At 39.4% G+C, this 1,153,433-nt stretch overlaps 5 protein-coding genes, 1 non-coding gene and 4 pseudogenes across 8 annotated transcripts; 5 read left to right on the forward strand and 5 right to left on the reverse strand.

Moving 5' to 3' along the window:
- The first annotated feature begins 24,504 nt into the window (after nucleotides 1-24,504).
- Nucleotides 24,505-25,039, forward strand: LOC117030885 (60S ribosomal protein L17-like; annotated as a pseudogene).
- A 47,726-nt stretch (nucleotides 25,040-72,765) lies between these two features.
- On the forward strand, nucleotides 72,766-73,846 carry LOC117029761 (histone-lysine N-methyltransferase SETMAR-like; annotated as a pseudogene).
- Nucleotides 73,847-128,431: 54,585 nt separating this feature from the next.
- LOC117029762 (immunoglobulin-binding protein 1-like) lies at nucleotides 128,432-129,454 on the reverse strand. Its single transcript, XM_033118947.1, has one exon. It carries the CDS (start codon nucleotides 129,449-129,451, stop codon nucleotides 128,432-128,434), a length of 1,020 nt encoding a protein of 339 aa, XP_032974838.1. The 5' UTR covers nucleotides 129,452-129,454.
- A 169,841-nt stretch (nucleotides 129,455-299,295) lies between these two features.
- On the forward strand, nucleotides 299,296-806,882 carry FAT3 (FAT atypical cadherin 3). 3 transcript variants are annotated; one of them, XM_033120991.1, is made up of 28 exons: nucleotides 299,296-302,598; nucleotides 452,215-452,529; nucleotides 614,672-614,733; nucleotides 676,375-676,689; nucleotides 679,640-679,850; nucleotides 680,279-680,347; nucleotides 690,233-690,372; nucleotides 707,540-707,815; nucleotides 710,454-710,664; nucleotides 715,191-719,264; nucleotides 722,532-722,728; nucleotides 723,748-723,901; nucleotides 726,255-726,488; nucleotides 747,437-747,826; nucleotides 750,405-750,619; nucleotides 751,827-751,964; nucleotides 752,927-753,070; nucleotides 756,062-756,259; nucleotides 759,112-759,910; nucleotides 770,681-770,815; nucleotides 772,654-772,811; nucleotides 778,714-779,182; nucleotides 791,833-791,986; nucleotides 793,835-794,490; nucleotides 797,991-798,104; nucleotides 799,895-799,954; nucleotides 800,531-800,566; nucleotides 801,202-806,882. In XM_033120991.1, exons 1-28 carry the CDS (start codon nucleotides 299,307-299,309, stop codon nucleotides 801,822-801,824), a joined length of 13,839 nt encoding a protein of 4,612 aa, XP_032976882.1. In that variant the 5' UTR covers nucleotides 299,296-299,306; the 3' UTR covers nucleotides 801,825-806,882. The 3 variants fall into 3 exon arrangements, with proteins under 3 accessions (XP_032976882.1, XP_032976883.1, XP_032976884.1); XM_033120992.1 differs by lacking the exon at nucleotides 680,279-680,347; XM_033120993.1 differs by lacking the exons at nucleotides 680,279-680,347; nucleotides 799,895-799,954; nucleotides 800,531-800,566.
- A 17,639-nt stretch (nucleotides 806,883-824,521) lies between these two features.
- Nucleotides 824,522-836,811, reverse strand: LOC117029763 (elongation factor 1-alpha, oocyte form-like; annotated as a pseudogene).
- A 15,377-nt stretch (nucleotides 836,812-852,188) lies between these two features.
- MTNR1B (melatonin receptor 1B) lies at nucleotides 852,189-864,076 on the forward strand. Its single transcript, XM_033121852.1, is given in 3 exon segments — nucleotides 852,189-852,411; nucleotides 863,206-863,610; nucleotides 863,613-864,076. Coding segments are annotated over 3 exon segments (1,092 nt in total).
- Nucleotides 864,077-954,648: 90,572 nt separating this feature from the next.
- On the reverse strand, nucleotides 954,649-987,892 carry SLC36A4 (solute carrier family 36 member 4). The gene is made up of 11 exons (XM_033120742.1): nucleotides 987,728-987,892; nucleotides 981,492-981,615; nucleotides 980,276-980,366; nucleotides 978,963-979,051; nucleotides 977,808-977,903; nucleotides 975,883-975,967; nucleotides 970,823-971,050; nucleotides 968,211-968,309; nucleotides 965,046-965,215; nucleotides 962,915-963,084; nucleotides 954,649-955,793 (listed from the first exon to the last, which is right to left on the reverse strand). Exons 1-11 carry the CDS (start codon nucleotides 987,777-987,779, stop codon nucleotides 955,486-955,488), a joined length of 1,512 nt encoding a protein of 503 aa, XP_032976633.1. The 5' UTR covers nucleotides 987,780-987,892; the 3' UTR covers nucleotides 954,649-955,485.
- Nucleotides 987,893-1,039,241: 51,349 nt separating this feature from the next.
- LOC117031225 (ribosome production factor 1-like) lies at nucleotides 1,039,242-1,040,164 on the reverse strand (annotated as a pseudogene).
- Nucleotides 1,040,165-1,058,515: 18,351 nt separating this feature from the next.
- Nucleotides 1,058,516-1,058,589, reverse strand: TRNAI-GAU (transfer RNA isoleucine (anticodon GAU)). Its single transcript has one exon. It is a non-coding gene; the product is annotated as a tRNA-Ile (tRNA).
- Nucleotides 1,058,590-1,081,739: 23,150 nt separating this feature from the next.
- Nucleotides 1,081,740-1,150,558, forward strand: DEUP1 (deuterosome assembly protein 1). Its single transcript, XM_033121097.1, has 14 exons — nucleotides 1,081,740-1,081,782; nucleotides 1,082,979-1,083,051; nucleotides 1,097,853-1,098,024; nucleotides 1,099,497-1,099,592; nucleotides 1,107,230-1,107,364; nucleotides 1,112,050-1,112,163; nucleotides 1,114,381-1,114,623; nucleotides 1,121,959-1,122,104; nucleotides 1,124,509-1,124,614; nucleotides 1,130,775-1,130,972; nucleotides 1,132,527-1,132,613; nucleotides 1,140,894-1,141,090; nucleotides 1,146,789-1,146,903; nucleotides 1,149,675-1,150,558. The coding sequence occupies exons 2-14, from the start codon at nucleotides 1,083,005-1,083,007 to the stop codon at nucleotides 1,149,849-1,149,851; spliced, it is 1,833 nt and encodes a 610-aa protein (XP_032976988.1). The 5' UTR covers nucleotides 1,081,740-1,081,782; nucleotides 1,082,979-1,083,004; the 3' UTR covers nucleotides 1,149,852-1,150,558.
- Nucleotides 1,150,559-1,153,433: the final 2,875 nt, after the last annotated feature.

A 1,153,433-nucleotide genomic window follows, 5' to 3' on the forward strand; every position in this document is an offset into this window, starting at 1 on the left:
CATAACATTATTTAAAATATCATATCTGAATGGCATGTCATTGTTTCAAATGTGTTTTTTTTAATTTATTGGGGTGACAATTGTTAGTAAAATTACATAGATTTCAGGCGTGCAATTCTGCATCACATCATCCACAAATCACACTCTGTGTTCACCACCCAGAGTCAGCTCCCCTTCCATCACCATACATTTGATCCCGCTCACCCTCATCCCCCACCCCCCAACCCCCTTACCCTCTGGTAACCACCAAATTACGTTCCCCAGATTAATTTTCAAACCCGTGGCCATCCTGTGGTCACCGTCTGCCCTCCAATCCCCTTACCCACCCCCCCCACCCCCCACCCCTCCCTCCCATCTAGCAACCCTCAAATGTTTTTTAAAACTGCAAAAACTTGTTCAAAAAACAATAAATGAATGGAACAATATCAAACTAAAAAGCTTCTGTACAGCAAAAGAGACCATCAACAAAATAAAGAGGCAACCAACTGAATGGGAGAAGATATTTGCAAACAATGCCTCCAATAAGGGACTAATATCCAAAATATATAAGGAACTCATACAACTCAACAACAACAACAAAACAGACAATCCAATTAAAAAATGGGCAGAGGACCTGAAGAGACATTTCTCCAAAGAGGAAATACAGATGTACAATAGACATATGAAAATATGCTCAACATCACTAATCATCAGAGAAATGCAAATAAAAACCACATTGAGATATCACCTCACACCAGTCAGAATGGCTATCATCAACAAGACAAATAGCAACAAGTGTTGGAGAGGCTGTGGAGAAAAAGGAACCCTCATACACTGTTGGTAGGATTGGTGCAGACACTATGGAAGGCAGTGTGGAGGTTCCTCAAAAATTTACGAATAGAATTACCATATGACCCAGCAATCCCTCTCCTGGGTATCTACCCAAAAAATCTGAAAACTTTTATTCGTAAAGATATATGTGCTCCGATGTTCATTGCAGCCTTTATTTATGGTGGCCAAGACATGAAAACAACAAAAGCATCTTTTGATAGATGAATAGATAAAGAAGAAGTGGTATACTACTCTGCCATAAGAAAAGATGAAATAGTGCCATTAGCAACATGGATGGATCTTGAGATTATTATGCTAAGTGAAATAAGTCAGACAGAAAAAGTCGAGAACCATATGATTTCACTGATATGTGGGATATAAAACTGAAAGCAACAAAGGAACAAGACAAACAAAGAAAGAAATAAAAACTCATAGACACAGACAAAAGTTTAGTGGTTCCCAGAGGGTAAGAGGGGAGGTGGGTGGTAGATGAGGGTAAATGATCAAATACATGGTGATGGAAGGAGAACTGACTCTGGGTGGTGAACACACAACGTGATGTATAGATGATGTAGTACAGAATTCTACCCTTGAAATCTATGTAACTTTACTAACCATTGTCACCCCAATAAACTTCAATTTAAAAAAAAGAAAGAAATGTATTTATCATTGGAGTATCATATAGAGTATTTCCACTGCCGTAAAACATCTTTTGTGTTCCAGTTATTCAGCCCTTTTCCCTCCCCAGCCCCTGGCAAGCACTGGTCTTTTTACTGTCACCATAGTTTTGACTTTTCCAGAATGTCATATAGCTGGCATCATACAGCCTTTTCAGATTGTCTTCTTTCTCTTAGCAATATGCATTTAAGTTTCCTCCACGTCTTTTCATGGCTTGATAGCTCATTTCTTTTTAGCACTAAATAATATTCCATTGTCTGAATGTACCATGGTGTATTTATCCATTCACCTACAACATATTTTCTAAATAATCCCTTTTCATTTCTTAACTAGAATCAAAATAACAGTAATAATAATAAATAATCTGTCACTAATGTAAAACAGAGATAAGAAAAAATTATTTCACACACCCCTTTAACAGAATGTCCAGTTAAAATAGGAGAGTATTTTTCAAACATATATTACAGAGAAAATTGTTCCAGGAAGATGCCTCTATGACAATTATGTTCGCAAACTTGTTGCAATGATGTTGCTAAACTTTTTTGTTATCAGAGGGATTATTCATTATGAATTTTTACCAACTGGACAAACTTGACCAAGTTTACTATTTGGAAGTGCTGAAAAAGTCTGTGTGAAAAAGTTAGACGACCTGAACTTATCACCAACAATTCATGGCTCTTGCATCACGACAATGCACCAGCTCACACAGCACTGTCTGTGAGGGAGTTTTTAGCCAGTAAACTGTATTGAAACACCCTTCCTACTCACCTGATCTGGCCTTGGATGATTTCTTTCTTTACTCGAAGATAAAGGAAATATTGAAAGGAAGACATTTTGATGACATTCAGGACATCAAGGGGAATACGATGACAGCTCTGATGGCAATTCCAGAAAAACAGTTACAAAATTGCTTTGAAAGATGGACCTGGTGCTGGGGTCAGTGCATAGCTTCCCAAGGGGAGTACTTCAAAGGCTATCGTAGTAGTACTCAGCAACGAGGCATGTAGTACTTTTTCTAGGATGAGTTCGCAAACTTTAATTGGCAGAACTGGTATTAAAGAAAGAGAAAGAAAAGAAGGAAGGAAGGAAGGAAGGAAGGAGGGAAGGAAGGAAGAAAGGGAGAAAGAAAAGAAAGAACGAAAGAAAGATTGTAAATGGCTAAACCCATGAGGATGTCTTGGAAATTTTAAATTAAAAGTAGCTCTAAAAATCCTTATGAAAAATAAATTTGAATTTGTTGAAAGTTCCTCAATATATTTGGTCACAAAATTATTCTTTATCTATCATACATAGAAACATCCTATAGAAATTTTTCAAATCTTATTTTTTTTAAAATCAAATGTATTGAGGAATAAACCTCCCTCGTACAATGACAGGTAGCCATTTAAAGTATGATTCGTTTGAGTTCTGACAAATATGCACACGCATGTGTAAGCTCCACCACAAAAAGATAGATATTTCTATCACCCAAAAATTTATCTTGTGCCTCTTTACTTTCAGTCTCTAAAGACCCACAACTCCAGACATTCGATCAGATTTTCTTTTTCTAGAATTTCATGTAAATGAAATAAAACAGAATATACAGTTTTGTTTCTGATATCTTTTACTCAGCATGTTTTTGAAATTCATTGTTATATATTTATATCTATCTATATCATATGGTCATACCAGAATTTCTTATGCATTCACCTCTTGATAGACATTTGTATTGTTTCCAGGTTTGAATTATTAATCAAGTTGCTGTGTTTATTTGTGTATGAGATTTTGTATAGACATGTACTTTCACTTTCTTGGGTAAATAATTAGAAGTAGAATATTGGGTTACATATTAGGTGGGTTTAACTTTATAAGAAACTGTCAAATTGTCTTCCAGAAAGGTTAAACCACTTTACACTCCTTCACATTTTACATGAGATTCTAGGTTCTCCTCATCTTCTCCAACAGTTGGCATAAACAATCTTTTTTAATTTTAGATTTATGTGTTAATTTCTAAATATTTGGAGTTTTTCAGGCATTGCTCTATTATTAATTTGTAATTTAATTCTGTTTGGTGACAAAGCAGACTCTAAGATTTCAAAGCTTTTAAATTAATTCAGACTTGGTTTATGGACCAGCATATAGTCTATCTCGGTGATTATTCCTTACATAATCACAAGAATATTTATTTTGTTCACATTGGGTCAAGTGCTCTATAAATGTCAAGTTAAGTTGGCTAATCGTTCAAGCCCTCTATATTCTTCCTGATTTTCTCTACTTGTAATTTATTACTGAAAAAGGGCTTTGAAATATTTAAACATGTTAGCTTTAATTTATTTCTCTTTTCAGCTCTCTGAACTTTCGCATCATGTATTTTGAAGCTCTATTATTAAAATAATTGAAATTTGTTAGGCTTTCAGGATGATATAACATCTTAATCATTACCAAACTTTCCTCATTATCATGAGTGATAGTCCCTATTTTGGAGAACACTTGGTCTAATACTAATATAACTATCCCTACTTTTGATTCATATTTGCTTCTGCATTAATTTACTTTTGACTCATCTGGGGATTCTTATTTAATTGGGTGTTATTGTAGATAGTATTATTTTTTATCCAATCATATAATGTTATGTTTTTTAAAATTTTACATTTAGACAACATATAGTTAATGTAATTATCAATATGGTTGATTTAGATCAATCTTGTTATTTGTTTTTCATTATCTTTTATATTTTTGATTCGTATTTTTCTTTTCTGTCTTCTTTTGGATTTGGTGAACTTTTTTATTCTATTCTATCTCTATTAGTTTATCAGCCATAAGTCCTTTTTATTTTTTGGCAGATGTCCTACGGTATACATTTTCAATCTGAACTTATCAAATATTATGCCATTTCATACATAATGTGAAAATATTAATTTTCCCCTCCTCCTGTTCTTTGTATTATTACTGTCATATAATTTACTTCTACTTATGTTGTAGACCCTATGACATATTGTTATTTTTTCAAGTGAACAGTGAGTTATCTTTTTAAAGAAATAAAAAGAAGAAAAATCTCTACTATTTACCATTTCTTGTTCTTTTTTATATAGACTTATGCTTCCATCTGGTATTGTTTTCCATCTGTCTGAAGAACTTCCTTTAATATTTTTTATAGTGCTGGTCTGCCAGAAATAGATTCTCTCAATATTTGTTTTCAGAAAAAGTTTTTATTTTGCCTTCATTTTTCAAATATAGCTTCACTGGATATAGATTTCTATGTTGAAACTTTTTTTTTTTTTTTTTGGCTAATTACTTTTAAAATATCTTTTTATAGTTTCCTGGCTTCCATTGTTTTAGATACAAAGTCTGAAGCCATCCTTATCTTTTTTTTTTTTTCATCTGTGTAATTTGTGTTTGTTTGATTTTCTGGAGTATATCCAGCTTGGGGTTTATTGATATTCTTAGATACGTTTGTTTATAGTTTTCTTCAAATATGGAAAAATTTTCAACGATTTTTTTCTGATATGTTTTTTCTGCTCCTCCCACCTCCTCCTTGAATTTCAAGTACACATTGACAAAAATTAAACTCCTTGATATTGTTCACCAGGTTACCGAGGCTTTTTTTTTTTTTACTTTTTTTTGTTTTTTTAATTTATTGGGGTGACAATTGTTAGTAAAATTACATAGATTTCAGGTGTACAATTCTGTATCACATCATCTATAAATTACATTGTATGTTCACCACCCAGAGTCAGTTCTCCTTCCATCACCATATATTTGATCCCCCTTACCCTCATCTTCCACCCCCCAACCCCCTTACCCTCTGGTAACCACTAAATTACGTTCCCCAGATTAATTTTCAAAACCCTGTGGCCATCTTGTGGTTACTGATTGTTTTCTAATCCCCTCACCTTCCCCCTTACCCCCACCCCCCCGCCCATCTAGCAACCCTCAGTTTTTCCTCTTTTAAAATGTTTTCATTCTTTTTTTCTCTCTGTGCTTCATTGTGGATGTTTTCTTTTTTTATGATTTCTACTTTGGCAATCTTTTCTTCTATAGAATCTAACTAAATTTTTTCATTTCACAACCCAGAAAGACAGCATACTCTGTTTGACTTCTCCCTACCTGTTCCATGGGCCATAAACTGCCTCCAGGCAGAAAGCCCAAGTTATCATAGGATATACCTCATATGTTCCCCTTCTCTTAGGAGAACAGCCTGCACAACCTCTTTCTATTCCAATGTCTGAACACAGTTTTTACATGGATTTTCCCCAATGTGCTAGGTGTTTACAGTGGAATGTCAAGTGCTGTATCAGTTTTTCCTTCATGGCCTACAGCAAAAATCTCATCCGTGTAATTTAGGCAAATGCTAAACTAGAGAATTTATATAAATACTTTAGATTTCTTTTTATATTTCTGCATCATTACTTTACTTTCCAATAATTTAGCACAATGATATAATTAATTCATAGAAATTTAAAAAATGAGAAGTCAGTAACTGAAATTGGTATTTAATAGCCAGAAGACAAATTGCATGCATCTTTGAGGAGGAAAAAGCTTAAATTAAGTCAGAATATTTTAAGTACAGTTGATACAGGACACAATGAGTAATGCACTGTATTTAATTTATCAGAAATTCTTACTTGGATATTAAAGAAATGGTTCTTGCACAGTTTCCCATTAAAATGTTAAAATCAGGCATCAAAAAGATCATCCAGTATAAGAACTGGAAGGATAGTACATATCACCCTCTCCAACCCTCACATTTTATATCTTTGGAAAGCAGAATCAGAGGAGTAAAATTTTCATTTGTTCAAGGCAACATAGCTTGTTATTGGAAGAGCTGAGGTAACCAGATTCCCAGTCCTGTAGGCCACACACTTTCTATTACCTCTTCCCTCAGAATTCAATGTATTGAAATATACAGAGCTATAAAACCAATCAATATAAACAAATAGGATATTATCTTTCTAAAAGTTAAAATTATTTTTCAATTATCCTCACACTGTATTATCTTTAAATTGTCAATTAAGCAAATACTAGATTAAATTCTACTGCATGTCATCCTTTATAGTAATGATTGCTTTTATAAAAATCAAGCAGCCAAATGATGGTGCACAGAAAGTGGGGAAAAGATATATTTTTTTATATCATATGTTTCACCTGTCTACTCTTTAATACTATACAGTATTATATTAAGTTAAAGTCTTAGAAAATAGTTATTATTTGAGCCCATGGAGAGTTTATAAAGCCTTAGATTCTTTATTAAGAAAATTAAGTCCTTATAAAATATCTGATCCCCTCCAGAGGTCTTTAAGGTTTTATTTTTACAATCTTACTTAGCAAGTACTTAAGCAAATAATTCATCTAAGGTGTGTACATATGTAGTTAAATTGAATCTTCATCAAGCTTGTGTTAGAGAGATTACATAATGACCTGAATGATGTTTAAACAATTCAGAATTAGCAATCATAAAGGAATTTTATAATTCCCTTCACTAATTATTAATATTGAATTATCTCACCTGCTTGAAGAAATAGACCTTGAGTTCAAGCAGAGAAGGTGTCATAGTAAGTGAAAGCTAAAATGTGATTCAAAATTTCTGAACACCAAGAAGTTTCCGACTGACTTTGCCAATGCTTCATTTCAGTGTCTCCTTTGGTTGAGTATTAACCAAAAATACTTTTGTCAAAACATATGCTTGGGACAGAACACATTAGCTCAAGTGAGTTTGCAGTTGGAAAAAAGAGAGTGCTAAACTCAGATGAAATGAGTTTCTAGATATGCATTTATATATTTTAGTCAGCACATAATTATTGTGCTATTATTAGTGTCTACATGATAGACACTATGCTAGGGAATACATTAATGTATAAGCCATAGTGATGATTAGTAATCTGTATTATCTTGTCCATTTGTCTGTTTAGTTGTTGCTTGCTTTCCCCACTCACCACCACCAGCAAACACTAAAAAGCAAACTTCATCAACACCCCGTATGTCTTAGTCATCATTGTATCATTAGCCACTAGACTGGTTCCTGCCATATAGTAAGCACTCAATCAATATTTGTTGATTGATTGAATGGATGACATTTCCCTACCATCATGAGAGTCTGATATTAGGGAAATAGTTGGGAAGGTTAACAGCAAAAAGACACAGTTCAAATGAGGGAGTGATTGGAAATTGTCGGAATGATTTTACTGTGATCAATCAGTATTTCATGATTCTAAATTTTCTGGTTCATCTGGTCAGCATTATAAAAAATAATTATTTATTTATAGATTTAATCATCTATATTTTAGTGGTTTTTCCACATCTACTTAGTTCATCTATTTTTCACAACAGTTACAGATATTAGATTCTCAGAACCTAAGAATTAGAAGGGGAGAGAAGGAAGAATCTAATACTATTGAGACAAGTTAGTAAGTTAGTATAATTGCTAGGTAGATAGGGAGGTCCCTGGTGGAATAAACAAAAGACAGACATATCCTAAAACTTCAGGTTTTGAAATCACCTCCTTCGCTCCAGGACATAATGTAACAAGGCCTTGAGGTTAATCATAAAATTCCTTTTGACCCGACAAATGGAACAGATCTGATAAAGAGTAGGTTATTTTGCTAATTCCTTTAGAATGGGCAAGCAGAACAAACCTGGTAGACGAATTTCATTAGAAGGCACCAGTTCCCTTCTTCAAACAAGTTCCCTTCTTCAAACAGCTCCTCTTCCCCAAGCAGGCAAGGGAAGGCATAAAAGTAAGAGCTTTTGCTTCTGTCATGGGGCACCCCCATTTAAGATGCCCTCCCCGCTCGGGAGCTTGGGAGCTGCAACCTCTTCTCCTGCCTCCAATAAACTGTCCTCTTTTTAAAACTTTTTGCTTCTCCCTGGTCCATGTTTCCATTCTTCGGCTTCACGAGACACAATCCCGGCCCACACTCAGAAACTGCCGGCAGATCCAACATCACCTACATCACTATCTGGATGGCACGAGGCCCCCAGCCAATCTCTGCTCTTACATCAAGTCCACCTTGAGGCTAGACTCACCAGTGCATTCCAAAAAACAAACAAACAAACAAAACAAAACAAAAACCACCAAAATTCAAAAGAATTGGTAAGTAATATAGATGTTATGGGCTACTTCTTGGGACATCAAGAGTGATTTATGATTTCCCAAGAAATCAAACTTCATCACATAGCAAAACTTTATTACCATTACCACATTATACCTCTTCCCTCTCTGAAAGTATTTCCTCAACCAAGATACTCATTTCCCTGAGCCTGCTCATTTTCCCCCCTTCTTCAGCCTCTAGAATATACCCCTTCTCTTGCACCAAGCATTCATTTCTCACTCACAATTTGCTTGCCCCATCAAACAAAGCTAAAGTCACCAACAAACATCTGTGCTCCTTGAGCATGCACATACCTTAAGATACCCAAGTCACCCAGTCCCACAAGCATTTATCGAGTGCATATTGAATGCCAGGTTTTATACATCTGTTTTTATACTTCTTCCACTAAACCTTGTAAAATAATAAATAGTATTCTTTTTACTTTATAGCTAAGAAAATTGAGGCTCAGAGAGCATAGGTAACTTAACCAAGACGGTGCAGCTGGCAAATAGCAGTAGGAATTCAAAACCAGATATGCCTGTTTCACAAATCCTTTGTGATTTACTAGGTTCTATCTGCATCATAAAAATAGCTACTTTTAATTGAACACTTGCCTCTGTGAGGCATTGCGCTACACATTTCACGTGTATCATGTAATTTAGTCCTCACTGTGACAACTATGAGTAATTTTGTTATCCTCATTTTGCAAATGAGAAATCTGAGGCTCAGCAAAGACAAGGCCCTTGTCCAAGGTCACAGAGCAAGAAAGTAGTAAAGGAAAGATAGAATCAGATTCATTTGGCTCCTTCGTGTGTTACTTTCTACCATATCACACTATTGAAAAGGAATAAAATCATGCCCCAATCCAACATTCTACAACAATATACCAATATACCAAAGTCCTTTGCAGGCATTAATGTTAGGTGATTTTCTATTCTCTATTTCAATTTTACTGACAACGTGCTCACTACTCCATGATCTGGACCATTTCCAAGTTAGATACTCTAGTAATTAGAAATTTATTTGTTTTGAATCAAAAGCTGCCCTTCTTTAAACTTATCTAATGGATTCTATTGTTGTAGCCTAAAGAAAAACAAAGAATTTTCTCCATCTCTCTTCCATACCATAGTTTTTCAAGTATTTCATTCACTTTCAATAACTTATAGTATATTTACTATATGCTATGCAGTGTGCTAGATGCTGGGTGTATAATGGGGAGAATACAGATACAGACTCTTACAGTTTATGGGTTGCGACAGACGCTAATAAAATAATTACACAAACTGACATAAAACTGAAAAATGTGATAAGTGGCATTGAAGAAAAATATAGGCAATTATGAAAGTGTTGAAATTTTTTTGGGGGGAGAGAATTTTGCTCTGATCTGGGTTGAGATGGTTGTTCTAGAAGCCTCCCCTGAAAGGGGATCTTTAAAGAACAAGCAGGAATTAACATGGCAAAGCCAGTTAAGGAGCAAAGGTGATGGTGATGAGGACTTAGTAAAGGGAACAGTATGCACGTCTCTGAGGCGGGAGGAAGCACTGGCTTTTTCAGCAAAGACAGGAAGGCCAGTGAGGCTAAACCCAAGGAGCAACTAAGAGGATCAATGAAAATAAACCTGGAGAGTAATACAGGCTCCAGTTCGCACGTGGAAGTCCACACACACCATGGTAATAATTTTGATCTTCAGTAGCAATTAGCACACTTAGCACACAGATCTTGGTTTCTGATACCATTCTCCAATAAAAGAAACCAGGGCTCCCTGGAGAAAGACTAGGATAGAAACAATACAAGCTGAGCCTACAGCATAACCAGAATGTAGTGCCAGAAAGCAAGGAGAGCTCAAAACAAAACGAGCAAACAAACAAATCTATGATGGAAGTATGTCAAAGGGACTTTGAGAGAGCTTCCATTGGCCAAAGTTGGAATAATTTGAGCAAAACAATAAATTGTCAGTTGGATTATAACACAAAGTATAAAATATTCATGAGTCCATGCTGATATAAATGATTAAATAAATAAATAAGAGAGAAGAGACAACTCTCCCTGTGCAGAAGAACTTCAAATAATTTATGTAGATATTCTTCTCTCAAGCAGGTGGAACATAATTCCCGTTCCTTAAGAGTGAGCTTCACATAGTGACTTCCTTCCAAAACGTTTTGTGTGTAAAGGGGGAAAGGAAGAACTTCACAGAGTAGAAACGTGACAAACACTACCTCAGTGAGGTGATCAAGGTCAATGTTGACAGACATAAGTCATATGAACAACATGTGCATTTATGTGATGTGATGAGAATGGCACATTACTTCTGTGGTCTTCCTTGCAGAAACCCACATCCCCACTCTAATCATGACCAAAAAGAAAGAAAGAAAGAAGGTAGAAAGAAAGAAGGAAAGAAAGAGAGAGAGAGAATGAGAGAGAGAGAGAGAGAGATTGAGAGAGACAGAGGGAGGGAGGGAGGGAGGGAGGGAGGGAAGGAGGGAGGAAGGAAGGAAGGAAGGAAGAAAGAAAGGAAGGAAGAAAGAAAGAAAAGAAGAAAGAAAGGAAGGAAAGAAGTAAATCCCAATATAGGGACATTTACAAAATACCTGGACAAAGCCCTAAAACACAAATGTCAGGATCATTAAAAACAAAGAAATCCAGAGAAACTGTTACAGAAAAGGAGCCTACGGAGGCAGGAGGACTAAATGCAAAGTGTCCGTCTACCTGTCCTGTCCCGTGAGGAACACCGTCCCTAACTCCCATCCTTCCCACCTCTCCACATTCCTCCTGACAATATCTGTCCACAACTTCTCATCTTTCCCAAAGGAAAAACTGCCCGAGATCTTTACTTCTCCATCCCAACCACTGTTTTAAATACCTCTCATTCCCTGAGGGGTCTTGTCTCCTGAATTGTCCTTTATCTCTCTCCCTGTCTCACTGTTTCACTGTCTTTCATGTTTACTGCTTCTCCTTGGCCTTCAAACATGTCCCCATGGTACAAACAAACTTTGCTTAACTGTGCTTCTGATTGCCAAACAACAATACTGCATTCATTAATCATTTGTAAATGAGTCTGTCTGATAGGCATTTTTTTTTTTTCAAAATGTGAGCTCAGGCAAAGAAAACACATGCTAATAAAGCACATCACTGGCAGTAAAAATATGGGCACCACTAGTCAAGAGGCTCTCTAGTTGCATCTTGCTTTTCAAGTTCTAGGGTTCTCTGAATTCACCTGTCATTTCTCTGCCTATCCAGAGCTTCTGGATAGGTATCTGTTTCAGAGTAACCTCATTCTGTCTTCTATTATACTAGGTTGTTGACTTGTCTAAAACTTTCTTGAGGGAAGATTTCATGTTTTATTTATCCTGAACATAGTGTTTTGCAGGTTATAGTTATTAATCATTATTGAAAGAATAAGTGGTGAACTAACTTTGTTCCAGGCTCACTGTTAATGTTTTATTTTTTAAAAAACAATTGGTAATACTCTATTCCTAAAAGCACAGAAGGCTGCTATTTTCATTGTTAAGAAGTACAAAGAAATAAAAACGAAGAACACAGCCTGAAGACCTAGATGGTATGGAAAATCACCCCTACAGTTTATAGGACATAGACTTTACATGCTGACAAGGTCGATCACTGACAGCAGGGTCCCATTTTGACATATGTTTTGTCCAGTGCTTAGGTCGGTAGGAATTTGTGGTGAATAAATTGAGGGTAAAAGCAATGTGACTGATGGATACAATGAGGAACGAGATTCCTATCATCTATTTTCAGCTCTAGCATTACATAGATAGCCTTTGGCCTCCAACATGGGGCTTTGAAAGTTAAATTCTTCAGCCTTAGACTCAGAGGTAATAACCACACACCTAACTGGTTTCAAAAGGGTTTTACTTAGGGTACTGTCCACAAAAGAACACAGTATTGCTCTGTACTGAGCAGAGTAAATCAATAGCCCAGCATTCCAGAGAGGACTGGACGACTATGACAAAAACTCATTCTATTCATTCTCCTAGGTTCTTTCCTTCCAAATAGTTGTATTTGTATTCCTCCTTAATTAGACCTGCTGGGGTTTCATAGTTGCTTAATTAAATTGGGAGAATATCAATTCTGTGACGCCTTTAGGAAAGTGATTCCAATTATGGAACCAATCTGTCAGTAAAAGTTAAGAGGCCAAAACATTTTAAGAGCAAAGTTACAGGATACAAAGGACAAATATAATAAGTAGGAGGCATACTTAATAATTAGTCTTGCTTTTAGCTAAGTTTCATACAAATCGCTCCCAGTCTTTGACTTAAAAACCTTGGATGCAAGTCCTGGGTATGTAATTCAGCACTCTGAGCTTAGATGGCTTGAGCAGCTACCGTATTTTGCTGTGTATAACGTGCTCCCATATATAATGTGCACCCACAGTTTTGGCCCAAACTTTCAGGGGAAAAAGTCTTTCATTTTAATTTTTTAATTCAAATTTTTATTTGTTTACATTTAGGCATTTGTTTTTTGTATTACAAAGGAATTTTAGCATTTATTTTTTAACAGATTATGGTACAAGAAATTGTATGTACCAGTAACAAATTTATAATATTTACACATCATAGAAAGCCAAGAACTCTTCGTTGTTGCAAGTTCATCATAAGTTCAACAAAACCGATTATCATATTCCAGCGTATTATTTTGCATATGGATATCGTTATTGATTTCTAGAGTTACAATTTTAACTCATCAGCACAAATAAAAGAATTAAAAACATTTATATAAATATGAAATTAGTATTTCCCATGTATAATGTACATTCTTATTTTTCCCTCACAAATTTGGGCAAAAAAGTGAGCATTAAGCACAGCAAAATACGGTGTTTGGTCTTTTTTAGGGAAAGTATCACGTTGAAGGCTTAGCATTGTCTCTGCTGAGACAGGTCAGACATGTAGTACCAACAGTATTTACGTCAGCTGTGGTGAGAGGGAGCCCATACTGCTGAGCTCGTGCATATTCTCCATTGTGTCACCCAGACTGCCCTGTCCTTAACCCACTGTGTAATTCTGGGATGGCTGAGGACAGAAGTTGGCTGGCTGGCATTACCTGGATGAATCATCTTATCCACCGGGTCTTGTCAATTCTTCTGTGACATATGCTCTCTGTATTAGTTATTGATGGCTGCATAACAAATTGCTTGAAATCTTAGCAACTTAAAACAATACACATTTATTATTTTACCTTCTGTAGATTAGGTATCTGGGCACTGCTTATATGGGTCCTCAGCTTCAAGTATCTCACAAACCTGCAACAAAGAGTCTGCCAAGCTGGAATCTCATCTGAAGGCTCAACTGTGGAAGGATCTGCTTCCAAGTGCAAGTGGTTATTGGCGGGACGTGTTACCTTGCTGGCTGTTGTTTAGAGACTGCCTTCAGTTCCTTGCCACCTGCGCCTCCCTGCTACGGTGGTTTGCTTCATCAACGCAAGCAAGGTAGAAAGAGGGAGAGAAACTGCTATCAAGAGGGAAATAACTATCTTATGTGACATAATCTGGAAGTGACATTGCTTCATCTTTGCTACAATATACTAGCTAGCTGGAGTAGCTAGGACAGCCCATAAAGGGAAGGGGATTACACAAGGCACGGATGACAGGAGACGGAGAACATGTGGGCCATCTGAGCATCTGTCTGCCATGATCTCCATGGGTACTGTCATGAAACACCAAGATCCACACATCTAGGTCTTTCCACTTGCCTCTTTCCCAGACCTGCTTGACTACTGTATTCCAATATTCCAGTTCCTCCCAGGCTCCTGACTGACCAGCTGAGCCATTTGCCACTCCCCAGGAATGTGTATATCATTATCCTTATCTCTGACCACCTTCCACAGAAAATTGATGACCAAGAACTCTTTAAACCTCTGCCCACTAGGAGAATTTCCCTTCACCATTGCCTTTCACGTGCCTCCGCGTGGAGTTGTAGTGCTGAATACTCTCCTTTTAGCTCATACTATCATATGATGCTAATCGATTCATGAACCATGCCCAGGTTTTGTTTTGTTTTGTTAGTTTTAAAAGTACATTTATTGCTTTAGTCTTCATTGCAAATAATATGTCAATTGCAAAAATATGGAGAATAAGCTTAACATGAAAGAATTTATTACTTTTGATATTATCATCAAAATAATCTACAAATATATCAATACATATTACATACATAGGCAAGTAACTGAATATATATATATATATATATATATATATATATATATATATATATATATATATATATTACATATACATATTGTTGGGTCTGGTATTTGATTTGACCACTGCTGCTGTTTCATGGATAAAAGCAGAAGATATGAAACTCCTGGACCAAAGGCAAAGAACTTTATTATTCAAGCAGCATCAAGCAATATGAGCATCAATATAATTGTATCAGTTCCCTTGTCCCTATGGCCCATGGGGATAATGTAGAAAACAGGTTTTTTACTTTTTCATCACACCATAGAAAGCCTGCCGCTAGGCTATTGGTGTGAGCTGAAGGAGAGATGTCAGTACAACAAATGTAGGTAATTTGGGATTCTGTGCTACCTATTCAGGTAAATTATAATGTCCTCCAGGCCTACTCAGGCCTGATTCTCTAATTACCGTTTCCATTATATAATAGATTGCTACTCTGCCCTTCCAAATTTATGACTTGTTGTTTCTGACAATACTCTTAACAGAAAACTCCAGCTACACAGTCACTTCAAGTTCCATGGTCAAGCACTTAGTTTCTATCAACACCCAAGAGCACAGCGGGAACCACATTTTGAACAGTGATTAGCTCTTTCCACAGATGACATGTCCTTGATCTATCAACATCAATAGCCTGCGCAGTTATGTTCCATTCAAGCCTTGTGGAGATTCTACTCAGCTTTCTTATCTAAGACAGATGCCTCTAGCTCCATTAGAACACTAGGTCGTACAATACAAAAGGCAAAGCCCCTCTTGCCATAGTCTTACCCTATTGTAAAGCCACCTCTTGCTCTGGGTCTGACTCAAAACGGGCAGCCTTCTGGGTCACTTTGTAAATAGGTTGAAACAGTATTTTCAAGTGGCATATGTTGTTTTCTAAAATCTAAAATTACTATAAGATTCTGTACCTCATTCTTAATGGTTGAAGGGGCAAGATCGATAACGTTTTTTGTGTTTTAACATCTGAATATAAAATATTTTTAAATGCATTTTCCAGTTACAGATGACATATAATATTATATTATTAGTTTCAGCAGTACAGCAGTGATTAGACATTTATATACCTTATGAAATGATCACCCCGAGAAGTCTAGTACCCATCTAACACCATACATAGCTATTACAATACTACTGACTCTACTCCCTATGCTGCACTTTACATGCCCAGGACTATTTTTATAACTGACAATTTATGCTTCTTAATCCCTTTCTCCTCCCATCTCCCAATCCCCCTCCCATCTGGTGACCATCAATTTGTTCTCTCTATGAGTTTGTTTCTGGTTTGCTTGTTTATTTTGTTTTCTAGATTCCACCTATAAGTGAAATCATATGGTATTTATCTCTCACTGTCTGACTTATTTCCCTTAGCATTATACCCTCTAGGTGGAGGACCAATAACTTTATCTTGAAAAGGATGTCCTGATTTGCCCCAGACTACTTCATTAATGTGCAGGCACCTGAAACATTATAAGGTTTACCTTCTACAATCTGTGCTTTACATGGGAATTCATACCGCTTGCCATTTCCTACTCACTGAGTCAGATAAACTTGATATCATCAATATAATAGAACAACATGATGTTGGGTTGGAGTGAACAGGAATGGTAAGTGCCAAAGGGATAGTTAGAGCATTAGATATAGTTTGTAGTCCTAAGCTACTTTAACGTGGGAGGGGGAAAATATATATATATATATATATATATATATATATATCAAATAACAATGGAAAATTTTATGTAGTACTTATCAACTTGATTATAGGGGCAAAATTATATAACAGTTTAGAGAAAGGCAAAAGCATTATAAGACAGATGGCTACTATAAGCCAACACCTAGACCCATAATTGTACATGGGCTAAAACAGAAATGACTGTATTTATTATTCAGGTATGCTGTTTATAAAGTCCAAAGAGTTTCCAGATTAGTTGGAGGGCTCTTTACCATGCAGCCTTTTAAGAATTCAGTCACATAGAGGTTTCGTCACATTCAATACATGCTTTCCTATGTCACCTCAGACTTTGATATGCCATTAGTGGAAAGGAAAGAGTTTCATGTATGCAGTAGATTTATGAATCCAGAAATGTCTCACATCATTTTCTATTGGCTAGAATTCAGTCACATAGGTATATCTAACTACAAGCAAGATTGAGAAATCTATTCCAGCCACAGGACTGATTAAATAATTAACAGGACCTAGTTGAAAATGAAAATGTAGGGACCCTTGCTCAAAAAGCAAGGAAAAAGTGCTGTTAAAGATACTATAATAGAAATCTTTAATCTTTCTTCTGTGATCTCTTTCTTTTGTCTTAGTGTCAATTTGTCCTGGTGGTTTTTTTTCTTTTTTTATTTGATATTGAATGTTGTTCTAAGTAAAATATTAAAGATTTAAATTATCAGCATGAATTTTGCCATTCATAATTATATGAGCAATGCCAGTTTTTGATGCAAATATGAGTATTGAATTCGTATGTGGAATCACTGAAATTCACAATTTGTTTTTTGCAGCTTATACACGTATGCATATTTTGTTCTCACCAGAACAAACTAAAATAACCTCAACTATTTTTATTTCCCTTCTTGATACATTCTGCCAACACTCTCCACCTTCATCTTACTGATCAGCAAGGAAGAACTGAAAGGAGAATTAGGGTTATTTTTCACTTCCTTCTATGTCATCATTTTCAGTGTATGTGGTTGGCTAACATTGGGAAGTAATATGAATAAGAAAGGATGTAAAAACCCTTGTTGGTCATTTGTATTTTTTAGAACATGATTGCTTTCAAAGCAAGTTCAGGTTTAAATAGACTCTTCAGGTGGTCTCTCAAGGCTGTAGATGACCTCATTTCTTTAGTCACAGAGGTAACACAGTGCCCTTATATTCACTTTGAGTCTCACTTACTGAAATGAAACATGTCTCTATCTATAACATCACTAAATGACTACCAACTGTTTAACTATCCCAAGTGTTGGAGAGCTTGTTTTTCCTCAGGTAGGCGATCCATCTGCAGAGACGCCCTGCAGTACCATGCAGTTTTGATTACTATACCTTTGTAGTGTAGTTGGATATCAGGTAGTGTGATACCTCCAATTTTGTTCTTCTTTCTCAAGATCACTGGGGCTGTATGAGTTTTTTTGTGGTTCCATATACATTGTAATATTATTTGTTTTAGTTCTGTAAAAAATGTCATTGTTATTTTGATAGGGATTGCACTAAATCTACAGATTGCTTTGGGTACTATGGACATTTTAATGATGTTACTTATTCTTACCATGAGCACGGTATATGCTTCCATTTATTTGTATCTTCCTCAATTTCTTTCTTCAGTGTCTTCTAGTTTTCTCTCTATAGGTTGTTTATCTCCTTGGTTAAATTTATTCCTAAGTATTTTTGTTGTTGTTGTTGTTGCAATTTTAAATGGGACTGTTTTCTTAATTTCTCTTTCTGACGGTTCATTATTCATGCATAAAATTCAACCTATTTCTGAATATTAATTTTGTATTCTGCTATTTTACTGAAATCATTTATCAACTCTAATAATTTTTGGTGGAATCTTTCAGGTTCTCTCTATATAGTATCTTGTCATCTGCAACACATAGATCAATGAAACTGTTCCAAGATAAAATTAGACTAAGGAAATGTTATATTTTAGGAAACATCTAGCAATAATATTGTTTCGGATTATGAAAAAAATATTTTCCATGATTATTACTGATACACAATTTAATAATTTCTCAATGAGAAAATAGCCTGGCTAGCAGACAGCTAAGGGTCAGATGAATGAGTCTGCAAAGAATGCAGTTGCTGGCATGTCGTGTCTTACATTTTGGTGGGTTAGGGATAGACAACATGAGCAATAGAGGGAAAAAAAAAAGCAGAGTGCAGAGTTTCAAGAACATCTGAACTCAAATTGTAGTTCCACAACGTGCCAGGTCTCACTAGATGAGTAAAGCTAACTAGAAACTTAAGTCTCTGAGTCCCTGTTTCCTTATCTGGAAACTGAGATTATAATAATACTTCACAGAATTATGAAGAAAATCAGATGAATCCGATGAGCTGATATAGGTAATTTTTTTTTATAAATAACAAAGTGCTACATAAATATAATATAGGTGGCACTTTGTCCTCCAATACTTAAAGTTCATGAATGAATGTCAAACTAAGCTGATGATGAGAGAGATATTGACTAAAAGCAGAGGAAGATGTAAGAGGAATGAAGAAAAAAATGTGAATGAGGAAAAATAAGCACTGGAAGAAGAGAAAACTATTCTGCCCTCGGCTTTTATGAAGAGAACATCTTTATATCCGGTACTGTGCTAAATGTTATATCATAAATTGAAAAAAAAGTAATCAAGACCTAGAAAAGATGACCTTTGCTTCAAGTGCTTCCTACATTACAATTTGGAGGCGGAAGATCCAGCCTTATTATTTACTTGTCTTGTTCTGTGATTTTGTTGATGATATGGCCAATCTGAGCCTAGTTTTCCTCATCTGCAAAATGGGACTGATAATTTTCTTTCCAGATTGTTGATGAGAATTAATTGGAAACGCATATGTGAGGATATACTATGAACTTGTGAGCTATTAGTGTGATTCTGTTCAGAAGCACAGATGGGCTGGTACAAATATTGATAGGATAACAATTCAGTAGGCTGTGCAAGGGGCTGCAAAGCCGTGTTACTCCCTAATGATATTTAAAGCATGAGCCAGGGAGCAGCAGAGCAATAATCAGCGTAAAGAATCTTTGGGAAACCATATTTATTTTCCTATGGAAACTGCAATTAAGACTTTAGCTCAAGAAGAGTGATCTGATGCCATCAGGCGATGTTCCAGAGTCTCAGATTCCAAATAACACTTGGAATTCATCATTTCTATTTGACAAATATGGCCATAAACCTGAACCAGGACAGTCAAACATAATTAAAGAATAAATGACTGTTCTGTAATGAGAAACAAGTTTTTCTTTTTTAACTCCAATAGCCTGAGGTGTTTCGGTATGACCCAAGGAGATTAATATAGGAATAAAATTCAGGTACAGAAATGGTGACTTCATGGTAGCTTTTGCGCTCTTTAGATTCCTTTTGAATCTAATTCTCGGACTTCAGTATCCCCCCATGAATGGGTGATAATTGTGAATTCACAACGTGTGAAAGCTTGGGTTTGTTTGTTTGTTTGTTGCATAGCATGCTCTTTTTCTCTGGATAGAATACCCTTACTTGCTTTGGTAGAATTAGCTCTTTAATTCTGTGCTGTCTTGGAGGATCCTAAATAAAGATCTTTCTTGAAGGGAAGGCTGGGGCAGGTGGCTCATGATTTAAGCGTGGCCAGTGAGACACTGAATGCAAGGACAAAGGACTTGAAGACATGGCTGGAGCTGACTCATTCTGCAGTGCTATCTGATAAGACTATGATTCACTTTTGCTACCTGATTTCCCAAGAGCTCCCTTGTTTCCAAATCCTTCTGACTGTGGTTCCTCAAATATTCGTTTGCTTCTGTGAGTCAACTAATACGCTTTCATTAAATAAGCTCTTTGTTCAAATTAGTCAGAATGGGTTTCTGTTGCCAGAAACCTAAACCAAGACAAACACCCCCAAAACACCTAAAACAACCGAAAACAAAAAAGTGTAAAGATACTTCATCCTTATAGTGCTGAGAAAGAATGATTTCAGTCAACTATAAGACTTGTGGGAACAAGTGTCATTCAGATTTATTTTTCCATAGTGCCATTAACACAGGAGACAACCTGTAAGTAAATATACCCATCCTTAAAAGGCATGGACCCCAGCTGCTCTTTAGTCTCACAATTGAAAGACCTCCCTTGCGGCATTTAGATGTGCTGCAAATAGAAATTTTGATCTAGTCCAATTGATCTATTTTTTCTTTTATTGACTGTGCTTTTGATACCATATCCAAGAAGTCATTGCCAAATCTAAACAAGCTTTTCCCTTGTTTTCTTCAAAGATTCTTGTTGTTTTAGGTCTTATGTTTAGATTTTTGATCCATTTTTGAGTTAATTTTTATATATGATGTAAGGTCACAAAATAGAAATGTAAACATTATTGTCATCTAAGAAATCCTGGCGTCACTTTGTGGAAGTTCTAACAAAGGTAGTTTGTTAAGTCAGGATCCCTGAGTGGGAGGGAATATTGACAATACCGGTAGTCTTCCAGGCACAGTGTAAGGAAAACCATGGGTTTTGTAAAGTGTGCTTTGGTACCTTCCCTCTTCCTTTACAAGAGCGCTCTTTGCCCTTTTGGTTCTCAAGGCCTGTTCTCCTCCATATCCTTCAAGATCCCACTCTCTTCGGACGTTAAACAAATGACCACCAGGGTATGTATGTGCTGGGAAGGAGAGCTGGCCTTTGTGCAGCACCTGCTGTGTGCCACGCACTTTACTGTATTATCTCATTTCACAGCACAGGGAAAAAGCTTACTCATATCTAATCAAGATATGACTCCACCTGCATTTAAATGAGGAATTTAAAGACGAAAAACCTTTTAAAATCCATTGATCACTTCACTTATTCATTTATTCTTGTTTTTGATAAATAAGTCTTAAGCACCAACTATGCATCAGATACCATGCTAAGATCTAGCAATATAGCTATCACCAAGCCCACAAAGAGCTTCATATCTAATGTGAGAGGTCGAGATAATGCAAGTGATTCATTAAATAATTCCAGAGACATCATTGCGAATGGTAGGTTCCCAATGTGGTATTTGAGAGCAAGCAAATTCTTGGCCCAACATCTTGGTTCCATACCTCATAGGATCCTCCTCATGAAATCAGCCCACATTCTGCTTAGATCATTTGTAACAAATATAATCACATCTGAGACCAACAGTATTTGGGATTTTGATCAGATGAGAGACCAGATGGGCCAAAACCAGGCAGAAGGAATGACACAATGTTGTTGTCTCTGGTATCTAGTGAAAATGTAGTAGTATCTCATTCTCACCCCCTTTCCCTCATCAAAAGATGACTGCCCATTAAAATCCAATAAAAACAAATATAGAAGTCCTTCCTTTGCTAACTCCAAACAGAGTCACAGATGTTATTTGCATGAATGGCTAATATGTACATTGCTGATTTCCCACAATTTTGCCTCCCTGACTTTGTCCGCACACTTTTTACTTGTGATCTCAGGCATTACACAAACCTGCCTTGATCCCCGTATTCTAAAGCAGATGTAAATTAACACTGTAGATTGCATGTGGTTTTACAGAGATTTATGCCTGAGATCGAGGATGAAAATCACTTCTTCTATAGGTTTGAATTTTCTCTATAATTGGGATTTGTTTTTGTACTTGTTCCTTTGTTTCTTTTTGTTGTGGTGAGTTTTGGGTTTTGCTTTGCTGAGGGTGTAGGTTTTTTCCTCCGAACTCTCACAGTCCAACTCCAGAGCGTGGTGCCTTCTGCAATGTTCACGTACCAATCCTATAAGGAACTAAGGTTCCTATAAGGAACTTTAGAAAAGACAGAAAATTAAAACTGAACCAGATGACTCTTTTTTTTTTTATCACAAAATGAGCTACACTTTAAGCCTAACTGCTCTGCAACTCAACTGAAAGGGGAAGGTAAAAGGTCTGTGATGAAAGGTTTCTTAGAGACAATGAAAAGATATCTAAAGTGGATCAACAGGACAAACGCACCCAGACCTCGTGTTTTCTGACACGAACAGACACTTTAGCAGCACAATAGCTTGTATTCACAAGATGTCAGGCTATTGAAAGCTTTCTTCAGACTTTTTGAAATATCTCTCTAATGAGAAATTAAAGCTAAAAGAGTGATAGTATCAGAGAGATTTTTTCCCCCTGCTTTCTTTAGATTGAGAAACAAAATCCCTGAATACTCTTTTGTGACTGGACTTATTGACCATTTTTGGAGACTGGAGGAATTTCTTTATGTGGCTATTTAGAAGACGCAATTCAGGTGGGAAAGGTTGGTACCTGTCAGCTAACCCATCCTCCCTTGGGGAGAGTTCAAAAGGAAGAAGAGAGTGAACACTGATACGCCGCTCTTAGGAAGTGCTATTCACCTGGGTTCAGAGGTTGCTTTACCTTGACAATATCCTATTTTCATTTATTGAGCAACTGCACTGCACTAAGCACCTGATCAAGCAATGACCCAACTGAGATTTCAGCTCCGAAATCATAAAAAGGAGGCAGAAAGCAAAGGCAGGGAAAGAGGAGAACTTGTGAATCCAATCTACCTAATTACGCAGGAATCCTGGGTAAGCCATGGAGAGCCAATCTTTTGTTCCCTTCCTGAAGAAGCAAGAAGCATAAATGACCCAGTGTGGAAATACAATGAATCAAAATTCAAATTACTTTCCTGAAGAAGCAAGAAGCATAAACGACCCAGTGTGGAAATACAATGATCCAAAATTCAAATTACTTTTCTTCCAAGACAAGCTGACTACCACGCAGCTGCCTGATTTGTGGAAACCTAATGCATTAAAACTCGAATTGGTGTATGCTCTCAGAATATATTTAAGATTCCGAGGCTTCTTGTCTTGGATCAGTGGTATGACCTAGTGTCTGGGGCCGGCAGAGATCCTGACTGTGTCATTAGTCATTGTGGTTCCATACCTGGCACTGTGCCTAAAACACAGTAGACTCGTAATAAATATGTGACGAATGAAGGAAAGGAAAAAAGGGAAATAAAATAAATTGTACTGGATGTCACTTACTTCTATCTAATTAAGATTCTGGGTTTTATCTTCCCAGAAGATAAAACCTTTTGACTTTCTTTTTGTCCAATTTGATGGACCAGAAGTTCAGATTTTAAGAGTTCTTTTTCTCTGTTTTGATTTTTAGATTAAGGCCGAGGGCAGACATCATGAATGTGACATTTTGTTCCTCTTGCTGTTAGCCTTCAGTAGGACTTGGGGCTTCCCTCTATTCCTCTACCCACATTATCTACTCTTTCTCTGCCCCCAAAATGTGGAAAGTCCCCTGTTTTCAGAGGGAAGAAGCTCATATAGCAGCATAACAATCAACCTCTATTGGGCAAACATTCCCAGGGGCCAAAGCAGTTACAGAACACAAGGGAAGTTTTGCCCATCTCTTTTCTTCCCTTGCTTCTGCACTCTGGAGACTCTCTCACTCTTAGAACTCGAGGGGCACAAAGCAAGTACCAGAGCCCGCTCCCTCTCTTTCTTACTCCATATCCCCTATCCTTCTCCTCTCTGCTTCACTTTTTCATGCTGTTTTTACTTTTTCTTCTACCTGGCCAGAGTGAGTGTATCCATCTTTCTGTTCTCAGACACTCCTCTCCTCCCAGGAGGCAAGGAAGCCCAAGCTGATGCAGCTCCCTTTCCAGATCTCTGTTGCTTACATCCCCTAGGTTGTTCAGACCATTCAGATCTAAGCATGAGTGAATTAGGTGGCTGGCTATCCTCAAGATGAATTTTAGATTCCCTTAAACCTCTCCTTCACAAAAATCTCTGTCCAGCAGGCTGACATGACAGCTCTTCTCCTAACCAGTTCAATAATCTGTCAGTCCTTCACTAAAGCAACAATGTAGAAGATCACTCATTATGAAAAGGACCATGCTTTCTGTGATGGAAGGATGTAGTACTTACTACATTTGTTTATTGTCTAAGAGTATAGTATAATGACTAATAGTATGGACTACGAAGTCAGGCTGTCTGAGTTTGAATTCCAGGTGTTTATTTATTAGCATTAAGACTTTGAACATAGCTTCTTCCCCTTCCTGTAAGTGGCCTGAAGTGACCTCTGAAAATGGTTCGCTATTTGACCCAGAGAACCCCATAAAATCATGTAAATCAAGAGGTTCAAATCCTCATGTTCATTTTAAGAACACTCGTGAAACTACCCAGGCCATCAAGGGTATGCATATCCAAAGAGCCACCAAGTATCTAAAGGATGTCACGTTACAAAAGCAATGTGTGCCATTCTGTCGTTACAGTGGTGGAGTTGGGATCTGTGCCCAGGCCAAATAGTGGGGTTGGACGCAGGGTCAGTGGCCCAAAAAAAGTGCAGAATTTTTACTGCACTTGCATAAAAATGCAGAGAGGAATGCTGAACTTGAGGGTTTAGATGTAGACTGTCTGGTCATTGAATACCTCCAGGTGAACAAAGCTCCCAAGATGCGGTACAGAATTTACAGAGCTCACAGACAGATTAACCCGTACATGAGCTCTCCCTGCCACACTGAGATCTTAACTGAAAAAGAGTGGATTGTTCCTAAACCAGAAGAGGTTGCACAGAAAAAAAAAAAAGATGTCCCAGAAGAAACTGAAGAAACAAAAAATTATGGTCCAGGAGTAAATTCAACACTAAATAAATTCTAATAAAAGTTGGGGGGAAAAAAGACTTTGAGCATGTTACTTTGCTCTGTCCCTCAGTTTCATCATTTGTAAAATGGAAATAACTATAATACTTACCCCACAAAGTTGTTGTGATTACTAAATGAGGATGGATAGATGATAGATAGATGGATGGATAGATAGATAGGTAAGAGGAGAGGAGGAAGAAGAAGTAAAAGAAAATCACCAGTCCTTCACATCTGGAAGCTGACCTGGTACTCACAGCTAGATCACGTTATTCTCCTGTTGGACATAAACACTCCCATAGAATACTACCTCAGACAAATTTACTCTGAAACCATGAAAAAGTAAGACAAAACAAAGCCATTTCATAATTTTGTCTAAGAATAGACAAAAACAAGGTCACTGAGCTGCTCAAAAAGATACCAAACACCCCCCTCTCTTGGCTAAAATGAGTGACTGCTACTTCTTTACCAATGACGGCTTTATACTGGTTCTAACCTCCCTCCCTATCGATAAGGTTTAATGAGATCATAAAATTGCCCCTGCTTTTTGACAGCATCCAATTTTGAAGTCCCTGCTTCTTTAGACTGTCCCCCAAATCCTTCAAGTAGATCCTAAATCCATTATTAAGTTCTTCTAATACTATTATTGAGACACCCCACAGTTCCCTTGTGTTCTTGTGTGTTCTCCCACTTGGCAATTAGTAACAAACTCAGCTTGTTCTTGTTCAACTTCTGGGGTTCCTGTGGTGGTTGGTGGACAGGCACTGATGACATATAGATAACAGTGGAAAGGATGAGAGAGACAGACTGTTGGCACACATAGTTAAGCGTTTGAAAAATCTTTCCTATCATTACTATTATACATACCTGGAGAGTATTAAGTACAGGACAGGGAAATCATGTGAAACAAAAGAACCAAAAAGGAGATCCAGAAGGTCCGGCCTATCGATCAAATAATAAGAACAAAGCATGTGTCTATGACAGAAAGTCAGGCCCTAGAGTAAGCACCACAAAGCTCATAGGGATTTGTGGTCAGTCACTAAGATATATTGAAAGCATTAACACAATACCTGGCACATAGAAAGCGTGCAAAAACTTAGTTTGTTTTTCTTTTTTTTTCCTTCATCGTAATCAAATGCTCAGGAATCCACTTGGGGATAAGAGGCCGTTAGCGCTCAGTTTATACAGTGTGAGTCCATGAAAGACAAAACTGCCCCTTACACACTGAAACAGCACATGACCAAGTCCTCAGAGATGCTACTTTTCGACAGCACTTGGCATTCTTGTCTGTAACTGGAAAGCACAAATATGGCTGTGCACAGCAATCACATCACCATCATTTGGCATTCTGTGGTAAGGCCCTGTGACAGTCATTTGCAGGGTAAATTCGAGTCACATCCCAGCAATTTTGCTATCACTCTTACTATAAGGCACCTTGCGGGTTTCCTCGGCAAGGCTGTGATTATTTTTCAACTTTATTGCTAACCTGATTTGTTTTCCATTTGCTTATTGATGAATTTTGCTGTTAACCAGAAATATTTGTTCAGTGGCTAGTAGCAAGCCCAGGGAATTGTTACAGGACAAACCTTGCAAGCTGGCAGGAATCACAGGTAAAATTAATGTGGATCCAGTTCCCATCGTTCATTCCACAGCCCATGTTCCAAGCACTTATCAATTTATTCCACTGATAAGAATGGCAAGCTCACAATAAAGTCATGGAGAGTGAAAAACAATATATCTGTGCCCATTATTTATTCATGCCCAAGTCACATGGATGAAAAATACTAACCATTAACACCAGAACAGCAATCTTTTATGTTAATTGGGCCATTGCTTTCTTCACCATTTACTCCAGGAGCATGCTACATGAAGCAAACAAAGGGTAGTTTGGTAATTAGATCAGGGCAAATAGTTTCTGACTTCTCATGTCCATACTGTTGGAGTAAAATATACACCTAGTGTAACTCATTTCAAACTAGTTGCCAGGGTTTATACCCGAGGTTTTTTAAGTTTAGTTATCATTCTATTGTGATACAACCATAGTGAAGAAATATTTAAAATAGAAACTTCTGAAAATTTCTATTGTTTTCCATCCCTCCAAAAAAGACTCACTATTAATATTTTAATGTAGTTTAAGTCTTTTTTTTTCTTTTTAGTGTCTAGGGTTTTACACGTACACATTTATATATATAAACGGCCCTGTATCTGGGGGTTTTGTTTCACATCCATGGATTCAATAAACTGCATATCAAAAATATTCAGAAAAATAAATTCCAGAACATGCCAAAAAGAAAAACTTGAATTTACCATGTGATGAACGCTACACTGAATCCACATGAATGAAGTGATATGTGGGCATACTGTGCTGTAGCCTATAGGGCAAATACTACACCATTTTATATACGGAACTTGAGCATCTACAGATTTTGATATCCCTGGGGGTTCCTGGAACAAATCTCCCTCGAATACCAAGGGATGACTGTACCTGTGTGTGTGTGTGTGTGTGTGTGTGTGTGTGTGTGTACCTGTATTCACATCATACGTACAATTTTAAGAAAAAAAGTTCTCCATCTAGTATAGTCTGCTCATATTTGCCAAGTGTTTGGTGACTTGATGAATACTCTTGTTCTACCTAAATTTTTAAAAACTTTTGCTCTTTCTTCATATGTTTAGTCTTCTTATTGTATAAATACTGCAGTAAAATTTTACTGTGCCCCTTTCATATTACATGACGACCCCCTCTCACATCCGTTATCTATCCTGTTTCTCAAAAGGCATTATCTAACAACATTGGGGGAAAAACATCATTCACATAATGGCGTACACAGCCATGGAGATTTCAATACTGACATTTTGCACTTGTGTGTGTGCCATTGCTTAAAGGAAGAGAGTGCTGCCTAAATCTCAGCCTAAGTAGCTGGTCCTCAGTGCCATAGTGCTCCTGGAAGGGACATGTGGAGAGTCACTTGTATCAATGAGGCAGACACCACAGTGGGAGATAACACACAGAGAACATGGGGAGCTCAAGGAAAAAGGGAGAACTGAAGAATAATTTCTCTAAAAGAAACCCAAAACCCAAAGAAGCACTGTAGCTTGTTACACAGGTTCCCATGACTGGAAAGGATTAGAAAAGTTTCTGTATAATGAGGGGGCAATTAGAGTGAGTTTAAGGCAGTCTTGTTATTTATGATTGAACAAGGTCAATACGATTACATCTCGTCCATTATTTATACGTTTGTATGCAGTTACTATAAATTCTAGGTGTTTTCTGTGTTATACTAGAACTCACGGTAACGTTATTTTAAGTCCTCGTGATGTGTACATCTGTTTCCCCCCATATTTCAGTCATTAAACCAAAAAATACTCACTGTGTGCTCTGACATTAATCAACAGAAAGAGCTAAATAATTTTCGGCATACTCAAAAAATTTAAAAACAGCACGGGATAATGAAAAGCATAATCACTTTTATTCTCTATCCTTTGCTTATGGAAAACAATTTTAAAAAGCAGTTTACATCACACTCTTGGCTTGAGTCTTTTTTTTGAAATGTCTCTTTTGGTTGCCACTAAAAATTAAACACACAACTCCTATGATTAACGTCAATGTTTGTGGTAAAATGAGTCAATTATTAAATCTGCTATACCCCTGACATGCAGGAATGAACAATGGGGGAGCGCGCTCCTCTAAATTTGTATGACTAACATTTCCACTTTGACGGGGGAGTTAGCTTATAGCATCTGTTTCAGACACATGAAAATTCAATTAAACTATCAGCTATCAGAATTACCATGGAGCAAATATCAACATAGGAAACCATGACCTAATTATATTATGAATTTTAAACTGGAGATAAAAGCTACATTTCAAGTTAGTCACATTGACTGACTCATTTCCCAGAAAGCTAATAAATATTTTTAAAATAAGATATTCTCTGGAAATACAGGCAAAGGAGTATCTTCGATTTATTATTATATCAGATCCCTCTGAAATACCATTTAATAATAAAAAATATATAAGTTTTAGTAAAAGAAGAGCAGACATCAGATTAAAAGACAGAAGGTTAAATTGGAAAATAGAGCAAAAGTTTCTACAGTTCTGCCCTAGGAAATAAGGAGGACAATGAATCAAAAATTTCACAACCTTGGAACTCTATTCCCACTTGCCCCCTGACTACAAAGGAGAAGAGATACTATGCTACGTGAGTGCGAAGGACAGAGCCAGGTCAGGAAAACAGTAAGTTCTAACATGAAGGAAAATACCCAAGCAGAGCTAAAGCTAGGCAGTCTGTGGGGAGTCATGCCACCAGATTGAGAGTTTCTCCCATTAGAACTGAGCTGAGAATATTAAAAAGAGGTTATCTCTTCCTCTTCCTATTCAATTTATACATGTAATCATGGCCACAGAGGCATGAAGCAACAGGGAGAGGTGGAATCCTAACAGCAAGGTAGAGGCCAGCTGCTGTCCTCACTGAATACACCAAGTAAGATCTCACCTACTGTGTCCAAGGCATGGTGTCCTCTCATTCCCCCGACCCGTAGTACTTATGAATTCCATCTTCTCTACTGATCGGTACTCAAAATTGATTTGTTTCTCACTGAACAAATGATTAAATTAGGTAACTGAGAACAAAAGGTTTTATGATGTGACAACATAGTCTCAACCAGATATGAGTCTTGATCAGTATTAATCTAGCAAGAAGACCACGAGTCTCACTGCTCCATACATTCATCCTACACAGCCAATATTCCAGCCACTGAACATTTTCCATTGTTCAAAGCCTTTGCTCATGCTGGCTGCTGGTTCTGTTGCCAGATGTGCCTTCTGCCCTAGTGGCACAGCTAGGAGTGGGTCAGCTCCTAGTCCCACTTTAATATTTAGTTCAAATGTCCAACAGCAGATTGTTACCTCCTCTATTCTCCCAGAGCATTTTCACACACAAACACTATCACAGCCCCTTAGCATACTGTATTCTGAACGGCATACACATTCCCGTGATCTTTTGATTATGAACTCAATGAAAAAAGACACCTAGATACAAAGATGAATCAATTCACGTAATCAGGTCCCTAATGGGAGTATATTTAACTACTCTGGCCTTTAATTAGAGTAGGAGTACCTGGGGGAAGGAAAAGGACTCATTTCTATTTCCTTGCTGATACCGTTTTCTTGAGAATGACGAGACCAAGCTCTCATTCTAGCATGGAAAGGGAGTGAGTACCAGGATTGTCTATTAAAAAAAGACTGGCTGCACGTGGGGGAGAGGCCACAGTTAAGACTCACAGAGGCACGCATGGGTTCAATTTACTTCTAAAGACCTCCATACAATGGAAATAAGGGCTGTAGACCAATTACAGCCCATTCACTCTGAGCAGCTAATTTAAGCTATATATGATAGGGATTGATACCTGTAACAATAATCTAGGGATGAACCCCCAGTCCTGGGTCAAACAGAATCTTTAAACTTTGTGATCACGGCACACAGAACTGGCCGATCAAAATGTGTGCCTATTTCAGAACGGCTACAACAGCAAATGAAAATTCACAGCATTTTTTCATTTTTCTAGTATTCCGTATTATCCTCTCTAAGCCCAATAAGCAAACAAGACCTTTTTTTGTCATGTATAAGGCATTAAAAGAGCTGACCTGAGAAAAGCAGTTAGTTACCAGATTTCGATGGAAACAGACTAGGGAAAGTTAAAGACCTAACCTTCATGAAGACACTTGATATTTTTTCCGCCTATATGCTCATGACAGATCCCATTTAAAATAAGATCCCTGTAACCAGCAAGCTAGTCAGTGAGCTGTAGTGTTCTTACCAATAATTAAAGCCCAGAGGCTTGCTCACTGCTGCTCATATACACTGTATTTTTGTTACTTGGCGAGTTTCCTCATTGAAGAAAAAGTGACTCTGGTTCAACAGATTTTTTCTTAACATGTAAAATCCCAGAAAAGGATCATTCAGAATTGGGTCAAAAATTATTTTAAATATACAATATATAGATTATGGAAAGTTGTCGATACTTACAGGCTACAATTCCTTTCCTCCCAATCTCTCTTAAACCCACTCCACTCAGGACCTTGCTGAGTCCTCCCTCATTCATCTCAAAGTCACCAGTGACCTCCATGTTGTTGTACCTCATGGTCAATTCTCAGTCTTATTCTTATGGGTCTACCAACAGCATTAAACATAATCAGTCCCTTTCTCCTCCTAGATATCCTTGCTTCACTTGGCTTCCTGGACACCACTCTGTCCTGGTGCTTCTTCTCATTCTCCCTTACTGGCTCCTCCTCTTCCTCAGCCTGTAACGTTGGACAGCCCCAGGGCTCAGTCCCCGCTTCTCTTCCCCTCTCTATCTACACTCACTCCCTTGGTGATCTTACCTAGTCTCAGAGCTTTGACCATCCGCAGGCCAATGAGTCTCGAACGTGTATAAACATTGTACTCATGGCGTAGACTTCATTCCCAAATTCCAGGCACAGCTATCCCCTGCCTATTCAACATCTCCACTTGCATGCGTCTGATAAAAATGTCAAACTTAACATGTCAGCAGCTGAATTTCTGATCTTCTCCCCAAAATCTATTTTATACTTAGCCTTCTCTCTCCCTGTGGTTAGCAATGTCCTGTCCATTTGCTCAGGCCAGAAATTGCGAGCATCGTTGACTGTTTCTTTCTATGACTCCCACATCTAATTAAGCAGCCAATCCTTTTGGTTCTATTTTCAAAATATTAATGAGAGGACCAACCATTCCAGAAATATCTATGGGGGAAAAAAACCCACAATTCATTATACTGAAATGCAATTTAAGCATTACTTCCTGCCTGTCCTCACATGGATTTCTGTACCACGCAATGAACCTATTAAACAATCTGCATTTGCCGTGTGAAACTGTTGTTATTGAGTTTCTTTTCTGAACATACTAAACAAAAGAAAATTAAGTTTTGGTTTAATCGCTGCTTTTTTATTAATATCTGTCTCCACAGATGCAAATGTCTCACAGCAGGTTTATTATTAGAAAGTGACTATTTTTTCCCTAAAGAGCATAATGCTATTCATTTGGCACTTCAGAGAGCCTATTAATACAACTTAAGGTATATGGGGATAATCAAGGAGATACCATTAGCTTAGTATATGCCTGCACGGTAATTAGGAAGAAAAAAATTCATTTGTTAACATCTCTTAATACTTACATATTTCTCTTTTTTCTCTTTGTATTAAGTGATAAGATGCATATTTATGCTCTCAAGTAAACATATTCTCTTCTTTTCTCTGTATTTGTAAAACACATTTTACATCGGATGGGGTATGAATTAAAAACAGAGCATAGTAACAAATTCATCTCCATGTTCTATAAAAAAGAGTGAAAGAACTCAACTTCCTTTCATCTCTTGCTTTTATTAATCCATTTAACAAACACATATAAAGTTGCTAGGAACTGGTGATTCAACAGTGCTCAAGACAGATGTAGTTTCTGTCCCTCAGTAGAACTTACAGTCTAGGGACAATTATAGACAAAGAAATAAGCTATTATACTATAATTCAAACCAGGCTAAGATAGGTGAGGAACAGAGTGTCATAGAACACCAAATTCAGGATGTCAGCAAAGGCCTCTTAGAAAAAGTAACTAGCAAGTTATGATCTGAAGAATGAGTAGGAAGAGCCAGCTTGTCAGAGAGAAGAGACTGGTGTTTTAAGCAGAGGGAATATCACGTGCAAAGAATAGAGGTGAAAGAACATCTAAAAAACACTAGAAGTTCAAAGTGTTCAAAGGAAAGTAGTGAGGAAATGAAGCTGAAAAGCAAACTGGACCCAGTTCTAAGCCATGGCAAAGACCAAGCGCTTTGTTGTAAGGGCAACAGAGAAACTGTCCTAGTCTGCTCAGGCTACTACAACAAAAATACCATAGACTGGGGGGTGGAGGGGTGGGGGTGTCCTAAACCACCAACATATATTTCTCACAGTTCTAGAGGCTGGGAAATCCAAGATCAAGGCACCTGCAGACTAGGTGTTTGGTGTGGGCCTGCTTCCTGTTTTATAAATGGCAATTTCTCACTGTGTCCTCACATGGCAGAAGGGGTGAGGGATCTCTCTGGGGTCCTTTTTACAAGGGCACTAATACTATTCATGAGGGCTCTACCCTCATGACCTAAGCACCTCCCAAAAGTCCTACCTGTAAATACCATCATATTGGGGTTCGGATTTTAACATATGACTTCAGGGAAAAACAAACATTCAATCTATGACAGAAACCTTAAGCACGACAGTGAACAATCAAATGTGTGCTTCAGAAAGATCACTCTCACTGCACTGTAATGAAGACACTAACAGAGGGGTAAGATCAGAAGCAGGAAAACAGGCAACAGTTGACATAGTCTTAGAGAGAAATGATGGTCGTCTGCACTGAAAGAATGAGGACAGGAATAGACAGAACACAGAACAGACAAGAGAGATTCTACAAGTCTGAATCATGGCCAACTAGAATTTGGGCTGCACAGTGGATTTTAAATTCTAACACATTTACTCAACAGCACGTTCTGAGCACCTATTATCAAGGCATGCAAATCATCATCTGGAATCTAAGACTTAAAAGAAATTAATTAAATTAATTAAGCTGACACAGATAATTACTGACATAACTGAGTATAATATAGGTCTTCCAGTCCAGTGATTACAGTTCAATGTTTTATACGTTAAGAATGTTCCAGTTATCTCAATAAAATGCATTCATATTCATCCATCTAAAATTCTACACAAGTAAGGTTGTGAGCTACAGTGTTTACAGTGAACTTAATTCTGATCTTTAAAATTCACCTTTTAGAAATGTAATTTGGTTGAACACCTTCCCTCAAATAGTTGAAGTCCTTTTGAATTAGTGTGTACATACACAATTGTACCTCCAACCAAGAGCCTAATATTGTTTGCCAGAGACCGCCTCCAGCCATGCCCATCCATTGTTAGAGCCACTAGCAGACAAATTTATCACATACGTTAACCTGCTGCCTTGAATGGAAGGTTACTGAAATAATGACTAGGAGTATGAAAATCATGAATAAAATATGGGAATCTGGTTTGCAAGTTATGAAGTTCTCTTATCAAGTCTGCAGACTAAATGTGCCCTCCGAGGTGATGCTCCCACCTTGGGTGACATAGATGAATGATGATGCTGATTTAAAAAAAGGAGAGAAAAGCAGATTAGCACCTTAGGTTGAATTCTGTTGGCCTTGTTATCAGTTCGATCCAAATAAAATGTGTTAATTTTTCTGTGTTTTTCTCAAGAGTTCAGCTGTGAAAATGGAGGTGTTTTACAGAGCAAAGATAAAAAAGTGAAGATAAAATAGGTACTTTCAAGAGACCAAAAAAAAAAAAAAAAGTATGACAAGTGAAAAGAGAATATTTTGGTTAATACCAAATTTTTCAAAATATATCCTTAGTTTGCTTAGAGCGAGTGAGGCACGAAAAACACAAGGCAATTTGCTGGAATTACGTATGGTGGGTAGAGGAAAAAGTGGAGTATTGCCCTATAAAAAAGGGGATATTGGCATGAAGTTTAACATACAGAATATATGTTTAGATTTCTGGGTTGAATTATCTAGGTAAGCCTTGATGAAGCCCTAAATATTTTTGAGCAGTTCTGCCAAATCCCTCCAAATTCAGTCATAATTTAAACATGACAGAGAAGCTAGAAATTGCAAGAGGTACCAAGTCTTACTGAAAGGGTTCAAAGTAAGCGCACACTGACTGACCCTTGCCAAGTAGTGCACTGAGTTTTCAGACACAAGAATATTCATTTGAGATCAACCTGAACTCTGGAGCAACTGAGAGAGTCTGTGGTGCTGCATCTGCGAATCACTTCTTTTGTTTGCAAGTGCTGGGTAGATTTGTATTTACAGAGGAAGCAAAAATTCACCAAGTCTTTACCTATTGTGAAAGTGTGATTATTCATGAATGAATTGGTATCTTTGTACTTAGTGAAGAAGAGAATCATGCAGGTGGGTAAAGGAAAAAGTGGATAAGATAAGGACGTATTTTACATTTCTTTAGAAAACTAAGTGCTTACAAGCACTTCAGTAAAAGTACGCATTTGAACATTAACAGGAGAGTATCTGGTGGTCACAGTCCACTCAAGGAGGAATGCCCAGTCTACTCCTCATTAGATTGCTAACTACAGACAATAGGAGAACACTTGCTCTTTCTGATGTCTACCTTAAGGTTATGAATTAAGAAAAATTAGTCCTAACTCCTCTTTTTAATTCAAAAAGAATTTATTTCAGCCCTTTAAGAGTCTTATTATATTTTTATCTATAGTTCATCATTTAACAATTTCATTTAATCTTTACAGCAGCCCTAAGAATGGGGATTAATTATCCTCAGGCTGAGAAACAAGATAGCTTTATCTGAGGATTTATTTATTCAATAGCTATTTATCTGTCTCGCTTGCTGGAGGTCATACAATGAGTAATTGGTGGCATTGGAATTGTTGCCAGATCTGGTTTTAGAAGTTTTTGAGTCTCACAGACATATGTTAGAATCTCTATGGTTTACTAACTCTGTGAACTGGGAAAATTTCCTAAATTCTTTGAGACTCAGTTTTATCACCTATGAAATGGGTCTAATAATAGTACTCACTCCATACCTCGTGAGAAAAGGTATGTAAATTGTTCAAGTAGTGGCCTTCAGGAGGAGTTCTATGAGATATTCCCTTTCCTGCATCCCAAGAAGGAGACTCACTGTAGTTAGTCTCAACAACAATAATAAATAAACAAATGGCACTATACAATTATGTGAAATCACTTAGTAAAATTAAATGATCCTTGTTCCTAGTTTGACCTTATTCTCTTCTTTGTTTCTTCCAGGAATATCTGAATGGGAAAACTACCCAAGGTTTCTTTGCGCGCTCTCTCTCTTTTTCCCAATCTCTTTTTGCCTACCACTCTCCTCTGCTCCCCCCACGCCCCTCCCAATCTACTGAATGCATGGCGAGAGTGACGGAATGGGCCTTGGCCAGTTCAGTTCTAGGTACAGGGGAAGTCAACTTTCTTGATCTATCTCTAGCACCCCTTCCTGTCCCTGCCTTTTGGATGTCTTTCCTCCAACTAATGAGAAAGATAGACAACTCTGGTTTGGGCTCAGGGAAGGTAGCAAGAACAGGTCTTACATTGTTTTCTTCCCACACTATTTGATTTTAAAGAGCTTAGGAAAGGAGCAACCTTGCTGTGGCCCAGCTTAACTTAAGGGACCAGAGTCCTGAGTAATAAATGGTTAGCTTGCCCCAATAAATGGTTAATGTGCCCCAATACATGGTTAATGTGCCCCAATAAACGGTTAGTGTGCCCCGCTTTGACTTCTCTGAGTATAGACCTCCCTTAGAGACTTCATACCAAGAAGCAAGGCTAGACCAAGGCTGAAGTCCTGTAATCTTTGGTGTTTGGCCTAAGACCACCATGATAACCTTCCCTTATTATTGCAACATCTGTTATAATTATTAACTATTTGTTCCTTATTCTTAATTTCTACGATGTGGGGGAAAACTCAGCAGTTTAGCTTATCTACATATTTTATGACTTTAGTGACTGCTCTCACTTATAGGATCAATGTTGCATCAAAACAAATTAGTTTTAAATCCCTCTTTCTTATTAGAAAATAACTTGCAATGTAGAACATATTAAGAAACCATTTTCTGTGTATAATTTTGTCATTGGAAATAGTACAGTATTTTTATAATACATATGCAGACTTTTCACTAATGTACGTGAATCTTTGCCCTAGTTAATCACAAATAGTGCTGCATTGACTCACAGGCTTTTCTTTGGCCTATACTCACTTTAATCTCAGTCTCCCTTTTCTTAGCCTTAAAACAGGAATAATGGAACAATTCTCATTTCCTGGCACTTGGAATTCACTAAATTTTTTAAAATGCTGTGTTTGAATAAGATGCTTTCCAGTAAGAGTGTAATGTGACTGAATGAAAGATGAAGAAGCAGTCCCACATTTAGACCTTGAGTAAACAAAATAATGCAGACATTTCAGTTAAAATTACCTTCTCATTAAAGAAACTCTGCTGACATAAGCTCTGTTCCAATTGTGGCAAACTTGATTTTATAATCAAGTATGAGCCTTATGGGTTTTCCCAGCAAGCTGCAAGATTTCATCGTATCACTTTTAACAGCATAATCAAATGGCTACAACCCAGGACAGTCAAGTGGGTTTAAAAGGCATTCTTAATACAAAGCCTTTCTAAATTATTATTTATTTTAAAGTTAACAGCTCTGGAAATTAAAGCGGCTCAGGGGATAAGATCTAATCTGATGGTGAAGAGATTCAAATATCATCATAAAGATAAAGTCACTGAGGTGTTTGGCATATAGTGGTACTGTTCCGAGCTGAGACACTTTAAATTTAACGAGCATTTACTAAGTGCCTACAACAGGCCAGAATTGAGCTACATGCAAGAGACACAAGAACAGACTGACTCCAGCCCTCAAGAACTCCCACTCTGGTGGACAGAGTTAGATTTGTAAAATTCACTGAGATTGCAAGTCTAGGCAATTCACTGTCTGTGCATGTGTCTGGAGAATACACTGAGCCCAGTTCAGAAGGATTTTTGTCCCCCAAGTCACATATTTCCAAACATGTTCTGGTAGTAAAAGAACTGATCTGAAATTTAATAATTGCTTGAGGTGTGGGAATGAAAATTTATATCATTTATCTCGTTGAAATGTTCCAGCAGATCACAGGTAAACCTTTCTATATCTCTTTCTATAGAGGAAGTAATAGAAGCTCTGTGGCTAAGGAACAGTCCCTCATCATCTGCTAATATGCAGCAGGCCCAGGATGCATACACACATACCTCTGATTTCAGAGCTTGGTTCCTTCTGCTGCACCACATGGCCTCCCATTTAAGGGCTTGAATACCAAGCTGTGTCAGAGCTTCTGGGAAGGGGAACTCTGACTCCTGCTTCAGAGGAGAGCCCTGGTAAGTTGATCAAATTGGCTACAGCAGAAAAAACAGCCCAAAGCCTGAGTAACTAAAAATCTGAATATGGGACCCTGAACTACAAGGTGTATGGAGGAGGGTGGCTAATCACAGATGGGTCATGTGTACTTGCTCAGAGTGTGTAACACACTAAAGTAACTCTAACTATACAAAGCAGTGGAGCAATTGCAATCATGCATAAGACTGTCCATTACATGAGTCACTACAGGTAAAAAAGGTGGTGAAACAGTGCATCTCAACTGTTAATTCTGTATACAAGCCTTGGATCTGTAACTGGTTCATGGGTGTAAGCTAACAAGGTGTCTTCACACAACGGAGTTTCAACACATGTTGAAGAAATGAATGAATGACTAAATGACTAAATGAATGATGGCAGCATACAAAAATCCATATACTTCAATACAAATTACAAGCCAGGTCTTTCTTTCTGAATCAGGAGGTGGGCCTGAGAGTGAAGCCCTGGAATCTGAGGGACAAACTCCCATTTACCTCCTGGGGATACCTACAGTCTTTTGGGTGAATTCACTGTCTTCATGTATTTTCCCCAGGTCTCAGCTGCAGCACCTGTTCAAAGGGGAGCATTGATGTTTGCCTCAGCGTTTAAAATGCCCAGTGGAACTTGAGTGTGCTCTGCAAGCTCATCTTTTTTTATTACAAGGACTCACCACTTTCTCTCTATGCATATCTAGTCTACAGATCAGCAGAGATGAATAAATAGTGCAGTGCATTAGTGCAGAGATTTGGAACCTCCATTGGCATATGTTGTCTCTCTAGCCTCACCAGTTCCTAAGAATACATCTAATTATCATGGTGAAGAAGCAGAGAACCTACCTGATGTGAAAGAGAATGGGGTGGGGGAAGTAAGTGAATGCTGACTGGCAGGGTGTGTATTTGTGAGGAGGTGTGTGTGGAGGGGGGCACTGGGGAGTGTGTGTTAGTCTCAATGTGGTTAAGAGATAAAAATAAACATGTCAGGAAGATAGTGTGATATGGAAAGAGCACGGACCTTGCTGACCGACAGATTTAAGTTTAAATCTTACTTCTAACATTTACTTTGTCATATGACCTTGGAAGGTCACTTCTCTGGGTGAACTTACCCATGAAACAAAACAATTGCATGTACTTTCATGGATTATGGTACAACTGAATTGAGAGAACTATGGAAATCAAATGGCCAAGTATTTGGTCTACAGCTGGCACTTCATTAATATTTTTCTCCCTTCTGAAGGGGAAAGCATCCCTTGTTAGTATACCCTCTTCTTCCCATTCATCCAGAGCCATTTTGCCATTACCTAGTCATTGAGGGCTAGATTAACAACCCAAACAACCATGGAGACTTTACTGGTTAGTTGTTAAAGACATCATCCATCCTGTCTTTTTAAAAAGATTTGTATTAAAATATAGCTAACATACAATATTATATTAGTTTCAAGTGTACACCATAGTTATTCATATTTATATGTATACCTAAAGAAGTGATCTCCATGATACGTCCAGCAACCATCTGACACCATACCACTCTATAACCATATTATTGATTGTATTTCCTATGCTGTACATTACACCCCCAAAACTTATTGGTTATATACCTGGAAATTTGAACCTCTTATTCCGCTTCACTTTTTTAGCCCTTTTTAAAATTTTTCAATTACAGTACACATTCAATTTTGTTTTATATTAGTTTCTGGTGTACAGCATAGTTGTTACACATTTGTATAATTTAAGAAGAAGTCCTCCTTACTAGTCTAGTAGCCCCCTGGCACTATACCTAGTTATTACCATATTATTGACTATATATGACTATGCTTTACTTTACATACCATGACTATTTTGTAAGCACAGAGAGTCTCAAACAAGATGAACCCAAAGAGGCTTATACAAAGACACATCATAATTAAAATGTCAAAGGTTAGACAACTAAAAAATCTTAACAGCAGCAAGAGAAAATCAGTTGGTTACCAAAAGGGGAGCTCCCATAAGACTATCAGCTGATTTCGCAACAGAAGCTTTGCAGGCAAGAAGGAATTGGCACAAAATATTGAAAGTGATGAAAAGCAAGGACCTACAACCAAGATTACTCTACACAGCACAGCTATCATTTAGAATTAAAGGACAGAAAAAGAGCTTCCCAGACAAGAAAAAGCTGAAAGAGTTCATGGCCATCTTACAAGGAATGTTAGAGGAACTACTTTAAGATGAAAAATAAAATAGATGAAAAGTATGAATAATAACATGGCAATAACTACATATCTATCAACAATTACTTTCAGTGTAAATGAATTAAATGCTCCAATCAAAATATATAGGATGGGGCCGGCCCGGTGGCTCAGGCGGTTGGTGCTCCGTGCTCCTAACTCCAAAGCCTGCCAGTTCGATTCCCACATGGGCCAGTGGGCTCTCAACCACAAGGTTGCCGGTTCAACTCCTCAAGTCCCGCAAGGGATGGTGGGCTTTGCCCCCTGCAACTAAGATTGCACATGGCACCTTGAGCTGAGCTGCCTCCTGGGATGGCTCAGCTGGTTGGAGTGCAGAATCTCAACCACAGGGTTGCTGGTTCGACTCCCAAAAGGGATGGTGGGCTGTGCCCCCTGCAACTAGCAACGGCAACTGGACCTGAAGCTGAGCTGCGCTCTCCACAACTAAGACTGAAAGGACAACAACTTGAAGCTGAACGGCACCCTCCACAACTAAGATTGAAAGGACAACTTGACTTGGAAAAAAGTCCTGGAAGTACACACTGTTCCCCAATAAAGTCCTGTCCCCCTTACAAAAAAAGAATCAATTTAAATATATATATATATATATATATATATATATATATATATATATATATATATATATATGATGGCTGAAAGGATAAGAAAACAAGATCTATACATATGCTGCCTACAAGAGACTCACTTCAGACAGAAAGACACACACAGAGCAAAAGTAAAGAGATGGAAAAAGGTATTTCATGAAAACGGAAACAATGAAAAGCTGGGGTAACAACACTTATACCAGACAAATGAGACTTTAAAACAAAGGCTATAACAAGATACAAAGGAGGACCCAGTAATCCCACTTCTGGGTAATTATCCAAAAAAAACCCAAAACAATCCAAACACCACTTCAAGGGGACCCCTATGCATCCATATATTCTTTGCTGCATTATTTATAATAGCCAAGATATGTAGGCAACCTGGGTGTCCTCAAATGGCAGAACGGATAAAGAAGAGGTGGTACATATATACATTGGAATATTACTCAGCCATAAAAAAAAAAATGAAATCTTGCCATCTGCAACAACATGGATGCACCTAGAGGGTGTCGTACTAAGTGTAGTAAGTTAGATGAAGACAAATGTCAGGTGATTTCACATATAAGTGGAATCGAAAGAACAAAACAAACAAACAAATGAACAGAAACAAACTCATATATACAGAAAAATTTTGATGGTCACAAGTTGGGAAGGGGGTTGAAGGTGGGTGAAAAATGGGAAGGGATTAAGAAGTACAAATTGGTAGTTACAAAATAGTCATCCATCTTGTCTGACTGTATCAGAGATAGGGACAAAGCCTCTACCATAAAGTAATGCTTTTATCATTCAGATTGTCACAGTACCTTTGTGTGAAGTACCTGTGGGCATGATAGTAGTGGCTTCCATGGATGGAGTACCAACTAGGGAGGCAGGATTTCCTAGCACAGTTGACTTTTGCACAATACAGGTTTGAGCCTCATGGGTTCACTTATACAGAGATCTTTTTCAATAAATATACAGCAGCCCTTTGTATTCCCAGGTTTTTCATTCTTGCAATCAAACAACCATAGATTGAAAACAGCATTTTCAATCCACGTTGGGAATATTTGGATACAGAGGGCCGACTGTATGCATTTTCTATGCCATTTTATATAAGGTATTTGAGCACCTATGGATTTCGGTATTCATTGGGGGTGGCTGCCTGGAACCAATCCCCCATGGATGCCGAGGGATGACTGCAGTTAGGTTTTGGGGGAGTCAGAAGTTATATGCAGATCAACAACATGTTGTCCAAGGGTCAACTGGGAACGGGCATTTTGAAGTCAGAACTCCCAAAAATTTCACTGTACCGTCTTCTAACTCTATGACTCTGGGCGTTTATTTTACCTCTTTAAGCTTTGATTACAATTCTATAATATGGAAATAAAGATAGCCTCTATTTTTCAGAGTTTTTGCGAAGATTAAATGAGGTGTTTATGTCAGATAGCAGTTAGAGTAATACCTGGCCCATGGAAGTGCTCCGCATTTGATAATTTTTATTGTTATATAGCTGATGCTATGGAGACTTTTCTAATTTAATCATTTCAGCCCAGGGCAGTTGAGGTAACTGATATCCAGAGAAGTTGAGGAACTTTCCTAGGTTCCCATACTATCCTAACTTCTTTTTTGATTGAGCCTCCCTACATAAGGTAATTTCTTCAAACCTGCCTAGAGCAGGGAGGCCCCTGTAGCGTGGAAAGCAAGCTAGACTAGGAGGTGTGAGAAAAAGTTTAAGCAGTGGTTACTCCACTTATCAGCCGCATAAAGGGGCAATTCACTTCACCACTCTGTAAATGGAAGGTTTGACAAGGTGTTTGCTCAGGTCACTCCTGGCTCTGACACACAGATTCCATGCAAGGGACTTGGAGACTTAAGAGAAGCACACACATCTCATGGGACCTCGGTGGGCCTAATTGATGGTGATGACATCCCTGGGATCATCACCCTGCTTCCTTCACTTTTCCATTCACAAGGATGGCCCTGTCATCCCTCTTCCCACAGGGAACCGAATGAGGTTCTCATTAGAATTCAACTTCCTCATCTGGAAAAGTATATTCCCAAACACCAGTCATGTTTCCATATGTACGAAGAACAATTCATTTCCTCTCTTTGTTTCCTTTGATTTGTCATCTTCAGTCTGGGTATAATTCCTTGGATATTTTCAGGCAATCTCCACTAAAAATAATCGCAAGAGTCAGGGGATGCAAATATTGAAATCATAAATATCATTTTGAATCCTAATTCGAAGGGCAGACTTGCATTGCATTGATTCTGGGGTGGGGTACCTACTTTTATACTGAGATAACATGTGTAAAAGTAGTGTTAAAGTATAAATTTTGTTTAAATTAAAATGCAGATAATCTCATCACATTGACACAACTATATTTATTGCCTTGCAATATTTAACATGTATTGATCTCTTACTACGTATCAGGCACTGTGCTAAGAATTTAATAGGACCTATCTCATTAGAGCACCCTGAGGATACTAGAACTATAATCAACTTCATTTTACAAATGGGAAAACAAGCATAAAATGGTTAACAAAAAATCCCTCAGATCACACAGAGATAACTTGGGTCAAGTTTTTAACCCAGGCCTATCAGACTCTAAGGTGTAGGTGGCTAAACTGTTCTGCCTGCATTTGTAGTCATTCATATTTTTACATAGCTTCAACGATAGTGGACATGATGCTCTGCTATTTTTGTGTAATATTTTCATAAACATTTTCTGGATTCACCTGAATTAGTATTTAAAAATAACAATCAACATCAGCATTGCCAGGCACTGTGTTAAGTGCTTTACCATCACTCTTTGATCTGACCTTCAAAATAATCCTATAAGGTAAGGAACTATGAATGGCTCCATTTGAAAGAGAAAGAGCAAGTTCGGGGAAGTTGAATAACTTGCCATGGTCACAGAGCTTAGACATGGCAGAGACACCATTTAATCTCAGAGCCCAAACTCTTAACTAAAGTAACACACTGAAGAGCATCCTGATCAAACTAAAACATTCTCGGTTTTCGAAAAGGTGAAGAGAAAGCAAGAAGTACCAGTACTCCTTCTAGAAGTGGTGTTTCTTTCCATTTTTACTTGTCATCATTCAGGGACTCTGAGCTTTCAATAAAGGCCCAGGACCTCAGCAAAACCACGGGTGAGATTATAAGCCGCTCTGGTTGGAAACGGGCTTGTGATGAAACCACCCACAGCAATGCTCCAAATACTGATAAGGTCAGCAATGACCACCCACATGGAAGTTTCCTGGAAACCAAGAGGAAGGCAGAGAAATGTGTGATTCCTTCAGGTTCGATCGTCAATGACATCATCTACCACTAGGCAGGCCAGCAGCTGTCCCCTATGGACGTCCAGGTGGTCGTGCCAAATACGCCATTTCTCTCTCTGGGCAGACATGGCTTTTCCAATCGTTTTCTCTGGCAACAAAAAGTCAACAAATGCCCACTGGTGGAGTCTTGAGCTCCAGAAACAATACATGTGAAAGAAATCGTAAGGAAAACTCATGGACTTATAGAGGCGGGCTTCAACTTCTGCTATACCACTTCCGAGGCATGTCACTTTACCCTTTGAATATCAGGTTTATCACCTATAAATCCAGACAATAACGCCTCTCTCGAGACTCTGTAGGAATCAATTGAGATAATCTACACAAGTCGGCTGGAACATTTTTTAGCCGTAATACACAGAGTACACAAATTCTGGGCCCTCATGCAATACCCACCCTTTCTCATGGACACACACCCCTCAAATCAGAAAACATTCTAATCCAAAAACCACAAAAGCTGACTCACAGCCTTAAAAGCTGCTGAGATATCTAGTGGTGCTACACAGTCTATACAATTTTATGGGAAGCAGCACAGTCATATTCTTTGGAAAATCATCGGTTTAGAGTCTTTTGTCTCACTTCTATTAATTTCCTTGTGCAGACGATAAAACTTAACAGAAGAGAGCTCGATAGTGCCAAGGCTTCAGACGGCCAAAGTTAAAAGGCAAAATCCCTCTCAGCTGAATTCACTTACACATAGATTATGCTTAAACACTGGTCATTATGCAGGCGTAGATAAGATTTCCAGATGTGCACATTTGGGAGACCAACCCCGTATGTTAGAAGACAGAAGTGAGTTGTGTTTTCACTGATGATGAATGATCTCTTCACCCACAGAATAACTCTCAGGAAAGAGAGGGACAAGCATGTCTGGTCACCACAGGGCTAATCCCCAGTTTTCAGGCACATGTGAGGCTCCTATCCTGGCTGAGGCAAGACCCTCATCCATCAATGGAGGGAAATCTGGGTTCTTTAATACTTGAAGTTACTTCTGAGGCTTGGAATGCAGGATGGTGGGATGGCTGGAATTCTGCATCAGACCCTAGTGTTCCCTCTCCTTGTGCAGACTCTGAATCATTCAAGGGAAAAACAAAAAAAAAAACAAAAAAAAAACACTAGCCTTTACCTCCTCTGATACTTTTTATACCACGAAGAAAACTGGAGTTGTAACAGTGATACCTGTGTCTAATTATAGCTAGGGCAAGGATTATGTAGCAGTTCAGCCAGGATGGTTTAAGAGCACTTTTCAAAATACAGTTCAGCCACCCTCTCAAGCTTCTGCCAGTCTCATAAGCCGATTTCTGAGTGCTAAAATTATTTTAATAGGCTCAGAGCATGGTGCATTAATAAATGATCAAAGGGTGTGCATTTCCTAATGTCCCTTTGGCCTTGATAAAGAAACTGGCAAACATTCCATTAACCACAACCCAGGAAGTTATTTTTTATACTTCAAATATATTTCTCCCATCTCATGCTGGAGGTGGGTCACTAGGATTGCTTAGTTTATGCACTTGAAAACTGGATTCTTAAAGAAAAAGGTTGAGATGGATTATTTATGAACAAGTGTAAATTATGTAGTGATTTCATTGAGACTTCTGGGACTTCTATGAAGTAGAATGTCCCCTGTGGTGGCCACATCTCACTTAATCCATCCGTTTCATCTCTTCTTGCACTTGAGAGACTTCCCATATTTCAAGGTTCATTTTGAAACAATACTTCATTTCGAAATGTAATTTAGAAATGTATTTATTACATGTTTCTGTGTAGAACAAAATATTGCTTTATAAGAGAGAAGCCCACACAACATGCACAAACACAAAGGAAATTGTACCTAAGAGTCATCATGCATTCATGATAAGATGGGTGGAGGAGTAACAAAAGCAAACAAAGTCACAATAGGGAAGATTGATGGGAAAAATTAGAAAATAATAACCATGAAAACTATATGTGACAGTATTCTTCCCAGTCTCCTATCTTCCACAAAGGTTGAAGGTAAATATTATCGGTATAATTTTATGGGTAAACCATTGAGGGACATAACGTTACATGTTTTACCAACCCTATATAAATGAATCACTTGCAAATCAGCACCAGAAATCTGCAAAAAATATTATTTTCATCTCAGTCACAGAATTGAAAGACATGAATCATTTTGGCCCTTTTTTGTCAGTGTTCCAAGAGACACAGCCACATAAACAAGAGAAGATTCTAACATGTATTTGCATGTTTAAACTATATACTTACATATGTATGTAAGTACCTTATCATACAAATAATATCTAAGATAATATAGCAAAGATATATGCATAAAATTTTTCATCACAATTTTTGCAAACAACTTCAATGTTTAGTCTTAAGGGATTATATCCATACACTAAAACACCAAGCAGAAATTTAAAATATCATTAAAGGCAAATCTTTATTGATATGGAAAAATGTTTTCTTATATTGCTAAGAGAAAAATAACCCAGACTTCAAAATGATTTAAATTGTGTGGGGTTTTTTTGTAAAGAAAACTGGAAAATCCAGGCATACACCAAATTTTAATAATAATTATCTTTGCTGGTAGAATTAGAGTTAATTTTTGTTTTCCTTCTCTGTAAACTCCCCTGCATTCTAACATTGCCATACTGAGCTTTATTATAGTTGCAACTAGGTAAAAATTGCAGCCCCCTCTTTTTAAAGTAAAAATTTAAAAATTTATAAAGAGGCCACACCCAGTAGTACTTACTAATTAAGTGAATATATGGATTCTGTGAATTCTAGTCTAGAACCTTTCAAATTTTGCACTAGGTTAAATATGTACTTTGACACCTTGATCATGAAAATAGGAAGATCAGCATCTGAAAAGACCTCATCCTTAATTTTCAAAATACAAGTGGAATCTGACAGGAAGAACATTTAATGGGGATTTATCTATAGTTCTATAAGTTAAAGCAGTTGGGTTCTGAATCATATGAGGAGACACAGCATAAGGTTTGAGGTTGTCTAAGCTAACCGTCTAATGTCTAAGCTAAATCAACAGTTTCGTTTCATTCAACCAATATTTATTGAATAGCCAATATATAATATGCCAGGGACTCTGCTGGGTGAGAGGAAAACAAGGATGAATAAGACATAGTCCTTACAACTCACAGTCCAACGTGGAAGGCTGTGTGTGATACAGGAAAGCATAGGACTCATGTTAAATCAGAGACTGGGCATCCAAGTCACACTAAGGATTGAGAGGCAATGATTCCCTGAAGAAGATGATGCTGAACTGAATGTGAAGAATCAAAAGAAAGTGAAACAAATAAGGGAAGCAAGGAAGATCACTTGAGGCGTAGGGGACTGCACGAGTAAAAGAAAAAGAGAGAAAAAACAAATGTTAAAAGATTGAAATATGTGAGTCCTGCTAGCACAAAGCCCAAGATGCTGGTAGTGGTGGGACTGAAGGCTGGACAAGTAGGCAAAGGCCAGGGCTTGTAGTTACTTGGTTGGGGAAAAGGTGGGACTTGGGACAGATAGTAAGATTTGGGATGACTTTCAATATTCTGGCTTGGATACGTGGTTCAGTGATATCACTGGGTGAGATAAGAATAACAAGTAATAAGAAATAAAAAGAATAACAAGTAACAAGTAATAACAAGTAATAAGAACAACAAGAAATAAGTAATCATGGCAAACGTTTCTTGAGACTGAAATATTTGCCAGGCCCTCTGCTAAACATGTTCACATATTGACTCCCTTAACCCTCACAGAAAGCTTACAAGCCAGAGTGATGCTGAGAAGTCAGGAGATAGTGAAGAAAGGAAGGTGAACAGGCTGAGTGGGAGGAGCAGATTGAAACCAATTTCAGACATGTTGAATTCAAAGTAAATACAGAGCCTCCAGATGGACTGGTCCATCATCAGGAGGAAGCTGGAGTCTCACATCAAAAGAAGAAACTAAGAACGAAGATGTACATGGGAGAAATTTTTATATATAAGAATTCCTTAAAAATGAAGGTTTTTTGTTTTGTTTTGTTTTGCTTTGCTTAAGTTATTGTGAGTTCAGGCAACATACATGGTGTGAAAAAAAGGTGGATTACAGACAGGACCTTGGGGGTGGGGCAACAACACTAGAGAGAAGCAGACAGATATTTTTGTAATATTTGCGAAGGAAGAGCCAATGTGTTGGGGGAGAGAAGTTGCCACAAAAACCAAGGCAAAGAGAGTTCTAAGAAGATTAGTACAAAGTGCCAATGCTGGCAAGAGATCAGATAAGATAAGGACCAAAATATGCCCATTAAATTTGACAACATGAAGTCACTGTTGACAGCATTGCCAGTGCCTGTAAGAGGGGAAGGCAGATTGTTGATGACCAGAGATTCAAATGGGAAAGAGAAAGTGAAATAAAAAAGCCTAAGGACACTACTAAGATGCTTGCCGTAAGGGAGTGAGATAAACCAGTAGGTTGGATGGTAGCTGCAGGGGTTAAAGACACAAGAGAGTCGGTTTTTGCTGGTTTGTTTTACTGGGCTGGCAGAAAACTGAGGAGGTTGTAGTTGGAGAGAAGGAGCTAGTATAGAGGCATACAGGTAGAGGCTGAAAGAAGGAAATCATTTTTAATACACTATATTTTAGAGCAGGTTTAGCTTCACAGCAATATTGAGCAGAAGGTACAGAGATTTCCGACATACTTTCTGATCTCCACATATACAAAACCTTCCCGGTTATCAAAGTCCTGAACCAGAGTGGTGCATTTGTTACAACTGATGAATCTACACTGACACATCATCATCACCCAAAGTCCATAATTTACGTTAGGATTCACTCTTGGTGGTGTACGTTCCATGGGTTTGGACAAATTTATAATGACACATATTTATCATTATGGTATCAAACACAGTAGTTTCACTGCCCTAAATATTCTCTCTGTTCCACATATTCCTTTCACCGCCATAACCCCTGGCAAGCTCTGATCCTTTTACTGTCTCCATAGTTTTATCTTTTCCAGAATGTCATAGAGTTGGACTCATGAAATATGTAGCCTTTTCAAATTGGATTCTTTTTCTTAATAGTATGCATGTCTTTTCATGGCTTGGTAACTCATTTCTTTTTAGTGGTGAATAATGTTCCATTGTCTGGATGTACCACAATTTATTTATCCATTCACCTCTGTAAGACATCTTGGTCGCTCCCAAGTTTTTGTAATTATGAATAAAGCTGTCATTAACATTCATGTGCAGATTTTTGTGTAGACACAAGTTTTCAATTCATTTGATTCAAGGAGTGCGATTGTTAGATCATATGGTAAGAGTATGTTTTGTTATACACTCATTGGTGGACATGAGTACATTTTCAGCTGAAAGTAAATAGCGGCAGAGATTGAAGAAACAGGACAGAGGAATAATTGCTGAATTGAGTCTCTGGGGAAAATAGGTGCCAGAGCACAGGTGGTGGGATTACCCCCTTTTCACCTACCAAGATGAGAATAAGATAAAGAAAGGGGAGGAGGCAGATAAGACAATTGCCTCGAAATGTTTTATGGATTATGCTATACAAATCAGACCCTGTGGGGTTAAAGATTACGTTAAAAAGAAAAACATAAGAGATCCTAGCATGATAGTTTTTTGAAGCTCATAACACATGTTTAAATATATTTGTTAAATTATTTCCTCACCACAGCATATTATCCTAATTGCTAATAGTCTAAGGAAAGAATCAAGAAGTCAACATATTAACTCTCTTATGAACCCTGCTGGTCTTCAAAAAACAGACATTTTCTGAGGTCAAAACAATAATTAACATCATAAATATGTATTACTACATAGTCAAACAATTGGAAAATGCAAACTCATTTAGAATATTTTAATCATCTCATTAGTTCTGTGGCATGGTTGCATATAAGTAATTTTAATTGTCCTACAATTTAAGTAAAACACTTGAAAGGGCGAGTTGTTTTTTGTATTTTTTCCCCAAGGCAAAAGCACAAATTGACTGAAACTGGGGTACTTCCTATGGGATAAACCTTTCAACAAGGAAAAAGGAGATGAAAAGGCATATGAATGTAGTGACATTTTGGTTTAATTATTGAGACCACTGTACAAACAAATGTTGTGAATAACGAAACAGGTTGCCATAAACAAAGGTGAAAAATTCCACCGACAGATGATACCTTTAATTCTACTGAAAGTGGTCTTCTCAGATAGCACAATTAAACTGGTTATTGGCAATTTGCTTCTTCTCATGGTAAAGAAGTATGGGAAATACACCCATTCATCCGAATTGCGTCAGCAATCAAAAAAATGGATGGAGATACACAGGTGTCGCACTTCTCTCCACCTCTCCTCACTGCCACACTCTAGGCAGGTCATCTCTCTTTCCAGCCTCAGACACAGGAAAAAGAATAGCTTTCCAAATGACAAATAAATATTCACAATGGAGTTTCAGTTTTTAGCTTTGCAATGAGCTTCATTATGTTGCACCATTGGCCTCCAGTCTGGCACGACAAGACATATTTTCAGAGTTGGTGGGCAGCAGCAATAATGTGAACAAGGCCTTGTTTCACATTAACCAGAGAAACAAGCAAGACTCTTCTCTTCAGTGAACCCAAAGGTGTCACTGCCACAAATCAGCAGAACTCTCAGCCCGTGCAGAGCAAGGCAAGTATTCATAGGAGATGAGTGGTTAATATTTCACTGCACACATTGCAAGCCCAGATAAAGGCTGCTTGCTTTTATGTATTAACAACAACAAATGTCCAGTCTTCTCAGCAGCCCAAAGACTATTTAACAAATATGCATATTTTAAATTTGCTTTGGATAGGCTTAGAGAATTCTATGTATGAAGTTTGACATTTAAGATCACGAACTTATCCTAGGAAAAGTGCTACATACCTCATTGCTGAATATCACTATGGTCACCTTCAAAGTACTCCCCTTGGGAAGCTATGCACCAACACCAGCACCTAGTTCACCCTCCAAAGGAATTTTGGAACTCTTTTTCTGGAATGGCCATCAGAGTTGTTGTTGTATTACCCTTGATGTCCTGAATGTCATCAAAATGACAATATTTCAATATTTCCTTTATCTTTGGGTAAAGAAAGAAGTTATTGGGGGCCAGATCAGGTGAGTACAGAGGGTGTTCCAATACAGTTATTTGTTTACTGGCTGAAAGCTCCCTCACAGACAGTGCCATGTGAGCTGGTACATTGTTGTGATGCAAAAGCCATGAATTTTTGGAGAAAAGTTCAGGTTATTTTCACCTAATTTTTTTAAGCAGCTTTTTCAGCACTTCAAAATTGTAAACTTGGTTAACTACTTGTCCAGTTGGTACAAATTCATAATGAATAATCATTCTGATATCAAAAAACGTTAGCAACATATTTTTGACTCTTGATTTGGACTGATGGAACTTTTTTGGTGGCGGAGACTTGGCTGACTTCCATTGTGCAATTTGATGCTTTGTTTCAGGGTCATATTGGTGGACTCATGTTTCCTCACCAGTGATAACACAGCCCAAAACATTGTCTTGCCTCTCCAAAAGTCTTGGCAAACTTCGATTCTCCTTTTGCTTTTCACTGATTGCTTTTGTTCATCGGTGAGCTCCCTCGGGACCATTTTTGCACATACCTTTCTCATGCCAAGATTTTCGGTTAAGATTTTCCTAACTGTTTATCATAGTTTACTTGGTCAGCTATGCTTCTCACAGTCAGCCAACGATTTTGATGCACAGTTCAACAAATTGTTGCAATGCTTTTGTCAGCTCTGCTCCTTACTGGCCACCCTGATCTTTCTTCATCAGTGACGCATTCTCTCCCCTCAGAAAAATGTTTAACCCATTTGTACACTGCCTTTTTTTTTTCATGGTATTATCCCCATGAACTTGGACTAATATGTCCCTGATTTCACTTCCACTTTTGCCAAGTTTAACAAGAAATTTAATGTTTGTTTGTTGCTCTAATTCAACCTCAGACATTCTCGTGATAGCACAAAAAAACACACAACAACAACGAACATCATTCGGCAAGGCACCACCACATGTCGACATGAACACAGCTGTAAGACACTGATATAACAACGTTATGAAACTTTACTGAGCTGTTTGTACAATGGTCAATGTAAGCGCATGGTGGCAGGTTTGTGAAACTAATTGTCAGAACTTGTACACTGAAAATATATTTGGCCATCACTTCCCACCTCATCCCACTGATCATGCCTATTACTACTAATAAGTCAAAAGAAATACATAGGCTAATTTAACTCCTAACCAGACCAGGGAATATTGATTTGCATAGAAAAAAATATGTTAAGAATGAAAAAGCAGACGTCATCAAAACGGCGGCATGAAGTGAGCCTCTGTAAATCTCCCCTGGAATTCACAACAAATTGAACAACTATAACTCCACAAAGCGCTCCCTGCACAGCAGACAGGCAAGACGAAGAGGCTCACTAGTGAATTCACCTAAAGGTGGACAAATTGCATGAACAGGGGAGGAGGGAAGGCAGAAGTGTGGAGACAGGGCCGCATAGGCGCAGGACGCAGAGCTCAGTGGCCGAGCTCGCTGTATCCCGGAACTACCGCAGTTGAGAGAGAGGGAAGAACTTGGACTGCTAGGGCTCCGTTTATGGCCCACAGGGCTGAGGGGACAGCACATAACGTGGCTGATCCCAACGCTCACGGCAGAGACGTTGGAGCAAAGACTGAGGGAAGAAGGCTGAAAACAGTAGTTTAAGCCCTCACTGCTGAGCAGAGAATGGAACCCTTAGGCACTGAGACTAGCCGCCCCCTCCCTACCCTCCCAGAGCTCGCCCCACCCCCACCTGCCCAGTGTTAGAAGCGGAACAGTAGCAGTGTCAGATCAAAAGAACAGAATATTTGCTGTTCTGAGAACTTTTTGCAGACACAGATTAGCAGTCCAACTAGTTCCGGCAAAGGGGAGAGAGCTGTGGAAACAGGACCAGCTGTGATGGTGGTCGCCACCATAGCTCTGGGCCACCTCTCACAGCTCACCCCGCCCTTGGCTCCACCTATCTGGGCGGATCCCTGCAGGAGAAAACAGAACTGCAGAAACATACTGGCTCTGAATCTGCTGCAGGAAGAGCTTTGGAACTTCAAAAGTTCTCCGCATACCCACACGGACATTGCGCCCTGTGACCCAGGTGAACTATTAACAGAAGAGAAGCCTGCCTTCCAGGGAATCCCCTCATTGTATGAGAAGCTGGAATAGTGCAGAGAAAACATAATATTACAGTGTGAGAGAGAAAAAAGGGCTGCAGTCAGAGAGAAAATAAAACGTTCTACCAACACTGGACGTTCTAACAACTACGTACTGGAAAACAAAAGAAAGACCTCTTCCTATCAACCTGTTGCAGAAGCCACTCCTGTAGATGTCTAAGAAGATAAATAATAAATCATTAATTGCCATGAATAACCAAGGCAACAAGACAGCTCAGAAAGAAAGTGAAAAGTCTCCAGGAAATGAACTTAAAGATATGGAAATGTGTGATTTAAATGACAGAGAATTCAAGATTGCAGTCCTGAAAAAACTCAACGAGATGCAAGAAGATAAAGAAAGGCAGTTTAATGAACTCAGAAACATAATCAAAGAACAACATGAGCTTTTTATCAAAGAGATCGAAACTTTAAAAAAGAACCAAATAGAATTTCTGGAGATTAAGAACTCAATAGAAGAAATTAAGAATGAAATAGCCAGCTTAGGTAGTAGAGTTGATCAGATGGAGGAAAGAATCAGTGACATCGAAGATAGAAAATTGGAAATGACACGGATGGAAGAAGAAAGAGACTTGAGACTTAAAAGAAATGAAAGAACTCTACAAGAACTTTCCGACTCCATCAGAAAGAGCAATATAAGAATAATGGGCACATACCAGAAGGAGCAGAAAGAGAGAAGGGAACAGAGAGTATATTCAAACAAATAGTCAATGAGAACTTTCCAAACTTGTGGACAGAACTGGATCCTCAAATCCAAGAAGCAAATAGATCACCTAATTACCTCAACACCAACAGGCCTTTTCCAAGGCACATTGTATTGAAGCTGTCAAAAATCAACCACAAAGAAACTATCGTTAAGGCAGACAGGGAAAAGAAGACAGTAACCTACAAAGGAAAGCCCATTAGATTACCATCAGATTTCTCAGCAGAAAATCTACAAGCCAGGAGGTAGTGGAACCAAATATTCAAACTATTGAAAGAGAAAAACTATAAGTGAAGAATAATGTATCCAGCAAAGATATCCTTTAGCTATGAAGGAGGAATAAAGACCTTTCCAGACATACAGAACCTGAGGGAATTTTCTAATACACGACCTGCACTACAAGAAATACTAAAGGAGGCTATTCGACCACCATCAACAGGGACAATTTGTGGCAACCAAAATAAAAAAATGGGGAGAGTAAAGGCCTGAACTGGAATATGGGAATGGAGAAAGTAAGCATGCTGAAGAAAATGGAATACTCTAAATATCAAACTTTCTTTTACATAAACTTAATGGTAACCACTCAAAAAAAAATCCAGAACTAAAATATATACTCTAATAAAAGAAGAAACAGAGGGAAATGTCATAGAATACCACCACACAGAAATAATAGACTACAACAAAAAGGCAAAGAAACCATGGAGACACAATCTTACCAGAAAACTAAAGATAGAACGATAGGAAATCCTCACATATCAATAATCACCCTAAATGTAAATGGACTGAACTCACCAATAAAAAGGCACAGAGTAGCAGATTGGATCAAAAAACTCAACTCAACTATATTCTGTCTCCAAGAGACACATCTCAGCTACAAGGACAAGCATAGACTCAAAGTGAAAGGGTGAAAATTGAAACTCCAAGCAAATGGTATCCAGAGAAAATCAGGTGTAGCCATAATTATATCAGATGAAACAGACTTCAGGGTGAAAAAGATAACAAGAGACAAAGATGGACATTTCATAATGGTAAAGGGGACTATACAAGAAGAAGACATAACAGTCATCAATATTTATGCCCCCAATTAGGGAGCACCAAAATATACCAAGCAACTACTAACAGAACTGAAGGGAGAAATTGACCAAAACACAATTATACTAGGGGACCTAAATACATCAGTGACAGCTATGGATAGATCATCCAAACAGAAAATAAATAATGAAATAGCAGCCCTAAATGACACATTAGATGAAATGGACATAATTGACATTTATAGAGCACTTCACCCTAAAACATCAGACTATACATTTTTTTCTAGTGTACATGGAACATTCTCAAGGATAGACCATATATTGGGACATAAAACTAACCTCAGAAAATTTTAGAAGATTGAAATCATACCAAGCATATTCTCTGATCACAAGGCTTTGAAATTGGATATCAACTGCAAAAAGAAGGCAGGAAAAAACACAAACACATGGAGATTAAACAACATACTTTTAAAGAATGACCAGGTCAAAGAAGAAATTAGAGGAGAAATCAAAAGATACATAGAAACAAATGACAATGAAAATACATCCTACCAAAATTTTTTGGATGCAGTGAAAGCAGTTTGAAGAGGGAAATTTATATCATTACAGGCCCATCTCAAGAAACAAGAAAAATCCCAAATAAATAACCTCATGTTACACCTTAAAGAACTAGAAAAAGAAGAACAAATGAAACCTAAGATCAGCAGAAGAAAGGAAATAATAAAAATTAGAGCAGAACTAAATGAAATAGAGAACAAAAAGAAAATAGAAAAAAATTAATGTGACAAAGAGCTGGTTTTATGAAAAGACTGACAAAATTGACAAACCCTTGGCTAAGCTCACTAAGAGAAAAAGAGAGGACACTAATAAACAAAATCAGAAATGAAAAAAGGGAAGTTATCACAGACGCCACAGAAATACAAAGGATCATCCAAGAATACTATGAAGGACTATATGCCACAAAATTTAATAACCTAGAAGAAATGGACAAGTTCTTAGAAACGTATAGTCTTCCTAGGATGAACCATGAAGAACTGGAAAATCTAAACAGACCGATCACCAGTAAGGAAATTGAATCATTCATCCAAAACCTTCCCAAAAGCAAAAGTCCAGGACCAGATAGCTTCACTAGTGAATTCTACCAAACCTTCAAAGAGGATCTAATGCCAATCCTGCTCAAACTCCTCCAAAAAACTGAAGAAGAGACAGTACTCCCTAACTCATTTTATGAGGCCAACATTACCCTGATACCAAAACCTAGTAAGGACAACACAAAAAAAAGAGAACTACACACCAATATCTCTGATGAATACAGATGCAAAAATCCTAAACAACATTCTAGCAAATCGAATTCCACAATGCTTTAAAAAGATTATTCATCACGACCAAGTGGGGTTCATCCCAGGGGCACAAGGATGGTTCAACATCCGCAAATCCATCAATGTGATACATCACATAAACAAAATAAAGGACAAAGATCATATGATTATATCAATTGATGCAGAAAAAGCATTTGACAAGATACAACATCCATTTATGATTAAAACACTTAATAAAATAGGTATAGAAAGAAAATACCTTAACATAGTAAAGGCCATTTATGACAAACCCTCAGCTAATCTCATAATTAATGGTGAAAAAATGAAGCCCTTTGCTCTACGTTCAGGAACATGACAGGGCTGTCCCCTATCACCTCTCCTTTTCAACATAGTGTTGGAAGTCCTTGCCAGAGCAATCAGGCAAGAGAAAGAAATAAAAAATTCTTCATCCAAATTGGGAATGAAGAAGTTAAACTGCCACTCTCTGCAGATGACATGATGCTGTATATAGAAAACCCTAAAGACTCCACCAAAAAGCTATTAGAAACAATCAACGAATACAGTAATGTGGCCAGCTACAAAATCAACGTACAAAAGTCCATTGCATTCCTATATACTAACAATGAAATCTCAGAAAAAGAAATAAAAAAAAAAAAACAATTCCTTTTGCAATTGCAGCAAAAAGAATAAAATATCTAGGAATAAACTTAACCAAGGATGTGAAAGACCTATATGCTGAAAACTACGAGACATTTTTAAAAGAAATTGAAGAAGACACAAAGAAATGGAAAGACATTCTGTGCTCATGGATTGGAAGAATCAACATAGGTAAAATGGCCATATTACCCAAAGAAATATACAGATTTAATGCAATCCCCATCAAAATCCCAATGGCATTTTTTAAAGAAATAGAACAAAAAATCATCAGATTTGTTTGGAACCACAAAAGACCCCGAATAGCCAAAACAATCTTAAGAAAAAAGAGCAATGCTGTATGTATCACTCTCCCTGACTGTAGCTTGTACTACAGGGCAACAATAATCAAAACAGCATGGTACTGGCAGAAAAACAGACACGTAGACCAATGGAATAGAACTGAGAACCCAGAAATAAACCCCCATAAATATGGACAGATAATTTTTGACAAAGCAGCAAAAAACATACAATGGAGAAAAGACAGCCTCTTCAATAAATGGTGCTGGGAGAATTAGAAAGCCACAGGCAAAAGAATGAAACTGGACTGCTATCTGTCACCATGTACCAAAATTAATTCAAAATGGATCAAAGACTTAAGCATAAGACTTGAAACAATAAATTGCATAGAAGAAAACATAGGTACTAAACTTATGGACCTTGGGTTCAAAGAACATTTTAGGAATTTGACTCCAAAGGCAAGGGAAGTAAAAGCTAAAATAAATGAATGGGACTATATCAAACTTAAAAGCTTCTGCACAGCAAAAGAAACCATCGACAAAATAAAGAGGCAACCAAGTGTATGGAGAAGATTTTTGCAAACAGTGCCTCCGATAAGGGGCTAATATCCCAAATATACAAGGAACTCATGCAACTCAACAACAACAAAATGAATAACCCAATTGAAAAATGGGCAGAGGACCTGAAGAGACATTTCTCCAAAGAGGACATAAATGGCAAATAGACATATGAAAAAATGCTCAATATCACTAATCATCAGAGAAATGCAAATAAAAACCACAATGAGATATCACCTCACCCCAGTCAGAATGGCTATCATCAACAAGACAAATAGTAACAAGTGTTGGAGAGGCTGTGGAGAAAAAGGAACCCTCATACACTGTTGGTGGGAATGCAGACTGGTGCAGCCGTTATGGAAGGCAGTGTGGAGGTTCCTCAAAAAATTATGAATAGAATTACTGTATGACCCAGCAATCCCACTCCTGGGTATCTACCCAAAAAATCTGAAAACATTTATCCATAAAGAAACGTGTGCTCCAATATTCATTGCAGGTTTATTTATGGTGGCCAAGACATGGAACCAACCAAAATGTCCTTTGAAAGATGAATGGATAAAGAAGTTGTGGTATATATACACAATGGAATACTATTTGGCAATAAGAAAAGATGAAATAGGACCATTTGTGACAACATGGATGGATCTTGAGAATATAATGCTGAGCGAAATAAATCAGACACAAAAAGCAGAGAACCATATGATTTCACTGATATGTGGTATATAAACCGAAACAACAAAAGAACAAGACAAACAAATGAGAAACAAAAACTCACAGACACAGACAATAGTTTAGTGGTTACCAGAGGTTAAGGGGGGCGGGGGGTGGGAGATGAGGGTAAGGGGGAACAAATATATGGTGATGGAAGGAGAACTGACTCCGGGTGGTGAACACACAAATGGGATTTATAGATGATGTAATACAGAATTGTACACCTGAAATCTATGTAACTTTACTGACAATTGTCACCCCAATAAACTTTTATTTAAAAAAAAAGAAGAATGAAAAATCACTGCTTCCTAAGGCAAAAAAACAACAAAACAAAACATAAGATGTTGAAGGAGGATGCTGAAAAAAAAAAGAGAGAGAGAGAGAGAAAAGGCATGTCCGATGGGGAGCAAGAAAATGATTTTTATTTCATAGCCAAAGTAATTAAAATGCCTTATGGTAAAGATGGCAGTTCTATTCTAAGATGCTTTTGGGCCCAACTTTAGCAGAAAGCTGGGCCCTACTGTCTACCACCCCCAGTGCTACTTCTCCCTCATTCCTGTGATCAGAAGACACTACTTGTCAACCTTAGACAACCTGCCCAGCAAGTGCTCATCACTCCTGAGACAGGTCAGAGTCACACCAGTTCACCAGGAAATCTAAACAGAACCTTACATCTGTTAATCCGTTCAATCAGCCAGTAAGCAATTAGTCTGAAAACATTTACCAAATACTATTACATACTTGGCATTGTGCTGTAAAGTGCTGAGAAACATGGACACAAGTGCCACCCTGATAGGGCTTATAGTTTAGTGGGATCAACAGATAGATACTGACGTAATAAAATAAAACGGCTGTGGGCTCTGCTTGAATCTGGGATGGAGTGTGTGTGTGTGTGGGGAGGTGTTGGTGAACATAGGTCTGAAAAAGATAAATTTGAACTGAGATCTCAACAAGAAATAGGAGTGAATTAGGATGTGTGTCTCCAACAGAGGAAAGAGAATATGGAAAACCCTTGAGCCAGGCAGGAGCATGGGACAGTCAAAGAACTGACCCAAGTGACTGAAGAGCAGAAAGGCAGAAAGGGATCCTGCATAGACAAGCGGTAAATGTTTCCAACAAACAAATAATGGATGAGTGAACACATGAATGAACAGGTATCCAGTTACACAATCACCCAGCATTCCAGACATTCATTCACACACGGATACTCAGTAAAATCCTACTTGTTCATTCCTTTTGCCGTCTCCCAGTTTACCTTTTTAAAATTCAAGTTTAATTCAAGTGGAAAAATTAGAGAAAGAAAAAAAAAAGGCAGCAGAGCCATCCTCTCCAGTATCTTCAAACTGAGATTCAAACCTTCCTGAATTCAAACACCCTATAGGAGGAGACTAGTGTGCCTGGCATTTAGTTAGGAAGAGATAGATAGATAGATAGATAGATAGATAGATAGATAGATAGATAGATAGATAGATAGATAGATAGATAGATAGATAGATAGATTTAATCTGTACCATAAAGGTAGCTATTATTACTCCTAATTTTGAAGATAAAGAACAGAAAGATTTTGCTACTTTGCCAACATCCCAGCAGCGCTATTCAAATAGCCAAAAAGTAGGGGAACAAATGTCCATCAACTGATGAATGGATTTTAAAAATGCGATATGTCCACACAATGAAGTATTTTTCAGCTATAAAAAGGGAAGATATACCACATAGGCTACAATATTGATATACCTGAAAACATTATGCTAATTGAAAAAAGCCAGACACAAAAAGCCATATATTGTCTGACTCCATTTATACGAAATGTCCAGAAGAGGTAAATCCACAAAGACAGAAAGTAGATTCACGGTTGCTAGGAACTGGGGGCAGATAAAATGTGCAGTGACTGTAAATGTGTCTGTGTTTCTTTGGGGGTGATGAAAGTGTTCTAAAATTAGACAGTGTTGATGGTTGCACAACTTTGTAAATACACCAAAACCACTGAATCGTACACCTTAAAGGGGTGAATTTTATGGTAGGTGAATTATATGTCAGTGCAGTTCTTGTAAAAAACAAAGGCATTTAAAGTATTTTATTTCCTTCAGTGATAGGATTCACTAACTTTACTGTTCACATCATTCTTGATGCTGTATCTTAAAAGTATTATTGTGTATCTTTTAATAGGTAATTGAATGATTATAATACAAATTCATTTAGAGATTTCATGACTGAAATACATCATTTCTGAAGATGATTTTGCCTGCCTTCTTAGGATTGCAAGTCCTTCAAGACTTCTCTAGTGCCTACGGAATAAGTATGCGTCTGTTTTCCTCAAGAGTCCACATCCTCAGTGGTATCGCCCATTATGAACTGGCCTGGGGATGTCACAGGATCAGGTCAGATAGAACTGAAACCTTAAAAGGGAGGTCCTTGTGCCATTTGATCAAATATCTTTAACTTTTTGCTCACAGTTTTTTAAATCCTTTGAGAGTACAGTGAGAGAACCTGTTTCATTTTCTTGTAACATCAATGCTCCAATCCTTTCAAGATTACAAGAAAAATTATATCTTGAAAAAAAGCACATCTACTCTCAATTTCAAACTAACTCCACTCTCTTGATGTTTCCATCCTAGGTTTTATTAACTACATCACTGGCGAGAGCTTTAAATATTAAAATTTAAGGGACCCTAGGATCCTTCCAACTCTCACTCTGTCTCAGGAACCAGAGCCCTCCCTTTACCCTTCACCTCACACCGTTGTCGGCTGAAACCTGCCAGGGGAGGAGATAGAAGAAAGAGACTCTTTGATTTTCCCCAAGGTCCTCTTCTGGGCCCAGAATGTCCAGTCCTTTTACCTATTCAGCAGAAAAAGGAAAGACTAGCATAGAGAAGATACGTAAGTTCTGAGATTCTTCTAATTGACTCCCATAGCCAAAATAATAACTGCAGGTAGACATCATAATCTATAGATTTTATAAACCCTTGGGTAGCTCCATGATGCCACCTGGAGTTCTGGAGTCCTTTTCACACCTGTGGGCTCAGTGATGTCTGGACACGTAGAGGCTCATGGGACATGATACCATCTTTTGATGAAAATACAAAATCTCATAGTTGAGAGAACACGAAACAGGAAGTTTCATGCTTCTCCTCCAAAAGTAATTACCTAGCCCTCATTCGCATATCACCATTAATGAGACGCTCACTCCATGGAAAGGAATGACTTGAACTTCATTCCTCTTTCAGGATGAAGGCAACCAAAATGCAGGGCATGTTTTGGTATAGATTTTAATTGTAGTTTTATCTCTTACCAATTGTGCACTGATATTACCATTATCATTATTCCCCATTCGTCCTTTCCATTGTTATTCCCATCCTTTCTCTCAGCAAAATGTCATGGATGAGATAGAAAAGACAGAAATGCTGTGTTAGACTCTCTTCCCAGTTCAAGGGCTGAACGGAGGTGCCCAAGCAATAGAGCAGAGCAGCTGATCAGCTAACACTACAGAGCACCACACATCCTTCACAGAAGCGGGGAGCTTGCTCCCATCTAACACTTATCCGAAAAAGAGAAGGCGCCAGGCTGTGATTGCCTGCTAGTTTGAGTGCCACTATTCAGAAGTCGCAACGCAATCCAGCCATTGCCCCTGAGAAGGAGGCCTTAGATGGATACAGGGCAGGGCATGTGTGAGCACATGGAGAACACCGCTGGGCTATGGTACCAACATGTAGTACTGTGTTACAAGATTTCCTACAGATTTGGGGAGAAGCAGATTATTTATTTAATTAAATGTTATATTAAGTGATCCTAAACTGGTTTGGTGGAGGGAAGTAAAGGAGAAATCAATCTTATTTTTACTGAGAAACTACAATATGCCAAGCCTGGTGCCAACTACAAAAGCATTCAGTCCTCACAAAGGCAACAACTACGTCCAGAAGGTAGAGCTGAAGCTGGGGAATTGAGACAAGACCCAAGAACCTGCCTAGTCCCTGCTCAGACCAACAGGTGTCTGCCACGGGGTCTCCCTCAAGGTCCCCATTTTAAAGCCCATTGCAAGCAAAATGACTTATGTAACCATCCTCACAAGAGCCCTAATTCTCAGATGAAGAAACCCAAGAGTAATTCCTTCTATATGCTTATAACACCCAAATGAAGCACAGAACCTAATTCCTTGAATCCAGCAAATGAGCACCACGTGGAGAGTCACTATTTTGTCCCTGGGACAGTCTATGTTCTCTACACCAGTCAGCTAACATTTATTAAGTCCTACTATGTCTGAGGCACTGTGATACAAACGGGGCATTTCGTGATAAACAGCAATTAGTCTGTAGCTTTAGGAATTCATACTCTTTTAAGCGCGGTAGGAACATGCAGCCAGCTCTGTGGGTTGAGATGTTGCTAAGTGACGTAATAGAATGTGCTATGGCAACCTAAAAGACGGAGAAATTAATTCCTACTGAAATCATCCAGAGGGGCTTTTCAGATCTGGCCATTAAAAAGGCCAAAGATTTTAACGTAGTGTAGGACGTTCCAGGTAGAGACCACGGGGTAAGAAAGGCACAAGGGCAGATAGTATGTTTGGGAAATCTATAGGTGACTTGATTATAAAGGACATGTAATGCTACCATGTTTAGACTTGACTCATCAGGGAATTAGAAGCCAACGAAGTTCTTGAGCACTGTCTTAACGTGCTCATCACTATGTACAAAGAAAGGGACTAAGTTGGGAGAACAAGGGAGGGTTTAACAGAGGAAGTGACAATTAAGCTGGGTCTTGAAAACTATTTCAGAAAATAAGAATCAATGGAAAGGCAAAGAGCTTTCCCTCAAAGATGAGTAAAGACACAAAGGCAGCAGAGCCCAGGACACATTTCAACAACATCCTAAAATCTGGTTTATCCAGAAATTAGACAGTAGATATAATGGGAGGGTTAGAAGAAGATCTTGAAACACAAAATTGAATACAAAAACACAAAATTGAATACAAAAACTCAAAATTGAATACGAAAACACAAAACTGAATACAAAAACAAAGTGTTTACTTATGATTTCTCAAGAGATGCTGAAAAGGTACTATAGTTTTTGCTTAAATTTTGTTGATTAAAGTTTTGCATAATGAGATTGTAACAGCCAGCCAGAAATAGGAGAGTTTAGAGAGACAGTAGAAGAGAGGAAATCAGTGGAATGTTATAATAACAATAGCTAACTTTTAAGGAGTACATACATAATTACTTTATAATAATGTACATTATTTCACTCAGTGCTCACCTATGAGGTCAAAGCTTATTTTGACTGAGTTGAGGAAACCAAGCACTTGAGCGATTAAATAACTTGTACTACAGCTCATAGCTAGAAAATAGCAGAGCTGGGACACAGTTCCATCATATGTGAAATTGCACTTAGGCTAGCTCCTGACATATGGTAAGTATCTAATGAAAAATGATTGAACTACTTTTGTTGAACCATCTTAACTCCAAGGCCAAGATTCAATACTATCTATCGAAAAAATATTTTTCCCACTCTTTGCAGATCAAATTGGATACATTTGTCTGCATCTCAAGTTGTATGGATTATATTCATTTGCGAGTATATCCTCCTCCAAGTGTATGGGGGTGGGGTGGCAGGAAATACGTATCATTCACTCACGTATTTCTCACAAGATGTCCAGCACAGTGCCTACCAGAGAGGAGGCTTCATAAATATGGGATGAATGAATGGATGAGTGAATAAATGAGTCACTTTGCTAAGTAGTCTGTTCTCCATTTCAGCACAGGTAAATTTCGATGTCTTTTCACGAAATACCCAAGGCACATAATTGACTCAGGGTTCACAATCAGATAATTCCTTTCATTTTCTTTTCTGATGAAAATCTTTATTGGCTGTGACTTAATTTAATCATTGCATTCATATTCTCTTTATAGAAGCCCAGGGGCTCTAAGGTGGTGGGTTCTGTTTAATTAAATTTGATCAAGTCATAATGATGTTTAATTTCCTAAAATCAGGATCATTGAGCATATAAGAGGTGTTATTTAATGCAATTTTATGACGATGTTCTTACTTCTGTGTTAACAGAGACATGGATGGACTAAGTGTCCTCACTGTGAGGTGTAGTGGAACTGGAAAGTCACCTTACTTAAAAATATTTCTCACACCAGCCTGCCCCACTCTCTAAAATTCCACCATCTATATTTCTTTTGAGTCAACAAAGGATCCCTTTTAAAATGCAAATAAGCCATGTCAGGGAAAGCAAAACATTAAGTGATTTATCACATCTCTTTTATCTTTTCTGTGCAGGGAAAAAGCAAACCAACATTTATTGGCAATGTCTACACTCCAGGCTTGTACTAAGCACTTTGCACACATTATCTCATTTAATATTCACAACTCGGTGAAGTATTTCTTTATTTATAAATAAGAAACCCAAAACTCAAAGGAGAGGAGTAATTGGACAAAATCAAACAGGAAACAGTAGAACTGGGATTCTGGGTTTTGTTTCTCTGCTTCAGTAGCTCTTTCGACTTTTTTATGTTGCCTCATCTTTCAGAGCGTGGAGTTGTGAGAGGAGGAGGGATCTATAATGTTGGAATACAGGAATGGCATGGCATGCCTTATTTTGTGTTAGGAGCTATGATGGGAGATTCCAAACTGCCAGGAGCAACTGGAGATTGAGGAGATTCTAAGAGAAAGGGGGGTGGTTACAGGATTTATTGGCCATAGATGTTCTACTGTGTTTCCCTGAAAATAAGACTGGGTCTTATATTAATTTTTGCTCCAAAAGACACGTTAGGGCATATGTTCAAGGACTGTCATCCTGAAAAATCATGCTAGGGCTTATTTTTCGGTTAGGTCTTATTTTCGGGGAAACACGGTAGTCCAACTGACTTTATAGGATGGCTAATGGATAGTTAATTTTGAAGAAGACGCTTGCTGACAAATGTCATCTCATACATTCAATAAATCATAAACTGGAAAAATATATATAGTAAGGTACTACTTTCCATTTTCTTGATTTAAAACCATATATTGAGAGATTTTCCAAAAATGTTGAGATGTTTGCACACCATCCATTATGAGTGTTTGTGTGAAAAACTTCAGAGACCTACATACAGTGTGGGTTGTGAAGGCAGAATTGAGAAGTCTCCAGCCATGTGAAAAATTCATCACCCTTTTGACCTGACTTGGAATCAGGACTTCTTAACCTGTCTCTGAATGATAAGTGACATTTGGCTGGAGTCTTACAGATCAAAGACTCAATGTCCCCAAAAGAGTGGCCTGGGTAAAACACCCTCGATTTTGCAGCTGGATGTTCAACTTGAATGTCTTTATAGCGATGACTTAAATCAGTCTGCATGTTTGCCAACTGCAGTGTTTTGGCGGTGTTTCACCTTTAATTTTAGAAAAAGTCACTTTGGGAAAAACTGTGATTTTGCATTTTTCAGTGTAAATTAATTCTTCCCTCTTCATTTCCATGCTCACCAATAATTGTTGTAGGGTTTTTTTTTTTTGGGAGGGAGGGCTTGTCAAGAGACTAGAAAAATCAGCAAATTTCAAAGGAAAAGAGCACCTAAACAAAATAAAGTATATTTCCATCCTTGACTTCTATTTTATATCTGAATAGATTGCCTCAACCCAATTCCTCCTACAACCTACCCCACTGTGTGGGAGATGGCTCTTCTGAAACATGCACAGCTTTTTGTGGCAAAGGCACTGTGTGTCGCTTACGAAGATCCTGTGGTAACAGGATCAATATGGCAGGGCGCCCCAGTGTACTGTATTATTGTTAACATCCTGCTGGTTAGAACCCAGATTTCCATTTAATCGTGTTCTTATTTAAAATGTCTGCTGCACCTGCAGCTGGCTCGATCAGTATTAGCTATTTGCCTAGTGTCATGTACACTTATGAACAATGAAACTTTAGGAAAAAATGTCAGCCGAGATGCATAGATCATAAATCACAAGATGATAACATCTCACATGAAAAGAAAGTCTCTGAGAAAACAGCCCCGGTAATGCAAATATTGAATTTACCAGCACTTCCATATCCCAGTGGAGACTGGACAATAGACCATTTCTTAAATGGCAAGAGGGATGAGCCCTCTTCTTTATCCTTATTCACTTTTTCTTTTATTTCATTCCTGGGAAAGAGAAATGCCAGAGGAGAAGCTTAAGACAGATTAGACAGTGAGCACTGGATACAGGCTATTACATCATAACTGTCTTTGAAAACTCTCGAACAGCTGACCTGTTTATATTACACGGCAGGGTCAGTTTCCATTCTAGAGACGCTTTTGATGTTTGTGAATGCTAATGCTTCCCCGGAATGCTGGCTTTAGAATAACAGCAATTGAACTATTCAGCCTTCTCTGATGCAATCTTTCTGCAGCTAGATAGGATTCTATACATGGATTTCATTGAGCCACACAGCTTGGCATGATCAAAAGCTTTGCTGGAGCCATCAGTAAATGATGTTTCAAGTAATAGAATCACACTAATGCCTATAGTTTCTATTCTAGTCACTGAGGCTATATGTATGAGTGTGTATGTGTGTGCATGTATGTAACACAAAGTCAGTTTTGCTTCCACTGGAACGCAGAATGAGTAAACATCAAAACGAAACAACAGCGACATTTTCACAGCAAATGTCTGAGAAAATAAGAAAGGACTCCACAGCCATATAGAGTGCTAAAGAAACGGTCATGGCTTTGGCGTGACCAAGACACAGATATAACTTCCATCTCCACACCTTTCCAACTATGGGAACTCAAGCAATTTACTTGACCTAGGCCTCTGATGGTTCATTTCTAAGATGAGGATGACATCATCAATCTCACAAGATTATAACACAGAATAAATTTACATACAAGATTAATAATGATCAACACTTATTGGGAAATTATTCTGTGCAAGGAGCTCAACACTTTATGTGCATCATCTCAAATCAATCTTCACAATAGCTTTGTGAACCAGGCACCACATTTATTCCATTCTATATAGAGAGAATCTAAGACTTAGAAATAAAGTTGTAGAAATTTGTAAAAGGTCTTCAGTACACACCAATTCCCCTTAGGACAAATTGAATTGAAGAATCTGCTTAAACAGATTCAAGCCAGCGTATATTTTTAATGGAAAGACAGTTCCAACCAACATTTTATCTTTGAATATTAGCAATAAAAAAGACCTTAAATTTTGTGCAATTTAACACTGTACATTCCAAAGTAGGAATTCAGACATCAGCATCCCTGGTTAGCATTCTGAACACCAAGGATACCGCCCCACAAACCAGCCTGTTCCGTGCTTGGACAGCGCTCTTTGTTACAAAGGATTTTGACCTGCTTCCCTTTATATGTCACCCCTGGGCACTCCGGAGATAAACATCTACTCTTCAGATAGAAAAAACAGTTTTCTTATTTTCTCTAAGCCTCATCGGGTTGAGAATCCCCAGTTCCTCAACTGTTTCTCGTAAAATAATGTCTTTACAATGCTAAAATTTGCTCTAGTTTGTCAATATCTCCCTAAAAATATGGTAAGCAAATTCTAGTCTCGATATAAACTACATTCCCTGTGCACTTTAATTTTAAATTAAAGTAGTTTGTAAGAGTAGTTCATTTAGAGATTCATAAAGGAAAGATATCAACTCCCTTGTCAGCCACAATCTATGTAGAAAATCAGATTTCGGATACTCTTCCCTCCATAACCCACCTTCTATAGAGTTCACTGCTAGTTTTTCCACTTGCACTAGAAAGGCTTTGCTATTCAGATGGAGGCAAATTATGAATTATTTAAATTTTATTTAAATACCTTTCCAGAGTTTAATCTTCTTCAGCCAGCTGGGCACCAAATACTTGATAGCTTCAATTTTGTAGTGGCAGGTGAATCAGACACAGAGTCTTGCAATGGAAATACTGACTCTAAAAGCTGAATCACTGACATTACAATTTGCTCCATTTAAGGCAGAAAGGGGACATGAATTAAAGACATTTCTTCCTGCAATGTAAGGAATTCATTTTCTTTCTTTCTTTTCTTTTCTTTTTTTTTTTTTTTTATGGCAATGGTCCCAGGGTTCAAATTGATTAAAATTTTATAGTATTTTTTATTCCACTTTGATATAGTGGAAGAATGTTCCAGCTCTATTGTTATCTGGCCATATTACTTTGGGCACTTCTGTGTGTCAATCCTTCATTTATGAAATGGGTATAATATTTATCTAACCAAGTGTGCTCTGATGATTAAACAAAGTATATGAAAGCATAAACGTTTTAGTATATTTCCACTAAAAGGGGAAGAGGCAATGAGGTGAGAGAAAGATGTGGCAAGAGGTAAAGAAGAAATTAGCACTCAGGAAGGGGAGAACCAGTATATTTCTTTGGGAAAAGTCATGAAGTTTATTTCTTACTTAACAATAAAATTGTATCTGCATAGTTTTGCTTTTACCTACACCTTTCATTGAACTGCAAAACAGTTCCATGACATATGTAGGTCAAAAATCATTGTTACTACACTTGACACATGAGGAAAGAGAGATTGAGGAAGCACGGGAACCAAACTTTCAAGATTATTCAACCCAATGAGACAAACTGCACTAAGAACGCTTTCTGACTCCAGAAAGAGTTGCTGCTGCAGAATAGAAAGAGTAAGACCTGTCTACAGACCTGGTCTGCCCATACCAGCTGTGGGTCCTGAGATAATTTACTAGCTAACCTTGTTTAGTTTCCATACAATGCCAATAATTACTACCTTTTGCAGTCAGAATGGGGGGAGGGAGGGGAGAGCTAGAGAGAGAGAGAGAGAGAGAGAGAGAGAGAGAGAGAGAGAGAGAGAGAGAGATTTAAATTAGCTCACAGCACTATGGGGATCTGCAAATCCTAATTCCCAGGGCAGGTCAGAGGGCTGGAAACTCAGGCAGGATTTCTATGTTATATTCTTGAGGCAGAAATCCTTCATCTCCAGGAAACCTCAGTTTTTATCTTAAAGTGTTCAACTGATTGTAGGAGGACCATTCACATTATCTCCTTTACCTAAACTCAATTGGTTGTAGATGTTAATCACACCTACAAAATACTTTCACAGCAACATCTAGACTAGTATTTGACCCAAAAGCCATATCCTAACCAAGTTGACACATAAAAATGACCATCATGCTGTCTCAGAGTCTTGTAAACTTTAAAAGAAAAACTATGTATCGGGTTCAAAGTGGTGATCTCCGAAGGTCAGTAGAGAGCAATTTGGGAATTAAGGGGATGCTTAACTCAGGCTTAGGGTATCAGGGTGGAATTCCCAAAAAAAGACATGCTTCAATGTCCATTCAGGAATGGATCCAGGTGTATGAAGTCTGAAGCTTCTACAATTTGGATGCCCTTCTTTACTAAGAAGCATTTAAAAATTAAGAACAAAAATTAATATTTAGTTACAATGAGAAAAAAGTTACCATCATTACACATTTAAAGCAAATGAGAAATTATACACAATTTGGTCAACATGGAAGCAGACCTTCTTTGTTGTCTTATATTTACTTATCAAAGAATAAAGAAAAACCAAATTAAAAGTTAAGAAAATATGACAGGAAAGCAAACAAGATAAGCACTGGAATCAACAGAAATTGTTTTGACATGGAGAGGAAAATTATAAAAATAATCTGTTCAGCTCTTACCCAAGGCAATAAATTATTAAGAGGAAGAGATAAATTTTGAATAGCAGTAATAACTAGTCTCCTGGATTGTTTACTAATGCATCCAATTCATGAAGAAGAATGAATACTATGACAACATTGGCAAAATATTTTAATTTCTTGCTGATTTGACACTTAATAAAAGTATCATGTTACTTTTCTGGATTTTATGATGTTTGAGTTATTTGTCAGCTTTTAATCATTTGTGTTTAAAATTGTATACACTGCATTATTTAAAAACCACTTGATAGGAGAGGACTTGTCTTTTGACCAGGTATCTGTGAGAACTGAATCCTCTGCTTACAATTTCATGTCTCATGTTTAGAAGAGTTTTCCACAGATCAGCTTCTGGCTCCGAATATAGTAAACCTTGCCTTCCCTTCCACCACCCATGGACTTCCAATGGTGCGTGCTGACTATACGGGGTGTGTTCTTATCACAAGACAACTTCTACTTCTGAACTTTTATGTCACGACACAAGTTGAGTCAACACAATCGGCAGCAGGAGTATTCCTGGAAACTGTTCCCACACCACGGTGACTAGCAAAAGCTCAACTTTACAGAGAATTAACTGAGAACCATGTATGTATGACCCACTCAATTCAAATCAAAAGTGTCTTCAACTTAACTTTCTCTTAAGAGAAGGTTAAAAATGTCATGACCCCTCCATCACGTGCTGACAGGAGGAAAATGATGGAGGGGAAGCCGGAGCAGAAAGAGAGACACAGGCTGCAAATGCTTTTAGTTAAAATATCTTACTTTTCCAAATTATACAAAATGTGTGTGTGTGTATCATACACACACACACACACACACACATTTTGTATAATTTAGAAAAGTAAGATATTTTATATATATATATATATACACATACATATATATAGATACACATACATATATATATATATATGATCATGTATCAATGTGTACCCTGAAGGCAAGGTCTTTGCAAGTTCATGTGCAATGCTTTATATATATATATATATATATATATATATATATACATATATATATATATATACACATTATATATTATATACACATACATACACATACAGAATGCAGAGCTAGGATATTGAAAAGATATTGTAAAAGTGAAGGGCTCTAAAGCTTAAGCTTCATTATTTTAATGTAAATCAGCCTCCGCCTAGTGCAAAAATGTTTTATTTTTCCCCAAAGGAAGAAGTAGAATAGCTTTGAAAAAGTGTAAGGCTCTCTGCATCACGTGTTAACTGGCATATTCTTTGTGTCTGTGTGGGGCTCTCCTCCCAACTGGGCTCTTAGCCTCAGGAAATCAAGGCTGTTGTTCCTCACTCTGGACCCCTTGCAACTAGAACAGTTTGGACAATGAGTAGGTATGGTCAATAAATACTTTAGTTATTAACAAAGTGTTTAGGGTTAAAAATTTTAAATAAAATGAAACGAAAAGGTACACTTTTAAAACAGCTGTAGTGATAGCCTTCTAATCAAAGCTCCTGGAGTTCCACAGGTGTTCCAGTTTTTATAGCTACAAACAAATTCCCCCAAAACTTAGCAATTTAAAACAACAACAATCATTTATTTTCACTCACAGTTTCTGTTGGCTGAGAATCTGATGCAGCTGAGCTGCGTGGTTGTGTTCTCTCCTGAGGATGCCGTCAGATGGTGGCTGGGGCCGTGGTCATCTCAAAGGCTTCTTCACTCCTAAATCTGGTGCTTGGGCTGGAAGACCCTGACAGCTGAGGCTGAAACAGCTGCAGCCACTCAAGCATCCCTCCCTCTCCAGTCTCAGAAAACATGCAGCATCATGTAATGCAGGGACTCAGTTCCCTCTCCCCGCACAAGAACGCAGGATATGGTGAGGCCAGAAGGAACAACAGAGCCATGGATAGGGGAGTCATACCACTATATTCTCCATGGCAGCTGGTCGAGACACAAAAGCAAACATCCGCCAGTCCCCCAACGAGGGGTCTTCCTGCAGCCCCGACTCACTGGCAGCCGGGCGAGACACAGGAAGTAGGATCCACACGATCTGCACCATCGGCAATTCACTTGCTAACCGCACCTGCTAGCTGCAATCTGTCGTCCACTTCTCTGCCAACCGACCCCTTTGCCAGCATAGCCACAGCAGTTATATCAGTGGCCAGTGGCTAACTGGTTAGAGCTGACGGCCAGCTACTACCCGAGACAGCACCTTTCCACGTGAGGTCGATAGCTTGGAAACTACTCTCCTGGTTCTGTCCCCAAAATCACTTCCTCTACATTCTATCAGCTGAGGCAGTTACAATGTTCCCCCCAGTTTTAAGGGTTGGGAACATAGACTTCACCTCCTTAGGGAGGAGCATCAGTGTCCCATTGTAAGTATTAGGTAGGTGCAACAGTAATTGCGGTTTTTGCATTGTTGAAATTCACTGTTTGATATTGGAATACATTCTTAAATGTGGTTATGTTATGCATCATTTTAATGCGCATTTCTCTCTTTGTTTCTTTGCTAATGACTCATTACTTGCTGTTTACTTTATATTTATTTTAGACTATGGAAATGATATTAGACAAAAAGCAAATTTGAGCGATTTTCTCATTTGAGTTCAAAATGGGTCGTAAAGCAGTGGAGACAATGTTGTGAGTTCACAACGTCAACAACACATTTGGCCAAGGAACTGCTAATGAACATACAGAGCAGTGGTGGTTCAAGAAGTTTTGCAAAGGAGACAAGAGCCTTGAAGATGAGGAGTGTAGTGGCCAGTCATCGGAAGTTGACAACGACCAATTGAGAGCAATCATCGAAGCTGATCCTCTTACAACTACAAGAGAAGTTGCCAAAGAACTCAACGTGGACCATTCTATGGTTGTTTGGCATTTGAAGCAAACTGGAAAAGCTCGATAAGTGAGAGCCTCATGAGCTGACTGAAAATCAAAAAATATCGTCATTTTGAAGTGTCATCTTCTCTTATTCTACTCAACAACAACAGACCATTTCTTGATCAGATTGTGATGAGTGATGAAAAGTGGATTTTATATGACAATTGGTGATGACCAGCTCAGTGGTTGGACAATAAGAAGCTCCAAAGTACTTCCCAAAGCCAAACTTGCACCAAGAAAAGGTCATGGTCACTGTTTGGTGGTCTACTGCTGGTGTGATCCACTACAGCTTTCTGAATCTCGGCAACACCATTACATTTGAGAAGTATGCTCAGGAAATTGATGAGATGCACCAAAAACTGCAATGCCTGCAGCCGGCATTGGTCAACAGAAAGGATCCAATTCTTCTCCACGACAACGCCCAACCGCAGGTCACTCAACCAACACTTCAAAAGTTGAACGAATTGGGCTACGAAGTTTTGCCTCATCTGCCATACTCACCTGACCTCTCGCCAACTGACTACCACTTCTTCAAACATCTCGATAACATTTTGCAGGGAAAACGCTTCCACAATCAGCAGGATACAGAAAATGCTTTTCAAGCGTTCATCGAATCCCAAAGCATGGATTTTTACAATACAGGAATAAACAAACTTATTTCTCGTTGGCAAAAATGTGTTGATTGTATGGTTCCTATTTTGATTGATAAAGATGTGTTTGAGTCTAGTTATAACGATTTAAAATTCATGGTCTGAAACTGCAATCCCTTTTGCACCAACCTAATAAATCATCTGGGATAACACATATATTCGTGTGGCCATATTAGGAAAATATAATCTGTACTATAGAAGATAGAAGTTTCTAAATTTATCAGCATTTCTGAAATGTATTTTGTTTTTTTAGTGCTGTTGCTAATAGCTACTAGCTACTGTTCTCTTTGTGCCAGACCACTAGGTGCCTCTGCTAAGGAAATAAAGCATAGCACATGAACTTGCAGAGACCTTGCCTTCAGGGTACACACTGGTAGATGATGCTATTTCTAAGAATATCTGCTACATGTGGTCTGGTGTGGTTTTAGAAGTGCCTTCTAGAGTTCCACGCAGCAGCACCATCTCCCTGTTGCCACCACTATTCAATACAGAATGGACAAAATTGAATAACTAGTATTAGTACAGCCCAGCTATAGACTGTATAGGCTGTATGTTTCTGTCTTCCCCCAAATTCATGTTGAAATCCAGTCCCCAATGTGAAGGCATTAGGAGGTGGGGCCTTTGGGAGGCGGTAAGGTCATGAGGGTCCAGCCCTCATGAATAGGATTAGTGCCCATTTAAAGAGCCCAGAGAGCTCCCTTGTGTCTTCCACCACATGAGTGCACAGGGGGAAGACAGCCATCTGTTAACTGGAGAATGGGCCCTCACCAAACACTGAACCTACTGGAACCTTGATATTGAACTTCTCGGCCTCTAAAACTGTGAAAAATAAGTTTGCATTGTTTATAAACCACTCAGTCTATTAGTACTCTCTAACAATAGCCCTATATTCTGAGACAAGCCCTGTATTCTATTTCACCATCTGCAGATGTAACAGGCACCTCTATGGACCTCCTGAGATTCCTGGACCCCTGAATGCTCTGTTCTCACTTGGCCATAGAAACAAACAACTTTGCAGATCTGGGAGGTTCTGCCTTCACATGCTAACTAGCCTCATTCCTATAGTTGCGAACTCCTCCCACCATTTCTACTTCCAGACTCCGATAAGCTGCCCAACAGGATATGGGATCTGACTTTCTGAGCAGCTGCCAAAGTTAATTCCCCCATGGGACAAATCGTGACCAGTTGCAGACAAGACACAGGAAGAAGCCAGCAGATGAATTCCCTTTCCCTTCCTCCCACTGATGCTCGGTCTGGAAGCACAGTATTACTTGTCTGTAGGTACCCTGTAAGGCCAAACTGGCGCACCTGCCAAGTGACCGGCTGTGTCTCTGTGATAAACCCCGCGGTGGCCTGCATAGTATTGCATCTTATTATGTAGTAGCCCTTCCTTACCTGCTACAATTTCTTTTTCGCTCTCAGTATCCCGGGAATATCATCTCCCAAATAAAACATCGTGAGTTCATCCTTTACTCAGGCTTGGTGTTTTACAGAGAACACGGACTGAGATCAAAACCATTGATACTGTCATCATTGTCTTCTTTTCAAACACGAGGACACTAAGATTCAGAGAGTTTTCCAACATCTCATAGCTTAGTGAAAAACTTAAGATTTAAAATAAGGACTTTTTTTCATAGCTACAAAGCCCACATTTGTTCCTTCTCCACCATCCTACTTTCTCAAGAAGCATAGGACCTAGGAAAGCTATAAAACAGGGTTGTAGTCCTAACTACACTAGCCATGAAATAAACACTGGGAGTTAAGTAATATAATAATATTAATAATTATTAAATAATAACGATAATAGGTAACATTTGATGAATCTTTACGATGTACCAGGCTTTGTTCAAAGTAATTTATATGTAATTTCTTTAATTACATGAATTTTCTTATGATTTAAGTAGTATCATTATCACCACTTTATAGATGAGGAAACACCTATCGATGAAGCACAGGGTTACTACCAAAGATTCCACAGGTACTAAATGGTAGTCTTTGTATGCCTCAGTTTCCTTGTCTGGTAAGTGTAGACATAGCTCCTCTCATGTCTACCTCGCAGCATTCTCATTTAAAGATTGATAATGACGTAAAAATGCTTGGAAACATGCAAATATGAAACATCTTTAATATTAGAGCTGTTGTTTTGATAAATGGAGTGGAAGACAGACTAATTCACCCGCAGCATCAGAAAGTAGGTCCTAAAGTAGGAGCTTCAGCCAACGACAGGCTCTTCCACTTATAGCCACATCCCTAAATAGGCATTGGCCACGTGTCCACACTCATGGTGAGGAAAGGCCCACTGCTCTCTCTCCTATCATTAGATCTCAGCCACACACATGGACAGCAGAACTCATGAGCCTTCTGTTCCTTTTTTTTAGTACAGCATACCCATTTCCTGCCAATTTCTACTCATTCTAAATATTGCATCATATCAGTGAAGGTCACTTAGAAGGAGTCACAAATCATGATCAATCCCACCCCCACGCCCCCCTAGGAGATTAGCTATTCATACCTCTGGTTTCCCTTTCAGTCTTTGTCCTTATGCGTGAACATTTTTTACATAGTGGTAACTACAATGTGGGGAAAAAATATTGTTTCATTTTATTCAATATTATAGAATACATTTTTAACATATTTCTAATGAATCACTGATGCCAAGATTGAGTAGTTACTAGAAGAGGACTCCATCATTAAATATAGTCAATTTTCACTATGAATTTAGTGAGAGACAAAATGAAGGCAATGGGTGGGTAATCCTTTACCAATCCCTTTCCTAACTCCCCTTAATCTGACCTCACCATTATCCTATTTTCCCAACCAAATAAATTCATCACTGCGTAATCAACCTCACCCTAACTTCTATGATGGAAGGGACTTTATTTGTCTTATATATCTGTACTTTAATAAATCAAATGAAAGTGTTTGAAACTCAAAAGATCAATTCCCTCTATTTTAGAAACAGCTCAAAATCTCACTACACTGCATTTTACATGGAATTACCTATCAGCTGCATCACCCAAGAACACACATGCAGTGCTAAATACACATTAGAAATGAACATTGTAAGCTGATTATATTATATTTGAAAGAAACTAACTTCAAAATTATTGTTTAATTGTATCTCTAAGCCCATGATCTGGCTTTGGTGACAGTTCTATAGTTTCTAAAAATTGAAAATGTAACATTCAAATAACAATTAATGTGTAAATTGTTAAGCTCTGTCGGGGGGGAAAAGACTGTTTTGTTTTGTTTTTTTTGCTTAAAGTATACTTTATCTGGTATTTATACCACCCCTCTTTTCTCGTTTTTATCAGTGTTTCCACAGGGTAATTTTTCTCATTCTTTCACTTTCAACCTACGTATGAGTATGTAACCATTCTTCAAAGAGAGGTTTTCTCTCAACAAATACTCTTTGTTTTCATTCATCGGAAAATGTCTGTCTTTCCTCTTCATTCCTTAAGGATGTTTTCACGGAATATAGAGTTTACACATAACAGTTCTTTCCTTTCAGTACACAAAGACCATCGCACCACTTGCTTTCGGTCTCCTTCCTTCCAAATGAGGAACCTACTGCCATTCGATCTGGTGTCCCCTGTAAGTAATGCATCATTTCTCTATGACTGCGTTCAATGTTTTTTTTTCCTTCAATTTCATAAGTTTAATTATGATGTGACTTAGTCTGGATTTCTTTGGGTTTATTCTATTTGGGGTTTGCTCACCTTGAATCTAGATTTTTGTCTTTTGTCATATTTGAGAAGTTTTCAGCCATTATTTCTTTAAATACTTCTTTAGTACCACTCTTTCCTCTCCTAAAACGCAGATGATATGAATGTTAGCAGTTTTGTTGTTGTCCCACAGGTCCCTCAGACTGTTCATTTTTGTTTAGTACATTTTCTCCCATATTCAGATTAGGTAAATTCTATTCATCTAGCTTCAGATTCACCGATTCTATACTCTGTCATCTCCATTCTATTTTTTCAGTGAGGTGTTTTGTTTTGTTTTGTTTTTCTCAGTAATTGTACATCTCTTCTCTCATTTCCATGATTTTTATAACTTTTCATTCTTTGCTGAGATTTTTTTTTTTTTCCTGTTCCATGACCATTTTTGAAGTATTTTTATGATGGCTGCTTTAAAATACTTGTGAGACAATTTTGACATCTAATTCATCTCGGGGTTGGTTTGTATTGATTGTCTTTTTTCATTCATGGAAACCCAGGAGTAAATCCTTGGGTTTCAAAACACGTCTCAGAAGTCGAACATGTCACGCGGCTTCCGCTGAGTGCAAGATCCTGAGGCCTAGCTCTTGGCTATTTTCAAACATTTCAGAACTCGAATGGTCTTCCGGAACGAATTAGGTTTGAAAACCGAGGTACCACTGTACTTCCTTACAGTCTCCAAGTAGAGGTAAAGATCAGGTCCCAACGCTGGGCCCTGCTGCCAACCAGGAGGAGTAAGCAGAGAGCTGACTCATAACACTTTGGTGCATGAGAGTGGGTATGGAGTCTCACCTCTCCAGTGGGCCCCACTGACATGGGGTAGGGAGAGAATGAAGTGCTTACTACACACAACTTGCACCACCTTGTTCAGTGTCATTGATGCCAGGTAAGGGCGGAGGCTAAGCTCACCAATGGAGCCCAATGGCACTAACCTGCTGGGGGGATCAGAATACTGCCTGGTTCTGCTGGATGGGGGATGAAAAACCAGCTGCCCACTCAGCCTGCCAATACCATCCAGCAGGACAGTTGGAGTGTTGCCACCTACTCCTGCCAAGCAGGGAATGGAAGACTAGCTCCTTGCTCCATCCCGATATCAGCCAGTGGGGAATTGATGCACAATGTCCGCTTCACAGAGTGGAGGCTAGGGGCGTGGAACGACTGTGGGCACGGGGTGGTATGGTTTTTTTGTTGGTGTTTGACTGGAGTAAGGTGGATATTGCCACACACATTTTCTGTTGTTAGGTCACCTTTTCCCTAATCCATTGGCTAAGGGATACAGCTAAGGGAAACAGAGACTTTTGTCTGTGTCTATTGGTGGTTCTGGGATGGAGGCTTCTGCAGCACCCTGTTGGGGATACGTTGGAGGCAATAAGGAAACCCAGGGAACTTATCATACACTGTTCCTCCAATGTCCCCAGACGATCCACCCTCTTCTTTCCATCTTTCAGAGTCTTCCTGGCCTTGTTCGTTGTGTTATGATGAGGTTTGTTGTTGTTGTTGTTGTTGTTGTTGTTGTTGTTTTTATTTGCAAGAAGAAGGACCGGGAAGAATGGAACTGTCATTTTGAGAGAACACCAGAGACTATTCCTTGTTCTGCAAGTTTTCCTGCAAGTTATGAAAGTAGACAATTCAATTAATATTTAGCCTATGAATGAAGAAGTTACTAATGGAAATGGAAATGTAGTACAGGGCTTCCTTGCCGCAGTTCAGATCTGGATTCTCTCAGTCCTAAGTTCACATTCTAGATCTGCCTCTTATCAGCTTGTATAAGGTCTTAACTTCTCTAACACTGATTATCTCTAAAATGACATTATTCCTGTTGGGAGTAATCGGTCTTCCCCAAACCTGCTGTTTCTTTCCATGTCAAAGTGGTTCCATTAACTTGTCAGTCCTGGCTTCTCTGCCCAACTTCTTTTGCTCCACCACAGGCAAGGGAGGTGACCTACCTGACTGAGTTAGAAAGGAGAAACCGAGCATGTACACTGAACTTTTGAAGTGTTCCAACTGACTCACATAGGTGACGGCAGCACCGGGCAGGAGCACATCTCCCCTGGAGGATCAGAGAGGAATGCACGTCTCTGATGGACATCTCACCTCCAGGAGGAGAAGAAAATGGTGGGTTCTGCATGCCCAATAGGTTATAAACTTCTGTCTCTCTTCATTCACTGTAAGCTTCTTGAAACAAGCAAGGAAAAATCCATAAAATACTTCTTGAGTGCTGACCAAGGGCCAGATATTTTGTTGTTAAACAAAGATGAATGACTTAAGGTCCCTGCCTTTAAGTAGCACATTGTCTGTTTGGGGAATGGGAACTATAAATAGCAACATGCAAATAACCTCTAAAGTACTGTAACAGAAATATGAAAAACACGGTGAATTGAAACAAAACGATGGAGCACATGTAAGCTTTCACAAACATTATCGAGATCAACATAATACCTGAAAAAAGCCCTGGGAAGTTAATCATAGTAATAACCACAATAGTATAGACTAACATTTACTGGTCACCTTCTGTGATAAAGAGCTGAGTGCTTTACGTGCATTATCTACTGAATTATCACAGTAACCCTTTAAAGGACATACTTTCCTACCCTCATTTTATGGTAGAAAGAATTAAAGCATGAAGGGGTGACTAGCTTTCTCAGGATCACAGAGGTAATTAATGATGTCTCTACTTACTCGAAAGCCTATAATCCTAACCAATAGGTGACACTGCCTGCTCTGCAAATGAAGAAATTGAGGGTTAATGGTATTTATTTTTGCACCCCCAGCACTTTACAGCAGGCGTTGGCAAACACTGAGCACTCAGTAACTACTGTGGAATCAAATAAAGGAAGGAGGGAAGATAGGAAGGAAGTGAGGGAAGGAGGCTCTTAGAAAAAAATCATCATCCAGAAGAGCAGAATGACATGTACATGTGGCTTGTGGTACTGGTGGGATTGTTGTCATCAGGAAGGAGTGACCAAAAGATAATATATTGGTAAATATTTCGAGTTCTGATTTATCTTGAAGAGGGCAGGCTGAATACACAGCTGTATTCACTCTTGGATATTTGTTTGGTCTATAAATAACAGCAATGTGGTGACAGTCCAGCACCCGTGCAGAGAAACTACTCCTGGGTTATTAATCTCACCCCCAAATGGCCCAGGCTATGAGACCAGGTCAACATCACAAAGCAACGGTTTTCCTGCCCACCTGACCCTAGTGAGAGAGTCGGGGCAACACAGACACTTGTCAGAGGAATAATTAAAGACTGAGAAAATAGAAGCAATGGTCAATGTGTGACTATAGTTTTTAAAAAGCGTACTAACTCCATGGAATCATATTTTAGATGTCATGACAACTATTATGAATTCGAATTGTTAACACCAATTGGAATTAACTATAGCTCTCAAAAATTTAATAGTATTTTGGTTATTTTTCGTGGCCTTTTTTTTAACGGTTATTTATTTTTTTTAATTCAAGGTTATTGGGGTGACAATGGTTAGTAAAGTTACATAGGTTTCAGGTGTACAATTTTGTAATACATCATATATATATATCACATTGTGTGTTCACCACCCTGAGTCAGTTCTCCTTCCATCACTATATATTTGATCCCCTTTACCCTCATCTACCACCCCGCTCCTCCCTTACCCTCTGGTAACCACTAAAATTTGTCTGTGTCTATGAGTTTTTGTCTCCTTGTTTATCTCGTTCCTTTGTTGTTTTCAGTTTTATATTCCATGTATCAGTGAAATCATATGGTTCTCCACTTTTCCTGTCTGACTTATTTCCTTAGCATAATAAATCTCAAGATCCATCATGTCACAAATGGCACTGTGTCATCTTTTCTTATGGCAGAATAGTATTCCATTGTATATATATATATATATATATATATATATATATATATATATATCACATCTTCTTTATCCAATCATCTATCAAAGGACACTTTGGTTGTTTCCATGTCTTGGCCACCGTAAATAAAGCTGCAATGAACATCAGAGCATGTATATCTTTATGTATAAATGTTTTCAGACTTTTTTCGTAGATACCAGGAGAGGGATTGCTGGGTCATATGGCAATCCTATTCTTCATTTTTTGAGGAACCTCCACACTGCCTTCCATAGCGGCTGCACCAGTCTGCATTCCCACCAACAGTGTATGAGGGTTCCTTTTTCTCCACAGCCTCTCCAACACTTGTTACTAATTGTCTTGTTGACAGTAGCCATTCTGACTGGGGTGAGGTGATATCTCACTGTGGTTTTCATTTGCATTTCTCTGATGATTAGTGATGTTGAGCATCTTTTCCTGTCTATTGGCCATTTGTATGGCCTCTCTGGAGAAATGTTTATTCAGGTCCTCTGCCCATTTTTTAATTGGATTTTTTGTTGTTGGGTTGTATGAGTTCCTTATTCTGATGTATACCTACGAGATGTTCTAAATACACACACTTTATGGGCAAAGGCTATGTTCTTTTATTTCTTTTATTTTATTTATTTATTTATCCCCATTTCCTTGCATAACAAGGCTATAAAATGACACAGACGCTCTCGGTAAATTGCTGAAGAATTGATAAGTAAATTTTAAATCTTCAATTTTTCCTCACACTACCAAATATTGAGGGTTCAAACACTGAGTTTGTTAGTCAGAACAGGAATAGGATTTAACCTGTTATCAGCTTCCACCCTACTCCTCCCACCCCAATCCATCCTATCTTCTCCATCTACTTCCTGTTCATCTCTTTAAAAGCAGGAGATCAGGCTGCCTATTTTCTGAGTAGTAACTTAGGAGCCTCTAGTCACAAATGTCTTCTTAAATTTAAACTAGTTAACACTAAATTAAAATTTCAACACCTCGTTTCCTCTTGTGGCTCGTGGTTACTATACTGGCTGGCACACACAAAGGACAGTTCCAACCTCAAAGAAAGTATTCTTGGACAATGCTGCTTGAAAAACCTCCTTCTGCCCCCACCTCTTAAGGAAACAACTTTATCAAGAGTCTGATCCAAGCTTTCCTCAGCATGCATCTATGTTTTAAAATGCACGAACATGACTGCTGCAATTTTTCAGAATAATCTGGAGGCAGGCACAGCGCTGGTAGAAAATGTCTGGGGGACTATTATTGAAGGAGTGGACTGATGAAAGTGTCTGGAATACAACTGTGCTCCACATGAGAATCAGCTCTCTAGGACCTGTGTTATCTGAGCAATTACATGTCCAGGGTTAAATGATTTGCATTCTGATGGGGTTGAGGGCTCAGGTCAAAGAATGGTGCATCTCTCCATTCTCTTCCTAGGGTGCGAGGGATTGTGCATGTATCATTTATATACTGTCCATAAATATTCATAGAGGAGCGTATATATGTATAGACATATGTATATATTTACTCTATGCATATGGTTAAAATTCATCTACCTTTGATTTGAAAGACCTAATATTTGCCATACTAGAACAACTGCTATGTGACTAGAAATCACTCTGATGGAAGGAGAGCAGGGAGGATACCTTGGCTGAGGCACAGCAGCCAGGGGAGGGCAGCTTCTGAGCGATACGCCTTTTCTTCAGTCATTTTTTTTCCATCCTGCCACTGATGATGTAGAGACGCATTGCTGTGACATGGTGCTTCTGGCTGTCTACTCCATCAGGGGGTCTCTCTGATTGTCACGCCGCTCCCTCACACCCTTTCCCATTGTGGGAATGAACCATATCACTTCTTTTGATTCATCCATTTAAATACCAGTATAGTGAGAGAAAAAAACAAACAACAAAGTATTCAAATCAATTGATTTTCAACATGCTTTTATCTGTCTAGAATCGAGGATTTGCTTCATTATTATTAATTTATTGAATGCTTATGGTACGCTAGGATCACTACTATATTTACCAGCTTATTTGATCATGATAACACCGTATGAGGTAATACTAGTTATACGCCCATTTTAGAGATGAAAATATTGGTGCTGAGGTAAGTTAAAATCATTCCCAGATCACACTGGTTCAACCTGAAGCTCCTCATTTCAAAGAAACTGGGAAAGTGGGTGAATTAGGATGGAGGGAAGAGGATCTGATGTTGTGTATCTTAGCGACTTACGTTTGCCAGAGAACTGCGCCTGTCAAGGGACACTTCCCTGATGTGGAAGGGCCTTCGTGCCCTAAACTTGACATTCACTCAGTAGCATGCATTCCTGCTGTGTTATTTCCCCATGGATAGGTTCATTTTCCAACTACAGTCTTCCTTCTCAGCTCTAAAACTAGCACTGTGCACAGTAGAAAAGCAGGACACTAGGGTTTTAGATTGGTGAATTCCCTGTGTACTTCCCTTCATTTCCTCAGCTTTCATTTTCACATCCCTGGAAAGAGGCACTGACAGATACCCAGACAGAGCAACCAAGCACAGGAGCAGCTCTGGCTTCAGATAAGATTATTCACAAAGACAAAAGCCTGGAACATTTAACAAATGCAAGTACAAGCAGCCAGTTCAGCCTACCAGGGGTGGGGAAAATAGATTGCAGTGTCAACTTAATCAATGGTTCATCGCTGCACTTTTTCAGTGCTTGAACCTTATTAGGATTGAGGCTGCATTGCTCAGCTGAAAATCAATCTGGAATTTTTCAAACAGCTGCAAACTGCAGAAATGCAATTGAAAATAATTTGATGATTTTTCCAAGTGCCTTGGGGAAATCCATGCAGAGCTCAGTGGGGCTGGTACATGCATGTGCCTCTGGCTGGGACTCAGGGGCAGGAAAAGAAGATGAGAAAGGCAGCAGAGTACATGGTGGAGTTCCAAATCCAGGGCAAATTGACTAAACTTGTGTCTTAGGTCAGCTTTGAAGATGCAGTGACTGAACACAGAAGTGTGACAGTCAGGCTCTCTCGATACAGAAACTGACTTCAGGCTAAGGTTGGAATAAGAGAGCCTATACAAGTCACTGAGTTTGTCCTTGGGACGTGACCTGGCACCTAGAAATGGCTTCAGGGATGATATGGATGACCAGGACAACGGGAAAGTTTAGATGGGACAGTGACAGATGAGATGATCTAAAGGGTGAAGTAGAGTCTTAGAGAACCTTAGTAGGCAACAGCATATACAGACCTATGTGTCTACCTCAGTTAGGTAGTGGTTGACTATATGATAAGACAATGGTCAATACAGACATTAGAAAAAGAGTTCCTAAAGTTTTGAGACTTAGGAATCTGAGAATGACTCATAGGCTTATGGGTATAAAACTGGAAATACTTGCATTGTGGTTAAGAACACTGACCTTCATATCAGTGAGGCTGAGTTAAATCCTGGCTCCGCCATTTAGCATAGGACCTGGTGTGAGGTATTCAACCTCCTTGAGTCTCAATTTCACAGCACTTAACAAAGCTACCCTTCCCACCGCTCAGGCTTGTTGAGAAGATAGAATGAAATAATTCAATGTCTATGCCATGATTGGCACGCAATGCATTGTCTCAAACAGTAGAAGTTGATGCTATTACTGTGAGCAAAAGAAAAAAATAGGATTTGGACTAGGTCATTGTTGTGGGTTGAATTGTGTCCCCCCAAAAACGTATGTTGAAGCCCTAATCCCTGGTATCTGTGAGTGGGGTCTTATTTGGAAAAAGAGTCTCTGCAGATGTAATCAAGTTAACATGAGTTCATTAGGGTGAGCCCTAATCCATAATAGCTGACGTCTTTATAAGAAGAGAAGAAACACAGAGACAGACATACACAAAGGGAAGATGATATAGAGACATGGAGGGAGAGAATGAATAAGAAATTGGGGGCAGAGATTGGAATTCTGATGTCCCTGGGGATTCCATAAGCTGAAAGAAACAAGGATAATCTCATAGAGGCTTCAGAGGGAACACAGTTCAGCTAACATCTTGACTTGGGACTTCTGGCCTCTAGAATGATGACAGAATAAATTTCTGTTATTTTAAGTCACATAGTTTGTGGTACTTTGTTACAGTAGCCACAAGAAACTAATACAGTAATGATTCTTACCCAAGGAGTCTCTCCATTTAGCTAGCTTCCCAGCCTTTCCATATTATGAACTGTCAGTCTTAACCAACCAGAGATGCTTGGCTTCACTAGGAAAGTTTACAAAAATCCAGAAAAAAAAAACAGAATTTTTTGAATGTTGTAATTTTGTGAAAAACTTCGTTATTTTCAGTACAGTTATAATGCTATGTTTCCCTGAAAATAAAACCTAGCCAGACTTCAACACAAATGCGTCTTTTGGAGCAAAAGTTAATAAAAGACCCGATCTTATATTAAAATAAGACCGGGTATTATATTATATTGTATTATATTATATTATATTAGACTATATTATGTTAGACCCGGTCTTATTTTTATGTTAGACCCGGTCTTATTTTACTATAAGACTTATTTACTTTTACTTATTTTACTATAAGACCGGGTCTAATATAATATCATATAGTATAATATAATATAAAATAATATAATATATTTACTATATTAATTTTTGCTCCAAAAGACGCATTAGAGCTGATGGTCTGTCTAGGTCTTATTTTGGGGGTAAACATGGTGTAAAAAAATACTATATAGTATATCGTATTAGCTTAGGCTGCCAAAACAAAATACCATAGATTGGGTGGCTGAGACAACAGAAAGTTATTTTCTCACAGTTGTAAAAGCTGGAAGTCTGAGATCAGTGTGCCAGTATGGTCTGGCTCTGGTGAAGACTCTCTTCCTGACTTGCCTTCCAAAGCTCCAATTTTCAAATTCCATCATACTGGGAGTTAGGGCTTCAAGATATGAGTTTGAGAGAGATACATCCAGTCCACAACATTTGTGTTAAACTGAAAAGCTATATATTATTCACTTTCTTTCTCAAATATGCCATGAGATCAGGGGTTTTTTTGTTTTGATTTTTTGGTTGTTTTGTTTTGTTTTGTTTTGTTTTTTTTAGTTAAAGTTTATTGGGCTGACAATTGTTAGTAAAGTTACATAGATTTCAGGTGTACAATTCTGTATCACATCATCTCTAAACCCCATTGTGTGTTCACCACCCAGAGTCAGTTCTCCTTCCATCAGGTTAATGCAGTTCAAATAGCTTCGGGGGGTGAAGGGGCCAGGATATGCCCAGTGATTAGTAAGACTCGGTCTCTGCTCTCAAGCATCTTACAGACTAAAGGAAGAGAAAAATTGTTAACGGGACATTCCAATATAATATGCAGTGCTGGAGAAAAGCCTGGGGGCAGCAGAAGAGGCTCCCAGAAATCTTCCTGCAGGAGACTCTTGAGTTAAGGTCAAGGACTGTGTCTCATTCCTTTTCATCTATGTGACAGCATAGCATATGCAACAGACATGATTGGTGTTTAATAAATACTTCTTGAAGAAATAAATGAATGAATAAAAGAACTATATTGCCATTAACTAGAACACCCAAATTCCTTAACCATGTTCAAGGATGCTCTATGTTGAAAGTTCATTATAAAATTAAAATGTAATTTGAGGTATTGTGTAGTAAAAGCATTAAACTAGGAATCTAATAAACAGGTTTTATTCCTAACTGCCTTTAACTAGCGCTGGGACCTTGGGTAAGAGACTGAAGAAAAATACTTCTGAGAGTGAGGGTCAGCCCCTGTCAGCTCTAAAACTATGACTCTGGGATTCCCTCCTTGCATTTCCTCTGAGGAACGTTATTAATAACACCTAGAGTGCTAAAAGCAACTCATTATTCTCTGTAATGAGGTGACCCCTGAGAAAGGGCCCAATAATTCAAATATTAGCCATAAGATAAACATTTGTTGAATTAAAGGGGTAAGTAGTTTAATGTAGAGGCTCTAGTGAATTCTATTCATTTATTCAAAAGTGTTTATTCAACTACTACGAAGTGTTAGGCTAAGGGCCAGATAATGATATATTCATATATATACCGGGGGTGTCAAAAAAACATATACACATGACTTGCACTCATCTTTTGCTATCAGTATGTAATATTACAATTTTAATACAGCTTTTTCCTTTCTTAAAATGTGTATACATTTTTTGACACCGTCTGTATAGCTAAAGATATATACATACATGTATACATATATATACATATATATGATATACATATATATATGTATATCTTTAGCTATACAGAGGGTATATATATATCATATTTCTTTAGGTATATATGCATATATTATACATACATATATGTGCATATATTATATATTCATATAAATTTTTTAAACACTAGAATCTATTTCTCCCAAGAAATTTCTAAAAGGCTCTTCAAACTTTTCAACTTGAGTGCTCTGCTGCCAGAATCTCATGTTAGCAATGTTATGAAGAAAGGAATTTTCCCTAATGTTTTCAGTGCTTGGCTCATATCTGAACCGTGTGGTCATTGTACTTGACAAAAGCCAAAAATAGCTTTATAAAATGCACCCTCTTTATTCTCTTTAGAATTTGGAGAGTCTTAATAAAGTTTATACTTCACTTCCAGGTTTTGAGGAAGTATATTGTGTAACTCTTCCTGAATTCAAGTCCATCTCTATATCATTCCAGGATCCCTTCCCAGCCTTTCCTATACCCTGAAGACATAATGGAGTTTAAATGTATAAAGGAAATATCAGTCCAAATGTTGTCTCCTTTCTGCCCTAGACCTAGTTTCCAAAGAATCATAGAATGTTCTGATATAATAACCAAAGAGATGATTTAATCCAACTCCTGCATTTTGCAGATAAAAAGTAGGAATAAAGTAGTTTACCCAAGGTCATTGAGCTAACTACTAATAAGGTTGAGACTATCACCCAAGTCTCCTGATTTTCCTGTCACAATCTCTCCACTAAACCACGCAGCCCAATCACCCTGTTTCTTTTTTGTTCTTCACATATTTTCCCTCACAGAGAGGGGCATTCTGAGATCTACATCATGCATCCAACTAGTTCATATCTGTGTAAATCAGGGGTCAGAAAAATTTTCTATAAAGGACCAGATAGCAAATACTTTAGGATTTGAAATCCACATATTTTCTGTGGCAACTACTCGACTCTCACTAGAGTACAAAAGCAGCCATAGACAATATGTAAATAAATAAGAGTGCCAGTGTTCCAATAAAACTTTATTTACAAAACAGGCAATGGACTGTATTTGGCCAGTGGACCACAGTTTGACCAATCCTCATCTAGATCTGTCCTCACTACTCCTCATTCCAGAAGCCCACTTCCTCTGATTGTTAGATGATCATTCTTTCCTTATTATAGCAAGATGTTGTGAATCGTAGGTACTCATTCAACATAAATCTAGTAAAAACCTACTTTATGGAAAAGGAACAAGGGGCAAAATAAGTTGTAATAATAATAATAATAAGGTATGTTTTCTATTGAGCTCTTACTATGTCCCAGTTACCAGACAAAATATTTTTGTGCATATGCTTCTCATTATCCTTACAAAACCCCATTTTCCTGCTAAGTAAAACCCAGCAGGAGTAGAAAACTCATTCAAAGCACACAGTTAGAAAGTTGTAGAAGTCAGATTTGAATCCAGATCTGCATGGCTTTTATGACTGTCACCTACTGAAGTCTTGAGATCATGAGAGGCCTGGTCTCTTGTTATAAAGGAATCATAGCTCTAAGCCTGGGTCCATGTTGTCTTCAGTTAGTACCAGCGATTCCTTCATTCATTCCTCCACCTCTGCTCTCCTATTTGGCGATAATTTGTGTCCACAGAGGTAGTTGTGAATGATGTGAGTTATTGAATCAAAAGAACACCACAAGATTACAGTGATATACTAGTCTAAGTTTCCAAAGGAGATTAAAAGCCAAACTATAGACTTAAATATAAATGTGTATATTTCAGCCTCCAGTCTTTCAGTATGTGTGATTTGCCCACTCATTCTGATCAGCGCAGTGCCAGGCATTACTTCTCACACAGGCAAAGGTTTTAGATCCTTGAGGTTGAGGGCTAACTCTGCATCCACTTAGCTAAGAGAATTCGGGCCAATACTTCACACCGTAGTCCTTCCGGTCCCCTTTAATAAAGTGAGAGTTGTACATAAAGCTCCCCAAAACCCCTTCTAGCTCAGATGGTCTAGTTAATGAGTCTACAAGAAGGGTGAAGGGCTACAGGGACAGCCTTCCTGGGGCTTGAAACTTCTTTAAAGAACTACCTCTGCTCCACAAGGTTTTCGTGAGGGGTGTTTCTAAGGGACCGATATTTAACTAGGAGCACCTAATTTGAACTCAAAGATGTGCAACTGCATGTGTGAGCACACAGATGTGTGTGTTTGTCTGAAACTATTGTCATGCGTTGATGAACGATGGGGATTTGTTCTGAGAAATGCGACTTCATTCTCGTGCGAATGTCACAGAGTGCACTTACACACACCTAGATGGCATAGCCTGATACACACCTAGGCTGTGTGGTCTAGCCTACTGCTCTATAGGAGAGGAACAGTCATTTTCCCTCAGCCCTTCTGGTTTCTTGGCTGAGACCTCTCTAATAAAAGACAGATTCATAGGAGAAAAGCTTAATAACATGTATACATGGGAGAGACCCAGGAAAACTGAGTAACTTACCAAATGGCTGAAGCCACCACCTTAAATACCATATTCGGCTGAAGACAGAGGAAGATGCTGGGGGTGGGGGCAGTCAGTAATGAGAGGTTACCAGGAAAAGCACAGTAAACAGGGGTAAGGTTGTTATGTAGGGCAAAGTCATTGTCTTCTGCATTGATTAGAGTTTCTAGAGATAAGGTCATCCCCTCTTTCTGATACAATGAGGGTGACACCCTTACAAATAGGGATTTCCCTCACAAATGTAGATGTATTTTATAAAGGGTAACTTTTACTTGGTTTTTAGGGCTTTTCCTTGTTTGCTGTTACTTAAAATTAACCAGCCTAAAATAATCCTTATGCCAAATAGAAATATTTTAGGGTAACAAATTCTGTTCCCCTATAGCTCCTAAGCTACAAACCTGTATAGCACATTACAGTAGTGAATACCGTAGGAATTGTAACATAATGTGAAGCATTTGCTTAATACATTGTGTTTTTAACATTATCACGACTACAACATCACTGGGCAACAGAAATTTTTCACCTCCATTATAATCTTATGGAACCACCATTGTATTAGCAGTTCCACATCAAAGGAAACATAGTTGTAAGGAGCATGACTGTATAATGTAATGGTTAAGAACTCAGGCTTGGGTGTCCAACAGCCCTGATATCCTCCCTTGATTTTATCATTTGTTAATTGCATGGCCTGAACAGAGGATTAGAGTGGACTGGATAACAAGTCTTCTCTAGGTAAGATATAAGAAGGGAGAGAAATACATGTGAGGAAACTGGGGACTCCATGAAGTAATAAAGTGAAACACTAGTGACTATGGGGGAGCTGTCAGATCCCAATAAATTAAAAAGGAAATAAAATGAGTAGGAAGCCAGTGAGCTCCCTGTCCATGGAAAGAGTCAAATAGCAGCTAGACAACAACTTTTTGAAAATCATATAAAGGCAGCTCAGGTACTAGATAAGAGTATTGTCAGATAGCCTTCAAGATTCCTTCTGACTCTGAAATTCTGTGACCCTAGGATGTATGAAAAGGATTTGTTTCCTTATCATCTGTTAAGTGTAGAAGTAGTCCAAGGCTCCTTTAGGTTTGGCTCCCACTCTCTTGGAGTATCATGTAGAGCACTTAGCATAGACTGTCAGCATTCGCAAGGTTGTTTTCTCCCTTCCTTATAGCCTAGGCGCCGGCTCAAATAATTTATTTGCTCAGCTTGTGTGCAGTGACCTGGAATTCACCATGTTTTTTCACGTAAAATAGACTGCCCAAGTGGCTCCATGGACTTCTCAATTCCATGTTCCTTAACTTCATGGTTACAATCCACAAAACCTTGCCCTGCCATTGGAGTTTTCCTCTGAGTAAATCAGAACCCGCAGTGGAATGAGCTGTCTCTACAAGGTGCGTGCCCTTGTCATTGAAGTGTGTAATTGAATTAAATGTTCTTGCATTCATTTAACAAACCACACTGTTGCACTTTCTACATGACAGGAACAGTGCAAACCACTGGAAATACAGGAGTTCCTTGCAATTGGCCCTTTCTACCCCTAGTTTCCAACATTAGCTTTGAGACTGATAACATCTTGTGCCTGGATCTCTGTGTAGGCCATACCAAGACTGAGAGGTCATTCCTGAATGTGACAGAAGGAAGCATCACTGCTGAAGCCAAGTATGATGAGATGAAATGGGATGCAGTGTCAGCAGTAAGAGCACACGCGATAATGTCGCCTCCACCAGCCACATCTCTGTTTCTGACATTTTTTTAGCTACTCCTAGAGGCTTAGCAATAAATTTCCCAAGAAAGTCTGTGACCAAGCTTTTGGCATGTCTTTATTAAAGTCAATCACTTGGACTCTATTTTGGACCTCGTCCACTCCTCCCTGCAGATCATCTAACTAAGCATCCAATTCAAAATGTTCCAGGAAGGCTGTGGTGCCCTCCTCCAATTATCATATTCTGACTCCCCTCTCAGTAGATGGCCCTTTACTTGATTTTTAACACAGTAGAACTGGAACGGCACTCGTAATAATAGCAACAATAATACATGTGGCGTATATTGTCTATTGATGCTCAGCACCATGCCTGCATTTCTAATCTCTCCCCTCTACTGCAAGGATTGAAAGTCTAGAACCTGTATTTTTAATACTCCACTTCCTCCACAATTTATACTCAACCAATGAAGTAGTTGCACAAGATTTATAAAACATCAAAGAAAAAGGAAGCCATTCTTTTCAGTTCTCTGTAGGCATATGGGTATTGGCAGGTAGAGCATTTTTCCAGAAGCTTTCTGGCAAGCACCTGGTAATCACCCACTTCCATGATGCTGGCAGCTGTGACCACAGGCAGTGGCTTCGTTGTTATTCCTGAACATCAGTGAGCTCTGAAATCCAGCAGTGGCCTTCCCAATCTTCTTGCCCCAGGGCCTTCCGAGGGGTGTAAGCCTCTCTCTGTGTGTTAAATTCTTTTCTGCCTGAAATGCCTAAAGTGGATTCTGTTCTCCCACAAATCTGCATAGCAGATTATGATAACTAACTCACAAAATAACTGACATTATTGAATATTATTTGCCAGGCACTCTTCTAAATGTTTTATGAATATTTTCTTGTTTAACCCTCATAAGAAATTATTAGCTCCATTTATTAGATAAGGAAAATGGGAACAGAGATGTTAAATCACTTCCACAATGTCATTTAGAAGCTGAGTGAAAAAGCTGAGGGGAAGCAAAGGAAATCTAAGCAGCTCCAGTGAGGATGAGCCATAACCTTGCAGAAGGTGTCTGGAGGAAGTTCAAGCAAGCAGGTAGGACAGAGAAGTATGGTGTAGCGATAGGCTGGCCCAGGAAGAGGTATAGGGCCAGACTCAGAGGAGAGATGGAAGGTCCAGATAGACAATAGTTAGCATCAGTGAGGTTGAGCAGCACGAAACAAGACACCAATTGCTGAAGTAGGATGAAGGGCCAGGACAATCGATCCCAGAAGGGCTCATCTAAACAATGACAAGTCTTAGTCTTGAGGGAACTTACGTACCAGGCAAGAGAGCAAAGGAGAAAGTCAAGTATGGGCAATAAGACTGGGATACAGTGTTTTGACATGATCAGAGCAGAGCAATACCTAGCAGAAAGTAGGAAATCATCAAAATACAAAGTGAGGTGACATGCCTTAGCATGTTCCAGCTAGTCCTCCTGAAACCATCCTGAAATTAAATCAGGATGGTTCTCAGAGACTAGTGAGGGAATGAGCTTAAAAGTGGGGGTTAAAAGGCCTCAATTTTGGAGTTTGTAAAAGTGAAAAGATAGAACTTAGACAATTTATCATCACTCTATCATGCTTTATTCATTTTCCTTATCAGCTATTGTATTGAACAAAGAACCATGGCTAGCAAAAAACTAAGGAGCAAAAGCTATAGTGTGTGTTAGGTAGGGTTCTCTAAAAATTTATTCAAGTGGTTTGTTCGGTAAGCATTCTCAGAAGAAGGGAATGAGTGAAGTGGAATAAGGCAAGGTGGAAAAAGCCAAATGGTCTCATCTAGAAACTAGCTTCATTCTGATGTCGCAGGGAAGATCTGGAGGAAAAATTCCACTGCAAAATGAGTCCCACCTTGAGGCAAGTGGGCTGGACTTTCATATAACTATGACTGTGAGTCTTTTGCCCTAAGAGGGGCAGAGGGATAGCCTCCAAGGTGACAGGCTTCTTTTTAATGTAAGGCATTTCTGCCAAGAAAGGTACAGCTGCGAACTATTCTCAGCCAACACTCTCAGCAGGTGGGTTACGGGTCCACTGGTTGATATCTGGCAATGCCCCCACAGCATCCACTACAGACTACCCCTTGCACCGCTTAGATTCATTTGTTTCTTACATTAAGTTCATTCCGTCCAAGGGTAGCTTCTCAGAGTTCTCACTGGTCTCAGTTTCTTGGAGAACTTACAGGATGATGGTTAACTGAAATGAATTACATCCACTGCTGCAGCAGCAGCAGCATAACTGATACTCATTATCTCTAGCTTCTAATATCCATGTTAGCTTTTCCTCCCCTGGAACCAGCACTTCTACTAGTCTCGGTGGCTTCTCTGATAGGTTGCCACAAATTCTTATTCCTAGGGGATCAGAAACCCTGGTTATTATGCCCTTGTTAGGCCATGGTTGCTCTCTTTGCCAGTGTGAAATTACAACTGGGCATGAAAGTACCAAGAGACACCTAAGTGGATTATCTCTTTGTTAGACACATTTTTGCCCTCATTATGTATAATAAATTCTACCACCTCCTGATAATCAGGGGTAAGTACTTCTGCCACTACGGTAACTCCTTTCTTTGGCTGATAGTCAGCTACCTTGAGAATCCCAAAGGGACAAGACGGCAGCCACAGCTTTAGATTAGGAGTATTCTTACTATATCCCCCTCTGGGACCTAAGACCTCTAAACCCACAGAAACGAAATTTCCAGAAAACAGTTGCAAAAGTTCCACAAATGGGTTACAAGGAGTCAAATCAATGGTGCCACTTCTACTTCCACTCCTTGGTTCTCAGATTCATGTATTCTAACTACTGGGAACACAATGTCATGCTTATTCGTTTAAAGTATATACTGAGAGTACTCCATCTTTGCATGGTGTCTTCTCAAAACTGGTGCTTCACCTGTGGCATCAAGAGTTTATTTTCATTGTTCTACTAGGCTATAAGCTCCTGGATGGGATAGTATGAGGAAGGACCAGGGAGTGCCATAGCCATGTGCTCTCGGCCCCGTCTCCTCTGCTGTAAAATGGATCCAAGCATTGTTACATGGGATTCCATGTTGCTAGCTCAGGTACTCTGTGAGTTCCCGGATGCTGGTGCCGGACAAGGCACGGCAGACAGGCAAAGGCAAATCTGTGTCTAGATTTTATTTTAATCCCAGTAAGTACAAATTACTGGCCTTTCCAAGATGGAAGCTGTCCAATAGGTCAACTCCCCACTCGTTAGTCTATTTTAAGGACGACACAGTCTCAGAGTCTCTGTTACTGGCGGGTTGAATATTCATTAGTAGTAGTAGCCTTGGCGTAGCCTCCATGTCTGGCCCTAAGACTCATCTGTTTACTGGAGTGGCTAATGACAGAGGCTGGTTTACATCTACTGGCTGTGTTATATTCGCTTGTCCATTGGGATGTTTAATCATTGTATACCATGGGTGTTTTTTCATGGGGAATGGCATGTGATGTAAGATCCTCACACATTTTTCCCACTTCCATGGGAATATCCACATGGCTATTTCCTAGGACTCCTTGCCTCCAAGTGTCCAATCTTGTTTATTCCAAAGTTTATCTCTGACCAGCTAACTAAGCTATTCACTACTGCTCATAATTGTATATATACCCTTGTTCTAAACCACTTCTCTCTCCATGCAAAGTACATGACCAGGTTCAGTGCCCAACCTCTGCCCTTTGCTCTATGGAACAAGGATACCACTGTTGTACGTACAGGCAATATAAAGCAACTGGGGACTTTGTCTAACTTTCTAGTAACATTTTAGGGTTTTCCTGTATTTTTTTTCTCTCTTCCTAGCCTTTTCCCTCTTTCTCATTTCTTTCAAATATAGTAAATTGGAAGGATTTCCACGCACCACTGTCTTTGAGGAGCACTCCTGAGTGAGGCTATAGTGTAGCTATAGTCCACGTATGGCTTATACCTACATACAAAGCCAGCCTGTTCATGAACCAAATGCAGCTTTCCTTTCCTTTATCTGCTGGTCATGTGGAACCCCCACATGTGGGCCTCGGTGTGAGCTGAGAACAGGCAACAGTACAAGAAGTGACAGTTGAGTCTAGGCATCCTGCTCGGTAGTGTACTTAATCCCTCTGGGCCTTCTCACGCTTGACCCTAGACGGACCACTTCTATTTAATGATGACTTGCCGCTGGGCTTACGCATCCTTATGTCTTGGTGGTTTGACAGACACATGACTTGATCTACAGTGCTGGCCACATGATCACTTAATGACCCATAGTCAGAGGATCGATTTCAATCAGAACTCAAAAGCATGTCAGGAGAGATTTTAGAATGATGAATAAGGCTCCATTGCAAATGGCAAGACCATGTTCAAGAACCACAAGATTCTACTCTATGACCCTCCTACTGGGTCCTGCCAGAGACCTCACGTGGTATCTTCCTCAACTCTATGCCCCACCAAAGCTAGAAGCCTTATGCATTACCTGATAAATAGGTTATAAGAGTGGAATATGCTGGCTTCTAAATCCCAAGAGCTATTACGAAGTCGGACAATTAAGTTCGCGAACTCATCCTAGAAAAAGTGCTACATACCTCATTGTTAAATATCACTACGGTCACCTTCGAAGTACTCCCTTTGAGAAGCTATGCACTGATGCCAGCACCTAGTCTACCCTTCAAAGCAATTTTGGAATTCTTTTCCTGGAATGGCCATCAGAGCTATCGTCATAGTACACTTGATGTCCTGAATGTCATCAAAATGTCTTACTTTTAATATTTCCTTTATTTTCGGGTAAAGAAAGAAGTCACTGGGGGCCAGATCAGGTGAGTAGGGAGATGTTCCAATACAGTTACTTGTTTATTGGCTAAATACTCCCTCACAGACAGTGCCCTGTGAACTGCTCATGACGCAAGAGCCGTGAATTATTGGCGAAAAGTCCAGGTCATCTAACTTTTTCAAGTAGCCTTTTCAGCACTTTCAAATAGTAAAGTTGGTTAACTGTCTGTCCAATTTGTACAAATTCATAATGAATAATCGCTCTGGTATCAAAAAAGGTTAGCAACATCATTTCAACAAAGTTCACAAATTTAATTGTGAGACCTCGCAAGTGCTGTATTCCTTTCTTATTGGCAGAGGGAGTAAGGTAAGATAATTTGTCTTTTACTTTGTAAGAGATGTCCTGGCATACACCAGGCCACTGGGTCCCTACTAAAATCTCTAATGTGGCAGGCACTGAATCTTCGTAAGTTTTATCACCTATCTCCTGTAGTGCATGTGTCTTTCTGAGGCATCCAAAGTACATGCCACTTAATGTTTATCAGGTCAAATTAACATGACATCATACATTTTGTAGACTAATGTGATGTTCTGAATTGTTCAGACAATCTAGACCCCTTGGGAATATATTATGACAGAGAACACAAGAATTCACAATGCTGGCACTAGACCATGAATGTGTATTCTTACTTGTCTCTTGTTAATATGTATATTCTTCTCTCTTAATCATCCTTCTTGATGAGTATGGAAAACAATGTAACTGCCAGATTAATAGCTTTATACCATGTACCGAAGTCTGTGTTAATCTGCTCTAGTAAAGCTACCACATCAGTATACAGCCGCACTTGGTATATATTTGGTTACATTTGGTTACATGTAATACTTGGTTACATTTGGGGGATTTATTGTTACCCAACAGATCCATTTGGATTTTTCAGGATCCAGACTGCTTAAGTACACAGGGATATGATACAGACCACCAATCCTGAGGGTGGCATTACTTGCTGACATTCCTGAATGTGTTCTTATTTTAACTCACATGAGGGGGCAGTTTGAGTCGCTTCAGCTTGGCCTGTCTTAGAAGAGTTCTTACTGTACAGAACTAGGAAACAATGTAGGGCTCTGTCAACTGCCAAGTACGTCTATTCCAATTAGACATTTAGGAAACAGGGAAATGATATGGTCGGTCTGTGGCCCTTTCATACCTGTTTGTTATCCACTACTCACTACGTCCTTGTTCTATCAGAGAGGCTATGACAGCTGACACCATTGTCAACTCAGATTCTCTATCCAAAAGATCTAAGTGTTCCCTTTCACTAATGACATACTCAAATAAACAGCTTTTGGGAAAGGACTACAGGATGTATACACTTGTCATGCTGCTCCAGAGTCCTTCATTATGGGGACCTACTTCTCCTTCAATTGATATCCCTGAGTGTGAGAACTACATCAGGCATAGAAACTGGGTAAGATATTATGACTTTCCATTAAGGCAGCTAACCTTAGCCTTTTGTTCATCCATGTGTGATCTCTTAATTATATATATTAAGTAATACATTTTTTGGCTGCCCTTCTATCATGCATTTAGGAACACAGTGTTCTATAAGCGTCTCCACTTTTGCCTCTGAGTAATTTCCCTGGCTGCCATTCCAACTCGCTGCCCATGATGGTAATTACACCTACATCACTTCGATTGTTATGTGCTGCCACCTGTCCTCTCTTTTACCATGATCCTATCATCTCTATTGCTACTAGGGATCCCAGTTCTATGACAGGATTTCCTACTGCCAGTATCAGTCTACAGAGAACAGCCAGTAGGAGATTATCAGAGATACTGGTGCCCCCCTCACCAGCGCGTTTCTTATCACCTAATAAATAGTGCCCTCTGGGCTTTTGTGAGGAATATGGCCAGCTGGTAGGTTTGCCAGTCTTCTGTAGTAGTCCCATTCTAGCATATCCACTTCTCTGAGAAGTTCTCTCCTCCCTCCAGTTTCCCACAGCAGTTCTGACATCTCTATTTTGTTTAACATGGGCCAGTGCATATATATCCACGTTTCTGAGAGCCATTTCAGCATTTAGGGCCCTTGCCCAGGATTAAATCCCATGTCACAGGCGATGGCCCCTTATCTTGCTTTATATTCTACTCCCCTTGGTGTAGCATTGTTAGGATCCATTAACAGGTATCCTGTCCAGTCCTGCCAATACATGTTAGCCTAGTCCTGCAGCTACTTCGGCACCTAGCCCCTGTCCTCTCTTAGCAGGAAGGTTAGATTACATTGCACTTTGACTTTAATTATGTGGACCACAGGAGGAAGGATGGATCCTGAGGTGTCTTGTAAGGCTCCTGCCTCATTTGAAGCCTCTCATAGTCTTCAAGCAGGGGGAAAGGTGGCAGTATTCTACCTCCAACATAATGAAGGAAGCAACAATGGTTGCCTAGAGAGTTCCAGGGAGTTTGGAGATTCAAGGTTCTCAAGTGTATCTACCCGCTATCCACACTCCAAGCCTCAGAGTCACACTCACTCCTGATGACGGCCTTGATTTTGGCATAGAAGACTCACTTAGTCTGAGATTTTAGATTTCTCTGAAGTTCTGCCCTCTGCTGAGTAAGCCCTGGTCTTGACCCTCAGATGTGCTTCCCCTCTAGTTGTAGAAGAGAAGCCTCCTTTCCAAACCTTCCAAGGAAGTTCTCTGCCTCTCATTTTGCTTTAAATTGTTGATAGCTACATCTGAAAATGTCATTTTCTCTCTTTAATGAATGGGTGGTACTTATTAGCTGAACTAAGAAACAGCTACTTAGTTCAAGAGTGCGTGGAGTGGTTATTTCCCCATACATCTCAAACAACCCAAGACTTTTTATGAGCTAGTACACCCCTTCCACACGTATCCCATCCCAGCTCACCTCAGCCGAATGGCTTAGCATAGCACTGCTACTGCATGCCAGAGACTATCAAGACCCCAATTCCTACCAGTGATGGGGGTCTCACTGCCATCTACCCAGTGAGTGATACCCCCCAGAATTCCATCCCAGGCCCATGTGCCTTAGGTCTAGAAGCAGAACCAAGAGGGGACATGAGAATGCTCTCAAGAGAAAGAGAGCAAGGGACACATGATCAGGGATAGGACAGATGCCAAACAAGAATGTGACATTAGCTGAAGACAAGCTTAGATCCAGTCCCACAGGCACCCTCTAGGACTCAAACTGCACCACAGAGTTGGTCCCACCTTTAGGCAAGAGGGCTCACCTCTTATGTACCTGTCACTATCTGAAGTCTGCAGCAGCTGAGGAGATGGGCACATAGCAGTTGCAGCTCACATTCAGTCAATGGTAATTCTCTAGGGGGAGAAAAGCTCTAAACTGCCGTCAGTGAAACCTGACAGCAGCTGGGGGATGGACGCACCCGCAGGCAAAGGGGATCTGGGGTGAGTCCAACAGCATCCACTCTGCAGGAGAAAGTAGGATTCTGCTCCACAAAATTTAAAATCTTGTAATAGAAGTATTTAGTTATTAATTAATTTTTTTAAATGTCCTGAGCAGTCACCAGTGTGGGGTGAATTCCTTATCACTAGAGAGGCGCCATACACTGGCTGGTCATTTGGGTCTGACAAAGAAGAGGTTCACTGGACTTTGACATCCCTTCTGCATCCAGGAGGCAGTGGAGAGAAAAGAATCAGGCAAATGAATGAGGGGGAAAGAGAGGCTGAGAGAAAAATACAGGAATCCAAGTCCTACAGAAGAGGGTATTGGTTTGGGGGTACATGTGAACCCCTGCAATTACATGCAAAACTCCGTGTGAAAGGAAGTGTGCTTTTTGCTAGAAAAGCAATCTATAGCTTTTTTCATATTCTCAAAAGAGTATTGCCCTAAAGAGAATTAAGTGAGAGTGAGAGGTTCCTTCTTGAGTAAGGAGAAATTCCTCACTGGGAACTCTCTTCTCTCCCTATATACTCTATGGCTGGGATTTCCTTCTACCATTTTGAAAACGTGTCAATTGAATTTCTGTAAGAGGAGATTTAAATAAACACTCCAGAGAATAAAGACTATACCTAATATTCTGCCGATAGTTTACAAGTTTTAGACTGAAATTTTGCAGGGCTAGTCCTCTAATAGAGACAAGAAGACTAAAGTAGCTGAAGAGACTTCATTTGTGCTAAATCTAAAATGAGGCCATTTCGGTGACCCTCACAACCCCTGTAATCCCTTTGCCACATATATTTGGCAGTGAGAGGAAGTTCAAATTTAGGAAGAAAATTACAAGGAGAACAAAGAGGAATCACCTCAGAGGATAGCAAAGTCCTGCTGTAGATATAACATATTTCTCTGGAATCCAATAAACCTCAGCTCCATGTCAACAGCCCACAGAAAGAAGAAAAGGCACACAATCTTTATTACTCACAGAGCAGCCCCACTTCATGATTCAGCAGTGAGTATGGGTCTGACCTGCAGGACATGACCTTATGTGATTTTTATTATGACAACATTGACTCGCTCTGTTGGCTAGACTCATGGAAAAGATTTTATGGTTTACCTAAATGACTTGCTCATTTTACCAATTAACAAGCTGAGACCCAGAGCAGAGAAATGTCATGCTTGAGAGTAGTAGAGGTGAACCTACCCCCTAGACAATATTGTGCAGAACTGAAAGCAAAGATTCTGGAAACAGATTGGCTGGGGCTAAATGCAGACTCCTGATGCTTACTTGTTGGCCTACAGCAGTCCAGGTAACCTCACAGTTTACTTGAATGTATAGTAGTGATAATGCTATGGCAGATGTAACTGAGTTAGTGCTTAGAATTGCTTAACCCAGGTCTGGTATATGGTGAAGTCTCAGTGAATAAGAGCTCTAGAATTGTTATTTGGACAAAAGCCACCTGGCTCCAAATCGCACATTTTGTTCAATAAAGAACACAAGGTTCAAATTCTGAATCTTTTACCTACTAGATGGGACACTTTGCAAACAAGATTTAATCTCTCTATGGGATCATTTTTTTTATCCAGAAGGTAGCGATAATGGTGCCTACTTTAAGGAACTGAGTGAGGACAAAATAATAAGAATTAAAATTTAAGAAACATCCCAACTTTGACATCCGTGTCCCTGAACGCCTTTGATTTAGAACTTCAGATTGCGAATGAAAGGGATAAATGGTAGAAAACACACAGAAAATTAGTAATTATATTATTTTTATACAGTGTGTGCACTTTATTATTTTCATTATCCTCAATCCAAAACCGTGTTTACTATTAGCCCCATCTTACAGATGAGGAAACATGGGTCAGGAAGATTAAGGTTCATCCTCCAGCCTGCAGTGTTAATACACACTGGAGTCTGGAGTCTCACCCAGGTGCCAGGCTGCAGAGCTCTTGTCACTCTGCTCCTCTACTTGGATGGGGAGAGATAACATCACATTCTAAAATCCCTCCCATATGTAATATCCTGCGCTAGCCTTGAATGGGGATACAGACACTGAAAGAGGAGTGAGAACTATCATTTATTGGGTGCGCCTATATCTGGGCTTTGCCTACCTTAGACAAGACATCCTGTGAGCCTGAAAACCTGCTTGGAGAAGACAGCACATGTCTTGTTGTCTTGTCTTTCAATTCACCACGTTTGATTATTATTATTTTTTTAATACTAAGGTAAGCAACACTGGTGAAGGGGCTCCCAGGTCTGTCCACACAGGTATTTACTCAGACACCATTCCTCAAACAATTGCATTGAGTGAACTTCGAGTTGAGGAATGAACAGCCAAAATCAATCACAGTTCCAGAGTCCATATGGGTTATCTGCACAAATATTAAAACGCTTTCCATGAATTTAGAATTACTTTTAATCCAATAAAAAGTAGTGTCCAGAATTCATTGGCTGCTTGTCTAGAAGCAATAGCTGGAAGCACCAGCACCAACACAGAGCTGGCTGTAGACAATTTAGACTAAAGAAGTCAAATTATCTGAGCTGTAGAAATGTTGCTAATTTAGGCGTTTCTTACAGAAACCACAGTTGTAATATTGTGATGATTAGGCTGATGCACTCCTTGTGAGCTCCTTTCATACTTGTATCTACATATTGCCAAACAGCATTTTAAAAAGTAAAAAAAATATGTACCGGGAATGCCAAAAAAAATGTATAGACATGACTTGTATTCATCTTTTGTTATCAGTATATATTGAGTATTACAATTTTAATATAGTTCTTTCTTTTCTTAAAATGTGTACACATTTTTTGGCACCCTCTGTGTGCGTGTGTGTGTATTACACATATAATATATATGTTATATAGTATATAATATATATGTATTCAGATCACTGGTGATTGTTTTAGCTACACACATCCACATAAATGACTTATTTCCATGTTAATAATAATTAGTACCTGCGTGTTATTTTTGCAAAGAAAAATAACATTTAAATATTTATCCTCACTACCCTGGGAAGTGGGCTTGAATTAGTATTCCCAATTTACAGATGAAAAAAAATGAGAATGCCGAAAAATTCAGTTATTTTGCCCAAGCTTACACAGCTGAAAATCCAGCCTTACTTAAGGTAGTCCTGAGTGTTTCCCCCTAAAAGCAACTCCGATGCTAAGAAGCCAGATGCCGGGGTTACATGACTGCGTCCAATCCTAGTTCCCGTGTAAAAGTTGTGTGCCTTTGAGTGAAGTACTTAACATGTCTAAACATCAGTTTTCTCATGTGTAAAATAGGAAATAACAGTACCTACCTTACAATATTGTAAGGATTAAATGAGCTAATTCATGTAAATCACTTAAAACAGTAGCTGGTACATTGTAAGGACTCACTATATTTTAAGTATATTATTAATATTTCATAACTATAGCCACAGACTAAAAAGCACCAAGGTTCAAGCCCTGACCTAATACTTTGTACAGTAACTGAATGAGTTTGGTTAAGTGTCTCAACATAATCTGTCAAATGGGTATAAGTTATTCTTGCCCTGCCAACCTCAGAGGATGCGTGACATAATGTAAATGAAGGTACGTTGAAATTTGCAAAGTGCTAGAAAAATATCAGAAGTTTATATGTCAATGTAAAACAAACTTTTCAGGCAGCAGAAATAATACTAGCTCACATAATATTGACTGCTTGCATGCATGGCAGACATAGCATGCTCAGTGTTTTACATGCTGAATCTCACGTCATTCTCAACAAGACCTTAAGGGGCAGGTATGAATATCCCCATCCTAAGGATGAATACACTGAGTTTCAAAGCAATGAAGTAATTTGCCCAAAGTCACTCTATTAGTAAATGAGGGATGGAATGGGACTCTACATGAAATCCAGGTCTTGAGTTTAAGCGTTTAAACACTATACTACAAAGATGAACTATAAAGTTTATAATGGTGAAGAGACAACAATAAAAAAAAACACACATACTTTTACAAATACAAGTCTCACTGATAACATGTGAATGAAACTGAATAGATGAGCTTTGGTTAGCCCTGCATGAATTATTAAAAATAATAAACTTTTCGCTTATCGTTTTGTTATCTTCACATATGGATACCATTCTTAATTGGGGGATTTACTGGGGAATCCCAAAGTGATTTCTAGTCAAATCTACCTAAGTATTTTTACCTCTTTCAACTAGAATCCACTACTCAAAACAAAAGAAAGAAAGAGACAAAAACCAGAAAGCATCTAAAGAAAGTGACCCCCCACCCCAGGGTATTCTAGAGAAGGAAATTAAAATGCCATTTCAATGGGAAAAAATTTGAATTTATAATCTTGGGTATTTCAATCTGTTCTTTTGGAGCTTGGCAGTATTACAAATATAGTGGCATCTTTTTTTAAGGAAAATACTGTGGGAAGTCTGATTGAATTTATTTTTACATAGTCATGCCCCTACCCACCCTATTTAGAAGAGGCCAATCTTGAGGGATATTCCTTTTTTAAAATTTAAAAATAAATCAGAATAATTTTTCCTCCTTTATCCCAAAAAAGTTTTTCAATGCATTTTAATAAGGCTAAAACTGTCTCCCTGTGTGCCTTCCCTCAAGTTATCCATTTTTAATTGTCTTCAGATCTTGGCAACTTGATGCCACAGATAGGACTTGTGGCTCTGTTCTGTCAGTCTCTCCCACCCCCTTCTTTGTATGCTCACTGAAATAGGCTTAGCAGCCATCTGTACCTCCGTGTGGAGGCAGGCTGAATGTCAGCCCTCCTGTGGGCTCCACACAGAAGAGAGCTCCAGAAGACCTGCTGGTCTTGCACCTCAACTGTTGTGGGCCCTTCCCTTGCTGGGTTTTATTTCTTTTTTATTTTTATTTTTTTTCCTATTAATATTTCAGCACTTAGGTTGCATGGGCTTGGGAAGCCCTTTTGTCTCAGTAGGGAGCAGAAGACAAGCTTCATAGAGTTTGTTTTCCTGCAGACAGTTTGAGAACTAGTATTTCAATCTAACTGAAGAGCACAGTCTCCATTACTGTTTTTTTGTTTTGTTTCATTTTATTATTATTATTTATTTATTTATTTATTTTTGTAAACTAGAGAGACGAGATGTTAAACTTTAAGAAAATCAGAAGAGAAAAGTAGACGTTGGGTTGAATGTTGACTAGAAGGGGAAAATGGAAAAGAGTGAAAGGAGATGATAAAGAAAATGACTTAAGGAGAGACAGCTGAGAAAGAAGGAAGCATTTGAGAGAGGAATGAAGAAAGGAGGAAAGAATGTAGGCTCTGTGCTTAGCCTTGAGGTTGCAATGATAGATCATTCTGCAGTAGAAAAAGGGGATTAAGAAAAAGAGACACAGGGTGGAAGACAGAAATAAAGCTTTCTGTAATGCCTATTATGTACCAAGCATGTGTTTGGGGTTTTGCTATTCACTCTCTAATGCGATCTTCACCACTATCCTATGTGGTAGGTATAGAGAAAGCTCAAAGTGATTTTGAAAGTTGCCTACATTTCAAAGCTAATGGCCGAATCCAGTCCTCACTGGTCATTACATCATCAAACAAATGTTTGTTGAGCACCTTATGAAAAGGTGCCATGTGCTGGGTCAGTTGTTCAAGTTAAGTGATGTACAGTCTGTGCTCTCCAGAACCTCACAATAAATTATAACACACATATTTGACAATAGATGGGAGTCTGGTCTCAATGCAACTTGGCAGGGTTAACAATCTGGAGAAGTCCACACAATACAAAACAGTCTCTGAGTTTCAGAATCACATTAGGAGCTAGAGTTCATTCTAGGTTGGCTGCCATGGCTCTCAGCTCTTTAGACGGTTGAAGGAAAGTTGCTTAATGTGTGACTCAGGTTTCCCTCAAACAAGAGGGATTCTCCTGAGGTAAGTGCTTCCCCCATATAGTAGGGTCAGTCTTGAAGAGAATGAGGACAGACATCAGCAAGATCGTGGGCTAGGAGTCCCCAATGCTCATTTCTCTCATGAAAACATCAATGAATAAACGACGACAAACTAATGAAAATAGCTCTGTGAAAGCTGTGGACTACAATGAAGAAGGAGCAGAAATCTTGCTGAGCTCAAAAACTGAGGATGGCCGCACAGAAAAGCAGAGGAAACATTTTCTCTGCATTACCCCAGTCCTTGGTCCCAAGGAGCTCCACACCAAAAGGGATCCCCTCAGAGAGATTGCACCCCACATGGAAGAGGGGAGAACCCCAGCAAGCCTCATCACCACTGTGGTCATCTGTAGCCTTTACTACTAGGACCCTCACAGTCTTCACCAACACGGATCCCAGCTGACCGAACTGTCCAGAGCACCCAGCACGGCATCTCTTTCCTGGCACTGGCGCTGTAGCCCAGGGAAGTGAGTAGGGAGCTCACAATTGAACAAGTAAAAAGGGATGGAAGGGCAGCTGAGAAGAGCACCATTTAAGAGATGCTTCTGCTCTCCTGAAAGAAGTTTCAGCAGAGACCTGGTGTATCCCCTTTGGGGAACCTGTTTCTATCATGCAGCATGGAATTTCATTCCAAAGATTCATACTGAGCACCTACTATGTATTTACCATGAATCTTCAGTGCGCTATAGTGTGATTTGCAAGCAAGAGATGGAAGATTGGGCATTTCTGCACTAAGCTTTATGGTTTTCGTAACAGGTTATACACGTATACAATCTAAAGATGAAAACTCGCCACTATTGAGGTTATACACGTATACAATCTAAAGATGAAAACTCGCCACTATTGAAGGGCTTTAATCACGCCTTCAATAGCCATTTGACAGTTACCCTTTTTAACCTCAAGCCCTAAGTTTGTACTTATCTCAAGTTCAGTAGAAAGACAGTTGTTTTCTTCCTGCTTCTGATGCAAAAACAAACAAACAGACAAAAAAAAACAACTGCAATTTCAACTCTGAAGACAGTTTAGTTGTTGACATGAGTGAGGTGAGGGATTCCTCCTCTCCCACTACTCTATTGATAGAAGAAGAATATAGCTATCACCTACAGCTTGCAGGAAGAAGACAGGGTATTACACGGGCCAATTTCATATACCCTCCAACTGTAAACACATATTCTGTCCCTAGCATTGTCCATTCTGCTTGGTGCTCAGACTACCTGGGTGAGTAAGACACATGACGTGCCTTTTAAAGGTTGGACAAAATCCAAAGATAAAAGAGAAACATGTAACCAGCAAACATGAACCTAAAATTATGTATCCATTTCCATTCCTCTTCTATCTTCAGAGAATTGCTCATTGACAACTTAAGTAGTATTGTGACATAAAGATTTCTTATTCTTACTTTTTGATACCTCCTTCCTTCTCCACAGCCAGGACTGTGGATGTATTTTGAAATCTCATTTCCTTGAACAAGAACTTCAAGCTGAAAACGGAAGAGTGGTAATAAGCCCCAGAATACTCCTAGCCTACCTGGAGACCCAACTCCATAAATATACCTGGTTTCTAGGGCAACTCAGTGTATGCTAGCTTTCTGAGTATGTGCAAATCCCTATCCCTTTTTGTCAGTTTCTGGACACAGTTAGCCTCAAGGCAGTCTTGCATGACAGGGTTTTTCATTGCAGTGAGGTATGTGGACATCATTAGATGGAAGGATAAGCCCATTGCCTAGTTAGTAGAATTCTTTCAGGAAGAAACATAACCCAGCATTGAGTAAAACTGAAGAAGGGCTCCTTCATCCCGCAAGCACCATGGAGTTCCGTTAGTACAGGGTGATATGCCACCAGTGGTCCCCATTTCAGGACTCTGGTATGCATCACACAGCTGCTCAGAGTGCTGGCAACTGTATTAGTTTCCCAGGGCTGCTGTATGAAAGTACCACAAACTGGGTGGCTTAAACAACAGAAATTTATTGTCTCAAAATTCTGAAGGCCAGACGTCCAAAATCAAGCTATTGGCAGGCGTGATTCCTTCTGAGGACTGTGAGGGAGAATCTGGTCCATGCCTGTCTCTGAGCCTCTGGCAGCCTTCAGCATTCCTTGGCTTGTAGATGGCGTCTCCCTGTGTCTTCACATTGTCTCCCCTCTACATGTGTCTGCGTCTGTGCCCAAATTTCCCTCTTAGAAAAGAACGCACTCATAGTGAATTAAGGCCAACACTACTGAGCTCGTCTTGACCATCTGCAAAGACCCTTTCCAAATAAGGTCACACTCACAGGAACAGGGGGTGAGGACCTTGATATCTTTTGGAAGGACATAATTCAACTCAAAACAGCAACTGAGAGCTCACAGTTAAAACCCCTCCTGAGGTTCCCCTCAACTGAAGAGAGCCACCTCATGTCCCCTTCTCTGTGTCAACTCACATTCTCAATAAAAGGAGTATAAAGGTCTGTACCACTGTCCCAATTCAGGATAACTCTGCAGAGTTACCCCAGTTCCAAAACTCCCTGTAGTGTTGGCACAGACTTCTGTCTGACCCTTCTTGTTTCACTTCCCATACAGGCACTAAACTGGAAAACATACCACAATAAACTTCCTGCATGCAGATAACCAATTCATATTCTGCTTCCCAGGTCATGTTATTTGTAGCAGGGCTTCTCTGCCTGACCTGTGTCAGGTGCTGGGGAGTCAAAGGCAACAGAACATACCCCTTCCATCCAAGATTTTTCTCAGTATCAGAAGACATCATAAGATATAGAAAGAAAAGCTTACCTCAAATGCGACCTGCCTTTGTGATCTCCACTTACTATTTTGTGACTTGTCTCCATTACCCGCTCCTCCCTGAAATCTCAACCAATAATCATACTATTTTTCTTCTCCTAGAAGGAAAAAATAAGAGAGATTATTGTTTATTAAGTAGGATTGTGAGCTAGAAGTTTTGCATATATGATCTCATTTGTTTCAACAACACAATTGCCTTTAATTACAAATAGAGAAATTGAGATTCTAAAAGGACCAACAGAGTCTCAGCTCATCTAATTTGCAGCAGATCCAGCAAGTAAGGAAATTCAGATTTCAGACCACTTTTGATCACACGAGCGGTTCCCAGACTTATATTATACAGGCTAGTAAATTAAAAACAAAGAAAAAATGGGCAAACAGAAATAGTGGTAGCAATTTTGGATATTTTCAAAAACATTAAAAGTAAAAATTTTGGTCTACTATGACCAGCTTTTCATAATAAAAGGGACATTTCAACATAGAAAATTTGGCAAAGGTCAAATCTCAAAATAAAGGATCAGCACTTACAATTGAATGAATTTAGCCTCATGGGAAATATAGCAGTTTGCCCTTCTTTTTTTTTTTTTTTTTTTTTTCATTTTTCTGTAGACTTTTGAAAATTTGTCATGGACTGGTGCAAATTTGGGGGATAAAGCTTGGAAATCACCTCTGAGAAATCTAGATTTTATTCACACTAAAGTATAAATGACCTCTCTAGGTTATTTAGCAAAATGTTTTGAGTGTTTCAGAAGATGTGTATCTAAGTTAGCTTTGATGTGATCAAACATCACTAAGGACTATGTGGGAATATTACATCTGAAGAAACAAAGTCAAAGCAAAAGGAAATCATGTTTTATAACTTGGCTATTTTTCCCCAGGTCTTAGATCTCTCTCAGAACTCAAGAACTGGCACGGGTCCAGTTTCCAATCAGAAGATTTGCTTCTGCCCTATCTATTCACATTTGAATGTTGAAGTTACACTCAACAATTTGTTTTCTGCCATCAGTTATCTCTGGCAGGGAATGGTAGTTAAAACTCACATGTTAATAACTGAAAGCTTATAAAATGCCAGCTCACGGTGTGAAATGTATGCATTCTATAATGCTTGCTGAACATGCTTTTTAACTATTTGGGGAAGTATAATGAACGAATACATTCAGTAGTGGCAACAAATATGTCTTGTACAGAAACACTGGCTTACATTTCCAAGCATTCTTCATCCAGAGGACTCTCAGCCCACCAGGGCGATACAGATGCCTCAGGGGCGAAAACCCTTGTGTCTGAGGTTTTAGCCATGCAGAGAGAGCACACTGCAGCATTATAGGGGAGGAGGCTCTAATTCCCCAAGCATTACAGATTTAGAACTGACATGAGGTATTTCATTTGAAGAACAGAAGTATTTTAAGAAGGCTGAGTGCAATTTTGAACTGGCAGTCATTCCTTACAGGCAGCTTGTCATAGTTCAAAGAAGGAAGCCATGGAGTTCTTCAGACCTAAGTTTGAATCCCAGCTCCACTACTTATCCAGCTGGGTGACTGCGAATACAGCCCGGTTCCTCTTTGTAAAAGTGGGAGTGATAATGGTACCTCTCCACAAGCTTGCTGTAAAAATTGAATGAAAGATGGTACTCTATACATGATGGCTGTTTTTGTTACTTTATCTGTAAAATGGAGATACCGTGAATCTCAAAGTGTTGTGAGAATAAAAATAATAATAATAAAGAGTATTTCATGAGGAGTTACTATGTGCTCGGTGCTTTATATGTATTATTCTCATTGAATCTTCACAATTGTGGACCCTGAGAAGAGACATTAATTTGATGTGATCCCCAAGAAAGTCTTATGCTGAGAAAGACTTCCCATGGTCAACAGAGGGCTCAAATTTTATAAATAATGAGAGTCTAGCAGCCATCTGCTGGCAGGGCCTTCGCATGCATTCTGTATACCGGGAAAAATCTCTGACTGAACTCTCAGCTTCCCGCACCATGTCCTGCTCATTTATGCCATCTGAGTCAACTATTATAACGGAGTTCCTGGTTTCCTCTTTCAACCAATGGACTGAGACCTACCCTGTCCAATCAGAACGGTTCCATAATAACCAATCAGAATGCGTACTACCACCCAATTAGAACTGTGCAATTGGGGCCAAGTAGTTAATAAATAACAGATGGTACCCACATTAGTAGTGTTTAAATGTATAGTTGGAACTGAACAAATAGTATGTAGTTGATGTCTTTAGAGAATGACTAGGAATTCCCATCTCATCTTCCTACACGTATTTACATCTCTGGCAAATTATTCAGAATGGACGCAAAGTGAAAGTACACACTGCACCGTTTTAGTTTGCCCTCTCCCAGAATGACTTCTTCAATTCCGTTCAATGCACCAAATCACTATGGAGCTCTCGTAGAGTGCAGAAACTGTTCTAAGGCACTGCAGGCATACAAATATTTTCAAGATACAGGTTCAGTCCTGTCATAATAAGCCACAATCAGCTAACTAACCAACAGGATCGACTGTGATAAGCGTTATAAAAAAAAGTATTAGCAAAATTTTATGGACTCAAAGGAAAAAGTAATTCTACTTGGGAGTAGAGGAAAATCTACAGAGTGGAAGGGCCATTTGAGTGAACTTCAGACACAGTACCCTCTCTAAGCCATCCCTGATGGAGTATCATTCCTTTGGGCTAAGTAATACTCTCTTCTGAAATGCAAATACTTCTTTCTGGAAGAGGAAGGTATTACATCTCTTACACAGTCTTTTTTTTTTTTTTTTTAAGATCATTTTTAGTTGTGTCTGGCTGGCTCTGGGAATGTCAGCACAATGGGCCCTCGGAGAAGAGAAGCAGTAGGACTGAAAGAAACAGGAAACCACACATTGGGTGAGAGGCACGGAGGATAACCTTCAAATTCTTCAGCTGAATAGTGCAGGACTATTAGCACGGAGAGTTGACCAGCTGCTTTATCGACAGGAGCAGAATGCCCTTCTCAAAAGGAATGGGCTGAAATATCAGAAGCAGGAGTACACTTTAGATACATGACGGGACATTTCCAAAAGCATGTAAGTTTTCAGTGCCAGAGTCATTTTACAGGAGTTTAACTGGAGCCTTTTGATTTCTGCACAGGGTGAAAGAGACTGAGGCAGTGAATTGTTGGGGGTCTTCTCAGCTCTCCTTAGTGTCTTTTTGCATAAAGTACATTCACTTCAATTCAAGACTGTGACCCACACACCCAGAAGAAGGCAGGTAGCTTTTTATTTGAAAACCTGCCTGAAGATGTAATAATGTCATAGAAAATATATGCGTTTAGAAGCTAAGCAGATGCGGGAGTTCATTTCCTATAGCTAAGCTTCACAAATTCCTAGCTGTCTGACCCTTGCAAGTAAACTTATCCAAGTTCCAGTTTCTCATTTGTAAAATGGGAATTATATCATCTACCTAACAAGGATGATGTAAAACGACACGCAACACTAGAATATAAGTTACACGAGGGCAGGGAATTCTTTTTGTTTTTTTTTCAATGATGCATCTCCTATGCCTAGCATTTATTGAATGAATCAATCAACAATAATGTTCACTCAAAACCTACATGGGCAAGGTATTGTCCTTGGTAATTGGAGACCTATAATAATGAATGAAATGACATCTACAAAACATTAGTTATGCTAAAGGAACCTTGTTTCTCTTTATGATATCTCAAATAGGAGCAGTGGATAAGAAGAGAAAGAGTAATCCAAGCATTACTAATTGGCCCTGCATTCTCACTGATGTTCTGAATTGATCTGGAAAAGACACTCTCACCCTGCACCATTGGATTTCACCAGCTGATGTCCCTTTATCAATGGCCAAAATCCTTAGATCGTCCTGATTCAAGCCCTACCAAGCTTGCATATCAAAGTGAGCCTTACTTAAACTAAACGCTAAACGTCTTTCCCATAAAAGGCTCACCCAGAAATAGCACCAATTTCCTGCCAATGCATATTATGAACAGACATGTATTTAAGGTCCTCAGGTTTGTCCTTAAAGTTTCCAGTGTCCATAAAGACGTTTAGCAGTGTTCTGCACACAATGGGTGCTCAGTGAGTGGATGTTTATTAGGTGAGAGAGAGAGAAGACGAGGAGGAGGAGCAAAGTATGGAGAATGAAAGGCGGAGGAGGAGGAGGAGATGATGAAGAAGAAAAGGTGGGAGAGAAGGATACTACATTTGCTCTGTGCCTCTCTGGTCCATTTAAGCACTCAAGGTAGGGGTTCTTGAATATCAGTGCCCAGGAGAATCACTCAGGGAACTGGTTGATAATGCAGATTCCGGCCCCCAATCCCAAATATTCTAATTCAATAGGGCCCTAAGAAGAGGCATTTTAACACATCTCCCCAGTCATTTCTGATGCAGATAGGCTTTGGCTGCTCTGTTGAGAAACACCCCTCGGGAAGATATGATAAAGACTGCCACAAAGAAAGTAAGCACTTCAGGAGCAGACCATCCACTGGAGGCTGAATTCAGAAACTTCAGGAATGAGGAAGGAAGTTTGGTTTTGTTTGGTTTTGTTGTTTTGTTTTTATCTTACCACTAAAAAGAACAGAATTAAAACATTGCTATTATTACCATGCTGCACTCTTGCTAAATATGACAAACAGCTCCTCACTACCAGAAAGATAATTTTAGCAGGGCTCCATAATCTGTTTCCCACTGACTTTCCCAACTCAGTCTCTTTCTTCATGCATTTATCTTTCATTTCAAGCAAAAGGATCTATGCATGATCCCAACTATAGTGGAAGTTTTTAAAGCGTCAAATAATTTCCACAACTTGGAGGAATTTAACACTTATGATTTCTTCAAATCCCAGCACTGATGCCACCTCTGACTTCTGGAGGTAGCTCCTACAAGTCTGCTTTCTAAGCCCTCCAAAGCTTGGTGTTCCCAGGCCTCCAAGCCAGACTCTCAAGATTTCCCGGCAAGTCTGTTAGTTTCTAGAAATCTTCAAATAAATTTTCTTTTACCGAAGTTATCAAGAGCAATAGTATTGATCTGAATCAAAGAACACTTAATTCATACACATTCTTCTCTTTAACATTTACCTTCCCTACCTTTCATTGTGCACTTTACGTGTACTATCTTATGCCATTAATTTTTCATACACCTCTGAATTTTTCTACAACTGAATGCAAGCTCTTTTGAAACAGAAACTGTGTCTTAGAATTCTTTATGTGCCCCTCTAAAGGCCTCGATAGTTTCTTGAATAAAACATCTGTGCTTTGGTTTGGTAATGGACTATCCCCAGAGGTTCGAAGTCACATTTCTGACCTCTGCAGAAAGTGTTCCTAACATCCTGGCATCAAACTAGTTCTGGAATTTTCCAAATCATTAGTAATCCTTTGTCAAACTAATCTGAACTGTGATGGACGGAACACATTCTGTCTGTAAAGTTTCCCTGATGCGAACATCTCCTTAAAAACAAACACAAAATTCTTCTAGGGTAACTTGATTTCTGATCTTCATCAAGAAATGTCTTGGGCTCCAGCACTCATCAGAGAATTAGAGTCTCACACTGTTATTACAGAATGCAAACCTACCATTTCCCCTCCATCTAGGAGGTGAAGGGTGGACTTTGAGTCATGCATTCTCCCAGCAGAGAGAACATTTCCAAATGTTCAGCTTACCTGCCTCTCAGTTCCTTGTCTCTTTCTAATTATGGGAAATATGTACTCTTCTTACCAAGGTTTCTTTTCATGAACGAAAGAATATTACTAAATCAAATGAATGTATCGCCATTCTAATTTCCACATGGAAAAGACACAAAAACATATTATATAACTAAAATATTGTTAATTTGCCCTTGCAATAATTTCATATATTATTGAAACAGTCATTTTGTATATACTTTAAAAGTATCTATTCATTAAAATAAACTGATATTTGAGAGAAAATAGTAAAAGAATTTGAATACAAGCAGTTGTTTTTGGATCCTGTCCATATAGCTAAAAGCTTACGACCTTTCTTTGCAAAGATTCAGAAATATATCAGTCTGATACACACAGACTGTTAGTGTACTCCATCTTAGAAAATACTAGCTAATAGTTTTAGTATTTTTCAGCGTATGAATAATCCCATTTCCTCCCACTTTTAGTAACTTCACCCTTTAGTCCCTGGCAACCAGAAAAAAAAATAGGGGAAGTGCAAATACTGACAACCTTCAAGATTGGACTTAATTTTTTGACAAGAAAAACTGTGCTCAAGCCTGAAGCAATCTCAGAGATATTTGCTACTTTCAGGTGACATTTCTTCTATGATAATCTAAGAGAATTCAGCCTGGGGTTACATTAAGAATAAACAAATTATCTTCTAAAGATCTTAATGCTAAAACTCAGACAGTGAGTGACACGATTTAGACTTCATATGAAGTCTGTCTCCATCAAGAATTCCTTAGACAACCGAGTACTACATTTAGAGCTTTTATTCTCTCCAACACAATTGAAAGTGTCACATGTATAAGAAAGCCAAAGTTTTTTTTAAACCCCATGAAAACAATGTAACAATGTCTTCCCTTCGCCTTCTTCAGCTGAATCTTTCACTGCTTATTACTATTATTATTGATAATAAGCATTTATGTGCCACTAAAATATTCACAGGACCCCTCGCAGTCATTCTATCTATAAGCTGCTCCTCAATCCCCGCATGAGGTTATATTCTGATATATTCTGAGGTTATATTCAGTTATATTCTGATGTTATTAATAGTGAAACAAAGACCTCAACTACATAAGTAAACTGCTCTTTTTGAAATTCCTTTACTTAACAGAAATCAGAATTCATGATTTTTTTATCACACATTAACATTCTGAAACATGATGGAGATGAAAGCACAAAAAAATTCCACTAATTATTGGGATAATGATTTTTCTGCAGATGTCCTCAAAGGTAGTCCCGTGAGTCTACAACTTTATTTTCTTTGTAATTTTATCAGAGGAAACAAATATTAACCTTATACCTCGACTTAATTGAACCTCCTCCATGCTACTGCCAGAAACTTCCTTGGAAATGCTGGTTCTTGTTCTAGGAAATACGACATCTGTAGTCACGTATGACAGAAACCTTGTTTTACTAAGAACAAGGAAGCATTCTAGCTATGAAACCAACCGGCCTCCTCACCTGAATCAGCACAGTACAGTCCCACCAGCCACAGATGTTTCTCTGGCAGGTCAATAAATGCATCAGCACAATTTTCTAAATAGGATATTTATCAACTGTATATTCCTCATGAAGCGCCCAATGCTAAGAGCAGAACAACTTGGTTATTTTTCCCCCTTTTAAATGTCAGTGCATAGTTCCTTTAAACACAAAATGTTGAAAGAGAGAAAAGAGCAGAAGGCAGCAGCTGCGTTGGATATCTCTTCAATGATGATAAGCACCTTCCTCCAGCAAGAGGCATCTGACTTTGTGTATGGCTTACAGACAGTGCTAAATAATTGATAGATAATTAAAATAAAGATGAAAAAGTCAACAAACCCCTCCTCTGGTTGGCATTTGGCTAATGTAAGTGAGATAGGCATCTATTCTTCTCGCCCTATAAGTGGTTATTTCCAGTAGAATCACAGAAAGGATACTGTACCAAATTGAGTTATTTACAGACAATCTATCTCTGTTGCCTCTAATTTACCTGTCTGTTTCAAACAATGTGAGCAATGTTTCAAGCATATTTAAAAAACAAAAAAAAAAGGAAAAGAAGTGTATTATTTGGAGTTGCAAACAAAGAGAGGAGTCCACAAGCTCCACGGCCCCCAAATTCCTGGTTTCTGCCCAGCATTGAAGACCAGAGCCACTCCATTGCCACCCTGCTTACCGCGCGACTCCCGGAACCCTGCAATGGTCCTACTGGGAATAGCGCTTCCTGCAGGCTTGCCACACGCTAACCCTACGGAACTTCCTCTCAAGCACGAAGCCCTCGGTGTAAACGTGGCTTAAAGATGATGATACAGCCTAGATGACTCCTTCTGGACGAGGGTTCAGCCAGGCTGTCTGGCTGTTCCTGTGCTGGTGACAAATGGAGATGTAGTGTTGGGTCTCCAGGGATCATCTGAATGAATGTAATGACAACGGTGGATGTCACTCCGGGCTGAGACAGGACTTACAGCTTCAATAGAGAGCTCAATCTCCACATCCTGCCCCACCTCCGGATTTAGCTGGTTACTCTCCCCCAAGGATGTCACCTCAGACATGAGGGCTTTCTCCTTACTGTCTTCTCTGAAACCTAGAGCAAAGGATTAGGGTCAACTGTTCTGTCTTGCTCAACAAGAGAAATATAGTAAGCTAAAACAATTTTCTGGCTGGGTCATGCTGACCAATAAGAATAAATCAGAGTTTGTTTTGTTGTTGTTCCATTCATTTTAAGTCAAGATATCCAAACCCTAAATATAGTCTTTCTGACTTGTTACTCTTTATTTCCAAGAGAACATCATAAGAATATTTTATAAGAAAATTCCCAATATACAGACGGATACTTGATTCCTTTTTTCATCCTCCCAGTTTAAACACTTACAAAGAGAACTTTAAAAATATCTAGAAAAAAGTTTCTAGAACACTATACAGGAAATATTTGCTTTTTCAATAAACAATGAACATTTTTATATGTGCCAAGGAAATAATGGCGAACAAGACAGACACAGCCACTGTCCTCGAGGAGCTGACAGTCTGTCTCCAGGATCTCGAAAGTGCTAAAAGCTTTTGCCCGTCCGGAAGCCCTCTGTGAGGAAAAGCCATCTCCACCAGTGTCAATCCCACAGTAGAAGCTCAGCAGTGGTTAACTGATGGTGAAGAATGATTAGTCCCTCCTGAAACTGACTCAGTACTCCAGGAATGTCACTATTTAAATGTGGTCTACAATTTTCCGTCTCTTCTTATCCAAGTGACACTTTGTCTCAGCACATTGGCTGCAAGGTGCACACAGGCACCTCCCTGAGAGTGAAAACATGCACCGCTCAGCATGCTGAGCTTGTAGATGCTGACATTTATTTCACCTGTCTTTTCAGGGTGGCATTACAGTCCCATAGACAAGGAGTAAAAAAGACATCTGGGTTGTACCGCAAACATAAGCCTAAAAGTCAGGAGCGACTGATCATCCATCTACTACAGTAATCCTAGACTCAGGTATCTATTATAGCTTAAGACATTGCTCAATAAATTATAACCTTATAAATTGGAATTTTCCTTAGGCCTTCCAATAGGGCTACAAGAGTTGAAATTGGTTGAGATCCAACTGTCCAGTTTAAAATTATCTAGGGTGGGCCTCCTTCTATGGCCAAATACTGTCTGCTTCAACAGCACTTATCTTCTCCATATACCATTCCCCCTTGTACTTCAGGACACAGTTGGGGTTTATCAAACCCCAATCCATTCCTACCACCATGAATACACACACACACACACACACACACACACACACACACACACACACACACTTCTATTCATATGGAAAATTCTTAATTATCCTTAAATGCTCAGACCAAATAGCTATTCCTCTGTGTCAGTCTCCCAGAAGCAGGGCTCACATAGCATGCTGTTAATAATTCTATTTTGGAATTTGAAACATATATTGTAAGTCACGCATTTACATTTAAGTTCCCCAACTAATCAATGAATTCCTGAAGGATAGGGATTGAATCCTACTTATTTTTATCCACAAAGTTTTGCAGTATGCTTAGAACACAGTAAGGGCTTAATCAATACTGAATGAATGAAAACATGGTTGAATGGAACAAACCCACCCCATCCTAGATTACTTCATAACCCCGCCACCACAATGGCCATCAGTCAGAATAACCATCCTCAATGAAGCCAGGCTCCCTTTGATCTAAAGTTAATCCTTAGAGGGACTTCTGAGAACTGACCCTGCATGAGATATAGAGATAGTAGCAGAAGCTATTAGGTTTCTTTCTCTTTTCTTTCTTTCTTTTTTTTTTTTTGCATTATTGCTGAAATATATATAAATATTAATAGATATTCCAAGAAGCTCTGGAGCTTTGGGGGGAAATACATGAATTTCAAGAAAAAGAAATATTCCATCTCTGGCACAACCTCAAATACCAAGAGCTGACTCTTCTTAATAAGTGTTAACCAAGTGTCATGGAGACTAGACCGCCGCTGATTTGCCTCCTCCTTGGTTAATTATGTTAAACTAGGACTACATGGATGTTAAATCCTGGTTATGTTATGGAGCTAAAATGCTTGTTAAGATAATTGATTCTTTTGGGAGACTCTTCGTACAGAGTAATCTAGTAAATTAAAAGAGGATTCATTTGAATAATCTGGAAAGGTTACAGTTCTAATTTTCAAAAGTAATGCATGTCTTCATTGTATTCAGAAAATCAAGGTTGGTTTGCTTGAAATTTTACTTCCCCGTCCTGACAATTTGAGGTTTTGTGCACAAGACAAAAAGTTAATAATCACTAGACCAAAGTCACTAAACCCAAACATTCACTCCTGACAACAAGTATTGGAAAAGTATTGGAAGTAAGGCCTAAGTGTCAATGATCACATTGCATCACTGTTTTTTTGGAATATAGAGTAATTACCTGCAAAAATATGCTCCACGAGCAAAATCACTTAAGTATATATACAAATATACAAATATGCATATATTAACATAAATATGTAGATATTGTATAAATCCACATTGTATTATATGTATTTAATATGGATACGATATTATATTATATATTAATTTAATATAAATAAATTATACACAAATATTTAAATATATAAATATTTATAACATATAAACATGTAATATATACATACATAAAACAATGTACAATGAGGCTCTTTTGGTGATTTCAAACTGTATAGTGATGACACATACAAATTCATATCTATCTTGTATACTTCTTTTGCTACTATCGCACCCATATATTCAGCTGGAACTTCAAACTTATCAACTCAACAGCCATAAAACTGCACTTATCATCTTCTTTCTGCCCCTCCTATAACCTTTACTCTGTTTATGTCACTATCTACCCATTGAACTAGCAAAAGTCATCCATACTTTTACCTTTTTCTCTCATCCCCACATTATATTGAATTACTAAATAATTCCAACTTACCTTCCTACATGTTTCCCATAAGATATCCCTTTGTTCTATTCCTATAACTACTTCCCTGGTTTAAACCCTCATCATTTCTCTTCCGGACCACTCACAAAACTCTTTATCTTGTTCTCTCTGGAATCTATCCTCCAACCAGTCCTCACCATGATTTACCTAAAATCTAAATATGTTTCCTTGGTTTAAAACCCTTCAATAACTCCACATGACTCATACTACAAGTGCAAGCTCTAGAACATAGTAGTAAAGACGTGACCCTCCTAATCTTTCAATGTCATCTCCAGTAAGTCCACGCCTTGCTTTTTACATTCTGAAACACATAAGTACTTTTACTTCTTTACATAGAGCTGATGATTTTTATTTGTTCGTTTGTTTTGGGTTTTGCGGGATTTTCTTAAACCTCTGGGGCCTTACCTCCTAATTCTTTCCTCACCTCAGTCTTCAAGATTTTAAGATTAAGCTCAGCTATCACCTTCTCTATAAAGCCTTCTCTCATTTCTCAAGATGTACGTACTAAGTTCCCCGTCCATGTATTCTTTAATACTTTGTCTTTATATCCAGTACAGAGTATTATTATTATTGCTACTTTATTGTTTTCTGGTTTTGTCTGCCCACTGCTCAGCAATGAGCTCCAACGAAGGCTTGAATTGTGTGTTTTTAATCCCCCAAACTTTATGCATTGCTGGCAGATAGTTTCTTTATGGTTTTTAAAACAAATTACAGAAGTTAACAATTTCAGAAGGGTCTCTATTATCTCCAGTTCTATGCTCTAAACAAGGTTGTTAATATGCTACTGGATATGTCTGTACAGTGTGAGAACCTAGGGCTCACCTCTCCAACACTTACATGGTGGGACTGCTTTAATTTTTTCTTTCTGCTTATCTATGGAAGGAAAAAGCTTCTTGATCGTCCTCATATATCTTCCCACTTCAATACTACCTGAGAAATCTCCCCCACTGAGCAGAAATTATTACTTCTTGTATTACATTAATGTATGAGGAGTTGAAACACAGCAATGAACAGGATATAATCCTGCCTTAAAGCATTTATAGATTTGCTCAGAAATAAGAAAAGAAACCAGACAACTACATTTCAGTTATGGAAAATGTTCTAATTCTTATCAGAGAGCTACTTTTTTGAGCAGGGGTCCCAAGGAGCGGTAGCTGAAGTGCTGGAGACCTGCCAGCCTGCCCTGGAAGCAGCACCCCCACCACTCTAATGCTGTGCCCAACACAAGGAATGCCCGCAAGGGTCCTGGCAGTGATCAACAAACATGTTTTAGCTCTTCAACCACCAAGCAAAATAAGCTAGGTGCTGGTACTGCCTTAACAGGATTGCCTGTTAAGACAATATTTAGTTCTCGGGACAGAATTTTAGGTGACTCAAATGGGAGGCACCCTCTCCAGTTCCTAACGTGCCTATTTAGAAGAGTGTCAGAGTAATCAGGGCTAGTGTTAAGTCAGTGCATATCTCAAAAAATGTTCCCCTCTCTAAGAATCATGAAAGTCGGGACAATGAGCTATGCCTCAGAAAAGAACAAGCTAGCTTTCTTGAGTGGCAATGACAGTTAACAAACCTTGAAGCTGAAGCTTAGAAGCCCTTCATGGGGATGAAAAATTTACTAAACTTTTATTCATGTGTTTATGTATTTATTCATTTGGTAGACACTTGTGGAGAGAACACTGTGTGTCAGGAAAGTGCTAGGACATGGGGAGACAATCATGAATAAGACATAATTTCTACCCTCAAAGGGCTTATCATTTAGAAATTCAAGTAACCTGTAATTATAATAGACTGTTTCATGTGTACAGGATACCATGGCAACAGTTCATCTTGGGGGGAGTGTTAACAGAGGGACCGTTAACCCAGGCCTGAGAGATCATGGAAAGCTCCTCAATCAAAGAAACTTCTACACTCAAACTTGAAGGAATTAGAAAACCAGTTAGAAATCCTACCTTGCCTTTGCCCTTGGTTCACTCAGACTTTCGTTGCATACCCCTGGGCATTCATTTTGTACTGCAGAGGCCCTGGTGATCCTCTCCTGAGATAAATGGAGATTTGTTGGAGAGGCAGAATAGATCTAGACGTATGGGATGTAGTCTTGCTGAATGTACACCAGTCCTGGTGTGTGAAGTGTTTACAGAATAGATAAAAATATGCAAATGCTTTATTCATGCAAACTTGTTAATGAAGATATTCTTCATAAAGACCATAAACTTTATGTGGCACAAAAGTCTTTTTTCAACCCCTGAAATCTGTATCTACTTGTGCCTGATTGAGCAAACCTGGAACAATGAAAAATAAAATTACTTACTTATCATTAACGTTACTGATTGGTTGTAGAATGGAGAGTTGTTGGAATGGAGCTACTTAATGTTTTTCTATAGGAGGGTTTCAATGTTATTTTTCTCTTATTTTTGTATTTTTCTTTAATCACAGCTTAAAAATCAAACGTGCACATTAAAAAATACCTTATTAACAGCTGTCATTTTTCCCAGCACAAAATCTTTGTTCTCTGTAACTTATTGAGTCAATATATGTATGAGCATATTCCTTTTGTGATCAACACTTAAATTGCTGAGACTAAGCACTAATCATTTTTTTTTCAAAGAGGATGTATATCAAAGTGTTTACTTGGGTTACCCCCAAGGGAATAGTATTTGTGTAAGAGCAAAATCCCCATTTCACTGTAAATATTTCAAAATGTAGACTTTCTCTTTTGTAATAATAATAAGAACAAAAGAATACAATAAAGATGGAACTGCCAAATTTTAACTTTATGATGAGACCCAGGAGAATATATTTCCCACATCTGGGAAATTTTCTCTTATAAAAGACAGATAATGAGAAAGAAATACTACATTATGAGTCCAGATGCAACATTGGATTGAGTATTAACTCGTGTGTTATTGCCATAATCCCCCATTGCTGTGGGTGTCACAGGTAAAGCATATAGAAGGTGCAACATCATCAGTAAAAGAATCTTAAAAATAACTGAGCAGATATTGCACAACCATCAGTTTCACCTCTTAAACATATGCCACGTGCACTGACATAACTCCATTTATGAGTCAAATATGTGAACAGGGTGGTTGCCTTAAATTTCCAAAGCACATTTTGTTCTTCAAACCTTGGAATTATGGTCTCTTAAAAGAAGAATCATGAAAATATTTGCAAGAGCAACATAAATGATGTGCTTTTTTTTTTTTTAATCAGGATTTTTTTTTTTTTTTTAAATCAGGTCTACTCTACATGAATGAGCCAAAGTCCTTGAAAACATATGCAGTATTGACATCAGGGCAACTAGCTGAGTATGAAAAATCTCATCTGTGGCAACACACATTCAAAGCAGGATTTTATGACATGAAACAAGATTATGGACAATGTAATCTGAAATGGACTGAACCAGAAGGAATGACAGAAGCAATATGCTAAAGTAGAATCATGACTGGGTTGTTTTAGCAGCTTAAGCAGTGCACACTACTATAAACCACTCTGGTGCAGGGAATCAGAATGAAAGTTCTAGTAATGCCTGTGCTGCTAATTGCAGTCTTAGGAAAGACACTTCAACTCTAAAATACACATATGAAGATGATACTTGTGCCGTGTGTTATAAGGGACAGAACTTGAGGAACGTAACCAAGGATTTCCTGCAAGCACTCGAAAAACATCAAAGCTCCTTTGTAAGGGAAATAGCAACCTCACCTACAAATAAATACTCCTGTTCCTCAAGCTTCTACTGCAATGGGATGCCCTCCGAGTTGGCAAAAAAGTAAGTAAAGCTCTTAACTTTCATAACATAATGAGAACTCTTCCTCCCTCATGTCTGGTGTCTAAAGCATATGACTGTCACATTAGCCAGCAGCTTAGAATAGCTGTACTATGGGTAGTCGTTAAAGAGTTCAATCACGAATTCTCTGGGAGCCAGCACCTGCCAAGGGCTGGCTTAAGACATCTGATATTTGACAAAGACAGTCTAATGGACATGCTAAATACCCTTTCTCCTAGATTCTCCAGCCTTTCCATATTTTAAGTTAGATCATCAAGAAGCAATGTACTTGGACCAAATTATCTCCGTTCTCCACAGAAATGCCTTCACTGATTGATGATACAAAGTTTCGCTCTGAGCAAAACCAAGGGTCCCATACAAAAACCGTTATATCAGTATTTCTGTTGTTTTTGTGAAGCTTTAGCCAGGGAATGTCCACTATGCTTGCAAATATCAATTTTAAAAGGGCCCACAAAGATTCACGTCATGTAACATAATTCCAAGAAAAGGTTTGTTTCTGTCTGTAAATGTATACACTTTCTTTTGTCTGTAGTGAACATTAGGCAACTAATGAGGTTTCCTTTTAGATGTCAGGAAACTCGGAGCTAAATTCATACATAACTTATAAATTAACTCACCTTAGGTTTATGACACTATTTCTGGTGTTTTGTTTTGTTTTTTAGATAGTATTTTGTCTGTTCTACTCACCAACTACTCATTTTATATAATGTTTAACTTTAGGAAGCTGAGTTCTCTCTTTTTTTCCCCAAATTTTGGAGGCATAAAGCTGAGGATAGTAGAAATAGAACCAAAATTCACTAAATATTTATTTTGTGCCAATGTATATATGTAACTTTAGGCGTTTATTCAGTAACACCATGTTATGTTTTAAGGATGAGGTTCAGGTATGTCAAATAACATAATCAATGTTACAAAGCTAGTAAGAGTCAGGGCTGATATTTGAACCCAGAACTTTCCGGGTTTTGTCCAAAGCACATGCTCCTATTTAGGATTCTACTATATATCTATACGTAAATTTTTATTTCATTGTTTTCTGCACAGTCTCATGTAATTAATGGGACTCTAATTATTTTTAAGGAGCATTCATACAGCCATTGATTATGCAAAGGCATTTCTCAGTACTCTTTTGTTTCCACTTAAGAAATTGGAATAGAGGCTGTGTAGGAGAGGCAGAGACACAGAATCATCTGGTCCCACACCTGAGTGTGACCATTAAAAATCCAGAGCGATATCTTGGCCGCAGAGGTTCTCCCACCCCCACCCAGGAGCAAGGTGTTCCAGCCCTCCCCAGCCCAGGGTTCCAGTGCCAGGGAGAGAGGTCCCCATAATTTCGGGTTGTGAAAATCAGCAGAGACTGTGACTGAGTGAGATAAAGTGTGGCTGGAGTCCCAGGAGCTCCTCTTAAAGGGACCGTGCAAGAACTTACCAACAGAATCACTGGCTCTGAGCTTCAGCACCAGGGCAGCACCTGGCGAGGCAGCAGTGATGTATGGTGGGTAACTGAGTTGTCTGACTCAGGGTGGGGGCTGGATGGGCAGCTTTCTCCTGGACAGAGAGCTGGCAGAGGCAATTGTTTATTTCTTGAGCCCTTTCCCGACCCTGCAAGCAGCCACAGGCAGCCGCCTGAGTCTCCGTCAAGCTGGCTAACACCATTCATTTGCTACACCCTTGTAATTTGAGATTCCACCATGCCCAACTTTAGGCCCAACCAAGCCACTTCCAGTGACTTTTTCTGTACAAACCACCTGCTATAGATTTTCCTAGAGACTCTCAAAGGTTTGCAGAACCCAGACAAGCAGCATCTGTGTTAAGTATGTCCTGTTCCTCGGGCTGAGCCGCCCTAAGCTGGCACTAGCAGCAGCCAGCTTTGGTTCATGACTTGGCCTGTCAAGCCACTTCCAAGCATGGCACAGGTGGTGGCCATTTGCAGATTGCTTTGTGGCTCCTGCCGGGTGGCCCTGGGTGGGGCACTGCCAGTTACTGAACTTGACCCCAGTAGGTCCCCTCTGAGGTGGCCCAGTAGCCAACTTCGAAATGAGCTGGAACATCACCCAGCTGCCTTAAAAACAACACACCCAAAGGGCAGACTGGGCAAGCAAGAGACCCTGGTGAGGCAGATCTTGCTCTGTAGGGTCAGCCCCTGCACCACAACTCCTTCACTGTCATCGTGGCCCGTCCTCAAAACCAATGAGCACCAGGGTCAATCCCTCCCATTGACATGCAAATTGCAACCAGGCTCAACAATAAGAGGAGGGCACACACAACCCATGTAAGGAACACACATTGAGTGTGCAGCACAGGTGACCACGAAGACTGCAGTACTAAGCCCCACAGCACAGCTACTACATAAGGCCACTCTACTAAGACCAGGAGGCATAGCAGCCCTACCTAATACACAGAAACAAACACGGGGGGGGGGCAGGCAAAATGGGGAGACCAGAAATAAAATAAAGAACAGAACACAGCTCCAGAAAAAGAACTAAATACAATAGACACGTTATCTACCAGACACAGAGTTCCAAACACTGGTTATAAGACTGCTCAATGATCTCAGAGAGAATTTCAACAAACAGATGGGAAACATAAGTATGGAGATAGAAAACATTTAAAAAAAAAAAGGCAGAAATAAAGAACACAGTAACTGAAATGAAGAATATATTACAGGGAATCAACAGTAGATTAGATAAAGCAGAGGATCGAATCAGCAATTTAGAAGATAAGGTAGCAGAAATTACCCAATCAGAGTAGCAAAAAAAAAAAAAAAAAAAAAAAAAAAATCCAAAAAAATGAGGAGAGTTTAAGGGGCCTCTGCGGCACCATCAAGCATACCAACATTCACATTATAGGGGTACCACAAGGAGAGCGAGAGCAAGGAACTGAAAACCTATTTGAAGAAATAATGACTATAAACTTCCCTAACCTGGTGAAGGAAATAGACATATAAGCCCAAGAAACACAGAGAGTCCCAAACAAGAACCCAAAGAGGCCCACACCAAGATACATTATAATTAAAATGCCAAAGGATAAAGACAAAGAGAGAATCTCATAAGTAACAAGAGAAAAGCAATTCGTTACCTACACGGGAGCTCCCATAAGATTTACAGCTGATTTCTCAGCGGAAACTCTGCAGGCCAGAAGGGATTGGCACAAAATATTCAAAGTGATGAAAAGCAAGGACCTACAAACAAGGGTACTGTACCCAGCAAAACTATAATTTAGAAGCGAAGAACAGATAAAAAGCTTCCCAGACAAGAAAAAGCTAAAGAAGTTCATCACCACCAAACCAGTATTACAAGGAATCTTAGAGGGACTTCTTTAAGATAAATAAATTAAATAAATAAATAAATAAATAAATAAAATGAATAATAAAATGGCAGTAACTACATACTTATCAACAATTACTTTCAATGTAAATAAATTAAATGCTCCAATCAAAAGATAGGGAGGGGGTGTTGAATGCGTAGGGAAAAAAGACCCTTACATATGCTGCCTGCAAAAGCCTCACTTCAGATCGAAAGACACAGACTAAAAGTATGGAAAAAGATACTTCATGAAAATGAAAACAAACAAACAAAAAGCTGGATAGCAATATTTATACCAGACAAAATAGACTTTAAAACAAAGACTATAACAAGAGACAAAGAAGGACCTTGTAATCCCAGTTCTGGGTAAGTATCCAAAGAAATCTGAAAACACTACTTCAAGGGGATGTGCTCATTTATATGTTCATTGCAGCACCATTTATAATAGCCAAGGTATGAAGGCAACTTGGATGTCCCTGAATGGATGAATGGATAAAGAAGAGATGGTATACAATGACATATATATAATGATGGTATACAAGACATATATACAATGGAATATTACTCAGCCATTAAAAAGAATGAAATATTGCCATCTGCAACAACATGGATACACTTATAGGGTGTTGTGCTGAGTGTAGTAAGTCAGACAGTGAAAGACAAATGCACGTGATTCCACTTGTAAGTGGAATCTAAAGAACAAAATAAATAAACAAATAAAACACAGACTCATAAATACAGAGAACATTTTGATGGCTACCAAATGGGAGGGGGAGTTGCGGGGGTGAAAAGGGGGAAGGGATTAAGAAGTACAAATTGGTTGTTACACAGTAGTCATGGGGATGTAGGGTATAACATAAGAAATATAGTCAATAATGTTGTAATAACTATGTATGGTGTCAGATGGGCACTAGATTTGTTGAGTGATAGATGGGAGGGTAGGGGGCAGGGTGAAAAAGGTGAAAGGATTAAGAAACACATATTGATAGTTACAAATTAGTCATGGGGATGTAAAGTATAGGGAATATAATCAGTACTATGGTAATAACTATGTATAGTGCCAGGGGTACTAGTCAAGGGGATGACATCTTAAATTATATAAATATCTAACTGCTATGCTATACTCCTGAAACTAATATAAAATAATATTGAATGCCAACTCTAATTGAAAAATTTAAAACGGGGAAGATAAAGAAGAATAAGAGGTTCAAAATTCCACATATAAAACAAATAAGTCTTGGGGATGTAATACACAGCATAGGAAATATAGTCAATAATATTGTGATAATGTGGTACGGTGTCAGATGGTTGCTGGACTTATCATGGTGATCACTGCTTTAGCATAAGGAATATAATCAATAATATGGTAATAACTATGTATTATATTGTGTCAAGTGGGTACAGTTGAATAACTATGATGTACACCTGGAACTAATATAATATTGTATGTTAGCTATACTTTATAAAAATCTTTTTTTAAAAAAAGAAATTGGAATACACCATGATGAGCATCATAATGCCAAAACAAGATTGCTCGTTCATCATGTAGGGCAAAAATACACATTAATTGCTTGACACTTTATTGAATGCAAAGCAAGATTAAACATCTTGGCCTTCATGGTGCAGAGCTGAAGCAGGAGCCCAGGAAGGGGAAGACTGCATAGCTTTCCTGGTGAGGAAGATGAGAGTGCCCCTCCCCCTCCCCCCAAATCCCCTCTTGTTGTGGGAAAACTAACTCATGTTCTGTCGGTTGCCATAACCCCTAGGATGGGTGTCCTTCCAGTCATCCCACTCCCGAGCCTGGTGAAGTGTTTGCTCATCATCTTCCTCCTTTTGTTCCTGATCTTCCTGTTGCTGAGCTGCTCGTTTGACCTCTGATATTTTCTTGGCTATTCCCTGATCTGGTAATGCTCCAAAGTTCTGTTGCTGATCATACCAGTCATTCACTGTCATGAATGCCAGACTTGGATAACCAGCTCCAAATACTTTGGCTTGGGCCACATTCCGAGTGATAGTGAAGGGTTTCATTGGAGGCCTGTCCTGAAAAGATGAGTGAGAAGTTGATGCCTCTGTTGAAGAGTCTTTTTCTCTCAGGATCTTTATCTCCTGGTCAATGCTCTCAATCTCTTCTAAGCTGATACCAATCCACCTTCTAAGGTTAAGGAGGTAATATTCACGAACATACTCGTCATCTGCTTGACCAGTGTCCACAGCAGATTTCAGCACAGTCAACCTATGCTCCATCTCCTTGTTCTGTTTGTATCTCTCTATCTTAGCCTGTCTTTGAGATGTCATAGCAACGAGGCTAGAATAAGCCATGGAGGAACTAGCAGTGTTATTTTCAGCTGAGTTGTTCTTGGTTTGGGGCAACTCAAACTCTGCCACATGATAGTACTGGCACTGAGTTAAGTAGTTTAAAAAGTGCTGTCGAGCCCACTGCAAATGATCTAGACGCTTACTCAAGTTGACTTGTTTCATGGCCAATGCGCCTTGAAATGCTGGCACCATCAGGTACTTCAGGTCAGCAGAAGCAATCTCTTCCAAATCTTCATTTTGGCTGAACAAGTCGAGCTGCGATAACATTTCAGCAGCCTTCTTAAGAAGGTCCAATCCCCTCAATACCTTCTCTTGGATTATCCAGGAACTGGTGGGTTCGGTCGCTGCTTCCACTTCATCCAGAAGCTGCTTGCCTGTTTCGAACAGCTCGGGAAGTCGAGGCAGTGGTAACTCGTCTTCTTCAGCAGCTGCCATCTTGGGAGAGGCATAAAGATTAATTTTTATTATAAGCTTATTTTGAACTTGATTATTGTTAATTAATTATTTAGATACCTATTCCCCTTTGCATTATTGTTGTGAGAATAAAATAAAATTAAAGACATGAAAGTATTTTGAAAGAATTTTAAAATGGTATACAAATGTGAAATGTTTTATTATGTATTACTCCATTATATTGATCATTGTAAGATTTGCATTACTATATTAAAATCTAGTGGTTGTATATGAGTATGTAACTCTACATCTTGAGTGCCATTCACTCTATTAGTACTCAACAATGATTTTTAATCAACTGAAAAGCTGAAACGGGCTTTGGTAAAAGTCCCTGAAATGTGAACTACTTTACTGATGTTCATCCACAAATGACATTCTAAATTAAACTTCAGTTCATAAAATTCCTATTCTTTTACCATACATATAGCACCTTCTTGCAAGCCCTATGAAACCATGCATTTGAAAATCCTGCAGTGGTCCTCTGACCTGCAGACAGGTATTTCAAAGAAGAAGGACAGAGAAACTATTTCCCATCTGTATCCTGAGGAATAGCCACCAACTTTATAAAATGATTAGTTTTCTCTAAACACAGACAAGAATAGTCTCTTCACTTTTCATCCCAGCCTGAATCCTCAGCCAATATTAAAGTACAAGCTCACCATTCTTGATCCTATTTCATTGTCTCTTTCTTTTCTCATTCCAGCTCTTTATCCTTCCAGAAAATGAATTTTGCAATTTCGACTCTTGATACTAATTTTAATTTTCATTTTGTGGGTTAGCCCTACTTCCTTTAGCTTGTCAGTAAGAAAATATTTTAAAACACACTGCATTAGAAACCATGAATATTTTTCTAAGTATTAACTGCAAGTATCACATAATGAAAACATCACTATAATGGAAAGATTCAGGTGATGCTTCATGATTAAGAAGGTAAACAACTTAGAGTATAAATTGTAGGCCTGGGTGCTACTTAAAGCTTAATTCCTTCAGTAGGACATTTAGCAAAATGTAGACAAGATATTGTCTCTGTCACATTTTTAATTTAATGAATTGCAATAATATCCTAGCTCAACCCCTGCCTATACAATACCATCACTGGTAATCGGGCTGAGTATTTTTATTATACTTTTATTTGTATTTCCAGAGGTCCTTGGACATAGGCCAAATCAGGTTTCATATGGCGAGATATTCCATGGAAACTTCTCATGCTCTATAAATTGTAAATACAAATGAAATAATAACAGGTGACCCTTAAACCAGGGTAACAAAGACGGTTTCAGGCAGTCACTGACTCTCTATTAGAGAAGTGGTAGAAAGCAAAGGTGGGGCTGCAGAGATGAGAAATACCCTTTCTGAGAGGAGTATCTCTGATCCAAAAGACCAACTAGGTGGGAACTGCTTACTGAGCAAGTTTAGTACGTCAGTCTGGGAAACTTCACAGCTCCCTTAAAGCCAATGCAAACATAGAAGAAGTAGCAGAAAAATAAAGAAGCATGTGAGTATGCTTGTCGGCTTCCCTTGTCAGGAAGCAGAGCCTGGGGCAGAAATTTGGATGCAACCTGTGAGGGAGAGAAGGAAACAGAAAGGAGATGGAAAGAGAACGAAGCACGGACGTGGTGTCAAGTGAAGTCTAGCGTTGGTCCGATGAGTTAGGGATAGGTGAAATTCTAGACCAAGAGTCAACAGGCTTTTTCTGTAAAGGGCCAGGTAGTCTTTCATGCAACTACTCAACCCTGTCATCATAGCATATAAGAAGCCATAGCCAATAACATAAATGAGCCTGGTTTCGTTCCAACAAAACATTATTTACAAAAACATTCAGCAGGCCAGATTTGGCCCAGAGACCATGGTTTGCTGACTGCTTCTCTAGATTATAAGTCACACCACAGAGCGGTTATCTTCTCCCCACCCCAAAGGCGAGGAGTTTGGCCTTTACTCTGTATCAACCAACCGCTGTGGAACTAGGGTGGGGGTGGTGTCTCGCCTCCAAGACAAGGTGGTTCCCATTAACTAGGACAGTACATAGTTCTCAAACTTCACTGTCAACCAGAATCACATGGAGTTCTATAAAACACAGATTTCAGGGCCCCAGCCCGAGAATGTCTGATTCAATAGTTCTGGGGTAGATTCCGAGAATTTGCATTAGTAGCAAGCTTCCAGATGAAATTAATGCTACTTTTTTGGGGACCCAGTCTTTCTGATCACTGAGCTCAGACAAATCTCTGGAGGAGGGGCAGCTGTGAACACTTTGCAGCCAACACTCACAACAGCTAGAGGCCTAATGCACTGGCCTGGTCAAGGGTGTTTCCACAGGGCATCAACAGCTTTAAGAAGAATGCTTGGACGAGTCTGCAGTATACAAAGATAGAGATTTTTGAAGCATACCTCTGGATAAGGAAAGGTTTATTCATGCCACCTTCTCTTTTTGATTAGGCTGCTCATTCTTGAACCATCCTGGCCTCGCCTATTCTGATGCAACTATTTCTTAACACTGAGTTACATCCTTCTGAGGATCTTTACTTATTTATATTTGTTTTCTACCATGTATTTATTGATACATTGGTTGGTATTGGCTGGCATACTATTCTTTGTTAAATTCTAATGTCCTTGAGAACACAGACCATGTTTTCTCCTAATTTTCTAACTATCATGGGAAGAGAATTCTATGCACTACATCTCTGCTTTGAATCCATATTTCCCCAGGGAAAATGAAACTCATAGCATATAGAACATAAGGGTTTCTTCATTTAGTTCCTTCCATAACTTCTGTCTTGTTCTTACCTATATTTCTGTTATCATAATATACATTCCCAGACAACTGACATTAAGAGTATAAATACTGAATCTCTCACTGAAGGTGTCCTCATACATATTATACCCCAAGTATTAATGCCTTCCTGTGAGCACTCTAATTCTGGCTCACAGGTTCAATGCAAGGGGATCAAAGCAGAAAAAAATACATTAATTTTTTATGAAGCCAGTTCTCTGAGGTGCCTATAGATTGAGGGCAAAATATAGATCACTTTGTCCTGAACTGTGTCAAAATCTTGACTTATCTTTCTTAATATCCTTGAAGACAAAGCAGAGAAATGTGGCTTGGAGTTGTGACCACTTAAACTAGTTTCTAGAATGAAATGAAGTCTACGTAAAGGGTCTACCTAAGTGGGAATGATTGATGGAGTTATTTCAACCTCAAGTGTTCAGATAATAACACAGACACACAGACATATACACATCCAGGGAGAAAATACCTACCATGTGCCCCGGAAAATAAGACCAGTCTTATATTAAGTTTTGCTCCAAAAGACACATTAGGGCTTATGTTCAGGGGATGTCAACCTCAGAAATCATGTTAGGGCTTATTTTCTGATTAGGTCTTATTTCCGGGGAAACACGGTAGTCAGGATGCTGGCTCAATTAGCCAGAGCTGAAGATGGTGATTGAAGTGCTTAATAAAATGAGGGCTATTATATTCTATAGCTCAATGCCGTACAAGTTACAGAAGCTGGTAAAGGCCAAACTATTTTGGGACACACTAAGAATCAAGTATCCATCAAATGAAGTTAATAACATCAAGATCAGAAAGCAAGAGCTGGATCATAAGCCACAGGTGAAGCCAAGTTCAAAATATAAAATAAAATGAAATGAAATAAAATAAAAAACAGGAGGAATTAGAATTCAAGCACTCACAAATAAAGGAAGGATAGACATAGGTGATGACCAAAAGGAGAGAAGATAAATAAAAGTGATATATGCGGCTTTTCTTTATTGTTCAGAAGGTGTACAGGCATAAATTGAAAATCAAAGGCATTAATTTGTAAGATCAAACATTATCATACATATCTTATAATCTAACTAACCCCCTCCTAGATGTATAAGCTAGAGAAACTTACAAAAGTGCACCAAAAGATATGACTAAGTGTTCAAAGCAATGTCGTTCATAAAAATAAATAGCTAGAAACAACCCAGATGCCTATTTAAAGGAGAATGGATATATTGTAGTATATACACATAATATAATATTATATATCAAGGCAAATAAATTAACTGTAGCTACATGTAGTAACGTAAATTAATCTTAAAAATATAATGCTGAATAAAGAAAATAAGACATATAAATTTTGTTTCCACTTAAACTATAGAAAGCTGCAAGAGAATGCTGCTCTCATCCTAATAACAAGAACAAAAAACAGATAATACATAAAATCGTAACTTTTTGAACCCACAGGGAGCTCCAATCATAAGGCAACCAACAAGAACTGAATTTCTACAAGAGGCAAGCCCCTTCCAGGAGAGAGAAGACATGGAAAATATTTTGCCTTTCCCAGAGCACAAGAAAAATAGGGAACTACTCCAGAAAAAGGTAAGATATCAGCCAAAAATTTAACAAACTCCTAAAGGCCAAATGTGGACTAACATATAAGTTTAGAATAACGAAGAGCCCAGACATAGGGTAGTTCATATTTATACAACAGCTCTTCTTCATGGGGATTCAGTAGTGCTCTCAAGAAAGATCAGAGACAGGACAGGAGATCAGGGAGATTCTCCCTTCAGAGGTGCAGGTACACAGAAGGTGAATAGCTTTTGTTTGGATTCAGGCACAAAACACCATCCACTTCCCTGACCCTATCTTTCATAAAAAGCAAAAACCTTAAGCCACTTGGAGAAGGGCAGTAGACTTTCTATTACCTAGGGTTAAGGAGAAGAGATAGAAGCAAAACCCATCTGCCTTTGAAGAGCAGGACACTCCACTTCCTGCCTCCGCAAACGTTCTTGGGGAAGGGTAGAAACAAAGTTGTCTTCCCCGGGAGAGATAAAGGAAAATCTTTACATCGCAGGGTCCGGGACCAATACAAAGCATAAGTCTGCCACCCTAAGGGCAGGTCAGGAAACCGTTCTGCCCAGCACCTGCCACAGACACAAGGCAGTTTGGTTTCTACAACTGGAATTGGCAGAACACTGAGAATGCACTATACCCAAGGTCCAGGCACATAGGTCCTGGCTAAAGATGAGACTGGCCCATGAGAACCAAACTATCCCCTGGTCACAAAAAACCTAGCAGTAAGTAACAAACTGTAGCAGTCTACCCCTGAGGAAGGCGGGAAAGTGTGGAGAGAGATTCTTGCAACATAGGCATCCTGGGGCTACTGAAACCTGAGGGTAGGGCAGGAGCACAGAGAATAACCATCCAGTACTCCTGGATCTACAGGAACATTAAAGTCTTGGTGTTTACTGCTGGAGGAGCTTGAAGCCTGTGGTATACTGAGAGTAACTACAGCAACAACACAACAGAAACCCAGTTGAACTAGTGACTAGATTGAGTCAGTCTCCTACACTAAGAGTTTGAGAAAAGAGACATACCCATTTCCAGACATACATGTTATTTACTCCATTCTCTACTGTCTACAAAGGATATCCCATATTCAATAAAAAAAATTATGAGACAGACCAAAAAAAGCCAGAAAAAAAGCACTATTGTCAAGGGATAAAGCAATAATTAGAATTAGATTCAGAGATAATTCTGGTGTTAGAACTATCAGATAGAGACTAAAATAATTATGATTAATATGCTAAAGGATCTAATGGAAACGGTTTATGACATACATAAAAAGATGAGACATTTTAGCAGAGAGATGGAAACTATTAAAATGTCAAATAGAAAAGCTATAAATAATAACTTGATATCAGAGCTAATTCTTTCAACAGACATATCAGTACACTGCATATGTCTGAGGGAAGAATTGTGAACTTTGGGTTAGTTCGATAGAAATTACTCAAACTTAAGAACAAAGGGGAAAGAGAGGGAGAGAGAGAGAGGGAACAAGAGAGAGAAGAGAGAATATGAACCAGAACAGAGAATCCAAGAAGTGTGGTACAATATCAAATAATCTAACACATGTAGTTAGAGTTCCAGAATGAGAAGAGCAGACTTCTCGTCAGAAATTTTATGAGCTAGAAGATGATGGAACATCATAATTGAAGTGCTGAAAGAAAAAAAACAACAACTGTCAACCCAGAATTCTATATTCAGCAATGTTATACATCAAAAAGAAAGGTAAAACAAAGACTTTTCCAGACAAACAAAAGCTAAGATAACATAATGGCAGCAGATCTGGACTGTAGTAAATTTTAAACAAAGTCTTTAGGCAGAAAGAGGATAGTATCAAATGCATATTTGGATCTGCATGATGAAATGAAAAGCATCAGAAATGATAAAAATTAGAGTAAATATAAAGATGTTTCTTATTTTTAATAACCTTAAAAAAATATATAATCTAAAGCATAAATAGTAACAATGTATTACAGGGTTTATAATATATGAGAAGTAAAATGTATGACCACAATAGCACAAAAAGTGGGAGGGAAGAAATGGAAGTGTTCTCTCATGAGGTTCATACACTCCATATGAAGTGATATAATGTGAAGATAGACTATAATGAGTAAAAGACATATATTATAAACCTTAGGTCAATCACCAAAAAAATTATAAAGGAGATTTAACTAAAAAAAACAAGCAGAGGTGAAACAGAATCCAAAATATATTCAATTAATACAGAAAAATCAAGTCAGGAAAAGTAGAAGAAATGAACAAAAAACAGATCAGACAAATAGAAAGTAAGATGGTATATTTAAATTGAACCATAAATATAATTGCATAAAATGTGAATTGTCTGAATTCTCTAATTTATATAATGATAATTCACAAAAATGTGACTACAACATGACAGCATTTTTATAAGCCTCAAAAATGAGCAAAACTAAACAATATCTTTTCTAAGTATGTATGTCTATATATTTATATAGCTATTAAAATTTTGAATAAAATTCACAACACAGATAACTTTTGGAGAGAGAGAGAGAAAGATTGAGAGAGAGAGCAGAGAATTTGGAGGGAGCATAGTGATTTGCTGAAATTCTGGTTCTTGAGTTGGGTGTTGAGTGTACCCCGCATTATTATGCTTTGATACTCTCATACATATTACTTATATTTTACCATATGTGTTAAATAAAATACTTTCAAAAAGAAGATTGTATAACAACTAAATAAGGAAAAGTATCTCAAAGACTGACTTTCAAAAGGCAAAGGGAGAAGGTAAATGATTCCATAAAAAATTTATTTCAAAACAAATTTAAAAATAGATTACATGTGCAAGATGCTGAGCTATTCAGGTGATATAAAATTATGAATAACACACCATTCCCAACTTTGAATAGCTTACAACATAGTGGAGGAGTTCACTGTCAAATCTCTATCTCAAAACAATATGTTGTTTGGATATGCTTTAAAATTATGCAATGGTGGCGCATAAAGAGGGAGTCAGTGGAGGTACAGATGAAACAAGATTAACTATGTGTTGATACCTGTTGAAGTTCTGTGATGGATACGAGGTGTTCATTATATTGTTTTCTCCATATTTATATATATGTGAAATTTAATGAGAAGTGAGCTTGCTTTGTTTTATTTATTTTTATAAAAGCTATCTGGTTCAGTACTTTTAAATAAAATGAGAAATTGGTGAACTTTTTGATTATCAGTGAAAAAACTAGGTGACAGTTTCATTATCCCAAAGTTCTTGACAGACTAGAACAATGGGCTAAATAAAAAAAGAAAAAAATATAATAGGAATGCACAAAATAATAATAATAAAAGTCATACACATTGGAAAGGAAGATATAACTGTCTCAGCTTGCAAATGACATAATTGTCTATACAGAAATTCTCAAAGAAGCTTCAAAAAAGCTATTAAAACTAACTAGTGAGCATCAAGGTTGAAGAACACAGTGCCAATATACAAATTCAATCATATTTCTATATACTAGCAGTGAATAATCACAAATTTAAACTTTTTTGAAGTATCATTTCAATAGTACCCAAAAAAAATATTTACGTAAAAAATCTTACAAAATGAGCGAAAGCTTTGTATGCTAAAAAACTACAAAACATTGATGAAAGGAATCAAAGAGGATCTAAATAAATGGAGTGATCTACCAGTTCACAGACTGGAGGGTTCAACATTGTTTACAGGTTAATTCTCCTTAAACTTATCTATAGATTCAACATAATCCCAATCAAAATACCAAAAAGTTTTTTTTTTTTAGAAATCAACAAACTCATTCTAAAATTTACACAGATAAGAAAAAAAAAACAAAACACAGAATAGAGCATTTTGGGGAAAAAAAAAATTGGAAGTTTCACATTACCTGATTTCCAAACTTACTATAAAACTACAGTCTGGAGAGGACAGACATATAAATAAATGGAACAGAATAAAGACTCTAGAAACTGACGCCCACATATAGTATCAATGTATTTCTTATGAAGGTGCAAAGGCAATTCAATATTGAAAGTAAAGTCATTTCAACAAATGTGCTGAGAGAATTGGATAACAATGGGGGAAAATATTTTTAAATGAACCTCAATCCATACCTCTCACTCTATACACAAATTAACTCAAAAATCAATCATAGACTTAAATATAAAACCGAAAACTATAAAAATTCTAAAGAAAACATAAAAGAAAATCTTTGTGTTGAGTTAATGATTTCTTAGATAGACCAGCCAAAGCAAAGTCCATTAAAGAAAATACTTGATAAATTAGACTTCATCAAAATTAAGAACATCTACTCTTCAAAAAAACCAAAGTAAGGAGAAAAGAAAGACAACCCATAAACAGGGAGAAAATATTTGCAAGTTACATTTCTAGAAACAGAACAAGTTTCTCTCAACTGGGGAATGGATAAAACCTGATTGTAGTATTTCCACACAATGGAATACTATTCAGCAGTAAAAAGGAACAAAAAATTGATACACACAACAATATAATTGAATCTCCAATGCATTATACTGAATGAAAGAAGCCATAGTCAAAAGATTACATACTGTATGATTTCACTGAAATGACATTCTTGCAAAGGTAAAATTATGAGTAGAAAACACATCAGTGGTTGCTGGATGTGGGAGTAGGAGACTGGTTGACTACAAACTGCACTGGGGAATATTTTTGAGCAATAAAACTGTTCTTTATCATGATTGTGGTAGTGGATTCATGGCTGTATAAATCTGTGAAAACTAGCAGTACTATACAGTAAAAAAAGCAAATTTTACTATATGTAAATTATACCCAAATTTTTTAAAATAGAAAAAAATCCCCCTCCCAAAATATAATAGGGATAACCATAAAATATTTTATTTGGTTCACAAAATACACAAATACAAAATGAGGGTAACATGGTTTAAACGCATCCCTGTAGAAAATATGAAAAATAATTACAAATTCAGTATCAGTAAAGTCCTTGGCATGACTGACCAAAAAGTCAATTCACTCAATAGACGTACAGAATTCAAAATAAGGCAGGGAGGAATAACTTGTTGCTGTGTTTCCCCCAAAATAAGACCGGGCCTTATATTAATTTTTACTCCAAAAGACGCATTAGGGCTTATGCTCAGGGGATGTCATCCTGAAAAATCATGCTGGGCTTATTTTCCGGTTAGGTCTTATTTTCAGGGAAACATGGTATTCTGTACTATAGAGGTCACATCTAAGGCAGTAATTCAGATCTGGGGCCAGGAGGTAGGAGGGATATGAACCATGTACCACTATCTACAAATGGAGGAGCCTTTTTGCAGCCAGTGTGAATTCTCTATCACCGAAGATGTTAAAGCAGAGAACACTGAGATCAATTTTGAAGTGATTTAATAAGTCAGAGCTTTAGGAATTGTTTCCTGCCTCCCCCCAAAATATCAATAAAGTAACTATACTTGGCCAAGAACTGTATAGGCATGGAAATATGATAGTGAACAGGTAGATGCATTTTCAGCCTAGCAATGACCTGGTTAAAGTTATAAAACTAAGCACTCTTTTTTTTACAAACTGCAAAAAGTAGAGTTGAGAAAGAAGAAATGCAGAGAGCAGTACTTCCTGATTTATTTTAATTACGCCTGGGAAACCCTCAGGTAGCCATGATTATGAGAAGTCATACAAATTTTAATTGACTACCTACACCTAGAATTGAGGGCTATTCTGTTTTATATTCTTTTTGTACTACTAAATCTGGACTTCTCAGTATGGTTACTCTTTATCTGACTTTAAACCTCTCTCCAATTAGTATCTGAAATGACGTTGAGTACAAAGACCAGAGACCAGCAACTCATCACATCCCTCTGTTTTTACTGAGCCTCGTATGCATTTGAAGGTTTATAGAACACAAAACTGATAATGAATGGTCTTGTCCTGTTAGCCTTGACACTCTGTGGGAGCTTTTTTCAATTTATGATACGTTTGTCATATTGTATATTGATATATTTTCTATATCAAGCCATGACTTTATTTTTGCATACGTGAATGCTCTCCTTAAGTGATTTCTTAGTGACTTGCAATTAATTCCCTCATTTATTAACTAATCACCTGCATGTACTAGCTGTCTACTGTGTGTCATTCAACCTGCTAGGTGTTAGAGGTACAAAAATGATTATTTATAATTATTACACTACAATTTAATTTAATTTGGTTTTTATAGCTATCTCTGACCATAGGAAAAATGCATTGTTGATTTCTTTCTCAAGCTGCTAGCTTTTGTTAAGGTGATACACAAATGCACACACACATATACACAACTAAAATGGTCTTATCCTCCTATTTTTTGTTAAAAATATACTTTAAAATCACCGCCTTCATGAAGGTTTCTCTTATGCTCTTAGCCCAGAATGACCTATCCCTATTGTATTCCCTAAGTATATTTCACTATTTGTCTTCTGCTTGTCTTCTACTTAGGGAAACACATAAAGTGTTTCCCCAAAAATAAGACCTAGCCAGACGATCACCTCTAATGCATTATTTTGGATCAATAATTAATATAAGACCTGATTATATTATATTATATTATATTACATTCCCAGTCTTATATTCAAATAAGACTGGGTCTTATATTAATTTTTGGTCCAAAAGACGCATTAGAGCTCATGGTCCGGCTAGGTCTTATTTTCGGGGAAACATGGTATCATACCTCTTATTGTATTTCTTTGTGTGCACCTTTTGAAGATTTTTATTTTATTAAGTATCAAGATAATATAACCATATGACAATAAGCATATAATAATAAAATATATCATACAAAAGGAGTCATCATGAAAAGCAACAGTCTCTGTCTCCCATTATCTTGCTAGGCATCCCCCCAAAACTGTCCCAATTTCTAAAAGTAACTGCTTTCTAAAATTTGTAGTTAGTAGCACTTCTAGATAGTGACTATTATTTTATTTCTTGATTTATAAACTAAAGGTATTATATCTTGATTTCTGCAATGAAAGAATACGTCAACTTATTTTGCCCCATTTTCTGTATTCTTAGTCCCTTTCCAATTTATTTTTACTAATCTTGTTTCATCAACTTTGGAAAGTACACCTTGACTCTCAGTTACGTACAATGAAGGTATTATTGTTCCTACCTTTAATTCCACCTCTCCTCCCTCCCAAGGGGAATGCTTCTACTATCAAGATCAAATTGATTTACTAGTGTTTTACCCCATATATTGTAAATTCATGCAATATCTTCTATTTCCTTTATATTTGGACTATGACTTCTTACACAACTTTTTGTTTCATTTTCCCAAAAGCTTCTAATTGCTTTTTATCTTGACAAAATAATGTTATTATTTCTCTAATAATGTCAATTTTCAGCCCTCTGATTATTCACTCTACTGCATATAATCCACTTCATTTTTTTTTTTATGAGGACTGACTTCATAGAGCCTTCTGTCTTTTGCAATTTGCAATTGTTGTGGTTGTAGACCTTTGCACAAATTGTCATTACAGGATATATTTTAATCATACTCTTGATTAAGTCATACAATTTTTTAAATTCTTTATCTTTTTTCTTGGTTTTCACCAAATTTCACTGGAGTTCCATTATTAGGAAGGGTGCATAGAACTGTGGTAAGGAAGGTATGATCCTTGAATGTATGAAATGTTTTTATTTTGTCCTCAAAATAACTTGGCTGGGAATGGAATTTTAGATTCAAAATAGTTTTCCCCTAGAATAATATTTAAGCCATCATTCTGTTGTCATCTGTTAGCAAGTGTTGAAGATATTATAATTTCTGCTAATTTGACTCTCCTTTGTTGCTGTGGTTTTCTTTTCCTCGCTAGTAGTTTTAAAGTGCTTCTCTTTTTCCTTAATATTTTGAAATTTCACGATGATTAATCTCAACTTATCTATCAGGGTCTCCATAAGAATAGTTGGCTGTTGATTAGCAAACTCAGGAGTTCTTCAGGTGAAATCTGTAACTGGCGCCCAAACAGTTACAGGGCAGAGACTGAAGAAAGAGGCAAGCCACTCCAGATTGATTGGTGGTAGGTTTAATAAGCAAGGAAATGTACATACAAGGCTTGTCTTGGGAGGCTGCAGATGAGTTGATCTCCCCATCTGCCATAATCTTAATAGTCTATAATGAGGCTTTAACAGAGTTCAGTCAGGTATACTGTCCAGATAGTCTCAACAACACATTGTTCTCTCAAATGGCTTTGGCTGTGGGAAGAGTAGGCAAAATGTACATTCCAAGGAAGATTTGCAGGGGGAAGGTAAGGAGCCTCCAATTGCCCAGGTCCACTGGCTCATAGGTCAACTAGTGGTCACATCCTCTAGATGAACTCCTCCAGATGACATTCAAATTAATAAAAGTCTTGAGAAGGATTTAATATGGAGTATATTTACAAAGGTGTTGGGGCTGATAGGGTAGGAGAAACACAAAGGGATAATGACATACCTCAGGATTAGTAATTGCAGAGTAATTACCATTCCTAAGCTCAAAAGGACAGGTGAAAACAGGATCACCAGAGTCACATACAGAAGACCGTTTTGGGAGCAGCTGTGATTTGTGTTTCAGGAGCAAAAACAGCATGAAGAGACTCCACAAAGAGGGACCCAAGGTTGTAAACACACCGAGTCCACCATTCTGGCTCTTTCCTACCTCTAACTAGGACTCCCATTGGCCAAACCCACCCAAAGGCCCAGGGGATTGGGATCAGTTGACATCATCCACCATGTTAGAAAGTGGTAAATGGAGAGTGAACATAGAGGGACAAAGAGAAGGTAGATTGAAATTTTGTTTTAACATCTACAATGACACAATCTACACTGATACAGAAATGAACTCCCGGGGATTTTGTTAAATTTTTGAATTAGGATGAGGCATGGACGTATATTGTATTTATTGACTTAAAATGCACAAAACATTAAAACATTTAGCTCCTTAATAAAGAGGTAATAAACAAATAATGACTAACAAAGAATTAAATTTACACTTAATTTGAAATACACTGGAATTTTAAAAAATACCCTACTGGGGTTCTGTGTTACACTTTAAGGTAACATGACGCAATCCATGGGTAGAATCCTTCCTTTATCATTACTTTTTGTTGCTTAAAGTCTTGCGGTTTTTAATGCCAAGAGATGTTTAGACAGCAAAAACATTGTTTCAGAGGACAGTGAACCATATAAATCCCCATACTCCCTGGAGTTAGGGAGCCAACTCCAATCCAAGGCTTGCATCCTAACTCCACCACCCACTGGCTGATTGAATTTAGGCACATTATTACCTCTGAAATTCACATTACTCATCTGCAAAATAATACCTTAGATTATTAAAAACCAAGACAATTCCGAAAATACCTTAATGGGTGTCAGTAGCCACACCAGGAAGATCTGTCCTCACATTTATAGTCTAGTGGAGAAGATGGACAACTAAACGGAATTATTTAAACAACAACAAAAAGAAAAAGGAAAGGAAAGGAAAGGAAAGGAAAAACTGCAGAATGTACCAGATTGGGGAATGTCAGGGATCTATGGGGTCAGAAATCTTATTTTGATAGGGGGCAGGTATGTAATAATGAATACGACAAGCAGAACAGGTCAGGAAAAATGTGTTGGAAGCAGATGAAACAATGTGTTTGGCATATGATTAGTGCTCAAAAAATGGTAGCAAATACTACTCAGTCAATACAGTGCCAGGCAGAAATATACCCAGTAGACTGACGAAATGGGACTGATAGGGACAATAAAGGAGCCCCTGCATTCCAACTGGGCATTCAAACCCATTCCATGGGGTTTGTTCTTCCCTGCCATTAGATGAAATCTCAGGCAATCTCCGTAACTTGGCCACTCCCTCTTAAATGATATGTACATCATACATTCATGTGTACGTACATATAGTGGTTACTATCAGTCCACCAAATAGTCTTGTTTCAGTAATTAATATATCCATTTCAGTATGATAATGTCATTCAAAGTGAAAGCCTCGCCTCTCCTCCTCCACCATGAGAGTGGGTGTCGGTTCACAACCTCAAGAGCTGCACGCACAAATTTCAAACAGGCTCTCGCATGGAAAGCAAGGAGAAACCGAAGGAGGCAGATAGGTAGGTGGCAGGGTTAGTCAGTGAGGGAACTTACGTGAGACTTGTCTTGCGGCCGAAAGACAAGTAATCTCTGCATCTGCCTGCCACACTCTTAAGAGTACATATAGAAGCCTTAACTGGATTCAGTCACATATACCAGCCAGATAGTCTCAGCAACACCTTACTCTCTCAGGCTGTGTCCTTGAAAATGGTTCTGGCTGTGGGCACTTGTGGCCTGAAAGTACATTCCAAGGAAGGGGAGGGAGTGAGGAGCCTCTGATTGCCGGGTCCAGGTCTTGGGTCCATCAGCAGGCAAGTCTCACAAAAGATCTCTTACAACAACGCAGTAAGCTACTTCTTCCTTTCCCACCTCATTTCTATCAGCCCTGGGCTGCACAGGCTCTTCCAGGATAAGCCAACGAAGAGAAAAGAGGTAAGGGGCAGAAAAGTGTTACTTACCTGACATTAATAATCTAACCTTGGTTTCCTCTGGATTTGTTGCTCACTTCAAAATGTCAACCAAAGGTCACTGCCAGCAATGTAATGCCAAAAGGAGTGCCCAGTTCCAAGAGTGGTAAACGGAGAAACTCTATTCAAGTAAACATTTTGTAAACCACAGAAACACAGCCTCCCAAGGAAACTGAAAGTGCTCCCACGGAGACAAAAGGGAGGCTGCTTTATATAGAGAATGTTCCTGCCTTAGTCCCTGATTGGTCCATTTTTATGTAAACGAGGAATCCAAATGTGCACAGTCTGATTGGTCCATATAGCACTGTCCTGATTGGTCAAAATCACATGTTCTGATTGGTTGTTATGGAGCCATTCTGATTGGTCAGTAAGTATGCAAATGAGGATATAGCTACACAGTTCTGATTGGATGGGACAGGTCTCTGCCCATTGGTCAAAAGATGATCCAGGAACTCCTTTATAAGAGTTCACTCGGACTGCAGACAGTACAGGAAGCTGGCGGCTCAGCCTGTAGCTTTTCCGTGAGAGGCTTCTGTCGGCAGCGGTTACTAGACTCTAGTTATAAATTATTGTCCAGTTAACCATGAGGAGTCCTTCTTGGAAGATATATTCCTCCTCAAAGTTCACAAAAGCTAAGTCTCTTTAGGCTTGACAGAAATTAGGATACTTTTTCTTGACTTCTTCATAGATAGCATCATTACTAGGATCGTTCACCTGAGCTCCGGTAACAGAAGCAATGCCTCATCTGCCTAGTCCCTTAAAATACCCCCATTTGAGTGACTTGCTCTGCAAATACTCTTCCTTTTGGGAACCCCTCACTCTTTCTTCTTAGAGAAAGCCATTTTAAAGCAGCTCTAGGCAGGTTTTGTCTCTGATTGTCCCACATCTGCTCCACGCAATCCTCATCCATCCTTTACTCAGACAGATTCTGGGGGTTCAGGCTTTCTTAACACCATTACCTCTCCTCACTCTGCTGTGGACATATCTAACCAGCCACAGCTTCATAACTTTAGGTTTTTCCAGGCTTGACCTAGGGCTACAGAAGACACAAGTCAATTGCTCAGAGTGATTTCCTTGAAGCAACTCTCACTCAATTTGGGATGAATGTGGACAGAGTGGGGGTGATATAAGAGAAAATGCCTCAGCACTCCAACAACTTTTCCATATGCATTCTCTAATTACCACCTTATATTTATTTTAATGGTAGATGTTGATTGAAGGGTTACAAAACTAGAGTTTGAAAACTGTTTTGCAAATCCTGCATAGGTGACCTGGTACCTCACTGCATTATAGAAGAGCACTTGCACCTGCTAATTTTGGGGTCTCAGCCAAAATTGAGGCTCATGTAGCCAATTTTAATCATCCAGTAACCAATAGTAGAGATTCAATGAATGATCATCTGGCAGCAATTTGTCTGTGAGAAATCCCCAATCCAAAATAAGCAAACACTATGAAATAAAGTGACAAAAAGATAAAAATCTAGTAAGGAAGGCACATAAAATAAGGTTTCAACAAATCTCTATTGGGGAAGACTTCAGATGAGGAACAGAATGAAAATACTGACCTTAGTAAATAAAATAATACTTACTAGTTATTAAGGGTTTACTCTATACCAACGACAGTCAGAAACACTTTATAAACAGGAACTCTTTTAAGCCTCAAGCAACCGTATTATAAAGTATTATTGTCCCTATAATTCACATAAGGAACCCAAGCCTAAGAGAGGCTAAGCAACTTTTCCAAGCACACATATCTATGGCATTTTGTGTAGTTATGTATAGTCTACTGAATACCTATATATTTAAGCATATGTTTTGGATATCCTCCTGAAAATTCTCCAAAAAAAGAATATTTTAAGATATTGTAAAAAGATAGACTGAATTTGAGGGACCCCAATGACAATCACAACTAAGGTTCTGGAACCTAGAATACACAGGTCAGGTTAGAAGCAGATTAGAAGTTAGGTAACCAGAGAGTAACTAAATCAAGTCTATCCATGTTTGTGGTGTTACATTGCAAAAGGAATTTTATTTTTAGAAAAGAAACAGTATCTTTGCAACTTATTCAGACACCTCATAACTCAGATCATCTGAGATATAACTTCAATATAAGCTAAATCACTTATAATCAGTTTTTTTTCCATTTATGACATTATTTAACCTCCAGTGTCTCTCATGGTTTAAGCAAAAGCCATTTTTAATAAGTAGGGAAAAAAATCACATACGTAAAATTTACAAGCTTCCAGTCATTTCATACCAATAACTAGCTAGTCCTTGCAGAATTTCGTAATAGGGCATATTTTCAATAGTTCTTTGTGATTTGAAAGAAACTCTTTTAAATTTTCCTTATTTTTTCCCTCTATTAGTTTCCAAGGCTCTTTCGTTTCTTGTATACCTTGTTGTCTGTCAGATGTATTCTTTAATTTGGTCTCTGAGGCTTTAAATTTACTTTTTATGTTAGTTACCAGAAAAGAAAAGAAGAGATTAACCTTATTTTACCACATTTTGAATATTGATTATGTTTAAATTAAAAAGAAAAACAACACCCTGAACACTTGACCCTTCACTGCCCCGCACCTGCCAATCCCTGAAGCCTGCTCTTCTCTTGTCTCTGAGCTATGAATAAATGGCTCCATCCACCTACTTGCTCAAATCCCTCCATCCAATCACCTCCACATCCTGTCAGTTCTAACACCAAAGGATATCTCCGATATCTCCACTTAACTCTATCATCACAAAAGCCACAATGGTCCAACCCTCCAGCATCTTCTCAACCTCCAAAGTCATCAGTTCTTTTTTGTTCTTGCTCTCCCCCAACCCAATCCATTGTCCAAATAACAGCCACAGGGAGTTATTAAAAATGTAAACTGCATTCTCTGCATCCCTATTTAAAACCTCCAAAGGTTTCCCTTATACTCAGAATAAAATCTAATCCTAAAATGGCCTAACAGACCTATATAGTCTTGTCACTGCCAATCCCTCCAATCAGAGCTGACTTTTCCACCAAGCTTTTATCCCAATTTGTAAGCATTTGTGTGTTAGGTGTAATGTTTCTCTCCCCAACCAGAGTGTTGGTTACATGAAGGGGGACCACAATGGTTTTATGCATCATTCATCATTTGCCTGTACCAAAAGACCTGGCATGTATGTTCTCCTTAAGTTTTTGTTAAATAAATAAATGAACCTAAGTAAAAATTACTATAATCAGTAGGAAATATTCTATTATATGCAGCCAGTTAAATGGAAATTACAAACATAATAGGGAAATGTGTATAGTATGTTATGTGGGAAAAGCAAAATAGGAAACATTATGTAAAATATAATTGTGCACAACATTTACAATATTAACATAATATTTACAATATGTGCATATTGTAGTTATAGATAACATTTACAAAACTATTGAGCTCATCAGAACATAAAGCAGACTTGGGTATTTTTTTAAACGAAGCCTGGTTATAAAGAGAGGGAAATCTATTTAAAAAGTTATAAGCAGGGTCCGTCTTCTGACCGGGAAACTAGTATTTGTCTTTGGAGCACATGAGTCCTTTGCCAGGAAGGGAACGTTTTGGTGGCCCTTTTGGTTCACTGAGTGAAGCAAAAATACCTTCTCTGACATAGGAAGATATGTGGAGCTTAACTGCTCTGCATAATAATGAATTTGTCTTCAATGTAAGTAGAGGTGCATTTCTGTTGATTTTGTTTCCTCTTTGAAAAACATCCTGAACCCAGCCTATCCTCCTCCCCGTGGATGTTAGTGGTGGGGAGAGTCTTTCAAAGAGGCTGGTACTTGAACTCTGTAGAAACATGGACTAGGAAATAGTGTCTTAAAGGCAACTCATGACAGGAATTTTGTGAGATCATCGTTAAATGCAGTCTTTATTAAAATTTCATTAAATAATCTTACAATTAAATACATTTTATTAAACATAAAGGTAAAACTCATCACTTCCTAAGTATTTTATTATATTTTACCATCACCTATGCTCTTGAAACTATACTTACGTTTCTTGTGTCTTTATGGTAGAAATACTGTAGAACGGAATGCTACTGCACAGCTCTCCCAGCTCCAGGTTTCAGGGTGTCATGTTGATAGCTGGAAATCAGCCATGGTGACTGTATGTACCATGGAAATCAGCAATCAGCAACTGTTACAAAACGGGTTGATTCATTGTTGACTTTCTAGACTAAGGAAGTGATACAGAGAATGTGAAAAATCCAGATTAAAGTTAAATTATGTCATGTCTGTAGCCGTTACATTGTGAATAGCATAAAACACTGCTGAAAACCCAATGAGTGAAGCTCTGACATATGTTTTCATTGTTTCACTTTTGCTATATTCCTTAATATAAACCAAAATACCAACCAGCATTTATGTCAGAACCACACCTGTTTGTCAATTGCAACCATATGTTGTCTATGGGCACAAAAGTTCTACTAAAAAAAAAAGAAAAATCAATGAAATCATTCTGTGAAAATCCAATGCTATATAGAATTTGCTAAAAAAAACTACTGGATATTTTATTATTGTGAATTATATGTTACATATCCTTTAAAACAATAAAATCAGTAATAAACTTATGTACATACCTATACATGCACACATATTTTTCCAAAGAGCTAGCACATCTCTGGGTCTATGCCACTTTTGTAACAGAATGAAAATTTGAATCACTGAGCATTCTTTGGGATACACAGAAACTTTGGGGAAAGAGAAGCTAATAACACATTATCCTTCCTACAACAGAGTAGGACTAGGACTGCAGCTATTGATAGGTAGGAATCAAAAGTAAGAGTAATTCCTGAAACCTACGACTGTCAGGAACACCTATGTTACACATGCATAAAATATATATGTTTGTATTAGGTTGGTGCACAAGTAATTGCGGTTTTTGCAATTTTTTTTTTTAACCTTTTATACTGCAATTACTTGTGCACCAACCTAATAGATAGGGCCTAAGGAGTGATAATATCATGAAATATAGAATGGTAGGTTTGTGAGTGATTCTTTTTTCCTTTATTTTTAAAGATTTTTCATTATCTTGAGAATATATAAAATATAATAAGTACATGATTTTAAAGAGAATCAGTTGGCTCAAAGAATTAAGAAATATGCAAATTCAGATTTGAAATCTAGCTCTCAACTTCTAACTAACATGGGTTAAATATTTGGGCTTCATTGATTCTGTTTCTCATCTACAAGGAGTAAAATAGCAACCTGGTTCACCAGATAGCCATGAGGAATAAGCAACACAGCAGCTTGTCAGCAGAGTTTCTTAAAAGAGTGATAGATGGAGCCCAAAACATTGTACATTATAGAAATATTATGTTTCCGTGGTGGTCAGCTGGTATCCTTTATCAAATCTGATGCTTTGATATATCAGTCTCTGGATAATCCTTTATTAATTCTCCTGTCATCTCTGCCATTAACTTGGAAAAGTAAAGAAATACCTTCTAATGAGATTGTTAATTATAGGAAGTGCTTTATTTCCTAACTTGGCAACCTCATCAAACAAATGTTTTGCACTCTATAGGAACAGTGATACAGTTGTTCATTTTACAAGGCCAAAAGAAACAAGCAAAATTTCCAGAAATGCCATCAGGTGATGTGGATCCTAAAACTGCCCCTAATAATCCGGAAGATCTCTCTGTTGTAATGACACTTGATTTCTCCCAAACAATTTTACAAAAAAAAAAAAAAAAAAATTCAATGATGATAAATTTAAAGATAATTGCTATGCTAGATGAAGACAGTATCAAATTGACATTCCTATAGGTAAAAGAAGGCTGCAATTCACCAGGGAAAATGTTACTTCTTTTAATAAGTGGCCTTTTACTCTCTCATTACTTTTGTTACCTCTAATTGGTGTCAAAATGAGATCGATATAACACCCTTACCTCATAGGACTCTTGTGAGGTTTAAATGATATATGAAATACTTAGAACAGGTACACAATACACATTATAGACATGCTGCTGGTTTTTATTATTATTATTATTATTATTATTATTATTATTATTATTATTATTCATGTTGGCTGTGAAAATGTGACTTCGGCTCTGTACCTGCCTGGTGGTGGTGTATTGCCAACATACACATTCTGACTATCTCATAACTGTCTGTCAGGCCATCTCCTTTAGCCCTGCTCAGGTCTCTGATTGCTTTCTTGTTGCTTCATCCAAATTCCTCAGGATTCTCTGGCCACCACGTAAAAATTAAAGAGAGATATTTAGAGGTATCCAGGTAGCAGATCTCTGAGGATTTTTTGGCATTTTGAATATTATAAAGCCCAGTAAATAGTCTGTGATTGTTTCTCAGGTTTTTATTTCATGGTCACCGAGAAAATGTTATTCCTGATGATTTACCTTTTCTTCCTTCTTCTCTCTTTCTTCATTCTTCTTAATACGAAATATATGCTATTATTACTACTTGCCTTTTTTAGAACAACTGGCCACCTGTTTTAGAATTATGGAACTAAGGGAATGGGAAGAATCTTCCCGACTAAGAAGTCAAAGCTCTCACTGAAAGTTGTGTATAGCATTGCAAAGCTTCCATTATACATCTCTCTCATTTCTGTACCACTTCACATCAATTACACTCGAGTAACAGTCACCTTTGTGTCGGTGCTGTTTTTATCTGTCTGCCCTCATCAGAGGAGTGGGCAAGTGACAGAGGTGGGTCAAAGTATCCCATCACTCTGGACACTGTCATGGTCTGAGGGTGGACATGTGACCAAATATCCTTGTCTGTGTTCTTTGAAAATCGGTAGTGATGCCAGCAATGGTGTTGCCCTCTTGCCTACTGGCTCACTGGCAGCGAGGATAGTTCAAGCCTCCCTCACCATGTGGAGAAAGCCTTGCCAGAGAATTCAGTAATTTCTAATTAAATAGAGTAATTAGCATTAGTTGCATTTGTAGTATATGCCAGGAATCGCCCCTGACACTTCAAACGTTTTATTTTATTCAGTCTTTGTAATAATTTCCTGCGTATTATCATCCCATTTGGAGATGAAAAATGTGGGGCTCAGAGAAGTTAAATGGCCTAAACCAAATCACCAGTAATTAGCGGAGAAGATAAAAAGGACTCCTCCCATCATACCATGGGATGACAATTGTTCAGTGGCGGGAGCAACCTTCTTTCCCCCAACAAACACGATGGGCGTTCCTGCAGTGAGAACCGCGTTGGGAAGAGGCCAAGTCATGCCGGGCACTCCTGGAAATGCACCCACTCCATGGCTGTGTCTAATTGCTGGGCTATGTCACCAGATACACACATAGGGGGAAGAGAGCTCAGATGTTGCATATCAAGATTTAAAAGCCAATCCAGGCTTGTGAGTATTCCCTGTGCTTTTCAGCCTGTGCCCGCTGGTAGTTGCCAATCCTGTAGTCAACACAGTCATGTAGATAAGACCCAATGACACAAAGAAACTGCGACAGACGCTGTGATCAAGTTACAGTACACTTAGTGCTTTACCTTGAAGCGGAGAACTGCCTCCGATTCTGATGTCTCATGTCATTCTCTTGGGTTAATTTTTCCTGACATAAAACGACTTAATTCTCTTCTACTAATTTCTTCAAAATATAAAAACAAAACATCTTCCCCTCTAAACACACACACCACCACCAGCAGCAACAATCACTCTATTTCGCCTGTCTTTTGTTCCCCGTTCTTCTCTTAGCGATAGCAATTCTTCCCAGACTTTGGGTGTTTAAAATTCTACTTACGATGCCTCATTGCCTTTCTCGGAGCATTGCTGATGACATGCAAGTGGAGTGAACCAGTAGAAATCTCTGTCCTGGCAAGCCCTGCCTATGGCATCGCATCAGTTTACTCCAGATTTCCCTTCCCAAAGAGAAAGGTCATTCCTTTTGCCCTGCTTAAAGTGCTCCCTTTAAAAGCAATTTCCATGGGGAGTTTCTCTAAGCTTTTTCTTACCTCTTTCAATTCTTTGTCCTATTCTAATAGGACTCATTCTAAAGGTCCCGGTCCTTTCCTCCCTTTTTCTTAGTCTGTAACCTCACAGAGTTGAGGCCTTCCTTCTATTGCCATACAAGGTTCAGTGTATAATGTTCAAGCAAACCATGTCCTTCCTCACAATGCAATGGGCAGGCTGCCCATGGTGACTATGCGCTGTCCCCCTGTACTAATCTTTCTTAGAAAATCCCCAAAACCTACAGCAATCACTGAGCATTCGACATAGGCTAGCATTCGCCGTGGAGCACACCATCTCACGGGACCCTCAAAGTGATCTTCTCACATAGGTATCATTGTCATGTAAAGATTAGGTCATCCATGGGTATAGAAGAGATGGAACTTAGCAGGGTCAGAGAGCAAATGGCATTACTTGGACTCAAACCTCGGACTATCTGATTCCAAAGTCTGTGCTTTTTTTTCCTTTTCACTTCTTTGTTTAACCCATACATCTTACTGCTTCCCAAGGGGAATACAAGAAATTTGACATCAGAAGGCCTGAGTTAAAATCTTGGTTCAGAGACTTACTTGCTCCCTGGACATGGATCTCAGGCACCCTCTCAGAGTCACCATTCTCCCTCTCCTATAAGACCTGCAGTTCTCCGAGTCTGCCATGCCCTTTTTTACTTTGTTCCTTCTGCCTGAAATGTCCTCCCACTTATTCCATGCTTGGTAAAGGACTACCTGCCTTCAGCCCTGATTTCCTCTAGGCTGGATTAGCTCCCCCTCAAATAAGCTCCCGTAGGTCTCTGTACTCATTTCTGTCAAGTGCCCAATCAGAATGCACTGTAAGCAGCTCCTCCCTTGCATGTCTTTACATTTATTTGATACCAGCAACCTATTAGTGAACTATGGTTGAAGTGGAGTCCCAACATATGTATATTTATTTCTAAGTCATTTACAGTACTATTTTTCTGATATATGATGTATGCTATAAATCATACAGAAAAATACAGAAATTTTAACATGAGATAAAATTTTTTAAGTAAAGTTCTCAATATCTCGATAATTATAATGGCTTCAGACTACCATATTGCTAACAGTTTAGGACACAATTTATACTTAAGGTAAAGTTTGTCATCCAGAGAGTAGAAATAAATCACTGTTTCAAATAGTCATTTTGGTATGATATTTTTATGTAACTTCTCAGCAAATCTGCCTGACGTGACTGACAAGAAAAAAGTGTATGTCTTGCCGTATTTTACTGTTTGCTTGTGTTTGTGTTATGAGTATTATCTTTATTCCATTCTTTCATTGAAGGGATCTTTTAAAGCCTTTTTTTTCCATTTTGTGAGGGTTAGCTATTCATAAATCTACTTAACAGACACCCACCTGACACAGTAAATGTAAGGGATAGTAAATAACAGGAATCCAGGTCCCTTGCATGTTGTAAAACCACGACTCTTACCAAAGCATACTTCTTCCTCTCTAAATGACAGACGAAGGGTCCCAGGGAGAATCCACACAGCACTACTGTGATAGCCTGATATATTTCCATTTCTAGACAAAAAATAGTAGTGATTATTATAAACGGGATTTCTGATCTTGTTTGATGGTCTTGCCTAACCTGACCACACCTGCACCCAACTTCAGAGGGCCACTGCTCTGGACAAGTTCCTGGAGGGCAAGAACCATATTTTCTTCATCTTTTTTTTTTTTTTTTTGGCTTTGATTTAATCAGAAAGGCTGTCTTTAAATAATAATAAACAATTTAAATACTGTTTCAAGTATTTTACCCTTATCATTTAATCCTCAAAAAAAAAAAAAAACCCGAAAACCTATGAGGTGGATGTTATTATTATTATCCCCAAATTATCTCACAAATTATAAAGTATGTGAGGTATGGAGAGGTTGATGAACTTGACTAAGGTCACATCAGGTAGCAAGTGATAGAGCTGGGATTTGAACTCAGGTTCTAGGGCTTCTGATCCCATATTACTCTTAATAATTTTATTCTGCCCCATCGGTGTATTGTGTGTGTGTATATTTGTTGCAAATATTTTCTCCCAGTTTGTCATTTTACTTTTTAAATACTGTCTTTGAATTTTAAAAGTAAGTTTTTAATTCTAATATATATATTTTTTCAAATCTTATTTTGCTGGCTACTCTCTCCAATACAATGTTGAAGAGAATTCGTGATAGTGGGATCTTTTTCCTATTCCATATTTTTAAAAGAATGCCTTTATATATTTACCATAAATTGTGATATTTGCTAATATTTTTCATAGCTACTATTTTTATTTTACGTCACCTTGTTTTAAAAGTCTTTCTGATTTTTTCTTTTTAATAGGGATATTGATCTTTATTCAAATTCTTCTATAATTTTTATTTATTCTGTAATGAATTTCTCATTTGTGACCTTTTTAATTTCCTTCTTATCAATTCCTTATATTTTAAATATATTTTAGAATTTTGGATTACAGAAATTATTTTGATAAAGAGATTTCTGTTTGTCTCTCTCTTTTTCTCTCTCCTTCCACTCTCTTTCTTGTTCCTTCTCCCTTCTCCTCTTCCTTCTCTTCTTCCCACCCCTCCCTGTCAAAACTTTGAATTTGTTTTCACCTAACCTTTTGCAGAAATGTTAGCCAGCTTGTTTCTGTTCTTGGCCCCTAGGCTGGGACATTGTCCTTCAGCTTCCATAACTCTATAGCTACCTGTAAACTTCAGCCTAGAAAGCAATTGCACTATCTTTTCCACATGATTTTACCAATGGAGATGTACCCCTCCCACTGATTTCAAGCAATGACCCTGGCTCAGGTCCCTACCCCATTGAGAAACACTTGCAGTCCTGTTGTCCTACAGAAACTGGACTCCTGGCTGATGCCATTACCTAGCAGAAGGCCAGGAGGCAAACAGGACACTCTCTTAGCTCTGCTCCTTACTTTTATCTATATTTCATTTCTGGCCCGTGGAGACACTTGTCTTGTTTTAAAGCACAAAATCTCTTTTTTAAATTTCTCATTGTATGTTTTTTGTTTGCTTATTTGTTTGTTTGTTTTTTCCCTATCTGGATGGAGAGGGTAGTACTTAAGTGCACAATTTACAATATTATCTCAACATAAGCTTCTCTTATCTTCCCACTCCCAGTAATGAGCACAGCTTAGCCACAAACAACTGATGAATCAGTGCAGACAGACACAACTCTATTCAAGGAGAAAATAATGCTGACCTTACAGGACTGTCTTGAGGCTTTTGAAAGTAGGCATCTCTGACTCTTGACTTTGACTTTGTATTTTTCAGCTAGTTTTGTACCATCTGAGTCAGTACACTGAGGAATGTCTGATTGTTAGACGGGGTTTGTGGGAGGAAGAAGATTGCACAAAACCCTCCAAATCTGAGCTGGCTTCTACCTGAGGGGCACATCTTGGGAGATGAGTCAAGTGACTTTATAATTGGAAGGGAGGCATGAACACTGGACTTATAAAGGAAGCCACTTGACTCTGGGATGGGAGAAGGCAGTGTGTGAAGACGAAAGATATGTGGGGCTTGAACCAGATGAAATGCACTGTGTGAAAGAATTTTAGAAAGCATAATCCTAACTCTGTAATGTGGTCTTTAGCAATCAGGAGATTTACTTAACCTCTCTGTGGTCTGATCTCCCCATACATAAATCGGGGGAAATAAATTCTATGCTTTCTACAATCCAAGGTTGTAGTCAACTCAAGGTTGACTAAGAGTATCAGTGAAGCACTTTCAACTTCCTAGAGGGAAAAAGAGCAGCATTATAAATATTAATTTCTTAAGTAGTTTTATATCAATATTATTAGTAAAAGCTTCAAATTTTTATTTTTATGAGCTTTTCTGAGTTAGAGGTGTTTATTATCCATGCTTTACAATTTGGTTATATTGCTTTTCTTTAAGTTTATTTTTCTCATATGTAATTTAAAGAATTTAATAGGAGAACTTGGTTAGAAAGGCACTAAAACTCACATTCTCTTTTTCACATATAATAAAACTCAAAACCTCTAGGGGTAAATATATTTTAAAGATATTTGTATTCACTGGAAGGCAAACCTCTATCTGTCACTAGCCCCTCTTTGAGCCTGAAAGAATCCCCATTTGGGGGTGCCTTTTCTGAGCAGAGGATGACTCAAGGCTGTAAAGACAGCTGTGTCCAGCATCTGGCATACCAGCCAACCTGTTGCTGAATCTATATTTGGCTGCCAGAAAGTCTCTTCTAATAAATAAAAATAGATGCATACATGAAGGAACCAGATGCTATGGAAATAATTTTACTCAGTTTGAAGATGGTTTTTATGAACTGTAATTTTCAAGAACAAGAATTTGCCTCTGAATAGGCTTTAATAATGGAAATTGAAACAGTTCTAAAGACGAAAGGAAGGTTGGTGTGTTTGAATACCCACAGAAAGATGTATTTCCTAATGTGAGTTGACAGGTATGAAATGAGATCACAAAAATTGTTGGCATTTATAAATATATTATTTATATTCTTTCTTGACTCCAGGTACTATACTGTGATTTTTTTTATCCAACAGTTAAAGAGCTGTGAACCCTGATAAAATTTAACCAAGAGTTATTCTGCTTGTATCATTACAAAAGGAAACCCATTTTATTACTTAAGTTAAAAGTCTCTCTATTTTCATTTTACTTGATTTCTGTAAGTTTTTCATCTGTTAAACTGTATAAAAGGTTGAACTTGACATACATCCTTCAGAGTTGTGGGATTGCACCAATGTTGTCTGCCCTTTAATCACATTCATATACTTTTCTGCGGGATAAACCAGTGTAATCTGAGGATCAGAATGTTGTCATCACTTGCCTGTGTTTCAAAAGAGGCAACATTCTCATTCTGGGTTGAATTATTAGTGGGTTAGGCCTAAAGCAGAGAAGCTGGCATGGAAGAACACCAACTACGCTCTAATCTCGTTCAGATAGTGTATCTTTTGACCCTTACAAGAGCCTCATGAAGCAGAAAACATAATTTCCATTTTTTTCCCAATGAGGGATCAAAGGCTCAGAGAGGTAAAAGAACTTGCCCAAGGTCACACAGTAAACAAGTGGTACAAGGGCAATTTCAGCCCAAGTCTTCCTGATGTCAAAGGCCCTGCTTGGTACATATTCCTCCATAAGATCTTTATTGTCTAACATGAGGGCACCCATTGGGGTGGGTAGAAGGAGGCTTCCTGCTCTTTGTTCTCTTCCTTTCAGTTATGAACTTCCCACAGTAAAAAGCAGATGCCAAGTGTATGGACTAGAACCAGAAGTGCACTTTAACTTGCACCTTTGCTGTGGGGAAAGTTGGACTTGTAGCTACCCTCGATCCTCCTTTCCAGCCCCCTGGAATTGCCCTCTCCCCACAGAAACCAATGCCCTCTTGCCACCATCCCGGTGTCCCCTGGTCACCTCTCAAGCTTTTAGTTTCAAAGGAAAGTCTCCTTCTTCCTTCAAACCTCTATGGTCAATCAGCAAATATTTACCAAGCCCCTCTATCAGCCAGAAACTACAATAGAAATGGAAGAGGTAAGGAGAGGGAAAAAATACACAGTTCCTATCCTCCAGGAGTTTACAGTACTGCAGGCGGGAAAAGTCAACCATACAGGTAATTAACTACCATGTGACAAACACTATAGGACGGTTATGAAGCATAGAAAACAACATATTAGAGGGAAATGAACTCAACCTGTGGTATTGGATCAGGTTTCTCAGGGGGCGTGAGCTTACTGTTGGGTTTTGAAAGTTGAATAGCAAGTTAAATAGCTGAGAAAGAGAAAAAAGAGACTCCCCAAACAGCGGAATTGTATGTATAAGGGCAGAGAGGAATAAATGGGCATGGGAGTGGTTTGATGTGACTGAAATAGAGAGTAAGAAGCAGAGTGATGGCATGTATTGGTTTCCTGTGGCTACCGTAACAAAATACCAAACGCTGCATGGCTTAAAACAATGGAAATGTATTGTCTCCCAGTTCTGGAGGCTAGAGGTCTGAAATCAGGTGTTGCCAGGGCCACACTCTTTCCGGTGGCTCCCAGAGAGAATCCCTCCGTGGGTTCTAGTTTCTGATGGTTGCTGGCAATCCTTGATGTTCCTTGGCTTGTGGATACATCAATCCAGTCACATGGCCATCTTCTCCCTCCCTTATGTCTTCCCATCGTCTTCCCTCTATGTGTGTCTGCTTCTGTGTCCAAATTTCCCCCGTTTTATAAGGATATCAGTCATATTGGGTTAGAGCAGCGCCCACCCTAATGGTCTCATTTTAAGTACTGTAAAGACCCTATTTCCAAATTAGTTTACATTCTGAGGTACTGGGTGTTAGAACTTCAACATAACTTTGGGAGCAAGGGGACCCATTCTAACCCATAACAAAGTTAAGGCTGAAAATGTTGGTTGGGAAATATTGCAAAGAATCGTTCATCCAACAAACATTACCAATCACATATTATGTACCAAACATTGTGCTGGAGAAAAAAGAAAAAGGAAAGGTTCCTGCTCACAAGATACTCAGAGATTTTTTAAGCTATGATACAATGAATTTAGGATGTAAAAACAGAAAGAGCATTGTATCACTCAGCTATTGCTCTATAATTAGTCACTCCAAACTTGGTAGTTAAAAATAACAATCATTAATTACTGATCATGCATCTGTGGGTCAGCTGGGGGCCCAGCTGATCTCATCTGCACTTATTTGAGGAGGCTCTGCTTCAAGTATCTCTCATCCTTCTTGGATCACTGGGCCAGTTGAAGCATGTTCTTCTCATGACAATGGCAGAAGAGCAGGACTGCAAGTAGAAAAAAAGCAAGGGATGTCAGTTCTGTTCATGCATCACTGGTCAAAGCAAAATTTATGGTTTAGCCCAAAGTTCAGAGGGAACAACTGTAAAGACACATGGCATGGGGAGTGAATGCAGGAAGGGTAAAAAATTGGGGGAAATCTGCCATATGGACTTTGCAGTCAAACCAGCCTGAGGGTATGTGTGATAGAGAGATGGTAAATATAGATAGATAGATAGATAGATAGATAGATAGATAGATAGATAGATAGATAGATAGATAGATAGAAAGATAGAAAGAAAATTATTACTTTAGGAGTACATAGCCCTTGGCTCTCTTTACAGTAGGCAATAGCTTGTTCCTGTAGAGCAGGAGTGTCCAAACTTTTTTCAACGTTTTTTACCCAGGGCCATATGCGGTAAAAAACACAAACAGCTGGGCCACTCACTCGAGGTGAAGTACGTATTGCCTCACCTGGTTTATTTCAGTAAACTAAATATATTTTTGGAATTTGCTGTGGGCCAATTAACAATGGATTGCGGACCGCAGTTGGCCCGCGGGCCGCAGTTTTGACACCCCTGCTCTAGAGTGTCTGAAGTCAGCCTCTTTCCACCAGTAAACGTGTACTCAGCCTCACTGCCGTGGCCTCCTGCAAACCTGATGTGAAGCCATCTCTGGGCTTCTACTGGCAAGTGAATTACAGCATAAACCATGCCAACTCTTGATCTGTGACCAAGAGAAGGATCTGGGATACCACTGTGCTTCATCAAGCAGAAACACTCATTTGCTTTTACGAAGAACAAAAACTTAAAAGAAGGAATAAATGACTCCTTAGGTTCACGTCTAATAACTAGAATTTTGTCCTCTAATTTAAAAAGTAGAGCAAGGTCATAGACAATAGGGAAAATTATAAAAAGACAAAATAAATAAGTAAAAACCACGTCTAATACCACCACCCAGAGATAACCACAGTGTCCATGTTAGTGGTCTTTTTTCTTTCACAGAACTCTTCCATATACATAAATGTATTTTACGTGAAATTAGAACACAGAGAATAAGTGAACTGCTTTTTATTCATCTTTAATATTGTGAGCATGAACCCAGATCATGTTGAGCAAATATGCCTGAGGAACATGATTTGTATGCCTTTGGGGTAGTCCCACAAATAGATGCCTTTTAACTTTTACATTTCGCATTGTCACATTTGGTATCCATGAGTCAAAACACATAAAGGCTTCATTTTAAAGCTATTCATTGTTAAGATACTGACTTTCCATTCTCAATGTCTGTCATAACCTGAGTTCCTAGAAAGCACCGCCTGTGACAAAAGGTACATGTGCTATTCATTTATTGGAAACACAGTTCAAGAAAGCGGGAGTCGGGGACAAGAGGAGAGAAGCAGGGACGAGCCAAAACAAGAAAGCATTGTTAAGCTGGCCACCACAGGGCTGTCCAGGAAGCCATATAACCAGAATCTCTAGATCACCTGTAGGACAATGGAAGAGACTTGATTCACACGTACTCATCTCCCCTTGGACAAAGAGTCACAACACCGAGTGTTAATTCTCCTGCACCTAGGTGTTGCTTCCACATGGACACCAGGTGGAGGCCCTTATCCTTGGCCTGAGGCAAAGCATAGTCAGGCTGGGTCTGCATGAAGCAGTGCAAGCACTGCGAGCAGCGGGAAAAGAGACAGGCAGATCTGAAGTGATACAAAAGAGGCATCTGAGACAAAGCCTTGTCTACTCTACGTCTGCAACTTCACAACTATTTGAAACACGAAACAAGACAATATCAAACACACAATGAAATGTTTAAAAGAAACTATGTTAGGAGACTAAGAGAAGAGGGAAGAAAACCAGGGGAGAGGGCTTGGTGTGTCGTTTCCTAGGAGGACTGTCACAGCCGCCTGCCTTTCCGTGCCTGTACAATCCTCCTAAAAGTAACCACTTTGGGATGCCTTTCTCTGTTTATTCCCCCTGAATGAGCATTGTTTCTCTGGAGCTCCCTCGGCATTTTTGCGCACTCTTCATGCTGCAGTCATGCCAGTATTGTGGGATGGATTCTCGGTGTAACAGGGTAGAAATTCCTCAATATGACGGCTTATCCTTTTATATATGTATGTCCTCAAAATTGTGAAGCAATTTAAAACAGAACTGTAGAGCTAGGGGCCCTTGATTTGAATACATAAATAATATCCAATCCCCATTCTGCAAATAGCAACATTTGAGGCAGTTCAGTGGACATGGAGATTAATTTGACATGGCAGTGGGGCTGCCAATAAGGTAGCACAAGTATCCAAACATGTTTTGTCTGACACATACTGCTTGATCACTCATTCATGCCAAGCATGGATAAGATACACAGATATAACCCTTTATTTCAAAGGTTTTACAATGGAAAAAAGTGCATTCTCTACATTTGTTACAAGCTCAAAGTATATGTACGTCATCTAGTTAGATGTTTATGATAATCCTGGAGAAGGCAGGTTAAGCCTCAGGTCTCTGGATCAAGAGAGATAGAGTTTCACCTTTGGCTTTTCCACTAGTGTTAGTGAGGTGGAGAGGGCATCTCAAGCCTCACTTCACTCAAGTACAAAAGAAGAATAACAATAACATAAACTTCAGGTCGCTGAAGAATAAAATAGGTCGCTGTCAGAATAAAATAATACACGTAAAGCACTTAGTACATTGCCAAGCATATAGTAACTCAAGTTTTATATCGTTCTGATTTCACGGTGAACTTCAATGCATTATTCAGGATCACATGCCACAGCAAGGACTAGAACCGTTGTTTCCTGCTTTCTAGTCTAGTGATACTTCCCTTGAGGTATAACAATGAGGAGTATGAATGCAAGCTCCACATTCTCCGTCCTACCATTTAGCACAACGTTCTGCATATAATGGATAGTCAATAGATGCTGATGAATAACTAACTGACAGAGGACTCCAGGTCAAATTATGGAGTTGCTAATGTATCCTAAGTATAAAATGTGCTTCAGAGCTTTGTTTGGCATTGCTTTGGAGACTATTAAAGATATCAAACATTGGTTGTTCTTTTGGCCAATCATTTGCTGATTTAAAAAATGTAGGCGCTCAGATCCCGAACGAATTCTTCAGAGATACACATCGCTTTAGCAGCGTAGACCTGAGCACAGAGATGTTGAGGAGATAATTCCAGTTCTCACTGCCTTGTTATGTGGAAAATAGGAGGTGGGTGGACTGGCTGAGGGAAGGAAACACTTCTTGCTTCTGGCTGAGGAAAGGCCTATGGCAGATTCCATGGCCCAGGCATCTAAGAATGCAGCTATAGTTCCTGGATCACTGCAGTCTGACTCAGTGGATCTATGACAAGCATGGTAAGTCCATGTCTCTCAGCTGCCTTCAGATGACATTCAGACCTCAGATGACATTCAGCATTCCAGGACCTTTAAAATCTGGGCTTCACATTATTATTTTCCACTAAAGCTCCCCCAGAAAAGCTCTAGTCCAGCACTCTCACTGTCCCTAGAAGAGCACTCATGCATTTCTGCTCTCTACATGGCTCCTTTTATATATGTCATTTGAAATTACCAATTCATTCTGCACGTCTCTCTGAATCCGCTCCCATCCTCTAGGATTCAGCCCAAGTTGCACCACTTCAATGAAACTTTTCTGAATACCTTAGCATGCAATCATTTCTCATTTCCCAGAATTGCAAATCTCTCTTTTTGTGCCCTCCTCTCTAGGTAGTTCGATAATGTTTCTTATGATTACTGGTCTTTGTTAGAAGTACAACACATGTCTATAAAGCTAGATTGCAAGTATATTGAGAGCAACAAATATGCCCAGAAGCAAACGAAAGAAACAGTTTCTGCCCACATAAGAATTATTGGTTGAATGGCTAATGTAACTAAGTATTTTAGGTTAAGCTAGCCAGATGACATATATTTTTTTAAAAAGTATATATATATATCTATATCTATCTATCTATATAGATAGATAGATATAGATATATATATACACATACATACATATATATGTACATATATGAAGTTATTGATTTAGAATAGAAAAGGACTAACTCTCATACCTTGATACTTTACAATGTCCCTTCCCTTTCTTCTGTCTTTGCCTCTTCCCCCTTTTCTGTTGGGAGGGTCCCTGTGTGTCCCTGCCGCAGGGCAGACACTGCCAGTGCTGAGAGATGGTCCACCGTGAGACAAATGCAGTTACCTCAGTCTTGAGGCTGGGCTGGCGTTCAAAACTCCGGGCCAAGCTTTCAAACCGGCTCCACTCAAAAGCTGTGGACTTTTGAGTGGCACCTTTTGCTGTGAGATTATTGCTGATGCAGTTTCTCAGTGACTTCCCCAGAGACATGGTGGATACCACCCAACATGCCAGGCCAAGTTAGGAACTGGCAGGATTGAAAGCAAAAGTTAGGAAAGACTGCAATTTATCAGGCGTTGTTAACGCAAAACCCCAAGGATTCACTTCTGATACTTTGGATGGAAGAATCCATCAGACTGAATACTATTGTTCCCTCCAAGTGAATCAATTGTTACGGAAATGCTAATGAATCAGATGAAATTTGTGCCATGTTAGCGTGGCGGTAGGGAGAAGCGATCTCCTCCACGCACTGGCACATGCCACCATGATAAATACAAAGCTGCCTAAGTTTGTTCTCAGAGGGCAGTTTATCACTCTTTTGGGGTAACAGAATGATTTGTGCTAAGCAATCTCCCATCGACAGCTGTTCCTATTCCCAGAGGAATCCAGTTGCTCCAAGAGAAAATTCTGCTGGGAACAATCCCCTGGGAACTGCCCAGGAACCAGACTGAGGCCTCTACATCATGTGAAGCAGAGACACACATCTGAGATCCTAGTAGCTGCTCTGGAAATGTTTTTCAAATAGTTGTGCAGTTTAAAAAAAAATGGTTTCCTTTTTTCTGTACAATAAAAGCAAGTTGGGAACTTAGAGATACTCTGAATTACTGAAAGGGACAGTCACTCTGGAAAGGAAGCAAGTGTACGTATTACCCTGAATTAAAACTACTGCTGACTTGTGTTCTAGGGCGCAATAAAGGTGAGTAGATACAACTAGAGTAAGCTGCAAGCTCCTCGAGGCAGGAACTATGTCATATAAACCTCCGTGCCCTGGGCTTCTGGAACATAATAGACAGGAGTGTTTATGGAATGCATTTGTGCTCGCACAAATAACTAAGTGGACTAATAAATGCATAAAAGTACCGGTCTTTTTCTATCTCAGTTTTTATTGAGTACATTAGTCCAAGGTTATCAGAATATTGTTGCAAATCCTCTACTATAAGTAACACTCGAATTTATAGTAATTAAAATCTGATGTTTCCTGAATTCTCTATACCAAATATCCTACTATAATGGGTTACTCAGAGTTTAAAAAAACAACATTTATCCCCAGTAAAAAGCTAAACAAAAAATGATGAGGTAATCTCTAAATGTTACTTGTCAATATCAATTCTGGGCCAGCTTCCCTGACTGTGACCACTAGTAAAAACACTGTGTGCTTCCTTCAGGAGCTGGAGGACGCTCCACAGGTTTGCAGGTGATTTTCACACCACTGTGCCCTCTCACTAGCTTACTGGAGCAGCACTTCAATACCTCGTAATGCCATTATTGTCACTCACAAACAAGCTCAGAAATATGTACTGAGAAATGAAATTTGCTTTAGACATTTCTTCATAAGCCTTCCAACTCAGAAAGATAGAAGGCTCTATCAAGCAAATCAATTTTGTCTTAAAGGAAAATAAAAAGTTATTGGCACCAGGTTTCAAATATCTCAAGGGAAATAATACTTGCAGCATGGCAAAACAACAACAACAACAACAACAACAACAACAACAAAACACAACAAAACTGATTTTAGGCACAACTTGAGGAAAATGAAAATACTTTCCATGTAACTCCTTAAGCATTCTTTCCTATGGCGAGGCGCCTAATCCATGTAATTACTTCTTAAAACCAACAAGGATTGCTTGTCACTAATTACTTGCCTCAAAATTCCCTTCTTAAGATTTCAAAAAGTGTGTTCCCTTCTGACTATGATTTCCACAATGTTCATAAGGTGCACAGACTTAAATTTCAGTTCATATCCATGCAGAACTGCGCTTACCATCGACAGGAAAATGGATGCTGTTGAGGCAGCAGACCGCAGGACTTGTCCCAGTCCAGTCCACTTCTTTTATGATCCTGACGATGGGGGAGTTGCACCTAAAGTGTACCTGACACTGTATCGGAAAGCACCTCCTTCTAGCACTCAGGTGCTCGATCTTGGCAGCAGAAAATCTTATGAACCAGGGTATAACAGAAACTTGTGAACAGGGTGGAGTAGATGCAGAGACTGGTTCTAATCTGTCCCCAAGTTAATTTCCCCTACCTGGCAGGTTTCTATTTGGCCTCAACCTGGGGGGAATAGGCTAGAACACCTTTACCACACTGCGGATGGTTTTACAACCAGCTGTGCCTACCTAAGCAAAATAAATTGGTTAATTGAAGCAATTACTTGGCAACTCAAGGCCAAATACCGTACCTTCCCATAGGGAGCAAAGACAATAGGTAGTTTGGAGATTTGCCAAATTAGTCAGACTAATCGACTACATCTGTGCATCAACTTAAACATTGAATTAAAGGGGTGTGGCACTTCCATGCTTGAAGACACAAGATCAGGCTTTATATGGGCCTCCTCTGAACTGTGGGTACCTATGTGTATGCTGAGAGTAGGAAGATCTAGGCTAGTGGTTCTCAAATATTAGCAATCATCAGAATCACCGAGAGGGTTTGTTAAAACTCAAATTATTGAACTCTACCTCCAGAATTTCTGGTTCACTAGGCTTGGCACGGGGCCTGGGAATGTGCATTTCCAACAAGTTCCCAATTGATGGATTGCTGATGGTCGAGGGACCACATGTTAAGAACCCCTGATTTAGATCTCTCTCTCTCTGTCTCTTTCTCTCTCAGGAAAATGAAAACAGTGTGAGGCTTCCTATGAGCAATTCATGCTCTCCCATCTCCGTGCTCAACCCCAACAATTAAGGCTGAAGTGCATTTATTCACTCAACAAGCAAACACTTTGTTGAGCAGCCACCATATCATGCTCACCTTGGTGATACAGAGATAAAGACCAGCCTTTGTCTTCAAGAGACTCCCAGTCTGGTGGAGAGGCAGTGCAGGGACAGAGCCAGGAGTGCAGTTTCCAGGCTCTGGGCCTCACGTGGAAAGGTGCTGGCTCAGGTAGTAAATGGCCATCAACTGTGATTGGATGGCCATCAGCTGTGGCTAGTTGCCCATCAGCTGTAATCAGTGAGCCATTGGCCACTAATATAACTGCTGTGGCTACACTAGCAGAAAATGGGGGCTAGCAAGAAGATGGTGGCTGAGCTAGCAAGCACAGATTGCAGAGAGGCGGATGCCGCCAGCGAGCATATAGTGGTATGACTCCCCTATCTATGGCTCCCTGGGTGTTCCTTTCTGGCCTCACCATGTCCTGTGTTCTTATGTGGGGAGCGGGACCAGAGACCCCGTGTAATGCAGGGCAGCCTGCGGAGTCTCTTCTGGGGTCTCTAGTCCCGTTCCCCACATAAGAACGCAGGATATGGTGAGGCCAAAAAGGAACACCCACGGAGCCAATAGATAGGGGAGTCATATGACTATATTCTCGCTGGTGGCTGGGTTGGAGACACAGGAAGCAGGATCCACATGATCTGCAACCTGCCATCTGCTTCTCTGCCAATCAACCAACCCCACTTGCTAGCTGCAATCCGCTCTTGCTAGCCCAGCCACCATCTTCTTGCTAGCCCCCATTTTCCTGCTAGCATAGCCACAGCAGTTCTATTAGTGGCCAATATCTCAGTGGTTACAGCTGACGGCCAACTAGCCACAGTTGATGGCCATCCAATCACAGTTGATGGCCATTTACTACCTGAACCAGCACCTTTCCACGTGAGGCCGAGAGCCTGGAAACTGCACTCCCTGTTCTGTCCTCACACCCTGCATGACACCTGGCATGACAGGCAAACATAAAACCAGATGAAGATAAGAACGAGGCAATGTGAAAAGGGATATTATAGAGGTAAAGACCAGGCACCATTGGGGACACAGAAACTTCACCAGGACTGGAGGTTGCCAGGCAAGGTCCCGGGCTTGGTGCAATAGGAAAGCACTGAAAATAAAGGTTGTAAAGTCGAGTTTGCATTCATAAGAGTCAGCGTTACTGAGTCCAAGCGCAGTGCTAGATTCGGTGGTTTCCATGGCTAAGCTTCCTGATATCAGGGACCATTTATGCTGCAAAGATCAACATCTGCCTTTCTGCACATAGTAGGTTTTCAGTGTATCAATGAATTGCTGTCAATGCATAATCAATACTGTATAATGATCCAATCTGCCCAATGAAAAATGTACTCAGAGAAGTAGCTTATTTCAAATTGACTCCTGAATCAGAGCCAGAGAAAAAGAACGTTTAATCACCACAAATCTGGTTTGCATTTGGATTGGCAGATTTGGACATGCAAAAGAAACTGAATCTTATTATCAACTCCTTGAACCTGCTACTTCTTCATAATCAGTTTTTTTTTTTTTTCACTTTACTGAAAATCAACTGTATTTGGTAAGTAGTAGTTATTTTAGGGTGAACAAAGTTGTCAGATAGGAAAATAGATGATGTTCTTCCAGCTTCCAACAGCCACGGGCAGCAGGTATTGGTTTACAGTGACATTTTTGTTATGCATATAATTTGATGCAGTTCACTTTTGAAAAATTACACTGACATTCATAGGTAACATTTGGCCTCGTGAAATAAACTAGGTATTAACTCGTTTAGCTAAAGGATTCCAGAAATAAAGGTAAATGTACCTTTTCATGATTTCAAAATGAAAAGGGGGTCTATATTCCTTAATTTAAGGCAATATGCCCACATTCATTTTTAATAATACTTTGCTGATTCAATTAAGATCTGGTTTAAAAAAAATCAATTGCTATACTTTGTTCACCAACCTCTTGGAAAGGCTTTTTTTTGTTTTCTTTGGTTTTGGAGCTCCTTAGTTTAGATGGGTTTCTTTTTAACTTTCCTTTTTGCATTAGTCTATGAATAAGGTAGGGGAGCACACATTTCCTCCTTTTAGCAAGTAGACAAAAGTCTTCATTTTGTTCCTAGACAATTTTTGAGTGAGTGCACTAGAGAAGAAAGTAAAGGCTGACACAATAAGCAACTATGACATGTAGGCAAATTTAAAGACAGTGATGTAGATAAACTCTAACTACTTTTCTAAATCTAATATTTAATGGAACTTATGATAAATGATAACCTCACTTTTACATTACACGGCAACTTTCCCTTTGGTAAAAAGAATGTCTTAATTTCTAAATAAGTCATGTTCTAAAAGTCTGTAAGCCAATTGTTTTAAACTTGGAATGCTTTCCCCACAGAAAGATGTTATAAATTGTGATCTAACTAGATTAGCTCACATAAGCATATTTCATTCATAATTTATCTATTGTATGGAAATACAGGGGCAGACAACAAGTATCTATAGTTTAAAATTTTTATTCCGATTTTTTATTCTGAATTAAAAGCAGTGATTTAATGGGGCGGCAGGATGGCTCCGTTGGTTAGAGCGCGAGCTCTGAGCAACAGGGCTGCCGATTCAATTCCCACATGGGCCAGTGGGAATTGCGCCCTCCACAACTAGATTGAAGGACAATGACTTGGAGCTGATGGGCCCTGGAGAAACACACTGTTCCGCAATAAAAAATAAATAGCAGTGATTTTGAATGAATAACTAAAATTTCATCTCAGGATGCTTGAGGAAAAGAAGGCTTAATTAGAGGTCTGTAGGGTATATGAAAATTTTTGGTGAAGATGTTGAAGTGGGATTCTGAAACTATTAATACCTTAATATTGGATGGCATTTGTCATTTATAATATTATGTCAAAACATACCTCAGGTGTAGCATTAAATATTCTGTTTGCTTATGGATAGTGTTGAAGTTTAGTTTATAAATAGAGGGAGGAATGAAAAATCCTCCCCTCTGGGTTGGTGGTGATAGTTAAACAAACAACCAGAAGCATTCATTTGTAGTCCTTATCACTGTTACATTTCTGTTCATGATCATTTAACAAATGGTGACTTTTCCTCTGGCCCAAACATCCAAGAGGGCAGATATCTCATAAGTTTTTGCTAACCATTATATCCCCAGCCCTCAGCAGAGAACCAAAGTATGTAGCCGCTCAAAGTACTTTTTGAATGAATAAATAAAAAAGAGGAATGGTTTCAAGAATGTAGAATTGTAGATGTGTTAAGAATGAGTATCTGAAATTATATTTATTATTAGTCTGTGTGTAGCCAAAGATGGAATATAAAGACATTTCTTTAAGGATAGGACAATTGGTAAGACAGTTTACTTGGTGAAACCAAGTAGTTAGGTCTGTCCAAGGTTTGTTTGGTTGTTGTTTCAAAATAAGGGGGGTTGGTTGGTCAGGCTTAAGATAGTTAAGTGGCAAAGAATGTTCTGTGGAAATATAACCAGTGGTGTGCATACCAAAGATGGGGCACTAGGGGCGGTCTGCACAGGGTGCAGGTAATGGGTTGGGTGGAAGTACCATATGTAGAGAATTTAAAAAGGAAAGTCAGTCTGCCTTTTAATATTACTATATACCTGCAATTTAAAAAAATGTTGGTGATAAGATATTCCTCTGTAACAAGATTATTTTTGGTCTGAGTTCTAAAAAATTCCCAGTTACTATTGTTTTAATTAAGTTACTGTACAGCACATTTTAATTACTTATCTTGAATTAAGCTTTGTAATCTAAGTGGAAGTAAATTCAGAGAACTTCTAGTTATATAGTGAGTCCCCAACACAAGTCACATTGGCTCCACCTGTTTGTTTTCAGAGTAAGTTCTTCAGAGTTTGGAATGATCCAGGTGAATTTCAGGTACAATTTCTGCTTCCAACTCCTAGGGTACTACGGATTCCTAACTTTAAACAGTAGATTCAAAACAGCGATGCTAGCAGTTAAAAACTTGATGAAACAGAACTTGAATTCTGGACTACATTTTTTCACATACAACATTTTCCTTAATTTGGGTTCTACGGAAGTACTCTAAAATTATTGAAGTAGAATACAAAAAGGTATGTATGTTGTATATGAGTATTTTTAAAAAGAGATTCTATAAGTTTAATTAAAGAGATCTATGACCCCCCAAAATATAAAGAACCACTAGGGTAAAGTGGGAACCACTGGGAAACAGTTTTCTATAAAAGTATTTGAGCTACAGTTATAGTCATATATGAAATACATGATGTACATCGTTCTTAATTACGAAATGTAGTTTTGTAAAAGGTGAGTGTGAAATTTGAGGAGCTTTATTTATTAATGAAGAACAAAAAGGATATAAATAAATGTTCCCATCCACAATAGGTTGCATGATACTCAATATCTGGAACATCATTTGAATAAAAGTTTGGCAAGTACATGGATATCAAGACATCATTCCAAATCTAGAGTTCATAGAATTTTAGCATGGAAGGAATACTAGTAGAGTCTGAATTTTGTTTTGGCTTCTAGCACTGACTTTAACTTCAGATGATATAAAATAATTGCCTAATGATTTGTCTCTAAAAGAATAACAATAGCTAAAATTTCTTGGGTGCTTTCTATATGTTGAGCATATGTTTTTATGAACTATCTCATTTATTCTTACAATAATCTTACAAGATAGTGCTATTACAGGTCCTATATTACATATGAGGGAACTAAGACATAGACAAATTAGGAAACTTATCCAAGATAATACAGCTTGAAGGTGGAAAGTGAGGATTCTGATTCAATCAGTCTGCCTCACTCCATGATCTGCTCACTTCAGCACTCTAAACTGACTTTCTATCTTAATTTGACTTTATCTCTTTCCAAAAATTCCTATTACCATAGTTTCTTGACAGATCCACTTCTATCCCAAACTGATTAACACTATCTTTTGAATAAATACTTCCCAGGAAGGAAATTCCACCACTTTCCTCCAGAGTCCATTGTGCTAACAAATTCTTTAAAGGAAACCATCATACAATGTTTTAAGGAAGGTTTACAACAAGGTAGGCACTGGCTTGAATGTCACACTCAACAGTTCTTCCCTGGTTGTCAATTTGATAAACACAGAAACAAACTGAATGGGATTAATAAAAACAGATCTGGGTGGGATATAATTGATCACAAAGGTGAGCCAGTATATGTGGGTGTTTGTGTGTGTGTGTGTGTATCAGTCTGTATATAGGAACAAGGTCTGACAATTAAATTTGCGAACTCATCCTAGAAAAAGTGCTACATACCTCATTGCTGAATATCACTAAGGTCACCTTCGAAGTATCCCTTGCAAAGCTATGCACCAATGTCAGCACCTAGTCTACCCTTCAAACCAATTTTGGAACTCTTTCTGGAATGGCCATCAGAACTGCCATCGTATTACCCTTGATGTCCTGAATGTCATCAAAATGTCTTCCTTTCAATATTTCCTTTATTTTGGGGTAAAGAAAGAAGTCATTGGGGGCCCGATCAGGTGAGTAGGAAGGGTGTTCCAATACAGTTATTTGTTTACTGGTTAAAAACTCCCTCATGGACAGTGCTGTGTGAGCTGGTGCATTGTTGTGATGCAAGAGCCAAGAATTGGCAAAAAGTTCAGGTCGTCTAACTTTATCATGCAGCCTTTTCAGTACAGCCAAATAGTAAACTTGGTTAACTGTCCAGTTAGTACCAATTCATAATGAATAATCTCTCTGATATCAAAAAAAATTAGCAACATCGTTGCACCAAGTTCACAAACTTAATTGTCATACCTTGCACATGATATAGGACATTTTGAAAAAAATCATTTGACTATTTCTTGATATAAATATTTAGGATTAATGGTAGGTGTTTAGGCTAGGATAGCCAGAAACACAGCCTGATACAAGGACTTACTGAAAGTACATTTTTTGGGAGTGTGATCCAAGGGAGCACGTGAGGGACAGACAGAGGGATCCAACAAAGGACAGACAGTCAGTGCAAGGATGTGTTATTATCAAGATGGCCACTGCTTCAGGTAACTGGCTGCTTAATTCAGTTAAAATCACCTCAGGAGCCACTGTGTAACACATTTCAGGATCCTTTGTTAGAGGATGGAAAGGGAAACATTTATCCATGGACTCCCATCTCCCACTGGTCAAAGATTTACCACAGGATGCTTAATCCCTCATGCTTCTTTCTGGGTTTTAGTCTACACCGAAACTTTAGCTAAGAAGCCTCTGGGTGGGTGGAGAAATGTGAGAGAGGCCTAGGGCAAGGCACTGTCAGATTACTCTATGTAAAGCTGGTTGGAGCCATGTAGAACAGGTTGTCCCTACAGTGGCTGAAAAAGATGGGTGAGGCCCAGAGGATCTAAAGCGGAGCATGGGAGATGTTATAGAGCAAGTAATGTTGTATTATAGATTCATAGGTTTTCTTTTCTTTTTTTTTGGGGGGGGGCGCTCTTTTCCTATAAGGACTTCAATGTTCTATATGTCGTATTCATTGGGTCTAATAGAAGATTCTCTAGCTTTCATTACCTGTCCATTTTTGCATATTTATGTATTTACTAATATTCATTGAGTGTGTCAGGTCCTGTGTAAGGTACTGGGAATAGAAATGTAAATGTAAGAAACAGATTCTCTGCTGTCATAAAGCTTACTGTGTTATCAATTCTGTGCTTAACACAGTACTAGCACACAATAGGCACTTTTTAAAAAAAAATTTATTGGGGAATATTGGGGAATAGTGTGTTTTTCCAGCATCCATCAGCTCCAAGCCAAGTCGTTGTCTTCAATCTAGTTGTGGAGGGCGCAGCTCACTGGCCCATGTGGGATTCCAACCGGTGACCGGGGTGTTATGAGCACTGTGCTCTAACCAACTGATCAAACCGGCTGCCCCCAATAGGCACTTTTAAAACAAATTAAATTGGCTTCTAAAATCAGTATTAAATGAGTATTAAGTGCTATGCAAATCTTAAATGACCAGAGGGGTGTCCGACTAGGGAAGCTACTTTATCATCCTCACAGGAAGTCTCTTACCCACAGGTTGTAATGGCTTGTGCCTGCCCTCGGAGTAAAGACTGTTTACTTTGTTATCGCTGTAATACCTAGGAATAGCGGAGGGTGACATTTAGATAGATTTTTGTACTTAACCTGTTCGGTGCCTTTTAGGCTTGAGAGAACATTCTGGGAGCTGGAATCAGGAGCATCACCACCACCAGCAGCAGTGGCCACGCCTACACTCACCTGGCCGTCTCCCCTGGCAGAAGATAGAAAATGCCCTGTGTCACGCAGAGTGTCAGGCGGGGTCTCTAGTCCCGCTCCCCACATAAGAACGCAGCATATAGTGAGGCCAAAGAGGAACACCCACGGAGCCATAGATGGGAGTCATACCACCATACTCTCGCTGGCGGCTGGGTTGGAGACACAAGAAGCAGAAGCCACACTATCTGCAACCTGCCATCCACTTCTCTCTGCCAACCAGCCTCACTTGCTAGCTGCAATCCGTGCTTGCTAGCTCAGCCACCATCTTCTTGCTAGCCCCTGTTTTTTGCTAGCGTACCAACGGCAGTTATATTAGTGGCCAATGGCTCACTGGTTACAGCTGACGGCCAACTAGCCACAGCTGATGGCCATCCAATCACAGTTGATGGCCATTTACTACCTGAGCCAGCACCTTTCTATTTGAGGACGAGAGCCTGGAAACTGCTCTCTTGGGCTCTGTCCCCACACCCTGTCTCATTGCCAGCACACTTACCTTGAGTATCCCACTGGCCAAACAATCACCCGCTGACTCTAGCCAAAGTACTTGGTTTCAGGAACCAACTTGTTTCAGTACTTCCACAGAAGCACTCAGGTGGGAAATATATGGATTCATTAAAATTTTGATGCACAATTAGCTGTATTCCATTGGTCACAAGGAAAATGCCATGCCAGGGACACATTTACATGGTAATAAACTTTTCAATGCCCTAGAAAGCTGCTAACACAAAAATCAGAATAAAATTATCCCAATGATAACATTTCGGAGGGCAGGGAAGTCTTCCTAGCCCTGTTGGTGTGGTTCCCCTCACTCCAGACCTTACAAGACAATGAAGGCCTTCTGACAAAGAAGCCTTAGGTAACATCAGGCTGATTGCCTGGAATTAGCTGATGAATGGGGAGCTGTCACTGTTCTTTAGTATTCACATTAAACGCTCAGGGTAGAGTGACCAGAGCAAGCCATGCTTTATGGGGCAGTCAAGGCAGCAAGGCTGCTGGAGTCTTTCTAAGGGAACTGTGGGGACAGAGCCCCAAAAAGCAGTTTCCAGGCTCTCGGCCTCACATAGAAAGGTGCTGGCTCAGGTAGTAAATGGCCATCGACTGTGATCAAATGGCCATCAGCTGTGGCTAGTTGGCTGTCAGCTGTAATCAGTGAGCCATTGGGCACTAATATAACTGCCGTGGCTAGGCTAGCAGAAAAAGGGGGAGCTAGCAAGAAGATGGAGGCTGAGCCTGCAAGCGGCGCAGTGAGGGTTGAGAATTGTGTGGCTCCTGTTTCCTGTGTCTCCAACCCAGCCGCCAGGGAGAGTATAGTGGTGTGACTCCCCCACCTATGGCTCCGTGGGTGTTCCTTTTTGGCCTCACCATGTCCTGCGTTTTTATGTGGGGAGCGGGAGCAGAGACCCCGCCCGATGCCCTGCATGACAGGAACTTTCCACCTGTGGGGAGTGGTGGGGCCATTGTGCAGCTGGACAGGGCAGAGACCCCCGACTAGAAGCTGGAAGGACCGAAAGGTAAACTGAATTGGCTCTTCAAAGAGCTGGTTCCATTGGCTGAGCATAAAGCCCCCCAGAAGCAACCCCTACCTCACACCCCAAAGAGAAGTTCATCGTTCAAAACTTAAGGATTTCTTCAGGAGAATAGATCAGCAACACCTTTCCCCAAGTGCCAAAGGTTGAGTTGGGAAGCAACTGCCTGGGAGAGAGCATCTGAGGCAAAGTGCCCGCTTGCAGGCCTGCTTTAGCAACAGCTGTGCATTGCTCTGTGGGGGTGGGGGGTGGGGGTGGGGGGTGGGGGTGGGGGGTGGGGGTGGGGGTGGGGGTGGGGGTGGGGGGTGGGGGTGGGGGGCGGGTTGGAAGCTGGTGGGTGGTGGTGGTGCTGCTAAGACTACCTTTCTGCTTTGAGAGGAACAATAAAAAAAGCAGAAGAGCAAGGATACACAGAACTGGGAGGGGCTGGGGGTGCGGTGGACTAGGAGTGCAGGCTCTGCTGTAGCAGTGTGTGTGTGTGTGTGTGTGCGCGCGCGGCGGGGTGTTCTGGTGGGGTCGGGGAGGGGGTGTGGGTGCAGAAGTTACTGGAACAGGCAGACTGGCAGGTTGGAGTTGTAAATCATCAAGCAAGCGCCAAATCAGTCACTCATTCCCTTCAGAGTGCCTCTCCTCCATATTCACAAAAATGTTTAAAACGATTTGGGGCAGGGAAGGAGAGAAGAGAATACGCCACGTTATCATTTTAGTCTAATACTCCTCCCTTCCCCACAAGGTTGTCGGATGACCCAGGGTCCAAAAATGTGTGGTAAAGGAGTAGGAGCCCAGTCTGTGTAGCACATTTGGAACACATTTGATGGTTTAATCTTCACGCTTGAAACTAACGTTGGGATCTTAGAGAAGCCATTTTCACCTCGATATGCCTCAGTTTCCTCACCTGTCCTAGGAGAGTAACACGTGCTCAACCTCTGCGCGGGGCTGTGGTGCGGGTGGGACTGCAAGCTGTGTCTGTGCGCTTTCTGAAGTCCGCACGACGCTCTACCCCGCGGCAGGAAGGCACGTTGTGTTATCCTCGAGCCCCGAGAGACCGGTGGAGAAAGACTAGAGCTCTAAAATTAGTCCAGCTTCAGGCCAGGCGCCGGGAGCGCCCTCCCGCTCGCCTCGCCTCCCCCACAGTCCTCCTCCCCACCCGCCCCCTCTCCCCTGCGCCGCGCTCCGAGATCGCTCGTCATCCCGGACGCCGAGGTTTTTCTCCCCCTCGCCCTTTTCTCTCGCGGTTTGGGAGGAGGAGACAGAGAGAGAGAAGCGAGAGGGGGAGACGAGGGAGAGGGGCTTGGGCGTGCGTCGGCGTCGGCTGCGATGGGGAGCTGGGAGTAGCGAGGCGGTGAGCAGTAGCGGCGGCCGCGGCAGACTAGGAGCCGACTGGAGAGTCGGCGCTTCTCCCGGCAGGCTGCGCTGTAATCTGGGCTGCAGATTGGGATCTCGCGCCCCCGTGCCCCTCCTCCCGCTGCCGTTCTCCTCCTCCCGGCTTCCCTCCTCCGCCTGCGAGCCCCCGTGGCAGCGGCGGCGTCCCGAGCGCCTCTGCTCTGCTCGCGGCTCCAGTCCCGGCGAGCGCGCGGCGAGCTCTGCGGCGGCAGCGGCTGGGTGGTCAGCCCTCGCTGGGCAGGAGCACCCGCAGAGGAAGACCCCCGGGGGAAGCGCCTGGTGGAGCCGTGGATCGCCGGCGGAGTCAAGGGTGCGTAGGGGATTTTTAGCGTTATTTTTATTTTTTTTTTATTTTTGGCTTCCTGGTGCATGGGCTGGAGCGCGCTGTCCGGAGTACAGCTCCAGCTGCTGGTTGCAAATGGGCTGCGAGGTGGGCTCGGGAAGCTGAGAGCCGGCAGAGCGCGTGGGGGAAACTTTTCACCTTGTAAAGTTCCTGCCTCGACACGGCTTCGAGCCACCGTCGCCGCCAGGAGGGGAAGGAGATTCTGTCCTGCGGCGGTAGTCGGGAGGTTGGCATGAAGAGTTGGCCAAGTTTGGGGATGAAGATTGGAGAAGGAGGTGCGTGGGGCTTGGGATCGGTGCATTTATCCCCGCCCTCCTCCCAGCCCCGGCCGCCGGTGCAGGTGGATGAGAGGGTCCAGGCGGCGAGCCTGCTTGGTAGCCGGTGCCCGTGAGGCGCAGTGGGTATATTCATAGGGCCGTGGATGCACTTGAGGGACCCGGAGGCGCAAGTTGGGTCGTCTCTTGGCTAGGCTTCAGGAGGAGCAGGGAACCCAGCTGCACTTTGGCCAGGGAGAGGAAGGGTTTACCAGTCATTCTACGGGTCTGTTCCACGCTTGATTCCGGCTTGCGGGGGTCATGGACAGAGTGAGATTTACTGAATGGCAATGGCCTTCACACTGAATGGACAGCCTTTTGCGGCACGGCAAGAGGAGGGACTTTTCCATGCTATCTTGACAGGGACAGGGAAACGGAATGTCTTGGAAGAATGCATGATTTTTGGCGGGCATGAGTGAAGGTTGCTTGTCTTTGAAAAGAAAGCAGCGTTGGCCTGACTGTCTTGGGGTTGCATTGCAGCCCTCTCTGGGTCGTGGGGAGGGAACACGCGGGCAGGCCTGCTCGGCACTTTGGGTCCCTTCCCTGGCGGTTCTGGACCGACCACCTCGCTGGGACCAGTGTGGGTGCGGGGCCGTGGTGGACGTCTGGGGCGCGGGCGGGTAGGCGGCGGAGGTGGCCGGGACTGTTCGCGCGGCGCGCACTGCGCGCCAGGATTTCGCCAGTGGGGGTCGCTGAGCTAAAGTGCATCTGGCCCCCCAGCTTGCGCGAGGTGGCAAGCGCGGGTATTTTTAGCAGTGCTGTGGTCTGTATTCCTTCCTTCCCTCTTCCGCTGACTTTTGTCGCGTGTGCTTTCTGAGATGGTTAAACATTGACCACAATTAGGCTTCGCGGAAAGCAACTTTTATTGTTCACTTTTCTCCGCTCAACTCTAGTGGGTGGGCGGGCGCTTGGGGCAAGGATGTGGGGGTGGCCGGAGATTGGCTTCGAGCTAAAGGAGCCTCTTAGGTAGCCTGCGACTAGAGGAAAGGGTGGGGCTCCCGGGACAAGTGTGCGGTTGGTGGTGGCATCCTGAAACCTTAGCTCCGTGTAATAACGGGGGTAAACCAGGCAATGGAAGGAGGTACCGAATGGATGTGAGGAAGAAGAGAGGCTGCAGAAACCTGACAAGGTCGCCGTGGGGGGCTATCAGAGGTTCCTGGGAGGGAGAAGCGCCTGCAGCCCAGAGTGTGGGCGGTTGGTGGCAGTGGCTCCGCGGCTTCTGGCGGATTCTCCGCGCCTCAGCCGGGATCTCCCTCTCACCGCCGCTGCGCACCAACTGGGACTCCGCTTCTGGTTTGGGCGAACCTGCAGCAGCGGCGGCGGGAGCGAGGGAGGGAAGCGGGGACTGGGCTAATGATGGAAGTCTTTTCTCCTCCTCTGCTCTCCTCTTCCCCGCCCCCAGACTCCGGCGCGTTTGTTTTCCAAGTTGGATCCCACTTCCATTTACAAGTGTCAGACAAACCCGCGCGCGAACCTCCCCCACTCACCCAGGCCCCAGCCAGACGGGAGAGGGGGATGGGGAGAGCAGTCTGGACAGCTCCTAGGCTGTGCTACGCACGGTGGTGGTGGTGGGGCGCTTGACCAGCTTGGGTTCACACGTATGGGTCCTTGATGCTTAAAAAATACATGTAAACAAACAACGAAACCTAAACCATTCCTGGCCACTGGTAATCTGCCGCTTTTCTCCTCTCCGCCTCGGACGTATTAATTTTCTGGCCCCAACACTTGTCTTTTCAAAGGCAAGTCGGGGGCGGTGGGAGGAAGGGGGCGGGGGAGCAGGCCAAGCAGTTCATCACGGTGGATTTGTGTTCCTGGCTTTGTTGCTAGGATTACATTCTCTGATTGAGCCCGGGCCGAATTAAAATAAATGCAGAGACTGGGAACCCATCAGAAACACTGCCGACGACTTTGCCTCTGCTTCAGGCGGCAAGTTCAGGTGTTGGAAGAGGGGAAGCCTGCGATCTAGGAATTGAGAACTGAGGTGCCCACTTCTCAGAATTCATCAAAGAGAGCCCAGCTTTTGCCTCCACCGGCAGGCACTGAACTTCATCTTAACGTTTATCGAATGTTTGAATGATGTTCTGGTTTGTGACGTGGAGATTTGAATCTGAGAAGGAAAAGAAGGGAGGGGATGGAGGAAAGAGAATGAGGGAAAAGCGACTGAGAGATTGAGATTCTGCAGAATCCTGGAAATCGCACCGAGCCAACTGCTCCTGCTCTTTTTTTTTTTTTTTTTATTTCTAAATTGGAGTTGTTGAGCAGTGAGAGAATAAAGAACAGCCAAGAAAACCAGGGCGCCAAGAGACAAAGACAGAAAATGCACAATAACTTGAACTCTTTGATGTGCTTTTCTTCTAACAGGGTTGGAGTGGGGGAAGGGTTTTTTAACATTTTTACGAGGAGGAAAGTTGTCTTTTAGAATTAAACCGAATGCAGATATTTAATCATGAATCCTTGTTGCCTTTTTGGAACTTGGATAATGAATGTTGCTGGAGCCAATTTCTATGCACAGTGCACTGGGATGAGAAAGTTCCCAGAACTGTCCAGTATTTAATGTCTTCATATCTGAACCACACAGAGAACTCCACATGAAAGGCAGCTGGCTCAGAGATCAGAAATCGGTCAGCTGCTGGGCTGGCTCCATCTCTTGTAACTGCAGGATTTTCACAGCCAGTGTTTGTTGCCCAGTGACTGGCTATCAACCCCCTTTGCTTTTTCCAAATTTTATTTATTCTGGTTCCTGGCACAGTCATTTTGGGGGATTTAAAAAAAAAAAAAAGTCAGGACCCAGTCTCTCTCTTAACTAGCAATTATAGTTGTGCTGAGCTGCTCAAAAATGAAATGAGTAGCAATAAACAGAGTGTATGCCCACTGACCTGTATGCTCTATGGTTATTTTGCCAGCTCATAGCTTTTTGTGAAGCAGCAGCTCTTCAGGCAGCTCACATAAGAACATTTTGATGTGTCAGGTTATGTTATCCTTGCTTTATTCTTCGCTGCAGTATGACCTGCTCTCATCTGACTGATGAATTATGTCAAATAAAAAGAAGTGGGCAATTACCACTGAAAAGAGGATATTTAGTCATTACCAGCTGGTCTGAGGAGTGCTTCCTATGGTTGTGTTGTTAGGCTATATTAATAGCTCAATGCAAATAGGACCAAGGTGGCTTTACCTTACTATTTGTAGAGTTGGGTGTGGCATTCCATGATACTCCACATCTGTCCAGTTAGTGGGTTGACTTTTTCCTCTGGGGCAAGAGGAAAAGGGTAATATTGGGAATTTTTCTTCCATTGTAGGTCATTCCTAGTTTTTTTTTTTTCTTTTTCCTTCTTAAGGAGCACTGAGTGGGGAATCCTCTGATGGGATCAGGTGGGCCAGTCCATTTGGATTGATTTCCTTTGATTGCTGAGGAAGGACTATTGATGAAACCATTGTCTTTGCTGGTTTTGAGACACTCTGGGAAGGAATGAAAATTTAAAAGAAAGGTGATCTGACAGATTTACAGGGAAGGATGCATTTCCTCTCCAATCTTTTCCTGCAGATGAGGGAGCCCCAGATTTCAACAGATATTCACCTTAAAAAGTTGAAGGCAGAAACACAATTCCTGTGTATATTTTTGTTTATTCATAAAATTTGCTGAAACACTTTTCAGTCTCTAATTGTTGACTGTGTTATTACACACATCTTTCTGTCCACTGTAGGGGTTGGGTCTGTTTTATAGCCTGTCCTCTCGAGGACAACCACAGTGCCTCCTGCCTAATAGGCACAAAATAAATACTTGTGGCCTAGGCAGCTTCCTCTGGAAAGACTCTGAGTGTAAATATCTTGTCTGTCCTTTGGTCAATTTGATCCTACAGGCTTCTCAAATTACTGATTTTTCTGTCAATTACTGAATTTTCTGTCAATTGAAGAGTATCTACTCCTTTAATAAGATTTTTCTTTCTTTCTTTACATTGGCTCATTTTCCCCCAGTTCCTGTCTAAGAATAATTTGAAGAAAGCTTGGCTTCCCCTAAAGGAAAGAAATAAAAATAAAAAAAAGATTCAGCTTAATGCCACAGATTGAATTTATTGAGAACATATTTGACACTTGTCTAGTGGCTTTGAGCCAGTTTCTGGTTTACCAAAATAGGCTATCAGTTATGTGGCACAGTGACGAATGACCCATTCTAGTAGTTCTGAAATGGAATGGCATTCTCAGGTTAGTCTTAATTTTAGCTGGTCCTAGAATTGAGATATTTTTGTTTGAAGCAGAAGGGATGACAACCGGAGAATGAATTTACTGGCATGATGATGGTCAGAGAAAAGAGAACAGATTTCAAAAGTTAATGATCAAACTCTTCATATAATCAGAGATGTTCCTTCCTTCACTGGATAGATATGTATGAATGTGGAGGTCCAGGTGGAGGTCTTGTGGGGAAGGAGGGACTGTGTGACTTTCCTTCCTTAGACATTGCTTTGTAAGTGTTGCCTTGCCTGGACAGAAAAGTTGTACAGGGGACCTTGAGTGGGATCCTGGAGCAGGTCTTAATATTTTATCTTTCTGATCTTTCAGGGTTCCAAGACTATGGATTCTAGCCTCTATTTAATAAAGGAAATTTGTTTAATTAATTCTTGCCTTTCTTACATGTCTTAAATTTATCCCTTTGTTCGCATTCTGTAAAGTCACACAGAATTTAAATCATTAATGTTTTTCTTAAAAAGCTTCACTTTCATTTTTTTCTATTTTATTTTTCTTTGTTTCTTTTATCTCTTTAAAAAATTCATTTTTTAAAAATTTACTTTCAGTAATACTTACTAAATCTACCACCTTTGCAAGGAAGTGGGCAGAATTCAAATGTATCCTTTGTGAAAACAAAATACATCCTTTGCTTCTGTGGACTTTCTGTTTTGTTGGGAAGATGGGGGTACCCATGTGTGCAAACTACAAATCAACACATGGCCGTATTTGCTAATTGCCAAAAGTGTGTCAGTGCACAGGGTTAGAGGAGGGAGAGATTACTATGAGCTGAAGTGAACTTTTGGGGGGAGTATAAAGTGTATAGAAACCAGTTTAATAATTCTTAGTGGAATGCTAATGTAGGCAAGACACCACAAAAGTAATTCTTTCATTTCTTTAGGGCAGGGATCCTTTTTGAAAGAACATATTCATGGAACAGACCAAATAGGCTGTCAGAATGTTAGACATCTTTTGGGAAGACACCAGAATTTATTCAGGCCCTTTTCTCCATTATCCTTTTATGCTTCTTTCCCCCGCCCCCACATCCCGCGACCCCCCCCCACCCCCCAAACAGCACTTCAGGGAGGACCTTTAGGTGTTTTAAATGTGTCTGGCTCCCATTTCCTCCCCTACATATACACACACTGGCTTCCTAGTGGTTTATGTCAACAATTCTGGGTTTTGTAGTTCACTGTTGGTAGTATCGAAAAGAGTATCAACACAGATAAGCTGCTTTTTAGGGGATCCTTTGAAGAATCATTCAGTTTTGCTGTTTTCATAAAATTTAATGGGTTGTTTATGGCACTCCCTATTCACAGTTAAGGTGAGGCTTTTCACACCACCCAGAGCTCCCAATAGTGATCCTAAAGCAATTCTCAACCTTGACTACACTTTAGAATCACCCACATGCTTTTAAAACAACTGATGCCCAGGTTGAGTCCAGACCATTTCAGTTAGAATCTCGGGGGGTAGGACCTTGGCATCATGTTTTTCGAAGCCTTGCAGATGATTTTATTGGGCAAAGAAACATGGCTACAAAGGCTGTACATAGGGTCTGGTATTAGAATTTCCTCCCTTCAAAGCTCTTAGACCTCAGGGAATGTGAGTGAAAGTCAAGAACACGTGTTCTTCATTCTCTTGCTGTTACTGTCACCCCTGGTCTCCATGGATTTCTGACCATCGTGGGTTGACGTTGAGCTGGACTGACCTTGAAGGAGGTGACCAGGAAGGTTCATGGCTTCTTACCTCCTGTGATTTTTCTCAGTTTTGCCAGTGGTTGACATTCCTTCTGTTGCCTAACGTGGATCTAGCCTCAGTTTCACTCTAGTTTCTCTCAGTTCCTTCTCCAGAGAGTAATCATAGCATGTTCTGGGTGCCGGTCAATGAAATTTGGAAAGTTTCAGACATCTTCAGGAAGAGATATTCCTCCTCTTTCTTATTGGATTCTTGTGTGTGTTTGTGTGTGTGGGGGGGAGGGCGTCTGTTTGTAATGTAATTATGAATTCAGAGAATGAATTTGAAATAATCCATCAATATTTGCTCAATTCTCTTTTTATTCTTGGGGATTATAAGGGATGCGTTGCACAAAAATAAATAAATAAATAAATAAATAAATAAATAAATAAATAAATAAATAAAATAAAAAGAATCCTGTCCTGAGGGAGTTCACAGTCTAGCTGTGGCTAATGTGTACATTTAAGGGAAACAAAATCACAGCACTGTTTAATGTTGAAGGTGGAAGGAACCTACTGAGTTTGGCAGGCATGCTTCTGGCCCACACAGGGAAGAAACTTCATTCCTCCAGAATGAGGTACTTGGCACATTCTGAGTTCTCTGTTTTCCTCTATTTGAGGCTTAGTTATGAATCTCAGAGTTAGCTTTGGCACAGAGAGAACTCTGAGGTGTTCTATCCTTTAGGAATTCAGCATTCAGGTCTGTTGCTTGCTTTTTAACATGAAGAAAAGTCAAGTAAATGGTACGCCTAGTAATACTAGCTTCCAGAATGTGGGTGTAAAGACTAGAACTTTTACTTTGCACGTTTTACCATGACTTGCTGATACTTGTACTGTGCAAAGCTGCTACAAATAACATTTCAGTTATTTTTTTTGAAATGTTAGAGATAAGCCCAGCTGTTGAATGAGGTACAGATAAGACAGGTTAACTGGAGGTTTAATTGTAACTTCAGGACTTCAACTAAATTAAATTCCAAGCAATCTGATAAAAATTATAGCCTTTGCAGTACTGTGGAAGGTTAAAAAAGTGAGCACGCTGGAGCAGCTATGACATTTCACATTTTGAAATAAACCCCAAATTATTAAAACTACTAAATATCATTGAACATTATGTAACACTTATAAACATCTGAAATCATGCCAGATAATACTGACTCAATCTAATGACAAATGTGCTTAACGCCAGTATAAATGTCATTTTTTCTATCAGATAAGCACTGTATGTGTGTGTGTGTGTGTGCGTGCGTGTGTTCTTCAAAAGCAGAAGGAGGCTGTATCTTGGGAGGAGGGATATCTTGGTCTTTTTCGAAACCTAGAGCATCTACATGTTGGTTTTTTTAAAATGTCTAAGTATGGGATTAATATTTAGGGCATCTGAAGTCTGTTTTTAAAAGACTGTAGTTTGGAATTCTCTGTTTGGCACTAAGTGGTGGCTAATTGATGGCAGTTGGTGCTGTGACTGGTTGAGCAGTGTGTTGTGTGATTCATGTGGCATGGTCCCACGCCAATCTGGAGTTTGTAGTTATAGTTTCATCAGATTGACCTGGCTGTAGAGAGCTTCACTGTAAAGAAATGTACACATGAAAAGTGGGCCAACTGCAGACGACTAATGTTGGAGTTATGGAGAAAGTGGGGCACGAATATTTCCTACATTTCCAAAAAAGTTTCATAATAACAATTTCAATTAGATGAATCAGAATTCAGAAGTGTGTAGCAATATCCCTTGAGAATTTGGTACCTATCTGATAGAACTATAAAGGCATTTCAGAATGTCAATTAAATGGAAAAATATGCCTGGAATTGAATATAATTAAGAAATGTTGAAGTCTGGTGTCTACATATTCAGACACTGTATTAAATGGTTTAATTAGTGAACCAGGATTTGGATTTATTGACAGAAGGTCTCTTTCTCATGGCATGTTTCACTCATTAAAAACTCATAATGTCTTGGATCTTTTTAGCCGTTGGAACTTGACTGCTTGCCGTTTTGCGCTTCTTGACTTGTGATGTGTGCTTTTTTTTTGTTTTTTGCTTTTTTTTTTAAATTTTACAACTCACTAGGATGATAGGATGATGTTGCATCTCCCATTGATGGCCATTTTCATGGAGGGAGCTCATGATATTTCCCAACATCCTGAAGTGTCACCAAAACATCAGTCAGGGCTTTGTATCAAAAGGCAAGTCTTGGTGGGGGGAGTGAGGTACAAATATTAATTGTGAATTTTTTGCTCTGGCATTTTAAAAGTAATTTGTGAGATTAGTTTCTTCTTTATAACTATTAGATCTGTGTTATATTTACCTAATAGTAGGTTTACATTTAGATCCACATTTCTCTGTGTCCTTTTTCCTTTCATGGTTGATGGTTTAGTGATACAGATGCTTCTTACTCCAGATTGTTGGCATGGGAAAGTACGTTTCCATTCATACAGGAGATTGGGAAATTCTTTTTTAATATCCTTGTTGTGGGATATATGTCTTTTTGAATTGCGTTTGATAATTACAAATGCTTGAAAGTACTGCAATTAGTAAAGAAATAACTTGGGAATGTTGACAACAAGTGAGGGAGGGAGAAACATGGTTCACTGAATCCTTGAGGATTTGTCACTACCTGTTTACAATTTAAATTTTAGCTGCCTCCTGTACTGGTATTAATTTGAACAGCTAGAGTTATAGGATTTCTTAATTCCTTATCTTCATAAGTATGTTCTAAGTAGGAGCTGTTTAAAGTAATCTAGCATTTCATCTTTACTGTAGTCACAGCGGCTCATTCACAGCCTGCGTGAACTAAGTACACATTACATTGCTAGTCTTTCTGATGGATTCTTCAAATCCATGTCATTGTTGGCAAAAATGTATTGAGTGCTCTTATTACTTTGGACTGATTTTGCTTGGAGCGTATTAAACAAATGTAGTGCCTGACCCTTCAAAAGTTATCTTTCCCAACTGAATGATGCTTACTGAGATAGGCACAGAAAAGGACATAATGCATGTGTGACCCTAAATCAGAACGTGGCATCAACATCTTTTATTGAGTTTAAGTGACATCGTCTGCTTGGAAGTCCCTGGATTAATAATGGGACAATAATACTTTTCATTTATATCCAGGAGACAACTACTACAATGAGGAAACTGCAATCTAGGTAATTGATTGGGAAATGTAAGATGAAAACATACTATATTGTTAAATTAATTTTCTAGATCTCCTTGAGTTATCCAATAATTACATAATCTTTTACTTTGATAGTGTAGATTTTGTATGTGTAATTATTTGTGTTAATCATTTTATTCCCAAGTTGTATTCAGCAGTGCATACAGTCTGTTTAATTTATATTCTCTATATTTCTGTTAAATAGATAGGATTAATAACATAGTATACCTCCTCTCCAAAGAGTGAGAGGGAGATACAGGTATTTTATGAAATTTGCCACTTTCATGCAGCTCATCAGTACTTGCTATGATAATCAAAGAGAATAAACCTAGATTGCTTTTATATGCTAGATATGTTTTTAAATGTGAGTGTAAATCACATTTTTGAAAACAAATCACATTTTAAATGTATTCAATTAGGGAAAACTCTCTATTGAAGCAGATCCTATAGCACATTCTTTTATAAAAGAGTATTTTATTTCTCCTTAATTTATCTGTTTTTTAACTTTAAGTCTTTGTACATCAAATTTCCTAAAGAGAGGCAAGAGTGAGTGCATATGGGAAATGTACTTTCTTTTAAATACATGATGACCTGAAAGTTAGAGTTTGACCCTCTCCCTCAGCACTGCTTTGAAGAGAGGCATCAGAGAGGAAGCTACAGGGAAGATGGAATGGGACTGGAGTTAGAAAAGATCCAAATATCCACCCTGTTTATGGAGATGTTGGGCAAATGTTAAAGCTTAAAAGTTTCTGGGCAATAGGTTCAGTCCAATACCAACCAGAGTTACACCTCTGACAATATCAGCTCTTTAGTGAAGATACCAGATAAGATCACTACCGTTTCCAGACTTTGGAATATCCAGAGAAGTGTCCCAGGGGTTCTCACCTTCTGCAGTCCCCCGTCTTACCTTTTGCTCTCCTTGTTGCCTGTTGGCCCCTTTCCATCTCCCCACCCTCTCCAAATCCTGTAGTCACTACTTGGAGCCCTACGCTAGCCTACGGATTTGCTTAAACCTTACCTCCTATATTGCTTTTTCATATCTCTGCTTTCAGGCCCCTACTACAGTTTGTATCACTATTATGGCACCCAATGCCATCTGCCTTGCAATTAAATTACCTGTGCTGTGTCTCTTCCCCCACTGCACACCATTGCCAGGGTTCAGGAACATAACATTCATCTTGATCTGGCACTCTTATTATTATTGCTGGATCTTACCAGTGTTTAATATTTAAAAATGAATGACCATATTTGTTTATGTTCAATTTGAATAATGTATCATTGACTTTCACAATGGAGCATCTATGACCAAATATTGAAAAATATCCCTGAGGGGTTAGGACTGCATTATGATTCTGATACTGACGGGATATAGCATGTTTGAGGTCCACATTTTTCCAGTTAAAGGAAAAGATCCTCCAGACAGACATACTCGGGTTCTTGATTATTCTGTAAATCCAGGTTCTGATACCCAGGTGCTGTCAGAGCTCTGGATCTTTCCTATAAATTTGCAGTGAGTATGGTGAAGACACCAAGAAAGCATGTTGGATATGTCCAAATGTCTGGTTTCCTTCTAGTAGCACCACTTTGTTTTAGAGGAGGTTCTGGCAGAAGAATTATGTACCTAGTGGTACATACTCATGGAGGTGGATGTTCACAGTCGAAGGTAAAATATCCTGGGAGATGGGGAGCCCATCGAAGTGCTGAGTCTTTTCTGTCTCAGGAAAGCATAGAATATGTATGTACATGAGAATGTTATTGGGAGGATCCCTGGAGCCTTTCTAATTTGTATTTAAAATTTAAATTATTCATATACACCTGTGTTGTAACTATGGTTATTCTAAATTAAAATTAGTACAGCATCCCAGTGTATACTAAGACATGGAGATGCCCAGTGGTGCTGCTTACCTACTTCTCACCATTGTGGGCAAGAGAATCACCTTTAAGGATCAAATTTACAGTGTCTGCTACCTACAAAAGCTTGTGTGTGTGTAACTGAATGCATGGAGTTACCTGGCAGTTACCGTGTTTCCCCGAAAATAAGACCTAGTCGGACAATCAGCTCTAATGTGTCTTTTGGAGCAAAAATTAATATAAGTCCCGATCTTATTTTACTGTAAGACCCGGTCTTATGTAATGTAATGTAATATAATATAATATACATAATATAATACCAGGTCTTATTTTACTATAATATAAAACCGGGTCTTATTTTACTATAATATAAAACCGGGCCTTATATTGATTTTTGCTCCAAAAGACACATTAGAACTGATTGTCCGACTAGGTCTTATTTTTGGGGAAACACGGTGGTAGTAGTACAATAGATTAAAATGCAAGTTTTGTAAAATTCCAAATATCTTGTTTTTTTAATTACTGTGCACGAAAGCATGATTTGAGGGGCAGGCGGGTAAAATCAGCATGTAAACAGGTGTGTGTCTTGGGAATGTCAAATTATCAAAATGTTCAATGACTGTTTTTGAATGAATGGAAATTGGAAAGGGCTGTGTGTGTCTTTTAAGACACTGTCATTCTGTGAGCTTCACAAACAAAATATCATTAATACCAAATCCATGGGAGCATGAGAAATGTATAATGCTCTTAATTTTTTATTAAGTGATTTGTGTTTATTGAGAATTGGCTTGAAGTTACACTAAACAATTCATAGTATTGGATTTAGGTGAGTCTAGCTAGATACTTGAGTCTTTTCTGTACTTAGAATGTGCTCACAGTTCAATATTGAAAAAGGGGGGTGGGAAGTGATATCTTATTTCTAGAAGGATTTACTGAAAAGAGGAGATGATTAGTTCAAGTTTGGAGATCCTTTTCTTATGCTCCTGTACCTTTTGGGTTTGTGTGATTGTTCCATGCCTTTATTTCTTCAGGCACACGTTGTGCGTCTACAAGCAGATGAGAGAGTGAGGGCACTTAGGGGCTGGTGGAGGCAAATGTGAATCCCTTTTTTCCCCCTATTAATTCATGAGGCCTGCTGGCTATCAGCAGGCATTACCAGACGTTTAATTGTGTGCTAGTAGGTAAGGCTGGCACAACTCCAGCATCATGGTGGAACAAGAATTGCACTAATCAGCTGGGATATACTGCATATATTGATTAGAGTTGGATTTTGTTATGCAAAAAAAAAAAAGTCCTTCTAAATAGTGGGAAAGTAATTGAGAGTAATTAAAAAGGCAGAGAGTTAATTTACAATTCTTTAGATGAAAGGGCATTTTGATCCTTTGCTTCCATGCAGATTTCCGGGCAGGCTGGAGCAGTCTGTGAGTGCTGAGTCTAAATGGTGTGTGATCGTTGTTACCACTGAACTGGAAAGTGAGTAAAAGGGCAGGCTGTATAGATAAAGCACTGGTGACCAAGTTCCTGTAGTTCCTTCTTGGTGGCTCTTTGCTGCTGGAAGCCTTTTTCTTTGTTTGGGTCTATGGGCTTTTTATTTCTTTTTCTTGGCCTCACTAACAGCTCTTGGTTATTATTAATATCCCTGAGGAGAACTGAATTGGGACCCCGGTATCTTAGTAAACATTGGTGAGACCATTAAACTACACTGGAAGTATCTGGAATTCCAGCATGTTTTGTCGTTTCTTCCCTTCTTTCCCCCAACTAAGAAGGCTTTGTAGCCATTTGATGTCAGAGAAAATAGTTCATCTGTGAAATGATGACCTGCAATGGTATATTTGCACATCTATGCTTGCCTCCTGGGCCCTTTCACTCATAGACGGTGTCTGCCACAAAATAGATGCTCAGTGAATATTTGCCGAATGGATGAATGAATGAGCTGTCAAATAGGTTTTGGATGCTGGAATGATTTAGCATCTTCTAGAGAAGTTTTAGATGATGTTTGGTGGAGTTCCAAGCATCATTATGATCTGAAATCCTGAATAACAAGTAGGAAAAGGGAAATGGGGTTGGGGAGAAAAAAATGGCTAAGATTTATTGAGCATATGTTGCATTAGACTTCTCGCATATGTGCTTTTGTTCCGGCATCCACTGTGTTCTAGGAGGTGGATGTTAGTGTCATCATTTTATAGATGACAAGATATGGGTAGGAATTGAACCAAGGTCAAAGACCTGAATTTGGCAAGACTGAGATTTAAACTCACAGCTTTTGCTGATAACCATGGCTTTTTAAATATAGCCACACAAATCCCCATACTGGAACAGGAGGATGGTGTCATACTCTCAGAGCTTGCTGGAGGAGCCCAAAGACAGGGCATGTGCATCAACCAGATTTCTTTGACGACTGAGTATTTTTCTCCTAACATTTATGTGAATTTTACAGTCTGTTCCATAGTGTGTGTGTTTAAATGTGAAATCATATTTTAAATTACTTAACGATCAAAGTACTTAAAAACTTCCCCAGAATCTTTAATTAACATTGACCCACCTAAAAGTTGTTCCAAGTGTATCCTCTGGGACACCTCTGGAATTTCCATGTAGAGAGAATCAGGTGGCAATTTGGTTGGAAAAGAGACTGGGGGACCTATCTTGAAATTTTGTTTCCAGAGCAAGTGTAGTTTTTTTCAGACTGCATGCTTTTTTCTTAGATTGCATGCTTATTTGCAATGGTGTGGGGCTGTCAGAGATGGGGAAGTTACTAAAACTCATGATAAAATACTCTCGATGTAACTGCTGTTCTTCAGTTTGAGAAGCAGGTCCAAAACTGCACTGTCCTGCATTATTTGAATAATAATACTACACATGGTTAATTACAAAGCTATTTTATCATCTCGTTTTTACTGTAGGGATGATAATGTTTATGGAAGAAACTTGAGAAAAGGAGAATGTGGATGAAGAATCCTGAAAAAAACAACACTCCCAGACTTCCTTCTGGTCAACAAGCATTCAGTTGATAGGAGACTATAAAAAAGGAATTCTTGACAATATTAATAATAGTTGTGCAGCTTGTACTGAACTTGCATTTGTTTAGAACTTTACCATTCACAGTTTTTTTCATTCATTTTTGCATTTGTTAATAACAACCGACATGGATATTTATAATATCTCAATTATCCCCCAATTCTAGGTGGCAGGTACTATTATTATCTTTACTTCACAGATGAAGAAATTCAGGCACAAAGCTGATAAGTGACTTGTCCAAGGTGTTGTGGTTCGGGAGGTGTCAGAATTAGGATTCTAACTCAGCTTTGTCTAACTTTACCACCTGTGTTCTTAGCCCTCTGCTGGACCAACAACTATTGTATTTCTCTCCTTGTGGAGTTCTGAGTTCCTGGCCTGTCCTCAGCCTTACTCATAGTTATAGTGATTCTGTGGAAATACCCAAGCTTCTCCAGACTAAGGTATCCCTGAAAACACCTGATAGTGGATGGCAAATGTGGTTTCATTCTTCTAAAACGTGAGTGTGCAACCAGGTCAGCAGAAAGCAAAGTGAGTGCCTCCAGAGTCATGGCAGCAGTGCAGACGTTCCCTCATGGAAATCACTTTCCCCATCCAGGCTAGTCTGATAACAAAAGGCCATGGAAAATTAACCAGTGCCCAGTAAACGTGGGTATTGCCACCGTATGAGTCATTTCCCACTTGTTGGACTTAACTTCAGAATGTTGGGATGTTCTGAGTTTGCATTATTTTACTCCTGGGAGTGGGCTACTAGAGTCTGAGTGACTGTCACACAGTTTTCCATGGCTGTACTTACACAAAACAGGTTGAATCAAGAAGCTGGAAATCTGCTGTTTTCTGATTCGGGCTTCTCAGCTGAATATAAATAAAAAAATGGAAGATACAATGTAGAAAATTGCATTAGCTTGATTAGGGGTCTTATTTGCATAAAAGAGTCTTTGAATCACAATTACCCTCTGGCTTTGGACCCTGGTTTCTTGCCTTTTCTATTTTCAGGTCCAAGGGCATTACTAAAAGGCTTCCTGTTTCATGGAAGAAGAGTTACTGAAATATTGATTTCATTGCCCGAAGTAGATTCATATGGTCTGGTGAATAACTAACTTGAGGTTCTGTCAAAATCACAAAGTAATAGAGTTATTTTTTTATGCCTTTGGAGATGTGGTTCAAGAATTTGAGTAATAGGCAGCTAAAACTTTACTTTCATTTTGCCTGTCTTTATGACAGAAATGAGTAAAAATCTTTATGTTCTTTGGTAATTACTGTAGTGAACAACCATAACTGGCTAACTTGCATTTTTGAGGAATCATAAAGCAGGTTTTTTGGTTTTGTTTTGTTTTCACCTCATTGCAATGTGACTGGGTTTGAATTTGATGCATGACTGGGAGAGAAATGAACTTGTGATATTTGAAGCTTGGAAATGTGTTTCTTTTCTTTTTTAAATATAGGTAGAGCTTGAGTATTCAAGATTTGTGGAATGCCCTTTCAGTTTGTAACTGCTTGGACACAAAAGCTTGACTTCAATGCTGTGTTTTCGTTGTTCTTTTGTAGCCTTGGCTGTATGTGTAATGCAATCCAGTGCATTAAAAAGAAGTTTCATTCCTCAGTGGTAGAGGAAAAGTTCTCCATTTCCTTTAGTAATAGCTAATGATAATACTTGCAAGCACAATTCCTTAAAACATAATAAGACAAAACAAAAACAACCCCAAACTGTAACAGGTTTTTTGCATCCTTAGAGTCAGCAGCCTAAGGCAGTAACAGATATATTTGAGAGAGTTTGGCTCATTGTATTGACATATTGTTTTGTCTGTTGTGAGTAGACTTGCCTTACTCTTGGCCCAAGTAGCATGTATCAGTTGACAAAAAACAGCAACTTACTTACCTGGTCTCACTTTGGAAATATCCTTGAAAGTTATTATTTTATTGTTCTTGCAGAGCTGGTTTTGCTCACAGAGTGGCACAGTAGTTCTTTGCATAGCTGTTTCCAGTCTATTTTATAATCCATACTGTTCCCCTTTCCTCGCTAACCCCCCAACTCCCCCCACCAGGCCCACATTGCTGGAATCATTTCTGTTTTACTTAAAAATCAGTTTGCTTAATGTCACAACAAAAGAAAGCATGGATTAGAAACAGCACTGCAGTTTCAGACTTAATGCCTTTGTGACATCTCATTGGTATGCAAATGAGATTCAAGGAGGTCATCCCTTTAGCAGTTGCTCCAGCCCTGCTATCTACTTGATATTCGAAGGCCAAAGTTGCTAAGCATTCATTACTGAGCTGGCCTAGGTGTTTAACTCTTTATTGGCTTTGAACCAGCTATTTGAGGCTGCTGAGCTTAACAACTCCTTCTTTAGAAGACGTTTTCATTTCAGGGACCCACTTGCCTCTCTCTGCTTCTTAGCACTGAGGTTTTCTCAGGAAACCCATTGATGTAGGTGATGTTGGATCTGCCGGCAGTTTCTGAGTGTGGGCCGGGATCTTGTCTTGTGAAGCCGAAGAATGGAAACATGGACCAGCGAGAGGCAAAAAGTTTTAAAAAGAGGATAGTTTATTAGTGGCAAGAGAAGAGGTTGCAGCTCCCGAGCGGAAGGGGGTCCCGAATGGGGGTGGCCCCATGACTGAGGCAAAAGCTCTTACTTTTATACCTTCCCTTGCCTGCTTAGGGAAGGGGAGCTGTTTGAAGAAGGAACTGGCGCCTTCTGATGAAATTCGGCTACCAGGTTGGTTTTGCTTGCTCATCCTGGAGGAATTAGCAAAATAACCCACTCTTTATTTATCACATCAGCTCCATTTGTCAGGCCAAAATGTATTTTATGATTAACCTCAAGGTCTTGTTACATTATGTCCTGGAGCGAAGGAGTGATTTCAAAACCTGAAATTTTAGGATATGGCTGTCTTTGTTTATTCCACCAGGGACCTCCCTGTCTACCTAGGGACATGCTAACTCTCCTGTATCACCATTACTCATATTTACAAGATACACTTGTTTGTATGTTAAGACTATTGGGAAAGCTCATTTGTGATGTGCTTCCTTTGTCGTGTCAAGTATTTTTATCATTACCAAATACTGTATATTTTTTTTAGATAGATGTTTTATTCACTTCCATCTGTGAACAAGTTCTTGCAAATATTTCATAGAAAAATGTGTCTGTGCTGGTAAATGTTCATGTAATACTTATTTTAAAATTAACTGTCTGCAATTCAAATTTGATTTCATCTGATTTAACAGATGTGTTATACTAAGTAGTTACTGAAGGTGGTGGAATCTGATTTTAATTCAGTAAGAACCAGCTACCTTTTATGAGTAGATTATTGCTGATATTTCATTTGCTTGGTTAAAGGATGTTTTTGGTTAACTACTGTGTTTCTCCGAAAATAAGACCTAGTCGGACAATCAGCTCCAATGTGTCTTTTGGAGCAAAAATTAATATAAGACCTAGTCTTATTTTACTATAATGTAAGACCGGGTTTAATATAATGTAAGACTGGTTCTTATATTAATTTTTGCTCCAAAAGACGCATTAGAGCTGGTTGTCTGGCTAGGTCTTATTTTCAGGTAAACACATTAGTATGACAAGTTGTTTTTTAAAAATGTGATCATAAAGGTATGATTCATTTCTCTTTTAATTCCAGTTTTGAATGAGCCTTTTGTATTTTGAGAAACTGGCCATCTTTTAAATGGTTAACTCATTAAGTAATTATTCTCTTAGTGATCATATCAGCCCAGATTATTTCTTTGCATACTCCCAGATACAGAGCTGTCTAGACACTGAGTTTGTTCTGAGACTTTGGCTAAACTAACTGCTAACTCAAAAGAAAGTGTAGCTTACACTTGGTATTAGAAGACTTAGGAACTCTGGAAAAAAACATTCATCTTACACCACAGCCTCCTACACATTAAGAATTTGAATGGTGATATTGATGGGAAGGGTGATTTGAGCAACTTTGTGTTTAACATGGAGACTTCTAGAATAAAAATTTGACTATTTTCAAGGAGTGAGAAGGCATCTCTTGGTTAAGGTATTGAATCAAGTATGAATTTTTTTGAAGATGGTATTTTGGCCTCTTATAAACAAGTACCTTTCTAAAAGTGTCTTATCTGACTGCCTACTGGCGTGAAATACTGCTCAGACATCTGACAATGACAGGTTATCTTGAATTCTGCTGAGAGAGGCATTATGCCTTCATGATTTTTGAGCAAGGGCAGTAGAAAACTGCTAGTTGTTAAAATAGTGGAACAACATTTGAAGGACCAATTAAGTGCAACTTCAAAATGAAACCTTAGAATCACACTTTTGTGTGGTTCCCCCACCTCCTATCTGGTTCTTTCCTGGCTCATAACTACCCATGGAGCTCTGTTATACTGTGACATCTTGCTGGGTGCTGGGAGAGTCAAGGAGATAAAAACCACACTTTTCTTGATCTCAAGAAACTTAAGGACGTAAGGTACGGGCATGAGTTAAGGGCTATAGTAACCCCTGAGGAACAGGAAGTAGTATTGCTACAGTGGTTTTGCTCGTTCCGACATGAAAGTGTCCTCTCTGAAATCCCTGTGGAATTGGTTTCCCATCTGAACCTTATGGTCACCTCTGAAAGCAAGACTCTCCTTTTAATGCTGGCACGTCCTAATACAGGAGCTGAAAGTGGCTTATGACCCAGGAATTACCACTTGAAGATTCATGTTTTTCAACTCGATGCTCCTGATCTATCCTGGCATTAAAAAACATTTATTCAAGGAACGATTAGAAAGAAATTTTTATTTCTTTCTAATAAGACCTAGCTAGACAATCAGCTCTAATGCGTCTTTTGGAGCAAAAATTAATATAAGATCGGGTCTTATATAATATAATATTATACTGGGTTTTATATTAATTTTTGCTCCAAAAGACGCATTAGAGCTCATTGTCCGGCTAGGTCTTATTTTCGGGGAAACACGGTAGGTGTATTCTAGGAAACAAAATGTGTAATCTTTGAAGGTGTGTTTTTGTTTTTGTTTTTTTAATTGTGCTGAAATGTCTTCACTTGAAGAAGCGCTACATGTTATTCTTTTGTAAAGAAACACAAATAATTTATTTGGAGTTACTAAAACGATATTAGAAATTTAAAATCAGGGAATAGTTGTATTCAATTTGTAGATTATCCTGGTGCCTGGCAGCTGCCTCTTCTCTATTGCCTTCCTTTCTCCAGCTAAACCAGATGTTGAATGCTGTGCCTGTTGAACTGAAATCGACCACTATTGATATAAATGAAAAGAAGAGAAAAAGTTGGAGTATGTATTAGCTAAAATGAGATAAGGTCTGAATTTCATTTGTCTTTGCTGTCTTTGTTTCCATTACCCTAGGTGATTCAATGTAATGTGTTTAGGCATGGATGAATTATAATAGCAGTAAGGTTGTTTTTTTTTTTTTGCGGGGGCTCTTGGGAAGAGTTTTAAAAATGAGTTTCCTCAGAATTACATGGAAATGTTTTTTTTGCCGGAAGCCTTGATTAAAAAAAATAAAAATAAAAAATGGCCTTGTCCTGTTTTAGGAAATTGCTTTTTTTTTTCCTACGTAGAAAACTGTCAGAAAAAAAATAAAAATAAAATTAGTGCGTCAAACATTTTGCATTTTTCCCAGTCCATTGTTTTAGCAATCTACCTTCTTGTTACAAAGAATGCTGGTTAATAAAATGCTTTCCACTCACTGTCTTCATCAAGGTTTGCAAACCCAATGTTAAAAAGTTCTACCTGGATCCTTGGGTAAAATGTTACCAGAAGAGCCACAGTGCTTTGGTTTGTGGTCTGGAGTCCGAACCATAAGCCAAGGATTTAATTTTCGATCCGGATTCCAAACCATGAGGTTTTCACTGGATCTCATTTTTAAACAATGGAACCAATATTTATTAAGATACCTTAAAATAGTAAGCTTCAGCTATGTTATTGCTCCTTATATGTAATGATTGATAAAGATCAAAGTTTAAAAAAATTAGCATCCAAGTGTATTTAATGTCTTTCTCAGGATTTCACTGTTATTCATATCGCAATCCTTTTCTTAGGTACACACTTGATTAGAATGCTCCTGTCTGCCTTACCGCTTTTTCCTCAACTCCAGGGTCAGAAACCTTCTTTTGGGTATTTAGAAGCGGACCTTGAAGTAGCTTAGTCCAATAGGACCTGCAGCTACTAACTGACTTAAGAAGAGGGGAGGGAGATTTTTGAAATGTGAGATTTGGGGACTATCGTATTGTTTTGTACTGTGTTTATATCATTGGCTCCCTGATTGAACTCCATGCTACTTTTGGGTAAAAATCCTTTAGTGTTCACTTTGTAGCCATAGACAGGATTGTTAGATTGAGTAAATAAAACCACAGATCTCTGGTTAAATTTGAGTTTCAGATAAACAACAAACATTCTTTAGTACAGTCCCAAATATGGAATGAAATGTATTTTTATGTGGCAACAGGAGTCCTGCACAGATCACAGCTTATCCTACATAGACTGTTGAGGAAGGGTTGGTTGAATGTATGAATGAGCTTCCAGGTGGAACTACCTGGTAGTTAGTTGAGAATACTAATTTAGAACATAGCAGAGCTTGAGTCAAGAGTGACCGTCACATGCATGGGAGGTACTCGAAGCCCTGGAGATGGTCCAGGGTCACTGTGAAGGCCAGTGGTTCTCACACTGTAGTGAGCATCAGAATCACCTCGGCGGTTTGTGAAACAGAGATTCCTATCCCCCTCTCCATAACGTTTGATTTAATAGGCTTGACGTGGGGCGCAAGGACTGCATTTCGAATAACTTCCCGGGTAATGTTAACGCTGCTAGTTTGAGACCAGACTTAGGGAGCCACTATACTCTAAAGAGGGATCAGCAAACATTTTCTGTAAAGGGCCAGATAGTAAACATTTTAGGCTTTTAATGTCTCTATTATGACTATGCCGCTCTGCCTTTGTAGCTTGAGAGCCTCTATAGATGACATATAAATGAAGGAGCATGGCTATGTTTCAGTACATTTTATTTAAACAACAAGCAACTGGCCCAATTTGGCCCATGGTAGCTACCATAGTTTGCCCTGGACAGAAAAAAAAGAAAAAGAAAAAAAGAATTAAGGATATCCAAGTTTAAGAACTGGTCAGAGGAAAAGGAACCAGCGAAAGAACAATCTAAGCAATGGTGGAAGATACTTTTGGAGAGTATCCCCAAAGCCGAGGAGTCAGAGATTTTCAAGAATGAAAGCACAAGTCACTCTCATCTAGTGTCGCAGTGCAATGAAGGATGCAGGAGTTGACGAACATTGAAAGAAGCCCTTGGATTTGACAGGGTATATACTAACTGACCATTGACTGAGCAGTTTGAATAGAGTGGTGGGGAGGGACGCCTGCCAGATGTCAGTGGGCGGAAGTAAAGGAGGAGGTGGAGGCAGCAAATTTTGAATACTCTTTTAAGAAGTTTGGCAGTGAAGGGAAGGAGGGGGTTGAGGCTGAAGCATAAGGAGAAAGTTGGGTTCAGGATTTTTTTTTATGTGGATAAGAGGAAAACAAGTATGTTTATAGGCAAAGAGGAAAGCACCAGTAGAAACGGGAGCCTGGGCTGCAAACACATTGTCTCCTAGGTAAATGGTGCTGTACAAGTTGTGCAACTTGTACTGAAAAGGGAGCAGATGAAAATACAGGAGAGGAGCGAGCATTAATGAACAAAGTTCTCAAAAGAAACAGGATGGGAAGGGATTAGAGAGCCTGCAGGGACTGCACCTTGAACTGGAGAAGGGGAACTACTTCCTTTAAGACAACAGTGGGTGAGGGTGAGATCACTCCACTTGGAGGAGGGGAAGTAAGGGGGTTCCCAACTGATTGTTTCCTTGGAAAAGTTGGAAGCTAGGTTAGAATGAACAGACTGGGAAAAGTAGAGATTTGAAGGAAATCTGTGAAGGATGGGAGACGGCAAGGAGGCAGAGAGTACACCAAAGATAAGGACCAGTTTACCAGGCAGCGCTGAGGATTCTGCTGGGGTTGGAGCTCGCTTATTAGTGCATGTACATCACCTTGTTGTATGGAACTTCCCCACAGTCCTTAGCGGCCTGGGAACTGGAAAAAAAAACACAAAACAGATGGAGGAGTTACTCACAATTGCAGACTGTCAAGAGATGTGGGTCGGAAAGACATCCGCATAGAATTTCAGATGCCAGTGAATGGGAATATTAAGGAATAGTAAGTGGATTGTATTAAGCGAGAAGGAAATGAAACCAAGACTGGTACACTTGTCACAGGTTGAACTCTTGTTAAAGAGGAAGAGCAGGTTTAGAGGGAGACAGAAAGGAAGTTGGAGAGGGTTGGAAATGATTAGAGATGTTGGGATTTCTTAGTGATTTCAGAAATGTGGCAATTCCAAGGAATAATAAAGGACTGGGGCGTGGCTGTGGAATTAAGTTCTGAACTAGAGTTGAGAGGAGGGTTGTCAAAAGTTGAGGTGGGTATGTTGTGTAGGTGAGCAGTGGGGACCTTGAAGTAACTTAAGATGATAGCAAGAGAGGAGAAAGCTCTTGCCACAGCAGGGAGACCTGATTCTCCACCTGCCTTACCCTTTTACCTGGCTAAGCCTTAAAACCCTGTCTTTTGTTTTGATTTTTGTGTCCCCTCCCGCACGCACATCCTTGCTCTTTTTTGTCTGCTTCTGTCCTTCCCAGCTGTGATGTACCTCTTCTGTGACCACTGAAGTATCTCTCCACACATTTTCACTCCCACTTTCCTCATTTTTTTTGCCACCTGGCAGAAGCATGAAGAAAGATTATAGATACAGAGGATCTCTCTCCTTTGGTAACTTGAACTCTGTGATTATCCTTTCCAAATCCCACTGGAATCGTTTTCCAATTTCCCCTATAAAAGAGAGATCAAGTCTTAGTTGTTAGGCATTGCTGAACATTTCCTGGTAACTTCAAGTCTGTTACAGAAGACTTCTTTGAGGAAGTCTATCTGTTGTAAAATATATAGGCTCACTTGTCTTTCATAGTCAAGCTTCTGATTTGAGATTACCACATACCTTTTAAAAACAAATTAGAGACCTTCCTATTAAAAAATGCAAGGTCATGTACATGATAAATTTAATAAATAAAAATAATTAAATGAAAATTTAAGAAAGGTTTAAAACAAATGGTTAAAATAGTTTCACTACAGAAGATCCATGCTTCAAAAGGAATATCTTCCCATTGCCCCAATCCTTCCTTTTTCTTTCCCCCTCTCTCACTATTCAGCCATTTTCTTTCATCTACAGTAAAGAGGATTATGTTTTAAATTTGTCTTTGTCTTGGAAGCTTTATCTTACAGGAATGACTTGATTTATATCTCATACTCTCAGTATCAGCTGAAAAATTAGAGAAAATGAATTGGACGAGTATCATTTTTTAGTTTTTGAATCAACATATCTCATACTAGATTTCATATCTCATACAGATGGCATTACCCTCTGCATTTTTCTCCAGTTCGGAATTGCCAAAGGTAAGATGTAAATTTGAAAGGTAATGAATTTTGGAGAAAGATTATTAGAATAGCTGTCTGATGTTATGAATACCTTGGAATGTATAAATGTTTATTCTTTGAATAAATCTGCACTGAAAATTTTACCCTGTACTTGACATCCATCAATATACTGAGCACCAAAACATTAAAAGCAAATTAAAATGTTTCTTTTAAAACTGTACCCCAACTTAGTTTATGTATATTGTCACTGTGGAAAATAATAGGTATTGGAAAAAGAGAAACAACTGATGGGGACAGAACTTGGCAGTCAAACAGGATCTCAAAACTTACATGACAATAATAGTTCTACATATATTTTAGAAAGTCATGTAGTTTGGTGTTTAAATAACCTGTACATATAGACAGTTCCTAAGGGTCCGAAGAAATTCCAACAACATAGCTACATTCATGATCCTGACATGATACAAGAATCGTGGACTGTTAGGACTGGAAGAAACTTTAGAGTGAATCTGATTTAATTAATTAATTAATTAATTAATTAATTAATTAATTAATTTTTTACAAATGAACTGAGGTTCAGAGAGGGCTAATGAATGCCTAGGGTCACATAACTAACTAGGGACCTGGTGAGGGGTTAGAATTCAATATTCTAAAGTCCAAATTCTGTGCTCCATCACAAGTTGGCCATCTAGTTGTAAGCACTTGCATTTTCAGCAGTTAAGGCTCATTTTTAAGGTTGTAGAGGCCATTTTGAAGAACGTATTTGTGGTTTAAAAGTAAGTTAACATCCTAGGTGCCTTTTGCTCATGAAATATGGGAACAGTTTGGCAGCTATGTCACTCTGGAAACAAACATTATCACCTCAGATGAACTTGCAGGGAGTGATTGAGATGAAAATGATGATCAGAAGGAAGAATGAGAGATTGTAACAAGGCAGCCTGTGTTTGTAAGTACAGACCCCACCACCTGTTGACTTGGGAAAAGTGAAAATGCAGATGCACATGTGATCTGAAATGTGTCTCTCATTCTTCAATCAGTGTTTATCAGAATTGGAGGTCTCAGTAAGTGAACTGAATGCTTTCAATCGAGGCATGTCAGTAATTGCCATCGACCAAGTGTTCTGTCACACCTGCCTGCTTTTCTTTCTTTTTCTCTTTACTTCATTACATATTGATTGACTTCTTGGGTTTTACAAGTTCATAAATCACCTTCTTTTAAGAGGCTTCTTGGCTTTTGAGTGTGTCGGCTGAGAGTACTGGAAAAGATTTGATACTTGAATCACAGTAACAAAGAACTCCATCTTCCTTCAGCTTCATATGCAAGAAGAGTAAAGCATCAAAAGATAGTGTCATTATGATGAAACAGATTTAAAAGCAGTGCAAACACCTTATAAAAACCCGTGGCACTCACAGCCAGCCCTTTTCAATTTGATGGAAGCTCCTTCCATGAACACATGGAAGTCATTGGAGAGAGCTGGAGAGACTTTACAACCAAGAAGACGATTTAATATTAATTACATAATGAGATGCCACCATTGTAAATCACCACAGCTATTCTTACCCAGTTGCAAATCTGTAATCTTGGTGCAGTGTAGAATAGATTTGCATGTGTCTTGGAAGGTTACATTTCATATTGCCAGCAGTAAAATAATAGATGAATTGATACCTATGATCTCTTCTGCTCCTAAAATTTTCTGAATGCATAAACCTTTGGAATTGAAGTTTTGTTATCATTATTTTGTATGAAAAAAAGTTCATTGTTCTTTCTGTTGTGGACATTATTAATTCCTGTTTTATGGATGAGTCCTAAAACGTTCATTTCTTACAGTTTCAAGATACAAACTGATATAGACTCTGCAAAGATTTTTTTTTCTATTTCAAGCATCGAAGTGTTTTTGATTTTAATATAAACCAGTTATATGACATTTTAAATTCTTGTTTTATAGATGAATCCTAAAACATTCATTTTTTTCCTGTTTACAAACTAGTATATGAACACTGAAGGGATAGTTTTCTATTTTTAGCAACTAAGTGGTTTTTATTATAAGATAAACCAGTTACATGGGACTTTTTTATGGAAAGGACTGCAGTTGCAAAGTATTAGTGCCTGTTGTCCTCTTAAATAAATAAGTCAACTCTGTAGGTTGGTAATCCAGTTTTAGCAACAACAACAAAAAATCATAGTCCAGGCAGTCTTTGACAACTGATTTCTTTTGGAGATATTTAGTCATTCCTGCCTGAATTAATTTAATTTCTGACAGCCAGTTTAATACATCAAAAGGGAAAAAGAGAGCAAAACTGCATTTGAGGATGTCTGTAATTAATTGAGCTGACTTCTGAAGAACTGCAGACTGCTAAACCCTTACATGTGAGAAGTGGCTTATTCTGAAGGGACAGTGCTTTGAAAGAGCAAAACAATCGAGGCTTGAGAAGAGGATCTCTGAACCAATTTCCACTTTCATGATTCACAGTCATTGCTTATATTTTCTCTGTGAGGATGAGGCAGGAAGAGGACAGAAAATGTTCTGGGAATAGCGGTCATTTCTTTCTTTTCTTTTTTTTTTAAGGAGGGCGCAGCTCACAGTGCCCCATGCGGGTATCGAACCGGCAACCTTGGTGTTATTAGCACCAAGCTCTAACCAACTGAGCTAACCAGACATCCCTAGCTGTCATTTCTTAACCCAATCTGCAAACAGAATTTACAGACTTAAGTGTGCCTTTTGCACTATTTAGTAAAGTGACATTAACTCTCACAGCATTGCTTCAGAAAGTCAAATCAATGACGTGATGTGATAAGGATTGAGATATTTACTGTGGATCAGTCAATTTCTATAGCACATGTGGTGTTTTTTTGAGGCAGTTTTGGTAAACATACAGATCCAGATAAATTCCCTTTAAACCAGAATCCAAAAAACCCAAATGGAAGAAATTGCAAATGTTTTAGTAATAAAAAGCTGCCATCACTATTAATTAAAAGCCAATACTGTGCTAAGTACTGTATAGATCGTCTCATGTAAGCTTCGTTGCCTCAGAGGTTCCTCATCTTCATAAGAGGAACCTGAGCCTGAGGGACGCTAACAAATTTGTTGATGGTTCCACACACGATAAATAATGGAACCAAAGTATGTGGAGATCGTAGTTTTTCTTTAAAAGCTATGGTATGTATCATGTTATACTAATTGAATTCGTCTAATTATTTGTCTTATTTTGTTTAGGAACATTAGGAATGTTATATGTAGACCAAAAAAACAGGTAGTTAAATCTTAAAACAATGGAAAATAATTAAGTTAGTGAAATAAAGTTACTGCATGATGATCTGACTGTAGGTTTTCCACAACCAGATATTTCTTCTATCCTAGTTTCCTTACCTTTCACGTCTCCAGAAATGTGCGTCAGGAATTTGTATTTATGTTAGTATTAATCAAATAGAAATCTATTTTTTAAAAAAAATATTTTTGGGGAATATTGGGCAACAGTGTGTTTCTCCAGGGCCCATCAGCTCCAAGTTGTTCTCCTTCAATCTAGTTGTGGAGGGCGCAGCTCAGCTCCAAGTCCAGCCGCTGTTTTCAATCTTAGTTGCAGGGGGCGCAGCCCACCATCCCATGCAGGAATTGAACCAGCAAACTTGTTTAGACCTCATGCTCTAACCAACTGAGCCATCCGGCTGCCCCTCTGGAAGTTCAGCGGCAGCTCATTGTCTTCAATCTAGTTGTGGAGGGCGCAGCTCACTGGCCCATGTGGGAATTGAACTGGCAACCCTGTTGTTCAGAGCTCACGCTCTAACCAACTGAGCCATCCGGCCGTCCCAGTAGAAATCTATTTTTAAGAAAGAAAAATCTGGGTAAAGGCCCACAAATTATATTCCCTAATTATAAATTACTTTTTCATTAACTCATGGAATAAATAAGAAATTTGAGTGCCTACTTTGTATCAGCTTTCTGAAGCTGCCAGGGATACATACATGGGGGACATTATCGGCAAGATCCCTCATAAAGCTTACGGTTTTGGAGAGAAACAGATAATATACAAGTTCTGATTTGGTTTAATCTACTTTTGAATTATCTGTGATCTAGAAAGATCCTATGAATATACTGATGTGTTGAAATTATTATTAGTTTACTTGCAAAATCATATCTTCCTTGTGTTTTGCTTTAACAAACGATAGTAACACACTGGTTACTTTTACAAATATATGTCTACATATATATGTCTACATATATGTGTATATATACACACATACACTCACATATATAATATATAATATGTAATATATATATTTCCCAACCCTTTGGCAACCATCAGCTTGTTCTCTGTGAATCTGAGTTTATTTCTATTTTGTTTATTCATTTTTTTTATTCCATATAAGTGAAATTATGTGGTGTTTGTCTTTCTTTGACTTATTTCACGTACCATAATATCCTATAGGTACATCCATGTACATCCATGTTGTTGCAAATGGCAAGATTTCATTTACTTTTATTGCTGAAGTCTGAATAAAATGAATGGTAAACATGAAAAAATAAATACAAATATGATTAGGTTATCTGTGGTTGTATATTACTCCATTTTCAACAATTATCACTTTGTGAAATATCAAGACTTTGAGGTCCTTGAACTGGTCAGAAATGTGTAAAGGGGTGAGAAGCCACTTGAATGGGTGGACTTTCTGAAGAGGGTCCGGGGCATCACGAATCGCACATCTGAGGAGAGGCATGAAGTGCCAGAGGGAAGAATGTGGAAAATAAATTCAGCAACTTTGCGTAAGACTAGCTTTCTGCACAATCCTTGGAAGTGAGAGCTCTTTCTAAGTTGTGTATATGGTCAGTGCTGGGTCAGTGAAATAGAATCAAGTAGAGTGAAGTCCTTTATGCTCATCTGCCTCTGGGACCATCTCAACCACACTAGCCATCTGCATTGCCCCAAAGGGTCATGTCTAAATAGCTTCAGAGCTAGGACTAGAAATTTTGACCATTTCTCAGGAATCCTGTGCTTAGGGTTCTTCTTTGAGAAGAACCCAAGGGGAGAACCCAAGGGGACATCAAGGGGAGAACAGCCTTCCTTTAAAATCAGGTCAGCTGAGAACCTCAAAGGATTTACTTGGCTGTAAGCACTGCATTGGAACCATGTATCCTTTCTTTTTCTTTCTACTGCTGTTTCTTGGCCTGTTCACCTTAGTCTCTAACTGTCATGTGGTAGTGTGAAAATTTTTTTCCTAAGCTGTGGCTCCCAAACCTGGCGGTGCATCAGAATCGGGGGGTTCTAAAATACAGGTTTCCAGGTTCTGCTAACTTAGGCCACTTACTTGGCCTAAGCAAATAAGAGCTGGTAAACCTTCCTCCAATGGCAATAACTCATTATTTTTCTGAACCTATGCAGGCGAAACTGATGTAAAGGCATTCCTTCATGAGCCTCCTCCCCCCTTTCCTCCTGCGCACTTTGGAGTAAATTGCAAATAGTCCATGATGCTTTTCCCAGGGGACTCAGCTATCACTCAGAGCAGCAGTCAAGCCTAAGTTCCTCTTGCTCCTCCTAAAACGATTGCCATATTTTCCTACTATCGCTGCCTTTTTGCTTGAATCAAGCAGTGTTTTGCAGGAGTTTGGGCACATTGAGTAGACTCACCTCTCCGCCACTGCCCAGGGAGCAGCCTTCCGGTGTATCTTTTATTCCCTTTGCGTACTGGGGGGAAGGCCCTGGGTGGGACCTTCATTAAGTTTGGCCACGTTTATCGCTGTAATGCTGAAGCTGATTCTCCCTGATCCGTGTTGCTGAGTGGGTCAGGGTAATATGTCCTCTCAAAGCAACATTGATCTAGCATGTTGTATTAGCACTGTACCCCTTCTTCCATTCCCATCTCCTGGACGGCTTCTGGTTCTCTTTCTCTTACCTTCTGCTTCCCTTCCCCTTACCAATGCACTTTAGATTTGGCCCCTCCCCTTTTTTGACGGGGGCTGTCTTCAGTTGATCTATCCTTTCCTTGGTATATTTAGACATGCCATGTAAAATGCTAACTTCATAGCTAATAGTATTGCTCTTCATTTTTATGCAGTCTTCCTGCTTATTTCCTTGGTTTCTGCTCTGAGTTTTACCCCATGAAATGGGACTTGGTGCTTTCATTTTCCAAGAGCACCTAGGACATATTTATTGGCTTTTTGTAAAAGAAACCAACTGGAAAGCTTAAGGATAATTATTCAGTACTTGGGATTTATAGAGAGCATTTCTTCACAGTAACTCAGGTTTCTTTTAGTAATACCTTTCTTAGACAAAATTATAACCATTATTTAGCCGTATTTTTCTTCCCAATACTTTCTTAACAGGCAAATTTTAAGAAACTCAGCCTTTGTAAGGAATTGTTTACTGCAGAAACATCCAAGGTAAGTGGTCTAGGCGAACAGCAGATTCATTGAGTTACAGAATCTCAAGTGGGCAGGGATTTAGAAAAGATTTCCAGTCTACCACTACTGATGAATTCTGAACTGAAAAGATCACATTGCAAATTCCTAGATCGCTCTGCGATTTAATTCACTTGGGTTTGGATACTTGAACTTAATTTAAATCAGGTATCAGTAGTTCTCTAACCTTTTAAAGCAGTAGCATCCTTTCATGACACTGAAAGCTCAGATTTGAAATAGATGAAAGTGAAGTTTCTCTGATTGCAGGAGGAGAGAATGCCATACTTTGGTGGGCTCTGGATTAAGGGTTCTTTCATTACCCCTCCTTCTTTCTACTTGGTACGTGTGCTTCAGGATGAGAAATGGAAAGTGGAGGCAAAGTAGAAATCCAGCAACTCTGCCCTTTCTCTGTCATCTATGAATAGTATACTCCCTCTTCCATACCAAGGGCCCTATTCTCCACATCCAAATATGGTCAGTGAGACACGATTTAAGAAATGTTGATGTCCTGAAAAATTTCACAGAAGGATCCAAGATCCTGCCTTCATTAGAGATCAGTTTTATTTTATTCACCAGACTGTTACTAATATAAACATTGCATTAATGCATTTTAGAAAGATTTTAAAGTGCAAAGTATAAAGTAGACGTTTCAAATAATGAAGATCTTGTTAGCTGGAACACTTAACCCTTTTCCAATAAGCATTTGAGAAAAATAGGGCATTGCTATATATTAAAACTTTTCTATATAAAAACTTTTAGATCATTAGGCAAGGAGGCGCCTTAGATAAACTCCAAACTAATGTTGGATGCCAGGCTAACGGATAGAGGACTACTTAAGATTTTAGGACTGGGGAAAGCATTTTATGACATTACCCTATTCAACCTTTATAGGAACTTATTTAGTTCCTAGGAGTACATAGACAACCAAGGAGAGGTGGAAGGAAGGTTGGCATTTTGAAACTTAATTGGGAGCCATCTTGTATTATTTAAAAAAAAAACAAAAAAACATCAATTGGCTGAAGAGTTCCACTAGGTAAGAATCAAGAATGCAGATGTTAACAAAAACAAATCCACTGGCTGCTTTTCCTTTGAAGATGCTAAGGCTGAATGGTCTCATCAGCAACATCAGAAATCTTTGTTCTCTGGTCTTCCAGACCAGGATGGGTCCCTCTGCTATATCCTTACCCAGGGTCCTCCTAGCCATGATCCCCACTATATTTAATTAAATTACTACACAATCAATTACTACATACTGAATTAAATTTACATAATGTTTAATTGTAGCATTTTCTTTGGTCATTTTTATTTAATTATTTGGATAGTTTTTAATTTTAGGGTTTTTAAAATAAAAACTTCTCATTTGCTTATAAACACCTGTGGGCAGATACAATTTTTGTCTTCTTCATTCCTGGATCCCTACGACCTAGCATAGTCCCTGCGATGTAGTAGAGACTCGATTTAAAAAGCATATTAGATGAATGAATGAATGAGTGAATGAATGAATGCTAAAACAGATTTGTGCATTTTTATCAGTGAAGAGGAGCTGTTGTGGGCACTTTGGATGTCAAGGCGACAGTCTAATGGAGTAGTTAACAACATGCTGCTCTGGATTGAGCCTGGCTCTGCCACTCCTCAGCTCTTAGGATGTAGGGAATTTATTTAAGCTTTCTGTACTTTAATGTTCTCCTCTTCAAATGGGTAAAAATAATGGTACTGACCATATAGAATTTTATGACTTTGAATTGGGGATCTGACACACAGTGAGTACTCAACATTTGAGGTAAATAGAGTATGTATGAATGAACTTGCTCTAAGACTAAGTAAAGGAGCAATTCTGCTGCCATATATTTTTCAGACTGTCAATAATTAGAAACAGGGACTTTATTATGAGATGTCAGGAGTGGGTGAAACGAGAGAAGGCATTGCACAAGTAATTGAAATGTGGAGGTGACATTGACTCCATTATAGCAGAGAAAATCAAGTAAAACTAGAATGTTGAGTCTGATGCAGATTCCCTTAACTTTTGTGAAGAATTGATCTACAGATTAAAAAAAAAAATGTATCTCTCTTATCTGGATGTTGAGTTGTGATCGTGGAAAATGGATAATTGATGCTAAGCCTAAATGACACTGAGTATCCTTGGCTGTTTTATTTCACCTTTTCCTGGTTCCACTTGGAAAGGATTTGGCATCCATCTGTTGGCATGGCAAATAGATCCTTTATGGAGCAGGGCATCTTGTTCCAGGAGGAAGATGACCTCCGTTGGAGCCCACCTTAGGGAGAGTGCATATTTAATTCACACGCACTGTTGAACTGCTCATGGCTTCCCTCAGCTGCAGAGGGAATGTTCTACGAGTTTGGAATTTATAGTCAAGGAGGTTCCAAGTGAGCAAGATTACAGGACTCACTTGTAAATTTATGAAACTCTGTAGGTCGTAAGATAAAAGATGTCCTCCAAATTTAATATTGTTAATATTATAAACAATCAATGGATACATAAATACAAAGGACATAGAGAATTAGAAAACCAAAATACAAAACCGAAAGAAAACCCAGGTGTCATTTGGCACCTGTGCGTCAAGCCTTCCCTAAATGCAAGGTGCTGTGGTTCTATTAGGTTTAACAGCCATTTAAGTGTTTTTATTACCATTACCATGTACTGTGGATTTACTTTGGGTGACAGGATGTTTTGTGCTAAACATTTTATATGTGTCGTGTCAGGATTGTCTCAGTTCTATGAAGCAGGTGTTTTATGCCCATTTTATAGTGGAGAAACAGGTTTAGAGACATAACTGAATTTGAGATCATATAGCTGGTAAGTTGTGGAGTCAGGATTGGAACCCAGGTCTGCCCTGATCCCAGCGGTGTCCCTTTGACCACAGTCAGGCTATAAATCATGTAATCTCAGCCGTAACACTAACAGGTCCTCGGTTGGTGAGCAAACCTTGCTCCTCTCCCTTACTAATGTTTTGAGAGTTCTAGAAGTTGGTAGCCTACTTTTGACCATGCTGGTATCGGGTAAAAATCCCAAATAAAAATGTGTGCCCTAGCTCAGAAATTGTCACTTTTTCTGAGAATGACAACACCAAAACAATACATTTCCACAAGTTGAGGCTTGTTGGGGAGAACAGCAAGAGGGAGATTAACTTGGAAATGCATAAAAACCTGAAGCGGTCTTTCCCATTTGTGCCTAGGGTTGTTTTGCCCCTTTGCAAAAAGCAGAGATCCTGGTTTTCATAGCTGTTTGCAATTTCAGCTCAGGTCTTATTATAAAGTTTACATTTAAAGCTCTTCAGTGGTACCAGGTTCAGGCTAAATTTGAAAGTAGCTGTGGGGGAGACAACTTTAACATTTCCCCAGGGAAGTGGACTGGAAAATTGCTGGAGAGTGAACTGTAGGGAACAATCTTGAATTGGTCTCTTGGGTTAGACATAATTACCTAATGGATTTTCCATCTCTCAAAATTTTAGGAAGGAAAAAATTGCCTTTAAAAAAATAACAAAAAAGTGAAACCGGTAACGTCTTCCATTTTCCTTGAGGACTGTACACTCCTGTCCTCCTGGATAGCCTTTGAAGAATGGGTGGGTCCTGACTGGGATAGAGAAAAGCAAGGGAAGACATGTGGAAGAGAAATCAGATTGATGTGTGATTGAAAACACAAATTACCTAGCCCCATTACCCGTTTCTAAATCATTGCCAAATATTGAGATTTAGCTCTATTTAAGATTGCTTTGGATGCAGCTGGGACTATATTTTAATGAACAATATAACCTAATTACGATGAAGCACTTTGTTTTTCCATAGACTCTAAAGGTATTTGTTGAGTGGCTTAGCTGTTTGCATACCAGGGTTTCCTGGTTAAAGGGGCCCATTATGTAATCAGTTTTCGCCCAGAATACTCCCCATACTCCAGCCCCATTTTGCTTGGAAATTGTGTCTGGAACCATGAACATTACAGCCAGTTGTTCCCCCTCTGGATACATCTCATACATTTTGTATTTTAATGTATTTTATTATTGTTAGGGTTGCCCCAGGATGACAAAGTGTCTACTTGCTTTCCTACTTCTCTAACTTTTATTATTGGCTGATGTGTGTAATAAGACTATGCTTGGATCTGGGAATAAATATGCTCCAATAGAGGGAGCCAGACTCTGTGACCCCAAAGATATTCATTGGAACAGTAAGTGGGAGTGCGTGCTATGTGCCTAATGTGTTAAGGCTGAAGTGGACCCACAAGTTAAACGAACACCGACTCACTGCTTTCTTAATTGGGAGAAGTAAGTCATTTACAGAAGACATGAAAATACCAGGTATGTATGGAGTGAGCTCTAAGGGATCAAAGTGCTACAAAGTTCAGACAAGGGAGATTTCGCCTTGGCTTCAGGGGTCATGGGAGAGATCATTTGAATTAGCTACAGTCCTGACTCTACCAAGAAAAGGGACATTGCAGCTAGGTACAGCAGCATGAGCAGGGGCTCAGGACTGGGGAGCACAGAGGTGACTGGTAGGGACCTGTGCATGGTTTCATTTGATTGGAATATTGCTTGAGTGGAGGGTTTTAATGGAAGAGAAAATTGGAGCCAGATTTTGAAGAGTCCTGGGTTTCATTGGGGGAGCTTAGACTTTAATAATTAGACAGTGGGGCTTCCTGAAAAAAAAATGTGAGCATCTTGACATCATTATGAGACCATGGTTAGTGTAGAGTTAGTTATCTGAACGAAGTGCAGTGTGCGCAATGGATTGGAGAGACAGGGAGGCAGAGAGAGAGACAGACACTAAAGAGGCAAGCGAGTTAGGATGAATGGTATTGAGGGATGGACCTAGAACAGGTGGGATGGAGATGGGGACCAAAGACCATGAACGTTGTGGAAGGAGAACCAACACATGGACCACTGATTCAGTATGAGGGGAAAAACTGAAGGATTAGAGGTTGAATGGCAAAGTGAAAGATGGAGGCATAAAGAGAATTAGGTGAGAAGGAAGGAATATGGTTTGTGTGTATGTGTGGCGGGGGACGGGGTCGAGGGGGGAAGGCAGCTCTTTGGCCAGACTGACCTTTCAGAGCTCGATCTGGCACTCCCTTGGCCCAGTAATCTTGGGCACGTGGCTTCACCCCTGTATTTCTGCATCTGTAAAAATACATCTTTAATTCTTAATGATGTATTATCCCAAATATTATTTGTTTAACAAAAACAGAGAATGGAATGGTTCAAGCAGTTCTCAGAAAGTAAGAAAAGGGAAGAGAACAGGAAATACAATATGGAAATCTGAACTTTCTGCTGCTGCTTAAGATTTAGACTCTTGACATTTAAAGTGGAAAAATGTAATTTAATTGAATGATGGAAGGATATAGTAATTAGTGAAGAGGAAGTTTCCCCTGTGACACTGAAGATGACAATAATTTGGGGCGGCACCTACACTGGCCATGTTTATAAGCCAGGCTAATTGCGCAATGGGAAATAGGAAATGGGTTGAAATTTTCAGAGCGTCCACACTAATGGACATGTAATAAGTATTACCAGCTTAAAAAAAGAGAACTGTACCTTCAAGTTCCTGTCCTGTCTTTATATGTGGTAGATGACACAAGATTTCCATCTTGGAGTGGTGAAATATATGTATTTTGTGCTCAAAACCCAACACTCAGAAAGAGCTGAACTCTTTCTCTACATCTAACAACTTGCAAATAATCCATGGCTTCTAAGTTACTTGAAATTGTATTGAGTTGAAAGGAATTGGAAAGGAACCAGACCTGTCACTGAAAACTGATGGATTGAGCTTTCCTAAATGCTAGAGGGGACCTAAATGACCTCCCCAGTTTTTAAAGGAGAAACTTTTTAACCGGCTTTCATCTCCTCTTCCTTTGGGTATTTTTCACATAAGGAATGGAGAGCAGAAGATGTGGTCGGAGTGTTTTTAAGATGGGACTGGGGTTTCCCCTCACGTCTTTCAATTGTAAGACAGTTTTACTTACCAGGGATAGGATCTGTTACACTCTGAGCAGCTGCTGTTTTTGAGGAAGGAAAGAGAAGCTGAAGAGCTTTGTACAGCTGTCATGCAGTATTCTAAGCACCCATTTGATAAAGCCTGTTGGTGTGACCCGAGTTTTTGGGCAGATGCAGCCTTTGACTGTGCCCTTTTTCCCATCTAACCCTCTTCTTTCATCAGTTTTGTTTTTGTTTTTTGTTAGGAACGTTCCAGATTTAGTAGTTTACAAGTGGTGTGTGTGCACACGTGCACATGCACATGTGTGTGAGTGTGTGTGTGTGTGTGTGTGTGTTAAGAGGACTCATTTGTGTGCTTGAACTCTGACTCCTATTTATCTTCCAGGAGCCACATACGAAAAACAAATTGAGTCAGGGCACTGGAAATTTTGTCCTATAGGGAAAAGGAAGAGCAGAAATCCTTATCAGCTTTCTTATTTGGTTATAAAAGTGGTAAGGCATGAAATTGGAACAGATGGCATAAAAATAGCTAGACTTTTATCCTTTACTTGAATTTTGCTGACAATTCCTTTACAATCTTTGTCAACTTCACTTTTGATAGTTCTTTAAGGGCCTTTAAAACCCTGTGGGTACATGGGCCAGTGTAACAAGCTCTCATCCAGGTATGTTACGGGAAATAGGCCATAAATGAATTCAGGATCTAGACTAGGAAGCCTATTTTATTGATCTGTAATAAATAGAACATAAAGTTAGTGTGTCATGTGGTCCCTTATCTATCCTGAAGTTGAGACAGTGTAGTTCCCCTCTTAGGTTGTACCTGAGGGGGTCCGTGTAGAAGACGGCCTGTCTTTGATAAGTTAAAGTGGACATTAGAACATCCTTCAGTAGAAAAGTTGAGAAGACTTTGAGACTTGCAAGCTGAGTGAGTATGCCGACACATAGGACATCAGATAGACAGCAAAATAACTTAAGTAGTGGGTATCCTATTCGCTTTTTGTCTGCAGATATTAAGGAATTTGAATAGCTGGGAAAAATTGTTATTATCTGTGGGTAGTGTGGTGATCGTTTATTATAGGGCAGAGTTACTGAAAGAGAAAGAGCTGTATCATTATTCATATTAAAAAATGCTGTGACAATGTGTTACTTCAGATGAGTGTTGTTCCCATAAATTATCCCAAATCCCTGTACTCAGGGGATTTTTGAAAATATAGTATTTTCAGGGGCGAAATGATTTCAGTTTCTTCATGGAAGGAATTTTAGAATGTGAGGAGGAAATCATCCAAGCCAGAAAACCATTTACTGAGTTCATATTAAATAGGGAAGGTGAGGAAGACTATGCCCAGTTTAAAGATATCATAAAGCAACTCTCCCCAGGCTGGGCCTTCAGACCTCTGGGTAACTGGAGTGTGAGCCAGACTCTCCCTTTCTGTAGACTGAATGAATGATAACTGGGTTCCTTTCTATTTTTTGGATATTAAAAGGCCTCATACAAGGTTAGAGAATTGTACTCTAAGGTAAGATATTTTAAGAATAATGCTTTAGTTTACTCTCTCTTTTTGTCTTTTAATTTGGCTATTTTCTTATTTATGGAGTTTATGTCCAAAGATCTTACTATGTGGTATTGTCGCCCAGTTCAGAATCGCACAGCAAAGTTAAAGCCACCAGTTGGACCCAGTTCAGTACAATATTCACTCTAAGAGCCTTGTAGCTTCCAAATATTTTTATTATTCCAGCCCTTGGGTAGCTATGTAACTTACGTATTAATACTGATTCCTCAAGAGATTTCTTTCTAAAAGCAGAATATTACCATAATTAAATGTTAAGTGCAATGTACTTTAAAACTCCAAATCACTGGTTCTTCAACCTACTCATGCTGGCTGAATGCTAAGGCACTTTAACCATTCCATTTATTAAGGATTTACCAAAATAATTCCTTCTAATTCATCATCCAGCTAAATTTATTCTATCCCTTTTCCCCTGAATTCCAGGTTTTCTTATTCCTGTATTGCTTTAATACACACACACACACACACACACACACACACACACACGTACACACATGAGTATATATTATTCTTCCTCTCTTTTTTAAATGCTTAAGTCTCTAAAACAGTAAATAGGTATTATTTTGCTTCGTTGTGATCTACCTCCCATGTTAGACTAATTTTTGCTGACCAGAGGCATCTGAAATGATGGAATAGTGATGATGATAAGAACTTCCCAGAAGGAATGTTTAATTGGAAATTTTACTATTGAACAGATAATAAAATAGGAGACCTTTTTTAGCTGCCCTTGATGGGTAGTAATTGGTCGTAGATGATTTTAAGTGCCTTCAGAATTCCTCATCTTTCCTTCTCCTATATTTTCGTGTAACTAGGTGTCTTCAGAAACAGTTTCGATGAATCTTTTGAGGACTAGATAAAAAGAGCAAGTATATACTCACTTTTACTGAGTCCAAAGGAGTCACGACATATCAAGCTCTTGCCATCAGTTGAGGAGACCTTAGCTCAGAATTTGGAGAATCCAATCCCTGAACCATTATGAGATACTTTCAAGGGATCCTTGGCCGGGTCTTTCTTGTCAGAACTCAGAAATGATCATCAGACCCTTTAATGATACATCAGGAGTCTCGGGGAATTAGACAAATCCCTCTCCCCATCCAGTGGAATTTTTATTGGTCCTTTATGAATAGGGCCAAACATGATGTATTTTAAATAATCTAATGAAGGAATTGAAACAAGTTTTATTTTGATAAGTATTTAGGAAATTAGTACATACCCTTCTGGAGAGAACTGGAAGATTCCACATGGAACTACGATAAGACCAGGTTTAGGAAACATTCACGGGAAAAGTGGTGGGGAGGCAATGTCCATGTTTCTGAATCTACAACACCTGGCCAAATACACATTTGATTGTAGATGCTTCTGAAGGATGATTGCCAGTTCTGTCCTGTAAAGAACAGAATATAGAAGCATAGAGAAATAGAGACAATTACTCACTCTGGTTAAATTGGCTACCAAAATTAACCGGGTTTTCCTTAGGGATTTTGTGTCATATGACAGTCTGGAAAGAGAGAAAATGAGAGAAAGAGAGAGAGAGAGAGAGAGAGAGAGAGAGAGAGAGAGAGAGAGAGAATGAGAGATAGAGGGAGAGTTTGCCCTTATGTTACATTAGATAATTGTAAATAGGAAATTGATTTCTAGAAAAAATATTTCACTAATATTTTTTAAATATAAAAATATATTTCACTAAAAAATATTTCATTAATGCTGTGGGAATAATAACCATTAACTGCTTTATAAAGGTTGTAAAGGTTTGAAAAAAAAACTGTTTATCCTTCCTGTAAAATTTCCTTCCTCATATCTGCAGAAGATATGAAGATTGGAATTGGAACGTCTAAGTAAAATTCTATTTATTCTAAAATGTCGTGTGATAAGTGTGGTATTTGAATGGAAGTATATATGCATGCTATAATTTTAATTTTAAATTCTAAATGCTTAAAAATGAACAAATGATGAAACATTTCCCCAATGTATCATCTGTCAGCATTGATCATATCTGACTCCGTATTTCTTCTAATCTCCTCTCTCTTTTTTCATCTTGACTTACTTTTGTAGTTAACTTTTCTAAGGCCCGCAAAAGCAAGGATCTGCATTTGATATTAGCTCTTAGGATGAAAGGAAGCTGACATACTGAACAACCCCTGTGTTGTAGACATTGTGTTAGAAAGGCAGTGCTCACAGAAGTGCTACAAGGTAGGAACCGTGACCTCCATTTTACAGATTGAAAAACTGAGCTGCATAATAGTTGAGAACTATAGACACATAGTTATATTTGAGCTATTGACCAGTCACTACCAAGCCCTTATTCTCATTTTGACTCTACATTATGCCTCTTCTACCTTGTGTATTTTAGGTGTCATTGGTTGACTTTGACTAATTTAATTATAGAAATGATAAATAATAGAAACCAGGGTAACGTGACATTTTCCTTGTCTCATGACCAAGGGACGTTAACACTAATGCTGACACTTACTTAGATTTGAATGTGGAACACCTTGAGACTCAAATTTTGAGCTTGGTTTTCTTGTTGTACATGTTTCAGGACGGTGGGGCTTACTGGATTGATTTGTACATAATTAAGAACAGAACATGCGAATGTCTGTCTGTAGCGTAAGTGAACTTTGTGTTGAAATGGTTAAATTGTAGAAACCAAAGTTGTTTTAAGGACTTTAAAGTCATCTCTGCCCCTTGCCCTGTAGAACAAACTATGCATTTAGAGGGAGCTGAACCAGTAATTCAGAACGGCCACTATCACATACCATACACTTAACTGTGGGTGAATTCCGGTTGCTATGACGATGGAAATATTTTCGTTTTCTCCTTTTTAGAATATAAACACATGAAATGTGAATATTGCTTAAGTTTGCATTTCATATTTATCTTTTCTGACTTCATGTTACGAAGAAAAAGAAGGGAGGAAGACACTAACCATACTTCTGAGTTACGCAATTGTTTCTCTTATTCCCATCTGCTAGTGAAGGTCCTGGACCTCAGCATTGCTGTCGTTAGACGACCCTGATATCTTTTCTTAGGGCAGTTATGGCAAGAGATCAGACATCTTTCCTTACTGTTATAAAGATTACACATATTTATTTCAACTTGACTTTGAAATTGAAATCTTCTTGGGTAAAGAGGATGCAGAGTCCAGGATATTCCATGCCCACCTATTTAGATTGTAAGAACTTAATTCTGTGAGTATTATGTGTGTGGTGGGGACTTTCTTGGCATTCAGTAAAGAAAAAAAAAAATAGAAGAAAGGAGAAAGAAACAACCGTTAAATCAAGAGTCTAGAAATCACCACATGCTCCCTGGAGCCTTTTGTCTTCAGGGTTCTTCTTTGGGACCCACAGTGTGAATTAAGAGGACAGATAGCTGTAGGTAGTTCATCAATTTTTGAGTTATCCAGGAGCTGAAACCCTATATTTACTTGAAAGCTAGAAAACTGATTGTCTTTTGTTCCACTGGGCTAATGACAAAAACTGTTAAGGAGATTAAAAAGAAACAACAGCATTGCCACCTTGTACTTTCATTCACCTTCTCCCTGCACTACACTCCCTTCTCTTTTTTCGCCATCCCCAATATCGAGTGAGTGCCAGGCCCTGTGTTGGGAGCTGCAGATAAAATGGTGAATGAGGCAGACCTCTTTTCCTGTCTTCATAGAGCCCCAGTCTCATGGGGAAGACAGATGAGTAAAGAGTAAATTACAGTGTGGTACTCAACATTATCTGAGAGGGCAAGGGGAACCCCAAGGCTTCCAGTGCTGGGAGAGACTTCCCAGAAAAGGGCTAAGGCTGGGGGAAGGGCAGGAGGCTTCAGGCTTTTTTTCTCTCTCCTCCCTTTTTTCTTCCCCTTTTCCTCCATCATTTCTTCCTATTTTTTGAGATTAACTTTAGCACTTGTCCCAACTGAAATTATGGTTTCCATAACTACTCTCCGTTATTTAACATAAGACACGATTTTGTAATATTATTTTCCTTCAAGTCTTTAACTCAGATGTAGATTTATCTTAGGTTCTAAATGCCTCTTTTAAAGAAATACCATCTAGTTTTTCATTAAGAGAAAGGGGTAATAAAGAAGCTACATTTCTTTTCAAAATTCATCAGAGTAGCTCTCTGAGTATTTGTGCTGTTTATTTCATTCTCTAGTTTGAGAATCTGGCCTCACGATAAAAAACTTTGCCCAAATACCCTTGAAACTGCATTTTCTCTTCAGTATGGGCAGGAGCGAAAGAAGTGTCTTCAGGACCAAAATGCTATTTATTCCGTGTTTGACACGTACAAATCCTCCTTGATAAAATGTCATTAGGGAGGCATATTGAGCTGTGTGGCCTTGGTTGATAGGTACTTTTCAGGTTTTATCACTGTCTCAGTCAGAAAATTAAGTGTAATCTAGGGTGCTTTCGTTTCTTTATTAACTTGAGTGGTTATATTTTATATGAGAGAATTTAGTACAACATTTTGCCTTGGAGAAAGGCTTGTCCCTTTCTACTCTCACAGCCCTCAGCCTGCTGTGTCTGCTGGAGTGGTTGTGGCTGAAGACACCCTGCCTCTGGTTGAAAGCCCTCTCTCGGTTCAGAGGTAGCAGAATTTGTTCTCGAAAACTCACCTCATTTGTTGTTCTGTTTTGCAGGGAGAGACTATCTTCTATTTGTAGGGTGACTGTTTGCCAGAAGTTTTATGGAAACATCATCTGAAAACTTGGGCATGCTTTTTTGGGTGCCTCTTCCTGATTTTACCTGGTGATTTGAATTTTCTGTGACTCAACGCCCGCCATAACTCCTGTAACTCCTCATTAACTCTGGGATCTCACCCACGGGTTACATTCTATGAGCAAATGGCCTATGAGCATATGTCTGAGTGCTGCCCTGTGCTAATACCAATCTTCTGGAAGAAGTTTGGACTTTGCTACTGCTCCATTCTGGTGTGGAAGAACATTGAAAGGCTGCCTCTCTCACACCACCTTGCTTGTCACCAGCCATTGCTCTTTAAATTCCTACCAATTCATTTATTGAAAAATGTTTACTGGAAAAGAAACCTTCTTGGCATTTGTGAGTTCATCATATTATTGTTATTCAGGACAGAAGAAATGGGACAGAAAACACACTTTTGTGTGTGTGTGTGTGTGTGTACTTACATTTCTCGAAGATGAAAACAGTGTAGAAATTCCTTCATGTATGAAAAGAATTTCTAAGTAAATGCTGAAACCTCCTACCAGAAATCTAAGTAGCTAATTAGTTTTAATTAGTTCACCTAAAGTATAAGAAGAAATGATGGGTGGGTTTTGACTGGGAGACAGGGGAATGAGAACACAAAAGCTGGAGGTCCCCTCCATAGCCTGGAAGGTACACAGAATTTGGGGAGGGTCTTTGGGCCAAGCAATCTTGGCGCAGTTGTGGAGGAGCAGCTTGGGAACAATTGCTTTTAGGCAGGAGCAGCTAAGGGGTTTGGAAGTATGTAAAAAGCAGTAATGGTGGAGGGAAACGATCCTAAAGAAATAGATCTACCAATTAGACCTCTCACTGCCTGTCCATTCTTTTACATCCTCTGATTAAGTGGCTAAAACATAGTTTTGCCTAAAAGTATATTAAAAGAATGTAAAAAACCAAAAAGGAATGTTTAATTCTGACAGTTCTCAACAGAAGCCATTGGTTCGCATTATTTATTTGGAGGTATTCCTTTTTAAGGCTAACATCCTGAATTTCTTCAGTAATCTGAGTCTGTGAATAACCTTTATGGAACTGCATAAGGGTCGGTATTTTGCAAAATGACACATATGCACACATATATTTGTTAAGATCTGGGGAGCTGGTTCTCCAGATTGAAGGAGGTAGCACTTCCTCATGCAGGTGCTTAGGTTACTGAAAATTGAGGTTTTTCTTCCTTCAGTATACATAGCTTGTACTATAGCCTTTTCGAGTGTAAAGGGAATCTAATTATCTGTTTGAAGTCCCTAATTTTTAAAAATTAGGATCAGAGAAAGGAAGGGAAGGAGATCAAACTCTGGTGCCAGCTCTGTGCTAATCCCTTTCAGATCATTATCTTATTTAATCTTAGCCCTGACTGATTGCTATTACCCCCATTTCATATTTGGGGAAACTGGTACTCAGAGAGGTTAAGGAGCTTGCCCAGGGAAACACAGCAGAGGCAGAGATGAGTTCTTAAATTGAGATCTATCTACTGCCAGTGCCTATGATCTTTCTACTACCCCAAGTTAAGGTCATTCAGCTATTTAGTGATAAAAAGAATGGACTAGAAGCCAAGTGTCTCACTCCCCTAAACTGTTATCTTTCCAATGTATTATAGTATTTGGAAAATTTTGAACGTGTATGCCAGTTGTAAAAGAGATCATTATAGAATTCCTTTCATTCATTTTTTAAAAGGTAAAACTTTTCTGGAGAGTATAATTTCAACCTCCCCCGCCCTTTAAAAAAGTTTGGTTCTTTGCATAGTAGCTAATTGAGCTTTCAGATGCATCACTAACTTAATTTTAATCTCTGGTCACTCTTCTGTATGTATTTCTTTTCCGTTCAGATGATAAGTATGCAATTGTGGTTCCCCTGATTAATGTTGTACATCTTTCCCCAGGCATTTGTAGCAAACTGACTAAAATATAGGTTACCCTTGGCTTCAGAAAACTCCTGGCATTTATAAACATGCACAAAATATACCCCTTGGTAAGCAGTGTTCCATCTTACAATTTTCTTTCTTTTAAAGAAGGGGGAGAGGAAAGAGAAGACATTTTCAAGGGAGATTTTGGTTGCAGTAAAAAAAGACTATGGTTTGAAACCATTATTTTTTACCATTTCAGCCTTTTTCCTCTGCATAGGGAAAATTTAAAAATTGGATGTATTCAGGTGTTTTTAACATGATGAGCTGGAATAGAATGCAGAATCAGCTCTTTTCTTCATTTCAGAGCAAAAATATTACCCTATCTTAAATTGCCTTGGGTCAGAACACTGTTTGTTGAATTATTCAACAGTTTGAACTAGTAGAATTAGAGGATTCATTATGCTGAAGGTCAAAAGTTAAAAACATTTCCTTATAGTTACTATATGACTCACAATGTTGACAGATTCCAGAAAGGCTGCAGGAGTTGAGAGATATGTGATCTTGATGTGCTAGAAGCACTCACTCTCTTGTGCCTGGCCATTTAGTGAGCCCCCCGCCCCCAAACAAGTACCCTGAATTCAAATCATTTAGGTGTGTTTTCAGACCTGTAAGCAAGTGTGTACTAGGTAAGACTTCCCCTGGTTCTTCTCACAAAATATTTGAGAGTGAAAATTATCTTACGGATTTATTTTTATTTTTCTAGTTTTATCCACATCCCATGAAAAAATGAATCTGGGTCATATAATTTGAACAAATAGAACTTTTTGCTTTTCAATTCATCTTAAGTTATTTGTTGGAAGAGCCTATGGCTTGAAGTCATAACGTGGAAATTATGTTAAGAGGATTTCTCATTACAAGTGATGGAAAAAGAAAGGATAATAGCAATACTGTGCACGTTCAAAGTACTAAGTGCTTTTGGGCGATAAAATATTTACCCGCCTTCTTCCTGGTTCATTTGTATATAGCGGATACTCAGTGTTGAGTGTCACCATTTTAGAAATGGAGGAGATGAGTTTCAGAATCAAAGCCCAAGTACTACATTCTCTTGACAGCAGTCTACCCACTATGCCCCACTTCTCCATCCCCTTTGGCAGCCCACCTGGAAAGTTGGGCTTTGGGAAGTGTTCCCCCCTACATTGTCTAGTGCCACCCAAGAATTATTTTTCTTGCTGTCTGTTGAAGATCACTTCTTTTAACATGCAGTAAGTTATTAGTTTGAACACTTCAGAAATAATTGATGGTGAAGGCATCTGAGGAATAAGACGTTCACTTATTGCTTTGGCTGTGGCCACTCTCCTCTCCATTAAGGCTCTTTCTCTCCAGGTGATTGATGACTTCTTGTTGATCTATATTTTAAGATTCTAAGCTGCCAAAAGGAGTGAGATTTCTCAGCAGCATTTGATATAGATAGCACTTCCTGCATCTTGAAAACACCTTTACTTTTGATCTTCAATTATATTGCCCTGCCCTGGTTTTTCTCCCATCTCACTGGCCATTCTTTCTCAGTCGTTTTTACTGATTCCCCAAGAAACCTCCAAATATTGAGAGTGTCTCAGGTCTTGAACTGGGATCCTCTTCGTTCTTTATTTACATTCTCTTTCTTTACCTCAAGTAATATTATTTAATCCATTGGTATTAATACCATCTATAGGTTAACTACTCTTAAATTTATATATCCATTCAAACTTCCACTCAGATGTCTAAGGGATATCACATACATACATGGCTAAAGAGAACTAATGCTCTCCATCCCCATTCTGAAAATCACTTTTACTCCAGTCTTTCCAATCTCTATATATGGCACCCCCAACTACCCAGTTTTTTAGGCTAAAAACCTAGATTTCTCTTTCCCTCATTTCCCATATCTAATCCATCAACAAATCTATTTTACTTCCAAAGTATATCCCAAACCTAACCACATCTCATCATCTCTATTCTACAACCCTTTTTCTATCCATCAGTATCTCTTCCTTGGAATATTGCAGCGTCCCGGAGTGGACTCCTTGCCTCCAGTCTTGTACTTTTACAGTCCATCTTCCACACTGAGTCAAAATGTTTATCAGGCCATATCAGTATTTTGCTAAAGGCTTCCAGTATATATTCTCAGTGACCAGAATAGTGCTTGGCGCATAGTAGCTGCTCAATAAACAGTGGTTGACTGTATTTGCCTCTTTGTTTCTGTAGCTCTTTTGATTTATCCTTTAAAGAGAGAGGTAACAATTCCCTTTGATATGCTGGACTGAGTAAATTGGATTTGCCACATTCATCTTGAATAAACTATCCTGCCAGATCCCATTAATCTTTTTAATGTAACTTTGCTTTTTCTGTCTTCCTCTAGGTACTCATTTTGGAAGTGGATTTATTTTATGTTGTAAAACTATTGTCTCATTTTTTAACCTGTACATGACAACTCTTAGAAGAAAACTAGACTGATTCCTTTCACTTCTGAATTGGGTTGGGAGCTGTTTGCCATGAGATTGCACCTTTATCATTGTATGGCTATATAAGAATTGAAATCAATTCTCCCAAGCAGTAATTGCCCTCCACCTCACTTCTCTGGGATTGCAGAAGGAAAAATCCCTGGTTTATTCATCAAACAGAGCTCATTCATTGATGTTCTAAATTCCTACACATATCAGATGTAGAAGTGGGAAGGAGGCGGTGGGAAGGAGCACTGAAGCCACTGAAAGGCAGTAGAGGGGAAACTGAGGAGGGGATTCCCATTGTTCATCGTACCCTGCTTCTATGGGAATCCCACCTGGTTGCCGATCACCAAGCAGGATAAAAATCTAGCCTGTAAGGCTGAGTGGACGATGCCAACTTTCTGGTTAAGGGCTTCTCTGTTCCAGTATAAACTTTGCATTCCTGTGGCACAATTAAACTACTTTCTGAGTTCCTAATAAATGTATGACATTTCGTGAATTGCTGAGTAGTGACGGAGATAGTGCGCGGGAAGATAAATGAGACATTGATCGTGTGTTGCAAAGTTCTTCATTAATAAATATGAAAATAACGAATGTGAAAGGCAGAATATGACTTGGGCCAGAAGAAAGAAAGAAGCAGAATGCAGGGGTGTCACACAGAAGTTGGACAAAGGGTGGGGAGAATGAAGAGGGAAAGCTGCATGGAAGAGGGACATATGTGGTATGGGGTGGGGCAACCCCAGAAGAATGTGCCCAAATGACTGAAACGTTGAGGGCAGGTAATCTTCAGGCCTTGTTCATTCTCTTATTATTGTCCATGACCTTGGACAACCTTGTCAAGAAGAGGATTGCCAAGAAAGCCTGCTAGACATATTGCAAAAGTAAAATCAGTTGAGCCAAAGAAACGATTCCTTTGCAAACCTCCTGTCCAGCTTTCAGATGGAGATGTGACCTGCACCTTGTCCAGTGTGGTGTCTGCCAGCAGCGAACCTGGGGGAAGCCTACCCCATGGACCCTGAAGGGCTGGGTTTCCCATAAGTCAGGTTTTCATTAATCGCCTTCTACAGACATGCTATTGCTCGGTACCTTCGGTACCACCCCTTACCTTATATTTCTCTTTAAATCGAGCCTCTATTTTACTTAAGTAAATTGAATCCCCTCCTAAACGATAGTATCTGTGAAATCATGAGTCTGTTAAAGTTTGCCAGTTATAGGTTTCCCCAAATTATATACCACCGGCATTCATCTCATGTATTTTATACAAGCGATACTGAATCTGTTTATAGAGAACTTGTATCTTCTGCCTTGAAAATCATTTCAGCATTGGGAAAACATAAGATTGTTTCTTCACCCTCTTTGTAGCAGTTCTAGTAAGTGCTTCTCTTTCACCTCCTTGTCCCCTCCTGACACCCCCGCCCCCCACCGCCCGCCATATACTGTAACATTCTGAGCCTGCAGGGGTTGGAGAGGACATAATAAAAAAGATCTTGGGTATTTTAGGATTTGAAGTGCAATGAGAGGAAATGACCGACACCCTGAATTGCCATTTAATGGGTGACGGTGATAGCGATCTGGTATTGTTTCCTGCGCTCCTAGTTGTAATAACTGTATAATATCATACATTTTATCAAAATGATTTAAAAGCTGGCAAATGAAGTTGTTATGGTGCCTCTCTATAAAATGAAATGGAAGTCAGAGGGTCTAGAAGATGATGACAGAGGAAGACCAGCAAGGCCTATAGGATTAAATTAGGGGAAGACTGTAAAGCTCTGTAGCCGGAGTAGATCTCTCAGGATTAAATTAATGTCTGCGTAGGGCTCTGAGTTCTTAGATCCGTTAATCTACAGAGAGTGAAAACGATGCGCTCGTCAGCGCACTTGCTTTAACCATTGATTCTTCTGAGCTGACTGACCTAAGTTATCAGCAAACTTGATATTGCTTGATTTGTAGAATATGATTATGTTTATTAGAACATTTCTAGTGTAATTACCCAACTTTATGATGTGGTCTGCTATCAGCAGGTGGCAAGTTTAGTGCACAGCTCAACACATTGGTTTTTATGGCCCATAATGATATGTCTGCTGTTATCAAAAGTTTAATGACAATTATGATGATATTTCTTAGATTCCTTATTTAGACAATACTTCTAAAACTTCCATTATTACTTTAATCAGCTTGTATTCTCATTATCTTTCCCGGGCACTGAAGTGCTTGAAGTCTCAAATTTCCTTCGGCATTCTTCACTGTTTGCTTCACATGCAGAATCTAGAACATGATTATAGAGAAATGGTTGAGCATAAATAAGGGAGATTTTTGTCTTTCCTTTTTGGGAAAATAAGCATTAATTGGGAAAAACATATCCTGCCTGTTTTCCTTTGCTCTCACCCGACTGCCACACTTCAGTTTGCTTCTGACACCAGATGTGTGGGTTTTGCACACATCAAGCAATGAGGCAGTACCAGCTGGGTGTCCCACATTCGATTCAGTTCTGACACTCTCTACCTGTAATTAGCATCAGATCCCGTAAGGGAAGGATTCACTCTCCCGGTACTGCTCCCACTTCAGATACCACTTGCCAGTCTCAGGTTCTCACCTGTACTTCTGACTGACTGGCTACAAATAAGGGTTCTCAGGACCTTTTCCTTGGGTTCGGTAATTTGCTAGAACAGCTCACAGAACTCAGGGAAACATTTATGTACATTTACCGGTTGATTTTATAATAAAGATATCATAAAGAATACAGATGAACATCAAGATGGAAGAGATACATAAAGCAAGGTACGTAGGGAGGGGCGTGGGGCTTCCCTGCCCTCTCCATGTCAGCCGCTCTCCCAGCACCATCACGTGGTCACCAACGTGGATGCTCTCCACACCCCATACTTTTGGGATTTTTATGGCAACCTTATCAGGTAGGCATGATCAATCATTAACTCAGTTTCAAATCCATATACCTTTCCCATGGGGTGGGGGTGGGCGTGGGCGGAAAGTTCCAGGCTTCTAAGCGTGGTTTAGTTGTTTTTTGGTGATCAGACCCCATCCTATAGCTGGCTATACAGGAACTCACCTCATTAGAACAAAAGACACTCCTATCACCCAGGAAATACCAAGGGATTTGGGAGCTCTCTGTCAGGAAATGGGGTCAAAACCAAATATAAAATGAAAGATGCTCCTAGTGCTGTTATCACTTAGGAAATTACAAGAGTTTTAGGAAATCTGTGACAGGGACCAGGCGCAGAAACCAATATTCATATTTTCTATTATTTCAGAAAGCAGCTATTCTTTTATTACTATAGTAATACTGTAAATCCTTCTTGACTTGGTCTTTAATTAAAATTTTCTAATAACTTGAAGGGTCGCTAATGTTTGGGTTTGAATTATTGATAAAAGGGGTGATTCTAAGAAATTACAGAGTATTGTAATTAATTGTAGTTAAATAGATTGCAAATGTTAGGTTTAAATTTAGAGACCCAGATTTTGGACCACGTTAGAAGCATTAATTTACTTGACCCCTTTAGGTTTATTTTCAAATCTTCTATGAATGAGGTATATCAGTTATAAAGTATTCTTAAATAAACTATACAGGACCTCTTATAGAAAATATTTCGGTCAACAGGAGACATATATTTTTAAACCTTTAAAAATATTTCACACTTAGTGAAAAGCTTTATTACTTCACTATATTTCTATGATTCCTTTACCAGTTTAGAGACAAAGCTATAGGATGTATATTGATCTTAATATCATGTTATCATGTTAATAGTCTCATTTTACACATATTTTAAACCCACAGGAAAATGGAACACCGAATTCTTGACCTGTTTCTATGACTCTGTGGGCACCCACATTTGTCTAGCCTTTCTTATGTGTTTATTTTGCTGTGCTGTTTGCTTTTGTGAATGTTATTATAAAGAGCTTTTCATAACTGTTGTAAACACTGAGGTCCATATGAAAGAACAATAACTTTGTAAATGGGGATAGGTAGGAGATATGTTTCCAACAAGGACCCATTTGCACACATATGTAATGACTACTTCCATATTTCAGTTCTGTATGTCAGGTATTTAATGCAATATGAGTAAACCTAGCAATAATAGGGCACTTCTGCAGCAAGGTGAGCCATGAATTCTAAACCCTTGATTGTTCAGTTTTCCCAGGCACCTCACTGAATGCAGGAGCCTGTCCATCCTCTCCATCTCTCCATGAGAGATGTTATAATCCAAGGCCAAACCCTCGTCTCTTTATTTTATGCTGGATTAGGGCCATAGCCCTTTCCAAGACTTCTCATTTTCCTCTCTCCCTAGCAATCCGTCCTTTTATGTAACTTCCTACTTTGAGCCACATCCAACATTTAACTTCCTCACCATATGAAATCCAGACTCCTGTGTTTGGATTTCAAGTGCTGTCATAATTGGCCTCAATCTCTATATTCAAACTTATTTTTCTCTAAATTCCAACAGGCCCCTCAACTCATCTTTGGTTCCATTGATTGGCAAACATACATTGCTTCTTATTTCCATGACATCAGTTATGACTCCCTTCCCCTATCTCTTCTGAAATGTATTTCCTTGCTTTCTTTCATTTTATCAAAACCTATTCTCAAAGGTCTGTTTTGATTCTTACCTTCATTAGGTACCCCAGATCACTGCTCTTCCTCATGTTGGAAGAAAGCACCTAAGTCTTTACCACCAATTCAACACTTAACTACCAATTGGTTGATTTACTTTTCAGGAGCACATATGCTGTAAAATAAGAAACACCTCTAAATGTTCATTTTGATGGAAATCTGAGACCTGTATACATTGCATTTATGCTTATTTTTTTATATTTAATCTTTTATATTTAATAATTTACATTTAAATATAAATATCTTTTTATATTTAATAATTCCAGTTTTCCAGCAACTTCCCTATTCTATAAAATGAAGGGGTTGGATTAGGTGTCTTGTTTTTAGACTATTTCTGCCATTAAAATTTGAGTCAAATTTAGGAGTACATAGTTAATATGCTTATGATATCATATGTATATAATATATAATAAAGTAACAATATTTTTAGAAAAGGAGACCATATCTCATTAAATCAAGTTTTGAAGGCAAAAAGGAGGCTACTTTGCTGTCATATGATGCAATATTTTTTCTGTTTATTTGCAGCTCTGTGATTAACTATGCATGAGCAATGATCCTGAACAAAAATGTTTTCTTTAGCTCAAACTATTTAACAAAATAATGTCTAGAACGTAATTCTTTTTATGTCTATTAACATTATCAGTCAGTCTAGCAATACATTTTTGTTAAACTAATCATAAAATTGTAGCATCATAGAATGATAGAGCTGAGAGCGACTTTGACAATCAGTTTTAACCAGAATTTTGACATACTCAGGTCCCAAATAAGCATTTTATTTTTTGGTCTGTGTGATAGATTAGATTATTGCTGAAAATATTCACTCCCTTCGCCTATCTCCATGGGAGAAGTATATTTTCTCATTCTGGGATCTTAGACTTGATTTGACCTCAAGGTTGGCCGAGTCTACTAGCTGTCCTTTGATGACTGGTGTGGTGTGACAGTCTTTGGCCAGTGGAATATTCGCATTCATGACACAAGAGCTTGAAAGGTGTCTTGTGCTGCGTCGTTGCCATGATCAGAACTTCCTCTGGGCTGCTTCTGCCCCTTCAGCTTGGGTGCCGAAATGCTTATATAGAGAGCAGACCCCAGCCCAATCTGCAATGAAGAACCAAGCTTGAAACGGAGGTGCTGACCTGCCTACATCACAGCTAACTGGAGGGCCCATGAACATGAGAATGAAATGCTTATTATACAATGTATGCCATTGTATTTGGGGTAGTTTGTTATGTAGCCTTACTGTGGCCATAGCTAATTGATACAGTCTCATGGGACAACTGTATTTGTTATTTGATAATTTCCATTTCTGGTAGAGACTTTCCTAACTAACCCACTTAGGTTTCTTTCTGATTCACACACACCCCCTTCCCACTCTCACACAGTCTGGCTGATGTCCATGAGTCATTAATGGCTTGCAGCTGGTGTGCCCACATACTTCTTTTCCCAATGGCTGTTAGGTACTTACAAGAGTAAGTTGTATTTAATTAAATATCATGTAAATTAGTGAAGCATATCTGTATAAAAATACTTGCTTTTGGGAAACAAGTTAATGCTGGGAAAAGACTAGTTCCCAAAAAGTTTTCAAATTAGGCAGATGATATAAGTATATGAGAAAGGAAAATTTTGTAACAGCCACGAGTGCTTTGTAAGTACCCCTAAGTAACTACTTTGCTTTGAAGAATGCCTAACTAAAAATCATAGGCAGTGACCTATGTGTACTATTTATATGGAGGGGTTGAAAGAGGCCTTGGTCTTTCTCAAACGATTGGAGAATGAACTTACATTTATGTATTTTATATTAAAATCACATGTTTAAAACATGACTTCTTACTTTAATCACCTTTTTAGATTAATTGACCAACTATTGGATAGAGATCAGCTTTGCTAAGGGTGTTTTCCTTGGAGTTTGTTCCTAGCGAAAAGTGTTGGGATATTTATGAAGAATTTTGACTACCGGAATAAACATTTCCTCGTGTTTGTGCTTCGTTGTAATAGTTCTTATTGGTAGGCATATATTTGGATGTTCTACACATTTAGAATTTGTTGGACCTCTTTGGATTGCTTGTGTGCAGTTTTAAAGGTCAAATTTTTTTGGTTGTTAAATCCAGAAATATACTTAGATAATATACACTAATGGAAGCTGGAATCTATGATGGGTGAACTATTACATAGTATATTTAATTATATATATATATATGTGTGTGTGTGTATATATATATATATATATACACACACATATATTTATGAAGTACATAGTACATATATACACAAATAGATATATTTCATAAATTACACACACACACACACACACACACACACTATTCCTATATAAGCAAGTTATAAGCAACTGTCAAAATAAATGGAAGAATAAAAGCAAGTTGTGATTCAGCTCTGTAGTTTTGAATTATATTGGCACAAAGTTAATTTGCAACATGCAGTGATTCATGTTAAGTCCCCTTGCCATGAGTGCCCATTAGAAAAGATTTGGTGATAGAGGGAAGGACATTTTTCTGGAGACCAGCCCATCTCAGAAGACCGTCTATCTCGAGTATGATAAATACAGTGCTTGTTGATTAAATATGCTCTGTTTACTTCTGCGTTTTTACTTTGTGGGTGGCTTCCTGTCCTCGAGGTTGGTACTACTGGATTCTAAACACCACAGGAACTCCAAGAGGAGAGGAAAGGAAAACAACAGCCCTGAATTAGGAAATGCCTGTACCAAGTGGTTGAAATCCTAGCATGCGTAGTGCAAAGGTGTGTCCAAAGAAAAGTGATATGATTTACAATTACACTACTATTCCTTTTATGTAAGACTTTGTAAACCCTGTATACTGTGCCTAAGATGACCTTAGGGTATACAGGTTAGTCTCAATACCCATCAGGGCCCACATTTCTCCCATCTTTGGTGTGATTTGCCCCACGTGTAGCTCAAACTCTCCCTTCACTGACTGCTGCGGAAGCCATGGTCTCCTCCGTAGGTACAAAGGGCAACGGTAGGCCAATTTGGAGACAAAGCTGTAAGGTATTGAGGACATTTTGTCAGGAGTAAGCAGGAGCATTGATTAAATGTGGACATGTGAAGGATTTGGAGAGAACCGAACAGCGTATTTGACACGAGGGACATATAGCTACCCTCTAGAATTTTCCTCAATCTATACCATCCTCTCCCTTTAAATGGGAAGGGTCAACTACAGTTCTCCCTGACAGGGGTGCTTTACTGTTTTTTAAATCAGTCACCAAATTCTGTACATTCCAGCAGTTTAATGTCCTTCATATATACCCCCTTTTGTACATTACTATTGCCTTGCTTCAGGACATTCTTGGTTTGCTCGGGGATTATTATAGTAGCTCTCAAAGGTGTCTTTTCCGCTTCAATGTACCCCCCATCTGTCATTGACCCAAGTGTGGCCTCTCTAAATCACAAATATGATCATGTTCCTCTTTTCCTGAAAATATTTCAGAGTTTCTCATAACTAATACTATGATGGATGTTAAATCCCTGTAACTCAGCTCCCAAGACTCTTCATGTTTATGATTTAGTCCTTCTCCATCTCTTCAGCTTCATCTCCATTCAGCCACTCCCTCACCTGAACATACACACCCCTTTGATCGAGCCTTACCAAACTACTTAAAGTTCCTGGCAGTTGTCACGCTCTTTCATGACTATGTACCTTCATAAATACTATTTCTTGTGCCAACACTTCCCTTTCTTTTCTTCATAGTTTACTTCCGTTGTTCTTTAAAACCCAAGCCTATTTAAAATACATAGGTTCTCTTTGCCTAATAAGTCCACTTCTTTGAAAAAAAAACAGCAAATATTTATGTGCAAATATGTTTATTGTTACTGCTTATAATAGCAAAAAATACTGTATTTGAAGCAACTAAAATATCCCGTAGCAGAGAAATGGTTTCATGAATATTATGCACTATTACGTAGCTTTTATATTTATAATTTCATAGATTTTTGATAACATTAGAGAAGATCTATAAGACAAATTAAAAAAAACTGCAACGCAAACACTTGTGTACGTATTCTCGTTTATGTTTTAGTGTCTGTTGCTATATTTAGTGAGGGGGGAAGAGAGAGATTGCAAATATCACTGGAAGGAAATATTTTTAAATTGGTTGAAGCTCTTTGGGTGGTAGAATTATAGGCGATTGTAATTTTTTTCTTTCTATTATAATTTATTATGTTTTCCAAGTTTCTGCAAGTGTAAGTGCATTCTATAATCAAGACAACATTTCTAATTAAACACATGCAAATGAGTTCAAGGATCCACCTGCCGGGGAAGCCTCCCACGAAATCCCCTACATATCAGGGTGCTTCTTTGCATTTCCACAGGCCTGGCTTAGCTTCAGGTGTGCCTCTGTGGCACGGAATGATAATCACTGATTTATTCATCTCTCCCCAATCCTAGACTATCAATTTCTTCAGGTCAGGCATACGTCTTACGTGACTTTTCCTCAGAGCCTAGCACAGTAACGCCCTATAGCGAGTGCTCAATCAAAGGTGGGGAATCAATAAGCTAGAAATAAAGATTCTTCTGGAGTGAGGCAGTTAACCCTAATCACTTCATAGTCCACTGGTGGTACCAGCAGACCTGGAGAACATTGAGACCTGGAAAAAATGATTGTATGTTTCCATTACTCCTTCTAGAACGTAAACTAGAGCCCTCATATTCAAAGGCGCTACTGCTCAAGTTCCCATCCCCACCATCTGACCTGTACAAATTGTGCCCCTTGTTTCAGGTCTGTTTCAAATGCCGTCTGCTCCTTGAGCCTCTTCCTAATTGCTCTAGTCTGATCAGAGATTTTTAAATCTCTTCATCAGGACTTCTTGTCTTCTCTTCTGCTGGTATTCGTTATTTTTTGTCTGTATGTTATCCTGTTTATGAGACTTTAAGGATTCTCAAGGGTGTGAAGCATATCTCGTTTAGATTCCAGTCCTTCACAGTGCGTAAAGATATTTTTGTACATAGTTGGTGCTCTGTAAAGGATTCTTTTCCCTTTCATCACCAATTCTGCTTTATAAATTTTTCTCATTTGGGCTCTCCTTGACCAGTCAATTTAAAATTGAATTGTTTTACCTCCCGTGCAACTTCACATGTCTCTGATCTGGTTTTGATTTATTTTATTTTATTTTCCTGTATGGTAATCATCAGCATCAGGCATACTACGTGGTTTACTTATTTATCTATAACCTTCAATAGGTAGTAGAGATGAATGTTACTTTTGTTCGCAGCGGTATCCCCAAGAGCCTATGACGTCGCCTGGCACATAAAGCAATTCAGTAGATATTTGTGGAATAAACAGTGAAGGATGAATACATTCACTTCCATTCACTTCAACAAGTAGGTACTAAATGCTTACTATTTGTAAAGCACTGTGAACAGAACGGCAGATAAATCAAAGATGACAAAGCATGGCTTATGGTCCACAGAATTATTTCTCAGTGTCATATAAGAGACACTGTATATAGACATGATACAGCATGGACGTTGATAAGGTGCAATGAGAAATATACTGACATTGTCCAGCGGGAGTGTGAAGAGGAGACTTGATTTCCACGAGGTGTATGTACAGAGACATCTTAGAGGAGGTGAAATATGAGCTGAGTCTTGAAAGAAGGTGAAGATTTGGAGAGTAGTAGAGGAAAAGTAGACCATGGGGATGGCCAGAGTGGAAAACAAAAGCAAGAGGTGACAAAATGAATTTTGAGGACATAAAGAGACCATTAATTAGTCTTTGTTTAAAATACGGGGATGGGAAGGAGTTGAAGGACATTGTTTGGAATTTTACATAAAGGCATGAACATCCTCGTGGATACTGAGTAAGGCAACCTGTAAAGTCTTGGGAAAGGTGATTTGTAGTGAGGAATAACTGGAGTCAGGGGGAGGTACCGAAAGCAGAGAAATCAGTTGGCAACCTTCTGAAATCCACCTAATATGAACTGGTAAAGGGCTGGGTTTGGGTGGCAGTCGGTGTTATATCCGGGGAGCTTGAGAGTTTACAAATTAATGTGGTGCAGAGACATTGTGAAAATAAAATCAGTAGAATTCAGTTTCTTACACTTTTTTCATTTGTAGAACAAGAAGAATAATTCTTCTTGGCCTGCTGTGATTAGGCTGTTTAGAAAATATTAGTCTGTATTCAACATTAACATTTGCTATGGACGCTGGTAATCTCAGCATTGGATGATGAGATGTCAGTAACTATCAGCTCTATTTTTTATCCATTGCATTTATCTGAAATTTACAATTTGATTTGACGTTTAAAAATCAGCGTTTGAGGTCAACATGCTTATCTTGGTTTTATAGACGCGAAAACTAAGGTATAGAGATTGAATGGCTTCTCCATAGTCACATAACACAATTCAGTTATGGGGCTGGTAGTAGAACATGACCTTCGCAATCCTACTGTGTAAATCCTAGCTCAGTGCTCTGTCTTAGGCCAGTTCTCTGGAAAGTCTGTTTCCATCATCTTGGAGTTGTCTCTCCACAAAACATTATACCACTAACCAATTTATTCCCATTAAATCAAAACCAAATCTGAGACTTATCAGTGGTAAGCTTTGCCCCCGAATGGAGGGGCATTCAGGTGTTTCACTTGACGTGTAGGTTGGAGTATTATGAAGTTCATCAGTCAAATTTTTTGACAGCAAACTGCTACCTCCAGAATTAAACCTTAAATCATTTTCTGAAGTATCCTAGATGCTGTGACAGTCAGGTAAGCCTGGTTCTCTCAGGACACTGGCTCTGTAACACCTCCTAGATTGTCTACTCATTAGTTTCCATGGTTTGGGTTGCATAGACTTTTTAGCTAGCAGTTCAGTGAATCCCCCAAAGTGTTGAATCCAGTTTCTTTTGCAGCGTTTACAGTTAATGATGGCCTATTCCCTTGAATAAACTTCTGGTCTTCCCTTCAATTCAGGAACAACTAAATGATATATTTCTACCTTTTCTCAGATTGGAACTCTGGTGCTTTCTGGAAGTATTTGTTAAAACAGCCTTGCATAAAATGAAAGCCACAGGGGGAATGTGATATGTCATTCATTCATCCATGCATTTATTCCTTTATTTTCACAGACTGTTTATTGGGTTAGTGCACCTTGAGAGATACAAACTAGACACTGACCTTGTCCTAAAGTGGGTGAAAGTCTAAAAAGGGTGCTAAGACCTCTTCCTTAAAGCGTTTGCTGACCTACCCAAGCAGTTGATATTCTTTCTTTTGGGTCTTGGGACACAAAAGTTTTCTTGAAGCTTTGTTAAATCTCTTATCCTATTGTATTTGCATTTATATGTGTGCATGCCTGTGAATTTCCTGAGGACTTGGAGCAAATTCTATTCATTCATCTCTACCTCCCTACTACCAAACATAGGATAGGTTCTTAACAAATGTGTGGTGAATAAATAAACAAAGAGAAAGTTAGATGCAGAATCAAGTATACTTCCATTGGGAGAATGGTAGACGAAGTGGCATTTGAGCTGGCTTTGAAAGATGGACATGTAGAAAAGGGAGGGATGGCATTACAGCAAGGGATGCAGCATATCAAAGATATGGAAATGGGAAATCAGAAAGTCTGTGATTCCAGAAGTGATTCCTTTTGAATGGAGTGTGGGATTCACAAAGGTACAAGGAGCTAGGGGTTTGATACGGATTTTGCAGAGGAGGCAAAGACTAGCCAATATAATGTTACCGCTCACTGACGTTTGCACCAATTCTAAAGACTCTATCTCTTAGGTTTTAAGGTAAAGAAAGCAGTTCAGAATGGAATCAGAATGGGAATATCGCGTTATGAGGATTAGAGCCTGGAAAATCCTTCACTGAGCTCAGGCTGAGGAGGGCTAGGATGGAACGGCAGCCCGGGCTCTTGGAATGGACCCATTCTACCCTAGGGTTTGTGCATTTTGTTTTCATTTGTCAGTCGTGGGGCATGCTGTGTTTGAACAGACCTGTGTTGGAGTTTTGAAGATGAACTTTGCAGAGGCTGAATGCTAGGAGGACTTTATTGCTCTGCCCCCCTAGCTCTTGGCACATGCTTCCAACATAGTACCTCAAAGATTGTCCTAAGAATGCTTTCAGGTCAGTCTTCTCCACAGATGGCTGCGACTGGCTCATGCTTCTTTGTTTCTCCAGATCGAGTGCAGTGCTGGCACATGGCAGATCATCTATAAATACCATCTGAGTGGAATTGAATTGCTGAAATATAGCCAAAGATGATATTACCGCGGGGACATCAGAAACAGGAGTTTTCATCTAGATGGAGTTAGATGCTCATAGCTCATCGGTGATAGAATTTTCTATTAGGAAAATGACATTATAGGTATTATTTTCCTGGTTTCTTTATGCAGTGAGAATAGGAGGGATCAGAAACAGAGGAGGGCAGCTGACTGTCATCAAATTAGTGGTTATCTCTGGGACATAAATTGGGGAGTATTCAGAAAAATTGAGGTTGCATGATGAAGTCAGAGATTGATGTCTTCCATTTTTGATCAGGAAGGAATAAGAGAGTGCAGAGTATCTCAGATAGCTATGTGAGTTCTGCTTATGAGTTGCATGTGCATAGCTAAGATTATAACTTCTGAAAATATATCCAGGCTTTGTTCTTCTAATTAGACACACACTTGTATGCATATCCAGTTTTTACTAAGCACAAGCTAGTACCACGGTATCTATTGTTGTTGTTGTTGTTGTTGTTTTGCCAAATGGTTAGGCTTTCTTGAATGGTGGTAAATGGACTCTGTCGCCCAAATTTGTATGTGTGTAGGGATGTGAAAGGGTTAGTAGGATATTGGGCAGAAGTAAAACTCATTACAGATTGTGAAGTACGACACATGTTCTATTCAGAGAGTCATCCCCTTCTTGCAGCTCCAGTGCAGCTCATTTGAGGATTCTACTCAAGTGGATATTTGATCATCTGTGTGACATCTGGGGACAGGCAGTTAGGGCTCCTCTGTTTTTATGAAACAATCTAGCTTAGCCAAATTTGAAAGTATTTTTCTTTATACTTAGGGAAAAGCAGTCATCTTGGCAGAAGCATCTTATATCTGGTTCTGTTGTGCACGTCAGTATTTTGTCTCATAAGACGAGGCATTTGTATATTTTTAATTCCGTGCCAAACTTAAGAAAAACTCTCTTTCATCACTTATGTATTTACGTATGGATGTTGGAGGCAGTAGAGGGTAGAAATGGCAGTGTAGCTCCTTGGGGGGGATTCTGTTTTGTTCTCTAGCATGTTCTACCTTGCTTCCCTGCCTGTCCTTGGGGGATAGTGAGGGGTGGGCAGGATGGGAGGCAGCGAGTGAACAGCTTGGCAGCACTCTAGAGTTCCCACTGCTAACACTCTTCCCCAGGATGAGCGTGTTGGCAAAATTTGCTGCTTAACAACAGCGTGACTCCCCTCCTCCCTTTGGAGACTGCCTGCCTCCCTTTGCTGTTGGCCCCAGGCTTTAGATCAGAGATGCTTCCTAATGGGAAACTCTCCCCAGTTTTGGCAGTGGGGACACACATTGCTGGTGACGCTTTGTCAGTCCAGCAGAAGATTTATTGCAGAGCTTCAGTATGCGGTGTCTGTGGACTGGAACAATTCAAGGTTCAAGTCTATTTTATTGACTGCTAGACAAGCAATCACTGCCAGTGACAAGATCAGCCGATGGTTTTTGATTATTCTAAATTTCATGTTGCAGAAGCCTGGATTATCTAGTGGTGAGTAATGGATGTGAGTGCCCAGGATTCTGGAAATAGCTTTGAGAAACCTTCCCTCTTACACACTGAGGGAACTGACTCCATTTGTTCATTCAGTGCTTTATGTAATCATTAGCAAATAATTACTGAAGTGGAATGGGTCATGTCGTTCATATATAGAGTATGTTTTTAGTGTAGCTTTTTTCCTGAATGACCATGTTTGAATTAGCAATAGTTCTGATAACTGGTGCATTTTGAAAGGCCTCACAATTCCCTTGTCTTCATAATGCATAACACACTTAGAGGCCAGTTGTGAGCATTTTACTATAGTGATAGCATGGGAGAAAAAACTGGAGCGGTAACCAGCCATTGTTTTGGGTTAGGTACTAATAGTTCCATTACCTTTTGCTTCCGATAGAGAAAAGGTGCCCCTGGTAGTTTGGACTGCATTAGGGGTGTAACCTGAAGTAGTCAATGAATCAAACTGTGACTTCATGGGGGTTTGTTACTCCCTCTTGAGCAAAAGACAGTATGTGAAGAATTCTGATTATAAACTCAGATCTTCAGTCTTAAGGAGTTGCCCTTTGAGCTTGCTCTGTAAATACTGATTAGTTGCAAACCTTCAATTTTGGTCCTTCACCACCCAGAATGGTGCCTGGGTACTGAGGAAAAGTGCTTTGCCCACTGCTGGAGCACTTTCAACCGTAGATTCTTTTGCGGGGAGAGAAAATGGGTTTCCTATTGTTCAAATGGGTGTTTTAAGTGCTTTGCAGGTGTATCTTAGAAAATGGAGGTATTTATTTTTAATGAGGAGAACTGAAGAATAAAAACAATCACGGCCTTGGAGAATTGCAGATCAAAGCTTTTTTTTTTTCATTATGAAACAAATGAAGGCCTCTGTCCTAGGAGCTAGTAAATTCATTAATTTTTAATAGAGGAATAGGCTATAAATGGTAATTTAATTCTTTTGGGAAAAGATCGTTTAAGTGGTGTTTAAAAATCTACATGCTTGGGTGGTTTGGAGTGAAAACCTGCTGTGATATCTGAGGTAGTAAATGTACAGTGCAGTTGAAAAACTTGTTCAGAGGCACCATTGGTCCTTTATAACTTCTATTTCTACTCAGTGTACAGTGTAATATTTTGTACTGTAGCCATATTTAGCTCTCATTTTGGACTTGAGTTTCCCATCTTAATGTTTCAATCAGAACTACCACTGTCAAGAGGTAGAATTAAGGGGCGAAATAATCAGCAAATCTCAAACCTTCCCAGTCTTCTATTTCACATTTTTCCTAATTGGTTAAGATCTCTCCTCATCCTTCTAAATACTGTGTTTCTTTCTATGTGATCCCAAGGTGTCTCTTTTCATCTTCAACTAGCAGCCATGGCATTTACGTAAGAAGTAAGCTCTGTTCCCCATGAGTTGGTTTGTTGAGTTGGATTTATAAGCTGTTGATTTTTGTGATTGCTGCCCTGACCTCCCTCCCAGTCTCTTCCACCTTGCGCTGCTGCTGGCTTTGCAAGAACCAGCCTGCCCGGAAATGCCACCTGTGCCAGGGACAGCTCTTCTGGAATGTGTCTGCTATGAACTGAACATGTTGGAATGGCCGTGGAATTGGAGGCTGTGACATTTGTTAAAGTGACCTGAGTTTGCAGTCATTTGGCAGGCACAGAAAAGTTGCAGAGCAAATGAGTTGTCTGTGATACAGGTATAGACATGGAGGCAATCATTTGTAAAACAGAAGTCACAGCTGGGCTGAGAAACATCTTTTGGGATATAAGGCGAATTGTGAGGTCAAAAAAGTGGTGAGGTGGAGGAGGCCCTGAGCTCATCTGGTTCTGTCCCCTGTGTTAGAGATGAGGAAACTGTGGCTCAGAGTGATGAAGAGACCTCTGGGAACCTTACAGCCAGTAAGTACCTGAGACTGTTTCTGGCATCCGTCCTTCAGCTCTGATGCTGGCTTATTGATGCATTTCTTCATGTTAAATCTTTCCTGGAACAAGGCAGAACATAAATAAATGAATGAGTTTATGCATTCTGTGTTTTAACATGTTCATTCTTATCAATCTGTTTGTGTATCCGCATTATAAATTTGCACGTGTGTCCCCACCCCTTAAATTTGGAATTACATAATGACAAGGACCTTGTTTAAACTAAAACACACCTACAGCATCTGAAATTCCGTGATGTGCCTATGAGTGAGTATTCGAAAAATGTCGCTAGGGAATGAGCCCCGTAAGTCAAGTATTTGCATTTTTTATCTTTCAGGTTTGCCAGACCACACTTGGTTAGTTCTTTGGTGAAGGGTAGTTATACCTGATCTAGAAAATGAAAGGTTTCCTTGTGAATGTGCTGACAACACTGCCTCAGAACTGCTGGAGCCTGAATAATAATCTGCTGTGAGCTCCAGACCCTGCCTGCAGGGCCAGGCTCAGGAGACGAAGGGCTAGGTCAATCCTTAAGGCAGAGTGGTGCAGGGCTGTGAAACCAATGATAGATAACCCTTTTCTGATCCATCCGAGAGCAATGTTCTTTAAATTACCTCACACATGTTGTCTGGTAGTTTGGAAGCATTCCGTGTTTAAGGGTTAATCCCCAGGTCCCACTCTAATGCTTGTCAGTTTTGGGGCAGTCCGTTTTCCTTGCCTCTTCCCTCTGTTTTATTCTAGGCTCCAGTTTTGAGACCCATTTCTGGGTCCCTTGATTCTGAATGGAAATGTCTGTTGTGCTCTTTTCTTCATCATTCTCTGCTTGCTTCCTATTACTTCCTAATGGTATACCAATATTTGTAATCCATCTCATCTTAAAAAAAAAAAATGACTTTGCATTTCCCTTCAGATGCTGCACCATTTTATGCTCCCCCTTTCAGTAAAGCTCCTTAATTAGTTGATTATTCTTGTTGCTTTTACTTCTTTTCCATCCATCCTCCTTTAGTTCCAACTCAGTAAGATTTTTGTCCTCATCACGCCACTGAAACTGTTCTTACCAGTGTCATCAGTGACCCATGTTGCTTATACAGTGGTCAGTACTCAGTCTTATCAACAGCATTTGACACAATCAATCCTTCCCTCTGCCTTGAGACATATCCTTCATCAAAGAAAACACTGGCTTTTCTCTCACTACTCTGCCCATTCCTTCTCAGCCTCTCTTGCTGATGTCTCGTGATCTCCCTTATTGCCAAACACCGGGGTACCCTGGGATCAGTTCTCAGACCCCTTCTTTTCTGAAACAAGATTCACTCCACTTGTGATCTCTTCCAATCTCAGGGCCTTTTGTGCTATCTGTACATCCTGAGTATAGAGCTCCAGCCGGATACTCCCTTATTCTCCGGACTCATGTTCAATAGTTCATTCAACATTCAAATGAGATCTTTAAAGGGCATCTAGAACTTAACATGTCCTATATGGATCTCCACATCTTTATCTACATACTTGCTTCTTCTGCCATCTTCCTTGTCTCATCTCAGTAATGGAAGCTCCATCCTCCTTTCAGCTTGGAGTCTCCATGTGATATGTGTATGTAATATTAAATATATTATACATTATAATATAAATCTATAAATTATATATTTCTATATTATTTATATTTATCATATTTATCCAATTATGAATGATGTAAATTATATTTGTGTATATGTGTATATTTGTATAAACACACACACGAGGTATGATCAAAAAATATGGAGAATGTTTAAATAAAAAAAGATTTATTACAGTAAAAGACACATTACCATTAATCCTCCTCAAAATACTCCCCTGTGCTTTGAATACACTTATCCCATCGTTCCTACCACTTTCTGAAGCAGTTCTGGACGTCCTCTTTCATGAGTGTCTTTAGTTGCACTGTGGTGGCTGCCTCCATGTCCTGAATAGATTCGAAATGTTTACTTTTCGTGGTCATTTTGACTTTGGGAAAGAGCCAGAAGTTGCACGGTACCAGATCCGGTAAATAAAGTGGGTGAAGACACACTGTAATGTTTTTATTTGACAGAAATTGCCATACCAGAAGCGATGTGTGACACGGTTGGAGCATTGTCATGGAGGAGGATGAAACTGTTTGCCCATTTCACGTTAATATGTTGTTTGTGATCCATGATGTATAGCCCACTTTAAAACACACCTTCTCTCAACTGTAACTCACACCCAACTGACTGCACTGAAGAAGTCGAAACTTGTCACACACTGTTACTAAAATTTGATGCACCGCTTCTGTATTAAAGATGCCTATTTTTCCATTGGATGGCACTTGGCAGCAGCATTCACTGTAGTTTTTGATCACACCTCATATGTGTGAGTGTGTGTGTATACCACACATATACATATACATACACATATACACGTATTTCCAGAATCTGACCACTCTTAACTAGTCTTCTTGCTTCTACCCTTCTTTGGTGTGATCTGTTTTCAACACCTTGGCTCAATAATATTGCCAAACATCAATCAGATCATATCTCTCCCCTGCTTGAAATGCTAATGGCTTCCTATCAAACTCAGAGTAAACTTCACAAAGACGACAGAATCTGGTCCCCTGTTGTCTCCGACTTTGTCTTTACCATTCTCTAGCTCACGGACTCTTGTCACACGGCTCTCATTCCTGTTTCTGAGCACACCAGGCCTGATCCTACCTAAGGGCCTTAACTTTTACTGCATCTTCAGCCTGGTGTTATCTTCCCCCACATGTCTAAGTAGCTCACTTTGTTACCACCTTCATGTGTTTATTCAAGTGTCACTTTCTCAGTGGTGCCTCATCTGAATGCCCTATTGAAACTCGTCACCTGTTTAGTGGTTACCAGAGGGTAAGGGGGAGGGGGGAATGCTAGAAGAGGGTAAAGGGGGTCAAATATATGGTGATGGAAAGAGAACTGACTCTGGGTGGTGAGCACACAGTGTGATATATAGATGATGTATTATAGAAATGTACACTTGAAACCTATGAAATTTTACTGACCATTGTCACCCAATAAATTAAAAAAAAAAAGAAAAGAAAATTGTAACTTGTTCCCAGTGTTGCCTATCTTTCTCCCTTTACTGCCTACTTTCTCTCCATAGTCATTATCAACATGTATTTCAGTTATTTTCTTCATTTCTTTTTGGTCTCCCTCCACTAGAATGTAAAACCCTCTGGGGCCAAGGTTATCATCTGTTTGTTTTTTTTCATTTGTTTGTTTTTTTGTCTAGGCCTGTATCAGTAGCTCCTTAATGGTGCCTGACCCATAAGAAGCCACCAGTACCTTGAATAAGTGAATGAATGCTTTCCAGATAAATCTGCCTTTTCATGGACCATAGGATCTGTTTTCTGTGATGTTACTATTTAATAAAACATATTCCAAGTTCACCAGCAGAAGGAATAGATTTAGTTTATGTGGTTTCCTTCAGGTGCACACCAGCCACCTTAGAACACCAATGTGACTTCTCTAGTCTAACTACTCAGGGAATTTTCACATAATTATAGTAATGGCATTATAAATACTAACATGAAAGGCATGGACTTGCAAAGATATATGGGAAGCCAGATACATGGCAACTGTTACTTGAAGAGATCAACCATATCTAGCAAAAATATCGAACACTCATTGTGCCCTTATGGATTATGCCCTGGTAAATGCTTTTTATTCTCTTTCTCTCTCTCTTTCTCTCTCTCTCTCTCTCTCTCTCTCTCTCTCTCTCTCTCTCTCTCTCTCTCTCTCTCTCTCTCGTATTCTGTGAGGTAGGTGGGTATTTTTTCCATTTTCTAAATGAGGACCCTAACGTTTAAAGAACTTAAGTAACTTGTCAAGTTCAAGATTAGTAGGTGGTCATGTCCGGATGTGTCTTAACCACTCTGCTCTATTGGAGGGAATGACTCCTCAGTTGTTCACTTTCTTTTCCCATCGTTGGTGGACCCTGACACTTGCCGTCGTAAAATCAGGCCCAGCTGGGGAGTAGAGAGAGGGCAGGATGAGAATAGTATGTCTCCTTTCCTCATGGATTGGGACAATATCCAGTCCATACCCACAGCTTTGGGGTCCAGCTCTGTGCTTCAGGCTAGGGAGGAGAGGACATCTACCTAATGGGAAACTCAGTTGGAAAGGAGACCAGAGTCTCTAACTTTGCTGGACACAGATTTCGTGTGTGCCTCCTACCTCTCTCTGGACAAAGAGATTTGAGTAAATGTATATCCATATGTCTATCCTGTTCTGTACATTTTGGCTTTCCTAGGTCTGAGCCATAGAGAAAATCCCAATGTACTCTGATCACCAAAATCAGAGAGTTTCAGGGCTGAAATGGATTTTAGAGGTTGTGCAAGATTTCTGTCATTATTTGTGCTCTAGCCTTAGGAAACACACATTGTTCTGTTCCCCACCCTGGATCTTTGCATGCTCTGCTCCCTCTCCAGTTAAACTTTTCGTTCACATCCTCTGGTGAGCTCTACTTGCATTTTAAAAGTTAGCCCAAGAGAGAGAATACAACTGAAAATTTGCAATTATTTTTTCCAGAGAAAGTAAGGACAGTTAGCAGTTTCATGATTTGCTTGTATGTTTGTGGTTTAGTCCCTGAAACAAAATATTAATTTTTATTAAGTAATAGTGTATGTGGGTGCTAGCCTATGAAAGTTTGGTCAATCTTTTAATCCCTCTTATTTATTACAAGGCAAAATTTAACCATGGATGTGAAACCCACAAGTGTATTTATTAATGGGTATCGGTGGCCTGTAATCAAGACAGAGCCTGCTAGTTAAACGTATTCTCAGACGAATGATAAACAAACGAATATTTTGTAAAAATATGCTAAGTGTGTATCTTTAGTCTAAGTGTGTGACTACATTAAGTATGAGTTTATCATTATTATCCTTAGGGAGGAGAAGGGCCTAGGCTATTTTTTAATGAATCCAGATGTCCAGAATTGTATTTTTCTTCAAATTTAAACATACCTCCAGCCGTAGTTTGAAAGCTAGAGTTGTTGAACATGACCATGGGGATAGTAAGTGAGGTGAGACAGCTGCTTTTGTCTATGAGGAAACTTAATTTGTGTGACATTCGCCTTCTGTCTTCCAGAAAATTATCATGTGTAGTTTTAAAACACAGAATGGAGATGCTACAGTGTTTATTAAGCAAATCCATTTAAGTCTCTGCATATCTGCCGGACTGTGTGTAAAAGTTTTAGACAGTATTATATATCGAGGATTCTGCCCAGCTGAAAAGACACTTTTATTTAAAAGGGGGGTTTAAGTGTGGGGCCAGTAGGAAGGAAGGGAACTGACATTTATTGAGAGCCTTTTCTGTGCCTGGCGGTGGGCTAGATGTGTGCTTCGCGCCCAAGCTGACATTTCCTCCCGAGCTCTGGAATCAGAGGTATTTTAAGGCAGAGCGATGGGGTTGGGACCTCCTGAGCACTTTGGAATAAAATCAGCCCTCAGTGAACTCCGTTGATGGAGGAGAAGGGCAATTTGCAAACGGTGGCAAGTGATCTCCCAGAACATTTTGGTTTTGTGAGAGAGGGCAGAGTGGAAACCAGAGATGAGGGTACATATGGCTGTGGAGGGGAAGAGGTCTTCCCCGCGTCCTCCTCTTCTCTGTTCTGACAGAGGGAAGGGCCAGTTGTGAGGAGGCTGTACAGGATGTCAGTCTTTTCTTTAGAACAGTCCATCGCCTTTACCCTGTGTTTTTTCTTTCTCTTAATTCGAAATTAATTCAATTGGTGAACATGTAGAGAATAAATATGAATAGAAAGAAGAATGTTATAATCATGCCCATAACTACCTGACCCTGGTAGAACCAGTTACCATTTTGAGTGAAGCCTCAGATACCACATAATTTTTTCCTTATGCAATTTGAATATACAGAACATAACCTTAGAGTTAATATGTTAGCCATCAGTTTTCTTATTGAACAATTAGAAAATAATGGCGCTGTGGGGCGAGAGAGGCCTCAAGGGGAGGAGAGGGAGGCCTTCTGGCACTCAGGGCCACTGGAGACTGATTATCAGAGCACATAGGAAAGAACCCAGCTCTGTTGGTGATAATGCTGCACAGGCTTCCGTTCATAAAGCTTTTTAATTATCCAGAGCTTTTGTGATCCTTACACCATCACTGAGGGTAGATGAAGGAGATTTTCTCTTGTCCATATGAGAGATGAGGAAATGAAGTATTGGATGAATGGCGCTTTCTTACGCGTACATAGTTGGATGGAGATCGAGATTTCTAATGAAGTGGCCTTTCCACCACATTATTCAGCTCATCAATTTGTTATTGTCTTAGTCAGCTTGGGCTGCTCTAACAGAATACCATGGACCGGGTGGTTTAAACAACAGAAATGTATTTTCTCACAGTTCTGGAGGCTAGAAGTCCAAGAGCAAGTTTTCAGCTGATTCCGTTTCTGGTGAGGGCCATTTTCCTGGCTTACAGACAGCTGCCTTCTCGCTTTGTCCTCACATGGCCTTTCCTTGGTGCGTGAACACTGGTGACAGTGCTGGGGGGCGGGAGAGGGAGAGAGAGATCCCTCGAGTTCTCCAGTGTCTCTTCTTATAAGGACACTAATTCTATCTGAGGACCAGGGCCGCGTCCTTAATTACTTCCTCATAGGGCCCCTATCTCCAAATACAGTCCCACCTGGAATTAGAACTTCAGCATAGTATTTGAGGGGCCATGCTATTCAGTCTATCACACTTGTCCGACAAACATTATTAGGTGCCTACTGCTATTGTACTGCTCAGGAGTCCAAGGGATGGAAACATAGCCATAAGCAAGCGCTGTACCACGCTAGAGTAGAATTAAGCATGAACCTACATAGGATTGTAAGTGAGAGGGCATCCATTGGGAAGGAACGCGTGAGGCACACCTTTAGAGACAAGTACGTATCAGGCAGAAGACAGGGCGACAATCAAGAGTTGACTTTGTATTGCTTTCTACCTCTCGCACAGAGAAATTATAACTTATTTTTGTCTTTTCTTTTTTATTTTGTTCTATTAATATCTTTTTGGATTATATGAAATTTTGTAAGCCATACAAATCTACCTTACCCCTTTACCCCTTTTTTGAAAGATGGCATATGAATAAATAAAAGGCAGAACCTGGAGTCAGGCAGTTGTCATGCTATTAATTCCAGGCATGTACTCTTCTCTGTTTCCCTTTACGTCTTGTCTTTTTAAAACGATATTTGAAGATTTAGTAGAGCTACGTAATCTCTATCAATCCCTATTGATCTCTCTTAGTGCAGCGTGCTTGCTTTATTCACTGCCATAGGCATGGTTCCTTCTCTCAAGGTCTTTCTGATCACCTCATCAGGAACAAACCTGCAATCTCAGTTTGCTAAGAAAACGATATCAGAGAGCTGGAGGTTTTCTGTCAAATACGTTTTTCATCTTGCTGTCTTGTTACTCATTCAACTCACATTACTAAGTTTTTACTACTTGCCATAAACTCTTCTATACGTGCCGGTTGAACTAACGGGTACAAAGCAGAATGAGAGAATTCTCTACCTGGAGATGCAACACAGGGATACAAAACACTATTCAGCTCATACACAAAGTAATGCATAGAGGCTGCTAGGAGCTCAGCTCCTATGTAAGTGTTTCTTAGGTTGCATTTGGACTCAGCTGGAGGCTACACTGAATTAGTGGGGGCCCACTGTGGATAGTGTATAGGGAGTTGAGGGAAAGGGAAGTACTGATTTACAAAATGCATATTTGCCATCCTGGGCTGGGCGATGTCTGAATACAATTATTTCACTGAATTATGGATACGTGGCCAAAAAAACAATGCATCCTCTCATTTGAAAAAAAAATTGTCTCCCATTACGATCATTTATTTTATGTTTAAATTTTGGCTAGAAATACGTTTTAGTATTTGAAAGTTTTTCCTGTATTATTTTTGTTCCCATCCTCCTTAAAATTTGGTTTACAGTCGGGAAATTGTTCTCTTCTAGAGAGAGCAGTCTGTCATCAGCAGGGATATACTAATGTACTTCCACAAAAAGTGTGAGATGAAGCCAGCTGCTGTGCTGACTGTGGAAAGAAGGGCCTTCAAACTCTTGACTTTTTCTCTTAACACAATAATTCTCATTCTTGGATGCACAAAAGAATCACCTTGGTATATTTTTCAAAACCCACCCAAGAGCAGTAGAATCTCTGGGGTGGCACTCAGGTCAGAGATTCTAATATGTAGCTAAGGTTGAGGACCACCATCTTACCATATCACATTCAGCCTTCACCATGTTTTGGTTGGTTGGATGGTTGGTCTGGTACAGCCACTCCTGGTAAAAAGGGGGATAAGATATGAGGAGTAGAGGGAGGAGGCCACATTAGTAGTTTCTCTTGTTCTATGGTCATGGCCAGAGTCAGAGTGTATCGATATAGTTGAATATTTTCCAGCTGTAGACCCACATTCTTGACAGTGTCCCTTGGGTTAAAAACTCAGAATTCCAGCTCCAATTCCCATGCAGTCTTTGGGATGCAGTACCGAACTGTGGCTAAGATCACATGGTTAAGACCACAGGCTTTGGAGTTGGAAAGAACTGAATTCAAATCCTGGCTTTTCACTTGATAGGTGTATGGCCTTACGTAAGTTACTTAATGTTATTATGGTTTTAGTTGTCGGAAAATGGTGGAAATAATACATGCCTTTAAGGATTGTTTTGATGGTTAAATAAGACTGTTCTCAAAACACTTCATTGGACTGTGTATAAAGGAGGGCTTACTACACATTGACTATCATGGTCAATGCATATCTATTGTGAGGTCAACCACAGACCTTGGCCATGAATATCGCCACAGCACTAAGCATGCTGAGGTAAACCAACCATCTATCTATGACCTAGCAGTGGGAGAAGCAAGTTCAGGGAAGCTGCTGGTGGCTGAGTGGCACATCAGGTCCAACTTGTCATGGCCCATCATAGTTTTGACAATCAGTGGAATAATTGGATGAAATATTTAACAGATGTTTCGAAGCCCAGAATGAAATGGAGCTGATCTCAGTGTTTTATCTGCCTTTTCACCTCATCACTGACCTCCCTATTTGTCAGGGGGGGTTGCATAAAGGGATGGTCCACTGCACATGCTTCTCTGAATCATTACATTCCCAACGCCTTACCATTCTCCAGGCTCAGAACCTAAAAGAAGGACTGATTTCTTTCTTCTTTTGAATATGCCTCCCGTGCTATTTAAAACTACTCATGACCCAGAAGCAGTGACTATTAGTGATCCGCTAGATTTCATTTTAATAATTAAAGACTCTGTATGCATCAAAATTACCCAAACTTCATATAAGCAATATTGGAGCTTGAGTTTTAGTTATCTTGCATCTGTCTGTCCTTTAGAAACAAGGACAGCAATGCTTGACGGGAGGAAGAGGAACAACCACCGAATTAGATGGTCCACAGCACTGGGATATTATCATTGAGGGATTTGGTTCATCTTTAGTGAAGTCCTCCTTCATGAAGCTCTCCTTGGATTTCTGTCCTCCAGCCACATGCAAGATCTTGTCTCCTCTAAATTCAGATAATGTTTCACTACCATTTTGATGGCTAATTTTCTTTTGCTAAAATTATTTATGCATATACTTCTATAAGCTTTTTATGGGGATTACATTGTATTCGTTATTTTTGTATTCCCCTTAACATCTAATAGAGAGCCTTTAGCATAGTAAGGACTCAATATTTGTCAGCTGAAGGGATACATGCTTTGGGGAACAATCATAAGAAATGAATCTGAACCATTAAGACTCACCACTATAATCCTGACTTTGAATGACAACTGTAATTTATTTTTCAGGTATTTTAATTGCAATAGTGATATTCAGATCTTCTAGATTCCTTTTACGAGTCCTTGATGCCTTATTTTTTTTTATGTCCATTCTCCAGACAAGATCCATGCCCAAGAGCAGTGCAGAGCTTCCACCATTAATTTTTCCGATCAAAATTTACACTAGTATATAAGCCTGCATTTGCCAACATACTGTTTTTCTGTGTTTGGCTGGTTGTTTAAGCAAGTGTAGTTATCATTTAGATTCTCCACCGGCTTCCAGATGTCAAAGGGGGGAGGTGGATTGCTCCTTGAGGCTCATCAATTCTGCTTCAGTGGACACTGGGAAGATGCATGCTGTAAATCCCCTTTTGGAATCTTAAATTGTCCACAATCTATGGCAATTCTTGCTTTATTTGAATATGTTGGGACAAAGGGGTGGCAGTAGATTTGAGTTAGAAATTCTGTCCCAGTGGATGCCGGAAAACAACAACACAACAACAACAAAATACTAGCATTTGCCTGCCTGGTGGTAAGCTCTTTTTGAAGAATAAGCTTGTTTCTTCTGTGTGTACAAGGAAGTGGGGGTGGTGAAGACATCCAGGATAAGACAAGTGGTGATTGACAGCCCAGCTGGTAGAGAGGGGTAATTGGAAATTCATGGCACATAAATCTTCCGAGTACTTATCTTGAAGCACAGGAAGAGAGGGAGATCTGAGCATGGGAACATTTAAACTCTTTCAAGGGGCCTAATATGTGGCAAATCATTAAGTTCCTTATTTTAACTTAATTAAATTATGGTTTTCTGTCTTGGAGAGATAAATGCATTATCTTAAGGAAATAACTCTGTGCATAGTAAATGGAAATCCAGAAGAACTGTTGAAGTTCTTCATTTGTTAGTTTACTTAGAATATGCAGTCCTATCCCCTGGGTCCCATTCCTTTAGAAGCAATTGTTTCTCTGTCTCGGTGGATTTCTGGTTGGGAATCTCAGAGTGTCCAATTTGCGTCTGAACCTCACTGATGGAGCTCTTTGGCTCCTTTCTATAAGTGGATGGGTCTCTTAAAGGAATGGTGTGTTATTATCAGCTGGGCTTCCACCATTTCTGCTTCTTTTTTGTTTAAATTAAGACATTTATCTAATCTTAGTGCCTTGTATCCTCAAAGATGTGTGGCACACCTGTGTCATTTCTGGCTGGCAAAGTGTATCTGTTGCTGTGCCAGAGTTCCTGCTGGTGAACAGAGCTACACTGTAGGGCCAAGCTCTCTATGGCTTCTGTAGCTTCCATGAACACAATGGCCTGACCTGTGTCTGAGAAGGGAGTCGTGATTGGAGAGGGTCTCTGGGTACAGTAACAGAAGTGGAGAGTGGTTATAATGGGTGATACAGGATGGGTTACTTAACCTGAGGAATGCATTGAGTTTGGAAGTGCCAAGCACTCGTGTTAAGCATCCTTGGAAGTACCCAAGAAGAACAAAGTATGGTTTCTGATGACCTGAAGCCAGGAAGGAAACCTACTTTAGCATCTGAGCTCTTCCAGGAGCCAACCTGCTTACCCTGGTTGGACTAGATCTTGAGGATGAGGTGAAAGGGTTGGACTAGATGTTAATGTACAGTAGGGAAAAAAAAATGCCGTAAACTTTCTTGCCCTTTCCCAAGGCCACTAAGGCTACTGTATTTTTTCTGATGTGTGAAGGATATGTTATCTCATACAGTGCTCCTTGCAGCGCACAGAGGAGGAAGACAATAAATACATATGGATTGATGGATTCAATGTGCAGCAAGGTAGTGGCAGGGGGTGGGTCACAGGGAATGGGTGGAGACTTACATTTGACATTCACAGCAGGAAACCTTTAGTGGAAGTGATTATCAAGCTTTTAAAATCACCTTTCATGTCTTAGAAAGCACTGCAATTAATATATGCCTCTTCAATAAAGGAAACAAAAAGCCACATCTTCATTTGAACAACATCAGCAGTAGCTGTCAGCAACACCAATATAGGCTTTATAAGGGAAGGCTTCAGGTTCAATGGTAGGTTAAGTTCACTTTTGTCATCCTTAAAGTTTGTTGTGAATTGTAAAACCTTTGGCAGCCCCCATACCTACAGAACGCAGTCCAACTCTACAGCCTGGCACATTCCAACCTTCACAAAGTGCCATTAACCTGTTATCCCACACATCTGACAGACATTAACTGACTCTGTGCCAGGTATTGTGCAAAAAGCTTAAGGTTGAAAATGAGTACGTTTTCTGTTGTCAACGAATGTACATTTTAACAATGGAGGAAATCATGAACCAAATCCATACAATTAAGTGGTGAAATGTTACGAGATTTCTACAGGGTACACATGTCGTTCCTAGACGTGTCCCGCACTTTCATGCCACTGTCCCTTTGCTCATTGTGTTTCCTATGGCCAGAATGCTGTTCTTAACAAGTCTTGCAGCAAAATCTAACTCTTAAATCAAGTTCATGCTCAAAGGTGACTTTTCAGAAATTGTCATGGACTCTTCCCATTTGTATTCGTGTGGGAATTTGGGTGTGCACTTATCATGTCACTACACTTGGAGACTTCAAAGGCAGGGGATTTGTCTTGTTCACTTTACTGAAGAATAGGAGCTTAATGAAAGTTTACAGGAGTGCAGGTAGGCTGTTACAGCAGAAACTTTGCAATTGCTGTTCTCTCTGTCTAGAATACGTTTTCCCCCAAATCTTTGAATTGATGACTCTGTCTCAGAGAAGCCTGCCTTGCTACCTTATCTAAAATAGACCCTTCTCTTCATCCAGGTTTCTATTTATCATTTTGTCAAGGTGTGCTGTCTTTCTAGCACGCACCACTATGTGAAATTATTTCTTAATTGCTTTTGTCTGTTGCTACTAAATGTTGGCTCTCTCAGAGTGGAGATCTTGTTTGTATTGTTCATTGCTGGCTTACTTGCACCTTAAACCAGTGCCCAACGTGACCCATGGAAAGCCTTCAGTGTTTATTTGTCTAATACATGAAAGGCATTGGGTTTCCTTTTTACCTGGCTTTTGTTCCTTGTCTAACACATCTTTTATTATTAAAAAGTGAGCTCTTTACAATTTTTTCATAGTGTTTTGTTTTTCTCTCTGGGCATGTTTGAATTTTGCTGGTACCTTGAAGATAATGGCAGCAAGATGGCGATTTTTCTTTTGCCCCATTTGGCTCTGTGCTGCTGACCTGTCATGGAGTTTCGCTCAGCTGCACAGAAAGTGAGTTATTTCTGGATCATGGAGGCCCAAATCCTCTACTTGTGTGCTTTTGGTGATTGACAGCCCCGTGTCAGGGCTGGCTTCTGATCTCCTTTGTCTTTCTCAGCTGTTTGTCGCCATCAAGTCACTTGGCCCACCCTGATATGTGAGATACATTTGAGAGAGAAGAGAGAGTGTCTTTCCCCTCCACCCCCCTTTCTTTTCATAGGGAATTAAGGAAATGGAGTTGAAGGAGACAGTAGGTACATGACGAAAGGGTGTACTGTGGTAGATAACCCTGTGACTGGGAATCCCTGGAGTTCCAGCCAGTTGAGTGTCCTGAGTGCAGAGGCCCCTGCTCACTTGGCTGGAGGTGACTGTCCCTCCCCCTGTAGAATCTACTTTCCTTCCCATAAGGAGGGAGCAGAAGAGTCACAGAGTGCCCCAAATGCTGGGCTCACAGTTCTCTGCCAACCAGCCATCCTTAGTTTGACCGCTCTCTTCTCTGTAGGCTAGAGGTGGGCAGTGCGGTAAGTCTGCGGAACTAGCTTTCTGGATGACAGTCCAGCACCAGTCTTCGGTTGGGACAGTTGTACCTTCTGTTCTCAGCCTTGGGACCCAGAACAGCCCGTTAAGCTATTTTATTGTTTCTCTATTCCAAGTGAGCTTATTGTTTGTTTCACAGTCATTCCAAGGCAGCAGGGGATCACAATTATTGAAGTGTTAGATAACATAACTGGGTCATATTTGTGTGCCTCATGTTAGGTCTCAATTGTGTGTGCGTGTGTGTGCATGAGTGTGTGTGCGCATGCGTGATGTTTAGGGTAAGCTGTAAGGCTCAAGTATCCACAGAATCGCCCATCTCTTTTCAAAGGGCCCAAAGAAACCCTGAGTCATTCCGTGTACAGCTTAACTCTGCAAAAATTGCTTGAGTTCCACTGACACATCCTAATGAAATGTCAGACCCGTCTAGTCTCAGCCTTGGGGATGGAGGTGCGCATGTGCACACATACCATATAACCCTTTCCATCATGAGAGAATATGGTTACCTTATTTTTTATTCATTCTTACCATAAGTGGTAGAAACTGCCCAACAAAAGATAAAAATATGGCTCTATGAAGTTTTAAAATACTATTGGGTGGTATTCAAACCTCCTGGTGGTTTTATGTCAAACAAACTGAAATTCTAAGGGAAAAAAATAGCCTTTGTAGCACGGCCCCATAATGAACTGGAGTAACAGGTCATCAGCTGAAACAAATCTGGAAGTTTATTGTGTAAATGAAATAGTAATTATCCACCTAATCTTTTCTCATGTTAAGCATGTTACTGAAAAGTTTGTTTTATTTCCCAAATTGTATTTTTCTTTCAGGGTGGGCACCATTTATATGTATATCTTTAATTTAGGAAACAGAAGAAAAAAATTGCTAAAACCTATTGGTAGAAATCATCCGTTTGTGGAATATTATCTAACTTCCTAAAATAGCATAGAAGGTGCTGAGTGTACAAACAGTTTCTACATTTATAAACATTTTTTTTTTCATTCTGGCAGAAAAATCCAAACAGAACTCATAGACCTATTTTGAATGAGAAATAGTCTCAAGTTGGAATTTATTATTATAATCACTGTTTTTATTAATCATTTAACAATTGTATGGTGTTGGTTAATTTTCTGGCAGTGTTATGTTAATGAGATTTCAAGGAAGGGAAAGAAGTCATTTCATGTGTGTGGGTGTAGTTTTATTTTATTCACCAAAATGGTATTTACTTAATAACAACTCTGGAAATAAGCACAGATTCAGGCTTTGTCATCTTCCATTTTAGTGCATAGCTAATGAACAGAGCTGGTATTTGGGGAAAAATAGGTTGGGTGTGAGTCACGGGGCAGGCACTGACATCAGTAGAGTGTTTGCAGTTTGGATCAATGATGTTTAGTGTCTACCAGTGTGATATGTCCACGAATGCTTGCTCTCTGCGAATTAATGAGGGAGATTGAGAGCCCCTGTATAATTTTAAATTTGTGCTGATTCTTAATGTGCAGATGAGGAAACTCCTTTAAATGGAAATCAGTTTTCCAAGGAATCTATGTATAAATTTAGAGGTAAAATTTTATTTTAAAATTAGGATTGGTCTGTTGGTGCTAGTTTTTAAATTATGTCGCATTGTTTTCCCTTCCATTTTCCTCTCCTTATTGCATGGTGATGGGGGTACTTTAGCCATTTGTCAGAATGGAGAGCTCTCTCTCTTATACCAGCCCTTGTGGTTGTGTCTTGTATCTTTCAAAGATTCACATCTGAGAGTATTTCATTTTCGAACGCTTAAAATTACCATCAGAATATTTAACACTTTAAGGGACTAAATAGTCTTGATTACCCTAAGATTTGAAAGAACTGAGTCCTACATTTTAAATCAAGTGGTTAGCATTGCTTTAGTGTTTTGTTTTTATAGGGTCTAGACACTCTTTGAAATTCTGACCATAAAAATGAATTTAAGAACAATAAATTTATTGTTTAGCACAGAGTTACAGTAACACAGCTTAGGTGCTGAACTAGCATTCTATTTTTTTTCTTTTTTTTTTTTGCTTTATGAGATGAATAAGAGAAACAATGGTATCGTAACAGGGAGTGGGTTGGATTCATTTTATTGTATCATCATTTCATTTTGGATGAAAATTTAGCACCTCGTGTTGCAAACCTTAAGAAAGCATTGACAGCCTATTAAAATGTAATTTAGAGGGTTTTAGATACCAAGAATAAATAATAAACATAGAACTCTATTTTAGCAATTGTATGGTTATGTACAGATTTCAGCTGAAAACCTATAGGATTTGTGGACATATTCTGTTTGGTGTTTTAGTGATTTAAAAGGATGTTTATAGAGCATGTACCTGGAAAGCAAGGGAGTTATGTAATGTGGTTTTCAAGCCACTTTCTAACCTTTTCCTCCTAAGACTTTTTCCCTCCTTAATCTTCACCAGGTGGTTTTCTTGTCCTCTGAGGCATGCTGGCTTGAAGAGAGTGCCTCAGTACACCTGTTGATGGCTGTTCAGAAGGGTCTAGGTAGCTCCTTTGCTGGCCTCCAGCCTTCCTCCTGCATGACACATCAGGGTTCCTCCTGGGTCTGGGTCAATCCAGAGTGATTTCTCTGGGACGTGATTGATCCAGTGTTTGCTTCTCAGTTCTATGCTTGCTCCTTCTGGCAGAATCTGACATAGGCCCAAACTTCATGATTTGTTCCTCTACAGATGCCAGGAGAAAGAATTGTTGAGGACTTGTACATTGGGTGAGTACCCCAAACTCGGTAACCATGTGGTCATCTCTTTCCAAAATGGATATCTGCCTTTGTTCTCACAGAATATCCTCTTCGCTGCGTTTATTTTGTTTGTGTAATTTGCATGACTGAAATTTTAGTCTATTAGCTAGTACATCAAGCCAGCTCTGCAGTTGTCTCTCAATTGTTTCTAGATGTGAAGGGGCAAGATGGCTAATAACTGGGTTGTGTCTTTGGCCAGGACACACTGGGGTGGAATAGATGAGGTCTGTCCTATTCTAACTGGGAGGACATTAGTTGAATAACGAAGGGAAGGGGATAGCTTCAGTCTGGGGACTCAGAGAAACTCACAGAGCCCTCCTAAGAGGGGTTAAGGTGAGCCAGGGCCCAAATGAGGCACAGACATGGAGATCAGGGTGGATCGTGGTCCGCACAGGTGAGGTGTGGCATGTTGGCTATCCAGTCGGTCCTTTGGGAGGACAGATGCATTATGCTAGGTAGAGGTGAGCCTTTAAATTAGCCAGACCAACCCAGGACTAATGACTACATGGAATATGAATTGCTGAGTTTAACTCTGGACCAGAAAAAGGACATAAGTGGGACATACTGGCTAAGTCTGCTTAATAGACGTTTGTAAGAAAAGTTACCCATTTGTTTCAAACTTCCCTCATTATAAGCCATAGCTGCTGATGGGAAATGGATGGCATTTCGCTGTCCCCGCACTGCTTCTGCCCTCTCCTACACTGCACTGGAACTGCTGACAAATCTTGAAATGTCAGCGGAACGTTCAAAGGGAAGGCTTCAGAGTGTTTTCATCATCAAAAATCTGGGTGGCACAGAGAGGTGCTATTTCACAGATAAACCAACTACATTGGTTTCAGGGGTCATTCCATTTTTATAGTTTTTTCTTTTGAAAGTCCCTGTGCTAGAAGAGACTGCTCCTTCTTACAGCAGAATTCTAATTAATAAAGGTAGAGGAATAATGGAAATAGAAAATCATCATTTGGTTAACCCCACAGGAATAATTGTTGCAGGGAAGACTCATCAATGGATGCTAAAACTAGTGGCTGAAAGTATGATGAGAAACAGGATATTTGCAGAGTCCCAAAGTATCTCCTCACAAGAAATTTATATGTTAAAAAAGGGAATAAAGTAATTTTATATAGCAGAGACACCTAGCAACCACCGCCTTAACCAAATGATCAAAGTTAATATCACCAATAATGAGACAAATCAATATTATACACCTCTTTATGTGATGCAGTAAGAAAGGAGAATATCACTTCTGTGATATTCTTTCCAAAAATGTAAACCCTGAGTTAATCATGAGGAGACAGCAGATTAACCTGCGTTGAAAGACATTCTACAAAATAACTAGCCAATGCTCTTCAAATGTCAAGGGTCATGGAAGGCAAAGAAAGATGTGGGAAATGTCACAGGTTACAGGAGACTAAGCAGACATGACAATTGAAGGCAGTTGGGTTCTGGACCAGCCCAAGGACAGACCCGTGACACTTGGTGAAAATTGAATCGTCTGTTAATTAATTAATAGTATAGCATCGATGTTAATGTCTTGTAATTATTATATGGTTATATAAGATGTTAACATCTGGGAAAGATGAGTGGCAGGTAAAGGGGAACTCTTTGTACCAGTTTTTCAACTGTTTTGGTAAATTTGAAATAAAATAAAAAAAAGCAAAACTCTCCTTTCTTTAGGAGACATTAAGCTTTGTTGAACCAGTGGATTCGTTAACCTCCTCATTTCCTGTCTTTGCACATAGTAGTAACTTAAGAAAGTAAAAGCACACAGAGACTTCCCTTTGATGTTACCATTTTACTCGAATATTCAGACTAGCTGTTTTAGCTTCTCAAGGCTACTCTGTCCTCTCATCACCAATAACAAAGGCTACTCATGGGTCTACTGTCTTGGGAGGGAAGCTCCAGCTTTCCCCAGGACCTGGAGCTTCTTCCTCTTGAGGTGTTCCCAAGGGAGGGTCTCTTAGGTAGTAGAGGGATCTTTGCTGTGAAGTCATTGAAGCTTAAGCTTCAGAGCCCTGCACTCTCACAGGCGTCCTCCAAAGCTCTCTACTTTATTTTCAATTCATCATTTTATACTCTTTTCTTAAGAGTGTCCTCCAAATGGTACGTGCTTTGCTCCAGGCCCCCGGATACCTGGCTTGCTCCTACTTAATAGGAATATTTTGCCTGAGGCAGTCGCTACACAAGACAACACAGCCCATTTACATCCTGGCTCCTAATTTCAAAACAGCAGAGAAGAAAGCAACATCAAGTTAAAGCCAGAATCGAATTATTTCGGAAGTTTTCCTTCTATTGATCTGGTCCACGACCTGGCCAGGAAAAATTCCAATCAAATAAAACAAAAGTAAACACAAATGGAAAGTGTCCTTGTCAGCAATCTGAAATCAAGCACATTTGGTTAGAAGATCAGCTTTGCCGCATCCAAAAGATCCCTGCCCAGACAAGCACAACTCTGTGACTTGAAGTTGCACTGTAATAGAACCAGCTAATTCCTCTAACTGCCACCCCCAGCCCTGCCAGCAGCGCATCCCACTTTCTTGTATCTCTCAGTTAAGTTCACAGCCCAGGTTTCTTCAGCCTTAGATTTGAAAGTACCAGACCTCACAAGAAGAGGCAAATTATTCATATGTAGAAGTCTGTGTTAAATAAAATACAGGATAAAGCCAAAGAGCATGAAATTTGGAGTTGGTGTTGACAGCCCCTCTTTCCTGTCACTTATTAATTTTATTTCCCTTCTCAGCTTGTGTCATTGCCTAAAAATTATTTAAACACCGGTTTTCGTATTCTGTGATTTAACTCTTAAGGCCTTTGTAACACATGGGAATTAAGGATCTCTTTCTCTATGAACATTTTAACTTGAGTTTATTCTTGTGGGAATTTGATCTTTAGTAATTTTATCAGAATGATTTTTTTTTTTCACTAACTGAGCCTAGCTATTTTAGCCTTGAAATTACCATGGTCTTTTTTTTTTTTTTTCTGGCTCCAGACTTCTGAAATCAGAAAATTAGAAGTACACCACAAGAAACATAGCATTTATTTTGAAGTTTCCCTCTTGTGTCCTGACTTTTACAGTTTGTGTGTGTGTGTGTGTGTGTGTGTGTGTGTGTGTATACATACATATTTTGAGAAAGTTTTACTGCCATCTCTTGCTTTCACAGGTTGTGTGAATATCTGTTTCCAGAGTAAGCAGAAGACAGAATGTAGAAATGATTTGCACTATTATATTAAACTAACTAATTGCACTAGAAATAAAATATTGTTAAATGAAGGCTGCTTGGATGCAAGCCGCTGTTGAGAATGGTTCCTTTTTTTTAATGAAATACTTAAATCTAGCGTTGTTGTTTTGATGTAGTTATATCGCTGGACTTTGATGAAAATCAATTGTTTGACAGTGAAATGAAAACAGAACCAGAGAGAAGACCATTTTTAAGGAAGGCTTGCTATGAAGGTTATTGGGGGAACCAAGTCAGGTTTATCAGAGAAGGTTTTCTAAAATGTGTATGAGTGAACAATTTGCCAAAACACCGGAATTACATTACAGCGAACATAGCAATTATTAGAGTCCCGTGTGAATTGAAGCTCAGAAACCTCACATGTGAAACAGCCTGCTGGCTATCAAAGACCTGAAGATATAGGGGAAATGATTTCATTGACTTCACAACTCTATTAGATTTAAGATCCGTAAATATGTCTGACCACGTCCTCATGCCCTTTCTATTCTCACTTAGTGTCTGATATGTGTGTGGCTCCCCCAACCCCTTGCTCTGCAATTTGGCCATCACTCTACAGAGGAAATAAAAAAGCAGCAGACCCAGTTTCCAGGCTGTTTTATTTTATGGAGATGTTAAAAGGCAGCTTATTTCATATTGATCATACCAGGGAGCTAGCCAAGTATGGTGTTAATTGGGTCCTCTGGAATTCTGGACCCCCAGGACCTAAAGCTTTCTAGTGAGGAGGGAAAAAAACGCACAGCCTGCATAAAAGTGAAATCCAGGAGCTCACAATGGCCCAGTTGCTGGTGATTTGGCCAGCTCATTTTGTATCCAGTTGCTTATTTCAATTAGCTTGTTTTGTATTATGTACACACACACACACACACACACACACACACACACACACACACACACACACACACACACACACACACACACACACACACACACACACACACACACACACACACACACACACACACACACACACCACACCCCCCCCCCCCCCCCCCCCCTTTCCTGCAAAACTGTGAAACCTTGTTTTAAAACTGGTGCCCCAGAGTGCCCTGGTTTGGCTCTCCTGTCCTCATTGTTCTAATGCTCATTCCATATGTAGGTCACATCCTAAAGCTCCCCCTCCACCCCTCCACTGGCCTCCTGTCCCTCCATCTCCCCCCTTCCCTTCCCTGTCCAGCACTGGCGGGCATTTCTCTCTCTCTCTCTCTCTCTCTCTCTCTCTCTCTCTCTCTGCGCACACACACGCACACACACAGACACACACGCAAGCACACACTTTTCTCCTCCTCAAGAAGCAGAGGTAGGAGCAGGGGCAGATTCTTTTTTAGGAGCTTGCAAGCAGAGCCATTCAAACTTAAAAAGCTGGTTGCTGTGCATTTAGTTATGGCAAGCACCACTTCACCTTCATGAAAGTAATTATTCTGTTCCTCTCCCCTTTTCCCTCAGCCCACCCCGTGCTCCTTTCCCCTCTCTTTTTCCAGGACAAAGGTTTTTAAGAAACTAAGATTGCTGCTCCGTTCGGCTCTTTCTTGTTACCCTGGTAGCGGGGTATCTCAGACAGTGAAGGATGGAGTAGGCAGGCTGGAGTTTTTATGTACAGTTCTTTGGGGGCTGCAGAAGGAGTCCACTGAGAAATGTGCATTGCAGGCATGCCTGCTGAGTTTATTATGCTGGTTATCTGTCACTTATTCTGACTAAAAGGTAAGAACTTCTGTAATTTGCTGCTGGAAAGAATTGGTGCATTGTTCTATTTCTAAGGCCTTCAACTAATTGGCTCTTGAGAGAAGATTGGACTGAGTTTTTGCTTGACTTCTGTGGCTTATCCGCTTAGATCTCTCTGAATTTCAAATATCTGAAGGAAAAATAATCTTGGCAATCTTGTGGTTAATGATGGAATGTCTATTACATATCTTCAAGGAAAAAGAACATTTGATTCCATGTTTCTTTCTTTTCCTTTAAAACTTTTTATTACCAATGAAGAGATTTGGTGTATGTGTAGTCAATATTTTCAATGATTCCTGTAAACTTTGGGGGTAGGAGTTGTGATCTTATCCCAAGATAAGGATATTTTAATTCAACAGATGACATTTTTACCAATGAAAAATTGCAGTGCACTTGAGAAATCGGAGTGAGGAAAGTTAGAGACTATTTAATTAAACAGTCTATTGAAGTAGACTATTTAAATGAATCATTCACATCGATTGGTCAGTTACTTTAGTGTGGGTAAATTTATATTTATCATGTTGATAAATACAAACACCCATTTTTTCTTTTGTTTTATGTATGTTTAGAGGAAATTTTCTGTGTCTGTTTCGAATTCAGATATAAAATTGAACTACAGGCAAAAGAATCTTAGTAATAACTCTTATAAAAGCATAGACCATACGGCTATGTTTTTAAACTTACCTACTTAAAGTAATTGAAACTAGAATATCAGTTGCCTGTTATCTCTGGGAAAAACTTACCTTTGGTTAAGAAACATAATTTCAAAAACAGATTGCACATCACTATGGAATTTATACAGTTTGAAGCCAACTGAGCTTTATTGAAAAAAATGATTATGCTTTATTTTCTTAAGCGCTGGTGATTTATGATGTCTCTTTGGTAGTAGGGTAGGATGTATTTTATTGGAGATGGAGATCCCCTTAACGATATTTTTCTTTTATGACTTCTACTCAGGGCATGTGATGTTTGTTGCTACGTAGCTCTATTTATCAATTTGTCTCATGAGCCAAATTGAATAAATGAAGGAAAAGTATATGCTTGGATACCCAATTTAAGTCAACTTATTTTATTTATTACTTTATAAAATCTAGTCCAAAGAGCATGTGGGAAATGTTTCCCCCAAAAGGACATATTGATGCATCTACTTACCCAGCCTAGTGATAGTAGCAAAACTAACTGATTTCTTCAGTGATTAGACTTTGAGAAGAGACAAGAAATAATGTAGATACTGAAGAGAAGATGCTGTCGATGAAGGAAAAGTTTCATTTCCTTGACTCTGACTCGAAGGTTCCTCTTGGGTCGGCTGGAGATTGAGTAGGTAGATAGGGCCCAGATTTTCTGTCCCTTTTCTCTCCCACAGGTATCTCTCACCCCATTTCCCATTGTGCAGTGTCTTTGTCATTAAGTCCTCTTGGTTTCTTTAACGGTCATCAGGATGGCTTTACCTTCTATTCAAACCAGTAAGAATGGCTTAGAGTCGTACATACTCATGAAGACCTTAAAAGTTTCCCCTCCCATGTTATATCCCAAACATCTCCTTCTTAATACAAAGGAACAACGAAAAAACAAGGGGGAAAAATCGCCGATACTTTATATGCACTTTTTCTTCTGTTCCAAGTTTTCCAACTTTATTCCCTGAAATTTCAACTGGATTTACCCCTTCCATAAAATGTGATACCTTTTCATGTACTCAATCAGTGACTCTGTACCTGGGGGTGTTTATAGGACTCATCTGTGAATTATTTGAATAATACACGTTCCACCTGCCACCACCCTAGACTTTTTTTCTCGGAGTTGGCATCAATGCTTGATACATGGAAGGTGTTCATTAATACTCACTGAACATTAAATATTGACTTGTTTTCAGAGTAAATTCTAACAGGCCACGTTGGTTAAGAATCAGTGCAAAATTGTTCTTTTTCCTCTTTAGTTGAATTTGGAGAAGGGCACTTCCTGACTTCTACTCATCCTACCTACCTATTGAAGAAAATAGGGCTGCTTTTAAAAGGATGGATGGATTTCTTTTGCAGATGTTTTCAAACCTGTGAAAGTAGATGAATAGGGCCCTCTAATCATTTCCCACCAAATAAACAGTTATTTCTGTAGCAGTGATACTAATAATAACTGTCTTAGAAATTACTGTGTACCCCAGATCTCTGGCTGTCCCGTGAACCTCACAATGATATGATGGAAAGAAGCCAGCAAATTGAAAACATTCTCTTTTCACATCTATGTTTTTGACTTATATGTATTCTCTTACTTGAACCAGTAGAAGTGTGCTTCTTGAATAATAATTATGTGTGCTTCCCAAACAACTTTTAAGGTACCTAGGTAGATATTACGTGTCTGATGAGGTACCTTATCCAAGGACCTGACCTCACCATTTGCATTTCCTATTAAAACTTTTCTCCTCTAGTATCTTCTCTACTTTAGATTGAGTCTGGAAATTATGAGAGTCCTAAGTGATAGGGGAAAGACCCTTAAAAAAAAAGTTCAGAGATACTCATATCTTAATAATATCTGTGATATGAGGCCTCAAGTCCTTAAATCATTCCCAGCTTTCTAATCTCTGAATTTTAGCCTTTGTTTCTTTTATAAGTTGAATCAATTCTCAGTCGAGTCAGTACTGCTGTAACACTTGTTTTGAAAATGGGAATTTGCTTCGAAGCAATTGATACATTAGAGAACAAACATAAAGCAAATGGTGCATTGGCTTATGTACCATTTATTCCTAGAGAAACACTAGGTGAATGCAGAAAACTACAGCCAGCTGAACGCCATCATTTCCACCCCAAATGCATATGTGTGCAAATCCCACTCATTTACAACCGTACTTTACCCATGTGTTAGGAGCCTCACCCATCCACGTTTGACGTCACAGCTTTCCAGCTGATGTAAACTTATCCCTCTGCCATGCTTCAGAATACAAGCTGCATCCATTCCCCGCACCCAATTCTAGGCAAACTCCAGGCTTTTTTATGAGGTAAAGTGCCATTAGAATTGTAGTATTTATGTGTTTGTTAACCATTTAACACATGTAAATTGTGCTACTGTTTTTAAGCTTCTGCTTTTTATTTAATATTATTGATAACCTTTTCGAGTGTTGTACTCCTAACCCCACGTTCCTTATAAGCCCTATGGTTTTTATTGCATGATTTACGTAGCATAGAGATTTTTAGGAATGCATATGTTTTGTTGCAACAGAACTGACTGTAATGGATTTTGGGGTGATAAAATTTTTAGAGGTTAAGTGCTGAGGACATTTATCATGTCCTAGCATTCTATTCTGTGAATGTGGTCAACTGAGCATGCTTTCTTTCTACTTTGCATTGTTTTTTTTTTCCAGTGGCTCTATAGGATTGCCTCAGAATAATCATTTTTCAAATCTCCATGAAAAATAATGAAAAAAATAATAATGAAAAATAATCATTTGCAAACCTTTCATCTCCAAAGTCGTATGAAAGTCCCAAAAGTGAAGACACTGAAAGGTGATTGGATATTAGGTCCAATCCTAAGAATAAGAAGAGTTTTGTGGTCTTAGCTAATCAGCAGTTAAGGTAATTGGATCATAGAATTTTTAACAGACTCTCAGGTTCAGGTTAAAACATGGAGATGGTGTCGTACTTTTGGTATGAAACTTTATCAAATGAATCCAAATGGGATCATTTTTATATACACTAAAACAATTGCTAAACTCTTCATTGTATGAAGCAAGGAGGAATGCTAGTCTGGTTTGGTAGGAGGGAAAGGAACTTTAATCTCCAGAAGTGATGGAGATCTGGTGTATATACCGCAGGCTTGTTGGTTTGTTTTTAGTGTCTGCTTACTGTGGGCCTGGGAATTGGAGTTTGGGTTTTTATTTCTGATTCTGCTCAGGGTTCTGACTTTTGGTCACAAGCAGTTACAGCCTGATGCTGCTCTGGTTATCATCTTGCCACTTCCTGCTGGGTTAATATTTGTGTCACCACTGGACTTGCCCTTTAGAACCTTGCAGAGCTTCTCCGGGGAATTGAACATGACTGGGTCAGAGTGTGGAGCTACGGTTGGGGCCCTTGAGTTATCCTAGGTAGGGTTTCCCGCCCGGAAATCCTAGTCCTAGGGTCCCTGCTGGTTTCTCCCTCTGTTATCTCTTAGGCCACATGGCCAGGCTCCTTTGTCTTCAATGCTTCAGTGTCCTCTCGTGCTTCTTCCCTAGAATAATTTTTTCTTTCTTTTAAAGTGCAACCATTTGAAAGCTTCCTGGGCAAATTTGTGATATTTAGGGAAGGTCAGATGACCATGCTCAGAGCTTAGTGACTTGGCTAGAGGGCCGGTGCCTTGAGCATTATATCTACTTAACCCATTTTTACTCTTAAACATACTGTGATGGACTGGATGTCTGTGTCAACACAGAATTGGTATGTTGAGGCCCTAAGAACCCCAAATGACTGGTTTTGGAGTTAGGGCCTGTGAGAAAGGGATAAAAGTTAAATGAGGTCCTAAGCGTGGGGCCCTAATTCAGTAAGGCTGGTGCCTTTGAACAAAGAGGAAGAGACCAGAGCTCTCTCTCCTCCATAAGAGGACACAGTGAAAAGGTGGCTGTACTGTCTGCAAGCCAGGAAGCGCCTCTCCAGGAATTGAAACAGCTGGCTTTTTGATTTTGGACTTCTCATCTTTGGAAACTATGAGAATTAATATTGTTATTTAAACCATACAGCCTGTGGTATTTTGTTATTGCAGCCCAAGCAGATTAATACATATGCATAGTTTAATTTGTAACCTTAATGGATTTCTGGTGGAAGAGAAGAAACGTAAGAAACAATGGTACTGAAATACAAATAAGTTGACAAGTAAGCATCGAAATTATAATCCTGCTAATAATGTTGATTGTCCTTAACAGAACCTTAAGCTGAGTTGCTTAGGGTTCTTATATAGCATATGAGGGGCTGAAAATATAAAACACAGTGCTTGTTTCATTCACTTTGGTTCTTCATTTACTGAGATTAAAAATTATTCATACTCACTGTATGGTTATTTGTTGAGGTGTGCGTGCAAATCAAAACCGGAAACCATGAAAATTACAAAAAAAATTGCTTAAGCATATGATACAAAGATTTAACTATCAGGTCACAAAGTTTGTTTATTTCTGAAACAATATTGGATATTTAAAACTCAATGTACATATTAATATGTGCTTGATCCTAAAATGAAATCTGATATAATGTTATTTAAAATTTTAATTGTAGACAAATCATTATTTTTCTTATAAAGTTAATGTAAAGTAAGCCTCATGTACTACTTATTAAATGGGAAAGGTTGAAATTTGTCTTCATACATAATGAATAGTATTAAAATTGTACTAAATGAACTTTATGATAAAATCTTTAATAATGTATTGATTTCTAGTGCAATGCTTTATTTTAAATCCCTTGTCATATACTACGCAAAAAGGATGAAATTATTAAAAGATTTCCTAAAGGGTTTTTAGTGATTATAAATTACAGTGAAAAAAGGGTTCCCAAGTAAAAGTGAATAGACAATACTAGGCTGAAAGGTCCCCAAAGGCCTCTGTAGAGTCTACAGTTCTCTGAGCAAAGCTTGGAATAAAAGCAGAATCAGGAATACACAGATGGAAAGGAAGAAGAGATTACTTAGGAAGTATAAAGCAAACACCCCACTTGGAGCTCAGGAAGTATAGGTCTCATTTAGCTGAAAAAGAGCGAGGTTTTAGCTCTCAGACACTGTCTGCCCCCTAAGATAACATGCTTGTTGGCAGCAGTGTACTGTTGGTTGTTGAAGAAATATATACAAAATACATATTTATTAGTTGCATGATTTCAAAAAACTAATCTAAGTGCTGTTTTTCTATTCACGGCAGTCCTCTCAGTATCATGCCAAAAATATACCCCCAGCTATCCATGCTTTGAATTGGAGATGGTTTACCTCTTGAGCACTTCATAATTAACTTCTCCGTTTAGTCTTGGCAAATTACACTGCCAAAATTGTCGATCTATTTTCTCATGTCTCTGCAAAATTAAGCTGAAAAAAATTCATGCGAAGTAAAATTGTGACTGGGATTGCTTGGTGTTCACCTTCTCTTTATGTTGAGGGGGAATCGGATTAAATCACACTTTGGAGTCATTCTATTTCAATCAACTCTTTGATCCCAGGTCAGGTGAGAGAAGGTCATTGGGAATTCTATGCTGCTGTATGCTAAACTATTTTATAGCCTTGCTGCCGCTTTCTCTCAATGGTTTTCCACATTCCAGTCTTTCTCTACTCTGGAACCAGGCTCCTTGGGGAAAGGGAGACCCATGGTTTAATTCGAACAAAGAATTAACCCGTCACCCTCCCAAGTAATCCAAGGACATATGGAACATATTGGCCGTGCATGTGGGTATTGTGGAATTCATTAATTCCCGCATCCATTCTCAACTGTTTATGGAGCACCATGCCTGGCACTGTCCTAGAACAGGGGCTATACATCCATGGACAAAATGAACCTTCTTCTCTCGTGAAACCTTCATTTCAGTGGGAGAACTTTGATCACTTGCTTATAAACACACATACACACAATCTAAAAAAGGATACAATCCAAACGATTATCGGACACCTCGATGAAAGGCGTACGGCAAGGAAAACAGAATTTCTGCCCTCATGTAAATTGTAGTGTCAGGCATAACAGGCGAAATACCACAAAAGCCTTCCTCTTGGTGTGTGTTATAGTTTTCCTTCCTTCCTTGATTGGGAATGGGGCAAGGTGACAAGTAGTGAGCAATATGTGTTCAACAGGTGACTTCAAATTATGGGAAAAATGCAAAGTGGTAGACTTCAAACATTCGTCGGTTGCCTGTTAATTTAGGCAACAATAAGCCATTTTTACTTCAATTCATGTTGTTAAAAAAAAAAAAAAAGGAAAACTTGATACACTCTTTTACTCCCTTCTTGTGTTTAGTAAGTATAATAATGTGAAATCTTCATTCCAACAGCTCCAGCAACAAACATTGACTCATTTTAATACTCTGTGTGAAGTGTTGCTGATACAAAATGAGTAAGAAATTATTCCCACCCTTTAAGGGTTTACAAGTCAAGGATTTGGAACAATTATGGAAATCTGCTCCTGGACGTCATTTTTGTCTTGTATTAATATATTTCTGTAAGTGTATGTGGAGGAGGTAGGGAAACTGAGCTCTGAATAGGAACCACTCAGTATGTATCTCCAGGGATTCCTTTGTGATAACTTTCTACTATAAACATGCCTGTTGGTACCGTTTTTCCATTTCTAATCAAGTGTATATAAAAATGAGATTCTAAAAATACGACGGGTTATGAAAACACTGGATTTGCTTATATTAGTATTTTCTGAACTTTATTTCATGGAAAAATGTTAACAGTTGTGGGGGAGGGCTGGGAATAGGGAGGACAGGAGTTTCTATGGACAAATGAGTATGGCAAACATTGGGCTAAAGGAAGTAAGCAGGTTTTCATCGTCTTTAATTTGCTGATGTGCATTGTGAATCTCCAACATGGGTTTTAGCAGTAGTACCTAAATCTGGCATCATAATCACAAATTCCCTCCCTCCATAGACTTGCTGAATTAGAATTTGAGGGGATGGGAACTAGGCATTTTCATTTAGAACACATTTGGGAGACCGCTTTTAGGTAGTGAGTCAGTCTGTTTCAACACTTGTCCAAGCAAGGTACCACTGACATACAGAACGCAGCCCTCACCAACTTCCTTAACAGCAAAACTTCATTTATCCAAGAAATACATGTTCATATTCATGGAGCTAACAGTTTAGAAAATGCTGGGTCACACATTCTTTTACTAAAGGCATAAAGGAAAAATGATCCTTACCATGTTTATTGGTTTGGGTCTCTGATTTGTATGAGGTCGGACAATTGAAGTTTGCGAACTCATTCTAGAAAAAGTGCTACATACCTCATTGCTGAATATCACTACAGTCACCTTCCAAGTACTTCCCTTGGGAAGCTCTGCACTGATGCCAGTGCCTAGTCCACCCTTCAAAGCGATTTTGGAACTCTTTTTTCTGGAATGGCCATCAGAGCTGTCGTTGTATTGCCCTTGATGTCCTGAGTGTCATCAAAATGTCTTCCTTTCAATATTTCCTTTATCTTCGGGTAAAGAAAGAAGTCATTGGGGACCAGATCAGGTGAGTAGGGAGGGTGTTCCAATAAATTATTTATTTACTGGCTAAAAACTCCCTCACAGACAGTGCTATGTGAGATGTTGCATTGTTGTGATACAAGAGTCATGAACTGTTGGTGAAAAGTTCTGGTTGTTTTTGTCTAACTTTTTCACGCAGCCTTTTCAGGACTTCCAAATAGTAAACCTGGTTAACTGTTTGTCCAGTTGGTACAAATTCATAATGAATAATCCCTTTGACATCAAAAAAGGAAAGCAATATTGTTGCAATAAGTTCCCGAACTTAATTGTCAGACCTTGTTATACTTTGTATGTAGTGATTGTTCAGATAGCACTAAAGATTTTACCCATTTTTGAGCCCATATTGATGTGTTATTTATTATTTTTTAAAGTAGTACTTACTTCATTTATATCATTCTTATACCGTTTTTTGCTTTTTCGCAGCAGGCATTCACCTAGAGATAGAATATACTATGTAGTGAACTTTGTTTTGTGCTCTCACTTTGCAGTGGAGTAATGTTTAAACTTGTTTGATATAAAACCCAAATCCTCAGAGATAGGAAATTTTGTAATTAAAGCAAATTTGATAAGGTCTTGGCATGAAATAGATAAGTCTTCAAAGAGAGGAGAGAATGAAAAAATTCTTGATTGTTTTTAGAACTGGGTTTTAGATTATTTATTATGCTTGAGAGGGTTACAGTGGCATAATTAAAGTGACATACGCTGAAAATAAGACTTAGCCGGACCATCAGCTCTAATGTGTCTTTTGGAGCAACAATTAATATAAGACCTGGTATTATATTATATTATATTATTATATAAGACCTGGTCTTATTAATTGTTGCTCCAAAAGACGCATTAGAGCTGATGGTCCGGCTAGGTCTTATTTTTCAGGGAAACACAGTAATTTTACAGCTATAATACAAAAAATACTGCTTCTGAAAAGATTCTGATTTTTCTGAGGGAATACAGAATGGGAAAACCCTCCGAATAGGTTTGATTTTTCTCTTCAGAAGCCCTTTCAGAGCCACGCTGTGGAGCTGAGTCAGTTCTCTGCAGACTTCCAGATTCTGTGTGGACAGTCACAACAGCATGGGGGGGGCCGCGGTGTCTTGAGTGGAGATAATATACTCTAATGGTGACCCCTGTTATGGCCACTAGCGTCAGATTAAATCTAAATGCAACCCTTTTTTCTTTTTTTTCCGTTTTGAATATTCTCCTGTGTGGAAGACTTTTTTGTAAACTTCTATTTGACATTCTGCTCACTCACTTTGTTCCAGTACAATGTTAAGCAGATCACCACTTTTGTTTGAAATTATAGGTATATTAAAGGGCTTTAAAAATTTTCATATCGTCATCATCAAAAATCTTAATTTCTGGAATGCAAACTCAGGTTACATGTAGGCCTTGTCTTACAATGGAAGGAAATCACACGAAGGTACAATAACTAAGCCATAACAGTTCATGAATGGTGGTCTCTGACCCATTTCCTGACAATTATAATTGATCCAAAGATGGTCAGAAGAAAAGACCAATTCACACTGACAGTCCTGAAAGCTGGAACTCTCTGTGGCCCCCAACTGAAGACTGCCACCAGGAATTTGAAGATGATGCTTGCAGAGATAGTCTAGGAACCAGGACCTTTAAATCTGATAACATTTAAAATCCATTTCAAGCATGTTAGGTAAATTATGTCAAGGCTCTGAGGATATCTCTGGAATCTGAACATTCTCTGGGGATTGTTGTTTGACATTTGGAGCAGGTGGGAGTCCTACAGCTTGTGCAATCATTAAGGTGCAATTATGACAAGCTTGACTTGATCCTTTCTGATTTGCCTGCCAGCCTTGACAGCTCCAAACAGTTGGTGGAGACCTGAAGACACTTCTCTGGTTCCTTGTAGCACAAACAGTGAAAATACTCTTCTCCTTGTGGCTAACGCTGCATGAAAGAAATTTTTGCTGAGAAAAGGTAGAAGGCCCTCAGGTTGATGGTTGCTGTTAAGTTAGAAACCTTGGCCCTATTATCAGTGACTCCCTAGTTGTCACCTGGGTATAATTCCTCTTCTTTTTTTAAAAATTTATTTGTTACTTGAGCTTTCATTGAAGGCAGATATTTTCTTATTCTGACAGCTAACTCCTTACCTTCGCTCTCATTTGACATATGGCTAAAGTGGTGTCTGTGCTTTTGGAATGCGACTTGTCTGCAGCAGCTTGAGTGACATAGATTCGGGCCAGTCTTTATTTGTGGGAAAGTGTGCACTTCTTGCATGCGTGCTAAGCTCTTGTAACTTAGGGTCTGGCTCCCAAGCCATACCCATGTTGGCAAAATAATTTAAAAGAAACAGTGCTTCTTGAGTAGGCAACGTAACATTACTAAGAACACTAAGCACTGGGTTTACACACACCTCATCATATCCTCACTGGTTTCTAAGCCTCAGTTTCCCCACCGGCCCATCTGTGAAAAGTGGCTAATGAAACCTACCTCTAGGGTTGTCGTAAGGTGAAATGTGACAGTGCACTTAAAACTCCAGTGTCAGGTACATAGCAAGTACTTTATAAATGGTATTCTAAGTAATTATTGTTTGGAGTCATTGCACTAACATAAAATATATGTCATTTTTATCTTCTTGGAGAACAGGGGTCTTTCCTTGACAGTCTAAGTGATAAATTATATGGATATGAATGTGGAATAGAATTTCTGAATTAATGCATCTGTGCTCTCAGGAAATTATCTCATTTTGGTGGCTATGATTAAAAGCAGAGTAAAGAGATTGGCATTTGTTGCATCGCAAGCTTTAGATTACTGGAGGGCTCATATTCTTAAGTCTTTGCTGTTCCTTAACTTCTCTGTTTTACTTTGGCTATTTTTAGAGTTTTTTTTTCTCCCTTAGATATAAATATATTTTATCTAATGCCTCATTTAGTAAGAAGTTAGAATATGGTTGTATTGTTTAGAAGTGCATTTGACAGCAATTAATATTAGGTTGGTGCAAAAGTAATTGCAGTTTTTGCAATTATTTTTAAATTTTAAGCCACAATTACTTTTGCACCAACCTAGTAGAAAACCCAACTAAAGCAGCTTACACAAATAGAGTTTGTCTTTCTACTTTAACAAATAGTCCAGAGACGGTGGGGGAGGGTGTTGCTAGCTTGGTTTAGGGCCTCAGCAATATTGGGGCCAATGCTTCTGTGATTCTGGTAGATTTCTCTTATTTTTTCCCCACGTGGTTGCAAAATGTCTACTGAATTCCAGACATCACAGCCTCATACAGGCAGGAAGAAAAGGCCATGCTGCCTGTCCCTTAATATTTGTTATTTCTGCTAGTCTCATTGACCTAAACTGAATCACATCCCAGCTGCAAAGGAGATCAAGTATGGGCATCACCTGGAATTAGAAATACTTGCTCTATAAACAAGTACATATAGCGTTATTTAAGCAACAGCAGGATGATGAATACCGGGTAGACAAAAGTAGTCTCCCACAATATTGTAGACCTCAGCTTGGTTTTTGTGCAAGCTGCCTTCTGAATGAGAGGAATTAAAAACTAGGGGAAACAGTGGATTCTAATCCTTCTAGCCTTCCTCCATGTGAATTAAACACACTTACTGTTTGTCGTCTTTATTAGGTGCAATGCACAAGAAGGGAAGCATTTGACCCAGTCAGCTGCTTGCCCCAGTCGCTATCCTTTGCTTCATGACAGCTTCTCTCCCTTCCTTTACATCCATTGGGATGGTTGTAGTTTATGGTAGACAGAATGGATGTGATTTTGAACCACGTTTGACCATGCTGGGTACCCATCTAAAGGCATCCAAACGAACAAGCATGGAGACTGTTGCTCCTGACCCACACTCTGGGGACCAGGCACAGCCCCTTGGTGTATTCTTGTACAGTCTGTATCCATCAAGACAGGAGCCCTCCCCCACACACACACACTCGTCATCTGAAACTGGGGTCTTATTTCCTATCCATTTATTTACTCCCAAGGCTCACTTAGAAATAGGGACTTATATGGACTCAATTATTATCTAGGTAAGTGAGTCACAGTTGAATAATTCTGCAATAATTCTAGGGACTAAATCTTTCCTAGAATTGGCATTCACTGGCCCCGTACAAAGTAGCTGCTTTCTTATCCTACTATTGCATTTGAAAAGCAAACTTGAAGTTTCCTTTCCTTTACTCAGTCATTATTCAATGTCAAATAGGCATAACTAGAACTTGAAGCTATTCCTTATGCAGTGGAGATAGCTTTTCAATAATATTTATGAAAAGATATGGAGTTGCTTTTGCTTATCATGCAACTTGTTACTGACTTGTTCTTTTTTGAATAAAAAGGGGGAAAAAAAGAAGGCTTCTGTAGGCTTCTTATTAAAAGACACCTAGGCTGAATGGTAGATTTCCTTTTATTATTATTTTTTCTACTTGCAAAGCCAGGAGTCAGAACCATGGAATCAGAGAATTCACGTTTCTTTATAGTTCAAGCAGAATAAAGCAGGGAATGGACAGAAGTAGGTCACATTGTGTTTGAAAGACCAGAACAATGAGGAATTTCTTGGAGTGCTCAGACTCTGAGGGAATCTTACTTTGAGGCAGAGTGTTTCAGAAAAGTCAGAAGCCAAGAGGTACAGTGGATGGCAGCCTGTAAAACATTTAAAAAACACTTACTAGTCTGCCTGTTTTTGTTTTGTTTTTTTTTCCAGTAAGAGGAAATTATTTGCCAATTTTCTTTAATCATTTGTTAAAAAAAGACAATGGCTTTTCCCGATTCTTAGAATTGGGTTAAATTTGTCTCTCCTGTTACCTGTAGTCCTTGAATGATTTCAAACGTCACCGACTCCCCATGTGTCTAGGTGATGGAGACAGCAGCAGTCCCTTTAGCAGAGAGCCCTGAATCCTCGCACCAGGTTTTGCCAGTAACTAGCCATTTTGTAGTGACTTTGAGGAAGTCATTTAACCTGAGAGAGTTCTCACCAATGAAACAATGGGGCTATTTGACTTCTTCAACTTCTAAAATCAGGGTGTTGCTCTTACTTTGGGGTGTGCAGTTTTAAGGTAATCTGGGAATTCTCGGATTATTGCTCTGAGCCTAAACAGATATTAACACTGGGGAGAGACAAGATGGAAGCTTCCATGGATCCCTGTCTCCACCTTCCTTTTCCTCTTTCCCACAAGAAGACAGGATGGTACCCTGGAAGACTGAGATTTTCAGTGTTCAGACCAGCTCTGGTAGTTGCTTGGGCTCTAGTTCCTCTCTTGCTTTTGCTGCTCCTTCATCTGGAATTTGGGGACATTGTCCCTCTCCCTTTCTTCTCAGTTCCACCCAAAAATTAAGTGTTTTGGACTCTCATACCCGACCCAGACTGGCCCTCCTGCTTCAAATGCCACTCTGCACTCCTGTCAACTTCTCTACTCTCTGAACACAAAACCAAACTCAGCTAGTTGCCAGATTATTTGATTAAAGTGATGGATATTAGGTTGTCAAAGGATGCAGGGTATTTGTATTTTTAAAGAGCATTGTAGCCTCCTGAAAAGGATCTCCAGGTGGTGAACTATGTGGAGGAGATAAGAATAACACCCTATATAACGCTTTGTCAACTGCAAAAGGCTTTCACATTAATCACCACATTTACCATAATCCTCATGCCAGGCACATGAACTAAATAGTGATGTCCCTCTGGGATTTTTTTATTTTATTTTATTTTTCTTTAAGGAGGGCACAGCTCACAGTGGCCCATGTGTGGATCGAACCGTCAACCTTGGTGTTATCAGCACCACTCTCTAACCCACGGAGCTAACCGGCCACCCCCTGGGATTTTATTTATTTCATTTCAACAGCTGAGACTCAAAAAAATGGAGCAGATAGCGCTCAAAGTCATCTGGATAAAAAGTAAAAAACTAAGAACTTGCACCCAAGTCTTCCCATTCAGCGCTCTGGATTTTGTAACAGCCACGTCTTTTTCCCAAGTTCTACTTCCTGTTTCACATCTTCTTTCTCCCTGTTGAATCAAGTACACTGGCCACACGACCACCACGTATTTAAGGGACGTGCTGACTTAGAAGATGACTCATAAGTGAGGCAGAATCCAGCTGAATGTAGTCTCAGTTTTACAGCCGTAAAACATTTACTACCAGCTGCTTTTTGGCTATCCCCATCTTTTAAAAGTGAACTCAGTGAAGACAGGTGTTGGATTGTGTGACATAGAGGAGTGGGGATATTTTATACCATGACTTGGGCAGTTGTCCACCTGGTGACAGTACTTAATGTGACACAGTAAGGACCATTCAGTGAAGTGCTACAAAGCCACCATCTGCTTTGATGTTTTAGAAGTTTGTGCTTAAATTATCAAATAATAAATCACAATTCTTTATTTTTCAAACAATAAAGAACATAAAATAAAATGTACAATCTTCTCCATTCTAATCCCTCTTTTGAGTTACTTTTGAGAGTGTAATTGTCTAGACTTTTTTCTATAAAGTATGCATATCTATCTATTTATAGATATATGGATATGTATATATGAATATATATGCATACTTTATAGAAAATATATATACAGGGGGTGCCAAAAAATGTATACACATTTTAAGAAAGGAAAAAACCATAGTAAAATCACACTGATGGTAACCACTCTGAGACCTCCTGTAATTGCAGAAGTCAGACATGATTTATATTCATATTTTGTTGTCGATATATATTGAGTATTACAATTTTAATACAGTTTTTTCCTTTCTTAAAATGTGTGTACATGTTTTTGGCACCCTCTGTATATATGAATATATATAAGGTGTGATCGAACAATACGGTAAATGTTTAAATAAAAACAAATGTATTACAGTAAAAGACACATTGCCATTAATCCATTAATCCCCTTTAAAATACTCACCCTTGCTTCAAACACACTTATCCCATCATTCTTGACACTTTCTGAAGCAGTTCTGGAAGTCCTCTTTCGTGAGTGTCTTTAGTTGCTCTGTCGTGGCTGCCTCGATGTCCTGGATCGATTCAAAATGTTTATCTTTCATTGTCATTTTGACTTTGGGGAAGAGCTAGAAGTTGCACGGCACCCAGATCCAGTGAATGAGTGGATGAGAACACACCATAATGTTTTCATTTGACAAAAATTGCCATGTACCAGAAGCGATGTGTGACATGGAGCCTTTCTGTTCCAGCGTGATCACAAAATATGGTGAATGCTACTGCTGAGTGACATCCAATGGAAAGGCAGGGATCTTCAATACAAGAAGCGGTGTGTTGAACCTTAATAACAGTGTATGACAAGTTTCAACTTATTCGGTGCAATAAGTCGGGTGTGAGCTATGGTTGAGAGAAGGTGTGTTTTAAAGTATGCCGTAAATCATCCTCCATTATGACAATGTTCTGTGTCACATATTGCTTCTGGTATATGGAACTTTCTGTCAAATAAAAACATTACAGTGTTTCCTTATCCCTCTTATTCACCGGATCTGACACCATCCACGACAGTGCAATCAAAAGACACTCATGAAAGAGGACTTCCAGAACTGCTTCAGAAAGTGACAATGATGAGATAAGAATGATGAGATAAGTGTGTTCTAAACGAGGGGGAGTAGTTTGAAGGGGATTAATAGCAATGTCTTTTACTGTAATAATTTTTTTTTATTTAAAAAACATTCATTCACCTTATTGTTTGATCATATATATATATATATATATACACACACATATATATATACAAATATATATATATATATATATATATATATGATTCATAGTTGCTTTAAAAATTTTTTTTCCCTGTTAGTAAAAAGATACTTACTTGATTCTTCTTAGTGGGAGCCTGCTGTTCTACTAAATGGACTTACCAATGGTATTTACCCTTTCCTTCTGAAGGGCGTTTAGGCTGTCTTCAGCTCATCACTATTATAAACAGTTTTGTAAAAAATATTATGACAGTATTTTCATAGATAGATTCAAAGAAACAAAATTGCGGCGTCAAAGAATATTCCCCACTAAAATTTTAATAGGAGCTGCCCTCTTGTCCTCCTAAACTGTCATCCCAAATGACTCTTCTACTAGCAACGCTACAGTATGCCCAGTCCTGCACATTTTCACCAACATTGGGAACTATAAGTCTGTTTGATTTTACCAATTTGATAAACAATAATGGGCTCTCATTTGAATTTATATTTCCCTGGTCATGTGAAGGTTGTACATCTTTTTAATTGGCTTTTTCCTATTTGTATGTCTTCTGCTGTGAAGGGTTAGTGTATATCCTCTTTCCAAATTTTTTGAGTTGTTTGTTTTCCTCTTGGTGGTAGGTAAGAGCTCTTCTGGTCTGTTGTTAGTCTTTTAATTTTGTTTACAGCATATTTTTTTCCTGTTCAGAAGTTTTTAATTTATGTGTGGTCAAATCCATTAGGCTTTTTCTTACGGCTTCTAAGCATTATGTCATCTTTAAGAAGGACTTCTCCCTGCCACGATTTGGGAAATATTATAAAATATTTTTTCAAGTACTTTTAAAGTTTTATTTTTTTGCATTTGTTTGTTTGCTTGTTTTATACTATGAAGTCCTAAAAGCTGACAATTATTTTGGGACAGAAAATAAGATACAAAATTGCACCCAAAACCAAAGGGAACTGCTAGTGGGCCAGGATCTGGAGAAGCACTCAGCGTGGAGTTGGTGATCATCACACACAAGGTGCTGAGGGCCCTTACGGCAATATCCCCACCAAGATCTCAGAAGCTATACATTACCACGTGCTCCTCCTATTTAAAATCCATTAAGGCATATTTTGGGATCAATTCACCAGGGTTTAGTGACTAATGAGAGATAATGGGTCCGTCATTTGAATCGGGTTCCTTAGTAGGCAGTGGGAAAGAATGGGCTCCATGACCAAGAAGGTAACTTGCTAGAGGAAGCATCTTGAAATGCAAGGGGAAGTTTAGTGAATGGTGTGCAGTAAAGACCCACATTAGTGCTGGATTGTCGAATTTATATTTCATTTCATCTGGAAGAGAATCCTACCAATGAGCAGAGGCATTGGGGGTAATGCAGAATGGGAGCTAGCAGCATTCATGGAAAGTGTGTTCAAATAATACAGAGTGCCTCAATGGCTTAGGGAACATACATAGATAATTGGCTTAGAGGATTGCTTGTAGAGACAGGAAAAGAAAAATGCATGCAGAAGGGATTTATCTTCAGTTAGTCTTCCTTAGAAAAACAGAAACCGGATCCTAGGATAATCGTGTCCTCTGTGAACCAAGACTCTAGGATGTTAGTCCCCGCTCTGGGCCCTATGAGCTGATTGATTTTCCCAAGTCACTTAACCTCTCTGAGCCTCAGCTCCCCCTCCCGTAAAATGAGAGGTAATGACTGCTTTAAAGAGTTGCTGTGAAGAAAAAGCTAGCACACATAAAAATTACTGAAGTAATTTGGACAACCCTGTGCAGAGGGAGAGATTATAAAATGTACTAGTGGTATAAATGATTGTGTAACTTCATTAGACTTCTTTCTGTTATTAATCAAGTTTCTTCCAAAGCCAGTAAAGTTTTTATCTTGACTCATTGTGCCCTGAAGCATTTGGCATTATAAATATATTTTTAAGAAACATGACATCAGAAGGGGAATTTGAATTGTATTTTCTTCACTGTAAACGAGGATGTAGTGAATTAAACTCCTAGGACAAAGATCACAGTGTCTATTTTTGTTTATGTGCCAGCATCCAGCTAGCATAGTGTTGTGCATATAGAAGACACCAAATAGAGGTTTGGTGACTATCACAGATCATCGCTGAATTATGCTCCAAATTTACCTCCATTGTGGAGGGTTGAGGTATCAATGTCCTTGTTAGAATCTCATAGTGCTTCTGTATTGCTTCTATACCAGCTCAAATTAAAATGCTGTAATTCCAGATGGATTGTCAAAAAGTCCCCCCACTTCTTGTTTTGGGGAGATGAGGGCTGTTTAGAGACAGGAACTAGAGCATCCATCCTTTCTTCATTCTCACCTGCCTGCCACAGAGACCTGTGACGTGTCATATGCTCCAGAGCTCACGTTTCCAAAACCTAGACCTTGGAGAACTCTATGGGAAATGGATCTTGGCAGGCAATTTCTGAATAGGCACTAGTCTTTCTGCTTTCTGCTTTCATTCATCCTTAGGAGTTGTTCTCATCTAACACAATCTTGACAGTTGAAATCTCCAGCCCACTGAGCCCTGAGGATTCAAGGAGTTGCTGGGGGAAAATTGGCTGTTTGCTCACTTGTTTTAACTTAAGCTTCTGAAAGTTGGGGACCAACTTAAATTCTTCCTGTAGTGCTTCTGTTGCTGGGCACCTATCTTTCTTTGTTTCTTATCTCAGACCGTAAACTGAGAGTAATGGTTGCATAAGCATCCAGTTCTTTTGTGATAGCCTGGGAATTTCCAGCAAGGAGTTCTGAACAGGTTGCAAAACAGACTGCTAAATGCTAAAACAAAACAAAACAAAACAAAACAAAACAAAACAAAACAAAGCGCACCCCCAAAAACAAAGCCTTCCCCCATTCTAATTTGTTAGCTTTTTACAAGCCTTTGTTAGCCTTACCTATCCATGAGTCAGAACCTTGACAGTTTCTGCAGTAATAAACTGCGGGGTAGGACTGAAACTTGCACACTTGGTGATAATGTAAGAAGTTTTTACCTGTGTTTAGTAAACTTCAGCTTCATTTGAACAGATTTTTCACAGTTGCTAGAAATTAAGCATGTTCTTAAAGTCAAACATTAAAGTGCTTTGTACTTTTAAGGTTTTACAGTGAAGGTTGAAAACCTTTAGCATGAGAAGACTAAGACAAACCTAATAGCAGTTGTACTTTAGTGGAAAGAGAATTGAAGGCGAAAGTAGAAGATCTGATTTTCCGAGAGACCATTTAAGGCCTTCAGTTGTCCCAAACATGGGAAAATTACGGTACATCCCATATGTAAATCAAAATAAAGTGCTATTTTTTAAAAAATGTTGCAATACTCCATGTATGTTTGGAATTAAAGTAATGTACTTCTAGATTGTGTGATTGCTGAATTTGGCATGAATTCGTGGAAGCTGCCCTGTCCTGCTCTCTGCTGACGTCCTAACAATTGTTAGTCTGCCTATTGGGGAACCTAACACAGCTATGTTGACTCTCTTGCTCTCTGGCTTTTACTCTGGGCCAGATAGGTATTTCCTCTCTCGTCCTTGGCTTTCTCATCAGTACAACCAAGAGACAGTTTAATGTTAAATTTCAGGGTGCTTTCAAATACACGATTTCATAATAGGTCTGTGAGACAGGTAAGGAAGATGGAAGTCAAAGAGTTGAGATGTTTTGCCCAGGGTCGCACGGCAAGCAGGAGTACAACTCCAGGGTTCGCTTTACAGATCTGGTTTCTTCAGCTCCATTGCTTGGCTGAGGTTTATTATAATCTGCAAGGACATGACGTTGGATAATGGACAAAAACATGCAATTAAATGGAGTATTTTATTGCTTCATTGTTATTTATTTGAGTAAATATTCATTTGAATGTTGCTATTATGCCTCTAAAATGTGTAATTGTTTTATTATTGAGAACATTAGCACTTTGGAAGGGAAAAGCTTTAAATATCTGGTAAACATAGCAAATATTGAATAATGTGAAGTATTTTAATGTGTTTCCATTGACTTTAGTTTGCAAATTATGGTAATGAAATAAAGGATTTCTTATTCATGAAACTGACAGAAGTACTGTGTGTGTGTGTGTGTGTGTAAAATATCTATAACTACGTTTACAGCTTTTCAGATGTTATTGAATGCTATACACAGTTGTGTAAATAAATGTTAAGAAAATAAAACCTGTAATAAAATACTTCATCATGTCAAATAAAATGGAAACTTAGGAGTGTTTTTTGAGATAAGTTTTCAGCCTATCTCTAGATGTAGTAGATCAAGAATAATTTAAGATTATTTAGCACTTCTATTGCACAGTTAAACATTATCTGTGGTTGAATGGATAATGAAATGCAGTGCACATAAGGTGTGTGTTCTTTCTTCCATATTTTTTCTAAATAAGAGTTTCATCCAAAGCTCCCTAAGATATTAAAAGACTCTCTCTGATCTGAATAAATATTTTCTCTTCTGGCAGGATATATGTTATAGTTTGTTTAACAAAATAAAGGCTTGTGGCAAAGGCACATGAAATGCAGATAATGATAAACTAGCACTGGACATAGCCCCCCAGAGCAGGTGCAGAGTGTTATTTTAGCAGTAAACCTCTTCTTATTAAAGTCTGTGTCACAGGGCTGCAGAAGCAGCTGATGTTTTTTTTTGCATCAAAGTGGCTGTAAACCCACATTCTCCCATCTGCCTCGATCGTGGACTGAGATACTCCGGTAGTGAGATACTCTCATCTTTAGCTTTGTGAAATTCATAATACAATGAAACCTAATGTGAATCAAAACCTGAATTTGAACTTTACTTTAAAAAAATGGAGTTTTTTAATACTATATTCTTGTGACTCAGTCATATTTTTTATTTGTTGAGTAAAGACCGTATTGACATGTAAAAAGGGAGATGATAATTGGAAAACTAATACATTAAACAGTAATGCATATATACAACATACGAAAGTTGAGATGAGTTAACTTGAGTAAAGGCCATCATGTTTTAAGATAGCCTTTTCCTAGGTTGGTGTTTCTTATCAGACCTCCCTACCTCGTGTCTTTCTATTGCCTCAGTTACATCCCGTACATTTGCTATAGAGCTATAACTTTTCTGAAGCAGCTCTTCCATCATGATGCTTCCTTGATCAACAAAAATGGGGTGGGGTGGGTACCCCAGAATTGCCCCTAAGATAAAAACTCATGGTCTTCAGTTTGCTGTTTAAGGCTTGGAGGCCAACATTTTGAGATTTGTATACTGATTTCTCCATTTTGTCTTCTTGCTTTCTTCAGTCCAGCTAAACTGGTTCACTGGTTCTTTGAGTGGCCTTGCATTTTCCCACATCTGTGTTTTTACTGGAGTTGGTACTAAAAAGATTCCACTCGATTGTTAACTTTCTTTCTGCCTTCTACACCCACCTCAGATTAGAAGATAATATTGTGGTAGGTGACAGACTGGGCATTGAACTCAGGCATACCCCAGTTGGAATTGTAGCTCTGTCTTGTATGAATGAGTACGTGGGCAAGATCCTATCACTCTCCAAACCACAATTGTATCATCTGTAAAATGGACATAATGATACCTCATAAATTTATTGTGAAAATTAAATATGTGAGGCATGTATGATCACAATGCCTGGCATTTGGCAGGCACTGCATAAAATATTACGAAATACCTCATCCTCTGTTGCATTGCCCCACGCAGAATTACCCTCTGCTCTCATAACCCTTTGAATTTTTACCTTACGATATTGACATGTCCTGTCAGCATTTTCCTTCCCTTAAGCTTCTTGAAGTTTATTTCTGCTATTATTCACAGATGTTGGTTGAATTGAGTTGCTGTACTGGTGTAGTTTCGTAACAGTGGGATTTAAATGATTTCACCATAAAATAAATGGGAATTTTGGATAATGAATGGTTCCTAGGTCATGCCCAAAACCCAAGCTTCATATTTTTATAGTATAATAACTGAAATCAAGCTGAAAATAAGCAGACTTGAAGGTCAGATACTTCAATTATACGTACTGGGAAGGACTGAAGTGGTCACAAAGCTTACAGATGGTCATTCAACGTGGAAACATCTCCAGCGTATTTGGTGTATGGCACCACTGGTTTGAACTGCACCCTTTGTGAAGTTACCAGTATTTATTGTAATAGTGATTTCTGTGTGTTTTTGATTCTCATTAATTTATATATGCAATGCTAACTTTCTATTAATCGTAACAACTGACTTACCTGAATCACTGAAATTCTAGTATAAGAGAGTCAGTCAAGTGACCCAGAAGCTGGCACTGGCAGCCTGTGACCAGGAGGGAGGGGTAGTAAATGCTCAGCATCTGGCTATCACTCTGAACTTCTCCTCTTCCTCTTCTCTATACATATGTGTTTTCTCTCTGAATCCCCTTATCTGGGGGTTGGGGATGGGGGGATGGGCGGAGTTTGAAGCAGCGAGTCCTGGAACATAATCAGAATTCTCCAGATTCTCATCTTGAAGCATTAAAGACAAGAAAAACCGTGACTGTTTCTTTCGACCTTTAATCATGTTCAAATTATCATCCTCTCTATGTCTGCCTCATAAATGTATCTTAATTTAATTTTTTTCTCCATTAAGGCAGCAAGACATTTTTGAAGAAAGGACAAGATGTTAAGGACTGTCCCCAGTTACATCCCACACTTGTGAACTATAGAGCATTGATATTCTTCCTAAAGCACCTCTTTAATCAAGACCCTCCCCTGATTTCCCCACCTGCCCATCAAAAAAGTGAAAGGAAAGAGAAACATTTTTATTTTGGTCCAGTTAAATAGATTGCAATTGGTAAAGAATTGAGGGTGAATACTGAATTGCTAAGCACAGTGGTTGGCCAGTATTCCAGTATTTACATGTTGCCTTTTCTTCTTATTTAGAGTGACATCACGAAGAAAGGAGAGTAAAAACTGAAATGGAGTAACACCATTATATTTAGTAGACTTTGGAAAGTATCTTACTAATTAATACCTTATGACTTTTGTCAGAATCCACTTTTATCAGGATTCATTTTATACCCCTGCATACGAGGCTATGGCCTATGAGTTTCTTTTTTTCTTCATTTTTTAATTTCAGTCATCTATAGAGGGATTCCAGGCAGCAGTGTTGATAAAGGAGTGATTCTCTTTCTATGAGTTAGGAAGGTGCATCCTACATGCGAATAATGCCATTCACATATAGCTTATAATTCTTTCCCTGGTAGAATATGAAAACCCCACCTTGAGGAGAAAAGATAGCTGCTTCAATTATGGAAAGACTTTGAAACCGCCCCAGGCCAGCATTTGTGAAACCTGTTCAGAGCTCCTCTCTTCTGTCAGTGAAGTGCAGACTCAGATAAGAATTGGTCACAATTAAATTAGGCTTATGTGAGGGAATGTCAAGCTGGAGGGACTGCCCTGTGTGTTCACCATTGATTAGACCTGTGGAAATTCTTATCCTGAAGGGACAGTGCGCTAGGATCTTGATGAACTCTGCATATATTAGAAAGGAGAAGCACTTATCCCCATTAAAGGATGATGCCTCAGCGGGAACATTAGACACAAAGTCATCTCTGTCATCTGACTACTTTGAATATCCCCAGGAATTACCTTTGGCCTATTTCCTCCCATCCTGTGTGTTGGATCCATTTTCTGTTGATCTACATGGGGAACCTAAATGCTTGCTTTTGTTTGAAAGGCAAAAATTCCCTAAATGTCTTTCGTCCCCGGACTCAGACACTGAATGTATGCAGCATTCCCAAATAACTTGAAATTGAAGGTTTTACTCCTTTTTTTAAAAAAAAGTTAGGTTAAGTGGTTGTTTAGGGCTTTCTTGATAGGCAAGGGAGTTTTGCAATCAATGGGTTGATGGAAAGAAGGTGATGTGTTAGAGTTATTGTACTTACTTGGTTTGAGTGAGATAATTGTTTGTAATTATATAATCTGCAACAATAGCTTCCTCTCAGCCTCTTCCAAAAATTGTGTGACTGCTGAAAATCTCAGATGTTCTGAGATTTTCTGTCAGCATATAAATCTGATGTAAAAAACATTAAAGCACTGGCCTTGATGAAGGCTAACGGTTTTAAAAAAATATTTTATATTCTGATAAAAAACATAACATAAAATTGATCATTTTATCCATTTATAAGTGTGCAGTTGAGTTGTGTTATATACATTCACATTGTTTTCCAACTGTAGGTTAATGGTTTTGGGGTGGTCCTAGTGCAGAATCAAGTAGACACAATGTGTCATATACATCGTGGACGTTTTGTTAAAAAAAAAAAAGGAACTGAAATTAAAGTTGAATCACTAGAAAAGGAAGAAGCTAGAGCAAGAGGTCATTGCAAAATCGTCCCTCAAATCAGATAGACACAGTAAAGCCCAAAGTTTCAAAAGTGAATTGGTTTGTGTTGAATCATATAGGTATATATACCTACTCTACGTAAGCTGTGAAGGGCAAAATTATATGAATAATTTACCTGTTTCACTTTTACTTAGTGGAGAAATCAGCAGCATGATGGTCTAGAACAGAACTGATGTTTTGTTTTTGTTTTTTGGCTATTTCTTAATCAAAGCAAGTAACGAGCAACTATTTGATTACAAAAGCAAATAATCTTGGACTACCAAATAATGTTTCTTGACTGCTTAGTGACATGTTGAATCCACGTAAACTCTTAGTGGGAGAGCTAGGGTCATAAACGCTCGCTTTTATCTGAGAGTCTATGACAGTATGGTAAGTAAGCATTCTCTTTGTACTTCTAGAATATTAGTTTTTATAGTAGTACTATAACTGTTTATTTTCAGTCTGGAGCTTGGGTTTTCATCCTAGCCCTGACATCAGTTAGCCCAGGTACCAAGTACTAATTTCTGAGTACCATCATTTCAACTGCAGGGCAACACTGCCGCGCTAACCTACCTCTGGAATTCTTTCTTTTTTCCTCTGGAAACACCGCAAAGTTATCTTTGATAACATAGCAATGCATACGGTCTGGCAACATGGTAAGCGCTCATTCTTTATTAGCTACTGTCATTGCCTAATTCAACAGATACTTCTTGAGTAACTGGTGTTTGATTTTGCAGAATGTAGGTGAGGCAAATGGTAGCTGCTGCCAAAACTTCTGGTTAGGGATGTGTAACCTAAGAAATTTTTCACTAATCGCATCACTTGTTCTTTCTCCTAAAAACACACAAGTAGTGGAAGGAAGGCATTGTTACCCATGTGAAGCTGAGAGCTAACATCTTTTCAAAGTGGACGATAGAAGTTCTTGAAAACAGTAGTGTAACTTAGTGGATTCTTGAAGCTTAGAACATGAGGTGTTTGGTGTACAGAGTTTGCTGTTGCTAAATTCTTTATTCATAATATTTACTCTTGTCTATTAGCATTTACTTGATTACACACAGACAGAAAAGCACGCTTCTGAGCATACGTTTGTAACGGTTTAATGACATTTACTCAAAATGGTCAAATTTTTAGGGCTTCTTTCTTTAGTTGAAAAAAAAAAAAAGGAAGTGGGAAAAGCCTGTTAAAAGCAATAGAAATCTGTTCTAAAAGAAAAGTCAGATCTGAACCACCAAGGAGGAATGGTTTGGTAAAGGTTAAGCAAAACTTCTCTCACTCTGGTGGGACTTTAAAGTAAATTTCATCTAAATTCTTGTCAGCGTCCCTGTACAGCTGTGCCTACACATCTGCTGTGGATGCTCAGAATTGCTGCTCCCTCCTTCACAGTTTACATACACTTGTGTAAACTATTTATTTGTAGTACATCATTAGTGGCAAAGTGTATAGTACTTGGTTTTTAACTACATGTAGTCAGGGGTAGACTAGAATAAAACTCAATTTAACTACATGGAATGAGTGTACTTGGTTTAGGTCTTCTCAGAGAACAACCCATTTACTTTCCGGCAGCTGTTGCTATTAAAGGGTGTTTAAAAATCTGTTTAGGTTCTTGTAGTTTAAAGTTGAATTGTGGGAGTTGTGCTTGTTCTCTCAACCCAGGGCAGGGTGTGATAAGTCCTGCTTTGTATACCATGCTGCAGAGTAAAATGATTGCCCCAAACCGTGGAAAAGTGAGGCCACTCAAATGCTTGGCAGACTGTGGTCGTCATAGTCATGCAGAGAAAATTATGTAAACCTCTAGAGAGGTGGCCCTCTACTGACCTGGAAAGATCAATCGTCCAGGGCCTTGATTTTGCTGGCAGAATAAATGCTTCTGTAAAGAGTGAGACCCAAGTCAGGTTGGTGGAAAACGGTCGCACATTAGTCCTTAGGAGCAAACGGGGATTCTAGCTGTCGAGGTGACTGATGGCCTGACCACATGTGAATACTACCTGGAGAAATCAGACCAAATGGTTCTGCCAGTGAAAGGTGAAGGTTCCTTGATTCTCTGTTGTGGGCGGGGATCTCAGAACGCAGCTAGGTTTATATCACGGGGATGGAAATCATCTTAGCCCTAGAGGAGAAGAGTCCAGATCTCAGCACCAGATACCCAGACCTGGTCTCCCTAGAGCTTTATCTAGGAAACGTATCAGTGGCACCAGAAGAGCTCCATGCAGTGTCTGCTATTCTTGTGTATGTGTATACACACACACACACACACACACACACACACACACACACACACAAACATGCACACACCTCTACCCTTCTCAATATAATTCCCCTAGTTCCTGTAATCCAGTCATGACCTCAACATTGTTGGCATTTTAGGTCAGATAATTCTTTGTGTAGGAGACTGTCCTGTGCCTTGTAGGACATTTAGCAGCACCCCTGGCCTGTACCTGCTAGATGCGAGTAGCACCTCTCTCCTCCTTGTGACAAGGAAAAATGTCTGCAGACACTGCCTAATGTCCTCTAGAGACAAAATAGCCCCTAGTTGAGAACCACTGCTCTAATCCTATATTTTCTTCGGGTTTCATAAGACATTTATAGTTTATCCAATAGCAAATATTTATTGAGCACCTATTATGTGCCAAGCAGTATATATGGTGTGGGCAACGATGATGGCCTTAAGAGACAGACCCTTCCTTCATACAGTTTACAGTCAAGTTGGGATAACAGATAACTAATCAAATAGTCTTAAGCAAAATACAAGTCAAATGGTAATAAATGTTATGAAGGAAATATCTGTGTGCTCCAAGAACATGTAACAAGGGGCCAGAGCTAGTCTCGAGGATCTGAGAATTGTCCCCTGAGGGATACGGAAGCTGAGGTGAATGTGTGCATGTGTTTCTGTGGTGGGGAATTAGGAACAAGAAGGGGTTGAACTTAGGGGCAACAGCATATGCAAAGAACCTGAGGCAGGAGGTGATCTGTCCAGAACAGAAAAAAGACCTGTGTGGCCAAAATGCAGAATGGTTAGAGGAGTCCAGGAAAGAAGTCAGGGCCAAATTTGATAGCATCTTCTCAGCCACATTGACAGTTTAGGTCTTTGTTATCCTGAAAGCCTGGGAAAGGTATTGAAGTGTTTTCAGCTGGCATAGGATTTGCTCAGGTTTTAAGGATGTAACTGGTTGTAGCAGGAATGTTATGGAAGGGGCGCGAGTGACATGTAAGGCTGGTCAGGAGTTTGAGGCTATAGGGTTACTGTCATCTCTTACACAGATGGCCAGCGCCTGGCCCTTAGTGGTACCCTTATTTTCCTCATCAGCCATGTGGGAATTTGATCTGTTCTGTCTCCCGAGCCCTGGATTCATACTCATTGCGTTCTCATATATTCATTTTCTTTTGGAACCTATGCATTGGACTACTTCCTCACGTCTGGTTTTCGGTTTCAAAAATGATACTAGGGTCCCATGAAGAGGGTTGAGGGAGTGTCCCAGGAAGCCACTTCATTAACCACAGCCACCGCTCTAGGTCCTAATTCTTCCAAAATTGCATTGTTCGGTACGATTCACAGAGATGCAGGCAGTAATTCAACATCTCCTAGAATGTGCTCAGTTGACCAGCCTCGTCGGTGTGTACTTAGTAGTTACTCTCCAAAGAGAGGATCTGCCCTTGACCTTTTGCCTCCACTCTGTGGCAGCACCTGTGGGGCGCAGAGTTCTTGTCAGGCCAGCTCTGAGGTACTGAGTATTCTCGCACCTAGTCTATTTCTGGCTGCTCTGAGATAGTAACCCTGCCCTGGACCTAGTATGTTGTTTGTGCTGAAAATGACTATGTGCTCGGAGGTTCTTTGACAATACCTTTAACCCGTGTCTACAAAAATGTCTAAAAATGTCTTTCCCATCTAAGGAAATATGTTTTCTTAAGTGAAAATGAGGACCTCACTGATGCATGATTCTGCAGGCTTGAGCTTTTTAGTTGAGATGGAGTGTACTTGATGCTCTCTTGTTTTTGTTGACCTGTTTTTAGGAAGACTGTGTCGGTAGTCCCATGTGGGAATGTAACCTGGTCTCATTAGCACTGAGCACTAATTCAGGCAACGTTGACATAAACCCAACAGTCAATAATAAATAACCTTAATGGGAAGAAGTATGGGAGAGCTGAAGGAACCAATTTGCATTTTTGCATTGTTTGCTAAGACACAGTTGTCAGTGTTGGCAATGTGCGGAGACGTGACTGACAAGATTTTTGGATTGTCAGCACACTTCTAGACTGTATTTCTTGACCTACACGCAAGCTGTTTTAAATCCTGGCAAGTTATCATTGCCTATTTCCAAACAGTCTTCTTTGCCTCCCCCTCTGCTGTATCAACCTCTCCCCATTGTGTATTCATCTTCCATATATTAAGCCGTTTTGTCATCTTTTCTCCTTTTATTTCTTGAGTTTATTATGATTGCTACCTGAGATACCTTTTAGAGTCTCATCAATTTCCTGATACATTGTTTCTTTATTTCTTGCATGAGTGTTTTTTTTCCCCATCCTCATTTGCCAGTCGCCAGCCTTCATGAGGTAAACATATAGCATCACTCCGTTGTAGAGAATTGCATGTGTATCTCCTTTCTCATTAAACTCATTTAGCAATTCTATACTGTACATCTAACACATGCAAGCTCAGTGCTGCTGCCTTAAATTCTGGGGTGACATTTAACCAAGCACACAGCCATGTCCAGAACTGCCCTCTGGAGCCTGTGGTCTGCTTTGTCCAGTGTAAGACCTGGTCCCAGGTGTAACCTTGGAAAAATTTGGAATTGAATTGTATTCTCCCAGAAGCTCTCTACAATCTTTAGGATGTTTTATCATTTATCGAATTTTTCTTTTGGAAAAGGGAAATCGGATACGTTCTTTACCTCATTTAGGTCCTAGAGCTCTGTGTACCCCGAGCTCTCTCACGGATGCACTCACTTTCCTCTTGCCCAAACATGACCGTTGCTTATCGCAGCAGAAAAGGGTTGTAGAGAGGGAACTCCCGTGTTCTGCTTTCTTGATTCCTGATTTTACCGTGTAGAATAGTAATTCTCCTTCTTTTTCTTGAAGATGATTTCTTTAACAAGGGCAATGGCAATTGGGATGGCTAAAAGGATGTTAACTTTTGGAAATAGTTATAGTTGGCCACAGGGATTTAACACAGCAGTAAATATGGATTGTGTCAGAATGTAGCAAGCAGAAAGCTCTGAGGGCATCTTTTCCCCTCAAATGTATTGTGCCCCTTAACTATTGAAATGAACACTATTTAAAGACATTTGTTCTATTTGGAACTATTGAGGTTCTTTTTTTCTCTCTCTCTCTTTTTTTTTTTTTTTTTTTTCAGGCAGTTATGCCAGAGTAAATGCTGTTACTTGAACAAGGTTTTTTTGTTTTGTTTTTTAAAATTGTGAACATAAGCGGATACTGATGTTATTTAACCTTTGATTTCTGTCAGTGAGGCCCACCAGACAAAAATTGAAATCATGCATTTTTCTGGAACATTTTCTCAGACAGCCAAGCATAGCAGCAAATTATATCCTCTCCATACCTTTTTTTTTTTCCTTACCCCATGATGAATTTCTTTCTCCAGAGGGAAAAGTGATTTTTAAAAGGCTTGAACAACATGCTAATCTTTCCTTCTGGTAGCCCCTGGTTGAATTACCCCTGAATTTGAAGCATTCACTGATGAAATGATACTTGACATTAACCAGTGTTGTATGGAAATATTTCTAGCACCTGGGGAGAAAATAAACGAGGGTATTCAGACCAATGCCGCAGTGGGGCTGATCCTTCCATTTTTCTCAGAACCAACTTGAATTACACTTGCTTCATGCTGACTGACTTTTCTCCTGAGAGACCATTTTTAGACAACAGAAAGATTTGCACCACTGTAAAAACTTAGAATTTACAGTATTAATACCGTGAAAAAGATTGGGTTTGGGTAACAGTCTGCTTGGCTGGTTGGCAGAACCAACTGGAGGCTTTGGTTTGGGATTTTTTTCCTTGTTCAGAATGATAGAAGGTGATACCACATTCTTGTAAATAAAATATTCTCCTTGCTTTTTATAAAGCCGTGCTTAAACTCGGGGCTCAAGTAGAAAAGCAGAATTTTCCATAGATGAGTGAAATATGAATTTGGCTTTGTGTTTTGAATCTAAGTATTTTTGATTTGGCAAACTGGTTTTGACCATTAACTTAAGTAAAAATAGATAATAAAAGCTATGAACCTATATGGATGCTTATTCAACATTAATAAGGTTCTTTCCCTCAAGCCAGTCTTTTTGCTCATTGTGCAAATTCTTTGTTTGCCCTTTTTTTTTTTTTAATGAGAATAGAAAATAGCACAGGAAACTATGGAACAGTCTCATTCTTCAGTTGGAACATGGAGATGTGTTTATATGACGAGTATTGAAGCAGTTTCTTCAGGAATAACTCTCAGCTTAGTTGCAATGAGAATTCATACCCCGTGATACGGGGTGAGAGGAAGAATAATGAACTCATGTCAAGAATCCTTGGATGACACCTCCAAAGCTTTCCAGGCAACTGTTTGAACTGTTTGAGGCACAGTGCTAGCTTGGACTCAATCAGTGTTTCCCCAACTGTTTTCCACAAAATACTCTATCTTCGCTTGCATGTGGCTATATGTGGGGTCAGAGCCCCAGAGAGCAGTTTCCAGGCTCTCGGCCTCACGTGGGAAGGTGCTGGCTTGGGTAGTAGATGGCTGTCAGCTGTACCCCTTGAGCCATTGGCCACTAATATAACTGCCGGGGCCGCGCTGGGGAGGGGAGTCGAGAGTGGAGTTGAGGAGAGTCGGTCGGTTGGCAGAAAAGCAGACAGCAGGTCGCATGTTGTGTGAATCCAGCCTCCAGTGAGACTATAGTGGTGTGACTCCCCTACCTATGGCTCCGTGGGTGTTCCTTTTGGGCCTAGCCACATCCTGCGTTCTTATGTGGGGAGCAGGAGCAGAGAGCCCACAGGCCGCCCTGCGTGACACTATATGTGTTGGGTGGGGGTGCAGAGTGGAGAGAGAGATTCCTGATCAAACAGATTTTAGAAATTGTGCATATTATGTCCCTTGGAATCACAATTTACATAGTACGTTTGCACATGCAACAAGTGTTTATCGAGTCCTGACTATGTACCAGAAGACTTACTGCTACTGGTAGAAACAGACAATAAAAATAGACTGTGGTTTCATGAGGAGTTAAATTAGGATAAGTTATTGTAGAAGACTAAGGACGGGAGAAAGGGGGAAAGTTTATTTTGAAGCCTACTAGAGGCTCCAAGTTCTAAATTATGAAATATATTTACCTTTGTTCAACCGATGTTGCCTAAAACGTTTTTTTCAGTTGTATACCTATTCACGTATAATAAAATAGTATGTCATGGAAATGGGAAATCATGTGTCATTGGGAAATGGTAGACTACCTCTATTTCCTCAGAGTCTCTAAGTTTTATGATTATAATTCCTGATTTGTCTCGTGCTCATTTGCATCTCCCTGGTGCATATTGTGGAGTTCTGGTATATGCTGATTAGACAAGGTTTCACTCAATCAAAATTGAATTTTTGCCTTTCAAGGTACTTTGCTACATGCTGTAAGAAGAAGAAATACAGGAGCTTACTGTTTAATATGTAATTTAAAAACACCTAAGTACCTTTAATACCAGGAAGAAAGTGCCATCAGAGAGGTATACATACATAAAACACAGACCAAGGTTAGGGCAGTGATTCTCAGGATATGGTTTCCCCAAGACCAGCGTCCCCTGGGAACTGGTTATAATGGTAAATTCTTAGCCCCACCCCAGACCAACTCTGGGGTGGAGCCCAGCAATGTGAGCTTTAACGAGCAGGGCATGATTCAGAATCTCACTAAAGTCTACAAATCACAGCTTTAGAACTGGAGCTCACACTTGGATAGGTTATCCTGGGATTGCTTCACAGAATTGGTGACATTTTAGCTAAATCTTAGAAGGTGAGTAAAACTTGTAGACATGAACACTAGAGACCTGTATTCTTAAAGGTGGCAATAGCAATATGAGTCAAAATCACAGTGGAGATCTGAGGGCCAATTTTAGCTTTTTTACTAGCAAGCCATGTGACCTTGTCCGAATCACTTAACCTTTCTCAATCTGTTTCTCAACTTTAAAACTAGTATCGGACTAGACAATTTTATGATCCTTTTGACTGTAAAACTCAGTGAGTTTATGTGACTCTGGTTCAGTATATCAGGATGTAAGCTGAGTAACGGCATGGCATGAATTATTTGTGACCCAAATGCCTAGTATATTATCCTGTACACGCTCTAGCTGCAATGGTTTGTATTAAGAAAAACGGCACAGTAAACATTTTTTTCTTCTTTTCAAGCAGCCATTAGTATCAGCCAGAGAGTAAAACTTTATTCCCAAGTGTGTCATACAGACAGTCTATAACTGATTCCAGGAGCAAGGACCCAGAACATAAAGTAGTGCCATGAGGAAGGTAATTTAAGCAGTATCAGAATAAGCTGCTTTGGAAGATAGGGCTTCCCAGTGTCGGGCTGTTCTGGGACTCATCATTGCAAGGAGAAATCCTGCTAGAACTCCTCAGGAATTAAATGCCAGGTCTGAGGAGTAGCTCCCTAGTGCAGCTACAGTTTCCTGAGTTTGAAAGTGTACATGTGGGAGTTGTATAAGTTGCCGAGCTGTGGAAATAGCCCTTGGCACTCACCATGCACGCATGCCTCTCTGGCACTGACCCTGACCCATGGCACGAGTCTGGGACCTATGGAAGGGTGGCCTTCATGTTAGGGACGGTCTGTCCTATGGATTTTCTCCTTCTTGACCCTTTATTCTTTTTTTTAAATTATATATTAGTTTCAGGTGTACAAAACAATGTACTAGTTATTCTTAATGCACTTTTCACTTGTTTTCCATTTTGTATCCCTTCTTCTGAATACCTGAATAATTAAATACCAGTTAATTGTGCTGTGTGCCAGACAAGATTATAAGTCTGTTATATGGCAGTGGAAACTCTTCTAATCCTTATTTTAAAGATAAAGACACTGAGACTTTAAAAGCCTTAAGTACCCCAAGGTTATCCAACCAATAAATGGCCAAGCCTGGATTGGAGTCAGGTTTTTCTGATCTTTGGATATAATATAGTAATCCTTGGCTTTTACTAAAGAAAAGACATCCTCTCCTGTACCTTTGATGTGGTTTTTTCCTATTGGAAAAGAAAATGTCAGAGTAGGTTGTAAGTTTCCTCCCCTATCTTGTAACTCACAGATTTTTGTCTTTTCTAAAACCTGCCTTAGTTAATGATATTAATAGCTAGCAATTGTATACTTACCATGTGCCATGAACTGTTTTAAGTGCTTCATATTTATTAATTCAAATCTTGGTTGGTAGGAACTATTGTTCCCATTTTGTAGAAGAGGGAATTGAAGCACAGGGAGGTTAAATAACTTGCCCAAGGTTACACAGCTAATTAGTGGTAGAGCTGGGATTCAAAGGCCGTCGGGCATCAAAGTGTACATTCTGGATCCACTGCACATATAGCCTTGGTGTCGTCACAGCACACACCTGAGTGGTGGCTGACTTTCATGTGCAGTTTTAACACAAGTCCTCTTCATCAAGGCTGCCCGTAAAGGGAAGTCCCTTCATTTACTGACTTTGTTCTTTATTTCACAGCCTGTTGTAGCACATTTCTCCAGCACCATGTCTATCTGGCTAAGAAAACCCTTTCAAAGTATATAAGATAGGAAGAGACGGAGTGAAAATAGAATGGTTTTCTAAGATGCCTTTTTTTACTATTCAGAAATCTCAGCTATTTAAGGAGGCCAGTTTAATAATGGCGGAAAACAGCTTCACCAGGTTACCCAAGCAAGCAGAGGCACCCTTTCTGAGAGCTGTTCCCTGCCCCTGAGGTCTCTGGTATATATTCATCCCTGCAAAGAAAAACCTGCATGCCCTTCTGAATCCCATGCTAAGATCCACTCTAACTGAGCAGGTAGGGCTGGATGGGAGGCATTTTGGACTCCCTCTGAAAAATAAGTATCTCCAAGATTGATGGCTTGATGATCTCTTTGGAGATTATATAAGAAATTATTGATTATGTTACTAAGTCATAGAAAATAGGCTCTGAGGTTGGGAACCAAGTGACTTTTTAAAATTAATCCAGAAGATTAATCCAGAAGCAGTAGAATAAATCCATGCGCAGAGTATCTAAAGCACCATAACCATCTTGTTGGCCTCATAAATTGCTTGGCTTCAATGTGGAAAAAAGAGTACTTTAAAAAACAAACAAACAGAAAAACCCACAACATCTTAACAGTTGTCTTGGCATGCTAAAAAAAAAAAAAAAAAAAAAAAAAAAAAGCCAAAATCTTTACTATTTACTTTGCAGGATTTTACAGAATTCCTAACTTCTAACACTCATTTATGCTCTAAATCAATGAAAAAAATTGCAAGGCATTTTAATTAATTTGTGCGAAATAGAGCTTTTGTTTCCCCCTGAGAAATAAAGATACAAAAACCTTGTGAGGTATTCTGGTTTCAACAACCAAGGTCAACAAGCTTAGTCCTGCTCAGTTTTTTTCGGTGATAAATCCCCATTTCAGTACACAATAATACTATTCCCTGTCAGTTTGATGAAGTATTTTCTATTTGCATTTAAGGCTATTGATTCTTCTTTATAAGAAAGAAAATCCCAGCAGTGTATCTTGCTGAAAGAAAAACTCAATATGCATAAGTACCAATTTTGGAATAGTTAAATTGAATGATGTTTTTTCATATTATGACAGCATTCTGTGCTTTGAAGGATTCACCAGAAGGTTCTGTAAAAGTAACTGTCCCCTTCGGGCACTTAAATATTTACTTATAAACAGTTAACTACTTAGAGGGGGCAGTAATAAGATGTCAGAAAACAAAGATCACTGCAAAATAATAATAAACCACAGCTCTCAAATTGTTACAAACTCAAAGGAAAACGAATTCAATTGACATACGTTTCCGTTTGTTATCAGTTCTGAACCTGGGAGATCTGGTATTAAGGGGATTGCTTCATTTTTATGGGCCTCAGTTTCCTCATCTGGACCAGCTGGTCTTTCAGGCTCTTTTGAGTTTGTATAATTTCTTGATTCTGTTTCCTGAAGTAAGGTGTGCTTCTGTTTTGGTATTTGGAAACTGAATCTATTAAAGGCTTCTGGGCCTCTGTTTACATCTGGACCTTAACGCTTTATTTAACAAACCAGTATTAAATAGGCACTGTTTACTGTTTGAAAAACTTATGCAACTCCCACATGTACACTTTCAAACTCAGCTTATATCATGATATATTTTTCCTATGTGGCACGTGCTTTTCTGCATGCTGGGAATAGAATGAGGCACAAATGCTACTTCTCCCATCAGGTTTCCTTCAGTCTGTGTTTAGGGTGGGTGTTGGGGTTGGACAGACTGAAAAAAAAAAGTTCAGTTGAATTGAGCTCTTGTTATCATTGTTATGTTTGAATGTGATCATTGGTGCCGTCTTCTCTGATGACCGTGGGGTCCAGAATTTTGAGGCAAAATGTCAGCAAAAAACTGCTCTCACAAGCAGTGCCCTTGGTATAGAATAATGAGTGAGAAATGAGGCAGAAACTAAATTTATGTTTCCCTGGAGATGCCGGAAGTGACCCCAGTTTTCTACTTTGAGAGAGTACACCTGGCCTTTGGTCATTCCGTATGAGAACCATGTCTCATTCCACTATGTTCACAGCGAGCCTAAAAATACCTCCTTACTCTGGAGCATCCTCAGATGATGAAATAAAAGACTCTCCTGAGTATGTGTAGAGGGTATTGTTAAAGCATCTGCTGGTTGACATCTGTGATTCCTAAAGAGGGCTCTCTTGCTCCCGTATTTCAGCGGTGTAGTCCACAAAGAGGCATTGGTCCCATGGAGTTCTCCATTGTCCTGGGTAGAATATTTGAACCTACTGCATCCAAGCTGATGCTTCACACACTTAGAACTTGAGGCATTTCCTAAGGATCCAGAAGAGGAATTGCATGTGAAATTAACTTTTCTAAAATTGTATCTCATCTTTCTGCTTTTCGTTTTTCCTCTATTCTGCTTATGAAATCCCTGTATTAAACTTGACTCTTTCTACCAGCCTGTTCGGTGTTTCCTGGATACTAAAGCAGATGAAAGCAGCAAGACATATTTCATCGCCAGTTGGAACCAAGCAAACGCATGCCCAGAATTTTGCTTTATGAGAGTCTCTTGAAGGGCAGAGTTGGGAAAAATAATGAGAGAGCCTTGTCTGGTGTGGAGAAAGTGTTCTAATTCAGCCTCTGCTGCTAGGAACATGAGGTGTGATGATTTCGTCTACAAAAAGGTTCTAATAACATGTGCCTTACCGACCCTGGCCATGAAAGTGTTTTATACAGGAGTCCCCTCTTAGCTGTAGTTTCACTTTTCAAAGTTTTAGTTTCCCATGGTCAATCAACCTTGGTCCAAAAATATTAAATGGAAATGTCCAGAATAAACAATTCATAAGTTTTAAATTGGGAGTCATTCTGAGTAGCTTGATGAAATCTCGTGTCATCTTGCCCTGGACATGAATCATCCCTTTGTCCAGCATATCTACGCTGTATAAGCTCCTTGTCTTGTTGGTGACGTAGTAGCTGCAATCTTAGTTAACGGATTGTCTGGATATCTCAGTGTTCAAGTAACCCTTATTGTACTTAATAATGGCCACCCAGTACAAGAGAAGTGATGCTGGCGATTTGGATACGCCACAGAAAAGCCATGAATTGCTTCCTTATAATTGAAAAGGTATACGTATATATGGGGAAAAACATTATATATATAGGGTTCGGTATTATTCATGGTTTCAGTCATCCACTGGGGTGTCTTGGAAAGTATTTCCCTTGGATAAGGAGGGACTACTGTAAACTACAAAATAAAATTCATAATATTTTAAAATGTTAAACTTCTGTAGGGTAATTTTCAGCTTACAGCCAGTAACCAAATAAGTTAACTTCTTTAACTTTTCCATTTTGTACCATGTAGTTTGTTAAGATAGTACCTATTGCTTAAGGTTGTTGTAAGGATTAAATATAACAAAGTAGGAAAATGCCTGACACAGTGCCTAACCCATAGTGTGCAAAATCCCATTTCTTCTTTTCTCCACATTCCCTACAGAGGAGAAAGAGAAAGGGAATGTGAGGTCTTACAGCGTATGCCTTAGTGGAAGAACGCATAAACTGGGGGATACTAAAAATCTGAGCCATCAGGGTGTAACTAGACTTAGCTGTTTCTTGCGAACTAGCCCATTTCTCCACGTCTTCTATGTTAAATACTTGACAGCTCTTGTTAAAATAGGAAAATGTTTTTACGTTTTAATCTACATAGGCCGAGAGCTGTGGTGACTAGAAATTTAATAACCTGGTAAAAATTATGGGAAGTAATTCCTTAAATTACTCTTAAGAACATAAATCTCTTGTAATTCTTTACATTTTTCTTGCACAAAAATCTTTCTTACCTCCCTTGTTCTGAGGAGCACAGTCCACTCATAGATATCACTTAAATCGTGCAATAGATCGTGCAACTTATTAGAGATGGTCCCTTCTGTGTTGTTACATGATGCTTCGTTCATTCTCGTGGTGTTGGATTATGCATAAATCTTGATCAGTGTAAAAGTCGGCACAACAAAAGATGGTAATATTTTGGAAGTATTTCTTTAACAGAGCATTATTGTAAAAGTCATGATGTAACCTTTAATAAGCAATGTCAATTGAAGAAACATTAGAAAGCTCACATATGCCCCCAAGTCCCACAACACAGTTAATCCTTTTTAAATCTAAAAGGCAGTTGTGCATTAGATGCTTAAATAATAGAACCATACCACATACACTGTTTTATGATCTTCTCTTAGCATTATATCTTAAAGCATCTGAAAACATACGTCATTTAAAACCATTATTTTTAATAGCTGCATAATATTTCACTTTATGAATGTGCCAAAAATTATTTGATTCTCTATTGATAGGCAATTAGTTTCTTTTTTTATTTTTTGTATTTTAAACTGGACTATAAATGTACACTTGTCTAATTATTTCCATTGACTGATTGCCTAGGAAATAATTTTATGTCAAAGGTAAATACACTTTTTTTAAGACTTCCAGTACATGTTTCTAAATTGACTTTCAGAATGTAACAAAATATTTTACCAATGAGCAATTCCATCAACAGTGTAAAAGTGTCACTAAAAAACAAACAAAACAAACGAGATGAGGTTAAATTCTAGTGATTTTGAATTCCTTCTCATCTTGTAGACTGGTAAGGTTTCTAATTATTGTATTGATGTTTCAGTGAAAAGATTTTATAACAAAGTTTTTTCAAAGCACTATTTCATAACAGTTATTTCCTATTTCTTCTCCTACTTTCCTCTAAGTTAATTTATCTTTTCTCTCTCTCTTTTTCCCCCCTCCAGGATGGAAGTATGATGTGATGGATATAACTATGGGATACTGTGTGGGTACACGGCCTCCTCCTCCTTGCCTCATCCTCCTGCTTCTCAAGCTCTTGGCCACTGTCTCCCAGGGGTTGCCGGGGACTGGACCCCTGGGCTTTCACTTCACACATTCCATTTATAATGCTACAGTGTATGAGAACTCAGCAGCAAGGACGTACGTCAACAGTCAGGGTAGAATGGGCATCACCTTAATCGATCTGTCCTGGGATATCAAATACAGAATAGTATCTGGAGACGAGGAAGGCTTTTTCAAAGCAGAGGAAGTCATCATTGCAGATTTCTGTTTTCTCAGAATAAGAACTAAAGGTGGCAATTCTGCCATATTGAATCGGGAAATTCAGGACAATTATTTATTGATAGTAAAAGGTTCTGTCAGAGGAGAGGATTTGGAAGCATGGACCAAAGTGAGTATACAGGTTTTAGATATGAATGATCTGAGACCCTTATTTTCGCCCACCACATACTCTGTTACAATAGCAGAAAGTACACCTTTAAGGACTAGTGTCGCCCAGGTGACAGCAACAGATGCCGATATCGGTTCCAATGGAGAATTCTATTACTACTTTAAAAACAAAGTCGATCTGTTTTCAGTTCACCCCACCAGTGGTGTCATCTCTTTAAGTGGACGATTAAATTACGATGAAAAGAATAGGTATGATCTGGAAATTTTGGCTGTGGACCGAGGGATGAAACTCTATGGAAACAACGGAGTGAGCAGTACTGCAAAGCTTTTTGTTCACATTGAACGTATAAATGAACATGCTCCAACTATCCATGTGGTCACTCATGTTCCTTTCTCACTGGACGAAGAGCCGACATATGCAGTGGTGACAGTCGATGACCTAGATGAGGGGGCCAATGGAGAGATTGAATCTGTGTTCATTGTGGCTGGGGATCCTTTAGATCAGTTCTTGCTGGCTAAGGAAGGAAAGTGGATGAACGAGTACAAGATTAAGGAGAGAAAGCAGGTCGACTGGGAGAGCTTTCCCTATGGCTACAATCTCACTCTTCAAGCGAAAGACAAGGGGTCACCTCAGAAATTTTCTGCAGTAAAGATTGTCCACATTGCCAACCCCAAAAGAGACACCGTCCCAATTAGATTTGAAAAAGAAACGTATGATGTGAGCATCAGTGAATTTTCCCCTCCTGGTGTCGTGGTTGCTATAGTAAAATTAAGTCCTGAACCGCTAGATGTGGAATACAAATTATCTCCTGGTGAGGATACACAGTACTTCAAAATTAATCCTCGGTCAGGTCTCATTGTCACAGCACAGCCAATGAATACCATTAAGAAGGAGATTTATAAACTGGTGGTGACAAACAAGGAAGGAGATTTAAAAGCACAAGTCACCATTGGCATAGAAGATGCGAACGACCACACCCCAGAGTTTCAGCAGCCAGTGTATGATGCTTTTGTGAATGAAAGTGTTCCAGTAGGAACGAGTATTCTGACAGTTTCAGCTTCTGATAAGGATAAAGGAGAAAATGGGTACATCACCTATAGTATTGCCAGCCTGAATTTGTTACCGTTTGCCATTAACCAGTTTACAGGTGTTATTAGCACAACCGAAGAGTTGGATTTTGAATCCTCTCCAGAAATCTACAGGTTCATCGTCAGAGCCTCTGACTGGGGTTCCCCATATCGCCATGAAAGTGAGGTAAATGTCACTATTCGAATAGGAAATGTTAATGACAATAGCCCTCTCTTTGAAAAAGTGGCTTGCCAGGGAGTTATTTCATATGACTTTCCAGTTGGAGGTCATATCACAGCTGTCTCAGCAATCGATATCGATGAACTTGAACTTGTAAAGTACAAAATCCTCTCTGGAAATGAACTTGGTTTCTTTTACTTAAACCCAGACTCTGGTGTTTTACAGCTTAAAAAGTCACTAATGAATTCTGGCATTAAACATGGTCAGTTTGCCCTCAGGATTACAGCAACCGATGGAGAAAGTTTTGCAGACCCCATGTCGGTTAATATTTCAGTCCTACATGGGAAGGTGTCTTCAAAGAGCTTCAGTTGCAGAGAAACTCGTGTAGCTCAAAAACTGGCCGAGAAACTACTCCTTAAGGCAAAAGCAAATGGCAAACTGAATCTGGAGGATGGATTTCTTGACTTTTATTCAATAAATAGGCAAGGACCACATTTTGACAAGTCGTTTCCTTCTGATGTGGCTGTGAAGGAGACTCTGCCAGTTGGTGCTAACATCCTGAAAATTAAAGCCTACGATGCCGATTCTGGCTTCAATGGAAAGGTGCTATTTACGATATCTGATGGAAACACGGATAGTTGCTTTAATATTGATATGGAGACCGGGCAACTTAAAGTCCTTATGCCCATGGATCGTGAGCACACAGACCTCTATCTCCTTAATATCACCATCTATGACTTAGGTAATCCACAGAAATCTTCGTGGAGGTTGTTGACTATCAATATAGAGGATGCTAATGACAACAGCCCAATTTTTCTTCAAGACAGTTACACAGTTAACATTCTTGAAAGTTCAAGCATTGGTACTGAGATTATTCAAGTGGAAGCCAGAGACAAAGACTTGGGTGCTAATGGTGAAGTGACGTACTCAGTCTTGACCGATACACAGCAGTTTGCCATCAATAGCTCAACTGGAATCGTTTATGTAGCTGACCAGTTGGACCGGGAGTCCAAAGCAAACTACTCATTAAAAATAGAAGCCAGAGACAAGGCAGAAAGCGGCCAGCAGCTGTTCTCGGTTGTGACTCTGAAGGTGTTTTTGGACGATGTCAATGACTGCTCCCCAGCTTTCATTCCCAGTAGTTATAGTGTGAAGGTTCTCGAAGATCTCCCCGTTGGCACTGTCATCGCTTGGCTGGAGACCCAGGATCCAGATCTTGGACTGGGGGGTCAAGTGCGCTATTCTTTGGTCAGTGACTATAATGGGAGATTTGAAATAGACAAAGCAAGTGGTGCTATTCGCTTGAGCAAAGAGCTTGACTATGAAAAGCAGCAGTTCTATAACCTCACGGTTCGGGCTAAAGACAAAGGGCGGCCTGTCTCTCTGTCATCTGTTTCCTTTGTTGAGGTGGAAGTGGTGGATGTCAACGAAAACCTTCATACACCCTATTTCCCAGACTTTGCTGTTGTTGGATCTGTAAAAGAAAACTCACGTATTGGAACAAGCGTCCTGCAGGTGACTGCCCGAGATGAGGACTCCGGGAGGGATGGAGAGATCCAGTACTCCATCAGGGATGGCAGTGGTCTTGGAAGGTTCAATATAGATGACGAGAGTGGTAAGTTTTGTGTCAGAAGTGTAGTTTCACCTCTCGCACATGGTAAACGTTGGAAAAGTAAAGCAATATTCTCATACTAAAATAGAATGACAAATGAGGTTGCGTTTGCTGCAGAGATGATCCAGGAAAATCTTTTTTCTTAAAATGTGTTGGTTTGTAAGAAGACCTATTTGTACAATGAAAGCCATCGTTTTCATTGGGAGTCACTATTTTTTTGTTTTTCTCATTTAGCTACTACTGTTACCAAGTTATCTTTTGATAAATGTAAGTAATTATCACCTGTGTTGATTGCACTTTGACCTTCACTAAATTAAGGGCCCTGATAAAGTAAATTACATTTGAATTGGCTTTAAATTAGAAGTGTGGAATGGATTTTCAAATGGATTTTATGTACCAATCTTTCCCTTTACTTTGCTGAAAATGATACTACATCAGTTGCTTGGTCTTTCATGTTTCATGGGCACATGTGGCCCTTGAAAGACAGGCATTTATTTGCACTGTGTGTGCTCCATTAACACTTGGAGGTGTGCTTCTACAAATGCTTTCATGATAGACCACAGGGGGGTATACTGTGGACATTAGTTATAAAAATTTATTTTAAGGTTGATTTGTAAGAACTGATTTTTTTTTTTATAGAAACATTTTTAAATATGGGGCAAAATTACTCCAATGTTATTATTGTCCCTTACCTATTTATTTATTTTCCATCATATATATATATATACATGTATTTATTATATATATATTTTTTCTATTTTTGTTATTTGTCTTTAAGTGTACATGTGCTTGAACATGGGCATGTGTGTTTTTGATTAGCACTGTGCATTTTTCTAGTCTTCTTTCGATTGTAGACATCTCAAGACAGGGGCTATGTCTTCTCTAGTATAAATGGTAATATTAGCACTTCACAATTTTCAGAACACATTTATCTATATTAAATCATTTTAACAACACTCAGAGCGAGCTTTGTTCTCAGTAATGATGATGATGTTGATTAAAATAGGTCGTGGGAAGGTGTCATAGGGATACTAACTACATCAGTAATACTAAAAAAGGATTTGAGAAACTATTAAACTATTGGATAGGAGTTAAAAACTGTATGCATCATCACAAACTTACACTGTAGTTTCTGTATACATGGGCTTTAATTATGGGCAGTGTAAATTGTAAAATTTTTCTTTATAGCCATGATGAATGAAAAGGTAAATGTCAAGAAAACCGGGTTGCATTTAGCCACATACTCTATTATATTATATATAACTTGCTATTTGATTGGAATATGTTTTCACCTTTGAAGTATACAATGATAAAGGAAGGGAAGTAACCTTTACTGTCTACTTTGTGCTAATGCTTTACTACCGGAACTACTACTAATGACTTCTTTGCGTACTTACAATGGCAGCATACTGTATGAAGGGCTCTAGGGTCATGTCTTATTTCATTCTCCCAACAGCCCCAGGAGGTAGAACTAATAATCCTCAACTCATGAACTGTTGTTTGGAGAAGGTATATAACTTGGAGCCTAGTTTCAAACTTAGCTCTGAGTACTGCAGTGTACTACCCTGTCTGCCATCTAAAGACAAGTATGGGCTTCCTTGCTTGTTGTTAGATACACTTGAATTTGGTATTGATCTAAAAAAGACAATAAAGTGTTAAACAAGTTTCCAAGTCCTTAAACCCCAGGCTCACTGATGACACAGACCGTTAATCACCTTCCTTTACCCATTGTTTGTGTGGCTCTGCAGTGAGAGAAGCTTACCTTTGGGACCCAGGTGGATGTGGGTAGGTAGGTCAGCAGGAAGATATTGAACTGATGCATTAACCACTACTACCTAGATGACCACGTCAAACTGCATGGAGTAGTTTTATGAGGAATCCCCGTCTTAGTGTAGCTTGATACAGGGAGGAACAGGAGCAATTTGGTGAAGTGGTCCAGATTTCCCCCATTTGTACCATGTTATTTTATTCTCATCTTGGGTGTTATTTTAGAAAAATGTGTGCATAGTTTCATCTGATGCTATAGCTCCCCTTATAATTCTTGACTCCCAAGAGTTTGATATCCTTTGCCTCTGTTGACAAAAACAACTCACTGCTCTGCATTTGTTCTGTTAGACTCTAGAATGTATAAAATAAATTTTGCCATGGATGATCATAATGTCACTTACATTTATTTTGACATTGGTTTGTGACTTAGAAAGCTCTTTGTTGTAAACACGAACTCCTTTGAGTTAAAGAGAAGCTACCTGAGTTATGTAAGGTCACATACTCACAAGAGGATAGAGATGGATCTAGAACTCACATCTCTCCTCAATCCTAACTCAGTTCTCTTTTTTTTGCATCCATCACACATGTTTCTGCTTTACGTTCCCAGAGGATTTTTAATTTTTAAAAACGACAGTAGCAGTTTCCTTTCTCACTTTACATTTCATTTTGCTCCCTTCTCTCACAAAGTAAAACTATGTTTTTCTCTATATTACAGAAAACAAGTTGTGAACTTGATGTGAAGATTTTTTATGAAGGTTAGAATTTCCATATAATAATATTCTTAAACATCTTACTTCCTCCCCTCTTACTTCTTACAGATTTTTAACAGCTAAGCCCAAGAAACTGGTGAGGAATGATTGCCTCGACTTGTGCCAGGGAAATGCTAGTGTTGAGGAGAAATTTGGCAAATGTATGTCCAACGAGAGAAGTCATCGCCATGGTGCGGTTGGGTTTGCAGCACTGTTGCATGATCTATCAGCTCTTGGCCTCCCGGTGTTAAAAACCACGGCTTGAGCTGTTGGCAGAATGAACAGCTATTTAGCCCTGCAGCTGTTACTGAGTCTTGAGTTCAGACTGTTGTCTTCGTTTGACCCTTGAGCGTAGAATGGCCTAAACTTGTTTGGATTTTTGTCTTTCAAGAATCTTTAAGTCAGTTGTCAAAGGTTATTTAATGGCTCACATTGTTTAATAGTTCTCAAACTTAGGAGTACACAAGAATGAGCTGCAGAATGTGTTAACAATGCAGATTCCCAGGGCCAATTCAGAGGTGGTTCAGATTCAGTAGGTCCCGGGTAGGAGCCCAGGAATCTTCATGTAAGTAGTCCACACATTCCTTCTGCATGTAGTTGGGAAACACGACCCTAAATTGACTTGGATTCTTCAGAGAGTGTCTACTAGATTACATCTTTTCTGTAAATTCCTTTTCCTTCTTCTTTTGAAAGGCAGGGAACTGAGCTCATATTTTTAGATGATTTCTTCTCGAGTCAAGTTTTATAATCCAAATAAATCTTCTGTTGTTCATTAGTGGTGATAATTTTCTGAATGCTTTCCCGATGGATCAAAAATCTATTTCTGTGCTTCAGTAATTGCGGTGCTCCTGTTTTGTGAAACCACATAGGCTGGGATTAGTTGATCCATTTAGTAGTTTTATGTTCTTGACTTTTTTGGAGCTCAGTGAACAAAACCGTGCCTTTGAAATTCTTTAGCATCCACAGGCATTTAATAAATGTTTAATAATATTCACAGTAAATGGATTAACTGCCTCTCCACCAACTACAGCGTATTTGATCACAATTTAAATTACTAGTCTGGAAGATGCAATTTAATCATTTTTCCTTCACAAAGAATGCATTCTTATTCCTTGACACCAAAGGAATTCATATTCTTCAATACTCAGAAGTTTTAGAGGTTTAGAAAGAGCACATTGTCTATTTTAAACTATTGTTTTGTGTTAGATTCTTTTGTAAGCTGCATACTTAAGCACTGGTTTCACCATTTTATATACTTGAGGTTAAAGAAATATTTAATTGGGATAAACAATTTCCATTTTAGCTCATTAATCATGGGTAATTGGGAAGATATTTTTGCCATCCATTATTACTAATTATGTTATTTCTTTCATTTATCAAGTATCTATTATGCACCAGGCACTGTGCTAGGTGCTTTGTGGGTACTGTAGTTTGAATTGTCACAGGAATTCTGCAAGGTAGAGTTGAATGAGTTTTGCCTAATGAGGGTCAGAGCTGGGAGTTCAGAGCTGGGATTGGAACTGCATAAATGGACTCCAAGTATAATGTTAGTTTCCCTTTTTTTCCACTCCAGCGTGCCATACTAACCTTGTTAAGCATATATATATATATATATATATATATATATTAGTCAGATTTTTCTGTATTTTTGCTGCCTAATAAACAATCACAAAATTTCAGTTTATAGAAACATTTTTTTCTTGCTCCTAAGTCTAGGAGAACAGTTGAAGCTACACTGTGGCAGGTTGTGGATTGAGTTACAATCTGTTCTATGTATCTTCCAATTGCAAGACACAGGCTGAACGAGATGAGATGTGATGTTCTCAAAGTGGAGGTTAGGAGAGCGAGAGGGCTGATGGAAGCTTGCAGGGCCTCTTGCAGCCTCTGCTCAAAACTGGCTCACATTCTGTTGGTCAAAGCAGGTCGTGGGTCCAAGCTCAGCATTGGTGCGGGGCAGGGAAAATTACTTCTCTTGCGGAGGGAAGGATGGAAGTAGGGAAGGAAAGGAATGAACAATTACTAAATAATAATGCAGCCTGACACAGCATATGACAACTCGCACTATTGTCTTCATAAAATCGGGTGCTACTTGTGTGGAAAGCACTGGGCCAGACACTAGTGATGCACAGAGCTACAGGTGTAAGGCCTGGATCTTCCATCCTGGGAAATGTCCTCGTCCGTCTGATACGTCAGAAGGCAGCTGCAGGTGATGATGCTGGTGGTGATGGCAGCAGTGGTTAACATTTACTGAGCACAATCTGTAGGCCAAGTTCTGTGAAAAATGCTTTTTACAGATGCTCTCATTCAGTTATCCCAAGAGATAGGGACAGTTGTTTTCTTATTTTTACATAGCTGGTATTTTAAGAGGAAAACCTTGCATGCACCACACATATTAACTTTCTTTATATTGAGGCTCTACTCAGCATATCTCCAGCTTATGTGAACATAGAATGCTCTCTTTATTTCCAATGTTTTGATAGAATCAGCAGAGGCTTAGGAGATCTAAGGTGCATTTGGGTTCAAATAGACACTCATTAAGCACTGTAAAAACTATTTGTGTGTGTTTGTGTGTGTGTGTGTGTGTGTGAGAACAGACTATTAGAACGATAACTATAACTTTTTAATTGTGCTCAATATCTGTTCTAGCTCTCCCATTTGCCTCTCCAGACCCACTTTCCACCCTTCTTTCTGCTTTGTGTCCAGGTACCTTAGCTCCTTGGCCACTGAGCTCTTTTGCTTCCTGACATCCCTTGGTTCTGGCAATGGGGATGCAGAGAGGATGAAAGAGAGTTAGTTCAGGGTATTTATCCCTTTGACTTTTTCCACACAGGTTACTATGGACCAGCTGCATCCCTGTTTTGAGGGGTAGAACCAGCTCCCTGCTGTTGTCAGCTCTGGAGCACCGGATCTTTTTTTTTGTTTGTTGTTTTTTAATTACTTTTCCTACACCCTGCCCACACCTTCTTAAATAGTGTATTTATTAAATGCTTCTCAATTATCTGGTTTGAGTGTACCATCTGTTTTCTGACAGGACCCTGACTGATGAAATATTTTTCTCATGTAAATATTTCTAAAGCAAATTTTAAGTTTAAAAATATTTCTCAGACTGATGTCGTCTAGCAATTCCTATTAGCTCCAATCTCTGTAATGCTGCTCTGTGAGCTAGCACATTCCATCGGAGACCTGAAGAAACAACAGAAAGATAATAGTTGTTTAGTGCTTTCATTTTACAAAGGAAGAAAGTGAAACCAGAGGACTTTGTCTCCTCATCTAGCTTATACTTTCTACGTCTTTTCTACGAGGAAAAGAAAATGCTTTGCTGAAGACCCTGTCCCACCAGACGTAGGAAAAAGAGGAGCTTGGCTGGCAGGTGTGGTATCAGGATCTTTCAAGCTCTCAAATGTTGGGATGATGTGCTGTAATCTTCTACTGGGAGGATTCATTTCAACTGGTGGCCGAGGAAAGATAAAGATATAAAACTGAGTAGCTTTTATTTATTTACTTCAATTGCAGTACTGTGTACTAGCTGCCAGTGCTTAGTCTAATACTCTGTCGGTAGTCTGTAATCATCAGATATTTTAGACTGGGCGAATGAAAACCTGGAAAGTAAAAATGTGTCTTAGAAATATAAGGAACATTTTGCCATTCCAGAAGCTGTTAGTCCCAGCCCAGACATTTAAGCGGGGGGGGGGAGGGGGGGGTAATTCCCATAGTAGCATGTCTTTTGCATAATGTGATGATATCTAAGCTTCCTTTTTCTTCTATTCAGAGGCAGCAGAAATCACATTTTATCTTATGGATGGCTATTAATCCTTCCAGCATCTTTTCCTCCAACTTTCCTGTTAACTTCTCCTTGACAAGTCGAGGACTAACGTACATGTTGTTTGGTGGCTTTGGTGCAATTCATGGCAATTCTAGACTAAATGGCATTCTCCATCCTCATTCTTTTTTGTTTTTTTTTTGAGATGATATTTTTACCTCTACCCATCTATGTCAAAAGAGACTCAATGAATCTTGGCCCAAGCTTGCCCTTAAAATTTCCCCTTGGGACCAGAGCAAGCAAAGAAGAGGAATTAAGTTATGATCAAGTGACAGCAGAAACTTTTCTTGGCTACTTTTTAAACATAATTATTTGAGAGAAAAATAATGTTTCCCAGAGGGGCCCTGAACACTCCACAACACTCAGATGAACTTAGTGGTTGTCATGTAAGCCAGGTGGGAGAGAGCATTAGAAGCTTCTGGAAAATAATGAACAGCATGTTTTTATTACACTTTTCAGCAGGTGTCTTCTTCTTGACCTTTTCTTAACTGTTGGCTGAAGGCAATTTAGATTTTAATAGAGGACTGTTAGTTCAAATCTGTAATTATGTCTGCATTGTGTCGCAAGTTTGAGCTGCTATTGTCCCTGTGTAACTAGCAAATGATAAAAATAATGAGCACCATAGCAGGAAATCCAAATATGGTGGCAGGCCAACAACCTGGAAATTTGTGTGGTCTTTCAAAATTTTCCTCTGAAATTCTTTTATCTTAATGGAAATTTTTAATGGCTTACCTGCCCCTTCATGCCAGGTTCATTATTTCTGCAGTGCCAAGTGATACTGAATTGTTTTTATTTTTTCAACTAACAAGAGTGAAATTTCAGAAATCTACTAAGCAGACGTTACAAAAACTATCAAATGATTACCTCATGTATTAATGGTTCTCTAGAAAGTGTGCGAAAAATGTTTTGCCCTCTGTGACTTCAGATAGCTTGCATCTCATTTCAGTCTTCTAAAAATGTTTTTGCAAGTGTTTTGTATGCACATTGAAAATACTTTTATTTATTATTACATTTGGAAGAATTACAGAATTTAATAAATATTTATGTGATGCCGCTACATTCATGTTTCATTGAAAAGAAAATGAAAGTGAAAATGGGCTGTAGTGTGTATTTTTAGCTTGCCAATTTTTATGAAAGCGTGTCTTATCAACAGACAGAATCTACATAGAGTTGTGTGTAAGATTCAATTCAATGTATATTAAATTCTGGGCACTGGTATGTGCCCAGAATTATTGACTACAATAGGACTCTCTAAATTTTCCCATTGGATGTTGGAGGATTTAGTGCCTCCTCTAAGGCCACTCTGTGATTAAATTCACAGATTTTCATTTGCATAACATAGGTGATATTCTATTATAGTTGCTTTTAAATAGCAATATGCTGGTGAGAGTAATACTGAGTTAAAATAACATTGAATGTGAAATATTTTGAGTCAAAAAGTGAATAAAAGTTGAAGGAATTAAGCTAAAATGTTGAGGTTCACACACACACACACACACACACACACACACACACACACACACACACAGATATTATGGTAAAAACATGAAGACTTTGTGGTTTACCCCCAAAATCTATAAAATAGAACTTAATCCATTTTCATAGTTTTTTTCTCCACTTGCTTCCGTTAAAGTCTGCCTGTTCTCCCTCTTGTTTCTCTTCTTCCTTTCTTTCTTGCCCTCCACCTCCTCCTTCCCTCATTCCCACATTTATAGTGCACCAATTCCCTATAGACACAGTGCTTTACACTGAAAAGGATGCACAGATACTTAAGTCAAGGACTAGTAGAAAATTGTGGAATTGCAAACGGTGTGATGCCTCAGTGACACAATGTGAGAGCCTTGTGCCAGCCATTCAGCATGGTCATTGTGTCCTTAGTTCTCATTACCCTTTAGCATTGTGGGAGGATTTTACAAATTCCAGCTGGAGACAAGACCATATGAGTGATAACTGGAACATTAATGTGAGTTGATGATGTGTAAGCAAGGCCTATAGCAAGGGATTACCAAGGAATGCTTAACCCCAGAAATGGATTTAGGTTTTATAAGGCTTGAAGCTCAGACCTCATATAATTTTGAGTATCTGCTTTGATAAAAAGTGGAAGAAGTTACGACTACAAAATTATTGTATTTGTTTGGAAGGAGGAAAGAAATCATAGTAGCTCGTTAAGTTGAAAGTCAGCAGATACCACACATATCACAAAACTCAGAAAAGTAATAAATGTTTTTGTTGATTAAATGCCTGGTATACCTCTTTAATATTTTTCCCCTACCTTTTTAGGTTGCATTTTTTGTTTGATTGACTCTTTATAGCATAACAATTTGTGGTTGTTTCTATAGAAAGTACCGAAAGATTGTTTCGTTTTCCTCCAGTGTTGTTTGAAATTTGTGTTTTGTTATTGAGAATTTAGAAATGTTTTTCTATAGTTGCAGCTTGTTATTGGTAATGCTATCTAAATTTTCTACATTGGTGAGTTAGTTTAAAAAAAAAATCTCTTCCATGTTTCCTTCTCATCTGAGCTATAACAGAGATCTGCAGGTCTGTGCTCTATAAACAAGAAAAAAGTCTAGTAATTTCCGTTTCTGAGTATCTAATCAACAAAAGAAAAAAATCACGGTGCATTTATAATTTGTATGCTGAATTCCAGGAGAGAACTTTTCGTTTTGTCGCTGTAGGCTAGAACCAAACCTTCCAATTACATGTTTACAATGATTAGGGAATTTTCCACAGACTAGCTTCTGTCCCTGTACAGTTTGAGCCTAGTTTCTCCTCTCTCACTGTAATAATTCTAGGGCTGGCCACCACCAGATATGTTCACATGGCGATACATGTTCTCTTCCTCCATTTCCATGCTAGAGTGCTGGGTGTCTCAGTGAGGTATAGGATAGGAGTGTTTTTGAATCCATTCCTACACTGGGATGACTAACAACAATTTCAATTTACCTGGAATTGATGGTGAACCACGTAACTATATGCTACTTACTACACACTACATGTATCTTCAACTCAATTCTCCTTGGGACAGATAGCCCAAAGGACTGTAGTCATTCTACCTGATGGCGCAAAATGAGAAGCTGGAGAGTAAAATGAGACAATTTTAAATTTTTGTGGTTAAAATATGTACTTTTGCTTGAATATATATATATATATATATATATACACACACACACATACACGCATATATATATATGTGTGTGTGTATATATATCTATATATATTCATGGGATGTAAAGTACAGCATAGGGAATATAGTCAATGGTATAATAACAGCTATATATGATGTGAGAGGGGTAGTAGACTTGGAGGGAGGTTATCACTTTGTGAGGGGTGTAAATGTCTAACGATTACGTTGTTTCATACACTTGAAATGAATAGAAAAAAATTAAAATATATATATACTTGTGCAAAAATGTTTAACCATGTGAACCATTGTTAAGGGGCTTGGAAGTTCGATTTTGATATCTTCATGTTAACTCTGCACCTCCCTAACAATGTTAGTAAATGAACATTTTTCTGAAAGAAGTAAGTCTTCAAGGTCATTGCACAGAGTGACTGAGTCGGGCAAGGCCACAAAGGCTAATCCTGATTCGAAGACTGGTGACACCTAGACCAGGTTTAAGGTTTTTGTCACTCTCGTGTATTATTAAATAGGCAGACGAAACAGGGCAAAAGACAGGAGATCAGGATTGAATGTGAGTGGATCTGCCTCTCAGGTGTCTCCAAATATCGAGGAGGTGCCCTGGAAGTTCTGTAGCCAAAGCAGTACTTGAAGAGTAAGAAATCTGCAAGTTCAAGAACTACAGTCTTGAGCTCTGCCTTTCAGAGCAGATGGCTGGTGAGAGAACTACATTGTTCCTTGGGCCCCCTCTTTTTTTATAGCTCCTATTTGGGAATTCACGAGTAAGAATACACCAGGATCTGGAAGCAGATACAAAGGGCCTTTGAGTGCTGTCCTAATGGATGTCACAGAATTCTTTCACTTAGACTCATTATCTGTATCCTTGGAGGTTTCCCTTAAATCATAAGGGGTTTCACTTAACCACTTAACCATAATTTCCACGTTACTATTAAATTTCATTATAGGTAATCTAATTTATTACTAGTATAATGTACATATGAGTAGCACATCTCACAATAAGTAATGCCCAGCCCCATGGACTGCTGGCATTGGAAGGATGTTCCTGATTTCATTGACTGGAACCGTGATGAAACCCTTTGATTATTAAAAACAAACAATGACTTGATGTTGGCTTCGGTAGAGAATTCTATATTGGGGATATGATGTCATGGAACTTGAGCCAGTACTGAGATCCTGAATGAGACTGTGGTGATGCAAAGGAAGGTTTAGTGTTCTTCCTTGTATGTGGATGCCCTGCTATCATGCATATCATGCATCTCTCCCCAAACCTGGCTGGAGGTATGTGTTTCTTTCTCACACATTGAGGATATTTCTAAAGGAATAGATACCACATGGATAAACTGAATGAGCCTTGAAATGAAAACACAGTGATTAAATTTCGGAATACAATTTAATAAAACATTCTGATAGATGCTAAAAGTGCGGGTGCAGTGCTTCTGTGTGTCTGGTAGTATTATCCTAGAAGGCAAATCATTAGAATTGGACTGGGTGAGAGTTCCCTTTATGGCCACTAAATTCTTATGCTTCACAGCTAGGATAACGTGGGCACTCAAGGGCGTTACTACTAAGTCAGAATTTTATATACCACAGTCACACAGCATGACTGAAAATGTATAATAATACTTAAGCTAATTTAGAACTTGATAATTTGGTTCTAAATTATAGGCTCGAGAAGAAGGTTGCAAACAAAAATTGCTATTGGGGAGCCTTCTAAATAGCATTTGAAAAGAATTTGCATTGATATACATGAACTCTTGTGTTTTTACCTAGACCTTATTTGTTTTTCCTTTGCACACAATTCTAATAAGCTAGACTTGTTGATATATAGTCCTACAGTATTTTAGAAATTGTAGAGCAGTTATATTTCTATTGGCAGGCGTACTAAACTCATTGAGAAATAACTATTAGGCAGCAAGAGAAATAAATAGCCAACTCCTTAGTATGTTTATTATGTGCCAGGTGTTGAAAACTATTAACGCATTCACTTTTCACAAGAATTCTGTGAGGAAGGTACTCTTCTCTTATCGTCCACATCTTATGCACAAGGAAACAAAAGCTTGATTTTAAGTTCCTTGTCCAAGATTTCACAGCTTGTGGCGGAGCTGGGATTTGAATGAGGCAGGCCAGCACTGGAGTCTGAGCTCTTAATCACGACACTTCAGACGCTCTCTGGATAAACAGCCCTAAGTATCTCATTAAGGGCTGAAACCCAGAGGGAACCAACCCATCACTTCTTTACCACGCAGTGTAAAAGCTGATCATTATAATGGAAAAGTCCCAATCACTGTAGAGACCTTTTCTAGGGAACCTGTTTTCAGGCTCCCTAGAAAACAGAGCCTGAGGCGAAAGTTCTAATACATGCCAATGTTTTATTAAGGGTGCCGATTCCAGGGGAGTAAGAGGGAGAGAAAAAAGGAAGCCAGCTTGGAAAGAATTGAGACCAAATATAAATTGCTACATTATTAAATTGGTCATAGCTTCATAACAGAACCCAGCCTATTTCTCAGTCACCGTCTTTGTCCCCAGGGAAGCTACATGGAACCACTGCATCTTGGGCCATTAGGCCTGGAGTTGAAGGTCAGGGGTGATTATTCTGTTGGCTCTTTCCCATTTTTGACCTCTTATTGGTGGGATCTGCCACCCCAGGCATTAATTTCCCAACTCTTCTGTGTTGTGTTTGGTGTGTCTGGGCAACTAGTAGGGAAGCCAAAATTCTGTGGGTGCAGTCCGGTCATTGTTCATGCCTTCCAGTCTCTCTTCTCAGTCGGTACTGTGGGGGAGCTCCTTTTTTTGTTGTAACGGTGTCAGGAAGCTGGTGAACAGTTGAGGTCGCAGAGTAGTGAGGCAAGCTGGGCTGAGCAGATCTCAGTTGTGCAATCCGAGTCTGGGCAAAGAATTGCAATGTGTTTGGGAAAGATTTTTCATCAAAACAAACGAAACCCTAGCAAAGAAAAACACAACCCATAAAATTGTGGTGCCTACCTGGCCAGATGCTCAACTACCTACTTTGAAAACTTAATACAGAAAACAACACATGTCCCAAAGGCTCTGATTGGTCAAGGTGTTATGATTCCTGTTTCTTTGGTGCCTGGATTGCTTAGAACTACAAGGGGAAAAGTGTCAGCATTTCTGATTCTTCGATGTGGGCAAAACTTATTTTTAATACCTCTCCTCTTTTGCGTGCATGCAATATCTGAGTGCTATTTTATCAAATGTATTTGCATGAATTCATGGGGTAGAAATGCAAAGGGAGGTATTAGGTTGGTGCAAAAGTAATTGCGGTTTTTGCAATTTTTTTTTTTTTAACCTGTTAAACCGCAATTACTTTGGCACCAACCTAATAGAAGAGGAGCTAGAGGTTGAGGATTTTGTAAGGGTTTTGTCTGTTGACCTTACTTTGCCATATTCATTGCTTGTCACAATGTCCCCGTCATCATCATCCCCGTCATCAGCACCAGCACCACTATCCTCTAGCAGTTACGGAGAGCTTGCTGTCTGCTTGATATTCTGTAGGGTCTTTCGTGTACTTGAGCTCATCCCATTATCACATTAAACTTATGAGGCAGGTCCTCTTATTACCTCAGATTTATGGGGATGGGAATTGAAGTTTAGAGAGGTTAGTGAAACAACTTGCCCAATCTCACAAAGCTAGTAAGTGACAGAGCCAAGGCTTCAACTCACCTCATCTAATTCCACAGCCCTTGCTTTTGTCAGAGTGCTTCTGTTGCCTGCATGTTTGCTCCCTCCTAGAAATTTGCCACCACCCAGCCCACTCTGTGCAACCCATTTTCTCATGTGCCTTTTTGTTGACAGGAGTGTGAAGGGAATACTGCAATATTCAATCACTCATTGTAATATACATTGTGTATTGTAGCATGCAACGTGTAATATAAAGAACACATAATATATGCTAAACACAATGTGTGTTTGATATGATAAATATACCATATATTGGATAATGTTGACAATTATAATATAAAATGGCATATATAACATATAGTCATTATATAGTTTATATATAATACATGTTATAATACATTATATATTGATATTATCATGTGTGTTATTATGTCATTACATGTTATATATATTGAGCACCTCTTGTGTATCAGGCATTGTTCTAGGCACTAAGTTAGACCAGTGAACTAAATGGACAAAAATCCTTACCCTTGTAATATTCTAATGTAGAAATAAATGATAATCAAGATAAGCATAATGTATAAAACGAGTATGTTAGGTGGGTTTAAGTACTAAGTAGAAAAATAATGCAAGTAAAGGAGAAAGAAAGTGTAGAGGTGGTGGTGGATTCCAAAGAACGGCTCTGTATTAAGTCCTGATGAATTTTAGATTTGTGGAGTTGTTATTTCAACTTGGAGAAAGGCAAGAAAGATGGGGAGCAAACTCGGTTGACTGCCATATACAAACTCTGATAACTATTCTTTGTGATGAATAAAAAAACCTATGAACTGTAGGAAGAATATAATTGAAAAGACACAATTGTAAATGCAAGTTTGTTAAACACAGAAGTGTCCTGTTTAAAACTACTTTCCAGTGAATCAAAAATCTCGAATTTCCTTTAACTTCATCCTGCCTACATCATAAGAGAAAAAACTTTTCGCTACCCATTCCCTTCTTAATTACTTATGTACATAGTTCCCATCTTCTGCAGTCTGATTTTCTGAATACTATTACACAGCAATTGTAATTTTATTATTATCAAATGTATTGTCTTTCAATCTATCAGACTGAGAAGCTGCTATGTCAGATGTGATGTCCTAGCTGCTGGGCTTGGAGCTTGGTCCCTTGCTGACAGGATTTCCACTCTTGTTGGTAGAACATGCATAAGGCACACAGGCAGGAAAAGTGGAAGAATGTTACCCTGTTTAATAAAATAAATACACATCCTATACCTAAATTACTCCTTTTCAAAGAATTAGAGTAATTTAACACACTTCCTGCTAAAATTATAATTGAACTGAATTTTTTAAAACTCTGATGGAGTTTGGAGCACAGTTAGCCTGGTAACCTACACTGACATTCGAGGAAGATGAGACTTGTTGAGAAGACGTGACTTATCTACAGCTCCACAGCTGGTCAGTGGTACAACTGAATCTTAAACCCAGGACTTGTAAGCAGGGACACTGTTTTGCTGAGAGCTGTCTTGATGATTCAGAAGATGTTTTGATGTCTCTGGTTGTCATCATTAACCACATTTATTACTGAGATGTGGAGTTACTGACTTGGTTGTAGCAGGTACCACCTTTTCCTAGAATGGTTGAGCTAGAGTCGACTCTCTGCACTTTGTACTTGTGAGGTATTTTTTGGTGACCATCCTTTACGGTATTTTGCAACTTCGTATTTCACATTCTGTTGTTTACTGACCTAAAAACATCCAAACATTTGAAGCAAAGATGAAAGCACATTTTTAATCATACATGCTCAGTTTTTAGTCACAGAACTCTCATGAAATCATTAGCATATGCAAACATCCCTTTTCCCAAAGTGGTTTTTTACTCTACAATTATTACGTTGTTTTGGGTAAGATAACTAAGCCCAACATTAAGACACTAGATACTAAACTGAGGAACAATATCATTGTTGTTAGAAAATAATAGGGAGTGATGAAAAACACAAACAACACAGCCCCTCTCCTGTGGTTCCTGGCAGAATATGTGAAACCAAGTGATGCCTTGGGTACTCCAGCTTCCCGAGGTGAACCCTAGGGTGTTGAAATTTTTCTGCTGGCATTGACTGTCCAGACCACTTACTTTGGCAGTGGTAGGTGGGAAAGAGAGGCTCCTGCATTCTTTTGTTCTGATCAAACCAATGCAGTTCCTCCAGTTGTAGGATTGAATTTTCAGCCCTTTAGTAAAATTAAATTGTCTGCTTCGTCTAATACCACTTCTAGTTTCAAGCATCCAGAACTACAGTGGGAAAGCAACCCATGTGGAGAGCAGGACTGTGCATGCAGTTGGCTCTGGGGCAAATAGTTAATCATCCTGGGGACCTCCAGTCCTCACTTAACATGCGAAGCATGGTCCCCAGGTTTGAGATGGCCTGTCACTCTCAAGAGTTCTCTCTGTTGCAGGGCAATAGTTTCTAGTGGGTGCATGGGATGCTTAATAAAGACGTTGGAAACACCAAATCTGCTGCGTTTTGGCTTCTAACCAGGAGCAGAATAAAGATCACAAGATCTCTGTCCCTCTCACATGGGTCCTAGAATCTCTCACTTTGGATAATAAGTGTGTTTTTGTTTGCGTAGGTGTTGTTATTGGGGGTTATTTTTGGTGTTTTTTTTTTGTTTGTTTGTTTGTTTTTTGCCTTTTAGTGTTTCTGAGTTGCTCTGATTTGGCAAATCTTGAACAGACATATGAACCTTAAATAATTGTACTGAGAAATACAGAAAATATTGAGCAAGAGCCTATATAAGTAAGCAAATATATCCTAAGAGCTCATGGGTGAAAATTGCTTTTTATTTAATGAGTCATTTTTATTGGAAGGTAATGATTATGTCCAGGCCATAAATACAGGGTAAATTTCCTTCAGTGGACATTAAAAAGATGACTTTCAATTGGAAGCAGCTTTAAAGGCTTAAGAATATTGAGGTACAAATTTTCAAACCTGTGCATTCTGTACATAGATGAACATGAAGAAATGAGTGAAACGCAGCAGGAGCTTATGCATAGGAACAAATGTTTATGAGCATTTTCTGTACATCGTTACATACAGCAACTTGAAGGAGAACATATAACAGTACAATGCTAAAGTGTTTGAAAAGTGTTGGTGCATGTGCTGTCTTATTTTTACAGGTACCCTGTGAGTTATTCTACAAATGAGAAAAATGAGGCTCAGTGAGGTTTGGTGACTTGCCCAAATAATTCATCTTTCCAATATATCATTCTGTCTCTTCTTATGTTTATGAATGTGTAATTTTTAGGACTAACAATTTGAACAATCTATCTTCAAAGTTTGATTATACTTTTCTTCCAGGAACACTCAACCAGGGACAAGAGTTATTGCTGCTGGTTAAACTTAATTGTTTATACAGGATAATTTTTTAAAATTCAGCTTGTTCCACATATCCCTTGAAAATAAAAACTGTTGTCCAGTTATTTTAAATTATATTTAGACTATATGTTGTATTCTGCGTGTATTAAGATTCTGTTCAGTTGCTCAGAGAACAAGTGATAAAACATTTCCAGCAGATAGTCATACTCACAAAGCATCTATCCGGCTATGTGCAGCTAGCTCTGTGAATCAGCTGATCTTGTTAGAATTGCTGAGCCTGCCCACAAAGGGGGTAGACAGGCCCAGCGAGAATTCCCACCCATTGGCAATACTTCATCTTGACTCTTTGTCTTATTCCTTCTGCTTGATTGTAAGCTCCTTGAAGGCAGGATTTACTTCTCATGCACCATCAGATACTGTGCCTCAGCCAGTCAGAGCTCAGCACAGGATCACTGCTCAGTAAGTATTTTTGGAAGGAAGGGAAGGGATAGCTGTGTATATCAAACAGCAGGTCTGTGCCTCTGTCCCATTCCTTTCCAAAGATTGGATTCTATGAAGGAGATATGTTCTCTGGCTGTCTGCTTCACCTCTGAACATGTGGGGATATGTTCCAGTACGCTCTTTGTTCTGTGGTTCAAAGCTTTGAATAATGTATACATAGATGGCGAAAATTGAGACACGGATGATCTATGAAGAGCTTCACTGCAAATACTGAAGTTCGTGACTTATTTTTCCCCCAGCCACTTAAGGTAGTGAGATAATAATGATAATAGCTTACATTTAAAAATATACATATATTTGACTTTTCAATGCTTTTTACTACATCTTGTTGACCTCAGTAGGGTTTTATTATATGTATGGCTTCTTCCTTTTTACCCTAACGGAGCCAACAAAACGTCCAGCCATCACTTTCTTCTAAAGGTACTCATCTCAGATGTCCCATGCTTTCTTGTCACCTGGCTTGTTCTTATAATGTATTAATATTTAATGCTCTCTTGGCCAGTTCTTAGGTTGGCTTTTTATATTTCTGTTATCTGGAGCACTTAATCCTCAACATAATTCTTTTATCTTTCCTCTCTCCTATCTTTCAATAATGTCCCATAAACCTATTATTGGCAACTTCAACTCACCAAGCCCTTCCGCACCTCTGCGTCCCTCAGGCAGTTGTCTCTCGTATCGTGATTGGAACTTTGGGTTCTTTGCAGGCAGTGGTTTTTTATATAAGACGGTCTATACTATTTTGACTATACCAAGGACCTTGGGTTTCACCGATCTTTTAAAACATTTGTGAATATCTTCCTCCTCAAGTCGCTCAATTTCTGTTTTATATGCACTGACCTCTTTTGGTATTCCTTTGCAAAACGACTTTAGCGTTTTTTTCAAGTTAGGTCTTTGGCCCGGTCACCCTCCTACCTCCCTTCCGTCCATATGTTTTCTGTAGGCAATACTTTTCTGACTTCTTTAAAATATTCTCTCTTCTTCATTCCGTCTTCTTCTTCAGTAAGAAATAGTCTTTCTCCTTGAGAAAAGCATAATTTTAAGCTTGCTCCACAACTGATTTTGTGCTGTATGCTAAATGAGTTATTTTATATACAGCATAGAGCCCCGTGTCTGGCTTCCTTATATATTTATTACAGCTTTCCTGTTTCCCAAAGGAATGTAATGGACATTACTGGGGCTCAGTAGCACCTTCCCCCATACCATCAGACATGCATACCTTTGAAACCCAATTATCAAACATTTCTGCATTTAACAACCCCCAGCCTCATTTCTTTTCTTCTGGCAGGTAGCATAAGCTACTTTTGATAGTTACTCCATTTGACGGGGCCAGGAAAATGGTCCCTGTGAAATCACCTCTTCTGTAAAACCAGGCTGTTCCAAAGCTGTTTGGTGGTAACCAAAACCCAGGCTGATTATTTTCTGTTTTTGTCTCCGCCAAAGTCACTTTGCTGGACTATAGATGAGAAAATAGCCTGAAACTTTGGGCTGGGATAGTTAATTTTCTGACAGCTGGGAGACTGTTGTGAACAAATGAGAGAATGGGTTGCAGGTCAGTTTTCGCAGGTCAGTTCTTGGCCTGGGCTTTCTCATCTGTTCATGTTCAGACCCAGAACCTTCACAGATGTGATCAAAAACTTCCTACGTACCGGAAAAAAAAATCAAACTTTATGTACGAGTTTCAACTTTGTCTTTATCATTGTTTCAGAATTGCTAAAATGACTAGAATAGGGTCTTGAGAGTACAAGAATGTGGGCTCTTAGTCTTATCTATATAAGGAAGGAAGAAACTCAACTGGGAGTCAAGCCAGATTCTGCAAGATTGATGTCCCAGAATGAGGCTGTGAGGTTAGGTGAGGTCAAAGGTCAGCTGAAAGGGGCTGGTTAGGTCATTCACTGGAAGAGCATTTGAAGGAAGTAACCATGAGAGACAAGATGGAATGTGCTATTCCTAGGTGACATTGCCATTGTGTAATCAGATTCTCCCGTGTGTGTGTGTGTGTTTATGTGTGTGTGTGTGTTCAAGGAAGCTAGAAAAAAGGTGAGGTTCTGCTTTCAAGGTAATTGGTGTTAAATTTTATAACAGGGATTATGTGTGGGGAAGGTTAAGTTGGAAACCAAATGTTAATGCACCTGTCACTTGTCACTTGTTTCTCTTATCTTCAAAATTCCCATTTATTGTTGACCTCTGATACCTCCTGTGGCTGTCACTAATGCTTGGCATGAACGGTTTGGACTCGGTACCTGCACATTCCATTTGCTGTGTGTCCCTCAGGATTTGTAGTCCTTAATGGCTTCTGCTCGCCCCTACCATCCTCTTCCAGACAGACTTGGCCGTCTGCTTGATTGGTCAACTGTAGTTTATGCAGCTGTTTCTTTTCTTCTATGTTGAATACCCCAAAATAAACCATGTTGACTGTGGTCTGTCATTTGAGGGGGTGGCACCTGACCCTCACACTCACCCTGTGAGGTATAACTGCCCATACTTCAGAGATAAGGATACACAGATAACATAATTTCGCTCTTCATGGAGCTGAGGCAAAATCCAGATCTCTTCACCCTTAAGCCAACTCTCTTTTGAGAGATAACCTCTTGGTGACACCTCAGTCTTTAGTTTAGCAGCTAGGATTCTTTTATAGGTTGAGAAAGGGACAGGGTCACATTTGTGTGGGTGGCTGCTGGAATACAGACTCCCACTCTGTATACACCCTGCTGACCTTTCTGTTGGTGAGCGGCTGATGGGATGATGTCCTTAGTTAGGGAAACCATGGAATTTTCATGGTTTTGTTTCTGTTTTGTTGTTTTATTGAGGTGAAAGTCACATAACGTAAAATTAACCATTTTTAAGTGTTCGATTCAGTGGCATTTAGGATATTTACAGTGTTGTACAACTACTGCCTATGTCTAGTGTCAAACCTGATACCCTTCCCCCTTTCACCTGGCAACCACCACTGTGTTTTCTGTCTTCTGTTTTTGTTTTTCACAGCATAGAGTATAGCCATATGGGATGCAACGTGATTCAATTACCCCACTGTTAAAAGAGAAGGTGGGCGTTTAAGGACTGGCATTTCTTTTATGTTATCATAAATCCAGGAGGTGAGTTTCAAGAATAAAACCACATCTTGCTTGATCTTCCCTTTAGTAATAAAAGAAAGATGTTAATTTTCTAAGGCACCTTTGATCTGACTTTTAAGAAGTAAACCCATATATTTTTGTCCAAGCAGATAGCCAACTAGCTGAAAGATTATTAATTGATGAATTATTTTTTTCAATTTAATTTTTTTTTTGTTTTGTGAATCCTAGTAACAGTCTGGGAAATTTATGGATTAATCTCTCATTTTAAGTACCCCATTCAATTTTTTGTTTTTGTTAAAGGGAAATATTTTTGAAACATTGAATATTCATTATGGGAAGATCAGTGTAACAGGCATTAAAAAGAGAATAAAGGAAACATGAAATGCTGTCTTTTTCTCAAACATTGGAGGGCAGTTTGTGTTCATTCAGCAGGATTTTTGCTTCATAAGGTTTTGTTGCTTCCTCATTGCAGTATTAATTAATTTTAGCAGGCCAGATTTCACTAAATGCCAGAATATCAAGGAGAAAATTGAACTTTTGGGCTCAAATCAATTGCATATTATGTTGGAGGACAGCGGACTTCATGAAAATGCTTCATGTTCAGGGGAAAGAGCTGGATTTTCCTTTGATTCTGATTTTAATATCGACTTCCACCACTTAATAGTAAAAAGACATGGCTTCACATATATTTTTAATTTCCTCAAGTCTGAAAGTTGCATGGGTCTTAAACTGGTCCTTAGAAGTGGATTTGAGTTGGTATTTAAAATAACAAAAATCACAGAAACTCTTAGTGGGCGGTAAGCTGAAGTGTCATTCTCAGGAAGAAGCAATATTTACATTGTTCTTTGTTCAATGTTTTCTTCAATTTTCATTTGGTAAATCTGGTTGTTATTCAAGTGACAATGCTAATGGAATTACCTGCTGTGGTGCTTTCTCCCAGGAAGACACCTGGAACAAAACCTTTCATTTACTGAGGGGAAAGCTTTACGAGGTGCTGCCTCACAAGAGGGACCCCTAAGGGTTGAACTGGAACGTTCCTTCATTCTACCTGAGTGTAATTTGGCTTTAATTCTTATGTCACCACCTAGCTGCCCATCAGCCTCCAGCTTGAATGCATTTCAAGAGATACTCCTTGGTCTTTCCCTGCGTTAAAAACAAACTCAAATTACCAAAATTTCTGCAAGTTTTTCCTTCTTCAGGTTTTGCTAATCTCGAGGTTGCCATAGTTTGAAGGCCTCTTTTATGTATGTATGTGGCAGAAAGATGTTCACAGACATTCTGCATTACGGGTCAGGATCAAGTGACAGTTCTGATTCATTGTTCTCTTCAAGAGTGGTCTGCTTCGAGCCAGCAGGTGTTGGCCGGTCCACCATCTTCCTTTTAAACCAAATGATTCATTTTAAATCAGATGATTCTTACATAGGTCATGTGCAGACACCTTCTTAGCCTATTGAAGTCATTTTGGGGCTTGCTGTATCATCCAGTAATTTGTCGTCCTTCCTGGTTTTGAGTCATGTGAAAACTTGGTGAGATATCGGTGACCTTAATCCCAGTCATTAGGAAAAATGTTGACAGATACAATACTGAACTCAGAGCCCTGAGGCAAGCCACTGGAGACGGCTCTCCAGGGTGACACAACCTTTGTGCTCTATAATTCAATCAGTTTTCAACCCTCTTTCCCAGGCTTGTCAGTCGGCCCACATTTTTCCTGTCTTGTCCTTTGGGATCTCATAAGAGATTTTTGTTAAATACGTTGCTGACATCCAGCTATGCTAGATCTACAGAATTTCCCTGATCCACCAGTTTAGTAAGCGCATTTTTAAAAGGAAAAAAGAAAAGAGAGAGGAAAATAAAATTAAAAAAAGAAAAAAATACCCAGAGAAAAATGCGATTAATTTGGCATACTATTCCTTTTCCTGCTGATTCAAAGATACGAATTTCTTTGTATCTTTGCATTTGTACCAATGCATTTCTTTGGTTATTTCATCTGTAACGCCGAGATTTTAAGATATATTTCCTGGGAGTCACTGTAGCCTAACAAAGAAATCCACGTGCATTTTACAGAAAGGTTTCCCCTCCCCACAGAAACATGTGCAGACAGACATAAGTCATCAATACCAACCTCCCTCTTTGTGTGGTGGAAAGGCTGGGGTGGGGGCAACTTTAACTCTGAAGAGGTGATGTTGGGGAAGGTTGCACAGATGAGCATTTTCCTGTCAAAATCTCCGAAGGCTTCAGACTGGTCATCCCTCACTTTCTCATCTGCATGGCTCTCCTGCCGTTACTGCTAGATGGCCCCGATACCTTTTTCTGTTTCTCTTATGTGCAATGGAGGAAAGAGGTAGAGGGGTTCCTGCTCAAAATAAAAAGGAATTCCTATAGCACATTTGAATGACAAAGCTATATTTCCTGAAAAAGTAAAGAGAGTAGTAGAAATGTGTGTGTCTCATAATTCCGACCATGAAACCACAGAAAAGAGTTTTGACTCACAACTCATTTAAGCCAATTCCTCTCCCAGCCCCCACCCTGTGATGTGGTGATTCATTGTGAAAACCTGAAGCAAACCCAATTTAAGCAGCTATAGAAGCTGGAGGACGGGACATCTGGGAGATCACGCACTGCTGTCATCCCTCGAAAATTGATGGTTCAAAAGCACTGCCCTTCTGATGTACAGATTTTAAAAGGAGAGGAAGCAAATTAATGGCATTCCAAAGGAATTTAAAGTAGACTAATCAGTGCAGTGGAAGAGACCTGGAGCTGTTTACAGACGTGCCAATGTAGAAAAATCAGTATTGGCTTTGTCTGGAAGAAGGAGTGGGGTTTGTTCCTCTTCTCTAGCTATTTAAAATGGGCTTATCTGTAAATTTATTTATTCATAAAACTTGCTTCCACAGAGCTCTGTTTTTCTAAAAGGATGGAAAGGATGGGTTTCTGTAAATGTGGGTCAGCCATGTGATTAGTGACCCAGATTCCTGCAGACACCCAGAAGACAGAGCAGAGAAAGGATCTGCCAGCTCCAGGCTGAACAGCACAGTGTGGGGGCACCCCTAGCTCCTTGAACTTGAATGTTTTCACTTGGAAATCATGTTGTAGTTTCCTCCTAAGAAAACAACACCAACTACCAGGTCTTCCTGTTCATTCTTGATCACATCTCTTTCTAAATTCAGGAAGAGATCTTTTAAACATTTAAAGTACAATAGCATCTTTTATGACTTTGACTATGGCTGAGATTACTGGAAGCGCAGGAAGTGGGATGGTGTCCCTGAGTTTCCATCAGTGGAGAGCCTAGAAGTGGATTCATGCTGCTTTTAGACAGCTCATGCCATTAGCATTTTATTATCTCTGCACATTTTCTCTATAATGTAGCAACTGTTTTCACTGCACGGTCAGCTATTTTTTTGTTATAAATTATGTTCAAGATTACATGGTTCAATGTAGGAAAGCTAGAAACCATGAATAAACAAAAAAAGGAAATTTAGAAAGCGAGAAAAGAAAAATCTCATACTGTCATCACTCAGAGATAACCATTCTTATTATTTTTGAAACAGTGAACATGAGGTGGTTTTATTTAGTGATTAAAAAAAGGGAGCTCTGGAACTAGCTACCTGGATTGCAATCCCAGCTCTACCACTTCTCTGTGGGATTTGGGGAAAGTAACTGATCTCTCTGTATCAGTGTCTTCTTTGATAAAATAGGGATGCCTACCTCAAGAAAATGCCTTGATGCAGTTAAAAGGCTTTGAACATAGTGAACATTCAAATAATGTTGGAAGAGACACTGAATGAATGTTTAGGCGGAATGTTTCCCATATGGTATGAAGTTGTTCATATACATGGTCCCTAGTTCATTGCCTGCAGCAGCACTGAAAACATAATGGAGCTTGGTTAACCCAGTGTGTGCACAGTAAGTACTGTATAAGTGTTATTATTACTGCTTGGCACACGATTAATGTTCATCAGATATTTGTTGAAGAATGGATGTCAGTCACTGCCCTTGGGTAGTTTAAACTTGAGAGACAAGATAAGAGAAGATTCGTGAAACAATAAATAACTAGTGAGCCACTTGGTACCAAATTTGAAGGGAGAGCTCCCTGGGGGCTGTTTTATTTGGGAGGTTTCCTTGGTGCATTCATTTTATTAAACTGCTCCCATGACAGCCTGCTTATTACTGAGTAATAGATCTGGGACCAGATCGTCTCATCACAGAATGGCAAATATGCTGTGGCTTCATTCATTCATCTTTTTCACTTCCTTTTGCAACAAGTATTTCCTGAGTGCTTATTGAGTGGCGGGAACATGTCAGATTCTGGAGATCCAAAGACAATGCCCAGGGGCTGTGTGAGCTGTCCTGTGTGTGTGTGTGTGTGTGTGTGTGTGTGTGTGTGTGTGTGTGTGTGAGAGAGAGAGAGGTGGTGTCAGACTATCATTTCCTCAAGGAGGTGCAGTTGGAACCAAGTCCCAGTAAGGGCCTAGGTATTAGCTTCACATGATAGGTGGGGTTTATCACAAACCAAGGCCACAAGAGTAGCATTTACAGAGACTGAGGAGAGTGAGAAGCTGGGAAGGTGAGTAATCGTCCTTAGTTTAACACTGCTGGACGTTTAGGGTGAGGAGGAGTATGGGTATTTAAGTTTAATGCTGAATAGGGTTTGTTGCGTGAAATGATTTTTAAGCAGGGAGTGATGTAATTAGAGCTGCATTTTGGAAAGCTAGCCAAAAGCCATGTGTGTGGACTGGAGATGTGGACTGGAGCCAGGAAGACGAGTTGTAGGAAATCCAGAAATGAGGAGCTGGAGTAAGGGTTGGGTAGCAGGGATGAAGTGAAAGAACCAATTCCAGGTATTAAGGAGGGAGAAGTCACTGCATTTGGCAAGCAGTGGATGTGTCTGTTGGAGAGAAGGGGTGAGTGAGAAGGAGTTAACGATGGTTCTCAAGTTTCTAGCTTGTCATGGTGTGCATGGAATGGTGAGGCCTCTTATTTAGATTAAAAATACAGGAGAAGGAACAGATTTAATTTGGGGAGATAATGTACCACTGGATTTTGATGAGCCTCTGATGTGTCAGATGGAGCTTCTAAATAGGAGTGGTACAGAGGAGGAACTGTTCTGGAGCCGAAGCTGGAACCACCGACTTCTTCATGCAGAGATTACCTCCTTCTAGTTGAATTAATACGTGTCTTTTGATTTTTCCTCCTTAGGTAGCTTTGGGAATTACTGGTTTATATTAAGTTCTGTCTTCTTAGAGTAATTGTCCAGTCAATAAAGAGCCATGGTTTTAAATACAGTACAAGGATATTTTCTAGTGGAGTGAATTAATCTGAACAATTAATTTCCTTTCTGGGGCTTTTTGCCAAGCTATTTGAAGTAACATTTAGAAGCAAAGAGAAGTAGATTAGCACTGACTATAGTTTTTGATGTTTTGGCTCCAGGCTGATAAAATAATGAAATTTTTGTGTTTTTAGCATGGTTTTGTGGACATGTCACAATTATTTCTCTCTTTTCCTTTCTTTCTTTCTTTCTTTCTTTCTTTCTTTCTTTCTTTCTTTCTTTCTTTCTTTCTTTCTTTCTTTCTTTCTTTCTTTCTTTCTTTCCTTCTTTCCTTCTTTCCTTTCCTTCCTTCCTTCCTTCCTCCTTCCTTCCTTCCTTCCTTCCTTCCTTCCTTCCTTCCTTCCTTCCTTCTTTCTTTCTTTCTTCCCTCCTTTTTAACGGAAGGAAATGCCAGTTCTTAGAGGAAACTGTGCCCTCATCTTGTGGCTGAGCCTAGATCTGCTGCTGCCCTTTAACCTTTGACACTCGCTCAGGCCATTTAACACATCCTTCAGGGGCCATGCCTGTTGATCTCCTGACCATCACCAAAGGTGTGGAAGGCAATACCTACTGCTCATTTGTTTTACCCACTTTACTGGTGCTCAGTGTGCCCCAGGTCAAGATATTTCCTGGAAGAGAAATGGTGGGGAAGCCATATTCAGACAAATGAAGACATCATTGTAATTTATTTGTTAATCATTCTGAAGTTACATATTTCAGACATGGCAGGTTAGAAAACTGGGTTATATTTCAATAGCATTTATTTAAGACTCATTACTGTGTACCAGATGTTGTGGTTAGTTTCCTGGTTCGGGGGTGAAGGGGTTGCAAATATAAAACAACAGGACTTCGTAGTCCTCACCTGGAGAAGCTTATCTCACCAGGGGAAGATTGGTTTCCATACAAATAAATGCAAAGGAATGAGAAAAGTACTGTAATAGAAGTATATCCACACTACTATGGGGATTCAGAGCATAACTTCCTGGAAAGTGCTGAGAAATTCTTTGCAGAAGGAGTGCTGTTTGAGCAGTCTACAGGCTTGTTTACCTTGTTTGAACTAGATGGAAAATTTGTTGAAAGTCATGTCCCTTTCCTTGCACTGGACTGTCTTTATATTTTATCTGTGCTTCTTTAACTGCATTTGCTGCTTTGCGTTGCAGTTTTTTTTTTAGGCATGTGTCTTTTCTCCTACACTATCCTGGAGCATCTTCAGGGCAAAATCCCTGTCTGTTCAGCTTTCTATTCCCTGCTATGCTCAGCAAGCACCATAGTGACACACAGAATTTCTCATTTTATTCTCAGAAAAGCACTGTGGCACAGACGTTGTGGCTAGTCCACTTTTTACAGACAAGAAAACTAAAAGTCAGAGCATTTGAAAACTTTTCTCAAGGAGTCCTAGACAGTTTGGGCTGCTTTAACAGGACACCATAGACTGGGTGGCTTAAATACCAGAGCTTTATTTTCTCACAGTTCTGGGAGTTGGAAGTTTGAGTTCAGGGTGCACACGTGGCTGGGTTTGGGTGAGGAAACTGTTCCTGGTTTGTAGACTACTGTCTTCTCTCTGTCTTCACATGGCTGGGGCCGGGGGAGCAAGCTCTCTCTCTCTCCTGTCTCTTGTAAGAGCAACTAATCCCATCGTGAGGGTAGAGTCCAATGGGTAACCTCCCAAAGGTCCCATCTCCAAAAAACATTACATTGGGGATTAGGGTGTCAACATATGAATCTGGGAGTGACACAAACATTCAATCTATAGCACAGTCACACAGCTAGTTGAGGAAAAGACATGATCAAATCCAGATCTTCTGACTGTTACTCTTAGACCCTTTTCACTAAACCACGTGTTTGCTGCCATCACCGTACTTGGAGGTAAGCGTGGGACTACACCCCTGCAGAAGCTCTGTGAATAATGGACCAGTATACAGGGCAACGACCCCCTACTATCTTAGCTTGGGTACCCCAGAATTTGAGTTTAGGAAGGTGGTTTGTGGGGAGCAGAGAGTGCTGATGTGGGGAGAGAGGAAGAAATTCAAGAAAGGAGGGCAACAAATAAAGGACGTGGTAGAAGCCATTTATTTACCACAGTGAATAACTAACTGGGGCTGCCTCTGAGCAGGTACTCTGGGAAATGGTATAAAACACATTTCAGAATTATTCCATACAAGGGCCAAGGGAGCTGAGGTATCGAGGCACCATGTTCATTCAGTCATTGCTTGGCGGTTGCTGGGGGGTGGGGAGATTAATTTCCTGACACATTCAGCCTGCTATGAGGTGGGTAGAAGGGCTTTAATTAGCTCTAGAAACAAAGTCTTTCATACAAAGAAATGCGGTGGGAAGTCATGAAGAGTACCCTGAAATGGCAGAGTCCCTGGGATATCAGTGGGGTCATGACGGTGTCTCCTATACCCCCTGCCTTCCTTGCATGGATCCAAGCTCATGGGTGAGTTTCCTGGGCACTGGTTTTTGCCCCTAAGGGATATAACAGTAATGGCCACTGTTCTTTGTCCTAGAATCAAACTGAGAACTTATAACCACTATTAATGCTTACAACTTCACAAGGCAAATTATTCTTATTCTTGTTTTACAGTGAAGAGATAGTGGATGAACTTAAACTCTAGTTAGGGAGAGAAAGCTTACATGCAAGGCAAGTGAAATAAAAATAGATTTAAATAATAAATATTAATGTTATGAGATATACCATAAGGTAGAACATAATGTGTCAAATGCCTGGTACATAATAAGAATTACCCCTTACTGAGTTACAGATGTGACAGATTCTTGGTGAAGGACTTTATAATAATTTAATCTTCACAGTAGCAGTTAGAAGTGAGTACTCTTACTTTTCCCTTTTATTGATAATAAAATCAGCACAGAGAAGTTAAATGCCTATGATCACATCTTACTAAGTATCAGAGGAAATGTCAGGTCTGTTTGTTTCCAGTGCTATTCTCTTAAATACTATGATATTAGAGCAGTGTAACACCCTGAGATATTAAACTTTGAGTTTTTCTTCTCCATGCTGTCTTATGTCCAGTCTTTCTAATCAGCTGTTGGTCTTCACATTACCTTGTGGAGAACGGGGCATGCTAGGCAGTGAGCAGAGTAAGCAGGAGGCATGTCCACAGAAAAGCAAAGAAAGCAAAGCAAAAAAAAAAAAGGCTCTTTTTTTTTCCCACTTCCCAAATAGGCTTTTGAAGTTTACATCAAAAAACAAACAAACAAACAAAAAAACCGACAATTTTCAGAGCAAAGTTTTTGATCTTAAAAGCTAAGTTTTGTTAGATGAAGAAAAGTCTCCTTAGAATAAAAAATGGTCTCTGGTAAAACTGGGCATAGAGTTTATGCCATAATAATTGATCAGAAAGAGACTGGAGGAAGATATAGAAGTTTCCCTTCCCCTACCCAGAGCTCCCAAGATTATCTGAGGATCTACTATCTGAGGGCTAGTAGAGAAGAAGGAGAATTGGTTAGGACTTGAGTGTAGGGGGGTGGGGGGAGGCTGCCGTGATGGGGCCCGACCTGGGCTAACCCTCAAAGAGAGGAGTAAGCCAAGTGTGGAGAGTGTGCCAAGCACCATCCATGGCCATCTCTGGGAGCCCAGCCAAAACCTATTCTCTTTCACTTTTGGAATGGTCACCTGTGTCAAGGAACCGTGGTGGTGACTCACCACTGCTTGCAGGCCTCCATTGATTGATCTTTATAATGGCTGGATGAAATCTTCTACTAAGCATTTCACACGGACACACTCGTATACTCACTTAATATTCAAAAACAGCACCAGAGATGATAAGTCGTTGGCCAAAGTCTACATAAGTGAAAAGAGGTGGAACCCAGCAGATGTGACCTCTGGGTTTGTCCGTGTGAGACAAAAATCTTGTGTTCGTTCTTTCTGACTCTAGCAATCCGTCCCTCAGCCCTTCCTCCACCCTTGGAAATGCTTGACTCAAGAGTAGTCAGACTCCAGACTCTCCCCAAGGGGACAGAACGATGTAGATCACAGTATTTTCCTCAGCCTTGCAAATGAGTGTAAGTCCCTAACTCCCACCCCATGTCCCCCCACCCCAAAAGGTTTTCTAGCCTGATTATTCCCAGATTGTGTGGCCCTCATTTTCCTAATTTCTATTTTGACTGGAAAATGAAATCAGTGTCAACCACTCACAAGCTTTGGTCCCAGTGCTGTAGGCAAATAGTTTTTTATCTGGACACCTTAGTTCCTGTGCTTAGTAAAGATCTGGTATATAATTTTTTCCTCCTCACTTCTTCAAAGTAACTTAGTTTCTGTGTTGGGGAACGACAATTTGTATGCTTTACTGTGAGTTCTTATTATGTCTATGTGGTTTAGATCTGTATTCTGTCAGCTCATTAATTTGTCTACCTTTCATTCAGTGAATGACAAATGTGGACTATGCAAATGTTTGACATTCAAACCAGCTCAGCAGTTTTGTGCTTTTAGATCACTTACTCACTCCAACTTGGAGATTTATCTAAATTAGCATGACAGTGGTCATGTTTCCTCATACTTGTACCTGTCTTTTCTGAGTTTTACTTGGCGCCTCGGAGTTAGGAATGGGATCCGTTAACATCAACAATTCTTTGAGAAAGACAGGACAAGTGTCCTAAGGCTCTTTTCATAGATGGGGAATCCACAATACACAGAAGTGACATCGCTGTCTAGTGGACTGGTGACGGTTGACTGGAACGTTCAGTTGTGTCCATTCCATTGGCATTCAGCATCATGCTCAAGTTGAAGGTAACTCAGATGTCTTCCATCAGATAATCCCCCTCATCTCATCTCTCCCTCTCTCCCTCCCTCCCTCCCGCCGCCTCTCCCATGCTCCTTCTCTCCCTCCCTCTCCCTTTGTCTCATACACACGCACAAACACACACACACACACAAATATACACTGTTTTCCAGCCAAATTGAACCAGGTTAAATTTCCAGAATGTTCCGTATGTTTTCTTACCTCCAAGCATCGTATATGTTGCTGTTATTGTGATTAATAATAATAACAATAGTAATGGCAATGATGACTATCAGTTGTTGAGTCCCAAGTTCTTTGCTCACATTTTCTCATTTAGTATTATTATTTGCCCATTTAAGAGATGAAGAACTAAGGCTTGGAACATTTGATGACTGAGAACAAATTTCTGTCTTGTATTAACGCTGCTCCCTCTGCCTCGGCTGCATTCCTCCCTCGCCACCTGGCTCATCATGACTTATCTTTAGGATCAGTGTGCTGGCCTCCACTTACCACCAGTGTCTCTACACCAGCGTACCCCTTATTGTAGCCCTGTGCACATGGCATTCACTGGTGTATCTGGCTAACTCCTTTGCTAGGGTCGGGGACTTCCACATCTGTCTTGTTTGGTATTGTGTTTCCAGGCAAGTATAGTGCTAAACTGTCACTGCTCAAGGTGGAACGAATGATGGAAAGTGGCTTGCCATGTAGGTAAGGAGAATGCTCCCCAGCACCCCTCATCTATTTTGAGGTTGGGGCTCTTTAAGCCCCTCCTCTCCTAGCCGGTAGCAGGTGATTAATAAATATTTGTTGACCAACTGAATGAGTCCTATGAAGATTGAATCTGAGTAATTTGTGACGGGAGCTTTCAGGATCTGGCAGTGCCACAGGCTGCCAGGGAGATCAGGGAACTCGAATCCCGTCTCTGAGTTGCTAACAAGCCATCTTTTCTTTGATTATAAGTTTGATGGAAGGCTGCTGGTGACTTCCTGTTTTCTGATTGGAACCTAACTCTCAGTTATCTAAGCAAAGAACAAAGTGGTTCTCCAGTTGCTATTCCTTTTCCAGCTGGCTTTACACCATTAGAGACACATGAAAGAGATCTATGGAAGGCAGACCTCACCTGATTTTGTGTGTACATGTATGCATGTGCAGCCATACATGCATGTGTGTGTGTGTGTGATGTGTGTGTTCACACTCACGTGTGTCTGTGGGGACTAGAGAGGGGTTCTGTTTTGCCACCAGCCTCGTGGGGAAAGCCATTGCTGTCATCACAGTGAAACATGTGGCGTCAGAGCAGCAGTGGCAATTATGCCACCATTTGGATGTCTGTGCTGTGGCAGCATCTGCTGATGCTTTGAGACTCTTCTGCCAGGGTTTCGCCTGCCAAACCACCCAAACCATATGTTCTCATCAGCAGCAATACCCACATCCCAGCCTTTCAAGGGTGACGCATCGTAGATCAACGACTGACATCTCAGTCGGGATAAGCACAGCTTGCGCTTGGCGTTGATAACTGAGGGGAAGGGATGGGGTGCTTTGCAATTTTGATTTCACAAACAATAGGTATTAAAAATAATGTTGAATTTACTTCTGATTCACAATAATTGACAGTGCACTTACTGGATTCATTCATCACAAAGAGAACAGTATTTTTGCACGGCTTAATCTTCAGGCTCGCTGTTAGTGAGAAATATCATTACGCAGAATGGCATGAGAAGCAGGTGTTTTCCTAAGTGGCAGAAGAGTTTCTTGACTTCTGGTTGTGGAAGAGTCACTTTCCGTTGACAGTAGCACATGGATTTTATGCTACTGACTAGCTATGTTGGAATAGCTCAAGAATTGCTCTTCAGTGCTTTCTGATCGTTTCGGATGCTTATGTCATCTTCTTCATCTACTCATCCTCATGAAGGAATTACATATTCTATTCCTTGCCATTCCTAGGAACCCACTATAGCATTGCACACTCCTGAGGTGGTCAATAAATCATTTAATGGAAGAATAATGTGGACAAATAAGATTTATTTGGGAGGTATTACGGTATGGTTATATCACCAATAGATTATAAACGCTTAAACTTTTATCAAATGATCTACGTTTAACAAGAATTAAAGCAGAAAACTCTTATTTTTAAAGTAGATTTACAGTTACAGGCTTTCCAGAGTTGCTTAGATAGTCCACAATTAATAGAAAAAAAGGTTTCATTTTTCTTAATATATATAATCATAAAATATGCCATAGAGTATTTGTATCTACCTATACAGTTGAAGGCTTTTGGAATGTTTTAAAGAGGTTAACGTTTTCGCATTTTTCCTACCTCTGCCTTTTTAAATTAAAAAAAAAAAAAAAAGAAAAAGAAAATTAAATATGTCCCTGGAATTCAGCTCCCATTAAGACAGGGATGTTTGCCTGTTTGGTTTTCTGTCATGCCCATTGGATAGAAAAGGTCTGGCACATAGTAGGTGTTGAACACAGTAGGTGTTGAACAATTGCTGAATGAATAAATGAATCCTGAAGCCTTTCTAACCTAGTTGAGAGTGGTATACATCATTTTTTTTTCAATTGAATACTATTAGTTAAAATATTTTTGTGAGTACTAAATACGTTTGTCTACAATTCCCTAAATATATTCTCCTTTTGTCCTTTATCAATTTCTTATCTTTCTGTAAAACTTAAAAGGCTTAGGGTTTAAACACACACTTGAATTGTTTGATGGTATTGACGTTATTCAGCACTTGGAGCTGCACCTATCACATAGTAGGTGCTCAATAAATATTTGTTGAAACTTCTATATATGTGCACCGTTTTGCTCATAAGTATTTATAAAACAAGACTGCAATTATGTCCAGGTCTTTCATAACAGCTTTATCTTTGACCATTGTCTATCAAGAGTCCTGAATTTCAGCCTCACTTCACTTCACTACATTGCTCACTTTTCTACCAAGATGTCTTATTTTTGTTTCCTTTATACCTTCTTTTCCTCCCTGCTTTTCATCCTTATCACCCAGATTCAGTGTTATATCTTTTGGTCTCTCCCTTGGGCATCCTTGGCTCCTTGTTTCTCCGTCTGTTGCAATATTTAACCCATATTACTGTACTGTACACTCATTTGGGTGGACCCTGTCTCTCCTTTTAGGTATTGAGCCTGGCCAGCTCAGGTAAACTAGCTTTTTCACCCTTGTATCCTTCCTTGTTTCCCTCCCTCACAGCCATCCAACCTGATACCCACTCCGTCCCCTGCATGTTTGAGACACTATGAATGTTTATGGAAGGAATCCGTGATAGCTTCCCTCAGGTACAAGAGTGGGTTTACCTCTGAGGGGAATGGAGCCCGTCTGTGAACCAGGCATGTTATAGTTATCATCCATCTCATTTAATCCTCAAAAACTGTGAAATGAGTATAATCATTAATCTATTTTATTCCTGAGGAAACAGAGGTGTGGAGCTACTGAGTATAGTATTAAATTTTGAGTGAGTGCAAACTCGATTTGTTTACGTAAAGCTTTGTCTCCCTTCCTGCTCTGCTGCCTCACTGTCTTCTATATGGGTATATTATGTGGGCCAGAGAGGCAGAATTTAAAAGTCCATCTGCTTGCTCTCATCCGACCTGGCCATGGGAGATCCAGTTTCTATGTACGATAGCACCATGGCGTGGTTTTTTTGCCAGTGGGCGTTGGGTACTGAAGTGTGGTACGAATCAGAGGCCTCTCCCAGCCTAGTGTAAATAGCCAGAAGACCCCCTGGGAAGTGCTGTGATTATATGAGACACTGCAGCTCATGAGTAAATCATGCAAGGTTCCCCCAGCTCATCATTTTGTTCTTATTAATAGTAACAGGATAAGTCATTAGGTTTCATCTTGCTGTAAAATTGACACCTTTATTGCCTATATACATTTATAAATAAATGAGATTTGGTAATCGGTTTTTCTCAGTTAATGAGAATGATCCTATATTATAGAAATTTTCCATGTCTTGGCCACCGTCTTGTAGTTTCTTGTAAATACAGCTTCTTTAAATAAGGCTGCAATGAACATTGGAGCACACATGTCTTTATGGATAAATGTTTTCAGAGTTTTTGGGTTGATACCCAGGAGAGGGATTGCTGGGTCATATGGTAATTCTATTCGTAATTTTTTGAGGAACCTCCACGCTGCCTTCCATAGCGGCTGCACCAATCTTCATTCCCACCAACAGTGTATGAGGGTTCCTTTTTCTCCACAGCCTCTCCAACAACTTGTTACTATTTGTCTTGTTGATGATAGCCATTCTGACTGGGGTGAGGTGATATCTCATTGTGGTTTTTATTTGCATTTCTCTGATGATTAGTGACGATGAGCATTTTTTCATATGTCTGTTGGCCAATTGTATGTCCTCTTTGGAGAAATGTCTCTTCAAGTCGTCTGCCTTTTTTTTTTTTTTTTTAAGATTTTATTGGGGAAGGGGAACAGGACTTTATTGGGGAACAGTGTGCACTTCCAGGATTTTTTTGAAGTCAAGTTGTTGTCCTTTCAATCGTAGTTGTGGAGGGCGCAGTTCAGCTCCAGGTCCAGTTGCTGTTGTTAGTTGCAGGGGGCACAGCGCACCATCCCTTGCGGGAGTCGAGTAGTCGAACTGGCAGCCTGTGGTTGAGAGCCAACTGGCACAGGTGGGAATCGAACCGGCAGCCTTTGGCATTAGGAGCATGGAGCTCCAATTGCCTGAGCCACCGGGCCAGCCCTCTGCCCATTTTTTAATTGGATTGTCTATTTTTTTGTTGTTGAGTTGTATGAGTTCTATATCTAAAATCTACGTAACTTTACTAACAGTTGTCACCCCAATAAACTTTAATTAAAAAAAATGCAGAAACATTTTCAATTCAGAAATAAAACTACAAACCGTCTATTTCAAAAAAAAAAAATTTGTGCCATTTAACGTGTGTCACAATGTGCGTTACAAGAGCAAGGCTAAAACTGTTTATGAAGTGCTTTTTGGTTGAGCATCTGTAAAAAAAAAAAAAAAGAAAACAAAAACAAATTAACTGGGATTTTTGGGATTTGGGCATTAAGCAATACATTGCCCAGATATTAAGAGTTAATTTCCAAGGGATGGGGAGATATTGTTTATGGTATGTGAAGAAGCTTAAAGAGAATTAGTTTAATTGTGTAAGAATATTAAGCAATCTTCTGCCATTTGTTGTCAAGAGGGCATGGTCCCATAAGGTCCACTTTTTCATTACTCTGATTTTCTCCCTGTCTAAATGGAGTTCCCAATATCATTACCATGCCTCACATAGTTTCTTTTGACGCTTTGGCTGGGTTAAATGATTTTTACTTATGCAAAGTGGATTGGCTAAAACCTTTTCCCAAACACCTGCCAAAAATGGCTATTTTTGTTTTCTTTTGCAAGTGACATATGGCTAGTCTCACACAGTATATTATATTACCTGATCACCAGCTACTCAACTTAATTGTGCTACTCTTTCCACCCATCTTCCCAGAAAAGCTCATCTTGTTTAGAAACTGCCCTCCATCCCCCACCACAAACACTCCACCTCTCTTTTCTTTTTCCATATATTTATACACATATATACTTTTTTTTTTTGCCTGCCTCCTGTCTTAAGGGGATTGTGCAGATAGATTTCAGTAACTAGATTTACCTGTGTTATGGAACACTGGTTTACAAACTCTTGACCACAATCCACAGTAGGAGTTAGATTTACATTGTGACCCAAAATATACACCCACACCCACCCCACAGAAGCCTTCACAAAACAGCATTGTATTATTTTCCTAGGGCTGCTTTAACAGTGTACCAAAAACTGGTTGGCTTGGCTTAAGATACAGAAATTCATTGTCTGACAGTTCTGGAGGCAAGAAGTCTGAAATCAACGTCAGCTTGGGCCGTGTTCTCTCTGATGACTCTAGGGGAGAATCCTTCCTTGCCTTTTCCTAGTTTCTGGTGTTTTGTGGCAAGCTTTGGTGTTCCTTGGCTTGTACATGAATCACTTCAGTCACAGGGTTGCCTTCTCCCATGTCTTCACATCATTTTCCCTCTACATGTATCTGTCCCTTTGTCTGATTTTCTTTTTTTATAAGGACGCCAGTCATATTGGATTAGGGCTCACCTTGATAACTTCCTTTTAACTTGACTGCCTCTGTAATGACACTACATTCAAATTAGGTCACATTCTCCAAGATACTGGAAGGGGAGAGATCTCCAACTAGGATTCCACTCTATCTTTTTGTGGGACACAATTCAATCCAGAATAAAACCTAACCCTTAAATAATGCCTTAATGTCTGTTCTATTCTTTCATTAAAAAAATGTACTTTGCTTCTCTCTAAATTGATTTTATATCAATTTGAAAATACACTTCGGGACGATGACTCTGAATTTGAACACTGGTTTCCCTGATTTTTAGTTCCCTCCTTTGAAAATGGAGGTTATAATCTCTATAGGTCTGTTGTGAAGATTAAGAAGAAAACATGAGAAGGTACTTGCTAAGTTAAATATAATGAAAGCAAAGTAAAAATGAACAGGAAACTGAAAGCAGTACCTTTTAATTTGCTTATTGAAGCAGATTAGACTCCTTTATATTTGATGTGATCAGGATCTGTAGTTGTTAATTAAAAAATTCAAGAAAGCATGGGACTGTTAACGATTATGTACACATACTGTACTAGATACGAATTTTTCGTTTAGTCTCTAGTTTTTTAATGTGGGACCAACAGTTTTGTTTATTGACGTTGTTTTAAGAGTCCCATGGTTGACATTTCATACTGTTTTTCTTGCATAAAGCCCATTATCATTTACAGTTTCCTTTTAGAGGTTTTTAAAAATTATTATAATGGAGTAAAAATTAAAAACACAAAGTAATCTGAGTGTAGAGTTCTAAGTAGAGCTTTCTCTACTGATGTAGAACATAGTTAACTATTTTCCCTGGAAAGTTTCACAGTTATCTTTTCCACATCTAATATGATGACTGATTTATAAAAATTGATTTTCATTCAACATACTCTTCTTTTTGTCCACAGTCACTTTTTTAGCTTATGCAATTCATTAAATTATTTCCTTAAATTATAAAATGTTGTTAAGAAGTAAAACTGTCACACACAGTTTGGGGCACAAACCCAGCTGATTCTCAATGAGCATATGGCTCAGTCAGTGGGAGCAGAAGAGGAGGTATCATGGAGAAATACCTCCTGGCCAAGACCCTTCAGTCTGGCTGTGGACATGGAGTCACATTTTACAGAGGAACGCTAGAGCAATGGTTGAGTGGTGGTGGATTAAGGGAGTTACTATGTTTTGACAACTACTTATGTAAATCGGTTCTCAGAGAGACACCTAGATGGTTTAAGGGACTTTGTGTACAACTTCTGTAACTCTGGTGCCCCCTCCCCCACCCTACAACCACCACTGATGCAGGACTTGTAATTGGAAGGGCAGATCTGGCCAACGTTAAGAGTGAAACAGTATGGAGAAAGAAATGAGCTTCGATCGGTGTTTCTTTGTGCCAACTGTGCTTCGAGGGGGCTCTTGGAACTCACTTAGGATGTCTGCTCTTACTAACTGCAGAAATTATTGGTTCCTGCAGACTCTTCCCCAGCACCTCCATGATCCTTCGGAAGAGAATGCATGCTTCACAGTGGAAGAGCTTTCTCTATTGATGTAGGTGACGTTTTTGACTATGTTAATATTTTTATGTAGCAAAATGGGTTTATGCTGAACTTTGAGAAAAACAGATGAGTATCTTCACTAGGTATTTATTAGGAAATGTCAAGTGGTGTTTCATTAACTTGGTGAGTTAATGCCAAGGAAATCCATAGGAAGTCTGCAGCCTGGCTTGAAACGACTGAGATATTTTCTTCGTAATTGTGTTAGCCTTGGATCACTTATTCATGAAAGGAATATGCTTTGACATTTTGTGCTCTTTTAAGTGTTCCCTGTGCAAATCATAGTCCTCAACGAATAGGCCTAATTCTCAGAAGGTAAGGTTGGTGAGAAATGGCAAGCCTTGTACATGAGCCAGATTATGAAAGAATCCAAAATAAAGATGTCTGATATTAAAAGTACTGTGGATTGGTAATAAATGGTCATATCATCTTATATTTGTGCATTACTTGTTCTTTGCCAGGTTTGTGTTTTCTTATAACAGCTCTATGAGAAAGGTACTCTCTATGCAGTTTTCTTCCCAAAGAAATGTGACATTTAAATACTAGATAAATAACAATAAGCTAAACTATATAAACAGAGGGAAGAGCAAAGGAGAAATTAAATATAAAATGTGATAAAATAATGAAAAATAGATATCAACTATTGAGAGAGAACAAGATCAGTAATATTCAAAAAATATATAAATATGAGTTTAGTAGAAAGTAAGAGATGTATATGAATATGTGCACTCACAGAGAATGATATGAACAGCTATGTGCCAGTAATTTCGAAACTCTAAGTGAAATGGACAAAATTCTGGAAAATACATAGATTCCTAAAATTGACCCAAGGAGAGATAGAAAACCTGGAAAGATAAAAACCATAGAAAACAAGACTTCAAATTTCAGCTTTATCATGGGAAGTGTTTGGGAATTACGCCTAACATTAGCACCACAACAAAAAACTGGATAAATTGACTTTCCTTGAGATTTGCTTACCTGGAGCAGAAACCACTAGATGCCATAGACTGGTAAGAATATTTTAACAGCAATGTTAAATTGCTGGAGGCTGAATGCAGAGAAGTGGGAGATTGGAAAGTTCCTGGGGACCGCCGTCTAAGTGAGTTCCCACACTTTCACAGGCTTTACCCTCTGGAACCCTACTAGGTACTCAGCTCAGGGGGAGGATTCAGGAAAGCTTCTGTCATTCCTCTGGGAAAGGAGATGGGGTAGAGTAGCCCTAGTAGTTATCATAAACCCCTCTCAAACACTTCTTCCTAATAAAGGCCTAGTCTCCAGGGAGAAGGACTTCTCCACAGGGGAATTCTAAAACCTTATCCCAGCAGAAAGAAGGGAACTTGGTCCCATTCCAGCTGCCTCCACCCTTCCTGTCTCGCCTAAGGGGAAAATATATACATACATATACATACATACATACACACACACACACACACACACACACACACACACACTCACACTCACACACAGGGCAGCAGAGGAGAGAGAGCTTCGCTTCAAGGAAATAGACTGAGAATGTTATAGCAAGGGAAAGGACTAAGAGGCAGGATAGAAGTAAAGTTCTACTCATGGAAAGGGACAGAACATTTCTGAAAGCAATACCAAGACAAGCTCACTAAGACTGAGACTTAGTCAGATATGAGAATACCCCTCTCCTTCATACCCTACCACTACACTAACAAGCCTTCAGTAATAATAACAGTGGAGTACAACTGAAAAATCTGCAAAACACAAAGTCTCTTTTAGAAGCAGTAAAAAGGGAAACCCCAAAGCCAAGAGGGAGAAACAAAGAAGCCCACTATAGGAATTTGAAGCCTCAGGTACCAATAGCTACAACAAAATTAAACACAGCTCATCTCCTAGCCATATTAACATAAATTCTCACACTAAAGGCCTATTAACCTCAGTACCTATTATGCTATACAACTTTTCTGTCTGGCTTTCAATAAGCAATTCCAAGGCATGCTAAAAGTCAAGAAACAAATTCACACACACTAACACACACTGTCTGAAGAGACAAAGCAATCATCAAACCCAGACTGAGAGATGAGTTTTTACAATTATCAAACAGAGAATTTTAAGTAATTATGGTTAATATGTTAAAAGCTCTAATGAAAAAAGTAAACAACATGCAAGCCCATATGAGTAATGTAAGCAGAGAGATGGAAACTCTAAGAAAGAATCAAGAAGAAATGATAGAAATAAAAAAACACAGTAACGGAAATAAAGAATACCTTTGATAGACTCATAAGAAGATTTAACACAGACCCCCCAAAAAAAAAAAAAATCAGTGAACTTGATACGTCAATTAAAACTTCCAAAATGAAATGTAAAGAGTAAAAAGAATGGGATAAAAAGACAAAATCTAGAAAGTTTGGGATAGTATAAAAGATGTGACATTTTTTTATGAGAAGAAGAACAAGGAGAGAACGGGGCAGAAGAAATATTTGAAGAAATAATAGTTGAGGAATTTCCAAAATTAATGTCAGACACAAAAACCACAGATCTAAGAAGCTCAGAGAATACTGAACAAGGTAAGTAACAAACAAAAAACAAAACAAACAAAACCCACCAAAATCCCATACTTACACGTGTCATATTCAAACTGCAGAAAACCAAAGACAAAGTGAGAATCATAAAGCAAGCGCCTCAGGGTCTGGGGAACAGAAAGAAGTGGAATCAGAAGTTAAAACTCTCCTACTCTTCTTTTTCACTTCAACCCAACCTTGCCTTCTTCACTAACAAGATACTTGATCCATAAATTACAAGCAAGTTTATCTAACATTCAAGAGGTACATAATTTTTATTTTATACACCGTCTTTCAGTAAGTTAAAAAAAGGGTGGACTTGAAGTGAAGTAAACTACACAATGATTTTTACAGCTAAGCTTTTTACCAAAACTGGACAAGCACAGGGTAAGAAAACTGTAGACAGTTCCCACTTGCAAGTATAAAAGTGAAAATCTTAAATAAAACGTTAGCAACTGACTCCAACAGTGTAATCCAAAAAAAAAAAAAAAAAAAAATGATGTGCAAGCAGTACTTCTCCTAGGAGGTAGTTTAACATTAAGAAATTTGTAGATTAAAACAGTTGATTAACAGATTAAAGAAAAGAGTTAAGTAATTTGCTCAGTCATACAGCTACTAATTGTATGTATGATTTCAGCTTGCATAGTCCAGAGCCTAAATTCTTATCAACTATCCTGTCTCTGAAGAAAGACAGAAAAAGGTGAGGGTGGGGGTGACAAAGCTGTAATTACAGCAAGTGGAAAAAGACTGGTAGCTAAGCAAGAAGTCTCATTTCATTGATCTTCTATTTGGATTTTTATTTCTTCTTTATTTTACCCAATCTTCTAAATTCCCACCCTCCGTGTCTTCTTAAATTGTTCTATTCCTGTCTAGGTTTCTCACTGACTAGCTGCATTTCCCTTAGCCAGTCTTACTCCTCCTTCTTGTTCCACAAAAAAGGAGAGTTGCTCTTTGGCACATAGAGAAGGCTCCCAGAAAGAGCAAGTTAAATGCATAATGTGGATATTTCAGACCACAAGTATAGTTGTAGTTTCGAGATGAAAGCGGTGGGTATCATCCAGGAAGACAAAATAAAGGGATTAGATTCAAAGTAGGACTTAAAATTTGGGATTGCCCTTTACAAATTTACAAGGGCATTCTGGCACAGGGAAAGAGCATCGTTACAGGCCTAGAGGTGGGAATGTGTAGGTCAGTGTCCTGGTCCCGCTGCTACAGCCCGAGGGAATGGTTTGTATCGAGTTGTGGAAAAGAAGTACGGAAAAGTTTGTTGTGGCTTCTAGCCTATGAAGAAAAAACAAGTAAAGGTTTTGGAACTTTCATCTATGAATTTATTCATTTGTTCCTCCATTCGACAAATACCAAGCATCTATTCTATATGAGTCTCCATGCTACCATCCAGAGAACAAGTATTAAAAAGACATAATTCCTGCTTTCAAGGAGCTTTGTAACTGAAAAGACAGATGTGTCTATAACTAAAAGCCACTGCGACAGGTGCTGCACTGGTGGAATGTATGACTGGGTATGGGAGGCCCAGAAGAAGAAGTGATTAATTTTGTCAGGCAGGAGGAAGAATAACAAAGAGCTGGGAGAATGTAATATCAAGTAAACTACCCTGGACAACTTAGCGTAGACGATCCATCTTTGTCAGACCCTCAGCACTGTTTCTCACTGAGCGATCGGTGGATGTTGGAGGTCTTCCATCTGTGTTTGGTCACAGCCTGACCCCATATGTGTGGGTCATGGCATCGGAGCCCTGTGTGGCAGATGGATGAAGCTGGCTTGCTGGCAGTTGCTCCAAAACACCTTACTGGTTTTTCCTGTGTTCTTCTTCATGGCCATTTCTTCCCAAGCAGAACTCTTCTGTTTGACAGATATTTTACTTCCAGGTGTAGAGGTTGCTTCTACTTTCCCCATGTGTATATATATCACTCTGGTCATGGAGGATGCCTTCCCATGATGCTCTAGAAAAGCAAAGGGGGCATTGAGGGTGCATCTGGGAGGATCATTAGAACAGTACCTGCTGAAATGTGAAATTCATTGTGGCATAGCCTCTCTCAAGCACTTGTCCAAACCAAGAAGTTTGTTATTTGGCAAGAACTTGAGATATACATGTGACATGATCTCATCAAATACTCTTTTGAGTGGTTTCTAAAGATGACTCCCATTTATCCATCAGGCTCCCATTTATACATTAAGATACATTAATCAATTGGAGAACTTTTAGAAAAGGATATATTTGAGGGGTAGAGAAAGTGGGGAATGGGAGTGACTAGAAATTTTGTATTCTTGGGCAATTTGCAGAAATTTATAATTCTTTATGACCAGTGATATTTTGCTCTTTTTTAGAAAAATTATGGTTTTTTTGGATATTTTCCAATTTCCTAGTTAAACCCATGAACGTTTTGAAACTTTGCATATTTCAAGACATATTTTTTGAAATTTGAAATATGCTTTGTTATTATAAAAGCTTAAAAAAAAGCTTCATTCCTTGGTTTATGAGTATATGTTGCTTGATTTATATAGTGCTGCTTATATATCCTTCCTAGACTCCACTAAAAGTTCCATTTTTGGTTTTTAGTCTGGCAGCAGTGAGATTTTAAAAAGGATTCTCTTTCGCCATTTAAGCCATATATTCTATGACTTTGTTTTAATGTTTCTATGGAGATTGTCTTGTCTTTGAGAAATAAACTGTTTTAGGAGTTTATAGTCTAGAGAACTGGAGCTATGTTATTTCTGGTTCCTTGTGTTACCCCAGTCCCAGATAAAACCATATTTTGGTAGCAATTTCTATACTTCCTTTCTAATTATATTTTTAGCGCATAAGGGATTCTTAAAAATTCCTGCATAACTAATTGTTCCCTTTCTTAGATAAATACCTAGTACCTCCCAAATTAGAGTAACCAAGGAAACAGCATCTCATTTCCCCAAACATAATCTGACTTTGTTGCTTCATTGCTGGCGTGAAAGCTATGCAGACTGCAGTGGACTTCCAGAATTGTTTTAAAAGGGAAATATAACTTACATGGAGTCAGTCCAATCATGTGCTTCATGTGAGCCTGGCCTGGAGGAACACTTTGACTTCAACCCCTTTCCAGGAACCAGTAATAGCACATGGGAGTAGCTCCCCAGTGAGCAGATTCCTGGTGCCGCTGGAATCTAGTGGACTGAGGGTTCCAACGTGGATTGAATAGACACAAACTTTACAGGCAACGGCAGACATCTCTAGGTTTGTGCCTTTTTCCTGACCAGAGCCTGGAGATGCCTGTTTCCTTATCACTTTGTTAACTCATTGATTTCTAAGTTTTTCTTAATATTTTAAAAGGCTTGACTCATGGAGACAACCAGAGAAAGGGGCTGTGGAAGGCCAAACTTTTGTGAGGATGAAAATCATTCTAGCTGCCAGAGACCAGCTTCATGGGTACTCTTTCTTCTTGGACTTGAATTATATGATAGAAAGGTTATTAATTATATGATAGAAAAATTATTCAGGAGATAACATAAAAAAGTAGCAGGGGCAGATTGTGTTTAAGAGAGAAAGATAGGGAGATGGAGATTGACTATTAACAGTTAAGGAATATTTTTTGAGAAAATATGTTCATTGACTCCCCATTGGTGATGGAACAAATATCGAGTGGCAGATGCTATGCCAAGAGCGGGGGATCCAGTGGTGAGAAGAAGGGAAGGCACAGTTACCGAAGTGCTTCTTAGAATTATGGTCATACATTATTACTTCACATTATCTCCAAAGCAGCTAGAATACTGCCTAGCACATAGTAGGTACTCAATAATATTTGTTGAGAGAAAATTTGTATAAATATTAAAAGTGAATTTCTGTGATATCAGCGATGTGTTATTTTCTAAGTTTTTCAGCACTTGTACCTTAGCTTAGGTTCATGCATTTCGTGTAGTTTGCCTGTGTAACCCTGGTTGATTTGAGAGGACGTGCCCTTGATTACAGACATAGAACTAGTCAGATTGAAATCAAATGTAGGCACCTAATTTAATGAGGAGAGAAAAAAATACCCAAACAAAGCATGTGTAATTATGCTAAATTTCATGACTCAGGGTCATAAATGGATTTTTCTTGATGTTCATTTGACACGAATTAATTCTAGTTGTTGCTGACTGTTAAGCAGCAGCTTGTAGGGTCCTTTATAATAAGAGGACATTAATTCCTGTTAAATTATGATAAGCCTCCTGCAGAATCATACATTTAATTCATATGGATGTAGCTAATAAGGAGACAATGAAAGACCAGGAGGATCAGAAGGAGGCTTTTGTGCAGAAATTGAGGGGAAATGAACCTTCCCATGAGGCAAAGTGGTAGGGAAGAGCTTCAGAGTGGGTGTCTTACTCCGCTCTGGCCGCCGTAGTAAAATACCACAGACTAGTGGGACTTCAACAAGAGAAAGTTCTTTTTTTCACCTTTCTGGAGGCTGAAAAGTCAAAGATCAAGGCTCTGGCAGGATTTAGTTTCTGGTGAGAGCTCTCTTCGTGGCTGGTAGACGGCTGCTCTGTCCTCACGTGGCCTTTCCTCAGAGAGCATGCAGAGTGACAGGGAGGGAGAGATGCAGGGGGAGAGAGAAGGAGGGAGAGGGGAGAGAGGGAGGGGAGAGAAAGAGAGAGAGACTTGTAAGGACACCAGTCCCATCAGATCAGGGCCCCACCCTCATGACCTCCTTTAATCTTAATTACCTAGATATGGGCTCCATCTCCAAATACAGTTATATTGTGAGTTAGGGCTTCAACATGTGAATTTGGGGGGGACACAATCCAGTTCATAGCAGAGGGATAACTTTAGGTTTGAGTTCCAGTTTTTTCTCTGCTTAGCTGTTTTCATTGTCCCCAGTTGCTTAGGCTCTCTGAGTCTTAGTTTCCCTAACGACATAGATCATGCAAGTGATTATCACAGCCTGACCCAACAGATGACAGTGAATAAAATAAATGGATGAAAGACCTCACCCAGGGCAAGGCACATAGTGGAGGGCCCCAAATTCCAGCCCTCCTTCTTCCCCCTGACCCAATTATGGCCCCTTGGAGTTTGTTCTTTGCCTGGGGGTCCTGACTAGGTTTGCAGGCACATTTTTGGCATTGATGACTCTCTCAGTGATTATTGGATCATATTCCAGGAGGGCCGAAAAATCTTCAGATGCATGGATCAAATATGGAATGCGTGACTATCCGAATAAGTGGTGATGTTTAGAAAACGAGAGGATTAGCAAGCACATTAACTCCAATGGAAATTATGGAATAGAGATGCTAGGGAAGGCATTTTACATGATTTGAGTAAATGAGAGAGTGACCTTAATTCTATTCTTTCAAATTATGGGATTAGGGCTAAGGGTTTTCTTTGATGAGAAAATAAAATGGAATAATTTTCAGTGGAATTCCGTGTTAAAATTATGCCCGTCTTTAAATATTTTTCTTTAATAATCCTGTCAACTGTTAATGAATTAAACATTATGTATAGAAGTGTTGTTTTTATTTCCTGCACTGCAAATAAGTCTCATGAGAAAAGATTTTACATCTTGCCTTTGCTTTCGTCTCATAGTATTTGAAATTAAATTCATCTAGCCAAGTGTATATATAATTCTTCATGAATTTAATGCAGTTGTTAATAAATGTCACCACAGTATATTTTCTTTCTTTATTATACCAAATTAATGAAGTTTTCATATATGTATATAAATATATTCTATATAAACACATCAGTACAGCTGGAGCATTGACACTTATGAAGAGATAAGCATATTTTCTCTCCCTTTGTACTAAAAAAAAATCATTTGTTGTCTTAGCTTCATTTCAATACCTTTGTAGTTTTTCGTTAAATATGCTGTTTGTGCCTTTGTATTAAGTCTTCTAATGAGCTAATATCAGTCCGCCTCTACAGTTTATCGGTGGCATTTCCTCAGCTCGGCAAGTATATCTTCTTTCATTCATTCAGCCTCTGCAGTAGTTGTCAGTTGGTGCTATTTAGTGTGACAGGAGGGAGGAAAATAAACTGTGCTTTAGAGTGCTGTCAAATTATTACCATTTTTGGTCCCAGTTCCTGTATTTGGTATTCAACAGAAACCCTTTATTTTGGGGCATTGAGTACAAAATTAGATCAGTCCCTTAAGATAATGACCATATTTCACAGTTATGAGCTGGTGTGATTGCAGGGTAGTGCTTACAGCTTAGAGTCACTTCTTGTTGTGGTTCCTAGATGAAGTATACTCGTATTTTTTATTTTCTTTTGTGTTTGTCAGCCTCAGACAGTGTTTTTGTACAGACCTTTAATGTTCCTGAGTATAGTGGAATGGACATACTCTTTTGACTGTTACATTGTGCCCGTGCGTTGATTTATCTACTCATTCGTAAGAAGAGGTAACAAAGAGGATGTATTGTTTGATTCTAGGAAAAGGAAAAAAAAAATTGCACAGAATAAACAAGGGTCACATGTAAGGAATGAAACAACAAAAAAAAGTTCACTTTTTAGATTTGTTTTACCTGAGGATCTTTTTAGGATAATGACTATACCTGCTCTGTGTAAGGTGGTCTGTGATTTTCTTCTCTTTATTTTTTATCATCAGATGTACTACAGCTGTGGGATGCCACAAATCCAGAAATCCTTTGTACTATGTTCTTCCTGGCTTCCTTGCCTGCATGCTAATTGCATCATGTGACCATTTAAAAGTTCACCCTACATGATTTGTGTGTGTGAGTGTGTGTGCGTGTGTGTGTGTGAATGATCACTCTGGGACTAATTTGAGGGGATAGTGGAGCTTTATCCATGCTTTTGATACATCTGAGAGATTATGATATGAGGCCCCAATGCTGGGCATATAATCTGGCAAATACCTTTCTTAAGTCAACTTGAGTTAACTTGAAGCCCAGGAAACATTCCCCCAGTTTTTTCCATTAGGGGGTCCTGATTTTCGGTGTTGTGTAAATGCTTGTGTCATTTTTTTCACTTTTAGTTCTTAGCCAATGAGTAAGCTTGGTAGCTGAATGGAAGGAGTGGTGAGTTTACTGAATAATTTTCCAGATCAGTTTCTGGCCCAGACTTCAGCTGCAACTAGCATGATTTCAGACATGCCAGGTCCTTATTTATTCATTGACCTCTCTGGCCTCCCTGCCAGAACCAGGCAAAATAAACAATAAATAAAAAAATATGGCTCCTTTCCTGCCATTTTCTTGGAATATGGTCTTGGGGACATAAGCCAAAACTCTGCTCTAATGAGGAAAAATAAACCTTATGGGAAGGAAGTTTTCATATATCACCCTAGATTTTTTTTTCTTAATTTTGAACGTTAGGTACAGTTGGCATATGTGACAATTTCATATTGCATAGATTGGAAAGTCTTAAAGCTGCAGAGTCACTTAGGCAAGGAAACAGGATAAAGAAATACATGAGAAATGAAAATCTCTAGGCAAGTTAGAATGACCCACTTTCAAGGGAACAAGTTAAGGGGAGGGTGTTTCTTAGGCTTGGCACGTAACTCCCCTTGTGCTAGACACCACAGAAATTTCAAAGTCGAATCAGACCAAAGTCTAGTAGGAAAGTACACAAAATGCTATGGCAAATGACAATGCCCAGAGAACAATGACACATGCCCAGAGAAGTACGGATGTATTTCTTTGAGAGGAAAAGTAGGGAAAGACTGTGTCTAGTTCATTACTTGTAAAGTGTGTCTGCAGACCTACTGCTTGTTGGAAATGCAATTTCATGCTCCCCACCTGAAACTAGAATGGGGATGGGGCCCAAGAATCTGCATTTTAATAAGCTCTGCAGGTTATACTGTACTCACTAAAATTTGAGGAATATGGGCTTTGTTCAGAATCAAGGGGCTGTTGGGGGAAGTGGAGTTTAAATTGGGCGAGACAAGCTGACAGAATCTGAGTAGGCACTGCAGGAAAGCAAACTTTGCACAGTTCTTACGCTGTCCCCTATTTTAGTGCCTACATCTCCTAGAATGAAAGGTTTATTTTATATTTAATCTACACTCGTCATGCTTTTCCATAAGGCTGTTTCCTCTGTTTTCATTCTCAGTGGAATTGTGAATCATGGTGATTATATTTTGTATAATAGCCTTTGCTATATTTCCAGGAGAATATTAAGTTCCCCACCGTCTTTTCTTCACCAGGCTAATTAATCCTCATTCATCAGTCTTTTCTCTTACCTTCCAACCCTTTCATCATTTTCATTGCTCTAGTCTGGGCTCTCACCTAATTTTTCATATTTCTCCAAAGTTACAAAGACCCAAATTAAACCTGGTTCTGTGCTGAGGTCTTTGTCTCTGCAGTCAGAGTGGATTAATATCTTAGCCCCCACGTGTTATTTTTTTAATGAGAATTTACCTAGAGAAGTAGCATAGTGTAGGGCAGTGTGTTGTCTTTGGACTCATGAGGAAGTGGAGATTTGTTCCCATGGGATTCTTAGATGCATATAGGTGCCAGTCATTGTCTGGGGACTCAGTAACTATCATGATTCCCACAGAAAAGCATTTCTTTTTTTCCTAACATATTTACTGTAATAGGGATTCGTGAAATTCAAAATATGTTATTTTATCTTCTTGTGTTTTCTTAGAGTAAAAGTCCCCCTATCTTATTGGGAATCTATGCAATTTTTAATGCCAACAAAGGAGCCCTTCTGTGTTTGAAAACGTATTTATTGGGGCAGCAGAACAGACATTGGGCTTAGTGGCCTGCCCTCATTTGTACAACAGGGTGAAAAAAGTATTTGTCTATCTTGTGAAAATAAAATGGTTACAGTATATAAAAGAACATAGGAGGTGTTTAGATAATGGTAGCTATTATTTATGTATATTGAGTCTTGTGTCTCATATATGCCTTTTAATCTCCCATGATTATTTTATTCAGTCAGCCTTAGAGTATTCAGATAGGATCTGTCAAATGGAGCCACAGTTTTCTCCAGCTACACCCCAGGGTTCTTATCATTTTCTTCTGTTCATGTTTCTCTGGGTAGAGAATGGGAGAAAGGTTTTGTTCTGGGAGTTTCCTTTGTCTGAGTTGGCCTTCCCTGTTTTGTATCTTGCCATAACAGGCCTCTTCATATTCTACTGATTGTCTAGAATTTTGGCTTGAACCAAGAGCAATAAAAAAGGACATAGGATGGGGTGGGTTTGATGAATAGCACAATGTTGAAAATGTAAGACATTTTTCTATATAATCATTTAAGTTTTCACCAAGAACATTATTTGCATATATGTTGACAGGCAGGAGAAGAAAATCTCTGACCCAGGAGTCTGCAGTGTGTTGAAGATTAAATAAATGTTCTTAGCAGACAGAGCTGGGATGAAGTTGTACCTGGACTCAGTGGGGCCTCTCATGGAGGATGTGCAATTTTCTTGGTTCATTCTCCCTCTAACTCTGGGACCTGTGGTATATGTTGGTGATGTTGTTATAGGTTGCCCTTTCAGTTGTTTCTATAGAAACAGATGACACCACACCTACCTTCGTTGTCTGCTTTGCATTTTGTGTGAGGGGGTTTGAGAATGCCCTTGTATGGACGCTCACTACTTGGTTAGTGAGGCTCAGTTTTATGATTTCTTCTTGTTCTGCAAGCTGGAGTATCATTTCCTCTCTTTTTCATTTCTATGTGTCTTCTACCCTTAAACTTTGCTTTGAGTTGTCTTGCTTCTAACAAAATTCATCTAAGCTGGAAGAAATCCTCATCCCCCACGACCCCAATTCACCAGTAAGGAACTAGGAGTTCTTATGAATCCAAGACTGCCGTAGAAACTAGTGAACAAGTGAGAGTCCAATGTTTAAGGAGAGAACCAGGAAAATATTCTATAGATTTGATAACTTGGTTAATACAGGATATTTGAAGTTGATTAGACAATTAAACATCTTAGGTGATTTCCCCTTTTGTCCAGCCCTGGCACTGGTGGCTTTTCACTGCAAAATAAAATGTAGTTACTTTCATAGGATTTTATTTTAAATTTAGCCTGTCTTTTCTTATTTGACCTTTTTACAGCATTGCATCAGTTTTGTATTTCTCTGCTACCTCTTGGCCTACAAGAAACACAACACATGGACTTGGATGATTTTCTTTCTTGGAAACATGCTTGACAAAGCTGCATGTAATAAAAGCATAATTTTCTCAGCAGGAGAACAAAACACACTACCCTCTCGCAACTGGGCTTTAAAAAAAATTCTAAAGAATACACTTACTTAGACAAATTTGGCTTATATTTTAATATTTTTGCAGTGACATCTCTGCTTCAGAACATTCCCAATTGAAAAAATACAAAACTTTCTTTTCCCAATGTGCTGGGGAAAAAAAAGTAGATTCTCCTGCCAATTTCAGGATGAATAACCACGGGGCCTGTTTAACTTGTTCTCTTTGTAAGTTATAAGCCTAGAATAATCTGCTATTTCACAATTTAAAATATGTTCTCATTTGATCTAATTTATTCCGCAATGAGTGCTGATGGCATCCCACAAATTGATCAGCCTCTTGCTTTGTCACATGCCTCGGGAACTGCATTCTAAGATGTTAGTGTGTTCTTGGCACGTCTGCATTGGGGTGGGCATGGAATCAGAATCCTTGGAGTGGAAACAGATGCCCTAGGCCATTAGCTAATCTGTCCTCCTGCATCAGTGGAGCAGCAGAATTACATTTTACTCACCTTGTGTTGGCCACCAGTTCAGAAATGAGGAGCCTCACTAGACCGTACTCTGCCTCCGTGCTTCAGATATCCATGGCTGTGGTTCAGGAAAACACAAGATTGTTGTGGTTGAGAAAAGAACATCTGTAGTGTCAGAAAGGAATAAAAATACTGCGAGGCACAAATGCATGTGCCTGCAGATAGTTGGTGCAACAGTAATTGTGGTTTTTGCAATTATTTTTAACCTTTTAAACCGTAATTACTGTTGCACCAACCTAATAATTTAAAGCATCTGAAGTCTAGGACTATCTTTGGGGGTTTCCCTGGTACCACTGGCTTTGCAAGGTCCAAATTGGCCCCTGAAATCTGCTTTATTATAGCCTCTACCACTTTGAAGGTAAGAAAGGGTTTGAATCACCATACTGGGAAATGTACCCATCTTCCAGTATAAATTTTTTTCCTTTGTTTTGAATCCTATTCCTTGCAATTCAGAGCCAATCATCTTCACACAGATAAGACTCCTTGAAGTCTTTAAAAAAGTTTTTCCCATGTTTACTTTAATGATAATTTATATGAGACTCAACTTAGTGTATTTTACACATTTTTCTGTCATTGGGAAAAGGAATATGTGTGTTGTCACAGATTATTCCTAAACTGTCAGTGTTTTATCCACTATACGACAGTGATTTGACTTGAAACATAAGCAGTTCACATAAAATGTTGACACCATTCTCTTGAAACCATTTAACATTTTAGCAGCCCACCCCAGAAACTTTGCCTGATGGATGAGATTTTAGTGGGGCGTGAGGTCACGTGTGAGATGCCGTTATTTATTAGGTCCCAATTCAGAGGGCGAACACACAGAGGAACTGACAAGACCCTCTCTTGATGGCTTTTCTACCGTCCTCCACAGGTGCAGATCTGTCCACATCCTGCTGGGAAAGATTGATGTGTCTGACCTTCGGTTGAGGTAGAGGATAGTACCAGGATAGATGCTGGAGGTGAGGCAGTGTCCTGGGGAATTTGACCAAGGTAGCTTGGATGTGTGCTTTGGAAAATACCAGCCAGGCAGAACAATCGTGGGGCTGGAACAAGGGAATGGAGTATAAATAGGGTATTGAGTCAATTGTTTGAGTCTTTGGACTGTTTGGGGGTTTAAAAACGAACTTCTAGTCATCACTGCTTTTGCACAACCTGCTGTTTTCATAGTTCCTAAGAATCCATGGTGGTTTTTTGTTGTTGTTGTTGTTGTTCAATTTCTACTTGAACAACAAAAATTCTAACATAGTCTGAAAGTGATTCCTAAATCACAGCTGTGAGGAAGAGTACACTGTCAGCTGGTACCAGGGTGTGTTTCTCGTTATAATTAAACCCATTCCCGGGGCTCAATTTTGAATTGAACATTCAAGTTCAGTGTAAAAAATATGGATTGGATACCTCTGAGGTACTAGGCTGGATCCTGGGGGTAATAAAATGAGAACATACGGACTCTGTTCTCCTAGGACATACACTATAGTAGGAAGACAGATATGTAGATAAACAGCTACCAGATAGTGTGATGAGTGAGCGCAGCCACAGAAATGCGTAAGGTAAAAAATGAGCACGGAAGTGGTCCTGGTTAACAATTCTGGAGGGGTGTGTGAGTTAGGGATGTCTTCAGAGGGGAAGTGATACCTGAAGTGACTTGACAGGTGACAGGAATCCACCAGAAAGGAACAGGATACATGAGGGAGAACTTACTGGGCAGAGACACAACACAGGCACAGTTGCATAGATGGAGTTTTTCTATTCCTTAGTCTTAAACGACTCTTGATGGGACATAATTAAATATTAAAAAGTAAAAGTAAAAACAAAACAAAACACTAAAATAATAGATTCTGGCTTTACGAATAATAACACAGCACCATTGGTGTTCCCTGTGGATCTTTCAGAGATAGCTGTTCTTAAACTTAGGTGAGAACCGTTTTCTTAAGTATGGGAGAGGAAACAGTAGCAATAGGTTTAGAAGGTGCTTTCCCCTTAAGCCAGTAGGTGCTCCGTGAATACCTGTTGAGTGGGTGCCTGGGGATTCTGAGGTGGGAATTCTGTTCTTTCAGTCAGTCACTGATTGGGGGTGTAGCCTTAAGCATGTCACTTTGAGAAGTCTCACTTGCCTCTTGATTTCAGTGAGCTGTTTGCATTGTACAGTATCTAAATTCTCTTCCAAATCTGATTCCTCACCTATGAAAACACGTTTTAATAAATTTCCACACATAAAATACAATATTATGCATGTGTCTGGAAAATTCTCTCATACCAGTTAACCTAGGTATTAGTCCATATCACTTAGTAAATCTATCACTTAGTAAATGTATTTATGTAAGGATAACCTTAAACACTGCAAAAGCCTGCTTTTACTAAGTTAGAGAAGAAATGACTTTAAAAAATAATATTTAGGAATAATTATAACAAAAACAAACTTGAGTGAAAGAGTTAAACAACTTCCCTCATCCCCCCAAAGGGAAAACAAACATTTCCATCATAACACCACCCAGCATCTGTTAGACCCTGTGCCTTACGGCCTTTCTCACTGTCACCCTCCAAGTGCCATCCTGCACGCCAAGTCATCCAAAGGCCACGAGCACCCTTGGCAAAGGCCCGCCTTAGAGCAAGTTGGCCTCACTGTGTCTTCAGGTCCCAAGAACCCATCCAAAGTGTTGGTTGACCCTGCTGCTCCGGGATTTACTCCAGCCCAGAGTGCTCATCCCTGCCTGCAGTGACAGATGCCTCATGTAATTTGCTTAGGGAATTTGTTTGGATTCTTTTTTGAATCGAGTTCTGCTTCAAAACGCTGTTTTGTTTTGTTTTGTTTTTAATTGACATAACTGTTGGGAATTGCCTCAGTGGTATGGGTGACAAGCAAAGCTTGAGTCCCTGCCCTTACAGTGCTTTGCAAAACAAAGATATGCTTATTGAGGCTTTTAGGAAATCACTGAGCCTGGAGAGAAAAACATTTTTATAATATAGGGACCTCCCGGCCAAACATCCATCGAGTTTTTAAAATTACCAGCCAAGCAAGGAGATTTCAGAAGAGGCTTTGGCCTTTCCCTGGTCCCCCTCCTCACCAGACTCCTGACTTCAATTCACTGAATGAAAGCCCTGGAGTGCAGGCTTCTTGTTCCTCTAACCCCAGTTAATATTCGATCTTAAATAATTAGTGCTGTCTGTGGAAACTCCTTTGAAAACCGGAACCACGATTGTGACCTCTGAAGTTTATTTTCCTTATGTAAGCATTATAATTATAAAACAGCTTACCGTTTCTGTTGCTGTTAAATTGTTCTTCTTTCGTGGTGATGTGCTCAGATCCTGTTTACCCCTCTATGTGGCATTCTTAAAAGTTGTTTAAGGCACTTCCATGTTTCTAAATAGACCTGGTTTCCGGGTAAATCTTGTAATAAGTTGCAGCTGATAGGCATTTATACTAACCTGCAAAAATCCAGGAAATTCATGGGGCTGGATTTTTGTTAATCCCATTACGAAGATGCCTGAAGCAGAGAGTTTGGGACTTGAAAAAAACAGAAGTTCCCCATGAAGATTATAAGATATAAAATAAGATATAAAGCAGAGATAGGAGGAGTATACTACATTTCTTTTAGACCTCAGATTCTTTAATCCCTAGGTGTGTTGGGATAGTGCTTTATCTTCACGATTGCATTAGCGAAGTAGGGAGGAATTTTGAATTTCCACTTTTTGCCTTTTCAAAACTATATATTTATGCCTGGTGTTACTAGCATGTATTTGTTCATCTACAGCTGTGTACCTGTCAGTAAAGCCAGGCCCCTTTGGCCAGTCTTAAATGAGATCGGTGAGAATCTAGAGCTAGTGAGTTAATTTCAGTTGTTCTCTGTTTAGTTTTTTTGAAAGACTTCATGCCATCCCTCTGAGTAAGTGACAATCACATGTTGGCTAAAGGGATACTTGACCATCTTTCCAGGATAACCTCTTAGAGTCTTTAAGGAAAATAGGAAACTTGTTTTATATGAAAGATCACTTCCCTAAGGATGTGCAGGGCAGGAGAAAGTTCTTTTAGATTTTAAGCCATTCGGATTTCTATAGTTGATTGTAAAAGCAGGGGTCAACAAAGTCTAGCCTGCGGGCTGGATGCCTGATTTTGTAAAAGTTTTAATGGGACACAGGCTTTGGCAAACAAGGGCAGGGTTGAGTACTTGCCACATTGTCTGAATCACAAAGCCTAACATATTTACTATTTGACCCTTTACAGAGAAAGTATGCCTTAGAGTATTACTGGTGCTTACTATTCATTAGGAAAATTTAGCTGAGAGTTATAAGTTGTAAAAGGAAGGTCTCTTGTTGATAACTCCGTACACTATGGTGTCTGCTTTCCCAAAAGTATTTGAACTTTTTTATGACAACTCAAAAAGGATGCAGTGGTAGGAAAGGCTGAACTCAGATTGTACGCAGAGAGTTCGGGTCAGTTCAGGGAGACTCCTAGGGCCTGTTCTCATCTGCCTCCAATTTCATGGCAAGTGGGATTTCATATTCAAGTTCCGATCCTGAAGGATTGGACAGTTCCAGAAGACATGGCTAGAATAAGCTCTGAGCGTCCTTCTCACTCTTTGATGGAGCCTGGGGAGCAGAGAGAATTATCTATCATAACTAAATTCTTACTAATAGTTTAAATTTTACAAATTCCAGGACTTCGGCAGCTTGACTCAGTAAATTTTTCACGTCTCTCCGTCTTTCCTTTATTCAAACGGGATACATACACAAACAGATTAAAGTGCACTTACAAACCCAGCTGGCTTGTTTTTAAGCTCCCAAGGGAGCACTTGATTCTCAATTACACTATTTTTCCTTTTTATCAAATTGCTAAGAAACAGTAACTCAATTGATTTAAATAATTTCTATCACACATAGCCTTTAAGACAAGTAATCGGTTTATTATGCTAGTCATAGCGATGGTGTTTTACTTCTGTGAATTGTATTTTCAGTAGTGCTCATAAAATACCGAGTTTGACTTCATTTATTAACTTTCTAATTTTCCATCAGCCACTGTTTTCCTGTGTCAGATAATTCTCCTGCCTGTTGATATTGCATAGCTCAATAGAAATGCGTCTTCCAAAAGAACAAACAAAACACTCTTTGAGATTTGGGTGATTTTATCTGAATATATTTCAAAGAGTAATTCTGCAGTTTTTGTTTGTCAAATTTCCCTTTTAATGTTGTAACTTGAATATCACTTTGCATATCACTGGAATATCACTTCGAATTTAATTGTTTTTATTTTGTGGTTTGCTACTTAGTAGTTTCTTATTGCTGAGAGCCTGGACATTAAAAAAAAAAAATTATTTTCTGTTTTTTAGGTTAGAAGATGCGATTCAGTTTCCATTTATTTAGCTCTTGTTTTGCCAAAGTAATTAGAAAAGATGTGTGGCCCTGTAATAATAAGTTTCAGTTTGGTGTTTAATTCTCTGTCTAGTCTCTTAGTCTGTTGCTGAAGGGATCTAGGCCTGCATAAGGCATTTGAATTATTTTTTTCAGCTTCCTCCTGTTTTATTGGCAAGTGACCGTGTGTATGGTAATTGAGGAATTGTGTGCTTACACGGGTTTATGAAATTTGCATGAGCAACTTTTGGAGATCTTAAATTTTTTGTCTCTAAACAGACTTGAAGAGGAAACTTTCTGAAATACTGTATTTTGGTTAAAAACATATTTTGCATTTTATTAAATAATAGTCTACCTCCAAATATTGAAGATGTATCTCCCTTTTCTCTTGGCCATATCTTGTGTTTTTGTTCTTTTGAGGATTGAGGCAACTTTCTATTTGTAAAGGGAGTGAATGAAATGCTGAGGAAAGGGGTAAACGTTGACTGAGCCCCCAGGTAGAGTGCCTTAGCGAGCTGGGGCTTCACACTCATCGTCATAGCTTTTCTTGTTCATAAGCTGCTGCTTTTTTCCTACCAGTTTGATGAATGAAGATACTGAGATCTCGAGGGTAAGGTGACCTTTGTCGGAGTCAGCGAGCCAGTATGACAGAAGGAAGTTTTCAGGGCAGATCTGACAGGCACTAGAGGCCACAAGCTGCTTCTTGTGCCCTGTGCCCACCTGTAGCAAACCTTAGGTCACGTTTTTCTGAGGCTGTCTGGTCAAATTTGATTGACTGCGCCATCAAGAGAGACACAGACACTTAGTTTTCCTTCACAGCCTCCACCCACCACAACATTTCCTCCTTCTTTGACTCATTCGTTCCTAAACCGGACTGTGCTCTCTCCTGCCCCCTTTGCCCACCTATTTTCCAACGCTATTCCTGGCCCCTGTTTCTCGCTTGTGTCTCCTGGACCCTTCTTCACTTTTTCACTTCCTCAGGGCAACTTGTGAAGGGAAGGTGCTGGTGTGAAACTTGAACTCCTCTTGCTTGAATCAAATCGTATCTTGAACCTGTGGGATGTGTTCAACCACTGGCAGCGTCTGGAAGGCCCTGTGAAAAGGGTGCAATTTGAATGCCTATGAAGGGGTTTCGGTTTGAATTGGACTTTGAAGAGGAGAAGCTTGGCAGGACACGTGGAGTGGAGAAGGAAAGAGCTTGACCAGAGGCTGCAGGAGGAAGTTGGGGCGTGCGTGTATATGTGGCTAGTATGCTTGCATTAGGCATGGAAGGGTGCATGGCGAGAGACAAAAGGCTAAAAAGGAGGCTGAAGCTGGATTATGGAGCCTGGAATGCAAACATAGGACTTGGGGTTGATTCTGTTGGCAGCTGAGAGCTGTTGAGCCTTAGTATCAGGAGAAATGGTGTTTTGCCCTGTGCCTGGCACAGATGGTCAGTGATGATTGATTGAATGACCAATGATTACATCTGGACTTTATGGGTCCTCCTGCAAGGGAAATTAATTGGACTGAAGGAGAGTGAAACTAGAGGCAGCATAACCCATTAGGATTGCTAGCGGTTGTCATTCTGCCTCTTCTCTGTGTACAGGAGTCCTAGGAACTAGAGCTGCTCTAAAGGAAAACGATCGGGGATCATGTTCCTATTTGATATGTTTGCGTTTACTATTGCTTCATTTATATTTAGGAGAAATAATACCAAAGTCTGTATGAAGTACAGACAAAGTCAGTGATACATGTGCCTGTCTCTTCGCCTCTCCCTGTCAGCAGTGTGTCCCGAGGCAGTAATGAACATTGCATGCCAGTCAGCCCTGGAGTCCTCTAAGTCAGTGCTTTTCAAACTGAGTTATGATCCCATCCATGCAATGAAGTTAGTGGGTTGCAGAAAGCATTTGAAATGACATGTATTAGAGAATATAAAATAGCCCATTGCATTGCACATCATAAGGGTCAGTTCTGCTTTGTGACAGAAGATATATTTCTTATTGTGGGTCACCAAGAAGATTGAAAAACAACACCGTAAGTGAAAGGAACTCATTACTTAGGAATATCATAAATCTGTCTTTAGCTCTGCGTGTAAAGAGATCATATATAATTTATCATCCCAACCAGGGCACATTTCAGAGGAAAAGGGGTAGGTTCTTAATTACACCATAGCAGTGGGTATCAATAGGGACTGCTTCAAGCTAATTAAGAAGTTGGGTCACTCTGCCTGTAGTAGTCAGTGTTCTCCAGAGAAACTCAACCCATGTGAGATACATATCTATAGGTACACCTGCGTATCTCTATCTCTGTCTCTATTTCTACCTCTATCTATCTATCTATCTATCTATCTATCTATCTATCTATCTATCTATCTATCTATCATCAATCTATATATACATACACATCTCTATCTAGATCTACATCTAATTTTATCCAAATGTATGCATATGTGAAACAGAGACACAGAGAAAGAGAGAGACACAGAGATAGAGATTTGTTTTAAGGAATTGGCTTATGTGATTGTGGGAGCTGGCAAGTCTGAAACCCAAATCCAGAAGGCAGGCCAGTGGCAGTCTGGAGATTCAGGTAAGAGTTGATGTTGCAGTCTTGAATCGGAATTGTGCTGCAGGGACAGCAGGCTGGAAACTCAGGCAGGGTTTCTATGGTACAGATTTGAGGACAATTCCTTCTTCCTTGGTCAACTTCAGGTTTTGCTTTAAGGACTTCAAGTGATTGGATGAGGCCCACCTAGATGATAGAGGTTAATATGCTTTACTTAAAGTCTACTGATTTAGCTCTTTGTCAGGTATATAAAAAAACACCTTCACAGAAACATCTAGACTGGTGTGTTACCAAACAAGTAGGCACCATAGCCTAACCAAATTGTCTTATAAAATTAACCAGGGTGCTACTTATTTAAAGAGGACAAATGGTGGATGAACTCAGCTACAAAACTTTCTTTAGTGTCCCAGGGCTATGCTGAGGCTGGACAATTTGTCAGGACTTTTGTTGTTTTGCTTATTTTGATTCATAGTGATTAGCAAAGAGCTTAGTGACTATTGCCATTTTGACCTTGTGTCCTCTCAAAATATATTTTTTTAAAAATGTTTAACCTCTCACTTTTGTAATTTAGATAGCTTTTTAACTGGATGTGAGTTATATGTAAACGTTTGTACTTAAAGGTGTTTTAATATTTTATGAAATATCTTTATGAAATATTTTGTGAAATGTTTGGAGAAGAATGTTTCTGAATAGCTTGTCTGCTTGGGACACACACTGTTTATCTGCCCCCCAAATACCTTCATAATTATTCCACAACTTGCCATTTCTCTTGCTCCAGGATAAACTGTGAAGGGTCTGAAGTACCCGGAGAATCCGTGAAAGCTTTGATTCTCACAAAGTGGCAGGAACTAACCTCTAGGTAGCTTTGCTCTGTGGTAGATGGCGACACAGTAGCTGGTGAACCCTCAGCAGAAACCTGGCCTGTCTAGGATCTTTGAGGAAGGAGAAAGAATTCTACAAAGTTCCATAATGAAAAATGTCAAAGTGAAACTCTCATGCCTTCATCTTGGCTGAACTGATAGTCAATCGAATCCTGAATTCCTTTAGTTTTGCATTTCTTTAGTTTTAGGATTGCTTGCCAATTATAGAAAATTTGGAAACTACTGAAAGAGCAAGAAGAAGGAGAAGAAAATAAAAAGGATAGCTATGATCAGATTATAGTTACGATCATTAACTTTGTAGTGTTTCCCTTCCATCTTTTTTCTGTGAATTTTTTAAAATTAAGGTTGCATTGATTATATACGTGCGTCTGTTTTGTCAGGCGACTTAATAAGGGACACTTTCCAATGACAATAAATACACTTTATAAACATTATTTTTATAATCTATATACTAGTTCATCATGTGGGCACATCACATTTAAGTTGTTTAGAGTTCTTCCCTTTTGGTCCTTCAAGCTGTTTCCCAGTTCTTTTCCATTGTTGTAAACAGGGCTATAGGGAACGACTTTATGAATGAAGCTTTTATGTTTGTTGGATTTCTTAAAAGATATCTTCCTGGTTGCTTTTGAATATTAGGATCATAGCCTTCCCATTGGGCCCTGCCTACTTTGGGTCCTGAGATTGGACAGAGAGGATCCAAACCTCAGTATTTTTGGAGACCTTCACGGAGGGCTGAGCTGCTTGGTACGTAGCAACAAAAAGCTGCTTCTTCAGAAGAGCCCTTAACGTAGGTTGAGACTGAAGAAATTCAAAGAATGATGGTCAGGGGAGAGGCACCGTCAGTCTCAGAGTGTCTCACCTCACAGTGGGTTAGTGGAGGCTGGTGAGTCCCCAATAAAGAGCACTCAAAAGAACTCATGTCCCGGAAAGTGAGGTATGAGTGCAATGGAAATTGCCTTGCTGGGGATGCTCATGTCCCTCGCTGACAGTGCGTCATGAGTGGGTTTTTAGCAACGAGGATGAAGGGGGACTGTAGCTCCCTTAGAATCTCATGTTCAGGATGATTAACGTCATTTCTGCTGACAGCCGAAGTACAGTAAGGGCTCATGCCTTAAGTAGTTCTTTTCACTCTTGAAAGTAAATCAGTGGTGAATATAATCTTCATCGATAGTTAGTCTGAAAACCCCTTAGCCTTATTTCGGTGGTCAGGCAAGCTTGCGCTCACCCGGTAGAGGCATCCACACTCTAGAAGCCCTTGATCATGATGTGATGGGGAGAGAACCCAAGTAGTATTTGGGGATTCAACATCTCTCCTGCTTCTGCCTTTCTGGAGACTTTGTCCCATTCTAGAGATCCGATGCTGGTTCATAGCACTGGTTCTAGAACCAGACAGTAAACTTAATCAGTCTTCACTGCAGATCAGCTGTGTCACACAAGCTGCTTAACCCTCTGTGCCTTTGTTTGCTCCTCTGTAGCACGGATATGTAACATTATTCCTCAGAGTTTATTGGCTAAATGACTTCTAATAGCTCACTTATTACTTGGTATGTGACAAGCATACATTCAACAAAGCTGTTTTTTATTTTTATTTTCATTAATAGGTAGCCCAAATGATCTCTAAATCAGTGGCCTCGTGTATGAAATTTCAGTGCACCAGTGGACAGCTCTTCCTTGGTCTCTATATTGTGAATACTAACTAGTATTCATAAATCAGTAAGAAATCACCCCGTGTACTAACACAGTTCTTAAGGACTTTATTCTACAGGACTTTCTCTCCCTATTTTCTCTATATTTTCATTACCGACTCTGTATCTAGTATTCTAAGTTCTGCGGATTTTAAGTTGAATAAAGCACCATTTCTGACCTCACGTTAGCTCTGTGGTCCAGTGGTTCCTAGATTACTAACATAGATGTGTATGAATTAAAGCACATCTGATGAGGCACCCTCACTCGCCTGTGACACACCCTAACAAGTCACAGACTTGAAGGGCTCTTTATGTTCCCTTTAGTTTGATACCCAAAATTAGCTCTGCTTTGACAGGAAGCCCTTCTTGAAAGAACAGATTCTACCTTTCAGAGTTCAGACACTATCTGTCTGCTTAGCGGAGCTTCATGGACCTGACTGTTCAGAGCCTACCTAGGTCCTAGTTACTTCAGGGGGTAGGCTGGCATCAGGCACCACTCCTCCTAGGGACAAAGATGAAAATCTGCTTCCCAGGTTCTGGAGCAAGGACCCATCAAGAAAAGCCTCTGGCTTGATGCCCTGAGCCAGCTCTGAGGTCCATCTGTTCCATTTTGGTCTTTGAGCTTCCAGTTTCTGACAGGTTCATTTTGATGTTCTGGTTCCTATTCTGTGTTGTTTTGTTTCCTGAACACAAACCAGAATAATGGTTGCACAGCAGCGCTCAAATGAGAAAAAAAAAAAAAAATCAAGAGAAGGCATATTTTTGCACTTGCCATGGAATCTTCTGGAAATTTTAGTCTTGCATGAAATGTGATTTTATGACACTAGTTTCCCAATGCTGTCTTTGCATTTCTAGTTAATATTTATGCTGCCATTCTCGAGAATGGATTGGTCACTGAGAAGTAGTAATAGCAATGACATTTATTCAGTGTGTTGTCATTTTTCATTCCTGTTCCCGGTGGACATAGAGGACGAAATCTTATTTACCTAAGTAATATTAAGAGTAGGCAGCAAATAAACTCTGGTGCTTATTTTGAAGGATGCAAAAGGCTGGAAAAATTCAGGCACGAAATATTTAAGAAACTCTTGTAGTATATCAGAGTTGAAAATACTTTCATGATTATTTAACCTACTTTACTTATTTGAAAGCCAAAGTAAAGTTTTGCCCAATGCTAATTACGTAGTGATTAACTGGAGGCAGAGGAACTGGGTTTGAATCCAGCTCTTCTTCTTGTTAACGATGTGACCTTGGGTAAGTTACAAAAAGATGTTACAAAAATCATACAAAAAAATGTAAGTTACAAAAGATGTGACCTTGGGTAAGTTACATTGTCAGCAGGTGTCAGTGGTTGGTGAGGATATTCCAGGAAGAAAGGGCACAAACAGAGGCAGGGAATTGAGGGTCTTAATAGGCACATTGGGAGTGATCCAGCGTGGCTCTGTCAGAGAGAGAGAGAGAGAGAGAGACCTGGTGTAAGGGAGAGTTATTGGGTGACAGTATACAGGAGGAGGAGGCCCTCTTTTTAGAAAGCGGAAGTATGGGAAGTCGTCTTGCAATGTATGTGAAAAACTTACAAATGTGCCTCCCTCTGACCCGACAATTCTGATTTTAGAAAAGTATGCAGATACAATGGTTTGAAACTAGCAAACTAAATATCTAGTAATGGGAACTTGGTTAAGTAATGACATAGCTGTATAATGTAATGTTATCTAGCTGTTAAAAATGATGTTGTTTTTAAACGAAGATCACCAAGATAGGGCTAAAATGATTTTTAAAGTATAAAATATTCTTAGTGTGCTCTCATTTTTTTTTTAATGTTTTATGTGTGAAAGCCTATGTCTTCATTCATAAAAATTCAGAAAGAATTTAAACCAAAATGTTAACAGTGGTTATCTTTATGTGGTTGTGTCATAGGTCATTTTTTTTATTGTAGTAAAATATATGTAACTTAAAATTTGCCATTTGAACCATTTATAGGTGTTCAGCTCTGTGCTATTAAGTACATTTCACATTGTGCAACCCTCATTATTACCCATCTCTAGAATATAGGTGATCTTTTTCATTATTCTTTATACTTTTATGTATTGTTTGAACCTTGAAGTTTTATAACCAAAATGCAAATGTAGTTTAAAAATGCAAAGTGAGAATTGGAGACTAATGTAGGATATTGCTGAGATGTGGCAAATTATACCCTGACTCAAAAGTCAGAATGGAAAGGAAGTGCAGGAACTGAGAAGGCCAAGTTGTCTTTATTTAGTGTTTCATCCTGGGTTAGAGGTGCTTTTTCCTGAGATAAATTTGGCCTGCCAAGTTGGTGATAACTGGACTTCGGACGTGGGAACCTGTAGGCTTCTGGTGTCTACGAATAGATTGTAGCAGCATGAAAAGTGTGGCTAAACCACCAGATCCATGATCAAGATGGTGTTAGCACAATCCTATCAACTTCAGGAGACCAAGAGCCTCACATCTGGTTAAGGTTACATATGTGAGAAAAACACAGATAGAGGCAGAAATCCTTGCATTAGTAAGTATATGGCTGGCTGTAGAAGAGCCTTGCTTTGTTTTAGTATCAAGAATCTCAACATCAATTTCATGCTGCATATAATTGTGTTCTCTGATGTCCAGATTCCTTCACTTATAGGAGCCTTTGTTGCAAAACATCAACCAAAGGTTTCAAAGTAACAAAACATAAATTTTTCTTTTTAAATTCTCTGCAACTGGCAGGCTCCAGTGCCGCTGATGTAAAACAGAGAATTGAGAGTATTTTTGCATTTTTCTCCCATATACTCTGTCTTATTAGATATATTTATTCCACAATGTGAAAGCCAGATCTTCCTGTATGATAAGGGGGGAGGGACAAAAAATCTCCATAAGGAAGCGTCCTTCAATAAGAAACACATGGTTTTATTTAGGGACATTTCCAAGGTTCACCTCCTTTGAGCAGACAGTTAATGAATGCCTACCGCATGAAAGCACAGTTGCTCTTATGGAAGCGAGAATGAATATGACAGGGCATCTGCCCTCCAGGAGCTCATAATTTAGTCCCTGGATTGTCTTTAAAGTAGATACACATGTACAAGACCTATATGAGATGCGCTCAAGCGTGCTCTTGAGAGGCACACAGTTCTTGGATGGGTGGACTTCTTCCTGGATGACTGGCTGAGGAGTATCGGTAAGGATAAGGCTGGCTTTGAGCGTTAAAGGGTGGGTAACTTTGACAGCGTGGATATACACAAAAGGTGTGTGATGGATAGAGAGAATGGTCCAAGTCCAAGTGCAAAATTTGAAATGTACAGCATAGTGTTTGGGTAATGTCTTATGTTGGGTCCTCCAAGAAGCAGAACTGGAGTCATTTATTAGGGGATGATCCTAGAAAACATTAGTGGGGGTGGGGAAGGAAACGAGGCCAGGAAGGGAAAGAAACCAGTAAAGGGTATGTTAGGAAGCCAGTGACCACTCTGGGCCAGTGGAACTCAGCCCCACTGGGGAGCTGTGAGATTTATCCGAACTGAAGGCCCAGGCCCCTGTCCACAGCTCTCAGACTGTCATTGGTGGAGGACATCTTCTAGGGGCATTGACGCTGGCCTTTGCAGCTTGCCCTGAACAGGTGCAGTGCGCGTCTGTTGGTAGAATAAAAGGCTCAGCCAGTGATACTCAGTGGTGTTTGTAGTTAGAGCTTTCAGCATGTAGAGAAGGAAGAGAACAGACTGTTGAGGTGCCTCTGAGTAGCCAGTAGTGGAATTTGTCAATGGAAGAAACTGAGGAAGAAAAGGCAAAGTAGAATGCCATGCAGTGTCTTGGGAGCCAATGAGAGGGAAAGTTCCATTAAGGAGGGAAAATAATATTTTACCAAAAGGGTAGTAATAATTATGCTTTCAAACCCCAAACTATCTAAATTTGCCTTGATCCAAGAGGTGTAACGGATAGGCTTGCTCTGTAAATTGGTTCTAGTTCTGGCTCTGCTATTAGCCAGCTGTGTGACCTCAGGTACCTTTCTGGGCCTCAGGCTCCTGGTGTGTAAAATGAGGTTGTTGTTTCCAGTCTCTCCCATAGCTAAGATACAATTTATATGGATTCAAAGATGTGGTCTGACTCCTACCTCACTCCTTGTCATTTATTAAGCTCACAAGTGTATTGCATGTTAAACAGAGAAGCAATCTAATTTCACACTTAAATAAAGAGCTAATTCAAATTACTTTTGAAATTAAAATGTTCATAGAATAAATTTGGTGGGTCTAATAAATGAACTCTCAACCATTCCTCCCCACTTCTGCCCATCCTCCGAACCCTCCCTTTGGATCTTCTCTGTCTGTTTGTTCCTGTTTTTCCACCTCATCGTGGACTCTAGAACTATTTTTATTTAGTGTTGGTTTACTTTTATCCATAGCTGTTTTGGCAGCAGGAATTATATCTGTTTGCCTGACAGAGAATGTTACATGGAGCATGTGTTTGAAAGATTAATATAAGCAGTTGCTTCTGAAACAATTTAATCTTGCTTTCCATGGTAATGACAAATGAATAATCAACAGCAGTAAATTGTGTCTGGAAGATAATAAATACTTCTGAAAGCGTTTTAGCACTGACTGTGAATTATAGCTGACCCTCAAATCGGGAGGGGTGAGTATGACCAATTGGAACTCCACAGTGGGTGCCAGCCTTTAATATCGGTCTTCAGCTGTTTGATTCATTTCATCGCTCCCTACCAGAATCCGGAGAATCTGCTGTCTGTCTCACTGATTTAAAACTAAAAACGGCATCTCATGCCAATTAGGGGAGCCTGTGTTTAAACCACCATGCAGCAATCTTGGTCTCTTCCGTCCTTTGACCAACACACAGACTCAAGTGGACTTGGAATAGGGTTTTAACTGTAAATAGTAACAACCCAATTAATCCTACATCCGGTCACTATAGATGGGGAAACTCCTAGGGATGTATTTTATCCAGAACTTCATTAATTTCCTGGATGGGGATTCTATCTAAGTAAACTCTACAAAGGTCCCTTAGAAACTGACTCTAACTTCAACTACCCACCTTCTGCAGGCACAGTCATGACCCAGGGTTTATACTAGAAATGAGATATTTTGAAAATTAGTGCACCTCTTTAATCAGGCATTCTTTGAGGTACTGAAGTCCTGAAATAAATTATTGGCTTTTTTTGGGGGGGAATGCAAAACTTAGGAAATATACTTGTGCATTCATGGTATTCAGACTGCTATGTGTCAAGCCACCAAAAATAATAAATAAATAAAACAAGTACATCGATACTCTCTCTGTGTTGAAGAAAGTGAAAAATTATTTGGCAAATGTAGGCTTAATGTACTTTACAAAGCAGCCACCAGGCACAGACACCTAGAGTTTCCTGCAAAGCTGATGGCGAAAGGAATCGAGACACGACTCTGGTCCAGCTCCTTCACTATGTGCATCTGCCTGCATTCAGTGTATTTCCATGTGTGTGTATCTGCCTGCTGCTCTGGTACCTAGGGAGGCCAGGTTTTCATACCGCTGAGACAAAAAGCAGGATGCATTTTCTTTCTTTGATGAAGCTTGACAGGGAATTGTCTGTGTCTTGTGTAGAAAAAATAACCCCAAACTACACCTTTAAAAGACCTGAGGTTTAATTTTTCCATGCCCCCTGTTAGCTGAGATACTTGAGCTAAAACACTTGACCTCACTGAGCCTCAGCATCCTCTAACATGCAGATAAAACTTCCCTTCTTTTCTGTTTTCAAAAGATATTCCTAATAACAAATGTAAGTGTGATACACACACACATACGCATGTATCATATATGTGTATACATACATACACCCTTTGAAAACTCTACAGTGATATACAAATACCAATAAGGGTCTGTCTGTTGATGGACCTGGCAAAAGTTGATTCCTCTTATAGGTCTCTCTTGATTCTATCATTAATTGTAAACATAACTATTTACAAGGTTTATCAAGAAATATGTTCATGTCTTGGACATTTGTGCTAGTTTGTGTTTTCAAACCTAGAGATGCAATTCTGCAGTCTCCTAAATCAGTGAGAGAAAAATGAAGTCAGCAAACCAGTCTTTTGAGAGAGGAGAAGCTCTTCCTAGTTTATTGTTTCTAAACATAATCTTTCTTAATTTGGCACAGCTGTTGGGGAGCAAGAATGGGATGTCAGTAGCCGGAAGTCCCCAAGTACACGCTGCACTGTATTGTCAAATGCTCACAGAGCTACTGAGAAAATTTCTGGCATATGTGATTTGTTTTATCAACTTAACGCACAGCATGCTTTTTATTTTTTTATTTTGTTTTTATAGAAATGTTTAGGTTCTCCTGGATTCTTTTGAATTGTTGCCAGCCGGTGATTAAAGCCCTTGACTTGGCCCTGAGAACAGAAGTTGAAAACCAAAGATGAATAGCCATGTGGTCTCTTACACATGAGAATTGTCCAGTTAATATTTCAAGTCGCCAAGGCCAGTCTAGAAGGAAGCATGTATCTTATTTTTGTTCTAAACATTTTGAGATATGTCCTGAAGGGCTTTTGCAAGAAACCAATCCATTGTATGTGGGAAGATGGATCTTTCTCAATGAGCTCTTTACTTTTAATCACTTGTTCCAAAGTGTTATGCTGTTGTTGGTGGTAGTAGGACAGGGAGTTTGGAAGGGGAAGAGAAAGAGGAGAAGGAAGAGAAAGAGATCGCAATGATGCCCTTCAAATTATTTATCCTTTTATAATTTACAAAGTGATTTTATGTGTTAGTATCTAATTAAACAAGTAAAACTGAAGATAGTTTATGTCACAAGTGAGGAAACAGGTTTATTTTTTGTTAGTTTTTTTTAAAAGACATTATTTCCTATTTATCATATAGTTTAAAAGTGACAGAGTTGGAGCTTGAACTTCTGATTCCAAATCTGGCATTTTTTCTACCAAACAGTTGATTCCATATCTGCGTTCATAGCTCTACATGTAGAATGTGGAATTTGCAGTGGAGCTAAATCAATTTGTAGAAAGGCTTGAACCAGTGTCTTGCACCAGGTGAGTGCTATATTAAAGTTTGACAAATAAGTGAAATAAAAATTGTGTTACAAGAAGAAAGAATCAAACAGATAATTGTCAGAGTTCATCTCAGACGTAGATGGAAAATGTCTACCAAGTTCCCAAAAAGGAAAATACTTTAATGTTGTTAAAGAATATTATGGGGATAAAATAAGGCAAAATATAGTTTATATTGTTTTCTTAGAAGCACACTGATTTTTAAGAATGAATGACTCAGCTTCACAGAAGTCAGATAAGAATGATCAGTATATCTGTAATTGTGGCCGCTGTCAGTGCACAAGACTCTTCTCTTTATCAAAGATACATCAGCAGGAAATGAGCAGAAACTGCATAATTGAAATGTAATGACTATATCCTTTCAATGACATCTGTCTTAGAAGGAAAAGGTTCTGTCATTTTGATGGCATATAATAAAATTCAGTAGCCACAAACTGTTGGGGGCTGAATTTTGTGTCCCGCACGCCCCAAATTATATGTTGAAGTCCTAACCTCCTGTATTTCAGAAAGTGACTGTATTTGGAGATAGGATCTTTAGAGCTAATTAAATTAAAATGGGCCATTAGGATGGACCCTAATACAATCTGACTAGTGTCTTTATAAAAAGGGGAAATTTAGACACAATTACACACAGAAGAACAACAGTGTGAAACCCAGGGAGAATTCAAGGCAAGGAGAGAGGCCTCAGAAGACACCAATTTTAATCTTGGACTTCTCAGCCTCCACAACTGGGAGAAAATAAAATCTATAGTTTAAGCCATCCTGTCTCTAGTACTTTGTTGCAGCAGCCCTAAGAAACTAATACACAGTTTTAAGTCAGTAGTTCTGAAATCTGGCTGCATTTTAAATTACATCAGACATTCCCCCTCTCCCGCAACAATATCATTGCTCAGGGCACCATCCTAGAGCCCTGGAGTCAGAACTGCTAGGGAAGGGGTCTGGATGGCCCCAATTGTTTTTCAAAACTTTCCAAGAGACTTTGATACAGTTTAGGTTGAGAACTACTGACTTACACTGTCTTTCCAGAAGAGTTCCCAATTGGTTCCTTTCAAAGAGGGAAAACAAATCTTTCACCTACTGTCTGGCTTGTGGAAGCTCATTATTCACAGAGCAAAGGAAAACATCCTATATGGGTCAGTAATGGTCCAGCCTCACTGATCCTTAGAATCATCTGAATATCTATTTAAAAACGCAGATTCATAGAAATTCTGATTCGTGAGTCTTTGGAGCTCTGGAGAAGGGGTAGGAGTTTGTATGTTTAAGACAGTCAATAAAGTGATTCTGATGATATTTTAGATTGAGAATGGCCTAACATTTGTTTTTATATATGTATGTATGTATGTATATGTGTATTTATGTATATATGCATGGACATATGTGAGTATGTATTGTCTTCAATAAGGAAAAATTACCTACCATTCTATCAAAAAGGAGGCTGATTAAGAAGTAAAGGCACTGAGGGAAAAAAAAAGATTCTGGTCGGTTATTGTTTCCTCAGGTCTTTTTTCTTAATGACGAGAATGTTAAGGATCTTGGGAGTAATTTTTACAAGTACATGTAAAATTTCACAGTTGGGTGTTTTGTAGTACTGACCAGTTTAATCAGTGTTTTCTCTTTCTAAAACCTGCTGTTAGGGCAAAAGATCTGATACAAAACAAATTATGTCATTCACAAGTGAAGTGTAAATTGAACTCTTGATTCGTTTGTTTGCCAATCATCCCTCTTTATGAATACACTAATCAGCTTTTTGGGGAAATTTACCTGTCCTGCACAGTCATATACTCATGCCACATTCCCTTGACCTAAAATCACTGATCCTCAGCTAAACAAGTTAAGATCAGGTTGGAAATTAAAAAAAAAAAAAAAAAAAAGACTCTGGAAAGTCAAAATCAGTATCAAAATAGTAACTGATGTGTCATAAATGATATAAATACTTATATTCATAATCTCAAAACAATCCTGTCTAATATGCTAGTATCCCCGTTTGGCAGACGAAGAAATTGAGGTCAGAGGTGTCAGGTAAGTCAGCTAAAAGCCTGGAGCTAGGAAGTGCAGAGGCAGTTTCATTCCAGAGCCCATGCTCTCAACAGTTATTATTCCCTACCCACCTTATACTTACCCATCAACTTCTCCAGGAGGTTTTTTCTCAGTCTCTTTTATTTTCTTTTAGAGCTAATTCTAGCAAACTTGGTTTTTAGGCTTCCTAACCAATATGAAGTTAGAACAGGCTTCCCAATTAAAATACCAAGGTCAGAAATTGTGAAATGGGTATTTTTAAAGTGATTGATCCCTTTATACATTCTCTTATCTTCACTTACAAAAAAGTAATATGTTAATACTATGATTTTCTTGAATATAGTGGGTTTCTATAACAATCTTCTCATTTATTAAATTGTAAAAATATCCATATGCCCATAAGCTGTACTGATAATCCCATCTTCTTATAAAAACTATTTTCATTTTGCCTACTATCTTCCAGTCTTCTACCTGCTGGTATTTTCCTATCATCGCCACTGGAGCATATCTATTTTTCATATCCATTGTTTCACCTATGCAAAGACATTTTCCGTAGTTCCAAGTAGATCCAGGTAGTCATCAAAGTAAATATCTGCAAATGGTTATTTGAGTTGATACATTTGGATCTGCAGTCTTATGTCAGCATTTTCAATACTTTCTGTCTCTCAAAATCACCTGGATTTGTAGGCTTTTTGGGGTTGACTTCTCTGTCTAAAACTCATCTCTGAGTATCTAGAACTTGGCATACTGCAGAACAAACTAGGTAGCCGATAAATGTTGATTGAATGTAGCTTAATTGTTATTAACATATCCTCTACCTGGAAATGCTATAGACACATACAATGCTATACACACACACACACACACAGACGGTGCCAAAAAATGTATACAGATTTTAAGGAAGGAAAAAACTGTATTAATTGTAATACTCAATATATACCAATAACAAAGGATGAATATAAGTTACGTTTGACTTCTGCGATTATAAGAGGTGCTCAAAGTGGTTGCCATCAGCATCCAGACACTTCTGATAACAGCAAACTACTGCTTGAGCATAGATAACATCTCTTAAAATGTGTATGCATTTTGGGGGCACCCCTGGTATGTGTGTGTGTGTGTGTGTGTGTGTGTGTGTGTGTGTGTATATATATACATATATATATATATATGTATATATATGTATATATATATATATATATATATAGTGGTTTTAAGCACATGTTTCAGAGTTAAAGTGACTCAGACTAATACCCAGACTAATACTCAGACTGTTCACTTGCTGAGTCACTTTGGGGAGGTTGTTTGATTTCTTTGAGTCTTTTTTTCCCCCCTATAAAGTGAGGAAAATAACATCTACTAATAGGTGGAGATTAAATGTCAGAATGAGACTGGAGTTTTTCAAAATGTGCCAGTATGACCCACTAAATGCCCAGTAACAGCTAAACAGTATTATAATGAAAATTCCATTTATCCCAATCTGAAATACAGTGATGTACTAAGCAAGGTAACATGCAAATATAAGTACAATGAGGAAGTACAATTTCCCCTGGTCTTATTTGGAAATAGTCAAACCACACTTCTTTTGCTGAATCTGGGCGAGGTTTCCCTGTGAACATGACCAGAACAAGTCTCTTCATGTAAGCATGTCCATCTCGTGCTATGAGCCAGCCCTAGGACTCGGGGATGTGCAGACATTTCTGGAAGGAGAAGTGGAATGGAAAGAACTGGAATGGCTCCTTTTGTCCCAGGTTAATCCTGTGAACAGTAGGAGGGGAAGATAGGCCTGTCGTGAACACATACCTTTGCAGAGGGTGGATGCTGAATAAAATCTTCCAAAAACAGTGACAGGTAGGCAAGATGGAGAGTGAAGTTCAAATGGACTTGAAGTTTTAAAAGCTCATTCTAGAGCTAGGGGTCCGGCTTGTGAGAGATGTCCGAATGAAGTCACTCTAGGACCAGGTGGCTTGTGTTCGGCTCCTGACTCCTCCACTTACTACATGTATGGCTTTGGAAAAGTCCTTTTGCTTTTCTGTGGACAATTCCCTTAATTATAAAGTGGGGGTAAAAATAGCACATACCTTCTGGAGTTGTGAACATGAAGAAAATTAATTCATGAAAAGGCATGGAACAATACATGGCAAAAAGTAAGCATTCGGGAAATGTTAGCTATCATAATCTACCCAACTCCGGGGAGCTGAACGGTCAATTTTGCTCTTGCAAAGGGTTTTTTCCCCACCTCTTTTTTGTTCACGATTTTACCTGGATTGATGTGCATTTCGTTTACGAGCCGAATCTTGAAGATTTCTGGTTTTCTGGAATGTATGGCATTATGAATTGTAAGTTCTGAGCCTGTTTTGTTGTCAAAGTCATGGAAACAGTTACTTTTTATATTAAGAATGATCATGTTTATCAATCTGGAAAATAGAAAATCTGAACTCTACTAGGCATGGGTAGCACAGAGCACATTTGCAAGCAACACAAAAACTCCTACTACTGCACATATTTCTGAAGTTAGAACATGAATTACTTTTTAGCAAAGGTGTTCACTAAGAATTCAAATTGCTGTCTGTGATAAATGCCTCTAACTACAGCTGGACTTTTTGGTAGGTCTGGACGCCCTCCCATCTCCGTTCATTTATTGTCCTTGTTGCCTGCTGAAAGTGTGCTGGGAAAACAGAATTGTGCTCTCACGCTTCCTTCTCCCTGCTCTTTTGCATTCGGAGTCTCGGGGATTTCCCGTGTCACTAAGCCCAGTTTAGAGCCACTGATCTCTGAATTCTGCTAAGACTTTCATGCTGTTACTCCAAAATGTACTACAAGGCTCACAGATGTTGCAACCCAGGTAGTTCCCAAGGGCAGTGTGTGGCTGCTCTGTTGCCAGCCTCTGCTTTGAGTCTGGAGATGCGTGTCGCTGGCTGGAGCATTGGCACTGAGCCCATGTGGGTCAACAGTTCAGCCGGGGTGCAAGATTTTGATTTAGCCAACATTTAGTGAAATCTTACACTGGACTGGGCTCAGTGCTAGGCGACTTAAGATGCCTCCTCGTTTACTCCTCGCAACATCCTGACCCCTATTTTGCAGATTATTGGGAGTGCCTGAAGGAGACCACCCCTCTCAATCTGAGTTCTGAACGATTTGAGAAATAAAGCAAAAGAGCAAAGATGGAGGCCAAAAAAAATCCTCTTTATTGTAGAGATGCTAAGTTGGCAGAAGCAGGTTGGGGCCATAGCCAAGTGAGCTTGCAAAGATTGAATCCAAGCATTAGGCAGATGGACACACCAGTCACAACAGCAGTGGAAGCTTCCTCATCTGAGCCCTGGATCCCGGCAGCTTCTGAGCCCTGGGAAGGCAGTGGAATTGGGCTTCTTTCTGGGTAGCTCAATCCCAAGAGGAAGAAATATAGAGCTGAGAGGAGTGCACCTAGTTATTCTTCCCAAATGTACTAAACCAATGAGTCACCCCTCCTAGAGATGAATGGAATGAGTCAAGTGTTGGAGAGAGGCCAGGAGTTTGTTTAGGGAAAACATGTCCTTATTCAAAGAGTGTGGGGTGAAAAGTTCAGAGGAGGAAACAGAGGCACAGAGAAACATCAACTTGCAAAAGGCTTCAACATCTCCTTAGCAGTGGAGTTGAAATTTGCATAGTCTTTTCACTCTTCCACCGTAGGCTGAGGTAGAGCTTTTCTCCAAATTGAAAAATTGGAATTATGACATACAAAGAGCTGTGAAAGGTCTCATGCATCCTCTGGAATCCAAAACAAATATTACATAAACTAGCCAAGGAGGATAGGCAGGGTATTTTCTCCTTTACGTTTGGTAACTCTGTACTTTTTGCTGTTAACTCTGTCGTGAGTTCTAGAGACCTTGTCTTTCACAACATAGGTCACTTCTTTCTCATGAAGATATCCTGGCCACTAGATCTCTTCCTCTGAAAACTGACTCTGACCTGGCACATCAAAGCCACGTCTGAGAAACTTCCTTTCAGACCACAGACTATTTGGAAACCAGCTTTCTTCCTCATGCCTCATCTTGCCCAGCCGTAACCACCTCCTTAGCCAGAGGAAAATGCTGCCCCAGCACCCATCGGCTGCGATGACCGGTTATAAGCCAGCCGCCTACCTGACCTGAAGTGCTCAGCACTGGTAGGCCAGCTGAGGGCTCAGTATCTGTCTTGAGGCCTTCTTTTTAAAACAGTCCCCTTTTTCAAATGTGATTATCGTGATGTTTAATATTTAAACGTTTTCATTGCAATTTTTAAACGTTTGCCATTGGATGGCTGAACAGCATCCTCTTCAGGGATGGCTTGCTTGCACAGCTTCCTGCAGATGTGAGACCCTGCTCTCAAATTGCGTTCACATTCAGACCTCGGCTTCCTCGTGGCTGTGTGTATGTTGGGAGGTGTGGGGTTGTGGAGGGATTTATGGGTGCAATTCCCACTAGGAAGCTTCCTGGAAGATCTGTAGGAAGGAGCTAGATAGAGGGTGTGAAGGAGACACAGTATCACAGTCTGTGGTTCCCACAAGACCTCATGAACTACACATGGCTGGAAACAATTAGAAGCAACATTTGGGAAGTAGGAGGACAAAGGTAAATCTTGTACCTAGAGTTAGAATATGCAATTGTATCTTCTTCGGTTGAATTAGAAGTTATATGTCAGAAGCCATGAAATTCCAAATCTACTTACCTCCTAGATCGTAATTTTAGGAGCCTGAAATATCCTTTGCTTTTGTGGCTATGCTAAGCTGGTAGTATAGACATTTTATAGATTGTATTCCCTTGATATATTATTAACTAGATACACCGTGTTTCCCCAAAAATAAGACCTAGACGGACCATCAGCTCTAATGTGTCTTTTGGAGCAAAAATTAATATAAGACCTGGTATTATATTATATTGTATTATATTAAGATGTGGTCTTATAGGAAAATAAGACCGGGTCTTGTATTAATTTTTGCTCCAAAAGACATATTAGAGCTGATGGTCTGGCTAGGTTTTATTTTCGGGGAAACGCGGGATTTACATTGTTTAGAAACTAGTCTTTCAGTGGGGCCTATTTTAGTTGCAATATTGAAATCCTATAAACTTGGCTTCCAGACATGGATTCCACAAGAAATCAAGAAATTTTAAAATAGAATCCTGATTCTTGCTGATCAGTCTCTTGAAATTTACCCTGGAGATAGTTTTCCTAGAAATGGTAAAATAGCTTTTATTTAAAATTCTACAAAGCACATTCTTTCTTACTTTTTCTCTTTCCTGTCGTCGTAGCTGAAACCTCAGTGGGTAAGCAGGAAGGTTTAAGTGGTTTTGCAAAGTGACTTCATAAGCACTTGCCTGTCTGAAGGAAGCTGCAGCTTTGAGGGACCCTGGAAAGAGACTTGCCCTCCCCTCTTGTGGTGAAGAAGTGTTTCCTATTTATGGCCAGGTTCACCGGCCGGTCACTCTGGGGGAGCTTGTCCTAAGCAATTTAATTCGGGTTGTGAAGCTAGCGAACTTTCAGTACAGCTCTGGATAAGGTTGTAACCAGCCTTCCATAACAAGTCCTGTCTGATTCCCTTGAGTTAATGTTATTCTTCAGACTGTCAAACTGTCACCTTTGGATATTTCTATGACCTTGAAAATTAGAATAATTAAGTTTCCTCTGGCACAGCGGGACTTGATATGCATAATTAACAGTAGCCAGCATTCCCTGGAGACCAGATTTATGAAAGACATTAAAAGAAGACAGAAGCAAACCTTTTTGAATGAGGGGAAGTAAACATTAGTTATGTGAGTGTAACGTATTTAGATGTTCCTTATCATATGCATGTAGATATTTCTCTGAAATTTAATAATGCATTTCCCTGTGTTTTTCTTGGTAGCACCATCATGTGAAACAGAGGGAAGTGAATAGTTGGCAACGGAATTAATGAACCAGGACTAGAACTAAAAAAAAACAACACCTCTTTTATAAGGGAGAAAAATGTTAGTTGCCGTGTACATTAACTTTTCTGTAACAAAAACAACTTTTAGACCACATAATTGTGTATGTTCATTTTATGTTCCTAAGCTGTGACAGTGCTTAGCATGAGTTGGTCACAAGCAGATGCCTAAAAAAATGTGCAACAAATATTTTGAGTGCATGTCTTTTTAAACACTTCTCCAAACAACTCTGATTCTTCATAGCACTATTTTCTCTGAAGTTTTCTTTAAGTGCACATAGATAATGGACTGATGGGAGAGAGAGAGAGAGAGAGAGAGAGAGAGAGAGAGAGAGAGAGAGAGAGAAACAGGGAACAGTTTTTTAGGATACAGTTCTCTCTGTTTATCCATTGCTCTGAGTAAGGGTGTTTGCTTTCAGCCAACTGGAGTTCAAAAGAGCAAACAGTAGATGTACTTCAGCCAATGAGCATTAGCTTTCCATCTGTAAATGCTCTCTGCTGGTGAGCTCTTGCAATGGTGTTTGTCCTCTGGACTCATTCTGGCCTTTATTTCATGTTGTTGGAATTAATGCCCCCAAACATACAAGTGATAGTGTCTGATTGTCCATGAAGATATACTATAATTTTAGCTGGGAAAACATGGATTTTACGATGACTTCAGACAGGCATCTTCAAGGAAATGATTCAGCATCTAGTAGCAGAGACCAATAGGCGATTAGAGATTAGTGGAAGTCCTGTGTCATTATGAAGAGCATCAGAAACATTTTTCCCACTGAGTGGGGTTGATTAATAACTTAGGAGTGTTGGTATAGAGTATGGCAGAAAAGAGATTTACTGAAAAGCGTGGAAAAATTGCCAAAATACTGTGGTGGGAACACATACCCACAGGGTTGGTGCTGTAATGGCCTGAATACTGTGATTCAGTTAATGTTAAATGGAATATTCCTTCTTTGATAGAAATGACTAAAAAGAGAGCAGGAGGAGTAACTGCCCTACAGACATCCATCATGGCAAACCTATGTTGATACCTCAATTTTTGTTACTGGTTGGTACCCATTACGATTCATGTCATTACTGATTTGTTCCTCTATTTCTCTCCCAGAATAAGTTAGCATTTAGAGCATCTGAATGTTAAGAAGTTAACCAAAAGATGTTCTTAGGGCCTGGATTCAGTGACTAGGTCATAGTAAGACAGATTATTGCTGAAATGCTGCTTTCCATACTGTTCACCAATGAAACCGAATGCTACAAGTTAAATATTCATCATGTATTATTATGCACTGTGCACTACGTACATCGGGCGAGGCCAAATGGTCTACTCCCTTTTCTTAGGGCCTTTTTATTGTGCTAGTCACACTCTAAGTTCTTGGTCCCAAACAGAAAACTCATCTTTTTGTACCTCTCCAAATTTCAAATAAAGACTAGAGCCATTTTCCAAAACTTTTTCTGGAGAAAAGAAAAAAAAAAAATAGTTCTACAAGATGCTCAAAAGAAAAAAAAAGAAAAAGAAAACTGTGAACACTAGTCACATATCTTCTTTGAGAATCAGGTTCCCAATAAACATAGGGCAGTAACTCTGAGAAGTCCTGAACTAAAAATCTTTGCTCTTTTTAAACTTAAGCTTTGACAAACTGTATTCAACTTGATAAAAACTATATATAAATAGCTAACATTTATTGAGGAACTCTATTGTCTAGGATATTATTTTATTGCCTATCCCACTTTTCCTTTAATATAACACCTATTAACTGCCTAGGTGACATGAAATAAATACCCCTTTAAGGAAAATAAAATGTCGTATATCCATGTATAACTTGTGGACCTGATGGTCTAAATCAACATGATTCAATAGAGATATAATGCCATCCACATAAGTAATTTTAAATTTTCTAGTAAAAAGAGCAAAAAAGGGTTAAAATAATTTTAATTATATATTCTATTAACTCACTATTTCCAAAATATAAAAGTTAGTAATAACCTACTTTACATCATTTTTTCTACTAAGTTTTCAAAATTCAGGGCATGCATGTTTTACACTTAGAACACACCACAGTTCAGCCTAGCTTCATTTCAAGAACCCAGTAGCTGCAGGTACTCGTGGGTATTATTCTGGATGATGTAGGTGCATATCAAGATGACCCCCATGGGGAAGTGTCTCCTGCCCTTCCTCCCGGGAGTGGCGCAACCAGTTCTCATTTAATGCCAGCATCACGTGAAATTAGGCCAGCCTCGGCTAATCAGTTGGTAAAAGACCTTCGTTTATATTTCTCTGATGTTTCTATCTCATGCAGCTCTTGTATCAAGTTTGCCTAATGGAGAGGGAACACAATTGATGGAAGTCTTTATGATTTAGTGAAATTCAATCGGAAGGCATATGGAAACCTCATTTAACCTTGTCAGGATAAAATTTAATATCTTTTCGGGTAGGCCCTTGAGTTGACTTTCTGTATGTTGGAATCCTGATAGGAATGTGGATGTGGTAGAAGAAAGGTATTGAGATTTATTACATAGAACACCGGACTGGTCGTTGAGAAATTTCAAATGCCGTGTAAAAAAGTACGTGTGTGTGTGCATATGTTTATTAGGAAATAGATAGTAACAGTTGCTTTTCATTTCCTTAGTGTTTTCCATGTGCCAAGTCCTATTTAAGAAGCATCATCTCATTTAATCCTTACAATTCTGTGAATTGCCTCGTTACATGGATGAGGAAAACAAAGGTTGGGTAGTTTAGAAAAATTTGACTAAGAGTCCACAGTTTTCAGTTCTGTTCAGTGTCAGAGCCCATACCCGCAGAAAACATGGGATTCCCATGTGCTCGCCATCCAAGAATCCTCAGTCTTTTGGGGTCAGTCAAGATTGGGCACAGTGAGGCTGTTACGGCTGTAGGCTGACCACTACGCGTGATCGTGCCTTCAGGGGAAGGTCTCCGAATATTCTTGACACTAGGAGGGTGTTTAAATGCTCTCTTCACTTCTGTGAATGTGAAGATCGTAACATTTCTATGTTAAATCTTGGGGGATAGTTTGAACCTAGTCCTGGAGAGTTAAGATTATTCTGAGTATAGCTTCAGTTTATCCACACCTTGCAACTGCAACATGATGACTCTCTCTGTTCCCAGAAATTGTGGCTCTGACAAGCTCCTGCTGTAGTCACTTCATTAATCTTACTCTACTAGGACACCTGTTCACTACTGTGTGGTGTCAGCTGATATCATATGGTAATTATGTTGTTAATTCATGGGCTGATGTTTTCCAGGCTGAAGCATGGCTTCCTGTAGGTAGTGATCTGGGAAATCAAATCAAGGAGGCAAGGAAAACATTGACAATTGTCTGCTTCTACTCGCTTGGTTATGTGATATGACTTAGGGTGGAAAGAATGCCATTTGGTGAATATAATCTTTTCTCATTTGCCATTACTCAGCAGAAATTCCATTAACTGAATGGTGGGATAAAACAAGAGCTCTTGAGTGAGATTTAACTGGACCTAAATCCTAGCTCCACTCCTTACTTTGAGTTCTCGAACTAACCTAGCCTCTCAGAATCTTTATCTACAAGATGTAGTAAAAATAGAGCCAGCAGTCTGTGACATAAACTTTTAGCCCAATAAACAAACTCTCAATAAATATTAACTTCTATTATTAGAAAATATGTATTGATACCTACTGTTAGCAACATGGAAAAGCTTCTTGAAGAAAATAGTACTTAGGTTTAGCTTTGTCCAACAGGAGTAAATAAATATGTAGAGATAAGATAGAAGGATGTTACAGATGTGGGAGCAAGCTGCATTGTGTGGTCTGGTGTGGCTTGGACCCTTGAGCGCTGGGAATTTGCAAAGGAGATTTTTGCCTTTCAGTTCTATGTGACGTGATTTCAGGACTTTGACTAACATCTGCTATACTTCTTAACTGAGGACCCTAAGCAAATTACTCAGCCATTTGGTGTCGCATCTATAAAGGTGTAGATAATAATAGTAGCTACTAAATAGGGTCACTGTGAGGATTAAATAAGTAAAGCATATCAAATGCCTTAAGCAATGCCTGGCTTATGATAAATACTTAGAAGCAATTAGCTCTTGTTTACAATAATAATATTACATCCAGAGTTTATAGGTTCTCTGGGGAGACAGACCTTGTATATAAAATAATAAGTAACCTGTGATTTATTGCCACATGGTTGGTATAACTTTTAGTCAAGAACAGTAATCTCCAATCTTTTCATCCTCAAGTATCTCAAGTATCTTATTCCCCTACTCTACGGACTTAAAAAACAAAGCAAAACAAACACCACCAAAAGCTTTTATTTATTTTTTCTTATTGTAAAAGCAATGAATGCACATTGTAGACAGATTATAAAATGTAGGTAAGCAAAGTGAGGGAGGAATGAAACCTGTAGTCCCATTATTCAGAGATAAATAGGGCTAATATCGTCATGTATTAATATATAACTTTTCATATCTTTGTCTTTATGTATATATATATATGAATATTCTAAAACTGGAATTATAATATCTATACAGTTTACAACCTATTTTTGTACTTAACAGTGAATATTTTTATCTATTAATAAATGTTTCTCAGCAACAATTTTTTAGTGACTAAATACTATTCTATTGTATGGTTGTGCTATAACTCATTCAACCAATTTCCATGGCTGGACATTTTTGAGTTTTCCTCTGTGTGTGTGTGTGTGTGTGTGTGTGTGTGTGTGTGATAGCAAACGTCACTATGAGACTATCTTATACTGAAATGTCATACAGCTCGTAAAAGTGTTTTGCTTGGTCTAAACTTCTGAGTAAAGCAGATGGTCATGGGTCTGTATCTAGAAGGTAAGGGCCAAGGTGGAACTGTTGTCCACTTCCGGAGCAGAGGAGGACACACAAGCAAGGCAATCGCTGGCAACAAATCTTAGAGTGGAGGGAAAATGGAGTAAAGATAAGATATAAGAGAGGGCGGGCCAAAGCAAGCAACATCAAGCTCATAGGTCCTGCCGAGGAAGCCTAGAAAGAACCCCCATTAACAGGAGAGGTCTTCTTTCCAGTGCTAACCCCCTGAGCTCCTTTCTCTTTGGGTCTGTGAACTTTTGCCCTAAGAGGTCAGCGAAGGGCCAAAAGGGGTATGAGCTGGGCCAACTAGAAACCCTTCTTGAAACATGATGATAACTAAAAGTACAGTTAGAGAGGAAATGTAAGAGTGCTTCGGATGGGAGAATAGCATGTGTGGTGTGATGTGGCTTGGTCCTATGACATCCAAGAAGCCAGCTGTACAATTTCCTGGTTGGGATCACTCTGGGGAGCCTGTGGTAGTTCCCTGTGAGTTGCTTTGTAAAAAGAATCCTCGCCCAGAGAAATGATGAAGAAAAGCTAATCAGTGAACATCAGTGGATATCTTTGCTTTAACAACAACAACAACAAAAAAACAATCCATGAAAAATCGCTTACCCAAATCAGTCTACTCTCCAAGAATAAGACTGTATTTAATATAATTACACATTAAAATAAATAATCCGAAACATCTTATACCACTGGGTCGGAATTAAGGCAGTGGTCTACCTGTCTCTCACCTGGCTAGTGGCTGAGAAAAAGCATCACCTTCCTGTTCAAAGTCTCCTGCTTATGACCAGATGAAAATCTCCAGTTTTCTCCCAACATACCACCTATTATTAGGTGGTTTCTGACTTTAGTTTTCCTTCTATGGTAAACAGTGGTATAATAAGACTGATACTAGCTTGGTTGTTTTAAATATTTTAAGTAATGGCATTTTATTGTATTTTTGCCCTGGGGACTTGAAGCAGTGAGTAGAACCATACAGGGCTAACTGATGAACAGTAAAAGCCATAATGCCCATTAATCTATACTTAAAAGCAGTTTCCCTTGCTCCTTGCAGGTCCTGACATTTGCCTGTACTCTTCGCCCCTACGTATGTAGGTTTAGATAGCTGTACTTTCCGTGGAAACATTGTCTTTAAATTTCCAGACCCTGTGCCATATATTTTTCTCCACCATTTACTCATGGGGAGAATGTTCGCATAAGAATGAGGTCCAGCTTATTTTCTGTAATTGGCTATGAAACTTCAAGAAACTCAGTGTTCCTGCCTCCACCCCCGTATTTCTGCCATTCCCCGTCTCAGCCACAACAGAGCAACCTTTTTATGTCCCTTACCTGCTCAGTTTCCAAAGTAGTGTGGGCCGTTGTGACTGTCATTTTAAGGATAGATGACTTTACTTTGGCTTCTCCAGAGATGTTCTCTATGGTGGTCTTTCTAGTGTATGATAGACTGTCCAGAGAAATGACAAGCAGCAGCACCATTTTGCATGGTCTCAGGTATGAGCTTGCTGTGAGGCTGAGGTGAGTCTAGTCTACAGAGAACGCTGGAGTCCTTGCTCTGATTCCATCAGTGTTTAGCCCACGGCTTTCCTGTAACACAATTCATCGGCCAACACTATATGTGCCTTCCAGGGGCCAAACACAGTCACTTGATAATTTGCTAAATTTGAATTTAGGCACCATTTGCAATTATTTACTATGATGTGGAAGGCAGTTGATTAATTTTCCCCATAGCAAAAAGGCATTCACTGGCAGCTTTGAAATGCAGACAGTCGTGTGTTACAATCTTGTGACCTTTCCTACAGCATAGTCTGCTTAGGTGTGGGTCCATCTGTCCTTTAGCATACAAGGACAGATGGAACACAGCCCGGGAAGGGTAGGTGCCTGAATGCGGTGGCATTGGCCCATGTGAGTGCAGTAGGATGGGTGCTCAGCCTTCAGAGCCCGTGGTTCAGAAACCATTTCAGACACTTGGAGGGTTTGGTGCATCCCTTCCCCTTTAGGACATTTCAGTTAGCTCTGAGAGCTGCTCCTATGGGCCTCAAGAGGCAAAAGAGCCTGGAATGATGGAAAGTGAAGGAGCAGTGTCTGGTGCCTGGCTCAGCTCCTTGCCGGCGTTACAGTTTGGGCAGCTCTCAACGTGTCTCTGAGCCTTAGAGTTCTCTTCCATGTTAGGTAATGATACTCTATGTGTGCCTACCTTCTGGGTGGTTGTCAGGTTCCGTGAAATAAGCTGCTCACATTTTTCAAAACTCTCTCTAACTCCACTGTCTATACCTGGAGCAGAGGGGACGCTTGGAAGTATTTGAGGATAGAATGAGTGGAAAGTATGACATGGATAATTTTGGTCAAACCTTTTTGAATTTGAGCAGATGGTATCTCATTCATTTCCTGCTTGTTTGAAGGCAGAGCAATTGCCTCATTTGCTTAATTGAGGGAACGGCCAAGAGTGGTTTGATGTCACCATGCATCTCTCTGGCCCAACATCAAAGCTGTGTTTCCCTAGGGATCAAGAATGGGAATTTAGCTGTTGTAGGACTTGATGTGTTCTTGCCATCGCTTCAAATGCTAGTTGATCTTCAACTCTGCCTACAGCCCCTTCAAAGTGTACATCTAGCAAGAGGAGCTATGGTTAGTACAAGGCAAAGAAAAAATTATGTTTTCCTTTGTTTTGTCTTTAGCCCAGGGTTTGTTGCTGCCAGAGACCTATTTATTAGCCAGCTTTAAAAAGCAACTGTTCTCTGGCTCCCCTCCTTCCCCGCTTTAATGATGTCTTCTTTGGATATTTGGGCATAGCTTAATTTTAGCAGTGCTCTGTAAAAGGTATTTTGGGAAATGGATTTTGTATTTCTTTCAGAGGTAAGAGGAATGGAAGCATAAATATTGAATCCACCTATTAAAGAGAGGCTAGATAATTAAGCTGTTGTCAGGTCTTCGGCAGCTTCTTGGTGTGTTTTTATTTTCTAGCAAATGAGTGGTATTTTTCAAAGGGAGGTGCCATTTGGGAAATCAGATCTCCGCTGAAGCACAGCACTGATTCCTGCGTTGTCATGTTCAGCACAGGTCCAGCTCGAACCCACAGGCTAGTGGCAGGGGCTAGACTAATTACGCAGCTGTCAGAGTCACACAAATGAATGCACTGGGAGTGCTGCTTCCTTATCTGTGGCAGTGTTTGTTGGTTTGGTTTTCACTTATTTAAGAGTAGTATTGTAGCAGGCAACAAAGCATTGAAATTGAAAACTTTCTGTAAACAATAATGGAAAGCATATTTGTCCATGCTTGTGGCCCAGTGATACAGAGCTTGCTACCAGCCCAAAGCCACCAATACCTGTAAAAAAAAAAAACAGATGGAATTTAGAATCGTGCTGCAAGACAGTGATATTTACACTGCAGAAACATGCTCATTTGCACACACAACACATGTACCCGGTATCTCTACTCTCAGTAGAGGTATGTTATGGATGTTCTATAGCTAACGTATAATTACATTATGGACATAAAATGGGAAGCTTTATGATACAAGATGTTTCTCCGTGTTTAAAGGAGGACACTCCTTTCTAGGTAAACCATTTACCAGTGCCCTACAGGTATGTTGTGAAGTCACCCAGAACCCACGTAGGAGATCCTTTTTGTTCTGAGTTGTATGAAGCATGGAAATGTTGGAAAGAGGTATGACATGCCTAGTCACATTGGAGCCTGTGACTAAAGCAAAAATCAGTAATGCTGATCTGTCTGTATTTAAAATTTTTATATTTTGTTTATCATGGATTGCATTAATTTTTCTTTTAAATGTTGCATTAGGATCTTCTCTATTTAGATTATGGAGGTTTTACCCCTGAGACAGCTACCTCACTTGCCTCACCCTAATCATGGAGGGTCCTTTGCATTTCTCTTTGAGATGAGAGGACAGACACAGAAGCTTGTCCCCACCAACTAGTACACTCCCCTCTCCTCCCCACTATGCCTGCTTATCTGATAGTAATGGAATCAGACATCGTCTCTACATTCATCGACTTAATGGTCTGAAAGTAATGATAGACAAAATCAGATTAAATACATTTATAAAATCACAGTAAACACATTTATAAAAACTAGAGTAAACACATTTATAACTTTTTTTTTTCTTTAACAAAATCCAAAGCACTATTTTACAAAAGAGCATTATGTTGTGAAGGAGAATAGGAGGTATGGTGATGGAGAACCTTCCTCAGAGTAGTCAGAAACAGCCACGCAGAGGAGCTGACAATCAAGTTAACACCTGATGAGAAGAAGCAACTACAAGATGAGATGGGGAGAGAACTCCATGCAGAGGACACTGTGGGGGTGAACAGGCAAAGTTAGAAAAAAAAATGTTTCAGCAAAAAGTGGCAAATGGGGCAGGGAGGTAGTGAGAGAGGGCAGGCGCAAGAGAAAGGGCTGGAGTCAGAGGTAGAGCCAGATTAGGGAGGGCTTTGAAGGTTAAGGCCAGAAGGCTAGAGAAGGTGATGGAGTTTAGAAGTCATCTCTTTTGAGAAACTTTCTCTCTCTCTCTCTCTCTCTCTCTCTCTCTCTCTCTCTCTCTCTCTCTCTCTCTCTCTTCCCCCCCACCCCCTTCCACCTTGGTGCACCCTCAGTTTCCCCTCCCATTGTACTTATCACATTACAGTAAATGCTGGTTTATGTTTTTGAATACCCTTCTAGTCTGAAGTCGCCCCAAAACAAGAAATGTGTCTCAACTTTCACTTGTATTTCTTGTGTCTAACGTGGGGCTCAGTAAACATTGTGACATAAACTAATCCAGAGCATTCCAGAAATCATGCTAGTAGCCAGCAACCAACCTGGCTGAGAAAAAAACAGGGAATGCCGTAATGATACTCCCTCTTTGGGACTGAGAGTAACGGTCTACCCCAAAAGAGATTTGGGACTCGGGAAAGATCTTTGCTGTATCCACTGAGAGTTTTAGCACCAGAATCTCATACTCTGAATACGTGAGTGGTTTTATATTGTATATATATATTTTTAGTTCATTCTCTTTAACTTGGCTTATATAAAGAAAATGTCAGCTCATCTTAGCTTTAAGATTTTATCTGTAAGGTTAAGGCAGACTCGTCATCCTTTTGTGTTTAGAACTGATGGAGGAAGGTGGGAGCCACATAAGCAAATGCCAAGGGGAAGAGAGACCTAGGGGAAAGTGGAGGACCAATTGGAGAACTTCCACAAGGCACAGTCCCCGCCCTGTTTATTCTCCAAGGAAACCCAGGAGGCTTTGCACATGTTTCACCCAGAGTCATTTCTTTGCTCATGCTGGAGAGTTCAAAACCTAAATTATTAATTAGCTTTCAAGTTGTAATGTTCTGATGCAGTGACTGATTCTCCTTTGTTAATGCTTTTCATTAAGAACTGTGTTTTATAGCCAGGTGTGGAAACAATTTAAATGTCTATTAAGGATGGGCAAAGAACACTGGGTAAAGAAGATGTGATATATATTCCATAAAAAAGAAGGAAACCCTTAAAACAACATGGATGAACCCTTGGGGGCATTCTGCTAAGTGAAATAAATGAGATAGAAAGATAAGTACTGTATTATCGTACTTATATGTGGACTCTTAAAAAACAAACATAGAAACAGAGTAGATTGGTGGTTTACAGGGACTGGGGGTGTGGGAAATATGAAGATGTTTGTCCAAGGGTACAAACTGCCATTTATAAAATGAATAAATTCTTGGTATCTAATATACAGCATGGTGACTATAGTTACCAGAACTGTATGGTATTACCTGAAAGTCGCTAAGAGAGTACATCTTAAATGTTCTCATAACACACACACACACACACACACACACACACGAAGGTAACTGAGAGGTGATGAATTTGTTAACTAACCTTATTGTGGTAATAATTTCAATATATATACATATGTCAAATCACGTTATACATCTTAAACATACTGTTATATGTTAATTATACCTCAGTAAAGCTAGGGGGAAAAAAGAATTGTATCAGGAACTGGAATTCCAACAAAATTTAAGAGGTTAAAAGAGTGTTTGTCTTATTATCTGGCCAACAGAACTTCCAACACCTCATTTTCTCTTTTGTCTCTGAGAGAAATATCAATTTTCTGCAGTCAAATCCGTTGTCCATTTGGCACCTTATAGGTCCTTTATTTTTTTTCCTTCCATCAGCACACATTGGTGTCTGCTGTGGGCTGAGAACTGTGCTTAAGTACCGACATCCACAAGTCCCTTCGCCAGTGTGGACAGGCCCCTTTCTTGCTGGTTCGCGGGTGACAGAAGGTGCTTTGGAAGCATGGTAGAGTGAGAAGTTAATTTTTTGTGTGTATTTTGGGAAGTTTTATAGAGGAGCAAATATTTATGTGAGCGCTTGAAAGATGCCTAACAAATGTGTAAGACTAACCAAATTTATATACTGTTTGCTAAATATAGTCTCTGGAATGCTCTGTTTATACTAGTTTTTTTTCGGAACAAGTGAGTGGCTGGTATTCTTTTGCAAATTATTGAATCATTGGTATGTTTATTGGGAGGTAACGTAGCACAGGGTTTAAGAGAACTGGTTCCAGAACAAAAGAGCCTATGTACAAATTCCAGCTCTGCTAGTAGACAGCATGTGTGACCTTGTGGAAGACTCTGCAGCCCTCCAAAGTTCAGATTCCTTATCTGTAAAATGAAGATAATGCGAGAAGTAACCTCATAAAATTCTTGTCAATCTAAATGAAATGGTTCATGTAAAGCACTTAATGTAGTAACTGGAAATTAAGCAGTGTTCAATAAATGATAGCTATTTTATTAGCATCAGAATTGACTTGGGGAGTTTGTTAAAAATACCAGCTCTTGGGTCCCACTGAGACTCACACAATCAGCTTTTATCTAGGTAATTTCCAGAATCTTTGTTGCTAACATGAACCCAGGTTATTCTTACACAGGCACTCAGGTACCCACATCTGTACCGGGGCTTGTCAACTATAGGACTGCAAAGGATAAATGTCTGGACTGTACAGTTAGAAAAGCATGGGTGTGAAATGCAGCTCTGAGCCCCTTCCTATCCATGTAACTTTGGGTGGTTACCTAAATTCTCTGGCCCTCCATTTCCTAACTTGTGAAATAGAGACAATAACTTCTAAGTTTTTGATGAAACCACACGAATGTCAATAAATGTCAAGTACTTGGCACTTAGCTCATAGTAAGTGCTCAAGAAAACATGGATGCTGGTCTCACAGATGTGTGTCACCCACTGTGTTAGATACTGGAGATATGAAGACAATAGCCATCTTCAAAATTGCCATCAGAAGTGTAAAGGAGGACTAGTGCTGTAATAAAGAACAGCATCCAAGAATTTGAAGGGCCCAGTAATTGGAAAAGAATTCAAAGATCACCTAGTCCCATCTGCTGGAGGGATTACTCCTTTAACGTTCCCTGAAAGTGGTGGTTATTTAACTCTGCCATAAGTGCTTCCTCTTACAGTAAGCCAAATCCTGTCTCCTTGTGCATTCTAAATACTGGTCCTTATATAAATGTCCCTCTGGGTTTCTGCAGACTAAGTCTCATTCATGGTTGAAGTTGCCATCTTCTAATATCTAAAAGCAGATATATTCTCCATTACTTTAATTTCCCACGTCAGCATCCCCAACTACTTCAGTTGTTTCTCATATAGGAATTCTGGAGCTTCTTTCATGTTTACATTCTGCTCCCACTAACAGGGATAACTTCAACCATAAGGGAAACTCAGGGAACAGCTATCATGACATGGATGCCTCAGCAAAAAAGCATGTAGAGCCCCTTAAAAGGTCTATATGGGAAAATATTTCTCACTTGAAATAATGCCGTTGCATTTGACAATTATGGGTCGACTAGTAATGCTGAAGTGGATGGATTTCGTTGTTGTGGAAGAACATTGAAAGGCTGAATAGGAAAAATAAGTGCTTCTGAATAGTTCTTAGAAAACCCATGAACTTTAATCTAAGGCTCCAGTTGCTGTTTAAAATTATTTCTTTGAAATGTTAAAACATCTCTAGACTATAAAGGTCATCTGATTTTGCTCAGCTCCTAACAAATAAAAATGCTCTGGGACCTGTTTGAGAGGACAATGCCATTTAAACCCAGAAAGCTAATGAGAAGGCCAAAGCATACATGTGATAAGCTTTGTCATCTTTTTGTCTGCAGATCATAGGCCTTGCATTTTAATTTACTATACATAATGCTTTCTTAATGAGTTCCAGTGGATGGCCATTGAAACATGCTGGAGCAGCTGCCAACGTGATTATGGGGGGAGAGGTGGGGGAAACGTTTATTTGATTTACGTGATACGCAGTTAGGGTAACTAATATTTGCAGCCAGTGTACAATAATGGCAAGAAAAAAAAATCTCCAGTATTACTGTGAACAGTAGAAAGGTGCTAAATCAATTTATTTTTCCTGTACGTGTGAAAACTACTAATTGCGAGCTAATGGAATTTCATTTTAAATGTTGAGTGTCTTGCGAGGCTAGTTTGCTTTATGCCAGAAAGTTCATATTAAGCCAATGCAATTATCAGAATTATTTTTAAAGTGAAAATTGAATTCAACCTTCCTAGTACCGATTTTGACTATTTATAAAGCACTGTCTTTAAAAATAAATTGTGTCTTGATGGAAGAGGGGAGAAAAGATTGTAGATAATTCCTAAGAGTAAAACATGAATCAAGTCACAGATTGAGTAATAACCAGAGTCACAGACACTAGTTACAGGACTGGAGTATTCATAAGTTTTGAAAAGCACTTTCATGTACGATGTCGGACAATTAAGTTTGCGAACTCATCCTAGAAAAAGTGCTACACACATCATCGCTGAATATCACTACGGTCACCTTCCAAGTACTCCCCTTGGGAAGCTATGCACCGACGCCAGCACCTAGTCCACCCTTCAAAGCAATTTTGGAACTCTATCTGAAATGGCTATCAGAGCTGTTATCGTATTATGCTTGATGTTCTGAATGTCATCAAAATGTCTTTCTTTCAATATTTCCTTTATCTTCGGGTAAAGAAAGACATCATTGAGGTCCAGATCAAGTGAGTACAGAGGGTGTTCCAAAACAGTCATTTGTTTACTGGCTAAAAACTCCCTCACAGACAGTGCCATGTGAGCTGGTGCATTGTCGTGATGCAAGAGCCATGAATTGTTGGCGAAAAGTTCAGGTTGTCTAACTTTTTCATGCAGCCTTTTCAGCACTTCCAAATAGTAAACTTGGTTAACTGTCTGTCCAGTTGGTACAAATTCATAATGAATAATCCCTCTGATATCAAAAACAGTTAGCAGCATTGTTGCAACAAGTGCGCGGATGTAATTGTCAGACCTTATATATTGTTCGTTTAATTCTGTTAACAGTTCTGTTCAGTAGGTATTATTGTGCTTGTCTTCCAGATAAAGAAACCAAGATTTTAATAGCTTAGTTAATTTATTCAAGGTAGGAATGATCCAGCCAACCGTAATTTGAACTCTGACTCTCTGATTCTCAATTTCATTTTTTAGGGATAATAATACTTCTCCTCGGAACACTATTGTCTGAAAAAAAGTGTCATGAATGTATTTATTAAATTCTAAAGTACTGTCTATCTGGATGTGTAGGATGATTATTACTGTTATCAATTATACAACGAAACCAGAGGGTGGAAAAGGAAAATGGAAAACAAGCAGTTAAAAACTTAAAATTTGACGGGAGTACATAGATAAGAAGAAAATGGTTTCCAGATGTTGGGCTATTAGAGTTTTAGCTCTTGGTTCTGAAACCATGATTCAATCTATCACTTTTGCACTCAGCCTCTTCAGTGTGTCCCTATTGTCCCTGTTCACTTGGCCTGCCCAATGTGCCACATCTTTGCCTCCTTTCCTGATGTTTTTGACATGTATAGTAATTTTCCTCTTCTCTTTTGTGAACACACACACACACACACACACACACACACACACTGGATGCCCTTTAGTTACCGTCTTGCTTCTTCTATTAAAGCTTCTCTTCCTTGGGTTAATGATCCCAGCTTCAATTCTTACCCTGTGTAAAGATGAAACACATGATGACCTCACTCACCAGTCCTCAATGCCCCTCAGTGCCCTGTGGATAATTTAGTTAATTGTGTCTGTGTATGTCCAGGGCTCATTAGTCCTACATTTGTTCCTTGGTGTTGGTCTGTCACCCATTGCCAGTTCCTTCAAGCTGTGCTGGAGTCATGTGCCCAGAACGAGCCACTCATTTGAATGACCATGTGCTGTTGAGAGCCGACCCCTCCAAGGTGCCCCTTCATCTGGAGACAACAGCATCACCATTTTTGAATATTTGTGTGAGTTATTACTGTTTCTTTGACCTAGGACTGCAGCATTAACTTCCTTCCCCTTCCCAATTACAAGAAAGGAAAATACATATGTTAGTATAGATCCATTGTCCCGTATCAAAACTCTTGGGGCCAGATGTGTTTTAGAATTCAGAATTCTCTAGAAATTTTGAAAGGCGACAAGGAGGGGCATATACTGTGACATGACATCCTCAGCAGGGTCTAGGGCAGTTGCTTGTAATCAGATATTTTAATATTTTAGAGGCAAAACATATGGAGAGTCACACTGGTGGGGTGAGTATAATAGCCTCACATTGGGCCAGCTTGAGTTGAATCGTTAAATGATTTCTGATTAGATCAGATTTTGCGGAGAAATGAGTTTTCAGAGCTTTTGGCACTTTAGAGCTGGGATATATCAGGGATTGTAGCCCTGAAATAACAGAAGAATCACTATATAAAGTAACTCTGCATGTCATGTGCCTTGTTATAGAAATTTGACTTTCCATTCTCTTAATTAGATAACAGTAAACATTTTCTTATAATAAGATGCACCAAATTAGAATATGGCTGGCCTAACGTGGTCCTTTGTAATCCTGATAGAAGCCTTAGAAAGCTCTGTCACATATACCCTTTCTTATAGCATCTGTAATGCACTGGCCCAGAATAGTCAGAAGAGAGACGTAGCATAGTTCCCTCCCACCTTTTTCCTCTTTAGAAACTGAGGTGGGGTCAGCCCAAAGGCAAACAACATTTGGAAGGTATATGTATATGTGTGGGGGGTATGTGTAGAGACTTTGTGCCAATCTTTATAAGTCATTTTTACCACCCTGATCATTTCTTTTCTGGATATGAGGCCACAGCCAAACCACCAAGGTGTCTTGTAACCCTAAAGTGATTTTTAAATGTGTTCTGAGTTTTAAAGCTGAATAATAATTTCTCAGCATGGTTTCATTGTCTGTGAGGGTCATAGCTTAATGAACCATAGGCCCAATCAAGGTCATCGTGTATGTTAGTGATGATTAAAAGAGAAAAGGCAGGCATGTGGGATCTTGATTGTTTCATTCAAAAACCCCAAATTGTTCAGGAACTCATAAATTAGCCCTGTTTAATGTTTATGAAGATAATTAGAGAAAGATTGCTTCAAAGTAATAACTGTTATAAAAATGAGACCTTTTTAAAACCCTGATTTATAAAGCACTTATTTGCCTTCAAGAATTTTGGGGGCTGATTTATAAGCTGATTCACCATCTGTCTCTTCTTGGCAAAACAAAGGAGAAATGGTTGGATACTATTTTAGGAGCTAGATTAAAATATTAATTGTATATTTTACATGAGCAAGAAACAGGGAGAGCTAGTATTTGCTGTTCACTATGGGTAACTCCTTTTTATAAAGTATCTTTTAAATTGTTCTACATTGTGATTATTTAAGATGAAAAGATATACTCTCGGTAGAAAAAAAAATAAAGCTTAACACCAAATGGTGTTGCTAGTAAGCTTTTAAGCAAAGCTTTTAGAATTTCATTAACTTTGCATATGTAGCAGTGAAATATCTGGGATATGTTATCCATTGATGTTCTGATTCCAAGTATGGAAGAAACCACTTTATTCCAGGGATTAATATTTTCCACATATTGAATGCCTCCAACGTGCCACACATAGTGTTTGTTGTCATTATCTCTAAAGGTCCAGTAGTTATGCAAGGCTGCTACTCTTATTATCCCATTCATATAATGAGGAAATTAAGGCTGAAGAGATGAAGAAACGGTCCCAACGTTTCACTCAGGTCTGACACTGAAAGATGTTCTGTGTCTTCTGTTTCACACTTGACCTTGATTCTTTCAAAATTCTGGATAATTACAAACAAACGTTTCCTAAACTACAGACAGTTATACCAGTGGTTCAGACCATCAGACATTGGGGTCAAAGTGTTTTAAAATCATTCTTCTCATTCTGAGTTGATGTCTTCTACTATCAGCTACATAAAATATACTTCTTATTTTATAACCCTCAGAATCCAGTTCTAGCTATATTTTTTATTTCTATCTGGCTTGACTCTCCCTAAACTCTCCTGAAGTGTAAGCACAGACACAGAAACCATATGCCCATTCTATGACTGGGGTACAAATTGCCTTTCTCATCCCCTGTCTGTTTGTCTTAATTGTCTCATCTGTCTTACTTAGATTGTAAGTCCTTTGAGAAACAACGAGCCTTGCTGTATATGGAACCCACAGAACTTTTGGGGTTATTATTTTCCATTAGATGAGACAGCAGTGATCCAAGGGTGATCATTTTCTGTGGGTTTGGCTGAAATATCTGGCCTTGGGAATGGAAACCCTGCATACATGTACACACTGTCTTATTTGTAGCTTTTAATGTTCCTTGCACTCTGGTGCTTTGCAAAAATCTGTCTTTTAGATTAATTTTTCTCCCGATAATCCAGTTCTGAAAGAGTCTCTCCTTTATATTTATATGTGTAACTTTTTAAAAAGTGTTTAATATCCTTTCTAGAAATTTTAGAAAAACAATATAGGAATAAAAAAGGAAGCTATACGTATGATTCTGTAAACTACCAGTTGCACTTAGTATCATATTTTTCCTTGAGAATTTTTTGCACTCTGCTTTTTCAATTTAATATATTTTTGACGTTAGTTCTATACATTACACATTCTTCTATAAATGTCAGTTTTAATGTCTGTACAGCAGTTTATTTTATGGATAAGTCAATCTCTTTTTTGTTGGAGAATTTGGTATATTTTTTTCTTCTTATGGCTATTATTTAAGTATATTGTTTGTAATATTTGTTATTATAAATAATGCTTTGATGAGCATCTTTGAAGCCTAAATCTTTTAACACACTTTTAATACTTTCTTAATTTTAATTCACTGATGTGTAATTATTGATTCAAAGAATATGAACATTTTGAAAAGCTTTGATACATAGCAATAATTTGCTTTCTATAAAGTTTTTAAACAAAGGATTAGTATTCACATGTAAAAAGAAATTCTACAAAAAAGAAAATAGTCCCATAGAAAAAAGAAAGGGCAAGCATGTTGACTAAGCATTTGAAGAAGGGTAAATCAAAGTGGTCAGTAAACATAAAAAGATGCTTACCTTCACTAGTAATCAGGGAAAACAAATTAAAGTTACTGGGTTGGCAGAAATTAAATTTGACTCCAACCAAGTGGTTTTGAGGCTGTGAAACAATAGAAACTCATCCACTGCTGGGAAGGCTGTAAATTGTTTCAACAACTTTGGAGAACAACTCCACCATATCTAGTAAAGGAAAGTTGAAAATTCACTTACAATAATCAATACCAGAGAAATTCTCCTATAAGTGTACAAAAGTTTATTATAATGTTGCTTCTGATAAACTAGAAACAACCTAAAAGTTCACCTCTGGAAGAATGGATAAACATAGTGCAATATATTCGTGCAGTTGAATATCATGTGTCTGTGAAATGAATAAACCAGAGCTACATTTATCAGTACAAATAAATCTCAAAAAACATACTGGTTGAAGGGAAATTGAGACTTCAAAAAAGCCTTCTTTTTGTATATGATGTATATCATTTAAATATTATTTAAAACACAAATCGTTATTTATTATTTTTAAAGATATTCATATTGAGTGAGTATATTAAAAAGTATGCACAAAAATGAGAAATTTGTGGTAGTGATGTAGAAGGGAAACGGAGTGGAAAGTCTATACAGGGTTTCAATTATATTTGTAAAGTTGTAGGTCTTAAGCTAAATGAGCAGTACATAGTATATACTATAGTTATCCTTTATGCATTGTAGTGTTCTGAAATATATAAGAACAAAATTTACTTCCATCAGTACTATCAGTGATTATCCATTCCCCCTACCTTTTTCAACACTGACTGCCCCATTTCTAATGCCAATTTGGTAACCTAGTCTCTGTAGCTTAATTTTGAATATTTTTTCTACCGGTCATGATAGGTTTGACCTGATTGATAGATTCACACTCTCTAGTTTAGTCTGCCTGTAAAAACCAACAAGCATTTCGAAGATACTGGCGGAGTCAACGGTATTTTCTAAGCAGCGGAACAGAATTTTCTTTGTAAAAATCTACGTGACCTTGTAGACTCCCAAGTTGTTTCCAGCTAAACTAATAATTCAAGTCAGTGTACATTTTTGACTCTCTACCATGTGCAACATACGGTGTTTTGATTCCTCAGTGCAATGAATTTTCTCCATAAGAACTGAAGTACTAACACACTTTCAGAGTCTGAATCCACTCTTCAGGGTAACTGTCATGGTCTCTAGACTGCCTGCCACCCCCAGTTTGCCTCACCTTTATCCAGTGGCCAGAGGGGCCATTCTAAAGCCCTTATTCAGCCCTGCTATTGCTACAATTGAACCCTTCCTAAGATGCTAGATGATATTCCGGCCCTCAGTTCAGCATTCGAGTCCTTTCATCATCTAAGCTATCCCCACTCTTCTACCCAGCTCCCACATTCTGCAGCCAAATCGTGGTTCTTAGAAGGCTGTTTGTTCTTCCTTTCACCTTTGACTTTCAGTTTGTTCTTACGCATTTTTAGAATCTTCTTGTATCCTTCATCTGCTTGGCAAACCCCACTTATTGTTTAAGATTTAACTTAAATATAAAGTCCTGGAGAAAGTCCTCCCCGAACATCAGTCTCTCCTCTGTGCTCCTGAGCCCCTGTACATGTGAACATCTACACACTGTAGCCGTCACTTGTGACTCTCAGTTTGTATATCTATTTTGCTGATTAGGCTTATAAGCTTCTTAGAATCAGAGACTATGTTCTTCATATTTATATGCTTAATTGGCACAGTACTGGAGCAGATACTCAGTAAATGTTTGTTAACTTAATTGGAATTAGAAATAATCTCAGGTTGTGTGTGAGAAGGAGGATGTGCAACCCGCCATCCCCCCACACACACACATACACACAGGAGAGGGAGGGAGGGAGAGAGAGAGAGAGAGAGAGAGAGAGAGAGAATGAATGAATAGGAGTCAGCCACTATCTTGTTATATTTTAATACCTTCCGCCTACCTCTTGCATTTCATCTTTTTTCTTTGGGATCTATTTTTAGTTGATTACAATTATTTTGAAATTTCAGTCATTTATAGTACTGGAACACCAGCAAATTTAATGTCACCTGCGAATTCAGTAAGCACATCTGATTACTTCATCTTCGGCATCGATGCAGACAGAAACAAATTGCATTTTAGGACTTATTCCTAGGAGAAAATGTGGTGAATCTCTCCAGGGACTTCTTTAGTTTTGCATTGAAGTTAAATACTAATTCCTAAAGCTGGGGTCCTCTTACTCATGTGTTCTCTGACTCATGCAGGAGATAAGAGGACTTTGGCCAGCAAGCCCTCTCACAGAGAGAACACTGTGTGAACAGTGTAGGGACAGGCAAGGAACTCAGAATGTTTTGTTTCACGGAGATAAAAAAAACCAAAACAAACCGAAAAACCCTTCCTGGAGTTCTAGTCCAGAATGATTTGAGTTCTTCATGGGCCTTATGTGTAGAAAGACTATTAAAGAAGTGACCTCAGACATCCATGGGGATTTTGGGGTCTGCTGTTACTTGAGGCTCTTGTCAAGAGAGTTCTGCTGCCAGCATGCTTGAGAAGCTGAGAATCACAAACATTATTACATGGATGTCTTGGATGTAGGTAGATAATGTTAACTCGAACTGGAGAATATAACATTTGATTGTAAGAAGATAAAGGAGCAGCTTGCTTTTCCCTCGGGGTGAAAGAGGTTCTCCTGGGCTGTTCCAATGGTCTTTTATAAGCCTGCATGAGGCTCATTTCTTCTGCTTGTTCCCAACGTAAGTGCAATGTCGTTTTGTGTAACAGGATCTCCTAGGCCTGCTAATAGGCTATAGGAATCTCTCTGCTAATGAAGAGTGGTTGTGCCCATGACATATTTCTTTATCAGAAATTTATTACCAGGAGTATCGCTAGAACAGAGGATATATACAAATATGTTCCCTAAAAAAAGTGTATATACGATATAAAGAATAAGGAAGAATAGATTAACTCCTGTGAAAGCCTCGAGTCACTACAGCCAAACTAATTCTGGGCTTGGGAATAGTAGGGTAGGCACAGCGTCTACCTTAATTCGTCAGAATTCACATATTGAATGTGTTGTATGTGCTGGGAATATAGGAATGAATCGGATAGGGTTTATCCCTGCCCTCCAGGTGCTTAGAATGTGGTGTGGCAGGGACGAGAGCCCTGAAACAAAGGGCCAGAGGGTGATGAAGATCTCAGTGAGAAGAGTAGACCGGGAGCCTACAGCAAGGGTGGTTACTATAAACTAGGGACCTGGGGAAAGGCTTCTGAGACAGAAATCAAGGCTAAAACCTGAAGTTTCAGTTGGAGTTATCAAGTGAAGAGATAATGAGATGAGCGTTTCTTTCAGTTTAGGTAGTCCAAGGTAAAGACTGACACCAGATTACTAAGCTGGTGACAAAAGAGAGTTAAGAAGTTGAAAGGTGGGGAAAATGCTAGAGGTGCCTACAGATATGCTTTACTATCTTTATAATGCCATCCACCACTGATCTATTCATTGTCTACTCTATTACTCTATTTAGAAAAATACAAGCAGTAATGTTATCATAATGGGCTTCATAGGGAAGACCTAATGGGAGCATTGCCGTTCCTTGAGGTCTGCTGGTCTCAGATAATTCTCTTCTCCATACCCCATGTGGTTTGGATGAGTGTTTTATCATTGTGGGTCTTGATTAAAGGCTATTTTTGTATGTGTATGTCTTCCATTTTTATGGCAAGATCTTTGAATGTATAGATTGTCTCTCCTATGGTTTCTGGAATAACACTCTTCCTTAATTGTCCTGTCTCTTTGGAGAATTTGGGAGTCTCTGCATTTTTTTTTTTCTAAGCCTTGAGCTGTTTTTAGGGACTTCTCTCAAGTCAGGTTGCTTACCTCCTCGCAGAGAACTCCATATACCACTAGCACTTTGCTGTCTCTTTTGTCTGGGCTGTCTATGTTTTGTCTTTGTGTCACTGATGAATAATAGACATGAACATTCCCTAGGATGTTGTTCTGGACTGTTATTCACTGCAGGGAGCCTAGGGTCAGAGGGAAGGTGAAACAGTTCAGAAAGGACCTACATATACATGTGAAAAGCTGGTTATATGAGACAAACCTTACAATTCTCACTCTTTGGGGTGGAAGTTTTCAGTTCCTAACTTTACAAAATGCTAACGTTCTTTGTTAGTTTTTCAGCAATTACTTGTTGATCAAAGGAAGGCAAACAAACAAAAAAACGTAGCAGGACAAAAAATATATGAAAATATTCCATATTCTTAAAAGAAGTGTTTTGATGATCATTAGTCCACTTATTTATGTGTATGCATTTGAAGCCTTGTATTTTAAGTCTAAAGTTATGGGCTAGAATCATCATAGTCAACTATAAATTAAAATTTACTTTTAGGGAGTCACCTCCATACAAATCTTCATGAAAAGGCTTTATTAAGAGAGCAGGTCATAAAATCAAGTGAAAAGGAAGAAATTAAAGACCAAAGGTTAATGCAGAGCAAAGGAGGAAGGTTAAGTGATTTATGAGACAATTCAACTGAGAGATTAACTCCCTTTCAAGGTTGCCATGTCTAATGGAGGCACCAGGCTGGCCCGCGGTAAGTGAGTGTGAGTGTGTATACAAGTGTGTGAGCACGGAATAGGGCTGGGAGAGGGTTCCAGAATGGGGTCAGTGTGCAGTAAAGAGGCAGTTCTAAAACACTGAGACCATGACTTGTAAGACACACGTCAAGAGGGCATCCTTCACCTTGTTTTGCCTTTGGTTAGAGCGCCATCTTTTTTGTTGAAGCCACCTGACCGTGTCAGCTGAAATCAGTTGACCCTATGGAAATGTCTGATTGATGATATCTCTCATTTGTGTAACCCAGTTTCAAAACCATTTCTAGAAGCCATCTGGCTACATTTGGGTTACAAGAAAAACTACATCATAGGTAAGTTTGCTTCTGTCCTCCATAGGCTAGTATCTTATTGTGGAGGTAGACAGAGGACTTGGAATTTTATGGGACTTAATCAGCAGTACAGCACACACACCACACAGTCCATACATATAAGCACGCAGAATGCACAAAATGAGGCAATAACATGAGATACTGCAGAAAGTGGAGAGCAAACGTTCTGATGTAATAGCATAGAAGATATTTAGAGGCACTGTCTCTATCAAAACTGATAGTGAGCCCTGGGAGAGTGAAAAGCTAACCACTGACATTATGACACCCACAAGCTTTATGTACTAGGACACCCAAAGAGCTTGGGGTGGGGGGAACACAGATGGAGAAGGGAAACTAACATTTACTAAAATGTGCCAGGTATGAGTACTCTGCATTGGAGGATCAAGTTGAAGAACGTGGTACAGAGAGGTTAAAAACGAATTACTTTTGTCCTAGAAAATTGTAGGAAGTAACCCATATCAAGTATATTTGCTGTGACTTTCTTCTCTACTTTATTTCTTCTGCCACCTCGACTACCATGCGAGGTTTCGTTTGTGTACCTCGTTACTTAATGCTGTTCAGATTAACAGCAGCCAAAGGTGGTAATATACAATGTAAGTGGCATGCTTTAATTGTGTTGAAAATTCCTCCATATGCCACTTTTTTGGTTTCTGAATACCTGATGGAAAGTTCATTGATGAACTTTATTAGTAAATCCAGAGGGACCATAATCGCTCTTTCATTTATTATTTTTAATTAAGAATGTCTAACATCTTTATTTAGAATACTTTCCCACAGAAGAGAGTGGGAATTTCTACAGTAATGTGAAACTATTCTTTCTTTATAACAGATGACAATGTAGATTTCCTTGTTTGGGGGTTTCTTGTGTGAAGTATGTTTTTGGCCATGACCTCATGCTTTATGTAGGTGGCAAATATGGCATTCTGAAAAGACAAACTGTCAGACTCCTAGTTTAGGGAGTTGAATAAATAAGCGCAAAATGAAATACACAACCTAATCCCAAAACCTGAGTGTGCTTCTCCCCTCTTTTCTGGGTAATTCTTGTGCCTCTCCTTTTGTAAGCACTTGTTCTTAAGTCTTTACTTTAAATGTGCTACCATGGTGTTCTTTCCTGAGCTTTATTTATTTTCTCACTGGCATCAACTGCTCTCTCAGCAATTATATCTACATCTCTAGCACTTAATGTGTGTTAGTGTACTTACTTATTTTATTGTCTATGTTCAGGCTTGGATGTGAGCTTTCTTGAAGGCAGAAAATGTGTTATTCAGCTTTGTAGCTCTTACACTTAACACAGCTGGTGTCTGACCCTAGAGCAGATGCCCAGTAAATGTATAGGGTTGAATTTGTTCAAGGTTCACTGAATTTTTCTATGTCTATATTAGAACATGAGATCAGACAGACAGCACATGGTATGCAAGTCATAGTCAGCCTTGACCTTGGTTAACTTGCAAGAGCATGCTGTGGGAGGTCTGTCAAAATGGCAACATGGCACGGGCTGTGATACCATGGGGCTTATTAGAAGTCAGTAATACTGACCCTAGTAACAGCTTTCAGCACTCCAAAGGCCTTGTATACCTGCAAGTAAGCTAGCAAGGCACATTACATTCTTCAAGTGTCCTTGGGGGAAATTACAGTGTAGAAAAGTTATTTAAGGCAGCTAGCTATAGGCTAAACACCAGCTACGTGAGGCCAGGCAAACATTTTCAAAATAAAATGCTTTCCTTGGCCTGGAAAATACTAATTTCAATATTAAAGATATTTATTTCTAAGAATTCCTTTTGAGCTGGTAACTGAATTCATCACTTCGGCTCTTTCTTGAATCAGTTTTACTCTTGACTCTAAAGTTTCTTCCGATGACAACATCATTTTCCCGGTCACCCAGAATTGACATACTCTGGGTATGGGAGTCCTTTTTTTTCTCTTTTTAAAAAAATTTCTTCTTGGACTTCCTTGTTTAGTCAGGGGCCAAATTCTGCAGTTTTAACTTCAGCACAGTGTTTGGTGTCCATCTCTTTCCGTTTTGCTATTGTTGTTCTGCCGCTCACTTGGTCCCGGTGACTACCGATTACTGCCCGTACCATGGATTCCAACCTCCTTGCCTAGGAGGTAGCATATAAATCTGGAGTTTTTGCATGTACTAGCTGATGGCTCATGGGGATATCTCCTAATTTCTCTGAATCTCAGGTTTTTTGCAAAGAAATAGAAGGTCAAAAGTAGTGTCTACCTCATGAGAATACTGGGAGTATTAGAGGAGATATTGTTGGAAAAGCAATGGTAAAAGGACAGGTCCAAATTGACTCAACCAGGTCATTAAAAATCAGGAAATGGTGATTTGATAGGGCATAGTTGAAAATAGTTATTCAAAAATAAATTATTTTTATTTATATCTCACTGAAATATAAATACATGACATGACTTACATAACAGTGGTGCACAGTTTATCCCAACACATTCCTTCTACTGCACTGGATTATTAGCTTTCTGTTTTATACCTCTGGGATTCTTTCCCCAACAAGATGAAAACTTGAAGGCTGAAACTGCATGTTCTACTTCCATCATGTGTAGCACATAAACCAGTTGAACTTGATGATTAGATTGTTTTGACCCAAATGGCAGTTTCTGTGGTTCAACCTATTAATAAGCAATCAATGTATGTTGATAAATAAAACTATGTTTTAAATCTTTCCCACTCATTTACTTTCAGTGGAAAGAACTTCCTTTGAGGAATATGTTTTACCCCCGTTGGAGACAAAAATAACAGAAAACATTTGTAAGAATTTATATATTTTTTACTTCACATCAGTTAAGTTTGAAAAAATTATATTGCTTTTCTTCTGTTCATTTCCATATGTTAATATGGGAATCTGCCATCCTCAGTGCTGTGATACAAACACACACACAGACACACACCATGAAATAAAAGAAAACTGAACAAAACACACAGGAGAGAATATATATGACTAGAGACCTGGATTTCACTCCAGCTTAGTTGCTGGCTTGTGCTGTCACTTTGGGCAAGTCATTTCTGGCTTATATTTTCTTTATCTTATAAATAAAATGGTTAGGCCAAATGATTTCCACAGCCTCTCCCACCAATAAGATTCTTCTAATTGTATAGAATTCTCTAAAAAATTTGAGAGATTTCCATGAGAATCTCTTGCCTATTATCTCTTTCCTATTATAGTTGGGAGAACTGGTTTCTTACAGACTTTTCTGGTTGTGCCAAATTCCTTTTCATTATAAAGGAATTATCATCTATTAATGCTGAAAATTTCCCTCTTGCTGTGTGGGTGATTGATACGGCTTTTCTGGCACAAACCAGCTCTTGGGCAGGGAACGGTAGAAAAGCGTAAGCTATATGACTGACCCACTAGCCCAGATCAAGACTTCCCGTTCTGCAAGACAGACAGATACCACCACAACCATGTGGCTTGGAGAGGGGGAGGGAGATGGGGGATGTAGTAGCCTCTCCCCACAATTGAAGGGGGAGGCAAGAGTCATAATAATTTTGCCCTTTGAATGATGTGCTTATAGTGCTTATAACTTCTAAGTGTGCTTTTATAGTTGTTGTTCTATTCATTTAATCCACCCACAAACATTTGTTGAACATTCACTGCGTGCCAAGCATTCAGGGGACATACATCAAACAAGCAATTTCAACTTGAATTGTGGAAGAAATTTGGGGTGCTTTGAAAGCATAAAGAGAATGCCTTACTTTCTGGTGCTCGTGCATGTAGGACTGTGGAGCCATCTACTGAAAGCCTGATGTGCCTGGAATATGAGCGTGATGGGTGTAAAGTGTATGACAGATGGTTCGGGGAGGGCCTTTCAGGCTTTTTGATTTGGGATCTTGCCTCCTATGTTAATTTTATTTCCTCAAACAACCTCCTGAGAGAAACAGAAAAAAGTACTACAATTCCCATTTTATAAATGACTGAAATGCAGCTGAGATGTTTATTGTCTTGGCATACTCCAAAGTTTTAGAACGCCCCCACTTTCAACACATTCGTTCATTCAGTCACTTGTTTAGCAGAGTTTAATGAGTATTTACTATGTGCCTCTAGCGTAAGGCCTAAAAGGAAGGCTCAGTTGAATGGCCTAACTACAAGTTCTCCTCCCCACTGTGCTCCTCAAGAAAAGGTCCCCTGGTCAAATACTTCCCTTTATCAAAGGGACCAAGCGCAGTTCCTGCTTATGCCTGCCAGCCTGCAGAAGGATTCAAACAAGCCAGTCACAATGTCCCATGAAGATCAGGGGGCGCTTTTCCCTTTTGGCGCCACAAACCCTGTCTCCCACACACTCTGGTGGTTCACTTTTTCCCCAAGTACAACCCCCTCGTGGGCCTGTGTGACATGCATTATCTTCTTCCCTTGGATTGTGAGTGTATGTGACTAACATACTGCTGTCTTTCTCATCTGTCCAGTGTTGAGTGTCGTGTGTTCCACCATTCTTATGACCCTGTGTTGAGAATCCTTCCCTCAACAGTAGGGTGAACAGGAGGCCATTAAAATAGTGCCAGAAACACAAATTTTAAATGGAGTAAATTCAAAGATCTGATATGTTTTAGAGTCAACTGCTTTTGTGTACTTTGAATTATGCAGCAAATGAATACTAAAACTTTTGCTCTAGATTTAAGGAAAACATTTGCATCAAAGGGCTGCCAATTATAAAACTGCACTGGTGAGTTTTAGGGGGGAATGAAACCCATGGGGTGAAAGGCAAGAGTAAAAGCTCACTTTGTGTCCTGCTTTCCTGGTAAGTTTACAGGAAACAGATTTTCTGGTTTCTGCTGAGTTTACCCTCAACAGGTAACCAGTCCTCCATATATTCCCTTTCAGTAGCATTATATGATGCATGTGGATTTTTCTGGGATATCAGAAAGGCTCCAGAGTCATGTACATTGAACCAATGCATATTGTGACTGTATGTGAATGTAAACAGTTATAAACCCAAAGGGAGTCAACCAGTGGCCGATTTTGACTTTAATGAAATATTTTCATTGAATGCTACATAACCAAAGGATATGACTGACTGACTGACTGAATGAATGAATAAATAAATCATGTAAAATGAAATTATGACTTAATGGAAGAGGCAGTAAGAGAAGATATTAGGGGAATTCCTGGCAAACATTTGTATGAATAAAATTTAGGTATGCTACTAAGCTGCTATTATGTCCAGTCTCTTTTATTCATTCATATAAGTGACAGGTCACTGTTGCAAATTTAGGAGTTTCTTCCTTGAATCAGAATGCTTCATTTCTGAGAAACTGAACTGGTGATCAGCAAGGATTTTCGATGTGATGTTTGCTTCATTTAAGCATTTGTTGAGTTGTTAGTATGAATTGCAAGGAAAATACTAAATTATTGTAATCAGTGAAACTGGAATCCTGCTGTGTCCACCCCTTGCTCATCTAAATAAAGTATCTGGGCAAAGATGACATTTAAATTATATACAATTTAAAATATTATGTTTGTATAGAATATTTATTTCTTCATATTATAGTATATTGGCATCCTAGTGATGTGTTTGGCTTTGCAATATTGCTTTATAAATATAATTCCAAAGTTTTGGGGAGAAAAAAGCAATCAGAGAATAGGCTTATGAGCTTTTAGGAAACGTATAAATTCAACAAAATAGCATATTACCTATTTTAATGCATTTGTGCATTAATCCAGTTTATTTTGTTTAGGAATATTTTTGGAGAGTATTTCTAATTGAAGGTAGATTTGGATTTGTTGGTATTATTCCAGGAAAATTTCAGAGTAATGTGTCATTGGTCCTGATAATTTCTCAGGATTTTAAGAAGCCAATTGACTCATGAAATAAATTAAGAGTCAACATCTAAAACGTGTATTTCGTGCTTACAGCTCTGTCCTCTCAATTACTGCACCTTTTTGATTTCTCTCCTTTGTGAGATTTCAGAGCAGGGGAGGCTTTAAATTGCTGATGAGAAAGTAGAAAAGTACCAATTATTTTATTCTTGTGCCCAGTGGTCACCATGTAGCAAATGGACTATTGGGAATAAGACTATTAAGAACAATCTCAGCCATCTTAAAATCTGCTCCTTGAAAATAATAGTAATAAATCATTACAAAATGGATGCATATTTTTAAAACACACAGACATGCAAAGTATCATTTAGAAAGTTAAAGTCTCTTTTCACATCAGTCCATGGAGATAACCACTTTTAATAACCTGATGCTTATATTTTTCAGATTTTAAAATATGCATTTCATTTACTTAGAGAAATGAAAGGATACTATATATATTGCTGAACTCGGTATTTTTTACTTAGTTATACATTTGGAGATCTACATATCAGTTCACATAGATCTCATTCATTTTAATATAATAAAGATGTCCTATGCCATAAACCCTGCTTTTGTTAGTGAATATTTGGATTGTCTTTTTTACTTATGAAAGTGTTTTTATGAAGTAAAATTATTACAGTGGATGTTACAGATTTAATAATAATAGCAGTAGCCATCGGTAACATTTGGGACCTTAGTATGCACCAGGTCTTCTGCTGAGGTGTACTATTCCCTTCTAATCCTTACGACAGCCCTATTAGGAAGGTTATTTTATGTCCCCACATTTCACAGCTGAAGAAATTAAGTCTTAAACAGATTAAATAGCTCCCCAAAGTCACCTAGCAAATAAGAAATAGAATCCAGACTTAAACCCAGGTCTTTCTGGTTTTATAGGCTATCACTATCTTTCTGGCCCCCATCACCATGCCTACATCAGTATTCGAGTTGCTCCATCGAAATGCATTCTCTTTTCTATGCTTGAACTTCTCCTCCCGATTCCTGTCTGCTCTGCTGTCCTGGCAGTCTGGTGTAGAAACCTCTAAGACCTCTCCTTTTGCTCTTACATGTGGAGACAGGCCTGAGCTTCCAGTCCCTCCCTCTTTTGCTCTTGGACCTTCCTCAATACCATATCAGCCTCCATTGCTGAAGCTGCATTCCTGGTACAAGGTGCAGCTGACCGAGGTCTGAGAGAGGAAGAGGGAAAGTTCCCTCTAGGTTTCCTGGATTTATCATGCCTTTGCTGTCAGTCAGAAGTTTCCAGCTGACCAGCAGTCTCAGAAGCAGTCACAAAGAGCAGCTGTCATCATAAATCGGGGGTAGGGGGAGGAAAGAAAAATTACTGCGTGTTCAAAATGGAAAGAGTCATAAGGCTCTTTGGTGCTTTGAATTACACTGGCACAACCAGGTATTGGGATAACCTGGTTGTTATCCCAAATAAATGAACTGGAAGAAGTTGGCATGTCATTCAGTACAACTCATATTACAAAAATAACCACCATTCACTGCTGATTCTTATATAAGCTATGTGAACGACTTACAGTATTTGAATGACCTCTAGGCATCAGGTGGGAGGAGCACATTTGTCTGGAAATGTTCCATATGTCTCTCATAATTCAACTCCTTTCACGATCTTTCCCTAATTTCCCCACCAAACACTTCTTTTTCTATCTTTTCTTTTGTTCTTTCTAGACAAACTTGTTTTTGAACATTTATTCATGTGGCTCCCTGTCTATTGGACTGTGAGATCTTTGTGGGTATGAATCCTACCTCATTTACCTTTCATCTTCATGATATTTTCCTCTATCCTTTTTTGCTTCCTTACTTCCATCCAAGTTTACTAACCACCTCTGCTAAACCAAGCACTGCCAGGCACATCAAATCCCTAGAAGTACAATGATGTGTGTGAAAGATACAAGCTCTCCTCCCATCAGGCTCATAATCTAATAGAAAGTGCCGGATAACTTAGGCTCTTAGACAGTATCTGACACAGAGAAGACACTCAATAAATGCATTGACTTTTATTTGTTAAATCCTTACAGATATGGAAACTAATTCTCAGGGTTATTAACTGACTTATCTGCTCACTCCGACAACTCAAGTTGTGAATGCCTGTTGCCATGATGCAGTTCACAACTTCTCTGCCTGATTAAAATACACAGGTATGATTACACAACATGGTCAATGTTTAAATTAAAAATATTTATTACAGTAAAATATACATTGCCATTAATCCCCCTCAGAATACTCCCCCTCACTTTGAACATGCTTTCCCCATCATTCTTGCCACTTTCTGAAGCAGTCCTGGAAGTCCTCTTTCGTGAGTGTGGTTAGTTGTGTTTTTGTGGCTGCCTCAATGTCCTGAATCGATTCAAAACGTTTAACATTCATGGTCATTTTAACTTGAGGGAAGAGCCAGAAGTTGCATGGTGCCAAATCCAGTGAATACGGTGGATAAGGACCCACCATAATGTTTTTATTTGAGAGAAATTGCTGTACCAGAATGATGTGTGACACTGAGCCTTTCCGTTGTGATTGAAAAATACCGTGAATGCGAAAATTTCCATCCAATGGAAAGGCAGGGATCTTCAATGTGGGAAGTGAAGCATTGAGCCTTAATAACAGTGTGTGTGTGACAAGTTTCAAGTTGTTCAGTGCAGTCAGTCGGGTGTGAGCTACGGTTGAGAGAAGTTGTGTTTTAACGTGTGCCATAAATCATCCATCATGACAACACTCTGTGTCTGTCATACATCGCTTCTGGTCTACGGCAACTTATTTCAAATAAAAACATTACAGTGTGTTCTCATCTACATTATTCGCCCGATCTGGCACCATGCGACTTCAGGCTCTTCCCCAAAGTCAAAATGACCATGAAAGGTAAACATTTTGAATCGATTCAGGATGTCGAGGCAGCCATGACAGTGCAACTAAAGACACTCCCAAAAGAGGACGTCCAGAACTGCTTCAGAAAGTGGCAAGAATGATGGGATAAATGTGTTCAAAGCGAGGAGGAGTATTCTGAAGGGGATTCATGGCAATGTGTCTTTTACTGCAATAATTTTTTTATTTAATCATTCACTGTGTTATTTGATCCTACCTCATAGTTACTATTTTATAATACACTAAGATGAGCATGGTAAGTCATGTGTCACCATCAAGAGTAATGTGCCTAAGAATTACCACGTGAGATGGATAGCAAAGGCTATAACCTCTTCACTTTTTCAATGCGAGCATCTGTATGAATTTTCTAAAAGATCATCTTTTGCCCTAAGTTATGTCTTCTTGGCATAGAGTCCAAAAATTGACCCTATGTCTATGCTATGTAAATTATAACAATAAATTCTTGTTACTTCACAGGTTCTATTGTGATACTTTTCCCCTTAGCAGGTTTTTATTTTGCTTTCTATTTTATTTACTTTTTTTATGCTAGAACTATTACCATAAAGTAAATTATCAGGTTGGACAGATTTTACCCCTGTTTAGAATTTTCACTGGTGCTCGACTAATATAAGAAAGAGAAACCTCTGGAAAATAACTGCTTAGAGAGTGATAACAATGCCTATTTTCACTGGTTGGATAGATATAGGAATAGCATGCAACTCAAAATGAAAAAGACCTAGGAAAGGAAGAAAATGAAAATGACTTTAGTACAATGGCATATCTTCTTCATTAGGCCTCCTCAGAGGAGAAAAAGAGATTTAAAATGTTGGATGATGGAAGCTGATAATAATGCATCAGATTTATCTTATGTAAATTATTGAACTACAGAATCCAATCAAATCATTTCATCTAAAGCCCACAGCTTATTGTCTGTAAGTTAAATTAGAAGGACTGAGTCATTCTTGCTATCTCGCCACAGAGCAATAACCATAAATTTCACCCTGTATGTTCACTTCCACATTGCATCTTCAGCTAATAACCACTGTTAATAATATTCTGAAATCACACACCCAGTTGCTAGACTCTCTGTAGCTCGTCTGTAGGTGAACAGGATTTATTTGTTCATAAAGAAGTTAATTGGACAAGTAATTTTTGAGAAATGTCTTTGAAAATGTGTGTGTGGTGGAAGTGAATGTGAATATTCACCTATATATTTCCATAACCTAACAGTTTACTTAATATTCAATTTTTGGAAAAGAAGATTAACAGGTGAAAGAATATAGAAGTAAGCTTGTAAGTGGACTCCTCTAAGGAAAAAAAGTACAGGTCATTTTTATATCTTAATTGACTTTGAATAAAATAATAATTCAAATTAAAAAGAAGCTTGCATGTATCATGGTAACCAATAATGAAAATGTGCTATTTTAATGCTTTGGAATCCTAGCATTATATGTGTGTCCATTAGTTACTCTTTGGAAACTGTGGCATATAAGAGGTATTAAATACATATTGAAAACTGAAAATATTGGTCTCCTCTCATCCCCATCTGCTCATTGACAAATTTCATTTGGAAGACATAAAGGATATTGGGGTGTCCTAAGTTTCCTGAGAAAGTTCCATAAAAGTGATCTCCAAAGTCATGCTTCTCTAGAGACAGAAAAGGATCAGCCTAAAGCTCTGTTTAGACAATTGAAATAATTGGACCACATATTGATAGACGGGCTTATTTTAATCATCTTAATGAGGGCGCCAAATCCAATAGATTGCAGAGAAATGAAAGGGTCTAAACACCAAATTAGCGTCTGAACAGCTAATTCTATGGTCATGTATATATTATGTGAATGGAAACATTCGTCCCCATCCTGCGATCCCAGACACCCAAGCACGCAAATTTGTATGTACTAAACAACCACAGGTCCCGTGGGAATTTTTGTCAGCTGCTGGAGCAAACCAAAAAGGCATGGAAACATTTCTCAGTTGCAAAGAATAAAATACCAGCTTTTATGTACCCAAAGAATTGTACTGTTTAAAAATCATCATTAATGATTTGATGGAAGGACTTCTGATTGGGTAACTGACTAATTGGAATGTTATCAAAACTCCGTATCTGTTCTTAGATTAATAATGCTCATGAATAGTTAATTTTGAAAATATTTTGCATGCACGGACTAGAAAAGGGTAAAACCTTGAGCCCAGATTTCATGTAGTGTAGCTGTACTTGAACAAAGGGGTTTTTAGGCTGACCCTGTACACCGTAGGTAGGAGATAGAGGAAAGAATTTCCATGAATTCCTCTAAGGACTCATATGTGCAATAGAGGAGAGGCTGCTTTTTTTGGTAGACTCATCTTTGTTTTGCTTTAATTTGCTCGCAGAATAAAACACTCCAGAATTGTCCTTCGGGGGGTTGTTACTATGGATTGGTTAGTTGCTTTATTGACTGTGTATTAACATTCTCTGAACTACGTGTTCTGCCTGTTTCTTTACTAAATTATACTTGCCAGTGTCAGCAGATGGTGGGTGCCTGTTTCAGAGAGACATTTTGGGGTATGTGTGTGTGTGTGTGTGTGTGTGTGTGTGTGTGTGTGTTTTAACAGTTGCTATTTGTTGGGGGCATTGTCCATTTCTTCTTTCAGAAGTCAGTAATGGGAGGTCAGATTACAAAATACAGGTAAAAGAATATAGGATTTGATTGATTGATTGATTCATTCATTCATCCTTTAGTTTATTCTATAAGCATTTACTAAGCACTTTGTGCCAGATACTGTAATCAAATTCAGTTTTAAAAATCCCAGATTTTCTGTCCTTCCTCTTTGATTTACCCAAATAACACACCTAGAACTCTGCAACCAATAACTATAAGTTCAATACCCTCAAGATATTTCCTCATGTCTTCCTCAATTGTATCCTTATCTCTATTCTCTAAGTCTTTGTTTTACCTTTGCAAGGCTAAAATCCCATTCAAGTGATTTTCCTAAATAAAACAGCTTACAAAGATGAACTCTGATCTTTACTTTTATGGGCAGAGAGAACTAGAGGAAGTTTGAAATTACTTGTCCTTTATATTCTACCAAAATCTTGCCCCAGTGTCCAGCTACCTTCTGATCCCTCCTAGTAGACATTTTCTTAAGTGAAGAGCTTTTCCCAAATATTGGGGAGTGTAATCTTGATTGGGGAAGAGGGAGGAGATGAAAGAACTGGGGAGAAAGAAGGGTAGGGTATGACAGAGTCATCATCTCTTTCCAGAAGCAGCTTCTTCTCCCCCTTATCTGGACAATACGGTATGGTTCCAGTCTCCAAGGAATTTTTAGTCTAGTAAGGGAGATTGAAAAGTAAGTATACGATTATAGTTTTGTGTGATAAGTACCAAAAGCAAGAGTTTCCATAGAATGGGATCCCACTTTAATAATTGTTTAGATACGTCCCTGAGGGTGTTTGTATGACTCAGTTTAATCTGTTTCATATTATTTCTTTCAAAGGAGGCAAGTAGAGAAACTCGCTTCCTGGATAGTATACAGAGCATTGAGGAGATCTCCATAGAAGACGTTTGTCTGGCAAACAAAAGGAAGCTGGTGGCGGCTTACTTTCAGTAACTCAGGAGATAAAAAAAAAAAAAAAAAAACAACAACAAAAAAAAACATAGTCTAGGTGTTACTATTATTATTATAGGTAGCAGAGAAAAAAATACCCCATTTACAAAAGTAAGATTTTTCATCTGTGGTATTTGAAGTCTAGAATGAGGAGCCTTACTTATCACATGGTCTAATCTCATTTTACAGAAAAAACTGAGACCCACAGATGTTAGCAAGAGTAGCCTGCATTTATTGAGCACAGCTTTGTGTCACACATCCAGACATAGTTTACACTGATGATCATTTAACTCCCACAACCAACATAAACTCGAAGACATCGATCCCATGGGAATGCCAGCCACGATATAGGTAAAGAAGCTGAGGCCGCATGAAATTAAGTAATTTGCCCAAGGTCACATAATCTAGAAAGTGGCAGAGACCTCAACCTACATCTTAATGGCTCAAAAGCCCATGCTCATGATTGTAGTGCTAAACTACATAATCTAACAGATCTACTCCAGCTCCTACTTTGTTTGATCTTGCCTTCTAAATTTCTCTCAAATCCATAGTCTGGACGACTGGATCTTAAATGTCTCTGTATCTGTACTGTTGAAGCGAGCACTGGTGACTTGGCTTCTAACCAGTAGAAGGTGATGAGGGTCCCTTGCTTGATTGTGGTACGTTATGTAAGACTCTGTCTTGCTAACAGATTTGCTCTAGAGACAATGCTGGCATGATGAAGTAAACAGCTCTTTGAGCAAGCTCATGGGGCAAGGAATTGTGGGCAGCCTCTAGGCACTGCAGGTGGCCTCCAGGACCTGAGAGCAGCTTCCTCTAGATAACAGCTAGCAAGAATCTGGTGCCCTGGGTTCCATAATCACACTAAATTAATGCTGCCAACAACCTGAATAAGCTTGGAAGCAGATTTTCCCTGGTCAAGCCTCCAGATGAGAGCAGAGCCCAACCAACATCTCGATCGCAAGCTTATGAGACCCTGAGCAGAGGACCCACCTACGCAGTGCCTAGACTCCTGGCCCATGGGAACTATGAAATAATAATTATAGTCTGTTTTAAGATTCTAAGTTTGTGGTAATTTTTTACACAGCAATTGATAACAAATACATCCCCAGAGTTTTTGATTCAGTAGGTACGGGATGAGCCCCAAGAGTTTGAATTTATAAGAGTTTCCCTTGGAATAGTGATGCTTTTGTTCCAGAGATGGCACTTTGAGAATCACTGGCCGAGGTCCTAGACATTGTATTATAGCCTACTTGTTCTCTTCATACACCGTCCGAGTCTCTCTGCTCCATTTTCTACACTGCAGCCAGAGAATTTGTTTTTTAAAAGATTTTTATTAAACTATAGCTAATATACAATGTTATATTAGTTTCAGGTGTACACCATAGTTATGCAACTGTACCCACCTGGCACTATACAGTTATCACCATATTTATTGATTATATTCCCTATGCTAAAGAAGTGATCACTATGATAAATCCAGCAACCATCTGACACCGCACCACGCTATCACAATATTATTGAGTATATTCCTTATGCTGTATATTACATCTCCAAGACTTAGTTGTTTTATACGTTTGGAAATTTGAACCTCTTATTCCCTTTTATCTAGCCCCCCCTTTTTAATTTTTTCAATTACAGTTGACATTCAATATTTTATATTAACTTCAGGTGTACAGCATAGTGGTTAGACATTTATATAATTTAAGAAGTGATCCCCCTGACTAGTCTAGTACCCACCTATAACTACACATATTTATTACCATATTATTGATTATGTTCTCTATGGTTTAAGTTACACCCCCATAGTGTTTTATAACTACTAATTTGTACTTCTTAGTCCCTTTACCTTTTTCGCCCTGTCCCCCAACCCCTCATCTATCACCCCAACAAATCTAGTACCTATCTGGCATCATACATACTTATTACAATATTATTGACAATATTCCTTATGTTGTAGCCTACATCCCTGTGACTATTGTGTAACAACAAATTTGTACTTTTTAATCCCTTTCCCTTTTTTACCCACACCCAACCCCTTCCTGTCTGGCAAGCATCAAAATGTTCTTTGTATTTATGAGTTATCTTTCTGTTTCATTTGCTTGTTTATTTTTTTCTTTAGATTCCACTTATAAGTGAAATCATATGACATTTGTGTTTCACTCTCTGACTTACTACACTAAGCATAATACCCTCTAGGTCTGTCCACGTTGTCACAGGTGGAAAGCTTTAATTCTTTTTTACGACTGAGAAATATTCCAGAAAATTCCAGAAATATTCCACCTCTTCTTTATCCATTTATCCATTCAGGGACACCCAGGTTGCGTTAATATCTTGGCTGTTGGAAATAATGCTGCAATGAACATATAGATGAGCACTTCCCCTCAAAGTAGCATTTTGGATTTCATCCGATAAATACCCAGAATTGGGATTACTGGGTCCTTCTTTGTGTCTTGTTATAGTCTTTGTTTTAAAGTCTATTTTTTCTGGTCTGAGTATTGCTACCCCAGCTTTTTTGTTTGTTTGTTTCCATTTTTATGAAATATCTCTTTCTGTCCCTTTACCTTCAGACTGTCTTTCGATCTGAAGTGAATCTCTTATAGGCAGCATATGTAAGGGTCTTGTTTTCCTATCCATTCAGCCACCCTATCTTTTGATTAGAGCATTTCATCCTCTTACATTGAAATTAATTGTTGATAAGTATGCAGTTATTGCCATTTCATTCATTTATATATTATTTACTTATGTATGTATGTATGTATTTAAAAATTCCCTCTAAGATTCTTTGTAACTCTGGTTTGGTGTTGGTGAATTCCTTTAGCTTTTTCTTGTCTGGGAAACTCCTTACCTGTCCTTCAGTTCTAAATGATAGCTTTGCTGTATAGAGTAATCTTGCTGTAAGTCCTTGCTTTTCATCACTTTGAATATTTTGTGTCAATCCCTTCTGGCCTGCAGAGTTTCTGTTGAGAAATCACCTGATAGTCTTATGGGAGCTCCCTTGTAGGTTACTAACTGCTTTTCTCTTGCTGCTTTTAAAATTCTCTTTTTGTCTTCAACCGTTGGCATTTTAATTATCATGTGTCTTGGTGTGGTCCTCTTTGGGTTCACCTTGTTTGGGACTCTCTGCACTTTCTGGGCATGTATACCTATTTCTTTCACCAGATTAAGAAAGTTTACAGTCACTACTTCTTCAAACATGTTTTCAATTCCTTGCTGTCTATCTTCTCCTTCTGGTACCATCTATAATGTGAATGTTAGTACTCTTGATGTTGTCCCACAGGCCCCTAAAAGTCTCCTCATTTCTTTGGATTCTTTTTTTTGTTTTGTTTTGCTGTTCTGATTGGGTGTTTTCTGCTACCTTATCTTCTAAATCACTGATTTGATTCTCTGCTTCATCTCATCTACTGTTGAGTGCCTGTAATGTAGTCTTCATTTCAGTTATTATTTCTGACTTTTTAAATATTTCTATCTCCATTTTTATGTTTCCTGTTTCTTTTTAAGTTCTCTCTGAGATCACTGAGCATCCTTATACTCAGTGTTTGGAACTCTCCATCTGGTGGATTGCTTGTCTCAATTTTGGTTAGTTCTTTTTCTGTAGCTTTGTTCTTTTATTTGGAGCATGTTTCTTTGTCTCCCCATTTTGGCTGCCTCCCTGTCTTTGTTTCTGTGTATTAGTTAGGGCTGCTATTCCTCCTGGTCTTAGTAGAGTGGCCTTATGCAGTAGATGTGCTGTGGGGCTTAGTGGCACAGTCTTCCTGATCATCTGAGCCTCATACTCCCTGCGTGTCCCTTACGTGGGTTGTGTGTGCCATCCTCTCATAGTTGAGCCTTGGTAACTGTTTGTATGTCAATAGGACAATTGACCCTTAGGCTCATTGGTTGTGAGGACTGTTCATGACTGCAGTGGAGGAATTATGGTGCAGGAGCTGACCCTACAGAGCAGGATCTATCTCAGCAGGACTCTGGTGCCCACCTAGTCTGCCCCTTGGGTGTGTCATCCTGGGAGGCAACTGGGTAATGCTCCAGCTCATTTCAAAAGTGACTAACTGGATGTGCCAACCCTAAGGCCACTTGGGAGGGGACCTGCTATAGGTTAAATTTAGCTGCAGCCCTTGCTCCACCAGGGGCCACCTGCCAAGATCCTCAAAGCAGTCTGCAGATGAATGCCACCTGTGCTGTGCTTGGAAGCGCCTTGACAGGCCAAGCTGTTAACCATGGCCAGCTGCCACTAGTTCTGGGCTTAGAGGTGCTCAGCCAGTGGTAAAGGACATGCTCAAGGTTCTGCAAACCTTTGAGAGACCCTAGGAAAGTCTGCAGCATGAGCTAAGGTAGGTGAGTTGTACGAAAAAGCCACTAGAAGAAATTTGGAGGGGCCTGAAAGTTGGGCAAGATGTGGTCTCAGAATCACCAAGATGTGGCAGAGAAAAGGTGAGAGCCAGTTGGACAGAGACTCAGATATGACATCTGCCTGCATCTGCAGCAGGGAGGAGGAGGGCTCAACAAAGAAAGAATGGCTTCTGCCAGATCCTCCATCTAAGAGAAGGATGCCCCTTCAGCTCTTGTCCTGAAGCCACACAACTCAGTTCCCTCCAGTATGACCCTGTCATCTCTCCAACTGATGCCCCAGGACTGGAGCTCAGAGCCAAAGATTCTGTCAGTTAATAAGTCTGTGTGCGGTCCCTTTAAGAGGAGCATCTGGACTCTAGCCGCCCTCTGTCTGACTCAGTTGCAATCTCCTCTGGTTTTCACAGCCAGAAATTATGGGGACCTCTCCCTGGCACTGGAACTGGGAGGAGGGGCTGGGACTCCTCACTCCTCCAGGGGGACCTCCACAGCTGAGATATCCCTCCTGAATTTTAATGATCACACATGGGTGTGGAACCAGTTCATTGTGTGTCGTTGCCCCTCCTACCAGTCTCGAGGTGGATTCTTCTCTATGTCCATAGTTGTGGAGCTTCAGTTCAGCAAGATTTTTAGGTGATTCTCATGGATGGTTGTTTTATAGTTTAGTTGTAATTTTGATGTGGTCATGAGAGAAGGTAAGCACAATGTTTACCTACTCTACTATCTTGACTAGAACTCCGAGAGAATTTCTTAAGACATATATCATAGTACTCTTTCCTAAAAGACTTTCAGCAGATAAAGACCCAAATTCTTACCCTGGCATGCAAGGTACATGCTCTGCTGCTGCAGCCACTCTCCCCGGCTTTCCCTCACTCCACTCTGCAGACACAGGGACCTCCTTTCTATTCTCCAGTTTCCCTCCTCTGCCTAGAACCACCACTTCCCCCCAGATTAACTTCTGATTTCTCTGGAGAAACTTGTACTCACCTTCCATCTCATGTGTTACCTCCTCGGCAAAGCCTTCTCTGACCTCAGCATGGATGAGAAGTCCATGGTACACACTGACTTGGGAATGAAAAGTATTAGCTCTGAACTCCATCTCAGCTCCACCATTTTAATAGCTGTGGAATCTTGGATAAATTAATTAACCTTTCTGTGTCTCCATTTCCTCAACACTAACGCAACATGTTTAGTTACTACATCAAATTAGGAAAATTAACATCGTCCACATTAAAGTGAATGGATGATAGTAGGTTACTTCATCAAGTTAGAAGAATCAAATGAGTTAAACACGTAGAATCTTGCCTGGCACCTGGTAGGCCATTAAAACATGGTGATAGTGGCTGCTTTTTATGTTTTTATCACCATTGTGATCTGCTTGAAATTTTGCATATGTTAATATGAATGTCCATCTCCCCTTCTAGCTTATAAGTGCCGTACAGTAGGAACCATGAGCATTCTTGCTTCTCATCTTAGTCCCTGTGCTAAGGGACTAAGAGAAATGAAGCATTTCTCTTACTATCAGTGAACTAGCAGGCTATGTGGGGAGGTGAGCATGTTAATACAGGAAAGAAGACGATGTACGTAATTTCCTCAACAATGTTGACGAAAGCCTACCTTTTGAAAGGTGGTCCATGTCTGATCCATCTTCCAGAGATATAGAGTGGATCAGACAGGGATTATACTCATAAGAGGCTTCCCAAAGTAGAGTGGAGACCTATATACAGATCATGTGTTCACAAATAGATGTGTAGGTACAAGAGGCTTTAAGGGAGATGTGGATAAAGCACTACAGGAATTTAGAAGAGGGAAAGACTCTTTGCAACTGGGGGTCAGAGAGGGCCTTGGAGAGGAGGTGCATTTGACTAGGCCCTGAATGATGGATAAACAGGATTTGTCCACATGGAGACGGGGAACCACTTGTCCCAGTGCAGAAAAACACTAGCGAGGAGTAAGCAAATGTATGTTGGAGTTAGCAAGTAGTGATTTTTTTTCAGAAAATTTTAACAGGAACAGTGTTTAAACTCAATGCCTAGATGGGGATCTATCTTAAGCACAGGGACTAAGAGAAATGCCCTGTGCTTCTCCTCTTAGATCCTGTGCTTAGTCCCTGTGCTTCATGCAGAACCTGGCACAACATGAACAATCACAAGATACAATGCATATTTGATGAATGAATGCATGTTAATAGGCCTAGGGCCCCAATCCAGGAGGCCCATTCTGAGATCACATGTTTTCTTTCCACTTGTGTGGAATGCAGATCCCTTTGTATTTCTGTTCCTAATTGTACCAGTTCTTGAGCCCCACCTTCCACCTCCTGGGCTTTGGTGACTCTGTTAGGCTGTGCTTGACATTGGGTTCCGGTGGACTCTGGACTATCAGATATAATTTGTTTCTGCCATGGAGCATAGAGGAGCGGTAGTCTTTAATAATTGTATTTGGGTCAGACACATGAGCATTTTTGATTCTTAAGATTTTCCTTTGTACTTTAATGTGATTCCAAAATTGTGCATCTACCGGATGCTAAGAGGACAACATTTATCTAAACCAAACTATATTAGCTTCTCTCTGAATCAAGTACTATGTGTCCAGAACTCAGCTACTCTTCCTCTGGTGAGAGTACTGGAAAATATGACACAGCTCTCTTTGCAGGGTCCTGGAGAGTAGCTCAGTTTCATTCTTGATTGACAAAAGAGAAATGCATTTTGTAGATTTTTTTTATTTTATCCTGAGAGCAACAAAAGGGTTGGCCCAGAAAACTAGTCTACAAGATTCTCTGGAGATGTTCTCCCTCCGTACTCTATTTCATTAACCTTTCTTCTGAAACTACTTTTGAATGTCTAGGTTTAATTAAGAGTTTTTACATGCAGTTATGGAAAGAGCCCATCTCTTTCTTTGGTTTATTACTTCCTCTGATTTGGGTTGAACATATACATTTTCTGAGAATTAATTATAATAGCTTTTGACAATTATACAATAATAGCTCTTTTTTTATGTCTGCAAATCCTTAGTGCTGGCTTATGTGCAACTAATGATGATAGCCATCAATATAATCATTTCTAATGGTCTCTACTGTCTACCTAGTTTTGCATATAGGAATGTAATTCAAATTTCCGAAAGGTTAGATAGCTCTTTGTTCTGTGTTTAGAACATTACTCCAGTGTTCACTGAAAAGATGTTCATTATTGCAGTTGGATTTGAAGTCTCTACTTTCCAGCTCTGGATACATGGGGAGATTCTTTAGTTCTCTTAGGCTGTCTCCTCGCCTTTCAGATAACACCATCCTGAGCAATGGAGACCATTGAAAGATATCACAGGTGCGGAAGGATTTTATAAACTGTAAAGTGTTATTTACCTGTAAGTATTATTTCTAATTCATATTATCCTCACAGTGATTTTGTTTTTAGTTTGCTTGAATGCTACATTCAGACAAGAAAACGCCATTTCTGTTACTGATTTTTAAAAAATCAGATAGTAACACCTTATAATTGTTTAATACTTACCATTCATAAAGCATTTTCTCACACATTAACCCCTTCTTAACCTTTTGGTGGAAGGGGAAAGGTGATCTTGTTAGGCAGATTGATATATGTATTTTACTTAAACCAGAAACCTTGGGAGGAAGCTGAAATTAGCTCCATTTTTTTCAGATAAGAAAATTTAGAGTCAGAGTTCAAGTTATACAACTTGAACTTAGGTCTTTATAATTCATCGTTCTCTTGTCCTCAGTGGCATAGTTCTTTTTCTGTGAAAACAATTGTAATTAACACAGTAAGGGGCCATAAGTTTGCCATAGTGGACCATTGTGCAAATTCTACTTTTTAAATCTTAATTTTCACTTATGTTAGCAGAGAAACATGGAACTAAAAGGGGCCTTCAATGATTCATTCCTCTACTTAGATCTAAGGCTGGATTAGTGTAACTAAGGTATAGACCCAGCACCAAAATACGGTAGCTTGGTGGTTCTCAACTGGTGACATTGCTCCTGCCCTGTCCCTACATTTGGTGTTATCTGGAGACATCTTTTATTGTTGCAACTGGCTAGATGCCATTGACATTTAAATGGTTAGAGAGCAGGGATGCCGCCAAACACCCTACAATGTTCAGGATAGCCTGACTTCACACAATAAAGAATTATATGCCCCAAAATGTCAATAGTGCCAAGGTCGAGAAACCTTACTCTAGCTGGAGGAGTCAGGGAAGGCTTCCTGAAGGAGGTGACACCAGAACTGGGGTTTAAAATATAATTTAAAAATTCTTCAAGCAGACAAGGGAAGGAAAGGGCATTGCTGACAAAGGGTGTGACATTTGCAAAAGTACAGAGGCCTGAAATCATACCTCAGATGTAGGAATTTTTGAGCTCTTTGGTATTGTTTTAACATTTCTGGGAGGAGAACTAGTGGGATGACACTGCAGCAATGTGTTAAGTTCTCTTTTTCCAACAGTAATTCACATTAACAGTCAGACTGTAAATTCGTTGTTCCTGAGAATACTTTCTGCCAGACAGCCTGTGAATATGTGCCATCACCAGTTCTGAAGAGGATCGTTCAGAGACTGCAGTAAGGGTGCAGGCAGATAGTCAAGCCCAACCTCAGGTCTTTATAGACCTGTGCTCATTTCCCTGGGGGGCGTCTATAAGAATTGAATACCATGTAGGTGAACACTTGAACACTCTTCTTTCCTAGCTTCTGTATTCACCGTCCCTGATGTAATGTCTCCTGTGTGATCTAAGCTCCAGAGAAGTTTGATGAGGCAGCATTTAGGAGTGGTACTCAGCGCGCTTATACAGTAATACAGGACGATATGTCTCTAGCCAAGGCAATTTGCTAGCCTTATATGCTTTGGAACCAATTACATAATTTTATATATATCACAGGAGGTTTCCCTCCTTAGTATTACACCACAGCTTCAAAGTGGTTAAAATCACTTCTATTCAATGTATCCTTCAACTGTATATATATATATATATATATATATATATATATATATATATATGTATATATATATATATATACACACACACACACAGTTTTATATATATATATATATATATATATGCACACACACACACAGTTTTATATATATATATATATATATATATATATATATATATATATATATATATTCTGGCAAACCTTAGTTTGAATCCTGGCTCTGGATTTTACTTGCTGTGTGACTTCTGGCAAATGCCTTCATCTCAAAAATGGAGATCATAACACTTAGCAAGGTTATATTCAGGATTAGAGATAATATGCAAAGCATCTAAAACAGTGATAATAAATATGCTAAATGAACATTAGCTTTATTATTACTGCTATTATGACAATGAGGATGATAGTGTGAAAGCATTTTCCTCTGTGGATTGGAGGATTTGAAGGTTGATAAGATAGATTCTTATCTTTTGGAGCTCACACTGAGAACTCCCACCGTCCAGCCCGCCATGACAATTGCACTATGTGGCAGTTCCACCACCTCAACCCCGGAGCCGCCGCCCTACCCTGAGCTTTGTGACTTTGGGTAAGTTATATAACTTCTCTGAGCATCACTGGGCAATTTGCAAGAACTAAATGAAATAAAACATTTACAATTCTTGGCACGTAGTAGACACTGAACAAATACTGGTTCCTTTCTCCCTGAGGCAGTCATCATCAAGATGTTTTGTGGATTTTACTGCTGGCAAAAACAAATGAGGTTAAATAAAAGTCAAGGGTGAAAATAAGGGGAATTACTGAGTTTTTGTTTTGTTTGGCTTTGTTTTCTTTAAGTTATACAGCGATTCTTCTGTCCCTCACTTTTAAGTGGACTTCAGATGACTTGTCATTCTCCAAGGTGATATTTATTTTTCTGCTTTGATCACTCAATCCCTCTAGACATTTCTCATAGATGGTTTTGACCTTGGGTGGAGATGTCTCAACTCTGTCTGCACCAGTCTCCTGGTTACACCCCTTCTATCCTAGATTGAACTCCCAGAATTTCTTCTCTGGCTCAGTCATTTCTGCCCTGGCCTCTGGGGTTCTGCTTGCACTAGATCAGGGGTGTCCAAACTTGTTTCAACGTTTTTCACCAAGGGCCGTATGTGGTAAAATACACAAACAGCCGGGCCACTCACGCGAGGTGAAGTACGTATTGCCTCACCTGGTTTATTTAAGTAAACTAAATACATTTTTGGAATTTGCTGCGGGCCAATTAACAATGGACCATGGGCCGCAGTTGGCCCGCGGGCCGCAGTGTGGACACCCCTGTACTAGATCCTCAGGAGGTAGACAGAATTTTCTTATTTATATCTAGAGCTCCTGACCTTTGGCTCCTAGCCTTTCTCGGAGCTGCAGATAGTACCCCGGCACATTACTGTTGGTGTGATGTTTCCTGCCTCAAGCCCTTAGAGTTTCCCTGGTCCAGACTGAACTCCACCTGCAACTTCTGGCAACTTAAGTAAGCTTCCTGCAGTACTTCTTCTGAATATACTAATCCTCTCTTTCATTCTGATTGAATTGCCCTTCTACCTTCAAGGATGGGGGTGATTGTCACTTCCAAGCCTCAACCCAGACTACTTGGCTTCGTCGTCTAAGCTGCTAGCATCTGTGATTATCTTTATTATAATACTTTACTTGGTATTGTTAGTTTCATATGTCCCCAGCAAGATTTTGAGTTTCAGGACACAGGGGCTATGAAAAAATGAATCTTCATTGAATCCACAATCCCTGGTACAATATAAGCAGAGAGTGGATGTGTCCTAATGCATATATTAATAATTAAGGAGACAGGGAGAGAACAAAAAGGACGTGCAGCCAATGCTAAAGGAAAATGGCAGGAATGAGACTATGAATAGATCCCTCAGACTTCATTCTCTCCGTACCACTTGGAACTAACCATTTGGAAAGCAAAGGTAGCAGGGAGTTGAGGCATTTCAGAAGCCCACAATCAGAAGTGGGCTTACAGAATAGCCTTGTGAAATAAGCAGGACCCACACAGGCCTGGGGGCAAATATTTATTCCATCACTTAGTAGCTCTATGAACTCTTGCAAATTCAGTTCTCTGATGCTGATTTTCACTTTTGGTAACATTGTGGTTAGTAGCATGTACTTAGAGATAATGCATTTGGCCCCCTGGTAGGCACTCAATGAAATGCCCTTACTGTTAACTTCAGGACTGATGATGACGTATACCTGAGGTGTCCATTGCATGTACCTTTTGCATGTATATCAGTATTCTACACCTATTATTCCCATCGTCATGATCATTAAACATTTAGTGTGCCATGCACGGTGGTGGCCATTTTCTATACATTTTCTCATTTAATTTTTTTCCCACAATATTCTTGTAAGATAAGAGTTTCTATTGTCATATGTACAACACAGATGAGGAAACGTGGGATTAGAGAATGTAGGTAACTTGCCAGTATTTCATAATGAGTAACTGGGATTCAAAGCCAAACAGTCCTACTGCAGAACTGCTATCCTGTGTGTTCTTCTGAGTAATAGAGAAGCCTTAATAGAACATGTGGGAAGTGGAATTTCTGCCTTTAAAAAACACTGATTTAAGTCCCTAGTCTACTCAGGAGTGGACCGAAGGACCAGGTAATCCTAACACATTAATAATCCTAATACATAAATGATGAGCTGCAATGATGAGACCACTGAGCGTAATTTAGGGGCAGCATGAAAATTGGCTTAGGAGATGAATTTGTGATGTCTTTCTTTAAGGTTCTCAAATTAACAGATACATTTGCTGATTTGCAACGAAAAACATCAACAATCTAGTGTTTTTTTTTTTTTCTTTCCTGCGTCCTCAAGGATAGGTAGCTCTTCTGTTCAATAATAAATCATTGTTTTTGTCTAGAAAATTATACTTTCCTAAGTTTTTTTTTTTGTAAACTTCTCTCATTTGATTCTTATAGTGCCAGGTGAGGTAGGCAGGGCAAAGGACATTCTTCTTTATGAGTAGTTGAGATGGTTGGGGCTTTTAGGGAGGGGCAGTTATCCAAGGTCATGCAAGTAATTAGTGTCAGAGCTGAGCCTGGAATCCCCCAAATGCTTATTTCATTGGGATGGGTTGGCTGCAACAATTTGTACGCAGCAAAATCTTGAACAAATGTTGACTGACTGATTTGGCTCAAAACACTTGAAGATATTCTCACTATGATTTCCATTGTTTCTCTAAAGTAGCTTAGGAGCACATTAGCTCCAGTTTGCTGGTATGCAAGAAAGAAGCAGAAAGAAAACCATTGATCGGTTTTGAAGGTTGTCTCCTCAGACACCTGAAAAGTTTTCAGAGCAGAGAGGGTGGTTGTTTCAGTCAATGGCTAACGCAGACTCTGCCTTTTCCAGTCGTCACTGGGAATAGTCTCCATGGAGCTGGTTAAATGGAGTCTGTCTTCGTATTGCAGAGAGGATGCCCGTCCAATTCCAGTGCTTTCTGAGACAAAACACCCACAGAAGGTCCTGAGAGAGTAATAAAACTATGTACACAGTATCCTTTTTTCTCAGATGCTTAATAGAGTAGTTTCACAGAGTTCTTTGTAGTGCGAGCCACATGGGCTGGGGATGATTTTGGTCATTAACCCCTAGCTGTTTGAACCCAAATCAGCTGGTTTAAATCAGAGTTGAAGAGACGTTTCCAACTTTTCGCTATTCATTTTGGTAATCTGTAAAATCTTCATTAGATGTGCATTTTCTCGGGTGTGGATCCATCCAAAAGATGAGCACTGACAATTTTCAGTGCAAAAAATTGGGGGGAGGCGCTGTTGATTGATTAAGTCTATTGTGCCGAGTCTGGGTGAAGGCTTTGATTAGGATCACTCTGCCAGCACATCGCCTCCCTGTCAGCTGTTCCATCTTCTGAGCGGACATTTAATAAAAGGCAATGGATTTTACAGTATAATAGCCTTTTGCTTAAAAAATATTCAGGCTGAATCAAGATTATGCTCAGGACTCTGTCCCCAGTGCCTGTCACAGTAGTCAGTAGATATTTGTCGCGTGAGTGCAGCCTGGTATCTTGGACCTTTGCCATCTGTTTCCCGATTTTCCACTTTACCTCTGCTACCCCCTCCCCACCACCCCCGTCCCCCCCACACACACACTTCTAATCTTAGCGCCCACCAATACAAGCACACCATACTTTCTATGGCTTCTTAAAAAATCTCTTCTCCCTTAGCTCCTCTCCTGCCTAGCGATCTTATTCATTTTATGAACCCAGATCACATTATGCTCCTCTGTGGGACATTGAATGACATCTGTCTACGTCAGAGTTCACAGCGTGCTTCTCCTTTGTGCCTCACTTTCCTTTATGCTTCTGTGGCCATATCTGACATACTTTATTGTCACCTGTCTGGTATCTCTAAGTTTGCCTAGGCTGTTACCATGAGTATGAGGATTGTGTTTTCCTCCCAGGTAGTGATGGCCACACAGTAGACACTTGCTAATTCATTGGTGGGTTGAAGGAAGGAAGGACTACTAAATGTATCCCAAAGGTATTAGACTTGCAAAGGACTTTAGGATACGAGGAAGGGGATTAAGCTTCAAATTCTGAGAGTAGTGTTTGAAGAGACCCTCCTGTGTGGTTGGAGAGAGCACTGAAGTAACTAACATTCCAGAGCTGGGAAGCACTAAAAATTCTGCAAAGCATTCACTGTGATAATCGTAAGATTCATATGCAGTTCAGACTCCACACCCTTCACAGTGATTACTTTAACACTTAGCATGCCACATATTGGCCTTTGTTTAGCCTTCTCGCTTGGGTTGAGCATGTTTTGCGTTGAACCTGACTTTGGTCATGGAGTTGAGTGCATTTCTGTAGAGTTTATCTGGAATTCTATAGCCTAGTTTGGCTCTCTCTAGTACTTGTTTCCATAGGTCCCTGGTCTTCCCCTTCTGTAATGAATTTAATGTGTATCTTGTGTCACACTTTATTGCACTTGGCCACAGTGGTGTGCTCAATTTCTGTCTGCCACTAGCCTTTTCACTCCATCAGAGAAGGAACCACGGCTGGTTCTTTGCTGCTTGGCATTTAAGATCTGAGCACATTTTGGTTAGATAAATGAATTTGTGTCAGGAGGATTATTTTTACAGAAAGGATTCAAATCAAAGTCAATGTGTGTGCATTTTAAATACCACCAACATGTGCCTAATGCAGAGCTTTTGGCTGGAAAAATATTATTTTAGTATGGAAAATTTTATACAAATAAATACAAGAGTCAGTGGCAGCTCTCACACGTACATTTCTCTTTTAACTCCCCTGTGAAGTAGGTGTCATTCTCATCTCAATTTTATGGAGGAAACCGAGGCTCTTGAGAAATGTAATCATTGGCTGGAGGTCACACAGCTAGTTAATGACGGAGTCAGACCTTGACCCAAGTCTGTCTCCAGATTTTATAATATGACATCACCTGGTAATTATTGAGGTGACACAGCTTAAATTGGTCTGAAACCATCAATCAATAGGACAAGTATCCTATATAAAGAAATCCAGTTTGTGGTCACTTTTGTAGGTCTTTCTTAAAAGCAAAATGTGGACTAAATGGCTTTTCTGCCGGGTTTCTGCTCTCCCTACTGCTCTGCAATTCGATGCAGCTTTGCATGGCTTGTAATCTTTAATAAAGATACTGTGCTTACAAAGGAGATTGTTCTACAGGTAAAACACAGAAAAAACACAAGAGAATCTGGTGTCAAGATCCCTTTTAATACATTTAAGTTCATTGCCCAGCTGTTTATGAAGAGTCTTTGTCGTGCCTGGTGCAGTATGGGAAGTTCTGGGAGGACCGCTGTACCGCAAGGGAAGGCAGACCCACTCTTGGCCTCACAGAACTTACCATCTAGCACTTTACTTACTATACGTGAATATCCTACCCTTAAAAAATAACTTTAGACTTCCCGTGTTTGTAGAGTAGCCATCTGTACTATTCCTTTTATATTTACGAGATCTGACAGTTAGGTTCGCCAACGCATCCTAACAAAAGTGCTGCACACCTCATTGCTAAATATCACTACGGTCACCTCAGAAGTACTCCCCTTGGAAAGCTATGCACCAACTCCATTGCCTAGTCCACCCTTCAAAGCATTTTGGAACGCTTTCTGGAATGGCCATCAGAGCTGTTGTCGTATTACCCTTCATGTCCTGAATGTCATCAAAATGTCTTACTTTCAATATTTCCTTTATCTTTGGGAAAAGAAAGAAGTCAGTGGGGGCCAGATCAGGTGGGTAGCAAGGAGGATCCAATACAGTTGTTTACGGGCTAAAAACTCCCTCACAGACAGTGCCGTGTGAGCTGGTGCATTGTCGTGATGCAAGAGCCATGAATTGTTGGCGGAAAGTTCAGGTCATCTAACTTTTTCACGCAGCCTTTTCAGCACTTCCAAATAGTAAACTTGGTTAACTGTTTGTCCAGTTGGTACAAATTCATAATGAGTAATCCCTCTGATAGCAAAAAAGGTTAGCAACATAGTTGCAACACGTTCGCAAACTTAATTGTCAAACCTCATATATTTTTCTGATGTGTGGCATTGTGTTGTCCTTCATCTATCAAACATTTCTAGATGAAGACCTACTGTCTTCTTGATACAGAGGTGGTTGCTACATGTGACCACATTTATTCTGTGACCTTCAATAGATATGTTAAAAAGGAAAATTGCTTATAGCATGGTGAATGCTTTATTAGTGCTACACAAAATGTGTTTTGGAAATCTAATGGATAAAGTAACTAATTCTGCTGGGGTGGCGGGGCAGGAAAGGAATTGGGAAAGTCTCCACGTGGCTTGAGCTGACCCAATAATTTAACTTTTATTTTCTGAGTGGTGGATTGAGATCGCATATTTTGTCACATTATATGAAGTGTCTTTACTATTCAAATGTTAATTATGAGTGATAACTGAATGAAATCTTGCTAAATAGTATTCACAGCAGGGTATTCTGGACTTAACATCAATGGTGTTGATTATTCCAAAACTACTTTGAGAGTGCCTTATAGGAGCAATTTTTAATTTTTGCTAAGAATCCAATTTTAATCATGTGGATTAAACTGCTGCATAGAGAGAAGAGGTTTGCAGAGTGAATGGGCCTAGCCGACTTCCCAGCTGTCACATCTGAACTTGGCTTTGTTGTTCTCCATGTTATCTTGAGTCATCTTATAGATTAGCAAAGCTTTGATTGCTTTGTTGGAAATTACCATCATTTGAAATAGTAAACCTTGAAAAACTTAGAAAGTCAGTTAACTTGGGTCAGAAGAGAATGCACAAGAAATGTGATATTTCTCAGAAAAGGGATAGCATAGAACTGGAAGAACCCGTAATAGTGTCTGAGACTTGGGCGATTAATGCAGAATATCCATTTCCTTTACAAATGTCAAGGGTCTCATAGATGCAGAAATTTTTGATGTTCAGATTGGAACTGTACTGAGGCCGAAGTAATATGGAAGTAAGAAGAGTAAGGATAAATAATGTGAAATTCAAAATGCTTTTAAACCTCCTTGGGATTTCACATTTCATACTGTATCCACAGACTGAGAAAATGCCTGTAAGTGTAGTAGATGCTCAATAAATATTTGTTGACTGGATTTAGAAGGGCTCATTGACATTAAACTGCTAAGACATCATACACACATATTATGTATTCTTTCCTGAAAGGATCAATTCCCAAAGATTAGTATTGGGCCATATAGCATTAGTTAGATTGGTATTACATAATTTAATTTAATTTTAAATAGCTTATTATCTGTAAGGTATTTTTCCTTCTAAGAACAGAGTTGTGTTCCATGTTAAAAATACATGTACCTATTAGGACAGCTTGATCTAAAATGCTGGCACAATGTGATATACAGATGATGTATCACAGAACTGTACACTTGAAACCTATGTAACTTTACTAACAATTGTCACCTCAATAAACTTTAATTTTAAAAAAATGCTGGCAAACATGATTAAGCTAATAGTAAAATAAATTTGAAGGAGGAAAAATATGATGAAATGTTTCAAAATAATGTCATCTATTAACTCACATTCAGTGCCTAGTGTGCATATTTCCTTTATGTTCCTCTCTTTCTCTCTGGAAACATCCTTCCTGCAAGTTTTCCCCTTATCAGAACAAAGTTAGTAAGAGGTTATTTTTTCAAGCCAAATCTGACAGAACACATATCAGCATTCAGAACTGAGGTTTTTGCCATAGGTAATAGTGCAATCGGTTTTGCCAGCAGCAGAATGTACAATCCTATTAGAGATGGGGAAAAGGAAAGTATCACCTTAATTTACCTCCAGGCGATAGAGCAATAACTTGGGATGCCTAGGGCTGCCTGTGTAAAGATACTTTAATCATACAGTAAAAACATTTTTAGTCTGCAGCCTGCTTTAGATGAAGGAAGACTTGCCTGAGTTAATAAATGAAAATCATCCAGCATACAGTCTGGCAATGATGATATGCTATTCTTAATCTTTGTCAACATTAAATCTGTTTAAGAAATTTAGCAGGCTCAATGAGGTCAATTTCCCCCCTACATTCCTTCCCTATGTTCATTGCAGAAAATTGGACTGTGGCCTTTGGATGGGGCTGATACTACACAAGAAGGAATTGCTCCAAAATTAAGGGAAGTCAGAGTTTCATTCCACAACCTTCAGAAGGAAGCTGCTTTCTATTGTCTTAAACCTTTGGGACTGAACTCATTATAGTAACCATCAAACTAGAAAGCCTTCAGCTGGGGGTATTTCTCCTGTTTGCTTTCTGGCTGTATGGGGAGTGTGATCTTTAATTAGTTCAGGTTGTAAAATATTGCAGAGAATTTCCCAGGACCACTTTGCTTTGCCGTCTAGGTCAGAAAATGCAATTCTGTTTTAATTGTGGCTGAGCTATTGTCTTCGACTGGTATTCCTAGAGTGCCTTTTACCAATTACTGGTAATATACTACTGGGAAATCGTGTTGCCTTGTGCAAGCCGAAAAATAGCAATGTCCTAATAGGCTGTCTGTTAATAGTAATACAAAGTCAAGGACCTACTGCCATTAAATGGTGCTATTCGTGTGTGAAAGCCTTCTAGTAACTGCTTTCAGGAATTTCACCAATTGTGTGTGTGTGTGTGTGTGTACACACAGGGGTATTTTCTTTCGGTTTCTTTCTTTCCTTATTGTCTTTCTGCTGGGTTCTTTTCTAGTATGCATTTCCATTTTTTGTCAACTCTATGATTGATTGGGTTCAGGGAAACAACATGTGCCAGTCGTTGGCTTTGAACCTGTACTTCAGATGTGTGGCGTTTTATTTCCTCTCCTGCCTCTTGGCTTATCATCAATTCTAGCAGTGAATTTTGACATGTGCAAATTAATAATCATTCAGTCAAAGTGAAGATGGCGACCTTTGTGCTCACACGGTGTAGTAGAAGAAGGATGCAGTGCTTATGAACTCAAGGATCTTAGAATTTAATGAGCGAAGCCAAACTGTGTGCCTTTGTGTGTGTGTGTGTGTGTGTGTGTATGTATTTCCATCTGTCTCTAATTGTCTGTCAACTTATTATAGTTTAATGTAACCACATGGTTTTTACATCTGCATGTGATATACTCCTGAGAAGAATAGTTCATTTTATGAAAGACAGAGTTAAGAATTGACCTCTCTAGGCTAGAAAGCTGGGCCAAAAGCAAGGCAAGGAAATATTACAGGGATAAAAATAAAACTTTAATTGAGGTTCAGAAAGGAAGTTGTAGAGATGCAGGGGGCAAAGATGGCCCTGCACTTCATTTGAAAAATACCTTGATGCTTTAGGCGACTAAAATCTGGACATGAAGCAGAGTGGGAGGTATTTTGTTCCCAAGAAGCCTAATGCAGCCTCCAAGGACAGTGATAGACAACTGTGGATTTTAAATGAGCCATTTCTCCAATACTCTGTCTAGGCAGGAGTATTACATTAGGGGATGTTTTCAGGCTGACTACCATCTAGGAGGAGATAAGTAGCGTAGGAAAAATGGGTAAGAGCCATCTCATAGAGTGACGTTCAGAAAACAACTAAGAATATTGAATCCAGAGAAGAAAAGACAGAGAAGAAATAGTTTCATTCATTGTTTTAAGATACACGGTACAGAAGAGGCTGAATCCATATTCCGTGGTTTTTCCATGGATAGAAAGTGTAGGCAGGCAAATACGTGGGCTGGATATGAGGAAGGACTTTCTAACAATCACAGTTGTTTATGGGGGAGCAGAAAGGCGTGGGAAGTAGGGAGCTCATGAATACCGGGCCTTCAAACCCAGACTAAAACGATGCTAAAATTTGAGGCCTGCTATGAATATTTGTTTGGCGTTGATCATCGTGATGTACTTACTGTGTTAAAGTTCTCGAGCTGTACCAAATGGACATGAGAACAAAGCCTGATTCTATCACTCACTAATAATGTGCCGTGAACAAATGACTTAAAATTTCCAACCTGTTTCCTCATCTCTAAAATGGATTTAATATGATGCATGTAAGTAAAGTATGGTAAACACTCAATAAAAGGTAGCTATTATTGTGCTAAGCTCTTATACCCACTCTTTCTTTGTTTGCTTTAGTCTGAGAAGTGAGCTGGTGATGATCAACTGGTGAAAGATGAGCTGGGGACATCCTGATGTAGTGCTCAGTTCACAGGTCCTTGGTATTGTTAGCCAGGGTTTAAGTTTTCAGCTCAGTGTCGAGCAGTTTGAATCAGAACGTGTGGCAACCAAAAAAGAGTTCCAACTTGGAAAATAATATTTGATCCTTGCATTTTAGGAAAATAGCTGATTATAATATGCAAAGTGATTTATAAAACAATAATAATAATTTAAAAATAATAGTAGTAATAGCAATAATTGCTAACATTTAAAGAGTACTTATTGTGCACCAGGCACTGTGCTAGGCATTTTAAATAATAAACAATCACTATTTCCTACTATTATTATCATAATAAGTGAATTAAACACATTATATTCTTTAAACCTCAAGTAACTTTATAAGTAAAGCACCATCCCTATTTTATAGATGAGGAAACCGGGGCTAAGAGAAATTGTTACTTGCACAGAGCACATCACTAATAAATAACAGAGTTAAAATTAGGATTTTTCACCTGAATTTTCACTGTGCATCCGGAATCAGGATCTTTTACAGTAAATCAGCTGTTTTCCACCTTTATGGCCATCACCCTCAGTAAGAAATGCACTTAAGTATTATTTACAATAGCCATGATATTGAAGCCGCCTAAGTATCCATTAATAGATGAATGGATAGAGTAGCAGTGGTACATATATACAATGGAATATTTCTCAACCATAAAAAAGAATGAAATCTTACCATGTATGACAACACGGATGGACCCAAAGGGTAATGCTAAGTGAAATAAGTCAGACAGAGAAAGACAAACACCACATGATTTCACTTACATGTGGAATCTAAGAAACAAAATATATGAACAAACAAAACAGAAACAAACTCATTGACACAGAGAACAAATTGATGGTTGTCAGATGGGAGGGAGCTTGGGGGAGTGGGTAAAAAATGGGAAAGGATTAAAAAGTACAAATTGCCAGTTATAAAAAGAGTCACTATATTCCCCAGTAGGGAATATAGTCAATAATGTTGTAATAACTATGTATGGTTCCAGGTGGGTACTAAACTTATCAGGGTGATCACTTCATAAGGTATATAAATGTCTAATCATTAGGTTGTACACCTGAAACTAATATAATATGGTATGTCAACTGTAATTGAAAAATAAGCTAAAAAATAATTGATGGAACATTTTGCAGTAAATAAAATTTTGTTGTAGAGGAGGAAAAAAAGAAACATATTTACTCACTGTACCTGTGCAGTGTCTTTCTCTTTCTTTCTCTCTCCCTACCCCCTCCTTTTATTTTCACATGCAAGTTTTACAAAGCACTATTTATCTTTATTACACACAGCATATTCTGATTTTTCCATTATATTGCGTTTCATTTTTAAAAATACACAGGTCAAACGTATTAAATTGATTTCACATCTTACTAAGCGATCATTCCTAATTACAATTTAAAAATAATGCAGACTTGTTCCTTCTCTTCCTGTAGGAATAAAAATTATATACATTGGGTAAATTATAGTCCTCATCTGTGTAAAAGGATTTGCTTCTTACTCTTTTGAGATGGTCCCATGAACGGTATCATTTCAGGCAGAGGTTAGAGTGAAGGAGAAGCACATTATATGAATCATGTTGTCCAAATGAATTACTGCTGTCATCCGAATTAAAACAGATACATTGTTCCAAATCAGAGTCCTAAGTGACATGAACATTTCCATCGGAGATTGTGAATTATTATGTAATGGAGGCTAAATAGTTGTAGTTTTTCATTTTAGAACAGCCATAGCTGTCATGTTCAGATCATACACAGAAGCCAAGTTGTGCCATTAAAAAGATAATGTGGGAACCAGAAGACAGCACAGAAGGAGCCAGACTTCTTGGGAGGTTAGTGCTCAGACCTGGGCATGGAGGGCGGAGGTCTAACTTATTTGGTTGATTTGTTCCACCCATCTTTTTTTTTGGATGCTTCCCAGCTACTATTACCTATTTGTGAAAGGTGCCTTTGTAACCTCTCTGGTCTCTGCTCGGGCTTGGGTTTAATAATAAAGTATTCCAGAAGTTTATTGGTTATTAGGAGTTTAATATTGGTTCTCTGCAGGAACTCACGCAAATGGCTGATTAGCTCTACCCACTAAAAGTGAAGCATTTTTATAGCTGTTTTTTGTTTTTGTTTTTGCTTTTTTTTAAATAAGTTTTATTGAGGAATGTTGGGGAACAGTGTGTTTCTCCAGGGCCCATCAGCTCCAAGTCATTGTCCTTCAATCTAGTTGTGGTGGGCGCAGTTCACTGGCCCATGTGGGAATCAAACCAGCAACCCTGTTCAGAGCTCGCGCTCTAACCAACTGAACCATCCAGTCGCCCCTATAGCTGATTTAAAACTCCTATGTTGGCCATTCTTTGAAGCATTCTTTTAATGGTTATGAATTAATATATTACACTTCTGCCTCCCCTTCCTTGCTGTAATTTCTCTTTCTACAAGAACAGCTATTGTGGTGAACTTTACAGTCTTCCTGACAAGATTTACCTGTTGACATGTTCCCTGGCAGGACTTCAGTTCAGGGACGTTTTCCTTTCAACCAATACCCATTTGTTGAGTGATTATGTTTGTCAGGGACAGAGTGCACAAAGATGAATAAGACATTCAGTGAGGTATCAAATACGAAGACAACTGCAAGATAGTGTGTTAAATGCCACAATAATGGTAGATATAAAGACAGTGGTGAAATAAGTGGCCAGGCCTGTTTTGGGGAGTTAATGGCATCACAAAGCAGGAAGTGCTCAATTTGTCTCTTAAAGGTGGGGAAGGGTGGTTATTCCAGGCAGAGGGAACAACATAAAGCAATTCTGGGATGTCTGGAGTATCCAGGTGGATGGGCAGGGGATGGAAGAAGATGAGGTTGGAGTGAAGAGTGCAGATATTATTGAGATGGCCGTATGTGCCTGCTAGAGATTGTCCAGACCCATTGGCTACCTCCTGTGAACCAACTCTGGATGCTGGTGCACCCGTCCGATGGTGTACAGACCAGGTTTTTCTGACGAACGGCTCTCAGGGGAGAATGGTTCTGCTGGCATTCCCTTTGTAGTTGCTTTTGGACTTGCTGAGACTTTCTGTTGGAGACCAAACAGATGTTCCGCTTTATTCATGACTTTGGCTCTCTGTTTACGTCTTGGGCCCCAGCTCCTGGTTGTGCAGCAGATGCATTTTGGAGGAGCCAAAGCTGAAAGTGCCAGCATGCTGTTGGTATACATCACTGCCCTCTCTGGGCTGTCCCTGTAGTGGGGCCAGATTACAGATCTCCATCTACTATAGCTGTGTACGGTTTATGTGAAGATTGTGCCAACTGGTGAGAAGTTTAGATTTTCTCAGCCGGGCCTCCTGCTATTTTAATTAAACTTTGCTTTTAGCAGCTCTTTCTGTTTCCACTCTCCTGGGGCTAACTAGGTGTACTTCTTTTTGCTTTTCTTGTTGGACACTGTTAATGGATGTCACACATTTTAGTAGTTCACTGCTGGGCTCTTCCTGTACAATCATCAAAACTCCTTTGGAGGTAGAAACGCTATTCATTTATTCCACAAATATTTGTTGTTCAGGTACTATGTGCAATAACTGTCAGGTGCTCTGTAAGTGCCGGGGTCTGTGTTGAGTAAGAGAGATAAGATCCTCTCTGTCCTGGGGAATTACTTACAGTCTAGACATTAACCCCATCATTCAAGTCACATGCGATGGAACCCACTCCTCAGAAAGGTAGGACAATACGTCTGTGGCCATAGAGCATGCCTGTGACTTTGAGCAGGCAGCTGGTCAGAACTGACCTCCAAACCAAAAATTCCCCATGCACCCAACCTACAGTCCACCACGGTCTCCCGAACTCTGGGGCTACTCCTGCAGCTTCTTTTAACACTGCATTTCCCAGGCTTTTCCTTTCTGTTGCAACCTTCCAGAGGTACCTAGCATTTTACTTCTGTTGGACTCTGGAATCTAGATACATGAAAGGAGGAAGGGAGGAAGGATATGGTGATGGGCACGGGAACCAAGACGCCCTCCTCTTCGAATACTGTCTCTCTTTTCTCTTTGGTCCTAGCTTGTCCCAGTTGTCTGACCAAGGACGATCCTAAGTTTAACCTAGAGCCATGTATGTTGAGTGATACCTCTCAAATACCAATCTTGTACATTTTTATTTCAGTTAACCATCTTTGCTTTGGAGATCAGCTATTCATCAGTAATTACATACAACTATCATCAGATCCCTTCACGTCAGCCATGCCCGCAAGGTTTTTTAAGTCTGTTAATCGAAGGTCAGAACATTTTTCATGTTATCTTGAATTTTCACAGTGATCCAGGTATCACATTATTATTGCTTTTTTTTTTTTTTTTTAGTTCCTAAAATAGTTGTTTCTGATTCTATGCATATTACTTGCTTCACGTTATGGGTAGTGTCTAAATAGATGTTCTTACAAAGGAGAGAAAAATCAACATATTTTTCATATCCATCGTCAGGAAACTGCATAGCAATTTGTTCACAAATCTCAATTTGTTCTAAACTAACATTTACTCGTATTGCTATTTACACAGCTTAGAATTGCTAAGCACGTTGGAATACCAGTTTTGAAAGAACTATCCTGTCTGCTGCATAAAAGCAGCACGGTCACAGCAAACTAGTCATATAGCTGCATTTTCCCCTCTTCTTTTTCCTTCTCACTGCAATTCAACAGCTACATATTTACCAAAAATGCAAGCCTTGTGCTTATGCACACTGATTTTAATGACTGGACCTTGATGAAGGTTCTTCTTTTGTTTTCTTGTCGAAGCCTGGTCTAACAGAGTGAGTTAGTGTTTATCTGTGTCTTGTCAGTGGCTCTGGTACTCTCAACAGAGCAAGTGGGCACATTTCATCTCAATTACGAACAGAAGATGAATACAGGGCAATGCTCTGTGTCAGAGGTTAGAACCATTTAATAGGATGAAATGCGAATGAAAATTGGAAAACAATCCAAGAAATCTATAGAAGATGAGAACAGGAGAAACTCAATTAGAGAAAACCATACACTTTTCTCCTCTTGGGCCCTGGTTTCTTTGCACTATTGTTGCTGCTTATTGGTTATAAATAGGAAAGAAAAGAGTTTATTGTTTCTATTGTGAAGAAAGGTAAGGCAAGGATTTCGTTCACGTGCTTTAATGCTTATGTAGAGTCTCTATAACCGAATCAACCTAACTTAATTGCCTAAGTTTGGCATAGTCTGTGTGATTTGGGGCACGCTGATCAAAGGGAAAAGCAAATTAATGAGATTTAACCTGAAAGGATGAAAGAAAACAGTTCTGTTGGGTGTTTTTCCCATGGTAAGCTTTTATAAACTCGTCATAATAAACATAGTTATAAGTTTTTAGGTCGCATGTAGGAAAAAACAACAATACTAAATTCAGACCCCAATCCATTTTCTTTTGTTTGGTCTGTATTTCATTTCTGTCACCTAGAATGTGTTTTTGCCAAGGGAGTAAATTCAGCTATTTTGGTATCAGATGAGTAGTTATCTGCAAACTCACTAAAAATATTTCCTTGTCAAACACCAAATCAGCTGTGAAAGTCAGAGTGCATTCACTTGAGAAAAGAAAAAGTGAGCTGTGTGCTTTCCATATTTTCTTAGGAAATTACTGAAGGCTGTTGCTCCAAATGCAGTGGTAAGCATGAGATTTGTATCTGGGTGGATACGGCTTTACTTATAGTTTTCCTATTTTGATATGGAAGAAATCAGAAAAAAGGAAAAGGTTTCCCTTAGACTTGGAGAAAAAAATTCTCCAAAAAGCAGTATTTCCACAAAGTTTCGGCATAAAAGGAGAGACGTTCAAGTAGGTCAGCCCCACTTAAGGAGTAGACTTTGTACGATGTGGCATTTTTTACGCAGTAAATGTGCACACTTTGGTGAACCTGTGAGTGTGCGTCCACACTCCAAAATATTTGCCCCAGCCATCGCAGTTTAGAGAATCCTTCTTCAAGGCTGACTTCTTCAAAGTGAAAAGCGTTTTCTAAGCAAAACTCAAATTCCCGGTCCAAATGAAGAGTCTGACTAGCTGGCCTATTTTGAGACCCCAGATGCTCTTTGTGCTGAGTTAGAGTTGGTAGTAAATAAGTATAAATATTGGATTACAGTATGACTAATACTGGACAGCATATCCATTTGAAAATGTTCTTACTTGAGAGCTAAAGGTTATGTTCTGATATTTCATTTAAAAATCCTATAGCACTTTTCAAGGTTGAAGAATTTGGTTTTGTGGACAAATTTCACTTTGATGAAAGTTGTGCCTCATGTAAAGTCTTCCTTTTCAACAAAGTTTTCAACGCCATGTCTTTGTCAACAATGTTTTGTCTCACCAAAAAAACTTGGCTGTTTATCAATGAGTCAAATGGTGAAAACACAATGAGGAGCAGTTGAAAGATTTTTATTTATGAGATCAAGCTGTTACCTTTATAGATGGTAAATTGTAGTGTTGTTTTCTATTTATTTTTTTCCCCAACCCTAATACAGATCTCATAAAGATTTAGTAAAAAATGTGACCACAAACTGCTGGTGGGAGTATAAGTAGTGCAACCTGTCTGGAAGGCAGATGAATCGAATGCTTTTAAAAATACACATGTACTTTGACTCATCATTTCTACTTTTGGGGTTTATCCTAAAGAATAATTGGAAAAAGGTATGGCTACAAGGTTGTTTATCTAATAATGAGTTATAATAGGGAAAAATAAAACACGGCCTAACAAATGACCTAGTAAGAGGGGTGCCATGAAATAAATGATAAACATTATATGAGTATTTCAACAAATGTTTACTGAGCACCTAGTGATACTAACCACTCCTAGGGTATACAACAATGATGTAACAGAAAATTCTTGCACGTAGAAAGCTTACATTTGATTGTGTTAGTGTGCTGGTGGGCAAATGGGCATTCCTACACAGTCATTGGAAGTGAATTATATAGAAGTGCAGTTACTGACAAGGAAAGATGTTCAGTATGCTGTGTAAGGGAGTGTCTAGTTACAGAAAAATATGCTGCTTTGGAGTGAAAATAATACACAACAAAGCAATACACCAAGGATAGTGACAGTTATCATCTCTGGATCATGAGATAATGAAGGTTTTCCCTTTGACGTATTTATATTGCATATTATTTTCTTCTACAGTGAAGTCTTATTTGTTTTTAAAAAAACAAAAACTAACCTAGTGACCAGCTTGATTGCTCCAAAATTTTCTGCCTCCCTCCCTCCCTCCCCTTTCACCTCCCCCTTCTCTCTCTCTCTCATCTATCTATCTATCTATCTATCTATCTATCTATCCATCCATCCATCCATCCATCCATCCATCCATCCATCCATCCATCTGTCTATCTCATCTATCACGGAAGCATAGGAATACAGAAAATTTCAACTTCCCTCAAATAGTTATTCCTTTGTATACTGTTGCTATCAGAATCTATTTCTAGATATCTGACCAAAATTCTTGTGTGCAGAAGTTTGTGCTCATTTCTGCCTCTAAAGAAATAAAACCTAGCTAATTAGTGCCCTTCATGTAATAACCTCCATGTTTTCAGACACTTAACCACTTCTACACTTTATTTCCTATGTTGTCTGAAAGCGTTTTTTTTCCATTGCTTTAGATTTCAACTTTCTTTTTGGCAGTGTGGATCCATATCATTGTACTGTAAATGGTGACTATGCAAATTAGCTCAGATTACAGAAAGGATTTAAGACTGGGAATAGTCTGGGTTACCGGAAAGAAAAAACAAAACAAAAACAAAAAAACTGAGTGCAACCTGGATGTGTTTCTCACAACCTGGTACTCTGCTTCCTGTTTTCATGTTGTTGGTGCCTGGTGCCAGCTACACAGACTAGAATTACTATACAGAGAGAACAGGTAGACATTTTGAGTCCATTAAAAACTGGTCCTGAAAAGTTTGTCTTAAAAAAAAAAAATCAAACACCAAGTGGTTGTTTACTGAGCCTATAGAACTTAACAACCAGGGAGGTTTTAGAGTGTGCAGCTAGGTTTTAGAATTACTAGATCCCAAAACAGACAAGGAGAGCTGTCCATTTTCATTAACTCTAAATAAAGGCTTGAATTCAGCCTGTAGCTCTTTGTTTTAATCTTATGTGCAGCTCTCCAGCTTTGAGCACTGTGAAATAATAAGGAATGAAGGTGGCTTGTATTTCAGTACATAATCGTTCCCCACCACTGTGTTGTGGGTTTTTCTTCTCCTTCTGCAAAGATGAAAGATACCTAATCAATAGAAGTAAGCATGAAGAGGAGGGAACAGAGTAGAACAAAAGTGTCACAGGGTGGATGTGAATCAGTGGATAAGAGCACACAGAGAGAAAGCACCCTGCTGGTGCTTTATCTGGGAGCCTGGATGTTGATTCTGACTACTTGGGGTGTGTACCTGTGAGGAGTGCAGTATTTCAGTGCATGATAAAAAACAAACCAACAAACAAACAAAACCGATGTCTACATTTAGCTGCAACTTGGCTTCAAGACTTGAGGATGTTACCATGACACCATCTGCATGCTAGGTAGCAAAGGGACAGCTCAAAACTGGACATGATTTTTAAGAAAATTGTCTTATCAAATAAAATAATTCACAAATGGGGAGTTGGATTTCAGAGCCAGTTAACCACCAACTCTGCATATACATTAGAGAAGTCTAAAATAGATGACAAGCTTAATCCATCCTCATTTCACTTTGCCTAGTGATCACAGGATGGCAAAATATCTACTTCAGTTTTCTTTTTTTCCTAATGTAACTATTTGTCAGGGTGCTTGCCTGTAAAGAGCCAGAAGTCCCCACTTGCTTGAATTTACCAAATGTTATCATGTTATCATTCATTTATGTATTCAACATTTATAGTGCTCCAAATTTCTAACCTCCATCGCAAGATGGACAAAAACAAGACAGAATGGTCTCTATCCATAGGAAGCTCCTAGTAGAATGGTTGAGTGAGGAACATAAAATGCTAAAATAAAGGCAGAAGGGTAAGCCCCCCCTCAGCCTGGCTGAGGGAGGGACCCTCTCTGAATCTGAAACCTTGAAATGAGGAACAGAGAAGGCTGTTTGGGGAAGGAGGAACTGAAGGAGCAGCATGTGCAGACTCATTTGCACAAAAGCAAAGGAATGATGAATATTTAATGAAGATTCAGCCCACCAATTCGCCTGGTCTTAAACCAGTCCAACATCTGAGAGTCTTCTGAGAAGATATAAAAATGGATTGAGAATAATACATTATAGCAACTTTAGAAATGGAGGCAGGTAATGAAACTATTGAATTTCCTGTTACCAAAGAGCTGATACCAACCCACTGTGAGGAGCTCATGGGCATGGAATTGCCTTCTTTTTCATGATAATGGACACATGTGGATAGAGCAGCGGGCAACTCCTGTAATGAAAAGAGTCTGTGACTCCTATTCACTGCTCCAGATTCCAAGTTTGACTTTCTCACTTGATTAGTGGGGCGATTCACTTAAAATTGCCAATTTAAAAAGTACGTTAATTTATATATTTAAATATATATCAAATATATAATATATAAAGTACATAAAAGTTATGTGTATACAATATGTATACACCAAAATGTATTTGAAGCATTTTAGTCTTTGAGGTTAAGGTTCTATTCACCCACACTTGCTCTGCTCATCATGGCACATCCCATTTTAGCTCATTAGAGTGGTGTCATGTATTTTCGACTGGCAGTGGTTATGTATCGACCACAGGAATGCGTGTAGTGACTCTGTTTGGGCCTGTGAGGATAAAATCCCCATTCTTCTTTTATTATCACCATTCTTCTCAGAACAGTGATCCCTGTTAAGACTTTAAGAGCCTTATAAAAGTCCAGGGATGAATAGGGAAAGAAAGATAGTATCTGTGTGATTCTGCTGAAGGCAAACAAGGGTTAAAGTGGTTACAGAACCCATAAAGGAATTCCAAGTGCTCCCAGAAATAAATCTAGTAAGAGTTTGATTCTTGAAGATATAAGCAATTGAAAAACACACTTAGGGGTGGCTGGTTAGCTCATTTGGTTAGAATGTGGTGCTACTAACAAAAAGGTTGCCAGTTCAATCCCCGCGTGGGCCACTGTGAGCTGTACCCTCAAAAAACAACAAAAAAAACACAGTTAGATGTTAACATTTGGGAAGCTGGGTGAAAGGTGCATGGGAACTCTCTGTACATTTCTTTTCACCTTCCTGAGAATTTATATTGATATCAAAATAAAAGGTTAAAATTTTAAATACACTGAGAGTCAGGAGTTAATATTTTGACTGAATAGTAATAAGATTTAAATATACAGAGGGTGCCAAAACAATGTATACACATTTTAAGGAAGGAAAACTGTATCAAAATTGTAATATTCAATATATACCAATAACAAAAGATGAATAGAGTCACGTTTGACTTCGGAAATTGCAAGAGGTGCTCAAAGTGGTTACCATCAGCATCCAGACACTTCTGATTACGGTGAACTAGTGCTTGAGCAACGTTGACCAAAGTGTCCACTTGTATACATATTTTTGGCACTCCCAGTATATGTACAAGTAAACAGACTCTGTAAAGGGCATCTACAAAGAAAATGACATCACGATATTTTTTAAAGTTGGCATTTTGTGTGTTTTTTTTTTAACTGCCTCAGAATCTATAATACTTACCTATGCACAATGATTTTCATCATGTCATAAGTATATGACTCCCAAAGCATTCCTTGAAGTATTTGTTGACAAGTTGTTTTAGAGCTGCTGTGGGTGTTCGGTGTCATTCTTTTGGAACAAGATGTCATTTGAGACTTGGGATGTGGCATATGGGAATATGGGTGGAAAGTAGATACGGTGAGTAACCCAGCAAAATAGTCATCTGATTCTGAACAGCTCCATACATTTTTCCCTTTCGTCTCCAATATTTAGAGCTTATTTGCTGAGAACACTGTACATAGTTTTTTCTAACATGTGTGAATAAACAAGAATAATTGTAGTAACATGTGCTTCATGCTGAGATCAACTGATTTCAGTTCAAGCTGTGCACAGTTCTCATACATGCATACGAGTACATGCATATATACATACATACATGTATACTGGTTGTGTATCTGTTTGTGTATATGCTTAAATTATAAGATGCCTAAAAAATTCTGCTCTGTTACTACTTTTATTATACAGCAAATAAAGATGAAAGAGGAAAAGAAAAATTTTATGAACATAAGCCTATCTCAAAAATAAAGAGTTTAAAAAACTCTCAACTGTATCTCTGAAGAATTTTTTAAATGACATTTTCATATATATCAGCATGAAATTTGAACATCTCAATTGAATCTGCTTTGAGCATGTCTGTGATAGCTGAAAATGTGAAGGATAGGAGTAGTCCACATCTGGGATATTCCACTTGGGTTTCTCTGCTGAATATGCTAGAAGCTCACTGTGAATGGTTTATTTTTTTAATAAGATACATTACTCACCCATGTCTACCCCTCCACTCCACACACTTCTGTGAATGGACAGAGGCCATACTCTGTTCTGTTGATTCAGAGACAGAGATGAGGAGGAAGAAAAGACTAGAAGCCTACATGGCACATGAGGATGAAATTCTTAGACTGGAGAAGAAAAGCCCTGGAAAGAGAGGGTCATTTTCTGATATTTGAAGAGCTGTTACAGGTGAAGGGTGGTTTGCAGGCTTGTTCTTTTTATTCTTGGATATGAGGTGGTGGTGGGGGGGTGCAGGTAGAAATAGCCATCGAAATTAGAAAGACCAAAATCTGCCTCAGTGTGAAGAACTTCACATTAGCTGAAACTCCCTGGTAAATACTGAGAGCCTTGTTATCAGACTCAGAGCAGAGTGTGGGTGCTTAGTCAAGGATATTGTGGGAGGGATGCTTTCGTTAGAGGGTCGGATATATCTAGTGATCTTTCAAGTCCGTTTGAGGTCTGATTTGAGTGAGGCTGACATCTCATCAGTGATGCAAACTAAGGTATTGCTGATTCAGTGTCAGATGTTATCTCATTCATGAACACATATTTATCTATTGTCAGCTACATGCCAGGCACTGTTTTAAGCAACCAGACAGAGACTCTCCTTATAGAACCTGCTTTCTGTAACAGGCAGATGGAAGGAGACTCCTGGAGATCAACACTCCAGGACTGTGTTGGATAAAGGACCAAGAATATGTCACATTATATTCTACATATTTGTATAAATCAAAACAGACTCTCTTTGCAGAGAATTAGTATTTTTTTTTATAGTCTACAAAGGCATACCAAGAAATACATTTTGATGATTTCTACAGTCAATAATGAAGAACACATATATAACATTAATTCAATCTTGTTTGCCCAGTTAAATACATTTCTCTATCAGAGGAGAAAAAAAATTCTTTAGACACAAAATACTATGAAAGTTTGATATCCATAGGGATTAAGAAGACAATATAGTGTTTTGGTTAACAACTGGTCTCAAGTTTGACAGAGTAGGATTTGAGAATTAGATCTTTTATTTACTGGCTGAGTCATCAGTGGCAAGTTACTTAACCTAAATCTCTGTTTTCTTATCTGTAGCATAGGGATAAAAATAGTAACTACCTCATGAGTGCTTGGCACCAATAAACATTTGCTGAATGAATGAGGAGTTTAGAAAATACAATGAAGAATGCATTTATTGCACTTACCATACATGGTACCAGCACACAATGATTGAATAGAGTTGGGTGTGGAGATGATGGTAGTGATGATAGTGGTTATAAAACTATTCTGATTTGGAGATAATATCATCTGTGTAGAAAATGCTGTGGAATTTGTAAAAACTCTGTCACAACTAATAAGTGAGTTTAAAAATGTTACAGGATATAAGATCAACATACAAAAATCAATTATTTATATACTCACAACAAACATTGAAGTTAAAATAATAATGTCATTGCATAGCATGAAAAATATGAAGCACTTAGGGATAAATTTGACAAAAGATGTGCAAGATCTGTATAGTAGAACTGTAAAGCATTGTTTAGAGAAATAAAAGAAGACATAAATAAAGGGAGAGATTTAAGAATCAATAGTCTCAAAGTTGTTAAGATGTCAATTCTGTCCAAAATCATCTGTAGAGTCAATGCAATCCTAGTCAAAATCACAGTAGGTTTTTATAAATTTATATGGATTTTAAAACTAATTCTACAGTTTATATGGAAACACAAAGGTTCTGGAATAACCCAAACAACTTTGAAAAAAAGAACAAACCAACAAGACTTAACTTCCCGATTTCAAGACTTGTTTTGAAGCTACATTAACACAGTGTGATATCAGAGTAAAGACAGACAGATAGATTAATGGAACAGAATGGAGAGTTCAGAAATAGACTCATACTTACTTATATGATAACTGATTTTTGACAAAAATACAGAGGGAATTCAGTAGAGAAAAAAGATAACCTTTTCAACAAATGGGATGGAACAATGAATATTTACATATAAAAAAAATGAGCTTAGATCCATACATGGCACCATATACAAACATTAACTAAAAATTGACCATGGATATAAACATAAAACCTATGATTATTAAATTCTAGAAGAAAATGCGGGAGAATATCTTTGTGATCTTAGATTAGGCAAAGATTTCTTAGATACCAAAAGCATGATCTACAAACGAAAAATTCATAAGTTGGATATCATCAAAATTAAAATTTCTGTTCTTCAAAAGATATTATGAAGAGGATGGAAAGATAAACCACAGACTGGAGGAAAATATTTGCAAATCACTTATCTGATAAAGAAATTTTATTCGCATATAAAGAATTCAAATTTTAATAATAAGAAAACCACTCAATTTAAAAAAATGGATAAACAATTTAAATACTGAACCAAACAAGATATGCAGATGGAAATAAGCACCTTTAAAGACGCTCAACATGATCTGAAGATACAAATTAAAACTACGAGATGCCACTGTTTATACCCATTACGATGTCTAAAATTAAGGCAAGTGACCATGCCAAGTATGTCACAAGTGAGGATATGGACCAACTGGAATGCTCCACGTTTACTGTTCGTGGGACTGTATTAATAAAATGGTGCAGACATAGACCTGCCATATAACATAGCCATGCTACTTTTACAATTATTTAAGAGTATTAACAGTACTTCCATACAAAACTTGTATATGAATGTTTTTGCAGTTTTATTTGTAACATCTAAAAACTGAAAACAACCTAAATATCCCTGAACAATTCAACTGTTTTAAAAAAATTGTGTTATACCCATACAATGCTATAGTACTTACAAATAAAATGGAATGATGTATTGCTATATATAGAACATGGATTAATCTCAAAATAATTATTCAGAGTGAAAGAAGCCAGACAAAAAGAGTATATCTGTATGACTCTATTTCTATAAAATTCTAGAAAATGCAAATGAATCCTTAGTAACCAAAAGCTAATCGGAGCCTGGCAGTAGGGAGAATTGGGAACATTTATAATTGGGATTAAAAATGGCAAGGAGGATACTTTTACGCATAATGGTTATGTTTGTTATCTTGATTGTAATAATGGATTCATGTGTATCAAAACATCCCAAATTATTTACTTTAAATATGCATAGTTTATTGTATGTCATTTATAGCTCAGCTTAAAAAAGTAATAGCGCATGGTGTTTGTAACAAAGCTAAGGGCTCATGACATGACTTTAGTGATCCTTGAGCAACCTCAAAAGAGAGTTTTTGCTTGATAGAAAAGATCATAATGGATTTACATTTTCAGTTGTGACCATGTAGATAATTAGCTGTGAGAGCATAGAAGTAAGTAAGTAAATGCTGTCACTGGATACTGGTTGTAGATATGGTTAATACGGAGCCTTAGATGAATCTTCTAATTACTGTTAACACATTTCAGAGTCTTTATTTTCATTTTGTCCTCAAATGTTGGATCATGAGATTGATGCCTGAGCACTCTGTTCCACAGTACTCGTTCACACTTCCAGTTTTTGAGTAAATACACCAATAAACATAGCTTATCTTAATGAGAGAGATTCTAATTTCTAGTGGACATGTCTGATCCTTCATTTAAAAAATAGAGTGAAATTCCACCCATGTATTTTAATTTGCATTAGTGGATGCCTTTCATCTCTGGATTTCTCAAAATCATTTAATGTCCAAAGTCTCTGATAGATCGTTTTCCAGTCTGACAGGTGCACGAAAAGAGAATTAAGTGACTTCAGCCATCACAAAGCAGTTCTGTGACTGCAAGTCTGTGTGCATGTAAGTGAATTCGTGTGTGGTGGGTGCCAGGCGAAGTACAAGCAGAGCTGACCCAGCATCTTTGACTTTGTTGCTTATTGAGATGCATTATTTTGTTAGTGGCCTTAATTTGCTGTTCCCACATCAGGCCAGGTATTTTCATGAAAGGGTATGTCATGGGTAAGTCACAAAGACTGTGCACGAATGCCACATGACCAGAAAAGAAAAAGAATCTAACACGATAGTCTATCCCAAACTTCTCTCAAGATTGTCCTTTGCTTTGGGGTGTGGTCACTATTTACAAGGCTTTTGATATTGCTTTGGATTCACATCGATTTAACTTATACTCAGCATCTCCTATGTTGTAAGCATATTGGCAAACTCTTGGCTTACATTTAATTACGTTATCACCACAACACTGCGATATGGGTAGTAAACCTAGGCTTGCTTGATTTAAACACCTTGTCCAGGGTCAAACAGGTGGTAAGTAATGGAGTCTGGATTTGAAAATAGAGCATTCGAGGCACACAGACCTGGGTTCTTTTACAGTCAGCCATGGGACTTTGGGCAAGTTACCTACTCACATTTGAGACCTGAGGCCCTCATCTGTAAAAGAGAATTATAAAATTTGCATGATGGAGAAGTCTCATAGCACATCATAGATGCTCAGTAAATGCCATTTCACTTGCCTCCCACCCGCTTCTGTCTCCAGATTGTTTCCCTTTCCAGTGTCAGTCTCCACCAGATGAGACTGATCCTCCTGGCTGTTGGCTGTGCAGTTTTCCCCTAAGTGCAGATCTCCTCGTTCTAGAGCTGTCTTCTCAGCACGATTGTGAGTCCTGTGAAGACAGAGATCCTCTCTTATTTATCTCTGCTCCTCCAGTGTCCAGCACAGGGTCCAGGAGAGGCTTATGAATTGAATTCACCGGGGTCATTTAAGAGGTGCTTCCCAACACTTTTAGAACATTTTTTGCAACCTATGTCCCACGTCCCAAATCCTTCCTGCCTACTCTTTGTCTTCATTCCAGGCACTTGGCCATCTGATTCGACCAGCTCCAATTTCCCTGGGTGGCAAGCGCAACCGATGTCTGCACGGTCGCATGGGGCTGTGACAGCTGCGAGTATTCCACCAAACTGGCCGTGGTTTTGTGACAGGACTGTGCCCTGTCCTCATAGATGTTTTCACACCTGGCCAGGTCTCTCAGAGCCTTCTCTGGACCTTAATGTCCTGTTGACATTCTGACACTCAGTTAATGGACATATAGCCTCATGTTTACAATCATTTCTAGTTTTTTAATTTTCCGGTTTTTCTCTTTTATCTGCTACCTGGTATATACTCTTCTAATGTCATAGTAGCATTTTCGTTCTGACTTCCAGGTATCACCCATGAATCTACAGGAACCCATCACGTTTTATATATTTCCATTGAGAATATTTAAGATTACCTTTTGTTGCATGGCATAACACAGTGTAGGGTTCTTTGGTGGATCCCTGTGGAACGGAAACTTCAGTATCATTTGGGTTATCTCCTTTGAATGGTTTAGCCATTCTGAGTTTTATGCAACTAAGTATTTCAGCCTAACTGTTTCTGGACCTTCCACCCTCTCCGTTGCTGTACTTGGCAGTTTGCTGATGCAGAGTCTGGAGGCCAAATTGTGTGCCTAATACAGTCCAACAGAAATATAGAAGATAGAGGATTCAGGCCAGAATTGGAGAAGTGTTTCTTGACTTTTTCCATGGATGTCTTTTAGGGTATAACATGAATTCCATGCCTTCCATGAGTATCCTGACTACTTTTAGAGTTTTTGTAAGCTGAGCCCCCGAGTTTCCCCATTGCAGTGGAAAAGCTTATGGTCCTGTTCCTGTAGGAAGTTTCTGTAGACTAATGATTTGGGTGAGGGCTGGAAACATTGAAGAGCGTTGTATTTTCTCTGGCTTTTCTGGCAGACATCTGATTTCCTCGTTTGCACTTGTTTCAACCATGAAATGAGAAAGGTGGGAGGGAACAGATTGGGCATTTTTCTGCTCCTAATTTAAAATGATTATCCAAGAGTATCTTTCAGAGTGGCTCAGAGTTTGCTCAGTACCCTCTGTAGAGTTCTTGAGGGGGTTAGAGTCCATTCAGAAGGTTTATTGGTACGGCTTCTTTTCTGATTGTTTGGAATAACTGTGACATTGGATTTTCAGGGAAACAGTATAAAGAAGGCTTACGTCTCAGCATGCAAAATACTTTTCATCCTAATAGGCAAAAGAACATCTGAAAGGCCTTTTACATTTTTATGAATGAACACATAAAATAATTTACCCTGGGAGAGTATTTTGTTGCGAAGGAAATCAATTCAATATCAGGTCAAATAGAGATATTGACCTGATACTGCTCGACTATCCCATGCAGCATGGGAAGTGTTTAGACCATGCTCCACCTGTTCTTATTTGCTTCTTGTTGCCTCTTCTGTGTTGTGTATGCGAGTGTTGAGATATGTCTGACTGTGAAAATTCAAATAAAATATTTGTGAATGTTATTATACTTTCCAAGTGGTAGAAGAACCACTTAATGTGGTTTTGCAGAAAATCATTTTCTTATGTAAGGAGAAACATCTTAATGTAATCTCATATTGTGGCTTTCTTCTTTCTTTCTTTTTCCTAGGCCAAGATTACTTAGCACAGCTCTCGTGATTTGGGATGATTTACTTAGTGTCTTCCAGTTTTGCAGTAGCAGTCATGCTCTCTCTGTTTTCTCTTAGGAGTCATCTCTACCGCAGACATTCTTGATCGAGAGACAATGGGGTCATACTGGCTGACAGTGTATGCCACAGATCGGGGTGTTGTTCCACTGTATTCCACTATCGAGGTCTACATTGAAATTGAAGACGTGAACGACAATGCCCCGCTGACCTCGGAACCTATTTATTATCCTGTTGTCATGGAAAACTCTCCAAAGGAGGTGTCTGTCATTCAGATCCAGGCTGAGGATCCTGACTCTAGTTCCAGTGAAAAACTGACATACAGGATTACAAGTGGGAATCCTCAGAACTTTTTTGCCATCGATGTCAAAACAGGTAAGGGATTGCTCCTAGAACTTTTTAGAAACTGGTAGTCCAACTTTTATATCCGTCAGCCTGACACTTGCTGTTCCTATTATTTTATTTATCCCCTTATTTGTTTTATTGTGTGGAGAACAGTATCCTCCTTTTCTCGGGATCGTTTCTGAAAAGGAGAGCGTTCTACTTGTCGGGTTGGTATATTTTAATTTCAGCTGATACCAAGGTGAAGTGATCTAATAAACACCAGAGGCTTTCACAGAAAGCCGTAGATTTGCTTTCCTCATAAAAAGAAAAAGTGGTCCCCAGGGTACTCAGAAGGCCAACTGCTGCCTTCCTCTTTCCTGGGAAAGAGTACCCTGGCCTCTGCTGGGTTCTGTGGGTAAGCTGGGTTTGTGACACCCCTCTTTCTGGGAACTTCTTCCTTCCGTGGTCTTAGTCCAGCTTTCTGTAAATGATCGCCTTAGAGCCTTAAGTTTAAGCCCCAGATTTGTTATGATTCCTGTCTACCCATCAATGAAATGTCAATGTTTAGAAGAACTTCCGTTGTCTCAATCTTTAATTTTCTGGGGGGTTTTTTTTGCTTAAAAAATTCCTAGACATTGTAATGAACACTTAATTTGTTGAATAGGATCAGAAAGGGTAGATGTGGAATTTGGTTGAATGCATTCTGAGACGAGTACATACAGGAGGAAAATGCTTTGTAGAGTATATCTCAGGTCTTTGTTTTCTTGTGATTTGCCTCTATTTGATCTTAACAAGGGAGTAAAACAGTCAGTGAGAGTTATGATGGTACAATTTTAATTAATTGAAATTTAGAAGAATGTAAAAATGGTGCTATAGCTAACTCATCCTGGGCAAGCGAGTTGATACTGGTAAAATGTTAGTGTAGGTTGATATTTGTTGGTGTAGACACTCTCAGGTTTCTGAAAAAACTACTGCTCGAGTTGATAGGTATTTCTTCTGCTTATGTTTGTTAAAGTAGAAACATGCAGCTGACCCCAAGCATTTTATAAATGTCTGGTTCCCATTAACATAATTTGAAGAGAATGCCAAGGTTTTTTAAAACTATTGATTTTCTCTAATTATGAGTGGGTCAGTCATTTTGTTAAGCCGAGGTAAGCATTCTGACAGTGTTGAATGGGGATTTAATTTGCATTTCATTGTAAGACAAAGAGTGGTCATCAGCTATCAATGTATAAATGAGACCTGCTTGAACTTAAATGAGAAGTCTCAGAGATTTGGAGCTCAGCCCAACCTTTCAGAGCCCCGGGAAGGAGACAGAAGTGCTCATGCACCTGAACACCCCTGGGCTGTGCTGGGAAGTCCCTCCTGATTCTTTCTTACTATAACAAAGAGCTCCATATCATATGGTGACAGGGAAATGAATTCAGATACTTCAGAAAGTCAAGAGAGAACAGTGACCAAAAAAAAGTCACAGTAAGAAGATGGGGGCACCAACATCTTTACATTTCACAGCCCCTGTGGAGTCTGACACACCCCCAGTCAGATTTTACATCTTCCCTCTTGATTCCATTGCCACATGAATCATTAACAGTGAGCCCAGTATCCTGTAAGTTTAAAGACATTGCAGAAGGGCAGTTTTCAACTGTTCTCCTCCACTTACCACTGAACATAAAGAAAGAATAAACGTCACAGGGAAGAATTTGGGTTGGATGAGAAGAGCACAGAATACCCATTATGTGCAGAGAGCATGTAGACTCGTGTATCTAAAGCTATCTTTTATACAGCTTTTGAAAGTTTACACATGAATGTTCAGAAAGTATTGCGTTATAACTTGGCCTATCTTGCCTAATAAGAGCCTTAATCATATTTATAATTTCTCTGTTCTTGTCATAGATTTTTAAAAAGCATTTGTGCCAGGAATAACATTTTAGGTTAACTTTTTAAATTGCCTAAAATAAATATAGCATACTTGGTAATTCTCAGACACATGATAAGACAACACTGGACTTGGTTTATCCATTTATTCACTCACCAAGCATCTATTGTGCCTACCGGTTTCCAAACAAGATCTAATAAATAGTTATAAAATTAAAACGTGGTCCAAGTTTTTCAGGGACTCAGGGGTACATGCTATTAAAACAATTAACAAATATTTATGATACAGTGAAGCAGTGCAGTAATTGATTATAGTAGAGGAGTTTCACTCAATCTGAGATTGCCAAGAGTGATGGGGAAGGAGAGCTCCATGAAGGAGGGAACATTTGAGACTATATGTCCTGGGTTTCAAATCCTTGCTCTGCACTTCTTACCTGGGAAACAGGAAAACACAGACTACATCAGACAGTCCTGGCCTCACCAGCTTTGTGAACTTGGGCAAGTTATTGAAACTTTGTGAATGTCAGTTTTCAGCGAGAAAGGGTTATTGCAAGGAATATGGGAGTCCTTATGTGAAATGCTTTGCGTAGTGCCTGGCACACTGCAGCTCTGCCATGCAGGTTGATAGCCCATCCTGGCTGCTTTAACTCTGATTACGGGCAAGTCATGTTATCTCCTGGGGCCTCAGATTCTTATCTGGGAAATGACAATGACTTTACTTAACTTCACAGGGGTTGCTCATAAAGGACTGAATGCCAGGATGTGTTTGAAATCTGTTGGTAAACTACAAAACACTATAACAATCATGTTACTACTATGTCTGTTTCTTTTGAGATTCACAGAACCACAAGCTTGGTGTAATTCTTGTTTAGCTTGTTGCTCTAACTGTCATGATGTCTATGGAGCAAACTTCAGCCAGCTCAACTAACTCTTTAAAGAGATACTTTAATTTTGGGGATCTCTTCCTGTCTCTAAAGTCATTTGCCTGAAATAGTTATGTTGATGGAACATCTTTCAGTAATGAAGCTGGGGATGTACCTACCCGGTATAGTTAGGAAAGATTTGTGCTTCGATTTTTTCAACTAAAAATTGGATGTGGACTCTATTAAACTGACCTTTCATTTCTTCCTCTGTGGTAGAGCTGAAATTTATGGAGGTTTTTTGTGTGTTGTTTTGGCAATGTGCTACATAATAAATAAAGATTAAAATGATTAATGTGAAGTCAGATAATATCAATACTTAGGGTCCACAGATTGCTTCAGGTAACAGATGTCCTGGACGCAGGAAAGGAGAGAGATTTCTCCATTGAACACTCTGTTCTCTACCCAAAAAACTGCTGTTTTATTCTAACAGACTTCAAATCACATAGAATCAGTAGTCGGTGGACCTTCTTCAGTAATTCCTGTGGCTTAAAAAGAAAAACAAAAGCTGTCATGCTGCGAGGTCCTTTCTGGCCTGTACAGAGAGCCCTTAAGATTAATTCCAGGCTGAGCAGTTGAATCCAATCAAATACAGCTTCCTTGCATATGCGTCTTCGCTAGTCAGATACTAGAGGCCTGCCCGTGTGTTCTGAACAGCAGATACCCAACAGGTGGTGTTCACTTGCTTCTTTGGGTAAACCAGGACTTAAATGCTTCCTTCCATGGCCACTGGCTAGTCATCCAGGAACAGGTGTAGGAAATTCCTCTAGGGTTTTGGATTGTTTATTTTAGCCACGTCTATAGTAAGGAATCCACTTAGCACAATGCCAGCATTTGGTAGAGCACTCGATGAATGCTTGGTGGTGGTGGTGGTGGTAAGCGTCTTGTATTCTCCACTGGAATGAAGCTTGTGTAAGCCGCAGGCATACAACAACACTGTCTTTTGAGGACGGTGTACTTGAAAGAGAGCAATGTCTTCTTGTACTAGTTGATAGGTAGCACTGGAGCCTTCCATTCAGTCTTGTAAAGTGTATGGTGCACTACTGTGTATCACTCCTGTTCTAGATCCCAGATGTTGGCGGGATGCGTGATATAACAGAAGTACGTATGAGACCGTTTCTGCACTTAGGGAAAATATAGGAATCACACATGTGATGTGCTTGAGCAAGAGTGTAAGGCTGTTTTTATACAAAAATAAATGCTCAGACTCTGGCATGTAAGCTGTGAACGGGGTAATGTGTCAGAGCGGGGTGGCCATTGCCAGCTGGTGTAAGAGGGGTTGGGATAAGGACTTCTCAGACTTGAAGTAGGCCCTGCAGAGAGAAAAGCCAGAGACTACCCAGAGAATATAAACAAGTTAACTGACCTTGAAACCCATCCGTTGCTACTGCGGCTAGTTTGAGAGGCATTATATCTTTAGGAAAGGAATTGTAAAAGACTCATTCATGTCTGGAGTATTGGAAGAAATTAGAGGTAGCAAATATGCGCATCTCTTTTGTTTTTTGGTTTGATGATCTCTTCCTTTATGTAATATTATAATACGTTAAAATGTGTATTTTTACATCTTCCTTCTGAGAGGCCTACTTTTACAGGGAAAAACATACATAAGAGAGATCCCTTCATTCTTTCTTTTGCCTCTGTTAAAATATAAATCCAGGATTAGCATGTGCTCTGTTGAGAGCCTATGTCTGTGAAAGCAATCCTTGCTTTCTCCAGATCTTCTGATGGTTGGTTAAGCAGGATATGGGCTTTCTAAATTCCTTTCTGCAGGTGCCATGTCTCCCTTTGGCTCAGGCCCTGGTCACTGGCAGAGTGACCAGTATTTCGCCTGTATTTGAGTGGAGGTGAAGCTCAGCTGTCTTTTACTTTCTGTGAACATCTTGGGATAAACGTGACCAAAGTGTACTTTATGTGTAGACAGACCAGTTGCCCTCCCCACTAGGAGAGCTGAGAGGAGGAGATCCTCTTCTACATTGTGTCTGCTGCAGGACACCTCAAATACTACCATTGATTCCTTTGGGTTTTGACACTTTCCCCTATTAAAACATGAGAGGAGCTTATTCAAGTATTGTATACCTTTACTTTTTAAATCAACTCTAAGCAATATCATATACCATATACCTTGCCTTTTGGTATACGGTATAAGACATAGTGGGTAAGTGTCAACAGAAGAGGTAACACAAAGAGGAATCTAGACCATACTTGAGCGTGATAATAATCCCGGAGCAAGCTTGTTAGACTACAGAGAGCTGGGGTAGAGCCCAATGCTTTGCATTTCTAACAAGGTCCCAGATGAGGCTGGTGTTGCTCCCCTGAGAGCCTGGTTAGGAAGGCTCTGGACTTCAGCATCCAAGAGAAACAAAGGAGGGAGGTCACAGGGTGCTGAGAGATGCCCCTGCGGCCAAGACAAGGTAGCCGACTTCTCAATTCATCCATCCACTCTTGCCTTATAGTGCTGGAGTTTTGGGATCTGACTATGATTTCAAAGTGTCGCTTCAGTCCCTGACCCCCAATCCACTCTCATATCCTTGCTTATTTTTCCTGTTTTATGAAGGGGAGAAAAATGAAAATCCTGTCTCTTTAATTGTCCATGAGCAAAACATGAGATTCCTAAGTCTTGCAATTAATAAAACAATCCGGGTTATGTAATATTTGGATGCACTTGTATTATTTCCAAATATATAGAATTAAGCAGAATTTGTTACCAAGTGAAATTTACAGATACTTTAATGAATAAACAAACATTTGATATATTACTATATCATTATAAAAAAAAGATCACTCATAAAACAGCGGTGCTCAAAATAATTTGGTATCTTAAGTAAGCTAAGCCTTAGGTTTCTGCACAGCCTTGTTTGATCATAATCTTCTTAGCAAACCACCTTAGAAAACAGAAGGATACCTTACTTCCTGTATAAACTCAGAGATTAAAAAGAAAACAGGCAAGGTGAAGTTACAAGGGTACAAATATTGGTGTTTTTTTTTTACCCAGTGAACATGATAGAAATCTCATGTTACCGTCTCTTATTCCTTATTCCTTCCTAATGGAAAGCTAAATTCTCCTGAATGGGAAGAAATGGCTGCTGGATGATGAGTTGATATTCATAAGTACGGGCGCAAAGGGGATAATGTAGCGAATGAGTATGTATGAAACTGTAAATCATCCTCGCTCCTTCTTTCAGCCATGAAAGGAGGCCTTGTCCTATAGAACATTAAATTGTGTTCATTTAATCCAACAAGTCCCCTAGAACAAATCGGGCTCATGCAGATTTATCACAGGGGGGTTATTTAAATTCACCGGTGACCTTTGCATCCCAATGCATGTGCTCCAAATGAACAAGGACAAAGGGAACTTTTCTGCACTGTCATTATGTCACTGGGGAGGCTGTGTTTCCCCATTTGATCAACTCTCAGCTGTGGCTGGGGTGAGGTGGGGGGTGGGGGGCGGAGGTGTTCCGAGGGTGTAGAAGGATTGGTCAGGTTGGCCACCGGAAGGGAAAGCATGCCCTCCCCTGGTGTGGATTCTGGCTCTGTCTTCCTGTGGCTTGATTTTTGTTTCAGTGCTGGTTGTGAAGGCAAGTACCAATTTCAAAGTTTATCCATCTCAATATTGTTAACCTTTTATATTGGGAGAGTCTTTGTTGTGGGGGGCTGTCCTATGCATTATAAGATATTCAGCAGCACTTCTGGCCTCTTTTCGATGCCAGTAGCATCCTTCCCCCTAGTTGTGACAGCCAAACTATCTCCAGACATTGTTGAATGTCCCCTGGGAGTGAAATTGCCCCCCATTGAGTATCATGGAACTAATGTGAAATATTTTGTAGGACTTTATTGCATAGGGCCCTAAACAAAGCTCCCTGTATAGAATGAATTACTGGTTATGGAGATGTGATGGTATTGTTAACTTAAAAACAACGTGTGTATGCATATACCTATATCTAGATATATGCATACATATATATCATTTATAATAAAATGGCAGAATGAAAAGGAGAAGAAATCCAAAGCCTCCCTCCTCTCATTTCCCTCTGATTTCAGGTTCTTTGTATCTTGAAGTCCCTATGAATACTTGAAATAAAATCTATTATGAAAAAAAAAAGAACAGAACAATAACAAAACTTCAAACAGAATGAATGTGGATGAAGTTATCATTTTTTCAACTCTTAGTATTTGGAGAGGATTTGGCTGGTAACAAAATTCTCATCAGAGTCAGTCTTGAATAGTGTTCTCAGAAGACAGCATGAAGAGATTATTTTGAAGGTTCCAGGGTTTATTCCCTTGAAATGCTTAAGCAGCTCCCAATCCTGTTGCAGCTTAATGTCAGTCAGCCTTCTGACAGATAAATATGTGGATTGTTTCTTCCCTGAAATAAAAGTGATGAAAAAGAAAAAAAAAAAATCCTGTTTACCTTGATTGGGGATTGTGCAGCCAGGTATTAATATCTAGATTAACGCTCTCTGAGCCCTTCGGCATCCCTTAAAAGTATACAATTCTCAATTACAAGCCCCAGGAACTGGTAGATCCCTGGGACTTAGACCAGTGTCCCTGATCACCGTCTTTGGATGATACATCATAGGACTGTAAAGACTTAACTAAGTGGGAACTGGTACCACCGTCAGTAATAGGAAGGAAACCTTTTCCCCAAAATTAAGTCAAGTTTCAATGAATCCCGCTGTTGCTTAGGCAACATCAAGTGTTTTATCCCATTTATGAGATTCAGATCTTTGAGTTCATACGACTGTTTCTTGGCAAAAGGATTTTCAGGGGCTGATTTTATAAAACCGAATTACAGGCAGGGATAGGGAACTTTGGCAAAAGGGAGAGAGGACTGAGCAGGCACAAGCTGGAGAGAAGAGAAGTGATATGGCTGCCTGGCTGGGAGGTGGCTGAGAGGTGCCTCCTAAAGGGTCAGGGTGCTGGTCATTTTGCATGGCTCCTGGTGTTCCTGACTTCCATGCGGCTCCTGTGTCCGGCTGACCCACCTGGGGCGGTGGAGAAGAGGGACAGTCTTCCTAGATATCGAGACTGCCTGGCGCTCAGCTGCCGGAATAGCTGCTCCTGGAAATTACTGAGAATCATTTGGGAGGTGATAGAGTCATGTAAATAAAGCAGAAGATGGAGGTGCGTGCATGCGTGCGTGCATGTGTAGAAAGAGAAAGATTGATTGATTAAGGTTATAAATTTCCTTTTTATTTTTTTTATTTTTTCTATCTGACCATTAATTGCACAGCAATAATTTACTGCATTAGCTTATTACTTTCTTCTGTTCTGAGAGAAACAGTGAATTTTAATTGAAACCACTGCCCGCCTCTCTTCACTCTCCCAGGCCCTGTTAGGGAGACTCCTGGATGTGCCCTGGGTGTATGCTCCCTCTTCCCCAGGTATGATGGGACGGTGGGAAGAGGAACCATAACCCAGAGCACAGTTGTGCTCTGTGCCCTGAGCCATGCTGGTGTTTTCATGTATTAGCATGTTTAGCTCTCACCAAAATCCTGGAAAGAAACTAGGGCTTTGGGCACCTACATGACTGGCTCAAGGTCACCCAGTTAGTCAGCACTGAGCTAGGGTTGGTCTGATTAACGGTCCATAATGCTAAAGACAAGTGCTATCACATTTGAAAAGTGTGAGCAAACTCAGTACACATGTTAATGATCCTAGAACTTTGGAACTCAGGGAAATCTTTCAGATGATTGTATGCACACTCTTTGTTTTGCAGGTGTATTATGGGTTCAGTCATGTCCCCCAAAAAGACATGTTTGAATTCCCAATCCCCCTGTATCCCTGAATATGACCATATTTGGAAATAGGGTGGGTCTTTGCAGATGTAATCAAGTTTAAAGGAGAGGTCATTTTGGATTCGGGTGTACCCTAATTCAGTGACTGATGTCCTTGTTAGAAAAGGGAAATTTGAACGCAGAAACAGAGACACAGAGGGAAATCGCCATGTGAAGATGGAGACAGAGATTGGAATCATTCTGCCACAATCCAAGGCATGCTAAGGATTACCAGCAATCACTAGAAGCTAGGAAAGGACAAGGAAAGGTTCTCCCTCTAGGGTCTTCAGAGGGAGCATGGCTCTGCTGACACCGATTCTGGGCCTTCAGAACTAAATGAGAATCCATTTACATCATTTTAGGCCACCCAGTTGGTGGTACTTCGTTATGGCAGTCCTAGGAAACTCAAAGAAGGTGCACTTTCAGGGTACAGGTAGGCAGGCGGAGCTCTCCTAAGGGAGTGAAGCTACTTGGTAGAACCAAAAACCCCTGACTGCTAGTACAGGGTTCTTTATACTAAACTAAATGTTAAGAATTTCAGCAGTTTTTACACTAGTCACACCTGCCTTTGAGTAGTCTTTTTGTTTTGTTTTGTAGTACTTTTGACCTAGTTGAGTTTAATTATTTGGGTAGTTCTAAAAGCGATAGGGTTTTGAAGAGAAACTTCTGTGGCATTGAAATAATATAATTATTTCGGGACTTCTGAAGGATCCTCATGGCTGGTCGGACCTCTCCTGTTGCACAGGGCTGATCATGGGAGTGTTTTTATATTAAAGGCACGAGTCCACGTGGAAGTTACTATTGTTGCCTGGCAACGGTGTGCTTCATAACTCAGATCTCCTCAGCGTCTGTTATTTTGTCATTTCTCAGGTTTTTAAAGTAGATTCTCTGGAATTACTTTTCTTTCCAAGCACTGGAAGTTTCTACCTGGAAAGTTACTATAGGATGAAGTATAGTTTCACCGTGACTTTGAGAAACTGAAGTCCAGTATTGGTATTATTACTCCTTTCTGCTCTGGTCTGTCATAAGCCACAAATGACTTTGTTTCTTTGACATTCGTATAAAAATGTATCAGTGGCTTAAAAATCTGTAAATTTTATTCACATCGAGGTAGATTATTTTAGGAAAGCATATGGGACTCTAACGATAAAATTAGGAAAACAACATGCAGTGATTTGTGTATAGCATTCTCATTACTTTATAGCAAAATGACAAATGTTTGTTTAGGACTCCGCCATGCACAGTCATAGTTAGACTTCAGCATAACACTGGGAAGAAGAGACGCCCCATGGAGTAGTGTTCAAGAGCTTGGACACTAGGATCAGATGTCTTTGCAGGTGCATCTGAGTTCTGTGACTTCTTAACTGTGTGATGTCGGGCACATTACTTAACCTCTCTGAGAGTCGGTGTCATCCTCTGTGGAAATGGGGAAAATTGTAGTAACTTAGGAATTGGCTTGCCACCAAGATTAAATGAGTTAATATATGTAAAACACTTTTAAAAAGTACTTAGCATGGAAAATGATATTGTCTTCACAAGTACAGAATTTGCTTTAGCTAATTTAGCATCCACATGATATGATTTAAGTCCTTAGGCAGTTGCTGTTTTCAAACTGCAAATAAGTATAACACTTTACCTATAATTTCAGTAAGTCTCATCTTGTAAGATTGTGTCCGTATGCCATGTTGACTTTCCTACAGGTGATCTAAATTAAGTTGTGGCTGAAAAGTGGACTGTTATAGAGCTAGATAGCCCTCTCTCAGGCTCTTAGAAACCTCTCTCCCTATTTTAGATATAGCTACTTCCCAAGAATAAAATAGTAAGAATGCCTTGGAAAGAGCACTGGTCGTAGCAATTGGGTTATCCAGATTTCAGTCCAGTTCCTAACATAACTACTCGTCTCATGGACAAGTTGACATCATTTCTGTAGACTTCGGAATCCTCACCTATACATCACTGAATTTGAACCAGAATTAAAACCATCAGTACCTGATGCGTGCTGCCACTCTGTTTTCCTGGCCCCGTGGTAGGCATCACTAATAACTGGGAATTCTGAAAGATTTCTCTGAGTTCCAAAGTTCTAGGATCATTAACGTGTGTATTGAGCCTTTCATGTTATGTCCACGCTTGGCATCCTGTACAGCCTAACCGTGATGGGGACTTGGTATGAGAAGGTGTATTTATTTGCCATTAAAGGCTTTGGGACCATTTCCTCCTCTCATAGTCTTTGAGTCTATAAATGACAGTGGCATTAAAGGGAAGGAAAGAAAGACACTGATGGCAGAGGCTGTGTAGCAATAGTTACCCAGGACTCAGTGACACTGAGCATAGGTGAACAGTAGAGGTGAGGACAGTTGGTAGGGTATAGTGCAAAGGACAACCAGGCCTTGAAATCTCACAGAGAGGATGGATACCTTGTGGTAAATAACGTTGGAGGTATCTGCCCAGCCCACAGCACCATCCCTTTTCTCCTAGTACCCCCAATCCTTCCCTCCTTGCCCCAGCAACTAGATGGGATGGACACTGGGACTGAGAGTCTTTCTTCTTGGAATTTGTTAGTGGGACTTAGAGATCATTTCTGGCTATGGCGGAACTGAGAAGTTGTAAACCTGGGAACTCTAGGTGAATGTTTGTGTCCCCCCCAAAATTCCTATGTTGAAACCTAATCACAAATGTGATGGTTTTTAAAGGTGGGGACTTTGGGAAGTAATGTCATGAGGGCAGAGCCCTCATGAATAAGATGACTCCCCTTATAAAAGAGACCCCAGAGAGCTCCCTCACCCCTTCCACTATGTGAGGACATAAGCTAGAAGACATTCCCATAATCTATCAGCCAGGAAGTGGGCCTTCACCAGGTGCTGACTCTGCCAGCATCTTGACCCTGGACTTCCATTCTGCAGAACTGTGGGATAGAAATGTGTGTTATTTATAAACCACCAAGTACACAATCTTTTGTTGTAACAGACTAAGACAGTGGTTGTATGCGTGAAGCAGCTGAGAGAGACAGATATGCTCTGATAAGCTTGATCCTAAATTCCTTCCAATGGCTGGTCCAGATGTTAGTGAAATTCAGATGTGCTGTTTGCCTTAGATTTTCTAATATACCCGTAGTAATAACATGTAAATTTGCCAAGATTTGAAATGGGTTTCTCTTTATATAAGTGAAAGGACTGTAACAGGCTATTACTGTGGAAACCAAAGCAGGAATGAGGCTCAAGAAACAAGAAATGTTCTTTAATGTTGGTTGCTGCACAAAGGCTAAAGACTAGACGAAGCTTTTAGATTTGGTGTTTGGGGGAGAGATCCGTGGAAGGTATTTGTCTTTATAAGTCTTATAAGTCACATTATTGCTGGGAGTTTTCATCTACATTAGTTTGAATGTTGACCATCACTTTTTGTCTTTCATGTGTGAAATTCTATTGGTCATAACCTAAAATATTTGTGGTCTCCAACATGTGCTTGGATTAAGCCCTGTCTCTCTTTATTAATAGTTCTTAGATGGATATTTACTGTTTTAAATTTTATCTGTAGTGTTCCATAAACAAATTTGCCAAAAATTCTGTTAAAAGTAAGTTATCCTATTTTAGACAAAGTCTGCTTATCGTTAAGGTGCTGACCAAGATGTGGATGATAACCACCTGTCTTCTAGGAATTTCGCCCTGTGAAACTCAGCCAGCATGGGAGGCATGGATTGCTTTTGGATTGGAGTGCTCTCTCATTCACATACCAGCCATATGGCAATGAACAAGTTTTTGACTTCTTATGGCTCAGATTCCCCATCTGTAAAATGGGGGTACTGAATGAGTTGTTGCAAGGATAAAAGGGCAGATGTACTTTATAACACGCTTAGCTTAGCTTTTTAAATATTAACTATTATAGTGTAGTTATCAAACGCATTCAAAATTCTTGCCTTGCAGTTTGCTTATAAAAAATCCTTTCTTGAAAATTGATGAAGAACCAGTCTGATGAAATGCATTGAAAAGCTCAGATATATACCAAATTGAGTACTAAAAATACTTAAATACTAAAATTATAGAAATATGTCTACACCCATCATTTTATGGGTACGTACTGTATATCAGTTACTGTTCTAGGCATAGAGACTCTAAGGATGGTAAAACAAGGACTCGACCTTTTAAGATCTCATGGGTATTTCACCAGAAGTATTTCACCATCAAGTGTCATTGATTGCTACTGACAGACAGCTTTAAAATGAAACAATTAAGTTAATAATATTAAGGTTTTTTATGGGACTTTTTTCTGGCAATAATAAATGATTATAATATATATCGGTTGTTTTACAAAAGAAAACATCTGAGGACATGAGTGAGGAGATGTAAAATAAATCCATCATGTTAGAAACAGACTATTACAGGCCGAAAATACTAAGCTTTTGCCAATGCACCCTTTTTAAATATGTTGCCATTGCAGATACTTCAGTCAAGCAAGACAAATCCAATTTTACCTCCTACCACTTAAGTTAATTTCTCTTCTCTGCAAAATTTCCTGTTTTATAAAGACATACTTCATCTTGGCTATGTACACACTGAATTGTTCATTTTTTACTTAGTTAAATTGTTTCCTGTCATAGTGAGAAATGCTTTCCTCTGAAGAAATGATGTTCGTGCACGGGAAATAGGGAGATTTATTAAAATGGTTATTATGAAACTAGATGTAGACATCTTTTTATAATTTTAGTATGTTTAAGTATTTTTAGTACCCAATGAAACGACTGTCAGTGTGAAGTGGGCTTTGATGATCAGAGTCTGCAGTCTCCCTTTTATACCTAACCAAATATACTTGGTGGATTTGTATTTACTTGCATATGTGTAGAAATATTAGAGATGTTTTCCGGCGATCTCCATCAATGCTTTGCTGAGTTGTAATGACTGGTAAATAACGTAAATTATTTTGTGCTTTCATCCTTCTCTGGTTTAATAAGCTTTTATGGTTTGGATTCTGTGTATAGATGGGGGAGGAACACAGAGAAATAGGAAATTTCTCAGGCCTAATTTCTCAGGCCTAATTTCTCAGGCTGTTTACAAGACAAAAACACTTTACAATAAAGGAAAAGCCTGTGTTTCAGGGTGAATCCTGAGCTTGTTACTGAAGTTACATGTTTGAATTTTAGTCATATCTAGTGTCTCCAGAGGTAGAGGAATTATATACATAAGTGTTTTTCCCAGATAACTGAAGTTTAACTCATTAAGAGCACAAACAAAAATTTATATTCCTGAATCACTTTCCAAAATGTATTAAATGCGTCTTCTCATTTTCAATCCTATATACTGAGTATAATGCTACAAGCAGGTCTGCCTTCATGTACTTCTTACTTAGGTAGTCCCGTGGGGCCCCTGCTCAGAAGGGCCGTGTGCTTGGTTTAATCTTCTGCTACCATTGTCTGGAAATTCTGAATAATTTTTTGAACAAGGGGCTTGGCATTTTAATTTTGAACTGGGACCTACAAATTATGTATCCCGTCATGGATACAAGGTTTCCATTTGGACTGGTAATTATTGTCTGGGGCCATCAAACGCAGTCCTATTTGGGTTTCCTGACTTGGGCTCGGCTTGCCAGCCCTCACTTCTGTTATCAGTACACCTCTCTCTTCCAGGGCTCTGCCTTCTAATTTGCTGCTTCTCATCTGCTGAGACATCATATAAATAAGGTATTAGAATAGTAAGTAGGCTGAGAATCACTAGGCTTTGAAGGGTGACCTTGAAGACCCCTCCCACAGAGTAAATGTGCCAACGACTTCAGTAGCTGGGCTTTGCTGCTCCTATTCAGTGATCACAGGCCGTTTTTTGCTCCTCTCCTGGACTGATTGCCTTGGTGCAGAGGCTGTCTCTGTATAAACACCAGGTGGGACCATGCATTTCTGGCCCGTTTCCATTAAAGGAAAATTGTTGTAAGCAATCTATTTAGAAAGTCTAATTTTATTTTTTTTTTCAAAATTAATCATGGATGATAAATAGGTAAGTGAGGTTTCTTTTTAAGAGACCCCTGTTACATAAATCTTTAAATGAAGATTTCACTCTTGACTGTGAGAGAACCTTTTGTATTCCAGTAATTTCTTTCCTTTCAGATTGTCTGTATACCTTCAAAGCAGTGTTCTTGCTTGGAGTCCTCTTTTCCTAAAGTAAACTGTGGCATACCTTTTTGACGCAAGTCACAGTTTCTTGGTTCTCCCTACAATTATGCAACCTCATTTGTCATTGTCTACTTAGGCACTTGTCAGCTAAATAAAGTGGAAGTGTTCTATCTGCAGTGATTTCTGGTTTTCTTCTGGTATGTTTTTCTGGTTCCCAACATCCAAGCTATCTGTAGCAAAAGCAAGCATAACCAAATAAACGTTCTGTTGCTATTTTTTAGGCTATTCATAGTGTAGGAAATGTGCTGGCATTTGTATTACAAGAAAATGAGATTCTTTAGAATGGGGACACCGTTGTTTCTTACTCATTTATTTATTCAACAGCCAGTGGTGTTTATTAGACACCTGCTGTATGCCAGGCTCTGTGGTGCATTCCAAGGTACAGTGGGGAATAAGACATTTGTTATCCATTCTAAGGACAGTGCTTTATACACAGCATGTGCTCTAAGGAAATGTTAAGTGAATGAACGAGTGAGTGAATGAATTCTTTGCATAATGTGCATCATTTATTAATATTGCACAGGGATTTCTGAACTCCTTTTGTAGCAAGAAGTGCCTATACCTTTCTGAAATCCAACCATGGCTGAAATTTTTCTAATTGTTTTGTTTAAACTTCCATTTGACATTTGAACTAGTTTCAAAATGTCATCTCTGGATTCACTTGCCTCTGAGGAATTGAGAGAAATGGTATATTGACATACTTTGCAAGTCGTCAGAGTGTACATAGCTGGAAATTTCATAAGTGGTCATAAAGGGAAATTAAGGGGTCCTTAGTCACTTTGTGAATCAGTTTATTCTAGGTTACTGAAGCTCGTTGGGAATCGCAGCATCAATTTTGTGCCAGGTCTTAACATTAACAGAAATGGTTAAAGGTATGAGCATGCTGAAAACAATGTCTCAGTGACTTTCTACCTCTGTGACATTGTCGTTCTACTATGTTTGATTTTAATGTGATTTGATATGCGTGGTGCAAAAGCAGGTACTTATTTGTGAAACGCCTTTTACTTTCATAAAGAAGAAAACTATGGGAGTTGATCTCTACTCATAGATATGATACTAATAATTACCATCATACTTGTAATTTATATGATTCTTCACAATATTATTAAAACTCTCGCATATTTTATCTATGATAGGTTCAGAATAACCTCTTTTACAAGACGAAAGTGCATAGAAAAGTTCTCTAGTATTAACATTGTGTACCTCAAAATCCAAAGCAACAGCCAAATCTAGGTTACCAAACCACCCTACTTAGATCCTTATTTTTGAGGAAGGCCAACCCATTGAGTTGCTAGTTAAAAATAAAAGGAGAGGTGAAGATAAAAGTAGGACCAGCTGTTTGTTATTAAGAACAAAATATTGAAAGAAGTGAGTTGTGTGCTTATGGCTTTGGCCTGCTTGTATCATGAACGCATCATAAATAAATTCAACATTCCCTAGCCTTTAATGTGTTGATGATATTATTCTGCCTTGATTTATGTGTTAATTATGAATTAGTGAATTCAACAAACATGTATGAAAAACCTGCTGTATGTCAGGCACTGTGCTAGGCCCTGGGAGGACAAAAGGAGAGCTACATCATCCCTCAAAGTCAGCGGGGTCTGTCTGTCACAGCCCACTGCTCTTGAACTTTTGTTGCAATTTTTGCGGTACTTCATTGCATTTTATCGATCCCTGCTGAACAAACGGCGCCTTACCCTTTATAGCTTTAATTTACCCTCCATCCTAGATTCTTTGCCAGGACAAGAATGATCAACAACCAGCACATCGATGTACTAGGGGAGCTACTCTGTGCATGAACCCCACTGTCAGCCCTTTTATGCAGATAAGGATCTCAGATGGTGCTGTTTCAGGGCATACAGTACCCAAACATTAAAATGTACACGTGCCTAAAAGGATGTTGGCGGGGAGAAGCTGGTTTCTTATAAAAAATAAATGTAGAACCACCAATCTGTTTTAACTACCAGTTAAACATGACAAGGACAAATTGTGTCTGTCATTACCTGACCAGCCTCCCCCAACCTAAGATGTAAATCACACTCTGAAAGCTGGACTTTTAACAGGGTCACCCTTAGTACGCGTGCCCACAGCCCTGTCTCCAACTGGGATTCACAAATACTCTTGGTGCTTCCATCGTGCAGTGCTGTCCTCTGGGGACAGGAGGGATCAACCAGCTGCCTCAGTTCTCAGGGCACTCCTGGCCAAGCATGGATGGCCATTCATGTGGTTAGGGGTGAACACGCTCCTAGAAGGTTTGGAGACTGATATGTGCCAGACGCTGTGCCAAGTTCTTACTGAATCTTCACAAGTGTCGGAGGCACATGCTGTAAGTCATGTTCACTGCTCTACAGATGTTTAAAGAAGTTTCGTCTCATTCCATCAAAACCCAAGTTCTTCTCTTGGCTGCAAAGGACAGGTCTGATCTGCCCTGTCTCTGCCCCCTCTCTTCTTCCTTCTTTCCTTCCTTCCTTCTTTCCTTCCTTCCTTCCTTCCTTCCTTCCTTCCTTCCTTCCTTCCTTCCTTCCTTCCTTCCTTCCTTCCTTCTTTCCTTCTCTCACTTGAGGACTCAGGTAGCTGCTGGTCCTCCTGCCTGGAATTCTCTCTCCCTCTAGCTCCACATGACTGGCTCGCTAACACCCTTTGGGGCCTGCTTTGCAAGTCACCCTTTTAGCATGGCCTTGTTTGGTCTCCCCACCCACTATTGCAATTTCCAGTTTTCCATTGCTCCTTTGTGCTTTATTTCTCTTTAGCAATCATAACTATCTAACAAAGCATATATATATATATATATATATATATATATATATATATATATATATATATACACATATATATATGACCTATTTATTTTGCTCATTCTTTAGTCCCCCAGTAGAATGCAGTCTCCATGAAGACAGGGCTTTTGTCTGTTTGTTAACCGTTGTATATTCTGTCTTAAACATTGACTGGCAAAGAGTAGGTATTTAGTAAATATTTGTTGAATGAATGGATGAATTAGCAAAAGAATAAAGTTGCCAGAATTCTCACTCTGAGAGATTACAAGTAATAAGGCCCAAATTTGTACTTATTCTGTCTAGGGGTCATACATTAACCTTCGAAACCAAGAGGCCAGTTAGTAAATAAGGTGTGAGCTTGATCTTTAAAAATGTGTTGGTGTTGACAAGTTGGTCAAGGAGAGAGAAGAGAGGAAGGTGTGGAAGCAGAGACAGCCGGGCACATCCCCTCTCCACTGCCCTGGGTTGGTTTGGGAATTTGCCAAGCAGCTATTTAAAGACAGCATTTTCCCCTGTTCCGTCATGGGGGTTTCATGCTATATACCAAAGCCATTTCAAAGCCATTTCTGGACGTGTTGTTGATCAGCAAATAACCTTCCCACCTTGAGATTATAACTGATAGTTGAATGTGACCAGGCGTTTTCTAAAATTCAGCTTTTGAGCCAGGAGACATTCACACTCTGCTTAGAGAAATTGTACGTAATTTTTCTTTTTTTCCCCTACTCCTCTCTCCACGTGCTTCTTAGATTTTTTCCATACGTTGTTTATAATAACTTTTCCCTGTGGTTGAAGATAACAGATTTTTGCTTTGAATTCAAGAAACGTCATCTGCTGTAATGTTTTGCAACACGATACTTTCCAAGTTTCAAAGCGAGAGTGTGTTTTCTGATTGTGTTTTTGCATGCGAAACTGTAGAAATGGTGATAATGCCCCAAACTGCAGTGTGGGGATCATCTGCCCTTCTGTCCTCCTCAGTGTGCTTAAGTGGATGTAAAGGATTTTTCTTTTTGTCTTTGTAATTTAAATTCAGAAGGAGTCTATTTGTATGGTAATCACAAGCTAAGGAAAACAGTGTTTCATTTCCCTCTGGGGTTTGTTTTCTGACATCTTCACATTCCCTCGTACTTTAACCTGGCAACAGCATATTATCAGCAATTCATACTCTGTATTTTACAATGTAGAACAGTACCCGGAAGATTAATACATGATGAGGAGAAAGAACTAAGGAGGGATGTTGAGGCCATAATTAATTTTGCTTCCATACACCATATGCTGGCATTTTCTGATCTTAACTGACATTAGAGTCACTGTGGAGTTTCCAATTTTAAGAAAAAAAATTATTGTACACTGTGAAGCACAGATAACATCGCCCTTCTTTTAAAGATGAAGGTTCCAATATGAAGATACAAATAATATTCTCATTGTTTGGATTGATTATTTCTCCGCAAGGTTTTTTCACGGGTTAATTTTCTGTCTGTGAGCAGAGCCGGGAAGAATCCCCTTAACTAATTGTTTGTCTGGCTTGCCCTGAACTAAAGAAAGACTTCTTTCCCAGTTCAAGTGATTACTGCATGTTCTTGTCTTAAGTGAGAGTCATGAGGCCAGGGGTTATATCTTCAGTCACACCAAATGACACTTATTTGTTCACAAAACAAGCTCAATTAGATGGATTTCCCTGGATGATCCTATTAGGAGAAGTGATGCAGGTAATACCTTGAGGGCTACTGTGCTCAGATGCCTTCCCAGGCACACAGGTAACATACGGAAGGGAAACGGGTCTGGTCAAAGGGCTCCGTGGGAAAGGCAGCATTGGCTGTTTGAGTCCAGCTGGAAGCTTTGCCTTAAACCTTGGAAGGTGACAAGATGGACAGTCCTAACCCGTCTAAAAGGGGGCTGCTACTGTTTAATCCAGAATGTGGCAGTGGCGTGGCCAGATCTCTTTCTTCAAGTGATGCTTCAAATTGCTGTTTCCATGAAAGATCCTCTGATTGTTATGCAATGTTAGATTAAATCTAAAAGAAGCAATCCTTCCCCTCAGTATAAAAAACATCCTATGGCCATAACATTCGCAGGTCCAGGATCCAAAAGAAAACATGAAGAGGCCCACATACTGCAAGTATAAATATTTAAAAGTAGTAAATCAAGCTAACAAAACTGTTAATATAATATATTCTATCCTTTGACTTTGACACATATTCCAATCTGAAAGGCCAGATTTGAAACTCGAGTTCTCTAAGTCCTAGGAGTACCAGATTAGGTGTAGTGGGGAGAGCAGGCCCTGCCTACCCCCTACTCCTGCCCAACTGGTCTTCTCACCCTCAGCTCTGTCCCATGTGCATGTGTATAGACACCTCAGGCCACATATCCAAGCTCTGATTTCCGACCCATCACCCCAGCACCCCTTGTAAACAGCTTCCTGTTAACCAATCCTCAATCCTGGGCACTGCGGAGCATGGACCGCCTTAGGTAGAATGGACCCAGGGAAGAGACCCACTCAGGCCCTGGAAACAGCCTAGGTGCTCATCTGAGCAGAGAATTCCAGAGCGCCTAGAACCAGAGCTTGGTCTAGAATCTAGGCTTTAAAATGTGTGTGGAAGACCATGCACAGAAGACCAAGTGGACACATCTCCTTGGCTCCCCCAGACTCTTGGCCTTGTGGGGAGAGGCATGGCTGAGAGGAGAAGGCATCCCCCTTCTGCACTGTAGGGACAGAGGCCTCGGGGGCTGGGATCTAAAGGCAGCGTTCGAGCCCTTGATTTATAGAATATCTGTTCCCTATGAGGTCTCAAAGATTATTTTATTAGTTCCAAAGCCTCAGTTTATATGAGAGGCAGTACCTGTTCCTATAGAATCCCAGGTTGTTGAGTCAAACATATCACACATGTCTTTCCTGAATCCCTTGTCCAAACACTTGCTATGTCAGCGACATGTGACTTAGCTTCCTTGAGGGCTGGTTTGCTCCTCTGAAAAATGGAGATGAAATATATTTTATTCTGGCACATGAAGGGCTTTTCTGACCAGTGATGGTTGAGACCTTTGAATACTGGTTCACCCTACCAGGGCATTCGCCAGAGAATTTGTCTCCTCCATACAAATCTCTCAGCCACAGTTGTTTGTTCAGGCTCTTCCGGGTAACTACAAGGACAGTCTTAGCCTTGCTTTTCCAATCTTTGAATTATCTTTCGCTTTTTTCATGAGAAAAAGAAGAACCGAGAAAGGATATTAGCAAGGCGATATCATTTAAAACGTGAAAAAATTCATGTCTTTTCTCTGAATCTGATGGTGATAACGTTTCGATTTTTTAGGGTCCTTATAACCATTTTCAAAACTATGTGTAATTTCTAAAATTAATTTGTTCACAAGACTTGGTGCAGAGATTCTCGCCTAAGTAAGTTTCCCTGGGAACCTATATCCATATAACGCAAGTCTCGCCTCAGTAAGAGATCTTTTCCGAGACAGACTTTTCTTTTTATTTTTGTTTTAAGAAGGAAGGAGAGAGGGTTTTCCTAATAAGAGGAAAATATTTTCAATACAATTTAAACCAACCCTTTACTTAAATTATAAGATTGGCTCTTTGGTGTGGATTTTAAAATTGACTACTGAATCGAGAGAACTGGCATTTGCAGTTTTCATTGGCCAACAATGATAGCCATTGAGTACTGGAATCAAGCTTATATTCTCACTTTTTTAGTATATTAAGTCAGTTGTTTAAAAAAGAAAGTCTGGCTAATTAGCCTGCCAAGATCATAATGCTAATTGTCTGAGTCTAAGGATGTAGGAACCCATGATAGAATACTTCTTTTATGTGCAGGATTGTTCCAAAGGCCTTAAAAAAAAAAAAAAGAGTCATAATTGCCTCTTCATCTCGGAGAGGTAATAGATATTATTGGATACTCACTTCCTCACAGACTCATTCACAGTTTTCTTATCTTAGGCATTGTCCCCACTATGAGGACATTTTCATTTAGGTCAAACAGTAACTCATTTTTGGTACAAGCAGGAGGTTTAGTTGTATATAAGATATTTCAAACCAAGAAGCCCATCCAAAATGTTTTCTGCTGTTTTAATAATAAAAGAGCCATTTAGTTTTATTATGTTGGTGATTAAGGTTTTCTTTTTCATTCACCATCAACCTATCACTGAAGTCCCTTTTCCTTCTCATTGGTTACATCCCCGATGGAGGATGGATTATGTAGTGGATCTCAGATAATGGCCAAAGAAGACATATGAGAATGTTATGATTTGGGCATTTAGTGAAGGTATAGGTTGATGGTGGTAATGATGATGATGGTGACGAAAACTTACAGATCGGTATATCTTTGCCAAGCATACTTAAGTGTACTCACAAAAACACACTGAAGTGTGTGGTAAGTAGGATGCTCATTCCGAATTTACCAGTGAAGAAAATGAAGTTTAGGAATCTAACAGGCCAGAGTCATTCAACTAGTAAATAGCACAATCAGGACTCAAGACCACGTTCACTTGAGAGACTGTATTTTTGCCCAATAAGCCATGGAAAGATAAACGATAGCAACATTTTTTTAGTAATAAGAAGTGCTTTACACATATGCTCTCATTCCATTTCACTCCAACAAGCCAGAGGAGGCTATTATGGTTAACTGTGTTTTACAGATGAGGACACCGAAGCTCAGAGAGGTTTACAAATGTGCCCCAGTCACACAGCTTGTAAATGTAAGAGCTGGGATTTACTCTGGAGTCTTTAGAGTACTACATTGCCTTTTGACCGGAAAGGGGAAAATCCTTTAAATTAACAGCCAATTTTTGTTTAAAATCACTTTCTATGGCATTTAACAGATAATGTAGAGAATTAAGTCTTAAAAGATGTAACGAAGTATCTATATTTGAGTTCACCAAACAAAAGTTTCCAAATGGGTCCTTTTATTTAGTTGTGTGAGCTAATTGTGTGGTGTATTACGATCCAGCGTTAAATGAATAAACTATCATCCAAGTGAGAGATCCAGCAGCCTGCAAGCTGTGGTTTTGTAAAAGTTCAGTGATTAGAATGGAAAATTGTTAATATTATTTTATGACTTAGTTTGCAGAGGACATATCCATCTCTGTGTGTGTGTGTGTGTGTGTGTGTGTGTGTGTACCGTGGGTCCCAAAGAATGTATACACATGACTTGTATTCATCTTTTGTTATCAGTATATATTATTACTATTAGTATTATCAGTATATGTTACCGTGTGTGTGTGTGTGTGTGTGTGTGTGTGTGTGTGTGTGTGTGTACGTACCAGGGGTGCCAAAAAAATGTATACACATGACTTGTATTCATCTTTTGTTATCAGCATATATTATTATTAGTAGTATATTAGTATATATTATTACTATTAGTATTATCAGTATATATTATTATTATATTATACAGTTTATTCCTTTCTTAAAATGTGTATACATTTTTTTTTGGCACCGTGTGTGTGTGTGTGTGTGTGTGTGTGTGTGTGCGCTGAAGATTCAGAAATTTTCCAGTGAAATTTTCAGTTTGTCCTCTTTCTCCAGTTGGTTTCTTAGGACTGCTGCATTAGGCAGTGATGACCCCTGGGCGTATTGGCCAAATGAGCTTCCCTGCTGACCTGAGTAGCCTCTCCGCAGAGTCCCTGCTAAGACAGAAATTCACAAACAATAGGTGGCCATTGCCAGCAATTTGAGCACAGCAGTTCTGGTCCTTGGCAGCAGTAACCAGCAATTGGCAAGCTAATACCCAAATCCCCTGCCAAGGGAAAGCGGGGACTTTTAAAATTAACTTGTTCCTTTCACCTGGTTGCCTCATTTTTCTGATTTAAAAAAAAAAAGGCTTTGTGTGTGCAAGTATGCTACTTTATAGCTTTTTTGCAGAAACTGTCCTTGGCATGAGTGTATGTGGGTCTTTACAGGTGCTTAGCAAAATGAGTGCCCTTCCGTATTGAAATGCCGTTCTTTCTTTCGATGTGCATTTTGATTTGGGGGTCCTCTGCTTCTTGACATCTTACTGGCTCCTTAACTGAAAATTATAAGAGGGTAGATGTTGTATGTGGTCTGTGCTGTATGTCAATGTGTTGAGCGGTAAGTCATCCTGATTTTTCCTTTTAATACAAGCATAGAATCAAAGGTATTCAGAGCTCCTGTAACCTAGCCTTCTATTACAGAGAAGGAAATGGAGATATTCAAATTTTAATTGATTCACCAAAGGTCATGAACCTAATTTTAATTCAATGGACATTCATTGACCCCCTGCTGTGTGCGAAGGGGGTGGCATTGAGGTTATAAAAAATGGAAAAAAAATATTTTCTGGGGGAATACTTATATACATGCAAGGATTAAACTACAGCATAAATCTGGGTATAATTAAGAAATAAATATTATCACAGGTAATAGTTATTTTAGTTGAGAAAAGAAGAGCTCAACATGGTTAGAGAGATAACAGAGGGCCTAGAACCTGACTTTATTCACTCATTTATTAACTCAGAAAATAATGCACTGAATGCTTACTGTATGCCATGCCCTTCCAGACTTCGGGGCTAGCCCAGCAAATAAGATGTATGCCATCATGCTTGCTGTCAGCATGGAGCTCCAGGTCCAGTGGGGCACACAGATAGATGGGGAGGAATAGCCCCGTGTTACGAGCACTCTGATGAGACAGGATTCTGTGGAAGTGCAGGGTTGTGGGATGCTGGGATGTGTATAAACCGAGGGAGGTGTCATGGAGGGTATTGGGGGGTGCCGACATAAAGAAGAGAGCATAGAATGTCTGGGGAAGAGCCATGTGCTGGACACTTCCCATGTGTAGCTGTTTTAATTCTCACAACAATATTAAGTGGTATGTACATTGTTGATTGAGGTCAACCAAATTTCCCAAGGTCACATAGTCAGCAAATGGTGGAGCAGGATTCTAATTGAGATCTGTATGACACAGAGCTATGCTCCTAAAGAACTACTTATGGGAAAAGGATTTTAGTTAACACTTAAAACATGACTGCTTATTATGATATTGTGTCTACACACAGTGGATCCCTGAGTTATCCAGGACCCTGGATGATTAAGGAGACACTGTCCTTTGGGCTCCAACTGGAGAGCGCCCTTTGTCTGCTGGCAGCTCATTGCCGGTCTTCTTGTATCCAGCAGGCCTCTTGCTCATCACCCGTCTGACCTCCCTTGGCAGCATCCCAGCAAAGCTTCTTCTTTGGATCTGAGGTCCCTACCCATCCTTGCTTATTGCTTGTCACCTGTTCTATAAACCAGCACTTGTGTTCTTCCCAGTCTGTCTTTGAGCATGACCCAGCCTCCAGATTTTTCACTTCTCTGGCCCAGATGTGGCTGAACCTCAGACAAAGTGCTTTTACCTGTCCAGCCATCAGCTTCTATCTAGATCTCTGATCTGATCCATTTTTTAGCAGGGCTAAGCCCCAAATGGTTACTACAGACTAATTGGAGGCCAGCAAATACCCTCAACTTCAGCAGCTATCTGAGTGCAGTCTGAGGGCCACCCTCTGAAAGTATATGTAGTGGAAATACAAAGTTCAAGTTTGCATTCTCTGGGACTTTCCCTATTCTAAGAAAACTATACTGTTAATACCAACCCTCCTATTAACTTGAAAACATGGGGTCTAATCCTCCCTGCCTTCCATATTTAAAACAGGGAGACCTATTCCTTTGGTTTCCTCCTTTCTAACCTATTTCACTGTTGCAACGTGGGCCTAGGTGATCTTTGTCCTGTGTTTGTGTGTGTGTGTGTGTGTGTGTGTGCGCGCGCGCGCGTTTGCTTAGCAACGAACTTTTCCTCAACCTCTATTCTAAATTTGGATAAACATAATTTTCATCGACCCTGCAAGTCCAGCCTTCATTATTTTTTCACATGTTATGACTGCCTGCTATTGCAGAAACAGAGGGCAGGCAAGGGATTTCTCTTTTTTTACAATTCTGTGTTACCTTAAACAGTTAAGGAAACCATTTCTCACTGAAACTACTGCACTTGGCCATGTTATTACAGGAACACATTATGGGCTTGTTGTTTTGACAGTGAAACATCTTTAGACTAAAATTTTAAATTACTCATACAGCTCTGTTTTTTTTTTTTCTCTTCAGTAATACTTCTTAGGTATTACTTATTTCAAATTTTAGGAAGTGTTTTGTTTGTTTGTTTTGTTTTGTTTTCTTAAGTAAGAATAGAATGTGACAAATTCAGTGAGGTATAAGATAAGCTTGTCTTCATGTGTCTCAGGAAAGATCATATTTTGTCTTAGTGCAGTCTTCCTGCCTTTGGTATGCTCAAATAAATTAATTTGACTGTTTACAATGTTGTTTAATTTTCAACAATTATTCAAGCATATATAACCACCAACATCTATGTAGCAGGCAGATGGATCAGCAATTGTGCATGTAATTAGAAATAACCCTTGAAATACAAAAGTAGATTTTAATATTCAGCATCTAAAAAAATTGCTAACATTACAAATCACCCATACCCTGGGGTTGTAGTCAGTGATGTAAAAATTTAAATATAAAAATTCAAATGAAAATATCAGCCTCCTCAGCAATAACCAGTTGTTAAATTACAGTAGGAAATCATGGTAAGATTACTTAAAGAGATAGTCTATCTTTAATATAAAAATGTTATGTTTTTAACTAATTATAACTTGAATAATTAAATTTTAATATAATTTAGTTTTGAGCGTCTCTTTTTATAACAACTCACACAAAGGGAAGAAGTCAAGTTTCAGAATCATATTAGTAAATACCAGCTCACTTTTAAGATTCTTGTAGAGAGAAAACCAAAATATTCTATTTTCTGTTTTTAAAATGAAGGATAGCACTCTTATTTACTATTGTCAATAAATATAAGAAATATAATTAATTTGCTGTTGAAAGAGAGGAAGATTCAGAATCATATGGTGAAATGAGTCTTGGTTTTAGATTAATAAGTTCTGGATTTAAGTCCATGGTCTGCTGTTTACAAGATAAGTAACTTGAAGCAAGTCCCTTAATCTTGAAGTCTCAGGATTTGTTGGTATTTTTGCTGTAGTGGCTACTGTTTTCTTTTAACAGCATCCAACATGGTCCCTAACACCCTGATAATGTCTGAATAAAAATGTACTGAAGAAGGAGCAGGAAAAAAGTCATTAGAAATGCTGAAGGGCATAAAAGAAGATAGAAACAAAGACAAAGAAATGAACAAACAAAAATCCCCTGTCTCTAAGGAATAATATTACGTCCTTATGTCATTTTATAATATTGTGGTTAAAAATTAACACTCCAGTTGTAGTTTTGATCACCTCTTTAAACTTAGGTCAAGGACTAGAGAGGTCTTGTTTATATACCAGGTGTTTTTCACCTTTTCTTTCTGAATTAACAACAGTGTTTCTGGAGTTCCTACTTTGTGCCAAAAGCTTTGTGAGATATAAAAAGATGAATGAGACACAAATACTGACTTCAAAGAACTTAGAGTTTAGAGAGAGTGTTTCCTCCAGAAAGCAGGAATACTCCAACATTGGAGTTACCAGGCATCTGTTCACCTTTAGAATGTGGCAAAGCTGATATTACATATGAAAACCAGAAGTTTATGTGCAAAACATGGAATGAAGCTGGGCTTTTTGCCACATGCGGAGCATCTAAGCCCTAGAGCGGCACTGATAGGGAAACTGAAGACATAAATTCTAGAATTCACTCTTTTTTTAATCATTGTGAGAGGCAGGGTGGGATAGGATTTGGTTCAGGAAAAAACATAGAGGACTTGGCAGCGTTAATTGTCTATTTCAAACTCCTAACTAGCGGAGACACAGTAAAAGTAGAAGGAAGCGAGCACTGGTTTAGTGGTCAATGAGAGATCAATGCTTTGAACATCAGCAAACTAATGCCAATTTTTGATTCCACTTCCTCTAAACGTAATATAAAAATCAAGAAGTCTGTCCTCCTAGACTCTGATTTTGTGTCGGGACTTACATTTCCTATGGCCCATGCATGCTGGCTGTGAGGCAGAGAAGTCCCCGTTCCTGAAGAGGAAGCACATGCTGTGTGCGTCGTGGTGTGTTGTTGCCAGTCTCTTTGCTGGCTGTGTGTGCACTTCCGTGGCTGCCACTGGAGGAAGTGTGAAGGATCTTCTCCACACCTTCAGATTCTAACATGTCTGCTGTACAGAAGCTCTTAATTTGGGAGCATGATCCCACTGGGGATTAGAGAGCTGGTAACATCATTTTATTTGTTCATCTGACTGTGCTAATTCACTAGCATCTTAGAAAAGGAATATCTAATATTACAGAGGCATGTTTTGTGTTGTTTTTTTCAATCTTATGGTCATAACAAAAGCTTTGAGACAAAAAAAAAATTCTCATTTTAATTTCTCCCCATGATCATCTAGAACTAACTAGTAGGTGTGTTAGATTGAAAATTTATAGATACCACAAACACACATACGTTTTCTCTTCTTGGAAAACAAGGTAGTGTGATGAGATGCTTCTGAGATTCTGTGATTGTCAATGCCATGATATAATAGGGATTGTACTTCAGAATAATGATTTAAGTAGCTAAGTGCAAAATGAAAAAAAATATATGTTCCCATTGGTTATGGTTAGAATAATATTTTTATGCAACTTTACATTGGAAATAACTTGAACCACATGCCATAAAATTAATTTTAAATGGAAATGAGAAGCTGTGGATGCTCGAAGATGTTTTCCTTTTTTATTAAGCCAAGTGCCCTCTGGGATAACAGTCTGTGTCCCTTTAAGTCCTGGGACACATTTGGTTTTTCTTTAAGGCTTGTATTGCTTTGTTCATTCAGGTGTGTCCAGGCCACCTCTGGTCAGTTCTTTTTCAGCTAACACCCAGAACCGAGATGAGCAGAGAGGTGCTCCCTTATCACTGCCCCTTTGTTCCTTGTGTCTGAGCAGAAAAGGAGAGCAGTGGCCTGTATTGATTAATCCTGGCAGCCACACATCCCCTTCGAAAGCTGTCCAGCGCAAGACTCAGCTCAGTCATTGGCAGAATCAGCAGTATTCATAGATTCATTTTGAGAAGTGCATGTAGTTTTATGTTGTTAATAAAAACACACAAACATAAAATATCAACACTCACACCAAAATCCTACCATTTTGTTATACCTTTCTTTAGCCTTTTGGTTAAAAAGGTGCACTTTCTGTTTCCATCCTGGTTCTGCTACTACTGGCTTTTGACCAGATAAGTGAAACATAAATCCTGAAAGACTGAGGCTGCTCATTTTACAAAGGAGACTAATAATATTGCTGTGCACACTGGGTTATGGTGAGGATTAAGTGGAGTAATGCATGCACAGTGATTAATTCAACACCTAGGACATAATGAGTGCTCAACAAATGTTAGCTGTGATTGTTGTTGTTTTTATGAGTTTACCCATAGCCAGCTCAGCTCGCTGTACAGAACTTGGCTTTTCTGGAAACCATCTTAAGTACAGGTCATTCTCCTATTCTGCATGACATGGAGGAGAAGGAATTAAGGTAGTTTATATATCCAGTCTTCTCTTGCCCTAAATTCACCTTATTCTTTTAGCTGTTATCTACCATCCTCCCACGTCATTTTCACACAAATCATGTGCTCCACACCTAGTTTACCATCGTCTTCTCTATCCTTGCCCTCACTATTATCCTTAGGACCTATAGCACCTTCAAGGATGATTACCAAAAGTTCATTATTTCAAACAAAACCATCTTTTCTACTCTTCAGCTCACTTGCATGACAAAACTAGTATGCTCTTATCAAGCCCTACTCCTGAAACCGAATTCTCAAAATTCCTTGATCTGCTTTCTCCGTTCACAGTTTTCCTACTCACTGAAGAGCCATGGTAATGTATTACTTGAGGCCTACTCAGATCCGGGCACTCTCCAAGGTGCTGAAACACAAGAGGGAACAATACTATTGTTTCATGGACACGCTCTCTCCACATCCAATTTATCAATCCATAACCTTGGGTCACTGGAGTCTTTGATTTCATCTGCTTTTTTTAGGCTTCCAAGCCCCACTAGCGGAAGGAAAAACATCTCAGGCATCTCCATTACACATTATTATTTATAAATGCCCCATGCTTAGCACAATTACAGTCGTCACCACACACTGAATTGAATTTCCTATTTATGTAGCTGTCTCCTAACTAAACACTGAGCTCCATATGCTGTTTCACATGTCTCTGTACCCCTGATTCAAACCTGGTTTAAAGTAAAGATTCAATTAATATTTGTTGAATTTATGTCAGTTAATGTATTTCTCATTTTTTTAACTTTGTGGTTAGTGTTTAACTGCTGATTGGCAAATCCATTTTTCACATTTATTATCTTTCTCTTAATCTCCATAGCAGTTCTTCCAACTTCTCTTTCAAACTTTTCCAATACCCTGCACCTTCTTCTCCTCCATCTTCACTTTTTGTGGAAGAATATGGCTCATATTTTATCAAGGGTATTGATAATGTCTTATGTGGGTTTCCTTGAGTTCCCCCTAAATTGCTTCTACTGTCACTGTACCTCACTACCACCCATTACGGGAAGCAGTGGAAGCGATTGTGGAGTCCCTCTTCCCCCAAGAACTTTCCTCCACCTGTGCTTCCTACCATGCCTAGGCCAGTGACCTGAAATAGAACACAGGCTCAAAGGAAGTTTGTTGAGTATAATTGTCAAATTCTTTCCCAAGGATTTATGCAGAGGACTGACCTTAAACCAGCTAATGTTCTCCTTGACTCTGTGGGTCTACACACATCTTATCTCTGCTTTTATTGCCTGCTTTTGGCCTTGTGGGCAGTGCCAACCCACAAGCCAGAAGTCAGCTCGGACTTCTATACTATTTAACCCCAACCTCTTATCTGCACAGCCTTGACCTTGCCAAGATGGGATTGGTCCATTCTTGATAAACCCTGGTGTCTGTGTTGGACTTACCCTGAACCTAGCCATGTTCTGGTGACAGCCGGCAGCTCTCTGCCCCAGTCAGACTGTAGGGAGCCTTTGTAAATTCCTAAGCAGTGGAGGGGGTGGTAAAATTTATGCTTTAGTAAGACTGTCCTGTTTTAGAACGGAGGAAAATAGAATCATATGATGACTTCAAATGTCTTGAAATCGTGGCCTCTGTTTTGATATAGGAACCTAGAAATGTTCTGAATTTAATAAGGAAAATAAAAGAGCTCATCCTCTGTGTCTGAGAGATGACTTATTTTGGGGTGAAGATTCACCATGATTGCCTTTGACAAAATTGGAAAGTTTCATAGGTCTGAAGGCTCTTGCCATGTATATTTTATGGCCTTGTTTTGGAGCAGCTTCTTTTATTTGGCCAGGGTAGGTGCTTCATGCTATCATATCAGGCATTTGCTGCCAGCCTCCAGTTTGTGAGAGATGCTTTGAGATATGAACCGTCCAATAAAGTGTCATCATTCTTTAGGACGGGCCCAGGCTTGCTGGGTATTCATGAGACTTGGCTCTCTGGGAGACACGGGGAAACTTCCGGTCCTCTCAGTGGCATTTGGTTGTCAAGGTGTTTATTCCAGGAAGCATAATTACTAATTACTGGAAGTATTTTAATAACTAGAAAACATTTGTTTAGATAATTTTTTTTCCTGAAGATAATCTCTTGCCTAATCAGCATTAAATTACATTTTGAATGGTCTCTCAGAAGCCAAAGTGTGAGTGTAGAGTGTGATCTGTTCCTGTGTGTGTGTGTGTGTGTGTGTGTGTGTGTGTGTATGTGTTTAAACTGCTGAATGCTTCAACCTGCTTTTGTATTTTGAGGGTTATTGCTAATAGGAGATGAGCCTGTCCAATTTATCTCTGGCACTGAGAAAGCCCTATTTGTCTCTGGCATGAAACAGGCTTAGCTCATCTGGTTCCGTCTCTGGTTATCACGCTACTCAGCAGGGGTAATTTGTTTTGTTTTATTTCTGTCCCAAAAGGTAATTAATAATACAGGGGCAAAATTGTTTGTGTGGTGTTTTTATACTTTAGATTACACAAAGAGGAATTTTTTAGGAGCCTTTTAAGAGGTTTTTCAAAGAGCTGCTTTGCACCTGGCTTGAAAGCCGCTCTCCTTGTTGACAAAGAGCTAACTTTTAAAAACCTTCCAGGGGTCTATTCCTTTACCTTCACATACCTCCAAGCTCCATTTCTTGTGGGTCAAGGAGGATCTCAGGATATTAAAGGAGGACATTAAAGCACACATCAGTGACTAGTCTTTGGTGGACATTAACAATGAGCCAAAACCTTCATTTTCCAGCACAATTTTTTGGCTTCTGCCAGTGATTTAAAGAAATCATGCCAAATACTATTATATCCTGTATTGTGCTCAGTTCTTTGCTTACATTTTATTTAGTCTTCATAACAAGCAGTGAGGTCACTACCATTCCGGAGACGAGGAAATTGAGATTTAGTAAAATAGTATTTAAAACCTACTTTTGTATTTTAATAGGAATTTCTCCCAACCCTGAGATCTTAATCACTATTCCCGGAGAGGCCAACTCAATGGTCTGCAGGGCCTAGACCTACAGGTTAGGGTTGCAGCTAATTTAGAAGCCCCTGCTCCTCTTAAGGAAGATGTTAGTATTCTGTATTTGCTGTTGGTTGGACAATGGAAAATAGACCTGGTTTCAGTGGACGAGGTGGGCCACTGAAACCAGGTAATTCATAGTTTTCAAAACAACCTGGAAATGTGGCGCTCTCCATTACAGTCTATGTTTGGTATAATTGTTACTCTCTTCTTTCAGAAGAGATAAACTGAGGCTTTAAGAGAATAAGTAACTTTCCCCAAATCATTCCCTTAATAAGTATTTTAATTGGAATCCAAACCTGTGTTTGTCAACTTCAAAATCCCATTATGCACTATATTGCCTGCATTTCTGTGACACCATGTATATTTTCATTCTCACCCTCATGCCCTGGTAACCTCTTACTTTTTTGGGGGGAAAGAGCTTTATTGAGATATAATTCATATAATTCACCTATTTAAAGTGTACAGTCAGTACTTTTGGATATATTCACAGAGTCTTGCAACCATCACCACAACCAATTTTAGATCATTTCCATCGCCTCACAAAGAAATCCTGTACCCTGTAACTATCACCCGCTGTCCCCTTATGCCCCCAGCCCTAAGCAACAACTAATCTACTTTCTGTCTCTGTCTCTACATTTCTGGACATTTTATGTAAGTTAAATTATATAATACGTGGCCTTTTGTGACTGATTTCTTTCACATTTTTCAAGCATATTTTCAAGGTTCATTCATGTTGCCATATGTATCAGTACTTCATTTCTTTTTATGGCTGAATATTATATGCATATGCCACATTTTGTTTACGCATTCATCAGCTGATGGACATTTAAGCTGTTTTAACTATTATGAACAATGCTACGATCAATATCTGTGTACAAGTTTCTGTGTGGATATATCTTTTTACTCTCTTAGGAATATACCTAGGAGTAGAATTCCTTGGTCATATGGTTACTCTGTGATTAACTTTTAAATGAATGCCTCAGTGTGTTCCAAAGTGGCTGTACCATTTTACATTCTTACAATCAGTGTGTGAGGGTTTCAATTTCTCCACATCTTCCCCAACACTTGCTATTATTTCACCTTTTGTTTTTAGCTATCCAACTGGGTGTTAAGTGGTATCTCACTGTGGTTTTAAGTTACATTTCCCTAATGACTAATGATGTTGAGTATCGTCTCATGTTCTTCTTGCCTATTTGTATATCTTTCCTGAAGAAATATCCACCAAGGTCTTTGCCCACTTTTTAATAGGGTTATTTTTCTTTTTATTACTGAGTTGTAAGAGTTCTTTATATATTCTGGATACAAGTCCCTTATCATATATAAGATGCGCAAATATTGTCTCCTATTCTATGGATTGTCTTTAACTTTCTTAATAACATCCTTTGAAGAACAACAGTTTTTAATTTTGATGACGAAGTCCAGTTTATCTATTTTTTTCCCTTTTGTTTCTTGTGCGTTTTGTGTCATATCTAAGAACCCACTGAGAAAGTGAAGGTCACAAAAATTTGCCCCTATATTTTCTTACTTACTTTTATTGTTCTAAAACATATTTTATTTTTTATTTGAATAATCCTTGGTTCTAGAATACTAGAATTTATTGAAAAAATCCTGTTTCTGCTGTGTATAATCATAGGAACGTCTGTCATCCAATTTGTGGGCTTTGTGAAGGTTCCTTCCCCCCCAGTCAAACATCATTTTTGTTCGTTGTAGGTGCTGGATGACCTCTGTTTAGGGCTTCGCTGTTGTTTTTTGGTCACTTTGTGTGTTTATTGGTCAGCCCCTGGGTTTTGTCTGATGTTTATGTTTTTTGATATTATTCTATTGCTCTCCTAGATTGGCCTTATAAACACTTTTACAGAAATACTGGAGTATTTACGGCAAAAATTTTCCATACTGTAAAAATTTGAGAGAAGCTTGTTAGAAATGAATAATACCTGTCAATGTACTATCCTCTTACAGTATCAACTTTTTTGATAGAATATTTAAAAGGTGATTTAAGACTGGTTAGGCAGCACTTATCAGTAGAAAAGAAAATTTCTCTTTCAGTTACTTACTAGCCTATCTGAGGCACTTGCCAGGAAAATTCTCCAAAATTCAGAGATGTTTTTGTCACTACAGTACCCTGGTGTATACAGCATGGCTGACACTTTTATAGCTATTCTCCCTCAGTATTGACAGTATTTCAGCTCCTTCTACGTGTGTGTGCGTGTGTGTTTACCCAGACTGGTTCCATTATAACATTTTCATCTGCCAAATACATTAATAATGTTGTCTGACTTATGTATTAATAATGATCTGAGAGCTCTTTGGAGGAAAGTGTGGCCTCTACACAAAGAAAAGTCAATTATTTATTTGTTTCGTATTCATAAAATTTCCACCCAAATTATTGCAGTTAAAAGTACCTTGTTACCATGTACCAAAATTAATTCAAAATGGATCAAAGACCTAAGCATAAGACCTGAAACAATAAATTGCATAGAAGAGAACATAGGTAATAAACTTATGGACCTTGGGTTCAAAGAGCATTTTAGGAATTTGACTCCAAAGGCAATGGAAGTAAAAGCTAAAATAAACGAATGGGACTATATCAAACTTAAAAGCTTCTGCACAGCAAAATAAACCATCAGCAAAATAAAGAGGCAGCCAACTGAATGAGAGAAGATTTTTGCAAACAGTGCCTCCGATAAGGGGCTAATATCCAAAATATACAAGGAACTCATGCAACTCAACAACAAAAAAGCAAACAACCCAATTGAAAAATGGGCAGAGGACCTGAAGAGACATTTCTCCAAAGAGGACATACAAATGGCAAATAGACATATGAAAAAAATGCTCAACATCACTAATCATCAGAGAAATGGAAATAAAAACCACATTGAGATATCACCTCACCCAGTCAGAATGGCTGTCATCAACAAGACAAATAGTAACAAGTGTTGGAGAGGCTGTGGAGAAAAAAGAACCCTCATACACTGTTGGTGGGAATGCAGACTGGTGCAGCCGCTATGGAAGGCAGTGTGGAGGTTCCTCAAAAAATTACGAATAGAATTACCATATGACCCAGCAATCCCTCTCCTGGGTATCTACCCCAAAAATCTGAAAACATTTATCCATAAAGACACATGAGCTCCAATGTTCATTGCAGCTTTGTTTACGGTGGCCAAGACATGGAAACAACCAAAATGTCCTTCGATAGATGAATGGATAAAGAAGTTGTGGTATATATACACAATGGAATACTATTCGGCGGTAAGAAAAGATGAAATAGTACCATTTGTGACAAGATGGATGTATCTTGAGATTATAATGCTAAGCGAAATAAGTCAGACAGAAGAAGTAGAGAACCATATGATTTCACTGATATGTGGTATACAAAACTGAAAACAACAAAAGAACAAGACGAACAAATAAAGGAACAAAAACTCACAGACACAGACAATAGTTTAGTGGTTACCAGAGGGAAAGGCCGGAGGGGCGCTCTAGAAGAGGGTAAACGGGGTCTAATATATGGTGATGGAAAGAGAACTGACTCTGGGTGGTGAACACACAATGTGAGATATAGATAATATATTACTGAATTGTACACCTGAAATCTATGTAACTTTACTAACAATTGTCACCCCAGTAAACTTTATTTAAAAGAAAAAAAGTACCTTAGAGTGTTGCAATATATGTTTACATGTCGGACTTTATCCAATTCTAGGAAAGGTCTTGTCTTTCCTAGTTCCCACCACTTTCTTTTTGTTGTTATTTTCTCAGAGGGAGTAGTGAATTTGTTTCCAACTGGCATGAACCATTTGAAAATTTTAAGCAAGAAATAGAAATGTCTCTTGTCCATGAAGAAGGGGTATTTGGGGATGTTTATTTTAATAGTGTCAACATTCATTCACTAAATTGAGTAATTAAATACCCTGCCCAGGATAGCTGTTACCTTTCACCCCTCTGTCCTGTTATCTGAATGCTTTCACCTCCCACTGGCAGTGTTGACTGATCTCTAAATGGCTCTGTTTATCTCCAAATATCCCTCTTTAGCCTTTCATCAGCTGATACTAAGTTTTTACATAGATGAGTCATTGGATATTTATATTCATATGTGGTTTATATATGTGGCTGCCTTCTATATGAGGTACAAAACAGGAAATTCCTTATGGAAATTATCCTTTCTCATTCTCTCTCTCTCTCTCTCTCTCTCTCTCTCTCTCTCTCTCTCTCTCTGTCTGTTTCTCTTCTTTTCATCTTCCTCCTCCTGCATTTCACATAATTTATTATTTTAATTAATGTTCTCTCTGTTACTCTGATACAAATCACTAAAACTTGCTGAGCCTCAGTCATCTTATCCGTATAATGGGTATAATATCTAAATGTGCTATAGTGAGTATGAATTGAGATAATTTTTATGAACAGCTTTGATTTTTGGACTAGACTTAGAAAGAGCTGGAGGCTTCTGCCTCTTGATTCTCCCATAGATTCTTCTCCCCTAAATCCAATAGCATCTGCAGAATAATTGCTCAGAAACTATTTTCTAATTGGTTTCTAGTTAGCTACTTAATTCTCTGACTAGAAAAATAATTCTCTGTATGTAATATGGATTATACAGAAGTGATAGAAAATTCGTGAGAAAGAGGGAGGGATTAGGGACCGCTGGTAATTATGATGATTTACTTAGTAAAGCAGTGGTCTCCCAACTTTTTGATCATGCACTCCTATCAGTAAAACATTTCTGAGCACGCCCCCCAATATTTTGTGGTTCATTGAAAAATAGATTTATGTCAACCAATTTGAAAAACTCAATGGTTATCCAGATATATTGCTATTATTATGATTAACAGTAATAAAAACGTCTCAGTGTTCTTTAAGTTTCAGCCAAGTGACATGAGCAAGAATAGGCATCAGGATAAATTACTCATTTTAGCTGAGAAATTCAAGAAATTCTTGAGACTGACGTTCCCTCAACCTAACTTACTTGAAAACTCAGTGTAAAATTTGCCCTATTCAGTCAATACAAAATGTTACAGAATGTCCGCTCAGCCACCTGGCACTCTTCTAGGCACTGAAAGAAAACACAGCAAATAAATACAGTCTCTATCCTTAGGCAGATCAGCCTGTTAGCAGTAGAGGAGCAAAATGGGGGGCGAGCAAATTGCATTTTGTAACCTCCCCCAAGGTCAGACGAATTTAACTCTTACTGATAATTTAACATGCAGAGAAACATTGGCACCACCCTTTCCCCACGAGTTAGGTGGTGAGCCAGGTATGGTATTCACAGTATCCTAGAGGCATCAGTAGATACTAGCGAAGTGGACTGTTAAGCAGTTTTTATATTGTGAATATGCTTTAGAGTGAGCCAAAGCTTACATGTGATGATACTTCATTGTGATGAATGCCAGCAATGCAAAGAACAGAAAAATGTGTCCCTCTTAGGCCAGATACACCAACCTGGAACAAGACCTCAGGCAGCAATTAGGTCATCACGTCTAGACTGACTCTAAGATAATCCTTAAAACCTGTGACTATCTCTCCATTGCTAACAGGACAAAGTCCACACTCCTTGCCTTCACTCTCTGGCTCCTGTCTGCTTTCTAGTCATGTTAACTCTGTTTTTTTTACATGTGTACATGCCTTGAATGTCATCTTCACCCTGTTTACCTGACTGTTTCCAACTCATCCTTCAAAACTCTGCTGAAAGATCTTCCCCTCCGTGAAGTCATCCCGACATTTCCAGACAGTTACTCACGCTGTTCTGACCCTAGGGGCATCTCTACCTGGATGCCTGTCAACCCTGAGGTCACTGTGTTTTAATTATAGTGTCTTTCCATTTCACTTTGGCTTGCTAAACTGTGAACTAGTGTCCTCATGAAATCTAAAGTACTTTTGCTTTGGGGGGTGGGGTGCATTCTGGATATAGCTTGATTTTCAGGAGTTAAAAAATCTTTCCCACCAATGTGTCTACCCCATCAGCTGTCACGTGACTCAAGTTAACTGAGAAGATATCCAAGCCCCGTTTGCAAATAAAGAAAAGCTTCCAAAGGATGGAGCATGACCCAGTGGCTACAAGTGGGGGTCATTCAGCCTGGAAACAACCCCTGCTCTACCACATACTTAGCTCCATGATCTTGTGTTACTTTACCTCTATGTGCCTCACTTTCCTTTTCTATAAAATGAAGACAACTAGCATACCTATTTTATAGCATTGTTAGGAGATAGGAGGAAAGGGATAATAACTACTGACTCTTAGAACAGTCAATAAATGTAGCTCCCCCTGTTAACTGCAAAGCTTGTACAAGTACACCTAAGTATACATAAGCCTTCAAAGTATAAATGACATTATCATTTATGTCATTATGTTCTTGCTTGTTTTGAATAAGTTTGATATGGTGAATGGAGGGAGGAAATGTCAAACACAGGAAGAAGAGTAAAGAGAAATGAAACTGGGATATCGAAAACACTATTGCCTCTGTTTCCCCAAGAGATGTTGGTAAGTTTGCTGTATTTCCTGTTGCACTGATGGGAAATTTAGCAGAAACACTGCTGCCCATGTCATTTTTGTAGTCGTTGTTCTTGTGTTACCCAAGAGAAATGGTTAACTTTGCTGGAGACCCCACTGTATTCATGATAAATTTAGTGGACACATCCCTACTTAATTAAAGTCCCCCACCCCTTTAATTTGATCATTTGCATATTTAATAAAGCTAGAATTTTCACCGCCTCATTAGTAGTCTGGTGTATGCAGTGGGAATTGCAAACCTTTACCATCTCAGTGGCTTATCACAGTAATTGGTTGGAAAAGTGATTTCCAACAGCTCGTGCTATCTAGATCTCTGAGAGAATGTTTCATTTCACCACAGGCCTCCTTGTCAGCCTGTGATGTGTTATTTTTCTCTTTTGTCTGACTATGTATGTTCCTTTAATGTCTCTGACTGCAAGGTGTGTGTCTGATATCTCTACAACTTCTGTTGGTGGAGAGAATTGTGGTCAGTGTGTCTTTAACAGTTGTTTTGGCACCACGCACTAAAGCTGGGTTTTGGCTGTTGAGTAAAGGACAGAGTGAATATGCAATAGTTGGCTAGAATGTAAAACTGTAATTGGTTTAGGTTGAATGAACTCTTTAGCCTTCTATTCACTAGCAACACTTTTCAGAAGTGCATGTTGTATGTTCTCTTGACTGTAAGCTCCCTGAGAAAGGCCCAGCCCTTGTCATCATCGTGCTTGCACATAAGAGGAATTTCAGCACAAATTGCTCCTCAGCAAGTGTCAGACGAAGGGCTGCATGATGGAGACTGTAAGAATAGTGTTGGATAATCACTAGTGATTTTGCCTTGGAATATTGTCATAAAGTTTTGATTATGAAAAATTTGTAAAAGTACATGAAAAGAAAGAATAGTATAACAAATCTCTATCTATCCATCACCCAGCTTCAAAAGCTATCAACCCTTGGCCAGTCTTGTTTCATCTATATCCCTAGCCTTTCTTTCGCCCATCAGATGATTGTGAAGAAAACATATAGGAAATATTTTGACATGTAGATACAGATCATTCAGTAAATTAAATAAATACACAATTTATTTTGCATTGTCAGCGTTCAAGAGATATTTGCTAAGTCTTAGCAAGCTCTACATGGCATTTTAATGCCACTGATTCAAAGAGGCACAGTCCCTGTGTGTGTGGACCCTGTTTTGGCCACACAGAATCAGTCTTTTCCAGGGTTTCTCAAGATTCTCCTTGTTTAATAGCTAGTGGAACTAAACTACCAGCAAGGTGTAATTTCAGTGTCAGAGCCTGGAAGCCTGTTCATTCATTCATTTCATTTTCCGAGGATGAAATGCTTGTCTGCTGTTGAATAGTGTCTAATAAAGGTTGTCGATTGCCATTTTATAATTATTCTATGCATTGGGTGTTCAGATTAAAAATTCAAACCAAACTTCTCATCCCTTTCTAAAACTCTCTAACTTGAAACATTGGGATCTGTTAGATTCTTTTAAGAGAGCCTAGATGTAAAGAATGAAAGAAGACCAAAGAAGACCTGTAGCACAGAAGGAGGAACTAGGTGAACAAGCTAACCGTAGTTGGAGGAAGGCTCCGGAAGGACTCCTTCCCCTGCTCCTTTAGGAGGAGGTGTCTTTCTCCAAACCCGGGCTGCTCGGCACTACAGCACAAGCAGCCAAAGTCAAGAGGCAAGGGCGGCCAATGGCTGCCTGTGGGACCCTGAGAATCAGTGACCTAACTACTCGTCAGCAGGCTCCTTCCTGCTGTAATGGAGCTCAGCGCAACCTGTGGAGCCCAAACTTAAAGATTGGTCTTTCATAGAGGGACTGTCACCACCATCCACTAGCACCTCTCTTCTCTGCAGTTCTTACTGTGACTTAAGATATATATTGTGAAATGTTACTTTTGGCCTGACATTTGAATATGTGATACCATTGTAAACACACTAACATGTCTTTTGCTTAAGCCTGGTGAGACTAGCACAGCCGCTGTCAATTTTTTCTTTCTACCTCCCTTTCTCCCTCCCCTTCTCCATCAGTACTTAGCTCTTCTTTTCTGGTTCCTGGTTGTCTTTCTGTGTCTAAATCTCACGTTTGTTTTTGTCGCTCCTTCCCTATTTTGATTTGCTTCCTCATTTGATTTCTTTCTTTTCTCTCACCATCCCTGTTCCTGTTTGCTTCTGGCTTTATTTTGGGGTGTGAGGGTGTTCAGGAATGTAGCATTTTTTGCATGTCTGAAAATGTCTGAGAACTTCAGCATTGACTGTCCACATGTTTGGAGGTGGCAGGAGAGCTTGCAGTTTCACCCTTAAGTTGACCTTTGTCTCCTATAACCCTGATTGGTCATAAACCCCCTGTTCATTCAGACAGTGTTGGCTGAGTGACTCCTATGTCCCGGCATGGAGATCCACAGGGCCATGAAGGAGACACAGCTCCTGCCCTGATGGAACACACCACCTGATGTGTCTGAGGGTGAAACATCGTACCCCTGAAAGACATCATTCATTGTACAATTTAAATGGAATGATCTTATTGAAGGCCTACAATTTGAAAGATATTATTTACTTAAGTTACTGTATCATTTCATCAACAAGTTTCATTAGTAATTTTTATGCTAAAAGCTGATAGATTCTGAAATTAGATTCAGCCTGAAGCCAATCAGGATGAAAGGATGACCCTGAACATCTGACAATTAAAATAAAATGAAATAAATACTACAGATAATTCAGTATTTTCTCATCCACGCACTAAATGCCAAGGGATATTTTAAAGAATGCTGTTCTCTGTGCTACTTGAGCAGAATAGTAATAGATGACCATGGTTTAAAAAAATTTGTCAATATCACGACCTTAATAATATAGTAAAGTGAAAGACAGAATGTGGCAATGCATCATTATAACCACTAACATGTCAGGAGAGGTATAAAAATTAATAATCTCACAGAAATAAAAGAATTAAAATGACTGTGTATATTGAAGTGCTTTTAACTGGTTAACTAGTAATTAAAATAGCTAATTGCTGAATGGGTGAGTTGTCCTTATTCAGCCTGTACTGTTACCATGACAACAGAACCCTTCATCTTCCTTAATATACATTGAATTTTCAATACTTACCATTTAAGCATTTGATTTCCTCATGAGTTAACTGATAAGCATAAGAATCTTGCTAACCTAATTAAGAAACTGATGCTACATGAAGATGGTGCCTAGAATGCAAGTGGAAAAGAGAAGGCAGATTGTCATAAATAGATTCATATCAAAACTGAGACATGCCATGGCTTGATTTAGGCAACAATGATCAATTGTACAAAACCGAAGCTATCTTATCATCTCTCTTGTATTCCAGTTCCTTTAATTTCCCCCCACCTTTCCTATAGCTTAACTGTGTTAATTATTATGTTCTGGGACCTATGCAGGTGCTAAAGGTACAAAGATGAAAAGGATGCGCCTGTTTCTCATAAGCCGACAGATTAGTGGGGAAGCATCAGCTAAATTATTATCTTGGGTCATAAATGCTTTAAAAAATGTGCTGTGGGAGGACCCTGAAGGAGTAGCTAACTCTGCCTCGCCTTTCTGGCCCCCTCGGGGTGTATATGCTGGTAGAAAATAAAAGTTTCCCAAAGAGATTTCACCTTATCCCGGCAAGAAGACTCTTCAGGACTCCTAGAAACCCCCTTCTGCTTTCTGTTCCCTTGGAAGTGAACACAGACAACCGCCGTCATTGCTGATTACAGTGGGATGCACAGTGGCCCCTAAAAGATACGCCAAGTCCTAATCCCAGTACCTGTGAAAGTGACCTTATTTGGAAATAGGGTTTTTGCAGATGTAAATAAGGTAAAGATTTCGAGATGAGAAACTTAGGACAGGCTCTAAATCTAATGGTGAGTGTTCTTATAAAAGACAGAAAAGAGTATATCGAGACACTCAGGAAAGAAGAAGGCCATTTGGAAACAGAGGCAGTTTGAAGTTAATGCAGCTCCCAGCCAATGAATGCCGAGGGTTGCCAGCAGCCATCAGAAGCTAGGAGAGCATCAGAGAATGAATTTTTCCTCAGAGAAGGGAGGGCAATCCTGCTGACACCTTGATTGTGGAATTCTAGCCTCCAGAACTAAGAGATAATAAATATCCGTAGTTCTAAGCCCCCAGGTCTGTGCTAATTTGTTACAGTAGTCCTAAGAAGTGAACACACTGGTCAATTTAAAAAAAAAAAAAAATCCTAATGAAGAAAATTGAAATCACCTACAATGAAAGTTCTCCATTCGGCCACAACATAAAACTGGCACGTTCCTCTCAAGGCAAGTTTAATAAAAGAGCAGACATTTATTTTCATAAAGCTGACATGCCTTGAAACATCCCAAGGGCTTCCAGAGGAAAGAGAAATTTGATTTATGTCCCCAGGCTGGTTGAAAATAGTATAGCAGTGGGTGAGGCTGGTTGTCACAAAGTGGTACCACACACCTGTTTAGAAGTGTGTGGTCAAAGTTAAACACAAACATCTGAGAAGATGTTGTATCAACAGAGCAATAGGAAATAAAAATCCCACCACAAACTCTTCATTCCCACATCAAACTTAGAAGAGAATCTGAAATGGGTTCATGGTGCATGCCAGAGATGACAGAAGTATCTTTTTCCATGATGGTACCCCACCCACACCCAATCTCAGTGGAGCCCAAACAACTTAAGCTGGCAAAGAGCTCAAGTGAAATGAGTCCCGTGTCCTGCCCAGCCTCGAACTTATGCCTCTGAACCTGGAGTTGAACTTTGCAGGGTTTAGTTCTTTGGCGACAAAATGGGGATAATTATGCCCACCACAGGAAAGGTTACTCACCAGCCTCCTTAACAGGAGGGGAGAGCAGCTGTATTTCTCCACAGTGGTTGATTTGGTTTCTTCTAGTGCAACCTGTAAATCTTAAAGCAGATCTTTATTTTTCCTTTTACTTTAATGGGTTTGAGATGGAGCCAAATCATGGTGAGCTTCCAGAAGATGTACTGGGTCTCGGGCACATCTCTTTGTGTACTATGTATTGTATACTGTTTTTAGTATTGGGGGCTAGTATTTGTGGAGCGTTGCTTCCTTTTAGGCACGGTGCTAAGTATTTAATATATATTCTTGAGGTTACATCTCATAACAACCCTGTATGGGTGTAGTGGTGCTCTCATTATCTCCACTTTGCAGAAAATGAATCTGAGTCTTTGAGTGTTTCTGTCTTTAACTCAAGGTTCCTCCTCTATTAAGGAATGGAATTGCCAGCCTGCACTTGGATTCAGATCTGGTGGTTTCAGAGCCCAAGCTTCTAACTACACAAAACATTAGTATTATGCCTGTGCCTTGCTTTTTAAAAATCACTGTTGTGCGGGAAACCCTGCTCACTCCGACATTTGTCATGCGAGGCGGCCTGCGGGGTCTCTGCTCCTGCTCCCCACCTAGGAACGCAGGATGTAGCTAGGCCAAAAAGGACCACGCACGGAGCCATAGGTAGGGGAGTCAACCCACTGTAGTCTCACTGGAGGCTGGAGTCACATGACCTGCAACCTGCTGTCCCCTTCTCTGCCTGCCAACCAACTGACTGGACTCTCAACTCGACTCACCAACCAATACAGCCGTAGCAGTTATATCAGTGGCCAACGGCTCACTGGTTACAGCTGACGGCCATCTACTACCTGAGCCAGCACCTTTCCACGTGAGGCCGAGAGCCTGGAAACTGCTCTCTGGGACTCTGTCCCCACAATCATTGTCCCTTCACCCTGATATTCTCGTTTACTAATTATTTTGGCTGTTGTTTGCCATATATAGCTTTTAGCTACTTCATGAATTTTGAGTTACAATTTATAAAACGAATACATGTAACGTAAGGATTACTTGAGATGACATAGGTAAACTTCAGCCCCATTTCTGACACATTAAAAGCACACAATAAATACCGTCCCGTCGGCTTCGCATTCAGTGCCCTCCGTCACTGCCTCCCCTTCTCCAGTTTCTTCTACTTCTTTCTGCTTCTCAGGCAACACCATAAATTGATTGCAAATTATATGCCAGAAACAACAACAACAACAACAATACATTGAGAGTCTATAATTAGATATTCCAAAATGAATAAAAATTTTATTAAAACACTGTTTCTGTATTTTGTCTCTCATATTTTCAACTGAATTATCTAAGTATAAAGTATATAAGGCCCTTTTAAAGACCTTGTGTCATGCAGGGCGGCCTGCGGGGTCTCAGCTCCCGCTCCCCACACAAGAACACAGGACATGGTGAGGCCCAAAAGGAACACCCACGGAGCCATAGGTAGGGGAGTCATACCACTATAGTCTGGCTAGTGGCTGGGCTGGAGACACAGGAAGCAGGAGCCACACTATCCACAACCTGCTGTCTGCTTCTCTGCCAACCGACCGAGACGACTCTCCTCGACTCCCCTCGACTCGACTCCCCAACGTAGCTGGGCAGTTATATTAGTGGCCAATGGCTCACTGGTTACAGCTGACGGCCAACTAGCCACAGCTAATGGCCATCCTATCACAGTTGACGGCCATCTACTACCCGAGCCAGCACCTTTCCACGTGAGGCCGAGAGCCCGGAAACTGTACTCCTGGCTCTGTCCCCACACCTTGTAAAAGAATTTACTTTTTGGAGGGTGGGAGGAGGTATTCTTTCTTTGACGGCATTAGCATTTCTCTTCCTTTTGTTGACTGGACAAATAATTCTCCAGGTAATCCACCAAAAGAAGATTTATTCGGGAAAAGAAAAAGAGACAAAGCCACCAAGGAGTGTGTGTGTACACACACTCACCGGCTGGTGTCCCAACTGGCTGCCCACATGGGAAAAAGAGGGGAGAGGCCAACATTGTTTCCCTGTATGTGCATCCCGGCCCCAGAAGTTACCACAAAGCTCAGTAGGAAGTCAAGACTAGAGAGTTAACAAGCGGCCCAGCTCTACCCATAGTCCTCCCAGCTCTGCGGTTAAGCATCTTAATATGTCAGTTCACTTTTATCACTTTCTTATGCCTCAGTTTCCTCATTTGTAAAATGGTGTTCATAATAGTTCCTTCACAGAGTTTTCATAGTAATTTAGTGCTAAGAGGATATGCTGTCTCCATACTTGCCACTTCTACTTGGTACAATTTCATAAATAACATGAATAAATGTGATCTGCCTTGCTCTTCCTCTCGCTCTTCTTCCCTGAGAGTATCTTCTTATTATATTTTAAAGTTTATTTTTAATCCAAATGAGTTAATAGGCAGAAGAAAAAGGGCTTTTCTTCTGCACTGTTTTCAGTTTTTTTTTGAGACTAGACATGACAAGTTAAGAATAAAAGCTACTTACTTACAAGTATCAGAGATCTTGCCCTTTAAGTTGTACTAAAATGTGCCATACTTAGTTTGAGCTTTACATGCTAATTACTTTAATCTAATAATTAGCTGTCATAAAAATGAGTTATAAATTAGGAGTTTAAAAACGTGCGCCGGTCGTTAAGTATCATCTCTGCCAATGTAGGTAATTGCTTAGACCTGGGACTGGATTTGGCAGCCTATGCAAATTATCAGAGTGGTTTGTGAAGGAAGGGTTTTCAGGTCCTGAAGCAGTGAAACAAGCAGCAGCGCTGTCTTCACAGGTGCCCCCTTTGTCACAGAGCTGCATCCATTTTCTTTGGTGGTGAGGAGCCTCCCTAATGTTAATTCCTGAAGAATATTTAATTACTTTATTTGTTTTCAATCACTTGTTAATCTCAACCTTAACATAACCTCGCCCGTGTCATTAAATAGCGTCTTGCTATTTAATGGGACATTTTAACCAACAGGTGGATAATATCACAGGTAAATTTATAAATCTTTAGCCTGAGAGAAGAGTTCATATTTCTGTTACAGATTATGTGTTCATTTCCAAGCAGGATGTATATGCTGTTCTTTTTTCAGTTCCTGAAACACTTTTAGGCCATTGGGATAATCCATTCAAATTCTAGCCTTTGAGTTCAAATGCTGAAAGTTGTAAATTTGGGCAAAGTACACTAAGTTTGCATGCTCTGAGGAATACCCTCTCTGAAAGTTGGCAGTAACTTCCAAGCAAAGGCTCGAATCAGTGGACCCTTTGTCACATGGAGGAGGGAGCAAGGTAGGAGTAGTAAAAACAAAGCTTTTGAAAAAACTTTCTTCTCTAACTTAGATTTTGCTTTTGATAACTACTTGACTTCCTCAAGAAAGACAAGATGCTTTAGCAAATATTAATATTGTGGAGAAAAAGAAGAGGAGAGAAAAAGAAAGACCACACTGAGCTAGAGAATATGCACTCTGAAAAGTAAATGGATTGCAAGTAATAAAAATATTAGAAATAATTCAACCACTATTTGTGTATCGTTATAGCATGCACAGTGTGATGGGACATATCGCTAGTATGGAAAATTTGGTGCATGCTCTGTTGTATGACATATATGGAAATTGTTACAAGTTCTCATCACCTGGAAATATATTTATTTTATTCGTTTGCTTTCTCTTCTCGTTGAATCTATATGAGATGATGGATGCTAACTAAACTTATAGTAGTAATCATTTCACAATATATGGAAATCAAACCATTATGCTGTACACCTTAAACTTATACAGGATGTATATCAATTATATCTTAATAAAACTGGAACAAAAAGACATAAAAATTGTTTGCAGGTGAATAAATTATTCACTCAAAGAGGTACTGAAATAGTTGCCAGAAAAGTCAGTATTTGAATATTAAATTTTAAGGGTAAGAAAAAAAGAAAAAAAAATATAGCATTTTGGACAACACTAACTAGTAGTGGTCATAGGATTACTTGGGTTTCTTTGTTAACAGATTAGGGTATGCTACGTAATTTTAAATAATTATACAATGCAAAAAATTTAGGAGTTTGAGGGTGGTTTGCTGATTCGTAGTGATAACTTCTATACCCAGTTTGGAAACACTGCTGTGTACTCCCGGATTTACCCTGTGGGTCACATATTGTTATCAAGATCATTTTACAAAACAAAACCCCAGCGAGCATAAGTGATCTGCTTGGAGTCACACATCTAAGAAGTGGTGACTCCGGTGTTCAGACTGCAGACCCTGTGGGCTTTCCACCAGGCAGTGTTGCCAGCCATGTAGTCACACTGCGCGTGAAATATTTCCTATTTTGATAATGGACTGCAAATTTGAGAGAGTTATTACACCATGCTATCTTCCAGCTGCATTAGGCAGCAGAGAGCCTGGGAAATGCAGCCCAATTCTCACCCCTGTTTCAGCAGTCTGTCTCACCTTATCATGTAATCTTCTGAGGCTTCACTTTCCTGTTTATAAGATAAGAAGTAATAAAACCTTCTATCTCTCAGGGAAGAGGGTTTTAAGGACACATTAGATCACTTAGGAGAAAAGCTTTATGTTCTTTAGAAGAAAAGTACATGGCAAAGTAACATTTTTCACCGTAATTGTCTAATATGTCATAAAAACCAATCCTAGAAAGGTAATTAAGTATGTGGCTTTGACAGAGGAGTTGAAAGGAATGAAAAACTGATGAAAATAAAAATAGTCAGTTATCTTGGTGACTGGAATGTATTACCTTATAAGGGCATTTCTGAGCCCATGGTTCACGAAGACAGTTCTTTATTAAAAACCAGATGAATATCTATAGCTCCATTAATTGTGTTGTAAATTATAATCCAGACTAATCTGGGAGTAAAATTTGTAACATAAAGATCTGTGATCTGTTCTTATTAAATTGCTATGTCAAGAACCTACAACAAATGAAATATTTGGAAAAGGTCAGGAATGGATCAGTGAAAATGATTCAAGAATTAGGAAGCAGAACCTGTTAGGGAAAGGTTGGAGAGAGAGAATAAAATGGAAGACAAAGCTGAAGGATGAGAGAATTATGAGAGATGGAGGGGGACTAGAGGACAGAATGAAAAGAAATTGGTTTAAATTATGACCAAAGGATTATAGGTAGTGCCCGAGGGAGACTCTTGTGCATCTGAAGCTTGTAAGCAACTGAAATGACTATTGATTGAATATATGGAATCCTTTTCGTTTTTGTTTTTTTTCTGTAGATACATTTAATAATAGGCCACCTTTCCATCTCAGCAAATTGCTAGAGGCTGTGGATAAAAGGGTACATTCTATCATATAGTGTGGTTATGCCCTAAGATAATTAAATTTGGGGACAGAGTACTTTGATTATGTGAAGTCTATCACTAGAAGAGCTGCAGTATTTTAGGACCCCAATCAAATGCTACTCAGCACAGTAAGACCTATGTTCTTTTTCCAAGAAAACATAATAGTTACTCTTTCAGAGCTACAGAATTCTGACACCCTCAGCACCAGCGTTAGAAAAGTCTCCCCATAATCAGCACCTGTTATGGAAAGACAGGGGACGTTATGGGACTCGCCACACTGTATCACCTTATGAAATACCTTGGTACCCGCAATGGCAAAGTGTATTGGATGACTTCTTTTGGAAATTATGAGAAGTTTATAAAAAGCAGTAATAATATAATCTCTGAATATTGTAATATAGTTAATACACTTTAAATATACCAGTAGTTCGGGTAAACAAATAATTTGGCACAAACTAGAATATTACATGAGTATAGTTATTCAGGGTACATTATATGCCTAACCGCTGCTTGAAATGCTTAAAGCAGCCTGGGTTGTAATCTTGTTTTTGTTAAATTCGCATGGAAAAATTTTTTTAATGTAAGCTTTTTGTCAGCGTTAAGAAAAAAAAGATTAGGTCAGGATGAATACTGACTATCTCTTGTTGAGGTTCTTACTTTTCACTTGAACTCCAGTTTTGTGTTTCCAGTCAATTCCAGAGCCTTCTGGCTTAGACGCCTCAATATGCCCTGCCATTTCATCCAGTGACATACCATGATTTTTTGGTATCACCTTTGTGTAAAATGTTCTTCCCCCCGTGCTAGCTGTACCTGTTCAACTCTACTTATTCTTTAATATCCAACTCAAAAACACTATCTTCAGTTACTCTCCTTGTCCCCAATTTGGTAAGAGTTTTATGCCATGGGCACATTTATGGTAGCCACCTCATGCTTTCTCTTGGTCTTAATCAGAATCTGGCTGTTTATTGTTCTCTATCTTAACTTTAATCTTTCTCCTTTTGATCAGGGGTATTAGGAAGGCACTGATGTCTTGCTTATCCTTGTTTCCTTTGCAAAGCTTACAACGTTACCTTGAACATATTGGATGTTTACTAAATATCTGTTGAATCTACTTCCCCTGCCGCCTCCTCTTTGCCTGCCATCTCCACAGTGCTGTTCTTTCTGCCTGAAGGAACGGAAACTTGAATGTCTTCTGGCTATTTTCACTTTAGCTGTCATGGCCGGGGTTTCTCTTCGTGATTTATAGCCGAATTCCTGCCCCAGCGACCTCATCTGAGCATGTTTGGATATTTGGCACTCTTACCCTTTCCTGCCAAGCTTTGGGAGCTCATCAAAACCCCACAGCTACAATTTAGTAGCTCAAGGAACTTTTCCAACTGTTGGCCTTGTTCATTCCGTTCTATCTTCCCATGTTTGCTTTGAGGTTCCTGGTTTCAAACTTGTTTCCGCATGCTTGGGTTTGACGTCTGTGGCTAACTCCATCATGCCATTGTCCTTGTTGGACAGTTTTTGGCGTTTTTTTCCATTTCAGTTCTGTCCAAGAATTGGCTCTTGACTCTACTTGCCCTGCATTTTTTTTTTTTTTTTCAGCCCAACGCAAGTCACTATCCATCATTCCCCGGATCCTAGCGGAGCACAAAGATTTGCTCTTCTCCCTGTAGTAAGGGGAATTGTGGCCCCAATGGAGCTAATAAGTCAGCTTTTTGTACCAGCATCCAAACGCTTGTAAAATCTACCCTCATCTTATCTAGACAAGCTTCTTACCATGCCATGTCAAACATCCTGCTCCTTTAGGCTGGGCTGTTCTTGGTGACTCCTGAGGATGAGTCACTCCTTGGGGTGTTTGCTTACACAAAGAGGTCCCTCATCTAGGACACCCTCCTCCTTCCTTACTCTTGTTTTTTCGTAACAATTCCTTAAGAACTCAATTCAAGTTACCCTATTTATGACTTTTTAATCCAATAATTCAGGCCATGTCATTTTTCCTCATCCTCGCACACACATTGCATTTATAATTTTGGCCTTGTGTGAATTGTCATTTTATGATTGTTCCAAGAATGGGCATCTTGTCTTACCAGCTAGCTGATAAAGTCTCCCAAGGGGAAGATCATGCCATAAACTTCTCATTTGCCATTAAACCTTCCTCAGAAAATATGATTGTCATTACAGACACACACATGCACACACACACACACACACACAATTGGTAGGTGCCAAGCATGATACTGGATGCTCTACATGAATTATGTAATTTCATCTACACCGTTAGGCCAGATAAAATATAAGATGTAAATATTTAATCTGGTACTATACTAAATAATTATCCTAAGTATGTATTTGTTATCTGATATTCAAATTTAACTGAACATCCTGTTTTTAATTTGCTAAATCTAGCACTTCTGTACACAACATACTTAAGAGATAAGTATTTATTACGTTCGTTATTTTATGAAAGAGGACACTGAGGCTCAGTGACATTCCCTAATTTGCTCAGAGCTAGATTTTAGATGAAATCTGTTGGCTGCGAAGGTATGTGTTCTCTAAGCACTATTCTTAGCTCTGAGATAATGTGCTGGTGCATAAAATGACATGACACCCTGCAGGATAACCTATATTCCACTCTATCAAAGGAGTGAATTATATAAACTCTGGATCATCTTCAGATCTTCTGTTGTGAAGATAAAAGTCCTGTTTAATAGTTGGAAAATACATTTCTCTACATGTTATTTTAATGTAGGTATGGACCTTTTCTGAGTGTGAAAGCAAAACCTAGGTCCAAAACTCAGCTACAACAGGTACTATAGAAAGCAATGGAGATAAAATATATTGTACATTATAAGGTACCTTTTAAATACTTTTAATAATTTCACGTTTCACTTAACATACTTCCCTGTAAATATTGGTTTTCTTTATTAAACTGTTATTATAGTGAAATCACATTAGCACTTTGCAGAATATATTTTTTTTAAAAAACCATACATATCCTCCAATTACTTTAAATTAAATTTAATTTAGGCTCCATTGTCTGAAAGAAAATATCTTAGCATTTACTGGATCTAATCAACATTAGACAGACATTTCCTATTAAGGGAGGGAGCTTGGAATATTCCCCATGAATACAGAAATTCTTTATTAATGAAGAACAGGGGAAAAGTCTAGGAAGCATTACAAGATAGCCTTCTTTCTTTGTGTTTCCCTTCTTTCTGTTGCATCAAGGCAGGGATTTAGTAGAAAACTTTGCTCTGGGCTGTTCTATGAAAACCAGACTTAATAAAGGGAAATGAAGATCGGTAGCCTCTCAAAATAAAATAGTAATATATTAGCTTAAATGAGAACAGCCTAAGATAACAGTCATCTGACACATAGTCTGCCTCTAGGATCTTTAACAAAACTACGAAATGTAAGTGAAATGTCTTTTTGGCCTCCTTGCCTCACATTCTGACCTTTCTCCCTTCTCTGCCCCTCTTTTGCCAACTGTTCTGGTTATGCCCTTTGGTCTGCAAAGTTACCCAGCTTACCCAGTCCTATTTCTAAAGCTCCTAAAGGACCTTATGTACTTTTGGAGCTCTGGCCACGTCCCTATTGTCACTGTTACTGTCAGCCATATCTGAAGCTGCTGTTCTGCTTCATTTGTCTAAAATTTTAATCACTACCAGGCAGCTCAGCATCTGAAAATCTCTCAATTTCTCTCTCTCTCTCTCTCTCTCTCTCTCTCTCTCTCTCTCTCTCTCTCTCTCTCTCTCTCTCTCATTTTTAATTGATAGGAGCTTTAGGATTGAGGTTACCTGACTCTACATGTCTATACAATATGATTTCAAACAGCATATTGAAAAACGGAGAGAGAATAGATAAAACATTTTAATAAAGGCATCAATGTTAGACAAAGTTCTTACTGGTACTAAGCAAAGAAAAATGCAATTCTTGTGAAGATCCCCCTTCAATAGAAAAGGGTTTGAATTCCAGCTGCCCTTGCTATCTGGGTGACTTCAGGCAAGTTTCATAAACTGTTTGATTCTCCCTTTCCTTGTCTAAAAAATCATGACAAAATGTATCTGTCTTTCTGTATTTCTGAGAACATTAAAGGGAGATGCATGGTTTGGCTAGTTTTGACTCTCCATAGGTAAGAGCTACTATTGTCATATTTATTGTATATGATAATGGTTGCGATGATGGTTGGGATCGGGCGTGCCAGTCGCTCCAGCAGCCATGTGCTCACAGCTTCATCTGCTCCCTCCCAGGGCACAAAGACTTGACTTTCACAGTGACATCAATGATCATACTAGTAGTGGTCCTTGGATTTTGCAAAGACCCAATCTTTGTATTTTCAATCATTTTTAAAAAATTGATTTAATTGTGATTCATGTAGTTTACTAACGTTTTTTTTTCTTTTTTTCTTTTTTTTATGGTACAGAAAGCTTCCCCCCCCGCCACCCCCGACTTGACATTTAGCTAAGTCTGCTCCTGAAGGCTAAGCAACACATTTGGGTGTTCTTTTTTTTTTTTCACCTTATCATCTTGTTGCCTGGATGCACCTGTCTTAGTTCGTTCGGGCTGCTATAACAAGATACCATAGACTGGGTAACTTATAAACAATGGTTATTTATTTCTCACAGCTTAGAGGAAATAAATGCGGGATTTCCAAGATCATGGTGTCGGCAGATTCAGTGTCTGGTGAGGCCTGGCTTTTCATAGGCAGCCGGCCATGTTCTCTCTGTACCCTCACATGGTACATAGGGTGAGGGATCACTCTCAGGTTTCTTCATATTAGGTCACTACCCTGTTTCCCCGAAAATAAGACCTAGCCGGACCATCAGCTCTAATGCGTCTTTTGGAGCAAAATTTAATATAAGACCGGTTTTATATTATATAAGACCGGGTCTTATATAATAGGGAAATAAGACCGGGTCTTACATTAATTTTTGCTCCAAAAGACCCATTAGAGCTGATGGTCCGGCTAGGTCTTATTTTCAGGGAAACATGGTAATTCCATTCATGAGGTCTCTGCCCTTGTGACCTAATCACCTACCAAAGGCTCACCTCTAAACACCGTCACATTGGGGATTAGGTTTCAACATGAATTTTGGGGGGGACACAAACATTCACTCACTAGCAGCCCCTGCACCTGGTTGTAGAACCAAAGGTGAGAGCATATGCTGAGTTAGTGTTTCACTTTGTGGCCACATTAGTGCCATTGATTCGTGAAACAGTTATGTTTAGGAATATGAAATCGAATTTGAGATGGGTCTTCAACCAGCTTCTGACAGACTGGTGATGATGGTAAAGAGGCAGGTGTTACAAAAGGTACAAAAGTGTGGGAATGCATACATCTTAATTCTTTGATAGTCTGTGATCCTCACAGAGGTGTGCGTGGTAACTACCTATAAATTAGAATATTTCTTTAGGGACTACTTCATTTTCTAAATATGCTGAGGAACACTTTTAGTAGACTGAAAAAATGCAGGGAAAAAAAAGGACTGATTAGAAAATTAAGTCATTATCTCAGCTGAAGGATAGTAATTTTGCCTTGAGCTGTGTTTTGAATAGCCTGTGGAATTTACTTAGATTATTTGAGCTAGACATTTGTAATTTAAAATGGTACCTTTTTGTTATTTATGTAGACACTTTCGTTTTAAGAATGTTAACTGCTTAAAAAAATACCTGACCAAATGGCCTGTGGGAAGAAAAATTATGGGAATGATATCAGTTATTGACAATGAAGTTATCAGGATAATAATGAATATTTGCAAATGTTTGACTACCAAGGTAACCTTGACTCTTCTGATGATGTAGACATTCTATAGAAATGGGGGCTTGGGGAATAGGAAGGAGTTAGGGTTGGATGTGATAATAAGTTTCATTTTCAGGGTTTCAAATTCTGGTGGCTGTAAATTTAATTTTGTGCTATCTTCCTAGTTTCCATCCTCAGCATTCTTGCCAGGGCCTCTTACGGTAAAAAGCTTGATTGAACTCATTTCTGTCTCAAAATGGTTGTCTCACAGTAATATGTCTTAACAGTGCTACCTTAAAGAGAGAAATTATGCACTTCTATAGATAAATAATAAAATAGTTAGGCTTTAATTGTTCTTACAAAGTACCAGGTGCTGTTCTAAATGCATTACATGTATGAACACATTCGTCCTGTAAGATAGACGCGTTCTTCCTGTTGTAAAGATGGGGAAACAGAGGTTCAAAGAGGTAAAGTAAATTGACCAAATTTTCATAGCTAGTGACAGAATGAAGGTTCAAACACAGTTAGAGTCCAGAGGTCATCCTGTTGGTCATTATTCTCTGCTGCCTCTTTTCTCCTCCTTCTCCTCCTCCTATTTCCCTACTCTTTTTTCCCCTCATTAAATGCAGTATACCTATTGCTATAGAACAAACTCTTTTTCCTTCCTTTCCTTCCTTTTCCTCCTTTCTATTAGATTGGTGCAAACATAATTGTGGATTTTGCAATTATTTTTAGCCTTTTAAACTGCAGTTACTTTTGTACCAACCTAACATTTCAAAAAAAAAAAAAAATGCAGGCCCAAGTGAAGGGAGTAGACCGGGTGGGGCTGTGCCCACTCGAGGAAGGTTCCTGGGCAGGATGGCCCCCTGGGATCAGAGATAGAGGGAGGACAATGCTGAGATCAGAGGCTGGTTGTGTTAGTAGACGAAATTGGGGACATATTGGGGTATTGAGCAAATATGTAAATGGATAAGGGAAGCCAGTTTTTTTTACTATCGGAGGGTGTTATGTATAGGAAACGAGGAAAGCTCGACTGACTCTGTGATGCTGGATTGGAGTAAGAGGCATTGGTACATTTTCAAGGTATATAGTGAGCTATAGAAATGAATACAGATGCAAGGCTATGTGCGAATTTATATACAAATATTTCTTAGTTCTGTCAAGTAAGAAGACCTGAGAGTCAGGACGTCTTGGTAGCTTTAAGCACACCTGAGCCCAGTCTGCATTGTCCAAAATGATAAGGTCATGAAGGTCCAGAAGGATTGAAGAATATCTTTCTGATTGGAAAAGACTAAAGAGTCATGACCACTATGTACCACATGTGACCCTGGATTGGATCCTTTTACCATAAATGAAACCGTTTAGACTACTAGTCAGATTTGCTGGGTGTCTCCAAGTGAATGATTTATGAAAGTTCTTTATGAATGATTTATGAAAGTGATCTTATGAAAGTAAATTTGAAAGTTTTTTGAAATGAAAGATTGAAATAAATAAATAAATAAATAAATAAATAAATAAATAAATAAAGGCCAGGAAAAACAGTTGTTTTATTACTTTCTAGTTATGTTTGTCAGTAAATTTAAAATTTTGAAATTTAACCAAGTCGCCAGAATCGGATTATTAAATTCCACTAATCATGTAGTAAACCAAGTTTCTGTTAATTGCAAATAATGACTCTGAACAATGGCAATATTTTTATATGCTTCCTTTTGGGAACATACTTTAACTGAAATAGTATCCTTTACAGAAATGGACTACATATCAACAACCTCTTTCCCTGAATTGCTTGTGTAAAATCATGTTTCTGAATGATACTAACTGGAGAATTTTTAGAACATAGGTTCCAGGTAATTAAGGGGAAGGTGTTTTCCTTCTCTTGGAATAGTTTCAAATGTGAGAGGTATGGCAGAAATGAAATATGCAAAGCTACACAACTGATTTCCTATTAGTGTATGTATACCTGGATTAGTAGCTATGAGAATCTCCTTACACCTGATTTTCTTCTCTTCACTTCACGTTTTTTCAGAAATGGGAAAATATCAATGTGATATTTTCTAAGGATTTTTTATTTGATGTGAAATTGGGCCCACTTTTACAATCCTCTTAAGTATAAATGAATTGATTCATTTATATTTAAGATCCTTGATCTGTAGAAAGTGGGTTATTTAACTATATTAAACTGGTTATTACTGTAATTTCATAATAGCAGATCACAGTTGCCACCTTTTCTGTTGTTTCCAATAGCCAGGGTGGGGCTGTTTTTAATTTTTACTATTATTAAAAAGGTGCTGTGCTCAACATTTTTGTTAACTAATCAGTTTATATTTTCCCCTTAGAGTACATTCCTAGAAGCAGACTTTCAGATGAAAGAAATGCACGTTTTTCAGGCTTTTGATAAATGTTGTCAAATCATTTTATAGTCACACAAACTAAAATTCCCCCACTCACTTTAGCTATTTATTTTTAATACTAAAATGCTAAAGTATAGCATATTTAACTTACTGACATAAAGTCTTGATTTTGAATGTTCCATTGTGTTCTTAGAGTGGTGAATGTGCTGACTTGGATCACATAATGGTACTAGAGGACGCAGAAGGTCTTATTCCTAGGGAGGCTTCACCGAGGATGGAATTGCAAGGTCTGACTCCTGAAGAGGGCTAATGACTTCTGCACCAGAGGGCTAATCAACCTTTCTTCAAGAAACACTTGGCTCTTGTCAGTTTTTGCTTTTTAAGGGCTAGACCTAAAATTAGAGGCAAAATTTCCCCCTTTTCCATTTTAAGCCTTTACGTAGCTTTATCTAAAGCCAATCTCAACAAGGAACAAATTTATTCATTTTTCCTTAACAGTGGAGTTGAAGCAAGTTTAGCCAGCGGCACAGACTAACAACCCTCCACTTACTCCATTACTTGGTTGTGAAATCCTTTACCCCGTCTTTGAGTCACCTGAAGACTTCCAAGACTTGAGGCAGTGGGCCTCCCACTTTGCTTCACGCTCAAGAACATGATCATAGAGGTCTAAGGATCTCCATATTCTGACCTTTTCCAATAGAGTTATGCTCCAGACTTTGAAACCATGCATCTTTTCCACTGTGGTGTCCCTTTTCCACCATTTACCTTGGTCCATTTTTAGAACAACAGTGTTTCTAATGGTAGCCTCTGTTGGTATTCCTTTGTGATGTCATTTTGGCATGGCTCACTATTTTTCATTTGCTTTTTGCAATAAGTTGCCGTTCCAGGACAGAGATGGAATGTTTTCTTTTTCCAGTAACTTGCTAGCATAGTATATCCATTAAATCCAGTTACACATGTAATAGAACGTACTATTGTTATTGGCAGTGACTTCACTGATTAATTACAGCCTGACCCTTTTGACAACATCCTACTGATTTTACTTCTTGAGCGATTAGTTCCAATGTTGTTTATGCAGTTGGATTAAAGGAGGCTTACAACAATAGTCCTGCTTTCGAACACTCTTTTCTCCACCGGCATTAATTAATGAAACACTCCACAGAGGAAAATGGTATTTATTCTGTCACAGATGGAAAGGGTTAAGAGACTTGTTCCAGACCATTCAGCAAATGACTGGTACCTGTTAGATGGAAAAAGAAAGAAATCAGCCATCTTTTTTTCAGACCTCAGCCAGATGAGTGTGGGTGGAGTGAAGGTAAACAAAGATCCACAAAAGAGCAAATAGGATGTGGCACATTCCTTACAAAATGATTATCATAGGCTGGTCTCCATTCTGAATCTAGATGGAAAGGCTAAATGCAGCCACCTTCCAATGGTTCTGGGTGATTTATGTTAGGGATTAATGAGGAATTATATTAGTTAGGGTAAAAATTAGTAATCATAACAAAAAAACCTCCCAACGGACAGTGTCATAATGAAGACAGAGTGTTTATTTCTCTTTAACGTAACAGGTAGATGGGTTGCTTCTGTTCATGTGATTAATCAAGGACTTGGAGTTTTCCATCTTATGACCCCACCATCTCCTTAGGTATTATCTCTGTCTCTATAGGTGAAGCTGAATCAGAGACATGTCCATGTTCCAGCTCACAGAATAAGGAAAGAAAGGAACTCACATGGCTTTACTTTTATGTTGGAGATGACCTAGGAGTTGCATACCATTGGCCTGAACTATGAACTACCATATGCAGCTATAAAGGAGGCTGAGATATGTATGTGGTTTCCAGCCAAGTGGCCATGATTTCCCAGGACTGTGTAAGCAGAGAACAGATAGTGGTGGACAGGTAACCAGCTACTGTAGATTCATTTGCCAAAGCACTTCTCCTTTACTATTGGAAGTTTTGTCAAATGGCATGTAACGAGCACTTATAGGTACTCAATAGACATTGAATTAGTTGATTCGAGTATGAAGAAATATGGCCAATTCCAATCTGCAAATTCCAAGTTTGTCTCGCTGTGTATAAACATATAATATCTAGGCACAGTTTTCTCTTTCTAACTTAATCGTGCTGCTTACTTGAGCCTAAACTTGCTTACTTGTTCAGCAAAGGAGATATATCATAAGTGCTTTGTTCACATAAGTTTATTTTTTTGAATGACTTGTGATGATCTCTCTCTCTCTCTCTCTGGCCGCATAAACAGCTTTCCTTCCCTTCAGATCTCAGTAACAGAGCTGTGACACGTATAACTGAGACCTAATTGAGGCTATTCATATTGTGAGGCTGCTGTCTGCTTCTATATCCAGCACCGTTTGTCATAAAAGGATGCTTAAATACAGGAAATCAATCTTGTATCATCAGCAAGCTCATGGAATACCAGCCTGCTGCATTAGACCAATATAAATGGATGCTAGATGCTCATGTTTATTCCAAATTAAATTTCAGTAGATTTTTTTAAGTTGGAACCAATTTCTCTCCCTATAGAACCTTACATTTTTCCTCATTGTTTTCTTTTGGTGTCATTTAATATTTCAATAAATATACTTTAAGCAGCTGCTATGATTCAAATGCTGTGTATGATTCAAATGTTTAGTATGTGAAGTCTGACACACAGAATTTTTTTTAGTTCAGGGAACTTACTCATAAGTGGTATAATCAAGTTATAAAAAATATCTGTAGAGTATGGGGGAGGAACAGGTTAATCAAATGAGAAAGTCTGACAAGGCTTCTTGGGAGAAGAAAGATTTTTTAAATAACTTTTTATTTTTCAATTACAGTTGATGTACAATCCAGGTGTACAACACAGTGATTAGACATTTATATAACTTATGAAGTAATTACCCTGATAAATCTGGTACCCATCTGACATCATACCTAGTTATTACCATATTATTGACCTTATACTATACTTCACATCCTCATGACTATTTTGTAACTACCAGCTTGTACTTCTTAATTTCTTCCCCTTTTTCACCCAACTCCCAACCGCCCTCCCATCTGGCAACCATCGAAATGTTCTCTGAATCTGTGTGTCTGTTTCTGTTTTATTTGTTCATTTATTTTATTCTTTAGATTCCACATAGGAGTATAAGTGAAATCATATATATGGCATTTGTCTTTCTCTGTCTGACTTACTTCGCTCAGCACAATACCCTCTAGGTCCACCCATGCTGTTGCAGATGGCAAGATTTCATTCTTTTTTATGGCCAACTAATATTCCATTGTATGTGTATACCACCTCTTCTTTATCCGTTAGTCCATTGATGGACACCTGGTTGTCTCCATATCTTGGCCATTGTAAAGAATGCTGCAATGAACATATGAATGCACAAGTCCCTTTGAAGTCCTGATTTGGGTTTTTTTGAATGAATACCCAGAAGTGGGATTACTGGGTCCTTCATTATCTCTTGTTATAGTCTTTGTTTTAAAGTTTATTTTGTCTGGTATAAGCATTTCTACCCCAGGTTTTGTTTTGTTTTGTTTGTTCCCATTTTCATGAAATATCTTTTTTCATCCATTTGCTTTCAGTCTGTGTGTTTCTTTCAATCAGAAGTGGGTCTCTTGTGACAGGAGAGGGGAGGGCTTAAGGAAAAACAATGGATTCTACCAAACAATGGATTCTACTTCTGTCTGGAAGAAAGCTTCCCCTCCAGACTTCACCCTGAAGCTAGACAATTCAGTTCCTCCCTGTTTGTCCCCAGTGCCTTTTGAGTTGCTGCCCCAACGCTGGCCCTCAGAGTGAGTGAGTCTGTCAGCGAGTAAGCCTGTGTGCGGGCCCTTTAAGAGGAACATCTGGGACTCTAGCCACCCTCCATCTCAGCCAGCTACAATCTCCGCTGGTTTTCACAGTCAGAAGCTGTGGGGACTTCTCTTCCCAGCATTGGAACCCTGGGCTGGGGAGCCCAGTGTGGGGCTGGAACCCCTTGTTTATCTGGGAGTACCTCCACAGCCGAAATATTCCTCCTGATTTTTAACTGCCACACATGGGTGTGGGACCAGTCTGTTCCGCGTCTCCCTCCTGTCAGTCTTGAGCTGGCTTCTTTTGTATGTCTTTAATTGTAGGACTTCTGTTCAGCTAGACTTTTAGACGACTCTTAATGATGGTTGTTCTGTAGTTTAGTTGTAATTTTGATGTGGTCATCAGAGGAGGTAAGTACAGCGTTTAACTACTGCGTCATCTTGACTGGACATCTTAGGAGTAGGAAGATTTGAACTTGCCCTTCAAACCTTAAATGGGCACATATAGTAGGAAGGTTTTGTCTGGCAGGAAGAAGAGCTGAGCTACATAGATGGAAAAGTTCAAAAAGAGATGGCACTAGTGTGTTTGGTGGGGGCTGGAGGGTAAATGAGAAAAACTGTGTTGGTAAATGGAGGCCAAATTGTGGATGGATGAGTAGCTGAGAAGTTGTGTGCATTATAAAAGAGGAACATTCTGAGAGAGGTGATTTTAGAAATATTCGGGAACACTGGGGAATATATTTAAATATTGCTATCGATCCAAAGAATGCATTATTTTATCATAAACAACCATAATGAAACAACCGAAGTGGTCAGGCTCACAAAAGTATAATTTCTCACAATAAAATAAATTCAGATCTTAATTAGTTATCACTACTTCTGTTGTACCCTAAAAATAGCTGACTTTATATAAAAAGGAAAGAGTGCTTAAAAACTAATGTTTATTTATCTATAGAATAGTCCCATGTGCTGTACAATAATCTTCTAGTTTGGTCAGATGCAAATACTTCGAAAGCATTTGTTTACTGAACACTCACTATAATAATAGCTTATTAGAAGTCTGTATGCTGGGCATATATAGTATGCTGATGTAGAAGTGAAATAAAAAACAGTGATATTTGTTGCTTTTTTCCTACATTATTTTTTATTTATTCATCTTTTAATACCAATCCCTCTCTCTGTCTCCATTTATATGGTCAGAGGAGCTAGGATTTTGACACAGAGCCTAAGCTGTGCTACACTGATTATAAGGAGAACGGGGTAGAAATTGGGAAGAAGTCAACACAACCCATTTACACGACTGGACAGATCATTCAACCACAAGCTCAACGAGGCTGGCCTCTGTGTGTGCGTTGGCCTGGATGTTTTATGGTAGAGTTTTCAAAATCCTAACTCAAATTCAGGACCCTTTAAAAGAATTCTACTACCAAGCCAAATATAAATTTAGCTTCCCTAGGAACAAAACAGTAAAACCCACTTAAAGTACTTCTGGCTTTGAAAATGTAGCTTTGGTGACCTCATCCTCTTAGGCCGAAGTTTAATATCCCCCATCTCTGCAATTAGTGCCAGAATGGTTTATGGTTCCTAATGGGTACCTGTGCTTGCCACAAATGGGCTTCTGCATGGGTTGATTTCTGCAGTACAGGGCGTACGTAGATGGAGCATTATAAAAGAGGAACATTCTGAGAGAGGTGATTTTAGAAATATTCGGGAACACTGGGGAATATATTTAAATATTGCTATCGATCCAAAGAATGCATTATTTTATCATAAACAACCATAATGAAACAACAGAAGCATAGCAGCTAGGACATTCAACGTGTTAATTACGTCACTCTTAACCTCCTTATTTCACTGATAGTGTCATCTTCTCAGAAAGCGGATTGTTTTTCTTTAAATATCTAATGCAGTTTCACTATTGTAGAAACTAGTAGGAATACCAAGTCAATTTTTGATGAACTATAGGCATACCAGCTGTTTTACAAAGCTCATGACAGTAGCTTAAAATATTTTTACTCCTAAAAAGGCGTATAATTTTATCATTTTAGCTTCAGGCAGAACAGCAAGTCTCCAGCTTTTGACATATGAATTGTTGCAAAGGAAATGAACGTTTTCTATCTATGTTTCTTTGGACCTGTTCTGTTTCAAAAGTAGTTAAACTGAAAGTGCAAACTCTCTGCCCATTTATTCAGTACTCGTTCTAGGTGTTGGGAAGACAGTCAATGAGACACAGCCTCTGTGCTCAAGTCCTTAGTCTTTGTGGTCAAGGAACATGCATCGTTTTTAAACTTGTCCATTCACTGTTTCTTTTGTAGACCATCATATTGCCCAACAATAGATCATAAGTCCTCTTTTTTTTTTCTTTGAACCATTTTGACTATGAACCATTTTTTGGTACTGATTAAATAAAACAAGCTATATTTAAAACATTCATTAAATTTATGGAACAATTGGACATTTGACTATTTGGGTATTTGATGATATTAAGCAATTATATTTCTTTAGGTATTGTGGGTATCTTTTTTGTTTGTTTCTATGGACTGTATTTTTTTTTTTACTTGCGAAACAGTACAATAACATAAATGTTACCATCGTAACCATTTTTAAGTGTATAGTTCAGTGGTGTTAAGTACATTCAATTGTTTGGCTGCTAATCTCCAGAACTCTTTTCATCTTGAAAAACTGAAACGGTACCCAATAAACAATTAACTTCCCATTCCCCTTTCCTTGGTAACCACTCTCTTACTTTGTGTTTCTATGAATTTGATTACTTAGGTACCTTATGGAAGTGGGATCACACAGTACTTGTCTTTTTGTGACTGGCTTATTTCACATGGCACAATGTCTTCAAAATTTATCCACGTTATAGCATGTGTCAGAATTTCATTCCTTTAAGGCTGAATTAATAGTCCATTGTATGTATATATCACAATTTGTTTATGCATTCATCCGTGGATGGCCACTTGGGCAGCTTCCACATTTTGGCTATTGTAAATAATGCTGCAATGAACATGGGTGTACGGCAACCTCTTGAAGACCCTATTTCAATTATTTTAGGTATATACCCAGAAGCGGGATGACAGGATTATGTGATAATTCCATTTTCAATTTTTTAAGGAACCACCATACTGTTTGCTAGAGCAGCTGTACCATTTTAAATTCCCACTAACAGTACATAAGGGTTCCAGTGTCTCCACATCTTCACCAATAGTTGCTATTTTTTTTATAGTAGCCATCATAATGGGTGTGAAGTGGTCTAATTTGGTTTTAATTAGCCATTTAGCAAATGTTTATGGAGATGTTAAAAGATCCTGGGCTAGGTTGTACCAAGCTCTGAGTGTGTTTCCCTTACAGTCAGTTGACAGATCAACAGTTACCTGGGAGCGTCAGTTAACAATCAGGCACATCTGTACCTTCCACATTCTATAAGGGTAACTAACATAAGGTTAAGGGTCTGCAACACCGATCCTATTGTAAAGTATAGCACTCACAATATTGCACTCTCAAGACATCACATGAAGGGAATCCCAAGATAATGAGCAGATTGTATTTAAAATGCATTTGCTCATCTCACTTTGGAACACATGTAACATATTGTAATATATGATTGGATTCCCTGATTAGGTCAGGAAAGCAAAAAAAAAAAAAAAAAAAAGATAACGAGGTATGCTAGCTTGTTGTTATAAAGCATTGTTTCAGTCATCTGTGTTTCCACTTCCGGGTCACGATGTCAGAAACAGAAGATCCTTGCTCTATGTTGCATGCGCACCCTGAATGAAAACAGGAGAAGCAGGGACACATTCCCCCGACCGTCCTTTCCCCCATTCATAAGCAATGGCATGTGTCACAGTGAGGGCTCCGCACTAGAGCTAGAAAGAATCTAGAGGCAGGATTCCAGGAGCTGGGGGTGGGTGTGCACTACAGAAACTTTTGGATGCCGGTCATTTAATTTCCACACATGCATAAGAGAATGATGTGCATGTAGTTCTCTTTGTTCCGTAGGTGTTCAGAATCATGAAACCAAGGCCATTTTTCACCTCTGTACACAAATTCCCCTCCTAGCTTTTTTATCCTTTCTTAGTGGGCCAGACTCATACTGAAGACGTATTTTCCGTGCTTAGTGTGGGTCAGGCACCGTGCTGGGTGAGGGGGATATGGTGGTGAAAAGAATCACTTAGTCTCTGAACTCATGGATGGCACTTAGGGTCTGTTGGTATTTATAGATTATTCATAAGGCACAGGCTGTTCGTCGAAAGACTGTCTATACATTTTGCAATGGTACCCCAGATTGCTTTACCATAAAACCCAGCTCCCCCTTCCCCACCCTTGATATTTGCTGCCAAAATCCACAGAATGCTTCAAAACATGTTTTATTTTAGTAGTGCTTCTACATGGAAGTGAGGTGGATTGCTTACAAGAAAAAAATTATATAGTAGGGTTCGCTTAAAATAAAATATAGTGTTAGAAAAAGCATACATATTAAAGCAATCATATATATATATATAAAAATAATTATATATATGTAAAATTTTTTGGAGCTAAGAATAAAGATCATCTTGACATCCATATGTACCCCACATAAACTATGTGGGCTCTTTAATTACATTCCCCTTTCCCTTTGTAAGATGAATGCTTCTCCTTGGCAGGAAGGATGGGACTTGACAGGGATGTGAATCTCTTCGTTGAATCTCATTTTAACAGCGTGAGCCTTCAGAAGAGGGTGGTGGAAGCACAGTTTCTGGTGAAGCTCGTGGCCCTGGGAGCCAGTGTCCACTGAGATGCTTCCGTTCTCCAGCCTGTGTGTCCTCTCTGACTTCACCTTAAATTGCGTTTCTGAGAAGGCTGGAATCTGTTGAACTGAGTACGGGGATGTGGGCAACTGGACAAAAAGTGTTTTATTTATTTCCTGACAGGCTTTTAACAGGCTGTGGGTAAAATGGGAGAGAAATGCATTCTGTCCACAACATAAATTGCTTTTCTTCCCGAACATTATGGTAGTACTTCCTGGCCCAGGATTTTCATGGTTGTGGTATTTGGTCTCTCTTTTGTTGGTTTGTGAATTAAGGAAAAAAAAAAAGAACAAGATCTTTTTAACCCAAATAATGAAGTAATCATTAAGTCCTTCATAAAGGCAAGCTTATTCCCACATTTTATTCCAAGATACAACACATACTTTCTCATTAGGAAGCGTTTTAAGTACTCTTTGGTAGTGTGTCAGGCATTAGACTGAGTAAATAAATGTGACCTTATTCCTATAGCGCTTCACCCCTGAGAGTGACATCTTATGCACATACGGGCGTGTTCTCATACTTTGAATGTTCTGCACATACTAGCAGTGTGGTCAGACTCCCTGGACCAGCTCCCCCATCCCCACTATCATGTTCTTATGCTTGACACCCAGGTGCCTGGGGCTAGAAGAGTCATCGACACCCACTTTCATTGATTAGCTTAGAACATGGGAGAGCATCAGACAGTGTCTGTGGGTGTGGCCCAGGAAAGACAGGGTGGGGGTGTCGGGTTGGTGGAGAGCTCACCGGTGTGACAAAGCTTATGGTCATCCTTATCAATACGCAAGTCCCACAGGCAACCACTCGTTTGGTAATAAATATACTGCGTTTTCATGTAGATTCTCCTAAGAATTCCTGCGGAGAGCCTAGCCAAGTTGCATCAGTACGTGGTTTGTGAGGCTGTCCTTATGCAGTGACCTGTGCAACCCAACCCCACCACCTTCTCCCCCAACTCTCCAAATCTCCCTTTCTGAGAAACCCCCACAGCAGCTCTACAATTTCTCTATAGGATGGGATTATGGGAGCAGTTGGATTGATTGGGACTCCAGGGAATTGCTGTGGGCCACACTTTTCAGAACCAACACAGGCTTGTGTTCAGATGTCATGTACACTCCAGGCAACTGATGGGGCTCATGGAGGTTCTAGGCACCATGATTTAGGTGAAGTGCGCTTCTGAATTGGGTGGCCGGCAGACACCATGCCCCAATGTACAAGGCCACCGGCCATTCTCTCTCTGAGGAGAAAGAGGCAGCCATCATGCTACTGACTGTCTTATGCACAGCATGAGAAAGTGAGCCCTGGATACAGTGAGAATGAGCTTCTTTTTCTATTCTGTTGAGACACGCACCATGCTCTCTGGTATCTAATTATAAGAACAATAAACACGCTTTCCTCCCAGCTTCCTAATGGCCATTAGTATCAAAAAGTTTTGACGAAATGACCTGAATCAGGCTTCAATACTCTCAGACTTCCAGCCTGTCACAGGATCGCCAGCTGCTGGTGCCCTGTTCCCCCCACTAAGGCCAACTGAGTTCTCATGGGCTTGATGACAGTTTCTGCTAGTTCTCTTCTAGTATGTCCACCCTGTATTACTAAGATTTTGTGAATTTCTCTCTTCACGCTTATCCTCTTTCTCCCTGGAATGATCAACCTTGACATTCATGTAGATTTTTTTCCCTCCACTATAGTGTAGCTCCTCTTCTCTATGCCTGTTCCTTACTTTTCTGTCGCTTTTATCACCTCTCACACCCCCCTCAATATTCTTTCTCCTTAAACCTGTCTCATTATATTCTCTTGGATGTACTAATAATGATTTACCATGTTTTCATAAATTAGCTCAGTTGTTAAAAACTTGTCTGATATCACATATCACTGGGTCATTTATGGAGAGCATCATGGTTAGAAATGACTCTAAGGGGTCTTCTCTTATAGGTAACTTAAGCTATAGCTTAATTAAGTGATTACATAGTGATCAGATGTTTTCAAAGTAACTGAATACTCCCTCTTTTTTGTTAACATTTTATTGAGCGCCTACAAGTGGCAGGCAATTTATTTGATATCATTATTCCCATTTTACAGCTGAGGAAACTGAGAGTTAGAGTTTAAGTCCTTTCCCTAGATTCACATTTCTAGTGAAAGGGCAGAGTCATGATCTAAACTCTGATCTCAATGGCTTTAGCCAAGCCCTACCATTTGTGTTGTGGAAGCCCCTTCATGAATAGAGAGTTCTTGGTTTTGGGAAGCCCCTTTGATATTTCTCAAGTAATTCTTCCTTAATTGTTTATCTGCAAGGTGAATAGGAGTAAAAGGTTTGACATATTCCTTTCTTCCTTGGGAGACTGCCGAAAATGTTGACTCAAAGTATACTCTAAGAAATGTAGGCTTTTCTTCTGAAGTAGCTCCTATTATATAATTGATAACACAGTACAGAACTGAATGACCCAGGGATGCATGACTACTCCAAAGTTTATAACTAAGTTTAACATGCCAGACTGATATGAACCAAAAGCAGGAAAGGCCTGTGGGAAAATGTTTGAAATATTAGAGCAAAAAAATGCATCAGTAACCCATGGGAATACAAATGGCCTCGTTAATTTAAAAGATCTGTATTTTATTTGGAGTTTCTTAAGAGAAAAATCTTACCAGGATAACTTTTTCTTAGAAGCTCATCATCGGAGAACAATTTTGAAATCCTTATTGAAGAATCTGATTGGGGGCAGAGGTGGGGAGAATAGTCAAACATGAACTTAACGGTATAAAGGCTAGATATCATTTTCTTTTTAAAAATGGGTTTCTTAGGTTTGGAAAAAAACATGCTGTTTTATGTGCTACATAGGTGTTCATATAGAAATCATCTGCATAATCAGATATACAGAGAGCTTCCTTTTGTATACCACGTAAAATTTTCCACAGGGATTTGAGGTCGTCATTTGAGCTTCACACAACTCTGTGAGTGAGAGTATGGATGTACATATTCCCATTTTATAGATAGAAAACTGAGGCCCAGAAAGTTTATGTGATTTGTAAGACATCCAACTAGAAAGTAGTAGGAACAATACAAGCTGGACCTTGCGAAGTATCGTTGTGTAAGTGGAAGTTGAAGGACTTTGGAATTGTACAATCTGGAGTTGAGGCCTGGCTCCTCTATTTACTAGTAGGTGAACCTTAGTCAGGTACTGAGTTCTGTATCCCTTAGTTTCTTCTATGTTATAATAATGATGATGATAGAAAAGACCTAATAGAACTATTCTTTTTTTTCCTTTTTTTTTTAATTGAGGCATATTGGGGAAAAAATGTGTTTTTTTCCAGGACCCATCAGCTCCAAATCGTGTCCTTCAATCTAGTTGTGGAGGGCGCAGCTCAGCTCCAAGTCCAGTTATCATTTTCAATCTAGTTGCAGCGGGTGCAGCTCACCATCCCATGCGGGAATTGAACTAGCAACCTTGTTGTTGATAGCTCACGCTCTAACCAACTGAGCTCTCTGGCCGTCCCCCTAATAGAACTATTCTTAAGATTAAGTGATAGTCAAAAAGTACTCATCAATTTCTAGCACAAAATAAAGAAGCTCCTCTTGCAATGGTTTTGACTCCTAGCCCTGAGCACCTTTCTCCATATCATCCTGCACCTGTTGGCCACAGAACAAGCTTTCACCAAGACATCTCCTCTGGACTGCTTCATATCTGGTGAGGAGAACAGTCCTCTGCTATTTCTCACCTCCCCTCTACGTTGTGTTACTATCTGGTGAGTTCAGTTTTTGCCCATGGGAATGGTCTCAACACTTGGGGAAGAAACATTAGTAGAAAGTTCAGAAGTTCCAATGACCAAGCCCCATCACGGTCCCAGCAAATATCAGATCAAACTGTTGTCCCTTAGCAACTTCAATGAGTGATTGCAGAGATTAAATTTTACATTCCAGGCTGGTTCCCTGAAGACATAGTTCCACCAGTTAAAACTATGTGCCATCCCTGTGTGAATCATACAACTAGAATGCCCTGTTTATTTGACCTCACCGGGAAAGAGGTGTCCCACCCAATGAGGAGAAGTCTAGACAACTGAAACCTATACCTTTAAGCGCTTGTACCTCAAAGAACTTCTTTTGGTTGTAAACTTTCCCAAGATACACAATACTTTCCTGTGCCTTTTAAAACTGGTCATGATCATTGAGCACATCCACGATCACGCTGTGCTGTGATGAAGTCACTTTCATGACACCTTAGGCATTGCTGAGGTAGGTAGGGTTTGCTCTCACCAAGAGATGCCACTCCCCCTAAGCACGCGTGTACCTTTTGAGTTCTTATACCTACTTTCTCTCCTTTTATCGCTGTCCTCTTTACCTCCTATCCTTAGCTATCACTTCTGTTTGTCAGAATCCACTTAGTTGCTGCAGTGATGCCTAAAATGGGAGTGTGTACACCCTAGTGAGGGCCAGGCGGCCTCTCCAGTTAAGTGCAGGAACTTCTGATTACTTCTGACTTGCACCTGCATTTGAGATGGCGAAGGTTGCTGTTCTCAAGGAAGTTCAAAGCCAATTGGAGAGGGAAGACTTACGAGTATACTATTACAGATGCAGCAGAACAAGGATGTTTAGATGAAGCGCTTGGTCTCGATTGTAAATGCATAAGGAGTTCAGATTAGGTGAAGCCATTAGAGAAGGCTTCATAGAATAAGAGCAACTTAAGCTTCACCTCCAAGAACTACTTAGAGGTGTATATTCACTCATTCATTCATTCATTCATTCAGTAAATGTTTATGGAGTACCTATTATAGGCCAGGTTGTGTTGTAGGTACAGAAGTTTCAGTAAATAAGCCAAGAAAGGTTTCTGTTCTCATGGATCATACATATGAGAGTAGAAAGAAAGTAGACAAGCAAACCAAAAAGAAACAAGAGCATTATCAAAGGGTAATAATCGTTGGAAACAAATCAGATAGAAAAAATAGGAAAGAGAATGATAGAGACTTTCTGGGTGAGGGCTTTGGGGGCTGGTTTTGGGAAGGTGGCTGGGAAAGGCCACGGTAGAGGTGAGGTTTTAAGCTGAAACTTGAATGGTGAAGAGGATCTGGCCATGGGAAGAATGGAGACACAGAATCCCAGTAAAGGGAACAGAAATGCAAGGGCCTCAAGGCTGGTGCAGACGCAGAAACATTAAGGACTAGAGAAAAAGCTGTGGAGGCAGGAGCCAGCGGCAGGGTTGGGGACGTCATCAGAGAAGGAGGAAGGACAGGAGCACATAGGAGTTTAAGTTTTACTGCAAGTGCAACAAGAAGCCAAAGTAGGTTTTAAGTGGGAAGTGATGTGAACCATCTGTCTTTTTCAAAGATCACCTGGCTGCTGTGAGGAGAAGGTACACGTTGGGGCAGGAGTGGAGATAATTCTAAAGGCAAAGCCATTCCAAGCAAGCACCCTTAGAGAAAAAAGCGTAGAATGCAAGGTGTGTGTTTGTATGTGTGTTTGTGTGTGTGTGTGTGTGTGTGTGTGTGAGAGAGAGAGAGAGAGAGAGAGAGAGAGAGAGAGAGATGCAAGGAGGGGCATAAGTGTATAGAATGTATTACATACAGAATAAACTTCTGTATCTGAAAGGGCTACATTTCTCTGTTTATCCTTCTGCGAAACAGCTTAAGGTTTAGATTCACACCATTAGTGCCAAGACGTGATTGCCTCTGAAAGTTAACATAAAAGAAATTACACTGCACCAGTTTCTCATTCCAAAAGAGCTAGTCCTTAAACTCTGCTGACACAGGTCCTACGTGAATCTGGGGCCTTGGGAAGATGAATCTGGGGTGATTCCAGCCCTGCATTTAGAACACATTGAATTCTACCTCTGCCTCAGTAAGAATAATAATAGCTTACATTTCCTGAGTTCATACTGTGTGTAAGGCATAGTCCTAAGTGCTTTTGTGTATTACCTTATTTCCTTTTTTATCCCAGTTTTGCAAATGGGGAGTCAGGCACAATCAGCCAATTACCTTGTTCAAAGTGACAGATAGTAAGAGGGGGTGTCAGGATTTGAACCCAGGCAGCTTGACTTCTGAGTCCATGCTATTTACCCCAGTGCCTCCTTCAGGCGTCAGTGGCTGAAAGAATGCTTAGGGACACAAGTGTGGGTGAAGCATGTGGCCAATGCTAGAGGTGCAGATGAGCTGCCACTCAGTGTTCCTGGAAAGGCCTTGCTGTTCTGCCCCACCCCGTCGCTTGATTTCTTCATTGTTAAACAGCTACTGGAATCCACTCCAGATCCAAAGCGGCTTCTTCTTTGACAGAAGGTTGGTAGATGTGTATTGTTGGGTTTATTAAAAACAATGATAAAGAACATAGAGCAAGCTTTCTGAGCCCTTGAACAAAAGATTCAGTCAACTCGGGGATGATGACTTTTTATTTCATTTATATGTTGGCTCTGCCAGTTATCAGCTAAAAATATAAAATTATTATACTGGTAGCTTCTACATGCTTTTCAACAAAGATTGAATAGCCCCATGCTGTAAGGTAGGTTCATATGCTTAAGGTAGGTGCAAAGTCTTCGTTATTTTTCGTTTGCATTCTGTGCGATAGCGTGATAAACCATTTGGCCCAAACTTTACTAATCAGAATAAATGTAGAGAAGTCATGTTGCGATGGCTTATGTGTTCTCAGTAATTCCTGAAGTTTGGTAAGCTCCACTGGGCTCCCACGTCATTAGTGGAGAATTGGAGGCTCTCTGCAGCTCTCTGGGGCTGCCAGTCTACTCCCATGTTAGCTATGCCTGTCACATGCTGTCCTGGGAAAAGCATTTCCAGGACTGTGTAATTCCATAGTAACTTCTGCTTTCCTCTGAATGACTGGATTGTGTATGAATGAGTTAGGCCAAGAGCTCTGAACTCACCAAAGTCTAAATGACGGGAGAATAATGAATTGTGTTTATTCATCTGCAATTCTCAAGGCTAATTGCTTGGACATTTCAGTAAAAGGTTTTTGCTTTTTATTAGAACCCATGGACTAAACGGTGCCTCACTTTAAACAAGGAGCTGGAATTTCAGAAGTATCACACTTCTCATAATGGCATAGATGCAATTTCAATCCTTAGATATTTGGTTTGAATGCATTTTATTTTCTCCTCAGAGCCCTCACAGGGGTCTGCTTCTGTCCCATTGATTTCTCCAGCTGCTGGGTTTTGCCTCATCCCTGGATTGTCACACCACCTAACACCAAGTTTTGTAGGTAGTACCATGTTTTATAGGTAGTACCGTGTAGGTAGTACCCGGAAAATAAGAGCAGGTCTTATATTAATTTTTGCTCCAAAAGACACATTAGGGGATGTCATGCTGAAAAACCATGCTAGGGCTTATTTTTCCGGTTTGGTCTTATTTTCGGGGAAACACGGTATATGTCTGCTATGGGTTTGGGACATTAAACAGCTCTGAACAGTTCACCAAATTGCATTTAATAGCTAGCATTGAAAATATTGTACCAAAAAGAAGCATAATTCATAAAATATGTTTAAAGATATGTTTCTCTTCCTAACTTTTAGCCACTCGAAGAGCTTTGTTCTCACATGGACTGGATTCTGATATTCTGCCTCCTGAAAACAAACTGAGATGCATGTGTTATCGTGCCCTTAATTAAGCTCAGTTTAAAATGCCCTCCCAACCACTTACATTGAAAATGCTGATATGCATCACAGTTTCCCTATGTGGAGGAGGCCAACACAGTCTCATTTACATTGAAATACATGTCATATACGTATATCCTTGAGGTCTCATCAGTGTGCATTCAGGGGTTTTGTTTTGTTCTGTGAGTGTGTCCATCAGCTGTGCCGATGACTTTTCAATATTCCTACCCACAGTGACACTGAGAACAGATAGTTAAATGTCCAAAAAAATGCTTTGCGTAAATGAAAATGTTAATATGTATACGCACCAATTTGCTGGGTAAGGATTATTTTCTTCTTTTTTATTATAAATGTGTTCTTGAGGAGTGAGAAGTAATGTTATAGACTTAATTATATTTAATTATACTTTAATATCTCCTGTATCTACAGTACTAGGTTGGGAATCGTGAAGAAATAAACGGCACAAGAATTGTCCTATTGGCAGGTGATTAGTTTACAATCCTCCCTGGGTGGTGTCTAGTCCCACCTTCTTTCCCCCAAGCCAAACCGTGCTATAGCTCATGACCATATTGCTGTTCCAAGAAGAGACTTTTCTTCCACTACTTAAACTTACGTGGGAATGTTGGCCTTCACTGCTCTTCAGTAGTTGACCCCAATGTGTACGTCCATCCTATATCATCTTACTCTGCTCCCAGCAGCAGCACAGGACGCAGTGGGGCTGATCTCCACTTCTCTGTGCCCCTCACTGGTATGGACCCACACTCCTCACACAAGCCGAGGAAGAGGCGATGTGCAGTAATGGTTGGAGCAGAGCCCTGGGCGTCAGGCAGGCCTGGGTTCTGGGATATACTCGCTGAGTGCCTGTGAGCCAGTTGTTTAAACATTTTGAATTCGGTCTTCTTCATCTGTAAATATAGTGCCTCCTGTGAGATGTTTATGAAGGTGGAAAGGAGGTAAGTATGTAAAGTGCCAAACAGTGCCTGGGCCGTGGTAGGTGCTCGGTGCACAAAGCTCCATCAGGGCCACGTGCTTGAGAAGGCCTCCTTCCAACTGCCTCCCACACTCTGAGTCCTGGACTTCCTATGAGGCAGAAGCCTGAAATTTGTCTCCTTTTGGATTCCCAGACAGGAGAGGCTTGACAAATACTTACTGCCTATTATCTCAGTGATGAAAACAATCCTACCTCCTCCTGCCACTGGTAAAAACTGGCAGCATGTGTATCAAAGGAGGCCATCCTGGAGCACCTATGGCCATCCTACTCTGACTTCAAAAGGGGGCTACGCAGTGACTAGGGTCAGTGGGCCCTCATCCCCCAGTATTTACCAGGTGCTGACTCTTACCCAGCCGTGGGCAGGGCCCTGCAGAGCAGCGACGAACAAAACAGGCACGATCTCTCCTCTCAGACAGGTTATCATCGGAAGAGAAATGTGCTTCACTAAACACACATTAGTATATATTGAGGAAAAGAAGAGAGTGCCATAAGAAAGAACAAGGGAAGAGGGGACAATGTGCTTTGGAAAGTCAGGGAAATCCCCTCTGAGTGGTACAAATGACATAATAATTGAAATGGTTTACCAGGTTACTTTCTATATTCTGTACACATCACAAAAATTAAACCGCACAAAAGATTCAACTTCAAAGTGACGCAATAAAATAGTTACTATTATTCCCCTTTTACGAACAAAACCAAAACTCAGGGAGAGTAATTCTTACCCAAGTCGACCCCTACGAAGTAGCAAAGCCTGGAAGGCCACCAAGAGAGTCCTCAGTCCTGGGCCCGTAGTTCAGTGATTAATTTAGAATACTCCTTGCCAAGGCCCCTTCGCCAGATCGCCTGCAAGCATCCGTTTTCAGAATGGGTGACCAGCCAGGGAGGCGTGCTGGAGTGGGGCAGACAGTGAATTCATTGAAAACAGAATGTTATCCTTTAACCAAAAACTCATGTTCTCTCCTCATTTATAAGCTTGAATGAGTTAGTCGTGTGATAAAGCTTCTGCTCTTCCCTCATTAGGCAGCCAACAACTGGTGATTCCCAGTTCTCAGCTGCCTCTTGTTTTCCACTGACTTCTGTGAAGTCAAGAAAGCATCACCATGTTTTCTCAGTCAAATGAGTTATGAGATTTCTGTTACTGCTGTGTTTGTACCTCATAATTCTGTCCCACGAGTTTCCTAACTAGGAATTGTTTATGTATCCTTTTTAACTTCCTAAGCAGAAAATTCTGTTGTCATGTGGGATGAAGCCACATCATCTCTTGCAGCCTCATCCAGTTTGCAGTCATCCATCCTCCTGCCAGGACAGGAGTGCAACCTGCATGTCCTTAACTGAAAATGAAAACTTCCCTGGGATTCTATAGAGCCAGTACCTGGGCACTGCCTGGAATTCCAGCATGTGGGAGAGATGGTGTCCTCTGGGCGGCTTCTGCCCTCTCACTTCTGTCCAGCTCACTGATGACCAAACATCTCCATTTACTGAAAATGATATACCGTATTTTGCCGTGTATAATGGGCACCCATGTTTTTGGCCCAAACTTTTGGCCCAATCTTTTGTTTTAATTTTTTAATTTAAAATTTTATTTGTTTATATTTAGGTACTTGCTTTTTGTATTATAGTGGAATTTTAACATTCATTTATTGATTGATTGCATTTTTAACTCATAAACATAAATAAAAGAATTAAAAACACCTATATAGATACGGAATTAGTACCACCCATGTATAAGGCGCATCCTTATTTTTCCCTCACAAATGTGGGCAAAAAAGTGTGCATTATACACAAAAAAATACAGTAGCAATAACGAAAGCAATTTCATGTGTTGAGGGATTTCTCTGTGCCAGTCATCCTACTAACTGCTTTATGTGCATGATTTAATTTAATCCTCACCACAATTTTCTGAGGTCACTATTATTAAGTCACATTTTAGAGTTGAGGAAACTGAGACTCAAGTTGCTCACAACTCAAACCTGGCTCTGAATCCCAAACCTGGTTTTTAATAAGTTTGTGTGGGCTTTGGAGCTGATGGGATGGGGGGCGGGGGGAGGGGGCGTATCCTATCTCACTTCAATTTCTGATCGTTTGGTTCCCTTTGAGTACCTCTTCCCCACTGAGAGAGTGAAGTGAGCCCACCACATCATTAGATTACAGAATAACTTTAGCAACTTCCTGCATCTTCATTCTCGCTGTCTCAAGCCACCTTGCCATGAGCAGTGAAGATGTGCTACCTAACCATCACATCCCATTGCGGTCCTTCGTTTTCACCAGAGTAGTCTATTGTCATGTTTGTATCTCTTGGTTGAAAGATTTCAGTTGGGAGCCCAGTTAGCGTTTTTGGTAGATGTGAATTTTCTGCGATGCTTAGACATTTTTTTGTTGGTGATCAGTGAAAGTACTTGCTGCAATTTACCCCATGATATTTTCCCATGGAGACCCATCATTTCTCTTGTACTCTCTCACCTCTTCATGCGCCACCTTGAAGAGCAGAATGGGGTGCCTGCTGACCTAGGAGACTAAGAAAGAGAGGGAAAATGACTTGCCCAAAAGCATGCAACCAGCTGATTTAAGCAGTCGTCCATTTAAGCGAAGAAACATGGCAGCAATTACACTGATTTTTAAAATTTACTTCTAAAGAAATTTTAGTATTAACACTTGGTTAATAACAATATTTTGTCTCCTTAGGGAATTTTTTCTGTTTTTCCCCCCACTTCTTTCAAACCGGCTGTGAAGCAAATGTTTAGGAATTTCTTGCATATATGAAGGGATAATTATTGTTTTGCTTTTCAATCTTAAAACAAATTAACCAAGCAGAACTATATTTTAAACATGTATTTAACTGTAAGATAAACAACTCAGATGTTGAGCATCTTCTTGAATACCATGTGATTAAAATTGTCCCTGTATTTCATGTACTATATATTATTATCTTTTCTCTACATACTTTTAGTCAAAAAAATTACCCATTTCTCATTTACCTTTGAAATGGAAAAGGCAACAAATTACTTTTCTTGCTGATCCATTTTTGAGGCAGGTTCTCTATGTACCTATGAGTAAACACAAGTATGGGTTTGATCACCCTTAATATTACTGGTTTCCACTTTCCATAGCCTTGTCCAATTTCTTTGATCCCAATAAGACTTTGAACCAACATCTCTCACATCTACCTAAATCTCCTTAGATATGTGGTCAACTGAACAGAGTGCCTTCCAATTTTGAACAATTTTTTTTAACCTTAAAATGAAATACCATGACATCTAACATTATAGTTGAGGTTTTAAGTGTGTTCAGGAAATTAAAAGCTGGGATCCCTGCAGGAACCATAAGATAATGATACATGGGTGATAAGTGTAACAAATTTCACATCAAAAAGAGCTGAGTCATCACTGCCTTTTTGATGTGAACAAATACCAATTCCCTGACCTTAAAATCTTCAAACGTTATTTTATTTCCATTTTCAGTGAGTTGTTTGAGGCAGTATTACATACATGAGTTTTGATGGGTTTTATATTACCAGGATATTGATACTTGCCAACGCTCAGTTAATTTACTTTTCATTTTCAACTCCTTATGGAATGATATGCTGTTAGTTGTTACTTTTCAATCTTGTGTTCACGCTTTTCAGATTGCAATTACTCAGCTTTTAATAGAAAACTAAATGGAAAAATCCTGCTTGGGTGTGAAATATGTGAATTTGCAGGTTACATATTTTCTGCCTGTTTCTTCTTGCATCATACCTCAAAACTTCTCCAGCCTGTCTCCTCTCTCCCAGCAGCGTAATGAAATAGGATACAGTTTTTAGAATGGGCTAGCTGATTCCCTGGTAGTATTCCTGGGTGAATATGCCTGTAAGAGTCAGAGAATTAAAAAGAACCTGATAGTGAGATAATGTTCTCCATGAAAATACAGTCCTGAGTTCAGCAATACTAAGAACTCATATCCAACAAGGCAGTGTTTTAATGCAGCAATCAATGCCGAGGGAAAAGCATCTCTTCCAGGAAGGGTGGATGTAACCATAGAGAGCCAGCCAGCAGGGAACACTGAGAACCTCCCCTTTGCAGGAACCTGCTAGAAAGACGGGAAGCAAACTGTTGCTGTAGCCCAGGTTTCCTGAGGCTACAGCTTTGTGATACAAAGCAAAGAAGCGAGAGCAGGAAGATAAATGTGAATCTTTCAAGAGATACTGCCTGATTTTTCATTTTTGTGGCTGCAGTATTTGAATGCTACTATTTATGAACACAGATGTTTGTTTTGCATATATCTTGAGCGATGTATCTTTGAGCACTTAGTGAGCAAAGAAGTTCTTTCTTTCCCATTGATATTTATTCGTGATTGCTGAATAATTAACCATGTCATTCAGTTCTCAAAACTCTAATGCACTATGTACACCTCTTGCTCCATGGTGTCTCTCTGCCACTTCTGTAGCAGAAATGAACTTTTAAGTAATTCCTTGATAATAGCAAAGCACTTACAGAGGCATAAAATGGGAGTGGGAGACTTTCTAGTTAATAATTAGTGTAAATGTACTTAAAACCAGTTTGAAATTTGCAGGTAGCTATATGTATTTGTTTTGTGCATGTGAAAGTGTGCCTGTTTGGTGTAATGCACGTTGTGGGGACAGAGTCCCAGAGAGCAGTTTCCAGGCTCTCGGCCTCACGTGGAAAGGTGCTGGCTCAGGTAGTAGATGGCCATCAGCTGTGATCAGCTGGCCATCAGCTTTTACCGGTTAGGCATTAGCCACTAATACAACTGCCGTTGCTATGGTAGGAGGTTGGTTCATTGGCAGAGAAGTGGATGGCAGATTGCGGCTAGCAAGTGGGGTTCGTAAGCTTGGGTGGTGGATTGTGGGTCCTGTGGATCCTACTTCCTGTGTCTCACCCAGCAGCCAGCGAGACTGGGGTGCAGGAAGACCCCTGTTGGGTTATTGGCAGATGTTTGCTTTTGTGTCTTGACCAGCCGCCATCGAGAATATAGTGGTATGACTCCCCTATCTATGGCTCTGTTGTTCCTTTTTTGCCTCACCATATCTGCGGGACCAGAGACCCTGCATAACACACATGAATTTGCATGTTAATTTGTGTTGTATATGTGTGCTACACAAATCTCTGATAGACTTTAAATTTGGGTTTATTTCATGAATTCATAAAAACCTCATTATGTTTCAAGGACCCTCTACACTGACTTAAGTAGCTGGCAAAACAATATACTTTTTTCTTTTTTTCTGATTCAAAGGTATTATTTATTGTGCATTAAGGTTTTTTTAAATTAATTTATTATTATTAGTTTCACGTGTACAAAGCAATGTTATAGTTAGACATTTAAACCCCTAATAAAGTGATAACCCACCCCCAAGCCACTACCCCTCTGACATCTTATATAGCTGTTACAATACCATCAACTATCTTCCCTATGTTGTCCTCCACGTTCTGTGACTATATATAATTATATATTTAGTTATAGTTGACATTCAATATCATTCTACTTCAGCTCTTCAGGTGTATATCGCATTGGTCAGGCATCTACACAGCCTATGACGTGATTTCCCTGATAAGTCCAGTGCCCATCTGGCACCTTACAAGATCTTTACAACATTGTTGATTATATACCCCTTATTGTATTAACTATCAATTTACATTTCTTAATGCCTTCACCTTTTTCACCCTGCCCCCAACCCCATTCCTTTCTATCACCTTGATAGATCTAGTACCTATCTGGCACCATACCTAGTTATTACAATATTATTGACTATGTTCCTTATCCTATGCCCTACATCCCCATGACTACTGCGTAACAACCAACTTGTTCTTCTTAATCCCTTCCCCTTTCACCCATCCTTAACCCTCCCTCCCATCTTAAAGAAGTCCCTCTAAGAGTCCTTGTAATACTGGTTTGGTGATGATGAACTCGTTCAGGTCTTTCTTCTCTGGGAAGCTCCTTATCTGTCCTTCAATTCTAAATGACAGCCTTGCTGGGTAGAGCAATCTTGGTTGTATGTCGTTGCTTTTCATCACTTGGAATATTTCCTGTCACTTCCTTCTTGCCTGCAAAGTTTCTGTCAAGAAATCAACTGACAGTCTTATGGAGGCTCCTTTGTAGGTACCTAACTGGTTTTCTCTTGCTGCTTTTAAGATTCTCTCTTTGTCTTTAACCTTTGGCATTTTAATTATGATGTGTCTTGGTGTTGGCCTATTTGGGTTTATCTTCTTTGGGACTCTCTGTGCTTCCTGGGCTTGTACGTCCATTTCCTTCACCAGGTTAGGGAACTTTTCTGTCATTATTTCTTCAAATAGGTTTTCAATTCCTTGTTCTCTCTCTTCTCCTGGTAACCCTATAATGTGAATGTTGGTATGCTTGATATTGTCCTGGAGGCCCCTTAAACTCTCCTCAATTTTTTGGATTCTTTTTCTTTTTGCTGCTCTGGTTAGTTGTTTTCTGCTACCTTATCTTCTACATTGCTGGTTGGATCTTCTGCTTCATCTTATCTACTGTTGATTCCCTGTAATATATTCTTTGTGTCTATTATTGTATCCTTTATTTCTGATTACTTCTTTTTTATGGTTTCCATCTCCATTTTTATGCTTCCTATCTCTCTGTTGAAGTTCTCCCTGAGGACCGTGAACATTCTTATAACCAGTGTTTAGAACTCTGTGTTTGATAGCTTGCTTATCTCCATTTTTCTTAGTTCTTTTTCTGGAGCTTTGTTCTGTTCTTTTATTTGGGACATATTTGTCTCCCCACTTTGGCTGCCTCCCTGTGTTTGTTTCTATGTATTAGGCAGGGCTGCTATGTCTTCCTGTCTCAGTAGAGTGGCCTTATGTCCCTGTGGGGTTCAGTGGCGCAGTCTTTCTGGTCACCTCAGCCACACACTCCAGGTGTATCTGTTGTGTGGGTTGTGTGTGCCCTCCTTTGGTAGTTGAGCCTTGGTTGATAATTGCATATGAATTGGAGGGACTGATCCTTGAGCTCACTGGTTGTGAGGACTGGCCTTGACTACAGTGGAGGAGTTGTTGTGCAGGGGCTGAGCAGAATCTGCCGCAGCAAGAGTCCGGTGCCTGCCCAATCTGCCCCTTGGGTGTATTGTACTTGGAGGTGACTGGGTGATGCTCCAGCTTGGTTTGAAGCTGGCCACTGGGGGTGCCAACCCCAGGACCCCTTTGGAGGGGATTTGCTGAAGATCTACTTCACCCACAGCCTGTGCCCCACTCAAGGCCACCCAGTGGAGCCAGAAAGAAATCCACAGATGGCTGCCACCCATGTTGTGCTTGGAAGTGCCTTGAGAGGCCAAGCCACGAACCAAGGCCGGCTGACACTAGTGCCAGCTTAGGGATGCTCAGCCTGAGGTACAGGGCATGCTTAAGCCAGATGTCTGAGTTCTGCGAAACTTTGAGAGACCCTAGGAAAGTCTGAAGCTTGAGCCAAGGTAGGCGGTCTGCAGAAAAATGCCACTGAAAGCAGCCCAGGTGTGCCCAAAAGTTGGGCCGGGCCAGGTCTCAAATTGCCAGGGTATGGCGAATGAACACCTGGAGCTCAGATATGGCAGCTGCCTGTGTTCTCATGCTGGGAAGGGGGAGGTCTCAACAAAGAAACAATGGCCTCCGCCAGCTCCCCCGTCACAGAGAAAGCCCCCTCTCTAGTCTCCGTCCCAAGCCAGACAACTCAATTCCCCACCATTTGTCCCTGACATCTTTCCAGCTGCAGCCCCAGTGCTGGAGCTCAGAGCCAGTGATCCGTTGGTGGGTAAGACTGCGCACAGTCCCATTAAGAGGAGCACCTGGGAGTGCAGCCACACTCAGTCTCACTCAGTCACAATCTCCACTGGTTTTCACAGCCAAATATTATGGGGACTTCTCTCCCCGGCACTTGAACCCTGGGCCGAGGTGGGGCTTGGATCTCTCCTTTAGGGGGTGGGAGGACCCCCACAGCCGAAACAGCCCCTCTCCCCCCCCAGTCTTTAATGGTCACACGTGGGTTTGGGACCAGCCCGTGCAGTGCCAAGTGCCATCTAACCTAAAGGCAGGGATCTTCAATACAGGAAGTGGCGCTTCGAAACTTAGTAACAGTGTGTGACAAGTTTCAACTTGTTTGGTGTGTTAGTTGGGTGTGGGCTACGGTTGAGAGACGGTGGTTTTAAAGTGAACTGTAAATCATCCTCCATCATGACAATGCTCCATGTCACACATCACTTCTGGTATATGACAATTTCTGTCAGATAAAAATATTATGGTGTGTCCTCATCCACCTTATTCATGGGATCTGGCACCATGTGGCTTCTGGCTCCTCTCCAAAGTCAAAAAGATTCAGGACATGGAGGCAGCCACGACAGTGCAACTAAAGACCTCACAAAAGAGGACTTCAAGAACTGCTTCAGAAAGTGGCAAGAATAAGAAGATAAGTATGTTTGAAGCTAAGGGAATAATTTTGAGGGGGATTAATGGCAGTGCCTTTTTTAGTGTAATATTGTTTTTGGGGAATTTAAACATTTACTGTATTGTTTGATCACATCCCGTATATGTACCTCATTTTCTTCATCCAATAATCTAATGATGGGCACTTGGGTTGCTTCCATATATTGGCTGTTGTGCATAGTGCTACAGTGAACATAGGGGTACATATATGTTTTTGAATTAGTATTTTGGATTTCTTTGGATAAATATCCAGAAGTGGAATTGCTAGGTCATAAAGTTCTATTTTTAATTTTTTGAAGAAACTCCAAACAGTTTTCCATAGTGGCTGCACCAATTTGCAATCTCACAAACAGTGCCTGAGTGTTCCCTTTTCTTCACATCCTGTCCAACACTTATTATTTGTTGATTTATTGGTGATGGCCATTCTGTCAGGTGTAAGGTAACATCTCATTGTGGTTTTGATTTGCCTTTCTCTGACAATTATCTACATTGACCATCTTTTCATATGTCTATTGGCCATGTGTACGTCCTCTTTGGAGAGATATCTGTTTAGGTCCTCTGCACATTTTTTAATTATATTGTTTGTTTTTGTGGAGTTATATGAGTTTTGTTTTTTTTAATAAATTTTGGATATTAACTCATCAGATGTATCGTTGGCAAGTATCTTCTCCATTCAGTCTGTAGGCTGTCTTTTCATTTTGTTGATGGTTTTCTTTGCTGCGCAAAAATTTTTTGGTTTGATGTAATCCCGTTTGTTTGTTTTTTCTTTTGTTTCCCTTGCCTGAGAAGATATATATCTAAAAAAATATCACTAAGAACAATGTCAGAAAGTTTATACCCTGTGTTTTCTTCAAGGAGTTTTATAGTTTCCAATCTTACATTTAAGTCTTTAAAAAATTTTAAGTTTATTCTTGTATATAGTGTAAGAAGATGATCATTCATTTTTTTGCATGCATCTTTTCAGTTTTTCCAACACCATTTATTGAATAGACTATATCTTTACCCCACTGTGTGTTCTTGCCTCCTTTGTCATAGATTAAATGACCACATGGGCATGGGTTTGTTTTGGGATTTTAATAAAAACTAGAGAACAAATATACAAGTGAAAACCAATCATTACCAGAGCTGAAAATCAAAGATTGTTCATCTTATGAATAAAAGAGCAGATTGGAAGGATATTGTGCATGTATGTCTATGGTTTAAGCACATCATTTCCTATTGATACTGTTTCTGTATAGCTGTAACCTATAAAAGAGCCTGGAAACTACCAGGGGCGCCAAAAATAATGTATACACATCACTTGTATTCATCTTTTGTTATCGGTATATATTGAGTATTACAATTTTAACACAAATTTTTCCTTTTTCCTTTTTTAAACTGTGTATACATTTCCTTTCTTAAAATCTTATATCACAGGGGCAGCCCGATGGCTCAGTTTGTTAGAGCATGCACTCTGAACAACAGGGTTGCCAGTTCGACTCCCACATGGGCCAGTGAGCTGCGCCCTCCACAACTAGATTGAAGAAAACAATGTGACTTGGAGCTGATGGGCCCTGGAGAAACACACTGTTCCCCAATATCCTCCCCCTCCCAAAAAAAAAAAAATCTATGTATCACATATTCTCCATCCATGGGTTCAGACATTCTATAATTGACACTGAACTACTTAAAATCAGCAGACTAAAGTTGTCTTTTCTTGTTAATAAGTGAAACGAGGAGTTACTTAAATTTGAAACTATCAATAATTTTAGAAATAAATTTCCTTTCACACTTTTCATTTATTTTCATATTAATAATGGAGAAAGCATTTTTAAACAGGTTCCTTTTGAATTTTTCTTTATTTAATATAAACTTTAGTAAGTTGATATTAAGTGAAAATTTGAAATAATTTAATTTTGATAGATCTGACATTTACTATTGCACTAGTATGAAGTATTGCTAAGTAAATTAAATTATTACACTAAATTAGTCATGAAAAGCATATTAAAAGGGGTATGTCAGTCACCCTTTCAGGAAGTATTTATTGGTCATTTGTCTAATGTGTAGCTATTTGTCAGACACAGATTTTTCTTAGGGACATTGTTCTGTGATTTTTTTTTTTTTTTAGATACTAAGGGGACTCTATAGAGTAATTCTAATGACTTATATCCAGTCCTTAAAACAAGTTTTAGTTATCTCTGAAAACATTTTGATAATATTTATTTATGTTACAATATATATTTGGAAAATATTAAGGTAGGCTCCTTTAAGAATATTCTCCAGTTCAGTTGCCTCTACATTTCAGGCCTAATTTCTCTTTTTCTGACTTTTTAGTGTCATTTTAATTTTTTTCCCTTTAAGTTAAAGGCTTAATTTACATCTTCCTCTTTTTATCTGTGAAATCTTGGTTTAAGTGTCTTGTCCTCAGGGAAGCTTTTTTTGGCATCAAGATCAGGTTAGTCTCCTCTCTTGGTAATTTCAAAGCACCTTTCTTTACAGCACTTCTCATAATTGAAATTACATAATTAAAGATATTTCCTTAACTAGTCCCTCCCCTCATCCTAAACACTTGACAAGAGAAAGACTATGTTTGTCTTGCTCAATGCCTGGCACATAGTAGGTACTTAATAGATATTTGTGGACGAATGAGTGACTGTGCAAAGACTGCAACAGGCTTTTCAGTCTTCTGCCTCCTTCACATGATGTTCTTGTCTGAACACATTTAATAGGAGAATATTTCAAAATCCAGGATTAAAGATGGATTAACTGAAGTTTAGTTCCTTTCTTTAACTTTGAGTCTCTAATATGTCCTATTTTGCTGGCCACTTTGTTTCTTCTAATCTTAAAAAATGTTTTTGTTAGTTCAAGAAAAAATTAGTAAACAGCTAAACAAGATTATTGAATGACTGTTACCTTTCTGTTTCTTGATGTACTCCAGTAGTGTAGGAATAATTGGGGGAGGGAAGAGATCAAATTGTATTGGTCTCAACAAAGGTTATTCAGAAAATGTTGGAAGAGACCCCAAAGCCCAAACATCTGAATACCTCATAAGAAAGAAAATGAAGGAGTTAATTGAGACTATGTGACTAGCATACAAACCCTTAACTGTGTAGCCTTAACTTTTTTGTGCCTCAGTTTCCTCACCTCCAAAATGGAGGAAAATAGTAAGACCTACTTGATAAGGTTATTGAAAGATTAAAAGACATAATACATGAAAAGTGCTTAATTAACAGTACTAGGCACATTGGGGACACTCAATATATATTAACTATTTTATTGTTTTCTTTTATTTAGAGTTAACCCAGAATGAGAACATCTGCACCTTTTTCTTTCTCGTTTTACTTGTTATAGTGTTCTTCTGTACAAACCGTTTCAATTTTATACCAAACCATTTTTTTTCTCTTTGTCCCAGAATAACCATAAAAATGATAACTGGTGACTTATCTCCCCACCCACCCACACAAAAAGCCCCCATTTTGCTAATTGACTGAATCTACATCTACTAATGAGAATGATAAAAAAAAAAATTGTCAGTTTTATTGATTGATTTTTTTTTTAACAGTTGGAGGAATTGGAGAAAGTTGGAGACTATAATAGGACTTTGAATGCTACTGTTTTTCCCCAAAAATAAGATCTAGCTGGGCAATCAACTCTAATGCATCTTTTGGAGCAAAAATTAATATAAGGCCCGGTCTTATATTATCTTATAGTAAAATAAGACTGGGTCTTATATTTTTGCTCCAACAGGCACATTGGAGCTGATTGTCTGGCTAGGTCTTATTTTCAGGGAAACATGGTAGTTAATTGGAGAACATAGATAGACACAGTGGGATAAGAAAAACAGGAAGAAATAAGAGCAGGGGTTTCTTCTATCTGAATAAAGCCTGGATTTATATGCAGTTCTGTCAGAAGGCCCATCTTAATATGTGAAATTGAATTGATAAAGATTTATTGAAGAAAAATGGCACAGATCGTGCCAGAGAAAAGTGACAGTATTCTTTCCCATTTCACAAATATTTGAGACCCTGCTCTGAACGAAACCCCTTGCTAACTTAAATTCTACTCAAGGGACAACGTAAGTACATACTTTCTGTAATACAAAATTAAATAAGAGATCTTCACAGGAAGTGCTGTGTGAAGTTCACAGGTGGTAGAGATGGCACTGGTTGGAGAACTCAGAAGCTTCCTGAAAGATGGTGGCATTGAAGATGGACCTTGCATGACAGCTGCAGTTTTGCTAGGTGAAGATAAAACCCGGTGAAGGCACGACGGACAAGAGGGAGTAATATGAGCAAAGGCACAAAGGTGGGAAGATGTATGAGAAATAGTAATGTTTCCATTAAGCTTAAATATATATTATGCAGCTCTTGGGAGGGTGAGACAAAGAAATAAAGCTTAAAAAGTAGGATGGGGTCAGAGGGTAAACCTTAATTACCATACTGAAAGTATCTTCTAAAGTAGGAGTCATTAAAGTTCTTTATGAAAAATTTAACTCTACAAACTTAAGGATTACCTTCTTTGACCTAACACTGCAGTTTCCTTCAGGTTGTGTTGCAGTATATAATAGGGTCTGTATATGCAACCTTTCTGTTATATTCATCTCAGTGTTTTTTGTTTGGTTTGGTTTGCTGTTGGTTTTTTGAGGGGATAGTGTCTCTTAGCCTTCTTTGATCAGGAAGACTTCAGAACTCACCAGACTAGGTCATTCACAGTTTTACCTCTAACTTCTTTATTTCTCCTCATCTGTGGAATTTAGACATCGTTCTAGCTATTCTATTTAGGACTTTTTAAACACCAGAGATTTTATTTTAAAAACACATTTACCGAGGATGAAAATATTGAGTTTAAAAGTAATTAAGTGTAAAAAATTAACTGAGTTTTAAAATAATGCAATTAACTTCTGAACCAACTTTGGATTGTTTCAAAAAGCAATGGGAAGGAAGAAGAAATGGTTCTAACTCTTCTTTTAATCACTGTTTTTCAGTACTCATTTTTTAAAAATCCCATGAGTTCTATTCCTAATTTATGTAGTGTTTTAATCAAGTGTGTTGGATTTTGCCAAATACTTTCTCTGGGTCTATGAGGATGATCAAGTGGTTTTTGTTCTTTAGGCTATAGAAATATGGTATTATATTAATTGATTATCAGAGGTTAAACCAACCTTGTATTCCCGGGATAAATCCCAGTTGGACATGTTGTATAATGACATTTATACTTTGCAGGATTCAGTTTGTTAGTGTTTTGTATTCATAAAAGATATGGGTGTATAGTTTTCTTACGATGGTTTTGGTGTCAAGCTAATACTACCCTCACAGAATGCATGGAGAAGTATTCCCTTCTCCCATATATTTTGCAAGAGTTTGTGAAAAATTGTTATTAATTCATTTATAAATGTGTGGTAGAATTCACCAATGAAGCCATATGAACTTTGGCTTTTACTTGGGGGAAAGATTTTTAAAAATATATCATAAATTCAATCTCTCTGCTTCTTGCAGGTTTATTTGGGTTGTCTGTTTCTTCTTTTGTTAATTTTTCTTCAAGAGTTTTGTTTGTTTGTTTCTTCAAAGTTATCTAATTTGTTGCAATATAGTTACTCATAATTTCCCTTATTTTTTATTTTTTTATTTTTTTTGGTAAAGTCAAGAATAATGTTTCCTCTTTCATTCCTGATTTTTGTAATTTAAGTCTTCTCTCTTCTTTTCCTTGATCACTCTAAATAAAGTTTGTTAAAACAACTTTTAACAACTTCGTTAAAACAACTTTTGATTTTGTCGACTTTTCTCTATTTTTTATCTATTTTATTAATTTCCACTATCATCTTTATTATTTCCTTCCTTCTGCTTACTTTAGGTTTAATTTGCTCTTCTTTTTCTAGCTCCTTAATGTAAAATTTTAGGTTATTTATTTGAAATTGTTCTCTTTTTAATATAGTCGTGTGCAGCTATAAATTTCCCTTTAAGAGCTGCTTTAACTGCATTTTATAGGTTTCGGCAAGTTATGCTTTTGTTTTCATTGATCTCAAAGTATTTCTAATTTCCCTTGTGATTTCTACATTGACCCATTGGTTATTTAAGAGTGTGTTGTTTAGCTTCCACATATATGAGGAGTCCCGAAATTTCCTTCTATTATTATTTTCTAATTTCATTCCATCGTGATCAGAGAACATATTTTGCATAATTCTAATCATTTTAAATGTATTGAATCTTGTTTTATGGCCCGATCCTGAAGACTGTTTCATGTGTTCTTGAGAAGAATATATAATCTCTTTCTGAGTGTTATATACAGAGGGTGCCAAAAAATATATATACACATTTTAAGAGAGGAAAAAAACTATATTAATTTTGTAATACTCAGTATATACCGATAACAAAAGATGAATATGTGTATACATTTCTGGGGGGCACTCCGGTACATATCTTTTTGATATAGTTGGTTTATAGTATTGTTCAAGTCTTCTGTTTCTTTGTTGATCTTTTGCCTAGTTGTCCTATGGAGTTTGTGCCTTGACATAGATATCTCAATAGTATAAATTTTATACTGACTTAAGCCCCATGTTTTAAATTTTTTACCTTTCTTTCCAGTAGTTTCCTGTAGCAAAAATTTCAGGGTTTTTTGTTTGTTTGTTTGTTTGTTTTTGTTTGTTTGTATTTTAATTAAAGTTTATTGGGGTGACAATTGTTAGTAAAGTTACATAGATTTCAGGTGTACAATTCTGTATTCCATAATCTATAAGTCCCACTGTGTGTTCACCACCCAGAGTCAGTTCTCCTTCCATCACCATATATTTGATCCCCTTTACCCTTATCTACCACCCTCCTCCCCCCTTACCCTCTGGTAACCACTGAACTATTGTCTGTGTCTATGGGTTTTTGTTTCTCATTTGTTTGTCTTGTTCTTTTGTTGTTTTTGTTTGATTGTTTTTGTTTTACCAAATTTCAACCATACCATCTCCTTAGCGAATTAGGGAAAATTCTGGTTGCTTTCTTTTATTTAGTACACTTTCATATGTCTTTACTCACTCATTATTTGTTAAAATCCATTTTGCAATTTACAATTTTAACTGACGACCAAGTTCACTGGGCTTATTTCCATCAAAATCTCTTTGATTTGATTTGTTTTTACTTGGTTGTTTCCTCTATCACTGTCCTAGTCATTTTGGGCTGCTATAACAAAATACTATAAATTGGATGGCTGAAACAACAAACATTCATTTCTCACAGTTCTGGATGCTACGAAGTTCCAGATCAAAGTTCTGACAGATCCAGGGTGTGGTGAAAGCCCTCTTCTTGGTTTTAAGGAAGCCATATTCTGATTGTGTCCTCACAAGGTGGAGAGCAGAGGGAGAGGAAGCAGCCTCTGTTGTGTCTCTTTATAAGGACATTAATCCCATCACGAGGACTCTATCTTTATGACCCAATTGCCTCCCAAATGCCCCATCTCCAAATATTACATTGGCCATTAGGGTTTCAACATATGAATTTGGTGGGACACAAACATGCAGTTCATAGTAATTACTTTCCTAAATCAAGGCTTGATCATGAAAACTACCTCCTGATTTGACTTCAAAATTTAACTCTGCCTTTTAGTTCTATAAGAACACCTCCTTTCCAGTCAACCAGGTAATGCAATCAGGGAATTAAGAGTTTCCAAACAAACAGAAATGGAGAGACCAGAAGAATTTTGTGTCTTAGGCAAGAAGTCAGGGGGAAACAAAAATTAGTTTTAAGATCTTTGAAAATAACTGTTTCCCAAAGGACTAAATTGTGAGCACTTCTTGCTTATTCTAAAGTCTTATATTTCATCCCCAAATCCTTCTCCTTCAGATGTTTAAGCTCATTCAACCAGATCAGTTCTTCTGGAGTGATAGAAAGAATCAAGTGTCCCACAAAGACACATGGCAAAGCTTCACAGAGTGACGTGGATCACTCTTTCAGATGCCACTGCAACATCATTAGTTTTCACAGCACATGTAGCTCATGACCATCTTGTTTCTTTTATCAGTAACGATCAGGATTGTTCTTCCACTTGTTCTTTTATTCCATTGTAGGTAAGAATTCTGTCCTCACCATTAGGCCCTAGCTAATTTCCCCCAGCCAGCACCTTAAAAATTTTGATAGAACATAATTGATGAGACAAGTAAAGAGTTAACAGGAGTGGGCTTATGAGCTGGCAGGATGGGACAGGCAAAGAATTAACAGGAGAGAGCTTGTGGGCTAATAGGAATGAGCTTAAACATTAACCACTTGGCTCTAATTCCCCCGGCTATCACTGCGTCTGCAAGCTGACAAGCACCTTACATCCATCATAGGCGAGAACAGAGCAGTTCCCAATCACAACAGCAACCCCCTGCAAACTAACAAACACCCATCATAGATGGGAACAGAACAGTTCCCAATCACAACAGCAACACACTGCAAGCTGATATCCATCATAGATGGGAACAGGACAGTTCCCAGGAGAAGACAACTGTAATGGCAGCCCCCTGCAAGCTGACAAACACCCTACATCCTGCATAGAAAATTATAAAACCCCAGCACTCCTTCTCATTGTCACTGCTGTTCCCCATCGGACTCTGCCCTGGCTAAACTCCATTTGCCAGTAACTCTCTCTTACCCCTCTGTCTCTGCAGCTCTCCTTCTCAGACTGCCCTGGCAAAACTGCCAGTTCCAAACAGAACTCTCTGTCTGTCTGTCTGTCTGTCTCTCTCTCTCTCTCTCTGACTTTCAATACATCTTTTCTTACTCTTATAGAGCCTCGTAAATTCTCTTACATTCTGCAAATGACAAGTGTTAATTCTATGCCAGCATAATAACTACAAAAGAGTTCCTGAGATTGGTCCTTCTTATTCATGTGGTTATTTTTTTGTACTAAATACTGTTTATTGATCATAGACAGTATTCCCAATAATCCCTTACTGAGCAATTCTTTGGAGGCAGTAGAGTACGTACAACACCAAGTGTTCACACAAGAAAATAGGTAGAGAGACAGAGGGTGAGATCAATATTGAGTGAGATTTACTTGTGAATCCATCCTTGCTGCTTCCTCATCCTTAACTCCTGGGGAGCATTTGAGAGTTTTTCCCTTGCGATATAAAACTTGCATGCTCTGTGTATTTATATCAACCTTCAAGTAGAAGCATCACACATCAGAAGTCATGCATGACCTGTTTTCATGAGATTTTATGAAGAAGTAGTGGAAAATCACCTAAAAGGAGAGGAAGGAGAGCTTCTCAAGTGCAGGGTCACGTACAATTCTCATTTGAGCTCTGCTACTTTCATATTGAAGCCACAGAGGTTAATAAAAAGGAGTTTAAATCTTCTGCCTGAAATGATGTTCTTCTTCTTTCAGTCTCCCTGTAAAAGACTTGGCTGTGAAAGCCACTTCATGTCTGTGTCTGCTGTGTGAACAAGCTTCCTCTTAAAGAATTACAGGTGGTTCTATGATATATATCAGTCACTGAATGAGAGCTTCCCCCAGAGTGGTTTCCCAGCAAGTTTGAATTCAAGGCATCTCCCATAATGAGGCTGACCTAAGGAATGTCTTTGAGCATCTTTCACTCCTTACTCTTGAAAGTCTTGGTGTTCAACTCTGATATGACCTTAAAAACTTAAAAAAGAACCCGAACACCAAACATTTCTGTCATGTCAACCCTCCATAGTTCAATGTAGCAGGCTAATTAAATATTGCAGAGAAGGAGGTATGCTTTCCCCAATGATCTGTGAGCTTATTGAGAGAGGGATCTTGTAATTCATTTTGGTATTTTCAATCTTTCCCATATAATCTGCCTTCCTCACCCCTACACTCTCCAATATCTTACTTAATGTGTGACATACAGCAATACTCACAGTACATATGTGCTTATTAGAATTACATTGACTTGACAAGAAACTGATTGGTCTTAATTAGTCTTAAATCAGATGGATTAGCAGAGGATATGTAACTCATGTTTTTTTTTTGTTTGTTTGTTTTCTTTGTGTTTTTTTTTTTTATGTGATAACCCAGACAGACAGAGGGCTAAAACAGAATAGAGATATGTCATGTCAGTGTTGTATGAGGGCAACATAATTCATTACTTGTTTTATCACTTTATAATTCTAAATTGTTGGGGGGAAAGACACTGTGATTTTTTATTATTATTATTATTATCTCATTTAGAATGTTGTAGAATTAGTATCACCTGCTTTTAGATATTAAAACTTTTTACACCATGTGACAGATATGTATGAAGCTCTTACTATTTGTTAAGCCCTACATACAAAATCAAATAGTGATAGAATGGCAAACAAGATATGCCCCCTGCTCCCAAGTTGCTCACAGACAAGAAGCTATTACACTGCATTATAATATAGTAGTCCCCCTTATTCAAGGGCAATACATTCCAAGATCCCCACTCCAAGACACCCAGTGGATACCCCAAACTGCGGATAGTACTGAACCCTATATATACACTGTTTTTTCCTATATATACAGACCTATGATAAAGTTTAAGCATAGTAGGAGATTAAGCACAGTAAGAGATTAGTAATAACTAATAATAAAATAGAATTATAACAGTGTAATGTAATAAAGGTTATATGAATGTGTTCTCTATTCAAAATATCTTACTGTACTCGACTCATCCTTCTTGTGATGATGTGAGATGATACAGTGCCTATGTGATGAGATGAAGTGAGCAGAATGAGACAATAAAAAGTAAAATAAAGATTACTTGAATACAAGCACTGTAATACTATGGCAGTTATTCTGATAACACAGATAGACAAACAGCTACTGTGTGACTAACGGGTAGGGAGCACATACAGTGTGGAGAAGCTGGACAAAGGGATGATTCACATCCTGGGTCGGGTGGAGCAGGACAGGGTGAGATTTCATCACACTACCCAGAACAGCAAGCAATTTAAAACGTATGCTTTATTTATTTCTGGTATTTTCTATTTAATAATTTTGGACCATGATTAGGGGTAACTGAAACTTCAGAAACTGTAGGTACGAGGACTACGGTAAGCAGAGCTATGCATAGATATTATGGAAGCAATTCAGGAAAGGAACTAAGGTCAACTGGGGTCAGAGAGGGCTTCCCAGAGAAGCCCCTGGAAGTGATGACACCTGGCTGTGGTTGAATGGTACTTTGACAGGTGAAGAGCAAGGGGAAGGATGTTCCCTGCACAGAGAATAACCTAAACACAAAGGCATGGAGATAGGTGAGCCTGGCAGGTTTAGGAAACCAGGTAAAGCTGGAACCATGGATTTGAGGGAGGAGAAATTAGTAAGATAAGAGTCCAGGGAAAGTTGTCTGAGTCAGATCCTGGAGGATCTGAATGCATTTGCTCAGCACATTTTCCCTATACTAATGCCAGAAGGTATGCATTGAAAGTTTAGAAACAGATTTGTATTGTAGAAAGACTACTTTGGCAACAGTGAGAATTGGGAGACGGCAAGATTCAAGGCCAGCTGACCAGCTGGAGGCCTCTTGTGGTGATCCACATGAAGGATGATGGTGGTCGGGACTAAAGTCTAACAATGGGGTAGAGGAAAGTGAACAGATTCTAAAAATATTAAGTAGATAGAATTAGTGAGACCAAAGACTACTCTTTCTTGACTACAGGTTGAAAGAGCAAGAGAGAAAGAGATCACTGTCTGGCTTGGTGGGTGTTTTGGTTTGCTAGGGCTGCTATAAGAAGTATAACAAACTGGATGACTTAAAGAGAAATTCATTGTCCTGGAGGCTAGAAGTCTGAAATTAAGGAGTCAGCAGGACCAACACCTTTGTAGATCCAAGGCTGTCAGGGAAGAATCTGTCCAACCTTCTCTCTTTGTCTCTTCACATTGTCTTCCCTCTAAACATGTCTGACTCTGTATCCACATTCCCCCCTTTCGAAGGACACCAGTTTTACTGGAATGGGGCCCACGATAATGACCTTATTTTAACTTGATAACCTCTGTGAAGACCCTATCTCCAAATAAGATCACATTCTGAGGTACTGAGGTTTAGAACTCCAACATATCTTTGGAGGGACACAATTTAACCCATAACAGTGGGTGTGGGGCCATTCACTGAGAACACAACAGGCGATTTGGTGGATGCAGGGGTAATGGGGTGAACTTGGTCTCATGCTATGCTGCCCATGCCACATTTTGCTTAAACATGTTATAGTATTATGGTCACATAAGCTGTTAGCTTTTGTGATTTATTTTATGGCTATGTAGCACTTTTGTTTCTGTGTTTATCTAGCTTTATTGGTTAAGTCTTCTGACAGTGCCTAAGGGAATGGTGCTGTGGAGAAGCCATGAACTGTCCAGCTTATACATGGGCTGTCAGACTCTATAGCATTGAAGTTATTCTTTGTAGTTGACATTAATCCTTGTTTTCACTCCCCCTGCCTCAAGATAGTGGCTGTCATTGTCGAGAATGACACCCGAGGCCAGCAAACCCAGCCTCTAGAAGCTCTCCACAATCATATTGTCAGTTGGAGCCCCCAGCAAAGCTCAGACCAATAGTCCAGACAGCAAAGATATTGCCGTCAAATTCAGCAGCTAAATATACTCAGACACCACACTGACTCTTTATTTTCCCCAAAGTTGTCATTGGCTATGGTCATTTGATACTCTGTGGGGTGAGGTAGGATGGGTAGACTGTCAGCCACTAAGTCAGTAAACCAAGTATCTGTCCTTCAGTTTGTTTTTATTTTTATTTTTTTTTTAGGCAGGATAGTCATTACTGCCCAAATGGGGTGAGATGTACTTAGCTCACCCCAAACCTGAGATTCCTCTCCTTTGTCATTTCGAGCATTGGGTCCCATTGAAGGCAGAGATGAATTGTGACTCAGAGATGAGAATCACATTGGGCAGAGGGACTTCCTGGATTGGATTTAATTAAAATACTGAAATTGATGAGCATTGTAAGTGGCTTGCCAAACTGCCTGACACAATGATTTCCACAGATAACTCCTTGTTTTCAGAAAAATGAAAGAAAGTAGCCAGAGCTTTGAAGTGAACCAAACAAATGACATCCGAATGGAGGATTAGCTGGAAGATGCCTGAGGTTTGGAAAATGACCAAGAATTACTGTGGAAAACTCTTTTTATTATAGCCCCTGGAGCAGCCCCAAAGCCTAACTTTGGATTTATTCAAGGCTGTTTCTCTCTCCAACTGAAGAAAAGCACTAGAATTATATTTGCCTAAATTATTATTATTGAGAGCTAAGTAAAAAAAAAAAAAAAAAAAAAAAAAAAAGCAAATGAGGTAATAGTTTCAAAAGTTGGGATTTAATTTGGTAACCTGATTTAACTCCCTGATTTAATCAGGGAATTTAGAGAAATAACATTATGGGACCTTTTATGTTAGAGAGGTCCAAAAAAAAAAGTATTTATATGTATCATTTTGTTGGCTAAGCAGAAAGACTTTTTTATTTTAGACCAAGAAAAGGGAAGTTTGGCATTGGCATGGCATAATCCAACTTTTTTGTTCAAAAAAAGAACCACTTGCTTTCCTTAATAAATTAATCTGTCAAATTACTCAGTGACTTCTATTTCTGATCTTGGCTGTTGACCCTGGGAAAGAAAATACCTACCAAGAAAGGCTCCTGGTGGCTGAATTTGATCAAATTAAAAATAAACAAACAAAAAACAACCTAGCAGCCATTGCTACACAGGGGCCTCTCATGCAAGCCATGCTTCAGGAAGAGGCCTGTACTGAACTGCCTGCGCTGTGTTCCTGCCCTCTAAGCCAACCTTTATAAAGGAGTTCCTGGAATTGTATTTCAACCAATAGGACTGAGGCTTTTCCTGACCAATCAGATCTGTGCAGCTATATACTTATTAGCATCTTCACTGACCAATAAGAAGAGCACCATTCTGACCAATCAGGACAGTGCTTTTTGGCTCAATCAAACTGTGAGGATTTGGAGTCCTCATTTGCATTAAGACAGACTAATGAGATGAGAGACTAGTGATGGGGACTTCTCTCTATATAAGTCAGCTACCCTCTAGCTCAGGGAGTGCACTTTCCCTTTTTTACCAAAGACTCTTTCCCTCACTGGAGCTGTAACACTGAAGCTGTCTTCCCAGACCAATGTGGAGTGGAGCCATCTCTTTAGAGAGAGGCTGAGCTGCAACCCAGTACCAGAGTAGCGTGCAGCTGTGTTGCCAAGATGAAGCTGAGTGGAGCTGCAATACCTGGGCTGCCTAACCCTGCGGCTGCCTCACAGCCATGCTGTATCACAATTGACCTGTGGCACTGAATAAAACCTCCCCCTTCACCTCATCTCAAATTGGGGATTCCTGTTGGCATTGAATTGGCACCAAAGAGCATCAGTTGACATTGCTAAGGTCCGTTTTGGGGCCAATTATGATACAGAAGACACTAAAATTTTACATGCCGGCTCCAGAATGAATGGGGAGTAGTTGTGAAACTTTGTCTTGATGGAGAAATGAAGTGAGTTTTTACGAGGAACTGGGATGATTGTGAAGAGGTTTGGATTTTCTCCCCGACCCAACAAAGAGTTAAGGAGAGTGTGAAGTAAACGGGATAGCTGTCATAGGGCTGTCAAGACAGATATCTTTCGCTCCAGTGGTGCTGCCCGCTATTAAAGTTGCTTATTTCACTTCTTACGAACTATCCGTGGTACTTGTTCTGATGTCGAAGGAGCCCCATCACTAATTCTGTTCATCTCAGTAAGAGCCGTTTGATACAACTGCACTTTTAATTCACCCAGTGACATACACTTAAGAAAAAAATGAGTGAATTTTACTAATGAAGCTGCAACGTTGCTGGAATAGGCATAGACTTCCTCTCCCTGTGAATTCTAATCAGCCTGCAAATCCCCATTTATTAGTGAAGGGTAATCTACAGATGTCTTACATTTTAAAGGCCTTCGGAGAAAATTGAATGTTGTCGAATCATTAGGGTCTTCCTTGATATGCATGTAACAACTCATGTTAACATTAATCAGTGTTCGTTACAGATTAATGAGAGAGACCTCTTTATATAAAGGGTAGTGAGGATGGCACAGGCAGTGATTTCAGTGGCCCTCCATGAATAAATAAGGTCAATGCCTTGATTCATAGTTGAAGGTTCCATTACATCAGAAAAGATAATACAACCTAAGCTTTGTGATGGGCTGGAGAGGAACGGTACGAGGCAGCCTCTGAAGGTCTCCTTTATAGCTGTTAACAGAGTGGAAGGGAATCCTTGTGAAACTGTGCCCTGGGATTTAAACTTTTATCTTACAAAATGGCTCCTAAATCTCCAGGAATTGACAGTTGGAAGGGGCAAAGAGAGGGAAAGGAAGAGGAGATAGAGATGCCCACCTAGGAAAATAACTTACCAACAATAAATAATAAGGATTCGTCATGAGGGTGTAGGGTGAGGAGAAGCAGTGGTTCGAGAGCCAGGGGAGACTATGTATGATTCAGGTCTCACTTCTGTGGAAGGTATTTACTCTCTTTGGACTTTGGTTTTCTCAGCAGTAAAGTGAGATACTTGGACATGTTTTCTTGAAGTCTCCCCTTTCTCTAACAGTCAATGATTATAATGTAGAGAGCAAAATGTGCATGCCACTGATAAATACGGTGACACCATTATGAGGATGAGTTGACATCAATCATGAAAGCGTTACAAGGAAAGGTAGGGTATGAACAGCTTTGTAAGTGAGCAAGCCTGTATGGGAGGTGACGGAGACTGGCGAACAGAATGAGGGGCTTTGGAGTCAGAAAACAGGTCTGAATCTGAATCAGAGCTTGACATCTACTGTGTGTCCCAGGGTACGTTGACTCTCACAGCTACCATTTACACATTTGACACCTAGATGATACAGTCTTCCTCATTGAATAAGATCGTTTAGATATTGGATGCCCAAACCACAGTATGATGTCTGCAGAGAGTGGGCCATCAGCCAGGGGGCCTTGAATTCTGAGTAATGCATATGTACACTGTGTCAGTGGCAAATTTAGCAAATGTTCCCTAAAATCATTGTTGAATAACTCCTAGAATATAAGTTTTATCATATGTTCACTAAGGTGCTTGCTATTTCAAAGGAATCTAGCTTGATTCTCTTCATGAGGGCTAATTACCTACTCATAATTTAATAGGCTTATTAAGTTTGGCTTCTGTTCTTCGGTGTTTTCTTAAAATGGAGCAAACCTAAAAGCTTCCTAATATCTTGCTCTATTCATATGTGCCCTCTTTTGTGAGCAGCTGTGATGATATGCAATGACTGACTTCAGGAAAAATGCCTCTGCCCTCCTCTCTTGAAACATTAAACTAGGGGAAGCTTTTCTTCCAGCGATTATTCTCACAGGTTGAATGGTCTTTAAATTGTAATTGACAGAGTGCTTAGTGAAATGCTATATTTAGAAACTATTGTGTACCTATGTCTATTATCTTTGTTTCCTTTTCTTTTCCACAAGGCAGTGTTTCCATGGAAAAAGCGCATTTGTTGCTTAGGAGATTGTCCATTCTTGTAGTCTTGCTTATCGTTCCCATTTAGTCACAGACAGGTTTGTAATATCATTCACAGTTGCTGTGGAGACTATTATGATGTCATGTGTATGGTGCTATTATTTAAGTTGGTGACTTAGCTGCCAGATCTTCTAAATAAAAAGGGTGTGTGCATGTACACGTACGTGCATGCACACACACACACACACACTACACTGCAAGAATTCTTTGAAATGATCTTACCACAGAATTTTTGAAAGGAGAAGTGCATCTGATTTTTTCCCCCCCATAATTTAGTTGAACTTACATTCTGCTCTCAGACAGCCTGGATTCTCAGTCATTCAGGATGAAAATACTGACAAGAGAAAGATGTCAGCTTTTCTTACATAAGGCACTACCTAAAACTGCAGCACTCCGTAGCAGAGCCAATTAATTTGTAGCATGCACCCAGATCTTTCCCTACAAGCTGGTCATTCTTTATTAACCAGTGTAACTGGAAATGAATCAAGATATAGTAGCAGAGAGAGAATTCAATGACTCATAACTATGCTAGAAATTTCATTCTGCTAAAGGGAAAATGAAAGACGGGAGGACTAGAGTTTTACTGAGGCTTTGCTATGTGATCTGCAGTTAACATCCACAGGAACTTCTGCCTCTTCTCTCCTGGCTCTGTGACCTCTCATTCCTCTCTCCCTGACATCAACCTATAAATATGCTCAAGTCTCTCCCATCTTGATCCCTGCTTCCCATGCCCGTCTAAATCAGATTCCTGCCTTCTCTCGCTCTCTCATCTTAGTTTGTGCCTTGTGTCTTGAAAGAATAGTCTATTCTTCCCAGCCAACCCATTCATCAGACTCACCAGGGGAGCCTGGTAAAATATGGACTCCTAGGTTCCCCTTCAGAGGTTTTGAATCAGAAGATTCAGAGGGTGACTCCGATGTTTTTTAGCACGCTCCCTGGGTGACGCTGGTGTGCTGCCGGGTATTAAACACTCATCTATACTCATTGCCTCTTATTTCTTTTCTTCCTAGTCACTCTTCAGCCCTGCTCAATCTGACTTTCATCTCTCTCATGCCAGTGAACGTGCTTTTGCCAGTATCGCTGTGGTCCTCCCTACCCGCGGAATGCAGTGACGTGTTGGCCCGATGTAGAACACTGCACATGGTGGGTCATTCCCACTTTGGAACTCTCTCCCCATTTGGCACCTGTGACACTGTGCTTTCCCAATCATCCCTCTGGCCTCTTTGAAAGTTCCTTCTTGGTTTCCTTTGTGGATTCTAATTCTGCATCCTACCCTTAAATGTTGGTTTTCCCCAGGATATCATGCTCAGCCTTCTAAACTTATTTTCCTACAGACATTGAGCAATTTCATCCATTTTTGTGGCTAACTGCCACAGGTATGTTGATGACACCCACATGTACCTACAACCCTGACCATCTCTTTCCTAAGCTTCAGATTCATGGATATCTCCATGTGCTGGACACATGTCCCAGTGCCATGTAAGCTCCTTATACTCGGCTCGTCCAAAGCTGAGCCCATTGTCTTCCTCACTAAACCTTCCATAATTTCTTGATTGTGTTTTCTCCTCTCCCAGCTTCAGACCTTCACTATCCCTTGTGACAGTCTTCTAACAGGTTCCCCCAGATATCTAGCAGTTATTTATGTTCTCCCCACCCCTCTTGGACGGTGAGCTCCATGAAGTTAGAAAATATGGCTTCTTCGTGCTATATTCTAAGCATCTATCGGAATGCCTGGCAGGTGATCAATAGCATTTGCCATATAATGAAAGTTTGTGCCATATAGCACACAGCTTCCTTGGAAATTCTTACTTACAGCTCAAACATACAAAGCAATGAGCTTGAGGGGTAGAGTGTTTAAAACCTAAATTGCAAGCACCTAGATTGGTATTGGCATTAAGTTGAGAATTTTGCAATTTATTTTCCTCCCTCAGGTGCTCAGCACCAAACCAGGTCAGCTAGAGTCCTTCCCTCACACTGAGAGAGCTAGCTATTTCATTTAAAAGTGACCTTTCTCTCATTTCATTGCCATGAATCTCAACTTTACAATGAGCTCCTCAAACTTATATGTTCTCTCCTGACCTATTCAGATTAGCAGTGAATTATAGCCATGGTCAGTGTGACTTGGGTCGCCTCTGTCACAAAGGGTCACGATGGCAGTCTCCTCACTGAGTCTCTGATTTCTCTGTTGCATCTTTTCACAAAGTGGGAATACTTACTGCAATGAAATGTCACTGAAAAATTAAAAGCTGTCATTCTTTTTTTCCCCAGTACACCAGGCACAGGCAGAAAGCGTAGCTCAGGTCAGCAAGCACTAGTCCAATCAGCTGATTATTTGGGACATTTTGAGAGCTTCCGTCGTCTTCTTTGATGTGATCAGCTTCCCTCTGATGCTCCATTTCCCTCTGTAAAACCAGCCGGTTTTTCTGGCCCTTCACTGGATAACTGCATTGTATAATACGTGTAAAGAGCATTTGTAGCTTCTTGGAGGAACTATGTCAACTTAAGTGCATGGTTATTTAGTGTAGCCATGGGTGATAGGAGACATTTGAAAGCCCATGTTTACAATGACTGTTTTTAGGATTATATCTGCAGTATTTGCTTTTCTTTTCTTTTCTTTTTTTTTTTTTTTTGCTCCAGCCACTCAAAAGATCATCAACATAGAATATATGTGAAGACTTGTAGCATAGTTTGCTGTATAAATGCCATGTAGTAAATGTAAGTATTCTAGCAAGACCTTGACTATCCATGCTAATAAGAACTAGCCATGGTGTGGATAATTTAAATCTACAGATAATATAAAAATCCTGAGTCCCTCAGTATTATCTATCTTTTCCTGCTATCAAACTGGCAGTCATTTGAATTTCACATCTTCTCCTTCCCAGTATGCTTTCATGAAAGGCGCTAATGAGAGGCAAAATGGCCAAGCGGCAGAAAGGTTACTGGAGAAGGAGCTGTAGCTAGGGGATGAACAGGGGCAACAACTGGATAATCAGCTCCTGGAAATCGGCTTCAAAAAGCATAATTAAACGCGTTTTGACTGCTCCTGAGGCTAGATAGTCACTTCTATTCTAAAGGCATTAACTGAGGCTTCCTCAGATCCAGGTTCTGTCCAGAGGGAAGCAAGAGGAGGAAGGCTGAGAAGGTAAACAAGACATGGTTGTACACAGATTCCTGTAATAGAACACAGTCCCCAATCAGCAGCCCCGGGGAAGTTCCCAGGCCATGGGTTCAGAGGCGAGAGGCAGAGAAGCATTGATAGGATTTCACCTCCTGGCCTATCAATTTATTCTTCCAAATTTCACTGTGGAGGTATAATCAGAGGTTAATTCCTATTAGGGGTCTAAGGTCAGAATGGAAGTTTATCTCTCTCTTCCTCAGTCTTTGGAGAAACACATGTCTTGAGCACATGTATGCAGTGGGCTGGTAGGCATGTAGTTATTTTTACTGCCCCTGTAAAATGTCTCATGTTGTAGAGGACAGTATGTCCTATGCTTGTTCTCTACACATTTTTCTTTCTTGAACCTGCTACCTTTATTAAAAATAATTAACTGAAATCTTTGTTTTAAAATTTACTGCATTGATTTGATAAGTTAGTTGTATGTTCCTGGTGATTTTCCTTCTTTCTCTGGTACTTTATGACACATTAGTGGGTTGACTAAATGTCACTAATTCTATTTATGCATAAGTAGTTTCACAAACAAAAGAAGCGTTAAACTCACAAGAGGACTACAATTGAGGGGGTTTTAATACCTCATAAGTCAATAGTTTTTAATATAAAGAGAGACCCTTATCATGTTTGATATAGGGAGTCCTGGCTCCTCGTGGGCTCAGACAGCCATTTCTTGTCTGATGGGTATTCCTAGATAAGTGTAAATTTGCTGTTTACATTTTTCAGTCCAAACTAAGCCAAATATTTTGTCAAAGAGTGACTTTAGCAGCATTCTTTGCTTGCCAGCATCCTAAAAATTAGGGTAATGCCCCTGTGAACTCGGCAAATGTCGATGATTGAGTGGGAGGTCAGTGTAGTCAGTAGACTGTTGAATAATTCCACAATGTGTCATTCATTTTCTGTGTCCTCAAGTTCAGGAAGCTGACATGGGGGAAAGGAGAACAAGAGATTAAGGCATAGAATAAAAGGCAATGAACTCCCCCTTTTAAATAATACATTGCTGAGCAAACCATGTATATGACCAATACATCGTCAGCATACCGTGTTCTCTCAGGCTTTTGCTCATCCTGCTACTTATTAGCCTTAGAGGTAAAGGATAGAAGGAAATACATCACTTCAGACATACGAGTCTGATCATTGTCAATCTCCTTTCCGATGATGTTTTCCCAAAGAGATCTTCCGTGAGTGAGGTTAAAGATAAAGTTAAATTGAACATGTTCGGATTCAATTGGGTTCATCATCTACCTGTAGGTGTCACTGTTTTCACTCCAGGAAGGAAAACTTTATTTATCCTTGACTGTACCGAGTGTTGTGCTTAATGCCGTGGATATAGGCATTAAATGAATGTTCCTTCTCTCAGGAAGCTTGGACTAAATGCCCATGACTTTTCATGCCTTATGCCGAGGAATTGAGGCCCTGTACCTTGCTTGCTAGAATACTGTATTATAAACAGCCATCTTCTTGACTTCTAGACCTGCATAACCCAGGACAGACTTGGAAACACAGATTCCAACAGTGAAGTCTTGAATGAGTAGCATTTCAAACACAACAGAACCCTACACAAGGACTGGTGTGACAGACGCAGTGCTTTATTTCTGACCTACCACTACTTCCCGCCATTTTTGACCCTTGACTATTTCTTACAACTCCCGGAGCCCACCATTGTAATCTAGTTTCCTGTATCTCAATTCTTGTTGTCAGACAACAAATTTGTACTATCAAGATGTCTATCCATTATGTCTCATTTAAATCTCTCCAGTGTTGTAGCTTAATCCTATTTTCTCCCGACTGGTTTCCAATAGCGATAGGGAATGGCTGTTCAGAATTCTGTATATAACATCTTCTCCCATATCGAAGATTGTTAAGTCACCTCCATCTTCTCTCTCAGCTACACAATTTTTGTTCCTTTGACCTTTTCTCATAAATGTCATTTTCTTCAATCATATAGTGCTCATCAACGCTAGGGAGTAGAGTTCAGGGCTTCTTGTAGGGCCTCAGCAAGCAGAGGTGGTGAGATCCTTCCCATGCTCTCTTCAGTCAGGGCCAGTCATGCTCACTCTGAGAACCGGGCACCCCACGCAGAATAGGAATGACATGAGCACAGGAATGAGATGACCATTGGTATGGAATATATGTTTATATCCCCCCCTCCAAAATTCATATGTTGAAGCCCTGGTCTCCATGTGTGACTATATTTAGAGATGGGGCCTCCAAGTAGGTAATTAATTGAGGCCATAAGTGTAGGGCCCTGACCTGATAGGATTAGTGTCCTTATAAGAAGAGACCAGAGAGCTCGCTCTCTCTTTCCGTTCATATGCACTGAGGAAAGACCATGTGAGGACAAAGCAAGAAGACTACCATCTGCAAGCCATGAAGAGAGACCTTACCAGAAACCGACCACGCCAGCATCTTAATCTTGGACTTCCAGCCCCCCAGAACTCTGAGAAAATGAATTTCTGTTGTTTAAGCCCCCCAGTCTGTGTTGTTGTATTATGGCAGCTTGAGCAGCCTGATACAAGCATTTCTTAGACAATCCTTGTACTACTCCCATGTGCCTCCATCCTCGTAAGATTTGTTCCTGCCGGAGCCTACTATAATGCATAGAATTTCGCTCCTGCCATTCTGAACTTCTCTATCAGAATATTTAAGACAAAATTTTCAACAGGACATTTTCGTGTTACTGATCTTGAGGAATCCATTATATAGAAGAATTTGTTGGACCAGGCTGTTACTGTGTGCTATAGTTCGTTTTCCACTGGAATTGACTTAATCTGTAGTACACTCAAATATATTTGATAATAAGCCACATCATGGTGGCATTCTACTTTATTATTAAAATATCAGGAATCACTGTCTGATGACGTCTTCAGCATTATGTTTTAATTACATAGAGAGAAAAAGAGTTCTTAGGCTTCGAGTCAGGGTGTAATTTTTAAAAAATTATTTAAATTGACTTTAAAGCACCTTCCAGCCATTTGTTCAATAGTTAAATTCCCCAGAATGCCTGCTGTTTTCTCTCTAATTTTTGACATTATTATCTTTCTGGAAACAGAGCTGCTATTTAACTCAGCTAGTACTGAACAGACACTGATTATTCTCTTTTGATGTAACTGGAGTGACTTAAATACTTACAGTCTTTTGTGTTAAGGGAAGATTAAAGGGTAGGAGAAAAGTGTTCTGTCTTACAACTCAAAATAGAAAAGTGTGCTGTCTTACAACGCAAAATAAATATTTCAGTATGAAGTGGCTGTAATTTCTTTAGGAAAAGCGTACTGGGTCATTGGGTAACAATTCAGTAACAAAGCCTTAGAGGTAGATGTAAGTGGTTCCTACAGGGCTTTATTCTTAAAAGATACAAAGGTATCCTTTGACTTTGGTTATGATACATGATTGAGCAGGAGAAGATGAGGCTAAGTTATACCAGGAACTTTTCTTTCTATAAATCAGAGACTCGTCATTACCTTATCCGTAATCCATATTCCTGTCAGAGTTTTTAAAAAAATTCTTTCAGTTATTACATCTTCTTAAAGGACTTACTACAGCAAGAACAAGTATGGCTTGAGAGGTTTAAGTAGAATTCAGACAAATTAGATCATCCTAACTGTTGGGTGGTGAGTTTTAGCAACTCCCAAAAACATCCTTGGGCATTCACTAGTCTCTGAGAAACAAAGATGCAACAATAAGGGAGAAATCAATATGTTATAAGGAAACAATAAAGTCAGCAAGGTTCATAACATCTGTTGGGCTTTCTGTTGCTAGCACAGTTTGGAATTAACCGAAGGCTATCCTTGAACTGGACTTCAGGCTTCAGAACTCTTCCCTTTTTTTAAGTGAAGGGTTCAAACTAGATTGCTTGATAAGTCTGTTTCTATCAAAAGAATCATGGTGACAATCCAGCTGTGTCCATTTCATTATTAGCCTCAGCTGTTTCATTCTGCAAATGACTTAACGACCAAGCTTAGTAAAATTAAGTAATCTTGGCTACACAGTTCAGTATCACCCAGGACTTCAGTGCCTGTCCTGTATAGCCTCTCTGCTTGGACATCTGGCTGTCACTGCAAACTCAACATGTGCAGGGCAGAAGAAAATTCACATTTTCTTCTCGGAATCTTTCTCCACCCTCCTCCAACTTGCCCATTTCTGTCAACATTCAGAGGCTCCCTCATTCAACTATAGCCAACCTTTACTGAGTAAAATTCAGTGCTACGCATTATGTTGAAAGAGTTAGGACCAAAGTGAGAAAGGGGGGTACAAAGATATATGAAAAGGAGAAGACAGTCCATGCTCAGCTGACAGCTTGTTGAGAATGTGGTGTAAAGGATGGAATGAATGATTGAAAAACCAGTGTTCCACTGAATATTGGTTTAGGAAAAATCACCAAACTTCTTGCATATATGGCTTCTTGTATATATGGCTTCTTCCAGAGCCCTATCCACATCTATTGTTCTATTATCTTAGAAGAGAAAATGGCTAACAGTGGTTCAAGAAGGATGAATCCTATTTTTACATCATTTGTTTCACTAACAACAAAATAAAGACAATGTAACCTGCCTCCTATCTTGCTGAAAAGATTGCTAATTTCTCACTTTCGCAATGAATTATTACAAAGAATAATAGCTATAAGATATCTTCAGCATTAATGGAACTGAACTCATGAATGCCTTCATCACAGCAAGACTTAATAGATAGCGACACAATTTTCATTTTCACTGAGTAGCCAAGTAACCTATGCTTTGACATCAACATATATTACTGAAAGCTATAAGAGCTGTAGGTACTTCATGAGTGTTCACCTCCGTGTGGTTATGAAAATCTCCTAAGAAAACAAGAGCAAGGTAACTGAATAATGGGGTTTATCTTACCTTGCTGAGGTTCTGAATATTGTCTGTACTTTGCAAATAATTCTGACTCTATCATGTGTCTGGATAATGATATTTCCTCATTATACCTGGGGCTTTTGTTTTTAAAATAAATCAGCTAACATGTCAGACTTACGAAGCTCCTGGAAATAAATTTGACTCTTGGCAAAAGCTGCATGTTATGTGAATATTACCTTTGTTACCTTCATACAGAGGGTGCCAAAAAAAATGTATACACATTTTAAGAAGGGAAAACTATATTTAAAATGTAATAGTCAATATATACCAATAACTAAAGATGAATACAAGTCATGTTTGACTTCTACAATTACAAGAGGTGCTCAAAGTGGTTCCCATCAGCGTCCAGACGCTTCTGATTACGGTGAACTACTGCTTGAGCAACATTGACCAAAGTGTCCACGTGTATACATTTTTTTGGCACCCCGGTACATTATGCATCCCTTCATCACTTGACAGCTACTATTGAGATTTGGGAAGGCCACATACTTCATGTTATGTTTGATACATTCACTGTAATGGACCACTGTCATGTGGGTATGTAAACTTCATCACATGGATTTTATTAACTTCAATTTTCAATAAACAGAGCTCACTAAAATTCCTTTCAAAAAGGTTGACAGGGACTCATTGTACTTGGTGGTAGAATGACTATTTGCATATTAAATTTAGGCTACATTAAATAATATGGACAGCAAATAAGCATGTGTATGTAAGTAGATATACAACCCTGAAATCCTATGTCTTTTCTTGATCTGTTGAACATGATCTTGACCCAAATGCTATAAAGTATTCAGAGCTCTCCTTTAGGACTTTTTCCTTGGGTATTTTCACTCTTGCTTCCATGTCAGGTTGCCTTAGTTAAGGTCTCAAGTGTATCCCATCACGATTGCCAGCCTTGATAGCATCTCTCTGATTCTCCCTTTTCCTCTAAGTGAACTGAGTCAGTTATGCTTTATCATAAAATTTGACTTTATGGAGTCCAGATTTTATAAGTAGGGAAAGTAATGTTTGGCCCTGTGGTATTTAAGTCTACATGAAATGAGTTCTGAAATGTGGGTCCTTACACTTCCTTCTACACATTTGGACCCACGATGGATTTTACAATTGAATTGGAAACTTATTAACATGCATCACAGCAAATGTCAGTGTCGATGTAGTTTTCAGATGTCATGAATACATTCTGACATGAATGTTGCTTTTCTGTATTATATACATTAAGGGGTAAGTGAAAGTTGATCATTTGTGTGGAGCATACCTGGTTTCCAATCCTCATTAATCCCGTCTTCCAAAAGTTCAACCTGATACAATAAAGGAACTCGATAATGATTGGTGTGGTGGTGATATTAGTCGTGTTTCAGATTATACACTTACTGTATTCGTTCTTTGTTTTGTTATTAACCTCTTAGACACACTGCTAGTCTGACATGAGCCATGTCTGAGAAGGTACAGATCCCATACCCCCAAGCATGATCAGCATAGTTCATTCCCCATGGACCCACATTTCTCCAGATTAATACAGTAATTAGTAATTATAATATGATGAGCGTATTGATGCTAATAGCCTGAGGCACAAATGCTGATAATTAAGGCAGGATGCTTTCCAGACCAAATCCCCTCTTGCACTGGAATCAACCCTCTATTCCTTCCCTAATATGTGAATCGGCATATGCATGTAAGGGGGGAGAAGTAATAACAACAAGTCATGGTGGGATATCAGGGCCTTCAGATTTAGTATCTGTCACTCTAGAGCAAGATTCTCTGACACTGTCTTTAACGTTTCCCCCATTCTCCTTATGTTGGGGAGCAAACAAGCCTGGTTTCTCTAGCCTAATAAATTATACTCTAAGGATCATGAATAGCTAGAGGGCTGGATACCTCTCCCTCAAGTTCCAGGAGCACCATAGCATCCTGTAGTTCTCAGCTAACAGCACTGCAACGTGGTTGTTAAAAACAAATCAGTATCTCTCTCTCTCTCTCTCTTTCTCTCTCTCTCTCCTCCTTAACCCACCTGGCCTTCCCACTCTGCTGGGAGCCATTTAATGTACTCCCAGTATGGTACTTGATAATATACCTAAGTATAGAAATACCCCTGCTGCAGAAATACCTGAGTTGTGTGAATCTGCTCACCCAGTGAGGAGTATGAATTTGAGTGCCTCTGGGGCCTTCTACTTCCGAGTGTATTGTACTCTTCAGTCCTTTACCAGCCAATTATGGATTTTATTTACAGATAGGCTCTGTTGCTGCTGAATAATTGCCACTTTGTCTTATGAACTACATGGGTTTTACCCTCACTAACCACTTTACAAGTATGTTTTCTAATGTGGAAATATATTCAGTCACCTTACAGGAAGGGGCTTGGACTACAGTCAGACTCATGAGCTTGGCTTTGGAGGTTTCCGTGGTCTGTGCCAATACAGCTTCCCAAACATGCCTACACATTCCACCGTTAAGTGTCCATTTCTCTAACTCTCCCTGGCCAAACCCTACACATCGTTTTAATACATCCCAGTTCCTGGAAGGCTTCATTTGCGTATTATGATTTTTGTGTCCTTTACTGTCTTCAAATAAATTGGGGCAGGGAATTTGGAGAGGCCACATTAGGATCCTGTCATTGATTATGAGTACCTGAGAGAATCCCACAACAGATTTTCGGTTCTCTCTGCTCCCCAGGCCTGCCCTGTACTTCTTAGGGTCAGAAGCTTTAGAGCACAACAGCTGAGGGGTGGAGGTTAATCACTCCTGCTTGTTATAACAACCACCAGTTTGAGCGAGTCATTTCATCTCGCTGAATATGACGTTAGCTGCTTTATCTGAAAAACAGATATAATGATACATTCTGCAGGGCAATTCCACCCAGACTTATTAAACAAGATAATGTATGTAAATGGTTTAGTCTGGTGCCTGAATCATAGTAAGTGGTCACTAATTATTTATTATAACCATTATGACTATTATTTTATTGTTGTTATAGAACAAGTTAGAAACATATAAGAAAAATTTCATCTAAATGCATACACATAAAAATAAAGAGAATTACAAAATAGTTTATATGAACCATTACTCTAAGTTTCATTGCATATATCCCTTTAAATATTAAGCATACTATACTGTCACATTTGAATATAATACACACACACACACACACACACATATAATTAGCTCAAATTCTTTGAGGTAGCCTAACTTTACCTAGTATTTAATGATCTGTCTGAGTAAACAGTAGCCCTGTATTATTTTCTTTCTACTCAATTCCCATTTTATAGGCCTCAGTGTCATTATTTCCTTCTACATAAACGACAGTTATTGAATGTGGTTGGTCAGTGGCTCACAACCTCTTTTGTTTTTGGTCCCACCATGTAACATGGAATAATTAAGGAATTTATAGCCCATGTAATTTAACATATTCACCATATAATACATATACTAGGTGGATGGATGGATAATGGATAGATGATCAATCGATAGATATAGGTAGATGATAGAGATAGAGATATATATTTAACATATACAAGGTATGATCAAAACATACGGTGAATGTTTAATTAAATAAAAAATAGTACGGTAAAAGACACATTGCCATTAATCCCCTGAAAATACTCCCCCTCACTTTGAACACACTTATCCCATCATTCTTGCCACTTTCTGAAGCAGTTCTGGAAGTCCTCTTTCATGAGTGTCTTTAGTTTTGCTGTCGTGGCTGCCTCGATGTCCTGAATTGATTCAAAACATTTAACTTTCATGGTTATTTTGACTTTGGGGGAAGAGCCAGAAGTCACACGGTGCCACATCCAGTGAATAAGGTGGATGAGGACACACTGTAATGTATTTATTTGACAGAAATTGCCGTACCAGAAGTGATGTGTGACACAGAGCCTTTCTATTATGATTGCAAAATATGGTGAACACTGCTGCGGTGTGCCATCCAATGGAAAGGCAGGGATCTTCAGTAGGGAAGCAACATGTGGAACCTTAGTAACAGGGTGTGACAAGTTTCAACTTGTTCGGTGCAGTTAGTTAGGTGTGCTCTACGGTTGAGAGAAGGTGTGTTTTAACGTGTGCCATAAGTCATCCATCATGACAATGCTCCGTGTCACACATCACTTCTGGTATACAGCAATTTCTGTCAAATAAAAAAATTACATGTGTCCTCATATACCTTATTCATTGAATCTGGCACCATGTGACTTCCATCTTTTCCCCAAAGTCAAAATGACTCAGGACCTTGAGGCAGCCACAACAGTGCAACTAAAGACATGAAAGAGATCTTCCAGAACTGCTTCAGAAAGTGGCAAGAACGATGGGATAAGTGTGTTCGAAGTGAGGAGGAGTATCTTGAGGGGAATTAATGGCAGTGTGTCTTTTACTGTAAGATTTTTTTTTAATTTAAACATTCACCATATTTTTTTTATCACACCTCGTATGTTCTATACATATACTGTATTAGTTTGCAAAGGTCATTGTAACAAATTACCATGAACCTGCTGCCTTAAATTATCAGAAATTTATTCTCACAGGTGTAAGAAGCCAGAAGTTCAAAATCAAGGGATGGCAGAGCCATGCTCTCTCTGAAGTCTCTACGGGAGAATCCTTCCTTGCTTCCTTCAGCTTCTGGAAGATCTAGGCTTTCTTTGGCTTGTGGCTGCATAATTCCAATTTCTGACTCCATCTTCATATGGCTTTCCTCTCTGTATTTCAAATCTCCCTCTGCTTTTTCTTATAAAGACAATTTTTATTGGATTTAGGCTCCACCAGATAATCCAGGATGATCTCATCTCTAGATCCTTTAGTTAATTATATCTGCAAAGATCCTTATTCCAAGTAAGATCACATGGACAAGTTCTGAGGGTTAGATATGGACCTATCTTCTGGGGAATCAGGATTCAGCCCATTCCACACACATTATAACCATTCTACTTACCTGTTATAACCATTCTGTTACTCTATCATTTATATTATGTTTGGAAGTAAAGTTTATTAACACAAATAAAAATACTAGCTGTTAGGTTAGCTGAAAAATTATTTCAACACACTGAAGATGCTGAGATCTATAGAACATGGGTTGAAAGAGATGACAAAGCATGCTGTAGGAGTCCTTTGAGGAAGACTCAATTCTTATGAAAGTCACTAGTTCAACCTGGACCACCTGTCCATCCCCCCAGATGGGAGCAGCTGTAGTAAGTCATGAGATGCATGCATCTGAAACAATGGGCTGTGACTTTTTTTGTGTGATTTGCCTTTGTGAAACCTGAAGAACTTAATGGACACGGCTGCAGGTAAGGAGAAAGTTTCTAGCAGATCTGCCTTAGCCTTCAACCTCACCCTCTTTCCCATGTTCATCCTAAGCTGTATTGCCTTTGGGTTCCTAGGTACCATGACTCAAAGGTGCCCTCATGCAGGAGCATGGCCAACCTGCTCCTATAGTTGTCATCAGCAGAGCCTAGCAAGTTGACAAGGTGAATCAGCATCAGGACACAGAGCTGGTACAATTTGATATTTTAACGTCCAGTGCAAAACTGGACTATTATTTCAATTATTATCCAGGTCCCACACAACCATTTCACTAGCAGGAAGCCCACTCTGCTAAACAAATGTTATTTGGTTTTCATTCTAACCAGAGAATTGAGACTGTACATAAATCAGCAAGAAATGCTTATGACATTACATAGATACCTACTATTATTTTTTCCCTGTAATTGGCATCCTTAAACAAGAGCACATGGTGAAGGAGGATGAGCCAAGCATATATCTGGGTAGCGCTGGGGCATGGCTTCCCTCCCTCACTCATTGGGAGAGAGCAGACTGTGTCATGCCTGGCGCTTCATTCTGATTTCTTCCTGGACATTTAGCCACAACAGGCTTTTTCTAGATGCCTAGAGTTCTGGGGCATCTCCATGGTGGAAATTCTTATGAACACTCTCCTTCCCTTTACAGAGTAGAACAAAACCCGTAAAGGAGTCTGATGGAGAGAGGAAGAGAGCTGACCCTTACCCTGTGTACCAGTGCGTTAGCCACATCATCTCATTCCAACCTCATAATGACTTTGAGGGGTAGTGTGAATGAACAAATGAGGCAGAATCCATGATATCCATGATGTCAGCCTCAGGATGCTATGATTTATTACCAGTTGCCACATACCCACCGGTCACCCATGGCTGTGAAGTAGCTAAGTCCCAAAGAGGTTAAGTTATTTGATGAAGTTCATCTGAGCCGTGCTGAGATTTGATCCTATACTTGCCAAGTGAAGATCTTTGTCTTTCTGCTAAATTAGGTTGCAGGTTAATTAATGCAGATACCTTGGTCCTGTCCAGATTCAAATTCTTCTGGACTCTGGACCTGCATCCTCAAAGCAAGAGGAAACTTCAGGATGTCAAGTAGCCTAAGTCAGCCAAACAGGCTGCACAGATAGCCCTGCAGGGAGTGAGCTCTTTGTGCTGGCACCCAACCTTCTGTTCAGAGACTTCAGCAAAAGTCCCCATCAGATAGTGCAGTGTCTGGAAAGTCTGAGTTTGTAGTGAGAAGACCTGGGAATTGTCCTGCTTACTTGCTGAACAGCTTTGGTCAAGTCTCAAATGCCTCAGATCTAACTTGTGCATCTGTAAAATTGGAATAACACCACCTATCATATCTTGCTTCCAACAAAAGGAATGATGATGGTTAGTAAAGATACACTGTAAAAATAGCTGTACAAATGTTAAGGTGCTATTACAAAGAAAGCTGTGAACTCATAGATAGACACACAGTCTCTGGCATTACAAATTCCCCAACCATGATCACGGCTGTGTAGACGGCAGGCTGGCACAGAAGCCCAAGACACAAAGACTACACCACTGCTTATACACACACCCTCCAGGCCACCAGCGCTACTTTATGCACTTTGACTCTCGCAGTGTTGGGCAGGGTCTCTAACCCATTTTATGATGGGAACCTGATAACAATATTTGTAAGACTAATGTTTTACTGACACCGAAACGTGTATAAATTGCCTCTTACTGTGTGTAGCATTAAGTATATGCCTAGTGAATATTTGTTGAATGGATGGAAGAATGAATGCGTGCCTTCAAGATTCTTTTCGGTGAACTGTGAGATTATTGCCATCGTATCAGGGGGGTAAAGTGCTGACCTTGCAGCCAACCTTGTCAATGCCTGGATGTCTGAGCTGCTGCCTGCCAGGGCGGCCCAGGGCCGTCTCCAGGGTGGAGGGCCAAGAGGGCAGCCCCAGAGCCATTCTTCTGTCAAGCAGGCCAGAGGACCACCTCTGACACTGCATTGGCATATAGCATCCCTCTTTAGTAGAAATTCCTCCCCTGCCAAGCACCCACCTGAGTTTCAGTTCATCATCTGCATTTTCCCTCTGTCAACTATTTTTGGATGTTGCCCTCTGGACCAATAATCATGATGCTAAATTTTGAGATATCAGCCAGACATTCTGAATATTCTCGACCCTCCTCACTGGGAGCTGTTGCAGAAGAGGTGGTTCCTGATACCTGTCATTGTTCATGTTTTTTCCTGTCAAGGAAGACCCACGTACCCCCCAATAACCTCTAAACCTTGGCCTTGCACCTGAAATAAAATGATTACTTCCTAACACCCCTTCTCACTGGAGATAGATTTTGATGAATTCTCTATTATGATTCACTGGCGCACATGATTACGTCTCCTTCGTCTTGCAGTACAGAAATGTTGTTACCATGTGACTTGACTGTCCTGAGGCCAAAAATCCACTAAAGATGACATACCAGCCTTGTTATGTGTACTGTTACTTTTCCATAGCTCATCGCCAGCCCAGAAGTTGGGGGTAGAGTTAGAAGTTAATTGAAATGGCTGCCACATCGCATCTCTCAGGGAATCCTTTCTCTAACGTGCGTAACTGGTTATGTCTCCATGTAGAAAGTCTTCTCTTTTGCTGTGCAAAGCATAAGTGGAAATATAAAGTCTCAGAGAACAGGAGCTGTATCCTTGATTGGAGTGAAAATGTGACAGAAACAGGACTCTGGTTGAGAAAGTGTTTCAGTGGTTGTCAGCACTTTCCTCTAACAGAGTGATCCATTTTTTAAAAAAACGTTTTTATAATCCTCCTGCACTTTATTTACTTCAGTCCATGTTAAGAAGTTTTCTGAGTAGATGGCAAAGAACAATTCTTAAAATGCGTGAATACCAAATGTAAGATAAAAAACATAATTGCAGTTTAGACTTCAGATTTATTTGAAAAGGGGATAATGATAGTAATTACCCAGTTTGAGTTTTGTAGAAGGCTAATTAGATCCCCAAAGCATTTGTATGCATAGGGAAAACCATAAATACAAAAGACCATCTGGTCCTTATCAGCTTACAACACTAACACTGTCTGTAATTATTTTTTCTATATTGTTTTGATGTTGACATTTTATGGAGCATTACATTCTACCCTGGTTAGGTAATAAACTTACGTCTCTGAAAACCTGGGAGTTTACCCCCCTTTTTCCTAATAAAAGTTTTAGGATTCTACAGGCAAAAGAGACACTGCTTTTGAGAAACAGGTAAACATCCTTTCATTGGACCCATTGTTCCAGAAATGTGTTGTTTATAAACTTCTCTGGCTTATCTGACTTGTTAGTAACTTAGTCTTCCAAATGCTTGGATTCAGTTAAGCTTTTTTGTTTTCTAGGTTAAATTGAGAATGACATATTTAGCTGTGCTGTCATGCACAGAAGTGCATCATTCATTGATCACTTGCTATAGTTAGCACTGTGTAAAAGTAACATTATTTGTTCTCATGTTCATTGCCTGTCTCCCCCCTAAAATGTCAGCTGAAAAAGGGCAGAGATTTTTTCCTTACTCATTTTATGGTATCTCTCGCTACTACAATAATTCCTAGTATGTGGTGGGTACTCCAGGGTTATTTGTTGAAGTGAATGAATAAATGAAGTAGAATACATGATTTCAGCCTCAGGAGGATATTCATTTGCTATCAATTGTTACGTGATAAACCACTCCCAAAATTAAGTGGCTTGAAACAACTAACATTTCATTAGATCTCAAGATTTTGTTGTCTAGGAATTTGGGCAGAACTCAACGGGGAATTCTTTTGTTCTGCTTCATACTGATGGTCACTTGGTGGTGTTTAGTTGGCAGATGAACTGGTCTAAAAAGTCCAAGACAATTTCATCACACGCCTAGTAAGTTATGGGGATGGATGGATGGATGGGCTCAACTGGGACTATTGATCGGAACACTTACGTGGCTTAGGCTCCCAACAGCATGCTACCACTGGGTTCCAGGGGGGCAAGAGAGAAGTTGCCAGTTGTCTGAGAGGATAGGCCTGGAATAGGCATAACATCACTTCCACCATATTTTATTGTTTAAGCATGTCACTAAGGCAGCATGTCAATGGGAGGGTAATTAGACTCCTGCTCTCAAGGGTAGAAGTAGCAAAAATAATTCCTGCCATCTTTAATCTACCACACCATCTAACTGAAGGCAAAGGCATGTTTACTGAGCAAGCTTAAAGCAATATTTAGACAAGAATGGTAAGTTCCACATGCGTAACTATCACATGAATGCAGAGTTAAGAAAATGAGCATGATGAAGGAAGGCTTTGTGGAGGCCACACATGAGTTTTGAACTTAGCCTGGAAAAAAAGATAAGATTTCGAAACGTGAAGATAATGGAGGACAGTACTCCCAAAGAAGGAACTTTTGGCTTAATTATGGGTATCGAGCAGGATTGTCAACATTGACAACATCTCTTTATCTAGCAGCTGTTAGTTTGCAGTAAATTAGAGGTAAAAGCACGTAACCATCACCATTTTTGTTGGAAAGGGACCGTAGGAAACAACATATACACTTTCCAGCTGCATTGTCTGTGAAATGCTGATTACATTCCTCCTTATAGAGTCCCTTGCTGAGAGTTATCTTTCAGAATCATGCTAAGAATAGACTTTGTTAAACTTGTTCTGCTTTCTTCTTTCTGGTAAGAACTAGGGCAATTCCTATTTTCTTTTTCCTGATGACTTCTGGGACACTCAGACCCGAAACTGAGACTCAGGCAAAAATGTTGAGCCTTCCATTTGCATTTTTGCCCCACCACCTTTTCCTTGTTCTTAATATTTTAATTCTGTTTCTGTTTTGCTAGTTTACTGTATGAACTTTTTGCTTTAATCCACCTCAAAAACTGTCCACAAAATACAATAAGCAAGCAGGTACTGATTATGTTAATCCTTACAGTTAAAAAAAATGTATATAAATAATTATGAACAAATAACATAGATCCTTATTTTAAAAGAATATATAGTTTAACTTAGGCTCCCTGAACAATAGAATGTTAAGAACAATGGCAAATATGAGGACTGGACTTCACATGAGGTAATTGCTAGAAATCAGATGAACAAGGTGGTGGTGGTCACCTGACTGAGCCCTTGAATGCTAGAATAAAGAACCTGTCTTAACTGGAAAATTAGGGAAGTTGACATCAATATGAAAGTATTTCAAACTGATACCCCGTGTAATTTTCTCAAGGAGTGGAATTTTTCACAGATATTTTCACCTAAATTGTTTCCTTATTCAGATAGGAGGTTAGAATTCTTATCACATTTTTCATTTCATCAGCATTGAGGGCCCAACATAAGCAGCAACGTCTGGTAGGGGGTCTGGGAGCTGTCAGGACCAGTAAAATATATTTTGTACTTCTAGCCAGCTTATAGTAGAGTTGGGGAGACCATACTTTGGTTTATTAGCAGCCAGCAGCCTGTTAAATAAGCTATATTTCTCCTCTCATATTTCTGGATCCTAATTCCTCTGGCTTTCTGAACCGGGGACACAGGAAATAGTAGATGTGGGATGGGGAAAGTAGGCTACCCCACATGATCGGGGTTTCTTATTAAATGTTAACTGTCCAGAAACAGGAAATGACTCAATGAAATGAGAATGGGCTTGTTTCCCACGGTGTACGTTCACCCTGTGAAAAAGAATGCCTAATCTTCTTTCACTGGTAGACCTGGATTTCAGCAGGTTGTATTCACCTCCTAAGGATAGAATGACCTGAATGGACATTTCGGTAGAAATTCACCTGGCCAAGTCCCAGGAAGAGGAACGTGGCCGCGAGACCAGGGACATTGGAGGCAGAGATGGTGTTTTTATCTTCATTCTCATCATTCGGTCTGTTGTACTCTGTTCTGAAGAGTGTGGTGGTGATTGGACTAGGGAAAATGGTAAAATTCTTTCTGAGCTGTGAAGAGAAGATGAAACAATTTGCCATATTTTAGTTTGGAGGAATGAGCCTTGATGCAAAGAAGGTACATGAAGATGGATACTTGAAGGGAAACTGCAGGACGGTCACAGGCACCACTAAAACCACACAAGGCATGTTAATAGCTTTGTGCACAGGCAGCACCTTTGGCTGCTCTTAACTATGACCTGCAGCAGGTGCTGTGGGATGCTGTCTGGGTTGAGACACCATTCCTGCTGGTTGTGGGAGTGCTGGCAGTTGACAACTCTCAGTCAATCCCATCCCTGGGAGTAGTTCAGCTGAAGAGAGCCACCTCGCCCTCCAGGGACAGTCCACATGCAGAGGTGTACAAAGGCCTTCCTTCTTCAAGTTAGAACAACTCTGCAGGGTCATGCTGGCTCCAGAGCTCTGCCTCGATCCGCTGAGGCCTTTGTTGCATTTCAGTTCCTCCATGTGCCTGATCCTACCCCTGCAACAGGCCTGTAACTACTGATCCCATCATGTTCCCCAGTAAGCTTCCTACACACTAATTTTTGTCTCTGTCTGCTTCCTGGGGGATCTGACCCCAAAATGGGGACTGTCTTCAAAATTGTGCCCCAGGACCAGGATCCAACAAACAATTGTGAAGGCCATGCTTTTTCCCAGGGACTCATGACAGGCATGAAGATACAGATTTAAACAAGGCCTGTGGCAACCCCACAGTCTGAAGCTGTCAGGAAACAATAGGGATCACCTAGAAAGGCTGCAAATGTCTCTGGATAACTTCCTCTGGAACTGAGCGGTGTCTCTCCTTTCCTTCTCTTTCCCATCCCTTTTCTCTGCAGTCCGGTTCTGAGTCCCTCCATCTCTATTTGTCTTTATAATTCAGCTCCATGTACCTGCCCAATGAGGCATAAATGGTGATATTTGTCTTTCCTATCCAGTGTGTGGAAAGGTGTCTACACACATGATGAAACAGGTCTCACCCTAGATTGTGATGAAGACCAGCATTTCTCACTAATTATAAAGAATATGGGATCACTGGATCTATTGATTTCCATTAACTTGTGTGGAGTTATGAATCTTGAAATGGAAATACACAGCTATAGATACCTTAGGATATTGGTTTTATAGCAAGCAAGACTCTATAGAGTACCATAAAAATCAGCTTTTGATGCTCATTTGAAGGTTTATGACTTAAAAAATTGCTTGTGCTTTATCTGCAAATGTCTCCCTGCCATCCTTTGTAATACTGGCATGATTGAGGCAGATGCTACTCCTAAGTTGAGTGCAGAGCTCTAGAACTCTCTTAAAATTGGCTGTTTTCTTCTTTCACTCTCCTTTTCTTTCACCTGTTTCTGAGGACTTTTCTCCCTGTCATATTGCCAGTAGGTACCTGTTCTGGATACTGGTCACCCATGTTTTGGAAAGGTCCTTTCCAAAACTACATTGTAGGTATTGACATGGCTGAGCCCTTTATTAGTTAGACTTTCATCTCAGAACGCTGCACAGATTGCCATGTAATGCAAGGGATACAAAATAAAAGGAAAGCAGGCCTGTGTTCTACTGAGCCAGGTTGGTCTGCCTTAGAGATGTCAGAGATCTAAATATTAGATGGTTAGAGATCAAATTGAAATCATAAGTGAGTTCTCCTTTTCTTCATTATCTGTTCTCATTCATCAAGCAAACATTTATTGAACACCCACTATGTACAATAGTATACATGTACCCCCTTTCCTTTTTCTTTCTCCCTTTTCATTTTATGTTTGTAACAAAGAAATGAAGAGAAAATCCGGCCCTTCCAAGGGGACTGCTGGGTTCTTATCTTTGTGAATAGAGAAGATAGGTTTCATCAGTTCACCTGGGAGGGATCAAACATTAGAGAACTATTGACCAGATTCTCAAGGAGGTGATAGAAATGTCATTTTCTGTCATTACAATTGAGTGTATACTCTTCTAAAGAGCAGGATGCTGGTGTCTGCTTTCCTCCCATATATCAGAAGACGGCTAGGAATCAGAGAAGAGGTGCCAGATGATCTTGAGAGATCTTAATATTTGTTCCAATCTGTGGTAGAAAGTAATGAACTTTCCTTCTGCTTTGTAAGATATAACTTTCTGGTGGCTTGGTTCTTCCAGATACAGTGTTTGGCTGCTGTGTGCTGGGGACCTCCTGACAAATTCAATACTGTGTTTTGTTCGTGGTGTTTTGTTTTTTTCTAGTCTCCCTGCACACCCCTTTCCTTCTGTTTGCACTCATCATTACTCATTGTCCTTTTCATTTCAACATGCAGCGATTGCTGTGTCCGTGTACTATCATTTATTGATTACATGTGAAGTAGACTTTGGGATCAGACAGCCCTAAGCAGTGGACATGCTGGTAAGAATTGGCACACACATACACACACAGCCCTGATTTGTAGTACTTGCTGATTCCCATGGTGTAAATACTCCCACCGTGGCCAAGTTCAAGCCACCAAAGTGAAATCACTGAACACAGAACTAGGAAAAGATGGGAGCCCAGTTGGTTCTCATGAGGTGGTACCAGACACCAGATTGAACACAGGATCCATCCCTTGCCAGCCCTGGGGAACAGTACTTACTCTCTCTAAATCTCAGCTTCCTCATGTGTGAAATGAAGTTAATATCAAAATAATTGCTCTACAGTGTTATTGTGAGGATTTGATGCTATTTCATATATAGAACTTAGCAGGAGGAACATAGTAACCACTCAGTGAGGGATACCTGGTTAGTTGGGTATACCAGGCACCTTCATCTCATCAGTGATATTGCTTTCTCTCTGCAGTACACATTACTTGTGGTACAGTTTCCAGTATAAACCAACCCAGCCCATGATGTTGGTTTCAATTGTAGAAAGGAACGGCCTTCTTTGCCTTAGGGGAGCTAAGCCAAAGTGAGGCTGGCAGCCCTGTTCATCTCCTATAACTCCATTATCCTATTTACTCGATGACCAATTACTGATTATTAAATGGCTGCTATTCAGGAAAGAGTATGCTGTGCTAGATATTGTGAGGAGAAACACCTAAGCAGGTATAGCCCTCACTCAAACAGTTGACAGTCTAATGGAGAGAGACAGACGTGTACAAGAAACACAGAATTCTGAAGCCAGCATGCTAACGGAAGTCAGGGCAACACTGTTGGTGCTGCAGGCTGAGTTGTCCCAAGACGACTGCTGGGCTTGGTCAGCACACCCGGCTTCAGAGACAGGCAAAATGTGGAATATGCTTTCCTGGTGTGGGAACCTGTCTCAGGATGGAGAGAAAAAGACCCATCGTTCTTCTAGTCCCTTCTGGGACTGTGTATTGCTTTAGACTAGAGTCTCCATGGGAGAACACAGGGTCTTTTAATGGGAGTTAAGACATAACTTCTTAACTCTCAGAATAAAATCACATGCCTCCTACTTCACAGAGTTCCATCTCGGCAAGTCGTAGTCAAGAGGTACCCACTAAATACTTTGAAATGAAACTAAGAGTGAGAGCAGATGCCTCTGTCCAAAGAGTAGGTGGCCCACTGCACCCTTCCAGGCTTTCCCAGTTTTTTCTCCAATCTATTTACCTCTTCTGGATTGTGTGGGGAATGGATATCCAGCAGGTCAGTACTCGTCTCCCTTGGACAATGTCAAAGCTGTCATTGTTAAGTTTTTCCTGTCCAACTTCTGAATTGCTGAGAGTTTGAACATTGTATCTGACATCTAGGTGATGCTTTTGTTTAGAGAAACTGAAACAGATTTGATAATTTGCATAATATATTCATTTTAATTATCTGTCTTCCTGTCTGGACTGTAAACACTTTGAGAGTAAGGGACTCACTTTTGTATGCCCAGCTCCCAAGGAGAGCTGACATTAATCAACGTATCCACTCACGGTAACCATCCCAGCAATGCTGGGGGGCGGTGCTGTTAGGATGTCTTATAAAATATGGTGGAAACAGGGTTTCGAACCTCACCAGCACTCCATCTGGGGTGAAGCTAGGGCAGCCTGACTCCAAAGCCCTCTCCCAAGGCCTGTCCTCACGTCATCTCCCACTCCGCCACTCTACAGAGAGGCATTGCCTCCTTCAGTCGGATCCAGCCCGAAAGGGGCTTGATTCTCATCAAAACTATAAGCCGTGTACAGACCTTTGCCTGTCTAGGTAAGGAGGTCAGCTACTCAAATTAATATAATTTTTAAATATTTAATTTCACTATGTGTTTAAGTCCACCAAACTGGTTTTACTTTCAGGAATTTGCTAAGCCACTTTGAAGCGATAAACTGAAGCAAAACTCCGGCCCACATTTGCCAATAAATCTAGTTCTGTGTTCCTTAGAGCCACAAACAAGGTTTTGATTAAAACTCATGAACCAGTAGCTTACCCAGGATAAAGAACCTCTGAATGCCAGGCTTCTCCTATTCTTTCCTTCTTCCCCAAGAGCCTGCCTTCTTCACATGAGCCTTTCCCTTGGTTTTGATGTTCCTCAGAAGCAGATAAGAAACAAAAAAATGAGCCTGAAGGCACTAGACTGGGAAACGATAGCCATTCGTGTGTGTGTGTGTGTGTGTGTGTGTATTAGTGTAATGATTTTGCATCTTCCGTTTAAATATAGAAGCCGGGAAGTTGCTTCTTGAAGTGTTACCCTCTCTTCCGGCACTGGCTCCTGCCTCATTTCCTTTGCTTATGTCCTGCATTTGGGCTCACATGCTGCTTAAAATCTCCTTCTCTGCTTGTCAAAAAGTGTGCGTATTCCTCTTCCGTGAAAGCTATTTTAATTCCCAAGCCTGAATTCACTGTAACTGCTTCTGTGTTCCTATGGCCCTTTCTACCATTCCAGTGGCCCTCATCTGCTGCCTTGTGGTATTAAAAAAATGAAGGTGTAACTGGCTTCCTGAACTCCACTCTAAGCTGATAGATAAGCTCCTTGGAGACAACAACTCTGAATTCTCTATGCAGCCCACCTTCCCACCAGTATGGTGCTTCATATATGTTAGTACTCGATAAAGACTATCAACTCAGATCTCTGCTTTCCAAAAATGTATTAAAATATAAATGTGTTTGGGACTGTCCAGAACTCCTTTTCCTAAAGTAGGTCTTTGCTCTGGCAGTATTAAGAAGCAATGGGGTCTACAATATCTTAAATCATTACATTGTTCACTGTTTCCATATATTGTAGTTGGAAAGTCCATTTCTTGTGACTCCTTCCTACTGTGAACCTGACAAATTACATCTCCTCATGTGACTGCCAAATTATGGCCCTAATTAGCATGAATGTGTCTGTGAATTTTAAATCTACTTTTATTTTTCACTAGGATAGATTATTTATGCTACCTCTAAAACAAAGCCTCTCCATGGGTCTAGAAAAACGACCCCTGTACATATTGCCCACCACTTCTCAAAGCTTTCTGTGAATCTTATAGGCATATTGCAATATTTCTAAGCCTTTTGACATTTTGTTTTAAAATTTGCTTATAAATGACTCCATTTTAAGCCATTGTACCTTTCTTTTCCTGCAGCATATTTTTAAATTACTTTGAATATCTTTCTTTGCCAATAATGGCAGAAATCCACTTACTTAAGGGACTTTAGACATTGCACCCTCTGCAGCATTCAAGAGATAAATGAATAAGAGATAAGTTTATTACGTATTTCCTTCAGAATCCCAACCTGCTGGTAGGATAGCAACAGTACCGGTTTTATAAAACTCTGTATCTCTGGCACCTAGAACAGTTTCTGGCACTTAGTAGACACTTAGTAAATATTGGACAAAAGAATGACTGAGTGAAGAAGGAACGAATACTGGCTCTATTACTTTGTGTGCATGGACATATTGCTACCGCGTTTCCCCGAAAAGAAGACCTAACCAGAAAATAAGCCCTAGCATGATTTTTCAGGATGACATCCCCTGAACGTAAGCCCTAATGTGTCTTTTGGAGCAAGAATTAATATAAGACCTGGTCTTATTTTGGGGGAAACACGGTAAATTCTTCTATTCTTGTTTCTTTATCTGTAAATGAGGTTTGTCATCAGGACAAAGTATAATAGTTATATAAATCTCTTAGCAAATAAGCAATAATAAATATATGCTATCACTGTTATTTCTCTATCCATTTTTGCCTCATCATTCCATCTCTCTGCTCCCGATCCTTCAGGCTCAGCAGTCATGTAAGGTGCTACATCCAACTTCTTTGGTGGAAAGACCCCTCTCCTGACTCTGACTTCCCAAAGTGTTTGTCTTGAACGTGACATTTACCCCTCTCTGCCTTATGTTCAGCTATTCAACATTCTTTCAGTGCCCACAAGGTATCTAGCATTGTGCTGGGTGTGAACATATTTAGTTTTGTCAGTTATTCCTGGTTTATTTCGGAAGCTTGACCGGAAACTCCTTAAGAGTAGGGCTGTGTCTGATTCAGCTTTGTAACCACACATTGTCCAGCCAGAATTAGACCTTTCATTTAGTCCTCATTTCCTATGTATTGAGTGAATGAATAAGTGAACCATCCAAAATAAATCCTAAGCCACTAGATCCATTCCATCCTGTCCATCACTGTGCTGTGAGATGTTTGAAATCTTTGCCCACATACTGGCAAACACCCACAGACCTCTGAAATTTGGATTTATAAGCCCCAGGGACTGGGTTGCTTGACCCCACATTTGATTCAAGCCATTGGCTCTGTTCCCTGTGACAAATGTTTCTACCAGGAGCTATGATCACCAGGTCATCTTGGGCATACAAACAAAACCATCTAATGGTCTGTGCTATGAAGATGGGGTTTCGTTGTTAAATTTCCCTTAGTCTCCACTGTAGACCACAGATAGCTAACTGCTGATAAATTTGTTTTGTTCCATTATAATCCACCTTACTGCTGGTCTGGTCATCCGGGGGCTCAGAAGTGATTCCTTGCCCTAGGCTAGATCCATCAACCTCCAACATATAGATGTCTTCTTTTTTATTTCATTCTTTGCACTTGCAAAAAAAAAAAAAATGAGTGGTGACGTTCATCTTTTTCCTACATATTTGTTTTGATAACCCAAGCCACTTGCTCGTTGCATATAGCCCATCTTCCGGATGTAATGACACAACCAAACCACCAGACAATGACATAAAATCCCCACTGTGATGGCTTAGATCACAATTAGTTATGCTTTCTTTACTATCCGAATAATGGATTCTCAAGTTAAAATTTACTTTCCAATTCGGAGCAACCTTAGTTTTGCTAATTACTTAAATGGTTTCTGTGTAGAAAATACTTAGCATTAATGACATTCTTTGGAATTTTAAGAGTGAGTTACAATCATTAATTAGCCAATTAATACAGCATCCCTGGATGGAAGACTTTATCAGCCCGGATTCCATTTTACAGATGGAGGAACAGAAACAGATTGACTCTGACTTGCCCCTCAGAGCTCTGTCTTTTCCATTTATCTTTCTGCTCCATCCTCTATTGCTCATTTCACCACATGTTTCCTCCCTCAAACACCTGGCTTACAGATTGCAGTATGTGTAGGGGTGAGTGTGTGTGTGTGTGTTTGTAGTGGGATGGAGGGAGGGGGAGAGGTGGGGCACAGTTATAGCACAAAAGAAAACTTGGTAACGACCACCAAGAATTGGGGCGGCCGGTTAAGTCAGTTGGTTAGAGCGCGTTGCTACTAACACCAAGGTTGCCCGTTCAATCCCCGCATGGACCACTTTGAGATGTGCCCTCTTTAAAGAAAAAAAAAAAAGAAAAAGAATTAAACTAGAGTAGACCCTGCCCTAGGAGAGGAAAGGGTTGGGTTGAAACAAGAGCTTATATTTCCACAAGGCAATCACATTGTTAAGCATTTTTCAGATCTCTTTGTATAAGGTATGCCTGTTTTCCAGTGGCATCACCAAAGACCCACCCCACCCCCGGAACAGATCGAGTTGATTCCCTATTACACTGAGTGGTTGGCCATCTCCAAAATACATCTATTGTAGTGTATCCACTAGTGTGCCCAATAAAACTTAGAGTGAACAAATTTTTTTGAATAACGATAATCATGAAAGGGTAAATATATTCATTTAATGCTTCTTAGATAATAATTTTGATGCAGAAGTTCGCGAGATGGCATTTGATTATTATTTGAACTGTGGGCACACAGAAAAGTAGTGGTTGTAGCCCTGGACTTTGAGCTAGCCAAGTTTATGGTGAGGGCTATGAAATCAACATGTAGAATACAGAAAAGACCCTTCAATGGGACTGTGAAAGGAGACATCTTCACTGTTATAAATGATGTCAGGAAGTTGGACTGTGCTGTGGAATTCACACATCTTTGAAGCCGTACCAGATGAATGCCATAACATTTTGTCATTTGACCAAATAGTAGAAGGCATATTTATCAAATTTTCAGAGGATGTAAAGATAAAAAGGGAAAGCAAATACTTTTGAATATTGCATCAGAGTTCAGGGAGACCTCAAGCGGCAATAGTAGGCTGATGATATCTAAATTAGTAGAAGCCAGACTCAACTCAGCTGTTGGCTCCGAAGTCTGTGCCCTGTTAGACCTGACAAATCTTTTACAAAGGGTATGATATCCCCAGCACATTTTTAGTGGTCAGATAATATCTGAAATTTTATCTCTTTCGGGAGTGTACAGACCACTGTATTGCCCAATCGAAATATAACATGAGCCACATCTGTAATTTAAAATTTTCTACTAGCCACATTAAAAAGCTAAAAAATAAACAGGAAAAATTAATTTTAGTAATAAATGTTTTATTTAACTTCATGTGCACAAAACAGACTTTTGATGACTAATGAATATAAAAATATTAATGCAATATTTACATTCTCTTTCATACTAAGCCTTCACAATCCAGTGTGCATTTTACACTGACGACACCCCTCAGTTCGAATGCTGTTTTCATCAGAAATACTCCATCTGCAATTTAGATTGCCTAAAATTTACAGTTGAAAAAACAGATTCGCATATCCAAGTTATTCCAAATATATTTAAAAGTTTTCCAAAAAATGAAATCAAGTATCAGTTATGAAATGTAAATTTGAACGAGTTAAAATGAAATGAAATTGCCCTCAGCTCCTCGCTCACATTGGCCACATATCACGTGCTCAGGAGCCACGTGAGGATGGTGGCTAGCATACTGGATGGTGCCTTATTACCAGCGTGGGCATCAGGATGAGGCAGTGTCTCGGTGAGGAACAGAGGACAAAAGAGAAGGAGTTGTTTGGCCTCCACCAGGGACACGGTGGAAGGAAGCCAAATGGAACGACCTTGAGTTTGATCCCAGTTCTTCCAGTTTTGCTGAGCCCCAGTCCAGTGCTCTTCTGTTTTCTCAGAGGCTGTTGACTCAATGCTAACTTAAAAAAACAAGGCCTGGGCGTGTTTAGTCTTTGTATAGTTACTATGTCACCTGTTTTCTCAAGTACTGCTCTAAAAGTAGACATGCTTATAGCTCCTCAAGGACCCATTGCACTTTCTGAATAGATACCTTTCTTTTGGAGATAGCGGCCTCAGCCTGCTCCATCAGCCTTGCCTAGTTACATGAGTTGTAAGTGCCTTGTGGATAAAGGGTCTAACACACAGTTATCCTCGTCCTCTCCATCATTGTCGTCGTCGTCATCATCATCCTTTTTCTCCTTTTAGTTGCATAAAACCCTCACTATTCAACAGAAGCTTTTCTGAGAATAGGGGAAACTGGATTCTCATACCACGTATCAAACTATGGAGTTTATGAAAAAGCAAAGAAACTGAAATGTGCTAGGCATTCTTACATAACCCTCACAGAAGGAAGGCTGGTTAGCTCTTTCCTCTTTCTTTTACAACAGGTAAGAGTACTAAAATTCACAGAGGTTAACCAGCTTGTCCAAGATCACACAGCAGGGCTCAGATATAAATCCAGGTGAGCCGTGACTCCCAAGGCTATGCTATTTCTGCTGTTCATCCTTATTGGAGAATGGTGCTCAGGGAATGTGATAATACAGCAAGTCCTCATTGTAACACAGTCGTGTTTGATGTTGGGGTATACTCCCCAAAGAGGGTACCCTCAGTAGACTTGAAAGCCGATGAGCAGACTGTCTTCCTACCCCTTTGTTATAAAGTCACACTCCGGAGCATCGAATGAGGATTCTACTTTCACCTTCTCTTTCTAAGGACACTCACAAATATTATCTTAATGACTTTCCTCACAGTTTCCTCCTAATTATCCTGATTTTTGCCAATTAAAAATTCAGGAAGTTTCTGAGAGGAAAAATAGTCAAGTGTTAGTGAGGGAACATTGGTTTCTGGAGAAATAATATCCGTATGGTTGCTGCCTAGGTTCAGACTCCCTATTATAAAATCAGGAGCAAAGCAGAAAGAAAAAGTGTGAAGCTGATGGTAGAGATGGCTTTGTTCCCAAAACATGAGTGATGAGTGGTGACTGACAGAAATGAAGACGCATTGCAGGGAGTAGCGAAGCAGGAGACGATGGAGAGCCTGCCAGGTGCATCTCAGGGAACTCAGACCGGACCTCCTGTGTGTGAGGACACCAACCCTGTGCATATGCTGCTTCACACAGTAACTCTTTGAGGAACACTGGGTAGGTACTAGGGAAAAAAAAACAGAAGCAGCAGCCAAGATTTAGAGCTCTTTCTTGGGAGTCTCACTTCGCCACGTGTTGAGGATATGGTTATACATTCCAGGTGGCATTAAAAAAAATAAAACAGGAGAGGAAAATGAGGGAAGACTCAGTACCAATGATATACACCACTTAAGGTTTTTTTTCTCCTTCTGATAAACTATAGGGCCCTCCACATGAGATGAGAATAATATAATAAAAATGCAAACTCTTTGAATTTCTATTGCTATTTATTTGTTTGTTTTTTTGCAAAATGTTTTAGCATCTAACCTAAGAATGAATTGCTGATTTGAAATACATGAACATTTGTGTCAGGGGTCGGGGGGTCGGGTTTATAAAGGTATTTTTAAATCCATGAAAGAGATGATTTCTTAAGTTAACATTAGACTCCTGACTGAATAAAGATATCCAGAGCATTTCATTTTCTTTGACATCTTCCCAAGTGGTGGGTGCTGGGGCAGGGGTGGCTGCAGCCAGCAGAGGCTGGGTGGTAAGATAAGCAGGCATTTACCCTTTGGAGGTTCAGAGCAGAAGTCTGTCCACTCAGCTGTCCAAAAGCGATAACCAGTCCTCCAAGCGATAACCAGTCCACCAAGCGATAACCAGTCCACCAAGCGATAACCAGCCCTCCAAGCGATAACCAGCCCTCCACCAGAGAACACTCATGCTTGGCCCAGACTGCATCCCGCTTACGAATGAAATCTTGTTTTAAGTATGATGGCGAGGGGTCTCATGGAGGTCACTGTTTAAGAGTGATAGTAATTGTTGTGAGAGTTAGTGTTACGCTAAGAGGAGAATGGAACGAGAAACCTGGGTCTCTCGTGCACTGATTTAAATTGTGGTCTTACACTGTGGACTTAGCCTTTTCTGCCTCTGAATTTCATGGCTTTGAGACAAAGGTAAATAACAGAGTCAACCTGTCACTGACCTCATGGGCTGAAAAAGCTTTCACCATATAGCTTTCACCTAAATTTTTCTCCAAAGTATATATCGGAGAAACTATATATTGTGTTCTCGATTATGTCTTAAACAGCAACCGCTGTCTTTACAGTAGGGATCCTTCAACATTTAGGTTCAATGGCAATAAGAGTAGTATTAACAGACCTAATACGTTAATCTTTTAAAAAATATTATTCTACTTCTCTATCTACACATATATATTTTAATGTGGGTGTATCACTATGTAAGTGCCTGATAATACAATAGAAGTGGTTGTGGGATTGAGGCACGGAGATGTGTTGAGTGGTACTGGAAATGACTTAGAGCCCAGGAGGAGCCTGTGGAGTTGGGACAGGAGGAGGGTGTGAGTAAAGGGAAGGAGGGTGGCTCTCCGTGGAGTTGTAAGCTATTCAGACATAGCTTGTCCAAGTTCACATCCAATACACAATTTCATCGGAGTCGAGGGTACACAGAAATACTCATGACGTATACTTGATAAAATGAAGTCACATGAAGGAGACAGAAAGGTGTGTGTTCTTTTGGACCCTGGCCATGGTTCGTGAGGTGTCCGGAACTGCCCTACAACCCTGAGGGGAGATGCTGTTACCACATGTAGTCAAATCTTGAAATTAATTCAATTCCAAGATCCATATCCTGCCTTTAAGGACCCCCTGGAGTCATGAAGACAGTTTCACACATGGATTCCAAGGCATAATGGATGGGCATTAAAGTGTGTGGTTGGCCGTGTTCCTATGATACACTGGTGTCTTTTTTTCTTTTAAAGACTTTGATACACGTCCACTCAAATATGTAAATGTTTCTATCTCCACTGATCTATTTGGAAGCATGAAGAAATTCATATGGGGACAAAACTGATTTGTCTTTAGAAACTGAAAGAAACGAACATTTCAAAAAGAACTGGAGCGAGGGGAGAGGCATTTTAGAAATAATCAATAAATTCAGCATCTAATCTTTTCCTAAAATAAGCACTGGCTATTTATATAGTCCAGGCAGAGACTGTAAGAAAGGAATTATAAGATGGAGCAATACAAAGAATCTTTGTATTTTGTTTGACAGCCAGAGGATCTTCAAGCAGATGTAAGATGCAGCCCTTGCACATCTGTGAATGTGGGTGATTATTACACAGAAAAGTGGCTCTCTTGGTAGCCAAGCAGATGATGTGTGTATGTTCTACCTCTACGTTATTATTATTACTGCTGTTACTGTAGCTATTAGAATGACGTTAACACACCTGACCCGTCTAAATATAGAAAGAGCTACATATTATGAGCAGAATCCAAGGCTGTATCTGAATGTTGGCATTCAGAATCCAAGTTGCTAGTGTCTTGTCAATTAATGTGGAGTGAGAATGGGGCATCAGATGCCGGGAGCCATTATCAGGAGCAGGCCCAAGTGTGGTATCAGCTTTGCAAAGTGTACAAACTAGAGGCAGCAGTTGTTGTGGGGCGGGGGTCCTCTTTCTACTTGTTTCTGCATCCCTAACTCTTGAGTGATAAGAAAGTTTACAAGGAAGAGGCTCTCTCTATTCTGAGGCTCACCCCTCATTAACCTAATTCCTTTCAAGAGCAATTCCTTTATAATTAGAGGTCAAGTTATATTGTTTTCCTGGAAAAATATTAACTTTGACAGCGGAGGTTACAGCCTAAATTTATCCGCAGTCAGGATCACAGATGCTTGTGTTTTCATATAAGTCGCAATAATCATTTTTTAAAATCTAATGAGTACAGAAACATGAAAAACCTCACAATTAAGTTGCCAAAGAATTCACACTTCCTCTTTTCCTGTGCGCCACACATGGAAATCTTGATGCGCAGGCTTGGCAGGAAGGGTCATGACAAGTAGAGAATCTGGATGAACACCAAAAAAGAAGGAAGGTCTAATCTTTGCAATTTTGTCAGTTCACTAAGTCATTTGTCATGTTTCATCACATCACCCTGAGTTCTCTATTCCCCACTGGGGCCCAAGTGCTCAGCCCTGAAGCTTTTAGCTTCCGATGTGATAGCAAGACTCCGTGTTCCCGGGAGCAGAGAAAAGGATGTTATATGCTTTAAGCCCCAGGAGCCATTTCCGCTCAGCAGTCCTTTATTTAGATCGTCCTACGGGAATGGCCTTGCTCCCGATAAACTCCCAGCCCAGGGCAGAAGAGTGACTTATGAAGACAGTGATGGGCCAGGCTGGAGGAGGTAAGACCATGTATCAGAGGTGTGCACTGAGTGTTCTGGGATCCCAGAAGAAGGGGAGGTTGTTGATCGTTGAGAGGTACCATTGGGGAACCCTTTGAAGGACAAGACGGGATTTGTGGTGAAACCCGAAATGAGTCAGACTTCAAGCAGTGGAGTGAATGTGAGCGGGATGGGAACGCTGAGCTGAGGAAATAGCAGCAAATACCTAAGGACATGTTCAAGAAGTGACAAGTGGTTTGTTTGCCTTGAGAATCCAGGTTGAGGGAGATACGGCTGGAAAGAAAGGTTGAGACTAGCTAACAGTGGTCTTTGAAAGTCTGGATACGTAGTCTGCACCTGATCCTATGGGCAGCCGAGGAGCTAAAGGAAGTTACTGGAAGAAAGTGACAGACCTGAAGTTCAGGCAAAGGGGAGTTTCTGACTGAATCCCAGATACACTACCCCTGCCCTGTCTTTCCTTCTCTCCTAAGCTTCAGACCTAAATATCTAACTGCCTCGAGTAGCTCTAGCTAGATTTATCATGTAAAGTCTGGTATCCAGCATTTCCAAAAGTTCCAGCAATCTAAACTCACTCTTCCTTTTTGAGAAAACACACATCGACCCACTCAGTTGGTCAAACTAAAGAAAAAATAAATCGTTATTTTTCTTAAGTGCCCATCTTCCCACATCAAACCAGTCATCACATCTGATAGATGCTCACTCCTACTTCATGACTCTGTTTATTTCCTGTTACTCATTGCTGTTCGCTGTCTTAAAGCCGGCCCACATCAGCCAATTCAGTTCTATTTTTTTTTCTTCCCCAGTCCAGCCTACGTGTAGCTGCTGGTTGTTTGAAAACAGATAAAAGCATGTAACTTGGAGATTATAGAATCACCATTTACTGTCCATTACCAAAGGATAAAACCATGCTTAGAATATCACAAAAGAACTGTCACAATTTTGCCTCCTCTACCTTTTCTTCTTTCCATCCTGCCACCTCTCTCCCGCCACCCACCCCAACACACACACACACACACACACACACACGTACGTCCATGCACACACTGTGTCTGAGCTTGTATTTTCCAGATGCACATGCCTGTTCCTATCTCCATGGTTTCATACATAATGTATGCCCAGCATGCCATATCCTTTCCTTGCTTGGGCAACTCCTACTCATCTTTCAAAACCCAACTGGATTCTTTCCCTTCTTCTTTCTTCACAATGATCAGTTCACTATTCTGTGTTCCAGTAGTGCGTAGTATACGAGTGAATAGCTTAGCATTTCTAATCTGCTGCATTTTAACAAGCTATTTTCCCATATCTGCATCTCACACCTGGCTATAAAATGCTTAAAGGTAGTGACTTGATTTGATGCATATTAAGTCTCCTTTTGTCACCCAATACACAGGAGATACTAGTCAATGTCTATAGTGAATGAAGGCCAGAAATGACGACAATCAGAATCTTGGTGATCAATTGATTATAGATGTCCCATCTCTTAACCAGGCTCTCAAATATACTTTAAACTTACATTTTATTCTTCTGTAAAATGAATTAATAGAGGTAAAACATTTAAAATATTGTTTGCACTTGACAAATGTGTCATCCTACTAAGAGATAATTTCTATCTCTTTACAGAATAATAATTACCAGTGTAGCTTGTAAAAAGAGAATGTGCACTATGTAATGAATTTGATATATACTTTAGTCCCAGAATTTTTTTTCAGTTTAATGAGAAATAATTGACATGCATTACTGTATAAGTTTAATGTGTATGGCATGACAGTTTGATTTACATATATTGAGAAATGATTACCATAATAGGCTCGGCTAATATTCATCTTTCCATACAGATGCAATTAAAAAAAAAAAAGGGAAGAAAAATTCTCCTTTGTGATCAGAACTCTTAGGACTAACTCTCTTAACATCTTTCCTGTATATCATACACCAGCGCTGGCTAGTCATTATGTTGTATATTATGTCCCTGGTACTTATTTATCTTATAACTGGTAATTTTTACCTTTTGACTACCTACCTCTAATCCCCTCTCTACATCCTCTGCCACTAGTCTGGTCTCTTTCTGTGAGTTTGTTTTGACTTTGCTTTGTTTAGATTCCATATATTAAGAGATCTTACAGTATTTGTCTTTCTCTCTGACTTACTCCACTTAGCATAATGCCTTCAAGTTTCATCCTGTTGTCAAAAATGGTAGGATTCCCACATTTTTATGGCTGAATAATATTCCATATATCTGCAGCTCTATATATCTATATCTATCTATCTAATTTATCAATTGTTTTTTATTCATGCACCCATCCATGTACATTTAGGTTCTTTCTGAATAAACAATGCTGCTATAAACATGGGGGTGCAAATGTGTTTTCAAGTTAGTGTTTTCATTTCCTTTGGATATATTCCCAGAGTGGAATTACTGGGTTATAAGGTAGTTCAGTTTTTAATTTTTTTGAGGAAACTCCATACTCTTCCACACAGTGGCTATACCAATTTACAATCCCACCAACAGTCCACGGGACTTCCCTTTTCTCTATATTCACATCAGCATTTGTTATCTCTTGTCTTTTTGATGATGGCCATTATAACAGGCATGAGGTGATATTTCATTGTGGTTTTAATTTTCATTTTCCTAATGACTAGTGATACTGAGCATCTTTTCATGTACTTCTTTTAATTATCTTCTTTAGAGAAATGTCAATTCAGATTCTTTGCCCATTTTTCAGTTGGGTTATTTGGTTTTTTGCTTTTCAGTTGTCTGAGTTCTTTTATATTTTGGATATTAACCACTTATCAGATATGTGGTTTATACATATTTTTCCCATTCCATAGGTTGCCTTTTCACTTTATTGTCGTTCTTTTGTTGTGCAAAAGTTTTTTTAGTTTGATATAGTTCCACTGGTTTATTTTTATTTTGTTGCTTATATTTTAAGTGTCCAAAATTAATCCAAAAATTAACGAATATCCAAAAATTAATTAACAAGACCCATGTCAAGGAGCTTTATTTCTATGTTTAGTTCTAGGACTTTCATGGTTTGGGGGTCTTAAATTTAAATCTTAATCCATTTTGAGTTCATCTTTGTGGCTGGTGTAAGATATGGCTTCAGTATTATTCTTTTAAATGTGACTATCCAATTATCCCAGCACCATTTATCAAAGACACTATCTTTCTCCACTGAGTTTTTTTTTGGGGGCCCCCTTGAAGTATTAGTTGACCGTATATGCTTGGGTTTATTTCTGGGCTCCTGATTCTGTTGTATTCGTTTATTTGTCTGTGTTTATGCCAGTACCATAATGTTTTGGGTGACTATAGCTTTATAGTATATCTTGAAATCAGGAAGTGTGATGCCTTCTGCTTTGTTCTTTCTCAGGATTTCTTTGTCTATTCAGGGTCTGTTATGGATTCATACAAGTTTTAGGTGTATATTTTTTTACTTCTGTAAATGCTGCCTTTGGACTCTTAATAGGGATTGCATTGAATCTATAGATGGCTTTTGGTAGTATTGATATTTTACAAATATTAATTCTTTCAATCCATGATCACAGAATACCTTTCCATTTATTTGTGTCTTCTTCAATTTATTTCATCAATGTCTTATAGTTTCCAGAGTGGAGATCTTCTCCATCTTAGTTAAATTCGGTTAAATTTATTCCTGAGTATTTTATTGATTTTGATATTATTGTAAACGGGATTGATTTCTTTATTTCTTTATCATAAAATTCATTGTTAGTGTATAAAGCCATTACTGATTTTGTATTCTGCAACTTTACTGAATTTTTTGATTAGATCTAACAGTTTTTTGGTTGAGTGTTTATTATTTTTTTATATATAAAATCGTATCATCTACAAATGGAGACAATTTTACTTATTTCTTTCCAATACCTGTTATTTCTTTTCTTGCCTGATTACTCTAGCAAGGATATCTAGTACTACCGTGTTTCCCCAAAAACAAGACCGAGACGGACCATCAGCTCTAATGCATCTTTGGGAGCAAAAATTTATATAAGACCTGGTCTTATTGGCATATTGAATAGGAGTGGTGAGAATGGGCATCCGAATCTTGTTCCTGGTCTTAGAGGAAAAGCTTTCAAACTTTTGCCATTGAGTATGATGTTAACTGTGAGCTTGTCATATATGGCCTTCTTATGTTGAGATATGTTTCTTCTATGCCTAATTTATTAAGAGTTTTTATCATGAATATATGTTGAATTTTGTTAAGTGCTTTTTCTGTATCGATTGTGATGATCATATGATTCTTTTGTTTCATTCTATTAATATGATGCGTCACATTGATTGATTTGTGTATATTGAACCATCCTTGTACCCCAGGGATAAATCCCACTTGATCATGGTGAATGATCTTTTCAGTTAGATGCTGAATTTGGTTTGCTAGTATTTAATTGAGAATTTTTGCACCTATTTCATCAGGCATATTGGCCTGTAGTTTTCTTTTCTAGTAATGTGCTTTTCTGGTTTGGGTATCAGGATAATGCAGGCTTCATAAAATGAGTTTGAGAACGTTCCCTTCTCTTCAATTCTTTGGAAGAGTTTGAGAATGATTGGTGTTAATTCTTTTTTAATTATTTGGTAAAATTCACAGAAATTTAAACATTAGATTAACTTCTTATCTCGTAGGGAAATATCTTCGTCATATAAATTGCTCAAATATTAGATTGTTTGTTTGCCATTTGAAGTGGGCTCTTTTATGGATTTCTCTCTTCTATTTAGCCTTTCTTCCCTGTCCCCACTCCCTCCCACCACCTTTACTCCCAATAAGGGTAGATTGGTTATTTGTTTTGGATTTGGTCTGCAGGATTAGATTTAATGAAAAGAAACAGTTTTAATTTGGTCATATGTTTGGTCTGCAATTTCTACCCTGAAAATCCTCAGCAAGGAGTCGTATTTGTCTCATTTATCATCTATGACAGTTGCTACGCTGATTTGTGCTCTAACTCCTCCAAGACCTTGTTAGGTCATTTTTATCCAATTATTTTCTACAGTCAAAATCATTTTAATTCTGTGAGACAGAAAGGTTAAAAGAGTCTTTGTTTGCCTAAAAACTAAATTAAGATTACTCAAGAACCTCCTACAAATGCATGTTGGCATTTGGTATGAATGCCACAACCCTGCAGTACCTGACCTCTCATCGTCTCTGTTGTGCTCTTGCCAGAGACGAATGGTTGACCAGATGCCGCGCACAACATGATGTTGTCAAGTATGGAAGAATGGTTCTAGTAAAAATAACAGATTTTTGAGAATTTAACAAGTACGAACTGTAGTTATGTTCATCTGGTTCTACTGACAGCAAGGTTTCTAATTAATAAAAATGAGAAGAAATAAAATACTTCAAAATAGGAAAGGAAAGGTTAGTAATAGCAATAGATACATTTTTCAAAGAGCACGTTCTTCTAAGAAGAGAGTTCTTCTAAGGTTTCTGTAACTTCCCTAAACTAAAATGTAAATGCAGTTGTGCAACCTGATCGCTGAAACCTTAAAAATTAAAAGAATGACCAGAGATCAGTTATATGTCATCTTAGTCTTTATAACATGTTGATCTCAGCTTCAAGCTCTGAATGGGAAATGCATTATGTGCACATAGTCTCTTTTCTTCCTTGTTATGGTTTTCCCCTTCTCTGTTCTTCTCCACCAGGCTACCTTGAGAACCATTCCATTCAGACTATTGAATAGCCATGCTCTCTCACAAGATGCTGACGTTTCCTGTGTTGGAGAGATGCAGTTTGCTCTAATTGAGTCTTCCTTTCCTTCTACTTACAAATTGCTTGCACTCCAAGCTTTTTCCATTTATCATTTGTCCATAAAGTTTTGGTGCCACCAATCTAATGCCAACAGGAGTCCCCAAGCTGGGGTATGGTAAATGGAGAAACTTTATTCAGGTAAACTGTTTGCAAACCAGGGAGACACAGCCTTTGGTGGAAACAAAAGTGTGCTCTGCAGAGACAGAGGGCAGGTCACTTTTTATAGAGAAAATCTCCACTCTGGTCCTTGATTGGTCCATTTTTATGCAAATAAGGAATCCAAATTTGCACAGTTTAATTGATCCAAACAGCACTGTCCTGACTGGTAGGAATAGCACATTCTGATTGGTCATCTAGAGTAGCTCTGATTGACCAGTGAAGATGTCAACGAGAAGCTGTGCAATTCCAATTGGATGGGGCAGGTCTTAGCCCATTGGATAAAACATGATACCAAGAACTCCTTTATAAGGGTTGGCTCAGATGGTAGGAATACAATACAGCAGTGTGGCAGCTTAGTCTATGGCTTTCCCCTGAAATGCAACATATGTAAGAGGCCACTGTCAACAATGGCTGCTAGACACTGGTTATGAATTTGGGCCCAGTTTACTACGAGGAGTCCTTCTTGGCAGATGTATTCCTTCTCAGGGTCCACACACTCTATTCTGACACTCCTTCTCTGCCTCATTTGAAGCAAATTTTATGGCATTTCCTGTTGGCAACTTGCTGCTGAAAAGAGTCTCGAGAAAGGATTGAGGTATGAAAGTGGCAATAATAGTGAACTAGTGAATAGTGAACTAGATTACTAGATTGAGATGAATCTGAGTAAATTGATGATTTAATTGATAAATATGTTAATTTGGCAAAGAAACATAATACTTGATAGATTAATTTATCCTGATTTTATTTTTAATCCATAGTTAAGGATGAATTTGAAGGGTATTTAAAAATATATCCTTAAGAGACAGGTTGCTGGTGTAAATTTTTCTGCTAAGGTTTTAAGGATAACAGCATGACAAGACACTGAGGGGAAGAGGAACAAAGTGGCAAAACTGAGGTACAGTCTAGCTGCTTGACTGCAATAAACCAGCAGACAGGAACGAAGATGAAACTGGGGCATAGAAGGTTATCCTGGGCAAGCCTGAAAGTGGCACACATCCCATCTCCTCACATTCTGTTAGCTAGAGCCCCATGGCCACATACAGCTGCAAGGGAAGCTGGGAATTCTAGTCCTGTTGTGTGCCCAGGAAGAAGAACCAACTATGGTGAGCAGTTAGCTATTATCAATACAGGAGTAGGACCGAGACACATCATCTGTGGGCCTCAGTTTACTCACCTTCAAGATAAAAGGGTGATACCTAAGGTTTCATTTATAACTGACATTTGTGACTCCAACTCGATAACAGCTCTGATTCTGCTACACCATATTCAGTTCATTCTTAGGGTAATTTTCCAACAGGAAAAAAAAAGTGAGAAGCGGGCTACAGCACGTGCGTTAAAAGGAAATGTTCCATCTGACCTTTCTTATTCCCATCACATGGGATGAGGTGGGCTTTTCTAGTTTCTCCCCAGCTCCTTCCACTCTTTCCCCTCTCCTACTTAACCCCAGCAGGCTTGTAAACAAACACAACAGAAACAAAAAAACTAAGAGAACATCAACACACCGCCACCACCCTCCCCTCCAAGGTAATTTTGAATACAGGCCAACTCCCTTCAGGATGGCGGCCAGGCATTTTGGCAGGTCCCTTGGGAATTTTGAAGGCAGAGTGCTGACAGTTGAGACGTTAGTGAATGGGCCTGCAGAGAAGCCAGTGCTGATTAATGACATACACACAAGCTGCTCTTGCTGCGGTGGTGATGTCATCCCTGGCAACAGGTGGCAGCCCTCTTTCTCTGAGCCCTCCTCTTGGAGGTCCCAGTGTTCCCAGTCATGAATGAGAAACAATAAGGCCACCACAGGGTTAACTGCCACTTTTTCTCACTCTTTTGTGGAGCTGGGGGCTTTCCCATAGAAATGTCATTGGCTTGAAATGATTTCTTTTTTTCTGCTGCCCAAATGTTAGACTCTCTTATAAAAGTGGATCACGAGCAACTTTTGCCACTGAGGCCTTTTCAATACCAGTAGGGTGATGTGCGTGCTTTCCTTGTGTAAATAGAAGTGAACCTGCTTTAGGAAAGGGTAGTGGGAGCCTGCCTCGGGCTCCCCATTAGGAAAGATCATCAGAAACCTGCGTTGACTGTTGGGCTGAAATTTTGCCTGTTTTCCCCTTACGCTTTGGGAGCACAGCATGTTTCATGACTAGATGACAGGACACCAACGTTAAAAGAACTCACTAAGAGTCCTTACAGAAAGTTGCAAAACGGGGTCTCCCCACAGTAACCTGTATCAAGATCGAGGTTGGCTGAGCAGCTGGACCTAAATCAGTAGCTCCCAATCCTGCCTTTTCCAAACACACACCTTCCATACCGTCCGTGTACTCAGCACATAGAATGGAACATACAAAAAAGAAGGTATGACCCTTACCCATGGTAGATTTGGTCGGTGGGTGGGCCTGGGAATTCTATTTTTGTAGTGATCCAGATGGTTCTGATTCACACTGGCCTCAGGCAGTGATTGGGGCCTCTCCTCGAGTGTAGAGACAGAGATTGCAGTGGGGATGGAGAAATAAGCTGAGCTTTGGACTCACACAATTTGGTTTGAAACTAGATTCTACTGCTTGCAAGTGGTGCTACCTTGATCAAATCATTTAACTTTCCTAAATGTGTCTTTCTAAGATCTGTAAAACAAGGCAGACAGTACTTTAAAACAATACCTTCCTGTAGAATCATTGTAAGGTTTAGAGTAAACGTGTGTCAAGCTCCTAGCACCATGCCTGACATAGTGTAAATTATTTAGTGAAAGGGTCTGTCTTTACGTTAGGCCTGTTTCTTCTGCCTCTTATCTATACAACAGGAGGGTTGGACCAGTTGACATCTAAGCACCTTCTAAGCTTTAACAGTCCTTGGTGCTACTCTGGCATTGGGATCAACTTCCAGAGTGGGTTGTGTCCACGCAGCATGAAAACTTCTCCAGCTGGAGAAAGCATCCCTTGACTAGGGTGAAATGTGGAAGTCCGGAATCAAGCAGGGCACTGAGGCACCAGCAGCAAAGGCTGCCTGTGTGAGGACATAGCTGCCTTACGCGATTTTAGTTTACAAGATTACACGGGGTCCTGTAAACCACGCCTGGCTTTCCAGGACACCTTTACAGTAGCAACAACCATGATTTATCTAGATCCTTTTTCAGCTTTTTTATGGATTCACTCAATTCTGTGCCCTGGAATAAAGAATCTAAGTTGACTCTTGCCATCTCAAGTAATTGTAGAACTTGTGGGAGAACTGATTCTTTCACCCTGCAGAGACTGGGTTTGGTTTCAGACGGACAGATCCCAGCTGCAAAGCTTTCTAGCGTTGTGATCTCATACAGTCACTCCACACACCTAAACTCCTAGAACGTTGACCACGAAATCAGTACTATTAAACAGCTATAATGCAAATTAAATAACTCGTGCCCTGACCTCTGCAACCCACTAGCGCCCCCTTCTGAATTTCACAGGCAAGCCCATGTTCATTATGTTCCTATCCTTGTGAATATACAGATTTTTTACCACATCCCTTCTTGTGCCTGTTACTCCCAGACCTGGTCTGTCTACACAGAATTTACACTTTGGACACATTGATTACCCTTTTCTCAATACTTTGCCTGTCTTTGTAAAGTCCTGTATGAGCACACCGCCCATTTGTCCATTCTGGGTTAGGATAAGATGGTTAGCCTTCTTAACCGGGGGCTGGGTGACAATATGACAGTGTTAAGAGCATATGCTTTACGGACAGGCAACCTTGGCTTTCAATTCCAGCTCAGTCACTTACTGGCTACCTGCCCTAGGGCAAATCATTCAATGTCTGAGCCTCTATTCCTGATTCATAAAATGGTAATAATCGTGCCAACCTCACACTCTGATTGTGGAGATTGCATGAAAGCACATAAATGAATCACAAGGCAGCAAGTACTTCTGTCATAAAAGTAGGCAGCATGGGCCATAGAAAGAAAATGGATCAGAAGCCAAAGATCCCATTTTACCAACAACTAGCTACAGGACTACAGAGGAGCCATTTAACACCCACCCCTGCCCCACCCCGTGTTTGTTTTCTTAGCTGTCAAAAGGCATAGTAATTCTTCTCATATGGATACCGCAGTGGTGTTTTCTGTCTAAAAGGAGATAACATAAAAGTGGTGTCCTTATTATTTTTATTAATGTTCTACTTATTCTTTGTGCTGCTGCCTGGAGATGGTTTTCATTCTGATGACTTGGGATCTGATTTATAGATAAGCTTTTGAGGCATGAGCAATCTCTAATTTATCTTGAATGAATATGTTTGTGATAAGACTGTTTCATCCCTTTGGTTGAAATGACTGCTTTCCATTCTGGAGCATTCTTTCAAAGCAGACTTCCCATTTACAAACTTCAGTTGACTGGATGCTGATCAGCACCAAAACCAGTGTCTCTCCTGGCCCAATTAGACAAAACCACCGTGCCGTGCCGCCTCTTCTAGATACGGATCTGCAACCACGTTACATGTTTCTTCATTAATGAAACATAGTAAATCGCATCCTTTTAGAGGATACTCACATTACCCCTGGGAGGAAGTACTCTGTTAATGAGCTGAACTGCCTTGTTTCAGAGATGAGTTGTGTTGACATATCAGGTATCCTTTTGAGCCCGCGTGTCAGTGCCTGGGAATTGGGGCCAGACAGTGTTTCATGACGCAAGTTTCCTGAATTCCATTGCCTGAAATTTTCTGTAGCAAAGAGGGTGCTAGATTGTTTACACTGTGATAACATCTACAGAAGAAATGGCTTGAATTTCAAAGGAAAGAAGGCATTTTATAAATGGGTCACACCTGTGGCGGGGAAGCGAGACAGGTGGACAAATTGTCTGGACACAAAACACTCCGTGTCTAGCCAGAGCTTACTCATAGGACAAGAAGAAGGCTCAGGAAGCCTCTAGATCCCATGTTGATAATCAATCACGTCACTCCTTTCCTCAAATACCCTTAAGTAGCTTTGCGTTGCTGTAAAAAAAAAAAAATCCTAAACCCAACTTGCAAAACCTCTGTCTCATCCACCCTGTCATCCTTTGACTCACTCTTTTGAAGCCACACTGGCCTTCTTTCACCAAGCTCTTTCCCACCCCAGACAGTTACCATGTGCTGGTTGCTGCCTAAATGTTTCTGTCCTACTCAGGTGGACTGAATTGTGCCCATCCTCCAGCACTCACCTTTAAGGTCTCTTGCTCAAACTGCCCTTCCCTGTAAACTCCGATCTAAATTTGGTCCCTTTTATCCATTTTATTGCCTTCAGTGCTTTTCCTTCAAAGCACTTACTATAGTTTCCAATCCTATATCGGTGCTTAGTTGTTTAATGTGTGTCCTTCCTCTAGACTGTAAATTCCATGAGAACAGTCATTGAATCTGTTTTGCTCTTCATTGTATCCTTTTGATATCTGATTAAAGAGCTTAGACAACAATGGAGCCTTATTAAATTCTAGAATGAATTAATGAATAAATAGGGTCTTTGGCTGGGGTAACTGCTAAGCAAACAGGGCAAAATACACAGTGGGTACTTTCTCACCCCCAGACTCATCCATCCATCTAATCATGTTCACTTGACCTGGCACAATTGGCATCGTTATCACATTTGAAAGACCCTTTTAAAGTCAGGCTCTCTATCCACATGATCTGCAGCTTACTCATTGTTGGATGGGCAGGAAAATCTAATAGTAGCATCTTTAGAGAAGAAATTAATTTTGCAATGTTTCTAAACTCTGGGCATCTTGGAATAAATATTGCCAAAGATTTTGCTCATTGTTGTAAATGGTTGTGATTTATGATGGACAGTCTCTGGCAATCATATTGCTGTTTATTCCCAGGTGACACACATACCTGGCAGAATGACAATGTCCCAGTACCAGTTAGAATGGTCCCCCAAAATTCTCAACCCTCCCAGTTGTCCCCAGCTCTTTTCCTCTTTGTGATCTAACCAGATATACAGATTGGGGAGCTTGTTTAGAGGAGGAGGACCATGATGGGACATCATCTGAAATCCTTGAATCAGAGTGGGGAATTGGAACATAAAGATTATTCTTCAAATACAAAAGGGAAATCCTATGTTTGCCATTAAATATTCAGAGTGCCATGTAGAACAGGAGGAGATTTCCCTATGTTTTGCTGGAGGACCACACTAGGTAGACGTTATAGAGATACACATTTGAATCACTACAAGAAGGAATTTTTTTAAAAATTTATTGGGGTGACAATTGTAAGTAAAATTACATAGATTTCAGGCTGTACAATTCTGTATTACATCATCTATAAATCCCATTGCGTGTTCACCACCCAGAGTCAGTTCTCCTTCCATCACCATATATTTGATCCCCTTTACCCTCATCTACCACCCCCCACCCCCTTACCCTCTGGTAACCAATAAGGAATTTATGATGTCTTTTTGGATTCAGAAATGAAGGATAATCTGTCATGAAGCCATGGGGAGAATTCAGGTGGAGGTTGTTTAACCCTCTGGTAGGGATATTGCAAAAAGCATTCATGTATTGATTCTGAGATGACTTATAAAGCTCTTTCCACTCTAGGCATTCGTAATTTGAATTCTGTTTGGGGTTATTATTAAAAACCATTCATTAGTTTGATTTGGCTTTGGATTTAGGCTTACTTCAGACCTTGAGATCTGAAGGCCAGGATGATTTTCTAAATTGATTTAGAAGGGGAATTAATTTGAAATTAGATTACTTCCTCGATTTTACAAGACCAACTCATACTCGGTGCTCTGCAAAGAAGTCATAAACTAAAAAGCTTTTTTCAAGTGTCATTTTTATTTATATTTTTACTGTTAAGTATCCAATCATGTTCAATTGCATAAACACTAATGAACACTTTTCATATGTAGTCATCCAGCAAATCTGTACTGTATATGTGTATGGTCCAGACTGCATTAGACGCTAAGAACATAGACCTTGTAATTAGGGAACTGGTGGACAAGTTCAGGCAAGTACATCAGCAGTAACAATCCTGGCACTAAGGGTCATGGTCGAGATTAGCATATGGTACTCTGTGAATGTAAAGAAGACTAAGTCATCCCTCTGAGAGTAAGGGCTTAGGGAGGCTTCCAAGTGGAGGTCAACTGCTAGGCAGCCAGACACAAAGAAGGATGAGACATTTTTTCTCTCCTCCAAGAGTTTACAATTAAGTTGGTATTTTGGTGTCAGAAGATGCCTAAACGTTCACAAGGTGCTTTGTTACTTCTTTGCATGTTGGACTGTCATCTGATTTCCTTAGCTATGACATGATCATTGTATATTCCTTTTAATCTAGTCTGGACTCCATCCTGCAATAAAACGAAATGTAGGAGTCTGGAACGGAGATGGTTTCAGACATGAGGACTGATAGGAAACCGTGTTAGTCAGGAGTTCTTGACTTCTCCTGGCCTCTCCTGCATTTACCAATAGATACACTTGCTGTGGTCCAGGTGAGATGTTGGGTGTGAGGTGGGCAGCGATGTGGAATTTGGAGATGTAGAGGACTGTGACATTGGTGCGTCTAAGGACTGTGACCTCCTGTGGTTTAGGACAAGGAGAGAAAGGAAGAGATTTACTGGTGTGTGCTCTGGTGCACAGGTAAGTGTAGATCTTGGTGCAAAAACATTGAGAATATGGGGTCACTATGTTAGGACTCTCCCCTACCAACCCCAGCATTGCCTTTTGGGTCTTAATTGTGCTACTTTACCTTGCTTCTTAATGGTGTAAAATGATCGAGAAAAAATACATATAATTAGGGTTTGGGAACAAACAGGATAAATAGGTTATGTATTAAGGTGTTTTCATAATTAGCATCTCCTCTGATTAGATCGGCTGGGCTTTATTCCTTGTTCCTCCTCTGAAATTGATATTCCTTTGACTCGGTTTTCTTATTTTTAAGGGAATAAGAATTCTTGTTATATTCACTATTTAAAGAGGAGTGCTGAAACTTCATATTTTACAGCTTGAGTAGTGGAGAAATCTAATTCTCAAAGAGGAAGTATGAATGTTACTCTCTTTGTGACCCTTAAGAAACATTTATCGTCTGTTTGCTCTACTGAGAAGCCAAATGAGCAGTGAGAAAAACTCATCTTCTTAGGTTCAGAGAGAATCTCTTCTGTGCAATTGGAAGAAGAGAACAGTTTCTTAGTGTGCAGCCAGGTCAGTTGAGAATCTGCTCTTTGTGTTTGATAGTGAACTTCTCAGGATAGAAATGGGACCTAAAGTCCATCTCAACAGCACTTAAACTTAGAACTCAATGGGTAGCAATTAGGAGAAATTTAAAGCATACCCGGGAGGCTCCAAAAGTAAATATTTCTCCAGGCAGATGTGTTATACCTGAATTAACTGTGTGTTTGTGCAACTGCAATGAATCCGAGAGATAACAGTCTTCATTGCCTGTAGATGTAGCCTCTGATTTCAAAATACAAGTAATGTTAAGTGTTCCCAGTAGAGGTTCAAATAGTTTGCTGAGCAAACCATTGCTGCTGCCAGGTTATAATCATACTGCCTTAGGTTATTTGTCCAATTCTAAGTAATGAGGTTCCAATCACCCTCCATTTAAGTCGTGTTTTTCTTACGAGAACTAGGGTCAAATTGAACCTAAATTTCACTCGATTGTATTCTCTGCTAAGAACCATTCCTAGAGGAGTGAAACATGAGATTTATTTCTTTCCTATTATTCCTTGTTTAAAATCTTTGCAAGAGAAAAACAGTCTCCCCTGTTAGGTTGATTGGGTAGTTAGGGTGATGCCTCCAGCCTCTCACTTTCATAGGTGAGAAAGCTATGAAGAGGATGCAGTTTCCGGATGCTCTGATCTTTTCTGTTTTCATCCTGAGACCACTTGACAAGAGCAGTCTCTGTGAGATCCCTTCCAGGGTATAATAACAGGCAAGGGGGGCAGTGAGTGCAGAGGTTGAGGCCACAGGGGCCAGAAGAAAGAAACAGCGAATGCCTGTAAAGCAATAAGTGGAAAACATCTGTTCTGGCTGTCAATAATTGTTACCTTTGCTGCAATACAATGCATTTTACCAAGGAAAAGACTCTACTACAAATGAGAGTCGTTTAGTTTTGATCCAACCAAGGCCAGGTTAATGCTGGGACATGACAGGCTACTAAGCTGTGGTGGTAAGGAAGTCATGGATGATGATAAGGCAGGCATTCACATGGGCTCGTCACCTACAATACTCCAACCCTCATGCTGGCGCTTTTATATGTATGATTGTAATGTATATCTCCAATAAGCACATGAGGTTGGTATTATTCCCCACCTAACAGATGGGGAAAGAGAGTTGGCCCAATATCACATGGAAAGTAAATAACAAAGCTTGTACTGGAATCCACTCTGTTTTATTTATTCATCTTAACTTAGAGTTGGCTGAGGTCAGCATGATTGCCACAGAAACATTTCATACACAGGCACATGAAATGACAGGCATTGAACAGAAAGGGTCATACATGAAAAAATCCTGAAGGAGGTAAGAATCTCTGGTGCTTAGCCTAAAAGCATTCAATATATTTTTGTCCAGTGAATCAATGAATGGGAAGAAATTTAAGCTGGGTTTTAAAATAGGTATGGTTGAGAAAAAAGTAGATCTTAGTCGAAGCGTGATTGTTTAATTGTGGAATGGTTAGAGAGGGTATCATTTCGCATCCTTTTTTTCCCCATCTCTATACTGAGGCCTGAAATATGACAGCATTTAATCACTGTCTATTTTTGATAAAGTAATACTTTCATTTGAAAGAGCTGTCATAAAGTTGGCTTGGATCCTCTCATTTCCATTCATTCTCTCAACTGGTGTTTCTTAAAGCACTATGTCTAGACACAGTGTACAAGAGTGTTCGGGCTGGAAAAAGGCTGGGATCTGATCATACAAGGCCCTGCACATCCGGTTGAGTCGGGATTTTGCGCAATGTTGGTAGGGAAGTCATGGGCAATGAGGATGAACTATGTGGTTAGAATAGTTACTATCCCTATTATAGGTGTAGACACTGAGTCCCAGGGTGGTTATATGACTTGCATAAGATCGTAGCATATATAGAAACTAATGTATCACCTTCTCTGGATTCTGGAGCTTTCTCCACTCTTTTTCTGCAGTTTTTCTTATAAAGGCTACAAATCTCTTACTCAAAAAAAGGGAGCTGGGTAAAAGAAAAGAGATAGCTGGAAATGTCTACCTATGGATGTGCCACCGAAGAGCCCCATTTATACCAGTAGAAGAATACAATTGAGCAAAAGGGATAGAGAAGTAAAAGATGCTTGCCCCGTGGAGCAGAGAGCTGTTCTAATGATCTCATTTGCAGGAGATTAAAATCAACTCTGAGATTTGAATTCATTCCCTTGACTCAAATGAGGTTAGATCTCTTAACCTTCACACTGATGTCTTTGGCATGATGGTGGAAGTTAACATCCATCTCCCTGGAATTTCCTACCAGGAAGGTGCTTACCTCCAGGCATTGCTGTATCACTGAACTTAGAACTGACATTTCCTGACTGTTGACCCTTAAGGCTCCTGGGTTTTTGAAAGAGAATTCTAAGGCTTCCCTGAACTTCCGTATATCCCGAGCTCTCTATTTTCAAACCAATAATTTAATTGTTCGGTATTTATAGGTAGTTAGGTAAAACTATAAAAGTTAAATATCCTCAATAAGTATATAAAGAGATATGGTGAAATGTCCTTTCCTCCTTGTCTACCTGACCAACTTCTACTCATTACAACTAAGCAAGCGCCAGCCATTCTGAGAAGCATTGCCTTGCACCTCCCAGGTGGAGTTCAAGGCTGACCCCTCTGTGACCCCATGTTAACTTTTTTGCATAATTCCATCTGAGCCTTTAACATCTTGGCTATAGTTATTTATCCACTGCACATCCCCCATTACTCTCAGCATTCTCTGAAGGCAAGCACTCCGGTGCCAAGCCAGCGGTGGGGCTGGAGATGTAGTTCATTTTTATTAAAAATCCAGAGCCCACATGGCTGATGAGACTGTGGAATAGATCCTGCCCTCCGTCCTGGCTGCTACTTTGGGTAATTAATGCAAAACTTTCCAACAATCTTATTTTCCACGAGAGAAATGAAACCCATTCATGTAATTTCAGACTTTAGTCTATCTAGCTTGAGTCCCAGGTTTTCTAGTGCCAAGGCACCAGTGTGACTCGAAAGAATTAAAATTGCAGCAAAATAAAATAATCTTGTTGAATGGATGCTAAACCAGGCACCAGTTCCATGGCATGTAGCACTGACATGTACAAGTACTAATCAGCAGTAATTTCAACCACAGTAGAATTGAGCTCATTTTCACTGAGAAAAAAGGACTGACACTGTGTTGTGAATGGTTTAAAAATCCACTCTTCGACTCTGCATGCACAGCCATTTGTTCAGAAGATACTGAATTTCTCAGAGTGCCAACAAAGATGACATTTTCTTTCAACATGGGTGGTATGTTTATTTGGCTGCTTGGTTTTTAAATGGGTATCTCTTGTGTAAACTGTTAGCCCCAAAGAGGGAATGCTAAACTGCTAAAAACGTAGCAAAAATATTTTGCAACTCTGCTTTTGGCCCCTTTGCTAGACTGCATGGGAGGGGACGGAGGTCAACCCTGGGATGACAAGAAAAGGAGTGAGAGCGAAAGAAACTTGAACATGAGTGCCCCACAGACCATCCATCTGCAGCTCTTAATTTGTGATTTGCCAGGGCATGTGCCCACATTTCAGCTCTGCCATCACTGTTCTGATCCCTTAAATTGGAGGAACTCCTGAACAAGTTTTTGCCACTTCTACCAATGGTCCCAGTAAAGGAAAACCAAGCAAAAATTACAGTATGCTAGCTAAGGGCACAAATTTAAGAGTCACACAGAGCTAGCCAGCTACTCAGTAATGTAATGCTCAATAAATGATATGTATTTGTGTTAATTTTGTGGCTAAATATGTGGATAAACAAGATCCAGAGTCAAATGCTATAGTGGTCTTTGTTGAAAGAAAATAGGCTTTGCAGACCACCCCCAATCTCACAGAGCCGTATTTGCTGCTCTCTGACATTTCCTCAGCTTTACTAACTTTCAATGATTCTCTCGCTTTCTTAACAGTTATTTGTTTTCATTTTCTGAACAAGAAATTAAAATGCCATTTAATGTCACTCTTTTGATAATACATGGCTGAGGTACCCTTAACACAGTCCTTATTAGATTATTAGTTGCAATTTGGATGGATTAATTTATTAGACTTCAGGCAGGAGTGTGATCCTATAAGACCCTTTGACTCATCTTCTGAGATTTTGTTTGTTTGTTTGTTTGTTTTCCCCTCTTTTTTTTTTCTTTTTTTTTTTTTTTCTTTTCTCATGTTCTGTTTTGATATTTCACTGTGGAGTGCTTGGTGGACCTAGAGAAATCAGTGGCTGGCTGCTTTTTGCAACCCTTCCCTTTGTCTTTCACCGCACCACCAACTACTGTTTTAATGTTTTTTGAGAAATGAAACATGGGCTGAACCCTCTCTGACAGGTTAGCAATCCCTACTTACATGTGACAGATTCTTGGATAAATAACATAATTTAGTTAAACAAAAAGTAAAGGCAACGAAAAAGAAAATACGTATTGGAAAGAATCAAGAAAAGCTCATTAGCATTGGCAATTTGCCAGTTCCCTCATTAACCTCAATTAACCACACACACGGCAGACGCTGACATACAATACAAAAAAACATGGCTTTATGAACTTGTAACATTTTATGCTATATACCCAAAATAATAATTATCGCAGCATAGAATTCAATTTTGAATTTATTTGGAAGCTTTTCCCAAAAGACAGAAAATGGAAGATTTTGTAAGCCATAACATAAATGCTGAGTCATCATTTCCAGATATACTGACCATCACCTGCTTCAGGTGGTACATGTACGTGCGTTCATACACTTCCATACACATTTTCAATAGTATAGTTTATTAATGCAGTAAACTAACATGTACCTATCATTATCCATTTGCCAGGCGCTGTGCTAAGCGTAAAAGATACAAAGATTAGCCCAGGCTATTAAGGTATTCCTGTAATGAACATTAAATACATAAAAACATGGCTGCCCTGGAGAGGCCACAGTCTGTTGAAGGAAACAAACATGCAAACAGAATATAGTGATAAAGCTATGACGGAATTCTTTATGAAGTTCTCTGCAATATTGCAGAAGGAATAGACACCTCTTACTTGAATTGATACAGCGTTTTTTCCCAAGCAGTTGTAAAGGATTCTGACTTCTCCTTTATTTCCACTTACATTTATAAAGAAAAAAACTCATATGCTATTCTTAGGAAGAGATTAATCACTCCCCCATTAAATCATTGCTGTTTTAGAGGAAAAAACTGAGGCACACAACAATTTTAAAGACTTGCTCAAAGTTTCTACATTGATAAGCATAATGATAGATGTCATCATTTCTGCAATAGATGGTCCTTCTTCCCAAAAAACAGAAAAACCATGAAATTCCGTTAATTCAGACTCTCACCAAGGAGGATTTTATAGCAATTGAAAATGTGGATTCTAGAATATTCAAGGAAATACATGTCTACTGCTTTCAAATAAACACATAATCTACTATTTAAGAAGTATCACCAAACAAAAGACCTGCTTGGACAGTCTCTAATGAATAGTTACATAGGTTGTTTATAATTAGAACATCAAAATGGTGGTTGTTAAAATTAAAGTGCTTTGCAAATGGTTTGTTTCCAGTACATTAAATATTCCCCTGAGAAATTTCTACCCTATTAATTTACCTAGGTAGTACAAAGGTAAACTTCAACCAGCCACATTGCTATTATAAATTTTCAAATAGGTAGAATGAAAAATGAGGTTTTACAGTGTGCATGCGTGTGTGTGTGTGTGTGTGATATATATAACATTAGAGCTGATGGTCCGGCTAGGTCTTATTTTTGGGACACACAGTGTGTGATATATATATGCGTCTTTTGGAGCAAAAGTTAATATGAGACCCAGTCTTATTTTACTCTAATATAAAATTATAAATGTATTTTCTCTAATATAAAATTTTATATGTATTTATAAATTTAGGAGAAAAAATAAGGATTGAATTATGTGAAAGTTAACTTGAAAATGTGTGATACTTAAAAAAAAAAGTGTTGTCAGTCTTATGATAACATTCAAAGCTCTTCATAACAAGTGATATTTTTCCCCGAATTTGAAAAATTAGGTTTTAAAACATTGCTCCTACCTAAGACCTCGCATCCCTAGAGCAGAGATGGTATTAAAGTCCTGCACCCCTGCAAAGCACACACGTGTTTTCAAGACTTTGCACATCTTCCTCTGAGTCATTTGCACTTCATCCATCCTCCTGATTTCATCTGTCATGTGAAAACAGATGTAGAAACAAATTATTTGCAGTGAAATCATTTCTAAGGGGAGTGCAGTGGCTGTTTTCACACCTCCACAATGTGTGGGAATTAAAGAAGTGTATCGTGTTCATTCAAGTAAGCGGAAAGAAACTTAAACTTTCAGTTACCTGGTTATTAAATTTTCAGACATTGTCAGAGGTGACCAATGTAGAGACAATAAAGTTTCCCTTTTGAATGTAATTAGAAATAACATCCCAGTGCTCTGAGGGTTTTTAATAAAAATAAAAGATAATGCACTGCTTTTTATAGGTGCTGTTTCTGTTTTTAAACAGCGTCTGCTAAGTGCAAGGAACTGTGCCAAGCGCTTCGTCTGTATTGTTTGTTACCAAAAGCCTTTGAAGGAGTTATTACTATCCCCATTTCAGAGATGGCAAGACTGAGAGCAGAGAAGCTGTGTAACTTGTTCTTGGTCACACAGCTAAGAAATAGCAGAGCCAAGATTTAAACCCAAATTTACCTTTTTTGTTAATCTTCAGTCTCATTATTCTCACATACAGATTAGATAGTGTAACTTTTTCCAACTTCTCTATCTTTTGGAATCTTATTTGCTGTTAAAGGCCCAGTACAGATTCAACTTATTCCCTTATCTTTTCCCATTGCAGGATTCAGCATTGTCTTTCCTTCTTCAAGGCACCCAGAATTGTCTCAGGCATGTATTAGGTCACACCTTGTATCACAGTTATTTGCCGATGTGTCTGTCACCCACCTTGGGTTGTTTGTTCCATGAAGGCAAATATGGGGGCTTATTGTTGTATCCTCTTGGCTTTCTCCAATGTGCCTTGTGTGCAATGATTTTGTAGGGAAGATAACAGCATCACTACAGAGGTGGTGTTTTACCTCAGCTCCGAGGATCCTGGAAGCCGGATGGAGCTAGCAGTGATATAACCTCATAGGCAGTACAGGAAAGTGTGCTTGTGGGGCGGAGTCCCAGAGAGCAGTTTCCAGGCTTTCAGCCTCACGTGGAAAGGTGCTGGCTCGGGTAGTAGATGGCCATCAGCTGTAACCGGTTATCCATTAGCCACTAATATAACTGCCGTGGTTATGCCAGCAGCTTGCTTGGTAAGCAGAGAAGCGGACTGCAGATTGCGGCTAGCAAGTGAGGTTAGCAATCGCGGATGGCAGGTTGCAGATCTTGTGGCTCCTACTTCCTGTGTCTCCAACCCAGCCGCCAGCGAGAATATAGTGGTATGAACTCCCCTATCCATGGCTCCGTTGGTGTTCCTTTTTGGCCTCACCATACCCTGCGTTCTTGTTCATGTTCCAGCAGGATGCTGTTAACGACGAAACCACACTGTAGCTGAGATAAGCCAGTGTATTAGGGGAAGACACAAAACGTGTGTCAGATCTAAGTAAGAACAAACCTGGTGTCGTGCAGGGTGGCCTGCGGAGTCTCAGCTCGCGCTCCCCACATAAGAACGCAGGATGTGGCTAGGCCAAAAAGGAACACCCACGGAGCCATAGATAGGGGAGTCATACCACTATATTCTCACTGGTGGCTGGGTTGGAGACACAGGCAGCAGGAGCCACACTATCCACAGCCTGCCGTCCACTACTCTGCAATCCACAACCCGCACTTCACTGGGCTAAATAACTGCAATCCGCTCTTGCTAGCTCAGCCACCATCTTCTTGCTAACCCCCATTTGTTGCTAGCGCAGCCACAGCAGCTATATTAGTGGCCAATGGCTCACTGGTTACAGCTGATGGCCAACTAGCCACAGTTGATGGCCATCCAATCACATTTGATGGCCATTTACTACCTGAGCCAGCACCTTTCCACGTGAGGCCGAGAGCCTGGAAACTGCACTCCTGGCTCTGTCCCCACACCTGGCAATCACGTACTTTTGTCCTTTGCTGGGAGGATTCAGAATAGAAGTTTGTGGATTCAGTGAGGACATGCAGGAGACTATGTGCCAGGTACCCCATTTTAGTGGCCTTTAAATTCTTTTGGATTTTAAAGTTGAGTATGGTTCATTGTGGGAAAACTAGACCATTTAAATAAGCCAAAAATATTAAGTACCATAGCCCCATTAGCCAGAAATAACAACTGTATGTACAATGATTCTCACTCTTGGCTGGATATTAGAATCACCTGGAGCTTTTTAAAATTCCCTATACCTAGGCCTCCACCTATGCCAAATTATTCAGAACCTCTGTAGATGGGACCTTGGCATCGGTATATTGGAAAGCTCCTCAGGTGATTCCAATGCACAGTGAAGTTTGAAAACAAGCAGTGGTCGAGAGTGAGGCTTCTCTAAATGTAGTGTACACAGTCACCGAGGTCTAGGAGGAGCCTGCACTTCTGCATTTCTAACCGGCTCCCAGGTGATGTTGATGCTGCTGACCCACGCTTTACTTTGGGTATATACTGTCCTCTCAACAACATTTAGCAATGCGTAGATGAAGGATTCGTACAAATAAGTCTTTGAACAAGTAACTTAAACTGCAAGGATCAGTTTCCTTATCTGTCAGATCACAGGGTAAACAGTAGACATTTTACAATTTTTTTGCCCAAATGTCTAGATATATTCGAGGGGAGTCTCAAGATGGGAAAGAGGCAAGATTAGACCCTTGAACACATCCAATGCTCCGGGCATCCCTCTTGGAGCTCATAGTAAGGGTAACATTCTGTGAGCATTTAACACGTGCCAGGAACCAAGCTAAGCATTTTAAATCAGTGATTTAATTTAATAAGCCTCATTGTACAGAGCAGGAGATGTATTTAGAGAACCTAAGTAACTTGGCGAAGAACAGGCAGTTGCCGAGGGGCGAGACCAGGAGGTGAAGCCAGGCAGTCTGATGCCAGAGCCCGAGTACTGGCTGGTGTGCTACTAACCAGTACCCTCGTACACTGAGGCTTCTCAGACTAGAACATCTTTAAGAACCAACCATACAGTGTAAATTACATGCCCAGCCCTTTTCCCCTTATTTTGATCATCCAATGTTTTGAAGTAGGCAAAAAAAAAAAAAAAAAAAAAAAAAAAAAAAAACAACCCAGAAAGAAATCTTGTAAAAAAGAGAAAGGTGGAGATGTGGGGCATACTGCGCATCTGAGCACACACATCACTGGTTATGTCAATGGCACCTAAAGATGGCATCATTGCATGTGACGTCCTTAATATTGGTTTGCCATCTGCGGCTCAGTTTCTCTGAAGAAATCCAATATGGCATTCAAGGTTCAGCTAAATTGCCGGGAGGCTTCTTCAGGTGCCTAAGTGCTTCTTCATCTAGGCTGAATCAGAAGGCAGAGCCGGAGGGCTGCGTGAGATTGGGCAGAGAGCCATGAGGGTGGGTGATGAGGAGAGGAGCTGAGGGAAGGACAGACGGGACTTGGAAGTAGTCCGGTATTCTGGCAAACTTAGACTCATACACAGCACCTCTCGTCCTAGGGGTGTGTGCATGTACACGTGTGCATATGTGGGTGGGTGTGACGGGACCACCTGGTACAAGAGAGAATTATTCAGATAAGAAGGCCTTTGGAAATATTCACCATATATCTTCTTCATTACTCCTCCTTGTTGGCCACTGTCTTATTCTTCATGCTGATGACAAGTTGCCTTGACCTAGATGTTTCTAAGTGATCTCATCTATTATGTGGGGTACAACAAGGGAGCAGGGCTTGCCTGAACCCCATAACCCTCCCTGCAGGCTGTGGGCAACTCTATCTGTTGACTAGGCCTGAAGGGAAGGTACAAGGTGTGTGCCAAGGTCAACAGCTTTCCTTCACAAAGCTGGCTTTTCCCCTTTACTACCTGTAGCAGCTGCTGAATTCTGTAGCCAAAGGGGAAAGTGTTTCTGGCAGAAGAATGCTGCCTGTGACTTCCCTGCTGCTAAGGCAGAATTAGGAAATGCTTTCCGTCCATTGGCTTGCAAAGAAAGAAAATGAAACTTAACCTGTTACAGAAAACCAACAGCTGTGAACCACGTTTGACCCACAGGGTCTTCACACTTGGGCTTAAGATGCACCCTCACACAATGTTAAAGCTTCCATTAGCACCTTGGAAATCACTATTTATAAAGAAAAGTTTAAGTTGCAGGCTTAAGCTCCATCGGTGATTTCCCTTGTCAGATTTTCTTAAGAAAATTTAATAGCAGCATTGCATGCTCAATGGAGCAACTCCAAATATTTACACCTGATGAAACAGCCCTTACTTAAGAAGCATGACTGATAGGACCAGTTTCCAGAATCCATTTTTTAACCCCCTCATAACTGATGTTGTAAGTCTTGCATATTTTTTTCTTTCTGGTTATTCTTTTCTTTCCCAATAAATGTCATATAGTCTAAGACCACATATTACATAGTGTTTTTAAAAAACAAACCTAATATATGTCTTTACTTCAACTTTAACTTTTCCTGCAATCATGAAATTTGCATTTACCATGTCCCTTTCATTCTTCCTAAACTCAGTGCACGGCCTTATATCCATGTGTAAATGCTGCAGGGAACATTTTTAAGGCTTCCTAATGGGCTGACATCAGAGGTAGAACAGAAGTTCTAGAAGTTAGAATCATGGGGAAGAGAGAAAAATCATAGGAATAACTAAGTTTTTTTTCTCCCCTAGTTAAAAAGACATACTTGTAGTTAAGTGACGTTTTTACTTTGTTTTCCCCTTTGAGAAGTATACATATGGCTTTTTAAGTGTTAGTTTTGTGGATAAAGAAAAACCAGAACACAGCCCCTCTTGTTTTGGCTTGGGTGACCTGCTCAGGTCCCGCACATCTGGACTCAGGTCCATCCTGAAGAAACCGGGGTCAGGTGAGAGAGCAGGGTAGGGAGAAGAATAATCACTTCCTTTCAATGTTTTTATGTTGTTGGAGACTTTTCACACTGAAAAGAGACTGGAGGACATTTCTAGATGAGGAAACGGGGGCCTGGAGAAAAGATGTGATTGCTTTAACCTCATAAGCTGTTACTGACAGAATGGAGACGGGAACCCAGGTCTTGGGCTCTTAGGCAGGTGGCTTTGCCACCACTCTGCATCCTCGTCTAGGGAGACAGTGATGCCGCTTCAGAGTCCCTGGGTTTGAATCTTTGCTTACTCATTGGTGACCTAGGGCAAGTTATTTAACTCAGTTTCCTCCTATAAACAGTCAATAGTTTCTCTAAACTATTGTGAGATTAAATGAGAGCATATATATGAACCGTTCATTATAGTGCCTGGCATATAGTACTCAAATGTTGAACACTACTATATTATTTTTTTCCCACTTTTCTCCATAAATTAGATAGAAACCAGGATGTGGGAGAATGGTGGAATGGCCACAAAGCCCCTGTGCATGACATTAAGATTAAAAATGTTAATCAGCAACTAAAAAATAAAATAAAAATAAAAGGCTATCAGGAATTGTTCTAATAACCTCCAGCTATCAGCATGGAAGAGGGTATCCAAAAGTGGGGAAAACATTAAAATCATTCAAAGAATGGAAGAAAGCATTCAGGTAACTCTAACTCCATGCCCTGGGACCATTCTGGCCACTGCATGAAACAACAGTGAGAGTTCTGGAAGACTGCATCCATGTCTCCATCATGCAAACACGTTTTGCTTGGTACCTACAATATGCCAGGTTCTATGTTAAATGCTAAGAACACAAGGTGAGTAAGATCTATTCATTACCCTTTTGTTTGTATCCTATTAGTAAAGACTGATGCATTAGCAAATAATAAGAGCCAAATATATTGGGTGGTGTAATAGCAATATTTATATATTCAACCCATGTGACAGGCACCAATCTAAGTTCCTGAGCTCAACTCGTGGGCTATCCAATGTCTCTGCCTTCCTGAAACGGGGGTCTTGAGGGGAGCCAGCCAATAGATGCAACATGCAACATGCTAGAGGAGGAAAGACCAGAGAAGGCTTCACAGAGAAGGTGACATTTGAACTCTCTGGAAGAATGGTGAATGGTTTACCAGATAGCTGGGAGTAGGCGTGGACAAATGGGCTATGAAAAAGACAGGGAGTGAGCCCTGATTTTGGCTCACAGGGCTGATAATTGTAGTTGTATTTTTTAAGGTTAAACCCAGCTTCCAAGAGTCTTGGAAAATTATGCTGAAACAGCTAAGACCTACACTGCTTCAAGTAGCACTTAGAGAAAATGTGAATGTCATGGCAATAGATTACACAGCTGTGACCCAGGACACCCGCAGGGAGAAAGAGCAAGGAAACGATGTCATCCTTACAAGTATCACTTCTCTGACCGTAACTACTTAGAGTTCTCTTTTGAACAGGCAGCCACATTTTCATGCTTAGACTGTTTCTCAGGGAGATTGTTAAACTCCCCAGTCTCCACAACAAAAATCAAAAGTAGCCATTTTTAAAATAATTGCATGGTTCTAGCCATGTGCCCTCCCGCCTTCTTTACTGAGTATCATTCACTTAGGACTGGCATAATTCCCCTCCTAAATTGGAGGTTTGCATATGTAATTATATCAAATGATGTGTTTGTTTATATCTCTGAACCACATTCGAAAGCTTGCCTATGATTTATCTTTGAAATTCAATTTCATCATGTCAGTCCCCAATTTACTGTGGGTCTACAGTTACATGTGTGATGTACACGCCTCTCTCCTGCAGAGATTACAATGAGGTTGCCTTCGCAGTGGTGGATCGCAGCAGTTGAAGAGGGACATTGCTCTGCTTTATTCTCTTTCCTGTTCTAAAGCCCAACTGCATTCTGCTACAACAAAGTTATTAAAAATGAAGATGCAGCTTTGGCAATTTCAATTAATTCCTCTGGACTATACGGGAAGGCTCACTGCGTTTCTTTCTGACTGTAAAAAACAGTGCTGCTGAAGCATCATAGCTCAGACTATGTTCCCTTAGAAGGAGAAAAGCTCTTGCCCCTTTGTGGTTTAGCTGGCCCTGGCTTGATAAGATTTATTTTTCAGTGCAAATAACTACCAGTTGTGGCTGTAATGCAAAATGTTCTGTTTGTTATTTTTATGTTCCAGATCCCCATGAACAAACCTGATCACTCTATTCATTCCACCCCCTTTTCATGCCTGATTCCTAAGCTAACTTATTCATTCATTCATTCATTCATTCATTTATGCATTCATTCAAACATTTTAAAATGTCTCTCTTCTCCAAACATGAAAATCTTGTTAAAATCTAAAAGGCAAAGTTATTGCCCCCTACTGATTTTTAAACAGCTTTACTGATGTATAATTTACGTAAAGTATCATTCATCCATTTAAAGTATACAATTCAATGGGTTTTTTTAGAATACTTATGCAACTGTGTGACCATCACCATAATCTGTAATTTTAGAGCATTTTCATCACTCCCAAAAGAAACATTGTAACCATTAGCAGTCACTCCCTGTCCCCAACTCCACCTCATCTGATTTCCTACCTATTTTCACTTTTGAATTAGATTCATGTTACCTGCCTTTTACCTTATATCTGTGAATATAAAGAAGATAAAAAAACAAGCAAGCAAACAAACAAACCAGAGAACAGAAACCTACAGAAGGTTTCCTGCCTTTCTTCCAGGAACAGAAACTGCTTGCTGTCTCACAGCTCCAGGCTCAGTGTCGTATCTGTCGTTTCAGACTTCTCAGGAAGCCTGTCTCTTCCTCTGTTTTCTGATAAATACGTGAAAAACATTCTGGTGAAGGTATGTAGATGGAAGGAGAGCCACGCTGCTCTCCTACTTACACACGTGCGTGGTGCAAATAAGTCACTTTCCTGAAAAATGACCCTAAGAATAATCAGGAAATGAAGATGCCCTCTTTCCTGTGCAATTTCACCATGACGGGCTGTGGCTGCATGACCCTGGCAACTAGGCCCTGAAATGACACAAGTTTCCTCAGGGGAACAGAGGGCAAAGGGCTCCTGGGCTTTTATGCCTGGAAGAGCAGAGTGGAAGCTGACAGCGCTTTCGCGCACTCACAACCTCAGTATAACAAGTATTTCTCGTTCCCATCGTGACCTCTCGCAGAGGATGCCCCCTGAAGAGATGAAAACCTCTTGCCTCTTTTTTTGAGAAGACAGTTGCTTCTCACTTGGAAAGAGCCTCTGTGACATACGACCTCGTAGAACAGAATGGCCTGCAACTGAAGGCATTAGATTTATGTGTTAGATGCCCTCTGGTGTGACCAAACCGACCGGTCGTCAGTGTGAATCAGAGAGCTGTGCTCCCGTTTATTCTTCCTGCACCGCCAAGGCACTGCCCTCGCATATCATCTCAGCTCCCCTCGCGCACCCTACACACACACACACACACACACACATACACACACACTCACACTCACACACTCACTCCGACCCATGGATCTGATCCACATCTAAAGCAGCTCAGTGTATTTTACTCTTGGATTTGACTGAGCAGAAAAACTGATGACAGTAAAAAGTCATAGATTCAACAAAGGACTAATGGCATCACTTAAAACCTTCTCTTAGACTCAGCGGACCATCTCAGGCATCATCCCAAGAGAGGCAGACACTGTAAATGAGGGACAGAGTGGGGCACAGATTCTGTTTTTTGAGTTTCCTAGGAAGTTCTAACGGGCAGTTAGAGAAGAGAAGTGACTGATGGTCTCACTTGAAACTCCTACTAACAGGCTTCTCTCCATAAGCTCGAACAATAGCTCCCGTTTGTATGCCGAGAGTGCAGAGTACTATACCAGTCCCGTGGAGGGCCTCAGCCAGTGGTTTCCAATGACTACTAACGGCACACACCCTTTGCCCACCTTCAAACACTCTCCCTACACACAGAACAATACCCTCCCAAACAAACACATTCTAAGTCGGTAGCAAACCTGAAAGATCAGAATATAAATAATCTATCTCTTCTACTGCGATTTTCTTCAACGAAGCACTAATGAAATTGCTATTCGTTGTTTTAGGCCAGGGGTTAGGTGGGCACCAGGGCTTCAGAATGAAAAGGGAGGCCCTTTCTGTGAAGGAATTCTGTCAGCCTGTCTAGTGGGAAATTATAGACATAGGAGAAAAGGATTATGGCATAGGACAAATAACAACAATGGTGGAATATACTGGTTCTGTCAGGACATATCAGATTGGAACCTAACCCTGGTAGAGAAGTCATTTCTCTAACACCTGAGCTAATACCTGACGTAAATTTGAAAAATCTGTCGGTGAAGCAGTGACGTGTGGCACATTCCAGAAAGGACTGATAGGAAGACAGACCATTTGTGCTGTGGGAACATAGGTTTCCCTTCCGTGGGAGTGTAGACAGATGAGAGTGGAGAGGAGTGGGGCCAGCTTGGAAAGGCCATGGGATTTTATTTTGAAGGCCATTTGAGCTCCTGTGGCTCCTCTTGGCTTTCTCTAAAATCCACTTACTCCCACCTGCCACTTCTGTGTAAAATAAAAGCTGTAGGTCATGAGATCCTCAGCAAACCTTGGTAAAATACCTTTTCTTTATTTCACATACCTCGTCAGCATTGGGTGTGAGCTTTTCAGATGATTTTTTTTTTCTCTGCTCTTTCCTGTCAATCAGCATCTGTCATGGAAACAGCCCAATCCATAGTCACTTCTCTTTAGGGACATTGTAGAATCAAGAAATGCAATGGCAATTTGACCTACTCATTGCCGTTTGACAATAACAATAATAAAACCTGCAAAAGACAAATTGGTGCAATAAGCTGGGTGGTCTTAAAGGTTGGGGCTTCTCATTCCCTTTTCCATGTCTTTATACTCAAAGGAGTGATTCTTTTATGAGAAACACCATTGGAAGGAAAGCTAGAGAGATATTTCCCACGTGGGACATTTTGTGTAAAGATTTAAACACGTGTAACAAATGATAAAATTACAGTATGAGATCTTAGGTATGTGAGTTATCAAATTTGAAATAATTTTGAGCACTATATTATTCGGAAATAACCTTCTTTGTTAAGTATAACAAAAAAAAATTTATACGAGCATAAAAATGTTAAAAAAAAAAAATAGTGCTGTTTCATGGCCTGACTCTAATCAGCTTCAACAACCTATTAATTTTTGAAGAATTCTAAAATCTTGAATGAGGTTCCTGCTGTAGAATTTCAGTCATATGCAGATGAATCATTGAAATTCCTCATGATCAGAAAAAAATGGTTGTTTAGTGAGGTTTTTCTTTTTTACCCCCAAACCAATTACAATATCTGAGGTAAGCAGGACCTGAGCAAGTTTTTCAGGTCTTCTCTGTAGATTTTATTTTGTTTTAAGAATAATCCTGAGACTCTCTGATTGTCACTGGGGATTGGACAGTTACTGTTCCCCATCACTTTTGCTTTTCCTTTAACTGGACTTGTTTCCCACACTCAGTAATCTACTTGCCCCAGATACTTAAAAGCCAAATATTCTCATTTTTACACAGGTCTGATTACAACAACTTCAAGGAAATTGGATCGAGAGCAGCAGTCAGAACATTTTCTGGAGGTAAGCACATAGAGGGAACTGGCATTCATTAACACTGACTGGCACTAAACTTCTTTAACCTTCAACATAAACTAGAACTTTAATATACTTGAACACTGGCTTCCAAAATGATGATGTTTCTCTTGGGCTGAGTAGTGCTGAACTTGGGGATTTCTGGTACCTTCCTCTGAATTGCACTTCTATGTGCCGAGCAAGGGTGGCAGGAAAGCCGTTGCCTTTCACTGACAACAGACAGGTGCATGGACGTCTCTGCCTTGCCTTTGGGTCCCTTTGTGAGTAACAGGAAAAGCAAGTTCAAGAGCAGAGCCCTCAGAGCCACAGTGGGCCTCAGATGTAGAAAGAGAAAGAGCAAAAGTGCTGCAGTTAAAGTGAAGTACATCATTTGTGAAGAAGTGTGTTGCTTTGTTCCTCATTTTTCGGGGAGATGCTTGAGAAAGAGAAGGCTGCTAGTTGATTCACGGCCTGAGATGACTGTTTCTGAAACCATAAAATGTACTCCTATAATTCATTAAGACAGAAACAGCAGCAATATAAACTCTAAGAACATTACTTCTGGAGGGGGAGAAAAGAACACCATGAGGCAAGGGATGAGAAAATAGATATGGAAGAGTTTTGTGGAACATTCTTTCTCTACATATAGAGTATCTTTATTGGGAAGCTTGAAGTCTGGGTAATACATACGACACTGTGATTTAAGTGTGATAGTCTGATACGGAACGGATGGCAGTGCTTAGTAGATAGGGCTTTGTGAAGGTTTTATAATGTGTCCAGCCTTCTAAAATGATCTGTGATCTGTTAATCCCTAAGAACTGCTTAGAATTCATAGATCCTCCTGGCATATGCTCGTGCATACACACACCCCTCAGATCACTTCTGGTCTTCTCTTTTAAATCAGTTCACCAGTAACGATTTATATACAGAACTGAGGACTAGGAATCAGTGCCTTGGACCCTGGAGCTGCCCTGCCATGAATGGCATGCAGCCTTGGAAGCTGTTTAAAATGTCCTGGACCTCAGTTTCCATACACTACTTACTTACTACTCCATATACCTCAAAGGATCACTACTAGGATTACACCTTATATTTTTATATCAAAGTATTTTTAAAACTCTTAAAGCATTACACATAATAAAGGACTATTATTATTATTATCATGCAGCTCTAGGATGAGCCTTTTAAAATATTGCTATCATCCCAGAAAGATGAAAGACTCCAGGCTGCCAAAAAATAATTATTATAATTCTTTTTTTCAAAATCATAATAATGGGCCACAGTCCACACCTGGTCCAGAATCAGAGTACATTTGTGAGGATAGTAACGCCTTCTATGATATTTATGTGCTCCTTTTTTTTGCAGCAGAGAGTCTAGGACTCCTAGAAATGCTGTGTTTTCAGATGAATCTGTTACCTCCCATCAAGGAAAAGTAAGGTGCCCGTTAACTGGAGAATCTGCCTCAGATCATTTACTGGCTTGTCCCTGGAAAGGTGGTGTCCTCAGGGGCGGGTGTGGTACGGTACAGAGTGACTGTAGGGGTTTTCCAGGCATGTGAATGCACTTCCCAAAAGAAGCCTTAAGGGTTTCACATGCTTTACAAACTTACATCAATACTGACCAAACATTTAGACTAACACAGATGTATTTGGAACATCATTTCTTAGTACCTGGTATAAACTGCCTAAGGAAGTAGTGTAGCATAACAGCTAACAGTCTCATAGGGCTGTCGGGAGATTAAAATATGAAATATATGTAAAACATCCAGTCCAATAGCTGGTGCTAAGTAGATGCTCAGCTAAGTGTAGTTACAATCACTGTGGTTTTAATTATAATCATATGGTGTCACGATACCGGAACCCTCCTAAAGACTGAACTTCATCCCTATAGTCCAAGATGATTGAAGCTCCAAGCAGCTGAAATGCAGAAGGAGCCACAGGCAACAACCACTGGACTCGACCTGTGTCCCAGGCACTGTGTCACGTGCTGGGGTTACAGAGTGCACAGAAAGGAAGGGAAGACACTTGATGAACAAATAAATTCTATGACTTCAGATACAAGCTCTCTGAGGCCACTGAAAGGTTCCATGACAGTACCTGAAAGTGTGCAGTGGTGGGCAGCATTCAATAAACTGGTTAGGAGGGCCTCTCTGAGGAGGTGACATTTGGTGACAGGAAGCCAAGGTTCTGCTCGAGCAGTGTGATTAGGGGTAGAAAGTTGGAGGGTGGCAAATGTGGTAGGATATCAAGTTGGAGAAAGCAAACAGGGCTGTGGTAATGGTTCTGATTTTTTTTTCTGGGTGTCGTGGAATGCCAATAAGCGGGGTGACATGATACGATTGCCAGTGTAAGAGATCGCTGGTCACTGCTGGGCGGAGATGGGCTGGGGCAGGGCACAAGTGCTGGAAAGACTATGGGGGCTTTTAGAGGGATCCAGCTGAGAGATGACGGTGGTTTGGATGAAGGTTGTTAAAAAAATGGTTAAAGAAGACAATTTAGGTAACAGACACAACCTTTTGTAACACTTCGGATTGTCTCCATTCAGAGAACTGCAAAATGGGGCAGAAGGCAGGAAACTTTTTTCGGATAAAGAGTAAAGAACAAAGAAGAGAAAAACAGAAAATATCTAATTGGCTGGGCCCACACAGTCAACCTTGTTTGGGGTGAGAAGGCCCAGGATTGGCTTGTCTTTTAGGTGCTGGCTGCCTGGTCACGTGGAACATTTACAGGGACACAAAAGACACCTGAGTTTCAATTAGCTAGCGTGACACCCTAAACAGGAGAAGGTCCATCGTGGGCCTAGAAAGTTATTGCAACAGGGTGAAGGCAGTGGGTCAAAGGAAACGTATCCAATACAAACCCTCACGATGCTGGCCAAGAAGCAGCGAACTGACTTTTCTGAGTTTTCAGTGTAGAGATTTTTAAAACTCTAGGTTGTTTGAACCGTACCAACTTGCCCTCTCTCTGCTCACCTCCCGGGATCTCTCACCATTTGCACTCTTTCGTTTAGCAAACTCTCCTGCTAAGGTTTTCAAAAACTAATTGAATCTCAATGCCTCCTCTCTCTCTCTCTCTCTCTCTCTCTCTCTCTCTCTCTCTCTCTCTCTCTCTCTCGTACAATTCTTGGCCACATTGTTGTTGTTTTTAATAACATTGCTTTGACAGTCTTTTTACTGAATGGATCAAGGAAGAGAATATTACTTTAACTCAGCCACAGTAAATCAATAAACAAACAAACAAACAAATAAAAATATCATCCAGAGTGCAGCATAGAGTTCTGTGCTGTACACAGACTTTTGTAACTGCTCATAGCTGGCTCATTGGTAAGTGCTGGGCGTGTGTGATGAACCTCCTGGGAGCCTTTCATTGCTAAGCGACCTCTATGCTCTTCTTAAACTGATATGAACCTTCTGGCTCTGTTTTACATGCCTTCTTCCCAATAAAATAAAATTTCTCTTCTTGAAAGGACCCATTTAGAAGCTGACCCGGCAGGTACACGTATGGAGAGGTAATGAGGAGGGCGTTAGTGACTTGTTCACAGTTTTCTGTCCCCAAGAGAGAAGGTGCCTTAATTGTGCACTGCTGGTCTTTTGCCTCTACATTGATTTAAGATGTTTGGCTTGACCATGTTTGGGCTGTGAGGCTTTTTGAGTCTGGAAGCATTCACCTTTAAATCTCTATCAGAGGAGAGCTGCTATTAATAGAATCCAAGAGACTTGCTAATGAAACAAGAGCAGCAAAGAACTGTAGAAAAATTGACAAATACAGTTTCCACTCTTTTGGTGACTTCTAAGTGTTAAACTCTTGCCTAATTTGGAAGTCTGTGATGTGAAAATATTGGCCCGATCTACTCTCCCTATAAAATGCAAAAATATGGAATTTTTGGCTCACTTATTCGAAGTCATATACATTCCTTGATAGCCAATTAAGATTATAGGGGAGGTAGAAGCATAATTCCAGCAAATAGATGCAGAAAGTTGATAATGGATCCATAAACTAAATAGTGAATTAACGTTTTAGCTTCCTGGTTGTGACTTCAGCCTTGATTACCTCATTATCAGAGAAGACAGCTGTGAAAAAGGGAATAAAGGCACTGATTCTTTCTTATATTATAATTACTTGTACAGATGGGTTCCTCACCTCTTAGATTTAACCTCCCTGCGGGCATGAAACTTGATTTATCAGGCTAGTGAATAAAAAATAGTGTGGGAAAGCATGGGTGTTAAATTCCAGCAAGCCTGAGATGATATTTTGGGATTGCTCACAGAACCTCTCTGGACCTCACTTTCCCTCATCTGTAAAGTGGGGATAACAATTCCTAACATAGGGTTATTATAAAGAGTACATGAACTGACAGGTAAAAAGTGATCATGCCGCTTCCTGTTAGACAGTAAGTGTTCCATGAACGACTGTTGTCAGCACCGACTGTCTTACTCATCTCTGTATTCAGAGCATCTAGCCCCAAACCTAGGAAATGAGGGGCACTCCATAAATGTCCTATACATGAATGATTATTCCAAGAGACCTTTATCTTACCCCTGGATGAGATCATGGAAGGGGGTATTAGCAAACTGTAAAGTGCATGAGCTCAGAGACAGAAAGAATAGAATGCACTGCCTCCTTCCATCTGCTTTGCCAAATTAACTTACTTTTGATCCTCCATTTCCTCATCTGTAAAATGGAGTTAATAATCCCTACCTTATGGATGAACTGCACAAAGGGCCTGGCACGCAGAGATACTCCTAAACCACTGTTTGTCCCTCCCTCTTTCCTATACCCTCCCCTTCTCCCGTTGTCCTCAACAAACACCTTGTCAGTTCCCTTTCTTTGTCAGTACTGTCCCTGTATCTTGAATAGCTTATAAGCCGTTTGATTATTCTTAAAAGATATATCCACTCAAATAATTCTATAGTCCTGGCTTAATTATGTGTGAATCTTTACCTTGCTTGCTGGAAGAGTATTAGTTTGCCTCCCTTTTGATCTTGAAATGTTTCTCTGTTCAGGGCTGGATGGTTCTGATAAAAGTCTCCCAGAGAGAACAGAGAGAGTATTTTATTTGCAAATCAAAAAAGTTGACAAGACCCAGCAACCAATAAAAAGACTGAGGGTGAGAAATGCTTTTGTGTGTGTTCATATAACTCGAAGTAGCCAAGGGAATGTGGTGATATTTTATAGTGCAGTCGGTATAAATAGCAAAACACATTACAGAGGAATACACTAAATCTATAGGAATGTGAATTATTTAGTGTCTGTCCCTTTAACATACTCATCCGTATCCATCGCCCTCTGTAAGGTGCAGCTCCTGTGACTGTTTTTTCTTCCCGTCTGAAATTCTCATCCCTTTCTATAGTTTTATTTTCTGAGGGAAAAATACTGCTCTTCAATAAATTTTTGTAACATTTTCTGTTGCCTTAGGATGCAAATTGATTTCTTCAGTGAGTGTACATCCTTCGCGGTTTCTTTGATAAGTATCTACTTTGGAAATGATGGTAATTTCTGGTGGTAAAGAACCGCACGCCTATTTCAACCTATTAAGCGGTCTGTATTTTGAAAATTTAACTCCGCGAGAAACGGAAGTTTCTCTCAGGAGGCTCCTCTTTCTGCCACCTTCAAAACTCTTTGTAGGAAGTATCAGTAGGCCCTCAAAAAAGATGGTGTATATGGGCACATAAATAGCACTGGTAGCAGGCTCTGGCCTTAGCAGAGTTGGTCATGACTAATGTTTTCCCAAGACAGCATGGCACCCTCTCTTCTGGTTCTCTGCTTCTGGGACCGTGCCTTTTCAAGCCTTAATTGTTCACATTCATGGTGTATCGACTTCGATAAAGTTAATGGAAACTCACTCTTTTTTCTTCCTGTCTTAAAAGCAGATGCTTATTCTGGGCCTGGCATTGGATTAGGCAGCTAGGTTCTGTTAGTGGAGTTAAGTGTTTTCTCCTTTGCATTTCACACTGAGGTCTATTAAAGATTAAACTGCTGATTATTCATAGGCTACTACCGTGTTTCCCTGAAAGTAAGACCTAGCCGGATAATCAGCTCTAATGCATCTTTTGGAGCAAAAATTAGTATAAGACCTCGTATTATATTATATATTATATTATATTATATTATATTATATTATATTATATTATATTATATTATATTATATTATATTATATCATACCCGGTTTTATATTATAGTAAAATAAGACTGGGTCTTATATTAATTTTTGCTCCAAAAGACGCATTAGAGCTGATTGTCCGGCTAGGTCTTATTTTTGGGAAACACGGTAGTTAGCTGCTGTCCTGGAACCAAGGGGCTGTTTTTCATTCATATCATCCAAACTGCTTCTCTCCCAATATACAGATGCAGAAACTGAGACTGAGAAAGGAGAAGAGAAAGAGAGAGCCACGGTCATTCAATCACTTCATAGTAGTTTCCAATATAGGCTTTCCTACCTTTACTGGACAAATATAGCCTTAAACATTCATCCACATATTGAAATGTGGCAAATTGAATCATCTTTTCCCACTCTCTTTTTATAACAGATTTACCAGGTGTCAGGTCAGCTCGCCCTCAAGGATCAGCATATACATGTAGGAAAAGAGGAAGTTTTCTCGTATACTCTTTGGTTGTCCATCCGCCACTCCCTCAGCTGCTCTTCAGCACCTACTACTCAGCCCTACACTGCCCACCCAGCTCTGGACAGGGGCTCTGTCTGCTACTGGGCACTGTCTCAAGTTTTAGGACAAAGTCCATCTGAGCGGATGCTATGCCTACAGTGTGAGTACCAGCTTGGACTCCAGCAGTAGAGTGTGGACTATGTGTTATGGGCTGAATCGTGTCCCTCACGAGTCATATGTTCAAGTCCTAACCCCTAGCACCTCAGAATGTGACTGTATTTGGAGTCTTTAAAGAGGTAGTTACATTAAAGTGAGGTCATTAGGGTGGGCCCTAATCCAGTAGGACTGGTGTCCTTATAAGAAAAGGAAATTTGGACACAGACACGTATAGAAGGGTGACCATGTGAAGACACGGGGAGAAGATGGCCATCTACACGCCAGGGAGGGAGGTCTCATGAGAAACCAACTCTGCTCACACAGACTCCATTTCCTGGCCTGTCACTGCCCCTCTCTTCTCCACCAACACCTCACAAGGCTCTCAACACACATGAGGCATTCCAAAGGGACTGGGGGCAACTGCAATTTCAGTCTAAGAGGATAAAACCTCCATCTAAATACAATTATTTTCATTTTCCATGCTCCAGGCTATAAGGGAAAAGTGTCACTCAAGTTAAAATCTTCTGAGAAGGCCCTCGTATGGCATATGTTGGTTTCTAATTCTCTCCTCTTCTGAGTGCCTGCCTCCTCCACACTCCTCAAGGAGAGTTTCCCGCCCATCTTTCCCAGAAATCCTATGGCTTTTCCTATGGGAATTGTTCTTGCTTGGGAACAAACCCCTCCCCTGCCGATTTTTCTAAATCACTGTTTTTCTTAAATCTTACATAATGCCCTGAGAAGGTTTCAGCAGGCTAGTCTGGGCTGGCCTTTGGCGCTCAAAGTTCAGTTAAGAAGGAATACTGGTGGTGGTGGTGGTGGTAGTGGCGGTGGTGGTGGTGTGTGTGCACACACACGTGCACACACATGTGCACACACGTTGGTATGAGGTAGGAGCAAGGGTTGCAATTCCATTTCTCGGAGCAGTTCAGGTTGGTGCAGGCCCTTAAGAATGATCCTTTGTGGGATTGTCCCAGCATTGTGAATACAGATATACCACTTTATTTTCCCAATTGACCAAAGAGGAAATATTGAATCAGACACACAAATTTTCAAAGCAAATGTTAATTCTCAGAGATAGTTTGTTCTAAACAGAGATTGTGAGTTGCCCACAGGATTTGGTGGAGAATTCAGAGGACCACCATGTGTACTGTGTCAGAGAGGGTAAAATGGGGCACTATGGTGGGTCTCACCTCCCCCTTTAAAGAGACTCAGCCCGGGGCGGGTGTGAAAGCAGGTGGGCCCAACTTCATAAGAAAGTCTTTATTTTTTCCAAAAAAAACAAAATTGGATTTATGTGCCAGATCTTCCTATATTAAATGTTGACACCTCCATTTTTTTTAATGTTGTATAACCAGTGAGCCCTTGTTTTGCAACATTTGATGTAAAGGAAGTTTTCTTTTCTTACCTGCCTCATACTTGATAATCCTCTCACAATGAAGTAATCCACATGTATTGTAGAATACGATTAGTTCTTTGTCATCTCTTTGCCCCACATGTTTTTGCAATGTGCCCCCTTTAGACCCATAAAAATATAAGAAAAGAGCTCAGCGCTTAGTCTTAAGAGACCCTGTTGAGGTTGGAAATGGACAGCGTGTAAGGACCTGGTTAGGATCTTAGGTGAGGGCCATCTTCCTGAGCCATCTCCCCAACCTGTCTTCATCTGAACCGAGGAAGGGAGATGGTACTTTGGGTCCTTGGGTCACATAGAATTTCCTGGGCATCATGTCTACTTTGTCTCCCGCTGGCAGTTCTTCGCTTCATAGCTTTGCTTGTCTGTGTCCCTGCCTAGCCTCCAAGTTAATAATCTGCAGGCAAACATTTACATGTGATAGAAGAGTGGACTGGAATAAATCTATGATTCCATAAATAACCACCTTTAATTTACCTAAGTTTGTGAAAGGTTGCATCTGTTTTGTTCCCTCTTGAATCTGAACACTGCAATCAGTAGAGTAACAGTAAATAAAACCTGTTCCCTGGGACCTGAGATGGTCCTTCCATCCAGTGGTTCAGCATGGAATGGAAATGAACTGGCTTTTGTGCTCTGCTCATGGGTGCTGCCTCGGCAGGTAATTGCTCCAGGCGTGTCACGGCTTGTTGAGCTGGGCACACAGGCTGCAGAGAGCTGAGGCTCTGCTTTTGTTTTCACTTGTGAATGATTTCCGAATGTGGTGCTATGCTGCTGCTTCCTCCCCGGCAAGTGCTGATTGGATCCTGTGGGGAGGGAAGGGGTGGAGGAGAGCCTCTTACCCCACAGGTCTGGTCACATAACTGGCTTATCCCTTGTCAGAGAAGAGGTTCAGATTTCCCTGAGCAATCATGAGATCTCCTCACTTCAATCACATTCTGGAAGCTGAGCTGGCTTCTCCCCCTAGTGTAGTGATGCTAAATTGACCCTGTCCTGTGCATCTCAAGCTCCTTTTTCCTCCTTTTCCATTGTGTTGCTTTTCCTAGTTTACGTTGTGCAGCATACTCTCTGAGCTACAGAATGAGATGTCCAGTCTGATTTCATTTGGGCGCCTCAGGAACCATCTGAGCCTATGCCTAACACCAGATGCGTATGACCCAGTTGAGCACTTGTAAGTCCTTCTGTGGGAAAATAAAAAATGTAATGGCAGCAGCATCAGAGCATGAGATTCCAACTCAAATGCCTCTATGAATGAAAAGGAAAAACTACTTTGGCTTGCTGCAAACAGCTTTGTTCAAATGAACTGTTGTTTGGGGACTTTTCAAGTGACTTGCTTTTGTGGCGAATCAGGGGCTACCAACCTCATCTATTGTGTGGCAACACTGGTTTAGTGAAATGCTGAGAGGGTTGTCAGCAGGATGCAGATCACTATAAAGAAAATAAGTCAGGAGACTGCCAATGTCAGAGCCAAGGAAAATAGGTTGGTATGTTGGGACAAATACCACCCATTCTTTTAAAATTGAGAAAACCTGTGATAAATTTGGTTATTTTATTTTTTTTGTATGTAGCACTGTACGTATTTTACAGAATTATTCAATCTGACTTAGTGAGAAATAAAATAATGCCCTAATTATTCTAGTTCTTTTATAGATTATATCAAACTAATCTTGCACTACAAATGTAGACAGAGATGGTTAAAGCATAGGATTTGGAGGCAGACAGACCTAGCAACTCACTAGCTGTATAACCTGTCTTTATCTAGCCTCAGTTTCCTCACCTGTAAACTTAGAACAACAATAATACCTTCTCCATAAGATTTTGTGAGGATTGGCCTGTTGCATGTACATTGCACATATTGATCAGAAGCTTACAATTCTTTCCTTGTGATTCCTGAAGTCGTCTTTTTGTGGCAGAATTCAGAACACTTAGTGCATTATATTATGCATTGTATTTATAGTTTGGCTCATAGTTGTTGAATATAATTATAGCACTTTAATGAGAGAGCATCTATAAATGTACGTAGAGTAGAGACATGCTTGCACATGCTTTGTGCTCAAAAAAGTATTAATTCCTTCCTTCCTCTTCTGAAGAAGAGTCCAAAGTTTCAGAGATTTGTCACCTTCCATTTGCCAGCATCCATTTAAATGGCTCACGATCATGTAAGTCGGAAGGGCTCCTTGTCCTAAGATAGGATAAATAAGCATCCATAAGGGGTCTGGCCTAGTTCTGAAGAAGGTCACTGGGGCTTTTCTGGAGGATCTGCAGGCCTCTGGCTTTCTAAATCAGAATCTGAGATGGGGACTAAGGTGTCAAATGGCAGAGCTGTAACATTGTCAAGAATCGAAAGACTCAATAAGTACGTAAATATTCTTGCGACTAGCGTGGGACAGTTACCTAGTTTTTCCAAGTTAGCCATCTTCAGGCCTACCTAATCTTGTGTTTAGTTTTCAGTGTAGTAAGTGTGTTTAATATTTAAATCACATAATGGGAATTTTTTTTCTGTTTCATTCAGATGTTAACACCTCAATTGTGTGGAAATAATAAACCAATCATGAGCAGTCAGGAGTCTCAGTGGAGGTAATCCACAGCGTGGTTAATATCCAGTGACAGATACCATAATTCCAAATGTATTGCCTTTAGTAGTTTCAAGCTCTACCTCTCCTTCAGGCCATTCCCAGCTCTGTTAGCAAGCTGCAGGATGAGCTCCCCAGAGAGTCTGCAGCCTCTCCTTTCCTGGCCTTCCCTTTGGTGAAGGTCAACAGTAGGATCGATGGCCAGAACTAAGGAGTACCCCTCTTTGCACTCCCAGCACCTAGAACAATACCTGGGACATCATAGGAGCTCAATGAATGTTGGTTGAACTTTAAATTTAGGGCTGCAGGTAATTCACACCCAGATAAGCCATGCTTCTGCCGTTACAGTGATTTGTACTTCATAGAAATCCATTGAAAGTAGGTTCTCAAGAAAGGGGTTTGCAGGTCTCCCTCGGTGCCAGCTGACATGCAGGAAGGGAAAAGTCTTCACCCTACTGTATCCCAGTCATACAGAAGCCAGTTGCCAACCCCAGTGAGTATTTGGAGCCTAAAAGCAGTTCCTAAATCACATTTACTTACCTGAAACTCATCATCCTTGGGAGGTCATAAATATATAATTCAAAAGGAAGGTCATAGATTTTTCATGAGGTACCCTGTTATAATTCCTGGCATGCCACAATACACTTTTAAAGATGCTGATAAATCTTAAAATTGGATGTAGGGCTAAGTTCTGTGCTAATGTATACTTTGCTATAATGTAATTGAGATGAAATCTACTTTTAGGATACTACTTTAAAATAAAATAGAAAAAGCTCAATATTTTAAAAAATAAATGAGAACTCATTAATAGTCCACTTAAGAAGCATCATGCAGACACTTTACATTGGGCAACTAATCCCCATGGAACAAGGGGCTTCTGACTAACCAAGCCCCATGTTCTGAAAAAAAGCAGAATGTCTTCTAACTTTCTCCATATAGAGAAGGACTTAATTTATTTTTTTCTTGCTTTTGAATTGAATGCTGTGAAAGCAACTTTCGGTATCCCATAGGTGACCGAATCACTGATAATTTTCTCTTGATGGTATGGGGACAGCCTCTTTGTCACTTGAGAATAAGTTGGGCAAAGTCTTATCTTTACATATTGTATCATTACCTTTGAAGGCCTTAGACCTCTTCTCATTAGGTGATGAAGTCAGAATGTCTGCAGTTAAATTTAAAACATTATAGCCTTTCCAGCAGGGAGACGGGGCTGCAATAGACAGACTCTTCTTTAATTAGAAATGTGCTTGTTTGGTTTCAGCTAGGGAACATGATGGGGTTTTTATGTAGCATTTTACAATAGGAAACGTTGTTCTGTCTCTATCAGTGATAGCCAGGACATGCTCGCTCTGCCTCGGGATGAAGAATTACAAATCTCTCTGTGCAAGGCTGTGACAGACCCATGATGTGTGCTTTGATACATGCACAAAACCATTTAACTGTCTTCAAAAGTGATGCTTCCAGCAGCAACTCATTTAAAGGTTTCTGTCATATCACAAGGACATCTATATGTAAGGAAGAGTGAAGTCACTTTCTGACGGTTTTAAGCATGTGGGTATATACACCTCAGGAAAAGAGAAAATTAGAGTCTATTTCAAATTCTTCTTTTAGAAATTGCATAGTGCCTGTGGTAGGTTTTTTTAAAATAGTTATTTCTAATTATAGAATATTTACAAACATGTAACTATGATGTACTGGAAACATATAATATAGAATACACGTTCATTAGAGATAAAGAGAGAGCAAGAGACAGAAAGGCAAAAAAGAAGAAAAATTTAACACTCATAATATCCCCACTCGATGATCACTTTTTATATTTTGGAGTATAAACTTTCTGAACTTCTTTTTGCATTTATATATATAAGCTCACATATTACATATAATCCTGCATAAAATTTGAAATAATACTATACATATTATTTTGTAACCCCCTTTTTTGCATTTATCAATTTATTTTGTGGCATTTTTTTATATTAACAAATTCACATTCAATTTGCTATTTTTTTTTCAGTTGTGTGAGGCTGCATGTGGTAGTGTTTTCAATGACCTTAAGTAACAGTCTCCTGTCACTTATTCTGAAAGACTGCATGGATACAGCCCAGACCCCTAGCTTCCCTGTTCACTGCCATAGTGTGGGTTTGGTGCCCACTTTCTGGCAGCTGTTTACTTAGCCTCTCTCTGCCTGTGGATCAGCTGAAAGAAAGACCCTGGACATGATCAAATGTCCTTTAGGAGGTCTTTTCAGGCACTTGACCAGACTGCCCACAAATATGAGCAAAAATTCTTCCCTTCTTTGGAGTTGTGATACTCTACCTTATAATATTCACTTACCAAAAGAAAAAATACACAGAGTAAGAAAATTTTTAGATACATGTTTCTGAAACACTTGGGAAAAAAAAAGACTACTGTACATTAACTCGTGGCATTTGGAAAACTATATCAGTAACCTGAACGTGTAACCTAAATATGTAATCTTAGACATCTGAACATTTTATCCACAAATATGAAATACTCCCATCTCTCCTACTGTAAAATATTAATATTCTATTAGTTTGGTGCAAAAGTAATTGCGGTTTAAAAGGTTAAAAATAATTATAATTACGAAATTTTTTCATTGAAGGCAAAATGATATATTGTAAGCATCTTTTCACAAAAGTGCAAATAAATCCCACAGAATCATAAATTTCAGCATTAAACAGTACCTTAGAAATCATCTGCTAGACGATAGACTATTAAATCCCAAATTAAAGATCTGGGTAAATATGTGCCAAATGTGAGCCGGCAAGAAACATTCACATTTGACATTGTTGTCTGCATTCTCTACTGGTGACAAATTGTGGTGTAAAAAGAAGGAAAGGATCCAAACCAAACTGTAGTTGAGGTTTGACATGTCTTTGAGAGGGCACATATGCCTTCCTATGTTTAAAAGCAAAATCCCATCAGAGGGTGCAAGTAGAACTAGTAGAAAGAAGGGCAGCCCTTACATGTGCCAAATCAGTTCCAACTTGGAACTGTTAAGTAAAAGGGACTCTGGAAAGACTCTAGTGTGCATGCCAAGAATAAGTCATCTCTGCACTCAGAGAGACTCCACTTTCAGACAACCTTGAAACGTGGCTTTTGGTAAGGGAGAGCAAGAAAAATAGTATGCTCCTCTGAAATGTCCTTTTTTGAGGGAAAAAAATGCAAAGAAGTATATAATTCATGAATATGTGTCTGTGGTGAGACCGTAGATTACAAAGTCCTTAATAGCTACTTTTGTTTTCCTCCTGGCACTGAGGTTATACTTATTAGATTAAAGTAAGCATTGGCTGAATGGGGTTGAAAAATGTTTCCCCTCCTCCCTACTGTGGTTAGACAAAGGAAGAAGAAAATGAATCTCAATTCAGTTGCAATCAGTTCTTATCTGGGAGGAGCTTTAGCTATATAGGCAGGTGCCCAGATATTTCTAACAACATAATATGTAACTTTAGACATCTGACAAATGGCAAGGCCAGTCCAGAAACTGTAGAAGGAAGCGCCATCTATGAGGTTACCAGCTGGTAAGACAAATGTATCTGGATCATTTGTCTCTACAATTCAACTTCATTACATCATCCATGGTAGCGTCACTTGCCCCTAGAATGATAGAATTCATTGGACTCTGTGGTTGCTTAATCAATGGTGTTTTCTGGAGAGGCCTACATTTCCAAAGGCCAGACCCAACATATGAGCTTGAAACCATGCTCTGACCAGTTTACAGATGACATTGTACATGGCTGTCCATGGCTCACACGGGTGCTCAGGCATGAGGTCTAACAGCAGATTAAAAAGGCAAGCCAGTGGGAAGTGCAGCTGCTGGAATTGACAAGCCGGCCCACAGCTGGACTCATACGGTTGGGAATGATAGGTGAATCTTGGAGAAGGAAGTTGCCCTTGACTGCCACAAACTGAGGTTTGGAGCAAGAGTTCAAAACCACGAAGAATTATAAGCAAAGAAAAAAAAGCATTGTTCCCACTGCTTTTCTTTTCTCTTCTTGATTGTCATACATTTCAATGGCATCCAGATGTTCCATTATTTTAGCTACCAACTTGGGAAATTACATTATAGTTACTTTCAAAGTTGTCAGAACACTAAACTCAACAATGACAGTTTATAACCCATTTTCTCTAAAGTGCTTAATTTTTTTTTTCCTTATAACCCTGATGGGCTGGCATTTAAATAAAGAAAGTCAGGATTCTGAAATTCAATTCAGTTTTGTATAGGCAAAGTTATTCTTTGTGCTCATCCACATGCACGTTTTTCTTGCACATACATGTCGGGTATAGTGTACTTTTAATTTTTCCTCTATTTTGTGTACATTTGTTCAAAATCAGAAATTTGTTTCATGCTTTGAATATTTGCACTCTAGTCTTAGCCTAAACGGTGAGTTCTTTTGGCATTCAAATGTATGCATTTTTTTCCCGAAAATTGAAGGCTATTCAAAAAGAGCAATATTATCAATTTTGAAAACACGTATTGCCCCAGTTGAATAAAAACCATGTATGTATATCATATTCTACAACTAATTTGTTTAAGATTTCCCAGACTACTCCATTCATAATTTCCGGTTGCAAAAGGATGAAGTTCTTCAGTGTAATGCCTGCAGCATTCTTATGGTAATTTTCAAATTGGGAGACTTGGCCACATTCATAAATGGTAACTGTAGAAAATCGGCCACTTTCAAAGAAAAGAAAAGCGTAGAGAGCCTTGAGGACACTTTTGAAAAGAGGAGACTATTTCTAACAAGTCTAGTTCCAGTGTCTGTTCCTAAAGCAGATGAATGGGACAGTTCTTATAAGACTACTGCTGTTGCTTTTTTTTGTACAGGCTGCTTGTATTATCTGTCTGTATAGGACTTAGCATCCTGTTGAACTCAATAAATATGCAGTGGTGATAATATTATTGCTGAGAATTCATTTAGCACTTTCACATCTTTTGAGTGTCACAATGTTCTGCCTACTAGGTGCAGGGAATTTTAATTTAATGCTCATTCTGGGGCTTAGAGCTTGGAAGGGTAATGACCCATGTAAGATAATCCCCCATTCCAGCAGGGCATTTTGGGAGCAAAGCCACGGGGTTGTGCAAGAATTCATTAAAAAGCAGAGAAACTTTACTTCCCACACTAAAATTGGGGAGCTCAGGGTACTCACTTTTCCAGTCTCTACCCTCCAAGCTCTCCGCCTCATAATCCCCCAATGCAAAAAGGAGAGAAAGAGAGAAAATTCGGGTAGCTCTATGACAATTAAAGAGCTCTGACCAACCTCAGTCAAACTGGGTGCACAGTAAATGTTGAAATAGAAATCAGTCGGAGCTGGAAAAAGTGTATTTAATCAGGAAAACCAAGTTTGTCCCCCAGCCTAATTCGCCTATCACTAGTCTTTGGAATATCTGGCAGTTTCCATATGTATTTCTCCTATGAAATTTAATTTTCCTTTTGGCTTACTAGAAACTATCCACAAAGAGTTTTCATACCAATAATACCCTTGATACTTGATATAATGCCTGGCATCCTGGAACTATTTAATTGAATGAATGAATGAATGAATGAATGATCCATAAAGGGACATCCTCAACTGTTCTAGAAACCACTGTCTTACTGTATTATTTTATTGTGTTTTTGAAAGGAGAAAACTGCTGGGGTTACCTAACAAAATCCTTAACTTTTTCTTGTACTTCTTATTTGGGGCTTATAGGAGCAATGAGCCTACTCTTTAAAAATCTAATTTATCAATAAATGTAATAAAATGCTCTTGGAATATTTAAATTGATGTTAAATCTGTGTAAATTATCATTCATGAGAATGTGCAAATATTTGGGATTTGGTTAATAGCTCATGATTAATACAGTAAATAAATAACTATAGATACACATACGTGCACATGAACTCACATACACATGTGAGTACTTCCAACACATAAAACATGGTGATTAAACTCACGGTTACTCTGAAACAGTTGGGGACACCAGAATATCACAAGTGATGCAATAATTAACTGTAGGACAGTACATGATAAAATCATGTGTCCAATTGTGAGAAACAACTTGTATCTCCTGTAAGAATTAAGTGCTGGACTTGTCAGGGAGGGCTTCATGGAAAACGAGAAACTTGACCTGGACCTTGGCTAAGAAGAGAAGCCCTGTAAAAGAAGACAGCGTGTATGATCCACGTACGGGCATGGAGAGGGATGGATACGGCACACTTGGGAGACTGACCAGAGTAGCCTAACGGCCAAGGGAAGTAGGATTTGGAGAGCAGTGAGGTAATGTTTTGACTAGAAACATGAGGAAATACAGAACAATGAAAGGTTTTTGATCAGAATGGTGACATGATGAAAGTTGTATACAAAGATAATTTATCTGGTATAAAAGGGGACTTTGGAGTAAGAGCAACTTATCCAGTTATGAGACAGATCCAAGTATGAGGGGATTGCTACCCACTCACAGGTGAGGATATCGGTAAGATAAGAGACATGGGAGAATGGGCAAAACTTGGGGATTGAGAGAAAGACGTAAGGGAAGAACAAGGGTAGTTATTCCCCACAGTTGTCAGAAGCTGCTTTAAGCAGCAGGCCTACAATGACCTCGTAAGTGTGCTTGGCCTCATTTGTGTTCCGTCTCTTTAGATGAAGTGATGTGGTCGTCATGCCAGCTGCTACCTGCTAAATTCTCATTCCCCAGCAGAGTATATCTCAGGATTGTTCTACTCTTGTCTTGTGCAAAAGAAAAAAAAAGAATAGAAAGAAAAGAAAAGAAGAAGCCTTTCATAAGGATTTTCTGAAAAAAAAAATATAGAAAGATAATTTTCCTTCTTTTGTATTGTAAATTTACATATATTTTAGTGTGACTCATTTCTGTAAAGTTCTTGACGCTGCATGTTTCTGCCACTCTGGCAACTGCAGTGTTTCTAACACAGGTGAGTTTGACTTAAGGTCCGTGTATTTTAATTTTCTTCTTCACTGCATGTGTACTTGGGATTTGACCCTGAGGAATAGACAATTCACTCACCAGGGCCACTTTGTCTGATGAATCCATCATCCCAAGTGAATCACAATTGTGGAGAGATGGACTCCAGAGAGAGATTCTTTGAGGGAAGGGAGGGAGTTTTCTGTTTTATAACTGTAGTAGTAGTCTAATGTTCTAACAGAAAGTAACAACCAGTGGAACATTTGTACAACTGGAAGAAACCCATTGTTACAGGCTGGAAAGAACCAGGGTGTAGGTTCAAGCTGACCAGGGTTTGAATCAAGATTCGGCCATATATTTGGAGAATGATATAGAGCAAATTTCTAATCTATGATAGTCTCAGTATGCGCAACTGTAACACATATAATACCACCACCTCATTGGGTGGTTGTAAGTGCTGTGTAGAAAGCATATGTAGAGAGACCACCAGACTGCCTTCCATGTATTATGTTGGTGCAAAAGTAATTGCGGTTTAAAAGGTTAAAAATTGCAAAAATCGCAATTACTTTTGCACCTAACAGCAATGTATCAATTGTTAATAATTTCCTTCTTCTTCAAGGCAAAAACTCTTCATGCTTCATTGTCTGTAATACCTAGCACAGTCAGTAAATATTTTGCTCAATGGATGCAAAAACAGAAGGGCATTTTGAAGACAAGGGAAAGCCAATACCCATAGTCAGATACCTCTGTTTGCCTTCCATTGGGGGAACCTATGTGGCATTTCAGCTAACATACATCCCTACTGACATGCAAGTGTATACATTGCATTTGCTTCCAAAGGTGAATCATTTTATCCCATCTTACAGGTCTATTGGGAGGCTCAGATGATTCACCCTCCTACAGATCAAATGGCTACGGAATTATGTTATTAGAATGTCAGAATTATCTGGAATGGCTCTGTCATCCACCTGACAAGAGAGCTAAGTTTGATACTGCTGTGTTCAAAATAACTGAAAAATATCAATGATATATGAAATGATTTTTTAGAGAAGATACATATATATGAAGATTTTATATACATAGGTAGAAGATTTTTATACAAGATTTTTATAGAAGACTTTTTCAAAATGTTTTATGACAGACTTTTTCTTTCTATTACATTGTTCTTCAAATTGATTTTAGGTCACTTCTCCAACCATTCCTTCAGTGCCTGGGATTGTGCTTAGTGTGGTAGGACATCATAATGAAAGGGGTCAACTGGATGACGACAAACTGGATTCAGCTAGATAATCAAGATGGATTGTAAAAGTGGTCACAGATTTTACAGCTTCTCCCATTAAGAGGTGGAGACGGCTTGGTGACTTGCTGTGACCCGTAGCGTCCAGAGAAAGTAACGTTGTGCAGTATGTGAGTCTAAGCCTCCAGAGACCTTGTTCTGTCCTTAGTGTGCTTGTCATCCTGACACTTTGCCCTGTTTCCATGATGTGGTCTCTGCTCAGAGACGAGATGGACCCTCCACCCAAATTTTGGTTCAACTGTCGAGACGTGGTGCCACACATTCACCAACAGGTTATGAAGGGTTTATTATTTGAATAACGCACTTTCTGGGGAGAGCAGAGTGAATTATCAAACTGGTCCAAAAATAGCTTGAGAAAGCAGGGAAAGGAGACTGGTTTGAGGTTATATGGCCGATGAGGCTGGGGCTGGAGTGAGTGTTCCTGCTGCAGCTGGTACTGACATGGTTTGTACTTCTTGCTGGCACCAAAGGTGGGAGTACCTGAGCTTGGGGAAGTAAGTATAGTGGTACCTGAAAGCTGTCAGCAGTCAAAAAAATTGGAGTCAGACCCTTTATTACTTTTTATTGGAGTGTCTTCATAGCACGTAAAACCTGAAATTACCTTTAAAAAAAAAATTTCATTGGGGTGGGGTCAGGGGAGCCTGGGGAGTCAGACAGGACAGAAGTGGGGTTGTGGCGGTGCTTTGGATGACAGAGGTCAATAATGAAGGTGACTGTTGCACGTCTGAGAGGCACTGGGGCCACTGGGTTTTCATCCACCACATCCAAGTGACACAAGAGCTATTTGCATAGCAAACAGGTTTCCTCACACTGGCCTTTACACACTTCAGAAATTTATATATAACTGGATCAATTCATCTAAGTATACTGTGTGGAATTTCATTCCAGAAATCTTACTTCAACAATTCAGAAAATTGTCATTTTTTTTTATTTTCTTATTATATTTTTTTGTTCAGCTTATGATTGATACACATACCAGTTCAATTACCAGGGGGCTTCCCTTATTCTTTGTAATAACAGTAACTGCCATAAAGCAGAGATACGAAGATTGGTTATGACATAACGCAGACAACAAAGTAAATGGAGCTCCAGTTTCTGTTTTCTAAAGTGGTGGCCTTGTAAAAACTAGATCAAAAAAACATTTGAGTGGGGGATATTGTTCGAATAGCCAAAAATGAAATTTTCCCTGCAGATTTGGTGCTTCTGTCCTCAGATCAACTTGATGGTTCTTGTCACATTACAACTGCTAGTGTGGATGGAGAAACTAACCTGAAGATACATGTGGCAGTTCCACAAACAGCAGTATTACAGACACTTGTCAATTTGGACACTCTTGTAGCTGTGACAGAATGTCAGCAACCAGACTTGTACAGATTCCCGGGATGAATAATAGCTCAACAAATGGGAGAAATTGGGGCCAGAGAGTCTTGCTTCATGGAGTTAGATTATAAAACACAAAAGAAATTATTGGTGTTGCTATATACACCAGAATGGAAACTAAGATGACATCAAATTAAAAGAGCAAGTCACAGAAACGATCTCCAGTAGAAAACTCAGTGAATACATTTTTGATAATTTATCTAATAATGCTTATTTCTGAAGCCATCATCATGTACATCTTGAAATATACATAGAAAGCTGAAGAAAAATGGGATGAACCTTGGTACAACCAAAAAACAGACCATCAAAAAAATAATAGTAAAATTTTGAGATTTTTTTTCAGACTTCTTGCCTTTTTGGTATGCTGCAATTTAATCATTCCAATTTCATTATACGTTACAGTCGAAATGCAGAAATTTCTTGAATCATTTTATATTGGCTGGGATCTTGATCTCTATCAAGAAGGATCAGATCAGAAAGCTCAAGCCAATACTTCCAAGGTGAATGAAGAACTTCGACAGGTTGAGTATATGTTTGCATATAAAACTGGTACACTTAACAGAAAACGAGATGCAATTTTGGGGATGTTCAATTGGTGGCATAAAATATTAGGGAATCAATGTTAAACTTGTATCCAAAGGACCAACACTAGATTCTTCAGAAGGAAACTTATCTTAGTTTATTCCATCTTAACAACTTATCTCATCTTACGTGTAATTCTTCTTTTAGAACCAATCCTGAAAATGAAATTGAACTAATTAAAGAACATGATCTCTTCCTTAAAGCAGTCAGTCTCTGTCACACTGTACAGATTAGTAATGTTCAGACTGATGGCATTGGTGATGGTCCCTGGCAATCCAAACTTGCCCCCACCCGGTTGAAATACTATGCATCTTCACCAGATGAAAAGGCTCTAGTGGAAGCTGCTGCAAGAATTGGCGTTGTATTCACTGGCAATTCTGAAGTAACTATGGACGTTAAAACACTTGGAAAACTGGAATGCTACAAACCGCTTCATAGTCTGGAATTTGATACAGATCATAGGAGAATGAGTGTAATTTTTCATGCATCTTTAGGTGAGTAGTTTTTATTTGCTAAAAGGAGCTGAATAATCAATTCTCCCTAAACGTATAAGTGAAAAAATAGGAAAAATAATTCATGTAGATGAATTTGCTTTGAAAGAGCTAAGAACTCTTTGCATGGCCTATAGACAATTGACATCTAAAGAATATAAGGTAATAAACAGACACCTATTTGAAGCCAGGACTGCGTTGGAGCAACGGAAAGAGAAATTGGCAAATGTCTTCTAGTTCCTAAAGAAAGACCTGATATTACTGGAAGCTACAGCAATAGAAGACAGACTACAAGACAAAGTTCGAGAAACTATTCATGTGTTTCAAAGTATGGGTACCTACCAGAGACAAACATGAAACAGCTGTTTGTGTGAGTTTATCATGTGGGCATTTTCTCAGAACCATGAATATCCTTGAACTTATAAACCAAATCAGACAATGAATGTGCTAAATAATTGAGGTAGCTTGCCAGAAGAATTACAGAGGATCTTGTGATTCAGCTGGGCTGGTGGTGGGTGGGACCAGCCTGTCTCTTACACTCAGGGAGCATGAAAGCCTATTTATAGATTTTTACAGAAATTCTTCAGCTGTATTGTGCTGCTGTATGGTATCATTGCAGAAAACCAAGGTAATAAGATGGACAAAAATCTCACTTGAGAAACCTACGAGGTGTGACAATTAAGTTTGAGAACTTGTTGCAACGATGTTGTTAACCTTTTTTGATATCAAAGAGATTATTCATTATGAATTCGTACCAACTGGACAGTTAATGAGGTTTACTGTTTGGAAGTGCTGAAAATGCTGCGTGAAAAAGTTAGATGACCTGAACTTTCCATCAACAATTCCTGGCTCTTGCATCACGACAATGCACCAGCTCACACGGCACTGTCTGTGAGGGAGGTTTTAGCCAGTAAACAACTGTATTGGATCATCCTCGCTACTCACTTGATCTGGCCCCCAATGACTTCTTTTTTGATCCGAAGATAATGGAAATATTGAAAGGAAGACATTTTGATGACATTCAGGACATCAAGGGTAATATGACGACATCTCCGATGGCCATTCCAGAAAAGGAATTCCAAAATTGCTTTGAAGGGTGGACAAGGCACTGGCGTCGGTGCATAGCTTTCCAAGGGGAGTACTTCGAAGGTGACCAAAGTGATATTCAGCAGTGAGGTATGCAGCACTTTTTCTAGGATGAGTTCGCAGACTTAATTGTCCGACCTCCTATAACATTGACTGTTGGTGATGGTGCTAATTTTTTGAGGAACCTCCACACTGCCTTCCATAGCGGCTGCACCAATCTGCATTCCCACCAACAGTGTATGAGGGTTCCTTTTTCTCCACAGCTTCTCCAACACTTGTTATTGTTTGTCTTGTTGGTAATAGCCATTCTAACTGGTGTGAGGTGATATCTCCTTGTGGTTTTTATTTGCATTTCTCTGATGATTAGTGATGTTGAGCATCTTTTCATATATCTATTGGCCATCTGTATGTCCTCTTTGAAAAAATGTCTATTCAGGTCCTCTGCCCATGTTTTAATTGGATTGTTTGTCTTTTTGTTGTTGAGTTGTATGAGTTCCTTATATATTTTGGATATTAGCCCCTTCTTGGAGGCATTGTTTACAAATATTTTCTCCCATTCAATTGGTTGCCTCTTTATTCTGTCAATGATTTCTTTTGCTGTGCAGAAGCTTTTTAGTTTGATATAGTCCCATTCATTTATTTTAACTTTTACTTCCCTTGCCTTTAAGATCAAATTCATAAAATGCTCTTTGAACCCAAGATCTGTAAGTTTAGTACCTATGTCAACTCCTTTTCTACAGTTTTGTGTGATCATCCTGGTAATGGCCACACTAGCTCTGCAGAATTACTTTCTGAAACCTCTGGAGTTATTCATAGCCACTCAGAGTTATGATGGCAAACAAATAAAAAGCATTAACATATACCACTCTCAACCCCATTCGTTTAAGTCTGAACATGTTAAAATATGTGAATAAGGAGATATTTTCCATCTCTTTGTCTGGGTTGTCTCTTGTGCTTATGGGACTCCTAGTGGCATTTCAACCTCTTGCTAAGGCCACTGTCTTTTTATATCAAGGTAGAAAAAGAGAAATAATTCCTAGTTAATTGTGTTTTTTAGTATTAACTTAGTTATAGAGTCTTCTATTTAAATCTGCTTCTGTAAATTATGCTGAGAAGTTTGCCTTGAAAACTGTTTTTATTATTCAAATTATATTTGAAGCTTTTTATGGGAAAAGTAATGTGAATAGTAAGGAATTTTTGTCCCTCAGTGACCCATCTTGTTAATTCATTAGTGCTTTCTAAGTTCATAGAGCAAATTAAGAGAATGTATTACCAACCATTATTTACTGTGCTATAGGTAGTAAATGTATACAAATATCTAAGTTGTCTAAATGTACTGTAACACAACCAGTAAAGTTAACCATATACATGCAAAGGGTGTGTCATCTCTTATACGTAAATCAGGAATCAAGTCCATTCACCAAATTTCAAATTGGTGTTTACTAATATTTTATGACAGAATATGAAGTGGGTAAATTAGATAACATTAGCACGTTATTAATGTATTTATCATTGGATCTTTTACATGCTTTAATCTGGTTAATATGTTGAAATTTGCTTTTTTTCTCCTCTATCTGAAAGCTCGGTTCATAGTATTTTATGAAACTGTTGTGAAGTTCAACTATATCAATAAAAAACAAGTTTGGACAGTACTTAAATATTGCAAATGCTTTTAATTATACAAATCAAAATATTAGGAAGATGTGGTACACATATACAATGGAATATTATTCAGCCATAAGAAAAGATGAAATACTGCCAGTTGTGATGACATGGGTAGATCTTGAGAATATTATGCTGAGCAAAATAAGTCAAACAGAAAAACTGAAGAACCGTATGATTCCACACATATGTGGGATATAAAACTGAAAGCAACAAATGAACAATACAAACAAACAAATAGACAAAAACTCATGACACAGACAACAGTCTAGTGGTTGCCAGAGGAAAAGGGGGGTGGGAAGGAGGAAGAAAAGGATAAAGGGGGTCAAATATATGGTGACGGAAGGAGATTTAACTTTAGGTAGTGAACACACAATGATGTATTATAGAATTGTAACTTGAGCCTATATAATTTTATTAACAAATGTCACCCCAATAAATTTAATAAAAATTAAAAAATAAATAAAAATAAAAATATCAGGGTAATTAAATCAATAAAAAGAAAAGAGCCTCTTTCTATGGCTAACTTGGAATTGCCCTTGCCTTTCAGTAAGCTAGATTTTAGAATAAAGGATTTCAGATAAGAATCCTGTTATTTTTAGGTTAGTATATGTTATCTCAGTTATAGCAGAATACAACAGTAAAGTTAAATCTGCCTAGTATTCTATTATAAGACACACTTTTCAGGCGTGGCTATAGAATGTAAATGAAACAAAGTCTAAAGTGATAATTTTATGAGGTAATGGCAGCAGTAAATTAAAATGCTAAGACTGATTAATCAGGTACATATTATTGTATTAACTCACCGCAATTCAATACTTAATTTCCATCCTGAGTTTATTATGTAGATCCATTGTTGTCATTCGTTTTGATCAAAAGTAATGTTTTAAAATTTGGAAATGATTATTGGTTTAAGAACTATTACTCAGCTCTAAGCATATAATGACAGTATACATATACATTTTAAACCGTATGGGAATGGTTAAGTAAGTTTTCGCCAAAATTTTCTCTTGAGAATATTGGGGAAAAATTATTTACTTATTATTTATTTCTCTACCCTCTCTACCCTTTCCAGATTATAAACTGATTAATGCTTGAGACCCAGTCTTTAGTGTTCTGCACTGAATCTCCAGCCTCTAAATTACTGCTTAACACATAGTAGGTGCTCAGTAAATATTGTGTATGAATGAATTTCTACAAGTGAACAGTAGTTTCCCTGTATCCAGTCTTGATGCTTAGAGTCCCATCAGAGAACAGATGTACTGCAGGGAATTCTAATAATCTTAAGTTTGACAGACCTGCTCTGCATCTCCTATAAGTTGATGCCCACAAAGGAATGGCTGAGAAATGTTAGCCTTTGATTCTTCTCTGTGCTTTGAGCTATATCTTTATATCAAGTCAGATTGGCAGAGCACCGTGTACCTGAATTGAGTTACTCTGGCTTCCCATGGAAATATTTTTACAGCATCATGTTCTTCATTTTTATTGAAGTTATTATATTACATGCCATGTCCACTTGTCTGAATATTTTATAAAAGTACTGCTCAGCACACTGTCCTCTAGTGTGTTCACCGTTCCCTAGGAAAGACCCATGCAGCAGGATCTCAGAGTTTAGAGCTGGGGCCAGGGAGCATTTCCTGCTCTATTACGGAGTAAACTATTTTGCTAAACAGCAGTAGCTTCCTTATCCTAGATTTTCTCATATTTTTATTCCTATCACACCCACACTCCCAGCTCTTGCTTTTTTACATATATATACATATATCATTACAATTATATAGAGAGAGTTGTAATGATATATGTATACACACACGCACACTCTTTCTGTTAATTTTCCTCAAGTCTTTAGAAGTAAGTATGGCATTAGTAATTAATAAATGGATCATACTCCTGAGACACACTGGAAAAAGTCAGAGTGAGACTTAACTTTCCGTCATCCTTCCTCTGTTGAAGGGAAATGCGGGGCTTAGCGAGAAGCTGAGAATTATGCTATGAGGTTACTCCACCAGAGTCAGAGTGTTATTCACACTTATGTCTCCCTTAGCACATTTTCAGTAGTCAATAAATGGTTGTTGCATTACTCTCCTTTGAGGTTTTTTGTTTTGTTTTGTTCTTTTTAATACCATAGGGGCTTAATTAATATCATTTATGACCAGAACTTGTAGAATATAGTGATCTAGAATTTGAAATACATCCACTTTCCAAAGTTATCCCAGATTATATCGTTTAAGTAGAATAAGAGGCTGATTTTCATCTGTATCCTCTCACTGCTTAGCATAATGCCTAATTCTTAGGCCCTAAAAACTGTTGTGGAATATTTACTGATTGATCTCCAGGAGCACTTTAACATCTTTAAAACAATGGAATAGATTGTCTTCTTTTACCTAGAGCTTGATACACTGAAAATGAAACAAGAACCCACTGCTAATAGAGTTGTTTTAACCTATAATTTAAAATGTAATCCAATTAACCTTTTCTTTAGGAAATAGGTAGGTACACATAAGGTGAGCTATAGAGTTAGTTTCTGTAAGATGAATCTATTCTGCTGCCATTTTTGAGCATACAATTGGAAATATGCTTTCATTGAAACCGTGTTTTGAGATACTGAACCGTGAAGCATTTGATAAAGAAAGACTTTTGAGCTGACAGTTATTACACACTGGGTGAGAGAGTGGTGAAAGTGTTTCCTAATTCTATTGATTTATTCCATTTTTTTATCCCCATTTCTAGAGTCCACACTCGAGCTTCTAGAACTTCACTCTTCTTCATCTTATTAATAACAATTTGAAGTGTCTTCATAGCCATCTAAATTAGCTTAACTTTTTTGCATTTAACAATGAATTATTATTAAACTACACCAGAACTTCAAATTCAAAATCTGCTGAATAAGCTTGTTTAATGCAAATAATATTTGAGGTCAGCGTTTGTTATCCTCTTAGGATTTCTGTCTGATAGTCCCAGCTTCTAAATGCCATAGTATGGTGTTTGTAACAAGGCGTACTGCATATGTTGCAATATGGGCTAATTGGGCAAATAAGGAAATATGTTATTATTACAAATTAAATGAGATGGTAAAGGGCCTTATCAGCTATCACTGAAAGAAAAATATGAAGTAAAAAGCCATGGCCCATTTTGGGTAATGAAAATGTTCAAAAATTAGGTTTTGATGATTGCACAACTTTGTAAATATACTAAAAGCCATTTAATTGCACTTTAAACAGATGAACTTTATGGCATTACATTAGATCTCAGTAAAGCTGATTTTTTTTTTAAGCTGTGCCCTGGTGAAATAATGAAATAATGGTTTAATTTACATTATTTTTAAAGGCATCAGTGTCCTAATAAACCTTCAGTGGAAACAAATAGTAATTCCAACATTAAAGGCGTGAACATCAACTGCCCAAGGAAATTTTTGAAAGTTGTGTCTTGTTTCTTCCTGTGGCCCCACCTTATGACATACAAATGCTGCATCCTTGATGCTCATGCCAACTTGCAGGTATTTATTGAGTTCCACTTTGATAAGGACTGCTCCTGGAGAGCCAAAGGTATAAATATAAAATACAATTGCATCAGTAACTTGTTGCCGCATAACAAAACTTAGTGTCTTAAAGCAATCATCATTTTATTTAGCTCACAGTGTTGTGGATTGCTGAGTGATTCTTGTCTGGGCTGGCTCAGTTGATCTCTCCTGGGTGTTTTCAAGAAATTGTGGCTAGTTGACGAGAAGCTTAGTTGATATAGGACAGACTCATTCATATGTCTGATAATTGGCAGGCTGGCATCTGAGCTCCTTGATTCTCCTCCACGTGGCCTCTCATTTTCTAGATTGGTCACATAGTGACTTCAGGATGTAAGGGTAGCAAGAACAGAAACCACGAAGCCTTTTGAGGCTCAGAATCAGAACTTACTCAGTGTCATTTCCATTACATTTTACCAAAGCAAGTCACCAAGTGTCTTAGCTTGGGTTTCTGTAACAAAGTGCCACTAACTGGTTATAAAGTTCATGATCACAAGCATGGTTGAGGTCTGGTGAGAGCCCTCTTCTGGGTTGCAGATTGCCAATTTATTGTGTCCTCACATAAAAGTAAGAGCCAACTAGCTCCCTGGTTTCTTCTTAAAAGGGCACTAATCCCATTCATGAGAGTTCTACCTTCATTACCTAATCACCTCCCAAGACCCCTCCTGATATCTTCACAATGAGGATTAGATTTCGACATATGAATTGGAGATGGTTTGGGGGACACAAACATTCAGCCCAGAACATGAAGTCAGCCCAGATTCAAAAAATAGAATTCACCTCTTGCTACAGAGAGCTACAACATTTTGTGGCCATTTTTTACAACCCGCCATAAAAAACAAGCTACCTGAATCTGGTTTAGTGCTATCTTTCCATTTCAATTAAAGTAAGCCTCATAAAGAAGATGATTGGGCCCTGGGTGTTGTTAAATATACAGTCATAATATTACATATATATTACATTTTGGATTAATCACCCTACTCAAAGTGGCAGGGATAATAGTAGCTATTACTAAAATTGTTTAAATTTTGCTTATTTTTTGTGTTACTAAATTAACACACCGTTAAATAGGAGCCTATTGCCAGTGGAGCGGGGTTTGGGCAGGGTAGGGAACCCAAGATGGGATTAAAATTATGCCATGGTTAGCACACATTCAGTTATTGAGAATTGACTACATGATGAGTAACGTTCTAATTCTAGTCAATTGATAGCTAGAACTTTTCTCGCAACGGTAGGAAAAGCTTGGGAGTAGACCAAAACCTTCACATGGAACACAATAAGAAACACAATGAGACAAGAGTGGGAAATAATACCCCAAACCCTATTGACTAATGTTAGAAAAGAAATTAATGAAATACGCAATCTTTGTGGGAAATTGCTAAATGTGACCTCACAGCCTCGTTAAAACTGTGAGATCATCATCCCACTTTCAACTGTCCCTAAGAGACGGGCCTCCTCCTTATAGGTGGACAGCAGAATGCCCAGGTCTAGCCAGAAAAACCACTTCATTCCACAATGTTTCACCTTAGTTACATCAGAACCAAAAAGATCTTTGTCCACAGACATTAAACTTTTTTTTTTTTTTTTTTTTTTTTTTTTTTTACAATCCAACTTTGAAAATCTTCATGTTTAAGCTTGGGTCACAAACACAAAAATCCGTCCTCCAACTACCTAATCAAAGTGTAGGGTTCACTTTGATTTTCTATCCCTAGGCATCCGTTTTCTATAAACACAGTGTGATGGTATCAAATTAAATGCCTTCGTTCAAGCTACCTGATAGAAGAAAATAAAAAAGAGACAGTTTTACTTCAGAAGTGTGTGTTTTTAAAACAAAAAACAAAAAACTGTTACTATTGATATAAAAGTCTAGCATCTCAAAAAGTATATTAAATGGCCATTTTCTTTCTGTAATCTGTTGCTTCTGATACCATTGAGATTTTTCTAATAAAAGTGCTAGACAAGTTTCTTAGTAGCATGCAAATTTAGGATTATAAAAAGCTTTCATTTTTTCTTCAAAGCAGAGATCAGTTTTCTTTACTATAATCTTTAGGTTGATATACTTATATAGAGACTCCTTTTCAACATTCCTGTCTAATGAGTTGAGAGTGGAATAGTGGCAAAAGACTTGCCAGAGTGCCACACTGGAGAGAATTTCCATCTTTCCATTATCCTTCTACAAGTAGACTGTGTATCTTTTTAATTTTAAAAAATTTCTATTTTTTAAAAAGTTTTAAATTATTCAATTACAAAAATGACTCTGCTATCTAAGCGCTTTAAGTCACTTCATCAAATTTACTGAAATACCAACTACAGAGTTTATAGAACTTCAGATTAGATGAAATTGTTTTAACAGCTCTGACCATATCTAGGAAATTCTAGTTCAGGGTTTTTTATTTTTTATATCCAGCATTTTAAAGATATTTATTTTCTCAAAAAATAAGGGTCACAGATAGTTTAATTTTCTTACCAATATGTTTAATCTTCATAAGCATCTTTTATAGTCAAGAACCAACCACAATTCAGGATGACATTAGTTTCCCATGTATTTATCATTCATATGAATTTGCTGAGGAAAGATCCCAAACAACCGTATCAACAGGAAGTGGTGAAATATTGGTTATTCATTGTTAGAAATACAAATCTTAAGCTGATATACCCTTCAAGTCATTAGTGAAAGAATGATAAAATGCCTAAAATTTTAAATATGTTTAATGACAATGGATGGAAGTACTCAGATGCCCAAAACAACCTCTTCGCTCATGATATGACAAAATTTAACGAGTTGTCAGAAGCACCAAATTAAGGCTGATAAGTCACGCTGGTTAAAATATAACAATGGTTAAACTCTAGAATAATAGTAAATGACGTTCAAAGACAACTAAAGAAATCTAAAATGTCTAAAACCATTGCCTCTCAAATGATAAGCTCATTTGTTATTACCTAGCAACTAGGACCTATAATAAATGGGAGATGTCAACTTGGTAGCAATCGGTCGACAGATTCAACAGGCAAAGTGACAATCGTCCATTGTGATAGAAAGAAAATAGGATGGGATTACTCAAAAGATCAGGGTACTATCAAACATTAAATCTATTGTAGTCGAAATAACTCTGGTTTGTAACTCTCAATAGAATGAACATTCACTAAAATGCTCTTAAGACAAAATGGAAAAATAGTCATCAAATGCTTCCCTAAAATCTTTAAAAACTATTAAAACCCCCCAATGTAATATGAATTTTCACTAACTTTGTAAACAGTTACAAGAAAAAAAATGTTTTAGTAAATTTAGTGCATTGATTTTTAGCACATCAGCTTGGGCAAACTGGTCATTCTGAACACTTTATTTCAGCATATTGATCTTTAGCAATTTAGCTTTATTTTGATACCCAGTTCCCTCAGAGAAAGAACAAACTGGATAATGAGAGACTTATTAAAACCATAAATAAATATCGAGTGCCAGAAGTTACTGGCTAGGAAATTGGGTACATAGTGGTGACTGAGACAAACGTTGCCCCTAAACTTATGGGAGTTACAATCTATCAGGGAAGACAAATATTAAATAAAAGTTACACGAATAATTATTTAGCCAGAGTCATAGTAGTGCTTAAAAATAAAAGGCACAGTGTAATAGTGTTTTTAAAATACAGGCATGATGTGAAATGAGAGGAGGATGTGGTAGGTAGAACTTTTTATTTTTACTTGGTTTGTAATTGAAAATTCTGTAAAATAGAGAAGGCAGTCTGCCTGCCACAATGGACCAGAGGAACGGCTGAGCGTCGTCACCACACCAGGTGTTGCGGTGATGCAGTTGGGCTGCAGGAGCAGGTGCAGACCAAGGCCAAGTGAGCCCTGGGAGGAGCAGGGACTGGCGGTCTTTAAAGTCTGTTGTGTTCATCTTGTGTAGGGGCCCTTTCTGTCTTTCTCACACACACTAGAGACGATGTTTGTCCTTAAGGCGAAATCCTAAACTTCCCATGCAGCAGTTCTGTCTTTTGTCTCACCTGTGGGCTCCTGGCCTCTCTCTGCCTGCTGCTTGCTGCTCTGTGACTGCTCGCCAGTGCCCCCACTAAAGCTGATCTCCCCAGTTCCCTTTCCTTCTCTTCTCTTGTGTATTCTTGCAGTTCCCTGTCACCAGCTGTACACCTCAGGGTTCTCAGCCTTTGAGAGAACATGCCGGCCATTCGTGGCATTTCTGTGCCTCTATGAGGTTTGACAATTAAATTCGCGAACTTGTTGCAATGCTATTGCTTACCATTTTTGATATCAGGGATTATTCATTATGAATAACTGGACCGTTAACCAAGTTTACTATTTGGAAGTACTGAAAAGGCTGCATGAAAAAGTTAGACAAAAATGACCTGAACTTTTTGCCAACAATTCGTGGCTCTTGCATCACGAAAATGCACTACCGTGTTTCCCCAAAAATAAGTCTATCAGCTCTAATGCATCTTTTGGAGCAAAAATTAATAAAAGACCCGGTCTTATTTTACTATCAGACCGGGTATTATATTATATTATTATATATATATTAATTTATATTATATATTATAATTAATACTATATATTATATATTATATAATTATATATTATATATTATGTGTATATTATAATTATATTAAAATATTGTTATTATATATTATATTATTATATTATATTATATTATATTATATTATATTATATTATATTATATTATATTATAAAGATCGGGTCTTATATTATAGTAAAATAAGCCCAGGTCTAATATTAATTTTTGCTCCAAAAGACACATTAGAGCTCATTGTCTGGCTAGGTCTTATTCTCAAGGAAACACGATAGCTAGCACGGCACTGTGTGTGAGGGAGTTTTTAACCAGTAAACAAGTGACTGTATTGGAACACCCTCCCTACTCACCTGATCTGGCCCCCAATGACTTCTTTCTTTACCCGAAGATAAAGGAAATATTGAAAGGAAGACATTTTGATGACATTCAGGACATCAAGAGTAATAAAACAACAGCTCTGATGGCCATTTCAGAAAAAGAATTCCAAAATTGCTCTAAAGGGTGGACTAGGTGCTGGCATCAGTGAATAGCTTCCCTAAGGGAGTACTTCGAAGGTGATGTAGTGATATTTGGCAATGAGATATGTAGCACTTTTTCTAGGATGAGTTCGCGAATGTAATTGTCTGACCTCGTATACAGGAGTGAACACCTAAAACTCATTAGATGTGGCCTTTGGGTCTCTGACACTTTCAGAGGGTGCCTTTACTTTGCAGCAGTATTCCAGGGCTTTTACTCCCAGGCAGTCTGTTTTTAGGAATGTAAGGATTATCAGAGTCTAGAGTTGAGATCACCAATGTTTTATCTTAACTAATTCTAGAAGATAAGTTATCCATAATAAGAGAAGTCATGAATATTTAGAATTTGTTTTTAAAAAGATAAATGGAAGACCAGAGATGAAGCTGCATGTCCAGTGTGAAGACTTATCTACCCATGTATAATTTGTAAATAGCTATGTTAGAAAAAACTCTAGTCAAAATCATTAAAAGAGGAAATATGTGTTTATTGAATATGGAAATGCATATGAGGAAACTAATTCATGGTTTGCTGCCCAGTTACTCTTAAACCAGAAATATTTCCAAAGCATCGCATAGATCACTGGTTCTCAACTAGGGGCCATTCTGCCCCCAGGGAACATTTCGTAATGTCTGGAGACGTTTTGGGGTTGTCACAATAGCAAGGGGTAGAGGAGCCTGGAGAGGAGGGACATCTAGTGGGTAGAGGCCAGGAATGCTGTTTCACATCCCCCAATGCACAAGATATACCCCACAATGAAGAATTATGTGACTGCCCCCCCAATGTCAGTACTGCTCATGTTAAGCAACGCTGGCACAGATCAACAGCACAGATCTTTCATCTTCATCTCAGAGAAGTGCCCAGCTCTTTTCCCACTAAAGAGCACAAAGATGCAGGTTTTACAAAACGTACTTTTAAACCAGGAGGTCCAGCATCATTTCCGTAATCTGGATTCCCTCTTACTTCTTCTTGGTAACCTTGCCTAGCAAATGGCTTTCATATCACCTCAAATCTATGGTAATGAAAGTGGCTTGCTCGCGGCTAGGTTAAGGATTTCTGTGAGGCCTTCGCTTCATTGTTTTGGGGGATAAAAAAGCACTTAGGACAGTAAGAAAACCCCGAAGTTTACAGTTGGTTTCTCTTCATCTGTATCCTTTCTTTATAGCTCTAGTGTAATAGGATTTGTTGTTTGTTTGTTTGTTTATAATTTAAGAGTGTTGTTTTTGTCCTGTTAGTAAATTAAATTAGGGTATAATGCCAGTACCTAGCATAATGGCAACACATAAAAATCACAGAATAAATGTTTGTTGAATAAATGACTTTAATTGTATTGTTTACAGTTTCATACTCAAGTTATAGATCATAAATTCCAGTTGCTTGTAGCTCTCTGTCACCTTCCTCAGAATCTGGGCCTTCTGAATTCAGTGTTGTTTTTTCGGTTGGTTTTACTTTTGTCACCTGGGGATCTATTTTTCATCCAGCTAATTCATCAGTTTACTAATTGTTTCTTATGATCATTTCCGGAAGGGTGTAAGGGGCCTGTCTTTCAGGAATAAGAAAGCAAGACTTGGGTAAAGGCTATACACAATTTAATTATAATCAGATAATGGTTGGATGCTACAGGAATCTATTCATTGAAAGATTGAAATAGAATTTGCATCATAGAGGATGACCTTCTGGAAGTGAAATGACTCAATCTATGCTCCTGAAAGTAAGATGGAATTTGAACAGGTATTTTTTTGTCCATCACTCACTTAGTCACTCATTCAGTAAGCATATTTTGAGTGTCTGCTATGTATCTAGGGACACTAGGATGAATAAAATATTGTTGCTTCCCTCAAACAGCTCATGATTTGGTAAGGAAAAAATGGACAGTAAAGAAACTTTCCAGGATAGTTATAATAAGTTCCAGCCAAGGGATCACAAAGCAGGTTTACTTGACTTGGAGGGTAGAGAGGTGAAGAAAGACAGCTTCCCTGAGGAGAAAAACCACTGAATTTAATGTTAAAAATTATTGCAAGTTAGTCTCAGGAAGAAACTGAACAGGGTGTTCCAAACATAAAAAAACAGCAGATTATTGGGGGGCAGATGGTTGACTGGAACCCAGAGGAAGGCGAGACATGGAGTGCAGAAAGGACAGGGACAGTGGGAATACAAGCGTAATGAAGACTGAGGGGCAAAGCTGGATGTCAGCAGGCTTTGTGCGCCTTATCAGAGTTCGCCTACAACTGGAAGCCAATGAAAGAAACAGAGTGCTTGATAACCACTTAACAGATGAATAAAATAGTTCTGTGTTCCTGGAAGTTTGAGGCGAGTGAACTTGACTCAAGTGAACTTGGAATATTCTAAAATTACTGGCCCAAGGACCATGTTCAAAAGTTCAGGAAGCCAATTTGAATAAGTAGAATGAGGCAAAACTCTGATGGAATTTGATAATCTTCGTGGTCTCTAATCTGCAAAGTGACTGTGTTTTAGCACCCTGTGCACGATGTCTTGGTGAGGTCAAGGCTTGAGGCTGAGTACCAGATAATGCGATTGTTATTTAATTATCAAACTATAGACGAAGTGAGGGGAGAACAATAGAAGCAGAAATGAAGAGGTGGATTCCAGTCTTCTGGAAGAAGAACCAACAGTATGAAAAGGAGAGGGGAGATCCTACAACTAACTGTCAGCTTGGGTAAATGAGAGCATGGTGGTTCCTGGATGAAATAGGCACATGTGGTTTGAGAGAGAAGATGGTTTGAAAGAGAAGATGGTGAGTTGAGTGTGGTGTATGTTTTAGATGCAAGGAGCCAAAACGAAGCAACTTGCCATTTGGACCCATTATGTTTTAGTTGCAAGGAGCCAAAACAATGGAACTTCCCATTTGGGCCTTGGGTATACGTGGTAAAAGCATGTGCAAAAAATGAAAGGTAAAGATATAGATTTGGGAATCATCTAAACATAGATGATTGTTTTAAGAGTCAGTAAATGCTTCTTCATGGTTTTTATGTCAGTTTTTAAAGAAGTTTTTGTGACGTTAAGCAGTTTTTTTTTGCATGACATTTGATTAACAGAGCAGTACTTGTAAATACACTTTCTTTTCTGGGAAGTAGCTGCTTAATACGTGCTACCACCTAATAAGCCAGGATGCTCTGTAACTCCCTTGTGCTAAATTGACACCTTTGGAAGCAGTGTGAAAATTTCTGTCCTCCAAAGCACGCTATGAGTCTCTGATATTTTAATGCATAGGGGAACATCACTCATTTAATTATGGTGAGAGTTCTTAATAACTGGACCCTGTGTATGAGAGTGTATAGGAGTCTTCCCACTTCTTCAGGAGAAAAAGGTAGTTTCTGGTGGGGAGAGAGAAGCAGGCTGAAGTTCAATTTGTTGTCGTCACTTATGTCAGTGGGACCCCCACATACTTGAGTACTTAATATGTATCAGTCATTGTATTCAATATTGGGGACACAAGAAGCTCTTATTGGGGCAAGTCAAGCAAACATGACAATGAGCGTGTGTGTAGGCTCAAATAGAAGTCTGTACCAAAGGCTATAAAAGCACTAGAGGGAGCAGAGCCTGACCTTACCCAAGGAAGTAAGGTAGAAAATCGGTCCTTTGAACTGAACCCAAAAGACTAAGTGACATTTGCTTTAGCAGTTCAATAAGAGGATGTCAGCTGGCACCAGATGTATACGGAGGGTGTCAAAAAATGCATACACATGTTAAGAAAGGAAAAGTGTATTAAAATTGTAATACTCAATATATATTGGATAACAAAAGATAAATACAAGTCACGTTTGACTTCTGCAATTACAGGAGGTGCTCAGAATGGTTAACATCAGCGTCCAGACACTTCTGATTACGGTGAACTACTGCTTGAGCAATGCTGACCAAAGTATCCACTTATATATATATTTTTGGCACCCCCAGTATATTGAGCATCTACTCTGTGCCAGGTACTGAGGATTTAACAGAGATGAGACAGTCACAGTGCCTGTCTTCATGTAGTTTGTATTAAAGTGGGATTAGATGGACAAGAAACATGTTAAGAAGTAGAATAATGTAGTGGAGTGACTAGGAGAGGTGCTTTAGCAAGTGTAGTCAGCACGTGGCCTCTATGAAGAGGTCCTGTTTGAGTTAAGTCATAAATGAAAAAAAGAAGGCAGGTGGAGGATAAGACTTACAAGCTGAAACCGCAGCAAGTGCAAAGGCCCTAAGCAGGAATGAACTTGGTATGTTTCAGAGGCAGAAAGAAGGCTACTGTGAGTGGCTGGAACCAAGTAAGTGGGTAAGATAACAGCAAGTGATGGAGTTGGGGAAGTAGTTAGAGAGGACGAGCAGTCTATGTAAGGGCCTTACAAGACACGGTAAGAAAAACTCTATATTTAAAAAACGCAAACAAACAAATTTAAAAAAATTTAGTTTACTCTGAATGTAAAGGGTTAAATGATTTTATACTGGGAATTGGAGCTCCAGGGAAAGACCTCAGGCTGGAGGTCTAAATAAAGCTGGGAGTCATTACTATATGGATAGTTTTTGAAGCTTTGAGACAGAAATGATATTAGATTGGAGCAAATGTAATTGTGGTTTAAAAGGTTAAAAACAACTGAAAAACTGCAGTTACTTTTGCACTGAAGGAATAAAAATGGTGATTCAGGAGAAAGAAGTAAAATTGCAAGAGCAAAGCCCTTGGATAGTCTAGAGTGGAATGCAAACCGAATAGAAAAGGAGATGGATGAGGGGTGTGGTGGACAGTGAACATGTGGAAAATCCAATGTATATGGGATCCTGTAATCGTGCTGTTTGAGCAGGAATACTGGAAGAGGTAGGCTGGAAATGTAGGAGATGATGACCACAGAGGGTGATGTTTGAAACTCAGATTCAGAGGTGTTGCAGTTATTAGTGATGTCAAAACTAGGAGATATCTATTATAAATAATATCCAGACTATATTAAGGGTACATATAAACTTGTTTATCTAACTTGGTTCACAAACAATGTTATGATTAACAAAATCGTCATTAAGCATGTAATGGTAGTCGCACTGAATGCAAATTTCTGAAAATCATAGTAATCATAGAGGTTCTCTACTTCAAGAACCTCCATACTTGGAATAAGAGAGTTCTGAGGACATAACAAAGGTAGAACACTTGAGCTTTAAAAAAAAAAAAAAAAGGAAGTGAATAACAATGAGATACATACTACATACCTATCAGAATGACTAAAATCCAAAACACAAATAACAGTGTTTGCTGGTGAGAATATGGAGTAACAGGAAATCTCATTCATTGCTGGTGGGAATGCAAAATGGTACAACCACTTTGGAAGACAGTTTGGAAAATTCTTACAAAATTAGACATAGGATCCAACAATCATACTTCTTAGCATTTGTCTAAATAAGTTGAAAACTCATGTCCACACAAAAATCTGCCCATGAATGTTTAGAGCAGTTTTATTCATAATTGCCAGAACTTTGAAGCAATCAGTGTGTCCTTCAATAGGTGAATGGATAAATGAACTGTGGTACATCCAGACAATGGAATATTATTCAATAATAAAAAGAAATGAGCTATCAAGCCAAAAAAGACCTGGAGGAAACCTAAAAGCATATTGCTTAGTGAAAGAAGCCAATCTGAAAAGGCTACATACTGTATGATTTCACCCATGTGACATTCTAGAAGAGGCAGAACTTTGGAGTAAAAAGTTTAGTGGTTACCAGGATTTTGCGGGGAAGGAGAGAAGGATGAATAGGGAGAGCACTGGGGACTTTTAGGGCAATAAAACTGATATATATGATACTGTAATGGCAGATACATGTCATTATTCATTTGTCAACCCAGAGAATGTAAACACAAAGAGTAAACCCTAATGTAAACTAGGAACTTTAGTTAATAATAATATACCAATATTAGCTCATCAATTGTAACAAATGCACCACACTAATACAAGATATAAATAATAAGGAAAACTTGGAAGAGGAAGTATATGAAAGCTCTGTACTTTTCAATCCACTGTTCTGTATACCTAACACTGCTCTAAAAACAATTGTCTATTTTTTTTTTTTTAAGCAACACATTTCTTTCCTTGGAACATTATAAGTATTCAAAAGTGGAGGAGAAAAAATGTGAGGTAGGTAATGAGATTAAAGAATAAGGTATGTTTATTCCAAAAAGAAGGAATAAGGTATGTGTACAAAAACACAGAGAAGCAGAGTGTCCATGGTGTGCAGGTTTGTTGGGAGATCATGCTGAAAATGTTGGTGAGCAAACAGTCATATTTGCTGTATAAAATGATCCCTGAGTCTGGAATGGGTTGCATGGATTATAGCTGGAGCAAGACCAGATTAAAAGAGACAAGTCAGGAGGCTATTGCCCTAGTCTAGAGGGAATGAATGAGATGTGAACTAAGGTAGGGAGGGAGAAGAGGAGATGGAATTTAGATAGATTTGGATGGTAAAATTAATAAAACTCAGTGGCTGATCGAATGTGTGAATAAGCAGGCAAGGCTTCTAGAAGGGACTCCCTGTGGAGTTGGAACCATTTAGGGACTCCCTGTGGAGTTGGAACAAGTCGTGGCGGACGTGAAACATGCATATCTGACCCCACTGTGTGCTGAAGGATGAGCCTGATTTCTCCAGCACCAATGCTCTTCTCCTTGAGTGTTGGCTTGACACTTTGGGAAGTAGCATTAACACTTTCAGGTCACTAGGGGGCTAATCATAGCCATTTTCACGATTGTACAACTGAGTTGCAGTTCTGAGAGAATAATCATTGTAGTTCACACAGGGTCTTTTCTGGAAGAAGATTTCACCATCTTAGGACAAAGCCATTTGCATTAAGACTATTCCATGAGGCCAGTGTCATGAAAATCATTGTTTAGTTAGACGGTTTTTGCTCTCAAAATCTTAAATTACCCCAGAAGTCCACTAAATACTAAATCCTTTGTTCATTCCAGATGTGTGTGTGTTAAACTGATGGACACGGACTGCACACAAATGAGTGATTTAGGAGGATGGATAGCTAGACATAGATAAATAGACAGACATATAATTTAATGATAGCAGTTAATTCTCTGTTTTCATGAACATGTTAACAATTTTAAAAGAAAATTATTAAAGTAATTACTACAATTTAAAAACAAATTTTAAATACATTTTTTAAAGTAATTTAATAAAACAACTGAACTTATATTTATTAAACATCAGCTATGTTCAAGGCACTGCTTTGGACGCTCACATACACTACTGGAGTCAAAGCTCTTGACGGTAGCAATTTACATTCCCACCAACAATGTACAAGGGTTTCCTTTGCACCACACCCTTGCGAACACTTGCTATCTTTTGTCTTTTTGATAAGAGCCACGTAAACAACTGTGAGGTGATAGCGCATGTGGTTTTGATTTGCATTCCCCAGATGATTAGTGAGCACCTTTTCATGTATCTACTCGTCATTTGTATGTGTTTTTTTGGAAATACCATATTACATACTTGAAAGTTACTAGGAGAGTAAATCTTAAATGTTCCAACCCCAAAAAAAGAGAAATGGTAATTATATGATGTGTTGGGGCGTGTTAAGCTATGGTGGTACTCATTTTACAACGGGAAACATAAAGCTCTTAGAAGACAGCGGTGGAGCATCCTTTACCTTTGTAGCCCCAGTGCTCACCTGGCAGGTAGTCGGTGCCCTAAAAATGTTTGTTAAATAATTAACATAATACTTCATTTAATTGTAGTAAAATCTCTGTGAGGTAGATATCAATATTTTCACATAACAAACATGGACATTGAGGCTTAGTTTAACTTGCCCATGGTTGGTACAGCTCGGAAGCAGTGGAAAAACTGGGAATTCAACACACCATATGTGATCCAGAAGCATTCTTTTTCTCCCCATTGTCATGGAGATGGATCTTTGAAGGTATCGTGTGATCTACTTAAGCTTCTGTCCAGTTCCCTAGCTACTCTTTCAGGTTGTGGAGAAGTCTGATTATTAGTAGCTGACTTATTTGTGCTTTCTCAGACATTTCATATCTCCGTCTGGAGCTGCCATTCAAGAAGCACTAGCAAAGAGCCTGAGCTGAGGTGGCCCCAGCCCACTAGCTTCACGCAATGAACAAGATAATGACTTTCATGACCCCAACCTTGCAAGATGCTTCCCAAGCCCAGATACGCACCTTTGGCAGAACTCACCATAATTCCTCACCCACAGGCCACCAGACTACGTTCAGATAACCATGAAAACGATTGCCATTGATTCTGTAGAACCCAATTACACTGAAAAAGAGTGAAATAGAGTAGAAGAATGGCATTTGGAGGCAGAATTGTTAAGTAATAGAGAATAAATAATGCCCTTTGACTCTGTAAGTGTTTGGTCAGACCCACATAAGAACAAACACATTTAAAGAGACTTTCACCTTCTCTCTGAATCCCTGACACCAGAAGCCATTAGCATTGCCCTACCAAACTCTCCCAAGTCTCCAGGCCTCATTTAGCTGCTGATACTGTAGAAATTTCATTCTCATGAAGAAAGTCATAAGTAGCAACACCTATACCCTTTTGAAAATGAAAGATTCCTCATAGTTGAGCTTCAAAGTCAGAATATGATCCATTTATTTAAACGATCTGTCACTCAGATGCAATTTCAGTCACTTCTTAGGGTGGCCTTTTACTTTTTTCCTCCTTTTATACATGTAAAAATGAGATAGGATCCTCCCACCCTGCTCTCATCTCACTGATGTCTTTAGAAAAGCTGGAACCAGACTCTGATTATAGACCTTTGTTGCCATAAAGACACAACAGATTGTGGTTAAGGAAGAATAAAGAGCCTTAACTATGAATAACTGAATTCTTTTCCTCTGATGGCTAATTTTTTATTCTCTTACACCTTTCTAAAAAGGTGGCAAGGTGACATCTATGTAGATTGTATTGAATTGCAACTTTCAGAAGACTGAAACGGTAATACCTCATAGAATCCTCAATCGCAATTCAAAATGTTTGGAAAAGCAGAAGTTGAAGTATACTGTCAGCAGAGGGGGAAGAAATTGAAATTTTGAGTAATCTGTCTCGTCTACTGATTACACTCTGTAACAAAGAGGATGTGCCAGCCCTTGATTTTAGTCTCTGATTTTCATTCATTTGGGGTCCTTTCATTACACAGGGTTTCTTTCTGGGTAGCCATGGTACTTATGGTCTGAAGAATAGCAAAGAGCATTTTGTTTTATTATAATATGGTGATGTCAGATGCAAGTAATTGGATCCTAATCCCTACCTACAGCAATCCAAAGGCAAGTGAAGGACCCCAACCAGAACATCTTCCTAAACCACAGTTACAGGGTGTGTGTGTGTGTGTGTGTGTGTGTGTGTGTGTGTGTGTGTGTTGTGTGTGAAAGCCTATTCATTAAGGAACACATGATAAAGGCCTGTGAATAATACAAATGAATGATCCAGTCAGTAGATAAGAATTTACCTGGTGGGTTTAATTCTTATATAGAACTACTGAAAATAAGCAATCAGAAGTCTCAGTATATTTCAGCCAGCTTTTTAAAATTCGGTGAAATTAGTCCTTGAAATTTGGGAAGAATAAACTTTGTTTTACATTAGAAAATGCACGACCCACATAACAGGATTCCAGCACCCATGCAGTGTTAAGAACTGCTCAGCTGTGTAACAGCGCTAAGAAAACTAGTTCTTCCACCACGGTGTCATTGGTGTCAGGGCATCCAGAATCTGGAATCCCTCATGGTTCTCAGGCCACCAGAAACAACTAGAACTACTTATTTCCTTGTTCACATTGACACAGGGATGGGGGAGGGAGGGAGGTTGCCAAGAGTCAGTGGCAAATAAACTTTATGTCCTATAATCCCATAAAAAATATGTACAAAACCTATGATCTTTTATTCTATAGCATTTTGTGAGAAGTATGGATTTTAAGGATAAGCAGGACCTTGAGAAATTCTCTGGGAAGCCCTCCAAAACCACATAAATGTATCACTCCAGATAGGTTTAAAAACATCCCATTTTTATGAGGAAGAATTCTATAATCACATTATAAAAAGAGAAATAAATAATAGAGATTTCTTTTTCCACGAATTTTATTTTCCAAAAGAAGGGTGTTCTTTTAAAGCACAAGGTTCCAACACAGCCCACATGATGTCATAAAAATGGCAGCATGAGGTGAGCCGCTTGAAATCTCCCCTGGAATTTACAACAAATTGAACAACTATAACTCCACAAAGGACTCCCTGCACAGCAGACAGGAAGGCTAATAGGCACACTACTGAAATCATGTAAAGGTGGGCAAATTGCACGAGCCTGGGAGGAGAGAAGGTAGAAGTGCAGAGATAGGGTCATAAGGACATGTGTGCTCCAATGTTCATTGAAGCTTTATTTACATAAAAATAACCCAAACGTCCTTCAATAGATGAATGGATAAAGAAGCTGTGGTATATATACACAATGGAATACTATTTGGTGATAAGAAAAGATGAAATAGTACCATTTGTGACAACATGGATGGATATTGAGGTTACAGTGCTAAGCGAAATAAGTCAGACAGAAAAAGTAGAAAACCATGTGATTTCACTGATATGTGGTATATAAAAGTGAAAACAACAAAAGAACAAGACAAACAAATGAAGGAACAAAAACTCATAGACATAGAAAATAGTTTAGGGCTTACCAGAAGGTCAGGGGGAGGAGGGCTCTAGAAGAGGGTAAACGGAGTCTAATATGTGGTGATAAAAAGAAAACTGACTCTGGGTGGTAAACACACAATGTGAGATATAGATAATGTATTACAGAATTGTACACCTGAAATCTATGTAATTTTACTAACAATTATCACCCCAATAAACTTTAATTTAAAAAAAATAAGAAACACACCAAGTTCCACAGGAGACGAGGCTGGCATTTAAAATGGCACCATAATATTGATGATGCCATTTGGAATTTGTAGACTGACTACTTTCATATATGGCCCCCATACAGAGCTTTTTCTCACTTCCATCAGCTCTTCGTTATTTGTAAACATGCTTGTTGTCGCTTCTCGATGCCAAGCTCATGAAGGGACAGAGACCATGTTTTCATTCACCTCCATATCTCTGTCCCCCACAGTGCTTTTGCATTGCAGGTCCCCAAGAAGTAATAATTGAACATGCAATACATATTTCAGATGGAGAATCGTGAATTCTGATACAAGGTATTCTGACATAAACAATACAATACTTTCACATATGAAGACATGGTACTTCCCTACTTTTAGTTGGTTTCCTAGGAGCGTATGAATTTGAGCTGGTACCTATGAGTGTGAGTCTGTCATAGCATCAGCCTGGATTTCACAAAGAGCTGTATCTGGTGAGCCCATGCTGTCACCCACAGCTAAGCGACTTTAGGAAAAGCTTTTGACCTTGCTGAGTATCTAATGGGATTAATATTGCTTGACCAACGTCCCTAGTCAATTTGCTGGGAGATTCAAATGAGATCGCAGATATAAAAGTGCTCTGAAGGAGTGGCATGAATGAGGTGGCCTCAATATGTTTACTGTAATGCGTTAGGAACCCAGAATATGAAGGGTCCCTGTCACTCTGTGGTTTTCAATAATAAATGACCCTGGGGGCAGACCCATCAAGCTCAAAAGCACCAAGAAAAAGTGCTGAGACTTGAGCTGGCTTGAGGATCTAAAGTATGTCAGGGGATCGATCAGCTGAACAAGAAGACAGGCCCTCTCACACTCAGCCTGCCCTGGATTGCTGCCCTGTGATGTGCCCTGGGCCCCTGACCATCACGTTTCAGCACCAAAAGGACCAGCATCTGGATAACAACCATACATTATTGCCAGGTAGCCTTCAGCTGCTGCTGACAAACTGTGCTGATTCTTCATGTGATCTTTTAGTTTGTATAATTTTTGGAGGTTTCCAGGGAAGGCTGTGAGCCTATATGTTGCAGTGATGGGTCTATTCGCTGGAGCCTGGAAACTCTTTATGATCAGTAGATATCCCCTTTGCCTTGAAGTCTGTTCAGGAATCATTTTTTATCATAAGTTTTCTGCTGAGTTTTTTCCTTCCAGTAAAAATCTAATCAGTTTGGGAGTTCCATAAGCTGGTGCCTCTTTCTGTCATAGTACAATGCTTCTTGGGCATTCTCCATATATTTTAGTGAATTAATTTGTTTCTTACATTGGTTAAATATTGGAGTCCCCGACATATTCCTTAAATAAAGCCAGAAGGAAAAGAAAGATGCTCATTCACAAAGTTACAGGTTTAAGTCGAGAATGAGATTTTTCAGGACTAACTAGAGCAAATAACTAAACCTTCCATGAGTGTGCACTCTGGTGTTAAATCTCACCAAATGCTTGGCAGTCTCTGCTGCCTCTCACATATCCTGAAACGTGGTTTGGGAGTATTTCTCCCAGAGTGCTTTTGCCATAAAGTAAAATTAGTTTCAGCTTCCCGCTAAAGAGACATTCATTCTTCATTACTCACTTTTCTCCCTTGCTGCCCTCCAGGGATCTCAGAAGTTTTCACACATAGGTACTTGTGGACCTTGACCTGAGAAGACAGTTTTGGGAGAAAATAGAGTAGAACTGTCCTGGCAATGTCATATCCTGGTTCACAACATGAGTGGGGCGGGAATGTCTGTTAAGCGCAGGGATAATTTTGGGACATGTGAATACAGCACATACCATGTTTCTCCGAAAATAAGACCTAGCCGGACCATCAGCTCTAGTGTGTGTTTTGGAGCAAAAATTAATATATGACCCAGTCTTATTTTACTATAATACAAGTATAATATACTTTAATATAATATAATATAATATAATATAATACAATATAATACTGGGTCTTATATTAATTTTTGCTTCAAAAGACTCATTGGAACTGATGGTCCAGCTAGGTCTTATTTTCGGGGAAACATGGTAGTAGGGAGTCATATATAATTGTCATAGTAACACTCTGAGTAAAATTCAAGATTGGAAAGTGCCATCTATAACTACTGTATTTCCACCCAGCAGAGAAACTGAGTGCATGTCAGCGGTCTTTCGTTTCAAATGACTTTTCAATATTTTTGGCGGGGCAGAAAGATTAGTTCTAGAGTTTACAGATGCACAACTGAGTTATAAATTTTTAATTGACTCTTGGGGGCAGTGTGACTGTCATTTATCTTCCATGATTTAGCACATTTAATCTATTTTGCTTTTGACAGGGGCAGAAAGTTCACCAGCCACTGTTTTCACATTACTTAGACCTGGTGATGGGGGCCTAGGGCAGAACGATGAGAATACTTAGCCCTCTGCTTCCACTGTTGAAAAAGTGAAAAGCTAAGAATCGTTTGAGGCTTTAAATGGCATTTAAACAGATAGAGTGTTCACTGGGAACAGAGTAAAAGTTGTAGGCTTTAAAAAAAAAATCCAAATTATTCTTTCAGGTGATTATTCATTCTCTTAAGTTACTAGATTTCTGAATCTATTTGATTTCGTGGCCAAAAGTTAATTTGGCTTTTTCCCCCTTATCTCTGGGAGAAGAGATTTAAAAAATAAATAAATAAAAATAAATGCTTAAAAGGAAAACTGTTGCGTTCTTGACTTTGCAACACTCATTCAAATTTTCAAGAATTTATAACAAAAGGGGTGCTAAAGCACCTGTGTGTTTTCTTGTTTTACAGTCTTTGCTACAATATTAACATTTCTAGCCTTTTCATTTGATGGGTAGGTTTTATCTTTTATATTTCTGATTAGTTTCATTTTCTGGATAGAACGTGGAATTCTTTCATTGCTAATATTTTTCATGTATGAGTTTCCATATCTTTGGCAGTTTACTTTTCCATGCATTGCTTTCATTCATCCTATCCTAGGTACTGGGAATGGAAAGAGGAAAGACACAGTTCCTGCATCAAGGTACTCACACACAATTTTTTAATGCAGGCTTGTAGATGGTTTGATAGGAATGACCATAAATTCTAAAGGAACCCAGAACAGGAACATGGTTTAGACTTGGGATTGCTGTGTGTGTCTTATATTCTCCTGTAATGCAAGAACTAGGTGAATATAAATACAAATCTAATAAATTTGCTGAAGACACATACATGATAAATACTTCCTAAATATTGCATATTGATCGTAATGTTTACCCTCGCATTTATCTTGCTGAATCTATGAATTCTACTAAATTGATCCTTATTTAAAACTTACATATACTCCCTTTTGTCTTGTCAAAGTAATTAAGATACTTTAAATATCTAAAATGAACCATCTTTCTCTCTTAGTAGCTGTATCCTGAGACATGTTTCCCCAGGGACTTTAATTTTATTATGTGTAGAGAACAAATCCTACCTGTTGTGTAATGAATACGAGAGTAGACAGGATTTTTAATAGCTCTGTTAATGGGCTATTAAAATGTTTGTTTCTAACCAATGGGATATCTACCTAATTTATCCTAATTTATTACTAATCTAAGATCCTTGCTATGACTCAAAATTAAAATAGCATGCCGTTAGAAGTAGGAAACAAGGCAGGATAAAAAATTCCTTCACCAATGCAAAGCCTTGTTCCTGATGCCTCTTATGAAAAACAAAAAGATCAGATGTTAATTTAGCATTTGTTATGTATTAGAACACTTTGCTGATGCTGTTTATGTCGTGATTGATGTGGCTTGGTCGTCACCCTAGGGAGCTTACAAGCTAGTGCAATGCAAAGGGGGTGTTAAGGAGGACAGGCATATAATAATTAGATATGTGCTGAGTGATGTGTTAGTGTATGAATAAAGTGAAGTGAATCATGAAAAGAAGTGATTCTACCTAAATGTGGTCTCTGAGGAGGCATCGTGAGGAACAGACATTTGAATCAGACCTTGGAGGATTTTGGAAGAACTACAAGAATAAGGGGAGTAAAGGGGCTTCCAGCAGTAGGAACCCCCAGTCAAAGCTGCAAAGGCATAAAGTACGTGCTCCATGTTGGAAGAACAAGTAGACTGTGCGCTCCCTGTGGGAAGGAAGCCCATCTTGCTCACCACTGTACCCCATGTCTAACACACTGCTCATTGTCAGCACTGGAATATGTGTGTTCAACTAAGTGACCTGATTGTGTGATTAAAATTTTAGGTATAGGGTGCATGGAAAACTCGAGGCTGAGAATAGCCCAGTGGACGGGCTATATCAGTACTAAAGACTCTTGTAGGTTAACATTGAGTATATAGAGTTTACACTCGTATCCTGCAAGTTGACACATCCCAAAGTATGTTCCTTGAAATATCACCTCTGTGGGATGTTAAGAAGCATCCCTCAACAAAAGGATTCTGTTGTCAGATAAGCTTGGGAAACATTGGTTCAAACAACTTTAAACCAGCTTCTTTGCTTAGACTTTTGCTAAGCCTTTATTCTGATTATGTGCATTGTCAAGTTCCAAGAAAGGTCTATAATATGCTTCAGACTTCTGGGATTCTGGACGGACCCTCTCTTTTAAGGCAAGCAAGACTGGTGTTCTCCATGACATATTTTGTGAAATCTCTTCAAAGCAATGGGGAGACATTAAGGACCTCTCAGCAGGGGATTGACATCATTTGAGTCTCATTTTAGAAGATTCTCTGGTCTTCTGAAGAATGAACTGAGTGAGGCAAGACCAGAGGCAGGGAGACCAGGTTAGAGATAGGTGCAACAGTTTAGACAGGAGATAATGAGAGCTTGACCCCAAGAATAGAGAAGAAAGGACCAAGAGATACAGTTGACATATCAGAGGTAGAACCTGTCAGGGCTGTCATCAGAGTTACACAGGTTGTGCCCCGGCCGAGTGGGTCACAGCACACCGAATCCGGCCCACACTCTGTTAGCCAGCTGACATCCAGACAAAGGGCTGCATCCATCCTGAGGGAGGCCTACTTCTAATTCATAGCTAGCACTGTCCCTAGGTAATAACTGATGAAACGTGGGAGGAAAGCGAGAAAAGCATTCAAGATGACGCATATATCTTGTTTAAATGATTCTATGGCTAAAGAAGTCTTTTTTTTCCAAACTTCTTTTAATTCTTCTAAAACCATAATACGTGCAGTCATAATAGGAATAATGAATGTGCAACTCCAAGTCTCTGCCAAGAGCTACAGTTTATCTCTACTACACATTAAAATCTACATCCTATCATTACAGAGAGATTTCTACCAAGACCTTGAACCGAGGGTTACAAACTGAAATGTCTACAGGGCCCACTCAGGCATCATTAATGAGCGAAGTGTACAGCAGGCCGAGTGTTCATATATTAAACTTATAGGAGTGTACTTCACTTACAGAAAGAAATGTGCTCTGTTCTATTTGTCTTTGAATATGCAGTCTTCCCCATCTATTTTTTACAACCATTTTTTGGGGGGAATATGAATAGTGAGAAATAATTTCTCTATTCCAAGAAAGTTTTCTGGGCAAGATTGATGGTGAATGACAGCTGACATGGCTGCAGTGTTAGGAACACAATAGAGAGTGGTGGTCTAGTTATTCTGATTTTTCAGGACACGCTGGGAACTTGAATTTTTACGTGACATCTCTCTAGTTTTAAATGTTGGCAAAATTTTTTACAATACACTGTATGGGCAAAACAAAAGAAAACAAAAAAGCATATCTCTGGGCCACGAGTTCAGGATTTATACTTAGTCCAATGAGCTATTGTACACACACGGGCCTAATTTGTTGTTGTTTTTTTTTTAATTTATATTGAGGAACAGGGTGTTTCTCCAGGGCCCAACAGCTCTAAGTCATTGTTCTTCAGTATAGTTGTGGAGGGCGCAGCTCAGCTCCAAGTCCAGTTGCCATTTTCAGTCTTTAGTTGCAGGGGGCACAGCCCACCATCCCATGCAGGAATTGAACCGGCAGCCTTGTTGTTGAGAGCTCTCACTCTAACAAACCGAGCAATCCGGCCGTTCCTCTGGAAGCTCAGCGGCAGCTCATTGTCTTCAATCTAGTTGTGGAGGGTGCAGCTCACTGACCCATGGGGGAATCGAACCCGGCAACCCTGTTGTTCAGAGCTCACGCTCTAACCAACTGAGCCATCGGCAGCCTGGCCTAATTTTTGTTTTTTAATTAATAGATTTGAAATTCGTATTTTTTAAGAAGTCAAGGTGTTAAATGCCCTGCAAACGCATGTTAAATTACCGAGGGAGAGCAGAAAAGCCGTATTTCCTGAGCTAATAACTAGAACAATGTCTTTATTTTTGCATCAAGTCTTTACTGTGGGAAGAAAGACCAAAAAAAAATCTGGTGCCTGGTGAAAGCGTAGTGCTTAAACCCAAATAGCGTCATCAGTGGAGGTAAAGCATGAGCGTCTGCCAGGATACAAGCAACATCAATTGTGAGGTCCAGCGCTGTGAAATAGGAGAAGGCTATGAGGATACTCTTCCCATTGTAATCCATACCTGCTGGATTCTGTTTCTCAGAGAGCAGAATGTGGAATAGTATATTGACTAAGGCCTTGATGTCAGGGGAATTGGGAAATAGTGCAGGGGGATTTGTCCTAGGGCTAATATGATGTCACATCTTGGTTCATGGCAGAACTTTCTTAATGGCTCACATGTGAGCACATAGATTGGACCCATCTGTTTGAAAAGGGGAGTTAGCACATGTGTGGTAATCACCATCATTCGAAAGAAACTTTGAGGAGGTGTTTAGTTCCTGCTGATAGGGAAGATTAGAATCAAGCAAGTTTTATGAATAGAAAATGATGAGCAGATGAGCCTGGAAGGAAATGGAAATGTGATGAGATTAGTAGCTGATGTATACCTCTCTGCAGGGGAAAAAAAAATTTTTTTTAAAAAAAGGCTTTAAGGGATGTCAGGCTGGGAAATACTTTATTTCCTGAAGTGCAAAGAAGAGATTTGGACAAAGCTGTAATCTTAGCAGCTGCTGCCAAAGTGAATTGGTTGAGGATCTTTCTAAAAATCTGCCATTTAGCAGTCGCTGCGTCTAAACCTGGTGAGAAAAAAGATGCCTTCGTTACCCTGAAATGCAAGGTTCACACATGCCCTCAACCAACAAATATTTATTGAGGACCAACTATGTGCCAGCGCGATGCTGGCTCCTGCAGGGGCTCACGGGCTTGTGGGAATCCCCCTGCAAAGGACTGGACACAGGTACTCAGGAGGGCTCTCTAGGTGCATTGTGAGTGGGTTTTATCCTGAGGCTCCCCAGTAATGTGGCATCTTTGAGGAAAAAGAAAGATGACAAAAAGGAATGGGGTGACCCCAATATCTAGGTTTCATGGTTCCATGGATCATGGAGCACCTTTAGTTCGCGCCTTTTAAAAAAAGAACACTTTTTTTTTAGGAAAAAAGGACTTTCTCAAAGACAGTGTAGAGTAAATATTCATCAGATTTATCTAATCTGGTTCCCCAAAGATTAGCAATTCAAGCATTTAGTGAATGGATTTTCTTGTTTCCATGCCGTTGTAAATGGCCTTCTGGATAAGGAGGGGACACACCCCTTTCTTTTGAGAAAGCTCATCTTTGCCTCCTAGTTTCACCTCTTCCCAAAAAGGTACCTACCTGCTTGCCTATCTTGTTTCCTTCCTCCCCTTTTATCCTTCCCTACCTCACTCCATACTTTAATCTTTTCTTCTTCCTTTCCTTTGTCCTTCCCCTCGTCTCTTCCTTCTTTCCTTTCATTCTGAATTCCTTCCTTTTTCTTATTTCAGATGAAGACTTTTCCCTAATAAAATAAACCATTTTATAAATTTATTCTACCTACTAAGTATACATCTCTGGAAATACCTGACTTACTGAAACTTGAAGTAGCAGGGATACAAGTATTTCACAGTCCAGAGAAAATGTCCCTCAATTGTCCCTAGTAGATAGCAACACAGGATTGGGAAGTCAGGGTGTAAGTGACCAGAACACCTACCCATCTCCAGCTGATTTCTTAATGCCAAATTATAGGTCAAATAAAATAAATCCATGTAATAAAACCCGGAGCAGATGGTTTAAAGCTAGCTTATTTCTCTTCCTCCATGGAAAATATGGGTGATGGTACAGGCAAATTTTAGTTCAATGATTTCACGCCTCAGAAAGTTTATCTTCAAAAGTTGCTCTTCCTTGGAGGCCTACCCTTTAATTTACTGTTTGCACATAGTTTTCTTTCCAGAAAAGGCGGAAGCACTTGTCGTCCAGCAATGCAGTAACCTGACTGCATAGGCAGGCAGGCCTGAATTCCAGCCCCCATCTGAGTATGCTTTAAGAAGGTCATTTCTCTGTTTCTCCACTTGTAAAGAGGAGATAAAGTTGTTTTTAACCTCTCTGCTCTCTGGGAAGGATTAAGTGTTTAATGTTTGTAAAACATTTTGAAGATGAAAAGTAAACATAAAAAGTAAACATAACATCTACTCTACACACATTTCTTTTTTTTAGAGAGATTAACATTCTGAAAAATACCTAAATTAAAGCCTTTGCAATATAGAAATCACACAGATGAGAATTTGTAAATGCAGGTCTCATTATGAATACAATGCTGAAAGGGCCGCTTGGAATTGTGGAACCAATGTGTTAGAAAGACTGAGGCTATTGCTAGTAATATGGTGTTGGGCTATGAAGCTCATCTGTCTAGACCTGTTTTCTCATCTGTAAAACTAGTGGATCGAACCAGAATATCTAAACTCCCACTCAATGTTGAATTCTCCTAACGCCTAGTGACTCTGTGTTTTCCTAAGTAATAGAGGTAAGGGAAGGCAGTTGCCCTTCACTCTGAAGTTCTTCAGTACATGTGTGAATATGGTAGGGGTAAGAAAAGACTCGACAGTGGGTCCCTTCATCTTTGGGCCTACCTGTGTGGTGACCGAGAATGGAAACATCCAAGCACACATAAATGGTGAAAGATGTGCTATCCTCAACTGATCTTGTAAGAAAATAGTGACAATAGATAGGCTTCCTCGCTGAAATTAACTTTCAGCAGCCACAGCATCCAAAATCCTACCTATTGAGAATGTGTCCTTTGGATCCAGTGATCTTCATGATGTTTATTGTTTTAATATGCAATCAGATCCAAGAGAAGGGTGACATACTTATATTTTTAGTAATTTATTACAGGGCTTCCTAATCTGTTTCCCATTATAGTACACATAGAATATGATAATATTTGTACAATATCCTTAGGTAAAGAGAAAGGCTAACCCCAACCAGAGGTGACTAGCCTTGGGGTCCAGCTATAAGGTCACACTCATCTTCCCAAGACTTACGAGGATCAATGTTGCTGCATATCCGTAACTTACTTGTCACGTGTAGTTGGAAGCTCTGCCTTAGTTGAAATGGCTTTATCTTTAGATTTCTTCCTTGCACAAAATCTATTAGCTGGGCACTGAGACATTTGATAATGAGAGGGAGGGAAAAAATAAATCTCTTTTGATCTTTGTCTTCTGCTTTACAATAATTATCAGGAGCTACAATGGGTCATAGCAATCAGGAGACACAGACCAAGGGCACAAAGTATTTGAGAACAAGAAAGGGGATTGCCAACATAGAGAAAGCGCTGTGGCAGCCAAGTATGAATGCAGAGATACTTGCTATTTGGGGTGTGTTCAGCCTAGACACTGGCAGATGGATCAGCAGTAACAGTGCTGTGGAGAACTCCATCTTGGATGTGCTGAGACTGCATCCCTCCTGCCGTGTGATGAGTAAGCTGTTTGTCTACTGTGGCCTCCGGGTACGGCTGGCAGAATGGAGTAGCCACAGCCTACGTGCCATAGACTTGCCGTCCTTACTAAAACTGTGGTGCTGAGGCCAATGAAAGGGCATGTTCGAACTGTGTTTGGAGCAAGGAAAACGTGGCCGCACTCAGTAGTTGGGGCAAGCATTTAGGTGAGAGGCCGCACAAGGTGGCAATTAGGGGTGCACTCCCTGGACCAGGTTAAGTCCACTTTACTTCATCTTTCAGTGCCTGTTTCTAATCTGTCATATGGGGCTAGTCATCCCCTTTACCTCCAGGACTGACCAGAGAATAAATGAGTTAACATATGTTAAGCACATAGAAGAGGGCCTGCACAGAGTGAACACAAAGTGCCTGAGCAATAAGAGGTAACTGAGACTGAGGACCCCCTAACCCCTTCTTCCATCTCCTTTATCAGGGATGAGGTTAGAGCAGATTTCGTGAGAGAGAGCTGAAGATATAAAACTGTAACAAAATAATAGAAGAAGATGTAGCTGCACTCAATAAATTTGGCTCTCAAGCCTTGCAGAGCTGAAAGAAGTTGCAGTCGTGACCCACACCTGGTGGCAGTTTTTAAAAAATTGAGGAAAACAGGAAAGGTGGGCGAAGACTGGAGACAGTCAGCAATGGTCCCAATTATCAAAGGAGGGAAAAACTTGATTCTAGAAGCACAGCTATGAGCTGGATTTTGATCCAAAGCCACATTTGGGGAGAGAATTTTACACAGATGGTTAACAGATGCTTCTACATAGGCTGCGCAGGGTTAGGAAAAGAGCATGAGCTGTGACGCCAAACCGACAGGTACAGACCCATGGTTTGTCACTTAAAAGATGAGTGGCCTTGCAGAAGTTACTTAACTTCAGAGTCTCATTGTCTCCAGCTGAAAAATAGAAATGGCAGTGCCAACAGGGTTCTTATGAAAACTAGTGGCAATGGAAATGATCATGGAGAGGGCTGAGCAGAGCAAGCATGCAAAAAATGGTATCAGCATAACAAAAGAGGCAGCTGAACATAAGATTTAGAACAGAGGTCAGCAAACTTTTTCTGTAAAGAGCCAAACAATAAATATTTTATGCTTTGTGGCCCGTACAATCTCTGCTTCAACTGCTTCTCTATGCCTTTATAGCAGCAAAGCCACCAAAGATAATGTGTTCAGAGATAATATAAATGGGCATGGCTGCATTCCAATAAAACTTTATTTACAAAAAACAGTGACAGATTTGGCTATAGTTTACCGATTCCCTGGTTCAGAGCCCAACTGCCAGATTAAACAAGGCTCTGCCGCTTACAAGCAATGACTTTGGACAAGTTCATAAATTCAATTTCTTTATCAAATGGGTATAATAATAGTACCTATCTCATGAAACTTTTTTCACAAATATAGGAATTAACAGAACAATTAAAAGAGCATGAGCTGTGCCTCTTACAGTGAGTCCTTGATGCACAGTTAGATTTTGACACCTGTTACTTATCATCATTATGATTACCCCCAACAGTCCAGAATAATCAAGATCTCCAGTAAGATGAAATTTAATAGGGACAAAAGTAAAATCCTGCACTTTGGCCCCCAAAAGAAAACCACACACTTACAGTTTATTGCTTTTCACAGGACAAAGACCTAGGTGGTTTAAGCCATTCGTATTGCAGAGCTCTGCGACAGGGCTGCCATCCGAAATAAGTGGAGTCATGGACAGAATGAATCGATGTGAGATTGTCTCTAGGATAGTTTACACAGATCTGGTTTGCTATTCATTTGTCCTGCCCATCATATTATAAAAAGGAAGCTGGTATATAACAAAACACCCTGAAAGAGGTAACCAGTATAATGAATAGCAATTCATTATATATAAAGAATGACCTAAGAGATGATTATATAAATTAGAGTTTTTCAGTCTGGTGTGAGGATTCTCAAATATACTTAAGTATTTTATGAGGAGGGTAATTTTAAAATGTACACCCCCCCCCCCAAATTACTTAACCCTCCTCTCAGAGAGGTGGGGTTAGGACCTCTCTCCTTGAGTCGGAAGTCTGAGACGGTTAGCGAGTAGAATATGGATCAAATGATACTGCGCCAGTTTCTGGGCTCAGCCTTAAGAAATCGGCACCTGCTACTTTCTGTCCTTTAGGTCTTTTGCTCTTAGAACCCAGCCACTATGCTGTGAGGAAGCACAGGCCACACAAAGAGGCCGCTTGTAAATATTGAGGCTGTTGAGCTCAGCCCCACCTGAGGTCCCAGCCAACTGCCACCATCACCAACAGACATATTTGATGACTACAGCCTCAGCTACCTGTGACTGATTGCACAAGAGACTCCAAGTAAGACTGCCCTAATGAGTCCCTAGAACTAGGAGAGATAATAAAAGGATTATGTTTCATCTAAGCTACCTGGTTTTGGGTTATACTGCAGTAGATAGCTGAGACAATGCAAAAGAGGAGTTTGACTTTTTCTATATAATGACAAAGAGTAAAAGTCGTCTTTGAAGCTACAGGCAGTCTAGGCAGGTCGACTGAGGCTCAATATTAAGAGGAGCTGTGTGAAAATTAGACCTATCAAACAATAAATGGGCTGCCTCATAAGCCATTGAGCTCTTCTTATTGAACATATCTAAACTGTGGCCAGATGATTGCAGGTCTGGGATATGATAGAGGATTTGAGGCATGGCAGAGGGGTGAATTTGGTGGGCATCCATGTATATTTATCGGTTGCTTTATCTCCCAATTTACTTCGAAAAGAATTTTGTAATTAGAAGGCACTAGATGATTTTTCATTAATTCACTTAATACATAGTTATTGAATGCTTACTATATCCATTGTTGTAGATACTAGGAATACATCTGTGAACAAAACAGATGAAACTCTGCTTTATGGAGCTCATGTTCCCATAGAGGCAGACATGTAATAAGTAAGTGGACAAGTGCAATAAATAAAATATGTCACATAAAGATGAAGGATCAAGGACAAATAGAAAGCAGTTGAAGAAGATATGTAGTCCCTGAAGAGAGGTTTACAACCTTAAATATAATGGCCTAGAAAGAACCTTTTTTGATAAATTAATGGTTGAAGAGAATGACAGAATTAAACTCCCCATCTTAGAAATAATTGAATATATTCTCAGTCACTCTTATAATCACTGGCATCAAGGCAGTGGACAAGACGCCAGGTCTCAGTTGTCTGACAGCCTACATATTATGTTCTACTACAAGGAGAGAGACGACAAAAATAAATACATCAGACAATATCAATGAGTGAGGAGTGTGGCCTTCCACAGCTGCCACAACTCCAGGATTCTCAATGTCTATCTATTGTTGGTCCTATAAAGCTTTTGCATCATCCAGGGGCAGACTTAAAAACAGGTAATTTTGTCATCATAGCCCCTCGGGCCATGTTGACTGCCTTCTGGTTCTTCCTGGTATTCATAGACCACAGGGGACCAGAGGAAATTGAAATCGACTGTGCTGTCCTTTCAGTGGTACTGAGCTATTTGTGGTCCCTTTTGTTCACTGTAAACAACTAAAGAAATTAATATTCTAGCCTTTTGATTAATTGCCAAACCACTGATTATTGATCAATGATGAAAGCAAAATAGCTAAGTTTGAATGGTTCAGTATTTTCTTGTCAGGTTGTAGCAAGGCAAGAAGTCTCATGGATAGTTTCTAAACAATGGACAATTCCTTGCATCATTAATGCAAAATGATGCAGAGGAAGAGATAATGGGGATTTATCTCCATTAGTTTTGCTTCGATCTCCAGTGCTGCTACTCCTTCCATATAGGCTAATTCCTCATGACAGTCTGAGGCCTAGGGCAGCATTAGTATAAAATCTAAGAATCTGATGGAAACATCAATGATTAATATTCCAGGTACAAAAATGTCTGGACACATGAGTGAGTCTAGAGAAATGCTGACCTTAAACAAATAGGCAGCCAGGTATTTCTCCAGTAAAATGTGTGTATTTGGAAACAACAAAGAATTGTAATTTGGGGCATGCAGCCTAGTGGTGAACCCCACACAAGTCCAGAGAAACAAAGGAGAGGAATGCACTTTTATGGACTTGGGAGGCGCTGTGATGAACAAAGTGCTCATGGGAGGAAACTCAAAGTTCGAAGTACAGTGGCTTTTTCATTGGCTGCGTGATGGCAGTCTTCCATTGGCTGAGCTGTTACTGGGCAAACAGAAATCTTTTCTTTCTCCTGATGTGGTATCAATTCCTGTCGGAGATGCAAGGTACTTTTCTTCCTGTTGGGATCAGTAGAGTGCGTTGAGTGACACGGACGTGAGAGTTCTCTCTTTCTAGCCTCCCAGTTTCATTTTAAATGTCGTTTATGTTTATTAATCTGCACAGAAACAATAATGGAAATTAAGACTTTGAGGTTAGCAATGACGTAGTTCAGTTCAGCAAACATTTATTAAGAGTACACCAGGTTCCAGGAAAGAGATAAAAAAGATGGAGTCCCTGCCTTGTGTAGCTCACAGTGAACTGAAGGAGCCAGACACGTGAATAAATCATTTCAGTAGATTGTAGATAAGGGGCCAGCACAGTTTTGGAAGTGGCTAGAAACCATTATGCCTAATCCTGGGATTAGTAATGTTCTCAGTGATGTAAGTTGGGTATGAACCCCAGAGGACATGGTTAAAATTTTGTCTATCTTCACCTGACCCTCATTCATAGAATCATATAGCAAGAAGCACTTGGAAGATAATATTATATGTTATCAGTCTTTTTATTTCTTACAGATGAGGAAACAGAGACCCTTCAGTATCTGAATGTGCTCTCCATTTATTACCTAAGGGAGTGTTCAGGGTAAATTTTTAATTTCATTCAACAACACTTATTTGGCACTTAGAGCTGTACCAGATGCCAGAACACAACAATAATAAGAGACAGTCCCCGATCTCAAGTTGCTCAATGTCTAGAATGATTGAGTACAGACCAACAAGCAAACAGACACTGAAAAATGTAAGTGATAATTGTATCCTGGAGCTATGCACACAGCGGAGTGGGAACATGGTGATGACGCCTACCTCAATCTTCAGGAAGTAGGAATAGCTTTGCAGAAGGAGTATTTGAATCGAAGCTTCTAGAATGAGTCAGGTGAATTGCCCGCAGAAGGCATTCCATGGAGACAGGTATCTGTGCAATGGAATGGAGGTGTAAGAGCATGCCTGACATACTCTGGACCTCCCAGGCTCAGTGTAACTGAGCGATGGAAGGAAAAGAGCAGATAGTGATAAACTGGCGATAACCAAGGCCAGCCAGCTCCCTGCTGTCAAGGAGCCCCTGAAGAATGTTATGCAGGTCATAGTTTTGAAGAAGAAATAACACTTTACCACAAAGATGAAGGCTAGACACGGGGAGACCAGGAGACAAATGAGTTAGTCCAAACATGCTGCAAATGAGGCCGGTCTGTAGGGCAGTGTGGCAGAGGAGACTGGTGTCGGGGGTGCACATGTTAAGTTCCTGCAGGCCTCCAAGTTTAGTTGGATATGGCTGGTTAGACAGAGCCTGGACTCTAGATGGATGCCCAGGATTGTGGTGTGGACCAGTGTGTGCGTAGATGGTGCCATTTATTGAGACAATGAAAATAGAAAAGGCAGAGGTTTGAGGGTAATGATTTCAGTCTGTGATTTGGGGGGTGTTGCAGGTGAGGGGTGCAGAGAGTAAATTCCTAGTAAATAGTGGAACATGTTGGTTTGGAGGTGGAGAATGAGGTTTAGGCACAAGAGTACACACTGGGGAATTATCAGCATATAGGTGGTGATTGAAGCCATGGGTAATGAGATGGAAGAGTTATGAGCAAAAGGCAGGAAAGGCAGCTTGGGGTGACATTGTAAAGGACCTTGAATGAGCTATGAAAGTTTTACAAGGTGAGATTGCTTTGGCTAAAGAGATTATTCAAGTACAACCTGAATTGGAGTCTAATTCATTAAATAAGCATGTGTGAAGCATGTTCTATGTGGCTTGACACAGGGGTGAGAACAGTGAAAAAAAGAGCAAAGTCTGTTTTGCCCTTATGCAGCCTATCAACTTAGGTTGGAGAATTATGTATGTAGTTCATTTCCACAACATTAAATACTACAAAAGAAAAGTATAGGGCAATTTAACAGTCCATGATATGGGAGGGGAATAGAGGAGGGGGCTGGCATTTGCTTTGTCTGTGGGGTCAGAGGAGGCATCCCTGAGGAAGTGACATTTCAGCTGGACCTAAACAATGAGTAGGCACGATCCAGGTGAAGGGATGGGAAAAGCACTCCAGGGAGAGAGGATGGATGGCAGATGCAAAAGCCCTGAGAAGAAAGGCTGTGTGTTCAAGGACCTGAAGGGTGCCTGCATAGTCTGTGGGAGCAAGAGAGCTGGGTACTTGAGGTGAGGTGGTGACATACGTGACCCCACCCCCACAGCATGCCAGGCAGCTGCTTCATGAGCCTGTGCAGCTGCCCCCTTCCCTGCTTGCAGACACCTCAAGGACCTGGGTTATTAAATCCAGGTTTACTCCAAAGGAAGGCATTTTTGCAACAGCAGGATCCTCAAATGAGTGGTGAACCACAGCCGAGAGGGTCTCTCTTTTTCTTGGCAGCCACCTGGCCTGAATCATCACCAGAGCTCCATCTCAGAGCTCACTGCAGGGCATTTATTGACAAGCGATGAGGAGGTGATTTTGTGCATGGCGAAGGCTGTGAGAGTTGTCTGGATTTGGAAAGAGTCTGTTCAAGCAAAAACGAGAGGCAGAGGAGTTGAGCAGCCAAAAAATCAATGTGTTTAGGTCAACACAGCTCACCTGGGAGTATAACATTTTAGTTCGGCAGCAGCAGAACGTGCCTCTTCAGAACTCAGTGTGTCCAGGAATTAGCTCAAGAGTCAAAATCCAGCCTTGGCACATATTGGCCCTGACGTGTTTCTTTTGTGAAACATAACAAACCACTTGGGAAAATAACCTTGGAAGGAAACTTGATTGACTTTTCAAAGGAAGCAAGAATGCCTCTGAAAATTTACCTTAACTCTATTAAAGCTATCCTCCTAGGCAACTTGTAAGAGAAAGTAAACTAGATCGCAGTTTCATTTTCTAAAAAGCCTTTAATTTATTTTCCAAATTTGGGGACTTTTTTTCTGTTATTCCTGTCAGGTTGCTTTATTAGGTGAAAAACTGGTTGACCGACTATAATTCACCTTGGTTTTTCTCCTTTTGATGCCGCGTGCGTTTTCATGTTCCTTCCAGTCTCCAAATACTTATTTTAAGGTAATAAGCTGTCTTAGTCCAGGACATGATTTAAAGATTAAATATAGGTTCTTCCAGGTTTTGTTAAGCAGAATTGCCAAAAGTTCAATATTTGGCTTAGCACTTAGTAACAATGGTAGCTCTGTGCCTCTGTTTTTTCATCTGGAGAATGGGAATAAATAAACCTGTTCCACTTACTGAAGAGGGTGTTTTGGAAAGTAAATGAGATAATGCACAGAAGAGGCTTTATATATGGTGTCACCATCCACATGTTAAATATTAATATGATAGTAATTATCATCACTATGAAGAAGACTATATTCACACTAAGATTCAAAGACTTTTTATATCTGCCATGCAAACTTTATATGAGAGCTCTTCATTTCTCTCCTCTGTCTCAATTTTCACAGACATACATAAGAATAGTATCTCAAGGATATGGGAAGAGGTGTACATCCCCCTCCCCTTTTCCAGAGCGGAAAAAAATTATTTTGTGACTGTTAAAAACATATTTTAACTGTCAAGTGTATTTCTAACCAGCCATTAAAATTCTGACGTGTATATCAGTTTTCCTTTTGTTCATTAACAATGTAAAAATCACAAATTTTACATGAAGATGGAAAAGAAAGAAAATAAAATGAATATTGAAACAATTTGGATGGTAATAGAGTTGTCCAAGGATTAGAAGAAACACCTATGGCATAACATATAATAACGGTTATATTGTTTTGTGCATCGGTTGAGGGTGCCATATTTTAGGCCCACTAAGTCTGTAGAAGTTGGCACATTTTGTAAAGTCAACCCTATTTCTTCTCCCTCTCCATTTCACATCACAAGAACTTTGCCTCCCTCCTACCTTTTCAGCAATGATTTCCATTACTCGATTTGTGACATTACCTTGCTTCTATGGATGAACTATGAAAAGTTATCCATTTGACATGAATTACAGGAATAAGAAAAGTTGAGATGTTCTAAAACACAGAATAGATCTTTTGTAGGGTATCATAGGAAGGAGTGGCAAGAAAAGTTCTTCTCCGTTCTGAATGTAAAATGTTTTCTCTTTCAAATCTCAGGTGACTGTCACAGATGGCGGTTCCTCTCCGAAACAGTCAACCATTTGGGTGGTGGTTCAGGTTCTGGATGAGAATGACAACAAGCCCCAGTTCCCAGAGAAAGTCTACCAAATCAAGCTGCCGGAACGTGACCGGAAGAAGAGGGGAGAACCCATTTACAGGGCTTTTGCATTTGATAGAGATGAGGGCCCCAACGCCGAAATCTCCTACAGTATCACAGATGGGAACGATGATGGAAAATTCTTTATTGACCCTAAAACTGGCATGGTTTCTTCCAGAAAACAATTTACAGCAGGGAGTTATGACATCCTAACGGTAAGATTTTCCTCAACCTCCATAACATTAATGGGGGGGGGGGGCAGGGAGTTGCTCCTTTATTCATGTATATTCCTTTGCACAATAAATCTTAGAGTAAAAAGTGCAGCCACACAGTTGTGGAAGGCTACCTTCTGTTTCTGTGATATTCTTTTTTTTTTTTTTTAATTTATTTTTTAAATTTATTGGGGTGACAATTGTTATTAAAATTACATAGATTTCAGGTGTGCAATTCTGTATCACATCATCCATAAATCACACTGTGTGTTCACCACCCAGAGTCAGCTCCCCTTCCATCACCATACATTTGATCCCCCTTACCCTCATCCCCCACCCCTCAACCCCCTTACCCTCTGATAACCACCAAATTACGTTCCCCAGATTAATTTTCAAACCCGTGGCCATCCTGTGGTCACCGACTGCCCTCCAATCCCCTCACCCTCCCCCCCACCCCCCCGCCCATCTAGCAACCCTCAGTTTTTCCTCTTTGTCTCCAAAATTGTTTCTGATTAGTTCATTCACTTATTCTTTTCTTTAGATTCCGCATATAAGTGAGATCATATAGTACTTATCTTTCTCTGTCTGACTTATTTCACTTAACATAATGTTCTCTAGGTCCATCCAAGTTGTTGCAAATGGTAAGATTTCTTTCTTCTTTATGGCTGCGTAATACTCCATTGTATAAATGTACCGTGACTGGATTAAGAATCTGTGATATTCTTAAATAATGCTGTCATTTCATTTGGTTGTGTCCTATCAGCAAACCCCCTTTCTCAGTCCATAGCCTGCTCCATCAGGTACTCAACCATACTTCCTGTGTCCCTAAATCCTTTCAAGGTACTGCACGTAAATGTAAACTGTGGGTAAGGGAACAGCAGAGTGGCATATCCCACCCACCATTCAACATCACTCAATGTGTCTCCAAGAAAACAACTCTTGTAATTGTTGACAATGTGATTGTACACGAATTTAGCTGTGTGAACTGTGAGACACAAATCAGACTACGCTTATTCTGTAAAAAGTGAAGAAGAAGAAAAAACTTAAGTAAAAAGTGACTACATTTTTCATGGTTAGAAAATTAAAAATAAAAACAAACATGAGCACCGTCTCAAACAGAGACTTAAACTCCCATATCTATGGTGCCAGCCTGCTCCCCCGAACCCCCAACTGCATTACACATGTAGTGCCTATGCCAGAAAGAGGACTGCTCATCTTTACAAGGGATGGGCACTTTCCAGGGTCCCAATAAATGTCAAGAGTTAGTGCCATCTGCCATTGTTCTCTTAGTCCTCAGCCTTCTCTGCTGTATACAGTCAGCCCTTTCTTATTGTAAAGGATGGTCTTTGACCCTTGATGTATCTTTTCACTCCTATGGTCTGGACTTGGGTTCCTTTCCTTTTTCAGTAATGTATCCAGAATAGGGGGCATGGAAAAGAAGATAAAAATCTAGCCCTGTTTCTACCGTTGAAAGCTGTGATGTGAGGCTTGCCAGTGGGAATCTTTGAGGAATGGATGGACTGTAGTGGATACTCTTGGTGCTCCACCCAGATCCCCTTTCCAGGGTGGTGCAGCTATCCTCCCACTGCTGTGAGTGTTAGCTGCTAAGGGCTCATAGCTGCCCTCTTCTCCACAGAGTCATCCTTGACTGAACTGCTTGACCTAAGAGGTTCCACACTTCCACCCCAGCCCAGCAGGCCGCAGCCAGTCACTGACTGACACCGGATACAAAAGTTCAACCCCCTTGCGGACCCAAGTCTGTAGTGTACTTAATGACTCCAAGCTCCCTGTGGGATCAGGCTGAGCTTAGATTTTAGCTGAGACCACATTCTTGCTTAGCACCTTCCCCATATGTCCTGCTTTCTTCACTTCCTCTCTCCTGAAAATACTTCTGCCTCCTCCGAATCCCCACCTCCCCCCCCAAAAAAACACAAAAAAGCACATTTGTACTCAAATCCCTGTCTCGGGCGCTGCTCCTAAAAAACCTGACCTAGGACATCTATCTTCAAGGATCCTCCATTTCACAGGAATTTTCCCAGGCAAAATGATCATCCATGAACACATAGCATTAGGTAGCGATGAGTTGTCACTGTTTTTAAAGGCTGTAACTATTAGCCATGCACTTACAAATGTTGATTATTAATGTCATATTTTAAAATCCTTTATTTTTTTCTTTTCTGTCAGTGGTGTCTGCTTGTTGGACTTAACTGTTCCCTTCCCCTATTTAAGTCCAGGATACCATAGCAGTTAACCATACACATCTGGGCAAGGAGACATACTTTCCTCATCTTTTATATCAGAATATATAGAAGAATCATTAACACTCTTCAGGAGGTTGTGCTTCCACCAAGAGAGTTCTTTATCCCTTCCGTTAACATAGGTGAAATGTGCAAGGCTGCTGCTTTCCCATGTCAGTCCCATTACTCTTCCAGATTCTATGTGAGTGGAATATTCCAGAATAAAGCGGAAGGAAGGAGCCGTAAAACATGACCATACACACACACACTCATACACACACACACACACACACACACACACACACTTCTGTGTATACACACTTCATTCACAGTTAAGTAGGGATTCGTAATGAACTTTATTTCCTTTCAAGAATCACCCTCAGAGGTATAAGGAATCAAATTAGCTATTTCTACTCCTGTAACTATCATTCATGACTATAAAACACTAGAAATTGTTAAGTGCAACATTTGTTTTTCAAGTTTTTACACCACTGTAAAGTTGGCGGTGGTCAGAATCACCTTCTGGTAAATGTGGTGTGGGGTCCCCCTGTGACCAAGTTGTTTCCCCTCCGATTTCTGGACTCATTCTCCCCAGATCTCCTCTCTCTTCCCTTTGCTGACACCGTGATGAGGGTGGACGCTCAGCCTAACAACATCCACGTGACCAGGCTCCTAGCTCTAAGACGTCTTTTTGTGTTCTCTCTGTGTATGAGTAGATAAAGGCGGTGGACAACGGGCGCCCACAGAAATCCTCCACGGCCCGCCTCCACATTGAATGGATTAAGAAACCACCCCCTTCACCTATACCTCTGACCTTCGATGAGCCGTTTTATAACTTCACAGTCATGGAAAGTGACAGAGTCACCGAGATTGTGGGGGTGGTGTCTGTGCAGCCAGCTAACACCCCTCTGTGGTTTGACATAGTTGGTAAGTTTGAGTTCTCCAGAGTTGTAGCGGGCAAAGTAATCATGGACTGGAGCAGCTAGCAACAACAACAACAACAAACCAACAACAACAAAAAAAACCCACTAATGATTAGTGCTAAGAATAAAAGATGTATAGTGCTGGAATGCAAAAGAGCCAGTAAAATGAGTAATAGACCTGTGCTTTTGTTCTGATTCTGTAGCTAAGCTGAACAGAAAGTGCTCTCTGGCTGGATTTTCCATAGTACGTTATTTACTGCAATCTTAATGTCTTTCTGTGTGTCATTTAAATTCTATTGTCACACTTGGCTAATCTCATTTCTAAATGTATTGATGGTACTAGACTTGCTGTCCTTCATTTTTCTCTTTTTCTTCACCTTTTTTCTGCATTCTGTTCTTTTTTTTTTCTGCTCCCGACTGCCCTGCTTCAAGGTGGCAAGCATGCTCGAGAGATGTTCTATATTCTACAGACAGCTTGTGGGCAGAACTGTTCAACAGAAGGTACCCTTAGTGCAAACACATTTGCTAAAATACAGCTATCCAATCTGCCTTTTACAGTTTTTTTTAAGCAAATTAAATTACATCTTTCATAACTGCCTGTGACAGGCTAAAGTGCAGCCCAAAGATTTCATACATGCCTCTAACAGCTATTGCATTACTTGTATCCGGTGACTCTTTTGTTTTGAGGTTGATGGGTTTTGGATTTGGGGATGAAAGGAGGGGGGTTGTTTTGATTTATTTTTAAATTTTTTCTTTGCTTTGAGGTATCTGGGCTTTTTGTTGTTGTTTTTTCATCTTTTTGTAGGGTCATTTATTTAACTGGGCATTTTCCAACTGAAAAATAAATTAAAAAATATATCCCAACTCCTCTGTTTTGCACTAGGAGTGCCATTCCTAGACCAAAACAAAAAAAGAAAAAGAAAGAAAGAAAGAAAAAAACCACCAGGAAGAGTTCCCTGGCTTTTGTCCACAAAAGGAAGGGCAGGAAATGGAACCTGGATATATAGCCAGTGAGAGCTTCCCTCAAGAGCTAAATAGAGAAACAGATGGAAGCATGCAGGATAGACCTTGGGAGCCAACCTTTGAATTCCTTGAAAGAAAGCAAGCAAGCACGCCAGGCTGCAAAAGGAGAGGGCAAAACAGCACTACTGCCCTCAACAAACCGCCAGGGAGAGGTAGTGGAGAGGAAACAAGTGCTGAGGACCAGGAAACAAAACAGGCTGTTGCTAAGAGGAGAGAGGGAGAGTGTAAGCCAGCCTTGGATCTGACACTGGCTGAGCTGGAGCTGCCTTCCCACGGTTCTCTCTGGGAGGCGGGGAATCCAGATTGCTGGTCTGGGGGAATCATTTCCTTCCACATGTCACTGCCTGGAGAGGATGGGCAGGAACTTGCCTCTCTTCCCGGGAAGGGCTGGATCTGGGGAAAGCATTTAGGACATTCCACATCTGTTTTAATAAGGCACAGAAAAAGAATGCCCCATGGCCCCCCAAACCTCAGCAGAGGGTCCTCTAAGCTCCCAAAAAGAAAGGGCTTGTTTTCTACATATTTCATTGTATGGAACGATGGTAGAATGTCTGTTTTACTTAATTGGCATTAATCAAACCATCCTGAACATGACCGTCCTCATCCTAAGCTTTCATCTCCTTCTTCATCTCCACTGAATGAATTTGAAGTGGAATTTCTGATCCAATAAATGACCCTGGATCAGTGGAACCTCTGATCCAGGAAAGAAGTCTCTGCTTCTGTATCTTCTCAGTAATTTCTAGCTCATTAACTTATTACTGGACGCAGTTTCTTTCTGGGTGAAATAAAAGGTTGAATATATGCATCCATCGCCTGATTGTCTGTGCTATCATCTTGGGTGATTCCTTCACCACCGCCCCCAGTCAGAGTCACAAAAAGTGAATTCGAGTGTCAGCATGTGTCCTTGACGCCCAACCGCCAGGGGCATGCGTGATCGTGACTTCTTTTACATAGCCCAAAGGAGAGTACAATCAAAACCCATCAGGCAACGGGGCTCCTGGTGTGCAGTCCTGAGCTATGGGAGGAGTTGCCGTCTCACGTCGGCTACCAGTTTGTCTCCCTCCTCTTCCGACACTCCAGTTTTCAAGGACCTCCACAGCCTGACAGCACTGCTTCGCCCCCTTGCATGGTCCATGCATGCAACTTCCTTACCCACAGCACACCCCACTTTTCCCTGCCCACCCCAGGATTCTCTGGCTTGTACTCTTCTTCAAACATTCTGCAAGCGTGCCTTTCTCTCATGCTTAATCTGACCAGCCATCTGACCCCAGTTAGCCAAATCAGTTTTGCAATTCCTCAGCATTCCTGCGTGTGTGTGTGTGTGTGTGTGTGTGTATAGGTAAGCATGCCTTCTAGTGCTGCATGTAACCTTACTTGAATGTTTTTGTGTCAGCATTCTTAGTGCTACTGTATATTTTCATTCGATAGGATATTTTATCCTATCTCTATTCGTAATCCTGAAGGGCAAGATCTTTGTCTCTCCTTCCTTCCTCCTGCTAATGCTTCTGTTGTAGTCTACCCAGGATGAGTGGAATAAACAATGGTGACCAGTGGAGATGGCCCAGGTAGCCAATGTATTAACCCTACTGATGCCGCCTGAGACCAACTCAGAGTCAGTGTGACTTTCCACTGTATTCCCAGCCATATCAACCACTGCATCTTTGACAAAATGAGAACTCATCCCAAAAAAAAGGGGGCCCATTTACAGATGAGAGCCCTCTCTGGAAGGAGTCCCTAAGCCTGCTCCAAATAGAAATCTGGGAATCATTATCAAAAACATGGTCTCGGTTTTCATTTTTCTCCATCTTTTTCTAAATGCTATACTCTTACTATAGAACCCTCTCTCTTTCAGTATACCATGTAACTCTTTTAATGAAGACCTACAGGGTTTTCTGGGTTCTTTTCTGGTCTGTGATGCTTCCATCACAGAGATTTCACTGTAGATCTGGTAACATGTAGCTAAACTTCTCCTACAAATCGAACTTACTCAGCCAGATGCCCAAACAGAACATGATTTTATTTCCATCCCTGCATCTAGCCAACAACATCTTGAAATAGCACTCTCTATTTCACCACGAAAGTAAATTTTTTTTCCCCAGGTGCTGATTGCTTTCAGAATCGATATGGTCCTTTTTCCACCAAATCCCCCTTTTGAGAATCCTTTCTAATCTAACAGTCATTTTTTTTCAATCTGCTGACAACATCTTTCCCCTTCTCTAAACACCTATTGTTTTCTTTATCATATTCAGATGTTTCATCCTCACTTTCAAGATTTCTTGCTTATTTATCCTTGGCCATTGAAACTTTTCTCTCTCTTCCCTTCTTCCTTACCTAAACATCTTCCCTGGCCAAGCTCGCAAGGAGGAAAAGAGAGGGAACAACGCTTAAGAAACTTAGCAGTGTACTGTAGTTGGGTGCTAAGAATAGACACGAGGCATACAATGTCGACATGGATCTGAAACGAGATCTCAGGTTTAAGTGTAGGTCTTTCCTAGGTGGTAAGTACTTTTTGACTCTTCCAAGGGGAGTCAAAGCTTGGTTCCATTATAGACCTAGTGTTTTCAGACACCTATGCTGACGCTCAGGGTCATAGAGAATACAACATCCTGGCCTCGCATGTACAGCTTATACATGCTATAACTGATGAATTCTCATTAAGTGAGCAGAAAGTATTTCGGCACGCTTTTCCCCTGAGAATATTCTCTCCTCATTTCGATATGTACAAATCTACCTGATTCTTGTTTATTTCAATTTATTCTGCCCCTCCCCCCACACAAAATAATATGAATTCACAAAAGCTGTGGGGCGAGCAAGGTTTTCTTCACAAGCCTAGACCCTGCACCCAGGATCTGCGAGTCACTTTCTTATGCTTCTAAAGAGACCACTGCTTATGAGATGTTATATAGCTAGACTCTCCTTAGCTTCCAGAAACAGAAGCCCAACTTGTAACCTAGTTAAGAAAGCTGTTATTAAAAGGAAACATAATAAATTTCAGCTGTTCTGTGTTTAAACAGCCCAACACACAGACTGTTCCTTCTCTGTGTTAAAAGGGAAAAAAATGAAGGGAACAAAATTAACCCAGAATCCTTTGTGGCTTTATCACATATCTTCACACTTCTCAGGAGACTATGATTTCAACTCAGCAGCTCCTTGATTTACATATTCTCTAATGTGCATGCACCGTGGTTCACAGTTCAGTCCCCATATCCTTATCCCAATGGCAAATATTTGTACTGTAATGATCACCACTAGTACACACTTCAAATAATTCCTCTTTACCCACAGCTTCAGGGGGATGTTGCTTCCCAATTTTCTCGCTTTCTGCCTGACTTCAACTAGAAAACGTTTTCCTCGTAGATAGTAAACAATTAAAATAGCTTTGTTAATTTGCCTCTCCCAATGTATAGAGAGGAGAAAAGCTATTCTTTGAAAATAATTCTCTGATGGTGTGAGCCAGTGCATAGGTCCTACTCTAACTTGAATACCTTTCTGTGTTGCAGGAAAACAAAAACCGCCTTGATGCTTAGTTTGTCATAGGTTCCTGAAGATTTTGGGTGTTTGGATGCTTCTGTCTCATAAGCTAGCACCTGTCCTTGAACCTTGTTCCCAGTGGAGCCTTCCCTTATTAGGGTTTGTTCAAGTGGACAAGTTATACATTCTGATAGCGCTAGCAGCAGCCCTGTTTTCTGAGTAGAGCTTGGGCTTTTCTAAACAAATGGCCATATTTCTTCATCACAAAACTCTTGCCCACACCTCCTGAGAGAAGCCGTGTCTGTGTACCATTTCTAATATAGCTATTTCTCCATCAGGGTGACACTTGCTCAAAGTCATTCAATTGCCATCAAACACTTCATTTCTTCAGTTCTTCGCTCTGCCCCTAATTTGATCCCAAACAAGTCATCTGTTTTCTCCATAGCAACAATACTGCCCATAGGAGGACACCTGAAAAGAGTTTAGGAAAACAGTAAAAAGCCTAAATAGTACTTTGTATACCTCTTGTTTTAAGAGAATGAATTTTAAGCCAGGTTCTAGAAGGGAATTTCCTTCCTAACACTTGTTTCCTGACCTCCATCCCATATCACCTGCCTTCCACGTAAATATCCTTTTCAGCTCCGTGCTGTGCTTGCTTGATTCCAAGGCAGAAAATTATTCATGATCAAACTGTAACTGGTGTTGAGCGTTTTTCCTCAAGTTCAGTGTACAAGCAGAACTTGAATGAACAGCTTGAGAATGATTCCCTTAGTTCATTGAGATTCAGCAGCTCAGTGTTTTGGAAGCTTCTCACATAGCACTTCCCCCTTGGTGACTACTAGATTTTTGTTGGTGTTTTTACACATAGAGTCGAATGGAATCATATGCTAGGGGAGGGACCTGGAAGCTTCTTTAAATGCGAAGCGGTATGATATTCACCGTTGGATCTCATCATGGAGAGATGGTGATGCTTTGTGTCCTTTTTTAGAAAAAAGCTTGACTAGTTGTACTGCAACACCCAGTTGCCCAGCACATTCGAGCAGTAGCTGCTGGTGCAAAATAGTTTCATTCTTGCCCCATTTTAAAAAGCTTTTTAGGACATTCCAACTTGCTATGTTTTACTATAGAATCCTGTAGAAATCCAAGATGCTTCTTCTATTCTTTGTTTATTACACCCATCTTGACCAAAAATTGTCATAGAGAAATGTCCCCAACATGAATTATCTGTTATGTGGGCTGTTCACAACCTCGCTTTTAACCATCTCTGCCTCACATCCCTGCAGCAACACTCAGGCTGTGACTTTTCGAATTTCCCACTTTGTTGAAACTCAGACCAGCTCGGCTGTGTCCTCCCTTCTCCCACCTTTTGTTTAGCCTAACGCTACTGCACCAGCATACTCTGGCTTTGCATGTTGTGTTACTGGCTCTGAGGAAGCACATCTTGTTTAAACGGAATGCTGCTAGTGAAAATGGACTCCTTCTATTTGATATTCTCACCCCAGATGAATTGGACATGGTTTCCTACAAAATGAAATCACCTTTCAGGCTAAAGAGAGCCTGAAAAATGAGCCCTGGGGGAGAGATACGGAGTCATTTATGAAATGGGATGCTTAAGTGATAGGTTATTAAATTGCATGAGGGTTGATGGTGAACTGCTGGTCTGGATTCTGTGTCCCTTGTCAGAAATTCGTTTTAAAACTCAGAGAAGATTTTGGGAACCTTGTTTTACATGAAATCTTGATTTAACTACCAACAAATGCCCTGGAAGTGATTATCAGTGGCTGTTAGCCATCTTGATGGCCTGAGATACTTCAGAGGCTCTCTCAAGTATTCCTTGGTCTGCTTTCTGTTTGTCTATTTCCCTGACCCCTGTAGAGGTTTCTGTTCTAGAGTATTTGAAACAGTAAAGGTGAATAAAGGAGACACATGTGCGCACGCACATGTGACACACACACACACACACACACACACACACACACCAGGAAGAGAGAGAACTAAAAAAAAAATTACGACCTAAAAGTGGCCAAAAATGTTATTTGATATGAAAAATAACTAATAAGAAAACACACAACCTATATGCCATATATAAAATATGTCAATGTTATGCCACTGAGGACATGAAATGATTCTGTATTTCTGCATAGGGCCCCAAGGAAAATGTGAGCCTCAGGCAGTTGAGGGAGAGCATATAGGATTGCCCCATTTAAACTGACACTAGAAATCTTTGCCTGCATGTTTTCTAAATTTCATGTTCATTCACCTTTAAACTGGAGCAAACCAAGGTTTTATAATTTGCATAATTTCTATTTTTTCCTCAATCTACACATTTGTACCTTTTCAAATAATTGAGGTTGAAAGATGACCTCTTCCCCCACCTCCAACCCCCAAATCAATCAGGGTACTCAGATTTAAGAAAGTACAGTAGTTCCCCCTTATCCTCGGAGGATATGTTCCAACACCCCTAGTGGATGGCTGAAAACATGGATAGTGCCATTCCTTATATATACTGTTTTTTTCTTATACATACATACCTACAAGAAAGTTTAATTTATACATTAGGCACAGTAAGAGATTCACAACAACTAATAATAGAGTAATTATAACAATATACTGTAATAAAAGTTATGTGAATGTGGTATCTCTCTCCAGTAATTTTTATATTTTTCAGTCCAAACCCAGTCCTGAATTTGTATAACCGGCCCTTACTTGCAGTAAATGGCTTGATGTCACTCACTTCAGAGAATCAACCCCTTGCTGTCACCTTCATATAGGCTTAATGCTTCCTGGCACAACACATTGCCATCAGTCAGGACACGTTTTCTATTCATGTCTTCCACCCACAAACTGAATGCCGTTTCCATCTTAACTAAGCATTTATTATGCATCGTGGCCATTACTTTAGCCGTTTGAGGTGAGACAGCAAACCTAGCACAAATTTCTTTTTCCTTCTTCACAATTTCACTAATAGAAGATTCATTCTTATCATAGATCTTAGCCACCTTAGCATAAGAATATTTTTTTCTTTCCTTAAGTCGAGAACTTGCAACTTTTCACTTAAAGGAAGCATTTTATGGCTTCTGTTTGGCATATCTGAATTGCCAGCATCACTAGTCTTGTGCTTTGGGTCATTATTAAGTAAAACAAGGGTTACTTGAACACAATCACTGTGGTAGCACAACAGCCGATTTGATAACTAAAATGGCTACTGAGTAACAGGCAGGGAGCATATACAGTGTGGCTATGCTGGACAAAGGGATGATTCATGACCCAGGTGGGAGGGAGCGGGACAGCTCAAGATTGAATCACGCTATTCAGAATGACAAGCAATTTAAAACTTTTGAATTGTTTATTTCTGGAATTGTCCGTATAGTATTTTCGGACCATGGCTGAAAGCAAAACCAGGAATAAGGGGAGACTATTGTAAACATCTTGGTTAGGAAAACATGCTAAAAATGATTTTAAATGTGACTTGAAATATGATTTCATACCCACCAGAAATGTCTTGCGAAGTTGCACTCTCATCTTTTTTTCTACACAGGTCTGAGACGATTTTATGTTCTTTCTTTGAAAGTTTCCATGACAAAGTGTTTTTCAGAAAGTACCACTTCATAGCAAATGATTTTTCTTTGCTCATTAAGATGGTTATTCAAGACGCTTGAATCAGCCTTACATTTTGTTTTACGTGATTATCAACATGAAACATTCCCTTCGAAAAAGATGGTGACCTAAGGCTTGCTTTCCTTTTCAGCCTAGATTTCTTCCCGTTTCTCCTTCCCCTATTCTTCAAAAGACTTTTTTTTAGAATTAACATTGAGTTCTCCTCAGTAAATCAGTTAAAGATATTAATTGGAAGTTGCATCTCTTTTTAGAAGAAATGTTTGAAAAGTATATCATCTCCAAGCAATTCTCTAGTACCCCTGTATTTTTATAACGTTAATTAAATGTCAAGGGCAATTATTTTCTCTCTAGCAATTAAATAAGCTTGAGTGTATATGACAGCTGTAAGCAATACGTATTTGAAATATACAGAGGTGCCAAAAAAAATGTATACACATTTTAAGAAAGGAAAAAACTGTATTAAAATTGTAATAGTAAATACCAATAACAAAAGATGAATACACGTCATGTGTATACATTCTTTTGGCACCCCTGGTATATGACCAGGTTTTGTTTTTGTTTTTTTTAAGTAAACCATATGGCAGTAGTCACCCCCTTATCCATGTTTCACTTTCTGCGGTTTCAGTTACCTGCAGTCAACCTCTGTCTGAAAATACCTATGTCATTCACCTCACTTAGGCATTGTATCATCTCACATCATCACAGGAAGAAGGATGAGTACGTTACAATAAGGTATTTTGAGAGAGATCACATTCACATAACTTTTATTACAGTATATACATATACATATAGTTATAATTATTCTATTTTATTGTTAGGTATCGTTGATAATCTCTTACTGTGTCTAATTTATAAATTAAATTTTATTATAGGTATGTATGTATGTATAGGAAAAATACATAGTAAATACAGGGTTAAGTACTATCCTCAGGTTCAGGCATTCACTAGAAATCTTGGAATATATTCCCTGTGGATAAGGGGGACTACGATATTTATTGTGTGTCAATACGATATTTATGTACATCAAATCCTAGTAACTCAAGTAAAATTCTCCTTTCCCTTAACTCAGCTGCCCATTTATAATTGTAATATCGTAGAAATTGTATATAGCATTGTTCATTGATCAGCAAAGTGAAATACAAAGAATGTTGACTGTAAGAGAAGCCAAGATTTATTTTCTAAAATATAAACCTAAATAAGTGCATTGCCCTATGTGCTATAGTTAAATAAAAGTACTGTCCAAGAACAAAATTAATTAACATCATGAAATTTGAGACAAAATAACCAGTGCTTGTGAACATGTACTGATATTTAATTAAAATCATTCCAGCATTTACAACATTATCTTCCCTTTTCCCTAAAAAAAAAAAAAAAAAAAAAAAAAAAAATCAATCTTTCATTTTGGAAAGATCATAAACCACATTTTGGTTCTCAGAGATGGAAACCATCTACAGTAATTTCATCAAGGCCTATGTTGTTTTAAGCACATTATTCACAGACTGTGCATTATACCTAGTCCAGGAGATAAAAAGTAAAGTTTTCTAAACTTTTATATTGATTGTTTTATAAGTTGATGTTACAAAAGCTGTTTTTCTTTAATTCTTTCCAGATTTCATTTTGTAAATCTCCTATAGACTTTCTACTTTTGGGGGAGAAAAATAACTCACATTCAAAATGGCATAAAAACATTTCTATAAATATCCCAACTTGCAGATGTAGAATGTTTAATATGAAATTCATTTTTTTGTTTTTTCTTATTTTCTAGTGTTTATAATTTTATTTCTGACAGCTAATTAGGGGCACTCAACTCTACCAACCAAATGTTTACCATCAATCCTAGAATAAATTTAAGAGTGTCTACTTATTTTTGTTAATCATGATTGGACTGTTTGTTTACTTAGAATTTAATCTACTTTGGAAATGCGAAAGGATCTACAAATTCCTAGCACAGAAGCCACAAGGGGTTGAAGAGTCTTTAACTTTCTAAATATTTTATGGAGTCAGTTTATGCTTCACTACTCTAACATTAGTGCTGAGGTTTTATTTGCAATACATTATCTTGGGGTGGCATTTGTTATGCATTGTAGAGGCTGTGGTTTGAAATATAAATTAAGATAGAAATAAAGAGGTCCCATTTAATGTATACAAAATTGAGCCATAAGGATGCCTGTCAAAAATATTTCTATATAAGAGTTCCTTTTAAAGCTATATCCTTTAATACATGTAATAACTTCTCAGATATGCTAATTTTTGTTGTTTTTGTGAAATCATCAGGGGGGAATTTTGACAGCTCTTTTGACGCAGAGAAGGGTGTTGGGACCATTGTCATTGCAAAACCTTTGGACGCAGAGCAGAGATCCATTTATAATATGAGTGTGGAAGTCACCGATGGGACAAATGTTGCTGTCACTCAGGTAAGATGTGAGATTACTAAGTAGTGGGAATGCCGAAAGGTCTGCTAAAGTCAGAGTTGCAAGCAGTTAAAACATGCATTGGAAGTAGTAACGTATGTCTATGGATTTCTAGTGTTTTTAAAAAAAAATCATTTGAGAGAATAACCTAGAAAAACGATTCTCTCAATGGTATTGTATAACTTAGCTGCCTGTTTCAAGAAATCATGATTGTTCATGTATAAAAGAGTGCGATGTGTTTGTTCCTTGATCATTTACTGTGGCTTTATCTCTGTAACAACAAAGTCAGCTTTTCTTGAATTTAGAAACAAGAGAATATATATATTGTCTGAGTTGATATACCATGCTATTCTTCACTTCCTCATTTGTTAGTCACAGAAAATTAGAGCTAGAGATACCTAAGAGTCCAAATTCATTTTACAAACTAAAATCAGAGGAGAGATACAGCCAAGGTCACACACAGCCTTAATAAAGAACAAGGACAGAGAGGGGTGCCCTGACTCCCATCTCCCATTTTAGCCTGTATGCCAATGGTTCTTTCTCCGGGCTGTACAGTCGAATCCCCTGGTTGTGAAGGCGGGGGTTGTTACAACCACTGAAGTCTGGGCCCCATCCCCAGAGATCCTACGTGGTTCTAACATGCAGCCAGGGTTGAGAACCAATGCTTATACTCTGCTGCTGGAGTGCTTATGAAAGGTCATTGAAGCAAAGACGAGAAAATCCCTGGGTGAGACTAACACAATGTTAGATATCCATACAGGACAGATGTACCCTAAGTATAGAAGACTGTTGTATTTTATATTTTACCATCAGAGACCTTAGGCTAGTTATGGCAGAGGATTGGCACACACACATATCTTGTAACCCCTCCCACTCTCCCCACTTCTCTCTCCTGTTCCCATGATCCCAGAAGCCATCTCTATTGCTCAAGATCTTTTTTCCTGCTGAGCCCAGATGTGTCCTCAGAATCCTTCCCAACACAATGCTTCTGGTAGTAAAGATGAAATTTTTGCCAACCCTGAAGTAAGCAAGTGTCAATTTATTTAAAATGTGATGTAAGCTTTTATAACTATGTAGGTTTAAAAAGGAGAGAGGAGGGATATTTCATGTGCTTATCTACAAGCTGACTCTTAGTTTGTCTCTTAGCGGTTTCAAAAATGTGCTGAGACTCTTTCTTCTGAGTCTATTTGTCATCATAGAATGCTGGAATTTTAAGGAAACAGCAGGGTTTGTGATCGTGAAACCTTTGTACTTTTCATTTGAATAAACAAACTCAGAAAGGGAGGGTCATGTACATGATAAAGCATGCCAGTGTGTGACTGATAAGGCAGCCAGTGTGTGACTACTCGTGATCCTTCAGCCCGTCTCCTTCCCTAGGACGACTATATGACCCTGTCTTCCTGAGAGAGTCCCATTTACTCCTGTTGCACAGGCGTAATTAATAGTATCCCATACACTCTTAAAATTGCCCCAGTGGGGGCAATACATTATATGGTCACCCTACCTAAATCTGTTCTGTTTCAGAGTACTTTCAAGACGTCTGGCAAGGACACCATGGTTGAGACCCTACAGGAATCACACAATACAAAAGAAAGTCACAAGACTAATACAAAATAACCCACTTGCAGTGTCATTAAGTCTTTAGTACTAATTTCCTTTAAATGGGAATTTAAATTAGGTTTTTTTTTTTAAATTAGCCATGTCTTAGCATATCCAACCTCAACTTTTTAGCTCCAATTAAAAATATAAGACATATCTGAGTAAAATAGAAATAAGCATGGAACCATAGTTAGTTCCATACTTTTCTTTAGGGTTTTAGACCATTTGACTTACATGGTAATTCATTGTGCCCAGAAGACACATTAAATATTGAGAATGAATGAATGAATAGTAGATATTACATATTCAGCAGGACCTATATGGCAGGTACTCTGGATCTCCAAAGCACATAATTGATTCATGTTAACCAAAAATAAAAATTATCAATGAAATTTTTATTTTAGAATTTCATTAGGACCCAATCAGAAATCACTTAACAGCATTTATTTCACAAATATTCTTGAGTTCATGCCATGTGTTAGGTGCTGTACTAGATGCCGGAGGTCACAGTGATTCAGAATTTTAAAACCAGATGATTGATGTATGCCCACTTTTTAAAAATTAATATGGAAGCACATATTACAATACTTTTAATGTATACATTGTTCAAGTCCCACTTTCACTGATTTTGTTTCAGACTGATGTATAGTTAGGCTTATCTCCGAAGCAGTTGGGAAGGAGTTAGAGAATTGGGGTGAACGTGGAGCTTCCCTTTGGCAAGATCAAGCTAAGCAGGTTAATAAAGGGTATTAAGAGATTTTCTTGTCAAAAACTTCCAAGTCACTCTGTGTCTCTAGGCCCATGACCTTCTCAAGAAGCGAGAACTAACAGTTTCCAAAGTATAAATTTGTAAATTTATACTTCATTATTACCATCAGAAAACCATTGCTGTGTCTTTCCGGCTGTGTGGGGCCTGACTACCCTGCCAGCCTCTGCCAATCCAGGCCTCTGCTCATGTTGACCCCAGCTCCTCTGGCAATGGTGGCAGCAGCAGTTCTCTAAATTAGTCAAAGCCCTCAGTGTCAATAACACTTTTACAAAAGGACGTTTGGGGAAAGAAAAGACATACTAGATTTCTTTTAGAAACCATGAAAGCACTCTCCAACCTATGACTGTAGGCAACTTAATGATTCCACCATCAAACAGATACCCTTCACCGTAGAACTCAATAAATGTCCCTTCACCCCCAAACACCAGCTTAGTTTTCCCTTGGAGACTTTTCTCTACTTTGTTCGTTTGGAATCATAAAACGTGGTATGATACGAGTTTCCAATCAACCATAAACAACATGTGGAATTTTACTTCACATACGTCAAATAAATCCGAGCCTCAGGGATTTCTGTGTCTACGTGAAAAGGCTTCCTTCATCTTCAGTTTGGCCTGTTCTCCCAACTCATAGGATTTTTGTGCCTCAGAGCTACGCTATCAGGTGATGCATAAACATCCCTTTTCTTAATGAGATTGCCTAGCCTGAGTACAGAATGTGAGAAGTTTCTGTGGAGTTCAAGTTATAAACATGTAAATATACTAAATGGAAGAACAAAGCATCCCAACATATACAAAAACCTCCTGGCAAGATGGACAAGGCCCTCTGCATAAAATAGTTGTTGATTTTATAAAGGCTATTATTATGTTTTATGTAACATAGCCTAGTATTTGACAGTATTGGCTTTGTAGTGGGTCATCTGTGTTCCGAGCCCAACTCGGCCATTTACTACCGTATTTCCCTGAAAAATAAGACCTAACCAGAAAGCCCTCGCATGATTTTTCAGGATGCTCGTAATATAAGCCCTACCCCAAGAATAAGCCCCAGTTAACATCGTCAGCTAGACGGTCGCATTCAGTACATCCATGGCAACACACAACGGGCATATTGAATTATAAAATAATATTAATGTATAATTAAATATAAATAAATAATATTGACATTAATTCTTAAAATAAATGATAATATCAATTATAATTAAGTATCTGTAAATACCCAAGCGGCCGCCATTGGACGAGAGGTAAACGCCTATGTAAACAGATGAACTCCAGACTTATTGACAAATGATCACTCGGAGTACAGTCACAATGCACAAATAACATGCGCACTTGATAATGAACAGACGTGGTTGTGTCTGATATGAATCTTCATAATTCAGTACGTCATGTGTGGCACCGGACGTACTTAATGCACTCGTGTGAAATAAGGACACGTTTCCTGAACTTTGGTGCCTGCAAGTTTTCGTCGCTTTTGTGTGGACCATCATTCTTAACTGTCATCATTTTTGTTGCCACTCCTGTCTCATAAGTCTTCAATTAATGCTTGATTTAATAGTAGATTTAAAGGGAATAATATTTTGACCCCCAGACAAGATGAGTGCAAAAAGAAAGAGCTATTCCGTCAAGTACATGAAAGGAATCATGCAGGACTCCCGGGGCAAGAATCTTACGGCTTTCTGCAAAGAGAAGAAGTTGCATCTCCAAATGGTCCGAAAATGGCGAGCAGAGTACGATAACCTCAGTCAATAGGTGGACAAGGGAAATGCTAAGCAGCACAAGTGTGGATCAGGTCGGCAACCATTATTTCCTGAGCTGGAAGACATCATCTGTGAGTGGATTGCTGACAGGAGAGCAAAGGCTTTGGTTGTGCGCAGGGCTGATATTCAAGCATTTGTCCTTGCAATGGCACCACAGTTAGAAATATCCCCAGAAGAATTCAAAGCATCACAGCACTGGCTGGATGGCTTCCTTCAGCAATATGAACTGTCTCTAAGATTGACAACGCTGTTCAAGCTGGAAGATACTGAAGTTATTAAATGCGCACCTGCATTCAAGTCCTTTGTTGATGGCATCGACTTTTCTAAATACCAGCTCTCCAACATGATTGCTATGGATGAAACTGCAGTGTTTATGGGCCAAGGATCTCAAATGACAACTGATCAGAGGGGTGCCTCGTCAATCTACATTCCCTCCACTGGTTAGGAAAGTGCACATGTTACCTGTATTTCAGCAATTCATCTGGATGGAAAGAAAGCCCCACCTCCAGTCATCACTAAGGGCAAGAAAAATAAGGTTGAACGTGTTTCAGGCATTTATGTTCTTGAAATCGAAATAGCCTAGTGCACACAAGCAGTTATAAGGAAGTGGGTCGATTTAATGCTGCCACTTGTTTTGCGAGGTGGCCAAAGAGATCTGCTAGTCTGGGATTCAGCCAGCACTCAGCGCGCTAAAGACATGAAGAACTTCCTTGCAGAGAGAAGAATAGATCAAATAATGATTCCCGCAGGAATGACTGCCTATCTCCAGACTCTCGATATTGCAATAAACAAGCCATTCAAGGAAGCCATTTGCACATGGAAATCAATGACTACATTGAAAATAGAATGGAGAGAAATTAGCGTGGAAACTTTGTGAAGCCTAGCCTGCAAGAGGTTGTGACTTGGGTGAAGAATTCATGGGATAAAATCACTGACAGCTGTGTTGTCAATGCACTACAAGCAGGCTACATGGACAAGAAGTGCTCATTTAAGGAGAGCTCTATTGCTGGACATGAGAGATTGGGGCCAATGGTTCTACAGGAAATGGAGTCGCAAGAAATTCAAGCTGGAATTCAGTGTTTAGAGAGTTATGACGATGTTCCAGAAGAAAATGACATGACTATTTGAATAAACGTAGAATTTTGTACATGAATAAATGAATAAATGTAAATTATTGTACACGAATAAATATAGATTGTTGTTCATGAAAGAATGAGACATCCCCTGAAAATAATCCCTAATGCGTCTTTTGTAGCAAAAATTAATATAAGACCCATTCTTATTTTCAGAGAAATACGGTAGCTGCATCCCCTCATGCAGGTGCAGGTCTCAATTTTTCTGCAGTCTAGTTCCTTCATCTATAAAATGGGCATACCAATACCTACATCCTTAGAATTGCTGTGGATGACATGAGTTTATGGATACAAAGTATTAGCATGAGATCTAAACAGTAAGTTCTCAATAAATTTTAGCTACTGCTGCTATTATTATTAAGATTACTGTCATCACTTAGCCTCTCTGAGCATCTGTATCAAGGGGACTGCCTCACAGGTTGTTGTGAGAAATGCTGAGTGCCTGAGACAGCGCTCGGATGAAGGGGGTGATCCGGGGCTGCATGCAGGCTTTTCATGGAGGACTATTTTGGGTACTTTCTGACTTTCCCTGGCGTGGAAAGTGCAGAATGATCCCTGAAGGCACCCTCAATGCAGAGCACACCAGATAGAATTTGGCAAGGGCTCTGAGCACACCCGACCCTGGTTCTATTATGGGCTTTTCCTACTTCCTTCTCAGGATGGTCATCTCTGACAGCTGTTGGACAGTTTTCACTTTGCCTAAAACCAGACAACATGGTTGAGAGCTTTCTGTGTTCCAAGAATGATCCCAGGGTTTTAAAAGCTCTCTACGTGTATGATGTCATGGAATGGTAGCCACTAGAGTATAACTAGCACGAGAAATAGCCTTGCTCTAGACCAAAAAAATGAATAATATTGAGTGGAGAGATTTAAAACTGGCACCCTGGTTCCAGGTATGTCTCTTCCTATGAGACCTTTCCCTGATCTCCAAATCCTGCTGCCTCCACCAAGCCGATGCCAATCAGGACCCAGTTGTACAAACACATTAAACTCTCCAAGATAGTCTGAGGTCCTGAAAGGTGCTTGAAGCCCATGACATTGTTTATAAATGTTGGCGTGTATGTGTATTTTTTTAGCAAGTAGATCCTTAGTATTCATCAGGTGTCCAAATGGGTATATGGCCTAAAAATAGTTAAAATAAACTAACTCCTCAACACTTTTTCATTACTCAGAAACTCAAGTTAAAACTTTCAACATGCAACCACCCAGGCTTTGTAGGAAACACACACACCTGAGACGATTGTTGGTTTTACAAAGCTTCCCTGCTCTGGTGACTGGGCGGGCTATTTCCATGGTGTTTCAAAGCACTGGTGTTCTGAGTTAAGAAAGAGACTAAGTTTGTCTACCAAAGCCCTGGATAACAAAGAGGAGGTTAACCCCCTTCAAAAAATTAAATAATAATAATAATAATAGAAATAGTCTGTTAAAAAAAAACGGGGGGCACCGCTATTCCTCAGCATTATGGAAGTGTTCCCCACTTTGATGTTATAGAAGCCCAGAGATGAACATGAGTGTCTGGCTAAAATGGAAAGATGAAAGCGTTGAGAGAGGTAGTACAGTCTGGTTAGAGGAAAGCTGAGGAATCACAGAAGCACTGGCTGTTATAAGAGGAGAAAGGGAATATCCAGGTGGAACCATAAAGAGCAGGAATAATGAGATGCCAGAAGGATGAGGTTACTTTCCAAACATACAGGATCACTACAGATCTTTTGTAAGAGGGCTTCTGTGGTCCAGACTGTGGTCTCTGCCTTCCATTTCCCATGGAAAGGAACCAGGATTCCTTATAGAAATAACTGATTCCAGGACTGGGGCAGGAGTCTGGGCATCTTATCCTGCCAGAAAAGGCTAGTGGAATCATAGAGAAAAATGACAAGAGGCAACTTAAACTGCCTTCCACCGGTCAAAGAAGGGATAATTTGAGCATCAAAATGATAATGACTATCATTGACTGAAACACATGAAATAGATTAAAAAAAAAACACACACTAGTGTTTATATTATATTCAGAAAGAATCTCATTTAACTTTCATAATTACGTTATGAGGCAAGTGCTATTTGCACTAAGCAGAAAGCCCCTCCCCAGCCCCCAAAGGTGTCCACTTCCTGGTCCTCAGAATTTGTGACTATGTTATGTTACATAGCAAAAGTGACCTTGCAGATGTACTTAAGGTTATAGGTCTTAAGGTAAAGTATCCTGGATTATCGAGGTGGGTCCAATCTAATCCCATGAGCCCCTAAAAGATGACTTTCTCAGCTGAAGTAGGAAGAGATGTAGCAAAAGGGGAAGTCAGAGATTCCAAATGTAAGAGGATTTGAAACAACATCACTAGTTTGATTATGGAGGGGGCAACAGACAAGGAGCACAGGCCCTCTTAAGGAGCTGAGTGAGGTTTCTGGGGATAGCCAACAAGGAAACAGGGACCTCAGGCCTAGAACCTCAAGGAACTAGATTCAGCCAACTTGGAGCTTGGAGCTGATTCATCACCAGAGCTTCCAGAAAGGGATGCATTCCTGCCAACCCCTGATTTCGGCTTTGTGAGACTCTAAGTACAGAACCCAGTTGAGCCACACCACTCAAACTTCTGATCTCCAGAACGAGGAGATCATTGGATGTTGTTTTAAACTGATAAGTTAGTGGGAATTTGTTATGTTAGAAATAGGAAACTGTCAACGTAATAAAAACCCAAACCTGTAGAGAATTTTTATGAGCTTATTTGAGCCAAACTGATGACATATGCTGAGGAACAAGATCTGAAATGCTCTGGAGAATGGCAGTTTTGCAGCTTGTTTTATACATTAGAACCAAAGGAGAAGATGTAAGGAAGGAAGATGCATGAAATTCATTGGTGGTAGATTAAGGAGGCGTGAGAAAGCATGATGGGGAAGTGTCTAGGAATGGGTAAAGATAGTTAATAATTAACATTTACAGCATGCAGAGATGATACGCGGGGAACAAGATAATGAGGGATGCTGTGGTCTTGTGCTCTGGTGCTCATGGTTTTGCCTTCCATGGGTAGGAAAAGAAAATTACTCTGACATTTCAAAGGAATGTTATCCTAGATACATAAGAACAATGGACAGAGCTCACTGAAGGTAAAGATTAACCTTTGCTAAGGCCTGGGACGTGACTATCCACTATGACCTGTCCAGTTAGGAATTTGTGATCAGAGCATCCTGTGCTTACTTTTGCTCACTGACCTTGTCAGGCCTGCCATGTGGCTTCTCTGAGCTTCTCAGGTGTATTGCCTATCCCCTTTTTCATTCACAAAAGTAACCCCCTCTTGTCATTCTCATTTTTCAGATAAGGAAATTGAGGCAAAGCAAAGTTAAGTAACTTGAGTAGATCAGGGTTCAGGGACAGGCAGTTGGATTCCTGAGCCTGCTCTCTCAACCACTGCACTGTGCTCTCAAAGACAAGATTAAATTCTAAGGCAGAAAGAGCAACTCACCTGGCCCTACTTGTTAGGAGCGGGACACTTGTTAATAAGATGGCTGCCTGGGGAACATGGCGCCTCCTGTGGCCATTAGAATGTCTTATCACCAGCTATACCTGCTGGGAAGAGAGCAAAAGCCCCACCCTCCTCATAGCCTTTGCTTTAATCCTCTGAGCTTATGGGCCACAAAGACACATATTACCAAGGATGAGAAATTACAAATTTTTAACAACTTTCTCAAACATCTGCCAAACAAATCTGACCTAGTGCATCTTCATAGCAAATTTAAGCAACTCTAGAGTGTGACTCTTCCAAAGGATCAATGGATGGAAATACATAGTAATATGATTTGCATAATAACTTAACAAGCTGCATTCTTAAGTTTCATTTCCCTGTCACCCTGGGTGTGATTCAATCAAGTGTTACTATTACACTCATTTTTCTGGTGATAAACTGAGGTACAGAATAGTTAGGTGGTGCCATGGGTATACACAGGTAAAGAGATACAAACCCACTTCTTCCTTCTCAAAATCAGATACCATCGCAGGAACATTCCCCCCTACATACTTATATATATAAAATATACAATTTATTAGGTTGATGCAAAAGTAATTGCAGTTTAAAAGGTTAAAAATAACTGCAAAAATCACAATTACTTTTGCACCAACCTAATAATTTTTTAGGGGAAGCATTTGGTATAGTGGAAGGAGCACTGACCCTGAATGAGGTGACCCAAGTTCAAGTCAGCACTTAAATGACTGCTGACTGTATTACCAAAGAAGATAAGTCCATCTCTGTGAGACTCAATTCCTTCTGTATAATGGGGGTAAGACCTTGCATGCTTTATGGGTTGTAAGAATGAAGTATTAAGAAAAGTCCTTGAGATCTGTGATGTGTTGGACACGTGCAGGTTTTATTATCACAATCTCATTTTCAACTTAAAATTGGAATAATACACCTGATAACTATAAAATACTATGTGGCTTTTATAGTTGTTCATGAAAGACAGCAAGATAGTCATGCCCAAATAATAATCTAAAAAGTACATTGATTTGATTCGGGGACTCATGATATGTGGTTTTGTGATTTTAATATACTTTTCTTATTCAAGTCCTGCTTGGGTTTGTAAAGATATGAAAATCAGCTTGGATTTGTATGCTCCACAGCCAAACCTGAGATAGAAAGCATCTTTCAGATAATCTTCAAAATTCTTCAGCCCCACAAAGGCAGCTAATTGAGATTGGCCACAAAGACTTTCGGCCAAAGGGTCTGTCTTCACTGGGACTGGGAGATCCGTGACTTGTATTCCTCAAGTAAGCCTTGCCCTTCACAACCATGAGGCTTCCATTCCTCTTTGGTCTCCCAGTGATGTCTTGAGAGTTCCTTACTTCCCTCTTTTCTTTAAAAGCACACTTTACTTTGAAGATTTGAACTTTGTCTTACCCTTTCTTTCCACCTTGCACCTGTTTAAAAGGTGGGGGGGTTGGGGAGGGTAGAAACAAATCACTTTTGCTAAAGCTGCTCCATGATTCTCTCCATCAAGGGACTCCCAAAGGAAACTGCCTTCATCCAGGGTTTTCTTTCATCTCCTTTAGAGTCATCTCACTCTTAGCAGGTGAAAAGGGCAGTGGCCCAAAACCTCCTTGTACATTTAGGTTAGAAAAATGCTGGAACAAGTGCAATCATATAGAGGGGGAAAATAAGCCAACTTTAAAGTGAGACTTTCTGTTTAAAAAAAATGACAAAATTTCACTGTATGTAATAGATGTGTGCCTGACAACTTATGAGTAAATCAGTTTTTGAAAATGGATTCCAATTTTGAAGGCATCAGGGAACTTTCTATTTAGAATAATCCTATGATTGATGTTCCTGAAATGAAAATGGTTATGTCAGTTATCTACATTGTAAATTAGGATTTCTATATAGCAAGTGAGGGGACAGTCCCGGAGAGCAGTTTCCAGGCTCTCGGCCTCACGTGGAAAGGTACTGGCTCGGTTGTTGGATGGCCGTCAGCTGTAATCAGATGGCCATCCGCTGTGGCTGGGTGGCCATCCACTGTTACCGGTTAGCCATTAGCCACTAATATAACTGTCGTGGCTACACTAGTGTGTTGCTTGGCAGAGAAGTGGACAGCGGATTGCAGGTAGCAAGTGGAGTTGGTTGGTTAGGAAGCGCTGTGTCTCCAACCCAGCCGCCAGCGAGAATATACTGGTATGACTACCTCTTCCATGGCTCCATTGGTGTTCCTTTTTGGCCTCACCATATCCTGCATTCTTGTGCGGGGAGCGGAACCAGTGTCCCTGCATGAAAGCAAGATATGTAATGTTTGTACACATTATTGTCCACATGTATGTTATGTACATTTATAATTAATGTGTACATAATTTAAGTGTACATGGAAATGCTATGATGGAATGAATTCAGAATTTGGCTCTATAAGACCTAGTTTCAGTCCAGCCTTGCCATTGTGACTTTGGGCACATCCCTTAACTTCTCTGATTCTCATAACACTGGTAAACCAGAGATAATAAACTTTAAGAAAGGAATATGATACACGTTTATAAACTCTAAAATAAGCACAAACTGACATGATATTTCTATTTATACACTCAAAAACAAAACTCATAAGCTTGGGGAGCATACAAGGCACATTCCCCTCAAAATCACAACTGTAGAATATTTTAAATATGGTTTTGAAATGCCAACAGAGGCAGAACAGAATTTCAGTAATTTAGGACTTAATTAGTTCTAGTAAAAGACAGAGACCTTACCCTGCAACTGGCCCCACGGACTCTTCCCGCCTGAGCCTTTGTAAAGCTGGGCTTGGCATCTACCCAGACTTAGCTTAGAAGAGCCTACAAAACCAAAGTGTTTGTGGTGAACAGCATTGAAACCAACTCTGAGAGAGTCCCTACATTCAGGTTTCCTCCTGCTTTGATTCCATTGTACTTCTTTAGGCCTTTCAATTACCATTTTGAACACAACATCTTTGAGAGTTACTTTGCTTCGTTTGTTAGTTCAGGAGCTCACAAATGGCCCCAACTGTGGGAAATAAAAAGCAAATGAGGAAAGGGAAGTCTTTTACAGAGAAACACTTGTTCTGACTATAGATTAGGCTCAGGACAAAGCAAGCAGAAAGAAGCAAACTTTTCAAAAGCATATCAACTTTGAAACTTCATGAAAGTCAGGGCAGGCTTACTGGCTGGAAAGGCTTTTTTACCCCATTAGTATAACTGCTTCTGTGAACACAAATATTTTACCATCTTGACTAAGTTAAGTTGAACTTTTTAAAGGGAAGAATTAACATTCAAAGAATCTAGTAGACTTTCCAAATACAGTGGAAGTAAAAACAATACCCAAAACTCTATAGGCACACTTTTCTCAACTCTTTTTGTACCTTAAACTACAGGCAAAGCTTTTCCCCATGTCAGGCTCACTCCCATGGGCAAATTATCCTGGCATAGAGGTTAGAGCACTGCCCTTTTTCTCTCACTCAAAAAAGTACATCTGTACGCAAGTGAAGGATAGTACAACTATTTATAAGCGTAACTGTGGTCTGACTAAATTTATTTTTTAAAGTAAATAATTTTCTCGAATGCCTGCACATCATTTAGTGGAGAATCACTAAAGGCTTTCCTAGTAGTCAGGAATAAAGCAAGAATATCACTATTTCCCCTACTATTTAACATTGTGCTATAAGTATTAGCCAATGCTAATAGATAGAACAATTTGTGTTATAAGACTCATAAAGGAAAAGGTAAAATGATATCTATTTGCATATAGAATAATTACATATCTGAAAAGCTCAAAAGAGTGAATGGAAAAACTAATGCAAATGATACGAAAATTTAGTAAAATAACAAGTTATAAATTTAACTTACAAAAATCAATAGCCTATATATATAGCCAAAAAAAAGTGGAAAAATACTTAATGGAAAGAAAACTCGGGGTGGCTGTGATCTTGAGAGTATAATGCTAAGTGAAATAAGTCAGACAGAAAAAGCAGAGAACCATATGATTTCACTGACATGTGGTATATAAACCAAAAACAGCAAAAGAACAAGACAAACAAATGAGAAACAAAAACTCATAGACACAGACAATAGTTTAGTGGTTACCAGAGGGTAAAGGGGGTGGGGGGTGGAAGATGAAGGTAAGGAGCATCAAAAATATGGTGATGGAAGGAGAACTGACTGGGTGGTGAACGCACAATGGGATTTATAGATGATGTAATACAGAATTGTACACCTGAAATCTATGTAATTTTACTAACAATTGTCACCCCAATAAATAAATTAAAAAATTTTAAAAAAAACTCCATTTAAGACAGCACATGTATAAACTTTAAAAAGTGTTCAAAACCTATTTTAGAAAAATTAAAACACCCCTGAAAAACAAAACAATAGATTTGAACTAATGAAAAAAGACAAACTACAAGTATGTTTTTGGGTAGTTTCAAGAAATCATGAAGAAATCAGTTCTCCTTTAGTTAACCTATACATTTAGCATAATCCCAATGTAAAATGCTATTAAGTTTTTGTCAGGTTGATTATAAAGTTCATTTGGAAGAATAGCCAGGAAAACCCCAAAAAGGAACAAAGAGAGGGCCTAGATTTTTCAAACAATTAAAATGTACTGTAAAACCTCTGTAGTTAAAACATTTTTGTATTGATGCATGAAAAGACTGGTAAGCCAATGGAACAAAATAGAAAAGCCAGAAGTATACTATTTGCATATATAAATTTAGTATGCAATAAAATTGGTTTCTTAAATCAGTGGAGAAATCATGATCTAAAAAGTGACATTGAAATAAATGGACAGCCATGTGGGAAAAAACAAATAAAACTGAATCCATTCCTCACATAATATACCAGGAAAAATTCCAAATGGATTAGAGATGGAAATGTAAGTAAAGGAAACATATAAATGCTATTTATAAAAAATGAATGCGTTCACCTATAATCTGGAAATGTAGAGAATGTTCTAAACTATGACTTAACACCCAGAAACAAGGGGAAAAATTAATGAATTCAATTACATGAACATAAAAGTAAAAACTTTGCATGGCAAAAAATCACCATGAGCAAAATAAAGATAGATGACAAAATTGAAAACATTTGCAATTTATATCATCATACTTCCAAAAATAAAAAAGGCCATTTCACCCATAGAATGATCAGATATGGTTTTACCAGAAAAAAAAAATGCAAATGGCTCTTAAACATATGAAAAAATGCTCAATCTCATAGTAAGAGAAAAGCAAATTACAATTACACTGATCTATCAGTTCTCATCTATCAGTTTAACCAAAAATCCAAAAGTTTTACTACTTATGTACTTTTTTGGCAAGGCTATAGGAAGACAGTTATTCTTATATATTACTATGGGAATACAATACGATAAAACTTTTGAGTAGAGGAATATGGAAATATCTAGGTTCCCAATTCTAGGGATTCAAATATATGTTAGCAAAAATACGAAAAGATACGGGCACAAGGCTCTTTACTGCACATTATTTCTAAAAGCAAAAATAGGAAACATTTTAAATGAACATCAATAGAAGACTGAGTTAACTATGATACATCTATCCCTTGGAAGAACATTTCTGTCCTGCTGTGGACTAGTCTTCAGGATATAATTCAGGGACACTATTGACATTTTGGGTCAGATAGTTCTTTGTTGCAGTGGGCTGTCCTGTGCATTGCAGGATGTTTAGCAGCCTCCCTGTCCTCTACCCACTAGATTCTAGGAACACCTTTCCCCCAGCTATGATAACCAAAAATGTCTCCAGAAATTGAAAAATGTCCCTGGGGGATAAAGTCATCAATTATTGGAAACCATTAATATAATGTTAGGTAAAATAACTCATTTCATCAAGTGTGTACAATATGTTTATAGTAACAAACTAGATGGATAAGTCATATCATTAATTTAAAAAAACTGATTACCTGTAGGGGAAGTGAGTAAGGTGAAAGGGAGAGATACAGAAGCTAAACTTCTTTGACGATACCTTTTGTAAATTTGACTTTGATACTTTTACATATAATATAAAACAAAATTAAATATTTTTTAAAAAATCTAAAATTTGAAAGCAAATGAACTTATATATGTATTCGGTTGATGGGATAACTCCACAGAGAAGAGCTATTGTAAGTGACTTTCAACAGACTAATTTGACTGTATATCCCAGTGGGATAAATCCTAAGGACAAAAAGCAATGCAAAATAATATTAAATTGTTTTGGATGACCATAATTATAATGTAGTTATAATAACAATGCTGGTGTTATTATTCTGAGACTTTTGTGCATGTGTTTCAGATAAAGCAATGAATAATGACGATGGTGTCACTGAGCATGAGAAATTTCAGCATGGGAGGAAGGAGATACAGATGTAAAAAGAATGAGGTTCAGTAAAAACCTTGACACCCCAATTTTAAATTGGAAGTATCAATATAAACTCATGAAATAATTATTAAAAACAAAAATCTTTGCTGATTCTGTCCACTGAAAAAACGCTAGATGCAATAGCAAATCTAGCAGCAATGAACATTCCAGCACTAGACTGTGATCTCTAAAATGCCGTTTCTAACTAAAAAGAAACGGACACTTTTTGAAGAAATGGATAATTCAGAACTGGGGCGGAAAATGTGTAAGACCACCCTGGAAAAATTACTAGTAGCAATTATTGGAAAGTAAGGAAGCCGTCAAAGACTACACTAGAGCTGTGTCAAAAGATCGATCGCAGGAGCCCACTTGAAGAGACTGTCACTGGCCAAGGAAGGGCCATTTGTGCATCAGTTAGTATAGGAACTGCAGTGGACAGAAACATATCAGATGTGATTGAATTCATTAGCTCATAACGATGCTTGAAAAACAAAATACCTCATTGATCACTTTGGGAGGAGCTGAAGAACCAACTCACTATTTTGAAATGATAATAGAGGGAAAGAATTAAGTATTTATCCTGCTGTTCCTACAGGAAAAGTAACCAAATAATTGTAACAAGTTTCTTTTTAGCTCGTAAGTGAGAAAAAAAATCATTGTTTTAAAACATTACAGTTTGCATTTTTAATGAATTCATGCTATCTACGTAATGATCGTCAATGGCTGCTAATGTCACGTAACAAGAGAACAAGGTATTATGTATCTCCAGATGGAAGTATACTGTATCACGCATGAAAGATTTTTGTCAAAAACAGAAAAGGAGGAGGAAGTTACACTTGAATCTTTTCAAGTCTCCTACATCAAACTACCAATTTATAAGAAATACAGGGAACAGAGGGACATGTAGAACAAAACCATGGGGATGCAATGAGTGAAATTCAGACTGTGGGAACTAAAGATAAAATGTCTCAATTTGTTCAATTCCCAAATTAACATAAAAATTGCAAGGAAATAAAGGGAGATAGAAGGAGAACCTATAAATTGAAAGATAATTAAAGGATATATCAACCAAATACAATGTTTGGATCTCATTTGCATATCCTAAATAAAAGACACTATGAAAAAATATACATACATATGTACACAAACATACATAACACATTAGAAAACAATTACAGAAAGGTGAACACCAACTAAATATTTCACAAGGATAAGGAAATAATTTTCTCTGTTTATATGCAATAATGGTATTGTGTGTGTATGTGTATGTGTGTATATTTTAAGAGTCCCTATCTTTTAGAGATACATACCGAAATTAAATGATGACTGGATTTGCTTCAAAATAATATGGGGAAGCAGGTGGGAATGAGTGGGCCTATAGATGAAACAAGATTAGCCATGAATTGATCATTGTCAAATGATGATGAATACACGAAGGTTCATTAAGCTTTTATTTTTGTAACTGCTTGAAAATTTATGTCACAAAGTACTTTATGAAAGAAAAGAAGTTGGGAACTAGGTGTTTTAGCGATCCTTAGCACCAGGTTCTTTGCTAAACCCCTCCCTTCTGAGGGAGAGCGCCAGTGTGGGGACACCGCAGGTGGGAAGCTCCGATGGCTCTGAGAACGCCAGCCCTGTGTTCATTCCCCCCTTTGCTCAGCTTCTCCTTTGTTACCCTTCCCATTCTGTCACTGCTTCTGCATTAAGTCCACTGTAAGGAGCACATAAGAAGAACGTAAAATAATAGGAACTGAACAAACTAAGGTCACCTCGTGATCTCTTACGTTGTGTCTCACATAAGCCTGTGGAATTATTACCCCACCCCAGGGCCGGCTCAGCTGTTCAATTAATAGTGAGAATATTGATCAGCTCATAGTTTATGTTCCTGCTAATGTGAAGTACTGGTCTATCGTCAATCTCTAAATGCAGAGTGTTTTCCTACAAGCTCTTCCTACATACAGAGATAGCTACTAGAAGCTGGGATCCAAGGACATGGAGGAAAGAAAAAGGGTAGGGAGCGGGGAGGCGCAGGCGCCTTTGTTTTTAGCAATGAGTGAATTGGCAGTAGTCATCACTCTTGTCTTCTTTGAACGCTAGGTATTTATCAAAGTGCTGGATAATAATGATAACGGCCCGGAATTCTCTCAGCCGAATTACGATGTGACCATTTCCGAGGACGTGCTCCCAGACACAGAGATATTGCAGATTGAAGCCACAGACAGAGACGAGAAGCATAAGCTGAGCTACACTATCCACAGCAGCATCGACTCTGTCAGCATGAGGAAGTTCCGGATTGACCCCAACTCGGGCGTGCTCTACACCGCCGAGAGAGTGGACCACGAAGCCCAGGACAAGCACATTCTCAACATCATGGTAGGACCCACGGCTTACCTGGCTCTCCTGGCAGAATCACTGACCCTTCAAGGCACACACCTCAGTCTTCAGAAATACAGGGCCCTGCAATTTTGTAAGCACTGGTAAAGTTGGGCTTTTCCCAGCAGGGTTGCCTTCACGTTTGCCTTTTTTATTTCAGTGAGGAATTACTATTGTTAGATAGCAACTCCATATTTTTGCCAAACTGAAATATTAGATAACTTCTACAGACAGTGGCTACTCAGTAAATGCTGCTGACAGACTGACTTGAGGCAGGAGGCACAGACCATGTTTCTGTAAATTTCCCAGGCTAGAGTATTGGTTCGATTCCAGAAGATTTTGTGGAAAAGTTTAGAAGTTCCTTGAGAAGTCACCAGGGTAATCACTTACTCAACTTATGCAATGCTCAGTCCTTGGAAGCATTTAGAGAACTGATTTATTACTTACTGCACTGGCATTGGACCTAACAGTAAATACTGGCACACCAAAGAAAACTCAAAACACACCCAAGCCAGCAGAAAGTGTTAAATCTGAATTTGGGTTCATGGGCCTCCAAATTATATCGAAGTTGCTTTCATTTTAAGGTGGAGTTTGCCTAGTTCCCATAATTGGGAAGTAGAGATTAATAAGAAACATCCTTGATTAGTTTATGACCTAAAATCTGTCCCTCTAATCACCCAAGAACCTTGTGGGCATCCACTGCCTTCAGAGACCCCCTGAGTTCCTGAGGACCTGGTAGGAGGACAGAGACTTAATCTTGCATACTGATTGACTTTAAAAAACACCAAGGCACTACCAATTCCCAAGCAGCTGAAAATAGTGTTCCTGTAAGTGCTGCTCTTCCTTCTCAAGTCTTGAAACCTTCCTGGATAAGAGGAAACCTGAATGCCACGCCCTCGGCTATAGTTTCCAGCTGAGACTCCAGGGAACAGAAGAGGGACTCACACACAGATCATTGAATCCACCCCTTTTGCCATTTATTCATTCACTCAACAGATATTTCTCCAGCACCTACTGTCTTCCAAACACTGTTCGAGGCATTAAAGATATAAAAGAGATGAAGTCCGTGCACCCGTGGACTTTCCATTGGTACAGACCTAGATTTCAGGAACCCCAAAATACAGAATCCAGGGTTCTTTGTGTGTGGCAGGCCAGTCTACAAACAGGGAAATTCAGCACACTCACTGGGTAAATTTTGCATGTATTTATTTCTCCAGGGTCAGAAACCTTATGCCAGTGACTGACTAAATTCTCACAACTCTTCAAGTCATTTCTTCATTCTTTCCTTAACAAACTCAAAATTCAAATAGTTTAGTCACACTTTACCATTTATCATTTATGTAATTGAGTATTCAAAGCAAACAAGTCCTTTATGCTGCCTTTCTCCAAGCTAAGCCATTTTAGTCAATTTGCTCATTCCTTCTAGGTACTATTTCTAAAAGCCTCTTTTCTTTTGATGGCTCTTCCCGGCATATTTTCTAATTTTTTGACATCTCTCAAATGATGGAGTCTAAAATTGAACAAATGGAAAGCGCACATTTGATTAGTGCTATATAACAGCAAAAACCATATGGTTGGAGTTAAAGAATAGATTATTTGCAAGCTTTTTGCCATATGAAAACCAGGGGAAACTTTAAAGCAGTCAGGCAGGCTCTTTGGTGAAGTCACAATGGGGCCTCACATTTAACAAATTAAGATTCAGTTCATCTTCTCGGTAATGAAGGTTGTCTCTCAGTTTTGAGCCTTTGAATATATAGGTTCTTCTTGCCTCAAATATGTGCCCCACACCACCAGCACCACCATTTTACTACTTCTACTTACGTTTGTTACCTCTTCCAAGAAGCTGAATGCTAAGTGAGGTTCTTACATGTTTCCCCAAAAATAAGACCTAACCAGAAAATAAGCCCTAGCATGATTTTTCAGGATGACATCCCCTGAACATAAGCCCTAATGCGTCTTCTGGAGCAAAAATTAATATAAGACCCAGTCTTATTTTCGAGGAAACACGGTACTACTACTCACTCCCATCCTGGCACTTACCACTGGGCCTTATACCTGTCTATTTACTTGTTTGCGTTCCCCAGTCAACTATGACATTCTTGAGGGTAGGAGCTGTATCTGATTCACTGCTGAACCAGAGTCAATCCTGGGACTTGACAGATAATAGATGATGATACATGTTTGGTGAATGAATGAATGACAATGCTTACACTGCATTTATTAATTCTTCTTTTAATTTTCTGTTTACAAGAGCCTCATTCTACCATCAGTTAGCAGCTATATACACAAGCGAGGGGTAGTGGCTGTATGTGCTGGTGGAGAGGGGAGGGGAACAAAGGACAGCTCTGTGTTTGTGATACCCAGACATCAGTTCCACAGACACAGACTGAGTAGGGACCATAGGTCAGGCATAATACTGAGCAATAAAGATGATGTGGTCCCAGCTCTCAGTTTGTTCACAATCAGTGTCCTGATTTGATAATACCCCCATTGATTGCGCACCTACTATGTGCCTGGGACTGGGTCAAGCACTTTGCATGCATTATGTCATTTTGTTTTCACCACAGGCCTATACAGCCATGTGAGTTCTTTGCAACTTAAGATTTTAGTCCTACTGCTTCTTGTATTTTGCCTAAAGGTCAGAGATCAGGAGTTTCCTTATCGAAGAAACTTGGCCCGAGTCATTGTGAATGTGGAAGATGCTAATGATCACAGTCCTTACTTTACCAACCCATTGTATGAAGCATCAGTGTTTGAATCGGCTGCTCTGGGATCAGCTGTTCTGCAAGTGACGGCTCTGGACAAAGACAAAGGGGAAAATGCAGAACTCACATATACCATAGAAGCAGGTGAGAGCTGTTGTACTGATTGCAGCATAATGCATGGCATTCAACCTTCAGTAGTATCTGTCACCTTGGAAAATTCAGCAGGCGTTCACTGTGGGAACGTCTCCAAATGAATTTTTTGGCCAAGCACCTGCCCTATTTGGGTGATGATGGTGTATAAAGTTCTTGGCATTTCAATAATATGTTTTCTATCATCGACAGAGAGAAAAGAGTTTCCTTTTATTGTGTTCAATCTCAGATTTTTCTGAAATGGAGAAGAGAGAAGAAATGTGTAGTAAACTTAGTGTCTTTTACTTATGGGTCAACAAGCCATGGCCTCAAACTAAAATAACCATGTGAGGGCTGCCAGACAGTTCTGTGAATTGAATCTTACGTGGCTTCATTTAGTTGTCAGTAGGTGTGCTGTGGGCTTCAGAAATTCCTATGTCCCCACAGTTGACACAAATTCACTTCATTGGAGGTGATTTGAGTAGCAGAGTACTTGGTAGGTACTAAACTGCCTGTTTAACCTGACAGATAAATAAATGCAGGCTCTTGTTTTTGTTAAATTTAAGATTTTTTAAATGTCTATTTAAAATGTCAATTTTAATGTCTATAAGGCAAGACCATACATAGTTTACTGGTGGTTCGAAGATGGACAGCTAGAAAAGATAAATGTGCAATCAAGGAACAGGACTGTGAACCTAGAAGTTACAAACATCCTTTATCTACTCTATTGTGCCTTCCCCTGTTCTGTCTTTTTTGAATATTCAAGCCACATATTTCCAAAATGTTCTGCAACATTATGTCTGTCGTGTATCGTGCCAAATGCTGTCTCTTTTCATGCCAGCTCTGGAAAGGCTTCTTTCCCTTGATTTAAATGTGGAGCATTCTTGTGAGTGGTTAAATTAAAATATGAATGCTAGAATGACAGTTTTGGACTAAAAAGTATTAGAAAAGAAAAGCCAACCACCTTCTAAAGAAAAAAAACCCTGCATTGAATGATAATCTAAAACTATTTCCTGTATTAGGCATCCACATTTTTCATGAGTCTGTGCTAAACCCTACACAAAAAAAGAAACGATGTTGGTTCATAACCGCCAGATGTCCCAGGAAAATTTATTTCTTTTCTAGATTTTCATGGAATTTCCTTTCAAACCAAAGCCTAACCAATATTTTTTTTAAATGCTATTGTGCATCTCTTGTTTATCACAGGACATTTTTATTATTTCATTATATAATCCTTGTTCTTCTGTTCTACAAATAAGGAAACTTTTCAGAAAATAAATTTTTAAATAACATCCCAGAAAATGCCACCTAATCCAGCAGCTCTTTACAGTCTCTCTATAGTTTTTCCCTAGTCTTAAATATATATATTTTTTCTCTCCCCCTATATTCATTCATGCATATACATAGCTCCATATCATTGTAATCACTTACAGAGTTTTATTTCCACTTTTATTACTTAGCTTAGCATTGATCTGTGTGTCTACTTGCTTTTTATATTTGTCATGAAGGCTATACTCTTCTTAGATAGCCAGATCATTTTTAATCCAATTTGGAGGTTCTTGAAGAGTAATTTAAACGTAATTTACCGTCTAGTTAAAAAGACTGCCTCTATTGTCTTTCCATCTCCACAGACTATAGCCTGGTGCTGTACATAGAAAGAACTCAATCATTTCTTTAACAGTTGACTAAAGCTACAGAGAAAAGTTCTTTCCTTAAAAGGTCTTTTATAGAGACAGCTTCAATTTCCAGAAGTCCACAGGAATGATTGGTATCTCAAACAAACGGCTTTTGATTGTATGTGTAAGAAGCTAATGAGCATTGCAGTGTACACAATAAATTTCAAGTGGTCACTGGCTCCTTCACAGACAGACCTACACTGGGCCTGGACTGGCCCCACCTAGCCTTGCTAGTACCTTCCCAGATCATGGCAGGAGAGAGGCAGGTCCCACGTGCTTCAGCATTTTGAAACACATGACAAGTGGTTGTGTAACGCATACATTTTAAAGTTCTCTCAAAAACCTCAGATAAGCAAGATTTTACTCTGTTTTCTGGTGGGCCATAAATTTCCTATCCCCTGCCTGGCCTCTAACTAACTACTGAAGCTTTTTATTTTGGCCCGAAGGACTGAGGCGGAATTGAAGTGCAGAGCTTCAGGTGTTGTATTTTGTTCAGGTTTTATGTTTGGTGCCAACAGTGGCTCATGGGTGGCTCTGAGATACGGCAATACAGGAGAGACCAGGAGTAAGAGTTGAATTACGATGGGGGCATATTGGATCCCAAGATACATACAGGTAGAGAATTAAAAATCTTTTTTTAGATCTACCTCTCCTTTCAATCATTGAACAAATTTATGAAGCACCTTCTTTATGCCAGGTAGTGTGCTATATACTAGATAAATAAAGATTAATAAGATAAGCACAGCTTTTGCTCAGTTGTCAAAAGTCTACAAGGAACTGTAGATTCCAAGAAAACAAGAAGAGTTTAGTTGTCAATGATTCAAATACAGCAGGAGAGGATAAGCAGGAAATGGATTCTAACAAAATGGAACAGTATTTTGAAGAGGGAAAGTGTCAGAGAGCCCACTTTGGACCTGACAACAGGAGACAACAGGGCTATGGAGTTCTACTCAAGGTCAGAAACTGGCTTCTCTCCATCCCTGCCGTACATATCTTGCGGGGTATGTAGAAATCTATTGTGACTTGAGTAAGGATGGACTTACCTGGAAACTCTGCAGTGGGACACCGTATGCTCTGTTGCATTCATCATTCAGAGTTGCATGTTGGTGCCACTTCTGGAAGGTGACCATTATTCAGATATCGCTATATTTTTTTCCTCTGAGATGCTGAAGTGAAATGATTCCTACCTTCTTGCGAGGGTCTGGGAATCGAACGTTGGACTCCCACTCAGTTCCGTTGTGCTATTTACAGAAAACTTGCACGCTTGCTTATGAGATCATTGAACTTCTCGTTGCTGTCATCACAAAATGGTCATGTTTGGATGGTGAAGTAAAAAAATCATGCCAACAACAAAGATAATATTGTTTAATATCCACATTTGGGGCCTAAAATCAAATTCTTCACCTTTTGTTAGATTTACTTCCTTTTTAAAAATAAGCAAGTGGCTTATTGAAACAGATTTTATGTGAGCATGACTTTTTCATTTCCAGACATGGAAAAGTTTATTTAATAAGGATGTAGTAAGAAGTATGTATACAGCTGTAGCTGCTGCATGTTTTAATAGACACATTATACAACTGCCCTCTCAATCCTGGAGCCTTTCTTAATGATGATGACATTTAAACTGTCTATATGTCTGCCATACTACAGTACTTCGAAAAGCAAGAAAAATCCAGATATAATTGAATAACCAAGACTTTTAACTTTTGACTTAAAAGAATCTAGGCATACAAGCATGTGTGTTCTTTGAGAAGTGTCAGAATGAAAGAAGTAAAAAGGAACCAGGTGAGGGATTCTGCTTTATACTGTCCACTACCTTATGAACTGCATTCTCTACATTCTTCAAGTTTTGTGTTCTCTGTTCCTTTCTCCTCATCCTCAACAATCCCAGATTTCACACCACTGCAGATTTTAGGGGCAGAGCTCTAAATTTCTGCATTTTTATGGTTCATAGCCCTTCCCATTTCATATATGTCAAAGTGGGCACCAATTTCTCTGTTTCGTAAGCGTTAAGCCTTACGTTCTTGGTTTTGATGCTGGTTCAGATTATAATTTCCTACTTCACCAGAAGCCTGTCAAAAATGTAATGAATAGAATGGTTAGAAGTTGGAGCAACTGCCTTATGATTTGTTATGTCTAGTTTTATGTCTGTGTGTGCATGTGTGTGTTTTGGGGTGTGGGGGAGTGAAGAATAGAACAGTAGTCAGAGAAAATCCTCATGACTTACAAAGCAAATAGTAACTTGTGAAGAATTCTCCATGCCTGAACAAAATGCCCCTCACCAAAGTAGTGTTTAGGATAAAGTCGGTTTTGATAGGGTGAAACAATACCAATTCCATGTAGCAAAGCTTATCTTTAGGATCATCTGAAACCAAACGACCACGTGATAGCCTTCTGAAATGATCTCTGTAACCCTCTTTTTCGTAAGGTAGAACACAGAATATGATTTAGGTAAAAATACCTTTTCACCACTGGCATTGGCATGTGGCAACCCAATCTGTTTCTCTTCTCACAAGGCTGGGAATAAGAAAGTCCCAAACATTCTTAACGGAAAAGTCTCCCTACAAACTCTGATTTCCCAGTCTTAATGTACACAGTGCTATGTTGTTGTTGTTGTTGTTTTAAACCTGGATTAAGAAGATAGTTCTCTAAAATTCATAATTTTACCAGAAAACTCATTTCATTTGCTTTTAAATAACTTCTAAAAGAGAAGTCTCTCGTTTTGTTGCAGAATGCGATGGAACCAGTACAAATAGTTGCTTTCTACTTGCCATGTTGCAGGAAAGTAGCCTTTACGTGAAAAGTTAATCTTCAGAATATGAGCCCATTGTAACTCATTTCCCCATTGATTTCTATGTATTGTAGGGAACACTGGGAACACGTTTAAGATTGAACCCATCCTGGGCATCATCACTGTTTCCAAAGAACCAGACATGACGACAATGGGTCAGTTTGTCCTGTCAGTCAAAGTCACGGATCAGGGTTCCCCGCCCATGTCTGCCACTGCAATTGTGCGCATTTCTGTCACCATGTCTGATAATTCTCACCCCAAGTTCACTCACAAAGACTACCAAGCAGAAGTAAATGAAAATGTTGATATTGGAACATCAGTCGTTCTAATCTCTGCCATCAGTCAATCTACCCTCATTTACGAAGTAAAAGATGGAAACATTGATGGGATCTTTACCATAAATCCCTATTCTGGCGTCATCACCACTCGGAAGGCACCGGATTATGAGCGTACGTCCTCTTACCAGCTCATCGTACAGGCCATTAACATGGCAGGAATGGCTTCCAATGTCACAGTCAATATTCAGATTGTTGATGAAAATGATAACGCCCCAGTTTTTCTCTTTTCTCAATATTCGGGCAGCCTAAGTGAGGCTGCCCCAGTTAATAGCATTGTCAGGAGCTTGGATAACAGCCCATTGGTGATTCGAGCCACCGATGCCGACAGCAACCGGAATGCTCTACTTGTGTATCAGATTGTGGAGTCCACGGCCAAGAAGTTCTTCACAGTGGACTCCAGTACAGGTGCAATCAGAACAATTGCCACTCTGGACCATGAAACCATCTCCCATTTCCATTTTCATGTGCATGTGAGAGACAGTGGTAGCCCCCAGCTGACCGCAGAGAGTCCCGTTGAAGTCAACATAGAGGTGACAGATGTGAATGATAACCCGCCTGTTTTCACTCAGGCTGTGTTTGAAACTGTCTTACTTCTACCTACCTATGTTGGAGTGGAGGTTCTGAAAGTTAGTGCCACGGATCCTGACTCTGAGGTGCCCCCTGAACTGAGGTACAGCCTAATGGAAGGCAGCTTGGATCATTTTTTAATTGACTCAAATAGTGGAGTGCTCACCATAAAAAACAACAACCTCTCCAAAGATCACTATATGCTGATAGTTAAAGTGTCTGATGGAAGGTTCTATAGTACGTCCATGGTTACCATCTTTGTTAAAGAAGCCATGGACAGCGGCCTCCACTTCACACAAAGCTTTTACTCCACCTCAATCTCAGAGAACAACACTAATATAACCAAAGTTGCTATTGTCAATGCAGTTGGAAATCGCCTTAACGAGCCCTTAAAATATAGCATCTTAAACCCAGGAAATAAGTTCAAGATAAAATCTACCTCAGGGGTCATTCAGACGACCGGAGTCCCCTTTGACCGTGAAGAACAGGAGTTATATGAGCTGGTGGTGGAAGCCAGCCGCGAGATGGACCATCTTCGTGTGGCTAGGGTGGTGGTCAGAGTTAACATCGAAGACATAAATGACAATTCTCCAGTCTTTGTGGGCCTGCCTTATTATGCTGCTGTGCAAGTGGATGCTGAACCTGGGACTCTGATTTACCGGGTGACAGCCATTGACAAAGATAAAGGTGCAAATGGAGAAGTGACCTACGTCCTCCAGGATGACTATGGCCACTTTGAAATTAACCCTAATTCAGGGAATGTTATTTTAAAAGAAGCATTCAACTCAGACTTGTCCAACATTGAGTATGGAGTCACCGTCCTAGCCAAAGATGGTGGAAAACCCTCTTTGTTCACATCTGTGGAACTTCCCATTACTATTGTCAACAAAGCAATGCCTGTGTTTGATAAACCCTTTTATACAGCAGCCATCAACGAAGACATCAGAATGGACACACCTATTCTAAGCATCAATGCCACCAGTCCAGAAGGCCAAGGCATCATATATATCATTGTTGATGGGGATCTTTATAAACAATTCAACATTGACTTTGACACTGGGGTCCTGAAAGTCGTCAGCCCTTTGGATTATGAACTTACATCTGTTTACAAGTTGACAGTAAGAGCCAGTGATGCCCTTACTGGTGCCAGGGCTGAAGTCACCGTTGACTTGCTGGTTAATGATGTAAATGACAACCCCCCTATTTTCAATCAACCAACATACAATACCACATTATCAGAAGCATCTCTCATTGGGACACCTGTTTTGCAAGTTGTCTCTACTGATGCAGACTCAGAAAACAATAAAATGGTACATTATCAGATTGTCCAGGATACTTACAACAGCACAGATTACTTTCACATAGACAGTGCAAGTGGCTTAATCCTGACAGCAAGGATGCTGGACCACGAGTTAGTGCAACACTGTACTTTGAAAGTCAGAGCAACAGATAATGGCTTCCCATCACTGAGCAGTGAGGTCTTGGTTCATATCTACATCTCGGACATAAATGACAACCCTCCAGTTTTTAATCAGCTCATTTATGAGTCCTATGTGAGTGAATTAGCCCCCCGGGGCCATTTTGTAACCTGTGTGCAAGCCTCTGATGCAGACAGCTCTGATTTTGACCGGTTGGAATATAACATTTTATCTGGGAATGACCGGACAAGTTTTCTGATGGATAGCAAGAGTGGCATTATCACACTGTCCAACCACCGAAAGCAGCGGATGGAGCCTCTGTACAGTCTCAATGTGTCAGTCTCTGACGGATTGTTCACTAGTACTGCACAGGTGCATATTAGGGTACTCGGGGCTAACCTATATAGCCCTGCCTTTTCACAAAGCACCTACGTTGCTGAGGTTAGAGAGAATTTGGCAGCTGGGACAAAGGTAATTCACGTTCGAGCCACGGATGGGGATCCAGGGATGTATGGGCAGATCAGCTATGCCATCATCAATGACTTTGCTAAAGATCGATTCCTCATAGATAGTAATGGACAAGTCATCACAACAGAAAGGCTTGACCGGGAAAACCCTCTGGAAGGAGACATTAGTATTTTTTTGAGGGCTCTGGACGGTGGAGGGAGAACGACTTTCTGCACCGTGAGAGTGATTGTTGTGGATGAAAATGACAATGCTCCCCAGTTCATGACAGTGGAATATAGAGCCAGTGTCAGGGCAGACGTTGGAAGGGGCCACTTAGTCACTCAGGTTCAAGCCGTGGATCCAGATGATGGAGCAAATTCAAGGATTACTTATTCCTTATATAGTGAGGCTTCGGTCTCGGTGGCTGACCTCCTGGAAATTGATCCTGACAATGGCTGGATGGTCACAAAGGGCAACTTTAACCAGCTGAAAAACACAGTCCTGTCCTTCTTTGTCAAAGCAGTAGATGGGGGCATTCCAGTACGGCACTCCCTCATTCCTGTCTACATCCACGTCTTGCCCCCTGAAACATTTTTGCCTTCATTTACCCAGTCTCAGTATTCGTTTGCTGTTTCAGAAGATACAGCCATTGGGAGCACAGTGGACACCCTAAGGATTTTGCCCAGTCAGAATGTTAGGTTCAGCACAGTTAACGGGGACCGGCCAGAAAACAACAAAGGGGGTGTCTTCATCATAGAACAGGAAACAGGCACGATCAAGCTTGACAAACGCCTTGATCATGAGATCAGCCCAGTTTTCCACTTTAAAGTAGCCGCCACCATACCCCTGGACAAGGTAGACATTGTGTTTACTGTGGATGTAGATATCAAGGTGTTGGATTTGAATGACAACAAGCCAGTCTTTGAGACTGCGAGTTACGAAACCATCATAATGGAAGGGATGCCTGTCGGCACCAAACTCATGCAGGTGAGAGCCATCGATATGGATTGGGGAGCCAATGGGCAGGTCACTTACTCCCTGCACTCAGATTCCCAACCAGAAAAGGTAATGGAAGCATTCAATATTGACAGCAACACAGGCTGGATCAGTACCTTGAAGGACCTGGATCACGAGACAGACCCCGCATTCACCTTCTCCGTGGTGGCCTCTGACCTTGGAGAGGCCTTCTCTCTTTCTTCCACGGCTTTAGTCTCTGTCAGGGTGACAGATATAAATGACAACGCCCCAGTCTTTGCCCATGAGGTGTACCAAGGGAATGTGAAGGAGAGCGACCCTCCAGGCGAGGTGGTAGCCATCCTCAGCACGTGGGACAGAGACACTTCTGACGTTAATCGCCAAGTGAGCTACCACATTACAGGTCAGTCTACCACCCTTGGTTTTCAATATGTGCTCTGCTTTCTAAAGATGGAAGGTCGCAGGGGGCAAGATGGAAGGTCGCAGGAGAGAAAAAGGAAGATGAGATGAGAAGTTGAGAGGAATAACATCTCTCTGGGGCTGAGTAAAAGATCTCTGAGTAGACGCAGTTTTTCAGTTGTTGGTTGTTGCTAACTCAGCCTTAGTTTGGAATTCATTGGTGTGCCTGTGACAGATTACCTAAATTGGTACCCAGTCCTTGAGTCACTTTTTATCATTTAAAAGGGATTCCAGCCAAGAATCCTAGTTGGAAAAAAAAAAAAAATGAAAATAATAGCTCTTTTTGGTGAGGAAATAATTTTAAAATGTATTCCTTTTTTCTACTTTTTGTAGGGGTAAAAAAAAATAAGCAAATAGTTGACCCCAGGAAGCTTCATTTACAAGTTTCTTCTGATAGTAAAAACTCATATGCACACACATGTACAAATTAGAGAGCCCGGTTTGACCTTTTTGCTGGAAAATCCTAAATTATAACTCTAAGCCAAAGATATTTCTTCTGACGACTCAATTTTCTTTGATACCCTTTCTGTCTTCCCAAAGAGTAGGTAACAGTTCAATAGGAAAGCCAAGATAGATGAATGAGGTCACCCAGAGGGCACAAAATATGTCACCATTGCTCTGAGGGCCCAAGGATTTCATGTCAGAGTGAAGAAAAGGTGTCTTGATCAGGGGTAGCTTTCCAGGGATGACTGGCTTTATACACAGAGAGGATAGATAAAGTGGGTGGTGTAGTAGCAGTCTTCCTAAAAACTATTTTGGGGTTTTAAATCTAATATTTTGATGTTGTGACATTCAAAGGCAGAACATAAGCAAATTGCCAAAAGACTTTAAAGAATCCATCAATACTTGTATTCAGGTGGCTTCCCTTTAGAAAAACTACATTATTCAACGTGAAAAATGAATTAATTAGAATGCCCTCAGGACACAGAATCTGCTTAAGTACCTTAGTGGGAAAGTTAATTAATCACTGTAGAGTAAGAGCCACAGGAGAGCACACGTGTCAACGCTCGGGATTTCCACTTCTTTCCCGTATTACTCTTCTTTATGAAACTGTTTTCTTGATGCTTTCTGCTTGAAGTTCTCTATGCATTTTATGCTTTATCTGATACCTTCCCTTTTACTAAAATGTGTATTTCTGTAGTAAAGACATGAGCCGTAGTGGTAAGGAAAGACAGGTGAGTAAAGTATCACTTGGACTTATTTGCATTTAGTTTCAGACAAAAAGCTTCTTAAGTATTCTGAGAGATACTTTTTCTGTTTGGAAGAATTGTTAAATACTCAGCTTTAAATATTTATACGTTGTCTCTGAATTCTCAATGGATGATTTAAAGAAACCATCCCATCAACAAGTAATGAGAACAGAGTAGCTTAAAGCTACTGTTACTATTAGCAGTGCCAACCACCAACTGATTTTAATGGGATTTAATTTTTGCTCTTGATGTAGCACAACTTGGCTGGGCTGCCGCAGATTAACAAAGGACCATTAATCATTTTACTCAACCAAAGAACAGTGTGGGCCTGCACCAAAAGCATTTGATAGGTTAAACTTGTGCATGCTGAAATAATATCCAGTTGTAGCCTAATTGAATCCTAGACAGTCATGGAGGAAAGCGATTTCTCAGGGAGGACCCCAAGCCTCACCAGAGGAGGTTTCTCTACCTCGACACTATTGACATTCTGCGTAGATAAGTCTTTGTTGTAAGTGGCCGTTCTGTGCACTGTAGGATGACTGGCAGCATCTCTGGACTCTATCCAATGGATTCCAGTAGCATCACCATCATGACCCCTGATGTGACATTCAAAAATGTCTCCAGACATTGACAAATTCTACCGGGGTGGAGGGTGAGGGGAAGGGAGGGGAGGCACAGTCACTCCCAGCTGTGACCCACTACCCTAGAGGAATGTGCAGCCCTCGCCCTTTCTGCACTGTCTGTCCAGTATGGTCCATTTACCCCATGTTTGCCCCACACTGCTGAGACCCTAGACAACCCCCCGCCCCGCCCCCACCCCATGCCTTATAATGGAGAGTGCAGAGTCTGGCTCAAAATTCCACTACTTCCTATCCCATCCCTTCGGCAGCACTATGATCTTTACCCTCCCTCCTCTTTTAAAGATTTATTATAAGAAGCTGAAATGGCTCCACTTTTTCAATGAAGTAGCAGCCAGCATGCAGTGTGTTTCCTTATTTATTTGTTTCTTGTCGATCTTCCCCAATAAGATGTGAGCTCCAGCAGGAGAGCAGGAATTTTTGTCAGTTTTGTCCATTGCTGTAGCCTTCGGCCTGGCACACTGCCTGGCCAAGAGCAGGTGATAAATACTTGTTGAATGGCCAAACAAATGAAACAGCGATGATCTAACTGCATTCCGGGCTCCTTGCCAGTTGTCTCGTCCAGTCTTCCTCCATGTTTGAAGTAACATTATTTCCGGTTTTGGGATTAGAAGGTCAAGGTAGTTGTTTTCCCTCCTTTTCCTATCTTCTCCAAGCCACTTTTGTCACCATGTAATTTAATGATGTGGGAAAGTAATATTGCTGGGACCCCTGTCAGTGTTTCAGCATCATAAAAAGCTGTTCCACTTCATCTCTTCTACTTTTCTTCCGCTTTCACCAGCTCCACTCTGATAAATTTGATCTAAGTGCAGTGCTTATCTTTGAACAGCTCCTTAAATGACCCCTCCTTAAGGCTATTTGATACCAGTGGGTCTTCCTCTGTCACACAAACTTTTCTCCCCCAAACTCCAGTCCTTCTAAGAAGAGTGCAGCTGTCTGATAAAGCCTTCAGTAAAAGATTCCTTAATAGAACTGACTGTCTTTCCTTGATTGCATAATCAACAGCTAATGAAATTGTCTTGGTAACAAAAGCTACAGTGTATTACATCCTCTCTCGAGACAAAGTGGAAAGACAATTGTGTCATCCTGAGAAGAGGATTGATTGTTCACAGTTTGAATTTGATTGTCCTTAAGGGGAACCAAACAAGAGATCATCTCCAGCTTCTCTAAGTGCATTTTATTCTCTTGGAAAGTTACCGTTTTGCTTTCAACATAAGCCAAGCATATAAATATCAGGCACAAGAATCAAAAGGAAGTAAGAATCAATCAGTATCGTAAATGATACAGTTTGAGGGGCACCTGAATGACCCTACACAGACCTCTCACTGTTGGTGTAGAACAAAGCTTTTCATTGCACATCTTCACAAACTTTTTTCACTGCAGGAGGTAACCCCCGAGGAAGGTTTGCCCTGGGCCTGGTACAGAGTGAGTGGAAGGTCTATGTGAAGAGACCTCTAGATAGAGAAGAACAAGACATTTACTTCCTCAATGTCACCGCCACCGATGGGCTCTTTGTGACACAGGCCATGGTGGAAGTGACTGTCAGTGATGTGAATGACAATAGCCCAGTGTGTGATCAGGTGAGATTTGGGGATATATTAGATATATTGCTGAGTTTTACTCTCCTTCTCTAAAATTTAATCAAATGCCATTTCCCTTAACTGATTACGGCCAGGTTAATGTCTGCTCTTATTTCCTTCATAAGTGGGCTCCAATGGGATATAAGAGGGTAGGAGGTGGAGTCTAGAGTGAAATATTATAAACATGAAAAGGGTATATGCAGCACGATCAGGTACCCAATTTTGCCCACAAAAACAAAGACAAAACCATTTGCCTTTAAATAACTTTTAAGGAATCATAAAGGACCTTATGACTCATTCTGTCTAAATCACTGATTTCATAAAAGAGACATGGACCACTAGAAAGCATAAATTACTTTTTTTTATATGAGTTTACACAGCTGGTTTGTGGCCATGTTGGCAATGAACCCAGATCTCCAGGGTCCTCATGAGATAGCCTTTTCACCAGAGAACAAAACATGACAGCCAATGCGAGGGGCCAGAACTAGCTTTTATTTTCTTTCTTACTGAAGTTAAATCAGTATTAATTTACCTTCTTCTCACCGTGTGAACCAAGAGACCATATTGGTGTTCTGCAGCTTAGAAAAGTATTGCAAATAGATTTAATCTTTCACACTAATGCCAAAGGTTAGCAGTGCCTCTTTAAAAAGTTGAAGGGTCCCAAGGACTCAATGGTGCTTAACAGAAAAGAGGACCATGATCAATATATGATGTGTGTCATGGTTCCACAGGGGCAAGGTTTTTTGTCTGTTTTCTTCACTATTGTCCTCCTAGTATCTAAGCAGCTAGCACATAGTAAATGCTCAATCAGTATTTGTTGAATGAGTGAGCATGGGAGAGGCAGGGCAAGAGGTGTACCATGTTTCATCATGTATTATAAGATGGTTCTACCGTGCATGAAAAAATAACCAAAGCTAAAATATATGAATGCATTTTTAAAGAAATCATTTATCATGCTAACTATGGCAATTGCTCCACAACTACTAATGACGTAATTACCTGTCTTGACCTCTGCCTAGGTTGCATACACAGCCTTATTCCCTGAAGACATTCCATCCAATAAAATCATCCTGAAGGTCAGTGCCAAGGATGCTGATATTGGATCCAATGGAGATATACGATACTCACTCTATGGATCTGGACACAGTGAATTTTTTCTAGATCCAGAAAGTGGTAAGGTGAAATTTATTCTTTGGGTAGATGCCATTGTTAATGCATGAAAAGTTGAACTCTCTTCTGGTCTCGTCACTAGTGGGTAGCTACTATACAAGAGCCTTGATATGATGCCTGGTTGTCTTGGACTAAGAAATAGTAGCTGCACGTGGTATCTGAAGATGGGTGCTCTGGAGCACAAAAAGTTTATTTGGCTTATAAAACTTGCCCTGACTTACCTACACTTATTATTAATAGCACCGAGTAATCAGACATGTCTACTCGCTTCTCCCATTTCTCATGCCCATGAATTAAAGCCATCTGCCCTATAAAGAGTATAAATAGAATTACTTCACAAACACAGGTTGCCATGCAAACCAGACAGCAACGCATGGTAAAGAGAGTTTTTCCCTGTTGAAATCCCTTTTGGGTCCCTTCCCGATGTTTATTAACACACTTGTCTGGTTTTTATTAAACATTCCTGCTTAGTTTCTCCAAAGTTATGAGCCCTCACATTTGCTTACATAGTCAGGTAAAATTTATAAGGTAAAGGTTATGTACGCCAACGGCAGATGCCTGCACTGAAGGACAGAGCTAATGGAAATGACGTTTTCTATGGAGGAAAATTATGTTTGTGTTATTTATTGGATGGTTCATCCAATGGCAATTTTTAAATGAAGTGCGAAGATCAAAAAACGCATATTTCCAATGTCTTGGTCCCAGTGGATGACGAAATAATTGGGTCTCCAAAAGGTGGTAGCGGCTCCCTGCCCCACTTCCATGTCATCTGTATCCTAGCTGGAAGCACCGAGCTACATAGGCATGTACTACTTGGCTATATGTGCCTGGTGATTATTTGTTCCATAGCTAACATTTATTGAGTAGCTAGCTAGTTGACATAAGAGAACTTCATGGGATATTTGTGGTAGACTCCGAGATGAACAAAACGAACTATCCCCAAGGGCTATTGTAAGCTGGTGGGAGAAACAGACCAGAAAGCCAATAACAACAACAATAATAATAATAATAATAATAATAATAATAATAATAATAGTAGTAGTAGTAGTAGTAGTAGCAGCAGCGATGATGAGGATGACGATGATGATGATAAAAGGAAGAATGTAATGAGTGCCCAGGAGAGATATCGGGGGAGTTATACTCGTATCCTGACACAGAGGAAGAAGCAGCTAACATTCTAATGAGGAAGAAGAGGAAACTGTTTTAAAGAAGGGCTGGCATTTGAACTGAGCCAGGATTCTAGTAGCTAAAGCAGGACACGGCAGGGCGCGGCCCAAGCACAGAGCAGGGCACATCCAGCAAATGCCACGTGTAGCACGGTCCCTGGTGGGAGGCACGAGAGAATGGAGGATGAGAAACGTGGTGGGGAAAATAACGGGGCTAGGGTCTTGAACGCTCAACTGAAAAGCCACTGGATGTTTTCGAGTTGGAGAGGAAATGATCCAACTTATGTATGAGAACTGGCTGCAGCAAGGAAGTCATAGGAGGAACTGCCTTATAAGTGTACATGGCATAGTGCAAATAACATCTACTACTTTTATTTAAGGGTAGTAATGTTTCATGAGTCATACTTTTCACCAAATAGCATTTATGCAGGTCTGTCACTGTGCTTGCTGCTTAACCATTGAAACTTGAACAACGTAGTCTCCACAGGGGCTGACACCAGCACCAGTGCAGCTGTCCCAGTGGTTAAAATACAGACATAACCTGTCTCCATGTTAATTGCTAAATAGCTGCTGTTCCAGGCTCCTCAAATACGCCCCCACTTGCACCTTCCCCAGCCCCTTCCATAGTCTAGCAGATAGGGTCCTCCTGGCACATTAGGACCCGCACAAGACCTCTTATCGCTAAAGCCAGCCTCTGTTTTGATTGTTTTCCTCTAAACGATGGAGTAAAAGATGTTGAGTATCTGGAAGCAGAGAGACTGCCTGCCTCTTCTGGGTCTAAGGTTTATTGACCTAATTGACCATCAGAGAACTCAGGAGACTGGTCCTTTCTCTGTGCTTTTTCTGGAGATACAGTACAAACTCAGAGACATAGCTGATCTCCAGAGCAGGTTATGGGAGGTATAAAGAGGTACGGAGCTTCTCCATGTAGCCAAAGGAAGGAACCCCTGGTACCAGAGGTTTCACCATGGTGTTAATTAATTTGAAGGTCATGATGTTGGTTTGTTGTTGCATCCAGAAGCCCATACATTTTTCCCTGGTGCTTACATTTTAATTTGCTCTGTTTTTCAAAGTATGAGGCACTTGAGCCAAATGTTGGTGCTTCCTGTATGGGGGATTCTTTATATAATTGATCGCCTGCTCTTCAAAGAAAGACAGGTTTTGAAAAGCCGTGCTATTTATTGTCACAGGTGAGTTGAAAACCTTGGGTCTGTTGGACCGGGAGAGGGTCCCCGCGTACAGCCTGGTCGCCAGGGCAACCGATGGGGGTGGCAGGTTCTGCCAGTCTGATGTCCGCTTGATCCTGGAGGACGTGAATGATAACCCCCCTGTGTTTTCTTCTGACCACTACAACACCTGTGTCTATGAGAACACAGCCACCAAGGCTCTGTTGACCCGAGTTCAAGCCGTGGATCCCGACATGGGTAAGTCAGTTTCATTGATGGGATGTCTCCCTGTTCGTTCTTCAGGGGCCGTCTTCCCTTTAGTTTCGTTGGCCCACTGGTTCCTTACCGAGCACGTGTATAGTAAGCTACATTTCAGCTCCTTTGATACTGTAAATTCCCTTCCCTTTTAACAAGGAATTGGGGGTTTGGGCTCTTTTTCACCTTTAGAATAAAAACAATACCTTCCTTACTTGCCCATTCCTCCTGACCATAGTTAAAATGCTGTATTGTGTGACAGGGAGAATTCATTTCCATTTCCATAAAGAATTACATCACATGCCTCAGCTGAAATATGCCAATCTCGATTTATGCTGGTGCCCCATGGTGCAAAGACCAATTACAAAATGTGCTGCCAGTCCAGTGTGAATTTTTTAAACTGCCATTTTCCAGAGTATCTTGGTCACATATAAACTGACATTTCTAGGCAGGGCGAGGGTGGGAGAGATAAGAAGGAATTAGAATTGAAAGTTGCTAATAAAGTTTGTGTTCAAAACCACTTTACATAATGAGATGGTGAGTTAGAAAAGACTGGAGTTAATTGCTAGGTAGTCCTTCTGAGAATGCATAAGTTATTGAGGTGACTGCGTAATGGAATATAAATACAAAAGGGCATATAGACAGCCTCTTGGTGATGCATTTTAAGAGCCGTGAATCAGAAGACTAGGCAATGATGGGGTGTGTCTGCTATGCTAAACAGGCCTTTATGTAATTCAGTGTCTTATTGCTTAATTCTGAATTGAAAGAAAAATTATTGGACTAATGGAAAGGTAAATACATGATAATTAGTTGAAAACAAACATAGAGCCCAGGGTCTCTTCATATTTCCCCTTAGAGAAATTAGTGGCTACACTTTGAATTACTGCTCTTACCTTGTTAGCATAATTTTCTAGGCTGAGAACCAACCTTTTAAAAGTCTGCATATTTTAAGGCCTGGTGAAAAATGATAAACAGGAAAAAACTCTTTATTGATTTACAATTATACAATACCTACAAATGCTCTTTTTTTTAAGGAGGATTAGAAAACATTCTCTGGACTCTTATTAGCAGACATTTGGGGAAAAGAGGACAGAAATCATGCAAATGAATGTTTTAATAATTCAGATTTGACCTTGAGAGTGTGTAATTGGATATAGATGAAATTTTAAGATTTAAAAATTATTTTAATTAAAATTCCAATTTTAAGAAACTGGATTTTTTTTTCTACTTATTTCCTTCATGGAAGAATTGGGTGTGCTCTATTTACTAGAGATTGAAGACAGGAGGAGTCTGATTAGTGCCCATGATGTTTCTGAGAGTGGAGGGTAGGGAGGAGATGTTATTGACTCACAGATGTGGTTGTAGTAAAAAAATATGCTGTTCACTTTGTCCTCTTTTTCTGAGTCCACTTTTTTCTGTCCACTTCTTCTGAGTCAGCTGTCCAGGTTGGGAGTTGGGGAAGAAGGGATGACTAGACTCTGGGCATTTAGCAGGGCAGAGATGATAAAGCCTTCAAAGGACCAAAACTAGAATAATGACCTTATCAGCACCTCCCTTTTCTCATTTGCATTAATTAGCAAAAGGCTTACATTCAGAGCTTCAAACAGAGAGGTTGTGAATGCCGCTGACACCTATATATTAATATTAAGTGCATCACCAGGCTATTGTATCAGCATAGCATACCAGATTCTGGTTCATTTTCTCAGTTTTTATAGAACTCATTTAACTTTTTAAAAAATAAAAGAACTGAGATAGCTGGGGAAGAACAAATGAGTACTTCTAAAAATGCAAACTGAGCACCTACTATGACCCAAGCACTATGGTGAAACAGTGGGTATAAAGGCGTTGGTCAGAGGTTGCAGGGGAATTTCAGTAGCAACAGCATCATTCTGAGCTGTGATCAAAATGACATTCTCCAGAATCCCCTGGGTGTCAGTGACTGGTGGCTTATGCCATTTTCAGTAGCAGCCTGATCAGAACACTTCCTTTCTTAGGCATACTTATTTCTTGGCCTTTCATAAGGGACCACAGAGGAGCGCGTGCTGCGTACTGAGATTACCAGGTTGTGAAATGGTCAATTCATCTTGGGGCCAAACTGACCCTCTGACCTGAAGCTGAGTTTGCACATGAATCATTAGGCTGAATCCAGCCCTCTAGGATATTGAATTTGGCTTATATACAATGTTCAAAATTGTTTGAATTAGTTGTCAATAAAAGTCAGATTTTCATTCGAAATTTCAATTTCTGGCATTTTATAAAAATGGCAACAGCACTCAGAAGATTCGGCAATTCCAGGCGCACAGCCCTGCAGCCATAGAAGCTTAAGTAAAAGCTGCCTCCTTGATACTAGCCTGTTCTCAATCTCCATATTCCCAGACACTTCATTTACTTATGTTACCGCCTCTCCTCAGAAGCCTGTTCTCTAAAGTGACAAGGAAATGTCTGTTTTTAAAAAACTTTTTACTTTGCAACAATTATAAGTTCACAGGAAATCGTAAAAAAAAAAAAAAATGTACGGGAAATTGTATGTACCTTTCCCCCAACACTTTTCCCCAGTGATATGATAGTGTCTTACATTGCTGTAATACATTATCAGATTTTGGTGTGAGTGTGTGTGTGTGTGGTGTGTGTGTGTGTGTGTGTGTGTGCGCAGTTCTACATAATTTGATCACCTGTGCAGCTTCATGTACCCACCGCCACATTCATTCCTCACCAGGCTCCCTTCTGCCAGCCTTTCATAGACACACCGACCTCCTCCTTGCTCTTCCTTCCCAGTCTCTAACCCCCAGCAACCACTATTCTCCATGTTTATAATTTTGTTATTTCAAAAATTGTATTTAAATGCAATCATGTCGTTTGTAACCTTTTGATGTTGGCTTTTCACTCAGCAATCATTCCCTTGAGACCCATCCAGCTTGTCTAATTATGTTTTTTTTTAATTTATTGGCGTGGCAATTGTTAGTAAAGTTACATAGATTTCAGGTGTACAATTCTGTATCACATCATCTATAAATCCCATTGTGTGTTCACCACCCAGAGTCAGTTCTCCTTCCATCACCATGTATTCGACCCCTTTACCCTCATCTCCCCCCCCCTTCCCCCCTTACCCTCTGGTAACCACTAAACTATTGTCTGTGTCTATGAGTTTTTGTCTAATTGGTTTTGATTCTAGGGAAGAAGATGGGCTCCACTTGTGTAAATGACGGGGCTGTTTGGTTCATGACACTTCTTTTGTTAAGCATATTCCTTTACCTGGAAGTAACTAACTCGGTCAGGAATAAAATCAAAACAGAGGCAGACAAGATAATTTTAACCTGCATTTTATGAGTTCTAAGAAATAGCATAGCAACTGTCTAGATTTCAGCATTAAATTCTTAGTTTTCCCGTAAAATGGAAATATATTCAATCCCATGAACTAATGACATGACATGACATAAGAGTTATAAAAGTTTAATCCTTTCAGTAAAGATTAGGAGACTTTTGCCTCTTTGGGGTTAATATTTTCATATTTAGTCTACCTCTTAGAGGTACGATTTGTGTCCAGTTTCCCAATCTTGAGTGTTTTTTTAAGCTAGCAAAGGGAATATACCATGATAAAGTTCAGAGCTAAAATCTGTGACCATTTTAGGCAAAGTGATGTGAAAATAAAATGTACACTTGCACTGGAAAACATGCTATAGCCCATGATTTATTGAGAGGCCAATTTCCAGATATTTGAAATGTGATAGGGCGTGTTTTTCTTCTTATGGATGAGAGATATAAAGCAAGGAAATGTTCTAATGAGCAACTCACTTATTCCATTCCTGTAAAGTATTTCCTGCAAGGTTTAGAACTTCTTCCAGGGGCTTCAGAGAAACTCGGAGGCTCAAAACACACATTACATTTATTTTCCACTCAGTTGAACAGATATTTAATGAGCAGCTAGGTAGGAGGCCCTGGAAAAGGAGCTGCAAGATTCTCACAGATGAGGAATTGTGCAGTGACCAGCATCAGATCATATGCCGTAGTGAACAGCACACGTCAGAATGTGTAATGCATCCCTTTACTAAAAGGCAGAGCTCCTAGACTGAATAGGATTTCAACAGGCAGAGGTCCGAAGGCATTCAGGAGGGCAGGAGCCATGAGGCTAAAGTTGTAAAGCTGGGAATGGTGGACCCAACGAAATAGTTGGGAGAACATCATGTTGTGCCGGACAGAGAGCTGTCGATGAGATGAGAAAAGTAGTCTGGAGACTGATTGTGGTGGTTCATGAAGGGAATTGTGTGCTCAAACCGATAGGTAGCAAAGAAACCTGGAGCACTTTTTAGAAAAGAAATCATCAGTTCTGGAGTTTGGAAATGCTAACATGATAAGAGCCTATAAAAGGGGGATAAAGAAAGCTCCTAGGAGGGTATTGAGAAAGACCACAGAAGCCAAAATTAGAGTAGCGGCTTTGGGATTTAAAAGGAAGGAGCCAATGAAAGGGAGATTTTAGCTGTGAATTCCCTGACTTTGGGCAACTGACTGGATTGAAGGCAAAATAGACAGGCGAGACAAGATTTCAGACGTGGGTGCCCAGTGAGGTGCTGCATGAACAGATACAGCACAGGTGGCCTGCAGTAGGCCCTGGTGTAAAGCTAGAGATAAGAAATTGGAGACATGCTGGGAATTAAAGTATAGCCTTTCAGGAAAACTGTCAGAATAAGGTAGCAAGTTCGCTACTCATGACAAAGTAGGGTGCCTCCGAGCAATTTAGTCATAGTAGGAAACAGGCGTGCACAAGTGAACATTCAAAGAATAATGTAATGAATGTTATAATAGACTTGGATCTGCAAAAGTAGGGATTTTGTAAAAATTAATCAGATAGCACATATAAAATGCTAGCAAAGTTCCCCGTGGGAACATTAAAATGTGATCCACAAAGTAGCAGTAGCATTTGACTTGGGTATTAAGGGTTGGGGCTTTTGTGATTTGGATAGACAAGAAGAAGGGAATGGTCTAGCCAGTGAGAGAGAGGGAGAGGGACGCAGGAAGGGAGCCAAGAGAGAACGGGAAATGAGGATTGTATCGGCCAGGATAGGCTTAGCTGGGCTAGGCTGGGGTCATTTTTCTAAAATCTCAGTGTCTTAGCACAGCAACAGTTGCATTTGTTCCCATGAGAGGTACAGGGAGGTGTGAGTCCATCCAGTGACATGGAGATCTGGTCCCTCCGTTCTGTTAACACCACCTTCTTGACCATTGGCTCCCGATGTCACCCCTGCCAGAGAAGAGAGGGATGAAGGAGGCACACCCGCTGTTGGCTGCTCCAGCCTGGGAGCGACCCATGTCACTCTGTCACTGTCCATTGCCCAAACTAGTCAGAGGAGGCTAGGAAAGGTAGAGGAAGCTATGGGATATTTCATGAGCACTCGCTGTCTCTGCCACAATGAGGAAAGCAGGAAAGGGTAACTGGCTCAGCATGTCCCAAAGAGGCAGGAGAGGGTGACATTACTAATACGGGCAGGGAGGGTTAGACTCCGCAACATGAAAAGGCCACTTGTCCTTAGAAATGAAAAAGGAGAGAAGCAGGAAGAAAAACACCTGAAACTAAGAGGGAGATGCTTAGAATAACCCGGTATGAAGCACACATCTGCCTTCAGACATCTCCTTCTGGTAAGGGGTTCTATCATCTCGGGACACTAACATGGCAGCAGCTGCACTGCGTGTGCTCTGAAGAGAATTCTTGGAATCTGTTTCAGGAGCTAGGGGAAATGTGAGAGGGAGTCATCAGGAAATGGGGGGAGAAGTGCCTTATCCACTGAGGGCTCTGTAGGTGCTGGATTACATAAATGAGTGGACCCAATAAGTAGAGTGAGTTACATTAACAGGAAATATGAGAAGTTCTCTCTCTGTGTTCTTCCAGAATGATGCCTTTCCCTCGAAAGTTAATAGTTAAACCTTCAGATTGACAGAGAATAGGAAAGAGGCAGAAAACTTATCTCTTGACAGAACTTTTCCATTTTCACCCAAGTGTTTGTTTTTCAACAGCTGTCAGAATCCTTAATTTTGTGCTGTCACTCACTGCAATAACGTAAGCTTACTGTCCAAGCTGGGGTTTCGTTTTCTGCATATTTCCCTAGGGAGATGGTGTGATGATCCCTGTGCCGTGCTTTCATGGGGCAGAAGCTGGGATTAACTTGGTTTTCCAAAGCACAGATCTTGTCAGAGGAAGTGAAGTGCTGGCCCAATATTTTGGAACATCATCTGCTCTGAGAGTGTAGCTCCTTATGAAGGAGCAGGAAATTATTTATGTGAAAGAGATGTTTATGAAAATAACCACTGAGGGTTGTTAAATGGAGGTCTTTCTGACCCAACCACTTTAAATGAATCTATCCAGTTGTTTCTTGCCTCTTCTGACTCTTCCTAGTCTGTGTGTCTGCCACTTATTGAGAGCCATGGAAAGAGACTTGGGAAAGAAGCTAAGAGATAGGCTAAGTCCACAGCAGTGTGTGATAGACTAAATGCTGGAACTATGGCAGAAAAGCACGTGCAGAGCTCTGGGTTAGCAGTTTCCGACATCTTCCTGGGACTAAGTCTGAGGGAACATCATTCACACCAATCTATAAGAATCAGAAACACTTGTCTGCACCTGGGTTTCTCACTTAACTTCAAATACGATGGCCAAAGCAAAGTTTCAACTCCTGTGATGGTGTTAGATTTTTAGTCTTCCCTTGTCACCTGTCTGGTCCCATGGAGGTCTCTACAATGGTGTTTCATTTTATGTCTTTCATCATCACCTCCTGGTCTCATGGGGGAGAGCAGATACTATATATTTAGCATGTACTCTCTAAAGGACTTAGCTGAATATATTACCTTTGCAATTAGATCTCCCTGTTCTGAGCTCCCATAGGATCACACGTTGAGATTATCCTGACGTGGAACTGCTTACGTATCTCCTCTACTACTCTTAAACCCTCCAAGGCATGATTGTTGCTTAGTAAGAATTTTAAGTGAGAATAGTCATAGTGTGACTAATAATGTTTAGTTTTTGAGCTTCTGCTACATGCCATGCACTGTGCCAAGTACTGCACACTTATTTTTTCCACTTCGTACAACAACCCAGCAAGTTGGTGTATATTTTGTTGTTCATTTAACATGTTAAAAAAAAGGTGGGGGTTAACTTGCCCTGAGCTGCAAGCTAGTTAGTGGTAGGTCCAAGGGAGGGTTGGTTAACAGATATCCAGCTAATAGTTGTGTTTCAGTCAAGGGCACTGGTCCTCAAAAAGTGGTCCCTGAACCAATAGTATAAATATCACCTGGGAGCTTTTTAGAAACGCAAACTCTAAATAAGAGACTGGATGATGTGTGTTTCTCAAACTTCAGTGAGCATTAGAATCACCTAGAGGACTTGTTAAAGCAGGAGTTGCTGGAATTTTCCCCCAGATTTTGATTCACTGGGTCTGGGAGGAGACCTGACCATTTGTATTTCAGGATAATTCCCAGGGGATGTTAATGCTGCCTTCCCAGGTCCATGCTTTGAGAGGTGCTTGCTTAGCAGTTCTTAATCTTTTTGAGCCAGGAATACTTTGACAGTTTGGGAACACCTACAGATCACTTCTCAAGATGATGTTTTACAATTCATAAAATAAAATACAAAAAGTTACAAATGAAATAGATGTGTTCAAATTTTCTGAATGTTCTACAGTAATACGAAGGTCTGTTTTAATATGTTAAATATAAGATCTAGCACAATAAGTCTAATAATTTCCATATTTTGGAGCAGAGGTTATGTGCAAAAGTGCAAAATAATATGAAAATAGCTGTGATTTCTATTGGTTACAAAGTCCCAGGTGCTGCTCATACTACAGTGATCTGTTGCCTACATTTATAATTGAATGTGATGCTAAATCCAGTTAAAGGTTAACGAAAAAAAAGTTGTGAATTTTTCTCCTTCTGTGGAAGGCAGCCTCTAAGATGCTCCCAGCAATCCCCACCTCTTGGTAATCACAGCTCTGTCCTTGAGAGTGGGCAGGATTTACTGACTCACTTCTGATGAGTAGAATATGGCTGAAGTGATGGTATCACTTCTGAGATTAGGTTACAAAAAGACTGTGGCTTCCATCTTGGACACATTCTCTGTATTAGTCTACTCAGGCTGCCATAACAAAATATTATAGACTGAGTGGCTTAAACAACAGGAATTAATGTTCTCACTGTTCTAGAAGCTGGATGTCCAAGTTCAGGGTGCCAGCATGGTCAGGTTCTGGTTGGGTCAAATTCCTGGCTTGAAGGTGGCCACCTTTGCACTATGTGCTCACAGCTTTTCCTGAATTTGTGTACCTGGAGAGAGGAAGAGCCCTCTCTATCTTCCTCTCCTTATAAAGCCACCAATCTTATTGGATTAGGATTGGGACCCCACGATTTTGACCTCATATACCCTGAATTACCTTCAACCATAGTCACATTGGGGTTTAGGGCTTCGACATATGAATTTTGGGGGGGTTTGGGGGAGGATACAGTTGAATGCATAGCACTCTCTCTCACTCTCGCTTGGGTCACCCATCCCAGGGAAAGAAAGCTGTGATACTGTGAGGCAGCCTGTGGGAGGACCACATGATGAGGGACCAAGGCCTATCAATGACTACGTGAGTGAGCTTGAAAGTGGTCCTATACCTGACCTCCATTTGAGCCTCCAGATGAAACTGCAGCCCTGCCCAACAGCTTGATTGAAACCTCATGAGAAAGCTTGAGCCACAGACAGCCAGCTCAGCAATGCCTGGATTCCTGTCCCATAAAAACCATGAGATAATGAATAGTTGTTGTTTTATGCTGCTGAGTTTGAGGTAATTTGGCATGGAATAGCAGAGAATGAATACACTAATACAAGTTCATGGACACCCTGAATTCTACCCGCATACCCTTATGGCTCCCCTACCATAGCAATTATACTTCCACAGACTCCACTCTCTGAGAAAGAAGGGCTCTCATGCACGTCAGTGGCAATCAAAACAGGGCCCATCCTGCAAGAACAGTTGTTCAGCCAAGTTGGGAGCATGACAGCTTTGACATGGGTTGGGAGTGAGTGATGACACTCCTTCTTGTTGCTCTCAAGGATTCATGGATTCTCCCTGAGGTACTAGGCCCACTTCCTCTGGAAATCATAATCCTAGTAGATCTTAGGATGGTACTATTAGAAAGGCCCTGAGACAAAATCCTCCTTTCTCTGAAGAGATAACTGAGGCCCAGGGACAAAGAGACTTACCCAAGATGACTTTGTTAGTGGCAGAGCCTCGGATCATCTAAAAGGAGGGTATCCTGACACTTAGTGCAATGCTTTTTCCTATACTAATTTCTACCAGAAGATGTTTTCAGAAGGATTCAATTCTGATTTTAGCGCATCTGCTCTTAAGTATCATATATTTTATGTCTTTCCTAACACCTTAGAAATTGTTACCTCTAAGCTGCTTAGGTCAGTGATTTCGTATGTGTTTTTTTTTCCTTCCCCAAAGCTCTGTTATTCTTTGAAGTATTAAATCCTTGAAGGTGGTTGAGAGACTAATAAAATATCCATAAAAATTAAATGATCCCCCTAAAGACTGAGAGATATGAACCATTCTCTCAGGCACATTGTTATCAAAAAAATATATAAACTTACGTTTGTAGCCTTTCTCCAGAGAGCTCCAAACTTTCTATCACACATGTAATCTTACTAAGATCTTGACACTCCCACCTGCAGATGGAGAAACTGAGGTTCAAAAAGGTTAAGTGGTTTCTCCCAAGGCATCTGTTAAATGGAAAATGGTCCTAAGTAAAGGGCTCTGGGGGCCTCTAAAACCCTCCCAGAATTCTTTACCTCCCACCAGCATCTGGACACCCTCTGCAGTGCATGTGGCTACTAGATGGCAGGGCCATGACACTCCATCACCTCTGTGTCACATTTACCTCTAACCTTGGGAAGCCACATCATACAGTGGCTTTAGGATAAGACCTGATGAAGTATCCCAACCTGTACTATCTGTCTGACTTTATATAAGTTCCTCAACCCTTCTGAACTCTACTTCTTTTCTCTGGAAAAATGGAGATATTTTTTGTTTGTTTTCCCACCAAACCATGAGCTCCTGGAAACCTGGGACACCAGCCTAATAACTTCTGTGTTGCCAGTTCTGACAAGGCACCAATTATCCAGCACATGTCTGTTGAACTGCAGAGTTGTTGGGACAACTGAATTAGACAGTCCACCTAAATTCCCTAACATCGTATCAAGTACATATGTGAAGTCCTTCTTCCAGGGGCTTTCACTCACACAGTATGGATTCCCTTCTGCAGCAATCTTCACAGGCTGGAAAATCCCCTCTCCAGTTTCACTGAAGATAATGTGAATGTCTTCTGTCACGCCAGGCTTAATTTGGGAATAGAAAGTGGCCCCCCAGGCACAAAAAAACAGGATCCCTTCAGTTGAGTAGAGCCATACAAGCCATCTCCTCCCAATATCCAGAACCTAGCAGCAGATAAAATAATGGACAAGAATCAGATAATTGGTTATCAGCTCTGGCTGTGCATCAGCATCCCCTTGAGCGCTTTTAAAAATAAACAAACAGGCGAGGGCTCCATCTCCACAATCTGATGCAGAAATTCTGAGACAGAGCTCAACAGAACATTTTTTTCTCTAGTTGACTATGATGCCTTGCCTGGTTTAAGAGTCTTTGCAGTTGACACATGGAAGTAGTTGTTATTATTACTCTTTTTAAAATCCAATGTCTTCCAAACAGAGGGTCAAAACACCGCAGTACTCCCCCTTTATCTGGGGTTTCACTTTCTGAGGTTTCAGTTACTTGCAGTCAACCAAGGTCTGAAAATATTACATGGAAGATTCCAGAAATAAACAATTCATGCATTTTCAGTTGCATGCTGTTCTGAGTCGCATGTTGGAATTGCACACTGTCCCTCTCCGTCCTTCCCAGGGTGTGAATCATCCTTTTGTCCTTTGTATTCACACTGTATTTGTTTCCCACCCCTTAGTCAGTATCTATCTTGACTATCCGATCAAACATCGTGGTATAACAGTGCTTGTGTTCAAGCCACCCTTATTTTACTTAATAAGGCTACATTGACATAACTTTCATTATAATTTATTGCTATAGTTGTTTTATTTCATTATGAGTTATTGTTGTTAATCTCTTACTATGCCTAATTTATAAATTAAACTATCATAGGTACAGATGTATAGGAAAAAACATAGTGTATACAGTGGTGCTTCGGTTTTCGAACGTCTCCATTGATGAACATTTCGGTTTACGAACGCTGTAAATTTTATGGATCTATGGTATCATTAGGTAGTAAAATTCATGCTAAATTTGCAGTTTTAGGAGTTGATTTTAAATGTCTGGAACGGATTAGACCATTTTGCATTACTTTCTATGGGGAAACGGTGCCTCGGTTTTCGAGCGTTTCAGAACTCAAAGGTTCTTCCCGAATGGATTACGTTCGAAAACCGAGGTACCACTGTATCGCGTTTGGTATTATAGTGTCAGACATCCACTGGGGGTCTTGTAACCTATCCCCTGAAGATAAAGGAGAACTACTGTAGTTGTCAAATGAAACAGCTAGTTCCTTTCAGAAAGGGATATCTTAGTGAAGCATTTTAGCAGTCACCCATGGGCAGGGCTTTCTGATTTCTAACAGTTGATCACAGTGATTTATTCCCATAAGCTCACGCATTCACACACGGACTCATCCACATTTGTCACCGGTTGCCATCATACCTCTGAGCTGCTCAATTGGATCAATCCTAATCCAACATGCAGCAAAGCAGAGGACAGATTTAAGAGAGTGCTAGGGTATCTAGGGGAATTTCCATCTATCCCTGAGCATTTTGTGCAGAATCCAAGGAACCCCCCGCCCCAGCTTTGGCTTCCTGCCTCTGCAGGAAGTGGAGTGTGCTTATCAGCTTTGCTGCAGGAAACACGCTCTCACTTCACCTTGTAAAGCCTCCTTGACAGGCACAATTATGTTGTCCATCATCTGCCAGGGAGCTCTTTGAATAACTTCTTACATATTACAAGACACTTCCCACCCACACACCCTCTCCGGCTCCTCCTTCCAATCTCTTTCTTCTCTCTCTGCTAATTTATCCATTAGCTTATGCCCAGTTTGAAGATTATTCTAGTTATAATTGTTTGTAACAGCTCTGATAATTTGCTAGTGGCTCTGAAAAGAGACAACTTCAGCTCCTACCATTCTAACCTTATAATTTAGCAACACTGAACCCTTTACCCTTCCCTGAATATGTCTTGCAGTTTCATCATTCTTACCTCTGCATGTGTTCACATCACCTGAAATGCTTCTTCTTTTCGTCACTTTTCCACTTTGGTACTCCTGTCTTTCCTTCATGACTCAATTCAGTTGTTTTCTTCTCTGGAAAACTTCCCTCGGCCACCCCTCTCCAATAATTAACTATATACATGTTTGTCTTCTGAGGAATGGGAGCCATTTGAGGGTCGAGGTGTGACCCTGTCTTCTTTGCATCCCCAATGCCTGCCAGGCGGCCAAAGTCCAGTCATTACTGGATGGATGAATGAATCAATGCAGTGTTCATACTTACAGTGACTCACTTAGAAAACCTTTTGAGTATTACTGTTGGATAGCAAGTTCTGTGCATCAACAGAGATGAAGTTTTGAGTACTTAGTTGATGAGTTAATTTACTTACATTCAATTATGCCAGGCCTACCAAATACCAAGCCATAAGGTTGAAAGAGTTTATGCCCAGATGAGCTGGAGCCTTGAGGTGTCACAGAAAGTAGTCTTGCTCAGCAGTGAAGCCAGCTTTCTGGGTGTACAGACTTTACAGTTGTACAGGACCCCTTTCTTAGAAAGACTCCATGCCTGGTTTGATGTTCTGCTGTGGCAATGTTGAACTTCTTAACATTTTGTAAAGGGCCCCGCATTTTTATGTTGAATGGGACCTCATAATCATGTCGCCAATCCTATTTGGCAGAGCTGGTGCCAACCCAACTGGCAAGTTCCCAGGAGGTTTATGGTATCAAGGATCTCCCTGACTCTGGTGACTGGTACTGCCTTCTGTTTGTTTGTTTGTTTGTTTTTGTTTTGTTGTTTTTGTTTGTTTGTTTGTTTTTACTATTCAAAGAACCAAGAGACTACTGACCCCAGAGTTGGTATTTTGCCCTTGGAAATGTGCCAGGGTAGTCATCAACCAATGAAAAACTTTTAAAGGGCACTTAAAACAGGAATGATTAGAGAGTCTATTTAAAAGTCATTTCTAACTTGAAAAGTAATAGCAATTCCCTGGACCACTTCATGGCAACTTTCCGTTTTATTTCATATCATCTGCAGGCATATTTTAAAGATAGAAAAGAGCAGTCAATTTGAGCTCTTTCACTGTAATGGGATTTTACTTGCCTCCCACAGACAATGAGAGAAGAATTTCAGGCTAGCCATTTTCTTCTACAACTTAATTTAAGGGTGAAAAAAAAAAGTTTAAAAATGTATCCCTTGAAATAACTTTATAATGAGACTTTTAACAAAAAAAAAAATGATTTTCTAAGTAAAGTCAGTATCTCTGTGAGCATAAACTAAAATGAGGAATGGAAGTATCCAGAGAAAGAATTCTTATACAATATCTATGTATGTTTTTCTACAATTATTTCAAATGCTATGTATATTGAGAATTAGGCTGGCCTGGAAAATAACTTGAAAATTTGACTTCTTTCCAAAATTGACATTAAAGGATTATTTTCCACATTCATGATTTTTTTATAATAGTTCTTTTGTTTATTACAAACATGTTCTGTGTCCACTGTGTAAAATCTAGGACAGGCCAAAAGGAAAAACAAGTCAATTCTAACTGCTGTTGTCGTTTTGACAGAAGTCCCTTTGGCCTTCTTTCTTTAGAGAAATGGGCTCAGAAACCAGATATTATTTTGTAACCTGCTTTTTTCACTGGCTTGCAACATTTTTCCGTATCATTATGTATTCTTTTACACTTTCATATGATGATATATACATAAAAATATATATATATATACATACACACACACACACACACACACACACACACATATATATATATATTGTATTTTGTGATACGAATGTACTATAATTTATTCAACCAATCTTCATTCTTGGAAAATTCTATGGATACCAACTTTTTTCACAAATGCAAACATCTATTTAGCAATTGCTTGTTATCTATCTATATAGGTTTTATGTACATTTTTCATATTAAATGTTCCTGACTTCCCTGTGTTGCACTCTTTTGAGTTTGTTCAGTTCTTTTAACACATGCACTTGCAGTGGGCATGTATGTGCAGTATGCATATCACCTACCTTCATTGCATTAACATGCTCATACACTTGTTTAGTTCCCCGCTTGTTTCTCCTGCAGTTCAGCATGTATTGCTCTCTTATTGCTTGCAAGACCTTGCATTCAATACTGCAGTACAAAGGTAATAAGACACAGTTTCAATGCCTAAAATATACTTTAATCTAGTAGGAGAGAGGACATAAATATAACAAATGATAATGTAAAATAATTTTAAGGGAGCAAAGAGAAGGAAGAAACTGGGGAAATTAAAGAAGCTGTGCCAGAGGAGACCCTGCAAAGAATATGTAGGATTTCGACCAAAGAAGGAGGGGAAGAGAACGTTCTGGGTAGAAGGAAGAGCATGGGCAAACGCGTAGAGGAATAAACGCACATGACGTCTTCAGGAATAAGTGGAGTAGATGGTACATGATGGAAGTAGAGCAGGAGATGACACTGAAAGGGTGGGTTGGGGCCAGCAGGTGACTGGAAATCCATTCTCAAAAGATTTTACTTCTGTCTGTAAGAAGTGGGAAGTCAGTAGCGAACTTGAGCAGCTGGAGCAAGACTGAATCCAGTTTTAGGAACTTAACACTGTGGTGAAGTTTGGCCAGGAAGGATGGAGTCTGAGGTGGTTTGTAATCAGCAGTCTTGCAGCAGTCTAGGTGAGAGAGGGTGGGAGCCTTACCATAAGGCTGTGAGACCTGGCCACCAGACAATCAAGAGGTACCTCAGCAGTAGAATCAAAAGAACCCAGCCTTCTGATTCAGATGGGAGAGAGAAGTTAGGGGAAGCCATGCAAGAAACTCTAAACTATCTAGTTTGAGTAATTCCTTGTCAAGTTTCTAGGCTACTAGAGTTAGGGATGATGTCTTTTGGGCTCCACTGCCCCTCAGTGAAGCGCCTAGAGTAATCAAACAGGTGGCACTTGGCACGTCCTTATTAAATGGGAAGGTCGTACGTAGGTAGAGACTCCTTGAGAAAGACAGAACCCTTGCAGATTTCAAAAGTAACCACTGTCTAGTAAGGATAAGGCCATGGCAAAGGAATGCAATGACATATTCAAGCACCAAAGCTTTGTTTATCATTTTTCTGCGAAAGATAATCCTTATAGTTTAAATAAGAGCGTGCCTTATTCACCACACTTGGGTCATAAAGACTGAAATCTAAATATACTTGTGAGCTCTTAAGCGCTGATGAATAGGTATTAATGAAAGCAGGAGGAGATATTGGTTTAAAAGCAAGTTGTTAGATTGTCTGGGGCATGGGATCGGGTGACTGACTGCAATGGGACATGAAGGACATGAATAATTTTAAGGAGTGATTAAAAGGTCTCTGTCTCAGTGAGGGCCACGGTTTCCTAAAGGTATACATCTGTCAGCATTTATGAGCTGGACACTTAAAACTCATTCATGCTATTGTATGTAAATTATGATACTTCAATGAAGGTGATATAAAATGATTATGACCAAAATTTAAAGTGTCACTAGAATCTGATTATTGAAATTGTTTCAGATTATTTCTTCCCCAGATATCTGTTCCATATCTATTGAAACCTTTTTATAAAAGCCAGTTTGTAGCAATTTTAGTACAGCCCACGTTCTGTGTGTGCTGCCTACATACGAGCCACATCCTGTGCAGTTGCTGGAGGGTACAGTGGTGAATGTCACAGACAAGGCCCTGCCCTGCCAGAGTCAAAGCAGCTACTATCATAAGACCTCAAAGTAAGCATAACAGAGCTCATGCTAGGTTTCTCAAATGTAGGGAGCTTGTTAGGAGCAGGGGAAAATGCATTTTTTAAAGGCCAGGTTGAAAAAATTCTCAATGTACTTGCTATGTTGGCCCCTCTTGCCATTGGGTTTTGGTGCTGATTCTTACACCTTTAACAATCTCAGATAGAAAGCTGACTTATTCTGACACTGGGTTAGATCTTTGGGGATGATCCTAGAAGTGGGTGTTATTTCTCACCGAGGTGTAAGAGCCTTGCTGTAAGCTATATGTGTGAGCTCTGAATATTTAACTGAATGGTATGAATCTGCTGTGTTAAGTTTTCTTCCTATCCAGAAAATCCAATAGCTCATCATAATCAAGCTTCCTGTGGACTTTGTCTATGGTACTATGGCCCAGTTATGCCCAGGTCTAGCAACTTAATAGGCAGTTGGGTGAAGACGGGAGTCCTTTGGAAATAAAAATGAAGTCACACCATTAGTTTAACTTGGACATGAATCACAGTGCTGGAAGATCATCTAGATCTTAAGTGACCTGGGTTCTGTCATTTTTAAAATGAAGAGACCTGGGCCCCAGGGAAGTTAGGTGGCTTACTCAAGTCTACTTGTATAGCTTGGGCAGACCATGGCCTAGAAGCAAGGTCTCCTGTCTTCCAAGGCTGGACCACAATAACAGTCCAAAATGTCTATCTTCCCACTTGGCCCAGTAGAGAGGAGCCTAGCCCCTATTTAGAAACCTTTCAAGGGAGGGAATATATATGCCCTTGGAAAGCCACCCCAGCATTTCACAGCCTTCCCTCCGGGGAATTTTTATGTGCTATTTTGTCCTCCAACCCCACTCCACAAAATGCCACTACCTATTACTTCCTTTCAGCAAATAAGGATTTTAATCATTCTCTTTTTACTTGATTTTAATCCTCTGAAGTCCTGCCTGCTCTGTTTGCCACAGTTACCGTGCAGAAACTTCACTTGCAATGAAAGTCATACTTCTCTTGGAAGCCTGGCATTTCAGCATTTTAAGAAGCTAAGTAGCTCCATCCTCATTAAATTATCCTCAAATTGAAGGAGAGAATTACATACTTAAAAACACAGATGCAAAATAATGGATTACTGTTGTACCTTAATGTAACACATCGTGACATGCAGTAAGAGCATTAGACCAATTAGCAAGTGTGTCTTCTGCGTGGGTTCATCTTTTCTGCTGGGTATGTAGCAAAGGGATGGTGATTTGAAGGATGGCTTTATCAAACGCCCTTGGATAGGAAGTTTCCACTTTAGTGACGTGACCTGCATTCATTTAACAAAGACAGTACTTCATCTCCTGGAAACACAGCAAAGAAAGTGCTATACCACAAGTACTGCCTCCAACTTGGCATTTACATGTCTGATTTTGTCTCAATTGGACTTAATAGGTTCCAAAAATACATCCTTCTCTTTTCTTGAGAGCTACCAAATCGTAAGTGATACCATTTAGCAAGTTCATTGGTTTGCGTTCCCCCAATCCGCCCACCTTTTCTGGTCTTGCTTCCCTGTCAGCCTGATTGGTAACAGAAAGGAGAGGTAAACAATAAACTTCCCTTGAAGGGAGCCATGGTCTTTGTGAGGCTGATTAATGTCAGTCTTAGAAATGCAATGCTCCAACAACAGGAGCAAGACACTGGGAGAACACAGCCTCTCCTGCTTGGCGATCTGAGCAGAGCAGTGGCTCTGAGTAGGGCTGGACGAGAAAGCTGCAGACTGGAAACACAAGTGGTATTTTTAATTAGATTTCAGCTATCTGTCCCAGTGAAAAAAACAGGTAGCCATTAAAACGCCTTCCCTCAAGACTTGCTGCCACAGAGAGTGGCAGTGTGCAAATCCAACCCCTATCTCTCCTAAGTCATCTGCTCAGAGCACCATGGCTTTAAGGACAATGAGTCCAAAATTACCTTCTTCCTAAATGATCTTTGGGGCTGAAGAGCAAGCATGTCCAGGAACTGATCCTAAATCCTTCAGGGGATTGATCAAGGAGCCTTGGGAAAACAGAATTTTGTTTGTCCCTGGTGCTTACCGAAAAATGCTAGTGGCACCAGGCATATCCATCAGCCCTTGTTTTATGCATCAGTGAAGTGGGTTTTGTAGTTGTCAACAGATCTCAGATGAAAGCCCCTGCATGAATTTCCTGCCGTATCTTATTGTTCAGAAGAGTGGGTTTCCATATGCTGGGGGGGGAGTTAAATCTGCAAGGAATGTGTGTGATTTGAAAACCTATGTGGTATGTTTATGTCAGTCACTGATATACCGGCGGTGCCAAAAAAATGTATACAAGTGGACACTTTGGTCAACGTTCCTCAAGTAGTAGCTCGCCGTAATCAGCAGTGTCTGGACGCTGATGGTAACCACTTTGAGCACCTCTTGTAACTACAGAAGTCAAACGTGACTTGTATTCGTCTTTTGTTATCGGTATATATTGTGTATTACAATTTTAATAGTTTTCACCTTTTTTAAAATGTGTGTACATTTTTTTGGCACCCTCTGTATTTCCATAAATGCATTTTTGTAACTTTGAGAGGTGTCCTGAGACCATCCAATGAGTCAAGGCAGCTTCTGGGACACACAACCAGCTTTGACACCCAGGCAGGGTTATTTTTCAGGTGCAAACTTGATCACTTCCACTACCCTCTATGTATTCACCCAGGAATTTATTTTAAAGAATTTAATCTTGCAGACACTATAAACTTAGCCAGGAAGCATCCCTAAAACCTTGCCTCTGGGGCCTTATTTCTAGGGGCAGCAAGAGAAGAGGAAAGCCTCTTTTTTTTTTTAATCCCACCACCAATAAAATCAGAGGCTGATGTTTATATATCACAGGGTGGTTGTTTTGAGAGATAAAGTAAATGATGAAACTTTGGAAAACATGCTCTCTGGAATGGAACCAAGAACAAGCTCTTAGTGTTGACCTTTTGGTTAAAGCCACATAATGCAATTTATGTCATCCCCTTTAGATATATGATTTTATTGGTTTGCTGGGAATTTTGGCTTAAGGGAAATTATACATTGAGGGAGTTACTGCCAAGTGTCTGTCTCCATGGTCAGGTGTCATAATAGAAACAACACACACAGGCTTAGGCCCTCCCCTCTAAGTGCTTATATTCTAGGGGTCCATGATTCACAAAAGACACTTATAGGTGGTTGTCGCACCTAAAGTCATGACTAATGACTGTCGTCATAAGAGCATTTAGGACCAAACTGGTGCTTTTTCAGCCTACAAAGCTGTTAAATTTTGCTTCTGACAAATCTTAACGCGTAGCAAATTTGAGGTTTATAAACCATTTTTAAGTACTGAGATCCTCTGATGAAACAGTTAAATCAGTCTTCAGAACCAGAAGTAAACCCAATCATCCGTCACTAATTTGCAGGTTGTTAATGGACATTTGCTGGTTGACATATGTTCGCTTTGAATCACAGAACTGGAGATCACCCTATGACTAGATCTTCTTCCTTCTTTGATGGAGTGCTCCAGGCTCACTGGCCACTGGATTTCTTTTTTCTCTTTACATTCCCTTATGACCCCGTGCATTCTCATGGCTCTGGGGGCCATCTGAATGCTGATGACCTTCAATGTATAGCTCCAGCATGGACCTCTCTGATCTCCAACCTCCTATACTGACTTCCTACTTGAATCTAAAATGTCCGTCCCAAACTTAATCTGTTCAAAATGGGGCTCCTGATCTTTCGTCCAAATCCTGGTCCTATTGTGTCCTCTTCAACTCAGCTGATGGTAACTCCCTCTTATTACTTGCTCAGGCCAAAACCTAAGAGTCATTCTGAAATTTTCTCTTTCTCGCACATCCCGTACCTTGCCAGCTTCACAATCAGAAAACAAGCTTTTCAGAATACATCCAGGACCCCCTCACTTCTCACCACCTACCTGCTCAGAATAGATCTGGTACCCGACCACTTCTCACCACTTTCACCACCACCATCTTGTTCAAGCTGCCATTATCACACGCCTGTATTCCTGTGGGAGTCTGCCAGCTGGTCTCCCTGCTTCCTCCCTTACTGTTCTTCATTCTGTTCACAACCAGCATCATGAATGCTCCGGTTAAACTCTAAGTCACATGACTCCCTTCCTATGCCTGCCAATGGCTTCCCACCTCACCACCATGGCCGAATTCAGTCTGCTCCCTACCCTTTACCACCCTGATCTCATCTTCTACTTCCTCTCTTCTTGACCCTAATCACACTGATCTTCTCTGCAATGCTCCCCAAACATGCCAGATCAGCCTGTACCTCAGGGTCTGTGCATTTGTGCGTTGCTCCGCCTGGAGTGTTCTTCCCCCGGATAGCTGCACTATTCACTCCTGCCTCTCCTTCAGGTTTTTACTGAAATGTCAAGGCCTTCCCTGACCACCTTATTTAAAATTACTACTCTTCCCTCCACCTCCCAAACTCCCCCTTATGGCTTCAGTTTTTCCATTTTTACTACCTACCATGCCATGTATTTTGATTCTTTGTTGTTGTTAATTTCTTATTTACTCCCACTAGGATGTGAAAATTTTCTCAGGAAATGTTAGACTCTTGTCCGTTGCTAAAATCTCTAGCATCAAGAATAGTGCCTGTTAGAGTCTAGATAAATATTTGTTGAAGTAATTGATTAATTAATGAGTATTTCTCCTTCACTGGCACATCTTTCTACCCACACAGCTATTGGCATCTTAGAGTTTTTCTTTTCTATGTTAAGAATGTCCAACTAGTTCTGATCTTTGTTACCAATATTTTTTTATTTCTTTACCATTCAATGTAGTGTATATATTTTGCAAACTGACGTTTACATCTTTGTAGCTGTGGGTTTCTATAACTGCTATTCATCTTTGTGTGGCATTTCAAAAGTCAGCCCAGCCACAAGATGCCAGTGCAGAGGGTCAGGCCGCCTTCGCATGCACTCACGTTCTTGCATCCCCCGCAGGCATCAACAGGAAGGTCGTGTACTCCCTGGCCGACTCAGCCAATGGGTTCTTCTCCATTGAAGGCTCATCTGGCATCATCATCCTGGAACAGCCCCTGGACCGTGAGCAGCAGCCATCCTACAACATCAGCGTGCAGGCCACTGACCAGAGTCCTGGAAAGGCCCTGTCCTCTCTCGCCACCGTCACCATCACCGTCCTGGACATTAATGACAATCCCCCCGTGTTTGAAAGGAGGGACTATCTGGTGACAGTACCTGAAGACACCTCCCCTGGCACCCAAGTCCTTGCTGTGTTTGCCACCAGCAAAGATATTGGCACAAATGCTGAGATCACGTATCTCATCAGGTCTGGGAATGAACAAGGGAAATTTAGGATCAACCCAAAGACAGGTGGGTAAACAGCAACCTATGTATTTAGAATTCAAGGCTTCATTCTATCCTGCTTCTCTTCCTAATCCTCTAACCACTTTTCTTGGTGGGTTCTTTCTCCTCCTGCTACCTCCCTGGCAGCAGAAACAAGTCTTCCCATAGCAGGGCCTGCAGGCAGACCCCAGAATGCCCTCTGGCACTCTGCTTCCAAGGAGGTCCCTTGCTGAGTTTGAAGCTCCCAGCCGTGGGCTCACTTGGTGGATACTTGACCCTCAGGTTGGCTCTAGGACGTCCCAGAGGAAGTTGGGGTGGCGGGGGGGGCAGTAATGTAGTTCCTAGCTGGGCAGAGGAAGTAGTATTTGCACACTGACTGCAAGGGTTTGTTTCTCTCTCTTTTTCGTTTTGGTTTCTATTTTTTGTCTTTTTGTTTTTGTTTTTGTTTTTTTTGTAATTTGGATCACATGTTGACGTGCTTGGAAGTACTTCCAGAGATTAGCATCCACTTGCCACTGTCCACACTCAGGCTGCCACTCTCTGGTCACCTACCAAGATAGACATTGATAAGTGATCTTAAGGCCACCTGCAGACCTTCTCAACCCAGCACCCCAGTCATCTGGAACTGGCACCATATTTGAGTCCTGTTCACTGCTCCTCGTCATAACACTGATTTCTCACCACACGCTTTTCAAAGGTGCTTTTCAAAATCTGAGGGAAGATGTGGCATCACCTAGGAAAAAGGTGCCTAGAAATAAACCAAAAGAACAGAAAGAGAACCCTAAGGCTTTCTCTTCATCAGGGAGTATTAGGGGCAGTTTGGGTAACTAAAGATGGTAATTCAGAATACAAGTTTGGATGTTCTTTGATGAGTAAACATATCCACTCTTGAATTTTCATAGAGTGTTTGTATTCATATTTTCAAAGCACTTTCATGGATATTCTTATTTGTTTATTCCTCTATGAATAGTCAAGAAAGTCCCATTTTGCAGATACGAAGGGTGAGTCTCACACCTCTGGCCATTGTGCATAATCCCTCATTACCCAAGGAATAGGCACTTGTTGAGCAAGGCGACAAAGGAGGTCCATTCTTTGAATAGTCCAGTAAACATGAACAAAAAAACTATCATAATTAGCAATACTTATTTAACATGGCCAATATGCCAGGTTCCTGTTAAATCATTAGTTATTTCTCACATTTTCCATATGAGAAAAACATAACTTGAGCGAGGTTAAATAATTTCCCTAATGTCCACTGTGAATAAGTGGGGAATTCAGGATTTGAACTCAGATCTTCCTGACTTTGGAATACATGCTTAACCTCTAAATTACCTTGCTATGCTTTGGAGGAAAAATGAAGGAAATATAGTCCTTGCCCTTAAGTATAAGGAGGTGGAAATATTGATGGGGGAATTACATTAGCAGCTTCTCCCAGCTGTAACTCTGTTTATTAAGGTCATTACTTCAAATTAAAATGTATGGGTGTTTTCCTCATTTAAATATGTTAGCTTTAGCCTGTGTCTTTATAGCCGCTGTATATGGACACCATGGGGAAATGGTTAACAACTATCTAAATTTGTCACCGGGTAACAAGACTGGGGTGCAAAATAAAGCTCTAAGGGTGATAATTGCTAAGAAAACTTAATTATGGGGAGAAATAGGTTCTTGTTAAGAGGTGTGGCTTCTGTTTCTCACCTTAAGTAGAAGAGCAGCCTTAGTTCTGGAGAATTTGCCTCTCTGGAAATGTGAATGGATGGTCCTAATGATTATTTTTCTGGGAGGAGAAAGGTCAATGCTCTTGAGAACATGCAGGGAGTATAATGACCAGTTAGCAATTACAGAACACTGGATTGGGTCGTCACCAGAAAGGGCTAGGATGAGAGGGAACTAGCACTCATGGAGCTTCTGCTAGAGGAGGCACCCAGCTACCTGCTTCCATCTGTTCTATTTAATTTAAATATCTCTGTGACATGAGCATTATCTCTGTTCTGTAGTTGTGGACACTGAACTTACACTTACTTCTCGGCCACTGATTCTCAGGTATTTCCTTTTCCATTATGTCACTACACCTTGAGATTTCTGACTTCTTTGCCCTCTTTGTGCCATAATAGTTTTAGATAAGTACATTGTAACTTGGCGAGGCACCACACTGGTTAGTTTAATTCAGTTAAGTCTGCAAGTATTTACTTACGACGGGTGGGGTCATATGTTCGCACCCACATGTCTCAGTTCATCCTTGGTCAGCCTGGGTCCACTTGAGGAATCATCGGGAGACACTTACCAGGAATGTTATTCCTCCCCCTGCTCCTTAGTTACACGATGGTGAATAATGCCAGAGACTTTCAGGCTGCTTGAGAGAAGTTCAGGAACTACTGCAGAAACATGCAAAGACTTCATGTCTTCAGTTGTGTCTGATGGATAGCTGTATTTTAACTGACAACATTAATGAGACTCTGGATGCTTTCAGCAGGGCATTAAATAAATAAATTTCTGAAGGTCTAAAAGTCTCGGCTGGCGATGATGTTATAAAAAGTTCCATAATTATGGGACTGCTGACCAATGTGTTTTCTTAATCAAATCTAAAGCTTCCCATTTTTCTTCCAAGGGGGGATTTCTGTATCTGAAGTCCTGGACTATGAGTTATGCAAAAAGTTTTACCTGGTGGTAGAAGCCAAAGATGGGGGCACCCCAGCTCTCAGCGCCGTGGCCACCGTCAACATCAACCTCACAGATGTGAATGACAACCCTCCCAAGTTCAGCCAAGATGTGTACAGTGCCGTCATAAGTGAAGACGCTTTGGTTGGGGACTCTGTCATTTTGGTAGGTGCCAGTGTGACGTCCAGATATCTGGGGCTACTGATCCTCAGCAGAGTGAAAAAATGAGCAAAGTCGGCCTTGATTCTCTTCATACTTTCTCCTTTCAGTATCCTTTTATCCCCATGAACTCTAGTCAAGTACTAGGCTTTCAACTGTTCCTTCTCCTATCTGTCTATTAGGAAGGGTCTGATAAATTTCTTTATATCAAGGTACAAGTGACTGGTAATCATTGTCCTTCTAGGAGTGATTTTTTTAAAAGAACAAAACATATACCATGGAATGAATTTTTAATGATGGTTCCTACTGGTTTGTGACCTTAGATGATAAGTTATTAGGTGGCTCAGGATAGAATAAAATTCTTCCCTGCACACACACACACACACACACACACACGCACACACGACTAGGGCAGCTGCAAATGGGAGCAAGTTTAAGATGTATATCTGACACTCTTAAAGGAGCTTTTTCCAGACAGAACTTTTTCTAATATAAACATGGACAAGCCCTGTGTTGGGAGAAGGCAGGCTCTCTTAGACTTACAAATTACATTTCGGTAACAATGAGTCCCATCCTTGCCATCCTTACCATCCCTAGATTGAAAAGGTCCCTTCCATTCATCCTTATCTCTGGCTCCCATGGCACCAGGTTATGGGTGTGTATTCTTTACACATCAGAGGTAAACGTCCCAGGTCCTCTCTCCTTCCTTGACAGTATGAGACTATTTTGGTTACATATATATTCCAACATCACCAACATGAGCAGCAGACAGTGAAGGGTGTGTTGGCTTTATGGGAAAGGGAATTTTCTTGGGCTTTCTTAACATGGAAATGTATAAGTTTAGAGAATGCCCAGCTCAGTGACGGACTCATTATTTTGCAGAATTGGACAAGAATCGTGAAAGTATCCCCATCAGTTAGCTTTGGCTCTGTCCTTATTAGCTCAAGGCCTGAGGAAAATCAAGCCTAACAAGCAAGCATCAGGTTGTAGGCAGGTAAAAATTAACAGAAATAAAATGGTCGCTGCAGCAATGGTGCTTTCCTCCTTGAGCCAACCCATCCTCTCTTCCCCTGGGGGCATGATCACTGTCACTGGTGGGCATAGCACCTAAGAAACATGTCAGAGCCGTGCCCATGTGTGCAGACCTGGGACTCTAGTAAGAATAAAGCTTTCCTTGTATGTCATGTCTTTGTTTTGCGTCTGTCTCTTGAAGCTAATAGCAGAAGATGCAGATAGCCAGCCCAATGGACAGATTCATTTTTCCATTGTGAATGGAGATCGGGACAACGAATTTGCTGTGGATCCTCTCTTGGGCCTTGTGAAGGTTAAGAAGAAATTGGACCGGGAACGGGTAAGCTGGTTTAAGCCAGCCTCTTGCCCATTCACACCCATCCCTTCACTGGAATCAGACACGGGCTCCATGAGTTTAAACAGGAAGATTCTCCATTCTAAATAATGAGAGGGATGGGCTGAAACGCAGCATGACGTATTTGGGTTAGACGTTTAAAATAATTTTCTGCTAACAGATACTGGCAGTTTCTTATTTACGGATGTTTTAAAGAAAAAGCAAATATGTGTCTATCTGGCTGATTTGAATTTTGGTCCTTCCTAGAGCAAGGAGACAGAAATGTATCTTCAGCATTGAGATCCTGAGGTCCTGGTTTCATAAGTAGCTTTAGCCCTAGGTGAGCAGATTCAAAAGGATCATCTGAAAATATCTAGGTTAAAAAGAAAGACTCAGAAAATTCCTCTGTGCAAGGTTAAATTAAGTCTTTTTTGACCAAAAATATGTCTTCGAAGAGAAATTAAATATGGGAAAAGGTGTTCTAGTAGTGATGAAAAAGCAGAAAGACCACACTGGATAATACAGTCCCATAATTCCAGAAGTATCAAAACTGATAAATAAGGCAGATCAATGTTGACAGTGGTTGTGTTTGAACAAAGGCAGAGAGCTGTGGTTGTAACCTCCAATGGTTTTGCACCCCCCACCCCCAGACCCACCCACCCGCCCGCCCCAGGAACAGATGGCAATGTTTGGAGACATTTCTAATTGTCACAAAATGGTAGGAGGTGATACTGGCTTCTAGTAGGTCCAGACCAGGGGTGTTGCTAAACATTCTACAGTGCACAGGTCAGCCCCCAACAACAAAGAATTATCTGGCCTCAAATGTCACTGGTACTGAGGTTGAGAAACCCTGGTGTAGAATCAAAGCAAAGTTGGATGATGTTTAGCAAAGCAGAGCCTGCAACACCCTGAGTGTGCACAGAAGGAAGAAGGTGCTTCTTCACTGTCAGCCCTTTGTGCCTCGACAGGTCTCTGGATATTCCCTGCTTGTCCAGGCAGTAGACAGTGGTGTTCCTGTGATGTCGTCAACGGCCACCGTCAACATTGACATTTCTGATGTGAACGACAACAGCCCAGTCTTTACACCTGCTAACTATACTGCTGTGATTCAGGTGAGCAAACCTGGCTATGAGGCACTTGTCCTTATGTACTTAGCCTCCTACCTCTGCTGTGGTTTACTCATGATGGTTTATTATTGTTTTTACCTATTATCTACTCGTCCCATCATAAGGCTGATATGAAAAGAGCCTGATTTCTTCTACTGCAACTAATTAATAAACATTATTACCAATGGGGTTTTTTCAAGTGTCAGGTGCTTTCCATACACCATCTGTCCCCACCACAGCCCTGTGAAGTGGGATGGTGGATCAGCTCCCGCTTTCCGGGGAAGGAGCTAAGGTTCTGAGGGGTTACCTAGCTCACCCAAGATCATGAAGCCCTTAAGGAGTAGAGTCAGGATTTGAACTCAGGTCTGTCGTCCACAAAAGCTATTCTCTTTCCACAATGACAGGCTGCCTTTAAACCACTTTATGCTAGTCTGGCATGGGAGGGCAATTGATACAAACCATGTCATCAGTCAAAGGGAGCTTGGGCATCCAAATAGAGCTGCTACCCAATAAAATCTCTCTTCTATAAGCAGTTCGTTTAGCACTTTAAATCCACCTGCTCTGTAAAAGTAGACTGCAGGATAGAGTAATGTACTGCTAATATTCTGTAATTAGAGGGAATGACTCTTCTTTCCATCTGTTTTTTTCTTATTCCAAAGATAATTTCATGAGCACAGTACTAGGTGCCGAGCTACCTTCATTTCCCAGTATTTCTAGAAGCTGGAAGCCCGACTTTAGGAGGATGGGGAAATCCAGTCCAGGAATACTGTCGGTGTGGAGGAGGACTTAGAGGAGACGGGGATAGATCCACATGTCGTGGGCGGGAGCGGGGGAGATCGGAAGGGCAATACAGAAATTTTAGAGAATCAGCTCTTGCCTGATCCACTTCGGCCTCTGAATCACTCCCCATGGGTTCGCAGGGCTTTGTGGGTAGAAGGTAAGACGAGAGTGAGCCAGGGCTCAAGGGTCCCCTGTGGGATAACATTCAAGACTTTTGAGTCTGGCCATCCATAGCTGGCTTCCCCCTGTACCACTGAGCTGTCTGGGAATCCGGCTGAGGCTTCATAAAGCTAGCAGCTCTCTGCTTCATTCCTACCCCTTTGTCAGCGAAACCCGATTCCTTTACCGGTGGTATTTTGGTTTTCCTCTCCTTTCTGATGCTTTTTCCAGCAGCTGTGCATTTTTATCCCTCTCCTGCTTCCACACACCTTCCTCCATTCCTGTCTCTCGGACTGCTCTTCTCCATGGCTGTCGCGCACAATGGCACTCTCTGCCTCTCACCGCCTCTGTGTGCTCGCCCCTAAACAGAATGGGCTTTGCGTACTCAACATTCAGTTTTATGACACACATCCATCAGCTTGACAGACTTGTTTTCACATGCACAACAGGAAGTCAACAGAAAAAGAACCAAGAACTTCTGCCCGTGAGCAGTGACTGTGGCTCATGTTTGCAACGCCTGTCTGTTATATTTCACCCTTCTTTCTCAGATGGTGACCCTAGGGCACACATATTTTCTATCTATGTATCTATGTTTCTATCTATCTATCTATCTATCATCTATCTATCTATCTATCTATCTATCTATCTATCTATCTATCTATCTAACTATCTATCTATCTATCTATCTATCTATCTATCTATCTATCTATCTATCATCTATCTACGTATCTATCTCCTGTGGAGGAAATAGCCTTTAGAGATTGAGCAAACAAATCAATAAATCTTCTATTTTGTGTGGTGCTAAATATGTTCTCAGTGTAAAATAGTAAAGCTATGCTGGGTGGAGGGGTTCCACAACTGATTCCAGAGGGAGACCATGTCTAGTTCTTGAAGACCAAAAGGCCACTTGAGAGAAAGAGCAAAAGAAGAGGTCTTTGAGGTCCTTTTCTCTTTCTCCTTCAAAAAAATGTTTCTCCCTTGTTCCAACCCAGAATAGTTTTCTTATTCCAACACATGGATTTCATAAGACTAATTCAGCACATAAAACTTGAGTGTGTCTGCCCCATGCAGGACTCCCCCTCCAAACGACAGGATATCATTGTCTTCATCTCTGTGACCCTAACTCATTTAATCCTAAATTGATGTCGTCAGAAGGCCTGAACTAATGAAACTGACTTCAGGCCCAAGCTGTGATAATTCTAAAGTCTAAACAGAGTGGGGCCAGGGAACCAATGCCTGAGCTACAGAGGAATTTAATTTGGCGTTTGCAAAATGAGGATAACTTTTAACCCAAGAAGGAGGGACAAAGAGCCCTTGTGTTTCCATTTTGGGAGGAAAGGAAGAGAGGTTCTAAAAACTAATGCTTGCATAATAACATCAGAGCTTCCAAAAATTCTGAAGTTAAAAATTTCCTTTCTCTTCATTTTCAAGTTGAGAAATAGTCTATCCCCCCTTCCCTTTCCTCAAGAAACATGGCAAAACTGTGTTCTGAGGGCTGGGAGTAGAGCCCCATTTTTCCCACCTGACATATGCCTTCGTATATTTAATGGGAGGTTGCCAGGCTATCTCCCCAAAAAAGTCCAATGTTGTGTTGGGCCTTAGCATAATCATATTGTGACAAATGTGAAGAAAGGACTTCTCATCCCGAGAGGTTGATGTGTTCTCGGCCTGAGAGGACTTTAGACGTAATCATAAAAGTGGGTGAGTACCATGTATTCCCAGAGCTGTCCTGGTGAACTCAGGGCATATCCAGCCTACCCAAAGAGAAGGTGTAGCAGTAACATCCTTGGAACCTATAAACCTATTCAAAGCAAAGTCCTGTGTTTTTACCTGCAGCTCATTGTCTCATGGGGCAGTCGTGGGGAGGCAGACAAAGATAAGAAGCATGATGCTTACAGATGCCAGCGTATTTTCGAAGACAAGATAATATCACAGGGAATCTCTTCCTCTGAAACCCTGTTTTCTAGCACAGCACTCTCAGCTGGTAATGATGGGGTTTCTTAAAATGTGAACAGAGGTGTAATTTTATTTTCCTTTTTACTATCCTCTTTTATGCAGGAAAATAAGCCAGTAGGCACCAGCATTTTGCAGCTGGTGGTGACAGACAGAGATTCCTTTCACAATGGGCCTCCCTTCTCGTTCTCTATTTTGTCGGGAAATGAGGAGGAGGAGTTCGTGTTGGACCCACATGGGATCCTGAGATCAGCTGTGGTCTTCCGGCACACAGAGTCTCCGGAATTTGTGCTGTGTGTCCAGGTATGGCCTCCTGCTCTGTGCACATCAGGCTGGCTTTCTCTTGTGCTTGTTGCTGTGCCCGTTTGGTTGGTTTTCCTTTGTGGAGCGAGTCAACATAATTCATTACCATGCTGGAATGTTCCCCTTTTAATCTCAAATTCAATTTCACACCAATAAAAGTGGCCTCTGTGTGTGAAATTGAACAGGAAGGTAGGGAAGCATCATAATTTAGAAGGGACATTCCTATAGGGTGTGCCAAGAAGACAGTCTACTGGGCCTAAATCTGCATTCTAAAAATTGCTAGGGTCCTAATTAACCCCCAAAGACAACTAATTGGTCAAGGCTTGGTGCTTTGCACTGAGTAATATTTGCCACATCACCCCACTTGGGAAAACACCAATCTTAGTTCTCATTGAGCCATATCATGGCCTCTGCTTTTGAAGAGACCTCTGCTTGGTAAGTTTTCCCAGTGAGGCAGGGAGGGGCCAAGCACTCAGGTGGCAATAGCTTCCCAATATTGACGCTCCCTCGAGGTCACTGGCCTGTTTAAAATCAAATGGGACAAAGAGGCAAAAGTAACAGGTATGGAAAGCGTGTGGATAGGAACAGGAAATGAGAGAGCATCAGAAAGTTCCCATGGATGAATTTTGCCAGTACCAAGATTTGTGTCCCATCAGTGAAACCGAGTGACATCTTTTTACCCACAATTGCCACAGAAGGCAAGCTAAAGTCATTATTAATGGTAGTAATAATCACAATAGTAATTCTTTATTTGTATGGCATTTCATTGTATATATTATTTCTTCTGATAAGTGATGGTTTACTCCATGAAGCCTTCCAGATTAATGACTTTGGGCTCTGAGTATGTCAATGAATGCTTCAGTTGCCACCCACACCTCCAACATTATTATGTCAATAATTTTATATCACAGTATAGGTTACTCAAGTGCAGGAGAGATTTTTAGTGCCTTGCGACAGACGCTAGTAAGAGTTCTTTGCATATCTTCACGGGTCGTTAGAAAACAGACTTTGGAAGCAGCATACAGAGCTTTCTCCTCCTGGTCCCTTATATTAAACGACCATCACATCCTGCGTTTCTGCCTCGTAAAGTCCCCGTGTGCACTGGCATCGGTTACACTGTCTTTGCCATCGGCCCACTTTAGTCTATATGGCCCCATCCTCATACGATTGCAGAAGCCTCTGGGGTGATTCCTCTGCCTTCAGCCTCATTATTTTCTGATCTGCCCCCTCCCCCTCCCAGATTAATCATTCCGCTTTTATTATGTCATTCGCCTAAACCAGGAGTCAACAAACTATAGCCCCTAGACCACATCATGTCCTCAACCTATATTTTATAAATAAAGTTTTATTGGAACACAGCCTCACCCCTTTGTTTACATACGCTCTGTGGCTGCCTTCATGCTGGACTCATAACTGAGTATTTGATAAAAATTACATAACCCCCAAAGCTTAAACTGTTTCTTATCTTGCCTTTTACAGAAAAGGTATGTTAACCCCTGCTCTAAACTAAAACCATCTGTGGCTTCCTTCTGTCTAAAAATGTGTGGACTGCAGGCTAAATTCTGGCTCAGACTCTTTTAGATTTGGAATTTCATGGTATTTAGGCAGACATGACTCTCCAGTCCTTCTCAGGCCACAGGCTCACTAGTCTATCACCTTACACCCAGCAGCTCCTGCCTTTCTGTCATCTTTCTGGCCTCTGACATTTGAGTGGGCAACCTCTGGCCTATAAAATCCAAAAACATCACTATCGATTGAGGCCCTCCACAGTTTAAACTCTAGTTCCACCTGATTTGCTAAATGTATATTTTCCTACGTGAATTTTCCATGTCAGCATCTCTGGTTCACATACGTCCATCAAATAAAGCATGTGGTAATGGTAATAATAAAAATAACAATCACATTAACTCTCATGTCCTAAGTGCTTCTAGGGGCCAAGCCTGTGCTAAGCACTTTGCAATCACTGTGTCTTTTAACCCTTACAACACAAGAATCATGTGAGGCAGATACTACTATTTTACTTGTATTAAAGATATAAAAATTGAAACTCAGAGAAGTTAAGTGGCTGACTCAATGCCAGACATGTAGTAAGCGTTAGAGCTAAGAGTCAAACTCAGATCTATGGGACACCCACGCCCCTGCTTTTACACTACCTTCCACATACAAAACCACACGTGCCCTAGGGACCCAGGCCATGGGAATCCGCCCTTCACTGAAGCCCTACGGCATTGGCTACACATTGCTCATGGCAGATAGTCAGTAAAGATCTGTTGTCAGAATGGTTGTTTCATCAATTTTGATAGAAAGAAAGAAAATCAAAAGTTTTTACTCAGACTACCTATTTTTCCTTTTGGTCTACCATTTTTTTATTGTAAACCTTAATACTGTAAAATTCCTACTTAAATAATGTTTCTTACGTGTGCAGAAAGGTGCCGTCTTGTCCAATGAAAAGGAAAGAATCCAAAGAGAACAAAATTTTTTCTTGTAAGTGGGAATGATACTTTATGAGGTTCCCTTGTGGCTTCTGTGCAAAATTAAAACAAGAGCAGCCTGTTGTGGGCATGTTGGATCTCGTAGAACGCTCTAGCCTCCTTCCCTATCTATCCCCACCGGCTGCATTGTCTTGACTCATTTTATTGTCCATAACAGAGCGTACATGTGGGTTCCGAAGGTGATAAATCACTCCTCTTACTTAAATCCACATCTTCAGCGTTTCGCGACTAGTGGCAGGGGATGGAGGAAGAAGCAAAATGGTGCTTAAAGGAGTAGATGTTTTCTGAGTTTTGTTGCTTTTTTCAAATGATTATGATTTTGTCTGAGTTCCTCGCCTTTCCCCCTCTTGGTCGTTTTAGGCAAAAGACTCTGGCAAACCCCAGCAAGTTTCTCACTCCTACATCCGTGTGCGGGTCATTGAGGAAAGTATCCATAAGCCCACAGCCATCCCTCTGGAAATTTTCATTGTCACCATGGAGGACGACTTTCCTGGTGGGGTCATCGGGAAGATCCACGCCACAGACCAAGACATGTATGACGTGCTCACATTTGCCCTGAAATCGGAGCAGAAAAGCTTGTTCAAAGTGAACAGCCACGATGGGAAAATCATCGCCCTGGGAGGCCTGGATAGCGGCAAGTATGTCCTGAATGTGTCGGTGAGTGACGGCCGCTTCCAGGTGCCCATCGACGTGGTCGTGCACGTGGAGCAGCTGGTGCACGAGATGCTGCAGAACACCGTCACCATCCGCTTTGAGAACGTGTCCCCCGAGGACTTCGTGGGGCTGCACATGCGCGGGTTCCGGCGCACGCTGCGCAACGCGGTCCTCACCCAGAAGCAGGACAGCCTGCGCATCATCAGCATCCAGCCTGTGGCGGGCACCAACCAGCTGGACATGCTGTTTGCGGTGGAGATGCACAGCAGTGAGTTCTACAAGCCGGCCTACCTGATCCAGAAGCTGTCCAACGCCAGGAGGCATCTGGAGAACGTCATGCGCATCTCGGCCATCCTGGAAAAGAACTGCTCGGGGCTGGACTGTCAGGAGCAGCATTGCGAGCAAGGCCTGTCGCTGGATTCCCACGCACTCATGACCTACAGCACAGCTCGCATCAGCTTTGTGTGTCCGCGTTTCTACAGGAACGTGCGCTGCACCTGTAACGGTGAGTGCAGGGTAGAATTCCCGCCCCCCTCACCTCCTGAGAGTTGAGTGAACTGGGGTACCATTCCTCGTAAGCATGCATTTGTTCATTCACTCACTCGGCAAAATATTTACTGACCAGCTGCTAGGTGTGTCTAGTCACCATGAGACATGCTGGGGCTGAGGGGGTAAACGACACAAGCCCTGCCCCTGCTCCCATGAAGGGTGTGGCTTATGGGCAACACAGACATACAAACAGGCTAGCTTGAGCCCATGCAATAAGTATTGCGAGGGGAAGTACAAACTCCTGTGGTAGGACCCAATCTAGAGGGAAGATTTCCTAAAGGGAGTATCTCTAGTTTGAGGTGAAGGGTAAGTATTAGGTTGGTGCAGAAGGAATTGTGGTTTAAAAGGTAAAAAATAATTGCAAAAACCGCAATTGCTTTTGCACCAACCTATAGGAATCAGACGTGTAAAAACAGGTAGGAGAGGGAGAGCGTTCCAAGCAGAGGGGCAGCTTGTATAAGGAAGGCTTAAGGGCAAGACAGGAACGTACACAGAGGGGATTGAAACAGATTTCCTGTCACTGGAAGGAGCATGGAGTGATGACAAATCAGATTGATGAGCCAGCTCAAGGACCACACAAGGGTTAGGTAGGATGAAGATTTTAGAAATGATCCCAGGGCAGTGGGGACCATTGGCTGATTTGAAGTGAAGAAGTGACAGGATCCGCTCTTTTGCAAAAGCATGCTGGCGGCAGAAGGGGATGGATTAGACGGGGTCAGACCAGAGGCAGGGAGGCAAGTTAAGAAGCTATTGCAGACGGCAAGGGCAGTTAGATTTGCTTCGGTGGAAAACGGGGCCAGACATCTGGGAGCAAGGTCAAAAGATGGATTCCGCCCTCAGAGCAGCAGAGACGATGGAATGCTTCCTGTGTGTTGATGTAACTAGGGTTACTGAACCTTGACCTTTCCTGGTCAGAGGCCATAACTGCACAGACTCATATGCCCACAGTGGTCAGCGAGAAGCATTGCTCTCTCCCTCTTTTCTTCTCTCTGACATGTGGAGCCATAAATTCACTGCCCTCTTTCAAGAAAATTGCACCCGGAGTCTTTCTAGCCAGTGTGAACTGAGCCCAAAGGGACTGTGGCCCAAAGAGAGGCCATTTGTAAAACATCACTTTAGGTAATTGAGGATAGGCAGAGCCCCTGGCCACTTTCCTTGTAGAAAGTTCTTCGTTGCCATTTGGAAAATAAGCCCATCAGAGGAAGCCCACAGAGATCACTGCTCCCTTTGAGAGACATTTTGACAGCTTCCAAGCAGCCCAGAAGAGTGCCAGCCACTCACTTTGTGGTACCAAGTGAATTCTGTTTGTGTTTTCATCAGGTAGATGCAATGGTCTCTGACCTGTTGACTATGGAAGTTATCTCCAAAGTAATTCAAAGCATTCATGCTAGGTGCAATGCCTTTCTGACAGATGCCACCAACATGCAGGATTGATGAATGCCAGCTGTCCTCGCCTTACCTAGATTTCCTCTTTTGGCAAACTGATTTATGCACCAAAGTTCTGCTAAGGCCTTTATGCAGTAATTCACAGCAGGGGTCAAACGACACTCACCACAGTCCCAGACAGACCCTCCAGGAAAAACTAAACCAGCTAATTAATCCTTGTGCTCTGAGAACTTGTTTCACTCAGCAAAAATTTGTGGAGACAGCAATGTCCTAGGCACTGAAGATTCAGAATAAGACAAAGACACAAACCCTGCCCGTAGGAGCTTGGTTATTGTGAAGTCAGTTTGCAAGTACCTGTCTATAATAATACTGTTACAATAAATGCTGGGAGTAGAAAGAACAGAGGCCCTGCTGTGGCCAGAGGGAAGCTTTCTGTGACCCAGGTGCTGGGTCCTGAGGGATGAGTATGAGCTCATCATGAAGAGACAAGGAGGGCAGACTTGGCAGAATTTGTTAGAGGAGGGATTTAGAGGGTTGACTTTTGTTGGAGGGAGGGGGACTTGCTCTGCATTTTGCATGAGACACTAATGTTTTAAATACAATAAGTTTCAAGGTGGTATCCTTGCCCAGAAGTCCTATTCTCTACTCCTCATAAACCTTTCTATCCCAGTAAACCCAGAATGCTAGAATTTGTTGTGCTTCAGCCCCCAGACATCCCACAAAGAGGCCTTGGTTTGCAAAGCGAACTTTTCCTCAGTGAGAGCTCTGTGCACTCGGGTCCACCTCAAAGCCTCTTCTCACCGTCAAGTCACTCTTATAATTAAGCTATAAACTAAAATAGTCAATTTTAGTGGTTCAAGGACTCCAAAAGGTCATCTGGCCCAGTCCTATCCCACCAGGTGATATATGATAATCTCTATTTTATACATGTGGTAGCTCCATGCCTTGCCTGGGGCCATACAGCTGGTGAGAGTGGCATGCTGATTCAATAAAGGTTCATCTTGGGCCCCTATTTTATTATCTGCATCTTAAGAACATGAACTCCTCCATTTTTTATTTGAATCATAACCCCAGTGCTATGTGCTCTGTAGGAATACTCAAATAATCTCATTTTTCTCAGCAGACGGACCTTCAGCCTCACAATACCACCTTAGGATGGCAGAGGGTCTCTCAGACTCCAGTGCATGTGGGGCTTACTAGAAATACTCATTGCTGAGCCCCATACTCAGGTATAACAGGAGAGTCCAGGTGAAGCCTAGGATCTATATGTGTAGTCTGGGTGATTCTAATGCTGGTTGTCAGGAAATCAAACTTTGAGAAATCTCACAGCAAGATAAAGTAGAAAAAATTTCTTCCAGGTTCAGGGGGCACGCTTTTAATTATAGTAATAACAGCTCTCTCACTTCTTGTAAAGTGTCTTCTTAAATACAAATACAATGAAGAGCTATTAAGGAAAGCATTAGGCATTTTAGGCATCTTCTCATTTGTTGGAAAGGAGAGTTAATTCAACAAATGCCCCCCCCCCACCCTCCGCCAACACACACAGGCTCGCGCGCACACACACAGCTAGTATTGGCCAGTCATTGGTTTACCCTGGAAGATCAGCAGGTTCAATAAATGGACTTTCCCACCACGTGGTGGAATAATTAGGATGATAAATAGAGATAGCTTCCCATTCTGGGCCGTGTAGTAATGTTTACACATATTTGGTCTCAGTGGTTTATCCTGCTCCCAACTTTTTCTCATGCAGACTTTTCTCATGCAGATTTTTGGGTCCATTTAACATCATTAGCGTCTTGAACCAAAATGCTAGTTGTTTGGACAAAATGAGAACGAGCTGGAATTTGAGTGCCAAATAGGCGTATTAAAATCCAGCCACCATCAAGCATCACGTTTGAACAGAAGTTCAAGAGATACGAAGTTCTGATGTTGGGAGGTGGTGCCTGGTAAACTGTAGACGTTCAATGAATGTTGTCACTCTGCTGAGAAAGCCTGACACCAACCTAAATGACTAGGGCATGAGACGTGCCCTTGAGCTCCTCCTACAGGGGAAGCAAGCAGACAGAGCATCAGGGGCGGTACGTGGGGCTGAGCTGATTGTCCATTTTGGAAAATTTTCACTGACTTTTCAAAAATCTAATATAGAAATATATATCACAAACTAGACATTTGTCCAGGAGAAGGGACTCCCCAGGAGACCATCAGAGTTGAAGACCAGTGTGTTTATGAGTTATGATAAAAGGAGATGCCTGATTTGCCAAGTCCCGATTCAGCTATGGAACCTAATAAAAGGAACGGGACTCCACATAAAATGAATGGGGAGTTTGCCGTGGTGAAGCACTATCCCAGGCAGAGGTGGTACAGCCGCAGTCCTGCCATCAACCATGAGATATAGCACTGTCCTAAGGGTTTGCTCAGGGAAGTAGGAGAAGCGCTGGAGCACTGAAGCATCACTGAGGGTGATGCCGCCTGAACTATGTCTGAAAGGATGCCTAGAATTAAGCAGGGGATGGGGAGGCAAGGTTCCAGGCCAAGGAGCATTAGAGCAAAGGAATGGAGGTAAGAAATGTGCAAGTCAGTACACAGATGAAAGCAGGGACAAACCTAACAACTAACCATTTATTGAGCCATTACCAGTTAGTGCGCTGTTTTTCGAAACATATATAATTGCATTTAAACCTTACAATAACCCTAAAGGGTAGGTATCATTAACTTTCTTCAAAAGTTAAGGAAACTAGGACTTGGAAATGTCAATTGTCTTGCTCAACATCCCAGAGCTAGTAAACGGCCAAGCCGGAATTCACACCTGGCAGTCTTCACCATTGTACCCTACCACCTCTGCACAGATTTGGAAGGAACCTGAAAATCACCTAATCCAACCTCTCACCTATCTCACCTATTAGAGACATCCTGTTTCCTCTACCCCTGCACAGTAATTCAGCCAATGTTTAAACACCAGTACCAGGCACCCACGACCTCACAGGATGGACCTGAGACTACCTTCTCCCTTACAGTGCACCAAAATCTGCCTCCTTGTAATGTCACCCAAGTCCATCCTTTAGAACCACACAGAACCTGACCTGTCTAACTCCTCCTCTGCAAGATATCTAAGGATAGTTGTTATGACCCCTTGAATCCTCTTTTCCTAGACTAAGTGTGGAAGTCCCTTTGATCCTTAGCTGTAAACAAATAGGATCTATAAAGAGTTGGGGTGGGGCACAGAAGAGGCATAAAGGGGCTGTCCACAGTCCTACTTACAGGAGACCAAGAAAGGCATCAGAAGCAATATAGTTGGTCCTATTAGTCTTGCCAAGCAGGGAGTGCATTTTAAACAAAGAAGCAGTGAAGAGAAAGGCCCTCTGGGGATCTGGGCACCCTTTCATTTGCTCATTCACTCAGTAGTGAATTGAATACTATGCCAGGCTCTGTTCAGGGTGCTGGAAAGATACAGTGGTGAGTGAGGTTGATGTGGTCCCCATCTTCATGGAACATGAACCAGCAATGGGCAAATGACAAGGAGCTCCGCTGGACTGGACGGTGAGGAGTCAGGACAGTCCTGGGAAGGAGGACAGTAAGACGGGTAAACAGAGACTGTGATAGGCAGCCATGGTAATATGCTTCCGATAAGCACAATAAAATAAAATGATGAAAGCTTCTTGGAGGCAATAAGATACCTAAAACTTAACCTTGATGGTTTTTTAAAAAGCAGAGAAAAATCTGAGATTGTGTTTGCACTTGGGCTGGGGATCGTTAATGCTAATTCCTGGAGGAGAGTCAGCAGTCCCAATATGATAGGTGATTTCGAATAACCTTCAGTATCTTGACCAAGTTCCTCCTGCAAACTAGAAGGTTTCTATTTTTCATTCATAACAGATAGGTCTCTCTGCAGGTCCCTCATCTCCACCACGGAGTCCCAAAGTGCGAGGAGAAGTTGGGAGGTACCCCCCCTCCCCCTTCCCTCCTCCCCCCGCCCCCGTGGTGATGCCAGCTTCTCAGCATGTGATATTCCCTCATGTATTTCTCCCACACACCACTGCCCCAGGGAGATTGTCTTTAATGAAACTACACTTAGCCTTTAGCAAAATCATCCAGAAAGTATGGTTGAGCCAAGTAAACACCATTACAGATGATTCTGTGCTTCTGGGAGAACCACCAGGGACCACTTCAAAGCCAAGAGACCTTAAGAGAACGTGTTTTAAAATTTTAAGCAGGCCAGGAATTAAGAGGGAAGCTTATTGACTTATGTGGCATTTGCCGAGATACAACATCTTGGTAAAATGTATGAATTCAGGGTGTTTACCATTTAGTTATTGGGGTCTCAGTGTAATGTTTACCATTAATTTACCATCAGTTATCGGATTCCCAGTATAATGAGGCAGAGACATAAATCAAGAGGTTGAATCAGTTAAAAGTGCAGAGATAATCATCACAACTAGATACTGATGTGTTCGCTAAAGGCATAAACTTACTCCAGGGGCCTGTGGCAATGCTGGGGAGATGAAGGAGAAGAGTCACTAACTACGTGGCGAGAACCTTCTAAAACCTCAAGAGGATTACCTTTCTCCTCCCTGCAGGTTCCAAAGCTCTGAAACTTCTGCTCAAGTGAATTGTATGTTGTTAAGTCTTAGAGAGTGACCTAAATTTCTATCTGAGCCAAACTTCAGAAAGTGGAAAGCCTTCTTTTGGACAATGGCCACATCATGTACATGTTTCTCTCATGGAGAGACTGTAGGAAAAGAAGAACACTTCCGCCCATGACAAGGTGGTGAAGGGGTGTCCACAGCTACACGTGGCCTGTGATGCTAATTAATTGAAAGCTCCGGGTTTTATTTCACGGCTCCCATGCACGTAGTATTTCATATTGTCTGTCAATTGATAAGTTATGAATTGGACCCAAAAATGATGGCAGAAAAATAATCGCACTTGTGTCGGGTCTCTGCCATGTTGCTGAGTCAAGCTAGTAACCCCGGTTTGGGGACCTTTTAGTAATAATTTTTACTATAAACTTTTATCTTTGCAAGCTGCTTTCACATATATTCGTCCATTTAGTTCTCACAGCTCTAGGAAGAATCATTATCCTCATTTTTCAGAAAAAGAAATTGAGACCCAGCGACGTCAAGTGACTTGTTCAGAGTCATACAGTAAATAAATTTAACAACTAGTCAGGGCCACAAGCCACGTGTGTTGCTTGTCAAACAGCACCATTTTCTATTACACTACTCCAGGGAACAGAGCTTTCTCTGCCTGCTTTATGTTCTGACAGTTGCTAAAATGTCTGCTGTTTCTGTCCTGTCCCGACATACAACAAATGGCATCAGCCGGTTTGATAAACTGGGATCCTTCTCCCTTCATGCTCGTTCTGGCACCAAATTGATGGATGCCTGGGGATGCAGAGCATGTAGGTCTAGAGCCCCCATCCCCCAAGCTGTCACGGATCGCAGCGCAAGTTAATTAAACCTGGGTTATTTAATGATAGTTAATAAGATAAACTTCCTCCCAGAAGCCAATGGGAGCAGACACAGTTGCCTCTTCACTGGTACTCGGGAGCTGATGAGGCACTTTCTGCCACCAAAGAGAGGGTCTGTGAAGCTCTTTGCAATGGTAGGTATATACACTTCCTTGAAAAGGGAATAACATAAACATATGATTTCTGAAAACAAGTTAACCCCTCAGCATTCATCTCAAGCATACTGGATTGTATGTTGCTAGAGAATTTAATGCTTTGTCTGGAAAGATGGTTGTTATCTCCAGGAATGTGTCTCCAGGACCCAGATCTGGGTACATCTGAGGGTGAGGGCCACACAACATTGTTCAGTGCTGGCATACAAAGGTCAAGTCCCTCTGACAATATGCATTTCAGGAAGGACCTGGTTTTTTTATCAGAGTTAATAGAGAGGGAACAATATTGCATATGGGAAGTATTTAGTTAGGGGAAACCTTTTTTGCAGTAACTAAAGGTCTCTCTCTACTGGGAATAGACTGCATTTTGTGCACATGCTCACATCTGCCCCCAGCTAAGGAGGCCGTCACATTTACACTGACCTCTGACTCTAATCTTTCTTCTTATGTCCTTGAGCCACAAGAGCGTGGACTGTGAGCAGAACGAGCTGACAGCAGCAGCTGGAGACTGAATGTTTATGGCTCCTCCCATCTTGGACTGGGACTGGGGAGGAGGCCCCAGAGGCTTTTTAGAGCATCAAGAGACAGATCCCTTGCCAAGAGCTGTCCCCTTTACCTTAAAATAAAACCTATTAAAAAGAAAAAGAAAGAAAAGTAACCTATTAGAGTTAGTGCCTGCTAGAATAAATAGAAATGCACATTATTATGTATCTAATATTTATATTATTAATTTTAGAATGCACATAGTATAATATTCATATTAATATATTTTTAGATATCCTCCAGCTAGAGGTTTTATAACAGGGATTGTATCTAACATAATCCGTTAATATAATGGATTTAATGATATGGGTTCTATGGTTATGACTGAAGGAAAGAAGAAGAAAAAGAGCTGTGAGTTTGAAGTCCAGTTGTGAGTTGAAGTGGCTTTGTGATTTAACCCAATATAAGGGATATGAGTAATAAAGTGAAAAGTCTTGTGCTAATTACCAGGGCAGGACTAACGGCAAGAGAGAAGGTCAAAACATGTGAATTAAAGGGAGAAGTACTCAAATGCTGTATTTATTTTGAAATACAGTGTTTAGCTTTTATATATAATATGCACTTACAGCTCTTAAAAAAAATGTTATCATAATACTTGTAAGAGAAAGTAGCTTTGCTATCATGGGTCTGAAATTATCGAGCCCTCTTCTCCCCTTTGAAACAGTGGCTTTTAAACTGGATTTTTGATAATGCAATGTAGCCATTGCATTAGAGCAGAAAAGACCGTGACTGTAGTATACCAGGGGTGCCAAAAGAATGTATACAAGTGGACACCTTGGTCAATGTTGCTCAAGCAGTAGTTTGCCCCAATCAGAAATGTCTAGACGCTGATGGGAACCACTTTGAGCACCTCTTGTAATTGCAGAAGTCAAATGTGACTTGTATTCATCTTTTGTTATCAGTACATATCATTACAATTTTAACAAGTTTTTCTTTTTTTAAAATGTGTGTACATTTTTTTGCCACCCTCTGCATATAGCTGTATCTCAGAAATGCAGAAATGTATAGAAAGGATATCCTTAGGCTGGCTGAAATAGAACACGGAAAAAAGCATGTCCATGAAATAGGAAGTAACAGGTTACTTAAATACATAAATTGGTGTTTCTGTATCTAATTGGAAGGAAACATCCAGGTGATCGAGAGTTCAATCAATTTGATGTCATGCATTTTGTGGTTATTTATGCACATTGCTGCCTCCCTGTGCTCCGTTTGCATTTTTTGAGCATATACTAACTAGTCAACATTTAGGAGCAAATTGGAAGGAAGTATGTAGGCCGTCAGAAGCTGAAAGGAAGCCACTCACAGAGACAGCAAAATGTCAGATGGTAGAATTGAGAACACCTTGAATAAGCATAAACACATGGATGCAGTTAAGCCACTAACTATAGATGGTTCTTTCCCATGAAACACAGTTCCTTCTTACTCAAAGGATCTCATCCCTCAAGCCCCCTTCAAGCCCGCGTTTAAAATGCTCCCATCCTTTGCGAGGCCTTCTGACGTTCTCCCAGGAAACACAACTGTTCTTTCTCCGGTACTTCCATTGCACTCACATATGTCTAGCAAAGCAGTTACCTTACTGGGTTGTAATCATGTGCTTGGGTGTTGTTTCCTTCGGGGAGGAAGGGGCAGGATCATTTCCTTTCAGCTTTCTATGTGCAGGCCTATCACATTATTGGCCCTAAAAAGTTATGTGTTGAATAAATACACCAAAAGTTGCTTAAAAACTCGTTAGCAAAAACCTCTCAAAACACATCATGAGGTGATTAAACAGCTTTTTGAAGTATCATAAATATTGATAAATAAGTACCAGGAATAAAGGTTTCTTGGAATGGAAATAGGAAGATATATTTCAGGGCCCTTATGTCTTTTACAACCATTTGTAGAAATCATTCTAAATTTTCAGTTAAAAATCCCTTCATCTTTGAAGACTTTGTAAGCTGGATCATTGCCAAGAGTATCTTTTTTGGCTGAGCTCTAAATCAGTGGAAAATAGGATTTATGAATTCTGAGTTTGCCGGTGCTACTTACATTGTGCTTCCCCAGGATTACCGTTCTTCAAATGTTTGTATGTTGTTAGCATTAAATTTTTGCTTTCTCCTGGACAAAGAAATGACTTTATAACAGGACAACATGCTTAATGGTGAGGAAAGAGTTTGGATGGAAAGGGATACGATAATGGGCCAGATCTTGCTGAGGAAAAGAGCTACTGCGGTCGGCATGATCTCAGTTCACAGAGAAGCAGCGCTCCTCTAGGCCACTGTTACCTCGTTGTGGGTTATTTTTCATTTGTGTCTCCTTTTCGGTCATTACTTTTACCGCTTCAACTCTCACCAAGCTGAAAGTGGTCTCATTATGTTTGAAGTATCCAAGACCTTTGAAAAGAGCACTTCTTTCAGTGGACCCGTATTTGCCATGGCCACAGTTCTGAAATATCTCACTTGGGGCCTGAATTCTGCCTTAATCAGTTAATCTGCTTTCCAGGATTTCCTGTGTGAAGGATTAACCTTTTATCTTACTGTGCTGTGAACATCGAACAAGTAAAAAGGAAGCCTTCCTTTGCCAAGGATAATGCTACTAGTTTTGATAGCCGGTAGGGCACATTTACAGCAAATCAATACAATAGCATCTCACAGAAGGGATTAGGAAACAATGTGAATTGTGCTTTCACAATTTAGAATTCGTCGTGCTTTTCTTTAGAAACATCTTTTCTCCCCCTCTGAGAACAACAGCTAACCTCTTCTGATGTCTACCCCTAATTTTTCAGGGCGAGAAAGAGGTATAGAAGAAATCTAAACTCAAGTGACGCATTCAAATGGCCACCAGTATGCAGGAACCCCACTCCAAGAAATACTACCAGAGCTCATGTAGTGTGTTTTGTTTTTTTTCCAGCTGAACTTGGTCCAGTCACAACCTTAGCATATTTTAGCCTAAAAGTAGACGCTGCATTTTCTCTTTGCACCCAACCTCCTTCAGTCTAACAGCGAGCTTTTGGTAGATGCAGGGACCTCTGATGGGCACCCACACCCCGAAAGCCCACTGAGGTACTCCAGCTTCTGGGTGGCCTCTTTGTCTTTTAGCTCAGAGCTTGCAGAGCCCAGTTCTTGAAACATTCCTGTGCTCCCTGGAGTGTAGGGTGATTCCCTTTGTACTGATCATGCGTGTCCCCCCTTTGTCACAGGAGGACTGTGCCCGGGGTCCAACGATCCTTGCGTGGAGAAGCCGTGTCCTGGGGACATGCAGTGTGTCAGTTACGAAGCCAGCAGGAGACCATTTCTCTGCCAGTGTCCACCGGGGAAGCTCGGAGAGTGCTCAGGTGCAGAGTGCGGTGGAATGACAAGGGTCTAAATTCATGTACCTGAAGTATTTGCCCTTGAGTAAATTACACTGCCCTAGCCCTTCCAGAAGATATTTCTGTCTGCATGCAACATTTCCTTCAGAATGGACCGCAGTTAACATCCACCCTCAAATGTGTTTGGGACTTACTGCAGCTGCAGACTGCTAAGTGACTGTGGACTCCTTATAGTGTAATGGGGAGACCACAACATGTGTTCGTCAGTCATGTCGCATGGATGTGAGGGTGTGAAATTATGGAACATAGAGGGCTATTGGTTAGGCAGAGGAGTTGGGGTGTCTGTGGCATGACCTTTGAAGCTCAGAGGGCTGCATAAACCCATAAGCACACAAGAAAGTAGAGCTGAGCCAGTCCCGGTGACCTTTCCTCGGGAAAGCCCAGCCTAAAGCACCAAGTAAGCAGACTCTCCACTAGAAATGTCTAACTAACTACATGTCAGCCAAAGGAGAGGTGCTCACCTCTGGGTCTTAAAGAAAGGAAGAAAAAAGTATTTATGTTATTTCAATCCAAATAATCCTGTTTCTGATCTTCACTCAGTTTCAGTACTTCATTTGATTCACATATTCTCTACCACTTTTTTCTTCTAAAAATAGTATTGTTCATTTTTGGTACCAATAGAACCCTCTTTTTGGTAGAGGATATACTTAAAATACAGGTACACTGATAACTGATAACCAGATTTAGAATACAAGAAGTATTTATTGAGTAATGATTATAATGGTAATTATAGTGGGAATGAAAAAATAGTTAAAAAGGCACTTTGTTAAGCAGTAGGTTTTAGAAATTCAGCCTTTGCAAGAGAAGCGCTGTTCTTAAAAATGGAAGCCAAAGCTTTCATAGTTGATTTTAAGAGCAGAGCTGCCCGTGCAACGAAGGGATCACCTGCATACTTGCCTTTGAAATCATCTAAGGCTTAGACTTAAAAGATATTCTGTCCCTACCCCAACATACAGGCCATGCATAGAGCAGGTACGGGTATGTAGGATGACAATAAAGCCAGGTATGTAGGATGACAATAAAGCCAAGCCACCTAACTTTAGATGTTACTTTCTGCCCATCCCCCTTATCCTTTCTATATAGAAAACTTTTAATGGGCCATAATTATCATCTATTTGGTAGATTTCCACACTTTCCACCTTTCATCCCAGCAAGACAACTTTGCAGTTATTACTTTGCTTATTAAAACATAAAGTTGGAGGTAGTATCAAAAAGAGGATGAACTGAGAATTGGACAATGTCAGTAGGACAAAAATTCTGGGAGGAGGAGCCTTAAAATTAAAGGTCAGAAGGTGTAACTGTGACTTCACGTGACATGAACTTCCTTTATATCAGCTACCTTTTTTTTACATTAGTGCCGATGTCATAATGTGGCTATTTTGCATTAGAATACACGGGGAATATGGTTGTGTCTTATCCATGGAATTGAAAATTCTTGAGTGCCTCAGTGATAGGGGTGGGCATAAAGAGGTATCCTTTAATAGTGCTCATTTTAGAAAATGGGAACTAGGAATTTAGCAACATTAGGAAAATTCTGGTTATAGAGTTTACCAAGTTGCCCTTGGCATTAGACAACTAAGATTTTTTGGCATCTGACTAGTTAATATTTTTTTCACTTTGAAATTAGAGTATGGCCTGAAATGGAGAACCAGTTTTCAATCAAAAATGGTTCTCCTCAATGCCTTCATTAACTTCCCATGGTCTTTAATCAACTTACTTGGTAGTTGTTGGGTGATTTCATGTGTCCCTGCTCATTGCTGGAAGTTAAAAGCATATGTGTCTTCTCGTAATGGTCTTTTCAGGGCACACTTCTCTCAGTTTTGCTGGAAACAGTTACATCAAATACCGGCTTTCTGAAAATAGCAAAGAAGAGGACTTTAAGCTCGCTCTGCGTCTGCGAACACTGCAAAGCAATGGGATTATAATGTACACCAGAGCAAATCCCTGCATAATTCTGAAGGTAATTAAAGTGGGTTATCTTTTCCTGCAGTCAGTTCTCATGTTAATATTTTGGCTCTTGGGTTGGGGACTGCTGAAATCGTTTTGTCTTTCAAATTCAGAACACCAAAAGCTGACTTTAGGGCAAAGGGGAGCAGCAGCAGAACTGGGAAGTGTGCCAACACCCCATTTCCTTTTGTACATTCAGCTTCAAAATTGGCTCTTGGTAGATTGGGGCATCTCTCTAGAGTGAGTTCAAGGACCGGCCTCCTTTGAGCTGTAATCACTCAACAGTTCATTAGAATGTATCTCCTAATCAATTCCACAGTAGGGGTGGTCCTTTAGAAAGAGTGGCTGTATATTCTTCTACCGCATGGGTCTATCCCCACTGACCTCTGAAAGCAACTTCTGTTCTTGCTCAGGGAGGAAGTTGGAGATTTGGGGCATAGAAGATTCCATATGTCCCATCATGACCTTAGTAACCCAATTTTTTAAATCATTCCCAGCCTCAGAAACCTTCCAAAGGCAGCCAGATTTCCTATAGAGCGAGTCTGGCATTTGTACTCAGCTCAGAACTTCTGGTGCCTTCCTGAAAACAACAATTATACTAACAGCTTTACATAAACATCTGAGTTTTATTATAAAGTTAATATAATAAATTTGTTATGTGTATGATTATCCCCATTTGAGGAAATAGACGATGGAGGTTCAGCGAGGTTAAGTTATTTGCCCAAGGTTGCATAGCTAATAAGTGGTAAGGCCTGGACCTTCCCTCCCGTCTCTCTCAGTCCATTCTCTTAAACTCCATGCTCTCCCCCTACTCTCAGTCTTACCACTACAACTCATTTTATCAAAAAAAAATCATATTCTGGACATCTGTAGGCCAGATTAAGCCCTCCAGTATTGGGAGGAGAAGGAAGAAGAAGGAAGATGTTTAATCTAATGTTATTCTTACCACGTTGCTATATCAGTCCGTTATAAATGCATTCAGAGACACGCTGAGTCTGTCCAGCAGGAAATATCTATTCAAGTAGAAATGGCTAGTGATGTTTCCTTCCTAGGATTCTATCACTAGGCTTAATTGGGATGATGGTGGACCTGTCTAGCTTCTGTCCTTTGATTGTTTCATAGGTCACATCCAAGTCGATCAGGTGGCCCAGACATTAATCCTGGAGGGAGAAAAGTGTATCGGACATTGAATGCCAGTGGCTTCCCCTATCACATTTGTAGACTTTTACTTACCCACTTGTGGTATTGCCAGGTATTACTTGGAGGCCAAGAGTGAGTGATCAGGCAATTAGGGTTTAAAAGTTGGCTACTTTTGTGGGGAATCTCCCACTATCTTTACTCATTTAACTCAGATAATGATTTCAGTTCTGGAAATAAAAGCAGTATTTTTAAAAGAAAACAAGAGACACTCTAGATGTGCAGTTTTGGAGAACAATGAATTCAAATCAAATATCCATGGTAGAAGAAAAAAGTCTCGAAGGCCTAAGTCCCGTCTTTATTCCCTCCTGGCCCCAAAGCACCTTACCTTCGGTCATTAGATCACTTCCTAAACAGCCCTGTGAGGTCGGGGTTGGTATAATCGCTTGTAAAATGCACATCCCTTTCAGAGATACCAACTCCTTGGGGCTCTGCTTGGATGTCGCCAACTTTCCTCTTTTCTCCGTCAGCCTCTCACATGGTTGGTGGTTGCATCCTTATGAGGCAAATACTTTGTATTAGCAAATCTCTTATATAGCATTAAATTTGAGAGAGAGAAAAAAAAATATTGGACCTGGATGGCTTGACCCTAAAATGGAGCTTGTCATTTGACACTTCACTGGCAAATGTCTAAAATGTGCTGATCCCTGGGGATGGAAAAAAAGAATAATTAAACCTTTTAGGCAGCTCTAGCTCCTAAGGTAGATTGTATTTCACGAAACAAGCATGTGTCTGAAAGTAAATTGAATCTCTATAAATGGAATTCTTATAAACTAGGGATGGTTGCTATTTGAAGGGAGCCTCTCATTAATCCTTTTGTGATGTGAATAATCGCCCCCATTCTGTCCGTTCTGTAAGTTTGCTTTTCATATGTTGGGCTTACCCAAAGCAGAACACAGCTGTACTGAACTATTGCAGATATTCTCCTGTAGTCGCCAGGAATATCCACTTAGGGGATTTGAATCTGTTTGCTTAACATTTTCAGCCTCATGCAAGATTTAATTTCATTGGTTTTAGGTATGGTATGTGCCTTGTACTTTGGTTCAATGACTATGTTGAAATGCTTTGTTTAAATTGCACTCTTGGTTGTTTATATTTTCCCAGTTAGAGCACATTCTCTAAAAAGTACTTAAGACAATCAGTACAGTGAAGGGCACCCCTTGAAGACTGTTAAGAACTGCATGGAGACCTCAAGAAGTGAAAATGCTCATGAACAGGCAGCACTGCTATCTCTCAGTAGCAATAAAGGTGCTCGTTCTTCTGTTTACCATTGATAACCCTGTTTACTTCCAAAAGAGATTCTAGTTTTACTATAAACACCCAATGCAATAAAAATCAAAGCACCGTTAAGATAAAAACAAAAGATTCAGAGCCAACCCATGAAGTGGGGAAGGGCAGAATATCATTGAAAAATATAGACCAAGGGTTGCTACTTCAGTTGAACACAAACCATAACTCTGAGTTTCCTGGCAGCCAAAGCAAGAATGAAAATGGTGGGATAGGTTCTGTGGCTCTCCTAGAACCTATAATAGAAAACATGTCACATCATGAAGGGAGATTTGCCAGACACAACTAGCTTTTTCCCTATTCCAGTCTTTCAGGTCCAGTATTAGAGCAAAAGCACACTTCCTTCGTTGTTAATCTAGAAATATCACATATTTTATCTTTTGGGGAAGTCGTATATCATATATTGCTTCATTTTGATGACTCTCAAATATGGCTAGCTTAAGACCCCAGGATTCAACAGAAGATGGTCAGGGACAATTCATTTGGTTTTTAAAACAGCCCACTTGGGAAAGTGTATAGTTTACTGCCCATGATGAACAAAAAATGAGTATTTATCATTAGGTTTATTTGAATGACTAGAATGAGATTCAGTGCTCATATGTTTTCAGCTTATCTCCAGTGCCGTTTTTCACCCTGTCAGAGTGAATCACATGCAAGGAGTGTGAACATCAGGCGTGGTTTATCATCCAGTCTGCCTTACCCTTAATCTGTTCACAGATATTTATTTACTAATGACTGTTTTTCTTAAGAGAGGAAAGTGAAATACTTGCTCTTCATTTACTGAATGATTATAAACTCGAATTTTTCATCAAAATAAAATTCCATTGATTTTTTAAAAACAAAACAAACAAACAAAAACAACAGCCCACTTGGGCTGTCCAGATCTTTCTAACATAGATCAGAAGAGTAACAAGGAAGCTCCTCACAAGATTCCAGAGTTCTGAGCAGAGTACCACTGAGAAGTGAGTTAACATGTTACAATAATAATAAAATACCGAAAAGTTAACAAAGTGTTTTCACATACATGTATTTTTTATTCTCACTCTCCCCTGTATAGATCTTTTTTTTTACCTGTGAGGAAACAGGTTCAAAGAAATTCGATGACTTACCCAAAGTGACAGCTAGTCAGTGGGGCCTCCGACAGAGGCAAACAGGCTGGGAGTACTACAAGTGTTTATCAAAAGAAAAGACATGGAGCGCTGGGATGATAATTTATTCATTCAAAACATATTTTTGAGCACTTACTGTGTGCCAGATAGCTATTAATGGCAGCCTTGAAAATAGGTTTTTATAAAGTCCCTTCTTGAAAGAATATGTAATAACCCCTTTATACGTGTTATGATTGTGGTCATTTCCTAGAGCCACACACCAAGGATCTGAAGAAGGGAGACCGTTAGCATACATTGAACTTTTTTTACCCCAAATCCTGCTTTCCTGCAAGACAACTGACGTCTTACCAGTCTGATATGTTGTCTCCCAAGCTGCAATCCACTGAAGATCTGACTTAAAGCACATCAATGATTTGAAACAACCCTGAGCACCTAAATATTTTGTAACATTAGGGCTATGCTCTCCAAATTATGCATTACATCGAACAAATTGCCTATCTCTCCCATCCCGGTACATCACTTCAGATCATTGCTATAGATTTTTCTTACAGTTTCATGCATACCCCAATTTCTACTAAAATATATCTCCCTCTGATTTGAGAAAGCTTTGTCCTCTTAAAAGAGAGATCCTTTAAAACTGGGTAAGCCCTATTCTGAAGACAGAGGAAAATTAAATATGATCAAGAGTATAATTTTCCAGTATGAGAGGATATAAAAGCATTCTTTTCTCTCCGTGGTATAATACACTTGTGAAACAGCAAAAGATTAACTTTTTGTAAGGCAGCTTTGAGCATCAGCATTCTAGTTTGTCATCTAAACAAGGCTTATAATTCCAAACTCCTCGAATTTTCAAGATACAAATGAATTTTATTTTTAAAAAAGCTGGGGATCATGTAGGCCTCTGGCTTCCTATTTATTCAGTGGTGTTGCTGCTGGTATTTCTTTCAACAGAAAAAAGAAGGGGGGAAACGTAACAGTGCTCAGCGTCAGTATGGGATAACTTTATGTTCTTAGTTATAGAACTTCAATGTATGTGAGTATATCAGAGCCATATCCGATCTCCTGGGTAAATTTGTAACTTGGTTATTATCCCAAGAGGTAGGGGGTAGGGTTGGGGAGGAGAATGGACCAAATAACGTATTAATTGAACACGTCCTTTTACAAAACCTTAGATGAATCGTACCCTCACCACCAGATTTTCCTTGATAGACCACTTTCTAGCCATGAAGCATAACAGCAGATGGACTGTGCAGAGGAAGGTAGTCCCCAAAGTCACATTTGACCATTTTATTACTCACATTAAAATAAAAATATGGGTATTATCCAGGAGTTGTCACTGAGCGAGTATTCTGATGATTTACAATATCTGTTCAGTCCATTTTGTTGAACCAAAAAAATGACAAAGGCAACAAACACAAGTTACACATGAAAGCTCTCTGAAAAGAAAATAAATATTTGTCTCCAGTCTTTTACATTCATACATTTGCATTACAGAGCAGAGTATGTATGTACTAACTGTGTATGATGTGGCTAACCATTCTGTAGTAGACACAGTCTCCATGTAATTTAATCCACAGCAATTATCTCTGCTCTCCAGATAAGGGGTCAGAAACCCAGAGAGGCTAACCTGGTAACTCTCTCCAGGTGACCTGGGTGATACAGGACAAAGCCCCAGTTAGATTTCTCATTCCTAAATTCCCAGGGCTCTGCCTGGTTCACAGAGCCCTGTGTCTTCCATATATACAGAGGGTGTCGAAAACAAATGTATACAATTTTAAGAAAGGAAACAATTGTATTAAAATTAAGCTGATGGAAACCACTTTGAGCACCTCTAGTAATTGCAGAAGTCAAATGTGACTTGTATTCATTTTCCGTTATTGGTATATATTGAGTATTACAATTTTAATACAATTTTTTTTCCTTTCTTAAAATGTGTATACCTTTTTTGGAGATATTATATATAATATATTTATATATATCAGGAAGAGAGGGTGCCAGAGAATCCATGGAGCCATAGAGGCATAGGTGAGAATCCCAAAGAATGGGTTGTCGTTGGAACATACTGAAGCATAGAGAAATACTCCATTTGTGAGAATGCAGTAATCCCTAACAGGCCTGTAATGAGTCAAACACATTTTGAAAGGACTGGTTCAGTGTATTTCTATGAATTCAGGTGACATTTATACCTCCTTAGTTCTTAGTGACCTGGAAGGTCTATCTTCCTTTCCCTTCCCCTTCCCCTTCCCTGGTTGGGAACAGGGTGTACAGGGATGTATCTCTAGGGGCATATTAAGCAGCAGTCTGGTGTCATTCCCCGCACAGATCGTGGATGGCAAGCTGTGGTTCCAGCTGGACTGTGGCAGTGGCCCCGGAATCTTGGGCATCTCAGGCCGCGCGGTCAACGACGGGAGCTGGCACTCCGTCTTCCTGGAACTCAATCGCAATTTCACGAGCCTGTCCCTGGACGACAGCTACGTGGAGCGGCGCAGGGCACCCCTCTACTTCCAGAGGCTGAGCACCGAGAGTACCATCTACTTCGGGGCTCTGGTGCAGGCCGATAACATCCGCAGCCTGACTGACACGCGGGTCACACAGGTGCTGAGCGGCTTCCAGGGCTGCCTGGACTCGGTGGTGCTGAATAACAACGAGCTGCCCCTGCAGAACAAGCGCAGCAGCTTCGCCGAGGTGGTGGGCCTGACCGAGCTGAAGCTGGGCTGCGTGCTCTACCCTGATGCGTGTGAGCGCAGCCCCTGCCAACACGGGGGCAGCTGCACCGGCCTGCCCTCCGGGGGTGAGTACAATGTGCGCTGGGCACCCTGCCAGGGAAGAGGGGGGGTGGAGGAGTGGGATGGGGGGAGGGATGGACCTGCAGGGGACCTCCCTCTCACATGTATTACCAGCCTAAGTGCTCTCCCTGAGAGGAGTATTCACTGAAGATGCTAGCAGAGCTTCCTAATCTCCTTTACAGCAGTCCAGAGCTTGGCAATTACAGGAATGTCCAGTTTAGCCAATCCGTTTGCAGCGTCCCATAGGTGCAGTTCAGGGACCACAGGAGCCCAGAGATGCTATCACAGCTGCCCCCTTCCCTGTCCACCCCACACCCTCCCAGGCCTCAGCAGCTTGGAGGAATAGGACCCCCTTTTAAGTGTTTGCCCTTGAGTCACTTGCATGTCACTGCAGAATGATTGGTAGCAGTCTGAGTTATGACCACCACCCACAATTCTTTCACACGTAGGCATATGTAATTGTACCAGAAGCTAAATGGGGGGGGCAGAGGGTAAACCCACCACCCCAGAATAGAAATATAGTGGAGATGCTTTGGAGCATGGGTTTAAAATGTGTGTATTAAAAGTAAGTCTAGTGACAACTCTATAAAGGAGTGGAAAGTCAAGAATAAGGACAGGGAGGGAAATTTACATGAAATCTCAGGACAGATAAACAGCCAATGAGGGTATGATGCTTTTCCCCAATAAATTTTTTTCCCAAAGATACATCATGAAGATGAAAGAAAGAATAGGGTGGGCCCTCCACAAAAGAATGGGGAGACGTACAGAGGATTTCTATTGTTTGAGGGAAGAGCCAAGATTATGTAAGTCTTAGGAGTCTAAAGATAAACCCCGTCTTTACCTAGGTGAGGTATCTGCTAATGCAAACTAGGTCAGGCGCTCTCCCAGTTGAAGGTTTTGCCACCTCCGAACAGCCCAGCCACTGATTCCATTTCAGCCCCTTTGCGGAGTCTCTCAGCGGTAGTGATTAGCAAATTTAAACCTCCCTCACAAATCACTTAGAGATTCTGCTGTGCACATTACCATCTAATGTTCGTGAAGCCCAACTCCGAATTTAGGGTCCATTTTATTATTAGAATGTTATAAACTGTCCATGAAATGATGCACTGCCGAAATACAGACACCAAAGTTATTTAGACTTGCACATGTTACCGCCACAATGAGGGCCAAGTGCCCTGGGGGAAAATTTCTGCCTTCTCGATTTAAGAAATCTATTTGCCGTTTTTACTGTCTCAGCAGTATATGTAAATAAAGGGTTGTTATGGTGCCATAATTCCCGAATGATGGGCAGTAACTATACTTCAGTGGTTCTATAAACCAGCCCATTATGACAAGTCATGGCCAGTTTTTCACCAGGAAAACAATTCTGCCAGTGTGAGCCATCTACAATATATAAAAGGAGCATATAATTAAATTGGGTTGAAATAGAACACCACTCCGTGTCAAATGTTGGGTGCAGAGCCACAAATTGTAACATACTTTTAACGATGGCAGGACATTGTTTTTGCTGGCGAAGCTATGGGCCTCCACAATGGGTTATCTTTAAAATAATAATGATAAGCGCTGCATTAAGGAAAAGGACTGTGGAATCTTGCTCTTCAGTGTGCCTTTTAAGTTGTTTGTTTTTTTTTTTAATTGCCATGAAATCTTTGAACGAAGTATTCAGTGCAGGTATGTTCATGAAATGACTATGACCCAAATGAGAAACAACAAATTTCCTCTATTTTTTAATTTCATTTGGTTTAACCCCATTCCATCACTGAGGACCCACCTGTCGTATACTTTTCACATGGCCTGAAGAACTTGCGTTCCCCTCCCCACGGGCCCAATCTTGCCTACATGCTCTCTCGTACTCCTCTTTGGGCCCCTGCTCCCCACTCCCCCGTGTGATTGCAATTGAGATTCCACAACAGGTGGAACAGAAACCTGTTCCACAACAGGAACAGGTGCTCTTTCTTCCAACATGATAGAGCCTCTTATCTGTTCATGTCTCTCCTGTGTACTCGCTGGCTTATGTTTTCCTAAAACAAAGAAATCATCTTCTCTCACCTCTATTTACACAACTCCCTTCTCACAAGCCTCCTACCTCTGTTTAATTGAGGGGGCACCGTGGTCCGTATCTCAGCAGCCCCCAGGGCATGGTCCAGATGGAGCGATCTGGGGCTCTCATGCACAGCAGTACAGAGCCCAGGGCTAGCAAACTCCTTGGTACTCACCAGGAAGTCCAAGAAGAGAGCTTCTGTTGCATCCCTGAGGAATCAAAGGCCCAGGATTTCTCTTCTGACGTGTGAGGAGGTACCTACCTGCTTCCTGGCTGTAGGGATGAGGCCTTGGCTTCTAAGAAAAGAGAGAGAATCCATTTTCTTGCCCCCATTATCTGTTCATATTAGAGGAATTTTTTGCTAGGTCCCGGTATCCTATCCGCAAATTCCCTAAGTTGGTGGCAAAAAGGGAGAGGGAGGGTGAGTAGCAGGGGAGAAAAGAAAGAACCAACAATTTGGCCTTTAACTCATATCTGTGAAACTATGTAGCTAATTATAAGGTTATTTAAAATAAGGGGAAAATCATCTTAGTTATGATTGGTAGTTTAAAAGGAACAATAGGACTGAATCATTAATGAAAGAATATTCATGCCTTAAAGAATTCCCTCGGCTGCCAGGAGTGTCTAATCACAGGGAGAGAGTCTTGCTTCCCCAGATCAAAAGCTAGAATGCATGCAGTATTCAAAGAGAAAATCTGGGCTAGTGAAAGTAGCGTGAGGTGCTTAGAATGTGACATCAAGCACATGAGAATGTTGATTAAAAAAAAAAAAATCTAACTGTTGTTGGAACCCTGTGCTCTGTGTTGCTCTAAAATTGCAGCATACATATTTTAGCATAATCGTTCTCTTGACCACTGAAGCATACTGGAGTATTGGTCATTGGCTGTCCTGGTGACAGACCCACTCTCAAACTGTGGCTGTCCTAGCACATTATTCCAGAACATTCAGAGTTTTTAAAACAGGCACCTACAACAAGAAGCATGTTCTTTCAGAGAAACAGGATTCCGCTTTAACCACCTCCAAATCTAATCAAACCCTTGGCATGAAGGGCAAGGAAGCCACATCTGCCAGCTTGGAATTACATGATCAGCAGGTTTTACCAGTGTTATGACTCTGGCTGTCCCAGGAACAAGCCATGGGGACCCCAGGGGAGTCAGAGCTCAGAACACTGACTTGTAATAAGAGTGTAAATATGACTCTGTAAATCAACCACAGAGGGGAGGCTCTCTCAGTAAAGCCTGAAAATTACATGTATTTCATAAACATGAACTGGAAATAGCAATCACTGTGGAGAAGAAATGGCCTGGTCCCATCCTGACCCCTGAATTTCCAGACCCAGTGGGTAGGGAGCAGCCCAGTGAGCACCCACAATCTGAATAAGGAGTCCTCAGTCCTCCATGCCTTCTGCTGAGCTTAAGCCCATTACCGGAAAACCTAGTTGAGGCTAAGCTATAATTTGGCACAGCAATTAGCAAGCCAGGCAGTCACCAGGCCAAAAATAGCTATTCAGACAGCTTTGCATGAGACTGGAAGCTTAAATCTTAAAATGAAAAGTTGCTGTATGTTAAACTCTACTGTGTGCTTGGTACTTTGCTAAGTAATTACCTTGCAAGTGCTTATTCGCTGTGATACTTAATTCTCACAACAATACTCTGGGATCAGTTCTTCCCCCTATCCACCCTCTTTTTACAGACAAAGAAACAAGCCAGAGAAGTTAAATAACTAGCCCAGCAAACACAGCTAGTAAGGTGGGGAAGCTAGGATTTGATCCAGGTTTGTGGAACCCTCCAACCTATGCTCTTAACCCTTGTTATTCAAAGTATGTCCAGGGACCAGCAGCATCTGCATCACTGGGAATGTTAGAAATGCAGCATCTCAGATCCCACCCCAAATCCACTGAATTAAAATCAATATTTTAACAAGATCCCTAGGTGATACACTGATTTCTCTCTGTGTCTCTTAACTGCCCTGAAACCTAAGAAAACTTAGATTGGTGCAAAAGTAATTGCTGTTTTTGCAATTACTTTTAACCTTTTAAACCGCAATCGCTTTTGCACCAACTTAATAGTTCCTTTTTTTGTTTTCACATATTGTATATGGTGGATCTCAGACTGTGAAATGTGTCCACATCACCTGAGGACCTTATTAAAATGAGACTTTATTATAGAAGAGCCTTAACTGTTAAAGGAAAAAGAAAATCTATTTACTTGCCTCCATCATTTGCAGTCCAGGTCAGAGGAATCTTCTGCTAGGTCACTGAATCATATTTGCAAATTCCTGAACTTTCTACCAAGAAAAATTTCTCAGTGAAAAGTTAGAGGGGGAAAAAAAAGACCCAAACCTATGAATCAGAAGCCCAGAATCTGCGAGGGTGGAATTCAGGCATCTCTCTTTTCAACAAGTCTCCAAAGTACTATGCACATCTGAGTTTGAAAACCGCTAATATTTGGAAATCTCAGTAAATTCCGTGTTTGCAAGAGTGTGAGTCAGTGAATTTCCGAAGAGCTAAGCCAACATAGGACATTCAGGAATTGTATGTCAGATGCTCATCCTGCATTTTTATAATTGTTTTCATGTAAAGATTGAACTCCACACAGTTAGGAGTTTGGGGTCACCCTTCAAAGATAAAAGTACTAGTGTCTACCTACTCCCTCTAAGCATGAAACAGTAAGTTCTTAGCTGTTACAGATAGTTGGGCATAAAAGTGTTTTCAGCAACAAAGCTATCCGTGCTACTTTGGGTGATATTTTGCTGAGTATTTTGTGTCCCTAACTTGTAAGGATCTAGATCAATTTGGTCCATCAGACTTTAATTAAGTGCCTGATGTGTGCTGGGTTCTATGTTAAATTCTGGGGTCCCACTGCTATTTCTGTGACCAACGGATCCCACTGTATGGCCTCCCTCCCCTCACAGCTGGCTTAGGGGAGTTGAATACTGTCCCCCATCTGTGCTCAATCCACTGGTGCATTGAACACAGAGGGCAGAAAAGGGAAAACCCATGCTCCCAGTGAAGGTACAGTGAAGATAATTTGAGTTTCGTAGTTTATGGGGAAAAACTTTTTTCTGGGTGGCTTTCTTCTAAATACCGAGTTAAATTTTTCATTAATATATAATTGGGAAAAACCTCATGGTAATAGCATTACTAACTAATAGAGAAACTCAAAATCCTAAAGGAGTGAGATTATATGCAGACACAAAAGAACATGCTAGAAGATGAGAACTTACTATGTGCCTAATGTTAACACGTTAAATGTTTCCAGATCCTCAAAGAAAATATTAAAAGCTTGTCCCAGTATACAGTATATGAAATGTGAGCCAGTTTTCCTAGGGAAAGTTACGGGTCCCGTCTTCAAAGGTTTTTATTTTACAAGGTCTAGAGGTATTGTATGTACCCTGCTTGGTGAAAGAGAAAAGTCAGAGTGACTACAAGTTGAAACGGTGAAGTAATAACAGAGGCCATGATCTGCAGCTGAGCTCATCCCACTGAGGTTCAGCATCTCACGTGATAATACACCCTCTAGAAGTTTCAGTAGTTCCCAATTTTCAGCCTAAAAGTCGGAATCAAAAACTCCCATAGCTTTCAGTTGTTTGGTTTATCAGCAACACAGAAACGAAGCTGATTTTAGAATCCATAGTAATTGCAATATGACCACAATAAAGCACCTAATGTTTGTGTGCTGCATTGTGGTTGATGGATCCGGAAACGTATTAGCCTCTGTGAAGTGGGTATTCATGAGCTCAATTATCAAATAAAAATAGGGAGGGTCCTAGAGATCAGGTGACTTTGCCTGTGAACACACCCAGCTGCTGGGTAAAATGCCTCACCGCCGTATCACAGTGGCCTCCCCAAATCATGTAAGTTCTTGGAGTTTCTAAATGAAATCCGTAATTCAGCAAGCATAGCACTTGATGCTGACTTCAGATCCCAAGTGCTAGTTGCACATTTGCCGTTATTTCCACCTTTGTGCAGCCAGCAGATGTTTTCTTATCGAGGCACCCCAACCCAATCGGAATGATGTTCGCCTACGCTGGCGAGAAGGACCCAGGGTTGAGGCCATTACCTGGGTGAATCAGGTCAGAAAACGACTAATAAGTCAAAGGAGTAAGATAGGAATTATCTTGATTATTTGCCTGCACAGCCCAAATTCACTCTGTAATTGCTCAAGCCATTTCTATTTTTGCCTTTAATGGGTTTTGCGATGTTCTTCTTTGAGCAAAGAACGGAGGGGGCATTTTAAGTTTGTCTGGGTGCCGATTTCAAAACCATCTGCATCCACTCACTATAACTAGAAGTATGGTAGACAAGAGCACAGCTTTGAGGCAAGGCTTAAAAATACACTTCTCATTCTGCCAGATTTGAAAGGAGAGAAGCTGTGTCATTGTTTTCATTGGTGTTGTTTTGTTTTGTTTTGTTTTGTGTTTTAACATGTATCTCAATACTGTTAGGTTGGTGCAAAAGTAGTAATTGCGGTTTAACAGGCTAAAAATAATTGCAAGAACTGCAATTGCTTTTGCACCGAATTAATACCATAGTAGGACAATTGTCTTTTTTCAAATCTGGAAACTGGTATAAAGTGGTATCTGCCACTTACTGACTATCTAACTTTGGGCAAACCAACTTATTTAAGCCTCAGTTCCCTCCTTTGTCAAATAACTATAATAATAGTACTTACACCTTAAGGTTATTATCAAGAATTAAATGAGGATAGATAATGCATAGGAAGTTCATCAAATTTTTCCTAGCACCTAATAAGCTGTTGGTCTTGCCAATTAATGATTTCCTTATTTGACATTTTCCCCCAACCCAGAAAAAAAATCTACTATTTTTAATAAGACTTTGAAATTATCTACTGAATTTTATTTTACATTTATAAAAATTAAAATATGTGTGATCAAATAATGCCTAGACATCTCTTGAAATTCTGTTCCTTTTATTTCTGTTTCCTATCAATATATGGTAATGCTTGGGAAGAGCAGAAACTTTATTATGCTATTATCTTTATTATTGAATGATTATTTGGCTCCCAAAAAGGGTATCTGATACTGTTCATCTCTGTGTCTCATCATCTCCCTGGAGAGTTGTGGGGAGTAACTATGATCCCCTCCTTCTCGTCCCTAGCAAGTAATGAGTTCTGGCTCATTGACAAGTTCCAATGCCAATACAGTCTTGTAGAAAGATTTGAGAATCCGAAAGCCTGGATTTAAGTTCAAATTCAGTCATTTACTAGCTATGTGTCCTTGAACAAACCACTAACCTCTCCAACACCCTATGGAGTTGGGATGTTAATGGGACTCTTATTTTTCCTTCACAGAATTATGATCCTTCGTAGAATGACTGAAAGTGATTCTAAACCACTAAAGCATTAGATCACTTAGTATCATTATGGCAGACTTACTGATATTATAAAAATTATTAATAATAGGGCCCAGGCTGGAATAACGAGATCATAAATAATACTTTGTGAGAATAGGTTAATTTTGATTAGCAAGCCTCTTTCATAGAGCCAAGCAATAGATACCATTCTTCTTTCATTAAAATTAAAAAAAAAAAATCTGACCACTTTTTTAACGACCCAATTGTTTTTCCCTCTTATTGTGTTAACATAAAAATGCCTCCAAATTTAAAATTCTAAAAGCAAGATTTCTCCCAAAGGGTCTCTACCTCCTTTGTCCCATGGGTTTGAGATCACGAGAGCAGATCTTTCACAGTTTGCTTTTTTTTATTATTATTTATTAAATTTATTGGGGTGACACTGGGTAGTAAAATTATATAGGTTTCAAGGGTACATTTCTATAATAAAGCATCTTTGTATTGCATTGTGTGTTCACCACCCAGAGTCAGTTCTCCTTCCATCGCCATCTATTTGATCTCCTTTACCCTCCTCTACCATCCCCCTCCCCCTTATCCTCTGGTAACCACTAAACTGTTGTCTGTGTCTATGAGTTTTTGTTTCGTTTGTCTCATTCGTTTGTTGCTTTCAGTTTTATATCTCCTGGATGTGTGAAGTCGTATGGTTTTTTACTTTTTCTGTCTGACTTATTTCACTTAGCAGGATAATCTAAAGATATATCCATGTTTTTGCAAATGGCAGTACTTCATCTTTTCTAATGGCCATGTAATAATTCCATTGTGTATATGTACCACATCTTCTTTATCCAATTATCTATCGAAGGATAGATAATCCTTCGATATCTATCCTTCGATAGATAATTGGTTGTTTCCATGTCTTGGCCAACCTGAATAATGCTGCAATGAACATAGGATTACATATATCTTTACAATGTTTTCAGATTTTTTTGGTAGATACACAGAAGAGGGATTTCTCAGTCATATGGCAATTCTATTCTTAATTTTTTGAGGAACCTCTGTACTGTTTTCCATAGCAGCTGTACCAATTTACCTTTCCACCAGCAGTGTATGAGGATTCCTTTTTCTCCACAGCCTCTCCTACACTTGTTATTACTTGTCTTGTTGATGATAGCCATTCTAACTGGTGTGAGGTGGTATCTCATTGTGATTTTGACTTGCATTTCCCTAATAACTACCGTATTTCCCCAAAAATAAGACCAGATCTTATACTGTATTTCCCGGAAAATAAGACTGGGTCTTATATTAATTTTTGCTCCAAAAGACACATTAGGGCATATTTTCAGGGGATGTCTTATTTTTTCATGTGCAACAATTACATGTATTCAAGTACAGTCATGTCATCTTCTTCTGGAACATTGTCATCACGTACTAAATGCATCGTCAGCCGACAATCTTAATTGGGACTTATTTTCGGGGTAGATCTTATTTTCGGGGAAACACCGTAGTGAAGTTAAGCATTTTTTTCATATAAAATCCAGATAGAGAGTGTAATGAAGTGAGATTTTTGAAAATAGAGTTCAGGATAATACTGAACACTTCAGGACTCTGGTACCAGACTGCTGGAGCTCAAATCCATACTAGGTTCATGACTGTGAATAAGTAATCAACTTCCCTGTACACAAGTTTCCTCATCTATAAAATGCAAATGATAATAGTCCCTTTGTCACAGGCTTACTTGGAGAATTAAATGAGTTAATATATGTAAAGTGCTTAGCATTGTTCTTAGCACATAATAAATGTCATGTAATTGTTAGCTATCATCATCGTCTTCTTCAAAATGGACAGCAAGTGTTCTCAGTTGTAGAACAGAGCTCCTCCATTGTGTATGGTTTTCTCCAGAGTAGGTCTAGTGTCCCCACTTGGCTCCCATCACACCCTGTGCCTACTCTTATGGTAGTTTTGTAGCTCTCTTTATGCTCATAGTATCAGTTTTTCTGCCTTTGTATCCCCAATGCCTGCCAGAGTCCCTATTCCAGGGGTGCACTGGTAAACCAGCTCTCTAAAAAATAATAAAAAGCCTTGATTTGTAGCATTTACTGATTTCTGTGGTTTAAATAGTCCCACCATGGCTGAAGTCAGATTACCAGAGGGTTAATAACTGGCCTGCCAAACTCCCAAATGTTTAACCGTCAGCTCTCATGACCCTGCCTGAGCTGGCGCCAGCACACCACTGCTTAGGCACTCAGTCAGTGAATAGGTTAATCTGTCAGGCCGGCTGCTGCATCAAGTAGCGGTAGCTATCCCCCAAAAGATAATGAAAATTGACAAAATGCAGAAGGAAATGTGTGGGAGTAAAATAGTGCACTAGAAGTAGTGCCTCTTTTTAAATTCTGATCTTCCAAGGCACAGAGACATCAAATCAAAGAAATCAAACCCACAACCCTTGTGAGAATCCAGTTTCCATGATAGTGATTCAAATGTCCCTTATTGCCAGAAAATCCTTCCTTGCTCCTCCCTTGCCCCCTACTATGTCTGCTGTAGTTTTATTTGAGCAGGTGCCAGAATCATGCCAAGTAGGACCTGCAGAGTGAGGAGTTGTACCTGAGCTGACTCACCTTGCCTGAGATTCCCCCTTCTTGACTTTCCTCTCTCCCCATCACTGACATGCTTTCCCAAGTCCTGTAATGCAGCTGTTCCCCACCCTGCCTCCTTAATCTAAAAAGGAATATAGTTCATCCTCATAAGTTACTGTAAATGGTATGCCTTCCTGGCCAAGAATTAGCCATGTGACACAAAGAAGCATTTTTCCCAATCCCAACTGCTTTCGGCAATCCCCAATTCCATTTAGGCAAGCAAATTCCCAAATTGGAAAAGAATAATCCCAAATCAGCATAATTTGAAGCAAACGTATCTCACACTACGACATCTTGCCCAGAGACGTCAGGCTGACCATCTTTGGACACGGTTTGCATCATAATGGTCTCTCCTTATAAGTTAGTTCCCTTGTGTTTCATCAGCGTTGATTTAAGAGTGTTGTCTCTCTCTCTCTGAGCCTCAGTCTCTGGCCCTCTATGTTTCTTGGTGCCAGAGAGCCTGGGACTACAAGTTCTCTCTTCTTGGGAATGTAAAGATTTCTCTCCTGCACCTGCCTCCTGAATATGAGTCTTTCTCTGAACCTATGAATACCCACACGCAATCATAATGTCTTCCTCCTGTACATGAGAGTTCTCTGATTCAGTAAAACGTCCCTGAGAGCATACACTATTTCAATCTATAGATTATTAACTTTCTTATATCTATAGAGATCAATCTACAAAATCCCAGCATCAGTCACTGACCACTTGGGGAGCAGAGATTAGCCTCAGAGCCCTTCAAATAAAAGTGAGGAGGACTATTTACAGTATTTATGGAGTAAAGTAAATGTGATATGCTCATTAGATGCTAAGACCCACAACCACCCTTCCTCTACCACCACCCAATCCACCAAATATTAGAAACCAGGCCTTTGCCCTCTCTCTGGGCAGGTGAGAAGGGTCATTACTGGGGACATTGACCAACCCAAAGGTACGGAGACAGTATATAGTTAACAAGCTCTACTCAGGTGCTTAGAGCTTCCCATCAGATTCCTAGTTTTCTACCACTCCACTCTTCAATATGAGCTGATAAGCCAGAACTACTAGACAATGAAGGAAATCCTATAATTTCAAATATAGAAAATATATTAAGGTTCTCCAGAGAAACAGAACCAATAGGATGGATGGATGGATGGACGGATGGATGGATGGATGGATGGATTGATTGATTTTAAGAAATTGCCTCACAGGATTGTGGTAGCGGAAAAGTCTGAAATCTATAGAGCAGGTCAGCAGGCTGGAAATTCATGTAAGAGTTGATTTTGCAGTCTTAAATTTGAAATCCTCAAAGCTGGAATCTCAGGCAAGATTTCTATGTTGCAGTCTTGAGGTAGAATTCCTTCTTCTTAAGGCCTTGAACGGAATGAATAAGGTCTGTTTACATTACTGAGGATCATATGCTTTACTGAAAGTCAACTAATTCTTAAATGTTAATCATATCTACAAATACCCTCACAACAACATCTGGACTAGTGTTTGACCAACAACTGGGCACCATAGGCTAATCAGTCTGACACGTACAATTTACCATCACAGAGACTAAAATACAGAAACAAAGAAAAGCAACTTGGAGGAAACTATGCAGGGAGAAAACTTCATAAAACTATTATTAATGTCCTCAGAGATAAGAGAAAATGTTGTAATCACAAAACAAAAACAGAGTGCTGTGTTCAACAAAAAAAAAAACCTAAGCAAACAACTAAAGAGACCTTAGAAAATGACAACATGAATGAAAAGCTCCAAAAAAAGTTTCAAAAGTTGAGAAACTCTTTCAGAAAATAAAGCGAAACTCACAGAGATGTATATAAGAAAGATAAAATTAAAGGAAGATCCAAAGATCTGAGATCCAAACCATAAAAGTCCCATAAAGACAGAGCAGAAAATAAAGGAAAATCATGAAAGAAATAATTAAAGAAATGTTCCCAAAGTTAAAGGACCAGAATTTCCAGGTTGCAAAGGCCCACTGAGTACCCAGTATGATTCAAATAAACACACACTAAAGTATATCATTGTGAAATCTCAAAAAAACTGGGGGCAAGAGAAAATACTCCAAGCTGTTAGGAAAAGAAATCAGGTCACATATAAACTTAAGGAACCAAAACGACTTGGGATTTCTCCAAGGTAACACGGAGGAAATTGCTTAGAATTCCATATACAACCTAACTACCATAGATATTTACGGGTGGAGTAAAGACAAGTTCAGCTATGCAAGCTCTCACAACATTTACCTCTTGTAAACAAACCCCTTCTCAGGAAGCTACTGTAGAATGTGTTCCAATGACACATGGTCCCTATGATGAACTCGTACCTGGAAACATCCTGTCTTTTACAATAGTAGTGTGGTGGGGAAAGCATCTTCCTCCCTATCCTGGACTCTGCTCTTTGAATCTATTCCTTGGGTGTCTCTTGCCATTCTCATTAGTATTTACGTACGTGGTTAATTAGGTGAATTTTTGTGGGCCAGCAGGAGATCCAAACTGTTACTTGGCCTTTTTTGTGGCAAGCTGTGTTCCAAGTTCAGAACAACCAATTTGCTAATCATCTTTGGAATTTGGGACCTGCCTTCGATTTAGTTCAGAAGGAATTAGGAGGACACGTTATGACCGGGTCCTTGCCCTCTGACTGTTACCATTGGCACCCAGGGCTCATGAGGTCCTGTGTTTTCCCCAGGCTATCAGTGTACCTGCCTCTCACAGTTCACCGGGAGAAACTGTGAATCCGAGATCACTGCCTGCTTCCCAAACCCCTGCAGGAATGGAGGCTCCTGCGACCCAATAGGAAACACTTTCATCTGCAATTGCAAAGCTGGACTCACTGGAGTCACGTGAGTGAGATTGTGCAAGTCTTTATGCTGCTTCTTATTGCTAAGAAAACAAAACAATGAACAACTAACTGGGGTAAAATATATACCACTAACAGGACAGGCAAAGGGTTAATATTTTTTTATAAAGACTGCTTAAAAGTGACTAAAATGTTAATGGGGATTATTTCTGGGCAAGGGGGTTATGGATAATTTATATATTTTGGTTTATACTTCTCTGTATTTTCAAATTACTCTGTATATCCTGTAATCAGGAAAATAATTCTTTTAAAGAAAGTCATCTCTTACCCCTAATATTTCCAGTATTCCATTGCCCCAGAACTCATTAACTGGACACTACTGCGGTAGCATTTTATGATCATTCTGAGAAACTAAAGCTTACCTTTCCCTTGCAAACTGTTCTTCGCTCAAGAAATGGGGAAAATAAAGTGTTAGCCAAATGGAAAGGGAATATTTGAAGTTCTTAGTAAAATTCCTCTTTCAACCATCCTTGATGATTTTAGACGTGTATATATATGTAATCTCAAGCAAGTGATAGTCTAATTATAGATCAGTCTTATGTATTCATTAAAGCGAATCTCCCAAGGACTTTACCAGGAAATACTTAACTGACTTTGAATCCTTGGATGTAATTTAAAATAATAAAGCTCCATTTATTTTTAAATACTCTATGATTCTGACTAATTTCCAACTGACCTGCCCTCAATCTGTTCAAATTAGGGACATTTGATTACATTTTAAAAAGTGGATTACCAAAAATATAGGTGATGAGGCATTTTAAATAAACATAGCAGAACAATTGCTGAAGTAGAGAAAAGTGAAGGAAAAAAGGTCTATATTCTCAAGTAATTTTAAACTAAGAAAGATTAAGACAAATATTTGCTTTATAATTATATTCAAAGCAAGTCATGGATTGTATAAAAGAGAATAAAAATTATTTTTCACTAGAATTATTTTTTAAATTAATTTAATTATTTTACCTTTTTTTTCTTTTCCTGGTAGTCTGCATTAGCATTAGCCTTTAACATAAGCGACGAATCTGGAAGATCCATAGATACGTAGCCCTCCATCTCCACACCTTCATATGCCCTGTTACCCCCAGTTTTCTGAAGAGACCAAAAATTGCTGTCCCCATTACAGGAAAACGTCAGAACCAAAGACTTTGTCCTCCCAGGAAACTCTATATAACATATATAGTTTCACAGCGCTTTATCCGTAATTGTACAATCCCAACAGCTCTGAGAACAGATCGGATTAAGCATCAATTAGTGGCAAACTAGTTTGGTGGCAAAAACAGCCACCAAACAAAAATCACTCTGAGGCTATTTCTCTCTCTTTCTTTCTCTCATTTAGTGTGAATATCCATATGTTTTGCTATCAAAAGCACTGGTAAATTTGATTGTGGGTTCTATGCCAGTTCCTGGGGTGGGGTGGGTACTTTACATAATATAAAAGATAACTACTGTATGTCATTTCTAACAATGCAAAGTGTTAAATTTTCAAATGCATCTGGCCCCAAGGATTTGGAGACCACTACCTCTTCAACAGCATCTCTTCTTTCCCTTTCTGCTCCTTCTCTCCCATCACAGCCTTTTCTCTGCCCCCACACCAGTAGGGTCGGCCTATCTGGGAGAGATTGGGGCAGAGAAATACCTTAATGCATGCTGATGCCTCAGGCCCCCTCCCAAGTTCACACCCACCATGGTCACACCCTTTCTGTGGTGCTTGGTGTATCCTTTAGGTGCTTTACTTTCTTTGAAAGCCATCAGTTTTCAATCGAGCTTCAGCATACAAGCCTGCGTGGGCAGGTCTCATGTTTGCGAGCGGGCTTGTGTGTGTTTTGTCCCGAAGGTGTGAGGAGGATATCAACGAGTGCGAGCGGGAAGAGTGTGAGAACGGGGGCTCCTGCGTCAACGTGTTTGGCTCCTTCCTGTGTAACTGCACAGCGGGCTTCGTGGGCCAGTCCTGCGGGCTGCGCCCCGTGGTGGTGCCCAACATCCAGGCCGGCCACTCCTACGTGGGGAAGGAGGAGCTCATCGGCATCGCTGTGGTCCTCTTCGTCATCTTCACCTTGGTGGTCCTCTTCGTTGTCTTTCGCAAGAAGGTCTTCCGCAAGAACTACTCCCGCAACAACATCACGCTGGTGCAGGACCCGGCCACCGCCGCCCTGCTCAACAAAAGCAACGGCATCCCGTTCCGGAACCTGCGGGGTAGCGGGGACGGCCGCAACGTCTACCAAGAGGTGGGACCCCCGCAGGTGCCCGTGCGCCCCATGGCCTACACCCCATGCTTCCAGAGCGACTCCAGGAGCAACCTGGATAAGATCGTGGACAGTCTGGGAGGCGAGCACCAAGAGATGACCACTTTTCACCCTGAGTCACCGCGCATCCTGACAGCCCGGAGGGGTGTGGTCGTGTGCAGTGTGGCCCCCAATCTCCCCACCGTGTCACCCTGCCGCTCGGACTGCGATTCCATCCGGAAGAATGGCTGGGACGCAGGAACTGAAAGTAAGTAGGAAGTAGTAGTGTGTCGTTGTTTACTGCACTGCTGTTTACCTGGGAGCTGCGAGCATGGAAGAAGGAAGTTTGGGAATGGAGAGAGAACCTGCAGGGACAAAGCATTCATTATGACATGTTCTGGCACTGGGTGTTCACATATCAGCCCTGAAAAATTGCTCTGGTTCTTATCCTTATTTACAGATGAGGAAAATGAGGCTCAGAGAGCATCATAAGGTGTCCATGGCCACACAGCTAATAAGAGAAGTAAAGTAGTTACTAGTACAAGCTAATAAGAGGTGCTCCAATCCAGAGCTTCCAGACTCTAAACCCTGCTCTTCTCACAACAGCACACCGTTGGCGATAAAGCAAGCAGTGTAGCTACATAAATGATTTATAGAAAGTGTGCTCTCGAAGGTCAGAAGAAGAGAGTATTCCCGTTCTGATAGAATGAAGACTTGAGGGGCGCAGAGGGACATTTGAGTTGGACCATGGAGGATTAAAGGCCTGGGGAAAGAGGGCATTCCACGTAGAGGGACCTGCATGATCAGAAGTAAAACAGGGCGTTCTGTTTGGCTGGAATGCAAGGTCCATGAAACAAGAGCGTGAAGCACAGACTGGAAAAGTGGTCCGGGCCACATGTTGGTGTTTCCCATTCCTTTGGCCTCGTGCAACAGTATTCTAAGCACAGGGAAGAGCCACAGGTGCAAAGGCCCTGGGGTGGGAAAGACCTTCGCATGTTGAAGAACATGGAGGAGGTCAATGTAGCTGGAGCCTGCCGAGCACCAGGGGGAGTGGGTGCATTTTAACAGCAAGACTAGTGCAGGTTTTTAAGCAGGGGAATGCCGTAATCTAATTTACATTTTTAAAAAATGGCTCTGTTCCTTGGAGAAGAGACTAAACAGGACCCAAGAGGGAAGAAAGCAGAGAGACTAATTAATTAAATGGCCACTATGAACATCTAGGTGAGAGATGGTGATTGTTTTCCCTGCCCTAACATCAGTCAGGATAAAACTAAGACAAACTCTGTTCTAACCTGTGACCTTTCATCGGGCCACATGGCTTTATAGTCAAACAGCAGAAACATCCTGGGAGGCAGGAGTTGCCAAAGGCAGGGATTATAGTACTATAGGGTAAAGGGTACGGGGGAGAGAGAGGTTTCAAACGAAGTTAAAAATCATATACAGGTGAGGAGATAATGGGTGTCTTCATGGAGGAAGAGGGTATTCCTACTAGTATCTTTAAGCATGAGTAAGATTTTGGTAGGAAGCTAGTGGAGAGGGCCTTCCAGAAGCAGGAAGTATCTGGATCAGTGGATAGGACACGTGAGGGCTATCTGGCTCTGTTGTTCAGGAGAAAGGTGACGCTAGAGGTGAAAGTTTGGACACCTGCATGCAGCATAGTTGAATCTCCAGGAGGGTAAGCTCACCGCGGGAGCAGGAGCGGAGAGAGAATGATCAAACTGAGCCTCCAAAAGAACCTCAGACATGCCTCCATGTGGGACGTGGGCAGAGGGGAGAGGCCAGGAAGGAGCCAGTACGTGCCAACAGAGAGAGAACAAAGAAAGAGGAAAGGGCAGCCATGGGGAAACCAGCATTATCAGTGAAGTCAGCAGGGTTGAGTACTGTAAAACCGTCAGGGAGGACACAGGCTAAAATATGTATTGCACTTGACATCTAGGAAATTCTTCGTGATCTCAAGGGAGCTTCAGTGAGTTATCAAGGCAGAATCCAGAATGCAAGGTTCAGGACAAAGAGATTTGGTGAGAAAACAGAGGCATCAGAGAAACATAAAAGTCATCAGTGCAGTGTGGGGATCACCTTAAATACGAATAACTTGCCTAAGGGCAATAACTAGTAAGAGGAGGGATGAGGATTCAAACCTGGGTCCTCAGGGTTCAAAGCCTGTGCTCTTGCCAGCACTGCCCTCGGAAACGGAAGTGTTAGCAGGAAGGAGGGAGAGGGATGTAAGAGGAAGAGGATCTCTTACTAGAGGAGGGTCTCTCTTCTAGTGCCTCCCCAACTGTTCTATCTGCTGACTCTGTGTTTCTGGAGCCACATTTATATTTTGAGTAGATGCCTTTGGACTTTAACCATAAATATACTGCCTCTCAAATCATCGGTAGAGTTAGAGTTTACTAAAGCCTTGTCACTCCACTGGCTAAAGGAAAGGCTCTTTTTTACTTAACCACGAAAAAAGGGAGTTTGAATAAATGGAGGAGTGGAGAAAGGAGTTGTATGCCCAACACTATATTCACCAGGGGAGATCATTTGTCATTTCTTTCTTTGTATTCAGGGCTAAGCTGAGCACCCACCTCGTGCTTTTCTTCGTATTTTCTGTGGTGTGGTTGTTGGGAGGTGAATGTCTCCCGGACGTCTCTCTCCACTTATGTCAGTTGTTTATCCAACTCATCATTTTGCTGTGGCTTCAGCATCTGACAGCAGATGCAGCCACAGAGGGCCGGCTCCTGACATCACCCTTTGTGGAAGAAACAGTGATTTCTCCAGCCACGAACAGGAACAAGTCTTCCCTTAATCACAAGTCACTGTTTCTTTGTACCATCATGTTACGTGATGATTTGAAGCTGTTCCTGGTGATCATTTTCCTCCACCTATTTCATAATGCGACAGCTTTATTTCCAGAATCTACCTCAGGCCAAAACTCGCATTTCCCCCCAAAGTATTATTGGGTTTTTATTGAATACTTTTCCTTTTTTGTTAAGCAAGGCAGTTAGCTGGCGATACAATCTCTAGGCAACTAATCCATTTTTCACTTGACAATTTCAAGATATGAGTTATTTTTATTGCTTCCTTTAGTACATCAAATAAAAAAGTAGCGAGAGAGAGCGAGAGAGCGAGAGCGAGAGCGAGAGAGAAAGAGAGAGAGAGAGAGAGAGAGAGAGAGAGTTGTTCAGACAGCAAAGAGGAAGGAAGAGTGTGGATAAGAGTACGTCTACACCGCTGACAGCCCTATTACTGGAGTGAGTGCAGGATGTTCCCAAAGATGATGTGACACTGCCCTCTAGAAGGCAGCGCTGAGAACTCCACTCGCTCCCCAGAGATAGAAGTTAGGGTAAATGTAATGGCATTCTTGCCTATAAAATATTTATACCCCTATTTTAAAAGTAATCTCATTTAACCTGGTGTTGACACCACATCGGTTCATGTAAATGATTTAAATTAACTCTGAATGGAAGAGTAACCCAGCCACTTCATCCTCGTTTCGCTCTTCACTGAGGCTTCACTTTGAGGAGGGAACAGCTCCTTTCCCCTGTCAGCCATTTGGAAGCTCATTTACCAGGGGTTAAGGGTTTTGAATCCATAATGTAAATCACTTGATTGACAGACGGACCTTTGCCCCCAGTGGCACAATCAATTTTCTATTGTGGAGCTAAATTATTTTCTCTGAGAAAATGAAAGAGCTCCAAGTAGTGAACCCTGGGGTTGGCAGGGCTGAAAATATGCACAAGGTAACCAGTGTCATTTCTGCTTGTTGTCTGGCTGGCCACGAAGACAAAGGAGTTGATGACACGGGAGAAGTGACCTGCTTTGCAGGCAGTAATAAAGGCAGCAACTCTGAAGTTCAGTCCCTGAGCTCCTTCCAGTCGGATTCTGGTGATGACAATGGTAAGAAGTCATGGACTTATCCTCCTGGGGTGGGTTCTGCTTCCTGTGCTGGCAGTCGGTAGCTGAGAGGAAGAGGATGTGACCTGTTTTGTTTCCTGATCTGTTCATGGGCTGTTGAGTGTGTTCACCAGCTTTTCAGGTGACTCCATGATTGGGTGTCATTGCTGAAAGAGCACCCATTGAGCTAGTGCAGCAGTCAGAGGGCCCAGGGATCTGCGTCAGAGGTTGACAGAGGTCCCCTGGACCTCCAATCATATGTCCTCTTTGATTTGGTTCATGACGGAACTCTCTCATCCTAAATGATACTCTCTAGGAATCAATGTGATTTCTTTCTTGTTTTTTTTTTTAAATTTTCCTAATGATTATCTCTTTGCTGTCCAACCTCCACATTATTAGAAATTAGTTCAGAGGCAAGGTCCCTTCCCCCGCCCCCCCGAATCTCTTTGCCATAGAAGTGGCATCTTCATTCAGTTGAATCTCCTTGGATCATTTGGGGTCATGGGCCTTTGGAAAATCTGTTGAATACTATGGATCAGCTCCTTAGAAAAATGCACATACACCCAAAATGTTGCATGCAATTCCATGTGGTTTATGGACCTTGTTGACACTCCAAAACTGCTACCTCTACCTCATGTGAACTTATGTTCACGAAGAGGTTGCTGGACTGGGTTTTCAGAGCTGAGGGACTTTGGAGGATGGGTTGGTCTCCTGAGGGCAGGGGAGGGTAGTAGAAATGGTCATAAAACAGCAAGAACTCACTATGTGGTGAACGAAGAATAACTTCCGATCGTCATCCACAGAGAGTTAGCCTTACCTTATATCATTTTCCCATTATAAGCAACTGGAAAAATTGAATATTTATTAATTCATGTAATCATTCAACCTATAAATCCTTGCTAAGTTTCTCCTGTGTGCTGAAACCAGTGCTGGGCATTTTGTATCCAGGAGTACAAAATGAAAACAAGATAATCTGTGGCCTCCAGGTAAATACAAGCACTGGTGAGCTCTAAGGCCATAGAAGCAATCATGGAAGTAAAATAGCCTACTTCTATCACCACCACCCCCAAATCTCTTCCACCCCAGTACATGGCTCTCCTGAGAGTTGCGGAAGCCTCAGTGTATCTGACTGCCGGGATAACAAACCACATAAGGGTGGATTTCTTCTGACCATTCTAAGGTCAGGGCCACACTTGCAGATCTCTTTGCCTTGGTGTTCATTCCTTTTCCTTATCCCCAACCAGAAGAAAAGTTGTCGCTGGTTTGCGTTTCATAGAGAAGCAGCCAGCCGAGAATAGATGGTTTCCAAACTCCAGGCAGCAGTTCCGGCAGTGATACCTGGTGGACTATTCTCATGGACTCGGCTGTATGTGCCCTTAAGGTCTCACACATGCTTAACATTCTGGGTTTGTCCTGACTAAAGCAGGCCGTGTTAGGAGTTTTCAGCAAATTAGTTTTAAACCTGGTCACCTCTCCACAAGGTGCTGGCATCAAGTGCTAAGTCTACTCATATAGAGCACAGAAATCTCCTTCCCTGGTTCTATTTCAGAGGCCAAACGCTGACGTCGGTCTATACTTTACTGGTGGAAGCTGGGCCTTGGGTCATTCTAGGCTATCAGTCATTAGGCGGTCCATCTGCCTAATAGATGGACTGTGGAAAGGCTTTGGGTGTTTGCATGCTGCAGCTTTGTTGTTGCCACTTGTTGTTAAAAAAAGTTAATGTATGTTTGAAACACATAACTAACTTGAAGCTGTTCTTCCCCTCCCTCCTTTCTTCTTTTCCTGGCCACAAGCATCCATAGTGACTGTCATTCAGCTTGTCAACAATGTAGTTGACACTATAGAGAATGAAGGTATTTACTTTTTTCTTCCATAGCATTTCTTTGTGTAAAGAGTTATCCTCTTGGAAATATTGCTTCTTGTTATTTTGAACTAGGGGTGATTTTAATCAGCTGGCAACAGAGGGGGCAGTAAACAGGTGATTTCAAAGGAGACATTGAATGTTTCTCCGGGGATTGGAGTGAATTTTAAAATTGGGGGAAAACAATTAGTTCATATTTTTTTAGTATGTGGGGTACTACTGTTTTTATAAAATTTCTCCCAAGAGAAGAGTACCCAATTAGTTGGAATCCAGATTAATACTAAATTCATTCTTATAGTCAACATGTATTCATTGAGCACCTACTATGACCTGAGAATAATGAAGAAATCATTCAAAGCTACACTATAATGGGGACTGATTTCAATCAGATAATTTATGTTAGTGACTTCATACAATTAGGGCCTAGTGTAAATGGGATTATCTTTTTATTTCCAAAATAACAATGGGGAGAAAAGGCAGCACGTTTTTTGTCATCTAAAATGTTCTCTTTTACCCTCTTTACATGGCTTGGATTGTCAGTTTTACTTCTTACTTTGTATTTAAACAGTGTCTGTCATGGATCAAGGACAGAACTACAACCGAGGTGACTCTGCCACGCCCCCAGCATAGCATTTTCCTTACGTGTATTGAATTGCTGAGTTCGTTCTTACCCTGCCCCTCTCCCTCCATACTTTCTGAGTTTCTTCCATCTGAATTTTGCATGTTCCAGGTGTCTTGTGAGCTTGGTATTGGACGTGAAAGCCCTGCCCGCATCCCTCCCCCAGCCACTCCTCCATACGTGCCACGCGTCCATTTGTGTGCACATCTCCCGCCTTCTGTGGTCCGCAGTATGGCTGGTGCATCTCCCTCTGCGAGCATGTTGTCAGCCTGGCTCTGCACTTAGTGTGTGGGTAGGAAGAGAGAATGGGGGAAGGGAGTCCTAGAGCTGTGTTTCCTCAGTGCGCCCTCGCTGGTCATCTCTTATGGCATGGCTGAGCGTAAGGCTCTGCACCAACCACCCAGACACCACCTCTCACAGCTGCCATCGCCTTGTCCTTGTGGTCCCAGGACCAGAGCATGGCTGGCCCCGGATCAACCCTTGTAAGGCGCATGCACGTGACTTGGCTTCTTCGGGTCCCTTGGCTGATAATTGCATACCAGGCCCCTTATCTGCCCTTCCCAAGCCCTACCCCAACTCCATCCTAGAGGAAATTAACTGTCACGGCGTTTCTCTCACAGCCTATCACTGGGACACCTCTGACTGGATGCCGGGGGCCCGCCTGTCGGACATAGAGGAGGTGCCCAACTATGAGAACCAAGAGGGAGGGTCTGCACATCGGGGCAGCACACGGGAGTTGGAGAGCGATTACTACCTGGGCGGCTATGACATTGACAGCGAGTACCCGCCCCCTCAGGAAGAGGAGTTCTTGAGTCAGGACCAGCTGCCCCCTCCGCTGCCCGAGGACTTCCCGGACCAATATGAGGCCCTGCCGCCCTCCCAGCCTGCCTCCCTGGCCAGCACACTGAGCCCAGACTGCAGGAGAAGGCCCCAGTTCCATCCCAGCCAGTACCTGCCTCCACATCCATTCCCCAATGAAACAGATTTGGTGGGTCCGCCTACCAGCTGTGAATTTAGTACTTTTGCCGTGAACATAAACCAGGGTACAGAGACAGCAGGCCCAGCAGACAGTGTGTCTCCATCCTTGCACAATTCCAGAGGCACCTCATCCTCGGATGTATCAGCAAACTGCGGCTTTGATGATTCCGAAGTAGCCATGAGTGACTACGAGAGCGTGGGAGAGCTCAGCCTCGCCAGCCTTCACATTCCCTTTATGGAGACTCAGCACCAGACCCAAGTATAGAGGATGCACCTCAAGTGCTTTGCACTGTTTGTTACAGAAAAGTGGAAGGAACTGGCTGGGGTTGTGTCTCCGTGGATAGTGTGTTGAGCGAGAAGGAAATGCAGTATTTTCCACTAGGAACTTCATCACAAGTCACGTTGTTTCCAGCAAGCTTGACTCCAGCTGGGAGAAAAGGAAAGGCTCAGAAATTGTTTCTGAGCAGTGACTGATAGCGCTTGCAGTATGTACCTGCGTACATGACGAAGAACGTGCACCCAGTTCTTAAAGGGGCAATAAATTTCACCCATTAGGTTACCCAGTCGATCTTATAAGGCTTTGTGCAGTATTGTACCCTGGAAAGTGTTGCAACATCAGTCCTTGCAGTATTAATAACTGGCAACAAGCAAAGAGGCGTGTAATTTTGAGCCAGTGGGTGGGAGGCGGGGAATGAAAATACCAATAATGATTGTTGAAAAAGTTAGACTCTTAGGCAAAAGAAGAGAGAGACAAATATTATTAAACAAGAAAATGGGCTGAAGCCTTTAAAAATCAATTTTATTTTTTTTATAAGCTGCCCAATTTTCAGCTATAAAATTAGATTTAGGAAACATGTTTAGTATGCTTAGTTATTTTTGTTTGTTTGTGTTAAGCATCCAATATAATATAGTAGGGTTTTTTGATCTTTGAAAAGGTATAAAGACGAGGAATATGAGGATATTTGGGTTCCATTTTGTGGGCTAAGGAGGTTAACATTGTTCAAACATTAGAAAGAATGTGATTATCTGTTTTTGTGTTTTCCAGTAAACATTCCTGGTTGTAACTACAATTTTAACTTTACTGCAGAAATTGACCTTTGTTCTGAGAATCAGGAAATTAAAAAAAAAAAAAAGGTAATATTTTGGTACTTTGTTCTCTAGAATGAGATAGATATTTAGCAGTTTAAGCAGAATTCACAAATTTGGGGGGGGGAAGAAACTATAACACTTTCAAAGTTTTCAACTTGATAATCACAATTCTTGATAATGCAGATGAAATCAGTCTTGTTCTAAATTGGTAGCATCATCACTATAAATGCAATTACATTTTTTTAAAACAAAAAAGAAAGAAAAAGGTAGACTAGTTCTTGTGCATAAATTATAATAGTGTGTGTGTCTGGGCCTGTGTACAGATATGTGCTTGCACTCAATAAGGCTGCTCTTGAGAAAGCTAACGTGAGAGTTTTAGGATATGGACCGTATAGAAAATCCTGCCAGCAAGGCAGACCTTTCAATTTCTCTAATCTCTATGTTAGAGAAACACCAAATGCCATATTTTACTCTGGTTCAGTTAACTTTATTTTGGTACTGCCATTTGTATTAACTTAAAACAAAACTGAGCTTTTTAGAAAACAGTATTTTGTTGTAATTTTCCAGAACTACTCTTATTTGAAAACTGTGTAATATTTAATTACACCCTGGGGTTCTCTTCCCACCTGACATCTGGACTTTGGCCAGGAGTTTCCAAAATTGACAGGGGAATCATTCCACTGGAAATACAATAACTCAATACTCGAAGCTTAAAGTTAATAAGTTAAGTGACTTTCCTCTTTTGCTTCGATCAGATTATGGCTGCGTGTGCAGTGGCCATGGTAAATAAATGCATATTTGCACTATCTGCTTAATGAGCAAATCTCTGTGTCCACAGTTTTCGATGACATACGGCATTGATGTGTAATTGTGCTGTCCTGAGTCTGTGTGCCATCTACTCAGACATATTTTTAGTTGTTTCAATTGTGTTTAATCCACTTCTTTGTAGGAGTCAGTGTTTCTGAAGTCTGTTGTAAAAAAAATTCCTTTTCATTCTCAAGCTTCCTGAGTTCATGGATACACTTCACAGATTTTTCAGCTTTTCTCCTCTCCCTGTCTCTTGGTTGGACCTACTCATGGAAGCATTATCTGCACTGTGGTCTTGAAATAAATGAATTTCACTAAGGCTGCTTTTGAGAATAAAATCTTTGGCATTTTTCTTATGTAAGCACATTTGCAAGAATCATTGAGAAAATGACAAACTAATGGTCTAGAATAGAATCACTGCTACACTTTTAATAATGCAATGACATAAAAATCATCAAAGTAAAACCAACAATTCATTTCTTGCCCCCAGGAAATATTAGAATGAGATTAATGCCAGTGAGTCACCACTGCTTACACAGCATCTCCTCCAGGGAGAATGCCTGACTGACACAGTAATGAAGGAATAAATAGATCTAATGTGGTTGTGAAGTCACCCAAGAAAATTGTGTCCACCCTTTGCTCTGACCTATATAAAATACCTCTTTCTTCAGGATATTTTCCCCTGTTTTTCTGCAGAATAGCTCTGCAGCTAAGTGTATACCAGATAAGCATGTGTTATGTTTTGACTCATTACCTTTAAACAACTATCGTTTCACTTTCTGGAAAATTAGACTTCCTTGTAGATAATGAACTGGTTTGCAGTCAGGCCAAGATGGAACTAGGTGGGATTTTGAAGAGCTGGAAGGGTCCTTAAGATCTGTTTTTCCAACTCTCTTATCTTACAAAAGAGGAATCATGCCCAGAGAGGGGAAGGTACTTATCCCAGCTCACACAGGAAGTTAAATGGCTGAACAGGGATTAGAAGTCATCCATTTGACCAATATTCTTCCTATATAACGTTGTTCACCAATAAATTGCCTGGGGTATGGCATCTGCCTGCTTTTGCTAGGGCTTCAGAATTCCTACAACTTCTGCTTTGGAATTGTAGAAATCATGTGGATATTGTAGAAATCATCTGGACTTTGTCCGTGAGTTTCCAAAATTGACAGGGGAATCATTCCACTGAAAATACAATAACTCAATACTTGAAGCTTGTATTTCCTAGCTTCGTGTTTCCTAGCAGCCCTCCAGGAAGGGTGCAGTTACAGAATTCACACATTTCTTTGAACAATTATCACAATGCTGCTTTTGCCAAATGAATGTTTTCAAAAATGAGGATGGAATGATAATTACAGAATGGAACCCAGACCAGTCAATAATTACAGTGAAACTTTGTTTATAATATTATCTACTGAGTGTATTTTTGTTTTTCTTTTCGCCCTGCCACTTCTGGCATTTATTCTTACCCCCTCCGCTGCGATGAACCATGTGGAAAATATTTAAGCCAATTAGTGTCTTTCCCTTTTTTCTAAAGTGTATATGCCACGTCCTGGAAGCCATTTTCTATAGCCTGTTGTAGGCACTTTACTTGTATTGCACACATTCTGGTTAAGTTGATAGAAGCTGATCTGTTAATGTTTGTTATGTAGTAAGCAGAAGCTCTGGGGCTCTACAAGATGAATAAATGCTTATTCAGTTTCTCATATGAGCATTTTGCTGCTGAGTTCTATTCCATGCCAGCTGTCCATGTACTCATGCCCTGACCATTCATGAAATGCCATTGTAGAAGTCTTAATAATATGAATAGGTCTAGTCCATGCTTTTGAGGTTTGCCCTATCGGAGAATCAGTGTGAAGGCATGGAAAGAGAATTTATGATGCATCCCTGGGACTTCCCTTAGGAATCACTAGCGAGGTCTGGAAAAAAGGCAGGGAAGAGATATATATACCATCACCCGACCCCCAGTTACTTCCCACCTCTACCCACTACCCTCAATAATGCTGTGTCTACATAATCAAAGTCAGGGGAATTGGGACAAGAGATGAGAAAATAAATCATTTAACATCCAGAAAACACTTTCATGTGAGATAATTTAGGAAGACTTAGTATTCGTTTTGCATTGGTTGCCCAAATAATTGTCTGTTTTCTTCACTCTGCTGCCCTTCGAGTACACATATATTGACAAAGTGATTAGGCTTTTATGTTTTATGTTTTTAGCGTCAAACCATGGCAAATGGGGATCTGAAAAGGCATTTCTTCAGCATCATAATTTTGTGAAAAGTGATTATGTGTTTATCCTTGTTTTTGTCCTACAACGTTCAACTGCACATTATTCTGGTGAAAATCCACAATGTCTTTAAGCTCCCGGTTGTATAATGGTAGGGTTTAAAGTCACCATTTGTGGGTTTGGCATCAGTTAATATTTAGTCAACTGGCAAGTAGATAAGAGAAGAATAAGATTTTCTTTACTTATGTGATAATGAAAAGCAATAATTACAGTTATGTAATATTACACAAAGGCCATAATAAGTCTCTTCCAGTGTTTAGGATACACTAGAGAATCATATAGTCATTTGGAGCGTGTTTGGACCCCTTAGTATGTACTGTAGTACGCTTCCAGCGAACAAATACCTGAATTGCTACTATTATAGTCACCAATTTTATGAGCCCATACTACTGCATTTCGGGAAGTCACAAATGTGTTCAGAAATGGAAGCAGTTCTTTTTAAGCACTGTACCAGAGAGATTGTCATGTAAATTTACCTGTTGCAAACAGGCTGGTTTGTACAAGATGTATGTTTTGGTGTTTAAAATGTTTATAAAATTGTATATAATGGTTCCAATTTTCCAAGCTTTTGTAGATACTGTATTTGATGCCTATCAGGATGCTTTAATTTGGGGGGGTCGAATACAATTCTAAGTCATCCATGCTGTTGGTCTGCAAACTTTAAGGGTAACTACACACATCCACAAAAAGGATTTGAAATTTGAAAATGGTGGGGTTTTTTTATCATTGCAAAATGTACTGTAACCTTTGTTTGGTTCTACTGTTTTCATTTAACTTTCTCTGTTTTCAAGAAAATGTTCTTATTGACATTTTTTTAAATGAGTGTGTTTTGCCCATTTACGAAGTACCTGGTACCTATGCCACTTCAGATTCAGAATGAAGCATATCATATCTCCTCACACATGTGCACTCACCTAAACTTGCACACATACATCACACACCAAACCTTATGCAAAGGGGAAAGCTAACACTTAAAGTGAATCTTGTCCCTTATGGCAGTGGATTGTTTCTGCATATATTGCTGTTGGCAGTATTCAGTCTGATGTTCTTTTTCTAAAAAATGAAAGAAAAAACAAACAAAAAAAAAACAAGAAAAGACAGCCAAAACAAAAACCCAACAGTGTACAGGTTTATAACTTACAAAATTTAATGGTTAAAACACGTTTTCAAGTAAAAAGAAAAAAATGAAATTAGCAATTGTGTTGACTCTTCTTAACTCTTTCCTTTTATTTGTCTTTAGCTATTACTCACATGGCACTTAGGCAATCATCTTACCTCCGGAGAGACTTCCACTGGTTCTACTGTACACACGTTGGAATCTTAGGCAGCTTCTTACCGGGCACATACCCTGTGGGGTTTTCTCTCCAATGAAAATGAAAACAGTGCTGGAGACTAGAACAAATGAAGGTCATCAAGTCCCACCTCTGCAGAAATATCTCCCACACACAACTCCACTTCTTCAAGGCAGCCTTTCCCATACTACTCTTCTTAAGAAAATAAAAAAAAAAAATCCAGAAGTTTGAGACATAATTAGCACTTGAGTTTTCCGCCAAAAAGCTCTAGAAAATGTTCTACGTAGAGTGAAAGTCAGAGTATATACAGGAGAAGCTGGGGGGAAGGACAAATTGATCTTCTAGAGAAGAAGTGACATCACAAGAAGTTAGCTTGAGATCAGGAAGAACCCCAGAAGGGGCAGGGCACCCTCTGCCTTGCCTTGGTGAGGGAGGGTCAGAACTACCATGAGAACGACCCTGTCTGAGAGCCAGCAGCAGGAAGGGCCCTCAAAGCCCAATGACCACCGCTAGAGTGGGCGCTGCCTGCAATGGCAACAAAACTCCCCTGCCCCACCCTGCCCAGGATCCTGGAGTCACTCCCTACACAATGGCCTCTGGGTAGGCATTTGATACCTCCTGATGTAAAATCCTTACTGTGCTGACAGAATTCAGTGTGCTGCAATTCTCTGGTCACTTGTCCATCCCCACAGTGCTTTGGAGATAAATGCTCAACAACCAGGTAAAAGAGGGGGAGCACCGATTTGTTGCATTTGCCAATTTCCGTGATATAAATACTTACATTGTGGCTGATTTCAAGCTGCAAAGCACTGAGAAGCAGCTCACCAAAGTCCTGAGTCTAACAGTCAACTCTTGCAAGCCAGTATGAGCCGCCTCCATTGTACGACTGCCCGCCCCACCAAGACCATAAACTACTTGAGTTGTGTATTCATTGTCTTTGTTTCCCAGATTCCCAGTACAATACTGGCCCTCATTAAATGTTTTGATTGAAAAATTAATCAATGATGTCTCCAGCTAAATCCCCCTAACCTCATCAACCCTTCCTCATTGTGCTGAATTTACTAACTGCAGTGAGAAGGATTTCAAGAGAGGCAAGGACTAAAAATGCTAGGAATCGCCTGCTTTTTAACTCGACACTATGGTGATGTTCATAAATTTAGCACCAAGAAAACATTCCAGTCTCTGTCTCTTATGCGGCCACCGTTAGCAGAAAAGGGAATTAGTTTAAATCTCCTTCCATACCTCAAAAATGGTAGCTCAGCCCAGAGATGTCAATTAAGAAATAATGTTGGTCTGTCGGGGGAAGGGGAAAAGATTTTCTATATCTATCTTCATTCTCTGCTGGTCCTTTGAAATAAAAGGGCTGGTTCCAAGCTTGGAAATAGGTCTCTGTGGAAAGGTCACTTTCTTTTTCTGTGCCTGTGTCAGTCCCCAAGACCACTCCCAGGTTTGACGAGTCCTTAGGAGGACACAGGACCCGGGATATACCGTGTTTCCCCAAAAATAAGACCTAGCCGGACCATCAGCTCTAATGCATCTTTTGGAGCAAAAATTAATATAAGACCCGGTCTTATTTTACTATAATATAGGACCAGCTCTTATATAATATAATATAATACCGGGTCTTATATTAATTTTTGCTCCAAAAGACGCATTAGAGCTCATTGTCCAGCTAGGTCTTATTTTCGGGGAAACACGGTAGTTGTGCTCATGGCTAACCAGGGATGCTCATTAGACTTTTGGTACCCAGGCTTTCATTAGTCTGGTCTCATCAGCAGCCTCTGCAGGGGTGTACCAAAATTCCAGGCTCCCAGAAAGAGTGCAGGAGTTCAGTATAAATGATACTGAAATGGTAGGAATGTTCCCGAAATTCAAGTTCCTAGACACCAGCCCAGGGCCAACCTTGTAAGCAATCCTTACAGAGGACAGCTTTGGGCCTCCTAGTCTCTGCACATTGCTGTAGATTTTCTATCTGAAATTTCTACCTAACGTGGATATTCCCGTTTATCCAAACTCTCAGCAATTAATAAGTTTCATTGTTCATTCCTACCGTTTCAGTATCATTCATGCTGAACTCATTTTTCCTGGGGCATTCCACATGGCCTTGCATGGTACTGCTCCTCAAATCATCACTTGCCTTTCTCTGTGGAAGCAAAGGATCCAACCAACGCAATTCTGCCAAACATCCTGGGTGGATGCAAGCTGGTCAATAGAACGACGCTATTCAACAGTGATTTGAGCAGAAACTATCATCTCCAATCACTAGTCCTGGTTAACTTCTAGTTTTGGCACACACCAGGGCAGTTTTCCAACCTAGAGACTCATCTTGAAGCACTTGTGCCCATTTCTCAAAATTCTTCCCTGTTTGTCTCCATTCTTTTGCTTTTAAGTTCTATTTAATTTTCAGCCAATTATGCCTCTTCTGTACTGTTTTTAATGAAGAAGATTTGGAAGAGCCTAAATATCTAACAATAAATGATAACTTGAAACAAACTGGCAAAAAAATTAAAACAGCCTAACAATCAAAGCAGGAACAAATGGTTTAAAAATAGAAAATTCAAAAACTTTTAAAAAAGTGTTCCTTTAATGTTTTTGTACTATTTCCCCCCTCTTCTTCCCTCCCTTTTCTCTCTCTCTCTCTCTCTTTCTCTCTCTTCATCTTATTTCCAAAACAGCACAAGGTTATTACAAAAATGAGAAAATGAAGACAAGCAAAGTAGGTTGTGAAGAACCCCTATAGATGTCTCCAAAAATGATCACTTACAATCAGAGTATATTCTTCTGGGCCATTTTCTATGTAAATATATATTAACATATATTTATTTTTTAAAAGGAAAATCTTTGTAAATATACTTTTTGGATTTTTAAAAATGTTACTCGAAATAATAGATAAGCACTTTCTCATGAAAAGCCAGAAACAATACAAAGGCATCAAAGCAAAGCAAGAAAGATCTCCTTCACTTTGCACTTGACATTCCCACACGACCTCCCCCTCCAAAATAAACAGGATCATTTCTTTAAAAATACATGGGGCATTTTTAAACCGTTTATATTCAAATTATGTTCTCTCGAGTGCCTTTCTTGTGATCCTCCATGATGATTTCCTTTTCACTTGTTTTCTGATCTACCAGCCCGCATTGGCTCACAGGATTCCACAAGATTCCAACAGCTCCCCCATGTAGCTTTCTCAGGCGTCAGGAAATCCTGCTTCTATTGCCAGATGTGCCCTTTCATCTGGCAGTCAGTTGCACTGAATTGGCATTAAGTTTACAGAGCCCACAATCAGCTTGAGCAGAAGCAGCACAGATTTTGACTCCAGGGTTCAGCAGGAGAAATGTTGGAGTGGAGACCAATCTTTTGACAGGTTTTCAGCTCACTGGTGAATATTTTCTTAGTGTGAATACATACCTCTGCTTCCCCACTCAACCCCCTAACTGTGGGGGTTCAGATAATGAAGACTCCCTGTATATGTACAAATACACATTGGACAATTAAGTTCGCGAACTTTTCACTGTGTAAGCACATGGTGTATACATATATGGGAAGGAGTCACATAGTACGGTCCCAGTTTATATATTGTCCTGAAACTTGCTGGGTTCCCTTCGCAATCTACCTGAGACATCTTTGCAGGTCAGTACTCTATTCTTCTTAATGACTGCTTTGTTGTTCACATCATGGTCATTCCATAATTTATTTCATCATGTCCTTATTCATGAACTGTTTACATGTTTGGACATTACAGACAATGCACCCGTGAACATCTCTGTGCAGTTATAAGCACATGTGTTAGAATTTGTTAAGGATAAGTTTCTGGAAGCAGAATTTTTAGGTCAAAGAATATGTCTGTTTTTAAGTCTGAGCATTTGTTCCATTTTAATTGCCTTCAAAGTGGTTTCATCAAATGATAACCCCACCAAGAGTTCCACACAGATGTAGCAATTATACAGTTCCCTCCACCGAGGGCATAGAACTGGCCCAAGGCGCATTCCAGAAGTCATACTGCTGCTCTAGATTCTCAGGAGATCTTAGGTTGAGGACTGCTATGACAACTTGCTGTCACCATGAGAACTGACTCTTTAAGTTTCCACTTCAATAAGCATTGTTATAAGTGCTACTCTTCTCTGCCTGTCCAGGGCAGGGCTCACAGCAGAGGACCAGACAGCTGGCTGGAAGAACCACCAAAACTCAGTCTGTCTGAAATAGTAAATACCCATCTCTCAGGCTGTACCTTTGGACAGGAAGGGCCAGGCAAGACAGATTTTACCAAGAAAATCACAAGCAGACTCCACAGAGCTTAAATGCTGAGGTTCTCATAACATCAGGCCATGTTTGACTGAGCATTGTTTCACAACCTTTTACCTTGAGGCTGTTCATCTCTGTGATGTAGAAAACACAAAGGAATCCGTAAGACTTGGATTTTCAGATGAGATTTCGTCAGTTAAAAAAGAAAAAGGAACATTTAAAGGAACCATAATGTATCGCTGTAGAGGGTGTAATTTGCTCCTCAAATTATAGTCCATGGACTAGCAGCATGACCTCACCGGGAGTTTGCTAGAAATACAGAATCCTAGGCCCACTGGGTCAGAATTGGCATGTTAACAAGTTCTCCAGATGATTCGTAGGCACATAAATGCCTGGGAAGCACCCTGGATTGGTTACGTGGACTCTGCTACAGACCTGCTGTGTGAACTTGGGGTGGGGGTGGGGGTTACTCAGTGATTACGTAGTTCAGTTGCTTCATCTACTGATAGGCCAGTTCCAAGGAGACAATGACGCGACGCACACACAGAGCTTCGTACGGTGTCTGACAAAAATTAGCACTCAAATGGGAGCCACATACCATTTTTCCTAATTTTCATCCAAGTCCCACTTGCAAAAGGCGTTGTAATCATGTCCAGGGGTCTCAGCTAGTCTGGCGGCTGGAGAAACAGTTCAATCGTAATGATAAAAACTATTAATAAAAAAGGGGAATCCTTTACATCAAAGCTCAAGTGTCCTCTGGAGTCATGCTAGCTGAGAAAACTCTTTGGAGCAGCATCCAGCATCGTATTTAAATCAACATGTTTTGCACAGATAGGAGGGACGGGGCTTTGATGTGGTTGTATATCCGTATTGAGGCTCATCATCTTTCGCACCCGGTCATTTTCTAATGACACTAAGTCCCTGATCAATTTCAGGAGCTACTTCCCGAGGCACAGCTCTAAGGCTGTATCATTTCTGTGACCCAGAAAGAAACGGCGTTTAACTAGGTCACAAAGGAATTCAGTGACAGGTGACAAGATCTTGGTTGTGTGGAAAGGCTAACGGTCTGGCTGTTTGTTCCACGTGGTAAGAAATTCACTCCGAGAAGAATGAGATTAAAATGCCCCAAAAAGGCAGCAACTTCAGGGACACAACTGAAATGCAGTGATAAAATTTACTGTGTAAATAATTCACCCAGCACAGAAAAAGGGCTCTGAGCACAAAGGGACTTTTTCATGTCTGAGAATATAATTAATTAAGAATTCAGGATACAAGGTAATTAGAGAAACCGTAACCTGAAGGCATACTACTGAATTATTCTGATCATTTTTAACAATGAGAAAATTTAATTTTCCTGTCTTCTGGCATAGATTTTAAATTTGGATAATGTGAAGAGCAAGGTTCATACAGCGCAGTCAGCAAATTAAATTATTTCTTTTGATTTTGATTTTCCAGCAGAAATCAGGATCAAATGATTGAATCTAAATTATGGTAATGATTGTCAGAGTTGAAAAATACTTGAGAGGAATATGTGCAAATTGCAATTGAATATCGTGTCTTCCTGAACACTAAGCTGCTGCAGTTGCTCCCTTTGTAAGTGTGTGTGTGTGTGCGTGTGTGCGCGCGTGCGTGTGGATGTGTGTGTGTGTGGGTGTGTGTAAATCTATTTCATTATTTGATGTTATGTACTGGGACCGGGGTAATGAATAAATTATTTCTGTATATAATGGAGGCTCTGTCAAGTTACCAAGGAATTAACCTCGCTTTCTTTGGTAGGAATAAGCTGGGAACACTTTTTGGTCTCCAATTAGTACTCATAGAGTTAAAAAATTAAGAACTCAATTCACTTTTTGATGAACCCAGCATTCACAGACGATGTGCTGCAATCTACTGCACTTGAATTACCCATTTCTCACATGATTTCAGCAATGCTCATTTAAATATCTCCAGGTGTACTTGTGATGCTTTTTATTAATGCATCGGTTATCCAGCATGCATTTTTGAGACTGGTGGAATGATTTTCGGGTATCGGTTGCCTCATTTTTTAACCTATAAAATCCCTACTTTAATTACACTATCAGGATTTCCCAGGGCCTCACCCAAGAGCATAGATTTCGTTTCAGAGAGACCTGGGTTTGACTCCCTCTGTTGTGGGTTGAATCGTGTTCCCTGAAAAAATATGGTAAAGTCCTAGCCTCCCAGTGCCTGTTGAAGTGAACTTATTTAGAAATAGGATCATTGCAGATGTAAACAAGTCAAAATGAAGTCACACTGGATTAGGGTAGCCCCTATTCCAATATGACTCTTGTCCTTATAAGAAGAGGAAAAGAGACACAGATATCTACCCAAGGGAGAATGCCATGTGAAGATGGAGCGAGAGAGATTTTGTAAGTGATTTGTCAGCAAGTCAAGGAACACCAAGGATTTGTTGTCAACCAATAGAAACTAGGAGAGAGGTTTGGACCAGATTGTCCCTCAGAAACTCCAGAAGGAACCAACCCTGCTGACGCCTGAATTTCAAGAACTGGTGTTAACAAACCATATCAACCTTACAGAATTGGGGTGGTGGTTACATAAGATGCTCCTGATAAGTACAAACATTATACGTGCTTGGCATGTGCCTAAAATTCTAGTTTCTACTTTGAGGAGGCCTGGAGATAAGAAACAAACCCAGCAGAGATAACCATCCCTGTCCTCCTCAGGCAAAAGGACCTCATCCATGTTGACTGACACATTTTGATCGTCAAGTAACAACAACAATATTAAATAAACTTTTGTTGGTAGGGAGGAGAACTCACCATACTTCTACCACCCTAATAATTTCTGTTTTTATCTTCTATTATTACTTTACAGTCTTTTGTTTTTGCATTTGCATAGTTTTTCATAGTTGTAATCGCAGTATTGACATCATTTTATATCCCTTTTTTTTTATTCTGTATATTTAAATATTTTTCTTTCTCTTACAAAGTCATCATATTCAAGTTCTAATAATTTGCCTTCTTTATATTTGAGGGCTATGGATGAATTCATGGAAGATGGAGCTTCCAAGCTGGGAGAGCTGAGGGGAGGAGGAGATGAGAAGAATCCTTCACCTTCTGCAGGTGGCATCAAGGGTGTTTCCCCTGGACATCCCTGGATCATGGGCCTGTCCACTGGGAGCAGGTGTCTTGTGCTGGAGAATGAGAGCCCCTGGAGATGTGGATGCTGCCAAGAGACCTTGGGAGACCTTGAGGCCAGGGCCCAGTGCCCTGCTGGTCACAAGAAATGGGCGCTTTCCAAAACTTTATACCTTGTTCTCCAGAGGCAATTTCCATGTGGTCCTATGAGGATCTTCTTGGAGCTGCTTTTGCAGGGCAAGCACATTCTTAAGTTTTACACTTATTTGGGGTGTCTGAAGATTATGGAGCTCCGAAACATCCCCCAAGTCACCCCTTGATGTGCCCCCTTGGTGTGATCACACATTTAGCCTAAGGGTCTGCCCCGAAGAAATACCCCTCCCCTGGGAGTATCAATAAACAACTAAATCACGTATTTCTTATACTACTCGGGGTTATGCAGAGAAACAGAACCAACAGGATGTGTGCGTGTGTATATGTGTAGATATGAGAGAGAGATTTATTTTAAGAAATTGGCTCACACGATTGTGGAGGCTTTGCAGATCCAAAACCTGATGGGGTAAGCCAACAGTCTGGAGACTCAGGAAAGAAAGTTGCAGTTCAAATCCAAAGGCAGTCTGCTGACAGAATTCCTTCTTGCTCCAGAGAGATGAGTCTTTGTTCTGCTAAGGCCTTCAACTGCTTAGATGAGACTCACTCCTATTACAGAGGGTAATCTGCTTTACTCAAAGTCCACTAATTCAAATGTTAATCTCATCCCAAAAGCACCTTCACAGAATGATGTTTGATCAAAATAATGTTTAACCAAACATGAGTAATGTTTGACCAAATAGCTGGGCACGATAGCCCAACCAAGATGACACAATGTGAACTATCACATAGGGGAAGAAGTCATGCCCTCTTAGTCATCTCTGAACGTCCAGTGCCCAGGGCTGGGGAGAGGATCCAGGTTCCTCATACATTTTTAACTATAAAAGTAATCTGTACACATCTTAAACCTGAAGATAAGTAACGAAGAAAACTAATTTTTCCTATCCCCAACTTACTTGCTAGAGGCAACCCCAGGTTGCTCTGTGAACATGAGCTGGTTTGTCTCCATACAAGGCCAAAATACCAATGGTTTCAATGAATGGGCAATGGCAGCTTAAATTTCTGTTTCCAGAACCTCGGGCTTGGTTTATAGAACAAGAAATCAATTGTATTCAGACAAATGACAAAACCCCACAATATTTTGATGTGTATCCTTCCAGTCTCTGTTGTATGTGTGTGTGCGAAATTTATTTTACAAATATGGTAGCCTACTGTATACACTGTTCTGAAACTTGCCCTTTTCACTTCACAGTCTCTGGACATTTCCCATAATAAACATGTTCTTTTGGCAGCTGCATAATATCCTCCTGTATGGCTGAACCCTAATTTATTTACTACTTCTCTTTTTGATGGACACTTTGCATTGTTTCCAGTTTGGGTCACAAACAATACTGCAATGTATGAGTATATCATTGAATATATCTTAGCAATGCTGTGCAAGTATATTGTATGATAAAGATCTAATAGTGAAACTGTTTTGTCAAAGGGTATATTCATTTTAAATATTGTTAGATGTTTTCACATTAATAGGTGCTTAAGAAGTGTTTTTTTTTTTAATTGATTTGAAAATACTCAGAGTTCTAAAACAAAGACAGTAGAGAAGGAAAAGAGAACTGGAAGGGAAAGGAGAGAGATTAGGAAAGAGGTGGAGAATGTTTTGCTACCAATTTGCGTTTGGCTCTGTCAGTGCTGTAGATAGTACATTGTACCCATGAGGGTTGAACAAAATGACTCTCATGAGGTAAGCTCCAAGATGCAACCCAACCTCTTATAACAGAACTTGGAACAAAGAAGACACTGGCAAATATTTGTCGAATAAATCAATGCATGAAAACCAAGACTCTGAGGTTAAGTATGACAAGTTATAGAGAGCATTTGAGATCTTGCTTCCCAGCATATGTCGTCAGTTTGGCTCAAATAAACTCATAAAAAAAAATAAGACAAGTTATGAAAAGCATCTTTCATGTCATGTGCATGCTATATCACATGGCAGCTGGCTTCATAATAGCAGATACTAAATTACGTTGTCACTAAGTATTGGAACAGTGAGTAAACCTGAGTTTGCTGCTTGCAAAGTAAGTGACTTCCCACTGCCCTATATGGGGTATCCTTGGCTGAGGGATACCATCAAGACAAAGTGGGATTTGGGCAGCGGTTAGCTCAGTTGGTTAGAGCGCGTTGCTACTAACACCAAGGTTGCCGGTTCGATCCCCACATGGGCCACTTTGATCTGCGCCCTGAAAGAGAGAGAGAGAGAGAGAGAGAGAGAGAGAGAGAGAGAGAGAGAGAGAGAGAGAGAGAGAGAGAGAGAAAGAGAGGAAAAAAGAAAGAATAAGTGGGATTCAGGTTCTATGCTTGGATCGAAATTCGCACAAGGACAGGGTCGAATAACTGAGAGCAGCACATTTTGGGGTAAACAGGGCAAAGTGTCCTGAAAGACTTCAACATGGCCTCAGGCTCAATGTTTCACTAAGACTCTGGCTGCCAGCTGTATGGGGCATGGGGGAGAGAATACCAATGTTTTCTTCTGTAGAATTTCCTCTTACAATGTACAGACCAGTTTTCCTTGTGGCATTAAAAGAAAGTGGCACGAATGCTGTGTAGGCTTGCCACATACACTGTAGCTGTGGCAATTACACCATTTTGGATAATTGTCTTGTAATTGCCACTGTGATTTAACATCTAATGTTATCCTCCAATTGTTCGGATGTCGTTTCATGAATAATGTAATCGTCCCGTGAGCCCTCCGCCAGTTTCTCATTTATATTGGCCCTGTATTTGAGTTATGCACCATTGTCTTACACACCATTGTCTCACAAAACTAATGTGGCAGAGACAATACAGGGAATAATTAGGACTTGCCTAATTACAGGAAATGGGAATGTAAGTGAGTAAGGTACGAAGTTCCTCTCTGGAAATATTTCCAACCCCCAGTTGGCCTATAGGTAAAGGGGGGGGGGTGGGGGCAGATTTCTCTTGGAGCGCCTTAGTCTACTGTTCTCTATATGTATATATATGCTGGACATGCTTGTTCTGTCTGATGTTGTGTGAGTTTTCTTTTCAGAACAGAAGGAAAATAGATTTTTCCATAGGATGACTTTTCTCAGTTGTATTATGTTGGCACCATTGAATGCAAACAGCTCTGTAAACATGAGCTGGTTTGTCTCCATACAAGGCCAAAATACCAATGGTTTCAATGAATGGGCAATGGCAGCTTAAATTTCTGTTTCCAGAACCTCGGGCTTGGTTTATAGAACAAGAAATCAATTGTATTCAGACAAATGACAATAGAGTCATTTTAGAATTTCCATTTAGCTTCTACCCCAGGAAGGGAGTATCTCAGTCTGGTAAAGTCTTGCTTATTTGTTTCCATGCAGTGACATGGGTGCCCTTATTGCTAGGCCCTCTCAGGCCTAATGAAAGTGGGCAAGGGGATCCTGACCACATAGTAGCAAATGGAATCACCACGTTAGGTCTAGTCATAGTGTTCTTGTTGCATTTAGGCCCCAAGTTCGATTGTGAGATACTTCAAAGCCTGTAGTGCTCATTTAAAGGAAAGGTATTCACCTGAGTATTCCAGGGCTCCTCACTGCTCTCACCAAAAAGTCCAGACCCCCTGGCTTGACACCAAGGCCCTTCAAAGACGTGCCCATCCTTGACGTTCGCAATCTGCAGGCCAGCCATACTGCCCTCTGGGTCTAGCTCCCCTGTGGGCCTTTGTACATGCTTTTTTCAGAGGTCAATGTTTCCAAGAAGTTTTCTCTGATTCCTCAAGCTTTGTTGTTGCCACTTTCACATTCTTCCATAGCCTCCGGCAGTTAGCATTACCACAGCCTTTCTCACCTCATATTATAATTTCCTATTCACTTGTCTAGCTCCCTTAGAGACTGGTATCTGGCTGAGCAGGACTGAGTGTTTCACCCAGCCCAAGCACGTTTGTCATCAGTGAATATCTGCTAAAAGAGATGAATGAATGCATAATAAGTGAGTCCCCATCCTCCTGGCCTCAGTCGGGTGGGGTAAGCAGGGTGTCCACAGAGTCTGCAGGACCAGGGGCTATCAGCTGCAGCCTGGAGTGTTGAGTGGCTGGGGCCCCGTGAGCTGTGTCTCAGCCCAGAATGAGTTCCCTTCACATAGGCACAGACCACCTCGGAGAATAGGTTTGGAGCTACAGAGCCTGCAGGATGGGCCTAATGAGATGGGCCTACAGCTGACCAGACAGGAAGCTTTTTAGAGCCCGGGAGTAGGAGAAACAGAGGGATACTAAGAAATCTGAAAGCCAGGATGCCTCCTTTGGAGTCTGAGACAGTAGGATCAGCTCAGCACCCAGGGAGTGAGGGAACAGAGGCAACTGCCCAATTCAGCAGGCTTACATCTGAGAGGGTGACTCATTGACAGCAGGAAAGCTTCTCCAGCATTGATCCATGACTGGATGGAAAGCTGCTGCCAGAGAAGCAAGTCAGGGCCTCCGGGAAGTGAGTGGGAGGCTAGATTGGGGTAGTACAATCTCTCAGGAAAGAGTGGGCCCAAAGACTTCATATGGAGCGACTGAATGTGCTCTGTGGTCTGTGGGATAGTTTTATTCTACACAGTAGTGGTCGTTGTTTAACATGTGAAGTACCCTAATTGGGCTTACACACTCGAGAGGCTGTTAGTTGGTTATTTAGCATTTGAATGAGTAATCAGAAGCCCCCACTCTGGGGGTGCTATTACCACAAGCCTCAAGCAAGCCTCAACCTTATTTATCTCCAGTCAGCCCCGGTTGTTGGTGGTCACAATGAATATTAGTAAAGATTTTTCACTAGTGAAATGAGTCGAGCTGACATATGGTTTGACTCGAACTACTGTACAGGCACCTGCACGGATGAACAGGTCAGCCCAGCAGCCTCCATCCTTTGAGGTAGCCATGACCTAAGGAATCCATCCTGTGTTGAGTCATTTCCATGAGATTCTTCTGTCTGCTGCAGAAGGCTAGCTGAAGCCTGCTGCCAGATGCTGTCATCTGCCTACATGAAAGATACTCGGCAGAGACAGAAATGAAAGATTGCTGACGCTTTATCAAAATCTACAACACAAATATGACTGTTTTATGCCTGCTAATAGAAGTATGTGTGGGAGCATTCAGTCTGAGACTTGCTTCGTGGTATCAGTTGGTCTCGGGGTAGGCATGGGGAGATCTAACAAAGGGCGGTCTTGTCAATACTTGTCAGCAAAGAACCTAATAATTGTGACCGTCTAAGTTGCCTTAGACTCATTTTCAACATTATGTTAAGGACTAAATGAGGGGGCTCTGGACCAACAGACATTATTTCTCAGGTAAAATGCCAGAGCGCTTACATACTACCATATTTCCCCGAAAAAAAGACCGGGTCTTATATTAATTTTTGCTCCAAAAGACACATTAGGGCTTATGTTCAGGGGATGTCATCCTCAAAATCATGCAAGGGCTTATTTTCCGGTTAGGTCTTATTTTGGGGGAAACACGGTAGTCTGAATTGCTTTCGTGTAAAACTTTGGTCAATTCTGGCAGCTATCTTTGCAGTGATGCAAAGAAATGGCCTTAAACTTTTTAATAAGATGGGATTCCCCCACTTATAAGCAACATTTGTACTAGACACCTATCTTGCACCTCACACAAATTAAATCAAAATAGATTAAAGACTTGAATGCAAGACTTGAAACCATAAAACTCCTAGAAAACAAGCATAGGCAGTAAGCTCCTTGACATTGGCCTTGGTGGTTTTTAAATTTAACACCAAAAGTAAAGGTAACAAAAGCAAAAATTAAACAAGTGGAACTGCATCAAACTAGAAAGCTTCTGCACAGCAAAAGAAACCATCAATGAAATGAAAAGGCAAACTACTGAATGGGATAAAATACTTGCAAAGCATATACCTGATAAAGAGTTAATATCTAAAATATATTAAAAACTCATACAGTTTAATAGCAAAAAATTCCAAACAATCCAATTAAAAAATGGGATCTAAATAGACATTTTTCTAAAGAAAACATACAGATGGCCAACAGGTATATAAAAGATACTCATCATCACTAATCAGGGAAATCCAAATCAAAACCACAATGAGATATCACCTCATACCTGTTAGAATGGCTACTATCAAAAAGACAAGAAATAGGTACTGGCAAGAAAGTGAAAAAAGGGAACCCTATTTGTGGGAATGTAAACTGGTGCAACCACTAAGGAAAACAAGATGGAGATTTCCCCCAAAATTAAAAATAGAACCACTATAATGATTCAGTAATTCCTCTTCTGCTTATCAACAACAAACAAACAAACAAAAAAAAACCACTAAATTGAAATGATATCTGCACTCCCATGTTCACTGCAGCATTATTTACATAGCCAAGATCGAGAAACAATGTAATTGTCCATTGAAGATGAATGAATAAAGAAGTTGTGGTACTATTGGACTATTATTTAGCCATTTAAAACAATGAATGAAATATTACCATTTGCTACAACACAAATGCACCTTGAGGTCATTATGCAAAGTGACATAATACAGAGAAGGACAAATACCATATTGTCTATTTCAATGTGAAATCTTAAACAACAAAAAAAAATCAAGCTCCTAGAGAACAGATTGGTGGTTTCCAAAGGCAGGGAAGGGGGCAGTGGGGGCCTTGGGGAGTAGGCAAAACTGATGAAGGGAGTCAAAAGGTCAAAAGGTACAAACTTCCAATTGAAAAATAAGTCATGAGAATGTAATAATGTACAGCTGTCCGGCATATTTGAAATTTGCTAGGAGAGTAAATCTTAAAAGATCTCATCACGAGAAAAAAGTTTTGTAATTATGGTGAAGGATGTTAGCTGCACTTGTTATGATTTCACAGTACAGCCATGCATGGGACGTTTCAGTCAACGACAGACCACATATAAGACGGTGGTCCCATAAGATTAGAATGAAGCTGAAAAATTCCTATTACCTCGTGAAGGACGTTGAAGCCATTGTAACACTGTAGTGTAACACATTCCTCAGTGTCTGTGGTGATGCTGGTATAAACAAACCTACTGCTCCTCCAGCTGTATAAAAGTACAGCACATGCAATTAATTTTGAATAGTGCATAATACTCGGGAATGATAAACAAACACTATGCTACTGATTTATGTATTTACTATACTATGTATACTATTATTTTATAGTGCTCCATTCTACTTATTTAAAAAAGGTTTTCTGTAAGAGGATGCCATGTTATGCTGGCAGTAGCCTCATCGATGCACCTCATGTTTCCTGCATCTCTTGATTGCATCATCTTTCTTAGGCTTGATTTAATCTCATGTATTATAAATTCAGTGTAGCCTAAGTGTACAGTGTTTATAAAGTCTACAGTAGTGTACAGTAATATCCTAGGCCTTCATAATTACTCACCAATCACTGACTTACCCAAAGCAACTTCCAGTCCTGTAAACTTCAGTGTCCTACACATGTGTACCGTATTTTTACCTTTTATATCATATTTTTAGTGTTTTCTATGTTTAGACAGGATTTTCTATGTTTAGAAACATCTTTTCTATGTTTAGACAGGATTTTATAAACAAATACTTACCATTGTGTTACGTTGACTACAGTATTCAGGTTTTCAGTACAATAACATGCCATACAGGTTTGTAGCCTAAGAGCAATAAACTAGACCATTCAGCCTAGGTGTGTAGTAGACTATACCATCTAGGTGTGTGAGAGTGCACTCTATTAATGTTCACACAAAGAAAATTACCTAATGATGCATTTCTCAGAACATACCGTGTTTCCCCAAAAATAAGACCTAGCCGGACAATCAGCTCTAATGCGTCTTTTGGAGCAAAAATTAATATAAGACCCGGTCTTATTTTAAAATATAGTAAATAAGACCAGGTCTTACATTATATTATATTATATAAGACCTGGTCTTATATTACAGTAAAATAAGACCTGGTATTGTATTATATTATATTATATTATATTATATTATATTATATTATATTATATTATATTATACCCGGTCTTATAGTAAAATAAGGTATAGTAAAATAAGGTCTTATAGTAAAATAAGACTGGGTCTTATATTAATTTTTGCTCCAAAAGACACATTAGAACTGATTGTCTGTCTAGGTCTTATTTTCAAGGGAACATGGTATCCTTGTCATTAAGCAGCACAAGACTATATACAAATATCGAATACTTAGGTCGTTCACCTGAAACTAGTATGTCAGTTATACCTCAATTTTAAAAAGAAAAAAAAAGGAGGTAAATTGGCAGTCATTCACATACTTCAACAAACTTATTGACATTCTCTCACTACCCAACAAATGTTAATTAAGTATATATTAGGGACCCAGACATTGCTAAGTTAGAGGTTTAGTTTCCCAATTATTATAAGCAAACCTGTGTCTGTGACTGATAGACTTCTAAATAAAGTGTTCTGAGGACAAAAAGAACTAGCCATTTTGCACAGATCCCAGGAGAAGGTGGGAAATCCAACAGGCCAGCAATTTGCATTCTGTTCCTGCCATTGCTCCTGAACCTGACTGATTCCCCCGCCCAGGATGGGTGGCCTTTGATGACATTGACAGGCTTGAGGTGTTCCAGAGATTGGTCCAGGTCCCGTTAGGCAGATTCATGCTGACAACTGGAATTTGACAGGTTTTCAAGCACTGGAGACAGGTGAGCTTCTTGATACCTGGTGTGGTGACAGCTCTGATATGTCATCCTGCTATTATTTCTAGGTTTGTGCTGGGTCTGGGATTTTCCTGGAGATTTGCACTTGAAAGGGAGCCAACGTATCGGCATAGAAACAGGAAACGTTGATCAGAGAGAAAAATAGGCCACTGCATGCCTAGTCTAAATCTTGGACAACAAAGTCTCAGGAATGGGCAGGAAATGATATTCCCAACCTGGCTGCAGAAAGGACACCAACAGGCCTCCCAGGCTTTGACATATTTCAATAACACTTTCAATTCTGAAGCTTAATGGTTCATCCAGTAAAGAACTGATTGCAATTGTGCAGTTGATTAGTTTCCTTCAAGGAATGCAGGGTCTATGTGCATGTCCTAGCACCTCCTAGCAGAAGGCAGGAGCAAGGGATACCAACTCCAAGCTTGAATCACTCTCAGCCTCAGACTGGACCTCTCCCCTTTGCCCATACCAACTTGTCTAGTAGAGCAATCTGCCCCCACCTCTCATCATAGAAGCCCCGTCTTTCTAATTCCTCAAGCCAAAAGCCTGAACGTCACCTTCAACTCCCTTTCTTCATACCACATACCTAATCTTTAGTAAAAATTCTGATTTTCTAAGTATATGCAGAACTTCTCACCACTTAACTCCATGACTCCCACCCCAGTCAAAGTGGCCATCTTACTTGGGTTAAGATAATAGACTTCACTGCTTTGCATTTTTCATGGTCCACTCATCCCTTGATATTTGCCTGTCTCCACCCAGCACATGGGACGTGCCAATAATGAAGACACTGCTGGGGACCAGACTCCCAGCATGTGCTGAATGAGCCGCTAATTTAGTTTATTGAGTCCCGTGAGTTATCCATTGATGGCAAACAAAACAAAAACTAGGGAACAAAGCCTACATGGCTCCATCAATTCATTCCACACCTTCCATGCATATTAACTTCACTTAGGCTAACATGTTGAGTAGCAGCTTGAGCCCAAGCTTCCAAATGAACAGTTTATAGAGTTCTCACCCCACTCTCTTAGCTGAGTGCTCTTGGCATTTGCTGTTCTATCATGGTTCTGGATGACAGAGCACCTAGCACCAGTAAGCACACACACACACACACACACACCGTAGTGTTGGACTACCCCATAGGCACTGAGGTCGATCCGCCTGTGCCATTGTGAGTGTACCCCACATCCCAGAACTCCACTTCCTCCCAGGGAGAATAGACAGGCCAGAGAGGATTAGGTTCGGGAGGGAAATGGGAGAGAGGACAGAGCCCTGGGCATGAGACTGGGGTAGAGGAGGACTCTGAATCAAGAAATTTTTACAATGGAGATTGCCGAGGAAATCGCAGGGGAGGGGACGTACTTCACTTCTTGCTGGCCTTTGCCATGGACTTGGTGACTTTGTTGAAGGTGGATGACTTTTTTATCCAGCCTTGATGACAGCTACTGTGTCTTACGTCCCACATGGCAAAATGGCCTGGAAGAGGAACAAAGAATGAGATTTCTGGAAGGTGGCACTGAAGGAAATGATCCTTAGCCAGTCGTGCCTCAGTGAGAGAGATGCTCTCATCCCATGACCTGGTACACCGCCCCCCAACTCACCTAGAAGTGGGTACTCAGGTCTCCACACTAGGGACCGTCTGCAGAATGGCCGCTTCAGGGCCTTGGGGCTGTCCTCAAGCTTCCTGCCAGAACGCAGGTCAATCTTTTTCCTCAGTTCAGAAACTTTGCAGGAGATATGGGTGGTAGGGCAGTCCAGCACTGGGACATAACTGGCATGGATTCTGCCCAGGGTGGTTTCAGACAATTACCTGGCAGGGGAGCTGCATGGAATTAGGACAGACAGGTGGCACTTGTGATCTGGGACCAACTCTTCAACCAGGGGCCTTAATTGAAAGGAGGGCTAATTCCTAAGAAGCATTGTCATCACCATCAGTGCCTCTCAGACCCTCAGGCTCTTGACTTTCTGGGCCACGAACCTGCCAGCCTCCATAGGGTCATTCTTGCTGTCTCCAACCACATTTCCGTGACAAATGTCCTTCAGACACATTCTTCACATGGAATGCCATGTTGTCACCAGGCAGGGCCTCATGCAGCACCTCCACAGACTTGACCTCTGAGAGGAGGTTGGGGGTCAAAGGTGACCACCATCCCAGGTTTCAGGAAGCCAGTCTCCACACCACCCACGGGCACAGTGCCAATGCCAGTCCAATAGGAAAAGGGCAGTCAAGATTATCCCAGACCCACCCAGTGAGAACTGGCTTCAGCACTGAATGGATCCCTGGCTATTTAAACTATTCACTGGGTAATTTGGAAAGCTGGAGCCTCTGCACTTTATCCCAGCTCAGAAGCTGTGGATTTGAGTCCAGATTTCAACCCTGGCTCTCAGACACCCCAGCTTATTCTTCACTCCTGAATTCTCGAATGAGCAGTCTCCCCCATGCCCCCCACCACTCCCCAGCCCTCAGTTACCTCCAATTTTGCACAGGTCTTTCAGAGGCAGCCTCAGGGGCTTGTTGACCCAGCGAGTGGATGGGAGGAATGAGTCCAGAGCTTCCAGCAGAGTCAGCCTGCAGTGATTCCCTTCTTCCTCTCCACCTTCCAGCCCTTGAACCAGAGCATCTGCTGGGGAGGGCCAGGAAGGGGGATGATGTAGAGCCAAGGTGAGTTTGGGGCGTGGTTCTCAGCATCCCTCCAACCCAGGACCCACTCCACCCGCCACCCTGCCCCACACTCACATTGGTGCGGGGCTCCAGCATGTTGTTGCCATGCCAGCCTGAGATGGGCACGAAGGCCACCGCGCCGGGTCGTAACCAATCTTCTTGACGTAGGCACTCACTTCCTCGGTGGTGTGCCGGAAGCTTGCTGTGCTGTAGGCAGTCTCCGAGGAATCCATCTTGTTCACCGCCACGATATAGGCCTTCAGCACACGTTCCTGGGTCTAACCGGTTCTTGGAGATGCCGGAACTCTCCCACGCCACCGGCCGCGGTGAGTTCTGCGCAGTCTGCCTGCACCGCACATGGGGCCATGACGAAGACAAGGGATTGGGCATCAAATGGGGATGCTTCTCATTCCTAAGTCACCATTTTCCACCTTTCCCCTATAGAACCAAAAAGAATCAGTATCTTTTCCTCATCCAGTCAGTCACCTTCTAGAAAATGCAGAGCTGTGGAGCCCATTTATTCATTGCACTAACGTCTAGGAATAACCACGGCTTAGCTCTGCCCTGGGAGCTCTAGATGCAAATATGAGGGTACCGCCCGTGTCTTTCAGGGTTCCACCCTCTGGTAAGGGACACAGACTTCAAAGAAGCGACAGTTGACCCGTAAACGACACAGGATTGAATGGTGTGGGTCCACTTACACGTGGATTTTCTTTTTCAGTACATATTTTAAATGTATTTTATGAATTTTCTTAATAACGTTTTCTTTTCTCTAGCTTACACTATTGTAAGAATATAGCATATAATATATATAACATGCAGAATACGTGTTAATTGACTATCTGACCGGTAAGGCTTCTGTTCAGCAGTAGGCTATTAGTAATTAGGTTTTGGAGGAATTACAACTTATATGGAGATTTACACCTGTGGGGCAGGGGCAGAGGACTGGTGGCCCTAACCCTTGCATTGTTCAAGGGTCAACTGTATTGCAATGCATTGATGACTCATAAGGGCTTTGAGTGAGGAAACTCGGGGAGATGCCGGGTGTGGGGGAAAGTGGACACAGCTTCATAGAGAAGCGTTATTGACTCTTCAACACAGGGAGCATCTCAGGGCCCGCGGGGTGGGGTGAGGGAAAGGCGCTGTTAGCAGAGGGATCCGCTGAGCGCCGTCCTGTCCTCAAGTCGCCTGCAGGCAGCAAACGGATAGGAGAAAATGGTGGCTAAAGAGACTTAGAGGGGAAGATCATTATGCTTTAACTGCTCAGAGTTTAATTTTTCTAAACTGTAAATCTAATTATATCATCTTCCTGCTTAATTCTCTTGATTAGTCTTTATTGCCCTCAGGGGGGAAACGACTCTGTTCATTCAGTGGTAAGAAACTTGGAGAGACTGAGAGTTGGAGGCAAGGTCCCCTTTGGAGGCCAGGCGGACATCCTGGAAGAAGGTTATGGGGTCTCAGCCAGGCAGTGCAGATGACATGCATCTGACATAAAAAGAAAAGAGGGTCAGAAGAGAGGAAGGTAGAGCTCAGGTGCTAACAGAAGCACATGTCACCAGGATGGGAAGCATAACTTTGTCAGTGTCTTCTCTCTCATTCCAAAGTCAGGCTCAAGCCCTGGAAGCGGCTCCCTGAGGCTTCTGCTGTGAACGCTAAAGGATTAGGGTCTAGATACCTTCCTGACTCTGTAACCCATTCATCTGGTGCGATTGAGCTGGTCACTTCCTGCTCTGGGTCTGAAATTGCCAGTCTTAGCCTTAGACTATACTACCATCTTTGGTATTTCAGCTTCTTTGAAATAGCACACAGGCAAATTACATACTGTACAAGACGATTTCACTTCAGAGAGTCAGGTGGACCTGAGTCTAAATCCTGCCTCCTCTCCTGATCAACTAGCTATGTGAACTTAATATCTCTGAGTTTCAGTTTTGTCATCTGGAAAATGGAGATAATACTGACCTCCTGCTTAGCATGAGGATTAAACGAGATCCCCTTGCATAGCGCATGGCACAGGGCAAGTGATCGATAACTGGTTTCTGCTGTTGTCCTATCTTCCTCTCCCTGTCTTGTTTTGCTGGACTCTAGTCACTCAGAGGTAAAGTGCTCACATATAGACAAACAATTTGCCCAAGGTTACAGGAGTCAAAAATGAAGAAACAGGATGATACCTCTTTATGAGTTTCCAGGCTGTTTCTGAGCCAGACTGTCTCCCCATTAGGAATTCCTATTACACTTCTTCCATTTGAGCCATTTACATAATATCTCTGTGGTCTTGGCTGACTCAAAACTGAAGGAATAATCAGAATTAAGAGGTTTTCTGACATTGAAATAAGCTGAAGGGTAAGTGTTCCTGATAGAATGACTTTCCTTGCCTAGTGTAAGTGGCTGTTGCTAGAGAAATAGTCCCATTATTTATAAATTTTAAGGGAACTGGCAATTCACTATCATTTTATTCGAAGTAATATTTACAATTCATAAATGTAAAGTCATCAGCGATTCTGGAATGGGATGGTTAAGAATTAGAAATTAATCTATAGTGATTGTAATACAGACTTCAGACAGTTAGGATGAAATAAAATCATTTGGAAAGACAAGCACAATGCAGTGAGAAGTCACTGAGATGAATGAAGTTACATGATCAAAGTATGCTCATTGGGCGACTGATTAATACAAGGAGAGGTGAAAACCAAGCGTGGAGGGTCAATGCCTGAAGAACTAGATGTCGCCTGTATTGGCATATCAACTAAATACACCTATAAATTAATTTATCGACCTAGACAACCATTAACCAGAGCCCCTTTGTCTCTGTAGTTAGTAAGTAGAGGTGTAGCTGTGAGATCCCCACACTTTATCCAAGTTTCTAGACGCAGAACCCATTACAGACATAGACTGAGTCTGCACAATAGCACCAGAAGAAACACACAAAACGAAACAAACTGGAGTTAGTGATGGAGAACTTTAAAGATATAGGTTCAACACCTAACACGGAGAAATTAGAAGACCCACAGCAGTTTGTTTTTGTTGGGCCATGCAAATAGACCTCATTTAAACAAAGGGGTAGAGTCACTGCCCTGTAGATCTTCTGGGTCTCCAGTAGGTATGAAAACATTCTGTTTGGGGCCAGTTCAGGTTAGGTTGTGGATGTTTTCCAGAAGCAGTTAGGTTAATGTGGACATGTGGACGACACCTTCTCCACCTCCTTCTAGTAACCAAATTTCTTGTATCCTAATGTATAAAATGGATTTTTTTTTTGCCTGCTAAAGAATTGTTTTGACTTAGGTCAGCTCAGTTTCAAGTATGTGCATGAGTAGAGAAGGCCAACTTTCCCAGGGTCTGATTAATCACCTGGATATCCAGTGTGCAGACCTGCAAAAATACGAAATCAAATTCTAAGTAGGAAGATGTTATTTCTTTGCAACAAATACTTCTAGAACGTTGCATAGTGCAGTTTTGGAGCATGACACAGTCCATGATACCTGCTCTCACTGAGTCAACAGCATAAAGGTGAAAACAAGGACAGGCTCGGCCACACTGCACCTGGGAGCTGGAGTTGAAGCACTGGAGGAGAGAAAGACCTTAGTATTTTAGTAACTGTAAATTAGTGATTTTCTGCTCTAGTAACCTTTGCTGTAGTGGGGAATGGAGACAGAGAGAGGGTCCTTTCCTTTAGGTTCCAAAGCTTGACAGCTTTTGGAAACAACAGCAGTGTGAGAAGTTCTGGTCAAACCCCATGAAAATGGAAAGTGTTTCCCCCGAACTATGCAAGCATCATTCATTCAACAAATATTTCCTGAGCACTTTCTGTTAATCCACCTCAATGCTGTGGATGAGCATTTTTGCCTTCATTTACAGACGGCTCAGAGAAGTAAAACGAGTGGTCCCAACCACTCAACTAGTATGTAGGCAGTGGAGCTACAGTTTTGATCATGACATGTCCCTTTCTAAAAATGACGTTCTTATCCCAGCCCGAACATATTTCCTTTTTGGATTTCCCTTAGGCATCATTCTAGTGTACCACCTTCACCTTAGATGTGAAATCTGAGGGTCAGGTAAGTCCGATTCATTCTGATTTGAGTCCATAAACATCTGTGCGCCAGGCACCATGCAAGAAGGATCCATACTTCTAGGAAATCTCAGGCCAGCGAGGGTGACACACTTGCACCCACTCACAGCAGGCCATTGCAATGCCCAGGCAGTGGGAACACAGACTCCCAGTGAATCCTGCTGATTGATCGACCAAAGCTCCTCCACGGAGCATTCATCCGATAAAGGAAGCCCCTGGTAATGTTTACATAATTTTTTGTTCTCCTTCGGTGCTCTAGATGTAGCATCTCTTTCTGCCAGGACTGCAGTTAATTTTAAGTTAGTTACCCAATGTCTACTCACTTTGGATCCCAGGCCAGATAGGAGTATAAACTCAAAAGTAAGTGGATTCTGAACTTTAGCTCAGAGGCAGGGCAGGGTACAGACTGGAGACTGACATTGTCAGAGCTGCCCCTCCTCTAGCCCCAAGACCTGCTCAGAGAAGTGTCTGGGGAAGAATTGGAGAAAAGGAGGGGCTCCTTTCCTCGATGGTTTAACTGGCATGGAGATAAAAGTAGGATGAAGTTATGATGGAATTGGTGGTAGGAAGAGAGATATTAAGGACACAGTTAAAGTTAAAAGACCCGGGGGCTTCTTTTTAAAGACAGCAAGTGTCTGAGAAGTCAGTAGAGAATATCAGCATAGAACTTCTTATTCATTCATTCATTCATTCATTCCTTTCTTCATTCATTCATGTAGCAATGGTAAAAATACATATTTCCCATTTTAACATTTTTTATTGTGAAGCATGTGATGTACAGGAAATCAGATTGTAGATATCTCATGCGTGTGACCACCTTTCCCTCCCTGAATTCTACCCATCTTAAGTTCAGGTTCTGCCTCTCATTTATCACTGTGTGACTTTGGATGAACTATTGATACTCTGAATTGTAAGCTCTTCACCTGTAGAGTAGAACTGATACCATTCCTGCTCTGTCCTTCTACCAGTCGTTAGAGAATGAGATAATGGTTTAGAAGTGAAACCGTAGGATCCATGAGGGATCCACAGAGCAACTATACTCAGGGAGTAGAGATTGAGAGCTTTAAAGTGAACTCTGCAGTGCTGGCAAAAAATAGATGTTATGCCCAGAGCCCTGGAGGAGAAAACTGATTAGGTAAATATGACCTGGGGTTTCCTTTGCTTGATGGATTGATCCCTGAGCAGGGATCACGATGTGCTGTTTCCAAGATGCCATTCACACTGGTTTGCACAGAGTACATTAATGAAGGATCAGATGAAGTGCTCAGATGTCTATTAAGTGTCCATTTATTTTTTCATTTGTTAATATTAAAGCACCTTATACATCTGAATGCATTCTACCAGTCCATGAACACATACATGTTTTATGACTACCTTGGCTTGCTTCGGGAATAATTTCATTTTGTCTGCTAAGCAATAGTAAGATACAGAAAAAAAAATGAGAGAGTAAAACAAGGTTCTCCTTCCTCTGGGTGGCTCTTAAGGCAAGTGTACTCTCCCTTGTACCTCCCCAGACACACATCTGTCCTAATCCAGATGTTAATGCGCCTGAGTTGACAGTACATCAGGGGAACAACCAAAATCTCATCCCAAGGAACGTCAGCTTCCACTGCTTCATGTTTAAAATTTAACAGTTATTTAGCATTTATGGATAGCACACATACTTACAAATTGTTTTACAATCATGTTATAGTTGCTGTGTGAGAGATAATTAAAGCAAAGCCACTTTAAATGAAGCTACTCAAAGGGACAAAGCTGTTGTGCAATAATGTGCTATATAAATGCAAATTATCAGGATTCATATTATAGTGAAAACTGCATATATCATTTTTCATGGGACCAACATGTAAATATTACAATAGTTCCCTGATTTATAGGGCACTTTTCTCCCTAAAAGAAAAACATACCTAGCCATGCATTATTAAACAGATCTCCCTAACTCCCAGGGATGAGTAAATCCATTTATTCACTGATCCTTTCAATCAGATCCTTCAACAATGCCCAGCTCATCACGGGTCTTCTGTATTTAACAACTGAATGAATGAATGAGGTAGCATTTTAACAGAGCCCATAAATATTATTAGCCTTCACAAGGAGAATGAACATGGGATGGGGGAGGGTCCTGAAGGTGAAAAAGTCAAAATTGCAACATTTGGTGAAACACTGAAGTCAAAAGACTTGGCAAGAACAGAAGGAATTAAGATGGAACGTGGGTTATGGATCAGCAGGTGAGTTGAGGCTATCCTCAACATATAACGGAAACAAACCTGTGTTTCTAACGCTCAGAAAATGAAACTGAAAAACAAAGATGAGAAAAGTCACCAGTAATTGGTGAGGTTAATGTTCTGGAGAAGCAACCCCAACTGAGCAATAATCTGTACATTGTAAGTGCCTAAGAAGACAATAAAAACGTGATCTTGGGAGAATTGTATCTTCATTAGAATGGATAAAGCAGGCAGCCTCATCAATGGTGTGAACAGAGCAATCCATGCTTCGGATGCTATAGGACTCCTGTTTTACAGGGAAGAAGCTCAGGTTCACCATATATGTTTAGGGACTCCTTTCTTAGAGGCACGCTGTTCACCATGGAATGAATGTACTGGGGACTACAGTTTGGAAAACATTGGTTTAGAGCACCGAAAAATAGAACAGAAGAGCAGTCCCCATGGCAGTCATATTTCTGTTAAGGAAACAAATCACACTCCTGTTTATCTTTGGTATTGAACGGTCACAAGAGATGTTTTGAAACCTTCTTGAATCCCCAGATTTCTAAATACCACCTACAGTGTATCATTTCTTCTACAGAATGTAGTGTGACTATACTGGGGCATTTAAATGACCCCTTCCACTCTTACTGATTCTGTAAACATGAGGACAGAGTCACTTTATTAAAGCTATTGCTGTCATTTTTTCACACCATTAAAACACAAAACAGTGCCCTGTCTCCGACCACTGTATCCATGTGGGCTACGGCTAGGCAGCACTGTGAGTCCCACATGCCACACAGGCATCTTGGTTCTGGATTGGGAAGATGAAAGACTTGTGCCTCTGACTGATTCTGATGATAGTTGAACAAAGCAACAGCCTGACGGTGTAAACTGCAAAGATCGTCACTATATTTGCGCCCCCAAAGACTTGCTTAACTGTAAAGTAAATCGTTAAGAGTACGTGTTGCCCTGACAGTGTTGAGCACTTTTCATGGGTTGCTTCATTTTCATCCCCACCACAGCCCTGTGATCTGGCCCTCATTACAATCGTTTTCCCCACTGAGGCTACTGAGGTACAGAGTCCTACTGGAATATTGCTTTCCGAGTATAACACAAACGCTTTCATTATTCCCCGGTCTTGATGCTAAAAGTAGCATTTCACCTTGGCTTCTGAGAGAGCGTTGGATATTTTCAATCAGAATAAATAGGCTGGGACTATAAGCAAAAGGAGATTTAAAAGATCCTTTATGCTTAAAATGAAGGTCACAAGGTCAACTTTTTTTTCTTCAATTTTTATTGGGGAATATTGAGGAACCAACAGTGTGTTTCTCCAGGGCCCATCAGCTCCAAGTCGTTGTCCTTCAATCTAGTTGTGGAGGGCGCAGCTCAGCTCCAAATCCAGTTGCCATTTTCAATCCCATGTGGGAATCAAACCAGCAACCCTGTTGTTCAGAACTCGCGCTCTAACCAACTGAGCCATCCGGCAGCCCCAAGGTCAACTTTTGAGACATCAATAGTCTTCTTCCCTCCAATAGTTTTATCAACTTATGGCACAAAATTGATAAAATGATGGCAGCTTTCAAATGTGGCCTGTATACAAAGAATAATTTTTACATTTTAAAATGGTTGAAAAAAATAAAAAAGAAGAAGATTAGTTTATTGTGTGAAAATCAGGTAAAATTCAAACTTCATCGTCCACAAATAAAGTTTAATTGGAATACAGCCACGTCCATTCATTTTTATACATCAATGGCTACTTTGGGGTTACAACAGTCGAGGTGAGTAGTTAAAACTGGCTCATAAAGCCTGAACTATCTGAACTTTTATGATAAGTTTACTTAATTTAGAGCATTGTGCTTTTTAGTGTTTTCTCATTCATTCATTTATTTATTCATCAAACATTCTGGAGCACCACTCTGTCCAGGGACTAAGGAAACTGAGATTCAGGGAGGCAGGCAAAAAGGATGACACTAAACATACACATCCAGAATGCTTTCATAGAAAAATAAACACACAGCTAGGGGAGTTCCAGGAAGGGATGGCTAACTGGGATGGAGGGGCTGGGAAGATTTAGTAAAAGTTTCAGGAAATAGAGCATAATGTACCAATTTCTCAAACATGACCACCACACAATGAGAGGTGGGACAGGCCATCTGGCATCACTGTTTTGTAGACCAAGAGACAGAAGCTCAGAGAGGCCAATGGCTTTCTGAAGGCCAATTGATAAAGTAGGGTCAAGGCAAGGCTAGAACTTACTTCCAGACCTCCCACCTCCAGGCCCATGTGACCTCCAGAAGGAGGCACGACAACAAGGGGAGAAGTATCTGTACAACAGGGTGGGGCCAAGCAGAGGGTAAGGCAGGTAAGTGTCCCAAGGAGTAGGTTAGATTTAGTCATGGAGACAGCGAGCAGTGGAAACTTGAAGTGCTTGCTGGTACGGGACAAATAGGACTACTGAATGACCATTGGAGAATGTAGGCAATTTTTTTATGAGCTGGAAGTGACTGTTCTGAGAACTTTCTGCTGTTTATATTTTAGGAAAAATGTTGCCAAAGCCTGCCTTTTGTTACCTGCTTTGAAATCATTGGGAATATCCCAAGTTTGCAGTCTGGTTTATTTCCATCACTCTGGTGTGGGACACATCCATGGAAGCTTGGAAGGGGAGAGAGGGTTGTCTTTCTAAGTTTAGCCATTTTCCAACCATTTTTTATTTGTTTTGTTTTGTTTTAGCAAATGTGTTAAATGTTTACCATGTGTCAGGAACTTTTACATTACACCATTTCAAGAAATAGTAGTTACTAGTAAATGGCAATCGTGTTGAACATGTAAATGTTTTATCTCATTTTATTCTTATGACAACCCTGTGAGATACAAGTTTGCAAATTTGGAAGTGGAAGATCAGAATGAGAGTGGAAGAGGAAAGAGAACTGACATTAGTTGAGTGCCAGTTACAGAATTCAGAAGGTGTTTCCCATTTTTTTTTGTTCTTATTAATAATGCTGCAGAGAATAACACTGAAATGAAACATTTTATCATGCAAAAACAATTATCTAATTTGTTGATTTTGACATGGTCTGAAACTACCCTGTATTCCTCTAGCGGCTTTTGAACGTCCCCATTGGAGGACATGTATCAATCAAGCTGAAACTGAGCCTGACTTGGGTAAGGACCCCATTCCGCCTCCCCTCCCCTTGCCTCTTGGGGAGAACCTGAGCATCTGTTGAAAATACCTATGTAGCTGGCGAAGTAAGAACTCTGGGGGATCCATAGCTTTGAGTCTATGTCTAGTCCTTCCTTCTTTCCCCTTCCCCCCCATCCTCGTCCCCACAATCTTCAACCCTGACCTGGTTTCTACCATGCCTGGGGTTTCTTGGAACTGCTACTGGTGATTTCATGTCCTGAGAGCTGGAAGGGGATTCACTCACCTTGGGATTTGGGCTTTTCCATTCTAACAATGGAAATCGACCCAGGCGGAACTAGAGCATTTGCAGAGAGTCAATATTCTTACTAATTAAAGTTGACAGCATGTGAAAAATTCACCTTTAAGGAGCTACGATTTATTTTCCCATCCAGGCCCCTTGATGTCGTGATTAGTAAGTGAAAAATCTGTACCACGAGCTGCTCCTTGTCTTATCTCTGCATTCCTATAAATCTACAAGAGGAAACGGAATGTAGATATTTGACGGAATGTTTCCCCATGGGGAGATTAGTCAATTCCAGGGATTGATAACTCGGGGGACGCACAGGAAGACTTGGGCTTCTGCACAGACAACACAACGTACAGAGCACACACTTCCTGGGACTGTAACTCGAGCTTTGCTGCTTACTAGCTGTGTGACCTTGGGCAAGTCACGTAACTTTTCTGAGTCTGTTTCCTCATCTGTAAAATGAGGATCAGACCAGTACTTATCTTTAGATACCAGTACCTAGGTTCATGAATAGTAAATGAATTAATCCATGTAAAGGGCTTAAACAGTGCCTGAACATAAAGGCCCAATAGATGTTAGCTATTATGATTACTTGTACTTGTCACTGAATTATGAAAAGGAAGCATCCAAGTCAGAGCTGCCCTGAGAAAAACATCTCACCCTTCATGGACAGAGTATTCACTTGGCAGCTGGAGCTTCACTTTAAATAAAATGCGTTCACCATTGAGGGGATTGATGTGCGTGAACCATTCACACATGTTTTTCATCCACTCACTCTAGTGGCAAACGCTGAGATCCAGGAATCCAGTCTATTCATGTATTTACTCACTTAATAGATACTCATTATGAGGCTCTGGGCTAGAGTACAAAGGTCCACAAAGCATGTGTCTAAATATTGAACAATTCGAAATCAAAGTAACAAATCATGACATAAAATGTTTTATCCTACTTTGATAAATTCACTTTCAAGAGGACCTGGAAAGCCAGGTTGGAATTGAGAATTCTTGGAACTCTCACAGTTCTGTGCCCAAATGTGACAGTCAGTGCAAGGCTTGCTGATTGCTGTCCCTGGACCCCGCGCATGGCCCGGCACCTTCTTTTTCCACCCAGTTCAGTGCTGTACCTGTGCCCTTACACATAGGTGTGTGGATGCTCTAGTTACATGGACCGGCTGTGCACACAGCTCATCCACCCCGGTCATCACCCACTCCATGAACATGCTTCTGGACAAGGGGTGCTCACCCTGATGTCATCTTCTACCCTCGTGAGGATAGACCCAGGTGAGAGGTGCATACCGGCAAGAAAAGTGGATTCTGGGCCTTTGGGGTAGATAATTCCAGGGTTCTGGGCACCTAGAAAGAGGACATAGCCTTGGATAGATCATTCCCGTTGGCCCTGGAGACGCCTTACCCTGGGCAAAGAGTTACCCCTGGAGGAGGGCAGGCGCAGGAGCCAGGTGGGGGCCTCCCTGTTTGAGGCAGCACCACTTTGTGCCTGCGCTGTCCTTGACACTAGAGTTACCACGGTGTGGAGACAAACATGGTATGGAGCATATAATATGAACAAACATTAAACAGCAACGTAAGCAAATAATTCATGCCAATTTTGATGATGCCATGAAAGAGAAACCCAAGGTATTGTGAGCGTGTTCAGAAAGATCTCTGACCTCATCTTGGGTTTAGGGGCAGTTGTCCTGGGAAAGTTACACGAGCTAAGACCGGGAGGGTACGGAAGGTAAAGAGGGAATGAGAGAGCCTTTTAGGCAGAAGAACCATTATGTGCGAAGGCCCTGAAGTGGGAAGGAACCAAAGGAGGTTACTATGTTTAAAGTGCACACAAAGATGGAGAGAGTTTGAGAAAAGACTGGGAGGAGATGTAAGAAGGTGTGAGATACGTCAGGGTATGATGGGAGTTTTGTTTTGTAAGGATTTATCTAGGAGCAATGGGAAAGCATTTAAGGATTTTAAGTTGGCGTATGATCTGATGAGATCTGCGTTTTTAAATGTTCTCTTTGCCTACAGCTTAGCGTGATGTGACTGTGAGAAAACCAGATGGCAACACTGAGAGGGAGCTCATAGAAAATGCCTGGGTGGGCCTGTTAGTGAGTAGAAGGCAACTTGGAGCCCAGGAAGGAGATGAGGTCACCTAAGTGATTTGTCACTCCAGGGCTCTTACCAGAGAGAAGGGCCAGGGTTGGCTGAGCTTTGGGGAGAACACAGTGCCCTGTCAGACTCCATGACTTCTCACCCCTCCACCACCAACACCCATGACACCTTCTCAGGGAAGTGACTCTGGTTACCCAATTTAACCCCCACTCACACCTAGCACTTTCCATCCACCTTCCCACTAAACTGTCAGCTTCATGAGAACAGAGGTTTTTATCTTTCTATTTTTCATTGCTATTTCCCAGCACCTAGAAGAGGGCCTGGCACATACCTGGTCTTCTCTAAAACTCTGTTGAATGAAAAAAATGAATGAGAACTTTAAAAAGTCAGGTAGGATGACAATAAGTTTACAAAGTAAGTTGGGATATATCAGCCATGTATGAAAAATGATGGCTAGTGCAAGATATATATATATATATTTCTTAAATAAACGCGGAATCAGTTTCTGTTGAAGATTAAGTAAAATAAAGACTGAAATGTGACTCTTGCATTCCTATACTGACCACATGGGAAGCTGCATGAGGACAAGGATCTTTGCTATTTGTTTATAGCATACTCCCCATGCCTGGAACAGTGTCTGCAGCATAGTAGATCTTCAACTTACAAATGAATTGACACAGAGGTCATTCATTGGAGACTTTGGCAATGGCTGTGTTGACTGCGTAATGAGGGTGGGAGGTCAACTGAGAGGGTTGTGGCAGGTGAGAGGTGAAGAAATGGAGTGCTGTGAGTTTGGTAAACCCTGGAGAAAACTGGATGCAGAAAGGAAGAGGGAGATAAGGAAGTAGCTGGAGGGAGGTGTGAGATCAAGAAAGGTTTTCATTGGTTTTTTAAGGTAGAAGAGACAGAACCATGTGCAAATGCTGATTAGAAGAAGCCAGTAGTGAGGGGGGATGTGTGAGATTTATGAGAGAGCAAGGAAAGTCAATACAGTGTATGTTCCTTAAGAAGGCAGGATGGCGTGGCATCTAGGCATTGGACTGGGAGAGACCCCCTTCTCCAGGGGCAGACAAAGAGATGGAGGGATCAGTACAATTGTAGGTGCATCTGTGGAAGTTATGGGTATTTCCCTCATGGTGTCTATTTTCTCTGTGTAGTAAGTAGGAGGGAGCTCATGGGCTGGGAGAGAGCAACGGGGGAGGTATGTTTGGAGACTTGCAAGGAAAGGAGAAGTCTTGAAATTATAGACACAGAATGGCAGAGGGTGGGTGTAATAGCATTAATGCCTGAGGGAGCATGTTTGGTGGGGCCCAGATGAGAAAGCCTCTGGTTATTAAATAGAATAGATCAAAACAAATATAGGAGTGTGGATCGGGGGTCTAAGTTCTGTGGGACTCAATTTCCTTATCTATTTGGAGAAAACAATCTATGATCTCTTTCTGCGTCTACGTTTTATAACTCTGTTGGACCAATGTATCAGAACAATGATGATGGCTCTTAAGGTAACTGACAGGGTTGCTTAATCCCAGAGAGGAATTCCATTAGACACAGGGCTTCGGTTGATTCTCCAACCTTTCCAGGAAACTGTAATGCATTGTTTCATGAGTAGAAATAATTAGCTTTAGAATCTTTGCTGTTTATAGTTGGGAATACTGTGTGTGCACTGGCCTCCATGGGCCCAGCCTGGGGTTTGAGGTTTCCAGTGGAACTCCTACTCTTCTAGGAGGCCCCATTGGGGTATATTGAAAAGACTCCTGGGTCTTGAATCATAACCTGGGTTCAAATCTTAGACCTTCCACTTGAGAAAGAGAAGTCATGCTGATGGAGGGAAACCTCTCTGAGCCTCTGCTTCCCTACCCGAAGAGGACAATAATATGGCCAGCCGACTACACACAGATACGTAGCAGAATTCTTACTATTCTATGAGTCAGCAACTGTGTGACAGATGAGGAAGCTAAGGCTCAAAGATGTTAAGCAACTTGCCCAAGGCCACCCAGCAAATAAGAGCTGAACCAGTCTGACTATAGAGCTGGTGTGCTCACCACCCACTGCAGCTCTCTCCAGGCACCAGGAGATTTACTATGGACATATTATTTTTAATTATCCCAATAACCCACAACATCATTATGCCTTTCATGCATGAGGCTGTGGACACTCTCAAGGGTGAAGTCACTTGCCCAAGAGCACAGAGCCACTCTGTGGCCGGGTTGGGTATAAGCTGAGGTTTATGGCTCTCTTCCTTTCACATCAAAGTGCTCTGTCAAAATAAGGGAATGCATGGAAATGCTTGGTAATTTGTTAAACACTGTACTGACAATGGTATTCCGTTCTCAGTGGTTCTGGCTCTCTCCAGAGCTCAGAGTTTCACATTGCTTTTATAGATAAGAACACCTGTGTTTCAGAGCAGTGAGATAATTTGCCAACATCACACAGATAGGAAACAGGACAGCTGGGATTAGAACCGGCTCAGCCTGGCCCCAGGTGGTCACCACGCTCTCTATGCTCTTCACCCTTAGGCCCAGGAGTAATAGGTAAGGAGTTCTGCATAAAGATGGTACATCCTTCTACAGAGTTGGTTTTATTCAGGGATTTGGGTAAAATATCATTGTTATGTTAAGCATAGTGATATATTAGTGCATTGGAAGGCAGCATTCACATGCGTTTTTATAATAAAACATGAGACTTCAAATCAACTGTGCTTTTGCTATTGCAACTTTAGGCTGTTCCCCACCTGTCCCACCCCCACCCAGGTCCCCAGGGATCTAGTTAGTCATCTTGGACAGTAGGAGTACGCGGGAAGTTTGAGAAGCTCCTCTTACATCATGCTCCAAATATACAAGGGAGAAGATGCAGATACAACAGGGACATTTGTGTCTTCTGGCCTTTTTTTGTCCTGATGGAGGTGCTGATTGCTTAAGTGTGAATAAAACTGCTCCGAACACGATGTGAGAAGCGGAGGTGTTTTATCTGTGTGTGTTGCTTTCGGCCCCTGTGGACACTGTTTTGCATAATGTAAGTGGACGCTCTAGGGTGTTGACGAGAGAGGCTTCTTTCCCGCCTCCCAATTTCCCTGTTGTATTTTCCCTTCTCCACCACTAGGGGTCACAAGTGCCCACAATAATGTACCAGCTCTGAACAGTATTAAGAAAGCAGCTTCTTTTTCATGAATGAGGGCTGTGCCTCCCGGAAACAAGCTCTTTTTGCCCCTTTATTGCTGAAAGATGAAAGGTGTAGGGGGCAGGGGGACATTGGTGAGGAATGGGGAAGGGAGAATAACAAGGAGGCAGAGCCTGGAGTCGCAGGGCAGAAAGCTGGGTCTCCTCGCCCGGAAACTGCCACCTCCCTGCTGGTGACCGCTTGGGGTGGGCATAAATGGGTGGTGAATCCAGTGTGGGGCAGTGGGAAGAACCACCCTGTGTTAACCACATCTTCTCCAGCTACAGGCTAAGTAACCTTCCTGCGTGCTGCCAGGGTGAAGAACTCGCTCAGGGTAAGGCCGTATCTTGGAGGAAAATCAACTTGAAAACATTGACTAAGAAAAGGTTTAGGAAGTCCCCCCGTATATGGCTAAAAGGGTGAGTGACTGCGGCTTGGGAAACAGTTAGTTTTATTGGATGTTTCTCCTCCACGAGGCTGGGAACCTAGTGTTCTCAGGCTTTGTATTCCCAGTGCCTGACATAGCTCCTGGGCCATGGGAGACTCACGGTAATTGCTAGAAGGAGGTAGGGAATGAGGAAAGACGGGGGAAAGGAAGGGAAGACAGAATGGAAGGTGTGTGTGGTAGGATGGTGTCTGTGGTCGACGGCACCCATCTTCTCGTGTCTGTGCCTCTGTGTACTCCCTCTCCTTCAAGTCTAATAAACAGAATATGGTAAGCGTGATGGGCGTCACCTCTAAGATTAGGTTACGAAAAGGCTGTGACTTCTGTCTTGAGCACGCTTTCTTGCTCTCTGACTCCTGCTGTGAGGGAAGCCAGCTGCCAGCTATGAGCTGCTCCACTGGAAGCACGAGCTCGGGGGCAGGGACACAGGGAGTGGATGGGAACACCTGTGTGCCTGAATCAGAGGGACGTGTGCTGCAACATGTGGTTGAAGTGAGGGGCAGGCAGTTGTGCGCTAGTGGAAAGTGCAATGGGTGATTGTTTTTCTCCTTATCCACATGGGTTTTATATGCACATAACGTACTCTCGTTGAAAGGATTTAATAACCCAAAGAGTTCTGCAATCTCATGGCCCCATCTCGTGTTAAGGTGACATTTGCTCCAAATGTCTTACAGCTAATGAAGCTTTGGGGTCCCAAATGTAGATGCTTGCAGGAGCCAGGCAGGCACAATGGATAAGTGAATCTGCTTAGGTTGGGCTTGAGGCATCACCCTTTCTCAGAGGGCAGCTGCCATGCAACCCAGCCCAGGTCGGCCAAGCTGAAAGACAGGCCACGGATGCCAGGGCTTCTGATGTTTAAAGAGAAACCACATAGACTCTGGACATCTGGAAATGTCATCTTGGAATTTTCTTTTTACACTTCTAAAAGATCACAGCTGCCAACAGCAGGTGTGGCAGCTGTAAATTCATTTTTAAAGCATTAAGGATAAAGTGCCAGTGACTAGCTTGAGGTGTGGTGTGGGGATATTTAAGGGCGTCCATCAAAATGGCTGGGTTGGTCCTACAGAGTGGGCAGCATTCTGCATTTAGGGGCCTGGTCTCTAGCTGGCTGCCCCTTCTGGTGAGACTGTACCCCAAAGCAATAATGATTCAATGATGCTAATCCGTGCCCCACTTTCATCCAAGAGGGAAGAGCTCTCTGTCCTCTAAGAAAAATCTGCCACAGCTGTTACCTTGGGGAAGGTCTTCCTCCTGAATTTGGAGAAAATCAAGCCTTTTTTATTGGTCTTCTAGATTTAGAATAAAATGGGTAGGAATTAAAGTAGGAAAAACTAGAGGCAGGTCTGGTTCTGGCGCCTCCCTTCCAGTGTTCCCACAGCACTCAGTCTCTCTCATCCCTGAGGAGGAAGGAGTGAGGAAGAGTTGTGAGAGGGGACAGAGTGATGGCAGGCACTAATAAGACGGAAAAACGAAAACAAAGGCATCCTCCATCCTCAAACTGTTATGGTCTAACAAAGTAGAGAGCATACATTTATTAGAAACCAGTAGGAATCCAAAAGGCGTCTAAAATAAAGGTGAAGTAGACTACAGGGAGAGGTCAGCATAACTTTACTAACAATTGTCACTCCAATAAACTTTAATTAAAAAAGCAGACAAACAAAAGAGAATGAAATCAACATTCCTCCAAGGATACTTGAGGCGTAATTTCTCCAGCTCAAACATCACCCCTTCATCTTTGCCTCAGGATTCTCTCTCTCTCTTTCCCCAGGGAGCATCAATTTTATTGGGAAAGGTGCTATATAGTTTTAACTGTCATATTTTCTAAAGCAAAAAGTCTAGACAGATGGTGTAGCAATGAATTTGTCTCCCTCATTCTTAATATTATTTGTCTGAAAAGATTTACAAAGGCATAAGAATGAGATCACATTGAATTATCCAATTAACAAATTGCCCTTATTGAAAAAAGGTACAATTAATTAGGTGTAGTGGACGATCTGGAGCAGATGTCCTATAATGTCATTTGCTGCTCTTTTCTGCTCATTTCTGAGAAGTGTGAATTCCCGTCTGTGGGGACAGAGCCAGGAGTGCAGTTTCCAGGCTCTCAGTCTCACCTGGAAAGGTGCTGGCTCAGGTAGTAAATGGCCATCAACTGTGATTGGATGGCCATCAACTGTGGCCCGTTGGCTGTCAGCTGTAACCAGTGAGCCATTAGCCACTAATATAACTGCCGTGGCTACGCTAGCAGAAAATGGGGGCTAGCAAGGAGATGGTGGCTGAGCCTGCAAGAGCAGAGTGCAGTTAGCACGGCGGATTGCAGCTAGCAAGTGGGGTTGGTTGGCAGAGAGAAGTGGACGGAAGGTTGTGGATCTGAGTAGGCCAACCTAATCGCCCGGACTGCAATGTAAAATGAAAATATTCCTAGCTTTATATATGAAGATTAAATGAGATTCAGATGGGACAGCCCTTGAACATGTAAGAATAATAGCTAACATTTACTTAGCCTTCTGAGGCAGGATTTCTATCACTTCATTTGATCCTCACAATGTCTTTGTGACATACACATTATTATGCCTATTTTACACATGAGAAAACTAAAACAGAGGTTAAATAGCTTGTCCAGGGTCACACAGCTAGTAGTCTGGCTCTGGGGTTAACTACCACACTATCTATTATTTCAGAGAGATTGTTAAAGCAGGGAGACAGTCATGGTCGAGAGGCTTTGGAGTCAGACAAACCTGGGTCTGCCAGTTTTTAGCTCTGCGGCCTTGGGAAAGTTACATAATGTCGTTGTGCCTCAGTTTCTTCATCTGTAAAATATGGATAATGAATGTGTCTACTATAAAGAGTTGTTGCTAGGTAATACATAGGAAGTAGTAACACATTATTTAAATATGCTTAATAAACAACAATTATGATTAGATGTAGCCCTGGCCAGGGAATGTAGGTACAGAAGGAGAAAGAAAAGGTATAGGAGTAGAAGGTGACAATGAGAGGTCTGTTGATATAGGCCCCACAAGAGGACACACTTTATCTTGCTTTCTCCTAAGGATGAAAGTAGGTCTTGGGTGCCAGAACAATCCTGTGTACAAGAATGGAGGCGGGGACCGACAGTGGTGACGGGTGTGTGTTGGGTGAAACAGTGGACAAAGAATTCTCAGAAACTGTCGTCGTGTCCACGCCCATGATGTCCCCAAGCACGGGATGAAGAATCCAGTCTCTTCTTAAGACAGACCATTCTCCAGATCAAAATGTCCATTCCCCAAATGACAGATCAAAGGGAGCTGACTCAGGCAGGTGTCAGTGCTCTGCCTTCTGCCTGGTAGTGCAGGTGATGATAGGTCCTTACAAACAAGCTGGTTTTCCATGTTTAATCCAGGTCTTCTTCAATGACTCGTGAGGCTTGTCTTAGGTGGCTTTGGGGCCAAAGGTGGCTTTGGGGCCAAAGATACAGACATTCCCCCAGGACATTACCAAGGACTGCTTCTCTCAGCACAGGAGCAGACTCAAATCTCTATCATAAAGAAGACTTCAGCTTGGCTGTGCACCTTAGTTTGGGGGGTAGGCCAGGCCAGGGCCTGGCCAATTATCTTGGCTATAAAAAAAAAAATTAGCTCTAGTTAGGCAACCACAGGGAGAGCCTAGAGAGAGTCATTCATATTTGAAATTCTGCTTCAGGCTGAGTGTTTCACTCACTGGCCCTGGAGGCAAAGGTGCACCATCATGAACTGTGGCCCTTGTGGGCTGATAACAGCCAGTCTCTGGAGAAGAGGCTTGGTTCACTAACAGCATTTCTGCAGGGTCCCTGGGTGATCTCCTATAATAAACGTGCCTCTTGCCTCTGAGAGATAAGAGGATGGTTACACATCCCATCCAGCTGAGGCTCCAGGACAATATGTCAGCACCCTCTGTCCCCGCAGACAAAGTACACATTGGCTCCTGGACCGTACTGTTCCTTCTAAGGCCTTGCTTCCCTCGTAGCTTGAACTTTGGCTGATTTGCCTGTGACTTGTTCTTCTTATCCGCAGGTTTTAAAAACAAACATTAAGATTTTAAAATAAATGTTCTTCTGTAGGAGTCAAAACCATCACAACATTGGTGTAGCCCTTTCACTTGACTCGTTCGGGTTTTGATTTTTAGCTGATAATTTATCTTGACTAGGAAAGTATCCTGTCCTGGCAAGTTGAAAACTATAAACAAAACACTTCCGATAAAGCAAAAATTAAACCCATCTAATCATATAATTTTTTTTTTTTTTTTTTTTTTTTTTTTTTTTTTTTTTTTTGCTCAAATTATCAATTCTGGACAGTGTGTGATCATCGAGATACACTGACCTGGTGTTCAGGGGATTCTGAGGGAAGGGTCACCCCCTTCTGCTTTAACGCTGAGCTCTTAGCTGACATTCAAATCTGAAATAACCAGGACAGAATCTCTGAACTCTGATGTTTACCCCTAAGGGAAAGAAAAAGTCAGAAAAGACAAAGATCGTGCAACCAGCAGTGGAAAGAATTTGCTGTTCTGACCCTGCCTGGCTCAGCTTGGCCCCAATCACTCTGCTGGTCTCTGCCATGGACATGTGCTGGGAAACAGAAAGAACCCTGTCCCAAAGGTGGGGGTTTTGTTTGTTTTGTTTTGTATTGTTTTTACTCTTTTGTTGTATAATACCCCTCTTTCCAGACTATTTTTCACTTCAAGAAAAGATTAGGGCAGCTTTATGATGCTAGGCAGTGGTTTGTCTATAAAATCTATAAGTCTATAAGTGATCTATAAAAGCCATCTTGTTCAAAACTGATAGAACCATTTTCTTGCAGGGTTTAACCTGCCCTGTCCTTCTCTTGAGGTGGAGAAGAGTCTAGAGATTTTAATATTCCCCAGTGCAGGAGCAAAACTGCACCAGGTTTGGAATCAGCCTAGTTTCCATTTCTAGTCCTGAGACCCACTAGCTGGGAAACCTTGGGCAGATTTCTTATCCTCTCTGAATCTGTTTCTTCACAATACACAGTAATCATATCCTATCATAGAGATGTGAGGATTGGATGAAAGAATCCATATGTTCCATATGTTTAGCACATAGCAAACACTCAATATGAGCTGTCACTCTTATTATTATTGCTTATAATATTATTAAAAGGGCAACTGATTGTTTCAGTCATGTAACAAACCGATTACCAAAATAAAATTTTGATTGTATTCTTTGTACATTTCATACTGAGGGAATAAAAGTCATCACACATTCAACAGAAGAAATGGGTTCTGTTTGGCAGCTGGGTAACAGACTCATTTTGGCCACTCATCAGCCACCAACTTTGGTAAATTACTTCCAAGAATCCGTTCCCTTTTTCTCCAACTGAACCAATCATACCTGACTCTCAGCCTTCTCAGAGCTGTTGAGAAGAGACAGGAGATGGCCTGCGTAAAAGTGGTTTGGAAAAGGTTTCAAGTACTATCCGGAGTGAAAGGTATTATCGCTGAGATGTGAGAAGCCGAACTTCTGTGAGCATATTTTGATTTGAGTTTAAACTTGGGGGTAAAAAAACACCAGTCCTGCTCATTTTTGTAACCCTAGGACACTCCATAGGTATTCGAGATGATTCATTTTTTTAAGAAACCACCTAGGAATCTTGAGCGTCTCTCCTTTGTCCCTCTCCCTTTCGACAGGGTTTGAGTTTTTCCTCCTATATAGTTGCATTTCACTGTTGCGTCACTATTGGTTTCACTTATTGTGAAAGGAATCCTCTTAGTTAAAAGTCCATCAGCCTGGAACACGGGAGGCAATCACCACTCTTCTACACTTGGATGTTAACTCGGGAATTGCTTTCTGCTGTTGGAAGGGAATCTTGAAAAAGTGGGCCAGGGTGCAATTGTCTGACAAATCCCTCAGCAGCTTCCACGGCACTTGGGATCACGTCCAGAGTCCTCAAGGCGGCTTTGAGCCTTACCTGGACCAAGTCCTGCCCACTTCTCCAGGCCAGTTTCTAGCCTCTCTGCCCTGAGCTTACTCCTTCTGAGATGTATTCTCAGTCGCTTGAAAATAACACCCTCTCTTAAATCTGGGCACCCCTCTACATCACCTCATAGCTCCAACCTCCTCACCATCATGACTTTTCTCTCTAGATTTACTTTACTTTGTCTTGTTGACTATTGGGTGGATTCTGATTTGGCTGAGAATATATGAGCCCTGGGGGAGTTTCACCCATCCTGGCCACAACCCTCCTTCTTCCCTTGCCACCCACCCCCTTTTAAATACACTTTATTTTTTAGAACAGATTTAGGTTCAAAGCAAAATTGAATGGAAAGTACAAGGAGTTCCTATACACCCTGTGGGGACGGAGCCAGGAGGATGGTTTCCTGTCTCTCGGCCTCGCTTGGAGGGGTGCTGGCTCGGGTGGTGGATGGTCGTAGGCTGTGACTGGTTGGCCATCAGCTGTTGCCGGTTGGCCATTGGCCACTGATGTGGCTGCCATGGCTAAGCTAGCAAGCACGGATTGTGGACTGTGGATTGCAGAGAGGTGCATTGCAGTTAGTACGGCGAATTGCAGTTAGCAAGTGAGGTTGGTTGGCAGAAAAGCAGACGGCGGGTAGCGGATCCTGTGGCTCCTGCTTCCTGTGTCTCCAACTCAGCCACCAGCGAGAATATAGTGGTATGACTCCCCTACCTGTGGCTCCGTGTGTGTTCCTTTTTGGCCTCACCATGTCCTGCGTTCTTATGTGGGGAGCCGGACCAGAGACCCCGCATGACATCCCGCAAGACACACCCCCTGCCCCTACACATGTATAGTCTCCCCCACTATCAACATCCTCTACCAGAGTGGTACATTTGTTATATTTAATAAACCTACACAGACACATTATTATCACCTTGAGTCCATAGTTTACATTAGGGTTCACTCTTGATGTTGTACATTCTAAGATTTTGGACAAATGTTTAATGACATGTATCCATCATTATGGTATACCAAGTATTTTCACTGCCCAAAAAACCCTCTGTGCTCCAACTATTCATTCCTTTCCTTCTCCTAACCCCTGGTAACCACTGATCTTTTTACTGTCTTCATAGTTTTGCCTTTTCCACAAGGTCATATATTTGAAATCATACAGCATGTAGCCTTTATAGACTGGCTTCTTAGTAATATGCATTTAAGCTTCCTCCATGTCTTTTGTGGCTTTATAACTCATTCATTTTTATAATGTTGAATGATAGTCCATTTTTCATTTATAGTCCATTGTTCATAAATGCCACAGTTCATTTATCGATTCACCTACTGAAGGACATCTTGGTTGCATCCAAGTTTTGGAAATAAAATTTATTCCAAGTTTGGAATAAAATTGCGGTAAACATCCATCTATGGGTTTTTATGTAGACATCAGCTTCCAACTCTTTGGAGTAAATACTGTGGACTTCAAGAAGGGATACATCTTCTAAAAAGGACTCCTCATAGTTAACTGGGCACAAATTCAGCAGCTATGTTTACAGAGACCTCTCATGCACTGTTCATGTCAGGGAAAAGCCACAGATTGAGTTGCCAAGCCTCCTGTGTTACATTCCTGTCATCTGAGCCAAACCTTATAAAGGAGTTCCTGGAATCATATTTCGACCAATGGGCTGAGACCTGTCTCCTCCACTTGGAGCTGTGCAGGTATATCCTCATTTGTATCTTTAGTGACCAATCAGAGCAGCTTCATAACAACCAATCAGGATGCAAAATGTCAACCAATCAAGACAGTGCTATTTGGACCAATCAAACTGTGCAAATTTGGAGTCCTCATTTGTGTAGAAAAGGACCACTCAGGGAGAGGGCAGGCACTTTCTCTATATTAGTGGGCCTCCCCTTTGTGTTGGGGGAAAGCACTTTTGGTTTCTTCCAGAGGTTGTCTCTTCCTGTTTTGATAACTGTTTACCTGAATAAAGGTTCTCCTTTTTCCACACCCCAAACTGGGGACTGCTATTGGCATTACATTGCTGGCAGCAACCTTTTTTTGACAATACCAAGGAGTGCAATTACTGGATTGTATGGTAAGAGTGTGTTTGTTTACTTTTATAGGAAACTGCCAAATTGTCTCTTAAAGTGGCTGCACTGTTCCCCTGACTCTTATGGCACAACATGGCCAGCTGTGTGAGGACACAGCATTGACTTCTTAGGCAGAAAGTACCCCAATTCTTAGTGCCCAAAGTTCTTGAGATACACTGTTGTAGATATAGGCAAGGCGTGCATAATCACATTCCAGGGCAGCATGGGGCAAATTCCTGTATTTCATGCTCAGTTTTCCAAGTATGTGTTATTAGTGTGTCCCAACTGGGGCAACTTACACTGTGCTATGAGGGCTGCTCAAAGCCAGAGAAGTGCCACTATGTTTTCTATATGTGTGCATGTAAGAACAGGGAAAGCATGGCTGTCCCTCCTTCCTGAACACTCACACCGTTTAGCTTTGTCCTTCTCCTCCCTGTAGCTCTCCTACCAACTTGTTGGTCATTCCTTCTCATTCATTGGGGATTTTCCTCCTGACTGATAGTTTTGTTTTTTTTCTCTCTATCACACACCACCATAATATCCGCCTCCAGACTTCTCAGTTCCATGAGCTTCTCATTTCCAACACGCATTCCTCTCACCTTCTTCCAGCACCCCCCTCCCATAATCACCATCAGAGCACTCGCATCAGTAGAGTCTGCACCCCTCAGAAATCTGTTTCAAACTAGTCACTCTCTAAAATACCACAATCTATTTTTTCATATTCACTCACTGGAATTCTTTGAATTCAATCCCTCCAATCTCTTCATCCCACCACTTTCTCCCGGCCCGTCAGCCCCCTTCTGTTTTCTCATCACCCCTCATTTAACGTGACTCCTCAGGTCGATCTTCCCATCATGCCCTTGCACTTCCTTCTGTTATTCACGCCTCGCTGGCAAACTCTGATCCTGGCTGAAGTTCACCCTGCCTTCTCTGTGCCTGTCCCGAGCAGCTCCAAGTTGCTGATTAACCACCACTCAGCAAAGCTGGCTGGCTTCATTTGAAGCGATAATCTTAAACCACACAGGGACACTTGTTCTCCTGACATACCTGTCATGCTTTCCTAGGTAATGCTCCCATTTTCTGCAGTGACATTTCATACCTTCTTACGCATATGTCTTCAAACCTCCCACACTCTTTCCCCCTGAATCCTGGCTAATGAGGTAGCCTCAAACTCCCTGAGAATATGGCAGCCAGAGAGGAACTCCCACATCTTCTCACACCAATCTAGAAACACTTCTGAATTTGCACCTGGCTTCTGCTGTCTTTCTGCTGTAAGGGAGAAAACCTCTCTTTCTTACCCATCACATTCCTTCTTTGGGCTCTGGATAAGCTCACCTCTCAAGGAGTTTGTTCCTTTAATTATCATCTTCTTCTGCATCATCACATCATCAAAATCCTTCCCTATCCACTGCTTTCTTCCTTTTTTTTTTTTTGTAGGTTTTGGGGAAGTGGGATGAGAAAGTATAATCTATATAAAAACACACACATACAAATAATGTCCCAGAAATTTATTTTGATCTCTATTCCAGTCAATCCTCACCCTCCACAGGCAACCATTGTTCTGATCTCTGTCACCATATATTAATTAATGTTTCCTGTTTGGGGACTTCATATAAATGGAATTGTATAGTTATGTACTCTTTTGTATCTGGCTTCTTTTGTTCAATATAATATTTTGAGACGAATCCATGTTGTTGTATATATCAGTATATATCAGTAGTTTTTATTGCTGAGTAGTACTCCATTGCATGAATATTCTACAATTTGTTTAACCCACTCATCTGTTGATGGACATTTGGGCTGTTTCCAGTTTGGGGCTACTATAAAGAAGATTGCTATAGACGTTCTCGCACAAATCTCTTTTTGGACATATGTTTCATTTATTTCATTTGCATTTCATTTCTGATCGTGGATAGTTTATGTTTAACTCCTTGAAAAACTACCAAACAGCTCTTTAAAATGACTGTGCCATGTTGCATTCTCACAAAAGCAATGGATGAGAGGACAGGTGCTTCACCTCCTCACCAAATTTAGGATTGTCAACCTTTTGGATTTTAGCGATTCTAGTGATGTGAGAAGTGCTCAGGACAGTGCTTGGCATAAAGTTAGCCCCAAAAGAGGTGAGTTCTTGTTATTGTCAGAGTGAATGCACAAACATTGTATAATAAATAAAGGGCATCTAAGTTTCTTCTTTCCTATGATCACATCTTACTCTTCCTTTTGTTCTAACCCCTCCAAAAATCATATTACATCACCCCAATACAAGTATATCTGTTTAAGTATTATCATGTTTAAATAGATGTTCATAAATCTATCAAAGTATTCTCTTGGCTTTATAAAGAGGGAAGGGCAGCGACCTCATCAATGTCTCCCACAATAAACAGCAAGTGCTCAATAAATAGCTTAGGTTCACCTTTCTCCTGCAGCTGCCTAGAGTGTAGCCCTACTTTGCTCTGGGATCTGCCCCCATGTTCTGGGGATTGCATTCTCTTTGGAGCTGCATAGCTTCATGGGGCCTCAAATTCTGGCCTTCTAACAAGGGCATGTCCCAACCACCAGCACCTTCTCCAGTTCACAAACCTGGGAGTCCCTGGACACAGCTTTTCTGGGGGGAAACCTGGGGTCTCAGGCATGGCGGTGAGCTCAGGAACTGAAGCTTGAGCTAGACCAGACACCTGTTGGTGGCAGCGCCAGCCGCGCTATCGCAGCTCCTCCTGAGCGAGCTGCTAAGGGACCCACTCCTTTTGGCAATTCCTGCACCCCAAGTCCTCCTTTCGTTTCTATATTTTTCTCCGCCCCCTGTCCAGGCTTAATTCATTATCTCTTCTAGCTCCCTCCTCACTAGCCCACGTGGGCTGGGCCGGGAAGGGGGTGGCAGGAGCATCCAGCTCCGCACTGCGCGTCTTGCAGGGAGAAGGGGCGGCGCGGTGGCTGGAGCGCGGGGCACTGAGGTCCACGATGCTGGAGAACGTCTCCTTCGCCAACTGCTGCGAGCCTGGCGGGCGGACGGAGAGTCCCGGCTTGCCAGGGGAGGGCGGCGCGCGGCCCTCGGGGACCCCCCGGCCTCCCTGGGTGGCACCCGCACTGGCCGCCGTGCTCATCGTCACCACCGTGGTGGACGTCCTGGGCAACCTGCTGGTCATCCTCTCGGTGGGCAGGAACCGCAAGCTGCGGAACGCAGGTGAGCGCAATAGTCCGCTGCTGAGTTCCGACGGTCCCCTGGCATCTGGTCTTGACCCCCGCAGCCCTCCGTCTGGTCCCTCTTTAGTCTTGGGCGCTCCATTCTTTTCCCTTTAACATAGTCTCCAAATTGAGTCTTAAACTCAAAAGTTAGGGTGAGTTGCTCTCTTTCCCCGACGTGCGGATCTGGCGCCCGCCTGTTGCAATTACACAGGGCGCACCCAGTACATCAATGCCAGCATGAATTGAGCAAAGTTTTTCTTGCGAATTTTTTTTGGCAGGGCGCGGGAGTTGTGGGAACCCACACGGTTGGACACCCGTCGCTATCCATGGAGCTCCAATTTGTGCCGGTCCAGGTGGCGGCCCCTTTCTGGCCACAGAAATCTCAGGATTTTTAACACATCTCACTCTCCCTTGCCAAGCACTGCTTCACGCAGTAAGCGCTTAGAAAATATTTGCTGCAACGATGAGTGAATTAATGGAAGCACTTTGGTGGGTTTTATGTTAGAAACTTATCTCCAAGTCATCTGAAGACCCAGTTGCAACCAGCAGAGTGCAAATGCAGAAGTCTGCAGGCTCTGCTTGGACTGAACTAAATTGCTTTGCGATAACGTGTTGTTTTCTGAAGACAGGAAATTTATGGGATTAACGGAAGATTAAAACAATGATTTGGTTAAATAGTGCTGCAATCTTGAAAATAGTTTTCCCCTTTCAATCCACTCTCATTTCAATTGTCCCACACTCACATCTGCAAGGGAACAAAACCAGAAGGAGGGAGTATCTGAAATCTGTCTCTGAGGGGTCATTGCAGTATGCTGACTATTTCTGCTTGGGAAGAAGCTCAGTGACCTATTTGTCAATTTATAATTTCCCAGTTTGGGCCTTAGGGGCAACTCTACAATTAGAGGAATTAAAGTGAAAAGATAACAGCAGAAAATCAATTATCTAGCTTAAACATGCTTTTCTAAGGAGCTAGACCATTCAGAATGGCCATTTTAAGTAAATGGTTATTTATTTATTTTATGTGTACATATTTTGTGTGGACCCATGACTCGAGGATTTTTATCTAAAGAACAGACCTCCCCCCAACCCAAAAAAAGTGAGCTTCCATCCATAATATGGGAAACAACATTATGAAGTACGCTTTCTCAGTCATTTCAGTAGTGGTGGCTAGTATTAGCTGGTATATACCCAAGATATTATTGTGCCCTTTGAGTAAAAGCGGATATATTAGGAAAGAGCAGGTTATTATTAGAAAGCTGTATTTAATATTATCACTCATATCATACTTTTGCAGCAGCCAAAACTTTCATTACCTGCACCAGGAGGCAGGGCTGGGCCCTCCAGGCTCTGACACTGGCCACTTCTCCTCCTGACTAATTGGGTGTTTAGAGAAAGCCTGGTGGGCTGTGGCTCCCTGCTCAGTAATTTGGGCTGCCTGCTATGGGGGAGGTTGCTGAGGACAGTGGATGCTGCGTCCTTTTGCCTGAGGCAGACAAGCATCTTATTCCCTCCACCATCCTGCTGAGGGCTGGCCTCTTCTGCACTCTTAGCAGGGCTCACAGGAACCTTCCTGATTTGAGAGCATGGCTAGAGCAGGTAATAAGCATGTTAAATTGTTGGCACATCCTCTGTTCTGTCATGCCTACCTCCTGCGGAGTCTGCTACAGCCCAGAACCAGAAAATAATTTTAACACTATATCTAAATGACATTGATTCCTGACACATTTGGTGGCTGCACCAGTCATGCAATTGAACCAGTTTTTATTTGACTATTGGCTTTATTGATGATAGTCATGAAAAATCATCGTATTGATTTAAAACAAATAACATTGTCAGAGTGAGATTTCAAAAGGTGCTTTAAAAACCTAACTGAATAGTTAGCCCCCATTGCACTATTAATTCAAACTGAAGAGTTTGAATTTTTTTAAAAAAAACTTATTTTAGATTTTTCTGCAATTAAATCTGGTTCCTTAATTCACTGGTATTAAGAAGATAGGCGTGACAATGAGAACACATACAAAGCTACGTAGGACAATTAAGTTCGCAAACTCATCCTAGAAAAAGTGTTACATACCTCATTGCTGAACATCACTATGGTCACCTTTGAAGTACTCCCCTTGGGAAGCTACGCACCGATGCCAGTATCTACTGCACCCTTCAAAGCAATTTTGGAACTCTTTTTCTGGAATGGCCATCAGAGCTGTCGTCTTATTACCCTTGATGTCCTGAATGTCATCAAAGTGTCTTCCTTTCAACATTTCCTTTATCTTTGGGTAAAGAAAGAAGTCACTGGGGGCCAGAGAAGCTGAGTAGGGAGGGTGTTCCCATACAGTCATTTGTTTACTGGCTAAAAACTCCCTCACAGACAGTGCCCTGTGAGCTGATGATGCAAGAGCCATGAATTGTTGACAAAAAGTTCAGGTCGCCTTTTTCATGCAGCCTTTTCAGCACTTCCAAATAGCAAAGTTGGTTAACTGTTTGTACATTTGGTGCAAATTCGTAACAGTGAATAATCCCTCTCATATCAAAAAAGGTTAGCAACATGATTGCAACAAGTTCGCGAACTTAATTGTCAGACCTTGTATATTTCCAATAACCAAGGCACACAGTCCATATTAAGGTCATAACACCTTTCCTAGCAGGCATCAGAATCCTTTACTTAACTGTTACAAACCCAGTTTCTCTGTGGGATGTTCCTGATGGCAGGTAAGAGGTCAGGGTAATTTTCCTTTTCTCGGGGAGACTACCTTATCTGCTGCTTTTGTTGCTGCATGCATTGGGTTAACTTTTTCAGAGATGGCACTAAAGAAAGGCAGACAGAGCAGGGTGGAGGGGAGGTGGGAGACAGATTTGGGGCAGTGACTCAACTTAGAAAGTAAGGCCAAGTGTGTGTTCACCCTTTGCTATATTCCTAGAGCCTTGTATAGCACATGGCATTGGGTTGGCATTTCAAATTTGCTCTGCGTGTGTTTCCTGGGGACCTGTCACACTTGGGTTCTTCTGACAGCATCTGAGAACTTTGCCTTATGCCCGCCAATGCCACTCTTACCCCAGACTAGACCTCACTAATATTAATCCCTGTATTTACAAAATCTCTTCCTCTCCCTGCTTTTCTGGAACTTTCCTCCATAAGGTTCTTTCTTTCTCTTCCGTATTTTCAACCTCTGCCTCTTTCCCTTTAGTGTGTAGGCACACACACACACACACACACACACACACACACACATTTGCACATACATACAGGGGTCTCCAGTGTTTAAAAGAAAAAATAATCTGTCCTTGATTTTTATGTCTCCTTCTAACTTCCTTCCCTTCTCGGCCAATATATATCTCAATATAACAGTTTGCGTCCACTGACCACCTCATTGCTTCCCAGTTCTTCCTCAGTCTGCTGGGGTCTCGCTGCCTCGGAAATGCCTCTTTGTCCTGTGTGTGACACTGCGGGCCACTCCTTCCTGAGGCTTTTCCTTCCCTTGGCTTACCTGATGCTAATTTTTGGATTGCCTTCCTTTCTTCATCTCCCAGACACCTGATACCTGGGAGTCATTCTTCATTCCTTCACTCCCCAAGTCCTCCTGATTTTTGCCTCAGAGTATTTCTCAATTTCCCTCTTTCCTGCCTTCCCGACTCTTACTGCAATTTACACCCTCGTTGTCTCTTGAGCAAACTACGTCCATGGTCTTTAGACAGCTTTCCCTCTCCCTCGTCCAGTGGATGTTACCGCTGCCACAGGGTCACCCCTGCCCTCCATCTACGACCCATGTCCAACTCCACAGCAGGGAGCTGCCGCCATTCCCACTCAGGCCACGCTCTCTGATACACGTCCTTCATCGTGGGATGGTCCTGACTCCTTTCTGCTGGTGAATCCCGCCTTCAAACACCTTCCTCAACTCCCCTAAGGGGTTGGTGATGTTTCTTAGTACCGTGAAAGGAACACTTGCTGTCTTTCTCCTCGGGCTTTCCTGTGCTCTCCCGTTACTGTATTGTTGGTGTTTCACTCTCCCACGGGACTATGAACTCACTGACAACGAGACTTTTATTCCATTTCTGTTCACAGAGCCAGGTACATAATAAAAACTGAATATACATTTTTTGAAACAAATTGAAAATGGACAAGATACGAGGAAAGCCGTGGGACCAAAAGGAATGAATTTAGGTTCAGGAGGTGGGGTAGACCCCAGTTACAGTACTCAGCGCTGCTCGTGGACTCTGTATGGTTCTCCTGGAACTGAATTGCTTTTAGCACTAAACGCCCAAAGTACACCTCAGTCTTGTCCTTAAAAGCTGACTGGCACCCTCTGCGCAAAGGTGTGCCTGCTCCCTGCTTGCTGCTGTGTGGCCAGCAGGCTCCAGCGATGCCTTGGCTCCCTAGAATTGTGCCCCTGTGACCCCTTCGGGAGTTGGCCCCCTTAAGTGGTCTGTAAAATGTGAGCCTCCTGCCATTACAGAAGAGAGCCAGACAAACATGTCCTTACGGTAACGTTGCAATAATCTCCGTTAGCAGAGGGGAAAGCACACCGCACCAGTTATTCCTGTCCCACAGGGACAGTGACTCTAACTTCCCAGGAGCTAACTGACAATGGAGTCTTTGCTGCCACTGTGTTAAAGAGGCTGTCACGGAGGTATTGGTAGTAAGTGGATACATGGCCAGTTCTAGGACATCTTGGTGATTTGTGAGGAGGAAGGATAGAAAATATTTGACAACAGGATTGCCCAGGAGAACATGGAAGATTTGTTTGCTGAACACAGGTCCTTGCCCACTCTGTCCACTCTGTCCTCCAGGTGCCCAGTGACACAGAGTCTGCTCCACCTCTTCTCCGGGACAGCGGGTTGCATTGCAGGCTTCTTGGTGGGAATGTTCAGCCTGGCAGGTGTTTGGATCCCCAGTTCGATTAGAGCAGAACACGCCATGTGGCCACCTTTCCTTGCCCTTCTTCTCCCACTTGTTGATTGAGGAGGTAAATAATGAATGAATAGATAGGCTGGCCCTGGACAAAGTCTCTTGAGAGGCATGGAGGAAATATTTAATAGACTCACAGTGCCTGCCCTTCAGGCATTACGGAGGAAGGTGGCTCCCACTTCCTCAAGGCTTAATCTTATTGCCGACCACTCATGGAGATGCCAGTAGGTGACAGGTGGCTTTTGACCTGTTGAGCTTGTGGGGTTTGGAGTGCTTATCAACTGAAGACCAAACTGGGCTCCCCTGAACTCCCTGCCTGAGGTCGCCTGAACTTTCCCACCTCACATTTTGGTTCTGAATCCTTATGATCTCTGCACCAAACAAAAATGAACACATTTCAAATCCCATAATTACGTCTTAAGCCAAATCATCATGAAAGCTCATAAATAATCCTCTTTAATTCCTCCCATTCAGCTCTCAGCAGTCCAGGGATATGAAGACTTTCATATCTGAGTGACTTCTTTTCAGAAAGTTGGCTTCTGTATTTAGCATGATATATGGCAAAACTCAGAAGATACTAATGCTGCTGTTAGTCTTACAATTTTAAGTGTTTGTGGCTGAATGAGTAAAAGTTAGGCAGTTGAGAAGTAAAGTCCCAGTTCTTAGGGGATTTACACTCCAGAGACAATCTCCAACCTTCTACAACGTCCTGGCCCACCGCTACTTCTCATAGCTTATCCCACAGGCATCCGAGTCCAATGTTGGGAGCTTCTTTCTTGTTCTTTCTATGCAACTCCTAATAATATAAAAACAACAATCACAAATAATAGCTAGCATTACTGTGTGCTTATTATGTGCCAGGTATAAGTCTCTCTCATTTAAAAGAAAGAGAGAAAAGAAAAATTAAAAAACAAAAAAAAACAAAACAAAAAAAAAACGTACACTATCTCCTATCAAAGGACATCCCTTTCTGAATACCATTCCATTTCTCACCTTCCCTTGAAGGTAAAGCTGATTGAGAGAGCAACATACAGTACAAAAGTTGATCCTCCAACATTCAATAGAATGTGCCCTTGCTCATATCACTGCTGACCTCCTAACTGCCAAGTTCAACGGGCGCTTTTCTGTTCTTTCTCTCTCACTTTTGAGGATGACCAAGAAACTCTACACCATTGCCTTTAATCCACTTGACATTTCTTTTTTCTTGGTTTCCTCCTGTTGCTGTTCTTATTCTTTCCCACTCTTTCTCGTATGGCTATAGGCGATTCACATAATCCGAGTGTTAGATTCTTGATCTATAAAATGGAAATTACACTATCAACCTTAAAGAATTCTTGTGAGAAACAATTGAGTCAACTTATGTAAATGCACAGTACAATCTTTAAGATGCTATACCGATTGTTGTTTTATTGTTATTATTAAGTATAATTAAGATAAAGGTAATAAAATGCTACCATAAGAGTCTCCAAGTGCTCTTTTGATGGTTATGGCAGACTGTTTTGTAATAGGTGTAGTTATTTTTTTTAAAATGAATGCTTATGCTCTTAAATATATTTTCTTCTCTTAAGTGGTTGAAATACCCCCCGTCATAGTTTTGTTTATACTATTAGCTTGCTCAGCCATCCTTTTCTTCTTTAATTAAAGCAAAGTTAGATTTCAACTCAGCCCTCATATGATTCATCCACACACTCTAGGATTTTTATGAGTAATGTGATTTTGGAGGAAAACAATCTCTGCCGTCAAAGAATTTGAGAATCGAATTAGGAGTTTATGCTAATATAAAAGTCACCGTTTTAGTAGCTATAAGGAAATCAAGTTTTTAATAAATGACCTGTTCACAGTAATTTCCAATGCTTCTCCTCAGAAAATAACTAATAAAAATATCTCACATTCATTTGAAGATTATCATTTCTTATGCCCTTTCTCATACAGGATCCTATTTGAGGGAGACAGCTCCTGGGATGGAAGCAGCCTGTTGCTAGGGTCTTGATAATTTTGTCTGACCCCTTGGTGATTGAATCGTCCTGCCTGAGCAGCCCTGTCCCCCGCCATGGCCCCCAGCCTCAGGCCACTGTTCCCACCGTCTCCTTTGAGCTGCCCTTCCTCCCAGCTCTCACCACACTGAAGGGCCACTGTTCCCGTGTCTTTTCCCCCAAGAGCACTGTTGACATGTCAGCAGCAGGGGCCATGTCTTTCATCCATCACTGTGCCCTCCTGTAGTAGAATGTGGTAGGCACTCAATAAATGTATTGTAAGTTTGAATAGGTGGAGGATGGAAATAAAACTAAAGGCACAGGAAGTGTAACTGTTAGAAATGATGGATCATCAGTTGCTTTCTCTATCATCACCCTCACATCTTGTTTTTATTTATTTGTCTCCTCTATGAAACCTTGAGCTTTGGAAGGGGAGAAACTGTGTCTGTCTTGCTCCCACAATTCCCTCAGACCTAGCATAGGCAGGCCAGCCAGTACCTAGTAAATTTTATTTAGCAATATTTATTGAGTAAACGACTCAATGGCTATCTATTTTTCCATTACCTATTTTAACTCAATGACTAGGGACAATTTCAATCCAACAAACTCCTCTTCTGGGCATGCAGGGTGGGCACAGGGAAAAGAGGCAAGGGATTGGAGGTAGCTTTATCTTCCAGAATTCTCCTATCTGATGAAGACTAGATAGCTCAACACTGGCTAGCTCGTTCCCAGATCACCAGATTCTCAGTAAGAAATAGATTTCCCAGAAAGAAGGAGAAAGGAAGTGAGAAGGGAGGGGACTGTGATGGTTGGTGTGTGATGGTTTGCATATGAATATGGAAGGGAATTCTATATTAGTGAACAAAACCCTGTTGTTGAAATCCATCTCCACGAATAAGCCAGTTCGATAGAGGCAGATGGGTATAAGTCACATCAGGACTATGATATAAATATTCATTAGGAGCTTGTTCATGGGGTGATGAGCCATGCTGCTTGTGTCCTATTTGATTTCTCACCTGTCTGGGGAAGAAATGGAGAGAGAACTGGATCTTTCCTTGACTATCATCCAGATAGGACCTGGCTTCTTCCAGATGGGAAACAAAACAAGAATTTTATTCGCCTAATTTGGAATTGTGGCAAGAAATCCAGGAGACAGTACGACGTCCGGACAGATGACTCTACAGCAGGAACTGGTTGATTTCAGCCGTTTAAGAACAACCGGAGTAATAGGGGAGAGTAATTGAATCACTTTCCACGTGGAGTTGAATGTGTCCTTCCTACTATTTGCAAGCTGTTTGCCAGCCTCTGGGGCATTATTAGGAGATAAGCCACATTAACACTGCAGAGCTTGACTCACTTTCCTGGGGAAACAGCTGGCTGAGCTGGCACAGGCTCCCAGCAGCTCTTGACTTTCTCCCCACGTACTTGCATGTGCCAAAAAGCTTGTTTGCCGCTTAGCGGGCTGGCAGAGACCAAATTCCTGTGTTGGAAAGAAGTGATATTCTTCACAGAAACAGCCGTGTAGATGTGTGTGAGGAGGGGGAAGGAGGCCTCCAAAAGGCAAGGAGGGAACTGACAAAGGAATAGTCACGGAGAAAGAAGTTCAGTAAGTTGCCCAAGTTTCCGTGGCCAGAAGTGGTCGAACAGATATTACCCTAGATCACTCCAACTCCCAGCACCACCTCTAAATGTCAAATGTACTCTTAAAATTCTGGGAAGCGACCAGGGCTCCTGATTCAGCTAAGAATAAGAATTTTGAGAGAGGAAATCCCTCGTTCTCTTGGGACCAAGTGAGATCTGCGTAGGGGAATCAGAGACAGAAATTCACCAGCGGTAAAAGCAAACAAGGCTGGGAATTAAATGGAGAAGCAGGAGACCTGCCCCCAGCCCCAATCCCATCCCAAGCAAGTCCTCAGATGTGCGCTTCTTGCCTTGCATTACCAACCAGAAAGAACCCAAAGGGCCTTTATCCCATTAAGAGGTAGATTCCCTAAAATAGTAGACTGGGAGGAATCTAGCCGTCAAGCTGAGCCCAAAGTCTGCTTTACCATCAACCTCTACTTGAATGTCTGGAGAACCGGGAAGCTCACTATCTTGCACTCTAATTGTTCAAAAGATCTCTTTCTATTCAGTTAATATCCTGTCTCTCTTGGGCCCTAACCTAGCTCAGGACTCAGAAATAGTAAGGTCCTGAGAACTCCCAGGGAGCTAAGAGACTTCTTTCCTGTTGGTTCTGAGTCGGTTGACCCCAAAGGCCAAAATAGGCACTTCCGGAAGGCTGCCTGTGGATCTTCTAGGTCCCCAAGGGCACATGGACCATTTCCCATGGAATCTCCCTTGAGATTGGGGTGACAATGTGTGTCAGGACAAGGGAGGGCTGGAGGCAGCCCTTTCTCTACTTTGTGGGGTTATAACTTCAAGTTTGGAGTCTGCTTCGCTCGGAGGTCTGACTCAGGGATACTCCCAGCTGGGTGGCTCTGAGCCTCTTGTTTTTGAACCTCCTTCAATCTAGATCACAGCCTAGCCTCTCTGATTACTGTGCTTTTGGACCCTTTCATCTGCCTAACCCTCTGGACTGCTGGGGTGGCTACGTCAGACTCTGACATGCAGAACAGAAGCGTGGTGGCAGTGGAGTGTCAGTGTCCTTGCCTCTTTGGATAATCCCTCCTGCAAATCCATTCCATCTGCCCTCTGCATTCAGCTACTCTAAGACTGGCAGCCTGCACTTACCATGTGGCAAGAGGCCAGGAGACTTGAAACACTATGTCCAGCACCCACTGGGTCCCTGAGGCCTCTGCTGTGGGAGAGTGTCTTCTGAGCACACAGTAGGTGCTCAAAAAGTACACTTGGTGAATGAAACAAACGGCATGCCGTAAACTTCATGTTGCCCACACTTTCAGCTTCTTGGTGCTTTATTCATGAGTCGGTGTTGGTTTTAGAATGCAAGCGCTTTAGGAACAGAGACTGTGTTCTTTTGGATTAAGTCCTATGTCCTCCCTAGGACTCTGGCCCAGAACATCCCTGAAGCAGATTGATCGAAGGTTGTTGTGGTTTCCTGAGGCTCTTTCTGGCTGGCTGCGTTTGATGGTGCTGGAGAATATTCTATTCAGAGGAGGGAGGCAGTTCAGGAAGCTGGGGCATGTGCAGGCCAAGATGGGAGGCCATGGAAGTTGTGAGATGGGAAGCACCCACAGCCCCTGCCCTCTCAGCAGGACTGGTCTCTGAGCCACCACACCACGTGCCTGCCAACATGACAACGTGGCTGCATTTAGGCCCCAGACAGGGAAAACGGGAATACCAGAACACATGGTTCCCACTCTCAGAACCTTTCTTCCATCCCACCTGCAAAATGCAACTCACATTTAGAAAAATGAGTTAAAGACATTTGGAAAGTAGCCTATTAACCAGTGCTGAGAAGATGCAAGAGCAAACTGTCAGAGAGAGATGCGGGCAGGTGGGCGTATGAAGGGGGAAGTGGTGACGGTGAATCCAGATTTCTGATTTTCAGATTCTTCTCCCCAGAATCCTTGCCTGAGTTTAAATGATGCAAAACCGCAGAGCATCTGTGCCTATCATGAAAAGAATACCATTTGTGAGCACCCACTGTGTCCCCAAGCACTTTGAATCATTATTCAATTCTCACAGCTACAGTATAAAGGGGACATCATTAACCCCATGTTACAAATGAGCAGAATGAGGCTCGGAGAGCCTGAGTAACTTGCTTCAGCCACACAGTTAGTGAGTAGCAGAGATGCAGTTGGAGCCCTAAACTTTTGCCTCTCCAAGCCACTTGGTTTCCAATCCCAACACCAACAGTAACTCAAGTTATTTTTAAGTAACTGAACAAAGAATAGCATATTTTACAGAACAGAAATCGTGGCGTCTGGTGCTGACTCTTGCTTCCTGTTTCCTGTTCCAGGGAATTGGTTCTTGGTGAGTCTGGCGTTGGCGGACCTGATGGTGGCCTTCTACCCCTACCCTCTCATCCTCGTGGCCGTTGTCCATAATGGCTGGGCCCTGGGGGAGAGGCACTGCAAGGCCAGCGCCTTGGTGAAGGGCCTGAGCGTCATCGGCTCTGTCTTCAGCATCACCGCCATTGCCGTTAACCGCTGCTGCTACATCTGCCGCAGCGTGGCCTACCGCCGGCTCTGCCAGCACTGGCACGCGCCCGTCTACATCTGCCTCATCTGGCTCCTCACCGTTTTGGCCTTGGTGCCCAACTTCTTCATGGGGTCCCTGGAGTATGACCCACGCATCTTCTCCTGCACCTTCATCCAGACGGCCAGCGCCCCGTACACAGCAGCGGTGGTGGTCCTCCACTTCCTCCTCCCATGGCCACCGTGTCCTTCTGTTACCTGTGCATCTGGGTGCTGGTGCGCCAGACCCGTAGGAAGGCCCCGTCGGAGAGCACGCTGCGCCTGAGGCCCAGTGACATCTGGGGCTTTCTCACCACGTTCCTGGTGTTTGTGATCTTTGCCATCTGCTGGGCTCCACTGAACTGCATCGGCCTCGCTGTGGCCATCAACCCAGGAGAAATGGCTCCCCAGGTCCCCGGGGGGCTTTTTGTGATACGCTACGTCTTGGCTTACTTCAACAGCTGCCTTAATGCCATCATCTACGGGCTCCTGAACCAGAACTTTCGTAGGGAATACAAGAAGATTGTCTTGTCCCTCTGGAACCCACGGCTCTGCTTGGAGGCCACTTCCAAGGGCAGCCGTGCTGAGGAGCAGCAGCGCCAAGCTCTGCCCGTTCTTAATGCCCAGCACCCCATCTAAGCAGATGCTCTCTAGGCTGGCTCTGAGGCACCCCAGCTGGGTGACAAACTCCCGAAATGATAGGAGTGAATTAGGTCCAAGGGTGATATCAGGCACCCTGCTAGTCCACGTTGTCCTGTTTGTATGACCACATATGGCTTGTAGAACTTTATCCCGTGGACAAAAAGCCTGTCTGCACACTTGGTTTACGCTGGTTGGGGGATGCTGACAGGTAAGGGGGCCATGTCCAAGTGAGCACAGCACTGGACCTGGCAGACACTCTCTCAGTGGTGCATTGGGGGCTTGGCACACACAAGGAGCGAAGAAGCGACAACATGAGGAAAGGCCTGGAGCAGAAGAGGCCTTCCTTCCTATGGGCTGCCCTCTCATCCTCCCACTTTGGCCTCCTTGCTGCTTTCTCTCTTACCCTTGCGGGGTGGCAGGAATGGATATTTTCCTGTTAGCAAAGACGAAAGATCAAGCTCTGCGGTACTGGAAGGTGGGTAGCTCTGCAGGGGCCTCAGGGGGTTGGATTGGGTGGGTGCAGAGGGCAAGCCGTCTACCCTCTCCCCCACTGACCTTCCCTATACATGCACACACGCACGCGTGTGCACGCGCACACACACACACACACACACCATCACCTCCACATGTGCACTGTACACATATACATACCACAAACACACACACACACACCTCAGGCACCTGCAGCACAGTCTGCCTGGCTTCCTTTCCTGGTCCCACCAAGTTCAAGTTGTGTGACTCGGGAAGTCCCCTGGCCTCTGTATTCTTCAATTGCTCACCTTAAAATGGAGAGCCTGCAGGTGTCTCCCAGGAATATTGTACGGGTTCATTGGGATAATTCAGATGAAGCACTGAGGACATTGCCTCTGACACAAGGCTAGCACTCTGTAATCATTAGCTTTCATTATTACTCTAAACATATAAAATGAAAGATAACCTTGAAGGAGAGAAGAAATCACACAAAAACAGGAAGGTGAGGGAAGAGAAAGATGAAGGTATGTGTGGAAGTGGGGAGAAGGGCAGGTCCACCCCAATTCCTTTCTTACGGCTAGTGTGTATATGGGCTTTTTATTTTTAGACATCTCAGGTCTTAGTACCAACAGATTTATCTTCCTTCTTTAATGTCACAAACATTAATTGAGTGCCAGGTCCAGGTTCCAGGAGAAACAAAAAGCATGTTGCCTACCCTCTGGGAAGTCATAGTCTGTTAACAGATAATATCAGCTAACATTTATTGGGTGTTTGCTTTGTATCAGGCACTGTGGTAAGTGCTTGGTAGGCATTATCTCATTTAATCCTTACAAAATTCCTTGAGAAAATATCAATGTCCACATTTATAGTGAGAAACTGAAACTCAAAGAAATGAAATGATTTCCTGAGTTCACAGAGCTGTTGAGTTCAACGCTAGGTGAGGAGACCAAGTCTGTCTGACAGCAGCACCGCACTTAGCTCACACCCCCCACACATACACCTTAGAATGTATGGCAGGAACAGCTAGAGTGGGGTGAGTATCCCAAGCACTTACGGTGCCTGGGGCTCCAAAGAGAGAGAAAAGTTTCCATAGCCAGCTGGCTGCTTTCTGGAAGAACGAGCACAGATGCTGACCTGTCATCCTCATGGTAGATGCTGTCCATTCCCTTGTAATTAGGAATTAGACCAGGTGCTGTGCTTAGTCACCTTGTCACCCGGGAGCTTGTGACACATGCAAATGCTCTGGGCTCCACCAAGAAGGCTTCCATTGTGGAAATCTGGGGAAGGGCCTGAGAATCTGAACTGACCCTGGAGTTTCCTCACCAAACTGTTAGGAATGTAGGTATTCCAACCCTGGTTGCTGGCACGTTGGTATCCTGTTGCTGGATGTGAAGAGTCCTTCCCCGGGAAACCTCCCAGTTCAGACCTCAATCGAAGAGATACCCCAGAGACGTGAGGCTTTCTTCCCTTGATCTGCGGTTGGTTTCCTGGCTCTGGGCAGAGCCTGAGCTGGGGTCAGGCGTACACTTGCTTTCTGTCCTCTCTGCCAACTACAGGGATTTGCCCTTCTCTTCTGACTTGGAGGCCTGTTTCCATTATCCCTCGCTTTGAGCTGAGTGGCTCAATAAATATGGATTAAAGGAACAAAAGCTCCCTTCAGTTTCTTAGTTTGCCAGAGCTCAGCACTGATAGTCCACTAACTGGGACCTGTTTTTGTTTCCGTAGGTTTTGGATGAACCAGGAGCCGAGAGAATGATGGGGCATAGGGAAATCCCAGGACATTGGGCCATGTTCATACTGGCAGGGAATGACGTCACATGGCAGGCCATGATTTTTAATAAAGACTATTTTGCTACAATAGTGTGGGAACTCTAGCCATCCTGTCTCCTTGACTCTGGACAATTCAGTCAAAGTTACCACCTTGCAAACTTCCGCTCCATCTGTATTAGTTTGTTAGGCCTGCCATATAAGAGTACCACAGAGCAGGTGTCTTAATCAAAAGAATGTCCTGTTCCTGCTTTCAGAACTTTTGAAGCTACTGTTGAACTGAAGCTGCAATAAAGGCTAGACTCAGGTAACTGCCAATTAGATGGAAGCAGACACCCCCAACACACACTAGAAGCCTGACACCATGGGTGTGCCCTTTCCTGGGGATAAATGTATTCTACTTCAGTTTTGACTGTTCTTTTCACAACGTGGCTGGTGTACAATAAAAAACAAATTATGGGACATGCAAAGAGGAGAGAACATGTGACATATGCACAATAGAAATATCATCAGTAGAAGACCCAGAGATGGTGCAAATGTTGGAATCAGAGAATAAGGACTTAAAAAATCACTGTGAAAAATACGTCAGAGGATGTAGTGGAAAAGGTAGGCAACGTGTGATGGGTAATTTTAGTGTAGAAATCAAAACTATGGGAATGTATAAAAATGGCAATGTTGAAATGAAAAATGTAATGTCAGGTATGAAAAGTTTATTTGAAGGGCTTAGCAGAACACAGGACAGAGCAGAGCAAAGGAAACAAAGCAAAACTGGTAAACTGAAAGGGAGTAGGGGGGACATCTGGAGGAAAAGTGGTGCCAATTTCCAAGAGACCTCTCCTAGTGAGTCACACGGGGACAATTATTCCAGCAACAAATTGTGGTAATAAGCATGGAATGTTATCGACCAGAGAATCCTGCCTGAGCCTTTTATCTGAAAATCAGTCACATAGGCACTCTCTGCTTAGCATGGACCAACATTCCAGACTCCCAAAAGAAAGCTGATATTTATTATGAGCCACATTACTTGTACAAAGAGTTTAGGTTCAGTGAGCCACTCTTATCATTTACAGAATGGTAGGAACCTTCTCGAAATCTAAGTTCCCAGATGCCAGCCAAGGCCACAGCAGGCTTTTCTAAAGATGGCAGTCTCAGACCTCTCCGTTAACTCTTTTCTGCTCCTTCCCTAATCGCAAATTAAATACATACTTCAAATAACCATGGTCACAGAAAAATCCCAAGGGAATAAAATATGTTTCACTGGGGCAGTAGAAAAGACTGTAACTCATAATAGAGTTCTCTGTTTCTTCTCATTGAAAAACCTCAGGTGGACAAATTATAATGGAATGTGAAGTGCAATCATAGAGCATCAGTGCAGTTTCCTTTATGCTAGGAAGGTATACGCTTGAATACCAACAAGCTCCTGGAAATGCTCTTGGACCAGGTCAAAATGTGCATAGTGGCTGACCCCATCTTGAAGCTTGGTCAACAAAGAGCCTGGAGAAATGAAGCAGCCTGCTAATGACCCGCTTCAGGTGGCCAGTGCGGATAGCCAAATAACAGGCCAGGTGTCAGGGAGGGATGATAGCATTGATTTGCCACATGCCACACCAGATGCCACACTGGGACTCTTTCATGGACCGCCTCACCTGTGCTTAGCCCTGTGCATGGTGTCCGGCTGGGAGACCTGCAGACATGAGTCACCTGTGGCTCCGACCCTCTGAGCAGCTCATAGTCCCATGGGAGGGACTTCAAATGCATGGAGAAAACTCTTTTAGTCTAGGCTTCCCTAGTCAAACCCTGACTATTTCGGTTTCCGCCACATCTGTGGTAGAGAGGCAGTGATAAGTGATGAAGAGGAGGGCCTCAGCCGTAGTTACAAGGTCACTCATCACTGACTGAGCGCCTGTGGTGGGGCAGGCCCTATACAAGCACTTTCTATCCATCGTCACCTTTATTGTTTCCATGGAAACATCGTTTCCATGTTATTGCAATTTTATGCAGAAGAAAAGAGAAGCTCAAGGTAAGTAACTTGCCTACATGTAAACATGGATCCACCCTAACTGAATTCACATGGGAGAATCTGGGCCTCGACAAACCCCATCTGTAAAGCAGAACAATCATGTCTGCCCACCAGCACAAGAGCTGGTGTTAGACTAGACTAGTTAGACATGCATCCATGATTAGGTAGTGTGTGACTGCTTAAAATAATGGCTATATCCCAGAAAACCCCACTGTGTAAATATTTCATAATGTACTTATTCGTTTGACGGGCGCTTCGACACTGGTATCAATTTAGATTACCTCCAAGCAAGCATTTTTTTCCTTCAAAATATCCTCAGCTTTCCTTCATTATCCAATCAGACTGCCTCTGAGGAGGCTCTTTCTTCCCAGAAACCCTCTAATTAGGGGTAATTGCTCTTTAATGGCCACAGTAATACAACATTTTTCTAATTACACGTAGACGTTAAAAAGTAGAACCTTATCAATGTTTGACCAAGCAGCAGTTTCCAAATCAGGTTGTCATCACCCCAAGGCCGAGCCTGCACACTGCTGTGCGTGATGGATGCATTCTAACAAAGGCTTTCCCTCAACAGGCAAATTCCTCTTGATGAGGGGCATAAACATTCCCCACCCTCCTGTCTTTTTTGACTATTTGTTTTCCTTAGTATAGATCGCAAATCACATCATTTTCTTCTTCATCCTGCAAAGAGAAGTTATAGCCCATTCCTGCAATGGCACGACCCGGTAGGTGTGGAGTTAGCCACCGCATATACACACTTAGCATCACTCATATGCGCAAAGCCCCTCCCAGGCCAGGAGACGAAAGCAGGTCTGACAATTAAGTTCACAAACTCTTCCTAGAAAAAGTGCTACATGCTTCATTGTGGAATATCACTACAGTCACCTTCAAAGTACTCCCCTTGGGAAGTTATGCACTGATGCCAGCGTCTAGTCCACTGTTCAATTTTGGAACTCTTTTTCTGGAATGGCCATCAGAGCTGTCGTCGTATTACCATTGATGACCTGAATGTCATCAAAATGTCTTCCTTTCAATATTTCCTTTATCTTTGGGTAAAGAAAGAAGTCATTGGGGGCCAGATCAGGTGAGTAGGGAGGGTGTTCCAACACAGATATTTGTTTACTGGCTAAAAACTCCCTCACAGACAGTGCCATGTGAGCTGGTGCATTGTCGTGATGCAAGAGCCATGGATTGTTGGTGAAAAGTTCAGGTCGTTTTCGTCTAACTTTTCACAGAGCCTTTTCAGCACTTCCAAATAGTAAACTTGGTTAACTGTCCAGTTGATACAACTTCCTAATGCATAATCCCTCTGATATCAAAAAATGTTAGCAACATCTTTGCAACAAGTTCGCAGACTTACTTGTCAGACCTCATACATGACTGCTGCAAAGATACTGCAGGGTAAGGCTTTCTGAGAGCATCTCTAGGCTACAGACTTCAGTGAGCCTTACAGCCTTACAAAAAATTTGCTCTTTCTCCATAGCTGCAATAGCAGATTTAAGTAGGATGATTACTTTGGAAATGAAAGAGAGAACTGTTAATGATTATGGAGAGACAACAGGTGCAAATCAGGCCATCCCAGATAAAAAGTGGAACCTGTGGTCTCCCTGGGTTTAGGGGAAATCTACTGATGCTAAGGAAAGCTGCAAGAAAACTTTAAGATGACAGATCTGTCATGTTAGTTTTTGTCTATATGAAGTCAACTGTTATGTTAGTTTTTGTCTACATCAAGTCAGATACTTGCAAGAAAAATGGAAGAATTTAACCCATTAATGGTTTAAACTGAAATACTTCTTGAAATGCCTCACCCCATCCCACCGCCCTGTAAGACAATGTGATAATGTTTGTAGAGCGCTTGGACCCAGAGAAAGTGCTCATCAGTGTTGGCAAAGGTGGTGGTAGCAGAGGGAGGAATAGTATCAACAGCAATGCTGTCAGCAGCAGTATTGTGCTGGAGAGAAGAGGTGTGAGTGGAAGGCCTCTCTCTCCAAGGGGCCATGGTTGGTCAACATGAGCAACCTGGTCTCTTGAGGAAGGAGCAGGAACTAAGGACGGGGCAGGCTGCTATGGAATGGAGGTGGAGGTGCCCTCCGTCCCTTTGACATTTGCAATGGCAAATTTAGCCTCCAAGAGACAGCATGTTCTGGAATTAAATACTGACCTATCACTTACTGGCAGTGAGAACCTACCCTCCTTGTGTAAATACTCTGACCACCCGGGCTCCTTATCTGTGAAGTGTGAAGGAAAATGGCCACATCCTCTGGTAGTAGGGAGAACTGAATGTGTGTAGTCAATTGCCTGGCACCGGGCCTGGTGTACAGTAGTTGTTCAGCAAAGTAGTTGTCCCATCTCGAGAACTTCATATATCATGAGGGAGAAACTGGTAGGCAAGATTGAGAGTAAAATCACGGGCTTTATTTACACTCTTTCTTAAAACTAGGTTTTTATTGGTTTGTTTATTTAATACATTGAGCAACACAGCTACACTGAGCACACAGCTTAGAAAGCCACTTCTAAAGGAAACAGCTAAAGTACACTCAAATTTAAGCATCATGTTTTGATTTCTATTTGTCTTAATCACAGACTTTGGTAGAAGGTGACTTTGAAAATGACACCCTACTTCTTAACTTGGGGGCCTCCCCTCCAACCCCAATCCGCATTGTCCTCCAGCTCTGCAGAGCTCAGGGTGAGGTACAAAGGCATAACAGGTGCTGATGGGCACACAGGGTAGTGCAAGGGTTGGAAATGGGTGGGGAGGGTCAGGACCCAGCCAAAGGCTTACTGATTAGAGTTCAATAGCTGTGTGATCGGGGTGGCGGGGGGAGTGACATGGCCCAAGTCATATAGTGGCGAGATTAATCTGGGAGCAGCAGGTAGGATGGATGGAAAAGAGAGAGACCAGAGGGTGGGGAGCCTTTTAGAAGACTCTAATTCCGGAGAAAATTTTATCTGGGGTGGTAGCAGTGTTGAATAGAGAGCAGGTGAACAGAGCTAGCAACATTTCAGTGATAAAATCTCCAGATTTCAAATAGGTTCTTACAACTTATTTATTCTGCTACCTGGCAGTTAAGTTATCGTTGCTTAGAACAACACGCCTTTCAGGTTTCATCTCCTATTATCTTCCGACACATCCTAAATGCCTATCTGAAAATTAGGACTGCTTGCAACCTCATACCTTACCTGTGAGACAAAGAACCGAGACCACCTGTGTCAACTTCAGCATTTGTTCCGTGAAAATTTTTGCCCAGGAAGATAAAGTTTTATACCAATATCTAATATCATTGTGCTTCCGGAAACCTTTATAAATCGAATGGTTGGTTCAGGCACAGTTTTTTCATCTAGATAAACAGCTCTGCTATGAGAGCCATAGACTTTGTTCACCTGGGCTGATGGCTTTTTAGTAGACAACAGGTGGCTTCTCAAGACTTGCTAATCCTAAAATGTCATGTCACAAAGCTCACCCAATTCCAACGAGTTACACATTGTGACTCATCTTAAACACCTAAATTCAGACCCCCAGACCTTGTAAATGCCCTCTCTGACCTCTCTGTGCTGAGATACTAGGACAGTTAGTATAGCATTCTCCCTTAAGCACCCGACCTAATAACTTGGCTTTGTTTGAGCAAGAGGCTTTCTGGCGATCTCTGCAGAGGTGACAAGGATCAAGCCAAACCTGACAATTTGGGGTCTACAACCACTCATGGCTCCTGCTTTGCCCGCACTGCCTGCTGGAAACCTGCCACTCTCAAAGACCACCGTCAGGCATGTTACCCTCTCTCTGTGAGGCCTCTCCCTTCTCTGCACTCCCCATACACACTCTTGTTGTTATTTTCCTTTGCCTCATATTAGAGCTGTGTAAGTATTTGTTTTCTTGTTGTTTGCGGTGCCATCTGTATTTCATGTGAAGATGCCAACACTGTGCCATGCACGTGACCGGGGCTAAACAAACTTTCTAAAAGTTCTTTTAAAGAGTCCCAAAGAATGTAAGAAAGACAAGTCAAAGGGAATATAAACTCCTTGTTTTTCTCCTCCAGGCAAAATTCTAAAAGGAAGATCGCTATTATAGTAATTTAGAATTGTATTTGGCTTTACAAAACAGGCTTCTTCCAGTTCTTTCCAAAGTGCTTGATGATACTTTTTTAGTCTCTTTTGTACTCTAAACACACACACACACACACACACACCACACTCATACACACACACACGAAATCCACACTTCAAAGCACATGAGCTTATGTATCTTGTGATTGTCCTTTTGTGTTATAGCTGTCTTCTTTCTCTCTTCTGTTTTTTGTGCCTTTGGTTTGGAGTTTTGAGATATGTGCCTACTTCTTTCCCTTATTATAAATCCTACTAGAAATGCGTCCCAGGCACTGTACTGGGTGCTTTATGCATGTTGTGGGGCTCGTGCTTGAGTGGAACTCGGGTTTGTATGTGCTGCTGAGGTAAAACAGGTGACAGCACATCACCAGCATCTAGGCATATTCCTTATTTTGCACAGGTACCCTGTTCCTAATTAAAGCTTAGGCATAAACAAAGGTTGATGCATTGCCAGAGTGGTTGGGAGGGAAGCAAGATAGCATCGGGGAATGACAGAAACCTTGAGAGAAAAATCATCAAAAGTAAGTAACATGAGTCAGGCACAGTGGGACAGACCCAGTAAGACTGGCTGAGTACCAGCGACAGGGAGGACAGGAATGAGTCCTAGACCTTCTCGGCCTCATCATGGCAGCAGGCTATGGATGTCTTAAGACTTGAGCAAGGTTAAGGAAGTTCAAACAAGCATGCCCAAAACTCTACCTCCCCACATTTTATTCTATTGTCATATTGTCACCGTTGAACCTCTCTACTTCCCCACCCCGTGCTCCTCTATGCTGTCACCAGAACAACCACATCCTATGACAAGTGACAGAGCTGTTATCAGGAAAGATAGAAGAAGCAAACCTGCCAAATGACTCTCCCATTAGATTTAGAGCTGGATTTCCTGTCTAATTCTCTTCCTGTGAGCTTTCAGGATTTTGAGACAGATGACACCCGCTGTGAATCACTGGAAACTTTCCAGCTGGATCTGGGCTTTATTCTAAATGTTAGAACAAGATCAGGAGTGGTTCTTTGACCCTCTTCAAATATTAACTAACTGGCTTGATATTAAATAGCTATAAAATATAAATTTGGGTAAGACAAAAGTGAAAATTATTAAGACAAGGGGAAATGCATGTGTTCTTTTTCAGTCCGTAAGGAAATGCAGAGAGAGACAGTGGGTTGTACCCTGGGGGACCGGGGGGAAGGACTATTTTCCAAGCATTTTGGCTTCCAGACCTTAGCTGCTTAAGTGGGAACACCCCTCCCCCATCTGATGGGAGCCTCTGTCAAGACTATTTGAAGAGAATGTCTTGCCTCCCCAATGATTCCCACACCATAGTCAGTCACTGTTCTGAACTGGGTAGACCTCGAGTCATGCTTTAGACCTCAAAACGATAGATGTCCCCCCTCAAAATTTTAGTCAGGGAGATTGGGTTGGATGGAATTTAAAACAGAGCCTACAATTAAGTTTCTCTTATTTTAATGACTCGGAAAAATGTTTCTAAGAGTTTATTTCTAGGCAAATTTTATTGCCCAGTTTTCAGTTTATGTACATACCCTGTGGCCTGGTTTATCCCATTATCAATAAAAACCTCTTAAGAGGCTATCAGTGCATATGTGGATTAAGTATTTTTCCTTTTTAAATGATGAATCATTATTAATGTAGTTTGAAGAAAAACATTATGACTACTTAACCTATTATGTGATGTGTAATATATTTATAGAAATAGAAATGTCTAGTAAACGTTTGAAAAGATATTCAACCAAACATCAAAGAAATGTCAAATAATGTAATATCATTTTTCATTCACCAGATTGGCAAACTTGCAAAAGATTGAAGATACTTCAATGGTGGCAAGGACATGAACATTGTCACTCACTATTGTAGAAATGCAAGTTTTTATAAACTATTTGGAAAATATATTTTTTAGTGCTCATCAAAATTGTATATGTACATACCAAGCAATTTAACTTGTGGGAATATCTGCTTTGCCTTTCTTTACTTTTTTTTTTTTTTGGTTTGTTTTAAAGTCTATTTTGTCTGTTATGAGTATTACCACACCAGCTTTCTTTTCATTTCTATTTGCATAGAATATCATTTTCCATTCCTTCACTTTCAATCTGCATGTGTCTTTCAGTTTGAGGTGAGTCTCTTATAAGTAGTATATAGATAGGTCATGTTTTCAATACATTCAGCTACCCTATGTCTTTTTATTGGAGCATTTAATTCATATACATTTAAAGTAAATGTACATTGGCATTTTGTTCATGGCTTTTTGGTTGTCTTTATAGTTCTCTTCTGTTCCTTCTCTTGATCTCTTGTGGGTTGCTATTTTTCTTTAGTGTATTTGGTGGGGGGGAATTTCTTTCTTTTTGTTTTTTGTATATCTTTTATAGGTTTTTGGTTTGTGGTTACCATGAGGTTTATGTATATCATTCTATATCTATCATAGTCTATTTTAAGCTGATAAGCATTTAAATTCAAATATATTCTATAAGGACTATATTTTTACACCCCACTCCATGCTTTATGTTATTGATGTCATATTTTAGATCTTTTTGTGTTGTGTATCTCCTAATTAGTCATTGTAGTTTGAGTTGAGTTTAATACTTTTTTCTTTTGACCTTCGTAGCAGCTTTTTAAATGTCTGATTGCTGTATTTATTAAATATTTGGCTTTACCTGTGAGATTTTTTTTCTGTCTCATATTTTCCTATTTCTGGTTATAGCCTTTCCTTTTCTGCTTAAAGTAGACCCTTTAACATTTCTTGTAAAGCTGGTTTAATGGTGATGAACTCCTTTACTTTTTGCTTGTCTAGGAAACTCTTTATCTCTCCTTCAATTCTGAATGATAAACTTGCTGGGTGAATTATTCTAGGTTGCAAATTCCTTTCTTTCATCACTTTGAAGATGTCCTGGCACTCCCTTTTGGCCTGTAAAGTTGCTGCTGAGAAATCAGCTGATAGCCTTCTGGGGTTTCCTTTGTATGCAATGCATTTTCCTCTTGTTTCCTTCAAGATTGTCTCTTTAACTTTTGCCATTTTAATTATAATATGCCTTGGTGTGGGTCTCTTTGGGTTCATCTGGTTTGGAATTCTCTGTGCTTCCAAGACCTAGATATCTGTTTTCTTTCCCAGTTAGTAAAGTTTTCAGACATTATTTCTTTACATTCTTCTCCTTTACCCCTTTTTCTCTTTCTGGGATCCCTATAATATGAATGTTTGGGTGTTTGATGTTATCCTGAAGGTCCCTTAAACTACCTTCATTAAAAAATTATTTTTTTCTTTCTGCTGTTCTGATTGGTTGATTTCCACTAGTCTATCTTCCAGATTGCTGATCTGTTCTGTGTTAGCTAGTCTGTCAACAGTTAGAAAGTAGAGTAAAGAATCAAGCGAACCTGAAGAATACAATAAGTAAAATGAAAAATGCATTAGAAGGAATCAACAGCAGACTAGCTGTTGAGAAAGTGTTTCAGACCTTGGCCTCTGGTTGGTTCTCCAAAACTAGACAGTTAAAATGTGTTTGGTCTAGATTGTGCATCAAACACAGGAATCCACAACACAATCTAAAGAAATACTAGAAATAGTACTGACTCCGAGAGGGCTTCTAGAATTTCTGATAAATATTTCTCATCATAGATTTCTTATTTTGAAGGTCATTAGAAATTGAGAGATTGGTCAGAGTCACACACACCTCTACATTAGGTCTAAGCCCATCAGTCTCCACGGTTCTCTTTCCTGAACTTTCCTGAAGCCCGTGTCTACTTGTACTTGATGGAGTAGCAGGCAAAAGGAAGAGACACAAGTGCTGTCTTCAATTTATGACCTCCTTTTTCACTCAAGGCAAGGACTCCAGAACTCAGAATACTACTTTTTTTTTTTTATATGAAGCCTGAGAGTAGATTAAATGTTGAACTACATGATAGATGAAGCAGAAATTAATTATCAGTCTCCACATAAATCGCTTATGATGAGAAACAATGGAATTAAGGTAAACAGATGTGACACATCATCATTCCTCTCATTTAATCCAGCTGAGAGGTGGGTGGGAGGAAGACACACATATATAGGAGAAAAATGACCACAGGTGGTGATAAATTCTCATCCATTTTCTTCTCATCATAGTCAGTTGTTGTTCTCACAAAACTAAAATTCATATTTAGCATACAAACTAGGTCCATTTTTTCATTTAAAAGAAGCCTGGTTTGTTCTGTCTCACAATAATGTAACCCTTTATTTTAGCCATGCAAATTTGCAAAGGAAATTTTCAGTGGCTAAAATAGTACAGCTATAAAACCTTTCTAGATAATTCTTGAATGGGATGAGCTCCCTTGGAGCATGGCACACATGATAGGAGAAAGGATTCAGTATTTTTCCAACTTTGTTCACACACATTCAGAAGTCAAAGCCAGACCATCCCCAGGAAGTATGGAGTCAGGTCTGAAGAGCAACTTCACAATCCATTCTTACTGACTATTCTCCTTTTCTCGCTAAGGAATGGGTACTCGGTGGCAAACCAGAGAAGGGTCCAGACCTAGAGTGTCTAGTGTTCAGGGCACCATGCAAGTATGTCAGGGAGGAGAAATTTACTTCAAACTGCAAAAATCTAGTTTGCTAATTTTGTCACCAAGTCAAACGCAACCAAGGTATTTTTAAAATTCATTAAACAAGCACATATCTGCCAGGGCTAATGTTGGGTGCTGAGGACACCGAGGTGAATAAGTTAAGATTCCTGTCTTGAAGAAATTAATAATCAGGGAGATAGAAATAATGTGGAAGGTGCAATATCAGAGAAAGGATCAGATGCGGTGGGAGTGTCTCATATGCTTGTGGGAATTGTAGCTATCCTCCCAGAGAGAATGGCCTTTGGACGGCGCTCAGAGTAGATAGAAGATCACCAGTCAGAGGGGAAAGGGTGCGTGAAGCAGAGGAAACTGCAAAAGCAAAGGCATGGAGGCCTGAAATGCATAGTCTGATTTTTTTACCTGACAGACTGTCAATGATTGAAAAATGAATATGCTGCTGTATGGGCAACAGGGCTAGAAACAAGCCCTCTCATGTGTTGCTACTTGGAGTGTAGGTTGGTATGAGCTCTGTAGGGATGATTTAGCAGATGTCTCAAGATTACAAATGAACCTATGTGTGACCTAGAAATTCCTCTTTTGTCCTAGAGATACACTCATCCTTGTTCAAAATGTGTGACGTTGGTCATTGCAGCATAGTCTGTGATAGCAAAAGATTGGAAACAACTTCAGTGTATATCACAGGGGCCTGGCAAATAAACTCCAGTGTAGTCTTACAGTACAGCACCATGGTGCCATAGAAGAAAGAGAAGTTGCTTTATAATCTGAGATGAAATGATCTCCAAGATACATTATGAAGGAAAAGCTCAAGGTGTAGAACAGTAGATATGGAAGCCTACTATCTGTGTAAACAAAGTGGACAAAATTGAATAAAGAATCAATATAAATATTGGTAATATATGCATAAAATGTCTCTGAGAAGGCAAAAGAAACACAAATGTGTTGCGTCAGAGAAAGGAAACTGGGAGGCAGGTACAGGATAGGGCGGGAGGATGTTCACAACACACTTTTTGAATGTAACTATATTACCTACCAAGCACAGTTAGCTAATCCCTCCTCCCCCGCTTTAGTGAGGTATAATTGACAATAACATTGTCTACATTTAAGGTATACAACTTGACATTTCCAATATATGTATACATTGTGAAATAATCACCACAATCAAACCAAATAACATACCGTCATCTCAGTTAACATGGTCTTCTTTTTTTGTTGTGAGAACACAAGATCTTTTCTGTTAGCAAATGTCAAATATACAATTCAGTGTTGTTAACTGTAGTCACCTTGTTATATGGTACATCTCCAGAACTAAGTCATCTTGCATAACTGAAACTTTGTGTTCTTTGACCATCTCCCCATTCGTCCTTCCCCCAAACGCCGGTAATCACCATTTTGCCCTCGGCTTCTGAGTTTGACTCCTTTAGTTTCCTTGTATAAGTGAGATCATGCAACGTTTGTCCTTCTGTGTTTAGTTTATTTCACTTAACATAATGTCCTCCAGGCTCATCCATATTGTTACAAATGGCAGGATTTCCTTTTTTAAGGCTTAATAATATTCCATTGTGCACATATACCACATTTTCTTCATCCATTTATCTGTCAAAAGACACTTAGGTTGTTTCTGTGTCTTGGCTATTGTGAATAATGCTGCAATGAAGGCAAGAGTACAGCTATGTCTTTGAGATCCTGATTTTATTTTCTTTAGATATATACCCTTCAGTACCTTTAAAGTATATGGTTTGTTTGGAAAGTCATCTAGTATGGCTGGAATTTAGGGTGTACATGAATATGTTGGGTGGGTTCAGGTGTGGGAGATGAACCCAAAAGGCTGAAGGTGAAGGGCCTTTTATCCCAACTTAAGGAGAGAGGCATAATGGTGTGGCAGTGTGGCATTCAGGGCACTGGCTTCGGCAGCAGAGGGATCTAGCTTTAGAACCCCACTTGATGTTTCCTGGCTGCCTGTTTCCCTTCAGCCCACCAAGGGAAGTAGCTTGTGGGACAGTGCCTGGTCCAGTTCTGGTCACAGTAGGCTCTCAGTAAGTCTTTCTCCCTCCCTCCTTCCATTTCCTTTCCTCTTTCAAGTAGGCTCTGGGCTGCTCAGTTCTTGCATTTATATTTATGAATCAGACAAAGAAAATGTCTGAGCAGGTTATTTTTCATTGACCTGGCTTAGCTAGGTAATAGGGTATTCTCTGAGGCAGGATTGAAGAAGGGGGCGTTTAACTCCATGGTGCCTGGTGCTTTCCCACATCTCTTTTCTATAATAGAAAAGGCAGTTAAAAATGGGACCCATTGTTTTCTTTTGTTCACCAGGGTACACTACCATGATTTTATAGAACTCAGAGAGAGGTTTCATGAATCAATAGGACACAGAAAATGAATTGAAAATGGAACTGAATGTGAGAGGCTAATTTTGAATACAAAAGTGCACTCAGATTAGTTCAGGCAATTCCACTTATCGTGGCTCTCACCATTAGGAAAATATCATTACTCTCTACTTCCTTCCTGGAGTGACTAAGTGGTTGAGCAAAACTCAAGATGTCGTGCAAACAGTTTATCATCAAGGTAGAGAAAAGGAAAAGTTGGTTTTGAAGGCAGTGTGCTTTCTGAGAAACCATGGAGACTGGAGATTTGGATTGTCAGGAGCCAGAACCCTTGTGATGGCAGGTCCTGAGACAGTGGGGACAGAAGCGCCTAAAACCACCCTGAGAGGGGAATGGGAACGGAAGAGAGTCCCAGGGCCTTACTCATTTATTTTGGTGAAAGGTAATATTTTGGTTTCTACATTTTTATAAATTAGAAAGTGCCCGTTTATTTCTAGTGTCTTTCCTTTTATGTTTGTTCTTTCATTTATTTCATACATATTACGTGCCTACTATGTGTCCAAGCTTGTGTAAGGCAATCAGAATACAAAAGAAAAGCCAGTTTCTGTCCTTAGGGAATTCACCCCTTGGTGTGACCCTTCCCCTCCTCTCTGTTAAATTTTTCACTTTAGAAGAAGTCTCTCAATATCAACATCAAACACACAGAGAGAGACAGAGAGAGAGAGAGAGAGAGAGAGAGAGAGAGCTTGTTGTTGCTAAAAGATTGGTAGTGTAAAAGCACAATGAAGCCCTGGAGTTGGCATGTGATTTTCGATGCTTCACCAAGAGAGAGAGTCAAGAAGGTAATAGTGAATGAAAGACTTAGTGTGCATACTATGCTACCTCAACTAAGTGGCCAAACTTAGCCTGACCAATAACAGAAGAAGTTGACTTTATGCACCTCCTGATGTAATGCAATGGGAGATACACATTATCTGAATCTGCCTAGGAGGAAACAATCGGACAAATCCAGAACCTGTGAAATCCAGAACCTGTGATATCCTATGAGACAACTGGCCTGGCCTTTCCAAAATGTAAATTTCATGTGTGGTAGACACCTTCCGAGATGGACCCCCAACAATTGTAGCCTCCTGGTACTCATGACCTTGTTCAGTCCCCTCTAACAATGAATAGGCTGACCTGTGTAAACAATAGGGTACTGCAGAACTGAGGGCCTATGGCTTTCAAGGCTAGGTCATAAAAGACATCATGGCTTCCTCTTTCTACCCTCTTGGATCAGCCATTCTGGACGACGCTAATCACCACATTGTGAGAAGGACACATAATACCTATGGAGAGGTCCTTGTAGTGAGGAACTGAGACCTGCCAACAGCCAGAACCATCTTGTCAGCCATGTGCATAAGTGACTTTGGAAGTAATCCCCCAGTCTCAAACAAGCCTTCAGATGACTGCATCCTCAGGTGACTTATTTCCTGCAAACTCTGGTGGATTCCAAAGCAGAACAGCACAACTAAGCTATTTTCAAATTCCTAACCCACAGAAACTGAGATAATAAATATTTAGAGGGTTCTGAGCCACTAAATTTGGAGGTAATTTATTATATAGCAATAGATAACTAACATATGGTGACAGGAAATAAAAGACAATGGAACTATTCTAGATTAAAAGAAAAAAAGAATATGACAACCAAAAATAACACATAAACTTTCAATAAATCCTGGAAGTGTGGGGGACAGCTCACAGGATATTTGGAGGATGATGGGGGAAATTTGGATAACATATTTTAGTGTTAAAATTTGGGAGTGTGATCATGACATTGTGGTTAAGTGGGTTAAAGACTTTGTTCTTCAGACATGCAAGCTGGAGTCTAGGGGTAAAATTTCATAATGTTTGTAGTATTTAATACTTTCCAATATAAATTTATAGAGAAAGATAACGCAAATGTGGTGAAATGAATTTTGGTGAAGGTTATGTGCTTATTGTACTATTCTTTTGATTTTTCTATACATTTGAATATCTTCAAAATCAAAATTTGGGAGGAAATGTGCATACAACTTGAGTTCGTAATTACCTTTCAAGGATTTATCCTAGTGATGTAAATAAAGATAAGCACAAAGATTTAACTACAATAATTTTTATCATCTTTTTTATAGTAGTCAAATGCAATTTCACTTGGGCATTTCTGTGCCATTCTTTATAATTTTACATCTACTTGAAATGTGTCCCTCCAAGTTAAAAAATTAAATTGTCAACTATTTAATTATTCAACCTATAGAAGAATCATTAAGATCCATCAATACCATGAAATACTATTATTTCACCATCAAAAATGATGGTGAAGATGAATAGTTGTTGATATTTTTAAAATCCTATTGTCAAGTGAATGAAAAGCACACAAGAAATCAGCAGGGATGACATGATCTTATTTTTAGAAAATATATGTATAGAAAAATACACAGAAGTATAACTCCACTAGAGATTCCACCAAAGGACTACCTCTGGGTCATAGTACAATGGATATTTTTCCTTTCTTTTTACTTGTCTGCATTTTCTCATTTTCTTTATTGGAGATGCACTAACTGCATAATAAGGAAAGAAAAGGTTGTTGTTAGTATAAAAAGATGGAGATGTTTCATTTTGGTGTCCTAAGTTTGTATGCAAATCAACTGGTACCTTCACAAGAAAAACTTGGTTAACCTCTTTTGTGTAGAGGACATGAAGTGTAGAGATGAAGTAAATCTCGAGGGTAGACAGAAAGACCCACTGTTTCTCCCAAAAACTTAACACACAAACGCATCCTAACCAATAAAGAACCCCAATAAGTAGAATTCCTTTTCCGTAGTTAATCTGGACAGTCCAATCCAAAGATGACCCTTCAGTCCTTCCGGTGCTCTTGGCCCAGAAGCTGCTCTGTCTCAAAGGTCCCCTTCTGGGAGTCCCTATTGGGGTTCCTCGATTACCCACTACTCTCACTCTCTAGCTGCTCCCAGAAGGTCCTCCTGGTGTCCGCTCTCTTGGGCCACTGTAATTCTAGGCTCATGCGGGCAGGAGGGAGGCTCCCCCTGGTTTTGCCCACTGCCCTCGTCAGTACCACCGGGAGCCGGGGGCCCAGCGATGTGGACCATTAGTGAGCTGAGCAGCCGAGCAAGCTGTGGGATGTCACGAGAAGGAGCAACATTGTGTCAGAGCCGAGGTAACAGTCTGCGACTAAGTTACCCATCCAGTGAGAATAGCTGAGGAGTTAAAAAGCAAGCAGATAGGGGATTTGGGAGCACTGATGTGATGTCACTGTGGACGTTGGGAAGATGAGCTTGGAGGAATTAAGCCAGAATTCAGGGAAGAGCAGTAACTTTGTAATGAATATCTGTGGCCACCGGCATAACTGGGCCATCACCAGTTAGGGGACCAACAGGAGAGAGCGCTACACATTTTTATGTTTCTAATGTGGTACCTGAAACATGGTAGCTACTTACCAAATTCTGTTGAATGAATGGAATAGTTTAGTGGGGCCCAAAAATAAAGGCCAACTGACGTTTCTCCTCAGACCTGGTGAAAGGGGCTACTATGGAAAAATTTTTGTTCCTCCTAACTTCTTTACACAGAAATAAACAAATTCAAGAGATTACTTTTTTTTTTTCCTATGAATTGGGAGCTGTCGTTAAACAATCCAGGTAAAATAATAATCTATAATCTGGTCCTCACCAAGAAGAAGTTCTGCCTCTGAACTTATTCTAAGGAGGGCCAGCACTTTCCTGGGATGTGCTCAAAGCAGTGAAGAGACAAATTTAAGGAAAGTGGAATGAGAGAGCAGCAACTTAGCAAGTGCTTTCCATTTGCTGCACTGGGAGCTACGAATTACTGGGGTAAGACCCATGGGCTCCACCCTGGAACACCACTGCACAGACGCTGCTAGGAAAAAATAACCACCAGCTCACGTTGTGGGAGACAGGGAGTTTGCTTTTGGCTAAAAGCTCCTGGTTTCCTCACAGGATATGTTTGGACTAAAAGGTGTGCATAAAGTGAACCTGTCAGACTCCAGTGCGTGTGCACTGTGTAGACTGGCAGAGAGAGCTTTCCCTCGCTGGACTTTTGCAATTTATTTTTGTTCATTTATTTTCATTTATTTTAATCAAATTTGAAATTACAAAGTAAAACCACCCTGTGTTATTTTATTACATTTGATTCATCTTTCCGGTTTTCCTAATCTGTTTCAATCCTAATTATGCAATCAAATATACTCGGCATTTATCGAGTACCTACTCCATGCCAGGTGCTTTGTATATTGCCTTTAATTTTCATAATTAGCCTGAAGGTAAGTATTACTAACACCCCCATTTTATAGGTTATGAAACTAAGACTCCGCAATGGCTTCCCCAAGATGACAGGCTAATACGTGGACAGAGGTAAAATTCGAAACCAGTGTTTTTTCATATCACGCCCATGCCTTATCCAGATTATGATAGACTGCTTTGAAGGCTATGATACAGATCTTTGATCTTCACCATTCTTGAGGTCTTTACCCAAGTCACTGATGAAGATATTAAGCCTGAGGCTAGGACCTGGGACCAAGCACAAGTCTTGCCACTCAGGCGCTTCCTCTGGCTCACCTTTTTGGCTAAAAGGCCACCATTCTGAGTCTCCCTGGTGCTCTGATCTTAACGTGGAGGTCTCCAGGCTGCCTAGAAAGGTGTCATGGCACTTCCTGTAGGGTCTTGCCCAAACAGAGGTACCTATGCTTCTTACCTTCCTTATCTATGGGTCCAATCTAACTCCTTTATTAAAGAAGGAAATTAGATTTGTCCACCATGATTTGTTACTTAAAGAAATCATGCTGAAACCTATGGTCATGATTTCTTCTTCCAGCTTTATAGCCCCTGCCTTCCTTTCTCTTCCTGCTGCCCTTACCTTGTTTGCTAAGGACTAGAGGTGTCTTAGGGGAAACATACAATGTAATGGTAAAGCACAAATAAGCACTATTACACAGGAACAAGGAGTTTTAAATCAGAATAGAGAGACTGACTGGGCAGAAAATAGAAACCAATTATGCAGACTGTAAAGGTTTTCATAGTTGATATGGTTGAGCCTTGAAGTTGTTTCCTAGCAGTTTAGAGCAAAATTGGAGATAGTACAGGACATAATTCTTATCAAATGGGGGGGGAAAGTTCATGCTGGGGACTCAGCGGAAAAAAAGCTTTGTCAACTATTTCTACAAGAAAATGTTCACATCCTTTTTTATGAATAGGACTAAAGAAAATCTATATGTGCACATTCAACCCTTTCCAGAATCTTCCTTAAAATTGACCTCATCCTTACCAGTTGGAGGCTTGCAAAATCCATTTCTTTCTTTTTATGAAAAGTGGAATTAATTCATCTCTGGTTTCTAGTACTTTCAACAATTATTACAAAGAGGCTTCAGGAGCTACTTAAAATCAAAGAGAAAATTCCCTAGAAGTGAAAAAGAGATAGACTCTTTTTATGAAAATATTATATATGTGGGATAAGCATTAAGTTGATAAATATGGGCACCTACTATATGTGGAATTAAGTGATCAACTCAAACTTTGAATCACTCTTTGAAAATATTGAGAGAAGCTATATTACCATGATATTTCATAGAAAAATAATTTTGTTGAAGTAAGTATTTGGAGAATCCAAGTGATGGGCTGTTTATTGTCCTTCTCAGACAACGAGAAAGAGAAAGTCAGGGACTGTTTACATTCTGGTGATCACAGGAGCACTGTGAAAAAGGAACACTGTTAGGAGACTAAGCAAGGGTGACAAAGGTCTTACTTAAATTCAAAACAATGCCTGCTCTGCTTCTTTTTCAATTGTGAAATATAACATATGAAATAGTGCATAAAGCATGTATGTATGATTTAGTGATAACTATAAAGCAAATAGCTGTGCAACTACCAGTCTAGTCAAGAAAGAGAATATTGTAAACACCCCACAAGTCCCCTCTTTGGCCTCTTCCCCCATCACAAACTTCTCCACCCAAAGAGTTAACTACTACACTGAATGAATTATGTAAAAATCATTTCTTTGCTTTTCTTCATCATTTCATGACCAATGTATATAACCTAAATAATATTGTTTATATTAGTATTGCCTGTTTCTGAATTTGATATAAAGGAATCATATTATGTGTGTGCTGGTGTTTTGCTGGAGAATATTCCTGGGGTGGAACTGTTGGGTCTTAGGTTACGTGTATCTTCAAATATACAGAATAATACCCAGTTGTTTTTCAAAGTGGAGGTGCCAATTTATACTCTCTCTCCCGGCCACCATGTGGTAGCATAAGATGTTTAAATTTGTTCAGTCAAGACGATATGGAGTGTTATCTCCTTGAATTGCATTTCCCTGATGACTAATCCATTAAGCACTTTTTTGTATGCCTAATGTGCATTTGGATCTCCTCTTCTGCGAAATACCTATTCAGGATTTTTGTCTATTTTTCTATTGGGTTGTTGTCTATCTTATTGATTTGGAGGAGTTTGCCATATATTCTGCATTCTAGTATTTTGTTGGTTTTATGTAATATGAACATCTTTTCCCTCACTGTGGCTCACCTTTTTATTCTTTATGTGGTTTTTTTGTTTTTGGGGGGTTTGTTTTGTTTTGTTTTGTTTTTTGAGAAACAGAAGTTCTCAATGTGGTCCAATTTATCAAACTTTTCTTTTGTTATTATGTTTTTAAACCTTTTGAAAGAATCACCCTCTATTCTTTATAATCTTGCCTTATACATGGAAATGACAGTGTGAATGGTACAAGTAGTTGTCTCAGCACCATTTATTGGAAAGACTGACCTTGCTCTATCAATCTGTAGTTCCACTTCTGCATGTTTGTCTGCCCATCTAGTAACATTTATTTCAGGGCTCTCCACTCTGTTTTATTGATCTATTTGTCTATCTCTGCACTAAACCACATTTTCTTCATTATTGTAGCTCTACAATTAGACTTGATTTCAGGTAGACCAAATTCTTTATCCTATTCTTGACCATTTTAGGCTCTTAGCAATTTGCGTAAAAATCTTTGAATCATCCTGTTGAATCCCACAAAAATCTTATTAGGATTTTGTTTGGAATTACACAAATTTCTAGGTGAATTTGGGTAAAAATTACATCTTAACAATGTTGAGTCTTTGAATCTATAATCATAGTATACTATTCGATTTATTTAGGTCTGTTTTAATTTCTTTCAGTAACATTTATGCCTTTCTCTGCAAGTTCTTGAACATATTTTATTACATTTTTTCAAGATAATTCATATTTTTGAAGTAGATAAACCCAGAACATTTTTTTCCAGTGTCCTTTGCACCTGGGACAGACACATGACTTAGGCTCCACCAATGAGATTCACCCACATGAGATTTTAATTTAGAAGTGAACAACTTGAGTAAGGTGGACCCATGTGAGAAGTAGCTTGCTGGTGAGGACTGTGGCAGCATCATTCAGCTTTGCAGGGCACCACAACTTGGGTTCCAGAGCAGAACTTGCATCATTGAGGGCAGTAATGAATGAATTCCTTTCTTTTTCAGGGCTGTTCTGCTGCATGGTCTTAATCATTGTTCCTAGAAGTAAGCTCAGCGTCAGCATGAGCTACTCAGTCTCTGGAGTCAGTTCTGTTGTTTGTAAATAACATCTCTGATCCCAGTGTGGAATATTTTTTTAAATGTCATTTTCTGGAACTTTCTTGTTCATATGTAGAAATGTAACTCACTATTATATATTAATTTTTTTATTTGGCAAACTTTCTAAAATCTTTTGTAGATTTCATTTAGGTTTTTAATAAATATATGTATTATCTTCAAGTAATGAAAGTTTTATTTCTTCTTTTACAAGCTTACATTCTCTCCTTCTTCTCCTCTTTCTTTTCCTTTTTCTCCTCTTCTCATCCACTTCTTCCTCCTTCCACTTCCCTTCCCTGTCCCTTTTTGTTTTCACACAGCAGCCTAGCGGACAGTCCCCCGGTGTCTTTCCTTGAGGAAAGAAAAGTCTGTGAGACTGTGCCTTTTTGGGACTTTGCTTATCTCAATGTTTTACACCTTATGTCTCTCTGTCTGGTCCCCAAAAGTTGGTTTGCAGCCAAAGACGGGTAAGATATCTCACGGGAGATACAACCTAAGCCAGGCAGAACCGAGTGGGGACCCCCAATGAGCTGCCTTAGAAAATCCAGGAAGAAGCCTTGCCTCCCCTTCCCCCAGCCTGGGAAAAGCCATTGCTGACTCTGGCTTTCCTCTCTCACCTGATTGTGAGAGAAGTCATGAGGACAATAAAGACCAGTTCTCTCCACTTATCTCAACGGAACTGTTACAGCATGAGAGAGACTTGCCCCCAGGGAGGTGCATACCTCACCTAAGTCATCACAAGACTTTCCGCTCTGGCTGCTTGGGGACAAAGATAATTGGTTTGATTCACTTTTGTGACGTGATGTATGAGATTCACAGACCGTGGAAAAGATAACGCTACTTCCTTGTATGATTATCAATAAAAGCCACCAGTCGGCCTGATTCGGGGCTCCAGTCTCTGGTGACGGCGAGACCTCCTGGCCTTCTGAGATTTAACTGCATTAAGTCTCTGTTTCTTTCTTTCTTAAACCCTAACCCAACGCTGCCCCTTCTGGCACCTTCACTGCCCGTGTTGCGCTGGACGCAACACCTTTTCTCCTTTTTTCTTTAAATATTAAATAGAATTTGCATTAGAATAACCTGGACTTGAGTTTTCTGTGTGAGAAATTTTGTGCTACCTTATTCAATTTGCTAAATAATGTTCACTCAATTTAAGTTTTTCATTTCTTCTTTGTCAGTTTTGATTAATTTCATTTCTCTAGAAATTTGTCTGTTTCATATAAACTTTCAAATTTATAGCCCTAACATTATTTATAATGTCTTCTTACTATGTATATATTCTAATATCTGCAGCATCTGTAGTAATGTCCCTTTCTCTTTCTATTATAGGTTATTTGTACCTTCTCTCTGTTTTCTTTTTTTTTTTCTTTATTGGGGAATATTGGGGAACAGTGTGTTTTTCCAGGATCCATCAGCTCCATGTCAAGTAGTTGTTTTTCAGTCTAGTTGGGGGGGGTGGGGAGCACAGCAGCTCAGCTCCAAGTGAAGTCATTTTCATTCTAGTTGTGGAGGGTACAGTTCACAGGTCCATGTGGGAATCGAACCGGCAACCTTGTTGTTAAGAGCTTGCGCTCTAACCAACTGAGCCATCCAGCCACCCCTTGTTTTCAAATTGAGATATAATTGACATTATATATTAGTTTACGTGTACAACATAATGATTTGATATTTGCAGGCATTGTGAAATGATCACCATAATAAGTCTAGTTAACATTCACCACCATATATGGTTACGATTTTTTTCTGGTAATGAGATCTTTTAAGGTTTACTTTCTTAGTAAATTTCAAATAAACAATACAGTATTATTAACTATAGTCACCATGCTGTACATTACATTGCATTACTTATTTATTTTATAACTGAAAGTTTGTACCTTTTGAACTCCTTCACTCATTTTGCCCATCCTCCACCTCTGCCTCTGGCAACAAACAATCTGTTCTCTGTATCTATGAGTTCATTTTTTGAATTTCACATGTAAGTGAGATTATACAGTATTTGCCTTTTTCTGTCTGACTTATTTCACTTATTCACATTATTGCATAATGTCCTCAAGTTTCATCAAATTGTTGCAAATGGCAAGATTTCCTTCTTTTGCAACTTCTCTCTTTTTTACTTTATGAATTTTGCTTGAAATTTGTCAGTTTTATTAGTTTTACAAAGAAACTCTCTGTTAAATATTTGTTTTCTATTTTGTTAGAATTTTTATTGTCTCCTTTTAAAATTTCTTTGGGTTTATTTTGCTGTTTGAATGCGTAGCTCCTTAATTTTTCAACTTCCCTTCTTTCCTAATATACACATTGAAAGGATAAATTTTTCTTTCTTTTCTTTAGCTGCATCTCAAGTTTGATATGTTGTATTTTTGTTAATTTTCAGTGTAAAATATTTTCTAATTTCTGTTATGTGTTTTTGACTCATGAGTTATATAAAGTGTTTACAATTTGCAAAAATATAAGGACATCCTAGTTATACTTTTAGCTTTATTGTATTGTGGTCAGAAAATATGCTCTAAATTAGTGCAATCTTTTGAAATATATTGGTCATGTGTTATGACCCTGTTTTCATCAATTTGTAAAGACTTTCTATATAGGCTTGAAAATAATATGTATTCTGCATTTGTCAGATAGAGCATTGTATACATATTCATTAGATCAGATTGTTAACTTGTATTGTTAAAGTATATGTATACTTAGAAACTTTTTTTTATTCTTTTACCAATTACTAAAATAATTACATTAAAATCTGTTGTCATGATTTGGATTTATTTATCCTTGTGTTATGAATTTTTGATTCATATATTTTGAGGTCATATTATTGAATGAAGAAGATTTTAGAATCGTATGTGTTTCCGGGTAGTTAATGTTTTACCACCAAAAAAATGGTCTTTTGATCATTAATAAGTCTTTTTGCTATAATGCTAATTTAGTTGATATTAATACAGCTATATTAGCTTATTTTGGTTAATCATTCCATTGTGTAGTTTTCTTTCTTCTTAATTTCAAACATTCTCTATCCTCATTTAAGTAACATCCCCTAGTTTCTCAGTTTTTAACTCTTTAGTGAGACATTTAATACATTTATGTTTAATATGATTGCTGACATACTTGGGTTTAAATTAACCAGTATATTTTGTACTTTCTGTTGATCCCACTTATTTATGTTCCTTTCTTTCTTGCCTTCTTTTGGATATAGATATATATATATAATTATTATTTTTTAATTTTATTTTTATTCCACTTAGTTTTGGAAATTTCTATTCTTTTAGTGGTCACGAAGCAGGGCTCAATTAGGACCCCCATAGTGGAGGCCTAGCTGCGTTCCTGGCCTCACCACTTCTTGACCTATAGCTTAGTAATACATTGTCCCCCTGCAGCTTGCGCTTGGAATGTCCCGTCCCAGTTCCCTGATTTAGAAAATTACCCTGGAACTTATGATTAATACCCTTATGTTTATTGATCACAATCTCTATGTCTAGCATTCTTTCCAGGCTACTCCCATCACTGTTCCTGGGTTGGGGACTCCACCGGAAAACCATGTTGGCAGAGGGAAGGCTCCATGCAGACCCCCAAAACCGCCAGGTAGCCTCTGGAGGAATGCCCAGATTTTCCCTTAAAAACCCCAAGCCCGTCTGAGAAAGTTAAGGCAGTGTTTGCAGGTGTTATCCTGCTGCCATCTCAGATCACCGGTGCTCTGACAAAAAACACTTATCCTGTAGCCCATCTCCTGTGTCGGTTTATTGGCTGCAGGGCAGGCGCATGAGCCCCAGACTCGGTTGCCCTCCCCTTTCCGTCACCCTAGAAATTACAACATGCATATTTAACAAGCCTCCAAAGTTAATCAAAATTGTTACCCTCCTTCCGGATTACACAGGGACTTTAGAGCACTTTCCTTCATTTACATTGCTAATACTTCACATGTTATTGTTTTTTTAATTCTATTTTTAAATCCCACAAATTATTAATATTTTATATAGTTCAGGTCCATTTCAAATTAGCCACATATCTATTATGTCTTACCTTTTCTTTCTATCGTGTACCTCAGACTTTCATCTGTTATCATTTTCAGAGTCCAGAGTGCTAAATGTTATCATTTTCTGTCGACTTAAAACACTTCCTTTAAAATTTCATTCTAATCAGAACTGATTTTAGCAAATTCTCTCAGTGTTGGTTTGCCTGAAAAATGTCAGTTTTATTTTCATTTTTAAAAGGTATTTTTACAGGGTTTAAAATATAAGTTGACATTTATTTTCTTTTAGCACATTGATTCAGTATTACTTGCCGGTCTTCCAGCTTCCACAGATGTTCTTAAAGTCTATCTCATGGTATACTATCTTTGTTTTCTAGCTGCTTTTAAGTTTATTCTTTGTGTGTAGTTTCACTATGGTGTGTTTGAAGGCATTTCTTTTTATTTATCCTACTTGAGAATAACAATTCCAAATCTGTGAATTGGTGTTTTTTATTAGTTCTGGTAAACTCTCAAACATTATCTAACCAAATATTGCTTCTGCCCCGTCCACTCTCCTTCCTCCTAGCATCCTGATTAACATGTACTAGAACTTCCTGTTCTGTCCTTCATGTCTCTTAACCTCACTTCCATGTTTTCTATTATTTTATCTCTCTATGCTGTATTCTGTATACGTTTTTCTGGACTATCTTCCAACTATATCTTTTCAGCTATGTCTAATTGGCTCTTAAATCTATGTTAGTCATGAATATTGAGAACTTCATTTTTAGAAGTTCTATTTGATTCTTTTTGTAATCTTGTAGATTACTTTTCTTTTAAGACTTTTTTTTTTTTAAAAGATTTTATTGGGGAAGGGGAACAGGACTTTATGGGGGAACAGTGTGTACTTCCAGGCCTTTTTTCCAAGTCAAGTTGTTGTCCTTTCAATCCTTGTTATGGAGGGCACAGCTCAACTCCAGGTCCAGTTGCTGTTGCTAGTTGCAGGGGGCGCAGCCCACCATCCCTTGTGGGACTCGAGGAATTCAACTGGCAACCTTGTGGTTGAGAGCCCACTGGGGCATGTGGGAATCGAACCGGCAGCCTTCGGAGTTCAGAGCGCGAGCTCCCCACCTGCCACCAGGCCGGCCCTAGATTACTTTTTATAATTTCCTTCTTCTCTGTGATTTTTTCAGTTTGTTTTTTATTATTTAAACAAAGTAAGCCTCTTAAAACTGATCAGTTTAATATCTGAAAGTCCTTATGCTTCTCTCTGCTACTATTGTTTTTTGCTAGCTTTCATAATAATGCTTGTTTCCTGTGTTTTAGTAAAATTTTTTTATTGTATGCTGATCACTGTCTTGGAAATATTGCTTGTGGCATTCTTTCAGGTCTAGTCTAAAAGATCCTTCCTCTAAGAAGAATTTGTGTTTTCTTCTTTCCAGACTAGTAACACTGGGTGATGTGATGTGAATTTGGACTACAACTCCATTAGAGGGATGGATTTTGGTTTCAATTTCACAAGGATGACTTCTGTTTTGTTTTTTTTGTTTTTAATTCCTTCCTGGCTCTACTCAATGCTAGGGTAATTTTAGCTGAAGTCCCTGGGGCTGCAAGTGAGTTTCCTTCTGATTCAGCCTTACTCTAATGTTGAACCCTTTTAGTATCCCTGCTTAACATTATAGGGGTCTCCTTTGATGGTCACCGGACTTAACCTCTATCCCCAGCACGGCAAGAGCATTAAAACCAAGTTTGGATTTGCCCAAATCAGTAAGTGTCTTCAGGATACAAACAGCTTCTATGTGCTCTATTCCTGCTTAAGACCTCAGAATCCACCCTCTCTTTTACAATTTAGCCTGGTAATTTCTTATAATCTTGATACATAAATCTCAATAGACTAATGTGTGCTGCAGTACCAAATCCCCTAAATATCAGTGACTTAAAACAATACAGACGTATTATTTTTTGTTTGTTTTAAAGATTTTATTGGGGAAGGGGAACAGGACTTTATTGGGGAACAGTGTATACTCCCAAGATTTTTTCCAAGTCAAGTTGTTGTCCTTTCAATCTTAGTTGCGGAGGGTGCAGCTCAGCTCCAGGTCCAGTTGCCGTCGGCAACCTTGTGGTTGAGAGCCCACTGGCCCACATGGGAATCGAACCGGCAGCCTTTGGCTTTAGGAGCACAGAGCTCCAACCGCCTGAGCCACCAGGCCGGCCCACAGATGTATTCTTGATAATGTAGATCTTCACATCAAGTTGACAAGTGTTGTGTTCCACAATTTCCTTACTCCATGTGAGCTGACATTTTCCTTACTCCACGTGGAAAGTTGCTGGTTGCCATGGCATGGGGAAGGGATCATGGTGAATCACACATTGACCTTAAAGGTCTGCCAAGAAGTAACACAAATCAGTTAGTTCTACTCATATTTTGCTGTCCAAAGCAAGTCATACAGCTATACCAACTTCAAGAGGGTTGGGAAGTACAATGCTACCGTTTGCTCAAGAGGAGAACTTGAAATAATGGTGAGCATCCCTAAAGATTAGCATACTTACCAACTCTTCAATGCTTTGAAGGAGGTACTTTTGTAAATATAATATTTGCAGTATTTGTAGTAGTTTTAAGAAGGAAAGTTTGCCAAAATAATCCTTTGTCCGTATTATGTTTCCTTTTTAAAGCCTACTGATATCCATTAAGTCTTGGTTACATATCTCTCTTGATTAAATCTCTTTCCCACCAATAGTCCCAGGACATTGAAAAGCAAACTAATGTTCTCCACGATATTTAACTATAAAAATTTCATTTACTTTCACAGGACTGTAAACTTTAAGCACAAATGTGTTGTAAGTGCAAAAGTTGTTTAACATTTATTTTAGGAACCCTTATTTGTTTACTTAGACTGTTAAGGAAATTGATTTTTCTAACAAGGCTTACATGTACTTACCAAGTTTATTATTAACCCACAATTTTATATATGCTGAGTAGTTTCTTTCATTAGCAAGAAAGCATCAGATTCTAGTGAAGATTTTTCTCTCTGTATTCTGCTTAAAATAAAGAGCACCTCTAGAATATTGCAGTTAAAATACAATATGACGATTCTTTCTTCCCCAAGAAGGTCAAATATGTTTGAACACATAGGAGATAGAGAGTGAACAAGACAGGTAAGGTTCCTGATCTTATGGAGCTGACATTCTCGAGCAAGGGTCAGCAAACTACAGGCTGCCGGCCCAATCTACTCTCTCTGCCTTTGCCGGTTGTCTAGATGTCCGTGTCCAGGGTGACCTTGGAAGCCACATGTGAAAATGGCATCTCTCAGTTGGGCCCTTATGTGACAGAAAGGAGACAAAGACACCCCCACCCTGAATGAAAAGTAAAATTCCATTGAGACAGAGACACCCCCACCATGAATGAAAAGCAAAATTCTATTGAATTAAGCTGTTTGCATTTCAGTAGTATGGACACACACACACAGGGTTTTGGATAGTGGTTGATACAGGATGCGCGGTGTATCCTGTATACAGAGGAGGAGGAGAAGCAGCAAGTGACAGGTTTGGGGATAGAATGATGAACATGTACGAAGCACTGGAGCCCATAGACAGCTAGATGGATCTGTCTGGAGCTCAAGTGAGAGTTCCTGGCTGGAGAAAATAGCTCTGGGGATGTCATTATTCTAAAAGTAACTAAAGCTGTTGGCGAATGACAAGGCCCCCATAGCAGCTGAACGTTTGTTTTCTGTCTAGGCACAGAGCTGATGGGCAGAGTCCATCGTGGGGCCCCAGATCTTTAATTGTGAAAGAGTTGTCTATTTTGAAAAATACTTTTGTTGCCCTACGCACTGTACTGGATGGTACATATTTCCTTTGGAAATGTGTGATTCCTCCCTTTCATTACCAGGGCCTGAGCAAACAGGTGACACGGTGGCCTCTGACTCCAATCCACAGCTAGCGAGTACTAATGAGAACAGCTGCCTTCCATACTAAAAGATGCATAAAGCAGCAGCTTGCTACGCTGCATGGCCAAGAAAGGAAATCAGGCTCAGGAGCTGGCCAAATTTCTAAAAATGTTCCTCTCCCCTGGGGGGAAATTCTGCTATTGGGCTGTTGAGACGAGTGACATTGTCAGTTGAACAAGTTTTTCTGATTAATATAAGGTTAACCTGCACATGCATTTATAGCATACTGTAAATACTAAAGTATTTTAAGATAAATTACCATATAGAAAATATAATATGCTATATTTTTAAAAGTATAAAATTCTCACAAAGTCATACTCAGAGTTCTCACGAGTGACCTTTGAGGATTCCAGCCATTGCTGGCAATACAAAAATGTACCTCCCTTTTCCTACATCACTGAAAAATTAAAATTTCCCCCCCAAAGAAAAAAGATATGCCTACAACAAAACATCAGTGTGCGTATCACTCATTTTAGACAGAATCTTAGAAAGACTTGGATCTATAGATCCGGACACAGAGATCCATCAACTCCCAAGATTATGAAAAGGGTTACAGTAACTTCCAAGACACTCATTTCTGCTACTTTAAATACAATTTTTGTCAACCGTTTTGGAGGAAGGAGTAATAAATTGTATTAACGTTTTTTGTCAACAATATGGAGGGGTACCTTGTCAACATATGAGCATAGATAGTATCCTTTGATTAAAAAAATAATGGGTAAAGGTTTGCCATCACTGTCATAGATAAAGTAGTTCCAAAATTCTGCCTTACTAACCACTTAGTAAGGGAACAAGCATGTTATCACGGTCGTAATTTCTGCTAACAGTCAGATGGTATAATGATCTCCCCTGCAATATCTAAGAGAGAAACTTTCTGAGTGGGGTATCTCTGGACCTACAGTGCAACTCCAGTGGAATTCAAGTCTCCAGAAAGAAAACTGAAGACAACAGACCCCCGGGGGTTGGGGTAGTGACTTGATTTGGGGACATTAAAATGAAGGGCATTTTGTTGGCTTTCATGGCTGAAATGCTGTCTTGTTCCTTAGGCCATGTTAGAGGAGTCCTTTCCTGACAACCTAGAAAAGACTCACGAAGAGATAGATTGTTGGTGTGCTCACTAACCAGGGTATTGGAAGGAGAGATGTGCCTCTAAATGTATGCTTTATTTTTGCCTTCAGGTTGGTAGGGGGTAATCTGAGCCCACTGTCTTTCTCCCCAGGTTAGAGGCTGTATGCCTGGCCCACCTAATCATGCCACCAAGTCACTCTGATTGATCCCTGAGCCTCTCCTTCCAGCAATCTGAAGCAAACGTTTTAACAGTGAATCTGGGGCAGTTCTCACATTTTAGTAACGTATGGTGGGAAACAGTGGGAGATTGGTTCGTTGTACCGTTTCACCTCATGTGTCCAATTATACCTACCACACAAGGTGAGTGGAAACATTTTATATTTGAAGGTCAATAGGAAAGTATGTTTAAAATTGGTTGTGTATACTGTTTTGTAGAAAACAAGTTTTGGGCTTTTTTTTTTTTTTGGACATGTATTTCTGTCTTCTATATAATGGTGATAGTGTTGTATGAATATCAGAGAAGCTGCAATAAAAATGGGAAACGGTTGCTAACACCGTCTCTAACTTGCCCCTAAGTGGACAAAAATGTGCAAGTGATAAGCCTGCTAAGAATTGCAAATTGTGTTATAGGTGTGTTCACTGGAAATTTGAATATTACAAATACATCTGTACAGATGTACATCTGTACATCTGTATTGCATATGTATATAGGTTATAATACAGGTGTAGTATGGCTGAAAGCAAGAAAAAAAGTCACTATAGTTTTAACATAGCAAAGCTATCATTCATCTTGAAAGAAAGTGCTTAGATGATTACAATAAGAGGATTGAATTTAGGAACACGGATTATTTAAGAACACAGCAGATGATGTTAAATGGAGAGTATTTAAGGAACACGTGTCCAGCAGCCCCAAGGATTTGGTTGAGGCAGAGCTGTTGGCTATTTTGTTTCATTTTTGCTGCCATAGAGCCCTCAGTCCCTAGAGCAGAGAGGGTGTCTTTGAACCACATAGATCATTCCTCATCCTGTGATACGACCTGAAGCAGCACCGAACTGCCAAGAGGTTAGGCAGCCTTCTTGAGATATAGTGGGGACATGTTCTGTGCAGTCCCTGGGACAAAGCGTCTGAAACACAGAGACTGTGAATGTACAGGAGCTGTGGTAGGGAGTCCAAGGTAGCCGAGAGAAATGATGGGGAGGCTTAATATATTATTTTTAAAAGAAACTGAGAATTCCTATGTGAAATTTTCAGTGTTGAATCTGACCACAAACTCCATTTTGGGAATGCAAACCAGAAACTATGTTTTACAGAATCCATCAGGAGTGTGCAGAGCCTGGTGAACAGAGCACTTGAGAGAGGTGTAAACAGCCATTGTCCTAAACCAAGTCCAGAATGCTTTGGGGTTCTTTCTCGCAGAGAAAGCTCATGGGTGATGGACTGATGAAGAAAACGTGATGGTGGTAACGAATAAGTGGGGAAGGACACATAGAAATTTAAAGTCTGTTCCTTGTTCTCAGATGATACATTATAACAGCACCTTGTGAATTTTCATCACTTGGAGGCTCACACACTGTTTTTGATGCAGTTCTCACCCAATTCCCAGAGAAAAGTAAGTTGCTGCTGGTGCCCCAGGCATGGGGGCTTCACAAAGCCTAGGGCTCTTCCTTTCAGAAAACGACACAGCAAAGGAGTGGGGAGTTATTTGAGGAACATTTGGATGTGACTATTGTGTGATCGTGGTGAATGGGAGCGTTTTGTTTCTGGGGGTTCAGCAAAGCCCCCATATTGTTTTTATACTTTTATACCCTGATCATTAAAGCAGAATGACAAATATGAGGATGTTTCTGAGTTGACTCATGTCTGTGGCCAATGCTGTGTAACAATCTTAGCTGTAGAGGGCACAGCTCACTAGCCCATGTGGGAATAAAAACGGACGACCTTGGCATGGGCGACCTTGGCATCAGGAGCATGGCGCTCCAACCACCTGAGCCACTGGGCCGGCCCAAAATCCTAAAATTTATATGGAAACATAAAAAGACCCTGGATAGCCTCGACAATCTTGAGAAATAAGAACAAAGTGGGAGGTATCACGATACCTGACATCAAATTATACTACAAAGCTACAGTAATCAAAACAGCATGGTACTGGCATAAAAACAAACATATTGATCAATGGAACAGAATAGAGAGCCCAGAAACAAATCCACCCCTATATGGTTATTTAATCTACCTCAATGGAAGCAAGAATTTATGGTGGGTTTCCCAGCACTATTCAATAAATGGTGTTGGGAAACCTGGACAGACACATGCAAAAAAATGAAATTGGACCACGTCCTTACACCATATACAATAATAAATTCAAAATGGATTAAAGATTTAAATGTAAGATCTGAAACCATAAAATTCCTAAAAGAAAGTATAGGAAGAAAGTTTACAGACATTACCCAGAGTAATATTTTTACTGATATATCCCCTCAGGCAGGAGAAATAAGAGAAAAAATAAACATATGGGATTACGTCAAACTAAAAAGTTTTTTCACAACAAAGGAAACCATCAATAAAACAAAAAGTGGTCCTACTGAATGGGAGAAGATATTTGTCAATGATATATCTGATAAGGCATTAATATCCAAAATTTATTAAAAACTTACTCAACTGGACTCTAAAAAACAAACAACCCAATTAAAAAAATGGGCATAGGACATGAAGAGACATTTTTCTAAAGAGGACATACAGATGGCAAACAGACACATGAAAAAATGCTCAACCTCACTAATCATTAGAGAAATGCAAATAAAAACCACAATGAGATACCACCTCACCCAGTCAAAATGTCTATCATCAATAAATCAACAAACAACAAGTGCTGGCGAGGATGTGGAGAAAAGGGAACGCTTGTGCACTGTTGGTGGGATTGCAGATTGGTGCAGCCACTATGGAAATCAGTATGGAGGTATCTCAAAAACTGAAAATGGAACTACCTTATGACCCAGCAATTCCACTCCTACGTATCCAGAGAAATCCAAAACTCTAATTCAAAAAAATTTGTGAACCCCTATGTTTATTGCAGCACTATACACAATAGCCCAAGACATGGAAACAACCGAAATGCCCATTGGTAGATGACTGGATTAAGAAACTGTGGTACATTTATACAATGGAGTATTACGCAGCCATAAAGAAGAATGAAATCTTAACATTTGCAACAACATGGATGGACCAGAGAACCTTATGCTAAGTTAAATAAGTCAGACAGAGAAAGACAAATACCATATGATCTCACTTAGATGTTCAATCTAAAGAAAAGAGCAAAAGAATGAACTAATCAGAAACAGTCTGAGAGACACAGAGGAAAAACTGAGGATTGCTAGATGGGAGGGGGTGGTGGGGATAAAGGGGAAGGTGAGGGGATTAGAAAGCACAGTCAGTAACCACAAGATTGTCACGGGGATACAAAAGTCAGTTTGGGGAATATAATCAATAATGTTGTAAAGATTTTGTAGAGTATCCAATGGACACTTGTCTTATTAGGGAGACCACTTCAGGGATGGTGTAGATGTCTGATCACTGCTTTGTACACCTGAAGCTAAAGCTGAACAATAATGAAAGTCAAATATAATATATATATATATATATTATATATATAATGTAGTCACAAGAAGTGGAGTACAGCATCAGGAATAGAGAGAGTGGAAACGTAACGGCTATATGAGATATCAGAGGGGTAGTAGGTTGGGGGAGGGGCATTATCACTTTGTGAGGGGTATAAATGATAAATGTCTAACTATTACATTGTTTTGTACACCTGAAACTAATTTTAAAAAAGAGAGAGAGAGAGAGACGGCTCTGCTGTAAGAAGAATGTACAGCTTCCAAATATGGCTGGTGTTGGATATTGTAAAGACGTTACTCAGAAGACTCACATACGTCTTTTCAGTTATAGATGCAGTACATGGGACCCTCTTGGGAAGCACCCTGTTGTGTCTCTCTTCTACCTGGCTTCTGTGTGCATGGCCGAGCAGCCTTAACTGCTAACACTCACATGCTGGTTTTGTGAATTTCCGCTGGCCGCCTCTGCATGGGAGCGTCATTCCATCCTAGCCATCCAGCGCTGAGGTCTCCAGGGCACCAGGAGGACATTTCCATGTGCCCTATCTGCTGCAATGGGAGCAGCCATCATTGGAGCCAGAGTGGCCTGTGAATTTAATATTATTTTCTTCCATGGCTGTCTCACTAGCTTCAGAGGGGTGAGCACAGTGTGATTGGGACAACCTGTGAGATGATTTACACCAGAACTGTAGTCGATTACATTCTCCAGAGTGTCTCCCTTTAGGATATCTGCTTTCTAAGGCAGTATGATTTACTCCTTTCTCTGAAATCCAAAGATTCCTCTTTGCAAGTGGTGGCGTGTCAAATGGATGCTACTGCTTACACCACATTTCAGAGACCGTGGTGTAAGCTATTTCTGACAGCTTATTTTGACAGCACAAGTTTTTACTTTCAGGACTAAGATGAAATCCACCCACAGATTAATTATGGACATTTGGCAGATACTAAAACATAAATTTGACCTGGAAAAAAACAAATTACATTCACTCTAATATACATGTTTTTCTTCCCTGCTCTCAAGGAGGGGTGGAAAGCTAACACTTGTACTCTGCTGCATCCAAGTTCAAATCAGTTAACCCACCCCTCTAAGCATATAAAGCTAGAGCAGGGTGTTCTATAGGATGCTGTAGGGGTACATGCAGTGCTGGAAGCGACAGATAAAGGTCCTCAGATGTGTGAAGTTTGGCATTTTAAAGGCATTCCCACAGAGCCTTTTGGTGATTATGTTCACTATCTCCACCTCAAGTAGGAGGCACTAGTTTCCCAGCCAGCGTGAGATTACCAGACAGTAAACACAATATATTGAAGACTGTCGCTTTAAAGAGTGTTTACTTTCAACCCCCAGCATATTAATAAGATTGCTGTTGGAGAGGTAAACTTGAATTATGGTCCAATCTTTCCCACATCACTTTTATGGGAAGTCTGGGCGTTTGCAACTATCAGTCTTCACCTTCTTAGGGTATGTCCTCTTGATCAGAGGTGAAGATATGCCTTTAGTTTGTTGGAAGGATGTCAAATCCCCTCACAGACTAAAGTGAACATCGGCCAAGACTGCTTCACTGCATCATGCAATACAGAGCAGGCATTGTTGGCAGGTGTGGCCCTGAGGTGTTCAGCAACGTAGAGCAGGACTTGGACCTCTCTCTAGGTAATTACCTAGGTGAACATTCTAGTGCCTTGCTGCCTGGGCATTACACTGAGGGTTTATTTCTGTAGACCTCACGTATTATAGCTCGAAGACATGACAGTGCTCAAAATAGTGGTATCGCACTGAATGCTGGGAAGAGTAACACAGTTAACTTTGTCAGGTTGGAATATTGCAAAAAGGGAAAATGCACCCTCAAGTGTTGTCATGCATCAGCAGGCAATCATTTGTGATGAAGACTGTGAGGGATAAAGGAAAAGGTGAAAACGAAGCTGCAAGGAGATCTTACGTGTGTGATTAGTAATAACTTTAAAGCATGTCTTTACGGCTGCTAAATCCTTTGCTAGGCAGTGATACACTGGCCCTTTAATTCTGGGAAAAAGTGTGTGTGTGTGTGTGTGTGTGTGTGTGTGTGTGACAAAACAAGTGGGAGATGGCGATAAGATGTTATCAGAAGTTTCTTAGAAGTCCGGGGCTGGTGATCTTTACACAGCGGGCAGCAGCACTGCTTCCCACCATGGTCTATGGAGGTCTTCCTGCAAGATGGAATGATGGCAGCGGTTGGACGTTGATACGGACAATAGTGAAGATCAAAGAAGGCATCACCAAGTGTGTCACGCTACCATCACAACCCTTAACCTTATTGTAAATATATTCTGACCAGGGCAAGGGGAACCACACTGTCAATATAATCACAAAACGTATAGTTCTCATCACGTACTTCACGCAAATTACAGATACCTGCACAGGCCAGACACATACACTCTGTCCATGTGTGTTTCTTTCTGGAAGCCTTCCATAGCGTCACCTCGTTGTCCCTGCAGAGCTCTTCAGGAAAAGAAAATGCACCTGAGACTCCTTGACATATGGGCTCCTAGACAAACTCCCACGAGGAGCAGGTGTCTTCGCACCCAATTGGCTGCCTCTGAGTGTCTCCAGGAAATGCTCATTCTGGGAAGCTGAAAGAAGGGTAAGCCTCCAGCCGTCTGTGGCCACACACTTCACCCAGCAATGTCTAATGGCATACGAAGGAATCTGAGCCTGTTAGAATTACTTATGTGGACATCCCCATAACAAAGCAACACTACAAGTAATCTTGTTCCTATTATCTTGGGGCTTGCCCTCGATATATTGAAAGGTAAAATCCCTCTATTGATCCAAACAAGTGAACTGCAGTTTAAATAAAGGTGGATGCTGATTAAAAGTGTGGTGAGACAGTTAAGATTCCTCAAATGTTAGCGTGTCCTATTGTCCCTCTGGTTTTGAGACTTCTCTTAGTGGAATATAATAAGTTGTAACTGATGACCTGTCATCAGATGGAACAAGTGAAAAATGAGCCTCTTCGGAGGAAAATATGATTATTACTTTTACCCACCATCCAGATATGTGCTGTTCAATGCAATCGCCATTAGCCATGTGGGGCCACTGACCACTTGAAATGTGGCTGATCCAAAGTGAATTGTGATGTAAGTGTAAAAACTACCCACCGGATTTAAAGCTACAGTATTTTTTTTAAGTATTAATGATTTTTTTCATATTGATTACATGTTCAAATGACATTTTTGGTATATTTATTAAGTAAACTTTATCAGTACACATAATTTCACCTATTTTTTTTCGTTTTTAAAATACGGCTATCAGCAAATTTTAAATTACATACGTTGCTTGCATTTGTAGTTCACATTACACACAACATCATCTATGAATTATTCTTGCCAAAGAATAATTCTTGCTTATCCTGAATCCAATCAAGCCTAGAAGTACACTATCCAATACTAGCCACGTAGGCCTCTTGAGCAATTCCAATAAAGCTAGGCCAAATAGAGATGTGCTACCACGTAAAATACTGAATTTTGAAGATTTCTTATGAAATAAAAAAGTGTAAACTTGTATTGGTATCTCGTATTGATAACATGCTAAAATGATATTTTGGACATTTTGGGTTAAATGAAACATATTTTAAAACTGATTTAATGTTTTTCATTTTACTTTTTAAAGAAGTAGCCATTTGTCTAATTAGACAAATTGTTATAATTAAATAGTGATTTTAACATGGTCATTGAACACAAGACAGTATATAAAAAAAATGTGTGTCTATGTAGTAGCAATGAACAACTTGAAAATGTAAATGCCTTGACAACAGCATCAAAACCACCTATCAGCCACCCTTAAGGGAACTGTATTGAATTGTCACTTTATGATAGTGATCATATATGCCCAGGTTTGTTAAGACACTGCAATTCAGAGGAAAAGGATGGTCTTTTAAAGAGCTGTTGCACACAACAATTTAGATGAATCTCACAAACATTGTGTTGAGTGAAACAAGCCAAACAAAAGAGTATACGCAAGTACACACAATATAATTCCATTTATATGAAGTTCAAGAACAGGTGAAATTAATGATTATAGAAGTCAGCATAATGGTACCTTTTGCAGGGGTGGGAGATCAACTGGGGAAAGGACTGGCATTTTATAGAGTACTGAAAATATTTTATGTCATGATCTAAATGGTTATTTACTTGTGGAATAATTCAATAAGCTATACACTGAAGATTAGTGCATTTTACTGTACTATTTATACCCCAACTATGCAATAAAAATGTACATAACGGGGTTTGTACCTACTAAAGGAAATTTGGCAAATGTAGAAACATTTTAAAAATTGCCTTCATTTTGCCATAATGGGCCAGAAACACAATTCCTCCATGTTAGAACAAACTCATCTGTTTTTAAGTCCCATCGCCATCTAACGGAGGTCTTTTCCAAACAGAGAGAGATAGCTTACACAAATAGCTTCTGGCTTAAAGATCATATTTGGTGGTGGTTCATAGGCTGTGGCAAATACTGATGGTGGCCTTTTGGGCATCCATTTTTCCCTTAATTCTTGCTAGCAGAGCCTCAATTTTGCTTAGTGTCCATCAACTCTTCACCTGACTTCTGGGAAGGGGACTGCGTTCCTAGCTCCAAGGTAAATCCCGATTCAGTGAATTATGGTGATTCCTATTCCCTTGGCAGTGACGGAGTGTGGGGACAGAGCCCCAAAAAGCAGTTTCCAGGCTCTCGGCCTCACATAGAAGGGTGCTGGCTCAGGTAGTAAATGGCCATCGACTGTGATCAAATGGCCAGCAGCTGTGGCTAGTTGGCCGTCAGCTGTAACCAGTGAGCCATTAGCCATGAATATAACTGCCGTGGCTAGGCTAGGAGAGAGGCTAGCAGAGAAGAAAAGAGAAAGGGGGAGCTAGCAAGAAGATGGTGGCTGAGTCTGCAAGCGGCACAGCGGCGGGTTGAGAATTGTGTTGCTCCTGGTTCCTGTATCTCCAACCCAGCCGCCAGCGAGAATATAGTGGTGTGACTCCCCTACCTATGGCTCCGTGGGTGTTCCTTTTTGGCCTCACCATGTCCTGCGTTCTTGTGTGGGGGGCGGGACCGGAGACCCCGCCAGACGCCCCGCACGACACATGGCGTAGTCGGCAGGATCCCCTGCACGACACATGGCGCAGCGAGCAGGGTACGGTGCCGGCCAAAGCTCCCCGAAGGGCAGTGGAGCAGTTTGTGCCTATGAACACTCAGTTGCAGGAAGACCAGGAGGAGCAGCTGCCTGAGAGCTGGAACCCCGTGGAGGGGTGGGAAGACGTGGACGGTTCCCCAACCAGCAGAGGCCGGAGAAAGCGAAGGTTGTTGCGGCCCTGTGAGCTGGGAAGTGCTTGCTGGGGCAGCCCGGATGCAGGACTTGTAGTCCCAGGAGGAATGGCTTGCTGAGTCCTCCATGGGAGATGAGGGTGAGGTCAAGGTCGTCCCTCACCCCCAGGACAGCCCTGGTGAATGACTATGGACTATGGGAAATTGCCTTCCATCCCTAATTTAATGGATAGCTTGACTGTTTGGGAACATACCACAATGTAGTGGAACTGGTGGATGTTTGCTTTTGTGTCTTGACCGGCCGCCATCGAGAATATGTAAGCACCTTGACTGTGAGCCGCTGTTGTTCCAGCACGGTACCCTGAGAGGCCCAGAGAGAGTGGCGGTGCCCTGAGAGGCCCTGGCTGTGTCCAGGAAGCCGGGCTGTGCCCAGAGAGAGTGGCGGTGCCCTGAGAGGCCCTGGCTGTGTCCAGGAAGCCGGGCTGTGCCCAGAGAGAATGGTGGTACCCTAAGAAGCCCAGGAAGTCTGGCTGTGCCCAGGAGTACTGGTGGTGCCCTGAGAAACCCTGGCTGTGCCCGGGGAGACTAGAGGTACCCTAAGAAGTCCAGGAAGTCTGGCTGTGCCCAGGAGTACTGGTGGTGCCCTGAGAAACCCTGGCTGTGTCCGGGGAGACTAGTGGTACCCTAAGAAGTCCAGGAAGTCTGGCTGTGCCCAGGAGTACTGGTGGTGCCCTGAGAAACCCTGGCTGTGCCCGGGGAGACTAGTGGTACCCTAAGAAGTCCAGGAAGTCTGGCTGTGCCCAGAAGTACTGGTGGTGCCCTGAGAAACCCTGGCTGTGACCAGAGAGCTTGGCTGTGTCCAGGAAATAGCATTCACCTCCAGGTTCCTCGCACAGGGCCCCTCGCGGAAGACGCTTGTCGCGTAGATTGTGAGGCGAGAGCCTGTAGGGGTGGAGTGTGGGGACAGAGCCCCAAAAAGCAGTTTCCAGGCTCTCGGCCTCACATAGAAGGGTGCTGGCTCAGGTAGTAAATGGCCATCGACTGTGATCAAATGGCCAGCAGCTGTGGCTAGTTGGCCGTCAGCTGTAACCAGTGAGCCATTAGCCATGAATATAACTGCCGTGGCTAGGCTAGGAGAGAGGCTAGCAGAGAAGAAAAGAGAAAGGGGGAGCTAGCAAGAAGATGGTGGCTGAGTCTGCAAGCGGCACAGTGAGGGTTGAGAATTGTGTTGCTCCTGGTTCCTGTATCTCCAACCCAGCCGCCAGCGAGAATATAGTGGTGTGACTCCCCTACCTATGGCTCCGTGGGTGTTCCTTTTTGGCCTCACCATGTCCTGCGTTCTTGTGTGGGGGGCGGACCGGAGACCCCGCCAGACGCCCCGCACGACACTTGGCGAAGTCGGCAGGATCCCCTGCACGACACGGAGACGTTCTGTTTACATCACACGGAAAGTGAGACCTGCTGTGTGTGTGTGTGTGTGTGTGTGTGTGTGTGTGTGTGTGTGTTGGAAAGGTGCTTCTGGGAAAGATTTATCATTTCTAAGAAGGAGATACCAGAAGTTCATGTCTGTTTCTGGATACTGTTTCTGGCAGTGAGGGCAGCTTAGAGCTGTCAACAGCAACCTTGATGAGAACTAGCCCTAAGAGGAAACTAATGTTGACAATGGTGGATGAAAGTCCTCTGAGCCTTTTATAACATTAAAGTCTGTGTCATTGTGGGGACAGAGCCCCAAAAAGCAGTTTCCAGGCTCTCGGCCTCACATAGAAAGGTGCTGCCTCAGGTAGTAAATGGCCATCGACTGTGATCAAATGGCCATCAGCTGTGGCTAGTTGGCCGTCAGCTGTAACCAGTGAGCCATTGGGCACTAATATAACTGCCGTGGCTACGCTAACAGAAAAAGGGGGAGCTAGCAAGAAGATGGTGGCTGAGTCTGCAAGCGGCACAGTGAGGGTTGAGAATTGTGTGGCTCCTGTTTCCTGTGTCTCCAACCCAGCCGCCAGTGAGACTATAGTGGTGTGATTCCCCTACCTATGGCTCCGTGGGTGTTCCTTTTTGGCCTCACCATGTCCTGCGTTCTTATGTGGGGAGCGGGACCAGAGACCCCGCAGGCCGCCCCGCACGACACATGGAGCAGCGAGCAGGGTCTCCTGCATGACAGTCATGCTTCCTGTTCTACCTCTGGACTCCTGCTAAAGTAGCTGAGGATCTTTTGTTACTTGCAGCCACAGACACTCTAGTTAATACTGAGACACTTACCTGCCTCTCTAGATTAATCACTCTAAATCTTGATCAATAAATTTCAGCTAAGCTAGCCATTTTAAATTACTCAAAATTGTTTTCTCTCTCTCTCACCTCAGGATCTTTGCCTATGCTTTGGTTTTGCCTGGAATATTCTCCACCATGCCTCTCTCCTGTTACTACTCAGCACCTACCCATCTTTCCGATATCAGCCCAAGCATCATTTCCTCAGAGAAAGGTCCCTGACTCCTCTGATTAGCTCAGGCTCCTTTTTGTTCTCTTTCCTCGCACCTCATACAGTCCTTCATACCCCTTATCATATCCAAATTTTGAGACAGGAGATTGCGTTTCAAAACATATGAGCCTTATTCAGACGTAGGTGTGTGTCTATATAGGACTGTGTTCTCTGGGTGAACCGTGAACTGTTTAGCAGGATTATATTCTTTTCACATTTGACCTGTTTCCTCACCCCAAAATTGTTCTGTTACTCAAGGGCTGAGGTCAGTTTTGTCAGAGCCCTCATAGACCACTAAGACAATCACCTCTAGTCCACTTGAATACTGTTACAGGAATCGCTATGTGATGGACCATGTGTTTTGATGGCATGTTGTTAGGCACGGCCGGGAGAATGAGTCATGGAGACCAAAACTGGTCTATTAGATTTTACTTGGCGTGTTTGAGCTGCAGGAGGTCAGGCTAGAAAAGACCATAACCTCCCCGAGCAAAAATGGGTACGGAGTTTTATAGGAGGGGCCTAACCGAGGTTGTCCCCCCTTCAATGCTTCAGGGGGTTTTCGTTGCAGTGTCTCTAGCAACAAAGGGTTTGGGGGCATGAACAAGCCCTCCAGCTCCACACTCTGGCCCCCAGGCCTCCGTCTGGACTGCCCTGGCCCACCCAGGCTCACTGATCACAAGCCCCTAGGAGACAAAGTACAATGCAAGATAGGATAAGATGGTTTCTACATTCCGGGGCGGCTTCTCCAGGCCTAAGGCAAACGTAAGCCGCAGGTACAAGGTACAAAGCAAGACAAGATGGCCTTTAAGATAAGAAGGTTCCTGTTCCTGGCCTAAATATGGCCTAACACATGTGAACAGGAATTCTTTATACTTTGAATCATTTTATAAAGACCTGTGCATCTTCCTGGAGGTTCACACCAGACCTCAGCCAAAGTACAGCTGAGGCACCACTTGGTGGGATTAGCAATCTGAGAGTTGTTTGCTGATTTAAGGCCATAAACCAATGGATGGAATTGACAGAGCCTTTGACAGCCTCGGGTCTGGACCTAAAGAGGGTCTCCTCTCCACAGGTAGAAAGATAGCTCCAGGATAGTCACCTAAAAGAGACAGGACAGCATTTTTCTAACTTTTCAACTTACTACATCACTTCCTCTATTCCATAACTTTCACTGCTGTTCCATTTCAGCTACCTCCTCTCAGGCCACACCTTCTGACATTTTCCCTCTTCTATTATCTCAAACTGCATTATCTTCCTAATCGAACCCGACTTCTGACCTCATCATACTCTTGTTTTCTTCCTCCCTCAAAACACTCCGAGGCCTTCCAGGGAACTCTAATTCCTTAACTAGTCCCATCTAACAGCTCCCTTCTGAGAGCGTAGGCTTCCCCTTCCATCTGGTGCCTGTGAGGTATGTAGATTGTCATTTGGATTGCAGATCTGACTTATAGATTGAGAGATTGATTTGCTGATTTTAAAAATATAAAAATACATATATAGAAATGAATAGTAATAGTTGTGATGTAGGTGACGTAGTATCTGCCAGCAGTTTCTGAGTGTGGGCCAGGATCGTGTCTCGTGAAGCCGAAGAATGGAAACACGGACCAGGAAGAGGCAAAAAGTTTTAAAAAGAGGATAGTTTATTAGAGGCAGGAGAAGAGGTTGCAGCTCCCGAGCGGGAGGGGGTCCCGAATGGGGGTGCCCCCTGACTGAGGCAAAAGCTCTTACTTTTATACCTTCCCTTGCCTGCTTGGGGAAGGGGAGCTGTTTGGAGAAGGGAACTCGTTTGAAGAAGGGAACTGGCGCCTTCTAATGAAATTCGTCTACCAGGTTTGTTCTGCTTGCCCATCTGAAAGGAATTAGCAAAGTAACCCACTCTTTATCTATCAGATCTGCTCCATTTGTCAGGCCAAAAGGAATTTTATGATTAACCTCAAGGCCTTGTTACATTATGTCCTGGAGCAAAGGAGTGTTTCAAAACCTGAAGTTTTAGGATATGACTGTCTTTTATTTTACCAGGGACCGACCTATCTACCTAGCAATCATACTAACTAAACTGTCTCAGTTGCACAACAGTATGAAGCACTTAATACCACTGAACTATATACACTTAAAAATGGTAAAGATAGTAAATTTTGTATTATGTATATTTTACCACAATTTGAAAAATTGGGGAGAAAAAGAAATAATAGACTAAAAGAAAACATTTACTAACTATATTTGTTCTTAGGATGCCTCTGGGTACAAGTGAATAAAAACAAACTTAATGTGGCTTTAAAAAAAAATCAGTAAAAATAAATACAAAACTAAACCAAAAAAGTAAATGCACGGTCATTTTTTCTTAAAATGGTCAAGCCACGTTTATGTGCAGAGAATTTCCAATTGTGACTTCCAGGTAGCTAGGTGCTTGTTCCTGTGAATGAATAAACAGCCTAGGAAATGGAATACTGAGACTGGGAGGACTTGATTCGAAGGACAAATAGACACTTGCAAGTTCACCAGCTATGTAGGAATTACGGTCTGTGCAAAGGCAAAAATGAAAAAGTAACTTATGCTACATAACTACATTTCAGTCTTTGAAGTGTCTGGTGAGACCACGGGTCAGGAGGAATGTCGGCATATGTATGCTAGGTTTGTCCTTGGAGAAAGAGTGTATGAGCAAATTATATTAATTTCCTTGTTGGTACCCAAAGGCTGCATTTCAGCCATTTTTAAAAGGAAGGAAGTTTAGTTGTGTTTACAAATGCAGGAAGTGTTCTTGCTTCTGGAACCCCAGAGTCTGTTATTAAAATAATAAATTCCCAACTGAGTAAAGGGAAATGAACGCTCTGGATCATGTTAAGGAATATCTTTTCTGAATAATGCATAACACAAACTTGTGTACTTCTGACTTCCGTACCGAGACTGTTTTTTTATTCCTAGGTTTAAGTGCTATTTGCTCTCTGGGGAAGTCTTTGCTTTACACTCCTGATGGTACTTTTAATTTGACACTTTTGTGGATCCTGTGGTTTTCTGGAGGACTCAGCCTTTGTACTTAGGACTCCCCAGGACCATGAACAGGCAGAGAGACAGGAAATCTGAGTTCAATTCCCGTCTATGCCCCAGACATAGCTGTTTCTATGCCACTCTCTAGGCTTGTTTTCTCTGCTGAAGAATGGTAGTGATAATACTTACTTGGCCTAGTCGTAGACTGTTGATATTTAAGAAATGCAGTGCAAATAGAAGGCATTCCATTATTCCTATCACATAAGCACACTGCCTAGAGGATAATGAATGCCTGGGAGCCGCTTTGAATGGAACAAAGATACTGGTATTCACAGATCCTTTTCTGTTTTATGTAAAAGGGCCCAGCTACTCTGCTGTTGCTACTGGGCCCCATTAAGCTCCTGCAAGGGTGAGCACGGTAAGGCACGACTGTGTGACAGACACTGGGGGGGATACATGGGTCCTGTCTTCGAGGAGTTTATAGTTTTGTTGCGGAAAAAGCAGCGAGGACCGAGGAACTCAAGCGGCCGGCAGAGATCAGGGAGAACACAGCTTTATAACGCCCGCGGGCTCAGCGGGATTGTTCCCAAAGACTGAGCACTTACCGGGGTCGGGCGCTTTGTTTTATAGGGTTAGGCCTCCGGGTTTGGGGGGGAAATCTGGCTGGGGTGCCAGGGAGGTCCGTCCCTAGCAGCTGTGGTCGCTCAACATTGTTTTGACAGGGAGGCCTCTAACTGCGGTGCCCACCGGAGACTGCTCCGAGGAGGGAGGAGGAGGAGGGAGGATGGAGCTCCTAGCGGTGCCCGCAGGAAAAAAACCGTCCTGACAGTTTAGTTGAGGAAAGAAGATACACATATGTGAAAAATATGCAAAAAGCAGGATACTCGTAGTTAATATCTTTGCCTGGTGTATTAGTTTGCTCGTGCTGCCATAACAACGTGCCACAGACTAGATGGCTTAAAGAACAGAAAGTTACTTTCTCACCATTCCTGAGAGTAGAAGTCTGATATAAAAGTGTTAGCAAAGTTGGTGACTTCTGAGACCGCCTTCCCTGGCTTGTAGATGGCCGCCTTCTCCCTGCGTCTTCACATGACCTTCCCTCTGACCTTGTCTGTGTCCTGTGATGGAGAGTTCCATCTCTGGATCCGGGTGTTGAAAGCGGTGACACGCGGGCATGCTCGCCACCCTCCTCAAGTGTTGCCACAGCCCTGGCACGTGGTTACAGTGTGACAGTACCACCTGCCATGAAGGCAGGAGGAGATTGGTCGTACAATATTGGAATTGGAGAAGGCACATATTGTAAGGCCAATGTTAAAGGCCAACAGTCCCTTTAACTCCCCAGTATGGCCTGTCAAGAAGCTAGATGGGACCTGGCAAATGACTGTGGACTATAGGGAGTTAAATAAGGTGATGCCACCTTTGCTCGCGGCAGTACCTTCAATACACGATTTGATGGATCGTCTGTCCGCCTGGGAATGTATCACTATGTAGTGGACTTGACCAATGCTTTTTTCTCCATTGACATTGCACAGCCCCATATCTGCCATGGGTTCGTGGCCCAGGATTTGGCACAGTGGGATCGCCCGTCCTCTGTGGCCTTGTTTCATTATGTCGGTGATATTTTATTAACATCTGATTCTCTTTCAGACTGAAGCCCAGGAAGTCTGGCTGTGCCCAGAAGTCCTGGTGGTGCCCTGAGAAATCCTGGCTGTGTCCAGGATATTGCATTCACCTCCAGGCTCCTCGCATAGGGCCCCTCGCGGAAGACGCTTGTCACGTAGATTGTGAGGCGAGACCCTGTAGGGGTGGAGTGTGGGGACAGAGCCCCAGAGAGCAGTTTCCAGACTCTCGGCCTCACATGGAAAGGTGCTGGCTCGGGTAGTAGATAGCCGTCAGCTGTGGCTGGTTGACCGTCAGTTTTAGCCGGTTAGCCAATCGGCCACTGATATAACTGCCGTGGCTGTGCTGGTTGGGGAGTCGAGGGGAGTTGGTCGGTTGGCAGAAAAGTGGACAGCAGGTCGCACGTCATGTGAATCCAGCCTCCAGTGAGACTACAGTGGCATGACGCCCCTACCTATGGCTCCGTGGGTGTTCCTTTTGGGCCTAGCCACATCCTGAGTTCTTACGTGGGGAGCGGGAGCTGAGACCCTGCAGGCCGCCCTGCACGACAGTCTAACAGACATCTGAAACCTAGCATACCTAAAACCAAGCTCCTTCTCTTCTGCTGCATCTCTACATTTCTGCTCATCCATTAGTTTATCTCATACCTAAAAATAGCAGCTCTTGCCCTGCAGTCACTATTCTCTTAGTGGAACTGATTACGTCTGACATTGTATTGTTATTTCCCTATGTGTTTTTCCCCTGAATCCCTGAGCTGGAATGCCTGGTGCATAGTAGGCACTCAATAAATATTGGCTTGAATGAATTGTCGAAGTAATTATATAGATGGTAAGTGCATATAGAGGGAGATTTTTGTGGTCTAGGGAAGTAAGGGTACGGCCCATGTAGGGGTGTGCTGAAGCTGGCTTAAACCAGCTCACAAGAGCCGATTGTCAAATTTTCAGTTGTTAAAGATGGCCATTATTAAAACTTTTAAAAGTTTACAATTAAACTATATTAAAAATAAAAGTAACAGATTCTTAAGATTCATCATTTCTTAATTATACTTTCTTTTGCTATTAACTATGCTCTTGAGATTGCTTAATTTTATTGTATCTGATGATAGGTCTATTTTATCATGATGTGCTGTTGCTCATCTTTTCCCAACTCTGCATCCAGTAACATCACATTGGTAGATTGAAATTGGCCATAATGGGAGTATTTATTCTATGGAAGTCAGTGAACACTGATTTGCCAAATCAGTTTGTTTGTTTGTTTTTCTGGAGACTGGTTATAAAATATTTATTAGCACACTATAGCTTCCTTGTAATAGGTGTCCTTGAAGGATAGTGAGAGCCCATATACTTGTATATGGGGATGGGAGGAGGACTCTAGCCAGTAGCCAGAGCATAAGCAAAGGTTCAAAAGAAGGAATAGTGCTCATATTTGGAGGGTGTGTGTGTGTGTGTGTGTGTGTGTAGGAACTGGGGGAAGATGGGGAATAGAATCATCCTAACAGGGCCTAGAACACAAGGCTAAGAGGTTTGGATTTTATTCTATAAGCAATGGAGCACCACTGAAAAATTTCAGCAGCCAAGGGATGTGATGAAAACATACAGCAAAAAAGCTCAGTGAATACATGAGAAATGGAATAGAAGGGAGTACTTTCAGTAGAGCAAACACTATTTATGGTTCTTTATACGCTTTCCCCAGTCTGTAAAGAATTTCAAAATCATGCTGAACAGGTGAGATGAAGATACTCACTGGGGAGGATAATTCTTGTTTCAGCTAAAACGTCTCCAGATTTTTGTGAGCTGACGGAAGTTAAACTGAGACTGCATTTAGGCTATAGATAAATTAAGCATTTCTCATCCCTGAAGAGAAAAAAATCTCATGGAAAAACTAACGCGAAAATGTGTCGTGAAGATGATCAGTTTGTTGGAAGCTCAGTGTACTTAACTGTATGCACATGAAAAAAGTCACCAGGTCTTTTACCAGCAATAAACCTGCTAAAGTATCCTCTCCATTGACCTGAAAAGGTGAGCAAATGTAGTTTTCAGTATGCTTACTTAAGGGTGTGTTTCGTTACACATTTAAAACACAGTAGTAGCAGCTGAAAGTAATTAGAGAGCTAATTAAAACAGTAATGAGGTAGCTAAGCACTAGTGATATGATATTCTTTGTTATCCATTCAATGGTGCTCTTTGTGTCTCCTCTGTGATTGGGGGAAGAGCATGTGTTGGGCTAACTACAAAGAAGTCTGGCCATTTTTATTATAAAAACATCACAATTATGCACAGAGAAAGAAAACCTTGAAAGAAGATATACCTGCTCTCTCTCCCCTTACATGAAGTGAATGATAAATCCAATAATGTGAGTGGTATCTGGACCCTAATGGCCAATCTTCCCTCCTTGATACGAAGATAGTTGTGTATGGAAAGATAAAAACATCTTAAATGGTAAAGGGAGAACAAGGAGACCTTAAAGATGACATGAGTGAATTTGCAAAAGGAAAAAGAAAACACAGTCCTTCAATAAAAAGCATGAATTTCTTTGTCCAGAAGGACATGTTCAATCTTAAAATATTTGCTTGATCCCATTTGGTGATATTGACATTGCCTGGTAAGAAATGATTATATTGCAAATATTTTTCCAGAAACAAGGATTCTAGTAGAGAAAACTACACCATCAATTCAAAGTTGAAAGTAAATATTTGCATATATACTTATATAAAGCCTGCCAGGCAATTTGATCATGATGATGAAAGGATATCTTATTGAAATTTCCAAGGAAAGGCCTATAATACAACCTAAACACAGAAACCTGCCTACTGTAAGACTCATTCAAAACTAGTCAACACATTACAAGTAGGGAACTCTTAGTGATAGAAATACCAACTAATATCTCACTTGAGTTTAGCAAAACATACCCAATAATCAATCTACTACAACGTGTTTTGAGTTTTGAAGGCTTTGAGAACTTTATTATCTTAAAGAGCAGAGAAACCTGTGATAATGGCAAATTTAACCCACCTAGCCTAACTCAGAAGATCTACCGTCTTCCTCTCAGCCACAGACAGACCTTGTATCTAATCCCACTTCCTGCCTCTTGCTTGGCTTCACTTTTCCCCATTTTTCTCAGTAGAAGCTTTGTCACATCCCAGTCTGGTCACATCACAACCCTTTGGTGGCTCCCCATTCCTTGAAGATGAGAGCCAGCCAGTGCACAAGGCTCTCTCTGGTTTGACCCTCCTCTCATATTATCCTCCATGTCTGCCCTGCTGTGTCTTATTCACAGCCAGAGCTAAACTATGGCAAACTGCAGTTTTTGAAAAGAACTTTGCTCTCTGTGCTGCCTGAGCCTTTGCATATCTAATACTCTGTTCACAAAGCCTTCTCCATCCCTTTTCTCATGCAAACTTCTACTCATACAATCTCAGCTCAAGTAACATCTCTTTAAACTGTTTCTTATTCTACCCCCAATCATATTCTCAAACACCTATTGTTTTCTCTCTCTCTCCTTTTTTTTCTCTCAACCCCTAGACCATAGGAGACTTGAGATTATTCAGCTTTCAATAAATACTTATTGAGTCTTCACTATGAGACAGGACATACTCTAGATGCTGAAGACACAGCCATAGATATATGGTCGAAGTAAATCCCTAACTTCATGGAGTCACCACTCCAGCAGGAAAATGCAGCTTTAAAAAAAAAAAAAAAAAAAAATTTTTTTTTTTTTTTTAAACAGTAAAGAAGACTTGGAAATTTTTGATTCTGAAAAAAAAAGGAAAAAATGCATGATAAAAACCTTATAAATTTATACCCTAAATTAACCTGGGCAAGCCTTTTTCCAATGATTTTATTTTCATTGTGAGGAATCCTAAGGTAAGGAGATGTCCACAGACTTGTTCAAGGAAACTCGCAAGGTTTATTGGTAGCAGAGTTGGATCCTCAACCCCATTCTTTTAAAACATGAGGACTTTCACGCAACTCATTTATGGTACAGTCTTAAATGTGATCAGGTTCATGTTTTCCCAGCCTTATTGAGACATCATTGACAAATAACACTATGTAAGTTTAAGGTGCACAGAGCGCTGATCTGATACGCTTACATATTACAAAACGATTTCCACCGTAGAGTTAGCGCTAACACCTTCGTCACGGCACATTATTACCATTTCTTTTTTGTGATGAGAACATTTAAGATCTACTCTCTTAGGAACTTTCAAATATATAATACAGGATGATCAACTATAGTCACCATGCTGCTCATTAGGGCCCCAGAATTTATCCATCTTATAACTGGAAATTTACACCCTGTGACCAATATCTTCCCATTTCCACAACCCCAAGCGCCTGGCAACCACCCATTCCAGGCTCTGTTTCTATGAGTTTGGCTTTTTTAGATTCCACGTATAAGTGACATCATACAGTATTTGTCTTTCTCTGTCTGACTTATTTCACTTAGCATCATGCCCTCAAGGTCCATCCAGGTTGTTGCAAATGGCAAAATTGCCTTCGTTTTCTTTGCTGAATTATATATTTGGGTGTGTGTGTGTTTGTGTTTGTGTCTAAACCATTCATCCATTGACAGACACTTAGGTTGTTTCCATATCTTGGCTATTATGAATAATGCTGCAATGAACATGACAGTGCCAATAAAATCAACTCAAACTGGATTAAAGACTTGAATGTAAGACCTAAAACATTAAAACTAGAAGAAAACAAACATAGAGGATAAGCTCCTTGACACTCGTGTTAGCAATGATTTTTTGGAATTGACACTAAAAACAAAGGTCACGAAAGAAAAATAAATAATAGAACTGGATCAGTGACTTTTTATAGTAACTATGTAAAGTTATTTGCATAAAATCGAGCATGGGATCCAAAGCCAAGCTGATTTGTCAAGCAATGGTTTATCCAGAATGGTCGGCTTCCTGTGAAAGCCATTGTTCTGGAAGGTTACCAAGTGTCTAGAGAAAAAATGACTTTAGAGGACAGGACTCTCGAAAGGTAGCCGAATTTGCTCTGTCTCCCCTCGTCATCTGAGGTTTTCCTGACTATGGTGCTGGTTGTGTGAAATGCTGATTGACAGGACAGATACGTCAGGAACATATCTTGCAGGAAATTCTTCTCCCTCATAATGATAACAGGTGGCTCTGTGAGATCTGTTAGAAAAGCAACATGAATGGAGGCTCATATTTTGCATTCCTTTTCTGAGTCAGTGATTCATACTGTCTCTGTGAGGGTTTGGATGTGCCACTTAATAATAAAGGTAGAGAAGGAGACAAGGTTCCACCTTCAAGCTTTTGTCATGTCATTCCCCTCCCTGGAATGCTCTCCTTACTCCACTCTGTTGAACCAAATCCATCCATCTTTCCAGACCCTCCTTCTCCACAGTGTACCCAGACCACTCTAGTCTTCACTGAGCTCTTCTCCCTGTGAATTACTGTTCATTCGTAATTCTTAGGACATAGTTCTGGGTTTTATTTAAACCAGGGTTTCTTAACCCTCGCACTGTTGACATTTAGACCAGATAATTATTTGTTGTCCTGTGTATTACACGGTGTTAAACAGCATCCTTGGCCTCTACCCACTAGATGCTAGAAACTGCCCCAAGCCATGACAATAAAAAATATTTCCAGGCATTGCTGAATATCCCGTGGGAGAAAAAAAAATCACCAGGGAATGAGAAGCAATGGTTTAAGCCCTTGTGCATTTATTAATAGCAATAGCAGCAATTATGCGTTGAGAGTTTATGTATCTGGTACAGAAACATAGTCTAGGCAAGGTCAAGAAACTTGCCAAGAGGATAAGTAACTTTCATAGAACTAGAAAGTGCTGGAGCTGGGATATGAAAACAGTCCCTCTGACTCCAGAGCAGGTACTTGTAACAACGGTCTGCACAGCCTGGTCTCCCTTCTTGCCAGCATCCCTGACACATGTCTTCTTTTCCCTGGTGGTGGCAGTTTTTTGTTTTTTGTTTTTGTTTGTTTGTTTGTTTGTTTGTTTTTCCCAGAAGCAGCAGTTTTCCAGCATTCATGGAGCCAGACCTGTATCACCTCAGAGATGCTAACACCGGTCAACTGGTGCCTCTCCTCAGAGGTGCGGGTCTCATGTTCTTGGGGCGCCTCTGCCAAGAATAGAAATGCCAGGACCAGCTGAGCAGCACCCACCACCACCGAGATCTAAGTCACATCTTGGCAGTGGCTCTTCCTCAAACTTCTAAATTTTAATAATTTCAACCTCTTCCCTCTGTTCCCCCAGCCCAGGGTGAAGCTGCTTCCTGCATTTGCTACCTCTGTGATACCTTATTGTTCTCTATCTGACATTTTCAGTTACCTGGTTAACAATTCTTGGTACGTAGCTAACCATGCTTTAGATTAAATTCTTTCTATTATAAAGTAATTGCTGCGGTTTCTGTGTCTGGACTGGACGCTGACCAATACAGATACTCTCTACTTATCAATGTTCATTGCGAAGTATTCCCCTAGGCAAAGTGCAAAACTGAACATATTCATTATATAAAACTCAGGCAAATATTATATATATTCAGAGCTTTGAATGTGCCTCCTGGGAATTGTGGTGTTTATCAAGAATGTTAACATATCTGACCTTTTGTTTATGATGAGATCATGGAGGGAAATAAAATAGAGACTAGGGTACAGGCAATACTAGAGATGATTTATCATCCAATTTTATCCTGACTTTCATGTGGGGCCTCTAAACATGCAGGCAACAGCCTAACACAGTACACTGGAGAGGGCAACAGAATCTGTATGAAATGAACTTTTTAAAAAGGTACATTTAATATAGCAATAAACTATTGGTAGGAAATTAAACTGAAATAGGAGAACATCCTTGGGGGAACTTTGGGTTAGCACTGGGGGATTTCTTCAAGAAAAGAAATCAATGGGAAACAGAGTCTAGGATGATAAATCCCTCTGGTCTATTTTGATTAACAAATGCTTTTTCCCCAAGTGATAGGATGTGAACTTAATGAGTTTTAGACGTGGAAAAACCACACTTCATGCCTATCCCCAGCATGGCAGTTTTAATATCTTTTCCAGGAAACGTGCTGATGAGTACATTCTGCTTCCAAAATGTCTGAAGGCTTCAATCACAGAGTTTATGTAATAAACCCCGACTTGATTCAAAAGGCTAACCTTACGCCCAAAGCATCGTAAATTCTTTGGAGTCATTTCTATGTTAGCTGCTCCCAAGGGTTTCCACAAGTTCCTGTAGGACTAGGAATCGTGTTCAGGAGAACCTCGGGCTTACAAAGAGATCCAGCTTCCTGCAGGGTAACCCCAACTCCTCTGACTTGAGCCTGGGGTTCCCTGCAGCCCTGGCAAACATTGCATTCCCATCAGGGACACATTTTTTGCTCCAACGACTACTTAGACTCCCAGAGAAACTTCGATTCTCTGAAAAATGACAACTCTTCAGTGGATTAGCCAAGGTTTCCCTACAAGTCTTCTCAATACACCATAATACTTCTTTGCTTTACAGCGTGTTATCTACTAAGTTTCAGCATTAACAAATTCACAATTCTCAACAAATGTCTGAGGTTCTATACTAAGGACTTTTGGAACTCTGTGCATACTTGAAATTTCTGCACATAACCTGATAAGATTTATTAAATAAGCAGATAAAAATTATTGTCTAGTGGAGAGAACCTGGGATTCTTATACTAATTTTATTACCAGTTAGCTCGGAAAACTTAAGTCATTTGCCTAATCTGCCTCAATTATCTCAGTTGTAAAGTGGGAAAAATAATATCTTAAAAATCCTGCCCTCCTCCTAGGCTGATTTTAGAACTGGGGCAGGAAATAAGATGAGTCTGTAGCATATAGTAGTGCCAGGAAACAAGAAAGTACTCAAAAACAAACAAGCAAACAAATGACAACTTACACTGATGGGTATATGTCAAAGGGATCTAGGAGCCAACTGAAAGAATTCCCAATGGCCAAACCTGGAACAATTTGAGAAAATAAATAAATAAAGTCATAATGGATTAGTATAAAAACAAATATCTATGCATCTATATTGATATAAATACATGCTTGAATAAATAAGGGAGAAGAGACAAATCTCCCTTGCATAAGAATTCCAAATAATGTATGTAGACACTCCACCCTCAGAATGGAGAGCATAACTCCCCACTTTTTAAAACTGGGTTGTGCAGAGTACAGTTTGGAAAGGGAGAATAAGAGAGTCACTTTGTATTGGGAAAACCTGACAAACACTACTGCTGTCAGGTGATCAAGGTCAATATCAACAGTTATGAACCATGTGGATAATATGTACACTTGATGTTATGTGATCAGAACAGCATTTTACCTCTGCCCTCTTCCTCCCAAAAGTGAATAACCCCAGTTTAATCATGAGAAAAACATCAGGCAAATTACAGTAGAGTGGCACCCTAAAAAATACTTGAGTAGTACTCCCCAAAACTGCCAAGGTCATCAAAACAAGGAAAATCTGAGAAATTGTCACAGGCAAGAGAAACATAAGAAGTCATGACAACTAAATGTAATATGGTATCCTAGCACAGAAAAGGGGACTTTACATTAAGTAAAACTAAGGGAATATGAATAAACTATGTACTTTAGTTAATAATAAAGTATCAATATAATTTCATTAGTTGTAACAAATGTGCCATGCTATAAGATGTTAGGAGAAATTGGATTAGGAGAAATTGGGAACTGTCTATAGTATCTTCTCAATTTTTCTATAAATCTAAAACTGCTAAAAAAATTAAGTTTATTTAAAAAAATATGAAAGATTCAGAAATCACCTACACACACACAGACACACACACACACAGAGAGAGAGACACACACAAATACCCTCTCCTGAAATTCAGGGAAGGTGTGAAAATAAGGAAATTGATATGCCTGACTTTACTTTTTTACGGTAAGGAAGTCAAAAGCTATATGGCTAATATTACTAATTGTGCACCCAATATCCATTCTTCCTTCCTTCTTTACCAACAAACGCACAATTTTGTTTGAAATATCAAGATTCCCAGTTAAAAATATTCACTAAATCGAGGCTTTCTTGCCTCTATGTGTGGCCATTTGACCAGGTTTTGGCTAATGAGATACATGGGATGTGCGGCTCTTGGAAAGCTTGTTGAAAAGTTCGTGCATCTTTTGCCTTTTCCCCTTTGTCCTCCCCACTTCTTTCTGCTTGGGACACAGACATAAACCTAAAGATGAAGTATTCATCTTTCAAAGATGAGGAAATAAGCCACGCACTAAGGATGGTGGGGTGAAAAGCACGAAAGAGCTTGGATTCCTGTTGTCATCATGAATCTGCCTGACCAATCCTCTTCCCAGCTCCATGTTTCTTTCCACGTGAAAAAAAAAAACAAACAAAACCTTTTTTTGCGGAGGGGATGATAAGCCTATTTGTATAAATTGGGTTCCTGTTATAGGCAACTAGGGTGTCAGACAAAATGATATAGGCTGGTTCTGATTTTATCAAATCAGTTGGTCAATTCACTTCAGCCAAATTAAAAAAAACAAAAAAAATCTTGTCAACTCAGCAAAACAAATCTGTTCTGTGGTCATTGAATTGAGCAGCAGCTACAGATGCCTTTTTATTTCAGTCTTTGGCCACACTGTGTGAGGTTGATTGGGAGTCAGTATCCAAGGGAATTTACATAACCTTCCAGGATTTATCAGTGGAGGAGAAGGTCCAGCAGAGAGCACCATGCAATCATCAGTGGCTCCATGTTTTTCTCCATTTTTCAATTCTAACAGCTTTGCCATGTGTCTTTTTTTCCCCCGATAATGGCAGTCTCATTTTGCCTGGGTTTCAAGGACGTTTGGAACAAAATGTTATGCTAATTACATTAACCACGCTATTTCCGGAGAACCGATAATTTTCTTTTTTCTGTATCATTCTTTTTCTATTCTGATTTTATTATTCTTTCTGAAAATCCTTTATTATTAGCTACTTTAAATACCTTTGAAGAAATAGATGGAGTACAGATACATATTTTCATACATATATAGTTTGGTCAAGATTACATAATAATTTGAGGTGGCTGTAGTCCTTTCTGAAAGACTCAGTGTAATAGGAATTGTTCTTATTATTCTGTGGAACTTCTTTTTTATGCCAACTGTTCTTTCATGTTTGTCATTTAAGAGGCAGCATTGTAAACTTTTCCAGAAGTGATGAAGTGAGATGGTTCAATGACTCCCTACAGGTTTGAGTTCCAAGGTTTTATGTGATTTTTCTAGAGAACAAATGTACACCAACATCAATAAGCGGCATTTATTTTCCCAACTCAGAAATGAATCAAATACATTGCTTTTTTTGATGACCAAACTGTCAAATGCTGTTTCAAATATCTTTTGGTCCTCTCCTATTATTTTTTATTCACTATTTTGCTTTTTGAAAATAAGATTGTAAAAATACAAGCTTTGCAAATATTTAAGGCCCTTAATTAACATAGCCAACTGACTTTAAAAAAAAAGAAAGATGCATTAAAGCTTATACTTAGAAAGGTAGAGAAGTGGAAGAACACATTTCCTTAAGAAACTAAAAGGTACTGGCTGCCAATATGGAATCATCTCTATATTCCTTCTGATGGAAAGTTAATGTTTTGGGTTCCAAGGAAGTATAATAATTATAAGATTTGTTGTTTTTTCATTGCCAGCCATTATGCTAAGAACTTGGCAAGTCCATGAAGTATAAAAGAAAGTAAAATAAGTCCTTTATGTTAGAATCTAAAATAGAGATGTCCCCTTAAGAGCTTTAATAAAAGTAAAATACTCCTGAAAATACCTAATACATACAGATGCAATGCTCTAACGGCCTCACTTGATGCTGACAAAGTCATTGAATCAAAGCTAGGGATCCAGAACCCATTTGCTGACCCCGAGTAGGACAAAATAGATTACGCCATCTCCTCTATCAAATTGACACTTCACTCTGATGTCTTCCTCTTTGTCAAGGCAAAGCCATGCACACTTCATGATGTTAAATTGTTTTATTACAAAAATCTGCCCTTATCTATGTTTGACTAGATGTTAAGGTTTGTAAAACATATTTTAATAATGGTAGAAAGTCATTAATAAGTTTTATGTATTACCAATCACTTTAGATGTAACGGAAATCTAAAATGAATTTATTGGGCCCTCTCTCTCTCTCTCTCTCTCTCTCTCTCTCTCTCTCTCTCTCTCTCTCTCTCTCTCTCTCTCTCTCTCTCTTTCTCTTTTGTTTTTTGCCTAAAGCTAAGCTCACTGTTCTTTAACCACAAGAAACTCAAAATATTTTCTGGTATTTTAAGTACATTTTATTACCTTCTGTCTGCATTGGTTCAACATAGATATGCTCTGGCAATCTTCAAAAAATATAAAGCCACACAAAATTTTATTTATTCTTAAACAGAGTTAAAATTCCCCAGTTGAGGACAACAGGACCTGGAAAAGAACTTTGAGAAAGTCACACAGCTAGTAACTGACAGAATTGCGATTCAAACTCAGGCCAGCCTGTCTTGAAAACCTATGTTTCTGGCCAAAAAGAAAAAAACAAACAAACTACATTTTACAGAATTTATCATCTGTACAATGGATAATAAGAATAAACAATTCTGAGAACAAACACTTATTATAAGCTAGGCCTGTTTTAATGATTTAAATGTGTTAATTTATTTAATTTTCACAACAACCCTAGGGGAGATGTGATATTATCCCCATTATACAGACAAAGTAACCAAAGCACAAGACTGAGATTAAACCCTTGCCCGAGATCACAGAGCAAGGAGTGAAACTACAAAGAGTGAGGGTCTAGAGCCTAGATTCTAACCACAGTGTTATGTAACTTACAATTAATGATATGAATTTCTGCCAGCAATAGACAACTGGAAAATATTATAATAGCAACAAAATTATAGTCTCAAGGAATTAATCTAAGAAAGAATCACAAGACACCCATGGAGAAAATTCCTTGAAGGTCATTCTATTTTTAAAAACCTTAAAAACGTGACATAAGAAACAGCTCACGTTCATAGGTGCTACCTCACAGTGCTGCTCTGAAGACTGAATGAGTTAGGACATATGAAACGCTTATCATACTTCCTGGGTATAGAAATGATCAATAATATTACCTATCATTAGGACATCAGAAACATGGCAGCCTGAGGGGTCCCCCTTGATCTCTCCCCTTGAAGTTACAAGTTGAACAGCTGTAATTCAACAAAGGATTCCCTACACAACACATAAACACGTGTGAGAGATCTGCACATCCAAACATCTGAAGGCCGGGGAATGGGGAGGAGGAGGGGAGAAGCACAGAGAGGAGGGTTGGGGGCTGTGGGACATAGCCCGGAACTCACTGAGGTCCCAGAAGAAAGGAGAATTGTGACTCCAGGTGCACTCTCTGTGCCCCCAAACAATCCTGCCTGAGTGATCAGCATGTACAATACGGCTGAACCCAGTGATCAGGGCAGAGACCTCGGGGCAAAGACCGAATACAGAAGTGCTACAACACTTAGTGGTCTAGTAGCCCCCACTGCCAGGCAGAAAACAAAGCCTCGGAGTCTGGCTGCTTCCCCCACCCTCCCAGAGCTCGCCTCCCCCCGACCTTCACAGAGTTAGCAAGGAGCCCCAGAAAAAAACCGTAGCAGTGTTGGGTTAAAGAGCAGACTATCTACAGCCCTGAGAACTGGAGAGATAGTTCCTGACTGGCAGACACAGTGTGGCGAATTCAGTGACAAGGGGGCAGATATAAGGGCGATGCGGTTATGGGTTATGGTCTGACAGTCAGCATAACTTGCAGGAGAACAAAGCCACAAACACACTCGTCACCTCGCCCAGCCCACCATGCCCCCACCTTTCTCAGCTGATCCCAGCTGGCGCACCCAAGGCTGCTGAGGCGCACAGCTCTGCATCTGGCTGCAGGAGCAGCACTGGGATTTCAGGGGCTCAGAAACACATCGCCCACCACATCCTCCCAAGGGGGTGGTGGCCTGAGAATGAGGTGACCTGCCCAAAGAGGAGACGCCTACCTCCCCAGAAAATATTCCACCATGAGAAGCCAGAACAGGGCAAGAGAAAATAAAATGCTTCAGTGCTACATTATGAAAAACAAAAGAAAAGCCTCTTCATCAACTTGCTGCAGGATACATTTCCGTAAATGCCTAGGAAAAGAAATAATTCATCAGTTAACATGAATAACCAAGGTAACAAGACAGCTCAGAAAACAAATGAAAAATCTCCAGAAAATAAACTGAAAGAAACGGAAATATGTGACTTAAATGACGGAGAATTCAAGATTACAGTTCTGAAAAAACTGAACATGATGCAAGAAAACTCAGGCAATTTAATGAACGCAGAAATGAAATCAATGAACAAAGTGAATACTTTACCAAAGAGATTGAAATTTCAAAACAGAACCAAATAGAAATTCTGGAGCTGAAGAACTCAATAAAAAAGATGAAGAATGAAATAGCCAGCTTAGGAAATAGAGCTGACCAGATGGAGTAAATAATTAGTGATATCGAAGATAGAAATCTGGAAATGACACAGATGGAAGAAGAGAGAGACTTGAGAGTTAAAAGAAATGACAGAACTCTACAAGAACTTTCTGACTCCATCAGAAATCGCAATATAAGAATAATGGGTACACCAGAAGAGAGAGAGAAAAACACAGAGTATATTCAAACAAATAGTTGACAAGAACTTCCCAAACGTATGGAAAGAACTGGATCCTTGAATCCAAGAAGCAAACAGAATATCTAATTACCTCAATCCTAACAGGCCTTCTCCAAGGCTCATTATATTGAAACTGTCAAAAATTAATGACAAAGAAAGAATTCTCAAGGCAGCCAGGGGGCAAAAAACAATAACCTGTAAGGGGAAGCCCATTACATCATCATCAGATTTTTCAGCAAATCTCTACAAGCCAGGAGGGAGTGAAATCAAACTATTGAAAAAGAGACATTACCAGCCAAGAATAATAGATCCAGCAAAGTTATCCTTTCGATATGAAAGAGTAATAAAGATCTTTCCAGATATGCAGAAGGTCAGGGAATTTTCCACTACATGGCCTGCATTACAGGAAGTACTGGAGGTTATTCTACCTGAAACAAAAAGACAAAAGGATACAAAACTATGAATAAGATTACTAAGACAGACAGAAGCAGGAAATGACAATATCTACATAGAATAAGGCACTATACACTTAAATATAACATGAAGGGTAATGAAGATAAAAACATAAAAAAAGAAAAAGAGAAGAAGACAGTTTGTTACTGCAACTCAGAAATGAACTCACAGAATAAACAGGGATAATTTGTGACAAAATCACAAAAGGGAAGGGGGTAAAGGTCTGAATTTGCAAAGGGGAATAGAGATAAGAGGCATGCTGAAGAAAAAGGACTACTGCCCATATATATGTGTATATATACAAATATGTATGTGTATATATATATATGCAGTATGTGTATATATGCAGTATATATATATATATATATATATATATATATATATATATGCAGAGAGTGCCAAAAAAGTATATACATTTTAAAAAGGAAAAGACCGTATTAAAATTGTATCAGGTTGATGCAAGAGTAATTGAGATTTTTGCAATTTTTAACCTTTTAAACAACAATTACTTTTGCACCAACCTAAAAATACTCAATATGTACTGATAACAAAAGATGAATACACATCATGTGTATACGATTTTTTGGCATATACACCAAGGGTGACAAAAAATGTATACAAGTGGACACTTTGGTCAACGTTGCTCAAGCAAGTAATTTGCCATAATCAGAAATGTCTGAATGCTGATGGGAACCACTTTGGGCACCTCTTAACTGCAGAAGTCAAACGTGATTGTATTCATCTTTTGTTATTGGTATATATTGAGTATTACAATTGTAATGTTTTTTTTCCTTTCTTAAAATATGTATACATTTTTTGGCACCATGTGTGTGTATGTGTGTGTGTATTTATATATTTACATATATATAAATATATATACGTATATAATTTTTTTTAAGAAAGGAAAACTATTAAAATAGTAATAATCAATATATAACGTTATATGTACTGGGAGTTCTGAGAAAGATGGAAAGATTTTATTTGAAAATCAGGATGCTACTAAAACAACTCTTGATTAGCACTGCTCTAGCTCACTAGAGTTATCTCACTAAATTCTTGAGTAATTTATCTTATGTTTTTCCTTATATTATGCTGTTCATGTATTAGTAAGTGCTATAGACTGAATGTTTGTGTCTCCCCAAAATTCATGCTAGAGCTCTACTCCCCAATGTGATGGTATTTGGAAGTGGGCCTTTGAGAGGTCATTAGGTTGTAAATCCCTCGTGAATGGGATTAGTGCCCTTATAAGCAAAGACGGGAGAGAGGTGATGTCTCTCTCCACCACGTGAGGAAACAGCAAACCAGGAAGAGAGCTCTGACCAGGAAACTAAATCTGCTAGTACCTTGATCTTGGGCTTTCCAGCCTTCAGAAAAGTGAAAAATAAATGCTTATTGTTTAAGCCACTCAATCTATGGTATTTCGTTAAAGCAGCCTGAACTAACGGACAGTAAGCCCAAAGCAAAACCTTCCCTTAAAGTCCATGCTGAAGCATTTGTAATGTCAGAACACCTTCCTTGGCCCTATTCTTCCATTGTTGTCAATGTTTTCTTCCAGTAAAATGTTTCAAGTGCTTCAATTTATCTCTTGGGAGATTCATAGCGGGGCTGAGTTCTGGCCACCTTTAAATCAGGGCACAAGCATTTAGCAGTCAGATTTTCTAAATCAAAGAAAACAGTCATCACCTGTCTCTCTCTCTCTCTCTCTCTCTCTCTCTCTCTCTCTCTCTCTCTCTCTCTCTCTCTCTCTCTCTCTCTCTCAAGTTCTTCATACTGAGCTTTGAAAATTTCCAGCAAAAAATATTCTCAAATGGCCAGATCACTTGACTTTCATTTTAGACTGACAGTTTCATGAACAAGCATTTTTTAGATCACTTCCCTTCAAAAATAAGTGATGGCTCCTTTTCTTTCTGCTGGTAACCAGTTTTCACTTTTGCTCCGTTTGAGGTTTCTTCACCCAAAGAAAACATCAGCTACTTGATGCTGTGAAGCAGATGGTTTAAAACATCTATTTACTGTCCTTTGATATTTGTGATATTGCTAGCTATACAGTAGAAACACTGTATTTTAATATGTGTGTAGCATTTAATTAATAAATAAGTTATAATGAGATGTAGTTTATGAGACTCATTAAACATGCTCTAGAGAATCTAACTGGTCTTCTGATATGTATTTTTCGTCTCATAGACGATGTCTTTTTAATAAACTCCAGCCTCAAAGATGTTTGCCAAACTGTTTTATTTTTTCCTAATCTAAACTCCTAATGAAACAGAATTTCATTAAATGGGTAAATCCTTGAAGAAAACGTCAACTTCAAAAATGACTGAGATTTTATATGGTAGAAATGTTAGGCAGGCATTGTGGCATACTGAACTCTGTGTCAGGACTCTGTCCGAAATTTCAGCCTGAATCCTAGCTTCAATGCGTATTGGTTTGATCTTGGGAAACTCGCATATACTCTGACTCGCAGTTACTTTTCATATACAAGGTCTGACAATTAAATTCGCGAACTTGTTGCTATGAGGTTGCTAGGTTTTTGGATTTCAGAGAGATTATTCATTATGAATTTATACCAACTGAGCAAACAGTTAACCAAGTTTACCATCTGGAAGTGCTGAAAAGGCTGCATGAAAAAGTTAGATGAAAACGACCTGAGCTTTTCACCAGCAATTCATGGCTCTTGCTTCACGACAATGCACCAGCTCACACAGCACTGTCTGTGAGGGAGTTTTTAACCAGTAAACGAATAACTGTATTGAAATACCCTTCTAACCTGATCTGATCCCCAATGACTTCTTTCTTTACGCGAAGATAAAGGAAATATTGAAAGGAAGACATTTTGATGACATTCAGGACATCAAGGGTAATACGACCACAGCCCTGAGGGCCATTCCAGAAAAAGAGTTCCAAAATTGCTTTGAACGGTGGACTAGGCACTGGCATTGGTGCATAGCTTCCCAAGGTGACAGTAGTGATATTCAGCAATGAGTTATGTAGCACTTTTTCTACGATGAGTTCGCGAACTTAATTGTCTGACCTCATAAAATAATTATAACAGTACCCATCTTACTGAGCCGTTGTAAACATTAAATTATACATAAAAATGAACTAAAAAATGGATCATAGACTGAAATATAACAACTAAAACTATAAAATTATTAGGACTACATCAAAATTAAAATACTTTTGTTTTTCAAACAAGACCACCAAGAAAGCTAAAAGAAAATCCACAAAATGGAAAAAATTCTGCAAATCATATATCTAACAAGAGGCTTGTACAGGATTGAGAACCCTTACAATTTGAGAAACATGCATCCACACAAAACACTTGTACACAAATATTCACAGCAGCATTATTTATAAGAGCCAAAAAGTGGAAACAAGCCAAATGTCACTCAACTGATGAATGGATAAGCAAAATGCAGTATATCCATATAATGGAATATTATTCAACCATAAAAAGAAATGAAGTACTGATATATGATACAACATGAATGAATCTTGAAAACATGATGCTAAGTGAAAGAAGCCAGTCATAAAAGACAACGCATTGTAAGGTTTCATTTATTTAAAATGTCAGGAAAAGGCAAATTTATAAAGAAACTATATTAATGGTTGCCAGGGGCTTGGAGGAAGAGAGGCGAGTGGAAAGAATGGAGAGTGACTGTTTAAGATTATGGGCTTTCGTTACATGGGAACCAAAATGTTCTAAAATTAGATTGTGATTATGGTTGCATGACCCTGTTAATACATTAAAACTACCGAATTGTATGCTTTAAATAGATGAACTTTATGGCATGAGAATGTATCTCAATAAAGCTATTTAAAAAGAATTAAATAGCCCTTGTAAAGGCTCTGCAGACCATAAAGCACATAATAGTCATGCAGCAAATTTCAATTCATTTCCCCTGAGCTGTCATAAACCATGTTGAATTTGTTGATCGCGTGTATTTTTTTCTATTTCATTAGTTTCTGTTCTTGTCATTATTTCTTTTCTTCTATTTCTGCAGATTTAATTTACAGTTCTTTTTCTAACTTTTTAATCCTGAGCTCATTAATTTTCCGCTTTTTTTTTCTTTTCAAGTATATACATTTAAGAACATTTTTTAAAATTGCTGTACCTATATTCCAATGTTTCATTAGGTACTACATTATGCAGTTCAAAATATTTCCAATTTACCGTTTGCCATCTTCTTAAATATATAGAAATCTATTTATTTATGAATCTATTTAGATCTTAAATGGATTTTCTAATTATATTTTGTTTTTGATTTCTAGCTTAATTGCCCGGTGGTCAGAAAATACGTCTTTTGGTTCTGAGACCAATTCCAATGTATGTGGGGGTAGGTTTCCCCCCACAAAGCAATTATCTGGACACCTGTAAGGCAAAATGATACCCAGTACTTAACCTGACCGGTACTGTCTTACCAAGCAAGCTGACCACCAGTTTGCCCTGAGAGGGGTGGGCCCATATCACCTAAATAAAACATTCTTGCGTAGATAAGTGGGCCCATTAGTTGTTTACTGCTTTGGATTATATGGCTCTTAACAAGCACGTGGCTGTGGGTACAAGTCACCTGCTTTAGTTAGCACCTGCCACTTGGCTCTATATAACAAGCCCATCCTCTTTTTGGATGTGGAGCTCTACCATCTTGCTACAGCCTGAGTCTCTGCTGTTGTCTGTAAGTTCCCTTGATGTAATTCTGAAGTTGTCAGCCCCTGTCGTTGGTCTCTCGCCCCCTATAAATTTTCCCAACAACACTAGCTGGGTGTCCTGCAAGTCAACTCAATTCTGACGCTATCTACCCAGAGATAGTATCAGGTTATATAGGTTAAGGGTTCAGTTCTACGAGATGGTCCCCCCATCTCCCCCACCTTCCCGTTTCAGATGCCAGTTGCAAGCCTAGGTTGTTACCTACCCTTCAGACCACTGGCTACAGATTGGAGGTTCCCACAACCCCCTCCTTAGACGTCCGACAGCAGTCACAATCTCTGGCTGTAGCTTGTACTTCTTACCAACTGGCTATAAATCAGGTTCTCACGAGCTCCTCCTTGGAGTCAATTAACTCGCTACAGCAGTACACAGAACTCAGAGAAACATTTTACTTACTAGATTACCAGTTTATTATATAAAGATGTAAATCAGGAAGAGCCAGGTGGAAGAGATGCGTGGGACAAGGTATGGGAAATGGGCAGAGAGCTTCCAGGCCCCCTCCAGGCTGGTCACTCTCCCTGAATCTCCGTGTGTTCACCAACCTGGAAGCTCTCTGACCCCCATCCTTTTGGGATTTTATGGAGGCTTCATTACATGGGCACGATTGATTAAATTATTGACCGTTGGTGACTGAATTCAACCTCCAGCCCCTCTCATATCCCCAGAGGTCAGGAGATGGGACTGAATGTTCTAACCCTCTAATCACACAGTCGGCTCCACTGGCAACCAGCCCCATCCTTAGGTGCTTTCCAAATGTCACCTATTAACATAACAAAAGAACCTTTTTATCACTCAACACTTAGGAAATTCCTCGGGTTTTGGGACCTGTGAGCCAGGCACTATGAAGAAAGATGAAATATGAGAGATATATTTTGGTCATTTGAATGACCAAATATGTGTTTTTCTGATAAGTGACAATATTGCAGTCTGAGTTCCATAATTTGACGTTTGTCGCAACTTACTGTACGACCAATAAAAAGGTCTATCTGCAGCTGTCATGTGCCATGTTCTAGATAGTGTTGATTAAGCTTATCACGTTGTTCAAATCTTCTCCAGCTTTAATGATTAGGGTGTTTGTCTGTTATTGAGAGAGGTATGCTAAATCTCCGATTACCATTGTTAATTTGTTGATTTCTCCTTGTTCTGTCAGCGTTTGCTTTATATGTTTTGAGGCCATAATTCATCCACACAAATTAGAATTGCTATATGATCCTGGTGAATTGAACCTTCTATAATTATAATTATGAAGCACTTCTCTCTCCTGTCTATTAATGCCTTAAAGTCTATTTTGTCTGATAATTGTATAGCCACATCTTTTTCTGTACTTTTACATTCAACCTTCTGTATCCATATTATTTAACGTATGTCACTGGTAAGCAGCATTTGTTTGGATTTTTTCTTTAATGTCTGATATTTTTTTTTTGCCTTTTTAGAGAAATTAAACTATTTACATTAAATATTTTTACTGATATATTTGGATTTATATCTATCCAATATATATTTGTAAGTAACATATGTATATACTTTCTATTTGTTCTGCCTGTTATATGTTTCTTTTCCTTTTTCTCCTTGCCTTTTTTTTTGGATTGATTATTTTCTGTAATTCCTTTTGTTTTTCTATGTTCATTTATAAATAATATACTTTACTAGTCTCTTAGAAACTATGATGTGAGTCTTACATTATCAAAATCAAATGTTAATTAATGTTTATCCTCTTCCTCAAGAAAGCAAAAAGCTTAAAGTAATTTAACTTTGTTAAATTATTAAATATCGCAACTTTTATGCTTTCACTGATGTATATATGCTATTGTATATTTAAATTTTCTCTCTGTGTCCATTTTCCTCCCTCCCCTCCCTCTTTTCTTCTCTCTCTTTACTCTCTAACATATAGATATATGTCACAATACATTATTATTATCTTATAGAAGCAATATTTCTTTAGTTTTACTGATATATTTGCCTTTTCCCATTGTTCATTATTTATTCCAGTGTTTGTAAACTTCTTTAGGGATAATATTCTTTTTCTTTTAGAGTCTGCTGGCAATTACTTCTTTCAGTTTTGTATATCTGAAATGTCTTTATTTCATTTTCATTCTTGAAGGAAATTTTTGTTATGGATAGGATGCTAGGTTCACAGCTACTCTTTCTGAAAAATTCCCAATTTTTGCTTTGAATGTTGTGTGTGTGTGTGTGTGGGTGGGTGGGTGTGTATGTAGTGGAGAAGTCAATTCAGTCCAATAGTTTCTCCTTTGAAAATTATCTTTTTTCTCTCTCTACTTTTCTGATTTTCTATTTGTCTTTGATTTTCACCAGTTGTATTTTGAGGAGTCTAGGTGTAGATTTCTTTTTCATTTATCATACTTGGGGTTTGCAGTACTTTTTCTTTTCTTTTTCTTTTTTGTTATGTGGGCATTGAACTCATTTATCTGTTTGGGAAATTCTTAGCAAGTATCACTTCAAATATTGCATCTGTCTTGCACTTTCTCTCCTATTTTTTTGAAATCCATTTAAGCATGTGGTACACCTTCTCATGGTCTCTCTTTTGTATTTTCCATCCTTTTCTTTCTCTGTCATTCTGTATAATTTTTTTCTGAATTATCTTCTATTTCTTTCATTTTCTTTCCATCTATGTCTAATGTACTACATCAAGAGCAACTCCTGAATTGATTTTTATTATTTTATTCTAAAGTTCAAAAATTTCATTTAGTTCTTTCACAATATTTTTTGTGTCTAAAATTTTAATTTAACTATTTTTATATTCCAAATTGCTAATGAAAATTTACATCTCTTCATCTATTTTCTCCATTTTCCCTTGGTTTAAAATATATACCAATCATGTTCCTTTTTAAATCCTTGTCACCTAATTCTAATATTTGAATCACCTGTAGGTCTGTTTCTAGAACTGCTTTTTCTCTTGGTTTTAGTCACAGGGTCTTTTCTTTGGCATGCTTAATATTTTTTATTTGTTGCCAGACATTGTGTATAAAACTGTGTTGACGCTCCAGATGATATAACCTTCCTCTAGAAAGTGTTTTCTCCTCCACTAAGCAAATAAATGGTTATTTACTTTAATCCAATTGGAACACCTGCCTTTGGTTCTCCCAGTTTTCAAATAAGAGCCTTTTGAAGTTATGGGGCCTCTTTCCTCAGTGATTCCCCAAACTCTCACCTTGCTTCACAAGATTGCTGAAAAACTCCTTTTCAAAAGCTTTCGCACTTAAGCTTTTTAGCCTCCTTCCCCATACATCCCTAGTATTCTGGAAATGTACTGAGGGAGAAACTAGCTATGTGCTTGAGGCACCCCACATCTCTACCAAATGTTTGCTGGTTTTTCTGTTCTCCTGCAGGATCTCTTCCAACCTTTTCATCAGGCTTTTCACCAGGCTCTCAGCCTCCTTACCACACTCAGAATCGGCACAGACATTTGGTATAAAATGGCTGCAAAAGTCAGCTCATCTCTCCAAGGTTCTTTCCTCTCTGGAGTCTTAGGTCCATTAATTCCTGCTGCTTCTGCAGTCCTCCGCGGCCTTAAAGAAATGACTTTTGAATTATACCTATGTTTGTAGTTAGTCTGATGGGTGTAATTATTCTAATGGGTGTAGTTATTCTAATAGGTGTACAAAAGCAGAAGTCCTTTCAAAATGTTTGTCACTTTATAGTTTCCAGCTCTTGGCTGAAATGTCCAAACTTGTCTTTTATTTTCATGAACACAATAAGCATAGTTTATTTTAAAGTTTGTGTCAAATAATTCTGGTATTTGGAGTCACTCTCTGTCTGTCTCCATAGTTTATAGTTTCTGCTAATGTTTGTTGTTTCTGCGGATGTCTGTTCTTATTGTCTCATGCCCTCAAATGCCTGGTTATCATTGATTACGTGCAAGACATAGTATTTGAAAAAATTCTTCGGAATAATTTTTAAAGATGAGAATTATTTTATCTTTGCGGAGAGGATTTTTGTTTCTTCTGCCAGGTACCAAGTGACGTTAGTAATCTTAATACCTTGTTTCCACGAAAATAAGCCCTAGCATGATTTTGCAGGATAACATCCCCTGAACATAAGCCCTAATGTGTCTTTTGGAGCAAACCTTAATATAAGATCCGGTCTTATTTTCGGGGAAACACAGTACCGTTCCATAGATTAAAGATCATCTTAATACAGTTCCATAGATTAAGATATCTTTGTCACCCAGTAGATTTGGACGTGGTGTCCAATTACTGCAAGGGTTGGTTTACCTCTTATTATCCTTACACCAGCGGAATTTTTCTAACTGGATTTACAAATTGAGACAAACTCCTTCCAGGGAAGAAAATAATAAATATAAAATCTAAAAGCTATCAGCAGCTGTATTTCCTGCCATGTAGAAAAAACAATTCTCACCAGAAAATGAGGTTGGCATGAAGTCAGAAACAGAGATAGTATCATACTGATGGCTAATACTTTTATGGTATTTGCTGCATGCCCGCACTACCAACATCAATTCATTTATTCTCTCTAAAACCTGGAGACAAAGAGAGCAAATGCTGCTGTTGTGTGAGTCCTTGACTCAAGATGCTCCGATGTCCAGCCAAACCGCTGCCCTTCTTGTAACAGACAGATTGAAAGGCGAGGTTGCTCACCTTGCAGCCTTGTGTTTGTTCAGGTTTTATAAGCTGCCTCAGAAGTGACCTCCTCATGTCCGTGTTCCAGGTCTGGGTCTCAGGGCTGCCAGGTCTGCCTTTTTTGTAAATAATGGCATTGCTTGCCAATTTCTTTTCTATCTGTCAAACCAGCTGCTACTGGCTGGGTAAAACTGCTGCAAACCTTTCCCCAAGAACATTTCTATACAACCAGAGCGCACAGATGTTTTTTGAACAGTTAAACAGAACAGTTTTATACAATATCCCCAAAAAGGTATTTTATAATTCATACTTATTGCACATAAAACATACTAACCATAAATGAAATTATAAAGAAAAGAAACCCTTCATAAGCCCATTACCTTAAGAGTTCTTGCATTGTCTTTGTAATTCTGACCCACATTTTAAAAAACATAGCTGCCCTCATTCTACAGATACATCACTAAATGCACTTTACAATTACTTTTTCTTAAGTTACTGATTAGAAACCCCTAGAAAGAAGTGATGGGTACTTATGGACAGACATAGACTTGTTTGTTATGGAAGGGTGGCTTAAAGCAATGGGAAAGGTGAAGGCTGCACTGGAACTAAAAATTAGTGAGTCTCCACCGTTTGTCAGGAGCCTAACTTACTTTACTGGTGAGATCTTCAATCTGGCAGACAGAATCCAAGGTAAGAGGTTGTGTGGTCACAGAGAATAAGATGGAGAGGGCTGTCTGGCAACTCCCCAGACCCCAAATAGCACAGCTGTGCATGCTATATTGGGATCCAGAAGATTTCCTGCTTTCTACACTAAGTTGACAGTTCCTGTTCTTTGTAACCTGAGTTTTTGACTGAACCTCCTCCCTGTATTATTGGGAATTCATGGGTGATAGCATGATTCAACTTTCTGGCTGGGTCTGAAAGGCCAACCCCTCCCGTGGCTTTGTGATGACATGCAGTAGGCACAGTGCACAAGTGAGCACCGTGTGACATGTTCTCTCTGCTTCCTTCCTGCTTGCCCTTTTAGAAACTTAGTATCCAGGCGACTGAGACCTGCACATCAAATTTCTTCAGACAGAAGGAAGCTAAGGGGACACGCAGTCAGGGAACTTTCTATGATATGCTTAGAAGTAGCCCCCAAGGAGTCTATCTACCTGCTACTGGTCCAATCACATCTCTCATACACACACACACACACACACACACACACACACACACACACGTGCGCACTGGTACACACTCATAGACGCACATACACACTTGCACGTGTATACACACATGTGCACATGCCCCCACATGGTCTAAACATTCTTTCCTCTCTTTTCCTCATGTTTGTTATCATCTCTACTCGCCAGTTCCTGCTCAAATATCAGTGAAGGGCAATGAGGACATCCAATCCTTCTGAGGGCAAAATGTGGCCCAAAGCGGAGAGACGAGCACCAGGCCATAGAGGCCCGAGCTTCTCTAAGGGACATTTTCCCCAAGGTCCGGGCTTCCTTTCATAGGTCAAGGTATTACTAGACAGCTGGCTTAAGCACTTTTCTGACTACTGAGATCTTCTTATGAGCTCTGACTTATGAGCTTCTTCAATACAAAGAAGTAATTGTCTCTCTGTCCTTGGAATGCCAGTCAGGCAACTCAGACAGCATCAAAGGTGGTGCCCCCAGGAAGCACAAGGCTTTTTCCCTCCTCACTTCCAGCTACGTCATTTACAGCCCGGAGGAAAACTACCCAGCCAAGGAAAGACTTTGTATGCAGCCAGGACACAACTTCAGATCTGACTCGTAAAAATCAAGATTTCACCCTCGAACCGAAAACAAACAGGCCCTCGCACCTAGTGACTGCCCTTAGCTCTAGAAAGAAATGCTCACACAATTCATAGCCAACATTATTCTATGTTTACGCCTGTTTCATTCAGTCACTCCCAGACCTATGATCCCACTTAATCGCACAATTCCCACACGATGTCCACAGGGAACTTGGTGGATATTTATGAAGATCTACCCAGCACCCACTGCTGTTTCCCTCTTGCTTACAGTATTCAGGCTCTCCTCCTTGCTCCTAGCAGTCCCTGGACTTGGGGAGTCTGGCCTCACCCTCCTGCCTGCAGGGAGCCTGGTTAACGAGGGCTGAACAACATGTACATGTGACCGTGAGACTGCCTTCACCATCGTCATTTTCTTCATTCTCAAGTCTCACGTGATCTCATCTAGTCCAATCAGGGTTCCTGCTGGAATGCTGGGGCAGAAGTCATACCTTTTCTCCTTGCAAGTTTTGAATTAGAAGTTGGGCAGCTTTCCATCTACTGAGACAGAGTTATAAATAGAGCTAACACTCTGGGTGGCAGAGCAGAAAGAAGTGCAGAGAAAGTGCATTCCTGAGAATAACGTTGAGCTGCTGGATCAGACATGCTGATTGCGGCTCTTCTGCTGGACTTCATAGGCACACAGACCAACAAATCCTTTCTTGTTTATCCCAATTTGGATCACATTTTCTACGTGCAAGTAAAGACAGGTAAATGTGAAAGAATTAGCAAATATTCTGTGAGTAGTGAAAGAGTGGCCACGCCAAAATTGTTAGTGTGTTTGTGGTGCCCTGAAACATTGTGCAGTGTGCAACCTGCACAGCTATACTGGGTGGACCCTGGGGTAGGGGCAGGTATCTACCTAAAAGCTGTATTTACAAGCAAACACAATGTTTACTTTTAGATTATGTATTTGGATGGTTTGACGAGATAGACTGATGGAAATTATACCCTTCACTCATTCACTCTATCTATCATTTATTAATACAAAAATGCTGAGTGCCTAATATGTGCCAGGCACTGACAGACAAGTGAACAAGACAAGGTAAATGCCTCATACTTTTTAATGGAGGAAGTTGATCATAAATGAATATAGAAGAGCCCAGGATGATGTGTTGTAAATAAAAATAAGTCCAGGTAAGGAGATAGAGAGTGCAAGGGGTTGTAGGAAACATTTACATAGAATGAATTAAATAGGGTTCCTCTGAGAGGTGACATTTGAGACAAGAACTGATTGAAGTAATGGAGCAAAGCACATAAAGATGGCGAAGGGAATGCCAGGCAAAGGGAATAACCAATGCAAAGACCCTGAGGCAGGAACAATGCTGGCATGTTTGAGAAACAAAGTCAGTGTAGCTAGAGCAGAGCAAATGAGAAAAGTGTAGCAGATGAGGCAAGAAAAACAAGCAAGGGCAAATCATGTAGGGTCTGCTGGGAAAGGAGAGGAGATTGGATTTAATTCCTAAGTGCGGTGGGTAGCCATTGAAGGTTTTTGAAGAGGCGAAGGACATAATCTAATTTATACTTGAAAATGAATCAACGTGGATGAATCTCAAAACCATAATGTTGAAAAAGGAAGTAAGTCAGAGAAGAATGAATAACTCTAAAACAAATAGTACTAATTTATCTACGGTTTAGGAATTTTATTTTTAAAAATGAAATAGAAAGCAAAGAAATGATTAACACAAAATTCAGCGTGCTGGCTATCTCTGAAGGGAGACAGGGGAATGCAGTTTGGGAGGGAATACAGGGGGGCGTCAACAGTGTGGGTAAATTCTATTAATTACGTTTTTCTGTTCTACAACTTCCATTTTGTTCCACTGTAGCTTCTACTTCTTTTACCGAGACTTTGTTTTGTCTTTGTTTGAAGCATGATTGTAATTGCTCGTTTTGTGGTGGTTCCTTAAACACGCTTATTAGCCAATGCTAACATCTGTGTCATCTCAGAGTTGGAATCTGTTGATTGTTTTTTCCAATTCAAGTTGAGATGGTTCTTGGTATGACAAGATTTGTGTTTTTTTTTGTCATATCCTAGACAGTTTTGGATATTATGTTGTGCAAGTTTGGATTACATTTCTTTGTTTGATAGGCAATCATTCCATTTAGGTGTACTGTTCAGGTCTAGGTGGGGCTGGAAGTTCAGCTCCCAATTTGGCCCCAGTAATCCTTGCAGTGAAACTGGAGCATTCACTCACACTGCCTCATTGCCTTTGGGCAAAGATGGAAGTTTTGCTCCCCACTGGGCCTCTCTGATGGAGAGAAGGAAGAAAGAGGGCCAACTGGTGCTGTATCACCTGCCTTATTCAGTCTTGTGGCTCCTTGGTAGGAAAGGAGAGTGCCCTTGGGTAAAACTTTTTTTTAAAATGTATTTCCTTTTTTCTCTTGTGTTTCCCATCTTCTTATCTTCTTTTTGCTTCATGGTCTGAGAGATTTGCTTGACTATACCAGTCCTTCTGATGAATTATTTTATTTGGTAGTCATATTTTTTATTTTATTCTTTGTCATTTTTCATAACATGCTATTCTCAATTTGTTGCAACAGTATTTTATCAAATCTTTCTAAAGAACACTAAATAGGTTTTTTAAAAAGTAATTGGTTCTGAGAATTATGTCTATTTTTTCTAGGTTCACATTTTTTTTTCCTATTTATTTTGGTCTCCCTCTTCCACCTTGATGTTTTCCTTATATGTCTGATGATTCTTGGTTGTCCACTCAGATGTAAAGATGATTATTGGAGGTAGATGGTATGAGTTTCTTTGCCATTGTTTCGGAGATCTGTTTTTAAATAAGTGCCTCCCTACGTCCTACCGAGTGGGAAAAGATATTTTCCAATGATACATCTGATAAGGGGTTAATATCCAAAATTTATAAAAAGTTCATACAACTTAATACCCAAAAAACAAACAACCCTATTAAAAAATGGACAGAGGACATGAAGAGACATTTCCCTAAAGAGGACATACAGATGGCCAACAGACATACAAAAAAATGCTCAATGTCACAATCATTAGAGAAATGCAAATAAAAACCACAATGAGATACCACCTCACTCCCATCAGAATGGCTATTATCAATAAATCAACAAACAAGTGTTGGTGAGGATGTGGAGAAAAGGGAACCCTACTGCAAGGTTGGTGGGATTGCAGATTGGTGTAGCCACTATGGAAAACCATATGGAAGTACCTCAAAAAATTGAAAATGGAACTACCTTATGACCCAGCAATTCCACTCCTGAGTACCTATCCAAAGAAATTCAAAACACTAAATTGAAAAAATATATGCACCCCTATGTTTATTGCAGCACTATTCACAATAGCCAAGATATGGAAATAACGAAAATGTCTATCGACAGACAACTGGATAAAGAAATTGTGATACATTTATATAAAGGAGTATTACTCAGCCATAAAAAAGAATGAAAACTTACCATTTGCAACAACATGGACAGACTTTGAGAATATTACGCTTAGTGAAATAAGTCAGACTGAGAAAGATAAATACCATATGATCTCACTTATATGTGGAATCTGAATAACAGAAGAAATGAGCAAAAAAACCCAGAAAATAAATAAATAAATAAATGCCTCCCTTGAATGGAAAGGCTATCTGAGAGCTCTGTGCCCTGTCCATGGATAGGACATGTCATCTGAAAAGATTGACATTTGGGTGCTTGAGCAAGGACCCAGCCACTTGGCTTGGGCTCACCAAGTACCAGGATGAAGAGGGCTAGACTGAGGTAGCGATATTCTTTCCAGGACATTCCTTCTATTTATTTGAGGAAATTCTCTCTCTCTCTCTCTCTCTCTCTCTCTCTCTCTCTCTCTCTCTCTCTCTCTCTCTCTCTCTCTCTCTTGCCTGGGGGTAAATGTAAGACTATATTAGCTTAGCTGTTTTCCCCTTTTTCATTAACAACTTTATCAATATACCTATAATTCATATCCCATAAAGTTCACTTTCTAAAGTGTACATTCAGTGGTTTTGAGTATATTCACGAAGTTGTACATGGATCACCACTATCTAATTCTAGAACATTTCATGCCCACCCTCCAAAAAAATTCCATACCCATTAACAATCACTCCCCATTTCTCTTTACCAATCCCCCTTCCACTGCAAGGCAATCTATTTTCTGTCTCTATAGATTTGCCTATTCTGGACACTTCAATAAATGGAATCATATAATATGTGAAATTTTGCAACTGGCTTCCTTCACTTACATAAATGTGGTAACATGTATCAGAGCTTTATTCCTTTTTATAGCTGAATTATATTTCATTGTATGGTTACACCACATTTGATTTATCCATTCATCAGTTGATGGACATTTAGATTGTTTCCATTTTTTTGTCTATTATAAATAATATGATACGAGCATTCATGTACAAATTTTTTTATGGCTGCATGTTTTCATTTCTCTTGGGTATATATCTAGGAATGGAATTACTGGATTATAGGGTAACTTTGTGTTGAACATTTTGATGAACTGCCAAACTGTTCTCCAAAGCAGCTGTACAATTACACAGTTCCATCTGCAATATATGAGGGTTCCAGTTTCTCCACATCCTCCCAATACTTGTAATCTATCATCTGTCTTTTTAATTATAGTCATCCTAGGGGATATCAAGTAGTATCTCATTGTGGTTTTGATTTGAATTTCTCTAATAATGTTGAGCATCTTTTCAGGGGCTTACTAGCCATTTATACATCTTTAGAAAAATGTCTATCCAAATCCTTTGCTTGTTTTTTTAATTGGGTGATTTGTCTTTATTTTTGTATTGTAAGAGTTCTTTATATACAGCTAGCTAGCCAGATATAAGACCCTGGTCAGATATATGCAGATAAATGATTTAAAAATATTTTTTCCCAACTGTGGTTTATCTTCTCCCTTTACTGATGTCATTTGCAGCACAAAAGTTTTTAAATTGGATGTGGTCCAATTAGTCTTTTCTTTTCTTTTCTTCTTAAGTTGTGCATGCGTTTGGTGTCACATCTAAGAATCTATGGCCTAATCTGAAGTTACAAAGTTTTATGCCTATGTTTTCTTATGAGGGTTTATAGTTCTGGTTAATACATTTCTTTATCTGATCTATTTTCAGTTAAATTTATGTATATGGTGTAAGGTGGGGATACAACTTCATTTTTTTTTTTTTTGTTGCATGTGAATATCCTGTTGTCCTAGCATCAATTGTTGAAGACACTATTCTTTCCCCCATTGAATTGTCATGGCTCCCTTGTCCAAAACAAATTGACCAAAATGTAAAGCTTTATTTCTGGACTTTTAATTCTATCCTTATGTCAACACTACTCTACCTAGATTACAGTTGCTTTTGTAGTAAGATTTGAAATTACGAAGTGTGAGTTCGCCAACTCTGTTCTTTTTCAACTTTTTTTGTTTTCTCTTCTATTTGGGGGTCCCTGGAGTTTTTATATGAACTTTAGGATCAGCTTGTCAATTTCTGCAAAGAAGTTAATTGGAATTTTGGTAAGGATTATGCTGAACCTGTAGATCAACTTGGGGGCAATATTGCCATGTTAAAAATATTAAGTCTTCTGATTCATGAATATGGGATGCCTTTCAATTTATTTAGGCCTTATTTCATTTCTTTCAAAAATGTTTTATAGTTTTCATAGTATAAATTTTATACTTCTTTTGTTAAATTTATTCCTAAATATTCTTTTTGATATTAATTATAAATGGAGTTATTTCAATTTTATTATGATAAAATAGGAGTTATTTCAATTCTATTATGATAAAATATACATAACATGAAATTTACCATTTTAACCATTTTTGAGAGTGGCATGAAGTGCAATTAGGTACATTCACATTGCTGTGCAGCCATTTCCACCGTCCATCTCCAGAACTTTTTCGTAATTCCAAACTAAAACTCTACACCCATTAGACAATTATTCCTCATTCACCCCCTCTCCTCAACTCCTGGTAACCACTATTCCACTTTCTTTTTTTATGAATTTGACTCTTCTAGGTACCTCATATAAGTGGAATCATATATGTGTCCTTCTGTGTCTGGATTACTTCACTTAGTCTAATGTCTTCAATGTTGATCCCTGTTGTAGCTTGTATCAAATGTTCGTTTTTCAGGCTGAAGAGTATTCTATGTATAGACTATATTTTGTTCATTCATCTGTTGATGGACATTTGGGTTGTTTCCACCTTTGGGTTATTGTGATTAATGCTATAATTTCAATTTTGAACAGTTCATTAGAATTGTATAGAAATAGAAGTGATTTTTGAATATTGAACTTGTATCTTGCAACTCATGTATTAGTTCCAATATTACTTTGGTGTATTCCTTAGAATTTTCTATATACAAGATCATGTCTTCTGCAAATAGAGATAGTTTTCTTTCTTCTTTTTTTCAGTTGCACACCTTTATTTTATTTTCTTGGCCAATTGCCCCAGGAAGAACCTTTCCAGTACAATGTTAAATAGAAGTGGTGAGAATGGAGATCCTTGTCTTATTCCTGATCTTAAGAGGAAAGCATTCAATCTTTGCCCTTTAAGGATGATGTTAGCTATAGACTTTCTTTTCTTTTTGCATATGCTCTTTATTATATTGAAGAAGTTTCTATCAATTTCAAGTTTGTTGAGACTTTTTATCATGAAAGGGTGTTTAATTTTGTCAAGTGCTTTTTCTGCATCTATTGAGATCATCATATGTGTGGGTTTTTTTTATTCTATTGATACAATCTGTTAATTAACTGATTTTTGGATGTTAAACCAACCTTGCGTTCCTGGGATAAATATCCCCTGGTCATGGTGTATAATCCTTTTTATATGTTGTAGGATTCAGTTTTCTAGTATTTTATTGAAGATTGTTGTGTCTATAAGGAATATTCATCTGTACTTCTCTTGTAATGTCTTTGTCTGGTTTTGGTGTCTGGCCTCACAGCATGAGCTGGTACATGTTCCCTCCTCTTCTATGTTTTGGAAGATTTTGCAAAGAATTGGTCCTAGTTCTTTTTTAAAACTAGTACAGCATTTAGAATTGGAGAGTGGGGTAAACTGGCATAACTTTCTTATAAATAAACTTACAATTAATTTCCCTACCTCAGTTCTACTTCTCTCACTCCTAGCTTCCACACCTGTGTATTTGGGGCTCAGTGTCTTCTGGGGTTCTACTGAGAAGATTGGCTCCCATCTTCACAACAGCCCCTAAATGCTCACTTTCTGAGGTGCACTTTTCGTCTCTGTTTCATCTATTTATATACTTTCAATAGCTTCTAATATTTCAGGAATCTTTCATTTGCTGATGACTCTCCTGTGATTCTCCTTGCTATAATGCATGTTTTCCTTCATATCTCTTTACTACTATTTTAAAGGGGTCTGATGAAAGAAGACAACCAAATGTGTGCTCAGTCCACCATCATAAGATGAAAGCCCAGTGCTTAACATAGAGATGAACATTTAGTAGCTTCTCCCGCAATGTTTGTGAAATTGAATTCAATTAAATCCATAGTGTTGGGATTTCAAAACTTATAACATAGTGTTTATAGTACTGCTTTAAGATTTTTTGTATTTATAAAATTGAAATATCGTTTAATTGCTTTTATGTCTCTAAACATGCAATTCAAAGAATGAGTTTATTTTTAGAAGTTTTCATTTTAATTATACACTTTAGAAGGATTTTAATTACATATGTGTATACACACATGCATATGCAACACAAATATGTGTGGTGTGTGTGTGTGTGTGGGTGTGTGTATGTGTATCCAAGATGTTGCAGCCATAATGAATTAACATTAAAATTTTCATTGCAAAGCTGACTTTTTATTCTACTCTTCTTTGGAGGTCTTAATTAGCAATAAAATTTACCGAAATCTTAATTGTCTAAATAATCCTCAAATTCAGAGAATTTAAAATTGTTTGGTCTTTATTTATTATAAACAAAGATTGTAGACATATATTTTCAAGGATCTGAATTTTGGTTCTGAATTTCCTTAATAATAAAACCCCTTAAAGACGTTCAAAAGTAATTTACTCAATTCCTTTTGCTCTCGTCTGAAATCTTTAAACCTTTGCAGACATCTCAAGATAACACATTCTATTTCTCAGTAAATTATTTCTGTGCTTATTACACGGTTGGAAATTTCTTTTTTACATCTGACCTCCAATTTGAGCTTGTCTCCTTTCCTTTGTCTCATGACATCTTTAGGAGAGTAGAATATCCTGAAAGAATTCACATATTACTACTTCATTGTCTGGTGTTTGAAAGAAGAAGTTACTACTGAAGTTACTACTTCATTGTCTGGTGTTTGAAAAATGCCAAAAGCTATTATTGTTAAAGTTGAATAATGTCACAGGATGATAATTTTATCCTTAATTGTTCAGTGTCATTTCCCTCCACAAAGCAGCAATCAAATATTTAATATATTGGTTGAAAGCATGGGGTTTTGTGTTGGTCAGACTTGAGTTTCCATCCTGATTTCACCACTTATTAGCTATGTCTCCTTAAATATCTTGTTTAACTTTTTAAAGTCTCAGATTCCTTTTTTGTGAATTGGGATAATACTGCCTCCCTCAGATAGTTGTAGGATTTAAACAAGTTACTGCCTATAAAAAGGTCCCCACACATTAACAGGTAGCCCATAATTATTTGTTTTCATTGTTTATTCAGTACAGTAGATCTAGTCTAGTAAAGCTAAGTAATAAGATATTATGTAATAGATAATTGTCCTTATGAGTTATCTAAGAGAATTTGCCATTCTCATTACTCCAAGAGGTTAAATTTGAAGGCAATAACGGGGATTTTGTTTATGTGGTTTTAAAAAAAAAAAATTCTTTAAGTCCAGAAGAAGAGAGAATATATCAAATGTCTTTATAAACTTTAAACAATCTTTATCCTCAATTACTTTTGATTTTGCTCATTTCACAGAAGTCAAGTGTCCTTAAGTCTTGCTGAAAGATCTTTAGACAATGATGTTTGTTGCATGGGAACTTTCAGCTACCAACGGCAAAGTGGTTATCAGAGGTAATTGGAAAAATTCTCAGATTATTTTTACTCTGCATTGGACTTCCATTAATGGTGTCTAATAGAGAGGCAAAGTAGCAGTATGAAACTAGCAAGCAAGATACAAAAGGAAAGGATTAGATAGCACTATACTACATATCAAAGCTGCCGAGAGAGGAAAATTCTTGGGGGTGAGAAGCTGGTGGAAGCGAGCCTTTCCTTTCTGCTAGTACCATTCTGTGCTCTCACATAGATGGGATGTTTACATTGAGATATATTAGTTTCCTAGCTTGGAAACCACAGGTTGAAACTGGAACCCTCCAGAAATAAGGGAGCATAACTAATGTGAACATAAGCACACAAGGACCTCTCATGCTTGTTGTTTTTGAAGTTGTGAGCAGATAACTAAGCTAAAAAATCTAGAAGATTTTAGTAGATACAGACAAGATTATTCTAAAAATTTATATGGAAAAGTAAAGAAACTAGAATAGCTAAAACAATTTTGGAAAAGAATAAAACTGTAGAAGTCAGTCTACCATATTTCAAGATTTATTCTAGAGCTATAATAATCAGGACAGTGTGCTGTTGGTGGAGGAATAGACTCAAAGATTAGTGGAACAGAATAGGGAACCCAGAAATAGGGAACCCAGAAATAGACCACACAAACATCCCCAAATGATTTTTAATAAAGGTGCAAAAGCATTTCAAGGGGGGAAAAAGGCTTTTTATAAAAGGGTGCTGGAACAATTGGACATCCATAGGGGGGAAAATGAATCTTGAACTAAGAGTCACACCTTAAACAAAAAATAACTCAAAATGAATCATCGAATTATATGTTAAAATGTAAAAATATAAAACTTCAAAGGTAAGAGAGACATTTTAGGGTCTAGGTCTAGGCAATGAGTTCTTAGACTTTAAACCAAAACCAAAAGCATGATCTATAAAAGGAAAAAAAATATAAATTGGACTTCATCAAAATAAAAACTCTGCTCTGCAAAATAACCTTGCTAAAGGGATGAAAAGTCAACTTACAGTCCAGGAGAAAATATTTGCGAACCACATAGGGTTAGTCTGTGATTTGGAGGGGTTTGCACTCCATTGTCAAGGTTTGGTTGCTTTCATTTTTACCTATTGCTTCCAGGGGTATTTATTCTAATATTGTACTAATCTATGCTTTTTGCTTACAAACATAAAACTTACAGTAACTATTTACTTATGGTCATGTCTTTTACATATTTAATGTTATTGCAATTTCAGGAAATTAATTCTCCTTAAGTATGGAGACTCAAAACAGCATGTTTAATAACTGACTTTATCTTTTTAACGAAAAACGATAGTGTGCTATGTTCAGGAGCTTTCAGTACTGCTGTATCATTCTTTATCTCTGGTCCTCACTTCATAAAATGTTTCTTGACACCTTGCTGTGTTCAGAAAGGACTTTTAAACTTACTATGTTGGCTCCATTCCTTGTGTGATGCTTGTTTCGTTCTGACCATTAAGGTTTGAAAGTACATGCCAATTGCAGAAGCAAAACACACGTGAAACATCATTTTATATGGCTCTCCATTGCCCGTTTCTCCTCTCCTTTTCTGAATTTTAAAAACTAAACAGACTGATTCCTTTCACCTGTTGTATCGTAGCAATTACTCCTTAATTATTGCCTCCTTTTAGGTTCCTATGTTGAGCCCTCTTGGTTCAGGTCACACTGCTAATAAGATCAGCATCTCAGCTACTTCCTTCTCTCATATGAGTCAATTATCTTCATTAAGGGAGTGATGGGAGGGAAGTGTGAGAAGAAATTTTGTGCTAAACGTACTTGATTTTGGCTCTCTGATGGTGATCGCTAAGCTGAAAATGAAAATGGGTGGATAGCTCAGTCTGAATTCATTGCTATTAACTTCTTAAACTTCTTTACCAAGGTACCTGGTAGGACAGCAGTGTGTGAATGTATTTTCTCAGGTGGTGTCTATGGTTTAACCCAAATTGAAATCAAACTCAAAATTTCTTTGAAGTATTGTGCTGTATTTTAAAAATTCACGTGCTTTTCGGATCTTAATAGTATAATTTTTTTTCATTCTTTACTTTTTTGGTATAACAAAGTATTTTCTATTACCATCTCCAGTTGAGACTTGCTAGATGTTTCCATTTCTTCTTCCTGGGCACACAGAAATACTCTGTTTTCTAGTCTCTCTTGGAATTAGTGACATAAGGCCATGTGATTCGGTTGTAGGCAACAGGATATGGGTGGCAGTGATGTGCCCCTCTTTTAGGCCTGGCCACAAAACTCCATGTAAGATTGCCCATGCTCTCTTTTTCTCTTCCATAGTGACCTTGGATGTTGTGCATTTAGTATGGCAGGGACACAAGGTGCAAAGAGTAGGGATCCCTGTACCCCATGTGGAGGAAAGGGGCTTAACGTATAGCACATTGTGACCCGGACAAGAAATTAACTTTTATTATGTTAGACCACTAAAACTTTAGGGATAGTTTGTTACAATAGCTATGTTACTTGTTCTGACTAATGCACCATTAGAACAATTTTTTCATATCAGCCATACTCATCAAGATACAGTTTCATTGAGTTAATCAGTTTTGAAAATGGGACTAAATCGAAGATAACATTATCAGATTTGGTATCTAAGCAAGTTCTCTCTTTTTTTTTGATACTACAATATTTCTAGACCTCGGGCTCACAAAAATATGTGGATACCAAAAATAACTCTTTCATGCTTTTTTCTTTTTTGCCAAAGATCAATGAGCTCTATCCAGGTAATCGGTGAGAGAAGATGCCCAGAACACCATGCATAAATGCAGTATTTTCAGTCTCGTTTAGGTTGAAATTTGGCAAGTGAATCTTGTCAAGAGTAAAAATTGTTCACATCATTTGGTAAATTCAAAGGTGTCTGACCCATTGTGATTCTGTTAGTGTCTCAATTTTTATTGAAAAAATGATGAGCGATGATACAATTTTTTTTACACAAATGTGATCATTTCCATGACTTATGTTTTAAGAGTATCAGAAGATTCAATCATCACCGTATTCATTGTTGTCAATAAATGCAAATCCTAGGACTTAACACTCGCTCCCTTGCACCAGTTTTCAACACTTAGTCCCAATTTTCTATGACTACAATCAGAAAACACCCCTTGGGGGCGCTCTTGCACCACTTTCAGGTCCTGTGTTTCCTAGACAATTCCTTCATCCATTCATTCCACCAACACACTCTCTACCAGTTTCTCAAATTTTTATCCCCAAACCACTTAATGGTTTACTCAGTGTACTCTTGGACCATTAATTTTAAGTGAATAGAAAGAGAAATGATAAGTATGTTAATTATAAAATGGAACATAATAGTAAGAATAATTGTTTCACCTCAGTGAAAGAGGGATGAGCTCCTTGCTAACCTTTTGGCTCAATAATTTAAGCGTTAGGTTTTACCTGCAATATGTTTCTTTCCTGCTTCTTTATTGCTACTAAATTAGAGGGTTGAAATTGTAATTATGGATGATTGAAAATGTCAGCAAGTATTTGATGGCTTCATCTGATAATTCTAGACATTCAATCATGGACCCAGAATTAATGGAGAGATTTAATTAGTAGCTTGAAAACTCCACAATCGAATAGAAACCTGGCAGTTTGGTTGGGTCTACTTGGGAGTAGTGACAAGTAAATTCTAATCTACTCTGACTGCATTTCACTCTGTCAAGCGATTCTTTATTACAGCATCTTGATGTGGCTTTTAAACACACCCAAGATTTCACTGCTTTTTTATAATGAGAAAGAAAATAAACAAATATTGGGAATGAGTCGAATTCTTAGTGACTGAGGCACTTGTACCATAGCTTGTTTTGGTTTGTTTTAATCCTGCACGCCTGTTGAGAGGTCAGTGTCTAGACCTTGTCCTTTAGCCCAGATCAAAATCCAGGAAGAAAAACCTAGCAAAATCACTCCGTAATTTCTTAGCAAGATTAACGTGTTAGTTTAAGAAGCAATGCCATCTGGTACCAGGTGTATGCTTCATGGCACCAGAAAACTATGAAGACGAAAAGACGCGATTCCCTCACACCATTTTAAGACTTGAAACAAATCTACCTTTATAGGGAAACTTTGAACCAAACCTGTCCTCCAAGAAACTTTTCCCCTCAGGTTTACAGATCTCTTGAAATGGGAACTCCATCTATTTATATGTAAAATTTTGCAAGCTTGTGCATATCTGTTAAAAAAAAAAAAAGAAGCTAAACCTTTTGCACAAACACCACTAAAATTATTTTTTAATTTTTTTAAGTTTATTGGGGTGACAATGTTAGTAAAGTTACATAGGTTTCAAGTGTACAATTCTGTAATACATTATTCCTAAGTATTTTATTCTTTTTGTTGCAATTGCAAAAGGAATTGTATTTCTTTTTCTGAGATTTCATTGTTAGTATATAGGAATGCAATGGATTTTTGTACATTGATTTTGTAGCTGGCAATTTTACTCTATTCATTTATGGTTTATAATGGCTTTTTGGTAGTCTTTAGGGCTATATACTGAAAACTATAAAACTGTTTTACAAAGTGGCCATGTTTAATTTTCTTCCTCCATCAAGTATTCCATCGGGCTTCTCATTGCATTTATCTCTATATACCTAGTCCTATCCCCACCCCGTTTGTGTTTTTTTTTTAATATTCCTCTGTTGCTTGCCAAGAGGATATACTACTAAAGCTTTATAAACTACCTGTTCCCTTCCACAAATCTTATTTCTCCCACAACTCTCCGATTACTTATTTAAAAATAGTGAACCCTATCTCTTTTTCCTAACACTATGGTTCCACTTTCTGCATTATCCCTTGTTTTGGTTCAAAAGCGTTATTTTTACAGAACTGCAATTAAAATTTAATTGTGTCTTCTTTCCCAAATTACTGATCTTAAGTGTAACATTAGTATAATAAATACAATCTTCATTGTATTCTAGGTTGAGATATCGTACTTTGTGATTTATTGTTGAACATTTAGGTGGTTTCCAGTTTTTCACTATTAAAATCGAAGGGTGCCCATGCACCTTTAGGCATAGTCTTTCTTTTCTGGTATGTCATTATGTTAAGTTCGTAAGAGCAGGATTATTGATGTAAAGGTATAAATCTTTATGGTCTTGGGTATGGGGTTGGAATAATGCAAGCAAAATGTATTAAAGTGTGACTGATACATATTCTTGACCTTAAGAAAGTGGTAAATTAAATCATGGCTGCAGCACCTGTAGATAGATTGCTCATTCTGCATTTACTCTGTAGGAAGTTCAGGTCATGGTTGAATATGTCCTTTCATTTTTAATCAATTTCTGCTCTTAGAGGTACATAATCTCAGCTTCCAAGGTTGTAGATCATATGACAAAGAACTGACCACAAAGACTGATTAAAATGTTATGAGAATATTACACATACAACGCCATTTTCAGCTTGTGACATTTGTCAATGTTATTTAACCTTAAAAAAGAAATTTATTTAAAAGGCATTTGCAAGCAAAATAATTATATTTTATTGAAAATTCAGAAGTTACAGTACTTGAAGACAAATTTTTTATATTGTAAAGAAAAATAAGTTAAAAGAATTGACTCAAATGCAATGATCATTTTCATTCAAACTAACAAAACCACTTTGAAAAACAGAAACCCACAGCTTAATTTATGGTGTAAACATGTATTTTCCTACTTATTACAAGAAAACTAATGGAATACTTTTCAAAGTAATCTTTCAACACATCATTTTTCTGGACCCAATTTAAATGGTACCTCAGGACTAGTATCTCATTCACATAGATGACTGGTGTGTGTGTGTGTATGCGTGTGCACAACAACTCATTTTGATACGAAATTTTAAGAATGAGACTTATTTCATTTATCATAGGGCAATAAATAGCATTTTTAGCCATTCCTTAAGCATGTTTTCTTTTCTCCTAGGTGAAAATCAATCACTTTCAGAAAGATATTTAGTCCAGTGAGCACCAGTGGCAAAACCAGATTAACTATATAATACTGCTAAAGTATTAACTATTACAGTCGGCCATTTAATGTTAGAAATATCTTGTTATACCTTTAAGATCAAAGTTTCTCAAATTTTCTTATGAATGGAAAGCAAGTTGAGGCAAAATGATCAAAATACAGTCTTTTAAAAAACTCATTTCACATTATTAATGGTCTACATTTTTACCAAATTATTTTGTTCCTCAACAGAAAATATTAATTGAGCCACTGGTGTTATTTATTTTATTTATTATTTCCATGATCCCTATTCTGTATCTTCTTCCTTTTAAATAAAGGAGAACTAAGGTCAAGATTACCTAAGGTGGGTATACAGGATCAGTAAACTAATGCACCACAGACATTGTACTGATACACCAACAGTGAAGAGATGACACAGGTAAGCTATAGTTAAGACCTGTGCTTTGCCACAGCTAGAAATGGCACTAATACAGAACTTTATTTCAATTAATATTTTTATAGTACTTGCAGTTAGAGAGCTTTTCTGTAATTATTAATGAAAATACTGAATGAAATTAGGCCCTGTTATAAAGTTTACAATTTTATGCACACTGCATAAAATGCTTATAAAATATTAAGTTCATTGCCTAATAGTTTTACTAAAGGAGAATTCAGTGAGGAAAGAATTAAAACAAAATGTGGCACGGCACTTACAGTACTTTTTTCATTTGATGACACCGTATAAATGGTCTGCAACCAAGAAAAAAAACCCTAGTTTTTATTTAACTGTGGCAAAATCTGTCCATGTGGGAAAAAGAAGATCCTCTGATAAAAAATGTCTGAGAACCAATGTTCTGACAGCTCAACTTTGAAATTGGTGAAACCCTTCTGGACGTAAGGGAACAGTGATAACTCACTTAGAACAGAGGTTATCAGAAGTAAATAAAGCTTCCTCTCCCTCATCCTAGTAGTAGAAAAGGCTCTCAGGCACGTGATTAGCTTTCAGAGAAGGAACTTTACTGTGGTGGCAGAAGAAATACTGAATTATTTCACCACAATACAATGGACCAAAGATACCAAATACAAAATTTGACAGGTACAATCACTCTGTTTTCTAGGCCCCAAAATAAAAGCAATAGCTGGTCTAATCAAAAGAGCTCCAAAAATCTTTAGAAAATGTTATGACTCATTAAAAATAAAATTTCAGATGAAAAATATTGCCCACTGATTTTCTGCAAATAAAATACCTCATCAAAAAATCCACAAATAAGAGTACTTTTGTACTTTACATATAGTGTTTCCTGTTAAGAATTAAAACTACTCTCTCCCTTTTTAGCTCCTTTTCTGTATTTCAAATTTTCTCTTGTACTTAAAGTATTGATAATTTAGTAAATTAAGTACTGAATGTCAATTCAGCACTCATTGCATAAGGAAGCCTGGTTGATAATGTGCTCAACATTTATTTACGCTGAATTCAAAATTTATTTATTGCTATGATAAACTATTCAAAATTTCAATGACTTTTATGAATTCATAAGGAAAACGGACAGGTGAAAATACACAAATAAAATTTCACACAGACTAGAGATATTATCTAAAGACAGCTGACAAAAACTTAATAGTGTTTTCTATTAAATACTGGTTTTTAAGATATTTTATACCAAGTTATATATTTAAAAAAACACCTAATTTATTCTTAGATTAAAAATTATATAAGTTTCAATTACAATTACTTTTTCTGTAGCTTTTCCACATTCTCTCAATATGACTAAAGGCTCAATATAACAGATTTGACATAAAAGTATCACAAACAATTACTGGTGATACTTAATGCCACTGTTAAAAAACAAAGTTTTGATTCTTATGAATTTGTATCAAAATAAAGCTTCTGATATTTCTTTAGTATTTTTACTTGATGACCCATTAATGATGGAGGCAAAAAATACTTGAACTAAGTTAACATCTACATATAAAAATATAGACTATGTACACTCGTGATATTGATGGTATAGTATTACAAATTAGAGTACCACCAGCCTGATTAAAATGTTCAACATGTTTTAAAGTATGAATTTTTTAAAAAGCAGGATTTTTAATGTTTTAAACTTAATTTTCATCCTTCATGTCAACTGAGATTCTTTGTTTTGGTTAGTAACTGGACTTGAAGAATATGGAGTAATTAGAAGGTATTTCTCTGGAGGAAACCTGGTGTATCTCAGTATTTAGTAAACAGTTTATTACTGTCTTGGTTTTCCCTAACCATGACTCTCTTTTATTCTGCCCATTCAGATCAATAAAAGGCTAAATAAGGAAAGTCACATGGCTATAAACAGTGCACAAATCCTGTATTTTGCCAGATACCTATTTTCTGCAATTAAGATGACGCCTACAAAATCTAGAAAGGGAAGAAACAATAAGGAGAACTGAAGCCAACAGGACAATTGGGCACCTTTACCAGCCAGTAGTTAAACCAGAAGGTGGTTTCTATTCTAAGAAAACTGCTCCTTTCCCTGGTTGAGGTTTATATGGCTGTAGTGCAGCCTTTTTAGAGTTATCTGATTTTTCTGCTCAGGTCAATATACTATTCAAAGATCACCTGATTTCAGAGTATTAAAATATAATTAAATAGACTCAACACTAAAGTTAAACTGAACGTAATTTATTATTTTGCTTAGATGTGACGTGAAATGAAATAATCCTGGACTGGAGTCAAACAACAGTACTCTTCACCTCAAGAGTGTGTGGTCTTGACAGAGTTACTTAACCTTTCTGGGCATCAATTTCCTCAGGTAAAAAAATAAGGGAATAGATTGGGTAGCCTTAAAGTCTCTTTCAAATTTAATTGAAACACTAAATCAATATTCTTGCACAGTGCCTCATAGTTTTCTTTATGAAAATCAACTACCATTACAGAATAGTATAAACAGAATTCTGGTTTTAAATGTATTTCTGATCCTTGCATTATGATTCATGAGAGTTTTCTACACTTCCAGGGGCTAATCATAAGTATTTGGATCTAATAAAAATCTAATCGAGATGTTTTTACATTATACACAAAGTATATTTTGACATTCACTGGGATGGTCTAGCGATTTCTGTGCCCTATGCCCTTTAATTCTGATTGTTGAAATCCTGTTTAGTCCTCAACTGGGTGGCAGAAGAGTAATATGGGGGTAAAAGAGAATTTGGTTAAAGTATTTCTGATTGAATAAAGAATAACTGCAGTCTAAATCTTTAATTTTTTACATTTTAATTTTTTCAATTTTCAAAACTAAATTTTTGGAAATTATTGCTAACACTTAAAACCAAGAATCTGTTGTAGTTTACCAGTACTAGTAACCCAGCAAAATATCAATATTGTACCAAAAGAAAACCGAATCTGGTTCTATTTTTAAGTATATGGCAATGCGTTCTACTAGTTCTTATTTTAATCATTATCAGAATTGAGACAAAAGTAGAAGACTTATAATTGTGTGTCAGCTATTTCAAACCAGATGTAAAGCATGTTGAATTCAAATTTAGAGAGGGACTTTGTGGAGTATCAGCTATCACTTTGGAAGTAGGATAAATAATTTCTTCAACAGTTACATAGCTACCTAACAAGAAACCAACAACTCCAGTAAATGCTATAGAAATATTTTTCAGGATCATCCATATATTGTAGTGTTCCTTAGAAAATGTAAGAATTTCAACTAAAGGTGGCAGGATCAGGGCCAGCGTGCTGCTGCTCACAGCTCCAACAAAGGAAATCACAATGTCTAAACGAGGAATCAGAATTGCTCCAGCACCTAGACAACGAAAATAGGTATTTTTATTTAAATATTTAATAGTTACATGAGTACTAACTATGGATATTTTTAGTACATTAAAATTAATTAATGTAAGTAGACAGTACTAAACTATTGCTTGTAGAAGAATGTCATGTTTTGTTATAAGCTAAAAAAGAAAAAACCAGAACAGTGAGGGACATGTCTTGGACTTTGACTTTTCAATAGAGTTCTTATATAAACAGCTTTTAGTTTTGTGCTGTGAAATTCTGGGCAAAGAAGTTTGGATAGTTTATTTCTAAACCATTTTTATTATTCTGTCATTCAGTTCATTCTAGATACAAGTGTGCAGGAACAAGTGTGTGATACAAATAAAGCATTAAGTAAATGAGAAGAGAGAGCTATTCCTTAAACTAGAATTTCAATTAACCAAAATAGAAGAAACAATGGAAATAGAAAAATCATTATTAAGCAGACACCCCAGTAATAATAATTGTATGAAAAGTTACTGAAGGATGCTGAAATTTGTGGGCAAAAACTGTATGAAAACACGATATTTGCATAGTCTCAAAATATCTCCCTACAAAACACTTAATTATAAAGGGAAAAAGTTCCTCTGCAGTGGAGAAATTTCTCAGACACGACCTCAACCGCGTGATTAGAGTTAACATCACCAGTAATAAGACAGAATGATACCACGATGTGACGCATGGAGAAGTACAAAGCATCGCCTGTCGAATTTGTGTTAAAAATACTTAACTTCAATCTAATCATAAGAAAGCATCATACAAATCCAAACTGAAGGAAATTCTGCAAAATTACTGATACTTCAAAAGTGTCAAGGTGAAGAAAGACAGACAAAAACTGTCAGGACTGGAGGAGATTAGTAGACATGAGAACTAAATTCAAGTGGGACATTACATTGGTTCCTGGATCAGAAAAAAAGATAGTAGTGGGAAAACTGGCAAAATCAGAATAAGGTCTATAGATTAGTTAGTAGCACTGTATCAATGTTAATTTCCTGTTTTTAATAATTATAGGAGGTGGTTCTAAAATGGCAGCGAAAGAGGACGAGGAGCTCCTCCTGTCCATGAACACACCAAATGTGCACCTGTATTTAGAGCAACTCCTCCTGAGACACAACCGAGGGACAGAAGAGCTTCTGCAGAACAAAGACGAGAGAGAGAGACTGCACAGAGAAGACGGGGAGCCCACCCGGAATCTGAGAGAACCCATCAGGAATGGCGGAGCCAGTGAACACCACTGCTTCCATCCCCTGCACCTGGATAGCTCAGGCAGGAGTTCTACCTGGCCGACCTGCAAGGCTGCAGTAGCAGGTCCCCAGCTACCCATCCTGGAGCTAGCTCCAGCAGGAACAAGTGTGCGTCACAGCGGGTACACACAGTGCCCTTCCCCCCACCACCCCAATCCAGAGCTACATTCAGCAAGCACGATAGGGTGCTGAGTCTTGCCTGCACCAGGGCACTGCTGCATGTACCCACTGGGCTGCCCCACCAGGAGCAAAAGCAGAACCACTAGGGAGTCCTAGTAAATGCATGCCGGTCAGCCCTGCCCAGAATAAGAGGGAAGTGGGCATTGAGGTGCACATCTACGGGCCAGTCCGGCTCGGACCAGGCTCTGGCAGCAGTCAATCAAAACAACAGGTGAGCCATGTGTGCACAGAGGGAAGCTGCACCTGGAGGAAGCGGGCGACAGCAGAGTGCTGCTACCGGGTCTGTACAGGGCCTCCATGCCGGAGCAGCAGCAGGGTGAGCTTTGAGCACACAGCTGCTAGCCTCCCACTCCAGCCCCCAGGAAGGGGGAGACTGCAGAGTGCTGCTGCAGCCATGCCCTCACAGGACCCCCAGACCAACAGCAGGCAATCAAAACAAAAGGACTTCCAAAAAAATAAAAACTAAAGTGAAACACACATTTACAAAAAAAGGGGTTTGTCTCACTCTCACACAGCAGGCAGCTCCGCCCAAATCAAGAGCAGGATCAGCAGGGCTCCGTAGCACAAGCCTGCAGAACTGCCCTTCCCAGCACAGCAGGAAAGCCCACACACACCAGGATACCCCAACGTTAACCCACACCGTCTGGCCAGGCAGCACCCCAAATGCCCCCTGGACTCCAAACAACACACTAGGAGCAGCAGGCACACAGTCTACACAGAAGCCACTTTTACATGAGACTACTTTTTTAAGTCTGGGAAAGAAAGCTACCATGTTTCCCGAAAATAAGACCAGGTCTTATATTAATTTTTGCTCCAAAAGATGCATTAGGGCTTATGTTCAGGGGATGTAACCCTGAAAAATCATGGTAGGGCATATTTTCCGGTTAGGTCTTATTTTCGGAGAAACACGGTATTTCATTTAACTCACAGGAACAAGTACAGAAAGTAAAAACAAAAAACAAAAAAAATAGGGAGACAGAACAATATGCCCCAAATAAAAAAGCTGGGGTAGCAACACTTATATCAGACAAAATAGACTTTAAAACAAAGAATGTAAAAAGAGACAGAGAAGGATATTACATAATGATAAAGGGGTCAATCCAAGAAAAGGATATAACAATTGTAAATATTTATGCACACAACATAGGAGCACCCAAGTATATAAATCAAACATTAATGGAACTAAAGACAGAAATTAGCAGTGATACAATAATAGTTGGGGACTTTAATAGCCCACTTACCTCAATCATTCAGACAAAAGAATTAATAAGGAAATAATGGCCTTAAATGCCAAATTAGGCTAGACTTAATAGACATTTTTAGAACATTTCATCGGCAAACTGCAGAACACACATTTTTTCTCAAGTGCATATGGAACAAGGATAGACCTTATATTAGGCCACAAAACAAGCTTCAATAAGTTAAAGAAGACAGAAATTATACTAAGCATATTTTCCAACCACAATGGCATGAAACTAGAAGTCAATACAGGAAAAAAAACGGAAAAAACACAAATACATGGAGATTAAACCACATGTTACTAAACAACCAATGAGTCAAAGAGGAAATCAAAGACTACCCTGAGAAAAATGAAAATACAACTTTTCCAAATTTATTCAATGCAGCAAAAGCAATTCAAAAAGGGGAATTCATTGCTACACAGGCCTACCTCAAGAAACAGAAAAAAATCCCAAATAAACAGTCTATGTTTACACCTAGAGGAACTAGAAAGAGAAAATAAACAAAATCCAAAGTTGGTAAAAGGAAGGAAATAATGCAGATCAGAGCAGGGAAATAAACAAAATAGAGACTTAAAGTATCATTAAAGAATATTATGAACAATTAATTATATGCCAACAAATAAGACAATATAGAAGAAATGGATAAATGTTTAGAAACATACAACCTTCTAAGACTAAACTAGGAAGAAACAGGAAATCTGAACAGATCAATTACTAGGAAAGAAACTGAAGCAGTAATCAAAAAACTCCCAACAAACAAAAGCCCAGGACCAAACAGCTTCACCAGTGAATTTTACCAAACATTTAAAAAACACATATCCTTCTCAAACTATTCCAAAAAACTGAAAAAGAAGAAACTCTTCCAAACTCATTCTACGAGGTTAGCATTACCCTGATACCATAACCAGACAAAAACACTAAAAAAATAAAGAGAATTACAGGCCAATATCCCTGATAAACATAAACACAAACATTCTCAACAAAATATTAGCAAACTGATTCAACAATACATTAAAAAGATTATACACCATGATCAAATAGAATTTATATCAGGGATGCAAGGATGGTTCAATATCCACAAAACAAATAATGTAATACATCACATCAACAAGACCAAGGATAAAAATCATATGATCATCTTAAAAGATGCAGAAAAAACATCTGACAAAATTCAACATCCATTTATGATAAAAACTCTCAACAAAGTGGGCGTAACAGGAAACTTACCTCAACATGATAAAGGTTGTATATGACAAGCTCACAACTAAAATACTCAATGGTGAAAAGCTGAAAGCTTTTCCTCTAAGACCAGGAACAAGACAAGAATGTCTCTCACCACTATTATTCGATACAATATTGGAAGTCCTAGCCACAGCCATCAGACAAGATAAAGAAATAAAGGAAATTATAAAAGGAAGAAGTAAAACTGTCTCCATTTGCGGATGACATGATACTATATATAGAAAACCCTAAAGAATCCACCAAAAAATTAATAGAATAAATGAATTCAGTAAAGTAACAGGATACAACAATAATTTACAGAAATTCATTGTGTTTCTATACACTAATAATAAATGATCAGAAGAAATTATGAAAAATTCCATTTACAACCACACCAAAAAGAATAAAACACCTAGGAATAAATTTAACCAAGGAGGTAAGAGACCTATATTCTGAAAAATATAAGACACTGAAGAAAGAAATTGAAGAGGACACAAATGAAAGGATATACAGTGCTCATGGATTGGAAGGAATACTATCATTAAAATGACCACACTGCCCAAAGAGATCTACCGATTCAATACAATCCCTATGAAAATACCTATGGCATTATTCTCAGACTAGAACACATAATATTAAATTTATATGGAATCACAAAAGAACATGAATAGCCAAAGAAATCTTGAGAAATAAGAACAAAGTTGGAGGAATCATGCTCCCTGATTTTAAACTACACTACAAAACTATAATAATTGAAACAGCATGGTACTGGCACAAAAACAGACATATAGATCAACTGAACAGAATAGAGATCCCAGAAATAAATCCTCACATTGTCAATAATCTATGATAAAGGAGGAACGAATATACAGTGGAGAACTGACAGTCTCTTCCACAACTGTTGGGAATATTGGACCACTCTCTTACACTATATAAAAAATAAACTCAAAATGGATTAAAGACTTAAATGTAAGACCTGAGACCATAAAACTCCAAAAAGAAAACACAGGTAATAAACTATTTGACATCGGTCTTAGTAATATCTTTTTTGATATGCCCCCTCAAGGAAATAAACAAAAACAAAAATAAACAAATGGGACTTCTGCAAACTAAAAAGCTTCTGCACAGCAAAGGAAACCATCAACAAAAAGAAAAGACAACCTACTGAATGGGAGAATATATTTGGAAATGATGTATCTGATAAGGGGTTAATATCCAAAATTTATAAAGAACTCATACAACTCAGCACCAAAGAAATAAACAATCCAATCAAAAATGGGCAGAAGACATGGACACATTTCTGCAAAGAAGACACACAGATGGCCAACAGACATATGAAAAGATGCTTAACATCATTAATCATAAAGAAAATGCAAATGAAAAAACCACACTGAGATACCACTTGACATGAGTCAGAATGGCTATTGTCAAAAAGTCAACAAATAACAAGTGTTGGAGAGGATGTGGAGAAAAGGGAACCCTCGTGCACTGTTGGTGGGACTGGAATTTGGTTGAGCCACTATGGAAAACAGTACGGAGATTCCTCAAAAAGTAAAACAGAACTACCCTAAAATCCAACAATTCCACTTCTGGGTATTTATCTGAAGAAAATGAAAACACTAATTTGCAAAGATATAGGCACCCCTCTGTTCACTGCAGCATTCTTTACAATAACCAATATATAGAATCAACCTTGGTGTCTGTTGATAGGTGAATGGATAAAGAAGATGTGGTATACTGGAATATTACTCAGCCATAAAAAAGAATGAAATCTTGGTATTCGTGACAATGTGGATGGATCTAGAGGGTACTGCTAAGTGAAGTCAGACATAAAAAAATAAATGCTGCATGATTTCACTTACACATGGAATTTTTAAAAAAAATCAAAGCAAATGAACAAACAAAAAGCAGATTTATAGAAACAGAACAAACTGATGCTTGCCAGAGGGGTGGGGGTGGAGAGATGGGTAAAAAGTGTGAAGAGCAATATAGTCAACAATAGTGTGATACCTTTGCACAGTGACAGATGGTTACTAGACTTAGCATGGTCAGCACATCATAAGATACATAAATGTCGAATCACTATGTTTTACTCCTGAAACAAATATAACATGGTATGCCAACTATACTTTAATAAAAAATGATTACTTTGAAAGTAAGTTTTATCTACTTTTACCAGCTTTGCTTTTTCTTCAAACAAAATGTCATATACCCAATTCTTTAAATCTAAGCATAAACTCCACCCCAAGCTGCTCAGTGCGATTTATGGAGTTGCCCAGAATTTCTAGCTCTACCATCCTATAACCCTGACTGGGCCAAGGTGGTTATTAATACCTTCCACAGAATTTCCAAAGTTGCTTATTGCCCAGAATACCAGTAATGTGGTCCCTGGTTTCATTCTAGGCAATGCCGTTAGTTCAGTGTTGTAGTCATCCTTCTATTGGTAGTTACAATAATAATGGTGACAATAATAATAGTAATTTCTAGCTACTTTGCTGATATTTTTAAACCTTTCCTTAGTTTTAAATGCTACAAAGGGTTTAAAAATAAGGAAGTCTTACCTTTATTTCATAGTTGAGGAAAGAGGGGCTCAAAGATGGTATGTAACTTACCGAAGGACGCCAAAAAGTAAGTGGTAGGGCTGAGTTTAAACCATCAGGTCAGTGTGACTCCAAAACTCACACTTTCCACTACAACAACCTCAAGCTTCCTCTCCACAAGTCTCCATTATTAATGCTACTGTGTGGAGGCATTTTTTAATGTGAAACTTTAATAAAAGGTTATATACACGCCTTCAAATAATAAGTGAAATACACTACTGAAATTACTAAAGAGCAAAACAAAGCAAAATCCATTCCTCTATGTAGTCGTGGAAAGTTAAACTGTTAAGTATACAAAAGTTAGCAGAAATAAAACACCTGAGGAAAACTAGAACCAAAGTAAAATGTGCACGAACAATATAAGGGGTTCCTTATATTTAAATAGACTTATATTTTACTCACGACTGATGTCATTTTCAAAATAATAATGTGATTAGTTCTTTTAAGTGTACTAGGATCTGGCTGTATTTTTCGTATATTGTAGTAGAATAATAAAATTTTAAACTAAAAAGTATCTCAGCTAGGTCAATAAAATTATTCAAAAATATTTAAAAATATACTTTATGAAGCTTCATTACACAAAATTCAACAATAAAAATTATGGTATAAACATGAAGTGATACTTACAAGTAATACTAACCAAGGCGGACCTTATCACAAATTCACAGATTTGCTTCCATTTAGCCTGAAATTTGGATGTGATCACAGGAATAATGATCTCTGCTGGAACATAGAACTGAATGGAATACGTCACAAAGATGCCAAAAGAATAGAGAATTTTCACTGATTGATATAACCTGTTTAAAAAAATTCAAAATTTAGTCATTCTTTTTTTGTCCAGCTTTACTGAGGTATAACCGAAAAATACAATTATAATATATTTGAAATGTACAATGTGATAATTTGATATACATCTACACTGTGAAAGGATGCCCATAATTGAGTTAATTAAGATCTATCACCGCACATATTTTTGTTTTTCTTGGTGAGAACACTTTGCTTTTACTTTCTTAGCAAATTTCAATTGTACAATACAGTATTATCAACTATAGTCACCATGTTACACATTAGATCCTCAGACCTTATTCATCTTTTAACTGAAAGTCTGTACCCTTTTATGAAACTTTCTTCTTTTCCCCCATCCACCAGCTCCTGGCAACCACCCATCTACTCTTTTATATGATTTTTTTTGTTGTTGTTTTGTTTTGTTTTGTTTTTCAGATTTCACATATAAATGATATGCAGTATCTGTGCTTCTCTGTCTGGCTTATTTCACTTAGCATAAAGCCTTCCAGGTTCATCCACAATTTCATCTTAATATGAATCTAGCTTTTTTTTCCTTTTTTCTTTTTAAAGTTAAAATAGACAAGAAATCCAACACAAATTTAGGCCAGTATCTTACAAATTGAATACCTGTTTATTAAAAAAAATAAGAATTCTTTTGTGAAAGAATTCTGAGATTGCTTCCACTTATAGTTTGTATTTGACATTAAAAATACTTGTCCAATTTATTTATAAATTATTTTTCAGATTTAGTCTAATTATTCTAAGTAGGGAAAAATAACATTTTATTTTCTAGACATTGTATAGTATTTAAAAACTAGACTGCCATTTTCAGCCTTGATTCTCTTACATTAAGCTGTATAAACTTCTGGTCCCTATTAAACCATTACAAAAAAAAAGCACATTTGAAGGAAACAAAATTATATAGTCAATTATAACATAGGTTAATGAAATAAATGCTAAACAACTGCATATCTTGCATATAGAAGATATAAGGTTATTCATGTTTCCATATTGAAATACATTTATAAAATATGTCATAGGTGTAGCAAAACTATAAATAAAAGAGAAAGGCACCGCATTTGTGCCCATTGTGCAACGTGGAAACTCTGGATGTGTTTCCTCTATCATAAATGGTGTCCTACATATACTTATTCTGACAAGTTTTGACTCCAATAAAGACCCAGGAATCAGATGATTACTGAATGGTAGACAAACTCTTATCAGGAAGCCAGTCAGAAGACACAATATTTAACATTTAAGATTTCACAGATTTCTATCCAAGCAGCTAAAGGAGTAATGTAATATTAATTAAATCATCAATTTAGCATTTATTCTCTGCATTTATCAAGACTAAGGCGTTACCTTCCGTTTTATAAATAAGGGAGCAAGTATGCATGGTAATCACTGCCAATATCTTTTTTCAATCTCCAAAAACCAATCTCTGGAAGACAGAAAAACTCTATATACTACTTCATTTAGCAGAATATGGTTCTAATATTAAAGAGAATATTAAGACACCATATTATGTGTTTAAAATGTGCCCTGTGTTCTGAAAGGATTTGGGGTACATACAATATTAAAGTTGATCAGTAAAATACTGAGGGCCATAAGTGACAAATTATATTATTATATCAAGAACCCAGAGTGTTGGATTTTTTTAGGAGCAAGGAAAAGTATTAAGTTTTTTCTTAAAGGGAGTCCATATTAAAAGAATCCATGTTTTACTCTTCTACTTTACTCAAATTTGGAGCATGCTACAATTGTTAATCTTTTTAATAAATCCCACAGGGACCTGTAAAATCATAGATGGTTTCCTCTGAAGATTGTAAAAAAATTGTAGATTACACAAATAAAGAAATCAGCAAAATTGCACAGGTTTAAACTATAAGTCCAAGAATTCACCTTTATCATCAAATATTGGCAAACTATGTAAAATATACAGACTAGGATTAACAAACTCATATCAACCTACCACACATCTTGGGGAAGATTTAAAGTTATGCTGCCTTTGATATCATCCCGGAAACACATATATCCTAAGGTAGCTAATGTTACATACAAAGTTGTAACAATTCCCATGCCAATATTCAATGCTTGGGGAAAGCGTTTTGATTCTTTCATTTGATTTTCCAGTGGAAGGACCTAAGAAGAGAATGCAAATAATACAAACAATTTGAAACAATCTAGTATCCTGTCACATATATACAAATTAATCTTTTTATAGTATATATGCAAATCTTTTTTCCTTTAAAGCACTTAAAATTGTTGAAGTATTTTTCTAGGTGTTATATACATATTTTTACACTGCAGATATTTAAATTCTTAAAAAGATTTAAAATCAGCTCTCAGCAGGTAAACCTGTCCGTTTTTCTGAAAAAATAGATTTGAACACTTTCCCATTAACATTTTACATAACCAAAGTACATTTGTTACAATTAAGAACCAACACTGGTACATTACTATTAAACTCCAAACTTTATTTGGATTTCACTAGTTTTCCCACTAAGGTCCTTTATCTGTCCCAGGATTCCATTCAGGATACAACATTGCATTTTGTTGCCATGTCTCCTTAGTCTCCTCTAGTTTGTGACAGTTCCTCAATCTTTCCTTATTATTCATTATCTTGACCGTTTTGAGGAGTACTGGCTAGGCATTTGGTATAACGTCCCTCTATTTGGGTTTGTCTGAAGTTTTCCTCATGACTAAACTGGGATTATAGACTTTAGAAAAGAATACCACACAGGTGAAGTGCCCTTCTCATCACACATGGTATCAACATGATTTATCAATGGTGAAGTTAATTTTGACCACTTGGTTAAGGCAGTGCTTGCCAGGTTTCTCTTCTTGTAAAATTCTCTGCTCTTCCCCCTTAGCATACACTATTCTTTGGAAGCAAGTCACTTAGTGCAGCCAGCCCACACTCCAGGGATTCAGGGGATTAAGCTACACCTCCTGGAGGGGGAGTAGCTACATAAATTATTATTATTTGGAATCCCCTCCATGTACTTATTTAATCATTTATTTACGTTAGCATGGATTCATATATATTTGTTTTATGCTCTGAGTATGAATCCAAAACACTTATTTATTTTGTTGCTCATATTGTTCCAGCTTTGGTGGTCATAAATTCTATCAGGTTGGTTCCTGTGTCCATTGACTTGCCTCCATTCTTTTGTTTTTTGAGCACTTGCGTACTTTCTGGCTCTACAAGATGCTCCAGACTCATCGCGAATTTCTTTCCTTTAGCCCTGGAATCAGTCATTCCTCCAAAGAACTTTGGTTCTTTTGTTGAGAATGGTATTTAGAAATCAAGATGTGGGTGCTGCTGGGTGTTCTTGTTGATAGTGGGGTATCACTGCTATAGGGCATTAGAGCAGACAGTGCTAGAAAACATATGTATGTACACTAACCCATGTATACCTGTGTCTATAATGACTTTTATATCTCTTCATCTGTATCTATTATCTGTTTCAATTTAGCGAGATGAATAAATTCTTTTCATTATATAAAAAAGTTAAAGAAAAAAAAACAATTGAAAAGTTTAGTTTTTTCAGGCAAATCTTCAGAGGTTTTGGCCATACGATTTGACCATAGAGGAAAAAACACTAAGTAATAATAATAGCAAGTATTGACTGACTGCTTACAGTGTGCCACATATTTTTCTAAAAGTACGTAGCATCTGACGTCGTCCTCATAATAACTCTATGAGATAATAACTGTAATAAAATTATTTCCACTTTTCAGGTGAATATGTCAGGTCCATATGGAAATATTAACTGGTTAATAGAAAAGAGAACACAGAACAATTTCGATGCTCTGGAGATGATCCAGAACTGAAATAAGGGGCTATGGTCAAGAATGGTGCCAGTACAGCCAGCAAAGGAGAAAGGGGAGCAAATTAACTTTTACAGAGGCCCCCTGTGTCAAGCAGCACTGTGGGTGCTTTAATTATAATCTCATTTACATAATAGGTTTAGGGGAATATGAAAAATTAACATGCCTTAATTACTGAGTGGAATAAGGAAACCAGTGACAGAGCAAAAAGAATTATCGCAATGTTTCAAGTTCGGGCAACTGAAAGTAGAACTAAAAGATATTGGGAAGTAAGAAAGTAAAGCTGATTTCGCACAAGAAAGTATGTGTCATTTTGGAGCTGTTGAATTTGAGATGTCAGAGGAAAAACACTTAGCTGGAAATGTCCAATACTTAACTAGAGCTTAAAAACAGAAATGAAAATCTGCAGTTATGCCTATAAGTGGAGCTGTAAAATCTTGTGAGAATACTGTAAAGGAGATTCAGAAAGAACAGAAACCCAAGTAAAATGGTGTCAAGTTGTCTTTTAGATCTCTTTTGTCTGTAGTTCATATAGATGTTTACAGGTGGTTCTGCTCTCATACCAAACAATCAGACTATGAAACATAAGCTTTCTCCTTTTCTAGCTAACGTAAGGCAGGCAGCAATATTCTATTTTTCTCAAATCTACACATTCTGGACTTTAAAAAACCTGGAAGTATCTTGAATGGAAATATTTACAATCTTAGAATCTTCAGGATTCTTGGTATTTATTAGCTTTATGATAACATCATTTCTAAAAACAAATATGATATGCACAAATCTAAAGTGAGAGTTTACATTGGACTCTTCTTATGAAACAGTAATTTTGTAACAATTTCAATTCACTTGAAATCATCTAGTCTACAAAACATGATGTTTAGGATTTGTATGAATATAACCCAGGCTTGGTACAGTAGATGGAATACAGATAAAATATAATTTGCCATGAGTTAATGATTTTTGAAGCTGGGTAGTGCTTACATAAAAGTTTATACTATTATCTAAATTTTGTATAGGTTTGAAATATTCCATAATAAAATGTTTAAAATAATCGAACGTCCTCATTTTGCAGATTATGATAAAGAGAATTAAAGAGTTTAAGTGATACATCTAAAATTAAACTCTTGGTTAGTGGAAGAACTAAACTATAAGTCAAGTCTATCATACCCAACTGCAAATCGTGTTCTAGAAACAACAAAAATAGAAACAAAAAAGAAAAATGTACATTTTTTAATGTAGCCTGACTACATAAATCTTTGTGTTGACTTAAGATGTTAAAAAATAATAAAGACTAAATTCTTACCACTCCTATGCCTTCAAAAGCAAATACGGCAGTACCAAAAAAAAGTGGGTATTTTTTCCAACCAGCCACTATTGGAAGGTTGTGGGGATCTGGCATATTCTGGAAAAAGAAACAAAAAAATAACACGTTACATCTTTACTTATTTTACAGAATTTTAAATGAGACAGCAAAATCATACAATTCTGAGCTTCACAACAGCAAATGAGTGTTATAAAAGTGAAGAATTCTTTCAATGAACACTTAAGCATCCTATGTTAAATACAGCCAAGCTGTTAGGATGTCATTGCCAAGAGCAATTGCTTTCCTCAGGCCCACACATTCCATCTGAGCTAAATGCTCCTGATTACCTGTTTCCACCTGCAAGTCCCAGGCTGCTCACACTGGGTATGGCTCCTGCCACGACAGGAAATACATAAGCATACTCAAGGTCTGAGCTGAGAGCCATATAATGTTATCAACCGCGGTGGATGACATCCAACGAAACGCATTCTCCACTCTATTTTCATCGCTTTCAGTCTGCGATACCTGATTCCTGACTCTGGTTTTCTACCACATGAATTCTCTGCTGCTTCCTAGTAGAGATCTCCCCCTGGTTTCAGTGTTTTACTCTCTGACCTGACAGTTGCCATTACCCTTATTATTTGTGCACAAGCCTTGATTCTGGCTTTGATTACTTGGTCCTAACTCATAGCCTTGTTCCAACTCTACCTGGAAACTCCCAAACCGCACATCTTGTTTAAGATCTCTGACTCCAAAAAGGCCACTTCTTCCAGCTATCCCAAGACAGGTCCCTACTCTCCTCGTCATCCTGTGTTCTCTGCCTTATCTGATTGAAAGTGGAATTCAAGGCCAAGGAGAGAGGACGAATAAAGAAACTGAAGTGTGAAAGCACGCAGATAATCTGCAGAATAGAGAGGTCTAGAACATCTGAAGCTTAGGTAGAATTATGTTATTTAATGGTGCTACATGACTAAAAACATAAGCCTGGGTCATAATGAAAAGGGTATTAAAGTGTTGGATCATTTGATAACACTGAACTGTTATCAAGGCACACACTCCCTCCATCTAAGGAACCTCCTTTCCTGTTCCACTAACTCGTACATATTCATCTAAGGGGTCATAAACTCCAGAAAGTCTTACGAGAGCTTCCTGCTTGTCCCCTTCCAATCTTACATGCTATAAGAAAGAGTCTACTCGTATAGGTTGGTAATTCAGAGAGGGGGTTAAAATGAAACATAGAGCCATCATAAGAGAGCCTATAAGGCACTGCTAATGGAGATTTTAGAACAATGACTTTGGCAGCAATATATAGGACAGACTGGATCAGGAAAGAAGAGGACAGGGATTCACAATCTTTTTTGAGCCATTGGCCCCTTTGTGAGATGAAAGCTATTCTAAGCTGCTCAGTAGAAAAACGCATATATACATACAGAAATACTGTATCTTGCAAATAATTTTAAGGGATTTGCAGATCCCCTGAATCCCATCAATAGATTGTTTTAAGGAAACTGGGTTAAGAATTTCCAGACTACAGACAATGAAATCAGCTGACATATTCACATACTTGACATAAAAAGGGTACAGACCAAGACTAAAGTGGACCGAAGTGGTGGCAGTAAATAAAGGTTCAGAAGAGAAAGAAAATTATAAAATTACATCTAAACTCCCAATCTCTTGTGATTCATTTCTTACAGGAATAAACAAAACACGAATGAGTTCTTTGTTTCATGTTAGGCAGCGTACTTAGGCACGATCCTAAATCTCACAACTTTTATACGGTTGTTTTAGTAGCTTCTGAAGCTATGTCATAAGCCCAGAAGTATATTCACCCAGATTCAAAACCAGTTCTGACTACAAAACCTGTGCTTTCAATCTCTATGTCTTACGAGGTCTGACAATTAAGTTCGCGAACTTGTTTCAACAATGTTGCTAACCTTTTTTTAATATCAGAGGGATTATTCTTTATGAACTTGTACCAACTGGACAAACAGTTAACCAACTTTACTACTTGGAAGTGTTGAAAAGGCTGCGTGAAAAAGTTAGATGACCTGAACTTTTCGCCAACAATTCATGGCTCTTGCATCACGACAATGCACCAGCTCACACAGCACTGTCTGTGAGGGAGTTTTTAGCCAGTAAACAAATCACTGTATTTGAACACCCTCCCTACTCACCTGATCTGACCCCCAATGACTTCTTTCTTTACCCAAAGATAAAGGAAATAATGAAAGGAAGACATTTTGATGACATTCAGGACATCAAGGGTAATATGACAACAGCTCTGATGGCCATTCCAGAGAAAGAGTTCCAAAATTGCTTTGAAGGGTGGACAAGGCTCTGGCATCAGTGCATAGCTTCCCAACGGGAGTACTTCGAAGGTGACTGTAGTGATATTCAGCAATGAGGTGTGTAGCACTTGTTCTAGGATGAGTTTGTGAACTTAATTGTCTGACCTCGTACACTTTTCCAACTACGCAGTATCCCCCAAAAGGAAACCAAAGTTTATTATCTCCTCATCTCACCACATATGAAGTACGTGTCTTTACATTATCATTACTTTTACCTCCAAAGTAAACAAAAAATTTACTTATTAAGAAACATGTTATACTTACCCGAACAACGTATTGATAAATTATCACAAGACTCACAGCCATGGAAACATTGGCAAGGAATGAAAGCACGAACAGATTCTTTAGCTCACGAATGAAGACCAAGAGAATTATAAAAGGAAGGAAGCAAAGCATATATATCCTTAGGTCGATGCTTCTTCTCTCACATGGATTTGATGAATTGGTACTATTCAAAACAAACACTTTACTCTCCAGGAATCCTTCATGAACCTACACAGGTTATCGGGAGAATAAAAGAGAGGGGAAATGAAACTTCCATTAACTTTTAATCATAAAAGGAAAATATAAAGAAAATTATGACCTATACACTCAATGATAAATTCCTTTACAGTAAACATTTGTTTTCAAGATACTCTAGCTTCCTAGAAAATATATACACACATATATATGTATGCATTTACATATATCAAATTTAAAAATAATTAAAATAGGATAATATTCTTTGCAAGATAACTTCTATCATACTGTGAACAGAAAGTTCACTAAATATTATGAGGGTGGATTTACTAACTTATTTTGAAGCTTTGTGACTAATCTTGATGCTTCATGATCCCTGCAAAGGCTCAGTCTGCTTTTGAGATACTCAGAAGAGGAAGCATACTTGTCTAGAATGGCCATGGGGTATGCTACTCCAACTCATTTTCCTCAGAGTACGAAACAAGCTCTAATTAACTCCTAGAAATGTACAGTAGTCAAAATAAAATTCAGACATCACAGTCTAACTGTAAAACTGTTTTACAAAGCAATTGTTTATAAATTATCATCACCATCAATAAATAGTTGTTAAGAATCCACTAAATTAATGCATGACGATATGCTAGACAGTAGATAAATTTCTGCTAGAGCAAAATACTTTTATAAATCAACTTTATCTTAAAATTTATTCAGCCACTTCTGTAAATCAATATTCAGTTTTCAAGAGATAAAATTATTTACAGGCTCCATATATTAAAAATTGGTTTTGATTCAATTAATCACAAAACCCAACTTACTAAAATAAAAATAAAATTATAGAGAACTTTAAACACAATCTTAAAAACTCACAGCAGAGGTAGCTCATGCTATAATTTAAATCTATTTGCCCCCGAACACTATACCCTCCTTTGAGCACAATGACATTATCAAGTCTCTGGATACATCAATTCTTATAAACCAAACCCTATAGTAATAATGAAAAGCATTTTTTGAGTACTTTCTGTGTGTCAGGTACCGAACAAAATGCTTTATATACAATATCTCATTTAATCCTCAAAACTACTCTCTGAGGTGAGTGGTAGTATTAATTTCAATTTATAGTTGAGGAAACTAACTCAGGTAATTTAGGCAGGGTAAAGAAAACTTACATAATATCAAGCTGGTAAGTGGTGGTTCTAGAATTCAAACCTAGGCCTGAGACTCCAGAATCTAGCTTCTAACAGCTATGTATTAACCTGACCAAAATACCACAACCCTGATGTGGAGGCTCCTACGTAGCTACCTGGCCTCCTTTCCCACATCTCTCTAAATATAGTATAATATTAACAGGCCAACAAGTCAGAAGTTCAGAACAAAATTCTCAAATGATTAACAAATCAAGTGTTTCCTTTAATTTTACACTTATAATCCACGATAAGCAAAATTTAGTGTCACTACAAATGTATCCATCATCTTAAACTGCAAGGAATATATCTATTAATTTCAAGTTATATAGGCAATTTATAACTAATATTGGACTAACAAACTCCCAGGTTACTCCATGCACCATTTAAGAAATGCATAGCTCAAATTTATTTTGTAATTGGCCATCAAAACTTTGTATTTTGTTTTCTATAATTTGAAATAGAAGCTAAGTTGATTAATTCACATTACTTGGCTCTTAAGAACACATTTTATTTGTTGACTCAGTTTTCTCAGTAACCAAATGATTTGGAGCGAAATACTTTTACATCAAAGAAGTACCTCCAATAATTAGATTAGATAATGATCAGAGGTAAGCTCTAACAAGAATATCCGGCAAGAGAAAAGCCATTGCATAACCAACTTAAAAAAGAGCTATTTAAATCGTTAGGTATTTGGGAATTTGAAATTAATTCTATCACAAATCTCTCATAATAATTTAGTATTCTTTGGCAGAAATATGGTTATAAAAATTCTCAGGATTAAATAATAAAATAAAAATGTAGATACATACCCAGAGCAAGATTCAGGTAAACATTTGAGTCCTTTGGTGCCCTCTAGAGACAGAGATTGGCTATCTAATAGGACTTCCTATGATCTCACATGTTTACCAAAATGCAAAACACTGAAATAAATATTATAAAATAAAATTACAAAACTGAGTTGTTTCCATTTAGAGCTCAAATTTACTAAAAACCACTAATTAATTTATCAATGATTCAGTAATTTAATAGTTAAAATTCCAAAGGCAGATGATGTTCTTCAGCAACACTAAAATACAGATTTAAAGTCATAATACCCTACCTTTGTATGCTGCTTTACATTTTACAAAGGCTTTCACAAACCTTTCGTCAGCTGAACCTCACAGTAAGTTAATGAAGAACAAAGGGAGATTTTGTTACTATTCCCATTTTACAAATAAGGAAACTGAGGCTTGACCAGGGATAAGGGGGTCTTGCCCAATGTGTACGGGACTTGAATGCAGATCTTCTGACTCTAAAGTTCATACCAAATCTTTGGTATCACTACATTATTTTTTCTTAATGCAATATCCCTTCCCCACTCTTCATGCCCATGTACACTATTTTATCGATCTGCAATTTTCCAATTTACCTGAGACTAAGAACAGAGAGGAGCTATAATCACAATGGACTAGAATCATTAGAAGCACTGCGGTTTGTTTTCACCCTGCCAATTGTCTACAGTGGCTTAATGGGGCCACGAGCAGTTATAGAGCAGGAGGTTCACACATCTGTATAGCAACTAAACCCTTAATTCTTTAATTGGATGAAATATACACCTTCAATTTTACGTAGATGAAGGTGGTAATAATCTTACAATTTTTAACTATAGCAGTAGTAGTAATTGGTCAACTTTAATCAACCCATATGTCTACTATGGAAACTGCAATCAAACGTCAGAGAACACTTCTGTAGAGATAGTGAAAATCTCTAATGATGCTGTTTTCCTGACCATCTGTCTACTCTGCTGACATAACATATTCACCGTTGCTTTCAACTTTTCTCAAGTCTCACTGAATGTCTTTTTCCAGGTGGGGCTTTATGCCTCAAAAGGATCTAAAACAGGCATTCTCCTTACCTCCCAGAGAATCACTTTTTCTACCTTCTAGCATGTGTGCAAATGAGTTAAATTCTTCATTTAACTCTGGAAGCAACTGATAATATTTCATAGGAGAAAGTCACCAATCCTAAAGAAAGTCACCAATCCTAAGCTTATAGACACTTTACACATGTTATATACTCTTTATGTCACACACACCCGTACACACACACACCTCAAATTAGACAATCTCCTGTTCAGTGATGAACAGTTACTATGCTGGGTGGGAACTGTGTCAGAGACTTAGATTTTAGCCTAATTTATGTGATTTAGGGCACAATGCTCATGCTTTTGTGAGACTCAGTTTCCTCACTCATAAATGAGCATAGTAGTTACATTACAGAGTTGTAAAGATTAAGTATGTCCCAGCTTATAAATATAAGACTATAAGGCAGTATTAGCATTATTCATTATTCATAAATTCCAATCAAGGTTGTTGGTGGCTCTGTCAGGTGAGAATAGGAAAGATACAGTACTACCATGTTGCACAAACCTGGAAAGGCATCATTTCCATGGTATTCTATGTAAATGACTGCTAAGATGTTCTGTCTTATCAGTTCTTGACAATAAATAGCCTCTTAACCGAGTTAATACTCCTAGGAATATGCAACTTGTGGAATTAAATACTTGCAAAATCAAAAGCACATCATCTATGAATAATGCTAAGGAAAGCATCAATTCTCTTATTTATGAAAGGGGGTTTGACTCATTGAGCCTTTCCACCATCAAAAATCTAAGCTGGTGGCTTTAGCAAACTATGGCCCACAGACCAAATCTGGCCTATTTCTGCAAATAAAATTCTATTGGAATACAGCCATATCTATTTGTTTATATATTGTTGTCTATGGCTGAGTTGAGACAGAGACCATATGGCCTGCAACACTGAAAATACTATCTGGCCCTTCACAGAAAAAAATTGCCAATTCTTGGTCTAAATATAAAATGAAGTATACTTTATAGCTACAAAAGTGAGTTAAATATATGTATACATGTGGATTCTTTAGAAAACCTTTTTCGCATCATAATTTTGCATTAAAATACCTCCATGACTACTACTATATATCACTATGCATGCCGACTAGCATACCATGCACATGTGGATAACACACGTTATTAGTTAAAATCATGATTAAAGAGCTGGGGGTAATGTAGGAATAGGAGAGGCAAATTAACAGTTAAAGCACATAAAGAAATGCGTTTTGGAATTGTTTTGACAGAGGGGCTTTTTTTTATTTCAGTGCTTTGCATCTTCGTTTAACTTGATAGTCTCTACCACGGCTGCAAACCACTTCCTGTTAAAGCAAACCTTTAAATATGAAGAGAATTACAGAACACTGCACATTTCTGGATATGGTATCTTCTTAGACAATGGCAATAATTATTGGATTTTAGTAATTTCCACTTTTTTACTTCACTTTTTAGGCTCTGGCTAAAGCCTTACATACGTCTTTATAAAACATCAATGTAAAAAATATGTTCCCAAACATCTGTGTATCTAAATTTCAAGTAGCAAATAATCAGTAAATTATGTCCTGTTCTGATATGAAAGAACAAGCATTATTGATGTAATGACAAGAAAAGTAAAATCAACAATAGCAGAAATCCAACTTGCCAAAAAAGGAAGATTAAAAGAAAATCTGCAAAGGAACATGATACACGAAAGAAACATGTCAGCATATTCAACCATGGCTTACTCAAAAGAAATATGATGCTATAATTATGACATTGGAAGAAAATTATTTCAATAATTAGACAAAAATACTTACTTGTTTCACATTTTCAGCTAAGAAGACAATATAAACACTACAGAATCCCAGCTGTGTTATCACCAGAAAAAAGTCAACCACACTCCTGAAAAAAGGTACCCACAAATAAGTATCATGAAGAGTTGATGAAATGTCAATTATATACTTTTAACTACTTAAAACATTTTATAATATATAACAGTATATATTCTTTTCACTTCCTTAAAATAAGAAATAGACTTAAAATATTTATTTTCTACAAAAATCACGTATTTATGATCACTAGATGTCATTAGAATTATTATTGAGCAAAAGAATGTCCCATTAAGTTAGAAAACCAAAATTTCCCCAACATTTATTTCTGAAATTCAATAGTTTGAGTATCTGCTTATAAAATGATTTCACGAAAATATTTCTTCTTTTAGATTACTCACGTCTCTCCTACTTCTCAGGATCTTTATCAGATCAACACAGTATATTTCCCAGTCCTCCCAGCTTCATGTCGTTGGCGAACATGATGAGCATACTATTATCCAAATCGCTAGTAAGAACATGGAACTGGAGCGGACTAGGGGTATGGCCCTAAATCATACCAGAGACCTCTTCAGTAGCTTAGCTCTGTCCTTAATTTTTTAATGAGATAATCTAGAAAATTCTAATGACATAAAAAATGGTGTACAGGAGTGGGGAAGGGATATCCTCAGTCAAATCAGCATTATTTGGGTATGGCAGTCAAGTTACACATTTGCCTACATGTTATTAACATACAGCTCATACTTCTCAATTTTGTTCTGGGAACAATGAGTGAATACAACAGCATGCACTTACTAACTCATTATAGTCTCTTGTTTGACCATTGATGTCAAGCTGTCAAATAATCTGATCTACAAATCTACAGACCCTCCTTTTGCCATATGAAACTAAAACAGCCGTTGCCTATTTTCATTCTTGCCATAACTCCACAGTTCTCCATGCTGCTTCGGGGACCTCATTTGTAAGTAATCTTGGTACGCTGAAATGAATTCAAGTTTCTTCTCTCTGATGAATTACACTGATGTATACCCTTAAAATCTCTTAATTCAACTTTGATTTTAGTATCCCACCAACAATCATTCCAGCCACTTCTATCTGAAAGCCATTCTTCTTGATAGAAAAAAACCGACAAGGCTGCCTCTAGACTAGGGCAAAATAAGGAAGAAGATACAGTTCTGGGGGCAAAACCCTCGGGCATTAGGCTGTTCTCTTCCTTTTCCTACTCAGTATATCAGGAACTCTGAGCAGCAGGTAAACAAATCTAAGTTCATGAAAATCCCCAGAAAGGCCACAGTTAACCCTAAAACTATGCCATCAACACTGTTCTTTTTCTTCTAATTTCCACTGCACTGTAGTGTACTCTGCATTTTGTTGATTACCTATGCTTATTTTTCCAGTCCTGTATTCATCTGACTTTGGTTAGCCATGTCCACCAATGATGGTTACATTTAAACAATAAGATAATAAAACAAGAATATGCTAAAGTACATACTTCAGATGTCTTGTGATCATGTAGCTAAACAGCACGATTTTACTTGAAATAATGAGACTGCAACATTTTTCTTGCTTTTTTTCCTTTACTTAAAAAAACTATTGAACACGATTATAGGTTACCCAGGTGCTTTGTAAATATCATTTTATTTAAACTACTATAAAATAATCCTGTGAAGTAAGTATTATTATAAACTCATTTGATAGTGAGAAAACCAACAATAACAACAAAAAAGATAATTTGACCCAGGTCACAAAACTGAAAAATGGTGGAGTTGAGATCTGAATTCAAGTCTAACTCTAAAGATTATGTTTATTCCCCCAACTTTATCATGCTCTATTCATGTACCTTGTCAGATTAGAATACGTAAAATTCAATGTAATTTCAATAATCAGATGTTAATAACATAGAAAGTACTTACCGTCCCCATGCTGCTTGCTTTTGAAGACAACTCCAAGGACTTACTTCCATAGCAAAACTCACAGTGTCACTATAACCTAATGTTGACTTTTTAAACCTGTAATTGAATGACATACATGTAAATGAAAAAAAATTTGAGTGGGTCCATAAATCCTTCCCTTGAAAAGAACACCAAATGAATGCAAATTAATGAATACAGGGCTTTGCTCTGACAGAGGACTTTTTGAAATTTCAAGATCTGCATACTCCTAAAGTATGTCTCATGAAATTTAAAAATTTTGCATCTGTCCTTATAACTAATAGATTAGTTGTTATCTACTGTTAAAGTTTACATATTTGTAGAATTAATGTAACATAATATTTGTGCTTCCTGATTTTAATATTTCAATTACCTAAAAACATCAACTACATTGTTCATGCCTCTATTATTCCATTCTTAGAACAGCATTATTTAATAGATCTATACAGGGCTTTACAATATATTTTCACAGAAACTATGTTATTTGATCCTTAAAATAGCCCCGTGAAGTAGGTATTATTTCCCCATGACCTCTCTCCCATTTTTTTTCAAGTATACATTGTTATTTAAAGATCACAAATGACTTGCCCAGTGTTAGGAAATTTAACAACAATAGTGTCAACATGAGAATATTAGTTTACTAGAACAGGCAATAGTTATTTTCTAAAAAGTTGGTCCATTGTCCAACAGAAGCATTTCATGATACAAATATAAAGAGAAAAGAATATTATTTTATTGACTATCTACCAAGCCATATATCAGCAAAGAGCTTCAAAGTCATTATATCCCAAAATTACTAATAAATTGAAAACCATTATACTGTAACTAAAAGCAGTACTACTGCCTCCATTTCTCCATACATCTTTCCTGATTTTTCATTTACACTAAATAAAAGAAACCATTGTATTGTATTGCACAAATAAAACAATATTTCAAAAGAAGTAAATGTATTCTGACCAGATTTAAATCATGTGAAATGCTTCTTTTTTCTATATTTATTACCTTAGACTTGTCTATATAGATTACAGAAAATATAGCTGCTAATTGCAAAACACAGTAGAAATATGACTATCTGATGCTTTAAATAACTACACAGCTTCAAAATAAATTAAATAGACTTAATGAATCCACATTTACCTCTGACATAGAAAGTGACTGCAACGTACCAAAATGTGCATACAATGAACAGAAATAATTCCTATAAACACAAGGCTGATTGGTCCAAGCTGTAGGGGGAATAATTATAAGGTTTAAATGTTAAAAGTTAACAAAAATTAAGTTGCCTTATAAGCAATGAAACAACAAGCCACTCATTTGCGAAGAATAAATATTTGCTGGACAAAATAATTAAAGTCATTTGCATAAGAGAAAGCTAATAAACTTGATAAAGAATTTCAGTAATACTTAAGACAACCACATATGATTCCACGTTATCAACTTGGCTATCTAAACCTATGAATATAGAGTACAGATATGCAACAAAGTAGGATAGAATACAGATCATATTTAACATGAGATGGCAGTCTACCACTATTAGTGTCCCACCAAAATAATGATATGCAACTATATGAGTCATTATCTAAATGACTAAAAAAGTACTGTAGCAATATGGATTTGTGGACAATCCATTTCTATGGATTGCTTTTTGAGCACTTACTATGTGTGAGGAGGAACTATACCTAGAAAATAATTATTTAAAAGAGTGATACATAAAAAATTTTCCAGTATTTATTACTAAAATTAAAGTGATATTTGGATTATTGAGATATAGACAAAATATTGCCAAAGTTTATTTTTATAAGAAGAACATTTTAAGTTTCTCTAAATTAGGGTGAACAAAGTCAAATGCAGAGAAAGATGATAGTTAAAACAGTTTTTAGAAAACTAGCCAATTAGAAAAAGGTTAAACATAATTTATTACTATATAAGTGAATTCTCCCTATAAAGAGTCTCTGAAACTGCAGTAATTAGTTCTAACAATACTTTAAATATCGGTTTTCAAAAGACATTTTTATTCCTTTTCCTAACTATTGTTCTTTAAATCTGAAAACTACACATTTTATTCTGAATCTAAAAAACTATACAATTTCACCAACAAAAATGATCTACTCTATAGATATGTTTGTTGATATGAGAGCACACTGCCTAAATCCCTGAAAATCCAAAAGAATCATAAGATATAACTATATCTGGAAAACCCAATACTGTTTTAGGATCTTTCTGTCAAATAATATGAATTAGTAATTAAGTAGAAATGAAAAGAGTAATTAATTCTCATTTTTGTTAAATATTATAGTTCATATAACTTTATTAGTATAATGACTAAATTATTGTCTCACTGTCATCTGTCCATGTTTTATTTGACTAGGCCAGATGTTAACTTGTGGAAATTTGTGCTGTAAATTAAGGCTGATAACTGTATCTTAACTAGAGATTACAGTAAGTCTTACCACTATGCCTGCATTTTTTATTGCCAGTGGAAGTCCCAAAAGGCCAGTTCCAATATTTCCTTTAAGAAGATGCATAAGAGTTTGTACAAATCTGAAATGTAAAAGTTGTAAGATTTAAACATTTAGAACAAAAGCTATTAAAATCACACGATCATGGTTTTAGCATTAGAAGAGAATTGAAAATTAATCTAGGCAAAGAATCAAATAAAATTTCTATTCAACCAGAAGTTAAATGGGCCAGAAGTCATATTTGGTTAAAGCCCCTCTTTGCCACTTGAAAGTGGAATAACAGGGTTATTATGGAGATTAAATGAGGTATTTAAGTAAAAGTATTTTTGTATATCATAATACAGAAAAGGTAATTTTCTCATAAGATTCTTTGCTGCTATAATATTCAGAACACTGTTGAAGATTACATACGGCTAGGCTGATGAGACAGAAATTGATTGACACTGTATGTAATCATGGTACTAAAAATATTTGATCTATGATTAAACTAAGAGGAAGTTAATTAAAAGGAAAAAATACCCATTTTAAAATTATGTATAAGATCAGGCAAGATACATATTAATTAACTTCTGGACACCATGAACTCTCTAAGAAAAGTTTCCAAGAGACATTTGAAGGAAGTCTCTTGACCAAGAAGAAATAAATTAGAAAGAACAGCATACATTTTAAACTTATGAAACAAAAATGCTTGCTTAAAATTTTTTTCAGTCTATGCTATTCTTTTATGGTCAATTAAAATTTTACTTTGCTTAAGCATTAAATTACTATTACAATAAGAACTTATTTAAATCTATTAATGATGACAAAAGAAAAAAAAAATTTTAAATTTCACTGCTTTCCTAGCATCATGACTTTGTTTCTTACCATTCATTCAGCAAAAAGAAGGGTTTGTTACCTACCTCCCACCGTCTAACTCCTAACCATTTCAGAAGTCACTTACTTTAAAATTTCTATCCCTCTCCATCAGATCTCCCTTCAAGAACCACAACATTTAATAGGTATCATCGCTGTAGTAATTCCTGTACACTGCTCTCTAATTTAGATGTATTTCTTCTTTCTCAAATAGACTATAAACACCGTGAGGGTGGGAACTAAGTTTTATTCATCTTTGTGTCTTCTGTAGTATCTAGTAAAGTGTCTTGCCTATAAAAGATGATTACAAAATATATACTGAATGAAAAGGAGACATATAAACTGTGACACTTACGAAATCCCCTCTTGATCATCAAGCTGGTAATGCTTCTGAACAGGCAGGAGCTCCTGCTCATGTTCTTCATCTGATGTGACATCAAAATTCTGCTCATTTATTAAGGGCCTCATCACATCCATATCTTTAAAAAGAAAAACCAAGTACTTCACTATCATTTTAAAAATCGGGTTAAAACTGATATACATGAATTTTTTTTAAGTAGGACATATTACTTGTAGTCATCTTTACTATTATACTTCCCCCCAAATTAATTCACATTACTACCCTGAGTATTAATGTATTTAAAAAGAAACAACTAGACTTATTTTCTGGATATTTTGTTTGGACTAAACAGTGTAAAGTGAAAAGTGTAAGTATTCAATGCAAACCTTTCTGCTTTGCCTACATGAGTTTACAGTACATTTTCATAAAATTATGGGATGAGATATATGAAGAAATAATCAAATGAATTTTTACCTTGTTAGCTTAAAATCATACTACATACATAATCAGATTTTTAAATACTTCAAGAAAATTATAAAGCCATTCTAATTTTTAAAATTTTAGTATCAAAAACTTCTCTAATGTCTAGCAATTTTTTAGCATGATTTTTCTTTCGGGGAGAAAGACATTAGTCATCATCGTCTCTCTTGTTATAGTAAAATTCATTAAATTCAAATTTATTGAGATGATTGATATGCATTAGTAAAGTCTGAAGTACAAGAATATTTTTTGAATATTCACATTACAGTTATCAAGTTCAGATAGTTTAGTATTGATGCAATACTTTTATTTCATGTACATTCCATAATCCAATTTCATCAGTTGTTCCAATAGTTCTCTAAGCAATTTCTGTTTAGCACAGGATCATGTACTGCACTTAGTTGAATTATCCTATGGGTTACCCTTGCCGTTATATTTTTTATGATGTCCTTAATCTTTTTCCTTAATATTTTACTCTCTTGTCAGTTTTAAATGGTACCCGTGAACCACCTATCACCTACACAGCAATTCATGGTCTTATTCCACTTTTGTCTTTTCCCTGTCCCTTCTTTCACTTTTTTTTTTTAGTTGTATTCTTTCTACTTTAGCAATATATATGATGCTTTATATACTGTTATTCCAAACATGTACCCACTCATGTCTTAGATGTGCATCTCTAATCATTACATTAAATGCTTGCTAGAGTCCTCTGCCAAAGTTTCCTCCATCATCCTCTGACTGGAAGGAGTTCGTTCTCTTGTCGGATGTTCATTTAGCAGCGCTTGCTAAAGCACAGACTGATGTACTCTGACTCCGCAGGTCTGGGTGGGCCTGAGAAAATACGCATTTCTAACAAGTTCCCAGGTGATTCTCATGTTGCTGATCTGGGGACCACAGTTTGAGAACCACTGCTCTAGTCACTTTCTCAGGAAGGGCTTATGGGCACAGTATTCTCTGAGTTTTTGCATGTTTTAACCCATTTTTCTATAACCTTGATATATCATCCTTGGCTCACGCTTTCTATTCTTGAGTTTCTTGAAAGTGAATGCTGCTCCCCCCTTGTCTTGCTTTGTATGCCACTTTTGAGCAGTCTGATGCCAGACTGATTTTCTCAGCCATTGTTTTTGTTCTTTTTGCACGAGGTCCTGGAGACTTTCTCTCTGTCTTTAAAGTCTAATGGTTTTACTATGATGTATTTAGGGTTGAGTGTTCTGAATTAATTTTCCCAGAAATACAGTATGTACATTTAGATTTTGTTATTTATGGGAATTTTTCTTGTATTATAGCTTTAAAGAACTCAAGCAAACAATTCAAATATTTTTTCTCCTTTAGAGATTCCAATTACATGTTGGATCTTCTTTGCCTATCTTCCATTTAAATCAGTTTCTCTCTGACCCTTTTGATGCCTTTCTCACCTCCTTTAAATTCTTCTTCAAAATTCAATGACTCTATTAAATTTTCATTTTAAGATATTCTCTCGGACCCCTTTATTTATGATTTTTCCTATTACTAGGCATTTCATGGACAGCGATCCTCGTTTGAGAGCTCCCCTCTGTCAGCATACTGAAGTTCAGTTTACTTAATCGATGACGTTGAGTTATTAGGGGCTATAGGGAGTAATTGGCATGTCTTCTGGTTCGTTCTCTTTCATTTCTGCAGGATCTTCAATCCCCCCCACCGCCATTACTTTCTTCTTTCTCAACACTTCCAGGGATCTGGCATTTCCAATGCTCTCTTCATCTCCTCCTCCAGAAGCTCTATTTTGCCAAGGCTGCCCCCTCTTGCTCTTGCGAATGTTCAGATTCTTTCCTTGTACTCGGTGCTGTGAATTACAACTTCCAGACCTGACCTCTGTTTAGACATTGGGTTGTAAAGGTCCATTTTACATGTCTGCATTGTCTACTAAGTGACAGAAATGATGTCTGACTTGTCTACTAATGTATCCTCAGTACTGGAAACATGGTAGATGCTCAACAAACGAATAAATAAATGCATAAAAGAAAAAGCAGCTGTGAAGGAAAAAATATAAGCTCAATTTTTAAATCATGTAATTTGAACTTATACTGAATGAGCAGTTAGAAAAACGATCTGGAGAGAAAAAAAGAATTCTGGGTTAAACATAAAGATTTGAGAATTATATCAGAATGTAGGTAATAAATAACTGGAGCCAAAAGGCAAGATGAGGTCACTGAGTGATTGTATGGGGAAGAAGAGAGCTGAAGACAGAATACTAGGGATCCACTAATATTTTAAATTCAAGAAGAAAGCTGGCCAATGTAACTGAAAGGAAATGATCAAAGCCTCCACTGAGTTTGGTACAACAGACATCTAAAATTGTAGGCACGCGATTCAAGTTTTCAAATCAGTGTTGCCCAGAACCACAATCCCTTTCCTGTGAGCAGTTTCCAGCTCACGTTCAAGGAAGGCAGCACCCATCACCACCACCATATCCTTGTTTTATATTGCCCAATTATTTCAACCTCAATTTCCTAACCTACAATCAACCTAAATTTCCAGTTTTTAGTCAGAATAAAGAAAAATCACATTAATTTAGCAATATGTATTGAACTCTTCAAAATGTTTATCCTTTCACCTAGTAATTCCACTTCTGGTAAGCTAGTATATAGAGAAAAGGATTTCTTCACCAAGATGTTAACTGAAATATTGTTTATGTTGAAAATTTGGAAACAACCTAAATGTGCAACAATTAGGAAATTGCTAAATTAACTGCAGCACATCTACTTTATAAAGTATTATATTAACATTAAAATATGGTTTTGAAGTCTGATTAGACAGGAAATAGTGTGTCGTATGCTGAAAAAGCTGGATAATCACAGTATGAGTGCAATGATGTTTTAAAGTTAAATAAAAACGAAAGGAAATACATCAAAATGTTAATAAGTTAACAAGGATATAGATGGACAATAGGATCCTGAGTGTTTTTGTGTCTTTTTCTGGAAAATGTAAAAAATAAGAAAGTAATAAACTTGCATTGCTTTTATAATAATAAAATAAAGGAAATCATTTACTCATATTTTGGCGATGGACATACTGAAAGAAAGTAAAAATAGTTTCTTTTTTAAAAATAACATAACATTGCCACCTAACTCTATAATCTACTATCTATATAAGATGGGAACTGCAATGATTTTATTCATTTCTGAGGTGGAGAAAATAGGCCTTGCAAGAAACCTTCCAGAGGTCTCCAAAGCCTGTGAAACGAAATGCAGACCTTAAGCTATTTATAAAGCTTATGGAAACCTGTGTCTTAACATTGCTACCAGTGCTTTTCACATAGACACACAATTTCTTTAATTCCTTTTTAAATGAAATATTTGGTCATTGTAGAAAATCAGGAAATTATGTAGATAAGCAACATTCTTGAAATGAAAATTACCTCATCCCCCAGAAATTAACACTGATAACATTTTATAGTATAAACACATACTCACCGAGCGTTCTCATTTAGCCCCATGGCTTTAAATACTATCTATATGCTGATGACTTCTGAAGTTATATGCCCAGACAAGACCTCTCACTAACTTTAAATATAATCCAATTTTCTACTCGACATCTGCACTTTCATGTCTAACACATAAACAGAAGCTCCATGACAGCAGGAATCTTGATCTCTTTTGATCGCGGATGTGTCCCAAGTGCCTAAAACAGTGCCTGGCACATAAGTGCAGCTCAATAAATGTATGTTGAATTAATGAATGGACATAACTTTTAAAAAATGAAAATAATTTAGAAACTTTTTTCAGTTAATAAAAATGTACATAGTGAATATCTTCCCATATTAATTTTAATGGCTATTCAGTAGATGGCTATATGGCCATAATACAATTTACCTAAACAAGTTTCTTTAACTGGACATTTAGATAGTTACCAGCTTTTCTCTATTATAAATAATGTAATGAACACCTCTTGATATAAGCATTTGTTACATAACTTATTTTCTTGGGGTATATTTCTAGAAGTAGAATTACTGGGTCAAAGAATATGTGCATTTTTAAGGATAAATACTGTATAGTTCTGCTCTTATCAGCAATGCATGAGAATGCACATTTCTCCACATCCTCACATAGGTGGGTTATTAATGAATTTAAAACAGTCAGATAAACCTGGGTTCATATCTGGGTTCTGCCATTGATGAGCTTAAATTACTGTATCTATAAAAGGTGGATAAAAATAGCATCTACCTCACCCCACTGTTGTGGGGCTTAAAGGAGAAAATGCATATGTAAAGCAGTTATTAGCATACTATGTGACCCACAGTAAACAGTCAATAAAATGCTGAGTTTATTTCTACCATTACCATGTTTCCCCAAAAATAAGACCTAGCCGGACAATCAGCTCTAATGCATCTTTTGGAGCAAAATTAATCTAAGACCTGGTCTTATGTTACTATAAGGCCCTGTCTTATATGATATAATGTAAGACCGGGTATAATATAATATAATACCTGGTCTTAGATTAATTTTTGCTCCAAAAGACACCTTAGAACTGATTGTCCGGCTAGGCCTTATTTTCGGGGAAACACGGGATTAAGACTTGAAAGAAATCAAATTGAAGTGCCCTGCACATTAATACAAGAATACCCACCAATTAGTTACTATAATAAATTATTTCTTTAAAGCTTAACTTCTTTTTTAATCAGTTAGCATCAAATTTAAAACATTCCTAAATACAATGCACATAACTGGGGGGGAACAGTAACATTACTACCCTGATCCTTACTTCTGTTTTCCTTTGGACAGTGGGGAAACTGTCAACAATGTTTTGGATTTCCTGGCTTGCTTCTGACATACCCACACAGAGCACCACACCCCCAACACACACACTGAGAAAGCAAAGGGTGTCTTAAGCAGCTGCTCCAACTCGATCAGTAAGTAACCCAGGGAACACAGTCAATTCCTAACCAAGGCCTTCCCTAGAGCCGGACACGTATACCTTCAAGTTAAAAAGATAAATGATTATAGAAGGCAGTGCCTGTTCTTTCTACATCCTGATAAAAATGTAAAGATAATTGCTTCCAGATCCGTTCCCATGATTCCGGACGTTGTTGCCTGTATATTCCCCCACCACCCCCCCCATGTAAAACTGTTACTCCTTGAATGTACGTAACTAAAACTGCTGATGCACAACCGCATTTTCCTTTGTCCTCCTGCCTATATAAACATTCCCTCCTGTGCCTAAAGTTAGAGCACGATGTCACTGCTTCTTGGAACTCCGCTCTCAGGCAATACTCTCAGATGGGCCCAAATAAAAAATCTCTTTTCTTACATCTACAAAGGCTCACGTCTTCTCTTCCTTGAACACATGAACGAACACACACACACACACACACACACACACACACACACGCCTATGTTGACGCTCTTGGTAGCCCGAATTCGAGGTCAGTCACCTCCCACGTCTCAGCTCTTCCCAAAGCCCCCAGGAGGGTTGCTTTGCCGGGTTTTACACCCAAACGCGGGCCAGACCCACAATACCAAGAGCCTCGACAAAATCAAATCAAAACAAAACAAACACAAACAAACACAAGAACAAGAACAACACCCGATGTCTCGCCCAGTCTAGAGACAAGAAACTTGAACTCGCATTAGGCCCGACCACCCGCGTGGGGCAGGCTCCGCCGCCGCCGCCGCCGGGGCACCAGCGCGCGCCCGGCCGTCCGAGGCCACGCGCAGGCCGGGAGCCGGGGAACCCCGCGGACGCGCAGCCCCGCGCCACGTCGGCCCGCGCGCCTTCCCGCACGCAGCACCCACCGAGCTCCTCGCGTCCCGCCGCCTCGGCCGCCGCCGGCGCCGCCGCTTCCATCTCTCGGGGGTCTCCAGGACGCCGCCGCCCCGCTGAGCGCTGTCCCGCCGCTGCGTGGCCCGCGTCAGACGGAGGCCTCCCCAGCCGAGCCGACCTGCGCCCGGCGCCCGCCTCCCGCCTCCCGCCTCCCGCCCGGACACACCCCGCCCGCGCGCCGGGGAGCGTGGAGCATGCGCAGTGGGGCGGCCCGGCCCGAGGTGCGAGGGGCCCGGCTGGGGCTGGGAGGATGCTGTCCGCGAAAGGCGCTAGGGGTAACCGGCTGGAGAAAGGCCGGGTAAACCGGAGAGAAGGGGCGTTTTGGACATACCTGGGAATGGGAGCTCAGAGCAGGCGGAGAGCCAGGCCTATAGCTCCCTGGGGAAAGGGGAGTGTCTTTAGAGATGACACCTAACTTAAATTGGAGGAGCTCATTTTCAGCATTCTATAAGGCACCTTGGAGAATGAAAAGTAGGAGGGGATTTGCCTCTATGTCTGTGGAAGTTCTAATCCTTGGTTATCAGTCTCTCTATGGTCCTATCTAGTAGAGATATAGGATGCACTTGGGTAGAATTTCATTTCGTCAGTTTCACTTTAAGGCCGTTTCAATGCCCTTCAAAGATATTTGACGTTAACGGCAGTGCTGAAAGGAAATCAAGGTTATGAGTAATTACACTGATGTGGTGTCTGATATTAAGCACTATACATGCATTGTCTTATTTAAGTCTGACGACAAACCTGTGAGATAATTCTAATGTTTATATCCATTTTATAGGTGAGGGAATTAAGGCACACAGAACTGAATAATTTGTCCAAGGATAGATAGTAAACTACTAAAAGGCAAAGATGGATTCCTTTTTGAGAATCCATCTCAAAAGGATGAGGCTCTCGGGTGGGTGCCAATAAATATTTGATGAAGCAAGCTTTTGGATTGAAAGGAAAATTATTTTAATTTTAAAATTGCTTTCATTTAATAGTTTGTTTAAAGTCAAGACACCAGACAACACTTTCTCTTTTTGTTGGCTCCATTTCAGTGGTTTCTTCTTAGAAGAGTTGGGGGGGGGGGGTTTTGGGAGGAGAGAGTGTCTAATTTCTAGGATCAATGATGTAACTACATGGTAATGGTGTTAAATATTTAAAATTCCAAAATTAAAAATGTTACATAATATCTATATCTTCCCTCCTGTTGCATCCTTTGTAGGCGTCATTAGTGGTAACAATGGTTTGTCAAAACCCTTTGTTTTCCTTTAAATCAACCCCAATCACCACACACATAACCTTGCAAACCCCAAAGAAAGGTTTTGTTTAAAATGTTCCTGACACATAACAAAGATGTAGGGGAAATAGAGAAAAAAATAACACTACCCTGGATTGTAACACGTGTTGGGGCGTGGCACCTGGTTAGAGATCCGTGGGAGAGAAGAAGATAAGCATCAGACAGGTAATTACCCATCAAACCACCCATTGTAATGAGAACACTTGGGACAGTGTTCCTCTTGAAAGGGGAACATTATACTTTGAGTTTTAAAAGGGATCAAAAGTCATGGTCCTCCACTCTCAGCATTAGGTGAAGCCAATCTGGCGGCGTGGAAGGAAAAAAAAGGCCTGACGGGTAATGAAAGACTGGGCTTGTTTAGAAAAGCCTGGGCTGAGGCCGGCAGCCGGGCTCAGTGTCTTCACAGAGTGAGGTGGAGATAAGCCAAGTGATAGGCATGATTGTAAGACTCAAGAGAATTATGGTTCTCATATATTTGAGAAGATATTTGAGAAGATATTTGCTATGACTTCTGCTCCAGGTTTTATAAATTGGACGGGGTATAGGGAAAAGCTGTATCAGAATAGAGACATTATAAAGAATCTGACCTTTGAACCCTCCTAATTTCTTTCCTTTCCTCACTTTAACTTCCTGTGTCATACCTCCATTACTCCCTTCTTTGTAACCATTACACTTCGCTCATGTCTCTGTTATAACACTTCTCGTCTTATATTACAATTATTGCCCTCTTTGAGTTTTATGCTATATTGTGAGTCCCTGCAGGAGAGAAGCTACATCTTTGTCTCAACAGGATCTAGTAGAATGCCCTGCGTGAACTGTTACTTAATAAATAGGTGTTCAAATTGTTGCATATAACTTTATAGATACATGAAAGGAAATGTTGACCCTTGAACAATGTGATGGTTCGGGGCACAGCCCCTCTCCATGCAGTTGAGAATCCACATATAACTGTTGACTACCCAAAAACTGAACTATTATTACTAATAGCCTACTATTGAGCAGAAGCCTTACCAATAACATAAATAGTTGGTTAACATATATGTTGTATGTATATTATGTACTGTATTCTTACAATAAAGTAAGCTATAGGAAAGAAAATATTATTAAGAAGATCATAGGAAGAGAAAATAAATTTATAGTATGGTACTGTATTTATCGATCCTGTTAAGTATATGTCATCTATTTACAAGAAGAATTATCTGTCAATATCTACATCAATATTTTTATATAAAACACTGTGGATGTTATACATATTATTAACACTAGACATCAAACCTGAAAAAATAATGTGAAAAAGAAATCCATATTTATTTGCAGGTATAATAATTCATGCATTGAGAATGAAGAAGCAGCAACATGATTGCTTGCTGGTCGCTTAGTATAATCAATACAATTGCTTCACAGTAACCTAGACTATATACTAATGAATGAATCATTATAAAATTTTCATGGCATACAGTATTGCAGTCATATTCATAATACAGTATTGGAAACATTGTTACTTTTTTAAAAAAAACCCACTTACCTGTGATGATAGGCTGATACATAGTTTCTCCAACTGAGAGAGAAACAGAGAGGCATACTGTACAGTAATGTAATTGTTTGGAAGCAAAGTTATAAAAGAGTAAGAAAATGAACACATTATTAATTTTATGTGAAATATCACTCACCTTATGCCGAGGTGAGGCCAGGCTATGCACTTCCATACAATTCTTGCACACAATGAATAGTCATGTGATGATGATGACACAAACTGTCTCATACAGTTCTCTCTATTCAGGTATTAGATTTCCGCTCAAGGACACCAACGCATTACAACAGATGAATCTATTAACTGTACAGCATGATGATTTCCTTTTCGTTAAATGAAAGTGCATCATCATAGAGGTCTTCATCCTCATCTTCACGTTGAGTAGGTTGAGGAAGAGGAAGAGAAGGGGTTGGTCTTCTCATCTTGGCCGAGCTGGCAGAAGTACAAGGGGATGCACACACACTCAGTGTGACTTTACTGGAAAGACGTTGTCATTTCTATCCAACTTTTTGCTTTTTCATTCCTTTAAAAATATTTTCATGTAGTCCTAATCCTTCTTTCACCACTTGCTACAGTGTCAGTGCCCATATCATCCAGGGGTCCATGTCATAAAAAAAGTCAAAAGCAGTCTTGACTGATCGGTACCCTTTTGCCAGATTGTCTAATGTGAATTTGTTTAGCGGCATTGCTTCTTCTCTATCTTCCTCATCCTCCGGCACTGGCTCAGTAGCACTCACCTACACACGTCATCTTCTGTTAATTCCCCTGATGGCGTCTATTAGCTCTTGAATTTCTCCACGATCCATGTCTTGAAACCCTTCGCTCCTCCCCAACCTTTTTTTCACATCCATAATCTCTTCTGTGATTTCCTTGGTTGGCTCTGTTGTTAATCTTGTGAAATCATGCACAACATCTGGACAAAGTTTTCTCAGGCAGGAATTTACTGTTTCCCGCTTGATGGCTTTCACGGCTTTTTCTATAAAGATGGTATGTTTGTTGGTGTAATCCTTCCAGACTTGCATTATGTTCTCTCTATCGGGGTTCTCTTTCATAGCATTGACAATCCTTTCCATAGAGTACCATGTGTAATGAGCCTTAGAGGTCTTTATGGTCCCCTGACCTAGAGGTGGAATTAGGGACGTGTTTGTGGGCAAGTAGATCATGTTGATGCCTTTGGTGTTGAACTCATGGGATTCTGGGTGGCTGGGAGCATTGTTCAGTATCAAAAGAATTTTTAAAGGCAGTTACTTATCGGGAAGGTACTTCCTGACTTGGGGGACAAAGCATTGCTAGAAACAATCCAGAAAAAATGGTTCTCGCTGTCTGGGCCTTCTTTTTGAAAGAAGACTGACAGCTGGTGTTTATCGTTTCCCTTCGAGGCTCAGGGATTAGCAGCTTTATAGATAAGGGCAGTGCTCATAGCTCATCACATAAAGATAAGGACAGTGCTGTATTTGCACAAAATAGTAGTTATCCTCTCCCTTTCTGTCTTGAATTCTGGCGCTCACTTTTCTTCCTTACTAATAAATGCCCTTTGTGGCATTTTTTTTTTCCAGAATAGGGCATTTTTGTCTGCATTAAAAACCTGTTTAGGCATATATCCTTTCTCCTCAATGATTTTGTTAATGGCATGTGAAAACTCTTCTGTTGCTCTTAGTTGGCAGAAGCTGCTTCTCTTATTATCTTGATATTTTTAAAGCCAAACCCCTTTCTAAAATCATCAGACCTACTTTGCTGGCATTAAGTTCTCCAGCTTCAGCTCCTTCACCTTCCTTTTACTTTAAGATGTCATATAATGACTTCGCTTCTTCTTGAATCATATTTGAGTTTATAGGTATGTCTTCCTTATAGCAATCCTGTACCCACATAAAAACTGCATTTTCAGTACAGCATAAAAAGATATTTTGCAAAAAGTGCAAGGTGCAGTTACAGTGATGGCTTCATAAATTTCCTTTTCTCTTTTTACAATGGTCCCTAACGCTGGATTCATTTATCTTGAAGTGGCAGACAACCGCAGACTTCAATCTATGTCACATATCAAGCAATTCAACTTTTTCTGGTAATGTCATGATTTTCTTCTGCTTCTTGGGAAGACTTCCAGCATCACTAGTGGCACTTAGTATGTGCCCCATGATGTTATTCCAGGTTTGTGGTATTGCACTATGAAAAACAATGAAAACTATACAAGAAACACAAGAGATATCTTTTTTACTGAGATATGCAATTCACTGAAGAGACAAACTGCTCACGTGCAAATGATTGGCATTGCATGGCGTTTTAATCAGATACTCGCAACACTTGAGCCACCACCAGAGTAACGGGAGGAGGCTACGAAATTATCACAGTAGGACGGTATGCACTACCGTTAATTTTATGCATTTATGAATTAATACTGCCCCTTTAGGTTTGTTTACATTTCTCTGGACTGCAGATGGCGCCATGTGTGGTCTGTGGTTGTGTCCATAAGTTTTGATAAATTTTAACTTTGTATAATAGATGTATGTATATTGTATGGTAACAAATGATAAAATAGACTCGTATCTACATATATTTTGTGCATTCATGACATACCTAAGTTTTTCTTAATGTTTTTGATACTTCTAGGCTACGCAGTTCATCTGCAAGTTTTCACAAATCTCCAAAAAATTACCCAATGTAGTTATTGAAAAGATCTGCGAATAAGTGATCTGCGAAACAGTTCAGACCCATGTTGTTCGAGGGTCAACTGTATTACGTATGTGCCAGGAAAAACACGACGTACCTGATCGTGTTCTTCAGCTTTGCCTTCCTGATCTGCCTTCCCTGCTTTCCATCTTGTCCTGGACCCCGGGGAGCTATCCTGTGCAGAGTGCTTCCATGGGCTTCCTTGAGCCGTGGCTTCCCATTAGGTTTGACAGCTGGAAGTAGTGGAAAGAGATCCTGCACAGAGGTGAAATCGGTCAGGAATCCATTCCTCTGGCACCTTCCTTACTGAGTCATCCCAGGTTGGCTGCATCCCTTAATGGACAGCACAGCTTCTGTCAGACAGCCCTCTCTAGGGTTGTAAACACGCCTTCCCATTGCCTGTCCAGGCCTAGAGGTAGGGATGTTCTTCCTCCCCATTGCCTGCACAGAGGACTACATCGTTCCCCCATTGATTTCCCTAGAAACCTGCCCATATCATTGTGAATAGTTCCCCTCCCCAGCTTCCCTCAATTAGAACTCTGTATGAGTGTGTATGCCATCTGTTTCCTAGTGAGACCCCGATAAATGAACATACAGATTCTCATTTATTTCTCTAAAAATGCCTCACACATTATCTCCATTCTACAAATGAAGAACCTGGGATTAAGAGAAGTTAAGCAATTTGCTCAAAATCCAATAGTAGGGTCAAAATTCACCGCCTTTCCCCCCACACATACACAAAGATTCAACCACACCTTCTCCAGAAACATTTACTCAGGCAATGGGAAATGACATCCCTATCCCGGAAAGTTCTTAAAATTTGGAATCCTATGGGCTTTCATTACCACCTCGATAATTTTGTCGGGGGTGGTTATTGATACAGGCCAATAATTGTCAGGTTGGAGGACAACAGTTACTGAAGCAGCTGTTACCTTGATTTTTGGCCAGACACCCAGGCCACTTACCAAATAAATAAATAGATAAATAAATAAATAAATAAAGCATGCTGGATAGAATGGTACATGGGTACTAAGCAAGGGTGGCCTGTCATATATCACTCACTCTGTGATTCGAGGAGCCCGCTATCATCTCCAGCCTCTTCCCCTTTCTTCAGAGCTGTTAAATTGGAAACAGAATTTTCTGCAAATTCCTCCTCTCATTTTCCCTTCCCTTTCTCCACTCCCAGAAGGGCCCTCCTGAGGATATACCATCCTTGAACTGGGTCATCGGACTGAAAATATCCTGGAAAAACTGTCCACAGAGGCTCCATTTTTCTGTCATTTGGCAGTGGAGCAGGACATGGGTTAAAAACAGGGGGTAAAATAATAAGAGCAAGGTTAGTTCAGTTTAGTTCCCTAGACTCTTGCTCTTCGTCTTTTCTTTCATACTCATATTGAAGAGGTAAGGAAATAAGAGTTCTCACATCACAGTGGTCTCGTTAATTTTGTTTAAAGCAGTATAGTAATAAATATAATAACAAGGAATAATAACTGTCCTTGAGCCAGGCCCCACGTTGTGTTTCAGCATTACCTACCTCATTTCTCCTGCACAATAACCGTATGAAATAGATATTATACTACCCCGTTTTTTAGTTAAAAAAAACTGAGGCTTAGACAACCTAAGCCATTTGTCCAAAAGCTCCACAAGTAGAAACTAAGTTCAATTGCAATTCTAGGACATGTGTGGTACACCACTGTGTCTCACAGCCTCACGAGGACCCGAGTTCCTGAGCTGGTGGGTTGTGGGTGCCGTTCCACACTGCTGATTACAGGTGGATGCTGTGATTTAGTCATCAGAGCATTATACAGGTCTGTCTATCCATTCCCATGTAGCCAATGAAAGATTAGGAAAATCATCATGAAATCAGGTAATTCAGCTTCACTGTTGGGGTTTAATACTGACATATTATCACTGTTGGTGGGAATGCAGACTGGTGCAGCCGTTATGGAAGGCAGTGTGGAGGTTCCTCAAAAAATTACGAATAGAATTACCATATGACCCAGCAATCCCTCTCCTGGGTATCTACCCAAAAAATCTGAAAACATCTAAACATAAAGACACGTATGCTCCAATGTTCATTGCAGCTTTGTTTACGGTGGCCAAGACATGGAAACAACCAAAATGTCCTTCGATAGATGAATGGATAAAGAAGTTGTGGTATATATACACAATGGAATATTATTCGGCGGTAAGAAAAGATGATATAGGAACATTTGTGACAACATGGATGGATCTTGAGAGTATAATGCTAAGCAAAATAAGTCAGACAGAAAAAGCAGAGAACCATATGATTTCACTGATATGTGGTGTGTAAACCAAAAACAACAAGAGAACAAGACAAACAAATGAGAAACAAGAACTCATAGACATAGACAATAGTTTAGTGGTTACCAGAGGGTAAGGGGAGAGGCGGGTGGGAGATGAGGGTAAGGGGGATCAAATATATGGTGATGGAAGGAGAACTGACTCCGGGTGGTGAACACACAATGGGATTTATAGATGATATAATACAGAATTGTACACCTGAAATCTATGTAATTTTACTAACAATTGTCACCCCAATAAATTAAAAAAAAATACTGACATATTTGGCCCTACTAACGTACTCAAATTGTCTTCTGAAAATATTACTCTTTGAAGGGCAATAGTAAAAACAACTCATGGCAAGTGCTAGCAAGCGTACACTTATTTTCCCACATGTTATTTATTCCTCTTGGTATTTAACATAAATGGTAAAAAGGCTTTCAAGCTTGTTCTTAACTAAATCCCAAGTGCCCTTCCAAAGGCTCAAAAGAGAAGTGCTTTCAAAAATGTGCTGCTTTCCATTTTAAGCATTATGTATTAGTTAAACATTAACCTACAAGGAAATTATTTAACTTGTGTTGTGTTCTAATGAAATTATTGTCATGCTGAGTATAAAAATCTGGGTTTTCTGTGGACACTAAGAATTCGTGATCCTCAGATGTAAATTAATAAATCCTCTGTGTTTCAGGATTTTAACCTCAAGGTCTGGTTTGGGATTTGATTTGACAGGCTGTACCTGTCAGCTTTCCTGTAGCCTACTTTTCATCACAGTTCAAAGGAAGTATGTGAAAGACTTACTTATGGTAAGTGGGTCACCTGAGACATATGTCGTCGTGAGGAATCTTACAATGCCTGCTACTTGGAACACCATGGTGATTCGAGAAGCCTGCTCACAACTTAATAATGTTGTTAAGTGATACCAGCCACATTGGGAAGAAACAGAACCAGACCTCACTAGGGAAATCTGCCTAGGAGATGCTAATCCCCGCTGGACCTCATTAGAGAAAATAAACACAAATATATAACCTGCTTTTTGGTAATAAAAAGAAGTGGCATGGAAATTAGAAATCTTCCACTCAGAAGGAAGGAGACATTCCAGTTAGAGGATTGCATTCTAGCTCATGTCCTCAGAAGTTTCTAAGACAAGACATCCTTAGAAAAAAGTGCCATTTAAAAAAAGAAAATATCATCAACCTGTTTCTTTTAAGGCCAGGCTGGTTGCCAATCACATTAAGCTCCATTTGTACCATTCCTGTCAATTTTGTTTTTCAGTCATAATAACACATAATTGTTCACTGTTTGATTTTTTCCTAACGAAAACAGCTAAGCACTTTGACCTAATTTTCTCAATAGATGGCATCCATTTTATAATAAATTAGATCAGTGATTGATTTCATAAAGATGAGCCATTGTATTCAGTCAGAAAAGTGAGAAATCGACCAAGGAACAATTCATTTTACATAATATAAATGTTTCCTAATTCATCTGCTAGTCATCTCTTTGGACCTCCATTAGTTTTCGTCAAAAGACTCTTTACTGTCTAACAAGTGTGACCTTATCTTCATGTGTGATCATTCATTCAAATGTGGTTCTTTAAGAAAATCAAAAATGTTACTTATATCACAACATTTAGGTTTCTTTAAAGAAAGCTCTTACTTATATCTTTATTTTCATGCCAATTACCCAAACCTGACTGAAATATAGAGCTCCATAGGTAAAGGTGTGCTTGGCCTCACACCTTCTGGACTTGGAAAAGTACCATAGGGAAGAGGACAGAGTAATGTTCCATTCATGGGAGGAGAGGTTTTTTCCACACGGAAGAGGGTGCTTCTGCCGTTGACTATAAGTTACGGCCTCATGCTGTACTAAATGGCGCCTCTCAATTGCTGTGCATGTTTCACAGCTTGATTTCTTTAGCTGGGCCCTGGAATAAATGAATCCCCTAGCGCAGACTTGGCTGAATTCCAGGTTGTAACAACTGAATGGTCAAAGAATTTCTTTTTTTTAAAAAAGGTCTGCTCTCCTGTATACAGTATTCCAAAGCCACAGAAGAGCATACAGCAGTCCTCCCTTATCTGGGGGGGTTACGTTCCAAGACTTCCAGGGGATGCCTGAAACCATAGATAGTACCGAACCCTGTAGAGACCATGGTTTCTTCCTACACGTACATACCTGTGATAAAGTCTGATTTCTAAATTAGGCATAGTAAGAGATTGACAGCAATAGCTAATAATAAAATAGGCCAATTACAATGATATGTGAATGGCTTTGGGGCCGTTATTAAGTAAAACAAGGATGATGGGACCACAGGCACTGTCATACTCTGACAGTTGTTGTGATAACCGAGAGGGCTAAGTGACTAATTTGTGGGGAGCGTATACAGCATACATATGCTGGACAAAAGGATGATTCGTGTCCCGAGCAGGATGGAGAAGGATGGCTGGAGATTTCATCACACTACTCAGAACGGCACGAAATTGAAAACTTATGAATTATTTATTTCTGGAATCTTTCATTTAATATTTTTAGACCATGAGTAACTGAAACCACAGAAAGTGAAACCACAGCTAAGAGAGGACTACTGTATTGTTAACTGCTGCTATTCACAGGGATGGGTTCCTTGCAGGACTCTTTTGAAACACCTTTAACCGTGATTATAAAGATTTGCTGCTGAAACATCTACTGTCTTTGTAGCTATCTTCTTGTACTCTTGACAACCCTATATAAACCAGGACATATTTAAATGGGCTGCTTTATAACAGAACTTTCCACCAAATCTCCAGTAACATACAAGCATATGTTCATGTCTTAAGTGATTTTTCCTCAAGTGAATTGCTATCCCCCATCCCTATTTGCCCTTTCATTCAGCAACTTATGTTATTAGCATCGTTGCTTTAACAGAAACTCTTCATTTTCTCTTCCCTTCTTTTATTGAAATACAACTTTGCTCATGTGGCAGCTTAGCCATCTCTATTATATGACTAGACTCTGGCCAATGAGATATGAGCAGAAAGAATATGGGCAACATCTGAGTCTCGCCCTTGTACTGTGCAATTAAGGGCTACCCTCCAGGGAAGGTAAGTCAACAAAAGAGGAGGAGCCTGGGATCTTGATGATTTCCTAGAGTAGCCTGGTTCATATCATCTTGGACTTTTATGTGAGAGAGAAATCTTATTTAAGTCATTGTTGTGTTGGGTCTCTGTCACACACAGCTAATGCATACAAGCGCTCATTCAGAGGACTATAAGGTTTAAGGTAAATCCTATGAAGAAAAGATTACAGACACTTACTCCAGTCTACGTCAGCCTAATAGATAATGTCAGCAAAAAACTTCCTCCACACAAATCCTGTGTGAAATTTTGTATGTGCTTATCCAGAGAGACAATCAGTTTACTTTTCTAGTTACTCAGAATTTACAGATACACTTACCAGAAGTTTTTCTAGAAGGATGCCTCATTACTTGGGGAGCAAAAGAGCTAAGACAGTCCCGTGTTCTCTTGACTTACTTCTCACAGTTGGGCCCATGGACCTACAGCATCTATGTTTAACATGCAGAATCTCAGGACGCATCCCAGATATGCTGAATAAGAATCTCTGTTTTTAAAAGAACACCAAGGGATTGGTGTGCACATTCAAGTTTGAGAAGCATCGTTCTAGGAGATACCATGATGGAATTTCTATATTCTATAACAGGAGTTCTCAATGTGTGGTCCCCAGAACAGCGGCATGTGCCTCACCTGGAAACTTGTTAGAAATACAAATTACTGGGCCCCACTCCAGACCTACTGACTCAGAAACTCTGAGGGTGTAGCCCAACAGTTTGTATTTTAACAAGCCCTCCTGGGTGATTCCCACCCATGCTAAAGTTTGAGAGCCACTGTTTCAAAGCAATATTTCCTGAAATTTATTTTTTAAAATAGTAAAGTCTCTGTAAACAGATGTTATATGAAAGAGGCTCTGGGGTCAAAGAAGTTTGAGAAACACTGGGTTAAACAAAACTAAAGCTTTATTTAATGCAGAGTTTTTCATAGTCTTCAAAATATAAATGTACGTGGCTATCTCCAAGAGGGTGATACAGAATGCAGTATTTAACCAGCTCACGTGACATCAGAACGATTTTTCATGAATTAACTCTTAGGACTGGTGGTGCACGGACCAAATTTTGGGAAATGCTCTTCTGTAGTTTCCCAAATTCACTGAAATATTTTTAGGCAGAGCGTACAGTTTAGAATTGGCTGCGCTTAACATGAAAGGATCCAGAGAAGTCAATTCAAACTTCAGGATTATTATTTCTTGAGCATACTTCTGTCCAGGCACCTGGCATCAGGTACAATCAATAGGATTCATTATTCCTCTTTTTCTCACAACCACCCCCATGCTTCTGCCCTAGAATTACAGGGTTTGGCATCCCCAAAAACAACATCAGTGGCCCATTCAGCATGAGAATTATCACATTTTACTGAGTAGTTTCTCTGTTCTCGGCATCATGCTCAGTGCTTTCTTATATGTTATCTCATTTCATCCTCACACCAGTCCTGCAAAATAGATGTTGTTATCAACATGTTAGAAATACAAAAACCTGATGCTCAGAGAGGAAGTAAATCACAAAGTCCTACAGTCAATAAGAACCAGACCCAGGACCCCAACTCTAATCTGATAGATTTCAAAGCTTCTACGCATTCTGTCACTTCCATTGCACACTTTAGGCTTCTAGCATGATCCTGAGGACTAAAATATTGACCCCATGCCCCTATGCCTCTAAGAAGTCTGACGTGATTTCCAGATTAGGACAGATTTCTTTTTCTTTTTTCTTTTTGTAATATGTTCAGAAATGAGGGGAAAGCCTAGGTAAGTTTTGCTAAAGTAAATAGTTCTTCTATGCAGAACAAAACTAGGATCGTTCTACATTCACCGTGCGTTTTTCAAAATCAATAAGTATTCATTGATAATTGAGTCATGTGGATGGAGAAGGGACAGTAATATATGGTTCCTATTCCCAATAAATTTGGGGAGACAAAATACTCCACATAAAAGAACGATTACAAACATGCAGCGATACACACCAGTGGCCAAGTGGACTGAACAACTTCTCAATGCTCCAGAGGTTAAAAATAAGTAGAGATACCATCTAATTGGGCCGGTGATGAATTTCCCCTTAAATCTCAAAATACATAGTAGAAGAGACTACAGCAGTTCTGAGGAAGGAGAAAGCAATGGGATTTAGAGGACAGTGAGAATACTTCACAGAGGAATTCACCTCTTAGTCAGCCTTGAAGAGAAAGTCAGGACTTGGAGAAGCCCTGGATTGTGCACTGGGCTGGAGAGTCCAGAAGACGTTGGATGCCACCAGTGTGACTCCCAAGTGCAGGTATCAGCCTCAGTGTTCAGGCAGGTCCATGCGGTGTTTACAGGAGAGGCCCGACTTTCCTCAGCTGACTTAATGCGTGACTTGCTCTTTAACTAGAAAGCCTGCTCCTACGTTCGCTCACGGTGCAGAGATTTATTGAATCACACCCCTTGCTTTGTTCAGTCACTTCAAGATGAATCTGGCACCTCCAGAATATCTTTGTACTTGCTCTCAGGATTTTCCCCTTCTCTTTTGGCCTTTATCTGTTATTGAAACAAGTGGCTGTCACTGAGTCCACTTCCAATGGGATGATCTATTCTCTGATTGCTAAGGTCCCAGCTTGCCTGGGAAAGTTCCAATTTATTCTGTTGTTGCCAATGTCTCCTTCTAAATAGTCAGTTATGTGGTCACCCTCCACACAGTATTCGTCATCTTCTAACATGGAACGTGTGCCCAGAGAGCCACGTTTTCCTCTTACCCCAGAAAAGCAGGGCTGCGTTTCCAGTACTATTCACTGGGATAGGATGCCATCAGCCAGTGTCCTCAGTGTGGAGTCGGATAAGGCTGCTGGTCTTTGAAACACATCCTCCTTCTAGAATCATTTAAACATCCACCTGGCTAATAATAATGGGCAAATTATCCAGATCTTTTCACTTTTAACAGTACACTATACTTTTCAAAGAGAACTGCGCACTCCTCAGTCACAAATCCTGCCCTGCTCAACAGCTCTGGTCCTGAATGCTCAGAGGAAAATGTGAGTGCATGGTGTTGCCACCCAGGGAACTATCTCCTCTGCACAGTGCTCAGAAACAGCTGCAGAGGTGTGCTGAGCAAATATCAGACATAAATGTTACATTAAGCAAACAATGGGAGGGAAGAGCACAGGGTAGGTCAGAAGCAGCCCCATCCACTCAGATGTTCCGCAGGCCAACGGACAGAGTGTCCTGGCAGACAGTATGTACTCAGCAAACATGAACGTCTTTTTCCTCCAGCTCTAATTGGAAATTCTCTTGCCACATAAATGCACTTTTAATTGGAAAGGCTCTGAGGCAGGCTTCTCTGCTGCTCAGCTCTGAGACAAAACATGCTGGGAAAGAAGGCTGGAAATGCCCCCGAATGTCGATTAGGTTGGTGCAAAAGTAATAGCGGTTTTGGACCATGAATTTTAAATCCTTATAACGAGGCTCAAACGCATCTTTATTCATCAAAATAGGAACCATTGCAATCAACACCTTTTGCTAACGAGAAATAACTTTGCTTATTCCTGTAGCATAAAAACCTGTGCTTCGGGATTCCATGAATTCTGGGAAAGCATTTTCTGCATCCTGTTGGTTGTGGAAGCGTTTACCCTGCGAAAAGTTGTCCAGATGCTTTAAGAAGTGGTAGTCGGTTGGCGAGAGGTCAGGCATAGCCCAATTCATTCAACTTCTGAAGCGTTGGTTGTGCAACCTGTGGTCGGGAGTTGTTGTGGAGAAGAACTGGACACTTTCTGTTGACCAGTGCCGGCTGCAGGCGTTGCAGTTTTCAGTGCATCTCATCAACTTGCTGAGCATACTTCTCAGATGTAATGGTTCCGCTGGGATTCAGAAAGCTGTAGTGGATCAGACCGGCAGCAGGCCACCAGTGACTATGACCTTTTTTAGGTGCAAGTTTGGCTTTGGGAAGTGCTTTGAAGCTTCTTCGCGGCCCAACCACTTAGCTGGTTGTCGTTGGTTGTCCTATAAAATTCACTTTTCGTCACACGTCACAATCCAATCAAGAAATGGCTCATTGTTGCGTTGAGTAAGAGAAGACGACACTTCCAAACAGTTTTTTTGATTTGCAGTCCGCTCATGAGGCATCCACTTATCGAGCTTTTTCACCTTTCCAATTTGCTTCAAATGCCAAACGACTATAGAATGTTCGATGTTGAGTTCTTTGGCAACTTCTCGTGTAGTTGTAAGAGGATCAGCTTCAATTAATTGCTCTCAATTGGTCGTTGTCAACTTCTGATGGCCGGCCACCATGCTGCTTGTCTTCAAGGCTCTTGTGTCCTTTGCAAAACTTCTTGAACCACCACTGCCCTGCACGATCGTTAGCAGTTCTTGTGCCAAACGTGCTGTTGACGTTGCAAGTTGTCTCCACTGCCTTTACAACCCATTTTGAACTCGAATAAGAAAATCGCTCGAGTTTGCTTTTTGTCTAACAGCATTTCCATAGTCTAAAATAAACATAAAATAAACAGCAAGTAATAAGTCATTAGCAAAATAACATAAAGCAAGAAGTGTGCGTTAAAATGATGTATAACATAACCACATTTATTTAAGAATGTATTCCAATATCAAACGGCAAATTTCAACAATTGTGAAAACTGCAATTGCTGTTGTACCTACCGAATAGCAAGAACAGACGAAAGAAAGGTGTGATGTCAGGAGGTATTCAAGAAACAGTGACTATTGTAATCTCTTTCGACCAGACTTTGGGCTATGTAAAGAATTAAAGGGGATAAGGCGCAAGGCAAAAGTTGGTGCCTTAACTATCACGATGAGACTTACTGACTTGGCACATTGCTGCAGTGACTCTTTAACTACGGTCTACACCAGAATCGCTTGAGCTTTCTTAAAACACACATGCCCATTCCCCACTCCCAGAAACGGAGTGAGAAAGTCTGATTTGCAGTCCAGGAATCTGTGCTTGTTCAACACCGTTGAAAGATTTGGGTGGACATTCCAGTTAAGACGCCTAGAAGTGCTTCCTTTCTGGGAAGTGTTGTGATTAGATTTGGGTTGTCGGAAGACGGATGCAGTAATGCAGAGGGTAATGGGGTGGGGCACAGCCTGATTGCTGGGGGCCAAGTTAGTGAGCCCCAACAACAGCAAGTGAAAAGTAAAGAGACCTGATGGGAGGTGGCAGTGGACATGTGCTGCTGAGGTGAACAAACCACAGCGTGAGAAGGAGCAGGGTCTGTGCACTGGCCAGACGGGAAGAGAGAACTGAGACGACGCTGATGTTGGAGCACAGGCTAGGAGCATGGCGCTGTTCTTGGTAGAGATAAGAAAACCAGGAAAAGGATGACATGTGAAGTGTGGTTTTAAACGAACTGAATCTGAGATGACCATCGGTGAGCTTAGGTGGAGATGGGCACCAGACAATCACAAATGTCCATCTAGAACTTGGAGGTCTTGTTGGCGCTTGACTGTGTCAATTTGGAGTCATTTGAATTGAGGTGACGGGGTTTCTGGCGCTTTCCAATTTTTGGTGAAGACGTGAGAATATAAAAAAGATTCCCAAGTGTAAAGTTTGGGGAAGCTTCCCATAAGGGGTAATGGATAGAAAAAGAGTAACAGTGGAGATGAAGATGCTGCAGGAAAACAAGCCAAAGACTGCAAAGACAGCAAAGACACAGAGAAAAGGATTTTCAGCAGGGTAGGGTGTCTTCAGCATCCAATGCCTCTAAATTGTTAAAGAGGGTAACTGTAAATTGTCTAAGAGTGTTTGGTTGAGACTGATGGATGCTAGATGGGAAGGGGGCTGGGGGATTTGGTGAGAAGAGTGAGGGGATTAAGAAGTACAAATTGGTAGTTACAACAGAGTCACAGGCATGTAAAGTACAGTGTGGGGAATATAGTCAATAATATTGTAAAAATTATGTATGGTGTCAGGTGGGACTAGACTTATTAGGGGATCACTTCATAAATTATATAAATGTCTAACCACTGCACTCTACACCTGAAACTAATATAAAATAATATTGAATGTGCACTATAATTTTAAAAAGTAGTCACGGGGATATACAGTACAGAATAGGGAACACAGTCAATAATATTCTAATAATTATGTACAATGTCAGATGGGCAATAAACTTATTGGGGTTATTACTTTGTGAGGTATATAAATTTCTAATCACTATGTTGTTTTGTATACTTGAAACTAATAATAATAAAATATATACATATATTTATGTATATATAGAATAGAAGCAAATTCTAGCTAGCTTAAACAGAGAACGGAACTGAAGGCCAGTGCCTAAAGAAGGAGGATTCTGGAACAGCTCACAGAGTCACTGGGAGAGATGAGCAAAAAAAGGCTCAGGAAGTAAAGGAACCAGGGAGCTGTGGGGCCTCCTAGGATTTCACAAATCCTTGCTCTAGGTGTGTGGTCATTAACGCAGCTCTGCTCCAATGAATTCTGCACCTCTCTATCCAATCTCCAAATCCCAAGACAGGGAAGTTTGATTGGCCCAGCTCGCGCCTGTCTCTTTCCCTGCAGCAATCAGCTCTGGCCAACGGAGCAATGTCAGCAACGCCAGGCGGTCACCCAGCTGGGGTCTAGCTCATGGAATCTAGCATAGATCACAGGACTCCAGTATTCTGATAGTAATTTCTCATTGAAAATTAATCAGTCAAAATCCTGTTAGGGGAGACATTGCTGATTGCCTATCCAGCATCTTTGCTTAGTAACACACTGTCACCATTGGTCCAGACATGGCCCTCTCGTATTCATCTTACCACACTATTTACAAATAAAACTAGAAACAATAAACATTTTAGACTACAAGTGAAAATACACTAGCTTGTATATCACTCTTGAAAGTTTGCTTAATGGATGGAACTAATAACCCCTAGGTCCAAGTGTTTTCTTCATGGGTCAATACAATTAGGGTTCTTGGTCTGCGTGGGTAAACTGAGGTCACAGTGCCCCCTTGGGAGGCCTGTGAGGGATCATCACTGCTTGTTCTCTTATCACTGCTTGTTCTCTGCAATAGCCACTGTAGACACAGATGCTCCTCTTTCCATACTGTCTGTTTGCATCAATGAAAAATGTTGGTGAAATGACCCAACTTTTAGTCACAGTAAAGAAATCCATTTCTTAACTTTTGGTCTCTTGCTTATATACCAGGGGAAATTAGTTGATAATGTTTGAGGTGCAAAAACTAAAATCAGCTACCACATACTAGTAAGTTTGAACTACGTGGCATGAATATTACTATACATTGATTTGTATTATCTCATGAATCACACCATAACCTGCCCAGCACCCAGGAATAATGAGCTCCCGGCACCTCAGCCACGTCCCCAGCCTATGTCTTGAACCCTTTGAGTTTACTAAGCTGTGACCTCTGTTTCGTACTGTGCACCTGATCTTGGCTCCTCACCCTCCATCGCTGACAGTGCCACAGCCCAGGGATCCAGTTCTGACCTTGATCCTTCTGAATCTCCTCAGCCGTGGTTACTCCCACCCATCAGAGCACTCGGGCAATGACTTGTGTGGGTCCAGACTGGAACACAAGTGGGCAGGAACTGTTCTGTCTGTAACCCATGAAGCCAGCACCCCCACCAGGCTTGCCCCAATCCCTGTAGGGGTGAATCAGACACCTCACTTTTGCACTTCTTCCTACTGTTCTCACACTTCAGGTGGGGTGATCACCTCCACACGGCCCTCTGGGGAGCTGGAGCACCAGATTTATACTATCTGAAGTATATCAAGTACCCCAGCTTCTCTCTTCTACCTCGTTCCCCATTGGAAAAGTCCGTTTCCTAGCTAGTGCTAATCCTTAGAGCTCTAATTCTTCTGTTCAAATTATCCCAGTAGTGTTTTTCTTGACTTACTGCAAAGTTCTTTAGAAAAAAGAGATTGAGTTCCCTTCTAAATATGGATTTTATTATTATGAAAATGATGATGATGGTGTCTGTTCAATCAGCAGATCTTCACTGGTTTTCTTTGAGTGCTGTATTTGTCTTCTGGGGAAGTCTGACTAATGAGAGGAAAACAGAAAAGGAACCAAACAGCACCCAGATCTAGGGCAACCAACTTGTCCTGGTTTTCCCAGGACTTTCCCGCCTTTAGCACTGAAAGCCCCTCATCCTTGGAAACCCTCAATCCTGGGCAACTTGGCACAGTTAGTCACCTTACCCCTCTTAAGAAAAGAGCACAATTACCTTAGAGTGATCGTTAGATAGCCAAAAGGGGACCCAACCAAGGGTTGACCTGAGTTGAAGGAAAAAAAGACTTTAACAAAGAAGATAAACGCTCTGAGAAACACCAGTTATAACCAAAAATTGTTTACAAAACCCTGTAAAAGGCTCTTGACTAAACTCTTACTATGCTTAACCAAGCTCCTCCTCTCCTGACGGGGTGGGTAAGCTGTGAGTGCATATTTATGTCGCTAGTTATGGTTAGTTATGATTATGGTTACAGGAGCAGGACTTTCAGTCTCCGTGAAACCTCTATAAAGTCTGGTAGTCTCAGGGTCTCTGCACACTTGTAACAGTGCCTGGCGCCTTAGCAAATGCTTAATAAATGTTAGCTCTTTTTATTACGGTTGTTTATTACTGTTCCTATAAATTCAAGTGAATTAGCATGTCAGAAACTAAAATCCGTTTTAAAAATCTGGAGTTTAGCTATCTAGGGTGAGCAACCATGACATCTCAAGGCTATAGATCTTAAGTTTAGGAATAATTCCTCTCTGCAGAATGGAAGGATCTTGAAGATTCTCAAACACTTTGTTCGAGAGGAACAACGATTATGATACTACTATGGGCTCTGCTGCCACCTAGTGGACAATTAGATTATCACAGGCTGTTCTCACTAACAAATTCATTGTGATAATTGCCGCCTGGCTCCCGTGATTTGCGTTGCACAGCCCATCAGAATTGCACTCCACAGAGAGAGTCCACGTCTGTGTTGATGCGTCTTTTTTTCCTCCAAAACAGCAAAGAGCACGTGATTCTGTGTGAGCCGCCTAGTCAGAAACCACTAGCTCTAGAGAACATTCTTGGCAACGGCCAGGCCTCCTGGTCATTGGAGCGTTGCCAGATCCTGCGAGCAGCGGGTCTGGCACATGATGCGGCGTTGACAGATAACTGCTGGATTCATCTTTGTCACAATAATTACAAACAGACCAAAGCAAGGGAAAAATCCCACGCACAACAAAAAAATGAAGAACAAAAGCTATTACACCTAATCACATTTCCATTTAGAGTTTTTAATGTGTTTTCATATCTTAATTTATTCTCAGGAAGAAAACAAACAAACAAAAAACCAAAATAAAAAACTGTAACATAGAGTGCTTTTTTTCTTTTTCATTTTTTTTTCATTTTAAAGATGCGGAAATTGCTGCTCAGGAAAGATAACACATTCAGGAGGTCAAGCAAAAAAAAAAAAACCAAATCAAAGCTGTCTTCTGACTCCAAATTCTCAGCTCTACCCACATCATACTCTGCTTTGAAAGACGCTGTGGATGGCATCAGGGGAGAGGTCAGGAAAGAAGGGAACATTTTCGTTTGGGTTTCAGAGAGGAGAGGAGACCCCTGTAGTGGAGGACAGAGCCCCCAGAACAGAAGGCAAGGCCCTGGGGCTTGCAAACCGCCAGTGGGAAAAGATATTCTTCCCCTTTGCTCAGGGTTGGCCCCACCACTGTGTCCACATCCCTTGCCCAGTGGTTCCTGTGGGCTCTTGCTAATCTAAGACTGTCCCTTTTCTGCTTCTCCAGCTTCCCTCTGCCCATAGGAAAATCCATTTCAGCTTTAAAAACCAGAAACAAAACCCAGCCTTCACTCAATACTCTCTGTGATTTCCATAGTATTGTTCTTTCCACCCTTCAAAATGGGCTTATGGGAAGAGCAGACTCAGCACACGTCACCCCCACAATTACTGCTCAATGTACCACAGCATGGTTTAGACACCACCCCTGCTCCCTTCCCCCTGGAAGTTGCTGTTGCCCAGGTCACCAAGGACCCCCTACTTGCCGAACCCAGTGGACACTTGACTCCTTGGGGTATTTCACACATTGACCATGGCCTCCGTACTGAAATTTTGTCCTTCCCCAGCTCCTGAGATGTGGCTACCCTGGGTTCTCTTGTCATGGGTGCCACTTTTTAGTCTCACTCATGGGTGACACTTTTATTCTCCAAGCTCCTGCTAAGAGAACTCTCAAGGGAATATCATTGCTGACACTTAATTGCATGTCTCAGACTGGACCGGGATCTCCCCAAGTTCCTGTCTCATCAGACCTCCTCAAGGCACCTCACATGCACTGAATCCAAATTATATCCATCGCGCCTCTCCACCAGCTGCCCAAGCCAGGGAAATAAAACTTATCAACAGAAAAAGGTAATAGTAAAAAAGTTAGTGGAAGACCTCTAGGTTTAAAGCAAAAGTAATTTTTCTGTCACTTGGTTGGGGAGAGAACTCCACCCCAAGACTTAAACTATTCGTCTCGCCTTTTCATTTTGCAAATTTCGAACTTACAGAAAACTTGCAAAATCAGAACAGTGAAGCCTCATCTAGCCTTCACTGGGATTCACCAATTGCTACTACTTCGCCACACTTGCTTTATGTCTCTCCACATGTAACTATATTATTGTTGTTATTGATAAATCATTGGAGAGCAAGTTGCAGACATCATGACCATCTACTCCTAAATACCATCTATCTTTGAAGAAACAGAAAGTCTTTTAGGTGGATCAATGATCATTTAGAAAATGAAATGACGATATAACACTATTATGTAATATGTAGTTCATATGCAAATTTTACCAGTTGTATCCCTAATATCCTTTACAGTAACCTGGTTGTTTGGGGTTTGTTTTTTTTTTTTCCTCCTAATGAGCCCCAATAGAGACTCATGCTTTGCATTTAGTTGTCATGGCTCTTTAATGTCCTTTAATCTAGAAAGTGTCCCTAGCATACCTTTGTCTGTTCTGTCATTGATATTTTTGAAAGCACAGACCAGCTGCTTTGTGGCTTGTCCTTGAATTTGAAGTAAGTTATGATCAACATGGCGCTCTTTCAGAGAGATGAGAAGGGTGAGGTGGGTCGGTGAACAGCCTCTTCTCCAGCCTACACATGAAGAAAGGCTGTGACAATTTCTCTGTGTCCCCAAAGCTGTGCCATGAAAATGCATTTCAGCTTTCTTACCCAGCCTGTCACTTTTAAGAGAGGACTTTACGCCCTTGCGTTGCAGTAGGGCTGGTCGCTGCCTGAGTAAAGGGGGATTTTAAGGATGGAGGGACTTCCTTCTTCATCAAGGAGCCTGCACTATGAGTGTTGTCACCAGCCTGAAGCTGAGAACCAAAGCGGGCATCGGTGTCCTCTCCAATCCTGGTACTACCTGGATTTCCCTCACAGTGGCAGTAGAGCCTTAATTAGCAAAAGCTTATCACCTGGCTTCGTGGAAAAGGGCACTGCAGTGGCACTGCTTAGCTAGGAGGCAGCATCCAGCTTGGGCCCTTTGCATGTAGTGCAATGAGGACTGCAGTCATTCATCCACTCATTCACTCACTCATTTATTCACTCATTCACTCATTCATTCATTTAGTATTTCATTTTTTTCCCACTTAACAGCTGTGCATCGAAAGCCTATTATTTGTAGAAGTTCTGCAAGAGTTGCTGGGGATGCAAAGATTTAAACATCTTTTTACATCATGCTCCAAGACCTCCAGAAGCTCAACGCTAAGTGAGAGATTGAAAATAATGAATACCGTGTAACCTTGTAAGAGCGTAACATAGTAGTTGTGGAAACGAAATGTTGTGCGACACAGGACAGAATCCTTCAGATCTTGGCTTAAATGTGGCTTCTGTAGGGATGCCTTCCCTAGCCCCTAGACTAGGTAAGTTACCCCTGTTCTCTGGAGTCTAAGATCCCTGTACTTTTACTGTAACACTCAGCACACTGCATTGCTATTCTTTGTTTTATTGTTTATCCTGATATTTATAACAAGCTACTCAAAGACAGGGACCATCTGTCTTGTTTCTTCCTAAATCCTTAATCATAAAGCCAGGCTCACAGTAGGTGCTCAAGAAATGCTTATTGAGTGAAGACTAACCCAAGTACAATTGTTCCATGACACCTCAAATGGAAGACACATCGTATGTCTTTATATTTCTAAATCAAATCAAATCTCAGCTTACCAAGATTAGCAAAAGTCCAATATTCTTTCATTACTCTTTACCTGTCCTTCCGCGTCCTATGGGTCATACCCATCCCAGTGTTATGAGGGTTACGCAGTTGCAGGAAATGGAGGTCTAAGGCCTCTGGTCCTTACCCCTGCCTTTTGCGTGCTCCACTGTGGCTGTTGAGTTCTTTCGTCATCAGTTGGGCTTGCTGCTCTGGGTAGGTTATAGCTAAACGTTTCACAGCCATGTCACTCTGACCTCTGCCAGCAGCATCCCTCATTTAAGTCCCGCCTGTCTTGAGTACTGCTTACATGTCCTACACAGGTGCAAGGTGAGGCCCAGAACACAGAGAAACCGCCCCCTTCCCAGCCCCGGAGAAGTCATTTCCAGGGCTGGGCCACGCCACACTCTCCCTCCCCTCCTTCCTCAGATAACATCCAAAGCACCTCTGGGACTGTCCTTGCTATCTACTTTCCAAATACTGATTAATGTACAGCTTCAAAAAGACAAGATACCAATTAATTCTCAATAATGCTCCCTGTGTATGAATTCATTCCATGAATAAATGTGTATTTTTGTGCAACAATCTTTTATGAGGACAGTTCACATTTCTGTCTTAAGGTCCCTGAACTTCTGTAAGTCAATGTTACTTCTGGGCTGGTAACTTCCTTGGACCTCAGAAAAGAATACCTACTTTCTCACGAGGATTGAGGGACATGTCTTTGAATGCACTTTGGGAACTAAAAGTGCTTCACAAATGTAAAATATTATTGCCATTAACTAATGATTTTTGTATTTTACAGTCAGAGGAAAGATGGCATGATAAATGACCTCTTTGGGGTCCTTTCCAATTCTCCCATGATAATTTTTTTTGGCTAACAACTGTCCTTTGGTATCCATTATTCTAAAATGATCTGTCCTCCCCTGCAAAAAAACAAAAACAAAAAACAAAACAAAACAAAACAACACATCAGTGTTGATTTCTTTTTCTTTCTTTCTTGGTGGCTTCTAATTCAAACCTGAGACTCTGAGGTGCTCAAACTGAAACCACTTGTGAGAGGAATAGACAAAGGGACTTCATGGGTCTCTTTTAATTCTAAGATTCCATGATTTATCGAAACTCCAATATTCTAACGGTCACAAATACTGGATTTCTCCTCTATTCATTCATTCATACATCCGTTTGAGTAATATTTATTTAGCACTTATTCTGTTTAAGACACCATTCTAAGCATTCCTTGTATTCATAATGGCATACAAACACACCTATTTAATATTCTGATAACACCTGAAATTTAGCATGCTGATTTTGCTCACAGTCCTCTCTCCGCTCCACAATCCCCAGCACTGTAAATTCTTCATTTACAGCCCTGCTTGCCAGCTCCTTCACGCCTTTCTCTGCTTTATCTCGGTGTCCTTGGATGCCTTGTGCCTCCGTTCCTCTATCAAGGTTCTTGACTGTGACACTGTGTAGTGGGTTTACATTGGTTATTAGAGGAGAACATTCAGAAACTGAGATAAAACAGGGAGAAACAGAGCATTGAGATACCAGCAACAGAATAAAAAGCCAGAGAGATGTGAAATAAAAGTGTTGATCTCATGAAGCGTGACCTGTTTTTTCTCTAACTGAAGAAACATCAATCTCGACTTGGCTAAGCACAGAGTTTAATCTGGGGCAAATATTCAGGGTTAATGTATACTTTGATATTGTGTGTGAAGAGGGACGGTTTAATTTTGAATAAAGGTGGACCGCCGATGTGCTATTTATACTGTCCTCCTCTCTCGTTACCTCCGAAGTCATTCCTTGCTATTTTCCTGGAAACTGATTTGTTCCCCTTTTTCATGAAGTTGAGACCCTCAATTCACGTAGTGTGGTGTGAGTGGTTATTTTTACAACATGACCCTGTTCTCTAGTCATAGCTTTTATGTACAGGGAAGGTATCTGATGTTCAAACTTTAGAACAAGTATTGGGAGGGAGAGAACAGTCTCCCTGCTTCCCTGGAAAACTGAAAAGCAGTGGGCAGTCCCACAGCAGCACAGGGATTGTGAAAGCAAAAAATGATGTAGACCTACTAGTAGTAGCTGTAATGAACATGTGCTGAGTCCCCACCGTGGGACAGGCACAGCTGGAAGTGCTTGACACGCATCACACTTTGACTTCTCACGTGCATTTCATGGATGAGGCCCTGAGGCACACAGAGGTTGAGTAACCTGCCCGAGGTGAAACAGAAGTTAGTGGATCGGGGATATCAACCCAGGAATTCTGACTCTAGATCCACACGTAACGTTGTGCTCTATACCTTCTCATGCTTGCTGGGTCTCGATCCCAACAGTTTCTGCCTCCTTTTTCATCATCTAATTATGACCTCACCTTTTTTATAACTGTCTGCCTTCCTCCAACCTTGGCTTTCCCTATTTGAAAGAGTTTTATTCTCATTCTCTCTCTCTCTCTCTCTCTCTCTCACACACACACACACAAACACACACACACTTTTGCTAGCTACTCAAGGAAATAACCCTCCCAGCCCCACGTGGCTCCCAAAAAATTCCTGGTAAGGAGCCGCTCACCTGTAGAAGTGGGATCTAAACAAAACCTTGGCAATGAAGCTTATGGGCAACTTTTATTAAGAAAAATCCATTGTAGTTAAAAAACAGTACACAAGGCATAAGTGTGTAGCTCAATGAATTACCACAAAATAAGTACAACTATGAAACCAAGTCAAGACACAGACTGTTACAAGCCCCCAGAAATCTCCCCACCTCACGCCCTCCTCCGTACCGTACGTGAACCACTACAAAACTCTACATGAGCTTTGCGTGGCTTTGAACTTGACATAAACGGAATCATACATTACGCACTTTTGTGTCTGGCTTCTTATGCTCGTTAGTGTCTTGTGAGATTCATTCATGTTGTTGGGTATCGCCATGGTTTGGCCACCGTCATGGATGCACAGCACTCCTTTGTATGAATATACCACCATACATTTATCCTTTCCACTGGTGGTAGACATTTGGGTTGTTTCGAGTTTGAGGCTATTATGACTAGCACTACTATACACATTATTGTACATGTCTTTTGGTGAACAAATGTGTGATTGGTGTTGGGTTTATGCCCCTGCGAGTATCGAAGGAGAAGTTTTAACCGAGAGGGCAGGGACCTAGGCATGGATGATGCAGAGCACAGATTTGATCATGAGATGGGAAAAACAATTTCTGACCAACGAGGATATCTGCAGCCAATAGCTCCTAAGAGACATTCTTTTTTCCATTTAAATTCAGGGACGCCTAGAAGAGCCCTCTTCTTGGACAACAGAATCTTTGGCAGAACGTGTTCCTGGGCAGAAAGCATGTTTTTCAGGGAACATTCAGACGTGAGGGACCATGAGTCTGCCATGAGGTGGGTTTATACCACAGTGAAAAAGAATAGAACCAGAGGAGTAGAAGTGCATGTGATGGAATGTGTGCAGTTCCAGTGCGAAAGTCTGACATTTCAGCCATCTCGGGCACAAAGTCTGAAAACTCTGAAATCCAGCTGGATTATAGGAAAGCAATTCGTCCAAAGTGGGCTGGCACTGACTGCTCAGAGGGGGATGCAGAAGTAAAAAATCTAACAGCAGGATACGAGAAAATGAAGAAACTCCAGCCAGGGACCAGCATAGGTAGGATGCTAGGTACCCAGGCTAAGACAGTCAGCAGGTTATTCCCACAAGAATGTGAGCAGGGAAAAGAAAGCAAGGGTAAGAGATGGGGAGAGCAGCACACAAGAGAAATTGTATGGCATCCTGGATGAAGCTGTGCCTGGATTCAGCTGTGCCTGAAACAGACACATCCTGACCTTCCAGTTTCATGAGCGATACAGTTCGAGCTAGGTTTTCTGAGGCTTGTTAACATAGATAGATGTGTTACTTGTCAAAGTCACAAGTGAAGAGCCCACGCTCTTACTTCCTATAGCACACAGCAAAAGGGGGCAGGTTGGGAGATGAATTTGATAAAATAGATAAGATTAAAATTAATCGACAAAACTCAAATAGACTTGAGAACTAGAGCGATGTCCAGTGCTTGTGATGAATCCTAGGCAAATAATGCTGCTAGAGAAATAAAAGGGACGATATCCCGAAAGAACTATATTGAATTTGTTCTCTTCTAGGTATCTGTGTGAATACATATCACTTTGTATCGGATCCTTTTTATCTTGTGAGGCAAGATCTGTGTCCATTTAATTTATTTGTGTGAAATCCTCAGCATAGTGACCAGCACGGAGACATTACTATGACAAAGTGATATAAGTCAATAATTCTCAATGATCCTCAACCTTGGGTACCACAGTCGTGGACAGTGGGGACTTAGAAATATTGCCTGGGATCCATGAACCAATAGGTGTAGTGTCTGGCTAGAAGTAGATCTCAATAAAGCTTTGTAAATAAATGAATGAATGAATATGCACAGGAAGCATTACCAATGAAATTACAAATGAAATATTTGGCTCATCCAGATACATTCTACTGTTTTACAAACAGATAGATGTCGTTGTGGTTAATAAGATAATAAAAATAGAAATTTACTAAAAGGCGTGATTAATTTAATAAAAGCTTTCCCCCCATTAACAAATCTTCAAGTAACAGATAGTGAAATACCTCATTCCTGGGGTTTGACATTCGCTATGAAAATAGTTCTAGACTTAATTATACTGTATCTCTCCCTCACCACTACAATCTCTCCTGCTCCCCAGGACTTTTTAAAAACGGGATATTTCCCATTTAAAAGTCCAGATTTTAAATATTTCTCTTGTAAACTCAGGAGCTCTGCCAACACAGGGCTTGACTTTCTATTTGGCAAAAACTGAGTGGTGTGGAGAGGCCGTGCCCTCCTTAGATGGGGCATGCGTGCTGAATTGGCCCAAGCCCCAACTACTCTTACTCAGAAGCTATGCGTCTGAGGCTTTGTATGCTATTTGCTCAGCTGTTTCTCTCATCTATTTTACCTACTGGACTCTATTTTCATCTTACTTTGCATCTCCTGATCTCAGTGTTTAATTAGTAAATTACTAACTGTACCTGTATCTCGTCATTTGACATCTCCAATTCTTCCTTCCTCAGGCTGCATCTTGGCCCTCTGCATCCTCTTCCCCTTCGGTTGCCTGTCTTAAAAAGTAAAATTCAGAGTTTCTTTTATGCAGTTTTCAATGGCATGAATATTTTGGCTATTGGGAGGCCCACATCCCTGTGGTTTACCCTGATATCTGCACCCTCTAGAGATAGCCTCCTCGTCTACTAGACGACTTTCAGAGATTTATATTATCCTTTGCACAAGCCAAGAGAACTTTAAGGGACTGGTAAGTACCTTCCCGAAATATAGGAAACTGAAAGAGCAAGTTGTTTAACTTTGATGTTTACCTCATGTGATCCATACTTAGAACATTATCATTCCAGGTAATTCCGTTAAAAGAAATCTGACTTTGGCCCCCTGCTTATTCCTTAACCATTGGTGAATCAGGAGAGTGAGGTTCAGCTTCAAACATGTTAACATTTTCAAATTGAGACGGTACCTCTTAAGCCTCCCTGTGGCTATATTGTTGGACAAGGCAGTCCAATCACCATGAAACAGTCCCCTGACCTCTGGCTTTGAAATTGCGTACATGTGCTACGGAAGAGAGTTTTTTTTTTTCCTCCACATTTATATATTCAATTTGAATCACACTATTTTAAGTACATGATTTAGTTGGTCTATTATTTTCTACTTCATTCAAGTTGTTTCATCGGTGCATGTTTTCTCTCCCTCACATGGCTAGCGGCTACTTAGAGAATGCAGGAGTAGCCCACTGATTTTACTCAGGTCAGTGTAAAAGACAGGGATTGAGAGAAACTTGAGGGAGGTCACTGGTAGGAGACTGTTGCAAGAGTCTAGGTTTGTGGGATCATAAAGACTTTGGCCGGGCTTAAAGCAGTGGTAATGAAAAAGAAAGGCATACTAAGGGGGGAGGTGGGTGGTAGATGAGGGTAAAGGGGATCAAATATATGGTGATGGAAGGAGAACTGACTCTGGGTGGTGAACACACAATGGGATTTATAGATGATGTAATACAGAGTTGTACACCTGAAATCTATGTAACTTGACTAACAATTGTCACCCCAATAAACTTTAACTAAAAATAAATAAATACAGAAAGAAAGAAAGAAAGAAAGAAAGAAGAAAGAAAGAAAGAAGAAAGAAGAAAGAAGAAGAAAGAAAGAAGAAAGAAAGAAAGAAGAAAGAAAGAAGAAAGAAAGAAAGAAAGAAGAAAGAAAAGAAAAGAAAGGCATACATTCACTACCTGATTAAAGGGCCATCAATTAGAAAAATCCTTGAAAGCTGGAAGCCAAAAGGCACCCACCCTGGAAGAGCTTTAGCTAAACTTCGTCATCTCAGCCCCAGAACATCCCAGGAATTCAGCCAAGGCCTCTGCTGGAACTGTTTTGCTGTTCAACTTCCCCTTTTTCCAATCCTGCTTTCCTCAATCCCTGACTGCTGTTGTAACTGAGAGTCCTCCCAATAAACCACACACGCATAAATCTTCATCTCAGAGACTTTCCAAGGGAACCCATCTTATGACAGATAGGAAATTTAAGGGTTCTCTCTATAGATCAGGCAGCCTGATGTAAATCAAACGTCTGATCACAATCTGATGATTATGTTACATTAAATCAAGCTGGACTTAATGGACGCTCTACGTCCTTATCAATTCCCTAATGTGGTTAGAGATTTCTCTACAGTGTGGTGGCAGAATAGCTTTGTGCTTCAGCGGCTAAAGGAAGGTAGTGGAACAGGAAGAGGTTTTGGAGAAATGTGAGAGATAGAGATCAGGGTCCTAAGGTTGTGGTCTAACAAGATGATTGGTTGTTGAATATCAAGCAACTTCTATTAGCTGGTCACTCTCATCCCAGAGTGAGAAGGGTGTGTTGGGTAAGGGACATTTCAGGAAAGGAGTAGGTAGAAAAATGCCAAAGATAAACTATTAATTGTTTCTCTTAAGTCCTATACTTCCTATTTGTTGATGGTTAGTTTACTACTATTAGATGTGGCTGAAAATTATGTATTTCTGATGACCTTCAACATAGAGAACTCCAATCCAAACTAAAAGATTCCCTATGACTCCATGACCCAGTAATTCCATCTTTGCTAAACACCCAAATGAGCTCTTGTAGGTATAAAAAAAAAGCAGCACTGTTCACAGTATCAAAACTTTGGAACAGTCCAAGTATCCATTACGAGAAAAATGGATGAATAGTCATATGATGGAATGTTGTCATATTCAGCAACGGAATACAGCAGTTGAAATGAACTACAGTGAAATGCAAAATATGGATGAATCTAGCAATAGAAATTGCACTGCAAAAAGTAAGAACCAAAAGATTAGAGTATGATCCAATTTTTATAACAGTATCAAAACTCTAGAATAAAAAGGTCTTTTGTAAGAATATATATGGATGCAATAAAACATGAAATTCAGGATGATGGTTTCCTAGGTAGGGGAACGTCAGGGGACGTTTGACTACATATAGGTTATTGTCACAGATCTCGCTTTTATTTTGGTGGTGAGCGAGTCCATAATGTTTATTGTATTAAATGATTCGGGGTCTATATGTAGATCCCTGACGTGAGTATATAATGAACCAAAGATTGTGATTAATGCAATTCCAGTCCTGAAAGGAAAAAAATAAAACCAAAACATGAGCATATCTGATTTTCACCTTCACTGTTCTCCACTTTTCAGTATTACCCAATTATATACCCATAGTAAGTAATCTAAATTGACTCAATTGGCCCATTCTGGCCTCCTTTTAACATGCAGAGGCCAGAAAGCTAAAAACTATACTTCTCAGACTTACTTGCAGCTAGAACTTCACAAATTAAGTGAAATCAAAATGAAACTTTGATTTAGAACTAAGCCACATGGGAAGAGAAGCAAGATGTCACATTGCTTGGCTGGTATGGACAGTGGCGTTGGCAGAGGGGCAGTGTGTCCAGGAGCAGGCAGCTGGGATAGCAGCTTCCTGAATCAGCAGCGTCTTGACCATTGCAGAGGTCACCCCTCCCTTCCCCCAGTTCTACAGTTTGGTCTTGGAAATTGATCTTGGAAGTTCAGCCTAGAGGGCAAGTCTTTGCCTCCAATGGTACAGCAAACCATTATACACCCTTTAACAAATCCTTTGTCTTCAACTTCCTGAATAGATTCTGTTCTTTAAAAACTTAACCCTGGCTGATACAATATTCATCACGGAACTTCTGCAATTTCTCTACTAGTAAGATAATATTAAAAGAAAAACAACTGTCATTGATTAGTCTCTTTGCTCAAAGCTTTCTCCTTATCAAGAAAAGACTGTGTGAGCTTCCCTGTTCTTCAATGTAAATAGAAGTGACACATATAAATTGAAAAAAATGACAGATAAAAGTTTCTTTGTATTTCAGAGTTCATCTCTTTTGAAATAGACAATATATATCTTAGTAATACCACATTGCTCTGTGCTAATCATACTTCTTTTTGGTGAGACAATATTGTGCGTATTGAATATTGACATTCTATAGAGGTAGAGAGGTGTGTGACACTGTGATAATTAAATAAAGTTCAATTTGCTATTAAAGTCACATCTACTAGATGTTCCTAATACATAATCATTACGGAAGAGGGTTTATTACAATCCCGAAGTGACAGGAGTGTATGTGATGTGGGTACTTACTCAGTTAGGTCACTCATCCAGCAAAAAGGGCCTCAGCGGGGTGTCTGTTCATTTTCCGTGAATGGCTCGGTCTCCAGCAGGAGACCTGCCTGATTATGCAATGTGTCTCTTTGCGAAGAGACGCCTTAGATCAGACACAGTCTCTGCAAATGGCATTTCCTGGATCGAGCCTTCGGTTTCCCATATGTTGTACATGTGCCAAAATGACAATCAAGGGCATGAGAAAGTATAATAACGTAATTATAATAAGACCACTGATTTCTGCTAGGCTCATTCTTCCTATGATTATTTTCCACTGTATTAAAACCAAATGGTGGAAGACATTCCATTAGCTGCTCCAACACAGCTTGCAGAAGGACCAGCCATACATACCTTGGGGGTCGAGGGGTATGCAGGAGTGGGGAGGAAGAGTGAAGGGGGAAAGACCAGCTACCGCTAATTGGATATATGGTGACCACCAGTCTAGAGGATGCTCCAGCAGACAATTTGAATTCAGATCCACAAAACCCAACAACAGCGGTAGACCTGAGGTTGAATTGGGGCTGGGACTGTTGGGCCATGTGCAAGAGAAAAGCAAGTGAGAGAAGTTCATGGAGAGAAAGAGCCAGGGAAGTAAACAGGAAGAAAGGAGCACAGACATAAAGAGACTGCACAGCCTCGATTTCCATTCTGCTAAGAGAATATAATTTGTCGTAAACAATGCTTCAAAAACATGCATGAACACACATCAGACAACCTTCACAAGGCTTTTACTTAGATCCTGACCAATCACCATGTTGGATGGATAATTTTTTCCAGGGTCTTATTATAACTTTCATGGGATATGGGGGCATTTGCCTTCATGGGTCCCTTCTTCCATATATTTATATTTTATAACTGCATTGGTATAAAGGCAAATATAGTCCAGGCTGGATTCCCTATTATATATTTATTATTATTATTATTATTTGTCATTTTTTCTTCAGCTTTTAAATAAAATTAATTAAGATACTTTCATGGGCCCTGAAAAAATCATGCATACTTACATAGTATTGTGTACCTCATGGATAAGTCAGTCCTGAGAATTTCTAATACTTTTGAGGATGAGGTATCGGGATGTTCGTAGACCATGAGTCACAATTTCAATCCTCCCTGTTCCTTTTAAGACCTCTTCAGCCTTTCCTTCAAGGGGGACTTTAAATTCTTCATGTACACCACTGAAAAATGCGTGACTTGGTTGTCAGCAGATACTGCCTGTTCCAGGTACATCTGTAATTTGGCTGTTGGTTCTTAAGTGGTTGTCATTCCCGTGCATTAACTTTCCTGCCTCACTTGAGGAAGTATGTGACTTTGAACGGAGACCCCTAAGGACGGATTCGTTTTCCAAAATGGGACTGACCCTCCTCAGAGCATCAACTGAGGGGGAGTAAGCAAAGAAGGGATGGAGAATTCATCGGAGGAGATTATAAAAGACTGAGTGTAACACTCACAGAGAAAATGGAATGTAGGTGACCAACATATTTCTGATTTGAAAAATTTTGATAAAGTGACTTGACCCTTTTCCTGTCATCCTACAGAAGCCCAGACTCCTTATGAGTCTCCTTCTAGGCCCTGGAATAAAACAAGCAAAGGCCAGTTAGCACTATTCATAGGACAGATAAATAGCAAATATCAATATGACTGTTTCTCAGGAAATTTATATACTAATAAAATAATTATAATTTTAATTTGTTTGAGAATAATTTTTAACATTGATTTTGTTATATTCAGTAATTTAACTTTCCTTTCTTAATCCTTGACAGATCAAGTAGGATATAAAACAAAGTTTCTTAATATTTGGGGGGTCACAGATCCATTTGAGAACTTGAAAAAAACTGTGAGCTTTCTCCCTATAAAAAAGCACATGCAGATCTCCTAAACCTCATCCATGGATCACCCATTTGAAAAATGTGAACACAGAGAAGATAAATAGTTTAATTAATGAGGTGAAGTAATAAATGTATATATGCAGAATTCTATACCTAAGAAAATTAGAATACTGCACTTTTCATTTTCATGTGTTCATAGGATTATTTACAGAAATTGAACATATAGTAAGCCACAAGAAAATCTCAATAAATTCCAAAACTAAACAGAAAATTTATCATCAATCGTCTCTGATCAATACACAATAGAGGCAAAAATTATTAAGAAGTCTAAACAAAAAAAAAATCCAACTGCCCAAAAATGTTAAAATTCTCTCCGAGAAACCTAGATCCAAGGGAAAATAAATCTAACTATAATTACAGACTACTTAGAAAATAGCAATAATAACACTGCATATCAAACATTTGCAATGTGGCCAAAGTTATCCTCAGAGGTAAATTTGTATTTTTAAACTCTTTCATTATTAATAATAATGAATGGAAATAGAGAAAACACTCAACTCAAGAAATTAGAAAAAGAGAACAGCAAAACAAACTTAGGGAAAATATAAGAATGGAATTAATAAAAATTTTTAAAAATTGATGAATTAACAAAATTAATAGAATTAATATTTAAATTTACATAATTTGTGTATTCAGTGAAAATCAGTGAATTGCTTTGGCTGTTATCATCCTTACTGTGTTTCTGAATACTTGTCTTTTTCTTGTTTCTGTTAGTAGTGAGTGGAATTATGGTTTATTTTTCTTTTTAATTAAAGTTCATTGGGGTGACAATTGTTAGTAAAGTTACATAGATTTCTGGGTGGTGAACACACAATGTGATATATAGAATGATGTATTACAGAAAGGTTTAGATTTTGAAGGTAATATAAATATTAACTAACTAATATTTGTAAGGACTTCACTGGTTTATAAAACAATTTTATGTATTAGGTTGGTGCAAAAGTAATTGCGTTTTAAAAGGTTAAAAATAATTGCAAAAACCGCAATGATTTTTGCACCAATCTAATACATTATCTCAACACATAACAACTCTGGCAGGTAGAGATAGGCATTACTAGTATTCCCATTTTACAGATGATGAATTGAGATTGAGAGGAGCTAACAGACTTGTATTGGATATTTCTTTAAATTTCATTTGTGATTATCTAACCTTGGAGAATGAGGAAAGGTAAAACAGATGTCAGTCTATGTTTGGGTATTTTCTTATTCCTAACATTCTCTTTTGTACATTACCCTTGGAAAGAGGAATAAATGCATGTTATCACGTTTAGAATTCAGACAGTAAGTATATTTGGATATAAAACTCTATTAAAATCCAGGTAGTTCAAGTCGTCCAGGCAAACAGTGTGCTCCATTAACCTTATTTTCCTGAACAGATGAAAACTGAGAGCCAATAAAATTTAGACTTTGGCTCATTCCATTCACTACGAGGAGAACTGTGCCTCGACTTCTGATGCTGCAGAGAGAGGTGCAAGAGGTGGGGATCGGTGAAAACTCACCCTGAATCCACTGGACAATGTTTGGGGAGGTGTGCTGGGAGGAGAGTTTCATAGTAGTTCCTTTCACACCCATCTTGTTCAGGACAACACCTGACACACAGGCTTGCCTACTTCTGTAGCTCTTGTGTGTAGGAAAAGTGGGTTTCAACTAGTACTGGAGAAATCATTCCATCTACTTCCCTTCATCTCAAGAATAAAAATGCCTACCCTTGAGGGCAGTGTACTCTAGAGCCAGGGGTGGAAATATAAGCCATTTGGCAATGAGTCCCATTTCTTTTTAGTTCTTCTTGTCCGTATTTCCCAAGTTACAATAACACCCTCTTTCCATTTTTAAGTGTCTTCTCTACTGAGTACTTGATTTGGTAACAGCATACGGCTTGGTAGGCAAAAGTTTAAAAGGTTGTCTGAAAATGATTAGTGTGAGACCAGAAGACATTCTGTCCACCTGCCAAAGGTCATACTGTTGACAAAAAGATGTTCTGATTCTGAATCTGACATTTCCCCCACTTTTCCCTTATCTCACTACGTGAGTAATTCCACCTCAGATTCAAAGCCCGTCAATCTTCCTGTGTTTCTCAGAGTCCTTTGTTGCTGCTATTGCCCTCCCATTTCTCATCACTAGTGCTACATAAAAGATACTAAAAAGGCTTTCTGTTCCCCAAATATCTTTCTTCCCGTTCACTTAGAGTCATTTAGATGAGGCAAATGGAATATAATGTTTGACTCTTGAAGTAACAGAAAATTTTATAATGGAAAAGACAGATACAATGAAAAACAAAAATAAAAAATATATGATAAGATAAAAGAAAGCAGAGAAAGAATGTGAAAACACTTTTAATAAAATGATAGACACAAAGAATAAGGTCTGCTCTTAGTCAAATGGATAGTTAATATGGGATCAAATCATCTTAGTGTTTGAAGGTAACCTGCCCGTATGTAAATTCATAATACAAATTCATAGAAACAACGAACACTAATACAAATTCTATAACACCACATCATAGAGAAGTGAAGGAACCTGCCCAAAATCACACAGCCAGAAGTAGGGCAGCTAGGATTTGATCCCAGGTGGTCTGGCTTCAGAGCCTGTGCTCAGCATCGATTCGCTGTGTGTCTCACAGTCTTTGACCTAATTATACTATTTCTAGGCATTTATTCCAAGAAATAAATTCAAAACTTTTTTAAAAGCCAAACGCACAAAACTGTTTGTAGAAGCATATCTGAAACAAACAAACATAAAAACTAGTAATAAACTAGATGTAAAAGAGACCCGGAAGCATGAATAATAATAATAATTTATTGAGCACATATCCTTATGTACCAGGCCCCATCCTTATGTACATCATTTTATTTAATCCTCACAGCAAAGTGATCATCCCCACGTTATCAATGAAGAAATGGAGGCTTAAGAAGTGTAAGTCACCTGCCCAAGTTCATAGAGCAAGTGACAGAGCAACAATTCAAATGCAGGCTGGCTAATTCTAAATTGTCTGCTTTCAACCTCCACTTCGGCTTGTCTCTAAGAGCACTGCAGAGTGCTTGTATCTTTTCCAACCTGGCCCTGGCCTTAACTAACTAAAAGTACCTCGAATAGCTAATCCAAGCAGGTGGGGCTTTGGGAAAGGCAGAATTAGAGTCAGGCCATGCAGGTCTCCTCCACTCTCCAGAGGCAGAATAGCAGGCATTGCCCTGTGTCTCAGCCATTTCTGAAATGAAATACACTGTCAGCAGGTGTGAAGGGCAATGTCTGCAGTGAAAGACCCCGCCCCCCGAAGCAGGGGGGTAAGAGAGGGCTGGTGGTAGGTGGGCGAGGGGGATTGAGAGGGCAGGTCTGAATTCAATAATCTAGAAGCAAAGAGAAAGGCCTCTTCCTTTCTGAGCCTAAAGGAGGGCCATGTCTTCCCAATCTCTATACGATTCTGGATGTAGGGTGAGAACTGGACATAGAGCTGCCAGATCTAGCAATTAGAAACACAAGATGCCCAACTAAATTTGAACTTCAGATTAAACCACAAACAACTGCATGTCCCTTGAGACATTTTTGATCTGGGAATCTTACCTGGACAGCATATTTTTATTTTGTAAGAATGGGCCTGCCACTTTGCAAACATCATTTCTTTGTACGCGCAATAATGCTTTGCAGTGTTTAGCCTTCAAGTCTCACTTCCTCACCAGAGGGACAGGGCTGATGTCTTGCCTGACCCACTTCTGTGCCGAAAAACTGCCTGACACACCATAAGCATTCACTAAATTCATGCCAAACCTCAATGTGTGTTGAAATGAATGGCTGACAGAGGAATTTACCATTTATAATTATAAAGTAGAATATTCAACATATCTCTGAAAAGTGATCTCTGTGAAGCCTTCCCAGATAACCATCTGTATTAATCAGGGTTCTCCAGAGAAACAGAATAAAAAGGACGCATCCATTTGGTTATACAAGGCCTGACAATTAAGTGTGCAAACTTGTTGCAACAATGTTGCTAACCTTTTCTTTTTTTATATCAGAGAGATTATTCATTATGAATTTGTACCAACTGGACAAACAGTTAACCAAGCTTACTATTTGGAAGTGTTGAAAAATCTGCGTGAAAAAGTTAGACAAGACCTGCAGCTGTGGGGACGCGGTCTGCATCTGCGGCTGTGGAAACGCGGCTGGCATCCGCAGCTACAGAGATGCAGGGGATCCCAGGATGGAACAGAGAACACAAAAACCAAGAGGTGGGCTCTTTCCCTGCGTCCCACAGCTGATGTTTCCCACCGAAGGGGCAGCATATCCAGCATTTGAGGCAATAACCTCAGCTGATTGCTCCAGTTGGGCCCTAGGCCAGACAAAGGACACAAACTCCATACCTGGACCCCTCCCCCCGCTCTTCCAATCCTACCCCCGCCCTTCCAGAGACTTAAACTGGCCCCTGAACTGAGGAGTGGTGTCAGATAACAGAGGAGACTTAGTGCTCAGGCTCTGGGAAGACTGGCGTGCAGCTCTGACCTGGGAAGAGGCTGGGAAGAGTGTGATTTTTGCTGGGCTAGGAGAGAAGAGACTCCTCCACCCCCAGCCACCACCTTTCCTGGCCTGCGGGAAGAGGGTGACGCGCGGCTGGGCTGGGAGAGAGAAGACCCCTCCATCCCCAGGCCCCACCCTTTCTGGCCTGCCTAGGGAGGGGCGGGTGCAGCTGCAGAGACACACCCGGAGATCAGCAGTGAGGCAGGCGCAGCTCTGGGCTTTCAGCAGATCAGAAATCTCCCGCCTGCCACACACACACACACACACACACACTCATGGAAGAAGTGCCCTAAGACTCAGGACAACTGGACACAGGGCTGGTGGTGCTACTCTCAGTGTGCATATGTGCTGGCAAGAGCAGAAACTGCACTGACTTTGTAGAAACTACCATCCAGACCCCTCAGCCCCACGCATCTAAATCTGCAGTCCCAACGTCACTCTGGGCACCAGGTGACCGGCTCTGCCTGCACAATACACAGAGGACTCTTTGGTACAGCAGAGAACAACCTAGAGATTACTTGGTGGGCTTAAGCCAAGACTGGCGTTGCTTTTTGTTTTGTTTTGTTTTGTTTTATTTTGTCTTTATATCTTTGACATCTTTACCTGTGTTGAGTGGGGGTTGTCAGTTGTTTTTACATGTGAATGTATTTGATTTTTTCTGTGTTGTTGTTATTGTTTTTGTGCTTGGTGATTTGCTTTGTTCTGAAATTGCCCTACACCAGGGCCCAGTTCAAGAAGCACAAGTTTCAACACACCCAGAGGCCAACTCCAGACCAAACCAGAGTACTACCGGGTTTGGCCTACAAGTGACACACCCAGAGGGAATTCTCTACAGGCACAAGAGCCCATAGAGGCCAAACCACATTTAAGTGGTCAACCCTCACGCAGCAGAACCCCCTGCAGTGGGAAGAGCCAAGTCTCACAACAAGTCAGCCTAGGAGTTAACCCTACCTACCCACAAGTGAAAAGCAATTAAAGATCTTCTTTAACAGGACAATATACACAACACAAGTCACCTTGTATATTGTCCTGTTAAAGAGTCTTCTTTAACAGGACAATATACACAACACAACACAATATACACAACACAGAGGAGAAGAATGAAGTAGTGCAAGTCAAATATAAAGGACACATACTACATAAGATAACCCAGCAAGAACTAAGAACTCTAGGGGATCTGCCTAATACATCGAAGCAAACACAGAGAGCCAGCCAGAATGGGGAAACAAAGAAACATGTCCCAAATAAAAGAACAGAAGAAACCTCCAGAAATGGAACCAAATGAAACAGAGGTAACCAACCTATCAGAGACAGAGTTCAGAACACTGGTGATAAGAATGTTTAAGGAGCTTAATGACGGCATAAAGAAGGATGTAGAAACCATAATGAACAACCAGTTAGAACTAAAGAACACAATTACTGAAATAAAGAACTCACTTGAAGGAATTAACAGCAGGTTAGATGAAGCAGAGGATCGAATCAGCGACTTAGAAGACAAGTTAGCAGAGATCACCCAAACAGAACAACAGAAAGAGAAAAGAATAAAAAACAATGAAGATGGTTTAAGAGACCTCTGGGATAACATCAAGCGCAACAACATGCGCATCATAGGAATACCAGAAGGTGAAGAGAGGAAGCAAGGGATTGAGAACATATTTGAAGTAATAATGTCCGAAAACTTCCCTAACCTGATGAAGGAAACCAACATACAAGCCCAGGAAGTGCAGAGAGTTCCAACCAGGATAAACCCAAACAGGTCCACAAGACATATTATAGTTAAAATGGCAAAGGTTAAAGACAAAGAGAGGGGCCGGCTCAGTGGCTCAGGTGGTTGGAGCTCCGTGCTCCTAACCCCGAAGGCTGCCGGTTTGATTCCCACATGGGCCAGTTGGCTCTCAACCACAAGGTTGCCGGTTCAACTCCTCGACTCCTGCAAGGGATGGTGGGCTGTGCCCCCTGCAACTAGAAACGGCAACTGGACCTGGAGCTGAGCTGCGCCCTCCACAACTAAGATTGAAGGACAAGGACTTGTAGCTGATGGGCCCTGAAGAAACGCACTATTCCCCAATATTCCCCAATAAAAATTAAAAAAGAAAAAAAGATGCACATGTGAAACTGATTGAGTGTATAGGAGTTGCCCTGCCTTTATAAATAAATGCATACATACATACATACATAAAAGACAAAGAGAGAATCCTAAAAGCAGCAAGAGAAAGACAGAGGGTTACATACAAGGGAACTCCCATAAGATTATCAAATGACTTTTCTACAGAAACATTGAAGGCCAGGAGGGAGTGGCAGGAGATACTCAAAGTGATGGAAAACAAAGGCCTACAACCTAGATTGCTTTATCCAGCAAGGCTATCATTTAAAGTTGATGGAGAGATAAAGAACTTCCCAGAAAAGAATAAGCTAAAGGAATTTATTACCACCAAGCCAGCATTGCAAAAAATACTAAAAGGACTTCTGTAAATAGAAGAAAGATGAAAACAATCTAACTACAAATTAAAAAATGGCAATAACTATGTACCTATCAATAATCACTTTAAATGTAAATGGATTAAATGCTCCAATCAAGAGACATAGGGTGGCTGAGTGGATAAGAAAGCAAGACCCTTGTATATGCTGTATACAAGAGACTCACCTCAGATCAAAAGACACACACAGGCTGAAAGTGAAGGGTTGGAGTAAGATATTTCATGCAAATGGAAATGAGAAAAAAGCTGGAGTTGCAATACTTATATCTGACAAAATAAACTTTAAAATGAAGAACATATTAAAAGACAAAGATGGGCACTATATAATAATAAAGGGATTGATCCGACAAGAGGACATAACCCTAGTAAACATCTATGCACCCAACATAGGAGCACCTAAATATATAAAACAGATATTGACTGACATAAAGACAGAGATCAACAGTAACACTATCATAGTAGGGGACTTCAACACACCTCTGACAACAAGGGACAGGTCTTCCAGACAGGAAATCAATATGGAAACAACAGCCTTAAATGACACATTAGACCACTTGGATTTATTCGATATTTTCAGAGCATTTCACCCCAAAGCTGCAGAATACACGTTCTTCTCAAGCGCACATGGAACATTTTCCAAGATAGACCATATGTTAGGCCACAAAACAAGTCTTGATAAATTTAAGAAAATTGAAATCATACCAATTGTCTTCTCTGACCACAGTGCTATGAAATTAGAAATGAACTACAGGAAAAAAACTGGAAGACACACCAATTCATGGAGGCTGAATAACATGTTCCTAAATAATGAATGGGTCAACCAGGAGATCAAGGAAGAAATCAAAAGATATCTCGAGATAAACGAAAATGAAAACACGACGACCCAAAATCTATGGGATGCCGCGAAAGCAGTCCTAAGAGGGAAATTCATACCATTGCAGGCCTACCTAAAGAAACAACAAAAATCACTAATCAACAGTTTATCTTCACACTTAAGGGATCTGGAAAAAGAACAGCAAAGTAAGCCCAAAGGGAGTACAAGGAAGGAGATAATAAAGATCAGAGAGGAAATAAATGAAATAGAAACCAGAAAAACAATACAAAAGATCAATGAATCCAAGAGCTGGTTCTTAGAGAAGATAAACAAAATTGACAAACCCTTAGCCACACTCATTAAAAAAAAAAAGAAAGAGAGGACCCAAATTAATAAAATCAGAAATGAAAGAGGAGAAGTGACAACAGACACCACAGAAATACAAAAAATTTTAAGAAATTACTATGAGCAACTATATGCCAACAAATTTGACAATCTGGAAGAAATGGACAATTTTCTAGAGGCGTACAACCTTCCAAGGCTAACTCAAGAAGAAACAGAAAACATGAATAGACTGATCACCACCAGGGAAATTGAATCAGTAATCAACAATCTCCCAACAAACAAAAGCCCTGGACCAGATGGCTTTACAGGTGAATTTTACAAAACGTTCAAAGAAGAACTATCACCTATTCTCCTCAAGCTCTTCCAAAAAATTCAGAAGGAGGGAAGACTCCCAAACACTTTTTACGAAGCTACTATCACCCTTATCCCAAAATCAGACAAAGACACCACAAAAAAAAGAAAACTACAGGCCGATATCTCTCATGAACATAGATGTAAAAATCCTCAACAAAATATTATCGAGAATAGAATTCAGCAATACATTAAAAAGGTCATACACCAGGATCAAGTGGGATTCATCCCTGGTATGCAAGCGTGGTTCAACATCTGCAAATCAATTAATGTGATACACCACATTAACAAAATGAAAAATAAAAATCACATGATCATATCAATAGATGCAGAAAAGGCATTTGATAAAATCCAGCAGCCATTTATGATAAAAACCTTTAAGAAAGTGGGAATAGAGGGATCATATCTCAGCATAATAAAGGCCATATATGATAAACCCACAGCTAACATCATACTCAATGGGGAAAAGCTAAAACCATTCCCCTTAAGATCAGGAACAAGGCAAGGTTGCCCACTTTCTCCACTTCTATTCAACACAGTGCTGGAAGTTCTAGCCACAGCAATCAGACAAAAAGAAGAAATAAAAGGCATCCAAATCAGTAAGGAGGAAGTAAAATTGTCATTATATGCAGATGACATGATATTATATATAGAGAACCCTAAAGACTCCACCAAGAAACTATTAGAGCTGATAGATGAATTTAGTAAAGTAGCAGGATACAAAATTAATATTCAGAAATCAGTTGCATTTGTATATACCAATAATAAAACATCAGAAGGATAAATTTAAAAAACAATCCCATTTACAATTTCTCCAAAGACTATAAAATACCTGGGAATAAATTTAACCAAAGAAGTAAAAGATCTGTACTCAGAAAATTATAAGACACTGAAGAAAGAAATGAAAGAGGATACAAATAGATGGAAACACATAACATGATCATGGATAGGAAGAATTAATATAGTGAAAATGTCCATACTGCCTAAGGCAATATACATATTCAATGCAATTCCTATCAAACTACCAACGACGTTTTTCACAGAAATAGAATTTATAATCCTAAAATTTATATGGGACCATAAAAGACCCCGGATAGCCTCAGCAATCTTGAGAAATAAGAACAAAGTGGGAGGAATAACAATACCTGACATCAAATTATACTACAAGTCTACAGTAATCAAAACAGCATGGTACTGGCATAAAAACAGACACATAGATCAATGGAACAGAATACAGAGTCCAGAAATAAATCCACGCCTATATGGCCATTTAATCTACGACAATGGAAGCAAGAATGTACGATGGAGTAAAGACAGTCTATTCAATAAATGGTGCTGGGAAACCTGGACAGACACATGCAAAAAAATGAAGCTGGACCACCTCCTTACACCATATACAAAAATAAATTCAAAATGGCTTAAAGACTTAAATGTAAGATCTGAAACCATAAAATTCCTGGAAGAAAATATAGGAAGAAACTTCACAGACATTACTCGGAGTAAGATTTTTACTGATATATCCCCTTGCACGAGGGAAGTAAGAGAAAAAATAAACATGTGGGATTACATCAAACTAAAAAGCTTTTTCACAGCAAAGGAAACCATCAATAAAACAAAAAGAGATCCTACTGAAATGGGAAAGATGTTTGCCAATGATATATCTGATACAGGGTTAATATCACAAATTTATAAAAAACTCACTCAACTCAACTCCAAAAAAACAAACAACCCAATTAAAAAATGGGCAGAGGACATGAAGAGACATTTTTTTAAAAAGGACATACAGATGGCAAACAGACATATGAAGAAATGCTCAACCTCACTAACCATCAGAGAAATGCAAATAAAAACCACAATGAGGTACCACCTCACCCCAGTCAAAATGGCTATCATCAATAAATCAACAAACAACAAGTGCTGGCATGGATATGGAGAAAAGGGAACGCTTGTGCATTGTTGGTGGGATTGCAGATCGGTGCAGCCACTATGGAAAACAGTATGGAGGTATCTCAAAAATCTGAAAATGGAACTACCCTATGATCCAGTAATTCCACTCCTAGGTATCTATCCGGAGAAATCCAAAACTCTAATTCAAAAATCTTTATGCACTCCTATATTTATTGCAGCACTATACACAATAGCCAAGACATGGAAAGAACCTAAATGCCCATTGGTAGATGACTGGATTAAGAAACTGTGGTACCTTTATACAATGGAGTATTACGCAGCCATAAAGAAGAAAGAAATCTTACCATTTGCAACAACATGGATGGACCTAGAGAACATTATGTTAAGTGAAATCAGTCAGACAGAGAAAGACAAATACCATATGATCTCACTTATATGTGGAATCTAAAGAAAAGAATAAGTGAATGAACTGATCAGAAACAGTTTTGGAGACATAGAGAAAAAACTGAGGGTTGCTAGATGGGCAGGGGGGTGGGGAAAGGGGGAAGGTGAGGGGATTGGAAAACAATCAGTAACCACAAGATGGCCACGGGGTTTTGAAAATTAATTTGGGGAATGTAATCAATAATGTTGTAAAGATTTTGTAAGGTATCCGATGGACACTTGTCCCATTTGGGAGACCACCTCAGGGAAGATGTAGATGCCTGATCACTGCACTGTACACCTGCAGCTGAAGCTGAACAATAATGAATGCCAACTATAATTATATATATATATATATATATATATATATATGTATGTATGCATATACTTAAAAGAAGCGGAGTACAGCATTAGGAATAGAGACAGTGGAAATGTAATGGGTGTGTGCGAAGTCAGAGGGATAGTGGATGGGGGAGGGGGTTCACACAGTGTGAGGGATATAAATGATAAACGTCTAAGTATTACTTTGTCTTGTGCACCTGAAACTAATAAAAAAAAAAAGTTAGACAACCTGAAATTGGTGACCTTGGTGTTATAAGCACTGTGCTCTAACCACTGTGCAAACCGACCGTCCCTGTAGCACTTTTTCTAGGATGAGTCCACGAACTTAATTGTCTGACCTCACAGTGAGTATTGCGATTTAAATACAGTTTTTTCTTTTCTTAAAATGTGTATACGTTTTTTTTTGGCGAGAGAGAAAGAGAGAGAGAGAGAGCGAGAGAGAGAGAGAGAGAGAGACAGATTGAGATTTATTTTAAGTTATTGGCTCACACAATTGTGGAGGCTAACAAATCCTGAGATTTGAAGTCAGCAAGCTAGACACCCAGGGAGCAGATATGTAGTTCTAGTCCAAAGACCCACAGGCTTGAGACACAGGAATAGCCAATGTTTCTGTTTGAGCTCGAAGGGAAAAAAAAAAAAAAAAAAAAAAAAATCAATGTCCCAGCTCAAAGAAAGTCAAGCAAGAGGAAATCCGTCTTATCATGGGGAAGATCAACCTTTTCTTCTACTCTGGCCTTCAGTTACGTGCACGGGACCCTACCACATTAGGGAGGGCAATCCGCTTTACTCAATCTATCAATTTAAATGTTCAACTCATCCAAAAACACCTTCACAGAAACACCCAAAATGTTTGACCAATTATCTGGGCACCCCATAATTCAGTCAAGCTGGCATATAAAATTAACCACCACCAAGCAGAATTCGTTGTCCCCTGTGGGCTGAGGTGACACTATGAATGACAGTCATATTCAAGGAAAAATATGAGGCGTTGGTCTAAGCACTTTAAAGTTCTTAGGAGCACTTAGAGTTTCCAGGCGGGGATTCCAGACCATTCTCAGGAATATTTTCATTTTTCCATTCCCGAATCCCGAGATATAAACTGTTTTCTGTTCTCCCTGATGAATCATTTCCACAAAGTGACGGCTGATAATACCAACCCCCGGGGTTCAAGGAACCAATTTTCCCAATTTCGTGACTAACTTTTCTCAGGATTTGGGAACAGGAAAGCGAAAAAAAATCCCAAGAATGGGTGGGAATTCCCGCCCAGAAACCCTATGAAGTGTTGGCTATTTTTATTCCTCTCTTGTAAAACTCCTCTAGTCTTTTCATCCTTTATGCCTGCCCTTGTGATGGCTACATGTCTGTGCTTCAGCTCATTTTGAGTTCCTTCAGAACAGAAGCTTCGTGCCTAGCACAAAATAAGACTTCAACTAGGTTTATTATTATTATTTTTAATCTTTCTGTCCTCTTCTTTGAGCATGGCTTTCGTAGATAAGATGCATTTGGTTCAGGTGTTCAGTGTGTTCTCCTGATGATGAGGGACAGACAAGCTGCCCTGGGGACATGCCATATCTCTGAACGGCAGGGAAAAGTATGATCTGGTGACCACAACCTGCATGAGCTATTGCCACATCCTGCCGCTGGACACAGAGTTATCGTCATTAGCTTATAGATACCACCCCTGAAATGATACGCCCTGCCCCCACCGGAGGGCCCCCTGCAAAGATACACTCATTTGTGGAGGACTCTTTGTGGGGCGATTTAGACCTCTGCTTCCTTTCCCCCACAAATCTCCACTGGCCCACCAGGGGGCTTGAATTATGATCAATAATCACACATGCGAGAGCAATGTCTGTAGGTGGGGCCCATGGACCACCTAAGTCAGAAAGTTTCAGGTGATTGTTGAAAATGCAGATTCATAAGCCTGAACCCAAACATATCACATCAGAATCTCTGGGGTGGAAAATCTCCATTTTAACAAGCTCTCAAGTGATTCTTATTTCCACGAAAGTCTGAGAGCCATAGCTTTAGAGTTTTCAAAACGTTTTCATATGTAATTTCCCTTTTAACACTCATAGCAGTGCTTCTATTAGCCTTGCTATGATCAGCCTCATTTTAACAGTCTAAGAAATAGAAACATTGTATTAATTTCCTCATGCTGCTTTTAGAAATGACCGCATATCCAGTAGTTTAACACAATACAACTCTTTTTCTTATAATTCTGGAGCCCACAAGTCTAAAATCAGTTTTATAAGAATAAAATTAAGGTGTCAGCCGGTCTGGCTCCTTCTGGAGGCTCTAAGAGAGTCTTCCTTACCTCTTCCAGCTTCTAGAGATTGCCTTGGCTGTGGCTCCATCACTCCCATGTCGGCCTTTGCCGTCACATTGCTTTCTCCCACTCTGTTTTCGTGCCTCCCTCTTATAAGGACTCCTGTGATTACATTGGGCACACCTGGTAATCCAGGGTACTCTCCCCAGCTCAAGATCCTCATGTAATCACATCTGCAAATGTCCTTGTGCCATACAAGGTGACATTCACAAGTTCCAGGGGTTAGGATACGGACATCTTTGGGCGGCACCTTGACTATTTAGCCTACTTGCTGAAATCCATAGCTGGTGAATGGCAGAGCAAGGATGCAAATATGCAAATCAAAGACTTTTGTTTTCAAAATGAAATCACCACACGAAACCTTGTTTCCTACTGACACGCTATTGAGCATGGGTTCCTCCTCAAATGAGCTTCAAGTGGGAATTTGAATCAATTGGATGCATGGCAGGACACATTGGAGCACAGGGAAAGGCTATGCCCAGGGGGAATGCCACAGTGAGAATCCTGGGCTTCCACCAGGCACCATGCAGAGGGCATCTGGAAGGATGAAGGGGGCTGGAGAACCCCTTTAGCTAACCTGGAGCAGGGCTGAAATGTGACGCCACCAGCCTGTGTAAATGCTTAATTTACTAGAGACTCCAAACTGGAACACTTAGGATCCCCAGATCCACACAGAAGAGCTGCTAGTCTTCCTATGCAAACTGTGGGCTCAGGCTGGCAGCACCTTGTTAAAAGGCAGAGCTTCAGGACCCACCCCAGACCAACTGTACCAGAATCCGCATTTTTAACAAGATCCCAGGTAACTTGCATGCACATGAAATTTTGAAAAGCATTGGCTTTTATCACAGCTTGTTGCCTCCATGTACATAGGAGGATGGAGCTGTTGATACATTTCAGGCCCAAGGCATCATTATGATCTGAAACTGATGATTCTTAAAGGGATTCTGTAAACTCTACACAAGCTGAGTGATGTAAAACACAGAGGAAAGCTCTGAGTCAAACATGCCCTCAAGGTTATCTGCTGTAGAATTGGGCTAGATTCTGGGTTCATTAAGAGAAACAATTCCAAGCCAGAGAGGACAACAGTCAAGGACATCCTTTGAACATAGCCTCCGTTCAATTTAAGAAATCTGGAAACCATCCAAGTATGATCTTCGAGCTATAGTCATGCAATGCTAAAAGCCACTGCTGGGTCAGAAGAAACGGAAAGGAAATGTAAATGTCACCTGAATAATATAAGAATGTATGTCATCCAAAGGTTAGCACATTAATAGAAGATGTAAAATACGAGAAGTCATTATGAAGCTTTATTCAATTATTTGCAGAAAACTCGACTGCTTAAAAAAGTTATAAATGAATTGTGTTCTGATTTGGTTAAGCCAGACATAGATACATTTATTCATTCAATTGGGCAAACATTTGTTGAATCCCTCCTATGTGCCAGGTACAGTGGCACATACATAAACAAGACGCGGTATTTGTTCTCAAGAAATTTCCGGAAGAGACACAGATTCCTTTTTTTTTTTTTCCTTTTGAAGCTGCTGCATAGGTTAATAAAGCACAATCTGTGACAGAAGCAAACAGGAAGAAGCAATAATGTTGGTGAGCAAAGTAGAAGCAGTAGAAAGTTTAGAAAATACAAACGGCAGGAAGAAGAAAATAAAAAAGCACATATGGCTCTAATACAGGATTTGATAGTAGTGGGGGGAAAATTTTACCATATGCCCTTTGAGACATTTCCCCGTGCACATATATCCATCTTGTATTGACTTATAGGTTGAACCTTCTGGAATTGCTCCTTTTGTAGGTTAAAAATGATTGACTATTGGCAACTTCAGATGACGGTTCAAGCTAACAATTTCAAATGTCTGGGGATAACTTACAATAGTAAAATATATAAAACAGGTAATTATTTTTTTTAAAAAAATGAGAACAAAAAGCACTTCAAACAGCAGAAATATAAATGGTCCCGGGCATCTGAAATCCATGAGTTATTGCCTTTGCACTTTATGCTATGGCAGTGAGGTTCCTGGCAACTAAGAAAAGGCAGAAAACCTATTCTGTTATTTAAATTATCTTTATATTTAAAGGGAACATATGTTGTTTACCTGGAAAAATTGTCTTTTACTCCCAGTGAAACAAATGGAATTTATTATTTTAAATGATGCTCTTTACATGACTGTCTCCATTCGAGGAAATACTATAATACTCAATCTTTACTCCATGGTGGATTAATTTAATGCTAGGAGAAAATTTCAAGAAGCTGAAGGTCTGGAAAACCACTAAGTCTCTCAGACTCAGTCTCAGAAACTGCTTCAAGTAAGCATTCAGCAAGCCTCAATTCGTAGTCAGATTAGCTCCTCAGTTCTCTAGAAGTACTGGTAATCTATGTCATTAATTAAAGAGCACTTCATGTTGCTTTTTAATTAGTGCCAGGAATGTTGTCAGAGTTAACTTTCTATGATGATAATTTATTTAGAAACCTGATTCTGGCCCAAGCAAAAGATCATTTTTATGTTAGTTAGGATTGTTCAGGAAGCAAGGGCCAGAGATGTACTCAGGTGACTTTTTTGAGAAAATGTCACACCATTAGGCCTAATGAGAGCGGGAATGTTGAATACCTGTCAGGGTCATTTAGTGTGTCCAACCTTTAGTGTGACCTTGCCTTAGTCCCAGTGACATAGCTGTCATCTCACCCTTCCTGCTTCCTGCTCATGCTCGTTCTCCTAACCTCTTCTCTTTATCTTTACTTCTTTTATATTTCTGTTGCTTCCCTTCTCTCTCTCTCTCTCTCTCTGTAAGTGTCACATTCAACATACCGTTCTGGGGGTGAGGATTTGATTGCATCATAGCCATCCGATATGGATAGAGCACACTTACTGAGCGAATGAGGGGAGCACACAGGTTAAGAGGAAAGGCTCTAGCGTCAGGCAGACAGAAAGACCCTGGGTTCAAGCCCCAGCAATTCCACTTACTAGCCTGTGATACGGCACCAGTTACTAAGCCTCTGTGATGGAGAGGATTGCTCATGAGACATGTGTTTAAAATTGGGTAATGAGTGAGAACTTTTTTCATCCTGTCAGGGTATCTCTGTAACAATATGTGAATTATTATGAAAATGCATTTGGTAATATCCCAGCCAACCTCATAGACTGCTGTGGTGATTAAATACAACATTCAAATGACGGCCTTAGCCTAGTGTTTGACTTACCATTAGCGTTCATTAAATATTTAGCTATTATTACTATGCTCAGCTCTTGACAATTACTTTTGACCCCAATTTCTGGCTCAATCAATTTGGTGACCCAGGTAACAGGGTCACATAACACTAATTCTGGTAACTTTGGGTGCAAGGAACTATCTTTTTTCCTGAAGGGACAATGAACATGGCATGCATTTAGTGTTTTTCACCTTACTCTGGAAGATCCCATTTCTGCAGGAAATGGAATGCATTTAGCATCATACGCCTGGAAGATATGGCTTGGGTTTTAAATAATTAAAGATGTTATTACAAACTGTCTCCTTTGACTGTAAAAGGAAAGAACCAGTATCCTTAGAAACTGTCCAGGATTTATCTACTTTTGTTTCCTAATCATTTCCTAGACATAAATCTTGATGCCACGGCTAGAGTGGGAGCTTGAGAACAGAAAACCATATGTTTTAATTTCTTTTTATTTCCCCAAATTCCTAGACAAATAAATGAAAGATTCTCGAAAAGCACCTGCGACCTGTCTTGTTGAAGACAAAGATTTACTCAGTGGAAAAAGGAAATAACCTGCTTTTTTTTTTCCTTTTTCAACTTTCAACATATGACTAAAGCAGAAATTCTCTTGGAGGTCTTTGAAAATGCTGTGCTTTCCCATCTTCTGTGTCTCTCCTCACTGCATTTATCACAGTGGTTTAGCAGATCTCTACGATTGCTTAGAAAACAAGAGAGGCCACTTGCACTTTTTGTGGTTTCTGCATTAAAAAAATTTTTAACTCAAAAATAATATCACTTCATTATTTGTAAGACAGAAGATATATACAAATATTAAGTAATGAAGGAAATGTAACAAAAATCATTTTAACGGTCACTTTACAATATTTCTATGGCTTAAATTTTTATCAAAATTATAAAAGGAAAAAGTAAAGCTATAGTAAGAGAAATATATCAACTCCCAGTGTAGCCCAGTGTAACAAATGGTGTAGCCTGGCAATGAGTCACAAGGTTTAAATTGTATGATCTTTGTGTGTTGTTTTTTTTTTTAAACTCTTACCAAAATGACTTTTATATGTATTTCGTACAGAAACAGTGAGTGGCAGTTCATGGCATTTGGTAATTTCTCCAGACATGAAAGAAGGTTTATGAAATCAGTAAATGCCATTTTTAAAAGGGTCTTCTGTCACAAATTCAAGATTGGCCTGTTCACCAAAATCCAATTCTATTATTCCCTCAGTACTTTCTTTATAAATGGAATTTTCTTCTACTTGTATCCATTTCCTGGGGCTTATGGACCCTTTCATAGTCTCCATATTTAGAATCAAAGTTTCCTTTCTGAAGAGATCATAATTTTTAGGTAAAATGTGGTCCAAGTTCCTGAATTCCCATTTTCTTTTTACGCTTGAATATGCATCTGTGAAATCTGAAGAAGATATAATCCTGTTGATTGTGAAGTGTGGCAAGCTGTCGTCCAACAAACTGAGGATTACAGGGAAAGAGAGATGCAAACAGAATGACCCAGTCGTGTTGTAAAATTCTTCACAATTATTTCAGGTATGTGTTCTGTTAGGGTCTTTGCCTCTTCTTTTAATTTCTTTACACAGACGAACAGAGCAGTTGGGCCACTTGGCAAATGACTCAAAATTAATCCACTGGGTGTTTTACTATCTTCATTAGTAATCATCAGATCTGTGAAATCTCTTGAGATGCACTGTGGAATAATTTTTTTCAGAGCCTGCCTGCCCTGTTCTGCACCAAACACGTGAGTTTGGTGTAACCGTGGAGAGCTGTTCACAGCGTCCTTCTGTTCTCCCATGAGGTCTATCTGATGCTGTGATGAGAATCTTGGGAGAAGTTTGTCAGTTCAAGTAAGAAGCAGGTGCATCCGTAGCTTCATCATAAGCGACGTCTTCATCCTTAGGGTCTCCTGTGGTTTCATCACACGCTCGCTGGTGTCAAGGGTCTTGGGTGTAGGTTATGGTGGAGCCTTATCACCAAGGGCCTCTGGTTCTTTTTTAAGTTTTTTCTTAGCTGACAACTTTTCCTGCCGCTGCTGCTGCTTCCACCGCGTGAACATTTGGTGTCAACACTGTTTGTTCGTAATCTCCGAAATGCTGAAGCCTGGAAGCAAGACAGCCACTTACCGGTCACTGCAGTGGCCTGAAGTTCTTCCGCGGCGAGGCGGCGTTTCAGGCCGCTCTCATCCCCGGCCTTGTCCACGGTGTTTTTCGGTTGTATGATCTTTGAAGCTTGTCAGGGTGTCTCTGCAACGATATGCATGTTACTATTTGTAAACAACGTCTTGACGTCAGTGTCATGATTTCATCAGCTGCTATGTGAGTAGTGCTCAGAAGTTGAAGCTCCTTAGAAGTCTTCTTGCCCGACTCCTTCTCCCACTCAGCGTTCCTCTCCTCCCGGTCCCGCTCAACCAACATCTGCATTTAGTATTCAATGAAAATGAGTCAACATTTTTGATACTCAGCAAAGCGATCCAAAATTTCTAACGCAAATCTAACCGCTCCTTGCATTCTAAAAACTGTGCCAGGCAGAGGGACTATACACCCACCAGAGAATGTTTCAGGAGTCCTTCATGCCCCCATTAATACGTCTTAATCCATTTTATCTCCGACCCTGGAAGAATCTTGGAATCCCTTTTCTTCTCCTCAGTCTCCTTCCTCCACTCTCAGGATCAATCTGACATCAAGCCTTGTCTCTTCTTTCTTTAAAGTATTGATGTTTACCTTTTGGGTAATGGACCCCTATAGCATAAAAATAAGTGGGTAATAGGCACTTTGCATTCTGTTGTTTTGTTGCTTTGTTATCTCCAGAAAGTTAAGTAACTTGCCTAAGCTTTCAAAGCTACTAAATGCCAGCGATGGTTTTTGAGCCTAGATTTTCTAACTCCAGTGTCAGGGATATTAAAACACTCTGCTATATTGCGCACACCAAGGTTAGTGAAACCTATAAAACTTACTATTCATAGGGAAAAAAAATAAAGTCCAAATCTGAGGGTCCAAATCTCCTAAAGTTTATCCTTGTATCCCCATGTGAGTCCATGTCCACAGATGAAGAAATTTTGCTTTAAGTTATTTCTTGCTTTCGCTTTTTCCCCCTCTATTCTCATTGCCACCACCATGGCCAGCTCCCTCATAGCATCTTTCTTTTTCAGCCTCTTCTGCTGCCAACTTAATCGTCCTAAACACTGCTTTCATCGTATCATGCCGCCGTTGAAACATCCACAGCAATGGTGGATCTTGGCACATTTTAATCATTTACTTAACAATTTGTAATTTTTTTAGATGCTGTTTTATCTTCTATATTGTAAAATCCATGGAAGGCAGGGATAATGTCTATTTTGTTTATCATAATACAGCAATTCTTAAGCACATAATAAATGTTTATTGCGTGACTGGATTTTTCAGCACTCTGCTACATGAATAGTGGCAACATAAATTGTAGGGAAATTGGCCACTGTATTTACATGAATAGAAAAATGGCTGGGGAAACACAAATAATGTTTATAGTAGATATCTCTGAAAAGTGGGATTATGGAGGGCTTTTATTTTGGGGGTCATCTAAAAAAAGTAACCCCCAGTTCCAATCCTCCTTTCCTTCCTTCCTTCCTTCCTTCCTTCCTTCCTTCCTTCCTTCCTTCCTTCCTTCCTTCCTTCCTTCCTTCCTTCCTCCCTTGGCTTGTCTTTTAAAAGGTCCTTCAATGTCTGGTCCCATATTACTAGACCTCCCACTGGTCTCTCATTAGAAAGCTCTCCTCCAGTTAATTTACCCATCCACCCATACAAACAATATTTATTGAAAACTTACGACTTGCCTGGCACCATGGAGTGGGAAAACATACACATGAACAATTTATTACACTACAGTGTGGTTCGTGCTGCATTGGAGACACACACAAAGGCTGTGGGAGCACAAAGGGGGTTGGGGGACGGGGCACTTTTACCCAGGTGGCGAAGGAGCTAGGCGAAGGCTCTGGAAAAGGAAACCATATTTGAACTGAACCATGAAGAGGGATTTAGCCAGGCAGAAAAGCAGAGGAAAAATATTCTAGGCAGAGTGAGCAGCCTGTGAATAATTTCATGAGGTCATAGAAAATACATGTGTGTATTTCACATGAGGTGAAATACTGTATTTCACATGAAGATACCTGGATCACAGGAGTCCACAGGCAAGAGTGAGTGCCCAAACCCTGACATCTCAAGGGCTGCTTCCTCCAATAAGACTTCCTGGATGCTCTTGGTACCCTATGGCCTCTCCCTTCTTGTAGACCTATTGTCCAATTATTTGGTACTTGATTCAAGACAACTCAAGACTTCTTTTATTATTCTCTTATATTTGACCATCTGGTTTGCATCCTTCTTAAGACAAAGGATATGCCTTATGGTTCTTTCTCTAGTGTCCACTGTAGAGAATGATTTATGTATTCTTTGGGGCATAGTAAATTCTTAACACTCATTGCTGACTGATAGACAGGCGGTCCTTTAGCGTCTATGTTTTCAGCTACAAGGCTGTCTGAAGAGCCACACAAAAATGGCTAATCTTCCACAAGATTGCCATGGGGATACGAAAGACAGTTTGGGGAATGTAATCAATAATGTTGTAAAGATGTTATAGGGTATCCGATGGACACTTGTCTTATTAGGGAGACCACTTCATGGATGGTGTAGATGCCTGATCACTGCACTGTACACCTGAAGCTGTAGCTGAATAATAATGAATGTCAACTATAATTTTATATATATATATAGTCACAGGATGTGGAGTACAGCATAGGGAATAGAGTCAGTGGAACTGTAACAGCTATATACAATGTCAGAGGGGTAGTAATTGGCGGGAGGGAGGTTATCACTTTGTGAGGGGTGTAAATGTCTAACTACTACATTGTTTTGTATACATGAAACTAATAATAATAATTAAAAATTGGTTAATCTTAAGGTGACTGACTGGAGCAACTTGACAAAGCACTGGGATAAGTACTGGTGTGCAATCACCCCAAATTGTCTTTTGGATTTTTTTCTCACAGTAAAAAGGGCAGACCCACCACTGGTGCAGAGCCAGAATCAAAATCAGGCCTGCTGTGGCCCCATAGGACCTTTCAATACTGACTGAAGAGCTTGTAGTGTTTACTAAACTCCTGAGATCACTAAAGTCTGGAGCAATCTCTCATGCCGCATTAATGTCCAATGTTTGCAGTAATCGCTAATGTGTAATAAATCTCTAGTCTCTGAAGGTTTAACCCACACAGATGTATAGTTCCAGATGAATAATAACAGACATGATTTTGCCATTCAGTCATTCAACCCACACTTTGAGAATACCTATCATGTTCAAAGCACTTGAACTGGGCTCTTCTGCTGTGAGCCACACCACTGTGTCCTAACTGTTCTATGTCTTAATGAAAAACACACACCAACTGGTCGTTCTTTAAATGGAAATTAAAAGATAATTTTAGTGATCAAATAGATCAGGGGAACTTTTCCATTGGTTTAAGGATAGAGACTTAGAGATTCTTTTTCCTTCCTTCCTTCCTTCCTTCCTTCCTTCCTTCCTTCCTTCCTTCCTTCCTTCTTTCCTTCCTTCCTTCCTCCTTTCCTTCTTTCCTTCCTTCCTTCCTTCCTTCCTTCCTTCCTTCCTTCCTTCCTTCCTTCCTTCTTTCCTTCCTTCTTTCCTTCCTTCCTTCCTTTCTTCCTTCCTTCCTTCTCTTTCCCTACCTCCCTCTCTTCCTTCCTGCCTTCCACCAATAAATGTTTATACGAGAACCTATAATGTATCAGATACTGTACTTGAAACCAGAGAAATGATGATAAAAAAGAGACACAAAAGTTACAAATTTCCAATTATAAAATAAGTAAGCCATGGGGATGTAAAGTACAGCATGTTGACTATAGTTAATGATACTGCATTGCATATTTGAAAATGTCTCAGAGAGTAAATCTTAAAAGTTCTCATCACAAGAAAAAATGTGTAACTATGTATGGTGACAAATGTTAACTAGATTTGTTATGGTGATCATTTTGCAATACATACAAATATCAAATCATTACATTGTGCATCTGAAACCAATATAATGCGATATGCCAATTATACCTCAATAAAAAAAAGAAAGAAACACGATTCCTGCCCACAGGGAGCAGAAATACTGTGTGCATAGAAGGCAGAGTCATCTAGAACTTTACGTTTTACCATCTTTACTGAATACTCATTTATGCCAGGCATTAATGTGATCAAAATATGTTGAATGAATTATATACAGCCATTACTTTAAAGTGTGTCTTTTATTTGGATGATAATGACAGGTGTTTACAACAGAGAATTTGAAGTTAAAAGACTTGAGGCCTACACTGCCTTACATTAGGTATGCGAGCTGAGAAAACCATTTACTTCTTTGTGCCTCAGTTTCCTTATCTTAATATTGGGAGAGTGATAAATGTCTAATTCCTGGGGATTTGAGGAGAGCATAGAAGATAACTCTCTGTGCCTTTATACATGCCTCTCTCACTCCCTGAATTATCTTTCCCATTTCCCCATCCCTTCTGCCTGATAAACTCTTGCTTAACTTTGAAACCCTGGCTTAAGTATCACTTCATGTAAGAAGTCTCTCTCTCTATCCCTGATGGTGCTGAGCGTTCTCTCCTCTAGGTCATGACTGTACCCATCTAGGTTTTTATATTGCAATTACCACGTGACACCATCATGCAGGAGGGCGGAGCCTATGCCTTAGTCACGTTTTCTATACCTAACATAGTACCTGGCTCCTTACCAGTGCTTAACAATCTGCTGAACAAATGGCCTAATTCTGATAGGCAACTGTGATGGACATTCGGCTGCTCACAAATGTATCAGTTCTCCTCTCCTTCTGGGCATATGGAAGAATTGGACTTCCTTGCCCCTTGAGGGTAGGAGTAAACCTGTGATTTGTGTGGCATGGGTCACTTCCATGTAGAAGCATTTTGTTGCCAGTATTTGTGCAACTCTCTCTTCCCTACACTGGTGATCATGGAACTACGTATTGACATGAGGTGCCGTGAGACTGAAGCACCCCAACATAGTAAACTTGTACCACGTGGACAACAGCTGTCTGCAGAGGCACCTCGACCAAAAGGGGACATGTCATAACTGAGCAATAAACGTGTATCCTACTAATCCTCTGAGCAATAAACGTGTATCCTACTAATCCTTTGCCATTTTTTTTTATTACCACAGCGTAATCTAACTTATCCTGATTGATAAAATCACCAACTAACTTCCAGGAAAACATATGGCAATTTTCTGGGAATGTAAACATGGTAATCATCAAAACCAAATGCTTGAAGGAAAAAACTTATCTGAAAAGTAGACATCTGACCATCAAACCATAATCCAAAAAAATCTAGTTTACTTTATAGGGGTGTTAAACCTCTCTTAACTTGAGTCTCCCAAAATCCAGAGAAATTTCTCTTGTAGTCAAGAGATTACAATCCCATACTTACACATCACAGGGAAATTTTATGCAACAAAATACTGTTTTGAGATAAGGCATTTGGCATAATTTGTTTTAAAGAAATGTGTTTAGAATCTTCCACCAAATGGTCACTGTTAACGTGGTCTGTTCACTGTCCTCCTTCCCTAACTAGGACTGGTAATTAGGAGTGTTTCATGATTTTCCATTCCACGAATACAAAAGAAAAAAACAATCTTTTATGGATTTAATTTTGTCTCCTTTTTAAAAGAATGTTATTGAGAAATACATACACACATACATACATACATACATACACACACACACACACACAATGTACATGAAACATATATTTACAGTTTACCAAACACTATAAAATCAAACTGATACAGCCACTACTCAGGCCAAGAACTAGAATATTGCCAAGATTGTAGTATTCCTCCTGTGTATTTCTCTTGTCAGAAGAAACCACTGGCCTGGCTTTGGGAATAATCCTTTTCTTACTTTTCCTTGTAGTTTTACCACTGGGCCTATTTTAAAATTTGTTATATCATACATATTGTAGCCTGATTTATGTACAATAAAATGCAATAGTTAAAGAGTACAGTGTAGTGAGTTTTACAAATGTATACACCTATGTTACCACCTCCCCAAACATGATGCAGAATTTCCACTGCTAAAATTACCACCAAAATCACTCTGTATACATAATTGAACAAAAATGTTGTCTTTCTACTTTTCTGAAAAATAAATATATAAATGGGAAAAAAACAAAAAACATCTAGAATTTCCATTGCCTCAAAAAGTTTCCTTGTGTCCCTTTGCAGTAAATCCCCCAGTTCCAGTCCCAGGCTACCACAAATCTCCTTTCTATCGCTATGGGTTAGTGTGGCTTGTGGTAGACTTTTATATATAAATGGAACCACAAAGCATCTACTGGCTTCTTTAACGTAGCATAATTTATGTCTGGTTTTAAATTGCATATAAACAGAATCGTAATATATGTTATGATTCTTCTGTGTCTTGTTTCTTTATTCAAAATCATGCTTGTAAAATTCGTCCACAAACTTGCCTGCATTTATAATTCATTCATTTTTATTGCTATATATAAACCATTGTATGACTGTAGCATAATTTATTTATCCATTCTGTTATTAATAGACAGCTGGGCTGGTCTCCAGTTCCACTGCTGTCATGTGCTGAGTGTATAAGTGGATTTTTATATCCTGCTAGCTTACTAATCCTTCCTATTAATAATAATAATTCCTCGGTAGATTCTTTTGGATTTTCAGTGCATATATTCATGTACCTGTGAATAATGATAATTTTCAGTCCTTAAAAATCTCTACATTTTTTATTCATTTTTCTTGTTTGTTTAACTGTTCTCATGAGGATTTCCAAGGTAGATGGAAGTATGGATAGCAGCGTCGTTGTGCTGTTCCAGATCTCAAAGGAAAAGCTTTTAATTACTAGGTATGATTATTAGGTACGATGTTTACTGAAGATTTTTGTGGTTATTCCTTATCAGAATATTCTTTACCAGAATGAAGTTCTCTTTTAATCTCAGAAGTTTTAGGAGGAAAAATCATGAATAATGTAAATTTACTAATGTGATTGGGAAAAGAACTTTATCATATTCTTTTCCTGCAGTTATTGAGATAATAATATGAACTGATATTCCATAACATTAAATTGGTATTCTATTAAACCAATCTCTCATTCTTGATATAAACCAATTTGGTAATACTATTTTATCCATTATATGTTTTGCTTATTTTTCATTACATCCAATTTCATGAACCAACTCGCCTGTAACTCTCTTTTGTCATACTCTCCTTGTCAGGTTTTGGTTTCAAAGTTTTGCTAATCTCTTAAAAGCATAGGGGAATGTACCCTCTTTTAAAATTTCAAACTCGTGTAAGATTGGACTTATTTTTCCCTTGAATGCTTGGTAGAATCATCAGCGAAGCCATCTGGGCCAGCAATTTTCTTTGTGGGTATCTTTTGAGCACACATCTAAATTCAGGTTCTTGACTTCTTTTCCTCTTTGAGTAAGTTCAGTAACATTTTTTTTCCCCTAAGAATTGCTCTATTTTTCTAAGTTTTTAAATGTGTTGGTATGAAGTTCTTCATAAAACCCTATATTAACATTTAACACCTGTAGTACTCTGCAGTGTACTATGTACTTTGATTATAGTTTGTTCATTTTATCCTACAAATATCCTGTATTCTTGCTTTTTCTGTTTGTTGGTATGTTTGTTTATTTACTTAGAGAAGTGGATTAAAATTGTCCACTCTGAGTGTAGTGTTGTGTATTCTCTGTAGTACTCCAATTTTAGCTTTATATATTTAGAGGATATGTTGATCAATGCATATATTTTTATAATTGTTATATATTCTGGAGAACTGAATATATTTATCAATATGAAATCACCCTCTATCTTTAGTAGCTCTTTTGCCATAAAATTTATTTTTTCTCATGTTACTGTAGCTGCACCAACATTCTTTGGAAGGTAGTTTTGCAATTTATATTTTCCTAAATATTTACCTTAGGTTTTAGAAGTGTCCCACTGTAAATAGCATATAGTTTAATTTTTAAAAAAAATCTAGCCTGAATATCTTTGCCTTTTAACTGGATTCTTTTGTTCATTTATATTGATACAACTATTGACATATTTGGATTTAAAAATATCATTTTTCATTTCTAATGTGTATTCCCTATTCTGTTTTTTTTTCTTTTCTTCCTTTCTTACCTTTTGTTGATCAGCAGAATATTTTTATTATTTCATTTTCTCTATACTGCATTGTGTGTTCACCACCCAGAGTCAGTTCTCCTTCCTTCACCATATATTTACCCCCTTTTCACCTCCCCTCCCCACTTACCCTCTGGTTACCAACCATTAAACTGTTGTCTGTGTCTATGAGCTACAAGTTTTTGTTTATTTGTTTGTTTGTCTTGTTCATTTGTTGCTTTCAGTTTTATACCCACATATAAGTGAAGTCATATGGTTCTTGACTTTTTCTGTCTGACTTATTTCATTTAGCATGATAATCTCAAGATCCATCCATGTTGTCACAATTCATATGTTAATTCATTTAAAAATCTCAGTAGGCTGTATTATTATGGTTTTATATAGTTAATATTTTTTTACATATGCCCATATCTTTTGCACTTTATTTGTTCTTTATTCCTTCCATGGTAGTGGTAAATTATCTGGTTTTATTTGCTTGCAAATATCTTTATTTCACCCTCATTTTTAAAAAGTCTAGATTGTCAGGCAGTTAATTAATAAAAATATTTTAGCTTTCTGTCATCCTTCAGGCATAGTTCATCAAAATTGGCTTTTTAAATATATTGAATGTGGAGATTAATAAAACATAAAAGTCACACAAAACACATGACTTCACATACATATATCTCTAGTGGTTGAGTACTACCACAGCTTTATGCCACAGAAACAACGTAGCCACTCAAAGCCCTAACACAAGAGGAAGTTTCACAGAAGAGGAGTAGGGCTGGAAAGAGACAGCAATTGTACCTGCTCACAGTTAAAACATCACTTTTACAAATTTTACAAAAACATATGATCACATTGTCAAAGGATGACACCACCAGTCAGTATTTGAAAGAAAGCGTGCACACACACAAACAGGCACAGCTGAATTCATTGCTTACTATAATCAGGCACGTCCTCTCTGAGTAGAGCAGGTGACTGCTCTATATAAGGTTTTGGTAAGAGTGAAGTTCTTGTATTGGTGATTTTCAAGGGACAAGCGGATTGCCGTCATCTGTAGAAACAGTTACTGGGTAAAACTCTTGTTGATTGGCCGACATCCAGAAGCACGTTCATTGGAATGAGCCTGATTGGCTGACTTTCAGGGGTGAGTGACTGACACTGTCTGGCAGTCTTTCCAAAGGGTGTTCACTGAGACAAGTTGTCCGTGGCCTATTGAACAGGGGTTTAAAACCAGTTCTGATAGCTACTTGCTACTACTACAGAACAGCCAGTTTTTTCTTGGGAGCATGAGAGCCTTTCTTTATTTTCAATTTGAAACATTTCCAAAGCTCTCCCCGGGCTTTAGAAGAGGTTGATGTAAATGAGGAGCCTTAAAGCTTAAGTTTCATTAACTTCATGGAAACCTACCTCTGAGGCCAGGATGAGGACTATTTCATCTTTTCCCCAAGAACGTAGCCCTCCCAGTCCTTGTTTATGTAGGAAAGTGTCCTTCAGGGTCCCTGCCTCAGATAGGAGACATTGTATTCTATCTCCATTAATGGCAGGCTATCAAAACCAAGGCCCATTTGTAAAGTGGTGCTGGAACAACTGGATATCCACATCCAAAAAAATGAATCTAGACACAGACTTTATATTCTTCACAAAAATTGACTCAAAATGGATCACAGATAGACCTGAATGTAAAATGCAAAACTATAGAACTCTTGGAAGGTAACATAGAGAAAATCCAGATGACCTTAGATATCATGATGCCCTTTAGATACAATACCAAGGATATGGTCCATGAAAGAAATGATTGATAAGCTGGGCTTCAGTAAAATTAAAAACTGCTTCTCTATGAAAGGCAATATCAAGGGTATTAAAAGACAAGCCACACCCACAGGGAGAAAATATTTGCAGAAGACACATGATAAAAGACTATTATCCAAAATATATAAAGAACTCTAAAAACTCAACAATAAGAAAATAAACAACTGATTTAAACAATGGGCCAAACACCAAAGAATATATACAAATGGCAAATAAGCACATGAAAAGGTGCTCTCTACAATGTCATAAGGGAAATGCAAATTAAAACAACAATGAGATACATCTATTAGAATGATTGAAATCTGGAACACTGATCACACCGAATGCTGCCAAGGATATGCACCAACAGAAACTCTCATTCATTGATGGTGGGAATGCAAAATGGTACAGCCACTTTAGAAGACTGTTAAGAGGTTTCTTATTAAAATAAACATACTCTTACCATATGATCTAGCAATTACACTCCTGGTATTTACCCAAACGAGTTGAAAACATGTCCACAACAAATCTGCACAAGGCTGTTTATAGCAGCTTTATTCATAAATGCTAAAACTTGGAGGCACCCGAGATGTTCATTAGTAGGTGAATGGATAAATCAACTTTGGTACATCCAGACAATGGAATATTATTTTGTGCAAAAAGAAATGAACTATCACGCCGTGAAAATACAAGGAGGAACCTTAAGTGCATATTGATAAGTGAAATAAACCAATCTGAGAAGGCTACACGTTGTATGATTCCAACCACATAACATTCTGGAAAAGCCAAAACTATGGAGACAATGAAAAGATAAGTGGTTTCCAGGGTGGGCGTGGCAGGGGGTAGGATGGTGGAGAGATAAATAGGCAGAGTACAGAGGATTTTTAGGACAGTGAAAGTACACTGTTTGATGTTATAATGATACGTATATGTCATTATATGTTTGTCCAAACCCATAGAACCTACAACACAAGAGTGAACCCTAAGGTAAACTATGGACTTTGGGTGATTATGATGTGTCAGTGTAGGTTCATCTTTGGTTAAATAATAATGATAATAATAATAATAATAACAATAATAATAAAAGTACCATTCAGCTGAGTGATGTTGATAATGGGAGAGGCTATGCATGTATGTGGAGAGGGGACATATGCGAAATCTGTGCACCTTCTACTCAACTTTATTGTAAACCTAAAACTGCTCTAAAAAAATAAAATCTTAAAATTTAAAAAGAGTTCTGGAAATGGATGGTGGTGATGATTGCTCGACAATTGAATGTACTTAATACTATTTAATACATTTAAAAATGGCTAAGATGGTAAATTTTATATTATATGTATTTTACCACAATTAAAAAAAAATCTAGGAGAAAGGTAACCGTAATAACCTAGTTAACTATTATCAGAAATGGAAGTTGGGAACTCACGTTTTTATTAAATATCTACTCTGTGCCAAGCATGATGTCATGTGTTTTACATTATTACTTCATGTAATTAGCAGTAACTTGAGTAAGAGCTACTTGTTTATTTGGCAAGCAGTCCCCACACACTTATGGTGGACGTACTATGTAGGCATTGTGCTAGCTACTGGAGATTCAGCAGAAAGCGACATTAGCTCAGTCCATGCCTGCAAAGTGCTAACAGCCTAGTGTTCTAGGATGGGACGTAGACACCGTTACAGAACAAGATGGTGAGAACCAAAGGGAGCACCTACCTTGGCCCCATGTTCTAGGCTCCTGCTGGACATTTACATGTATTACCGCACTGACTTCCCTCAACAACACTCAGAGGTATGAATTATTACACCTATTTTACAAAGGCTGACATTAGATCTCAGATTTAATTAACCCTACGATTGCACAACTGCTATGTGGTAGAGCTCAAATGCAAAGATCAAGTATGCTACTCCGAAGCCCATGTCCTCCCAAAAGCGTTCTGGGAATCAAACTGCCTCAAGGCAGAGTTTCACCATGAGTAAAGAAAACACTAAGGACAATACGGTGAGTTTTCTATTTATAAAAAACTGTATTCCATTAACAGGCTGTCCTACATATTGCAATTTGCCCCCTTTTACAGTTTGGTACTAAATGTTTGTTGTTGTTTTTTTTCTTTCTTTCATGAACTGATGGGGATAATAGATGGTAGTTCTCACTCTTTTTTAGGATCACAATATCCCAACCTTATTCCTATGTTTGGAAAATTCTGCACTTTATAAATCTTGGTGGGAGGCACAGCCTGCCTCCAACCCTGGAAGCTCACTTTCCCACCTTCCTTTCAGCAAGGACACGAGCCTCTGAGCTATGCTCTTCTAATAAGTTCACTCCGGAATTTCACCCCAGACTCTGAGTCATAAACCAGCATTATAAAGAAGCAAGGACTGCCCAGTATCTATTCTAAGGGTGAATGATGGCGTGGCTATGGCTGTATCTGGGGCGTGTGTCGGTTAATGGAACTCATCAGCAGCAGTGTTGGTGATCTTAGCAGTTCACCTACCATTGTGACTAAACATAACTCTGGACAACCATGCGGTCTGTATTAGTTAGTTGTTAATATGGCTAAAGTAACAAGACCAACTCTTGTAACAAGAGTGTATCTTCTTAACAAACAAACCAGATTGACTATGTGTCTATGTAATTGCTTTCTCGTCTGTTGTGAAATGTTTGGTCCTCTTTTGAAAAGATTAAAACAGCATGTAATTAATTAACTAACTACTTTATTGATTTATTATATTTACTTACTGAGTACAGCTATAGGTTTTCATCAAGCAAACTGCCTGGTATTCACAAAAGATCCAAAGCTTCTGTTCTCAATTATAAACCATTCTTTCCCTCTCCGCTACAACCACCATTAGTGGCCAATCACTGTGACTTCTCGTCTATGCTTTTGTAATTGCTCCCAAGCTGGTTTCTTTTCTTCTACTCTTCCTCTTCAGCAATCCATTTTCCATTGAAGAACTAGGGCGTTCTTTGAAAACATTAATTGGGTCACATATTACTGCTCTATCATAAATCCTTCAAAATTTTTCCAATATCCTTTTCTTTAAATCCAAAGTTCTTAACACAACCTGGAAGCCCCCATGTGCTCTGCCTATATTTCTAACATTGTCCCTCTCCTGCCACCTGCCCCATGCCACAATGTCCCAACCGTACTGCCTTCTCAGTTTCTATAATGCTTTGATCTCTTTCCTGACTCAAGGCCTTTGACCGTGTGATTCCTTCTGCCTGGAACGGTTTTCTTCCTCCCATTCACCTGGCTAATCCTTACTTTTGCTCCCTGTTTTAGATTTCATTTCCTCAGATACTTTCTCTTACCACCCAACTTAAGATAGACCCCTGATTTACTCTCTCAGCACATCTGAAAGTGTACTTTCATAGCTCTTCTTGTGACCTGTAATTCTATATTTACATGTTTGTTTAGTTATTTAATGTCTGTCTTTTCCACACTAATCTGTAAGCTTTAAGACGACAGGAACCATGCCCATCTTGTTCATGACCTAGCACTCAGCAAAACACCTTGTATGGTGTTTTTAAACATTTATGTATGAATAAATGAACAAATTAACAAACGAACCCAAAGCTGATACAATTGCACGGGTGAACACGGTGTTCTGGACAGGAAGTGCTGGAAATCACAGAAAAGAGGGAACTCAGGAGCCTGAAGAGCTAAGAAAAAGCTCTTAGGGGAAGTAGCACTTCAGGGGGACCCCAAAGAATGGGTAAGATATAAGAAGGTTCTGATGAGACCTGTGGAGAGAAGCTTCATTGTTCAAGGAGAGGGCAGGACCAGCAGAAAGGTGACCTTTAGCAGGAGACGAGGAGGGTTGTCCCTTGGATCTGAAGTACATTCCTGGATCTCACTGAGTACTTGGCCTCCAAGCGTACAGAATGGCCATGAGGTAATGTCTTATAAATCCTATCTTTTGAATAAACACAGTCATGCAGGGAAACCACTCAGGATATGAACCTGCAGATGCACAAGTGTGGTGCGGGCACTGGGGTAGATAGTATAGGCTACCTCCCTGGATTCCATGCCAACCCCTGACAGGTGTGCTTGCTGCATGCCTAAGCCTAGAAAACTAACACTACGTGCTCAGATTCCCTTCAGCTCAAGCTCTGCATCGGATCTAATTTCTGCTGGGCAGATGTCTCTGTGCCAGATTTAGGAGGGAGCAAACATCACACACACAAGGCCATACTTCTGCTACTGCTTTTTGCAAGCACAGCCATGAAGCTGCTGGTTTTTTTGAGGCAGCTGTAGCAGTGGTCCCAGATTCTGGCCACTAGCTTCCTGGTTATTGAAAGGCATGCCACAGGGTATCCCTTTTGCTCATGCAGATCATGGCCAAAGTAAAGTGGTTCCAGGATGAAAACTCCTGGAAAGCCTAAGATTTGGGGGTTTCTCTTAACTAATACAAAGTCCCAAAGTCATCTTAGAAGGCAAAGAAATTGTCAATTCCATTATTTAAAATGCTCTCTAAACTTGATTTAAATTTAAAATCTTCTCCCTTCCCATAATGAAACGAGGGCCTGCTATAGGCTGCCCACTTGCGGGGAGCTAGAGAGTGTGGTCCTTCTTTCTTTTCCTGTTCTTTATCCAGCTTACTTTCCAGTTTATGATCTCTGTAGGAGTGTTGATCAGAGAGGTTGGAAAGGAAAGGGGAAAGAATTTTTATTCGGCCAGTGCTGTTGTAAGATGGCTTCACCCTTTCTGGGGCTGGCAGATTTTAAAGTTGACTCACTTTTGGGGGTTCTTTAGAGACCTCAATATCATACTACTCTTTCTCCTGCAGTCTCTGTTCTGTGCACATGCATGCTATTCCTGCACCACCTTCTTCTGCAAGCTCTAGGGAATGGGTGACCCACCTCAGCTCCATTTCTGTTGAGGTCTCATTGTTCCTCCGATGTCCTTAACGGAAAAGGTCTAAGATGGTTCCCCCACCGACTCTCAAGTTCACGCATATAGCCCACAAACTGGCCACAGGAAACACTCATTTATTGTCCCCAAAACTCTGTGAGTGCAGCTCCATCATACTGTAGCACAACCGTCCTTCACTCTATCAGCAGAACAGCTTGCCAGTCTATCTCCAGCCCCTGGATTTCCAGGATAGTAGTCAAGCCACATCCACACTGATTAACTAGAGGGGAAACAGCAAGCGACGAAAGTCATTCCCTTGCAGCCCGTTACTCAGCTTGTGCTAAGAGCAGACCCCCACCCCCTTAGGACGGGGGCTTGAGACTCACAGCACACCAGCATCTCTTTCAGAAAAGTCCTTCACATCAAATCCTCTCTCCATCTCTGCCCACTACCACTTTAAGTCCTTGATAGGAATGACTCACCTATTCAGTTCTCTGCTATCTACTTGGAAATTGCTGCAGAATAATCTGTTTCGCCACTCACTGGTCATATTGTTGTCTCAGTGGATACATGCCTTTAAACATCTTTTTGCACCAGCATTCATCTCTCCCCACCTCTGTGAGGTGTTCCTAAGAGAACATTGCTCTTTTGGGGGTATCCAGCCAATCTCTAGCTCCTTGTATGGATCCTGACGAGAATAACCCTATCATAGCGCTTTTAACCCTCTTGCTAATGTTTGAGTCAGGAATTGAAGCTTAAGTTAATCAGGAAAATATTCTCCTGGTCTGTATTGGCTCAGGTTGAGCCTATGTCCTAAATTAGCCATTGTATCAAAGGGCATGAGGGTTCCTCTCTATTTCACCTGCTGGTATGAGAACAAAAGGATGTGATCCTAGTTGCCGCTGGCAGCCTTCTTATGGTCATGAGGAAAAACATCCTGAGGACAATACCTGGAGGAGGCAAAGCTGAGACCTAGGGCCCTTATCACGGTGTGGCTGAGACTGATCTAACTTTAGACTTCTTTTTGTAGACGAGAATAAGTGTCTATTATTTTAGCCAAGTCAGCATTTCTGTTGTTAGCAAGCAAAAGCTAGTGATCTTCCATAGGTTCCCTGTGTCAGGTCATGAGACCTAAACCATTCACTGTGGAAACGGAAAACACTTGGTAACGGAAAACAATTGGAAACAGGGGATGATGAAAAACATTAATTGGGATAGTAGAGGTTATTTGTTTCTTCTCTGGAACTGGGGAATTTTCCAGGGACCAATGGACTCCTCCATATTTGGGGGTAAAGAAAGAGATAAAGGAATGCAAAAGAGTCAAACATGTTATTGAGACAGACAAATGCTTCTGAAAGTAACTTCTGAAACAATTCTCCTTTGTGGTTGCAGTTTTAATGTTTCAATCGCCTGGGCACTTAATAACACACAAATAGCACCTAAGCAATTAACGTTATCAAAATAATTGCTTCACATACATTGCAGAAGTCCACGATGCTTGATCATTTCCTTCCCAGTGAGATTTTTAACCTAAATTTTACTAATTTATGAGACTAGTATTTTGGGGGGAAAAAAACTACAAATGTATTTTATAGAAAGATACCAAATCAACACATGAACTTATGAACTTCATTTTCAATTAAATGAATGCCTTTATGGGAAGTTGCTGTTTCCAGCCAGCAAGGCTCTTTAGTTAACCACTTTCGTTTTATTTTATTAGAGTACTTAATTCGATCAGTTTGGTAAATTACCTGTGCACTCTGTGTATTTCTGGGAAACTCAGGACCTCTTTGTGAGTATTTTGATGTGTTCAATGTAAAGAAACAAGCTCATGCTATGAGCAATGCCACTTTGCTTCGAGATACCTTTAGCATCAGTGATGTAGACAGAAATGAGACACTTAGGACGGCATCATCTGTATGAGGGTTGGAGAAATGATTACTAACCTCTGAATGTCTCTCGCATATTCCTCCTCTACCACTTTGGTTCAGACTTTCATTATCTCTCTGGATGACTGCAAAGTCACTGAGGTAAGATCCTTTTAAGCTCTTTTCTTTCCCCTCTCAGGCCAGGCTTCACGCTGTCTCCAAATAAATCTTACAGGCACACATTTCTCATCACATCACTGTCTCACTCAAGAGCCTTCAGGGACCCTCCACTGCTGGCCAAAATCGATGGCATTCAGGGCCACGGTGTTCAAGGGCCTTGTAATGTGACCCAAACACACTTTTCAAGCTTTTCTCCCCATCTTTCCCTGAACGCACTCCATGACTCAATTAACTGGATTGTCTGCTTTTCCCCAAATATTCCTCACACTCCCATTTCTCTGAGCCTTGGCTATAACCTTTCTCCTATGATGACTGCTGTCTTAGTCCGTTCAGGCTGCTATAATAAAAATACTATAGGCTGGGTGGCTTAAACAGCAAACATTTACTTCTCACAATTCAGGAGTCTGAGTTCAAGACCAAGGCTCCTGTAGATTTGGTGTTTGGTGAGGGCTTGCTTCCTGGTTCATAGATAGATATCTTCTCACTGTGTCCTCACATGGATAGTCCTTGTGCAGGGTTGCGTGAGAGGGCAAGACCCTCACTGTGTGAGGATGTCCAGAGGCTATAGTTTGGGGGACCCCCATCCAGGAGTGGGAGGGCAAAGGAAATCCCTGGGGAGAAGATGGTTGAAGGCGAGGCTTACATGACGAGGTGGTATGTCTCTGGGTCAGAGAGCTGCAAAGGGCCGTAGCAGCTTGGGGTCTTACAACCACAAGCTCTGTCTTATCAACGGCCAGCAGATGTGGGGTTAGGTTTCCAAAGGTATGCAAAGCAGGCAGCCTCTAAATGGCTAAAAATGTGCTCATTTAGGCTATTTTTAAAATAATTGGATGTGTAAAGTTTTGAGTTTGATGCTGGTAGGCTTTTGAACTAATAGATCTCAACTGTCAGTGAAGAAATAAACAACCGAGGGGTCAGTACCCAAAGACCATTTGGGGTTCATTTATATAACATAATGGGTGATAGACAACTGACAGGCAGTGTTAGAACAACAATTTAGAAAATTGCATTCAGTATTAAACATTCACGGTTTAGGAGCTACGCCAGCAAATAGCAAGATCTGTACTTTAGAATCGCCAACTAGGAAACAACAAAACGGATTTGATCGGTGATGGCAGCACTTGGGAATGGAGGATAGGGAGGCAACTGTTGGCTCAAATAAAGATGTATAAAAAAAGTTCACATGTCCTACTGTGTTTTCATCTAGAAGTGAAACCATCACTCATTCCCGCCTCTCTCTCTCCCAAATACATCTATGGGAACTCTAATCAGAGTTCAGCACAAGGTGCCCGAACTGAAGGGTTGCCCAGTATGATGGGGAACAGCGGCCCCCACACGGCTATGACCACACTAATGGTGCCCCCTCATAGCTGCTGCGTGGCTTGGTTTCATGAAGGCAGTTCACTTCCAAGTGAAAGAGATGAAAATGTTGGATAAAATGTGTTATTCTTTCATGGGGTGGTGTGCCATTAGAATTGTTTATGCAAGCACAATTAAAGTGTCCCACAACTTGTTTATTTATTTGTTTGTTTGTTTGTTTATTAAGGAGGGTGCAGCTCACAGTGGCCCACGCAGGGATCGAACCAGCAACCTTGGTGTTATCAGCACCACACTCTAACCAACTGAGCTAACCGGCCACCCCGAAAGTGTTCCACAATTTATATTGTCCCCTTGCAGAGTACGTCTTCTTGGTTTTAATAGAGGAAGCACCTACAACTTGGATTTGTTTTCTACAGTCCAGAGTTGACAAATACTCTCAATTATTTGTTTGTATATAAGTCCAAAAGCATAGAAACTCTTTACGAAACGAGAGCTTAGCATATTAGAAATTCATTAGTCCCTTAAGAAGTTTCTGGGACGTGGGTCCCACTATAAAATTTTAATTACTGCTTAATATTCTTTGAGATGTTTCCTAAGTTAATCCAAATAGGTAGTTTGAACCCTGTGACCCTTGATAACTATGTTTTTGCTCAACAAATATTTATTGAGTACCTGCTACGTGCCTGGCACTGGGCCAGAAAATGGAGACGTGGCAGTGAATAAGTTCAACGTGATTGCTGCCCTAATGGTGTAGAGACTGACGCAGTGGTGGCGATAAAACTGCCCCAAATTGAAGATTCTGACAAGGTAAGACAAAAATCAGTACTTTCACTGTTTTATTTTCTTCTGGCCTTGGCTCCCCTGAGGCTAGAACTGATTGACTTCAGTTACGAGTCTTGCTGGAAAGAAAGTGCCTTTTTAAAGGGAATTGATAGCTATGTAAGCACATCACTGGTCCGAGCACATTAACTAAGCTGCAATTCGCTTCACCAATGTCCCCGATCAGCCTCAAGGAGGCCAGTTTATGGAATCCCACATTCTGACTTATTAAAATATCCATTTGACCTCGAAAACGTTCATGTTGATGCCATAATGCCATACAGCTAGAAAACAAAGTATTTTAACAAAATGCTTGCATCAGTGACTCCAAATTGACACCACCTCTGTAGGTTGTCTAGTGTGGGAAACCTTTCTAAGGCTCATTTTGTTTAGTGCCTGCAGGACTCTAAAAGATGCTAAAAGATGACAAGCAGCATGTTAATTAAGGAACTGACATCTTTCAATTTACTCTTTTGCTTGCAATATTTTTGTCTCCCCCAACTCCCATCCCCACACCTGCTATTACCAAAGAAATGTAAATGAAAGGATTCACAGTTCTTACATGAATAATTTTGGGGCAGAAACTGCTCTTCTCGTCAGCCACTTTACAGCAACGTCCAACTGTGTGCCCTGTTATGTTAAATGTTGATCTTTTTAACAGAAGGAAAAAATCATTTCGATAAAGGTTAATGCCTCCTTAATATTTATACACTTGAATCATACTGAAAATGCATTTTTGAAATTCTGAAATCTTGAATTAATATGACAACGTGCAAAGACTGTGTGACACCATTTGTAATTCATTAGCACATACTTTACAATATATTAGCATCAAATGTGGAATGGTCTGTCACAATTCAGGCAAAGCCTGTGAGTTTCACCCTAGCCTATTCTCTAGCACTTTAACATGAATGCCAAAAGACAATTCCAAATGATTCTTGCAGATCAGGAATAAATTAATTTATCCAAAAACCTGCTAGGTATAATATATTACTCTGAGAACCATGCTACCAAACAGTCGTCCAACATATGTTTGTTTCATTTCGAGCAGATTTTGAACACCAGACTGCTATAATGTGAATGAATGGTGACATGATTTTAGTAAATTAGGGACTGCATCTGCTGAACTGCACCTGTCATGTCTTCCTTGCATAGTGAGTCTGCAGATAATTAACAGGTGCTACAACCCACATCGTTCTGAAATAGTGCCTGGATAAGCCCACATGTATCACCAATGGGTACTGGAACAGATGGAAATCTCAGTGTCATAGATTTCATAACTTGCTTCTTTGCTGATGCTAAAAGCCTCTGGAATATTTATTTTAATGGCCTGATCTCCTGGGAATCTGAAAACCAGTCTCTGACTGACCAATCCACACATTGTCCAAAACAGTAATTTAATGGCTATACTTAGTTTGACTACCACCTCAAATATTTAAATCTTCAGTCTTAGAAATTCCCAAACCTCCAAAAATTCTTTGGCATCCTAGAATATTCAGCTCCCCTGAGTTTGAAAACTTTTACGAGGAGCACATAGCACAAGAGTTTATGTTTAAAAATATTTATAAGGATGTTCCTGGTTTTATTATAATTAAAGAGAAAGCTGAACCCTCTGAATTGTAGAATGGACAAGTCTGTTTCATATTCTTTATTATTCTCTGTGGCTGAACTCTTTAGAACTGTAGGACAATATTTTTGACCTATTGTGTAGCATGTGTGCATAAGGGGTGTGTGTGTGTGTCTGTGTGTGTCTGTGTTTGTGCACATATGCATACAGATCTTTCTGGAACATAGCAAATACACTGTTGGATGCATGAGTGTAGTCTGTCCTTGTGATGCTTGTTGCCTGTTCAAGTGATGTTGCTTTTGTTTTCTCCCTTTGAGCATCAACAGACAGCTTTCCTCTTAGCCTCATCCCTGCCATGCTGCTTCTTCCCTCCAGTAGTGTATCAGGGCCTGCTAATTGCTTCCTGATATCCATTTTATCCCCTCTATAGTAATATAAAGCTGGATTTTAGCTACATACATTGCTGCCCATCCAAGTACACATTTTCCAGTCTCCCTTGTAGCTAGGTATGGACAAATGACTTCCTTTTAGACAATAAGGTATAAATGGATCCTCCTTGGACCTCTTCCATCAATCTTCTGCCTGGAACACCAACTCAATGGCTTGGGCTCCAGCAGCGTCATGTGCAATATCAAGTGAGGTCGACACAGTGAGCTGGAAAGAGCCTTGTGCTCTGACCACGGAGGGACCTCACCAGTCCCAGTTTGTCTACCTTCAAAGTATCTTACGTAAAAGAGAAATAAACCTCTATCCTGTTGGCATTGCTTTGTTTCATTTTGTTTTGCTGTTGTGTGTGCAGGCAAACTGAATCCTAACTGATAAAAGTGCCCTGGCCATTTCTTCCACACCTGCCTTTGATGCCATCTGTCCTCTGCTCTGAGCCCTGCCATCCACATTATCTGTTGTGCTCCAGGAGTCATTTCTTTCCTGTCTAGTATCCTTTACACATGAGTCCTGCTAAAATGTCACTGTTCAGCCGCATATCTGCCATTCCTAACCTTCAGACTCCATGTTTCAGCAACCCCACCACGCTTCTCTCCACTTCGGGTTCGTGGTTGTTCTCTTTGTCTAGAAAATCCTTCCTTTGTTCAACCACTTGAGAAACTCAATTATCAGCTAAAATGCTCACTCCTCTCTTTCAAATCTTCCATAATTCCATCACACAGAGCAAACTCATATGTCCTTTCTCTTATATGTCCCTGCACTGAGTTAACTAACTATATGGAAATCCTTTGTATGTCTGTCTCATGTTAAACTATAAGCTTCTAGAAAGCAAGAACTCAGATATTTCGTTTTTTTTTTTCCAAACTTTATTTAAGTGAGTTTTTCCAGGACCCATCAGCTCCAAGTCACAAAGTTGCTTCAAGCTAGTTGTGGAGGGCGCAGCTCACAGTGGCCCAGGTGGGGATAGAACCGCAACCTTGTTGTTAAGAGCACTGTGCTTTAACCAACTGAACTAACCGGCCGCCCCTCAGATATTTCTTACTTGTAGATCTTGTAACAAGCACATTAGAGTCACTCAATGTATGTATAATGAGTAAAATGAATGAATGAATGAATGAATGAATGAATGAATGAATGATTCACCTAGGGACCTATTCCATTAGGACACAGTCCCCCTACTTTAAATAACATAATTTCAACTCCTTAGTTGCCTAGGTGACAAAGAGCCCCAATGATTTTTTTTTTTAACATACTAGAACTTCATAGTATACTATTTTAATTTTTTATGTTTTGTCTTCTTCATCTTAAATATTTTTAGGGTAAAACATGGTGTAAAAGTATAAATAAGTATATTTTATATTTAACTAGTTTTAATAATGGCTACTGTGTATTTAATGCCATCTTATGTTGGCAACCTGGCCCTGCCAGGCACTGTGCTAACTGCTTTAAAGGCTTTATTTTATTTAATGTTTGCCTTAATCCTATAAGGTAAGTATTGCGTTCAGAGTCTTTTAGTCCTAAGTGATAGGACCCCCAAGTCAGTCCAGTTTAAGCAAAAGGAATTTATTGGCTCATGAGCCAAAATATTTGAGGGTAGTGGTTCAGCTTGTCCCAGGGCTCAAACACTGCTGGCAGAGTGCTGTCCCTAAGCCTCCTCAAACTTCCTCCTCATCCCTATGCCTACCTCTAACTCTACCCTTACCTATCCCTCCCTCCAACTCTACCCTTATCTATCTGTTCCTCAACTTAATTCTTGTCCCCATCCCTACCTCTGACTCTATCTCTATCCCTATCTCTAACTGTACTCCTATTTTTCTTCCTAACTCTATTCCTTTTGCCATCTCTATCTCACCTCTATCTCAATCTCCATTTATATCCCTATCCTTATCCCTGCTTCTCTCTCTCCCAAAGTCTCTTCATTTAGCAATGATGGTGGACATCAACAGACTCAAACTTATATTCTAACCCCTCAGCAACCCAAACAGAAAGGAGGCTTCTTCCCCATAGTTCAGGGAGTAAAATCCCAGAGAACTGTCTGATTGGCTTCCTGGGTCATCTGCTTATCCTTGAAGTTGAGATTGATTTGAAAGAAGGGTAATGTGGTTGGCCAGGCCCAGATCATACCAAACTATGTAAATAGAACAGAGTGGTTTCAGCCCCAACCTGAACTAACCACATGGAAGGAGTGTCCCTACAGGAAAGAGGTGTTTCCCCCCAAAAAAGGTGAAAAAAATTCCAGACAAAAATGGAAGACTTCTACCACATATATGCTCTCTTCTTACAGAGGAAGAAACTGCACTTAGAGCGATTATTTCATTTTCCCAAGAACTCACAGGAGGTAAACTGGGATTCAAATCCAGTTCTGTCTGACTGTGGTGTTTTGGTCCCCTAACCATTCTGCTGAATTGCATTGCTTTATAAAGTTCTAAACCATAAACACTAAACTTTCAAAATTTAACTGATGAACTAGAAATAAAGAAAAATAATTAATGTGCCCAAATTTATGAGGTAGGGCTAAGGTTGTGGTCTGAATTGCCACCCCGTGTCCTACCCAACGAGGTTACATCTCCTTACCAAAACAGTATACTATTCCTTTCCATACACTGCCAATAAACAAACAAATAAAAATATATGGGGCACTTCATGTCTTTACAGATTTTCTTGTTTCATTTTTCTTGAAGCTTTATTCTTGGCATAGATAGTCCCTGCAGAGATATTTTCTAAATGATACTCGGCTTCTTAATACCTTCTGCTGACTATCCATAATCGTAGCAACCTTAAACTACCCAAATGGATTCCTATGTAAACTGCACTTGTCCCGGTGCTCTGAACACCAGTCATGCTTTTTTTTGGTTTCCCTAAGAGAATATAGGCTACCCTACCTACATACTTTCTATGTTAAAACCCTCATCCAGAGAAATCCTAAAAGATGTAAAACATGCCACATCGATATTAAGAGATTTGTGTGGAGGGAAGGATTTTAGAGATCATTAAACCCAATCATCTTACTTTAAAGGTGAGAGAGATGAGATTCAGAGGTTAAGTGGCTGGCTCAAAGTCACTCCACTGGTTCAGCAGAATTTGGGGCCCTAGGTTTTTTGATGCTTTGTCTAACATGTGTCATTACCCGTGTTGGCCCATATCTCATTTACTATGCACCATTAGGCCTTCCTCTCCAGGACCCGAGATAAAACATCCTCTGAGACTTTGTGGGCCAGAAAATTCAAGCTATAAACTTTTGCCCTTGCACACTAGCCATATGGTTCATATAAAGATGAGACAGATACAATCAAATTTTAAGGAATATAAAAGTGCCATTGAAAAATGCCAGGAGATTTTAACAGCTGCTGTGCTTGATGGATTTAAGTATGCTCCTTAAATCTTGTTCAGAAACTCATTTTCATCATAGAACAAATAATTCCACCACTGTAGTAATAGAAATGGGAAAAAAAGAAAGGATGAAAACTATGACAAAAGAGTGACAAAAAGTCCTTGAAAATGACTGTTAAAAATTGTCCAGATAATTCTGGTATTCTATTTTTCTATCACAAAGCATTTCTTTTCTCTTCCTTTTAATAATCCCTTTTCTGAAGCTGTTCAAACCTCATTAAATTGTCATGTTGTCATGGTAGCCTTGTCTCAAAATGTGAATTAACTATATGTTAACTTCAAAGAACATGATTTTCTTATAAAGTGTTATACTAATATCACCTGTGGAGATATCTGAGCTACTTTGAAAACTCTCAAGTAATTAAATTCCATTAATCATAGTGCTATAAAGTTTCAAAGTATATCTTTATGTTTGTGTTCAGAAACCTGAATGGCTTTTTACAACTGTAGCAATTTCACCAGAATAATAGAGTTCTGTAGTGATGACTTACTTACATTCTTAAATTAAGGTGTTTGTCAGAATTAGGTACACTGGGATACATGTTCTAATTCATTATACCATAAAACAAGATTCTTCACTTGCTTTCACTTAAATTCAAAAATCCAGGACCAGGCCTAAAAGAGATTGAGTATTATTTCTTAGGCCAAGAATGGCAAATAGTTTTCATCTGAAGACCCAACTCTGATAGACCTAGAAACAGATATACGGAAGGATTGTGAGTCTGTTTTTATGCTCTGGAGGGAAAGAGAGTTGTTATCAATTAATAATGTTTCCCACAGACAAAGAAGGCAGAAGCAGCACCTGTGGGGTGCATTGATATTCTCCAAAAGATAGTTGTCTTTGTCTTCTTTATTTTTGTTTCAATTTTAATTTTTATCAAACTTATACACGTATATGGTTAGAAAGTCAAATAGTGATTGTTAGAAAGCTCAACAGAAAGACAACGGTTCATAATGAAAAACAGTAGTTTCCTGATTGACCTCTTCCCACTCCTGACTTTCATTTTTCTAAGTTAGTACTTTTCAAAATACTTCACCTGAACTTCTTTAGCTATTTGCCACTATAGCTCTTAGGGTGCTAGTTGTAAACAACAGACTGACCCTGGATATTGGGTAGCTCATGGCATGCCCAGCTTCCAGGAACAACGGTTAACACCATACAGCAGAACTGCCCTGAAAAAGAAACACATTCTACCATGACTTGCGTGCCTCACTGATGCCAATTCTGCTCAGAGACTCAACCTTGTGGCCACCCTCCAAAGCTGAATGATGCTGCCACAGCCCTCACCAGCCAAATGTTTTCCACGCAGGTCCACCTTCCCCAAGTTGCTCACATCTAAGTCAAAATCTTATGTGAGTGGGAGTGGTGGAGCCCAAGTGATATGCGTCTGTGTTCGCTGCAATGGACGCTGAGGAACACAATTTTCTGGGTTTATTTGCAGGATACAGGGCTCACATGGCAGTAAATTCCCCAAATATAATAGGATGTTGTTCAAAAGGTGCTGGACAACCTGAAAAAAAATGACAAATTACCACAGTTTCGTGTTTCTAGTAAATACATGTATTCTACTCTCCTGTATTTTCGATATTTCTTAGGCACTCCCCAAAGTTAAAGATAGATCACAACCCCCCTGAACCTTCTTCACACAGACTTTCCCTCTCTCATCTACATATGCAGCCTTATCACATTTTTTGATACATCAGTATTTGGGTTTGCATTATTCAGTATATGTAAACATTATTTTTTCCTAAGCCAAGTACTTTATTATATTCTTTTCTTGAGTAATGGCATGTTTTCTCTAGAATTAGTAATTATCTTTTCTTATTTGATAGTTTTCTATACACTATTATTCTTGCATTCTAAATTTTATTCCAGAATAGTAATTTCTTGTATCATATTTTTAAATTCCTAAGAGCTCTCTTTTGTTTTCTAGATGTTTTCTTTTTATAACTTTTTTTTTATGTGTGTCATGGATGAGAAGTGTGCCTTTTCTCATCACCCTGAAGATAATTATAAGTTTTTTTTTCTGCTGCTTCCTACATTGTTCGACTCATCTGTGTTACCTTTTTCTATTTGTTTTGGTCTCTCTGATGTTAAAAGTTTCTTCCAAATCTCTAGTCATTCTTATTTGGGCTCATGTTTAAGAAAGAGGCCCTGAAATGATGAGGGAGAGTTGGGCTCATTATCCTTTACTGAAGGATAACTGAATAGAACACAGCCATTTCATTGAGGGACCCCCAAGTGTCAACATTTTGTTCTGTTTTTCTCATTTTTCTCTTTGGCTGATCCCTTTTCTCAGAGAGGAATCCTCCAGTCTCCTGCCTTTAACTGTGGCTGCCAGCATTCTAAGAGCTAAGCCATCGAGGAGGTTGTTAAGAATAGGAGCTTTCAGGGCGGCCGGGTAGCTTAGTTGGTTAGAGCGCAACCTCTGAACAACAGGGTTGCCGGTTCAATTCCCACATGGGCCAGTGAGCTGCGCCCTCCACAACTAGATTGAAGACAACCAGCTGCCGCTGACCTTCCGGAGGGGCGGGCAGTCAGATCGCTCAGTTGGTTAGAGTGAGAGCTCTCAACAACAATGGTTGCTGGTTCAACTGCATGGGACAGATTGAAGGACAACTAATTGGAGCTGATGGACCCTGGAGAAACACACTGTTCCCCAAAATTCCCTAATAAAATTTAAAAAAAAAACCCAGAAGCTTTCAATCAGTTCCCCTGTTTTTGGTGTGGTACCCCTGTCCATCTTTCTGCCAAATGCCATAAGTCCAGAGACCTCTGGTTTGATATCTCCAGAGAGTAAACCTCTAATTTTCTGCCAGATTCAAGAAGAAGCAGTTGCCCAGCTGGGGAGTGGTACTGAGGAAAGGATCTGGGTAAGAACCCACATCCTAGGTAGATTTTCAAACGAAAACAATCTCATTTTCTTCCCTACCTGTTCTCCTATATTCTGAAGTACTTGGTGGATTCAAATCCTGAGCCTTTTTTTTCCTTACATGCTTCTTAGCTTTAGCCCTTTTGGTCTTAGATATCAGCTTCCTCTGGACTGCAAAGTCAATCATCACTCATCCATCAGCTTTCCCTTTGCCAAAATTACACAGCTGTCTTCTTTCCTGTTCCCTCTCTTCCTCTACCCCTCTCTCTCTTCCTCTTCCTCCTTCGCCTCCTCCTCCTCCTTTTCCTTCTTCTGCTTTCTCTCCCCCTTTTCCCACTCCTTCTCTCTCCAGCTCTAAGTCTATCTCCCTCTTCCCCTTTTCTCTCTCTCTCTGTGCCTCTGTGTGTGTGTGTGTGTGTGTGTGTGTGTCGTGTGTGTCTAATCCTTTTTTGTCATTGTCATTGAGGTTTAGGAGGGAAGAGTAGGTAAAGCATGTTTTAATCTGCCATATTTCTGTCTTAATCAGAAATCCTTCGTTATATATTCTTTCTTAACATTTACCCTGTAGTATAACAAATAGAATTGATATTATGTTTTCCACAATTCACATGGCTGATTTTATCCATTATTAACAAAGCAGAGCTTAAGTAAAAGCAAACTGTTTTCCCTCTTGGACAGTTGATCATTATGTTGAGACTTGGGGTGGGGCCTCATCCCCATTCTTCTGCAATCTCAAGTCAATATTTCTAGCTAAATGTTAAATCACTCCCTTTCATGTGCACTTGCTACTTTCTAATTATGTAAACAACACATGTTTATTTCAGCAGGTTTGGAAAGCACAGTAAAACATAAAGAGGAAATTTAAAAATCACTCATAATTCTTTTTTTCAAAGTAATATGTGAAACTCAATCATCTTCTCTTTAGTCCAACTAGGCTCATTTCCAAGCACCTACATACCTCTCTGTAAGCCCTATCAACATTTTGGTCTGTAGGCTTCTAGAAATTTGTATGTTTATTACCTACATGTGCAAGGTTAGATTTGTTTCTTCCAAAATACATTATCGTGCTAATACATATCATTAGAAAACTTGCTCAGTTCTTTTTCACATGATGTATCAACATTTTTCTAAGTATTTTATGACATATGTCATTGTTTTTAATGAGTAGTTTTAAAATACGTTTATAAGATAAAATAAGTCCCCTAGTTCTTGATACTCCTTTCCAAAAAGTGGAGTCTGATTCCCCTCTCCTGAGTGTGGGTTGAACTTAGTGACTTACTTCTAATGAATGGACTATGGCAGAATTGACAATGTGTAACTTCTCAGACTAGGTCTTAAAAGGCACTGTAGCTTCTCTCTTGCTTTCTCTCTCAAGTCACTCACTCTAAGAGAAACCAGTCATGAGGAAACACAAGAAGCCATAAGGAAAGGTCCATATGACAAGGAACTAAGGCCTCTTGCCAACAGCCAGGGAGGAACTGTGGCCCTCTGCCAGTATTCATGGGAGTGAACCATTTTAGTAGTGGGACCTCCAGCCCCAATCAAGCTTTCAAATGACTGCAGCCATGACTGATGTCTTGACTGTAACCTCATGAGAGACCCTGAGTCAAAACCAGCCAATTAAGTTGCTCCATGACTCCTGACCCATAGAAACTATGATATAATAAATGGTTGCTATGAGCTGCCATTTTGAAGTAATTTGTTACACAGCAGTGGATAACTGATACTGATTTTGGTAACTGGAGTTGAGTGCTACCATAATAAATACCTAAAAATGTGTAAGTGGCTTCGGAACTGGGCAGTGGGCAAAAGCTGTACGGGCTTTTGGGAGAGTGTTAGTAAATACCTAATGGAACTGTTAATAGAACCCTGATGGCCATAGGAAGGTTATGGGAGAGGGCTTAAAGGAAAGTGAGGAAAAGCCTTTTGAAAACTGGAGGAAAGGGAGTCCTTGTTATGCAGTGGCAGAAAGTTTAGCAATACCATGACCTGCAGTAATGTGGAAAGTAGAAAATGTACCTAAAGAACTGGAAGATCTGGCTAAGGAGAATTTCAGGTAAAGTGCCAGAGGTACCACCTGGTTTTTTATTGCTGTTTATAATAAAATTTGAGAGAAACAAGAAAAACTAAAGGAAGGATTGTTAAACATGAAGAAGCCAGAACTTGATGGTTTTGAAAATTCCTAGTTTTTCCAGATGGCAAACAAAGCTAAAATTAAGAAATTAAGATCTTTCCCAGCAAAGATCAAATCCAGGCCAACCCAGCAAAACATGGTCTACGAATGTGGCTGCAGATATAGCTATAAAATATCTTGTTTACAACCTCAGAAAGATCTAAGATCTTTCTGGACTTCAGAGAATGGTTTAATTAAATAATAGAGCCTCAAAGAAGCTTAAGGATACTATCCTTCCATGGTTCAGCAGAAGGCCAAGGTAGAGAAGAACTTACCTTGAAGAGATCTGTGGGTGTGGCTTTTGTTTAATGAAGTAAACTTCAAAAAGATTCATAGGAGACCCACAAAGTTTCTAAAAATAATTAACATTAAAGAAATACCAGGTCAGACCAGAGGGACAGAGATAGCACTCAATGAAGAGGCCAAAATTTTACTGAGAAAACCACACAGATCCAAAGCAGTCTCTCTGTCAAGGAAAAGGAACGGTGACTCAGAGGATGGAATCAAGAACCTAACGGGTAGAGCTAAGAGCCATTGAGAATTATTCCTGAGAAAGAGTAGGACTGAGTTCAAATCAAGAAACTGCTAACATGTACCTGGGTGGATTTCAGAACTGCTATAGAACAGCGATTGCTTTGGGCTCCCATTTTTCCTCTTTTTGAACAAAAATGTCTAGAGTTATCCTATTCCTGTCCTACATATATATTTTATATGTAGGACAGGAACTATTCATATCACATGTGAATAGTTTATATTACATAAAAGTGAAGTTTTTGAATGGATGAATGATGGAATAAATGAAGTTCAGATATGCAGAAGGTCTTCATTTAACTCCATGAGATTGACTTTTAATTGGGAAAAAAAACCTTAGTAACTAATTAATTTAATTATCTTTTCTCTTCCCCTTTATCACTATTCAATTGTCATTCAAATGCTCTCTGACTAAGCTCTTTATTTCATAGTTGTTCAGTCTAATCTGTTTCTAAAAGTAGCCACATATTTTCCTCCTAATATTTTAAACATAATAGAATAGTTGTACAACAAATAGTAATAATTACAATAATACTATAATGATGTTAATTCCAACTATTTTGGGGTACCTATTATGCAACAAATGCATTATATGTCTGACCTAATTCAATATTTACTACATCCTTGTAGGTATTGTTATTTCCCACCATAGAAATGAGGAAACCAATATTCCATGAGACTAAATAAATTATCCACAGGTATACAGTATTAAATAATAGAGTTGGGATTCAAACACTTGTCTGTCTGAATTCAAAGTCCATATTCTTTCTAGAATGTTCCGCTGAATTTCTTAGATATAAATCATTTGTATAGTTGTTTTCTCTTATTGTGTGTTCAAAGAAAAAGGAGGATTCAAGGAAAGAATTCCACAATTTAAAATGATGAACATTGAAATTATATATTTTTCCTGCCTAGAGGGTACTTCTTACCGCTATAGATTCTTTTTTCAAAAGAATGAACATTTTCCTTTCCTTCATGGTTTACAAACTGAATTCAGCCATCAATTGTGACTTATACCTAGTTAAAGTGAGAAAATGCGATTGAAACATTTAACTATGAAAAGAAAACGAAAATGTGGTTTCTTCTCACAATGATCATCGGTTTCTACCATCTAAGGATTTATGTCAAGCAAAGAAAATTCTCCCAGTCAGTTCAGAAATAGAACTGCATGATGAATTTTAACACAATACCAGGATAATGAGATTGATACCTTCTTCCCAAAGCAATTTTAAAAACTTTCAGAGGTAATTTGGGTTTCTGGATGTTGAGGTCACTACAGATTGAAGGCGAGTATACTTTTCAGGTGACATTCAGAAACATTCCATCAGAATAATGTAAATTTATTTTTAAGAGAAGAGAACGTCTGCATATTGTCAGAAGTTGTTTTCTAACAAGTACGAAATCATAGTACTGTAGAAAGCACCCATGGGGGAGTAAATGGCAGTGTAATGAGGGCACTATGAACTAGAGTCCATGGTACACACGTCACTGTTTCCTTTTCTGAGACATACCTAAGAGTTTTTGTAATTTGAGTCTGGGAAAAGAAAAACAGAAAAATGTTTTGATTTTCTTTTTTTCCTATTGAATGTGACAACCTCACGTTCCTTCAATACTCTCCTTGGATGCCTCGTAAAATAACATTGTATTATAGGCATAACAACTCATATTCAGGAGCAACAGCAACAATGCAAACATGCTTTATACCAGGAACAAAAAGAGGCATAATGGTGGCAACATGATGAGTAGTCTTGCAAAACAAACCTAAGTAACTAGGCTACTGGGAGTCATTTTTCTTCAACCTGTGTGTTGTTCCACATGATCATTGAAGGGTGACACTAAAATGGATAAAACACTGGTATCTCTCTAAAACAGGTGCTGCTGTTTCTCATGGTAATGACAGAATGTTTATTCATGAATATTTATTTAAAGTACTTCTTCATATATCTCTAGCTCAGTTTTATTCAGCCAACTGCATGTTAATCATTGTTTATAGGATAACATGACACTCAGAGATACACAGGAAGTACTCCTCAATTCATGACACTCAGAAAACATGACACTCAGAGATACACAGGAAGTAATTCTCAATCCATACAAATAATTTCAATAAAATTAAGTAACTACAAAATAACAATAATTGTATTTCTTAATACAAAATTCTGTATCATAAACATATCTTAAAGCCATAGTTTCTTATTTTATAAATGACTATATTGTGTTCTTTAATTTTTCACTAACATCATGACTTACAGTAGATGGGGTTTGATCTTGAAATATTATTTATTTAACCCATTCATAATTTTCACCCTTTGCATTTTCAAAAGTAAAGATCTCAGGGAGCTTAAAAGACATTTATATATAATGAAATATGAAAATATTTTTTAAATAATGTAAAAAGGACTTCTATTTCTGGCAACATGTTTAATCAGATCCTCTGAACAACACTCCTAATTGAAACAAATAAAATATTATATAAAATATAATTATATTGCTGAGTGGGAATGAAAAAAAAATGGAACCAGTAGATTTCGAAACCCAATAAAAGCAAGAACTCTAACAAGGAAGTGAATGCTAAAAGTAGCTTTGCCCTGAGTGTTTCTCTTTATGCGATGATGGCTACATGCAAAAGAGCAATAGGATATAAAGCCCAGGACCAGACCAGGTGAGGATTTCAACCGAAGACCTCTGAGTAAAACTGGGATCCCAAAAGGCTACACTCACTATAAAAGTAAATGAGGCACGAAGAGTGAACTTTAAGGTATGCAATTTTTTAAAAAAATTACTTAGGAGGTTGGAGGGTCCCAGGATGGACTGCAGAATGTTACAAAAGAATCTAACTGTATTAAAAATGTATGAAATAATGTCACTGAAAGAGGTGGGGAGAAAATGTACTCGTCTAAATAACTTTGGAAATGAATGCAATCTGTAAGACCAAAGACAAAACTAACTGTACTTAAGTACTGTACCCTAACTGATAAAGTTTTTCCCATAGGATACTGTAAACAATTCTAAGACCTATACCTATATACTGCAGTTGGATAATTAAGTAAATTGGATGGGGGATGGTGGGAGCCAGCTTTTTACTGTTGGATAAGGAGTTTACAGATAAGCAAGGGGATACTAGAATGATCCATGTGGATAACAGACTACAGTCGGAGATAACAGTGGGTACTTAAATTTAGCCTAATAAAGATATGAATGATTACATGCAAAAGTATTTATAGGCATTTGTATATACATGGGTTATTATAGACACAGATATTTCCTTACTTTGTCAGCTAGATGGGCCTACAATCAATGACACACAAGTAGCAATGAACACACCTTGTGCCCAGATCTGGGTTTTTGTTTTTGTTTGTTTCTTTGGTTGGTTGATTCATTGTCTCCCTTTTTTAAGATTTTTATTAATATATACCTAACATACAATATTATATTATATTAGTCTTCGGTGTACACCATAGTTGTTCAACATTTATATAACTAAAGAAGTGATCACCATGGTAAGTCCAGCAACCATCTGACACTGTACCACCTTATCACAATATTATAATATTGACTATACTCCCTAGGCTGTACATTACATCCCCATGACTTATTTGTTTTATACCTGGAACTTTGAACCTCTTATTCTATTTCACCTTTCCCCTTCTTTTTTAATTTTTTGATGAGAGTTGACATTCAATATTATTTTATATTAATTTCAGGTATACAGCATAGTGGTGAGACATTTATTTAATTTACTAAGTGATCCCCCTGACTAGTCTAGTATCGACTTAGCGTTCTACATAGTTATTACCATATTATTGACTATATTCCTTCTGATATACCCTACATCCCCACGACAACTTTGTACTTCTTTATCCCTTCACATTTTTCACCCTGTCCCCTAACCCTCCTCCCATCTGGCAACCATCAAAATGTTCTCTGTATCTATGAGTCTGTTTCTGTTTTGTTTGTTTGTTTATTTTGTTCTTTAGATTCCACATATAGGTGAAATCACATTGCATCAGTCTTTGTCTGACATACTCCACTCAGCACAATGCCCTCCAGGTCCATCCATGCTGCTGCAGATGGCAAGAACCCATTCCCTTCCATGGCTGACCAATATTCAATTGTATATATGTACCACCTCCTCCTTTATCCATTCATCCATCCATGGACACCCAGGCTGCCTCCACATCTTGGCCATTGTAAACAATGAAACAATGAACGTATGAATGCACATGCCACCTCAAAAGAGCGTTTTGTGTTCTTTGAATAAATACCCAGAAGTGGGATTACTTGGTCCTTCTTTGTCTCTTGTTATAGCCTTTGTTTTAAAGTCTCCTTTGTCTGGTATGTATTGCTATCCCAGCTTTTTTTGTTTTTTTTCCCATTTTCATGAAATATCTTTTTCCATCCCTTTACTTTTAGTCTCGGTGTCTTTTGTTCTGAAGTGTCTCTTGTAGGCAGCATTTGTATGGGTCCTGTCTACTATGTTATGTCATTGATTGGAGCATTTAATCCCTTAATATTTAAAGCAAATGTTGATAGTTATGTGTTATTGCCATTTTATTATTCATATTTTTTATCTTTTTTAATCTTAAAGAAATTGCTCTAAGATTCCTTGTAATACTGGTTTGGTGATGATAAACTCCTTTAGCATTTTCTTGTCTGGGAATCTCTTTATCTTTCCTTTGATTCTAACTGATAGCTTTGCAGAGTAGAGTAATCTTGGCTACAGGTACTTGCTTTTAATCACTTTGAATATTTTGTGCCAATCCCTCTGGCCTGCAAAGTTTCTGTTGAGAAATCAGCTGACAATCTTATGGGAGCTCCCTTGTAGGTAACTAAATGCTTTTCTCTTGCTGCTTTTAAGATTCTTTATCTTTAACCTTTGGTATTTTCATTATAATGTATCTCCGTGTGGGCCTATTTTGGTTCATATTGTTTGGGACTCTCTGTGCTTCCTGGGCTTGTGTGTCTATTTCATTCACCAGGTAAGGGAAGTTTTCTGTCATTATTTCTTCAAATAGCTTTTCAATCCCTTGCTCTCTCTCTTCTCCTTCTATTACCCCTCTGATGTAAATGTTGATATGCTTGATATTGTCCCAGGCCCCTTAAACTGCCCTTATTTTTTGGATTCTTTTTTCTTTTTGCTTTTCCAATTGGCTGTTTTCTGCTTCATTATCTTCTAAATTACTGATTTGATCTTCTGCTTCATCTAATCTATTGTTAATTCCCTGTAATGTAGTCTTCATTTCTGTTATTGTATTCTTTATTTCTGACTGGTTCTTATTTATGTTTTCTATCTCCATTTTTATGTTTCCTGTCTCTCTGTTGAAGTTCACCCTGAAATCATTGAGCATCCTTATAAGCAGTGTTTTGAACTCTGCATCTGGTAGATTGCTTTTCCCCATTTTTTTTAGTTGTTTTTTTTTTCTGGAGCTTTGTTCTGTTCTTTATGTGAGACATGTTTCTTTGTCTCCCCATGTTTCTTTCACTGCCTGACTGTGTTTGTTTCTATATATCAGGTAGGGCTGCTATGCCTCCTAGTCTTAGTAGAGTGGCCTTATATAGTACGTGTCCGTGGGGCCCAGTCTCCCTGTTGCCCTGAGATGGGTGCTCCAGGTGTGTTCCTTTTGTGGGTTGTGTGCGCCTTCCTCTTATAATTGAGTCTTGGTTGCTATTGGCACATCAATGGGAAGGACTGACCCTCAGGCTGACTGGTTGCAAGAACTAGCTGTGACTACAGAGTAGGAGTTATTGTGCAGGGATTGACCCTATGGAGAAAGAGTCACTTTAGCAGGGCTCTGAGATCTGCGCAGTCTTCCCTTTGGGTGTGTTGTCTGCAGAGGCAGCTGGGTGGTTCTCCGGCTTGGTCCGATGCTGGCCACAAATTATACTCAACCTGGGACCCCCTATGAGGGTCTCCCTCTCAGGACAAGTTCAGTCTCAGCCTGTGCCCTGCCCAGGGCCACCTGGCAACAGCCACAAAGCAATCCAAATGGCTGCCACCTACACTTGGTTTGGAGGTGCCCCAAGGCACCAAGCCGTGAACCAAGTCTGACTGGTGCTAGTGCTGGGGTTGGGGCTGCTCAGCAAGAGTTATGGGGCTTGCCAAAACCAGATGTTATTTGTTTGGGTTTTGTAAGCATTTGAGAGATTTTTAAAAAGTCCACAGCATGAGCTAAGACAGGCCGTGTGTATGGAAAAGTTACTGGAGGTAGCTAGGGTTTGCCCAAAAATTGGGTGGGGCTGGGTCTCAGGGAATCATCTGGACCGGCTGCCTCTGTCTGCTCATCATGACTAGGGAGGGCTCAACAAAGAAACAATGGCTTCTGCCAGCACTTCTGTCTGAGAGAAAGCTGCTTTTTCAGCCCTTGCCATTCAGCGAGTAAGTCCATGCATGGGCCCTTTAAGAGGAACACCTGGGGTTCTAGCCACCCTCCATCTCACGTAGCCATGATCTCCACTAGTTTTCAGACAAAAGTTATGGAGACATCTCTCCCTGGAACCCTGAGCTGGGGAGTTTGATGTGGGGCTGGGATACCTTGCTCCTCTGAGGGGCAACTCCATAGCTGAGATACGCCTCCTGATTTTTAATAGTCACATGTGGGTGCAAGACCAGCCCTTTCTGCATCTCCATCCCTCCTACCAGTCTCGAGGTGGCTTCTTCTGTATATGTCCTCAGTTGTTAGACTTTTGTTCAGCTAGACTTCAGACTGGTTCTTAATAATGGTTGTCCTGTAGTTTAGTTGTAGTTTTGATTTGGTTTTGAGATGATGCAAGCACAGCGTTTATCTACTCCACCATCGTGACTGGAGATACCAGCTGTTGGTTTCCAATTGCATTCTAAATAAAAGGAACCACAGCTTCTTAGAGAAACAGCGGGTTCTAGGACTTAAGCAGGAATAATATATATACAAGCTGAGCCTGGAGTATCTCATAATGTAAGAAAGTAATGAAGTGCTCAAAGGAAAAAAAAAAAAACTAAACTAAAACCCACAATTATGGGGTTATGGCAAAGAGACATAGGAGTTAACTGAAAAAGCTCCCAATGGCCTAAGCTACAACAATTTGAGAAACAAACTAAAGTAGCTTTGGGTTATAATTAAAAGTATACAATAAATATCCATGAGTCCATACTGATATAAATTAATAGGAGAGATGAGACAAATCTTCCATGCAGAAGAATTCTAAATAATTATATACATAGTCCAACCTTAAGAAGGTGATGGAGCATAACTCCCCACTTCTTAAGTGAAGACTGTACATAATATCTCCATCTAAAGAGTGCAGCATAGAAAGGGAAAGGTGAGAAACTTTACAGTGGAGAGACCTGACAAACACTATCTCGACCAGGTGACTAAGATCAACATCAACAGTCATAAATCATGTTGATATTATGTACATTTAATACAATGTGATAAAAACGGCACTTTATTTCTGTGATCTCTCCCCTCAAACCCATATTCACAATCTAATCATGAGAAAAACACCAGACAAATTCCAATTGAGGGGCATTCTACAAAATACCAGACCAGCACCTCTCAGAAGTATCAAGACCATCAAAAACAAGAAAATACTTAGAAAGGTCATAGCCAAGACATGGTTAAGAAGACATAACTAAATGCAATGTGGTATACTGTACGGGATCTTGCAACAGGAAAAAGTAAGAAAATCTGAATAAAGAATGGACTTTGATTACTAATAATATATCAGCATTGGTTTATTAATTTTGGCAAATGGATTGTACAAATGTAAGATGTTAGTAATAAACACTACTAGATGTGGGAACTCTCTGTGTTATCTTCACATTTTCTCTATAACTCTAAAAACAATTTTAAAATAAAAAGCTTATTTAAGAAAAAGTCACAAAAATAGAACAGCAAAAAACATGCCCATCTTGACTTTGGCACTGGATAAAGGAAAGTTCTTTGTCTGGAACTGTGCATCATAAACCGAACCTAACAGTTATTATCTCGTTCATTCATATTACCTATGCTGTCTGAAAAAAATATCCTGCGAAGAATTTAATGTAAAGTGTTTTGGGATTTGTTATGTCCTGAAGCAACTCTCAAAAGCAAAGGTAAATCTTCTCTGGAAGATTCCAAACCTCGATCTTAGCCTCAAACATGTCAGAAATAAAGTTACACCAAAAATTTATCTCCTAGCCAAAAAAATCATAACACACACAAGACAACACGATATGAGTAAAAACTAATGGCAATAAATCGCAAACATTTCAGAACCTGGAATTATAAGACGCAAAATAGAAAATGACTATGATTAATATGTTTAAAAAAATAAAAGAGAAGCTTGGACATTTTGACAGAGAAATGGAAATTATAAAAAGTGACAAAGATGATTTGCAAAATGGCCACATTAATTTTTTTAATTTCAAATTTGATAAATACTTCTTGAGTACCCACTATTTGCCAGGCATGTACTAGATATTTTCACATATATCATCTATTTTTTATTTTCATAACAACAAATAACTCCATTAATAAGTACTAAAGTTGTAAAACCTTCATGTTAAAATATTTGCATTATTTTATCTTTCCCTACACTCTGGAAACTGTCTTTTGATCTGTTTTCCAGTTCACAAATTCTTTCTGCATCTGTATCAAGTCTACACTTACACATATGTTGTGTTCTTAATTTGGGTTATTAGCAATTTTTTTAGCTTTAGAATTTCTATTTAGTTCCTTTTCAAATATAGTGGGTCATTTTTTTATATTAGTGCTCCCTGCAGACTTTTTAAATCTTGTCCTTTACTTCTTTAAGCATACGAGTTCAGACAATTAAGTTTGTGAACTCATCCTAGAAAAAGTGCTACATACCTCATTGCTGAATATCACTATGGTCACCTTCCAAGTACTGCCCTTGGGAAGCTATGTACCTACACCAGCGCCTAGTCTACCCTTCAAAGCAATTTTGGGACTGTTTTTCTGGAATGGCCATCAGAGCTGTCATACCATTACCCTTGATGTCCTGAATGCCATCAAAATGTCTTGCTTTCAATATTTCCTTTATCTTTGGGTAAAGAAAGAAGTCACTGGGGGCCAGATCAGGTGAGTAGGGAGAGTGTTCCAATACAGTTATTTGCTTACTGGCTAAAAACTCCCTCACAGACAGTGCTGTGTGAGTTGGTGCATTGTCGTGTTGCAAGAGCCATGAATTATTGGCAAAAAGTTCAGATCATCTAACTTTCATGCAGCCTTTTCAGCACTTCCAAATGGTAAATTTGGTTAACTGTTTGTCCAGTTGGTACAAATTCATAATGAATAATCCCTCTAATATCAAAAAAGGTTAGCAACATTGTTGCAACAAGTTCAGAAACTTAATTGTCAGACCTTTACTATCCATACTTTTCATCATTTCTGTCTGATTCCAAAATCTGAAGCTTCTGTGGTTCTGTTTTTGGTGATCTGATGTTTCTACTGGTTTTCCTCATTCCTCGGCCATATGTGCCTTATATACTTTCTTTTGACCGTTTCTTATTATATCTTATTCTGACTGCTGTGACCTCCAATTCTCTTTAAGGACTGTGCTCTCGCCAATACCCTGGTCACATTCTTCCCCTCCTTTAAACTCAGGGATTTTTTTTGCTCTCTCCATTAATTTCACATGAAAAGATCTAATAACAGGTACGTTTCAGAGTAAATTTTTCTTTGCAGTTACTTCTTACTGGGGGTTGGAGTGGGGGTTGGGGTGGATATAGGCAGGCCTTTGCATTTTAAGCCTTAAGTCACATCCTGAAATGAAAGCCTTCATTCCTATTAAATTAAACGGGGGCGGGGTTCTATTCTATACTTAAATTTTCTTAAAATACATCACAGTTTGTGTTCTTTCACATGCTTATGTTTTGCAAGTCCTGCCCACACCCATTCTTTCTTTTGAAAATGTGGCTTTAAATACATCTGCAGTTACCTATGCAACATTCTGACTGCTCAAGAAATCTACTCAACCTTAAATTGGAGATAGTTTGAAGAGCACTGGACTTTGAGTAGGATGGTCTAGGTTCTTAGCTACTCTTAGTCTAGATGTATCATCTAGGACAAATTCTTTATTCTCCCTAAAGCTTAGGTTCCTAATTTGCTGAAAGGAGCTATAATAACACCTGTTATACTTGTGTCACATGGTACTTCTGAGCAACTAAGGAAATAATGAACGTGAATGAACCAATGGTAAAGAGCTACGCAGTGTGAGTGATATTGGGCATCCTGAAACTTCAGGAAATTTTCATTCCTAGTTCCATTTTCTCTTCCTCATGTCAGAATAAATACATTGACCCATTCAGTTTAGACAAGAATAAAGAATAAGACTAAGGTTTTCAGAATAATGAAAAGTTTCAAGTTACGATAAAATTATTACTCTCTTCATTCAATCATGATATGAGAGCTATGAAACACTTATTAGAACTAATAACCTGAGTTGCTGTTACACAATTCATCTATGAAACTCAATTTGTCACAAAACAGCAAATGGTTTTTTTGAACCTGAATGGAAGGATTGGAGTCAGTTTTAAATTGATAGCCATATTAAAGTAGCAAATTAATCTTAATGTTATGAAAGTAGAAAGCAAATAAAAGATTTTAAGAATTAGAAATCAATCGACTGTATGTATTGGGAAGGAATTCTGTTACCAAAATAGGTGCAAGAATATTTTCCAAGCACAAAATTCAAGTACTTAAATATATCACTCAAGGTATCAGTAGAAAAAAATGTATACGCACAAATACATGTATATATCCTTTCCTATCATTGCTTTCAAATGAGGACTGTGTGACAGAACTTTTGTCATCAATTATTCTTGGAATTTGGTGAAAAAAGAAAAGAATTTGGAATCAGTCACTCTGTGTTCTGTCCCACTTAGGAACTATTTCCTTCTCCCTAAAAGGGAGGCAAGTCTGCCCCGCCTAACTCACGGAGCTTTTCTAAGGCTCCAATCAATGCACTGTAGGGAAAAGACAGGTACAGCTCTGCTGTTATCGTGACCAGACTAGCTGTCCACTGAGCGATGCTGTTAAAAGAAATCCAGCTACTCCCGACTGGAAGACATCTCGGTGAATTGAAAAGGGAGCTCTCTCTTTACCCCAAGTCTATTTCTTTTTCATATCATTTCAAATGTGGGTGAGAGGGCGAAGGGCCAAGGGGATTGATTTAAAGAACTTGGATGTAGATTCCACCCCCACTCCCCGCTTCTTACACTTTGTTCCTTCATTATTTCCTTCCTTCATTCATTCAACAAATATTTCTTGGACCCCCGTTGGATGCTGGACACCGGGCTAGGTAGGGAGAGCCACAGAAAGGAAAGGACCCGGAATGTGGTCTCAGGGTACCCTTCGTCTAGGGAACAACCAGGCGTAAAACTGAGGGACCGAGAGGTCGCGCTCGAGTGGGTGGTTTCCGTGGCCGTGGAGCCCCCGCAAGGCCTCGCCTGCCGACGCCTCCCGCGGGTTAGCCTATCCCCCACCGCCAGGCCCCCGGGCTGCGAGTTTGGACCGCGTCCCCATGGCAACCAGTGGCAAAGCGGCGGCCTGGCTGCTGGCCCGGAAAGTGAAGCCCTAACGGCTTCGGTGGCCACGCGGCGAGCGGGCCCGGACGGCGGGAACGTGGCGGGGACGGCGGGGCCCCTCGGGGCGGGCGGGGAGGGCGGTGACCCGGGAGTTTCTGCTCCTGGGACCTCAGACCTCTCGGGAGAGCGCGGCGCAGTGTGATGCAGGTAACCCATCCGGGCGTCCCCGGCTTCACCCCCAGATCTTCGTCCTGGCCCCCGGGCGGGGCTCGCTCGGGAGGAGCTGGGGACCACAGCAGGTCGGCCGCTCCACGGAGGCTGGCCTTGAACCCTGCGTGGGTCTGGACAAGGAGGTCGGGGTCGGGGTCGCGGTCGGGCGACAGGTGGGGAGAGCCTGGGATACCAGGATGGTCCTTGCAGAATTCAGAGCAGAGATTCTACCTAAATTACAAGGTCTAGGTTCTAGTTGTGTGGCCTTGGGCAAGTCACCTAGCTAGTCCGTGCCTCAGTTTCTCTGACGTTAAAGTGAGGGAATTCAGAACCTGCAAAACGAATGTATGCTTCTGTCCGTCGTTCCCCATCCCTGCTCCGCGCCCATCGTCTACATACACAATTCCAGGGTCTCTCTGAAATCCTTTGATTTGAGAGTGATGTGAACCTCTCCTTTTTACCATTTTGAATGCTATTTCATTGACTTTTATTCAGTAAATCAGAGGAATTGAAGTCCTATTCAATTCTTTGTCCGTTTATCCTCATAGATGATTTTTCAGTTAAAATTTTGTTATTGGGAAAAGCTTTTTCTTTTTCTTTTCTTTTTTTTTTTTTTTAATTTAGGCAAGCACTAACACCCCTATTTTGTCAAACAGGTAAACAGGTGCCCACAGAACCATTGAGGAATTGTGAATTTTCTATTTTTAGAGAATTCTTAGGGGTTTTTTTGTCTTAAATATTCATGATATTCATTCTAACAAAACCCAGAAAGGGCCAAAGAAAGAATTTACTCAAAGGCAAACTTTTAGAGGATCCACAAGAAAGGAAAGTTTGCAAGCGTTTCGATGGAACAACTCTTGAATAGAAATTCTGTTTTACTCACCTCATGTACTGAGCACTTTTGCAAAGTACCTGGCACCAAGCCATTGCTCAATATACAGTGAATGAATGCTCATTTGAGTCAGTGCCACATATTTCAACTCATCATTAAGCCAATTCATAGCATGGGGACACGGACACACACACATACACATACACACACAGACATGTGCAAGTTTCTACATTTTATAGAACCAAGAGTTACTCCATTCAGAAAAACATAGAAAATGGTTTGCCAGTAGCAAAATTTTCTTTTTTTATAGGTTAATAAATGTAAGCATTTTAGGAATCTAGACCATTTTTCTCCCTAACAGATTAAAAATCAAGAAATTTAAACCAGATGCAGCAGTTTCTTGACATGGAGAACCAAGCCCATAATACAGTGGGGTAAGTGCTGAGAAATTTCTATTTAATAAGTTGTAACTTAACTATGCCAGAAATTCCCTGACGGTACAGGAATTTTGAAATTCAGTATTAATAGAAGAATATGCCAGTTATTTTTGGTGAGGAGGGTGGGGTAAATTCAAGAGACTTTAATTAAGAATCTATAGTTTGGGTCTTTCAAATTTTGACTATGGAGCTGCACACAAAAATCACCATTTTCCAACTCTTAGTGAGTTTTTTAAAATGTTTTTAGGGTGATGGGTGCCCACACTGGCCCCATGTGCCCTTAGGTTTCCACAGTGAAGCAGCTACTGGCCTGCTTGCTCCTATCTTGTTGCACCAGGTGTCTGAGCATCCGCCCACATTTGCCCTGAAAACTGAACTCAATGCTTAAACATAGCCTCAAAACAGATCTAGCTCCTCAAAACAGCAACAAGAACTGGATATTTTACCAAAACTTTCATGAAGACATAAGGAATAGAATTTGTATAGCATTTGCCATTGTTCAGAATTAAATTCCTTCTCACAAATAATCTGTCCCCACCCCTTCCCTGCCAGCAACACCACAAAGGTTTCTGTTCCTATTGTTTTATTAGCCAACTGGCCCCTGGTTGACGCCAGAGCTGGGCAGGGGAGGTGGGGCAGTGGGTAGGCATGGCACTATAGTGCCTAATCCTGACCGACTGACTTTGCACTAGTCAAACCACTGCAGATGTCTCACTTTCAGTTTTTCTGCTCAGATCATGACTTTAACATCAGGCTAAAAGAAAGCTGCCCAAGTCTCAATAATAATAGCTCTCACTGTTTTAAGTCCTCCTGCACACTCCTCCTGCCCTGTTAGGTATTGTTATTTCACAACTAAGAAAATTGAGCACATTAGTTATAGTCTAAGTTCTTGTAACAAAGAGACCCCAAAATACAGTGGTTTAAATAAGACTGAAGTTCATTTCTGTTTCCTGTACAAGCCCAGAGAGAAGCAGACCAGGACTTGTAGGGTAGCTCTGCCATCCTCACTGCATGATTTCCACCTCTGGGCCCGAAGTGATTGCTTCAGCTCCCACCATCATGACTGTGCTCCTGCCAGAGGGAAAGGGGAAGGGCAAGCGGAGAGCTTAAGACCATTCCTTTTAGGAGTAGGACTTTGAAGTCATACTCCTAAATGAGGCAGGCCTCATTTCTGTTCACTCCCTATTGGCCAGAACTTAGTCCCAGAGCTACAGCTAGTTGCATGGAAGGTGGGGAAATGTGGTTTCTAACTGGACAGCCACATGGCCAACTAAAGCTTAGCAGTTGTATAATAAAAGGAAGAATAACGGATATTGGTGGACAGCTAGCAGCCTCTGCCACATTGAGCTCAGAAATGTAGAAAAAAGAGAAATAAAGCAGGATCTTGCCCCAGCGTATACAATTGGTTAGTGGAGGAGGTAAGATTTGAATTCAGATATGTGTGGTGCCAATCCCTGCATTCTTTGCTACATTGGAAATGGATGACAGTGCGATTCAGGGAGCAGTGTACCTAGTATCCACAGGAGAGCCAGGGTAGGATTCTGGATTGAGCAGGTGTGAGGTCCGTGGTGTGACAATAGCACAGAGGGCTAAGATGCAGATTGAAGGTCTCCAACCTAAGGATGGGTAGCAGATATCACTTCACTCCTGCAAATCTGAGGCCTTGGAGACTGATATTTCTCTTCATTCATTCTTTGGGGGGGGGGAAAGTATGGAATACTGAATGTACGCCAGGCATAACACTAAGCCCTATGGTTCATACAAAGATCATTAAGAAACAGACCTTAAAGAATTTAGAATTTAGTAGGCAACCATAGAGTTTGTTTGGGTGCAACATAGTTACAAACCAGAAGTGAATGAGAATTACTGGAGATTTACATGAGGAACTACTCCACTCCTCACAGCGGACATGGGACCAGACGTCGTCTACCATGGTCTCCAAAGCATGGAGAACCAGGTTGGCTTTGCCTCTGTCCCCATGCTATTGAGAAATACATAAAAATCTAGATCATGAAGACAGTCAAACCTCATTCATCAGGGACTTGTTATATACTTATCAAACCATGTCACCTCCAGACACGGTAATGTTTTGTAGAGCAGCTTTCATTTAACAAACATTTACGTAGAGTCTACTATGAGCCAGTCATCGGTCAAAGCACCGGGAAGATAGCAACGAACAAAATAGAGACCACTGCTCCAAGGCGCTTACATATTAGTGGGAGAGACAGTGGGAGATATAAACATGTTTCATACAGTGATTTAAAGAAAATAGAGCAGGCTAAGGAGGAGAGGAACAGAGTGTGAATGGAGTGGTCAAACAAGGATTCCCTGGGAAGGTGCCATTTGAGCAAAGATTATTTCTGGGTGAACAGAGTTCCAGGGAGCAGGAACAGAATGTGCAAAGGCCTAAGGTGGGGGAAGCTTTTACACAGATCATTTATAATGTGGGTGAATCATTATTCTCTGACGTATGGATTATAACAGGGTTTGATTTTAATTTATCCATGATTTCTCAATTATAGGTGTTTGTATTTGTGCCATAATAATCAACATAAACTCCTTCTAATCGAAACAGTCATACTTAAGTGAGTCTGCCCTTTCTATTTGTTTTTAGAGTGTGTGCCCAGAACATAATTAAAAATGAATAAGTGATCTATTTTTATTGGCCTTTTAAAGAGAACCAGGTCTAGATATTGCTTTGTTTTTGTTTTATTATTCATGAATTTCTACCCATTATTTTGTCCTTTTATGATTTATTTTACTTATCTTGTTCTTCTGATGTTTGAGTTGAAAAATATGGTCCAGTTATTTTCACAATTCCTTGATTTCATAATTTCTTTAAATAATAAAAGCATTAAAGCTAAAGTTCCTCCTGAACACAGCTTTGCTGGGGACCATAGAATTAGAGTTCCCTCTGTCATTTTCTAAATAGCCTCTTATTTCAATTTTGACTTGCGTTTTGACTCGATGGATATTTAGGAGATGTAACTTCAGGGTGGGGAGGTAATTCTTTTTGTTTTTACTTTCTGATCCTCCTACCACCATGGTCATAGAATATGGCCAAGGGGATACTTCAGTTTCATTAATATTATTGTGATCTAGTGGATGACCAACTTCTATGGTCTTTTTTGGGCATTTGAAAACAAATGTATGTTCTCTATTGGTTAAGTAAAAAGGTTAAAAAAGTTATATGTATATAATCAAACCTTTTAATTATTATTATTGTGTTTAAATTATGTTTTTCAAATACATTGTTACTTTACTTTTGTCTATTTGATCTGTCAAATTTTTAAAAAGGTCTTTACTGTAATTGTGGTTTTGCCCAGTTCTTGTATTTCAGTTTTTGTTTTACATTCTGTTGCTCAAAGTATTGAGTTGTTGTATTGCAGTATTCTGCAGTATTCTGTTGCTCAAAGTATTGAGACTCATGGATGCTATACCTTTTTGGTATATTATGTGATTTAGCATTATAAAACATCTCACAAGTATAAGTTAAGGTTTCTTTGTTTATGTTCTACTTTGCCTGGTACTGATATTGCCATCTCTGCTTTCTTTTTAATTTACTTTAGTCTGTAATATACTTGTTCATCCCCTTATTTTCAGTCTTGGTTTTTATATCCCTGTATTTTCAGTCTTTTTTTAATATCATATTGTGTCTCTTGTAAATAGCCTATGGTTAGATTAAAATATATATCCCTCAATTGGAGAATCTTTGCCATTAAAAGATCATTAATATGATCATTAATATGCCAATACAATCATTAATATGTTAACATTTGATTCCTTTTGCTTTCCCAATATTTGCTACTTTGATTTAGTTTTCTTTTTCTTCTTTTTCTCTTAGAAGTTCTACATCCTATTTTATAAGTTGTTAATTTACATTTTTCGCAAGCATTTTAAATTTGGATTTCTCCTTTGGCATCCTCAATTTTAACTGTGACTTTGACCTCCCTCAACCCTAATAAGACTTAAGCTTAGCTTTCTGCCCCACCCCCTTATCCTACCTCCAAGAAATAATCTGGGTTTTTTAGTTCCTGGGTGCTATTAATTTACATATAAATCATTATATACAGCGTAATGTTAATTATTATTTATCCCTCTTTTATTTTAAGACTCCTTTTTAACACTGTAAGTTTGTTTGTACTGTTTATTACTGTTATTTGTATACAAAATCTTCCTTGTTCTTGATTTTTTAAAAAAATTCTTAAATTCATTTTTCATTTGACTAAAGTATTTCTTTAGGTAATCTTTTCATAAAAGGGAACATGACTAGTATACTTTATGACTTTTTACATGTCCATATGTCTTATTTTTACTTTTATACACAAACTCTGTAATGTTACTCTCATAGTCTTGAAGAAGTTAGTGTTGGAAAGGCCAATGGCAATCTACTCTCCCTCTGTCTCTCTTTCACTTTCTCTTTCTCTTTCTCTCTTCCTCTCCTTCTCTTTTTCTCTCCGTCTCTCTCTTTCTTTTTCTCTCTCCCTCTCTTTCTCTCTCTCTCAGAGTTGTTGTTGTTGTTGTTGTTTTAATTTCTTTCTTTTTAGTGTCTGGAGGTTTATACGTTTCTTTTTATCCTTGGAATTTACGAATTTACTAGGGTAACTTTCTAGGTATGGATCCTTTCTCCATAACCCTTCACAGCATTTGGTGAACACGTTTACTCAAAAGATTCAAATCTCTTCAGCTCTTTGAAATTTTCTTCTATTTCTTTGATTAATAAGTCTCCACTATCTTCTTTCAGTCTCATCTCCTAGAACATCTATATCTTTTTCTTTTCTCTCATAATTTCCATCATTCTTTTTTGCTCTATTTGCTGGAGGAATTTCTTGAGTTTTCTAATTTTTATTCCAGCAATGATTATATTCTGTTTCTTTTTTTACTACCTCTATTGAGATCATTAGTATTGGCAACCATGTTTTTATTTCCAAGAACCTCTTTTTTGTATGTTTATTTGGTTATTCCTTTTACATTCTAAATCACTTTTACTTTTTTAAGTGTGTTTTTCCAGTACCCATCAGCTCCAAGTCAAGTAGTTGTTTCAATCTAGTTGTGGAGGGCGCAGCTCACGGTGGCCCATGTGGGGATCGAACTGGCAACCTTGTTGTTAAGAGCACCGCGCTGTAACCAACTGAGCTAACCGGCGCCCCACTAAATCACTTTTTAGTCAATGCAATATACCCTAGACTCATTAGAAATATGAATAAGAATTGTTTGAAATTATCTTGATTCAACTCCTTTACAGTCATTTTGTGGGTGCGGCTCTGGTGTTTCTCCACATCCTTCAATTTGTGCCTCTCCCCAAACCCTAAAAACTGCTTTCTCCTAGCCCTACCTTTCTTTCTCCTAGCCTCTGCTACTCTAAAAGAGAATTCAAACAGGTTTTCCAGAGAAATCTGTCCACCAACTACAATGCAGCTGCAACTCCCTGACGGCTCAGCATAGCCCCTAGTCAATCAATATATTTAAGAGTATTAAAGCTTATATTTAATAAACTTATCTCTGAAGGTCATTTCTAAATAATAATTCCACAAATGCATTGAGCAATGCTGAGGTCAATGAAACATACATAGAGTCCCGAAATATATGAATTCTGGAGTGCTGTTTTTAAAAATGTCATTTTCCTTGTAGAAGTGGATAAACATATGGATTATTTCTTTAAAATATCTTTTCTACTTGAAAAAGAACAGTTAGTTGCACATTTACACAGCTTAAAAAGTCATTTGGTTCTTTATCGGTTACCAAAAAACAGCAATCTCCTGTTCCCTCCTTAGTTTTCCACTCCCCAGAGGCATTTTATTTTTGGCTAATTCTTTTGGTATTTACCTCCATATCTCTAAATAACATGCTTATATTGCTACTTCTTGATTTTTCAGTTTTAGACATTATCTGTTGATGTACACAATGGTTTTTATGCTCCCACCACGCACGCGCGAGCGCACACACACACACACACACACACACAGTCACACTTCTATTCCTCCATTCTCCCAGTACACCATGATATTTTGGTTGGATCAATATTCTGTTTGCCTTGTTATGACGTTATAAATGTTCTTCACCTCTGAGCCATATAGTTGTATACTGTTATTACTTCTTTTTTTCCCCTGTACGTTTGTTTTGGCTGGAGTTAATAACTCTAGTATCTTAATTATAACATTTTTGAAGTTTTCTTCTTTTTGCATAATTTTCTTCAATAAATGTCTTTGTTTGTATTTGACCTAGTTGTATGAACTGCTTTCTTCAAATGGCTGTGATGCCTGACTGCTTGCTCCTGTTTAAGTAAGAGTGGTAGAGTGAGTCGAAATCTGACAGGAAGCTCCAGTGTACATGGCGGGGCTCATTGGCAGGGGTCTCCACTATTTGGTCATCAGTCTAGTCTCTCTCAGTTTTCAGTCTCAGACTGATCAGAGCCAGAGAACAGTCTTTTAAATTCTCCTGCTTGGAAAGTATAAGTTGGGCAGCTAGCATTTATCCCCTACTTCCAGAAATACCTATTTGTGTTGTTTCTTGGCTCTCTCCACTGTTAGCTCCCATTACTTTTGTTCATGTAGGATTCACCTTATAGGTTAAAAATCTCCCTTTGCTTTATTTTAGTAGGATTTTTGGAAGGGCATGAAATGTGTATTTTTATCCATCTTTAACCAAGTCTCATTTTTTGTCTACTGAACCATTTACTCTACTTTTTATTCTGTGACTTATATCTTAGCCATTGATCTCATTCAGAGAATCTTGTCAAATCCTTCCTGAAAAATCGAGGTACTGCTACAACATCTGCCATTTTTATTATCTGCCATGAAAGTCATATTTTCAAAGAACCAAGGCAGATGAACCAAAGCATAACTTATCACATCTAAAATCAGAAAAAGCCTTTAAAGCAGCACTCTACTATGTGTGCATCTTTCTGAACCTTTAAAGTGTTCTTTCACTCTGAGATATATTAATTGATAATCACAACTTTACTTCCCAGTTTCTTATGAGTTAAATACAGGTTTAATTCGAGTTTGTAAAAAAATTCTAACGTTAGTCAACCTATTGGTAGTTTAATAAATCATTGTAAAGTATTCTTTTTGCACTGAAAATTCTTTTTAATTTGATGGATTCTCTTGCCTTCTGAATGGCCCAGACTATACCCCATCGTTCTCCTTCCACCACACTTTATCCCCACCCACCCACACAAACTCCTCTCCAGAGTAATCAAATTTGACAAGTTCTGGTTTCTTGTTTATCTGAAGAAGAAACAAAGCAAAATAGACCTGGGGTAAAATCCTGATTTGTCACACTTTGAAGGTAGATCCTGAAATGTTAGACTAGTGCTGAGTTATTATAGGAATTCAATGAGTGGTTTTGATTTTGAAAGGGTGTAAGGAAATTAATAAGGAAGAGAAGTAGGGAGAGAAAGAGGAAGGAAGGAAGGAAAGCAAGGGAAAGATTCCTTTGAGAGAATAATGAAGCTGTCCACTGGACATCAGGCCAAGTGCCTTGAAGTGGTTAAGTGTGAGGGATGTTTAGGACACTGATAGCAAGTGCTGTGGTCCTCTTTCAAATAGCTTCATGACAACTTCCGTTACATTTCACACACCAGATTATGTTCCATGGCCATGCCTATGCCTAGCCCAGGGGAGACTGGGAAATGTACTTATGTCTTTCACTAGACACATTTCCACTCCAAATAACATCAGAGCTCTGTTAGTATGGAAGAAAGGATGGATGGATATTGGGCAGGCAACTAGCCACAAAGGAGATAAGAATAAGATACAGATTTGGAAATTATCAGAACAAGTTGGCAGCAGAAGTTTCATTAGAAATTTCCAGTATTCAGGAAACAGTATATTTCTCAGTTTTCTAGCAGTGGAAAAACAAATTTTTTCAATGTTTGCCTAATTTTTCACTAGTAGGATCCAGTGAAAGAGCTGGCTCTAGTTTTAATAGAAAGGGGTAAAATGACTATCCTCACATGTACTAACACTGCAGTCTCTCATCACATAGACCTTTTGGAAAGAGGGAATTTTAATTGTCTTAGCAGTTGGCTTATAGAATCCAAGCTAATGCATGTGTAGATAAACATTTGTTTATTACTATTGTATCATATGTTTACATGTATTAATATGAAACAATATTTCATATATATGTTTATGAGGATAGTGAAGTTACTTATACTTCTGGATAATTATAAAAATCAGCCTAAAGATTATTACATATTAGTGCCTGCTAATGTTTTACTGTCTTCTTACCTCATTCAATCTGGGAACCAAGATGTAACTCAGAATGTGAATAGTTACTATAGAAAAAGCTTCAAGAAAAACTTTATCTTAATGTAGGTATTTTAACAGATCTTCGATTATTTTTAGAACATAAAAAATGAAATTTCAAATTTGTATGCACCTAGAATTCTGATAAAATATTAATAGGGACTTTGAAGCTATCACATTGCATTTTATTTCTATAAATGTCTTCCTTTGATGATGATGATGAAGGCTTTAGATAAAGGCCTTTATAAGTACATTTAAGCATGCTTTTGTGGTATGGAGGGATTTATATTCTCCTCCACATCCCCACATTAAAATTATTGCAAATGGGAGAGAAGAATGTACTGAATATGAGCCACCATCTCAAATATGCAGTAAAAATAGATGTTGTAATGCTGCCAAGTCAGCAAACACTAATGAAAAGCTATTTTTAGCTATAATTGAATAATTAATTTTGAACAAGGGAAACCATGAAACCGTGACCTAAAACTCATAAAATGAGAAATCTTTCACTTTACTGTTTTAGGAGACAACCGATTAAAGAACAGGCTGCTATCAGATATATCTAAAACAGTGGTTCTAGGACTTCTCTTGGAGTCTCTCCCATTTAATTCTATTTATGTTTCTGGTGTGATACAGTATTTGGTTTGCTGAATAGGGTCTGTGAACCACCATGGAAAAGTTAAATTACATTTAGTATCGCTAAATATATAGTAATACAACTAAGACAAATATACAGTCATACATTTTAGAATGAGTTTCATTAAAATATTTTGAAAAAGGCCTAAAATGATTGCTAATCAGCCTTCCGGAAATTCATTTTCTTAGACTTTTTCATGTTGCATGATAGTCTCTTCTTTCTCTTTTCTCTATGCTTCCCTTCCTTTCTCCCTCCCCTTTCTCCAAGATGACTTATATTTGTCTTTTAAGTCGCCCCTTCACTCTCCAATGCTGAAGACCCATCTCTATTCAGATGTCTCTTATGTCCCAAACCAAACTCACTCTGTTTTTTTTTCCTTATAGATCTGTTTATCCACTTCTATTTTCCAGATTGTTGATGGGCAGTCTGACCCTACATCCCAGTTTGCCTGGAACAATCACTGTTTACACCTGTTGTCCTGGCACAATTATTACTAGTGGCCCCTTTACCTTCAAAATTGTCCTAGTTTGGATAGCATATCATCATATGGTCACCACAACTACCTGTCTGAAAAGGTCTGCCCTTAAGAATCACCACGTAAGCCCATTTGTTAAAGGACTCTGGAGTAACATAGATGTCCATGCATCTTACTCCAGCTCTTTTTACTCTGAATGACCCTCCACAGTCCATTTCCCTGTCCACTTCCAACACACTCGATACTACTACCTCCATTTATGTCATAAATTTTCTATTTTGCTCTCTCTTCATGTCCAAATTTGAAATCCAGATATTTTGACCGTAGGCTCACCAGACAGGTATCTCACTCTGCAAGTCTCAGTGTGCCCCATCCCTTCTGGTTTAACGCACTTTGACCTCTAGCCTGACCCCACGACCCTTCTGTTGTGATTGCTCGCAAGGATAAGCCAAATAGTAAGGGCCGTAGTGGGCGTATCTGAGTAATATGTCAGACACAGTCCACCAGGTCCCAAAACCTGGAAGACTCAGTGGATCTTTTTTGGTTGTTCTTTAGCTACTCAGTCAACTTTCCAAAATTGGAATAATAATACCTATTTGATGCGATGTTGTGAGGAGCCATGGGAGGAAGTACAGAAAGTAATTAGTATAGTGTTAGCCAGCATTTGACCAAAGAAAGGAATATCAATAATGTCAGTGCCCAGCTCTGTTAGGCGCCTAGACAAAACCTTTGCATTTTATTTTAAAGTTCACTAGACTGAGAAGCAAATATTGACACTACTGAGACAGCTGCTGCTATTAATTATCTCTTAAAACTTAAGAAGGGAAGACATACTAGAAGATTGGACAATTGAATTTCGAAAGGGGATATTAAATTTGACAAAAAACTGAGTTTGATGTCAAAATAAGTTTGACTAAATCTTCGAGATTACGGGTGGTTTGTGAGCATCCGGAAGAGGACGCAGTGGCCACCGGGACGCAGCATGGAGGCACCCTGACCACTGCATGTTAGACCAGCCTTCGTTTCTCAGGGCCAGTACGCTGGTGCACCAGGGAACGTACAGAAAGAGTTGTGTTTGGGCCTTGTCGTGATATTTTACAGGGCTTTTCACGACATTTATGTGGGGGGAAAAAAGAAAAAATATTGTAAGGTTAATTAAGTGGATTAGCATCTGATTATCAGAAAAGAAACAATCAATGGATCACCGTAACCCTATAGGGCTGGGTAGTAGAATGCCATAAGGCTCTGTCCTCCATCCTGCCCTTCATGACATTCTACATACAACCCCTTGTATGAAAAACACCGTATATATTATGTAAAACAAGTACTGCTTATCAAATCGGCAGCTTACACAAACCTGAGAGAGCCACTGAATATGATCTCCGACAGAACCAGGATCCCAAAATAGAAGCTCAGATGTTCCCTCCTTGAGGAAAGCTTCTGTAATAGCCCACCCTGTCCAAGTCTATACTCAGTACCCCTCCTCTCTGTTACCCAGAGACCTGCATGTATTCCACAACCTCTCATTGCACCTGCCTACCTGCCTCGCAAGTCTCTCTCTTGCACAGGCACTTGGCCTTGTGTCTTCTGTCTTTCCAATTCTCCACACAGTGCACAGCAGTCGCTTAAAGAATGTTTGCTTCATTAAAGGATAACTGATGACAACCCACACTGAAAGGCTGAAACTGTCAAGCTTAAATGTGAAGCCCTTCCCTTGGAGCACCCCCAAACATCTAAAGCACAAGATAGTGACTAGGTGGCTTTACTCATAGCATGTAGGAAAAAGAAATAAGGTGCTTAGACCAGAATAAACTCATCTTGAAACGATGTGATAGTACTGCTTTGCCCTTCCCCCTACCCAATTCAAAGTTAAGGCGATCTTTATCTGCTTGAATAAAAGTATAGAGCACCTAAAACACCTAAAAAAGTATAGAGCATCTAAAAGTATAGAGTCCCTCTCCAAGCTGATTAGGCCATACCTACAGCATTCAATATTAAAATTCTGAGTGGTACATTTCAAGAGGGAAATCAACAAACAGGAACTTATACAGAGGAGAGCCGTCAGGGTTACGAAGGGTCTGAAAATCTTGCCATAGTCATTCAGTTTTTCACTCATTCAACAAATGTATATTAAGTATCTAGTATTTTCCAGGCAATATACTAGGTAGTGAGTGGTAGAAAGAGAGAAAAAAAAGCCTCTATGAGCAACTGAAGGAAATAAAGATGTTTGTGGAAATAAACAAAGACCACCCCAATGAGAAAAATTGAAGGCTATTTATTCAGAGCTGCCTATAGCAAGGGAGTCAGCAACCATCACTTGCCTTTGGCAGAGGCGCAGGCAGGAAGAAGAGTGAAAAAGCTCCATAGGGAACAGAAGACATGGCTTCAGGCGTGCTCTAACTGGAGGCTGTTGGCACAGAGGTAGGCTGACTACTAGACGCGGGGCATTCTATGTGATTAATTTGGAAAGCATATTTGGCTTTCTCCAGTTGGTCCTGAGTTGGAAGTAGAGGTCAAAATTAAGGAAGCTTTCAGTCATTGACCAAGTCCTGACCATTCTAGTACTATTGCTGTAGAGGTTATAGGTCAGTTTATTATCATGTGTTCTGGCTACTGTCTGTTGGTATGTTCAGTTTCCAATATTGAACACTGGGAAGAGAGGACTCAAAAGAATCTAAAGGTATACTGATAACTGTATTCGACATATTGGTAACTGTAGTCAAGTACTTTTAAGGTTGACCGTATTGAAAAAACATTTGTTCTGAATGGTCCTAATGGATCAAATTAAGTTCAATAGATGAAAAACTTTTTCAATATAAGTAAGAACTTTGAAAAACTCATTGCTATCTAGATACAATCTCAGACAGCGGTTACCTGCTAAAGGAAGAATTCAGACCTAGGCTAGATGACCTCATGGCAGTGATAATGCAAAACAGATCACAAACTTTGACATGCATGAGAATCACTTGATATGTTTGTTACTGATGCAGAATCTTGCGCTCTGTCCTAGATCAGTGTGGTATAATAGATGATTCTCTTAAGAAACATCTATGGAAGATATGCAGACACTGTATGGGTAGTTGCACTAGATGACTTGTAAAAGTCCTTCCACCCCAAGAGACTAATATCCTAACTTTTGGATAGCGCAGTCATAATGAAGAAATGAACCGTTCATTCATTTATTTAACAATATTGATTGTATAGCTTACATTACACCACACTCTACTTTAGGCTTATTTTTTAATTCTATTAGCATGGTGCATTCCTGCATGCCAAGAAGATAGTGATGAAAAGAACTCATTTGTTCATTTTTCAAAGATTTTTTGAGCTTTTAATATATGCTGGGGCACTGTGCTGAGCTGTAGTGTAATAGTCACGAACCAGACTGACAGAGCCCTTTTCTTTCAGATGTTACACTAGCAGAAAAAATAGACAAAATGCATTTACAGTAAAGGGTAAATCATGTTGTTATAAAAAAGGAAATGGTATAAAAACTATTCTTTTTTTTTAATTAAAGTTTATTGGGGTGACAATTGTTAGTAAAGTCACATAGATTTCAGGTGTACAATTCTGTAATACATCATCTATATATCACATTGTGTGTATACTATTGTGCCATAAGAAGAGATGAAATAGGAACATTTGTGACAACGTGGATGGATCTTGGGATTATCATGCTAAGCGAAATAAGTCAGAGAGAAAAAGTCGAGAACCATATGATTTCACTGATAGGTGGTATATAAAACCGAAAACAAAAGAACATGACAAAGAAATGAAAACTTTTCTTTTTGTCCTGTTGTTTTTGCCCACATCAAAACTCCCATTATTAATAGAATTCCATCGAGTTATTTATAGAGGAGTTAGTACTTCTTTTCCTCAGATTTGTTTTAGTTTTTAAGTAAAAACTGAGAGCCTCTGGGCCTGAGCTCAGGAATGCCAGAAGACTTCAGAATGGCACTTTGTACTTAAAACCTCTCTGCGGTTGAATAAACCCTTCAAGAGGATATCCCTTATTCAGGTTGACGCTGGGTATTTTAGAAAGTGCTTCTAAAAATTCTGAATCCTTTGGGTTTTAATACCTATTTCTAACCCTATTGTAATGGAGCTAATTTGTACTATATATTTCAAGCAAGTTCTTATTCAAAACACCATGTCTTCTGCTGTGTGATATACAGAAAGGAGCTTAAGATGGGAAGCAACTGCTTACAATCTAGTTCTGGCTCTTCCACTAATTAGTGTATGACTTTGAACTCACGGGGCTGCCGTTTTTCAAAATGCTAAATGATCCTTAATTAGCCCTAAAGTTCTGGTTTTGCGAAACTAAGTGAAAGAAACGTTCTTTTGCACCTGCCTGTCCTCCTGCCTTCCTCCCAGCTCCATCCCCATCATTGAATGGATACTGATATCACTTGCTTTTCTAATCTGGACATGTGTCCGCTCCTTAGGCTGCAGCCTGAGCCTTCACCATCATCTGCTTATCCAGTCTGAATGACTGAACTGTGCCAGGTCCCTAGAGAATGCCTCAGTTTCTCTGAAGGAGAACAAAGCCCTGGGAGTACCCAGCAACCTCTCTTCTCACTTCTCTCAGTCTCTATAATTCTAGCTATTACCAAGGGTTTTGTTTCAAGCACAACAGACCCTCAGAGGTCCACGATACTGCCGCTTAACTGACTAATAGCACCCCCATTGTGTAAAGACTGACATTATCTGCGCATAACTGCCTGATCGGATTCTTTCCAAATGAACAGCAGCCACATCATGCCAAGTTCCTCTTGGAGAGGATCAGGCTGGTACCCTTGAATCTGGTCCCACGGAGACCGGGCTTGCTCTTCCCTCCCTGACAGACACGACTGAAGTCCCAGTTTGCCTGCTGTCCATGCCTCCTCAAGTTATGATAGACGTAGGTACAAGTCTATTTACACGTAAGAGCATTGAACCATTTTTTATCATTAGAATTTTCTTAGATTTTGTCCACTCTAAAAAATGTTCTTTTATTTTTTTGATTGATGGATGGATTTTATTGTTTAGCTAACATTTATTGAAACCTTATTCCTGACATAATTTACACAAGTGTTTTCATGTTAGCACTCCCTAGTCTATGTCAAAACTTTTGGGTGGGGGAGACCCACGCACTACCACCTGCACTAAACAGAGAATGGAGGGAGGGCAGCTACTTCATCAGTGGATTGCATTATACACGACAGCCACTGTACTTTAGAAAACTTCATTTTAAAAAGTTTAATGTACACACACTGTTAGCTCTGAAATTAGGTTTTAGTTTTAATTTAAAAATGAACCTCTAGCTTTCAGACTTCTTTCTATCTAAATAATTGAACAATTTGAGAAAATGATCTATTCAGAGCAATAGAATAATTTCTCTTGTCCTCACATTTTCACTCTTTCAAAATGGATTTTACTTTTCTACAACTGACAGAGCTTCTCCTTGTGAGGCCGAACTTCAGGAATTAATGGAACAAATTGACATCATGGTAAGCAATAAAAAACTGGACTGGGAAAGGAAGATGCGGGCTTTGGAGACAAGATTAGATCTCCGGGATCGAGAACTGGCAAATGCACAAACGTGTTTGGATCAGAAAGGTCAAGAGGTACTGAACATATGTGTCAATAAATGTAATATGTGTCAATATGTGTAATTCCTCAGACTGTGATAACTAGTAGTTAGTCTATCAGAATACATTTTTCACTAGCATAGTTTTTATCAGGCATCAGCAATAGCAATTATTGCTTGAAATTCTGTCACAGTGCACTAAATGTGTTCTATCAACGTAAGTGACAGAGCCTAAACCCATAAAAATCTGCTGATTCAGACAGACATATAGTATCAATGCCATCTAGAACAGTTAACAGACATTCACTACATTGTTGTGAAACAAATACTGTTTGCAAGCAAAGATGTCAGTGCTTTTGCTGCTGTAGAAACAAATAAGTGCAGAGTTGTCAAAGCTGGGTCTTTGGATAAGGCAGAGTTCAAAAACATTTGCATTTTCTAATCTACTAGAAAAATATTTCCTGAAGGAAGTGAAACGTCAAGACGTGATTGTAGGACAAAGGAGAAAAGTGTTTGGTGAAGAGTGTGTGTGTGTGTGTGTGTGTGTGTGTGTGTGTGTGTGTGTGTGTGTGTGTACCTGGGCACCCATTCAGGAGGTGTGCCCTTGGCCCCTAGGAGGCTGCCTAGGGCTGACCTGGTGATTGTAGAAAAATGTATGAGTGCTCTCAGGCCTGCAGAGGAGTTCAGGGAAACCATATGCTTTAGCTAGACTTGTGTCTGTGAATTTTTCTTTTGGGCAAGGCAGACGAGAAATGTTTATTAATCATATACTAAAACATCATCAGTCCACATATTCAGCACCCGTTTTTCTACCTTTATTAGCCTCTCAATGGAACTTAGTTTTTGGCATAGTTAACTATGTTATTGTCTGTCATAGTTCACTTCGTTATTGGCCTCCGGTTCCCTTCACGATACAGACAGGTCATCAGACCTGAGATACGCAAGGGGCTAGTCTCTCACTTCCATACCTGTAATGGCACAGATGTGGAAACAGGTGCTTCCCGTGCTTTTTAAGCAGACAAATTGAGTAAGCCAAATCCCCAAGAATTCCTCTTAGACGTTTTTCCTTTTTGATATGTTAGTTCCTATAAAAATGTAACAATGATTCCATCGTCTCACCAAAGCAGAGCTCCCATCAAAGACAGTGGGGTTTAAAATAAAAGCTAGTGTGTCAGTAGAGATGCTGCCCCAGTAACGATGACGTCAGCCCTCCAAAGGATAACAAAAAGTCAATTCTAAACCTAAATTTAAAATGCGATGGTGATAAGGATCTTCTGTCAAACATCCATCCTGTGCTGTCCTAATGTGTACCCAGTAGAATAGTGCTAGCAATGTTTGTTTTTTTTGTGAATTTAATTATTAATAGCTCTTTTCAAAAGTGCAGGACAAATATGTATTCTTGGTTGGTTCAGCAGCTTTGTTTGCCTTGTACCCCTCTTTTGTACATGTTTTCTGATTTTGTCAAGAAAAGTTTAGCAAAATTAAAATTAAATTTTATTCTTAATGCAGGTGGGGTTACTTAGACAGAAGTTGGACAGTCTGGAAAAATGTAATTTAGCAATGACTCAGAATTATGAAGGACAACTACAAACCCTAAAAGATCAAGTAAGTAGACTTGTTACAATTTAGTATCGCACATTTTGCTATACATATTTGACCTATAAAATTGTGTTAATTTTATTTAAATGAATTGTTTTTAATACAAGCAGAAGTTCTTGTATTTTAACTACAGGTAATATGTTTGGCCCTGTCTTTCATTATTTTATATGTATGGATTTTGTCTTTTACTAGATTGTTAGCTCTGTATCCCTTTAACCGTTAGCACAGTGCTTAAACTAATAGCTTTCTATTTATCGAGTTACTTGTTGATTAATTATGTGATAATAATTGGGCAAAATAGATAATCAAAAGAACAAAACTTGTCTTCATTACTTTGTTACTGGTAGGCTGTTTCCTAAATGATTGAGCTCTGTATGTGTGATAAGAGGGATAGTGATTTATTTCTTATTTATCCCTGTATTTCTCTACTGTGCTGGCAAACAAAAAGTCCTCTCTCCCTTACACAGATAACACAAGGGCAATAATCATCTGAGCATCTCAGGTCTAGTAGATGATATATCCTTGCTTAACTTAGTAAATGAATCAATGGGAAGTATGATTTGATTATGAAATTCTACTTTACGACCAGCTTCTTTGGAGTACAAAGATTTCATAAATGATAATATAGTTAAAGGAGCCCAAAGTAGTTAATGCTCCTCCTTAAGTACCTTTTTAGGGAGGTGACCGGCCATCAATATTGGAATATGAAACACTCGATGCCACGTAATAGGTATGGCCTTATAAGACTACCTCTTTAAGTCTTCCTAGAAATTTTGCCTGCAATTTAAATAGCTGCCACTAGAAGGTAGCTTGAATTATAAAATTTTATATGGTTTTTCCTTGCTAAGACCCAAAGCATTTAACAAGTCAATCAACCTTGCTTTTTCTTTAAAGATAAAGCTCTAAAATTGCAATATAAATGCTAAGTCACCACAACTGTTCATGATAAACAGAGAGATCGTGATCTGGAATAAGTGAAAATATATAAAAATTTAAATAGAAGTTAAGTACCATCTCTAAATTATATTTAACTAGTTCAGTCACTGCATACCAAATCTTTCATTTCTGGGGGTGGCAGAGGGTATGCCTGTTAAAAAGTTTGGAGCCTTCTTTATAGGCGTTGAGCCATCATTTAATATATGAATCCTTGCCATTGGATGCTTTGCTTGGTTGCTGGCTAACCAACTAATATCTTTATGGCAATTTCACAGAAATTTGTTCTGTGAAACACTAATACTGAGAGTTTAGGAAATGCTGTTTACTCCTTCTCTCTTCCTGGATATTCACAATGGGTATTATTAAAGGCTCTGAGAAGTCCTGCTTTAAACAAATGCATTTAGCTTTTTTAATCTATCATTTTCCAAACATATTTGACCATGGAACCCTTTTTATTTTTTAAAGTACAACCTACTAATACTGTAGTGCAGTATTACAATGTAAACACTGTAAACAGGTGTTTCATAGAATATACCTTGGAAACACTACATTATTGTTGAGAGAACAGCCATCTGCATCCACTGCCATTTTCTTCTTCTCTTTTCTTCTCTGGTTACAAGAGAGGAAAGAAGAGAATTAGGGAAAGAAAGCAGAGGAGAAAGAAAGAGGGAAGGAGATAAAAAAAAAAAAACACAGAGAAAAAAAGCACTTGACTTGGTTTGCGTACTAGCTAGAACCAGAAAATGCTGTCTTGTGGAAAATATACTTTTGTTGCTGCTAGCTCACTCTACGAGGTGTGATCAAAAAGTATGGTTAATGTTTAAATTTAAAAGATTTACTACAGTAAAAGACACATTTCTGTCAAATAAAAACATTACGGTGGTCCTCATCCACCTTATTTACCAGATCTGGCACTGTGCAACTTCTAGCTCTTCCCCAAAGTCAAAATGATTCAGGACATCGAGGCAGCCATAACAGCACAACTAAAGACACTCAGGAAAGAGGACTTCCAGAGCTGCTTCAGAAAGTGGCAAGAATGATGGGATACGTGTGTTCAAAGCAAGGGGGAGTATTTTGAGGGGGATTAATGACAATATGTCTTTTACTGTAACAATTTTTTTTATTTAAACATTCACCGTATTGTTTGATCACACCTTGTACTGCTTCCTTCTTTGAAATTCTGGGTTTATTTACAATTTCATGTTCTTAAACTATCTTAAGGATCACTTTACCACACTCTGCCTTGAATAACTCAACTCTTTCAAAGTTTCTTGTAAAAAGTGCTTTCTTTTTTAAAAGGGGGTATTTTCTTTTCCTTCTAACCATTATAAAACTAAATTTCTAGATAGATAGATAGATAGATAGATAGATAGATAGATAGATAGAGATATAAATGATATAGATATATATTTGAGATTTCCACTTCTGAAAAGATGGAGTAGATGTACTTTTCCCTATTCCTTCTGCTAAATGCTATTAGAAACGCTGGAAATTATTTATAAAAACAATATAAGAAGACTCTGAGAAGTGGAGAGAAGAGACAGACCAACTAGGAACTTGGGACCCAAGAAATGACATGGTGGTGAAGTCCCTGGGATTTCTTTTTGCCTTTTATGTCCCAGACTGGGTAATAGAGAAGCCAGCAACCCAAAAACTCCAGTGGGCACAAACAAACAAACAAAAAGAGCCCCAAAGAAAGCCTGCTCTTTGCAACCAAAAGACCAGGAAAAAGACAGCCTAGCAAGATTAAACACTTTTAGATGACAATTGCACTTCTCCAGCACAGAAAAAGACTATAGCCCCAAACCCACCCCACCAGCAGAGGCTGAGTGGACAGCCTACGTTTCCACACTCACCAGGCTATAATGAGGTTGCCCAGGCTCCTCTGCTTGGGTGGTGTCAGAGAAGACTGAGTGAAGAGTCAGGACGTTATTACGACTGGGCATTAACGAGGCCCTCCCCAACCCATAGTGTCAGTGGAGACCATGTGGAGAGGCTGGACTTCCATGTTTATCTGGTGGTGATGAGGCACCCCTCCCCATCCTCTCTGGAATGGTATCGGGAAGCCCGATAAGGACTCAGGACCTTCACCACCCGCAGTGGTAACAAGGCCACTCACCTTCATACAGGATCACTGAAGGCTATGTGAGAAGCAGTAACAAGGCATCTATGACTCTCCAATGATGGTGGTGCTAGTAAGAGACTTGTAGGGAGCCTGGAGTCCTACTTCCACTCAGCAATAAAAAGGAACACATTTCCTGTGTTACCAACTGAGGCCAAGACCTGGACTTCCACTGCCACCTGATAGTAATAAGGCAACACTCCATTTTCTCTGCTGTCTTGTTATCAGAAGGACTGCTAAAACACAATAGTTAAATAAAATCAAGAGTCTCATAACACAGTACTTCAAAATGTCCAGGGATAAATAAAAAAACAAAAAAATCACCTATCATACCAAGAACCAGGAAGATTTCAACTTGAATGAGAAAAGACAGTAAGTGACGCCAATGACAGGTTGATACAGATTTCAGAATTATCTGACAAGGATTTAAAAGCAACTGTTACAAAAATGCTTCGATGAGCAATTACAAACATACAAGAAACAAATGAAAAATTAGAAAGTTTAGCAAAGAAATAAAACTATAAAGAACCAATTAGAAATTTTATGAATGAAAAATAACCGAACTAAAAAATAATTCAATGCATGGGCTCAAAAGCAGAATGGAGAGGATAGAGAAAACTATTAGTAAACTTGAAGATAGCAAAATAGAAACTACCCAATCTGAACAAGATAGAGAAATAGACTAAATGAAAGTGAACCTCAGGGACATGTAGTATTATAAGAAACAATTGAAAATTTGTGTCATCAGAGTCCCAGAGTGAGAAGAGAAGAGGGCGAGACTAAAAAAGTATTCAAAGAAGTAATGGCTGACAAATTTCAAAACTTGGCAAAAGATGTAAATCTACAGCTTCAAGAAGCTGAGTGAAACTCAACCATGATAAACCCAAAGAAATCTACACGAAGACACATATTAGTCAATGTTCTGAAAACTAAAAGAAAACAATCCTAGAAGCAGCAAGAGAGAAATAACATTTCTCATCTGAAAGCGTGGAGGCCAGAAGGAAGTGGAACATTTTTCAATTACTGACAGAACAGAAATGTCAACCCAGAATTCTATGTCTAAGAATGAAGAGGAAATCGAGACATTCTCAAGTGAAGGAAAACAGAATTCGTCATGAATAGACCGGCATTACGAGTAAAGGAATGGCTAATGGAAGTTTTGTTAGCAGAAAGGAAACATTAGAGAAAGAATCTTGAAACATCAGGAGAGAAGTAAAACACTGAAAAAATTAAAAACTTCCTTCTCTTGAGTTTTATAAATTGTTTGACAGCTGGAACAAAAATTAAAACAATGTCTAATGAGAAAATACTTGACAATAATGCTATAAATGGGTCAGGGTAAAGGGACATAAAGAGAAGTAAGATTTCTATAATTCACTTTAACTGGTAAACGTCAACACCAGTAGACTGTAATAGCTTATGTATACATCACATAACACCTAAATTAACAACTAAGAAACTACACAAAAAGATACATTCAAAACACTATAGATGAATCAAAACGGAATTCTAAAAAAATGTTCAAATAACCCAGAAGAAGACAAGAAAACTAAAACAGAGAAACCAAAAACTGGAGAACAAACAGAAAACAAACAAAAAAAGTCAGGCTTATGCCCTAACATATCAATAATTACATTAAATGGAAATGGTCTAAAAATGAAGATTGACAGAGTAAATAAAAAAATATGACACAACTATATACTTTGTTCCAGAAACTCATTTCAAATACAATTATATATGAAAGCAAAAATATAAAAAAAAATACCATGCAAATATTAATCAAAAGAAAGCAGGGTGGTGCCAAGATAATTCAGTAGGGAAGAACAGTCTTTTCCACATACAGTGAAGGGATAACTGAATATCCATATACAAAACAACTAAGTTGGACCCTTACCTAAACCATAGACAACAATTAATTCAAAATGGTTCAAAGACCTAAGTGTAAAAAGTAAATCTGTAAAACTCTTAGAAGAAAACATAGGAGTAAACCTTTGTGATTTTGGATTAGGCAATGGTTTTTTAGATTTGGCACCAAAAGCACCAGAAAAATTAGATAAATTTGACTTTATCAAAATTGAAAAACCTGTGCTTCAAAAGACACCATCAAGAAAGTAAAAAGACAACCCACAAAATGAAAGAAAATATTTGCAAATCATATATCTGATAAGTGACTAGCATCCATAATTTAAAAAGAACCTACTAGACAACTACAAAAAGACAAATGAGCAAACTTAAAAATGGGCAAAAATATGAATACACATTTCTACAAAGAAGATATACAAATGGCCAATACACACATGAAAAAGTGCTTAACATCATTAGTTGTTAGGGAAATGCAAACGGAAAGCATAAGGAGATACCCCTTCACACCCACTAGGATAGCTATAATCAAAAAGATGGATAATAGCAAGTGTTGGTAAGGATATGGAGAAATGGGAGCCCTGTACATCACCAGTGGGAATAGGAAATGGTACCACCACTTTGGAAAACAGTTCGGAAGTTCCTTAAAAAGTTAAACTTGGAGTCTCCATATGACCCAGCAAGTCTATTCCTACATATATACCCAAGGAATAAAAATATATATCCACACAAAAACTTGTATACAAATGTTCATAGCAGCATTTTTCATAATATCCAAAAAGTGGAAACAACCCAAATGTCCATCAATTGTTGAATGGATAAACAATGTGGTATATCCATACAATGGAATATTATTCAGCCATAAAAAGGAATGAAGTATTGATTCAATACCCATGTTACAATATGAATGAACCTTGAAAGCATTATGCTAAGTGAAAGAAGCCAGACACAAACAACTATATATTGTATGATTCCATTAATATGAAATGATCAGAATAGGGAAATCAATAGAAATAGAAAAATTTTAGTAGTTGCCAGGGGTTTAGGGAAGGAGGAAATGTGTAGTCACTATTACTAGGTATGGCATTTCTTTTTTCAGTGATGAAAATATTCTGAAATTAGATAGTGTAATGGTTGCACAACTTCGTGTATATACTAAAACACAATGGATTGTATAAAGGGTGAATTTTATGGTAGGTGAATTATATCTCAATTTTAAACATTATATGAGAACAAAAAAGGAAAGCAGAAGTGACTACATTGATATCAGATAAATTAGACACAGTAATCCATAGCTTTTTTTGTAATAGCCAAAATCTGGAAACAACCCAACTGCGTCACAAATGCGCAAATGCGTCACAAATTGTCACAAATGCGTCAATATGTGACTGGTCAAGTAAACTGTGGTTACATCCATTCCATGGAATAAGACTGAGCAATAAAATGGAATGAACTATTGATATATGCATGCATCTCAAGGGCATTATGCTGTGTGAAAAAAGTCAATCTCAAAAGGTCATATTTTATTTGATTCATTTTATAACATTCTTGAAATGACAAAACATAGAGATGGAAAACAAATTAATGTTTGCCCAGGATTAGGGGTCAGGGGTTACTGGGGGAGAGTGTCACTACCAAGGCACCAAGGAGATCTTTGTGGTGATGGAAAGGTTCTGTATCTTGATCGTGATTGTAGTCACACAAATCTACACACGTGATAAAACGGCATAGAACTATACACATATATTGTACCCATGTCCATTTCCTGGGTTGGACACTGTACCATAGTTCATTAAGATGTAAATACTGGGAAAAACTGAGTGAAGATGATTCAGAATCTCTCTGCAATATCTTTGTAACTTCCTGTGGATCTGTAATTATTTAAAAATAAAAAGTAAAAGCTTTCGTAAACAGTTATATGAAATGTCCTCACAGATGTTAATAGACTATGCTGCTTTTAATCTATTATTTGAAGATAGAACAAGAAACAAAAATAATTATAATACAGAGTCTAAGTTGTAAAAAGAATTATTGGTAAGAAAAAAATTAAATCAATTGTTATATTTAAATTTATTTCAACTTACATCAACATGAATAAGTCACTTATGTTGTGTGTGTATTTTAAATTAAGTATCCAGTTTTCTTAAATAAAGCATAAGCTGGTTATTTTGTAGATTAAGTTACTGAAATTAAAATTGTCAACACAAGATGGCACTAAATAAAAGAAAGAAAAAAAAACATATTTTTTAAATTGTGAGCTTTGCTACATATGGTTAAAACAAAACTGAACAAAACACTATATCATCGTGAATATACATCAAGTGAATCGTCGTGCAGTTAATGAAGTCCCAAATTTACATGAAAGCTGAATTGAGTTCAACTTCAATAATTTAGTTTTAATAATTGGTTCTATCTTCACTAATTGGAACATTTAACTTTGCTGCATTTTGTAATCACGACTTAAATTTTTAAAGAAATGTAATGGCTGTATGCGATGTCCGAGAGGGAGGTAGGTTATCACTTTGTGAGGGATATAAATGATAAATGTCTAACTATTATACTGTTTTGTACACCTAATTTTAAAAATTAAATTAAATTATTTTAAAAAAAGGTAAGTTTGGGGGAAAAAATTTTTTTAAAGAGGTGCCCAAGAAAAGAACTACAGTGAAGTCAAATTAGAAATTACCAGTAATAGTAAAATGTCAGCATTCTCTATTATTTACAGTTTTCCAAACTAACTAATAACTTTGAAAAACTGAGATTACACCAGATGAAACAAAATAAATTTCAACGACAAGAGTCACCACACCTCAAAGAAGAAATACCCTTTGAACTGACCAATTTGAACCAGAAGTTAGAGGTGAGCTATATTTTCTTAGTTTCTTCATGTGTATTAAGATTGATTTTCGTGTTGTGGTGGAGGTGGACTATTTGTCATTAGTGTACACAGTGGTACATCTGTGGTAACAAACACTATTACAGATCAACTTCTCATTGAATATATTTTCATAGTGCACCTTTCTTTCAGGCACTTAGTGAATTAAAACATCACTTTGATTTACACATCTTTTATACATATCAGCATTTTTGGAAAGCCAAAAAAAAGGAAAAAAAAGTTCAAAGAAACTGCAGATGTTGAGTGAAATTGAAGGACATCCCTGGGGTCTATTAAAGCGAATGGCTAATAAATCTTTAAGGCCTGTTTAACTATTAAGTACTTAAATCCCAGTGAAGCCTCGTAACAGTTTTCAGAGCAGAGTGTGAAGTGTCAGGGTTTTTCTTTAAAGAGATAATGCCACTCCAATATAGCCACCCCATATCACCCAGAACTTCTAAATCTTGGTCCCTAAAAGGTTTATTATGTCACGGATGCACTTATTTGTATCCCCTTAACTTTCCAACCTTGAAAACAACAACAAACCAGCTATTTTTTGCCCCTGTACTCTTGAGCATTCCTGCTACAGGTCATGTAAGAGCAGATGTAGATTCTACTATAAATTCCAATCCTCTAACTTTAGCTGAGTTTCCAGTGCTGCTCAATTATTGCTTTTTAATTGACCTCAAGTTGACACTTACATTTTCCCATTCAGTTACTGTCATTATTCTCAAGCCCAAAATCTCAGCTTCCCTACCCCCAGCCAATGATTTCAGTTTCTTTCACTTTGTTGATGGGTAATGGTTCTGTACCCCCAATCAGCCAGGTAGGAACCTGTTAGGAATCTGTGATCTGTTCCTTCCTCTCACGTCATATTCCAGCCCAGATTTTCCCCTTTCCCTTGTCCAATGCCTCTTATTTCCTTCCTCCCATCTAATTGTCACTGCCCTGTTTTATACTTTAACGTCTTATTCTTCAATTAACAGTACTTCTTAAACTTCGCCTCCAAAATATTTTTAAGAGCAGAAAAGAAAAATCTGAATTACATACCTAAACTAAGCCTATTGCAAGAACTTTGCTGGAAGTTTGAGGTTTTAGGTTTTTAATTCCTATAAATTTTATATTGGACTGAATAATGAATGTACATTTTTTTAAAATACAAAATTACTACTACTAAATTGACCCTCTAGGAAAATGGACCATGTATAACCCCCTGTGTCCTGCAGTGGTGTAACTAGACTGGCTTTAGAAGATGCCCAAAGATGTGCACTGTAACACACATGTGCTTTCACTGAAAATGCAGACTTCAAGTCGCTGATTACCCATTTGATCAACTTTTCATGGGATTTAGTGGAAGAACCACATTCATATAAATTGTCCAAAGAAAAGCCTTAGTGTTAAGCACTTTGTGTGTGTACATTTTACACTCAGGAAACTAAATGTTTACATAAAATAGCTCTCATGAAATTACAGTGGAAATTAGTCTCAAAATGACTTGATATGTTTGTATTTATGCAAAAATTTATAAGCATACTATGTAGATATTGTTTAATTTATACAATTATGGAAACACTTCATGTACCTGTTTTTACTTAGAGCCATTTGAAAATTAATATGTAAGAGATGCACTGCTCCAGTTTTAGTCTACATCTAAGCGTGTTTTTCCTTTGGGACATTTACACACTGGCATAGTAACCGAGCCATGGGAAGCAGCCAGCTATAGTGAAAGAACATGACGGTTTATAATTAAAACAGGTCCTGACTAACTCGTCTTCTTGCCCTGTGACCTTTGGGAAAGTTGTTAACCTATACAGATTCCAATATTTTCACTAATAATGGGGCTAAAAATATATTATAGGTGACATTGTGGTTATGAAAGAAAAAAATAAATATATATATATATATATATATATATTACACATATATATGTATTGAAATGCAGACTGAAACATTTAGAGGTGAAAATACATGAGGTCTGGAAGTTGCCTTAAAATAAATACTCCAACAAAAAAAGGTGAAGAGAGGTGAAATAAAAATGGTCTAAATCAATGGTAGTTAAACTGGGTGAAAGACGCATGGGAGTTTGTTATACTCTCTACTTTTATGTAAGCATGAAAATTTTCATAATAAAAGTTAAAACTATCTTAGGTGAAGGTTTGTAGAGTCCATGACATATAGTAATCATTAAAGAAATGTTTGTTCCATTTCATAATATTTAGTAGAGGGATTATATATATTAATGTAGCTTCTACTAGACACCCTAATTTTAGTGGCCTAGGCCCATTATCAAGTTTAAAGACCGAGAAAGATTTTTCAGTCATGAAGAACTTACTCTGAAAGTTTAGGCAATTCTACAGACCCTCTGGAACCTGGGCTGACACCTTCTGTCTCTACAAAATAATCCTCAATCCCAAAGCTCTCTGGGACTCTGTAGGACCCCATAACTAGGTCCCATCACTACTGGATATTTTGTGCTTCTTTCCGAATCTCAAAATCCATACATCTGTAAGACCAAGAAGCCAGGACTATTACAAGCATCTGCTGCGATATGTCTGTGACACACTTATCTAGCCTTGCGTGGCCTCATCCTAGCCTCATTTCTACCTGTTGTAAGCATTAACCTCAATTTGTAAGAAAGTAAGGTTAATTCTCCTGCCTCCTCCTAAAGCATGCTGGGAAATACTTATTTTCAAGATTGTAGTTGTTGGGTGGGTGAAGCTAAATATTAGTATTGTCTGAAAGCTACGAACTATGTAAGTCAACATTGCTCACATTTGACTCCAAAGATTGCTTTCTAGATTAAAAGTAAACAGCAATTATGTTTATCTACCTTCTATTGATTTGAAATGTTACCTATTTTCTACTAGAGCCCAGTTTTGTAAATTTGTCACTATTACTGAAGACCCTGTTTTTATGTACTTAATTTTATTAATTGTTGAATATCAGAAGCAAAGTCAATAACTTTACATGAACTGTCCCCATTTATCTTAACAAATATAGTCTATTTCTCATAAGGTATTATATATTTAATAGGGATCTATCCATATTTCTATAACCTTATTTCCACCACTCAATTCACATCACCTTTAATTATTATGAAAGCCTCCTAGTTTATTGCCTTCCTTCACTGATTATTCTAGGACTTGTGGATTTAGAAAATGAAATTTTCCCCGAGTGTTCTTTAACATCATATACCTATAGAAAATACGAAATGCCCTGTTTTCATTTTAAGCAAGATGTAGCTTTCATTCTCTAAGTTAGTATATTTATTTTCCAGCATAGCATAATTTCCAGTCATTTTAGCCATCTTCAAAACACCACCAATCACTCTGGCCAAATGAACTATGTTCCAACTTAACATATTACTAGAGATGGCTGAGATAATCACAACATCCTCGGTGTGGTTTTATGTGACATTAATATTATACCTACACTGTAAGATTATTTGTTTATATGTACATTTCCTTATTTTATTATATATTCCTTGATTTTTTTTTTCCTCTCAAAATTTGTTTCTTTTAATCGTGAACTAGTTCCAAATTCTCTTCTCTCCACAGTACCTCGTGGACACAGGGTGTTTAACAAGTATCGCCGAATGGATGATTGGAAACATCAATACATTCACGCCATGTACCTATATGCAATAATATATGGTCATGGACTTAGCTATACAGTTGTTTCCAACCATTTTGTTTTCTTTGCAAAATGTAGTGAGAAATGTTTAAGTTCTAGGAAATATTTTAGTATATGTGCTGCCAAAGCGAGCACAAATTCTAGGAAATGTTAATACTCTGCTTTTGTTTGTGTATTTAGGGAATATAAGTGGTGCCTGGCACTTTTCCAGGCATGGTGAGGAATACAAAGGTAATGAAATACATAGTCCTTACCCTTAAGGTGCTTACAGCCTGGACAGAAAGATTAGATACAATAACCAGCCCTAGGCAAAACTGAGGAGCAGTGAAGCTTTCTTTGGCATTCCCAAAGCCATATCTTTTCCTCATGTTAATTTGTCAACAGATAATCATGCTATGTGAATATACTATTTGAGCAAAAACTTGAAGAACTGAGCATGCTATATCATGCCAGTTCCAACACTTCTTCCCCAGGTTAGTACTTTCCCAGTTGGTCCTGCCTAAATGAGGCCCGAGGTGATTCTGTTCCTTAGAATGAGTTCATTTGTGTTTCACCTTGGATGGTAGCATTCAAAGCCACGAGGAACAGTCACTAAATCAGCCCAAACTCCATCCCCTAAAAAAAACAAGGGAACATATTTGGTGTCTGAGTATAGAGAATGAAAGGTGGGAAAAAACTGCTGTTTGTTCAGGAAATAGGAAGTACTGGTTGATTCAAAAAGTTGTTTGAAACTTCCTTATTAGTAATCAGTATTTGTTATCAGAGAATCTTTTTACGTTTTTAACAAATAAAATGTTTAATTTTTTTATACATGGATTAAATTACAAATTCCATATTTTCCTAGCAAAAATTAAAAGACATATCTAGTAGTAAATCCAAGATGAGTGATTTGACACTTTTTTTGTTTTCTTAGTGGGGAAAAAATGGACTTATTTTTTTATCAGAATGAAGATGTCCAGATGAAAGAAGCCCTGTTCATTATGCTTTAAAATGAATAATTTTTCAATTTATGTTTGTCCCTCCCCTTTTTTAAAAAGGAATTTAGAGCAAAGTCAAGAGAATGGGACAAGCAAGAGATATTATATCAGACTCATCTGGTTTCTGTAGATGCTCAACAAAAAATATTGTCTGAGAAGTGTAATCAATTTCAGGTACATTGTCTCATACTATACTCTAAATTAGAAGAAATTAGAGGTTAAATATTATTATCTGTGCCATTTAGTATATAATGTTTTTACAGATAGAAATGCCAACTAATAGACAATAACCAGAATAGGTCCAACACAAGGTAAAGTCACAAACGTATTAAATATCTATAGTGGTGAATTTAGTCTATATGTCTCAAAGAACGATGCTATTAAAAGTGTCCATTGTTATGTCATGAATTAGCATATGTTTTTGCATGCTTGCGGGCAAGTCACTTAGAAAATCTAAGATTGCTTGGTCCCTGCCCTCAAGAACTTTACAACCTAGACACAGAGATAATACACATACAGATTTACAGATAATTAATGACAAGTGAATGGAAAAGATCCAAATTCGTTTAGAAGTCAAAGGAGTAAGAGAAAAATTTGGACTCAGATAGGAAACATCCTTCAGCAGGGGTGGGACGGGGTCTGGACCTTCAAGAATTAATATATTTTGAGATAAGAGAGAATGTGTTCTAGGTATGGACGTAACAAAAGCAAAGTCACTGAGGCAAGAGGGCAAAGGGCAAATTCTGGGGATGGAAAATGAAGCAATTGGCTGGGAGTTCATGTGGGAGGCAAGGAGGGGTAGTAGGCAGAAAGCATGGTGAGTTGGATACAGATTGTAATATGCCTTTAAGGTTTTGCGAAAGAATTTTTATTAAAGCCAGTAAAAAAAACTACGTTTTTTGTTTGATGTACTTTTTTTTCATTCTTTAAGTTACTTGAATTATGTCATACATGTTGCCTGAATTCAACATTACAAAATAATCTAATGTAAAATTAATAGCCTTATCCCCTAGTCCATTCTTATCCATTTACTATAAACACTGTTAACAGTTAGGTATTTACACACTTTTTCTTTTGTTTGTACAAATATGTAAATATGTATTTGTGTGGAAGTTGCATATTTTTCCATTTTAAAAATTTGCTTTTTCATTTAATAATAAACCATGGATCCCCTTTCAAATTACTACATAAAATTCTAGTTAATTCTACATAGTATTTGAGAGTATATAATAGATATACCATACTGTGTTTCCCCGAAAATAAGACCAGGTCTTATATTAACTTTTGCTCCAAAAGACGCATTAGGGCGTATTTTTAGGGGATGTCTTATTTTTTTCATGTACAACAATCTACATTTATTCAAATCCAGTCATGTCATCTTCTTCTGGAACATCGTCATAACATACTAAATGCGTCCATATGGCTGACGATCTTAACTGGGGTTTATTTTTGGGGTAGGTCTTATTTTCAGGGAAACACGGTACCATAGTATATGGTAGATATACCATAATTTTTTCTATCATTTCTTTATTGATGTACATTCAGGTAGCTTCCAGTTTTCTACTATTACAATATTGAAACAAATACCCTTGTATATGCATCTTTAAATACTAATACTTTTCTTTTGTTAGATACAAATTCTAGAACTAATTGTTCAGGAAGAGGATATGTCCATTCAAAATTTTAATATCTACTAGTAGATTACTTCCAAAAAGGTTATAGTAATTTACAATTCATGAACAGGGATTCATGAATACCCATACTCTCACCAGCATAAATTGTTATCAATATTTTGATTTTTACCAACTTGATGGACTAATAGTAATATTGGCTTAATCTGCTTTGCATTTCTCTGACTAGTTGTAATACGGAGCATCTCTCTACATGCTTCTTAGCCTTTTTCATTTCCTCTTCTGTATATTTCCTGTTCATAATCTTTGCCCATTTTTTTCTTTTGTGTTGTCTTTTTCTTACTGATGTGTAGAAGTTTTTGTACATTAGGAATTAACCCTTGTTGTATGTGTCGACAACTTTTTTTACAATCCAGTTATTTTTGTGTTATTTTGTTTATTTTTGGTCAAAGAGACATTTTCAACTATTATGTAATTGAATCCATAATTTTCTTTTTATATCTTCGAGATTTCTACCCCAAGCTACCCCCTACCCAACTCTACATCTTTGCTCTGAAGTTATACAAATAAACTTTCTCTTTATGCCATCTGAAATTGAGGTTTTATAATAAACACAAGATGAATTACAAAGGGTGAGATTTCATTACCTAATAATGTATTCAAAGATGTTTTTCCTAATTCTTTTCTATCATTGTTGAACTTTATGTAAGCTTAAATACGATATTCTCCATTTAATTGACACAGTTTTCATATTTCTCAGAAACAGGCACAAAGTTACCAAACTCAACTAAATGGTAAAAATCACTGCACAGAGGACAGCAGCTCTGAAATTCCTCGGTTGATATGTGAACCAGATCCCAACTGTGAAACGAATGAAAGAGATGAATTCATTATTGAAAAATTAAAATCAGCTGTGAGTGAAATAGCATTAAGCCGGAATAAGTTACAAGATGAAAATCAGAAGCTCTTACAAGAACTGAAAATGTACCAAAGACAGTGCCAGGTGAAGATCTTTTTATTTTTCAACTGATATTGCCCATGAGTTGTATAAATGATGATTCAACAGGTATATGGATTAGAAAGCTAATTACGTATTACATGTATCGATTCAGCTCATTATTTCCTTTTAGTATGTAATTCTCACTAGATGAGTAAATTCAGTAACCCCAAAGGCACTTTACTCCACTGGAGTGCACTTTGGTTCTGCAGTGGCATAATAATAATATATGAACAGTGCAGTATAATAGTGGTCACTTGCAGACCTCAGTGCCTAAAAATCATGGCCCTTTAGCCACACCCACCCTCTGTCCCTGCTATTCATTCTCTCTGACCCTATGCGTCTTTGACTCACAGGAATCCTGGGTTGCAGATCCAGGAAATCATTAAGGGTTCAACAATCTAATAACCTCAATGAGAAGCATGGGGGTTAGATAAAAATAACAGTGATTTATCACTCTTTCCACCAATTTCTGTCAGTTGGCCCATTTCTTAGTTGCAATTATTCCCTCCCTATGCTAGGTATATTTTTTCAGGTCACTATCTGAGCGGACTTCCACTTGCTTCTCTAAGTCATTCCACCTCAGGATGTGCCACTTTAACTCCCAGGGTCCTTTCTTAATTTTGGGCCAACTCTTCAATCCCTCATCCTGCTACATTATATAGGGAATTCCATATGGGACTAGTCGTTTAATTTCTTTCTCTGCCAGCATCTACTCTTCTGTGTTTCCCTTTCCCCAAGTTTGCAAGGGGACAGAACACAAGACTCCCAGCTTTTCCTAGTCCATGGTATTTCTAAGAGAAGTACATCTCCCCCATCCCAAATTCCAGCTTTGTCATTCTAATACAAATTAGAATACAGATGTAGACAAACAAAACAAGCTACACCACAAATACTAAACACTGAGAAAGCCATACATTTTCTAGAAATAGAAAAGGTATTAATGATGGTTTTTCCCTGGTTTTGCTATAATATAAATGAGATCAGTCTTACTCTTCTGCTCTAGAGGTTGTACTAGTGGTTTCTAGTTTTTAGCTTGCCAGTCAGCCAACCCAGTTTAGTGGAGCTGGGTTTGCATGACTGCTGGGTCAGATGGAATTCTCTCCCTCTCAGGGACTGCTTCCCATCCACCTCTTGTGGTATGGGACACCTGGTCAAATCTCTGGTCCCAATTTAAAGACAAACTTACATTATGCAGCTGTCTTTGTACTGCTGGAGTCTGCACCAGGATCACAATCAATCAATAAAATTATTTTCCTGGGCACTTCCTGAATATTGTCCCCTGAATTTCAGGTTATCTTGCACAGACTGAGGAGTGAGTTCTCTTTGACCTTTCTTGAGACCTTTTTGGCTCTGGTCCCTAGAAATCTTTGCCAGAAACATATTTCATTAATGAGTCCGGTTATGAAGTCTGGTTCTACCCTTCAGTGAGGTTCGGCTTCTTCACTAACATCAGTTCCTCTTAATCTCCCCTCCAAGAACTCTGTTTGAACATGTTGCAGCATCGAAGAACACCCCCTTTTATAGGCTGAGGTTCAGCTTTTTGTTCTTGGCTCACTTATAGAATAGAAATCACTACTCTTACCCCATATTCTAGAACGAACCTCTGTTGCCCTCTCTGAGCAGTAACACTTTCTCTGTAATGCTTTCCTTGACCAACCCCACCTTCTCAGAACTTTAAAGTTCTCCTTCTCAGAACTTTATCTTTTATACTTCTCCAGGAAGTAAGATGGAGAATCTTGTGAAAAGAAAGAATACTGCAAATAAAGGAAGCATGTCCATTGATTAACATTAATAAATTCACATTCCCAATACAGATTACAATCTCTCTCTTCAAATAAATGTCTGAAGCCTGCGTTTCTCACACTTATCACACTGACACACTCCTACTGGCAAGAAAGTACAACCTGAGAGTCTGGGCGTGTAGAAGGAACTTGGAGTACTCAAACCATGGGATGGCCAAGGCCACCCTGTCCTTTAGCAATATCATTTAATTGACTTACCCTCCTGACCCAGAGCAACAGGATATGACTCACCCTTCAACCCAAGATTCTACAAACTTCCAGGGGCTTACAAGTACTCCGGAGAAGGCTCTGTGGGTTGTCTGGACTAAGGAAAGTCCATATTACTCACTTTGACTTTTCCTTAAGTATACATAGATTAATGTACTTAATAATTTATTAATGTTCCTGAATATTTAATAACAAAATAAAAACCCAGCTAGTCATAGAAGTCAATATAATTGTGAAATATTCTTATTGATATTTATACTAAAGGTTATAAAATAACAGTATTAATTGTCTAAATGGTTATGACTTTCCTTTAAATCAGTGGTTCTCTATTGGGGTGATTTTGCTCCCCAGGTAACACTTGGCAATGGTTGGATATAGTTTTGGTTGTCACAACAGGGGGAAGCAGCATTAATGGCATCTAGTGGGTAGAGGCTAGGGACGCTGTGAAACATCCTGCAATGCACAGTACAACCCCCACAATAAAGAATTATCCAAACCAAATGTACATAGTACTGAGGTTAAGAAACATTGCTTTAAATTTTGAAATATTATTTTTCTCATATTCTTCACCAGCCATTCTCTAACTCTATACTGTGATATTTTCCATAGTTAGTCATAAATTTTAATGTGGCTGTTATTTATTTATTATCCACCAATTTCTATGAGAAAGTTTAGCAAAGCAATTTTTACAAATTTTTGTTCACTTAAAAAATATTTATTATCCTTGGCTCTCGGAATAGTATTAAATTTAAACTAAGAACCTCCATTTTATATTTTACAAAAGAACCACGTGTTAAAAAATAAAAATAAATTATTCTAGAGTATGTTTCACACAAACACACACACACACACACAAAAATATGTTATAATTCTGATGAAAAGATTTTTGAGAAATAATGTAGTTCAAATATTCAAGATAAGATTTCTACTCCCAGAAAAACACTAATTATTTTTAATGCATTTAGGGGGGAAAATGCTAAAAATAATGCTTTCATTTAGACTTTTCTCTGCTTTATTTCCATATTTATGTATGTTTCATTCTTTTGCTTTAGAATAAATACTAAATGCAACTATATCAATTATAAACTATATGGTAGCTGATCTGAAAGTTAAAAATCATGGCTTCTCTCAAACCGTTAGCCAAATTTTTAACTAACAGATGGGACTTAATCTTGTTTTACAAAATTTCTATTTTGCCAAACGAGAATAATTAGAGGTAAATAATCACTGTAACCAGTGCATGTATTTAGAAAGAAGCTCCTCTTCTCTTTTTGCAAAACTGCTGTATGACAGTGTGCCACACCTTGCACATGAATTTAAAAAGACAACCATTTCAATTTAAATTACTGTCACTTATTATATATCAAATTCTCTTCAGTTTACAACACACTGTAATGGGCTATGTATCTGAATTTTCACATGAATCACATCTTCTCACTTGTTTCTCTATGACCTTGAAATGTGTCAGTATACATATTAATTCCATTGCATATATTTATGTACTATGCCACACTACATTAACATTTTTAAAATGTGTGATAATTCCCACTGGAGGTTAATGACAAAAATAAATTATACCACATTTTTTCTAATATCTATGCCCAAAACCCTTGACCATTTTTTGTTTGCTTGTTAATATGTCATTAAGGTACTAGAGCAACACTGTCCCATGAAAATATAATGCAAATCACAAATATAATTCAAATTTTTCTAGTAGCCACATTAAAAGAATAAGAAATAGGTGAAATTAATATATAATAATCATAGATTTTTATTCAACACAACATATGTCTAAAGTATTATCATTTCAACATATAATCAATGTAAAAAATTAAGATATTTTACATTACTTTTCATACTGAGACTTCAAAATCTTATGTGTATTTTACTTATCTCAATTTGAATGCTAAGCATGCACTGGAATACCTCATCTGTACTTGATGTCATAAAATTTAGTTAAAAAAGTAGATTTACATATCTAAACAAACAAACAAACTTGAAAGTGTTCCAAGAGCTGAAACAAATACCAAAGAATCATTTTCCTGAATATTTGCATCCACACTGAGAAATAATTAATTTGATTGTTATGCAAAAGCATGCCAATTTTAAACATCTAAGTTAAATAAATTCACCAATTCTTGGGTCAGTTCAATATTATTAATTTAACATTGCATTCAAAGGGATATTGCATACGTCATAAAACAACTCTCAATTTGTCAATATCAACAAAGCCTCTTGTACTGTTAGTCAATTTACATACTGCTGTCATTATAATGAAAACTTTTGCATATTTACACTAGAAAAATGTATCAAATCATTGCTATTGATTTATATTATGAAATTTCAGTTTTAACGTAAGTTCTCCTACTTGTATTGCTATTAATACATCACAAATAAGCTTTTTTTTCTTTAATGATATCTTCATGTCACTCTCATACCGTATTTCCCCAAAAATAAGACCTAACCAGAAAATAAGCCCTACCATGATTTTTCAGGATGGCATCCCCTGACCATAAGTCCTAATGCGTCTTTTGGAGCAAAAATTAATATAAGACCCGGTCTTATTTTCAGGGAAACACGGTAGATATTATTTTCTAATAACAGTGAAGAAATAGATTCCATTATTATTACTACATTTTATAGAATTTCAGTTAACTGTAGGCTGTGGTGACATTACACTTCACTGGCCTCGAGTTTGAGCCCTTTTGTGCCCCACCCCCACCCTCACCCAAGTGAAAACAGGCCCACTTTTCTACTTTCACAATTGTTCCCTGGTGGCAAATTTGCAAAGCAAGGAAAGGAGCCCAGCTAGTGCTTTCTTCAATGGGGCAAAGTAATGGATGACATTCTCATCAAGTTAATTTGTCTTTCTACTTGCCAATCTATTGTTTCACATTTCTTTTGTTTATTTTGAAATTTTAACTTTATCTTAAAAATCCGCACTGTTTTAAACAGGAACTTGATCCAAACAAATCTTTATTCAAACAAGTCTATTCAGTCACCTATTTGAATATATTCTTATACTTATTTCCAAGTCAGGAACTTCTGGAACCAAAATATTGCATCTACCTCGGTCCTTCACTGAACCTAGGTCTCTAGGTTTCCTGGAAAATAATGTATATTTAAAGCTTTGGTTAAAAAAAAAAAAAAGTTTATCTGGGAACTCACAGGTTCTATGGTGTCTGCACAATTATATCTCTAGACTTTGTGAAGTTTGAGATAAGAATTAATAAGAAAATATATATCCACATATACACTTAGAGATTAATTTTCAGAACAGTATTATTCATAATAGCCAAAAAGAAAAAAACCCAAATGTCCATCAACTTATGAATAAATAAATAAAATGAGGTATATCCATACAATTCAACATTATTCATCAATAAAAAAGAATAAAATAGTGATACATGTTACAATATGGATGAACCTTGAAAGCATATGCTAAGTGAAAGAAGCCAGTCACAAAAGGCCACATATTGAATGATTCCATGTGTATGAAATGTCCAGAACAGGCAATTCCACAAAAACAGAACATAGATTAATGGTTGCCGGGGCTGGGAGGAGTGAAAATAGGGAGGGACTGCTAATAGGTATTGCGTTTATTTTGTGATGAAAATATTCTGGAATTAGATAATGATACTTGCATAAATTTGTGAATATACTAAAATCCACTGAATTATATACTTTAAAGGAGTAAATTTTATAGTATGTGGATTATATTTGAATAATTCTGTTATTGAATATGCAGAGGGTGCCAAAACAATGTATACACATTTTTAAAAAGGAAAAAACTATTAAAATTATAATACTTAATATATACCGATAACAAAAGATGAATACAAGTCACGTCTGACTTCTGTAGTTATAAGAGATGCTCAAAGTGGTTACCATCAGCATCCAGATACTTCTGATTACGGTGAACTACTGCTTGAGCAACGTTGACCAAAGTGTCCACTTGTATACATTTTTTTTGCAGTATATTAAGAATTATTGAACAAATGATTTTTTAAAAAAATATCCATAGTATTTTATACCGCCTATATCAGCAGAGGAACCTCCTGTCCTCAGAGCTTCTCCCTCTGTCTTTATCAATAAGCTGTAGGTCTGTTTTACTTATTTTGCGTGAAACAAATTATTTTGCATCTTGAATGCTTTATTATAACCGGACTAGTAGGCTAAAGATCTGGATTTCTATTCCAAAATCTGCCTCTTAAGAACTGTGTAACTCTGGATCAAGTCTGGCCCTCAACTTCCTCATCTATAAAAATGGCAATGGATTTAATGACCTGGGTCAGGCTCACTTAATAAATATTAGTTTCCCAGTATACTTGAGTAGAAGAGACATGATGATACAGGACTGTCATTCCTCTCTCCCAGAAAACAGCCAAGTACAGCTGGAGAAAATCACTCAACAGGTCATGGTCACAAACCTCAAATGAGTACTCAATACTGGCAGGAATCCTACTGTGCTGGTCTAGTTGGCTAACTCTCTCGCTCCCATTGCAGGTCATTTCAAACCTCCTTCACTCTCAAAAATCACTCCCACCTCCACTTCTTCTATTGTCACCACCTGACATTGCCTTTTATCTCCCTGTGCCCAAATGTGTATACTTGTCCACATTCCATCTTCCTTCTTTCCTATCACAGTAGAGGAGGGACTCTGCTTTAGGCAACAGTTCCACTGTGCTTTGGGACCCATCCCACCCACCTTTCAGGAACCTGACACCATTACTGTTACCCCTTCGTTCTCCTAACTGGATCCTTCCCACCAGGTTTAAACTTGCTCAAGTCTCTCCTGCTAACAAAATAAAACACTGGACTCACAGGATTGCTGGTGTTGCTAGTTACCAGTTAAAGTAGGGCTATTATTGGGCAATGATGGAACCATGATTTCTAATTTACTTTGTTGGCCAGCTTTGATATTAGATTTTTTTCTTGGCTATTGTTTAAATTGGGAATTATTTGCATTAATCCAAATTTTATGCATTGATATTTTATTCATACTTTTATGTTTCCCTTTTTCAAATTTACGTACAGCATGACCATATTTACAAGATTATTTGATTATTCTTTGTCTTTATCACCAAACTGTCAGCACACTGAGGACAGATTCTGTGTATGCATCCTTAGGGCTGAGCACATAATAAGAACTCAGAAAATATGTGTTGAATAAATGAAGGGATGAAATTCTGTGAGACAGAGCCAGCAAAGGACTAAATATCAGTCCATTTGAAATTAGGCTAGTTCATAGATATTAAATATTTCTAAACATATTATACATCATATTATCCAAATGTGAGCATTGAAAATTTTTGATGTTTTTATTTAGGTCATGGAAGCAGGACTCTCAGAGGTAAAAAGTGAGTTACAGTCACGTGATGATCTCTTGAGAATTATAGAAATGGAACGATTGCAGTTGCACAGGGAATTATTAAAAACAGGAGAGTGCCAAAATGTTCAAGAAAATAAAAAAAGGTATATTCTTTATATTCACAGCCTGAGAGAAACTGTTCAAAACATCATATTTGACTTTATTAAGTTTTATACTTGAAACTAAAATTAAGCCTATTTGTTTTGTATTAACATGTTAATTATTAGATAATATCAGATATTAAAAATAAAATTAGTGATTATTTATCTTCAAAATTAATGTCTTTACTTACCTAGAAAATTGTATCATGTTCTGGATTTTGTGGATACTTATGTGTCATACTGAGTCAGAAATTTTCTTAGAACTTTTATTCTTCAGGACATTGTAAAACAATACTATAGAGCCAATATTTAATTATACATATATTAATATAAATAAGATGTATTCCATATTTTTGAAATGTTTTTATTTTGATTGCCTGTAAACCTGTTTTTAACTTTTTCACCTATAAATATTGTATTTATTTTGGCCTCCACTCTCACCACCTTGTGAGTTCCATGAAGGGTTTTGTTAGAATATATATTTTATTCCTCTTTTAAAATCAGATAGATATTGCATACTCCATAACCACAAAGGAAATGGACTGCTGAGGATTATTAAATGTTTATGCTTATGAATAGACAGTGTGACTCTTCTAACCATTCACTGATGTTCTAATTCTCATTTGAACCTGAATCCTTTTCAAATCTGAAGGTCAATGTTAGACTAATGATAGGATTTTAAAAATTGAATAGGCAACTGGTGAAGAATGTTTATTGAAAAGTGATTACATTGTTTTAAAGGTAATAATTATTTCTTCAAAGTTGTGGGACTTGCTAGCATTTCCTTGAGGTCTACCCTTTCCAACAAATGGCAAATTAAGATTCTTAAAAATGACCTATTGTATGTCTCAGCAATCATGGTAGAATACCTATTAGCCAGTCAACCTTATTGAGTGCTCTGGATACAGGCTATATATCATCATCACCGATCATTAATAAATCTATCGGAATTATATTATGTGCAAGGCACTGATCCAGTGTTGTGAGTTGATGAGAAACATCTTATCACAAAGAACGTATATGCCTAAAAACATAAATTTCCCAGAAGAGCACACCATTCCACTATGTCTCATTCCAGTTTTGTGAAGAGCATTGTAGAAACTTTCTATGGAGCTATCTCACAAGGCCAATGCTCAATTCCAAATAACTTTCCTTCAAAACATGATTTAAAATCTTGCAGTTATTCACATATTTGGCCAATACAACTCTTGCTGTGCCTGGTTGCCAGCCTCTATTTAAGTTAGTATTTATTTTGGTCTCCAAACTACATCTTTCTCATTTGGAGTATATTGGCTCAGTTCTATATTCTAAGATTTGATGAAAAGATATTTAACTTTTCAGTTTCTATTGTATTTTAGACTTTGGGCATAGTCTTCTCTGCCTTCACCTTTCCCATTGAAAGTTTCTAATCCTATTTTTCATATAAATGTGGTTCTATCCTTTATGTTATTTTGGTTTCTTTTATTCGGAGTTTGTTTTTTCTTTATAATTGTATTAAGGTGAAGCAGCCCAGATTACAGAGCGTAGACGAAGAATAGTTTAATAGTAGTAGCATTGTTATGTTTTTATTCCTTATCAGAACCTTTCCCAATAATGCTAAGATTTTGTTAGCCTTTTCCTTATTTGGGTTGTAGAAGCACCTTGGGCTGTAATGTTCTGACAGTTACTAAAAATAACTCCAACACTGGACTCTACCAGGTTAGTCAAGCAATAAACAGCATTCTGTTTTCTTTACCTAGTTACCTTTATTTTTGTTTTAATGATTTTTATTCTACCAACTTCCTTGACGTGGAAGTGAACATTACCTGCTTAAACTTCTCCAAACTTCCTGTGGAAATTGTACTTTTATACTAGTTTTTCCTGCTTTTACTCTCTAGTATCCATATGTGGTTGCAATTCCATTTTATAAATTGAACAGCGAAAGAATAGATGTAGTTGCGCTCTCTCTGGGTAGACTGTCAGGTTCAATCATTTTGGTACACTTTTATGAAGTGGTTGCTCCCCTCAGACTTCCCCTGACATAGTTCCTTTTCACGATATAGAAGCAAGTCAGGTGTATTTCCTTTTTTAATGGGTTCCCAAGCTATTTTATTACAGGAAACAGTCTTTTTTTCTTATCCAAAAATCTTATCTACATATGCAAACCCAGTACTCTGCTAGTTTTAATGTATAATTGAAATTCCATACTAATTGCTACCTTTTGTCCCCCCCAAAAAAAACATTTGCACTTAGTTAAATATGTAAATATTTATGGGATCTGAATCTGTTAGAACTTGGAATTTCTGTAACTAGAAATGTTTCCAACAAATGAATAATCTATCTCTGCAACCTGCAATAGTCTAAATTAACAATATAATACTAAAATTTATCAAGTTTAAACTTCATTTTTACTCATTTAAATTTGTAGACATGAATCATCTTATTCGCTTTCTATTAACGAATCAGAAAAGAAAAGGAAAGAGATGTTTTCAGTAGCCCCAGATCAACCAAATCAAGAAAAAGAACTGAGTAAGGTATGGAAAATAATGAGCTCCCTTCTTCCAGGCAGATCTGAAGTCTTTAAATACAAAGGGTGGTGGGGAAATCGTCCTTCTCACTCCCTTCTTTTTCCTTCTATATTTTCTCCTAAGCTAATAATCTACCCAGTTGCTAAGACTGACATTCTTCTGTGTGAGGCTATAAACACGAATCTTAGGTCATCACTCTGTCACTGGGAGGTGGCCCGTGAATCGTGGAGGGCCTGTGCCTCCTGAGAGGTAGCTTACAGCAAGAAGTAAGAGAGCACACAGTTGGGTGCTCAACCAAGTTAGACGCATAAACATAGGGAAGTTGCTTATTCAAGTTGCTCGGGGTCTTCATTTCTAGGATGGGGATGGGATAATAAGCTACCTCATAAGGTTGTGATGAGGATTAAATGGTCTAATAATAGCTGCTACTTAAATAGCACTTTCTCTGTGCCGGGAGCTGTTTTAAGGGCTTCACAGATCCTAATTCATTTATTCCTCACAGCCATCTTACAAAGGTAGGTAATTTGCCCCAATATGACACAGCTAATAAGTGGTAGAGGCCAGATTTGAATCCCGGCAATCTGGCACCAGAATTCATACTCTTCCCTTAAATTAAAATCCATAAAATAAGGCATGCAAAGTGCTTAGAACAGGGCCTTCCTAGCTCAGAGGTTAGCTGCTATTGTTCTTGGTTATACCCACATTTTTTCATTGACCACAGCACATGTGTCAGGTACTATGCCAAGAGCTAAGAATATTAGAATGAATAAGACCTGGTCACTGTTCTTGAAAACCCTGTAGTTCTCAACTCTACTACAAAAAAATATACTCTTCTCCCTCTAGTAAAATCCAGGAGTGGCTTTCTTTCCATGAGTTTATCATGGCTACTACCCACTCCTCTGGTCTTTAGGTTAGAGGATCACACAGAATATCCAATGCTCTATAATCTAAAAATTGTTAAAAGTAGTGTTACCGGAGAGTGAGCCCTTCTCCGAGCGATGTCCAGGCTTGCCTCTCACACAGGGGATCAAACCTGGGCAGAGTCCGGGCTAGATTCCCAGACCAGGGGGTCGAACCCTGTCCTTCGAGCAAAACTGGGAATCTTAGCTGCTCCTGAGGCCAGAGGAAGGGCCCTCTTCGGCGCGGTGCCCAGGTTCTTGGGGTCTCGAGCAAAGAATTGAACGAGATACCAAGGTAGTGAAAGCAGCTTATTAGAAGAAAAAGTACACTCCAAAAGATTTGGAGTGGGCCCCCGAGCAAAAAGCAAGGCTCAAAAAGCCCAAAGGCCCAAAGGCCCAAAGGTGGCATTATTATGAGAGAAAATACGCTCCAAAGGGTTTGGAGGAGGCCCCCGGCAAAGGGAAGGCTCGAGACTCAAAGGTGCTGACCAGCAAGGACTTGGAGTTTTTTTATCCTTTTTGTTCTCTAGAAGGGGCTGTTCCTTTCCGGGCCACTTGATTGACACCAGTGATTGAAACAGGCTATTACCTCATTTTTTCAGATTGTGCATGTTCCTTCCCAGAATTCAATCTGTTATAATGAACTTCCAGGCTTATGTATGATATTATAATGATGGTGTAATGAGGCCCAGGTGAAATCAGGGTCCTTGTGCCTTATTGCTTAGGTCTGAGTGACTGATTTAATCTAGTTGGGTATTTTGTATCCATTTGTTCCTCATAGGGGTAGATAATTACAATGAAAAGGGTTAAGTTTTGTACAGAGAAGGGAGGTCTTCTGGGCGGTCGCAGCCTGTGGGTTGCGTTGGATGTGCAGGAATGCAGAAACCCAATATCTGTCTCTAACTGCCTGCCTTGTTTTCCCCTTGAGAGATGTGATCCCCATAAAATCTCTATGAGAAGTTGAGGAACAGGATGTCTTTTTTTCTATATCTGCTTCCGGCTGGGCAGGGGTGTAGAGCTGTCCCTACCTATTGGGGGATTCATGGAACTCTTGCCCTGTGTGATCTTAGATGAGAGGAAGGGGTCTCGAGATCCACCTGGAAGACCGTGTTGACTTCTTAGCAACTGGTATTATTGCTGGGGGATCATCTGTATACCCAAAGCCCCTGAATGAGGAAAAATAGATTTTAACTAATAAATTTCTTAAAGAGCAGAACTCAAAGCTATTGATGCAGGGTGGCTACATGATGGAAAGTCTGTCAGCTCTTATGGAGCCTGTGGCCATTCAACTGGTCACTCAGGTGGTGTCAGTTGTCCCGGAGCTGGGCCCAGAATGGGTTGGAAAGAACATTAGGCTTCAATGATTACAATCAATGAATATAAACCACAAGTTTTAGGGTAATTATTTAAAGCAGGGGGTAGGCGATAAGAAAATGGGGAAAAGAAAATTTAACAAAAAGGGAATTTAAAATTTCTCTAGGAAAAACTTAAAGTTTTTTACTTAGGGGGGGAAAGAGCTACTCACTTGGCCCATATCATTTCCCCCCTGTTGCATATGTTATGTAGATTTAAGTTGGAGCCAGGACTGGATGCAAAACCTCTCCCAAGTCACAGGGTCAGCACTGGGGTGAAGCATTGAAATTGGTCTGCATAGGAAATTGAAATTGGTCTGCATAGTGTATAGGAAGCAGAATCATCAAAGAAAGAAAAGAAAGCTTTCAAAAAGACCAGAAATCCAAATGAAAAGGGAACTTAAAATCTCTATAGTGAGGGAGCTTGCCTATATCAGTAAGAAAAACCCAGGCATGGCTTCCAGTTATCATCTAGTGTGCACCACAGTACCTGACACACAAGTGAAAATAAATATTTAGAGAAGGAATTCATTAATATTTAAGGCTAAGTTCTCCCATAATTGTCTAGGGTCCTAAATTCAGTTGTCGTTTGTGTAAACTGAACAAACATTTGTTAGGCATCTAGTAGGACTACAGCTATTCTGCTTATTTCTGTAGGAAATACAATAATGTGAAAGACAAATCCTGTTTCTCAAAGAGTTGACTGTCAGGTAACTATTAAGTGTTGAAAAGGTGTTACGAATTAATTATCATTTTCCTTATATTTTTCACATAATCCCATAAAACTGATTTTATTGATATTTAAAAATACAACTTTAACACTCTACTGTCCCCAGTGAATGTGTTATCATAAAATGATGGTTAAAGCCACCTAAAGTATAGTTACACTATTCTTAACCTCATAGATTTAGATAGAGTAATAAAACTTTGAGTAATATAAGGAATGTACTGATTTTGCAGTTTTGATATTGAAGGAGAGAATACAAAGCACAAATCTCTTTATAGGCTCTTAGAGACCTCTACATAATGCATTGCAGTGCAGAAAAGGTAACAAATGAATTGTGTATAAATAGCTGTAGCTTCCAGGAAGTGTTTGTGGAGACCATTTTCATTCTCTTGTAGTAAAACCAACAAGAGCCATGTATTATGAATCTTCTTTTTTCAACATAAAATTATTTTTAGTCATTTATTTGTGATAAAATTGACATTTTTAATAAAGCCAAAAGTCATTTAGAGCTAGGTAAATTAATCTCATTTAGAAAGCTTTGCAGTATAGCATGTTGTTTTAATAACTAAATGTTGTGAAAATAATAAAAATACTCCATTTTCACAATAGCATATTCATTTTTTTACATTTTAACATGTAAACTACACCGCAAGGATACAAGCAGAATCCAAACTGGAACCAATTAGAGGAAAACCCAGTCGTTTCATCAAATAAATTGTAAGAAAACAAAATTCTAGAAAGAAGATTGGAGATGAAAGGAAACTTGTAATATTGTCCTCAGGGTGAGGATATTTGTACTCCACTTTCCTAATCTCCTTTTTAGCTCTGAGGAGCTGAATAACTTAGGCTCAGTCAGTTCCCTGTCTTGTGAGTCTTTATTTTTCTTTTCTATTTGTTAAATTATGCGGTTAGACCGTGTGATTTCTAAGGTCATGTCCAACTCTGGAATTCTGAAAGTGTTAGTAATAAGAATAGAATCAGATGAGGGGTTGGTGTATGATGCCTGAGGATGGATCACATTTGCCTGCTGGAAAATGCATACTTTCCATGTTAGGTCATCCCACTCTAGCTTTTTCCAATGTGTAAACCACCTTCTAGGTGCTTTCTAGGGCTCTGCTCATAGAGGTTTCTTGGGCTCTGCTCATAGAGGTTACATAGCACAGTGTGTAAGGCTCTAGAATCAGATGGCCTGTCCCCAGGAATGTGACTGTGAGCAGTTATGTACCTTCATTTTCTAATCTGCAAAATAAAGAGGTATGTGGGGATTAAATGAGATGATGTATGTAAAGTATTAGAACACACACACAATCACATACAAAAAAGAGAGGCTTAAAAAGAGCCAGTTGTAATGTGTGGCTCATATTTAGATCTCAGTTCAAATAAACAAACTTAAAAAATATTTGTTATACTTCTGATACAATTTTAAATTTGAGTACTGCCTGGATATTCAATGATATTGAGGCATTAATATTTTTAAGACATTTTGTGGTATTCTAGCTATGTTAAAAATAAGAGAGAGAGAGAGAATGAGCATGCCCTTAGTCTGTTAGAGATATATTCTGAAATGTTTAAATATAAAATGAAAAAAAAAAAAAGTCAATTTTAAAAGTAAATGCCCTGGGGTAAATTCATATAAATTGCTTTGTTGGTGGCCTCTGTCTAACTCTCCAGCCTTATTTCTCACAACACTCCAGTCCCAGCTGCTCGAAACTCCTTTTGGTTCACTGAGTGTGCATTCACCCCTGTGCCTTGGCTGCATTCCTTGCGTGGGAGCCCTTCTCCATCTCTGTCTTCCATCTGGCTTCCATTTGTCCTTCAATATCCAGTCTGATGTCCCCTCCTCTGAGAATACTATCCTGACAGCCCCAGGCTGGGCTAAGCACCCCTCCACTACATACCACCCCCACTACACACCACTGACATCAGTTGCTATACTGTGTTGTAACTATTCCTTTTCCTGTTTCCCCCAGTGGACTGTGAGTGTTTTGAGATCAGTGATTGTGTACTTTATCTCAAAGCCTAAGAATTAGAGACAGTGATGATTTCTAGAAAGATGGTGTATAAAAGGCTGGACTAAAACAGTAGTGGTAGGAACGGAGAGTAGGTGCAAGATTTAAGAGACTGAAACAGAAGCAACAGAATTTGCTGCCTGACTGGATTTGGGGAGATGAGGGCAGGGAGGAGTCCAAGGTGATCCCGAGGCTTCTGACATGGAAGGCTTGGCTAAGGTGTAGAATATGAGACTCCACAGGCTTATAGAAAGGCAGTGATACGTTTTCACGGACACAGTAAGTTTGAACTTTATTATGCATATAACATGATTCTGCAAAACATGGTGTTTAGTCACAAAAAATACAGCACAATTTAGTCCAAAATAATCACTGAATTTAAAACCAAGAGTCCTACGTCCGAGCTCTAGCTCTGCCAGTTAATAACTTTATGACTTTGAGCAAGTCACCTAACCTCTCTAAGCCAATTTTTTTCTCCCCCAAAAAATGCTTGGTCCATCAGCCTTTGAGTTTTAGGCCCAGTATTCTTCCACCACACACTCCGGAGTGGTTGTCCAATGGGTATAAGGTTCACTTGTACGAGATGAGTAAGTTCCAGAAACTGGTGCACAGCACAGTGCCTACAAGTAACAGTAAGGCATTGTGCACCTAAAAATGTCTTAAGAGGGTAAATCTCATGTTAAATAGTCTTACTACCAAAAACAATCTTTAAATGACCAAGGGACACAGGAACTTTTGGAGGTAATGGATACAATTATTACCTTGATTGTGGTGACAGTAACACGAGTGTATGTCTAAACTCACAAAATTGTGTACATTAATTATGTGCAGTTTTCTTGTGTACCAATTTTATTTCAGTAAAGCCCAGGGGAAATGCTTGATAATACATTCTCCACCTCCCTGTTAAAGTAGTTATTAAAGTAGTATCAGTAGTAGGTGATGATTTGCATACAATAAAAAACAGAAGAAATGAAAATTTGAAATTGGATCGAAAAAGTAAATGAATCATTATTATATGTATCTGTTTTTAATTTAGAATTGATAAGAAAGAGAGGGTAAAGTGGGGCTTGCCAACGTTTTAAGATAGGATAGGAAGACTGCACATGGCCAATAAAAGCTTTAAGCTGCTTTTTTAAATAAAAGGATTTATTAACGTTGTCTGGAATATATCCGCTACAGATAAGAAGCCAGCTCTATCAGGAAGAAGAGCACCATAGCTCTGAGCAGGAAAGAATGAGGAATGAAATCTCTGACCTAACAGAGGAGCTTCATCAGAAGGAGATCACTATAGCAACTATCATGAAGAAAGCTGCCTTTCTGGAGAGACAGTTAAAAATGGAGCTAGAAATAAAAGAAAAAATGTTAGCAAAACAACAGGTATGCCAGCGAGCAGGACAGCACCTGTCGCGGTCACTCTCTTGCTCAGTGCAGACAGTAGCCTTCATCATCAACTAATAAGAGCATTGCATTTCTTGGTGTTACTTCTGAGACTAGCATCACAGAAACGCTTTGTGGAGTCACACAAAATCTTTATAAGAAAAGGCAGTGTCATCAAAAAAGAACCAGGGAAATAAGTGACAGTGCAAAATGATCTCATTCTATGTCATTTTAACATTTTCTTGTGACCCATAGTTTGATCACCTCCCACGGTATGCTCTAGTCAAAGGTTTCCCTCTGAATTTGAATTCCTCCCGTTCATTAACATTTTTATCTGTTTAAGAAACCTCTATTCTAGTCTTTCCTAGATACCTCCCTTCCCCACTTTATATATTTATTTTAGGGTTTTAAAAAAACAGATGTCGAAACATTTACCAAACATTGACTCAATGCACAGCATGGTTCATAGAGAAAAACAGCAATGATAACCTTCTACTGTTAAAATGCTGCAAATCATTTATAAGCCCTCCTTCCCTCATTTGCTCGCTCCCTCCATCCCTCCCTTCCTATTTATTTTGAAATTCCCTTATCCTTTACTCATCATCAAATTAAAACCCCAAATCTAGAGGATTTGAGAGCACTATTCAATAACTTTCTAAGCACTTGAGGGTCACCTTCAGAAATAACATGGCTATTTAAATCCTGTATATTAGAAACACAAGAAAAGGTTCAGCCTTTGCCCAATTATAAGCCTTAAACTGTGATTAATTTGTGCAATACACAAGAAAATAGCATAGATGGGATAGTAGCATTGCTTGCATCTGTACAGGAAAGGATATTTTACACATGTTAACAGAGATCTGGGGTAATTGGATTATGAATTTTTACTTTCACCTTTATATTCTTATATATTTTTAGATTTTTGTCAAGGAGAATATATTTAGTAATTTACAAAAGTAAGTCTTTTTAAGGGAAGCGTTTACATAAAAATGAGCCTAGATAAATAAAAGGGCAGATACTATGTCAAAGTACTGTCAAGTACAAGAAATCAGGGGGAAAAAATAAATTAGGAGACAAAACGAAGGAATCACCAAAAAAAAAAAAAAAAAAAAAAGGAACTTTGGCAGAAATAACAGAAAGAACAAAATTAAACATGAAAGTAATATTTGCATATTGTAAAATATTAACTAAGTAGTGAAGAAATTTAATGGACAGTTTTTATTCAAACATGTTTTCAAAATTGTGATTTTTCTGGTGATAGTTAGCATACAATAGAAAATAGAAGCGAGAAAAGGAATTTAGGAATTGGAAAGAAAAAAGTAAATGCATCATTGTATCTGTTTTCAGTTTAGCACTGATCAGAAAAGTGTGGCCTACCAAAAATAGGAAAACTAAATGAGACTACCTGATTAATAATAATCATGCCTAAGAAGTATTTCCCTTCACTACACTTAGAAAATCTTTAATTAACCAAATAAATTTAATTGTAATAGAATTGTGAGCTTTTATTATGAATTTTACATTCACTTTTATCTATCACTAATCTCCTTTCAGGTCTCAGATATGAGATACAAAGCTGTCAGAACTGAAAACACACATCTAAAAGGAATGATGGGAGATTTAGACCCCGCACGGTACATGGTAATATGCTGAAATAATTCAGTAAATTCAACAAAATTACTTAGTTGGTCAGAATTTACCCAGATGTTCTTTACAGAGCACTTCCTACCGGGTGGCAAATTATCTTGCACATGGATAGGACTTACTTTTATCTTCAGGCTAAACATTTGAATTTCTGGTTTTCTCCCATGTTCTTTTCTTGGATTGGGCTCAGTTCTGATCAGTTCCTCACACATGCTGCTTCTTTGTTTTGCTCTTGCTGTTGCCTCTGAAATCTTACATACTATGTGGCCTGACTCACGTGTCAACCTTCCCCTTCATGAAGCCGCTGCTGAAACTCCAGAGTGAATTGTTCCATCCATGCTCGGTTTGTATTTTAGTCTGACTTGTTTTGTAGCTTTTCACTTCCTCACTGGATGGTGATCAGGGACCATGTCTTATTAATGTTTGTATCACCAGCACCTCAGCATCAGGGGTATAGTAAATGTTCAGTGAATGTTGACTGAATAAAAAGATTGATAAATAAGTGAATGGCTGAGGATTGACCTTGTGGTTTTAACCAGTGTATCCACAGGTTTATATAAGGCAACATAAATAGGCTCGATGCCTTTCAACTGTTAAAGGTAACATTTGAGGGTTGGTTTCTAATGTGTAAATATGAGAACATTTATTTATTGAACTAATGAAATACCTTTGTTACTTGTTTACTGTTTCTTTGCTCTGAGAGAAAATTCTGAAATCAAATCATTTTTCACCATTCAAGAAATGGAGAGGATAAGAATATGGTAATTGCTTAATCTGGCCTCAGTTTCCTCAGCTGTGAAGTAAATAAGGAAGTTGGTTTCGGCATTCCCGATGGTCCCTTCTTAAGCCATGATATGTATTTCTGTAATAGGATGTACTTGTTCCCACGAGAGTCCACATTCTAGCATCCAAGAGTAGAAGCATTCTGGAAGAATTCTGCCTTCTTCTTTGGGCCTGGTTATGTCCTATGACTGGAGTACTACAGATGGATAAATAGTAAAGTATACATGGTTTTCCTGTCTGTTACATAAAATCTGGCTGACACCTAGGACTTTGATTTCCAAACACTGGACACACAGAAAGTTAAATTGGATCCTGCCCCCATGAATATCCTTTTTTTCTCTCACAAAATGGTTTTATGTTATTTTTTTAAAAGTCTGAATCTTTTTAGGTGTGTATTCTGTGTCATCACAGCCCCCGCTGACCCTCCTTTACTCTGAGTCTTGTAGGCATTTGGCTTTATTCATTTATTTGTGTTTGTTTTTTCAAGAAATAAAACACATAAGATGTGTAAAGAAGAAGCTAAGTAGCCCTACTTCGGACTCCAGGCCTACTTTGGACTCCAGAGAATCCAGCGCTAACACACTAGTGTGTAGCATCCTACAACTTTTCCTTTGTTCGTGCATACATATACAGGGGATGAGCTGAATGTTCTTTTACAGAAATAAATGCATACTATATACTTTATTCTAAACTGCCTTTGACTATATATCATGGACATTTCTACAAGGAGGTAGAAAAACATCTTTTTATTTTTCCTAATTTCTTAGGAAAAACTACATATGTATGTAAAATATATATAATTTTTAATAAATTTAATCATAACTTACATATTCATGATTTTAGTAGTCACTTCTTTTCTTGCTTCTCCCCTTTTCCTTTCCTCCATTTCTCTATGCCCCCTCATACCCTATCTACCAGATAACACATGTTAACTAGTCAGTATGTATCACTTTGTACTTTTTCATATCTATGAATTCATATATGTATGAATATATATACATATACATGTAAACATACATACACATATATGTATGTAGTCATATACCTATTTAGGGGTTTTAACTTTTTTAAAAAATTAGATTGCATTATACACACTTCTGTTTTTGTTCATGCAACAATATCCTTTGCAGACCCTTACAAGTCAGCTGGTTTAGGTCTGTTTCATTCCGTATAATGGATTAATAATATCCCATGATGTGACTGTATCAAAATTTATTCAACTATTTTTCAGAATTAATTTATTTAAAATTAATTCAACTCTGTTTCTAGACTTTTACATAAATAAACAATACTGTAAAGTATATCTTTATACATGTATTTTGGAATAACTTCCTAAGAATGGAATTGCTGATTTAAAGGATATATATGTTTTAATTTTAAAACATTTGCTGTCAAATCACATTTATACCTATTTCTTTCATCCCTATTAGCAATATATGTTATTGCTTTTAAATTTTTGTGAGTCCGATGGGTGTAAAGTGATTTCTCAGTTGTACTTTAATTTGCATTTCCCTGACTACAGTGAGCATTTTTTGTATATTTATTTGGCAATGTATTATGAATTAGTTATAGTCGCTGCTCATTCTTCTGTTGAGCTGTCTTTTTCTTGTCAATTTATAACAGCACTTTTCTAAATTTGCTGTTTGTAATTTTATTTACGATACCTTTTGCCATACAAAAAGTTTTAAACTTTTGTCAAACATGTATATCTTTTTGTTTATAGCTTCTGAATTTCCTTCCTTGAATAACAACGTTCTTCTAACTTCTAGACAATATATATAGTTTTTAGAGCTTTTTCGAAGATTTTCATGTTTTTCATCTAAGTCTTTAATCCCTTCAATCGTAATTTTGCATGTGATAGAAAACAGGAACTCAATTTAAATTTTTATATGAATGTGAAGCTCAATTTATCCAATTTCTCCTGGTAATTTCCTGTTGGATTCTATTTGGAATTGAATTAAGTTTATATATTAATTTTGAAAGAATTGGTATTTTTATGATAATATATTTTCCCATCCAAAAATATGACACGGCTTTCCATTTCTTCATATGTTATTTTATGCTTTTTAATAAGATCTTACAATTTTCTTTGTATAGATTCTATGCCTTTCTTTTTAAATTTATTCTCAAGTATTTTATAATTCTTGTCACTGTTGTAAGTGGGTCATTTTTCTTTATCCATATGTAAGAACTTATTGCTAATATACAGAGGGTGCCAAAAAACTGTATATACATTTTAAGAAAGGAAAAAAAACTATTAAAATTGTAATATTCAAGATATACCAATAACAAAAGATGAATACAAGTCATGTTTGACTTCTGCAATTACGAGAGGTGCTCAAAGTGGTTACCATCAGCGTCCAGACACTTCTGATTCCGGCAAACTACTGCTTGAGCAACATTGACCAAAGTGTCCACTTGTATACATTTTTTTGGTACCCCTGGTAGAAAAAAAGCCAAATTATTTTTTAATTCTAGTAGGCATTTTACTAGAGGTTCGTGTTGTTTTGAGATATACAATAGTATCAACAAAGACAGTTGTATCTCTTCTTTTCTACTGTTCATATCATTTATGTTTGTCATACTGTATTTGCTAAAACCTCCAAGACAATATTAAATAATAATGATTGCTGACAAGTTCGTCTAATTCCTGATTTTAGATGAAATTGTTTTAAAGAGTTTTAGGATAATATTTGTTCTTGATTTATGGTTTTTATTGTATCTTTCTATCCCTAATTTGTTTTAAATCCTGTTTAGGATAATATTTGTTCTTGATTTATGGTCTTTACTATATCTTTCTATCCCTACTTTACTTAGAGTTAAGATTTGCTGCTGGATTTTATTAAATGCCCTTTCAGTGTATATGACATCATGTGGTTTTTGTTTATTAATTTGTTGAGATGTAATAGACTGTATTTGGCAGATTTCCTAATATTGACCCACCTTTGAATTCCTGGAATAAACCTTCTTGGCCATTTTATTCAGGAGCTAAGGTTGCCATGATCAAGTACCACAAACTGAGTGGTTTCGAACAACAGAAACTTAATGTACAGTTCTGGAAGCTAGAAGTTCTAAATCAAAGTGTCAGTAAGACCATGCTCCCTCTGAAACTTGTAAGGGAGGATTCTTCCTTTTCTCTCTATAGCTTCTAGTGGTTCGCCAGAAATCTTTGGCAATCCTTGGCTTATAAGGGGCATCATTCGTCTTCTGTCTTCACATGGCTCTCTCCCTGTATCTCTATCTTCATATGGCTGTCTTCTTCCCGTTCTGTCATATCATCTTCCCTCCATATGTGTCTGTCTCTGTGTCAAAATTTTCCTTTTTTAATAGAACACCTGTCATATTGGATTGGGGCTTACCCCAATGATATCATTTTTACTTGATTACCTCTGTAAAGATCCTGTTTCCAAATAAGGTCACATTCTGAGGTACTAGAGGTTAGGACTTCAACATATCTTTTGGGGGGGCAGGGAGACAAAATTCAACTTGTAACAGTTATCTAATATTATTGATATATTTACTGGATTCTTTGTGATATTTTATTTAGAAATTAAGATCTCTATGTATAAATGAGATTTGTATATTTTCCTTTGTTTAGTTGTTCACAATCTACTATCTCATTTATTTAGCGTTCAGTTTAAAGACTTCATGAAGAAAACACTTATCTGTTATGAAGAAAACTCGTATCTGTTATGTATTAAATTAATTACATAGATAATTAGATAGTTAATTCTGTCTGAAAGTTTTCTTTTTTTCTACTTGTTTTAAAGTTCTGCTGGCTTACTAACATAAATGGGGAGCTTCCTACCTTTATAAGTAGGCTAAAATAGTTTAAATAATATTGGAATTATCAATTCTTTAAAGGTTAGAAAGAATTTAGCTTGAAACCATTTGCACATTGAAGTTTCAATGAAGTAAATCTTCAATTACCTTTCCATTCTCTTTTACGGTACTTGGTATATTTAAATTTCACTTCTTAGGTTTTCTGTTGTGTGTGTGTGTAATACTTATTTTTCTAGGCAATCCTTACCCATTTCAATTTGTTTCCTTATCAAAGGTAGTAATATCCTAACATTATTTTCATTTCTTCTATATTTTGTGTTTATGTTCCTTTCTTATTCCTAAATTTTATAACCTAGCTGCCTATCTCTCTCTTTTTAAGTCTGGCACATGGGGGATTATTTATTTCATTAGTATTTAAAAGTGTTGGCTTTTGGATTTGTACATCTAGATTAGGTTTTATCTCCTCCATGAATTCGTCTCCAGCTACTCTAGGCCCCATTTATTTCTCCTTTCTTTGACTTTCTTTAGTACTATAAAAATTTAGTAGTTATAAAAATTCATCACTAAATTTTGAATTGTCTTTTATTTTTTTTTTAATTTTTAGTGGACTCGTATTTAGCACTCGATTTAAAAAGTTCATGAAGAAAACTCATTTGTTATGTGTTAAATTAATTACATAGTTAGATAATTAGATAGTTAATTCTTTCTGAAATAATTGAAATCAGTAAGTAAATATATAATTAAATAATTAGTGTTGAAATTCTACCTCAGGCAAAAAGAGACAAAATGTTTACATCGTTATTTTCAGGTCTTCTAAAATACGTGGTATTTGGATAGTATTAAAATAACTATTTTTTTCCTTTCTAGACAAGTAAAGTAACTGATCTTAAGGTAGGTCATTTCTAAATAACTAGAGTTTTGAGAACTTTTCTGCTTGACAGTGAAGCTCCCTGCTAATTTATATGGAGGGAAAGAAAATTTTTAAAGGCACCCACCAGTGGCAGGAATAGCAGCCCTGCACTCAGTCATTACCCAATGCGTGCTTGGGGCTATGGCAGCTCCCATTTTCCTCTGGAGAATGTGCTGATGGGAATAACCACCTGGTATGTAAGTTTTCCTCAGGTCTCACTGAGATTCTTAGAATAGTAACAGAACTAGTAAGAGGTTCTTAGCTCTGAAAAAGATGTTTTCCTTGGATTTGTGCAAAAACTTGACTGCATGGAGAAAAGTGAGGGATTTAGCTTTATTTTGCTCCTGGGAGCTAACAAAGAATCAAGTTTATCATAGTTTTATGTGATTCCATATTTACTTAGACCTGTAATTGTATTTATTAATTTTCTTTCATTTAAGGAAGGTATCATAAAATCAGATTTAATCAGAGCTCAGAATTTATGGTAATTTTAAAGACTAATCTGCCTTTCACTATCCATAAAGTTTGCTAAATAATGGCATAAAAAATTAGTACCCTCTCAAGTATCTAAAACATCCCTTTACATACTGAAAACAGCCTACTAACCATAAAACATGATTAACCCAGTCCTTCTGTAGAAATACTTTGTTAGCCTACCTATTATTGTTGAGTATAAATGATTTTAAAAGAATAAGTGCAAATATAAAATACTGTTATTCAGACATTTCATTAATTCAACTGGCCTCATGCTAGTGTGTCCAAGTAAATATGCACCAGGAGGTTTTCCCATTTCAAGAATAAAGAAATGGATTAAAACAATGGAACCCTACAATTTTGAAGAAAATTGAGATAATGGACTTATAAAATAACCTATCAGAAATAGAGAGGTAGAATTTAATCGATGTCTATTTTCATGATAACCATATAGTACAGGATATACTCCAGAAGTTGCTAGAAAAGTATTTTTTAAAAAACTTGAAAAGAGAGAGCCAAAAAAATATTATTGTCAAGGAAAATGTAATATGTTTTTAAATATAAATTATGTAACTACATTAGCTGTGTAATTCTTCCAGGTCATGCTCACAACACTTAATTATGGTATATTTAGAAAATTGTGCGGTTTTTTTTTTAATCATTACTATCATTCTTAATTACTTCAACCTTGGCCAAAAATTCACAGATAAAATCTAATTTTATAAGTAAAAGCTTGAATAAAATTGTAATTGAGCAGCAAACCATCAGGAATTATATATACTGATTAGTAGATATCATTTTAGGAGTAAAATTTTGACTCTTTTCCATGACCTTTTCAACCATGTCTTCTCCTTATGTAGGGAAAAATTTTTATAAGACTCTTCCTCCTCCTTTATATGTATTACAAGTCGGCTCTGATTTTAGAATCAACCATCCTTTCTCTTTTATAGCACACTATAGGTTACTCTTTTATCTGTTCTGGTATATCTCAGCTGAGCAAATGTTGAGACACACTAAAGGCTTAACAAGCAGAGAAATACCTCCAATGGACCGTTTCCAAAGGCACCTTAGTCAATAGACACATCAGCATCTAATCCTTCCTGAATTGTTTTGGGGGAGTTCGCCCTCCTGGAGCATTTCCTTTCATTCAAAAGTGAGACCTTTTCAAAGACTTACAGACTTCTATAATACATTAGGCAGTGAACAGAAAATGTAGGAAAAATGCTTGTCCTTTGAAACAAAAGGTAAAACCAACAGGTAACCATTTTTAATGCCTAAAATGTGTTGAATTTTAATGCCTAATATGTAGTGCCATACAAATGCCACTCAAAGCCTTAAATTTAGGAACTTCAAAATGAAAGTTCTAAGCCATACTCATCTATAATCTTACAGGCTTTTAACCATAGAAATTTGGAGCTTCAAAATAAATACTTCATCTATGGTATGCTTTTTGTGCTAAAATACTACCCTTCTGACAGCATAGAACTATTGTTTAATCAGCAACTATATAATTCACAGATATTCAAATCATAGGACTAGAAATGACTGTGTAGAGTCATAAAAAGCATTTTCATGTGAAAATATATCCCACTTTTAAAGACTTTATGAGAAGAAAAGTTTAGACTCTTCCTAAGAAACTTATTACAGCATTTACTTCAAACAGCATCAGAAATCTTGTGTCTTGCTCTAAATCTCTCATTTTGTGATTTAAACATGTTTCTTACTCTCTTCTGAAGACATATTAAAATTGGGGGACCCATACCAGATAGTAAAACTTTATCATGAATCTACATTGCTGAAAACTGTGGTATTGGCACAATCTCAACTCCTAGATCATTGGTATAGAATGGTCCAGAATCAGACTCCAGTCTATGTGGACTTAGCATATATTTGGTAACATCACCCAACAGTGGGGAATCAACATACGATTTTCTATTATTTTAATCTGAAAAAAAGTCTTTCAGATTGTATGTAGGTTCCATTATTAATCAATACTAGAAGGCATATCCTATAAACACAAAAACTCTCAACTCCAGCCAATTTGTTCTAGATACAGCGAATGCTAACGTAGGAGTGAGTCTTCTCTGTATTGGAACACGGGCAACAGTGTCTGCATCGCTTTTATTGCGATGCGTTCAGCGGCAGCTGTCATTGAGTATCTGTCATGAGGAGGTGAGGGTGGAAAAGGGCATTTGGGAGGTTCACAAGAGCAGAGCCACATCACGTGACTCAAATGAAAGGGCCAACGTACAGGTCCAAATGCACAGAAAATACGCATCACTTATAAGGAACAATTGTTTTCAGTGATGGTTTATTTTATTCTGTAGAATATGAACTTCACTAACAGGGAACATTCAAGGCATACATCTATTAACAAATTGGAATATGAGAATGAAAGGCTCCGAAATGATCTTGCAAAACTTCATGCCAATGGAAAATCAGCATGGACTAATCAAAACACCTATGAAGAAATGGGACAGTACGCCTATGAAAGCCAAATAAAAATGGAAAAAAATGAAGATAGGTATGCTGACTCCATTATATAAGGATATAAATGGATAAACATTTAATTAACATTTATTTTAAATAATTCAAAATTGTAATTTTATATACTTTCTCTTCAGTTTAACTTTTACTTTATAGTGATAATGTAGTAGATACATTGCTTTATATGAAATTCTGTGTTGTCACTAAGCTTTTAAAATATAACAGTGAAATGGGTTGAGTGTTATAGAGAATTTTAATCGCTTCAGACCCTTCTTATTAGCTGATGTGGCATACAAAACACACAGCTAAGTAATCTTACTTTTTGTGTCACAGGAATAGAAAAATTTGATTTTCCTATGTTATGTATATTGTTCAAAAAATAGAAAATATAGGCATTTCATGCTCACTTCTGACTTAACATCAAAAATCTGTACACTTTATACTGATATTGCAGCAGTGGCAACAAACTATTGGTTAATTCATAAGGAAAGAATCTATGAATGTGTAAGAGAAGTTTTCTCTGAGTGAAGAGAAGCATATGGAAAATCCGTATCTGCTGTCCACATTATCCCCATGCTCTTTAAAATGCCTTAGTTCAAAATTGAAGAAACATATCAACCATAAAATTAGACTAATTTATTCAATTTTAATATTTATGGAGTCAAAACTGTCTCTGGAGGCTTTTCACTGTTTTTGTGAACTTGGAAAATGATCAGTAAAACAAACAAGTTCCTTTTCTACAGGATCTCTCAGTCTTAATATGCTAATGTACATTCTGAGTTACCAAGAAGTAACCTTCCCCAAAGTTACTGATATCAGATTTATTAACATTCCATGTTGGTGAAAAATAATGAATTAATAGATCCAGACCCAACTTCAATACAACTTTTGCTTAGAAGCTCATAATACTTAGCATGAAAACCTTACATACTGTTTTCATATAAAATAATTACTATTTACAACCTTGGGAAATTTACTTAACCTTTGTAACTCTCAACATCCCCTCTGACAAACAGAGATAATAATTATAAGGTTTTTATGAGGCTAATAGGAGAAAACACATAGTTCCGTGTAAAATATATAGTAGTTCCATAAATGTTAGCCATTATTATTGATATGACTACTAATTATTAGTATTTATAATAATATTAATACTCCGACAACTCACAGTGCCTAAAAAGTATGTTTTGGTGGATAGCCAAATGTCTGAATCTGACATTTCCCAAAGATAGTCCTGTGGGGGAGGGGTGATGCCAGGCTGATCTTTGTAACTAAGCATGCCCAGTTCTACAGGTACATAAATCCATAAATCTGTGGGACGTATTAAAAAAATATGCCTGTTCAACATTCTTGTGGATGTAGTACAGCTTTCTTCTACTTTCACTACCTCAGCCCTGTCTGTATTAGAAAGATATATCTTAATCCGATGCAAGAAACAGCAACCACTCAAAAATCCTAAATTAATAACCCCTCTTCAAGTGGTTAAAGAAGAAAATGAGACAAGATTAGCTGCTACCTCCAAAAAGCACCGGTGGAGGTGTGGGAGCAGCAGTACTACCAACGCTGTGAGGGAGGGAGGAAATGGTCATTGAGAAAGTCATGGGCCAGTTCTCTGGTGATCATGCCCATGCTGACTGGTCAGTACAACTGAAAATCTGGCTAAAGGGGTCTAATCTTGATTTTGGTGTAAGAAATACCAGGGGTGCCAAAAAATGTATACAAGTGGACACTTTGCTCAACGTTGCTCAAGCAGTAGTTTGCCGTAATCAAAGGTGTCTGGACTCTGATGGTAACCACTTTGAGCACCTCTTGTAATTGCAGAAGTCAAAAGTGACTTGTATTCATCTTTTGTTAACAATATATACTGAGTATTACAATTTTAATACAGTTTTTTTGTTTTTCCTTTCTTAAAATGTGTATACATTTTTTTGGCACCCTCTGTATTTTCTAATATAGTATAAACCCTTTACATACTGCTTCCCTACTCTATGGATTCATTTCTCCATGGGTCAAATCACAACTCCATGTCTATAGTTTTCTCATTGTAGGAGGAAAGCAGGACCCTAAATCCAGGGTCTTCGTACATATGCTAGTCCCTGGTCTGTATAGAGCACATTGCACAGAACATTGTTTCCTATTCTTGCTTGTTGGAAATAACTGTGAAAGCCTTAGACGAAGGTACCAGGTGTTCTTATTTAAATAAAAAGGCCGTTATTCTGCCTTTTATTATTTTTAAAAGGTATTTTATTGTTTGTATTGCCTCCCTTTTTCTCTTTGTTGGGCAGTACAGAATGTGGTAAAAGTACCCAACAAAAACAAGGCAGTAGGGGACAGAGAAAGCAGCATACCAGGTAAAGTGCTCAGCAGGAGATTACCTTAATAAGCAGTTTGGACTACTATTCCTGCTGCAAAGCCTGTGTCCCGCCAGTCTCATTTGTTGCAAGTTGCATTAAATTTGTTTTAATACCTTGTCTGATTTCAGTGTTCTCCAGTGACCTGGTTTTTAAAAGAAACAGCATTTCAAATGTTCCGAATAAATTATTGCCATGTAAAACCCACTATGGAGAAGGAGTTGTTGAGATGCAAGGACACTGATCTCACCAGTAGAAAACTGTAAAGCACATATCTATTAAATTGAGCAAGTGAAAAACGAAATATTCTTTCTTTTCCCTCACAGCACAGCTCAGCAAAGTCAAATAGTAAAAGCTACATATATATATATATATATATATATATATATGTAAATATATATGTATATATACATATATTTAGACAAAAAATATGAAAATACAGGAGTTATATTTACATATGTCAATGGCGAATGCAAAAGGGTCTTATTAAACTATCTGAGAAAGAAAAAAAGCTCTTAGGTAAAAGTATATAAAGATAATGTTCCACAAAATTTTAAGTCTGTAGTCTATTTTTAGCCACTTCTTTCTTTTAACTAAGGAAGATTTGTAGAATATATTGTTAAAATAGTATTTTATCTACTCAGAAGCAACTCAGTTTTTGTTGTTTTGCACTTCTATTTGGATAAGAAACTTTTCATGGTCACCCACTAAAAATGTGAAGCATTTTAGGATATTCCAAAGGATTTGCTTTCCATTAAAAGAGTTATTTAGCATTTTAAAAAAATTTATGAATGAGATGTAATTGAATTTGATGAAGATTTACTGAATATTTTTATAGTTTTGTAAAGTTAGAGTTTTGAAATTTAGGATAATTTACAAGCTAATTTGGGGTAGTGGTATCCAGAGCTATTAATATACAACCAATTTTAATGACAAGCAATTGTGTAATAAATGGAGTTTTATCTCTATTTAAGATATATACTTAAAAGTGAATTTATGGTTTTAAAAGTCATATCATGTACTGGAAAGATTTTAGTAATCACAAACATTAATCATTAAAATTGCTTCAAGTCTAGTTAAAAAATTAAGTTTCTAATACTAAAAACCACAATGTCAGCAGGTCTGTCTTTACCACTTTGACAGGAAACCATGTCAAGGAATGAATAGTCAGTCATCTAAAAGTGAAAAGTAAGTTGAGAAAGTTTTATACCATGGTGTTACTCACATGGAGTAAAAAAAGTAGGCTGACTAGTTCTAGGTCAGGAAATAATGAGTAGTTCATAGAATAGGGAGAATTACTTAGAACATTAGAAGATGAGGCTGGAAGCCAGTGAATTAGCATCGTTGTGAAGAGATCCTATTCCATGCTGAGGACATTATCCTATAGCCCGGGGAAATTTAATGGAGGGCCAGGATTGGATGTACATTCAGACAACTCTGAAAACTATGCCAAGAGTTCACTCCAGTCTCAAAAGGGTAGAGATCTCCCCAACAAAGCAATCAGATCCTGCTCTCCTGGCAAAAGCAGGCAGGAACCTTGGAACAAGTCCTGTGGAAAAGATAACGGAACAGACCAGCTTGTGAGGGGGTATTAAAAGCTTTCTGAAATAATTTTTAAGATGGCTTTTAAATTGATATACTTAGCATTTTACACAAGGTGGTTTTATGAAGTATTTGAATAGCTGTATTCTAGAGAAAGAACTTGTCAGATATAAAGATGATTTAAAGCAAAAGTACTTTATAATGTAGTCTTTCCTTTCAATCTCTACATTTTATTGATCTTACAATAAAAAGAATGTTCCTATATAAATTTTAGTAATTAACACCATAAAACTGTACCTCTACATCCAAAGCAAAATGGATAATTGAGATAATTATTTATATAATTTAGGACAAATAATATTTTCCCTGAAATCTCTACCTAATTGAGATTACAGAGAGATATATATTTCTTGAATCATTTCTGTAATTATCTTACTTTTGTCACTGAGCTTTGAAGAAGAGATGGTAGCCTCACTCAAATTAAAAGGTTCAGCTGAAGATTCTATGCAGATGTCCTATGCAATTGTTATAATTCTATTTGAATTGTGGGATGTTTCATCTGATTGTGAACATCATAAACTATGTTATTTCAATTTAATTTGCTATTCTGTTTCCATGGTAATTATGGTTTGAGAGAATGCATTCAGAAAAAAAAAGATATATTTCAAGATAAGTAAAAATGGAACACATGTTGTGTTTGTTTTTATGGACTAATTTACAGATGCCTCACTTAACTTTTATTGCTATTGGTATGCATAGCTTTGAAAACGTTTGCATAATAAGAAGCAAGTCTACATAGTCTTTGGATAAGACCAGAGAAAATAATGCAAATTTTTTGAACTATGAGAAACCAAAATATGAACGCTTTGAAAAGAGTTAATCAATACCTGTGGAGAGTTTGAATTACTAGGAAAAATAAATAATTTTAAATTGAAGGGATTTTTATGTTTTCATGGTCTTTGATGGTTTTGATTAAATTTAAACCCCATTCTCATGAATTAATACTCCAAAAGATATTTATTTGGTCCCAAACAACCCATACTGCTAGGACCTTTTTAAGTAAAATTTTAGGGTAAATTGGTTTTTTCTTGGGTTTATTATTCATTTATTTAGCATACCAAAATTTAAAATCTCACTGATATTTTCATCAGTCTCATCTTCTACTCTGTATTTTAGCAGAAACAATAAATTCTGTACTATGCCTTGCATCCAAATTGTGGAGTTCACTTCTCATAACATTTTTTCATACATGAAAACATTAACAGAAAGATAAAGTTACCTGCTCAAGGTCAACAGTGTGGAGGAGCTTAGAAGATGATGGAAATTCAAAACATGTTATAAATTCTTAGCTCCTAGAGGAATGAGAATTATACAAAGACTTGATCAAGCATTAAAAAAAAAAAAGTATAATTCTGTTAAGAAAGCCAGTGAGGTTAAGTGAAATAGAGAACAGAAAACAGAGTATCTATTTAGAACTGTCAAAGGGCAGCATTGTTAGATATTTTGAAATTTTTCTCAAACCGGTTTCATGTTATTTAGTTAATTGGCAGAGATACAAAAGTAAAACACAGAGAGGGAAGCAATGTAAGCAGTCAAGATAGAATATTTTTAACAATTACTGTGCAAAGTTTTCTACTTCATTATTAATCATTCTAAGTCTTTTAAGTGGAGTAGAAATTATTCATCAGGAAAATGATTTTCAACGAAATACCCAAATAACAAGCTCAAACACTTTCTTGTTGTTTTCTCCAAGTTAGACGTCAGAGAAATTAAAATCCTCAGCTACATAAACAAACAGGTGTCCCTGGTATCAGCAGTGACAACCACTTCCTTCTCTTTTAGACTTAGCCAAGATTGTGAGCCAGAGAGAAGTGCAACGCCTCCATTGCCACCTCTGCCATTTCAAACCAAAGAAATGACAAGTCCTTTGGTTAGTGATGAAGAAGCATACCCACTGGTGAGTTGTTAGATTTTGTTTTTCCTTTAAGGGGTGATTACTCCTACACTGATATGAGGTCTGACAATTAAGTTCCCAAACTTGTTGCAACGATGTTGCTAACCTTTTTTGATATCAGAGGGATTATTCATTATGAATTTGTACCAACTGGACAAACAGTGAACCAAGTTTACTATTTGGAAGTGCTGAAAAGGCTGCGTGAAAAAGTTAGATGAATACAACCTGAACTTTTCACCAGCAATTCATGGCTCTTGCATCACAACAATGCACCAGCTCACACGGCACTGTCTGTGAGGGAGTTTTTAGCCAGTAAACAAATAACTGTATTGGAACACCCTCCCTACTCATCTGACCTGGCCCCCAGTGACTTCTTTCTTTACCCGAAGATAAAGGAAATACTGAAAGGAAGACATTTTGTTGACATTCAGGACATCAAAGGTAATATGACAACAGCTCTGATGGCCATTCCAGAAAAAGAGTTCCAAAATTGCTTTGAATGGTGGACTAGGCGCTGGCATCAGTGCATAGCTTCCCAAGGGGAGTGCTTTGAAGGTGACCGTAGTGATATGCAGCAATGAGGTTTGTAGGGCTTTTTCTAGGATGAGTTCGCAAACTTAATTGTCCAACCTCGTATACTGATGTGTACAGAGTTGTTTAAAAAAATGTTGCTCCTTGAATAAGACCCCAAGATGGGTCTGTGTGTCGCTTGGCCATGCCTCTCTATAGAAGGAAAAGAGAAAAGAGATCCATAATGTTTCATAAAGTATTTCAATCAATGGTTATTCACCTCTAGTGCAGACCAGAATTACAGTGACACCCTTTTAAAATGTAAGTGCTTGGGACTCACCCCTGGACATTCCATGAGCCTTCAAGGATCTCTATATTTTAAAAAGCTACAGTGATCTTTTGTGCCTGTTTTTGAAAAACCTTACCCATTGCTCTGATATGCATACAGAAAAATGCGCACCTCAGAACCAGAGAGCTTGATGAATTATCACAAAGAGAACACATCAGTGTAACTACCGCTCAGGTAATAAACAGCATTTGTGACATTCCAGAAGCTCCTCTCATGTCCCCTTCCAGTCACTCCTTCAACTTGTGCCCAAAGTAACCACTTTGAACATCATAAATTAGTTGTTGCTATTTATAAATTGTATATAAAGGGTATCATACCATATGTTCTTTTGTGTCCTGCTTCTTTTACTCAACACTGTTTATGAGATTCATCATCCATATTGTTTTATGTAGCTGTAGTTTATCCATTTTTGTTTCTGTATTGTATTCCATTGTATAGAAATACCACATGCAATGATACTACAGTTTATCCACTCTACTGTTGATGGACACTTATTTACTATTTGGGGCTATTATAAATAATGCTGCTAAAAACACTGTATGTGTCTTTTGGTGCACATGTGTATAATTTTCATTGGGCATATAGCTAAGAGTTTGATTGCTAGGTAACAGGATACGCATAATGTCAGCTTCAGGAGGTATCGCTAAGCTGCTTTCCTAACTTATTTGAGCCAGTTAACACCCCAATAAGTAATTTGTGAGTGTTCTCCTTGTTCTATATTCGTTCCAACACTTGATGTTAATTGGTCTTTTTAAATTTAGCTTTTATGGTCAGTGTGTAGTAACACCTCGTTGTGGTTTTAATTTTTATTTACCTGGTGACTAATGACGTTGAGCACCTTTTCATGTTTATTGGCCATTTTGATAGCCTCCACTGCAAAATGTGTTCAGTTTACTTGCCTAAATTTCTACTGGCTTGTCTTTATTCTTATTAATTTGTGGAAGTTCTTTGTATATTCCAGATTTAAGCCCTTTGTTGATCATATATGTATTGCAAATATCTTCTCCCACTCTTACTTGCCTCTTCACTTAATGGTATCTATTGATGACCACAGTTCCTAATTTTAATACATTCAAACTTATGAATCTTTTCCTTTATGGCTAATATTTTTGGGTGTCCTATTGAAAACTTTTGCCTGTCCCAAAGTAATAAAAATATTATCATATGTTATCTTCTGGAAGCTTTGGCTCTTTACTTTTCATATTTAGATCTACTCCTGTAATTAATTTTTGTTTATGGTGCAAGGTAGGAGTCAGAATCTTTTCTCCCACAGAAATACTCAAACGAACTTGCACATGTACTCCAGTCCTGTAGATTCTTTTGGATTTTCTATATGCAGAATCAACATATGACAGTTTGATTTCCTACTTTTGAATCTTTATACCTTTTTTCCTTTTTCTTCCCTTATTTTATTGACTAGGGCCTCCAGTAAATGTTGAGTAATAAAACTGGTATTGCCAGCATCCATATTGCAAAAGGAAAGTTTTCCATTTTTCACCATTGTGAAGACCATTTGCTAAAGACTAGACTAAGTAAGCCAGAAAGATAATAGGTGGATTACTTAAAATTGTGAGGAGTTGCCTATTTTCAAATGAAAATCATTGGCTCTGCAAATTAGTGGAGTATGTTTTAGGCAAGTTTCATAGCAATTATATTGTTCCTGCATTTACAGTTGGACACTATAATATTCACATTTAGAGCTTTTTAATGTCATGGAGCTGTGATGTTTTAGTTCCTTGAGGATTTCATTAGACTGCATTACACTGGTAGAGGGAATTCAGCTTTTGGTGTATTATTTCATTAAGAGCTGCAGTATTTGACAATATGTCAGGGAGGAAGCGTGCCTATAAATATGAAGATTTAAAAAGGCTTTGTGTTCTTCACCTAACTTGTCTTTTTTTCTTTCTTTTTGTAGTCTCCCCCAGATATATCCTTCCCTACTTCTTTTGCTGCACAGCATTTCCTTCTGGAGGAAGAGAAGCGAGCAAAAGAACTCGAAAAACTTCTAAACACACATATTGATGAACTGCAAAGACACACAGAATTTACTCTTAATAAATACACGAAGCTAAAAGAAAATAGACACATATGAGCTTTTACACTTTTTTTGTTTCCCTCACCCCATGAAAAAGAGTTCTGGCAAAATATTTACAAAGCTGATTAATGAAACTGAGAAATTTTGTTCTGTTTTCTTGAGTAAATTATTTCTGTATGGCAGCTAGAAAATAGTAAGTATTTTGTTTGATATAGCTGTTTGTATTTCTGCATTAACATAATAAATTGTTCAGCTGTAGAGTTATAAAATAAACATGACTACTCCAAAAGAGATTGTTTTTCCAGTCAAAGGAATATTTTGGAATTAAATACGCAGTTTTTACTCCCACTTGAATTGTATACTGAAAACCGATTTTCTCTGTAACAACACAAAATGAGGGACAGGGAAGTGCTATAATTCCAAATGTAAACGAATCAAGTGCAGCTCAGTTGTACTAGGTTCGAAAACTCAAGGATTTTTAAAAATGAAAAGAACAAAAGTATTTTGAGCTATATAAACATCCTAAAACTTATTTTAGAAAAAAAAAGATCTAGTGTTACCGTTTCTATATTTATCTTTATAATGTTTTAACACATGGAATGTACCGTTTACACACTTAAAGTGTGCCACAAGTTAATATTCTCCTGTTAGCACTAAGTACTTCATGAACACGAATAAGATAAAGAAAATATAAAGCATTATTATTGTTACATTCTCCTTTGTACTACCTCTGTTTTTGTTTTTAATACAATAAAGGAATGTAATAAAGGAGTGTACAACAAAGGAACAATAAAATTCTAATTACAAATATACATGCATGATAATCCCTTATTCTTCCTTTAAAAATGATATATAAAGATGATGAAAAGTCCCTAGTTAGTTAGCTTCTCAAGCTAAATCCTACAGCTTTTATGGTTTCTTTATTTTTTTCTTTGTATAAACTAAACCTAAACATACTGAAAGACAAGTCAAGATGTCTTTAGATAATAAGTGTCATTGTCATGTGAAAAATGCAGAGCCCTTTTCACTTTAGGTAACTTGACCATGTGGATTTGTATAGCTCTTTATTTTTGCAAAAAGCCTCCCCAGTGCACTGTTTATTTCAACTCAAAACAAGCAAGGCTAGTGTCCTTGTTCCCTGAAATCAACCTGTTAAGAAACTTCCCAGAATCATGGTGAACAAGAGAGGCAGAAACGCCTGACTTCTGATTCCTGGCTCCAGCTCTTACTACTTCTCAGTATGACTTCTTATAAGCAAGCAGGTGGTGAAGAAGGCTGTGTCCACAGAAGCCATGTTTCATGACAAAACCTCAGAGGAGTACAAAGCCTTTGTTTAGGGTGGCCCTCAAATGCCCCAGAGGAGAAAAATAATTTAAAAAATCAGAATGCAGGCCAGCCCAGTGGCTCAGGCGGTTGGAGCTCCGTGCTCCTAACTCCAAAGGCTGCCGGTTTGATTCCCACATGGGCCAGGGGGCTCTCAACCACAAGGTTGCCAGTTCAATTCCTCGAGTCCTGCAAGGGATGGTGGGCAGCACCCCCTGCAACTAAGATTGAACATGGCATCTTGAGCTGAGCTGCCGCTGAGCTCCCAGATGGCTCAGTTGGTTGGAGCGCATCCTCTCAACCACAAGGTTGCCGGTTCAACTCCCATAAGGGATGGTGGGCTGCGCCCCCTGCAACTAGCAACGGCAACTGGACCTGGAGCTGAGCTGCGCCCTCCACAACTAAGACTGAAAGGACAACAACTTGAAGCTGAACGGCACCCTCCACAACTATGATTGAAAGGACAACAACTTGACTTGCAAAAAAAATCCTGAAAGTACACACTGATCCCCAATAAAGTAAAATAAATAAATAAATAAATAAATAAATAAATAAATAAATAAATAAATAAAATTAAAAAAAATCACAATGCCATTAAATTATTTAGTAATTTCTAGCCTGAACACAAGGAAAATAAAATATTTTCCAGTGTTATCTTTCGAAGATGGGAAGAAAAATATGCTTAGGAAAAGGGTACTCCATAAACAAAGTTCAAAACCTTTATATCCCTCATGCAAATGCAAACAATGCAAAAGTTTAAATATACGTATCTTTATAATCCCCTAAATCTGAATGTCACTTCATTCTCATCAGGATTAAGACAGGATCAAAAAGTGTGTGGTGAAATAAAGATCTAGGCATCTACAATGTTCTTAGAAAGTAGTGGAGTCAAGAGAGCACGAACGTGGAGTATGTCCAGGACCACGGTGAATTTGCCCTTCCAGATTATTATTTCACGGCCATCAGCATATTTCTTTTAAATAACTCGTGCAGCAATTCACTAACACCAGCTATGTTAAAAGAGTGATTTTCAATCTTTTTATTTAACAGCAGGATCTGGTGTTCAAAAGCAATCCTATGCTGAAGCCCAACATATCATCAAGATAAAACTTAAGCAGCTCTGGCTGGATGTTGAAAGGAGAGGAGTGAGGCCTACCTGCTGTCCATTCTCACTCCACTTCCCTCGCCTCCCCTCCACAGACCAAAGGGATTCCATGGAGCAGCTGCCCCACATGTTGTGGGAGGGATTGAAGGAGACGCCAATTTGCTCTGTTATTACTTTAGCCCAGAATGCATTTTCCTTCAGCAACCATGTCAATGGCTATCATGTCCTCTATGAGATAAAAGCCACTTTAGCCCACGGTTTAGCTAAAACATGATGTAAGGAATAGAGAGGGAAACAGGAGAAGGACCGATCAGGCCATCAAACACCGGAAGTCAGCTCAGAGAGCAAGCATGCCTTGAGTTAACTTTTGCCTCAAAATGGCTTAAACATAAACTTTTACTTCTCAATTATCCAGGAGCACATTAACTGGATTGGGAATTAAGCAAATTTGGGGGAGGGAAAGCTGCTGGAAAATCACAGACAACCCCCAGATTTCAGTTAAAACAAAATGATTGACAAGTCTTGATTATCTGTCAACAGAGCCGCTCTAGCTACGTGGTGCTTACTCTCCCAGTACCATCGTCCTGAGCCTCAGCCCCACCCAGGCCCCGGCTGTCTCCGCTCTCACTTCGGGACAGCAGCAGGAGTGAAACAGCTCAGGCTGCCTGATGAGAGAGGCCTGCCCTGGCGGTGAGTTAGTCTAGGGCCCTGCTACGCCTCAAGCACGGTTAATTTCACCCAAGCAATCTGTAATCAATTGTGGTTTTAACAGTGATGTGGGGTTACCCCCCTCACCATCCCCTTGTCTCAGTTCATGTAAATTTCCTCTTTATATATGCCTCGAGTCTCCCCAGCTGGCATGAAAGCTCCCAGAAGAGAGGGGTCCTTGTAGGTGTCTTGGCCTCCCCACTGCACCTAGCCCAGGTCCTGGTCATGGGACGTATTTGAGAAGTAGGGATTGATGGGTGGATTGCATCCAGACATGGGGGATGCCTTTGGGAAAGTCGAGTAGAGGAAGTTTGAGGGGCTTTACGTTACAATGAAAAAATACTAGATGTATCAAATTGTAGCTGCAAAAAAAAGTGCACAAACTGAATTTGCCTGAATGCTGGTGGGCAGGGAGGAACATTTCACTCATACTTGACTTCACACAGGACCATCTGAGCATCTACACACTCCTTTTGTACGTTTCAACGAATGCCTGATAGGAA

The sequence above is a fragment of the Rhinolophus ferrumequinum genome, chromosome 11 (genome assembly GCF_004115265.2).
Source record: "Rhinolophus ferrumequinum isolate MPI-CBG mRhiFer1 chromosome 11, mRhiFer1_v1.p, whole genome shotgun sequence".
NCBI classification, from domain to species: domain Eukaryota; kingdom Metazoa; phylum Chordata; class Mammalia; order Chiroptera; family Rhinolophidae; genus Rhinolophus; species Rhinolophus ferrumequinum.

What these genes read in the sequence shown, in the direction of transcription:
- LOC117029762 (XM_033118947.1), bottom strand. Translation starts at nt 129,451, where the DNA reads ATGGCAGCTGCTGAAGAAGACGAGTTACCACTGCCTCGACTTCCCGAG.
- FAT3 (XM_033120991.1), top strand. Translation starts at nt 299,307, where the DNA reads ATGGATATAACTATGGGATACTGTGTGGGTACACGGCCTCCTCCTCCT. An exon ending in CAATATAGATGACGAGAGTG is followed by an intron (nt 302,599 to 452,214) that starts GTAAGTTTTGTG and finishes GTTTTCTCTTAG; the next exon opens with GAGTCATCTCTACCGCAGAC. An exon ending in AGCCGTGGATCCCGACATGG is followed by an intron (nt 726,489 to 747,436) that starts GTAAGTCAGTTT and finishes CATCCCCCGCAG; the next exon opens with GCATCAACAGGAAGGTCGTG.
- SLC36A4 (XM_033120742.1), bottom strand. Translation starts at nt 987,779, where the DNA reads ATGGAAGCGGCGGCGCCGGCGGCGGCCGAGGCGGCGGGACGCGAGGAG. An exon ending in TAGCTGAAAATGTGAAACAA is followed by an intron (nt 971,051 to 975,882) that starts GTAAGTATTTTT and finishes TAACCTGTGTAG; the next exon opens with GTTCATGAAGGATTCCTGGA. An exon ending in AATCTTCCCCAAGATGTGTG is followed by an intron (nt 963,085 to 965,045) that starts GTAGGTTGATAT and finishes TTTTTTAAACAG; the next exon opens with GTTATATCAATCAGTGAAAA.
- DEUP1 (XM_033121097.1), top strand. Translation starts at nt 1,083,005, where the DNA reads ATGCAGCAGTTTCTTGACATGGAGAACCAAGCCCATAATACAGTGGG. An exon ending in AAGAAAAAGAACTGAGTAAG is followed by an intron (nt 1,124,615 to 1,130,774) that starts GTATGGAAAATA and finishes TATCCGCTACAG; the next exon opens with ATAAGAAGCCAGCTCTATCA. An exon ending in TAGACCCCGCACGGTACATG is followed by an intron (nt 1,132,614 to 1,140,893) that starts GTAATATGCTGA and finishes TTTATTCTGTAG; the next exon opens with AATATGAACTTCACTAACAG.